The 1153433-nt window shown below is 47.0% G+C and overlaps 4 protein-coding genes and 1 long non-coding RNA gene across 5 annotated transcripts; 2 read left to right on the top strand and 3 right to left on the bottom strand.

Annotated features, from left to right (window-relative positions):
- Nucleotides 1-89774: 89774 nt before the first annotated feature.
- Nucleotides 89775-98241, top strand: LOC116184221 (uncharacterized). Its single transcript, XR_004148978.1, has 3 exons — nt 89775-89835; nt 91626-91768; nt 98099-98241. It is a non-coding gene; the product is annotated as an uncharacterized LOC116184221 (long non-coding RNA).
- A 239111-nt stretch (nt 98242-337352) lies between these two features.
- Nucleotides 337353-342765, bottom strand: TLR4 (toll like receptor 4). The gene is made up of 3 exons (XM_021551352.3): nt 342640-342765; nt 341062-341228; nt 337353-339718 (listed from the first exon to the last, which is right to left on the bottom strand). Exons 1-3 carry the CDS (start codon nt 342742-342744, stop codon nt 337462-337464), a joined length of 2529 nt encoding a protein of 842 aa, XP_021407027.2. The 5' UTR covers nt 342745-342765; the 3' UTR covers nt 337353-337461.
- A 96732-nt stretch (nt 342766-439497) lies between these two features.
- On the top strand, nt 439498-774213 carry ASTN2 (astrotactin 2). Its single transcript, XM_021551387.2, has 23 exons — nt 439498-439862; nt 496189-496376; nt 526723-527107; nt 543865-544014; nt 552802-552909; nt 566942-567088; nt 579298-579465; nt 588455-588539; nt 588664-588738; nt 589192-589329; nt 622006-622156; nt 634914-635080; nt 638331-638519; nt 656802-656926; nt 657295-657399; nt 658836-659015; nt 680615-680880; nt 692539-692672; nt 693776-693924; nt 743931-744072; nt 766088-766188; nt 767364-767547; nt 773279-774213. The coding sequence occupies exons 1-23, from the start codon at nt 439529-439531 to the stop codon at nt 773514-773516; spliced, it is 3909 nt and encodes a 1302-aa protein (XP_021407062.1). The 5' UTR covers nt 439498-439528; the 3' UTR covers nt 773517-774213.
- On the bottom strand, nt 665128-672408 carry TRIM32 (tripartite motif containing 32). Its single transcript, XM_021551463.3, has 2 exons — nt 672368-672408; nt 665128-669471 (listed from the first exon to the last, which is right to left on the bottom strand). Exon 2 carries the CDS (start codon nt 669402-669404, stop codon nt 667461-667463), a length of 1944 nt encoding a protein of 647 aa, XP_021407138.1. The 5' UTR covers nt 669405-669471; nt 672368-672408; the 3' UTR covers nt 665128-667460.
- Nucleotides 774214-787388: 13175 nt separating the features above from the next.
- Nucleotides 787389-962140, bottom strand: PAPPA (pappalysin 1). The gene is made up of 22 exons (XM_021551415.3): nt 961376-962140; nt 934787-935855; nt 910152-910297; nt 905347-905640; nt 901273-901465; nt 895080-895201; nt 889133-889640; nt 871282-871410; nt 869613-869704; nt 857002-857198; nt 839575-839688; nt 839038-839173; nt 835300-835513; nt 825809-825980; nt 819134-819317; nt 816299-816509; nt 815530-815701; nt 812010-812157; nt 809356-809465; nt 802812-802883; nt 798515-798613; nt 787389-787710 (listed from the first exon to the last, which is right to left on the bottom strand). The coding sequence occupies exons 1-22, from the start codon at nt 961770-961772 to the stop codon at nt 787603-787605; spliced, it is 4887 nt and encodes a 1628-aa protein (XP_021407090.2). The 5' UTR covers nt 961773-962140; the 3' UTR covers nt 787389-787602.
- Nucleotides 962141-1153433: the final 191293 nt, after the last annotated feature.

The following is a 1153433-nucleotide window of genomic DNA, read 5'->3' on the forward strand; positions in this document are numbered from 1 at the left end:
TCCCAAAAAAGATGTCACTATCCATTGTGAAATAGAGTGGTGATAGAATCACCCACAGCCAAAAGATTGGTACCACTTCACCCCTGCTCTAAACAGCTCAGCAGTCCAGGTAGAATTAAGATAATTTGTTGTAATAAATCTAGACTCCATTTCTAGGAGCTGGAAGTCAATAATTCTGCCCTTTCTCCAACACAGACAAAACCTATCACCCACAGGCACTCTGAACAGCCCATCCTTCTTGCCAAAATTAAACTTCCCATGATTTCCTGTGACACCTGAGCCCATGTTATAACTCAGTGCACAATCCAGAGCCTCCACACAGTCAAGACAAAGTATCTGTGGCAGGCTAACCCTCCTTTTGAAATGTTTTTGGGCCCTAAATGTAACACAAGGCTGGCTGTGAAGATATCTCACATGACACCAACATGTAGGAACTTTGCAGTATCTGATCTAAACCAGAACTGAGCTTTCAAAATTGTGCATTTGCTCTTGCAGGTAACCTATAATACTGTGCTGTCTAAAATACTCCTTATAATATCCTTAAAATAATCATCCTTCATCTAAGAATTAATTAGGCCTTTCCATGTGCAGAGCCACCCATCATTCTTTAAGGATCTGAGGAACCAGGAGTGGGTATGAGCCACCTTAGACCTCAGCTCAGTGTGAGGAGAGAGACCTCTGAGCTGATTCAGCACAGCCAAGATCCGAATCACACCCTGGGGGAGGCTCTTCATGTGAATTAAAGGGTGTCCAAAGGGTAAATTCCTTCATTGAGTGTCTCTAGTTTGGTGGGAAGAAACTCAGCTTTTCTCTCCCCTGGACAGGCTTTGCTCTCTCTTCTGACTTTGAGTCGCCTGTTTATATTTTTCAGCTTGTATTTAATCGTGGCTTGTTGACATTCATTTCTTCTTGTGTCAATGTTACCCTTGAGCTTAACAAATCATCTCTTTCTCTGGCATTTTGAATCCTTCTGTTCATCTTTTTCACGTACCCCTCAACACTCTCTGTTTAGTAACAGCAGTTGTTTACTTGTCTTAAAAATTCCAGTCTTTGCCTCTCCATCCACTTGATTATCCCATCAGTCCTTCTCTGTACCCACCCTTATCTGGATTTGTCTCCATTAGGCACAGATGTCTGGAGCAGTACCTGGCACTCCAGACAAATGTGTTCCAGCCTCTGATACAAAAATATTTCCATTTCTCTTGCTTTATTTGACACACGTTGCCCGAGGCATCTTAGAATTTGCCTTTTCTGCAGTTCCATCACATCCTGATCCCTGAGCACACCCTTCTAAGCTTGTCTGACATCTCCAGGCATTCCTCAGGCTCACAGACTTTGTTTTTCCTACACAGATTTCTCAGGTCACTTGTCCAGTGTTCAGTAGGACTTTAGCATGAGCAAATTCCATGCAGTTTATAGCAGCTTTTTCCAACACTATTTGTAATTGGTAATTCCCATTATTAAGGAAAATGTGAAGTTGGATCAGACAAGACTATTGCTTGAAGAATTTTACTACTAACCACCCTCACAGAGATACTTCCCTTCTTGGAGAAATTCTCTTTTTGTAACACTCTTCTGATCAGATTTAACTTCAGTTTACCTACCTCTGCCTTAGAGAGAATTTCCCATGCTGCACATCTCAAATGTTTCTGGCTTATTTGGACCCAGATCTAAATGACACCAAATAGATAGAAATTAGTTAATTTCCCAAAGCAAGGTACCACAATTGTTCTCTCCTGATCTTTTCTGAGAAAAGGTGTTGTGATCCATCTGAGACTGTTTAAATGACTCTGCCACTCCAAGTTGGTTTTGCAAAGTACAGAGGTCACACTAACAGACTTGTAAATGCCTTGATTATTTTTTTCTAAAATACATGTGCTTACAATTCTTGTATCAAATAATGTCAACCTGCTACTGCACCAACACTCTGTAAAGAGCTCTTTCAGAAATCAGAAACAAAAGCAGTTTGTCCCTCATTATTATCAAATCAAGAAGTTTAAATTTTACTTTTACCTCAGCCAGAGTAATTTAAATGTCCATAAGCTCCTTCCCATTCACACCCTGCCTTTATGTCACAGTCATTATCAACATCCTCACTGAATTTGAAAGAAAATTATTCAATTTGTGTTGAGGACAAATGCAGATCACTTTCTAACTTGGTCCCATTCTTCCTGCCTGGTGTCAGTGCTTCTCGTCTCATTATAAACTCCTTATTACTATGGGTAAGGTATGTCTACTGTTTGTTTTAATTTCCTCCACAAAGAATCTCCTTCACGAGGAAATTAAAACCTTGACATTTTACAAGTCTCACTTTATCTCCCCAGCTCATCTGAGATGTTGCTCTCATTGCTGATCAGTCCCTTTCTTTATAGATTTACTCATCACCCAAGCGGGTATCTGGAAAACTTTGATTTTTCTGTTGTCACAGGACATTTCTCCTTTTGACTTTCTAAATGCACCTTGTTGTCTGATGGTTATAATCAAGAGAATTGCACAAGAGATTCTGTTTTATCCCAGAATCTCCAACCATTTCCCTTGTGTCAGTGTAATCAGTTACATTCAGAAATATTAATAGAATCATTTATAGTGTTAGGAGAATAATCCTACTCCTCAGAAATTCTAGGGAAGGGAAAATAATAATAATTAAAAAAAGAGCTACTCACTCTAATCAGAAACTCAGGTGCTGCCCAGGGTATTGAGTGCAGCTGGAGGGATTTCTCCTGTGTACCCAAAGTGTGGACACTATAACACAGGTCAAGTAAATCCAAAAAACATTATTTTGAGTATCAAGGTCAGATTTGCTCCTATAAAGTGAGAGGAAGCAGAAATATACTCATTCATTCATTCATGAGTTATGCAAGTTTACCCAAAATAAAATTGTAACATGTGGAGCAAAGATTTTTTTTTTCCTAGTGCTCTGTACAGAGATGAATCTCACTTTAGTAGATAAAGCCATTTTTGGCCTCTTGGTCTTAAACTGAAATGCATTTCTAAGAACTAGATTTAAGTGTGGTTATTAGTTGGGGAAAAACCTGAGATCCACCCTAGATTTTAATTCAGACCTTATGGATCTGAATTGCTGTTTGTTTTTTACACTTTAAACATGGTTTACAGCCAGCCCACTGCCCCACAACCCATTTTACTTCACCCTCCAGTACCTCCCTTGATTTTAAGGCACAGCTTGGACAGAGCAGTAACTTTACCATTCAGCCCAGCTCATTTTTGTGTTTTCTGGGTTTCCCGTTGAATTCTTGCAATGGATACTTAGAATTTGCCTTGTCACTCATTCTTCACGCTCCCCTCTATTTTGTGTACTGATACACAACATCTGCTCCTACACACAGAGCTGGGCCACAAAGGGCACCCACTGCAAGGGCTGGCAGTGAATTACCTGGGGGTTCCTGCTCTTTGAATTATTCTGCTATGAGATTCTCATCTGCAGTCTGCAAAGGGGAAACGACAGACAGAAAAGAAACAGCTTTTCCCTGTCCAGGCTTTCTGAGGAGTCTGTCGTGCTAAGTACTGGCCTGTCTCCTCTCATTTGTGTTAACAGTGTCTAAATCACTCTTTCAACTCACTTCCTTCCACAGGAGGAGCTGAGGCAGCAGTACAAATGGATCTTTAAGAACAAGGAGCTGGAGTAAGCGATTTCCTTGTATAGTTGGAGGTAAACACAGCCAAAAAAACCAAACCAAACACCAAACAAACAAAAAGGTACTTCTAGCTTCACATTTCTATATATCATTTCCATTAGTGCAAGCCTAGAAACCCTCACAGCCACTTCTTCTTGTGTTAAGTGCATCTCAAAAAAGCTTTGAAACTGGTCTCAATCCAAATGTCAAGAAAGAATAAGCTGTAAAGAAACTTTTTTGCACCCACCAGTGACCAGTTGATGTGGTGGTGTCTTAGCTGCATCTCTTATGGGCTCCTTGCTCTGATCTCAGAATGAACTTCATGAAACCTGAAGCAAAACAGAGGAGACTAAAGTCTGAGTTTTTCTAGCAGTGTCCTGGCCCTTCAGCTGTTTGTCTTAGGAACCAGAGCTCAGATGTAGCTGACAGGAGCTGTGGTTGCCCTCACCTTTATTCCAAGCAGTAGATGAGTGTGAAGAGGAAAAGCTGTGTCACCCAGAGCTGTTAACACCAAAGTCCTTCATCTGCTTCCCATTAACAAGGGCAAAGGAAGCCATGAATCACAGAATAATGATTGGAAGAGACCTCTAAGATCATCAAGTCCAACCTATGCCCTTATAGCACCAAGTGCCTCTTTTTAAACATATCCAGAGATGGTGATTCCACCACCGCCCTAGGAAGACAATTCCAGTATTTTATTATTCTTTCAGTGAAAATTTTTTTCCTAATATCCAACCTAAACCTTCCCTGATGTAGCTGAGGCTGTGTCCTCTTGTTCTGTCAGTGCTGCCTGGTGGAAGAGACCAACCCCACCTGTCTGCAGCCTCCCTTCAGGAGCTGTGGAGAGCAATGAGATCACCTCTGAGCCTCCTCTTCTCCAGGCTAAACAACCCCAACTCCCTCAGACATTCCTCACAGGGTTTGTGTTCCAAGCCCCTCACCAGCCTCGTTGCCTCCTCTGGAATGGACAGCAGCAGAGATCTGGGGCTTTAATCTGGTCACTAAATCAGCCCAGCTCCATAGCAAGGCAAAGAGAAGGCATCCATTGGCTCTTCCAGCCTCTGGTGCTGAGTGGGACCTCTCTCTCTCTGTATGTGCCTCTTGCTGCTGGAAGCTCCTACTTTGCAGGGATAGTCACCAAAAGGAGACCAAGGCTGTCTACAGGTGCTCTTGCTAAAATTGCTTTCATTTAGAACTATTTATCAGCATTTTCACACCATTTTTCAGCCACTCTCCTCAGCAGCTCTGTGCAATGTAAATCCCTCCAAGCCATCACCTGATAAAATATAATGCAAGAGGCAGGGAAATTCAATTACATCAGGCTGGCTGTGCCAGTCCCAGCTTTTTGCTGGGCTTCAAAGGGGGAGGGATAACAGGGAGACAGATTTTGTAGGCACGTTTGTGCAATAATTTCTGCTGCTGATCTCTCAGAGGCAAAGTGATTGCTAAGTTTGCCCAAGACAGGGAGAATTTAACTCCTGGGATATGACCCCTTGCAAAAGCTGAAACTTCATTTCAGTCCCAGCTGAGCTCACTTTTGAGGACTCCCATTAGGCAAATTTCACCCTTAAACTCAGCTGAAAGTGTTCAGAGATTGAATTTAAAACAGTTCTTTGATTTGAGGTTGGAAGGGTTTAAAATATCTTCAGTCATAGCACCAGGGCAGGTAGGGAAATGGGCACATCTGCCTTATCTGTCATTACACCCAGGTAAGTAAAAGTTGTGAAAGTCACAAGTTCTCTCTGCATATATGAACTTCATCCCAGAAAGCTGAAGACCAGACAGAAGAAATAGTCAGTATTATATCAGCAATATGCATTAGCTGGATTGGATCAGCCCTCCAGCCATACACTCAACCATAACCCTTACAAATTGGCAGGACTCTCACTTCCTTACCATTGCATGCCAGGTACACAGGAGACTGTAATGAAATTCCAGAACAGAGCTGTGGTCCTGGTGTAATTTCTAAAACCTGCAATGTTTTTCTGGTGGCATTTTCCTAATTCTCGACCTTCAGTGTGCAGCAAAATAAAAGCTGTCTTCTTTATGAGATCCCTTTAAAACCCAGTGCAGTCCTGTGGCACACTTCAGACTGGTTTTTCAGAATATATATGTACGCACACATACAGTTTTTTATCCCTGTCCTTTCAGTAATTATTTTTGTTCTAGCAAAATCAGAACAAGCAGAGCAGCTACAAATATCTCAGGAGCTTTTAGAGAGCAGGCAGCAGCCCACACACCAAGCTGCTTGAAGAGGAAAAGCTGACATGATGAGACTGAGCTGCATCTTCCCCACAGCGAGCTGGAGCTGGCTGTGATGAGGCTCCGTGTCCCCTGTCATGGATTCCAGCACCCACAGACCTGTGGACACAGCACTTGGCATGGCAGAGTCCACCCCCTCCTTGCTGGAGTGGCTCCATGGGGGCAGACAGAGAAAGGGGCTACGGGGAAAATAGCTTTTTAGCTTCCAGTGTGTGAAAAGAAGGAGCTGACAGCATTTGCTGCACAAGGTTCAGGGTAACACTGAGAGCATCCCTTGCTTCTTCTGCCATGGAGCAGACAGGCAGGAGTTCCACCTGGAGATCCATGTCCAAAGGGCTGTTTCAGCATCATGACTGAGAAGTTGCTCCATATTAAAGCAATGGACCCTTTGGCACTAATACAAATGGGAAGAACGACCTCTTGGAGCAAGTGCAGAGGAGACTACAAAGATTATTGGGAGGCTGGAGCACCTCTCCTGTGAAGAAAGGGTGGGAGAGAGGTGGTTGTTTACCCTGGGGAAGAGAAGGCTCTGGAGAGACTTTATAGCACCTTTCAGTAGTGGCAGACAGGACTAGGAGAGATGGCTTCACACTGAGAGAGAGGGTGGGTAGGGTTGGGATATTAGAATGAAATCCTTCCCTGGGAGGGTGGGCAGGCCCTGGCACAGGTGCCCAGAGCAGCTGTGGCTGCCCCTGGATCCCTGGCAGTGCCCAAGGCCAGGATGGGGCTTGGAGCAGCCTGGGACAATGGAAGATATCCCTGACTATGGCAGAGGGTGGAATGAGATGAGATCTAAAGTCCCTTCCAACCCAAACCATTTTAGGATTCTGTGATTCTGTAGCAGCCCAGCTGTGTTCCAGGGAGGGGCCCTGGCTGAGCCATGTGCTCTGTGCCTCTGCTTTACAGTCAGACAACAGCCCAGAATCTCTGACTTTGGAACATCTGGAATAACCTCTGCTGTCTTCTGCCAGGAGCTCCCCCCAGCCAAGCTGCACACGCTGCTGGTTAATTCTGACTGCACCTCCCTGAAGGGCAAAGTCTCTGTGCTACTGCCCATTACCTTGGATAAATTTGGGAAGAGCAGCTCACACAACACCATGCTCTAGGATGTAAATGTGGTCAGCCTCATGTCCTAAGGATCTTTCTGAATTTTTAGGCAGGAAAACTGCTCTTGGAGTCCATGGTGGTACAAGAATTGCCTCAGCCTCACCTACAGAAATTCAAGGACACTGAGACCTTGCTCCATTACCTACTTGTGACAAGACTTAAGCACCTGCTTAATTTAAGGCTGGTTCTCAGAATTTGCACAAAAGTTGTTTTGTAAGGGGTGTTTTCATGCCCTGAATGTCAATGCATGAGCAGCTACACAACATCAGTGTCAGGAACAGAAGAGAATCCTCTGTGGGGAGAAAAGTTTTGGAAAAGCAGATGTAAAGGATCCGCTGCCTGACGCTAATATTCCACTTTGGAAAGCCAATTTATTAAATTTACAGAATTGAATATTCTGTTATGGGAAAGCAGTTATTTGAATAAATGTGTGTGAGGGAAAACACACACACACACAAACTCTCACACATGAGGTATTGATTCAAACTGTATTTATGATTCCTCAGATCTTTAAGAAATTGATTTTAGACTATTCTCCCTTTTTCTGTCTCGCTCCAGCTGAAAATCAAAGCTCAGTGTAGGATGCCTTAAAGAATTTTTTTCTGATACAGGAAAAAAAATTTAAAAAATACTTTTTTTTTTTTTTTTTTCCCTAAAGTTTGTGTGGATAAGAAAAAAGGCCCCAAAATCCTGTGGATTTAGTGTTCAATATTCTGTCAACTGACTTTTCAAAGAAATAGGAAAGTTAAAAATGACATTTAAAAATAAACAAGCAAACAAACACAGCTCCACTTCTTTCTTTCCTTTTCAAGTAAAGTAGCATTTATTTCCAGTAAGTTCACACAACTACTTGATTTTGCAATTCTCTTTCTCTCCCACCGAAGTCTTCCCTGGAATTCAGTGCTCTCATTAAGACTTTTTTTTTTTTTTTTCCCAAGAGACTTACACAAACTAAAAGTTACAAAACAGCCCCTGTGCCAGCCATCTGCACTGGCACATATCTGCCAAGCTGAACGCAGCCTGAAATTCAGGCTTTGGACCTAAATAAACAATTCGTCTTTATTAGGCAAAGCACTTGAGAGTTTGCTCAACTTTAAGCACAGGTTTCAATAGAAAGACAGCAATTTTGCTGAGCTTTAATTGTTCTGACAGTACCTGTTTGTGTTTGGAAGGAGTTTGTCCTGCCAGCTGCTGTCCAGGAAGACCTGCATGAATCCCAAGGCACCACAAACTCAGTCCCCAGTGTCTGATCACAAGAAAGTATTCCTTGGGCATGGAAAGACGTGTCCCATGAGAACAGATTTTCAGGGATAAACCTCTGACTTCCTCCAGCTCCTCCCATCTTCTTCCTTTTCATCTCCCCCCTGTGCTTTCTGCCCAAGTCAGTGTCTTCCCCATCGAGGGGATCCAGTTCATTTCATTCCAAGCACCAAGCACCAGCTAATTATAAACCAAACACAAATTAAACCCATCTTCCCATCCTCCCCTCCAAAACCCCTAATTGCCCATTACCCTGCATTGTGCTCTGACACAAAAGTAATTCTACTAAGTGGCGAGTTTTGTTGTTGTTTTTTTTCTTTCATAAAAACTGTTAATTTGCTATTAAATCTCTTGTTGAAAGACTAATAGCTTAATGAATGCATTAAACGTGCAAATTAGGGGTTTTTTACTGCTTTACTTCGTGGAAGATTGAAAGGATCCCATACATCATCGTTGGCTCAGTAGGATTTAATGAGGCATTAGACCATCCTCTGTCTTGGAGGCCAGACGTATGAATGATCCCAGAATTGTGCAGGCAGCACTTGTCCCAGGTCCCTCTCCTGCTAGGCACATATATTTTCCCCTTGCCTGTTTCTTCTCCTGTCACTGCTGATGTACGTGAAATAAAAATGTAGTTTCCAGATCAGTTTTATAATGAAAAGTAGCCCATTGCTGATGACAAATGTTGTTTACAGTCACTAGAAAAGAGGGTGGAATGGCGAGTGAATATATTAGAGGAGGAGAGGATAGCTTTTATATTCATTATACTGCCATTTTGGGCCTGCGAAGACACATAACCTTTCCCTCTCTCCCTCCATCATACAGTCACTTTCAGATGTCTACATTAAAAGAAAAAGCTGCAGGCAGTGTGCTTTGCATTACCTGCTATCAATGAAGAAGACATTTTCCACCAGTCAAATAGAGCTCCATGTGGGAATACTTTCCCCTTAAACACACTTACCAAGGTTTTCTGGATGCTTTCCCTCCTCTGCCCCTCTCCAGGCATCTTTCCACAAAAGAAAACCTGCATAGGACAGCTAGGAAAAGCCAGTGCTGAATCTGGATCCTTCCCACTTGGAGAGTGCCTACACGAGGAGAGGGCAGCCTCTTCAGAGAAGAGGAAGTGACAAACCTCATCTGCCCAGGAGAGAAATTTGGTACCCTGCACTCTGCAAAAAATTCCATTTGAGCCGTGGAAAGCCTGGTGGGGGCCTTGGTTGGACAAAGTTTGTAGGAACATGAAGGTTTCCAGCATTGTACCAGGAAAACTGCTCTGGGAGCAAGAATTTGAGTGTGGAGAGTGCAGATAGGAACAGATTTGGAGGAGAATCTCTCCTCTGAGGCCTGGTAGGTTTCTGCTGCTCAGGGAGGAATGAAGACAAAAAGAGGATGAAGTTTAGAAGAAAGTGCTTTATCTTGGCAACAGTAGAAAAGAAACTTTATTTTGAGAAAAGTTAGAGAAATTAAAGTCCAAGAGAGGAAGGCACAATTTTATTACTGTTGGGATTCTGTCTGTTAATTAACGGAGGAAGAGGTCTGTGGAGAGGAGGCTGCAGGACAGCCATGAGCTGAGACGTGCTGGAACAAACCCAGAGTCAGACAGGCTGGCACCCATCCCACCCTCTTGTCTTTACTTGTAACTGCTCTCTGCCATGATCAAAAGGCTGTCAGATACTAATAAAGTCTTGATGCTTCATCTCTCATTCACACTGACTCATGTGAGACATGCTGGGCATCCAAGTTTAGTGGGTCAGATTCCTCAGCTCCTTTTGGAGCCAGCAAAGAAGGATTAACTCATCCAGATTTGGAGCAGATAAGTCAGGATCCTGGCATCGATTCCTTTTTTTTTTTTTCTCAAGTCTTTCTCTGGGTTTTACAATGAGCTTTAGGGGTTCCAGCAAGTTCTATGAGACACCCAAGTCAGATGTCTGAATTTAAGAAAGCAAACAGCTTCCCAGGACCCTGGGTTTATTAATGTGCAAATCCAAGTGTTTGAAAAGCAGCAGGGCTGCCCTGATGCAATTAATGGCTTCAGGTTAGTCATTATCTAAGGGCCAGAAAGAGCCACAGGACATGGAATGACCATTCCACCTGTATGTTCTCACCTGAGCTGGTACCCTCCACTGGCCTGAAAGGAATCTCCCAGAAGAGGGAACATCAGAACGGAAATGAAGCTCTGATTGTATGAAAGTCTGCAGGAATGTGGCCACAGTACCAGCCCCGGTGCTTTCCAGCTGTGTTTACATTGGGTGGAACCTCCTCTGGTTTGCATTCAAGCCAAAGCAGAAGGAGGGAACCTGTCAGGCAGTTCCTTTCTCAGGGATTTGGCTTCTAGGGGATGGTGCAAGGAATGGAAGAACAGATGTCTGCCCAGGAAACACTCATGTTCTTCTGAGTGCTGAGGATAGGCCACAAATACCCCCAGCCACTGACACATACATTCATTAATTGGAGGAAAGTTTCTGAGCTACATCTAGCCAATTAAAATTTAGGAGTTCAGTCTCAGCAGCACTAGAAGGTGAATCCAGAGAGTGACAGGCATCTGTTGCAGATTATTTGTCCCATTTCTCTGGATACCAGGGGTGTTGTGAGAATAACCACTGTGAGGGGTACAATGCTGTGCACAGCCTTTAGATAGACCCTGGACAACCAGCCCAGACATGATCTGTAACTCCCAGGTGGTTTATGAAATGGGATGGATCCCATCCCAGAACACTGGAGAACACTTCCATTAATGCTCTGTATTAATTCACAGACAGAGCAGAATAATACCATCAGAAGTTCAGCTAATCTTTTTGCACCTCAGAGATATGAAAGTGTTTGACAGGTTCAACAGAAATTATTGCACCCATAATTAGGAAATACTGGGTTTAAAAGCCTGAGTGAATGCTGATTGTTACTCTTTGGAAATGCAACTATTTCTGAGAGGAGAGAAGGCACTCTAGGTCCCTCACAATAGAGCTGCTGAAAGCACACGTACCCACACACAAAGAGCAGTGGAAGGTCACAGTTTTAGAATTTTGAAGACCTAGGAAATGGGTGTTTACAAACAACTCATATTCAGGACAGAAATCAGAGGCATTCATTTAAGCCTTAAAACACTGAATGTTTGTACTTTTATAAAAAGTGACCACCAACATATGCTGTGTGGAAGAGGATGGGTCCTTGCTATTGAAAATAAACATCTCAGTGTTTGCATTGCCCATCGCCAGGGCTCCCATTGTTCCCTGCACACAGCACAGCAGCAGAGTACAAGGTCAGTGGTAGACTGTGCTCCCATTGTTAGTGTTTGGAGAGGGAACATTTTATCCTTCACAACAAATCTACATACAGTCTATTGAGTGAAATACAATAGCCTCACTAAATTACTTCATCCATTAGCTGGATGCCTGTAAGAAAAATAAAACAGCGTCTTTTTGTACGATCCATTATGGATTGTGTGGTAAACAACATGCGTTCAGGGGGGGAAAAAAGGTATCTGATCCCAAAAGCAGACAATCTTTGGTATGCAGAGGAGGTGGGAAATTTCTTTAAGTATTTCTTAGTATTATTTTAGGAAGCCAAGATGATCTGAAATATGAGTGCTGTATATACACAAGGGAGAGTCTTTGTTCCAAGGGGTCTGTCTTGGAGTTGGTTGGTCCAACATGCACTTCTCACCTCCAGAGACAATATTGGGGGCAAACTGGGTGCAACAGGGAGCTGGGGGCTCCCCAGGGGCTGGGACCTGGCAGGGTGAGTGTCAGCCTGGGACCCGTCCCACCACCCCACCAGGGAGCAGGACAGTGATGGGGACAGGCAGGGCACCCCAGCACCCCACAGAACCCCTGGGACAGGGACTGGTGGCCCTGGGCTGGGCTGGAACTGGGCTCTGGCCCCATGTGGATGTGTGGGATGAAGTCCCTGCACTGAGGGATACAAATCCCATACCTTAAAGATTTCCCAGATCTGGAGGGGAGGGGGTGAGGGGAGCAGCAGCAGGTGAGCAGCAGCTCTGCAGTCAGTGCAAGCAGCACTCAGTGCATTGCTGATAACACACTGCCAGGTCCTGAGGGTTATAGCACAGTTCCTCCACTCTTTTCAGCCCAGAGCAGGTAATGATAGCTGTCCTTGATTTTCATTCTGACCCAGTGGCTCCCAGGCACTTCTCCCAACCTTTGCAGTTGTGCTCCATCAGGTAATAAGGCCAGAGCCTTGCTGTTGAAGGGAAGAGGTTGGGACTGGAATTTTCCTTTATCTTCCTCTTTTTTCCTTCCCTCTCAGACTCTGCTGATGAAGCTTCTCTCTTCCTCCTCAGTATTCCCAGTCTCCCTCCAAACCCAGGACTCAGCTGCCATTCTCCAAAATGCGATGTGCAGGTGACATTTCAAGGATGTAATCAGAAAATGTCATGGGGGATGGAGGAGCAGGAGATGCTGACACAGAGAAATCATTCTATTTTAAGCAAACCAAGTGCATGCCTACTCCTGGTTCTGAAATCAGCAGGGCTGCCTGCTCTGGAGCCATGAATCCTCCAAATCTGACTGGGGAAGTTGGACTGCTATGGTAAGGGTACAAGGATTTCTCCAGTGGGAGCTAGGGCAGCTGGATGGGCTGGGAGGGTCCAGCTGGAGCAGGAATTGGATCCCAGCACCACTGAGGGATGTGACACAACGGAATGGATTTATCTGGCAAGTTGAGGGCAACTCATGAATCTCTTGAAGATGTCACTGAAGTGACAGTAACTGGCTGAGAGCTTTCAAATCCTCCCAGCATTTCCTGGTGATAATTTGGGCACTCTCCATCACCAAGGCTTTGGCCTGTGAGAAAGGCTGCCCAGGGAAGTGGTGGAATTACCCTGGAAAAAAACATGTGGGTGTGATGATTAGTGGACCTGGCAGTGTAAGGTCTGTGGCTGGACTCAATGACCCTTGTCCAGCCTTAATGATCCTGTTATCCTAAAGCACCACTGTATGGGCTGAGGAGAGCCAGGACTGGGCTGGCACTGAGGTTACTCCATCCCTGTTTCTGCCATGGCTCAACTGGAGAAGTGTGTGCTCCATATTTTCGAGCAGTCAGAAAATGATTAAAACTCCATTTATAGGAAGGAAGCCAGATCTTTGCATTATAAACATCCTGTAGGTGGGCAAATGCTCCACTATTTCATATGCCCAGAGATTAAATCAAAACATGGCAGAGAAGCTCCCTGTGACCTGCCAGTCTTTACCTTGATCTTCAGGGCGCCTAATTCTACAGAGACACTTTTTTTTTTTTTTGCCTCTTTATTTGGAATTCAGAAAGACTAGTAAGGAGAAGGTTCTTGACCTTCCAAACAATGCACTGAAGAAACCCTTCCGAGTGGAGGGAAGTCAGTGCTGGCCCCAGTCCTGCTGGAACTGGTGCTTGCTGGAGGGCAAATTGTTTGCTTTGCAATGCTCAGGCATTGAGTCACCAGCTATTGCTGTCCCTCCAGGTCCTTGAAAACCACTTTGAATTCCTAGAAGGAACAATAGGAGATGTTCTTTCAAGAAGAATGGGATGGGAAGCAACCTGGGGCATCTATGTGCATTGTCATTATTTGCATGCTCTGGGCAAGGAGGCTGAGGTGAGTAAACAAAACCTGAGGGAAGGAAAAAGAGAATTATCACAGCAGAGCTTGTTTCAAAGCCCCCAGAATGCTTTTCTTATGGGTAGGAGATAACTTGAACCAAGCATCACCCAGCATGAGGTAGAACACTTTGGAATGCTGTGTCCCAAACTGAGACACAAATTCCTGGGAATCAGGCATATCCCACAGTACTGAGACCATTTTGCTGAGCCTCACTTAAAACACAAAACAAGTAAAATCAGGCAAACTCCCTGCTTGTTTATCAGACATAAAGAACATGCACAGTGCTTGGATTGGAGCTTGGCACTGCCAGACCTTCTGCTGCCCAGGCCCTGCTGTAAGTGCAGCCTGCTCCAAGAACACCCTGCTGGAAATCAAAGCCTCGGAGCTGCTGGGCAAAGGCAGGTCCAGGTCCAAGGGCAGGAGGCAGGGATCCCACAGGCTGCTCTTGGCTTTGGAGTTGATGAATGCATGAATGGAGAGTCACCAGAGCATGAAATCACCCCCTCCAACTCAGCTGCATTTCCTTCTCCTGCCCATCAGCCAAGCAAAGGCTGTTGGATGGAGGCTGGCTTGACAAAACTTTGGCTGGCCATGGCCACCTCCATCCCTTCCCTGAGGATCAGGAGCCCGAGCATAGAATAACCTCACTATAAGCAAAATTCTTGCCACTGTGGTCATGCTGGCTGGACTTTTAACCAACCAGCCATCCTAGCCATCCCCTCACACACCCAGTTTAGGTTTTCTTAATTGCCCATCACTTATCATCTTCTCTCTGAAAGGCTTCCATGTATCTGTTAGGAAATTCACTGGGAATATCCCCCTATGTAAATCTCATGTCTTGGATTCAAATCTTTGTTCAATTTCCTCTCTGTATAAGCAGTTTTTTACATGACTTTACCATCATATTTGTGCCTACAGCTTGTTTCACCACCCTCAGCCCCTCTCCAGTTTCCATGGATCAAACGAACTTCCACAGCATCACCTTCCCAAGAGGCAACTTTCTCCTGAAGCTTTTTCCACCGCCCCAGCACCATCTCCCTCTCTGTCTCTTTGGATCTATATCTTCTGCTGGAAATTCAATTAAAGTCTCTCTGGGAGACTCATTAGCAAGTCAATACAGTGACCAATGGTAGGATGGGTTAAAGTGAGGTTTAGGGTGAGTAGATCTGTGAGGAATTGATAGGTAGGCAGCCTTTGATGCTAGGAAGGTGGAGAGGCACAATCCATCACTCCTCACTTAGGACGCACGGTGTAGGATCCTACTTTTAAAGTGTCTGTGCTCCCACTGCAGTCCTTAGAGATCCAGCCAGCACCCTCCAGTTGCTGACTGCACTGGAGGTCTCCATCAGGGATAGCAGGAATGGAGCAGAGAAATCCAAGGGCCATGTATCACACCCCATCCACCTGGACTTGTGAAACGAGCTCCTCTCTATGGTCTGTACAGGCTTCTCTCTCAATTCCCCTGCAGCTGTACGTGTTCCAAAAATAACAGCTATCTCCTCTGCATTTTGTGATTCTGCCATCCTAATTAAAACAAATTCCAACCTTCAAACAGCAGTTGTAGGAGCCCATCAATTTTATGGGAAAGAATGGACAAATACCTTTTCCAAATTATCTTTACTCCAGGTTTCAAATGGGTCCTTGATTCAATTTTGTTGCTGTGGGAACAGTCATGACATCAGACCTGGGAGCTGTGATGTCACTGAGGAATAATCACACACTGGAGAAGACAGCAGGAAAAAGGAAGTAAACAAATGTGTTTATCCACAAACCCTCCTACCACGAGGAATGGAATCTCTGAAGGTAATTTACCACACGTTGCTAATGTGCTTGTTATAATGTATTTCTTAATTCTTTTTTCCTTTGATTCTGGCTGGATAGGAAGGTTCATCAGGGCTGGAACAAGCATGGGAAGCAGATTGAGATGAGCATTACAGATCTGCCGTGCTCTGGTTTATGGTTTGTTCCCAGCGATACACAGTAAGTAAAACAAGCACTGATTGAGTCAGCTGCCTCCTGGGTGTTCATTTGCTGGAGTGTGAGGAATATTAATGCTAAGAACATCCGTGTGCACCAGGAAAGGCAGGAGGAGGCAAGCAGATTACCCTGGCTTAGGGGTATTATACACACGTCTGCAACTTCCAAAGACACAGAGAGGAAATATTTCTATGGGGTTTTGTCTCTTATCTTCTTACAGTCTTACAGATTTTGGAGATGCATTGCCCTGGAGTTTTTAATACTCAGAGTTTTCAGGCGGGATTGTGATTATTTCTTTTATTTTTTTTTAAAATCCTTCTTTATACAGGGGGGAGGGAAAAAAAAAAGGAAAAAAAAATACAAGCGCTGAGTTTCATCAGGATAAAGAAAAAGCAGGTTCCAAGAGAAGAAAGAGGAGATGAAAAAGAGAAGTTTGATTAAAATCCCCTCTTGTTCCGTGTGTTTGATGTAAATATCTTCACACCTTTCTCTTTTCCTTTGCAACCTCAGCAGAGGGTTCAGCCGTCACCAGGGGATTGAGTTCCAAGCTGAGGGCTTTGTAGTTGCTGCTGCTCTTGCTGCTGTTGTCTAAAGGGATTATAAGCCTTTGTAAAGCTTGTGTTAATACCCTGGAGGGGAAAAATGAGTTTCCAAATAACCTTTGTTGTGCATTTCCTGTCTAAGGTACCCCAGGAAAGGAAAAATCAGCAAGTGTTTTGGCATCACGAGTAGGTCATTTAAAGTTCACAAACAAGGTCTGCAGCCTCTCTGACCCTCTCCAAGTGCAGAGATGCTCCTTGTCCTTGTGCTGCTGACACCAGGACCTGCTAAGAATAGCAGTGCCCTTCTCTGTGCACCAGGAAACGTTCAATTTTAAACTGGATTTCAAAAAAATATCTGGAGAAACTGCATTAGGTGCTTGGCTCCCAACACATCCTCCGGTGATGTTTGGGCACTTTATATTCCATATTGTGAAAAATGCATATTTTATGATTGGCAAATGTTACAATGAATGTTATATGTGCAATGTTAGAAAGTTATGCTGTATTAATTATCTTACGTGGTGTGTTAAGTGTAGTTTTAGGTTACAGCATAATGTTAAAATAGAGACTATGTATGTGGAGGAATTTTTTTTTTAGGGATGAGCTACTCACTTTGAGGAACACCTAAATCTTCCAAAGGAGAGGAATTTATGGCTTCTTATCAAAAGAAGCTAATTTCTTCAGGCCTTGCTCAGACTCGAAGAGGACACCATGGGATTAAAGGAAACAGTTACCTACAACACACAGAGTTTCTTGTTTAGAACAGAATGTATGCATAACCATAAAGGATGTATGAATATGCAACAAGTGTATTGTTTTAGGGGTGATTCCTTTGTTCACAAGTCATGCTTTTTGTGACTTAGTGTCCGAGAGCATCTGGACATCCGTAATTCTTTGCTTTTTATTGTCTTGTAATTGTCCTAACTCTAAACTTTATTACTCTAATTGTATTATTATTTTTATAACCATTTTATTATTATTAAACTTTTAAAATTTTAAAAACCAAGTGATTGGCGTTTTTCACAATATCATCTTCAGAAAATCCCAGCTCAGGATCCAACTCCACAGCTTCAGACTGACTCTGTATCTTTTCAAATCTTTTTATTTTTTTTCCCCCCTTGCTGCAGGAGGATTGGTTTTGAGCCACGTCTCCACGTTTCCCTCCAGACGCTGTAAAGGTGCAGAGCTGTTTGGTATTCAGGGAGTGCTGGAGGCTGAGGGTCATTCAATATTCCAGTGTGAGGAGTGGGCTGCTCAGTATTCCAGGTGTGTGCCAGCACCAGCAGCCAGGAGTGTGCAGCTGTGGATGGCTCAGCATTCCTAAGGTGTGCTCCAGTGCTTAAAGGCTGTCGGGAGCATTTGGGTGCTGGCCAGGGTGAGAGTCCCTGAGGATTCACAGCTGTGTCCCTGGGAAGGGCTGAGGACAGGCAGCAATCCCATTCTCTGTCAGGAGAATCAGAGGGTCAAAGGGAAAATTATAATGGAGAGAAGAGGGAGAGAGAAGTGGGCAAGATGAGAAGGGAGAGTGATGAAAGGGCAGCACTTCAGAAAATGAGACTTCTGAGCCCCTCACTGGGTACTTTGCAGGAGCCACACTTTAGGTTTAAATTAAAAGGGTGAAGGCAATGAATTCCATCTTTTTGAGCTGGCTTAGGAACACAGAGCAAAGCTGTCCAGATACACCCATCATCACCTCTTTTTTTGGTATTGGTCAGTGTTAGGTTCTGTGACAAAGGATTCATCCCCACAAGCACACAGGATCACAACGGGCAGGGGGAAAGCCAAGGACCTACACAGAGAAATGCAGCCCCTCACCCAGCTCCTCATGGGGTGCCACAGCCACCAGCCCCGTCCCTCGGGGGAGAAACCACCAGGAGGAAATTCTCACATATTGGGCATGAGGAATGCAGAACTCCCCCATTAGTATGAAGTTATGACAATTTCACAACAAAATTGAAACACATATTTATGACAATTAACAGATAATTTTTTTTTTATTCACTCAAATATTTTTTCCTTACAAATCAGGCAGTAAGAATTTTTGCCTTCTCAGAATAAAAATCAGATTGAGCACAGAGGAAAAATGAATCTGAGGTTTTGGATAGGAGAAAATGTTTCCAACACAGTCCTTGTCATGAGGCCATCTGCTCCTTCTTTACCAGGTATGGGTTTGTAGGTGTTACGTGCCAGCTTCTACAGATGACAAGCCAGCTCTGTGTGCAGGTACTTCTGAGGATGCCTAGCACAAGGCTGAACAAATGGGCTGCCTATGGAATTGGAGGAAAAGTTGTGTTTTGGAAAACCAAAAATGATCCTGGACTCCAATGCTTGCTGTAATGGATGTAACTTAGCAGAGGGTGGATGTGGCCTGGAGTTAAAATGGGCACCAGTTAAATCTCACCCTGAAATCAAAAGATGTTGATTTTTTATGTTTATATGGACATGTAGTGATAGGACAGGGAGAAATGGCTTTAAAGTGAAAGAGAGTAAATTTAGATGGGATATTAGAAAGAAATCCTTCCCTGTGAGGTTGTGAGGCCCTGGCACAGGTGCCCAGAGCAGCTGTGGCTGCCCCTGGATCCCTGGCAGTGCCCAGGGCCAGGCTGGACAGGGCTGGGAGCAGCCTGGGACAGCGGGAGGTGTCCCTGCCATGGCAGGGGTGGACAGGATGAGCTTTAAGGTCTCTTCCACCCCAAACCATTCCATGATTTTATGAAATCTGCTTCACAGTCTCCTCTCCTCTCCTCTCCTCTCCTCTCCTCTCCTCTCCTCTCCTCTCCTCTCCTCTCCTCTCCTCTCCTCTCCTCTCCTCTCCTCTCCTCTCCTCTCCTCTCCTCTCCTCTCCTCTCCTCTCCTCTCCTCTCCTCTCCTCTCCTCTCCTTTCTTTCTCCATCAACCCTTGGCCTTAAAGCATGAAATCAGACGTCTCTGGATCTGCTACACCATGAAATTATTTAGTGAATATAATGTTTATTCAAGATTCTTGAGTCACTCAACCCTCTCTCTAAAAGAATCTCTCCCAACATGCCCCCCAGTACTTAGCTATGAAAATTACATTCCCTTCCCCATGACTTTGTCAGTGCAGGGAACATCACAGCCTGCTTCAAAATGCTGCACTGTACTTAATGGTATTTTATGACACATTTTTCAAATCAAATTTAAAAGCATAACTGAGTGGAATTAAATTAATGCTGTCTGGTAATGTCAGCAGCAGCAGAGCTGTGCATGGCTGGCTTAGCTCCTAAACCTCTGGCAGCTTCCTGGGACTTATATCTGACTGCAGGGTAAGAAGGAATGCAGTGATGGGAATTTTTTTTTTTTTTTTTTTTTTTTGTATATCGAAGGGAGTGTGTGGGAGTAAATAGATGGCAGATGAGGTTTGGGTAGAGTTTCCTAAGTTTAGGTGGAGGTATGTTCCTGGCTGAAGGAGGGAATGGAAATTTAGGGTATGTATCCATGTGAGTTTTGGTGTGATGGATGCATCAAGAGCTCTGAGAATATCCCTCTATTACCCAGGGACATCATACTGGGTCTGGTTTTGGGGTGGTTCCATTTTCCACTCACACCTGCTCATGTAGGATGATGAAATACATCCCAGCACCCACAGTGATTACTGTGATATTGATTTAAATGGCAAATTGTGGTGTTAGTGAGCAGAATGCACAGTTTATGCCTGTGTATATCTTGTGTGTGTGGCACTATAGGACTGAGAAAACATGACACGTGCTGCTGCTATTGTAAAGGTAAAAAAGAATACTTTATTTTTTGACTCTAGCATTTATAGTTTCCTAAAGGTGACAGTGGATTGGAGGGTGAAAGTGGCACCTCTCCAACAACACTGGACAAACACCCAGTCCATCAAATTGCTCCGCCTCTATGAAGGAATGTAAAACAATAAGTTATTTACAGAAAGTGTGTGAAAAAGTTTGTTACAAGAATGTAAACTCAGAAGGCTTTAGAAAATATTAAAAATCAGGGCAACATGTATGTGTAGTCAGGAGAGGCTCCTAAGCAGGTTTGGAGCTGGAAAACCAAACACAACAGAACTCATGCAGGATGAAGGAAGAGTGTGCATGTGCTGGTGTGTGCAGGGCCGTGGAGCCGTGCAGTCTGATGCATTTTGTGTCCACAGGTGTTGTAGTGCCTATTTTCATAACACAGAGCCAACAAAGACATGTTTGAGATGGTATCTGCCTCACTTGTATACACCATCTTCCTTTTTTCATTTCTGATTTAAAAGCAGCAATTCTAGCTTTTTCCTTTCCTGCATTGTGAAAACATCTCATAGTCATTTTAGCCAAAATAGATCATGCTTGCCCCAAGAATACACAGTACAGGATGTACTTCATCCAGAAACTTTTTTTTATTCCTCAATGACTTTACATTTCCTCACCCCATTCAAAGCCATGTACTTGAACACATTGATTGTCTGGGCCTCTTTACCTTTCACACAGGCAACACTCAAAATGTTCCTTTCAGAGAAGAGGAAGAACATTCCTACTGACAGTGCTGCATTTGGAATTGCACAGACCCAGGTGGCATCCAAATGAACTCTGCTGGAGTGTTCCAGTCTCCTCTTGTCCTCGTGGAACATTCCAGTTGTCACTGAACTTGGGTTCACATTGTGGGGGGAGGATGGACTCTGTTTCTCCTGATTAAATGATGCAGGTGACAACTGCCACTCAGCCCCCAGGACAAAACTGAGCTTGTCTGAAGTAAACCTTCATGAAACATAAATAAAATGTTGCCCACAAGCTGCCCCTGGATCCCTGGAAGTGTCCAAGGCTGGGTTGGATGGAGCTTGGAGCAACCTTGAACAGTGGAAGGTGTCCTTGCCCGTGGTAAGGTGGGGGAAGAGATGAGCCTTAAGATCTCTTCAAACTCAAACCATTCTAGGATTTTACGATTCTAGGATAAAATGCCCACTGGTCTTTAGCTTCTCTTTTCTTTGTTTGCTTTGCATGTTGAAGGCTATCAGATGTACAGTCCTACCTTTAGAGAAGGTCACAGCATCCCAGAGTGGTTTGGGCTGGGAGGGACCTTAAGGCCAATCTCACTGCAAAGCCATGGGCAGGGACACCACAAGGCAATCACCCTCTCCCACAGAGGTGTTGATGGTGGTGGCATCACCATCCCAATGCCCTGGTGATCTTCCCACTCCTCCACCTGTACTACAAGCCTTGGCATCTTCTGGAAACTGGGAATGCTTTGAGGGCAGATAATGCATTTGTACTGGTATAAAAAACACCAGAGATATTTATGCTGCTCTATAAATAATAAAGCACTCTTGGATTTACTTGAAGATGCAGGAGTACAGAAAGAGGGGAGTGTAATAAGTCAGGGAAACAAAAAAAAAACAACAAAAAAACCCCCAAAACAACAACAGCAACAACAAAATCCCAAAGGTCAATGAAAACTCATACTAAGCTTTCCTAAGTATGACAGATAATGATGAAGCCAGAGGAATTCTGAGATCTCTGAAATTCAAAAAGGGAAGAAAAAAAAAAGACTTTTTGAAGCTTCATTGCTCATTTTCTGTGCCCTATGCAATCTTATTTCCAAAGACTATTCTTTTTTCTGAGTACCTTCCCTAAGCTTGGTTTGTGCATGGAATTTCCCTGGGATTTCCAAAGCAACTTCTGGGGCTGGGAGCACCCCAGAATTTTTCCATTTTTTAAAATGTTGAAATAAAATTGCTGAACAAGGATATTTTTCCCTTTTTTTTTTTTTTTTTTTTTTTGTTTGTTTTTTGTTTTTTTGTTTCTCAGAACTTGACACAAGGCTGAAGCAGAATTTAATAAACTGTTCATAGTGCACAGAGATTTAAACTGCTGGAATTCTGTATGCCAGGCAGAAGGAGACTCATTTCCTTAATTTAAACATCTAGGTGTTCAACCTCTGAGGCTGATGTGGTCACACCAGGCTGCCTCTGCAGTCAGCAGCAAAAGGCTCCCCTGGAAGATGCCTCATTTCCCTCTCCAGAACAGGCTCTAATGGGGCTCAGAGGAATCCTCTTGGGGGTCACCCACAGCCCCAGCCTGAAGAGAGATTGGGGTGATTATCCCAGCCCTCTCTCTGCTCCACTTCTGAAGGGAAGGGAGATGAATCCCAGCCTCACTCAGCAGCTATTGCATCCCTCTGGGTTAAAGTGCTTAAAAATGTCTCTTCTTTGCCAGCTTGAAAGCCTCCATCTTTCTCACCAAGAGACCATTTCATGCTCTTAAACAAAGTACTAAGGCATGAAAGCACGATTCCAACCTGTTCTTTCTGTAGGGCTGCTTAAAGAAAAGGGCCATGTGATGTGCATGGGATTGAGCTGAGGAGCTGACATTGGTATCTGGGAAATGTTCCAGTAGACTGAGCAAGAGGGCTCTGCTCAGTGCCAGCATGAAAAGATACAATTTTCGTGGAGATGCATCCATTTACACCTGGTCTGCATTTGGCATGGGGAGAAGAGAAATTGCCCCTTGATCAAGGCATCTTTGACATGTTGAGTTATCTCTCTCATGAGTAATGGAGTAAAGATGAGCACACCTTTGATATGTTAGAGTGCCTTCCCATAAATATTAAAGTGAAAGGAAACTTCATAGACTTATGGGATGGAAGCACCTGCAATTCATCTCCACATGCTGAGGCTGAGGTGGCTGCCAGCTGCTGCCTTCCCACAGGGGTCATTAATGGCTCTCTCTGGGCTTTTCCTACTTGCTTTTTCTGCTTTTCCAAGGTCTTCATGGATGGAAGGAAAACTCTGCCTTGCTCAGCCTCAATTTCCAAGGTAGCTGAGCTCTCAGAGCTCTTTTTGCTGTGCCTGGGGAGAATGTGAAGTCACCATCACTGGAGGCTTTTAAAAACAGACAAGTTTTTTTTTAAAAAAGACAAGTTCATGTCTTCAAAAGCATTGATCTTCCTGACCCTACTGGAAAGCAAAAGGGTTGACTAGAGGTCATTCAGGAACTTTCCCACTCACACATTTGCTCTCTCATGGCACAGTCTCTGAACTATTTCTCAGCCTGTGGTCTGCACAACACCTGGACATGGTGCATGAACTGATGGCAAAAAGCAATTGAACTGAGAAATGAAAATGCACTTCCTTGTACTATCAACAAGCAAAATGGGGAGGAAACAAATTAATGAGGCTCAGAGGTTTGGCCTTATTTCTGTGCGGCTGTACATTAAAATTGTGACTGAATGTTCATATTTTTGTTTTGTTTAAAAACAAAAAAAGTAATTCTCCATTTGAAAAGAGAAACAGTGTCCTAGAGGCTATCAAATGGTATAAGAGCACAAAGGCTGAGAGGTGGCAAATCTCACAAGAAGCTGAGGGAGTTTCCTGTTATTAATCACCAAATCATTGGTAGAACACCAGAAGAGCCTGGTATCCTCCAGCCTCTCCTTTCCATGTTTTTTTCTCATGTCTTTTCTGCTTCAGTTTGCAGAGTTATGCATCAAATAATCCCAAAGGAGGAAAACTGATCTTGGCAGGGTTTGCTGGTATCATCTGAAGTAATTTCCCTCCTCTTCCCTACCCATTGTCTCACCGATTTCTTGTCAGGCTGTTTAACACCAAAGGTTTCTGCTCCACCCCTTAAGAAATCAGCAGTGGATGCTGATCCAGCTGTTAAATGTTCCCTCCAGTTAAATCTGGAAGTCAGTAAATGACACCAGATGTTTATCAGGAAGCCAGCGGTGCTGCCCAGCTCCTCCCAGGAACAGAGAGGGAGCCTCACACACCAACGTGCTCCATTCTCTGCTGCACCTCAATAAAATGCAAAATTTTATTACTGCCTTACGTGTTGTCAGACACAAACACCTGCCTTCTGCAGGCACAGCCTGACCATGGCTCCTGCAGCCTTGGCAACAACCAGAGGAAATTGCACCTCTGCTCCAGCCAGGGATGAAGCTTGAGAAAACCCAATTGTTTCAGAATCACACAATGGTTTGAGGTGGAAAAGATTTAAAAGATCTCATGCCACCCCCTGCCATAGGCAGGGACACTTTCCACTACCCCAGGGTGTCCCAAATCTCATCCAACCTGGCCTTGGGGACTGCCAGGGATCCAGGGGCAGCCACAGCTGCTCTGGGCACCTGTGCCAGTGCATTTCCAGTTTCCTCACTGTTCTCCCAGATTTTTACCTGTAAGAGAGAAACCAAGCCAGTCTCTTCCCCAGGAATGTGATTTCAGGTTTCAGTGCAAGATCTGGATGCACTGAGCAGATTCCTTGCTGGAATAATTCTGGTATAATTCTAATTCTAAGCCACTGAGTCAGTTTACATCCAGTTCAGGTGCCTGTGTTTTGTTAAATCAAAATAATTCCTTAGGAAATTAACACTAGGTTTCAACATCTGTAGCAGACTGTGTGCTTACATGTCACATCTGCACCTGTGCAAATGCCAATTAACCCTTGTAATTAGCCACAATTTTTCTCATTACCATTAAGATGAGAATCAAAAGCAGGATTTGCTTCCTTGTTTTTCCTTCTTCTTTGTTTCAGCTGATGATCTTTCTATCACTATGGTAGACTGTGGGATGTGTGTAATTGGTGATGTGAGGCCAGTCTTAAGGAAAATAATACACTCAAGCTAAACCCTCAGAATCAAATATCCAAGACCTCAGCACCTGAAATGCTGACTTGATTTTCAGAAGAGTTTCTTGCTTATTTAACCACCCAAAAGAAGGAGTAAATTTGTGCCATTTCTCTGCCTCTAGCAGTTTTACTGTGATGCAGATGGTTAAGGGGAATCAATGCATAGAAAATGGAGCATTTTGGAGAAAATTTGACTCTAAGAGCCTTCAACCCTTCTGAAAATGGTGAAAGAGTGTGGTTATTTCATCACTGCATGAGGCTTTCCTGCCCTACTTCATGGTTTGCAATAAATAGATATTATCTGACAAGCAACAATACTTCCCCCCCCATTATTTATCATTATTCATTAATCACACCTCAGTAATCATCTACATTATTTATTATTATTCATTACCTTTTGAATTAATAATAACCATGACAGGGATTACCATTGTGAGGAGCATGGGGAAAGACAGGATATTCATGTGTGAAGTACCAGACTCCCACAGACTTTATTTATGAAGTCTGCTGTGGGTAGGAAGAGTAGGAAGAATATTGTAGCTACTATGCTTTAAGTGAGGAAAGGCTTCCAAGAAGTATTACTTCTTATTATCCCAAATTACATAATTTAGGGGGGAAAAAAAAGCCAGAAGAGATTTCAGATGTTGAACTCTTTTTCAAAATTGAAATAGGAGCAGAAAAACTTTATTTTTGGATGTTATTATTTTATCATTGGATTGATAGGAATGGATTAGCATACTCTGGTTGTTAATGTATGTACTTACAACTCCTCTGAGCACAATTTATTTTTCCTTAAATCTATTTCAGTATTGTATGGAGCTGCATTGATTTTGATGGAGCTTCTGGCAGAGATATTTATCTCCAGGATGGCTTTCTGATCACTTCCAAAGACAGAGATTGTGATCCCAATTGAAATGGAAGTCACTTCTCAGCTTAAAGAAATGTAACAGCCCTGATCTAGATGTCCATCAACAGAAAGCTTATTAAAGTATTCTTTAAAGCACCCAGTAAAGGATTATTCATGGCTGTCCTTTCTAGTTGATTTAAGAGCTAAAATTTCTTACTTTAACACAATTCTCCTTCCTGACAGGAATTAAATCTCAGACTTATTGTCTTACACCCTCAGAACCCACTGAGGTGTCCTGCAGCCCATCACTGAACTGCACTGTGGCCTCTTTCAGTCTTTTCTTATTAAGATTTAACTACTTTAGCTTTTCTCACAGATCCTGTTTCCTGGAACTTCTCCCTTCGTGCTGGCTTCTGTTTGAATCCCTGCAGTCTGTGCACATCAGGAAATGGGGGTCCCAAGCCCCCCCAGTCCCAGCCAAGCAGGATGGATGCCCTGCCTGGTGTTGCCTTCCAGGGGAGACTTTCCTCTCCTCCCTGGAAATTCACACTCATCCTGGGAAGTATCGTAGCCTCATGTTGGAATCTGAGGTGTTGATGATTCTGAGATTGTAGAAAGTCTCTGTCTGTCAGCCCCGCTGCCAAAGCAGAAGCCATCATTGGTCTGTGCTGGTTTCCAGGTTGTTTATTCTGTTTATCTCTCACATGTTCTGCTGCCCTGCCCAGCTCTGTCCTGCAGGGCAGCGTGTGGGGCTCTGCCCTCAGTGGGATGTGACAAACATTAAATACCAGAAACTCCCTGGGCTGGATTTACAAGAACGTGCCAATATCTGTCACCTACGTTGGACAGTGTGTCCCCAGCCTGAACCAACAGAAAAATGCCAACACCACAGTGAGACATGGAGGGCATGAAGAAGGAGAAAAAGGACAAGGCACACCCAATTTCCTCCATCTTGTCCCCTTTGAACCCCTAATCTAGAATCCTAAAATTTTAGTTTTGCACCCGTGCCACACTTAATTATTACTGATATCAAACACTCAGAGCTGGTAATTCATGCAGTAAGATTGAAAACTCTTTTCCATGGCCAGAGATCACAGCCAGTGTCTCTGGGGGCTCTGTCCAGGGGGGTTCCTGACCCCTGCCAGGGTCCCAGACCTGCCCGGGCAGCCCGAGGGAAGTTCTGGATTCCCACAGCCTCAGAGCCTTTTCCACAGGGAAGTTTTTCTCCCTTCCATGGACACAGCCATGGTTTCTCCTTCCTGAGGAGTCATTTGCACCACTGTCCTATTGAATTTCATCTTGTTGATTTCCTGCTGCTCCTCTGATGAATCAAAATCCTTTTAAATTCCAATCCTGTCTCCCAAACTGCTCACAGTCCTTTACAGCAAAGTGTCACTTGCAAATTTTATAGACGTGCACCTCAGTACATCATCCACATGGATAATGAAAATATTGAAGTACTGTGGGACTCCAATCCTAATGTCCTTCCAGTTTAGAGGAGAACTATTCATGTGTGACTCCTCAGCCAATTGAGGACCCATCCTGATTCAGGACTTCCACTAGATCATATTTTCCTTGTTTGCTTCTAAGAAATGCAGTAGGATGATATTAAAATCAAGATACATCACAGCTGCTGCATCCTCCTAAACCATTATGCCAGGTGGCTTTTATAAAGAAGAAAATTAGATTATTATGACAGAAATTGTCCTTTGCAAGTCCATGTTGACTGTACCTCTTATTTTTATTATCCTCCAGGTGCTTATAAATTAATTAATAATTTAATATATTATTTTTCTGGGTTAAAATGACTGGTCTATAGTTCCCTGAGGCTGCCTCTCCCCTCTCCAAATGTAGGAACTATGTTTGTCCTTCTCTGGTCCTCATACAATTCCCACCAACTGTTACTCCCTATCAGACATCCAGGAACCAATTTTAATTTGATATGCTATAAAAATTAGGACTTGGATAATTAGTTTCTTCAAGTCTGGCAGGTGCATAACTCAACTCTTCCATGTTTTCATCCATCTGGTTCTGTTGCTGTATGTGCTGTAGGCTGCCATTCCTTTATGTTACATTTCTTAAGAATCACATAAATCACATCAGGTTAAAAAAAAAAAAAAAAAAAAAAAACCCTTTGCAAAAAACACCTCACAGTCATCTGGCTGCCTATTCTGGAGTCTCACAAAGTTTTTGCCATTATACCACAATTAAAATGCCTGGAAAAATAATAGCAAAGATAAAAGAGGAGAATTGTAAGTACCCTGCTGGAGTCAGGGGGGGTTGTTCCCCTCACTCTGCAGGTTTGGGAGCACAGGGAATGCCTTTTGATGCTCTGCTCACCAAATCCAGAGCCACTTTGGTGCACCTCTCCTGGCAGAAAAGCCCTTCCCCATCCCTTCTGCACAGGTTGATCCACACCTCTTTTGCCTAGAAGGCCAACAACACTCAAGTAAAACATTTTGAAGCTTCCTTACCCCACATTTGGCACTGATGAGCTGATGAGTGAAGTCTGCAGCCAAAGATGAGTTTGCCAAGAGAACCCAGGTTCTCCTTGCTGCCTGTGCATTGGTGCCTTCCCCAGGCAGCCTGTGAGACAGGAAGGGCATCCTCTCCTTACACCATAAATCACACCTTTAATTGCTGATCAGATGCTGAGGGAGAGGCCTGGCAGGTGTCACTTTGTGGCTGTGCAAGTGAAGGCAGCTTGCTCTGCTGCAAGCTCGCCTCCTCAGTGTGTTGGGCAATCAATGCAAGCCTGAAGGGTGACTTACAGCAGCAGAGGGGAGGCAAACAGGAGGATGCAGGAGTTTATCTCCCTGCAGAGCAGTGGGTGGGTGACAGCTGAGGCAGCTGAAAGGCACCTCAGACGTGCCCTGAGCTGTTATCAGACATCACAGAGACTCCCAGCACTGCTGGGAGTGTGTCAGGGCTGGAAGGAAAGGGGTGTGCAGAGGATTTCCCTTGTATGGACTAGAAAATGAGTGAAAGAAACTTCTGGGACAAGAACTCTTATCTTCTTCTCTTGGGCTAATGTCTGCTTTAGTTCATATGTCTGATATTTTCTTTGTTCTCTTTCTCCTCCTCTCACTCACAAGGGCTGTAGGTGCACTGTCATGCATATACCAAAGCACAGTTTGGTGTAATCACTGCTGAGAACTAGAAGGAAACATGCTTTCCTTCAGGATCAATATTCAGGCCCAAGATATTTTGGGTTCCTCATGATATCAGCCATCTAACCCCTATTTAGGTGACTAACTCCTATTTTAATCAGCAAAAGTTAAGTCCTTAAATATCTTTAAAGAGCTGGTCCCCAGTGTCTTCCAGCTTCAGATCCAATCACTGCTTCATCAGTCCCTGGGTCCAATCAGCAGTGATTGATTTAATGATGTCAATATTCCTTTCCACTCCTCCATAATTTCCTGTCCCTGCCCTTTATGATTTACTATAGGAAGCAACCCATTATTATAATTCAGTATTCCTACTGCAGACAACTCTGCTGAAAATGAAAAGCCAAATTCTCCACAGCCCCGAGAAGCATCAGGAGCTGCAGCAACAGTGTTCAGACTGCTATTTATTGAATTGTTTGTCTATAATGCAATGCCACAGTTTAAAAAATTAAATTAGTCTAATTATCCTATTTAAGGCGATAACTCTCCTGTTGCTACCACTCCCATAATTTTCTGCATTTCCATCTCCTAAATTATCCACTTCTAGGGTTTTTTTTTTTCTAGCCTGTATATATCTGAAAAAAAATATCCTTCGAGGTATAATTAACTTTTTCATTCAGAATCCTAATTTCCTCTCTCAGACATTTTCTGCAGTGTTTAAACTATTTATTATGCAAACTTAGAGAAGTCAAAATATGAATTATGTACAAATCTATGTACTGGAGTTCTCAGCTAATCACTGCATCTTTGTGTCTTGTGGTTGAAGGGAACCAAAGTGCACAGAGTAGAAAACATAATAGTCCAGAGATCAGCATATAAATTTTTTTCCTCATGTAAAAGACATCCTTTCCCCCCTAAAATTAAATAACTTAATGTCATCCTTTTAATGATTTTTTTTTCTTTTTGTGCACAGGTTGTTTCTCATCACCCGGCACTGTGTTTGCTTCCTTTCACATCCCACTTCCTCCATCTCCTCTCAGCACTCTCCCTGCAATGGGACATGTGGAGACTTGCAATGACTTCCTCACCCTGGGGAAGATCACACACAGCTGGTGTCTGATTCTTCTCCTTTTCCTGATTGTCCTCATCTGGTTTTTTTCTTTGCCCTTGCATTTGTTGGCTTTGCTGGTGGGATTTCACACTGATTGTGAGAGTGTGCACTGTCTTGTGCTCATCAAAGGCATTTGTCTCCACACATCATTTAGGCTTTGGCAACATCCTGAAGCATGCTGATGTTCTTGGTGTGGTGAGAGCTGCACAGGGCTCCAAGCCTAGACTGAGGCCTGAAAGATATCAAAGAAAAAGAGATTGTGGTCCCAAGGAATTTGCAATCCATGACTCTTCCTTCTGCTAATTAATAGCACCTCAGTGACCATCTAGCTGTCCTGTCAGCAGGAAGATGTTCAAAACCCTCTGTAGCTTTTCAGAGCCATATTTCCCTGTGTGTCTTCTGCAAATAACATGGAATTACATTGTGTGGAGAAACCTTTTTGCCCCCAGTGCATGTGACTGGAAAAAAAGGAAAGGGAAAAAAATATGCTTCTATTTATTTTTGCACATGGGATTTTTATGATTCATTAGCACAGAAAATGGACAAGCTCTGTGAGGTTAGGAGAGGATTATGAAAATAATGAATTGGTAGATCTGGATCTTATGATTGTGTAAGGCTGGGATCCTCCACTATTGTGGTTGAGAGCTGGAGCTGGATTTTCTGTAATACAAAGAGTTCTCAAAGGGATTTGTCTAAGAAAATAAGACTTACTTCCCCTAAATTTAGCAGACAAAAGGTCAGGCATTCTCTCTGACCTACCAACCCAAATTCAGTCATCCCTGACTAAATAGTTATTAAAAGGGGTGGGATAAACTGTCCTTTTGGAATTTTTCTGTGCACTGAATACATATAAAAGGAGACCAGACTTTATATGAACAGATACTGGACACTTCTGACAGCCTCAGTTGTCCAAAGCTTGGAAAGGGGAGGGAAATACAGTCCTGAATCATGGAGAAAAATCCCTTTTTAAAGAAAATTCTGGGCAAGACTTTAATTTATCAGGCCTTTAGTAGCTTTTAAGCAGAGTAAATGAATGTGTTGCTGAAGCTGTGTCCATATTCAAGCCCAAATCAAGGATGTTTGTGCTTCTGGAATGAAATTTGACCAACAGATAAAAACTGCTGAACATGTGCAGCTGAAAGAGGAAAGCTCCAGGTTGCTTTCTGGAACACTCATGCTCAAAGTATGAGCTCAAACCCTGCTGAATGTACATTTTATTCCATGCCTTTGGCCACCAGCCCAGTGGACATATGGAAAAAGCTGGTAGGTGCAATTCATTAGGAAACAGAGGATGGGACTTGTGAACGTGGAAACCAAAATACTGAGGTTCTGTCTGTGTAGGTTTTTAGAGACTTTGACAATTTATTCTGGGTGGGGTCATAGATCTTTCCTCAGACAGATTCCTGGAGAACTGGGAAAGAGAAAAAAAAACCTGTCCAGTGTGGTTTTGTGAGGAAGATGGTTCTTGCAGTCCTCCAGAAGAGGAGGAAAAAGCATTGTTAAATACTTTTATGTCAGCTTCTATGTTTCTTCCTAATTGGCTTTGTCTCATTACCAAAGGCCCCTGACTGCTCTTTTCACTCAAGCATGTGGGCGTGTGCATGAGACAGAGGAATTTATTTGGATTTTTGTTTCCTTCTCCATCCTTTTGGAAGTCAACAGCTCCAGAGGAGAAGGATTTTTGCAGCAGTTTTGCTGTAACCTTGGTGTAACCTGAATTTAACTTCTAAGTCAGGTCATGGGACTCAAACCTGCATTTTCAGAAAACCTGGTGGAAATTACAGATTTTGTGATTTGGTCCCTTACACTATCCCATTAGTCTTGAAAGTTCAAACAAGCCTTCACCAGGGGGAGAAATAATTGCAGAAGAACTGAGCTGGAACATCAGATGGAGATTGGAAAACAATCAAAATAAGTTAAAAATACCTTCAGCAAAGACAGCTACAGGCTGATGCTTCTGAAAAGCTGAGTTCCTTTCTCATCAGGGATTCTCACTATTATTTTTATTTATTGCTTTTGACACCTGGTCTATCATGTCAAGAAATCTTCTGGCTCTGCAGCCTCCTGACAGATGCAGCATGCAGCAAATGCCTTCCCAATGCTGCTGCCTCTGTCCTAGCAACAGGCTCAGGATGCAACCAAATCCCACTGTAATCAGGGCTGGACAAGTTGAAGGATGGATAAGATGGATGCAGTGATGGCTGCTGAGAGGATGAGGCTGAAAACTGTGTCTAGGAGACTTCAAGACTGGCTGCAGCAAATAAAATATGCACAGCAAGTGGAACAGATAATGTCAGTTCAAATCTTATTTATCTCATCAGTAGGAGCTCTGCGAGTTTGTTGCTTTTCCTTTTTTTGCTATTTTTTGTTCGGGATGTCTCTCATTAACCTGCTTTTCCCTGGATTTGTTTGTGCCTAACTTTGGCAGCCAGCCAGCAGAAAGCAGGGCTTTAATTTCACAAACTGTAGATTGCGTCCCAGTTATTAAACCATATTTGTTTCTCTCTTTCCAGGGTTTTGTTTTAGGCTTGTCTTTTCTTTCTTATTTTTTTTTTTTTTCCCTCTCCCTCCCTAGCTCTATTTTTTTTTTTTTTTAATTTTAATTTCTATGTTGTTTTGCTTCTCTCATTCCCACCAAGGGAAAACAGCATCGAGATTTAACTCTTGGGATGCCCCAGACAAAACTGCCATTCCAGGTGGGGCAGATGCTGCTCTGGGAAGGCTCCTGAGCAAAGGGGTCCTGACAGTGCCGGGGCTGTGACACAGCCCACAGGGACACAGTGACAGGAGGTCTTTCCAGATTTGAAGCTCCTCTTGCACAAACCCCTCTGTTTTGGAACTCTCAAGGAACACCTCAAAGACAAGTTGTCTAAACTTCAGTGTTGTAAATCTCGCCCAGTTTTGCAAACACAGACTCACAGTTCTGCATCTTGGAGTTTGAAAGAGAGTTTTAGGCATCTGTGTCCTTATTTTAAAGAGCTCTTGCGACTGCTGGAGCATGGACCTGCAGCTAGGAGCAGCAGAGCTGAATAATCCACATTCAAATTTGGGCTCAGGCCAAGTTACTACTGTGAAAATTCTGGTTGCACAACTCAAGCAGAACATTTAAACAGTGCTTGGGAGAGGGGCTTTCATTTCAAGAGCTTCAGCAGGACCCAGTGATGCCCTTCCTCACCCACAGCTTGGAATGGGACAGCTCTGAAACTAAAGGGATGCACACTGAAGGCAAAGATTCATCTTGCTCATAACAAGATTCTCCTGGATATCTAGAGATGTGTTTTAGCAAAGGATATAGTCTTTTTTTTTTTTTTAATTGTCCATTTCTTCACTGAGTATCATCCACATTCTGTAACTGTGAAATATCTGGAAGTTCCGGGAAACATCTCAATTCTGCTGCTGGCAAAAAAAAAGAAAGTATCAATCCATTGTGCTTCACCCAGTGATGTCTCTTTTCCCCACGGAGGTGCAAAGATGGCTCATTCAGTCAAGAGATATTGCTCAGAGGTTCCTAATCCATCAAACTGGCATAGAGAAGATGGATGGCAGATCCTTTTTAAAGACATGTTAGTGTACACAAGAACTCTGAGAACTGTGTTTCAGATCAACCCATTATAAAAAAAAAAAAAAAGAAGAAGAAAAAAAAAGACAGGGATTGTAAGAAACAAAAGTCCCCATCTAATTTTCCCTATCACAAAGTCTAGCTAACATTTCTAGCACAGCTGCTATCCTAATTAAAGCCTAGGGTGTTTTAAAGCACAGGCAGAAAAATACCATTATATGCTATTTCTAGTCTCAACTACACAGTCTCCACTGAACCTTTGCCAATCCTATGGGAAAGAAGAGACACAGAGAGATTTGGGCCCAGACATTCGATGTGCTCAGGCTCTTAAGCCCCCACTGAAACGGTGTCAGTGAGGATCCAGGCTGGAGGAAATCAGAAGCTATAGAAAGGTCATTTCTGAGACCAAAATAAAGGTTTCTGTCTAAAGCCTGCTCCCACTTCTTAAGAATTCCTCCTGTGTTTCAGGACCTGCTTGTGTTTGCTGGCCTTTCCCTCCCCGTTCATTCCCAAGTTCACTCCTGAGCTATGAATTATTGGTGTCCCTTCAGCAGAGCGGATGTGGGCACCAGATGGTGCATTGCTCTTGGGCTGGCAGGGGATGCAAAGTTGAATTTCAATGTCAGTGAGCAGCTAAATGACTGAGGGCTCATCCAGACACACTTTAGTCACTGGTCTGAAGATACTGAAGCTGGGCTCTCACAAACTGAGCAGAACTGCTGCTCTCTGAGAGGGAGCTGCACTTTCTGCACTCACACCTTGAGCAAACCTCAACACAGAGGCTTCAACCTGGTACCTGCACTTGTTTTCTAGGTCACTTTTTACATTCTCAGTTGTCCTCTAAACATCAGGCCAGCCCATCTTCAAGTATGTCTTTTGTTTGATTGGTTTTTTGAAAATTCTTTTTCCCTTGCTGATGCTAATGGTATTTTTGAAGCACAGAAAACACTGTCAGAGAGTTCCCAACTATTTACCTTTTTCCCTTTTACCCAAATCACTGGGTTCATAATAGCTTTCATCTTTGTGAGATCAGCTCTGGGTATGAGTGCATCTGTGTGGTTTGGATGTTATTCCATTTGCATGTGGCAATAGTTAAAGTCTGTGCCACTTGCATACAAACAGTTCTCTGACTTTAAATTCTGAATTCTCTTCATCTGTCAAGATGATGAGCTCTAGCACTATCTTCCTGTTGGATAAAAGACTTTTATCCAACATTTTGGTAAATTTTCATCTTTGTTTTTGAAAAAAAAAAAAATATCCAGCATATTTTAGTTCTAGCAGCATGAGATCTCCTTCATAGGCCATGCAGATGAGTCTTTTTGTTCCTATGTACAACAGAGAGGTGTGTAAAAAGCCAGACAAGAAATCAAGTTTCTCTCTGGTCTGCAGTGCGTAGCAGATAGGACCTGATGTGGTTTTTATTTGTGAGAATATTAATTCAGGTCACTTGCTTCCGAGATCTCAGAGACTCAGAAACATGAAATGCCATTTTTGACATAAGAATATTGTCCTCCTACTTTTGTTTGCCTGGTTTTGCTTGCTGAAGACATTGTAACAGTGCTTTTAACATTCCACTCATGCAAATCTTCCCATCAGGCTTCAGTAGCACCAAAGTAGGTCGAATTTGTGCTCTTATGTGAGGAATTCCTATTCTTCCTTTCCTACTCAGAATCTTCACGTTGGTGTACAGGCAATTAAAGATTTTCTATTCCTCCAACTCTCCTGGTACCTCAATTAATCGGGTTCTCAACATCTTGATTTTGTGCTAAATTAGTGCTCCCTGTCCCTTCTCTTCCTCCTCCTCTTTGCTGTGAGTGCTCTGCTCTCCTGCACCCTGCTCTGCTCAGCCCCTCCTCTCAGCCTCTCCTCCTCTGGAATGGATTTTCTCCAAGCAGCACAGCCTGGAGCTCACACTGAATGACCAACACCCCACAAAAATGACAGATGTTTAACACAGCCCCACAGTTTCACATCCAGAATGCTTTACCTAAGTGTGTGTCCAGAGTTGTGTGTAGCAAGTGAGTTTTTTATCCTAAGGCTCACCAAGCACTTGTCAAGTGGCTTCAGCAATGAAGTCTTGCTATTTTTTGGTTTTTTGGGAATGATCTAATCAGTCCTCAGATGGTCTTTCATGGTGGGAGTGTTGGGGTGACCTGTGCAGGGACAGGAGCTGGACTCAGTGATCCTTTTGGCTTCCCTCCAACTCAGGAGATTCTGTGATTTCTTGGGAGAGAATCTGAGAAAGGATCTCTCTTTTCTTTGCATTTTTTCACCCCCCCACACCTCTTTTTTTTTTTTTTTTTTTAAATAGATATACACAATTTTCTTTTAATCTATGCTCTGAGTACATTCTTAGTCCCATGCAGATCCCTATTCCATTCTACTAATTGGATCATCAGAGATAATTTCCTACATAACAGCCTAAGAGACTCGAAACAACTGAACATTTCCAGTTAAGTGAAAATTATTCTGTTTTCCTTCTGTTTGGAGCTCTCATTCTCAGGACAGTAGTTATGCATTAGGTCACCAAATCCTTCTGGTGCTGAGTGTCCAACTGGGTAGTTCTGGTCTCAGCTCTTTTGTGAAGCTCAAGGGACTTTGTGCAATACTGATATCATAGATTCCTAGAAGAGTTTGAGTTAGAAAGAACCTTAAAAGTCATCCAGATCCAACCCTCCTGCCGTGGCAGGGATACTTTCCATTGTCCCAGGCTGCTCCAAGCCCCATCCAGCCTGGCCTTGGACACTCACAGGGATCCAGGGGCAGCCACAGCTGCTCTGGGCACTCTGTGTCAGGGCCTGCCCAACCTCACAGGGAAAAATTTCTTCTAAATCTCTCATGTAGACCTCCTCTCTGTCAGTTTGAAGCCATTTCCCCTTGTCCTGTCACTCCAGGCCCTTGTAAAGATCCTCTCTCCATCCTTCTTGTAGTCTTTTCAAGAACTGGAAGGTCACAATTAGGTCACCCTGGAGCCTTCTCTTCTCCAGGCTGAACATTCCCAACTCTCCCAGCCTTTCCTCACAACAGAGATGTTCCATTCTTCTGATCAACTTTGTCACCTCCTCTGGACCTGCTCCAGCAGCTCTGTGCCCTTCCTGTGCTGGGGACCCCAGAGCTGGATGCAGCTCTGGGGGTGGGGTCTCACCAAAATTCGAATTCCTTTAGTGGAGCCTCCACCTTCCATTGTGCAAATGCTGCAGAGATGGGAACAGTTTTGCAGGGCTCTGAGTCATTGTGTTCTCAGGACATTCACCCAACCACCTCCAAACTCAGCTCACACAATTCAGAGTGGGCCCTGGTCCCTCTGTTCCCTTCCAGGATGAGATTTTTGACTCCACCTACTCAAGGATGAGACACCAGTGGCAAGTCCCAGCAAAAGGTCCAGTCCCCAGCAAGGTGCTGACTCACCCAAGGGCTGCCAGGAACAGAGGCTTCCCTTAAAAACTCAGTACTTTTAAAAGCAGATGAATAATGAACTCGAAGCCACATTTCTGCAGCTCAATGGTGACATCCAGTGACTGGCTCACTTATTCCCAGGTGTGCATTCCATAGGGGGAGGCCAGCCCTTCTCCTTGGCTGTGGGGATGGCTCACATGTCTCCTGCAATCACATCATGTTCATGCTGGAAAATGCTTTAAAACGAAATCCCTGTTCAGATTTGCATAATCACTTAATTGCAGGGCCTGATGTCTCTTTTGTTCCCATTGAGCAGCTCAGGGCAGCCCGCTCCCAGCCCTCATGTCCCTGGAATGGGGTTTAGCTCTGTTGGTGAAGAAATTCCAGCCTTTTAGCAGGAATTTCATCACCAGCAGTGACAGGTAACTGCCCTGTGACCTGAAGTGATCTGGAATATTTTATAAGCCAAGGCTGGAAGTTCTTTTGCGGTCGCACCACGGCCGGCCTGGGGACGTGGGGTTTGGTGGGGCTCTCCTGGGCTGTTTTTGAGGAAAAAAAGGGAGGGAAGGGGTGAAGTGCTGGAAAGGAGCAGAAAAAACAGGTGTGAAAAGAAAATGGATGGAATGGCAAAGAATAAAGGAGGAAAAAAAAAAAAGAAATAAAATGTATGGAGGGAAAGGTATCAAAGGGAAGCTGAGGGAAAAGCAGAGATGAGGAGGAGGAGGAGGAGGAGGAGGAGGAGGAAGAGCTGTCCCAGTCTCAGGGAGAAATGGTGCCATGAAGGGAACTCGGTGCAGCAGGGATGGTGTGTGCTGAATAGCTCTGTCAGTGCAGCAGCATCCGGCTTTCCACGGTGATAAATGTCACATGTCTGTGCTGACACTTGATAAAGGTTCTGTCTATCAGCAGTGCCAGCCAGCAGGGCCAGCTGGCTCCAGCTTAACCTTCAGCACTGCTCTTTCAAAGAGAAGTCCCAGAATTTTCCTCTGTTTCACCACTCCCTCTTCCCAGCCCGTTCACCCTGCTCACCTCAGTGCTTTCTGGCACTCAGCTTAAGAAAAAAAGACCATGAGCAGCAGAAATAAAACTGTCTGACTTAGCCAGCCAAGGAGAGACAGTCTAGGGCTGGGCTTATCCAAGCGAGGCTCTCAACCAGGATGGAAAACATGGAAAAATCTTGGAAATGTTAAAATAATAGAAAAAAAAAAGGAAAAAAGAAATAATCTCATTCTTTAAACAAGGCTTGCAGCCAGTGAGCCATTGAACTTGCAGGCAGTTCCTCAGGCAGTGTTAAAAGATGATTTACACCACAAGTATTGGTCCTTGTCCTGATTTAACCCCAGCTGGCAACAAAGAACCACAGAGCTGCTCACTCCATCCCCTGCTACCAGAGTGGGATTAGGAGATTTGGAAAAAAATAATAACACATAGGTTAAGATAAGAACAGTTTAATACCTGAAACAAAGTAAAATATTATAAAAGTGCTATTACTACTAATAATAATAGTGAAGAAGAGAAGGAGAAGATTAAAACTCAAGAAAAACAAGTACTGCCCAACACATCTGTTCATCACCCCCTGCCCAATGCCATCCCTGAGCATTATCAGCCCCTTCCAGCCAAATCCCCTCATTTTCTCTCCTGGATAAGAAGCTCTGGGCGTGGAATGTCCCTTTGGATAGTTTGGGTCAGTTGTCTTGGCCATTCTCCCTCCTGACTTCTTGTCACCTCCTCATTGGCAGAGCATGAAATGCTGTTTATGGAATAAACAACAACAAAAACATCAGTGTGTTATCAATATTCTGCTCAGATTGCATCCAAAATGCAGCACTGGCCCAGCTACTAAGAAGAAAATTGACTCTGTCCCAACCAATGTCTCATGTGCCTACAAGGGGAGAGGAACATGGTGACAAAGGCACTGAAAGACCAGATCAATTAAACTGTCATTATATACTTAAATAAACTTTGGATTGGCTCTGAGAGCCCTGGGAAGTAACTAGAGTCATAATACTTCCCAGGGGGAGGCCCAAACCTCTTTTAAAAATGCAAACATTCTAAGCCATAATTGGAAAGTGCAGCCTAGCCACTTTACTAGCTTCATTTTGGAGGGGAAGCCAAAAAGGGAAGGTTATTTGTCTAAGGTGAAAAATCAGCAAAAAACCCAAGCGCAAAAATAGTAAAGCAGCTGGTCAGCCTGGAATCAGGAGAGGCAGCAACATCTGAGCTGCACAACAACATGAACCAATACAAACCACCTGAATTGCAGCTACTCAGGAAGTGAATTATTCAGAGAGGATAAGAATAAATCACACATTAGTACATCAGGTTAATATGGCAGCAAATAACAGGAGAACAGGGTTATTTAGGATATATATAAATTCTTGTCAAGTGAGGTCATTTTTTTTCCTCCCTCTGGGCTCAATGAGACAAACATTCAGTCAGTTCTGAATATCTCAGCATCAACAATGTATTGACAACTTGGAGGGAACTCAAAGAACATCTTCAGAGATGATTTAGGGACTGGAGAGATTGATTTACAGGGAAAGATTTTATGCTCTAAGTGGAATAGATTCATCTCTACTATAATTCCATTGATGTCAATGGGCCAAGTTTTGCCCTCAATTACAACAGTGTAGATTGGCAAAACTTCACTGGAGTAAAATGTAAGGTCATGATTAGGGGAAAAAATGGAAAAAGAATATTGTTCAATTCTGGACATATCACTGTGGAGAAACAGTAGAAACTCCAGTGCTTGTGATACTAAAAATTAACCAAGAAAATAGTATTGTACAGAGACCTGCAGTGACAAGGGAAATAAAAATACATAAGTGCTATTTCCCCATATTTTTATGATGATGATGATTACTGTTATATGAAAGCAGGAATCCACATCTGAAATTAACTGCCTATTGGCCCTTTTAAACATAGCATGTTTTGATATAGACAAAATATACCAGGGGAAAATCTATCTTTGGCAGAGCCAAAGAAAATAAAGATGGTTTTTAAAGTAGGTAATGGATAAAGCAAACCCTAATAAAAATATCAACCTGTTCTAATATACATCAGCCAGGGATGGTAAAGCAGAGATGACCAGCTGTTAATAACGATGGAAAAAAGGGAATTATATTCAATATCAGTTTGTAAACTACAGCATAAAGAGATAGCTCTGAGGAAAGGTTTAGAGGATATCTGAAGTGAGATTTAGGTTGATTTGTAATTTGAAGTATGAACCACAGAATCACCAAGTTTTGATTGCCCCAAAACCATTGAATCCAACCTCTGAGCAATCCCCTCCTTGTCACCAGCCCAGGGCACTGAGTGCCCTGTCCAGGTCTTCCTTGGACACCTCCAGGGATGGCAACTCCAAACCTCCCTGGCTTGGAAGGTTGAAAATTGGTTCTCAATGCCTGAACACCTTTTTAGTGAGGAAATTTCTCCTAATGTCCAACCTGACCCACCCCTAGCACGACTTGAGACCATGTCCTCAGTGTCCTGTCACTTGTCCTCAGGAGGAAGAGACCAATCCTCAGGGAGTTGTAGAGAGTGAGAAGGTCTCCCCAGAGCCTCCTTTTCTCCAGGTTAAAGAACTCCAGCTTCCCCAGCTACTCCTCACAGGCTTTACAAGCTGGTGTAGTCCTCTGGAATCCCAGAATTTCCCAATAGGTTGTTTCCTGTAGGAGGGCAGAACTATTACCTCTACTCTTTTATCTCTGAGACAAAAATAACATCTCTAGCAGGAAAAAAACCTGATGATTTTTGGAAAAGTAAGAGGATCTGAGCAGGTTTCAGAGTGCTTTTGTGTCTAGGTTTAGAAATAAATCAAGGCAGCTGATGTGCACAGAGTGTGAGGAGGAAGTGAGGCACAGGAATAGTTGTGTCTATCACAGTCGAGATCTGGAAGATAAGAGGCATCAAAATCCTATCAAAAAGACAAAAAGACAGAATTTGCTCTCAAGCAGCTCTGTGTATGAGCATTCCCTCTGGCTGCAGGAGTAGGACCTTGTCCAGAGGGAAGAATCCACAAGTGCTAAATTCAGTCCTGGAAATCCATGAGCTGCTGCTCCTCCCTGCCCCACCCAGATCTCCAGGAATGTAAACCAGGGCTGTGGATGGTCACAGCCCTGCTCCCCTGGCCTGGGGCTAAGAACCAAGGCTGATAAAGAGACATTCTAAAAAAAAAAAAAAAAAAAAAAAGGGTTCACTAACTGGAAAAAAGGTCTTTTAAGGAAGTACAGAATTAAAAAAAGAAAAGAAGGGGGCGAAGACCAGGCTTACATGGCATGGAGATCTCCACAGAGAGAGAATAAATCAGCTGAAGGACTTTGGCAAGCAACCAGCTGAGAAGTTGATCTTGCTGGGACACAACCTTTGAACTGAAAACTGCTGATGGCCAGGAAGGTGAAGAGATCGTTTAAGTTCACCAGTAGATGAACAACAACTGTTATAAACCAGTCTGGGTACTTGAAATCAAAATCAAGAGACAGTTTGGAAGATATTTAACACATAAATACAAATAAAAGTCATAAATAATATGAGAGTTACAGTAACAGGATGGTGTGATAACAATGTGACATTAAAAATAAAACTCACTATATGGGATTACAAGTTACTTTAGATTTCTAATTTATCCTGACATAAATGCAGTGAAAATAATGGAAGAGCTAATAGAGGAACCAATTAATAAAGAATTAAGGGATAGGAATAGAATTAATGACTGTCAACATGATTTTATGGAAAATAGGTTTTATCAAATAAGCCTGATTTAATTATTTGGGGAGATTCCAAGTTGAACTGATAATCACATTGATGGGCTTGGCTTCAGCAAAGCCTCTCTGAATCAGTATCATAAAATGTTTTGATTCTAAAAGTTAGAGCTACACTGATAGAAAAGTGACTAAACAGATTAAAAACACACTAAAGTTGGTGAGTTCAGCATGAACTAATTAATGGGGCTTTACCACGAACATTTTCTCCTTGGGAAATTTCAATGTATACACCTATTTGCAGTGAATACTATGAAATACCTCTAGCAAAGACCTCCAAATTAATATCAGTATACACTCACTCTTGCCAAAATGTCTCAATGCAGCAAAGTTTGAGGAAGTGGCACGAAAGGGTACTTCTAGGTACTTCCAGAATGTGTTGGATTTGTCTGACAGGTCCATGTAATAAAATATCCAGCCATGGTGGAGGCTCTTCTGGTGTTCACGTTCAGAGCTGACCTGGGATAACCAGTGAGGAGATATGAAATGGGCTCGTGTAGGAATCTGAGGTGTTGATGATTCTGAGATTGTAGAAAGTCTCTGTCTTTCAGCCCCCCTGCCAAAGCAAAAGCCATAATTGGTCTGTGCTGGTTCCAAGGCTGTTTATTCTGTTTATCTCTCACATGTTCTGCTGCCCTGCCCAGCTCTGTCCTGCAGGGCAGCATGTGGGGCTCTGCCCTCAGTGGGATGTGACAAACATTAAATACCAGAAACTCCCTGGGCTGCATTTACAAGAACGTGCCAATATCTGTCACCTACGTTGGACAGTGTGTCCCCAGCCTGAACCAACAGAAAAATGCCAACACCACAGTGAGACATGGAGGGCATGAAGAAGGAGAAAAAGGACAAGGCACACCCAATTTCCTCCATCTTGTCCCCTTTGAACCCCTCATCTAGAATCCTAAAATTTTACTTTTGCACCCGTGCCACACTGAATTATTACTTACATCAAACACTCAAAGCTGGTAATTGATCCTGTAAGATTGAAAACTCTTTTCCATGGCCAGAGATCACAGCCAGTGTCTCTGGGGGCTCTGTCCACGGGGGTTCCTGACCCCTGCCAGGGTCCCAGACCTGCCAGGACAGCCAGAGGGAAGTTCTGGATTCCCACAGGCTTGGACACAAAATCCTGACACTCCAGATCCCCTTTTCTTCTTTTTCATGGATCCCACAGCAATGTCCCATGTGCTGCTGGAGGCAACTGCCTGAGTTCTGAATTGGCTGATGCCTGCTCTTATTTTTCCAGTGCCATCTCCTACTGCCTGCCCTTAGATCCCCATGCCGTGGTTAAACCCCTGGCACCTGCTGGCAGCCACGCCTTTACCAGTCTTATAATGTGTTTAACTCAGAACCTTGTAACTTTGGTACAACTCAAAGCCTGCTCCCTTATGTTCTTCCTGATCACATCCCAAATAATTCTCCACACTCAAACAGCAGAAGCAGGCCACTATCTTCTAGAATCCATACAATTAAAGACCTTTCTGAGGGTGTTTTTCTACCCCTCCCTGTTGTCCTCCTGGTAGATCTCTGTCAGGTTTTCTAATAAATGCACTCTCAAATTAAAAACAAGTATGCCAATTTCCCACCCCCCCACCCCCCCCCCTCCTTTCCAGATCTCCACCCACAAATAAGTGGAATGCTTTTAGTGCACTTAGTGTTCTCAGATTATGTTAAAATATACCAAACATACACTGTTCTAGTCTTTCATGAAAACTTTAAATTGCTATTTCTGGGCTAAATTCAACCCTTGCTTCATTCTGTGATAAAAGGACTTAAAAGCACTGTTCTAGAATAGAATAGGCTTTGGGTTTTTTATAGAGTCTTTCACATTCCCAGTGTCCCAAAGGGCTTTACAAAGCACTGATGTAGAGACTGGAAGTGCAGTAAGTGTAGGCAGCATCCATCATGTGCTCAGGGATGGCTCATGCACCCAGCACCCAGCCTTATGTAACAGCAGCGGGGTTGGAAAGGGGGTGCAGCATCACTTGGTCACCAGAATCCCTTCAATGGGCCACAGGGATGGCTGGGAGGCTGAAGGAGAAGGAGAAGGAGAAGGAGAAGGAGAGGCAGGGAAGTGTGGCTGAGGGGGTTGCAGGTGCTGAGTTTGAGGCAGTCGGTGGCCCTGATGTCCCTGGGGAGGCCGCACCTGGGAGATATTGGGATAGGGGAGCTTTTCTAGGCTGGTGGAGGCCATCAGCACCTGGGTGTGTGAACATCCTTGCTGGATAAAGGGTTAGCAGGCAAAGTGTGCCCAGAATGGATGAGAACAGCTTTCTGTAGTCAGGGCTGGGAATAAGGTGTTGGAGAACCACAAGGAGATGGAAATCCTGCATTTGCTGGGTGCCTGTGGAAGAAAGAGCAGCAGCAAGGGGATGGACAGTCCCTGTGCCTGAACTGTGTGCAGGTGATTTGTGCATCTGAGCAAGAGTGGGGTGAGAAATAATTCCCTCTGCGTGGCAGGGAAAGGATTGCTCTGCAGGCACTCCTTGTCACTGAGGTACATGGAAACAACTTCAAATAAGCAAATAAACTAATTCACAACCAAAGCTAATGAACAGTAGTGTGGCCATGGTGACAGCCAGTGACAGGCAATGCACAGAGTTCACAGAATGACCAGGCTGGAAGAGACCTCCAAGATCATTGAGTCCAACCCAGCCCCAACCACTCAATTAAATCCTGGCACCCAGTGCCACATCCATGCTTTGTTAAACACATCCAGGGATGGGGACTGCACCTCTCTGCGAAGAGTTACAGGTCTGGTGAACATCTTGGGGTGGTGTTACTACAGGAACAAGAACCATGTCCCAAAGCTGCACCCAGCCACACAGGGGAGGCCTCTCTAGCCAGGGCACCCCAAAGGTCACAGCTCCTCACCCAAAGGGTAACTCAGTGATACCCAGGAGGAAAAGGATCCTCCCCCAGGGGTGTGAGGGCTCCCAGGTCTGGGGAGTCTCCATGTATTGTAAATGCAGGCAAACCCAATGGTTAGAAATGCTGATGTCTGACTCAATTCAGAAGGCTGAATTATTTCTTTATTATAACTATGCTAAAATACATTAATATACTATATAAAAGGAGGATACTAAAACTACATACTACTTTCTCTGACTCTAACTCCAACACAACTCGTGACCCTCTCTGAGAGCCCAGCCCCAGGTGGGTTGGATTGGCCATCAGCTCAAACAATCCTCACCAGAATCCAACCAAGCACTCACCCCAGGTAAACAATTCTCCAAACACATTCCACATGGGAAAAACAAGGAGCTTTCATTTCTCTCTGTGCATCTCTATGAAAAAATCCTGAGAGGGAGAGAAATGTGCTTGCCACACCCATGGGATCTATCCCAGTCCCCAAGGGTGGTTCCCTCTCCCTGAGCTGCTGGGCTGAGGAAAATCACAGAGGATAAAAAAGGGGCTTTCAGCAGGGCCTGTGGACCACCAGGTCAGGCTCATGGCCACCCACACTCAGCCTAGGAAACAGGAGAAAATATAAACCAAACTAAACTGCTTCCCGGAGAGCACGTGGCATGGAATAGCACAGGTCTGTTTGGAGCTGGCTGTGGGATTGCTTGATGTTTGCATCAGAGCAATTCAGAAAGAACACATATCATTTTACTTCCACTCAGTCCTTTGTTCCTTTCAAAGTCTGGCTTTTTAGGGACTCGGCATTAAAAATAAATGAGAATTTCCCGCTAAAGACTTCTTTTTTAGTGCATCACAAGGCATTCATTTAAATGTAGAATGTTTTTATAGATGTAAACACCTAATGGAAGTTACTTACTTGATAGAAATGGATCTGTTTTAATGTCAGGGTTTTCACTAGAAAAGGAGTTTAAATCAAATTGGGAAAAAAATCAGACCACAAAGCACTTTGTAAACTCTCCTTAAACACAAACAAAGCAAAATAATAAATTTTAAACACTCCTTCTTCTGTATCTTTTCTGGAGAGCTGTAGATCAAGTCATCCTATGAGGTGATGAGGACTGAGAAGTCTTGAGTCAGAAATAATAAATGATAACAGCCTGCAATGACTTTGTGAGTGAGGCAGGAGAAACTGGTGCAGGAGACAGAGACTCAATCATGGCTTTTCATGGGGGATAAAAACCTTATTTCAGATGGAAGGGTAGTGGGGCTTTATGTTCTAGACCACTATAGCTAACATAGGTGGTGAAACTTTCCCACATGGATCCAGAGATCAATAATGCCTGCTACATAAATGCTGTGGGAAATATCACACCCCGCTTCCACGACACATCCTTGTGTTGCTCCCTCCCTAACCCCACAACAGGACTTGTTTTTAAGCACAGCTCTGTGAGAGAAATTTGGGGTTGTGAGGTTTGTAAAAGCTGTGCTTGTTCTTGCTTGTAAAACCATCCAGATGTTCAGCTGCAGCTCCTCCATGGGGCTCCACATGGCATTTGCTTTGCTCCAGGATATCCCATGAATTCCAGAGAAGTGTTTGCTGCAGGCCAGAGAGAACAAGTGTCTGCAATGCTGCTGGAGCCCTGGCTTCCCATGGAGGCCTGGGAGAGCAGCAACCCTGTCCCTGTGAGAGAGGACAGGCAGGGAGGATGACACAGGTCCCAGAGGCATCCTTTGAGAGGCAGAACCACTCAGTTAAGGAGATCTCAGCAATCTAGGGACACAGAAGGACTTCAGGAGACCATCCTGCCATTCTATGATCCTACAGGCATCACTGAATGGCCTTGTTGGAAGGGACCTTCAAGCCCATCTCATCCCTGCCATAGGCAGGGACACCTCCAGGTTGTCCCAGGTTGCTCCCAGCCCTGTCCAGCCTGGTCTTGGGCACTGCCAGGGATCCAGGGCAGCCACAGCTGCTCTGGGCACCTGTGCCAGGGCCTCACACCCTCCCAGAGAAGGATTTTTTCTAAGTCTCTAATCCAAACTCACTCTCAGCTGGAAGCAAGCCTTGCCCATCCTGTCTTTCCCAGCAGTTTTCCTTCCCTCCCAGGCTGCATCCCAGCCTTTGCTCCAGCCATCCACTGCAGACCAGCTGGGCTGCTCGTGGTTTGCCTGAGCTTGGGGTGGATGACAGCAAAGGCAACTTCTGGGCAAGAGGAAAAGATTAAAGGGTAGGAAAACAGCAACATTCCTATCTAAAAGGACTGGTGGACAGCAAGTAGATAAGCCATAAAAGCAAGAAAATGTCTCCAGACTAAAGTAAATAGTAAGCTCTAAAAATCTACCTCTAAGAGATTATGTAGGTGGAACTTTACAAAAGAAATCTCTGGGTTTACCCCAGTGTGAGCTGTTGCTTTGAATCATTTGCCAGGCACTCTAAAGTTTAATATCAGCTTTTGATACAGTATTTTTCTAAAGTGATTTTGAAGATTATATAGAGGGAAAAGGTAAAAATAAACCTGAATGGGAGGGTTTTGTTACAAAACCAGTTTTATAGCCTGACAGAAAAGTCATGAATGCCTTGGTTAAGAATGAAGCCCTGGCAGGATTGGATATCATTTCTTAACTTGCAAAGTTTTTAGTGAACTGTCTAAAATACCAATGTGCTGCCACTGAGATAGGCAGATGGAAATGAGCTGATAAGCCAGAGACAAAAGAAATATATTCAAATAACCTTTCAGGGAGACATCATTTAATGAACAAAGCAAAGAGATGGGCTTGGAGCAAAGCACTGAATCAAATACCTGTTGGAGAACAACACAAAGGGGCTGTTTCACAAAGAATTTGGAGATGTTGGAATTTGCTTAAACTTCCTTAAAAATTATCCATGACAGATTGGACAGGGCAGGAAAAAAGCATGACAATTAAGTTCTAGCCGTGTCAGTAGCTGATGGCGATCTAATAACCTGGCTTTTCTGGATGAGTAGCTAGAAAGGCTCTCATCTTTTCTTCACTTCTAGAACCAAAAAGAACGCTTTATAAATGACAGTTTTCAAAACATTCTTGAAAATGTATGGACATTCATTACACAGGGATCTCACTGTGGAAATACTTTTTCTTTTTTGAGTGGTTAAAATCAGTTCCCCCTCGTATTTGTGCAAACAAAGCCCTATAGACTATGTGTGCAGCAAGAGGGAACTCATGCAGGTCCATTCCAATGATTTTTAGTGCTACTGATTTATGCTGGCTAAAAATCTGGCTTTATTTCTCCACTGTCCTAAGTTTATAGATTTTTCACTCTGCACATTAAATTTTTCCTACAGTAACAACTGAAAGATGAAACTTAAGCAGAGTTGGACTGAGACATGAGTAAAGCATAAAATTTGTGGGATTTGCAAAGGACATAAAAGCCCATTTACCCCCAGGTTATGCTGTTGAAATGGGCTGCAGACTCTGGAAAGAGACATTTTTCTTGCAAATACTTTAGTTTGACTGCTCCAGCTAAGAAATACACTTAAATCTGAAGTAAACTCTGGTGGAATAAGCTATACCAGAACCTGTAATATATGCACTGAGGAGATCTCCATCCCCAAAACCAGGTGCATTTCCCTCCTGTGCCCTCCCTGCCCCTTCTGCGCTTCACCAGCTGCCCCTCAGAATAAAGTAATAAAAATTCAAATGAGTTTTCAGGAAAATATACCTGCAGAGGGGAGACACCTCCTGTCACTTTAATAACACACCAGGTTAATAATATTAAATCACTGGAGGCCAAGGAAATGTCACTGGAAATATTTAAGGCTTCCCACTCAGGAGTGATGAGACTTTAAAGCAGCTGGGAAAGAAGCAGAGCTGGGTAGGGAGGACTGGTGAGGCTGATCCTGGCCTGCAGGGAAAAGCAATTTTGCAGGACCTGTCTTTTCATTTAAGGGCTATCTAATATATTAAGAAAATAAAAGCTTATATAATGCTGGGATTGAAATACATGCTGGTGAAAAGGGGCAGGAGAGCTCTGCAGGCAGCAGTCCCCAATTTATCCAGCAAACCAGCACAAGCCAGACAAGAAATGGGACTGACTGAACCTTTTGCTGTGCTGAGAGATTGTTCCTCAATTAATGTCAGAAGTGAGGATTTTACTGGCATGAAAATCACCGTGTCCATTTGAACTGGCCATACTCAGGCTTGGGTTTGTACCATACCTTAATCCACCTGGGCATTTTATTGTGGGAACCAGTCCCAAAACAAACCCAGCATTCCAAAATACACAAACCTCTCCCAAAGACAGATGGACAGCACAAGTTTAAGGCTGGCTGGAATTGCTAGAATGATACAAAGCTTTTTGACAGAGCTGTGGGATTTGTGTCACTTAAAAAAAATACTATTTCAATTTTTTTATTGATCCACAGATATAACTGGATAGTGTGAAATTGGTCAGATCCTTAGCTCAGGAAGAAAAAAAAAAACAACCTTTCCTGGAGCATTTCTGATTTACACCAGCTAAAGGTAAAATCCTCTTCCACTGAGGATAATCCACATTTGTTTGGTTCTTGAGTTTGCTGGACAAATGATTCAGAAAGAAGAGGGACTGAAGCAGGATTGTGATTTGAAGGACTCTTGTCTCTCCTGCTGCTCACAGCTCTGCTTCTCTTCCCACCAGAAGGAAGCCTCAAGCACAAGTATTGCTTGTTCAGACTCCAGGTTGTCAGGCAAAACTTTATCCTTAAAAAGCCTCACATGAGCCCAACGTGCTCAGACTCCAGAAATGCAACTTTTACCTGGTGTAGTGACAAAGCCCCATGAGGGATTGGAAGGGATGCCCCCAAAACCTAAAAAATGGTGGTGAAGAGAAAGACTGTGACAAATGGGAGACTTCAAAGCCTAAAATAAAGAGATTCCAGTTCATATTAATCCTTCCTTGGCTGGCACCACAGAGTCCTGCCAGCCACCTCCCAACCTCAGTGGAAGGAAATCTCCACACCAGAAGGAAAGCTGGCAAATATAACTCCAGCCTTAAAAAAAAAAAAAAAAAAAAAAAAAAAAAAAAAAAAAAAAATTAAAAAACCCAAATCTGGACTCCAAATGACTAGGTCTGATTGCTGGCCAAATTATTAGAAAGTAATCCAAACAGAATTAGTGAATATGTGGGCAGCACATCATTCTTTGGGAAGAGTCAATAGAGCAGTTGTAGAGTGAAGTCATCTCTCACAAATCATTCCAAGCTCTTCCAAGTGATTAAGGAATATATCAATAAGGATGATTTAGTCAATGCAGTGCTCAGAAATTACAAAACAAAACAAACCTCTCGTGGTAAAATCTCAAAGCTCTTAAAGCAGCTCTGAGCTCATGGGATGATAGAAGTTTTCTTGTTAAATCATCTAAAAAAAACCCAGGAATGAACATATTTAATATATTCATAATTGGACTGGAAAAGAGGGTTTGTGGAAAGAAGATGGAGTTTGTGGAAGACACAAAAACTGAGCATAGTCAAATCTGAACCTGACTGTAGAGAATCACAGAATATTCCTGAGATAAGGATTCAGTGATGCCAAATGAAATTCAGTGTTTGATAAGTGCTAAGTAATGTACACAGGGAAAATAAGCCAAACCCCACATTTCCCAGTCAGGAATGGGATCTTGGAGTCATTGTAATTACTTCTATAAAATGCTTGTTTAGTGCTCAGAAATGCTCAAAAAATCTGTTGGAATCTGAGCTATTGATGATTCTGAGATTGTAGAAAGTCTCTGTCTGTCAGCCCCGCTGCCAAAGCAGAAGCCATAATTGGTCTGTGCTGGTTTCCAGGTTGTTTATTCTGTTTATCTCTCACATGTTCTGCTGCCCTGCCCAGCTCTGTCCTGCAGGGCAGCGTGTGGGGCTCTGCCCTCAGTGGGATGTGACAAACATTCAATACCAGAAACTCCCTGGGCTGGATTTACAAGAACGTGCCAATATCTGTCACCTACGTTGGACAGTGTGTCCCCAGCCTGAACCAACAGAAAAATGCCAACACCACAGTGAGACATGGAGGGCATGAAGGAGGAGAAAAAGGACAAGGCACACCCAATTTCCTCCATCTTGTCCCCTTTGCACCCCTCATCTAGAATCCTAAAATTTTACTTTTGCACCCATGCCACACTTAATTATTACTGATATCAAACACTCAGAGCTGGTAATTCATGCTGTAAGATTGAAAACTCTTTTCCATGGCCAGAGATCACAGCCAGTGTCTCTGGGGGCTCTGTCCAGGGGGGTTCCTGACCCCTGCCAGGGTCCCAGGGTAACCAGAGGGAAGCCCTGGATTCCCACAAGGCAAATAAAATGCAGGAACTGCTGGACACGAGGCACAGTGGTTACACATCCCATTCTCTGGGGTCCAGCACAGGAGGGACTGCAGTCCCCTGAGCTCTCCACCATATTCTGCTTCCCAGGAAATATTGCATCTTCCCATGATCCCAACAACAAAGCAATGCTTGTTTATGTAACCTAAACATTGAAAATAGGTTTTGTACCCACTGGTCCTTTCCCTGTGTTGTTGTGTGTCACAGCAGCACCCTGCTGGCACGAGCCACAAGGTGCCACCAGCACCAATGTCACTTTTTATCAAAATGGGCCAGATTCTCTGCAGGCAAAATCAATGGCATTCCCTCTGGATCAATAGGGAGGGTCCTGTTTGCACCAGATCAGGAGGTTGCTAAATAAGTGATGCTGGACGTTTCTTGAAATGAGCAGTTTTCCATCTGAGGATTGAAGAAAGGATTAGGTGGGTTTCATGTTCATCAAAACAGGGCAAATAAAATTTTATGCAGTGAAATATAGACATTTCTTTCAGTGAAAGAAAAAAACTCTGCTTGCTTTTGTTTATTTGATGTTTCCCCTCCCTACTCAGCCCCAGAAGAGAAAATAAGCTGATAAAGTCTATAATAGCACTAGCACATGTATCAACAGTACTGACATGTTTTCAGTTGAATTTTCAGTTCATTCTATTTTCCATCTCACAATGAAATTCAGTTCAATTGAAAGATTCAATAGTAATGGGAAATAAGCTCTGAAAATTGCATAATCTACTTCTCAAAGACCCAGGAATTAACAAACAAACATACAGAACACACACAAACCTAAAGGACCCACATTCTGTAAAGATGTAATAAGTCAATTAAATTCATGCTCAATGTGATTCTTGGCTGATGGGAGAATACAAAGAGAGAGGTCAGATCCTGTTTTCAAAAAGAAGCCTCATGAAAAGGAAAGCAAATGGAAATGTCATTATTGAACATTATGATGAGAGATGAAAGGAGTCTCATCTGAAAAAAAAAAGCTCCAAGGAGGTGAAATGTAAATTGTTCAGATAGGAAGTAAATGAAAGGAGATGTGATAAGGTCAGTGATGAGTAAACATGGGAGAGGGCTGCAACTCAGGTTCAGGTGGTAACAGTAATAAATATGAGAGGCCTGAGTCCAAAGCAGGCAGAAATCAGCAGAGTTTCATCCCCTTCAGTGGGGCTGCAGGGATTCACACCCATTGAGTCCTGCTCACAACAGCACTCAGTGCTTAGGCAGCTCTTTCATCTGTGGGTACATTGCACAAATTATTGTCTTCACCCACAGAGGGGGTACAAAGGCTTTGGGGATTTTCATCTTTTCTTGTAAACATAGATGTGCATTTTGGTTGTTACAGGATTTGCTGAAAGCCAGAGCCAAGCCATCTCCAAACAAAAGTGAACTCTAGAGATAAGGTTTGCCCCAAAACAGGTGTTTCCCAGATGCCTAAAGGAGTCAGAGGACTTGTCCATACAACACAACTCAGGGCCACAGAACATTGGTTAAGATCCCTCATTGAAATGGCTTAAATATGGATAAAAAGAATCCAGCATTAGCCCAGTCATCCCTTGGGAAAGCCTGAGAGGTTTCAAGGACAGGCACTGAAAGGACATTCTTTCATATGAAAACACCCTTTTTAAACATTAGAAATGTTTATGCCTAGGAAAGGGTTAGATTAGATCAAAATGGGGAATTTTGAGTTATGATTGCTTAACTCTATGTTGACACACACACACCTAGGATACCTGCAGGAATTCTAGACATGGGCACTGCTGAGAGGGGATTCCTGAACTGTATTTCCTGCTCTGTTGCAGGACTCCTGGTGGCAGCTACATGTGAAATAAAATCCCTGCAGGGACATCATTTTCCTAGACAAGTTAATCATTCCATAAGGGCACTCCTTCCCCTTGCCATGAACTGGAGCACAGCTCCTCTGCCCGGTCCTAAACTTGGCTCCAAACTGGTTGCCACTCATTTGTGAGCAGGAAATCCCTGGGCTTGGCACAGGCAGGTTTGTTTAATATGTGGAGCTCCAAGAGATCCACTGGGATGGAAGGTTCTCAGTGGATGCTCGTCATCATCAAATGCAGGATGAGAGTTAATTAGCTGGGATGTCTCTCGGTGCCCGGGAGAGCAGCCATTCAAGCCTGACAGAGATAACTTGTCTGAGGAGCAAGGAATCCTGATAAATGGGACTCCAGAAAAGGACAGGAGAAATTAGAGAGGCAGGAGCAGTATCTCACCATGTGAGATTAGGAATTTTGATCCCCCTTTACCGCTGTGTAAGTGAACACTGACACTCCAGCTGGGCTGAAGAGATATTTGGTGCTCTCATCCTCACTGACTGCACCTTCACTGACCCTCAACACCCACAGCTGACCCTGCTGGAACAAGGGACATCAAGAAAAGGCTTCTGCCCTCTGTGTTCCAGCACACATACAAAAAAATTAAACATTTTGAAAAAAAAAATATATGCTTTTAATAGAAGTTAGCTATAAATGGTCAATATTTGCAACAGCCTGGTCCTTTAAGGGAGCACAGGAAGGACATGGACATGTTGGAGAGAGTCCAGAGGAGGACACAAAGTTTATCAGAGGGATGAAGCAGCTCTGCTGAGAGGACAGGCTGAGGGAATTGGGATTGCTAGCCTGGAGAAGAGAAGGCTCTGGGGTGACCTGATTGTGGTCTTCCAGTACCTGAGGGGAACCTAAAGAAAGATGGAGAGGGGTTGTTTAGAGCACCTGGAGTGACAGAACTAAAGGGAATGGCTTCAAACTGACAAAGAGCAGGTTTAGATGAGATAACAGGAAAAAAAATCTCTGCTGTGAGGATGGTGAGGCCCTGGCAGAGGTTGCCCCATCCCTGGAAATGCCCACGGCCAGGCTGGATGGAGCTCTGAGTAATCTGGTCTAGTGGAAGATGTCCCTGGCCATGGCTGGGTTTGGATCTAGAGGAGCTGTGAGCTCCCTTCACACCCAACCCATTCCATGATTCCCTTAGAGGTCTCTGAGTGAGTGCAAATGCCCTCCTACAGGCACCAGCAATTAAAAATTCCATCCCCTCGCTGCTCCCTAGCAAACCCAGAAACAACAGCCCTTTAATTTGTGCCAGGAATGCAACATTCAGGCATCCTACAGGGATTTGTTTACCACTGATGGTGAAACTCCACAAAAAAACTCCTTAAAACCTGTGTATCCCATGAATAAAGATGCTTTCCAAATCTGGGTTGCAATTTGTGAAACCTGCTGAGCTGAAAGGTGGTTTGTAAGATATTATTATTAGGAATTTTATAAAACTTTGAAGGTTATTATTGCTCCAGATTAGGTTGAAATATTTAATTATGAAGAGAGAGAAGGTTTCTGGGCTTTTCAAAGGGTAGGAGCCTTTATTGATTTTATTAGTCAAAGAAGGTGATAATTTTTACCTTCATGACCAGAGAGCAATTTCTCCCTTAAACAGTGATTATAAAATACTAAGGGAAATACCGCTGGAAAAGTCTGAGGAAGGTCACTCTTTTTTCTTATTTTTTGTAATCAATCTTAGTCTATCAAAAGCTGCAGAAATACAGCAATAATCTAAGTGGAACTGGGGACACTTCTGAACTCATGGGCAGATGTGGCAATGCCTTCGCTTCTAATTGAGGCTGGATCAAATGAAAGCCTTTGGTTGGATGAACTGTAATTGCTTGCTCAGGAGCTGCAAACATGGTCAGCTACCTGAGGTGTTTGTGAAATAGCTCCAGGACTTCTGCAAACGTGTCTGTGGAAGGCTCTGGATTAGGTGGATGTGACAGCAGCTCTCTGGCACAGAGAGCAGGCACAACTTTCCCAGACATTGTCCTGGGGAAGGCTGTGAGAACATCAGATGAAAGAATAAGAAAATTCTTATCTCCACTTGCTGCACCTGTTGTGCACATGTGGAATGTGCCATGGAGATTGGTTTACCAAAGGGTGATTTCTTAATTGGCCTGTGGTGATGGTGTTTGGATGGATTGACCAATCTGGTCTGTATTGGACTGTCTGCAAGGGTGATGAGTTTCTTATTAAATATAATATAATAAAGAAATTCATCAGTCTTCTGAGAAACATGGGGTCCATGCTGATTATCACCCCTTTGGGGACGCCTGGCAAAGGCAGGTGTCTTCAGGAGTGACTTCCAACCAACTGAGCAGCCAGATGTGAGTCCCCTGTGGGGGATTTGTGGGGTTACACAGGGGGAAGATGAGCTAGTGTGCTGAAATTTGTCCCAAGGTGCCTGGGACATCACCCTGCACTGGGAGTTGAGGTGCCCAAAACCTCCCCACACAGCTGGAAAGTCAGGAGCAGATGGAAGCAATGGCAAGAATCCCAGTTCCTCTGTGCCATGGGCATCTATAGGTGCCTCTGGGTTTTATTTTTATTGTTACCTTCAGACAGGAAGAGGGTAAAGCTTCAGGCAGCCCAGAAACCCCTTCAGCAGCCCAAATTTTGCTGTCCTGCCCAAGAAACCCTGTGGAGAACCATCCCAGGATGTCCTGTGCACCCAGCACGTCTCTACCCTCAATTAGCAGCTGCTTTATAACCCCAAAGCATGACGTCCTCCATCCTTCATGCATTTTTTATTTTCTCTAATAGAATTTCCCATTATTCATATGAATCTCTAATCCTTTTGTGAATCCTCCAAGGCTCTCAGCATTGAGTGCCACGTGTTAATTATGTGCTGTGTAGGGAAAGTATTTCTTACTATCAGTTTTAAATCATTGGCTTTAAAAAAATAATTTAATGGTTATACCAAGCATAATGGAATATAGAACTGCATAGATAGGGCATATCTTGCCTTAAAAATTAATTATGGTTTTCTGAACACTGGGAAACTGAGGCGTGAAAGGACACAATGTAAAATTGGTCATTTGCTGCTAAAGATAGAGCCTAGGAGTTCTGCTTCTTATATTTTTTCTACAAATAAATACTAAATATGTTTTGCCATATTAAGAAAGCTAATTTAGACATTTCAAGTTCTCTTACTCATTTTAAGGAACAATTCCCTTGCTTTGCACTCATAAGGAAAAAAATGGGATTCCTATCTGATAGAGAGACTGTGCTAGAAGAAATGTCAGGGATCAGATTCCACCAAATCAAGTTTGCTGTGATCCACAGGGAACCCTAGGTAAACTTCTAGAAAACAAAAGCTTTGAACATTGAAACTACTGGGAATTCTCAGTGCTGGACAGGATTAAAGTCATTCTGCCTCTTCTATTGCCAGTAATCCCTGAGAGGAGATTTGATTCTCACTCACCACAAATAACTTTATATATTTTACTTGCTGATATTACTGGGGTGGCATGATGAACAAACTTGTACAAAATGTACCCTATTTACCAGTGTGCCTATTTACCAATATGTTGAGAGAAGGCTCAGGGATAAAATAACCACCCCCCTCCAAAAATATACCTCGTCCACATGTAGAAAATAGCTGAGGACAGGGAATTTCTCTCCTGCTGCTTCTCACTCATGTGGTGTATATAATGATTTCTGGGAACATTTTTATCATGCAGGGATAAAGGAGATGGAAAATAATCATCCTTACTTATCTAAGTATGGTATTTAGATGACCCTCGTTACCCCTGCATTGACTGCCTCCACACTTTTGGAGTATTTTTTATACTCTGAAAATCCCACGATGCAAGAGGGTGTTGACAGACCCAAGTTACAGGAGAAAAAACAGGAGAAAAAGAGGTGACTTATTCAAGATTAGAGCGATCTGTAGCAGTGCAGAATCCTGAACCCAGGTCACCCAAGATTTAACTCACTGCTCTGTGTACTTCTGTAGCCTCCCTTATTGACCCAGGCTTATAACCTGTCTCATCTATCTATAAAGCAGGGATTTATTAGGACAGGGAAATGTCTCAGCAAATGCCACACTCTACCCAAGAAACCTTTCCTGTTGGAAGTGATATAAAGTAAGACCATGAAAACAGGCAATTGTAATTTTTTTTTTTTCAGCCCCAAATGGGTTGATTTTAATCACAGCAAGAACTACATAGGGTGGGAGTGCCATCACATCCCAGCTCGGGTGGTTGCATGTCCAAGTCAGACGAGGTGTTTGGTGGAGAAGATTGTTGACAGAGGTTTCTGAAGATTCATTGACCACTAAGTATCATCTCCTCTTAGTAAAGAAGGGGGACTTTGAGAAAAGGTAGAAAATAGGGCCTGAAATGGTTTTGAATCTCCAGATTTAAAAATGTCCATGTCCCATATGGATATAGGTACAATATTACTGCAGTCAAATGCTCTGCAGGGCCTTCTCAATCCTTACTCACACAACATCTTTCCCTTGTTTACAGTTTAATTTAAATTAATGTTTTAATTTTTCAAACGAGCACTGACATTGTTTATGAATGCATTACCATTGAATAATCACTCCTGAATATCAATTAACTTCAGCAATTTTAAAGTACAAAGCCCTTGCAGTCGAAAGCCTGTGCTTGCAGAAACAGATTTGTTTAAACCCACCAAATTCCATCAAGTTTTCAGCTGTCAACAGCAATCAGGATTTGCAAGGAGCTGTATTCAAGAGGAGGATTCTGAGATACAGAGTATGCAGAGCAGTAGGTCAGTACAGAAGCAGGAAATGTTTTACACCACCCTGACACAATCCCAATGACAATTAGATGCCATCGGGGTCTGTGGTGAGGTGGGACAGGGTGTGGGACAGTTACAAGGTGGGGAATGAGAAATTTGAATTAGAAATTGGATTTAATTCTAATTTCCAATTAGAAATTGGAAGTAGAATTACAGGAAAACAGCAAGAAATAGGGTCTGACTATGCACAACACAGGATCTGCCTGGCAGAAACCAAAATGACTGTATCACCTCCCCATTCTGTGTTCCTGTGCAAGGAGAAATGATCAGGGGTGACAGCACAAAAAAAAAAGGAGTCCCAGGCTGGGGGTGCAGCAGTACAGCTGAATTTTAATTTATCCTGAGGAAAGGGAGCTGCGAAATTCAACAAAGTTCGAGGCTGAGGGATCTTGCTAGGCCTGCCCCAGCCTCAGTGCGTGGGAATCCAGAGCTTCCCTCTGGCTGCCATGGCAGGTCTGGGACCCTGGCAGGGGTCAGGAACCCCCCTGGACAGAGCCCCCAGAGACACTGGCTGTGATCTCTGCCCATGGAAAAGAGTTTGCAATCTTACAGGATGAATTACACACTCTGAGTCTTTGATATCAGTAATAATTAAATGTGGCACGGGTGCAAAAGTAAAATTTTAGGATTCTAGCTGAGGGGTCCAAAGGGGACAAGATGGAGGAAATTGGGTGTGCCTTGTCCTTTTTCTCCTTCTTCATGCCCTCCATGTCTCACTGTGGTGTTGGCATTTTTCTGTTGGTTCAAGCTGGGGACACACTGTCCAACGTGGGTGACAGATATTGGCACGTTCTTGTAAATGCAGCCCAGGGAGTTTCTGGTATTTAATGTTTGTCACATCCCACTGAGGGCAGAGCCCCACACGCTGCCCTGCAGGACAGAGCTGGGCAGGGCAGCAGAACATGTGAGAGATAAACAGAATAAACAACCTGGAAACCAGCACAGACCAATTATGGCTTCTGCTTTGGCAGAGGGGCACAAAGACAGAGACTTTCTACAATCTCAGAATCATCAATACCTCAGATTCTGACACCAGGGAAGAATCATGGCTTCTGATTAAGCTCTATGGTGGTTTGGGATTTTTGGGGTTGTTGGCCTTTGGGTGTTTTTTTTCCCCACCTCGATGGAAGGAAGACTTTGTTTCCACAGAATTCCTACTGGATGGATTGTGCTCCCCATGGAGCTGAGCAGGGTCACAGCTGGGGTGGCTCTGGGGACACATGTGCCACACAGTTCCCATCCTTGAGGTTCCTTCTTGCTCTCAGCTTCACCTGCAGCTCTGGCAGCAGGAACTGCAGTGATCAGCCCTTGGGGAGGGTTTCCTCTGGCCTGAGGGGGTCTTTCCTTTGTACTTGTCAGCTTGCAAACCCAAGAGAACAATTCCACTGCCAGGTGACTCTGCAGAGCACCAAAACTCAGCCACAGAAGAGCCTAAGCCAAGGGGATCACACGTTGTGTTCCGTGGCCACCATTTCCACAATCCCAAAGGAGTTCAGCTCCTCACATGCTGCTCCCGAGGAAGACATGAGCTGTGTGTGAGTGCCTCAGCCTGCCTCACAGCTAACAAATGGAGGCTGCAATATTTCAATCAATAGAGAAAATGAAGAAACGAAGCAGTCAGGGAAGACAGAGACATTATTGATGCTTCTATTACTGCCTGAAATTGGTCACTGTGGAGAAAAACAAGTAGCCACAAAGTGGACTTGGCCTGACCTTTTGCTCCTCAGCAGGCAGCAGATTGGTCATTCTGGTCACTGCCAGTGAAAAATGAGGCTGAAATCTTCTTTTAGTGGATGAGGGACCAGTGCTCAGTCCCCACAGCAGGAGGGAATTCACAGGTCAAGGAGGAAGCTGTAACCCTCACTGCGGGCTCCAGGGAGATTCCCACATGACACATTAGGACAGGGAATGCAGGATTGATTTGCTGCTTAACATGAGTGGTGTGTGTCCAAACATGAGCAGACACACTCCTCTGACAGGGAGAGGAGTTTCAGAGTGATGGACAAAGCAGAGCAGGGAAAGCTGAGTGACCAGCAGGGCACTGAGGCAGGGAAATGGCGAAAAAGGGATGGAAGGAAGCCCAGAGAGGAATTTTGACTACACAGTGCTGAGATGTGACAAAGTAAACTGAGGCAGGAAGCTGTACAAATCAAAAGGAAGGACAAACTTAGGACTGACCCACAGGGCAGGGAGTCTGGAGTGCCAGTTCTGTACAAACTCTTCTACCAACTTCCATGTGGCCTTGGATAAAGACTTTCTCAGTTCCACAGTACCTAGAAAAATGCTTTCCTTGCCCCCCTCAGGGGCACTCCAGCCCCTAAGGCACATCCAGAGGGAGGATTTGATTCCTTCTGGACACAGGTCAGAAAGTAGAAAGAAGATTTTCCAGAAGCAGAGCAAAACTTGTTTGTTGGAATTGGGCAGGCAGCTGCAGGAGGCCCCATATTGGTGTGGAGGAGAGCAGAGAAGAGGTGTGGGAAATAAAAATAAACTTACCCAGGGTAGGAGAAGCTTTGCCAAGTGGAGAGCTGCTGGCCTGGAGAAAGGGACACCCTCTTCTGCCAGACCAACCTGGCCCAAGGATGATTTGTGTATCCCAAGGGATGTGCTGGCATAAGATAAATTGGCAGAGGATAAATAAACAAATAACAATACTCTGCCCTAAAAGAGGATAAAAACTCATGAAGTAGCATGTGTAATTTCTTGGTAGATAAATAGAAATTCCACATGGAGAAATTAATTTTTACTCCAGTATGTTTTGTTTTTATCATACCTGCACATTCTACAGCCTCAAAGAACACAGAGACCCATAATTTAAGCCAACCTGGACATCTTAGCTCCCATGATAAACTTCAACAAACAGCACTTACTTTGCCACTACCACTGTGAACTGACTTGGGCGGTGAACTCTGATGAGGAACAGACGTCAGAGAAGTGCTTTAAAAGAACAAGTCACAAAGACTCATAATAAACCTGTTTGGATGCACTTTGGGGAATGCAAATCACTTCAATTATTCAAGTGTCAAGCTGCTGGGACTCAGGTTGAGAGCTAGTGCACCAAGGCAGCCCAAAGCCAGCAGGGCAAGGAAGGAGACAAACACGTTTTCAGTTCAAGCTGCTCCACATGTGCTGAAGCTTGTAAGCATCAACTGCAGCTGTTTATTTACTTTCTGAAGGGCAGGGCTGAAAGGATTCGGGCTTCAAGGTGAAGGAAGAGGAGGAAATAAGGATTGGGCAGTAACAGAAGTGAGAGAAGGCAGCAAACCCTGAGTGTGGAGCAAAGAGTGGGATAGAAGGAAGAGATGTGTGACACAGGGGTGATGTAGCTATCTCCTTTATTTAAAATCTGCTGTGATATGTGTAGGAAGGTACTTTGAAGGAAGGAGAGTATCTTCTACGTTTTTCTGGAAATGCAGCAAACTGAAGGAAAAATTGTGAAATACTTAAATCAAGTTACTTGCTTATGCATCAGACAGAGATGGGGTTGGATTCAAGTCCACTCCCTTGCCCAGTTTATGTCTGGGTAGGCTCCTTACCTGCCCATGCCTGCTCTTCTGATATTTAAATGCATTCTTCTAATTAATACCTGAATTTATTAAAGGCCTGGTTATTATACCCATTTGTTCTTTCAGCATTGTCCTTTTGATTTAATGGCTCTTTTCCTTCCCTGCTGCTACACCCTGATCTACTTATATACAACAATCCCTCCTCTCTTTCACCCTTCAGTTTTGCTAAGCTCCTTAGTCAGCTCTTATAAGAAAAGATCTTCCTTCCCAGACCATAATTTAGTATTCTATTGTTTGAAAAACACCCGTCAAATGTTCATAATTTCCTCCTCCTCTTTCCTTGGCAAAAATTCAGAATTCTGAGCAAAACCCACTGTAGCACTTTTTTTTTCCTGTCTCCTGCTACCAGCAGCAGCACAGAGACTGACTCAAGTTACTGTAAGGAGCAGCACAGGTAAACTGTGCAAGCAATTCAGTCATGGGGGAGTTTAATTCTTCCAGCCCACCTGAAACCTTTTTAATTTGCTTTTAAAACACATTTTTATGGAGCAAATCCTGCCTGTGACCAAAAAAAAAAAAAAAAAAAAAAACAAAAAAAAAAAAAACCACAGGTAGTATTTGCAAGAAATATGTTTATTCATCAAAGTCAATGGGAGTTTTTCAGGTTTATACAGCTCAGGTTCTATTTCTTTAGAGCCAGTGCAGTTCAGGGAATATCCAGGCACAGATAAATGCTGGACTTTGTTGATATGATATCTTGTGTCTCTCTGTACTTAAGGGCTTTAGAAATTGATTAACTGAAACCCTTATCAGGAAGGTAACTATTATAATACTCATTTTACTGATGCGGAAAATAGAGCACAAAAAAGCTTAGCGACAGCACAAGGTTACACAGTGAATTAGTGGCAGGAATACTGATTCCATCTCCCTGGCCTGACCATTAGATACACTCCCTTAATCTGAATCTTCCCCCAAGCCCTCTGCCTAATTTTATGTGCTCTTTATTAAAAAAAAAAAAAATTTGCTCTGAATTTCTACATTTTCTAGTCTGGCTGGGAGCTATGGGAGAAACCTTGCCTATAACAAAAAGTTGGGCTCAGCAATATTTTAAGTATGACAAGGAAAAAAAAAAACCTCCCAGAATGAACACATTCTCCTAAGATCTTCAGCCTGAATTTGCAGCTTCAGAGAATTGAGCTAAGCCACTGAATAGCTGGGTGCTTTATATGAAGCAAACTTCTTAAGGCTTTGCATTCATGCATTATTAGTAGCTTCATTCTATATCTAAGTTACTTATACGGCTCCTAATTACCACAGGATCTTAATGCCTCGCCTTAATGTGTTTATCCTTGATGCAGCCCAGTGGTGCAAGAGTGTTGAGCCTCCTGCTCCACAGGCTAATTCTGTGGTGCAGAAGACTCCAGAAAATTCAGTCTTTGTGGGAGGATTTATAAGCTGAGTCTTCCTCTATTTCCTGTGCCAAAAGCAGGCTTTAAGTTACACGTGGGATTGCCTCCACGAGCTCAGCCCTGTGGGACCTGCAGGCTCTGGGCACAGGGATCCCAGCCAGCCTGCTGTGCAGAGGTCTTGCTATGCGCATTTAAATATAATTAGGCATTTTAAGGTGGCTTATTTTTTTTTTTTTTTTTTTTTTTTTTTTTTTTTTTGAGAGGCTTCAGTGAGTTGCCTGATTTCACTCAAGAAGTGTGTGGCAGAGGGAATTCCATTTGGAGTCATTAAGTTTGGGAAATATCTCCAAGATCATCAAGCCTGCGACTGATCCCCACCTTGTCACCCAGCCCAGAGCACTGGGTGCCACCCTCAGGGATGGGGACTCCACCACCTCCCTGGACAGCCCCTTCCAGTTTTCACAACCCCTTATGTGAAGAAATAATTTTCACCACGGTGAAATTGCTGCGAGCACTTTCCTGCTTTATCAACAGTGACAAATCCTGACTGAAATTAGAGTGAAATATGAAAGAAAACACCAGCAATGGGACTCCTTTTCAGGGCTAAAATGCAGGAAAACTTAAAACAAAAGTTGCAAGACAACAACCTGTGATTTTTCATGAGCCTGAGAGAAGTTTCTTCTTGTTCTCATCTCCTAGCTCCAGTTTAATCATTAAAATGGATTTATGAGCAGTGGGTGCTCTGGATTGATCACCTGTACAAGGAGCCCATTTCATTGTAAGTTTAGAGATTGCAACCCTGTGCCAAGAAGTGTTCTGCAGGGCTTTTGGACACCTGAAATGTTGCTAAAATCTTAATCTAGTCATTTTGCCCAGGAGCAAATTCTACCTGTAATTATTAGGACCATGAATGCTCACCTAGTCCAGGAGTCTGACTACTTGAACATTTGTCTCCATAAGCTTTACGCTTTAATAAATAATTTACCCCCAAAATGCACTTAAATTAGATCTATAATTCTACCACGAGGCTCTGGTGGTGTGAGGAGACCTCCTGACTTTGCTCCGATCATTTATAATGCCGCCATAAGTCATCAGTGGAATTGCAGCATTCTTATTTATAGCAGTGCTTATATTGTTCCTTATATCGTTTATTATCCTCATTTGGAATGGCCCCAGCTCATCAGGAGGAAAAGATGCTGCTCAGTCACCAGCTTAGGCTATTTCTTAGCACAGAAATGGGGCCTTCCTGAGGAAGCAGAGATGTTATCAGGGAGAGGATGGATATAAATTGCCTGGACATCCTGTCCTCATTTCTGCCGGTCTTTCCATTCAGTCTGGGGAGGATTAAGGGGATGGCACAGAGCCTGAAGCTTTTGGTGATTTTTTTTCTTCTACTTTCCATCTTGAGGAGGCCACGCTGAACCCCTGACACTGCACTGACCTGTGAGAAACTTGCACAGGAAAGAGGACAAGAAATGATCACATAAAGCCACTCCTCTCCCACTCTCCCATGATATTCACGTTAGAGCCAGACCTCTTCAAATACAAATCACATCCTCTTTCCTGCTAGAAGCAGGTTAAAATTAATAAGTCGGGGATTAAAAGAAAAAAAAATTAAAAATCATATTTAAGATCACCCAGGTATCCCCAATGGTTTTTCTTTCCAGATGCATTATGATAATTTTCAATGACATCATCTCACACTATTTTTACCTGAGATTTTTTCTTTTAATGGATAGGAGATGAGCATGATCTCTGAGGTGGAGGTGCGGGGGGAACAGAACTGTGCTTCACTTTACCTCAAACTATTCATGCAGAATCCAACTTGCAGCAGCTGTTCAGCACGACCCACCAGGGTCCAGATAATTAAAAGCACTTAAAAGCAGAGTATTTCAATGGGAAAAGTTGCAAGCACAGCCCCTAAGAACCATTGCACTACCACTGTCCTGCCTCGCCAAGGGCAGTCCTAAACACAGGGGTAGAATTGGATAATCCTTAACTGTCCCTCCCAACCCAAACTTTTCTATGGTTCTAAATGTAGGATAAATTCTCTTAAAAGCTTAGGAAAATTCTGCCTTTCTGCTTATTTCCCTGTTGTAAGCTTGCCTGAATTTGTTCCTGTGGCCCACTGATTTCCCTGCATCTCTGTCTTGGTGCTGGCAGGTTTCTCACTCCCCAATTTAGCCGTTAACTGTAGGGTTTGACCTGGACACTTTATTCCCATAAAACACAGGACTGACAGTGATGAGGGCACAGAGCTGCCTCAGCACACGTCCTGGCCACACACCTGGCTCCCAGGATGTGGATTTTGGAGGCTGCTGTGCTGCAGCCCCCAGGGAAAACCTGCCAGGGGGAACAACCCCACTGCCTTGGGGCTCCAAAGGGACTGTCCCTACCCCTGGTGCTCTCTGACTCTGTGTGACAGGCACCCACCCACTGCTCTCCCATCTTTGCAACCAAATACAAACCAGAAAGGAGCAGGGAGCAAAGCTGGAGAAGAATCAGAGCAGCTGAAAGTGGGAATAAAGAAAATGGGGAGGAAGATTTCATATTCCTGTTTATACCCTCCTGCACAGCCTAGCAAGGCAATGATAATGCAGCACAGAGCTAGTGAATATGTCATGAACATTAGTCTGAATTTTGGGACACAGCAGCATCCCACCAGGAGAGAGGGTTTAAATCTTGCAGCAGGAACACAGAAAATAAGTCCTTTTATAACACTCTCCTCAGAAAATGTATCCACACGTTGGAATCAGAAGGCCTTTTCAGGTTGATTTAATTTAATACTTTTCCTCTGGAGTTTGAGAACATCAGAGTTGAACTCAGCAGAGCAACAACTCACCCTCTGAAAGCAGCAGCAGTCAGGCAGAGTTTGGGGATTTCATTCTCCTCGCAGAAAAGAAAGAAACCCAGGAAGCAGGGGGATAAGTCTGTGCTGCCATGTGGAATCATTCATTTTACACTGATCCCCATCAGCCAGCTGAAGCTTTGCTTAAATAAACACAGAGATAGAGGCTTTCAGAGGGAGCTCCCACTTGTCTTCCCGTGTTGGCAGATCCCACTGCAGGACACAAGGAGTGTAGGATGGCCTTGGGACAGAAGAATCATCCCCTTTGTTTCTCGGGTTCTCTCGTTAATTGGCTCTTTTGGGTTTTTTTTTTGTGTATTTTTGGAAAATTAGCAGTCAGACAATGAAGTGAGGTAATGAAATAACCTTCACAGAGGGGCTCTGCAGTTGGCTGTGGGGACAAAGTAGTTTTTCAGAACAGCTGAAAAAATCAGTCCAGAGAGAGCTACAAATGATGATGTTTTAGGGAGAAGGGTTTTTTTTTTTTTTCATATCTTGCTGAATATTGCAAATTTGGTGAACTGAGCAAGTGACCATCTGGGATTTTCATGTGAAGACATCCGTCGGTGAAGAGCTATTCAAATCAGCCCCAAAGCTGTCTGTGTCACACTTCTGATGTCTTTTCTTCTATCACTATAAAGTAGTTATGCAAAGAACAAAATATCTTGAAAATGTTCTAAAAGAAAGGTAATTTAAATAGCAAAAATAATAATCCTTTTCAGCCTCCTATATATTAAAGGGTTTGTTTTGGCCACTTAGCTTGGCTTTCTGTCACTGCCATTTGCTGTGTCTGGGTTGGAGCAGGGCAGACAGAGAGGGGTGTGTGAGTTCTACTCAAAGCCATTAAAGCCTGTGAAATTGGACAATTGGCTAGGCAGACAGCCCTCAGAAGTATTTTGAGCACTTTTGGTTCTTGGCTGAGGCCTGAAAATGGGGATGGAAGCAAGAAAATATCTCTATATGTATATTGGAGCTTTGGGAAAAAAAGGGAAAATAAAAAGGCATTGAATTTCCAGTCTCTGCTAAGTCTTTATCGCTTCAGAAGTATTTTTCCAGGTATGCCTCACAGCACAACACTTAATGAAACTCCTGATGAAATTTCACATTATGCTGGCAGGAGGTACATGAACTGTCTTTACATAGAATGGCAAAGCCAAGGTTTCCCTCCCTCCATCCCTCCCTCCATCCATCCATCCATCCATCCATCCATCCATCCATCCATCATCCATCCATCCATCATCCATCATCCATCCATCATCCATCATCCATCCATCATCCATCCATCCATCCATCCATCCATCCATCCATCCATCATCCATCCATCCATCCATCCATCCATCCCTCATCCATCCATCCATCCATCCATCCATCCATCCATCCCTCATCCATCCATCTATCCATCCATCTATCCATCCATCATCCATCCATCCATCCATCCCTCATCCATCCATCTATCCATCCATCTATCCATCCATCATCCATCCATCCATCATCCATCCATCCATCCATCCATCCATCCATCATCCATCCATCCATCATCCATCCATCCATCCATCCATCCATCCATCCATCTATCCATCCCTCATCCATCCATCTATCCATCCATCCATCCATCCATCCATCATCCATCCATCCATCCATCATCCATCCATCCATCATCCATCCATCATCCATCCATCCATCCATCCATCATCCATCCATCCCTCATCCATCCATCCATCCATCCATCCATCCATCCATCCATCCTTCCTCCAATCTGGGAAAGCTGATTCCTCTTTATGAACAATCCCTGCCTAGAAAGACAAGCAAGGAAGAGCCATTATTGCTTTGCTCCGTTGCTGTCACTGACCCTTCAATGGATTTCAGTCTTTCTCTCCTGTGATCCATTGCTCCTCTCGTGGTTTCAGCCCAGCCCGGGAATGGTTTTCTTGTGCCATCTGTATCCTCAATATATTAAAGGAGTGGACTAAATTCATCAGCACTTTATGCTTTTACCCCACAGCCCTGCTCCCTTCAGTGTTTTTTGGATTGTGCTGTAGGTGTTTAGACTATGCCCTTGCTTTGCAGGTGAACTTTGCTCTCAGGTACATGGAAATGATTGAAAAGCTCTGTTTTTAATTCGAATTACAGGCTTTTTTTTGTCTATTCATCTGCCAGAAGTGCATTTTCTCTCTTCCTAACATGGAACATCCAGACAGGATGACATTTTTTTCGCTGAAACATTACCCAGCCAAACCCTGCAATAAATAGCTGTATCTTCAGAAGATTTTGAGATACTGATTGTAGGACTCTTGAAAAATCTCTCTGTAAGGAGCAAAGGGTTTGAAATCACGACTGTGATTAAGCAACTGACATCCTGTTCTCTGGTTTGGGGCACAAAAGTGCATGGAAAGAGTGCCATACCTTGTTATAAGAGCTGTTAAGTGATCAGACCTCACAGTCTTTTTAAAATGACCTAAATTTATATTTAAAATCATTAAATTTCCCTTACAAGATCAGACAGTACAGGGATGTGTGAAACACAGGGAGGGCTATGATGGGCATGGACTCAAATACAGTTGCAGGATGTGCCCATCAAGCCAGCAGGAGGAATTTGGGGCATAAAGCTGCAGCCCAGAGCATTTGGTTTCTGGTGGAATCATGATCAAGGGGCTTGGAAGGTTTCCCTGTGAGTATTGAGCCATCTCAGAAGTCCTGCCCAGCCTGACAGCAAACTTCTCTGAAAGGGAAAGGTACTTCCAGCCTCATTTTCTTGTTTTCTAAACCTTGAAAATAGCATTCACCGTGTCCTATCTGGGAAAGTTTTTGTGGTTTTCTATTAGAAATCTCCCTAGATTAAAGTGAGATCTGATTTCACTCAAACTTGCTTGTTCTGGAATGAAATTTGAGGTGACAAGAGGGTACGTTTTCCTTAGAACATCTGTTACCCTCTAGTCAGCAGGAATGAAATTGTCTGACGACGCCCTCCCCTTGGGAACCTCTCTGAAAATGAGATGTATCTCTCATGAGGACCTCTCAGCAAGCACAATTGAAATATCTTTGTGACTGCTGTAGCTCTGTAATGAATGAATTAATTGATTTCACCCTCAGCTGCTTCTTCATCGACCCTGCTGGCCCCACAGTGGGGAAAGAGCTTTGTTCCAGTTCCACTTTCCCTCAAAGCCCTGTTCTATTTAAAGGCAGATGAAAAGGCTTCAGGGCTCAGAATGGGAATCCCAAAACCTCCACCCTGGATAGCAGCCAGATGGGTCATCAAGCTGCACACTTCGTTTGGAGAGAGGGATGGGAGCTGCACCCTTCAGCCACTCTCAGGGGCTCTGTTACAGGTGGAAGGTGGCTCTGAGAAGTTTGATGTCCTAACAGTGCATCTGCCTCAGCCTGAAATTGTTCAAGGAGCTTGTGTGGACATCTCTGGGCCTCCAGGCAGCCCCAGTTCCTCCTTCCCTTCTTAATCCAAATTATCTTCAGGGAAACCTGTTGCTGTTGAGGCAGGATGAGAATGAAAGAACTCCAGTCAGAAGGCCAGATGAAGTGAACTCCACTGATTTATTTCAAACAAATTCTCTTTTTATAGAGAGCATCATGCAGACTAATTTCATTGGTCTTAAAGTAAAAACATCTGACACCATTGGTGTGCTCTGAATGATGCACGGTGGCAGAACATATCTATAAACGATGTGACCAACAAGAGAGCTAGAGAATTATTTACATTCCTTTGCAACTCTTTCCCAGGCCCTAGCCTGGCAGAAACCTCTCCTTTCTCTCTGATTGAACTGAGAATATCCATAGAAGCCTGTCAAGGACTCATGGATCCATCAGACTCCTTCCCATCTATAAAATCTTGGTGTGTCCAGATCTTCCAATCTCGACAAACAGCAGAATGATCGTAAGAACTGCACATATGAGGCAGAACTCAGTGTCTAACCTGGGAAATGGCAGACAGGGCACAGCAATTAGAAAAAGTCAGGTGAAATGAGCCACCAGGGACTGAAAAGGGTGGGTCCCACTCCTATGCCCAGGCAAACAGCTCCCCCCCAACCCAAATCAGTGCCTGGAGGTCTCATCCCATCATTGGCACAGGCTGCTGGGCTGGGGCAACAGGGTTAGACAGGACAGATAGACCTGTGGGACTGGGTTAATGTGGAGCTGCTAAAATCCAGAGGTTATTCCCACACCCTGGAACATAAGGCACGCCCTGCTGAAGGTCCTGAACAGGGCATCAGATGCAACAGCTTCTCCTTGGCACGCTCCAGTCAGCAGAGAGCAGCTCCAGGAGTTATGTCCTCGTGGATTTGAACTGTGGCAGCCAAGTGACTCTTCTGTGTCTTTGACAAGTGGTGTGGCTCCTGCTGTGCCCCAGTTTTCCTCCTGTGTTCTCCACTTCTGCTCTCTTAGTCCACTGCAAAGTAGATGACCTCAAATATTGCCCTTCTTCTGGAAAGCATTGCTCCTATTATGTCTGTTTTAAATTTAAAAGTGGAATATTTTAATTGGTTTATCAAAGGAACATGTGAATGTTCGAAATGTTGTTCCATCTTTAACAAAACCAAGAAAACTTAAAGTTAATGTTTTAAAATTAAATACTTTAAAAATAGAACTGAGTTTCTTGGTTTTGTCAAGTGGACATGAAGTGAAAATATTTATTCTCAGTTCTGGACACAGAAGAAGAAACAAGTGCAAACTCCTTTGCTGAGGGAGGAATGGATGAATCTTAGTGAGAACATTGTAAAGAAGCTTCAGATATCTTCGGTCAGCTGTTTCCTATGTCTCATACCTGTTTTCACTGCTGTTTTTCCCTTGTCCTATCTCTTTCCTAAGCCACCTGGCCATTGCAAGGCTTGGCACTAGAGCTGCTGTAGAGCCCAGGGTTTGTCCCAGTGTCCCACAGGAACTGTGCAAACAGCAAATGGGATGTCCTGCTGAGGAGGGAGGGGATGCCAGAGCTCCCAGCACTCTGAGCTGTGGCTCCTGATCCATTTCCAGTTGTGCCATCCCCAGAGGGGCTCCGATTCAGCATCCAGAGCTGAGCAGCCAGGCCCAGCTCAGCCCCCAGAGCTGCCTCGAGCAGCCATCAGCTCAAAATAGCAAAGAGCTGCTCCTCAGCCTCACTGAAGAACTTGCCCAGTCTCTTCTCATTCCTTCTCCTCACTTCTTTTTCTGCTGTGTTTCACTTTGGATGAAGAGAATTATTTTGACTGTCTCTTCCTTGTAGACATTAAATACCTTTCAAAGCAAGGTCATAGTCCCTGGAGCTCTGACAGCACATGGAGATAACAGCTCAGGCTGGGTTTGCTGCCCTTGGTGCAGGCAGGGAGCTGCTTCTCCCTGTCACAGGGAGTCTCTCACAGCTCAGCATCCTCAGTGTCCCCAGGAGGAGCAAAACTTTTCCTTCCATGTGCACGCCTGTGGTGCTGGACGGGTCAGATCTCCCAGGTGATCCATGAGCTGGGCATCTGCATGGTCCTTTGGGTTTCAAATGCATCCATTGTTCTTGTTTCCAAGGAGAAATAAGACATCCACAGTGTGGAGAGGCACAGCCTGGGAACTGGAACAGCCAAGGGTCTGTGGAGGCACAACCTGGACAAACCACTGCAGAGAACCTCACCTTCCAAGAGGGTTCCTGGCAGCTGGTTCATCTTCCCACATCACATTGGATGTTGGAAGAGAGGAGAAACGCGTGAGTTCATATCCAGCACCTCTCCCTGTTCGACAGGTGACCTTTTCAGAGCTCTGGAGCTCCAGGGAGAGGCAGCCTGGGAAGTGTTCATGTGGTGCTTGACAAATGAAGGTGCTAAACGAGGGAAGCTCTGGAGAGCCAGGAGTGCTCCAGCCATGGAAGTCTGTCTCACCGGCATGGAAGATGTTTGCTTTGGCTCCCACGCTGAGGAACAGGGACAGGCTGGGGCAGGGGTCCAGGTGCAGCACTGGGAATGGAAAGGAGGCCAGGCTGGCAGCTCTCCCTGTCTCACTGTTCATAGCTCTGCTTACCAGGAGAGTTCAGAGGGGTTTGTCTGGCTTCATGCCTCTCCCCTGCAAGGTGGGGAACAGTTCTTCCCCCACCAGCACCATCCTGCACACTCCAAATTCCAACATCTGATTGCCCACAGGTGACACCCACTGCAGGGACACTGAGAGCCAGGTGCCAGAGCTATCTTCACACTGACGTTGGTGTGGAGCTTGTTCAGAGCCTGTGGTGATCACACAGCCTGCTTTGGAGTCTTCTGTTCCCTTCAGTCACCACTTTAACCCAGGAAGGGTGGAACAGTTCCCTTTCCTGTTGATAAACCTCATTTTTGTGCTGGAGCACACAACCCACACCGTAATCCATCTGCACCTCCCTCTGCACTTCCCTTGCCCAGGAGATCTTCCTGGAGAAGAGGAGGCTCAGAGGTGACCTTATTGCTCTCTACAAGTCCCTGAAGGGAGGTTGCAGACAGGTGGGGTCAATCTTTTCCACCAGGCAGCACTGACAGAACAAGAGGACACAGCCTCAGCTACGTCAGGGAAGGTTTAGGTTGGATATTGGGAAAAAAAAAATTCACCAAAATAATAAAGTACTGGATTTTTTTCCCCAAGGAGGTGGTGGAATCACCATCTCTGGATGTATTTAAAAAAAGACTGGACATGGAACTTGGTGCTATAGTTTAGTTGAGTGTTAGGGCATAGGTTGGACTTGATGATCTTAGAGATCTTCCAACCTCATTATTCTGTGATTTTGTGATCCCAGCTGGCCCCAGCCCCATCAGCACCATCCCCAGTGCATCTTGTGGCTGCTGATATGGGAATCTGGGCTAGAAAAGGGCTTCTGGAGCCAGGGATAACTGTGTGACCCCTGACTCACCATGGGGAACCATCCAGCTCCCGAGTCTGCCTCCCCTGATCCGTCAGGAAGAGTTTGCAACCCGACTGCTGCAGCCTGTGGGCCCTGCTCAGCCAGGCCTGAGCGTGGTGGATGCAGACACAGCTTTCTGCTGGCCGAGCTGGCAGGGCTGGGAGCAATGCCTGCTTGGATTGCACCCCACTGCAGCGCCGTGATTTGTACACGGTGACAAAATTGGGCTGGCTTTGGATTTGCAGCTCTAGGTAGCTCAGCTTCTTCTGCATCACTCGCTTCTGGGAATGGTCAAACAAGATGAGTTTTGGTTGAGCAGCTCATGTTTTCGAAAAGTTTTTCACGATGGAAAATGTGATTCATGGGTTGTGGATTTTCTGGCGAGATAAAAAGTTTGCAAACAGATCTGTTCAGCTCAAAATCTCTTCCTGGATTGCAGTTGTTCTAAAATAAAATCAGTCTATAAAATGTTCAACTCAAACTTCAAGGCATTTTTTCAGCAGAACTCCTTCTGCCCCTCCCCTGAAAGGCTCTCAATGACATATTTGGGGATATTTTTTTTCTTTAAACTAAAAAAAGCCACAACCAGTTTCTATGTTGGTTTTCCATGGAAGATGGGAAAAAAATGAGATTTTCTCACTGGCTCTAAATAAGATTCACCCAAATTTCCACTGCTGACCAAGGTGTGTAAGTACATCCTCTTCCCACATGTCCCATGCTGGATCCCACCTTGAGAGCCCAGAGATCCTTTGCTCAGAACTGAAAAGCTGCAGCCAATTCCTTCCTCCTTTCCCTTTCATTGTCTCTGCCTTTTGGGGTGTAGCCAGCACCAGAAGGAGAATGAAATAGAGTGAAAAAATCCATTTTGTTCCTTGCCAGCTCAGTTGGAACCAGGAAGCACTGGAAGTCTCCCAGCTAAGTCCAGTTTTGGAAGACCTCCAGCCCACTTTGTCGGGGCCTGAGGCTCCAGAGGTTCTGCAGAGTGGCTGAACTTCTGGGAAATGCCACATACAACCCAAAGACTTCAGCTGTGTGAGCAAAGCAGGGTTGATGGGAACTGGAACAGTGTACACCTAACTGGAAAAAAAAAAAAAAAATTAGTCCAGAAGGTCTGAATTTATATATTGTTGTTGGTTCATGCTCAAGTTCATTTATGAGAATACTGATAAACATGATTATAAATGATTTTAGGGAAGTTGTGGTTGTCTCTGTTCTGAATTTGCTGGTGAAGAGGAGGAGGAACAGTGAGCAGGAGCACTGACAGGCTGACCTGGGCATTTATGCACCCTCAATCTGGATACCCACCAACCTTCAGACACAGATCTCCAATTAGCTCAAGACATGAGGCCAAGGATGCTCTTCTGGAGCCCAGGCTCCAAGTGTACTTCTGTCATTCCAAAATCCTTCATGTCCCAAAGCTCCCAGGAGCCACAGATGCTGTGCTGGTGCCAGGGACAGGCACAGAGCACACACAGACTCTTGGGAGGGACTGCAGGGAGTTTTGACTCCCCCAGCAGCCAGTTTTTATTCCCTGGCAATATTGCTGCACCGGGGAGTTAACAGAAGTTTGGGGTTTTGGCATTTTTGACTGCTGCCAGCTCCCACTGATTTTCTAATCATGGTTTGAATCCTTGCCCAGCCCAGCCAGGAAGGCTCTGGATCTGCCTCCACTGAGCAGTGAGACAGGAATTGAGCACAGGGGCCTGGAGGTGGCAAGGAATGGACAGCATGGGGACCTGATGGGAATTTTCCATCCTGTTGTGCCTGGCTTTCCTGCCCCCAGGAAGTCAGGCCACACTCCCACCTCCAGCCCCTGCAGCTGAGCTGTCCTTTAATGCCAGGATAACTTGTGGAAGCACTGGCTGCGCCTGGAATTGCCTCCCCACTGCCCAGGAGTGCAGCCCTGGGAGCAGTTGTTGTGTTGGAGCTCCAGGGTAAGCCTGTGCCAAGGCTGCCTCAGCAGAAATGTGTGGATCCAGGTGCCTGCCCTCCACTCCCACGGGAGACCTGCTCCCACTCCCTTCCTGTGGCCATGGAAACAAACAAAATCCTGCTCACCAGGCACTCTCCAGACTATTGATTCATTGGGAGATTTATGGCAGAGACCTGATCTCAGTGAAGGAGCTAAATCCAATTCACTAAGGAATTACAAGCCTGTCCGATCAATAATCTATTTATCTCCTTCACTTTGCCATCTTTAAACATTCCAACCCTGTCAAAAGAAATTGAAAGCTTTTTAAAAATAAAATTATTGGACTCTGGAATAGCTCTGCTAAGGCTTCTGGAAAGCATCTTAAATCCAGGAAGGATCCAGTTCAGATCCAGCACTTAGGAGAGATCTGTCACAGCTCCAGTGACTCGACAGCAATCCAGCAAAGCAGGCAGAGATGGCAGGGGATCCTGGCACTCAATGGGGAAAGAATCAGCCCAGGGGATCACAGGTGCATGGACATACAGTGTGCAGGAGACACTGATGCCCAAGGAAGGATCACACAGACTCTGCTGCTCTAGGGAGAGCCTAGGAGAGGCTGCTATACACGTGTGAGGGGCTCAGAGTGAACTATGAGACGACAGCCCCAGCTGGAAATGCCTTACAGAGACCCCTGGAGCTGCAGGCTGCATTTGTGCCTGACTTGAACACAACATGAAGCTGAGTTTAATCAGCACATGGCTTCAGAAGCAGCCATGGAGCCTCCCAAGGGCAGAGGTGGGCTCCATCCCAGAAATAATGTTGGTTTCCAGCTCTCGTGCAGGACTTCTAATGAATAGATCATAAAGTGTGGGAATCCAGAGCTTCGCTCTGGCTGCCCTGGGACCCTGGCAAGGAGTGAGGAACCCCCCTGGACAGAGCCCTCAGAGACACTGTCTGTGATCTCTGGCCATGGAAAAGAGTTTTCAATCTTACAGGATCAATTACCAGCTCTGAGTGTTTGATATGAGTCATAATTAAGTGTGGCACAGGTGCAAAAGTAAAATTTTAGGATTCTAGATTAGGGGTGCAAAGGGGAGAAGATGGAGGAAATTGGGTGTGCCTTGTCCTTTTTCTCCTTCTTCATGCCCTCCATGTCTCACTGTGGTGTTGGCATTTTTCTGTTGGTTCAGGCTGGGGACACACTGTCCAACGTAGGTGACAGATATTGGCACGTTCTTGTAAATCCAGCCCAGGGAGTTTCTGGTATTTAATGTTTGTCACATCCCACTGAGGGCAGAGCCCCACACGCTGCCCTGCAGGACAGAGCTGGGCAGGGCAGCAGAACATGTGAGAGATAAACAGAATAAACAACCTGGAAACCAGCACAGACCAATTATGGCTTCTGCTTTGGCAGCGGGGCTGACAGACAGAGACTTTCTACAATCTCAGAATCATCAATACCTCAGAGTCCAAGAATAAAGCAGTTTGTATGGAAGCAAACCCAGGTAGAGAGGAGAGAGGATGAACTGGGAGCCAGTGTAAAAGCAGGAGCAGGACCAGATCCTCTTTGAAGAAGAGGAGTTTCCATCTATTCCCAAGCTTTTCAGATAATTTATCTGACAGATGTAGGCCCTTACAAACACAGGAGGAACTGCAGGATCAGCTCACACACACGGACTGCCTTCACAGCATGAGCTCCTTGCCAAAGCAATATTTGTGCACATAATTAAGCCTTTCTTCAGACCAGCTCTTAAACAGAATATTATTTGCAGTCCCAGTGGGACTGATCCATATATTCTGCTGGCCAAAAGATGGGTTTTTCTTTTTGGTAGAGTACAACTGGGGAATCACAAGCACAGCTGCTGGAGAGCAAGCCTGACGTTCACACCTGGAGTCAGAAGTGTTTGGGGAAGGCAGAAGTTCTGCTGACATTAATGGTGTGATCCCCCACTGGTGCCTGTGGGGGTTCTTGGCCCTTGTGGATATTTTCTCCTAGACTGTCCCATTTTTAACAGGTTCATGTACCTATACTTCTGAAATGGGACTCCTGTGCTGAAGCTGGGAGGGACTGAAATTCTCAAGAGTGGGAGAGGGACCAGCTCCTCTCACTTCAGAGGTTAATGAATGAAGTCATCAGGATAATTAATGTTTTACTGATGAATTAGTCTCTCTCTGAAGCAGTTCTGCCTTTCCCTGTGCAGAGAGTCAGGGCCCTCTGGTGCTGTGACACATCCCTTGCTTTTCCTGCCTCTTGGAACAGGCTCCCGTGCATCTGCCCCTGCAGCAGGGGACTCGTGTTGCTGCGGGAGGGAAACCTCAGAGCCAAGAGCTGTGCTGCAGTTTGAGAGACTCCAGGCTGCCAGCTGCCAGGATTAAGCTTTTTTTCCAAACAGAATTAACACTTCCACTTCTGACTTGAAGCACCTTGGTCATCCCTGTCCTAAGCCTGTTTCATCACCACCCACCCAGCAGCTCTGCCAAAAGGCCACACTTTTCCTCTGAAGAACCATTTGTCCTTGTCCTTGAATCCCTCCTCCTTGAGATTTTTCGTCTTCTCCATCCCCCAGTTTTACTCCAGCCCTGCCCCTAAGTCTGTTTATTGATCCTAAGCCTGACTTGAATCACACTCCTTTTTTCAGGCCCTCTTTCTAAAGAGCACGACTGCAACACTTCACTAAAGAGCAAATGCCCTTGTTGTTCTCTTGTTATTGGAAGTGTGAAAAAGTGCGTGGTGACCATGCCAAAAAAACCAGTAACCTTTCAGTGGAGGTTTGTACAGCAGAGTGAAACATTGCAAAAAGCTGCTGTCACACAAGGACTTTCTCCCTTGGCTGCAGGCACATTTGAACTGTGATATCCAGGGGGTGGAAAGCTGAGAGTGATTTCACAACATTATTCCTGAAATAATCCTGCTAAAGTCAAGAGGGCTCCTTGAACAGAGCCCCTGGAGTCCTGCAGTGCACGGAGTCACAGCAACATCATCTCTGTGTCCCACACAGAGGTTGAGGTGAAGAAAAGGCTCCTCTCCCCTTTGGGGTGAATTTGGCACCTCTCAAGATCACAGGCTGTCATCCTGGCTTGGCACAAGGCATGAACCTCATCACTGAGAGTTTCTGGCAGACTATTTTAGGGAAAGAATTTTGTATTGACACCTCGGATGGGATGAAGATATCCTGTAAAAGTATGTGAGCCTTGGGTTTGCTGGTCAGTTCTTGTCAGAGAGGAGAAAGCAGAATCGAAAACTTGACCTTTTTAGTGAAAAATGAAAACTACAACATTTTGCTGTTTCACAGGGGGGAAAAGCGTAGAGGCAATTTAGAAATCTTGAAGTGTGGCAAAACAGGGCTGCCATCCTCACCCTGTACTCTGAAAAGCTGAGGGTTTGGAGGTCAGCTTCTCCCCTGACTCACCCTGCAAGCATTCTCCTCTGTCCCCAGTCCTCAAAATCCCCTTTCCTCACCTCCTGAGGTGTTTACAGCTGCCCCTTGGACAGGCCCTTCCTGGGACACCCATCCATTTCCTCCTCTCTGTGATTTATGGCCCAGCACTCCTGGGCACACCCTGCTGTGTTATATGGCACTGGTGTAATGCAGACTGCCCTCAGCCACAGAGGAAGCAAACACTGCTAATTTATGCCTGTCTTTTTATTTATTAATTTATTTTATTCCCCAGCATAATTCTGATTTTAACATTCCATCTACGCCACATCAATATCCTTTCACCGCCAGCAAGCGAAAACAAAAAGTAAATATTTCATTTCCCATTCCCTCCCCTCCTAAAGGGTTTTGCCAGAGCTGGCTCACCCGGCGTGGCCCGGGGTGAGACAAATGGGAAGCGACTGTGGGCTGCCACAGGGGTGCTTTATGGGGAGAGCAGTGCCCACAAGTGTCAGCTTTCCAGGATAGCTGCAACCTATTGGTGCATGAAGAGAACAAATGCAAACATCTCCTGTATCAGGTTAAATTACTGGCCTGAGCTAATCTGAGGCTCCAATTCATCGCTAATTTATCAGTCTGCTGATGCCGTTTGCTGCATGGAGCTCTATTCAGAGAGCATCCTGGAAAAGAGAATTAAAAAAAAAATTAGACACAGAGAGGAAGAAGAGTAACAAAACGTTATGCAGGAAGTATTAAAAGGCTAAAATAAATCTCTGGCCACGGGCAGTGACAAAATCTCTTGGCAGCTGAGGTATCCTGCTGGATCCAGGACATCTGCCACGAGTCTTTGCCCGACTGAGGAGCATCAAGATTCTCACAGAGCCTCACCCTGCTCCCCAGGCTGAGGTACGAGCTCTGTAGTCCAGGGTCCTTCTCACATCTCCCTAAAATTGTGGGTCAAGGGCAACCCACTTCACTGTCCCTGCATTTTGTTGGAGAGAGGTAGAAAGAGTGATTTTGCTGAAATTCCAGCTGAATCCAGGTCTTCTAAAGTTCTGGAAACACAGAATAACATTCCACTGATCCAGCTACCCCAGGAAAAGTTTTCACTTTTTCCTGGTCTGGAAGGAGATTTGAGGTTGCTGGGCAGACCCTTGACAGAGGAGACCTCTATGCACACACAGCCTGTGAATTATAAAACTACAGCGACTCAAAAATGTCATTGCACTGGGATTATACCATGGCCAGAGACTTCCTGCCCCCTGTGTGTGTCACTGTGCTGAGCAGTGCTGAAGAGGAGGTGACAAACCCTGATTCCTCCCTTCCCTGCTGAGCACAGAGCAAAAGCCAGAGTTTCCTCTGGAAATCGGGTTCCTGCTCTGGAGCTGCTTGAGATCATGATTTGTTTTCCTCCAAAAAGAACTGCTGCAAGACAAATCCCTCTCTGCAGACCACTGAAGTAGGTCACATTAGGCAGTGCTCTGGAGAGCCTGTCTGGCACTTCCCCATCAGCAGCAGGAACTGCTCTGCTCAGTTCTTTCCCTGTCCTCCCTCTCTCCCCCATCCCTCCTCTCCTTCCATTGCTCTAACTCTGCCAAAAGGGGACTCTGTGAAGGGGAAACATCTCAGGGAAAATCCATGCTCTGCTTTGGCAGCTGGAAGAATCAATGCTAACACAGCCCCTGCCTGCAGACAGCAGCTTCCACTGGCACAGCACCATCAGCCAGGCAAAATCCTGATGGGGTTTGAGCAGAGCAAGTCAGAGCCAGGCTGGGATGGAGCCCTGTGGGCCCCCAGGGAGCAGGAGTAGGGTATAAGGACTGTAATATAAGGTCAAACATTATTTAAGTGGCAGGCATCAGGCACTGGAGCATCCCGAGGGATTTTATTCACTGTTCTGCTGCTGGACAGACATGAAGGGTCCTCTGCTGCCCTTCCTCACACCTAAAGGATGATCCCATCTCCTCCCTGGGGGCACTCCCAGCTCCTGCAGCACCTCCAGCACTCCTGGTTTGTTTTCCAGCTGGGAGTGATCAGCACCTTCAGGCAGCTGCAGGGATGTTACACCCCAGACAGGCAGAATGAGTGTCACCTGAATACAGGTACTTGTTACTGCTATAAATCAGCTAAATACAGGTACTTGTTTCAATTTATAAATCAGCTGAATACAGGTACCTGTTTCAATTTATAAATTAGCTGAATACAGGTACTTGTTTCAGTTTATAATGCAGCACCCCCCAGCCCACAGGATGGGCAAATAAAGCAAAGTTTGTGTGATTAAATGATAAAATCTGCACATAACAGAGTAAGCTGGCCCAGGTATGGAGTTACAATTGGCCAGAAAAAAGCAACAGGAGATTTTTTTTTTTCCCTTTTCTTCCTTGGGCACTCTGCCGAGCTCAGGCAATAAACCCACTCTCCTCTCCCTGTAAAGGCTGTAACACATCAGAGACCCCCTGCAAACCTGCATCCAGCATTCCCATGGCATTCCTGATAACCAGAGGGTCACAGCAGGAGTATTTAGTGCTTAGAGCCAGAGGAGAGAGTGATCCCAGAGCCAGCAGCTCTCGGGCTCTCCAGTGGGACAGAGACACAAAAACCTCAGGATCTCCTGCCTGCAAGAGGGACCACAGCCCCAGCAGTGTGTCCTGCTCCCAGTAATCATCCAAAATCTATTTTGGGACTGTCTGGTCTTGAACAAGGCTCTGCAGCTCCAGCCCTCGAGGAAATGCAACCAGGATTATACTAACAAAGAGCAAATTGAACTCACTGGCTTGATGCTGTCTGAATTTTGAAAGAATTTAATTCTGGATGTTTAGGAAGCTTCTCTCTTGCAGATGAGTTGCATCCATTGCCAAATGTATGTCCTCTCAGAGAGAAAAATGAGGTTTATTTCTGTTACAAACCTACAGGACTTGTTTCAGTTTTACATATTTCCTTTCTAAATGGGAGCATTTTAGAGGAAAAGAAAATACTTCAAAAATCCTTCCCAAAAAAGTGACTCTGAAAATGTTTTGATCTGATTGATCCATCAAACAGTGGCTGAGGGAAAGGAAAAGATGACAGTTGCTCCTTTTGTTGCATGCTGTTCTGATTAGCCTCAAAGAAGAGGCTCCCTCTCACCCCTGGCCCTCCACGTAGGGAATGCACAGAGCTTTGTAGGCTCCACTGAGGACACCTCATGTGGGAGCAGATCTCCTGCTGCTGGAAGGAAAAGATTTCTTTTTTTGCCCAGGAATGTTTGGAGAACCATGGTTGGATTTAAATTCAGAGTAAAAATAATAATAATAATTAAGAGAAGGTTTAAGAGGTTTTTCCAAAAGTGTTCAAAGGTAACTCTGTGCATCTCTTTTCCTGAGGATGGGGGTATCTGTTCCATATCAACCCTGGATGGATGGATGGAAAGGATTTTTCTTTGATTCTTTTTCTTTTTTGTGCCTCCTCTATCCCCAGCCCTCCACTCCCACCCAGGAGCAGAGGGTGATTTGTTTACTGGCAGCAATGAAACCCACTTAGTGATAAAGTCCATGGCTAAAGCCTGTGGACATCAGGGCAGCCTTAATGAAATTTCTGTGCCTGAAACATATTAGTAGGCACGAGCTGAGACTGGAAAAAAGATTAGACTGCTGAAGAGCTGGCAGAGCTGGCAGAGATGGAGCTTTCAGTGTGAAAATCAGCAGAAAAAGGAGCCAGACTCATAAGGGGCTGCTCTGGCTGTGCTAACATCCTGTCTGCCTGAGCCCCATGCTCATGCCTGTCCTTTTCCCAAATCCTTTCTGATCTCCAGCCCTCCCTGTGGGCCTGCAGAGCTCTCACATCTCCCCGTCCTCGCTGGCCTGCACCAGGGCTGGCAGAGAGGAGGAGCTCCTGTGATGGTCAGGGCAATAACCTGCTGGCTGTTTGGTCAGGCAGAGGAGCCAAGGCTCTGGGAGCTCTGCAGAGATCTAGATTCCCTTAAAGGCGAAGCCTGGGTGCTTTTCCTTGATTTCCATTCCAGGTGTGTCCTGGATCCCTGGGAGTACCCAAAGCCAGCCTGGACAGGGCTGGGAGCATCCTGGGTTAATGGGAGCTGTCCCTGCCCATGGCAAGGGTGGAATGGATGAGCTTTGAGGTCCCTTCCAACCCAAACCATTCTGAGATAGTGATTTGCACAATTTCCCTGTGCCTTGAAATGTGGCCATCAGTCATAGCATTGAAAAACCCTGTTTCCTTTCCTTAAAAAGCAATGAATAATTATCAAACCATAGCAGGATTGTTCCTTCAGTTGCTCTGTTTTTCTTTAATTCCAGCATAAGCTGGCTCTGACTGTCTCCCAGAAGACAAACGTTTGACTTTTCTGCTGTACCCTTTCAGATGCGTTACAGACCTGTGATCTTGTCTGTGCTCTTAATGGCTTTGTCAAGAGATCATTTCTGCTCAAGCCTTGTTAGTCTTAATAAAGATTAAATAAAGTCATAAATACATTTGTGGTTTTCTTTTTGCTGGGCTGTAATTTGACTAACAAGTTAAATTAATTTGGAAGCTAATAATTATTTGGTTAGAAGTCGAAGGAAGGAAGTTTAAGTTGAAAATGGACTTTTCATGGGAAGAAAAGGGATACCAGTTTTTAGAAATATAAACTGAATGTGAGAAACAGGATGAGTGACATTTTGAAAATCCTTTCTCATTAACTGGCTTTAGCTTTCCGTATATGTCATTTTTATCCCCATTTGTAAAGCTAGTATTTCTTTCTGTCACAGCTGTTGGGCAGACAAATCCATGAAGCAGGAAAATGTTGGTGAGGGAGTTACAAAAGCAGGGAGATCATCGCAAAGATAACTGTCCATTTCCAAATCTTGAATCCCAGAATGAGTTACTTTCCCCTGTGATCTCCAAATTCACATTCTGGAAAACAATGTTCCTGCTGTGCCACTGCAGACCATCTTGTGATCTAAATGGAGAGAGTGTTTTGGCACTCTGTTTTCATTTGTTAATTGACTCCTCTCTTGCTTAAGATAGGAATTGGAGTAGTTTGTGATAAATGGATTACACAGCGCTCTTTGTTTCAGCACAAAGCCTGTGAAATAAATTCAAATTCCTCCCCACACCACCAGCAGCAGTGCAGCAGGTAAATGTGCACAGGGAGCTGAGAGTCCTTTCCTCTCCATCACTGGTGTTTAACACCATAATTACCTAAAAAAGTGAATAAAAAACTCATGGAGCACAGTCCAGAATCCATCACTGCTTTTCCTGCATGATTCACAGTAACTCAGCCCCTATGAAGGCTCACTGAAGTCCCTCACTCCCACATCCTTTGCACATCAGATCTGGCTTCAGCAGGAAGGTGGAGAGTCTCCAGTTTCTGCACAGTGCCCAGGATCTTGTCTGGAAGGGAGAATTTACTGGTGGGACACATCTCCACACCCAATCTGGTGAATGGGACTGAAGGTCTCCCTTTTCCCAAGGGAAGAGGTCTCAAAGGCTTTTTCAAACAAAAAGAGAGTGCCTTGCACAAAGCTCTGGCCCTCACTCCCAAGTGTGACTGCCAAAGAGTCCTTTGGATTCTCTAAACTTGACCAGAAATTCCCATTCTTTGGTCCTGCTGACAGGTCTCCTGTTTCAGCACTGGTGTTTTAGATCCAAGCTCCAAAACACATTGTTCAGTTCATTTCATGTGCTTCAAAATTAAACAGCTCTGTGCCTGACTCTTTCCTTTTCTCTGGTTCTGACCCTCAGGAACCAGAAGGTCCTGGCAAACTCTGGTGCAGTTCCATATGGTTGTTTTGTGGCTCCCTCTGCTCTTTGGAGGGGAAGGAAGTCACATTCTTGCTCCCACCCAGGCTCCATTGCCAGGCTCTGATCTTCCAAATTATCACCCTGCAAAGAGACCTTTAGCAGGTCTGATTGTCCCCTCTGCTGGAGCTCCAGCCAGCATTGCTTCAGTGTCAGAGCTTGAACTCTGCACTTTTCTGCCTCCTCACTAGGATCTTTCTGCTTCTTATTTGCTCCTTCCCCTCACTCCCCATCCCTCCCCTCTCTTTCAACTCACTCCATCACCAGCACATTTTCACTCAGGAGGATCTCTCCGATGGGTTTTATTGCCAGCCCACGTTGTCCTGACATGAAAAGCTAATTAAAAAGGAGACGACTTCTTCTTCAGAGGGGATTGAAGACTGCAGCCATAGTCTCAGTTTTTATGTGGGATCAGAAATTGCCAGAAAACCATAAATCATAAGAACTGGAGCTGATTTGCAACAGCAACACATTTGAATTTGGCTTGTACTGAACAAGAGCCCTTCTCAGTGATCCCACTGGGTAGTGGGAACCAGTCTTGGAGAGGGACTGACAGATGTGAGGGGCAAAAGAAGGGCTGAGGTTGTGCCCCACTCCACCTTACAGCCTCTCCTCAGAGAAGCTGTATCCTAAAGAGTCAAACACATTCTGCTTTTTCACCATGCTACTCATTGTTTTAACTCCACCAAAGCCTGAGTTCATGGGAAAAGAAGTTTCCCCATTGCTGGGCATATTTCCAACTCCGACTTCAATAAGTCTTTGTAAAAAACCAACAACAACAAATCCATCTCCAAATAAACTTTGCAGAACAAATAAACAAGGAAAGTCCTTGTTGGTTCCACCAATGACTGCACAGGACTGATGGAGAGATGAGACAGTGCTGCAGCTCCCTGAGGGATGGCTGATGTGACAGCTTAAGCAAGGCAGGAGGAAGCAGAAGTGGTGTTGAGAAAAAAGAGAGAGGTTTCTGCACATAGGAGGGGGCCTCATGTCAGCGCTCAGACTTGCCCTTGCCAACAGAAAAGGAGATGCAAGAGCCCTGGAGCTCTCAGCTCACACCAGAGCAGAACTGCAGGGCTGTGAAACCCCTGAGGACAGAAGGATGAGACTTGCCTGCAAACAGCTTCACTGCACCCCTTGGAGCCTGGGTGAAGGTGGAAGAGCTTCAGAAGGTGCCATCTGGCTGCTCTGGCACTTGAGTTGGCACTGAAATTCAGGGGAAACTTAGGCAAAGTCTCAGGCACCACCTTCTCCCTCCTGCCACGTTCACCCCACAGCTGAGCCTGGGGAACAAGCCCTGGGCCCTGCTGACCCATTTCCCTCCCTGCAGCTGATCCCAGGCACGCCAGGGAAGTGGTTTGGCCCCTAAATGAATTCTGCCTGTGGTACCCAAAGCCCTGAGAAGCTGTAATTTGTCATTCACCACAGCTGCTGCTGCAGACACAAAGCCTGGCCCACAGGCTCAGCTGAGCCTTCTCCCCTTCTCCTGGGATCTCTCCATCCCTTTCCTCTCTCAAGTACCTGAAGTTAAAATAAAAATGGTAGGAACAAACACTGGGGAAAAATACCTCTATTCAGATCAATGGATTTCATTTTTACAGCAGTCTTAAAAGTTTCCTTTTTCTTTAACAACATTTGTTTTGATTTTCTTTTGGTTTTCATCATAATAAAGTTACAACCTGAAACAAGGGGATAAAAAACCAACTTTCAAGCAGGGTTTTTCTTAGTTTCTCTTCTCACTTAAAGCTGCCGCAATATTTAGAGTTGCTACAATGAGGAAAAATTGCCCTTTTATTCTCACAAAAAGCCTGTTTCAAAGAATCAGCATTTTCCAATGAAAAATGGTTTGTTGAAATTTCCTAACAAGTGCTTTTCCTGAGAGCACTGAGCTTAGTCCTGCTAATGCTTCCTTTCCATGTGGAGGGTGTGGATCCCCCTCAGCCCCACAGGAGATGTTGGTGGCTATCAGGTCAGATAAAGTCTACATGAAATTTGGAGCAGGACTTTTATACTGGACTTATCATTTCTGGAGAATTCTGCAGATGTAACCTATTGTTGTAATTTTTTTTCACTTTTTCCCCTTTCCTGAGCATTATTTTTTACCTCCATCATGACCAGCTCCAGCAGTGGAGACAGCTCTGTGTCCCAAATCCCAGCAGGGATGCTGTGCTCCCGCAGCACGTTTCTCCTGCAGACACGAGTTATCCTCCTGGGTGTAGGGTGGAATAGACACCCCCCTCTTTCTCCCAGCTCTGGCAAGAGCCTGGACATGGTCAGGCTTTACCAAAACAAAGTGCAGACCTGTCCTTGAGGCTGTGAGGGTCACTCTACTACTGCTGTGGTAGAGTGGGAGCTCCTAACTCCAGCTAAAATTCTCCCTTTGGGGGTTTGGATAAGCTTGGAGTGGCCAGGCCACACCTTTCCTGCAGGATGATCAATACCACAGTCCATTTTAAAGTGCTGGAGTGTGGGAAAGGATGGGATAGAATGCCTGGAACAGCCTCTCTCCCCTGCCCAGGCCCTGCCTCCTGCCTCCACGAGCGGCTGCTGGCAGAAGATGGAGCCAATCTGCAAAATGAGCATCTCCATGGAGATAAGCTGGGAGCACAAGAAGGTCAGAGCCAAAGCGTCAGGAGCAGCAGAGGAGTTCTTCAAACTCCATTTCCTTCCAGAGAAATCACTTGATGGAGATTTGTTGAACGTGACACCTGGCTGCCTCGCGTTGCCGGCTCCAACGAGGAGACAAAAGAGCGAGCTAATTGTTTCCAATGCGTTCAGGTTTAATATGGGGTGGTTTTAATTAGGGCTGGAAAGGGAAAGGGAATCAATTACCTCTCACAGGGGCAGGCACTGCTGGCAGGTGATGCTGTGTGGAGAAAATAACTGTGGCAGGATGCTGAGGCTCCCTGAAGGGAAAGGCTGGGGTGCTCCCTGGGGAGTCCTGCGCTCCAGATGCTCTTGGTGGCTCCAAGGAAGCTTGACAAGAAGTGACACTGTGACACCATCCACAAGGACAAGAGCAGGGGGAAATGTTGCTGAACCACCCTGCCTTGGGGTTGTCCTTGTGCCTGGGGAAACTCTACAACCCCTTATCACTCCCTACAACTCCCTGGAAGGTGGTTGTAACCAGGTAGGGGTTGGTCTCTTCTCCCAGGCAACAACTGACAGAATGAGAGGACACGGTCTTAAGCTGTGCCAAGGGAAGTTTAGGTTAGATGTTAGGAAGAAATTCTCCACTGAAACAGCGATTGGGCATTGGAATCATCTGCCCAGGGAGGTGGTGGAGTCACCATCCCTGGATGTGTTTAAAAAAAGCCTGGATGTGGCACTGGGTGCCAGGGTTTAGTTGATGAGGAGGGGTTAAAAAAGCCTGGATGTGGCACTCAGTTTAGTTTAGTTGATGAAGAGGTGTTAGGTCATAGGTGAGATTTGATGATCTCAAAAGTCTTTACAACCTAGTTCATCCTGGCATTCTGTGATCCTTTGGGATCATCTGCTCTGGAGAAGGAGATAAAGCCACTTTCCAGAGAGCTCTGTGAACATCCCTTCCCACAGCTCTGGTGGGATCTAGTCCCCCTCAAGACACCCTATTGAGCAGGACTGGGGTAGCCCATTAACTACTGTGTGCTAGGTGCTTGGTGCCCTGTCCTGGGGGAGAGGGAAACAAAGGCACTTTCATGGATGGGATGCAGATCTCTGGAGAATTCTGTGCTTGTAGTTCCATGCCAGGGATCTGGAATTGAAGGGCTGCCAGTGAGCAAACACAGCAATCCCAAGGACTCTCAGAGAAGCAAATCCCCATGGCACAGCATAGAGACGAGCACACAGACCGAGGAGCTGCTGCTGCTGAAATCTTATGTTCAGATTGTTCAGCAGAGTGAAACTGAGGTCTCCAAGTAGCTCAATTTCATGCCTTTAATGAGAATTATATTTCCTAAAGGAAGCAGCCAAAGTCCTTCTATTCAGTGTAATATTTTGCAAAAGCAGACGGGTCTCAGGATCCTGCATTCTCAGAACCCTCAGACTCAGTCTTTGCCAGGCAGAAATCACAGCTCCTCCAGGTTCTTCAGCAGGACACTTTGGGAAGGGTTGAATTTATTCTCCTTGGTTCTGAGTGACTTCAGTGCCTGTTGACATCCACACTGCAGAGATTTCTCTGTCCCTAAGGGGACCAATTCAGCTGGCTGAAAATAATATCAGTAGCACCATCTGAGGGGCCCTACAGCATCCTAACACGTGCATGGTATCCCTACAGCTATCTGGGGTACTTGATGTTCCCCAAAATGTACTGGACACCTCTTCTTAGCCAGCTGAAAACAGCCAGTGCTTGGCCAGTTGGGTGGATGTTTGAAGCAAAAAACTTGTTCAGTTATTATGCAGGACAAGGGCTGTACAATGCTGCAGTTTGAGGACAGAAATGATCCCCTAGAATTAATCTGGGATATTTTGATTTTGAAGTTGGAGCTACTGTAAAGCCAGAAAGAATAAAATATAAACAGTATCCATTAAAATAAAATGTGAGTACCAATTGGATGCTAAAGAAATAGATCCAATGGTCAAATTTACCTTAAACATTTAAGATTGACCTCAGGGCTTCACTGACAAGAAGAATTGAATTCTTTTTCACTTTGTGTCTTTCTATTTTTTCATATTTTGTCAATGAATCTCTGGAAGATGCTGTTTATGGATAAAATGCAGAATGGTTCTTGAAAGATTTATTAATCAGAACTGCCAAATTCATAATTACGTTCTGGGCATGGAAATTGTTTGGCCTTACCAAATAAATGAGAATAACCACTGATTATTGTTTTTGGAGAAAGGAGTAGCTGGTAATAAGGAAGGAAACATGCACATATGAGAAAGAGAAAGATAATATAAATGGCCAGAGATGTGTTCATGGAGAAGTTTGAGTGGTCAGATGACTCATTTGTCTGAAAAAAGAAACATAATTTTCATATTATGAGGCACTCAAGCAGTCAGTAGTGCTTTCACTCCAGCACGAGGGATTGGCTTCATTTGTTTCCCTCATCCTCTTCTGCCACTGTCTTTTTATGGAGTAAAGGTGGCTGGATTTTACCTCTGTTCACTTTAGTTCAAAAATATGAGCTCCTGTTCAGCAGAAATGACTGACATTTAATGCCAGTTAGAAACTTGTAAAGACCTCGAGTTTTTAAACTTTTTCTACTTCTGGGTCAGAACAGCCACACCTGATACACAGATGCGGCCCTGCAAGTTTTTTAGGAGTTTTAGGAGCGTTTTATACTGGCTCTGAAGTTTTTGGAAGGTGTCAAAACATGTCAACTTGCCATTGGAAACTCACCACACTCAAAAAATCCAGCCAGCTGTTCCAGCAAACCTCATCCACAGGTATGGGACAGCCAGCCTGGAGTGCAAAAAGTGTCACAGCCTTCAAAAAGGAAGGTCTTTGTGCCCACTGCTTTTTAAATATGGGAATGGACATTTGTCCTTATTGCCATGCTGTCCCAGGTGCTGCAGCCCCCAGCCCTTGGCTCTCTGCTCCTGCAGGACCCTGCAGTGCTCCAATGGGAGCAGGGTTAAACTCTCAGGCTGCTGACTTGGGGATTCTTCTCTTTCCCACTTCCCAGCTTCTGCAGATTTTCCCCCTCCTCTCTTCCTGTGATGATTTATGGGGGGAAAGTACAATTCTAAAATGAATAATTGATATTCTTTCAAAGCTATCTCCTTTACTCTACTTGTTCTCTTAATTTACTCGGTTTATAGCAACTGATGACAGAAGCCTATTGTTTTGCTGAAACATTAACTTCACAAAGTCATTCTGCTCCCATCTGCAGCACTAAAATTAATGATTCCCTCTGCAACATCTGTTTAATTAACTATCGGCACCATAGAAGAGGCATCCAAATACCCCAGCGACTAAATCAGCCTCAAATTAGGGAAATACGATGTTAAATTGTATCAGAGAGAAGCCGAGATTATCCTTTGGAGTACTGACACTCATTAGCCACCAGCCACCCCATGTATCTTCTCCATGAAGAAGTGTCAGCAGCTCTTAGCCATAAAGTTTTCATTTAAGGGCTGTAGTCACAGGGAGGAGGAGGGGGTGGAGGGGTGGGAGCCAGCTGAAACCAGTGCTCCATCATCTGTGCTGAGGGATCTGCTGCTGGGATGAAAGATAAAGGTGAAACTGTGCTGCCACTGAGCGTTGCCATCGTGCTCTTGGAGGCTCGTGCCAGCTTCCCAAATGCCCCACCATTCCCTGCAAAGGCAGCAGGACTCACTGGAAAAGCTGCCACTGAGAGCAGGAATCTCCAGGGATGCTGCTGGAGGCTCCTGGCTACCCAGGAAGAGAGAGGAAGGAGAAGGCAGCTCTAAGGGAGGACAAGAGATTTGGATTTTGAGTTTCTGAGGTCCCCTAGGGGAAAAATTTTCCTGGCAGACGCCACTGCTGATGTAGCTGCATGGCCAAATTTGTATGGGCAAGGCACAAAATAAGGGGCCAATCCAAGAGTTTTTGGGGAGGATTTTTTGACTCTTTTTTCCCTACTTTGAACTCCCCCTTATGTTGCCGTGGCAACAAATGCAGCGTGAAATTGCAAGTTTGCAAAACACACTCAGTCAGCAGCGGCAGCAGAAAAGCAGCTCCAGCAAAGGGAAGGGAACAGCAAAAGGTGGGAGATGGGCAGGGAGGGGACCTGGATCCCACCACTGCCAGGGGAGAGGGAGAGGGAGAGGGAGAGGGAGAGGGAGAGGGAGAGGGAGAGGGCTGGGTGGCTGTGGAAGGGCAGGGTGGGCAGGGGAGGGAGGGTGGCACTAAAAGGGAGGTGTTAGGTGTAGCTCACATTTCTGCTCTGTAGTTATTAAAATACACATCTCCACCCACACAGTCTGCTGCCTATCCAGAGGTGTTACCTCGGATGAACTCTCTCCAAAAAGGGAACCCTCCGGGGATTTTCATCACTTCCCAGCAAACTTGGGAAGTGTAAGGTTGTTCACTTTAAAGAATGAAGCTGAACTCCTGGAAGCACTGAAATAACTCAGGTTATTCTCTGTGCATGAGCTCAGGTCAGGAAAGTGCATCCACTGAGTCCTCTAGGGTGAGATTTTTCAAAAGCACACCAAACCTGAGGCTCAGTGCTCACAAGGGCCAGATTTTCATCAGAGCTCAGTTTCCATTTAGGCAGCTAATGAATCTTTGCAAACACCTCAAAGTATCTAAACTGCATCTGCAACTGTGACGTTGCCCTGAAGAATGGCTATGGCTAAACTCAAACTTCAGTTTAAAAATCCATTCACTCCCTCTTTGGAAGAGTGTCTGCTGCCTTTCTTGGCAAAACCAAAATTTCTGCTTGCTGTTTTTTGGCTTAAAGAATCAATGTACATCAGAAAGTCTGGTCTGAAATCTCAATCTTTACATTGCCCTCAAATCAAATATAAACTTAAGTACCAGGGAAAAGTAGAATTTAGCTCCTTTAAACCCTTATGAGCAATTCAAAGGCAACGTGTCGGCACACTGGGCACGTCTACAAATTATGAATAAATTTCAAGTGGAGTAAGGAAAAACAGGATAAATGAGGCTGCTGTGAGACAACAAGCAGAAATACCACTCTTGATTCAAGAGGAGCTGAAGTCAATAGACATTATTACTCTCATACAAGATCTGTGTCACCCTCAGTCTTCACTTACAATAAACAGATTTGCACCCCTTCCTTCTCATCTTTTCCCAAAGATTCTTGTTGTCTCTGTGCCTTGATATTGTCTCTCAGTGGACAACACCAACCCCACCAATAATTCAGGGTTTTCAAAGGTTCCTTTCCACAATCCTTCATTCTCTTCTTTCCCAGCAAAGATGCAGTTGTTGATTTGGCTTAGTGCAAGGACAGCCATGGGTTTTGTGTCTCCATGGAAGAAACTCCTGAACATTTCTTTTAATGAATGCTCAAAGTGGATTTGTCAAACCTTATTCAAGTTTAAGACAAGTCTATATAATTCATGCAAGAATGTTTAAGACCGTTACAAGAAGTTTTGTCTTGTTTGCTTTAAAAGTTAATTCAAACTAACACGCTCAGGCATCCCTTTGTAGCCGTGTCCTGTGGATGCTTCTTGCTCAGGACAGAATTTCAGATGACTGACCCATTAATAAAACCCTGTCTTGCTGAAAGAGGCTCCTGTGTGGCTCCAGCAGGAGGAAGAGTTTCTTCCCATGTGACAAATTGTGAGATGCCCACACTCCAACACGCAGGGAAGCAGAGCCAGGAACTGCTTTCCCAGTGCTCATGTGCTGAGGTTATTGGCAGAACTCTACTGACAGAGCATGTAGAGGATGTACCAAACCACATTTAAAAGTGTGACATGAAATTCAAAAGCAGCCAGGGGAATTACAATGCTCTGGAGCAGGATAAGATGCTAAAGGAGCATGAAACACATGCTATGCTTAATGTGATTTTTTTTTTTTTATAAGACTCTTTCCTTTCCAAGCTTGCCGAGGAGTACATGGAGCTGTCAGAGTACAACCTCAGACATGAGCAGCCATGGCAGGAATGGTGAGATGGATCCAAAGGCAGAACCAGGCCAGTTTATGTCTCTCCTGGATAAGGGAGTCAGGTGAGCACAACACACAGGAACCACTCCACATACAGAGAGATGAAGAACCAAAGTGTTATTCCATTCTACAACCCTGGATATTACTGATAATGCAGTGAGAAGCAAGATAAGGAGGTTGAAGGCTCCAGAGAGTGTCCCTGGAATAACCAGTGCTGGGAAATGAGGGATCAATATTTATTTGGTAAAATGGCACATGGCTCTGAAACTCAGGGCCTAGATTGTCAGTGACTGGGTCTGCACACACAGCCAGAAGAGCAAAGGCACTGCCATGTTGTATTTATTATTTTAAACAGATTGGTTGAAATAATAGTTGCAGAAGATATAAGAGGAAAAGGTATCCCAGGACTGCATAACAGATCAGTGCCAGAGCTGGGAATTGATTCCTGAGACTCGCAGTCCTCAGCCCATTATTACAAAACCCATTGAACACGAGGAGTCTCTCTCTTTGCTATTATCCTGAAGGTTTGGGTTTATGTATTTATTATTTACCAAACACAGAGGAATGACAAACAGAATGAGAAACACAGGGCACTCAAAAAAACCTCATAAAGTCCTTTTCATATCTTTAATCAATCATGACTAGTGTGTCTCCCATCCATTTTTTTTTCAGTTTAAAATAGAATAAATATGTCCTTTCACATCATAATCTGTCTCCAGGCAGCTGTGCTCCTTACATCAGCACAATGACCCAAACTGCAGGGCTGTATTAACAGATACCATCTAGGCTTTAATGGAGTTCAGCCACTGGGATTAGCTCCCTGGAATGGAGTTTGGGCTGTCAGGCACTGCACACAACTGTGAGCACATTACAAGTTATAGGCATCAATTCTTTCTAAGTGAGAAGCCATTCCAAAGTCAAAACACTTCAGGCCTAATAACAGGAAATTATTTTGATGGATCCCCTTCAATGGGTAAAAAAAAAAATAAAAAAGAGATGAGGAGAGAGGGTCAGGCATCTGATCAAAACAAAATCATATCTGTGGCAGGGAGGGAACAAATTGTGGAAACGTAGGGTGGAATGAGAAAATTTTGCAAGCTACATTTGAAAGGAGAAAGGGAAATTTTGTTTCCCTGTTTGGGTCAATGTCTACCAGACACATCAGTCTGATCCAGCAGACACTTCTCTAAGAATCCTGAAAAGTCCCTTGCAGCTCCTTATAGTGTTTTTCCAAATGGAGTCAGGAGTTAGTTTTCATAGAAGCATAGAATAATAAACTGATTTGTGCTGGAGGGGACCTTAAAGCTCATCTCATCCCACCCTCTGCCATGGTCAGGGACACCTTCCACTATCCCAGGCTGCCCTGTCCAACCTGGCCTTGGACACTTCTAGGGACAGGGCAGCCAGAACTCCTCTGGGTAGGACCTCACCACCTTTTTTTCCCCTTAGCTTTCGTATTTCAAGGATGTCCAATATGGGCATCCTTAACAGGACCCAGCTTTTCAGACAAGACACTCAGTGCTTCATGAAAAGCAGGTCCTTTCTAAAAGTGTCTGTGCTCAAGTACACACTGGGACTGCACTCTCCAAAAGTGTTCAGCATCTGAAAATATTGTCCATTTGCCCCTTTAATCCCTATCAATGATCCAGGGCTAGAAAACCCCAGAGAAGAGGAAGGGTCAGAGTTCCAGTGATGAACACTGACAAGCTGAGTCACTGGTGAGATGCATCCTATAATCCATCATTTTTAAACCTCTCTTGTCCAAGAGCTTTCTGTGGTGTCGAGCTGAGTCATTTCTGCCCATGAAACAGGGAGGAAGGGAGGAGAACATTATTTTATCTCCCAGCACTGTGGCCATGCGCCAATCCTGCTGCTGCCCCGTTTTCTCTACATCTGTCCCACACATCCCCAACATGTGCATTGGCCAAGCCACCATGTGACATCCTTGAGAGAACAAAACTTCCCCAAACCAGCAGAAGAGTTCCCTAAGGAAAAGGGACTGAAAACAAATTGAAAGCAGGATAGACAAACCAAAAAGCAGATTTTCCTTTTAGCATGTTTGTGGAAGAGGAGGGGAAGGAAATCCCTTTTGGGCAGAAACCTGCACTACCATTGGATTTCCAGCTCAAGTCACAAGCCCAGGGAAAAAAACAGCTCTTCACCAGCAGTCAGGAGGGACTGCAAACACAACAAAGCATCTTGTAGGCAAACAGCACAGGGAGTCATCAGGGACTGCCTCATTAGTCACACAGCGTTTGCACATGCTGATGGCTGAAGGCAAAATACGACCTTAAGTTCCATTATCACACCAAACAATGCCAGTGCAAGAGGGGAACAAGGCAGAGCAAGTGTGCTGCAGGAGATGTGAAAGGCAGGGCTTTGATGGTGCGGCTGCAAATGGGGATGTCCTTGGTTGTCATCTCTAACAGGGTGGTGGCTCAGAGTTGGGATGGTGCCAAGTACTGGAGAAAGGCACTCTGGAATAAACATGGCCTTCTCTAAAGAGCTTTCACTCAAAATATCTAAAATCTCCCAGGGGGTGAATATCATCAACAGACAAGACAGACCAAGGAGGAGTGTAATGATACCAGAGTTGTTGGATATCCAATTATTCATGAAAAAGTCAAAGCAGAAACTATGACAGACTATGGAGGGAGGGGAGTGTTTCACACAGAGCAAAGCATCCAGTCCACTGAGAACTGAGAGTGCTCTCAAAGTCCCTGAAAATACTCTCCACACCCACTGAAGGTGATATTTGTCTTCACACGGGGGTGAGCCCTGAGTACTGTGGTATTCAGAAAAGAGAGTGTGACTGAAGTGCTGGGAAAAGCTGGGTGCTGAAAATCTTCATAAAGATCAACTTCATGGGCAACTCTGCTGTCTTTTTCTGGTTTCACATATCACCTGGATAAGTCTTTCTTCCAGCACTCAGAAAGAAATGAGGGTGCTAAACTTCCTATGGCTTTCCATGAGATGACCCAAACTTGTTTTCTTTTTGCCTGAGGAAAACAAGGATACTTTTTATATTTGAAATCCGATTTAGAGTAAGATTTCTTGAAGGAAGCAAGATTGCTAGATCAGGAGAGTTTGGGTCTGTTGATTAGATCAGCAGAGCTCTGTTTAAGCCTCTGAGGGTTGCAGATGTGAAGTCCTCTAACACACATTCAGCCCCTACATTTTCTTCCTTAAGACTACATGCATCAATATAATAAAGAGAGACATTATAAAGAGAGGTTTAATCTCACAGAGTGAATCCCTAAGTTCCAAGGACAGATTTGTAAAGACTTCTTGAAAGTTTTCTCATCAGTAACATTTGCATGTCTCTTCTTCTGGGTCTTGGCATATTTAACATCTCTTTTGAGAGCTTGGAACATAGGAAGAACAGATTTAATGGGAAGCAGCAGCCTCCTGCTTCCAGGAAGATATTGTTAGGGTTGGCTCAAATGAAGAAGGATCATCAGCATGTTCTCAGAGCTTCTTGCTGTGGCACTGAGGAAGATTTAGCACATTTGGATATCCATTTCCTTCCCTGCTCTAATCTTAACACCCACCTCCTGCATGCTAAATGAACATCCCAGCACTTCATAATGGAGACAGGAAATTAATTCCTCATAAAGGGCTTTTTTTTTTTCTTCCAACCCCTCTTATTAAGACTCCTCAGCCCTGTCAACAGCCAACTGAGCTTCCACAAGTCATAAAAGTGTATTTCTGCAGTCTCATTTCCTCAAGTCTCCTGCTTGATGGATTATGCCCATTAGTAACCTTCAGATTGGAAGAGCAACAGCTGGGATTCACATGACCTTGTTGGGTGGTGTAACCCTGACCTTTAGCAAAGGCACTGTGAAAAATAAAAATCAGATAAAAAAGACCCTCCCTGGTCTTGCTGACCAAGGATTCCCATGGGAATCTTCACAGCTGGACCAGCCCCCTGAACAACACCAGAAACCAAGTCTGTGATCCTGGAGTCTGGTATAACTTTTATCATTTCCACATCTTTAGCACCCACTAAAGGCATGCATCCATGTTTTCAGGATACATGATATCCAGAACCAGGTTTTAAAAGGAAAAAGTCCATGGAGTTGTCTAAAACTAATCTTTCCTTAACATATAAATTAACCAAGAAGTGTAAATCCCCTATATTTTTAATCACAATTTTTCTCTCCAACCCATTATCTATTTGGATTTTTTTTTTTTGGTGGATGTGACTAATCTTTAATTTTAAAGAATATAATTTGCGATCATTAAATAGATCAAGCTGCATCAAAATGACAGATCTGGTTTACAATTGTGCTGTTTCACCCAGGCTTGAGCTCAGCAGTGTCGGACAAGTGGAGATGATGTTTAGTGAGATGGATGCAAAAACAGCAGGCAAGATTCTTGTGAAATGAAAATGGATCATCTCCATCTGATATGGATTTGGAAGCAAACAGGGTGATAATTTGGAGCTGATATCAGAACCTGGAGGGCAGTGGAAAAGAAACATACTGTCCCCAATTTTGGTAGAACCCTTAAAAAATGTAATTCATGTAATTCTCAAAAAATAAAAGCACAGGACCAATTCAATGCTCTCAAAACTAAGGAAAATATCCCAGGAACACAATGTTTGGAACTTCCCTTGGTTCCCTTTGCAAATTGTTATGTAATATTTAATTTTGATTTTTCACATACCTACACCATGTAAATTACAGAAAAGCAGCATAATGTGGCTCTTCACAGGATTTTAAAGCTTTTCTAGCAGGTCTAGATGAAATGTTCTGGAGAAAAGAACAGTTACGCTGTGGTTGCCTAGCAAATGTCTCTGAGAAAGTGTTTCTGTTTAAAGAGAAAAACAAATTAAGTATAAACTGCCTGCAAGGCCACACTCCCCAGGGACAGTAGATTTCTGTAAGACTCAGAGGGCAAAATTGTCAAAATCTCTTGTTAAAATAGAGGCAGCACATCACAGCCATGGACACCAGAGATATTAAAGTGAAAAACCCTGCTAGTTCTGGCTCAAAGTCAGAAAAAAATGGAGTGCTTCAAGATCTCTTGACCCCAGGGAGTTATTAGTAACATTTTTAAAGTCATATTTAACATTATGTGTCTTTTGTTTTTTAATATATTAAGAAACTACACTTTAAAGGGGAATGGACTCCTCAGTGCTGTGCCAGTCCCTGAAGTACTAAGTTAGTGTCTCTAACTCCAGAGCCAAATCTGTGTGTCCATGGAGGGAAACACACCCTGTGTCTGCCTCCTAATGGGTATTAAACTGTCTTTGGCAAGGGATTAATGGACTGGTTCAGCTTTTCAAGCTGTTTTTTCTTTTGCTGAAATATTTCTTTAGAATCATTCAAATTCCCTCCTCCCTTCCAAAATCTTTTCTCACCTATTAATAAAACAGAGAAGTTGGCAGCGTGGAGTCTCTGATGTTGTGGCCTCTGCTTTTCACTCAGGGGGATCAGCTGAGGGCCACAAAAGTTCACTGGGGCTTTTATTTACAGAGAGAAACACAAAATAATTTGTAGAAGGATATCCAAAACCATAATCCTCAATGCCACAGGGTGGGAGCTGGAGAAAACCCACAGGACTCCTGTCAGTGTGATTTCATTCTGCTCTGGCCCTTTCCCCTCCAGCTTTTCTGTGCTTCCATAATTATTAGGTGTGGAGTCCCTAATTAATCAGGGTTAAACCTGATTGTCCACCCAACAGCAAACTGTTCCTAAAACAATGTCACCAGAAGGCCAAAAAGAAAGATTTCTGGCACTCTCAGTGAGAGCCTTTGACCTGTTAACTGCCCATAAAACCCTTCCAGTACAGATTAAATCCAGGGATTCTTTATCCTTTGGCAGGGGACTCATTTATCCACCCAGAGGCCTCAGCTCTGAGCTCAAATCATGAAGTTTTTGTCCGTCAAGGGCTATTGCCCACATTTTTTCATTCCTTCAGAAGCAGGGGATCATCTTCTTGACATGGGTTTTTGAGACATTGGGACAAGAGTGAGAATAAATATTTTCCTTCCTTATCATTCCAGGGGAGTTTTAATTTACACATTTTCTATCTGGGTGTCTTTCCAATCCGTATTAAGCTTGCTGAAAGAAAAGAGTAACATTTAAGCCAAGGCATCCAGGTTGAAACAGCTCTAAAAAAAAGACCCTCTGTGTTCCTTCCCTATGAGCTGTGAACTGCATTATTAACAAATGTTCTGGAGTATCTCTTGGGTAGAAAAATCTCGAATATGTGGAAGTGGGAAAATGGCATGGACATGCCACAGGGGTGCATAGGATCTGACTGGTTTCCTCCTCGCTGCAGAACAGATACAAACACAAAGTAGAGGATTGCTTGGAGCAGGAGACTCTACCCCTGCACTGCAGAATCTCACGGAACAAAAACAGGTCTCTGTGTGGTTTTTGCAGCCCCATCACTGAGGTAGTTGGCACTCACAGGCCTTTCCAAAACCCAGAAGAGGAAATTCCCAAATGGATCCTTACTGCAGAATGACCTCACTGGCTGGATGAACATGCTGGATGCTCCTTGAATAAACCATACCTTGGCAAACAAATTAATTATCTCATTATAAATATTTGATTCCAGCCCGGGAAACAGTTCATTGGTCTTGTCTGAAGCTTCTGATCCCAACTCTTCAGCTCTCCTGGCTTCCAGTAGTGACAAGATGGGACATGCAGCACCTAGGAAAAGCTGCTCCATGTTTGTAGTCCTTCTCAGCTATTTACAGAAATGTTTATATGTAGGGGAAGTTTGATTTATGTGCCTTATCTTCCTCAAACCACAGAGAACTCTTCCCATCCGTTGCAAACACTGCTTAATGGATCTCTAACAGCCCTGCTTTTACAACATCAAATACACCAGAAAATAAGGGGGAGCAGGAGGAACCAAACAAGCAGCTCTTTATTGTTTCCAGGTGTCCCTGATAATGGGTGGAGGAAGAAGTGGAGATGAAAGAGGGGAGAGAGATAAGAAAATCCTAATTGGGTCCTTGGCATGAGCTCATAATATATAAACATGGCAGGCAAAAAAATCCTGGGTGTTAAAAGAAATTCTTAGCTCCTGAAGATCCCAGGTGTTCAAAGGATGTCTGAAAGCAGGCTTGCAGTTCTTTGTAGGCCTGTGTGCCTTCTCAGGGCTCTGCAGAGAAGCAGAAATGGCCAAGGTGGTGTTTCCCCACATGGGAGGCTGTGCTCCATCACCCAGCAAACCAGCCTGGAGCCAGCACACCCTGGAGGATGAACCAGCTGGGGAAACTCCCTCCCCTTCAGCCTCAGGAGGATTAAAAGTCACCCAGTTTATCTTTTTTGTTCTCCTCCGTTGAGCGAGGCTGCTCATTACACACATTTTTATTGATCTTTGTGCATTCCTGCACAAAGCTATGCTGAAAACAGGTACAAGGAGTGTCATTTCCTTCACTCTGGCACTGTCTTTCCTGTCTCCTCTGAACCAGACTGGTGCTCAAACCAAGGCAATCCCAACCTCCACACACCCACCCACACAAAAATGCCTTGGCCAAAGTGAGTTGGGCATTCATTATATTGTAACAAAATCTTCTTCTGTATTTTTCCCTGCCTCCTATGCATTCCCGGGCTTGGCTTCTGCCTTTTTAGCTTTATAATAGCTTCCATTCTTATTGTCCTTTATGATTTTTTCTTCACTGACTTAAAAAAAAAAAAAACCACTCAATTTGACAGCATTTCCATTTGGAAAATCAAGAAGTCCATAAATAAGGCTCAAGACAGCCCCAAATATAGTTGCTAACAGAAATGGTAACTTTTATGAGGCTGGACAGCAACTTTTCAATTACACATTTTGACAGGCAAATGCCACTGAATGGGATGCAAGCAAAGAAAAGGGTATTTTTAAAAATGAAAAGTTCAGGTAGTTTTGGTCAAAAGCATTGCATTTCTCCTGAAATGCAGGGAAGAGGTGGAAAGAAAAAATAGAACAAAATTTGAAAGGTGCAAAGAGAGGATTTAATCTGATTTGATCCAGATTCTTTGCTCCATTTCTCTCACACACCAATTTAATTTTGACTTACCTTTTACCCTGATCCTGCATAGGAAAAGTTATTGACAAATCTCATGTTATAAAGGAGAGAGAAGTGAAGATGAGAAGGCTCCAAAGCAGCTGGAGCAGTTCAGAGCCCAGTTCCCTTAGAATAAAAATGAGAATTAAATGCTTAATTCCTGGTGGTGGTGCTTGAAATCCATCGTGGATCTTGCTGTAAGGCAGACGAGGGAGGGCTGGGATGAACCTGGGCTCACTGGTGTGCCTGGAGCCCAGAAATGGAGATTATTGGAGTGTTTCTTTAATGGGCACCCTTAGCTCTGAGCACTCCGCAGAAACCTGTGGCCCACGAGAACTCCCTTGTAAAGAGGTTTTTTCCTCTCTTTCCTATGGCTTCTCTGGATCTGAGCTCAGTCTTAGCCTCTCCTTCAGTAAATTCTCTCATTTATTTAGAAATATATCTCTTCTTCTCACTTGTTTATTTGTAGAAAAGGAATAAAGAAATCAATACCTTTTAGGATTCCATCTTATTGTCATTTTTGTTTTAAATGTGACTCTTTCAAACAATAATCAAGAGAAGCACATGGTCAAACAATGCTTTCAAGTAGATTTCACTTTTTTTTGAGAAATAAGCTTTTAAAAGTCATATTTTATTAATTTTTTTTACTGAAAGATAGGAATTGAAATCAGTAGATTTTGCTCATCTTGCCCAAAAGCTGTTTTCAGTGAGGAGCTTAGATTACTCTGTTAGTAAAAGCCAAGGTGTGGCAGGTTGAACACTCCCTGCCATGTCCACCTGCACGATTCTCAATTCCCACACACACAGGAGAGGTCCACACACCCATTCATTTGTCATTGATGGTTTAATTAGTACCTGAACCATTCAACACCCACCTCTTCATTCAAATGTCACCTCCCAAACCAGGGCCTCCTAAGGAGTGAGAAGAAAGGCGAGAATTTTCAAATTAAGGAATTCTGTTTTTTCTTCTGGATTAAGCACCCACTTAAAATGACATTTGCCCATCAGAGTCTGGAAGGGGAAGGAACATTTCTAATTTGAGATATAAAAATGGTAAGAGAGAGAGAGAGAGGACACAGCTGAGGAAGAAAGTGCTTGAATGATGCACAGAGGGAATCCAGTGCAATGTGAGACCTTGGGATCCAGGGAGATTTTCACTAATGGTCTCTGCAAGTCTTATTATTTCATACATATTCTCATCCCTCTGACAGAGACACTGCATAAATCACTTCCCCTTGTCCCAGGCTGACCCCGTAACCTCTGAGAGATAATGAGGCACTGTACCTGGCATCTCCTAATGCTGCCAAGATCCAGATCAAAGAACATTAATTCTCCATGATAACATCTCTATTTATTAATGCAAATGCCTTTAATCCTTCCCCAGCGTCTGCCTCCACTCGCCACCTTTACTTTTATTACTGAAATTTCTTTGGAATGAGGTAAATTGGCTTAGTGTCCCCAGAAGGTGGACGTCACTAAAAGCTGCAGTCTGATGTGTTCCCTCTGGCAGTGACACTCACCCCCTGGACCGATTAGCTCCCAGATTTGTTACAGCAGGCAGGGGCTACATGCTGGGGCTTCCCAGAGGTGCCAGAGTGTTTGTGTTCATTCCACAGAGGTCAAGAAATAATTTGCAATCATATATTTTTACTAATTTTCCCCCATTTTTTGCCAGCTATCAGTGAGCAGACTGTGATCTCCCTCTTCCCCCTCCATTCTTCAATATCATGCGCTGCTCAAAGTTATTTTCCAGGGTGTTTCTGGGGAAAACAGTGCAGGCCAGCTCTTCCTGCCAGCTACTACATGTGCTGGGATGTTTACTTTTCATAGAAACAGATCAGGGAGCTCTGTGGATTTATGCTAAAAAATATTCTGTTCCGAGCACAGGTTTCCAAGGAAGTAGGAAAAAATCCTTGACTCTTAAAAACAGGCCAACAGAGAAAGAAAGGAAAGTTCATCTACTTGAACAGTGCCCATTGCAGCAGGAACAAGGTGGGGTTCAGAGTGGGAGCTCTCTGCTACAGCCTGGCACACACTTTGGTAGATGGGACCTGGAACAGAGAATCATGGAGCTCTTGCCATGCCATCATGCACTGGTTGGGTTGGAACAGACCTAAAGCCCATCTCATCCCACCTCCTGCCATGGACAGGACCACCTCCCCCATCCCAGGCGCTGTCCAGCCTGACCTTAGACACTCCCAGGGATCCAGGGGCAGCCACAGCTGCTCTGTGAGAGCCTCCCCACCCTCACAGGGAAGATATTTTTTCCTAATATCTACTCTAAACCCACTCACTTTCAGTTTGAAGCCATCCCCCCTCATCCTCCAGGCCCTTGTAAAGCATCCCTCTCCACCTTTCCTGTGGGCTCCTTTCAAGTGCCATCCTGTCAGAGTCCAGCACATCCCTTGGGCTGCCTTGGCTGGCTCCAGACCTTGGCAGGGGGCTTGGAGACCTTGGCAAGAAGTCAAAAACACCTGTGACTTCCATTTTAGCCTGTGGAAAAAGCTGTCAACTCTGGATGAGGAATTACAAGTCACAAGTGCTTGAGTAGTGTGATATTTGAATTAACGTAGGGTGGAAAAGTAGAATTTTGGGATTTTTAGAATGGGGTTCTAGGGGGTACAAGATGGAGAAATTTGGGCGTGTCCTGGCCTTCTTCTTCTTGTCCTCCATGTCTTGGTGTGACGGTGATACTTTTCTATTGGTTTAAGATTCACAGTCTGATATAGATGATGGGCATTGGTAATAAATTGTAAACATACATAGTTTTGAGTATATAAGGTGGGAGCTGCCCAAGGCTAGGGGGGCAGATTGCCATGGCCTCCTTTCTGGACAGAGCTTGGCAGGTCAGAGAGAGAATGTTTAGATAAGGGAAAATAAACAACCTTGAAAGAGCAATCAGATGCATTCCAGGCTCCTTTGGCTGCCTCAGGCTAGGGAAGCAAAGACTCTTTATGATCTCTTGGGGTCTCCTCGACCTTCTGAACCCTGAGACATCGACATCATCCTTTCCTGTTTGAGTGGAGAACCACTCTGAAGGTCATGCTTTGTGTGGGGAGCTGAGAATGACCTTTTACACTATGGGGAGCTGGGAAAGGGAACACACACCCAGCAGAGCAGCAGCCTGGGGGATGCTCGGGAGCTTCACAGGGGCCAGAGACAGGCAAGAGATCAGGAAACCCCACAGTGTGAAGAGTTTGCAAATTGCTGCTTCAAAGCATGACTCTGCACCAAGAAGTGGTGGAAGAAATGACCCTGAGGAAGGAGGTGACAGGAAACTGCTGGGTTAATTATACCCTTCTATCTCCAGCCAGTGCTGGCTGTACCCTCAGGCACAGGGGAACGGGGATTTAGGCTCTATTACTGCCACATGAAAAGCATGAAAAAGTACTTTGCCTTCCTTCCCCAGCTCCCTGCCTGCAAGAGAAGTTTATAAAACTTTCCTTCCTCTCCTTTTGCTTTGGCTGTTCCACCTGTCAGGGCCCACACCTTCTGCTATCAAGTCTCTGTACAGACAGCAAACCTGCAAGGTGCAGGATTCAAATTTAGTCTGTGAATGTGCCATCAATATTACTACCTAATAAGCATTAGGCATCAGCCTGTAAGCAGGGAAGAACAAATGCTTCCTTCATACAAACTGGGATTATTGTCCCATAAGGCACTGACAGACAAAAGTGGAAAATCAATGTAAGGAACTGAATATCTGGACTGAACTCCAATTTGTCCTGGCATCCAATCTGGCACCTATTCTCCTCTTCCTATTCAAGCCTAAGTCCTGTCGACATCAATGGAAGCTTTTTGCAATTATGGAAGGAGGGAAAAAACATAACACACTCTGTCAGGCTGCAGCTCCATCACCTTTTCCTTTCTTGGCCATCAAATGCTGAAAGAGTGACCTTGTTTTCATTAAGAGGAACACCTTGTGAATGAATACAGGATATCAGGTGGGAACAGAAACACACAAGGCAAAGAATTCATTAGAGAAAGTTTCAGTACTGCAGAGTGGGACATTCATTATTTTACAAGTAGTCTCTGTGAGTTTTAATTAAAGAGACCAGGCAGTTTGTATGTATATAAACTGCCTCATATTGTACCTTAATATCTCACTAAATATGAATCCAAAGTTTTCCTAGTTTAAACATTTTTTTTTCTATTGCTGCACAGTACATGGCCAATTCCACCCTGAAAGCTGGGAGACAAAGCAGTTTGGAGGGTGCAGACCATCAAGAAAAAAACTATTCATGGGAGACTCCTGACCCAGTTTTGCAGCCTCTGGAGATTTACATAATTCAGGACAACAGTGTATAATTCAGTGTATGGATGTGTAGAATTAAATCTGCAAACATTTCAGGCTCCCTGGCATTGCAAGTTGAGAAAATCACTACAAAAAAGGCAGTTCTCTGGAGCACTGAACTGGGTTGCAACATGCACACTCATGGCTGAATTGAAAAGCTCAGAGTGATGCTGGGGCTCCATATTCAGGCAGCATCACTATCCCCAGAGGCCTCAGCATATCACAGACTGCTTTGGGTTGGCAGAACCTTAAAACTCATCTCATTCCACCCCTGCCATGGCAGGGACACCTCCCACTGCCCCAGGCTGCTCCCAGCCCTGCCCAACCTGCCCTTGGGCACTGCCAGGGATCCAGGAGCAGCCACAGCTGCTCTGGGCACCCTGTGCCAGGGAAAAATTCCTTCCCAATATCCCACCCAGCCCTGCCCTCTGGCAGTGGGCAGCCATCCCCCTTGTCCTGTCACTCCAGACTCTTGGAACAGTCTATCTCCACCTTCCCTGTGGCACCCTTTGTTTACTAGGAGGCTGAAATTTTGTCACCCCTAAGCCTTCTCTTCTCCATGAACAATCCCAGAGCTGCTTGTCCCTGGCCGCTGTTTGTGCTGAGAGATCAGTGCCCCTGATGGGGCGGCCGCCTGCAAAAAAATCCAAACGGCGAAGGATGTGTCCAAGCTGCCCCAACCTCAAAATTGTGCTGCCCTGAGAGTCCCAAGGAACCCTACAAACTGACATCAGGAACCTGGGCTGGACAGTTTTCTTTCCCAGGGAATAGGGTTGGTGTTTGTGCTCAGGGGCTTGTGGCATTAAGAGTGCGGCCGCCTGCAAAAAATCCGAACAGCAAAGGATGTGTCCCAGACTGAAGCTGCCCCCACCTCAAACTACTGCTGCCCTGACAGTCCCAAGGGAACCCCACAAACTGATATCAGGAACCTGGGATGTTGAGTTTTCTTTCCCAGGGAAGACTGGCATTGTTTCTGTTTAGGGCCCTGTGGTCCTGATGGGGCAGCCGCCTGCAAAAATTCCGAACATCAAAGGATGTGTCCCAGAGCCCAACTGCCCCCACATCAAACTCCTGCTGCCCTGAGAGTCCCAAGGAACCCTACAATCTGACACTGGGAACCTGGGCTGGCCAGTTTTCTTTCCCAGGGAAAAGGGCCGGTGTTTGTGATCCCCTGGCCCTGCTCTGGGTCTCTGCAGCAGCCCCAGCTCCTCCCCGTGCTGGGCAGGGGGCATTTCTGGGCTGCTAACACACACTTGCAGAGACTTTGGGGTTTACACTGCAAGGGACAGGGATCTGCTCTGTTCAAAAACCCCTCTAACCCCACACAATTAACCTCAGCAGCTACAAATCCCTGCTGCCCATGCCAGGCACTGCCACCGCTGGATAAGCCCTTTGCTCAAACCGGCCTCAGGACTTCTGGACTGAATAATATGAATTCCTGCAACCTGTATTAACTGAGGAAGCGTTCCATTAATCTTTCACACAGGTGACCTAACCACCAGTCACAGCTGCCTGTGATCAGTCAGGATAATTTCTGTGCTGGTAACTAAAATTCAGAACCCCTGCAGCCCAGTCCCTCTGGGCAGTGATAACTCCTCGTGGGTGGCTGCTCAGCGAGGAACCAACACACAGGCAGGGGATTCAGGAGCATTTTGTCAAAGAGATGCAAAAAGGAAGGATCATATTAGGCTGATTCACCTCTGTGTGTGTGTGTGTGGGCGTCCCTAAATTGTGTGTGCATATGTGTGTCTGTGTGTTTGCCTTGACTGAGTGAATCACCCTACCTGTTACAGTGTAAAACAGCAAACATTAGTAAAACCCATAATAAGCCTAGTGGTGGTGATTCAACCAAAGCTAGCACATCTGTCACTGAGCAGCAGACTGCCAGGCTTTTCATCAGGGGAAATACAATTGAATAATAATGTAGGAAAGGTAAAGCAGCTTCAACAGAGCTTTCTGCCAAATTAAATACAAGGTGTGCTAAAGAAAAGGGAATAAAAAAAAAGCTGCACAAATGTATAACCCTGCTTGAATACAAAGCCCTCATCAACGGGGACTCCATGGCTGAGGACACATCACATCTGCAGAGTGAGCAGCTCAGCTTGCTCGGGGCTGGGGGTGGATGTGGGTGGATGGCTGAGCAGTGAGGGTGCTGACAAACATCCAACTCTGGGAACACAGAATCTTCCCTGTGCCAGTAGCCAAATAAGGAATTGGAGGGGAGGAGGAGATGGGCTTTTTGACTAATATTTGGAGGCCTGATTCTCCAGTGCCATCTGGTCACTTGGCAGTGCTCTTGGCAGTGCAGAGGGGACTTAACCCCATCCAAAGTGGTCTCAGAGGGATTTCCCTGTAGTAAAAAGTCCTTTGGTGGCAAAGGAGATCTGCAGTGCTTGTAGGAGACACTAAACCAGAGAGAAAATACAACATTGCTGGCGGCCCTCTCCCCAGCCTTGGCTCATCAGATAAAGACAAAGGAAGGGCAGGATGGGATGAGATCCTGGCCAAATCACTGCCTTTGAGCCTTCCTGGTGGGTCAGAAAAATACAAACAGAGCCATGGGGTGGGGGGAACAAAGCCAGGATCTGTGGAGCCAGAGGAGGATGGCTCTTCTCCCACCCCCACTTGAGGGCATGGGGACCTCAAGATTGTTCAAATCCATAAATCCCAAGGGCTGCAATGGCTGTTGGAGGCAGCAGCACCGAGTCACAGGAAGAGCCACTGAAGAGGCCTTCCAGACACTTCAGGGGTGTGTTATGGTGGCAGTGCCACTTCTCAAGGCAGCCTTCTGCACCCCCACATCCTTTTTGTACTGCTATGGTTGTTCTAAGGGCCTTTGATGGGGGTAACATCCTGATCATCCCTGACTTGTTTCTGCCAGAGTGTAAATGAGGATAATGGGCCATCAGTCCATCAGCTACAAATGAAACATATCTGTAAAGACAAAAAGAAAGGAAGAGAGGCCGGTGGTGTAGACACTTTCCTCTCTGCAGAGGTACTCTTTTGGGGCACTTCATTTTAAACATCCATTTTCTTTACATTTTCTCTTTCCCTTGTACACAGAGAATTTTATTCTATTCTGTTTTTGTTCTCATTTACTTCTTTCTCTTTTAACAAGAGGGGCATTAAAGATCCCAACACCTTTTAAGCACTTGTGTTTATCATTCGCTCAGCTTTGAAAACCACTGCAGGGCTGGAGATAAAACCACACATATGCACACACAAACATCCAGACCCCTTCTGGCTGGAGCGGGGAGGCAAAATAAACCCTTTGGACTATTTAGAGACACATTTGCAAAAGCTCTGACCCAAAACCCACAACAATCAGCACAGCCACAGGTCTCCCAGGCTGAAAGGAAGCCCTCCTGCAAATTTCATTGGAAAACGTGCCTTGCAATCACCTCTCCCGAGCTCATAAGCAGCTGTGCCAAGCAGTTCCAGCTGAGTCACCACTGCAGGCCAGTCCGTGCCTCTCTGCTTCTCCCCCCTTTCCACTGCCTGGCAGCAGAAAGATCAATGCCCTCTGCCCAGGCTACCAAACAGGCTGTAAAAATTCAGGCTAATGAGCAGTTATTCAGTGTTAGATGAAGTAGGAGACAATAAAGCCCCCAGCGTCAGTGCAGAGCAGGGCTGGGGTGGTTTTCTCCATTCCCTTCACAAGTTGGGTGATGACGAGCAAGCAACCACAGAGAGGCACTGAAAGGTGCCATGGCAATTTCCTGGGGATGGGCAGGATGGTGAAGGACCCTTACAACAGAGCAATCAACAGAGCAAACTCCCCGGAGGGTGAGGAAAAGGAAAATAAAAGCACCAATATTTCTGAATGAGGAGCTTGCCAGTCCTATTCCCTCATTGCATCCACATGCACATGAATTGCACTTCAGTGCAGGGCTGGATCCCCCCACAGCCAACACCTTGTCAGAATTTGAGGTATTGAAAATTCTGAGATTGTAGAAAGTCTCTTTCAGCTCCCTGCCAAAGCAGAAGCCATAATTGGTCTGTGCTGGTTTCCAGGTTGTTTATTCTGTTTATCTCTCACATGTTCTGCTGCCCTGCCCAGCTCTGTCCTGCAGGGCAGCGTGTGGGGCTCTGCCCTCAGTGGGATGTGACAAACATTAAATACCAGAAACTCCCTGGGCTGCATTTACAAGAACGTGCCAATATCTGTCACCTACGTTGGACAGTGTGTCCCCAGCCTGAACCAACAGAAAAATGCCAACACCACAGTGAGACATGGAGGGCATGAAGAAGGAGAAAAAGGACAAGGCACACCCAATTTCCTCCATCTTGTCCCCTTTGGACCCCTCATCTAGAATCCTAAAATTTTACTTTTGCACCCGTGCCACACTTAATTATTACTCATATCAAACACTCAGAGCTGGTAATTGATCCTGTAAGACTGAAAACTCTTTTCCATGGCCAGAGATCACAGCCAGTGTCTCTGGGTGCTCTGTCCACGGGGGTTCCTGACCCCTGCCAGGGTCCCAGACCTGCCAGGGCAGCCAGAGGGAAGCCCTGGATTCCCACATCACCTCTCTGAAGGGGCTGTGTCACCCCTGCCAGCACCCTGCCTGTCACTCCTTCCCCAACTGCAGCCACAGATTTATGGCTCCACAGTGCCTGCTCCTAACCCACCTCCCTCTGCCCATCCAAAAGCAATAATAATAAAGGAAAAGTTTTGGAACAATCCAGCCCCACTCCTGAGCCAGGGAACAGCCACAGGCTCTCACTGCTGGGCAGCTCAGGGTGGGTTTGTGCCATAGGCAGTGGCCAACACCTGATCCTGACAGGGAAGGGAAAATAAACCTGTAGTGCACTTCAGTCAACTGTGCTCCAGCTGGGAGATCTGTCCCTGCTTTTACCCCTGTGAGAACTGCTGCTGGAGGAAAGCAAACCTCAGTAAAAGCAGCCACTGCCACTTTTCTGAGTCTACACATCAAAATGCACCATCCACCTGCATGAATCACTGAGGAACCCATCAGGAGAATGGAAGAGTTTGACCTTTCTTTTTCCCCTCTACCACTAAAAAATTATTTAAGCAACTTTTTCTAAATATATTTTTTTTGTTTTTTGTTTTTTTCATTTATTAAAAAAAATACAGAAGAAAATGACATTGCAGCTGATTTTTATCCTTCCAATTCTTCAGAGTTTGATAATTTTCCAAAGAAATTATCTCAAAATCAAATGGTTTATTGAAGAGAAATTAAAAAAACCCAAAACTTATGGGTGTTTTCAGAAGCTGCTGAAACAATTATTTTGTATTTCATATTTGAAAAAAAAAAGGAAGAAGAAGGAAAGGAATGAAATCCAGTTATGGTATTTGTGGTTTCCCTGCCCATCCCAAATGGCACTGTTCTCAGTATCTTCTTAGCTGGAAAATATTGGATTATCTTCATGCCATGCCATCCAACTGCTTGGCTCCTGAAGCAGCCAGGCCTGATGCCCTGTGCATCAGAATCTCAGTTCTGCCTTCAAACATCGGCTCCTGTGGCTGAATCTACCTCAAAGAGGATGTTTAGGATCCAAACCCCCAACTTTTTTACTCTTCTCTGCCAGAAATTACTTTCCATCAAGCAAGGAAACTGCAATCACCCAGCTCACACTACCAAGACTAAAATCACTTTCCAAAATGAGCTCAGTGCAGCCTCCAAGCCATGGGTTGGATTTGAACCAGGTTTATGGAAGAGAAGGGTAAAAATAAAAAAAGAAAAAAAAGAAAACAGATGTAGTTTGGAGAAAACCAGAAGCATCTTGTCTCTGTTTTAAAGCAAGATGATTTGCCATGAAATATTACTGCTTTAAGACACATCATTGCATCATTCACTGGTGCTTTCAGACTATTGGCCTCACCCATTTATTTTCACACAGAGACCAGACTGTAAACCTCTTGGGGTAATGAAAAAAGGGAAAAGAGAAATCATCTGTTTTCCTCTCAATTCTTGCAGATAGATTATACCTCTTTGTATCTCAAAAGAAAAAAAAAAAAAATCTACTTGGGCCAACCCTTTACTTGTACAAACAGACTTGGGGACATCGAGGTGCAAATGTGAGCAAAAAGTTCTCCATGTGCCACATGTTGGGTAATAGCCTGGTATTTTTAAACCAAAGCATTAAAGGTTTTCTGGCTGTCTCTTTTACAAAAATAACAGCACAATTCTAACCCTCCTTGCTTCACTAAGAGGAAAGGTTTAAAAATGCAGCTCCTACATTTACCAAGGCATGTTGTGCCAAATAAAAGCAATCTTCCATATGCTGTTATTTTTTTTTTTTTTTTTTTTTTTTTTTTTTTTTTTTTTTTTGTGCATTTCATGATTCTGATGTTTTACACCAGGATTTTTGCGAGCTCAGGGCTGGCAGTGTTGCAGCAGGGATGTGTCACTCTCAGCCCAGACAAGCAGCTTTGTTTTGGGCAGTATTCGGTTCCTTTCCTGGCTCCTGTGGGATTGAAAACTTCACCATCAATCCCACCCAGACATCCCTGAGGTGACCACAGGGCAGGCACAACAACCTGGGGAATCTGAGCCCTCCTGCTGCTGTTTCTCCACAGAATCCTGGCACAGGATTGAAGCAGCACCAGGGTTCTGCTGCTGCATCTTACATGCCCTTAGTGCATTTTAAATATTAAGTAATAAAAATATGTATAAGTAAAGAGTACATCCATAAATAAAGCAAATGTATAACTCACTGAATTATTTCATTACCAGCAGCCACATTCTCTAGCAGAATAACTAAGAGCAGAATTTCTCCTGACTTAGCTTCTCATTATTAAAATACTACCAGCGATTACTTGCAGGACATGCATTCCCAAGCTAATCATTTGAGGATTAATTTTATGTGTGCATAAATAACTCCTGTTTTGACTCAGGGCCTTGAAGCAATAGACTTGACAAAATGCACTTGTGTTTGAATACCACTGGCTCAGCCAGCACACTCACACAGAACTTGTGCTTTTACACAGCCATGGGAGGATTCATGTTCCTTTTCTTCCCTCTCTCACCTAAAGAAGCTGTGGAAGTTTTCCTGGAAATGTCCAAGGCCAGGTTGGACAGGGCTTAGAGCAACCTGGGATAGTAGAAGGTGTCCCTGCCCATGGCAGTGAGGTCAAAAGAAGATGATTTTTAAGATCCCTTCCAACCCAAACCACTCTATAATTCTTAGAAACCTCTATTCCACAGTGCGCTGAGGTTATTAATTGAAAAGAGCTTGCACCTTTGTTGCCACCCTGCAATAAAAATTCAGAATATTTGAAAGCAGCTTTTGAAATCAACTCCCAAACCATGTTCCATTTAAGAGAGCAGCCTCTAACCACACATGCAGGAGAGATGCTGTGGCCAAGATACACCACAACCACTTGGATGATGTGAGGACAGCTTTTGACCTGCTGCAAAGCTGATGAGACATCAGTGCTCCACACACTGCTGGCACCTAGAAGGGTCGAGCAAACTCATCCCTAGCATGTGCAATAAATTCATTTTTCAATGACAATATGTTGGCTAAGCCTTTAGGTATCCTAAAACCTTTTCACAAGCACACCTGCACCTGGCTGGGCAGCTCCAGCTTTCCTTTGCCTCATCTCCCGAGATTTTAAACACTGGAACCATGGAACATTTAGCACAGAAGGAGTTCAGCAAATGTCAGTTGCTATAAGTGATAATATATAAATCCACTCCTATACTCACACAAACATTTGCGGCCTTACCCCATCACTTAACTTTACAGAAGCACAAGTTCCATCAGTTTCTAATCTGTTGAATAAATTATTTCAGAATTGTCAAGTAGGTTGTTTCTCACCTCTTTCTCCAAACCAAAATTACTTAGGTGGGAGAACGAATTATACAGAAAATTGTCTGTCTTTTTATGTCTGACTCAGGGAAAGAAGTTGAAATTTTTGTATTTCTTATTGAATTAAAATTTTAGAGATGATTTGTTGCTTAAAATATTTTATTTAAATTGTGTTGCAACATTACATTTTAATAGGGAAATTGTCCATTTTGGTTACATTGAAGCAGCATAATATATTACAGAACATTGGCCGTAGACATTTATATTTATTACAGTGTGAACTGTCATAATAAATGCAGTTGACATTTTTTTTATTTCATAAAAACAGTGGAGTGGCATCAAAACAAAATTTAAATGATTTGTTTCAACTATACCCAGCTGGAACGATCATTGAAACAGACTCCTTCCAGCAAAATATTTTGGTTTTGACAAAACAAAGATTTTTGGACCACATACTATTTTCTCAAGATCCAGAGTGGAAGATATCAAAAATGTCTTTGATATTGGCCATGATCTGAGCTCTGATTAAAAGGAAACAGAGTCAAATCCATAGTTTTGTTAGCTTTGGTTACAGTGCTATAATGCATACTGAGAATATCCACACCTCTGTGAAATTCTGTGCTCTGGGATGGGCATCCTTGAGGAACCCCCATGACTTAATTCTTGCAGACCTTATTGTTTTTCCCATTGGCAAGTTCTGGTCCATCATATTCAACGTGGGATTTCTACAATTCTAAGCCTGGTGGACTGATCAGTCATCTGTGACCTGCCAGATGCCATCAGGAATGCAGAGATGTCCAAAGCTCTGAAGCTGGTTCATACCTGGGCAATAAAAGGGCAAAGCTCAGCCACAAACCAATTCTCCATCTTCCCACATCATTACAATAAAAACAAACGTTCAAACCTTTATATTTTGCTTGTGGAGAAAGGCAACAGAAAGCTCTCTTTTTTTATCCCAGAGGGCAAAACCAGAGGGGTTATTCACTTCCCATCCCCTCCCATCCTCAGTCTCTCCATTAAGCACAGGGACATTGACAGAATCCAAAAGCAGAACACTGAGCATCCACACAACTTAAAGGGTGCAGACTGCTACTGCTTGACTGCCAAGCAGTGTTTCTGTGCCTCTAGCACTGTTTGTTTAGGGCAGGATGAGGGGGAAAATATGGCTTTTGTAGTAAACCCTTCTCAACATTTGCCTTCAAAGCCTCACCTGCAACTCCAAAGCAAGGGGGTAACAGCAGTGAGTTCACATTTTGCCTGGATCCACTGAAGAGTCAGTAGTGAGAAGATCCCTAAAACCATTTTTAGCTGCTGTAGACCCTCTGCTCCTGGTGCTGCAGGGAGGGAGCCCTGTCTGCTGAGACAACAAATAACCCCAGGGCGTTTAGCTCCAGCCACCACCACATCCATCACAGAACTTCCCTCAGTGCCACACCTGCACCTTGCCTCCAGCTTCACTCTGGAATGTTCATCACCCTTCTCCTCCCTCCTGGTCACTGCTCTGCCCTGCACAGGGCAGGGGATGGGCCATGAACAACGTGGCTCCTGCAGGGCGTGGAGCCCCCACATCCCCCACTGCTCTGAGGGGAGAGCCAGCACTGTCCTCCACACCAAACAGAGGGGCCACGGGGTATTTTATGGCTCTCCTTCATCCCAGAGCTGTGGCCTTTTACCTCAGGCTCTGGCAGCTTTTGGATTTAGGCGCTGAGGTTTGTGAGTTCAGTCCCCAGCACTGGTGACTCACACGGCGCCGTCACGTTATAAATCCTGCTGAACTTTGCAACGCAGAGCTGTTTGTAAACTGCAGAGCAGCTCAGCCAGCCCAGGGCTCTCCCCAGAAAATCCAGGCAGCTCACCAGGAGCAGGGACTGGAGAAACCCCCAGGAGCTGGGCATGCACTGCCAGGATGTCTCTGCTGCAACAACATCAGCTGATGCTTTCCTTTCTCTTACCATGAAATTCCTTCTACTCCTACCTGCACCTTTTCCTTTGCTTCCAAATTGGCTTCCCAAGCCAATTCCTTGTCTTGCTTATTCCTTACCTGCACCATTGCCCCAGAGGTGCTGCCTGCAACAAATAAACAGCAAATAGAAGGGTGACACAGGAATCAGGGCAGCCAGGACACCCTGGAAGAACGTGTCACATCTAGAGGCAAAGGAGTGAAAAAAAAAGGAGGAGAAGGAGAGAAGACTGGAAATGAATGCATCTCTTGTCTCAGTGCCCCCATGGTGATGTGAAAAGTCATTAAACACCTCAGCAGACTGGCACAGTGGAGTAAGCAGGAGCAGCTAATAGGACAAAGGCACTGGCACTTTATCTCTTGCCTCTCTTTGGGTTCAGAGCAATGAAGGTTTCACATTCTCACGGCAACCTCCTGTGTTTTTAATATTCTCCTATCACCAAGATAAAATGCTCCTCACTCCTTTCCTTGAAAATTTCTTATTGGAAGAAAAAAAAAAAAAAAAAGAAAAAAAAAGGCCTTGCTCTCACTGCATGAGGAATTTCAAAGCCAGAGTTGTTTATTTTCTCCCTGTCCCCCCACTTAAGAAGCTTGGTTGGAAAACAGTTTCACTACCTGTCCTTGGCCAGAACTCCCTGCAAAAAGACAACAGAAGAGCAGCAAGCTTCAACAGGAGAAAAGCATCTTTAAAAACCTGCAAAGTGATTCTTCTGGGGCCTTCTGTGAAGAGCAGCAGGGGGACAGAAGCAGAGGAGCTGGAAGCGGGATCAGACAGAAAAAGGTTTCATCATAAGATGTTATTGCTGTAAATAATGACAATAATTATATTTTCTTTATTAGAAGTCAGAAAGAAAAATCACATGTGAATCTCCACTCTGCTACATTCTGTGCAGAGCTTACTCAGTACCTGAACAGAAAAAACCCTCTTAAAAAAATAAATACCCTTGGGAACCTGGCAGAAGGAACTGGAGGACCTGACTGCACCAGCAGAGACTTCAGGGTGTACACACTGTGTGAGACAAAATGGATTAAATCTTCCCACAAAACCTTCATAAAAAGAATCAAATGTCATTTTCCCTGCAATACTCCACTGAAGCCATACACTCAGGCAAGCTCCACTCCACTGTGTCCTGACTTTTTGCTTACAAATATCTCATTTGAACTACTATTCCTTTTTAATATGGATTTTTTAGGCAGTTCTTTCTTGCATTGTCCCTTTTCACCAGTAGAAAATCACCTCTAGCATGCTTCCTGGTGAGTGAACCTCTGAATTACAGGGAACATCTCTGCTGTACTTAGAGCAAGTGGTGAAAGTCTTGAACGCAGATGACCGAGAAATCAGGCATCACCTCTTTGCCTTGAAAGGAGGGTTCATGGAAAGTAGGAAACCATGAATATTTCACCCCAAAGTGCAGGTGTGAAACACTTCAGCATTCATCTCCTGTCCTTGAGCGTGGCAGTGATTGTCCAGCAGGGATGGCTGGCCTGGGAGCAGGGTCTGGGGACAGCCCAGCTGGAGAGCAGCCACCTGCTCCTGCACCCATCCTGTGACACCCCCAGCTCTGCCCAGCACCGGCTGGTGGATCCTTCAGAGCCCATTCTCTCTCGTCACTAGTTTTAACGCTGCTTTTAAAGCCATTTTTTTTCAGCAGTGAAATCATTTTATCTCCAAGGGTGTAGATCAGCTCTGCCTTCAGCTGTCCCTCAGCTGCCCAGAGAGCTGACTCCAGGCGAGCTCTGCTTCCCTTCCCTACCAAGGACAACGGAGGTTTTGAAGATGCTGATGGTCCTTGACCAGCAGTATTAAGACACTAAATTACGCTGACACGGCCCATAAATTGCTAAATGAGGGACTCCCAGACAGGGATGTGGCGTGAGCCGAATGACTACGAGGGCTGCCCGTTTCCTGGGACTCGAGCTGAAGAGCTGCCACACCGGGGATGCTCCAAGTGCCCTGCACATCCCCAAGACCCCCTCCTGCCAGGAGGGGACAACACATCCCCACAGGGCTTGGTCCCTGCTGCGGACGTGTCCCAGTTGTTCAGGACTTAAGAGGTTTGGCTCTATTTTCCCGTTAATGCTGGCTGTTATTTGCGTACGTTGGGTAAAGGACAAACCTTCGGGTAGAGGTACACAGAGACAGTCTCCACCTCTAAAAATAGAAGGAAATTACTATTTCTAAAGAGGAGGGAAAGCCTTTAATCGCCTTAAGATTGTGCCACCTGCCCACTAGCAGGCAGGAAAATATTATTTGGATATTTCTATTTTATTTGGATTTATAAGATAAGTTGATAGAAGATCCAAGGCAGCATGGGGAACTTTTCCCAGAATGAAGGGGATGGGAATATGGTCTAATTTCCAGCAGTGTGTCATGAAGGCCTTGACTGTGAAAATGAGACAGAACCTACCCTTGGCTAAAATAAAAGCCCCAACAATTACAGTGAGATAAGACACAAGTTGTTCTGGCTGGAAATGACTCATGATTTCACAATTTTGGGGCTGTGTAAAAATTAAGCCACTACATGTCCTATTGGCCAGATTGGAAGGGGCTCTGGGCAACCTGGTAGATTGGAAGGTGTCCCTGCCCACAGCAGGGGATTGGAATAAAGTGATTTTCAAGGTCTTTTCCAACCCAAACTAGCCTGGGATTCTATGAACTGACCTTTACAAATTTCCTCAAGTGGTACCAGCCAAGTGAGAGCTGAATGTAAAGGACAGACAGTCTGTGCCTGCTATAAAAGCACACTGTGCTCTAACGATGATGTGCTCAAGAACATTTTCTCTTCAAGGAAAGCAACTTTGTCTGAAGTTACCATTAAATAAAGGACAGTGTCTTTCCTCCTTTTAGGAAAATATCAAGGTCTTATGTTTTGATTTAGAACGAGGCAACACAGGGGATTTCTGCTAAGCCAGGGGTTCAAGGATCCACAGCTGACCAAGTTCAGGAGTTTCAATGATGCCATGGTACTGGGGGAATATAAATCACTATTTACACCAAAACACTCAGGAATATTTCACATGGTGCACAGCACTCCTACTTCTGTCTGCTGAGAAATCAACTTAAACTTTATTTTTAGGATCTCCTACTTGCTGTTTGTCACAGCTGGAGAAAACCAAGGAGAGAAAAGGCAAATTTTGCTATCTATGATGTGCCTAATTGGGACCATGTTACAACTAAGAATAGCCCCACCTCCCAGGTCCTGCTCAGGATTGAGACTTTTTAAAGTCCTAAAACTGCCCCATTGACAGGATCTCACAATCAAAGATAAGATATAAGGAAGGGGGTGGGGAAGACACTGAGACACAAGCAATGATGCTCATTTTCTCCCTGCCACCCTTTCAGATGATGTTTCTCTGCTCACCTGCATTTTAGGCTGGTAAATGATCCCTTGACAACAAACCTAAGTGTGAAGGGAGAATAGGCAATCTCAATGAGAGTGAAGCTATTTTTCCCCACCTAAGCTATGTAAATTCAGATGATCTCTGCGGTTTTCTTGGAGAGAATTATTTTGTTTTGTAGTGTTTAAACTGAAGCAGATAACTACCCATCCCTCTCCCCCCAGCCAAGACTGCAAATGCTATGGGAAAGATGTCCAGAGAGCTGATAGAGTCTGGCATCATTTACTCTGGGTACAAAGTATGAGGAGGAATAAAAATGCAGACTCAACACTTTCAGAAAAGTACCAGCACAGCAAGAAAGGCAAGCGGACAGATTGTGGGATAGACTCCTTCTTAGCAACAAGATCTATGGCAGCACAGGTTTTTTGTTTGTTGTATGGGTTTAAGAAGGATGTATTTTTGCTAGGATTAAATAAAAAGGAATATTCTGCTTTCCCTAATTCTCCGTTACCCTTCATCCACAGAGGTTTGCATTCAGCTTGAGTAGAAGGAGAAAGATTATTTTTATGCTCCAATTTCAGAAAGCCGCTTTCAGTTTGGAAACAGCTGTTACTAACTCCAGGAGTGGGGTGGGAAGAAGATTTTTGCTGTGGGAGGAAGGAGCTGATCTGGGTCTCAGAAGCTGCTGGCTCCATCCCCCCCTGCCATGCCTTCACTAAGAAACTTTGAGCCAGTCTTGGTTTGAGCACTGAGGTTTCCCCACCTGTGAAGCCCAGAGAATGAGCAGATTTGCTGGTTTTTCACTGCCCTTTGCTCATCGCCAGCACACAAACTGCCCCTGGATTGCAGACACTGCCATTCATTCTGGATTCACACTTTTTGGCAGCAATAACCCCCAAACCTCTGAAACACCAATAATCTCCTCCACAGCAAACGTGTGCTCGGGGTGGGTGTGTGCTGCTGGCTCCCAGGTCAGGTTGTATCATGGGCAGAAATTTAACATCTTGTTCTTCAGCTGGCGAAATGCACTGCTGAACGTTCCCTTTATTCATTGGACTATCCAGCCTTGCTCCCAACATCCATACAACCCAAATATCCCATAACTTGACCCAAACACCACCTTCTTCCTTTCCTGCCCTTGTGTTGGAGCATTCCAGGTATCACATGGGAGCATGGATGCTAGAACCATCCCATGAATCCTCAGCTTTAAAGACCCTTGACACAGCAGTGCACACTCTGGTCCCACCATGAAAAATCCTTATTTATTCTCCCATTTCAGCTGCACCCCTGAATGCAGTGGGGTGAGCAATTTAGCACTGCCTGCTGATGGGGTGGAAGGAGAGAAAAGGGAATGAACACGACAGCATCATCAGTTCTGTGCTGTTGTGTGACTGGGTGTGAAGAGGATGGAAAGTCATTTTCCTGACTTGCCAGCAAGAACGTCTGCAGTCACTGAATTCAGCTGCCCTTCAGCAGAGCAGAATATTTCATCTTTCAATACCATGGACAACATGCCTGATCTCAAATAGAAACTGTCCTTCCTTTTACACATCCCTCATAATAATCTGATTTATCCCAGACAGCTTTTTCCATAGGATGTATCACAGGCTGACTCTCACATTCTCTTTTGAAGGCAAAAAAGCATATTGCACCTGTTATGAAATATTCCTTTGATCTAAGGGAAATCATGAGCAATTTGTGTGTGACATTTACTAACTAATGTGCTGAGGGAATATTACTCCTAGAAAAACACTATTTTCTGGTAGTTTCAATATCCTGAATAATGCTATGCCAGTGGTGATTCATCTGGAAAAGGTAACTATTTCAGCATGATGAGCAATATTAATAACAGCACATAATACACAGTGCTTCTCAGGCAGACAGATCCTAAAGCCTACTGCAAACCTTTCCTATAAAGACTATTCAGTCATTCACTGAATTGCAGGCACCTGCGAGTAAAGAAAGAATCCTATTCTGTACTTTCCATACAGCAAAAAAGAAAAGCAAAGAGGAATTTGGGTTGAAATACTAATAGAAGAAAGAGAAATTAATAAAACAAATAAACAGAGATGAAATCTGACATTGAGTAAATGCTACCAGAACCTTAAAAAAAGGTGTCATTAATTGTCCAAAGAGGTCAGTGAAGTCCAAAGGAAATATAAATGTGGCATAAACTTTATTTATAATTTCCTTTTTAAGTTGTATACATTGCACAGTGACATTATTACTGCCATCAAAGACTTTTCAGGATCCCTGGAAGCTATGTTCTAATACCAAGGTTCTTAAATAAAAAAAAAAATTAAAAATCTGCTGCAATTTGAAAAACACATGAATGTATTAATTCATTGTGCAAGAGATAAAAATACAGTCACAATCCTTGCCTACAGGAATGATCTAAAGCTTTGATTCAGCAAAGTGTTTAATCAAGCACTTTAAACATTCAGACAAGCACCAATGCACTTCCTTTGGGGCTTGGCTACACATTGGAGAAATCCTTCCCCCTTGCCTTCCCCCCAGACTTTGCAAAGCCAGCCCTCCTGTTCTCCCATGCTTGTAATCCTCCTGAATCCAGCAGAGGATTTTTAACTAATTGGCTGATCCAGCCAGAGGTGGATTCAGCTCGTTTTGGAACAAGGTGGTGCAGACAGCTGAGTTCATGTGAGGATGACAGCACCTCCACAGCTGTCCCACATTTACACAACATCCAGAGATCGCTGTCACCCCCTGTGCTTTGCAGTCATGGCCAACACCACTTATTGCCAGCTTTTCTGAGGGGATATCCCCAAACCTGAGATGTTTTGCTCTCCTAAGGTTGCAGGAGAACACCATGTCCCTGCTTTGTGCACCGTGGTAAGGCACAGGCTTAGGTGAGTGACAGATTCTAGTTCAGGGCTGGGGAGAGGTGAGGCTGAGAGAGATGGGCTTGTTCAGCCTCGAGAAGAGATGGCTGAGAGGGGATTTCATCCATGTCTGTTCATGGACTGCATTTCACCCATGTCTGCTCCCTCATGGGAGGGCTCAGAGCAGGGACCAGGCTCAGCTCCATGGACTCTGCAGCTGGGCAGGAACTGATGCCCAGCAAGTCCCACCTCAACAGGAGGCAGAACTTCTTCCCTGTGCAGTGACCAAGCTCTGGACAGATGCCAGAGAAGCTGTGGAGTCTCCCTCACTGGAGATATTGTGCCCACCTGGACACAATCCCATGCCAAGTGCTCTGGGATGGTCCTGCTGGAGCAGGAGGGTTGGATCAGATGTCCCCACTGTGGTCCCTTCCAGCCTGAGCCACTCTGGGATTCTGAGGCACAGTCTGTGCTCTGGGCAGTGGGGCAATAGTCATCTCTGCCTTCCTCATGTTGGCTTTTAGAACATCTATAAAACCTCCAGCCCCTGGGCTGCTCAGGGCAATGGTGACACCTCTGAAGATGTACAGGGCAGCACAGTGGGATCTACACTGAGCTGTGACTTCAGCTGCCAACACCAGACTGATCCCCAGTGACAGCCCCAGACCTTCCATCCAGCATTCTGTCCAGCCAACCCAAAGCCAAGCCTTTTCTTTTTTTAGGCACAGCCTATTTTCCAAAGATATTAGCCTGCTGTTCCACCTCACCTTCAAAGTTCACTCTAAAATCTGGTTTTGGCAGTCTAAGAGGAACCCTGAGTTTATTTCCCCATTAATTTCCCCCGCTCACTTTGTATGCTCAATGCTGTTTCCCTTCCATGGGCTGCTGTACCCTCTGAGGAGTTGTTAAACTGAATGTGTTGTAGTTCTACTTTTGTATGTTAATTGATGCACTTCCTAATTTTATTTTTGCATACTATTTGAGTTTGTTTCATTGTAAATTAGATTCTAAGGAGCCCCTCTAAACAATTGCTGCTTGCCAGCAGATCTCAGACAAGCACAAGCTCCTTCAGAGGAAATGTTGATGAAATTCAGTCTTGCTTTTGAATCACTGATGCAAAAATACCACCTTTAAGAATGAAGAAGGGAGGGGAGAGCCTCCATTAATATAAATACCTAATTTCCACTGACATTTACAGGGGTTATGATAGCTTCATGAAAGCAAAATATAACCCAAAGAATTATCCTTAAAATATCTCTACAAGCCCACCTGATGTTTTCTAGTGCTCAAACACTTATAAAAGACAGTTCTCTTAATACTAAAAATTAACTCAGGGAAATAGGGAAATGATTCAAAAAGATTTGTTTTCAAAGTTATTTCCTCAGACTGGTTCATAAAAGAAAGGCTAAAATCCACAGGAATAATTGTCCTATTCACTCTGGTATCTAACAGTGTCTCTGCCAGCATTCATTTCTCCAAATATTCAGGGAAGAAATTCTTTCCTGTGAGAGTGGTGAGGACCTGGCACAGTTTGTCAAGAAAAGCTTGTGGCTGCCCCATGCCTGGCAGTGTTCAAGGCAGGTTGGACAGGGCTTAGAGAAACCTGGCATGATGGAAGATGTCCCTGCCCATGACAGGGGCTTGGAACAAAATTATCTTTCAGGTCCCTTCCAACCCAAACCATTCCAGAGTTTTGTGATTCCAAATATTTCAAAGAAATGGTAAAAAAAAAAAAAAAAACCAAAAAAACAAAACAAAAAAAAACACCCAAAAAAACCCCAAACAAACAAAAAAACCCCAAACAAACAAAAAAACCACCACAAAAAACTCAATACAGGATCAGTTACAATGAAAAATTTATGTTTTGTTAATTGTAACATCAAAAAAGTTTAAAATCAACTGTTTCATCATTCCTATGGAACAGTCTTGGATTTGAGCACATCCTGCCAGATTAAGGGCACAGAGCAGGTTGGAATGCAAAGCCAGTCTTAGGTAGACTAAAGCTGGTGCCTAGGCACAGCTCACCTCTGCTAAAATTCCGCAGAAACCCAATGCACACACACCTGATCTGTCATGAAGTCCCAGCTGGCAATGGGCCCCATCTGTATGACAGGTTAATTTCATTTAAATTAGGGAATAAGGGAGAAAACGGCTCAGAAAGCTGCACAAAGCAGCAGGATTCCCAACCTGGCTTTCCTCTAAGACTCTCAACAATATTAAAACATGTTAAAGGATGAAACTTCCCTCCAAACATGTCCTTCAGCTCCTTAATGGATCCTGAGCACTCTGCAGGGAGCAGGGGAAGGCTCCAGCCAAGGGGGCTGCCTTCCAGCAGACCTAGCAAGGGCACTGATTTACTCTGACAAGCACTAACAAAAACAGGGAAAGAACAAACTTTGTGATTCACAGTTATTCCCTTCCTTTCTCCCCTGTATCTTCCTCTTGCCTTGCTGGATTCAAGCTCTCACACAATGCAGATGGGAAAATTCTCAATGCTAGTCTTTACCTTTAGTTTTCCACTTCATTTTAAAGTTCAGCAGAAATCAAAGTCAGTGGAGCTTGAAGGAGATGAGATTAAACTAGAAAATATTTTGAGATCCAAGAAACAAGAGCTTGTCTGAGTACCAAAGTGTTTTATCAGCTTCCCACACCACGCTCTCCATGAAAGCAGCTGAACTGTATCCCTTGCTTTATTCCAGCTTAAGATCTACTATAGAGGCTGAGGTTTTGGCTCCCAATAAGGCAGACACTTGGAGAGAAACTCTTAAAATACTCTCCACGTGTACTGGGCACAGTAAATTAAAGAAAATAACAATTGGCTGAGCAATTATTGAACTCTATTTGTGTCTGAGAGCTGGTTTTCCAATAGACCAGAGAGCCTGGCTTGCTTCTCTGCAGCGATCCAGGAAATCTGAGCTGGGAACAGCTCAGTGGGGACAGGTCAGGGTGGGCTTTGGTGTGGGTGGGAAGAACCCAGGTCCTGCTGGTGCTGTTTGCTAGGGGAATTAGGCTTTGCTTGTGAGAGCCTGCTGGCAGCCAGCTCAGTCCTGTAAATCTGACTCAAGTCTTTAGCTCCCTGTACTATTTTCAGGTCTTGTTCCCTCTCACAGGGAAGAGCAATTTGAACCATTTCCAGCCCATCTATCATTAAGAGATAACTGGCTTTTCCTCAGCTGTTTTCCCTTGATCTCCCTTTTCCTTTACTCCATCTGTAAAACTGTTATGGCTGGACAGATTTGGGTTTTGCAGCATCTCAAAAATAGCTGTAAAGGACAAAATAGTGACTGAAGATCTTATACACTGCAAGACCATGTTTTCCTCTGGATAAATATTGGATTATCAGAGTAAAAACACTCTCTGGGATTCAGTAGTTGTACTGACTAGAGCTGAGGACAGAAAAAGGGATGACAAAGCAAACAAGAGTGGAAACTCTTCCAGAGCTGTGCTTACTAACCAAATTTCCTTCCCCTCAGAGGCAAAAGATCCAATAGATGATTTTCTTTGCTCTCCACCTCCAAGATCAATAGGCAGGCTTTAACTAGGTCACAGATGAGATACCCAGAAAAAGAAAACTGCTTTCTAAGGAATAATTTCTCCTCAGCAAATAATTGGCAATTTTTTTGCCAAAGAATCTATAGAGACAAGAAGCAGTGCTGCAGGTGGATCAGTCATTTTGACCACAGAAGAAATGGAAGATCAGCTCAAGTTCTCACCTTTTAATTACACTTTTCCCTAAATCCATTAGAGGCAAATCCCAAAGAATTCTTTTAATCCAGCCGAACTTCAAGTCAGACACATTTCTTCAAGAGAATTAGGTGTTCCTATAGAAATAGAACCAGAACCTTCTGTTAGAGAGAGAGGGAGCTGCAGGTGTGGAGAGACACAAGAGTTTCTCCCTCCCCATGGAATATTTTCAGTGCTGGTTTTTCCTCCACTTGCTCATGTCCAAACCTGTTATTTGATAAACACTTCCTCTGCCACCACAATGTCCATGAGGTTTAATATCTTCAATATATCATGAGTCCAATTTTCTCTATGGGTGCTACAAATACCCAATTTAAGCCATTATTGTCCCGCCCTGGGTTAATTCTCAAATGTCTCCAGACTAAACTACTGAAACTGCAGACCTGGGTCCCACTGCAAGCTGCTCAATAAAACGATGAAATAACCTCAAAAAAAAAGCCTTTTTGCTTTTGCTCTACCACCTGTGATAGGACCAAACATGGTCACCCAGGTTTCAAGCAGCAGAGATGAATCTTCAACCCCACCTCTATCCTCCAGCCTTGCTGAGGTGTAGGATACTCCCATCACGATGGGGCAGTAAGGAGAAGGCCTTCCATTAATTTTGAATGATGCTTTTCTATCTCCAGCTATGAATAAACCAGATCAATGACACCAGCATGTTTTATTGGGCCTCCTGTGCAATGAATTGGGAGTGAGGCAGGCAGGGAGATGGAGCCGACATGCAGATGAGATTTGTAAGTGAGGACATATTGATTATTTCCATCTCAGTTCAGGCAGTAATTCCACACAACGCCTCTTCCCCTGTTTCAGCTCATTATTTATGCCATAAAAACACTATCTCAATGATAATAACAGGCTTCATTTACAAGGCAGAGCATAAAGCATTGATGCTTAAGATTTCAGGAAGTGAGTTAAAGGAAGTGAGAGAGATTTAACAAGTCCAGGAGATGCACAAAACTGCTGAGGCTGATCTTGTGGCTTTTTATGCCCTCCAAAAGGAAGATTGAGAGCAGGTGTTAGATTACCAGGTTTTTTATTAATAACTCCAGGCTTGTATGAGGGCTGATTGATGGCCCAGTCAGCACTTTCCCAGCAAATAAAACTCTCCACACTTTGTGCCATCAGTAGACTGTCCCATCTCAAACAGAAAAATCAGGGCTGCTCCTGATCCCTCAGAGGAGGTTCCCCAGGAGACTCTTCCCTGGAGAAGATCCCCTGTGATCCCTGCAGCACAGATAGAATTTATGGCTGGGATTTATCCACAGTGAGGTTATTCCTGCATTGCCACCACCACCATCATAACCAGAATGACTTGTCCAGCAACAGCCTCACCCTCCAGACCACCCCAGGAAATTCCTCCACCAGAATGGGTCCAGAACAACACCTAGGCTTCAACCTACATAAAGGAACATCAGTCCAGACATTCACAAATGAAGGGAAAAACCCCATCTTTTAGGAGATATTTATTCTAATTGTTTTGCCGCACGTGTCCTGAGCAGCTGTGCGTGGGAGGCAGCCTGCTTCCCAAACAGCCAAAGGGCAGCTGGGGTTAATATCCTGCAGGAAAAGCCTCATGCCTTCAGTTCTCTCCCTTAATTGCTAGGAAATGGCCCTTGAGCATTAAAACACGGCTGGCACTTCTGTGTTTCAGTCTCTGGAGCGATCATGTGAGCACAGAGAGCCAAGGCAGCCCAAAAGCCCTGGTATTGTAAATGCAGGCGAACCCAATGGGAAGAAATGAGGATGTCTGACTCAATTCAAAAGGTTGAATGATTTCTTTATTATAAATATGCTAAAATACATTAATATACTATATTAAAGGAGGATACTAAAACTACATTCTACTTTCTCTGACTCTAACTCCAACCCAACTCGTGACACTCTCTGAGAGCCCAGCCCCAGTTGGGTTGGATTGGCCACCAGGCTCAAACAATCCTCACCAGAATTCAACCAAGCACTCACCCCAGGTAAACAATTCTCCAAACACATTCTACATGGGAAAAACAAGGAGCAGAAATAGAAATTGTTTTCTTTCGTTTCTCCCTGTGCACCTCTATGAAAATCCTGAGAGGGTGAGAAATGTTCTTGCCACACCCTGGCTCAAACTTTACTTGAGGTTGTGCACATGTCAGGTGAGCCAAGACAAAAGGAACAGCGAAAATTCCTCTTAATGCAGCGAGAAATTGTTCACTAAGGCAAGATCTATTGAAGCACAGAAGGGGAGTTAAGGTGTCCTGAACACTGCTCAGCCACTGCCATCTCCACACCAGGCAGTGTTTGATGAAGGCTGTGGTGCAGCACAGAAGTTCTTGTGCTCTGCAGAGCGTGAGTGGGGTCTGCTTCCCTCGCTGCTGCCTCACTTATGAGCCTTTAAGTGCTTAATGAACCCAGGTAAGAGGAACAGGGCTGAAATATTTATAGCTACAGCACTAAGCTGAGTGCACATGAGCGATTAGAACAATACTAGACAACATTATTTGCACAGTTACTGCCCAAGTTCTCCCATACTCCAAGACAAAGCAGCATCAGCATTTCGCAGGAGAGTAGGTGTATGGATTCAAATTCTTATTGGATTTATGTTCCTGACAGGAGTTTAGGAATTCTTCCAAAGTGCATCAAGGGATGCCCTTTTAACTTGGCTGTTGATAATTAGGAGAGCTAAGAGGGTCCCCAGTTGCTCTAGGAGCTCCAACTTGTCCTTGCACATGACTTCAGGACTAAGATTTTCCTCAGATGTTCTTGAAACTATTAAGTAAAGTTTCAGCCCAGTAGTCCCAGTACACCCAGGAAAGTGCAGCAGGGGAGGAAGAATTTTCTTAAAAATATTTAGAGCAACATAGGAGAAAAGTATCCCCTCACAGAAGCTGATGTGCTCAGGGCAAACTGACAGCAGAGGCCAGGCATTGCTCAAGGGAAAGGGATGGCTTTGTCATTTCTCAGGCATGAATGACAACCCTTGTAATGAAGTAAAGATAAAAGCTGTTCCAGAACTTGTCTAGGAACCAGAGATGAGTCCAATCTCAAATATTCAAGAAGCAAATCTCACATTTCCCCAAAGTCAGGAGAACGGGTGAGAAATACATTATTGATGGAGGCAGGCAGGAACCACAGCAGGTTATAAATGCAGGTGGTCTTATTTAAAACCTTCCTTCCTGAAGATAAGGGATATGAGCAAGGAAACTGAGAAATTCTAGATTTTATTGTGCCCCTGCTAGTCACCTGGGGGCACAACCTGGCCTCTTCAGAGTGCACAAAGTTAATAGGAAACAAAAGCTCACAGCATCTTTGCCCTTCCCTGGTCTCTAAAACATCTCAGGTCAGCGAGGCTCTTCAGGACAGGTCACCAGCCACACTGCTGGGCAGGACACTGTAATTATTCAGCCTCTGTGAATTTTTAAATATGAAACCTGTGTGCATGTTATTACAGCACATCAGCTGGAAACCTGCCATCCCCAAAGGCCAAGCACAGCTCTGAGCTAAATTATGAGACTAAGAGCAACGAAAGGAACACCTCCCTGTCAGCTCCTTCCCTTACTGCAGGCTTATGCAAATGGACCAAATACAGCCAGAACTGACCCCAGACACAGAATAAATCCATCTAATAGCAGCAAGGAAGGAGAGGGAGGTAAGGGGAGGATCTGGACTAGGGAGGTGTGCAGTTGTAGGAAACATCTGTGGTACAGCATGCCCTGAGAATCCTGTCTCTGACCACATCACGCTTTTCTGATTAATTAAATCTCCTAACCTGAAACATGTTTAACTTTTTTGAGTGTCGCTGCAATCAGTGGTGAGATGGAAAATATCTCTGGAGAGGGACAGCAGAAATGATAAAGGTTTTACAGCTCTACCCAAAGCTATTCCTTTCTCCAGGAGAGAAGATGAGACTCTTGAAAGGGAAATGAGAAGAAAGAAGGGGGAAATAGGGCCATAACAAAATTAATCTTTACCCTCCTGAGCCATTCCTCTCCTCTAGACCATCCTGCTTCTGCCTTGCTGCCCCAGCTCTCTGGCTCACCCACAAATGAAAGAGCACAGCCTGCTCTGCAATCTTCCCTGCCTCCTGCCCCTGCACGGAACTGGAGAATCAAAAAGGTCGCTCAGAAAGGCTCTGGGAACTGAAGTGGCCTTGGTGATTTTGATGTGGTTTGTGACACCTTTGCTGCCTTTCAGTGGCTGCCAAGGTGCACTGAGGACCAGTGCTTAGGCTGTATTTAACAGCTTCCCACCAAGAGCTGGGCAGGGGTGGGTTTGTGTGCCGCAGTTTACAGTTCATTGTGATTAATACACACCTGCTAAATACAGGAGTAACACAAGGACAAGCCAGGGGTCTTTTTTTGGCTTCCTCTGTCCCATAATATAAGCCTTTCATCCTGCTCCAAGAGACAAACTTGTACTGCTCTTTTCACGTTTTTAAACATTTGTGTAGCAGCAACTTCTCCTTTCTCCTCTCTCTTCCCTTTTGAAAGCAAAACTGTGAGCCATTCTTACATAAGAGCTACAGAAATTAAACTGTTGTGTTTTCCTCTGGCCTCTGATCTTGTCTAAATCACTGAATTAAAGCTAAATACCCCTTTTGCAAAGCAGGTAGCCAAACCACAGCGCTCTTCAATTCTTACAGGGACTCCACGGAGTGACAGTTACCACAATATTTGTCATCTGCTTTGTTGTTACCCACTGGCACATCCAGCCTTAATTAGACAAGTACAAGTCAGCACATTAACTGCAACAGTGCTTCTTTTATTTCGCTTCTCTCCTGCCTGCAACCACAGCCCGGCTCTGCAAACCTCTGCGTGCGGATTTCTCCTGCAGCGTTCCCACTGGAGCCAGGCAATTTGGATTTAATTAACCTGCTTGGAGTCCTTGTCATCTCCACACCATCTAGAGCAAGGAACAGAGGTCACTCAGTTCCAGGCTTTGCTTTTCAAGCAGCAGATGATGAATCTCTTCATTCCTGTGGAATATTTGGTTTGCAACACACTTTAGAAGTGCAGCAGGAGTATTTGTGCCAGCAGTGCCCCTCACACAACAATCTGAGTGGACACACCAATAAAAATTAAAGTCCTGTGTGTTGGAATCTGAGCTATTGATGATTCCGAGATTGTAGAAAGTCTCTGTCTGTCAGCCCCGCTGCCAAAGCAGAAGCCATAATTGGTCTGTGCTGGTTTCCAGGTTGTTTATTCTGTTTATCTCTCACATGTTCTGCTGCCCTACCCAGCTCTGTCCTGCAGGGCAGCGTGTGGGGCTCTGCCCTCAGTGGGATGTGACAAACATTAAATACCAGAAACTCCCTGGGCTGGATTTACAAGAACGTGCCAATATCTGTCACCTACGTTGGACAGTGTGTCCCCAGCCTGAACCAACAGAAAAATGCCAACACCACAGTGAGACATGGAGGGCATGAAGAAGGAGAAAAAGGACAAGGCACACCCAATTTCCTCCATCTTGTCCCCTTTGGACCCCTAATTAGAATCCTAAAATTTTACTTTTGCACCTATGCCACAGTTAATTATTACTCATATCAAAAACTCAGAGCTGGTAATTCATGCTGTAAGATTGAAACCTCCTTTCCATGGCCAGAGATCACAGCCAGTGTCTCTGGGGGCTCTGTCCAGGGGGGTTCCTGAGCCCTGCCAGGGTCCCAGGGCAGCCAGAGGGAAGCTCTGGATTCCCACACCTGTGCATGCAGGCTGCTTCTCCACACAAAGATATGGGCTTTTCAAAGACCTTACAAAGTTCCACTCCTACTTGCAGAAGTCTCTAAGGTGTCTCTGGTGCTAACAACCCTCCAGGAAGTTTGGGCTCATATTCAGCAACTCAGAATATTTTGGTGGATGACAGTAAAATTTTACTCCCTTGATGCTCGCCAGTTTCTCTTTTTCACATTAAATACTCCTATCTGTAAATGCTGCACAGCTCTTATCACCCCAGAAAAGAAAGGCTCCTATCTGCTGCCTGCTGGGCTCTGCTCACCTCTACTCCGAGAGCCCAGCAAACTTCTCTCCACCTCATTTCTATGCAGTGGTGTCAAAGGGGCTTCTGCTCAGAATGACAAACCCATCCACAAATCACTTGGGAATCTTCTCCACTCAATTTGCTCCAGCTCTGCCTGGCAAACAAGAGACAGGAGGCACATATACATTACTACTGATTAGTCTGTGTCACCAGTATCAGCAGCCAGGCACACAGGCTGACCGGAACTTTAAATATTGATAACCAAACTCATCTATCATAGGCCTGAGAGAGTGACAGTTTCAGTGCATAACAGCAAAGGCTTTCTACAATAATCAAACACTCAATAATTCATGAAAATATATCCCTCCCAAATCAAATTGGAAGCTATTTTGTGTAATATATTATTTAAAATTCAATATCATAATGCACACAACTCCTGCTCCTACCACAGAGGGCTGTTTCAAAATGTGATTATGTGCGGACTCTATTTAAAAGTGACAATTTTACTTTTCATTTGTTTAACAGCTTAAATGGGAGAGCTCAACTGGAACTAAGTCGTCTGACAATGAAACCAAAGCCGACATAAGCAACTTTGGAAACTTCATGACAGCTAAAAAGGATGAGTCTTCCTCATTGGTAACACAGATGAGTTCCCCACTCTGATGCTCACCTTTACAATTTTTTCAGTGTTTAGTGAAAGGAAATATTCTGAAAAACTGCCTGATAAATATTTTCAGTTCTGCTGTTGTCACCTTGGACTGGGCAAAAAGCAAGAAAAATCATTAAAAAAAATCTTCTTGCACTGCAGGTAAGAGAGAACAACTTTGTGGCTTGTTTATTCCTGTTGGAAAACCCATTTCTGTAAGGGAAGGCTGCCTGGTGCAAAGTGCCAAGAGAAAGGGGGCTTTGCCCTTGTAAACTGAACGCACTGGAGCATAAAATGCAATCAAGGTTGGTGACCAAATCCAGGGCGTGCAGGCATCACTGCCCAGTGGTGGTGGGGCAGGGATGAGGTGGGATGGAGGGCACCAATCCTGTGGCGTGGGCACAGAGGGAAGGTTGGCAGCCAGGAGCCTGGCACAGAGCAGCTCTGAAGGGTAAAACTGCTTTGGGCAGAGGAGAATCTCAGCCTGTTTATGGAGAGCTCACAAGGAGAAGCCACAAGAGTTCAGTCAGGCACCAACTCTTCAGTCAGGTCAAATGCCAGTCTGTCCTTGTGTGTCTGCTGCAGGTTAAATCTCAGTCTTGTTCCCTCAAACAGTGGTATTTTATGGAAGCAAATTTGAGGGAACAAATGCTCAACTCTCTCATTTATTCCTTAAAGGAAAAAGATGAATGAATTTTCTTATCTCTTGCTCTATAATGACTACTCCCCACTCCTTTGGACACCTTGGATATTTGATGTCCTTTTGCCTATTTTATTCCTTTTGCTCTGTATTCCCAAATCAGAACAAAATCACGTGTGAGCCCAAACATTGCTCCTTTTCACTGCAGTGGGGGAGCTGAGCAGGGCTGTGCCTCTTCCAGGTTACAAAACAAAAGCAAATTTGGACACATCCTCTCACTGCTGCTTGGGAAAGGGGGGGTTGAAGTGCTAGCATAAAGCTGGTGACCATTAGAAGCAATTGTTCCAGCTGGAAAGTTTTGGTTCAGGTTCTGCTCCCATCTCTCTGTTTTTTCAGAAATTTCAAAGTTAATGTATCTCAACTGAAGGTGCTGCTCTCATGCACAGTGTCAACCAAACCATGTCCTAGGACCAGTCCTGCCACTTACTGCAAATACTTCAGGGGTTTTTTTTTTGCACCAGAAATTCTTGTTTCTGCTTCCCTCTCATTATCAGTTTCCTATATACTCTGTGAGACATTAGAAATCAAGAATTTAAAATATTTTGGCTTAGTCTTTTTTTCTGTTCACCTCACTGGGTGTTCTCAGCCTCCCATCATAGATTCCTGGTGCTTTGCCACTCACATTCTGCATCTTGTTAGAGCCCAGCACAAATGAAGGCACAGAGAGGTCAAAGTACTCACTTCAAGATCTGTTTTCAGAGCAGTTAAAGACACTTAATGTGCTAAAGCAAAAGATTAAGAGACGGTGCCATGACAGTGAATGAAGATTCTTAATAGGAACGTGCTAGGTATAGAAAAGTTCTCTGACAGAGAAAGGCAAAACAGAAATAGTGACTTCAAGTTTTAAAGAACACATGTATCCCCACATGTTCTAGCAGAGAGATGAGCTATTCAGAGCTCCCATCTCCCTGTGGATGTTTGACAGCAGCAGTGACTTAATAGCGGGGAAAGACAAAGAGGAAATAGCAAGAGAACACAGTTCTGTGGAATGGCATTACCAGTTTGGGTGGTATTTTGGAGGTCAGAGTGGTTCCTAAACATTCAGAAGGTGAAAGATTTTTTTTATCAATGAACCTCCAGACTGCCCATGCTCTAACAGCTGCCTGTGGGTTTTCCCTGTGAGCTACCAGCTGAATTCCTGCCATCACACTTGGAAAAGACCTGAAGTGCAGCAACAATCCCACACTTCCAGTGCCACAAGCACGAGTGTTTAATGAAATTTCCATTGCAACAGGGCTTTACTGAGGTGTGCACATGGGTAGAACCAGCAGTAACATCCATTCTTCTGCAGAGTTCCCAAGACCTAGGAAAAGCTCCTAGGAAATGGCAATAGATAAAAAGAAATTCAGAATTTTGGTCATTATAGCAAAGTTCCCAAACCACAAGGCTGCAGGCATGACAACAACCTGTCTGCAAACCTCCCGTGCCCAAACAAGCTGAAATAACTGGGAAGATGTGGTAGATTTGGGTACCAATATCCCCCTGGATGATGCAGTCAGTGTGGGTGAGTGAAGAGCCTTGTCTCTGAAGGGCTGACCACAAACACCTGCCCAAACTGAAAGAAGCATCTTTAGGGGAAAAAAACCCTGTAATCTGCAGGAAAGTCAGCATGTGAGCTGCTGAAATTCTTTGGTGCGATATGGCTCTATATTTACAGGCATTCACACATGGCTGCATCTCACTTCTAAATGTCTCTCAAGAGTTGTATATTAAACAGAAGAAGGATTTTTCTGGGAACAAACACAGTTGGCAGCCTTTTGTCTCTATTTTTTTACAGTAATTTATGGAAGAAGAAAAGTAGCAGAGTCAATTTTAAAAAGGCTGCAGCCTGGACTTTGATAGATGAACAGATTCACCAACAAAACCTCTCAGTTTCCTCTGAGCACTCCATCTTCTTATCTGCTAATCCTGGTGAGAATAGGGAAAGCAGGCAGCAGAATAAAGACCTGGGTAATGTTTAAACCAGGGGATGATCAACTGAGGGATCAACCTCCCTGTTTTTTTTTCCCCAGATCAAGAGCTGAGCATTTCCTGCTCCCCTTTCAGGAGGGGTTGAGTGAGATGACAACAACTCACACTCCAACCTGCTGGAAGAGTCCAGGATAATTCCTTGCAGAACAGCCCCGGTGCTCCAGGCTCCCTCTGACAATCTGGGACGTTGTGGTAGGGAGTAACAACAGCTCCAGCTGTAATTTCTGGGAGGTGACAGCAAATAAAAGCACTTTTCCCAACTGGTTGTGCAGTCCTGTTCTCAGGCAACACCGGGTTTGCTTGAATAGTGTTGCATCTGTGCTGATTCCTGGTGAAACTGTCACAGCCATGAGCAACTAGAACTTAAAAACATTGGAATTTAAAAGGAGAAATGCCATTTCCTATCCAGAAATATAGTGAGGGAGTCTAGGCTCTTCCAGGGAAAATTTAGAGGAGTATTTCAGGTGCAAGATGAGATTTCTGAGGTGGGTTGACATCTATTAGGGCACATGGAAAAGGGAACAGTCCTTTCAGTGTTTAGATACCACTCTGGAATTTATGCCCACAGCCCCAGCCCCACCAGCTGCTCTTCTCTTTCTGCATCCTCAGCAGAGCTCCTGCCCACCACACAACCAGATATCCTCACACAGATCTCATTTGATATTTTTAAACACATTTCTAAGTTTAAAACCTAAGTAACTTCCAAGGCTCAGCATTTTTTTGTTCAGTGAATGCCTTGATTTGTGACAAGTGCTATAGGAGGAAACAACACACTTTTGCTTCAAAATCTGTTCCTGTCCCTCAAGTAGAGCCTTTCTCATAAACTGGAATTTGTAACCCTGTAGTCTTTAAAGCAGAAAAACCCTGTAGATATTTGAAAGGAAACTGAAATCAAGTAAAAAAGAATCATCAGATTCTCGTGACTTCAAGTCCTGCTGAAATTCCACCCAAGCAACAACACCAATAGAACACACAACAAGCAAAAGAAATACATGTGTAACTGGAACAGAAACTGCTCGATGGGGACCTCTTGTATTTCTGTAGCAACACTCAACATTTCCTTGTCCAGCAAAGTCATCATCACATCACACCAAGATGGAAGAATCCTATGTAAGATTTGGATTAAAGCAGTTTTAAGCAAAAAAAAAAAAAAAAAAAAAAAAAAAAAAAAAGGAGTAGTTACTTGAGCAAAACACAAAATGAAAGTGAAAAGTGGAATTAAAGTAAGCAGTCATTCAAGTACCAAAGGAACACAGCTCTGCTCCTGCTGTCACTGTGCCTGTGCTTCCTAAGCTCACAGCTGCAGATCCCATCATTCATCTTTTTCCTAAAGCCCAGATCCTGGAGTCCTTTGATGACACAAGAGTCACATGTCCAACCAAATTTCACCCTCACAGGGAAGGAAAAAAGGCTTGAAAAAACCCTAATTATTTTAAAAAAATTAAAAAAATAAAGACTAGTTTATGAAATAAATTATTTTTCAGCCTTTAAAACATTGTCTCCCTCCTGCTGGGCTTGGTAGAGGCAAGAGAATGCCCAGAGCTGCTGTGCTCCAGCCTTCCAGCATCAGCCAGTCCTTGCTCTTTCCCCAAATCCTACCTGAGCCCTAGGATCTGCAGCAGAGCTTTCCCTCTTCCTTGCTCTGCACTGCATCATGGCACGAGGCTCCCTGCCTGCATTCCCTCTGCACAGCTCCTCTGCACTGCAGCACTGCCAGAGCCAGCACTGCCAGGACCTGTGGGTCTCAGATTCAGTCAAAGAAAGAAACTGAGAGTTTCTAGCCATGCAAAAAGCCTGGGAAAGTGCTGGGAAAGAATGCAAATAATTCTTTATCTCTCTTGTTTTTCACATTGTTTATAGTTAAATTCTATCACTATGTGTCAAGCACTCTGAACCAATAGTGTAAGTTGTTTTCACTTCAGAACCAATAGATTTAGTCCTTACAGAGCACTATATAAAACAGCAGTATATTTTAAATAAACAAAAGTTTTACTCTCAACAGCCTTCTAAATCAGTCTCTTCGTTCCCATCCTGCCTCAACAGCAACAAGGACCAGCACTGCCAGGACCAGCACTGCCAGCCCTTCTCCCTGCCCTGTGCTCCCCTGGAGCCTTCCAGCCCCTCCAGCTCCCTCATCTCAGCTCCAGCCTTCAGCTTTTCCACCGCAGCACCTCCAAATCCCCTGGCTCTGCCAGCTCCCTCCCAATGCTCCATGGCACAGCCCTGGAGCATCCCAGCTCCCGTTTTCTTTCTGTTCTCCGTGTTCAACACCAGGCTGCAGCACTGCTGGAGCATCCCACAGCTTTTTTTTTTTTTTGACATCTTTGATGCTCTGTAACCTGCACCAGTGGTGCTGCAAGGATTCCCTCCTGCCTCAAGACACCCCTCATCCTTTAGCCAGATCCTGCCTTCCAGTCCCGTGAGTTTTACCCCTCCCTCCACCCCTTAAAATCTCTGTATTTGTGCACAAATCCATATTCCTTGCTCAGGGACATCAGAGCACCCTTGGCAAGTACAGACTTTGGAGAGTTGTCCTGGATTTACTAATGGGAGGTCATGCCTAACAAACTTGATTAATTTCTTTGAGGAGGTGACAATGACAAGGGACTGGGCAAGGAAATAAAGCATAATTCAATCAGACTTCAAGAGCCCTTTGATACAGTACCACATAAAAGGCTAATTTATAAGGTTAATATGGATGGCATTGATAGCAAAACACTTATCCATGTAAACATCTTTCTTTTAATTACTCTGCAAAGAAAGTAGGAGGCAAAGCAAACAGTGGCTGATCACAGGAACAGGAAATGCTCACAGGAATATTTGTGCCCTCATACCCATGGCTGGTAGGGTTTTTCTTCCAGCACTTTCTAAGAAGATTCCCTATAGATGCCTCTCATCTTGGTGACCAAACAGGCTACACAAGGATGTGACTTTGAAGGGGCAGAGTGACATCCTTCTTGTGCCTCTCTAGGACATTTGGTACAGCTGCAATAACAGTGGTTTAATAAAAGGCACCTTATTAGAGGAGCTGCTGGTGCTCCAAACACAGAAGGCTGGGCAGGTGCACACAGGGTGTTAAACAAAATCAAGAATAGAGACAAAAATCAAGACAGATCAGAGTAGAGCTTTGGGCTCACCAGAGCAATCCTACCTGTCTGTAGCTGCCCAGGGGACAGGGTGTGCTCCTTCAGCTGCCTTGCTCCATGGCCATCAGAGGCTGAGGCTCACCACAGCAGAGCAGTTTTCTCGCCTTCAACTGCAGCCTGTGCTCCTCTTGGTCATTAAAAGATCACCTAGCAGAATGAAATCACCCTCCATTCTCAGTAACTAAAAAAATGAAGCTATTTTTCCTTTCCTGGTCAAGCAGGAGGTCCAGGAAGATGCAAAGGTGCTCCATGGAGCCCTGCACCACCACCCAAAATAATCAACCCACCCTCCACAAACCAGAGCCTTCAGCCTGGCCACTGCTCCCCTCTGCCAGCACAGACAGTGTTTCCCTCTGTTTTCACAGAAAAAGCACATCTGTTTTCTGTAAATGCTGTAAATTAGTTAATGTTTGTAAAGTGCTCTGCTCGTGTGAAGTGCTACATAATTACTACGTATTATCAATATAATTTGGCTGGATTGTGCCACAGCCGCCTCCTCTCTTCATTTGCAGCTTGGAGAGGGTTTTCTTAGACATCAGCTCTTGGTGCCACCCAGCTCAGAACTGTCCTGACCTCCCCAGGAGGGAAATAAACCCAGCCCTGAAGCACATCCCTGGGACCTTCACCTCCCCTCCCTTCAGAGCAAGGGGTGCATCCTGAGGAGGAGGAACTGCTTTTGGGAAGGGAAAAAAAACAACTGCTCTTTGTAGTCCACAATTTAATGACCCCAGAATTTGTAACAGCTACTAAAAGTATCCTAAATATCAGGAGAGCAGCAGCCTGGCTAGTGATGGGCTCAGAATAAAGACTAGAAGTCCCTGGTCTGCAGTATGAATAGGAGTGACCTGTTCAGGCACTAACAAACCTCACTGCTCATCTTAATACAGCCCTAAAACGAACAAACTATGAGCAAGCATGATCTGATTTTCCCAGCTCCCTGCTCCCTAGCACCCTCTTCCAGCAAATCCTGCATTTTTCAGGTCTCAACAAAACAAAGCCTACATAAAACGCTTCCTAGTTCCAGGCTAAAACCTGATAGAAAAAATAAATTTTCATATTAGAGAAATAAACTGAATAATAGGCAATCTAACTCTCCTTAAAAGATACAGAAAGAACTTCAAGATAGTCTTAAAATTTCATTGCTAATAGAAAATAGATCCCTAAAGAAAATAAATGCTAAAAATCACTAAAACAAAAAGACCAGGTAGAAAGAAATGGCTGCTCCCTGCTTCTCTAGAGGAGCTGCTGCCCATCCCTCCTGGATTTAAAGGGCAAAAAGTGGTGCCAGCTGGGAAAACAATTGGGCAGAAAAAAATCAACAATTTAAAGGTACTTTCTAGTTTTATTTCTAACTCCTGGGACAAATAATCTAACTTGAGGGCAACATTCCCCACAGATCTGTCAAATTATTAAAGTGGAATGATGGGAAAAATATTTGGCCTGTGACAAGATGTATTTAAAATTGCTGAAGTGAGAACAAGAAAAAATGTAACCAGAATATCTGTTCTTTCTAAAAACAAAAACTATCAGACTATGAAAAAGGCATGATTGGAAAGCCAGAAGTTTTCTGGTGTACATAAAATACTTCACAAAGCACTAAATGAGCTGGTTGACCCAAACTTACATCAGTTCTTTTTTACAGGTGTTACCTGAGAAGGAAATTTTCTCCCAAGTTCTGTGTTTCTGTGTGGTAGGAACCCATCCCAAATGTGGAGTCTCATGAAGAGGGAGATAATCCAGCCCAGGTAAGCATGGACACATTTAATCCATCCCAGGTTGCCTGAGAAACCCATGTTCAGGAGGGAATGTCTGAACTAAGCTGGTCAAAATCATGGAAAAGCAGATTTCCAATTCACAGTTTACGAGTTATGGATTTGCCTCATAAGAGTTTTCGATTCCAGAGGTTTTAACATTTGAACTCTCACTTTCTGAGAGTCTTCCCTCTGTTCTCTGCTGGAATGGATGGGAAGACTGGATTCAAAATTCCAATATGCAATAAATCAGACTGATAGCTGATTCTTCTGGTTCCATCTGTAGCTGATAACACAGCATCATTTGAAGGTCCAGCAAATGTAAATATAATTTTCAAATTATTTCAGATAAATTTGACAATATTCCAGTGTTTTTGAAGCATGTGCCATGCTATTGCCTGGGATGTCTGTGCTCCTCTCTAGATTTGCCAAATTCATCTGGTTAACCTGGATCTTTCCAGTTTCTCTCCCTGTTTCTAATGTCACATGAATGGAGGGGTCTTGGTGCTCTCAAATCTTCCCGAGAGAGACAAGGAGTCTACAACACTTCTGGCATGGGTGTGATTATAAAGCAGCAGAGGGGGAAATGGGTCTATAAAACAGTGGTCCAGATCATCTGCAAGTGCAAATGGGTTTGGCTCTGTTGAGATCAGTGGAGCAACATCAATTTACAGCTCCTGAGGCTCCTGCTTAGTCTGCAGACCTGGGCCAGAAACTGGGGCACAGGAGCTGCAACACCTGGATTGCAAATCCTGAAGGAATAGGTTTCAGAGGAACCTCTGGCTTGTTATGGTGGAGGCAGAAGGAAAGGTATTTTCTTGAGTTTTCTTTGGTTGGAGGGAGAAAGAGTAGGATTAAGTGTCTTTTTAAAAGGCAGGAGGAATGGGCAGAGACAGATCCTTTGGAGGCAGTCTGCCCCAGACCCCTCTCCTGGTCCCTTCCTCATTGTCCAGCATTGCCTGTAACTGCTGGTTCAGGCTTCTTCTCTCTCAAATACATTCCTTTCTTATTATTTTACAAAGTGAGAGGGGTTGCTTTAAGGAAAAAAAAAAAGTTCCAGATTATAAATGCATCCTACTAGGGTTTCTTTTTCTTTCCTTCCAGACAAAAGCATTTCTCCTTCCAAGCTTGATAGACCTCCCGACCCTGCTGATGTGGGTGGATGGCTCTGCATGTTCTGAATCATTTGCTTCCTTTTCAAGTGTTACTTTCCCCTTATTTCAATTACCCTTCCTCTATAATTACTGGGGCTGCTCCAGTGAGCAGGAGTGCTGTGGAGCTGACAGCAGGGCAGGCTGCCCGTGCAAGCTACATCCTTATCCTGCCCGGGCACTGGGCACAGTGGATGTTTAACAGCACAGGAGGAATTGTTGGAAGATATTCAGACTCCAGCACTTTGCAGAGGGTTCAGTGCTTTTCAGCTGAGCTGTGTGCAATTGCTCTGCCTGTTCCTGCAAGAGTTGGAAACCAGAGGTGCAGGGATCACTATTGCAAATGCAGGTGAACCCAATGGGAAGAAATGAGGATGTCTGACTCAATTCAGAAGGCTGAATGATTTCTTTATTATAACTATGCTAAAATACATTAATAAACTATATAAAAGGAGGATACTAAAACTACATTCTACTTTCTCTGACTCTAACTCCAACCCAACTCGTGACCCTCTCTGAGAGCCCAGCCCCAGGTGGGTTGGATTGGCCACAAGGTTCAAACAATCCTCACCAGAATCCAACCAAGCACTCACTCTAGGTAAACAATTCTCCAAACACATTCCACATGGGAAAAACAAGGAGCAGAAATAAAAATTGTTTTCTCTTTCATTTCTCTCTGTGCACCTCTATGAAAATCCTGAGAGGGAGAGAAATGTGCTTGCCACAGATCACCTCCTTCATCCCCTCCTCGGTGGCAGCAGGAGGCAACGGAGCTTGATCCCACACCTATTTGAGCTCTTCAAAGGAGGCTTCAAAGGGATCAGTTTGGCCCCCAAAAGGTGCAAGCAGTTTTGGGGGGAGTAGGGCAGGGAGGGAAGGGGGGACAAAAAGTGATGATCTGGTTGGGCTGCTGAGGATGGATGTAAAGGGAGAATGCCGTGGGGCAGGGATGAACCTACTTGCAATTCAGTTTTCGTCTGTGTGGTTTCTAGAAAACAAACAAACCAAACAAATAGCTAAAATATCAAACCAAACAAACCCTTTACAAAACAAAACCAAACATAACCCAAATCAAACAAAACTAAAAAACAACCCCCCCACAAAACAAAACAAATAACTAAAATACCAAACCAAACAAACCCTTTACAAAACAAAACCAAACATAACCCAAATCAAACAAATCTAAAAAACAACCCCCCCACAAAACAAATAACTAAAATACCAAACCAAACAAACCCCTCACAAAACAAAAGCAAACAAACATAATCCAAATAAAACAAAATCTAAAAAACAACAAACCCCCCCACAAAACAAAACATTCCCCCCAAAACCTCAAAAAGAAAACCAAATACCTAAAAAAAAACCCAAAACCCCTCATAAACCAAACCAAAACAACACCTCCCAAAAAAGCCCTCAACCAGACAACCAGACAAACAAAACCCCCAAACCAAAGCAAAAAATATCCCCAAAAAACCCCATCAAACAAAAAACCTAACACCTTGACTTTTTAAATGCTGATTTTTGTCTCATTCACTACCAAATTTAAATGGTAGGTTTCATACAGGAATTCTGCAAAGTGGCACAATTTTGTTAAATATCAAGCTTTATTCAAAAGAGAGACGGAGGTTCAGCTTCTGTGTTACAAGTCAAGTTTCTAGAAAAGCTCTGCCTTATCTATTCTAAGAAAATGCTTTATTAGGTAGTTTTCCAAAAGTTAATATTATTTCCGAGCCTTCTTCCTGACTTCTATCCCTGTAAAAGCTCCTTTCATTGAATATCCCATCCATACACTCTGCTAATAATGGGATACCTATTATTAGCACATGGATATTGGAAAAGGATCTATTCAAAAGGTCCTAAAACCTATCCCCAAACAAAGAGGAGCTGCAGCACTTCAGAAAAGGCCCCACTGACTGGTGTTGATTGTAGAGAATGGGATTTTATTTTTTTTTTTTTTAGCCATCTAATTACACATTTCAAATTTAATCTTACACTGAAATTCTAGGAGGCAACAGCCTGGAGAGAGGGTGTCAAAAGCTTTCCTAGCAGCAGTTCAGGGTCCTGCAGAAGGGGCTGGAATTGCTGCTCTGTGTGCTTGGCACAGGCACCTGTGGGTTATTCACAAACACAACTTCATCTCCTGCATTATTTCATCTCTATGAGACATGAAGCTGCTGGGCTTGAGTTGCTTGAGTTGGGCAGAGGATAAAAAATAAAAACACAAGATTATTTTTTATAATAAAAAATAATTTGTGAGACTTTGGGTTGGACCAAAAGTGATTTTCTTTTTCTTTTTCTTTTTCTTTTTCTTTTTCTTTTTCTTTTTCTTTTTCTTTTTCTTTTTCTTTTTCTTTTTCTTTTTCTTTTTCTTTTTCTTTTTCTTTTTCTTTTTCTTTTCTTTTTCTTTTTTTTTTTCTTTTTCTTTTTTTTTCTTTTTCTTTTTCTTTTTCTTTTTCTTTTTCTTTTTCTTTTTCTTTTTCTTTTTCTTTTTCTTTTTCTTTTTCTTTTTCTTTTTCTTTTTCTTTTTTTTTTTTATTTTCTGCCTATGTGCACAATTTTCTGCTTGGTTCTACTCTCCCTGTGCTCAGGCAGGTAAAGAAGAGATGTTGGCAGGATAAAATTGCAGGAGGAAGGATAGGAGAGAAAAGGAACAGGATAAGCGAGAAAAAACCTGAACAGCCAGATGAATTTGGGTCCTTTTTAAATTTTTTTTTTTTTCCAACACTCAAAGATTTCTAAGCAAAATTAGGAGTGGTGAGGAAGATTGTTCCACTCTGGAGTAGGTAAGATTCATTTTTATTTGACTTTTATTGGAGCTGCCTTAAGAATAAAAGAGCAGCACCATCTCAGAGATTTGTACACAGCCTCCCCACCCAGAGGAAATGCCATAATCTGTTGGGTCCTTGGAGGCATGGGACCAAGTATTGTTATTTAGAGACTATTTTTGTATTTCTATACATATTTTTATTTTTGGGTGCAGCAACAGAGGTGAGGGATTGCTTAAAATTTCCTTTGACCTTTTGAAGTGTTCCTGGGAGCTAAAGGTGTGCACAGGAAATATTAAATTACAACCATGTCTCAGACCCCTAGAAGAGTCTGACAGCTGCAGGAAGCAAAGGCAAATAATACCCAGGACTCTCAGAAATGGCCCTGGATCTTCAGACCTTTCTGAAAACTGAAATTCTTCTTTTAATTCAGTATAAACGGATTAGGTCCAAGCAAGCCCAGCACCATGGGCAAACCTGGAAGGAAAAGAAAGAATAATTTATCTTCAGGTGTTTGCATCTTTCAAAACCTGAAGGTTCATGCATTGAAAAGTTATACCTGCAAAGGGATCAAATGGGAGATCAGATGAGGGAAAATACCCTCACATTTCCCTTATTCAGATAAACTTTTGGCTGTGGCAGGAGTGAAATCTCCTGCAGCACAGGCTCTGTGAAGAATGGACTTCAGCTCTGCTCGGATGTGATGGGAGGGTGATTTCCATGATTTTCTGAGAGCAGAGGAGCTCCTCTCAAATTGACACTCACTGAGGGGGGGTAGGAGAGGGCACTTGCCTGGGGAAAGGGTCAGCACTCTGAGCTCTGCAACATTTTGGCTCATTTGAGGATTTTGGAAAAAGCCCAACTTGTGAGTGACTGGGACAAAGGCTGAGCAGCTCCCTGTGTCTGCCATGGGGAAACTGCTGGTGTCAAACCACAGCTCTTCTTCTCACCTCTGGCCAGGCACAGCCTTGGTCCTACAAGCACCAAATTATGAAATAATTTAGAGTTGTCTTTGTATCTCAGTTTCTCTCAAACTCTGCTGCCACACAGGGTTTTAATTTTTCAGAGCAGTCTGACCCTGCCCTGAGTCAGTCCTGCCCTGAGGATTTTCCAGCTTCACCTGAGCCTGGGAAACAGCAAATGGGCTGCAGGCTTGATGTGGTTGCTCTTTCTGAGCCTTCCCTCATTCCTGCTGCTTTGTTCTGCCCTCCCTTGCCTTCTCAGCCTCCTGCTTTAGCTTTCTCTGGCTTTCACAGTTGTCATTCTTGAAAATCCAAGATGGGATTGAACTTAAACCTTGAGCTAACAGTGGAGTGCCAGGCTGGCATACATTTCTCTCACAATTAGAATGGATGAAAAGCTTAGGGAGAATATTTAGTGGGTCTGTATGGCTGGAATTTACACCAGGAAATCTCTGTGTAGGTCCTCACCCCACGAATTGCCTTGGCTTCGCCTCACCTTTGCTCAAACAGCAGAAACTCATGAAATGCAAAGTCAGAGAGCTTTGAATGCTAAGCCACATGGAATATTTGTTCTTCAACCAGGCACAACTTTTATATAATCAGGGTTCAGATGCAGGCATTTGCTAGATTATACTCTCTTTGCTGTGCACACTGGTCATAGGGCAGGCAGATCACAAAGTTTGCTGGTTGAGCAATTCAAAGAGTGCCTAAAACACATCAGAATTAAGAGACATTTTATTTCACTATGATCCTCCAAATTTCCTCTGCAGTGCAGAGTCACCAACAAAAACAAAACAGACAGATGAAGAACATGATCATCACTATAAAATTCATTCCTTTCTAGAAGAAAGGATGTCCCCTGCATATGCACACACATGCACCTATTAGTAGATCACTTGCTGTGTGTTTTGGGGCTTCTACTCACTGCTTTGCCCTTCTTCCCCAAGTCTGGGTTTTCCAGTACAATAAGAACCACCAAATTTACCTCCTGCACCTGGAACATGCAGACTCAGAGATACATAAAAATAACCCTGAGAGCTGCCAAAAGGTTTTTTTTTCTTTACTTTTGGAAGGCTTTGCTCTGGCAAATCAGTTCACTGTGTACCAAAGATTATTAGGGCATCTTATTTAAAACTTATGATCTAATTAGTGGCTTTAATCGTAGTTAATTACACAGAGAGCAACAAAGCAGTTATATTTCCTACCAGGCTTCTTCTAAGTCAAGGTGCAGGTACTTACCTAGGGCCATAAAGGAGAGTGGCTACCACACTTAACATCTAATTATACAAAATTGTCCACAGTAATTATGAGCAATGTGATTTTATTTATCTGGCTTAATTACTGGGGCTATGCACAGTCTGTGACCTGGCACGGTGACAGGGAGGACAGAGAGAGGGAAAAGTGCCCTCCCCTACATGAACACTGTGCTGGAGCTGCATGCTGAGCACAAAGACAGGTCCTGGTCCCAGCCCAGCAGTGCTGCTGGAGGTTTGGGGACCCTCTGACCCCAGGATTCACAGGAGCCATGGATACACACAGGATGGACAAGGGAGTGCCTTTGCTGAGCCCCACGGGATGCTCAGGGTGGCTTTTCTCTCACCACAAGGAGCCTGCTGTTACCAGCAGGGATAAAAAGGACAATTCATCATCTTATTCAGCAGAAGGAACATTCTATTATCACTGTCCACATCTTCAATCTTTCCCAGATATCATTCATTGCTAAATACGCTCTAGAAAATTTCAGGGCACCTCCAAAAAACTCAGTGTCTGGTGTAAAACCACTTTTCACTCTCAGAGGGAAGCAGAGCAAGTGTTCTGGCTGACATTAGACTATTCTTGCTCATCTCCTTAACTTTTAATTTGTGTGTGCACGGGCACAAACCCAGGTACAGCTCAACCCTTTCCAGTGACTGTCATGACAGAAATCTGCCCTATATTGGGATCAATCTGCCTTATTTACAAATCCCAACAGAATGAGTAACTGTGGATATTCTCAGTTCAGTCAGAGAGAAAAAGAGAAAGATTTCTGCCAGGCTAAGCCTGGGAAAAAGTCTGAGAGGAATGTAAACAATCGATTATCTTGTTTTCTGTTCATATTTTTTATAGATATGTTCTATCACACTGACAGTCCAGTGTAGCAATCAAGTGAAATGTTTTTACTTTAAGACTAATAGATTTAATATTCATTATGTTCTCTATAAAAGAGAGAGGTGTTTTTGAATAAAGATCATTCTTTGCCTTCTGAAGACAGAATCTCTTCATTCCCATCCCTGCTTCAACAGCAACAAGTAACCACAGTGCTTGAACCCATAAATGCAAGAGTAGGTTATGATGAATATGAGTGAAATGTGGTTCCTTGCATTTGTCCTTTTACCCCATTGGACCAGGTGGAAATTTGTTAGTGAGAGATGTTTTAGTGCTGTCCAAAAATCCAGCAGCCTGTTACGCTTCTTGTGACAATAAAAGTAATGAGTGTTTAAACAGGAGGCTGAGACATTCTTCAGTTCATATCAGTATCTTCTGTTGCCCAATCTCTGTCCTCTCATTCATTAATTACCCCTAATGAAATGGGTACCTTTGGGTTGTGAAGTTTAAAGTGATAGATATGATTTACATGCCAGAAAGACAGCTGGCCCTGTGCCCACAGCCTTGAAAAACAGCATTTTCAAATACTTTCACTTCATAAAATTGCAGGCAGCCGCATGTACAGCTCTGCTTCTCTACTCATCCCCCCAGGACATTTCCATGTTATAGCAAATCACTTGTTCAGTGGCTCACTAAGATTTTGAATTAGTAGTAAATACATTTTGACCTTATTTTTCTCCTGATAATTGCTCTATTTATAGAGAAGTCACTTGTTGTCATGCTAATTTCTTCCATTTGAGAATTAGATTGGCTCCATCAGAAATGATGTGTGGTACACCCCATTTTAAAAAAGGAAAAAAGGCAAAAAAGAAGCTGTCTCCTTTAAGAGTGGGTTTGTTCTTGTTCCATTTTTAATGAAAGCTAGAAAAAAATACTCATTGTTGAATAAAGCAATGATAACTTTCACTGACAAGTTAGGTCATTCTCTTTCTTTAGATATCAGTTCCCTGTGTTTTATGCCTTTGTTTTCCATAAAGTATTTGAGCATCATCTTAGAGAGGAACAGCCTGTCATAGTGAGATGTTTTATAGCCCTCACATAACATATCAAAATATCTGTGGCCAGATTAAAAAAGTAGCCCAACTTTTCAGCATTCAGGGCCAGAGTTCAGAGCTGGACAAGGACAAGATATTTTCTTTTTTATTATTCCTTTTCAAAAATCCAACCACTAGTCCACTTTATTTCCTTCCCTCCCTCCCTGAGCTCACAGCACAGGCACATTTTGAGATGCCTGAGTGAGGAGTTCTTGACATACAGAGCACATCCACAGTGCTCTGCTGTCAGAACTCAAAATGTCCCTCAGACATTTTTGGAGGTTCCAAGCCCAGGTCAGAAGCATTTGAGACCCTGGCAGGCAGCTGGAAACAGCTGTGATTTTGGGTTTGAGCCATGGAACGATTTACCAACCTTGCAGGAAGAACAAGAAGTCACAAAAGTTTAGATATTAGAGTAGAAGGAAGAATTTTTGAGTGCTGTACAGGGGGTTTTGGTTTTGTACATGGGGGTCAGAGGTTTTAAGATGGATTTGGGATCTGGGCCTGTCCTGTCCTCCCTCTTTCTTCTTCCTCACCTCCATGTTCTTGGTGATGTTGGCACTCACAGATTGGTTTAGAGTAGAAAATCACCATTTAATATAGGTAATAGGCATTGGGGAAAACTGTAACCATGTAACACGTAATGTACCATATAAAAGATAGAAAATCACCATTTAATATAGGTAATAGGCATTGGGGAAAAACTGCAAACATGTCACACGTAATGTACCATATAAAAGACAGCAGCAGCCCTGGGCAGGGAGAGAAGAAGCAGTCGGGGTCAGAGAGGATGTCAGGGTGTGTGTGTGCCTCTGCCTGAGCTCTGAGCAAACCACAGCAGCCCCAGAAGAAAATCTTTTAGATAACTTGCAATAAACTGCCTTGAGCCCGAACAACAGAGACTGCTGAGCCTTTCTTTGGAAGCTCGGGTTGGAGGAGAAGTTTTTTTCACCACACAAAGCCACTCTGCGACCTAGGGTTGTCTTCAGCACTCTGCTCTCCTTTTCCATCTCCTGAGCATGCCACTCACTCAGGTCACCTCTGCCCTGTGGCACTGAATCATCCACAGCTTGGTGGCCTCTGGAGGAGGTCTGGCTGTCGCTGGTGGCTCCAGCTTCTGTTTCTATAGACACAGCTAGGCCAGCCATAAAGCCAGGGAAAAGAGTCACTGGGTCTTCTACTCACTGCTTTGCCCTTCTTCCCCAAGCCTGGGTTTTCCAGTACAATAAGAACCACCAAATTCACCTTTTTCCACCTGGAATTCAGGTGGAATTTGTCCTGAGAGCCATCAGGTGGCCTTGAGTTGAAGAGGGATGGAGGGACCTTGCTGTCCCCAGGGCTGGTGATGCTCACTGCCAGCATCACAGGAGTTGAGTCACTGCAGGTTTCGTGGTTCAGCACCACAGAGCAATTAACAGCAGGCAGCGAGCGTTCCAAACCTTTGCTAAAACCAGGGCTGTTTATCAATGTGTCAGCCTGGTGGCAGATTCAAGAAATCTAAATTTACCAGGCGACTGCTTCCCCCGTTGCTGGCTGCAGCTGGTGGATCTGCAGGACACGCTGTCCCAGCTGGGCATCTGGACCAAGCTCAGGAGGAGAACTGGTTGAATGGGACCAGCTCCAGAGTTCAGGGCAGGGGAGGCTTTTTTACACCACAGCTGCTTAATGACTTTTTCAATTGATTTCAGCAGTGCTGCTTTTCAATTACTGATTCCATCCTAGTCACTGGGCAGAAAAATGGGCTTAGGAAAATTATAGGCAGGAAAGAGGGGTAAAAAAAATGCTCGAAAATTCAACAGCTTCCACAACGCAGTGACATTTGTCCAGATATTTTGTGCTGAATTGGGAAAAAAGAGAGAAATGGCAATTCCTCCCACCTCTCAGCCTGTGCTGGGAGGAGAGTGCGCATGTACTTCTTTGCTTTCAAGCCCCAGTTCACCCATGCTCATTGACCTGCTCCTTGGTTTGGAACCAGCTGCAGAAAGCAGCTGTCATCCCCTGTTACTCTGCCAGCCCTATTCTTACGGCAGCCATCAAATCCTGGCACTGACTGAAGGCAATTCAATTAGCTGTGACGGTCAAACAGAAACCGAGGGTCAATTGAAATCTCTTTTTTCCTCCTCTTGACCATCTCCTCTCTATTTTCATCTTGAATCTGGAGGTGCAAAAGTCCATCCCCATTTTAGAAGTTTTTGTGGGGTGGGGATGGGAGAAGAAGGGTGCTTACACAGGAGGCCCTTACTACAGTGAGGAAAACAGGAGAAAAGGAGAGGAATACATAGCAGGATGGGGGTGGATCTTTCCTCAGTCCTGCTCAGCTCTTGTGCTGCCTTCTTAAGATGGAACGAGCTTGGGAAGTGGTGCCTTGTGATGAGCTTTGTCTAAATTGGACTGTTGTCAGAATCTGAGGTATTGATGATTCCGAGATTGTAGAAAGTCTCTGTCTGTCAGCCCCACTGCCAAAGCAGAAGCCATAATTGGTCTGTGCTGGTTTCCAGGTTGTTTATTCTGTTTATCTCTCACATGTTCTGCTGCCCTGCCCAGCTCTGTCCTGCAGGGCAGCGTGTGGGGCTCTGCCCTCAGTGGGATGTGACAAACATTAAATACCAGAAACTCCCTGGGCTGCATTTACAAGAACGTGCCAATATCTGTCACCTACGTTGGACAGTGTGTCCCCAGCCTGAACCAACAGAAAAATGCCAACACCACAGTGACACATGGAGGGCATGAAGAAGGAGGAAAAGGACAAGGCACACCCAATTTCCTCCATCTTGTCCCCTTTGGACCCCTCATCTAGAATCCTAAAATTTTACTTTTGCACCTGTGCCACACTTAATTATTGCTTATATCAAACACTCACAGCTGGTAATTCATGCTGTAAGATTGAAAACTCCTTTCCATGGCCAGAGATCACAGCCAGTGTCTCTGGGGGCTCTGTCCAGGGGGGTTCCTGACCCCTGCCAGGGTCCCAGGGCAGCCAGAGGGAAGTCCTGGATTCCCACAGACTGTAAAGATGAAATCTCCCTCAGCTTTGCTGCTGCCAACCACAGCAGCCACTTCAGGCTTTTGTCAGAGCCTTGGGCTCATTCCCAGCACAGCCAGAGGAAGAGAAGGAAGATGAGGAGGTAAAAGCAAGAGCTGGGCCATGGCACAGCTGCTTCCAGAGCCCCTCTTTGAAGCCAGACCCCACAGCTCCCCTCTGGTGGGCAGACAGCGGTTAAAATAAAGGTCAAGTTGATAATCTTGATAAATATTTAATAGTTACTGGGTTCATGTCTCCCTTATTGCCACAGGTTGGATGTCAGACACTGGTGACATCAGGAAGGGAGCACACACAGCCTCCCCTGGAGCAGGGCATGGTGGGGGGACAGTCCCTTGGAGCCTGATGCCACCAGCCCAGCCTCCTCCATTCTCTGCAGAGCCTGGCTGGTGGTGCGTGTTGGAATCCAAAATGCTGGGAATTCTCAGAACTTTGGGCCTGGAAGCCAAAGCTTAGAATTAAACACAGGATTTGATCTGTGACCTTGGGAAATGCTTCCAAACTTAGGTGACAGAAGTGAGAATGTGGATTTGTAGTTTAAAGCAGAGACATTAAGCTAAGGAAAGGAAAGTTTAGAGTTTTAGAGTTTAAGATATAGAAAAACTAAAAGTTGTTACAAAGGTAAACAAGAAATTTAGAATGCAGCACTGTAGGTTTGTGTGCAATAACATGATTGGCTAAGAAAACTTACACTGTAGCATGGGTCTATAATAGGAAATATTTAAAGATTGGGTCAAAAGTATAAATGTTGCTGTTGGCAGTGTTTTACTGGTCAATAAATCCTTAAAACATCTTGTAACTGAGGGTCTTGTGACCTCCTGAACCATGGGGTAAAGATGTGAACTGAGCTCACCCTTCCTGCCTATGTGGAAGATAAGAAAAATAAATTGCATTATCTAAAAACCTCAGAGGTCCCATCCCTAACTCATTCAAAGTTCCTTCAAAAATCTCCACAGTTACACAGGAGCAGCTGAGTCCAGCAAAGACCCACCTGCTTTGCCTCAGAGCTCCAGTAAATCACCCTCAGGGCTCTGTTTCCTTCATCCCTGTGTGAGTGAATTCATTAAAAAACATGTGCACAGAGGTAAATTGGATGCACCATGGCCAGGACTGGTGGCTTTGGGGTCACTGTGGGCCTTCATCCTCTAGAGGTGCAGGGAATATTTGGCTCAGTGGGTTTATCACAGCATTGAAGACGGATTTCTGCCCTGGTGGGTTCTTCTGGACTAGTTCCAGGCTGCAGCAAGTCTTAGGGAGATTAAATGAGACTTGTGGTGATATTGTTGACCTCAGAATCGTCTCAGCCAGGTGGTTATAGCAGAGCAAATGCAAGCTGTGCTTTTAAAGGATTGCTGGCAATTAAGTAAGGTGGACATTTCCTCCTAGTAGCTGGTAAGAAATCATCCATCTTTCCCTAGCAGATGAATCCTTAAAATATTGTGGGAGTTCTTCAGTTTTCCATGCTCTGATTCATTATGATCAGTACAAAACTAAGGGTGCCCTGAGAAAGAGTAATATGGTTTAAAAATTTTCACAGGCAATTCCAACTCTGAGGCTGTGCAGAACAAGGTCTTGGTGCTCATTTTCACTTCATGGAGAACCTGTAGAAAAGATTTTGCTGAGCTCTGGAAATGGCTGTCAGTAATGGATCTCCATATGGAAGAACTAATGACCTTGAGTAAGAAATGAATCACTGTGACAAAAGGAGGAGAATCCAGCTCCACGCTCACTGCTTTGAATGACCCCAGTCTGTGCAGCAGATGAGAAATGCCAAGGCAGTGGCCTGGCAATACATCACCCCCACTTCAGTGCTGGAGCACAGTCCTGCTCTGGCCAGGGCAGCCCAGGGATTTAGATCCCTATTTCAGCAGCCTAAAAACCCTCCAGGATGATATTCTTGTCCTGAGTAGAAACTGGTCTTAAACAAATAACTTTCTTATATTCTTTGCGCAGAAACACAAATTTCATTCTTTTTTTTTTTTTTTCCTTTCAGCCTGTGCCTCTAAACACTCAGACACACTCAGAGCTGTGCATGCTCCCTCTCCCCCTGACCCAATCCAATCCTTGCCCCATTCACACTGCAAGGAACATGTCATTAACATTTGACAGTGACTCTTTTCCCTCCCCATTGCTACATTCAATTTTTCTTTCTTTTCTTGAAACTTTGTTACCCTATTTTTCAGGCTACGCAATGTGGAAGTTGGCAGAAAACCAAGCTCAGCTGGAATTCAGGACTGACTTTATGTGTGAATTTAAGAGGTACCAGCATTGGGATAGCATATCATGCTCCACACAGCCTGACACAAACAGGGTAAGCCACAGTGGCAGCTGAGGACTCACTCAGATATTGTTTAAAGTCCTCAACAAGAAAAAAAAAAAGGAAAGAAAAGGAAGACTCATGGTTTTAACTTCAACAGGAAATAGTCTCCTGTCAATATTTTAACAGGTTGCTCAGAAGACACACTGCAAACTTGCATTGCTCCTGAAAGGCAGCACATTCCCTGCTCAGCAGCTAATGAACTCCCATGGTGTCAAGGCAGTAACCTCAGGGAGGTGCAAGGCAGATGCTGTAGCCATAAAATATATAAAGTATAAGACAGTAAAACCTAGAAAATCTGGAGCTTATATATGAAATTATGACTAATATGGTATTTTCTGAAAGAGAAAGGAGCAGGAACTCTTTGGGATTGGCCTAAAAATGGCTATCAGCAATGTCTCCCATTGAAATGTTTTTCATTGATCATTTTAGGAGCATAAGGCTCAATAGAAACTCCTAGGTCAGCAAATAAATCTCATGCTCCAGCCTGTCTGTGATCATCTATGTATCCAGCTCTGTCAATCCCAAAAAAGCACCGCTGACCACCTCAGTTCTCAGGTGGTGTTCCTGCTCTGAGCAGATAACCAAACATTTTACAATTAGAAGTCTGTCAAATATTAAGGCATAATTAAAAGGACAGAAAGAGAAGAAAAGCCCTTTAGCCCATGAAACTTTGCAAGAGCAGTCACTGAAGTGCTTGTGGTACTTTTACTTTCTTGGCATTTACTTGAAACAAAGGCAAAAACTATCACTCAGTGAGTGTTCACAGAGCAACAGTAAAATAGGTCAGAAACGCAACTGGAACAAATGTGTTTGAATAAAAGAAAGCCAAGCAAACATCTCAGGTACTGGAACTGTGCAAACACAGCAAATAGCATAAAGCTTCCCCTCAGGAGAAGAACAATATGCAGAAATCTTGATGCTTTTGTTCGCTCAGCACAGGGCCCAGCAGAGAGTGGGAATGGCTGTGTCCTGCTATTAAACACCTTTAAATTCCCGAGGGAATCGGGTTCTGTCACTGTCGAGGCAGGACAGGAATGAAGAGACTCTGACCAGAAGGCTGCATGAGAGTGAAACTCCAGTTTATTCAAAATACCCTGCTCTTTTATACAGAGCTTTGTGAGGACCAACTCCATTGGTCCTGAAGTGAAAACAACTCATAGCATTCGTGCAAAGTGCTTGATGCACACTGATAGAACTTAACTATAAACAATGTGAACAACAAGAGAGATAAAGAAGTATTTACATTCTTTTCCAGCTATTTCCCAGGCTTTTTGCCTGGCTAGAAACTCTCCGTTTCTTTCTTTGACTGAATCTGAGACCCACAGGGTTCTGTGGCTGTGTGTGCACCTGGAAAGGACAGGGGGAGGCAGGGAGGACATTTGTCTTGTAAAAGTCGGAGCAGCCTCATGGCAGCTCTGGGTTGGGCTGTTGTGGGCTTCAGATTTAGTCAAAGAGAGAAACTGAGAGTTTCTAGCCAGGCAGAAGCCTGGGAAAGAGTTGGAGAAGAATGTAAGTAATTCTTTATCTCTCTTGTTGTTCACATTGTTTATAGTTAAGTTCTATCACTGTTCGTCAAGCACTCTGCACCAATGCTATGAGTTGTTTTCACTTCAGGACCAATGGAGTTGGTCCTCACGAAGCTCTGTATAAAAGAGCAGTGCATTTTGAATAAACTGGAGTTTCACTCTCACATCTGAGTCAGTCTTCTCATTCCCGTCCTGCCTCAGCAGCGACAGGCTGTGATAAGGATTTCTCCAGGAAGCCACGGATTACTGAGGTGTGTTTTGGGATAGATGGAACTGTGGTGTCACCACCCATTAAAAACCCAGGAAATCCAGCTTATTTCAAGGAATGACTTCTCATGAGTGCCTGGCTTGTGTCCTTGACACTGCTTCAGTCTCCAAAAGCCACATCCCAGTGTGGTCCCTGTGGCCATCTCCACTATGGTCAAACCAGCCTCATGTCCACAAAACTGTGGGTGTTGCTGCCAGATGAGCCCACAGCTATGGAATCAGCAGGCTTTTGTGCCTGAGCACCCAGGAAAATCTCCTTTGTCCCGGCTTTCTGGATTGTTTATTTTGTTCTGAAAGGGGCACTGTTTGCCCTTCACAGAATCATAGTGTGGCTTGGGCTGGAAGGGACCTCAAAAACCATCTAATCCCACCCCTGCCGTGGGCAGGGACACCTTCCACTATCCCAGGTTGCTCCAAGCCCCGTCCAGCCTGGCCATGGACACTTCCAGGGATGAGTCAGCCACAGCTTCTCTGGCCAGCACCTCACCACCTTACAGAGAAAAATTTCTGCCTAATATCCAATCTAAACATATCCCCTTTCAGTCTGAAGCCATTTCCCCTTGTCCTTCCTGTACCACATCCTCACTGCTGGTCTTCTTCAAGGGGTTTGAAGGTTAAACTCTCACACTGATCTTTGTAAGGGCCTTGCAGTTCTATGTCACATAGTAAAAAAAAAAAAAAGATACTCCAATCTGGATTTTTTATCCCCTTTTGTCTGTTGTTCTGTTCTTTCAAAAGTTTTGAAATTCTTCTAAAGGTTTTCTATGCCTTCAAATGTTTACATATTTCTACTAGAGTTTCTCACACTGCTCATGTAAATAATAATTGTTTTGCATTCTTTTTGAGAGGAGATAATTAATAGACTGGTTTGACCAGTGTGGTTGGAGAAGGAGCAATTTCATCCTCCACAGTCACTTTTAAAATTCCATATATTACAATAGATATATATATCACTCCAATCCACAGTCACTTTTAAAATTCTGTATATTACAAGGTCAGAAATAAAGTTCCCTCCTTTCACTTTTTTCCCTCTTTTACATCTACTGTAAATGTGTGAGTTATTTTGTGTTGTAGTGTGACATTTGTCCTCTGGTGATATCACCAGGAGCTCTGGCCCTGCCTGGGAGGAGCAGAGTGGCTGAGGGGCTCCCACTGAATCCTCATCCCCATCTCCCTCCGTGCTCACTGCCTTGCACTTATTGAATTAGAATAAATTGGAACTTTCATAAAGGGTTATACAAATCATTATCTCAAGTTAGCAGATGCAGGCTCACCAGGGTAGAGCTCTGTTAATAACTCCTTCGGATTAGGGCTGATTGGTACAATTTGAAACTTGTTTCTCTCAGCTTGATCAGTCTCGTTGTAACTGTGGCAATTATCCCATTTCACTTTCAATAGCTCAGCACAGAGGAATTGCTGCCTCCAATCCATCCCTCTGTAATGAATCCGGTGTGATGTGTTCAGTCCTGTGGACAAATACACCCTTAACTCCCCTCTACTCTGAAATAAGTACTAAAAAAAAATAAATCCTGTGTCCAAATGACACATAGAAATGTGACTTTTAGGGAGTGAGATTCTGAGTGTCTGTGTAAACATCATTGAGGTATTTGGCCACAAAAAGCTTCTCTTCATTCTTACAGCATCATTTGTACTTTTTGGCAGTCTTCCTGCCTGGGAAATTAGATTAAAAAACAGTGGTTTATCCAAGCATTGAAGCTGCTTGAATAGATTCTGATGAATGTGTTACATGCTGAATTTGTGGGGTTCTGTTAAATAACTCATCTGGTGATATTTTTCTTTCTTTTTTTTTTCTTTTTTTCTCCAGGAGTCATTAATAAATGATTTAATGAGGGAGCACAGAATTCTCGTAATAATATATTTGACAAGTGTTTGTTTTCAGTCCTTTATTTTACTCCAACAACAAGGCTGGGTCTCAGTTTAACAGACTCATAAAGAGCACACAACTTCGACAATAATTTCACACTATTTTTTTTTTTTTTTTAAGAAAGACACCTGAACAAATGTTTGCTTTAATCCCACCTTTAGATCTTACCTGAGACACCTTGCTGGACCACGGGCTTTAGCAGTAAGGTGAACCTTGTGCTTAAATCTTTGAAGTGATGGTTTTCTTGCAGTTACCAGTTGTGCTGTTGCCTCTTTAGAACCTTTCCATGTATATTAGGAGCACAAATTGCAAATTATTGCCAAGTTTCCTGGGATCAGGGGCTGCACAAGTGTCTCTGAGCCATCCCAGTTCTAAAAGTATTCCCTTTCTTTTCACCCATTGTTTGGTCTTTCTGCTTATAAATTCTTTAAGCCAGGACTGTTGCTCACTTCTTGTTCACACAGCACCTCATTCCATGTTTTATGAGGCCAATAAAATGCTAGAAATTTAAATACATGGACTGATTTGTCTCCCACTTCCAGCACCAAAGCTGTGCGTCACTGATGCCCACAGAACTGTGCCAGCGAAAGCAACAGTGTGATCCCACCCAGCTTTAATTCCCAACTGTGGGAATTAAACTTTGGATTCAGATCCAGTGCACACCTGCTTCTTGAAATTGTTTGATGATGCACCTTAAATAAATGCTGGTGTCTCAAAGTTTTGGAGGAGCATCCAAACCTTTCTCCCTGCTCTGCCAGCTGCCTCCTGCTTGGCTTGGAGTGCTCAGCCTCTTGCAGGGGCTTGGACAGCTCTGAATCACACTGCTTCCAATATGTTTCTACTAAAAATAATAGTAGTAATTAATGCTCTTAGTTTTAGTGCTGCCATCTGCCTTGGTGCCAGCCACAATGGCTTTTTCCCTCTGTGTTCCCCCAAGCAGGAAGGAGGAGGAAAGCACAGACAGAGGCAGCTGCTTTGGATGTTCCCAGTGCCTGTTTCAGCTGGCAGGGATTCTCCTGATGGGGACAGAGAGAAGGAGGAGTTGTCTGGTCTTCAGAGCCAGCAAGAGGCACTGAACATCCTCAGAGTGAAGGTAACAGAGATCAAGGGGTTACATGGATGGAAGGAAGGTGGCTACACACGAGGTGTAACCTCTCCTGAAGGTACAGAGGTAAATAGCCCAGCATCCCTAGGAGGTTCTCTCAAGATAGGGAGTTCTGCAGTGTATTTTTACAGAATCACAGGATCATTTATGCTGGAAAAGACCTTCAACATCACTGAGTCCAACCTGTGACCAATCCCTACCTCGTCACCCATCACTGAGTGCCCCATCATTCTTTGGACACCTCTAGGGATAGGGAATCCACCTCCTCCCTGGACAGCCCCTTCCAATGTCTGACAATCCTTGGAAGTGAAGAAATTTCTCCTGATGTCCAACCTGAACCTTGCCCCTGCAGCTTGAAGCTGTTCCCTATTGTCCCTATTGTTCCCTGAAGCAGAACCCGACCCCCTGGCTGTCCCCTCCTGTCAGGAGCTGTGCAGAGCCACCAGGTCTCCCCTGAGCCTCCTTTGCTCCAGGCTGAGCCCCTTCCCAGCTCCCTCAGCCTCTCCTGGAACTCCAGCCCCTTCCCCAGATCCATTCCCTTCCCTGGACATGCTCCAGCCCCTCATGTCCTTCTTACAGAGAGGAGCCCAGAACTGGACACAGCACTGAGATTTTGAAGGGATTTACCTCACTACAGACCACACAAGCTAACAATGAGAAAGGGATGGGTTTTTGGAGGTTTGCATTATCTCAGCTGTTGGGATGGGATGGTCAGAGCTGATCAGAAGCCCATCTCTTCCCTCCATCTCTGGAAAAGGTTCCTTCCCCAGGCCCTGCAGATGTCAGGAGCACACAGGCAAGTTGGGGAATTGAACAGAAGGAAGTGGCAGCGTGTTTCACAAACAGCATCAAAAAAGGTTAACAAACAGCATCAAAAAGGGCATCTGTCACAGTGCATCACCTTCTGTTCCTCCCAGGCTCCTGTCACAGCCTTTCCCTTTGCCTTGCCTATGTCCCCTAATTGCAGAATTTACTGACTGTCCCACCAGAGGGAAAAAGAGCCTCTTCAGGTTTGGAGGAGAGGAAGCGTTTATAGAGGAAAAAACCTCACCTGCCTGGGGACACAGACTGCAGCAGTAAACGTAATCCTTACTCCTGGCAGCAAGATTTGGGATTGGGGATGACAAAGCTGTGGCAGACAGCAGGGCCCCTTCAGCTCTCGAGACAGGGCACTTTTAAAGGCTGTACAAACCTCTTCTCCCTGATCCTTGCTCAGCAAGCTGGGGAAGCCTTTTTCTCCCATCAGAGGAGAAGAGCTATCACACGTCAGCAGCCACATCTCTCCTTCACACTGAATGGCACTTCAGAAGGCAACCTGTTGATCCCAGTCCTATCTGCCACAAGTGTGCTCTGAGAAGCTTATTTTGACTACAGCAAGGAGAAAACAGTTGTTGAGGGATAGGAAAAAAAACATGTAAGGAAGTGCAGCAGCTCTGGTTTTGACACATCTGGCTCAGAAGGAATATCTCTGATAATTCAAAATCTGTGCAGCTGCCCCAGGCTCCCAACCCTGCACAGCCCACAGCACCTTGTAACCAAACAAAGCCTTTTCCCATGCTGGGCCAGAAGCTTTAGCCGTCAAGGTTTGAAAATTGCAGTGTTTGAGCAGTTTTTGTACACAGGGCTAATGTTCCTTTCTTACCTTCTTCCTTGCATCAAACCCTGGATGGGGTCTTAAATGGGAACACATCTCCAGCTCCCTCCTTCCTCCCCCTTCCTAAATGGTGCTGAAGGGATTTAAGGTGAGAATCTCAGCCCAAACATTTTTATTGCATCCCAGCAGTGACCTCCAGCCAGGGTCTTGGGTCACTTACTGAGAAGAACTCATAGATCTTTAGCTCTTCCATCACTCTTCTTTGATATTATTTTTTTCTTTTTAAATAAGTGCCTGAATAAAAATTCTGGATTAGATAATAAATTTCTTCTTTTTTTAATAAAAAATAAAAAAAAAAGTTGTAAGAACTGTCAATTATGATTAACACTTCAACGTGGAGAAATGACATTATCACGAGTGTTGTATGGAATTGAACAGACATCACCTGGCATTTGCCATCAGGGCTTGGCAGCTCTCCAGACAGGTTGCTACTTAGCTTTAAAGGTAGGAAAGTTATTCCAGTTTTAAAGTTTTGCCATATTCTTTTCACTTTGGAAAAAAAAAATAATTATTGAAGTCATACTTGGCTGTGAAACAAAATTCCAGACAAAAATGACACACACACACACATGAAAAAAAAAAAAAAAAAAAAAGCAAAACAACCACATCCCTTGGTTTATTTTAAAAAGAACAAAAATAATTCTGCTCCATCTCAGCTTTGAATTAGGAACTTTTAATTTGTGGATGTCATCCATATTGGGTTTTAACAAGTTGATGTTGATCCCTCCAATCTCTGTCTGCCTTTGTACTTAGAAACAAATGGTGAATCATCAAATTGTAGAATCCTGGAATGGTTTGGGTTGGAAGGGACCTCCAAGACCATCCACCCCACCCCTGCCATGGCAGGGACACCTCCCACTGTCCCAGGCTGCTCCCAGCCCTGTCCAGCCTGGCCTTGGGCACTGCCAGGGATCCAGGGGCAGCCACAGCTGCTCTGGGCACCTGTGCCAGGGCTGCCCACCCTCAGAGAAAAGATTATTTTCCTAATATCTAATAAATATCTCACATGTAATTTAAACCTACTCTCAGTTTGAAGCCATTCCCCCCTGTTCTGCCCCCTCATACCCATAAAAGGTTCTCAGGGATCTTGAGCTAGCCCAGTATTCCTTGTCTTCACCCCCAGCTCCATCTCCCCCCCTTCCCCTGCCTTGGCCCTGGAACAAGAGAAAGTGTAAACAACCACAACAACCTCCAAAGTATTTCAATAACAAAATAACTAAAGCAATTCTCCGAGGGGCTGGTAAATAGCAGCCAAGCTATCAGAGCCCAGAGGGGGAAAAGTTCAGCTGAAACTAGTTACAAAACCTCCAGATGCAGTGTGACAAACTCCAGCCTGCTCCTGCTCTTGCTCCCGTTGCCATTTTCCTGCAGAATGACAGTTTTCAATTACTGGGCTGTAGCTAAAAGCAAATTGTGCACTTCAGCAGCTGGAGTTCTCTCTCCTGATTTTCAGACGTGGCTGGGTAAAATGTACAGGGGCAATGGAAATGGCTGTGTGTGCACAGCGAACTGAGCAAGGACATGCCCAGAGACTGTCAGAGCAGGAAAGGCAAAAGGAGCTGCAGGCAGGGAGGGGGGATGGCTCCCAGCCCCTCACTCCCCTCTCCTCCCCCAGCCAGAGGCTCCAGCTCTACATGCTGCAGGAGCAGACCTGTGTCAACCTGTCTGCCTGCGCTTTAAACACAATTTACATTATGTTTTCCCCCCAAATGATTAATTCTCTAAATAGTCTGAGATCTGGATCATGTTATCCTCATTCTTACACAGGGAATAAATTTCCCCATTAGAATGTTTCCCATTATTGGAGCAGAACCTGGATTTCTGGGTCTAGGGATGTACTTGAGCTAAAATATATCCACAGGGGTAAATCCTCCTTGTATGGCCCAGGCAGGAGGAGAAAAACCCAGGTTTAATGGTGTACTGGGGGTGTTGCATGGAGGTACTGCTAAACTGACATGTGGAATAACCTGTGGGACCTTCCCATAATAAAATATTTGTCCTAATTAAAGTCAACACAGAGAGACTCACCAGCCTTTTTCTCCTTATTCTGTGCAAGGCAGTTTCACCTGAGCAGAGACATTTAAGTCTGGGGCAGAATTTTTCCTGCTAGCTCTGGGACATCTTGTGTCTGTAACCAGCTGCAAATCATAGAATCATTTAGGGAAAAACCTTAGGGTTATTGAAACCACCAAGGAACAAATAGGGCTGTGCGGGACACCAGGCTGGCAGCACCCCAAGTTTGCCTGAATGTTGTCCACAAAGTGGACTCAGTGAAATCTTCCCTGCTGGGCAACTTGGGGTCAGCCACTTGAATAATTATATTCTTAAATTTACAACAAATTATTGCTTTAACCTGGCTGCATTACATTTTCCTGCAGAAAGCTTCTCCCTGTGAAGAGAAGACAGTGAATTCTACAGGATTCTCTGCGTGCCATCACCTTCCTTCATCCACCATCAGCGTGAGCGACGTGGCTGGGGAAAATAAGATGTTACAAGTGCTCTGCTGTTCCAGGAGAGGCAATTCTTGGCTGAGCCCTGTGCCTTCCCTCATTACCATCCTCCCCCGTGCCTTGGACAGCTGGGGAGCCTGCAATTCTCCTGCACCCGGGGAGTCAGGCCAGTGCTGCTGTCCAAACAACGTTAAACAGCTCTGACAGAGCTGCAGAAGCTGGAGAAATCTCCAGTCACATATGACAGAGTCTAGCACTGCACCCCTGCCAAACGGGAGGGAGGAAGGCAGAGGGTAGGGCTGGATAAGCACTCTTAGTGGTGACATGCCATTTTTAGCCATAATTATGTAAATTGCATAATTCATCTCGAAATATTGAGGGGTTTTTTTTCTGTATTTACTGCAATTACGTCAATTGACCTATTTATGTTATCTGACGTGCTTATCATTAAAATGGGACAATATATCCCATTAGATCCTCTTACTCCATTGAAAGGAATGATGATTAATTATATCATAAAAAAGGAGCTGTGCTACGTATCTCTGAACATGGAATTTGAGGCTTAAAATAAAACAAACTACTCTCATAATTCCCTGCCTTAAAACTGCACCTTACCCACTTGGGAAATATGCCCAGGGTTCCCCACATAACATCATTCTGGTCTACGTTAATATAAAAAAAAATGTTTAGAAAGCTAGAGATTTATTTCTTGCAACACCTACTGCTCTATATTATGCAGAGACAACATGTCTAAAGAAAAATCCAACAAATCTGGTTCATCTATGAGTTCATTACATTTCCAGAGTGGAGGAAAAGGGGTTTTCCCAGCTACATTGGTTATAACTTCTTGGAAAGCACCTCCTGCTGTTCTCTCGGGGTCTGGGTCTGTCAGGCCCTGTTAGTGAAACTGTGGCTCTGAGGATGCAGGATGACAGGTGAGGAATGCAGTTTTAATTCCTGCCCTAAATATCAATTTGAAAGTGTACAATAGGGCAACTTGGTTTTTTTTTTTTCCTAAATAGGGGCTTTATCCCCATCCTTACTTGAGCCAAGCTCTGCCAATTTCTTTCCATCTAAACCTTGTCCTCCTCCAACCTATTCTACTTCAGCAATATCTTTTTTTTCAGCAAGGCCATGAAAGCTTCTGAGCCCAGGCAGAAATCCATGTGTTGTGTTTTAGATGTGTGCTGGGACTTAGGGTGACCACTCAAAGGCACCAAAAGTGGTCCAGTTCTCACAGTTTTAGGCCACTTACAAAACTCCTTTAGTTCATTTTCTGGACAATGGTGCTGGCCCAGTTTTTAGTTCCTAGCATTAAAGTCCCTGTGCACTGCTTTCATATTCAGAATGAATAATGACCACGTGTCCTTGGGGGACTCAGGGCTGTGGGGAGAAGAGCTCTCAGAAAGATCATGAGGGATCCTTGGAGCTGAGTACTGGGGACTGTCTCCTCAGAAATGCCTGTTGTGTTTCTTGGTCCTGTTCCTACTCCATCCCAAACTATCTGCTGCTCCTTGGAACAGGCAGAGGTGATGGACAGAAAGAGGATTCTTGCAAAGTGTCCCTTCCCAGCTGATCTCACCCTCCCTCAGCAGCCAGCACGTGGTCCCAGAGGGAACAATTTCAGCTCCTTTTAATCTAGAGGAAAGGGCTCGAGTGCACCTAAAGAGGGTTTCATCGTCGTTTGTTTGACTCAATTAAAAACCTGCAGACACAGATTAGCTCCCTGCTGCTCAGCGTAGGAATTCTTTTAACACTGCTGTGATTTACGATCTACCAGGCAGCGTTTAACCAATGTCACCCAGAACCCAGAGCTGCTGAACACGGGGCTGGTCACTCGTGTTAATGAAAAATGGATTGGAGGCGACAGCCACTCGCGTGGCTGCATTTTGATAACGGATGACAGAGTGGGGCTGGAGCCGAGGGAGGCTCTGTAATTAATATTACAGTAGGATCAGGTATGTAACAGAGAGCTTGACTCGGAATTAAAATCAATACAACAGCTGTTGGGACGTGTCACTCCTGGTCCCTGGGCCCTGAGACATTCTGCCAGACGGAGGAAGGGCTGATGGGAAGGTGATGACACGCAGTGAATATCCATCTTGTGTTCACTTCAGGCAAGAAGTTATGCTTAGTGGAATGTGTTGGCAGCTTGGGGATGTTATATTGGCTTTTTGTTAAGGTTTTCTTTTTCCTCTTTTTCTCTTTTCAGTCAACAGATGAACAGGAGGGTCTGTGGGCCACCTCTCTCTGCTGCTATTGCAAATTTTCTTTTCAAACACTATTTTACACCAAGCAATTACTGTAGTGTTGTGGTAAGGGAGGTTTTTGGGTTTCCTTTATTTTTTCAGTCTTCTTGCAAGTCAGAAGAAATCAAATCTAGTGTCTGTGATGGTCGTGGCTCTTATGAAAATAGAACACAGCTCCATGTTTCTGACAAAGCACATTGTTCTCTTGCAGCAGCAGGGACATCTCAGTCTATTTTCAGCCTCCCTCTTCTGCTCCCTTCCTTCCTCATCCACTCCAATGGCCAAGATCACCCCAGAGTTTCTGTTCTTACTTTAACAGAAGTTTACTTTGAGGCATCAGAATGTGAAGAAGTGAGAATATCAAATGGCATCTGATTTAGGATAGCAGAGAAATAATTTGTGTATTTCTGGAAAATTCTTCTAAAGAAAAAAGCGATTGTAAATTGAAAATTCAGCTTTTTAACTGCTACCATGGATAAAAAACATCTGCACTGAGTGGGGACATAGGTTTTGGACGATCAAGATAGATGATGCTTTGCATTCCACACCAATGCTGACCTTCATCACCGCTTGGGGGTTTTGTGCTATAAGCTGGAATTTCCAAAGAGAAAGTATAAATCCATTTTTGTTCAGAAATGCCAGTGGGAACAATATGACAATGATGGAGAATTTTCTGCACTTTTACAAATTCAGTTAAATTTAGACGTGGTTATTTAGGAAGCTGGGCTAGTTTTACAACTGGTTTTAGTTCCAGCAGAACAAAATCAAGCCCACAGATCATAGTAACACTTCAAAACAGCTTCAGTCTTTTTGGGCATGTACCGTAGAGCTGCAGTCTGTAAGCATTATGGTTGGGCACTGCAGCAACCAAATACCACAGCAGCCAGAAAACCAGCAGCAATCTCTATCTATCAGATGAAGGGACATCCATTATCTCTATGCATTGCCCTGAGGAGTTCAAAGCTCAAGCCAGTGTCAGAAGAAGAAGTGAGTCAGAAATGATGCCCAAATTCCTGCAGCCCCGTGAGTGTGGCAGAAGTGCTTGCTGACATCCAGCCCCCAGATCAAGGGGGTGATTGTACCCCTGCAGCTCGGGGTGCCTGCATCAGGGCCTCCTCCAAAGGCCACCAAAACCAGTAAAAAATGGCCCCGACTGATTTTATTACATTTTGGAACTCCTCTTAATGAAAAGCCCGTCTGCTACTCAATTCGCTCAGTTCCTGAATCTCTCACCTTCCCTTCTTCTACTGCCTGCCAAATAAAAGTCATGCCTCTACTGACATCAGGGAACTTTTTAGCTTATTTTTGACCTCAATTTCCATACTGGCATTCATTTGGGGTGGGTTCATTTGCAGGTTTCTTGCTGTACAAAGAATTCTGGACAAATGCACTCAGTTTGGTTATTTCCCCCTACAGACTAAACCTTCAGCCACAGATTTGTGAGTGGGTTAATCCAAGAAGCCAAGATGTCTCACTTTATTTCAATGTGTGAATGATCCCTAAGGGCGTTTAAACTTTATCCCAAGTTGTCATCTGTGCATTTTACAGTCCTAAAAGCCCCAGAAACACCAGCTCTGATGTGCTGGAGCTGCACCTCCAGGAAGGCTGGCTCAGGGAGGGAATCAGCTGGGGATGCTCCTCTGTGGCACCAGAGGCAAAGCAGGAGCCATGAAACCTGTGAGTGTGAGGGGTGAGGGGTGCAGCACATCATTTACAGGCGAGACCTTTGCCATATGTGCATTTCTATTCAGACCCACGACTTCTCCTTTGGGTTCAGGTCTATTATTGCTCTTCTAACTCTTTACTGAAGTGTCTTCATCTGCAGTACGTGCAGACACTGCTGTGCCTGAGATGTCTGGACAACTGGCCTGATCATCAGAGCAAAGCTCCCAGCTCCTCAGCCCTGGGAAATGTGGGAATGACATCTGTTCATCCAAACAGCTGCTCCGGTGCTGCACCAGCTCCATCAGGTTGGGTTAGAATTGCAAAGAAAGAAGGAGCACGAGCACAGATCTCTGCTGCCTGCCCACCTCCTCAAGCACACTGACATTTGTGCCATTTTTAAGCACCATGACAAGATTTTGTCTGAATTCTTGGCTGGGTTTGAGAACTCTGTGAGTAATAAATGCAGTTGCTCTGTTCAATTTTATATGGGCAAGTAAGTGCATGCATGTAGTCACACAAAATTCAGACACTTAACCTCTGAGGAGAGGAAAAGCAGTAGAGTCCTTGTGAGATCCTCCTGACTGTACAGCAGCATAACTTGAGTGGTTACTGAAATAATGACTGATTTTAGAGGGTTTGTATACAAACAAAAGGGATCTGTGCTTAGAATAAATTATTTCCTTTCATGGGTTAAGTCACAAAGTGTCTGGAAGCAAAGAGTTGTCAGCTGCAGGAACTGGCAAATAGATCTGAGTAACATATGAAATTTTGAGAACTTTGTGATCTCTTCAGACAATATGTGGATATGCATCAGTATGCCATGTTCTTTGAATAAATTATTCCTTTTAAATTATTCACTCAGTTCTAGTGATTGTTAAGATGAGGGGATTTTGACATAAAGTGCTAACTAGTGAGATTTAAAAAAAAAAAAAAGCTGTACACTTCTTTTTTTAAACTCTTAGCATTTTCTACCTGCATTAACATCACTTTTATAAGTTTTTTCTTTAAACTTGCCTCTCTTTCTCTTCTTGCTGTCCACTTCTTTCTTCCTCTTTCTTGGCAGCACTGCCTGAAGACAAAACAATTTCTCTGAAGGAGATCCTTTTAGGCTATGAGGGGATTAGGCCTTGGAGCAGAGATCTTGTTTGGATCAGCTGTGGAACTCACAGGAGTCCTGTTAAAGGCCTATTAAAATTCCATGTAATACCTCAGTAAGTAAGACGTGAATCCCCAGCTCATCTTTGGGAATTGGAGTATGCAGAGCTCCCCTGGCTGCTGGCAGGAAGGTTAGGCAGACCCAGGACTCGTTGGTTTGGGGAACAGGACATCACCTGCCTGGTTCCTACACCTCCAAAAAAACTGCTGGAGTGAGATATTGCAGAGGGGAATTGTTCTTTAGATGAGGAACCTGCCTGATGTCATCCCAGGCTGGCAACTGCCCACTGCCCACTGCAATTCCTGGGGTGGCACCCAGGTACAGGAGACATGGGCATCCCAAAGGAGGGTTTGGAATAAGAGGTTTAATTCAGATAGCTTTAATCAGAAGCTCTCTACAGTATAAATTCAGCAGAGCATCTCAGACTGAACTGAAATTGCTCTCAGCAGGTTGGTATCTGCCTTGAGATCTCCTAATTCTGCTCAGACAAGAGACATGATAAGAATAGACCTTTTCTTTGTTCTGCAGACATTTTTCTGCTTGTATTTGAGATCTGAAAGTCTTTCCTTTTCTTCAGTTCCTTGCTATTTTCAAAGCTAAAAAATTAGGGATAGCTCTTAAAATGTGCCTGGGTAAACACAATATTTATATATTCTTATAAAGTTATATTCTGATCATCACCCAGCACTGCATCAAGCTTTGGGGGTACTCTCATGCTGCCAAAGAAATAATTCAGGCAGCTCTATAGCAAACTGCTAGAGTCTGAGGGGGCAAATGAAAGGAAAGGTGAGGTGAAATGTGAATTTGGAGAGAAATAGTCTTTGATGTGTCAGAAATTCAAAGCAGCTGATCCAAACCCTGTCAAAAGTAGAAGCCCATGCTTGGTGCAAGGCTGGCACTTCCAGCTTGGCATCTACTTCCAGCTGAGCCCTTTGGAACTCAAATTTCTCTCCTTTCCTATGGCATGGCCAAGGCTGCCTTTCCCTGATGTGCTTCAACACCCAGCCCTGACCTGGCAGTGGGGCAGCTTGTACCTCCTCCCACTCATTAGTCTTGGTTTATGCTGAAACCTTTTGTGGACATTTTTTTAAGAGGATCTTAGAACTTTTTACAAATCTTTATTGATTAAGCATCAAAGCCTTTATCTGATGTAGATAAGTTTAAGGCTATTATCCAGATTTTACGAGGCAGATTTTATTGAAGACAAGAAGAAGGTAACCAACTTGGTCAAGGTCAGACATCAACGTGTGGTAGGACAGGAAACAGAGCTGGGCTTAGGTGGAGACACTCTGAGCTCTTCACATGTTGTATTTCTAATTATTTTGCCTTTGGATTATTTCAGGCAGTATTATGGATTTTGCCAGGAGAACACTAAGGGTGATTTGACCTCAGGGCACATGTGGTATGTCAGCCATGGCTGCCATGGACTTGATCTCCTCCACTTCCTCCAGGGTGGGTCCTCAGGTGAACTGAGGCTCCTCAGCTGAACTGAGCAATCAAGCAGTCAAAGGGATGCTGGAAGAAAATTTAGCACTCTCCGGGCAGGTGCTCCAGAGCCGCGCGGAGCTATCGGAGAGCCGGGCTGTGATGCTGCGTAAATTGTATGCACAAAAAAGACCCATCCATAAAAAAGGGCGTCCATAAAAAGAACCCTGTGGCCTTTTCCCCTGCGGAACAGCCTTGCCTGGAGGCTGGGTCCCGTTTCCGAGCTGGAGGAGGCTGGCGGCGCCGTGCGCGGAGCCGCAGCCGCGGAGCGCCCCTGCCCCCGTGAGCCCGGGGACGGCATCGCGGGCCGGGCACAGCCTCCGCCGTCCCCGCTCCTGTGCCGCGGAAAAGCGCTCTTTAAAGGATTTAAAGCTTTCTTTCCGCCCTCGCTGTAAGGCTCAGTGTTCTCCGTCTGCATCACCCCGTGCATCCCTGCCCTGCTGTGGTGTCCTCACCAATGATTTTTCGTTTTTTTGATTCTTTCTGCTTTGCTCTTGGCTGAGCGCAGTGCCAAGGACGTGGTATTTTAATCGCTTAAATGAAGCTTCTGTTTGGAAAATGCTTTGGGGTCCCTTGTAATAGTCAAGGGGGGAAATGAGTAATTATTTAGGCAGTCTATAAGAAATGGTGTGGCCTCTGAATGAGCTCCTGTCACCTAAGCCTCATATTGATCACAGAGTCATTGAATCATTTGGGTTGGAGAGGACCTTAAAGCCCATCCAGTGCCACCCCTGCCATGGCAGGGACACCTTCCACCTTCCCAGGGTGCTCCAAGCCCTGTCCAACCTGACCTTGGGCACTGCCAGGGATCTGGGGCACCCACAGCTGCTCTGGGCACCTGTGCCAGGCCTGCCCACCCTCACAGGGAACAATTCCTTCCCAATATTTAATATAAATCTTCCCTTCTTCAGCTGAAAGCCATTTCCCCTTGTCCTTGCCCTGTCACTCCATGCCGTTGTAGAAAGTCCTTCTCCAGCCCTTCAGATGCTGGAAGGTGCCCACCTTGGTCCTCTCTGATTTTCTCATGTCCGTAGAAGCCTGGCTATGTCTCATCCCTGACTTTTTTTCCATGACTTTATTCTCCCTCCACTGACATCCGAGAAAACTTCTGAGTTACTTCCTCCCCTATCCCCAGCTAGTCTGAATAGTTAATTTCCTAATGCCTGGAAATCAGGGAGAGACCCCAGAGTGTGTCAGCTCCCAGGAACTCAGCACTTAAAGCTTTACAGGGGCTGCATCCTTCAGGAACCAGCCATTGTGCCTGACACCTCACTGCTGCCTGGATTACTGCACACCACGTTGTACATTTTGATGAAGCAAATGATGCAGCATTCTGCCCTGGCAGATCATCTGATCCAGGGGAAAAACTGAATGGGTATGATAAAACCAGTGATTTAATAGTCTGCCCTGCTGTTCTCCAGTTTGGGGGATTCATGTAAGTGAGGAGCAGATGGGATCTCCAGGGGCAAATTCTAGTCTTGCATTACTGAAACCAATGTAAATTTAGCACTGTAGTTCTCAAGTGTTGTTGGAAAGGAGCCAGGAGTCTGAAATCTATCCAAGGTTTTCACCTCTCTGATTCTGAGATATATATATATAAATATATTTATACATATAACTATATATAAAGTAAGTTATATATACATACACTTATTCATATGTTGTTCATGGGTGAGAATATGAGGTCTCATTCTTGTGTGTCTGTAGTTCATCTTGCTTTAAATTATGCCTGACTCTCCATTTTACCCTTTTTTAAATTAGAACATCAAAGTCTTGACCAACTGCAACTACCAAGGAAATGCTTCCACTGCTCCTGTGAACAGGCTCTGGCAATGCTGTTGTAGGAGCCAAATTTTAATTTGTACCAGACAAGTTTTAACCTTCCAAGTCCCCAAATCCCTCACATAATCAAAATGGATAGTGACATTTGTCAGTCTTTTATGCCCAGTGTTGCTCCCAGCTACTGGATCATCATCCCTCTGCTGCTCCTTGAAGATGGCTGCTCATAAGGAAACCCTTTTCTGCTTCCCTGTCCATATTATACATTTTATCCAGCTCCTGAAGGAAGGGAGGAATGCTGTAAAAAGAGAGTCTTCTCTACAGTTGTTAGGGTTGCACCCAGCCTGTGCTGATTTTCATTAAAACCCTCTCAGGCCATCCTGGAGGTAGCAGTTTTCCTCTGGCACCCTCTGCATCCTATCCCTCATGCTCCCTTCCCAGCGGTGCACTGAATGATGTGAAAGTACCAGAGCCAAGAGAAATCTTGGCCCCATCCTATCTAATCTGATCAACAGAGCAAGAGTTATAAAAATCCAGAAAGCCTGCCAGGAAAAAGGTTTTTCTTTGGCTGGGGCTGACATTTGGCATGATATGTATCTGTGATTAAAAAAAATAATCAACAGGAACGTCCCTTGGAAATCAAAATGAAGACTGGATGATATAAAAACAGAAGATGACATGAGACAGTCTTCTTTAGCAAGGGGTGCCAGGTCTGCTGACACTCCATATTGATTTTGGACAAAGCCCAAGGATGGAAAGACTTTGTGTCATACATGCCACCCCCATTCTTGTTGTAAGGAACCTACACAGCACCAGCACCCTCAAAGCAACAGGGACCTTTCAACCAGCCCTGGCAAACAGGATTTATAACAGCTGCAGTGCTTTTTTTTTTTTTTTTTTTTTTTTTTTTTTTGTTGTTGTGGTTTTTTTTTTTCCAACAGGTAAGAATCAGAGGATGGGTTGGGTTGGAAGGCACCAGAGTGGGCCATCTGGTCCCACCTCCCTGCTCCAGAAGAGCCATCCCAGTGCACATGGCACAGGAGTGTGTCCAGAGGGTCCTGGAATATCCCCAGTGAGGGACGTTCCCCAGCCTCCCTGGACAATCTGTTCCAGGGCTTGGTCACTGCACAGGGAAGAAGTTCTTCCTCATGTTCAGGTGGAACTTCCTGGGCATCAGTTCCTGCCCATTCCTCCTGTGCCATGGTTGAGTCCCACAGAGCAGAGCCTTGGCCATGCTCTTGGCACCCACTTTAAGTATTTATACTCATTAATGGGATCCCCTCTCAGCTGTCTCTTCTGGAGGCTGAACAGCCCCAGCTCCTTCAGCCTTCCCTCACAAAAGATGTTCCAGTCCCTCCATCATCTTCGTAGCCCTCGGTAAGATGAAGCCTCCTATGTCTTTTCAGCTGAAGTTACTACAGGAGTGCTAAATGGGATGTGATCACAAATTTGCCAATGTGCCAGTGAGATGCAGTGATCTGGATTGGGAAATGAAAAATCAGCATTTTGCCAACCCCTTTCAAAACTCTTATTTAGATGTTATTCTTCAGGCTCAGCTTCAATGACACTGAAGAGTTAAATTTGGCTTCTTGCTTTGTCCCACCTTGCATCTTGTAACTTTTAATGAAAGTCCTCACAATTTTTTAAGAAATCAATGTATCCCTATTAAACATCTAGGTTCCAATAAATCAGAATTTTCCAATAGAAAATCTGTCTGCCTATTCTTATTTTATTTTTGATCAGTATTATATTTCAGAGAAATGTATATTGCAGGGCAGCCTCAGAAACAGGTGAATTGCTGTGCTGGCTCAGATCCATAGGTCGATTAGATTCATATTTTGCATCTGACAGTGCAGCAGAGAGGTCATTGCAGAATCCATCACCAGATGCACAGGATGGAGTTTCCTTCTCTGGGTGAATTTCCTTCCCAGCCTGCTCTTCACAGCCGTGATGCAGCTGAAGCTTCATGAGCAGTCTCATGGTCCTGGTCTGAGTGATTTCCCACGTTTGCTTCCTTTGGAGAGCCATTCACATTCCTTAACTTCTCTACTGAAATCTAATTCTCCCAACGACTTCTGAGGTGACATTGATTCACCCCCCCATGTCCTGAGTGCCGTGCATGGATGTACTGGGCTCCCCACAAAGTGGCCCCTGGCTGCCCAGGGACCCTAACTCCATGGATAACCTTTCCTTCCCTGCTTCCCTGGGACTGCCACGACCTTTCCTTTCCTACAGGGAGGAGACAAAAAGGCAGCCTCCTCCCCATGGATTGAGCTGCTGGCTCGTTCAGCAGATGTCTGGTTGTGTGCCACTGAGAAAATGTCACTGCCTGCCGCCAGCTCCGAGCAGGTGATTAATGCCAGATTGAGGATTTTTCTCAGCTACATTTGGGTCCTTCTGTTCGCTGCTGCTTGGTGAAATGACAACCTGGCCCTTGTGCCACTGGAGACGAGAGGAGAGCCTGGCACACGATGGAAGCAGGGACCTTCCAGGTCTCACACGGGCAGGATGAGGGTTTTAGCAGGAGCCTGGTGAGCTGGAGATGAATGCGTGGTTCATCTGGGTCACTTCCTGCAGCCATGGCTCCAGTGAGGGCTCGTGGACACCACCCTTACTCTCTTTGCTTTGCCTCATCAGCTACAAATTGGTCATTAGAAAAATGGTGCTAATTATCTGTCCTCACCCCCCCAGAGCAGGTGTTTGAGCAGGTGCTATAGAGCTCCCAAACCATTTAGGATGGAAAAGTTGCAGGATGTAAGTTGTGGCTGGAGTATCAAGGCAGGTGAGAGAAAGCCTTTGAGGGGTGGAGAAAAAAGTGCTCTTTGAGAGGTTTGGTTTTTATCCTGTTAGAAGAGAGAAATGGAGAGGGAAAGGTGAGAGATGAGGGAGCAGTGAGCATGAGAAAGTGGTGCCCTCTTGAACCAAAAGATATCACAGGAAGCCTTTGTGGGATCCTAGGGAACTCTTGGGCTTGTGCAGATCCCCACAGTAGGGTGATTGCCCAGAGTCAAATGTGGATTTGTCCCTTCAGGGAGTTTCTATTCAGCCTAGGACGGTCAAACACAATAGTGTGTTGTCTTCTGATAGGAACAAAGAGATTCTTCCATCCCTTTAGAAGCTTTAAAAAACAATATGTGTTCCAAAATGCAATTTTTAAGCAAGCAAACAGAAGAACTCAGTACCCTGATAATCATCCCAAGCACATTCTCAAACTTTTTTCAAGTGTTGGGGGTGAAATAAGGAAAAAATCAGCACGTGACTTTCCTCTCTTTTCCCAGCTCCTCAACATATTTCACTTTGCTCCACATCCTCCCCATGCTCAGCCTGATTGCCTTGCCTGCCACACGTGGGGCTGTTCCTTCAATCTGGCAGTTCTTTTCTGCAAACTGATGAGTTCCAGACTTGCTGGTGCTGCTGGTTTCTATATTTTTAAATCTCGTGTCTGAAACGAGAGAAAAGAAAATCAAGGCTTTGGCCAAGTTCCCAGCCCTGTCACTTTCTGACCTTGAGCCAATCACATGAACTTCTAATGTCAATATTCCCATCTGTTAAGCCTCGCAAATGCACCGTAAAGCAAAATTAATAAATTGTATTGGGATATCTGCACTTACAGTCAGGAGTGTTTCTTCCATGAGCAATCCCATTGACTTGAGTGCATTCACACTGAACAAAGCATTACTCATCAGGAGCACAGGGCTGAGAATCCAACCTTCAATACCTGTGAAAAGCTTGGGGATTTTTGTGGAAGAAGCTGGAGAAAGAGAACATCTCTGTGACAGTGTCAGAAAGACAAGTAAGAGTCGCTCTCTTGTTGCTGGCTGTCCTTGCTCAAAAGAGTTATTGAGACTTTTTCCATGTCAGATTAAAAATCTGGAGGAGGAGCAGGGATAGGAGGTGGTGGAATTGGGAAGCCCATGGAGAAGGCTGTGCAACACCACATTTCAGATCTGATTTCTAACTCTGTTGGGCACCTGGAACACCGAGGTCTCTGATAGGCTTTGAAAGACCTTAAATCTCATGGCTGATAAGTTAATTCTAAAAGTTCACATCACAGGTGCTCTTTCATGCATACAAACCCCTCAGGGCAACATCTCCTGTTAAAGTGGTGCTCTGGAGCACACAGGGCACATTTGGACCGGAGCCAGAAGGTGGGGAAGTTATTTGGGTTATAGGATTTATATGGGATTTATGGGTTATAGAGGTTATTTGGGTTATATGGGGCACAGGGGTTATAGGGGCTACAGAGGTTATAGGGGTTATGTGGATGATTTTGGTTATATGGTTATTTGTGTTATAAGGGTTATATAGACTTCAGAGGTTATTTGGCTTATATGGGCCATAGAGGTTATAGGGGTTCTATGGGTTATTTGGGTTTTATGGGTTATTGATGTTATAAGGGTTATATATAGACTACAGGGGTTATTTGGGTTACATGGGTTATATGGGCTACAGGGGTTTTATGGGTTATATGGATTATTTGGGTTGTGTGGGTTTTACAGTGTTATAAGGGTTATAGAGTCTATAAGGGTTATTTGGGTTACATGGGTCATATGGGTCTCTGCCCCCTGCATGAACTACAGGTCAATTTTGGCTCTGTTTAGAAGTGCAGCTTAGGGTAAATTTTGGCTCTGTTTAGAAGTGCAGCTTAGGGTACTTCATCTCTTTGAATCACCTGGGCAATTTCCTTCCCAACTTCCCTGCTATCCCAAGTCTTCAGACCTGGATGTGTCCCCTCCAAGGAAAGCATTGTCACACTTCCATGCTGTGGGTCCAGAAGTAACAAAATGAGAAGTGACATTATGTGCCCACTGTTCTGAGGTTTCAGGTTGTCATTGCTGCCTGTGCTTTCTTCCTCAGAGAAATTCAGGAAACTCTTGTTGTTCTTTGCCTCCAAGATAACAAGCAGCTGGAAATGGCACAGGTTAGTTATTTTTAAAAAGGAAAATTGTTTTCTTTTATTTACTCTGTTTTATTCTTAATTTTCTCAAGTGACCTTTTCTCCATTTATTGTTGAAAAGGACAAACAGAGCAGCTGATTGACCTGAATATCTTTATTCTTGAGCTGTTGAACCCAGGTGCTCACTCACACACAGTTCAGCTGACTTCTCTGGGATTTCAGCCTACTTGTTTTTGCATAAACAAAATAAAAATAATAAAAAACAAACCAACAAACAACAACAACAACAAAAAAAACCAAACAAAAACAACAGGAGCACTTTTAAATTCTTTACCTTTTCTTTCTTTTGCACTTCTGCCATCTGGATGCCCTCGCAAGAGCGGGACATGCTGGTGTTGACATTTTTCCTATGGATGTTTCAACCTCCCCCTGTATCTGCAGAAATCCTTTCTTTTCCTTACCTCCTTTGGCCCTTCTCTATTTCTACAATGCTTTCCTTATGTTGCTGCTCCCATGTGATGATGTTTCCCAGGGCAAAAACATGCAGCTGCTGTTAGAAAACAAGGGAGGAAATACAATATCTCTCCAAACAGCTTTACATTTCATCCAGCCCTTTGAAGATCACTGTGCATTGAGCACATTGAACACGTATCTTATGCTGGACTCCCCACAGCAGCCAACATCTTCTTTCATCTCAGAGAGGATACAATTCATTTGGATGTGAACAATTCCAATTGCTCTTCCCAAAGCCTCTTGTTGTGTGTGCAATCCTTAGCAGGAGGGTTTTTTTGCCCACTTGCATCTTTCTCTGAGGTCTCTCTTAAATTAATTTCTTGCCATCTTCCCCAGACCTGAGCGACCTAAAAAGAAAATGGGGGAGAGAGGAAATTCTGTTCTTTGAAGCAATGATGTCCTTCTTCTGCCACATCCTCAGGCTCTTGAACATCTCTTTAACAATGCTTGTCCTGGGAGCAGCCCCTGGAGCACCTCCCACTGTTAACCTCTTTCCATGCTGAGAATTGGACCTTTTATTACAGCTCTTTGATTTTTATGTCATAGTTTGTTTTCAATCCATGAAAGAACTTTTACCTCTTATCTCAATCAAGGTAACCCACTAAGCTTTCCTTAATAGCTCCTGGTGAGGGCTCATCTCAAAAAAATCTTTTGAATACCTAAAAAATTCACCTCAGCTTGTCCAGAGATATCCATTATTTTTGCCAACATTTTGAAATGCATTAAAATTATCATTATGATTCACTGCTGGTTTGTCCCAAGCATCTGGGGACAATGTAACTCTGTCTTCAATGGTTTTCCTCTAATTTTTCTTCAAGATAAGATAAACCTGGAGCAAGGTTTGCCAGCCTGTAATTCCTTCCCCCCCTTTTCCACCTTTATTTAAGGATGGATACAACACTGGCCACTTTTCATCCCTCTGGCATGAGTTCTGATTTAATGAAAAAAGTGACAGGTTTTGTGCTAATAGCTCCACTTCTCTGCTCTCTCATTGCTTCTGAAGCTGTGTCTGGTCCCAGTGACCTACAGAAAATTGATGGTTTCATCCAGGACTCTTTACATGTGCGAGCAGGTCCATTAACTTCCTCAGCCCCCTGCAGCTTCAGAGAGCCCAGCTGCAGGAATGAGCCTCTGATCAGGGCTGCTCCCTCCATCTGTCACACTGAGCACGAGTGTTTCCACGCCATCTTATGCCTCATGAATTTTTGGGTGGGTTTTTCCCACTTTTTCTCCCTTTCCTTGCCATTGTGGGCCTTTTTTTACTGTACTGTCTGTACAAGAGATGGAGAGCCAGTCCTTGCATGAACTGTGGGCTTCCAGCACACATCTTTATCCTCCATTGTCTTGCAAGGAGAACTATGAAATGGAGACTTTTCATTCCTCCCTATGTAGATATGTATGGGTTTGCTGGTTTGTTTTTTTTTTTTTAAATATATTTTCCAGTTATGCTGGTTATATTTCCTCCTAGGGATTGAGGATGGAGGGAATTCAGTGAACCAGAAAGCAAATGTGATTGCATCCTCGGAGTAAAATGGGAAAGGTATAAAAATACAGGAGAGTGAGAAGCTGTATAGGTTAAGCAGCATTAGTAGCACAGTAGTTCCTGGATATAAAATGTCGCAGGTGGACCAAAAGCTATGAGAAGTATCATGAGGAGTGGAGTAACTCCTGGAATAAAAGAAAAGGGACAGGAATCCAGATCTCTGTAAGGTGGTGTTCGATGTGTTTCAGATCAGGATTTTCTGTGTGACTGCCTGAGAAGCCAAATAATTGGATTTGATGGCACAACAGATTTCTTTCACCTTTTTGTCCCAATTTTTCTGGGAGTTCAGGAAGGATGATGCCCTCAGTGGCAGCTGATTTGGACACTGGTTAAAGAAGCACAGCTGGCAGACAGTGCCATGAACTGCTCTGATGTGAGAGTCACCTTCTGGGCTATGAAGTGTTCAAGTGCACAGACTGATTAACCACGGATGATGACCCCCTCCAGCTCACAGTTTTGGGTGGATGCAGACAACCCAGAACCTTTGTGGCAAGCCAAGTGCAAGGTTTGCAAGAGAGTGACAGAAAATCCCTGGAAACAATGCCAGACAGTGAGAAAGGAGAAAATGAGCAGCTGAAGGGTGGCATCAGCAGAGAAGCAAAAAAAGCATTTCCCCTCTTGCTGATCTTCTTCCTTTTGTCTTGGCAGACTGTCAGGGACTGCTCTGCTCTCCTCTCCACTTTCTCACATGGCACCTCCACAGCCAGCCCTTGACAATGGCTTTTTGGTGGCCATTTATTAATTTTGCTGTGGCCTTTAGTAATGTCATCTTGGCCCCAAAGCTTTCTTGAAATACAGTGCTGCAGATTTCCCCAAATATCCCTGGCATGTTATATGGCACCGGGGTAATGCAAACTCTCTTAAAACAGAGATGAGGCAAACAGTGCTAATTTATGCCTTGCTTTTTTATTCCCAACATAATTTTGATTTTAATGTCCCATCCTCACCACATCAATATCTTTTCACTACTGGCATGCGGAAACAAAAAGTAAATATTTCATTTTCCTTCCTTTGGCTGAGATGCTCACCCAGAGCTTCTGGGAGTATGCAAATGAGACGTGACTGAGGGATGCTGCTTGGGTGCTTTATGGGACATCAGGGCATGAGGATATTGCCCACGAGCATCAGTGTGAATGGGAAATTAGCTGCACGGGGAAGTGATGTATGATTTAATATAGCAGAGGATATTTACAGTAAAACAACAGCTCACAAAGATACATTGCAGAATCGCAGGCTTTGCCTGAAGGATCAGAAAGGTTTATTTATTTAAAATACAAAAATCAAGCTGCCCCTCTGCTTTGTTCTGCTGGGTATTCCAAGCAGAGCAGTGGCCTGTTGCTTTAACCATGACATATTTCCTTCACCCACAAAACCCCTGCATTCTTCTATGAAAATTTGGGATTTCTCATCATTCCAGCTGTGGGTGGTGTCCAGAAATCCCTCACACTGGCCACTGAACATGAGCGAGGCACATTGCCTGGCGGGGGCATTGAATCTGGCCTGGCTGCAGCTGCACAGCTCCCATGTGCACCAATTTCTTCATCATCCTTTTGACAGGCCACAGATCTGACCCAGTCCCAGAAACTGTGGCCAAATGTGTGGGGATTCCAAGACCCAGTCAAGATTTTTGTCCATTTTACTGTGCTTGTAAGGAGTCTTGAAGCAAAGCTTAGAAGCAGACCCAGGACTGGGCTTAGTCACCTGGAAATGACTTCTTGAAAAAACTCGCATCTGTCAGCCAAGATTATTTAAGTCAAAAAGAAAAACCCACTTTAGCTGAAACCTTGTGCCTGAGGTAATGTGCTACACACACACTCCAGTGGGACAAGGGCTTATGAAGAAGCTCTGGAGATTGTCACTGAGGCTCAGTTTTCCTCCCAAAGAGATGGATTTGGCTTTACTTTGGGGAATCAGTTCTTTTATTTTCCACCTCTTCATTATCTTAATATTTGGAAAAATGGGGCAGGGTCCAAGCTCCAGGTAATGCTGCTGATGGCAGTGCTGCAACCAAACTCCTCCTGCTGTCACAAAACCTGCAGAATGAGGCTGCCAAGCAAATATAACCTTGACATTTGCATTTTTGAGAAAGAAGCAACTTTAAACAATGGGATCCTTTCTGTCTCACCCTCATAAACCCCCTGAATGCAGTGGCTTGGGTGTGCAGCCACCAGCCAGGGTGCTGGAGAGGGTGGGGGAGCCAGGGCTGGGGCTGGTGGAGGAGCTCATGGGAGCTGGGACCAAACTCCCTCTCACTCCATCAACTTTCCCATCAAGGTCCTGCCTTCCTCTCCCCTCATTCTTTATTCCAACTTTTCATTCTTGCCAGTGACTGCATGGTGAAATAAAGCCTGGAAGAGCTCAGTATTTGTCACAGGCTGTTTGTGGGGATCCAGCACTTGATTTGTTTCTATAATTCCTGTGCATGGAGGGTAATTTCCTAGCAGCACTCAGATCCTGGGGTGATGATCCCTTACAAACACAGCAGGTAGATTAAGTTATTACAGCAACAGTGGAAAGCATTCCCAGATGGGGAAGGCACTGAAGCTTTACCCCTTGTGGAGGATGTCAGTGAATACTCAGCAACCCCTTAAAACCAATGTCCAGGCTTATAGCCAAGTCCAAAACACCTTTTTGTCTCAGGGTTCTGTGGTAAAGATGACCCCAAGATTGTAAAAATTCTTTTCCTCCCATCCCTGCAGCCAAAGAAGAAGTCTGGATGCATTGTTTTGCTTCTCAAGGTTATTTATTTTCTCTTATCTATAACATTCTTTCTCTGACCTGCTGAGCTCTGGCTAGCAAGTCAGATCATGGCATTCTGTCTGCCCTATAGGGTGATATTTACATTTTATACTATGAATGATGTGTACTTTATTTACAATTACTTCGCAATACCTATCACCTGTGTTAGACAATGTGTCACTAAACCAATAAAAAGTGTCACCATCAAGTGAGAGATGGAGAACAAGAAGGACAAGACATGCCCAAATTCCTCCATCTTGCTTCCTGAACCCCATTCTAAAAAACCCTAAAATTCTACTTTTTCACCCTGTGTTACATTAACTCAAACTCTTGTGACCTGTAAATCTTCACACAAAGTTGTCAGCTTTTTCCACAGGCAAAAATGGAAGCCACAGGTGTTTTTGACTTTGTGCCAAAGTCTCTGAGCCCCCTGCCAGGGTCTGGAGCCAGCCAGGGCAGCCAGAGGGATGTGCTGGGCTCCCACACCTTTGCACCAACTGTACAACATAAGGGAAGGAAGGGAGCCCATATTTTCCTAACTTTTGCCACTCCTGGACTGCCTGTGTCTTATCCCATCTGATATAATGGCATCTCATCCCCAGAGCTGCCGCCAGCCCCCAGCAGCTCCCACAGAGGGACAGGACCAGCAAAAAACGAAGCAGTCGGGGGTATCTCAGCATCCCCATGTCTCAGAGGGAGGGCAGTGAGAAAAATCCCTCTGCTCAAGCAACTGCAGTCTTGGGAGTGAAGGAGAAGGAGATGTAAAGTAAACCTGGGCCTGGTTTGAAGCTGTGGGGAGGAACTGCCTCGTGCAGTTGCTGAGTGAAGTGTGCAGTGCTGGGCTCCCTGCCGTGCTTTTCAGCTCTGTCTGTGCAGCACCAGTGAGACTGAGCACAGGGAGGATGCTGAACCTGCCACTCACCACAGGGGAGACCCCCACTCCACAGAGGGGTGGCTCTCCATGATCCCACCCAGGGAAAAAGGAAGATGCCAACAAAGAAATCTGAGTTCTGTGTCAGAGCATCCATCCACTCCGGAGCTTGCACAGTGGGATTTGTGCTGGGGTGACTCCACATTTCAAGCCCTTGGGGCTGGGGGGGAAGAGGCACAGGGAGAGCAGGGCAAAGGAGAGCCCTGCTGATGCCACAGCATTTCAGGGTTCCCTCTCTGCACCCCACAGCAGGAGCTCCTGGTCCCAGGGAAGGACCTTATCAGCAGGAGCAAGGCTGCAAAGCCTCAGTGGTGATTCTGGAATAAGGCACCACAGGGAGGGAGGCTCACAGCTCCCTCATAGTGAGGAGCTGCTTTGTGTCCTTGAATGAATCTCTTTGAACATTGTGGAGAGGGTTGGCTGCTGAAGAGCTTCTGTTCTCACAAATCTTCATTTCTTATCTGAATCTTACTCACTCACATCTTTAGCACTCAGTTCCATGTGCTTTTGTATAAATGCAAATCATAAAAGTTTTAAATTTGCCTCTTTTCTGTTTCATTGATGATACTCTTCTGTTCACTACCAATATGGAGACACTTCTGGTTGGAGTTGAAGCCTAGGAAAACTTTGATTCCCTTGAAAAATAATAAATATTTCCAGGATGTATTTATATTGGCCTTTTCATTGCACAAAAGAAAGGAGGAGACTGCAGAGATGTCAGACAATAATCTCTCTTGAGCATGAAGGCTGAATGGGAAGCTGCTTTTCCTGTTTGCATACAATATATTCTGCTCTTTCATGCAGCTCCTTTAATCAGGTTTTGCGATCAAATTGTGGCCTGTTTTGTGTAATTCACAGGGCTGGTTTTACACATGCTTTGCAAAGAGAAAATGTCAAATGCTTGTACTTGCAAAGCAGCTGTTGGGGATGTGCTGGCTGTGAGCAGGGCAGGGCTGAGGGCAGGGGCATCTCCGTGTGGCCACAACACCATCACTGGGGTGGGGAAAGGGGAGATACTGAACAAGAGCAGCAAAAAGTCACCTTCAAAACTGTCTGAGGGATAAACTTGGACTCAGCAGCAGCATCTTGTGGAGCTTCCTGGCAGCTCCTGGCTGCTCCTTTCCATGGTGGGATGGCTCTGATCTGAGCACAGGCAGAGCTGGGTGTCTGTCAACAAGAGCAGCTCCTGGATGTGTTCACACTCCTGCCGTGCAGGAATTGTGCTGGATGTGAGCAAACACAACAAATAAACCAGCCCGGGGAGGGCTGTGAACTGTCAGGTATCGGGTGTGAGGTCACAGCCAGGCCAGAGGATGAACTTGAAGCAAAGGAGAAGTGCACGAGCACGGCTTCATTTAGCAACGGGGCGGCTCCGAGACCTGGGGGAGCATCAGCACAACTGGAATCACACCAAGGCAGTGTGATGCCTTTCTCTTGGTCTTAAAATTAAGATCCAGACACGGTTAAAGGATAAAGGGATAAAGGGATAAAGGGCTTTTACCTCAGTATTTAATTAGGATTTTTGCTGTGCAACAATTAGTCAAGGTGGACCACACCAAAATGCACACGTGATAGATTGCATACAGAATTTTATAGACCTTGAAAATTAGCATATCTAACAAAGATGTCCCAGTGAAAGGCTTGAATGAATAGCATGATATCCTCCTATCCCAAAGTATTCCCCCTAGATGTGTTTATTCTTAATTTAGAGGACGTGTTTTATAGAGGATCTTGCTTTCTCAAGGTAGTGTAGGGCTTTGCAGCTTCCAACTCTGAGGTCTTTAGGATGTCTGGAGTTCTGGCTTAACAGAATACCAGGACTATGTTAAGACATCAGACTTGAGGAATGATAAGTATGCATGCTAAGGGTACTGAGAGGACATGAGAGATATAAAAAGAAAAGGCAAAAAAATCATCATGGCATTAAGTGCCTCACATGGTGGGGGGCTTCTGGCAGAGAGTGCAAAGCTCTCAGAGTGAGCCTACATCAGCCCTTTGCAAGGCTGAGCCTCCCAGGCTCTGACAGAGCCTGCCCAGGATGGAAAAACAAATTAAGAAGGCTGAAATTTGCCAGAAATTGATGAGGAAAAGCACAGGTACTCTAAAAAATGACCATGAGAGCTTTCCAGGCAAATCCCTGTAGGTGAACAAAGACTCCCTGGAACTAAATAATGGTGAGTCTTTAGGGCATTGCTGTGCATGGTAGGAATTATCAGCAATGTACACCTACATATTCCTCATGTTATAAATATTAGAAGTGAGTGCTTGCACCAGTAATGAGCAAGAAGAGGAGAAAAAAGGGGGAAAAAGAAGAAAGGAACACTCAGCTGGGCAGAGGAATGAGGGAGAAATGCATCAGGCTCAGATCCCCATAAAATATGAAGGCAGCTCTTCCCATCCCAGGCATCCTGGTCCTGATTCTGATCATTTGTGTATCATTTATACCTGGGTATCCAGCTGGAAGCTGAAATAAGCTGAAATCAGTTAGACCAATGGATAGGGGGAAAAAGTCTTATGGTCTGACTAAATCCCCGGCATTCCCATAAGGGAATGGTTTTATTTCTCATAGGAAGGACTGGGAGGCTGGAACGAGCTGTCTGGGGTGGAGTATGGGATGTGCCTTGTAGGACAGCTGTGAGTGGGTTTGCCAAACATCAGGAGTGACACCATAGTGACTTGTCCCAAAGGAAAGGGACAGAACAAACTCCAGCATCCTGTTCCTACCCTGTGACACTGGGACTATACAAGAAATGTTATTGAATTGGTTGGGTTTTGGAGTTGTTTTACTTGACCAATAATTTCCCGATATTAACTCAAAATAAAACACCAATAATCCCTCTACAGTAGTAGAAATTTACCAAACTGAGGAATTTCCTTCCAAAAAACATCCTAAAGTAGGACACTCATTGCAGTTTATGAGGATAAGAAAAGCCATCCAGGGAGCAAGTACAGGAAAGCTGCTCCTGTGACTGATGCCAGCTGGGCTGGGAGAGTGCTGGATTTTATTTGTATTGTTCTGCCATACGTGTCTTGTTTGCTTTTGAACAAGCCTGCTTGCACTACGAGTAAAATGTAAGCAGCATTACTTTCTGGTTTGGATATAATGCCTAAAACCTCTCTGAAGGCTGCCAGAGACTCACATGCTGTAAAATGAGGGTTCATATAAAGAGAAAGATAGAGAAATTCAGATATAAGTCTCTGTAAGCATTTTTACATGGAGAAAACCTATTCCTAGCCTGATTGTCTGCCTTCAAACAGATGCTAAGTAAAATGGTTTATTTAGGATGATTGATTATAGGAACCTCACTCATACATCCCAAACATATTCTACAATCACATCTTCTTTTCATTTGCAAGGGCTGAAAAGAATTTTCATATCTCTTCTCCCCCTTGTGATTTATCAATTCTGAGGCTAAGCCTGTTATCAACATGGGTTCAGTGCAGAGCTCCCAGAAGCCACACACATTAGCATGTCTTATTAAACCCAGGCTCTGGTTGGAGCTGCAGGAATAGCAACACTCTTTTTAAAGAAAAAGAAATAATAAAGGATCGAATTCTGCATTTATTAGTTCTTCTCCTGTCAAAGATCTCTTTGGATGTCGACGGCGTTTTCTGCTGCGCTGTCAAGGCCCACGTGGAACAATTTAGGTGGAATTGATCTCATCAGATTTAATCCTTATAAAAGTTAGGGACTTATTCTGAGACAGTTCCACTCTGTCTGTAGCCAGTGGAGAGGGCTGTGTTTCATCCCACTCGACGGCAGTGTTTAAGATGGATCAGAAGGATTGTCCCAGAAGAACCTATCCTTGCAGCTGCTTTTACAGGAGTCCAGCTGCTCAGCCCGGCTTTGAGCTGACCAGGTTTTAGACAGCTAATGTCAAATATGATTAAATTCATCCTTAGAGCTTCACTCAGAGCCCACTGGAATAAACAGGAAATTTTCTGTTGACCCAAGTGAGCCCTGGACCAGGTTTTGATGCCAAGAAAATAGATAAATCCAGAACCTTTTCTCCCTCCAGATCAGGGTGTCAAGATATTTTTCTTCTCTTGTACCTGTTTGTCCATTGCCTTTGGAACAATGACAAAAAGACACAATAACCTGAATAGGAGACTTGTCTGAAGAAGAGCATCAGAACTGGCACCAAAGAGCCCCATTTCTAAATTAATACAAGTTTAAATGAAACTGGCTCTGAACCCCATCAAAAGCAACAGAAATATTCCCAATGGGAGTTAGCTCACATTTTGTGTTAGGTAACAGAGGTGTTCATTTTACCTTTGCAGATGAATCATGGCTCCTGTGGGTTTGATTTTACAAACTTCCTACAGAGATCAAAACCAATGTGTCTGAAATGTGTCCTCTGCATGACACCATGTCACTGTGCCCCAGTGGGACTCAGCTTCCTGTTCATTACAGGAATTCTTCTTCCAACCCATCCCTTAAAAGAGCTCCAAATGAGGTGATGATTAGAGGTGGTTCTGCTGTCACTCGTGCCATCAGAATTGAGTGCCACATTCCAATTCCCTCGGTGCCATGGGAGTGGGCAGGCTCCAAACTCCTCTGGGAGGTGACATGAACTGACAGGAGCATTGACATTGTGCTTGCATTGTCCCCTCTTGGATTTTATTTCCATTTTTCTTCCTGAGACAGGGAAATTACAAGCTAGCATGGCCTCCCAGCTGCAGGGCCAGGGAAGGAATTGGTACCAGGAGAAGCGAAATGCCTGAACATTTGTGGTAGCTCCATCTGAACAGCAGCCAGCGATTCTGTTGGCCAACAGCACCCTGTTATCTCTTGGGATCATGATGTGTTTGCTGCCTGGAAGTCTACCCACTTTAGGGAAAATGAGGAATTTCCATACAGTGGAAAGAAGCCAGTCAGATGTCTCAGAATCACCCTGATCTGGTAAGCCTGGCTTTACCCTAACCAGAAATCCATGGCCTCCAAAGTGACCTGTGCCTTGCCACTAATCTATCCAGAGGAGGGGGCTGTGGCAGGAAATCAAAGCAGAGGTGGAAGGATGTGCCTCAGCTGACAGCACTCTGAGGGGAGAGGAGAAGGAGAAAATGGTGGAACAAAAAGCTGTCTTCCCATGCAGGGAGGCACCTTTCCTCCATCACTTTTGAAGCTTAGGATGGCTGATGCAGAAAACATGTATCACTTAAGGAAGAAAATTAAGGCTGGGATAGACCCCAGTTTATTCACCTGCCCTTTCCCAGAACAGAAAATCCCTCCAAGATGAAGGAGCCAGATGTGGAGGGTGTAAATGGAACCTGATCACTCCCTGGGCTCACCCTGCTCCACCCTCACTCAGCACTGAGTCTCCTGGTGCTGTGCTGAAGTCAGAGCTCTGCCTGCACAGGCATGGTGGCTTCTGTTCCAGAGTGACACAGGGATGGGGACGCCAGGACGCTGCTGTCTTCCACGTGAGTGAGCTCCAGATGCTGCAATTCCCTGATTGCTCAAACCCCTGCAGAGCTGCACACGCTCTGAACAATCCTCCAGCTTCCTGCTCAGCCAGGGAACACAGGGAGCTTCAAAACCTGAACCAGGCAGGGCACGTCCCAAGGTGAACGAGCCTGGCTGTCACTGGTTTCTAACTTTTTCACCGGCCAAGGGCAGTGAGAGGAGGGTTTTTGTATGGCAGCTCCTTCCCCCTGTGTAAATGGGAGCACTCACAGCTGCCAAAGATCCTACAGCTGATCAGAGCTTGGGAGCTGCTGACACACTTTGTTATTGTAATTTCTTGTTCATTGTTTCCCATGGAGCACAACCACGCTGCCCAATCGCCTGTGGCAGTGAGCAGGTGAAATGAGGCATCAAGGTGAGAGAGAACAGAACATCTACCAAAAAAAAGTCCCACCAGCTGAAAACACATTAGTGCTTCTATTTTCCCTCTTTTCCCATCCTCCCTATTCAATCCCATCTTTCCCCTACCGCTGTCTGGGCCTTCTGCAAATGTGATGTGAATAGCAAACAGTCCCACAGGCAGCTCTGCTATTTTGGATATGACTTGTAAGAGGCCTCAGAATATCCTCCACAGCCAAGAGAAACCACCTCCATGTCAGAAATTCAGGGCCTGTGTTAGAAACCAGGAAAATCTTGGCAACTGAATAATCAGGATTTAAAAAGCTGGTCTTCCTATGGACTTGCATCTTGGGTACGACAACCAGTGGGGAGTCTCTGATGCCTGCCAAGAGCAGCAATTACTCCTCTCTCTCAGCAACCATATCTTTTCCCATCCCTCCTCTAACCAGCTGTTGCTTTGCCACACAACAGCTGGGAATATGTGTTTGCTTACCCTACCCTTCCATCCAAATGGGTGAAATTTGGTGCTGAGGCAAAAAACCAGAGAAATGGGAAGATTAGGATGCAGATGATTAATGTTACATTTCAAAGAATGAACCTCAGCCCTGAATCTGCTTCTATGCCACAGCACTGTTAGAGGGCAAAACATGAATGAAAAGTGGTTCTGATAATATCCAGTTTGCACATAGGAATGTCTGGAGAAAGATCAAGGGGATGCTTCAGCTTTGCCCATGTGTCAGGGGAAGGCTAAGCTCTCTTATGACCCTTCAATCCTCTCCTAGGACTAGGTGAAACTGCAGGTCTGGGCTGTTTCTGGAGGACTGGGGGTAGTGCTGCCCTTCTGCTGGGAATGAAGGTGACCCAAAAAAGTCCTTGAGGGATGAAATTGCCTGTAAGTTCCCTGTCTTCCTGCCTCACAACCATTGCCTGAGATATTGGGAGAGGAGGAGGGCGAGGGAGAAGAAGGGGCTGGCACATCAAAAGTTTAATCCTCGACAAAAAGTTGAAATGCAAAATCTAAAGGTGTATCACAAACAAATCTCCCTGAAGCATTTGTTTAATGTTTATCCAGTTCTGAATTCTTTTCTTGGCAAACAGTCTGGCTTCCCTGTGAAGTGAAAGGGCTGGGACTGCCTGCCAAGTGTTTGAAGGCTTCAGAACAGCACATGGGAGATGGTATCACCAGGATGGATGTGAGGCAGAAGCCCATTCCCTGCACCCCGAGTGACAGGTGAGGAATTTCATGTTCAACTAATGCACAGCAATGGTATCAGGGAACACTTTCATGTGGGTGCATCTTGCATCTGTTCCTTTCTTGAAAGAAAAGCAACCTGGCAACTGTCTGGAGCATCGCTGCTGCTTGCCCCTTGCCATCTGTCTTCATGACTATTTATTATTATTATTATTATTATTATTATTATTATTATTATTACTATTATTTCTTCTGTGCAAAGCTGCCACTAAAGCAGGGTTCAAAGATTTAAGCCCCTTTTTTTTGGATGACAAAGCCTTCATGGATCTGAGCCAAGAGCTGGCAAGTGGAATTTATCTAATGGATGAAGTTCTTTTGCACTTTTCTAAGCAACATTCTAAGGGACATTGAGTATTTGGATTTGAGGCTATAAATATGTTAAAAACAAATCATGTGCATACCTATATTATATAGATATGCACCACTTTAAAATATATATGAAGGGCTGATCTTATGGGTTTTCATATGAATGTAGAGAATACTCTCTTTTTTTTTTTTTTTAAGAGAATAAACTTCTTTTAGAAGGGAGGAGAAAGCAAATAAAGGAAAAAAAGACCTCTCATTTTACTGATAGCTGGTTTGCTGGTTTAGAAACAGTTATTAGTGACAACGTCTCAGGTCAGGATCTTTTGCACTTGAATGTCTGAAGGAAAATTAATTTCTGCAAGAAAATACGCCAGAAGAAGGGAACAGAGAAAAAGGGGTCAGACAGACCAAACCATGAGGGTAAGCTGGGGCTGAATGTTATTTTATCTTTGTTCCCCAGAGCAAGCAATATTTCTGGGATCACTATTCTCTTTTCAGCCTCATGTCTGTTACTCTTCTTTTTTCCAAGACTGAGACTCCTCACCTCAGGCCACCAGTGTTGAAAAGATCCAGAACCCGTCTCCTGTCCTTGTTGTCCCATTGGTCTTGGCTCTTCTTCCCCCACTCTGGAACTGTCATCCATGACAAAAAGACATCACCAGGTGTTGGGGTAGGCATTATGATGCCCACATTTCTAGAAGCATTTTTTCCCTCCCTTGCAAGCTGCCTGCTTTCCCTGCTGGTGCAGTTGCAAACCCCATCAGGTGCTGAAACGGGCTGTGAACCCTCAGTGAACCCCTCAAACAGAGAGAAACCTCCTAAACAGTGGTAAAGCCCCTCTTCCCTCCCTCCTCCCTTTCCCCCTTTCCAGAGCTTCTAATTAGGTCATTAATTCCTAAATCAGGCACACCAAAGCTGCTGCCACAGCAATGTGTCCCTGCCTGTGGGAATCCAGGGCATCCCTCTGGCTGCCCTGGCAGGTCTGGGACCCTGGCAGGGGTCAGGAACCCCCTGGACAGAGCCCCCAGAGACACTGGCTGTGATCTCTGGCCATGGAAAAGAGTTTTCAATCTTACAGGATGAATTACACGCTCTGAGTGTTTGATAGAAGTAATAATTAAGTGTGGCACGGGTGCAAAAATAAAATTTTAGGATTCTAGATGAGGGGTCCAAAGGGGACAAGATGGAGGAAATTGGGTGTGCCTTGTCCTTTTTCTCCTTCTTCATGCCCTCCATGTCTCACTGTGGTGTTGGCATTTTTCTGTTGGTTCAGGCTGGGGACACACTGTCCAACGTAGGTGACAGATATTGGCACGTTATTGTAAATGCAGCCCAGGGAGTTTCTGGTATTTAATGTTTGTCACATCCCACTGAGGGCAGAGCCCCACACGCTGCCCTGCAGGACAGAGCTGGGCAGGGCAGCAGAACATGTGAGAGATAAACAGAATAAACAACCTGGAAACCAGCACAGACCAATTATGGCTTCTGCTTTGGCAGCGGGGCTAAAAGACAGAGACTTTCTACAATCTCAGAATCATCAATACCTCAGATTCCAACACCTGCCATGAGGGAAAAGTGGGCTCAGCAAGGAAAGGCAGGACCAGCTCCCTGCCCAGCTGCTCCGAGCGTTGGTAGAACATCCTCTGGTGAGGATCCTGCCTGGGGAATGGAAAGTGTTTGCCACTTGTTGAGGAGATTTTCCTCCATGAACCACCTGCGTTTAGATGTGCATGTGTACATTTGTTCCTGTTTTCCTCCCCGTGCTAACCTGTGTGTGGCAATTATTGCGAGCGAGCCTGCAGAGCTGAGCCCGGGCCCCTGATTGGAGATCTGGAGCTGATAGCCCTCTTCTTGGCACTCAACCATTTCCTTTGACTTCAAAGCAAGAAACAAAAGATGTTTCAAGGACTTCTATAGAAAATCACCATTAGATATGATGAGGCTTAGGGCCGTTTCCATAGCGATGCAGCCTTTTTACATTGTGATCATTGCTGCAAAATGGAAATGTTCTTTTGTCTCTGAAAGTCTGTTCACTTATTTATATATGTGTGTGTGCGTGTGTGTTTCTTTCAACAACAAAAAAATAAGAAAAAGGAATTGTATTTCATGGCAGGTTCCCTAAACTGAGTCACCTTCTCATCCTGTGAGGTTTTTGTTAATCCTTTAAACTCTCGCATCAAGGAAAAACTTTATCATAAAGGTTTGATTTAGGTGAATATTAGTATTTAGGCCACCTGATTAACAGCTTTTTAGCAGAGGGTACTAACATCTTGTTTTACCAGAGGACTGGAAATGTAATGAACAGAAGCTGATCTGGCGACCCAAAAGAGAAAATCAAGCTTCTCCCTCTGACTTTTCCTATCACTTTTTCATCCTTCTGTGCTCAATATCTTCATATCTGTTGCTTATCCTGCTACTTTGCCACCACTGATCAGGATTCACCTGAAAATCAAGGATGCAATCAGAACACCAGGCTCCCCCAAAACTGTGTCACTTTCCTGGAGAGGAAACACTTCCGCCTTCATTGGACAGGGAAATGGCTGTGTGGGACTCCAAATTTCAGAGGAAAATATCTGAATTGTCTCTTTCTGCTAACAAAATTATTTTTTGGGCAGAGGAAAACTGGGGGAAGGTGGCAAGAACAGGCTGGAGGATAAAATGTGTGAAGCTTCCAATGTTGATGTCTGTGACTAGAAATGTCTAGAAGTGTCAGGACCTAATGCCACATCTGGCCCAGCATCTGTATGCACTGCTCCAGCTCATCTGGCCCATTCCAAACCTCGCCCAGGCTATTCCTGAGAGATGTGTGATGATGGGAGCTGGGCTGAGCTAGCTCTGTCGTGCCAGGGATCTTTCTGTCCCTGTGCCTGTATGAGGCCAGGTCATGGCACAGCTCTGGGTGGTGTGTCCACCCCAGAGCCTTTGCTCCCTGCCAGCATCACTCTCTTGGTCCTCACCACCCTCAGATGTCACCATGCCTTTCACTCATGATGGTGACTGAGGGATCTGCCTGTAAAAGCTGTGGTTTAGCTCCTGCTGCTTCCCCATTTGTTGTTTTATTGTCATTTCACTGCCAGTTGAACTGAGTTTTCTTCCCCTCTCTCCTCACGCTCCTTTTGCTTGCATAAAACATGATGCTGTATTGTGAACAATGTAGGAATACATTACATAAATTTCCCTTTGATATCCAGCATGTTTCCTGCTGTAATGGAATCAGAACAGAGCAACCTCTCCTCCCCGACATGTCAGATAACTCTCTATCCACTCTCCATTAGGACAAATGTCTGCAAGCCTTTGAAGAGCTAAAATACCATAAAGCAAAAAAGAAAATGTTAAGGGTGCTCCAGTGGGTATCACTGGAAATAATTGGCTTGAATTAAGCGAAGGGAAAATTTAGGCCAACTAATGGGAATAAAAGACCAAAGTCTGTTAGGCTGAGCAGTTGTCTCCAAAGCTGTTAGCCTGGGGAATAATCTCAAAGGAAGATGGTGCAAATTTTAAAAAGCAGAATGCATGATTTAGGGAGACAGTCTATAAAGTCAGTTGGTGAAAAATGTATGGCTTTGAGTCATTCTAAGCTAGGCTGAAATGAAGCACTTCAGATCATAACACAGCAAAGAACACTTTGTTAGGCTGTGTGGGAGGCGTTGACCTGCTGAAACTCTCCCATATTGACTTCTTGGTCCCTCAGGGACTTCCTCCATGTGGACTTATCACAGAATCATGGAACACTTTGGGTTGGAAGGGACTTTAAAGATATCTTGTTCCACCCCCCTGCCATGGGCAGGGACACCTTCCACCGGAGCAGGTTGCTCAGTGTTCCATCCAGCTTGGCCTTGAGCACTTCCAGGAACATCCACAAATTCTCTGTGCCTCACCACCCTGACAGTGAAGAAATGACTCCTAACATCCAGTGCAGTGTCTCTGCACACTGACTGCAGCCCAGGCATTCCAAAGCAGGGCACAATCCTGCTTGCAGCACCAGGTGAACTGGGGGAAATGAGGCACGTCACTGTCTCCCTGGAGTGGCTGCTTATTCCCTCTTGGAAGGCACACCCCCTGTCAAGTTGTTTGTTTCAGGCAGAAACCTGAAGGCAAAATTCTGCTCTTTGACTTATGTTCCTTTAGCGCTCTCTCCCACGCTGCTCTGGGCTGTGGCATAAAACAGCCTGTTGGATGTCACTGAGATGTGCCTGAGCAGGTTGGCACCCCACATGGTCTGATCCACGCAGATTCCATGAGAGACTGGGAGAAAAGCACTCAAGTGCCACCCACACTTTGTGATGCTGACTAGCAACCGAGGCTGGAAACGCTACAGATACCTTGAGAGAGTGATGGGAGCAAGATGCCTTCTTTCACTTAAAGGCTTCTGCTTTGTTTCTTCTTGCTGCTGCTTTTTGTTTCAGCAATAGATCATATCTTTTATGTAAAATGTTGTTTTTTTTTTTTTTTCATAAGAAATTAGAAAAGTAATTTTTCTCCTTGGACTATTAGACTTCCTGACATGATCTCCACAAATCCTTATATCCATCTGGTGAAGTTCCAGTTCACAGTTCTTACCTCCATATCTTTGTCCTTCGTTGCCAACCTCACCTTATGTTTCCTCTAGATTTCTCATTCTGAAAACAATTCCTAAATCATGGCTGCAGATTGAGGCTGGAAAATGCAAGGCAGGCTAGGGTCGTTCAGGACCATGCATCACTCCTGACTTGGAGCTGGTTGATGGGATTTAACTCTCAGTTCTACCTTTCTCTCTAATTGTGTGAAGTCTGTGATTTTATTCCCAACTATTCATATGAGTGAATTACATCCAAGCTTTGTTCCCTGGGACTCTTGTATCTGGACATTTTGGCGAGTAACTGCATTCATTCATCTCCAGTGTCACGCATCTAAAGCTATTAGTACACATGCTCTTTCAAAATTCTCTTGATCTGGGACTCCCTGTCCCCTTTGCCATCATCAGCACTCAAAAATTCTTCCAGTTTACTGCTTTCATCCTCCCTCCTGGGCTCGTGCTGATCAGATCTTCTCAATGACATGCTAAGTTGTTTTCCTGACAGTGATGCATTATGCTGGACTCCATCAGCCAGGCAACCTTTGGGACCAGTCCTGGGAGTCAGGCAGCCAGACAGCTCAACTTGTCTCCATCAATCAGTGAGTGAGACTTTATGGGCCAGAATGAGGGCTACAGGTGTAGGCCACTGTCACAGTTTTAAATAAACACGATCAGTTTGCCGAGTGCTAAGCAACTCTTTCTGAGAGCGTGTTGGTAAATGTGTTTATAAAACATAAGAGTCCAATCCATCAGCCCTCAAAGAGCCTAATCAATATATTCCAATTTGATCTTAGAGAAGTTTTGCCTCTGGGAAGTTTAATTTATTTCAACTCATGGCCATGAAAAAATGAGCAGCCACAGCACTTTGACAAAATAGAAAAAGTGGATGAGGTTGTATCCAGCACCCGTTCCATTTCAATTTTCCATTTTACCTGAACAAATCACCCCTACGACTTGAATGACCATGAAAACTGATCGAGCAATGGAGAGGGACTGCAGGAAAACAGGAGGGAGGAATAAAATATGGATGGGAAATGTAAATTGCAGGACTTCTAAGATGCTTGGCTGCGTTAGTAGGGTCTGTGAAGAGTGTAATTGGAATGGAATACCTGGAACTTAACGTGCAAAGTAAATGGCTTGGTTTGCAATTGCACAGGGCTGCAAAGCTGGTGTCTGACCAGGCTGGTGTGTGGAATCCTCTTCTCTGCATCTGTACAAAACTGTTCTTCTAGGCTCTTGTAACTTTGGCATTGAAAACCCTACTGCCCATTTCTCACAATCCCAACTTAAGGAACCTCTTTAGGAAACCCCTCCTTTAAAACATTACTACAGTGACTGAACAAAACCATTCTGGAATTCACAGAACTCACAGAATCACTGGGTTGGAAGAGACCTCAATGATTACCGAGTCCAACCCAGCCCCAACACCACAACTCAACCCTGGCACCCAGAGCCACATCCAGGCTTGTTTTAAACACACCCAGGGATGGTGACTCCACCCTGGGCAGCCATTCCAGAACTTTGTGACTCTTTCCATGAAAAACCTTTTCCTAATATCCAACCTGTATTTCCCTCGGCACAGCTTGAGACAGTGAATTCTGAGCCAAGCCCAAGTGAGCATACCAGAGCCAGGAATGAGCATCTGAGGAGCACCTCTCCAGAAAACACCTGCCTGGACACTGTGCCTGTGAGTCCTGGCTTTGCACCTTCCTGTCTGAAGGTTTCCATGCTTTTTATTCCAACTGTCCTTTTAGCAGGACTGGCAGGTGAAGCCTAGCTGAGATGATTGAGGGGTATTTCAGGAAATCCAGTTTATTGGCAGTGGCTCAGCCCTTTTCTGGAGGTTGAGATCACACTGCTCAGGTTAGATCAATGTACAAGAGACTTTGAAGTGTATTTAACAAAAATACCATGTAAAACAAATGAAACATTTCTTTCACTAACCCTCTAAGAAGGTAAGCCAAGATGCTTGACATGTTTGTTATTTTACACTGTGGTGGGGTTTTTCAATCTTGTTGGTTTCCAGTAGGGATTTTGCTCAGAATGGACCATGAGATTATGTTACACAGGGATATTCTTGGTTTTCATTAAAGATGGAGGCTGGAGGACAACAGGTGTCTTCCCACTATCAGAGACAATAATTTTTCTTCCTGAGAACCATCACTGTGTAACCAAGATTTTTTTTTTCTGGCCTTGCCCTATGTTACTAGAAATTATTTTGGGGAGGATACTCCATTCAATGCTAATTTGTTAAGGATTGATTGTACTGTCCTCAGAAAATGCAAATCAGTTGTTTATACTGATGCCAGAAAAATGTAAAATCAGAAATGAGTATGTTGATTTTCTTTCCTCCAACTGCATTTCATCCTAAAGTTTCTGCTTTGATGCTTCTTCTCCAATCTTATTTGATATAGCATCAGACCATCTTTTTTATGTCAAACATTTTCATCAAAGCTTCTCATAGCCTGTGCTAGTTGTCAAAAGTTGGAGGCAACATGTTTTAAACATTCAGCAAGCATTCTTCCAAGAAGAAAACCACTATTTCTAATGAGCATTTGAGAGTGTGGTGCACTGCAGAAACTGTTTTTTAAGATCTGTCACAAATGATTTACTTTTATTAGTTTTAATGGCCCTTAGCTACAGGCATGGAGTATAAGTGAAAATTAAGATATTTCTCACAAGATAAAAATAGATTTCCATCAGAGCTGGTGGGTATTTCCCTCCCCTCACTGATCCCCTCTTTAATTCTGTTTCTGGATGGACAGCCCTGCTCCAAAGGAAACAACTTCATGGTGTTATGGCAGGCACATATTCTTCTCAAAGGCTGAGACCTGCTGACTTCAGAGGCTCTTTTCCTAATCATTCCCAATGCTTTCCATCCATAGCATTTGCATCATTCCCACTGAAGTGCTCCATAGGCTTTGGCCATGGGCCATAACAGAGTGTTTCTGCTCAGAACCGTTGGTTTGTTTTTCCTCCTGTTGAAGAACTTGTGCAAAACCACCATTTATTAATTCCCATTCATAATTTCACTCTCTCTCTCCTCCTCCCTGCTGTTACATCCTCTGTCTCAGATAAAACCACGCTCTTTGTGTTTTGGCCGTGCTGTTCTTTACAGATTTTGTTATTTTTAGGAGGTTTTTTTAGAATGTGATTTTATTGTAATTTTTATCACCTCATTTTGTTCAGTATTTAGTAGAGAAGGAGTGGTATAACTACACTCACATTGTGAGGGCTCTGCCTGGAGACTCCCTGTGTGAGCAAGGCCTTGCCAGGCTTCTTCCAAACAGAAGCAAAGACCCAAAGAGACAATGCTTCTGTGGGAGGCTCCCTCCCCTCTGTGCCAACCTCCTTGCTTTGTTTCCAGCCATCATACTGTGTGATTCTTATTCGGCAAGGGATTCTTATATCACCTGCAGCCCACGAGAGCAAAGCAGCAGTCTGTGGTTCCTACTACAGTTCCTCTGCATCAAAGGCTTGTGGACTTACTACAGCTGGAGTTTGCTCTTTGGTTTCAGTAATAGAGAAATTCACTGCATTTCCTGGAAAAGTTCCAGATCCAAAACTTCCTACAATCCCAAGCATCTTCAGTTTCCACTTTCTAACCTGTAGCTGGTTTAGAGCTCCAGCCTGAATAATGTATCAGCACTTGCAGTAAAGAGCTGTGATAAGTGAGCAAAGACACCAGACACCTGATGCCATGAGCCCCTCCTACACAGTAGTCTTTGCATGCAATCTCCAAACTAAAATCATCATTGTTTTTCCCCTTAGGTCCAGTGCAGCATTCTCCATCTGGAATGTTCTCATTGGACTGGGGCTCTCCTGCCTCTTTCATAATCCTCAGTAATTAAGCTTTTACAGCTAGAACATAATTGATAACTTTATTGCTGATTAGGAAGACAGGCTATCTCCAGCTCCTTGCCCACAGCTTCATTGGCTGTGTGGTATTAAGAGAACAACACTTGTTTTCCCTAGGGAAGTGAGCATTTGGGATGGGAACATGTGGAAGTAGCCAGATTGGGCTCTTGATTACCCCAAAGAACAAGGAGACTAATTTCACCAAGTCAGAGTAATTACTCTGGATTTACATCAACAGGGTTGGGAACATGGTTTGGTCAAGAGAGCAGATCAGTGGAATAAAACTGAGCTAATTTTACAGGATTTCTTCTCTGAGTGCAGCCACAATTTAATGGTCACCTATAATTAGTTAATTCATTTGCTACTATAATAAATGCTTTGCAGCCCTTTTAAATGTCCATTAAATGTGTCAAATCCCTTCCTCCTTTCTTCCACACACACGCAATTTCCTTGGCAAGTGAGAGAGCGCAACCAAACCAAAAGGTGAAAAGAAGGATGCAATATGAAGAGGGCATGTTTTCCCCTGTCACTCACATTCTCATGCTTGAATGAGTAACAAGTGCCCTGTAATGGTGTTTTAAATGCAACATATTTCACCCTGGAAAAGGGAGAAGCAAACTCTTATTCCTTTTTTTGTGATTACTCTTTTCAGTGGAATCTTGGTGATTTAATCTGATGGAGGAGCCAGTCCTGACTTTGACTGGAAATACCTCTATAGGTAAAGGATGGTGAATTAGTTGAAGGTTAATTGGATCTTTTTAACAAAAGAGGTTCTGAATTTGATCTACATCTCATGCTTTAGGGTTTACATGATTGGTGACTCCTAGTGCCTGGGGGTACACCTGAAAATACAGGTCAGTTATTCACCTTTCCCTTCTGAGCTCTTGCAGCTTCTCCAGCAGCTCTCTCTCCCTATTGCCCCATCTCTCTCTATTAAAACAGTTGAACAGTGACTCTGCCAAAGCCACTATTCACAGATCACTCTGTGTTTCTGGAAGGTCTGTGGTGAAACTCAGGTTAAAGCAGGTTTTGAAAGCCAATTCTGTATTCTCTCTGCATGCCAACTCTGGTTGGCAAAAACTCAGGAAACTCTGAGTCTGGCCACCAGGATCAGCCAGGCAGGGGTGAGCTGGAACAGTTCATGGGGGTGTGGTGGCTCACTGAGCAGCCTGGGAGACACCTCCCTCAGTGCAGCTGGGCACCACAGAAAGCTCAGCTGATCTTCCATCCTTGTATGACCCCTTGGATAGAATAGAATAGAATAGAATAGAATAGAATAGAATAGAATAGAATAGAATAGAATAGAATAGAATAGAATAGAATAGAATAGAATAGAATAGAATATCCTGAGTTGGAAGGGACCCACAAGGATTATGGAGCCCACCAGGATCATGAAGCCCAACTCCTGCCCCTTCCCAGGACACCCCAACAGTCCTACCCTGTCTCTGAAAGCGTAGTCTAAAAAACCCTTAACCTGTAACTTGTACAAATCTCCTAAATCTTGCCCTAATCCCAACACTGGGCTCAGAGCATGCAGCATCCCTTGCCTTGCTATTTTTTCTCTATTTAAATCCATGGAACAGGTGGATCAGTGGCCACCAGGAAGAATCTCAAGTTATGGGTTGGAGTGTGTAATTTCATCTGAGCTTGGAACCCCATATTTAAACATTACAGACATTGCTGTTTATCAATTGAGATTTCCATTTGGGAAAAGGGGGGGGGGGGGGTCACTTTCCCAGCTCCCACTTTCAGCATCTAGTTCCTTCTCTTCTTTTGCTTCCTCAAAGGAAGTCAACAGAGAGATGGCAGGAGAGTAATACAACAAACTACAACACATTGTGTAATTGAAATGGACCATAATCACTAATATTAAAGACAGTGAATCATTCTAATCGAGCCATGCTCAGCAAACAATGAAAAACTATGTGCCAGAAAAGCTAATGCTGGTTTTAAAATGAACAGAAATGAGGCGAAATGGAACCTCACTCTTTATTCATGAAGGTCAATTTAACGTGATTATTTTTTCCCTGGCATCATAGCTTTGTGATTACTGTTGTATACCTCAGTGCTATTTTCTAACCTAATAACAGTAAAAAATAACCAGCTGGTGATGATTCTGTTTAAAGCAGAGACTAAATGCTCACAAAAACCTGCCAGTGAACAGTTGCACATGCTAATCAGACACAGCTCAGCCAGATTCCCAGCAGAGTCCATATATTGCACATTTCAGCTGGTTGACTACATTGAGAAATTAGATTACGCCTCGGACATTCCAGGCTCGGAGTGATCCGTGTTCATTCACTCCTCCTGGGTCAAATCAAACCCTCCACAGATCAGGCAGACACTTTTAATTCATCCCACTCCACATCTTCCCATAATATTTCCCCACATGCAGTACAGCTGCGCTGGGGACTCGCTGTTCCAGGGGCAGCTTCTCCCCAGGTGTGTTTTTATTCTGGAGCAGAGAAATGGCTCCAGCCTGGGAGAAATTACTGCAGGGACAGCAAGGGAAGGATCTGCCCCCCTGGCATGTGTGACACTGGGAGAGGGCTCTGCTGATGGCACTTAGAGGAAAGATGACACCATTAATGATTGATAATTACCAGACTTGCCAACAAACGCTGTAAATTTCGAGGAGCAGGGCAGGAGGAGGGAGAAAAAAGTTAATTAAAAAAAAAAAATGCCCAAATGTTTCCCTGCTCGGAGGAAAGTGTTGCTGCTGATGGAATGAAGCAATGCCTTTTATTTTGGTTGTTTTTCAGCTGTCTGTAGATCTCAGCAGCAGCAATGTTACTGGCATTTATGCTATACAAATATAGATTTTTTTAATACATAAATAAATGCATTTTTTTACACGTACCTCATTTTTTTTTTAAATTTTGCTAAAATCCCAGAGAGACAAATTAGTAAAGAGGCAGAGCTTTGCCAGGGAACCTTCATCAGCTCAACACTAATAACTTCTTTCAGCAGCCATGGATAGCTTCTGACATCACAGCTCAAGCTTGTCCGAAAGCTAATTATTTTCCCTGTTATAAAACAAAGGTTCTGTATCAAAGGCCCATAATGTGACACGGCACACGCTCCAGATGCACTGATTTGCAAAATAAATCAACTGTGTCAGGGTGGAATTTGGAGAAGAAATTACAACAAATTGCAATTATACTTGCAGTGGTACACTATTTAAATGCATTGTCAGTTTGTTAAATGCAATGCACCATGTGTGTCTTTTTCCAAGTTGTTTGTGGGGGAATAGAAGAGGAAAAATTCTCTTCTGTCAAAGGGGGAAAAATCTCCTTCTCCTCCCCTTAAACCCTGTACAGCTTCTCCCAGCCTATAGATACTGGCAGAGCAGGCTTTATAAAACATTTAATGGTGTCAGAGGAAGGAAGATATAACCAGCAGGAGCAAATGTTTGGAGGCCATCCCATCCCAGAGAGAACAAATGAAGAGATGTTTAATAACAGAAAGCACTCAAACCTCCCTGATCTCCCTACCTTGTTCAAGCACCTATGAACAGAGAACAAGTAACAGAAGGAGAATTGGGTTGCTTTGTTTTCCTCCTCCACATGGAGACCATTTTCTTCCCTTTCTCCCTTTTTCCTTCCTAAGAGTCTCCTCCCTGAGCAGGGCCCAGATGGTGGCTCTGACTGACCATCAGGCCAAAGGCCACATGTCAGATGTCACCAAGGCACAGGATCCAGCAGCATCCTGCCCACACCAGCACAGCCCAGCCTGGGTGCTTGGATAAGAAAAGGACAGTGGGAAGATGGAAGGGAAGGGGAAATTATGGAAAGAGGTCTGTCTGCATGGGCTGGTGACCCCAGAATTTCCCCAGTACTCTCAAAGGGCAGCCAGTCCTTGGAGCTCTGACACTCCTCATCTTAATTCCCTCTCTGTCCCCATAAAGCCAGCCTCCTCTGCTGAATCTGACTATATATTCTGTTTCCTTATATTTTCCCCCTTCCTATCCACTCCTTAATTTATATACTTATTTTATTCTCCTTTTATCACACAATTATCATAGAATCACAGAAATATCATAGAAACACCGACTGATTTGCTTTGGAAGGGACCTTCATCCCCATCCCATCCCACCCCTGCCATGGCAGGGACACCTCCCACTGCCCCAGGCTGCTCCATGTCCTGTCCAGCCTGGCCTTGGGCACTGCCAGGGATCCAGGGGCAGCCACAGCTGCTCTGGGCACCTGTGCCAGGGCCTTCCCACCCTCACAGGGAAGAACTCCTTCCCAAATTACCTGCTTTTGGCAAGGTATTTTCAGCCTCTAATTCTCGCCACATTTCCTGTTTGAACTCCTGTTGCCCCACCTCCTTCTCCATGTTGTCATCTGTTTACTCTTGCAAACACTTTTCCTTTCATTCCCAGCAATTGTTTCCCTTCAATTTGTGTCTCTGTGTGTGTCTATTCACACAGATACACATACATGTATATATATACCTAAATCTTGCAGCTTTAGCCTTTTCCGTTTCAAAACCAGCTTGTCCCTGGAGTCAGTTTGTTATTCCAGTCTCATTCTCTTTATTGAGTTATTTTCTTTGCTGCTATCAGTCTCTAAATACAATCCAGTAAAGATACAGCAATGATTTTTGACAACCTGACCTTTCTCTGCTTTCTTACACTTGTTTAATTAGGTACCACATGCAGCTGTGGCTTGATCTTTACAGTTTCCAACCTCCCCCACCTCCTACCTGAAGGTGGGGGGAATAAAAAAAGAGAGAGATGTTGTTGAAAGAAGGTCATTTTTGACAGGTCTGCCAGTAATTTCAGGTGTTGGAAGGCTGTGAGTTCTGCAGGAATGGCAGGCTGTGCTGTCTGTATTTTGCTTAACAAGTTAGAGAAAACATTTGGCTGGGGGAGGTGGGGAATTAAGTGATTTACTGGTTTGATGAGGGCTTGCAGTGATTTAACCTTCAGGTATCCAGTTTAAACACGTATCTGACAAACAAGAGAGGAAGCTGGGTAAAGATCTGCCAGGCTTTGCTTTGAAAAGCTGAGCTCTCTGGAGTAGCCAGGCTGTGAGGTTGTGTACAGAGAGGAGAGATTCCCCCTCAGATCCTCAGGCACAGGAACTCCTCATGCCATCCATAAGGGGTGGTGGTAGCCAATCTCTATGAGCAGAATGTGGGTAAAATGTGTTAGTTCTGATAGTGTATGAGTTCATTCATAAAATCAGAGAGGCTTTTTCAGTTTCTCGTGAATCAGAGACTCATGGAATACTTTAGGTTGCAAAAGACCTTCAAGATCTGTTAACCCAGCACTGCCAAGCCCTGTCTGTAAGCACCACATCCACACATCTTTTAAATCCCTCCAGGGGAATGTTTTTGCTCCAGGATTCAGGCTCTCAGCAGGCACACATCCCCCTCCCAAAGCCCTCTCTCACTGGAGTGTCCCTCAGTGCCCTTGCAGGTAGGTCTGAGCCAGGAGAGCAAGAAGCCACCATGGATTATCTGCCCAAGCAGTTTTTGCCCAGTTTTGGCAGGAAGGGAGAACATACCACCCTCTTTCCACATGAACTGTAATTACACACCCACACAAACGTGAAATACCTCCTCATGTGGCAGAAAAATGGAGAAATGGTACCCAAGGGTGGTGTGCTGTCTGTGGCCTCATCTTTCTGTGCACTTATTGCTAGCTTCATTTGCCAGACTGTGTTGCTGTCGAGGCAGGACAGGAATGAAGAGACTCTGACCAGAAGGCTGCTGAGAGTGAAACTCTGATTTATTCAAAATGCACTGCTCTTTTATACAGAGCTTCATGAGGACCAACTCCATTGGTCCTGAAGTGAAAACAACCCAGACCATTGGTGCAGAGTGCTTGACACACAGTGATAGAACTTAACTATAAACAGTGTGAAAAACAAGAGAGATAAAGAATTATTGACATTCTTCTCCAGCTCTTTCCAGGCTTCTGCCTGGATAAAAACTCTCTGTTTCTCTCTTTGACTGAATCTGAGACCCACAAGACTGCTCCTGGTTGAGCAGTGCTGCATTTTCCCGTTGTGACACACATTTTAGCTCAAACAATCTCCTACAGGACCGCTCAAAGCGCACAAGTGGAGTCCTTCAGCTTTGCTGTGTCCTCCAGAACAGATCCTCCTGCCCTGACACAGGCAGATCCCCCGCTGATTTCCAGGTGCATGCATTACTTGTAGTTTGGTATGGATATTATTTAAGCAAAAGGACATGACAAACTGCCTGGTAACGCTGATTAATGGGTGCCCCTGGGGAATAGTGAGGCATGAGATGAAGTTAAATAACTCCAGTGTGCATTACTCACCACTGCCACACCACCTGAAGTGTCTCATTGTGCCTAAAAAATGGATTCCCTTTTAAAAAGGAACATTTTTAATGTTTCACATTAATTTTCTCCAAAGTCCTTACACTGTGAAAAATATTCCCTGTGGAAAGCCCTCTCCCCACCTCCACCATCACCACCTCCCACCAAGGCTTGCCCTGCAGGTGTCAAATGTGTATGTGACAAGGTGAAACAGCTCAGTGCAAGCACTGATAACCCTCATGCCTACCTTGATTTATCCTGCATGCTCAGGTGGTGTCTCTCTGCAAACCAATCAATTCCTAATGGGATGCAAAGCTGACTTCAATATTTTTTCATGGGGCAGAGCATCCAAAAATCGTCCTGAGCCCTTGGATGCTACCCACAACTACCCCAAAGCACCACAGATACACCAGTTATGGAATTATAAAGGTTGGAAAAGCCCTCTGTGATCAGGGAGCCCAACTCAAATGTTCACCACTACCCCATGTCCCAGGTGCCACATCCACAGGTCTTTGAACTCCTCTAGGGATGGGGGCTGCACTGCTTCCCTGGGCAGCCTCTTCCAGGGCCTGACCACCACTTCTGAGCAGAGATTTTCCCTAATATCCACTCTAAACCTCCCCTGGTGCAACTGGGAGCCATTTCCTCTCATCCTATTGCTGTTACCTGTGAGAAGATCCTGACCCCACCTTGCCACAGCCTCCTGCCAGGGAGCTGCAGAAAGGAAGAAGGTCCTCCCTGAGCCTAAACCCTCCCTCAGCCACTCTTAACTAACACCTGCACAAGCTCTGACCATCCAAAATTCTCTGTTGGTGCTAACACCACCAAAAACTTGTGTGCTACTCCCCTCCTTATGGGCACATAATCTCTCCTGAGTCCTGTGCAAAATGAAATGGGCAGCTCCCAATGTCCTTGGGTTTCATAGGAGTTCACAGAGGAAGGACTTTGTGAGTTTTTCCAATGCCTTGCAATGTGATGACTCAACTTATGCTTGTGCTTTACCCAGATCCAGCAGAGAATCCAAGTCTTTGTGCTAAAAAAAAAATCTTCCTGATGCTTAGTTAAACAATTCATGTACTCCTAGTAGGCTGTGGTTATTTTCCTTTTGATTTTTTTATTTTTTTAAATTATGGTTACTAAAGATCAGAGATTTAACACAAGGATATAAACCAGCATTCTCTGATTGCATTCACAAGAGATACCTGATCCTACTATCTCTCAGTTCCCTCTCCCAACAAAAAGATCCATGCACAGATAAGAACCACTTGGTCATTTATCACACTCTGAAACTCAGCAGACCACACAGATAAATACTGAAAACAACATTTTTCAGAAGAAAAAAAAACGTCCCTTTGAAATTTATTAACCTAAAATATTGATGTGCACTATATAATATAGACCAATAATGTATGAACTTAAAAAAATTACAGTGTTGAGTTGAAGCAACACTGGCAGCATTCTCTTCCTGTAGGAGGAAGCAATTGGAACAGGAGGGTCTGATACCTAAGGCTAAATTTAGGGAAGGGTGATAATTGCTTCCTGGAGTCTCTGAAATGTGTCAAATCAGCCCAGGGACTCGGGATATTTTAGGCCAGTGGAAATCAATATTTATCCCACCAAAATTTGTGGTTAAACTCGATGCTAGAAAAGAACGGAGGCCCATTTGTTTCCAGTGACTCACTTTTAACCTCTGTCAGTTTATTAAGGGAAAAAATGAGTATTTAAATAACAATCATTCAGCTGCAGAGTCCCCAGGGCAGGTGCAAATTCTGCACCACCAAAGTGAGCCTTCAAAGGGGAAATTGCCCTTGTCAGGCAATGCCCCTGGGCAGGCTGCAAATGGCTGAGAGCAACCGAGTCCCCAGCCTTATCCTAAAGCTAATATCTTGTGGGATGTATGTCAAGACAGAGCAATTTTTGGGCAGTTCCACGATGAGGAACTGGAATTTGCACGTTGTGGTGCAGGTGTGAGGGTGCTGTCACACAGGTGGTGGGGCTGGCTCATGGGGGAGCTGAGCTGTCACTTGTCCCGGGCACTGAGAGCAGAGCTGGGTGTCACAGTGACTTCTCAGCAGCCTTTGCTGTCCTCAGATTGGAGATGTGACAATTGTGTCCCCTAAAGCCCAGAGCCACCAGTAGAATGCTGCTCCCTTAGTGTCATGGAAACAATTTGATTTACAGAATCCTCACGTTTCTCTGCTTCATTCTGAGGCAGGAAGGCTTCAGGAAAAGCTGTGTTTGGGGTCTCATCTTCTACTTCACTTGCTCAGCCTGAATTCAGCTGTGCTGCAGAGCTGAGGACCCACCTGCAGCAGTGAGGGTGCTCCACTGGGATCTGACTGTTTCTCATCATGGAGATGGGGCAAAATAACTCTTGAGCACCACAGCTCAGCCTTGTTAAAAGCTAACGTAGGAATACAAACTAGAGGGGGCCTGTTGTCAATGCCCATCAAGACACACTGCAGGCCTCAAGAGTTCTGGGAGCTGGGCTGCTTGGTTTAAACATCTCCAACTGGAGTGTTTAAATTATTCATTTATGAGCACAGAGGCAGAAGTTTTAACTGGCCTGAGGAGCAGCCCTCAAACAGGGGGAAGTGCAGAAGTCCTCTGCACATCCTTCTCCAAGTCCAGGCTCAGACAAAGCCTCCACAATCTTCCTGAAGTTTTGAGATGTGGATGAGTTCTGTGCAAGGTCTGTGAAGAGCTGGGTTGGTAACAGAGCAGGAAAAATTGCTGTCTTGCCTGTCAAATGCTCCAAGCAGGTCTTCAAGGTCTGCAGACACTGAAACCACATATCTGGAAATGATTGAGTTACTCAAGTAATTATTAAATTGGATACCACTCAAATCTCTTCTGCTCTTTGTTGTACACAGTGATTCACCATTTATAGGGCCATAAATCCATCTGAAAGAAGCCCAGCAAACCCAGGCTGAGCACCTGCTGCAGAGCTTTGGGAAGGGAGCTGGAGCCTCCAGGCTGGCTCCTCTCCAAGGGGCCAAGGCGTGGAGCCCTCGGTGTGGAGCCACTCCAGCAGGATCCCTGCACCTCCCCAGCCACCCTGGCCTGCCACAGCAGGGCTGAAAGGGCACGAAAAACACCTGTACAGTGCAAGAAAGGCTTTTCCCCTCTGCCAGAAGTGTCTCTGTTCTTTTTCACACTGCTCTCTTATCCACTCTCTCAGCCATCCTTCCTGACCACCCTCCACCAAGCCAATTTTCCATCTGACAATACATTTTCTTGCCTTCAAGCAGTTCTTTACCAAGGATTCACTTGTTTAGTCATTTTCCTTTCTGTGAAATGGTTTAAATTACCATGCTTTGATAACTGATTTCCCCCACACGCACATACAGACAAGAAAAATAAAAAATAATTCCAGTGAAGGAAAGGTCTATTTTGCAAACAACCTAATTTGGAGGTGGTGTGGGGGAATGAGTGGGGGAAAATGCTGAATCACAACTATTTTGGACATCCTCTTGTTTTCTCCTGCTCTTGTTCCCCTGGCAGCTGGCAGAAGCAGATTTTAGAAAATTGCCATCCAGCACTTGGAGGCACCGCTGGGCTTCGTTAGACTCCTGAGTTTCACCAGGCAGACACTGCCCAGGGAAAACATCTTGCTGTGGTAGTGATTCTGAACTACAATATTTACCTCCACAAATACCTTCTGGTATTCTTATACAAGCCTAAATGAAAAACTTTGTTTTTTTGAGGCCTGGATTTGTCAGGTACCAGTCAGAGCTAACAGAAAGGAAATTTCCACCGTATCTCTTGTAGCTGATGAATCCACTCAATTGCTGAATAAAACTATCTGGTCATTTTTGCCCTGTGCTGGCTGTTCTTTCTGGGCTCTTCTTCTTCAACCTGCTTAAAGGATTCCCATTTTTTTAAAACTTCTGTCAGAATGAAAATAAAAAATCATAATTTCTCTCCTACTATGACTAAGAAAGGAGAAGAAAAACCTCACCCAAATCCCATTAATTACATTATCCTGCTAATTGCAAAAGTCTTTGTTTTTTCCATCTGTCAGGGACAAGGACTCAGTTTTGCAAAACTGTTGGAGAAAAAAAAAATAAGAATTGGGAGTTCTTTGCCAATGTGAATGTAGAAAGCATTAGTGAGTCTGCAGACTTGGATGAAATTCAGTTACATTTTGCACTGTGAACTCAAAAACCTCAGTTTGGCTGAGAAAATATGTTAGAAAGTGAAAAAGCAGATGCTGCTTTCCAGGTCTGTCATTCACTTTTTAAATGTATTGCTCAATAATCACTAAAACACAGCTTTCTCAGGTGTTAAAACATCTGGGAGTCGACATCTCTCTTAACCCAGATCACTGGGAATTCTGAATTGATTCACCAAATTTCACAGAACACAGAAACTACCTGGGCTGAATTTAATCCCATTAGCTGGATGTCCACATTTCAGCAGCCTCAGCTCCTAGATCTGAGCTGTCAGCAATCATCTCCTCTGCAAGCACGGAGGAAGTCGATGTTTTGCAGGAAAAATGCCACAGAACAGCCAGAAAATCCAAACAAACTGTGCTCCCACCCTGGCTGCAACACTGCAGGGGTGGAAACGTGTGGACACCTGTGGGAATCCAGGGCTTCCCTCTGGCTGCCCTGGGACCCTGGCAGGGGTCAGAACCCCCCTGGACAGAGCCCCCAGAGACACTGGCTGTGATCTCTGTCCATGGAAAAGAGTTTTCAATCTTACAGGATCAATTACAAGCTCTCAGTGTTTGATATGAGTAATAATTAAGTGTGGCATGGGTGCAAAAGTAAAATTTTAGGATTCTAGATGAGGGGTCCAAAGGGGACAAGATGGAGGAAATTGGGTGTGCCTTGTCCTTTTTCTCCTTCTTCATGCCCTCCATGTCTCACTGTGGTGTTGGCATTTTTCTGTTGGTTCAGGCTGGGGACACACTGTCCAACGTAGGTGACAGATATTGGCACGTTCTTGTAAATCCAGCCCAGGGAGTTTCTGGTATTTAATGTTTGTCACATCCCACTGAGGGCAGAGCCCCACACGCTGCCCTGCAGGACAGAGCTGGGCAGGGCAGCAGAACATGTGAGAGATAAACAGAATAAACAACCTGGAAACCAGCACAGACCAATTATGGCTTCTGCTTTGGCAGCGGGGCTGACAGACAGAGACTTTCTACAATCTCAGGATCATCAATACCTCAGATTCTGACAGGCAGCCAACTTGGCACTCCCTGTTGTCTGTGCCAGCTCTGCCTGAGAGCCAAACCAGAGCTGGGTGAGGTCTGCCCCACAGGGATGTGTGGTCTGACACTGGCAGTGGGGCTTTCCCAAAATTCTGTGGTTGTTCCAGGGTGCTCCACACCCACAGCAGAACTCCAGGAGTGCTGCAGCAAACATCAGCCCCGAATGCACCAAGACAGACCTCAGCCACCTCTTTCTCCTCCTCACCCTTCACCTTAAAATATTCCCAATGAGGCAGGAATGCTGTGCAAAATATGGATTTGCTTTTAAAAACAAGTAATTTGCTGTTTGCTGATGGCGTGTTAATTGGTATCGTTGTGTCCCTCTTCTAAGAAAAATGATCAACAGGTGGCTTCAGCCTGAGAAAAAATGCAGTTTTTGTTCTTGCAATCCTATTTGTTTCCTGCCACCACCCCTCCAGCTACCTTCTAATTGAACAAAGTGGACTTAATTTGAATTAAACTGTCAAAAGTCTTCTACTTAAATTGATTTATCAGCCTTCCTGGCTGAAATGGATTCATTTCTGCACAATATATATGAAGTGTGTGTTGATGGATGGCATTTCACAGAATGGAAACATTTTTTATGCATCTTCATTAGATTCAGTTCAGGTATGGAAAGGAAAGGGGGGGAAGAAGGGAGGAGAGGGGGAGAAGGAAGAGTAAGTGTGCAGGAGCACAAAAGGGAGGGAGCACAAGACAGAGAAATACAACTTGAGAGTAAAAAAAATATTTTTTTTACTGGCTTTGTGTGTCCAGAGCCCCTGCAGAGTTTGTGTTGACCCACACAGGAGATGTTTGAGACCCCCTGGGACAGCCAAATCAAACCAGTGAGACACTTCTCTAAAGAGGCTCCTGTGGAACAAGCATTGCAGAGAGGAAAATCCAAAGCTCCAGCAAGCTCCACTAACAGCCTTTCAACTGTAAGAAAATGGCATTGTTTTTATTTCTGCTGCTTCCCTGACCTAGAGTGTGTTTAATGCAGTAGGAACCATTCAACAAACTCAATTAATTTCCACTTAGAACAAGGTATTTAATCTGAGGAGTTTTAGATTAAGTGGGCCAGGTGCAGTTGGACTCTCTGATAGATTGAATTAAACTTCTATTCATTTCCTGCCATGCCAGATCCAAACATTTTTCAACGGTTTGAGGCTTCTGCTCCTTCTGCCTGGCACGTTTTCTTTCTGTCCTGCTGGACACAAGAATGGTGGATGGGATTGAAAAGCAGGCAGCAGTTCCTGAAAATGGTTGAAGGAAATGTCACAGGCAGGGAATACTGAAGTGGAGATGGCCAACGTGGAGAAAACAAATGAATTTCACTGTTTGTGGGCACAGAAGGCAGGGGATGGGGAGAGGTTGTTTATTGAAAGGTACCTGAACAGGCTTGATGGTCAGGAGAGCAAAGGATTTGCATCCAGCCAGCCAGAGCTGGAAGGGATAGATTTTTCTGAAGGATTGATCCTGTGGAGTGCTGAGCATCCAGCTCTGTTCCAGGTAACAAAACCCCTGAGAACAAGATCTGAGGTTTCACTGAAAATCACTCTCCACCAGCCTCACACAAGACTGATCAAAGCCATCAGGAATGTTCCCCGTGGTTTCAGTGGGCTTTGGAAAGGTCTGAAGTCAGCAGATGTACAATTCCTGGTTGTGAAACCTCCTGCAGAAAATCAGAGAGCTCTGCCACCAGTGAGGGCACAGCAACATCCCAGCCCTCACCAGAACCCGGCTTCTGATGAAGGTTGTCACAAGGAGATGCCAAAAGTCTGTTCCCCTTACACCCCCTCCCTCCTGCTCTTTCTCCAGCAAGAATATGAATCAAGCCCTGAAGAGAACTGTCAGTGAGGGATGATTTTCCTGTGATTATTGCCTGGGTGAGAGATTATGCCTTGTTTTTTTGCAAACTGCCTTATTTGCAGAGCAGAACACATTGGGCTCATGTCCAATTGATACATTCCTCTTCAAACAGCAGATCCAACTACAGAGTGAGATGCAAATTTAATTATTCCACATGTAGGAAACAGAAACAGAATCTCATTGTTAAATTTGTTCTCCTACGACGGAAAGATAAAAAACAAAAAAAGATGCTGAAGTGGCCTGTGTGAGCTGAATACATTTCACTCCCCAGAGCTGGAGAGAAATGAACTCTGTTCCTGCTGCAGAAGCCTCACTGGATAGAATTCTCCTTTTTTTTTTTTTTTTTTTCCCTTTCTTTTCCCTATTCAGAATTACGATGTGCTGCTGAAACTTCTTATTTGCATGTGTATGTGCAATTCATTCCCCTTTTCCAGGGAGTGTTTTGGGACTACACCACTTCCCTTTGAAAGTGGTCTCCCAGGATGAGAACCAAGTGATTTGGACCTCACACAGTGGGACATCTAGACCAGAATTGACACAAATGGTTTTCCTTGAGGGTTTGTTCCTCTTGTTAGAGCTCGGTGAAAGCTGCTTAGGGGAGCACTGTGTCATCTGTTCCCTGCTGTGCTTTACTAGAGGGTGGGACAGCTCTCCTGTGGTCCCATTTCTCTGCTGTGTCTACAGCCTCTGAGAGGGAAAGGGATCTTCCTGGAATGGCTTGCTCTCTTTCCCTCTCTCCCTGCTAATTGTTGTTGCTGTTGAGGTAGGACGGGAATGAGAAGATTTGACTTGGAAGGTTGTGAGAGTAAAATTTTGATTTATTTAAAATATAGTGGTTTTTTATATCAAGCTTTATGAGGACTAACTTTATTTGGTTTGAAATGAAAATAATTTATATTATTGGTGTAAAGTGTTTGACATATAGTGATAGAATTTAATTATAAATAATGTGAAAAATAAGAGAGATAAAGAATTATTTACATTTTTCTCTAGCTCTTTCCCAGGCTTTTGCCTGGCTAGAAGTTCTCAGTTTCTTTCTTTGACTGAATCTGAGACCCACAAATTGCGGCATCTTTCTTCATGCCCTGCTTAGCTCTTGCACCAATGGAGCACAGAGGGGCTGTGGGCACTACCAGTCGTGGGAGTGACCACCAGCCTCTTTGGCACTAGTTTATTCAGCTCAGGTATTTGTGCAGCTCAAAGATCAGCAGCTTTGAAGATGAGATTATCATCCATCAATCCACCTCAGCAGCATCTGGCTCCAGGCACTGGTGCTCCAGTGAGAGGAGAACTCAGAAGGTTCCTACAATCATCTGCTGCAAGAACTGATGTGATTTTAGGCTTGAGCTGAGTTTGGCCTGTTTATCTAAAATGTCATCTTAAGGCTGTGCTCCAGCTCTGTCCCCTTGAACCTGCAATTCAGGCATGATGGATTTGTCTCAAGGACAATTTGCCAGGTCTTCTTTGGATGGCACCAAGAATCCCACCCACAAGCTGAACAGGACTGATGAGATCTGTGCTACAGCCTGGAGCTGCTGCAGCTCCCTGCCTTAGAAATGCCACAGTCTGTCAGGGACCAGCCCTGCTGGACCTGCTCAGTACAGCTCTTCTCTCTGGGTATCAGGAGCAGGTCCTGTGCACTGCCACCCAGAGGGAAACTCCAGCTTTTACCTCCCTCATAACCATCAGCTATTGAGTAACATCAGCATTTTATAGGGATGGTGGAAATGGCCATGGAAGCAGCCTGTGTAACAGATAACAACCCCACAGAGCAGAGGGACACAGGGGCACTGGCCTCTTGCTGCTCCTTTGCAGATGCTCCCAGGATCCTCTTTCTCCATGAGCTGCCTGCATCTCACCTCTGGAGATGTGCTCCTTTCCTGCACACAAACACACTGAAATCTGCTTTATCTGAGCAAATTTCCTTTCCAGGAGCAGAACAAGAGGTGAGCAGGACTCCAGGCCAGTGCAAGGTGTGATGGGGTTTAGATCCCTGCTCTGCTTTGGCAGTGCAATTTTTAAGGAGATCCCTCTCCTGAAATGACTGAGCAGGATGTGAGGGGCAGGTGTTTGTGGGTTTTAACCACGGATCATTTCTGTGATGTGGTTTGCAGCACAACCCCCTGACAGAGCACAGGTGAGGGGGCTGAAAAGCTGCAACACAAGGGCAGCCAGAGGCAAGGAATTTTAATTAGTTTTAACACTAAAAAAGAGTTTGTGTGGCCACACTTGTAGCTCAGGGGAATCCTTAACCCAGCCTTCCATAGCCTGAGCCTCCTTACCACAAAAAGGAATAGGAGTTATCCAAAGAGAGCAAATAAACATTGGGTTGCAGCTAAAAGAACATAATTTTCTCCCAAATTATTTCTGTGTTTACCATATTAAATGATCAAAACATTTGCACTGGATCAGACTGTACAGATGGAGCATTAAAAGGTCAGCTGTTAACCTGCAGAAGCAGAGAGACTCCACATCTCCCTTTAAGATGATTCTCCATCCTGAATGGGTCCCCATGGAACTCCTATAATAACATTAATGCTCCGAGTGGCCGTGCAGCAGCTCTCATTTGCACTGCCTGGAACCTCTTCATTAAGACTCAAACTCCCACTCCAAGGATGGGTCCTGACTTTCTGATGGCACTTGGACGTCTGGGGAAACTGAGACATGAGGAGATTAAATTATTTCAATAATAACAATAAAAAAACCAACTAAAAATAAAAATAAAATCAGTCTCAAATTCCTTTCTCAACCTCTTCTTTCAGGCTTCATGTTTCTACACAGTAGAAGCTGTTGTATTAAATATTCAAAAAAATCATGGAACTGGGAAATTTTATAGATTGTGAGTCTCTTCTGACTAAATTGTTCAGCTGAGTGATCAGTAATTCTAAAAGAATTAAAATTAAAATATCTTTGGTTCTTGAAGGAATAGGAAAATCAGAGGCAATGAAGAGCAAGATTTTTCTCATGCTCATATTCACAGAATCCAGGCTGGTCTGCCCTTGGGGCCAGCTTACAAACGAAAATCTGTGGTATTACTTAGCCCTTTTGGGACAGATAAGAACTCTGTGCCAGGTTTGATCCTTAGAGCCTGGCAGGGTCATGGATTTGTTTACATTTGGGTTCAGGAGAGGATTTAAGTCCCTGTTTATCTTACAGGCTCCTGGCAGATGCACAAACTCCCAGGTATTTCTCATTGAAGAGCGAGCCCCTCAGTGAATCAAAGCCTCGTTACATCCCCACAGCAGATGGAAGAGGTGAAAGCCTGGCCCCACCTTCCCAACTTGCTAATGGAGCAGCTCAGCTGGAATACAGATGTTGCCATGCTTGCCTCTATTTCAGAAGGAGCCAGGAGTGGAAAGTTTGAGGTTTAGAGCATATCTGTACTCACAAGACTATGCAAATCATTTATTACTCTGGCTTCAAGCCTCAGCTTGGGGGTACAATATAGGTTAATTAAAGACACAGGAGAGTGTGGGGAAGATGCACAGATTGGACCAAGCAATAGTGATTGGCCAAGGCTGAGGAAAGAAGTCCCAGGTTGATTCCTGGAGAGAAAATCGACACCACAAATCAGATTTGCCTGTTTTGTTGTATTAGTTTATATATATTTTTTTTTTTTTTTTTCTCTGAGAGGAAAAGCACAGCTTCATGCACTCAGCAGAGCTGCTGCAGAAGTGGAATGGGTCACTGCTGATTGTGGTTATCCCCATGACTTCAGCAACATGGGGAAACTGGGGTAAATTCCTGTGTGTCCAAGCTGAGACATCCTGTGGCTCTGTGACTCTGAGTGTCCCTGCCCAGCCTGGTAATGAGTCTCCCTCTCCACAAATGGGGAAGCAGGTTTGCCACTCTCCTGACAGGGAAATCGTGAGGCCATGGGATGAGCTTCTGGAAGCCAGGCTGCAGTCACACACCTTCTGCTCCTTGGCTCAGAACAGGAGCAAGCACAGGAACTTGGTGAGGGATGCTGAGGAAGGAGTCAGGCTGAATGACCCAATATCTTGTCCAAATAGTCTCAAATAGTGCTCTTTGCATGCCAGGACTGCTTTGCCTCTTATCCGCATGTTTGAGGCTCAGCAAAGGAATTGGTATGAAATTGTTGTTCCTACCACTTCTGCAAGCACTAAATCTTGCTTTGTTTTTCCTATTTTCTTTTCTTCATTTTTTTCTTTAATAGCTATCCAGGCTCCTTTACTGAAGTTGTAAAAAACCCAGGTTATGAAAAGCAAAAAGGAAAGGCTGTTTCCAGGCAGAGGAACGTGTCTCTGGATATGTCTGTGGGCTGAGCAGCACAAGAGGGGACCCCATCCTCAATATGTTTGCAGGATGCATCACACCACTGAGACCTGAATGGAGCCCTCCAGGCACAACTGTAACGTAAATATTAATTAACATTAATGATCTGTGGCCTTGCTTGTCAGCTGGAAACCAGCAAGGCCGTGTGTGGCTGAGGATATTAATTTGGTTTTGGAGCCTGGAAGCAGAGGGATTGTTGGTATAACGAGCAGAGCGGCTCCACTCCCACTTGCCCATCCCACTCTGCCTCTGGGTCACCTGCAGGGAAGGAAATCAGGGCTGGGCTGGGATTCTGGGGCTGCTGCAGAGAGCACTGGAGGCCCAGGTGTGAGGTGGGCTCACAGCTGAGCTCTGTGCCCTGCTGTGTGCTCCTCGTGTTGCCAGCTCCAGGCACGGCGCCGTGGATCCGGCGTGCTGGGAGCGCCTCTGCGAGGGGCAGGTCACACTTCCAAAAGCATCTCTCACTCCCTGGGCAGGTTTCTCCTCACTGTGCCTCACTCCTCCTGCAGCCAGGCACGCAGCAACCCTCCGGGGCTCCAGCTGGAGCATCCCAACTTCCCACTGGTTCCCACAATGTGGGCCCAGCTCTCAGCGCCGGCACCTCGCTGCTCTCCCTCCCTCCGTCCCTCTCTCTGCAAGCACCTCCAATGAATTATTAATTGCAGCTCATCCAATTAAAGGTCTCCTTCATGTTAATAATTCATGGCTGTGGTTGGCTGGCAGGCTGTGCAGCACGAGGGCTGGGGCTTGGGTGAACAGAGAGGAGTGAAGTGCAATAAAGAAAGGAAGAAATCAATAGTGGAGCACAGGCTGTACACATCCAGGAGACTCTTTATTATATCTGAGAATTGCTTTCTGTGATTGCTACCATCATTACTTCTGTATTTATTTTTTAACGACTCGTCCATCATGAAGCCTGAATACATAACAAAAATAGGCCAATTGCACTAAACCAGTTAAATTCTTTTAATGCCTGGCACTGGGTGAAAGCAGTAATGAGCTCATTTTGTCTCTGCTCCCGCTTACAGTGGACACTCCCTCATCCAGGAGCCAGTTTCATTGCTCTCTCTGCAGGTTAGGACAGATCCACTGCTTTTCCCTCTGGAAATGGACCCATCAATGATGTTCATGGGAGTAACTTGCAGCTCAGCAGCTCTGCTATGAGTGTATCAGGCAGTTCCCAGGACAAGGGAATGCCAGCAGAGTATTCAGAAGAAGCATGAGTGTGGTGCTACTGCAAAACCAACATTTATCACGGCAAGGAAGAATGGAAACAGGACTGGAAGCCTCTCCCAAGATTTGAGAAGAGTTGGCATTAAGGAGAGGGTTGAGAGCAGAGTCTGGGATGAGGGCCATGAAGCTGTGCGTGTTAGAGGGGATACAGCCTCCTACAGGGCAGATCTGAAACGTGAAGGAAGGGACATTGTAGATTTTGGTGTGGGAGCACAGTCGCAGGGACAAACACAGACTGGCAGACGCCCAGAAAGAGGCACACAGAGAATGCAGGCTTGGAGGAGAAAGCCAGAGGAAATCAAAGCAGAAATAAGATTCACCTTTTTCAGCCAGCAATGGCAGCCCACTGAAAAGAAATGCTCAGTGAGGCTTCCAACAAGGCTGTGTGGAGATGGGAACCACAGAGAGACTCAGGGGCTCCTGAAAGCTGTGTCTCAAACACAGGGAAGTGGTTTACAGCCAATAAACAACCCAGTAAAGTGCTGAAGACTCCATTGAGCAGGAATCCAGCTCAAATCAAACCCCTGTGTCTGCAAAAGTCTTTTGTCTTCTTTCACAGGGGTCATGCCCTCCTTGTGTAAGCCTGGGGACTATGAAGAGGAGGCCAGACAGCTACTGGGGAACTCTTTTTGTAGCCTCACCTGGTGGGGATATTCTCTTTTAAACCACATTTGATGGAATCCATAAAACACCCATTGTTAGTGTGAGGTACAACCAGCAGCGCCTGTGGGCTGTGAGATGATTTTAAAAGAAATCCTGACTTTATGCAGCATCTGCTACAAGACTTCAAACCAGGGCTTTCCACCACTCTGCAAATGCATAATATCGATGAAACACCATTCCTGCATGGGAGTGTGATGTGACTGAATTACACATTGTAAAATACCCAAGAACTTACAAAATAATAGTTATTCTTTTCTTAATGCAAGTGATTTTAGTGCTGATTTGAGAACCCTGAGGAGAATGTGGAGTTCAGTCTTCATGGCCCATTCAGTCTTTGGTCTCTCAGCTGCAATTTCCAATTAGTGCTAATTTGATTGTGGTTTCTGTGGTGTGGACCATGAGGACCTTTCCCACCCAGCTGATCTGGCACTGCAGCTCCGTGGATCTTCCCCAGTGGACAGCAGGAATTTGAGACTCTGCCCCCAGCCCTGTTTAAATGTTTTGCTCAGCCCCAGCTCCTGGTTAGGCTGGCTCTGAAGGTGTTCAGGCTGGTATCCATTCACTCATCATTTCTGATTCCCGAAGTCACACCCTAATTTCTGGGTCCATAAAATGAATGTGCACTCTGGGTGTGCCAGACACCACCTAAATAAGGCCACAAAACTATAAATTGGCACAAAAGGAGGGGACAAATTCCATGAAACAGCAAGGGTTATTCAGTGGAGAGCTCTGGGTGGCTGAGGAGGCACCTCTGGCCCAACTCCTTGCATGAATGGCTCAGTAATCAGATGCTGACCATACTCAAGGGAAAGGGCAATTAGTGAGGGTGATTTTAATATCTCAGGAAGAAGAGAGGACAAGGTGGATCCTGGCATTGCCATTCCAGGCACGGGAAGCAGCTCCTCAGGTTTGGGGACAGGATCTGGCATGTGGCACACACCACTGCCATCTTCCCCAAGTCACAGCTGCATCCCCACACAGCTTTCTCCTTTCAAAAGGAAAAGGGAACTATGGACATAATTTCTACAGGTTTTTGCAGTATCTCAATTTGTTCCCTATGTACTCAAAGATCAATTCCACAGAATGAAACCAAAGTGAACTTGTAACATTGCTGTGCTTGTAAACAAGAACAAATTCAACAGAAAATAGCAGTGGAGCAAATTTCTGCTTTGTTTTTTTTGGCTGTTTGGGTTTTTTTTTTTTGCGTTTAGTGATATTTTCATTGGGGAAAATTTATCTTGCCTCAAATCTAGAGTTGAGTTCCTGGGAAAACCTTGCTTTCAGTTTGCAATAAAAAAGTGGAGATGTGGGCACAGATGATACCCTGCTTCCAAACACCTCTCTGGAAGCTCCACTGCAAAATTCCCTTCCAGCACTGCTGTGTACAATTTGATTTTCTACCTGATTCTCTCTCTGCTGTTTGCTTTATGTGTCTGTTAATACATAAGTCTGCTCTTTTTTATCTTGCTTGTATTTTTTGTTTGTTTTTTTTTTTTTCCCTTTCCCTGCTTAGCACTAAACTGCAGCACACGCATTGTGCTTTCAGCTGCCTGTGATCTGTCAGCGGGCCCAGGAGCTTAGTCTGAGCAGGCTATGTAAATATTGTCTCAAAATTACAAATATTCAGAATGGCAGTAATATATAGGGCTTTTGTTAAAGCATCTTGTTTCATGGGCTTAAGCACAGGGTGGAAAGCACGGAGCTGTTGACGTGTTATTTGTACAAGGGACACACACTCACGTGTACACAAAAGCACAACATTGTTCAAATAGCAGTTCAGGCCATAAATATCTTGGCAAAATCACTCCCGAATCAAAACAACCCCCAAAAGAGACATGATGGAAATGAAATCAGACTGCATTGCTTTCGGGGCACACTCCCTGCTTGGTTTTCTTTTTTTTTTTTCCCCCTCTGAAAATGGGTGGAAAACTCCCCGTGCTGAGGAGCCTATTCTGGATCAACACATTTAGTAACAAAATGTACCTTTGTATCTAAAAATCTGAGTGTCATGAATATTTAACGTAGGAGGAAAGAATGATTTTGTCAGTGTGTAAAGCAGTCCCAGAGAGGCTCGAATTCTGCCTGGTTTCTATTAACTCTCCTTCTCTGTAAACACACTGAGTCATTTGCTGCAGGAGAGGTGTGTGAGCACCGGGAGGCAAAGGCACACGGGTGTGAAGAAAAATCCCCACTGCCATGCAGAGGGAGAGAAATGGATTGGCTGGGCAAAGTGCTGCCTCCAGCCTCAGTCCTGCCTCTGCACAGCCAAGCTGAGCTGCAGGTTTGAGCCCAGCAACAGCACAAATTTGAAATGTCTCCTGCATTGCTAAAAAAAATATATATATATATATATGAAGCCTGTCTGTGCACGCTGACCAACCTCCCACAGGGTAAATCAGAGCCCCAGAGCCACCCAAGGGGAACCTCACACTGGTGAAAATGTGAATGAAAATATATTTTTTCTGCTCATCTCCAGTTTTTTCACACCAAATTTGTTCCCTGTAGAAAGGCACAGAGATTTTTGGGGTGTGATGGGCGCCCAAGGACCCTGTGAGCCACGTGGACACCATGAAAGCTCCAAGGTACAAACAGTGAGAGGCAGGAGCTGTCTCTGATTTTGTGACCCTGAACACAGGCAATCATATCAGTACATGTTGAAGTTGAAGGCAGCAAACGTCTAAGTTAAATATACCTCAAGAATCTGCCCGTGCATCAGGGCACCAGCAGCTTCAGTTTGTTGTTCTCCACTCTGATTTTCTCTGTATTTCAGATTCCTTAGTTCAGCTTTTGGCCAGCAGCAGGGATGGGGAGGTGCAAATTTAAACCTTCCTGGGCTGAGATAACATTTGGGCAATGTAGAAAGGGAGATTTACCTGGGGAGAGGAGGGTGCTGCTGCCTTGCCTTCCCCACTCTGCACCAGCACATCCCAGGGGTGCCCAGGGTACAACAGGTTTAACAGGATTTGCTCCTTCCATCTCTCCATTATCCAGGTTTCATACGACAAGGGACACAGTGCTCATATATTCTGCCTGGACCAGTTGTGCTGTTTTGCAAAAGGAGCTGGTTTGGCATCAGCCAGCAGCTGAGGATTTTATCCTAAGTTGTTTTTTCCCTCCTGTCTCTACCATGCAGGTGCCTGGAGCAGCCTTTGAGATGGGCTGCTGGTACCAGGCTGCCATCCAGAGGGGAAAGACACAGTGCTGGGAGCACCAGGCACTCACTGGGTAAGGCTCTGGTCAGGAAATCAGAGCCAGGTTTACAGCTGGGGCCAGGATGGGTTTTGAGAAGGATCAGGTGCTTAAAGTAATTTTCAAGATCCTGCTGGCTTGAAGCAAACACTTGCTCCAGAATCCTTCCTAATGAAAATGAAGATCATGAGCAGCAGCACAATTTTCAATACAAGAAATAACAATAATTGTTGCACATGGCACTTGTGACTGCAAGATTTTAAGCACTCTGGATCTTTATAGCTCTGCTCTCTCTGCTTTGGGGGTAGTAACTCATCATCTGGCACAAACTTGAGCTTTTCCCTGTGTGGGATTCCAGACCTAACCCTGGACTGTGTCACTCGAATCTTTCCAGGCAGAGATGACCAAAACTGTGACCAGGACACAGAGGAGCTGTTTGAGCAGGGCCTGTAGGATGTCTTCTCCCCAGACCCCCAGACCATGTCCCCCAGTTGCCATCAGTGAATCAGATGGACACACTCCAACAGGACAGACAAACCCATACATTCCATGGCTGTCAGCTCTGTGTGTGTGTTCGTATCTACAGCTGGACACATCTGTGCATACATTCGTTTGGAAGTGTGTAAATATGAATACATGCCAGTGTACCTATTACAGAGAAACCCAGAGCCAGCCTCTTGCTCTCTCTATAAATGCAGTGTGATCAATAACATTTCTAGTGCAGGGGGTGAGCAAAGTACCTTGTTAAACTAATAATTTCCCAGGAACCAAATCCTTTCTAATAAAATCTTTTAAAACCTTTCTAAAATTTCTACTCCAAGGCCACTTTTCCTGTGAGACCTGTAATTATTGAGAGTGGAAAGAAAGGAGCATAACTGGCCTCTCTTAGCAGCTGCCCAATGGATGCAAAAATGGGGCTACACTGACAAAGTGGCCCCTGTGGAGTCTCCTGATGGAGACACAAACCTGTGCCTTGTGCTGTCCATCTTCTCACAGGGTTTATAATTAAAGCTGTATTGCTGTTTATATTCCAGCAGCACCTGAAAGCCCCACTGCAAAAGGTGCTGTGCAAACAGAGAGGCAACAGCCTCGCTGCAAAGGATTTACAGCCCTGAGAGATAAAGTGTGCAGAGGGGGGAGGAAGAAGGACAGCCAGTCCTTCAAGGCTGTGTGTTAACAGAAGAAAAAGTCAGGGGCCAAGCAGCTGCCACTCAGCCTCTCAGATTTAATCTCCAAGAAACACACGTGCAGCTTGACCCAGGCACATGCATGTTGTATTTATGTGTGTGATCACCCTACAGGGTTTTTGGTACCTCTCAGGTGTTATCTGACTGCAGGAATCCCCTAAGTGAAGCATATTTAGAGCAGTGAAAACACCACTGCCCCAAGCCCAGCTCCAAGGAGGCTTCCCTGGAGCTGGGGAAGGGGCAGGGCAGCTGCTCTGTGCTGCATGACATGCAGGTCCTGTGCCTGACCAGCATGGGAAGGAAAATCTGGGAGGTCTTTGCCTGTGGTTGACAGCAGCAGAGGATGCTGACATGGTCTGGGAGCTCCAGGAGGAGGAACCCCCTGGCTGGGGGTGTTATTGTACATTTCCTACAGCAAATCCCATTGCAGTGGGTGCAGTGAGGATCACTGCAGCCAGAGCAGGCAGGGAGGTGAGCCAGTGCCTTTTCCACAGCAGCATCCTGCCTGCACCGCCTGGAAAATCCACCTGTGCATGAGGCACCATCTTCTCTGGCAAGGCCATTGTTTCTGCCAGGCTTTTCATTAGCTGGGGAGCCATCCATCCCAGGCAACATTAGAGGGAAGGAAGGCAGGAATCAGGGAAGTTAGCGAGTCGTGGGCTGTGTTTGGTTAAACAGTGTCTTCAGGCTTCAAAACGAATGCATATGGAAGGGGGTGTGATGTGGGGACACTCAGCTTCCTTCCTCCGAGTTAATTAACCTCCCTCACCTCCGTGCTGTTATAGACACAGGCACTTCTGCTGCATATGTCAAGGGCATAATTAGCACAGGCTGAGCAAACCACACACAGGATGGAAACGTGCCTGCAAGATGGACACAAGTGACAGCCAGGCACGGGCAGGGACAGCCAGCCTGGGCACAGTGACCCGGCATGGCAGGAGGAAATCTGCTGCTGGATGGGAAGATAAGGGCTGCCCTCTCTCCATTTCCTTCATCTGCTGCCTGCTGGGAGGCTGCAGCCACCAAAGGAGAGCAGATTCACTCCTGGGGGATGGCAAGGGTTAGGAGCAGCTCAGTGATGGAGAAAAGCCTTCCTCGATTTTTATTCATTTCAGTCCCTCAGTGTCTTGGTGCTCAGCCTTCCTCCTTCATTCAGATCCTCAGGGGACCCTTCTGTCACACAGGAGAAAGTCTGCACCCTGCCTGCCCCCTCTGCAGCTTTGCCCAGCCCTCAGCTCCCAGCAGCTCTGCAGCACACACCCCAGTAACCCCAGTTCCATACTCCCATCCCTCGGGGTACTGACATCTCTGCCGTGAGGAGAAGGAACCCCTTTGGCAGGGAAGGCTGAGGAAAACACTGATGGGGGGAGCTGCCCTGCCTGGGGCAGGCCTGCAGGGATGGATCCTGGGGGTTGTCCAGCACTGCTCACACTGCTCATTCCATGGGACCATTGCCCCTCACTCCTGAGTCTCAGTGCATCCTTCCATGCCTGATGATCAGTTCCATCCATGCTGGCTGCTGTTCCTCCATCCCCTTTGTTTATTGTTTTTCCTGGTACCCCTCTCCCATAGATTTCAAGCATCCTGGGGTGACTCTGCCCCACAGCTGAAGATACAATTCTGAGAAGATCCCTGAGTGGAAGATGGGAGAGAAGCAGAAATCTGATGATTCCCTGCAAGGCCTCTCCTCTTCTTCAGCTCCTAGCTCCTGGCATTGCCTCTTCCCCTCTGCCCAGTACCACAAAACACACATGCAAAACATCCCCAGTTCTTAAATGTTGCTGTTTTAGAGAAACTTAGTGCTGGTTCCAGCTGCAGGCACTAAATCATGGCTGTCCCCTGGACGTGTGCTGAGGAAGGGAGGCCGGTGATGAATGGGGCTGTCCGTGCTTACACTGGGAGCAGCACAGCTGTGTGGATCTCACTGTGCGACCAGGACTCTCTGCAAACTCGGCATCCCCCCTGCTTCCTCCCCTCCCAGTGACAGTGACTGATTGTCCACTTCTGCACAGCACTGCCCAGCACCAGCCGTGGCTCCCAGCACCTCCGGAAAGCAAGGAGGAGGAGGGAACATAACCCTGGAGTCATCAGAGTTCCTCATTTCCTTGGCAAGCCATAATTCCTGTGGTGACTTTGCAAACAAGCAGGCCACAGACATAAAAGAGAAGTGCTGGGGAATTGCAAGGCAGAGGGAGGAGGAGAAAGGGTAGCCTGGATTTTTCCTGCAAGGAAATGCAGCCAAGATGTTGAGTACCTGTAGCAATTTTCATCCTTCAGACAAATTCTCCAGGTAAATATTGATGTCCTAATGGCAGTCTAATCAGACTGCAGTTCTCTGCTTAGAGCTCTTGGACTGGGGGTTTAAAAGAGCTTAAATTGTTGGCAAGGCTTAGGCAATGTATGGACAACCCACCCAGGCTCCCCACACCCTTTTCTACTGTTTTTGCCCAGAGCAGCTGTGGCTGCCCCTGGATCCCTGGCAGTGCCCAAGGCCAGGCTGGACAGGGCTGGAGCAGCCTAGGACAGTGGGAGGTGTCCCTGCCATGGCAGGGGTGGGATGAGATGGGATTTAAGGTCCCTTCCAACCCCAAACCACTGTAGGATTCTGGGACTCTGTTTCATGCCTGCCTTGATGTATGTGGCTGCTGCCAATCCCAGCCCTAAGGAGACAAATACGTAGTTCTTCCAGAAGATCTGGATGCAATCCTGCCTCTGAACTTCCCTCTCTCCTAGCAGATTCCAACAGCTGTGGACATTTCCTTTTTCCTCATAACCTGTATGCCTGTAAACCAGCAGGAAAGTTTCCAGGGCTGATCCTGGTCTGTCAGGGGCTCCACTGCAATTGCCACATCTCAGCAGAATGCTTTGCTTTCACCAAACCACCACGTTCTGAAAGGAAAAACAGGAGAGTCCCAGATCAGTCAGAACATTTCTGATCCTCTCCCCATTCTCCTCGTTAGCTGATGGAGATGTGCTCTGTGCCAGCAACAGAATCATGGAAAAGGGAATGAGCTGTCGGGCTCACCCCACACACCTGGAGGGGAAACAAAGGGCTAAAGAAGGGAAGATGTTGAGAAATTACCTTCATCTAGAGTTTTACATAAAAAGATTTAACTTAGAGCAGGAGGATGAGTGGCATCACTGCACAGAGGAGTCCTGGGAATGTATCTGAAGAAAGTCCTTGGCCCTGTGCTTTGGAGAGGTGACAGCATGGGAGGCTCTTACCTGAAGAGGACAAGGTGAATAATGCATTTGTAGAGGCAGCTCCTGGAGCAGAGCAGAGGAAGGGTCACCTGGAGATCCCAAACTTGGCATAGGTCCCCTCGAGGTAGGGTTAGGCCCACAGGTGCCACCCACACCTGGAGCCATCCCAATCCAGAGCAGTGCAAGCTGGAGATGGACTAAAATCCAGGGCTCTTCAGAGACACAACTCCTCCCCACCATCATGGGCTGAAGGGGGAAAAGAAAGAGCTGCAAATGGAAAATGGCATTTTCAATATGCTGGAGTGTCTGGGGAGGGGAACGAAGGTAGGCTCAAGTAAAGGCAGTGAGAAGAGTGGCAGGGAGCTGGGAATGGCTCCTTGCCTTATTCCTATGCTGCTCCACTCCACACTCAGATAAAGTGGTCCCGTCTCTCTCCAGCCTTCTCCTTTCTAGTCACACACTCCGTTGGTTAATTCTCTCCTCGTCGAGATCAGAGATTAGATAGGGCCTGGATTTATAGCTAGTGAAAATAAAAAGAGCTGCTCCTATCAAGGATTCAAATGATTAAATATCCCACCATAGAAATACTTTTAACTTCACTTACAGTACAATTTCACTTACAGGCTGATGCAGTTGACAGCATGAACAAAAGCTGCTTGAGTAATATGGGGCCTGAAGAGAGGGAGAAAGAAGCTGGAGGAATGAGAACAAGGGATAGAGACAGAAATGGAGGGAGAAAGAGAGAAATTGGATTAGATAGTGAGATGTAAAGAAAGGAAAGGCAGAAAAAGAGAAGAGGAGGTTGGCTCTCTCTGCCTGCAGCATTAAAAGTACAAGAGCTAAACCAATTAAACAATGAAAGGAAAGCAAAGGATTAAATGAAGGGCTATGTAAAACAGCTCCTCTAATCCAGCTCATTTACTTCTCTTTATTCTCCATTTCCTTCTCATGTTGATCCTCAGGTTCAACAGCACCAGACTCGCTGTGCCTCGCCCCTGCAGGTCCTGCTGGTGTGCCCTGCCTGCTCCTCCCTGCCCCTCCAGGGCCACCCAGCCTGGGACAGCAGAGCTGAGCAGGGACACCACTGGCCCGGGGATGCTCCATGGCAAAAGGAGCCTGTCCTGAGCTGTGGCCTCACCCAAGGCTGTGCTTCTCCTCCCTGGCCAGGGACAAGCTCAGCAGAGCCTTTCTGCAGAGCAGGACTGCCCTCCACCATCCCAGCTCAGACACTGCTTCCCTCCAGGTGCTGCTGGAGAGCCCCATCTTGGACAAAACCTCTAGGATGCTGTGGTGATCCAAGGACAAAGAGGAGTTTTCAGGGCAGTTTCTGCTCCTGCCTTCCCTGTGGCTCCCCTTTTCCATCAGTCCTTTCATTTTCACAGATACAGGAGCTGTGGGACCGGGAGTAGCCTCAATAAATAAAACAGGATTTCAGTCGCACAGGATTTCTGCAGCCTGCCCAAAGCACAGGTTCCAGCATGGCAAAGAGCATTTCCACTGCCTGTGCCATGGCTCTTCCACGCCCTGCTGATGCTGGGATCCACCAGAGCTCCCCTCCCGTGCTGCGTGGGTCAGGGTGTCCTGCAGAACCACAGCACTCGTGGGGAAGGTGACTGGTGGCCAAAATGCAACGAGCAGGACATGGATGGGGACAAACATCATCGCCCACCTTCTCCTCTCCCCCCTCTTTCTCCACTTGTCTGATGGCCAAGAGTTGTTGTTTCTTTTCTGGTTCCTTCCTACAGTTCTGTTCTCAGCCTCAGGGAGAGCAAAGGGAGCGCAGAGCGAGTCATTTGGGGAGGGACTCTGGGGGAAGTGTGGCTCCCTGGAGGAGGTTATCTGTGCCTGGTCACTGTCTGCAGGGATGCAGTTCTATTTGGAAATTACTTTTTTTCCCCTTCAGCACTCCAGAGCTACAGATCATTTGAATTCACCCTCTCCTTTCCTTTCAGGAGACAGAAAGGCCCCAGCCGTACTTGAAATGAGACAGATGCTTATGGAATTGTGGTTTTAAAAGCATTTTTCAGTTCAGTTCTCTCCTTTTCTACACACAGCAGTACAATGTGAGCTGACTAATAAATGCATTATCTTTTTTTTTCTTTTCCCTTTCCTAGGAGGGTTTGATATGGCAGCTCCATAGATCAGCTTGGTCTCCAGGGATATTTCTGCCCTAAACAAAATGGAAATTATCTGCCCCCTCACAAGCCCTCAGTGACTCATACAGTAAAGAGAACCCATAAATATTTGGGTAATTACAGTCCGTTCACCTAAATTCCATAAGAGGCAGAGCACTTTCTTACTGGGTCCTTAAATGGCTGCTGTGTGCTGCTGTTCCCAGCCCTGGCTTGCCATGAGCACATAAAATGGTCAGGCTCCAAAGGTCTCTTCCCAAGTAGCCAGCAAGGGTTGGGAATGCTGCATAGCAAAAGGATGAAAATTGGGTAATGAATAATAAGTTACATCATGAAATCACAGTTTGGATTGGAAGGGACCTCAAAGCCCATCTCATCCCACCCCTGCCATGGCAGGGACACCTCCCACTGTCCCAGGCTGCTCCAGCCCTGTCCATCCTGGCCTTGGGCACTGCCAGGGATCTAGGAGCAGCCACAGCTGCTCTGGGCACCTGTGCCAGGGCCTCACACCCTCACAGGGAAGAATTTCTTCCCAATATCCCATCCAAACCCACTCTCTGTCAGTTTAAAACCATTTCCCCTGTCCTATCACTGCATCCCTTGTAATTAGTCCCTCTCCACGTTTTTTTAGGGCTCCCTTAGGTCCTGGAAGATGCAATATTGCTTCATTTATTTTACATACAGAGCAGGTGCCTTTTGTCTCGTGGCCCATCATGAGTCACCAAGACCCCTGTGCAGCCAGCTCCTGGAGCTGGAGATCAGAGGATCCCTGTCCCTGGAGCCAGGCTTGGCTGGAATCTGCTGGAGCCAGGCCCTCCAGTGCAGTGACAGCCCTGGAGATTAATGCATTCTATAATGATATTATTACTGCGATGGTGTTCATATTTTACTGCTTGTTGTCACCACTCTACGAGGCAGATCCAGCTGCACATATATCTGATCTGGATGTTCTGCAGCCTGTTCTACCTTCCCTAGGATGGTTACACCAGGCTCATGCTACAGCTGTTTGCTAAGAATCACCAGAGAGACCAAAATGGGGAACACATATTTCCAAAATAATGGTTCTGTGAAGGTCTGGGCTGTTTTATTTCCTCCCCTCCCATCCTGCCTACCTCCTCAGGAGGGTTACAGGATGTGCAAGAACCTTTTCAAAAGACCCTCCTTGAAATCAGGATGTCTGGAGCCACCCTGGCTGCACTCCCCAGCCCTCTGCTGTCACACTATGACACGAAATAACTCAAGCACTCAAAGACTGAAAGAGCAAAAGGAAGTAACTTTTTTTTTCTGACCTCACAATATATTGAATTCCAAAAGTTACAATGGATTGGAGGATGGATTGCCACCTCTCCAACCACACTGGTCAAACAGTCCATCAATTCTCTCCTCCCACAAAGAAGAATGCAAAACAATCATTATTTACATGAACAGTGTGTGAAAAACTCCAGTAGAAATATGTAAACATCAGAAGGCATGGAAAACTTTTAAAAGAACTTTAAAACTTTTAAAAGACCAGGGCGACACTCTGCCCCTTCCCAGGGCTCATCTCTTCTCTTTGATGACCTCTTGCAGCACAGCCACGGGGACAGGACAGTCCCAGTTCCCTTTGCCCAACCCATGGCAGTCAAAGAGGCACTGAGTGGGTTTGCATGAAGTGTTTTAACTCCTTGGCTTTCCATATCCTCCAAAGAACACCTCCTGTGTGGCACCAGCAGGCCACCAGGGACCATCTGGAGAGCAGCACAGCCCCTGCTGCTGCCAGAGGAGGGGTGGGAAGGGCTGCAGGAATGGCTTTGGGCTGGCTAGAGGGGAGCTCTCACAGGAGCTGGTGACTGGCAAGCCCAGCGTGGCAATGAAAAGCTGTTAAACCTTTTCTCCCATCAAGGGCAGCCTCCTGTCTCCAGGGGTAACTGAGCCCAGCTCCCTCCAGAGCAGGTTTGAGCAATCCTAGAGCCTGGTATCAGACCTCATCAGTCACAAACTTTTTATACCAACCTGTTTCATCAAATGCTTCATTTTCTCTTTTTTTTTTTTTTTAAATTCCCCCCTTCCCTTTTCCTCCTGCTACTTGGGATTTTTTTTCTCTCCTTGCAATGGGTGATGGTGCTTCTAATCAGCACTTTCCATGTCTAATTGCCTCATTGTGAGCTTCTCCCTGAACCTGTCAGACACCAGATCACACTTCTTGCTTTACTTGTCACAAGAAAAATTGTTCTTTTAAATGTGTCTGGGAGAGACACAAGGACATGGAATGCTCCAGGGAGAGAGGAGGATGGAGGAGTGACTAACTGCAGTTACTCAGTGCATGGGATTTCTAAAAGCTGCCCCTCCCCAGCTTACCTGGAGCTGCACAAACACAGCAAAAAGACATTTCTCTGTCTCAAAGACATCACAGTCCAAAGTCTGTTGACACTGAAAAGTCCCTGTGGAAGTTGTGCCTGTTGTGATTACAGCACAGGATGAGTGGATTACTCAGTGAAACAAACCATCCGTGACAGGAGGGATTATTTTGCATGTTAGAGGGAGATCTGGGGACTTTAAATACTAATACTCCATTAATGATTAATGTATCTCTTGCATATGAACCAGCTTGATGACCTATTCCCTCCCTGCCTCAAGCACAAGAGAAAAAAAATTTGTGTGTTTTTGCTGCACCAGATTTACATTCACGTGAGGAATTCCTCAGACCCTGTTCACAGGGCTCTGAATTCCACCTCCCACACTGAAGTCCTCTGTTACCCACCCAAATTAGATTATTTGTGAAGCAGATGGATGCTCACCCCTGGTGCTAGCAGAACAGTCTTCCAGGCCGAGGTATTTGGGTTGTCATCTCCTGATAAGAAGATAACAGTGTTCCCCCACTGACACATGAGCTTCAGTGCTGGCAGAGCTGCCTCTCAAGAGCTGCCAGAGAGATAGAGACGGGGTTATGTGTTTGTGCAGCTCAGCTCAGAGTTCCCTTGTTAAGATAAATTATGACCTTGGTCTCACCTCCACCTGCTCTGTCTCAGATTAAACAGGTGACTAAGCTGATGTCACATCTCCAGGTTTTGCCTGAAGTAATGTGGATGGTTCCACTTCATGGCAGTTATATGATAATGGTGACACATTGGTCTTGTCCTTTATGTTTATTCCCACGACATTTTCTCTGTGAGCCACTTCTGCCCATGGTCCCTCTCACCTCCTCAAGAATTAGTCAGGGGGTGAGGTTTTATTCCCAGTAAATAACATCTTTATGCATCTGTGCCTTGCTTACATACAGTAAAAATGCAGCAGACCCCAACTCAGGGAAGAAATGATGATGTCTGGCTCCAGATCAGGAGGCTGAAGGATAGCTTTATTAAAACTATACTATATTACATTAATATATTATATAAAGAGATACTATCCTATTCTACATACTCACTTCTTACTTACCTCACTACAAACTCGTGACTCTCTGCTGAGAGCCCAGCACAGCTGGATCCATTGGTCACTGACCCCAAACAACTTCACCAGAATCCAGCCCAGCCATCACTGCAGGTAAACAATCTCCACACCACATTCCACATGGGCAAAACAAAGGAGCGGAGATAAAGATTGTTTTCTCTTCTTCTCTCTGTGCTTCTCCTGAGAGACAGAATTACGTCTCTCTGTCCAGAGAATGTGAATGTCACAGCTTTCACATGAAGAAATCACAGCAGTTTCCTTTTCCAGCTTCCTCTTTGTATTGAGGAGGATTTTTTGGGGTGGGGCTCAGCAAGGCCCCCATGGCAGTGGCATTTTCAGGGCCTGTTCTTGGTAGCATTGGCAGGAGAAGGTGTCCAGGAGCTCTCAGTGGCCAGTGATCTCTTCTTGCTTTCTCTCTCCTGGGGTAGATTTTAAGAAGTTTCCCCAAGTTCTCCTCTACCTGCTCAGGATTTTGGGACTTTCTGACCCGCTGCAGAGCTGGGAGAGCTGGCTGCTGACAGGTGAGGTGGTTACAGAGCAGCTCTGACCTCCTGGGGAGGCACAAGCACAGGGATATTTAGCAGGGCACAATCAGAGGGCAAAGCAGAGACGGGGAGAGATTGACTGGGGGCCATGGGAAGTGACAGACCTGTCAAAAACTGGCCAGAAACTGCACATTTCAAGATCTGTGACTCCCAAGGACAAAGCTAAGGCTGTGTCTTCTCCTTGTCTCAGAAAATTAATTTAGAATAAAAAATGTGGAGGAGGGAAGGGAAGGGAAGGGAAGGGAAGGGAAGGGAAGGGAAGGGAAGGGAAGGGAAGGGAAGGGAAGGGAAGGGAAGGGAAGGGAAGGGAAGGGAAGGGAAGGGAAGGGAAGGGAAGGGAAGGGAAGGGAAGGGAAGGGAAGGGAAGGGAAGGGAAGGGAAGGGAAAATTTTCCTTCTTGTCTCTGCATCCCAGTGGGATCATGGTACAGAAGTTTTTCCCAGGAGCAAAACTTCTGCTTCCTGCCTTAATACACAGTTAAAGCTCCCAAAGCTGATGACAGCCTCCAAAGTGATTTCACCTTTAAATCACCTCCTGCCCAGGAGGACACCCAGCAGCCTCCAGCCCCATCCTCAGCCCCACAGCTCCTGGGAGCAGTCAGGGTCACACCCAATTCCTGCCATGTTCCACCAGAGTCATGTGAAATAAAACAGAGCTGAGTTTGGCTTTTTTTTTTCTGATTAGGCCAATAATTCTTTTGCTGCACTTTTCAAATCCCTGGCTGCCTGTGCGTGGGATACAAATGACTCCACCTATGCATTTCATGGCATTTGTGAATCATTAGGCCTCACTTAAGAGGGTTTACATCACTCCACGCTCATCTTTCTCCTCCTAGCCTAATTCTGGGCTTTGGCCAAATAGCATTCAGGCTTCACTTCCATCCTTTTACCTTCTTTATGTATTATTGAATTATTCAGGCACTTTCCATTGGGATGAATTGGAAATACACAATGGAAAATGCAGTTCCTCAAAGGAAAAATTTACATTTGCTGGAGTTGGTTTGTTTATTTGGAAAAATAAACATGCAGAATAAACTTTCAGGCAGAAAAAAAAGACTGATTAAAAATAGAACCATGGTTTGAATGTTTCAATCTTCTAAATGCTTTGCTTGAAAGCAGTCAAACAAAAGAATGAACCTATTTTAGTTATGACACACTGAACACTGCCTCATAAAAAACTGGGAGCTGGACACCTCCAGCTAAGATCTCTGGAGAGGAATTCTTCTTGTACTCACAGTGTATCAGGCTTATTGCTGTCCTCAAGATTTTTTTTTTTTTGGGTATTCTTTGGAATTCTATTTTTGCAGCAAGCTGGGATTCTACAACTCCACTAAGGAATGCATCACTAACGACAAAGAGATGTTTAATGCTGAACTGTATTGGAACATTTCAGGGACATTCAGGAAATCAAACCAAAATATTTCATTTTTTTGGTGCTGTTTTGGTTTGTGGTTTATTTTTCCCCTTTAATGTTTCAAAAGTGGAAATAGTTGCAATGGAAATATTAAAATTTCAGTGTTTTTTTCACTTTGCAGCTTTTTTTTTTCAATTTCCTCATCTATAATAGATGTTTAATTAAAATTTTTATTGCAAGCCAGGAAACAAAACTGGGCTAGAAATTCGAAATGGAGCTCTGTGCTGCTCTTTCTGATGACAGAAAATGAAGACCCTGCAAAAAGAATTGGAGTGAAACTTTTTTGCCACATGTTGATCATGGTGGGCTCAAAATAATGAATTTAGGAGTAATTTTGGGCAGGTGCAAAGCAGGGATCATCACTGTTTAGTCTGAGAACCGAAGCATCACAAGACAGTCCTGCCTAGAGAAGAGCAGCGTGGAACTTCAGCTGTGTCCAGCTTCCAGCTCCATCTTGTCTTGGTTTGAAAAGACAGGAGTCTGTGAAGGAAGGCAAGAGCCTTCCGTGGAATGGAAAAGGTAAACCCCCTCCCTCTGAATTACCACAATTTCAAAATTAAAAGGTTCTCAGGCAAAGATACGGGAATGGCAATAACAGTTTCTTTACTAGAAAGAAAAAACTAAATTAAAAAAAATGTAATTGGTACAAACAAAACTAATGACACAGTCAGAACCCTGACACCCTGAGGAGTCAGGGTGTTGGTAATAGTCCAGTTAAATGGTGGCTGCTCCTCCTGGAGTGGCAGATGAAATGCTGCTGGAGCAGGGATCTGGAGCAGGGTGGAGTTTTCTCTGAAGGTCTGGGGATGGAGTAGATGGGCCTGGTCTTCCTCTGGGGATCCAGCAGGGAAGAAGCTGCTCCTCTGGGAATCCAGCAAAGGGCTGCCCTGGTGTCCCAAAAATTGCTGATTTTATGCAGGTAGGAGTGCTGGGCTCCTCCCTCTGGGTGGAGCATCTCCCAATGGATGATGGAACTTTACCAGCCATGCAGTGAGACATTCAATGGCCATTAACAGAAGATTCTCCCCGGAGGGAGACATTGTTCTTGGGAGAGATAAAAAAACTGCCCCACCTCCAACAATAGAATAGATGGCAATAGAATACATGCTGATCTTACATATCTTCACTGAGGTTTTGCCATTTCCATCACAAGTCCCTGGTGCTGGGATAAAAGCCTGGCCCACTCCAGTGATTCCTGGGGAATTCTTTTCCATTTTTCCAGCTGTGCCTGGCAAAATGCACCTCATGACCCCAGGGAAATGCTGAATCATCCTCACCTGATCCCTTCTGTATCTCACATATCCCTCTTCCCACGCTGGAAACCGATAAATGCAGAAGGATTCTGTGCCCTCTGTGCTTCTGGGGGATTTTTATCACCAGCAGGATTCATATTGATTTTGAACCAGTCTTGTTTGCCTGAACTCTGGAGCTGGCAGGCTCTGGACATCATTTCAATCTGTTCAGCACTCCCGGGGGTAGGGTGGCCTCTTTTTATTTTTAAGGCATGTAATAAAGAACAAAATTAATTCCACATCTGATTTATGCCCAAAGCCACCATTCTTTGTTCTTCCAGCTGAGATTTGATTGGATTTCATTAGTTTCTTTCCCATAGAGGCAGATAATTTTCTTCAGGTTTAAGTTGGAGTGTTTCTGTGTTTGTCTAGGGTTTGGGGTTATTTTGTTATTATTGTTAAATAGCTGAGAAAGAAATTCTATTCTAATATTTGTCTGTATGAAGCCATTCAAACAAAAATAAAGAAAACACCTTTTTAAAGTCAAAACCACAAAAGTTTTGCATAGATAAATCTGTCTCGTAAGTCTTTTCTTTTGCTATTTATTGACTCTCCTGTGTCATTAAAAGGTATTGTCATGAGATGCTTTTGGCACATTTATAACAGACCCAGCAAATTATTTACTCACTCACTGCCTTGCAGACCTGCATTTTCTAACAATTCCAGCTTAGCAGCTTTCATCTAAAAAAAAAAAAAAATAAAACCAGAATAGATATGCCTGAATGAGCTGGCAAATGCCTTTCCTACCTGATGCTTCCAGAAGGAAATAAAATATTTCTCCCCAATCTATTGATCCCACCTTTGAGAACAGATTGGCTTAAGGATACAGCTGGGGTTGGCAAGGCCAGGCTCTGGGAGGAGAGATAACAGGGACTAACAACACACACCAGGTTATCAGAGCTGAGCCTGAGCACAGCCTGCACCAAAATCTGACTCCAGAGTGAGTCCTCACTAGTCTTGACTACTTAAAAGGAGTCTGAGTGTCACCCTGGTGCGATGGAACTGAAGAAAGGGACAGGGGGAAAAGGAAGAGAAGAGAAGAGAAGAGAAGAGGAGAGGAGAGGAGAGGAGAGGAGAGGAGAGGAGAGGAGAGGAGAGGAGAGGAGAGGAGAGGAGAGGAGAGGAGAGGAGAGGAGAGGAGAGGAGAGGAGAGGAGAGGAGAAGAGAAGAGAAGAGAAGAGAAGAGAAGAGAAGAGAAGAGAAGAGAAGAAGAGAAGAGAAGAGGAGGTTGGGGTAATAAGTGAGGACAATTAAGTTGATGGGGGAGAAGCATCATAAGGTGAGAGGAGAACTGAGTTTAACTCAGACTTAAATGCTCCTCTATATGACAAGACCAACCCGTCCTTGATGTTCTTATGGGCTCCACCAGCCAGAGAAAAGATTTTGATCATGCTTTAAGGAGCCCAAGGCAGTGTGTGCCCAGCTGGTAGATCTCAGCCTGCAAACTGCCACTGCCAGAGCTCAGTGGAGTTCATGGCAGAGCTGCCAATGCAGGAAGGAATTTCATAGAAATCCACAGTTTCTTAAAGTTCCGAGACCACAGCTTGCAACTAATTATAGAAATAAATAACTAGTGACTGGATCCATCTGTTCTTTATTTGGCAGTGCCTTTCTTCTTTGGGAAATTAGCACACCTGCAACCTCTGTGTCTTCCTGAGGATGGGTCACTCTGCCCTCCAAGCCACAGATGAATTGCTGGAGCACAGGCAACCCTCTGGAGATGGTGCTGCTCATCCTGCCTTCTCCTCACCCCCAGGGGAAAATACTTCATATGCTCAATTGAGTTTCCTTAGTTACTCGGGTTGAGGGGAAGCAGGGATGAGGAGGTACAGTTAATATCTATTTACTGTATTTACTAAATAGATGTTATTTCCACAGTTTGAACCTCATTAGCAGTGCAGAACTCAGGTTTGGCTCCCCAGAAAGGTGCAGACTCCCTGCTGGCAGAGCAGGAGTCAGAAGATGTGGGATAGACATCACCCAAAAACATCTCCCAAAACCAGACCATTCAACACAAGGTTTCCCAAGTCTCCAGAGGAGGTTAAATCAGGGCATAATGTGGGAAATTCTATTTTCTCTCTCTTTTTCCTCCCTGCTCTCATATTTCCCTTGGTTTAATCTTTGGCATTGAGGTGTTCTGTACAGCTATGATCATGGGAATGAATTTTAAAAGGATTATTAATTTTACTCCTTTTTTTTTTTTTTTTGGTTTGACTTTTAGCTTAAGTTAAAAATATTTCAGGTCTTTAGAGACATAATTAGACATATTGTCCTTACCCAAATGCCAGATAATTTGTACGCACTTGAGGTAAATCTTTTGCTGGAAAAGTAGGCAAATATTGAAGTATGTAATGAAAATGAAAGGAAGCATGAATTAAAAAAAAAAAAAACACACAAAACTATTTTAAATCTTTTAAATTACTTTCTCTTCTCCCTCTCATTAGTAAATATTTTAGTTATTCTTGCCCTGAACAAATCCTCCTTTCAGGGTTTCTGTGTGTCTTTCTCCCTCATTATCATTCTTTTTTTTTTTTTTTTTTTTAAATAAGTCATAAAGACATGGTTATTTTCAAAGATCACATCTTACACACGATGCAGATGCAGGGACCAGAGAGAGAGGCAGCAGCATTGTTAATTCATTTTGGGAAGGGATTTTTTTTCTTCCTACCTTTAGATGAGAAGGAGTTTGCTTTTGGCTGAAAACATTCAAAGTAAGTGCAGCACTTTGGGAAATAGCACATAAAGGGACTTTTGAGGGAGGAGAAATGAAAAGCGTGGAAAAGTCGAACGGTGACAGAGGTAGTCAGAGAATTTACAAATTATTTTCTCTGACAATGTAGACAGCTCCAGGAGGCTGCCTTCTCTTTCAGGATAAAGTCACTTGTCATTCCGTTAGGGAAAGACAAGGGATGTGTCAGGAGTTATTTGAAATGTAAAGTATTGTTTTTAGCTTCTTTCTTGCTCATTATTGTAGTAGCAAAGTGCTCTCTCTCTGCTGATGGAGAGGCTGAGATTGCAGCAGGGACCCAGGGCTGCAGGACCAAGGGGGCTCAGAAATTCCCAGGGCTGGGATAGACCATGGAGAAAAAAGGATTTGGGGACCCAGAGGATTGAAGATATGGGGCAAAGGAGTAGGTTTGTACCAGGAATGAGGGGAAATGGGGATTATGGGTAGCTCTGTAATGCTGATCAGCTCAGGAAGGACTGTGGGGAAGGGGAACAGCCCAGCATCAGGGACCCCTAAGGACAGGGGGCTGCACAGATGAGGACACCAGGAGATGCTCAAATGTAGGGGAGCACTGCCTATTTGTCTTTTTGTCTATCACAGGGCCCCTTTCTGTCCAAATCATCTCTGCCTCCTCCTCCAGACCGGGTTCCTTTGGTGCTCTGCCTGTGCTAAACAGGAATATTCTTCCCAGAAAAATCCTGGGTGAACTTTCTCCTCTCTGCACCAGTCCTGCTTGGAAGCATCACGTGAATGCAAAGTGCAGCACAGACACAGAGCAGCACTGCTCTGTAGTGCAGGATCTTTCTTCCCACCTTCCCTGACCGTTTCAGGCTAATCCAACTATTCAAATGAAAAATCCCCACATTCTTTCTCTGGGCACTTCACATATTCCACCTTCTCATCTCCAATCTACCCTCCCCTGCTCCCACTGCAAAGGAAGTTCCAAACCAACTTTCTATCCAGTGCTGCAAACCTTGGCTGCTGAGGGGCTCTGGAGCCAATGGCACAAGAAACTGCAGGAAGAGCTGGTGTGTGGAGAACACATTCCCTGCTAGTCCCTGGGGTGCTCTGATGTTCCCAGCTATCCCAGCTTTCCCTCTTTAGCCTCCCCCTGCAAGGGCTGCAGTTAGCAAGAGCACACCGGTGGCAGATAAGCATCTGGTAACCCGTGGCAACCAAGTTCCTTTAGAAAATGGTCTTCCATAATTCCCTAGATGAGCAGGCCTTTTTTGTCTTGTTGGAAATGGGGGAGAAAAGAGGATAAGAGGATGGAGAAAGGCGCCAGGTGCATTTGTGTGGACGGGTGGCACAGGCATCCCTGGGTGCTGCAGGATCTATTTGCTCACCTGTGGGCACCTTTCTCTTTCCAGCCCTCACAGGACCTGGGGGTTTGGATATCCCACCAGCAATTTCTTCCAAATCTCTCCAGAACAGGCTGAACCTGCAGTGACATCTCGCTACAGGACATGTGAAAGCACGATGCAAGCCGCTGCTATTGTAAGGTGAAAAAGAGAATGTTTATTTTCTGACTCCAGCATTTATGCTTTTTTAAAGGTGACAGTGGATTGGAGGGTGAATGTGCCACCTCTCCAATGACGTTGGACAAGCTACTACTACACTGTTTTTCTACTTCTATGAAGGAATACGAAACAATAGATTGTTTACAGAAAGTTGTGTGAGAAAGTTTTCTAACAGAATGTAAACTCAGAAGGCTTTAGAAAATCTTAAGAATCAGGACGACAGTGACAGGCTGAGAGGGACAGATGAGCTCAGGCAGAGGCACAGACAGGGCAGCAGACAGAGCTGGGTGTTTGTGCAAGTCGCTGTTACAGGATAAGGCTGATTATATTCCATTCTGGATTTGATTAGATTGCATAAGTAGACAGACCAGCAGAAATGAGCTGCCTGGGAGAGCAGGACATTTAACTAAAGGTCAGAGAAAATTGCCCTGGAAACTGGTAGGTAGAGAGAAGTGTGGAGATGGAGGTGGAGCTGCGAGGGCTGGCTCCTGGTAGAGACACGGGAACAGAGCTTAATTGCTGGAATTTCTGAGAGATTTGTACAAGCCTCACCCCAGAGGTGCCCTACATTAATTCATCTGTACTGCAGCCCTCACACTGCACTGCTGCCCTTCCTCCTGGGAGCACCCCAAAGCCCCAGGGCACAGCCCCCAACACTGCCCACACTCCCTGCACGGCCACGAGCATCCCCTGATAACCCTCCTTTCTTACATCCAGCTGACCTGGCCACAGAAGAGGGAAAACACAAAATTCCACTCCTGCCTTCCACTGCTGCCATGGCAAAACCAGTTAACAGCCTCACCAAAGGGAAATATTTTTCCTGTTAACAAGACAAAACTGCAGGGGAAGTGACACTCACAGACTTGTGTTGACAGCACCTGTATTATTTTTAATATATATTTTTCTCCTTTCTAAATTAACTTTTCCTTTAAATATATTTTTCTAGCAGGCCAAATAATTGGATTTTTCTTTGCTAAAAGAAGGGAACATAAATTACTCCTGTTGGGTGCAGATTAGGTTATGGGATTTCTTTTCTTCTGTCACCATCAATGCCCCAATGTCAGAGAGCTTTAATATTTAATGCATTCCTAATTAGTCTCCATTGGCCCAGGGCACTTAACAAAACCTGACACCAACCATCGAGTCAAGTTCATTTAGAGAGCACAATTACCCAGCCATCATTTCCATAGTGCAGCTGGATTAGCCATGAAATTCCCATCCCCACCCCCAGCCTCGCTCCCACCTTCCCACAGTTGCAAGCTAATTATGGAAAAAAAAAATTAAAAAAAAAAAAAAAAAGAAAAAAAAAGAAAAAGAGGATTTGATTCCAGTGGCAGAAGATACAAATTATCTCATTTGGTCAGGGCAGTGACATTTCCAAGATTCCTTTAATCTCCAGGAAGCTGTGCTGCGTTGAGCGGCATTTACCGACGGATGTTGCTGCTTGTGGCGCCCCTGTTGCTTTGCATGCTCCAAAGATCTGGATTTCATATTTCCCCAGCGCACAGGCTGATCACCTGGGAAAGGAGCAGGGGGGGGAAATCTATATAACTTTAAAAGATTCTTATTTGCACAGAGAGATTTGGTTTGTCTTGAGAGACTCAGCGGCAGGAAGGGGCACGGGCTGGGAGAGTTGGTGGTGGCAGAGGCAGCAAAATGAACTGGGGATGAAGGGAGAGCCCAGTTTCACTGCACTCAGCAAAATATCCAGGATCTCCAGCTTTGAGGACCTACCCCTGGTGTCACCCAGGTGCAGCTCCTGAAAATCAGAGTGAAAGAAGCTCTGAGGAGCTGTCTGGAGTCTCCGACCTTTCGCTGCTGGCTCAGGGGACACAGCAATGCAAAGTTCAGCTGCATGAGTTCCCATCTCCAGAAAGACTTTGCCACAAAGATCCCTGGCTATTAAAAAATAAAACAAATTAAAAAAAAAAAAAAAAAAAAAAAAAAGCAAGCAAAGAAATATCCCAGGATTTCACCACTCTAGAGAACAATAATAACCCAAACTCCTCCACTGACAGCCAGAAATGACTCTGTGTGGCAGACTTGGGCTAATAATTATCATTTATGTGGCAAAATGTTATGAACTGACCCTTTTTAGGATGTCAGTAACACTGAAGCCAAATTGCTTTATGGGGATGTTTTGGCTTGACCTTCATTTTCAAAGGATAACCACAGGAGCTTCTCATGGACAATGGCAACAATTACAGAGAAAGATCATATCTGTAAAATCTGTCAGCCCCGTGACTAATTTCAATTACAAAGACAAACACAAAATGCATGTTTCATGCTGAAGAATAATTTAATTTGACACCTTAAAAATGGTCAGTTAAAAAAATATATTATAGGAATTAATGAATAGTCAATACCAGTTTCCTCCCCATATTTTCCACACTGGTCATTGATGATAAAATTTACCAAAAACACTTTGCTAAATAGACAGGCACAGGTTTCACACTGCCAAACTTTAATTTCTCAGTCAATTGCAGCATTTCCAACCAAACCTAAATTCACAAATCACACATTGCTGCTGCTCTTTGTATGCTGGAGGCCTGAAATTGCAATTGATGCAATTGGGAATGTTTGATCCAAACTCATCGATTTCAATGGAAATTTCTTCTCACCAGTACCATGTAAATACTCTTTTTTACCAAGAAGAATCACCTATCTTTGCTATGTGTCTGTATCTGTTCAATATTCAGGGAATAAATCCCTCCACATCTTCTAAAACTTCTTAAACTGAGCACCAAGGAAGGCTATTCCAGGAGTGAGAAATAATCACTTGTTGTTGATCCTCTGAACTTATCTTCATCCTCCTCATGCACAGAGGCAGCAACTGCAGGGTTAATATGGAATATTAACTTGTTAGATTGTTGATCTGCCCTGGGGCCATCAGGAGCTTAAATAGCCAACAGTTAATTAAAAATAAACTGACACTTTACTTTAAGGATAGTTTTAATAACCATTTATAAATGTTACATTAAAAATTCATGCACTGTTATCAACTCCTGCTAAGGATTTACAGCACAATGGAGGTGCCATGAATGTTTTATAGCTTCTGTGGAAAACCTCTTCCTCAACAGACATTTTCAAAGGTCTGTGTGTCTTTCCAGGGCTTCAGCACACACCCAACACATGGAAGAAGCATGGAAAATACAAGAAGATTCCCAAGGTGCCAGGGCTTGAGTTCAGATTTTTCTCTGCAGCCTACATGGCCAACACATCAGAGGTACCAAGTACCTCAAGGAAGTGTTGAAAGCTCCTGATTTCTGCTCTGAAGCAATCTATCCATCCATGGGCTTTAGGAACAGGCACACAGAGCTTCCCAGCATGGTTTGCTCTGTCAGAACCCCCAGGAGGGTCACCATAACAGTCAGAGGCCTCCAAAAGTGTGCAAAATCTGATTACAACCTAGAGCAGGGAAAATAACCTGATACTCTGTCAGAACTCAAAATGTCTCTCAGACATTTTTGGAGGTTCCAGGCCCTGGTCAGAAGCATTTGAGAACCTGGCAGGCAGCTGGGAACAGCTGTGATTTTGGGTTTGAACCATGGGATGATTTACCAACCTTGCAGGAAGAACAAGAAGTCACAAAATTTTAGATATTATAGTAGAAGTAGTCATAAAGTAGAGGGAAGAATTTTTTAGTGCTTTACAGGGGGGTTTTAATACTTGTACAGGGGGGGGTTTACTTTGTACATGGGGGTCAGAAGTTCTAAGATGGAGGAGAGTGGGCTGATCCTGTTCTTCCTCCTTCTTCCTTGCCTCCATGTTCTTGGTGATGTTGGCACTCACAGATTGGCTTAGAGTAGAAAATCACCATTTAATATAGGCAATAGGCATTGGGGAAAACTGTAACCATGTCACACGTAATGTAACATATAAAAGATAGAAAATCACCATTTAATATAGGTAATAGGCATTGGGGAAAACTGTAACCATGTCACACGTAATGTACCATATAAAAGAGAGCAGCAGCCCTGGGTGGGAGAGAAGAAGCAGTCGGGGTCAGAGAGGATGTCAGGGTGTGTGTGTGCCTCTGCCTGAGCTGTGAGCAAACCACAGCAGCCCCAGAAGAAAATCTTTTAGATAACTTGCAATAAACTGCCTTGAGACTGAGCAACAGAGACTGCTGAGCCTTTCTTTGGAAGCATGGGCTGGAGGAGAGACTTTTCCAGCACACGGAGCCACCCCCGACCCAGGGTGGTCTTTGACAATACTTCCAGGTAATCTCCTTCACCAGCCTCTCCAAACTCACAAACACACACAAGCAAACACCCTCCCAAACACAAACACCTCCTCCCCGTGCATGGGTACGAGCTGAGCTCAGGTACATTTTTACTGCTGTTTGCAGCCGAGGAGAAGCAGCACAACGGTTGTGCTTGGAATAAGTGATCTTTGATCTGGAGAACCCTCAGGGATCTGTGCTCTGGAGGCTCCTGGTGCTCCCTCCTGCCTGGCTGTTGCTGCTCTGTGTGGTGGCCCTTTCCCTCCCCACGTGCCAGGAGCGTGACAATCCCTCCCACTCATAGTGGGCTTGGACAGATAAACCCATTAATGAGGGGGAGGTGATAGCACAATAGCACATCCTGAAATGATCACGGATAAAATTGGTCTGGCTGCCATAATTAGCTATCTCAAAATGAGCTTCCTTTGACAGTGTTGCTGCCCCTTTTTGTTTTAAAACCACACGGGCGCCTCCATGATTGAAGCTGCATGCTTCTGGAAAGCAAATTCAAGCTCATGGTTACCTGCCTGTCTTCTCTCTCATTCTCACAGTGCCATGAGGGCAGGGAGATGCCCAGTGAGGGAAGGAGGAGAGGTGGCTGCCGAGGCCCCGTGTGGCAGCGAGGCACAGAGTGATTAAATCCACAAGGTGAGGCTCTGACCACCTCCCTTGTACTTAAGAGCAGCCATGCAAACACAGGTCCTTGCTGTGCAGGCACTGGTGGAGAACAACCTTCAGCCTCCTCCGCCAGCCACCAATCAAACTGGCATTAACCTTGCTTGCTTTTGCCTTGATTTTTTGATTTTTTTTCTCCTCTTTTGCTGTGCTTTAGGGGAAAGCTTCTCTGAGAATTGGCTTCTCTGGCATGAAAAAGGTTAAAAATTAATGAAAATTACTTGGTGTCAGGCAGGTGCCAAGCTCTAATTAGGGTAATTGATAATACAATGTTCGAAGGTAGCAGAAGCCCTCGGGCTGCCATGCAAACACCCCTGAGGAGCAGATAAAGATGAAGCAGGCATTTGTCCAGGTTCATTTCATCAAATTTGCACCCTCAAAGGCAGCCAAACCAAGGCTGGATTTTATCCTCCTGCCTACAGCTGAGGTAGGCTCCTGGCAGGATCTTCCAGGCTTCTCCTCTTACTCCCTCTCCAGAGCTAGGGAGGGTGAGGGCAGCCTGCTCAGAGACCAAAGTCACACAAGGGAAAACCTCTTGGGACTGAAGGAGCTTCTGGCCCCTGTGCAGCATCTGGGTGGGCCCATGTCCAGCTGTCCTGGCACTGCCAGCCCAGCGTGCCCAGTGCTCCCTGACAGAGCCAAGGGGAGCAAATGGGCTGATGTGAGTGGGTGGCAGGCACAGAGAGCCTTTAAAATGCTGTCCTCTCCATCCAGCATTCCCACTCACTCTTGCTCTGTGCTGATCTCTGGATTATTTTCATTCAGGGCAACTTCTCCTCTTTTCCCTCCAGTGACGACAGTTTTGTTCTGATGGAGTCGTGAGGTTCACTAAATATAGTGAAGGGCTGTTTCTGCAAGGACTTCAAAAAGCTTGTTGCGTTTGCTTGGTTCCTTTCATCCTTTGTTGTCCCTGGTTGTGTTGGGCTCCCAACTGCTCCCCAGCCTTATCTGCTCAGATTTCTGCTCAGCACCCTGAGGCAGCACAGTCCAAATCCACATGAGGTGCCCAACCTGAAAAGTGGCACTCCCCAGTTCACACAAATGAACAAAGGCTCAGCGGGGCTTCATGTGACACACAGGGACACACAGAGACACACAGAGACACGCAGAGAGACAGACAGACACTAGAGACACACACAGGGACACAGAGAGACACAGAGAGATACCAGAAATACAGAGGGACATAGAGACACACGGAGGAACACACAGAGGGACACCAGAAACACAGAGGGACACACAGAGACACACACAGGGACACAGAGAGACAGAGAGAGATACCAGAAACACAGAGGGACACAGAGAGACACACAGAGGGACACAGAGAGACACACAGAGACACACAGAGAGACAGACAGATACTAAAGACACACACAGGGACAGACAGAGGGACATACAGAGACACCAGAGACGTGCAGGGACACAGAGACACACAGACACACACAGTGGGACACCAGGGACACCAAAGACACGCAGACACATGTAGGGATACACCGAGGGACACCCAGACACACAGGGACACCAGGGACACACAGAGCCATGCAGGGACACACAGGGACACAGAGGGAAACACAGGGACACACACAGGGACATACAGAGGGACACACAGATGCACAGAGGGACACAGAGGGACACACAGAAGGACACACAGACACACCAGAGACACACAGAGGGACACACAGATGCTACCACCACCCGCTCCTAAAGAGTTCCACCTGCTGATGCAGGAGGGTGATGTGTCTGTGGATATCCAGAGGATGCACATCCCACTCGCAGCTGCTTGTGGCCACACTGACTAACCCTCAGAGAAGGTTTTTGAGGGATTAGGAGCACTAAATATCTGTCTCAGCACCCCCTCCACCACGCTGCAGGCTCCTGCTCTCTGCAAGTGCCAATTCCAGCCTGACTGCATGGGAGTTGGGGCTTTTGGCACTGCCTGTCCTTGCAGAGGCCACATCACACCTGTGCAACACTGCTGTGCACATCTCCCACACCCCCACCCTCCACTCCTTCAGGAGCACAGAAAAAATGTTGAAAAAGAAAAAAATCTACAGAGCTTTGGGCTGAAACTGGGCCATCCCATCCCATCCCATCCCATCCCATCCCATCCCATCCCATCCCATCCCATCCCATCCCATCCCATCCCATCCCATCCCATCCCATCCCATCCCATCCCTCTCCAGGGTTATTGTACACAGTGCCAGCAGCTCCTGGCAATTTCCACACCATCCCAGCACCCCATTCCTTCTCTGACTGTGCTGCAGCTGCTGTGAGCCAGGAAAAAGAGGTGTTTTATGGATCCAGTGTGTAATCTTACACCAGATCCTGAGAAATTTCTGCCTGCACTTCTGCCATGGAACCAGGACTTGAGATGAGCCTCTACCCAAGCACAGATTCCAGATTTCCCACCCAGAAAAACACACAGCATTCCCAGCCCCTACCTGGGCCCAGCTGCTCCTTGTGTGATTGCCACGGGAAGATTGCTGCCATGTGTTCACTCACCCAAACCTCCCTGCATCATTTTTAATCTAATCCTCTCTGTAACTGCAAGGTGAGGGTCATTTAGAGCTATTTTTCATAAAACAGTATCTCAATCAAAATAATAATAATGCAGAAGGAAAAAAAAAATTAAAACAGAACTGGAGAAGTTGCTGGAGAAGAGAAAACAGGCCTGGATTAAGCTCAGAGGCTTGTCTCCCTCTACTGGCTCCCAGACAAGGCAGACAGGAGTCAAACTCCTTTTTAAGGAGAAAAACAGCACTAAACACACTGTAACACCATCCTTTTTTTTTCTTTTTTTCTTTTTTTTTTTTTTTTTTTTTCACTTTATAAATGCACACACCTCTGAAAGAAACAAGGACACCCTGAAGAGGTTTTATAAAATGTGTCTCCAGTTCATTATTGCAAGTTAGGAACCAGCACTGGAATATTCCTACCTGTGTTCTCCTGCTCTTTTTTTTTTTTTTTGTAAGATTGCTTCCTGCTGATTATTTTCCTAGCAATCCTCCTGATCTCATTTTCAAAGCTCCAGCCCTAGGTTTCCCTCTGATGTAATTAATGTGCCCTGTCCCACAGCTCTCCTGCAGCATCACTGCTGTGCTCCCCTCCAAATCCCTCATCCAGCCTCACAGGAAAAGGGATTTTCCTGCCCAAAAACTATGGGAAGGCTCTGCCAAGATCTCCTGTAGGACTTTTGGTGTGGGAGGAAGGGAAGGAGAGGCAAAGAGCAGCCACAGGCATGGATCTGATCTCAGGCATTGGCACCATCTCTCCCTGTAATATATCATTCCCAAATGAATTCTCTGCCTTGCACCTTGAACATGTGGGAGGGGGTGAGGGAAGAATCAAAATCTATTAAGTAAAAATTTTTGTTGAGTTGGGTTTAAAACTCTGGACTTTGCCACAGTCTGCACCAGGGTCTGAGACAACCTGCAATTATTATTCCTGTCCTCATGACTTTTTTTGGGGTTATTTTCTATAAAAACAATATTTCAGTACAAATAATTTGGAACAAAAAATTTAAAAGCCAAAAAAACTTGTTAGAGAGGAGAAAACAGGCTAAGGTTGCAGTATACTGCTAATATTTGTATGTACAGGACAACCACAGGTTTGGGGATTCTTGATACAAAACTTGGCTAAACTGCCAGGATCTTCAAATTTTCTAAGTTTCTTTCTTCTTGAAAATCTGCCTCTTGAAATCAGTAAGAAAGGGTGTCCATAATATAATGAAATCTCTAAGAATGTTCCCTGAGTCCTGTGATCATCTGTATTACAAACAATTAGGCTTTTTCAGTGGCTTGACTCTTCAGAAATTACTCTTCCTACTTCTTTCTTTTGGTTGAAATGTTAAAGGAAATCAATGCTGTTAAGAAAAAGACATCATAATTTGCAGGGGGAAGGGCAAGCATGGTCATTTTTAGCCATCATGAAAACAAAAATTGCTATCCCCAGCTTGAGTAATATTGTGATAAAGTTATTTTTCCAATCAAAGCCCCATTTGTGCTGGATAGTTTACAAAGATCCTGGTTTGCCTGCAGGTAAGAGCTCATTGGCATTTTTACTAATGTGCTTGGAGGGGAAGCAGGACAGTATAATTCTGAAGAAAAATAGCTGAGAGTTTTGCCATTTATGTTGTTTTTGCTTTTCAGATGTTGTCCTATTCATACCCCATCTAAAACTGCCCTAGAAAGTTTTCAGTATTACACAGAAATGCAAAATAAAGAGAGAAATGTGAGAAAGAAACATGGGACCTTTTTGACAGATGTATTATCATAGAATCATAGAATTATTGAAGGTTGGAAAATGCCTCCAAGATCATCAGGTCTTATTTGTGACCAATCCCCACCTTGTCACCAGCCCAGAGCACTGAGTGCCATGTCCAGGCCTTCCTTGGACACTTCCAGGGATGGAAATTCCCTGGACAGCCCCTTCCAAGGCCTGACCACCCTTTCCAGGAGGAAATTCCACAGCCCAAAGTGGAGGGAACAAACAACTTGCCCATCTGATATTGTGAAGGGCAGGCTGGGGAGAAGACATTGGAAGAGCCAAAATGGAAAATAACAGGAGTGACACCAAATTGCTCAGTGAGGAGGTAGAAGAGAATGAATGGACAGCACACGATGAAGAATGGATTTTGTGTTTAATACCAGGGATTTTCAGCCTGGATTATAGATGCTGAGGCATCCACAGGCTTTCTCTGGGAGATTTGAGAAAGCCAGCAGAGGAAAGCGAGCCAACTGCAAGGGCTTATTTTAGACTTCCACCTCCGGCAGGCAAAGCCTTAGGGGGCTTCAAAAACCCAAAGAGGATGGAAATGAGTGTTTTCTCCCCAGCCAGGTCAGCCAGACCCACCAGCACCACAAGGTGGGGTTAGTCCAGCGTAGATCCGCGCCGACAAGCGCCAGGTAGTGAATAATAATTGCAGACCCACTTCTCCACAGAGGTTTGTACTGACCCAGCGCAGTTTAGCTGGTGAGATGTGATGAAATCAGCGCCGCAGGGCTGATGGCAGTGGCTGCAGGCTATTAAAGCTCAGATGCCATCCTTAACTTCTGCTGGGGGCTCTTCTTTATTCATGACATGACAGCCAGAGGATGAGGTGTCAGGAGTAACACTAACATTTCTTGGCACCCACTGGTTTGAATCGCTCGCAAAACTTTGCCTTATTTAGGAGCCGATTTGTGTATTTATAATTAATATGGATTAGCTGTTATTATCTATGCAATATGGCAGGCAGGCGGTGGAGAGAGGCTCACAGCTGTTCAGCCATGCAAATGATGCCCACAGAAAGTACAGTTTAGTACTGGGATATTATTACCAGCACACAGAAAAAGTTCAGGACCTGAGGTGGGGAATATAAATAACCATGGCTTGGAAACTTTCCCAAGATTTCCCTGGACACAGAGCTGAGGTGCAGGGCATAGACCCAAGCATTGGTTGCTCCTGTATTCTCTAATGGTTCTCACTGTTTGCAGCAGTTATGAATGAATGGGGAAAAGAAATCACAGCTGGCCTCCAAACAACCATCTAAGCCTTCTGTGCTTGCTCCCAGCCAAAAAATTCCCAGTGCTTCATTTGCACCTGGAGTTTTTGAAGAAAGGCATAGGATTTGACAAGCATTTAGTTGGGAAGGTTGATCTGTTCTAAAAATAATCCTCAGGGAAGGCTCTGGCTGCATGGCCCATTCTCTAATGTTCTTCTCAGTGGAAGGGGTGCTGCATCCCTGATGTGTCTGGGGTCAGCCAGAAACCCCAAAGTGCTCGGCAACCCCTCCCAGGCAGTGCAGGTGAACTGATGTACTCATCTCTCTGCATAGGCTGCAAACCCGAGGCTCTCTGGTTTTACACTCCCTTTCCATGAACCTCACCCAGCACAGCACATATTTCCCTCTTGGAAATACTGGATGAAAACCCTGGCTCTGTTTTTCTCCCCAGTCACAGAGGCTTCTGCTTTTAGACACTGAGTTCTGCCAGCAAGATGCCCCAAGGAGAGGCTTCTCCCTGGATTTGGGGCTCAGCAATACCTTCAAAGCCATTGCTCCTATGTCATGCCTGGCTCAGAGGCTCCTTGTCAGCAGCATTGTATTTAAAGTCTCAAAAGCTCCAGCTGGAATTTATACTTTATTAGAAAACAAAGCCAGTCAGTGTCTGAGAAACCAGGACTCGGTGGTTCTTGCATCTTCAGGATTCCTTATCTCACTAACACCAGGATCTTGTTCAGGAAAAATCTCCCCTTTCCTGCATGGGAGCATGTCCTGCTCTACCAGCACCTCTCTGACTAGTTCCTCTTCTGGAAAAGGACTGGGAGAAGATGATTTCCAGGCCTGCATCTGGGAAGTCTCAAGAGAAGTAAAAGTGAGGCAGAAAAGCGCCATGCCCCATGTGAGTGATGAATGCAGTAGGACTTGGCATCAGCACTCACACAGCTCCTCTTGGCCTTGTTGAGCCTGCTTAACTCTACCAGATACACAGGCTGGAGTCCTGCTAACAGAGCAAATCCAAACCTGCTCTGCCAATATCCCAGTAAAGAGGAAAGGAGTGAGAGAGAAGTGGGACGCCACAGAAAGGCTTTGATTTTGCACTGCCTCACACAGAAAGGGCTGTTTGGGGATATTGAGATGGGGTGAAAGGCAAGAGGGGAGCAGGAGATACAACAAAGTGGATAGAAATTGCACTTGTCTTCAGGTCCAAATCTGCACAGGACACACATTTATCTTCATGAGTCAGAAGCTCAGCCTCTGCCTGTTTCCTTCACTGAATCCCACTGCAAAGTGTTTTACCTCAGCTGTGGTATCCAGTGACACCTACTTGGGGTGACAGACAAAATCCACAGGTCTCTTCTCCACCCCAAGTTGCAGTTCAGCCTGTCCTGCCAATGTGCAGCACTGGGAGGGGCGTGGCATTTGCCCAGTGCTGTAAACAAGGCTGTGCTTGCTGACAGCACAGACCAGGACTGACTACTGCAATGTTTGATCTGCTGGGTGGGCAATTTATTAAAACAGATATGTAGGGCTTTAATCACTCTGCCAGGCTGCCATCTGCTTCCCTCATGCTCCATCCTGGCTCAGGCCAGGTCTCCATGTAGGAGAGGAGAGCTTGTGAGAGCACTTTGGGGTCTGTGTCATAATTCACTGTGTGCACACAGACTGTGCTCTTTGGGGCTGTGGATCCTCCCACACATGAGCAACCCCAGAGATCCTTCCTGTGTAATTAGAGGGGGCTGGAAGAGCACAGGGGGTCCCAAAGTTTGGTTTGGCCTCTGGGCTTAAGCTGGGAGCAGAAGTGATGGGGGGAGCTGGTTCCCCTAACCTCACTGCCATGTCAGCAGGGCTCGTGGAAAACATCTGGCAATATTTATAGAGATGTTATTCACAGATACGAAGTCAATTCATCTCATCCACTTTCTTGCTGTGATTCTCAGTGGCAAAAGTGTTCTCCAAAACCAGAGCTCTCTCCATCCTGTGCACAACCTGAGAAACCACATTGCCTTCCTCCAGGTGGCTTCTGCCAACAGGTGAAAAAGAGAACTTCAGAGTGCTCTGAGAGGGGTCTGGACTCAGTTTGACCTTGTCTTCTCCACATCACCCATCTGGAGCAGACTGACAGGACCCATATGTGGCGTGGCTGTGAGGCCTCCTGTTCGTGCAAACCCTTTTCCTCCTCAGAGCATCCCCGGCCAGCAAGTCAAGAAGGAAAGGTCCATCAAGGGCTCTTGCTCACCTGGTGGGGAGCACTGTGCTACATGGAGGAGAAGGTCCCTTTGACTCAGAAATCCTAAAGGTCACTAAGGTTTGGGAGCATTACACAAATGAGTTATCTACACCACTATCTGTGGACTGTACAGTTTGAGAAGGAGAATTCTTTCTACCCCTGAGGATGGGGATTCACTGGAAGAGTTGTTTCAGAGCACCCTGCAGTGCTGAGTGGTTCAGAGTCCTCACTGCTGTCCCCTGAGGGAACTGTGGGTCCCCAAGAGGCAGAAGAGGCTCCAGAGCATGCCCCACTTCCTGCAGCTCTTTCTTCCAGCCACTGATGATGGCACCCAGACACAAACCAACAGTAGAAGTTTTCAATAAATTCAGATTCCCCTCAAAAGACAGGAGAAGGCTCCAAGAACCATATGCCAGAGGAATGGAAAATATAAATATCTCATAACAAGATAGGCACTGGAGTCTCAGGGAGACTAAGAGAGAAATGCAGGAAAAGGAACACAGTCTGCAGTGGAGCAGACGTGGAACAGGAAATATTTCTGCCACAAGGACTGAAGGATCCCATGGGTGACAAATTAAATGGGTTGTTATTCCTGGGTAGGATGTTTTTGTTTGTGTGGGCTCCCACTTTTCTACACACACTTTCCAATAGCTACTCCACATGGGGAGCAGCTATGGCTGGGCTGAACCTCAGAAGGAGGGGATCCTCAGGTGGCTTCATGCCCACTGAGCAAGGGATTTGGGTAGAGTTGACTGAGAACAGACAGATGGTCTTGGAATCTTATAGAGCTGAGATCAGGGATTAGTTAGAATCCCCTTCACTCCCCAAAGATAAATTTGAGTTTATGGAGATGAACATGAATCACAGGCTGACACATGGGGCACATCACTTAAAGCATCACCGCATGGAGATCTCTTGTCATCATGCAAAAGGCACTGCAATACTCGGTCAGGGCACAGGGTTCTGCCTTTGCTTAAATAAAATGATTAATGCTCATTAAAAAAAGCCACGGGGTTTTAGTTCCATGACAGCTGGTACCTACCCGGTGTCAGGGACCAGGGGCACTTGGAAAGCTGCCACCTCCCTGCTCCCAGACCTCCTCCTGACAGCAAACTCATCCACCCAACCTCCCTGAGGAAACACCACAGACACGAGGATTAAGGAAATATTTAGCCAGACAAGCAGGAACACTGTCCCAGTGAGAAGTCCATCTTAACCAGTCGGGGTTCAAAACTAATTTGTCCTTTTGATTTCCCAGAAGTTGATGCCTTCAGTGCAGTAAATGAGTCTCGTAAATGGAGGTCACAGCAGGGCCTGATGTTTGCTTTTGCTCCTGTCAGGAGCCAAGCAGAAGGGCTTTCACATGCCACTCTGCCTTTCAAACCAGCAAGAGCAGCCTGGGAGCATTTAAGTGAGCCCTAATTAGCACTGATAGATTTCAGGGTGCTCTGAGCTGGCTGAGCAGCCTCTGCAGAGCTGGGAGCAGTCTCCTTCACTGCCTGAATGACAAACAGGTTCACTGGGACTTGGGTTCAAAACAGCTCAATAAAAGCAGTTATGACATGGCCACAGGCCTTGAATTAACAGCTGATCCAACAAAGAAAAGAGTTGAAACAGCAAACAATTAATGCTTTTGCTTGTGCCATTTCCTGAAGACAAACTCCCAGAGAGCTGCAGGTTTGGAGTTCTGCTGCTTACCTGTGTTTCCTCCAGCCCTTTGGATCCGCAAAGCTCGGGATGGCTCAAGTGGTAAAAAAAAAAAAAAAAAAAAGTGCCAAATCATACATTTCTGGTACTTCTAAAACTCTGTGTGTTTATTTAATGTTTTATGAACTGATTCAGAATTATTCTGATTAGGTTAAATGTCTGTAGCTTGTTTTAAGCTTGGCATGTCTCCAGTTGTGACAAGTACATGTGGGTCAGGAGGATGTGACCTGCATGTCTTCGACTCACAGGGCTGTAATTCTGCATGGGTTCTGTTAAGGGGGGTGGGAGATTAAGTAAGTCCAAAAAAGACACAAATCATTGCATAAGGACTAATTAATCCATGTATTTGTGTCATGGCTTCACCCCCAGCATTTTCCCCTCAGAGACACCTTGCCAGAGGCATTTTTGGCCTTAATCACCCCCATTTCATCATTAGCTCTGGCATTCCTCCACCCACAGTAGCTCTTTCCTGTGAGCTGGATGCTTTCTGTGGAAGCTGGGATGATATTTTATTTTATTCTACCTGAACATGAGGAACTATTTCCCTGTGCAGTTAAAACTGAACAGAGAGGTTGTGGAGTCTCCCTCACTGGAGATATCCCAGAGCTGTGAGGACACAGTCCTGTGCTCTGGGATGGGCCTGCTGGAGCAGTGACTTTGGGCCAGATGACCCTACTGTGGTACCTTCCAACCTGACCCATCCTGTGATTCTGAGACATCTTTGCTTTTCTTTGTTGTTGTCTTGGTTTGAAAAGACAGGAGTCTATGAAGGAAGGTAAAAGCCTCCTGTGAAATGGAAAATGTAAAACCGCTCCCTCTGAATTACCACAATTTCAAAATTTAAATGCTCTCAGGCAAAGATATGGGAATGGGAATAACAGTTCTTTACTAGGAAAAAATAAATAAATAAAAAAATGTAATTAGTACAAATAAAACTAGTGATGGAGTCAGAAACCTGACACCCTGAGGAGTTAGGGTGTTGGTAATAGTCCAGTGAAATGGTGGCTGCTCCTCCTGGAGTGGCAGATGGAATGCTGCTGGAGCGGGGATCTGTAGCAGGGTGGAGTTTTCTCTGAAGGTCTGGGGATGGAGTAGATGGGCCTTGTCTTCCTCTGGGGATCCAGCAGAGAAGAAGCTGCTCCTCTGGGAATCCAGCAAAGGGGCTGCCCTGGTGTCCCAAAAATGCTGATTTTATGCAGGTAGGAGTGCTGGGCTCCTCCCTCTGGGTGGAGCATCTCCCAATGGGATGATGGAACTTTACCAGCCATGCAGTGAGACATTCAATGGCCATTAACGGAAGATTCTCCCTGGAGGGAGACATTGTCCTTGGAAGAGATAAGAAAACTGCCCAACCTCCAAAAGATGGCAAATAGAATACATGCTGATCTTACAAGCCAGGACAGTTGTCTTCACACGTCCTCCAGATGTACCCACTGGGAATAGATGGGAGACAGTCTGGAAATATTTGGGTAAATCCATGAGTTACCATCCTTCAGTCTGGCTTCAGACATGCTCTAGCTCAGTGGCCACGGCCGCTTCAGGCCATGGGACCACTCACCTGACTCAGCAGCAGCACATTCTCCATCCCCAGCTGGAGGTCCCCTATGGCACAGGGCAGATATTCTGATGTCTGCACCAGTTCAGAGAGGGAATGCTGACTTTCCAATGTGAAATAAGCTGGAATCCCGTGTTTCTGTTGCTCACTGCAGTGACATTAAACAGCAACAACAAAAAAGTGTGTTGTGTTTGGAAAGTTAGAGTAGAAGGGCAAAGGGCTTTATCTCCGAATGCAAGGTGTGCAGGAGGGAAAGAGAAGAGCAAAAACCTCAAACTCACACAGCTCAGGGGGAAGAAAAGGGCAGTTAAGAAGGTATTTAATTGATAATTGTTTAGATAATGTCAAGTGAAATTTCTATTCTCAGCCCAAGTGCAGATGATGAGGCAAAAGAAGTAAATGTAGAAAATAAACACCCATTCAAAGCTAAACTAAGAAACCTTTTGCCACATAGAGAATCATAAGTGTGTGAGAAGACCCAGCAGGAGAGGTTCTCAAGGCAAAATAACACTGGGGGCATTCAGGAAATAATTAGCTGACTTCCTGGAGGGAGCAAGTGAGGGAAGCAGGAGAGTGAGAGAAGAGGGAAGACTGGAAAGAGAGAAAATTCTAATAGAAAGAAAGGATAAGGAATGTGGAGCCTTTAACTCATTCCATGAAGGGGGAAAAAAGTAAGGAAGTAAGTAAAGGCAGCAGCAGCTCTGTTGTGCTGGATTTAATGAGCTCCTCTGGAGCAGCAGCCTCGATCAGAGGTGTGAAATGAGGCTCCTGCCCAGTCAGAGCTAAAACAGCCCCAGCTCACAGCACCACCTCTCCAGGTGGGCACTTAGCACAGAGAAGTGACCCACAGGCTGCCCCTGGGCCCTGCAGCCAGAGCAGGAGTCTTTGTGGGGCTTTGGTGGTGTTTGAGCCATCCCCAGCTGGAGCCCCCAGCCCAAAGGGTTCCATGATTCCATGGCCTGCCTTGCCCCTGCTTTGATCCCCATTTCAGCCACGGGAAGCTGCATTTGCCAGCAATATTATTACTGCTGTTATTGATGCTGCTGAAAATCAAAGTTTTTCTGCAGGAGTTCCTTCCAGCTTTGTGGGAGGAGCATCCATCCCATCTGGCTCAGACACCAGGTGTTGATCCAGAGTTGCCTTAACACACCTGTCTCTCTCAGCTGCCTACAAATTACCATCACACTGCCAGGGCCTGACTTCTGGGTGGTCCAAACTGAGAGAGGCAAATGTTCAACCTCAGCCAAAGCTTCAGAGCCTTGTTTTTTTCTTCTGCCTGGAATTTCTTTTGAGTACTTTCATGTCATTACCCTTTTGCAAATAACTTGTGATTATTCTTGCACAGGAAATTTCTGCCACAATTGCTGTAATCTCACTGGTTTCTCATTTTTTTCCTATAAAAGTGATAAATGATGATGCTTTTAAAATTAATTTCCATTCTAGCAGCTCATGACAGGCCCTTTGTCTGTGTTACTTGGGACAAAGCAAAAACATTAAGAAAGGGATTTCATGGGTTTTATCCTCAGCGCTAAGACACAAGGAAACCTAAAACAGAAAGGAAAAGCTAAGCATAGCCAAAAGATGAAAGAACCACAAAAAGATTTTTTTATGTATCAAATACACCATTTGATTTTCTCCCTCATGACCATACCCAAACCAGAGGATGTTTTTTTAAAGGAATATGTGGAAGGTTTCTGAGCTCCAGCCCTGAAGTTCCTACATCTCCTCCAGGCAGGATAGCAAACATCTTACCCCTGTCAACCCTTAATTGGAGCCCTCACCTTTAAGAAAAAGCGTTCACTGGCTGGGGCTATTCCACAAGTGGCTTTGCAGCAGTAACTGCTAACGAGGACACCAATTAGCACTAAATGTGCTGGTGGCTTTTGCCAGGTAAGTAGAGCTCCACCAAGAACCAAAGGGAACCTGTCTCAGGATCTGACCTGAACATCCAGCTCAGGCTGCTGGGAGAGGCCAGGGGCTGACCACTGTCACCTGCCACCCGGCCACTGTCACCTCTGAGCATCTCTGCTGGCTCTGAACCAGCAGCTGGGACAGCTGGGTGTGCTCATGTCCCCAGACTGTTTGAAAGACAGCCTGTGCCACTCTCAGCCCTTGCTTGTGTGCAGTGCTCTTGTTTCCATTCCTTCCTCTCACAGCCTGCCAGTGCAAAGAGCAAAAACAAAGCACCAGTCCCAGCTAGGCAAAGGTCACTGAAGCCTAAATCACGTTCTGGCCATCCATAAGGGGGTGAAGGGGATTAGGGCACTGTTGCTGCAGGCTACAGATCAAGTGGGACAGAATTGTAGGAGAAAAGCCACAGTCTTCCCCCGAGACCCCTGACAGGGGGCAAATTAATGGGGAGATACAGAGGCTGGAGATCAACGTTTGGGCTTAGAGAAGGAGAGGAGATTGCAGGAGGTCTGGGAGGGGACAAGAGAGAGTACACAAACCCTTTAATCTGCCAGGAAGTGGCTGTAGGGGGAAGCATGTTCCAAACCTTCTCCATGACACTGTAGATCATGTTAGCCTTTGTGCTGCTTTAATTGGAGCTTTGCAGTTGCCCTTGGTCACTGCTAATTGCCTTAATTGGGATGGCGTGAGAGTGTGTGAGTGGGAATATGAGTCCGTGTGGGTTTCAGAGGAAAATCCATCCTCAGCCTTCCCAGCCATTGTCCCATGACTTGGGCTGAATTATGTGATTGCATCAGCTGCCTGCTGTGCTTTAGAAAAGCTGGGTGGATTTATTGCAAGCTTATAAAGACCCAGCTTTAGCCTGCGCTGCTGGCACTTGATTACTTAAGGGAAGGGGAGAATAGAAAGAGAATGAAGCAGTTGCTTGGATTTGTCACATTCACCCTGCTGAGGTGGGATCTCCACCTGCAGCCCCTCTCCCTAGGCTCAGCCTGCCTTTTCCAGCTGGGAAGGTTTGTGTGGGCACCAAACTGGATTAGATCAGGAGCCCCCATTTCATGTCTGGATTTTCCCCATGCTGAAAAAGATGCAATGGGGTAGAACTGGGAGCCTTCGAAGCACCATGATGTGTTTGAGTGCAGGAGGAGGCAGCAGCTTACCAGTCCTCTCTACCTCCTGTGAGCTCATCAAGAAATTAAACACACATCTCAGTGCACCTCTGTACCCAAACCAAGTGGGAAATAAGTTATGCTGTTGAAATGCATCACAGCCAGAGTGGTTCTGTTATCTGTTTTTGTGCTGAGTAGCAGCAAGAGCTTTAAGTTATTGTCCTTGAACATGCATAATTGGCCTCAGCCCATGGCAGGTGCCCTGACACATATCCCTTGCCACAGCAAGTGCCTTTACTGTAGCCAACTGTCCATACTGGTGGGGATCCCCCCAGAAAGCAGAATCCATCACTCCACCACCTCGCTGAGGCTCTCATCTCTAGGCAGTCACAGGAAAGCTGTGACCTGAGTCAAAGGAGCTCCAGACTTTGCAGTGAGAAATCCAAGCAACGGGCAGGACTTGAGAAGCAGCCCTGCACGTGGCATTCCCACAGTGGCAGCTGATTTTCTGGGATCACCCAGGGTCTTTGGTCATCCCTCATTTCACAGGGAGATGAGGTGCAGAGCTCAGGTCTCACAGGTGACAATGACCCAGAGCTGGGCTGCACCCTCTTGTCATATCTCTGAGACTCTCCAGCACTGCGAGGGCCTGGGAGCTTGAACACATTTTGGCAGAAAGAAGATTTGGCATCCCACAAAGATGCATCACTTTGAGTTAATTTATAAGAACTTAGTCAGGGAGAGAGTTCATTTAATTGAAAGATGTAATTATCAGGTGTTGGAGGCAAAGGGGCTCATTAATTTCTGAGACATGCTGTTGACTGAGCTGTCCTCATTTTCATTTTTCATGCCATATCAAGGCTGAATCCGTGTGTCAGGAGGCCAGGAAACACCAGATCACTGCTACCTTCCACAAGGCAGAGACTTCTCTTTCTCCCAGGAGGAACCCCAGGTGTGCAGTTCTGCCTGCACTGCCTGACACCAAGGGCTGCCGTGGGGATGTTGGCTTTATCTCACCACAGCCTGGACCCAAAGGCTCACAAACCTCTGGTAGCAGCACAGTGTGGGCTCAGCTGGAAGGGATGGATCACCCAGGCCACCTCTCGTGATGGAGAGGAATCAGTGAAATCCCTGAACACGCCTTCTTTCTCTGGCTTTAAGGCTCCAAACCCTGGCAGTGCCCAAGGCCAGGCTGGACAGGGCTTGGAGCAGCCAGGGACAGTGGAAGGTGGCCCTGCCCATGGCAGGGATGCACTTTAAGGTCCCTTCCAACCCAAACCATTCTGTGATTCTGTGGTTCAGCCCTGAAATGAAGAGGTCCATAATGCTTAGAGGCTCCTGCAGGAGGGAATCCCACTGGGGGCCAGTGAGAGGTGATGGCTTTAGGCTGGTTGTGTCCTTTGGCAAAAAACTCCCAATCACAAACTTCTCCAGCAGGATTTTTACACCCAACCCACTATCACTCCCTCCTCACCCCTGCCCCTCACAGAAACCAAAACTACCCTGCTCATATTTATATTCCCTCGAGCTTGCCAGTCTGCACTTAGATTTATGGTTTATTTCGAATTGGATTACATCAAGGCTCAAGGCCAGCACTCCCTAATCTGTCACCGTCCCTACCATGGTCAAACACAAACATTTGTTTTAGCTGCATCAGCATCCCTGGCTCCTGGAGGACGCATTGTTAATTGCTATAGCAACCACGGCTCAAGGTTTGGGCTCTTTTCCTGTTTTTTTCATCCTCCTTCCCCTGCTGAAAACCACTGGCATTGTCAAGTGATAGGTATTTATAACTTCATACAACAGTGGCATGTCTAAGTTATGCTGTTGAAATACATCGCAGCCAGAGTGGTTCTGTTATTTGTTTTTGTGCTGAGTAGCAGCAAGAGCTTTAAGTTATTGTCCTTGAACATCCATAAAAAGGGAAAAGAAGGGATGGATAACTGTTGCTTATATTTATAGCAATTGGATGTTGAGTACTGGGGTGCAAGAAAGGCTGCTCCCAGCAATGTCAGCCAAAGTGATCCTGAGGACCACGTTCCCTTCAAATATGCTGATGGTGGATGTCTATTTGAATTGAGAAATGAAGGTTTTGGGCTTGCATGAACGAACTGATCATGCCAGGGATATTTTTGGCCCCAGCTGGCTAAAGTTTGATGAGCTAAGATACGAGCACGCTCGAAAATGTGGAACCAACACAAAAATAATGAGTAAGCCCTTTGAAATTACTGAGCAGAAGCACAAACCAGGAAACAATCCATCTTTAATGCACCATCTTTAAGGCACATGCAGAGTTTGCACTCAGATTTTCCTTACACTTTTCCAGTCAAGGCCTTGTGGAGATTCATTCTCCACCAGGCTCAGTGTTCTGACCACACACTCACAACCTGCTGGGACAACCCAGAGAGTGCAGGACAGGAAACCATCAGGCTGTGGTCTCTCCTCATGGATTTTGCAGCTTATAGAAGTCCACAAAAAAATGTCCTCTTTCAGGGACTGGGGGAGGGCAGGAAAGCCAGAGTATGAGAAACTGTATGTGTAAAGAGTATGTGGCAAAACAAAGCTGGAGGCAACATGGATCAGGTGGTAGGAGAGCCTTAGAAGAGGAGCTTCCTAACAAGACTCTTTCACCCCTCTGTGTCCAGGGTCAGCTATTCATGCCTCATCTTCCCATGATCCCAAAGTCTGGATTCCATGACAGTGTTACTGCTTTGGTGAACCAGACTGGTGGGGCAGGGGAGTCCTGCCAGACCTTCTTCTGTCTGCAGCGAGACAAGAGGGGTAAGGAGAGCTGGGATGATGGACAGAGGACACAATGCAATAGCAGGGGATAACATGAGGATCTGCCTCAAAGAAAAGGAGACATTCCTTCCCTTTTGAGGAATAGAAACAAGAGAATTTGTTCCTCTCAACACTGCACATCCTTGGAGGAAACCTGAGGTAGACATGTTCATCTCGTCCAGAGTGCATTTGCCCTTGTACTCACTGAGTATTTTATTGCTCAGCCTTATCCACTCATTCTCCCCCAGTTTGTTGTGATTTTGGGTAGTTTTGGGCAGACTGGGTCATCACCCTTATGCTGAAGGGGAAACCTCCCCAGCTCAGGTGAGGCACCTGCTGCTATTTCCCTGCAGCTGTGGCGTGGACTAGGGACTGTGTAAGAGAGGGCATATGGATTTTGGATGAAATGAGGCAGGGTATTTTCTTAAACAGCTTTAAAACCCATCAGTGATTTGATTTGATTTGCTTCCTGAGAATGGTTTAGCTCAACAAACAATTGCAAGCTCCACAGTGGCAAGGTAAAATGGAAAGCCTATGGGCATTAATTATATATATAGATATTAAAAAAGAAGCTACTGCTTAATTATTGTTTGCAAATCTCGGTATTTAAATTGACTTATTTGCAAATGTCTGTTTAGAAATTGACTTTGTAATTATAAAGTCGGTGCAGGCATATCACAGGCCCTGGAGGGGTCTCTAACGAGGAATGATAATGTACCAGGCAAAGTGAACTATCCTGAGCTGCATTTTAATAACCAAGAGGTGCTTGGAAGAGGGAGCAGAGGGTCCACGAGAAATCCCAGCACCAACAAAAGAAGAAGCAAGAGGCAGAGGAGAGAGAGCTGGCTCCACAGAGCAGAGGGCCAAGGTGTTTGAGAAGGGGCTTCAGGGAACCACAGCTCTTCTTGCAAGAGGGGTGAGCTGGCAGCAGGCTGGGTTTCAGCTCTGGAATGTGAATGAGGCTGGCTGCTGGCAGGGAACAGCGGCTGCAGCACAGCCCTGCTCCCTTCCAGAGGAAAAGACTGTTCAGCACAGACCCAGCCATCCCTTCTCCACCTGCACTCCCCGCAGCTGATGCTGTGGACTCAGGGTGATTATCCCTCAGCTCCCTGGTGGGCACATTTGCATGGCTCACACTGCCATTCGCCAAGATACTCGTAATTAAGGTGATTCCCAAAACTTACAGAGCTTTTCTGGACTTGAGGCAGTGCTCACCAAACTCTGTGGCTGAGGGTTGTTTACACAAGGGTGTGGAGAACATGTATGGCTGTGCTCTGTCATGTGAAGCAGGGGATCTCTAGTGAGATACAAGGTTTTTTGGGTCAAGAGTGTCATATTTTACCAGATCCCAAATCCTTGTCTAGCCCAAAGAAATAACTCTTAATATTTAACTTCAGCACATGTCCAAGAGGTGCAGTTACACCAAGGTTGATACAAGACTGTACTACCTTCTTCTCTCCGTCATTCTTGACAACAACACTGCTTGGTCTCCAGATCCACTGGTCTGGGGCATTTCTGCTTCATGGACCATTCACTATTAACTTTAAAACCAGCCACTGGCCAGTGATTTCTTGCCATAGTTCATTAACTAAGAGGGAACAAAACTTGGCTGCTAAACGGCACATTAGCAAGATCAACAGCTGGCAGGGTGAAAAATAATAACAAAAAAAAAATTATCATAGGAAAAAGCTCCAGGTTTCTGACTCATCTGCTATGCACAGTCATGTTATCCCTTATTCGTGAGCATTCAGATGGCGCCAGTATATTCATGAAAATGTGGCAGCTTAAGACAAGGTCTGAAAGTTAAATAGGATCCAGCATCCTACTGGACCAGAATAATATTAGTCTTTTGAATGAAATTATGAGTGGAAGTGTGGTCCTTGAGAAATCAGAGGCAAACACCCAGACATATATTTTTTTTTACACCACTGTGAAGGCAAAGAAACTCTGTGAATTAAGCCAGACTGCTTCCCTGGCCAGCAGAGCTGTGGCAGTGTCAAAGAACAGCTCTGATGGACTCAACACCCTCCTGATGTGTCTCTAAATGCTGAAGAGCTGCTCAGTTTTTACTGTCTGTTCCACTGAGCAGCTCATGACTGTTAAATACAGCACAAATTCTGCTTGGAGCAGCAGTATCTGCCTTGTTTGGGAGAGATAAGAAATCCCACCCATTAAAACCACTGACATGGAAGATCCAAAGTCCTTTATGTCTGCTTGAGCTGGCCAGGAGGAAGATCTCTCCCATCTGGGAGCCAGGTAGTCGTGTTAGGACAGCTGTAAACACCAAATCTCCATGGAGGGATCTGTTCATAGGCACAGTTGCATCAGCCTGTGTGGGGAAAGCAGCCTGGGCAATGACACTGGGATTTTCTGCCTGTCCTGCTCACTACTCCAATGCATTTGTCATTAAGTCAGTGAGGAAGGAAAAGAGGAAAAGGGGAAGAATGAAAAAAAGAGAGAAAGGGAGAGGAAGAGGAGAGGGAGCGGACAGGATAGGAGGGGAGAAGCAGCTTGAGTCAAAAGAGAAAAGAACCCTTCCAAGCAGCTTGATTAGATTTGAAATTGAAACATAAGCTGTTTGTCTCATTAGTTTGAAAAAAAATGTGCATTGCATCTCAGTATCAGCTTCTCTGTTGTCCTCAGAAGATCTTTGTGCTGGGATGAGGTGTGTGCAGCCACAGCAGCTTTTCCAGGCAGCACCGTGTGAGCCTCACATGTTCCTTCTCAGGCGGGTTCTGCCCACAGATCTGTAGCATCTCATTTACTTTTATTTTCCCCATAATCCTTTAATTCAAGGGTTGTGTTAGGACAATAATTGTTCAAACAAGAAGCATATTACATCTCATATTCCTGCATTAATTAAAACCGTCCAAAATCTCACAAAGTTTGTCACTGATTCAGAGCAAATGGGACCTGCAGATAATTAATGACTCTCAATAACAGTTCTTTAAAAAAATGGTTTCTGGCAGCAGTCAGCACATACTGGATAGATTTCTATTTTATAAACCTGTTCAGTTCTTAAAGACACAAGAAATAGTGAAAGCATGCTGTTCTTTTCAATATTAATGAGGCCATTATTTATTTGGAAAAGAGGTTTTTTGTGTCAGATATTTTCATGTCATCTGAGAATTCCACCCTTAAGTCACTTAATAGTTTATTAAGAGACATTTGTGATGGCTAATTATTTATTACAAATTCAGAATCTGTTTACTAAGATAGCTTTAGTTCTGTTAATTAATCAGATTACCTTTTAGATCCCAAACTCATGATGCCTGCGCTGACCCTGTCATGAAACACAACATTTGTGAAACACTGTGTGTGGTGCGTTCTCCTTTTTGGGTGGTTTGAGTCCTGCCTAAGGAATATGAGTGTTCTGTGCCTCACTGTGGGCATATCACTAAGCCCCATTTCAACTAACAGCTCCTAATAGCAAACACTAATGAAGGGCTTGATTTTACCTTGAGGAGCAATGGAGCTGCAGGCTCACTCTGCCCTGGCACAGATTGGTACCAGCCCAAATCAGCGGTGACAAGTTGTGACACTGCGTGGCCATAGCCTGAGCCAGCCAGGTGGTGAGAAAAGGCAGCCTAGAGCTCAGCTCAGGCACCTCCTGGAGCTCAAGTCCACCTAAAAGAGCTGAAGGAAGGCTGAGCCAGGGGCCTGATGGTTCCCTTGGTCCTCTGATTAAAGGAAGAATGTTTTTTTTTCCTAGGAATTTATTCACAAGTTCAAATCACAAGGAGCAGCAGAGGGGGAAGGCCCAGATCTCTGCTCTGGGACAGGGACAGGAGCCAGGGCACGGCTGGAGCTGGGCCAGGGCAGCTCAGGCTGGAGAGCAGGAAAGGTTCTTCCCCCAGAGGTGCTGGCACTGCCCAGGCTGCCCAGGGAATGGGCACGGCCCCGAGGCTGCCAGAGCTCCAGGAGCCTTTGGCCAGCGCTGCCAGGGATGCCCAGGGTGGGATTTTGGGGGGGTCTGGGCAGGGACAGGAGCTGGTCTGAGTGATCCCTGTGCATGCCTTCTATGATTCCATGAAATTCCAACCCTTCTCCCTCCACACAGCCATTTCCCACATGCTTTTAGCCTATTTTAAACTTCTATATCCAGGCTCAGCGCCTTGCCTTGATGTCCCAGCTCCTCCTCTCAGCTTGCTCTGAGCCCCAGAGCAGGCACTGTCCCCACTCAGCCATGGCTGTGGCTGCCAGGACACAGTGAGGGTGGGGGGACACTCCAGGTCCACCTGGCAGAGACCCCCAGCCTGTTTTGACAGAGCCTTTGGGACCTCCTGGCTCTGTGCTCCACCTGCAGTGGGGTGTGTTGGATGTCTGCAGCCAGCACTGGCAGAAAGGACGAGAAGTTTGGAGGACATTATCCTGTGCCCCCAGCACCCACAGACCCCCCAGCCTTCATCCCCTTCAGTGGCTGACCTTGAGGAGAGCACCTTGGGCTCTCTGTGTGGAGACAGCACCACGCCTAATGAAAATCCATACTGAGAGGGTATGCAAAGATCAGACTTGATTAATTCTTTCCAGAGGTACCTTCACAATGTCAACATTGATCTGCTTCCTAGACGCACAGTTTTCTCTTGGCTGACAACCATATGCCAGTCAGAGCTCTGCTGTACTGTAAATTTAAACAGATATGGAGATAGGATCATTAAAATACCCTGAGAATACACAGCAAGTCATTGTTTTGCTGCTGGTGCCGAGAAAAATCTCACAGTAGCACTGAAGAAATAAATGCTCTGGGCCAGTCTTATGGCAAGGAAGTTAATCCAACAATGAAATTGGATGAAATGCCTGAGGATAGGAACCAGGATGTGGGTGTCTTGTGCTGTCTATGCTAAAAACTTGCTGCTTTATAAGGGACAGATGCATTTTATTTCCAGCCTGGTCTCTACAAGTGGTGCCTCCCTCCCAGAGCGCCTGCGTTTCAGGCTGCCCTCGGATGTTTTTCCATTAGAGATAGTTTAGGGATAAATCATTTTGTCCTGCCAGAAGGCAGCAAGCTCCACCACCATCTGTCTTCCTACATATGCAGCAGGACCTTTTGGATTCAGACTGTGTTTCCACAAGTCTGGAGTCCTGTAGATACACCGGCTTTTGATTCATGCAACTGAGACATCCAGATTGACTTCTGACAGACTTCACCTGAATCTGGGGATGGCTTTAGCCCCAGAGCCCATCAGCTGTTAATTTTCTAATTGAATTCAGGTGCAACCAATCTTTGCTAATGGACAGGTTATCTTTCATTATGAAAACAGAAGACTGAACTCTGAGGAGGTCTAGTTGGCATCTCCAACTGGAGATTTTTATTAGTAGTATTAATTTATTTTATTAATAATATGTCTAATATTATTGTCATTATTATTAATAGTGACTACTATTATTAATCAAATACACAAGTCAGAGCTATGTCATTTTGATGTCCTTTTCAAGGCCAGTTTCACCATTACTTAGATGTCTTCCTGTTTCTTTTTGTTCATCTTCTCTTCTGTTTGGTTTAAATTTAAGTAAAATTAAACTATAAAATGTAAAAAAAAAAAAAAAAAATAGAGACTTCCAAATTAAAAAAAAAAAAAAGAAAGAAAGATAAATAGAAAATAAATACATAGTTTTTTTTCTCCGGGGCTCAAACTTTGAAATCAAAGCTTGTAAATAATTACCAGATGACAAGGACAATACATGCACCGAAGATATATCGATGGCTCTGCTGTCCTAAAGGTCACAAGCACACATGAAAGATCTCCTTGCCAGGGTGAGGTGCCCAAGAAAAATATGTTGAGAATTACTCACCTTTCAAAGAAGTTGCAGACAAATGAGAACGGCCTTTCAAAGGGGCAGCAGGATTGGAACCAGATGCCTTCCCTAAAACGCCTCTAAAAGGCAAATTAAACCAGCAGTTCAGCAGCATTTTGCCACCCATCATGCTGGCATTTCTAGAGAGGGAGGTTGAAAGCAATCCATACGGAGCTGTCTGTGCAGAACTCGAGCCCTTCCCACGTGCTGATCTATTCCATCCCCTCCTCGTGCCTCACCTGTGCCTCCTGCATCTCCCAGGCAGGAATTAAACAACACGTGCACGTCTCCGAGCCTTCTGCTCCAGCTGGAAACTGCTCTGACTCCCACAAACACAAACACATCACAAAAGTACCTAACCTCATCTTGGGAGCAGGAGTGGAAGAGTTATGAGAACAAGTTTAAAGGAAAAGAAAGGGGGAGAGAGAGAGAGACACAGAGAGATTTTATTGCTCAAGGGGAAAAAAAAAGAGATTATAATTGAACTGCAGAAAATTCTCCACATCACGGGTAATGATGCTAGGTTACCTCTCTTTATCTGTGCAATAGAGATTAGCAGACGGGGTCATAAAGGGAAATTAAAGTCAAATAAATTCTGGGCCAGCACTTGGTAAGTACTGATTTCCTACCATTTAGAAAAGGGAACATCAAATGAAGTGGCACAGCATAAGGCAGCAGCCAGTGGAGAGAGCCACGCTGCCAAAAACGTGGAGCTGAGCAGGGCCAGCCCCCTCCCCTGCCACAGCCTGCCCCAGCAGCAGGGATGCTCCGAGGGGATCCTGTCACTCTCAAGGCCTGAACCCTTCAGCAGCTGGGGTCTCAAACAAGGCAGACATCAGGAGCAGCTCTGGAGATGTGAGATGTTATCTCCCCACTGGTTTTTATTGCCCCTGCCCTGCTGGTTCCCACTTTACCCTGCAAGATGGAGGAATGTACAGCATCCATGTGCTGTGACAACTTCCTTGAGGAACTGGAGACTTCACCACAGTGCCTCTCCCTGCCCACACCCCACACACCCACCCTTCCTCCGGCAGCTTGCTCTGAGCCCCAGAGCAGGCACTGTCCCCACTCAGCCATGGCTGTGACTGCCAGGACACAGTGAGGGTGGGGGGACACTCCAGGTCCACCTGGAAGAGACCCCCAGCCTGTTTTGACAGAGCCTTTGGGACCACAAGTTCTGCTCCTGGCTCTGTGCTCCACCTTTGCAATGGGGTGTGTTGGATGTCTGCCAGCACTGGCAGAAAGGATGAGAAGTTTGGAGGACATTATCCTAATATTTCCCAATCCAAGACCCCTTCTCTAAAATTGCTGGGGAAAAAAAAATATCTCTGGAAATTAGTTTTCTGAAGGTATCTCAGAAACTGAGTAAATAAAACATCTGGGAGAAAAACAATCAAGAAAACAAACCAAAGCAGGCATTACTACAAATCACTTTGGATCTGTTCAAAGCTCTTTCCTGCTCCTTTTAGGAGTGACTATTGCTTGTTACAAATAGTTTTTCTTTGCCTTTCTTAAGTAACATTTACTGACCTTCACAAAAATATTGCAGCATTGCTGGCCAGTAAAATATTCAGAGAACATTCTGGAGGAAAGGCAATGTCTATATTGAGGTATCTTTATTCTTCTCTTGAAGTGTCAAATTAAATCAGTGTTCACCTTCCCCTCGCCAGGTTGGGCAGTACATGAAGAAGAGGAAGAGGGTTTGGCTGTCAGAAGCTGTCAGCTGGTGAGAGAGCTGGACAGCCCAGCCCAACCTGTGCAGTGCCTGTTATTTTGATGGTGAACTGGACCTTGCATCTCCCCAGCAGTGCTCGGGGCAGTTGAGCACAAAACGGGCTTGGCAGCTGATAGCAAGGGAAGATTTGCAGCCAGCAGCCTCATGCTTATTCCTCAGAGCTGGGACAGTTCTGTTCTTCGGGGAGTTCAGACTTTCTCTGCAGTGAAAAGAGCCTTGTTAGGTTTAAGTGAGACAAGGAAATTGGTTTTGCAAGAGAGGACTGGGACAACTGCAGGAAAAAACCCGGGGGTGTGGGCAGCAAAGATGGACAGAGATCAGAGAGAGGCAGAAGCTCATCTGCACTCATCACCACTCACCCCTTCCAAAAGAACGTGTTCCCAGCCATTCATCCCTTCACTCCCTCCCTCTCCCCCTCTCCAGATTCTCTCTTGCCTTACTTGATGCTGTTTGAAATCAAGCACTTGGTTTACCCTTCTCAAGCGGAGCTGATCTCTCCCAGCATGACTCTGACTGCAGCGGGAGGCGCAGCGGGACGCTGGATATGGAAACCTGGCATTAGTATCACTTTCAGATGACAGCAGATCAGAGAGCTGGACCTAGGAGCGAATTAATATAGGGCTAGGATTCACTTGGAGGGTTTGCTGCTGTCATACTCCTCTGAAGATGTGAGAGAGAATTAATGCGAGGGGCTGGGATTCTCTCGTGTGCTGCAGTGGCTGCCTGGCATCCTCAGGGAGCTCTGGGACCTGGGCTGAGTGAACACAGGGGTGGCTTTGAGAGCCAGCAGGTATCCCAGAGAGCAGGAGGGAGGGTCACCTAGCAAGGTCACAGCTCACTTATGACCTCTCTGATCCCAAATCCACCAGTTCAGGTGACTGCGGGTTGATTTAACCCAAAATAAACAAGCAGTGGGCAGGGGTCATCTTGCTCTGGCATTTCACACTCTTCCCAGGGGACTGATGCCAAAGGGGAAAACCACAGCAATCTGCAGTTAACCAGGCAGCCATGGAACAAGGCCCACTCTGATCCACCTTTAAATGTCTTTGGATAAAGGGAGGAGCTGATCACAATGGCCCCCTAAGGCAAGGACAGAGCAGGTTTCTCCAAGGAGGCAGAATTGCAACTGAACTTCCCAGTTCTGGGAACCAGAAATTGGCTTCATGTGCAGGAGCTGCTGATTATCCAACAGCAGAGCTTCGCCCATAGACTCTTATCCCTGAAATAAAACAGTGTCTGGTGTCCTTAAACAATTTCTCTCACCCTTGGGATCACAGTGGAATCACACCTGGAGATTTCCTGGTTTTGTTTTCTGTGGCCCACCAAGCACTTCCCCTCTCTGGGGAACTTTTTTGCCCAACAGCAAGTTGGGCACATTCTCAAGGACTCATGCATTGTTGTCTTTGTAGCCAATAGAAAAGGGTGCAGAAAAGATGGAGAGAAAGATCTGTCATTGCAATGGAAAGTGACCCACATTTTGGGGAGGTTAATGGTTATTTCAAACAATACATGCCTGAGCCAGTGGCTCTGCAGGACAGGAGGCAAAGGGAGGATTTGCTCCCTCTTTTCAGCGGGAGAAAGAGGTTTGGAGCCTGGAGCATAAACACAGCTGAGAATTCTGAAAATAGACAATATCCTTCAAATGCAGCCTAGGGATGGGATAAAATCACTGCATACACCAATTTCTCTGGAAGAGAAAACAACCCAGACCAAAAGAGAGAGGAAGTAGGGCCTTGGAAGCCAAATAAAACAGAACAATGGGAAAGTGAGCACTGCAGGAAACAGCAAGCAGCACACTGAGGAGCAGCATATGCTGGAGGAGCCCTCGCTGGGGACACAGGATGGGCAGGCAGGAGGGTGGCCAGGCAAAAACCAGCCCCTTCCAAGCAGCACATGCCAGGCCAAGCTCAGAGCAGCTCAGCTCCGGTGAGCTCAGCACAACCGTGCCAGGGATGAAAATATCCCTGTGCTCCAAACAAAATCCCTTCCTTCCACCACCAACAGCACCTGGCAGGGAGCAGCAGGAGAGGGGCTAATTCTGGAGCAGATATTTGGGTCACGAATCTGGTGTGGCAAAGGTGGGTGTGTGTCTCTCAGTGCCCCCGCAAGGAGCAGGGAGGGGGCTCGGCTCTGCACAGGCACTAGCTGGGGAATGGCACTGTTATAAATGAAAATTTGTGCAGCCAAATTAAAATTAAAAAAATAAAATATTTATTTTGCAATCAAATTCTATCTAGCCAGCCACAAGGAAAGAACAGAGCCGAGCCTGGGGTCGGCCCTGGGTGTGCAACAAGGAGTCAGCCTCAGCAGAGGTTTTCCTCTGTGCCCACACACCTCCAGCCTGGCACAAGCGGTTTTTATAGGGAAAATTCCACCTGAGGCCAAGATTTCAGCAATCAGTCTTTTCTTCCATTCAGAGTCCATAGGTTAATGAGATTTTCTTTTTTGGTGATGAGGAAGAACAATTCAGTGTCAGGAGTTGGTGAATCCCTTGATGAAGTTTACGGGAACGCTGCATTCCCATGGATCTGCCCGAGGATTTCCATGAGATCCATCCCGGGTCGTTCACGCCATGATCAGCACCTGGGGTCCCCGGATCTCTCCAGCCATGGCCCATCCCCATCTCCTGGCCAGCCACATCCTTTTACCTGTAAATCGGGTTTCAACATACACCAGGTTTTGCGCAAAGGTGGGGGGGCCTCTAATACAAACAAGCATAATCTAACAAGTATCTAATATTGCTGAAGACCACCCTGGGTCAGGGGTGGCTCCATGTGCTGGAAAAGTCTCTCCTCAAGCCCGAGCTTCCAAAGAAAGGCTCAGCAGTCTCTGTTGTTTGGTCTCAAGGCAGTTTATTGCGAGTTATCTAAAAGATTTTCTTCTGGGGCTGCTGTGGTTTGCTCACAGCTCAGGCAGAGGCACACACACACCCTGACATCCTCTCTGACCCCGACTGCTTCTTCTCTCCCCACCCAGGGCTGCTGCTGTCTTTTATATGTACATTACGTGTGACATGGTTACAGTTTTTCCCAATGCCTATTACCTATATTAAATGGTGATTTTCTATCTTTTATATGGTACATTATGTGTGACATGGTTACAGTTTTCCCCAATGCCTATTACCTATATTAAATGGTGCTTTTCTACTCTAAACCAATCTGTGAGTGCCAACATCACCAAGAACATGGAGGTAAGGAAGAAGAAAGGGAGGACAGGGCAGGCCCAGATCCCTCCATCTTAAAACCTCTGACCCCCATGTACAAAACCAAAACCCCCCTGTACAGCACTCAAAAATTCTTCCCTTTACTTTATAACTACTTCTACTATAATATCTAAACTTTTGTGATTTCTTGTTCTTCCTGCAAGGTTGGTAAATCATTCCATGGTTCAAACCCAAAATCACAGCTGTTTGCAGCTGCCTGCCAGGGTCTCAAATGCTTCTGACCAGGGCCTGGAACCTCCAAAAATGTCTGAGGGACATTTTGAGTTCTGACATAATATTACATATTTCATACAAGGAATGGCATGAATTATGTTTGCTACCCATAACAGCACAGAGCTGCTGAGCTGGGATCAGGGCTGTGTGCTCAGCTCAGCCAGCCCCGAGCACTGCGGCTCTTTCGAGGTGTTTATTACTCTGTGACTTCCCAAGTGCCCTGGGTGAGCTCTGTGATGCTTATATCCCCAACTCTGCTCTGTTTATTCTAGATAATAAGTTTTGCACCTTTAGGACTGGTTCTGAGAGCGAAGTGGGGGAAGAAGCTCAGTTTGTTTTCAGAAAATGCACCCACCCCTCCACATTCCTGCTCCTGGACTGTGCTGTCTGTGGATGGACAGACAGCAGGACAGAAATCTCCCTTGCTTTTAGTTAGTTTTTTCTGAGACAGAGAAGTTCCCTACAGTGTGGGTTTTGTTTTCCTTAGACCTGTTTAAACCTGCTCTGGACTGAACACCCAGAGGAGCACTGGCAGCTCTCAGCTACAGCTCACAAGGCCATGCTTGGGCTGTGGCATTTCCAGAGCCAGAGGGACTGATAAGAGACTGATAAGGGACTGATAAGAGACCGAATGAGCTGAGCTACAGCCCACCAAGGGGACTTTCTGAGTTTGTCATCTCTTCAGAACAGCAAGAGGTTTTATTTAATATTGTTCTCTTTTTTTGTGCTGGTGAATGCTTTGCCTGTTAAATAAACAATTTTCCCCACTTTTTGTCCAAGGAAATATTTTTCTCAAACCAGCTGGGGGAGGAGCCATTGAATTTATTTTTCTAGAGGAAACTCTTTAAAGGTTTTTCTCCACAAATTTCCCTAAACCAGGACACCAAGGAAACAGGACAGTAAGGAGTCAGTCCATTGTGGGAGAGCTGGAGACAGTTTTTAGAATCAGAATCACTGCTGAGGCTGTGCTGGCAGTGGGCTCGGTTTGGGAGCAGGGCTGGGCCAGGCCAATGCTCTGCTGTGGCCAGATTTGTGTTGCTGTCTGGAACACCCTGACAAATGTTGTGCACAACTCTGTGCATTTTATATTCAAGTTTTAATTTAAAAGAGATTTTTTAACTATTCTATTTTTTAAATGGAAACACCGTGACCTTGTTCTCTAAAGATAACTAAGCATGATTTTTTGAAAATGAGAAATTCCATCTTCAGGCCTGAAACATTCTACTTATATTTCAGTTTCCTCTGCGGAGGGAGTTATATACAGGCAGCAACTATAGATTTGTAACTTTAGGATCCAAACTCTGCTAAGCTGTGGGACCAACAATGTAATGTAATGTAATGTAATGTAATGTAATGTAATATAATATATAAAACATTATTATTTATTATATATAAGTTATCATATATCATAAATATTATATACTATATTATATATTTTATCTATTCTATATTATATATTCTATGTTCTATTATATTATATATATAAAATAATTTTATATTATATATGTTATATGTTATATGTTATATGTTATATGTTATATGTAATATATAATATATAATATATAATATTATATTATATAATATTATATATTATATATTATATATTATATATTATGTATTATATATTATATATTATATATTATATATTATATATTATATATTATATATTATATATATATAATATTTTATGTATAATATATATAATGCATATTATTATATTATAATATAATATATATTACATATGTAATATATTCCATTATATTCTAGTAATATATTCTATATATTGTAAATAATTTATAATATATATTATAATATTTATAATGTATATAATAATGTATTATTATAACGATTATTATTAAATATTATTAATAAGCAATAAATCTTGTCTATAAATCTGTCACCCCATGGTTTTCCACCTGGAGTCTGAGATTCCTTGGAGGCCCTGCATTATTTTGCTGACGGATCCATGCGTGATAACTACAGAGATCAAGTGTGTTGTGCCCGGGCTCACATCTGCCACGCAGGGTCTGTCCCTCCCTTGGGGGAAAAATCGGGGAGCCACCAGCTGCAGGATGTGCAAAGCACTGCTGCAGGCGGGCTGGGTGTGCTCACCTTTGTGCAATATGAACGGGATGAACCCAAAGGGGCACAGGTGCACCTTGAATACCTGTGCTTACTAACTCAGCTCAAAACCCCCAACTTATTGGCACTGATTTACCTGCTCTGCCTGCCTGTGACAGCTTTCACGGAGCACAGAAAGCAGCAAGTCCCACTAGAGGGCTTGTAAAGTGCTCTGAGAAATGCTGCATTAGCAGCAAAAGCTGTCCCCAGAAATCCATCAGTGATTCATGGGGCAGAGCATTCAGTTTGGACATTTTGTCAGGTTTTCTGAGAAGCTAAATGCCTTACCATGCGTGTCTTCCCAGCCCCCATCCCTCCCCACCTCCTCCCACCCTGGCTCATCCTCCCTGGCCCCAAAATGAGGAAAATGTCATTTGTACAGGACACTTCAGTGACTCTGCTATCAATCCCTGGCAGTTTCATTTCAATATCGACCAGCTCTGTGATGATCATTGATGAGAGATTCAAGTGATGGAAGAATGAAGAGAGCAGTGCTGGGCAGATCTTCCAGCCCAGATGGCAGGAAGCCGCTTGCTGTGTCTCATCCCCATCCCATTTGCTGTTTCAGAAGGGAAATATAAAAATAAAAATAAAAAACCTTTTTATTTCCCCTGGGTTTTTTTTTTTTTTTTTTTTTTTTTCCCCTAGGAAAAGGCCACTGCAATTTTCCAGATTCCAGTTTGCAATCAGCATATTCTCAGTGTTGGAGGTGCAAAGCCTTTCCCTGAGAGAGAATAAAGCAAAACAAGGAAGGGCAGAGAGAACAAGGTGGGATGAATGCACCATTGACAATACAAAACCCACACAGCTGAGCTAAAGCTTGGAGGGATTTTGTCCATTTTTAAAACACAAATCTCTCCCCCAGACACCCTGCTGGTGAGGGCAATCTGGAAAGCACAGAGACAACAGGTCAAGAGTTAAACTCCCCATCTCAAAAAGCAACAGGCTACATGATCCAGGAGAAATAAACTTCCCTGAAAGCCACCTTTAAGAGAAATAAAACAGAGACTGCAGCAACACAGCCACTTCTTCCTCACTCCATTTTAATATCCCAGCAGCATGGACATGGTTTACATTCCTAATGCTGCTCCTCTCCAGCTGCTCAGGATGGGCTTTTAACATCCCCATCCCAAGAAACACTGCGCCCAACTTCTTTTTCATGGTGCCATCCACACTGAGGGAGAAATCTTGGGAGCCCTTGGCAGCATTTCCCCCTTGGCTGGGAGCAGCAAGGATGCCATTTGGGCAGGGCTGGGTCCTGGAGGGTGCTGCTCTCCTCCTCTGGGCTGCTGAGGCCACTGTGAGGTGAACCTTGCAGTGAGGGATCTTGGAACCCAAATGTGAGCTCCCCTTGATGCCTTTTTTGGGGCTACCTGAAAAAGGCCAGACAAAATTAAGGGAATAAGAATCAGTTCTATTTATTGAAGGGCTTTCAGGTACATTTCAGGCAGATGAAGACCTCCCCACAGGGGCTACACCCAAAAATGGATGTCAGGTTTTCACATTTTTATACATACAGTTCATTTGCATATTGGGGATTAATCTATCTGCCAATTACAGCTTCAGGTAATGAAGTAATTTACCCCAAATTTTCTCCCCCCTCTCACTTTTGTTACCGTCTTTCAGGCCCTGAGGCAGTGAGGGGTCCGTGATTGCCAGGCCTGGAGAGGAATTGCTGTGTCTGCCCAAAATGGGAAAGCAGCAGCTCACATTGTATATGGACTTAAGAGCTATACAGAATAAGATATTATATATATAAATAAATATATAAGAATTGCAGGATTACAAATATATGAAAAATATAAAAGCTAAAATCCTAAGGCATCCTTCCCAGAGCTAAAAGTCACTCCAGGAGTGGGTGAACAAGAAAATGGGGAGGTTTTATGCAGTTACACACACGCGTACACCTTGAGCTCCTCAAGGCTGCTCTCAGAAATGGCTCTGAAATGTCTCCTAAATAGGAGCAGAGTAATTGGAAGGTATAGTCTAATAGCTGCAGCTATAATAACACCCCCTCCTCCCCACTTTCCTCTTTAGGGGTGATCTGCCAAAATGAGAAACAAAATTACTGTGTCTGTTCAGCAAATTCTTACTGACAAAATCTTTAAGAGTTGACAAGAGTAATACACTGAAAATTAGTTTACAAGTGTTTCAAGTTTCAAAAAATCAATCAAAATCAAATTAAGTTCTGAAGACACTGTCTGTAGAGTTTAAGGAAAATAGAGATCAGCTGCAGCAATGTGAGATGAGGGGCACAACTTCTGAGCAGGAGACTTGGATCCGCTCTGCCCCCTCTTCTGGTTTAGGGTAGGGAGCCACAGCAGCCACGAGGGTTTGCTCTGGATATTCTGGTGAGTGTTGGTGCTAGCAAGAGGAAACCCAGCCTAGGTAATCCACAGCAGAGTCCCCAGTGTGGCACTTCCCACCCTAAATCTATGTGCTAACCAGTGAGCCATAAACTGGGGGTTACAGATACAGAGATGGTGTTCTCTCCTGCTTCCTGACTGTTTCTTGCATTCTTGCATTTCTTACATACATTCCCAATGACAGAAAGAGAAAAAAAATAAATTAAAGCTCATAAAAATTGTCATCAAAGAGGAAAATCAGTTTATAAAACAGATCTGTTGCAGAAGCTGGCAGAGCCAAGCCTAAAGCAGGGGCAAGGACAGAGTTCAAGTCCATTTAGCACTGAAACCTCTTCATGATTCCTTTTTGGCTCCATGATCTCAAATAACTGAAGCCTTTGCTGGCCTTGGTGTCAGTGAAGAAGCCTGGAACTCAATGTCTTCTTGAGAATTTGTTTAAAAAAAAATGGTGTGAGAGTTTGTGGTGTTCCTGAGCGAGCAGAGCCTTTCTGGGGAAGCAGGAGCGGGGCTTGCTCGGATGTGTTGTCTTTGTTGCCCTTCATCCATATGGTACCCTGACCCCATCCTGGCCCAGCAGATCCAAGAGCTGGTGACCTACAAATCCTCAGCCATCTGCTTTGCAAATTCAGCCTCCACCCAGCCCTCCTGCCTTGCTGTTTCAGCACTCACTCACAGTCAATGGGCTTACTTTAGGTTTGCAATTATGTCTTACTTAATTATAATCCTCCTTGGGGTCCTAGAGGCCCTGGAAATTTTCCCCCACTCTGTCTTTTCCCATAACTGTGAGTCAACAGTTCAATTATAGTCTCTTTATACAGGCATGAGAATTTGTTTCTTGGGCAAAGTTCCTTGATAAGATGATATGCTACATAAATGTCTCTAGCAAAACACATTTCACAGTGAATTTATCTCTGCACAACTTCCCCGCCTTATAGCACCTTATCATTCCAAGACGTCTCAAGGCACTTTCCAAAAGGTGTGCAATAATAATACTTCACAGTTAGACACAGCCTTTCATGGGCATATCTCAGGGCTGTGCGCAGGGAAGCACTCAGCTCCATCAAAGAGCTGGGAGCACCGAGGCCAGGGATGTGGGAGAGAACTGCCCGAAGGAATAAGGGATGTGTAGGGTTTGTGCAGGACACCAGAAAGCCTCTCCTCTGCTCCTAAAGTTCACACAAGTTCCACCAGTGTTGGGAGCCAGCCATGAGGAGAGGAAATACATCCTTGTCCTGTGGCCATGGGATGGGGACTCAGCTCCCTGTCCACCTCATTTATCCTACACCCAACACGTGTGTGCTAGGTGAGGAATAAAAACCTCCCAAGCTGCAAGTGGCAGAAGGCTTGTGATCTGCTTTGTGTCTATTCCTGAAATGAAGATAGTTGCTCTCTGCCCAGGATCCTGGTCTGGAGCAGAGCTGTGTAAAGACCCTGTTTTCTCTGGGGACAAAGCTCAGGGCACTGCTGGGATTTCCTGAGAGAGGAATCCAGATCCAATTCCTGGCCCTGGGCATTCCCTTTCCCACCACACATCCCCCCACCTTGTGTTGAGCTGTCTCCCATCGTCCCAGTGTCCTTGTCCCAGCCCTGCCTGTCACCTTCCTCCTCATTCCATCACGTTCAGCAACCTCTCCTGTCCCTCCTCCCTCCCAGCCCAGCTTATATCATAAAAAAAATCACTTTGGCACCTTCCCTGTCAGCAAGCAGCTGTTTATCTGCTATATCATTGAAAAGATCTCCAAAGCCAGGCTTGGAAAACAGCCCTTTATTTATTTGATGCAGGATCATCTGAAAGGAGGATGAGAAGCAGTGAGAATATGTTTTGCTTGTACAGATCAATATGAGTTTAACCTTCCCCCACAGCAGGGCTGCCTGCCCACCCCCTTAGCTCACGTATTTCTCCCTTCTCCCCGCTTTGCTCCCCATTCCTGCATCCCAGTGTTTCCAGCACTCCTGGCACATGGACCTCTCACTCCCATGTGCATCAGGGCTGCATTTCTGCCATGCCAGAGCACATCTTTTTGGTCCAGGGAAGGCTTCCTTGTCAGCCAACTCACAGACTCTTCCACCCCACAGATGTCAGATCTTTTTAGTCTCCTCCTTGCTCCACTTCCTTACAGCTCCCACGCTGTACCCCACACAGAGCTCCTCTTCCAGCTGTTGGGAGTCACTACATGAATTTTCCATCTCTTAAGGAACAATCATCTCCTTCTCTCATGCTCCCTTCACCTCTGCCAGTGGCAGATTTACTCCTGCTTGGCTTCCTGGCAGCTGCTGCAGCTGCAGCCCTAAGCAGGGGTCCAGCACCTTCCTGTCCCTTTCTCCCTGTGCTGCATTCCCAGGGGATCAGAAACAGGGAGGGGAAGGGGTTTGTGTCCTGTGGTGCAGCTCGGAAGGCCCAGGGGCACTCTAAGAGCCACCTTGATACCAGATCAGTATTACATTTTATACAGAGGGAAACTGAGGAACATTTTGGTGGGAGGACATGCCCATGGTGCAGCAGGTCACTTCCTCCTGGCTCGCACCTCACAGATGTCTTTGCTAACAAGGCAGAAATCTGAGCAGGGTGAACACGAGGGTGGCCCATGCTGCTCTCACCTGACAGCCTCAGATCAACCACCACCTCCTGGGCTTAGCCAGCCACAGGAACCAGTGTCAAATTCATTTTTATAGAAAAAATTGAAAAACCTGAGACCCTTCTCAGCTCAAAATCCAGCAGCAAACCCCATCCTGCTATTCACACACAGAGACAGAGAAGCACTTCTCTCTTCTCAGGAGATGGAGGGGAGCAGGCAGGTTGTCACTATAATAGCAGGAAAGACACCCACCACTGTGCTAAATGATATATTTATATGTACCACGTAACGGGAGACTGTTCCTGTTCCCAAAGCACTGAGGGAGAAGTGCCAGTGCCTTCTCCAAGGTCACAGGATCCTGTTTTCAGGATTTCATCCTGGTTTCAGACAGCACAGAGAAAGATCCACTCCCTGTTCCTCTCCACCTCCTTCTTCACAAGGAATGTGCTTAGCCAGGCTCTGGACCCAGTGGGTACTGTGTGCACACTCAGGAGATGATATTTATTGAGACAGACAGAGAGGGAGAGTGACCAATCCATAATCCTGGTCCTTCATCCCCCACCCAGGGCCCTCATCCTGCAAGAAAGGAGCTGAGAAAGCATCCCTGCAAAGTTAGCAAAGGAACAAGAGGGCTGCCAAGAGCCAACGGGCAGTTTAAAGTCTCACACATGCAAAAAATAAATTAAAAATACAAAAACTGGAGCTGATGTGTTCTGTCCACAGCCAGCCAAACCCAGGTGCAGTCAAAGATTAGATGCTTTTGCAAATAAAGGCAGGTAACAGGGACTAGATAAGGACAGTAAGAGGAGAATAAAGGGAGTGGGAAAAACACAGAGATGAAATGCCAGAGGGCAGAAGGGAGAGCAGCAGATGAGGCTGACGGATCCACAGCTGGGGCTGTGCAGAACCAGGGTGTGGGAACCAGGAGCTGAAGCACCTGGGACATGCTGGTCCCCACGGGAGCACTGGGGCCTCCTGTGCATCCCAGCTGTGCTCCAGTGGGACACTCATGGCACTGCCAGCACAGCCAGGACTGCTGTGTCCTGGCCAGCAATGTGAACAAGAACCACTGGTCACCCTTCCCAGGCGGCCCAGCACGAGGCCACACTGGAACTGCTGCAAACAAATGGCAAAAGCATCCAGGAGGCCTGGCCTGGGGGGTATTTCTGTCCTGACCACAAAGAAACAGCCAGCAGTGTCCCTGAGCTGTCTGCAGCAGCTCCAGCAAGGATGACTGTGCCTTTGGAAGTCAGGCATGATCTAAGGAGCGTCCTGCTCTCCTCCATGCCCTGCCTGCTCCTCCCCTGCTGGATCTGGGCAGAGCAAACACAGCTCCTCTGCCCTGTGGAACAGCCTGGAGCCTCAGAAGCTGTGAGCCCTGCCTGAGGGCAGCTGCAGTGCCTCAGGAATTCCTGTACAGCAGGAACAGGGCAGTGGTAAAGCTGCTGTCCCTTGGAGGGACCTCATCCCTTCATGTGGGATTGTGTGGCACAGTTTGTGTCCCTGGGCTCTGTGTGGCACAGTTTGTGTCCCTGGGCTGTGTGTGGCACACAGTTTGTGTCCCTGGGCTGTCTGTGGCACAGTTTGTGTCCCTGGGCTCTGTGTGGCACACAGTTCGTGTCCCTGGGCTGTGTGTGGCACACAGTTTGTGTCCCTGGGCTGTGTGTGGCACACAGTTCATGTCCCTGGGCTGTGTGTGGCACACAGTTTGTGTCCCTGGCAGTGGGGCTGTGGCCCAGCCCCATCCCCAGAGGTTCCAGCTGTGAGAAGCAGGTGAGCAGCACCGGCAGCAATGAGCCAGGGAGTGCCCAGGGGTGCTGAGCAGCCACCCAAGGGAGCAGAGGGCACACAGGGGAAATGAATGAACGTGAGGGTATAAAAGGTTGGGCTAAAGAACCAAAAGGGTGGATGCTTGCAGTCCTCTGATGTTATTCTCTATGAGTTGAAGCTTTCTGAAATTTTATGGTGACACTGTGTATTGTGGCCATCTCAGCTGTGACAGGATTGTCCATGGAAAGCCATAGTGGAATATTTGGTATATCATCCCCTGTTCCCCAGGCTCTCTGTGGTGTTGTATCCCCCCTCCATCCCATCCTGCACCAAGGGGCTCTGCAGGAATAAACTGAATTTTGCTTTCCTCTGCAGAGCACTCAATGCTCTTACTTGGTTAAAATCCCATTATTGCATCTAGAGGCTGGGAAAAGGCTCAGCCTGCCATTGCTTTGCAATCCCTGCCTCCCCAAGTCAGGAAAGGACAGGGACACTTGGCTGCTCCCAAGGGATTACCTTATTTCACTTTCTTGCTGCTTCACACAGTCTGGGATTTTATGTTCCAAAATCTGCTGCTGTAACTGTGTTTTGTACTGGAGGTTGTGTTTTTCTGCTGTAAGTTGGTACCACTCTTTGAGGAGCACTGCTAAAGAGTTTGCTTTCCTATACATATGTAGATATCAACTCCACAGATATAAAAACCTGGAATTTTTTCAGCCTTCAAGAACACTCATCCCAACCACCCCCTGCCCGAGGACAAGGATCCTCACGTGAACTCCTCTGAATAAAAAAGGGTGAGTGGGAAGGAAAGGAAGAGCAAAGCTGCAGCATCCTCATCCTCCCTGCCCCCTGCCTGCTCCAGGGCTTTGCTGAGCTTCCAGTGTCGTGGGGTAACCCAGGAATTCTGGTCACTGTGTGTTACAGAATCTGGCCCAGGTCTGTAAGAAATGGGCACTCAGAGCCTCACTGAGTGGGAGGCATCAGCTCCAGCCACTCATTTGCTGCAGTTAATTATTCTTGGGAGGGAAAGGGGCATGTTCAGCTTGTTTTTCTCTCTCTTTCAAATCCCTGCCATCTCAATGGGGTGCAGGAACTCAGCATGCAGTGTAATAAACCCTGGGCCTTCAGCCCAGCAAAGGGCCCCATGGGGAGACAACTTCTTAATTTCCCTGATACAGACTCCTCTTCCTTGGCAGCTATCACTTAATTCTGCTCAATTTTTGTTCTGCAACAGATTTCCTTTAAATCCCCATTGAAGGATTCAGCAGTGAGCTTAAACTGTTGGTGATGGGATTGAAAAGCTTCAGGGGGATGCAGAGACACCATCCCTGCCTTGGGTTTTGTGGGACATTGTGCTGCTTCCTCTGCATGATGCAGGCTCAGGCTGTGAGCCCTGACACTGCATCCCCCCCAGCATTCCCCCTGCGCTCAGCCACCACTGCTGGGGACTGTGCTTTGTCCCTGATAGAGAAATATCCACCTCCTCCAACGATTTATCTTGTGTTTGAGCAGACTGACAATGCCCAAATCCACTATTCCTTCTCACAAATGTGGAGTCCTCCTCACTTATCAGCTTTCTTGTTAGCAACTTAATATTAGGGGCTCTGGAGAAGATTCTGAAAATCTGGAAAGATCCTGAAAACCTGGATTCTCCCAGCAAGCTGTACACTGTTCTGGCAGCTTCAGTGGAGAAAACTGCTTTCAGAGGAGGCTTAAAGCACAGTTGTGGTCATTCCTGGAAAATAAATCTTCCTTTTTGGTTTTTGAGAAGCTGATCCTGATGTCTGTGCCCCAGTAAAGAGTCTAAGTTTCTTTACAGCCTATTTGGTGGCAAGGCAAGCCCAGTAATTTGAATTTAGAGGGTGCTTTGCACAAATTGTTCTTTTCCTGGTGCTTAGCCCCAACCATAGCCTAGATGTGATAGCTCTCAGATGAGCTTGGGAAATTATATAAAATGGAAAATTATCCCTGCACCTGTCCCAGAGGACTGAGATTTCCAGGGACAGGGAGAGAGAAGGGTAGTGGTCACTAGCAGAATAAATGAGAAAATCTATAGGTGAATGGATTGAGTAGAGCTGCAGTGACATATGTGACGTGTTCAAGAGCAGCAGGTATTGGGGTGAGCATGACCCCAAAGCACATCCACAGCAACCTGCCCTGTCCCTGCTTTCAGCACTCAAACCTCAGTGCTCTGAAGCTGTCTGTGATCAGACACAGCTTCTCCTCTTTCTATTCACCCCTTCTCATGCCCTGGAGAAACCCACACCTCAGGGTAATCCAGGTCCTTGCTCCATAGCTGGAGTAGTGAGAAAAAGGGAGGAGGAGGGAAAAAAAGTACTCAAGGAGAGTCATTAACCACCCCAAACCTACCGAGGTGTCACCATCGTTCCAGCTCCACCTGGGCCCACACACAGCTGGAGCCAGGGGCCAATTTTCAAATTCCTTCCCTCTCCATCTTCACAGACACTTCTCCCTAGCTGGGAAAGACAGAGACCATGGGCTCGTGCAGCATTTGACAGGAGACCCAGGTTATTGATTCACAGCTCTACCTCCCTGAACTTTTCTGGAGGAAAACAGGGCTGCTTTGCATAAGGCAGGCATATGCTGCAGCTTTGGCACGAGGAGAGTCGCTTGGCATTTCCTTGCCAGACTTTTCCCACCCTCCTCTGATGCCATCTGCCTCTGTGAAACACTGAAACTCCCATCTGTCCATTTTGCTGTAAACACACAATTATCCAGGCTGCTGGGGGGGAAAAGTGGCACAGCCACATCTCGGCCAGTCACAGAGAGGGACAAGTTGGGAGGAGTGTCCCTCTCACTGTCCCACCAGGCAGCTTGCTGCAGGGAGCCATGCCTTTCGTTTTTCTCCTTCCTTCTCCCAGTGGCACACGAGCTGTGGGTGCCACCAATCCCTCTGACCATGCCCTGAGCCTCTCAGAGCATGGGGGCAGACTCGGAGCTCAGGCAGGGGCTGGTGGGGAGCTCCAGCTATCCCCAGCACCCAGGCCATGTTGTGTCGGAATCTGAGGTATTGATGGTCCTGAGATTGTAGAAAGTCTCTGTCTCTCAGCCCCGCTGCCAAAGCAGAAGCCATAATTGGTCTGTGCTGGTTCCAAGGTTGTTTATTCTGTTTATCTCTCACATGTTCTGCTGCCCTGCCCAGCTCTGTCCTGCAGGGCAGCGTGTGGGGCTCTGCCCTCAGTGGGATGTGACAAACATTAAATACCAGAAACTCCCTGGGCTGGATTTACAAGAACGTGCCAATATCTGTCACCTACGTTGGACAGTGTGTCCCCAGCCTGAACCAACAGAAAAATGCCAACACCACAGTGAGACATGGAGGGCATGAAGAAGGAGAAAAAGGACAAGGCACACCCAATTTCCTCCATCTTGTCCCCTTTGGACCCCTCATCTAGAATCCTAAAATTTTACTTTTGCACCCGTGCCATGCTTAATTATTAATTATTACTTACATCAAACACTCAGAGCTGGTAATTCATGCTGTAAGGTTGAAAACTCTTTTCCATGGCCAGAGATCACAGCCAGTGTCTCTGGGGGCTCTGTCCAGGGGGGTTCCTGACCCCTGCCAGGGTCCCAGACCTGCCAGGGCAGCCAGAGGGATGCTCTGGATTCCCACAGTGTTGTTGCCATCTGCTTCCCTTCCTGCTGTGCTGTGGCAGTGAGGACAAACCTGCCCATGGCCACCGACACCCAGATCCCTGCAAAGATCCCAGAGACAGCATCCAACCCTAGAGCAAGGTCAGCACCAGGAACAGCCTTCCCTTGCCAGTTCATGTCAGCAGCAGCTCTGAGACCAGCTCTGCCTGGCTCCCACCTCTGGGTTTTTTTGCAGCAATGCCCAGATCCGGCAAGCTCAGATTCCAGAGCTGCAAGGGTTTTTTTTTTCCTGCATTCTCCCTGGAAATCTCCCTCTCTCTGGCTGGGGGCAGCTTTCTCTGACCACAGGAGACAGCAAACTGCTGACAGCAGCCTGTGGTGTGAGCTGAGCCCTGTCAGCCCAGCTATCAGCAGTCAAAAGAGCTCCTCATCAGTGCTCTGAGATGCTCTCAACCCTTGCAGGAGCAGCAAAACCAGAATTTCCCAAGCACAGTTCATCTGCAGGATGAGCAAACAAAGGGTGACAAGTGAGGGGAAGAGAGGAGGCTGCAGACAGCCATGGGCTGAGGGATGTTTTGTGGGGTGGGAGGTGATTAGGCTTTGTTTAATTAAATCTTGGCCCCTGTGTGGTGTCTCCAGCCCAGACACCAGCTCCACCACCTGTTTGATTTAGCTGGGCAGAGGGAGGGGGCCATGGGGTGGCGGAGGAGCTGGCAGGTGGCAACGTGTTCCCAGAGATAACACGGGCTAGTTCAGAGGTTACTAATTGGGTTTCTGCTCGCCTTTCATGGTCCATGAGGATCCAGATGAGAACATCTGGTTCAACACACACAGAGCATCCTCCTTCCCCCAGGACCTCTGCCCCTGCCCTCACCCAGACACCCTGGATCCCGAGGTGTTCTCCATCTACTCACCAGCCAGAGCCAAAGGGAGAGCAGGAAAACTGCAGGGAGGGTAGAGGGAGGCAATTAAGGAGCTCCTCATCCAGGGCAGAGCCTCAGGGCATGCCTGGGAACACCACACCACAGGTAAAGGAGGTGGCAGCAAGGCCACCTCAAAGATTAAAGTGTGTGCAGGAGGACAGATTGGTGGGTTCTGGCTCCAGGCAGAGCCAGATGAGCCCCACACAGAGTGCCCCACATCTCCCTTTGGTGGCTGCCCCACTGCACTCATCTTCCTGCTGCCCTGGAAAATTCTCCAAAGGATTTAGGGATGATGGCAGAGCTACAGAGAGGAATCCAACCATGGCACATCTGGACAAAGCACACAGAACCACAAAGTGCTACCATGGTTTGGGTTGGGACTTTCAGGACCATCCAGTCCAAGCCCCTGCCAAGGGTAGGGACACCTTCCACTAGACCAGGCTGTTTAAGTGTCACTCAAATAGACCATGTCCTTTCCAAGCCCATCCCCAGCCCTCACCTCTGGCACAGGGCTACCCTTGAGGAAAACAAACTCAAAATCTTTAAAATGAGCCCTGACACCTGCTTGAACCTTTGGCTGCAGAGGAAGGCTCACACCCAAGGGGGACAAGTATTACCCCAGCAGAGTTTTGGGGAACACTTCACCTTTGGGAGTCCTTTTCTGGCAGCCCCTCACTCTGTGGGGTGTCTAATGCACATTTTGTGCTGTGATGCATCTCCCAAGCAGAGGCAGGGAGGGATATTCAGGAATAGAAAGCAGGAAGTGCGCACAAAACCTTGGAAGGGGGAGGAGGATGGAAGTTAACTGAGAAAAACACAACCATCTTTGAAAAGGAAAAGTAAGGAAAAAAAACCACAAAATCCCAACTCCTTTTCAAAGCATTTTGCAAATATTGCTTTTCCTCCCCTCCCTCATTTTCTGACAAGCTGCAATCAGCATTCAATATTGTCACTCAGTGCCCAATTTCAGAGGGGATAGGTATCCACGGAGCTCTTTAAATGAAATAAATAAATACATCTGGCCACGTATGGCAGGGGCTTAGCTGGGAGCTCAGCTCTTCTGAAAATCTGGTCAATCACGGTGACATTGATTCAGGACAATTACTCCTGATTTACACGGGTGTAAATGAATAGAATGGCATTAAACTGCTGACTGGGGAGTCCATACTCAGGCAGAGCTCATCAGAAAGCTGAGCTCCCATTCTGTAAAAGATTGAGATCAGCTTCCCCATCCAAATCAGGACAAAAATGGTCTATTTTTCTTAAAATGGAACAGAAAGAGGGGGGAAAAATCCTCACTTGGGTTCAATAAAAACTTTGGGTTTGAATGCCTGGCATTTGTCATTTTGACTCTTTAAAAAGTTATTCATATCTTACAAAAGTAGGGAAGGTAACTTTTCCTGGTATCATAATGCAGTTCTTGGCTTTGAGTTTTCCTTTTGCCCATATGAAAACTAATTTGGACTAGGGAGGACAGAAATCTAGAGGTTTTTACCAAACAATCAAACCTGTCCTCCACCTCTGTTCTCTTCATGCATTTTCCACTGCCACACTGTGTGAGATTTCCAAGCTCATTCCCACACCAGCCAGGTGCAATCCCTGCATCACCACCCTGGCGTGAGCAGGCAGCTTTGGAAATGCACTCTGGGCTGTGTGAGGAAGAGAAGAAATGCCAGGAACTTTAAAAAGTCAAGTTTTTAGGGATAAGGAGCCTTCTCAATGCAGGAGCTGCAGGCAGAGAGGACAACTATAGGGAGAAGGATCCCTCTCACAGTGGCACCCTGGCATATTATTAAGCAGGATTAATTTGTGGGGAAGGAGAGGACAGGAAGAGGCTAAAGCTCTTAGAGAGCCCCCCCTCTACAAGTTTTTAAAGTACTTTGTGCCTGGATATGTGCTCTGGACATAAATCACTGTAGCTCAGGATAAATGGGAGCCCGTAAGTGCCACGAACACTAATGACAACATTCATCAAAGCCTGAGCTGCTCCATATTGCACCAATCTCTGGGATGCCTGTGGACATATGGACCCAGCTCGCTCCAGCAGCCCCCGCTCCCCCTGCACCCTGCTCTCCCTGGCAGCAGGCACAGAGCCTCAGCCTCCCCTCAGCCAGCTCGGAGCAAAGCAGGAGACACAACCAGGCAGCTGTGTGATGTCTCTTCAAAAATAAAAAAATACAGGGATAGCTCCCCTTGCAGCCCCATCTCACAGCATCTTCTCATCCCAGTGGTCCTCAGCCAGCAGCACTCCAGGTTCCTAAAAAGCAGTTCTTGACCATGCACCAAAAGAAACCAACACTCCATCCAAAGCTGTCGAAGACCACCCTGGGTCAGGGGTGGCTCCGTGTGCTGGAAAAGTCTCTCCTCCAGCCCATGCTTCCAAAGAAAGGCTCAGCAGTCTCTGTTGTCTGGTCTCAAGGCAGTTTATTGCAAGTTATCTAAAAGATTTTCTTCTGGGGCTGCTGTGGTTTGCTCCCAGCTCAGGCAGAGGCACACACACACCCTGACATCCTCTCTGACCCCGACTGCTTCTTCTCTCCAGCCCAGGGCTGCTGCTGCCTTTTATATGGTACATTACGTGTGACATGGTTACAGTTTTTCCCAATGCCTATTACCTATATTAAATGGTGCTTTTCTATCTTTTATATGGTACATTACGTGTGACATGGTTACAGTTTTTCCCAATGCCTATTACCTATATTAAATGGGGATTTTCTACTATAAACCAATCTGTGAGTGCCAACATCACCAAGAACAAGGAGGTGAGGAAGGAGAAAGAGGGAGGACAAGACAGGCCCAAATCCCAAATCCATCTTAAAACCTCTGACCCCCATGTACAAAACCAAAACCCCCTGTACAGCACTCAAAAATTCTTCCCTCTACTTTGTGACTACTTCTACTCTAATATCTAAACTTTTGTGACTTCTTGTTCTTCCTGCAAGGTTGGTAAAGCATTCCATGGTTCAAACCCAAAATCACAGCTGTTTCCAGCTGCCTGACAGGGTCTCAAATGCCTCTGACCAGGGCCTGGAACCTCCAGAAATGTCAGAGGGACATTTTGAGTTTGCACACCAAGCATCACAGGGAATATTCCCTGAAGCAATCAGGTTATGGAGACTCCATGGACAGCCACTGTCTGGAAACCCGGCAAAGTGCACTGCCTCAGCTGAATTGCCAAGGAAAACTGGGCAAAGCCCTGAGGAGGAGGTTTGAGCAATCCAGAGCTACTCCACAGCAACGCCAGGCTGGTCCTGGATTGCCTGATGGGAATTGAATCCCAAATTTATCCTCTCACTGCTTAAGTGCCTCCCATGGGACAGGGCAATCCAGCAAAATAATTTTCATAAGTCTGTAGCAGCACTGGGGCTCTGAGGGAACATGGGGAATACTGTAAATCCAGCCAGGACGACCACAGGAGTAGTGAGCTGAGATAAGAAAGGGCAAAGGCATGGGGAGAGGGAAATTCTTGCATGGGGAAAGGCCCTTGAATGGAGAGAAGGAGATCCTTGCATGGGGAGAGGGAAAATCTTGCATGAAAAGAGGTCCTTGAATGGAGAGGAGATCCATGCATGGGGAGAGGGAAATTCTTGCAGGTGAAGTACATTTGATGGTCCTTGTGTAACCAGGCTGAAGGAAAAGGAAAAGTGAAGTTCCTGGGCCAAACATTCCATGGCACAGCCTCAGTCATCAAATAGGTCAACCTGTAATTAATTCTATTTATTGAGAGATGTATTAAACTGAAATTTCTCTGCTGATGTGTGTCAGGTTCAAGAGTAAATGTTCTCAAAGGGGAATTGCTGCTCAAAACTCAGAAGGACCAGACACCTTTCAGGATAAGGGAAGTCAGGTGATATCCATTGCAGGATTCACAGCAGGAACCTAAACAGGGTTTCTTTCATACCCCCGACTGAGCTGATTTCTTGCTAGACGAAACTCTTTCCCTCTGAAAAATCTGAAGGAACAAGTTCTTATTTCAGCCCTGGATAAGGAAAAAAAAAAAAAAAAAAAGCATTGTAGCCTTCTCATTTCCTGGCTTTGAGCTTTAAGGACAAGGTGAGCAAGTGATTTCCTCCGTTCCCTAATTTAGTTAAGCATGGTGCACAAGCTGGGTTCAATTTGAACACCGAAGGAAAGGCTCTGTCCACAAATGACATGATTTCTACTAGAAAAGAGGGAGAAAAGTACAACTCGAGTTGTACCCTAAGGTAAGAGTTTCTATAAGTCTGTAGCAGCACTGGAGCTCTGAGGGAGCATGGGGAGTCCTGTAGATCCAATTAGGACAACCACAGAAGTCATGAGCTGAGAAAAGAAAGGGCAAAAAGGGGCTGATGCAAAGGCAAAAGGGAATTTGTTTGCTTGCTTACTTGTTTTCTTAAAACCTCTCAGAAAGTTGATTTTGTGTCTGACCTAAAGCAATTCTCTCTGGAGATATTTATCTGCTTTTCCATGGGCATGGAGGGGGGAATATCAGCACAGACTGAGGGGGAATGTGGCTTTACCCCAGTGAAAACTGGCATTAGTTTTGGACAGTGCTCTGAATCCCCCAGAATATTCATAAACAGGAACATTCACTCAAATAGAAATAAAAAAGTTTATTGAAATATGAAACTGCAAATAGAAATGGTTGTTTGGGGCCCTTTGCAGCAATTATGGAGGAGACATTCATTTTCTAGCTTTTATGTGCAACTCAAATGGTGCTTTAATGTAATTTTATAATTTATTTACTCAGGGAAATCCCATCTTAGTTGTAGCATCTGTTTTCCTTTTCCTCCTCCCTCCAAACCCCAGTGCAGACCATTATGATTCCATACCCAGTTATAAGCTGGAAGAAAGGCAGATGATGCTCCTGAGACCATGGTGGGAGCTAAAATCACCGATGAACTTGCAGGACTCCCATTGCCAAGGTCATTTTAATGTCATCTCTTCATATATTTTGTCTTTAGAGTTGTCAGACCTAGAAAGGGATTGGGAAGTGATGGTGAGGGGCACCAGAGGCACGGGCTGTGTTTAAGGAAGGCAGGAGGGAGTGGGGCACTCCACTGGGAGCCAGTGGGGTCAGGGTCTTTGGAGATGCAGAAAAAAGGGGGGAAAGGGGAAAAAAGGGGGAAAAAGGTGTCCTGGTGGGGTAAAATCAGGAATTAAAAGCCACCTTTTTCCAGGTGTTGGGCAGAGATCACATCTGTCCAGGAGGATTGCAGCTCACACAGGCAGGGAGCAGCAAGGGGAAACAAAGGCTGGAGGACGTTCCAAAGGCTGCTCCAGGAGGACGCACCTCACTGGCAGACCCTGAAAAACCACCCAGAAATCCCAGTGCAGCAGCAGCTGCAGTTCCAGTGGGTATTTCATGGTGAGGGGGCTGCAACTCCCAGCATTGCCCAGGGACCAGATGCCAATTCCCCGTGGGGAGTGCTGGTGGGAGCAGCTTCCTGTTGCTTTTCCAAGCCACAGATCTGGGGTTAGAAAAGGGCCTTTTGGTAATTCATTTCCTCTTTCATCAGACCTGCTGCTCAGGGAGTAGTTAGAGAACTCAGAGATGCAACATAAGGGTTCTCCAAGTTTGAGCCCAGCTGCAGCACACAGATAGTTTTAATATATATATATAAAATATATATATATGCCTACCATCTTATTAGTCTGAGCCAAGTCAGGCTGAGTTCTCAAGACAGTTAATTTCATAATTCCCTCATTTCATGGGTGAATTTCATGCGTAGAAATGCAAAGAATTAGTGGGTATGAGTGTGCTTTGCAGGTATAAGACCAAATGAAATCTGGATGGAAGACATTTTCTTCCATGAAAAATGTCAAGTTATTTTTAGAATTCTAAGGAGAAAAGAAACTTCATCCTGGAAGGTCAAAAATTTTATTAAAAAGTCAGGAAAATAAATTCTTAGAGAATGAAAGTTTTCCTGTTTCTACTTCATGAGAAGTTTAATAACTTTTTAGCCACTTTCTGCTATTGCCCCTCTGAGTCACATGTTTGGGGGAGTCTGTGTGTTCCCAGAAAGAGAATTTCTCCAAAGGGTCTGGGTTTGCTATTTGCTCAGTGAGTCAGTCCCACAGACATATCCAAGGTGGCTTTGAAGTTTAAGAAAAGCAAACACTACAAAGATTGAGGTACAGATAGTTGCAAGCTCTTTGCCTCACTACAGGAATCCTGCTCTTTGTCACTCCCCTCCACCTCCAACCTTTCCAAACTGAGGCAGTTGTGGTGTGAAGCGGCTGCCAAGATGCAAAAATAACATAAAATAAAATAAAATCCAGCTGCCTGCACTCAGTGTAAATCCCAAACAAGCAGCCTTTCAAACCCAAGAACATTGCCAGGGCCATTAATCACACACAGCTCACAGCTACAGCAGGTGACCACAGGTTAATAAAAAGGAGCTGGAAATCTAACCCAAAAGTGAAGTGTGATAGGAAGCAAACTCTCTTCCTCATCCTTGGATGGCAGGAGCTGAGCAGTTCTGTTGGTTCAGGTTTTTTGGGGGCAGTATAAGGAGTCTTATTTGCAGCTCAGAAGGAGCTGTGCCCTTCTGGCCACCAGAGCATTTCTGTCCCCTGCTGCCAAGCTGGACAGAGCTGTCACTGCTCCCTGAGCCCCTGCACCCCTGGCTCTGACCCCAACCTCCCTGCATCCAAAGGAGGTGTCTGCCTGTCAGAACTCAGAATGTCTCTCAGACATTTTTGGAGGCTCCCGGCCCAGGTCAGAAGCATTTGAGACCCTGGCAGGCAGCTGGAAACAGCTGTGATTTTGGGTTTGAACCATGGAACGATTTACCAACCTTGCAGGAAGAACAAGAAGTCACAAAAGTTTAGATATTATAGTAGAAGTAGTCACAAAGTAGAGGGAAGAATTTTTGAGTGCTGTACAGGGGGGTTTTGGTTTTGTACATGGGGGTCAGAGGTTTTAAGATGGATTTGGGATCTGGGCCTGCCCTGTCCTCCCTCTTTCTCCTTCCTCACCTCCATGTTCTTGGTGATGTTGGCACTCACAGATTGGTTTATAGTAGAAAAGCACCATTTAATATAGGTAATAGGCATTGGGAAAAACTGTAAACATGTAACACGTAATGTACCATATAAAAGACAGAAAATCCCCATTTAATATAGGTAATAGGCATTGGGAAAAACTGTAACCATGTAACACGTAATGTACCATATAAAAGACAGCAGCAGCCCTGGGCGGGGAGAGAAGAAGCAGTCGGGGTCAGAGAGGATGTCAGGGTGTGTGTGTGCCTCTGCCTGAGCTGTGAGCAAACCACAGCAGCCCCAGGAGAAAATCTTTTAGATAACTTGCAATAAACTGCCTTGAGACCAACAACAGAGACTGCTGAGCCTTTCTTTGGAAGCTCGGGCTGGAGGAGAGACTTTTCCAGCACACGGAGCCCCTGAACCAGGCCTGCGTTCCAACATCTGCCCAGCCCTGAGGCTTCCTCTCCTGTCTTGCAGGTGTTTCAGGCTGGTTTATGCCCCGTGCTTTACCATGGCCATACCTCTCCCTTCAGAAGAATCTCCTGGCAGTGCCCACAGTCCTCAAGCCCCACAGGCTGCACCCAGCTGGGTGGGATGTGATGTGCTCTTCTCTTCTTTCACATGGGCCTGGAGTGCCAGGACAAGGGAGAACAGCCTCAAACTGCCAGAGGGCAGGGTTAGATGGGATATTGGGAAGGGATTCTTCCCAGAAAGGTGGGGAGCCCTTGGCACAGGTGCCCAGAGCAGCTGTGGCTGCCCCTGGATCCCTGGCAGTGCCCAAGGCCCGGCTGGACAGGGCTGGAGCATCCTGGGACAGTGGGAATTGTCCTTGCCATGTCTCCATGGAACAGAATAATCTGTAAGGTCCCAAACCCAAACCATTCTGTGGTTCTGTGACTCTCCCTGCCTCTCCACCCAGCCACAAACCTCCCCTCCTCCCAAATACCACGTTTGCATATTTACTCCATTTCAAGCAACTCTTCATCTTATTTCCTTTTCATACAGAAAGGGTTCATCAGGGGAAGGTCAGAGATTTTCCATGGGGAGCATGACCTGAGTGGAGCCGTCCCTGTTCCCCACCAGTGCTGTCTGGTGGGGAAGAACCAGGGGAGATGTGACAAACAGGGACAGGGGAGGTGACACCATGTGTGTGTGTGTGTGTGTGTGTGACAGATCACATTCATTACACTGAGAACTGAGGGAGAGAGCAATTGAGAGGAAGGGAAAAAATACATCAGTGGGGAAAAAACCACCCAGATAATAAAAAAATAAGTGCAAGTGACTGAGAGAGCACATGAGGCACTTGTGAGCAGCACGGCCTCTAATCTCGTTACTGCCTTTGCTTTGGAGGCTGATGTACCCCTGAGGACAGGCTGGCATTTGGATGCTCCTCGTTAGGGAAAACACAAACTGGGAGAAGCTGCATTAACAAGCAAATCAATTTATGGCTGGCTGGCACCAGGGTGAATCCAGCTGTTTGTCACAGCACTTTCCTGCTGATGGATGGATGGGAGAGCTCTGGCAAAGATCCCTCTCCTCCCTCCCCCAGGGCTTGGTGGCGAGGGAGAGGGAAGGTTGGGGGATTTCTGTGGATGTCCCAGAGATTGGGGCTGAACAAACCTGTCTAAAGGTGAAAAATGAAGGTGTTTTTCCCAGTGCACCACTGGTGAGCCAGCACCCAGCCAGCCCAAGCCCAGTGCCACATGGCCAGCAGGGAATTATCATTGTCACTGAAAGAAAATATCTCTGATTTACAGCAAAACTCAAAAAAAACCCCTGATTTCAGCCTTGCAGGGGAATAAAAATAAAAATCTCTTGTATCTGCACGAGGGTGATGCTTGGAGGAGCATCCCAAGGGGCAGGCAGGATGGATTCCTGGCAAACCTTGAGAGGATCCCTTGGACCCTTCTTGCCATAATTATTCAGGCTCAGAAGGGCTGAGAGGGGCTTGGGGACTTTGTGGAGAGGCCTCGCTGAGGTAAGAGCATCATTCCAGGGGTATCAGTGGTCAGGAGGGACGCCAGCAGTGATTTGTAAATCCTCGTTTTTTCTGCTGAGGTGAGCTGGTGTCTCCAGAAAAATAAAACTTCAGAAGATCTCACATCTTTACACTGCAAATAGGAAAGAAAACCCAAAAACCAACAAAAAGCTGTGAAACTTGGACTTTCTCCACACCCCCTCCAGCAAAGGAAACCTCTGGCTCTGAAAGCTTCCTCCAAGGCACCTTTGCAGAACAAGGATGTCAATCACAGGGTTTTGTCTTGCTCTTTCAGGATCCAGATCAAAACTCACCGAAGACAAAATCCTTCTCACAGACATCCGTGGCGGGTTTTTTTCATCGCACTGTTATTTTCCATTTAGGAATCTGATTGAATTAAACCTTCTAACCCCTCCACAAGGGAGAAAGAGAGGAACAGCAAGTGCTGAACTGTCTCCTGGAGGCTTCAGGGAGAGACTGGCAGCAATTTAGCACTAACCATTAGTGCAGAGGGGACTGTGGGCTCTGATTCTCTTCCCACCTGCACTGGTGTTAATCAGGTGTAACTCCACAGATTGCAGCCCCATGGGCCAAGGGCACAGTCAGGCCACTCTATCCTTTCTACCTCCTAAATACCCTGTTTTCCAACCAAGCTGAAGCGGGAATTTATAGGAATAATAATGATGATTAATCACGATTTGCACTTTTCCAGCATTTTTCTTCTTGGGAACTGAAAGCTCTTCTGAAAGTGAAATTAATTATGCTTTATAACCCCTCTCTAGAGTAGGTCAAGGACGGTTAGGGGCCGTTTCCACCTCCCAGGGAAGCAAAGGGAATGTGTGAGCAGCTCCAGCACAGGCTGAGACAAGGCCCTGGCACTGAGCAGAGACCACGGGGGGCTCAGGGCAGCAGCAAAGCACCAGAGGCAGAGGCTGGGATGACCCTGAGATTCCCAATTCTCCTCCAGCAAAACCAGCCTTGGCTATAGTTGCAAGTGAATTGTTTCTCTTGTGCGAGATGAATGAAGTAATGATATTAATAATAATATTATTATTTATTGGCTTCCATGGTGGAATATAATGAGACCTTTTTAATTTTCTTGTAACACTTAAGGGAGAGTTGTCTGTGCTACTGATCCACGTGATGGTATAAAGTGGAATAACTGAGTTGGGAAAGATTCAGATTCATTTCCCCTCTTCTTCCAATTAAGACCAAGGATTCAAAGCAGGTTCTCTGGTGTAGCAGGTGAACATCTCCCTCCAGAGCTTCTCAGATGTTCTGCTCCCACTCTCTCTCCTCTTTAACAGAATTTTGACCAAAAATAGGAGAAATTTTTTCCAATCAAGAGCTATGGACTTGGGCAGAGTCACCCCAAGCTTTGGACCCCAGAGCCTGAATTTCACAGCAGAAACCCTGAGCTTCTCTCAGCCATTCCTCCTAATCAGGCCCCATGTTCCTTATCCTGGTGGAGCTGAAAATACACTTACAAGCCAGTAGCTTATTTCACGAGTGCTCAATTAATTCACAGGAAGCCTAAAACCAGCAGAAACCTCAAATTTCACAGGTCTTGTTGGCTGTGAAGGAGTTGAGGAAAAGCACAGCACTACGAAAGCAAGCCAAAAATTTATCAGCAGGCTGAGTCACCACAGGAAGGCTCAGCTAACCCCAGCCTCCCTTCTCAGCCCAGATTTCACCTCCTCCCTCCCCATCCTGCCTCCTCACTTTCATCTCACCACCAAATGAACCTTTGGTTTTAGTTTGAGCTCAATTTCTCCCTCACCGGGAGCTCAGGAAATGGGGGAGATGTTGGGTTCCAGGTTCCTCAATAACGAAACCCTGGTGAGTTCAGCTGGGTCACAGTGTTTGTGAGCAGCAGAAGCGTGGGAGGGAGCAGGGCAATGAGGAGAGAGGAGGGAATTCCCTGGGAAGTCCCCATGCAGTTCTGGGGCTGCTGAAGTGGTGGCACTGAGGTCCCCAGGGAGCAGCTCCCTGGGGATCAGCAGCACTGAGAGGTGGAAAGCAGAGCACTGAGTGAAAAAGGGAGCTCTGTGCTCACACAGCTTGGGGGGTCTGTGGGGACACCCCCTGCAATCACCAACGCTTGCTGAAGCTCCCTCACAGGCAGCTCCACACACCCAGCCAGGGGCTGGCGTTTCAAACAGGAAAATCAAGAAATAAACACAAGCCCAGTAATGATGAAACCTGCATCACAGGTGACAGGGATGTGCCCAGCCACACCCTACAAGAGCTGCACAAGCAGCCCCATGTAGAGAAATTCTCTTTTTCACACCCTAGTCCACTCACAGCTCCCATGGATCCATCAGCACACCCCGATGTATGTGTGTGAATCCAGGGCTTCCCTCTGGCTACCCTGGCAGGTCTGGGACCCTGGCAGGGGTCAGGAACCCCCCTGGACAGAGCCCCCAGAGACACTGGCTGTGATCTCTGGCCATGGAAAAGAGTTTTCAATCTTACAGGATGAATTGCAACCTCTGAGTGTTTGATATGAGTAATAATTAAGTGTGGCACGGGTGCAAAAGTAAAATTTTAGGATTCTAGATGAGGGGTCCAAAGGGGACAAGATGGAGGAAATTGGGTGTGCCTTGTCCATTTTCTCCTTCTTCATGCCCTCCATGTCTCACTGTGGTGTTGGCATTTTTCTGTGGGTTCAGGCTGGGGACACACTGTTCAACGTAGGTGACAGATATTGGCACGTTCTTGTAAATCCAGCCCAGGGAGTTTCTGGTATTTAATGTTTGTCACATCCCACTGAGGGCAGAGCCCCACACGCTGCCCTGCAGGACAGAGCTGGGCAGGGCAGCAGAACATGTGAGAGATAAACAGAATAAACAACCTGGAAACCAGCACAGACCAATTATGGCTTCTGCTTTGGCAGCGGGGCTGAGAGACAGAGACTTTCTACAATCTCAGGACCATCAATACCTCAGATTCTGACATGTGTGCCTCTCTGATTTTGGGGTGTCATGGGAAGGACACAGTGAGATGGGTGACAGAGCTGGAAGCTTTAGGAGAGGAGCACCACAGGCATCCACCTTCCCCTGGGCCTTCCCACCCTGCAGGGAATGGGAATTGCTGTGCTCAATAAAATTAAGCTTGGAGACAGGCTTTTATGAGGAGACAGACCATAATTTGGTTGATTTCCAAGGTCCTTCATTCTCTCCCCAGCAGCATCTGTGCCTCACTGCTCCTTCAGCAGCCTCCTCCTCAAAGCCCTGCTCCCTGGGAAGGGCTGAAGGCAGTGAACCCATGGAATGACTGCAGGATACCCCACAGACATTACACCTGTTAAATCATAATTCAGCAGCTGAAAAAAAAAATTAATCTGTAAATACACACATGTTTATACACAAATATTTATGTATTGCTTCATTTAAAAGCCATATTATAAATGACAATTCACCTGGACCTGAAAATTGCATACGCCTCTGCTCTTGCCATAGCAAATGAAAATCTAAACAGAGCTGGGTCAAAAGTTGCTCCAGTGCAGGTTTTTTCAGGCAGTGGATGCTTTTCCATGAATGCAAAGTAGCTTGCAGGAACAGGACAATTTCACTTATATTTTATTGTTTTGATACAATTCTACTTTGCCATTTATTTTGGCTTTTTTTGGACTCTTGCCACCTTATCACAAGTCAAGATGGAAGTGTCAGAATGAGCTATCAGCTACCAAAAGCCCACACAGTTCAACACTGATGCTAATTGTCCTAAATACAAGCATTTATCCTCAGGTTATTCTGTTCTTACAGAGAGACAAAAAAAAAAAAAAGTTTTATTCTACTTAGAAATTAAATAAACCTTGGGAATTTCACAGGACATAAAACCTGTTCTATTCTACTTGCTAACTCCTCTCATGCTGATGCAAACTTTCCCTCCACATTTCAAAACAGCAGCCCCAAGTGTCATCCATTTCTATTCCTGGGAATATTCTGCTCCACACAGAGCCAGCACTGTGAGGAAAACACCGAGACTCCTGCCAAAATGCACCCAAGCCTGTATTTCATCCAAAATTTCATTTCTATATTTAGTTTTAGTGCAATTCCTACTGCAGTGGTTCTGGCAATGTCCCCACAGCTTTTCTGAAGTTGAAAATTGAACAGTGTTTAAAAGTGGAAGAAAAAAATAAATAAAAATTAAAAAAAAAAAAAAAAAAGGCACAGCATGGTTTGGATGCTCCAGGCTCTCTGCCTGCAAATCCTGCAGAGTCAGGATGGAAACACAGAGAGTGACAGTGGGGTTGTGTGTCTGGGTGAGATGGGTGGCACTCTCAGAGAATCCAACACTCCTTTTAGGAGTTTTCCATATTTTAGAAGTGGGATGCTCACTCAAGGCAGGAGTGGTGATTTCCGAGTGTAGACAGATTTCCAAGGCATGTAGGGATGGGGGAATGGATTTAAATTGACACAGGTCAGGGTTAGATTGGCTCTCAGGGAGAAATTCTAACCTGGCACATCTTACCCAGAGAAGCTGTGGCTGCCCCATTCCTGGAAGTGCTCAGGGCCAGCTGGAGCAGCCCAGTGGAAGGTGGCCTTGCCCACAACAAGGGTGTTTGATTTAGATTACCTTCAATGTCGCTTCCCACCCAAACTGTCCCGTGATTCTACAATTCAGCTGAAATCACCCCAAACAGCTTTGTCTGGGATGAACACCCACACACACCAACAACCACCATGGCCACCAAGCTGAAGAGGCCAGCAAACCACAGTGCTGCCAGGGGGACAAACCTGGGGAAGCACCAGAAACCCCCAGAGCTGGCAGAGACCAAGCCTGTTCCCCTCCTCCCCAACCTGTGAGCACCTCTGCACATTCCCAAGCCTCATCCCTCCATCCCTGCATCCCTGAGCCCCATCCCCGCATCCCTGAGCCCCATCCCTGCATCCCTGAGCTCATCCCTGCATCCCTGAGCTCATCCCCGCATCCCTGAGCCCCATCCCTGCATCCCTGAGCTCATCCCCGCATCCCTGAGCCCCATCCCTGCATCCCTGACCCTATCCCCGCATCCCTGAGCTCATCCCCGCATCCCTGAGCCCCATCCCTGCATCCCTGAGCCCAATCCCCACATCCCCGCATCCCTGAGCCTCATCCCTGCATCCCTGACCCCATCCCCGCATCCCTGAGCCCCATCCCTGCATCCCTGAGCTCATCCCCGCATCCCTGAGCCCCATCCCTGCATCCCTGAGCTCATCCCCGCATCCCTAAGCCCCATCCCTGCATCCCTGAGCTCATCCCTGCATCCCTGAGCCCCATCCCTGCATCCCTGAGCCCAATCCCCACATCCCCGCATCCCTGAGCCTCATCCCTGCATCCCTGACCCCATCCCCGCATCCCTGAGCCCCATCCCTGCATCCCTGAGCTCATCCCCGCATCCCTGAGCCCCATCCCCGCATCCCTGACCTCATCCCTGCATCCCTGAGGCCCATCCCTGCATCCCTGAGCCCCATCCCCACATCCCTGAGGCCCATCCCTGCATCCCTGAGCCCCATCCCCACATCCCTGAGCTCATCCCTGCATCCCTGCATCCCCGCGCCTCCCACCCGCGGCCGCCCGTCTCCCGTGGAGCTGCGACGCCACCTGCCGCGCACGGGGCTCGCCGGAACGCTGCTCCCAAGGCCACCAAAATCCGGCCAGGAAACGCCCAAGCCCCTCCTCGAGCCCGATTTCAGGCAGTGCCGGGAGGGGGTTGGGAAGCTGTAGGGGTGGGATGCAGCCAGCCTGCTCCTGGGAGAGCACGATTCTATACATATATACTTATTTTATCTATCTATCTATCTATCTATCTATCTATCTATCTATCTAATCTATCTATCCATCCATCCGTGTGTGTATGTATATATAAATATATATGTACGTGTATATGTGTCTGTGTGTATTCATATATGTATAAATATGTGCATACCTATATATAGACACATAAATTATATATTATGTATATATAATACACATAAATTATTTTTTTTTCAATGGATCTGAAGGATTTCCTTTAAATCCTCAAGGAATTCCGCCACTGCAAGTGCAGATGGAGACAGGAGGGAGGCTGATCCTAACTCAGTGTGTCCCAAAAGGCAGCAGGCATTGAGCCTGCCCTGAGGGGTGGGAAACTCCCTTTGTGCAGCGATCTCTCCCTCTCTGTCTCTCTGCCAGCCCGTGTCCCCACACAGTGACAATGCCCACTGCTCTTTGTGGGGTCACCCCAGCCCTGCCTGTGGAGCCCTGCAAGGAGGACAGAGGAATGGTGTCCATGCAGATGCTTTACTTCACATGGAAAAACTGATTTTTTTTTTTCACGGAGGTGTCATTCCCTGCGATTTCTGTGTATTTGCTAGACCAGGGTGGCTCACACACTTCTCTGAACTTTCCTGCTTGGCCCAGCCCACAGCATCCCAGGGCTGTGCCCATGCTGAAAACGAGACACTGGGAGCCTGGCAAGGGAAAAGCAGGGAAGCAGGATACTTGTCTTGCCCACTTTATCCATTTTATTGTTCTGTAGAATACCGCAGGTTCCCACCTAGGAAATTCCAGGCAGCCTGGGTCCCCTTTGCCCCGTGCACAGCAGATGTGGGCAGCAGGGCTGCAGGGTGTCAAAGAGAATTGGTTTTTAACAAAGTCCCAGGGGTGCCCAGGCTGGAGGCAGGAGCCAGGCAGGGCACAGGGAGCTGCTCAGCCCAGCCACAGCTGCAGTGGGCACCGTTAAACATACAGAGAGAGCAAGTTTGGAACAAGTTTCACTGCCACCCAGGGTCCCTCCGAAAGGGTTTGAGTTCACCGTGGTGCAGCAGTGGTGCTGTGCAGGGAGGACTTGCTCTCCAGGGCTGGCACAGAGCAGCAAAACAGAGAATTTGCATCAGGCCAGGGCCTGTGCTGGGCAGCCACAGCAGAGTCCTGATCACGGGTACCAAGGAATGACATGGGGATGGTCAGGGAATGAGGGGTTTTCACCACCATCAGTGGGAGGCACTTTGCAGGGTCAGGTCTTCAGGTCCACACAGAAATTCTGGGCACACTGGCAATGCTGGAGAAGGAAACACCTGGAATGTGTGGACTGTTTCACTGCATGGTGTCTGGAAGTTATTTAGTTCTCCTGTTTATGCAGCATTGACAGCTCTGAGAGCCTGAGACCTCTGAACACAGAAGGCCTTTGCTCTTGGGGTGCTGCTGCTGTCGAGGGAGTTAGAAGAGTTGACTTAGTTTGCACAAAAAAAAGTGATTTCAGTCCCAAAGTTTGATGGCAATTTCCGTAGGGAACAAGAAGGAAAAAAATCCCACTGTCTCCAGAACAATGTACTGGAGGTATTTCTTTTGATATGTCAAGCCATTCTATGCTTCATGATTAGTTTTGAAGGGGAAAACAACCTTAGCCCAGCCCACAGAGCAACCTGCCCAGCTTCCTGCTCAACCTCTGCAAAACAGGATCATAAACACTTCTTTATCCAGTAGGCATGTTAGTGAGGCTTCATTAACTCCAAAGCTCAATTAAGGTCTCTAAAAGGCTTTGAGCTGCTTGACCGAAAGGCTCTATGAAAATTTATTTAGTGTTTTTGTATCTGCTCAGCACCGGGACTGTAACAAGTGGCTCTGTTCCCCCAAAATGGTACAGAGAGGTGATGGCCAGGGAGGAGATGCAGCAGGTGGCTTTTCTGAGGGCACATGGTGGCCAGAGAGCAGGGGCTGGGTGCAGGGAGGAGGGAAGAGCTCTGATTTTTAAACACTGGGTATCTGCCTTGCAGCTGGAGGCTGAACACAGCACGCTCATCTCTTCCCAGCTGCAGCGTTCGCCCGGCCTGGGAGCCTGCTGAGACAGCTTGGAGTAGGAAGGGGGGGTTAATTGCACATTTTATGGCTGCTAAGAGTCCCCCTGAGCCACAGAGCTGCCTGCTGCACGGGCAGAGAGTCACGTCCAGGCTGAGCAGTGCAGAGAATCCCCAGCTGCACACGGGGACACTCAGACAAACGCCACCCCCGTGCCTCGGTGGCAGATTTACCAGGCTGTTTGCATCTCCCCTGTAAATCCAGGCACTTAGAGATAAACTCAGTCCATGGCAAGGAATTGTTTCAACAAAGCAGGGCCTGTCAGGAGCGGGGTTATGTTGACAGAATGGCAATCCCTGTCGTGCCAGCTCTTGGCATCCCCCAGCTGGAGGCTTTATTTACAGAGGAGCTCATCCGAGCACCCCTTGCTCTCTCCCTGAGGCACGGGATGGGTGGGAGATGTGGGAGAGCAGCAGCATCCTCTTGGACTTTCCCAGGTGGCCAGGAGATTGCCTGGAGCCTCAGAAATCCTCGGAGCGTGGTCATTTCCTCAGTTTCCCCATCTACAGCTCAGCCTCAGAGTGCACACAGAAGGGGGAGGGTCTGGCACCTTTGTGTGCAAGCAGAGTTTACCAAAGAAGAGGAAAAGTGGAGGGAAATGGGGGAAAGCACTGGGAAAAGTAAAAAGGGAAAAAAATGGTGAGATGCTCTGCTCTGAATGCACGTAAACCCCATCTCTTCTCCCCTGCTCCCTGACAGCTCTGTCTGGAGGTTTGCATTCAGCACAGGCTCCTCAGCAACAAATACCGAGAGCTTTATGCAACAGAATAATTGTTTAGTGTTGAATAATTCTCTCCATTTGTACCCTTCAAGCCTCAGACACTGAGCAGAGCCGACACTCGGCTCAGTCAGAAAAGGAGAAAAGCTTTGGTATGGGGGGAGCTGGGGGAGCAGCAGGACCCCCACCTCTGCCCGCCGTGCCCCAGGTGCCCAGGTTGTCTGGCTTTTGGGTTGCTCATGGTCAGCCTGGTGCCCAGCAGGACCCTCGTGTCCTCTGCACGTGCTGCTCCCCGGAGTGATTGATCCCCAGGAAAAGGTTTATTCCTCTCCTATTTAACATTCTGGGATTCCTGCTGGCCCGTTCCCTCAGGATGGTGCCACAACCATCCAGTCCATCAAACACTCCTCAGTTTCTCATCTCCTGCATCCTCAGAGGTGCTCTCTGTGCCATCCTCCAGCTCTGTGAAACAATGCTGACCCCAAGACTCACCTCTGTGAGCCCCACCAGTCTATGGTGTCCTCTCCATCAGCTGTGTGAGCTCACAGGTCTCACCCCCACCCCTCACAGCCATCCCCATGGCCCCTCCTGGCCAATTTGCTGGAGACCCTCCAGGGAGGGATTTTTATTCTCACCATTATAGAGATAGGGGAGACTGGGACCAAAACTTCCCCAAAAAGTCACTCACAACAAATAAGCAGGGGAGCTCCCCCTGGGCTTGGAGTGGCTGTCTCAAAGAAGCAGGAGTGGACAAAGCCTGGCACTAACTATCCCTCCTGGCAGAAATTTCTGCACTTTCCCAGAGGCCAGCAGCATATTAGTTTCAGAGGCAAGAAGTTTCTGCTGTAGCTCACAGCTTAAAAGAGCAGGCAGAGCCAGCAGCTCTGGAGACTTCAGCACTGTCTTAATAGAAGACACCGCAGTAAGGGAAATGTTATATTAAATCTCTATACTTATACGTGTAACAAAAGTGGTATCAGCAAAATCCTCCAGCATCAAAGCAAATCACTTACCTATTTTTAGCTGTGTGATTTAGTCACACACTCCGAGGAAATAAGGTCAGGTTCTTTGCGACGTCTCCCTTTCTCCCTGTCTCCTGCTATTTTTTTTCCCTGTCCTTATTAAAATTCTCCAGCCTGCAGCAGAGCTTGGTGAGACGGAGCCTTGGTGGAGCTGTCACCATCTGCAGGGTCAGGCTGTGCCCTGTCCCAGCAGGAATCTGTCCTGCTGTCCCCGGGGCTGGATCCAAGGTGACAAAGGCGAGGCACCACCAGGATTTGTGTCCCCAGCGCTGCCAGGGGCTCTCTGAGCAGCACTGAAAGTGAAACATAAATTTTAAATAATTTAGAGATTTTAGAGGAGCTAAGATTTTAGTTAGAAATAAGCCTTGCTAGAGTTAATTAAAATAAATGAGTGGGCCTTGATGAAGTTGAGAGTTAGTAGTTAACTAATAACTGATTGCTTGTCAGCACAATGTTTAGTTAGCTGGGTTTATAATGAAGAATATAAACTGGCAAATAGCTTTTAGGAACATCAGACAATTGTGGGCCTCCTCTGTTCTGAAACAAACAGAAGACAAGGAATGGGAGTTCTACCAAGAGTTCATTTGTCATATTGGCATTGAAAAGGTAGAAAGGTCAGAAGGAGGAAGACTTCATTGACTTCCTCATTTTGGGACCCCTCCCATGAAAGGGACACCGACCCATTTCAAGGAACAAACCACACATGTTGAATGGCTTTTGGAGTGATTGGCATAGGAAGTGAGGGATGGGGTGTACCAAAATGGTGAATATGTATTTGTATTTTGAGTATTCAATACTTGTATGGATAAAAAGCCTCTGTAATCACCTGGAAGCTGCGGTGTGGATTTGGGAGATCCCACACACAATAAACACACACTTTCTAACTTTAACCTGTTAGAGAGTTTTTGTCCATCCCAGTTGGATATTGGTACTAGATCAATATCCATATTTCTTTAATAAATCAAAAGGGTGTCACTGGGAAATGTCACCCCTGATGCCACCAGGGAGCTGGCCTGGGAATGCCCAGCTGGGACACTGCTGCCCCTCCCTGCAGCTGTCAACCCCAAACTGCTCAGTGCCTCAGTTTCCCCAGTCACAGTGATTTGCTTTGGTCTCTCCTTCAAAAATGGGCAGTTCCCAGCTGTGAGGAGAGAAATTCAGTTTGGACCCCTTTTAAATGCCATTAGAAGAGCAATTTTAGCAAATCAAATAATAGGGATATATTAAATATAATATTTGTTATTTTTATATATTATTTGTTGTTTTATATATTATTTTATATATTTTATATTTATATTTATATTTATGTATTTTTATTATAAATTTTTTCAGAATAATTGTTATTATTAATTAGGGATTGATAATATTCCTAATTAGTATTATTTTTATTATTATATATATTATTATTTATGATTAGGTATTAATAATATCCCTGTCATTAATAATAATCAATAATATATTTGAATGTTTCATTCTGCAACCATTTTTTCTAGAAATTATTCTGGCACACATATTTTTTTTAATTAAAAAGTTCTAATTTTTGTATTTAAAAGCGTATTGGCAAGATTCCCATACAGAAAACACTATTTTCAACCCATCTGTAGGAAATGTCACCTCAACATTACTAGGAGTAACAAATGAGTAATGGAAATTAATTTAAGAAATTAAAAATTATTTATATATTTCTTTTCAGTGACATTTTATTTGTTCTGTTTTGGTTTCTGCTGCTGCCAAGAGGTCTAGTCAGAGAAGCAATAGTTCCTTCATCTCATGATGCAGCTGAACTTTTAACTACTTGGTCCAGCACATAATTTTTTACTTTTTTCAATCTGATAATTCGTTATTATTTCTAAGTGCTGCACTAATTGCTGTCTAACATCCTTTACTATTTTACCTGTTGGGCACTGACCATGATTTATGGCCTTATTGTCCTGTGAGAACAGCTCCTGACCCCTGAAAATTCAATTGTGCTTTGCAAGTTGCAGTAATACACATAAAACACTAAAATTGGCTCAGACTTAATTTCCGGATCATGTAAAATCAAATTTGTTAATAAGAAGATATCCATATCTTCATAAAATCATTTTTTCAGTCAGTCTGAAGTCAACTGAAAATTTCTTCATTTTAATAATCAGCAATTAAAAACAATTTTAGAAAAAAAATCTATTTGTTTTAAATTCTGAGACTGTAGAGGACACTACAAAATAAATTATTCCAGTTTCCCTAATCAAAATGATGCCACAGTTGCAAAGATAATAGAGCCAATTAAATAAATAATACCAAATAAAATATTTTCATTGGACATACTAACATTACCAACAATCTCTTAGGAAAATAAGAGCCTCAATATTGTTTCCAATTTTAGATGTGGGCTATAGTCCCTAGCCCTTAAAATGAGTTATTTTACAGCTCTGTATTGATATTTGCTCAAAACTTGCTGCTGTTTTCTGTGTTCATTATTTACCACTGGGAGAATGTATTTGGGTGGTGTAAATGATGTTGTTTTGGGTACTGCTGCAGAGTTAAGGTTATTGTTGAAACTTTAATCAATACCTTTGATGCTTTTGCCTCTGTTTTTTGACCTGCTTCTGCTGTATTTGTTTTAAATCTTGCCATTGAATAACAACAAAAGAAATCCAACTATTTCCATGAATAACTGCAAGGTACTAATTATGTTCTGTAAATTAATGGTCTATTTACTGCCTTAACCTATCTTAACAAAGATTTTGTTTGGGGATATATTACTAATGAAAAAGCCTTGACATCTTAATACTCTCCTGGGCAAATCGTTAGAATAGATCCCAAATGCAATTAAAGAAGGACTTTTTTTAAACCACTGTATTAGGAGATAAATAGGCACAGTCTCGTCTCTGAGTGCTTGTTTGTAAATCTACAGAATTCCCATTAATTCTGTGCTTCTTGCCTCAAAACTGGGCTGCTGCAGGTGGAGCAGGAGAAATGGCTGGGACAGGAGTAGGGGTTTGGTTTGGGTTTATTTGTGATATATGTAGCGAAAAATTGAAATAAGGGAAATCCCCAGAGGCGGCAGGAGAGGAGGAAGTAGAAATAATGACCTGGGGTGGGAATCTCCTCCATTTGAGGATTCTTTTCCTCCACCATCAACAAGGTTTTCTCCAAGAATCCACAGGTGTGGAACAGCCTCCCACTCAGAATTCCAAAATGTCTTCACCAAGATAATTTCCAGCTCTGAAGGTCTTTTCATAGTCTTGTGATTAGGGGAGAAAAGGAGATGTTCCTGCAGTTCCTGAGCACTCACACTGAGCCATTTCTCTGTGATTCTTGTGAAGCAGGAACTTCATAACCTTTGGAGTTTCCAAGAGAAGTTTTAGAAAGCCAACCCTGAAACTACAACTGTTTGAGAGAAACCATGGGTTATGATTTAATCGATCTTAAATATTTTCCTGTGGAGACATGGCTTTGGAGGCACATGACCCTTGAATTTGAAATGAAGGGAAATTGTTGTTTTCTTCCTTTCAAGGAATCCAAATCCTTTCCTGACAGTTTTCAAACCTGCAGCCCTCAAAAATTTAGCTTTTCTTTTTCTTTTTTTTCACTGCATTTATGGAGACAGGAGCTAATTTGAAGGAGAAGGGGGCAAAAGGGAGGGGAATGGATGAGAACGGTCCATGACCCTGCTGAGATGGACAGATATAGGAGAAAACAGAGGACAGACAAGTTTCTGCACATTCCCACAGTCTGAAACACCAAGAAGACGTTTCTGAGCACATTGGGGAAAGCCTTGGGACCAAAGCTTTTTCTTCTCTTGGTTTTTGGGCCCTTTCCCCTTGTGTTGTCAGGACACCTTTCCAGAGCAAGGCCAAATAAACCAAATAAAAAGCCTTCAAACTCTTCCAGGGTAGGGTAGGGAAGGGAGGGAGGGAGGAGGTTGTTGCTGCCTCTCTGCCACACACTGGCATTCAAGCAGCTGAATTAATCCATAGTTTCATGCCTGCTGGTCCCCCTGATTGGGCTTTTATAATTAGAACAATCTTGTTCCCCAGCGTTTATGAAAAGACTCCAGTGCTGGCTCCCAGGTTTTCATTACAGCTGAATTTAAGGGTATTTATTTTGCTTATTGCTACCACTCCCCCGTCCTTATTTGCTAACAAGGGCTTTGTTCCATGCTGGGGATTTTGGAGGGGCAGAGGATTAGGGCAGCCCCTCCTCTCTCCGTCCCAGATCTGTCTCCCCAGCACTCTCCGGCTCCGCTGGATTACAGCACGGTGCCACTCTGCATCCCTCCTTCCAGAAAGTGGATTGATTTACCCCTCTCAGCCTGCTCACATTCCCCCCACCTCCCTCCCGGAGAACAAACAGCATCAGATATGCCAGAGCTCCTCATGTCACGGCTCAGGGACTGTGCTTTGTGAAACAAAATCCTGGAACTCCTGGCCGGAAAGCCGGAGTGACAGGCAGGAGGGAAAACTCTGAGGAGGAAAGAGAGAAGACTGATTTACAAGGGAAAGCTCTGTGGCTTGGAAAGAAGCAGAGCAACACCCAGGGCTAGGAAATGTGGAACCACTTCTCCCTGCAAGTGGGTTTTGGAGGTAAATGTCCATTCCCCGTCCCATTTTCTAGCTGTGTTTCTCCCCAGACTTTCAGAGTTGTACTTGTGCTGTGTCCATGGTCCTTAAACCACAGCCCAGATCCTGCCCGACGCACACTGCCTCACCACAATTTTCTGCAAATGTCTACAGTTTCAGCCCTCTGTGAGTTGGGGCAGGAGTGAAAGTTGTGTTTTCTTTAAAAGGACATTTTCAGCCTTGAAGAAGGCATTAGAAATCTCCATGTTAAGCCGCTCACTTTCTTCTCACTTAAGTTTTGTTTTTTGTAGATTTATTCCCCCCACTCTGGTGATTTTCCTGGAATTTAAATAAGTGCCAGTGGTTTACAAGCCTTTCCCGACGCTGCCCTAGGCAGTACTGTGTGTTTTCACCTTCCCTGCCTTCAAGATTTAGCTGGAGGGTCCAGCCCCCATGGTAAAATACCTGGCCCTTAAAATTCCAGCCTGCTGCCATCGATCGCAACAAATCGCCTTGGGTTTACTGCTCAAACTGAACAAAACCAAGCCCTTAACACACCAAATGCCAAAGCCATAAATACGAGGGCTCAGAGGGACAGGAGAGGGGATGGAGATAGGGAAAAGGAGGGAAGAGCTGTGGCCACGTGCAGGGCCCCAAATTTGGGGCACGTGCACTCGCCAGGCAGCGATTCCCCCCAGCCTGGCACGCTGCGCTCACCCCACACCAGAGTTGCAGAGAGCAACTTCCAGCAGGTAGGTTGTAAATCTCTTGTTTATTGCCTTTTATTATGTTGTTTCAACAGCTCTTAAAGCTGGAACAGCGACCGATTGATAGCTGCTTTAAATCTCTTCCATTTTCTGCACATATTTCTTTATATTTCGGGGAGGGGGGCATCCATCTTCTTCTCAGCTCTCCACCATCTCTTTCCCTTCAGGAGTCAAATGCCAGCTCTTTCTCTTTACGAGTCATGTTTTATAGATCCCCCTCCACGCTGGAAATTCTGCTGGTGGCTGGGAAAGGGCAGCCAGGGAGCACCCCTGGAAGGGAACACAGTGTTGATGTTTCGCAAGGAAATGCATTGAGTTTGGATTCAGACCAAGAGGGACAATGTGGAGACAGAAAAGGAGAAGAGATGGCCTTGATGGAGAAAGAATTGATTGCCATGGAATGAGGAGGAGAGAGGCACAATTAAAATACTGTATTTTATAGTAGACCGTTATAGCCTGGATCAATTTTCAGGTGTGCATTTACAATTGCATTCCCTCCTCTTGAACAAGTGTCCTACAGGGGACAGGACAGCACGTGCAGCCTCAGAGATGGGGTCTTATTGTAAATATGAACCCAGTGGGGATAAATGATGATGTCTGACTCCAGTTTAGAAGACTGAAGGATTTCCTTATTATAACTATACTATAATACATTAATGTACTATTTAAAGGAGATACTAAAACTACAAACTTACTTTTTCTAACTACCATATCTAACTAACTCCCAACTTGTGACCCTCTCTGAGAGCCCAGCCCCAGGTGGGTTGGATTGGCCATCGGGCTCAAACAATCCTCACCAGAATCCAACCAAGCGATCACCCCAGGTAAACAATTCTCCAAACACATTCTACATGGGAAAAACAAGGGGCAGAAATAGAAATTGTTTTCTCTTTCATTTCTCTCTGTGCTCCTCTATGAAAAACTCCTGAAAGAGAGAAGAATGTGCCTGCCACAGTGTCTGATAAGCCCAAGAAGATTTTTATGGACATGCCAGAGGAGAATTATGGATTAAATCCCATGTGATAGATGAGTAATGCGATGATTGACTCACAATTAACAGACAACTATCATGTACATAGATTAAGAAAAGTATTTTTTTACCCCCTGAGTTGTTATCAAGGTACAGCTGGGGTTGTGATATTTGGGAGGGTTGGCATGTCACTAGGGTGACATCAGGATTTGAGGAAGTAAACTCCACCACTGGACAGCGAAGGAGTCGATGGGCAGAACTTTGGGAGGGACTGGAGGGTTAAAAGGCAAAACCTCCATTGCGTGGGCGAGCACATGGTGGGAAAATCCCCTGCTCCTGCACCATAATATTTTCTCTATTCAGTCTTCTGTTGGGTTTTTGACACGGTTTAATAAACCTTTCTTAATTTATGAAAAGTGAGCGGCTGTTTCTCACATCCCATTATCTCTGTGGTGCTCTGGGGAGATCCCACCCAGAGCATCGCTGGGATCCCCAGCACAGGAGGGACATCAACCTGTTGGAGCGAGTCCAGAGGGGACCACAAAAATGATCAGAGGGATGGAGCAGTTCTGCTGTGAGGAAAGGCTGAGAGAACTGGGATTATTCTGCCCGGAGAAGGCTCCAGGGAGACCTTCTAGCACCTTCCAGTGTTTAAATGGGACTTGTAAAAACTTGGGGACACAATTTTTAGCAGAGCCTGTTGTGATAGGAAAAGGGGTGATGGTTTGAACTGAAAGAGGGTCCATTTAGATTAGATAGAAGAAGTATTTTACAATGGCACAGGTGCCCAGAGCAGCTGTGGCTGCCCCTGGATCCCAAGGCCAGGCTGGACAGGGCTGGGAGCAGCCTGGGACAGTGGGAGGTGTCCCTGCCCATGGCAGGGGGTGGAACAGGATGATTTTTAATATCCCTTCCAACCCAAATTATTCTAGGATTCACTGATTTCAAGCAGCCTCTGTGCAGCCCCTCTCACAAACCCAAACTTTGGGTCAGCAGGGACCTCTGAGTGACAGAGGTCACAGCAGCAACACCAGCAGTGCCTGAGCTTCCTCTGCCAGCGAGCCTGGAGGCAAGATGTGATTGATGGCAGCACTGAGCAACCTCAGGCATCACTCTCCCAAAGCCTGTATTTTTCCAAGAGCTGATCAAAATCTTATTACGTTGGTCAGGGTAGCTATCTACTGGAAAAATAGAGTTTTCCCATGAAAACATTTCATAAGGATATGTCCACAGCACTGAAATTTATAGTGGGGGGGTGGGGGGAAACGAGTGAATTATTTCAACAGTGTTTGCTCCAGTTCTCAATTTGATTACCTTCATTTTGACAGGTATTTTAATATATTCATATTTTCATGCTTTGACCTTATCAGGACGAAACGTTTCATTCCATCTAAATGAAGGGATTACAAATGGGCTGGATGAAACTCTTGGCTGTTCTGAATCTGAAAAATGTGACAACTTCTGTTCCATACAAAAGTTCCAAATTTCCACATCTCATCCACATTCAAAGCAAATTCCCCAAAGAGTGAAAAGGTCTTGCATGAACACCAATTAAAACCTGGGACCACTCACCACACAGCAGCCCTTTTAGGCAGGTTTCCAGCTTTCATTAGGACTTCGAAACTCAGAAGTAATTTTCATGCTGGATTCAGACTGGTCACATCTGAAAACTGGCTTTAATGGTGAAAATCCAGTCCCAGGTTCTCTGGGCATATCTGATTCCACAGCTCTCAGCAAATCTTTCAAACCTGCTCTTCTGGCTGGAGGTGAGGGCTTTTAGCAGCCCATCGGCCAAAGGCAGCACCTTTGCAGGGATTTAAGAAAAAATACAGAATACTAAAAGAACCCTACACTTTAAAAAGATCCCATTAAAAAAAAAAAAAAAAAAAAAAAAAACCAAGCAATGAGCATTCTTCACAGTCAGAATGTCCCAGGGCTGTGGCTTGTGCTGTGCAAGGAGCCAGTCCCTCCCACACCATCTGGGAGGGCAGAAAAACTCATCTTCAGGCACCAATGATTATGTATTTCCACCCAGTGCAAAGGGATTTGTACCAGTAATTCCCAGAGGCCAAGTGTGAAGTAACTAAATCATGTGCACATGCCAAAATAACTACATCGTGTGCCATGGGGAGGAGGTGAGGGGGAGCAGGGTCTCCAGTCACTCCTTCTCATCCAAAATGGGAATTAACTGCTTTATTTTCTCTTCCAATTAACATGAGGCCACAAACCCCAGCATTTCCCAGTATGCAGCTCCTCATTTTACAAGAAATACTGACAGGTCCCACATTTTGACTGGCCCCACGTTTCCTGATTTATGTGACAATTTCCTCCTGGGAACTGTGACAAAACCTCTGCATTGCTGATGGATGGGATGTCACCAGTGAGCAAATCCTCACCTGGGAGTCCTTGAAGCCAGGGGCACACCTATGGTCCCACATCTTCATTTCAACACTCCATTACTGCAGGTTTAAAGCTTCTCATATAAAGGCCAAGTGGACATGTAAATGTTTGGCCAGCATGAGCTGTATCAGTTAAAAGGGTGAATAGCTTTCTTTAATTATTTCATTTTTTTATTACTCAGATGTGCCAATAAAACTCTTGGCCAGTTTTCCATGGCTTTGCTGAGCTGAGAGAAAATTAAACTGACAAAGCAATTTTTTCCCAGGGGTAGAAGAGCTGCTTTCAAGGATGGCAATCCAGGCAAACTCTAACTCTTAACCCAGAGGTAGAGTTGGGATTTGTAAAACTGCTTTTCTTGCTTCCAGAGACATCAACTACGATTCTCTCTTTGACACTGTGAAGGAAAAAAACATTCCTTCCTGAAAAGCTGCATTGCAAGGAATTTACCAGATGATGCAAACAAGAAAGCACAGAAATAGATTCAAGGAAAGGTGGGACCTAATCTAAGATAAATCTGTATGCAAACAGGAATAAGGGTGGCACAGAACAACCAGAAGGTTCAGGGCTGAAACCATCCAGCTATGTCTTAAATGAACATGGGGGAAAATTCAGAATAAAAGGCAGATTCCACCTTGCCTTCCCATCAGACCCCGTAACTCTCAAACTACTGCCCTCAGCCTGGGAAATCTCACTGGGATCTGCTTGTGCTGTGTCGGAATCTGAGGTATTGATGATTCTGAGATTGTAGAAAGTCTCTGTCTGTCAGCCCCACTGCCAAAGCAGAAGCCATAATTGGTCTGTGCTGGTTTCCAGGTTGTTTATTCTGTTGATCTCTCACATGTTCTGCTGCCCTGCCCAGCTCTGTCCTGCAGGGCAGCGTGTGGGGCTCTGCCCTCAGTGGGATGTGACAAACATTAAATACCAGAAACTCCCTGGGCTGGATTGACAAGAACGTGCCAATATCTGTCACCTACGTTGGACAGTGTGTCCCCAGCCTGAACCAACAGAAAAATGCCAACACCACAGTGAGACATGGAGGGCATGAAGAAGGAGAAAAAGGACAAGGCACACCCAATTTCCTCCATCTTGTCCCCTTTGGACCCCTTACCTAGAATCCTAAAATTTTACTTTTGCACCTGTGCCATACTGAATTATTACTTATATCAAACACTCAGAGCTGATAATTCATCCTGTAAGATTGAAAACTCTTTTCCATGGCCAGAGATCACAGCCAGTGTCTCTGGGGGCTCTGTCCAGGGGGGTTCCTGACCCCTGCCAGGGTCCCAGGGCAGCCAGAGGGAAGCTCTGGATTCCCACAGTGCTGAGCTGAACAGGGATGCTTCTGATCATGGCTGGCTCAGCAGGGCTTTGTGAAGGTACTTGGAACCCAGTGGTGTCCCCACCCCTCCCTGCAGCCTCATTTACACTTGACAAGAGCTGTGCTGATGGGACAAATCAGGACAGCTCCAGGGCTGGCAGCACCTGGCTGTGGGCACCTGCACCCCAAACCAACTGAAACCACAGCAGCACATCCCAGCCATTGCACTTACAAACATGTGGTTCAAAGGTTTTTTTGGAGTTTAGGGGTTTTTTTTCAGTACTATCAGCAGCAGAAAAAAAAACACTCTGGAAATTATTGTACAGAAAAAAAACCTCACAGGGCAGGTTAAGACATGTCTCAATCAGGGATGAGCCTCTTGGCACATCTGCAGATCTACCTGCCCCAGGCACTGCCTGAGCAACCTGGCATCACAGTTTGAACCCCTGTGCCTCAGTTTCCTCCCTTGGGGGTGTAAGTTCTTCCCCCCATAGAAGCCTCTCTGCATCTGGGAGGTGGCACAGAGGCCACTGGTACCAGCAACATTGCAGAACTCAGACTTTTGTACCCAGGGCACTGCTAGTTTGCATTAGCCAACTATTTATTAATCACCACTGGCACAGCAATCAAATACTGTCCACAGCAGCTTCTGTGGTTCTCCACAAACAAGAACAAGCCTTGACAAAACTTCTGTCTAAATCCAAGTGCCAGACTGCCTGCACTGGTGACTCAGTTTCTTACTATTTCTGCCTTTAAAAGCAGCAGCTCTGATAAGATTGCTCGGAGTAGCCCATGTTCTGCAGTTTAATGGGTACCAGCCCAGACAGACTAATGGATCTGGAGACCAGGAAAGAGCAGGAAGGTGAGCTGAGTGGAGAATATTGAGGCTTTTAAGGCAGAAAAGTAGCAGCTAGACACGGGGTAGCTGACTCACAGAGCCTTGGTGGAGACAGATATCCTCGCTGGGCGTCCCCAGCCATCCATCACCCCGCGACAGGCCCATGAAAACCGGGCACTTCTTGAAACAATTTGCAAAATGCAAAGCAGAGCTGGGAAGGGATCCTGAGGCACAGGGCCAGACACACAGCCAGGTGAATTATTGTCGAGGCTGAGCTCACAAGCTTTTCCCTCTCCTGGAGAAGTGCATTTCCATTCCTGTTGCCTCGTATCACCACCAAGGCAATGTCAGCGCCTCAGAGGAACCAAATGTTCCACCCAGCACCATCCATTTCTCTAGCTCTGAGAGCTTCAGACAAGAAAATTCTGCTTCTCCTCCTCCTCATAATTCTCAGAATAAACAAGTCTCCTAATAAAAAAGCTCTGCCAGGGAGTGGGAGGTGTTGAATTCACCCCTGTGCAGGCACTTGCCCAAAAGGTGTTTTACCTGCATGTTGTCACTGGTGGGTGACTTTTCAGAGTCTCAGCCACAGAGGATGAACTTCAGTCTTCTTCATGATGCATTTCCAGACAGTGGGCTCTGTGAAAAAAAAAAAAAAAACAAAACAAAACAAACAACAAAAAGCAAAACAAACAAAATCCCCCATACCATTTAAGGCATCTGCCATATCAGAAACTGAGTAAATAGGAAAGGATAGCATGAAAATTTCTCTCATGCTCCTTCAGTGAGACCTTTAGGATTTTTGTTTTCCTTCTTATCAAAAGAAAACCTGACTACATATGAGGGAAGAGGACAGAAATCAGGGCCACTACATGTCCTTCTGCAAAAATATTTGTAGGATGGTATTTATTGTTCCCAAACTGCCTGTGCAGAGAAGGACCCTTTACCCTCTCCTCACAGGTGTTAAGTGTTCTGAGCAATGAAAAAGGGTTTGCACCAGCAGCAAGGTGAAGTGAGAACATCCAAAAATCATTGGAGTTGCCAGCAGAGAATGAAATACCTCCTGGCCTCCTCGCTGGAGTGTTGCAAAGGGAGGCCAGGAGGGGAAAGGGAGTGGAGAGAGAAAAGGAGTGATCCCATAATTAAACAAAAGGCTTTCTCTAAAGCCCCCCGTGATGGATGTGCTGCTGCAGGCTGGGAAACAGCTGGTGTCGCTCAGTTTTGTTGCACTGGCCATAAATAAGAGCTCCCCCGGGAGGTGTGGGGAGGGTAAAAATGGCATTTGGCAGAAAAATTGCAACAGGAACAAGGATGCAATGGAGACCTCGAGTAAGGGATGCAGAAGCCACGGCAGAGACGGAGCGAGTGCTGATTTATCCTGACCTACCCTGGGGACGTCCCTCCTCCTTCCCCAAATCCACAGAGTGAGCAAGGCAGCAATCAATAGCACAGCACAGGGAGGAGGAGGAGGAGGAGGAAAGTAGCACATGCATAGGGTGGTAGGTAGGAAATGAAACCTTGAAGGGAATGCAGCTTTTCTTTCTGACTTGGGCATGTCTTCCCTTCCCCAAAGGTTGGTTTCCAGCAGCCAGAGGATGATTTGCCATCCCTGCAGTGTGTAGAAATCTTCTGGTTTGAAGTTGTTCATCTTGGCTGTGAACGTGAGTTAGCAGAAGAGGAAAATGTCAGCTGAGTGTCTTCCCTTGCAGGGCATCCTGACACAGCTGAGGCTGATCAGCTCCCAAACCTGTTTTAACTGCAGTGGAATCTTCACTGGGCTGCAGACAAAGCCTGAGCAAAGTCTGGCATGTCAGAGCACTTCTTGCATGTCTCTCTGTTTCCTGTAAAGTCAAGATGTTGGTATTTACCTCTGAAATCTGTAAAGCACTTGGAGAGTCTCAGCTGTAAAGAGATGTGGGGAATGGATCCCTGCTAAGAGCTGTGAGTGAGAGCTCTCCCCCTCCAACAGGCAGAGAAGCCTTGTAAGACCCCTAGCACCATGGGGCAGCAGAAAATCCACACACCACAGCTGCTTCAAAGAGCATCTTGGAAATCATGGGGACCCCCCAAGAGCAAAGTGTCTTCTGAGATCCCCTAAATACTTTTGAGACCCTGAGACCCACTATTCAAGCTGGCACAAGACCCTGCTGTCCTTTCCTTAAGGCCACCCCCCTTCCCAGCTCTGGCTCCAGCTGCAATTAATCGGAATATCTCCCACTGATTCCTGATTAGCTGCTTTTGATTAGGGTTTAATGACTTCACTGGGCCCCTAATTCACAGGGATGAGCTTGGAAATGCCTGAGAACAGCTTAAACACAATCACATTTTCTCCCACCTTAGAGCCACCACTTAAGTTCTGTACACATGAGCCCTGCTCCTCTGACCCTGCAGGACCTGCCACCCCCCGGCCCCGCTCCTCTGACCCTGCAGGACCTGCCACCCTCAACCTTACTCCTCTGACCCTGCAGGACCTGCCATCCCCAGCCCTGCTCCTCTGACCCTGCAGGACCTGCCACCCCCAGCCCTGCTCCTCCTCCCTGTGCTGAGGCAAACCCCAGCCAGGGCTGCCAAACTCTGATGGGGAAGGCTAGAGCTGGAGTGAAAAGTGGATGTTTCAAAGCCACCTCAGCACTCAGATAGAGATTTCAGGGCTTTGTGTGTGGCTTAAGCACAGAGTTAAAGATGAGAATTCAGGATCAGGACCCATGGGTGACTATCCTAAAGTGCAATGGGATGTTCAGGGATGGCCAAGACAGACCTGTACTGGAGTTTGGACCTTCAAGCACTGGTGGGATCTGGTGGAGAGCAGCAGTGAGCTGCCCTGTGGAGCTGCACATCAGCGGCTGTGTTCTGGCCCAGGATTTAGGGCCAATAAAATCTCAATATCTGCATAGTGCTGAATCCTGGCAAGGATTGCCTTGCTCCCTGTCCCTGACTCTATCTTCCCTCTCTCTTTCCTCCTCCATCCCCAAACTCTCATTCAGTGCCTGGGGGCAGAGGGAGGGAGTTTGCCCTGGCAGGGAATAGAGGTAAACCCCAGTTCTACAGGACAAGGATCTGCATTTCAGTTTGACCTTGGAAGCTAAACTGAATGTCATGTCATGCTGCCTGCCTTGGCACCAGCCAAGGAGGTTGTAAACACTGGTTTCAGAGGCTGCCTTGCCTTTTGAAGATCTGAAAGTGCATTTATCTTTCTGAGACATGCCTTAATCTACTAACTACTGGAGAAGATAAGGGGATGAAAAGAGGCTTGGTGGGGAGGAAAAAATAATAAAATAAATTAAAGTAATCAAATAAAGTAAATAAAATGGAAGAAAGTAAAAGATTCATTTTCATCAGTACAAAGAGGTCCGTGGACTCTTTCACAGTGCCTCAGGCACTGATGTCCCATCACACAGCTGCCTTATCACAGCTCTCCTCTGCACCAGCCTCACCCTGGCAGTGTGAGGTGACAGTTTACAAAGTGCCCGAGTCCCCTCCCTGTGCCCCAAGCTCCACAGCTGATCTCTTTAATCACCACATCTCACTGACAAGGCAGTGAAGCAACTCAACTCCCAGCAAGACAAATCCAGAGCAGGTTGTTTATTTTCTCTGCAGGCAGCTTCAACTCTGTGCCTGGGCAGAGCCAAGCAGGGCCAAAGCTGGAACCTTGGAGGAATAAACCCTTGGTTCTCTGCAGCTGGACCTCAGCTCCCGCTGGGGAAGGCTATTAAAGTATTTAAAAGAAGAAGTATTGGAAATATTTAAATAAAAGAAGCCTGGGTTGGAATCCCAGCTACACAGAGCAGAGCATCTCCTTGCTCCAAGCCTCAGTTTCCTCAGCTGGAGGAGCAAATCAATATCAGTGAAGGAGGCTGGAGACCAAGGACTTCTTGGATGCTGTTTGGAATCATTCTCTGTGTTTGGCTCCTCTGCTGAACCTCCCCTGAATCCCCTGGTGGGTTCAGGCACTGAGAGCTGCTGGCAAAGAGGGAACAAAGGCCAAGAACCCTAACTCATGATGGAGTCAGACACACTGCAGCTGACAGGAGGGGAAGAAGGACCCCCAAAGCTGACAGGAGGGGAAGAAAGACCCCCAAAGCTGACAGCAGAGGAAGAAAGACCCCCAGAGCTGCCCCCAAAACTTGGGGGAGGCAGCACCTGCAACCATGGGACAGGAGGGAAAGGTGAGCTCCTCCACCATGAAGTGCAGGAGTGATCTAACAGCAACAGGACCTGCACAGAGAGGTTTCAGGGCTGCCTTTTCTCTCAGCTGCATCCTGAGGGACTCAGGGGGATGTCATCACCTTCACAGCCCAGGTCACATCTCCAGCCAAGCCTGGGCTGTTTGTCTGCAGGGCAGATGAAGAGGAAGGTGGAATCAGAGAGAGTTGGGGGTGGGGGAAGGGCTGCAGAACTAATAAAGAGCTTTGAAGGGGATGGGGAATTGAATCAGGTTCACATTAAAGGGCAAGGAAATGAATGCTGAGATGAAGGCGCCTGCAAGTTCAAATGTAGCAAGCTGATAAATAAAGTTAAAAGAATGACTTTTAATTACATTTGAAAGAGAAAAATAGAGAGAGCTGGGGGGAATGATAGGAAAAACTCCTCCAAACCCAGACACTCTGGAGCTCTGGCTGTGTTTTGGGGACACTCCTCTTGCCCAATGACCCCAGGGCAGCCACCAGCAGTGGCAGGGCTGGGGGGACAGCAAGATCAACTGAACCTGGGTTTAATGCCTCAATCAAGGTTCATTCTGATCAGCTCTAAAAAGCAATTTAGCCCCACTAAGCTGCAGCAGGTCAGGAGCAGGGAGAGATGGCAAGGCTCATTTGGAAGCCAAACACATTCCCATCATTAACGGTCCCATCCCATTAATGACAATAATATTGTTGGCTTAAAATGTTGTTTTCATTGAACAACTGGAGAAGAATGAAATGCTTTCCTCCAGTTTTTGGTCTGGTGCCAGGAACTGCCTGTAAAATCCAGATAAGAGTTCTCAGCACAAACTTGTGATAAGGGAATTAGAAGGTAAACTTTAAACTTTGGCGAAGGCGAAGGCGAAGAGGGGAGGGAAAGCATTTGTGATCTCTTCAGTGGTGTCAGCTTGCCAGGCTGAATCTCACCAGACCCTGATGCCACATTCCCTGAATCCTCATCCCTATTATCTATCTGTACTGAGAAATTACCTGTTTCCATAGCTGAGGCCAAGACCTCATTCCCTTAAGAATCTGCTTTTTTCCTCTCCTTTCTATTTTCTCAACCCCCAGAGCCCTTCCTCCATCCTATTCCTAGCACTGCCCTTCTCTTAAGTTGAAGCTAATTCCCTGCCAAACCTTTTGGGGTTCTTCCTTCCCAGCTTTTAAAAAAATCACTTCACCTAGATTACCCACAAACTCAGCCAGTGCTACAAATGAATGCATTGGCTCTGGATAAATCTTCCTCTTGCAGATGCGGGGTACAAGAACATCTGTCATGGCCAGGATGAAACACCTCGGTGAAATGTCCTCTGGGAAAAGGGTCTCTCACCCTGTTTGTCCACTTTGCCAAGGCTTAAGTTCATGAAATATAAAGTGATGCACCAGAAATCCTGGGATAGCTGAAGCTTGGAAGAAGAGGATAATACAGAAATTAATCTGCTCCTACAATCAGTTCAATCTCTACATCCACTTGGTTCAGGGGTGATAAAAACTTTGGTCACAATTTGGATGGACAGGTTAACTCCAGGGGTGTTTAGATTACTCCTTCCACTCCTGGAGAACCTATATCCAAGGGGGATTAAATGAGCAGCTCATGACTGTGGAACAAATTCTGGTCAGAAGAGCAAAGATCAGGGCATCAAGTCATCTCCCTGTCTATCTCTGAACCTTGGAGTGGCTCCTAGCCAAGATGTGATTTTTTTTCTTTTTTTTAATAAAGTGGTGATACAATCAGCTGGGAGGTAAAAAAAAAATTGCTATGATCCTCCTAACACTGAATTTCTTATTTTCTTTTCCATCCCCATTTCCCACTGCTGCTGGGGACGTGGGTAAGGCACAGCAGCAGGATGATTCCTCTCAGAAGCACCAGGATTTTGCAAATTGTCCTTCCTGCTTTCCCATCTCCTCAGGATCTGCTGCCTGAGCCAAACAATTGTCGTGGTGGCAAGGCCAAAATCCAGCCAGCCCAAAGAGAAATCACAGAGTTTTTCAGAAGCTACAAGGAATTTGTTAATTTGCCCACATTTTCTGGGTTTGGACTTTCATATCCTGAGAGGGAACACCAAAATAACACAATGACAATAACACATTCATGACAAATTTCCTGCTTGCACTTGAACAGGCAATCTGGGAATCCCAGATCAACAGCATCAACGCAGCCACCCCTTAGTTTAGGATTGGTTGAGACCTCCAGGACCTCAGAGTTTGGGAAAGGCTGAAATCCCTGTCACCCCTGCCTCCTTAAGATTTCCATTTTGCATTTTGAACACTACTTGTCCCAAAACTTCTGTCACCTGCGCTGCCATCATCAGGCATCAGGATCCCAAGAAAGTCACTATTTCTGCAACAGCAAGAGCCAGGCAGGAATGTCTTGTTGAGATATCTCTTCCAGTTTGGAAAAGGCAGACTCATCTCTGTTGAAATGCTTGGAATAAAGAGACCCAGTTTGATTAATTTCTTCTGCTGGGAAAAAAAAAAAAAAAAAAAAAAAAAGAGACTAAGACAACTTGTTTCCACTTTTTATTCAAAGTCATTTTGTTTTGAGACTTAAGCTGATTACAATAAAAATATATTTTAAAATGAAAACCAGGTCATGCATGAAACACTTTGATGTCATCAGAATGAAGTATTGCAGACTATTTTTTTATTTTTATTTTTATTTTTTGTTACAGCTCACAAAAGTTTCAGTGATTTTGACTTTTTTTTTCATACCAGGAGAAGGATTTTTAAGCCTCTGTGTTTCTTTCTGGGATAAGCAATCATTTATAGTAATGTAGTTTTTCGCAGAGAAAAACAGAACCAGCCTTTTAGTTTCTAGCTCTGCTTTGAACTGAGACTGAGAGTTAACTAGAGTGATCCAAAGTTGTTAAAAAACAAGAGAAAAGCTTTCATACTTCAGACTTCTATCTTCTTCTGCTCCCAGCGGCCAAAGAAAATGCCATTAGCCCTGGAGGTACTTTTGGTAAATAAAGAGAAGGGGAAAAGAAAAAAGGAGAAGGAAAAAAAAAAGCTAGACAAGAGAATACTCCTTATCTTTTATTTTTCTGTTGTAAATATATTATAAATCATTTCCTCCAAGGCGTGAAATTGTCTCACTTCAGCCCTACAGAGCCGAGGGAGTCTGAGCTCTCCAAGTTGCCTTTTGAAAGGGCCGGGTGTGTTTAAAGCCGGTCTCGAAAATGCAGTTTAAAATGCAGTTTGTGAAGAGGGGCAGCTCAGCGGGGCAGGGGAAGTGTTCCTTGTGAAAAACGCCAATCACTTGGTTTTTAAAATTTTAAAAGTTTAATTATAATAAAATGTTTTTAAAAATAATAATACAATTAGAGTAATAAAGTTTAGAGTTAGGACAATTACAAGACAATAAAAAGCAAAGAATTACGGATGTCTGGATGCTCTTGGACACTAAGTCACAAAAAGCATGACTTGTGAACAAAGGAATCACCCCTACACCAATGCACTTGTTGCATATTCATACATCCTTTATTGTTATGCATACATTTTATTCTAGACAAGAAACTCTGTCTGTTGTATGTCAACTGTTTCTTTAATCCCCTGGCATCTTCGAGTCTGAGCAAGGCCTGAAGAAATTAGCTTCTTCTGATAAGAAGCCATAAATTCCTCTCCTTTGGAAGATTTAGGTGCTCCTCGAAGTGAGTATCTCATTCCTAAAAAAAACTTCCCCCACATACATAGTCTCTAGTTTAACATTATGTTGGAACCTAAAACTATATTTAACACACCACTTAAGAGAATTAATACAGCACAACTTTCTAACATTACACATATAACATTCATTGCAACATTTGCAAAAAGCCAATCATAAATACGCATTTTTCACATTCTGCAGAGATGCGGGGATGCTGCGCTGAGCCCCAGCCGCTGCTGGCACATCCATCCCCAGGAGGAGGGGACAAAGCCCCGCTGATCGCATCTCCACCTCCGCCCAATTCGGGAGGATTTCATTCACCGGGGGAGTTGTTCCAGGGGCGGCAGCAGCTCCCAGGGTCAGCCCTGCAGAAGGGATCGGCGATTTCAGCGGCTCGCTGGTGACTTTTGCTTTTCCAAAGCCAGAGCTGCTGCTGATATTGTTGCTGAGCTTTTTACGGTGGCAGGGCTGGGAGCTCTGTGCCGTTGGATGCAAGCTGATTTAGAAAAAGGCTGTTTTGAGAAGTTTGGCTTGTGAGGAAGCCCCATTTGGGTCTCTGTTGTGGGTAGGTGAATCAGTGCACATAGAAAAAGCTGATCCATCCCTCTGTCCTTCAGAGTGCAGCCTTTTCCTTTTATACTTTTTAAATTAGTTTAAAAATTGTTGTCAATTGTGCTATCCACCCATCCATTTGATGTGTAATGAAACGCAGCTCCAGGAGGGATGGGAATATATTTGGGACCTAAAGAAAAAGAAAGAAACTAATGACAAGTACAGGAAAAGACGAAAAGGAAAGGAAGGCAAGGGAAGGCAAGGCAAGGGAAGGCAAGGCAAGGGAAGATGATGTCTGGCTCCAGATCAGGAGGCTGAAGGATAGCTTTATTAAAACTATACTACATTATGTTAATATACTATTTAAAGATATACTATCTTATTCTACATACTTCTTACTCACCTAACTAACTCAAACTCGTGACTCTCTGCTGAGAGCCCAGCACAGCTGGATCCATTGGTCACTGACCCCAAACAACTTCACCAGAATCCAGCCCAGCCACCACTGCAGGTGAACAATCTCCACACCACATTCCACATGGGGAGAACAAAGGAGCAGAGATAAAGATTGTTTTCTCTTCTTCTCTCTGTGCTTCTCCAAGAAATTCTGAGAGACAGAATTATGTCTCTCTGTCCAGAGAATGTGAATGCCACAGTTTGGAGCAATCTGGGATAGTGGAAGGTGTCCCTGTCCATGGCAGGGAGTGGAACAAAATCCTTAAGGTCCTTTCCAACCCCAACCAGTCTGTGATTCTGTGGAGTGCAGCCTTTGCTAATGGAGCTGCTGCCAAGCTCTGCTGGTTCTGGAGCCCTCAGGGAGCCCCAGCCCCTCCTGTGACTGCAGAGCAGAGCAGGAGCCAGGCAGAGCTGGTGGCAGCGCTGCTCCTGCAGTGCCTGGGTGGCATTTCTGCACATATTTACAGCTGCACTCCTAGGGAGCCTAATATCCCATCTGGAAACATCAGAGCTCAGAGAGGGCTGGAAATGGCTGTGGCAATTCCAAGCAGCAGGAGGTGGATGGATGGGGCCCATAAAAGTCATTGCAAGGATGTGACACAGGCAGTGCTCACCTTCCCTTGCTCCAGGAACAATGGCTCCTAGACTGGCAGTGGCCTGGAGTTCTTCTTTTTACCAGCCTTGTTTGTTAGGAATTATTAGAATTTACCAGCCTTGAATTGTTAGGAATTCCCAGTGCTGCAGGGCACTGGGAGCATCCCTGGACTGTCTGCCTGCTGCTGGTGCCAGGGAATAGGGAAGAGTGGGTTCCCTGAGGGCTTTGGACTGTCCTGTTGGGCTTTGGGAGGTGTCACCCTGATTCTTAAGATTTTCTAAAGCCTTCTGAGTTTACATTCTGTTGGAAAACTTTCTCACACAATTTTCTGTAAACAACATATTGTTTCTTATTCCTTCATAGCGGTGGAGAAACTTGATGTACTGGTAGTTTGTCCAATGTCTTTGGAGAGGTGGCACATTCACTCTCCAATCCACTGTCACCTTTGGAAAAGTATAAAAGTTGGAGTCAGAGAATAAACCTTCTTCTTTACCTTGCAAATAGCAGTGGCTCGTGTTGTGCTTTCACGTGTCCTATAGCGACAGGGAGGGGCACAAGAGAGGGGTGGCAACAGCACAACTACTTCTCATCTCCTCTCTAGGGTCACTTTGCCCCCAGCCTGAGCTCCAGGGTGACTCTTGCTGCATTGATTGAGTTTTTCACATCCCTGACAAGCAGAAAGCTCCCTGTCAGCAGCTCTCCCATCTCCTGGAGCACTTGCATAAACATGCAGCTTTCCATCCTCATTGTGCTCAAGTGGAACCTCAGCACACTGAAGGGACAGTCTGTGTTAACCTGATCCTTCCCACCACACCTGGAGCACATCTGGGAGCCCCTTGTGCAGAACACAGCCCAAGCCCAGCTCCTTTCCACCAAGCCAGCTGCATCTCAGCATGTTTGTGGTGTGCCAGCCCGGGTCTGACTTCCAGCCATCCTCCGAGGGCTCAGGGTGGTTTTCACACCCCATTTGCAAGGTTTTGCTGGGTGGGAGAAGGGAAAGCAAAGTCATTGTAGATTGAGAGATCCCTCCAGGATCAGGTTTTATCATCACAGTTGTGACTCTGGTGGTTCTGTCAGGGCTCCCTGGCACCAAGGGACACAGAAACTTTGGGACTGTCCCCCAGGGCTGGTGGTGGTCACTCCCAGTTCAGTGGAACGGGCTTAGGCTTCCAAAATTTTAGGAGTGCCACAAGACAGATTCGAGCTGAAAATTTCTACCACCCTCTCCTGGCTTCTGGAAAGGGAACTGATTTTGCAGTCAGTTCAACCCAGAGATCACCTATGATTAATAAAAGGAAAGGAGGTGAAGGTGGCCTTTGCTTTTCACTCAAGTGTGTGCCTGTCTGGGAGGAAGAAGCTGTGCTTCCCACTGAGGAAGGGCAAGTGTTTGTTTGGATCGTGGTATCAGTTGAGAAGGGTTCACAGACCCTTGGAGTGAAGAATTGAGGACAAATATAATCTAAATGAAAGACTTTCAAAAAATGTGAAGCACAGAAAGAGGATTTTTGCACTCCAAGCAAAACAGGCTGTGCTATTCTCATCTCTTCCCTGCCATGGGCAGGGACACCTTCCACTGTCCCAGGTTGCTCCAAGCCCTGTCCAGCCTGGCCTTGGACACTTTCAGGGATGGGGCAGGGATGGTTTTCGCCCTCTCAAAACCAGTTTTGTTCCCCAAGCTGGCTCAGAAGCAAAAAGGGGCAACCTTCACAGGGAAAAGGCACAGCCCCACACTGCCATCAGTGGGCCCAGAGAGCCCTTGGAACTTGGAGGTTTTGTTGTTCCTTGATGCCAAATAAAATGAAGAAGGAAAAATTGTCAGCAAATTGGAGGGGCTCCAGCAAAAGGAGATAAAGATGATTAAGGGTTTAGAAGGATTGACCTATGAAGAAAGATTAAAGGAACTAATTATGTACAGCTCAGATAAAGGATGAGTAAAGAGGTGATTTAATAATGCCCTGCAAATACTCAGGAAGGTGTCAACAGTTAAGGCAGGGGGAGGAATTATTTAGAGTCCTTCCCCAAGGAACAACACAAGTGATGCAATGAAAGGGGAAGGTGACATGGGACATTGGCACAACACAGACAGAACCAGAGATTTCTTTCAGGAGCAGCAAGTGAGTTAGGAGCACAAATCCTGTGGAAACTCTGCCCTTCAATCCCTAAATGATCAAAGAATGCATTTTCAAAGGTGTTCAGGTGCTTAAAGGTGCAGGCAAGTGCTCTAATAGGATTTTCAAGTGCATCTAAGCAGGTTTCAACGGGAATTAGGCACTTAAATAACTTGAACAGTTCCACCAGTTGCTTACTCATATCCTTGCACAAAACAGCTGGAAGGTCTGGCTGCAGGACTCAGCAGAAATCCCCCAGCAGGAGATCAGACCTGATCCCAAGCTGCTGGAGCAGAATGAGGGTGGTGTGCAGGAGGACCTTCTGTAGGAAGCCATCCTGCCTTGTCAGGGCATTGTCCATTGATCTGCACAATCGATTTGAAAGTCAATGAGATTTAGACTCTCAGGCCCATTAAAATAAAAATTTTAAAATGCCTTTGGCACTTCAGCACCTTGGTCAGTTGGGCAGGTCCTTGTGCAGGTTATCAGTGAGCAGAGCCAGGGTGACAGAGCTGTCCCAAAACAGCGTGGTCACCTTGTGCTCCTGTGGAATGTGACCAGCACTCCAGGGAAACATGTTCTGTTTTTTCTGTGCTGCAATTAAGCCATTCATGTTTTCTTGGGCACAGGGGGATATTTTCCCCCTGTAAAAATAATCACCTGGATGGAGGAGGGCTGGGAAGGCACTGGAGGAGAGGAAGGATGATGATGGAAATTGAGAGTCAAGAGAGTCCCAGCATGAAAATCCCACACGAGTCTGCAGCAAAAAACACTGAAAAAAAAACCCAAAAAAACAACAACAACAAAAAAAAACCAACCAACCAAAAAAAAAAAAAAAAAAACAAAAAAAAAAAACCTGCAGAGCACAATGTGAAAATATAGGGAGGGAGTTTCAAGTGTGGATTTACAAGAGAATTATTGAACTCAAAGCTTTTTTCCCCAGTGGCTCATGCAGACAGGACCAAGACCTCAAAATGCTCTCCAGGAGCTCAGCCAGCAGTGCCCGTTTGGAGGGGCTCTCTGGTGACAGGCATGGAGATTCCCCAAGCCACTTGTCTGGCTGCTCTCCTGGGCAGCAAAATCTCAGAGAAGGCCACTGAATTCCCACCAAAACCCTTCCAGGTCCTTGGGGCAACTCTATCAGAGCACTGTAAATGGTCATGGTGAACTCATGCCTCTGCCACAAGCCCAGAAGCACAAGCACAAAATTTGTGAAGCACTGCTGCCAAAAAAAAAAAAAGATGAAAACCAGCCTAAATTTCCAAATCCTGAGTGTAGATTCCAGAGGAGAATTTTGAACACAGTCATTACACAAGGAAAGGTGAGAGGAGAGAGGCTGTGACTCGTTCTTGTTATTGCCCTGAAGGATTTTTCAGGGCAAATATTCCAGTGACACTATTCATTAAACCACAAACTTGTCATTTTAGCCTAATGTATATATAAATACACATACATATATGTATTTTCAAGTAATTGCTTCAAAACGGGGAGCTGTTTGAAAGACTAGTTTAACCCTTTTGTAGCACTTGAATCCACTTGAAATTATATGAGAAAGTAAAGTTAAATATGAAGATAAATGCATAAATGGCCAGAGTTGCTATGGAAATGGGAGAGGATGGAAATTGAAAGTCAATAGAGGACTAACTTACTGTTCAATTTTAAAAATAGTCTTTCTATACAGAAAGGGAACATTTCTCAAATCCCTGTTGGCCTGTATTATACAAAATGGGAAGAGGTTTTGTGGCTGGGTACATCAATTTAATGCTGCATGCTCCACCTGCAGCCTGTATGGTCCATGGTACATCCTAAGTGGGACTTTTCCTCAGGTCAATGCCAATCTCCATTTGAGCTGCAGAGCCCTGGTGCTAAAAGCCAGTATGAAAAACATAGGTATGTGAATAAAACTCTGTGGGGTGTAATGACAAATAATTTGTAGGGATTTCTGTTTATTTTTCAACAACATTCCCCATGGAAAGGTTTACCAGACTGGGATTGTTGCCCCATGGCCACTGCACAGTAGCTTTCCAAACTTGCTGGCCTGCAATCAGATTTGATGGAAGAAGCAGCATCTCTGAGGAATGAAGTCCTAACAAGCTTTCTAAAAGAGGATATTCTCAAATGAGCACTTTCTGCCATTGCCCTTCCATTTTCCAACCCACTCCCAGGGCGTGAGATGAGCTCAGCCAGAGAATCCGCATGGGAGATGACCGAGGAAAACCAGAATTCCTCTGTTCCACTGCTTCCAAAGCCCCTTGTTTTATGAAGATAAATGTAATACACTTCCCTGGTTCCTTTCAGAGGCAGAGCAAATTATATTTGAACAGTGTCAAACCCCATCCATGAGCAGCATACCAAGAGGCCAAGTGGGGCTTTGCTTCCCACCTCACTCTCCCTCTCCATCCCCAGACACTTCTGAGGCTTCTTGGTACATTTATTCACCTCCAAAATGTATGTGAATAAACCCTTCCGGCACTGACAGCCCAGAATTCACAGCTCATCGTATCCCACACTGACAGAACCCAACCTGATTCAGGGGCTCCGTGTGCTGGAAAAGTCTCTCCTCAACCCGAGCTTCCAAAGAAAGGCTCAGCAGTCTCTGTTGTTCGGTCTCAAGGCAGTTTATTGCAAGTTATCTAAAAGATTTTCTCCTGGGGCTGCTGTGGTTTGCTCACAGCTCAGGCAGAGGCACACACACACCCTGACATCCTCTCTGACCCCGACTGCTTCTTCTCTCCCGCCCAGGGCTGCTGCTGTCTTTTATATGGTACATTACGTGTGACATGGTTACAGTTTTTCCCAATGCCTATTACCTATATTAAATGGGGATTTTCTATCTTTTATATGGTACATTACGTGTTACATGTTTGCAGTTTTTCCCAATGCCTATTACCTATATTAAATGGGGATTTTCTATCTTTTATATGGTACATTACGTGTTACATGATCACAGTTTTTCCCAATGCCTATTACCTATTTTAAATGGTGCTTTTCTACTCTAAACCAATCTGTGAGTGCCAACATCACCAAGAACATGGAGGCAAGGAAGAAGAAAGGGAGGACAGGGCAGGCCCAAATCCCTCCATCTTAAAAACTCTGACCCCCATGTACAAAACTAAAACCCTCCTATACAAGCATTAAAACCCCTCTGTACAGCACTCAAAAATTCTTCCCTCTACTTTGTGACTACTTCCACTCTAATATCTAAACTTTTGTGACTTCTTGTTCTTCCTACAAAGTTGGTAAATCATTCCATGGTTCAAGTCCAAAATCACAGCTGTTTCCAGCTGCCTGCCAGGGTCTCAAATGCTTCTTGACCAGGGCCTGGAACCTCCAAAAATGTCTGAGGGACATTTTGAGTACCAACACCACACCCCAAGGACTTGACTCTTTCAGCCTCTTGGTCATCTCTGCCTGTTTGCTTCCCCCATATTTTACTCTGTGGTGCCCAGAAGCTGCAAGCAAGCCCTTTCCCACAGCCCTGGGTGAGAGCACAGCAGCCCTGGGGTGTTCCTGCCCACAATTCCCATGCCATGGACCCCTGTGCCCCTCTGCTCAAAGCACACAGATCTCTCTCAGCAAATTTCTGACAACTGCAGGTGTCTCGCTGAGTCAGGTACAGAAAACCTGAAAAAAAAAAAACCCTCAACAGACCCAGAAGATGCTGAAACTCAGCCTCCCAAGGCAAAGAGCTGGCAAAAGTTTCAGACTTGGCAAGAAAATTCTGCCTCTTCCTTTCTCTGACTCACATTCTCCAAGTCTAGCTCCATGCCCTTCTGCAAGGGGGGGTTGAAAGAATTCCATGGTACCAGCAGGATTCTCACTATCCCCATTTCCCTGCCTGCTGGAAAAAGGCCTTTAAAAATAGTTTCGTGCTGCTGGGTGGGATTTTCTCCTGCAGGTGCTGTGCAACAGAGAGCGAGATGAGATTCTAATCATAGCTGCTTGGCAGAGGGAAGGTTCAGAGCTGAGCCGTGCAGCAGCAGCCTCATTTCCACAGCAATATCTCTTTATTCTTTGGGTGTCAGGGGGACACACATTGCTGTCCTTTCCCTGTACCATGTTTGTATAAAGGATGCAAAGAGCAGCCACAGAACAGGGAGCTGTCACTGCTCCATCGTATCCAGGCACGGAGAGCAGCCTGGTTGGTGTCTGATGCTTCTGCTCTGAGCCCCCAGAGAGTTCATCCCACAGGGCTGAGGGTCCCTGGGCTGGTGGGTGCTGTCCCCTCCAGCTGCAGGGGTGAGGGGAGAGGACTTCCCATCCAAGCAGAGAAATGTGAGCTCAAGGCTGCCTTTCCCTGCTTGCCACGACGTGGCTCTGCACTCACCACTGAGGACTGGCTCTTCCCCACCACAGCCCCACTGTTATGTGTAGTAGATATAATTCACACCATTTCTAGTATGATATATGTGATACTGAATATTTGTTGGGGTATACACATTTGTATTAGGGGTCCCACCACCCTCGCAGGTGAAACCTGGTGTATGTTGAAACCCGATTTACAGGTAAAAGGACGTGGCTGTCCAGGAGATGGGGATGGGCCATGGCTGGGGAGATCTGGGGACCCCAGGTGCTGATCATGGCGTGAACGACCCGGGATGGATCTCATGGAAATCCTCGGGCAGATCCATGGGAATGCAGCATTCCGTAAACTTCATCAAGGGATTCACCAACTCCTGACATTGAATTGTTCTTCTTCATCACCAAAAAAGAAAATCTCATTAACCTATGGGCTCTGAATGGAAGAAAAACCTGATTGCTGAAATCTTGGCCTCAGGTGGAATTTTCCCTATAAAAACCGTTTGTGCCAGGCTGGAGGTGTGTGGGCACAGAGGAAAACCTCTGCTGGGGCTGACTCCTTGTTGCACACCCAGGGCTGACCCTGGGCTCGGCTCTGTTCTTTCCTTGTGGCTGGCTAGATAGAATTTGATTGCAAAATAAATATTTTATTTTTCATTCTAATTTGGCTGGGCAAATTTTCATTTATAACACCAGCCTGCCCCATTAAAATTCCCCAAGTCATAAAACAAGCAGTTTTCCCAAAGATGAGTCAAGCCTGCCACATTTCTCTCACAGCAAGTTGCCACCAGGCTGCTCAAGGTGTGGGACCTGCTTGGCTCGTTGTCTCTCTCAGCAGAGCCTCCTGCTGAACCTGAGCACTCTCTGCCAGGTCTCTTCACTCCGAGCTGTCAGTGCCCAGGAGCAGAAGGTCCCTGCCAGAGCCTCTGCCTCTGGATCTCTGCAGAGGAGCAGGCTGGAGGCCTCCACACCCCAGGGGATTTCTGGCAAGGTCTCCCAGCACAGCCCAGCACACACCAACCTCCATCTGCTGAGGTTCAGGTGATGCAGTGCTCTGGGGAATTGCAGCACCACCACAGCCCACACACAGCAGCACCTCCTCCTTTCATTTTCCTCTTCATCTGGCACCATATCTGCTGAGCTGTGCCCACTGCCCTCTGCCAGCTCTCTCCATCAGGGCTGCAGTGGCTCTGTGGTACTGCTGCCTCACCCACGGATCCTTTGGTGTTTGAATCCAGGCACTTAGAGCTTCCTGGAGGCATCACCAGCTGATCTGTAGTTTTCTAAATGAGGGTCCAAGCCAAAACACCACTCCAGGGACCCTCCCCAGTGTGAGCAAATCCTGGGGCAGCTCGAGAAGGGATGCACTTGGCCCAGCATTTATCTTCTCTGGATGTTTTGTCTGCTGTTCCTTCCTCTCCAAGTAGAGCTCCTTGCTAAGCTCCAGGTTTTGTAAGACCATTGCTGCAATAACAAAGTCTGTGTTGCTTTGATGACATTCAATCAGCCTGGGTGCACTCAGCCCAACAACCTGGCATGACTGAGGAGCTTTTGGGGATGTCTGGACCCATGCCAGGCCAGCCCTGAGCTGGATGGGTCCGTCCCCAACCTGGAGCATCAGTCCAGCCTGCACCTGCCTTGGAGTCCTGTGAAGCCCACCCAGGCTGGTGCCTGCTCCCTGCAGGATCTGCAGGAGAGTCTGATGGAGCCATGGTGAGAAGTGACAGCCATCAGCCACCCTACCCTCGGGGGGATGTTTTCTGAAACAGAGATTATTGCTACATAACGACACCTTCATGTCACCACAGCCAAGAAACCGGGGTGACAGAGTCACCCCAGCGTGACCACACTGCCATGACATCTCTTCCCTGCACCCTTCCACATCCACAGGTGTTTTATCAGCTGCCTGACAGGCCTGGCACAGCCTGTCTCAGAGCTGTGCTGTCCTTACCAGCAGCAAAGCCATTAAGCCCCCTTTGCAGCCCCATATGCATTCGCTTCATGCCTTTAATCCTGACAGCCCAAGTAAATTCCCCCTGAAAAGAGAGCCCTTGTTCCCCCTCCCCAAGCTGCTGCTTTTTGCTAAATGTCATTAAAAGAAGAAGCCACGGTAACATCAGTCCTTGCTGAAGGTTGAAACCACCTTGACTGTAATCTTAGTTTGGCACTGGATGGAAAAAAAAAAAAAAAGAAAATAAAAAAAGCAGATACTTCTACTTCTCTGTCAGCTCCACTTTGCATCAGAATCTCCTTTGTATGTCACAGAGCTATTAAAGTTGTGGATTGTGGCTGGGCTCTGTGTGTGTGGACGTGTGTGTGTCTGTGGCTGCGTCTCAGAAACTGGGTCACCCGGAGAGCGCTCCATGAAAACGCTGCCCTGACAAATCCAGGCTGGCAAGACTCAAAGATACCCCTTATAATGTTTTTCTGCCTCCCATCATGCTTTGAAATGAGCAAATAATACTACTTTCCGCTGTATTTTTGTATCTTTTATTCAGGAGCTTCCTGAGGTAAATAACCTCAGGCAGGCAAATCCAAGGGGATGCTCCTATCTCACTGCTGTCTGCTCACACTGAAATCATGATATACTTTGCTTTCATGATGCTCTTTATAAAACATTCATTTTTTTCCAGGAGAAATGGCTATCAAGGAGGGCAAGAAACTTCACACTTTTGGCTCAGGCTTCAGTCTCAGCATTTTGTCATCGTTCTCTCCCTGTCACGGCCCCAGAAGTGACAGGAGGGCACCTCCAGAGCCCACAGCACCTCCCCATCACTCAGGGGACCCCTGTGGCCATCACCCCAGCCAGAACAGAGGGTGGCTTCTCACCAGGGCCCTTTTAACAGGCAGACATCCTGTAATTCCCATCAGAGCTCTGAACAGCACAGCTCAGACACTTCCAGCTTCTGCCTGAGGCTGAGGGGTGAATCCTGTCACCCACTCACCCTCCCTGGGGCACTGAGAGGTGGGGAACCAGCAGAGCAGAGCGTGGGGCTGCGTGCTCAGCACCCAGCAAAATCCAGGCTGCTGGAGGGGGCAAGAGTTGTGGAACTGAAAGTTGCTGACTCCATGCAGGACAGAAAGATGTGGGCCAGAATCTCAGGAGGAGCTGAGAGGGGGAAGGAAGCCTGTGGGTTTTCTTACTAACAGTTTATTTTAATATTTACAGTATGAGAGAAGAGATGGCAGGAAGAAATATCTGGGCAGGGAAGGATTTTCTGCTAAGCAGAATTGCAAAAAAGGTCTTGGGGGCCAAATACTATTCTTTATTCGTACTACTCTCAGTGCACTTATTTCCCCTAAAGAAAGCAAAACTTAAGTGACCACAAATAGAACCAGTGACAGGAAAGGGCATGGAAGGCTCTGGCTTCAGACAGATCTGCTGGCCTGGGGGAGAGCTGTAGAGGAGGATTTCAAAATCCCAGGCTGAGGGAAATGCAGTTGAGGAACAGAAAGTGCCATTTCATGGGCTCTGATCTAGACTGTGTCTGTTAGTGCTCCACTCCTGAAAAGCACAGCGTGCAGGTTGTGAACCCCATCTCACCCACAGGAAAGCAAAGCAGGGCAGAGATACCAGGCAGCACCCATCATCCGAGGGGGCTTGGCAGCATCCAGAGCCGGGCAGGGGTGGTAGAGAGCCCTTGCCAGCTGCTCTGCTTGGAAAAGAAACAGAGGGATTGCAGTGGGAGCAGGGCACAGGCTCCCACCACATCCACGGTGAGACCTGGAAAGGAGAGGGAGCTCCAGAGGGGCAGCTGAACTGTGGCAAGCACATTTCTCTCACTCTCCAGATTTTCCACAGAGGTGCACAGAGAGAAATGAAAGAGAAAACAATTTCTATTTCTGCTCCTTGTTTTTCCTGTGTAGAATGTGTTTGGAAAATTGTGTATCTGGAGTGAGTGCTTAATTAGATTCAGGTGAGGATTGTTTGAGCCTGATGGCCAATCCAATCCAATCCAATCCAATCCAATCCAATCCAATCCAATCCAATCCACCTGTGTATGGACTCGAGAGAGAGGGTCACAAGTTGTGTTAGAGTCAGAGAAAGTAGTATGTAGTTGTAATATCCTCCTTTTATATAATATATTAATGTATTTTAATGTAGTTATAATAAATAAATAATTCAGCCTTCTGAATTGAATCAGACATCGTAATTTCTTCCCACTTAAGTTCACCTACATTTACAATAGCTGAACCACTCAGAGCACCCCACATCGGGCAAGTCTGGGGTTGTTTTGGGTCGCTTAGGAGTAAAGTGCTGATCCAGGAGCCCGTGGTGGAGGGGTGGGTGGGTGTGTGCAGCTGGACCAGCAGGCTGCAGGGAGGGGGGACACGGGATGTCACTCCCCAGGCCCGCTCCGTGTCCTCTGGTTAATGTATTCAGCGGTGAGTTTGGGGGATCTCAGGAGAATGAATTGTCAGAGCGTTGGAAGCAGGAGATGGCAGGGGAATTACTGCTAATCCTTCCTTGTGGGACACAACACTCCAAAGGATTTAAAGGCTATTCAAAAATGTAGAAAAAGAAGTGACAAGGACACCCCTCCCTCTTTCTTACGTTTTAGGTTGGTCACTGGCTGCTGGCTGGGAAAGACAGAAAAGAGAAACTTCCAGGAGAGGGAAGGGACTGAGAGGGAGAGAAGAAAAGATGAAGAATGAAGATTAGATCTGGAGAAAAGCCGATCTTACCCTCTCAGGGAGTGTAGGCTGCAATTAAATCTCTTTTGCCTAACAATACCCTATTGTTATTTGCATTGTAGTACTCAAGATGCGGCGATAAGGAATGAAGGAGCTGCGAGCAGGGGAAGCTGCAGTTGTTACCCTTGAAAATTCTCTGGCTGGAGAACCCTGGGCCCCAGTCCTATGGGGTGACCCTTTACCTCAGCTGAGGATCTCCCCATCACCAATAATAAATGTATTTTCAACAGCTCTGGTGGGACGATTTTGGAAGTGTGGCATTTGAATATCCTCTCCCCGCTGTTTGATTTTTAGACTTGGTCAAGGGTTTGGTCACACAAAAGGTGAGTGACCAAAGGTCACTCCCTCTGTATTTTGGATAGGCAGGTCTGGGCTGGGCTTGTTTTGCCCTCCAGAGATGCTGAGGTTCTTTCATCCCAGTCACCTGTCCTTGCTGGACCCCCAAGGGCTCCATCCTGTCCCCTTCAAAGCATGGTTGAAAATGCAGTGCTCATTTCCATCCCTCTGATTATCATTATGCAAAGAAAAAAAAAGCACTTACAGACTCACCACAAACCTTCTGTATGTAGGTGCTTTGGTTAGTGCTGGAAACCTTGGGACCCGGGTCCCACCCAGCTAAACTGTGGCCTCATTCCCACCTGAAGTCCTGCACAAATACCTTCCCTGTTCATTTTTTGTTCTTTTTCTTGCTTTCCAGGTGTTTCAGCAGAGCTGCCTGTGGGGAGGACAGGGCCAGAATGCCTTGGGAGAACACCTTAGTCTAACTCATGGTGAGACACTGACCCCAGTCACCCCACTCCAGCTCCTTCCCTAGCTTCTCTCCTCATTGGAGAAGTTGTACCCTAACCCCTCCTACCTTCCCTCAGTTATAAAACCCCAGCCCCTCCATTTCTCCCGGTTCCTTTCACTTCTGGTGCCCTTCAGCAGTGGTTGTCATCCTGCTCTCCCTGCTCCTGCATCAACCCTGCCTACCTGCCACCTTCCTACCCTACCTGGACCCTCCAGCTGTTCCTCAATAAACCCTACTGGACTTTACTGAGTGGAGGACCCTCTTGTTATAAACAAAAATTTGTCCAGCCAAATTAAACTAAAAAAATAAAATATTTATTTTGCAATCAAATTCTATCTAGCCAGCCACAAGGAAAGAACAGAGCCGAGCCCGGGGTCAGCCCTGGGTGTGCAACAAGGAGTCAGCCCCAGCAGAGGTTTTCCTCTGTGCCCACACACCTCCAGCCTGGCACAAGCGGTTTTTATAGGGAAAATTCCACCTGAGGCCAAGATTTCAGCAATCAGTCTTTTCTTCCATTCAGAGCCCATAGGTTAATGAGATTTTGTTTTTTGGTGATGAAGAAGAACAATTCAGTGTCAGGAGTTGGTGAATCCCTTGATGAAGTTTACGGGAATGCTGCATTCCCATGGATCTGCCGGAGGATTTCCATGAGATCCATCCCGGGTCATTCACGCCATGATCAGCACCTGGGGTCCCCAGATCTCCCCAGCCATGGCCCATCCCCATCTCCTGGCCAGCCACGTCCTTTTACCTGTGAATCAGGTTTCAACATACACCAGACTTCACCTGCGAGGGTGGGAGGACTCCTAATACAAACGTGTATACTCCAACAAATATCCAATATCACATATATCATACTAGAGATGTAATGAATTATAGCTATTACACATAACATGAAGATTCCAAAAGAGGCTCCAACCCCCAGTGTGGTCCAAGATGTTTGTTCCATGGGAGGAAGAGGGAAAGAGAGCAAACAAGGAAGGGACAGAACTTTATCTAGGCTCAGTACAGGAGGGGCTACCTGGCTCCCAGCCAGTTGTGTCAAGAAAGGAAGGAAGGCTCAAACTAACATGGTCACAGCTACAGGGGTCTCTGGGGAGGGAAAAACCATTCCCCAGAGCAACACAACAATCGACTGTGCCCTCTGGGTGACCTTGAGGCTGAGGAAGGTGAGAACCCCTGGCAGACGCTCTCCTCTCTGCAAATCGTGCTTTGCTGTCATGTGTCCCAATTCCCAGCCTAAGCTGGTGATGGCAAGGAGCAACTTATTAAGGAATTGCTTCTTTCCTCCCCTGTTCAGCTGCTCTCAGGCAGATCCTATCGATCCACTGCACCTACTCAAGATGTTTTGCAAAAGGCACTTAGTGAAATTCATTCCAGGGGTTTGTCACTGGTTGTTGCTGCTTGACCTGCATGTGGGACACGGGCAGGTGAAGGTTTGACTCCGGGAGGGTCACAGTAAGAGCTGTCACAGAAGAGGAATTTTCATTTTGCCAAACATAATTTTCAGCATGTTACCAAAGAAAAAAAAAATTCCCACAAAACAAAATCCAAGGTTTTTATTTTGGTTGTGTGGGAAATATTTTTATGTTTTGGTGTTGTTTGGGGAGGCTAGTCAGATTGTGTAAATAGAAACAAATTTTTAAATGAAAAGGTACTCTGAGAAACAACAGCATAAGCCTAAGCAGACTTTTTTTTTTTTTTAATTACTTTGTGGAGCAATTTAACTTTGATTAGAAGTCCCTTTTTCAGCCCCTCCAAACTATTTTTTAAAATCACTGTTTCCATAAAAAATATCTGTTCCAAAATTACATGCAACAGTAAACCAGAAACTCTGCTGTGACAATTCCCATTCCATAGATTCATCATGCTACCTCATTAAATTGCAGAAACCACATACAAAATAGGATTTCCCAAAGGACAAATGCTCTCCTTGAGAAGTTTCAACCTGTTCCTGTCAAGTACCAGTCGGTCCAGGGAAAGCAGCTGCTTTTCCTCATTCTGCTGGGGTTTTAAGTGACACGAAATCTGTGCTCCTGCTCAGGGGGGCCAGGGGAGTGGGAAGGGCTTTCTATGGCTCTGGTTTCCAGCTTTTCCAGCTGCTGCAGTGTGGGGAGCACTGTGGGGATTTTTGAAGGAGTTTTGAATGAGTTAGGGACAGGACCTCTGAATTGTTTTTGCTGATGTGGTTTATTTTTCTTATCTTCTACATAGGCAGGAAGGGCGAGTTTGGCTCCTATCTTTACTGCATGGTTCAGAAGAGCACAAGATCCTCTGTTATAAGACCTTTTAAGGATTTACTGACCAATAAATCACTACTAACAAGGATATTTCTGGTTTTGACCCAATCCTTAAATATATTGTCTTATGGACCCATGCTACAGTGTAAGCTTTCTTAGCCAATCATGTTATGACACACAAACCTACAGTGCTGCATTCTAAACACCTTGACCTCTTTTCTAACTACTTTTATTTTTATATCTTAAACTCTAAAACTCTAAACTTTCCTTTCCTTAGCTTAACGTGTCTGCTTTAAACTACAAATCCACATTCTCACTTCTGTCACCTAAGTTTGGAAGCCTTTTCCAAAGTCTCAGATCAAATCCTGTGTTTAATTCTAAGCTTTGGCTTCCAGGCCCAAAGTTGTGAGAATTCCCTGCATTTTGGATTCCAACAGAGCACCAAAGCAATCACACTAACGAGGGCACGCTCTGCTCAGAGCCCTCCCTGCACAGCTCAGCTTGGTGACAGTGCCAGCACACCAGGATGTCCTGCCCCAGGGACAGCAGCCTCCAGGGGCAAGGAAGTCCAGAGCTGCAGCTGTCCTGGCGTTTTGCATGGGTTAAATGAAGCTCAGAGTGAAATCAGGGCATGTCCCCACTGCAAATTGAATAGCTTTGATGGAACAGCCCTTCGGAGCTTTGTCTCCATATGCTTTTATGACCTGGGAAAAAGAGGTGCTTTAATAACTGGAATATTTTCAGCACGAGTGTTTGCTTGGCTGCTCATTTTTTCACCCAGTGAGTAAATCCTATCAAAGCCACTTGCTGCAGAGTGGGCAGTTTCAAACAGTGCATGCCAGCAGCTTTGGAAACATGAGAATGTTGAGTTTTCCTTTGGATATTGGCTTCCTACAATAAGGCAAATGAGTACATGTGTTTCTGTGGGAACCACAATATTCCCCCATTTATTGTATTGGGGAAAGCTGTTTTGAATATTCAAAAAAAAAAAAAAAAGAAATCTACTGTTTCTCTGATGGGTAAATGGTGAAAATACAGTCCTTCACACAGCCTTGTCCATCTTGGACTCATAAACCTCAGCACTGCCTGGGCTGGTCCCAGAATCACAAAGTGGGTCAGGCTGGAAGGGACCACAGAGAAGTTGTGATGGGTTTTGTGGCTTTTTCTTGGACAATAAGGAAGCCAGGGGCAACTCACGTACTCATGTCTGCTGTGGAGACTCTGAATAGGAAGAGAAAAACAAGTGAAACAAACTTTAAATTTCTTTTAAAATTGTGCTGGTGGGAGCCTCGTCTCAGCATCACTCCAGCTCTCCTAAAATTGCTTTGATATTCAAAAAAACACTGACTTTTTAAACAATACTGTCCTAAATCCCTTTTATAAATGCCCAGAACCACTTGCAGGCTTTCTGAAACTCATTGTTATAATTACAATCAAGGATCATAGGACTCTGTGCTTTGTGCCAGAAATACACATCCACTGAATTGTTTGCAGAGGAGCCACAGAGAGAAAGAGTGAAGGAGAAATGCAGCTTCAGTGCTGCTCAATTCAGGAGCAGGAACTCCCACTCTATTTAATTTTTCCTCTTTTGTTTCCCAATTTAACTTGGAGCTGCTGAAATTCAAGCTAATCTTTGGTTTGTCCTCTGTGCTCTCCTTTGGCTTCAATCCAGGGAATCTCAAGGTTCACTTTCCCCCACCATCTCCTCCTGGAGGAAGAAGAGGAAGGTGGGGGTAGAAGGGTGAGGAGGAAGGTCTGCAGGACCCATCAGTGCCATCAGGGGTGAGGAGAACATTTTGGGCATTGCTGGGATAGCATTTAGCAGATGCAGAACAAACTCTCTGAGCAAAGGAACGCAGCATCAATTGTAGTTTTGTTAAATCTTCATCTCCTGGGTCACTCAAAAAGCTTAGGCAGGGCAGTGGGGGGTTTTGGTAGTGTTGTCTGACACAGCACATAGGGAGGGAGCTGGGATTCAACTTTTGCCAGCACAAGGCTCGTTCCTGGCTCTCCCTCTCTACCCAGGAATGTCTGATGCTGATCCCTGATCCTGCTTCCATGGAAATGTCCCTGTCTGGTGCTTAGAAAAGCAAGTGGATAAATATCAGATCTGATCCACCACTCAGTGGATTCTGTTTTACCTCTGAAGAACACCACTGATCATAGGAGGATTTGCAAGATTAACACCAGAGTCATTCAGTGATGAATCCCAGCCAAAGCCTTTGGTAAAAAGAGAGCAAAACTCCTGTCCTGTGCAATATCCCACTTTTCAGTGGTGTGCTCTGAGACAGGATTCCATGGCACTCAGACTTTCCTTCCCTTGATTCAGGACAGTGCTGGGGTACACTTAGTTCAGCTAACCCAGACTTTTCCCCTCTGTCTCTTCTCCCTGCAAAATGCCAGGCATGTTCTCAGTGAAACAAAAGCAAAACTCCTCCACCCAGTGCTGCTCCAGGTGGCAGCTGGTCCCTGGGAAAGGCTGAGCAGACAGGCAGGTCTGAACCCCATTTCAAACCCTGGAGGCTCTTGCAGCACCTTCCAACAGTGAATTAAGGCTGGTCCAGAGAGTGAAAAACCTTAATCTAGAACTGGCTGGCTGTAAACATTGAAACACTTCATTCAGGCTCAATTTTGCTTGCTTAGAGCAGTCCCAAAGCATATCCACAAACACTGGATGAGGAGAAGCAGTGGGAGCAAAGAAATATTTCAGTTTAGAGGTGTTACATACTTCTTGTTCCCACAAGAAAACTCAAAAATGCCCTCTCAAATGCTATATAATCTGGATATAAGTAATATTTTCAGGTGATGCTTTCAATATTTAGCCTTGGGTCTAAAGAAAACTGAAAGAAACATGTTGGGCAAATTTCCCAACCAGAGAAAACTGCCTCCCTGATGACAAAACTACTCAGGTTCCCTGAGCAGCTGCCAGCTGGGCTGTGGGATGCCCCATTGCTCCCTGGAAGACTTGTCCCAAGTCATGGTACCTGCAGAGGCAGGCACAAGACTTTCAGACTCCAAACCTCGTTTCTGTTTAACAAAGTATTTAGAGCAGAAAATCCTGTATCTTTACTCTGCCTTTGAGACTCTGGGGTCCACTCAAAGAAACAGACTGTGAAGTTCCTCTGGGTAAATGGTCTCAGGACCCAAATCCAGTTTCAGAAGCAGCCAGATGACCATAAGAGCACTGGTCTGTTCCTATACCCACCAAACCTGAGGTATTGCTGGGGCACCTGGGGGTGACAGCCATGGCCAAACACAGAGCTCAGGCAGCTCTTCTGACCCTTGTCACTCCTTAACTTGCAAATTTCCTTGAGAGAAGGTGACCAGCAAGGCAGGAATTTCTGTAGTGATGTGGCAGTGCCTCCATCCACTTCCTCTGACTGAGCAGCAACAGAAGGACCAGTTTCTCAGCACCATCCATCAGGCCAGGATGGCACACAGGGCAGGAAGAACCCTTCTTTTCTCTTCACATGAGTTTTGCCTCCTCGTGATTCCAATTTTTGCCTTCCAGCAGCACTCCTGTCAGCTGCCTCCAGAAGATGTGCTTCCTTATTTCCTTGTTTTTCCACTCCAGGTAGGTGTTCCTCCTCAGGTACCGAGACAGTCCCAGCTTCTGCCTCAGCAGGGCTTTATTCACATCCTCCAGCACAATCATGATGAGCCCAGCCTTTCCCTCCACCAGCTGCCAGGACTGGGCAATGTCAAACTCAAAGCTGCACCACTTGCTCTGCAGGAAGTCAGCGGAGATAACTGCAATAACATTCCTGCTGCTGAGGAAACCCTCCTCGATGATGTTGGTGACGATGGGTACCCCTGGCAGGAAGTCCCTGTAGTACAGGCACAGGCGGAAGCGAGGTGTCCCTCCTTCCAAAGGTTCCACCAGCTCCTTTGTCACCCACTCCTGGTCTTTGCTGGAGTGGATGACAAAGGCGTCGTAGGTGTCACCTCTTTCTGCATAGTGTTTGCACCCGCTGAGCAGCACCATGGAGTAGTAGAGCTGGAAGTAGTACTTGTAAACCAGGAAGAGGAACACCACTACACAGAGCAACACAACCACCGGGGAGGCAACTTGGCCTGCACTGATGTGGCAGGAGGACAGATCGAAGCTTGGCAGGCTCACGTTGGCCACGTAGGAGGGAGTGTGGCACAGCATCAGCTCCTCGTTCTGCAGCAGCTCCTGCTTCTCCTTGACCCATTTCAGAAAGTCCAGGTACACACAGGAACAGTCAAAGAGGTTTTGAGAGATATCCAACAGGACCAGGCTATCAGGCAGGATTTCCCTGGCTGGGTCCAGCAGAACAGTCAGCTGGTTTCTGCTGAAATCCAGGACTCTGAGGGCTTGCAGTGGCTGGTAGACTACAGGATCAAAAGTCAGCAGCTTATTGTTGCTGATGTTTAGCTCTTTTAGCTCAGACAGGGCATCAAAAGTACTTTGATCCACATGTTCTAATTTGCAGCTTGAAATATCCAAGGTGTGGAGGTGACTTAGGTTTTTGAAGTTGTTTGCCAGCTTATTGTCTGCAAAGGAGTTTCCTGCCATCTTGAGCACTTGCAAAGAGTTCAAGCCACAAAATGTACACTGGGATTTCACTTCGGTTTTGGTGTAGGAAATATCCAGGTAAATCAGTCTCTGAAGGGACAGAAAGACAGGGTAGGAGCCAGGACCAAATAAGGTTGTGTGCTGAAGGTCCAAATATAACAAATTCTTCACATTAGTGAAATCTCCAGTCAATCTGATATTAGAATTGAAGCTTAAGTTCAAGTGTTTCAAATTTGGACAATTTTGGAACTGACGGGAACAGCAGCTGCTGAAGGTGAGTCTGTTCTCACTCAAATCAATGACCTCCAGGTTACTGAGACCCACAAATTTCTGCTCGAAGGTTTTGAGACTTTTGTTCTCAGTAATACGAAGCACTCTCAGCTCCTTGAAAAGTGACAGCTTCTGGGCAGGCATATCCTCAAAATCGCATTTCTTGCATTCCAGCTGTCTCACTTTAGACCACAGAGGAACCTGTGATATCTCCTCCAGTCCGAGGTCCACCAGGCGAATAGTGGAGACGTTGCCTACGCAGTTGAAGAGAGTGTCTGTGTCATCCTCAATCCCCCGGAGGCAGATTAAGACAAACTCTTCCATCTGTACCTGGCACAGTCCATCCAAGAGCCTCCCCTCAAAGTCCTGCAGTCTCTCAATATTCCTGAACTCCCCAACTATGAGTCTGCTGACCTGCAAACCAGCCAGGCCTTGCAGAGCAGTTTGCATCGTGGATTTCTCAAAAGCAGACCTGAACGCCAGCTCGGCGAGGTGAATCCCTGCAAAGGCCCCTGGCTCTATGGATTTGATATTGTTCAAGGAAAGCACCAGCGTGAGGTTGAGCCTGTTCCCTCCCCTCAGGGCATCAAGGTCTCCTCTGGAGATAGATGTGATTTTGTTAGAGGAGAAGCTCAGGTGCCTGAGGGAGGTCATGTTGGTGAAATACTTGGGAAGCTTCAATGAAGTAATGCTGTTGTGGCCTAAATTCAGCTCCTGCAGAGTATGCAAGTGGCCAATAGGCAGCTCAGACAGAGAGGTCCTGTTGGTTTCCACCAGAACCAATTTTTTCAGAGATGTTAGGCCATAGAAAGCTGCTTTCCCCAGGTGCTGGAAGGAATTGGCAGTTAAAACCAAGGTGGAAAGTCTAGGGAGGTCCATAAAGGAGTTATCTTCTATTGTATGGAGGTGGCACCTGATGGGAATGAAAAGAAAATATAAATATATGAAACACTGTCCCTTCCTTGTTCACTGAGTGCTGCTGTGACACCCTCAGGCTCAGCCTCACACTGGGGCTGGTTTGGCTTTGCTGTGCTGGGCAGAGCCAGCACCCCTGGATATGCAAAGGGAGCGCTCCTCCAGCAGGAGACCTCCTCTCACCTTCTCCTCTCCAATCTTAAATTCAAAGCAAGACACCTGGAGACCTGGTGAAGATCAAAAATTTGTGCAGCCAGCGGGAAAGAAGAATCCTAGCCATCAGTTTAGGCCAAAGTGACACTGTGATGACAATGATGTGACTGTGTGCTCACTTGGAGCTCACATACCTCCAAACAGGGATGGAGGAGGCAGCCTGACAGCGGGGACAGGACAAATCACTGATGGAAGAACCAACCAGAGCCAGCATTCCCTCACCCCTGGCATCCCCCAGCCCTCTGACTGCCACCTCAGCCACACCTGGGCAGCCCCACTGGCACCAGAGCTCACAGCTCTGTCAGCAGCTGATCTCTGCTGATGGCTCAGAGGCAGCAGAGCCCGGCTGTGCTGCCTCTGAAAGAGAAAAGGAAGAGGGGAAAATGAGCATGGCCCCCTAAGGTTTGTTTGATGTGGGAAGATCCAGAAGTTGAGACCCAAATCCATTCTGCAGCGAGTCCCAGCAGAATTAGTTTAATAATCCAGGCAGTGCCTCACAGCAAACGTGCTCTGCCACTCAGCCACTTTGGAGCTAGAGCTGTGACGGGGCTGAGTGACATTTCTCAGTGAAACAATTTACCTGGAGAAACTGTTGTCTGAAGTCAATGGAAATTATACATCAATTCAAATTTGCTAATAGGCCTCCCCCATCTCCTCCCCCAGATATGTGAGGAGAAGGCAAAAGAGAATATGTTGATATTTTAAAACAGCCTTTTAGAAAATGAATGTACCTTCATGGTTTTTTTTTTTAAACTGTGATTAGAAAAACAGCTCACCCAAGATGTTCCACTTCAGAGTTTTTGTAACAGTGAAAAGTCTGACATTTTTCTTGTTCACAGACAAGTGAAACATCTTCCTCCTCCTTCTCACATTGCAACCTACAAGATCAGACTGACAGACCCAGCTCTGAGAGGAGGGTGTGCACTCAGTGACTGGACTAAAAGTTGCACATCACCACGGGGATGTGCAAAATGACAGACACAGGGACAAAGTCACAAGAAAAAAACATAAACAGCCAAGACCAATAGACCCCAAAATAAGCCACCATTGTAACCCAGCTGGTGAAGAAAAATTTACCACGTATATTACGTGTATTATATTACGTATCCACGTAATAGATCCCACTACCTTGAAAGATCCAGAATCTGCAGCTCAGGGACTGATGCAAAATAATTTGACCCCAGTGATTTCAGATTGCTGAAACTGAGGTCCAGGTTCTGGGTGGTGTTTGGGACTCCATCAGGAACTCCAGAGATGTTCAGTCCAGTGCATCTGAAAGTTGTGTTAGGGGTGATCTGAAAAGAGGCAGATCCCATCATGGTCAACATCTGCTCTTCATGGAATGCCAGAAAATGTCACTGTCAGGAGAGCAGGAGCAGAATGACCCCCTTTATAGTGCAGTTCTAAAGGAGCTCCCCTGAGTTTTAGGAAATAACCTTACACACCCTAAACATTTTTCTAATTCCTAATAGAAGCAGTCCTATTCTCCAAGAAGAGCTGCATTTCTTGCTGACTGAAGCTGGGACAAAACTACAGAATAGCATTCCCTGAGGTTACAGATGAACCAGCAGCAACCTTTGAGAGAGCCAGCAGGACAAACACTCATGGATGCACTGCATGTCCAGGAACAGCTCTCAGCCCTCTTCCCCTGCACATAACCAGGCAGATTGAACCAAAGTTATTCTGCAAGCAAATAATTGTCAGCAAAACTTTGCAAAAGGCAGTTGGTCCTTGTCAGGTACTTGGTGAAATCACTCTACTGCACAAACCAGGCAAAAATCTGTGTTTTGTAGAAATTAGACAAGTTTGGATCCCTTCCAAGGGAAATATAATCTATTACAATAACTGCACTGCAGCACTGTCGGAATCCAGGGCTTCCCTCTGGCTGCCCTGGCAGGTCTGGGACCCTGGCAGGGGTCAGGAACCCCCCTGGACAGAGCCCCCAGAGACACTGGCTGTGATCTCTGGCCATGGAAAAGACTTTTCAATCTTACAGGATCAATTACCAGCTCTGAGTGTTTGATGTAAGTAATAATTAAGTGTGGCATGGGTGCAAAAGTAAAATTTTAGGATTCTAGATGAGGGGTCCAAAGGGGACAAGATGGAGGAAATTGGGTGTGCCTTGTCCTTCTTCTCCTTCTTCATGCCCTCCATGTTTCACTGTGGTGTTGGCATTTTTTTGTTCATTCAGGCTGGGGACACACTGTCCAACGTAGGTGACAGATATTGGCACGTTCTTGTAAATGCAGCCCAGGGAGTTTCTGGTATTTAATGTTTGTAACATCCCACTGAGGGCAGAGCCCCACACGCTGCCCTGCAGGACAGAGCTGGGCAGGGCAGCAGAACATGTGAGAGATAAACAGAATAAACAACCTGGAAACCAGCACAGACCAATTATGGCTTCTGCTTTGGCAGCGGGGCTGACAGACAGAGACTTTCTACAATCTCAGGATCATCAATAGCTCAGATTCTGACACAGCACCCTCAGAGTTTCAGAAAGCCAATGAGAAGAAAAAATTCTTGCTGCTGGTTCTGGTTCTCAGATGTTTTCGAGACTAGAATTTACTTCAATCACCTTGATAATAACCTTGGGGGGAAAAAAAATCTGGGCTTTCCTAAGAGACTTGAGGCACAAATCTCCCAAGCAAAGAGAAAAGTTGCACCAGAGAGACAGAAGGATTTTGTGCTCACTCAGAGCTCACATACCTCCAAACAGGGATCCAGGAGGCAGCCTGCCAGTGGGGATGGGACAAATGCCAGCTGCAGCAGCACCAGGAGTGTCCCCACAGGAAGGGCTCCTCTCCTGGGCATCTTCAGGAGGCCAGGAGTGCAGGAGAAAGGAGCATGGAGAGAGAAACCTGGAGACAGAAAGCTCCTGCAGTGCCAGGAGTTGTGTTTCATCACTCCTGCTTCTCACTGCACATCTCTGAGAGCTGCAGAGAACGAGGAAGGAAGTGAAGCTTGGCCAGTGACTTGTTTCTACACACACTCGGGGTGAATTGCTCTTCTTGCAATTGTTAAAAAAAAATAGCCAAGAAGGAAAAAAGAAGTAATGATGGATATAGTTTGGGCTAGAAATTGAAGAGGAATATGGGTTTCATCAGTGCCACTTGACTTGATTGCCTCTGATTAGCTCAGGTCAAATTGGCAAAAAAAAAAAAAAACAAACCAACAGAATATTTTGTGCAATTCTGAGCCCAGTTCCATGCTCCACATCCCATAATTCAAATGCACTGGTTAGAGAGGGTGACTCTGCCTTTGCACTCCTGCCATGCTCCCAGCTTCAGCCTTGCAAGCCCTGGAGAAGAGCTCAGCTTTGGCAGAGGTTTTCTCAAGCCAGATAAACACAGGTTTATCTCTGGCCAAGCTCTTGTGGTTAAACATCCAGGTTTTACCAACCTGGTTGGGCCTTTATTGCAATTATTGCAGGAATATGGCCAGGCACAAGGAGATTCACAGAGGGATCAGAGGTGTGGTCACAGAAATTCTACCCCTCCCCACCCTTGCCAAGTTGCTGGGGCAGCAAAAAGGAGAGGCACAAACACCTGAGCTGGACTTAGAGCTGCTCCCTGCCCTGCTCATGCCTGAATCTCTGTTTGATGCCTGCCTACAGAACATCTCAATGCTGAATTCCCAATGCAGACCATTGTTTCAGGGGAAAAAAAAAAGCTTTGTAAAACCTCACTGTGGGCAATATTAATTTAAGTCAGCTGTGAGCCTTCTAATAAAGCTCTCTGCCTTCATTTAGTCTGATAAATGGTTGTGCATTCATGTATCTCCTCCTGTCTTTGTGGAGATAACTAAGAAATGTTACAGGGGATCCAGCTATAGGGTTGCTGGGTATTATCAACACCACATAGACAGAAGTGGCAAAAATATGAGACAAGGGTGGAATATTGGTCTAGAGGAAGATGGAATAAAGTGTGACGACTCATGAACGTCTGTGAAAATTGATATTAAATATAAGATGCGATATCAGCCCAGTGAGTGATCCACTTATAAAGAAAACTTAAAAATATTTCAGAAGTGGGGGTTAGACTTTTTTGACAGGTAGTAGAGAGCCTAGGAGAGATGGGGAATCCTAAAATAACTGATGATCTCTGCAATAAAAAAACACATGGCAGCACAATGGGAGCTAAAACCGACACCCTGATGTGCAGCCAGATAGTGCCCATTAAGCCAGCAGACAAAAAGTTTGTTGAAATTGGGCAAGTTCTACAAAATCCCTGCTCTGAAAAGCCTCTGGTGATTGCAGGTATTTCCTTTTATAGATGGAATCAAAAGTGAATGGAAACAATTGCTGACTGCTTCTGTGCCTGGATTAAGGAAATTGGCAGAGCATCGTGTGTCTGCAGAGAGAACAAATGAGTGCATCCCTTAGTATTCAATATGTGGAATGAGGCAATCCACATTTAATTTTTATCTAAAGCTGAGATGAGCCTGAAGTATGCTCCAGAAATTACCATTTCAATGGAGACTTACTGAAGATGCTGAAGAGTTTGGGAGCATCACAAAATCCCTCCCACAGCCACACTCACAGGTCAAGTGGGAAGTGCAGCTTGAAGGGCATTCAAAGGAGGCACTGCTGCTGTCACAAGGGACAGTTTCACAGCACACATCGTAATTTGTTCAAGGATAAGTCCTACAGACACTGCAAGGGACGGGGCACTAGCAGAAAACATGCAAGTTAGCAGACCAAACCCAGCCACCAGTTTAGAAAGTCAGTGCTGGTTAAGTTCATGTTTCTCAGCTGGCACGCAGCAGCGTGGATAAAGCCATAATGTCTAAGTGATTGTTCACAAACACCAAAAGAATGATTTGGAATCCCTTAAAGTGACATGAATAACATCTAAAGACAAACACGATTCACTACTCTGGCAATTTACTGGGATCATTAAAGAGCTCTCAGCAAGGAGGTGTTGCAGAGAATCTGTGTTTCCAAAAACACGTGCCTGAGTCATCTCTGTGCTCCTGAACATTATTATAATATAAATAACACAATGCAGACAGTGCATATGCAGCCTCTGTGATCTCAAGCAAGGTATTACAGAGTATAAGACAGACACAATGTAGCTGGACTGACAAGACAACTTATACTTACTTATTTTAAAAGAAAATTATTTGTGAACTCCAGCTGAAAAACAAAGTTAGCCAGAAACCCTTGGACAAGTGGTGAGAGCCATAAAAACAGGATTGTCTGTCCCTGGGGTGATTTCAAGGTCACAGTTAACCCAGTACCACGTGCAGATGAGCAGCTCTTGCCCTGGAGAGCGGCTCTGTTTGCTTCAGGAGTCATCTCAAGCACTTCCCCAAGTCTGTCTGCAAACAGAGGCTGAGGAACATGACAGAAACTATTTCAAGGTTAAACAAAACCAGGTCTTATTTTACGTGAAAAAAACATCTCTAACAATTATTTGATTATGAGCTGTGCATCAGAGGGCAGAGATTGATGGATGAAAGAGGAGGGAGCATTCCTGAGGTGCTGGCATTTTCACAGCACACGACTTGTGGAGCTCGGGGAGCACCACGAGAGGCTCCAAAAGTCCTTGAGAAGCTCAGGATGCACCAGGTGAGCCAGCACTGCTCTCAGGTGGGCTGGCCACATGTCCCTTCCTAACTATCACAGAGACAGCCTTGCAGTCACCTGTGGTGAATGAGGCTGAAATCAGACACTCTGCAGGACGGATCCAGGCTCAGGGGGTGCAGGCAGCTACCAGGCCTTGGGGTTCACCTGACAGTCCTTATTCTCAGCAAGTCACTCACCTGTCCAGGTCTGAAAGGTTGTCAGAGTGGACAGGAAACGTGGCACAAATTTAACAGCAAGTTGAATTTTCCCAGCCATTCTGCTGGGAAAAACAGTTTATATAAATTACAACGAAAAATGGCAGAAAGAATAGTCTGAAAACATCTTTAAGATCTTTTTGCTGCACATTCCACAAACATTCCATTGCTTCCTGAACCTGGAGAGTCACTGCCTTGCTCAGTAAGCCCTGCCTGACCTGGCAGGCACAGGACACAGGACAGAGGCAGTGCTGGTGCACACAGAGCCTGCACCAAGGCTGGGAGGGAGCTGAGACACTGATTGCATCAGGACAGGTCCTAGAGAGCTGCCATGCCTGTAACTCTCACTTGTGATGCTTCCCATGTGAAGCTGATGCCTAAAGAGGCTGACCTGGAATAGAGACTGGGCAGACTTAAAGGAATAATAGGGATTTATTAAACTGCCTTCATAGGATACACCTTGGGCAGTGCAAGAGCCTGGCTGTGGCTCTGCCCACCATGGACACAAGATTGCAAACCAGTCATGAGTTGTCGCACTTTTATAAGTTTTGGTCCATTTCCATATTGGGGTTCATTGTCCAGTTCCAGCTCCAGGTTATGCAGTCCCATCCTCACAGTCTGATCTCCTCAAGTCCCTGTTGTTGTACCCCTTGAGCCTAAAGCTGCAAAGGTGTCCTTGGTGATCAGGCTGGAAAAGGATTGTTCTGTCTGACTGAACTGTGAGGAGAACTTGCTAACACTTTGTATGAAGCTCTGAGTCACACACTAAGGCAAGTGCAGAATCTAAAAAATATGAAAGTTAAAACTTGAAGCATCAAAGTGGGTCTAATAATGGAATCACAGACTGGTTTAGATTGGATGGAGCCCTCAAGTTCATCTCATTCCAAGCTCTAAGCTCCATCCAGCTTGGCCTTGGCCACTTCCAGGGATGGGGGAACCACAACTCACACTTGATGGAAGATCAGCCTGGAAGAGCTCCTGCCTCTACTTCTGGATCTCCCAGCTTTGAAAAAAAGAGCAACACTCAGGCTGAGAAACTGCACATTAAATTTGGGGTGTCAGACCCAAAGAAGACCCAGCATCACTTCTCTCTCTGCCTGATTGACTCCAGCTGCAGTTCCAGAGCAAGGAGATCTGTCATGCAGGTTGCTTGTGGTGCCTCTGAGTGTCCAGGAAGGGCATGGAGGTGGCATCACAGTTTCTTCATGGTGGCACCTAGCAGAGTTCAGCATGGCTGAGGTGTTCCCCATTACACAGAAGGACTGAGACTGGTGTACACAGGGGCAGAAAAACAACCCAAAAGCCAGAGTCCAAGTTGGTTTGATGAAAATCAGCCAAGCCTGCACTGGAGTAGGCAATGTGTGCCATCAGGTGGGCTATTCTCAAAGCCAAGATCATATGAACACCCCAGAACTATTCCAAAGCTATTAGAGAAGAACTGTGTCAAGTAACCAGGGACAAATACACTACTAGAAGAAGTGATTAATCAGTGTCAAGATAGTCACTATCTGTGGCAGCTACTCCATATGGATTATGTCAGGTCATTAGGAGCCCTACATTTCACTGTTTAATCTAAATGGCTGGAAGGATTTCACACAGATGGTGGAGGCATCCAGCCTGGCCTGCCAAGCATTCATGGGCAGGCAGTGAGTGACAGTGGAGCCCCCTGGACCCCTGGAGAGAGGCAGGCTGGCACCAAACAGCCCAGCAGCACCTTGTCCTTCTGTCTGGGATGAACCACGGTTCCCCCTGGGCTGGCCAGAGCCAGGGATTCACTGGCACCATGGAGGTGAGGGTGGGCACAGTGCCTTGGCATGGAAATGTGCTTAGAGGGAGTAGAAATTCCTCCCACAGCCCTGAGAAAGGTGGATTGGCCACCTCAGACTGGTGCTGGCTTTTTTACTAAATCAACAATGGGACTTATTTTATTTTTCTTTCCCCCTCCATTACAACTTTATTATGGTGTCTCATAGCCTGATATACATATGTTTTGTATTTCTGTGGCTTTGATTTGTCCTGGTTATTCTACCTCCTCTCCCCCACTTCTCTTAATGAGTCTACTGTAGGGCAAGGGTTTATTCAGACTATCAAACATGAAAGGTGTGTAGGGCACGGAGCACTGCAGAGCTCAGACTTTCTAAACTGGACACAGGAAAGGTTGATCTGGGGACTCAGCGCCACAACTGAAGCATGATTAAATATCAAGCCCCTGCAGCACTGCTGTGACACTCTGGGAAAGCTTGAAACAAGGGGCAGCTCTAATGATGATCTGGGGAGATTACAGATCCCTGCTTTGAGGGACAACCATACCATAAGAGCAAAAAGCTGTGTAGCAGCCCTGCTTTCTGTCAATCCTGAGAGCACTGCCACGGGCACTGACCGTGCCAAGACTCCTGAGCCTCATGGTTGTGGTTTCACTGCCATGACCTGACACTGGATGACAGGAAAATGTTGCAATGGCTGCAGAAGAAAGTGCAGACCCAGCTCCTGTAAACCGTGGCAAAGTTCTTGTGTACACATTACCCGAAGAGAAAATGCAAACATTCCCTGGGGTTACTTCAGCTTTAGACATCAGCTCCCACACTTCAACACTTTTATGGCATTTGCCAGGAGAAGAACACAGAATGTAAATTGTCTGCAGTGCTGAGAGCCCACTTCCATTACTGCCACAATAAATAAATAAATATTTGTTTATTTATAATAATAAATTCCAAAAGAGTGGGCGAGACAGATCCAGATGCAGGATTGCCTGCACTTGGAGGGCTGTATATTGGAATCTACAAAACCTGGGTGGTTATTCCGTGCTTTTTGGAGAGCAAAGACTTATTTGTGCACAGAGTATAAAACCTGAAGCAGTGTTCCTGATGGTGAATTTATTCAAACACTCCTTTTCTCTCAGTTCTGCTTAGTTTGCACATTTTGGGGGGATTTTTTTAAGCATTTCCTTGTCCTTGAGTTGCCTGCACCAACCAGGACAAAACCACTTCTGTTCCCACAGAGGAGGAACCCAGCAGCCACAAGCAGGGAAAGCATAGGAAGAGCATTAACCCTTTGTAGATCACAAGGCTGGGTGCTATGGAAAGCTGTCAGGAAGCAGGGCTGAGATACCAGAGGGGAAGTTACCAGGAAAAGGAGTGACAAAAGGACACAGCAAATACCCTGACAGCCTGACCACAGTGAAGGGGAGGGAGGGAGGAAGGAAATGTGAGGAAAAGCAGAAGTTTCCCCTCCCACGGACTGATGTTTCCACACCTCAAATGAAGCTGCTGTCAGAGACACAGCCTGATCCAAAGCAAACCAGCCCCACTTTTAGGGTTTGCCCTCTAATAGGTGGGCAGGAAGGGTGCTCTTCCCAAGGAACAGCCAGCTAAGAGGCTGCAGCAAGGTGCTTGTACAGCAGCAAATCCATCACTCTAGGTCCTTTCTGCTGCAGAAGCAGCATTCTGGAGAGGCTGCAACTGAGGTAAACCCATGAAGGTGACAGGACACGAATAAAGCAGCAACAAGGGAAGTAAAGGAGGGGGAACATAACATAAATATAGCTGCATCCTGGGAGAAAGCAGAAGGTGTGGCTCCAGAGTTGGAATGTGGGCAAGAGCCACTGTTGCCCTGATTTTTAAAAGTGTTAAGTTTTCTTCTATAGTTCTTTTGAAAATCTTAAAATTCTCATAAAACTTCTTCAGCCTTCTGATCTGTTTACATATTTCTACTAGAGTTCTCACACACTGTTCATATAAATAATAATTGCTTTACATTCTTCTTTGTAAGAAGAGAGAATTGATAGACAGTTTAAGCAGTGTGGCTGGAGAAGTAGTAATTCCATCCTCCAATCCACAATCACCTCTGAAATTCTATAAATATCAAATGCTCAAATAAAACACTCTCTTTTTTAGCCTTTGAACTTACCAAGTGTTTGTGTATGTATTTCATGTCCGATAATAACAAGCCAGCACATGTAAGTGGTGTTTTAAGGTGGCTCCTTAAATGTGGAAGATCTTCATCACACAAAGACTTGGCAGGGTGGAAAGCTGGAAGAGACATGGAGTGCTCTGATAGCATGCCAAGGAAAACAATAATAAATAAAAAAAGAAGGATCATGAAGCCATGGGAAGATCTCAGAGGAGATATGAAGGTAATTTTCACCTATTCTCACCCATATTCCCTCTCCCACATGATTGTGTCAACTCCTTGAAACCAGAAGTGCATTTGTACTTAAACAGAACAATAAAAAAATGTTTCTTGCCTCCTGCAGACAGTCATGTTTCCCAACAATTAGCAAATCACTGAAATCTCTGAGTGTTCAAGCTGGCCCTTTTCCAAAGGGATGAGTATGACTTTACTTCACTGCAATAGGTATAGGAAACAATCTGAAATCCCATGGCAGGAATGGCACCCATGGCCCCTCCCTTTCTCAGGGACTAGGGATGGGCTTAGCCTCTCATTTTGGTGCTTTTCCCAAAGAACTGATGAGCACAGGGTGGCTTTTACAAAACAAGAGGGCATTGCCCAAGGACTGTGCAACATCCCACTGTTATGTGTAGTAGATATAATTCGTGCCATATCTAGTATGATATATGTGATATTGAATATTTGTTGGAGTATACACGTTTGTATTAGGAGTCCCCCCACCCTCACAGGCGAAACCTGGTGTATGTTGAAACCCGATTTACAGGTAAAAGGATGTGGCTGGCCAGGAGATGGGGATGGGCCATGGCTGGGGAGATCCGGGGACCCCAGGTGCTGATCATGGCGTGAACGACCCGGGATGGATCTCATGGAAATCCTCGGGCAGATCCATGGGAATGCAGCGTTCCCGTAAACTTCATCAAGGGATTCACCAACTCCTGACACTGAATTGTTCTCTCTCATCCCCAAAAAAGAAAATCTCATTACCCTATAGACTCTGAATGGAAGAAAAGACTGATTGCTGAAATCTTGGCCTCAGGTGGAATTTTCCCTATAAAAACCGCTTGTGCCAGGCTGGAGGTGTGTGGGCACAGAGGAAAACCTCTGCTGAGGCTGACTCCTTGTTGCACACCCAGGGCCGACCCCCGGCTCGGCTCTGTTCTTTCCTTGTGGCTGGCTAGATAGAATTTGATTGCAAAATAAATATTTTATTTTTTCATTTTCATTTGGCTGGACAAATTTTCATTTATAACACCACCCCCCACCTCTGCAGTCACCAGTGGAAATAAAACAACAAAGTTCTCTGAGTCTCAGGGCTTCATCTCCCACCCTGCAGGAGACAGGACAAGCTGTGACCTGCTCCAGCCTGCAGGTTCCCCTGTGGAAAACACCTCTGTTGGAAGGGGAGGGATTTTCTCTCTCTTTTTTTACCATGAGTGACCCATATTGCAATAATGGCTTGGTGCAGTTTTGTCCTGGTTTCCAGGGTAACCAAAATTTCATCCTTGACCTCTGGGCACATATGGAGAGTTTAAGTCCAAAGCAATGATTCCCCTGGTAGCAGATCTCTGGGAAGGGGAAAGAGCAAGCATCTGTTCAGGATTTCAAAACTCATCTTTTTACAATACTGACACCAGCAGTGCCCTTGCAGCTGGGACCAGCAGCTCCTTCCACACTCAATACATGAAAAAAAATATGTAAATAAACAGGACAGGTGCATGGACAGCACCTCCAAAACTCGAACAAGGAGCATCTTATGGAAAGCTGGTCAGAAGATGAGGGCTCGTGAGCACAGAGCCCTGGGTTGGTAAAACACAGAGCTCCATGGGAACCAGAAAGCTTTGAATGGAAGAATTCACCACACTTTTTACAAATGCTGTAAGAATTCACCACACTTTTTAACAAATCCTGCAAGAAATCACCACACTTTTTAACAAATCCTGCAAGAAATTACCACACTTTTTAAAAAATCCTGTCAGAAATCAGCAGTTTTTAAGAAATCCTGTAAGAAATCAGCACACTTTTTAGCAAATCCTGTAAGAAATCAGAATGTTTTTAAACAAATCCTGTAAGAAATCACCACAGTTTTTAACAAATGCTGCAAGAATTCACCACACTTTTTAACAAATGCTGTAAGAAATCACCACAGTTTTTAACAAATCCAGTAAGAAATCATCACAGTAACAAATGCTGTAAGAACTCAGCACAGTTTTAACAAATCCAGTAAGAAATCAGCACAGTAACAAATGCTGTAAGAACTCAGCACAGTTTTAACAAATCCTGCAAGAAATCACCACACTTTTTAACAAATCCTGCAAATCAGCACAGTTTCTAACTAATCCTGTAAGAAATCAGCACAGTTTTAATAAATCCTGTATGAAATCAGCAGAGTTTCTAACTAATCCTGTAAGAAATCAGCACAGTTTTAATAAATGCTGTAAGAAATCAGCAGTTTTAACAAATGCTGTAAGAAATCAGCACACTTTTTAACAAATCCTGTAAAAATCAGCACAATTTTTAGCAAATCCTGTAAGAAAGCAGCATGGTTTTAAACAAATCCTGTAAGAAATCACCACACTTTTTAACAAATGCTGCAAGAAATCACCACACTCTTTAACAAATACTGTAAGAAATCAGCACAGTTTTAACAAATTCTATAAAAAATCAGCACCGTTTAAAACAAATGCTGTAAGAGATCGCCACACTTTTTACAAATTCTGTAAAATATCAGCACAGGTTTTTAACAAATGCTGTAAGAAATCAGCACATTTTTTAACAAATGTTGCAAGAAATCACCACATTTTTTAACAAACGCTGCAAGAAATCAGCACGGTTTTTAGCAAATGCTGTAAGAAATCAGCAGTTTTAACAAATGCTGTAAGAATTCAGCACAGTTTTAACAAATCCCCATCCACAACAGAGCCCATACAAGCTCTCTGCATCTCCCTGTTCCCCATGTGAGTGTGTATTCCCTGCTGGCAGCCCTGGTGGGACACCTGACTTTTAATGCACACATTAAATGCCTGTCCCTGCCCCGTGTGCTGCACAACCCTCTCATGCTCACACAAAGCCAACACAGCAAATGCAAACTCAAACACTGCCCTGACAGCCCTGGGATTGAGCAGCGCAGCCACCACACTCCTGAACACCCCCTGCACTTCCCATTCCTCACCTGGATTACCCCACTTCACACTTTTTAGCAGGGAAATATTTTAGGTTGTGGGGTGGCTTTGTGTGGTGGATTTTTTTTTTTTTTTTTTTTTTTTAACTTATGCTTTTAAAGAAAGGCTTAGCAGTTTCTTGTTGCTTGGTTCTATGGTTGTTTATTGCAAGTTATTTAAAAGATGTTTTTTTTTTGGGCGGTTGTGGTTTGTTCAGCAGCTTCAGGTAAGGGCACACACACTTCTGACATCCTCTCTGTTTGCTGTCTTCTTTTTTCTCTCTGCCCCTGGCTGTTGTTATTTTTCATATGGTATATTATGTGTTATATGTTTATAGTTTTTCTCTAATACCTATTACTTATATTAAATGGTGTTTTTTTACTCTAAACTAATCTGTGAATGCTAACATTACTAAAACCATGGAGATAAGGAAGAAGAAAGGGATGACAGCTTAAGTTTAGATCCCTTTATCTCAAAACTTTTGACTCTTATGTATAAAACAGAAACTCCCTTGTATAGGTGTTAAAGTCCCCCTGCACAACACTAAAAAATTCTTTTATCTACTTTATAACTACTTTTACTATAATATTTAAACTTTTGTGACTTTTTGTTTTTCTTGCAAAGTTGATAAATCATTCTATGGCTCAAACTCAAAATCACAGCTGTTTCCATCTGCCTGTTAGGGTCTGAAGTGCTTCTGACCTGGACCTGGAACCTCTAAAAATGTCTGAGGGACATTTTGAGTTCCCACAGGGAAATGTACTTTTTTGTACAGCTTTGCTTCACCAGGAGATTTGGCATCAAACCTCAACCCAGCCTAGAGTCACTGTGTGGCCTTGCACAAGGTTATTTTATCATGCCAGGCCTTCAAGCTTCTGCTGCATTTGTTGCAGGTTATCAACATCCTCGTAGTGCCTGGCAGGCTCAAAGTTAATTAAAGATTGCACAGCACCGCCACAAAGATCGTCAGCACCAAAGACAAAGTATCATTAGATCCATTAATGAAATAATCCTCCATCATGCAGGGATGGGAGAGCTGTGCTCCAGCAGCACTGGGTGTAGCAGCCAGCCCCAGGCCAGAGAGCTGGGAGAAGAGAGTGGTCTGAGGAATGCCAAACAAAATTCCTCTCCTTTTACACTAACTAATTATCACTAATGGGCTTCAGACAGGGAAAGCACAGAATGTGTGAGAGAGGGCTCATACAGCACAGCTGCTCAGCAGAACCTCTTAGGTTATCTGAGGCGTGGAACCTCACACAGAAATGTAACTCTGAAAAGGGATTTGATTGCAGAAGGGTGGTGGGGCAGACTGGAATGAGAATTACACTGCAGTGCTGTGACAGCAGGGGAAAGCTTTTCTCTCCTGGTAGGAGCAGGTCTCCAAACCTGAAGCAGGGTTTTATATCTGGTTATCCCTCTATCCGTGCACATTTGGGGAGCACTTATTCATCCTCCCATTGTTTGTCCACAAGAGGAGAAAGGGGCTGGATTCCAGTTCCATTTCTGATTTCATTTATTCATTTATTTCATGACAGAGCTCCTCACAGCCATGACAAAGCTTCACAGTGCACGGATCAGTTGGACAGTGAATCTTCTGACTGCCCTTCAGGGGACATTTTCCTCACTGTCTGCATCCCACCTTCTGCTGGCCTGTTGGCTCACCTGCAACGGCATCCAATGGGCAACACCTCACTGAATTTAACCCCATTTCCTTCCCTGTTTATCTGCACACAAACCCCAGGCAGCTGCCACCCATCAGCAACCACCGAGGCACGGATTCATTCAACAAAATTCCCCAGCCACACAAGGCACGGGTGACAAACCTTCCAAGAAAGGCCTTTCTCCACACAAAGGATGCTTCCTGTGAAAGAAACCAGGTTCCTTCCATACCAGCCCTTCCTAAAGGCTGTCAGACTGTGGCCTGAGAGTCAGTGATAGCTCAGGAAAGTCAGTGATAGCTCAGGAGAATCAGTGACAGCTCAGGAGATCCCTTAAAAAGGTCTACAAGTGCAGGGTTTTGAGCTCATGACCATTTTGTCCTGTCTCCCATCTCCTGGACACTTCAGTTCCATGAACAGCCAGCCTCTTCCCAAGCAAATCAAGGGCTCCTCCACAGAGGAATTTAGGTGGAAACAGGTGGAGAGTTACTGCCAAAGTTATGTCAAGCTGTTCAGGACCTTGAACAGCTTGAGTTTTAGAAAATCCTTGGCCTCAGGTAAGCCTCATTTGTTGCTGCAGATGAAGCCAGGCAGTGAACAGGCTGTGGCATGGCCACCAGGCACTCTGCAAGGGACAGCAGCACCAGGGGATCTGCTGCAGTCCAGGCATCTCCATGGCACTGCTTCATCCTGCTGTCCTCCAGCCACATCAAATATGTGAGGGCTAGAGGAGCTGGGTGGATCAAGCCTTTCTCTCCTGTTTTCCTGGGTGCTCTGGCCAACGGACACAATAAACAAGCACCCAAACTCCCTGGCAGGCAGGTCCCACCAATACCCTGAGGCCAAGAATCGAGCTCAGGAGCAGAAAGGATGCTCAGGATCAGCACAGCTCCTCCAGCACCTGCACAGGGCCCTTGCTCCTGGAAGTTCTGGAGGCACAGAACTGCTTCCCAGGGGTCTTTCCCCCTCACAGCCCCACCAGCATGGGAAAGGAGCCTGCAATTGCTGCTTTGTCTGCCAAGCACTGAAGTCCTGTGATCAGCCCTGCTAAGCCATGGAGTTTAGAGTGTTTAGGAGTCTGAGTGTGACTGACAGCCTTAATTATACAGGGACAGCATCACAGCTCCAAGAGACAACTGCTGGATCAGGCTGGGGAAAAGCAGGAACAATATTCTGCTCTCCTAGAGGGAGGGTGCAGAAAGTGAGAGCTCAGCTTCTCCATCTGATGGTGATCATCTAATTATCCTCAATGAGCTCGATACAAATCCCAGCTTAGCAGGGGAAAGCACACTACGATGCTCCCAATCCACCTGGCCAGGAAAAAGATCTTTGGGAGTCTGATTAATCCATCCATACAAATCCTACTGCTCACTACCACCCTCTGGAAGTCAGGGCTGGCAGCTGCTGCTCTCCCCGGGCATGCTGAGGGGCTCCAGTGATCCCCCAGTAACGGGGAAGCCCTGAGAGCCTGGTGTGCTTTGGAAGGCAGGGTGTTTTCCTGCGTGGATGGATGTACCACAGGGGAGAGATGGTGGGAGTGTTTCCCAGAAATATCTTAGAGAGAACAAGCTGATCCCTGCTGGCTGCAGACCTACTGCAGGCATGGGAGTGATGGGTGCCCTTCACAGGCTGCTCCTTTGTGTTGGAACTCAAAATGTCCCTCAGACATTTTTGGAGGTTCCAGGCCCAGGTCAGAAGCATTTGAGACCCTGGCAGGCAGCTGGGAACAGCTGTGATTTTGGGTTTGAACCATGGAATGATTTACCAACCTTGCAGGAAGAACAAGAAGTCACAAAAGTTTAGATATTAGAGTAGAAGTAGTCACAAAGTAAAGGGAAGAATTTTTTAGTGCTGTACAGGGGAGTTTTGGTTTTGTACATGGGGATTAGAGGTTTTAAGATGGAGGGATTTTTGGCTGGTCCTGTTCCTCCTCTTTCTCCTTCCTTACCTCCATGTTCTTGGTGATGTTGGCACTCACAGATTGGTTTAGAGTAGAAAAGCACCATTTAATATAGGTAATAGGCATTGGGGAAAAACTGTAAACATGTAACACGTAATGTACCATATAAAAGATAGAAAATCACCATTTAATATAGGTAATAGGCATTGGGGAAAACTGTAACCATGTAACACATAATGTACCATATAAAAGATAGAAAAACACCATTTAATATAGGTAATAGGCATTGGGAAAAACTGTAACCATGTCACACGTAATGTACCATATAAAAGACAGCAGCAGCCCTGGGCAGGGAGGGAAGAAGCAGTCGGGGTCAGAGAGGATGTCAGGGTGTGTGTGTGCCTCTGCCTGAGCTCTGAGCAAACCACAGCAGAAAATCTTTTAGATAACTTGCAATAAACTGCCTTGAGACTGAACAACAGAGACTGCTGAGCCTTTCTTTGGAAGCTCGGGTTGAAGGAGAGACTTTTCCAGCACACAGAGCCACCCTTGAACCAGGGCTGGGTTCCGACAGCTTTGGATTAAAAATGCAAGGAAAGGGATCTTTTGGCATTTTTCCTCCAGCCAAGGCTTGCAGACTCACATTGTGCTCTCCGTTATAAACAGGGCTTCCCCTTTTTTCCTGCATTTCCAAAATTTGCAGTGAAAAAACAAATGTGAATCTTTCTGTGTGTAACTGCACACTGAGAGAAGAACTTCAGGTCTGGGCAGTAATTTTGCACTTGCAGCTTCCATCCCTCTGCTCTGTGGCTGGAGGCAGGGCCAGCCTGGCACCCCGAGGGGCTTCTCTTCTGCTGGACAGGACAAGGGAGGCAGAGCAGGTGCCAGGAGTCCCATAATCAAACCCAGCAACCACAGGGAATTCATGTGGTGCTTTGTGCTTAAGTGAAGGAAAGAGAAAAGGCCAAAGCATTTAGAAAATCCTCTTTTCTTTTTATTCTCAAGACATGACCATCTAAAACCATTCCATCTGTCCTGCACCAGGACTGGAGGAAGTGGAGGTCAAACAGTTTTAGACCTTTTCTAAAGGTCTAAACCAACACCTCCTTGCCTCGAGCAAAACAGTCCCAAATATTTATATTTGCATATATGTAAATGCAGCCTGGCTGCCAAAGGGCTTCATTTGCCCATTTCAAGCCTCTTAGGATTCTTTTCACAGAGGCTTTTTCTTTTTCTGCATGTTTTTTTTTTTTCTCTCCCATTTTAATTAAAGTATTTGTCTCCACAGCAGGAAATGTAAACTGTGCAGCAGGCAATCTTGATATATATTTAAAAGAGAAAAAAAATCTTTAGCTAAGTTATTATCTTCAGCTATGCACAGAGGCACTCTCTAGCCCTTTTTCTAGAAGCCAGAAAAATTAAAGACAAAAGCAAAAAGAGGGAGGCTGATCCTTTAAAAAGTAGGAAGAAAGTAACGGACAAGTTTTTCTTCTGTGCCTGAAATGAAGGATCAGATTTTTTGGCTGGCAAAAAACAATCCTCTTAGCAAAATACAGGATTTTTTTTTTCTCTTAGAAACATCAAGAGCTGGGGAGTAGCTGAATTATTTGGAAAACCTGCTGCTCAAGGTCTGGCTTCTAAGCAGTGATGAAAAAATCTCATTTTGTCTGAGTTTAATTGAGAGATGGCAGTGCTGAAGGGAGTGGTTTGTGTGTGTTGACAACATCCTGGATTTGCAAATCAGTCCTGTTCCTGATACTGTTCTTGGTGATAGTTGATCTGAAGGAAAAAAGACTGATTTGCTACTGGCTTAGTACTGATTTGCTACTGGTTTACTATTGATTTACTCCTCCATGCTTCACTTTCCCCACTTGCAAAATGGAAATTCTCATAGCTCAGGCTACAAACCTGGAATCATTGGCAGAGAGCAGCTACCATGAGTCCCTGCAATAGATCAAGAACAACACAGAAAGCCCCAAAAGATGAACCCCTCTCCATCCTTCAGAGAGCAATGGATGGGTTGAGTTACCCTGTCCCTTTTGTCCATCAGAGATTCCAAACTTGGAAATCAAATGCCTAGAAAATGTGAGTGCATTCCGGCTGATTCTGTTTCCCTCTTCTCATACCACTCCCAGCCTCTGTCTCTCTTACTCTAGAAAAAAAAAATAAAAATCAGCTTCTCTAAATATTGTTTCTCTCACATCAGCCCAGCAGGAGAGGCAGAAATCAAATTATAACCACTGAAATAACCATCAGTGCTTAGTGCCAGAAGGGTGGGTGGAGACACAGGAACATTTTGCTCCAGGCTTCCAAATAAAATAAATCTATCTTTATTAAAATAAACAAGTGCAAAAGAAGAAACAGAAAGAAAATCAATCAGCTGCATTTACAACAGGGAGCTATCAAGTACAGAGTGCTCCATCCAGCGAGAGGGACAAGAGCTGCAGGAATCAAACCCCTCTGTCCTTCTCTCTTGGAATAAGGTTTTTTTCCTCCTCCTCTCCTGATTCTGAGTGTATTTTCTCCTGGATATATTTATTCTTGCTTATGGAAAAGTCCTAGTGAGAACTTTTTCCCTGTGGGGACAAGGATGAGAAAAAGCAGAGCCATTCCACCTTGTGCCCACCAGACAATTCCAGACAAACTCCATGAAGGGGATCACACTGTTTTCAATCTGACAACAATTTGGGCAGAACTCGCTGCGTTTATACATCTCAACATCTTTATAGATAAGACCAGATAAATACCAGGATTGTCATTTCTGGATATTTTAACAGAGTTTCTCTCCTGCGGGGATTATTTCAGGAAAAAGCCTGTTCTGTATGGAAATGCTGTTACAGCTTTTCTCTTCATCCCTACGGTGCTCCCTGGTTTTTGGCTGGAGGAGCTGCACCTTCAGGAACAGGAAATCTAACAAATTCTTATTTCTTTATATATATTATATAAATATAAATATAAATATAAATATAAATATAAATATAAATATAAATATAAATATAAATATAAATATAAATATAATAATAATAATAATAATAATAATAATAATAATAATAATAATAATAATAATAATAATAAACCAAACCAAACTAATTCATCTTTTTCCTCTCTTTTCCAGCTGGCAGCCAAGCATGTTATTGTCATGCAGAACCTGCACTGGGGCTTCATTCCACCCAGCGCCTTTGGAGCCCATCTCTGTGCTTGGGGGAGCTCAGGAGGTGAGAGCAGAGATTTGGCAGCTGAGCCAGCCCAGAACAGCTTTCCTGTGTGCTGGAGGAATTTGGGACACGCTGCCTCCCAGGTGCTGCTGCCCAAATTAGCCCTGGGCTGAGCTGTGCTGCTGCCAGGCTGGGAACAGCCGGACTTTGGGGAAGGAGGGAAAGGTCTTTCAGCTCAGCCTGGAGAAGTGGACACTGAGGGGAGAACTTTTTGTGGTCTTCAACAGCCTCAGGGTGGGCAGCAGATGGGCAGGCAGTGATCACTTTTCTGTTGTAAGCAGTGACAGGAGCCGGGGACCGCTGGAGCTGTGTCAGGGAGGTTCAGGTGTGTGGAGCAGTGAGGAAGCATCGCCCAGTGTCACTCTCGGGCCACACTGCATCTCCGTGTCTCTCTGCTCTACAGGATATGGGGCATCCCAGCTCCAGAAAGCTTTGCCCTGCTCGGGAACAGCAGAACTTTGGGTGTGGGATCCCTCAGCGTCCCTCCACACTTCATCCCTGGCAGGCGGCCGCCGCCCGGCTCGGGCTGCGCGGAGGCAGCGAGAGGAGCGGAGCGATGCGCGCTCCTGCAGTGCCATCGTGTGCTGTAGGTGCACATTGCACAGACAACTCTGCGAAGCTGCAGGCTGCCGGGGACAGCAGGACCTCCCTGTGCCCGCTCCGACACCGAGCAGCCTCTGCGGCCACCCCTGCCACCACTGGTGACCCGATGTGCCAGCGGTGCGTGTCCTTCGGCACTGGGCTCCACCAGCCCCACGCCCCTCGGGGCTGTCGAAGAGATCTCAAAGAGGAATCGATAAGGATCCCTCAGCAAAAGAGCCGTGGAGTGGGAAAATGGGGATTTTGTCCTCTATTTCACTTTGAATATTCCTTATCCTGGGGATTTCCTAGCAGGCCCTTCTTGCTGCTTAATAAAAGCTGCTCCAACCATGGCAGGTCCCCAGTCCTGTCACAGAATCATGGAATCATGGAATCACACAGTCCTAGAAACAGAGGATCATGAGCTGAGAGGGACCTTGAGCATATCAAGAATATCCTGAGCTGGGAGGGACCCACCAGGACCAGCTCCTATCCCTGCCCAAACCCCCCAAAATCCCACCCTGGGCATCCCTGGCAGCGCTGGCCAAAGGCTCCTGGAGCTCTGGCAGCCTCGGGGCCGTGCCCATTCCCTGGGCAGCCTGGGCAGTGCCAGCACCTCTGGGGGAAGAACCTTTCCCTGATTTTCAACCTAGACCTCCCTGGCCCAGCTCCAGCTGCTCCCTGGCTCCTGCCTGATTGTAAGAGGGAAGAGATCAGTGCCTGCCCATCTGCTGCCCCTCCTGAGGATGCTGAAGATCACAAAGAGTTCTCCCCTCGGTCTCCACTCCTCCAGGCTGAGCAAACCAAGTCAAATCAGTCACTCCTCACTGGCTTCCCCTCCAGACCCTTCCCCATCCTGATGTCCCTCTTTTGGATGCTCTCCAAAGGCTTAACGTTCTTTTTAGATTGTGGTGCCATGGCTGGGCTTGTTGCCTCTTCCCATTCCCCGTGTCCCCTCCAAGGCACAATTCTGAGTGAAAGCCTCCTTCCGTCCTCCTGTTTTGTCCAACTGCTGTGACACCAGCTTTCCAGCCCAGAGCTTTGTCAATCCTTCCTGCCCTCCTGCAGCTCCAGCCTGCCTTCCCTCTGAACCTCAGACAGGCAGCAAGGATGCAAGCAAGCCCTGAAGCCTACCCAAGCCCTAGGAAATTCTGCAAGGACAAAACGATCTATTGCAGGGGAAAATGAGCTCATGCTAGAAAACCCCAACCATTCAGAGCACACTGCCTGGGCTGGGGGTTTCATCCAGCAGGAGCTGGTAACACTGACCCACCAAAGCAAGGGGGTTGTTTTATTGAGAAGCTGCTTTTCCAGGCTCTGCTGCTTCATCCCCAGCCAGGTTTTGTGGGAAGGAGTGGACAGAGGGCAAATGGACACACCACACACCCAGGGTGATGTGGGCTGGCAGGGACAATGTTCCCCTGAACATTCAGCCAAAACCCTTCCTCTGTCAAAAAAAAAATCTGACCTTTTAAATCCAACTAACAAGGAGACAATCTATTTAGGCTGAAAGTGTTATAATTAGTTTTGGTGATGCCCCCACCTCATCACCCAAAATATTCCTGTTTCCCTCTTACACCCCAGCTCTGCCTTCACTGCCACACGTGGCTATGGCTCACCACCTTCTGTTATCACTTTTTAATGAAAAAAGAAAAAAAATATTTGGGAGAAAGTTGGTTCTTTGCAATCAAATAATAAACTAAAGGATCTGCCCCAATCACATTCTGACAAGAATTTAGATTCAGAGAAAATGTATTCCAACATAAGTGGATGAAAAAGTATTAGAGAGGAATCACAATATTTTACTCATTTTTTACTCAATACTTTATTCATTTTATAGCAGTCTAAATGACAGCAAAAACATACAATTAGGGGTGCTCATACATTCACATTTCCTTCCTCTTTGCATTTACACACCTTTCCTAGCCTGTTCCATCTGGAGGAAGGTTTCCAGCCAGGCATGGCTGGCAAGGAGTCAAGGGCAGAAGAACACCCTCAGAGCAGAGTCCAGGGCTGATTTTGGGTAGCAAGAGAGAATCTCTGTAAGCTCATGCTCTTTGTTAAAGCTTTCTGAGAAAGGCCTGTGGTGAAGAGGGCTCTGACAACCCCCATGTGCCTTCACTGAGCCAAAAACTTCCCACAGGCAACTCTTCCCTCAGTCCCTTCTCTGCTCCAGCACGTGTTCAACCACGCTGACAAGGGTGGGATGCAACTGGTTCTGCTGAGATGCTGTCCTGATGTGGGTGTCTAGCTGCTCATCAGCCCCATCCCTTTTCCCTCCCCCACTTTGAGTCACACTTCCCCGTTCTTTTTGCTGGCAGTGGGATCTATTTTAATAGATGGGAAAGCGATGCCTCTCCAGGCTCCCTGTGCTTCAGCTTCGAGCTGCTGGCTTGCTGCTGTCAAACCTCCCCTGCCATACCCCCAAAACCTGCAGCTGGTGGCACAGGAGGGGTGAGGTGGGTTTGCAGGTTCTTCCCATGCCTGGAAAGGCAGCAGGCACCTCTATTGCTCAGCATCCACTACTCCCACTAAGACCAAGCCTGTTGCAGTGTTTTGGCCCAGAGGCAGAGAAAACCCAGCTTTGATTAGAGATAAGCAGGATGTTTTTCATGCAGAACTTCCAAAGAGACATTAGGCAGGATCAGTGGAGCAAACTCCTCTTTAAACAGCAGCTGCAGAAGACAGAGACTCAGAGTGAACAGGGGAAAGAGCTGCCTGACACCGACGTGCTGTCCTTTGATTTCATTTTATCCCTGTGCCAAAGCACAATGGAAACATCCTTCTGTGGCTGAGAATTTGCAGAGGGGCTGGGAGGAACTTGCTGTGCCCTGGAGCAGACCCACAGCACGGGAGTGCTCCTAAATTCCCTTAACCCCTCTGGAAAGCAGCCCAAGCCCTTTCTATACAAGCAGCAGCTTTTGGTCTGCATATTCACACAGGAGAGCTAAACCAAATCACCAGAGCAGGCAGAGCTTGAGGGCTCTGCCAGGTATCTCCTGGGGGATGCAGCTGAGATGCTGCATGCCCCTGGCATCCCCTGCATGCTGCCATCCCAGCAGCAGCTCTGCTGCAGCCCTGGATGCCCAGACACTGCTGGGAGAGGCAGAGGAGGAGGAGGAAGGCTGTGCCTGGGAGCTGCCAGCCAGGCACCCACGCCTGCCAAGCTCCCCAGCCCAGAGGAACAGCGGAGGTTTGGTCACGCCAGCGAGGAGCGTCACTGCTCCCCATCACCAGAGCGGCTTAAAAATAATAAATGGTGCTAAGTGACAAATGTTCCTTCCTCTTCATTTCCCCCGAGGTTCAGGAAGCTTTCACAAGCTGTTAAAGGCGAGTTCCAGGTTTTTTTCTATAAGTTTGTGTTTGCTTTAGTGAGAACTTATGGCTCTGTTGTAATTAAAAGGTCCCAATAATAGGATTTAGAAGTTAATGCAACAAAATATATCCCACCAAATATCACAATATTTGCAATACAGGATTCAAGTTTGGTTTGCTTGTATTTACAGGATTCCTTGAGGTGACTCTCACCAGAATTATTCCAAAAAAACCATGGTACAGGTGAGGACTCTGGCTCCCCTCCAAGCTCACAGCTGTAGGAATTGTAGGCAGAAGGAATCCACAGGCACACACAAGCTGACATCCTCTGGAATCAGATGGTCTACTGCAAATTCCCAATCCTGCTCTCCATTAACCCAGGCCTCTCTCTGCCTCTCCCTGTTTTGTGAGCCAAACATGTTCAAGGGATGGGAGGTGAAGAGAGAATGATTTTTCACTGTCTCTTTAATGCAAGAACTGGGAACATCGAGTTAAATTAGTAGGAGATATGCTGAAAACAAAATAAGATATTCAGCTTCACACAGGGGAACTATGGGACTATTTGAGTGAAGATTTTTATGGATGCCTAAAGTTTGCATAACTTTGAAAGATGACTAGGCAAACTCACAGAAGAAAATTCCAGTTGGAGCTAGAAACCACAAGGATCTCCCTGAGCTGCAGATTGCTGGAGGCTGTAAGAGAAATAGCACTTTTTGACTGAACTATTCCTAGACATTTCCCAAAACATGAGCTGTGGGTCACTGCTGGAACTGGAATACATGGCTGGATGTACCTGTGCTCTGACCTAGCTTGATCATTCTTTTTCCTTTCTTATTCCACTGTGCAGCACTGTAGGAGGTAAAATGTGTGCCATTGAGAAGCTGTTTGCCTGTTTCCTGAAAAAAACCAAATCTCCTCTGAAGGCTGAATTTGCTCAGGAATCAGTGGTGGGGCACTAGGATGGTAAATCAAGGGTCCAGTGACTGAGCAGGAAAATCCCCACAACAACCAGAAGGGCTTTATGAATAGACAGCACTGTCAGGTAGCTGGGATGGAAAAACCCATTCCTGCTATCAGCTCCAAAGGCTCAGCCTGGCAAAGAGTGTGACTGCAGATTGTGAGTGTCTGTTTCCTTTTCTTTGTTTCCTTGTTGTCTTTTTTAAACAATCTGCCAATTCATCATTAAGAAATTAAATATTTTATAGCTGCTGTGATGCTGATGACAGGTGCCAGATTGATTGGTTCTGGCAGAGGGAATTTGCTGCTCATTTCTTCCCTTTGCAGCAAGAAGTTGTGTGCACAGGGGTAGAGAGAGGAAGAGCTGAAGTCTCCAAGCTGTCCAGATCTGACCCAATAAAGGATTTAAAAATAGGTACAATCTGGAAACATATCGGTGCCAAGAACCACGACAACAAAAGCCCAGCTCGAGTGGCTGCATTTGCTAGTCCTGCACACAGTGGGTGGAAGGGGAACTGTCAAGGTTGCCCTGACTTACAGGAGCCCCAGGACAGTGCTGCTTCCAACCACTGAGCTCCAAAAGGAGCAATCATCTCATCAGAGCCAGAGACCTTGAGCCGTGTTCTGGTCTCTGCCACTGACTTCCCACGCAGCCCTGGGTAACTCCTGGGCAAGAACACACCTCTCTTTTTGTGCCTGTTTCAGCTTCTGCTGGGGAATGAGCTCACCTGAGCATCACCATCAGATGTGCCCTCCCCTTCCCATGCCTGCCTGCCCTGCCCTTGGCCCTGTCCTGAGCAGAGCTCACCTCGTGTCCTGGGAGGATCTGGGGGTATGGGAATTTCTGGGGATATGGGAAGTTCTGGGGATATGGGAAATTCTGGGGGATATGGGAATTTCTGGGGGTAGGGGAAGTTCTGGAGGATATGGAAATCTCTGGGGGTATGTGAAGCTCTAAGGGTAGGGGAAGCTCTGGAGATAGAAGAAGTTCTGGGGGATATGGGAATTTCTGGGGGGTAGGGGAAACTCTGAGGGTATGGGAAGCTCTGAGGATATGGGAAGCTCTGAGGATATAGGAAGTTCTTGGGGATATGGGAAGCTCTGGGGGATATGGGAAGCTTTGGGGGATATTGGAAGTTCTGAGGATATGGGAAGCTCTGGGGATATGGGAAGTTTTGGGGATAGGGGGAGTTCTGGGGGATATGGGAAGCTCTAAGGGTAAGAGAAGCCCTGGAGATAGAAGATGTTTTGGGGGTAGGGGAAGCTCTGGGGGATATGGGAAGTTTTGGGGGATATGGGAATCTCTGAGGAAATGGGAAGCTCTGGGGGATATGGGAAGCTCAAACCCACCTTTGATCGCCTCCACCTCCTCCTTCCCCACAGCTTTTCCAGCAGCCAAGCCCCCTGGGACAGCCTGGCTTGTGCAGCACTGGGCTGAGGAGACAGACGAGCCACCTTCCCAGGGATGACACTAACAAGATTTAGTACGTGACTGAGGCTTGCAATCGCTGGTGATAACTAGAGAATTACCCTGATAAATATTTGATATGATTTGGAGAGTAATAATAGATTTTTCTTGCCCACGATTTCCATCAGGAAGAGGCAAGGGGAAGGAGCTGCTGAAAAGGGAAATGTAATTGTGGCATCCATCTTTCTGTCTGAGGTTACCTGTCCTTTGCAATAGATCAGTGGGGAATGGGGCAGGGGAGATGTGGAGGGGCAGGAGGTGACAGGGCATCCCTCAGCCCCACTGCACTCGAGATCTGCTGGCAGCCCGAGGCTCTGAGAGGATTGAGTGTGTGATTCCGTGTGTGTGTGACAAACCAAACTGAAAAATGGAGGGGGACAAGTAAGTAAGGCCAGAGAAAGAAAATAGGTTGGAAAAATCCAGGGCAACAATGGATAAAAGATCTGGACTGGTGATGGGAAAGTTGGGATGCAAAGGGAGCTTTCTCTGTGTTGTTGATGTAAATGTAATGACAGCACCCCAAAACCACCAAATCCCAACAGGATTCCCACTCCTCAGAGCCAAGATATTGGCATGGAGGTGAGAGCAGCAGATATCTCTGTTGAGGTCAGTGACACACAGCAAGGCCTCGAAGAGTGGGAAAACAAATCTCCCCCTTCACCCCCTGGCATGGGGTGGTCCCAGAGACCCCACAGCTTTTGCTGCCATTGGGTATCACGGCAGGATGGCAGCTCTGTCCTGGGGTCACAGGGCTCCAGCACACCCTCAGCAAAAGCCACTGACTGGCACATAAAGGTTCAGTTTCCACCTTGCTGGACCCTCCACAAAGCCATGTTTAAGACCATAGGTAAGCTTTCACTTCTGAGGAATCACTTTTCCTCACATTGACAACAGCACAACCCTTGCAGGACGCTGCAGCTGAGATCCTGGGACACCCAGCACCCAGAGCTGCTTCCCTGCTTGTGCCACTGCCTGTTGTGACACACACAGCAAATCACTTCACCCCTCCATGCCTCCATTCTCTTCCCAGTGCTTCCTCTGCTGATGTTGCTGTCCCCATTGCAGCAGAGGTTTGGCAGTGCAGTGGTGCCTGGATCTCCATTTCCACCAGGATATGAACCCAGGTGTCCTGGTTTCCAGAGGATCTGTCACTGGTGGGAGCAGCACACGCTGTCTGCCTCTGAAACTGTGGGTCTCCTTTCACTTTGGTGCCCAGTTTGAGGCCTCTGACAGTAAGTGTTCACCTCATTCTTTATTCCTGTCCTAATTTTACACTCAAGTCATTACTCAGGCTGCATTCAGTGGCAACAGCTAAAGCAGATTTTCAGATAATGCAGGCAAAGCAAGTGAGAACAAAGATCACAGCAAGGAAAGTGGTTCTTTGGCATGTTCACATAACAGCTACTCCATCAGGTAGAACATGACAGTTATTGTAGGAATCTCTTCATAAACCCTAATACACACTCAATTATATACTCTTAAAACTCCCTTTTTGTTCTGTATCACTCATCTAGAGAAGTGTCAGATAGAGAAAGGCAATAATCCACAGAGACACCAATTCATTTCATCGACATGCTCGGGGATAGTTATTAATAGCAGAGCTGCTGGCTAATTGCACATGTCCTGTTACAGGAGATCAATCACACACAGAAGAGCTTGAAAACAACTTCGTGTCATTTCACACAGAACTGTTTAGTCAGGGCTACACTCCTGTCCTTGCTGGGCATGTGTAATCTTTGGGAGGGTTTGGGTTTGCTGTGGTTGAGCGTCCTGGGGCTCTGCTTCCCTCCCCGAGGGCACAGCTCCAGCTGCACAATCCAGGTTATCCTTTGGGCTTTAGTGGTGGCACAACCTCAGGGGCCAGGGCTTGTAGTGTGGATAGGCACAGCCTTCATGTCCTCCTTATTAAAAGATAATAATAAGAATAATTTTTTATCTTGCAGATAAAAAAGTCTTTTTATCTGCAAGAGGCTGTGGACAACGTGGTTGTCTCTTCTCCAAGCCAGCAGCAGAAGGAGAGGCAATGTTCAGCATGTAACAAACCAAACTCACCACTGTGCTGTTGATAAATCACCTTGTTCTTATTTAGGATCACATAAAGCTCCCAGACAGAGATAGGGATCTTATTGTATGAGTTGCTGCACACACATACAAATAATACAAATGAGACTTAGGCTCTTATAAATAAATGCATTAAATAATTATATAATAACAACATATTATTATTGGTGTTATTATTATTATTATTATTAACCTAGATAATAATCTTGCAATGAAATCAGCGTGAGGAGCCCCATCAAAGACAAACTCCATTCCCTCACCTGTGGTGCCTAATCCCAGTCCAGTTTCCTTCACTTCCAGCTCCCAGCAATCTTCAGGGGCTCTTGAAATGAACAACAACTTCCATCAGCACATCATAAAGGTTAATCTCCCCTTCAAGCAATCATCTCAGTAAGAATGACGAGTTTAATTCAAGGATAGTTTCTAGACAATAAAGCTACAACTTACATGGCTGTGCTGAAGAGACAATCAGACAAACAAGGCACTGTCTCCAATGATGGATGAATTCGAACCTGGAGAGCTGGAGTTGAAAGAAAAATTCAGAAAGCCTCTTTGATTTTTTTGCTTTCATTCCCATTAAGATGTCAAAAGATGCTTTAATTTGATATTGTTATTAACATGAACACACCACACAAATTAAACATACCCCATGCTTCATCTCATTTGGCCAGGAAGGTAATTTTACCCAAGTGGATTCTCTAGAGAGCTTTGTGTGTTCTCCTTGCTCTGGAACAGCTCTGGATCTGGGTCCCAATTATGTTGTGCATCTGAGCATCTCTAAATCTCTAGGGTGGACACCAGCATTTCACTGAGTGCACACAGACAGCAAAGTCTTTCATGTCTAATCCTGAAATCAAAAATTCAGAAATCACATGGAAAATACAGCTGCTAGGACCCTGGACTGGATAATTTTTTTTTTTTTTTCCTGAGCCAAACACCTGCAGCCTGTTTTTGTAATACTGATACCGGGGGAAAGATAATACTTACCCTGACACAGAGTGAGATGTAGATGGGCTTTGAAAAGCACATATAATTTAGATTTTGCTTTTGTACCAAGCAAATATCTTATCAGGGCAACGTTTTTGGAAGGGGCAGCAATGTGCATCACTGCTGGAGCTCACCCCTAGGTCGGGGGTGGCTCCATGTGCTGGAAAAGTCTCTCCTCCAGCCCGTGCTTCCAAAGAAAGGCTCAGCAGTCTCTGTTGTTGGTCTCAAGGCAGTTTACTGCAAGTTATCTAAAAGATTTTCTTCTGGGGCTGCTGTGGTTTGCTCCCAGCTCAGGCAGAGGCACACACACACCCTGACATCCTCTCTGACCCCGACTGCTTCTTCTCTCCCGCCAGGGCTGCTGCTGTCTTTTATATGGTACATTACGTGTGACATGGTTACAGTTTTCCCCAATGCCTATTACCTATATTAAATGGTGCTTTTCTACTCTAAACCAATCTGTGAGTGCCAACATCACCAAGAACGTGGAGGTGAGGAAGGAGAAAGAGGGGGAACAGGGCAGGCCCAAATCCCTCCATCTTAAAACCTCTAATCCCCATGTACAAAACCAAAACCCCCCTGTACAGCACTCAAAAATTCTTCCCTCTACTTTGTGACTACTTCTACTCTAATATCTAAACTTTTGTGACTTCTTGTTCTTCCTGCAAGGTTGGTAAATCATTCCATGGCTCAAACCCAAAATCACAGCTGTTTCCAGCTGCCTGCCAGGGTCTCAAATGCTTCTGACCTGGGCCTGGAACCTCCAAAAATGTCTGAGGGACATTTTGAATTCCAACACATCACCTGCAGGTTCAGTTCTGACCTCTCTCATGCTCCCCAGCAGTGGGCTCACTCAGGACACCTAGCAGCAGGCAGTAGAACTGTCCCCTCTGCTCTACAGCCTTGGCTCCAGGTCAGCGTGGACAGTGAGACTGGATGGCTCAGATGGAGAGGTCAGGAATGGATCCATCTCTTACATCCCCTGTATGGGGGTAAGAGTCCCTCAGCACCACGGAGGGGAAAGTCAGACCTTTGGAGTGTGAATATAAAATGAGTTAAGTGGTCCCAAAGAGTGTGGAGGAGTCATAAAATCACAGAATACCCTGAGCTGGAAGGGACCCCAAGGATGACCCAGCCCAGCCCCTGCCCTGCCCAGACCCCAAAAAATCCCACCCTGGGCATCCTTGGCAGTGCTGGCAAAGGCTCCTGGAGCTCTGGCAGCCTCGGGGCCGTGCCCATTCCCTGGGCAGCCTGGGCAGTGCCAGCACCTCTGGGGGAAGAACCTTTCCTGCTCTCCAGCCTGAGCTGCCCTGGCCCAGCTCCAGCCGTGCCCTGGCTCCTGTCCCTGTCCCAGGGCAGAGCTGGAGCTGCCCCAGGGAGGAGCTGCAGACCCCAATAAGTGTCCTCCCAGTTTTCTCTTCTTCAGGCTGCACAATCCCAGTGCCCTCAGCCAGTCTTCTTATGGCCCCTCCAGACCCTTCCCCTTCCCCCGTGTCCCTCCTTTGGATATTCTCTCACAGCTTCAGATCCTTTTTTTTTTGATATTGTGGTGCCCAAAACTGCCCCCAGCACTCGAGGTGAGGCCACCCCAGCCCAGAGCAGAGAGGGACCATTCCCTCCTTCAACCAGCTGGTGATGCTGGGCCTGGTGTCCCCCAGGGCCAGCGCTTTGGGCTGCCAGGGCACTGCTGATTCATGCTCAGGCAGAATCAGGGAAGCATGGAGGGCTGAGCACTGCCTCAAACACCACAGCCCCACTGAAGCAGCTCTGAGCTGCTGAGGAGCTGTCCATGAACACGTCTGTGTCTGGAGCCGTGTACATCCTGCCACAGGAACAGACTCCTGGAAAAGCTGCCAGCTGCCCTCCTGCCCCTGGCCTTCCTCTGCAGAGCTTCTGCCATCTGTCCCAGCTTTGAAAAGGTCCTGGTGCCAGGGCCCTCGAGTGCTGGGCATTGACCTTTCTGGAGGGGACAAATACTCTAACACTCAGAGTTTCACCACCCATCTGCCAGCACAGAGATCCCAGAGGAAAGGGAGGAGGGATTCCTGCTCTGGTAGATGCACACAGGCAGGGAGAGAAAGCCCAGCACTCTACCTGAGCACCTGAAAGAGCGCTGGGGCAGGAGCAGAGCTCTGTTCCCCACCCAGAGCTGCTCCAGGGAGAGCTGGGGCAAGGACAAGGTCAGGGGCAGGAGCAGGCTGTCACCCTGATTCTTAAGATTTTCTAAAGCCTTCTGAGTTTACATTCTGTTAGAGAATTTTCTCACATAACTTTCTGTAATCAACCTATAGTTTTGCATTCCATCATAGGGGTGGAGAAACTTGATGTTTGTCCAATGTCATTGGAGAGGTGGCACCTTCACCCTCCAATCCACTGTCACCTTTGGAAAAGTATAAATGCTGGAGTCAGAAAATAAACCCTCTCTTTTTTCACCTTGCAATAGCAGTGGCTCACATTGTGCTTTCACGTGTCCTATAGCAGGTGACACAGAAGCCACAGGCACATACCTGTGGCTGGGCTAGGACACCTCTGATGCAGTGGGGGAAGGATGCTCCTGTCACATGGGAATTGGATTAATTTATTGTTGATTTTATATTTGTAAACACTGCCTTTGGACCACTTTCACTGCCTGTGCCTGAGTTTCCTGCTCTGAAAAATACAGATTATGGGCAAGGGTGGATGCAGGAGAGCGTGCAAAGCCACTCTGTGGACACAGAATTGCCACCAGCTGGGACAACTGGCCCAGCATGAGAACACAGTGTGGGAGTGAGGGTGCCCCTTGCTGCCCTCACTGCCTGTCCCCAGCCCCTCCAAAGCTCAGACCCCAATCCCAGTCCTGCCCACCAGCTTCTCTGTGGTGCTGTGCATGAACAGAACTTGGGTTCCAGGAGCTGGGAGCTGCAGACAGAGAACAGAACAATGACAATTAGGATTTAGCAGAGCTCCCAACACACAGGGGAGCAGGTACACCAAAAGGACTGCAGGGCATCGTATTAAAGAGGTGGGGCAGACAGACAGAGCTGTGTCCAAGGCATGATGCATTCTTGATTTGCATTGTTTAATAGGCAACAAGTCACTCACTGAGAGTCTCTAAACCTCAGCTCCTGCCTCTTCCTCCCTCAGGGCCCTGCAGGCTCCCCTGTGCCTGCCACCTGTTCATGTAATCATCCCAGCAGGGGGAAAAACTGCAAGAATTTCCCTTAAACAGCTCTCTCCCCAGGACACCAGCATCTACATGAAATTACAGCATACGTGCTGCTGGCCCAAAGCTGAGAAGGAAAACCTGTAAACTCACCAAAGCCTTCCCCTCTCTCCCTCCCAGCCCCATCCAGGGATGTATCACCTTGATTGCTCAAATCTGACTGTTTCCCAATCTTCTTTCATCTCACATTGACCTCCCAGCATGGCAGGAAGCAATAATCAAAGCTGTGACACGTGTGACAGCCCTGTGCCAGACGAGGCATTAGCAGTTCCTTTAGATTGAAGCCCAGTTCATACCCACCCGGTAAATAGCCTTCGCAGCGAGCTCTGCAAATCCAGAGGCAGTTCATCAGGAAGCCCTTGTCCCAGTTTCACAAAAGGCCTGAAAATGAGGCAAATAGAAAGCCAAAGAAAAGAGCTTTGCTCGACTTAAAATGACTCTAATACAGAAGCAACAGGCAGGAGGGGAAAACATGCACTGCTCAAATGTTATCAGCACGTTGGGTTCCAAATGCCAGTTTACAGCTTTAGGCAGCTTTAGACAGCAAAATACAGCAAAATACAGAGGGGATTGTCCTGTGTTGATGTAAAGTAGGAAGAAAGTGGCAGGAAATGCTAACAGGGAGCAGTAAAAGGGGATAGCAGAGGATAGCAGGCGGATCAGCAGGAGCCTGGACAGTTTTGTGTTTGTGTTCTCACACCCGGCTAACTCCTCTCCTGACCTGTTTTTCCTATTTTTCTCACCTGTTCTGGCTACATTCGACTTGAGATTTTCTTATGTGTGCTGCAATCATCACTTCAGTTTCCCACGCAGATGTTCTGATCTCTGTCAGGAGCCTGGGGGGATTCTCGGGAGCATCAGGAATGAGAAAGCTGTTCAGAGTGCTGGGGAAAACTCGAGGGAAGAGCCCTGCCTGGGATAACGGGAATGTCAAGGACATTCTGGCTAGCAAGGGTGCTCCTTGTCACTGCAGGTGTGAAAGGAAAAGCTCAGACCTCAAAACCTTCTCCTTTGTCTCTGCCAGCAGGCAGGGAACCTCTTCCCCTGAAGTGTTCTCACTGTGTTCATGCCACAGCTGCTTCAGGAGCTGGATCCCAACAGCTTCTGGGGCTATTTTACCTCTCTGGAAATTCTCCCTTGTCGACCTGTCTTTTACCAAATTAAACATGCTCTTCCTGACTCTTCTGACCTCCTGCAAATGTTCTGTTTTCCATCTTCCAACCCTCCTCTGCATTCAAGCACGGTTAAGCTTATCCACCCTGACCTTAAGAAGCCAGACATGGTCAGTGACTACATTTTTTGTCTTTATTTACTGAAATATCCCTCCTGATACATCCAAGGATAGCATTTCCCTTTTTTTGCCTGACATCTCAGTCAGGCTGCAGTCACTCAGACCACACAGTCCTCGACCATTTGTGCTCACCATCTCCTATATTATATCTCAGACTATCACAAGTCCTCACATTCCTGACCTGTCATCTCAGTCTTTCTCTCTGCCCTCTCATTTCAATTATTCTGATTCTCAAGGTCACTTAGTTCTTTCAGACTTGTGCTCTCATTTTTCTCTGTGTTGTCAAAACTTCCAGTTCTGTGTCCTAGGTGATTTTAGCCTCAGGATCTTGCTTTCATTGCCAAGATCATCCACAAGTAGAAAAGATCAGTTCCCAAACTGTTCTGTGAGAAAGTCTTTTGGCAAATTCCCTCCAGAGAGTTGCACCTCACCGTACAGTTTACTAATCCTCCTTTCCTTCAGCTTCACTAATAATTTCCCACGTGGCACCTATCAGATACCTGACTGAAGCCTAGATAAAGGAGATCAGCAGCATTCCCTTTGTCTAGAAAATCAGGTATCTTATCAAAACAAAGCTATCATGCTCGTCTGACACAATCTACATTTCGTAAACCCATGTTGCATCTTATCTCATTTCCCCTTTATCTCTGTGTGTTTAATTGTTCTTCACTTCAAAATTCACTTTGAAATCTCCAGTCAAGGTTAGACGAAGAGGCTTGGAGTTAACTGGGGAACTTTTCTCTGCACGTTTCTACTTCTGCTGTTGTCTGATCAGGGGGCTTTTGGAGACAAGACATTATTAATGACCTTTTCTGCTGGACGTGCACTTTAATATGATGCTTCTTTGTGACTTCAGCTGAGGTGCAGTCCAGTGGCAGGGTGTAGCACAAAGGAATGCCTACGAAATCCCAGAGGTCTGGAGGAGCACTGTGGCACCCCAGCTCTGCTGGGATTCACTGCAAAAGTGAATGGAAGGAAGCTGGCTCTGTGCAAGCAAGGAGCAGAGGGGATTAACGAGGTGAGCCTGGGTTGGTTTGTTTGTGAGCAGCTTTAAAAAATGTGAAACTTAACAGTGATGGTTGTCAAAGTGCTGCTTGCAAAGTTCCCCACCGTCACAAGCATCACAAGCGACTGCCAGAGCTTTAATGTTAATTGGACAGATTGTCTGTGGTTTTGAAGGGAAAGCTGTGATTAATAAAACAACTGTTAACGAGGCTGGAGCAAAGCAGACCCTTCACCTTCCTTCTTTTGAGAGGAGGTAAACAGCAACTGCCTTTGGCTGCCCTTAAGAAGCAGCTGACTGAGAGCCTTCCTTAAAATCGCTGCCAAGCCAAGCTGCAGAGATGAATTCAAGGAATGGAGAGGCATGAAAGTGCTTCACAGCTCCAGGAGGAGGCAGGGAATCCACAGCCTCCTCTGTGCTTTAATTCTGGGCAAGTTTCTCTCAGTTTAGACATTCAGAACTGACTGGAATGCACAGTCCTGGACCTTAGGTGTCTTTGGGCCCATACAGGTTCTCCATGGTCTTTTGTAATCTGTGACTTTGCAGTGATCTAATATGGGGACATTTTGCTCTCCTAATTCAGGAGTGGCTTTAATGTTTATACTGGCTGCTGAGTTCATATTTACTCTCACAGAATTTGCCAAAGGAATAGGTATAGATCCTCCCGGGATGTAAAACCTAATGGAACAATGGAGTTTTTTTCAGTCTTCCTTTATCATGGTCTTTATCTACCATGGACCCTTGATCTCTGTCTTCACACCCTCTGCTTCTACTGCTATCCCTGAATTTCAGACCTGCTTCTCAAGGATTTTTGCAGATGTCTATCAGAACACAGAGCCCAAACCAGACAGGACCTTCACCCTCTGTTAAATCCCTTTCCCTCCCCTCTCCAGGAACGGTGTCTTAACACACACAGGCTAAAATATTTCCTATTGTTCTCAGAATGAAAGCACATGATTGTGCACAGGAGTACCCAGCTCTCCTTTGACTTTTTTTATTTAATTTGTCTTCTGCTAAAGGAAAAGATTGGAGCATTTGGTGCCTGAGCCCTGTGGAGTTTTCCTACTCCCCCAGTGAACTTACTGGGGCATCTCCATGGAGCCATCCAGCTTGGATTAACACTTGGATCTTAAATCTTCCTCCCACCGCAGTCAGCAGCACACCAGGCTGAACAGAAGGGGACACAGCTCAGGCCCCCAAGCCTGCCTTGAGCAGTGAACTGAGAGCTCTCCCCCCTCTCACAGTGTGCTCGCGCTCCGAGCTCTCCGGTCATTACTCTCCTTGCTGCCTCATTACCAGAATGTGCCATTAAAGTTTTGCTCACTTGAAAATGATCTCTTATTATCTCTCCATGGAAATTGCCCCGGCAACAAGCTTCCTTCAATATCTATCAAGCCAAAGAAAGCCAGTAGAGGAATTGCAGAGAGCTGCCCGGATGCTCCTGCCCCATCCCTGGCTCCCAGGTGGGATCCCCCGGCTCTCCGGGCTCTGGCTCCATCATCAGGCCACTGCAAGAGCAGCCAAGTGTCCTTGGCAAGGTCCTTGGGAGGGTGGGGTGGAGGAAACCTGCAGTCCCAACGTGGCAGCCTTTGAAGCTCCCCCTGACCTGGTGCTCTGTGCCAGCACCACGAGTGGCAGCAGCTAAAGGAGAGGGGAATGGCACAAACTATCCATACAAAGGTGTGTGAACGTTCCCAAACAATCCTTCCTGGTTGCTTTCCTTTGGAGTGTCTCTCATGAAAGGCTCAGAAAGTCTCTGCTCACTCTGGATGTGCACAGTGCTGTTTGCCTGTCTCCATTGCGCCAGGCTGCCTTTTCCAGGCCATGGATGCACGAGGCATCTCAAGGGCATGATTCATTTCACCTGCTTTGGACACCAGCACAGGATGGATTGCACCCCAGAGGTATCAGTTTCTCTCCCCTGTCTGCAAAAGAAGAGCAAATAACTCACTGCTGAGGGTATCTGTGTTGCCTGATGAAGCAGATTCTCAGAGTATCATCTCTGGAGGTGCTAAAGTATTTGGATTAGTGACTTTGGGGAAAATAAAAAAAAAATAACACCAAGAGTTTAACCATTTCCAAAATACAACCCAAACCTGTGCAGAAAAGGGACTTGGTCTCTTGATATCTGAGTGCTTGATAGGCAAATATCAGATTTCATCAGACTACCTGAGGCTGTATTTGATATTTAAGATGTTACAAAACCCTCTGGATTCACACAGGGTGGCAGCAGATGAGGTCCCAGGTCCTCCTTTATCCTGTACTGTCTCTTGTGACTCTGAGTCATACTAATGGCACATGGTTGTTAATTTTTTATTTTTATTTTTATATTTTTATTTTTATTTCTCTCCCGCGGCAGAATAACAGCACTGCCCTGTCTGCCACCTTTGACAGCAGTGAAAGTCTAAAACACTCAAGGCATTTTGAGACAAACAAACTTGAAACAAACCGTGGGAGGCAGGGCCCTGCTCTGCCCTTTCCATCACCAAACTCTGCAGGTTGTATTTCTGCATGTCCTGGGGTGACTTTATGATGCTTATATCCCATTCTTCTGTTTAGCTGAGAAATGAGTTTTGCACCTTTAGGACTGGTTCTGAGAGTGAAGTTGGGGAAGAAGAAGCTCAGTTTGTTTTCAGAAACTGCACCCACCCCAATGCCTGTTACCTATATTAAATGGTGCTTTTCTACTCTAAACCAATCTGTGAGTGCCAACATCACCAAGAACATGGAGGTAAGGAAGAAGAAAGAGGGAGGACAGGGCAGACCCAAATTCCTCCATCTTAAACCTCTGATCCCCTTGTAAAAAACCAAAACCCCCCTGTACAGCACTCAAAAATTCTTCCCTTTACTTTGTGACCACTTCTACTCTAATGTCTAAACTTTTGTGACTTCTTGTTCTTCCTGCCAGGTTGGTAAATCGTTCCATGGCTCAAACCCAAAATCACAGCTGTTTCCAGCTGCCTGCCAGGGTCTCAAATGCTTCTGACCTGGGCCTGGAACCTCCAAAAATGTCTGAGGGACATTTTGAGTTCTGACACTGAGGGTGTTGTGTTTTGGGTATCTGCTTTCCTCGCTCTCTGCTGTGGATCCTTCCTGTGCCATCCTTCCCTCCCCTGCTGCAGGGCCATTCTCCTGCCTCTCCATCACAAGGCCCTCCCCTCCTCCTCGTCCCTTTTGCCACCACCTCATGAAATCACAGGCCAGAGGACTCTGCTCTAAGAAAGGGCTGGCGCATATTTGTCAGAGCAACCAGCTCAAAGGAGATCTTTGCATCCTGCCTGCTGTTTTTGGATTTTATCCTGGATTTTGTCATCTGTGTAGGATGTTCTGGTCCCCATAGTCTCCCCCTGGACTGGAATAGATGTTCTTCTCAGGGATGGACCCCAGGATTCAACCCAGGTCTCCAAAGGCTGTAATGATGCCACTAAAAGATATCTGAAATTACATCAGTCCCCATACTCCATTTGTACAACTGCCCTTGCCAAACAGCAGAGTGGGGCTCTGGTTCAGCCCAGAAGAGGAGGGGAGAGGGAGAAAAAAAGAATCTGAAGGACAAAAAGGAAATTTATAAGCCAAGAGATGCCAGAACTAAAAAACAAAAGGCCAGAAAAAATAAATCCACGGGTATGTGTCATGTTCTGGTAGGGTCAGCAGGTTTCTTGCTGCAGCTTTTCAGAGCCTGCCTGGTGTATAGATGTCTCCTGATGACCTGGAGCTGGTTTGGAAGGTGTCTGCAGGGGGAGTGTTGGGAAAACATTTGCATTATCCACACAGAAGCCTCAGATCCCCTGCAAATCTGTTCTTGCTTGTTTCCTTTATGAATACCACTGAGATAAGTCCATTAAAAAAAATAAAGGAAAAAAAAAATCTTATGGAAGAAGGGACACATTTTGATAAGCACAAAGTAGAAACAGGGACTCTGGAGGCTCAAGCAGTGTTTATAGGACTTGGCTTGGACTTCACAACCTGCTCAGCTGCAGCAAAGGGATGTAACCCAAGATTTTTCTTAGCTGACTTGGTCATAAAGCAGACAATTAAGTCTGGAACTCCCAGGGGAGGATTTAATTTCTTTCAGCTGGGCCCCACATGTGCTCTCAGAGCAGCCCTGGCCTTCCCTGCACCTGGAGAGACTTTCCAGCACTCCCTCATGGCACTGCCAGTCGGGACTCCTGGGCTCCTTCCCTGCCTCCATCTCTGCCCTGAGGGACGACTTCAAATAAATCATTTCCTTGCTTGTGCCTGCCAGCTGTGAAACGTGCCTAATGACACTCTCCTGCCTTTCCAGATTGCTCTGAGATCCCCTGCAATCACAGGGCAGTGATATTGTGGAGACAGCACTGGATTGCCCAGCTCACAAATGCTTTTAGGGGATCTGATTGTGCTGAAGGAGGGGTTTGCTGACTGAGGCAGAGTGGTCAGAGGGTGAAAGATCAGCAGACAGCATGGGAGAGGTCTGAGATCAGGAAAGATCAGAGCATCCAAGGAGCAGGAGGATGAACAAAAGGAATTCTTATATTATTGGTTAATACTGTGCCAGGAATAATCTTAATATGTTATCCACAAAGAAGAGGATGGGGTCACTTTCTGCTCTTTGAAATATTTTGAGAGTTCTGGGTTTGATACTCCAAAGTGGGGAAACATCCAGGGTAGTACTGGGCTCTTGTAAAGTTAATCCAGCAACAATATCCACTCAAAGGAAGAATTTATTGATTGGATCATATTAGATCATCAAAATTATGATAGCAAAGGGGCTTTCAAGTATTTCTCCAGGAATGAGGATATCAGGGGATAGTCACAGGACAGCTCTGCTACTTCAGGGAACAGAAGGAATTTGGGAAACTGGATTTGAATTTTCTGCATGAGGTAAAGAGCCTGAGCCCATGGCTCCCAGGTGTTGAAGGACATATTTGGCCAAATCTAGCCTGGGTATACTTAGACTCTAGCACGGGGGCATTTCACACTGGGGAAGATGTCACTGTTTAATTGAGATTGAAAAATTGAAGTGAAACAAAAAGTAACAGAAGACTTAAATGGGGTTTGTCTATGGCCACCCCATGTGGTAGGAATTCTCAGAAGGTATTTAGCCTGGGGAGGAATGTTAATGGCAGAGGTACTGCAGAATTATGAGAGTATTAGTGAAAAGGAATTTATTGCTTTTCTTGCCTTGGAATCATAATATGGAAACTGTGATCTTATTCAATTAGATTAATGGTAGGCAAATTTAATACAGGTCAAAAGAAAAAATAAAAACCAACAGCAGAGCTGATGTACTGTGTAGTCAGTTCATGTAATTCACTGCTGCAGGAGGTCAGAGAGTGATGTGCTGGAGCTGGAGTTAAGAAAGAGCTCTGTAATTTTACAGCCATTAAGAGCATGTCATTATACCTGTGAATGGGAGAATGGAAATCTCAAACCTGAGAATGCACAGGAAGAATAGCCTTAGGAAAGAAATCCCCCCATCTTCTTCCATCACCTTTCACACGCCTGGGAGCTGTATCAGGCTGGGTTATTGCCATTACCCCTGGAATTGCCTGCTGGCAGCCCTCAGAATGTGTGCAGCTGCTCAGTGGGGCACGGCCAGGAGCTCGACTCCTTCAGTTTGCTGAACAACACTGGCTTTCCTTGCAGGCTCCCATGGCCTCCTGCTTTATTGGGTTAAAGAACTCCTCACTGCCTGCACCCTGGAATGCCACAGCCACAGAACTCCCTGCTGCTCCAGCCCCGGTGGGACTGGCCAGCAGCAGACAAGGAGAAAGGCAGAGTTGTTTTGGTGGCCTCCAACTAAAAATCCCTCTCCCTACAGAAGATTTTTGCAGTTGACATCTCACAGCCTGGGCCTCACGGCTGAATTAGAGCAGAGGGTGTTCAGCAGGGCACTGTCCCCACAGGGAACCAGTTCCACACAAGGCAATACTTCCTAGGCTTCCTAAAAGCAAGGAGGGAACTCTATTTCCATAGAGGCAAAGAGCATCAGGAGCAGCCTAACGCCTCTGTGCAATCACCCCCTAGATTTTCACAGATCCATGAGAGAGATGAGCTGGGAAATCTGGAGCTCCTGTCACAGTTTGCTTTTTCCCAGGGAGAGCCATGGCATTTCATTCCCAATGCCGTGCCCCTGCTGTCTACACAAACCCTCCTCATGTTTAGGTGAGGAAGGCGATGACAAGAGGGCACAGTGAATCCAGGAAAGATGTCATGGGTGTGGCATGCACACTGAGCAACTGGGACACTCTGCTGGGTGTCTCCATCTCCCTTGGTTTATGGTTCATCTGCACCAGCAGGTGCTGAGCTGCCCCTTCTCCCCAGCAGCTAAATGGAGACATTGCTAAGAATGTCACATTCCTAAGAATGTCACAGTCGTAAGAATTAGACACGTGGGAATTCAGTGCGTTTTCCACCTGCCTTTACATTCAAAAATTGAATTAATCTGCATTTAAACAGGCATTGTTTTCTGTGTTGTGTGAGGAACTGGGGAATAGATTCATGTTTTAGTCAGGTTCTAATCTGGGGGAGAATTAAAGTCTCATAAATAAGGCACAGTATTTATTCAGCACGTAGTTGAAGATATCCATCCTTAGCTCCAATACAATCCTTTTTCATCTTTACAAGCAACACAGTGAAACATAAAACATTTTGTATGCCATGAGCACACAAAACTCGTGGCCCAAGTGCTCAGCTGGTGCAACCTGGCACAGATGAGTGGCTGGCAATGCTAAAGCATCCTCTGATGGTGCACAGAGAGGCATCGGAGCTGACCTTGCTTTGCTGTCACATCTCCCTAGCATTGCTCCCAACCTGTGCAGTCACAGCTGCATCTCCCCACGGCTTCTCCATTCCACGTGGCAGTCTTGGCCAGCATGTGGGATGTGGGGATGGGGCTCCCACAGCTAGTCCCTCCTGCTCTGCATGGCTGAAAGCTTGCTGTGCTCCTGGATGGATGGATGATGGACTAATGGATGGAGGGATGGATGGATGGATGGATGGATGGATGGATGGATGGATGGATGATGGATGGATGGATGGATGGATGGATGGATGGATGGATGGATGGATGATGAATGGATGGATGGATGATGGAGGGATGATGGATGGATGATGGATGGAGGAATGGATGATGGATGGAAAATGGATGATGGATGGATGGATGGATGGATGGATGGATGGATGGATGGATGGATGGCAAGAATGCAGAAGTGCTGGAGAGCATTTCTCAGGTGGGAGATCACCTTTCAAGCCACCAAAATGCCCTTAGGCAGGAGCAGCCAGCTCAGGACCTGTAGTAAAATATCCTTTATCCATCCCCATGGCTTGAATGTCCCTTCTTGCTTCTGTGGGTTTTCTGGCTGCACTGAGACTCCTGGAGGAGCACGCACCTCTGCTCCGTGTGCTCCTGCCCCCAGATGTTGGACTCTCCTGCCAGTATCCCGGGGTCCAAATGGCCTTTCTCCAGCTCAGCTTATCTGTCACTGCTGAATCTGTCAGCTGGCACATAATGGATGTGCTCTGGCTCCGGGTGGGCAGGGAGGGATGGCACAGGCCCAGGGTTTCCAATGCATGTCTCAGGGAAGGGGGTAAATCTGCAAATGTGATGCTTTTCCCTCCCCATTTCCAGCAGGCTCCCAGCCCATTTCAAAGGGAATATCCTACAGGAGGCTGGTGGTTTTTTAGATTTGCTGATGCTGAACTAATCCCAAATTTTTTGCTGTTTCCATGAAAAGTTCCCCTGCCCTCTGTGCAACCTGCATGGCTGACAACTGCCAGAGAAGGAGAAGCAGGGTGTTTGGGGCAGAGCCAGCTTTTCAGGAGCAGATCTGCCCCTCTCCTGGGTGGATGTGGCTGGCACTTGCTGCCAGCTCCCAGCAGTGCTGTGGGTGGGAGGGTCTGCAGTCACAGGGTCCGTGTCAGACCAGTGGAGTGTTGAGAACCCACCCAGAGCCCCCATCTCCAGCCCACCTGCACAGCAGAGAGGAGCTGCAGGCTGGACCCTGCATGGCAGGAGCCCAAGCTGGCCCTGGTTCAGCTGGACACCTTCCAGCAGTGTCAGCCCATGCTAGGGCTGCGTTTCACAGCTTGTGAGTCCCTGTCAGTGCCTGGGTGACTCTGGACTCTGCACAGCAACCAATACCCTGCTCACATCTCCAGCCTCTGGTTAAATAAAGCTCCTTATAATGAATCATCTCCAGAAGTCCTGCCCCTGCACACAGGCCGCTGTCCCCTCTCTACAGAACAAGCTGTGCATTTCAAAGGCATGGGTCAGGCACCAGGCAGGACTTCCAGCAAAACATATTCCAAGAGATGCTGTGGCAGGTAATTATGGTGATCCCTGACTCAGAGATCAGCCACGGCACTCACAACACAGCAAAGCTCTTTCTATCTGTGGCAGGAGGAACAGGAACTCTTGCAAACCTGTCCAGTTACCTGAGGCATAGAAACACAAACCAGTCTGGATTGGAAAGGACCTTAAATAATCTCATTCCAGCCCCTGCCATGGGCAGGGACACCTTCCACCAGACCAGATTGCTCCAACCTGGCCCTGGTCAGGTCCCATACCAAGATAAATGCACTCACCCACGCTCCTGGATGAGCCAGGAGCTTTGCAGGCTGTGCTCCAGAGCATTGCCTGGAGCACAGGACAGGGCAGCTGAAAGTTTGGACATGGGGCTCACGAGCCAAGTGACAGAGCCTCGGTGCAAACAGCACATCCCCCAGGGAGATGGGCCTTGCTTTGTCAGGCACAGCAACTTCACAGAGCTGGGACAGCTCTCGTGGCACCACCGGAGTTATTCTGTCAGCTGGTCACCCATTACCAAGAAAATAACAAACACTTGGAAGGAGGGTACAGCAGTGCTGTGGTGGCCTTCAAAACACACTCAGATACCCCACCAAGGCAGCAGGTGCTTCTACCTGATGCTCTTGTGAAGCCAGAGAGGCAGAATCCCTCTGCATGCTCCTGGGGACACAGAAAGTAACCAAAAATCTACCACCCACACTGCTTCCACATCCTTGTTTGGGACTTGGGACCTGACATTACCTCCCTGAGGCTGCCAGAAATAGGGAATTGCTCCGTGGCAGCTTGGTTACAACTGGTTTGAGGACTTCCTATCTTCTGTGGTGCCCCAAAAGCTGTCATCCTTTGTGTTTGGATTGGAGGTCTGGGGCTTTGCTGATCTACACCTGCAGATTTAGTGGAGATTTGAACATTGCAGTTACAGGTTTTCCTGTCCTTGACACCGAGCTTCCCCAAGCACCTGTTCCCTCTCCAGTTCCAGCTCTTTGGAGCAGGTTGTGCATCTTCTGCAGGATTGTTTCCACACGGGGTCACATCCTCAGTGGGTGTGAGGAGAACTGACCCATCACCTTCACGTGGTGCTGCTCCCTCGTGGGATCCCTCCCCTCCAACTTCAGCTGCCCAAGATTCAAGCACATTAAACATAAACCAACAGTCTGGTCTTTTCCTGTGATCACTGGAGAAAACATTTCCCAAATTACCATCACCCAGTGGGTGTCAGGGAAGGCAGGGTTCAGGTACCACCTCATTAGGGCAACGAAAAGTGCTTGATTTGCATGAAAAACCCAATCTACCCCTGGGGTGAGTTAATAAAGCTCCTCTAAACCATGCCAACAGCACATTTGGATTGATCAATAGCCCTGGCTCAGCTCTCCTTGCTAGGCAGTAGCGCTCATCTACAGCAATTACCTAAAAGCCTGGGCAGGGGAGGAGATCAAGCAATTTAGCAAGGGGACAGGGCCTTTGCATTGATTAAAAAATGTAATGGGAGCTTTGTGGTGGTTTCAGAGTTGCCCCTGCGGTACCTGATGAGCCAGAGGCAGGAGCCTCAGCACTGCTGGGTCTGCCTCTGCCCTGTCTTGGCCCAGCAAACCTGGGGGACAGCTCCGAGGTGCTCAGGGATGGCTCAGGATGGCTCAGGGATGGCTCAGGATGGCTCAGGATGGCTCAGGATGGCTCAGGGATGGCTCGGGGATGGCTCAGGATGGCTCAGGGATGGCTCAGGGATGGCTCAGGGATGGCTCAGGATGGCTCAGGATGGCTCAGGATGGTTCAGGATGGCCCAGGGATGGCTCGGGGATGGCTCAGGATGGCTCAGGATGGCTCAGGGATGGCTCAGGATGGTTCAGGATGGCTCAGGGATGGCTCAGGATGGCTCAGGGATGGCTCAGGATGGCTCAGGATGGCTCAGGGATGGCTCGGGGATGGCTCAGGGATGGCTCAGGATGTCTTGGGGATGGCTCGGGGATGGCTCGGGGATGGCTCGGGGATGGCTCAGGATGGCTCAGGATGGCTCAGCGATGGCTCAGGGATGGCTCAGGGATGGCTCAGGAACACTTGGGGATGGCTCAGGGATGGCTCAGGATGGCTCGGGGATGGCTCGGGGATGGCTCAGCCCTGTTACACAACCTGTGCATCCCAGCCCGAGCCAGAGAGATGTGCCAGAGGTTAGAGCACCCAGGCAGAGGAGGGGCAGGGCCTGCGTGTCTGAATCGATGGAACAATCAGCGGAAAGCTAAAGCAATTTCGAGATTAGGCCTCCTTTATGGAAAGCAGTGATCTCTTTGTGATGAAAAGCCACCCCAGCCTATTGCTGTAATCTTACCTCTGCTCAGGCAGGCTCCCCGTGTCTGTGCCTGACCCGCTTCCTTCAGCTCCCGCTCCTGCTTCCTTCAAGTGCAGTTTTAGCTCCACACAAACACCTTGTTTGAATTGCTTTAATCTCCAAGTGCTCTTTCTATTGATTTGAGACAGTTTAGCTGTCAATCAGCCCTTTCTCTTCACACTGCGGACTGGGAGGAAGATTAAAATAACAAACAAACAAGAGGGGGATGAGCAGGGAAGTTAGTTTGAGTTTTGCAGGGGCTGCCAGCTTTGTGGAGTCTGGAAACAGGTGGAAACGAGGTCATTTCAGGTGGAAACAAGGTCATTTCAGGGGGAAATGAGGTCATTTCAGGGGGAAACGAGGTCATTTCAGATGGAACCAAAGTCATTTCAGGGGAAAACGAGGTCATTTGAGGTGGAAGTGAAGTTCTTGCAGTGAGGAACTCTGCAGAAAGGCCCTATTCAGGAGGGAGGGCAGTGTGTGATGCCCTGCAGTGCCCTGTTCTTGCAGCCTGTGCAGTCACTCACAGCTGTGGGTGTCTCTTCCAGCTGAGTGTTATGCAAATATTTCCAGAAGACAACTTCAGTCTTAATGAAGTTTGCAGTCAGCACTAATAAGACACACACACACACAGAAGATAACGCAGGTAAACAGGTGCACAGAGACAAAAAGTACTTTCCCCAAGGGCAGTGCATGAATCCAAAGAATCTCCTGATGAGGATCCAGCACCTCACAAAAAAAAGGTAATAAATAAACACAATTAGCCCATTCAGTAAACCCATTCAGAGTGACTTTTCAGTGAGATACTGAGGGAAGGAATGGACCTGCACTCTCCCATGGCTCTGGAAGCCTGGCTGCTGGCAGCTGTGTCCTTGAGGGCTGTGCAGAAGTGTTGGAGCCCCGGCCTGGTTCAGGGGATCCGTGTGCTGGAAAAGTCTCTCCTCCAACCCGAGCTTCCAAAGAAAGGCTCAGCAGTCTCTGTTGTTTGGTCTCAAGGCAGTTTATTGAAAGTTATCTAAAAGATTTTCTTCTGGGGCTGCTGTGGTTTGCTCAGAGCTCAGGCAGAGGCACACACACACCCTGACATCCTCTCTGACCCCGACTGCTTCTTCTCTCCCCGCCAGGGCTGCTGCTGTCTTTTATATGGTACATTACGTGTGACATGGTTACAGTTTTTCCCAATGCCTATTACCTATATTAAATGGTGATTTTCTACTCTAAACCAATCTGTGAGTGCCAACATCACCAAGAACATGGAGGTAAGGAAGCAGAAAGAAGGAGGACAGGGCAGGCCCAGATCCCTCCATCTTAAAACCTCTAATCCCCATGTACAAAACCAAAACCCCCCTGTACAGGACTTAAAACCCCCTTGTGCAATACTAAAAAAATCTTCCCTGTACTTTGTAACTACTTCTACTCTAATATCTAAACTTTTGTGACTTCTTGTTCTTCCTGCCAGGTTGGTAAATCGTTCCATGGTTCAAACCCAAAATCACAGCTGTTTCCAGCTGCCTGCCAGGGTCTCAAATGCTTCTGACCAGGGCCTGGAACCTCCAGAAATGTCTGAGGGACATTTTGAGTTCCAACACAGAAGTGCCCTGAGGAAGGACATTAGAGCTGGCCCACTGAAGCTCCTGCAGGCAGTGATGCATCCCCTTGGAGAGCACACCCGGCCTCCTGCTCTCAGGACCATCCTGATGGCAGGCTGGAGGCAGCGAGCTATTATTTCATCATTACAGCAAGGATAATGACAGGCCAGAGAGGCTGATTGCTGCTGGGGAGGTCAGCAGTCAAGGAACTGAGAAGGAGAATAAAGATGAGGCATGGCACGCATGGCTTTGAAAGGAGCGTGTGGCCAGCTTAGCCTTGCTCCTATGTGAGTATTGATTACTAAAATTAAGCTGTGGGTCACCAGCTGGAGTCTTCAAAGTGTTAGCATTCAGGAACACACATAATCACAGGATATGATTCTATGCAGGTGCTTTTATTGAGAGCTCTGGGAATCAGGGGTACAGACCCAAATCTGACTCCAACACGGCTTTCGATCTGAACATATTTTATATTCAATCATTATATAACTTACATATTAATTATTAAACTTATATTGTTCTATTGTATACATTGAAATGAGTTTCTTGTGATCTTTCTTAGGTCCCTGACCACAGTGTCTCATGATTATTCTTATGATTAAACAGTAATTATATTTAATTACTAAACAATCATCACATCTAACAGTTATATCATTTATCATGTACTAGCTACACAGGCACAGTTCTAGCAAGGTACAAGTTCTTCATGTGCTCAGGGTATTTATTTATCTTTTCAGGGCCTGCTAAGCTTAATTTTCCTTTTAACCCTAAATCCCCATGATTTTAAAACCCTTTTATTATCAAAAGTGGAAATGCACTCAAGTCCAGCGCAATGCTAGTCACACACTTTGAAAATCCATTGATTAATCACATTATTCAAAGCCAATATTACACAGAGCAACAGTCAGGTTACTCTGCCATCATGGGCTGCAGAGAAGCCCCTCTGGTGACCTGCTTGTTTCTGCCCCTTCCCACAAGAGGTTTTTTTACAGCCCCATCAGTGTGATAAGCACTCACCCTGCACTCTGCCCTGAAAGAGAGGGAAAATTTCCCAGACTCTCCCCCTTGTATCCAGCACAGAGGGATTTTCAGGGAAATACATATTTCTGCTAAAAATCCTTGTAATGCTGTGGCCTGGGAGGGACAGGAGATTGGGGAAATGAAAACCCCAGAGGGGCTGGAGGGACATGGGGGGTGAGACATGGGGCTTCAGCTGTGCTCTGAATAATCCAAGGCAGAGCTGCCAGTCCTGCAGCTGGAGCTCTCAGGGATTCCTGGCGAGGGCTCACAGAACAAAGAGGCCTGAAATCGATTGGGTCATTCATTTGAATGTTTAAAAAAATAATAATAACTCTCTTTGAATGGCTTTCTTTCCCCTCGAGCAATTTAAGCAGCTGCTCGATTTCCATTTGGCCTCGAGATCCTTTTATTGATAAGCTGTAAAAATTTGCATGTGGTGGAACTGAAGGGCTGCTGGGGGGTTTGGGGAGGGAGGGTCACACCTTTGGAACTACAGGGGCTGTGGGGTTTTCACTTTCTTCTGCTGACTTTTGAAAGCAGGAGCAGGAATAAAAGTTGGAGCCAAGGGGTCACAGAGGAGCCAGCACAGATCAAAAGAGAAAAGATCACTGTCTGCACAAAATGAAACAACTGTCCCACAGTACAGTCTCCTCTGCTACCAGTCCACTCTCAAAAAATTCCAATGTTAGATACAGGATAAGGTGAAAGTCCTAGAGAGAAAATATTCAGTGATTGAAAGAATACAGATGGAATAATGAGTTTAAATAAAGGGTAGATTTATGGTCAGATGGACAGCTGGCCTTCCAGTTCATTTTAAAAATTATATTCTATCTTTTCCTAATATAATAATACCCTATATTTTACTAATATAGTAACATTTTAATATTTTATTAATATTCTTTTGTCAAATGGGAGAAGAAGAGAAAGGAAGGCATCAGAAGGATTTGTGTGATTTTGCTGCATGATAGGCAAGGCTGGGGTGTGAGGTGAAAGTTGCTTCTGCATGGGGGAGCTTCAGAATATCCTGACAGCTCAGAGAAAACCTTCTGGAGCCTGGTAAAAGACAACTTATACAGGGAACGGTGTAATATGGAGAAGAAAAAATATATGTCAGCAATCCCTTTCTGATGATAGAACAAAGTGTCATTCCAGGAAAACAAGCAAATTTGAAAGAGGGAAAAGAGAGAGACTATAAAACAAGTAGATTTTTTTTTTTCTTTTTATACACAAAACAGAGAGTGGATTGATTTCAGGATTTTAGAGGGCTTCAGTCCTATGAATAAAGATGTCTTTCCCCAGTTGTTCACAGCTGGCTGGCAGCCACTGGACACAGCAGCGAGGGCCAGAGCAGGGAACGGAGCAGCCAGGACCGAGCGATGGATGAGGATTATGGACAGCCAAGGGCCTGGGGAGAGGTGTCAGCTAAAATAGGACAGGACAGCAGCAGCAGGGCCCCAGCACAAAGATTTAATTTGTGGGCTTGTTCTCCTCTGTAGAGGTGGGCTGATGTGACACCCACGCACTGAGCAACAGCTGGCAACATCTGCCACAGCTCCTCCTCTTCTTCAGCTTTCAAACACTTGCTGTCCTCATCAGTTCTTCTGATTTCTCCTCCCCTTGCACTTCCTGACTGCTGCAGTTTGCTTTTTCTTAATGAAGTCCCTCACCGGGGCTTCAGAGGGGAGGTGCACACACATCAGGAAGAGGAGGGAGTGGTGCCTTTCTGTCTTTCAGGTTGAAATTGCAAACACACACATATGCATACGCACCGGCAAAGCAAAACAAAGAGGGAAATCGATAGCCCTGGTCAAAACTCATTTTCAAATCTGAATGGAGTTTGTGATTAGAAGAGCCCCGCAGATGTCACTGTTTCAGTCTTGATCTGATCCTTAAATGTCAGCCTTGCAGAACCATGGCAAACTGGAGGTGAGCAGGACTTCCAGCCACCACCTAATCCATCCCCTTGTCAAACAGCCCCATTTCCAGGAGATTCTCCAGCAGGGAGAAATGCCAGGTCCTTTTGATGGTTGCTGTTGTGTTTGGACTGGAGAAATGCAATGGGCAGAACCTGCTTGCTTCATTGAGTTTACCTCACCCCTGACACCCAGCACGTCCCAGGGTCTCCCAGATGAGCAGGGCAGGTCCCAAACTCAGACTTTCCTCATCACCAGCTCTGCCAGTAGGTTTTAGCATCTTCTCCACCGGGTTCAGAATGGGTGGGGAGAGTTGGGAAGGATGATCATGAGAGAAGGAGAAGGAAATTCAGGCTACGCTAATCTCCTCCACAAAATTTGCGATTTTTAATTTTAATTCGTATTTCATTAAACGACTGCAGGCAGATGAAAGGTAGGTGAGGATGTGAGAATGTGAGAGAGGGAATGAGGAAAATAAACTTTGGCCACCTGAGCTTGTTTCTGAAGCTGGACATAACCGGTGATTAGCAAAATCCAAGGGAACCACAATTACATCCTGCCTGGCTGGGATGTAAATGTCAAGAGTCCTGCGGCTGGGAGAGGACCATGAATATCTGCAGCACAGCCAGGGGGGTGAGGAACCTCCAAATGAGCCTGACATTTGCTTAACCTGAAACAAAGGGCAGGGAAGGGGCCCATCCCAGTGACTGAGAGGGCTGTGGATGAAGAGCAACACCTCGCTTAAACGCAGGCTTCTGTCGTGGCTGTGGAGCTGTGACAGAGGGTGAGCTGTGGGAGTTTGCACTGGGAGGGGGTGCCAAGAGGGTGGGTGGAGGAGCAGATGTGTTCACACTCCCTTTTGGCAAAGGGAATAATAACATTTGCCTCCTTTAAAGGGAAGGCTGATGAATAGTTAGTAAGCCTGGGCTGGGCTGCTTTCCATAGGCTCTGTCTTCTCTGAGGGCTTTTCATGCTGGAAGATTTGCGAAGCAGGACCTCTAAGCTAAATAAAGAAAATCTACGCAGCAGGGATGGTTCCCTCTCTTGAAAAACTCAAAATTCAAAGAAATTTTTTGTCTTCTTCAGGACAAAAATGTGATCTCAAAATTTTATGGGCTGAACCGAGAGGGGAAGCACAAAGAACAGGCTCCCTCAGATGAGTCAATATATTTGTGATGAGCAGAGTCATCTAAGGCTAGATAAATGTAGGTTCAGGTCTGCCTCCACCTGATTCAGAGCAAGGCTGCTGTTAATCACACCTTAATCATTTTTTCTCCTGTGTCCCACCTCGACTCAGTTCTGCATCCTTGTCCATTAGACTTTTCCTGCTCCAGTTATGAACTCATCTAAGCTGGGTCATCCCCCATTAGAAAGAGCTGATGTCCACCCACAAGCATTTTCCAATTAAAATCTATTTCAGGGAAATGAATTCGTAATAAAGGATCTGTGGTGTCAGACCAAAGGTTCCTTGGCCCCTACCTCACAGAGCAAAGCTTCAGAGAAGATATAACATCAGGATAAATAAGGAATGACCCTTTAGATCAGGCAGTTTCCAAATACATTTCTAACTACAGCTGGTTTGTGCCACTGGAAGGACATTTGGGTTCGAGGCACCTCAATCCTCAAAGTCTCCTGGAACTTTCCTTGAACCAACACACAGCCATCACATCACTTGTGCTGCACACAAATACGTGCACGGGTTGGAAAAAGCTGCTTATTACAGCTCAGTGGAGGAGGATAGACCATATTTTATCACAGATCAGTTTGTAAGGCTCATTATTGATTTTAATGTACCTGTGCCAAGAGGCAACGACGGGCACAGTTTTTTAAAGAGAAGGAAGGAAGATTAAATATACTCAATCCTTGTCACCTTGGCAAACATTTATCCATCCGGTTGTGTGTGATGAGAAGTCTCTATTCCAAAGGAGGAATTAAATTTTAATAGGACAGAAACATGTTTCTGGGGCTGTCATGGTCCAAGATTGGAGCACTGAAGGGAAACACCAGTGACTGCTGACAGAAGGAAAACAGAAGGTGATAACTTATGCCTGAATGACTGATAGTGGGGAAGCAGGTGATGCAGGACAGGACTGATGTGGAGTGTCCTAGCCAGTGATGGGAGAGAAATTCTGCTCGGCAAGGAGGCAGAGAACCACCAGAATTGCTGTAGCTCACAAATGTGATGCCAAAATCAGGATGAACACCAAAAACCCCAGTAGAGACCAGAAGGCTCCTGAGTGGTGCACGCTCAGTGCCACAGGTTCCCCAGCAGCAGCACTCAGCCTGCAGGACTGGGTTTACCATTCAGCTTCTTCCCTGCTTTGCAGGTGGCTCTGCTCCAGCTGGGGAATGTGCAATCCTCCCAGGCAGTGCTAATGAGAGGGTTAATGTCCTTCAGCAGGGAAAGGCTGGCACCGCGGGTGAAGCCTTTGCTGGGCTCTTCAGGGCACAGCACAGGGTCTTCAGGGCCAGAGAGATCTAATGAACTGGGCCAGTGGAGGCTGGGAAATGGTTTGGGCAACTCCTGTGCCACGCTGGGTACCCCTGAGTGGGCACAGAGCTCTCCCACCAAGGTCCCCTCCACGTTCCACCGGTGACCTCACTTCACCTCCTGCCCTTTAGTGGCCTTCGCAGCTTCTTATTTCCAGTCATCACCAGCCCTGTCTGGATTTAATGAGGCCAGAGTTCTCCGGATGAAATAAATGCAGGTTCCCGAACCCTCTAAACCAAAGCTAATGAAAAATATATGCTCCCTCACTCCTGCTCTCATTTTCACATCCTGCAAATTATCTGTGCTAATGCACGCAAGGCGCTGCTCCTCCGCGGCTTCAGATGCTGAACTTTGAGTCTTTGTCACATCAGCCAGCACCAAGTAATTCTGTACAGAAGTCTGACATTTCCAGTTGAAAAAAATAAATTGATTAAAATTCAACAGGCATGTAGTGTTCAGTTTTTAAAGGTCGGCAAATCTAAGGAACTATCAACTGTAAAATAATTCAGCATTTAGAGGGGAGGGGCAGCTGGGGGAGTCCTGGGAAGAGGGAAGGAGCGTGGAATGTTAGGATCATTTACTGCCTGCATTTCACTGTCAAGAACATAATTACAGGCAATTTAATTATTGCATAATGGAAAGGGTCCGTGTTCCTGAGCAGCACAGCCAGATCCTCCTTTGCCTCCCTGGGCTCTGTGCAGTGCAGACGTGGGGAGGGTCTGACTGTGACCAGGAGGAGTGCCTGCACAAGGGCCTTGGAGAATGAAAATGGAGACCGGGTGAGGCTCAGCTGAAGGAGACTTTCAGGTGTCCTCCTCTGTAGAATCACAGAACCACCTGGGTTAGAGCACCCAGTCCACCCCCCCGACAAGGCAGGGTCACCTGGAGCAGGTGACACAGGAATGAGTCCAGGTGAGTTTGGAATGTCTCCAGAACAGGAGACTCCATGACCTCCTGGGCAGCTGTTCCAGAGCTCTGCCACCCTCCACATGGAAGAAAATTCTTCCTCAGGTTGAGGTGGAACTTTTGTATTGTAGTCAATGTCCATTACTCATTGTCCTGTCACTGGGCACCACTGAAAAAAAGCTAAAAGGATCAGGCTGTTTGGAGCCATAACCCCATCCCTGCAGTGTCCAAGGCCAGGTTGGATGGGGCTTGGAGCAACCTGGGATAGTGGATGACGTCCCTGCCCAGGGCACAGGGTGGAACAAGATGATCTTTCCAGTCCCTTCTAACCCCAAACCATTGTGTAATTACAGAATTACTAATTACTAAGAAATCTGGAGGCAGAAGTCTTTAGTCTGAGCCTTCTTTGGCAGGTTGCAAGTTCTACTTGGGACACGCTCTCTTTCCTGAATTGCACTGTACATGTATAAATCATGTTATCTCATGTATGGCTTCTTTTCTTCTCCCTTATCCCACACTCTTGTTAAAGTCTTTCGTCTTCAAACCCTTTTGTGCATGAACTTGAGACCTGTTCCTTCCAGCCTGGAACTTGTTTGGTTTCACTGCTCTGTAAACTCAAGAAATATATCCCATGGGAAACATGTCCAAGGGCTTAGAGGCACAGAGAGCAGAGGAGGGTCTGGAGAGAGGGATATTTTGTCTTTATCACTCAGGACCCATGAATATCAGGGTACAGTCAATATGCTTGTGATTTATTATTCCTTGTAATATCAAATTCTCCCCTCACACCGGTGTCAGGCCATTGATTTTACTGGGGACAGGAACATTGTGACTGACAGGAAGAACATGGCTCATGAAGTTACTGTTGGATTGTGGTATCCAAGCCAAAGACCACCAGAAGGACTCCAGGGAGCAAAAACTCCACATCAAAGAGAGCAGGATGACTCCTGCTGCAGGGGGGTTGGAGGAAGCTTCTCCAGGGGGAACTGTGACTCAGCAGCAGGCCAAACCAACCTTTAAAAGTAGAAAGAAGGTGAAAAGAAAGACAAAGAAGGGCCAGCAGGCACATTGCTGTTGCTCTGTCTGTCGCCCAAACACTGCTGTAGTCAGTAAAAAGGAGAGGCAGAGGAAAGGGAACATTGTGTTTTCTTCACTTAAAATGCTCCCAGCACAATCTCTGCTAACACAGTTCCATCCCTGGGCCTCTGTTTTGCCTTATCTCAACAGAAATCCACTCCACAGCATCACTGCAAGCTCCTTCTAAGCTTCTGACCTCTCTTATGCTGCTGGAAGTCTCCCAGCCCCTACTGTGGTTGCAATGGGACACCCACATCCCCACCCATCATCTCAGCCAGTGCAGGGATTCAGCTCTTCCATCACCACATACAAGACCTGGACCACCCCTTCTGCAGGACCACAAGCTCACAGCCAAGTCTCCAACATGCTCTGGGTTGATCAAACATACCACAAGTATGCAGGGGCATCTCCCCATTTGGTCCAAGACACTCCAGATCCTACCCCTATGGATTGAAACCTGTGCCAGGGAAAGAGGAGGAGCCCAAGTGAGGTCTGGGGCAGGTGGGGCATTCCAGCTCTCCTCCAAGCAGGGCCTGCTGATGGCAACACGAGGGCTGGTTCATGAATCAACATCAGCCAGGCTCTGCACTGCCTCCCTTCCCCTCCCACTGGTACCCAGCAGCCAAAAAGCACCATGTTGATTATTCAAGAGTGGGCTCTTAACAGCTCTAATCAGCTGATAATCCAATAACACACTCAGCTGAGCTGCACTCTCAGCTCCCAGGTCCCTGCCGCTGAGAGAACATTTACAGCTGCCTGGTGTTGATAAAAACTGCCCGGCTGGCAGGAGGGGAGCACAGCAAGTGCATCACACTCCCTGCTTGCTCCTGCTCCTCAGCCAGGCCAGCACACTCGTCCTGCCAGCCCAGCCATTCCCAGCCCCTCTCTGCTCCCAGATGTTGGCACAGCTGGATGCTGGTGGGGTCCTGCCTTGCCATGTGTGCAGCTCCCACAGCCCAGCTCCTGGGATCCTCAGGAAAGGAAGCTGCCTGTTCTCTAGAGCTATGCCCCTGGCAAAACTGCTTTAAATATAATAAATAAAAGGGGAAGCATCAAATCCACATTTTCAAGGCATTTGAAATGCAAGATGCCAGGGACCAGCCAGCACAGCCTCGGGCCCTTTCAGTTCTCCAACACTTCAGCACAAACTGTGAGTGTTCAGCCAGGGTGGCCTGGAGCCAGCGCAGAGAGAGACATTAAATGCAGGAACATCTCTTCCTCTGCATCACCCCAGCTTTCCATCCCAACCCCATCCTGAGGCAGGCAGAAAACCATTCACACCTGCTTCTCACTGCTTTCACAGCTTGATTTCTCAGATGGAGAGTCTGGCTGAGCCTCCTGGCAAAGTCCTCTCTCTCCTTGTCTCACCTTCCTTTTTCCATTGCTCCTCTTGTCCACCCGGGTCCCTCCCCGGGGCTTTGTCCTACGGTGGGGTCATGCTCAACCCCTCTTGCCCCACACAGCGGCTACCTGACCCCATCTCATTAATCAATTCCTCTCATTAGCCATGTCATTACAGCCAACTGCTTAATTCCTGCAGGTGTATGACAGGGCTGCACTAGAAAAAATGTGGAAAGCCATTTCTGGGCCTAAGTACAGATATTCCATTAGGAAATGAAACCAATTTCCCCAGGCACTGAAAGCAGTTGCATCTGTGTGTGCATGTGTGCAGGAGTTTGTGCATTCAGAGCGTATCACCCTTTATTTCCTGAAACACTTAAGCTGGCAGATTTACTACTCCAGACAAAAGGGAGTGAAGAAATCTGTATCCCCTCTGTAGCCCTTTCTTGGGGACCAGAAGAATGAAAGTGAAATGGAATGAAAGTAACCCAGAGTGTTTCTTCCTTATCAGCTTTCCCAGCACAAGGATGTCTCCAAATGGTAATTTTTCCATGGGTGCCCCTCTGGAGCAGGGAAGTGTGTGGTTTGGAGTCATATTAAGATGCTCAGGTATAATGGAAGCTAAGTTGGGTGGTTGGTCAAGGAGGAGAGCTGGACCAGGCCTCATCCATGGTCAGGGGGCAGTGGGCACCACACACCCACTGTGCCATGGGGTTCATGCTGCTCTTTTCTCTCCTGGGACAAACCTCTCCCTGCTCACACCCCATGGTGGGACAGGCTGGTCTGCTCTTCCTCCTCGTCCTCCTGGGATGCTGGTGGTTGCCATGGCAAGCTCACAGCCAGCAGGAGCAGCACCAGCTGCCCATCCTCACCAGAGCCTCCTGCAGCCACCCAGGAGGGCTCCCAGTGGAAGCAACAATCACCCCACACAGAACATCATGATCCTGTGCTCCTACCCTGCTTCCACCTCTCCTCAAAGCCAGCTTGCTCCCCTCCACCCCTTCTCCCATCTTCTCCCCTTTCCTGCAGACCCCAATTAATCCTGGATGTCATTTTCCTGGACCTGTGTCAGGAATGAGCTGTGCTCTCCTGTCCTGGCAGGTCTCTTTCCCATCTCCAACCTTCCCTCACACACTGCAGAGTCCCAGCCAGCATTCCTTCTCTCCCAGAGCTTTTTCTCCCTGCCCTCTTTGTGGTCTGTCTCCTCCGTGCCAAGCTGCCAGTCCTGGGTGGGCTTGTCTACAGTTGGACTTGATCATTTTAATAATCTCTTCCAACCTTAATGATCCAGTAGTCCACAAAAATCTGATTTGTAACCCAGTGTGCGACCAGGCAATATTCCATAATTCTATAATATCATCAGCATTCAGTGCCATAGGATGGGACATGCATATCATGATGCAATCAGAATTCAGGCAGCAAAAGAAAAGCCCATTAAAATCCAGAGCCCAAACCTCCTTCTTGCCTCCACAGCAAAGTTAGTTCAGTGCTTCCCCTTGTGCTGCTTATTTTGGGTATAGAGCAGCTCCAAATACCTTCAATAGGGCTTCTCTGCTCTGCTGTGTGGGTAATCCTCTCTCTTAAAACAGACCTGATGATATGCTTAGAGAAGAGGCTGGAAAAGCCCAAGGGACACCACGATTCTCTGCAGAAGAATCTGGGAAGAGCTGGGGTTTTGGAACTGAAAACAAAGTGCAGAAATACCACTGCCTTGATGTACAAAAAACCTCAGAGCAGTAATGATGTGCCTGGGGAGCTGGGGCCACTGCAGGCACATCTGAGTGGGGGACAGGACGGGTGGGAAGGAGGGGACCTGGTACAGCACTGCTCCAGGGGAGCACTGTCCTGCTGGAGGCTCTGCAGGGCTCCAAATGCAGGTGGCATGTTGGAACTCAAAATGTCCCTCAGACATTTTTGGAGGATCCAGGCCCTGGTCAGAAGCATTTGAGACCCTGACAGGCAGCTGGAAACAGCTGTGATTTTGGGTTTGAGCCATGGAACGATTTACCAACGTTGCAGGAAGAACAAGAAGTCACAAAAGTTTAGATATTATAGTAGAAGTAGTCACAAAGTAGAGGGAAGAATTTTTTAGTATTGTACAGGGGGGTTTTGTTTTTGTACATGGGAGTCAGAGGGTTTAAGATGGAGGAATGTAGGCTGGTCCTGTTCCTCCTCTTTCTGGTCCTTCTCCTTCCTTACCTCCATGTTCTTGGTGATGTTGGCACTCACAGATTGGTTTAGAGTAGAAAAGCACCATTTAATATAGGTAATAGGCATTGGGGAAAAACTGTAACCATGTAACACGTAATGTACCATATAAAAGATAGAAAATCACCATTTAATATAGGTAATAGGCATTGGGGAAAACTGTAACCATGTCACACGTAATGTACCATATCAAAGACAGCAGCAGCCCTGGGCGGGGAGAGAAGAAGCAGTCGGGGTCAGAGAGGATGTCAGGGTGTGTGTGTGCCTCTGCCTGAGCTGGGAGCAAACCACAGCAGCCCCAGAAGAAAATCTTTTAGATAACTTGCAATAAACTGCCTTGAGACCCAACAACAGAGACTGCTGAGCCTTTCTTTGGAAGCTCGGGCTGGAGGAGAGACTTTTCCAGAACATGGAGCCCCTGAACCAGGGTTGGGTTCTGTCAGTGGCAGCCCCCAGTGCTACATCTGTAGGAGTGACCTCGGGCTAGATGTGACCATCCCACCTGTGGTCTCCAGGTCCTGGCTGCTCACTGCTCTCCAGTCCTTTCCAATTCCACATTAATTGGGCCAGTGCACAGCAATTTAGAACCCACTGGGCCATGGAAGGTCCACGTGGGTCTTGGCCAGCCACATTTCACACTCCAGGCACAGGGATATGATGAGCTGCCTCCTCTCTCACCTTTCAGATCATTCTGGGTCCATAAGGACCTGTGGGAGTGGAAAAGACCCAACTGTGCATCAAGGTCAGCCCCTGCCCAGCTTTTCTGTACCAGAGCCTTTGAGTCCTTTTTGTGAGGTGTTTTTCGGCAGTGTGAGGATGAGCAGGGGGTACATGGGCAGCACAAGAGCTCCACACATGACCTGATGGGCTGGAGGAAACCATGCAACAGGACATTGAAATGTGTCCAGACCTTCCTCAGGCCCTTCTCCACCTTTGGCCCTCGATCTCTGGTGCACATTCCCTCCCCAGCCTTGATGAGGAGGTGCCCAATTAGCAGGAACAGCTTTGCAGTGGGAAGCACTGGGCTGGGACTCCCAGCTCGTTTCACAAGTCGCTGGCCCTGCAAAGCCATCAGTGGGTAATGGCCCAGCCTGAGCACTCCGGGGGGAGCCAGGAGCCCTGAGCCACAGGCTGTGTGGTTTGTTAGGGTCCCCTGCACTCCCAGCCCATCCTGAGTGCCACCCTCTGTGCCAGGGGCATTCCTGCTGGGAAGCAGTGATGCTGCACGCTGGTTTCTCCAGGGGCTTTGCAGAGATCCCCCTAGCACAGGATTTTCTGGAGTGATGAGGAATAAAATCCATCTATTCCTGGTGGTCATTTCGACTGAGCATGCTGTGGGGCATACTTGATTTGAGGCTGATGGTCAGGTGTACCCCAGTCCTTGGCAAGCAGCAGCTCTTCCTGAGGAGGGTTTGTGCTGAGAACAGTAAAAGCTGTGCAGGAACCTCCCCAGGGTCACTGTGCTCACCAGAGCTGGGGCTGGGAAGGGCAGCGCTGGCCAGTTAGGGGCAGGAGGCACAGAAAAAGGGAGCACCTGCAGTCAGAGACCTGGCAGCAGCGTGCAGGATTTGGGGTAGCACCCCAAATATTTGGTACCTGGCTCAGCGGAGACCTGACTGTGCTCCTGGAGCCTTCAGCCCTGTGACAGCAGTGTCCCTGCTGCCACCCCAGCGCTGGCTGCAGCGAGGAGCCCTGCAGGGGCTCTCTGGATGTCACCTGGCAGGATCGAGCCCACGGCTGGGCTGGGGTTTGGCACGACCCGACCCTCTTGCAGAGCTGTGGTCTGTTCCACCACGGAGCACCCAGGGCTCCCAAACAGAGCTCACCATCACCTCCCCTCCCTGCTCTGCCCCCTCCTTCCTGTCATTCCGTGACATAATGGAATCAAATTAAAGCCCCATTTACCAGTTTTATTGCCTATTATTTATAATACTCCAGCTCCAAAGTGCTGTTTTATAGAGTGCTTAAGCTGCCATTGCTGGATAGAGTTTGCCATGTCCTTGTGTCGTGCAAGAAAAGGGAAGAGATTATTCTCAATTATTTCATATAGTCTGTTTTATTGTCTTATTGTAATAAACTGTCATACCCTACAACACTTTAAAATCAATAGTTTGCATTAAAAGTAATGAAAAGTAGTTATTAATCCTGCTTAGTGCTTCCGCTCTTCCGCTCACCGCGAGCCCCTGGAACGGGGAGCGGGTGATAATTATTCATTTCCGATCAATAGGAACATTTCCCAGTGCTCCTCTGTGTGCCTCTGCTCTCGCAGCCCTGCAAGGTAATGACACAGGAGGGCAGGGGTGGAGGCTGGCGATTGGCTGTGCCTCAGTTTCCCCCATCCCCCGTGGCCGTGAGACAGGAGGGTTTTTGTTGGAATCTGAGGTATTGATGATTCTGGGATTGTAGAAAGTCTCTGTCTGTCAGCCCCACTGCCAAAGCAGAAGCCATAATTGGTCTGTGCTGGTTTCCAGGTTGTTTATTCTGTTTATCTCTCACATGTTCTGCTGCCCTGCCCAGCTCTGTCCTGCAGGGCAGCGTGTGGGGCTCTGCCCTCAGTGGGATGTTACAAACATTCAATACCAGAAACTCCCTGGGCTGGATTTACAAGAACGTGCCAATATCTGTCACCTACATTGGACAGTGTGTCCCCAGCCTGAACCAACAGAAAAATGCCAACACCACAGTGAGACATGGAGGGCATGAAGAAGGAGAAAAAGGACAAGACACACCCAATTTCCTCCATCTTGTCCCCTTTGGACCCCTCATCTAGAATCCTAAAATTTTACTTTTGCACCCATGCCACACTTAATTATTACTTATATCAAACACTCAGAGCAGGTAATTCATCCTGTAAGATTGAAAACTCTTTTCCATGGCCAGAGATCACAGCCAGTGTCTCTGGGGGCTCTGTCCAGGGGGGTTCCTGACCCCTGCCAGGGTCCCAGACCTGCCAGGGCAGCCAGAGGGAAGCCCTGGATTCCCACAGGTTTTGTTTGAGAGACAAGCCCGGGTTTAAATCGGACCAGGAGGATTATTGAGTTTTGTTTTGTCTCCCTGAGAGCTGACAGATTTATGGCACACCAGGGATTTTTTCAAACAAAAATCAGATCTGTTGGCTCATGACAGGTGTTTGCTCATCCCTGGGCTAACTCAGTTAGCATCAGGCTCTTCTCACTGGCCAGGCTGTGCATCCCAGACATTTCACCAGCCGGGCATCTCACCCAGCAGTGCCAGCTCACAGCCCCAACGGGGAGGGATGTGCCCCAAAACAGAGTCCAGTGCCACTGGGTGTGTGGTGGAGTCAATTAATTTACTGCCTTCACTCTCAGCAGGATACCAAAGGCCTTGCAGAGATTTAGGGTGATCCTGGAGCCCTCACCCCAATGAAAAGGTAGGAAGTGCCAGCCTGAAGCACACCCAGCTTCTCACTAGCACTGAGAAGCATCTAAACAGCCCCCACGAGCTGTTTCCAAATCTAGCCCTTAGGTCTCCCCAGCACCTGGTAATCCTTCAAATCTTGGATTTATGCAGAGCTCTGAGACATAGAATTTACCTTCTTCAGGAACAATCCACCAAGCCACATCCTCCATCCATGGTGTTCCCTTCTCCCATTCCTCTGGGTCATGCAAGAGCCAGGCAAGGCACAGTTAGGCAAACACACATGGTTTTGCTGGTGCTAGTGGACAAAACATGATGCATTATGAGAAAAGAATTGAGATGGATTCAGGTTTCTTTGGGATCCTGCAGTGAGGCATGCAAATCCCATACTAGCTGGGCCAGATGGACCAAATTTGACCTTATTCACAACACTCTCTTTGCTTTATGACCCCCCATACTGCCTGGGACATGGGAGTTGCTTCATGGATTATTGTTGCTGTTGCCAAAAGGTGACATGGAAAGCACAGTGCAAATTGGTACTTTGGAAAAGCAAAGTGGCCTCTTCCCAAGGACACGCTTTTGGGGTCACAGCTCACTGCAGACATGGTAGAATGCAGCAAAATAAAAATCATTTGCATTTTCTAAAACCTGAATTTTGTAAAACCAAGGTGAATAGGTTGTGATTGCTTTTCCCCAGTGTCCTGCTCCAGGCTGGGGCTGTGCTGGTACACGTGGCACAGATGGGAACAGCTGCTGAATTTCAGCTGGGGAAGGATAGAGAGAGCAAACAAAGGATGAAGAAGCACATGAAGCATCAGGGCCATTCCTTTATATTCACTGTTCTTTAATCATATTTCAAAATAATAATATTTTTAATATATTTTTTTTCAATCGGAAGGCCCAGTCAGTTGTTTGGACTGACTCTGTCTTGGATTCAATACAATTGTAATAAAAAGAGTGCAGTAGCACATTAATTGTCTTGATAAACATCAAAATCACTCCTCCACCTGCACACACAGGATTGTTATATCAATATCAGAGCAGAATTTCTTCACTGCTGCCACCTGTGATAGCCGAGAAACAGAACAAAATACTAGCAAAGCCCAGGAAGAGTTATCAGTGCCTGATCACATCTCAGGAGATTTTATTTTTATTTTTAATAAAGTCTGTCTTCCCTCCTGTTTGTCAGAAGCACTTGGCTTTAAATGTTGCATAAGCAGAAGCAGGAACTGTGTGTCTGCGTTCACTCAGGGAAGAAGGTATAAGCAGCCACGTCCACTCCTTCCAGAAAAAGATCTCAAAACAGTTAAAAACATCCTTACCCCCGCCAAGAGGCTCCATTTCTGAGGCACCCAAGCCTGCACATCTGGAGAGCCACAGGTAGCAGGGGCAGGAGTTGGAGCAGGCTTCTGGAGCTCAGCAGAGCTGACTCTGCCCCAGTGTGCACAAGGGAGAGGCTGAGGGAGGAATAACATTAAACCTCCAAAGAATGACTTCCCAGAAAGGTAAAACACCCTCCGTGCACACTGCTTCTCATTAGCTGTCAAGTACAGAGAGAGGTGTCTAATTTAGGGGTCTTTTTCATCTGATGATGCCATTCTAAGTGTTCCTAATTTCTGTATCTCTGGCAGAGTCAGGAATAAACCTCCAAAGCCAATGACCCTTTCTTGCTCTGCAGGCACTTCTGGAAGGACACTGGGGAACAGCCAGGCACAACGGGGAGCTCTACAAATGCTGTTTTCACTTTGTTCTCTAGTGGTTGACCCTGTCATTCCTCAGCTCTCTCTGCTTTTCTCACATCTTCTGCCCTGGAATCTCATTTTCCCAGTGTCCATGGCTGACATTACATCTCTGCCTCCCAGATCCCTCTCCTTATCCTTAGATAAAGCACCTTGACACCACACAAGCATCATTTCTGGAGGGTCAGGGGGCTCTGGTGTGCAGGGACAGGATCTGGGAGGAGATGGAGAAGGGATCCCAGCCTGCCATGCAGGACCTTCATGCCCTGACCCAAGAGTGTTTGAAGGGAGGGAGGGAGGGATGGCAGACCCTGTCCTGGTAGCTCAGGGAGGTGAGGGGGAAGGATGGCTCTCCTTTCCTACCTGGAAGATAGGGCTTTAATCTGGCTTTGACATTATCTGAAATTAAAATCAAACCTGACACACGGACAGTGGCAGAAATGAATTACACCTCTCCTGCTAGTGGATAATCCCCTTCTAATTCCCCCACTTTATTCAGATGGGAGATGGTTTAAGGAAGGAGCAGGTAAGAAATAGTTTCCCTCTCAGCCTTTGCAGCTCATCTAAAGCCTCTCCCTGGCACAGCCCTCCCAGGACACATCTGTCAGCTGCCAAAACCACACCAGCACATCAGATCACCCAGCAAACTTCCCCCCACGAGCAGCATCCTCACCTCTCAAAACTGAGACACCAAAGCAGAGCAGTTGAGAGGGCAGTGTGGGAGAGGGTGATACCTCAGTGCAAAAGGGAACAAAGACACAAAACCCTGAATGCTGGAACAAAGAATTGCAGAACGAGGACACCAATGTTAACACACAACAGCTCTGTGTCCTCTCACCTGCCTTTCCCCACCCCTCAGCTGTGGCTCTTTCTTGCACAGCAGCATCTCATAATTTTTTCATTTTCTGAATTACTGTGGCTGTGCTGGCAGGGTGTTTTTCTCTCTCTCTCAACCCTCCCTTCCTCATAATTTCTGAACCTGAATGCCAGTGTCAACTAATTTAAGAGGAGCTAATGCAAAGCTATCACATTCCCACAGGTTGCATAAGAAATAGGTGCCCAACTGGAGGAAAGAGATAGGAGCTTTATCAGACATTGGAGAGGCCACAATCAGCAGCACCAGAGCAAACCTGGGATCTTCTGTCCTGCAGTGAATTTCTCACACTCCCCTGCTCACTAACACCCCTTGGGTGGGGATGCTGTTACCCTTTGGCCGATGCCTGGCTCCAGAAGGACATCAGGGTGTGGGAGTGAGCAGAGATGAGACTGATGAGCTGTTTGCTTGATTAAACCCATCTCAGAGCAGCCCTGAGGGAAAGCAGGGGGAAGTCAGAGCTTTTAGTGGCTGTACAGCACTTCTGCCTTCCTGAGACTGTCTGTGGTGAGCAAATGCCCCGTGAGCCCCTCCACCACAGGCGACCACTTTGGCAGAGAAGATCTGAGGAAGGACAGTGAGACATCCTGACTGTCCCCAAATACCAGTTCACAGTGAACACGTCGACTCAGTTTGGCTTGATGGGTGTAGAGTCATTTTTAGTGTGGTTCTTTGTGTGTCTGGTGAAAGATTCTGCATGGGAAGAAATTCCTTTCAGAGACCTGCTTTCCAACTGGATCCCCTCCTCCATCCACACCTTCCTCTTCCCCAGGTCTAATGCAATCCCTGCCCGTGAGCGAGTGTGGGTAAAATCAGCGAGGAATCTGCAGCACAATTCAATTTCAGAGCCATTCCAGCCAATAATAGCTCTAAACAAAATGTAATATGTAATTCACATCGTAATATTACCTTAATTACATTTTTTGGAACAGTCTTTTCTCTCTTGGTCTCTCCACCCTCCAGCCCCAATAAGCATATCTAAAACTAGAGAAGGAAAGCCATCCATCTCTTAAAGCATCACAAGGGATGGGAGGGAAATTGCAGGAAGAAGAGATTAGAATTGCAGGGAATTTTGCTTATTTTGTGGAGCAGTGTTCTCATCATCACCTTCATGTGCTGGGTAATTGATTTTCCATGGAACTCTTAGAGGCTTTTTTTTTTCTTTCCCCGATTTACTTTTTGAATTCTAAATTAATTTCACACCCGTCAGCTGGACCTGCACGTTGAAGTCTCCTGTGTCATCCTCAGAATAAGCAGAGAAAAGAGACAGTAGGGCTGATTCTTCATCCACATGTCCAACAGCTCTTCCTGAATCCCAGAGGAAAAGCTCTGTAAACACTGGAGATTATTGATTCTCAAGGATCTGGCCCTGGAAATGGTAAGGTCATACTGCCCTACACAGCTTTTGATGTGTTCTTCTCATGGAAATATAGATTCTAAGGCCAAGGGAATGACCTGGTTTGACCTCTGGTGTAAGAAACTATGGGCTTTACCTTCTGTTTTCCTGAGTATAAACACTGGAAAAAAAAAAAAAAAAAAAATCTAGTCTTGATGGATGAGGATGGAAAAATCACAGACTGAAGAGTGTGAAGTGTTCTACTCCTGCACCATGGGAAGGAGTCACACTTTGCAGCAGGTATCTCACACATCTGTGCCATGACAGCTCCCTCAGCAGCTCCTGTGGGGAGAGCACAGGCTCAGGGATAAAATCCAGAGGCAGAACTGCAGCTCTGCATGGAGCTCCAATGGATTGCACCGAGAGTCTCCAGAGGCTGAGATAAAAGCTGCAGCTCCCTCAGCAAAACCTGCCTTGGGTTCAGCAGCAGCACAGCGAGGGGGGATGGATTACACAGGCACCTTCTGTTGGAGCAGCTGATCCACCCGTGGAGGCAAGAAAACAGCTCCTCACACCTGTTGAGGGAGTGCTGGGAGGAGCAGGGTCTGACGGCAGCTGCTACACACAGGCTATTTTCCTAACATGGACACAAGTTGTAATCTTGAGTGAGATTCCCAGCAAGAGGCTAACTGGGAGCCTAGAGCTAGCAAAGCTCACAGCTGTGACTTGCCAAGGAAGAGCTGAGCCAAGAGCAAGAAGCCATTAGAAGGTAATAGTGTGAAAACACTAATGGCCTTCAGCCAGATTTGAATTAACAGTCCAAGTCCAGAGAAGCCTATCAACATTTCTTTGTTTTCCCCTTGGTTTCCTGTAGGGCTGCAGTGCTGTCAAAAATCTGGGAGATAAAGGGGGCTCATCCTGTCAAGGATGCTGCCCCCAGCACTGCAGTGCATTAACCTGTGCTCAGAAGATCCCCTGCTCACCAGTCTTCCAGGCTGGGAGGGGAATGAGAAGAGGTATGGAACAGTGGACCTGGAAATTAAAGGAATTAAAGCCCATTAGGGCTTCCCATATTAATTTACAGGTGACTTTACAGTGTGTTCCTTTTCCTCTCCAGCCCCTACAAACCTTCCAGCCAACTTTTAACCTCTGTTCTGACACCCAGAGCTGTCTCCTCCCACTTTCCGCAGGTGGAAAGCCAAATCCATGCAGCAGCAGGGCAGGCAGGCTGGGAGATGCCCAGGTTGAGAACCCCGATGCTCTGGCTGTAGAAACAAAGCACAGCCAGCACCCCCTGTCCTTTCCCAATGCCTGGCACCAGCAGCCTGTCCCTGCTGTCCCCTCACAGCCTGAGCCATGTGCTTCCCACAGCTGCTCTCAGCATCCCTGTTGTACTCTCACAGATGCCAGATAAATGCCAGGTGCTTTCAGGCTCAGCCCCCTCTGGGTGTGACCCTCCAAGGCCACATCCTGGCAGACAGTAGTTATAGGTACACAGATTTGTTCAAAATCACAACCTGACAACGTTTGTAGTCTCTGTCGTGCCTTACTAGTGAGCTGTGCAAATATTTCATGTTGAGTAACAATTGTCATTGTCATTTGATGAGGTAAAAGATCCACTGCATGACAAGTAAAGGGCTGGCTGTAGTAGGATCCCATTGGAATATGGCATGTGGCAGTTGTGAAGGATTTAAAAGGATTAGTGAACATGGAAGATCAGGAGCCCATCGTGAGGCCTGCCTCTGGGCAATAGATGAAACCACAGATGGTTTCTCCCCCTCCCCTGCCTCCCCTCCCCACAATAAATAAGAGGTGTCTCTGGTGTGAGCAGCAGCACTGGGGTGAAACCACTCAGCACAGATGGCAAATTATCCTGCCCAGCTGCTCCTGTGTGACATAGACCTTCTCTGGCTTCATCATTCTTCATTCCTGCTCCTCCACGCTGCCAGTGGCCTGGCTGAAACTGGATCCCAGTCCAGTGATCTTGGTGGGAGCTGCATTCAGGCTGAAAGGACAAGGTCTCAGCACAAGCTCTCTTTTGGCAGGAGGAAAGAGAGTTTCCAGCCTATGTTTTCATCTCTCAGTTTTCATCTCTTTTTTCAAAAGTTCTTCAACTTCTTTCTTGGATGCAGGGAGTTCATAGAGGTTGTCAGGGTGGACTACAGTCTTGTAAATACATGTGTGACATCTTATGTCTCTTCTTTGAAAAATCCTTTTTTTTCCCCATCAAAACAAGTCAGTAAAACACAGAAAACATCTTCCAGAGATGCCCTCAGGCCCCCCCTTATTCTGCCTACTCTGAACATTTCATCTCCTGCTGACACTTTGTCTGCCTTTCTCTGTTCTCCATCTACATTCAGTCGTTCTTCAGCTGTGGTCCCAGCAGAGCAGCACTTTCTGAGAAGAATACAACATGGCCTCAAGTGGTTTTATTGATAGTTAAAACAGTTCTCCTCTTTCCATCCCAGCAATGATCCTCTTGTCATTGCTCTACTTGGACAAGGTGACAAGGTCTCAAGATGAAGGACTGGTGAGAGGACGGATTCTGTGCCTCATGAAAGGCTGAGAGGATTGGGATTGTTCAGCCAGGAGAATAGAAGTCTTGGAGTGACCTAATTGTGGCCCTCTAGGACTTGAAGGGAGCCTGCAAGAAACAGGGAGAGAGAATATTTACAAAGGCCTGGGCTGACAGGACAAGGGGAATGGCTTCAAACTGACAGAGGATAGGTTTAAATTGGGTATTAGGAAAATAATCCTCTCTGGGAGGGTGGTGAGGCCTGGCACAGGCTGCCTGGAAAACCTGTGTCTGCCCCATCCCTGGAAGTGTCCAGGGCCAGGTTGGATGGGGCTTGGAGCAGCCTGGAGTAGTGGCAGATGTCTCTGCCCATATCAGTGACACCAGAATGAGATTATACTTAAGACCCCTTCCAACCCAAACTATGCCATGAGTCTTTGATTCCATGAAGGAATTCATCTGCTGCCTCTGCTAGGCAAGAAAGTTCACCAGCTCAAAATCCCCCAGGAAGGTGAGCTGCCTCTACAGGTGCAGAGGGGCAAACTCAGGTAGACCCAAAGTGGGATCTGTTCACCCCTGATGAGGAGCTGGCCCTGGGAGCCTGGCGTGGCGGAGCACCCTGAAACTGGCCTGTCTGTACCCATGAAATGATGCTCTCTGCTCTGCTATCTATTCACATGGCCCAGGGGCACCCCAAAGAATGCATCATCCACATTCAGCTCTTCCTTTTCTTTCTTTTCCCAGTGCTGGATGCATTCCAGAGCCCAGGTCCATGCTGCCTCCTCATGAACCCACACGTAACCTCTGCAGCACAGAGTGCTGATGGCTCCCTGGTGTGTGCTTGTGCCAAGCATGAGCCAGACTGCCCTTTGCTCACATTTGCAGCCTCCCAGATGGAGACAACGATGCCCTTGAAAGTCGGCTTCAAATAACTTTGCAAGACACAACGTGTGTACCAGTTCTCTAGGGAGACTCTGCCTCCCCTCCTCGTATGGTGTGGGTCAAAGATCCAGTCCACATTTGCTCAGATAAAAGCAAATCTTGGGAAAACAATCAAGAAATGCCATTCATTATTGAGTAGGAGCTGGGGAATAAGTGGAAATTACTGGCAAAATGCCTTGAAAGCCCTCCCGTTTTCTGAACATTTCTCTTTGGTTTCTTGCGGATTTGAAAGGTCGCTAGGAGCTAATGAACCTCAGATAGCAAAGCTGTCTCTTGTTTGTTTGTCATTTTGAGTTTTTCTGGTTGATTAAGATCCATGCTGGCAGCAACGTATAAAATAGCAAATTTCTGTGAGTACAGCGAGGTCACGTTTCCTACCCTCAAAAACTGCTGAACTTACCAGGAAATACTGTAATTCCCAAGGACTGAAAAGTCAGCTCTCAGCAGAGAAAGCTTCTCAGTGGTTCTGTTGCCCACATTTATTTTAGTTCTTCCTGGTTCCATAGATGTTCAACAGCATCCCCCAATACAGTGGGGTGACAGAAATTCTGCACCCCAAGACAGGCTCATTCTAGAGCACAGAATCCACAATGATTTGGGTTGGAAGGGACCTTAGAGCTCAGCTGGTTCCAACCCCTCCACCATGAGCAGGGACACCTTCTGCTAGACCAGGTTGCTCAGAAATCCATCTGGCCTTGAACACTTCAAGGAGTGGAATATCCACAATTTCTCTGGGCAACCTGTATTGTTTATTTGAGAATGGTAAAAGGTATTTTCTTTCACCACCTGAGAACTTGATACGGGGTGAGTTTGTGGACTTATTTTTGTCTGCTCACTCACTGCTTGGAGTAACAACACCAGAATTCCAAATGCACAGATGACCTCCACAGCAGAGGTCAGCCAGTCCTGCACATCTGGACACATCAGGCCTTTCACATCTGCACTGCCCAGCTCCCTGGTGAATGCACTATGGCCATTGCATCCATTTATCCATAGACAGCCACACCAATCTGAAAAAGATGGAAAATAGCCCAAAAATGCCCATGACTGTGATGCAACAAGCTCTGCAAAAGAAGTCCTGCCTGGAGAACCAGCTGTGTACAGGACATCTGGGGCTGCACATGCTCTGAGGATGAACACAAAATGTGCCCCAGCAGAAATTCTGAGTTCTACATTCTGGTAACTCCCCGGAGCACAGGAGGCTGGATGACTCTGGATTTGTCAGATTCATTTCTACTTTGCAATTTGCTGGCAAATGTTAGCCAGAAGTATGTTAATACTCCCAGCACCACCATGACTGATGACTCATGTTAGTGCCAGCCCACTGGAGAGCCCTTGAAGGCTGATTCTCCTGCTTTTATCAGTAGAGTCATGTCTCTCCTCTTACAGCTGCAGCTCTGGACCCAGATGACTGTGGTAAAGAAATGAAAAAAAAAAAAAAGAAATTCAAGTTCCATTTACCTGTTCCTGGCCTAGTCAGCTGGCCAACACATCCTTTCCCTTCCCAGTTTGGGAGAGCTGGGGTCTCACAGCACTGAGCAATACCCAATGTTTCTGCTGAGACCCTGGAGGAGCTCAAGGAGCCTCAGAATTTGCTGAGCATCAGATCCCTCCCAAGAGCTGTTGACTGAAGTGGGAACTTGCTGTTTCCATTCATACCACAAGTGAAATTACACCAGGGAAGGAAATCTGTCCTCATGGAAGCTTTTCTTTCTTTTTTTATTCCAAATGCACCAGTTTTTGCAGGCGCTTCAGGGGATCCTTCAGACAGAGCTGTGGGCGTTCATTGCTTTGTCTGTGCCTGAGCCTGTGCCCACTGCAGAGCTAAGAGAAGCCTAAAACAAGTGAAAAGTGACTTTACACACTCAACTCAAAACTTTTTAAGTGTTCAGGGCTGTTTCCACCAAAGAAACCCCACCAAAGAATTGAGCTCCAGAGCTTGATCTGGCCCACATTTCAGAACCATTTCACCCCCTACGAAAGGCCCTGGTCTCATTTCCCTGTGCACCTGCAGGGGTGATGTGCCCATGGATTTCCATGCACAGAGCTCACCAGTGAAACACAGGGAAGGCTTGGCCAGGACACAGCCCAGATCTGGGCCAGCACACCATGGCCAGCTTGGCCATATCTACCAGAATTGCAAAGTGTAATGGGCAGCTTGAAGAGAAATATCATGGGAGTCTGAGTCCCCTGTTGATATCAGCATCTGCTCAACCCATCATGGGAAGCCACCACCATCATGGGACTCCCCTCATCTTCCCAGAGAGCATCCACCAGGGATATTTGTTCTGAGGGTGTTTGTTCTCCAGTCCAGGCACAGCAGAGGCTGGTGAGGAGCCAAACATTGGTCACTGTCTTGGTTTGAAAAGACAGGAGTCTGTGAGGAAGGCAAAAGCCTCCTGTGAAATGGAAAAGGTAAACTCCCTCCCTCCACAATTTCAAAATTAAAAGGCTCTCAGGCAAAGATATGGGAATGGGAATAACAGTTCTTTACTAGGAAAAAACTAAATAACTACTGATAGAGTCAGCAGCCTAACACCCTGAGGAGTTAGGGTGTTGGTAATAGTCCAGTTAAATGGTGGCTGCTCCTCCTGGAGTGGCAGATGAAATGCTGCTGGAGCGGGGATCTGTAGCAGGGTGGAGTTTTCTCTGAAGGTCTGGTGATGGAGTAGATGGGCCTGATCTTCCTCTGGGGATCCAGCAGGGAAGAAGCAGCTCCTCTGGGAATCCAGAAAAGGGGCTGCTCTGGTGTCCCAAAAATTGGTGATTTTATGCAGGTAGGAGTGCTTGGCTCCTCCCTCTGGGTGGAACATCTCCCAATGGGATGATGGAACTTTACCAGCCATGCAGTGAGACATTCAATGGCCATTAACAGAAGATTCTCCCCGGAGGGAGACATTGTTCTTGGAAGAGATAAAAAAACTTCCCAACCTCTAACAGATGGCAATAGAATCCATGCGATCTTACAAGCCAGGACAGTCAGACAGAATCTGAAGCTTCTTATGGACTCCTTGCCCAGCCCAACACGTTACTGTGAGCATGATAGAAAAGCAAACCCATTTCCAGCTGCTCCATCCACCACGGCCTCAACGCTGCTGCCTTTCCAGCTGTGGGCAGCCTCTGTTGAGTGGTGTCACCTCAGCAGCCCTGACCCACCACTGAAACACATCCCCTGTCCCACAGGGAGTGGGCAGCAGATGTTTCATCACATCTGCTGATCAGAGCAGTGCAGGCCAGGGAGGGAGAGATGATTCCACACTCCAGTGAAGCTGCAGGATGGATTTGGGTGGACAGAATGCAATTACCCAAATCATCATTTACTCAAGACATAAATCTTCAGAAACAGTAACAGCATCTAGAGAGTATGAAGCATTATACATGTTCAAAGCACAAATGTTAATGTTTATGCCAAAAATATTTGAACTTAATTAATAACAAGCAGGACAATTGTATAGTTGAGAGGTGTTTCTCCAGGTTTAATTCATAGAAGCAGCTTTTTTTTTCACTAGGAAGATTTTGCTCAGACTTCTCCCTATCTTCTGCAGATCCCAGCTTTCTTCCCAAGCTGAATCAAGGAATAATAATAAAAACAAGCCTCACCCTGTAAAAAAAGATTGCTGAATCTCAGAAAAGCAAGAAAAATGAGAGGAAGATGTGATTCTATAAGTGAACCACTTTTTAAAACTGATATACACAAATTAGTCACGTACATAGCCAGACATACATTTTTAATAGACATATAAATGTATTTATATCTAGAAAAAGCTACTCAAAACTCACACTTTGGATGTGAACCTTTGGTCCAGCTGAGCTCAGATAATGGTTCCTAGCTCATTGTGGTTTTTTCTGTTTCCTAAGGTGTGGGACCCAAAAAGGAAGAACAGCTTTCATCACCCTATAACTTGAGAAAAATCCCCCCAAAAAACCCAAAAACATTAAAAACAAACAAACAAACAAACAAACAAACAAACAAACAAACAAACAAACAAAAACAAACAAAAACATGGAGAGGATTATAATATATAAGGGCTGGTAAGCTTCTCCTTCTCCTCCTGCTGCCACCTCTACTTCCAAAAAAGCATTGGAGTCATTTGAGAAGCCCATGTGGGATCAAGCCTTATTCCTGTGGGGAGTGGAAGAGCCTCAACTCCCCATCAGTGGGTTAGAATGGGCACATTCCTTGAGTTTTAACGTTGCCATGCGCTGCTCCTCTACCCGTTCACACACCTCGCAAGCAGAATTTGGTAAACAGCATTTGCCTGCCAAAAATCCTGCTCTTCATCCAAAGAAAGGCACGTGAGCAGCCTGGTTCTCTGAGCCTGGCTGGGATGGGGCTGAACAGCCATCGCTCACTGGAGCAGCTGGGGGAGGCTGGGATGGCTGTTCAGGAGAACAGCAGGTATCATGTTGGAGAAAAAGGAAAGAAACCATGTCTCTGGACAACTCTTGGAGCCAGAATCCATTTCTCTCCTTCTGATCTCCTAAAGCATCAACAATGGCCGATATTTGGAGCACTGGTGGCTCGTTGGCAAACTCACCAGAGCTCCAGGGCTTCTTTCTCATTTGTGTATTTACATAAATTTTCATATGGCATGGAAAACCAGTAAATAGAGGCAGGAATGTAATTTTGTAGTTTTTCATGGGTTTGGCATTTTTCTGCTGCAAGTGGCTGAGCACTCACTGCCCAATTCAGCACAAGGGTCTGAGGTTTAAATTAAGGATGTGCTGAGGTGTCTGGGGCTGCAGGGCTGAGCCTCCTGCAGCAGCTCAGGATGACAGCAGGAGCACAGGCATTTTTTAACACCTGGATACATCTTCTTAGAGATGCTACAGGGATAGGAACCTTGGAAACAGGCTGGGATGGAGAGGGAAACTGCTGGAGGAGCAGCCAGGACCATGATCTTGTTGAAATGCAGTTGGTGCCTGGTGCTGGACGTGCTCAGGAGGGAGCTGCAGCCTGGCCTTGGTCTGGCAGGGAGTGCACCCACCTCACACAGACAGCACAGACACACAGCATGGCTCTCTTGCCATCCTGTTCCCTCAGCATGTTCTTACAGGGAAGCTCAAAGGGAAGGCTGCAGTATCCCAAACCCACCTTCCGGACTGGGAAACACATTGGTCCTCACCTCCCCAGCCTAGCATGCAGGAGAAGGAAAGGCAACATGAGGCCTTCAGGATGTGCAGAGGGAAGAGAGATCTATTAGGTGTCCTGAAACTATTTTTTAAATTATAATCCAGGGAAACAAACTAAATTTCCACCCTGGCAAGGTGCCATCAAGAATTCATCTTAAATACTTTTTTTTCTGGGCAAAATTAAACAGAGCAGACTGTTTGAACCTTCCCTGCAGCAGGGTCCCAGTGGGGTTAAGGGTTTCTGAACTCTCCCTGCCCAACTTTCTCCCCCTCTCCTGCTCAGAGCTGGAGGGGAGACTGACTCATTTGGTTAAAAATAAAAACACTGCTATCTAAACTTTAATGGCTTTGTTTCTGATTGCTGCAGGCAGTGGTTCATATGCATTCCAAACAGCACTTTGACTGCAAATGTAGCGTTTTGGAAGCTATTCCACCTGAAAAACAATATCTTCCATCTCTCTGCCTTGCTCTGTTGGGGGCTGGGAGCACACCCGTCCTGGCTCCAGGTTCAGCGAGGTGCTGGTGTGGAAAAGGGAAAAGCTGGCTTTGCTGCAAGGATGGTGCTGGACACAGCCAGGGCTGGGGTGGAGAGCAGGAGCGATGATGAGGAGGGCTCCATCCTCTGCTGGGAGAGAAAGGGCGTGAAATGTCGGGGCTGGGGGTGATGCCGAGCCCTGCCACCTCCTTATGACTTATGAGGGGCCACGCCAGCTCTCTCACTCTGGCCCTGCAGACCTCCCAGCCACAGATTCCACTGCCCAGAGGCTCCCCTGTGCACCCAGAGCAAAGTTGGAATGCTGCATGCACTGATGTGCACGTCCAGGGGAAACTCCCTGACGCAGGGGTCGGTGGCAAAGGAGATGGGACAGATGGAGCTGGAGGTGGCTCTGCTGCCCAGCACTCACACACCGTGCCAGCACCAGCTGCATGCTCTGGTGGCTCCTCTTGAAGCCTCTTCCATGACACAAAATCATAGAATCTGGACTGGTGTAGGTTGGAAGAGACCTCCAAAAGCCATCTTGTCCAACCCCCTTCCACATTTCAACTAGAGCAGCTTGGTCAGAGTCACATTCAACCTAGCCTGAAGTCACCACTGCTGCTCCTCTGGCCAGCGGAGCTGTGACAGGCCATGTGTGACAGGCCATGTGTGCCATGCCCTGTCCAGACGCACACATGCTCCCCTTGGCTGCAGAAATCCCACACAGACCACAGCTTTCCCTGTGTTTATGGAAGGGAATGGCCATGGTGAGGTCTGGGATTTGTCCAGCCATCATCGCTCCAGCTCTGTGCTTTCAGCAGCAGCGTGGCTTGGCTGGTAGCCCCACTTCTAATATTGAGTTGCTCCATTTGTTCAGGTCTTTTTGTCCAGCATTTGAGTGACAGTTCCCTACATTGCTCCTGCTCCCGTGGAAGTCAGGGATGAGCCTCTCACCTGGTCTTACATCTGCTGTAAAAGGGACAAAGGAATCCAAGTTGGGGGTCACAATGGGATGGCCAGATAACCTGTCCTCAAAGGGGGTAAGGTATTCATCTCATGCCTGTAATGGCTTTGTGGGGTTGCCCTGGCAACCAACGCTCGGTGATGATGCAACCAAATTTGGGCACGATGTGATTGGAAATTACAGGCGAGGGGAAACAAAGGGAAGCAAAGTTGCTGTGGCAGCTGGGATGCAGCGCTCGGTGCGTAATGCACGGATCGGGCTGAGAGACATTATTCCAAGCAATTACACTAAAGATCATATTCTATTTGCCAGCTAATTACAGAATATCACTCAGTGCCTGCCGTCCAGCCTGTCCCTGCTCTCCCCGCTCTGGGAGGCCTGGGAATGGTGTGCTCATTAACCCGCCTGTGTTTGATCTGCTCTTACATTTTCAACTGGCACCTGCCCAGCACAAACCACTATTTGCTCCTTCTGCTTCTTTGTATATTCCCTGTCCCACTTCACAGTCCCCTCTCATCCAGGGATGTGCTGCTCTCCCTTGGCACCTGCCCAACCCTGTCTTTGGCCACCTCCAGGGAAGAAGTGCTGATGAGCATCCTAAAGGAGAGTGCTTTGCTTTAGGCTGCACGTGCCTGGCTGCAAGTGCTCAGCCACATTTTAACCCCAGGTGGGACAGCCCCAGAAGGTCTGTTCACCATCTGAGGACTCGTAACTCTGGCATAGAAAGCCTAAATATGATTTAGAACTTGGTGATGCTTGAGCACAGCCGCCCAGATGTTCTGCCAGCTTCACTGCCCCACCTGATTTGGTGCAGGATGCTTTGCTAAGCCACCAGCAGCTTCACTGCACAGCTGAGAGGACACCCTGACACCCTCCAAGGGACATGTTGTTTGCTCTTACCCCCCTTGTTTGGAGCATTGTGGCAGGGCCAGGGGTGCAAGGTGTCCGTGAGCTCTGTCAGACACTTTGGGTTTGGTTTATTTACCTGCCATGGGGCTCTGCTGTGTGTTCCTGGAAATAATTGCCCTGGAAAGGAGAAAGAATCAAGTGGAAATATGGGGAATGGGGATTTGCACTGTAAATATTACTGGTGATTCATAATCCCTTTTTCTCAGAATTTCAGCTTTCTTAACTATTATCCCTCTCGCAGGAAGCCCCGACTGTTCTTTTGACAGTTTTATGTGACCCAGCAGGCACTTCTCATTCATTTTCACAGAAAAAACAAGAAGCTCAATTCCCTGTGGCAGGGTACCTGGTGGTGTCATTAGCCCAGTGCCAAGGATGAGGAGGGGCAATGAGAAGAGAGAAGAATCACTGCTGCTCTGATGTGACACCTCTTTACAGCCATCCACGCTGTCCTCGGCCATCAGACATATCTGACAGCAGCCAAGTGTCACCTCAAGGGTGCAGAAACCAAATGTTTTCAAAGAATCACTGAGAAGGACACAAACCCACTGCCATTTCTCTCCCAGGCCCTCCAGCCTTGTCTCTGCTGCCAGAAAAGACAGGGTGGTTTGAAATATGCATAACCTGACATGTTTTAAGATCCCCTGGTGACAGGGTACCTCGGTGGATGGTCAAGATGAACCTTGATGCTGTCTCCTGGTAGCTCATGTGTTCAGGAGAGAGCAGGCAGTGTCTAAATGTGAGCCAGTCACTGGGTAAATATGATAAAGGTGCATTTCCCACCTCCCCTGCCTCCCAGTGTAGTTCTCTCTGGTTTTAGCATCCCAAAAGAATCCCCCCTCCTCCTCCTAAATAACTTCCCCCTAGGTGAGAGCTTAGGCCACAGAGGGCAGAAGGAGGTTCTGATTCACCTTATTTCATATATTTTCAATCTCTAAAGCTAAAGCTCCAGCTCCTCTCACCCTGTGAGGGCACTGTGACCTTGTGCTGGCAGGGAGAACGGACAGACCTCAGCATAACCTGCCACATTCCCAAAAACCTTAATCCTGGTAACAACACCAACAGGGTGTGAGAGGAGACATTGAGGGTGGGGACCCTCAGGTCCCACCTCAGGGTCACGCTCTGGTCCCACCCCTCCATCCTCCCTGCATCCCCCAGGGGTGGCCAGCCCAGCTCTCCCGGGCTGATGCTCTCTACAAGTTCCTGGCAGGAGACTGGAGCCAAGTCAGGGTCAGGCTTCTCTCCCAAGTACCAAGCCATAGAAAATGAAATCTCCTCAGGTTGCACCAGGGAAGGTTTAAATTGGATTTGAGGAAACATTTCTTCACTGAAAATATTGTCAAGCATTGGCACAGGTTGCCCAGGGCACCTGTGGAGTCATCATCTTCAGAGATTTAAAAGCTGTGTAGGTGTGACACTTGGGGACATGGATAATGGTGGCTCTGGCAGTGCTGGGTTAATGGTTGGACTCGGTGATCTTTGAGAGCTTTTCCAATCTAAACAATTCCATTATTCTTTGTCTTGGGCTCCACTTCCTTGCAGCACACCAGAGGGGAGGCACACCACCTCCTCCTTTCTGCTCCTGCAAAGCAGCACTTGAGCACCAACCTTTTCTCCCCAGCCCTTTCCTGGGCATCCCCATCCTGCATCCACGAGCAAACTGCTGGGATGACTGGGGCTGGGAGGCACTGAGCCCTGGAGGGTGGCTGTGAGCACCCAGGGACTCCAAAATCCAGGCAGATCCATCCCCCGTGGGGTGAGAGGGAGGCAGAGCAGCAAACAGAAACAGGGGAGCTGCTCTTGCCAGCTGGGGCACAGGGAGCAGAGCTTCACTGGAATTGCTCGCAGGCTTAGCAGCCAGGCAGAAAGAAATCATCACAAATCCATCTAATGCAAACTAATGCTGGTCATTAGGAGGCAGGCTGGGAGAGCGCTGCCTGGTCGGGAAAAAGACATTAGGAAAAAAGTTCCTGAGCAGATTTCTGAGCCCAAATAGATCATCTCTGAACAATTTACTCTTGTTCTTCAACGGGAGGAAGGGAGGGTTGATATTTCTAATTGCTTTTCACAGAAAGAAAAGTACCCCAGGATGATCTCATCTCTCATATATTGAACCAGATTTCAGCAATTACAGAATCAGGGAATCATGGAATGGTTTGGGTTGGAAGCGACCTTGAAGATCATCTAGTTCCAACCTCACTGCCATGGGCAGGGGCACCTGCCATCCAAACGGGTCAGTGGGGAGGAGGACACTGCTGTCAGCTGGGGGCCTGGCAACTCAGCATCACTTAGAAGCAGAGCAGCCTTCCCCTTCACAAGGGGCTCAGGGGTGATATCTGATGCAGTTCTGGAGTGGAAAACAGAGCAGCCCTGTCTGTGCCTGGCACTGACCACAGCCCCCACTCCACAAACACGACAGTGCCTTAACAAGAAACAAATGCTTTTGATGACTGTTTGTAAAAAACAAATCAATAATTCCCTCTCAGCTGCAGACACTGGCTGAGTTCTCCCAACTTTCCTGTCCAAGGCACACTTTACTATTAAAAAGTGATCTCACAGAAATAACCCATCTTTCCCCAAAACAGCCCTTTCAATTATTCAAAGTGACTTCAGTGCCAAGGCTCCTCTTCCACCCCAGCAAAGGCAGCACAGAGCCCAGCACGCTCCAAACCCTGCCCTGCACCCCAGGACGCCCTGCAGAAGCTCTCGGCAGGGAAGGAGTTAATATGTTTGCCTGAACAAGCCCGATTGAAGCCAGGCTGGGCTCAGCTGGAGAGAATCACTTCATCAGGAGGGGTTATGAGAAAAAGAAACTCTTAAAAGACTCTGGAGCAGAGCGTGGAGCTGGTGGGGAGTTGTGTTGCTCGGAGCCGGGGGCTGCTGCGTGTTGGGAAAGCCTCTGCTCCTCTCCTGGGGGGGCAGATTTTGGTGCTCCCTGCTCCCCATTAAAGCTGGGGACTGGGGCTGGTGGCAGGTGGGGCTACTGCACAGCCAGGCACGACTTTTGATGTTGTTCTGATGGGGAACTGCTGAAAACCTCCTTGTTCTTCACAAAAAGTATTTCCCAAATCAAAGGCAGGTTTTACTCTTTCTTTTTTTTTTATTATTTCTTAAAATATAAAAGTTTTTTTGGTTTTTTTTCAATGAATTAATGAAATGTTTGTATTTTGAGTTAATATGAGGGTTTAGTTTCAAATAAAGGGAATATCTGGGATCATGTAAATATTGTTTTACTTCTTCGACTTTCCTGGTGTGATATACATAAGCAACAGCTCTGCTAAGCAGAGGGTTTTTTCCTCTAATTTAGAAAACATTAAATGTTTAAATATACATTAAAAAACTACTTGGAACTGAGAGAAAAAGTCACATTGAGTTAGCCTTTATCAGGCACTATAATGACAGGACATAAGCAAATGGCTTCCCACTGACATTGTGCAGATTTAGATTAGATATTAGGAAGAAATCCTTCCCTGGGAGGGTGGGGAGGCACAGGGTGCCCAGAGCAGCTGTGGCTGCCCCTGGATTCCTGGCAGTGCCCAAGACCAGGCTGGATGGGGTTTGGAGCTGCCTGGGGCAGTGGGAGGTGTCCCTGTCATGGCAGGGGTGGGATGAGATGGGATTTTAAAATCCCTCCAAGCCCAAACCATGCTGGGATTCTATAACATGGTGATCCCAACATTTGAAGGCTGTCACCAATCCTCAGCTTCAAGCCTCACCTTTTATATGTGGGATCAGGCTCACAAGCATTAGGATTTTGGTTTCATTTCACGACTGTTAGTTCCTGGCTATTCTGCCACTTCTATTCACTCCCCCTCCTCCTTTTCCCTGACATGCCAAAAGAGAAAAAGAAAAGAGCTTAAACATATTTTGCGGTTAAACCACTTTTTTTTTCATGTCTGCTGGTTCCCACTGGGCTGAAAAGCAATAAAAAGTCAGGAAGAAGTATGGGCTCCCCTCTCAGCTTTGTCATGTGGATGAATAGCACAGTAAAAAGCACTGAATGCTATCGGTTAAAACGAACTCGCTGCTCTTCCAAGTACATTTTGCAGTGCTCTGATGTGAAGGGGTGGGGGACTGGATGGTGAAAAACCTCTCCCAGAGATGGAGCCTTTGTCAGGCTAGAGGTTTTTGCATTAAAAAAGAAATTCTTTTTATAATCACTTTACCCGCAGCTACGTTTTCAGTCCTCCCCTGCTCTGCCTTCACCTTCCTCACTTTTCCATGGCACTGGAATAAATCTCAGGGAGCTGTGACCTGCAGCGAGGCTATCTGGGAGCATCTTGGAGGCTCTGTCAATATGAGGCCAGGCAAGCACACAGGAGTGCAAAGATCTTCTTATTATCTCCCTTCACAGCCCTTCCTGGGCATTTCTCTCCCTTGTGTTCCTCATCAGGTCCCCAGTGATGCTGATAAGGGGGAAAAAAAATAAAATGGGGGGCTGTGATAGCAAAGCTGGATGACAAGACCTAGTACTATTTACATCTGGAAAATATTCTGGTCTGCAATGTTAATGTGTAATTGCAGATAAAAGTAGATGAGCAATTCCTGGAGACTTTCCCATTAAGATATTCAGATACCTAAAAATTGCTTCTTATTTGGGTTTTGATCTCCTATTGTTGAGAAAGCTGAAGGGCTTCACTTCAGGGGAAAGTAGCTCTGGTGTCTAAGATCCCTTCCCAGCAGTGACAGTCATACTGGAATTTTCAATAAAATGAGATTTTTCATTTGTCTCTTACTTTCTCCTAATCCCCTCCCCTTTTTTATCAACTCCTCAATCCCCAAACCTGTGGGAACCCAGGACACCCCTCTGGCTGCCCTGGCTCTCTTGAGACCCTGGCAGGGGGCTTGGACACCTTGGAATAAAGTCAAAAACACCTGTGGCTTCCATTTTAGCCCGTGGAAAAGGTTGTATGAGGAATTACAAGTCACAAGGGTTTGAGTAGTGTGGTAGTTGAATTAACACAGGGTGAAAAAGCAGAATTTTAGGGTTTTAAAATAAGGGGTTCAAGGGGACAAGATGTAGGGATTTGGGAGTGTCCTGACCTTCTCCTTCTTCTTGCCCTCCATGTCTCGGTGTGATGGTGACACTTTTCTGTTGGTTTAAGGTAGGGACACACTGTCCAACATAAATTATAGATATTGGCATGTTATTGTAAACATAGCAAAGGCAGTTTTTAGTGTAAAATGGTGACACCAGCCCAAGGGGTGGGAGTCTGCCACAGACTGACCTGCTGGACAGACCCAGCTCCTTGGGAAAGCGTGTTAGAGATAAGAGAAAATAAACAACCTTGAGAAGCTGACCCTGTGCATTCTGACTCCTTCTTTGGCTGTGTGAACTGGGAGAAAAAGACTTTTTATAATCTTGGGGTCACCTCAAGTGACAGACCCCCAGCAAACCTTCCCAAAGCACATCTCCACCCAGATAAGGTGGTTTAGCCTTGCCAGCAGGGATGTGTTTAAACCAAAAAGGGGGGATGTAGCAGGAGCTTCAACCACTGCTGGAGGAAGGAAAATGCTGCACTGCAAAACCACGGACTGAAGGAGCCTCTGAAGGGGCCGAGTCCTGCCCAAAGCAGCTCTAACGTGGGTCAGGCTGCTCAGACCTGGCCCATCTGAGCCAAGAACACTTCCAAAGTCAGAGATTTATCCAAGATCTATTCAAACACCCCTGTTGTAGACTCCTAGAATTGTTTGGGCTGGAAGGCACCTGGAAGATCATCTATTTCCAACCCCCACCATGGGCAGGGACACCTTCCACTGGGCCAGGCTGTCCAAAGCTGCATCCATCCTGGTCTTGAACACTTCCAGGGTGAGAACTTCATCCAAGTTCCGTTCAACCACCCCTGGGAAAACTTTTCCTCATACTTAGTCAAAATTCCCTTATTGCTACTTGTGCCTGATGCCACTCATCCTTCTGGCTCTGCACAGAAATTTGGGTGTGAGGAAGAGTCTGACCTGTGGAACTTGGTGCTACAAAAACCCCACAGAGGACAAGGGCTCCAGAGTGATGGGCAGATAATGGACATCCATAGATAAGGGGATAAAATGTTTACAAGGGATATAATCCCTTCTGTTCCTGGTGATAAGCCAGCTGCTGGCTGACAGAGGAAAAGAACAAAACTTTCCTGGGAAGATTATTCCAAACCTGGTGAATTTAAGCCATGGATACTTGCAGAACTGGTTATGAATCTCAGAGTAATCAGTGATTTTCCCTGGATGCACAGAAGAGTGAAAGGAGACAAAAAAATGCCTTTTATAAAGTATTCGGAATATGGGGAATTATAGACCCACCAGTTTATCTTCAGTTCAAGAAAAATCCTGACAAAATATATATGAATAAATTATTTGCAGTTATCTGGAAGGACAACAATCTTGGAGACCATGGATTTTCCAAGGACACCCTTCTTTAACCACTTCTGTGACAAACTGAAGAAATGGACTGGAAAAATAATAGGTTGGGATTCAGCTGGGACAGACAGAGAGGAATGTGCCCTGGGCTGATGGAGTGCACAGGTGAGCAGGAAAAGATCTAAGGTTTCTTTTGTTCCTCTAAGTGAAAATCTCAGTGATACTGAGCTGGTACAAAAATGACAAACATCATCCCAGGCTGTGTAAGAGGGCAGATGATGCAGGAGACATCATTCATCCCAGGGACTGGGGATGCCACAGCAGAGCTCCATGGCTGCAGGAGTTACCACATGGGAGTGGGAGAATGGCAGAGAAATCAGGGGGAAGCAACAGGAATGATGAGAATTGGAAGCAATTATTCACAAGGAAAAAAAAAAAAAAAAAACAGTCCGGAAAGGAAGGAAAGTGGAAGATTTTGGGGTAATGAAAGGCTTGTTTATAGAGCCAGTTTTGGGGGGAGAAATTCAAAGCAATTTCTTTTATGCCTGGGGTTTGGACTAAAGGTTTTAGCCTAAGGCAGGGGTGGGAAGGGCAGCTCAGGGGAGACCTGGGAGAAGAGGCTGAAGACTTCTCTGAGGATGGGTGGGTGGGTGCAAATAAAGCTTAGGATGTACCCAGGCTCTGCATCACTGGAAACTGCCCTATGTGGCCCCAGCATCCACTGCTGCACTGCGAACAGACTGGGAAAATGTTTAATTTTATTTTTTTCCTTTGGTTAAACGGCTCCTGCAGCTTTTGCAGGCCTGGCAGGAGGGGGAAGTGCCAGAGCCATGGTCACCTGGGAGGTGACAGGGTGACAACCTTCTGGGCTGGGATGTGACTCCTCACCCCTGCCAGCATGCCAGCTGCTGCTGGCTGCTCTGCAGCACCCGAGGGAGATTTGAGCAGAGAAGGAAAAACTTTGGGTTAATCTGCTGGTTTTAGGGGTCTTGTTTTTTATTTCTAAGGAAAGACATCCTCCAGCACCTGGTTTTCTGGGTCAGGAGGAGGTGTAGGAGAAGGCATTCACCAGTCTGGCAGCAAGCCTGGAAGCAGCATCTCCACCAGAGAGCAGCAGACAGCAGGGAAAATCCTGTGGGGTCATCCCAAATGGACCCCCAGAGTCTGAACAGAGAAACCTTCGGGTGCATAGAGCAGATCCAGCCCAGAGAACCTCCCTGCTGTGTTTCTGCAGGAGATAACTGGGCTTTCCTTTGCGGGATCACTGTTTAATGAAGAGCAGGAGCTGCTGGGAGATGGGCAGCAGCCAAGGGGAGCAGCAGAGACAGGGCCCAGCCTTCCCCTGCTCCGCAGCCCCTGCTGCTTCCAAGATGCAGGCAGAGGAGGATGCTGCATGCCAGGGGAGTGGGAAATGGTGTGCAGACACTCAGCCCCCATTGTCTGTGTCCCTGGGAGGCTGCCAAGCCCTGCTGCCATGCCAGGCCACGGGCAGGAGCCCAGCTTGCTTGGCATCTGCTCTGCCCAGGGGCTCCAGGGCAGCGTGCCACCCTTCTTCCCCCCAACCCGGGGCTGTGCTGGACATGCCAGCTTTGCTGCTCCTGGGAAGCACCTCCTGGTGCCACTTGGCACCTCCAGATTGCCCTGTCCTTAAATCTTGGTCCCAGCTGCTGGCACTCGGCCACCAAACCCACCATGGGTGTGAAATCCACTCGGGGCTGGTGGCACAAGCACAGAGGCTTCGTGGCACTGGGGACCTGCTCCTCTCACACCTCAAGGTGGGTGAGCATCAGGCACACCTTGAGCACAGCTGGGGGCATGGTGGGGACCAGGAGAAACCTCTGGTGTGACTCAGAAGCTCTGTAAGGGAAAGAGGAGAGCACGGGGGTTCCTACAGCAATTCAGGGGATGATATCTGCTCGGAGGAAGGAAATGCCTTGGAGCACTGCTAATGTATGCCATGCTAACATATGCTAAGTCATCAAAAACATGCCATTTTAAAAATATCCGGGATGCTTGCCGTGAATGTCAGCCCAGCTTTGCCAAAGAAGGCTTTCAGTCTCATTTATGGAAATCCAGGAAAGATTCTGCCTTCTGTCACCCAAGGGCAACCTCAGTATCAAAAGAGATAACATTCGTGGCTAGGAAACACTCTGAATATTTATCCAGGCCTATAGGCCATTTTCCTAACTTCAATCTTGGTTTACTTTTCAATACTTTTATCTTTTATATATATATTTTGGAAAATATATAAGGTTTGGTTATTGGAACATGCATCTTTGTGCAAAATATTTAATTGAATCTCTTAATTGCAAGCTGTAAATGTAGCGCTGGTGACAGATTGTAAAGCCAGAAACCATTTGGTCAATGCACAACAACTAACAAGAGGAAAAAAAAAGCAACAAACCAACATACAGGACAGTAATTTAGAAGAGATGTGAGTTTTATTGAAAAAATAATTAAAAAAAAAAAAAAAACCCACAAAAAAAACCCCACAAAAAAAACCCACAAAAAACCCATTAAAAAAACCCCCTTCCACACTTCCAGAAAAATTAGGAAAATGTGTTATCAGAGCCATATGATAAAAAAATCAGGCTTTTTTTTCAGTTTGGGAAACATATATACTTAAATTCAGTCAAAAGAAGTGTGACATATATTATTCTAACTGAAATTAACTTTGCCTATGAACACATTCAAGACTTCAAAGCAAACCAAACCAAGGGCAGGAAATCAGGCTGTGGAAGGAGTTTGTTACTCCTGCTCAGCTCGTGTTCCCTCTTGTTGCTGTAAAGCTTGGGTGATTCCTTAAATTTTGGAAATGAGGAGTGCTGTGCATCTGTGAGAGACATTCCCAGCACCTCCTCCCCCTGCTCTGGGTTTGTGGCTGGGGAGATGCTCCAGGTGCTCACAGCAAGGTCAGGTGCTGCTGCAGCCAGGAGCTGATATCAAAAGAAGGTTTATGTTAATTGGGGAATTAGCCCTCTGTCAAGAAGCACCTTCGTAAACGTTGTTAAGAAAAAAAAAGGACAATAATTTCTTTAATGGCTGTTCAAGTTTCAAGGCACTTTTTAAGAATTAACTAAATTAAAATCTATTTGGAGAGCTGGGAGGTTTCTATACATAAAAGGGAGGTTGTCTGGGCTTATTGGAAATAGAATTTCAGTCACTATTAAACTCTGGTGAAACTGGAAGAATTACTCAGAAAAATTGACTGAATAAATTTTAAAAAACTTTTAAAAATCTCGGAGCATTTCCCAGAGCAGCTGTGGCTGCCCCTGGATCCCTGGCAGTGCCCAAGGCCAGGCTGGATGGGGCTTGGAGCACCCAGGGATAGAGGAAAGTGTCCCTGCCCATGGCAGGGGGTGGGATGAGAGATCTTTCAGATCCCTTCCAACCCAAACCATCCCATGTTTCACTTTTAAGGAGATATCAGATACTTTTGCAACTCATAATTGTGAGAATTTATCCAATAAACATCAAATTGGTTAGAATTTTTTTTTTTTTTGCAATTGAGACACTGCCCAAACTTCAGTCACAGAGCAAGACAGTGATTTTATTCAGATATAAGCATTGTTATTTTGTTTGATGTGCCTTTCTTAAAGTCCATCTTGATATTATTTCTTTTGAATAAGTGACTTAAGTATTTGCACTGTATTCACAGGTTTTACTTAAGATTATTCATGTTCCTGATTATCAGCTATTTAGGTTATCCTTAAAATACCAAAATAGGATTTGCAGGTTTCCTCCTGCTTACTAATAGACAAGCCATGTCTGTGCCTTGTTTTTTATCTACCATTAAAACAAGATTACAACTCATTTTAGGAAAGAGGTACTTAGATCCCCTCCAAGGGTAAATCCACTCTTACCATATATAATCTCTGTTACAAAGTGTCCTCAGAGAGAAGTACAGTGGAGACTGTAACTGGAATAATGATAATTTATTGTTTATGATTTCCTGTGGTTCAGAGTTTGCTTTTGCTTTCCTTGGCAATAAAATAGCCACAAATCATTCACTAAAATTGTTGTGTTTGGCTTTTATTGTCTTTATTTTAAAGACAGCTGTTAAGGATGGGGTGAATGGTAGCATCACAACTTTGTACTGCCATGAAAGGCAAACTTAGTGATGATGCCCTCGCTGTGCTGTTGGAGCTCAAAATGTCCCTCAGATATTTCTGGAGGATCCAGGCCCAGGTCAGAAGCATTTGAGACCCTGGCAGGCAGCTGGAAACAGCTGTGATTTTGGGTTTGAACCATGGAATGATTTACCAACCTTGCAGGAAGAAAGAGAAGTCACAAAAGTTTAGATATTAGAGTAGAAGTAGTCACAAAGTAGAGGGAAGAATTTTTGAGTGCTGTACAGGGGGGTTTTAACACCTATACAGGGGTTTTTTACTTTGTACATGGGGGTCAGAAGTTTTAAGATGGAGGGATTTTTGGCCGGTCCTGTTCCTCCTCTTTCTTCTTCCTTACCTCCATGTTCTTGGTGATGTTGACACTCACAGATTGGTTTAGAGTAGAAAATCCCCATTTAATATAGGTAATAGGCATTGGGAAAAACTGTAACCATGTCACACGTAATGTACCATATAAAAGACAGCAGCAGCCCTGGGCAGAGAGAGAAGAAGCAGTCGGGAGTCAGAGAGGATGTCAGGGTGTGTGTGTGCCTCTGCCTGACTGCTGAGCCTTTCTTTGGAAGCTCGGGTTGGAGGAGAGACTTTTCCAGCACATGGAGCCCCTGAACCAGGCCTGGGTTCTGACACTGTGCCTCTTGTTTTAGGTTTTAGCCATGTCTAAGGCAAAGCCCAGCCACTGGAGACATCACCTCTAGTCCCAGCCTGAAAGGTTCCCTCTCCTTCTCCTGGGAGCAGGGGATATTCAACACCTACAGCTTAAACACCTTATCACATTGGTGGGAACCCCCAATTCCCAGGGCAGTGCTGCCCAGAGCCCCAGGGCTCTGCAAAGCCACAGCTGACCCTTCCAAAGCCTGGCCATGCTGTGTTGGGAGAACAATCCTTGGGAATGACTGATCTTTCTCAGCAGAGCCTGAATGACAGCCACCATCTGCCTGTGACACACGTGTGGCCTCTGCAGTGGTGACAGTAATGGGCTCTCACAGCCAGATCAGCCCCACCCCAGGCACCTTCACAGGTGACATTTAACCCCAGTCTGAGTACTTGAACCTCCCCAGGGCTGCACTTGTCATGGCTATGCTGCTCCCCTGTGTCCCACCCAGTGGCCTCATGGATGGATGTTGGATCTGCCTGTCCCTACAAACCTCCCCAGTGCTGCAGGGTCTCTGTGGCTGGCCCTGCTCAGCTATACTGGGATGGGCTGGGAATGCCAGCAGCTCCTCAGCTTCTGGCCCTGAGGGAGCAGCAGCCCTTGAGGCACCTGGTATTGGGGCCAGAAGTGCCATTTGCCTGGCTGTTTATTGACCACCAGCAGGGCTGGGTGGGCAGGTAAGGGAAAATCAGCAGTATTGTAACCCATGAACAAGGCCTGGGCAGGCTGGAGTCCCCAGGAGGGCTCTTTGTCCCAGGGTAATGATGCACACTGGAACTGAGCCCTCCAGGTCACCTTCTCATGCCCAGCCTTTCTCCAAGGAAGGATGTGTCCTTCAAGATGTGTCACGGTGACCTCTAGAAGAGTTGAGCTGGTTTATTCCAGGGAATGGTCACAGCCCCAAGCCTGAGAGGGCTCCAGGAGTATTTGGACAATGCTTGGGCACAGGGTGGGATTGTTCGGGCGTCCAGGACTTGGATGTGATGATTCTTGTGTCTCCCAAGTCAGGATATTCCATTATTCTGGGGCCAGAGGTTCTTCCTAAAAGTGTCTGCTTATCCAGGCTCCTCCTGCTGTGCTCATTTTCTGCCAGGAGGCATCAGCCTTGCTTTGGGGGTGTGTGGGGCAGGGGAAAGCTCCATCACAGCACAGCAGTTTCCCAGCCTGCTGTCCTGTGGGGCAGCAGCAAGAGCCAGGAGAGGCGATGCTGAATGTTTGGAGTTGTTTTTCTTTGTTTGTTTGTTTGTTTGTTTTTTAATACATGTGATTTAAGGGCTAGAGAGGAGAAAATATCTCCTGCAAACTCTGTTTCTGCAGGCTGCGATGCCCTGCCCGTGCCTCACTGCCTCCCTCCCCGCCCTGCTCCGCTGCGGCTCCGCTGCTCGTCCCGGAGCTGCTGCCAGCGCCGATCCCTGCGGAGATCGGCTGCTCCGGCGGCCGGTGCCCTGCTCCCAGCGGAAGGGCTGGATCAGCATCTCCTACAGCCGCCAGCCGGAGCAGGCTGTGGGAAGGCTGGGCAGCTCCAGCTCCGAGCTGGTTCTTGCCCCGCTGCACCGAGCGGGGTGCGCGAAATCCCCCGGGGCGCTCCGGGGCAGCGCCGGTGGCTCGGTGCGTGCCCAGGGCAGGCGCTGCTCTTTGTTTGCTGCTCTCAAACGCAGCTCACATCCCTGGAACCTCCCGGCACAGCCAAAGCAGCGGGCTGGTTGCAGGGATGCGAGCTGCCAGCCCGTGCGCCCGATCATGTTTCTGAGAGATGCCAACAGAGGGCATCCGCTGCCAGGCGCAGCCCGAGCATTCCTGCTGCATCCCCCGCTCCTGGCTCCCGATAAAGAGCATCTCCGGGCTGCTTTCTAACCCTCTCCCACTTAGGCTCAGCTTTGTCAGAGGTTTTTAAGTAGGTGGGCTTGTTCGGTGAGTGCTTTCATTTTCCTTTGGGGAAGGGGAAAATTAATCCACAGCTGCAGTCCCTTGGTCAAGGCAGGGCTTTGATAATTTGTGACTAAGGGCTCCCCACAGCCTGGCAGAGCAGCAGCCAGGTTCAAAGTGAAGGCTGATGCTCTGTTGTCCTGTGCAGCTGTAAACAAAATCAGAAGCACTGCTGTGCTGGTGTTGGAGAGGAGCAGGAGATTTCATAACGAATGCCCTGGCTTTGGTGGATTTAAATAGTCAGTTTTATTTATAGGTGCTTATTCCTGGTGTTTAATCTCCTTGTTTCATGTCTGTGGACAGCCAAAAAGAAATGAAACTTCTGAAGCCTGCTGTTCCCTCTGGTAAACACGTATTGGTGTTTGGGCTGTGGGGCAGCTCACCCCGAGCACATAATCACTCCTGTTTTGTGAACACCTCACACCCAAACATCTGAAAAGTCCAAAGGCCAGGGAGCCTGCCTGATGGCAAGATCATGAATCCAGTTTTGAGGAGGACAGCAAAGATCCTAAGAGGAGGATTGGTGTTAGGCAGGGCTCGTGGGAGGGTTGGAGGGAGCCCCACAGATAAAACCAGCAGAGGGATGATGGGCACACGAGCAGGGAATTGTGCCTCTAAAAGGGCTAGAAACAAGGGTCAGGCTGAGCTGGGCCAGGACTCAGTCTGAAGGGGTGATTCCAAGTGATAGTTTTTACTGGAAATAACAGAGGGGTTAGGCTGATGTTCTGCTGCTCTTAGTTGTGTATCTCTTGTGCATCAGCCCAGATGGAGCAGGACCTTTTTGGGATCCATCTGAACCTCAGCAGGGAAGGGATGCTGATTACTGGGCCCCTAGAAGTATGTTCTGTTTTAGGGTTTCCAGGTGCTTTGCACAAAAAATGGGGCTAAACCCCAAAAAATGAGAATGGTAGGAAGGTCTGACTAGGATAGTCATCAGTGCTTGTCTCTGCCTCATCAAAGTTAATCTAATCCAAGCTGTGCCGTGTTTAGCCTCATCCAGTAGCTGTTCTATGTCAGATTTAACTCTTAGTGTGGGAATATACACATTTTTACCTTCCAAAAAGTGCATGCATTTTCAATAGTCAAGCTTGACATACATAAACATGCTCCTTATAGAAAAGCTGTTCACTCTCTTTAATCATTTAACCAGAGTTTCCCAATTTGCCACCAAAAAAAAACCTGCTCTGTATGTACAGGTCATCTCTACTTCTTGTTATACATTGAGAAAAGGCCAGTAACATCCAGCCAAATTTGATTTATGGAGTGCCACAGAGATTTAAGAAATTTATGATTTGATTAATCCATCCCATATATCTTTTTCTTTATTACCGGTAATTCGTGCCATACATCAAAGCCTCCTGAGCAGGAGTTTGGCACAGATCAGGCAGCCAGTGTTTCCAAAGGGTTAAATTCTATGGTGAATTTAACCCTTCAAAGTCTCAAGCTACATCAGAGAAGGTTTAGGTATTAGGATATTAGGAAAAAACTTTTCACCAAAAGAATAATAAAATACTGGAATTGTCTTCCTAGGGAGGTGGTGGAATCACCATCTCTGGATATGTTTAAAAAAAGACTGGAGTTGGCACTTGGTGCTATGGTCTAGTTGTGGTGTTAGGGCATGGGTTGGACTTGATGATCTTAGAGGTCTCTTCCAACCTCATTATTCTGTGATTCTGTGATCTGAGATTCTGTGATTCTGTGATTCTGTGAACTAACCAGACAATAAGCCATTGTGACCAGCTGGTTAAAGACATAATCAGCAGTCCTGGGGTCTGGCTTACCCAAGATCTGTTCTAGCTTACCCCATGAGTATTTAGGACAGGTAGGATGTGCAGAACAGCACTGTTGGGGAATTAGGGGCAGGCATGTGGAGAAAAGATTGTCAAAATTCTCATGTGCCAGGGTTGTCATGGTAGTAAAGGAACAGACACGTGCAGTGCTCCTAAAATATACATATTGAGCCAAAAGATGGGCTGACCAGTGGTCTGGATAACCAGTGGGACTGCCTGGAAAAATCTTCTCAGGGCTGGCTGTTGAGCTGGGCTCTGCTGACAATCCCTGTTTTCCCTCAGAGGGAGGTGGGGGCTTGGCATAGGGCATGGAAAGCAAATCAACTAATTAACTCAATGGGGGAATGTGGAATAGCATGCCTGGGATTGGATGAAGATGTGACCTGAGACTGTAGATGCTTCTGCTGCTGGTAAACAAGTTTTCTGTTTTTCCTGTAACACTATTGACATTTTAAAATGATCCGAATATTTCAGAGCACATTTAACCAGACTGAGTACTGGATTTCAATACCGTCAACTCCAGAAAGCAAAAGGTGGGTCCTAAATTACCTTCAGAATCGTAACAATTTAAAAAGTGGAATCATTTCTCATCTGCCTTGTGTTTTTCCAGCTCCTGCAGGTCACCCAGCTGGCCTCCTTGGAGGAGGAGGAGGCAGAGGAGCGATTCCTGGGGGGGAAGCAGCACGCACACACCTGAGAGCCTGGAGCACATTCCCTGTGCAGGAGCCAGGTGTGTGAGCTCCCCCTGCCTGGCCCTGCCCCGGGGGCCCAGGGTCCCTCTCCCCAGCCCCTGCAGCCCTTGATCTCTGCTGCTGGGGAGTGGGGATGCCACTGAGCAGGAGCCCCAGTCGCATTTTGCACCAAGACTCCTCTTTGGGATCAGGGAGAGTCGAGTGCGGTTTCACCTAGCAGCCTTTAATAATGCCTCAGCTCTGTTAAGCTGCCCACAATTTCATCCAGCCATCTCTTTCAGAAAAGCCCTGCATCTTCATTACCTTCCCCTCAAGCCATCTGGTCTTCCAACCTGACCTTTTTAAGAAAGATTGGTTAAAAAAACTGGAGCAGTCCCTGAACAGAAGACCTTGTGTGTCATGTTTAAGCCCAGAGCAAATTTTTATGTCCAAGCTGTGAAACCTTGAAAATAAAGATTTATAATTGAGATTCTGGCTGAAGCAGAGTGAACAAAGATGGTCTAATTAAACTCTGTGGTGGGCATAATTAACCGATTTATTCATTTATTACCCTTTATGCAGCTAATGCAGGCCCACCATTGCCATTTGTTTATGGGGAATGTGTTACCTGCCTGCTTGGCTCAGCAGCCAGGCCATGGTGATGCTCTGGAGGGCTGATGGTTCAGTACAAGCAGGTTTGAACTGATGGATTCTTTTTCAGAAGCCAACACAGCTCCTGAATGAGTCAGCTGGGAAGGAGCAGGGTGGAAAGCAAAGACTCAGGGCTATGCTTTGGGCTCCTTTGCAGAGTTGCCAGAGGACTTTGATCAAATGTGATGGTTTGGGAGAAAAAAGAGGTTTGGGGTTTTGTCTAAGAGCAGAGTGGCTCTCTGGTGCCAAACACACCTCGTACCGTGGCACTGAATCCCTCCTGTGCGTGAGGAAGGGCTGCAGGAATATCCACACTGATGTGTGTGGATTTCTGCCTTCCCTCCTTCAGAGCTCAGCGTGGAAATGGCACTTCCAAGCCCGTAACACAGATAACTACTCACACATCCTTTGGGAGAGCCTCATCTGACTAAAAGCCTGTCTGGCTTTTCCAGAATGGAGCTGTTTCTTTTCACCCAAGACTCATTTCACTTCACTTTCTTGCAGCCATCATGAGATAAAAAAAAAACCAAAAAAACAATGAATCAACCAGAGATTATTTTTCATGAAAGTTTAATCAGGCACTGTCCCCTTCCTATGCCTGTGTGAGCAAACCTTGATGAACATGTAAGGCCTGAACATGGAGCAAAAACCCAAAAACCATCTGCTTGAGAGGCAAGGAGTGCAGGGAATGTCTTTGCTGGCTGGCACCTCTCTCTAGCTGGGCAGGCTGTCCTGCTGCAGATGTGCTGCCTGCAGTTCAGCCCCTGGCTCTCTCAGCCCATCCATCTCTCAGGCAGTGAAAGCCAATACCACCCCCCTCCTTCCCCTCCCTGTGCTGCTCCTTAATATTTCATGCATCAAAGAAGTTTCACTTGTAATGCAAAAACTGATTAATTAAGCAGAGTGCAAGAGTTACATGCATTGAAGGTTTCTTTCATCTTGGCAAGGAGAGGAGCCACACTGGAGGCTGTTGCTGCTCATGAAGTTGTGTCAGAGGGCAGGCAGTGATGGAGTGGTTATGGGGTTCTGAAGGAGGGGGTGGGACAGCCGCATTCCTTGGACTTTGGCTCAAGCAACAGGTTGCTTTCCACTTTTCCTTGGGTTTTGCCTTCCTCTGTAAGGGTTGTTGGCAGCCAGGCTGGCCGTGCCTGGCAGTGGGGCTGTTTGGGAGGAGGATTGTAACAGGCCTGGCTCCATCCTCAGGGTGTGCAAAGTCCTTTTCCAGGGTGGCTTTGGTCCTGGACATGCCTAAGACTCTGCTGCTACCACACACAGGCAATGTCTGGCTGAGCCCCCAGTGAGCCCCAGGGAGCTCTAAAGAGGCAGGCAGTGCAGGAGGGGAGGACATCTAGGAAATGCCATGGCCGTGGGCACCTGAGCACAGCCTTCCCTGGCTGAGTGAGCTGCTGGTTTTAACACAGCTGTTCAGTCTGCACCTCAGCCCAAAACGCTGAACAGCTTTTCCTGGCTCTGCAGATGATGCAGCTCCCTGTTCCCCCTGCCCGCCCTCCTGAGGGCTGAGCCCAGTCCAGTGCTGGCTCCCAGCACACAGCTCTCCTGTAAAAGGCAGCAACCAACTACTTGTACCTGAGGAGGGAGGAGAAAATTCAGCCTCTCCTAGCTGCTGGAGCAGGGAGGGTAAAGCTGGCAGTGTCCCCTCAGGGCACTTCTCTGGAAGTGGTCAGGAAGCTCCTGTTTTGATGCTGTGTCAGGAAGCAGCATCTCCTGCATCTCTGAGCACAGCGAGGGGCCGTGGGCTCGCCCTTCACCCAGGAACAAGAACCGAGTTGCAAAGGGCACTCAGTGCACCCCCTCCTCTCTCTGGAGGTGTTTCTTGGAATTGCTGACCCAGCCTGTCTCCTGTGTCTGGCAAAAGCACAGCTGGAGCCCTGTGGTCACCAACTACAGTCAGGTACCATGTGGCTGGGGAGCAGCATTTGTACACTGCAGCTTGGAAATAAAATTAATTTTGTTCCATTTACTTCACAATCATAATAAAAAAAAAATCTTTCTCACTCCTTCAGCAGAGTTATTGATGCTGATGTGACCCTGGCAGGGTGAAATATAAACCACTGATTACATCAGAGCTCTACCAGTGACTTTCTCCTCTGATTGCAAGCAGCAGGATTTTCAACATACAGGCATTACAAACACAAATTGCTCTCTGTATTGTAAATACATAGTGCATTTTAATGATCCCTGCTGTATGTACATGCCTTTAGTAATAGGGCCAATTGAAAACCACTTCAGAAAGCTGCTATTGGTATCTTTGTAATAACCTCCTCATCTATACCAGCCAATAAAAGGTGCATTAGTTCTGGGTGTCCAGAAATACAGCTCACAGGATTGAAAGTCAAAGAATGCTTCATCTGTGACCCTTTAAATGAGAATTACTTTTTTTTTTTTTTGCCCTTCACCATCCATTTTAAACTTAGATCATACAGATACTTTAAGCACTTTCCAGCAAAATGTCTTCAAAAAGCTCTCCACAGAGGCACAAAATCCTGGGCTTGCCTCAATCCCATTTGGGGTATTGTCATGAAGAAGAAAATAGCCCTGGGGCTGAACTGCTCTGCTTGGGACTAAGAAATAAATTTAATCTCTCAAAGCTCCGGCTAAAAAATCCATTCAGGTGAAAATGAGGCCTGAATGTGGGCAGAGAGAGGCATAAGGCATAGAGAGGCACAGCCAAGGTTCCTGGTTTGCATGACACACAACATATGCTCTGCCTTCTCCTAGAGGCTGCTCCACCCGGGAGCAGCCCACTGCTGCCTCTCAGTCGTGGAGAAGCTCCCAGCTCCTGCTGAGAATGTTTCTGCTTTCTGTGTGGAAACCCCCACGCTTGGGACCAGTACAGATATAATTTCCACAGCCCTCTGTATCTCTTTTTATCCATTTTTATCCAGCAGCTAATTATTTTCCTTGCATTCCTGTGTGTGAGAGAGGATTAAAAAAAAACCCACAAAACACAACAACAACAAAAAAAAGAAATTGGGGATAAAAGAAGGGATTTGCCCCCAAGATGCACACTCAGCAGCTGAGGTGAGAATGGAGCTGGTGCTTCCTGACAACCCGTCAGGTCCCCCATCTCACCCTGCCCAGATGGGTCTTGTCAGTGCAATGCATTTTCACTTGTAAGACGATTTCCATTTCCATCCGGAGTTTTTGCTGGGAAAGGCAGTTTTTTCTGCTTTCTTGGCCCCAGTGCTACTGAAATCGACGGTCAGGCAGGCGCTGGCATCCCCGAGGAAAGGCTGGATCCATGAAGCATAAGAAAAGATATTAAAAATAGGCCTCATTTAGAAATAGCAATCTGGGTTACGGGCTATGCAATTGGCTTGAAAATCCCCAGTTTGTTCAGATTTAAAGCATCTCCAAATTTGCAAGTTAGACAAACTTCTGTAAGTGCTCCTAGAATATTTTTTCAGCAAGTGAAACTCTCAGAACTCTGTTCATGCCATTTACATTCGTGCTGTAAAAGGGGGGGATAATAGAAACCTGTTACCTCACTTGTAAAGCAGGATTAACACATTCCCCTTTGAAAATATGATTGATGGTTTTCAAACAGCGAACTTCTGCCTTTAGCTCAATTCTTTGGAAGGAAAAAGCAGGTGGAATCCTTTTCTCCCCAAAATGAGAACAGAGATTTACATTTACACCGCGAAGGACCCAGACTAAATGGAAGCTGAATGTGTCCATTTGCAGGCAGTGGTTTGCAGAACCTTCCCCTTGATCATGGTGTACAGGAGGACTTGGGAACACCTCAGTGTGCTGCTCAGCACAGAGTTGTTAGCAGAACTTTGTCAAGCTAAAAAGTAAGGCAAAATAGGACCAAATTATGTATAGAGAGCTGCTGGACCTCTGTTTTCTTCTGTCTCAGGGCTTGCCTGACAGTAGCAAAGCAGGGGTGTCAACCTGTGTCTCCTCACCTTTGCTTTCCAGCTCTAAGCCCTGGAGAACATTTACCTCACTGCTCGATGGCGTGTGCTAGGTCAGGGAAAATCTGGATGCACCTAAAATGTGTCCTGATCCCCAGTTCAGCTGGATCCTCAGCCAAGTGAGAGAAGGAACCACCTTGCTCAGGGCTGGGGCAGCAGCAGTGGGGGTCTCTAAATCCCCTTCATAGCTCAAGGACAGCCCCTTACCACAATCTCCTGGTACTTGACAGCAAAAATTCTCTATTTATGGCAAATGGATGCAGTTGAGCAGCAAGTGGCTACAAGGAGATGAAAGTAGTTCTCTCCTTAAAGAGATTTTTTTTCCTTTTTTTTTTTTCCAGGATTTGCAGTTCTAAAATAATATATTTAAAATTTACTTCTATTGGCTACTTGTGTGTCACTTTGTGTATCCATGCTGCACTGGTTCTTTGCACTCCTTGCCTAGAAGAAATGTTAAAAAAATAAGAAAAAGAAAGGAGAACATGTACCAATAACCAAAATCTACCCTTTCCTCCTTAAAAAAAAAAAAAAATAAAGAAGGGAAGGGAAGGGAAGGGAAGGGAAGGGAAGGGAAGGGAAGGGAAGGGAAGGGAAGGGAAGGGAAGGGAAGGGAAGGGAAGGGAAGGGAAGGAAAGGAAAGGAAAGGAAAGGAAAGGAAAGGAAAGGAAAGGAAAGGAAAGGAAAGGAAAGGAAAGGAAAGGAAAGGAAAGGAAAGGAAAGGAAAGGAAAGGAAAGGAAAGGAAAGGAAAGGAAAGGAAAGGAAAGGAAAGGAAAGGAAAGGAAAGGAAAGGAAAGGAAAGGAAAGGAAAGGAAAGGAAAGGAAAGGAAAGGAAAGGAAAGGAAAGGAAAGGAAAGGAAAGGAAAGGAAAGGAAAGGAAAGGAAAGGAAAGGAAAGGAAAGGAAAGGAAAGGAAAGGAAAGGAAAGGAAAGGAAAGGAAAGGAAAGGAAAGGAAAGGAAAGGAAAGGAAAGGAAAGGAAAGGAAAGGAAAGGAAAGGAAAGGAAAGGAAAGGAAAGGAAAGGAAAGGAAAGGAAAGGAAAGGAAAGGAAAGGAAAGGAAAGGAAAGGAAAGGAAAGGAAAGGAAAGGAAAGGAAAGGAAACTTTTTTCTTAGTATTACACTTTTCTGAACAAACATCTGACAGGGCTGCATTTTTCTCTGAATAATTTTTTCCAGCATGCCTAGAAACTTCATCTCTCCAACTTAGTCAGAGCCAAGGTCCCACGTTTAATGTTTTGCAACAAGTTGCCTGTTTTGCTGGTGAGAGCTTTTTGCTTTATCTCTATTCCTGTAGCTGGAAGCAGCCACTGTTCTCACACCACAGCAGGGCTACAGCTTGTTAAGGCTGGAAGCTGGAGCTGGGAATGGCCCCTGGGAATGGGGCTGGAGCTGTTTGTTTGCTCGATTTCATATTCATTGCCATTCTGCCCTTGTTGTGGTTTTAACATTTGATGACCTAGGTATCTCAAAAGGCTGTTTTGCCTCAATAGGCATGTGATGAATTGCTCTTAATTAGCTTGTGGAAATAATATAAGCCTGAGCATTAAGCATGCTTTGTTAGGGTTTTGACATCTTCTTTTATATGTACATCTACAAATAAAATCAGGTAGATTAGCAGTCACTAGGAAATTGTTGTTGTGAGTCACTGACTCACAGCTCCTGCAGGCTGTCTCTCCTTGTCTTTGTTAGTCATGCCCGACCGTGGGCAGGAGTTCATGGGGCTCCGGGGCTGGGGTCAAATGTGTCTCTTTTGTCTCTAGGGACAGGTTTGCCTTCAAACTCATCCTCATCATTCCAGCTGGAAGAGCCAGGTGGCTCCACCGCAGTTCAAACCAGAGTGTGAGCAAAACCACGGCGGTGGAGCTCACCTGGTTTTGTCTTGAAGCACAAGCTCCAGCCTTCAGGTGGCACCGATGCATCCATGTGATGGAGGGACTTAGGAGTCCGAGCTCAGACCCCAGGGTCATTTATCCTTCTGGCCCCATTTAAAGGCTGGCTAGTAAAAAACAAATCTAAAATCTTTCCTCTAGGTGACAAGCTTGTCCCCTCCAGGTTTGTCACTGACAGCCATCCCTTTGTGCCCTGGATGTTGGAGGTGACTGTTCACTTAGGAGAGGGTAATAATTAGTAACAGCTCTCAGGAAACTCATTTCTGTGCTCTTGTACCTTGGCAGTTCCCTGAAAGAAAGGAATAGCCTGAGGAAAGAGTGGCAACGAGCTGGATGGAGGAGAATTGGGAGGGTCAGCGGGATTTTCATAAAATCATAGAATTCTAGAATGGTTGGACTGGAAGGCACCTTAAAGACCACCTAGTTCCACCCCTCCACCATGGGCAGGGTCTTCAACTATTCAGGGTGCTCCAAGCCCTGTACAGCTTGGCCTTGGACACTTCCAGGGATCCAGGGGCATCCACAGCTCCTGTGGGCCACCTGTACCAGTGACTCGCCCTCCTCACATGGAAGAAGAGATGTCTCCCTAAAAGAGAGGAGACATCCTCTCAGGCCACTTCCAAGCCACCCCCCTTGCCCTGTCGCTCCATGCCTTTGCCAAAGCCCGTCTTGTGCAGCCCCGCAGCTGTGCAGCTCGGCGGGGATGCGGGAGCGGGGTGGGGATGTGGGAGCGGTGTGGGATGAGGGAGCGCTGTGGATGCAGGAGCGGTGTGTGGATGCGGGAGCAGTGTGTGGATGCGGGAGTGCTGTGGATGCGGGAGCGCTGTGGGGATGCGGGAGCGGTGTGGGGATGCGGGAGCGCTGTGGGATGTGGGAGCGGTGTGTGGATGTGGGAGCGGTGTGGGATGCGGGAGCGGTGTGGGATGCGGGATCGCTCTGGATGCGGGAGCGGTGTGGGATGCGGGAGCGGTGTGTGGATGCGGGAGCGGTGTGTGGATGCGGGAGCGGTGTGTGGATGCGGGAGCGGTGTGGATGCGGGAGCGGTGTGGATGCGGGAGCGGTGTGTGGATGCGGGAGCGGTGTGGGGATGCGGGAGCGCTGTGTGGATGCGGGAGCGGTGTGGATGCGGGAGCGGTGTGGATGCGGGAGCGGTGTGGGGATGCGGGAGCGGTGTGGGGATGCGGGAGCGGTGTGGGGATGCGGGAGCGCTGTGTGGATGCGGGAGCGGTGTGGATGCGGGAGCGGTGTGGATGCGGGAGCGGTGTGGGGATGCGGGAGCGGTGTGGGGATGCGGGAGCGGTGTGTGGATGCGGGAGCGCTGTGTGGATGCGGGAGCGGTGTGGGGATGCGGGAGCGGTGTGGGGATGCGGGAGCGCTGTGTGGATGCGGGAGCGCTGTGGATGCGGGAGCGCTGTGTGGATGCGGGAGCGCTGTGGATGCGGGAGCGGTGTGGGATGCGGGAGCGCTGTGGATGCGGGAGCGCTGTGGATGCGGGGCCGGGGCCGCTGCCGAGCGCATCTCCCGGCGCGGGGAGCGGCGCTCCGGGCGCGGGGCGGGCGGAGGCTCCGCGGGGAGCGGCGGGGCCGGGGCGGGGCGGGGGGCGGGCCCGGGCGGCGGCGGCGGCGGCGGGGCTGGGGCGGCTCAGAGCGCCCGGCTCCGCTCGCCTCCCCGCTCCTGCGCCTGGCTCCGGCCGGCATGGCCGCTCCGCCGCGCCGCCGGGCCGCCGCTCCACCCCCGGTGCTGCCGCCGGTGCTGCTGCTGCTGCTGCTGCCGCCGCCCGCGGTGCTGCTCGGCGGCGGGCCCGGCGCCGCGGCGTCGCGGGAGCCCCCCGGCCCCTGCCGGGTGAAGACGGTGACGGTGTCCACGCTGCCGGTGCTCCGGGAGAACGACATCAGCTGGAGCGGCGCCCCGCCGCCCGCCGCCGCCTCCGCCGAGTCCCGCCTGCTGCTCTTCGTCCGCAGCGAGCTGCCCGGCCGCGTCGCCGTGCAGGACGATCTGGACAACACCGAGCTGCCCTTCTTCACCCTCGGTAGGCGCCCGCCCCGTCCCGTCCCGTCCCGCATCCCGCCCCGCCATCCCGGAGCATCCCCGAGCATCCGACACCCGCCGTGCCGCCTCTGTGTCCGCCCTCCCCGCTCCGCGGGCAGCTTGATGTGTTTTGGGGCTTTCTAACCCTGCCCCTGTGCTGCATCCTGGCTTTTGGGTTTATTTATTTTTTTTTTTTTTCGCCTTTCCTGCCGGGGAGGGATTTTTTAGCAGGGCCTGAGGCTGCCGCCGCTGCCGGCCCCGGGAGGAGGAGAGCATTCCCCGGGAGGAGGAGAGCAACCCCGCGCAGGCTGGAAGTGATGGGGGCTGCCTCGTGTGCTCCAAGTTGAGCTCTGAGCCCCGAGGAGGTGCCGCTGAGCCTGGCAGAGCGGGAGGGGCTGGTTTTTTCTAGCCAGAGCCTGGTTTTATTAAATGCTTCGTGTTAATTCTCGAGGCTCGCTCTCGCTTCACGCACAACTCCCGCGCCCGGGTCTGTGCGAACGCTGCAGACTTTCCTCCGCTCTCAGCTTTGTGGGGAGGGGGATGGGAATAGAAATCATTCTGTGGTCGTACTTTGGATCCTGTTGTGGCGGATGGGGTGCCCGAGCTGCCTCTCGTCGCTTTTACCCATTTCTGTGCCGTCATCAGCCAGTCCTCCGAGAGAACTGTGCCTAATGTCATCTGGGCAGTGCAGCGTTTACTCTGCCAGGTCACCGGAGGGTTTTTGTTGATCTTTGCTTTATTCAGCAGCTGTCCTGTTTTTTTTGGCATCCAAACCTAGGATAATTTGGGTACCTGCTTAACTCGGGTCTCGGGTATCTCTTGACACGCTGGATTGTGACTTCCAGCGGATCTCTCTGTGTGTCTCAGGTGTGTCGAGGTGAGCCCGTGTCCAGGCTCACTGGGGACAGCTGACCCCAAGTCCCTGCTTTTCACTGGGTGCGATGAGCAGGGGTAGGGAAATGCCTGTCTGGGTCCCCCAGTCCTGTCATTTTACCTTGTGTGAAGCTTTGCCGTAGCAAACGCCCTAATAAATAAGTTGGTGGTACTTCCTGAGGCTCTCGGGCTCCAGCTTTGCAGTTTCCCTAGACACAGCTGGTCAACTATAAAAATCCGAAACAAACCAGATACTCTGTTTCCACTAACAAAAGTGACAAATGAAAGGTTTGATGCGGTAGGAATGACGTTTACGGTACCCTGGTTAAAAGTAACAAGAAGTTTCGTGGTTCACTGAGTTAATTTTCAGATTAGAGGACAATTTCTTCAGAGACTGGGTGTGAATTGCGCACTGATCTAAATATATCAGATAGCAAAGAAACCCCTCTGTGTGAGCTTAGATAATAGCTCAAGTTGAAGGAGAGAAATTTGTCTTGATAGATCAGAGGCACGATCTTGTGTAGCAAATCCTATTTCTGTGAGTGCCTGCCAGTAAAGAGACCATGTCTTCATCTAAAAATTTCTTTTACTTGCTTGGCATATTGCTTATGTGTGTACTCATAAATATGAAGCATGTCTTGTGCAAATCTCTGGGGGTTTTCCTGCCCCTTCATGAACAGAAGACCCCAAAAGATCCTCTCCCGTTCCCTTGGACTCACAGGAGTGAGGCAGATTGGAAGACAAACGGAGGCTGTGCCCATGGTGGGATGGCTTCATCATGGTCCTGGAATTAATCAGTCTGTTGCCTCCAGAGAAGGTAAAACACTTGTCCTTCCCCAAGGTCTAGCTCATGAATTGCTGTGGATGTTCTGATATTTGAAATTTGTTGCATTTCTCCCCATCTCCTGGTGTGGCAACTGTCTCGCTCGCAGTTAACTCTTCTCTGGGTGAGGGCTGTGGAGGATTTCTGCTGGCTGGTTTTCCTAGAGCAGGAATTAAAGCTGTAGTTTTCTGTGGTGGTTTTTTTCCCCCTCTCCATCCTTTTCTAACTTCATTGATGGCTGGGAACCGGAGAGCAGCTGCTGCCTAGTAATGGGCTCGTGGCGGTGAAAATCACGTTACATGCAGGAGGGCTTGGGAGTGAGGTGGAGACAGAGATTCTCTTTGGCAGAATCTTTGCAGGTCCTTATCTTTAGCTGATTTCTGATGATTGGATCCCTTTTATGCGTGTTGCTGGACATGTTTAGTGTCTGTCTGGGCATGAGCTCAGGAGGACACGTAAGAGCTGACGTCCTGCCGGCTGCAAATGTGTTGAGGACTCCTGAATGTCTTGGAGTGCAGGATCTTGCTGTGAGCAGAGATCACTTTCTGGCCTCAGCGGGGTAAGGATGGGGCAGGATGGCTCCTAAAGCACACAACTCAGGACAGCCACCCTGACTGCCATCCTGGTGGGGTTTTCGAAATGAAAAAAAAAGATTTAAAAAAAAAGAAAAGGAAGCATAAAACTGGCAGAGCTGAGACATGGTGCTGATGCTACTGAGTCTGAAGTGAGTCTGAGTTGAGAAAAAATTGAGGCCACTCTGTCCTGCAGGGCTCAAAAGTCTCTCTAGGCCAGGAGGCAGGAAAGAAAATGTTGCTTTTCTTAGTGGCAATGAGTTTAAGCAGCTAGGGCTGTACTTCTGGGTCTGCTCAGCAAGTCCCAGCTCACTAAATGTCCCAGGGCTGCAGTGGTTCCTGTGCTTCTCCTCACTCCTTGCCATTTAAAGGAGGGTGGGTGAGCTCCAGCTAAAGGCTGGTAGTGCCAGAGCCTTGTCTGCAGTGGTGTGAAACTTAAAGTCATGGAATCATGTAAGTTGTGAAAGATCTTTAAAATCAGCAAGTCTAACGGTAAACCTAACACTGCCAAGGCCACACCAAACCATGTCCTGAGGTGCCACATCCTCCAGGTAGATGCCCTGAATTGGTAGCTGGTACATGGAGTGCTGCGTGTTCCTTTTCTTTAAAGGATTCCTCCTTCTAGGGAGAAAACAACTTTCCCTGTTCCCTGATTATATGAGATTTTATTCTCTGAAGTGCATAAAGCGAGAGCTTCCAGTGTAGCACCCCTGCCTGTGGGGCTGCCTGGTCTGCAGGAGCCACTGCAGGGCTGAGATAGAGGAGAAATCAGCACTAGGAAACATCCACAGAGCTGAGCCTGGGCCCGTGGCACGCTGGCAACAGCAGCAGCAGCAGCAGCAGCTCGTGGAAGGCAGGAGCCCACTAGGGGGTGGTGGGTACCCGGGGATGCTCCACAGCAGCTCCTCTCCCTGTGCCTGGGAGGGTACCAGGGATGCTCCACAGGAGGGTACCCGGGATGCTCCACAGGAGGGTACCAGGGATGCTCCACAGGAGGGTACCCGGGATGCTCCACAGGAGGGTACCTGGGATGCTCCACAGGAGGGTACCTGGGATGCTCCACACTCTCCCTGTGCACCCGAGTAGGCACTTCAGGGTGCTGGACAGCAGCTGCAGCTCTTTGTGCCTCAGTGGGCACCCGGCACCTGCAGGAAGGTGGGGAGCCCAGGCTGGGCATGGCTTCATCCTCTACCAACAAGGGTAGAAAACTTTGATTCTTTGTGCATCCCTCCTGGGCTGCAGTGGGGACCTGCTGCTGAAACACCCACTGGCAGCTCCCTGTGCACGGTGTCCCTCCTCCAGTGGGACAGCTTCTGTGTTTCCTACGCCTCGGTTTATTTTTTCCCTCTTGCGTTGGAGACAAGAAGGATGCTTCTCCCACTACCCCCCAGTTACATTACTATAAAATTACTCAGCAAAGCCCAGTGGTGGCAGGAAATGACAAATGTAGGTGCCACCAGTGCATTATGAATTGCTGTGCCTCCCCTTTCCTGAAAAAGCATCCTGCCCTTTCCTTAACCTTGGATACTCCTGGTGCTTTGTGGCTTTTTACCCCTCCCTCTCTAATTCTTCTAGAGTTACTCTGCTGCAAACGGTGCAGCCTGGCACTGGCTTTATCCCTGCCCAGTGAGGTCTCTCTGAGGCATGGATCTTGGTGCAGGCAGCAGCCGTGTGTTCCCTACAGAAGCTGCTCCACCACGGCGTAGCCTGCTCCGAGTGCAATTCAGGGAATGAGGCAGTTTGCTTCCGAGCTAATTTAGATGAGCTCTGTCTATGTGTGAGCAGCTTTATATAGAGGAGGGAGAAGGCAAGAGGCAGACCAATTTTCACCACTGCTCTTACCCTGTAGTGGCTTACATAAGAACAGTTTACTATGCACTTCTCATAAATGGCTTTAATGGATGCTGTTTGAGGGTGTCTGCAGTGCTTCAAGAGGCTTTGTTTTGGTGGTTGTCACCAAACAGGCTCGTGTGTCTGCATTCCTGGTGTCCCCCTGTGGCCCCTGCGTATGGCTGATTGATGATTGTCCCCTGCTCTTCCAGCTCCTCAGCAGTTCAGTGCCACCTCTTTTATCTTCTTTCTTAACTCTTCCCAAAGTCATCTTGTAACTTGCACTTCTCCTCTTTAGGGCAGGAGTGTTTATTCTTGAGGGAACACCTGGATGTGGCACTCAGGGCTCTGGGCTGGGGATCACACAGCACACTCTGGCCCAGTGTGCTGGGGATCAATCACAGGTTGGACTCGATTATCTTGGAGGCCTTTTCCAACCTCAGTCATTCTGAGTTTCTATTAATACATTAAAATAATGGAAAGCACTCTGTTCTCTGTGTGCTGATCGTATTTACTGCTGTTCCTAGAAATGCTTGAGCAGGGTTTAGCCACCCTCATTTTGGTCACCAGCTCCTGCAGGGCAGGTGAGGAGGCTGAAGGGTCACCTGGGGAGCGTGGGTGTGACTGCAACTTACTGATGCTGCTGTTCAGAGGTGCCTTCCCTGCTTTCAGCTGGCCTGTGGGGTCTGGAGCAGCACTGTGTGGGTGCCTCATGTGCAACCCTGTCATCAGGGCTTGGCATCTACACGTGGGATCACCTCTGCAGAAAAGCTGATGAGCAGAGTCTGATTTCTGCACCTCCCTTTGCATTAACTGGCTCCTGCTAGGCTTGAGATGCCTGGAGTATCAGCTCGGAGGTTTGGTTAATCAAGTGTTGTTGTTTTTTTTTGTTTTGTGTTTTTTTGGGGATTTTTTTTTTTTTTTTTTTTGGTTTGATGTGTTTTGGTGTTTTTTTCTGTTTGTATTGTTTTGTTCCCCAGCTAATCCAATGGGTAAAGAGTCACATCTTCCACCCCAAAAGCCTCAGTGAGATGGTGTGGTGAGGATGAGACAGGTTGGTGGCACCCTGGGACAGGGGCAGATGCAGACCTGACAGTGGGGCTGCTTCCCTGCCCCTCCACTCCTGCCCACAGCTGTGTGTGCTCTGGGGCCTGGGCCAGGTCCCTGGTGGTGGGGGTGGAAAGAAGAAAACCTTCTGGTAGTAATTTCTTCCCCTCCTTGTATTTCTGTGTGATTATTCCAGCTTTCCAAGATGTTGGATTGTATCGTTGGGGAGAGGAAGGAGAGCCCAGCTCAGGGTGGGGTTGTACTGGTGTTGTGGATGCTGAGCTGCAGGTCTGCAAGCACTATAACCCCCAGAAAGGCTGCAGGCAAGAAATGCCCAGGAAAATGGGTCAGTTCTGAGGCCATCCCTTCCCTCCCCAAAGGTGAGGTTGGACATGGCTTGTCCAGCACGGTGGGGTGAGGACTTGGCAGGGGTTTTGCTTCATCCTGGGTATTTTCTGGGCTGATTATCCCAGTTAAAGCTGGGGATGTGTAGCTGAGTGCAGGCTGTGCTCGGGGAGCTGCTGCTTTCCAAGAGTACCCACGTTGACCAGCTAGTGGCAACAGAAGATTAACTATGGAGGGAGAGAGGAGCTGGTTGCTGCAGCTCAGCTGCCACGGGAGGAGGCTGGTGGCTGGGGATGCCCCCTGCTCCCCCTTCCTCCCAGCTGATTTTCCACGATGCCTGTGTGCCAGAGGCTTTTGTTTCTCTTTTCCAGGAAGAAATAATGAGCTTTTATTCAGAATTATGCAGAGAGCTTGCAATCCTCTGTGGGGAGCGGGGTGGTGAATGACCTCCGAGTGCCACCACGCAGATGGATGTTACCTCCAAAACTTGCTCCCTGCTCCCTCCTAAGCCCGAAAAGTGAGAAGCTCAGCTGTGTGATGGGCAAGCCTTTGTGCTGCCTGGGTGACATGGTGCTGATGTGTGGTGTTGGCTGGCTGTGAAACAGGGCTGAGCCCTGGGGCTTTCCTGGTGTGACAGGAGCTCAGCACGGGGCTGGCTGGGACCACGGGAGAGCTGATCCGTGCCACATGTGGGAATGATGAGATATTGATCTTACGCTTCTTTAACACGTTTGCAGGTGCAGGTGGCTTGAGAAACATCTGCCATCACACCAAAATGCCATGTAGAGTGTGGAGCAGGCTGGGGTTGGAGCTGAAAGAAAAGATGTCTCGATTGATGCCTCCTATCATCTGAAATAACCACAGTACAGCCTGTGGCCAAATGTCCTCCTCCTGTAGCAGCCATTTGAAGTAGAGGATGATGAACCTTGGCCTGTGTTCCCACGCTGCTCCCCAGTCCTGCCCCATCACTGCCTGTGGGGTGTGTGATGGCATCGAGCAGAGATGGTTCTTGTGCATAACCAGCTTAAGAATGGGGCCACTTAAAAGAATTGAATGCTTGTGCTGCTGCTCGGGTCTCAGCTAATGCAGTTAAGGTTTCCAGTGTCCAGACAGTATGGAGACACTTAATGGTATTGAAGAGGCAGAATGGCATGCAGAGGGGATGAGCAGTGATCTTGGCTGCCTGCATCTGCACTGGCTGGGTGAGGCTTTCTGGTTGTCTCCTGGGAAGGGGGAAAGTGGGGAAAAACACCACAGTTTTGGCCCATTGTCCCTTTGGGTGCCTCCCGTGTTTGCCCTGCAAGAAGCAGTACTCTGAATGCCCCCAGTGTCCTGCTGCAGGTCAGGGGCAAGCAGGGATTGCTTGCAGGGGGAGGTTGGGCTGTGGCTGCCTGTGGGAAGCAGACAAGATTTGGAGCCAGGGCTCTGCCTGTGGGCACAGGTGGCTGGTGGGGAGGGGGCAGAAGCAGCAGTTCCCTCTGTTTCACATTCTCTGTCTCCCACCACTCCTGCACTCCTTTCTCTGTGCTTTCACCTCTCCTGTCTTAGTGCAAGACAAAGTCTGTAGGAAACCTCGACTGGCTTTGAAAGCAGCAGCAAAAGGGGAGAAATTTTCCATTAGCAGCATCAGCAGTATAAGAGATTTTTTCCCAGTCACCTGGTAACTGCTGTATTTAGGAAGATTACTGAGCTGATGGTGCTGCTCCCAGGCATATGCAAGGGAGTGATCCTGTTAGGAGAGGGAGGCAAGGGGTGGGCACACATGGGAGATGGGCTGCTGAAGGTCACCTGTGCAGGGAGAGGCCCTGTGCAGCCGGGCACCTCCCGTGCTCCTCCAGAGCAGGGCAGTGGCATAGAAGTGGCAATGCCAGCTGCACTCCTGGCTGCACTGGGGCAAGGAGTGGGGCTCTCTGCCAGGGCTGGGCAGGGGCATGAGGTTGCAGGAGGGAACATCCATCTCCAGCCTGGTTTGGGCCAGGCTGGGGGTTTTGCTGCCTGGTGCCTTTCTATCTGTGGGATGGGATTGCCTGCAGAGGGGCACTGCCCTGCCTCTGCTGTGGATTCACAGGGCTCCAGGGCTGGATAACTGGGGTCCAGGTTCGGGAACCCCAGCTTTGCTCCCAGCCATGACCAAGAGCTCAGCTGTGCTGGTGCCTTTGAGGCTTTGATTATTTTTCCTTTTTTCCTCCCTTTTCTCTCTTTAGGGCAGCAGGGTGGCCTCACCAGTGGCTGGATGCCTGCCCTGGCTGTGCTGTGTGGGCTGGGCTCCTTGGCCACCTCACTGGCTGCCAGGCACTTGCCCAACCTGAGCTGGCATTCCCCAGTGTGCCTGGGGCTGTCCCAGGGCCATTCGTAGCCCGGATCCTTCCCTTGCTGCTCCCTATGGTCCTCAAGCAATGTCCTTCCTAAACTGTGGGATCAAGTGACAGAATATCAGAGCTGGCAACAGCATAGGAATGTTTTTATTGCCTCAAGCCAGCTGCTCAGTAACATCAGCTTCCTGCTGCAGTGCTCCTGGGATGGGGAGCATGGGATGGTGCTCCTGGGATGGGAGCATGGGATGGTGCTCCTGGGATGGGAGCATGGGATGGTGCTCCTGGGATGGGGAACATGGGATGGTGCTCCTGGGATGGGGAACATGGGATGGTGCTCCTGGGATGGGAGCATGGGATGGTGCTCCTGGGATGGGGAACATGAACATGGGGTGGTGCTCCTGGGATGGGAGCAGGGAAGTGGGGCTGGAGCAGAGCCTGTTCCCTGCAGCTCTGGACCAGGATCTGCTGTTCATCCACCCTCGCCAGAAAAGCCTCTCCCTCAGCTCCCTCTTGATGTGGATGTTGCTTTTGCTACCAAGGGGCCTGATGAGGTAAAAGCTGGTGCCACTGACCTGATGAATTCCTCATGCAGGTGCCCCCAGAGCAAGGTCTGCTCTTACAGGCAGTTCCCCACACAGATGGGCTCCCTGGGATGATGGGGCTCCCACGACAGGTGCTGCCAGTTGTCCCCACCTCACTCTGTTACTCCTGCCTTGTTCAGGCTGCTGTGGGGGATGAAGGGTGATGGAAACCCTTTACCCTTTGCTGGGCCTGAGCAGTCACCTGTGTGGTGGGTTCAGCTTGGGTGGGGGCCTGGAGAGCTTTGGGGGCTTATTAGGACATCCTGATACGTCCCTTTTCCTTGTATCTCTGTTACATTTCTTCCGTGTCCTTTCAACCTCCCATCTGTTTAAATTAGAGGGGTTTAAACTCTTTACTCCTGCCCTGCCCAGGAAATTCCTCCCAGCCTGCTTGTTGCAGTCACACTCCTTGTTCCTGTACCTGTAATATCCGGGGAAATCTTGGCCAGAGAGAAGTGTCCAGGCAGAGCAACGTGTTGGATAGGTGATCCTAAAGGATCTGTATTCCCCACCCTCCCTTCCATGCCATCCAAATTGGGCAGCTCACGGTCAAGCTGTGTCCACAGCAAACTTCTCCCATTATCTTCTGCCTGGAGCAGATGCTCAGGGTGGGCAGCTCTGGGTGTTCAAGGGGACCCCAGTGCTGGGTACCACTTAATTAAGGTTGGCTCAGCTGATGGAGCCTCCTGGCCCTCACTGGGCGTGGCTTGGCACAGAAGGCTCTGAAGAAGGTCCAGCAGGAAAGGAGGGATTCTGTAGAGGAGCCAGTGACAGCAGTGGCATTTTGGGAAGCTGACAGGTGTATTTGGGAGTCTGCAGGCATCCAGCAGAGGTGACGCTGGCCTTATCTGTGCAGGCAGGTCCTCGCCCGCTGCTGCTGGCAGGGCGGTGGCTGCCGTGTTCCCATCGGGGGCTTTGGCATTTTTCCTCCCACACAGAGGGGAGGGAGGGCTGCAGGGGTGCATTCGTCACCTGAAGAGCCCCCGGGCTTCGGCTGAACTTTGTGTTCCAGCAATAAAACCATGCTAGGAAATGTGTGCTGTAACAAAGCCCATGGATATAATACATCCGTATCATACTGTACCTTTCATCTTGAAGGATTCCCAAGGAGCTTTACAAACTCGGTGTGCTGCAGCCTGCCAGGGTGACTGAATGTTATCAGGAGCAGTGGCAGTCTAATCTCTGTGGTAGTATTCCCCCCCCCTTTGCAGGGGGAACTTTATGAAGCCTGGTCTCAGAGTAGCTCTGTGATGGTGTTTTCCTCTAAGCCCGAGTTTCTCAGGAGAAACAGGCAAACCGTGTAGCTGTTTGTTATGCAAAACCACCAAAGAAATATTTTTTCCTGGGGCAGTAGGAGTGGGTGGGAATTACTTTCACACAGCTTCAACAGCTTTGCATCTTGACAGAAGAGGCATTCGCAAGGGAATGTGCAGCCCCAGAGAGGGGATGATAAAGTTTAAACGCTTGAGGAATTGCTTCTGGGCATTAGCAGGGTGGTAGAGTTCAGCTGGCGGGGCAGTTCTTGGGAGGGAAGCTCTAAATGTCTGCCTGAAATCTTGTTGTGTGAGTCTTTTGTCACCTAATGCTCCCTTCTGCCTGTGCAGCTGATGGCTCAGGTCCAAATCCTGCAGCCTTTGGTGACATCTGGGGGTCTGTCTGTGGGGTGGGAGCAGAGAAGGGCTATGCCTCCATCCCCCCTGCTGCTCTCCACTTCCAGCTGGGTGTATTTGCGCTGTTCCTGACTTACCTGGAGCTGTGGGAGGCATCTGAAGGTGCTGCCAGTGATGGCAGAACCTAAAAATCAAAACTGAACACGGGGCCTGAGTGAAGCTGTTGTCAGAGGCATATGCTTGAAGCACGGCGGGTAGCTGGAATCTATTTTGGTTTGGAGTGGTTCGTATTTAGCCTGCTTTGTTTAGCAGTTTGTTTATGGGATGTGTTTTCCCATTCTGTGTAGCTCCCCAAATGTGTGCTATAAACAAAGTGTAAAACCCAAAGCAGCCTCTCTGAGTTGCCATCAAGCACGTCACAGGAGAGGCAGGGTGCGTGGTGCCTGCCAGCCTCGGGTCCCCTCTTCAGGAGGAGAAACCACACCATGGAGGGAGTGATTCTGTCAGGCTGGAGTAGGGGAATTGCTGTGGGCACTGCTGGGATGGAGCAGGGGTATCTCAGGAGCTCACCAGCCCTTTTGTCCATTTGCTCTTGCTCCAAACCTTCCCAAGCTCATCCCTGAGGAGCGCAGGTGTTGGCTCCTGCTGCTCCTTCAGCTTCGCTTGCTTCCCTGTGTCCCACTGAGGTTGTTCCTCAGGCCACAGGGAATGGGGTGTGCTGTTGCCAGCATCACCCACATGTCACTGTCAAGGCAGGACAGGAATGAAAGGACTCTGACTTAGAAGGCTTTGAGAGTAAAACTCTAGTTTATTTAAAATACCTTGCTCTTTTATACAGAGCTTTGTGAGGACTAACTGTATTAGTCCTGAAGTGAAAACAACTCAAACCATTGGTGCAAAGTGCTTGACACACAGTGATAGAACTTAACTATAAACAATGTGAATAACAAGAAATATAAAGAATTATTTACATTCTTCTCCAGCTCTTTCCCAGGCTTCTGCCTGGCTAGAAACTCCCGTTTCTCTCTTTGACTGAATCTGAGACCCACACCTACAGATGCTGGACATTAAGAACCGTTCAGGATTGATCAAGTTTCAAGCAGGCATTAGAGGTCTGTGGCTGTTCTTGCTGTAGCCATTGCAGTTGCATGCCTTGTGCCTGGATCAACAGCCTTGTGTTTCTTGCTTTAATTTTCCTGAGCATGATCAGAAAGGCTGGAAGTGCATTTAATCAAACAGCAACAGCCTTGCCTTTTCACACAACAAGAAGCCAGAGCTGCTTGAAGACACAAACTCCATTACATTGCTTTGCATCTTCCAGCCCTTGCCATTTGCTCTGCTCGTGTTTGCTGCTCTCCCAGGCCAGCAGTGCCCTTGTCTTCCCTGCGTTCCTGGCTGTGGAAATCCATTCTCCAGGGGAATGGCAGCTGGGAAGGAGGTCGGGGACGCTGCCTGTAGGGGCTGCTCGTAGCCAGCTTGGGGTCTTGCTGGAGCAGCAGTTTGCAGGGCAGACACGCTGCTCCTCCTTGTACTCGGTTTTATTCTGCTTTTGTAGCAGCTGCCTTTGCTGCTTGGCTGACAAGCTGTTCCTTAACGTGCCGTGGCCCAGACAGGGACAGGAGCTGGGATTTGGGGAGGATGGTGGCTCTGTGAGCTGGAGGTGGGGAGGATGCTGCCGGCCTCAGGGATTCTGCCAAGCTCGGATTTTGCTCCCCAGGAGTGCTGCCTGAAATCCCACGTGCTGCCCAAAACTGTGTGTGCTGAAGGAAGCATCCTCTGCTGCCTGGGCTTGCTTTTTAAAGACTGTTGTAAAACCTTTTCCCTCCTCGGTGATGAAGGGTTTTACAGTGTGTTGCAATGAGCCACTTAAAAGCAAAAGAGGAGGGGAAAAAATCCTGTTTGCAACACTCCTCCTGCCTGAATTCCGTGGTGTGAGATACGGGGTGGCTGTAGGGGATGCTGCAGGAAAGTTGAGCCTTGGGAGAGCCTGTTCTTTCCTAAACAATCCATTGGTGTATCTCCTGTGGCATCTCTCAGCCACATTTCCTCCCCAAAATCATGTTTCCCACTGCTCAAAGGCTTCTCTGGTTTGAGGCATGCTTTAAGTCGTGTAAAGCCAAATTTTAGTAGGCTGAGGTCTCCAAAGAGATTTCTCTGGCAGAAATTGTGCAAATTTATCCGTGGATACCTTGCCCAGAGCTGAAGCAGGTCTGTGGTCACCTCCTGGGAAGGGCATTCCAAACCACCCTTGTCCTGCAGCCCAGCTCTGCAGGGCCCTGTTGTGGGAGCAGAGGGGTTTGGGCTGGCAAAGAAGTTGATATTTTTGCTGTGGCTCAAAAAAGCAAAGGCATTTCTGTGGATTCTGGGCCGTGGGTTTTGATTGCTGCTTGTTTTGATCGTCTCTCTACTAAACTGCTCTGGATGTGCCTAAGGGCAAACAAGCAGGTGTTAATGTTGATATTCTGCTCTTTTTTTTTTTTTTTTTTTTTTTCTCTGTTGTTGGGTGGGGGAAAGAATTTAGATGGTAGGAAAGCTGTTGGTTGGGATGGTGCTTCTCTCAGCCAGAGCTGGTGAGAGGAGGCCAGTGCTGGACCTGGCTGGGAAGAGGCTGCTGATGGCTCTGCAGCTTCCCCACTCCTCTCCAGGCTCTCCTTACAACCCTGCAAACCCTTGCAGCAGTCAGGGGACTGCCCAGGGATGTTTTTATTCCTGGCATGAACTGAATTAAAGGGAAAGGTTGGGCTGGGAGAGTGATCTCACAGTGGGCAGCAAGATCTGCCTTGTCCAGCAGTCTCTGCTGTGGTGGCAGAAGGTGAGGAATGGGACACAGGTCTCTGGAGCATCCCTGGAGCTGTTCCTTAACATGCTGTGGTCCCAAGAGCTGGGATTTGGGCAGGAGGGAGGCTCCAAGAGCTGGAGGAGGGATGCTGCTGGCCTTGGGCTGCTCCTGCTGCAATAATGCCTGTCCTGACTGAGCTGAAAGGGTCCCACAACAGCTCCTGAGGGGCTCCTGCATCTCCCCCCTGCATCTCCCTAGCCCTGGCCTCTCTGGGAAATCCCTCTGGTCCCTGGGATGCTGCACTGTGCCCAACAGAGAGGATGCAGTGAGGGAAGAGGGAGGTTTTCCTTTGAGGTCTGAGGGATGTGCTGAGTGCTGACCAGGGGCTGGCACAGAGGGAAGGATGCTTCTGTTAATTAGCACGAGATGAAAGGAAAACTTGTCTTTATTCAAAGAGCAGCTTGTTCCAGTTTCATCGCAGTCCCTCAGTTCTGAGCTTTAAAGTTTGGTGAATGTGTGAACAATAAGTTTGGGAAGATGTTTTGAAGGCAGAATGGCAGCATTGTTATGAAAATGCTGAAGGGGAGTTGTGACACTGTTTTGAAGATGAAAGTATTTTTACAATCTTAAACTGACACATTTTTAGAAGAAAAAGAAAAGAAAAATCAAGTTTTCATGGAAGACAGCTCTCAACAAGACTTTGCCCAGCCACAATCAGATGTGGCTGTCCCTGAAGGCACTTGGAGGTGCCCAGCATGGTGGGGTGGTTTTTATTGGTGTTTGTGGTGTGTGTTGGGCAGGGTGGGATCTGCACAGCCCTGATGGAGGGAGCAGTGAGTGCGTCCTGCTCTCCAGGCAGCTGATGGCCAGCAGAGCAGCAGGAGGAGGGCACAACGATGAGGAGATGTGGATGAAGCATGGACACATGCCAATCCTGTCCTTGCTCCTCCAGCCATGTCCTCACCACTTCTGACCCCACAACACTCACTGCACTTGGAGCTGGTCTGTGAAAACAGATTTTTCACGTTTTCAACAAGCACCTGTTAATGGCTTAGCCAAACATCACCCTGTCAGTGCAGAGTGAAGGGGAGGCTTGTTGCAGCATTTCTGAGAGAGAGAGGGCATGATTTATGTTTGGAATGAGATTTGGGCTACTCCAGCCTAGGCCTCAGATTTGGGCCTTGTGAGGCCTTCCAGCCTCTGATGCAGTTAGAAATTCAGAGTTTGTGGCACAGTTAGAAATTGAGAGTTTGTGGCACAGTTAGAAATTCAGAGTTTGTGACACAGAAATTCAGAGTTTGTGGCTCAGTTAGAAATTGTATTCAGGTGTGATGGGGAGCACTGGGCTGTCTGGGTGTGAAGCAGTACAGGTTTATAGTGTGAGGTTTAGACCACCTTAAGACAAAGACAAACAATGTTGGCTTGCCAATGAGAGTGCCTTTGTGAACTGTAAACTACATAGAAGTGTATATAAACTGCCATCTTCTCACTAATAAAGGAGAACATTTGATTAACTATATTGGTTTGATGTGTGTTTGTCCTGTCCAGCTTTCCCGTTATCTGAGATCCCTGGCAGCAGAGGCTGGAGCTGCCCATGCCTGGCAGCAGCTCTGGGCTGCTTCTGCCCTCAGCTGTGCCACAGGACTTGGCATTTGGTGCTATTCCAGCTCACCCAGTGGCACTGGAGAAGCTGGGCTGGAGGTGGAGGCTGGCATGGCACACTGCTGGCAGGACAGGGAAAGGCTTGGGGTGTCTGCAGCAGCTTGGGCTCTGTGCAGTGACTGGCTCCCCATCCCACGGCTGCATTTTGCCAGCTGGAGCTGCAGCCCCAGCCTAGCCCAGTCCCCCTCTTGCTGATGCCTGAGCTGAGCAGCCTCTTGGAACCATAGAATGGCCTGAGTTGGAAGGGACTGAAAGATGGTCTCTTGTTGGAATCTGAGGTATTGATGATTCTGAGATTGCAGAAAGTCTCTGTCTGTCAGCCCCGCTGCCAAAGCAGAAGCCATAATTGGTCTGTGCTGGTTTCCAGGTTGTTTATTCTGTTTATCTCTCACATGTTCTGCTGCCCTGCCCAGCTCTGTCCTGCAGGGCAGCGTGTGGGGCTCTGCCCTCAGTGGGATGTTACAAACATTAAATACCAGAAACTCCCTGGGCTGGATTTACAATAACGTGCCAGTATCTGTCACCTACGTTGGACAGTGTGTCCCCAGCCTGAACCAACAGAAAAATGCCAACACCACAGTGAGACATGGAGGGCATGAAGAAGGAGAAAAAGGACAAGGCACACCCAATTTCCTCCATCTTGTCCCCTTTGGACCCCTCATCTAGAATCCTAAAATTTTACTTTTGCACCCGTGCCACACTGAATTATTACTTCTATCAAACACAGTGCTTGTAATTCATGCTGTAAGATTGAAAACTCTTTTCCATGGGCAGAGATCACAGCCAGTGTCTCTGGGGGCTCTGTCCAGGGGGGTTCCTGACCCCTGCCAGGGTCCCAGACCTGCCAGGGCAGCCAGAGGGAAGCTCTGGATTCTCACAATCTCTTTCCAATCCCCCTGCCCGTGGGTGTGGCACACCAGAAGGAGTCCAGGGTGTTCTGAACCCTCCTCCCCTTTGCCAGCTGCCTGCAGTTCCTCTGCTCAGGGCTAGCAAATGGCAATACTGGTCATACACACTGACCACTTTTTCTTGTTTTTTTTTCTCTTCCATGAGCACCTGAATGCACCAGCTTGTTATGATGGTTCTTTTTTATTCCTACAAAGCTCTAATTTCCATTACAGTCCCTTGGACACCCGGGGGCCTTTGAGTGGGTACCATGTAATTAAAAGCAATCTATTGCCATGTCTGAGGGGGCTGTGTGAGCTACAGGGCCGTGAGCTGTGGTCTCCTGCAGCAGAGCTGTCAGGCAGTTCCTTCCTTAGAAAAGAGACACCAAAAATTCCTCTTCCGCCCCCAACTTTGTCTTCCTGCCAGCCCTGGATTCCAGGTTTATTTCAGGGTCTTTTCTTTTGGGCTTGGGTAGGTGCAGAGCATGTATTTTTTGCCATGTGAGTCTGACAAGCCCTTGGGGAGGATGAGTGGGTGTCTTGAAGTGTAAGGGAGAAACTTGGCAAGTGTTTCAGATCCAGGATCTCTTTGCATTTTTGGCTGCATCTCCTTTTAATCCTGCTGCTCTTAAACTTTTCTGAACCAGCAGAGTCAGTCCCAGCAGCACTGCCATCCAGGAATACCTCTGCTCCCATTCCTGGAAGGTCAGGACACAGGGACTGCCTGGCCTGGGGCTTCTCCCAGTGGTGCCAGTCCTGGATTTCCCATGCCCAGCACTCCCAGATCTGTGGATGGGGATGGTTTTACCTCCTCTACATCATGGAGAGGGCTCCTCTGCTTGTGGACGTGGGCAGGAAGGTGCCTGGAGCTGGCTGCCACTACACTGGATGTGTGCTCCATGCTTGGGTGATTCCCAAAAGAAGATGCTTCCCTGAGCCTCCTGGGGTGATGTATTTCTTGTTGTGTCTTGTTCTGTGCTACCAGCTTGGTTCCTGGCCTTGTCTGTGGGCTTTGGGATCTGGTTTTCAGGAGGTGAAAGCAATCACTTCACTGTGCTGGAGACTGGGGGAAGGAGCTTCCCTCCGAGGTCCTTCCTGAGCCGCAGTTAAAGGAAACATCTGGGGGTGTGTGGATTAATCTGGTGCAAAATCCAGCACTTCTGGGTCATTCTGGTGTTCTCCTCTTGGCTTTGCTATTTCCTCATGAAATGGCTTTGGCAGAGTGAGCACAGTTCCTGTGCCTCTTTCTTACCCACTGTTTGCAGGAGCCTGCAGGGGCTCCCGTGGCATTACTGAGCTGCTGTGAAATTCCCATGTGGAGGTGGGAGGGAGGGACAGACCCTCTTGGCTCCCTTCCTGCCACACTGCCTGCAGGCTGGTGGTGCAGAGAGGGCTGAGGAGAGGAGATCAGGGCAAGTGCAGAGCCAGGAGTGAAAGAAGTGGGTGAATGGGCTTGACAGACCAGGACCTACTGCTTCTCTGAGCTGGGGAAGCTGCTTGTGCATGCACTTCTCCATCCAGCAGCTCTTGCCATGCTCGGCAGGCAGCTGGACAGTGGGACAGTGGCATGTGGCTGTCTCTGCCCATGGCTGAGACACACTGTCCCGTGAGGAGATGGGGTTTTCTCTGTGCTTTAATGAGCTAAAAATGTTCAGTGTGATTGAAAGCTCCCCCACGTGCACCCGCATCTCCTGATCTCTGTGAGACAGTGACAGCTCCTCTAATTAGGCAGCCAAGGAGGTAACCTTAGCAACTCCACGCTGCTGCTGGGGACCAGCTCAGACACCCCTGGAGATGCTGTGGCTGTTCAGCTGGGCTCTCACAGGACAGGAGAGCTGGGGATGCCTGCACACCGTCCTCCCTCCCCATGGCTGCTGGTGCCTGCCATGGAGAGCAGGAGCTGGCACAGGTGGTGGCACTGATGTCCCTTCACTGCTTGCTCTGCTCTTGTTGAGGCACAGGCTGGGCATTCTACCTGCCACAGCTCTGGGGAGAGGTGCTGGGAGGGAACTGGTGCAAAATAAGGTGCTGAGCCTACTGCTGCACTGTTGTAACCTGTGCTGCAGGGACTGGGGTCTTGCACTGCATCAGGAGCAGCTCTGGACCTGCAGGGAGCAGGAACCTGCCCTCCAGGAGCACAGTGGGGGCCATGCTCTTGGATAAGTCCCTCTCCTTAGTTTGCAGGTGGAGGGAGCTGGTGGCATGACATCAGAGCAGTGCTGGGGCTTGGAGGGTGCTTGTGTCCTGGCAACTGAGAGCATGGCTGTGCCACCTCATCCCTGTCCCTCTGCAGCATCCCCATCCCTCATCCTCCTCCCCATCCCTCACCCATCCCTCATCCTCCTCCCCGTCCCTCATCCTCCTCCCCGTCCCTCACCCTCCCCATTGCACCTGACTGCAGCTGCAGCACCAAGCCCTCCCTTAAAACCAGAACACTCCTCTTGCCCCGTGGGCTCTGCAAGGGGCCTTGGCTACTCCAAACGGTGCTCAGAAATACTTTTTTATAGCAGCTGGGAGTGAGCCAGGGCAAAAATGAGCTGAGGCCGCTGAAGGGAGATAAGCTGAGACGTAAACTGTGATTTTCTGCCCTGTGAGCCCTATGCATGGATTTCATCTTTTAATGGAAGTGCAGTAAATAAAAGCCATTTTCACAATAAGCAGAGCAACAGGTCATAAGCGTCTGAGCCACTGAAATTGATAGAAGCGAGCTAAGCGTAACAAATCTCCCAAAATTGCACCGACTCCACTTGTATCTAGTCCCTTCCTGCATCTCACCAATTATAGCAAACAGCAATTATTTCTGAGCCAGAGCTTTCTCTGAATAAAACCTCAGTCCAACTGTAGATGCTTTATCTTCTTTTCAAATAGATTTGTACCAGAGGAAAAAGCCCCAGTGGGGAGAAATCCCATTTGAAGGGGTTTTCCCCTAGCAGTGTTTGCACAGACAGTGGATGCTGGACATGCATGGAGGTGTAAATTCGACCAATCCATAGTTTGCTGGCTCTGGCTGAGAGGGGGATTTGGGGATATGTCAGGCACGTTCCCTTTTGGCTGTGTCTCTGTTAGGATGAAATGTGGGCTGGGGATGTGCTGCCATCAGGAACTGATGTGCTCACCCCTGGGGTGCTCCTGTGGAGCAGTGATTTTTCTCCCTCTTCCAGTCAGATCCAGTGACTGTCTGTTCCCAGTCTCTGCCCCAGGGCTCTGTTCTGGTGCCCAGCGATGCCTCTGGGGTGTAAAGCAGAGCCTGAGTCCCCTCTCAGACTAAATGCAAAGGCTTTTGTCCCTTATAACCTCTGTGCTTTTTTTAGAAGCCTTTCTGCTGCAGAGCCTTGGGGATGCACCTGCAGCAAGGACAGTGCAGGGGGGGGGGGATTTCCTTGTCTCTGCACCAGTTTGTCCCACTTGAAGGGGTTATTTAGGAATTTATTTGCCTTTATTTGCAAGTGCTTGTAAAGAGATTTTATACATAGAGATGTGGCAGTGCTGGCTTTACCTGCTCAGTCTCCAGTGCACAGTTAAAAGCCAGAACTTTTTGTCTCTGGGTGTTTGAACAGGACATCCCTTGTGCTGTACAGACCATGGGGGCCACCAGGGAGTTGTGGAGGTGGCCCTTGGCATGTATTTGGTCACTCCTTGACCAAATGGCTGTGCTGGGGCATCAAACATCTCAGGCCCCATGTTTTCATGTAGGTAGGCTGGAAGTGCCTTGCTTGGGATTTGCTGGAAGCGTGTTCTTGCTGTCAAACACTGCTAGAGATGCTGATGAAGAAATGTCACAGGGTAGTGGGTGTAGGAAGCTCAAGTGGTTTTCTGATTGCTGTCATTAGTACTCGAAGATGGACATGTTCTGTTTCTGGATTTCTCCAGAAGTTGCAGCTGAACAGCTTCTCCATAGGTGAGCAGAGGCTGCCAGTGTCTGGACGCCTGGAAAAATGGCAAGGTCTGAAATTGCCCAAGTATGGCAGCAGCTCTGTCACAGAGAGCAGGCACAGCTCTCCCAGGCATTGTCCTGGGGAAGGCTGGGAGAAGATCAGAGGAAAGGATGAGAAACAATTCTTATCTCCACTTGCTGCACCTGCTGTTGTGCACATGTGGAATGTGCCATGGAGATTTGTGTACCAAAGGGTGATTTCTTAACTGGACACTGGATGGTGTTGGGATGGATTGAGCAATTAGGTCAAAGCTGGATCAGACTGGCTGTGAGGGTTACTGAGTTTCTCAATAAGTATGGTATAATATAGTATAGGATGAGATGATAAAACAATTGATCAGCCTTCTACAATCATGGAGTCAGTGCTAATTATTCCCCAGCTGGGGGCCTGCAGTGACACCCAAGGACTGATTTGTGTTTTGTCGTGCTGTCAGTGGAGTGCCTCAGGTATTCTGCAGTGCCTGGGAGCCTGTGGGTTGGGACAGGGAGGTGCAGTTCCTGTATGGCCCTAGAGCCACCTCTCAGGACATCTCTCTCACCGAGTGTTGCTCAATGGTGCATCCTCCCCTGTCATGGGGGAGCAGGGTTTGAGTGATTCACTCTGTGTTAGTCTTTTGTGAGCAAAACTGCTGGTTATTCTTTTATAATTTTTACCTGAGACTTGGGAATTACATTCCCCATCTCCCTTGGAGGGTTGTTAATGAAAAGCACTGAACCAGCTTGTCTTCAGTTTAATTTGTCTGAGCTGCCAGCCCCCTCCAAACACCTCCCAAAATACATCATGGAATTCCAGAATGATTTGAGTTGTAGAGGACCTTAAAGCTCATCCCATTCCATCCCCTGCCATGGCAGGGACACCTTCCACTGTCCCAGGTTGCTCCAAGCCCATCCAACATGACCTTGGGCACTGCCAGGGATCCAGGGACAGCCACAGCTTCTCTGTGCCAATGCCTCACTGCCCTCATAGGGAAAAATTTCATCCTAATATCCAATCTAACCCTGCCCTCTGTCAGTTTGAAGCCATTCCCTCTTGTCCAGGGCTCTTGATACATCCCACCACAGGGATGCAGCCTCATCATCCACCTTCAGAGCCTCCTTTATTGGCAGTATGGGAGGTAAATGAAATAAAACACAGGCTCAGCATGGTTATTCAGTACATCCCCCTTCCCCTGGAGCGTGGTTCTGCAGGCAGAACATGTTCATTTACTCGCCTAAACAAAATTTCATCGTCCACCCCCCGTGGTGTGTAATGAATCCAGCCGGAGACGCTCGGCCCCTGTAGCCACAGCAAAACCAAGCTCCTCAAGATGCTGCACAAACTGTAACTTGCTCTCTGCATCTTGCAGTGTTCCCATAGAGCAGGTGTCCCCCACAAACCTCTTAACAATTTGGGAAGCGCTGTCTTTGTTTCCTTTTGCCTTACCAGCTGTAATCCCTGCCTGCTGCTGCCCCTTCCTGGGTAGCTGTTTATTTTCCTTAATCTTTTATGAAGTACTTTTATCATAAGCTCTCTGAAAATCTACTGAAATGAGACCCTCCAAATCACCTTCATTTATTTTAAAGGCTTGCTTTTGCTGATAATACTGCCAGGTTGCTTAGCACACCTCTTTTCCACCCTCCCTTAAAGAAGTTCTCTTGACCTTGCTCAGATTCCACTTTGCTTCATTCTACACTGGCTGACCCCTAATTAGACTCTGAGTGAAGTTCTTGGGCTCCTGCAGTTTGGTATTTAGTTCTTTGGTCCTGCAGCCATGGCCTGCTGCTTTTTTACAAACAAAATAACAATAATAAAAAAATAATGCTGCAGCTGTTTCACTATTTATCCAGCTCCTAGGAAAAGCATCCAGGGCTTGGCAGATACTGCAGGGATTGTGTTAGAGTTTGATACAACTCTGCACCTGAGCTAAGAAGCCTTTTCAGATGTGTAGGAGTGAAATTAGCTTGGCAGGCAGGATGCACAAGTTTGGCTAAGTACATATAATCCTAGAATGGTTTGAGATGGAAGGGACTTTAAAGCTTACCTCATTTCAACCCTGTGCCATCAACAGGGACACCTTCCACTATCCCAGGTTGCTCCAAACCCCATCCAACCTTGCCTGGAATTCCCAACACATGAATTTTTGGTAATTCATGCCTCATTTGATTAGGAGGGGCTTTTTTCCAGGAGATGCTGACCCCTGAAGGCAGGCAGAGACGTTTGCCCACAGACAGCAGCCTTGGGCCACTCCTCCTGTGCACAGGGAGGCTGCAGCATAGCCCAGCACTGCTGTAGGGAATTATTATTTTCTTTGCTGGCTGGGAAAAGTTGCCCATTCTCAAGGCACATGCCTGTGGCCTTTTACCTGGTGTGAAAGCTTGGGGGAAAATCACCCTGCTTGAGCAGCTTTCTGTATTTGGGAAAATCAGGCTGTTCAGAGCAAAGCCCTCACTTTGCAGGCTCAGGCAGAGTTGTACCCAGCTGCTGGAAGCTGAAATTAGATAAATTCAGGTGGAAAATGGAGCTCCAATCCCCAGATGAAATCAGGAGGACGCTGTGGGGTGGGAGTCTGTGCTGTGGGATTGCTGTGATGGATCCTGTATTTAGGAACAGCTGGATCCTGGAAGTGCTGCTCAGCTGGCAGCTCCCTCCCAGGCTCAGAATGCTGGGAGTCTTCAGCAGGCTGGGATATTGCTATTTTTTAATGCTTTCTACAAATCAATCCAGGTTCTTCCTGGGCTTCCCAAGAAGGGTGGGATGCAGGAGGGCTGTCTCTGAATGGAAACATCCATCCTCCCCTACATTCCTCCTCCTTCTCCCCATCCTCTCACTCCTCTCTGCGAGGTTAAATGCCACAGCAGAGAAGGAAATTGAGTTTCAGTCTCTGTGCTCCCAAAGGCTGCTCTCAGCTAGGGAAATGCATCATCCCTCTGGGCTCTCCTGCTAATCCCTCCTGGGGATTGCTTGGTGCCTGGGAGGCAGTGACACACTGGGGTTTGCAGCTGGAGCTCCTGGAGTCCTCAGGTCAATGGGATACTGGTCCCATTATGCACTTGTAATGGAGAGGAGATCTCTAAAAGCAAGGATTTATTCACTGTGTCTGGCCTGGCAGGGGTGATTTGGGATTGCAAGGAGTAAGTAATCAGATTTCCATTTTCCGAGGGCAATGCCAAGTAAAAATGTATGAGTCTATTTCCTCTTTTTTATTATTGTTTAGAAATAACAAATCCTTGTGCCCTGCACACAGGGTGGGCTCTACATTAAAAATGGAGGTTAAAGACCCGGAGCAGAGCTACAGAATCCTTGTCAGAAAGAATCCAAGACATTTTGCTTGGGAATACCAGGGTGGAAGAACTACTGATCCCAAGATGGGCTTGCAGAGAAGGGAAAATCGTGTTGTCCCACCTCCTCCCACCCCCAGTCTCCTTTGCTGTGGCACTCAGGGAATTATTCTGCTCTGATCATACAGGTTGCCATCAGCTGATGGGGGACTTTGTCTCCTGCAGCCATTTGGCAGTGAGTGGTGCTTCAAAGAAAGATGCTTCATAGCTCTCAGCTTTCAGAAGGTGGAGGGAAATTGAGCCCATGCTGCCCATCAGTGTGTGTGTATATGTACACATATATATGTGTGTGTATATAAAAAAACATATTTAGGCATGTTGGCTGATACATTAAAAATAATTTTTATTGGTTCCACAAATTGCTGGCAATATTGCTGTAGCTGCATTACAGCCTCAATTTTCACTTGATTGCCACCACATAATTTTTAAGCAAATAACCAAAGCATTCTAACTTAAATATTGTCACAGTATCCTTTTAATAGGCAAATGAGGTAATTATAATCTCCTTGGATAATAGGATAGCTTCTACCTACCAACATGCATATAATGCATTCTTCTGATTTCAGGACGATTGAGAGAGCTGCATTTCCTTTAGTGGTAGCTCTGCAAAGCTAGAAAAACCCTTCAGGATGAATGGGGAGAATCCTAGAATTATACAATATCCTTGGTTGGACAGGACCTAGTGGGTTCAGAGTGTCCTGGCCCTGTCCAGACACCCCAACAATCCCACCCTGTGCCTGGGAGCATTGTCCCAATGCTCCTGGAGCTCTGGCAGCCTTGGTGCTGTGCCCATTCCCTGGGGAGCCTGGCAGTGCCTGAACACCCTCTGGGGGAGGAATCATTTCCTAACATCCAGTCTAAACCCCCTTGACACAGTTTCACAGTTCCCTTGGGTCACCACAGAGTTCAGGGCTGCTGTGGCATCTCCTGGCCTTCTCCAGCTCTCTGCCTTTGCAGTGCCCAAAGGAGCTGGACATGTGTCCTGGTGCCGGAGCTCACCCTGGGTCGGGGGTGGCTCCGTGTGCTGGAAAAGTCTCTCCTCCAGCCCGAGCTTCCAAAGAAAGGCTCAGCAGTCTCTGTTGTTTGGTCTCAAGGCAGTTTATTGCAAGTTATCTAAAAGATTTTCTTCTGGGGCTGCTGTGGTTTGCTCAGAGCTCAGGCAGAGGCACACACACATCCTGACATCCTCTCTGACTCCCGACTGCTTCTTCTCTCCCCACCCAGGGCTGCTGCTGTCTTTTATATGGTACATTACGTGTTACATGGTTACAGTTTTCCCAATGCCTATTACCTATATTAAATGGTGCTTTTCTATCTTTTATATGTACATTACATGTTCCATGTTTACAGTTTTTCCCCAGTGCCTATTACCTATATTAAATGGTGCTTTTCTACTCTAAACCAATCTGTGAGTGCCAACATCACCAAGAACATGGAGGTAAGGAAGAAGAAAGAGGGAGGACAGGGCAGGCCCAAATCCCAAATCCATCTTAAAACCTCTGACCCCCATGTACAAAACCAAAACCCCCCTGTACAGCACTCAAAAATTCTTCCCTCTACTTTGTGACTACTTCTACTCTAATATCTAAACTTTTGTGACTTCTTGTTCTTCCTGCAAGGTTGGTAAATCATTCCATGGCTCAAACCCAAAATCACAGCTGTTCCCAGCTGCCTGCCGGGGTCTCAAATGCCTCAAACCAGGGCCTGGAACCTCCAAAAATGTCTGAGGGACATTTTGAGTTCTGACATCCTGGTGCTGGAGTTAATAGGGGTTGCTTTTGTCTGGGAATAATTTGTCCAACCCTAACCCTAATGTGCACAGTGGCGGCTGGTTTGGGATTAGTGTCTGAGTGGAGCTTGTGGCAAAGAAAGAGTTTCTGTCTTCTTAAAGAGAACTTTGATCTCTTGCAGCCCCCAGACCTGAAACATTTTCCAAGTGGCTCCCCAGCTCTGCATGTTGAATTTTGGGCTTGAACAACAGTGTTCAGATCCAGCTGCTGGGGGCTGCAGGGAGCTGGTGCTGGGCACAGGCAGAGGTTGTCCTTGTCACTGGCTTTGGTGCCCACTAGCTGGCTGCTCCTGCTTTGTCACCTTCCCCTGGAATGCTCCCTGTGAATATTCCCTCCCTGTGAAGAGTGGGGGTACAGGCAAGGGCAGAGGCCAGGGGGAGGTTTGGTTCTCACTTGTCTGTGCCAAAGTTTTATTGGCCTGGTCTGCAGTGTGCAGCAAGGTGTTAGAAATGGTTTATGGCACTTGGATCTGGAATTGGTGGAGGGAAAGCTGGCAGCTCTGAAGCTATTCCTTCTGATTTCCAAGTGAAAGGATGGGTGCTGGGCAGGGAGCTGTTTCCAGTGGTCTGCACGGGGCGGCTGGGCTGGAATTTTGCCCATTGCCTGCATCCAGGGGCAGGAATTGGGACGCAGAATGTGCCTGTGAGCATGATGACTGGTCTCCTTTGCTCTGGCAGCACAGGGGTGTTAAAAATGAAAATTTGTCCAGCCAAATTAAAAAGGAAATAAAAATAATTTTATTTATGTTTAAAATCTATCTCGCCAGCCACAAGGAAAAAAGGCAGTGCTGAGCCCGGGATCAGCGCTGGGTGAGTGACAGAGGATGCCCCACAGCAGAGGTTCCTCTGGACACCCACACCACCCTCTTGGACCCTGCAGTTCTTATAGGAAATTTTCCGCCCAGGGTGAGGATTTCAGCCATCTGCCCATTCTTTCCATTCAGAGTTCCCCATATTCATAAAGTTCTTTTCTCTAGGCTGAGTCCAAACAATCCAAGTCCAGGTGTGGACCATCTTGCTGATGAAGTTGCAGGAACTGTGGCTTTCAGCTATATCAGCCCGGAGGTCTCCAGAGATTTCTATCTGAGTTGTTACTGGGATGATCAGCTCCCAGTATCCTCCCAGTATCATCCCAGTATCCCAGTATCATCCCAGTATGGGTTCCTGGAGCAGCCCATCTCTGGGCCAGCCACATGTATTAGATTGTAAATGTGACATTGTTTGGCTTAGGTGGAACCTAAATATGGGGGGGGGGGGGGGTGGATGCAGCCAACTGGCATGTGTTTTTACATTAAACTAAACCTTTTATATAGTGAATCATATTTAATATAACAATATTCCAGAGGCGCAAATTATAACCATTTATATCAGGGGGATGTGGTGCATGCAGGGCAGCTCACAGGAGCCAGTGATGACAAAAGCTTCACCCCAGATTCATCCCCTTCACCATCCCCTACTCCTTCAGTCACGGTCTGGGGGCTCCCTGGGCATCCAGCGTTCTCCAGAGCAGCGTTTCATGAACCAGCATCTCCTCTGTCCCCGCTGTGTCCCCGGGTGTAGGGAGCGCTGGACTGTTCCAGGACGGTTTGGGTGAATGGAGATGAGAGGTCTCTGAAGGCTGCTCTAGGGATATCAGGTTTATTAGGGATGCAGAAAAGTCCTGCATGGAGCTGCCAGACGCAGCACGGGGCAAGGCCTGAGGGGATGGGGAAGGGGAGAGACAGGAGGATGCTCTAGGAAGGGGTGGAGGTCTTAAGAGGGGGAAGATCCAAGAGAGGGGAAGTTCCAAGAGACCGTCCGGCCCCTCGGAGCCCCTTTTCAGGGGGCTTCAAGGTGGGCTGGAACAAGGCTTGTGCCAATGGGGTTACAGGCACTTGATGTTTTAGGGGAGGGTTACAGGTGCAGGGTGAACCGTACATTTTGGGGGGTGAGATGGAGCAGTCTACTTGAGCCCTGGACCCATCCGTAGGCAAGGGCATTGTCCGGCTAGCAGAGAGGACTGTTCTCATACTGGCTGAATTATTTATAAATAATTATATTTATCTATCCTCTCCAACACCCAGGCTGCCACGGATGGAGCTGCTGGGAGGGAAACCAGGGCTGCCAATGACCCTGGCCGCTGTACCTCAGCCGTCACCTGAACGATGCTTTCCTGCTTTCCCCGCCCTGCCTCCGGTGATTGTAGCCGGGAGAACGCCTTGATTGCCGACAGCTTCTCAGGAGTTGCGGCACAATTGAATCAGTTCCCTTTCAGTGCGTAGAAGCCCTTCAAATTGTAATCACGGGCCATTCTGCAGCTCCGCATTGTGTTCCGCAGCCAGCTGCGAGCCAGCCTCTCCTCCTCCTGCTTCTCCTCCTCTTCCCTGAGCCCCCCGGGCTGTGCTGGCAGCGATCCCCTCGCTCTCACCCCTGTCAGGGAGTGGGAGTTTGCATGGTCTGTGCAAATAAGGCTTGGGATGGCATGGAAAAGCCTGTGGGAGCAGCTGAGGTGACAGCCAGTGTCATGGGGGACAGAGGCTGCAGGTTTGTGTTTGTGTACCTGCATCCCTCTCTGATGTGGAAGGAAGTGGGGAAAGTCCTGGCTGGGGGCAAAATGAGTTTTTATTTTGAGGCTCCTGCCCTACCTGCTGTGCCCCTGGAAGCAAAGGGATGTAGCACTCAGAGCTGTAATCCTGGCTTTGAGGTGAGCCCTCTCCGAGGAGAAATGTACTTTTTTGGGAGAAACTCAAGCCATGAGCAGAGAGCAACCACGTCCCTCTGTCCAGCCTGTGGGACTGGGTAAAAGCCAGGAGACAAGGCAGAAACAGCCTCTGCTGTCTTTGGAGTGAAACCATCTGCATCTGTCCCTGCTGCTGTGGTGGATGTCCCTGGGCTGAATTGGTGGCCCTGGGGCCAGGAGTGTTCCCTTGAGGGGAGGCTGTGCCAGTGCTGCTGGTGCCTCCCTCCTGGTGCCATGCAGCTCTTTTATCACCCATTTATCAAGCATTGCTATGTCATTGGCTGGTTTTCTGCTGCTCTTGCTCTTCTTTCTCTTCCCCTGACCCTTCACTTTCTTTGTGCTTCATCATTTTTTATTTCCTTGCCTTTCCTTTTGTTCCCCATCACCCCCTCGGTGTCTTTCTGCTCCCTTCTGAAGCTTCCCAGGTGCTTTTGTCCCACAGGGCTGTGTCTGTGCTGATGGCAGCAGGACCAGGAGGTGCCTGGCCTGCCCCTCTATTCCCATTCCACGTGGGCAGGTGAGGGAATGCTGCCTGCTGCCTGCCCAGAGCCAGCAAACGCAGCAGAGGGTCAATGGAAAATTGAGTGCGGAGAGAATTAGGGCAGCAAGGCAGAATAATAAAACTTATTGCCATTGAAACTGCGCCAGGAGAAGCTATAAAGGGAGGGCTGGGTGCCAGCTCTAGGGAAAAAGATATGATGCAGAGTGACCCAGAGCTCATCTGTCTGGAAATTAGGATGGGGCTGGGATGAGCTTCTGGGCATGGGGACAGCAGGGAGGTGACGCTGGTTGTGGCAGAGCCCTGGAACCACCTCCCTTTGAGACCCTCACTCCTCTCCCCACAGTCCTCAGTGTTCACTGGTGGGGCTTGCTGGTCTGGATTTGGTCTGGCTGCTGTCAGGTGTTGTTGCTCTGTTCCTTCCCTGAAGGGCTGGAGAGGTAAATCTGAAAGGTAAATACGTATTTAGTGGGAAAGAAGAGCTTGGGGAAAGGAGACAGATCCTGTCCTTCTGTTTGTTCTCACATCTCATACTTTCTGCAAAAGGAAGACCTGAAATTTGTTAAATTAAAAGGCCTGAAGTCCCCAGAGTGCAGCGTGCTGGGGGAATGACTGTCCTGGCCTGTAATGGTGTGAATTTGCTTGTCCCCATTCAGGAGCACAGCCCAGGCACAGGCTCAGCTTTCAGCACTGCCACTGCTGGGGCTTCAGGTCGCTGCTCTGCTGAAACAGATCTGACAGTCTCGTTTGCTTTGTTTGGATTTTTTGTTTTCATCTTTTTTTTCTTTTTTTTTTTTTTTTTTCATGTTGGGAAGAGGAACTCTCTCAAGGTGGCAGTCAATTAAAAATAACAAAACTCTAAACCTGGCTGCTGTGATCCATCACTCTCCCTTCACTAAGCCCCATCGGTTCCCTCTGAATGCAGAAGAGATGTTAGCAATGTTAACAACATCGTTATCACAGAAGGAGTCTTTAAGGCAGCCTGGTTTGTCTCCAAGGCTTTCAAACTTTCTTTTGTCCCAAGAAGTCAAAGTGAATTGTAGGCAGCCAGCTAGAACTGTCCCTGGGGATCCTTTCCCGGCAGATAAGCAGGGGGTTTGTTCCTTATTGAGGTCTCCAGCATTCCTGAGTGCTCTGATTATGCTGCTGTCACCACAGATGGGATGTGCTGGGAAAGGGCGAGGGAAGCAGAGGCATCGCTGGGTGCATCCCACAGCATCCTTCTCCACACCCTACAGCCTTCATGGGAGCATCCATGGGGACCCTTTGCCACAGGAGCTCCAGTTTTACCCATGGGCTCCTAGGGAGGAGCTGGGTATTCCCAGCAGGATGGCCAAGACCTTGGTTAGCCCTGTCCCGGAGCTGGGGGAACGACCAACTTCCCTCCCATGCCAAAGATGGCAAACAAATGGCCCTGGCTCCAGCTTAAAGATTGTGTCCTCACATCAGCTGGGGCACAGCAGCTCATACATTCTCATTTCCCTAAATGAAGGATGCACTCAAGCAATTGAAAACAACTTCTGGGACAATCTGGTTCCATTATGTCTAATGGCAGTGGGTGCACGTGGTGCGTGCTGATATCTTAGAGAAACAAAGAGGGATTTTCCCATTATTCAGAGAATGGATGAGACGTGAAATGAACTCCTCAGAGGCGTTTCAGTTTGTCACAATAGAGCAAAGTGAGTCACGTTTGGAGGATTCAGGAACAAAATGTGTGCGGTTTCTTGTACTCTCCTGTTTGTGTGCTCCCTCCCTCTTCTGTCCCACTCCTCCCTTCTGCTGTTAAAATTCGGCAGCACAAACCCAAACTCAAGGCACACTTGCTGCACTTGTTGAGTCATCAGTGGAAGTGAGATCCTGGAATCTCACAATCCTTCAGTGGGGCTGCAGGAGCTGATCTTACCAGCCCAGGCATCAGCAGATGCTCCTAAGGTGGGGTTCCATTTGTCACTTTGTTTGTGAGCCCAGAGGAGGCATCACCTTGTGTCTTAAAAGCTGTGACCATGAGGAGCAGCTAATTAAAGGCAGAACATCTCAGCTCTTCTGGATGTTGTCATTGGAGCGCTAAAAAATGACCAAACATCCTGTGAACTGGAATAATTAATCTCATATTGATAAGTAAGCTAATGGATTAAATGGGCTGTGGGATGTTGTATTTGCAACCCTGGGGTTTCTTGATGTTTCACAGCCAGAGAGGAGCATCCAAAACTTTTCTCACAGCTTTCCCTTCAGAAAATATAATTTCACTGGGAAAAGGGAGGGAGCATGGGGGAAACACTTAATTTGTACCCTCCAGTTGGCTGAATTAGAATTTAAACTGCCATTTTGCTTTGACATAGTGTTTTTCATGGCTGAATTGCAGGAGGTTTAGGATTCTGCTGGGCACATGCCCTTCCTCCAGTTGTGCTCCATGGTGCAGCAGGGATGGGGAGGCAGGTTTGCCATCAGCAGAGGCCCAGGCAAGGTGAGTAGCACTGGCTCAGGAGCAATGCCTGCCTGAACCCCACTGCTGCTGTGGCTCTGAAAGGTTTCCAGAAGACAAAATGTGCTCCCCAGAAGGTCTGTCCCAGCTCAGGCACGGGTGGTACCAGGGGCCTTGTGCCAGACCCAGCAGTACTGCCAGGGCAGTGAGCTGCCTCACCTAGATCAGCACTAGCAGGACGTCCCTGATTTGGGGTTATTTATGCTTTCCAAGTGGAGTTTTTTCCCAAAGCCAGGCAGGGAGCTGGTGTAGGGCTGGTGATGCAGAGGCTGGTGTGGGCAGCAGCTCTCCTTGGCCAGATCATGCACATTTTGGAAGGGCAGCACGAAATATTGCAGTTTGTCTCTCCTAAGCAGTGTGTCATTTAATTTTCTCCTGTGGAAATGCTATCCAAAACCAAATCCTTTATGGGAAAAACTTAATTAGAAAGCCTTGGACATAAATCTCTTTGTGCCCCCCATCCCACCCTGGCCACAGAGACCCCTGAAAGCGAGGAGGGAAGAGCTTCTCTTGCTGCACTTTCCTCTGGAGTGCTTTCTGCTTCTTGTTGAGCTCCTCTTTGCTGCACCTGGGTTGCTGATTAGAGAATTGCCTTGAAAGGCATCTTGAAACTCTTAAAGAACTGTTTCCCGACTTAACAAATCAATGCATTAAAATCTATAAATATTTAATCACTGTTTGCCCTCCAGTGAGGCTGGCATGGTGCCTCTTCCCCACCCCCAGCTCTCCCCTTCACTGTTAAGACCCTTCCCTGCAATGCCCAAATAATCCATTTATTAATGACCACTGCATGACCATTCCTGTTCTTCACTGCCAGCACGAGGTCTGTGGAAGGAACAGCCCAAAAAACTGGGCAAAAAAATTGGGCAGGCCTGGGAAAACCCTGGCCTGCCCAATTGTCCACCTCTTTCTTTGCAAGCCATGGTCCTGAACTGCAAAACAAAAAACAATCCCTGAGCAAACTCTAAAATTATTTAGAACAGAGACACCAATAATGTAGTTTGTGAAAGGGGTTCTTCATCACTCTGAACATTTTTTAATTTTATCTTTTTTTTTTTTTCTCTGCTGCAATTAAATTCAAGGTCTTGTATCATCCGCTGTCATCATTCCCAGGAAAAAAGCTCTGGATGTGACAGCAAGAGTGTGCTGGGAGGAGGGGAGCAGGCTGCACCTAGAGATGGGGAGCAGCCTGTGCTGGGTGCTGTGGCTGGACCCCTGGGAGCTGGGAGGGCTGCAGGGGGGCTCTGGGGTGAGCTGGGATGCCCACGGGGAGCAGGGATGTCCAGAGGGAGCAGGGGTGCCCATGGGAAGCAGGGATGCCCACAGGGAGCAGGGATGCCCACAGGGAGCAGGGATGCTGGCACGGTGCTCTGTGGGCACAGCGAGCCCAGTTTCCCAGCAGAGCTGGTGAGGCTGACATTCCCAGTGCCCACACGAGCTGGGGTTTTGCTGCACAGAACTCTTTGTGGGAGGGGAACCAGGGTGAGTTTCACAGGAAAAAAAACCCCCACAAACATTCAGGGGAAAGCTGCTGGTGAGCTGTGTAGCAGAGGAGCAGAACCTCCCATCCTGAGCTGCAGCTCTGCCTCTCCAGCTCACCAGCCCCATGGCTCTGTGCCAGGCTACTGCTGCCTGCAGCATTTGTGTTTTCCCTGTTGTGAGAATCCAGGGCTTCCCTCTGGCTGCCCTGGCAGGTCTGGGACCCTGGCAGGGGTCAGGAACCCCCCTGGACAGAGCCCCCAGAGACACTGGCTGTGATCTCTGGCCATGGAAAAGAGTTTTCAGTCTTACAGGATCAATTACCATCTCTGAGTGTTTGATATAAGTAATAATTAAGTGTGGCATGGGTGCAAAAGTAAAATTTTAGGATTCTAGATTAGGGGTGCAAAGGGGACAAGATGGAGGAAATTGGGTGTGTCTTGTCCTTTTTCTCCTTCTTCATGCCCTCCATGTCTCACTGTGGTGTTGGCATTTTTCTGTTGGTTCAGGCTGGGGACACACTGTCCAACGTAGGTGACAGATATTGGCACGTTCTTGTAAATGCAGCCCAGGGAGTTTCTGGTATTTAATGTTTGTCACATCCCACTGAGGGCAGAGCCCCACACGCTGCCCTGCAGGACAGAGCTGGGCAGGGCAGCAGAACATGTGAGAGATAAACAGAATAAACAACCTGGAAACCAGCACAGACCAATTATGGCTTCTGCTTTGGCAGGGGGGGACAGAAAGACAGAGACTTTCTACAATCTCAGAATCATCAACACCTCAGATTCCAACACCCTGTGACTTATTTGGAATATTTATGGGGCTGTTGGCCTCAGGAATGGGAACAGGCAGGCACTGGAGCAGCTCTGTGGGGCTGTTTTTGGGAAATCTGTTTCTCAGTGCCTAGCAGTTCATTAGCCTTTGCCCAGCTCCAGATGTTTGGCTGTCTTTCCCTCTTCTCCTGAAAATAATTCCTGAAAAATCCTGAAAAAAATAATTCTCCTCTTCTCGAAGATGACCAAGCGAAGGCTTAAAAAGGGCAGGAATGAGTGGCTTGGTGCTGGTCCTTCTCCAGGCTCTTCCCTGAAGGTGCTTCCAGGCCTGTGGGGTAGTGCAGGGAGAGCCCTGTGGGTACCAGGGGTGGATGTTGTGTTTGTCTGTGCTTGTCTGCTGGAAATTTGACATTTCCAGTGATGGAGGCTGGCTTTTCTGCATGTCTGGGGAAGGTGTGTGTCCCAAGGCTCAGGGCTGGATGCCTGTTAGTGCTGGCTCCAGCAGAGGCAGGAGGATGCCTTCCCCTGTAGGAACCTCAGCTGGTTGTCCCTTTGTCCTGGACTGTGAGTGTTTCCATCTGGAATCTGCTTTGTTTTTCTTCTGAAAGTGACATTGAGTGTGACAAGTGTGTGAGACTGAATTATTCCCTTTTGGGGGCTTTTGTGGAGCCCTCCAGCCTTCAAGGAGCCTGGGGAAGCTGGAAGCAATGTCAGGAGCTATCCCATTTTGGAAACAATGATTTCTCCCTCTTCCCTTCCTTGAAATGGGAAGGAAATTCCAAAAAATCTCATCGTGGCAAATCTGACAGTTCTGTTTCCATTTGCTCAAAAATTACCTTTCAAATATAGTTCAGTTCTCTCCAGCAGATCTGTCAGAGGAGTTCTTGCAGGACAGATGAGGAAGAGAGAAAGTACTAGAGCAGCATCCATCCCTGCTATCTCTAAGGGAGCTAAATGTGGCACATTTCAGCTCTGGGTACCTGTGCTGTGCTCTCTCCTTCTGCAGCACCAATCCCAAAGGGAGACAGTGTTCTGAGTATTATAATTTGATGATAATAATTCAGCATTTACAGAATCTTCTATCTCTGAATAACAAAGCGTGTCAGGGAAGAAATGTTATCCCTGGTGACAGGTGGGGGGGTGAGAGGTGAAGCTGGGGGAGTTGAGCTGAAGATCTGGAAGGGAAATTTGGGGCTTCTGCCTTGTGACCTGGAGGGTTTTACATTCCTGATGTCCCCGCTGTCCCCCAGCTGTGTTGCAGGGAATGTCACCAGAGGATGCTGATGGCAGGAGGATCAGCATGGCTTTGGCTCAGGGATTGCTGCGTTTGCAGCCCATCTTCGTGGTGGGCTCTGCTGAAGATGAAGATGCCAGCTGGGAGAGAGGGGTATCCCAGCGCTTTGCAAATGATGATCACAATTTTTTGTTTGAAAAGCAAACAGATGCAATCCTCCAGGAAGAATCCTGGTGGTCCTGATGACATAAGGAATGGCAGAGCTTCTGAGGGCAGGTGGCTTTGTGGTGCTGCCCTTGAAGCCGTGTCAGGCATCTGTATGAAAGCCATGTTGGACTGATCATTATCCCTAATTGTTCAAACTCCTCCTTGGCCGCATGACTTCACTTCTGAAATGACCCAGTGAGAGGGTGGGGGGGAGAATAGAAGGGGGGTCTGCAGCAGTGAGTCAAAACCAGGGATTAGAACAGAAATTGTCTTATAATTAAAGTTATGGAGCCGCTGCAGTGTAATTACTAATGGGGATCAGTGAGGCGCAGATGAGGAAATGTGGATTTACCTGGCTGTGCTGAGCAGGCAGCACGGTGCTGTTTGGGAGGGTGGCTGGGGGTGGGTGTGAGGGACGAGCAGGATGACAGGAAAGGGACAAGGGAGACATCCTGTGCTGCTGCAGCTCCTGGAGGTGTTTCAGGCTGGAGGCAGGGGAGGGCACACTCTCTGACCATGTCTGTGTGTGCACTCAGGGGCACTGAAGCACCTTGCAGTCCCTGCTGCCAAAATCATGTGTTTTCTTCCAAGAGCAGCCAACCTGGTGTTTGTGTGGAAGGAACATTTTATTTGGTGTGTGTTGGCCTCTCCTGCTTCATTTCATGCTCAGTGCTCGGAGATCAAGGGCTGTTCCTTCCCCAGACCTTTATTAACTGCTTCTGGGTTACTGGAACTGGTTGGTTAGCCCAGGGATGTGTATTTTTCTCAGTCCAATGCTCATGTCTGTTTTCTTGCATTCCTCTGCCCCTTCCAAGCACATGCCGCCTAGTTTTTATTTATTAATATTAGCCATATATTGTTTTGGGGAGGGTTCTCACTGGTGACACAGCTAGAGCTACATGTCCACGAGCACTCAGGAATGAGCAGTTATCTGTGTCTGCTCCCAGCAGAGGCCATGGCATTGCTGGCCACCAAAATGAGCTTCAGTGACCCCACTTGGCTCTTGTGCTCCAGGGTCAAAAGGAGTGATTTTCATTTCTGCCTCCTGCACAACCTAAACCATCCCTTCTCATTTGGATGCTCTTCCTGCTGGTTTCTTTGCCCAGTTCCTGCCTGGAGGCTGGAGTGGAGCTGGATGTGGTCCAATATCCAGAGGTACCAGGAGGTTCCTGCCTAGGGTGGGAGTGTGGGATGTGCTGTTCCACAGACAGGCATTAAACTGGTGAGAGCAGTGACTGTTTGTTGTGTGGCACTTCCTAAAACCATAGAATCACGAACCACAGAATGGTTTGTCTCAGAAAGCACCTTAAAGCTCATCTGGTTACACCCCTCTGCCGTGGGCAGGACACCTTCCACTGTCCCAGGCTGCTCCAAGCCCTGTCCAACCTGGCCTTGGACACTTCCAGGGATCCTGGGCAGCCTGTGCTAGGGCCTCACTGCCCTCACAGAGAAGAATTTCTTCCTGGTATCTCATCTAAACCTACTCTCTGTCAGTGTGAAGCCATTCACCTTTGTCCCATCACTACATGCCCTTGCAGAAAGCCTCTCCCCACCCTTTTTGTCATCTCCCTTCAGGTGCTGGTGTGTCCTCTGCATGGGATGGGAGTGGAGAGGGTGACTGGGATGGGGGAGTGCCAGGCTGCGGGAACTGGGCTAATGCACATCCCTGCAATATGCAAAATGCTTACAGGAGCAGTGGGAATTTCTGCCTGACCTCAGCTGGTGTGATCAACTGATGCCCTGAAGCATGAAAATAAATAGCTCTGACTCATAAGAACAAGTGGTGCAATTACTTTAGCTAGGATAAAATATTTGTAAGTATCTAATCCTTCTCTGCACCATGTGCAGGAGCGAGTCCTTATCTCCTCACTGCTCCCTCTTCCCTCCAGCAGCTCAGGTCCCTCTAAACCAGGAGCTTCTCCAGCTCCAGGGGCCATGGCACAGCCCTGCAGCACCAAGCTGGGCAGCAGGAGGGATGCACAGCCCCAGGGCTTGCTGTTAGGAGAAGTCACATCTCTTCATTCAGGATTATTTTGTAGTTTTCCCTTAAAAAAAACAAGACAGCAGAGTGTGCCTGGGGAGCTGTGAGCAAAAGGGAAGCTCAGAAGGAGCAGGAGCAGTGAGGTGAAGCTGGGGAGGGTTCCCTGCTCCTGGCTGGCTGTGCAGGGTGCTGAAGCAGCAGCTTTTTCCTGTGGTCACTGGTGTGTGGAGAAGTATTGTAAATGCAGGTGAACCCAATGGGAAGAAATGATGATGTCTGACTGAATTCAGAAGGCTGAATTATTTCTTTTTTATAACTATGCTAAAATACATTAATATACTATATAAAAGGAGGATACTAAAAGTACATACTACTTTCTCTGACTCTAACACAACTCGTGACCCTCTCTGAGGGTCCAGCCCCAGGTGGGTTGGATTGGCCACCAGGCTCAAACAATCCTCACCAGAATCCAACCAAGCACTCACCCCAGGTAAACAATTCTCCAAACACATTCCATATAGGAAAAAGAAGGGGCAGAAATATAAATTGTTTTCTCTTTCATTTCTCTCTGTGCACCTCTATGAAGAATCTCAAGAGGGAGAGAAATGTGCTGCCACAGAGAAGAGGCTCATTCTGGCTCAGAACAGGGAGCCTGGCCCAGCCGAGGGGCTGGCAGCAGCGGGGTTTAATTTGGACTGTGTTTAATTTGGACTGTGTTTAATTTGGATTGTGTTTAATTTGGATTGTTGATCCCTGCATCTCAGTGGAGCCCTGTGCCAGCTCACACCTAATCCCCCTGACCACAGGGGCAGGAGCTTTGGACCGGTGTTAAACCCAGCCCTTGGAAAACCCTCAGTGGGCAGGTGCTGTGGCCAGATCCGTGCTGGCAAATGTTCACTGGAGCCCTGGCAGGGTGGGAGCTGTGCTCTGGGAAGGGCAGAGGCAGGGCCATGCCTTCCACTAGCCAAGCTGGGGTGGGTTTCCATCCTTCCTTCCTTTCTGGTGCCCAGGGGTCATTCCTACTGGGCAGATCCAAGATTTTTCTGACTCAAGCATTTCTTTTTTTAATAGGTTTGCCCCAACAGTGATTTAATGATATATTTCTAAAATTTAGGGTGTTTTTGGCTTGGTTTCAGGTATTCAGTATTTCTGAACTAATTGTCAAATGAAATATTGAGTTCACAGCAAAATATGTGATGTTTTATTTTTTTCCATAGTGCTTTCAACAACCAAAGTAAAAAGACTAAATCTCGGGCTGTGCACTGTGCCTTTGGTACTGCTGTGACTGGACAAGTGTACATGGCAATACATTTCTCCATTTTTCCTTTTTTACACTGATTTCACAGTCAGCAGGAAAATAGTCCTGACTTCAGCTGTACTCTTACAGCATTAGCATCTTGCAAGGACTGCCCTGAGCAGCTGGAGGTGTCAGGTCACTGCTGCAGGCTGCCTGGTGCCTGCATCTCCCTGCCAGACCAGGGAGAGGGGCAGCTGTGGGAGGAAAGCTCTGTGCCAACGTGGTTAAACCTCTCCAAGGTGATCTGAGTTTAGCTTGGAGCAGAACTGAAACTGAGCTTAAGCAGCATGGCCAGCGTGTGTTGAGGGAGGGGATTGTCCCACTCTGCTGTGCTCAGGTGAGACCCCACCTGCAGAGCTGCCCCAGCCCTGCCCAGCACAGGGAGGAGCTGGAGCTGCTGCAGAGACCCAGAGCAGGACCAGAGCTGCTCCAAGGGCTGGAGCCCCTCTGCTCTGGGGCAGGCTTTGGGGAGACCTTAGAGCCCCTTCCTCTACCTAAAGGGGCTCCAGGAGAGCTGGAGAGGGACTGGGGACAAGGGGTGGAGGGACAGGACACAGGGAATGGCTCCCACTGCCAGTGGGCAGGGATGGATGGGACAAAACAGGAAGAAATTCTTCCCTGTGAGGGTGCTGAGGCCTTGGCACAGGGTGTCCAGAGTAGCTGTAGCTGCTCCTGGATCCCTGGAAGTGCCCAAGGCCAGGCTGGATGGGGATTTGAGCAAATCTGGGATAGTGGGAGGTGTCCCTGCCTAGGGCAAAGGATGGAACAAGATGATCTTTAAGGTCCCTTCCAACCCACACTTTTCTGTGATCCTATGAACTGGTGGTCCAGCAATGCCCTCACTGATGTTCCTCACCCTCCCCTGAGTCCTGGTGCCACTGGGGCTGTGGCTTTGCCCTGTCTCCAGTGTCCCCAGTGCCCCCAGGCTATTGTGAGCATGGGGATGTGCTGCTGGTACCTCAGACCTGGTGAGCTCTGCCTGGGAAGGGAAGCATCATCTCCTGGGACTGGGGGAACAGAATTAATCACTCCTCAGTAACAGGATTTGTGTTTTTTTAAGGAGACTAAAATAAGCTGTTTCTCATAGCTGTTCCTCTGTGGAAGTTGCTTGTTCATGGGAAAAAAAAACAAACAAACAAAAAAAAACCCCAAAAACCCAAAAACAAAACCCAAAATCAACAGTGTTTTTTGGATAGCAAATGCTTAGTGGGACAAAACCAGATTTGGGGAACTTGAGGCCAGCACTGCACCAGCTCAGCACTCACCATCAGCTCTAGGTCTCTTGAGGGCACTTGCTGCCCCAGAGCTTGAGTATTCCTGCCTGCTTTCCTGAAACCCAAAATGCCTCCAGTGCACACAAACTAATTACTGTCCCCAGCCCCCGGAGACTGCGTGTGAGGAGAGCTGCGAGCCAGCTATCTTGATTGTTCCCTGGGAAAGAAACAAAGCCAGCCTTGTAGCCGAGCTCCCTGAGGACCTGGGGAGATGTGTGGCTCAGTCATGATTGCATTTCTCCGTCTGCCACATGATATTAAAAACATCTCATAAACCCTTCCGGGCGAGCTTTGGGAGCCCAGTGCTGAAGATCACTGCTGGAGTTGTTTCCATAGCCCAGCACTGAAGATCACTGCTGGAATTGTTTCCATAGCCCAGCACTGAAGATCACTGCTGGAGTTGTTTCCATAGCCCAGCACTGAAGATCACTGCTGGAGTTGTTTCCATAGCCCAGCACTGAAGATCACTGCTGGAGTTGTTTCTTCCTTTGGCTCCAGCATCATCTGGTCCTGGCCATGAGGTTGGCTGACACTGGGAGTCACCATTTCCCAAGGGATTAATTTCCTGGAGCTTAGTGCTAAAGCTGGTCAGGAGATGTCCTATGGCGACCCTCAAGGCTTCAATGCTTCCAAACCCTGGGGATGTGTATGGATATATTTTGTATTTTCCCTTCAGAATGTGGCTGTGTTGATCTGCCTGTGTCACAAAGGTTGTGTTCTGCAGTTTACTGGGATTCTTTCTTCTGCACTCTTTCTGATCAGAAGTGACAAAAGCCTCCCAGTGGCACCCGACAACCTTCCCACTGAAACGCAAACACACTGGGAAGGTTTTGGCTTGAGCAAAGCATGCCCTTCTGATGGAAACCCATTAGCTGCTGCTTTTTCTTTCCTCCCTCCTCTCTTCCTTTGCTAGAATAAAGTGGTTTGCATCATTTTTTCCCTTGTTTCAGCCAACAAACATGTTTGTTTCTCCTTAATTACCTGGGTGTCAATGGGGTGCTTCATCACTGTCTTCCCTCAGCTGGTTCCTTTTTGTTTCAATATGCAGTAGATAAGCAGAAGCCTCAATTGCAAATCCTGCAAAACCCTCCAGATCTGAAGCTGTAAAATAACCCAAAAATGACCTTGAGATGACTTTCCATGTCCGTGGAAATGAAAATTAACTGGACTCATTTGACTGGCCTGAGGGGAAGAAGGTATTTAAAAAAAAAAATAAAATAAACCTGACAAATGAGCCAGGAAAGTTTCGGGTGTCTCAGGTGAACGGGAACATTAGAATATGTATTAGTTATAAATGCTCTAGCGCAGGGTGCCTGAAATTGTTTGAGGAAAATAATCTGTGTGAATGCATGAGGAATACATGTGAGATGTGCCAAGGAATGTGACCCTGGGAGCTGGGAGAGAGCAGGAGCTGCCTGGAGCTGGGGTGAGTTGGCTGGTGCTCAGCTCTGCTGCCTGGATGAAAGTTCATGTTGGTGGTGCTGGCAGCTCTGCCCGAGCTCGACCCTCACTTCTGTGTTTTGCACAAACACTGAGAGCTGCAGGGTCTGAACAGAGCACAGGGACGTGTCCTGCAGGTGTCTGTGCTCTGCTGAGCCACAGAATGGCACATGCAAGGTCCTGCAGGATGAACCTCATGGAGACCATGGAATCAGAGAGTGGTTTGGCTTGGAAGGGACCTTAAGGATGATTTTGCTCCAACCCCCTGTCACCCACCAGGTCACACTTCAGACCATGTCCCCCGAGCTGCCACAGCTGTACCTCACCTGTGAGGCATGAGGACAAACCAGCTGATGAACATGGCATGGAAGGTGGCTGGAAGATAAGCACGGGGCTGATCCTCTTGGCATTCCCCAGGCTCTGTGCCTTCTCCCAGGGTGTCTGTGCTGAGGTCCTTGGAGTTACCTCTTGGAGGCTTGTTCCAGTCTGAAGCTGCTGGAGAAGAGTCCCCCTTGTGCTGCAGAAGGAAGGGTCTGTGCTCTGTGGAGCCTGGGAAGGTCCAGCTCATTGTTTGGTCTCCACCACTGCTTGGTGTTTGCTGATGGACTCTCTTGTCATGTTTGAGCTTGAGGAGTAGAATTATCTTGACAAGAGAGAGAGATTTGGAGCTCTGTATCCCACGCTTGTCCATCCTAATTATTTCCCTTATCAGCCTTCAGGAGAGCGACTTTACAGTGGTAATTAGTCTCTGCAATCCCACCCTATCTTAATAATTAACACAGAGTTAGAATGGGAGGAGAGAATCTGTTTTGCGCTGAAAAGATCCTTCTGGGGTGAGAGTGGCTCAGATTTCTCAGGCAGCCTGGAGAGGACAGCAGTGGGGATGGCACCGTGTGCTGAGGACCCGTGGGACGATGACAACAAGTGGCAAGGAATGTGTGCCAGGACTGTGTTTGTACAGTGAGTTTGGATGTTTTATTGAAGGAAGGGCTTGGCAGGAGCTGTGGTGTGGCAGCAATGAGCAGCTGTGGTTTGCGTGGGCTTCACCTGGAGCTGTGAGCATCCAGCCCTGCGGAAAATGAGCCCATTCATCATCTCCAGTGCTTGAGACACAGCACAAAAAGGGCAGTTTGACCTAATACTGCCCTATAGGAGCTGCAATTACTGCAGTGTAATTCATTTCAAATAGATCCAGATATTTCCTTCCCTTAATAACCAGGGTGAAAAAAAAGAGCGAGCAGGCAGGATTTGTGAGCCAAGGAGGGACCAGATCGATCACCATCACAGGCAGGGATGAGCTGGGGATCTTGTGGAGGTGAAGGGCAGGCTTGGAACGAGCAGAGCTCTGCTGTGCACCTCTGGAGACACAATACTTTTAATTTCTGTGGTTTAAGTGAGGATCTCAACCCTGGGTGCAGGTAGCAGTATAGTGTGTGATGTGATGGCTACAGTGGCAAAGAGATGGCCAATGCTGGCCATAGTGGCGAAACTCTTGCAGGAAAAGTTGATCCTCAGCTTTTTCCAAGTAGAGTTCAGCTAATAAAACTCATGTGTTTGGGGTAGAGTGTTAGTTTTGGTTATGGCCTTTTCCAGAAGTGTAGGCACACAGTTCGTGTCCCTGGGCTCTGTGTGTGGCACACAGTTTGTGTCCCTGGGCTCTGTGTGGCACAGTTTGTGTCCCTGGGCTCTGTGTGTGGCGCAGAGTTTGTGTCCCTGGGCTCTGTGTGGCACAGTTTGTGTCCCTGGGCTCTGTGTGGCACAGTTTGTGTCCCTGGGCTGTGTGTGGCACAGTTCGTGTCCCTGGCAGTGTCTGTGGCCCAGCCCCATCCCCAGAGGTTCCAGCTGTGAGAAGCAGGTGAGCAGCACTGGCAGCAATGAGCCAGGGAGTGCCCAGGGGTGCTGAGCAGCCACCCAAGGGAGCAGAGGGCACCCAGGGCAGTGCATGAACGTGAGGGTATAAAAGGCTGGGCTAAAGAATACTTGCAGCATTCTGAAGTGGTGTTGCTCTGTATGGGCAGATACCTGAAGCCTTCTGATGTGGTAAGGTGTTATTGTGTATGGGTTGAAGCTTTCTGAAATTTTATGGTGATTCTGTGTATTGTGGCTTCTCAGCTATGACATATGCTGTGGCACAGAAAGAAGCCTGCAGAAGAAATTTCTAGAAGAGGGTAAAGTATTGAAACTCTTCCATTCTGATCAATTCTGGGATGTGTTTCTGGAGCAGGATGCACGGAATCCATGGAGTTACTTTGAACACTCAGTGCTGCTTCAACTGAAAGATCTGGCTGTGTGTGTTGAATTCGGTGTTTCTTTGAAATTGTTAAAGACCAAATCAGTGTTGTTCTGTGTTTCTTGGAATGCAGCCACTAACCAGCAAGGTGGATTTGGGAGCAGGGCATGGTTTGCATGCTGCTCCCACGCTGGGTGAAGGCAGCTGTGGCTCCCCTGCTCTGGTGCTGACCCCCCATCTCTGAGGAGCCTGCAAGTGAAAGTAAACAAAGGGATGGGTGGAAATGACATACTTTTTCAGGCTGTTCCTTTAATTTTCAGCTATCTATCTAACCTGAGAAAAATACATCTTGGTTTTTATTGCAAGCCCCAGAGGCCCATGCTAACAGGTTGTTATAGAGCTGCCAGTAATACCTTCCAGAGAGTGTCTGTGAAATTGTCTGGAGGCTGGATTATGTCACCACCTTCTCAGCTCTCTCTCCTCGCTGGCTTTTTTCGTCCCTACCCCCAGTTTGTTTCCCTGTGCTGAAACTCCAAGGGAGATCTGATTCTGCCAGGTCAGCCAGTCCTGGTTACCCACCAGGCACGGCCAGGAGGGTCTCAGGGCAGGGTTTCCAGCTGGGCTGCAGGGTTATGGACAGGGTGTGAGGTTTCCCTCCCTTCCCTGTGGAAGGTGCATTTCCCTTGGTTCCTCCAAGGTGCATTTGATCCCCAGGGTGCCAGGCAGGTGCCCGGCTCTGATGGATGGGCAGAGACACTGAGTAGTGGGTAAGGATCCCCTTGGCTCCCTGTGCTGGGGACATGGCCTCTCTGCAGCCCGCATTTCCCTTCCATCATCATCATCATCATCCTTAACTGCAGAGACAGCTCCATTCAATAATTTATAACCTCACAGAGTCTTGGTAATAGTTAAAGGAGGGGGATAAAAAATACCCTGTGGGTTTTCCTTCCTCCAGGCTGAAGGTGGACAAGCAAAAGTGGTGAAGGCTGTTGGATGTTTTGGGCAATGCTGTTTGATGGATACAAACCCTTCCCTGCAGACCTTCTGCACGGTAGGGATGTGGGGCAGGAAAAGCCCTCTGGAAGTGTAAACAACGTGCTGGGTGGGGAAGGCTTTGCAAGAAACCTGTGCAAGGGCCAGAGAGAAAGCTCCAGCTAAGATTTTACTTTTTTGTTTGTTTTTGAGTGTGTCTAAATTATTCTCTTGCTCAAATCTGGTTTTCAAAGGGGATTTGATCATTCAGAAATAATGATGTTTCTGAAAACCAGCAAAACTGGCTCTTATGGAATTTTTGCAGTGAGTTTTGAACTGTTTTCTTGTCCTCCGTGTAACTTATGAAATGACTGTATAAGCTAATTCTGCTTCCTTTGGCTCTGAGGTGTGGGTTTATCTCCTATCCCTACTCAGGCTCATTCTCTTACAGACTTTTCTGGAATCCAAGTAGAGAGTGCTGTGCAGTTTGATTGTTTAGCAGTCACTGGAGTATCTCATGTTCACTATTTTAACAATTGGAGAGAGGCTTTTATTTTCTCCAGAATCATAAACACAATCTTCAGTGTGTTTTTTGGAAACAATAAAGCTAAACTCTAATAACCACACATTTTCCTTGCTTTATGTGCACACATCCTTGGGGAACAGGGCCTCAAGGACTCTGCTTTTAGTGGAGTTTTAACTTGCTCAGGTTAGGAAGTGCCAGAGAGCTGGATTATGAATTTGCTTTGGTACCTAAAGAATTTTTTTTTTGCCTTTAAAAATGCTCAAGGTGAGCAAAAAAAGCACCTCTGTAAGAAAAAGCCAGTGATGTAACATGAAGATATTAACACCACCATCTGAAAATCAGGCTTCATTTAAATGTCATATCTTGCAAACTCCTTTGTACGAGGACTAATTAGCTCTCTTCCATCTCTTTCCCATCCTGTGAATAATATTGTTTTCTTTTAGACGAGATCAGAGGCTCTCAGAGGCAATTTATAAAGGAGGATGCTCTGCTACAAACGGAAAACCACAGCAGGGAGATGAAGGGACACAGTTCCTAAAGTATTTAGCCACCTAATGGCTTTTTATTTTTTGAGTGCAGAAGTAGGTTAGGGCCTGTGCTCCATCTGTGGTAGTGATTTCTTGATGGAGCGCTCACTTAATAAGATAGTTCTCATCCAGAAATGTTGAGAAATCCAAAATGCCATGAGATCCTCCAGTTTTTAAGACTTTTGTTGGGGGAGGTGGGGGAGAAAATCACATCTGCTTAGTGTGACAGGGATGGGCACTGTACAGCATCTCTAGGCTGCGCTTTTACTATCAGACAATTATAGAATGCTTTGTTTTGGAAAGCTTAAAGCTCATCCTGTACACCCCTGCCATGGCAGGGACACCTCAGGGACACCTCCCACTGTCCCAGGCTGCTCCCAGCCTTGTCCAGCCGGGCCTTGGGCACTGTCAGGGATCCAGGGGCAGCCACAGCTGCTCTGGGCACCTGTGCCAGGGCCTGCCCACCCTCACAGCAAAGAATTCCTAATATTTAATCTAAATCTAAACCTATGGCTAAATCCTTGTGATCCTCACATGCCAGGAGCAGGAGCCCCAGCCTGTGGGACATCAGGGGGGACAATTGCATCTGTAGATCCTGAAGACTCAGCACCAAAGGGCTGAAGGAAGGTGGAGCTGCACACCCAGTGCACAAATGACCTCACGGGGTGGAAAGCTGACAGGGAGGAAAGAGGAGGGGATGGAAAATGTTGCTGCTGCAGCTTCCAGAGAGAGGACAGTGTGTAACTGCAGGTGAATGCCTCTCCTTTTGGGAAGGGAGGGCTCTGATCCAGCAAAGATGGACAGGCTATGGGCTCTGCTCACTGTCCCAGGCAGCAGGAGTTAATTACCAGGGCTCTGTCACAGCAGGGACATTTGGCACCGCTCTCTTTTCAAGCTAACGTGGAGTTTCCACGTCCCAAGCCCTTTGATGCTTGTCTGAGAGCATCAGGGCTCTCTGCTTTCCAAAAGGAGCTCTCCGTGGAAGAGTGATAAATGTGCTTAATTTTTGCAGAGCTTGTAGCCTGGTTTTATCCCAGGATCCGTCTCTGGAGGTTTTATTAGCTGATGGTGTCTGTAGGAAAAAGTCAAAGTGACTAGACAGGAACAGCCGTGGAATTGATGTAGGAAGCAAGAGCGTGTTTTGGAGATAATGCTTCTCATTCTCGCCACGCTATGTGCTGAGTTTGGGCAGTGCATTTCCAGTCCTGCTGCAGTTTTACAGCTGCTGCCTGCCAAAAACCCCTCTGGCTGGCCTCCCACCAGGGCAGGGTGTGAGCAGGGATGGGTGCCCTGCTCTGCAGCATGGGGACCGGTGACAAGTGACAAACATCCTTCTCTTTGCTTGTGTCTCTGATGAACCTGGTGCAGAGGGAGCTCAGCCAGGTGTGCCGAGGCTCCAGGTGTCAGGAGGGGCCCAGGAGAGTGGGTGTGGGGAGATGATCACCCTTCCTTTGAGTCTGGCAGAAAGACAATTTGCAAACATGTGTTGATGCGTTCCGGGAGGAAGCCAGGCACTAAATCATCACCTTGCATCCTGCATGCAGATTCGTCCAGGGAACCTATTTAATTAGGGGATAAATTTAGAAATCAATTATTTGCAGAAACAGTTTCTCTCCCTCTAATGAGGCTGCAGGATTCATTCCCCTCTGCCACTTTCCCATGACCTTTGTGTATGCAGATCAAGGGGAAAAGTGTTCTGTGTCTCTTCTTTCTCGGGTCCCTTTTTGGGCAGCTCCTGTGCAGCTTTCACTGAGGCTCTTGTTAGGACAGCAAATGAGACCATGGTGCTGTTGGATCTAATGGTGGAGGAACCAGATAATGACATGGATTAGCCTTTCCTGCTGGGAAAGCTGCAGGAAAAAGGCTGGAATGGGGTGGCCGGGTGGTGTCTGTGTGTGGTGTCTGCTTCAGCCTTTGGTCTCTGCCACTTTGTTGCTTCCAATCTCTGACAAATTGCTCAGTTTCTCTTATGCCTTACCTGCTTTTAAATGGGGAAAAATTATTTTGCTCCAAGGCTCTAAGAAGCCTTATTAAATTCAGTTGCTTTTATTATTTTGGATTTTAATGTCTCCTCATCTTATGATGCCGCTTTCTGAGCCCTGCAGCGACTTTGCTGTGCTCTTATATCAGCTGCTTTGAGTCCAGTTCACTGCAGTGGGAGTCAGTCGGGAGAGAGGTGAGAATTCTCACAGCTAATCTCAATAAACCTTTTTGCTTCTGGCAGCCTGAGGGTTTGCAGCCTGCAAGGGCAGCCCTTGGCTCCAGGGCTGAGGCTGCTCAGGCGATTTGTGCTGCTCTGCAGGGTCTGGCACCCAGGGATGGCATCTTCAGGAGCAGCAGTCTGCTCTCCCATAGCCCTTGCTGGGCTTCTTTCCTGAAGAATCTGCTGCTGCTTGGCTGGTGGGAGGATGGCAGAGCCCTGGGCTGGGACACTCTGGGCAGTTCTGCCGGAGCTCACTCTGGGTCAGAGGTGGCTCTGTGTGGTGGAAAAGTCTCTCCTCCAACCCGTGCTTTCAAAAAAATCTCAAAAGTCTTCTGTTGTTCAGTCTCAAGGCAGTTTATTGCAAGTTATCTAAAAGATTTTCTTCTGGGGCTGCTGTGGTTTGCTCAGAGCTCAGGCAGAGGCACACACACACCCTGACATCCTCTCTGACCCCGACTGCTTCTTCTCTCCCCGCCAGGGCTGCTGCTGTCTTTTATATGGTACATTATGTGTTCCATGGTTACAGTTTTTCCCAATGCCTATTCCCTATATTAAATGGTGCTTTTCTACTCTAAACCAATCTGTGAGTGCCAACATCACCAAGAACATGGAGGTAAGGAAGGAGAAAGAGGGAGGACAGGGCAGGCCCAAATCCCTCCATATTAAAACTTCTGACCCCCATGTACAAAACCAAAACCCCCCTGTACAGCACTCAAAAATTCTTCCCTCTACTTTGTGACTACTTCTACTATAATATCTAAACTTTTGTGACTTCTTGTTCTTCCTGCAAGGTTGGTAAATTGTTCCATGGGTCAAATCCAAAATCACAGCTGTTTCCAGCTGCCTGCCAGGGTCTCAAATGCTTCTGACCTGGGCCTGGAACCTCCAGAAATGTCTGAGGGACATTTTGAGTTCCGACACCATTCCTGTCAGAGTGTCCTGGCCAGGGACACTCTGGGCCATTCCTGTTGGAGTGTCCTGGGACCTTGACTGGCTGCTGGGGTAGATAAACACGTATGGTTGCTCCTGGGTTAAGGTGCCATAGTCTTGGAGAGAAATAAATTTTTGGTGAGGTCACAAGAACTCATTTTTGTAGGTAAGAGGATTTAGGGTTTGTTGAGTAGCCAGACAAACCTGAGTACTTGAGTGGTACCTGGGATACCTGTCAGGCTCTCTAGGGGCTTTTCAGGGAGCACTCAAAAGCCTGTCCTGGAGAAGAGGTAAGATTCTTAATCCTTTGGGAGCCACTGTGCATGTCTGCCTTGACAGCAGCAAAGGGACCCTGTGAGTGAAGGAGCCCCCATCACAATCCAGTGGAAGGGCAGCAGCAACTGGTCATTCCTGGTTACTGCTAATTTTGCCTTTTTGGGCAATGGCATACCCAGAATCTTCAGCCTATCTGGATTTTGATGCACCCACCTGGTGCTCCAGGTGACACAGAGGCAGAAGGTCCCAAGTAATCCACTGGCTGCTTTTTTTTTCTCTCCTGAAAATACCCAGCCAGCTCCTTCTTCTTGGAAAAGGGCATCCATCTCTCAGCAGGTGGAACTGTCTTAGCATTTGTAGAAGGCAACCAGACCTCCTCTCCCCTGTTTCCTCTGCTTTCTCCTCCTCCTCTGCCTGTTCCACCTCCCCTTTGGGAGGGCAGGTCCACAGAGGAACCATTGTAGAAAAATTACTTCACAGTCTGAGCAGAGCCCTGAGCTATCAAACTGCCTTATCATTTTAAGAGGTCTGTTTCCCAAAGAGAGGTTTAAAAATGCAGAGGACTTTTAAAGCTCTTGGCTGGTTCTAATGGAGCTCAGAGCCGTGCTCACCCCTCGAGGCTGGCGCTTGCTCCTTGGCAGCTGTAAAGCAAATGCACCTCCCTGCTTTCTCCTGGAGCCTGCCTGGCTTTGCCACTCTCTTCAGATCACCTGAATAGGTCATGTTGCCCTTCTGCTCCTGTCACAGCTCGCAGGAACAGCAGCACATTCCTTCTCTGTCCCTTAGTGACAGGTCTGCTCTGCCCTGATGCCCACCCTGCTGTGCTGGGCTGCCCTTGCCCTGCTCCCAGCTCTCAGCTCCTGCAGAAACTCACAGACAAAGGGAAAATTGCTGTTGCTGCTGTTACCTGCACAAGGAAGAGGCCATAAGGGTGGCTTTCCAAATGTTTTCCCTTTCCACAAGCCTTATCTAGTGCCACCCTGACACTCCTCTGCTGCCGTGGTGTCTGTGTTTGAGGCTGCCCTGGGAAAAGGCATCCCCACCCCAGCCCTCCTGGTGCCCAGGAAAGGGAAGCAGCAGCAGTGCAGGCAGGTGGGGCTGACTGGGCTCCTTCCCTCTCCTTCTGTGGGTTCTGATACCAGCAGAACCCATCTGGCCCTCTTTCCATGTGCCAGCATTTCCTGTGCACCGTGTGCTGCCACTGCAGGTGATGCACGATGTCCTTCCCTGTGCCCCATCCCCAGCCATCTGCCCTGTGCTCCTTGGCTGCAGTGAAAATTCACGTTAGTGGTCATCAGAGGCAGCAGCTCTTCCCAGTTAGCCCGTGGTTGTGTCATTGGACACTCCAGATCTGTTCAGGCTCCAAGCAAAGCTCTGGTGTCACCGTAGAGGCACAAATGGCTGAGCTCTGCCATGGCATGGGGTTTAAATAGGGTTGGTTTTTTTTCTTATCCAGGTGCTTTGTGAAGGCTTTCAAAGGGAATTTCTCTGGATGTGTGGTGGGAATAGAACCTCTAAGTGGTCCTGCAGGAGCCAGGCTGGGTTTTCAGACAGAGAGGTGTCCCGTGGGTCAAGCCAGGTCCATGCAGGGCTCAGGGCTGGGCAGCATTGCTGACACAGTGCTGATACAGCAGATCTGCTCATTCCCTGCCCATCACTGGGTTTTCTGAGCCAGGAAATCCCCACAGTCTGCATGAAAACCTGTCTCACTTAATCCACCCTGAGCACAGAGCCGGGCCAGTGTTGCGTGCCTGTTAACTTCAGAAAAGCTTCACCATCAAAGACACAGATTTCTTTAACAGAGATTGAGAGTTGGACATTCACAAAATGGTGCTTGTGCCTTTTAGGTAGGCTTTTTTCTCCCCATTTATCAGGTCTGTCTGTTGTTGAGGATCTGGAGTAACTGGGAACAGAGGGCTGTCCCAGCTTTCCCCATGCATTGCCACAGCTGCAGCTTTCATGGACCAGCAGCTCTTTCTCCTGGGACATGAGGAAAGAATTTGCTCTTTTCTCTTCCTTGTGCCTCCAGGTGCTGTTTCAAAAGTAAATCCTGCACTTCTCTTGGGTGGGCCAGGAGGCTCCAGAGAAGTGGCAAAGCTTGAACTTTTTACTAAAACCCTAAGGAAAACTCCCATGCCTGAACAGAGGGGTGGGGACTGGGGAAGGAGAGCAAAACCCATGATTCAAGGCGCCTCCTTCACACCTATCTCTCTGGCACCTCGCCCTTCACCTCTGCAGAATGCACAAAAGAGGGGCTCTGGTGCTTGAAGTCACATTTCTTCACCTGCTTTTTCTTTGTGGTAGCATCACAGAAACCCAGGATGAACTGGGTTGGAAAAGACCTTTGAGATCACCAAGTCCAACCTATGATGTGTCAACTAAACCATGGCACTGAGTGCCACATCCAGGCCTTTTTTAAACACATCCAGGGTCACATCCAGGGTTGTGACTCCACCACCTCCCTGGGCAGACCATTCCAGTGCCCCATCACACCACAGAGGGGCTGTGGCTGAGCACTCCTGGTGCTGCTCTGAGCCTGGGTGTCTCCTCTCTCTGAGAAAGCCTCACCCAGGAGTGTTCTCCCCCTTGCTCTGGTGCTTATTCCAACAGAGATGTCTCCTCCATGTGCCAGCAATTCCTGGATTGTGCCTCTGGCTCCACCACTGGCCAGGGGGAGCCTCCGCTGACAGGTAAAGATGGAATTGAATGGAAGGGAATTGAAAGTCAGAGGGCTCTGTAATAATTTCAGAGTGCCTCAGGCACCACATGGAAGCCCTGGCATTATAAATAAGGGTAATGTGCTGGAGCCTGAATTGCAATCAGAGCAGCTGCAGGAGCACGCAGTGCGCCGAGCTTCTCTGGGGTTTGTGGAGTCAGACTGAGATCTGTGGGCAGCACAGGCAAATCAATATCTGTGTTCAGGGATCCTAAAGGCTGGGATTAGAAAGGCCAGAGGGATGTGGGGATGGCACAGAAAGCTCGAGAGCTAAGACAAAGAGAGATGAGTTGGAGCAGCCCAACCCTGTTTGTCTGTAGTGTTTGCAGGGGCTGACTCTCTCCTCCCTGCTCACCCTGGCTCATCTCCTGGATGATGCAGTCTGCAAGATCTCCCTTCAAACCGAGGAGGTTTTTTTGTTTTTTGGGTTCCTGCTGAGCTTGGGATCTGCCCTGACTGTCAGTCACATTGCTTTCACTGTCACGACCCCTTTGGTGGCAGCTCAGTTCCTCCCACATCTCTGTGGTTTGGGGGTGACTGGTCCCAGGAGCATGCCTGAACCTGGCTGCTTGTTCTTGTCCTTCCAGCAGAGCCTGGAGACAGCCAAACCTCCCTGACTGCAAACCCCATTCGGCCTCTCCAAGGTCAGGTGTGTGGTGTGCTGGCAGTGAGGTGCAGAGTGCTCCAGCCTGCACTTAGTCCCCATGGACCACCCCAAGAGCAGCCTGCCTCCAGCTCTCCTCCATCCAGCATCATGCCTTGGATTTGGCATGCTGGGATCACGGCTGGACTCTGATCTCAGAGATTTTCTATCTCAAACCATTCCCTGATTCTGTGTCCATGCAGACCCCCACCGTGCCAGAGCCACCCCCAAAATTCCCTGCAGGTGCAACACTCACAGACAGGGGCTTTGAAAGGAGGTGATCAGAGAGAGGTTGTCATCTCTCTTTTTTTTTTTTTTTTTTTTCCCCTTTCTTAAATTTCTGAGCTTCTCTATTACTTTTTATGATCTGCAGCTGTGTTTGTGTGCTGCCCCAGGGAACTCTGTGAGGGGAGAGCAGCAGAGAAGGTGTGTAAGGGAAGGGAAGGAAAAAAAACCTGAGCTAATGATTCGGATAAAAAACTCCACCACGTTGCCACCAAAAGACTCAAACTCTTAGAACTCTTAGGGCCTGTTTGACTGCAGAATAGCCCCCCTGGGAGCAGGGGGGAAGCCCCATTTCTAGAGTAATTTTGGAACGAGTCTGCACTGAGTGTGATAATCTATTCCGCAGGGAGCAATCCTGCGCTGGCAAGGGCACTGGGGAGAGCTCTCTGTTTATGACTTTCTGCATAAATTTGCTTTATTAGCATAAGAGGTAGCTAGCACCGAAGAATCTCTAAACTAACACTTTATCAGAGGTTGGTGCCCCTGGAGAACGTTAACTCAGGAGAGCCCCTGGAGTAACAGCAGATGGAAAGGGCTGGCAGGGTGAGGGGTGTGGAAGAAGGGGGCACAAGTTGGAATTGTGTCTCTCTAAAAGGAAACGCAGTCACTAAGCAGATCTCCAGCTTTTCCTCTGCCAGGATAGGATGCTGGGTTGTGCAGGTGGGATGAGGAAGCCTGGCTGCAGGGTGCAGCTCCTGCTGGGATGGAGCAGGTGGGGAGGAAGAAGGCCAGAGGAGCACTGGAAATTGCTCACTGGCTCCTCACCATCTCCCCAAGCACTTGGTAGTGACAGGAAAGGTGCCCAGCAGGTCTGAGCAGGGTTGGGGAGCTGGGAGGAAGCACCAGGAGGGTTTGGTTATCCGGGGGTGGGAAACCTTGTGGGGATTAACTGCTCTGAGCAAAAGGGCTTATTTTAATAATGGCCTTCAAGAACGAAATAAAAATACAATAATCATGGTAGATTAGCAAGAACAAGCCAATTAAATGCAACACAGGCTTTGTAAAACACAATGACAGATAAGGCAGGGCTGCAGCCTCCCCAAAAAAGGTGAATTTTGGGGCATTTCATGAGGTTGAGGAGGGGGCTGGGGAGAGCTGGTCAATGTTTCAAGCCTGGCAGGCTGCCCTGGAGAAGGCAGAGGTGAAAAACTGTCCCTGACTTCAGTGAAACCAAGGGAAGAGAAGGGAGGAGATGGGTAGGGTGGCCAGGAGCCTGAAGGCATGGAGCAACAATCCTGCAACTTTAATATTGGCTGTTTCATTCTGTATTCATCACGTCAGCATGATCTGCTTTTATGGGAATTGTCTTGGTTCCCAACCAAATGCATTCAGGCCCCTTTGCTTTTACGTTTGATTGTAATACAAGTTGAAGATTTCAATGAAATGTTTATATGAAAGGGTTGTAGCAACAGCAAAGGGAAGAAGGGGATTGGAGAGTTGGTTGGGAGGGATCTTGCTGTGGTCACTGCTGTCCCCTGCCTTGTCCCCTGCCTGCTGATGGGCACGAGCCCAGGGCAGAGGCTGAGCCCTGGGAAGAGTTTTGTTTGGCTTGCTTGTTTGATTTCCAAGGCAAATGCTGAAGACTGTAGAAGCTGTGTAAGGCACAGAGCTTGAGGAAGAGCAGAACAGGCAGAAATGCTCTGTGTGCCTTTTTCTTACTTTCAGACCATCCTCGGGTGGCAGCAGAGGCTGGTGGGGCTGCCCGTGGGCTCGGCTGAGCTGGGGGGTGGGAGATGGTGGCACTGGTGAAGGCTGGGGGAGGCTGGGAGGGGAGAGATCTGCTGGTGTTGGGGAGAAGAGATTCCTCAGATCCTCTGCCCTGGGATGGAGGTGGTGCTGCTGTCTTTGAGCAGGGGAAGGGGAGAAGTCTGCCTGCGAGCTGTGGGGAAGGAGGATCCTCCTTGTTTCTTCCTTGTCCCCTCTCTGCTGAGCACAGGGAGCTCAGGTAGGCATGGCAGATGTTTGATCTGTTTGCCTGTTTTACTTGGTGTTTTACCCACAAAGGGCTGTTTGAACCCCATCTGATAGCTGCCCATCCACTAGATACTGAGATTTTTAACAGCTGTAGACCACAAGTGCCTTTCCATTGCTGCACATTTAAAACCTTAACTGTATCTCATTCAGTTTTGGTGCAGGAATGCCCTTAATTTGTTCCAAAAGCATTTGAAAGCTCTGATAACAGGCAATCTTGCTGCAGACTATTACATTCTGTCTGATGGATGGCCTTTCAGTGCTGTAACTACAGACAGTGGAGTGACAATGTGTGTCCAGTGAAACACAGGCACTGGAATATTAGTGTCAGGTATATGAGGCCAAGAAACTTCCCTGTGTTTGGGGATTGAGGGATTTCTGCAGCTACAGGGCTTGAAAAAGCCTTTTTTAGAATTATTTTTATTGTGAGTGGCAAACTGATTGAAGGCTCGTGGTGTCCTGGGGTAGTTATCAGGTGCCCTGAAATGAAAGCTCAAGCACACAAGTGTTTATGAGTGTGTGGGAATGGATACCCAGCCTTGGCAAGTCCGTGTTTGTCACAAATTTCCTGGCTGCTGGGTTTGCTTAAAATTGTGAAATGAATGTTAAATTGAAGTTTCTACTTTTGGAAGAGACCTTTTGAAAATGAAACAGGCTTATCTTCAGTCTAGGCTAAAATCCAAAAAATTGCCTATATTTCAGAACTCCTGGGAAATGTTCTCTGTGATCCTTTTAAACATCCCATGCAAAAATGTGTGTGTAAGGGAAAAAAATGAAGAAAGGTTGACCCTGGAGGTTTTTTCCTTGCTTCCCTAATTTGATGTAGCCTTTGGAACTGCAGCAGTGGGGTCCTGGTGGCATCCACGTGGTCTGTGCTGTGGGCTGGGTGATATAACCTCCCTCCTGAGCTCTTCAGGAAAGGTCTGCTGCAGGATATGTGTGTGATGAGTGTGTAATACTGCAAATCATCCCCTCCTGTGGGTGACTGTCCCTCTGGATAGAATTAAGATGATGGCTTTGCATAACAAAGTCTTTCTCTTGATGCTTTCCTGCTCTTCCATGGCCTGTTTGCCTCTGTGGATGGTCTTGGATTTTTGCTGCAAAGCTGAGTGAGTGCTTTTGCTCCTAAAAGTAGCATTTGTTTTGATTTTAATTAGACAAGGAGATGCTTTTCAGTACAGACCTTTGAAGTATTGCTGGGAAGACGACTTCAATTAGGCAGCCTTGCTATTTCTCTCATTTTATTCTTATTTTTACTGCTATAAGAAACCTCCTGCTTGAGCCTTGTTTGGAGGGGAGAGACATAGGATTCCTTCCATGAGGTTCCAGCTCTCGAAGGAGCTGCAGGGCTGCTGTGATTTACAATTTCCAGAGTACAAACAACACCCTCTTGCTGCTGGTTTGCTGTCAGAGGAGAGAAGGGTCCTTAGCAGGATGTCAGGGCAGTGACAGGGATGTGACAGGGAGCTCCTGCATCCCTTTCCAAGCACAGGTGTGAGCTCTGGATGGATCCAGGTGTGGTCAGGAGCTGTTTGGCTCTGTTGAGTGCTCAGGTGTGCACAGGGGTTGGGGATAAGGAAGGTGCAGTGCTGGGGGGCAGAGGCAGTGAGCAAACCCCTCTGGTGAGACTAAGGTGACATGGTGGTGGCTCTGGAGTGTCACCAGCGAGGTGCTGAATCAGGGATCTGGCAGTAATGGGGTGGATTTGGCCCTGCCCTCAGCCCTGCAGGACCTGTGGTGTGGTGGGGTCTTCTCCACGAGAGCTTGGTTGGCTCTCTTTTGATCCACTTTGGGAAGTCAGGAGCTTGCTGCTGGAAAATATGATTTCAGGGGTGAGAAGAACTGTTCCTGAAGGATTGAGAGTTTTTTTTGTTGGGCTGGGACATGGGTTTGTAGAAGTGCAAGTGCCTAAGTGGCTGCTCACCTCCCAAGTGTCTTGTTGAAGCATTATGTCCTGCAAAGTGTAGGTGGCTCCTCAGGACAGCCTCAGCCGGGCTTGTTCCTTCCTTCCCCTCCACTGGCAGCTGGAAGCGGATGTGCTTTTGGCCAGCTGGGCTCAGGGTAATAAAATGCAAAATGCCACCAGCATTCCCTGGCTGCTTTGCCCCCAGAGGAAGCGCTCTCCTTCCCACTGACCCTCTGCAGCCAAGGTGGAGGAGGAGGAGAACCTTGTCTCTGTTCCCACTGTGGTCCCAGGAGTACCTGAGCCTGTGATCCTGACTGCTCAGGGGCAGGCACACCTGCAGACAGCGGGTCAGGGTCTGTCAGAGCTGGTCTCTTCCCAAATAGGAGGGAATTAAATTTGGGTCTTCCTCAAAGCTGCTAAAATTGTGGGCCCAGTGACTAAGCTCTGTCTTGCTTCCCATTGCTTATACTGGAAATGGAAAAACAAACACAAAAAAGATGTGGTGGAAGGAGAAATATTTTGGCTCATTTTGTGCTAGTATTTTTGGGTTTTTTTTTGGTTTTGATTCAGCTGCCCAAGTGCCAAACCCGTTCTCTGCAGAGATCGTGTGCAACGTGCTGGGCAGCTGTGGAGCTGTCAGTGCTCCTGACCCACGCAGGGGCTGCAGCTGAGGCTGGGAGCTGCTGCCTCCACAGGGTCTGCAGGTCTGGGGGTGCCCTTTGGGTTCTCCAAACCCCAGCTCAGTGCAGTGCCCTAGGTCAGGGAGAGCTGGTGGTGTGTGCTGTAATCCTGGCTGCCAGGGTGCCCGTGCAGTGAATCAGGAGTGGAAAACCAGCAGAAGGTGACTGATAGGTGCAGCTCCAATGTCAATAGATATTTGTCAAGCCTGGAGGCTTTCCCTTGCTGCTGGAGCTCACATTCTGTGCTGAGAGTGTCCCTGTTAAATACAGTGCTGCCTCACAGCTGGAAGGGAGGTTTCCATTGTAAATGCCAGCAATGTGTGTACTGGTGTCTGCAGCCTGCCCTGTCTGGCACGTGTGGCCTCCCTGAGCCATGGAACTCCCTTGGGCTTGGCTGCAGCTCCCCTGGGAGCTTCTTCCAGCCTGTTTCCTGGGAAAGCCACAGGAGGTTTAGGGTATCCTGTGTGATTTAACTGTTCTTGCCTTCCTATTCTAGAAATCCCCAGGCAGTCTGTAGCCCCTTGATTTTTATTAAGGAAGAAAAACGTTTCTGTTCATATATAAGAGAAGTAGCAGGTAAAGGCTAAAATTAAATAGAGTCAGTTCTGGGGCTAAGACTCAAAAGTCCCAATTTCTTTGAACATTTAGAATAACATCTTTGGGCATCATGGGGAAAACTGACCCTGAGCTGTGCGTTGTGTCTCTGCAGAGATGTCGGGGACCGTGTCGGACATTTCGCTGGTGCACTGGAAGCAGCAGTGGCTGGAGAATGGCACCCTGTACTTCCACGTGTCCATGAGCAGCGCTGAGCAGCTCTCCAGGGCCACCCCACCCAGCCTCCAGGAGCCCTCGGAGATCGTGGAGGAGCAGATGCACATTCTTCATATCTCAGTCATGGTGAGTCCCAGCTCTGGTGGCATCCGAGGGGATGGAGGGACCCCCTTGGAGGAGGGGATGGGGAGCAGGGTGGTGAGTCTGGTTTGTAGATGTTTGTGTCCCTTCTTGCCTGGGTCTCCAGAATGGGAGAGATGTGTTTGAATGGGCCAGGAAAAAGAAAAATAGAGCACTTGATCTTCTGAGAATGTTAAAGCAAAAGAGTGTGGGGAAGAAGCTGTTGGGAGGGTAAGAATGATCCTTGTAGTTCCTCCTGTCTGTAAGTGTCAGTGGAATATTTCTGCTTGATCTTTGTGTTTGGGCATTGTACAAAAGGAAGATTTTGGGCTTGGCCATTTAATTCTGAAGCTGAAGTTGATCTTTGAAGTGAGTAAGGGCTGCAGCATTTCTTGCAAAGGACAAGCCTGACCTAAAAGTAAAAAGATGATCCAGTGCTTTGAATGTCTCCATCTGGGGTGTTTGTGACCTTTTAATAATGCACTGTTTATGTGCTGTGTTGCCTTTTAAAGTTTCAGTATCATATGAGGTGGTTGCCTACGTGTTTGGATCTGGTCCATGGTTCCTCGGTGCTTTAGAGCTCCATCTGTAAAATGGGATTCAGTGTATTGTCCCTTCAGTGCCATTGGGATAAGATACAGAAGAAAAGAAGTTAGGTTGATATATCCAGGGTGCATGCATGACGTTCATTTGCCAAAGAAAGTCTTTTAAGGGCTGAGGATCCCACCAGGATGACCCTCTGCAGAAGGTGAACCTGCTCATCTCTAGAATCTGGGTCATCTCCACAGCTCTGTCCTTAGCTTTGGAAGGAGGAACACAGACAATGGCTGCACAAATCCTTTATTTTTAATTTTCTTTTCTTATTTGAACAAGCAGCTATTTGGCTTTTACAACTTAAATCTGGTTTTTTTTGTGTCTTATCAGTGGGGCTTTATATCTGGCACTGAATGCATGTGAGAAAGGAGAGAGGTTCTGCATTAAGGTTGTTGGGCAAGATAAGATGCTGGATGACAGAAGGGAAAGGATTTGGGGGCTGCATCTTACTGTGTTAGATAGGGAATGTTTTTATGTCCTGATGAAATTGTCAATGGGATGGGGCATTGGAGAGGGGAAAAGGGTTAGAACTGCGTACTTGGAAAATGAACCTGAAAATATAAGTGAGAGTCAACAAAGAAAGAAAAATAGCACAGCATGTGTGGGTGTCTAAAGCTCCATTCCTGGCAGGAGGTTTGAGTATGGGATTGTTTGGCTGAGCCCTGGAGAATTGTCCTGTGTCTGTGGGGTGACACTTTCTCTGCAGCCTGCTCATTCCTGCTTGAAATGCAGATTTTCTGTAGTAGGGAGAGATTCAGTCCTGGTCCTCAGCCCTTGCTGAAGGTGATCTCTAAAATACAGAAGATAATTGTAATGACTGGATGCTTGGAAAGTTCCTTTGAGAAGCTCCTGGCCAGAGCCTTCTTTTGCTGCACCTCGGAATGGGGGAGCAGTGGTGCTGGGGATGGAGCTGACAGCATTGCTGGCCAGGTCACAGGAATGTCACAGGAATGGGTTTGGCCTCTAATCCCACTTTAGCCAGGAAAGATGTGCTTTGCCAGTGGTGTGGGAGCACCCATGGCTTTTCTGTGCGTTCATTCCTGCCCTGTACCTCTCTCCCCTTTTGCAAAAGCAACAGGACAGGAGAGGAGGTGTTCCTGCCACACACATTCAGCTGTAATTCCACTGTCTTTATAAATCCTGACATTCCCTGCAGCAGGAGCTGAGGTCCTGGACATGGATCTGGGTTTGGGCTGCACATGTGTCCCTGGGGAGGCAGGAGCCCTGCAGATCCCTCTCCTGGGTCAGGATTGCAGCACAGGCTTGAAACTTTGCCCATATTTTTCAGAAGGTTCATTAAATTTTTGAGTGAACCCGAGCCAAGTTTTGAGTTACTAGCAAAGATGATTCTGTTTTGTTGGTTTGTTGATTTTTTTTTTTCCCCTTCCGTGAGGCCTCATTGAGTTCTGTAGGGGAAATAAAGTGGTCACAGCTATTTGTTTCTTGGGTGTAATATTTCACCCAGGTCCCCAGGCTGCTTTCCCACTCCTTTATTTCCTTTCTTGACCCCAGCTGGAGCGCATCCCAGAGGGCCCCTCACAGGGTCTGTGGTGCTGGGAATGACCCCAAGAGTGTCAAAGTCCTCGTTTCCCACCCCGTGCAGCCAAAGAAAGAGTCTGAATGCATAGGGTGGGCTTCTCAAGGTTGTTTATTTTTCCTTATCTATAACATTCTTTCTCTGACCTGCTGAGCTCTGTCTAGCAACGAGGCCATGGCACTCTGCATACCACCTCAGGTGGTGTTTATATTTTGTATCAGAAATTACGTGTACTATGTTTACAATAATGTGCCAATATCTATCATTTATGTTGGACCATGTGTCTGTACCTTAAACCAATAGAAAAGTGTCACCATCACACCAAAACATGGAGGTCAATAAGAAGGAGAAGAAGGCCAGGACATGCCCAAATCCCTCCATCTTGACCCTCTGAACTACATTCTAAAAAGCCCAAAAATTCTACTTTTTCACCCTGTGTTAATTCAAATATCACATTACTCAAACCCTTGTGGCTTATAATTCCTCATGCAGAGTTGGCAGTTTTTTCCATGGGCTAAAATGGAAGCCACAGGTGTTTTTGACTTCTTGCCAGGGTCTCTGAGCCCCCTGCCAGGGTCTGGAGCCAGCCAGGGCAGCCAGAGGGATGTGCTGGGCTCCCACAGGCCCCCATCACCTGAGCTCTCCTACCCCAGTGGGGTTCCCTGGCTGTGCTGTGCTCAGCACAGGGGAGCCCTGGGTCCCCCTCCTGTCCCCACACCCTCTCTATGTCCACATCCCTTTTGCCTGGGGATACAGCCTGTGTCCTCCTTCCCAGCTTCCCAAATTCTTTTCCTTCCTCTTCCTACCACAAAGCCAGTGTCTCCTATGTGCTTTCTAGGAACTAAACCATATCACTGCTAGGGACAGAATTCCAGACCAGCCCAGTGCTGCCTTGGCATTCAGGCTTTGTGTGCCCTGTCCATCATCAGCCCAGCATCCCTCCCCAGGGGACAGCAGGGGCCATGGCAAAGTGCTTCCTTCACCTCCTTTAAGTGGCTCTAACGCTTCTTCTTACCTCTGTCCTCATGCTCCAGGTGATTTGTAGCAGCTGGGGAAGGTTTTCCTGGAGGATCTGGTTAATCCCTCTCTTAGGGAGCACTTGGCACAGTTATTGGGCAGTGAGACATCTCCAAGCCAGGAGCTGGTTGGATTTTTGAAGGTGTTGATGGCCTGCCTCTAAACCCAAGACCCCCTCTGTGCTGCCTGGGGGCTCCAGGGAGGTGCAAATCCTGGGTTTATTCCTCCTTCCAGTGGTTCTGACTGTCAGTCCATGGCTTTCTGGTCTGGGATTGATTTGCTTCCAGTGCAGCAGGAAAGTGTCCATGGCCCGTTGTCCCTGTGGCCACCATCCCTGCAAAGCACTGACTGCCTGTGACCCTCTTCACACCTTCCTTGCTGAGCTCAAGGGCATCTTTGACAGCAAGATAATACTTAATTTTTATTTTTTTTCCTTTCCTAACTGTTTTTTCTTAATCTCTCCCCAATGAGACATAACATTAATTACTGCAGTTAAAGGGAATTCAGTCTCCATTACTCTCTGCCACCCATTTCCTCTTGGCTTGAGCGTCTGAAATTTGTCTCCCAAATGAAAAGAAGGAATAAAGGGAAAGGAAAAGCAAATATGCAAATGCAAGATTTTATTTATTTACCGTTTTTTAAGCACAGTGTCAAGTATAAAGGAATCAATATTTTTGTCATTATGCCTGTTGTGTTTTTTCACCATAATCTCAGCTGTCATTCGGGTTTAATTGTGTTGTTTCCTGTTGTGTGGAAGTAAATCTTATCTGTTTTGGATTAAAATTCAATGAAGGTCACAGCAGCTCGAAAACTTACCAGGCTGCAGCAATTAATGTTCATTTGGCTTTGATAAATTGGAATGTTCCCCACAATGGGACTAGAGTGGATTTCAGAAGCAATAATTCTTCCATTAACTCAATGATTCCCTGCGTGATGGAGCATCTTGTCACTGCTCTGTTTGTCATCTGTCACTTCAAGGATCTGGGCATATGCCTGATATGATTTATCATGATTATTGGGGCTGCTTGTGTCAAAACATTTTAAACCACTAATTATTCCAGCCTTGTAAATTGCTGAATTTAACAAAACATATGAGAGATTTATTTTTTTGTTGTTCCCCACGCCTCATGTCCCAGTTTAATTATTGTTTTGTGTGGTGCTAAATCCAGCCCTGGGCCGTGTCTGGAGGCTTTGGCCAAAGTGGGGTTGTTTGTCAGGCTCTGAGGGGTGGAAGGGTGGGTCTGGGTGGGACAGACAGGTTTTACCTCTGCACTGACCCTTTGATCAGGCATCAGCAGGGCCACTGCACCCTGTCAGTGCTGGGATGCAGGTTTGGGAAGAGGATGCAAAGCCCCATCCTGTGCTGCTGGTGGTTTGATGGGATTTCCTCTCTGTGGGAACCCAGCACATCCCTCTGGCTGCCCTGTCTGGCTCCAGACCCTGGCAGGGGGTTCAGAGACCTTGGCATGAAGTCAAAAACACCTGTGGCTTCCATTTTAGCCCGTGGAAAAAAATGTCAACTTTGTATAAGGAATTACAAAGCCACAAGGGTTTGAGTAGTGTGGTAGTTAAATTAACACAGACGAAAAAGTAGAATTTTGGGGCTTTTTATAATGGGGTTCAAGGGGTCAAGATGGAGGGATTTGGGTGTTTCCTGACCTTCTCCTTCTCCTTGCCCTCCATGTCTTGCTGTGATGGTGACACTTTTCTGTTGGTTTAAGGTACAGGCACAGTGTCCAACATAAATTATATTGGCATATTATTGTAAACATAGCACACATAGTTTTTAGTATAAAATGTAATCATTGCCCAGAGGGCAGACAGAATGCCATGGCTGACCTGCTGGACAGAACTCAGCAGGTCAGAGAAAGAATGTTATAGATAAGGGAAAATAAACCACCTTGAGAAGCTGACCCTGTGCATTTGAGACTCCTTCTTTGGCCGTGCAGGCTGGGAAATGAGGACTTTCACTCTCGGGGTCACCTGGACACCCAGACCCTGAGACCTCTCTTGTGAGTGATGCCAGTAAAAGTCTTGCTGTGGGATACCAGAGCCAGGACCATCCCTGCATGCTGGGAGGTTTAGAATCCTGCTCTGTGCTGCCTCTGCTCCAGCAGAAATAAGCTGGCTTTTTGGAGAGTGGTCGTGAGGAAAAGTCTTGCTTCGTCTCATGCCATCACCTTGCAAGGGACCATTAAAGTGTCTGGAGTAAAAGGTGACCAGACCTCATCAGGCTGCTTTTTTAAAAAAAATTACTATTTTTTATTTTTAATACCCACTTTCTGCTGGCTTCCCAGAGCTGCAGAACATTGCTCAGGCCTTCCTCTGGCTCCTTGCAGCTTCTCTTGCTGATGGCAGCACTGGAGCTCCTGTCAGCCAGCTCAGTGGGAGAAAAAAACCCTGGTGTGACATGAGTAATGAGGTAGTGAAGAAGGCACAACATCTGTGTCATCATTTCTGCACCAGGAGGTCAACCAGATTCATCAAACATGCACTTCCAGCTTGTGATGTGTTTAGAAATTAATTAAGATAGGGAGAGAATTGCTGCTGCAGCAGATTTTCTTATCTGAAAGGTATTAAAAGGCTAAATTGATCTCCAATGAGCTGTTTTTATTCAAAAACAAAACCTAAAAGAAAAGCTGTAAAACCCCTGGGTTCAGCACGTCCCTGTGTGAGAATCATGCCCACCCTGATGTGGAGGTGGACTAAGCATCCCCAAATCCCTGGGGTGGGGATGGATGCTGCAGGCTCCCTGCTGATGGCAAACCAAGCAACCCTCAGACCTTCACCAATCCTCCCCATGCTGCTGTAGGTGGCCTGTTACTCTGGTTCTGTAAAAGTTTTAAAGTTCTTTTTAGAAGTTTTCTATGCCTTTTGATGTTTACAAATTTCTACTGGAGTTTTTCACACACTGTTCATGTAAATAATTATTGTTTTGCATTCTTCTTTGTGGGAGGAGTGAATTGATGGACTGTTTGACCAGTGTGGTTGGAGAGGTGGCAATTTCATCCTCCAATCCACTGTCACTTTGGAATTCTATCTATTGTGAGGTCAGGAATAAAATTTGCTCCTTTTGTTCTTTTGCATCTTAGAGTGAGTGCGTGAGATATTTCATGTCGTAGTGTGACAGTGGCCCTCGGTTCTTTCCTGGGCTTCTTCAGGGTGGCCAGAGGGACTGGTGGGTCTGTGCTGGCTCAGAGGGGCTCAGTGCTGTCAGGCTCTGTGGCTCAGGGCACTGGAGCTCAGCCCAGCTGGGAGCTGAAGCCACCAGTCATGCAGGAGCACTGGAACTGCTGCACAGAGGAGTTGTTGCAGGTCCATGCTGGAAGGAAGTCCCACTCCTCTCACCCTGACACTGTGGTGGCATCTTCTCTTTCCCAGGATGGGACATGCTTTGGCTTCAAGTTCCATTTCCATTTTAATGTGCCATTAACCAACTTCTTGCTGTCTGGGAGAAGGAACCTCTTTCATCCACCTTCCCCCTCCTCTCCACTCTCCTTTGCAGAGCCTGTATAAAACAGGGACTAAATGTAGTTAATTATGTGCTCTGATATTTAGGGAATTAATTTTGGGGGGATTTGTCTTCAAATTGTCACTTCTGTGACAATGGCACCTGTTATGCTAATAATTTCTCACCAGTCTCTCTGTTTTCCACCTTAGCTCCAGTGAATACATTAGACCCTTTATGGCTTTCTCTCCATCAGACTTTTTCCACCCCACTGTGTTAAAATATGTAACTGGAGTATTTGATTTGCATCTCTGATAAAGGAAAGCTGAATAAATACTCTCAGTTCATCTGAACTGAGCAGCAAACTTAACTTTCTCATCTCATCATCCCCAGAGCAATTGAAGTTGGTACTGGGGGGAAAGGCAGCCATGGGAAGGGGTTTGGCTTTTGCAGATGGCATCGAAGGCGTGGGAGGGATTTGCAGCCTGAGGAGATTTCCCCAGCCCCGACGTGTGGAGAATCAAGCACGGAAGGGAAAAAGTAAAAAAGTAAAAACTCCCGTTGGAAAAGTGGCCAGTGTGAGCTGGGAAGGAGGATGCTGAAGTTGTGAAGAGGTGAAGGAAAAAACGCCAGAGGGAAGATTTTGGGAGTGGGGTGAGGAGCACCAGAGCAGCGTGGCACAGGGTGGGACAGCTCTGTGCCTGCCTTCGCCCCCAGGCTGGGTCCCTCTGCTGCCAGCAGCACTGACAGAGTATTTTTATCAGTTTGCTGATCTCAGAGGCTTGTCTTGAACTTGTTCCCTTCCTTCCTCCTCCTCATTCTTCCCCTTCCCACCATCTGTCTGGGAAAAATACTCACATCCACAGCACTGCAGGGTGTAGCTGGTGCCTGACCTTTTGGTGGTGTTTTTTTTTTTCCGCCAGTGTGGGACAAGCAGATGGAAATCCAGGCTTCAGTGGGGTGGCTCTGCCTCAGCTCCTGGTTTCCATCCCTCTCCTCCACAGGTTGCTTCTCACCGAGCTGCTGGGCTCCTGGAGAGAGCAATTCCACGTGGGAGCCCTGTGCTAATCCTATGTGTAAAGTGCTGGGAGTACTGGATTGGTACCTTTGAAACATTGATGTAAACACAGAAATACTTTTCAGCTCCCAGCCTGGATCTAATTGCTTTAAACTGCCAGGCTCCAAAGTACATATGGCATTAAAATTGTCAGGAAATGTTATTCCAGGAAAATTCCTGTGGATGCTGCCTTCTCCAGTGATGGGTGTGGGTGGCCCCTGGCTCTGAGGTTGTACCTCACAATGCAGAGTGTTTTCCTGGGAATGCTGGCAGGGTGTAGGGTGTTGTGTCCTCACTGGTGAGGCTGTGCTGTGGGACACCTGATTCTATTCAGTCCCAGCAGGAATATTGTAATTCCCATATTTCTGTTGATACAATATGGGCTCCGACCCAGGGCGAGGAGCCTCACCCAGCTCTCACATCCATGTGGGCTTGAAAGCTGGGCTGGTCTTCAGACAAGCAGCCAAAATGCTTTTTATTTTTTTTTTTTTTTTTTCTTTCAAACCTTGTGTTGTCTGCAGTTCTCTCTCCTCTCAGTTGTTACTCGTGTTTGAATGTGAGCTGGAAATGTTTGCATCCCTTCAGGAGTTGTTGGTGTCAGGCGCTGGCTCGTGTGAAGGTGAACTGTGCCCAAGCTCATGCAGAACAGCTTCAGGGTGGCTGTGAAAGATGTTCCATTACAACACCACAAAAGGCTGAATTCTCATTTGATTGGTGAATTCTGAAGATGGGAGTAAAGTGTTAATGACAGGATGAAATGCAATATCATATTTGTCCCCGGAAATATATTTGTTCTCAGTTTGGGCTTTCCTTTTTTTCCCCACTTAAAAATAAATTGGACTTGGTTTCACAAGACACTGTGATGCCGTGAAAAGGCAGAGCGCTTTTTGTTCAGGGAAGTGTCAGAATTAAATGTTTCTACTCTTCAACACTTTCTCTATCCTCCCAAAAACCACTTACACTTTAGTTTCAGCTGATGTGAAACTGTCTGAGCAGATAAACCCTTCCTGGAAAAAAAAACCTTTCCAGGCTCTGTGTGGAGTAACTGTGCCTGGAGCAGGGGAGATGTGGTGCTGTGGGTCTGATCATCACCCTCTGAGTGCCTGCAGCCTCTGCAGTGCCTGGCCCCGGGGCAGGGATGCTCAGGCTCCCACCAGCAGGAATCACATCTGTGGGAATCCAGGGCTTCCCTCTGGCTGCCCTGGGACCCTGGCAGGGGTCAGGAACCCCCCTGGACAGAGCCCCCAGAGACACTGTCTGTGATCTCTGGCCATGGAAAAGAGTTTTCAATCTTACAGGATGAATTATCAGCTCTGAGTGTTTGATATAAGTGATAATTAAGTGTGGCATGGGTGCAAAAGTAAAATTTTAGGATTCTAGATGAGGGGTCCAAAGGGGACAAGATGGAGGAAATTGGGTGTGTCTTGTCCTTTTTCTCCTTCTTCATGCCCTCCATATCTCACTGTGGTGTTGGCATTTTTCTGTTGGTTCAGGCTGGGGACACACTGTCCAACGTAGGTGACAGATATTGGCACGTTCTTGTAAATGCAGCCCAGGGAGTTTCTGGTATTTAATGTTTGTAACATCCCACTGAGGGCAGAGCCCCACACGCTGCCCTGCAGGACAGAGCTGGGCAGGGCAGCAGAACATGTGAGAGATAAACAGAATAAACAACCTGGAAACCAGCACAGACCAATTATGGCTTCTGCTTTGGCAGTGGGGCTGACAGACAGAGACTTTCTAAAATCTCAGAATCATCAATACCTCAGATTCCAATGTCTCCATGATTTTCTCTGGCCATCGTTAGGCTGCTCATAGAGCAGAGCACTTTCTCTGTGTGTCTGGGTCTTGCTGCTTTGGAATTTGGGCAGAATTCCCACTGACATAATTGAGAGCAACATCAGGCCAAGTCTGGTTATTTTTACCTGTCGCTGCTCCCACTCCACCTCCCCCATCCCCAGGGTGAGGGGGAACGAGCTCTGTTTCAGCTTTGAAAAGGTCTCTGCCAGCTCCAAGCAGGAGCCTTGTCATGAAGTCTCACGGTGTGCAGCAAAGGAAAAAGGGAGAGAGGAAAAAAATGGAATTGTGCTTATTGGTAAAAGCCAATTCTATAAAACTGCAGGGAAAGAACTGTTTCTGAAGGGAGCTGGTTGACTGGCTGGGCTTGCCTCAGGTGGGTCCTTCTGGGGCTGGGTTTATGCAGTGGCTGGAGAGGGAGTGAGCAGGAACATCAACCCCAGCCCTGCTGGGATGCACTTGGACTTTAAGTATTGGATATTTTTTTAATTGTGTTTCCTTTCATCCAACAGGAAAACTGGTGGCTTTCCTTTCTAGCTGCCTATTTTTTAGCTCCTCAGGGGAGAGGAGACCACTCTTTATTCAGATGGCAGGGGAGGAACCCTGCCAGGTGGATGGCAGCAAAACCACTGATACTTTAGCAGTGTCAGGCTAAATTCCATTTCTCTTCCCAGAGCTGGAGCTGAGCAGCAGCTCCTCAGCAGCCATTCCTTGGGCAATTTTGAGCTTTCCTGCTGCCCTGGCTGTGGATTTCCTCACTGCACCAAACTTGGGCTCAGGGTGAAACCAGCCTGGTGGGAGCAGCAGTTGTTGGGGGAACAAACAACAGCCCCAGTGTTGAATCTTGCTGCTTATTTGGCAACTGTGGAGCATCATTCTGCAGAGGCTGGGGTGGGTTGGGTAATGCAGGAGTAAAGGGACAGGTAGGGAACAGTGCTGGGAGTGGGAAGTTGCAGTGGGGAATGTCTGCCTGGAGGGTTCTGGGGTGTGCCCCAAAAGGAGTCTCTCACCACGATTAAGCTGCAGATTTCACTTGGCATTTCCAAGAGTTCCATCATCATTCAGGGCAGCACTGAGGCTGCCAGCCTTCCTCTGCCTCAGAAATGAATGATCAAAATGAATGACTCTCCCAGCTCGTCCCAGTGGTGGGATGCAGCTTGGCCAGGCAGGTGAAGACTGAGCTGGGTACCAAGGATCTGATCCCACCCTGCATCCTCGGGGTGTCTGGGACCTCGGGATGGCTCAGGGCAGCTGCTTCTCCCACTGCTCTTCCTCGTGATGGGGATTTGGGGTGTGTGGCACTTGCACACTGTCCCCCACACCCTCCCAGGGGGGTTCAGACACATCTTTGTCCCCTTGGACATTGGTCCTTTATCTCCTCACAGAGCTGGGATGTGCTGAGGGATGAATATTGGGGTTTGGGAGGGTGGGGTGAGAGCTGGGATGTGCTGAGGGATGAATATTGGGGGTTTGGGAGGGTGGGGTGAGAGCTGGGATGTGCTGAGGGATGAATATTGGGGTTTGGCAGGGTGGGGTGAGGATGGCTTGGTGGCTGCCAGCCATCCCTGGTGCAGGGGTGGGTAGGGAAGGGGCTTGTTTACAAACTGCAAACAAAGCAGTGACTGCTTAGAGCCATGGAAACAAACAGGAATGAGCCAGCAGCTCCAGGAAGTGGCTGAAGCAGTGCTGAGGATTCCCTGGGACAAGCTGTGAGATGTCTCTGGGCTGTGTGTGGTGAGGGTTTGGTTATCAAGCAAGGCTGGTGCCTTAGGCTGAGGTTCTGGAAGGGAGGTGAAGATGGAGGTGGATGTGTTTGTGGATGTGGCTGTTCCCTCCCTGGCTGGGAATGGTGGAAAATGAAAGTTTTTCTGCCCACCTTGCATGAACTGCAGGGAGAGGCTGGTGCTGTCACTGCCTGCAGCTCCAAAACCCTGTGACACCACAGCCACCTTTTTATTTATTTATTTATTTATTTTTTCTTTGATCCTGTTTTGCACCAAACACCTCGAGAATCAGTTGTCTGTGCATGTTTGGACTGATCATGCTGGTTGGATTCACAGATTTTAGTTTCCCCTTTGAGGGCTACTTTGACCTTGCCTTGAGGCATCCCTTGTGGGGGCCACCCTTTCCTACAAAGCCACCTGGCACACTGGTGGCTTGTGCTGGGATGAATGCTGTGATTCTCCTTTTCTTCTATTTCTCAAGGGAAATTCAGGTTGGATATTAGGAAACAGTTTTTCACAGAGCGATGAAGTTCTGGAATGGCTGCCTGGGGAGGTGGTGGAGTCCCCATCCCTGGGTGTGTTTAACAAAGCCTGGATGTGGCTCTGGGTGCCAGGGTTGAGTTAAGGGGCTGGGGCTGGGTTGGACCCGATGATCTGGAAGGTCTCTTCCAGCCTGGTCATTCTGTGATTCTGGGTGTACTTGAACTGCCCCTGCCACAGAGCCCAGCTCCTGCTCTGGCTGTCTGGGGGCCGAGGGGAGGAGGAGGAGTCCGAGGTGTTCCAGTGGCTGCTGCTGAGCCCTGGGGGCTGGGGAACAGCCTCACAAACCAGAGAAGGGACGTGACCAGGTTCTCCTGCCCGCTCTGCCCTGTGTGCTGGGAAGGCAGGGATGAGCAGGGCTGTTTGGTGGCTTGTGTTTCTGCTGTCCCCTCCTGACAGGGACAGGGGCTCAGGTGAGCATCTCAGCAGCCTCAGTGTGCTCTGCAGGGAGGGTTTAGTGACACAGAGAGATTTTTCAACCAAGCTGCTCCTGCCTCAGGATCCTGACTGCTTTGGATTTGGCTGCCTCCTATCCCTGTATTCCCCACCCTGACCTGGGACTGGTGGGGTGCAGGTGAGCAGGCTGTGCTCCCAGGGTGTTACATTGCTCTCGGGCTGTGCTTTTCCCCATTTCCAGAGACCCCTGTGACTGGGATCAGATAAGCCTGGTCCCCTCCTTTGTGCCCTGACGGGGTTGGGGGAGAGCCAGAGAAGCCCTCCCTGCCCAGAGCCCAGATAAACCCCTGACATTTCCTGTTCACCCTTTTTCCCCCTCTCTTTCCCCCCTCACCTCATGGAATAAAGAAGCTGGACAACCACATCGGGGTGAGGGCCTCTTTTGAATCTTTGCCCATCTCCTGATGTTCTTCCTCTCCAGGCCTCGTATATGTGGGCTAGCTTAGTAATTTGGGGCTGAGAGAGGTAGGAGCATCACCAGGGTGCCTGGAGCATCCCAGGTGCTGCAGGGACAGCTGAGCTGGTGCCCAGCTGCTGATGTGATGCAGAACGATGGGTCAATGACAGTCATGTGCTGTGCATTCCTGCCAAAACGATCACATTTCACCTGACCATGCTTTTGCTGATATTTGTGTTTCTGCTAGCATCCAGTCTCCCTCCTTTCCATGCTGGAGTGTTCTCCCACCACCTGTCCTGCTGCAGTGGCTGGGGGGGTGGACACCCCTCCTCAGGAGAATCCCCCCTTGCTCAGCTGTCACCCTGACAGGGGGTCTGTGTGGGAGTTCTGCCATCAGGTTGTTCTGGGTTGTCCCCATGCTCTTCTGATCTTTCCTTCTCCTTTGAAAAAAAAAGGTTAATTAAATATTGGATTCATCCTATCGTTCCTTGAGATGCTGTGATTCTCCAGCAGCAGGTTTTTCACCCTTGGTGTTTTCTGGGTGCTGGTGAGCTCCTTCCTGCACAGCATCCTCAGCAGAGGAGCCACCTCCAGGGGGTCTGCATGTGCTGGGGAGGAGGGAGGCTCTGCCCACCCTGCCATTTCAGGCCATGAAACTTTGAGGCAAAATCCCTGTTTCACCCCCATGCACTCAATCCTGTTAGCACAAGTGTGCACCCAGCAGCATTGATCTCTCTGGGGTGAGAGCCAGGTGCTGCTTTTGGGGCTCCACACAGCAGTGTGGGGTGCAGGGAGGGTGTCCAAAGTGCTCCTTCCTGTCCTGCTTTCCCTGTGCAGGCTGGGGCAGGTGGGGAGAAGTCATGGCTTTGTCCTGTCAGCGTTCAGGAACACACAAAATCATGGGATATGATTATCTGCAGGTGCTTTATTGAGAGCTCTGGGAATCAGGGGTGCAGACCCAAATCTGACTGCAACACGGCTTTTGAGCTGAACGTATTTTGTATTCTATCCTTATATAACATACATATTAATTAATAAAGTTATATTGTTCTATTTTATACATTGACATGAGTTTCTCGTGATCTTTCTTAGGCCCCTGACCACAGTTTCTCATGATTATTCTTACGATTAAACAGTAATTATATTTAATTACTAAACAATCATCACATCTAACAATTATATCATTTATCATGTACTAGCTACACAGGTACAGTTCTAGCAAGGTACAAGATCTTCATGTACCTAGGGTATTTATTTTTTCCAGGGCCTACTAAGCTTAATTTTCCTTTTAACCCTAAATCCCCATGATTTAAAAACCCTTTTACTATCAGTCCTGGCCTGAACACAGCAATGACTTCAGGTTATATCTGCTCACCTCCTGCCACAGCTCCATTCCCACAGCCTGGGCATAGCAAAACAAGTGGTGTGGGGTTTTTTTCCTTTCATTTTAAAACTTTTCTTTCATCCACCCCATGCTCTTCCTCCTTGGCACGCAGATCAATGTGGGGGGAGGGAACCTTCAGCCGAGTTCTCCATCACATGTCCCTTGTTTTTTGTGTGTTATTTTTTCCCCACTGCTGCCCTTGCCAAGGGAAGGACATTGTAGAGCCGCTGAGGCTGGCAGGGGCTGTAGCACTGCCTGCCAATAGCCTCGGTGTCTGAAAAGGCTTAGGAAATGCAAGCTCTAAATTAGCTCCCAAATCATCCTCTCCCCCTTCTCCAGCTGGAGAGCCCCTCGGAGCCAGCCCTGGCTCCTTGTCTGCCCGGGGCTCCCCAGGAGCAGCCGGCTCTGCTGTGGGGCTGCAGGGGCTTGGCTGGAGAAACAGCACGATGGGGATAGCAAGAAGAGCCTCAGCATGGGTGGCTCGAGGCAAGCTGGAGCATTCCAGGGACAAATTCCTGGTGTCCCACCTCCCCACACTGCCACGCTGCCCCTGCCCAGCTCCCTCCCGGTGTAACCCTTGGGGAGTGTGCTGGGGCTCCTGGCTGTGGTGCTGGAGGGCAGGAGGGGAAGCACAGAGCTGATGGACATCTGCTGAAAGCTTCCCAGGGGAGGTGAGAGCCCCGTCCTGTGCTTGCCCCAAGGATGCTGCTGAGAGCAGCCAAGGTCAGGGCACTGTTGGCAGCACACACGGCGGGGACATCTGGGGCAGCAGAAGCTGGAGGAGGCGAGCGGGAGGCGTGCTGGCTGTGTGTCTGCTGGGGAAGGGGACAACCTGTGCCCTGGCCAGCTGTTCCCCTCCAACACCTCATTTCTGTCCTTGCCAGGGCAGTGGGAGGAGGCAGCAGCTGCCCTGAGGTGGGAGCAGGGGCAGCTCCGTGTCCCTGTGCCCTGCCTGGGTGTGACACCCGCAGGGCAGAGCTGCTCCCCGGGCCTTTGGAGAGAGCAGCTGAGCCTGGGGAGCAGCTCTGCTCTCAGTGCTGCTGTTTGGTACAGCTGTGTCTCAGAACTTAGTCTTCCTTCTGTTACCTCTCAAGAGAGAAGTGGGAAGGGCTCAGCTTTGCTGTGTATCCTGGCAAGTCAGGCTTCAGCTCCACAAATGCCCTGAGGGTCTGCATTATCCCCCCTGGCACTGCAGCCTTCACACTGAATGCAAATTGCTCTTTAAACATCTCTGTAGGTGGATTTTAGCACTCAGGTACTGAGGCAGAGCACAGGCATCACAACTGATCTGCTCTGCTAACCCCAAACCATCCCAGAAAGGGTTCTTGTGCCATGGGGCTCTTGGCATCCCACCTGGATCTGCCGTGGGTGAGGATGAGGATGTTTCCCTGGAGGGCTGAGCATCTCCAGGATGTGTGCCTGTGCTGCTGTGGCTCATGGAGGCCAGGCTGCTGCTGCCAGCATCTCTCCTCCTTCTCCTCCTTCCTTCTGCTCCTTCCCTCTCCTCCTTCTTCTCCTTCCTCCTCCTTCCTTCTCCTCCTCCTCCTCCTTCCTCCTCCTCCTTCCTCCTCCTCCTTCCTCCTCCTGGGGGCCCTTGGGTGGGTGAGAGAGGGAGCACAGAGCTGTCTTGGGCACTGAAGTCTGTCCCTTCAACCTAACAGCAAGCACCTTGGGAAACAGCAGAGGAAAATTCCACTTCTACAGCAGTGCAACTTGAGTTTTGTATTATTATTAGTTTTTTTAAGGCTCTGTCAGGCTCCTGCTCTCTCCCCCTCCCCGTGCTGTGCAGCCAGCTCTGAAGCAGAAGTGATACTTTCTGCCAATGCAATGATTAGCCTTTCTGCTAATGACCCACGAACAGTGTCCAAAATAAATGAGCCCAACCTGCTCATCTTATTAGCCAAATGATTGCATAGAAAGAGGAAATATCTGCAGAAACAGCTTAGGCAGCTGTAATTTGGAAGCATGGAGGAGTCACTGCTTGAAGTATGGAGAGGAGCCATATGTCTTCAAAAAGCTGGGAGAGCTCTTGTGTTATTGGGGTGCTTCTACTCATCCCCAGTTCCTCCTTTTGTGAAAGAATTGTGCAGGGCTGGAGCTGTGTCTGACCTCAAATCCTGTTGGTTCCTGGGCCTGGGAAGCTGGAGACAGGTAGATGTTTCTCCTCCTGTCTTCCTTGTGTGGTTTTTGGCGTTCCCCATCCTGTAGATGACAGGCAGCAGCAGTGGGATGTTGGTCAGGAGCACAGCTGGTGTGGTAGCCAGTACTGAGCTGCTCTTCAGGAGCTGTTCTTGTGTCCTTCAGGCTCTTCCCAAAGCACTTGGCAAGGCTGTGGAACATCCTTGTTTGACACAGGGAGGGATGAGGAGCAAAAAAGGGAGAGGTGAAGGCAAGGGGGGATTTCTGCTGAGAAGGGAGGGGAAGGGGGTCTTGTGATCCCCCTCACAGATAGATGATGATGATACTGAAGTGAAACAAGAGTTTGCTGTAGAGGGGATTTCAGGTGCTGTGTAAATGCACGAGAGAAAAGGGGCTGGGTGCAGAAGAGTAGAGCATGAGGATGGGGGAATATATGGAGAAGCTGGAGGGCTGAGTGTGAAACCCCTCCTGATTTTGGGAACAGCTCGACCTTCTCTGGGAAATGTACTTTCCAGCTTGAAAGGTGGGCTGTCTTCCCAGCTGCTGCGTGTCTCAGCAGGTCTCTTGCCTGCAAAAAGGCCTGTCCCTGAGTGAGGTGACGGCAATGTGGCTGTCCTGGAGAAGGGCTCTGGGAGCTGAGACAAGTCCTGGAAGGTTGACCCTGTAGCCTTGGCGCTGTATCACGTCAGAGGATGTGCACAAGCTCCTGTCTTGTATAATAGCAAAGAAAAAAACACACTTGATCCTCTGGTCCCCTGGAGACCTGGCTAATGATGCACCAGCCCTAAAACTGCTGAGGCGGGTGAGGCCATTGTCCTGCAGCACCCTGTGTGCAGGCCATGTGCATCCATGAAATAGAAATTCCATATAGCTGTATGTATATTATTTTTTTTTACCAAGCTGGGATCTGAAGGGTGCCATGCACAGAAATAAGAACCATGACTTCAATTTTCAGTGTAGCTGCTTCATTGCTCCTTTCTGTTTTATGCAGACAAATTCTGGACATTTTTCTTCCTTTCCTAATTAATGGGGGAATTGCAAATCCTGCATTTTTTTTTTTTTTTTTTTCTCCTAAGAAGTTTTGCGTTTAAACGATTATCTGTGTTTGGAAAACATCCTGACAGTGCAAATATTGAAAACTGGAACGCTGAGTGGATGAACCAATGACCCTGGCTCGCCTTGCACCTCTCAGTGTCTCAGGAATGCTGCCCTGGCTCCCTGGGGCTGCGAGATGGCCAAGACAGGGGGTGGGTGTGGATGGAAGGTTCACCTGCACGCCCTAGGCTGCACGGGTGCATTTGGTAACTTTTCCTCCTTGTTCCCTTAAACAAGTTTTTCAGGTTCATGCTGCAGTGCTTTGGCTGGGGAAGGTGAGACTGCAGGGTTTTGTTGTGACTGCAGGGTTTTGTTTCTTTGGTTTTTGTTTTGCTCTTTTTCTGTTGTTTGGTTTTGGCTTGTTTGTTTTTTATAAGTGGGAATGTTGCTTCTTCAGTGCCCCAGCCCTTCCACAGCCCTGTCCTGTTGACGGCACTGCCATCCCTGAGTGTGGGAATCCAGGGCATCCCTCTGGCTGCCCTGGGACCCTGGCAGGGGTCAGGAACCCCCTGGACAGAGACCCCAGAGACACTGGCTGTGATCTCTGTCCATGGAAAAGAGTTTTCAATCTCACAGGATGAATTACCAGCTCTGAGTGTTTGATATCAGTAATAATTAAGAGTGGCACGGGGGCAAAAGTAAAATTTTAGGATTCTAGGTAAGGGATCCAAAGGGGATAAGATGAAGGAAATTGGGTGTGCCTTGTCCTTTTTCTCCTTCTTCATGCCCTCCATGTTTCACTGTGGTGTTGGCATTTTTCTGTTGGTTCAGGCTGGGGACACACTGTCCAACGTAGGTGACAGATATTGGCATGTTATTGTAAATGCAGCCCAGGGAGTTTCTGGTATTTAATGTTTGTCACATCCCACTGAGGGCAGAGCCCCACACGCTGCCCTGCAGGACAGAGCTGGGCAGGGCAGCAGAACATGTGAGAGATAAACAGAATAAACAACCTGGAAACCAGCACAGACCAATTATGGCTTCTGCTTTGGCAGGGGGTTGAAAGACAGAGACTTTCTACAATCTCAGAATCATCAATACCTCAGATTCTGACACGAGGGGACACTCAGAGGAGCAGCACTTCTTGTCGAGGCTTTTGCAGGATGAAGATTTGCTTTTCCACGGGCTCTGCCAGAGGAAGGGATTCGGAGCGGTCATTGAATCCAGCTCCGTGCCCTCGGGCAGGATCAATCGCCCTCTGTCACTGGTGATGGATGTTTCCCTGCCCTGTTCCGCAAGAATTCCCGGTCCCTGCGGGCGATGTTTCAGCCTGACATGGATCAGAAGCCAGCAGCCCCACCGGTGCCCTGCCTCCAGCTTTGCCACAGCCGGGGCTTTCAGATCGCTTTTGCACCGTGTGGACAGATTAAATGAGCAGGAGGTTTGAAGTGATGGATGGAAACCCTCTTCCTGTAAATGTTTTGCTCCGAGGAGTTCGCTGCAGGTCTCTCTCCTGGCAGCATGCAGGGATGCAGGCTGGCATCGCCCCAGGGGTGCTGCCTTTGCAGAGGAGGGCTCTAAGCACTTCTGGTTTTCTTTGCAGACTGCCCCCTGACCCTGCTCTGTGATGCCAGCTCCATTCCTCTCTGTCCAGCAGCTCCTCCAGACAGGGACAGGGACGTTTGGTGCCTGAGGCAGAGATGTGGACTGCTGAGGCTCTGAGTTCTGGGATTTCATTCCCTGGAGCTCCTGTTTGTTCTGTGCAAGACACATTCAGCCTCTGGTTTTAAAACCCACACTCCTGTCCAGCTTGTGTGAAGGCACTTGGCCTTTGATCAGTAACCGTGCTGCTCTTCTGTGCTTCCCAGCACACTCTGCTGCATTTATCCTTGGATTTATGCATTTATTCAAATCCCACTGCCACGAAACACGGGTGGGGCTGCTTTTCCAAGGGCTTATCCAAGGATCACAGCCATGGACCAGAAAGGCTCAACCACCAAGTTTCCAGCACTCTTTCTGTAGCATGAAGTAGAGACTCCATTCTTCTTTTTGGCTTCCTTTGTTCTGTGGGAAATTACTCTTGAGTGATGCAAGCCTGAAAGAAGGTTAGATTCTGAGGACAGCAGCTGAGTCCCTGGCGAGTAAGAGGCTTTTTGTTTGGAGCAAGGGGAGGTTTGAAAGGTGGAGGAGCTTGTGCAGGACAGTGCTGCCTCTCAAGGATGCTTATCTGCTCCCTCCTCTCCTTGCTGCCCAGGTGAGCCTCTCTGGGAGCACACACGGCTGGATCTTCATCTCCCAATCGTTCTTTCCCCTCAGGCCAAGCTGTTTCTTTTGCAGGGCTCTTCTGAAGATTGGGAGCATTGAATAAACTGGGCTTAATTTAGAATAGATGTGAACTCAAGCCAGCCGCAGGATAGGCACCACAATTAGGAGATGGAGCTGGGTAGAAATTGTTTTCCTGCCTCCCACAAGCTAAAAACAAACTGCTGGGGGATGCCTGTGCATGGTGGGGGGAGTGAGCAAACTAAAACTCAGTACTCAACAAACAAGGAGTGGAGAGGAGCTTTGTGAGCCCAAAGGTGTGGGCAGAAGGACTTTATTAGTTCCATTTGAAACATTTTGTCTCCATTCCCGTTTAGCTGTGGAAACTAACTTCATTTTAGCTTTACATTTAAATTTTCAAAACAGGCCTGTCAAATTAGTAAAAGGAAATTTGATTAGAAAATGGCAGTAGGATTGAGTCTTTGTTTTTCTCCGTTCACAATTTGGCTCAGCGGCTCTTAACCAAAAATACACCATTGGAAAAGTGGTTTTAGCTAGTCAACACTTCCCAACTGTGAGGAAAAAACTAGGGAGCGGAGATGGAGAATTCCAGCCCCTAGCTCCCCAGTTGTTGCCCCTTTTCTGAAACCTGGAGACTGAGGCTGTGCCACCAGGGCTGAGGTGGCATTAGTGGTGACGTGGGGCCTGGAAGGAATGAGGCTCACAGAAGGGTGGGATGGATTAGTGCCTCCCCTTGCTGCTGGCTGCCATCCCCATGGCTGGGTTCAGGTCTCTGAGCTCCCTGAGGACATCAAGGACTGAGCCTTGGAGTAGCTTCAGGAGCCTGGGTTAGTGGAGGATGCTTTGGTGGGGCTGCTGGGCTGGTTTGGGCTGAGGTGCAGAGCTCTGAGCTCAGCACCTTGCTGTTCCCAGTGCCTGTCCCAGGCTGTGCTGGGTGAGAGAACATTCCAGAAGGGAGAAGGATCAGGAAGGCAGATGGGCAGTAGAGTTAAACACTGGCTAATTACAGCCAGGGGAAGGGACAGGGCTGGAGAGCTGGGAACAGCCATGCCAGCGCCCAGGAAAGCTTCCAGGGGGATGAGGGAGATTTTGGGGTTGGAGGAGTATCTTTCCCTGCCCAGAGCCCTCTTGGAAGCCTGGGAGCAGTAATGGGGTCTCAGACTGGCTCTGGAGTGGCCATCCTCACCTGGTCCCTGCCTGCTGCCAGGGATGGAGCTGGGATCTGCTCCACAGTTATTCACAGATGCTGCAATTAGGCTGGAGACACAGTGTCAAAAACCTGTGTCAAAAACCTGACAGCAGCCCCGGTGTGTGCACGGGGAGGGGGTTATCAGCCTGTTATAATCCATTTACCCAGATAGCCCAGCTAATCAGCTTTCAGATGGGGAGAATTAATTGGTTTTGATTGGAGCACCAGGCACATTTAATTGAAATGAATATTTTCCCGCTTCCAAACAGGCACTTTCTCAGCTGCTGCTGCCTGGGGAGGGGAGGCTGCAGCCTTTCCACCACAACCCTCATGGTGTGGTGCAGCTGAGATGGGTGAAGCAGCTGGAAAAGCCATGCCCTGCAATCCTCACTCCATCTGTGAAGGAGCTCTCACTTCTCCATCCCTGCATCCCGCTCCAAACCCTCTGCTCCCAGCTGGGATGGAAAGAGCAAGTCTCAGATTGTCTCAGCCCCTCGTAGCACACCAGGGAGCTTGGCAGGTCATCTTGGTGGCACCCAGGTGGCATTGCTGCCATGCTGTCACCTCTGCTTTCCTCCTGTTGGCTTGGATGAAAAAAAAAAATAAATAAAAGTACTTGAATTTCAGGAGGTTGGAGATGTGGACTGTCCCCAGGGTGTGCAAAGCTCTTCAGAGCTGGGGGTTCAAAGGGCCCTTTGGAAGGTGCAAATCCATCTTCTCCCAGCCCAGTGGCAGGGTGCCCTGTCTCCTTTTCTTCCAGGAAAGAGTTCACTGGTCTCAACCTTCAAATAATAAGAAAAAAAAGTAAAATCTGGTGTATTCCCGTACTTTTATATTCCCAATTGATACAGCAAGAGGGCTGGGTGAAAAGGGAGCAGTTTCATCAAGATGTGCTGCAGAACAAAGAGGTTTGTGTGGACTCATGTGAGCAGTGCGTGTGGGAGCTGTAGAGCAGGAAAATCCATCCCCATGGGTTTGTTCTTCCACTCTGCTGAGCCCCGGGGTGGTTTGGAGGCATCACATGGAGAGCTGGATGAGGGAACGCTCAGTTCTTGTCAGGGAGATGAAAAAGCCCTGAAACACCGGATAAATTTTATCTGTGTGCAAGGTTCCAGTGAAGTTAATGGGAGTTAAGTGTGTGGTTAAGTGCTGTATTTAACTGGGCTCTTAAGAGCCTGCTGGGAATAGCTGTGGTATTTTGGGAGAGGAGGCTTGGCGGGTTCCTGAGGTCTTGGATCTTCTCTTTAAATCAAAGTCCTGTATTTCCCTGCTCTGTTCTACATGGGGGGGTCAGCACAGTTTTCAAATTTCTTATGAAATCATGAATGAAAATCGATAAAAATTAAGGTTTGGTTTGTTTTTTCCTTTGGTGCGTGATGCCCCAGGTACCAGTGGAGGCTCTGTGGTGTGTGATTCCTGTAGTGTGACTTATGCCAGAATTCCAAGGTAACTTCAGATGCCAAATGCCACGTGGGCACATGCACAGAGGATTTATATCTGATATTATGTTCGAATACCCTCCCTCTCCTTCTGGAAAGCTGTGGTTTCTGTTCACTCAGCTGTGGATATTCATTATGCTGAAATGTTTGCACTTTAAATATGGTAAGGCAGTTTTTTTTTTTTTTTTTTTGTGCGTTGTTGTTTCTGTGTTTTTTTGTTTTTTTTTTTAACAAAGTAGGCTGGATTGTTAAAAAAAAAAAAACCAAGCAAAAAACCAAAAACAACTCCACAGCCAACAAAACAAGCTCTTTTCTTCATGTCTCTGTGTACAATAGCACTTTCCCATCATCTCCAAAAGTTGTTTGAGAAGTCCATAAATAAATGCTAAACCCCTTTTGCACTCTCTCTCCCATCTTCACCGTGGGTAGAGCAACCAGTGCAGAGGGGACCAGGTCCATCAGCGGGGCTTGGCTCTCTAGGAAGTCCCTGTACTGTGCTTGTGGTGAATTTTTGCACCTCTGCCACGTTTTCTGGACAAGTGGCCAGGGTCTGGCAGCCCCAAAATTGGGCTGGTTAATTGAGCATAACGGGTGTTGTACCTTGTCCCTCTCAAGGGCTCGGGAGCTGCAGGCATGATGTGAGTCGTGTTCGTGTTCCCTCACCCAGAGATGTGCATCTCTTATTAGATTAATCTTTTTTCTAATATATGCAGAATATACAGTGGGAGCAGCATTAATTCGCACTAATGGTTGTGAGATCCACTGAGAATTAGCTGCATTTTTTGCAAATTAGTGAGGAAGCGGATAAACACAGTTATTAAAAAAACAAGCAAAGGTACTTTTGCAACAGCAGTACGTGTTTGTCATTTATCTGACAAGTGTTCTTTACTTTTAATTATATTTCATTACTTGCTAGCAAATAGTGTGCTGGCGGATATTGTAATAATCCTCCTAATTTGAGACCTTGCTTCAGCATTTGCTAAACCTTTGTTTGGAAAGGGCTGGGTAGGTCAGGGATCCTGCAGTGGCTGTGACTTTGGGAGGTCCCATGGCAAGTGTCTTCCATCCCTGGAGGTGTTACTGGTGAATTCGGTGAAACCAGGCTTAGACTGAACCCTGGAGGGCTTCACTGCTGTTCACTCTCAGTTGGGAAGGTGTTGGGGCCACACACAGTCAGTTTGGGTGGGTTTCCCTGGCAGGAGCACTTTGCTGGGCTGTGACTGTGGAATGGGGGTGCTCCTCACCTGAGCTGGGCTCCCGTGGACAGTCAGGTTTGGGCTCTGTGCTGAGGATGCTGCAGGGAGGGACATCTTCCCTTTAGCCCCGTGTTTCTCTGGGAGATGCTTTTTGTGTTGCCACAGCCCTGGGCACTCTCAACCTGCATCACTGTCCTGGCTGGTGCAACCTCACCTGCACTGGGAGACACTTACTGTGGATGAGGTGGCCTCTTTCATTGAAAATCCAGGTCGTTTTTCCTTAATTCAAGTGGATTTTCCATCCTCTCTGGAACATGGATGACACAGTTCAGGCGTGGGCTGGAAATGAGTGGGATGAACACGTGCAGGGGTTTCTTGGCTTGGCGTGGAGCAGGACTGGGGCTCTGTAACTCAAACTCCTCGGGGGGAAGGAAAAGCTTTTGTTTTTGCCTCAGCTTTGTGCTCCCAGGCTGCCCACATTAGGAAAACATGAGCGCAAGCGCAGCAAACCTTATGAATTTTAAAATCTTCCCTCTCTGAGGGCAGGCTCTGGGTTAGCAGGTCAGCCCATTTAGGTGAACCGTTTAGCGCGCATTAAAATCACAATTTATGCAATCTGCGCCCCGGCTTTAAAAAGAGCCAGCAATCAGGTACTTAATAAAATCACCTCCAGCCCTCCTCTTTCAGCTTGCTGCAAATAAATGCCTTTTTTTTACATAATAAAAATGGATTAGGAGTCATTTTGAATTGTTATCCTAGCGAGATGTGCAGTTCGGGACACGCAGCACGTTGGCTGTGATTGAGGGTTGTGTGTTTTGGTGCTTGCACACAGCCGGTGCCTGGGAGACCTTTCAAATAAACATTTACTGGAACATCACATTGCATGTCTGAGCAGCACAGAAAGGCTGATTGGCAGGTTCACTCCTTCTTTTGTTTCCCTTCTTGGATGAAACAGCAAAACAAAACTGAGCGTGGCTTAAAAACAAAAAATTATATGAAAATGTGACTTGTCTGACTTGTTCTTTTTTTTTTATTATTATTTATTATGGAAGAGTCAGAGATTTTAAAGTTATGGTTCCCACAGCAACTGTAACTCTCATTGCTTGTGTGTGTGTTGTACTTTCCAGGAGTGTATATACTGTGAAATTTATGCCCTGTGTGTGGCTGTACAGCATGGTGGGAGGAGCTGCATGGTCTGGATGGAGCCATCCTGGGGGAACCTTCCTCTTAAACCCCTGGGCCACATCCTGTGCTCCTGGCACCCATTCAGAGAGGGTGGTTCAGGGGTGCTGTCACCTCTGGTGATACAGCTGTGATAACAACACCCCCAGAGAACAGTGCCCCAGCCATCCCTGTGGCTCAGTGAGGTACTGAGCTGTGGAAAGAAGGGAAAAAAGAGATGTAATACAGCTCTCTTTGGGCTGCAATTCAAGGAGCTGTCCCTGCTCAGCAAAGCACCGAGGCGTGTGCTCTAGGCTAATGGACTGTAATGGGAATTAAACACATTTTTAAAGTTGAGTGTGTGGTTAGGCACCTTGGTGAAGCTGTGCTTGAACGGGGATTTGAAATGTACAGGGAGAAAATGTGGGGTTTTAGGAGCTTTGCCCTGTGTATCATCTTTTTCTGTTGGAGAGAGGTGGGGTTGACTGGTCTGGAGCCAGGACTGGATCCAGATCTCTTTGGAGTATATATATATGTATATATTTTAATCCTGGTGTTTGTCTCTTCCTCTCTAGCCTTCATGCTGGCTTGCTGTCTGTCCTTGGTCCCATGCCCACACTCTGCCTCAGTTTCCCTGCCTGGTGCCCGCTCATCCATGGGCTCATCACTGGCCCCACAGCACATGGGGGTTTTGGTACTTTGTGTGTCTGGGTTGCCTGGGAGGGCATGAAGTGCCCCAGATGAGAGATGAGATGCTGTGGAGCTGAACTGTGGGAAAGCCAAAACTGGGGTGAGGGGAATTCAAGAAAGGACCATGGGATCATCTGCTGTTCCCTCAGAGCTGCACAGGGTGCAAGAATGCCCTGAGGCCTCTATTTCTCATTTGAAATAAAGTATGACTTTTCAAAAAGCATCCAGGCTTGATTAAAAAAAAAATTAAAATTGACAATGATGGATAATCCACTACACCCCTTGGTAAATTGTCCTAGTGTTTAATTACCTTTACAGCAAGAAAGGGAAGAAAGGAAAAGTACACAGTATGAAGAGCCCCGAGGGTTGTGTGGTTATTGCTGGTACCTGATTGCTCACCTTACTTTACCTGCTGGGATGGTGCAGAGGTTGTGATGCTCCAGCCCTGGGGGCTCGTTCAGCCCATGGGGCATCCTTGAGCAGTCCTGGGGGATTGTCCTTGGAGCTGTGTCTGGGGCTGTGAGAGCCCTGCTTCATCCAGCAGCAGCTCAGGAGCCACGGGGCTGGTTGCCAGCCCAATGTTGGACAGTAAATAGCTTCAAGTTAGGAAAGAAGGAGGGATATTCTTGCCTGAGGACAAAAATTTGCATTGGTGTTGGGAGGAAGGGGCCCAGGTCAGCACCAACTTGAGTGCTGTGCTGTTTAGCACTGTGTTTGCTTTGACCTACACAAGGGATGCTGTGGCATAAGAGGTCTGCCCAGCCCAAATTATCCCTTCCAGCCTGGGCTTTTCTCCTGTATTTCAGCCCTTTTGGTGTGGCAGCTGGAAGACTGTCAGGGCTTGATTTCTGAGCAGCTGGGCTGTCCCTGTGTGACTGCAAGGCTGCAGGGATGGGGGATTCCTGCAAGGATCACAGCACATCCCAGTGCTGTGGGGAGCAGAGCTGGAAAGGCCAGAGGCTGTTGCAAGGAAGTTTGTCTGGACTCCAGAGGAGCAGTGGGACTCCCTTGTCTTTCACTGGCTTGGCAGGGCAGCATGGGGGTTGTGTTCAAAGCAGCAATGTGTCCTCTTGCTGCCCAGAAATTGCTCAGCATCTCAGAGACTCCTGCAGAGTGATGACCCTCCAATCCACCAGCTTGGCAGCCTTCATAATTTATGTGAGGCTCCAATCTCTTCAGTGTGGCCTCTCCCATTGATTTTCCTGCTGAGCTTCAAGTAACTCCCAGACTTGCTGCTCTTCAGCTTCAGCTGAGCTTTGCTGTGGTGCCACAAGCCCTGCAGTTCTTTCCACATGCGGGTTGTTCCCACCATCCCTCTTCTCCCCCATCTTCCTTCTCCCATTCCTTCTCCTCTCCTGTGGGTCTTGGTGCTGGTGGCCCCTGCTGGGCCGGCCCAGGGCAGCAGGAGCATGGCAGGAAGGACATTAGGTGGGAGAATATGCATGTTCACAGCTCAGAGGATTAAAGGCCCGTGTTCTTATCACTGCAGAACAGAGTATTATAAATCCAGCCTTAGAATACCAAATCCCCACGCGGCTCGGCCATTGTTTGGGAATATTAAAAAGCTCGGAGACAGAAATAATCAGTTTCCGAATGACACGTTGTCAAATAAAACATTTCTCATATTATCCCTTCTTTCCCCTTTCTCTCTCCTGCTCCCTCAGTTGGATAATTTAACATAAAAAATAGATTAAAATGAGGCTGGTTTGAATGCCTCCTAAGTTTGACTTTTTTTTCCCCCTTTTCCCCAGGAAGCTCTCCAGGCATGGTGTTGTTAAACAAGCAGCTGCCAGCACGGGGTCAGGGACAAAAGGAGCACGTTGGAATTGAGCTGCCTGTGAGGAGCCCATGGTGCTCACCCAGGGGGCTGGCACGGGCACCTCCAGCCTTTCCCAGGGGCCACTGTCCCAGTGACTGGCAGAGCAGAGATCTCTGGCTCATCCCCAAAGGATGTGGGAGCTGTAGCTGGGCTGGGAGCCCTTGGCTTCCTTGAGTCAGTGCTGTCATTCTTGAGTCAGAGGGGGAATGGCACACCAGGAACATCTGTGCCTTCATGCCTTCTTGTGGGTTCTCTAAGCAGAGAGATCTTCATTTAATATGCCAACAGGTTTGTTGTCTCCAGGACATTCCCCAGGGGCAGATATAAGGTGAGCCCAGCCAGGAAGGTTCACAGTCCCAGGCCTGCCATGGGTACCTAAAACCCTTCCTTGTGTCCAGCTGGCACAGCTGCTCCTCCTGCAAGGCTTTTTCTGTCACTCTGACCTTTTCTGAGCATATGGGATGTCTCTGGCTCTGCTTTTCCACAGAGAGTGAGTGCCTGTGTGCCCATGGATGCAGAGTGCTCTGCCCTGCAGCCCCTTTCCAGTGGCAGAGTGCACAAAGGAGTGAGTGATACCCAGCTGGGCAGCTCAGGAATTTGGTGGTAAAGGCCTTGGAGAAGATTTTTTTCACAGCAGTCACATCCAGGAGTGTTGTTCTGAAGCCCTTCAGAGGGGCCACGAGACCCCTTTCTTTGCTGTAAAGGTGCTGGCACATGAGCCAGCCTGGTTTTGCAGTGAGATTTGTTGTGTTGAAGTTTGTGGCCCTGCTGTGTCCTTGTCACCTGGCCTGGCCTCCCTCCTGGTGTGCCATGGTTTCTGTCCTGCTGTAGTAAAATTGCAGTGAACCCCGGATGTGTGAAGAACTGATGATGTCTGGTTCCAGATCAGAAGGCTTTATTAAAACTATACTGTATTACATTAATACACTATTTAAAGAGATACTATCCTATTCTACATACTCACTTCTTACTTACCTAACTACAAACTCGTGACTCTCTGCTGAGAGCCCAGCACAGCTGGATCCATTGGTCACTGACCCCAAACAACTTCACCAGAATCCAGCCCAGCCATCACTGCAGGTGAACAATCTCCACACCACATTCCACATGGGCAAAACAAAGGAGCGGAAATAAAGATTGTTTTCTCCTCTCTGTGGTTCTCCAAGGAATCCTGAGAGACAGAGTTATGTCTCTCTGTGCAGAGATGGTGAATGTCACATCCTGCAAAGTGGGTGTCTGAGGAAATGCCAGGGGGTGTCAGTGGCTCAGGCCAGGGAGCTCCTGTGGTGCTCTGAGGTGTCCATGCTCAGGAACTGTGCAAATCCAAGGAAACTCATGTCTGCTCTCCCAGGCTGAAGTGTCCATGCTGGTTCTTGTTTCTGAGCATGGAAGGCCATGGTGGGTTTTCATCCCTCTGGTCCTTGAAGTGCCCTGGTACTGCAGAGCATAACCTGGGCAGGTCACCAAGCCCTGCCCCTCTGCCCTGCAGGGATCCCTGAGCATCTCCTGGGCAGCAGAACACCTTTCCTGATGGTGCACAAATTGGGGAACTCAAGCTGAGCCATGTCCTGAACCCGAGTCCTGCATGTGTTAGGAAAATGTGGCAGGAGAGGAGGGGATCCTGATGTGAGGTGTGCTGTGCTGGGCCCCTCCTGTGAGGCAGCTCATCCTGTGACCTGTGCTTTCCACTGCCACCTCCTACAGCTGCTCTGTTCAGGAGTCAGAGCCGTGCTCCAGGTGCAGCCTGGTGCTTTGTTTGGAATGCAGAGGGAATGTTTCCAGCCTCTGCTGTGCCACAGAGCTCGGTGCAGCTCCAGGTGCCCAGGGAACGCCTGCCCTGCCCTGGCTGTTCCTGTCATGCTGCAAAGCCCTGGTTACTCGTGCTGCTCCTGATTTACATGCCCTGCCTTGCTTGTCTGCTACGGGATAAAATTGGTCTGATGCTGCAGAGATTAAGAAGCTGGGAGCTGGCACAGGCACAGCTCTTGTGTGTGTAGGGATGAATTTAACTTCCAGAGCAGCCAGAGGCAGGGCTGGCTCCCTTTGATACTCTAGCCAGGCTCCCTTGAGAGGATGTGCTACTTCCATGTACATATAGATATTTGGAAGTTTAGTTTTTTTGGTAATGATTTTTATTTTCAATATGGATGTTGCTGAGAGCTGTGTTGAATAAAATTTGGAGGAGGGGAAAAACAAGAGCTGAGTAAAAAAGGTCTGAGTCTGGAATATGTTGTGCTGTGCCCCAGCTCTGCAGCTGATCTTGAAACCACAGGGAAATCAAACCAGAAATGTTGGAGCTGGGGTAACCATGCCTTGGGAGCATTGCCTGTGAGGGGCCATTTGTTGCACCATCATTTTTGGGAGATGTGTGTCTCTGCTAAGGCTTTATTGCTGCTGGGTGACAGTTGGGTGGTTTTAATGAGTTTTTTTCTCCTAAGTGGTGGACTGTGATTATCCCCATTCCCCTTCTCCCCCTGTGTAGGGGGCCTGGGGGTCCCAAAGAGTGAGGTGGAGAGAACAAAGTCCCTGGGAGAAAGGTCAGAATTTAGCTGGAGGTATCACTGTGCTATTCCCAGCTGAAGACCATCCCTGGCATCCTCATCTACCTGCCCATGACCTCACACCTGAGAGGTGGCTGCTCCAGGAATCCCCTGTGTGTGGTTTGGGGGCTGTTGCTGGAAGGGTGCTCTGGGAGTTTGCTCAGAGGGTGGTGAAGCACTGGAACAGATTGTCCAGGGAAGCTGTGGGTGCACCATCCCTGGAAGTGTTCGAGTTTGGATAGGGGTGAAGCAACCTTGCCCTAGTGGATGTTGTCCAGTTCTGGCCCCTCAGTTTGGGAAGGATGTTGGGATGCTGGACCGTGTCCAGAGGAGGCAATGAGGCTGGAGAGGGGCTGGGAACACAAACCCTGTGAGGAACCACTGAGGGAGCTGGGGGTGCTCAGCCTGGAGAAAAGGAGACTCAGGGGTGACCTTGTCACTCTGTGCAGCTCCTGAAAGGTGGCTGTGCTCAGCTGGGGCTGGGCTCTTTCTCCAGGAACTGACAGAACCAGAGCACACAGTCTCCAGCTGCACCAAGGGAAATTTAGGTTGGATATTAGGAAAATGTTTTTTACAGAAAGAGTGATAAAGTTCTGGAATGGCTGCCCGGGGAGGTGGTGGAGTCACCATCCCTGGGTGTGTTTAACAAAGCCTGGATGTGGCACTGGGTGCCAGGGTTGAGTTGAGGGGTTGGGGCTGGGTTGGACTTGATGATCTTGAAGGTCTCTTCCAAGCCAGTGTTTCTGTGAATTCTGTGTCCGTGCCCATGGCGGGGGGTTGGAATGAGATGGGCTTTAGGATCTCATCCCCCCATCATTCCGTGATTCTGTGGACCCTGCAGCACCCCGTCACCCCTCCCTGGACCCCGTGCCCCCTGACAGTGCCCTGTGCTCTCTCTCTCTCTCTGCAGGGTGGGCTGATCGCGCTGCTGCTCCTGCTGCTGGTGTTCATGGTGGCCCTGTACGCCCAGCGGCGCTGGCACAAGCGGCGCCGCATCCCGCAGAAGAGCGCCAGCACCGAGGCCACGCACGAGATCCACTACATCCCCTCGGTGCTGCTGGGCCCCCAGGCCCGCGAGAGCTTCCGCAACTCCCGCCTGCAGGCCCACAACTCCGTCATTGGGGTGCCCATCCGCGAGACCCCCATCCTGGACGACTACGAGGACGAGGAGGAGGAGGAGACGCCGCGGCGGGCAGAGCCCAGCGCCAGGGAGGATGAGTTTGGCAGCCAGGTGACAAGGACGCTGGAGAGCCTGGGCCGGGGCGGGGAGGAGAAACCTGACTACGAGAAGAAAGGTTTGTGGCTTTTCTCTCCCTCTCTCCTCTGCTGGGGAGCGGCGCGTTCCCCAGGGTATTTCTGCTAACGCGTACTTGATTGCTTGCATTTCTAAAACCTGTCTCTCAGAAGCTGCTACACCCACCTCTGCTTATTGAAATGTTATTATGAGCCATTTAATATTGTTCGCCTGCAATGCACAGTAAAATGCATTTGAATAAACAAAAGCAAAGCACATTAGTGCTGTGAGTGACTCCAGCTGGAGCAAGGAAGGGATGTGCTGGCTTGCTCCGTGCAGGAAAGGGATTTTGGGGTGGTGCTGAACCATCCTTCCTTTCTCGTGTGGGCTTTCCAGGCAGGGGTGTGGACAGGGACTCCTTTTGGCTCCATGGAGGAGCCAGGGATAGCCTAGGTGATGCAGTGTGTCTGGAAAGCAGCTCCCTGCCCTTGTGGTGGTCATAAGTGGTGGCTGAGGTAATTTTTCTTTCACCTTTAAAATGCTCTTTACTCTTTCCCCTTTTAAACAAGGCTGTGATGATTGTCATGGGTATTTTTGCTCAGGCAGATTTGGAGGTGCCAGAGGTCAATCTGCCATCCTCGAGTGCTGCTCTGAGCATCCTTGTTGGCATCTCTTGGTGTGTGTCTGGTTGTTACAAGCCCATGGGGTTAAGAGATGTCTCCTCAGCCCTCTGCTCAGTGAGAATGAACAAATGAAAGCCTTCATATCTCATAACCAAGCTATCTTCTTTCTTCTTTCATATTCTTTTCTTTGTTTTGCTTTTCTATAAATTATTTAGAATTGTGCGAGTGGGGAAGACAGCAGTAACTGCATTTCAGTGCTCTTCAAAACAAAACAGCAAACAAGATCTAGCACAGAATATTAAACTATCCAGGGGCTTCAGGAACTGACAATAACAAACTTACATGACTGAACCCTCTGCCCCAAGCTGGAAGCTGCCTGGTGGATACCTGAGCTGGGAGAGATGTTCCCAAATGCTCCCACCAGCTCTGCTTGTGATGCTGTCAGACTTTGTGCCTTGGATTGAGGCAGGTTTATACCTTGCCTAGTCTGATCCTTCCAGACTGTGCCAGTTCACCATATGCCTCCTCCCAGATGGGCACTTTTCCCTCTTGGATGAGGCTCTGCTCAAGGAGCCAAACTGTGGTTTGTGCTGCTTCCTCCTCCCTGCTGAAGCTGCTCAGAGCCTGGATTGCCCAGGATGAGGTGCCTGTGGTTCAGATTTAGTGTTTCTAGACTGCAGATATGAATAGATGTGCCGTGGGCTTTCCACTCTGACCTGGTGGCACAGGCAGGGGAAGCGTGGTGACTCAGAATGCTGCTGGCAGGTGCTTTGGCCTGCTCACGAGCAGCAGTCACAGCCAGATCCCTGTGGGATGGGCATGTGGGCTGGAGAAGCTGCAGCTGGTGTGAGCAGACACCTGGTACCTGGATCTCGGGGTCAGCCTGTTGGGTCCCCAAGAGTGTAAAAGTCATTGTTTCCCAACCTGTGCAGCCAAAGAAGAAATCTAAAATGCATAGGATTGACTTCTCAGGGTTGTTTATTTTTTCTTATCTAGAACATTCTTTCTCTGACCTGCTGAGGTCTGTCTAGAAAGGAAGCCATGGCAATCTGCCCCTCGCCTCGGGGGGAGTTTACATTATATACTCAAAATTACGTGTACTATGTTTACAATAATGTGCCAATATCTTATCATCCATGCTAGAAAGTGAGTCTCTACCTTAAACCAATAGAAAAGTGTCACCATCACACCAAGACATGGAGGGCAAGAAGGAGAAGAAGGTCAGGACTCGCCCAAATTCCTCCATCTTTATCCCCTGAACTCCATTCTAAAAACCCCAAATTTCTACTTTTCCACCCTGTGTTAATACAAATATCACACTACTCAAACCCTTGTGGCTTGTAATTCCTCACACAGAGTTGGCAGTTTTTTCCACAGGCTAAAATGGAAGCCACAGGTGTTTTTGACTTTGTGCCAAGGTCTCTGATACCTCTGCCAGGGTCTCAAGACAGCCAGGGCAGCCAGAGGGATGTGCTGGACACCTGGAGATCCCCAGGGACTGGGAGCCAGCTCTGCTTGGGCATGGCTTTACAGCTGGATTGAAGGTGGAGGCACTAAGGGACGCCCAGCTGGAGCGTGGCTGTATTGCCACAATGAGATCAGCCTTTCCCTGGTGCCCAGCTGGCACTGCCAGGTTTCACTGTGGTCACTGGGGATGGGTGTGGAGCTGTGCCTGCATCCCAGGGAATCCAGCAGCTCCCTTGGGAAAAGCTCTCCTCGCTGCTCTTGCTGAGCTGCCTTGTGATAAGGCATCAGCTGGGATTTGTCAGCGGGCTCCAAACGGTCTCGTCGCAGGGGCTGTCATCAGAGGCTCTTTCAAGTGTCACTTCCCAGCATTAATTACCAGGGATGGCAAATCCGGGGGAGAAGGAGCAGTTCTGCTCACCCTCCACCTGCCTGAGCGGGGCACTGCCTGATTTGCAGGTGCTGGGTTGTTCACTTCCCATCGCTGGGAGTTGCACGCCCCACGCTTGGTGCCTGCTGGGACAGTTTTTCTTTCTGTGAGGAAGACTGTGGGTTTTTTTTATTCACCACTTCTGCATGTATCTAGTCAGGGAATCAGGCAGGGAATTGCTCTGGATGGCTCTGCTCCATGCAGTCCCTGCCCAGGAGGCCTGAGCAGCACAAATGTTTTGCAGATCACAGCTCAGCAAGCCAAACTTTCCTCCCCAGCTCAGGCAGTGATGTGGATGGGAGGGATGCTCCCGTGTGGTGCCAGAGCATCTGAAGTGAATCCCAGCACAAACAAAACACAGGAGTGATGTGCTGAATAATGACATCTAGCAACAAGCGTGTCTGAGTGATAAAGTTAATGAAATTACAGGTTCTGACCTGATACCAGGCTCTGCTGTGGGGAGATAAACAGCAGGGCAAAGATGAGATGTTTATTTCTCCCTAGCTGCAGTTGTAATCTGGATTCACTGTGCAGGGCCATTAATGTTATTACTGTTATGCAAAATCATTTTTGACTTGGGGGGGAAAAAAAAAAGGAGCAAAGAAAGAAAAATCTCCCAACTGCCTAGAAAATGTAAAGCTGACAAAATTAGAATTGCAGCAGGAGCACAAGCTGACCTGGTGACATTGTACAGAGCCCAGATGAATTTAGACAGGAGAAAAATCAAAGGCGGTTTAGGAAGAAAAGTAGAATTTTTTTTTTTTTTTTTTTTTTTTTTTTTTTTTTTTTTTTTTTTATTAAGAATAAAATGAAATGGAGCGAGGCAGGAAGCGATAGCCAGGCTGTCCTAATTATCAAGCAGGATCCCTTGAGCTGGGATGGAGCAGGGTTTGGGTTCTCTCTGGCAATTTAAAGGTCTCTAGGGTTTTGTGCTCAGTGGGTGTGCATGGTGCCAAGTGGGCTCTGCTGGTGTGGGGTGCAGTTTCAGGGGTCTTGGTCTTTGCTGGGGAGACCCTCCCTCTCTGAACGCAGTCCCAGTATGTACATGGGGCTCAGTGATTATGGGAATTTGGGTACATTTGTGCAGGTGTTGTCACTTCCTCACCGCCTCTGGCCTCACTTCATTGTGGAGTTTCCAGTCCCTGCTCCTCAGGAGTTCTGCTCTCCTGCTTTTCCCAAGCAGATGGCCTCAAGCTCCATCCCTTTGGGAATTCCTCACGTGCTTTTCTCATGTAATATACACAGCTCTCATCCTCGCAGACACAGCTTCATCCCACAGCAGCAGGAGTCCTTTGCTTTTGTCCATCAGGTCCTGTTTTGGGGGACTTTGGGTCCCAGTCCATTGTAGGTGGCACTGCTGCATCCCTGTCTGGGATGCACTGGATACACAGTGGTGGAGTTGGTAAACAAAGGTAAAGTCCAGCAAACTCAGGATGGGATTACACAAGTTCCTCAGAGGGATTTTGCCAAACCAAATCTCCTAAGGATCAGCTAGAAATAGAACTTCTGCCTGGTGAAAACTGAGGAGAAATCAGACTTGAAAATCGACTATCTGCAATTCCACTCCTGCAACAAAGGACCCATCTTTATTTCTCAGCTTCTTTTATGTTCAAAAAAAGCACATTTCACGTAGGCCTTTGTGCTGGCTTCACAGGCTCTGCAGTCTGGGTATGGCCTCCAAGTCTAGACAGGAGACAGGACTTATTACTGATGGTTCCAATGATTAATACCATGGGCATATCAAAGGTATGGTTGGGCACTCATCTTGAATTCCTCTCCTGGACTTACTTCTCCCCTGCTGTGTTGGCTCAGGTAAACCTCTGAAGTTTCTCTTACTTGATCCATGGATGCTTTTCTCAGCAGTGAGATGCTTTTGAGCATTCCTGAAAGATGGTCTGGCTGCTAGAGTGCACCTGGAGATGTGGATCCAGCTCCACTCTGCCACTGGCTGCTCTGATAGCCCTGGTCATGCCATTTAATGCTTCAGTCCTCATCTGGGGGTTGCAGAGGGAACCAAGCCAGACAGATACAAAGCAGCATAAAGAAATATTGGGAAGTGCTGATGTCAGGGCTTGTGGTCCCTCCAGCCTCCCAGACAAGCTGCTCTGGGTGGTGCAGCCCAGGAGAACTGGGAGAAGGGATTTAAGCAGGGGAGACAAATGGCTTTGAGGTGACAGCAAAAAGCAGGGGAAGGATCCTGATGATGGCAAGAGAGAGCTTCCTGTGCCCCTCACCAGCATTGCAGAAGCTGTTCTGGTGGCCACATCTCAGACTTGTTTTTCCTGCCGGTGGAATCTCCTCCGGGGAGAGGTAGGGCAGTGCTCTGCTGGAGGACAGGGTGTTGGGGCTGTGGAAAGGGACATTTTGGGGGCTGACCTGTGCAAGAGGAGGGCAGGTAGTCAAGCTGTTCCTTGGAGCTGCCATTCATTGCAAATACCTGAGCTCTGCAGATAGATCTCAGCTCTGCACTACCTCCAGTGCCTTGGGGATGAGATTTAGAGATGGGTGTGAGCTGGGGGCGACGCCCTCACAGTGGACAGGTGATGGTGCTGCTCTCCACGCTGGAGAAGGGAGAGCACTTAGGCAACAGGAACTAGATGTCTGGCCTAATAATCATGTCCTTATTGTCTCTGAGAGGATGCTGGTGCCTGGCTGGGCTGATGGCTGTGCCAAGGTGTGCCATCCCTGGTGCCCGCGCTGCGGCTTGGAGCCACCGTCTGCTGCTGCTGTTGGCTCGAGGAGTCAGCTGCAGTTCCACCCTGATTCCCAGCATGAACCAGAGGCTTTCTGAGCCTTTAATAAATAAAGTGATGGCTTAACGTTTGCTGAGGCTGGAGGCTAAAATGGGACACTGCGTCAGGCCAGCATCTGATGTGTCTTGGGGCTCTTCTTTCCAGTGACCTGATGGGATCATGACCCTCTTTGTACGTGATCAGCTTTTCCCGGCTCTAATCCCAGCCAACTCCTTCTGTAATTTATAGGGACCTTTGAAAATGTATATTCTCATAGCTTGCCAGTGAAAAGTGGTTTTTTGCAGTCTTCTAGTCCTGTCTGAAAAAAAAAAAAACAAACCAGCTGCAACTTTCAGCTTTAAAGAAATGAAAAGGAAAATAGAAAAGGTGGGGGCTCGACAGGGCAGGAATTGGCTCCTAATTCAGGGAGGCACTTCCAGACATGCTTAGGTAGTGTCTCTAGTTAATAAAGGCATTTAAGCTGTTTTCAAGCCCAGCATGTTCAATTGTAACTGAATTGAATGTATTAATGAAGGGAATGAGTGCCCCAGTTAGAGAGGTTACACCAGCCGGGCCATTGGGTCTTTGGTTCTGTGGTGATGCCAGCTCAGACTTCAGTATGGATTTGCAAATGTCCTGACCTGCCAGGGAAAAGCTGTGCTTTGCAGAGATAAACATGGTTATAATTAATATATTAATGTATTAACTGTCTTTGGAGATCTCGATGGAGAGCTGCCAGGCTGGAGTTTTAGGTTTGTTGTGATCATCCCATTGAAATGGTTACCTCCACCCCAAACCTGGGTTGTGGGGGACGGAATGGTGGGGCTGTGGGACACTGTTCCCCTCCCTTACACCCCCAAGGAAGTGGATCAGAGCAGTACCACGGATCTGTGGGAGCACACTCAGGACATCTCTCCCTCAAGAGCCATCCATATCCAACATCCTCCTGCCTCTAAGAATGACACACAAGGGGCAGGGAAGCTCCTGGGGTTTGGGGCTTTCCTCTGGTCCTGCAGCCCAGTGGCTCATGGGTTTTGTGGCCCATGGTTAATGACTAATTAAGGTTTAAACACCTAGGGTCAGCCAGGGCTCTTCCTGGCTCATGGCAACTGTTGCTGTGGAGAAGAGGCTGGTGGGGTGGGCTCCTGGTAAGTTTTAATGTTTTTCTCCCCTCTCTTTGCTGCAACCTGCTCATTAATTTAATGAGACAGAGGAGGGAAGAAGCAGTTGGAAAAGTGGTTTTGAATGGTGCCATAGGGACTGGAACAGACACAGGGAGGTTTATGATGCCAGCATTTTGCTGAGCATCCTGAAGAGATGCTGGATTTGTGAAGTCCTCCTGCTTTGCAAGGCTTGGACTGGTCTCACCCTGACACTCCACAACATCCCAAGATGGAGAAATACCCTTCATTGTCCCCTCTTCCAGCCACAGCTGGGTGACTTCTGGCTCCTCAAGTCAGCAGCAGCTCTTGAATGAGGAATCTGGAGTTTTGTGGGGCTGCAGATGCCCAGTGGGGATGTCATGGCAGTTTCATGTGCAGTAGTCCTGATTCCCCAGGTGTCCAAAGTGTTTTCCATCCAGGCAAAATCACAAGCTCACAGAAGATAAACTGTGAAGTGTTGGCTGTCCAAGGAAAATAAGCCATCAGGAGCTATATTTATATAAATGCCAGGCACGCATTGTTCATCACTTTGTGCATCACTATGAATGTTTGATAAAGCACTACATTATTTAAAGGTGTAGCCAGGCTGTGGGACAGTTGTTGACCAAGATTAGCTTCAAGATGACTCTTTTTCTCTTTTCTTTTTTTTTTTTTTCTTCCCCTGATGGAAAATCTAAAAAAAACATTAAGATCCTTGTTTACTTTCCTTGGGGCATCTCGGGTGTCCTTGCCTCTCCTGAGTTTCTCGGCTGGGCTGCATCTTGTGTGCAATACAGAGGACCTGGGAGAGCTTCAGCTCTGACCGGGGCTGTCACAGAATCCTGGAAGGGTTTGGGTTAAAAGAAACCTAAAAGACCATTTGGTTCCAACCCCCTGCCATGGGCAGGGACATCTTCTGTCACTACAGGATACGTGAAAGCACAACACGAGCCTCTGCTATTTGCAAGGTGAAAAGAAGAATGTTTATTTTCTGACTCCAGCATTTATACTTTTCCAAAGGTGACAGTGGATTGGAGGGTGAAGGTGCTACCTCTCCAATGACATTGGACAAACTACCAGTACATCAAGTTTCTCCACCCCTATGAAGGAATGCAAAACAATAGGTTGTTTACAGAAAGTTGTAAAATTCTCTAACAGAATGTAAACTCAGAAGGCTTTAGAAAATCTTAAAAATCAGGGTGACAATCTTCTACTAGACCAGGCTGCTCCAGGCTTTGTCCAACCTGGCCTTGGACACTTCCAGGGATGCTGCTTCCATGGTGTCAGCATGGAGTGAAAACATGCCATTGGTTTCTGAAATCAGACCAATCAGAAGAGGATGTGGGATGGAGGAGAACAATCCCACAATGTTCCCCATTCCTACTGGAAGTACACAGATAGATGCTGGTTAGGACTCAGCCCTTGGGATGTGGGGCTCAGGTTGAGGCTGCTCTGGATCCTGTCACCTGAGCGAGTGATGTGCTTCTCTTAGACCACAGCACTCAGCCCTTTTTCTCCTTGGCTTTTTAGTGGCATTGTGGCTCCACCGATCAGCACGTGGAGATTTCCCCCATCATTCCATCCCAGACTCATGGGTTTTATGGGGAAGGGAGGAGCAGGGAGGGCAACTGCAGCACCACCTTTTCACTCTGTTTGCGTGTCCTCTTCCCATCGGTTGTGTTTTACCTGGCTATGGCACCGAGACGGTTTTGTCAGCTGGCTCCTAAGGAAGATGGATTGAGGCTGGGCACCTGTGCTGATACTGGGTCTGCAGGCACCTTCCAGCCCCATTTATCATTAGGCACTGACCTCCCTGAAGGACCAGTGGGAGAGGAAACTTATTAACAAGGTGCTTCAAATCAATCCTTTCTGACGGCCCCGCTGAGTTATGGCGTTGCTGCGACTCTCCCACTGGTCCTGTGAGTGTGGCGCTGCTCAGCCTCACTTCTTTACCTGTGGGGCTTGGAATGGGTTTGGTTTTGATATCCTGGGCATTCTGGGTGTTCCCAGGTCTTTTCCTGAGCCAAGAAACCAGCTGTCAGCTCATTCTCTACTGCCTGCTGCCTCCACTCATGTGCTGCCCAGTGTGGGAGGTTGTTGGTCCTTTTGGTGCTGCATTTGGAGCTGAAGCTCCTGGCCACATTGAGAGATTTTGGTAGTTTGTCCTTCTCCTCTGGGTTGGCAACACTCCCTCATTCATCCTGGCACATGGCACAGCCTTGTCAGTACTGTGAAAAATGTCACTTTGCCCGCTGGGCAGAGGAAATGCATTTTCTAACTAAAAAATTAATTTTGCACCATGCTGCTGAGCATGGACTTGGGGAGTGGTGGAAACTGGCCAGGGGCCACTTTGCCACATTTCCCACCCATACTGGCCAGCTGTGGCTGTTCCTGGAGCCCTGTCCTGGCCACATCCATCCTCTGGGGTGCTGGCACTTGCTCACACTCACTTTGCAGATGCCAGAGTGCTGCTGCCCCCAGGTTTGTCCCCCAGCAGTGGCTCCCCAGACAAATGGGGATGGGATTTTTTTCTGCCCTCAGCGAGTCCCTGCCCCAGCTGGCTCCATGGGGCAGTGTCTCCCCTGGCTCTGAGCAGCTGCAGGAGCTGTGTGCTAGAGGGAGGGAGCTGTGCTCTTGAGCCACTGTCTCTCCTCCACGCAACGTTAGCCCCGACTGTTCCGTGTGCCCATTAGCACCAAATCGGGAAGCTTCCTCCAGAGGGTTCTTATTTAACTTTTCAATTATTTGATAACTTGAGGAGCATTAGCTGATACTGAGGGTCTGCCCATCTTCCCTCATCCTCTCTGCTCGCTGCCTAAGCAAAAAAGGTATGATGTCTCGTAAAAAAACCTAAGTTAAGGGTTTTATTAGAGCTGAAAAAATGGGAAATGGAGTCTTTTGGACTGGACCTCCTCAGTGCTGGGGTGGGGGAGATGGCGCAGCACCCCACCACCAAAGGTTTTTCCTTGCAGGACAAATGGAATAGAGAAATAAATGCCCTGTGCATGCCAGGGGAGGGACATGCTAGAAAGTCCCTGTTGAAGAGCTGAGGGCCAGAAACAGCTCCTGGGAAGGAGCAGCTGGAGCAGCCCCAGGAGTGCAGGGACCCATCAACTTTCGGGAGGTGCTCTCCAGGCAGAGGTGTGAGGCAGAGGCGGGACTGCCGGACCGCGGCTCTTCAGCGTTTGATCTTTCCTAATATGTTTATAATTACATTGCATTATCTTAATTACCAACAGGAGAAGTGAGGGGAGCTGGGGGAAGGGAAAGGAAGGAGCTGGAGAGGCAGGGAATGTGCAGGGTGATGAGTAACTCCCAGCATCCATCCACGGGGCCACGGCTGCGGTTGGAGTTGGAAATGATGCCATTAATACAATGCTTATTCATTTCCCATCATAAAAACATGGAAGCGCATTCCGAATGAAATTAACATTCCGTGACATTTTCCGGTAAACGGTGAGTTTGCACACATGAGTGGAGGCAATTAGCTGGGAAGTGACTGAGCGCCGTGACTGGAGAGAGGATGAAGCAGGGTCAGGGCAGCCGGGTGGGTGCTGCCGTGGGCTCTGCCCGTCCCTCCCCAGTGGGATGGGGTCCTGCCAGCTCCTGCCCACCCAGCTGCAGCGAGCCCGGGAGCTGCTGCTGTTCTCTCCTGCTCTCTGCATTTGGGGGAAATGGCAAAGCTTGGCCATAAAGGTGAAAAGCAAAGAGTGGGTGCATGTCCAGAAGGGTTTTGGGGTGCCCTGGGGTCCCTGTCCCCACTGCAGGATGCTGTTCTTTGTCCCCCGTGCTGCACACCAGCCTCTCCCAGCATCCCTTTGCCCGTCACACTCCTAAAGCTTTATTAGAACCCAATGGAGGCTTTTTCCCAGATTTGTTAAACTACTGAAAACTTCTGATCCTATCAGGAGTTTTTTTTTCCCCTGCCTCGTACCAGATAAGGGCTGTGCTGGCTCCGAGCCCGGAGCTGAGGGTGGTGGAGAACAGGGTAAGGAAGCAGTCATCTCATGAATATATGAAGGAGGAAAGTACATTTGTTCAGTTTCCTTCAAAGGAGACATCTTGAATAAAACTTTATCTTTTCTTCTGCTTCCCTCCCCCTGCAATTTGCAATTGAAATCAGACTTTTGCGTATAAAGATCTATTTTTATAGCGACAGATTTATTAATGTATATAATAATCTATTAATGTATTAACAACTGTGCATTAATAACTATATATTAATAGCTGTGCTAAAAAAATGTATACAGCCTCTATTTTAAAGCTCAACAAAAAGGGCCAGGAGGGAGAAGAAAGAAAAAGTTGACATAGTATACAAGGCTGTTTTCAAAATGCCCCTGGGTTCCTCTCTCCCTCTGTTGCTGTGTGTGAGAGCCCCACTTCATAAAAGAGCTTTTTGGAGATCCTCCTTCATCCTTGCTTTTGATGTTTTTTGTATATATCCATATATAGAGATATACATTCAAATACAAGTATATCTGTGGAGATATATTTATATGTATGTATTTAAATAAAACAGATTTATATGTCCTGAGTTGGCTGTGGAATGCAACCAGCATCTTCCCTGTGTTTCTTGGACACAGTGGCTGCATGTGGCACTTGACATGGACTGCTGGAGATCGGGGGACCAAAGGAGACAGGCTCTCCTGCTCAAGAGGGGTTTGGTGGCTGGAGAAGCACAGGGAAAGGTGAAGATCCCAGATTTTCTCCTGCCTTTTCCGTATTCCCTTGCTCTGTGGCAGGATGTGGCTCCTCAGATGTGTTTTCCTCTGAGTGCGTGCGAAGCTGTTGTACAAATCTGTACAATCCACTGTCATCGCATCAGCATCAGTGTAATTACCTAATTTTATGCTACTAAAGCTCTGTGCTTTGTGGAGCTCAGTACCTTCAGGGTGGCACTGTTGAAAATCAGTCCACATCCCAGTCTCAGAACAAACACCGTTAGTTATTTCATGCTTCGAAAAGCAACAAACACCCATTATTTAGAGCTGGTGAGAAATCAGGGTTTCCACCATGTGGAAAACTTCCAGTATTGTGAAATTTATGCTTGTTCCAAAATAGGATCAGAAAGTCAATTTCTTGAAATACTTTGTGGAACAGAAATTTCTAAAATATTGATCCAGAAACATCAAAATGAGCTTGCTGAATATCAGGGAGTTGATTTGGAGGAAACAATTATAACATCATTACACTGGCACTTGCCTGGTGTTCCCGTGGTGTGTTAGGGACGTGATGATGTATTAGACCTTTAGAGCCCACGTCAGTGGTTCCCAGGAGAGTCCCCTGCCCTGTGCCTAGAAAAAGCAGATGTGAAAAATACTGGAAGTAGTCAGTGAGAGGGCAGGAGAGTCTTTGAGAAGAGCCAGTGTCTGAGGTGAGGGGGCTGCATCCTCCACATGACAGGTCAGGGGCTAGAAACCCCACTGACCTTACTTCTAATTTCACCCAAACTTCTTCATTTAATCCTTGATTGAGTTTGTCTTGATGCAAAACTCTCAGTCGGGCAGCTCTTGAGATGTTCTGGAGTCAGTCCTCTCCCTGAAACTCTGGGAGTGTTGTGAGCACTGTTAATACTGAGGGATCAATAACTTGCCTTCTGACAGCCAGAAATCAAAGAGAGAAATGGGAAAACCAGATGCTTAAAGACATGTATTTTATAAAAATATGTTTTAGTCCATACCTAGTGTGGGAAGCTCTGATAGAAGCTTCTGTTGCCTTGCCAGTCGTCCTCCTGCAGCTGTGGGAGTGCAGGTGTTGTGTGAGGAGAGCACGGATGGTTGTGGCTCCAGGAAAATAACCTTTAGGCCAGACACCAAAGATTTTGAGGCTCAGGGAAGCTGGCACCTTTGCAGACCATAAACCTCACTGTTCTGTTTTAATAAGATGCAAAACCCAGGCTGTAGGATTGTCCAGCTCTCCCACCACCCAATGGCACCACGAGGTTTGAGCCTGGCTTGGGGAGAAGCTGCTCCACTGGGGTCCTCAAGGCCATGTCTGAAGACTAAAACACCTCAGCAAATCTGAGAGCTTTTTTTCTGAGATCTAAGGAGTATTTCCATCACTGCCTGGCTTTGCTGGCTGGGAGCAGGTTGCATAGGCAGAGGGGTTTTGTAGTGCCTTGAGAATGTCTGGGAACAGTGGAGACAACACCCAAGTGCAGCTGGTGGGGGCTCACAAATAGTTCATCTCTCACATGGGGCTTGTGGCTGGTTGCACTGATCCAAGCCTGGGAGTCAGAGATGGGGAATCCCTCCTGGGATGGGGAGATCCTGCTTGTGGCATGTCCCCAGAGCAGACCCTGTACCCATCCAGTGTGGCTGGGAGGGTGCAGCTCTCCTGGCTGTCCTGGAGTGAATGCTGCTGCTTCCCATCTCCACTGGAACGCATTTTTACCCAAACATTGCTCATATTGTTCAGCTGATGACTACTTTTTTTGTTGTTGTTGTTGTTGTTGTAATTTTTAAGCCAAACAACATATTTTCCCACCGCAATTTGTGCCAGCAGAAAGAAAGGAGGAGAGAATGGCTCTGGGTAGGAATTGTTTTGTGGGAGACGTGCAAAACGAATAGGGGAGCCATAAGGAGAGCAAATCGCTTTTCAAATAGAATATGGGGGTGGACAGGAGGGAGGTGTTTGTCAGGAATGTGTGCTGTGCTTTGCAAAGGTAGGGTGACCTTCAGCCGTGTCCTTAAAGTGCTGCCAGAGAGGGAAGCTGATTTTGTGGGGGCTGGAGAGCCTCGTGATTCCCCTGCTCGTGGGGGGAGATGGAGATCACAGCCTTGTGCCAAACCTCGGGGTGGATCTCACCACCTCTGCCAGGCTGGAGAATCTCTCAGCATGAAGGTGACAAAGCTGTGAGCTCAGTAGCCCGGGTGGATTTATCCTGGAAGCCGGGGAGGGGAGCGAAGGCGTTTGGCACGCCGTGCTCGAGGGGAGGACGGTCCCGTTGCCTCCGGAACGTGTCGTGTTGGGCAGCCTGGGAGGAGCTGGTGCCTGGGCACGGCTGACGTGGCTGTGTCGTGCTGGGGAGCAGCATGTGGGAGCTGTGGAGGTGCCAGGAGCTGCTGGCTGAGCCTGTGTTTGGCACAGGCAGTGCGGGGGGCTGGCAGGGTTGTGTGGAATAGGGTAGTTCAGTTGGAGGTGATCTACAGGGATCAGCTAATCCAACTGCCTGTCCAGGGCTGGCCTGTACTTAAAGCAAATTATTAAAGACACTGTCTACCCACAGTAGTGCTTCTTCCCATCCGTTTCTGGCCAGTTGGAGCCTCCAAGAGCTGCTGTGGGGAGGCCCAGAGGGCAGTGTGGTTTTGCAGTGGTCTGTCTCTCTCGTGGATGTGAGGAGCAGCCCCAGCGAGTGCTGTCTCATTCTGTTACAGTGCAGTGGTCACTTCTCTGTCCCTTTTGGCACTGCTGGCAGTGCATGAAGGGCTGTCCCTTCATCCTTCACCCCTCATGCTCACACATCTCACCCCCTCATGCTCACACGAAGCTCTGCTATCTTTCATTTGTCACTGAGGGTTTTTTCTGTGCTACCCACCTATGCCAAACTCTGCTGAGATTGTGTCAATAATAAGGGTCTTTTCTCATTTCTCATTTTCCCTTCTTTACCTTTATTTTATTTTTATTTCCCCTTCCCTTTCCTTTTTTTCCTTGTCTTCCCCTGCTTTACTTTTCTCTCCTCCCTCCTGCTTCCCTTTCCCATTTCCTTTCTTCAAACCCCTGAGTTGAGGGGCATGGAGAAGCCAACAATGTGCTGGCACTGTGCAGGGCAGTGCAGCCCTTTGCTCCCAATTCCTGCAGTATTTGTAGCATCATCCCAAACAGCTGGGGGTTGAGGGACCCCCCTCGCTCCCCACTGCCCCTCCCTTGGTGTTTGCTCCTCTGACAGGTGTGGGAGCGTGGTGGCCAGATGGGCACAGTCACCATCAGCCAAGCAGGGGCCATGAGGCTGCTGTCACCTCGCTGAAGGCATGCTCCCCTCCTCCTCCTCCTCTGTGCTCTCCTCCTGGCCTCCTTTTGGTAAATAAGCCTCAGCTGTGCACTCCACTCCGGAGCTCCCTGCTCCACCTCCACAAGTCCTGCATCACACAGCCCCAAGGTCTGGATACGTCTCCATCTGTTCAGGGGAGGCCCTGCCATGCATTCTGCTGGGCTGGGAGCTGTAGGGTTGGGCTTCCCCCTGTGGGGAGGCTGAGCCACCCCAGTGCTGCCACAGCATCCTTCCCTGGCACCTCAGGGGGGATGTGTGCTCTGGGGGTGGGACTGGATGCCCTTTCCCTGCTCTGGATATGTTTTTTCCTCATGTGATGCTGCCTGCTGGGGCATCTGACACTGCAGGATTCAGCTGTGCCTGCCATGCACTTTGGGGAGCTCTGTCTCTGATCTGTGGTTCCTGGGGGAACCTGGTACTGGAAAATGCAAAGACATTGCACAGCTGGTCCCTTAGCTCCCTCCCTTTCTGGAGCTTTCCTGAAATGGTTCCCACTGCTGCCACTTGACTCAGGCAGGGGGTTTGATCCCTGTTTCTCTGTGGCCTGGGTGGATGCTCTCCCTCTGTCTCCCAGCACAGCAGCACTGGCTTGAGGGATCCTCTCCTGATCTGCTCCCTGGTTCTCCCTCTCCCAATGGCCCTGGCAGAGTTCAGAACCATCTCTGCAGCCCAGAAGGGTGTGAAAGCACCCTTGGGAGGCTGAGGTCATCACCTGTGGGTGTCACAGGCCACAATACAAAGAGTATCATCATACAATTTCAGAAAGCTTCAACCCATATACAGTAACACCTCACCACATCAGAAGGCTTTAAATGACCACCCTTCTTGTTCTTTAGCCCAGCCTTTTATACCCTCACGTTCATGCACTGCCCTGGGTGCCCTCTGCTCCCTTGGGTGGCTGCTCAGCACCCCTGGGCACTCCCTGGCTCATTGCTGCCAGTGCTGCTCACCTGCTTCTCACAGCTGGAACCTCTGGGGATGGGGCTGGGCCACAGCCCCACTGCCAGGGACACAAACTGTGCCACAGACAGCCCAGGGACACAAACTGTGCCACACACAACCCAGTGACACAAACTGTGCTACATGTGTGATTTAGGGAGAAGGAAGGGAACCTGCTCCTGGTGTGGCACTGGGTGCTGAGGGCTCTCTGCTCCCCTCAGCATGGCTGGATGTTGGACAGTCTGCTGCAGACTCTGTGTTTAGGTGAAATCCTTGTCTAGAATTCCAAATGCCTCATCCTGCATGGCCAGCTTCTGTTCCAACTCTAAATTCCCTGCACCACACTGGGAAGGGAATTGGTGTCTGTGGTGCAAAGCAGTTCTGCACCCTGAGCTTGCTGAGTGCCCGAGGAGCATCGTGCACATCTAATGTCTCTGGAGGCAGGAGATGTGATGGGCTAATACATCATAACTCCTGGCAGGCTGGGGGCTCCAGGGTGCTCACTTATCCTTCTCCAAGTGGGATATGTGGTGGCTCTAGGACCTGGCATCCCTCCCTGCCATCTCCACACAGCCACGCTGTGGGCATGGGAAGCTTCTGGTACTCATGGAAGGGACTTTGTGACTCTGGAAATGGAGACAGGAGACTGGTTATGTTCTGCTAATGAGTTTATTTAAGGGCCTAACAGAGGCCAAACAAATGTTGAACCTGGGAGACCTCTGTGTCCTGCAGGACAGGCCTTTTGATCCCAAATTTCATCTTTGCTTTTTGTGAGTGTTTTCAAGATTTCCTGTTACTGCCCATTGTGAAGGTGGAGAGCTTCATCGGAAGTTCTGGGAAATTTTTTGGCATTACCGAGTTGAGGGTGTGTGAGAGCAAGGAGAGGAGTTGCTTAGATACCAGCATGATGTGGCACATGCCATGGGGCATTGCAGGAACTTGTTTGCTTGTTTGCTTGTCTCCTGACCTCATGCATCCCAGCACGTGGGTGCAGCCTCTGGGAGACCCTGAGGAATCCTGCTGCAGCTCAGAGCATTCCTGGACCTTTTCCTGGCTCCCATCCCAGCCCTCCCAATAATCCCAAACTTGCCTGTAGGGGAGCTCCTGCTGCCCTAAAAGACTGCCAAGGCTGGGGTACAATTCTGAGCTTCTGGCCTAGAGTTAAGCCTGACCCAAAGCCAGCTCAGTGCCCTGCATGATTTGGACGTTTCAGGCTGGATAAGGGCATGACACATGGGGGAGAGGCAAGGAATAATCCAAAATGCTGGCAAGCAGTGTGGAAAACACAATTTCTATCCACTCCCAATTTTCTAGGATGGGTGGCTTTGGTAAGATCTGAAACGTGCTGGATGGGTCCCTGTGGGTGAAATCAGAGGTTCTTGGCAGAGCTCCTGCCCCAGGATGGAGCTCCGGCTTGCACAGGAAAGGTTTCTGTGGGTGGTGGGGATGCGGTGGCCCAAGCTGTTTTGTAACCACAGCCTCTCTGCTGGTGTTGCAGCTGCCGAGGTGACGCAGGAGACGGTGGAGTCACTGATGCAGAAGTTCAAGGAGAGCTTCCGCACCAACACGCCCATTGAGATCGGGCAGCTGCAGCCCGCGCTGCGCAGCACCTCCGTGGGCCGACGGAAACGCCGCAGCCGGCCCCGAGGTACGTGGCCGTGGGGCCTTGGGATTCCAGCTCTGGTGTTTTACAAACCCTGTACTGCCCTAGCGCGTAACTCCAAACTCCGTATGAAGCGCTTGTTGTGCTACTGTAGAACATATCAGGCTCCAGCATGGTGTGGATGAAAGGAGGCAGAGATCTCTGAAGTTTGCTCTTGGGGAAGGAGGTTTATTGGGGGTGCAGGAGGTTCTGTGGGGCTTGAGAGCGTGGGGGAGGAGAGAGACAAAAGGATGCTCTGGGAGAGGGGAGGTTCCAAGAGGGGAGGAACTTCCAAGAGAGGGGAAGCTCCAAGAGACTGCGTGGCCCCTTGAAGCCTCCTTATCAAGGGGCTTCAAGGTGGGTTGGAACAAGGCATGGCCAATGGGGTTACAGACATTTGATATTTTAAGGGAGGGATAGAGGTGCAGGGTGAACCATACATCTTTTGGGGGGTGGGATGGAACAGTCCATTTCACCCCAGGACCCATCCAAAGGCAGGGGTGTCATCCGGCCAGCTGGGAGAACTGTTCTCATCCCGATGTATTATTTATGAACAATCATATTTATCTATCTTCCACAACACACTATGACACGAAATAACTCTCATGTTCATGCTAGATGTAAGAGAGAGAAAAGAGAGGAAGTTTATTCCTGACCTCAATTCAAAAGAGGGAAAAGAGAGGAAGTTTATTCCTGACCTCAATGCAAAAGAGGGAAAAAAGAGGAAGTTTATTGCTGACCTCAATGCAAAAGAGGGAAAAAAGAGGAAGTTTATTCCTTACCTCACAATATATAGAATTCCAAAAGTGACAGTGGATTGGATAATCAAATTGCCACCTCTCCAACCACACTGGTCAAACCAACAGTCCATCAATTCCCTCCTCCCACAAAGAAGAATGGAAAACAATCATTATTTGCATGAACAGTGCGTGAGAACTCCAGTAGAAATATGTAAACATCAGAAGGCATGGAAAACTTTTAAAAGAGCTTTTAAACTTTCAAAAGAACAGGGCAACAAGTGTTAGTTAATTGTCTTCACATTTTGGTCAGACAGAGCAATCCTTCTAAGCCTGACAACCCCAGAGGCGGCCAACTGGGGGTCTGATGGCTTGACCTGGATGCCACAACCTTCCCAGAGAGAGGTCCCACAAGATATAACTTTCTGGGAGTCTCAGGCAGTCCTTCAGCTGCTGGGTAACCTCAGCAAGGGGCAGACAGCTCAGCTCCTAGCAGTGATTTCAGCTCTGCCTCGCCAGGTGTACCCTGGCCAACACAGGGACAAAGAGACAGGAGCACCCTGTGGTTGTTCCACAGAGGCAGCCTTTATTCCAGCACCCTGTGATGGCAGCTCCCTCCTGAACAGGGCAGAAACAGGGGTTTTTATGGGGAAAAGCAGGGTGGTACAAAGGGGAAAAACCATTTGGTCCCAACAAATCTACATGGGGTTCCAAAGCGTGCTGGGAACTCACCATGACCAAGGAGGATTGCTCAGTCCATGAGAGCTTGAGAAGATCTCATCATATCCCATTCAAGGGATACCTCTCCAAGGGAGAGGGCTGGCGTGTCCATCTGTGTCCACAGAACCAAGGGCACCCTCTATCTCAGACCACAAAAAATATAAACAAAAATGAATTGCAGATATATTGGGGGTAAATGACTTCATTTCCTGAAGCTGTAATTGGAGAATTAACACCTGATATGCAAATAGACCAAACTTATATCTCTCTGGAAAAAATCATGACCATTGTCCAGTTTGGGTGCAGCGTCTGGGAGGCTTTGAACTGCCTAAGGTGTATCTATTGAAGGCCTTTAATAAATACCTGCTTTTATTGTCTTAATCTTGTCTAGCCTCTGTTCTAGGTAGCCACTCCAAGGCATCAGCCATGGCCAGAGGAGCTTGGCTGGGGAGGAAGGTGGGAGCCTCCTCACCCTCACTGCTGAGCGTGGGGACACCAGAGCTCCTCTGTGGTGGGGTGAGAGAGGGACAAACCTCACACAGCATCCTCTGGGTGTGCTGGTGGAGGTGCCTGTGAGCTGTGTCACAGCGTGTCCCCTCCAAGGCATCCTGCTGCAAGCCCAGAGTCCCTGTCAGCTGCCCCAGATAAAACACAGTGAAACAGTTTCTTGTCAGGTTTTAGTTTCATGAAGGGGTGAAATTCATTTTGGCCGTCACTCGCATCATTGGGACATCTTTCTGCTTTCCCAGTACTTGGGGGCTTTAGGAGCTACAAAGACAGTGGGAGCACAGCATTCATGGATCTAAAGGCTGTATCACACAAAAGATTGTGTCAAGGGTTTGGGTCCAGGTCTTCATCTCTGTAGGAGGAGGAGATAACAGATCCCTTCAGGGATGATGTGGATGAAGCTCCCTTGGCCATGATCTGCCCAGTGCTCTGAGGGTCTTTGTGTCATCTCTGGGAGCTGGGAAGGCAATACTTTTCTTTCTGTTTACTGTTAGTTTTGTTTTTCATTTATTTATGAGTCTGAAATGTGATCTTTTATTCCTGATACATTTTCCTGCGATACTGGCCTGGAGAGGGCTTTTTTTTATTATAGCTCTGCCTATAAATTATTTACTTAGTGTAAAGAAAATGTTCTGACTCTTTAACTGGTTTAAATTATTTGGTTTGTTTTCTAGTAGTTATTCAAATACATGTCTCTGGATTTTAGTGTGGGTGCTCTGAGGTCCATGGGCAATGTCAGGGGAAGTTTCTCTGATTCCCTGCTCCAGCCTATTTTTTTTGTTTGTTTGGTTTGGTTTGTTTTGGTTTTTTTTGTGTGTTTTTATTTCATTTTAGAACTGGAGGTAAGAGGCTTTTTGGTCACTAATGGAACAAGCCAGTTAATCCTTGGAGCTGAGCTCTGGAGGAGGCACAGTGCCCAGCTGCAGGCAGAGCCTCTGGCTGAGTGGGAGCAGAGTGTGGCCCTGAGCCAGCCTGGCTTGTCCCCAGCCTCTGGAGACACCCCCCAGCCTCTGGAGACACCCCCCACCCAATTTTCTACCTCCCCAGGGTTCCTCTGCCTGTTAGTGACCATGGGGAAGTCAGTGACAAAAGCACCCTTGGTCTCTCTCCATCTCTCCCCACTGGTTTCCTCAGTTGGAAAATGAGATTGCTTTGTACCCAGAGTCAGTGAGGGACGAGGAGCCTGAGGCAGAATGTACCCCACGGGTTCCAGGAGGGGACTGACTCCCAGTGTCCCCAGCCACGGGGATCCCTCACCAGCACACTCTAAGAAAGAGATTTTAAGCTCTCAGTCCTCAGAAATCCCCAGGAAGCCAGGTAGTCCAATGTCTCCAGTGGAGATCTCACTCTGCACAGCCCCATCCCATCCATCCTCTTCCCCTCTTAATTTAAAAATCTTTTTGCTTGTAAAGGTGGTGGCTGGGCACTGTTGCTGAGCTATCCGTGCCTTTCCCTGCCCATTCCCTGGCTTCTTGAGCTGGAGGTTTTGTTTTTACAGCCTGTGGTTACCTGTGCCTCCGGCAGGCACGTGGCTGGAGTGCAAACAGCCCTTCAGGGTTAAGGATGATACCACAACTCGGGATGTTTACGTTTTCCATCCAGTTGCAAACATAAACCCTTTGCCTCATTAATCCATTGCAATCCATGAGAGTTGTTTTTTCCGCCCCCTAAATGAAATTGTCCATTTGGGATACATTCATTTCCTCCTAACGGCCTCGTGACAGTTCCGCTGATGGAGTTTGCATCCAACTTTGTTTCTGGGTAGTGACAAGTCAGCCTGATGGATGCATGTGTGTAATTATTTTCTTGTGGTTTGATTTAATTAATGTTTAACCTCATCAAAGCCCTACAGCTGGAGCACTCTCCCTGCAGGAGCTGCACATAGCAGAAGGATCTCCCCCTCTATGGAAAGGCTCTGAAAGGGTTTCCGAGTGCTACTCCTTCAGAAGGATGGGATAAACCATCCAAACCTGATCCCCAGCCCAAGGGGAACAAATCTGGGATAAACTTTGCCTTGCTTTACTTCCCTGCTCTGAATATGCATAAGCTGCTGCCCATTGCTCCTCATTAAATCTGATTTTGCCCTGAGTGTTTCCAGCAGCTATGGGAAAGGTGCTGTTTTCCCAAGTAGATTGACTTTAAAAAAACCCACCAGACCACACCACCCTCTCTATTTACAATGCCATATAACTTTATTTTGTTTAATGACTCTTTCATACAACCTTTCTCCCTAAACACTTCTGTGGAGTGAAGCACATTCAGAGCTTATAAATAATTGAGGGGAGCGAGGCTGGAGAGAGCTGAGGGTGGGAGAGGTGGGCTGGAAGGAAGAGGTCTCTGCTGGGGGCTGGCAGACCTGGTGGGAGGGATGCTGCATTCCAGAGCGTTTATTGATCCTGAAATGCTGCCCCGGAGCATCCCAAGCTGGCTGCCCCAGCAGTGATGCCCTGGGGAGAGGCAGGGCAGGGCTGAGCTGTAGGTTTGGCTGATGGGTTTGGCTGATGTGTGCTGTGTGCCCAGCCCGGGCTGGGAGGTGGCCTTGGGGGTGGCTGCTGTGCTCAGAGAGGGGGTCTGGTGCCCTCTCCTGGGGCAGGGCTTTAAAAACACTCTGGATTTGGGAAGAAATAACCCATCATGGTTCTCCTCCTGAGAGTGTTCTCCATCGGGATGTGCTGCCTGCTGGGGCTGCAGTTGCGGTTTGGAGGTCTTGGCTGCGCCCTGAGTTAGCCAAAGCTCCCTGAGGGAGGAGAGCTGAGGCTCAGCTGGGCTCATCCACAATCCCTGCTTTTGGCAGGACACCTCTGTGCTCACCTTGCCCTGTCTGCTGCCCTGTGGTGCCTGTGGAACCCCACGTTTTGCTGGCGAGGCTTTTCTGGCGTTCACCTGGGAGCTTTCGCCTCACCTGAGTCACGACATCGTGTCCAGCTCTTTGAGTTGGTCCTTGGTGAAAATGAAACCCTTCAGGCTGTGCAAGGGCTGCTGACTGGGACCAGTGTGATCCCAGTTTTTCACAGTGGAAGCCCATGGCACTGTCACCTGGTTGCTGCACCTCCTGCACTGCTGGGGTGTTTTGGGTAGAGACAGAAGGAAGAGGGAAGACTGGTGAAGAGGAAGAGTTTTCCTCAGCTATATGTGAAGCCAGTGTGTGTGAACATACCCCTGCCACAGGGTGCTTTTTTTAAAGGGCTTTTTATCTTTATTCTTTTATGGTTTTGGGGTTGACTGGGTAAGTTTCAAAAGAAAATGTTTGTGTATTTTTTTTCCTACTTAAAGCTGTATCTAATTTACCTTTGTCTGACCACTGACCACACTTAGGTTTTTTTTTGTTTTGTTTTTTTTTTTTTTATTTTATTTTTTTCAGTTTTCTGGTGCTCTTTTCAGAGTTAAATTAATTGAACTGAATAATTTCCACTTAGCTAATTGCATTTCCCTGCCAGCTCTTAGTGCATGGACTTCGCTGCTGTGCTGGGGAGGGCATTCCTCACCCAGTTTTTACTGGGAAGCCTGAGAACAGGGGGCCTTGTTGAACCCCCAGAAGGCAACGTTGCGTGGGGTGAGTGAGCATGGAATGAGGTGAGCCCTACTTGGTTGATGAGGGAAGTTGTGGGTCTTGAATTCTCTGGTGTGTACAGGGATTTGCCCTTTTTCTGGAGGAAAAGGATGCAGAGAATTATTTTTCCACTGATAGTGGCTGCAGGGCAGAGGGATCACAAAGATGTCACCCAAGGTGGCACCGCTGGGGACAAAACTGAGCTTCCACTTCTATTACAACATCCAACTTTGAAGGATTAAGTAGGTGAGGTCAGCTTGGCCTCAGATAGGAGTTATCCAAACAGCTACTGCTACTTATTTCTTTATTTTAACTCAGTTTTGATTCCTTTTACATCTACAGCTCTTTCCCTGAGATGTTCTACGACCTCCTGGCTTCAGGGAAAGGATTAAAAATGTCATGTGTGTTCTTTATTTCCTCTTTAAAGACAAAAATCTCACTTTTAAAAATATACACGTGGCTTTGGCTAACGAAAAGTCATTGGGGATAACTCTGGTTCCTGAATTTTATTTCCTTATCCCCACTCTGCATTAACGGGACCGTCTTTAATTACACCCTAACGAGGTGTTTGCCTTGGCACCCCGCCTTGCTCACCACTAAATTAATGCTGCACTCAGAGCAAGCGCCCTGCCTGAGCTGAGATCTATTTGAAGGGATTAACGAGTTTGTAAATCTGCAAACAGGATTAGAAACAAGAGCATCTTCCTTGAGCTCCCCTTCCCTGCCTGCCTCCTGCCCCGCTGCCTGCTGAACGAGCTGGGCAGGAGATGAGGGGTTGCGTGAGGAAAGAGGAGCTTTGTTTTTTCTCCAGTCTCAAAAGCAGGAGTAAACTGGGTGTAAAGAGGGTGTATCTCCCCATGAGAGCTGCTGGAGTGAGTTTTCAGTTCATTACTGATACCCAGCACTTCAAAATTGCCATTTTCCTGTTCTCTGTCTTAATTTTTTTTTTTTTTTCTTATTCCTTTTCTTATTTTGTTCCCTTTTTTTTTTTTTTTTTTCTTATTCCAGTTTGTAACCAATTGCAGTGATTAGGATCTTTTACTTTTTTGATACTGGGTGGTTTCTCCCTGTTTTTAAAGGAAAGGGAATGCTGACCAAGAAGAACTGCTTGGCTTTACCTGGATGCTGTCCTTGTTCATCAGTAATTGCTCGTGGGTGCCCTCTGCTTTGAGCATCCTTGGTCCCATCATGAATATCCTCAGCCCCGTGCTCTGGTGAGCAGCCTGTGACCAAGGCCGGTGATGGACGTGGAAGAGCAGGCATTGCCCCAGCTGTAAACATCTCACTGGGCTAATTTGGTCAGATTTTCAGTTAAACATGAAATCAGGTTCATGGCAGGATTACTTGAGAATTAGCATCCCTGTGTTCTCCAGGTTGCTTCAATTGGGTTCTGAGATCCTCAAAACCGCCACCAGGATGTGGTCCAGCATTCCTGATGGCACAGAGGTGTAAAAGCACATTCCTGGCAGGCGTGTGTGTGATCCCAGTGATTCCCCAGGCTCGTGTTGCCAGCTGACCTCTGGCACTGCATGTTGGGTCAGAGGAGATGTTTCCGTGGCGGGCGGGGGACCTGCGCCGGGTCTTACAACTCCTGTATTTATACATCCTGCTCAGTGCTGGGTAATCAGAAAATGCAATATCGCTGTCACCAGCTCTCTGAAGACATCCAGCCTGAGTAATTTAACATGTCAGCTCCATCCATCACGGAGACGCAGCCGGCACACAAACGCAGAGTGGCCGGAGGGGGCTGGGCTGGAGCAGCTGCTGCCTGTGCCAGCTGCCTGGTCACCTCGGGGGGCTGTGACAGCACAGAGAGCACCACGTCGCTGCCTCTGCCCACCCCAGCCATCTGCCTGTGCAAAAGGGGCCAGCTCTGGTGCACGGGAAGGTGACAGAGGGATGTGCCATGCCCCACCTGCACAGGTGGCTGTGCTGAGCTCTCAGCAGTGGGGACACCCTCCCATAGCTGCTGTCCGTCCCCCAGCCCTGGCCACTGCAGCAGCCCCTGCTCAGTGAGACGGGGATTTGCAGCAGGGCTGCAGACCTGGCTGGTTGCCCAAGAGCCTGCGTTAGAAGTCCAGGTTAATTAAGATTTTCCTCACTCATGCAAATAAGCCTTATTGGTCTTACCACTCCGCTGTGCCTTTCAAACCCCTTGGTGTGTGTGTATCATGGCAGTGGATGTTTTTTGTGGAGTTTGTGGCTGAAGAGGGGTTGATGATGGGTCATGGTTTGGGATCTTTAAACCCCCCCCTGCCCAAGCACTAAATGCTGCTGTGTGCAAGCACTGACCCTTCCTGCTGCTTCCAGGAGGAAAGGAGCCAGCAGAGCCCCTTCCTGCCCTGCAGCTGAGACTGCCCTGGAGGGCACTGCTGGGCCAGGTCAGGGCATGGCCAGGGCAGGAGCCACGTGCCGAGCTCCTGATGTCCCTCTGGCTGCTGCCAGCCACCTCTCATCGCTGTGATTAAGGATTTCAGAGGGCAGAAGGCACCGCTCATTTTCTGTTCTCCTGCCAAGAAATGGGGAAATTGTGCTGGCTGCCTAGAATAAAAGATTTTTTAAAAACAGTAAAATATTTTAATGGCAGTTTAAAGGGCCACTGTCAACCCCCAGAGGCCTGTTTGCTTTAAGCTCTGCAAAGATTGAAGAACTTCTGCCAGTTAGAGTCTGTGGTGCTTTTTAAGCATCCATTGCTTCATGGTGGGTCTGAGGATGAAGCCAGCTGGGCTTCTGCTGCATCCCACACCACACCTGGAGAGAAGGAGGATGAGTGAACCATGGGCCAGCCCTGCGCCTGTCAGTCCTGACTGCTGCTGCCACAGCAAACTGGGGGAGCAGATGGGCCAAACTGGGTGCTGAGGAGCAGGAAGGACCCTCAGGGGGATCCTGAATGCCCCCCAAGGGCTGTATTCCCCCTGTGCTATTTGTCCTTGCTGGGTTTGCTAAAATTCACTGCATTTCACCATGCAGGTGGAGGGCAGCTGCCACACTCAGGGGTTTTCTTTGTAAGTCCCTTGAAATATATTTATGTTTTTATTGCTGAGGGTAGAAAGTGTCTTCTTACATTCACATCACTACAGGCACTGTGGGGCTTTGATTTTTGATGAAATCATGAGTGGTAAAAGTTCCTGATCACTACTGGTGACCCCAAGCGAAGAACCTTAGCAAGGAGTGGGGGTTGCTGGCCAAATCCTCAGCTCTGCTGAGGAGCTCCCGGCTCCACCTGCTCCTGAGCATCCCAGCTGCCAGGGCTGATTTTTTCCTCTCTATTGCCTGCAGGTGGGATCGGGTTTGGACGTGCCAAAGGCAACTCTGGCTCAGAGGCAGACGATGAAACCCAGCTCACATTCTACACGGAGCAGTACCGGAGCCGGAGGCGAAGCAAAGGTACAAAAGGATTCTGTGACTGCACACTGGTGTCAGGGAAAAGAAATGCTGGAGCACCTTGACTTTCCCATGGGTGATGGTGTCTGATACTGCTCATGTCTAAAGGACAGCCACACCAGTCTGTGCTGGTAAGCACGTCCCAAGATGTGCTGTTTGTGTGATGCAGCACCGTGCAGGAGCCGTAAATCCCATTTCCCAGTGATGTTGCTGAGGTTCTGGGTTTCTTTGATGGTTTCTAATATCAGTTATCCTCCACATGCCTTGGCATTTCCCCAAAGCTGCACCAGTGGGGAGTGGTTGTGTCTGTCCTTGTCCTGGCACCAGTGCAGCTGTCAGGGATGGTTTCCCTGGCAATTCCTTGCTCCAAACTCCTGTTTTCTGCCCTTTATTTCCCATGCAAAATATTCATTGGATGAAAATTTCCCAGCCTTCCTCTTGGCACAAAGGCAATTAAAAAGAACAAACTCAAAACTAGGGTTGGGGCAGGCATTTGTAGACCCAAGTCTCTTTGGGCTCTTTTGTGAGTTAGAGGAGCCAAGAAACTGAAATATTATCAGCAGTTTGAAATTAGTGTCCACATTTCCTCTCATCACATCACGCCGGATCAGTTTTGTTCAGGACTCTCCGGCTGAGCCGTTTGGTAGAGGAGAAGACGAGTTTTGCTGCTGCTGCTGCTGCTGGGTTTGAAAAATCACTGTCGGGAAATAACTCCGTTGGGAAGCAATTTAAAAATTGCACAGTGGGTCTGCTCCCTCCATTTGTTTTGTGCAGGGAGCCGGGCCTCAGCAGCCAGATAGATGCTGGTGCCCACCGCGGCAGCACGCGGCCCCATTTGTTTCCATGATGAGCCATTCCCATAAATGCTTCCAGTGTGTTTATTTGAATGTGAAATTGCCTCAACACCTCTGATCAGCTCGATGGTTGCACACGGGAATAAGCTCACGCATGCACAGGGGTGTGCTGCAGTTGTTCCTGCTCAAAGGCTGGGCCTTCAATTTTATACATTTGTTTTTTTTGTCTTTTCCCCCATGTGTTTTAGAAGCAAGCGAAATCATCACCATGTTTAAAATGAGCTTCTGATGAAAAGGATGAGAGGATTCGTGAGTTCCTTACCTGTTGTGATACAAACACAGCTGTGTTCAGGGGAAAATGATAAAATCAGAATCCCAGAATGGTTTGGGTTGAAAGGGACTTTAAAATCACCTGGTTTCACCCCCTGCCTTGGCCAAGGACATCTTCCACTATTCCAGGTTGCTCCAAGCCCCGTCTAACCTGGTCCTGGACACTTCCAGTGATCAGGTGCAGCCACAGCTTCCTTGGGAACTTGTGCTAGGGCATCCCCACCCTCATAGTCAAGATTTTTTTCCCAATAAGCTTAAAGCCTAAATTTCCATCTAACCCTGCCCTCTGTCAGTTTGAAGCCATTTCCCCTTGTCCTGTCATTCCATGTCCTTCTCCAGAGTCCATCTCCAGCTCCCTTCAGGTACTGGAAGGCTGCAGTTATTCACCCCTAAGCCTTCTCTTCTCCAGGCTGAACAATCCCAACTCTCTCAGCTTTTCCTCATGGGAAAGATGTTCCACTCCTCTGATCATCTTCGTGCCTGTGTGACAGGAGGAGGGAATTGGTTATGTTGCAAACAGGAACAAAATAAAATGTCCCAAAACACTGCTAATACAGGGATAAAATTTCCCAGGTGCTGGAGTAGCTTTTGCAGTGGATTATCCAGGAATACTGGGCAGGCTGTGACAGCCCTTGGGTACTTTGGAAAAGTCACTGAAGTTTGGGTTTTTTTCAGCTTCCACTAGGGAAAAGGGTGATAGGGCACAGGGAAGGGATGGAAAACTGTGTTTTAATGAGAGGCAGATAAATCTTTGCAAGGCTGCCTTGATGTCATTCCCCTTGAGGTCGATTGCTCTGTGAGTCTCTTGAAAAGGGCTCATACTGGATGTCGGGTACAAAGATATTTTTATTGACGTCTATGTTGGTTTTTGGTTGTTGGTTTTAGCTTCCTTGTAGGGCAAATATAAAGGAACAGATGAATGGGAAGAATTCCTTTCTTTCCCTGTGAATGAGCTGTTGTTCACCTGGGCAGCTTTGATGGCTGGGTTTGAAGGGAATTCAGGAGGCAGAGCTGCCTCGCGCCGTCGCACAGGGCTGGCTCTTAGATCTGCCTTAGTGTTTGAGCAATGCTGTGGGAACCTGGTTTGTTCATGTTCACTGGGGGCTAACTGAGGGAATTGTCTTGCATAAAGTCCCCATTGTACTTCCCCTCCTGTCTAGATAAATTTGGCCATCGCTGCATCCTTGAAAGGAATTTTCCATTATCCTTTCATTGACTCTCCTCTCCCTCATGGAAGCAAAGCAATAGCGTAGTGGGAAGTCGTAGCACCGAACTCATAATTGCAAGTTCAGCCAAGATCCATAATTGGACGGGATCGTAACTCTAATAGAGAAGGATGCATCGTCAGATACAGTTAATTCTTACAATGATGTTCCCCTATCGATTTCGCCAGCCCTGCGTGTCGTTGCAGGTGCCTTTGGATAGTTATTGGGTCCAAGGAGAGGGATTCCTTGGGGTTTCTCTCCTCGGATAAGATTTTGTAGGATTGAGCCTAATTACTTGCACTGTCAAGGCATTGATCCCAGATGATGTGATGGGAAGTTTCCACTTAGGAGGTGTGCAGGTTTGCTTTTATTTGAGCTTGGTTAAGTGGACTCCTGTGTCTCCTGGAGAAGGAGGACAGCAGGGTCTCTAGTGCTTTGGCAAGGCAGGTTAGAGAGACATTCCCACAGGGTAATATTCAGCAAGGGAGAGTTTGTTCTGGTAGCTCAGGAGCAGCAGACACACTGGTACCTGGTTTTCAGGGAAGGAATACATGGAGATGTAAGAGGCAGCACCTTCTGTGGTCACAGCATGCTGCACCACTCACCTTCCCAGCCTCTAGGGCTGTGGGATGCCCTTACACTGATGTTACCATGTCTTTGGAAAGGCTCCAGAGAAATTACAGAGGAGAAGAGCGTAAGGAATAAAGCAGAGGAGATCTTCCTCTGGAGTCTTGGTCTTTGCTGCTGGGCTCAGCCCCATCTCAGGGATTTGAGCTGGGAGAGGCGCTGCTGGCTGATGCCAAGAAGTGCTCTGTTCACACCCAAATCTTCAGTGAGACACCCCTTCTCTTCATCACAGTCCCTGCTTGTGCCCACACCAGCTCCCCACTCTCCACCTCTCTTTGACAGATCAGGGTGAGCTCTGCTGTAGTAGCATGCATTCTCAAGGGAGCTGGAATTCGGATTGCTTTTCCAAGTGAAACAAGTCCTGAGAGAGGCTGTCAGGCAGTGCACAGCTCTGTGCTCAGAGGCTGAAGTGACCCTCAGCTGGGGCCTGGGATGGCTGCTTTGGTCCTTCTTGCTGATCGTCAGCATTGACTCCTTGAGGATTTCCAGAAATCAGATTTTCTTGCAACCTATTTGCAACAGGTTTGTGCACTGCAAGGCTCTGCTTGCTGTGGGGGCTGGCTTCCCTTTCCATTCCCCTGGGAGTACAGGAACTGTGGGACCTCCTTTGCATTCTGGCTGTGGTGCACAGTTGGCTCTTGTCTCCAGGGCTGTCGGTCATCACACCTTCCACCAGCACTGTCTCGCTGGGAGAGAGACCCTGACAGTGTTGTAAGGATGTGAATCCACATCCCCCGCTGGCCAGCAGGGCAATATCAAAGCTTTGATGCTTCAGGGTGGGATGTGTTCAGTCAGGTTCCACTCTGAGTTGGAGAGTAAAATATAAGTAGCAAAAATCCCCCTAAAGCAAGGAGGCAGAGCCCTGTGCACAAACTCCACTCCTGCTCCATCCCTCCTGCTCTGGGGTGGGGTTTGCCTTGTGCCCAGCAAGATAGATTCAGCTCCAGGTCTGTCTGTGCAGCCTCAAGTTCCCCTGGTCACAGGCAGCCCCTTCCTGATGATGAAGTGAAATAGTGAAAGGTGTGGGGGAAGCAGCAGCACTGTAACTCCAAGGCTGTTTCAGTTCCCTGCCCATCTCATTGAGGATTCCATGAGTATAATGAGCCCCTCCTTGCTGGAGGGGAGGCACAGGCAAGGTTCCTGTATCTCCCTCTGGTTTCTCAGACCACAGAGCAGCTGCTCTGTAACACAGAAATGAGCAGCAGATGCTGTTCAGCTTCCTGGCTTGGGGGAAACTGAGGCAGGGAAAGTGATGGTGTCCTATGGAGACCCTGTGAGGGGCTGAGCCATCCCAAGCCCATTTGTCTTGGAGACCCACAGACTCTCTGCCCTCCCTTGCACTCTAGTCTGAGCCTCTGTGACCTGCTGGGAGCCCCTGGGACCTGCCAGGAGGTCCCCATCACTGCTGCCAGACCCCTGAGTCTGGGGCTGAGCAAGCAGAGATCAGGTACAGAGCTGCTGGAAACCCAGGCACAAAGCGTGGCATGCAAAGGCAGAGGGATGCTTTTGTTCCTGTGATGGCTGAGGTGTGCTGGAGGGCACCCAGCACAGTGTCCACCCTCCTGGGGTGTCTCATGGAGTGTCCTCAGCTGGCTGCTGCTCCTCGAGCTCTCTCTGGTGTCTGCTGGAGCTGGAGCTGCACCACCCTGAGCCTGCTACCCCACATTTGGGTCTGGCGTGGCTTCACCCCTCCTGGCAGCTCCTGTTAAAAGAGGAAGGGGGACAACATCCCACTCTGTTTTGCTGCACAGCTCTTGTTCCAGCTGCCCAGCAGCCCAGGGGAGGGAGGGCATGGCTCTGGGATGCTCCTGGGCTCTCTGTGAACAAGGCACCTGGCTGTTTCCGTAGCACGCGGTGATGGTTTTGACAAATTAGCAGAACTCAATTATGCACCTTGGATTGGTGTCAGCCCCGTGTGCATGTGTGCTGGGCTGGCTGGTGGAGCCTTCTGAGGGCTGTTAGAGAAACGAGAAGCTGAGCTTTGATCTGCCTCTGTATTTGGTGTTTAAAACAAGGCCTTTTATAAGGGAATATTAGGTATTCGGAGTCTACTACATATGGGAAGCTTCGCTTTGATCCTCTCCCATCTCCAGAGGCAGCAGGCACTTATTATTTCATGGGGAACTAAACGAGGTGCAGAATGAAATTTGGGTAGTGCTCTCTGCTGGTGCCTCTGGCCTCGCTGGAGCTGAGTGAATGCTGCAGGCAGGACATCACTCCACTCCTCCATACTCCTCAGGGAATTGCCTCCCTGCTCTGCCTTGGGCCTGACTCGCCTTCAGACTGGGGGAGATGCTGTTGGCACCCAAGTGGGAGACAAAAGGTGATAAAGCAAACGTCAATTTGGGCTGCTTGCAGGGGCATGAAGGCAGGAATGAGAGATTGGGTCTGTCTGTGTCTGATGCTGTCTGTCTGTCTGTCCCTGGGGATGTTTCTCCCTTCCTGGCAGCCCTGTGTCCATCCCCTCCTCATGTGGTCAGCCCACTCCAGACAGATTAGGATTCCTCAGGAAGGGACATAGAACCTTTGGGACTCCTCAGGAAGGGACACAGAACCTTTAGGACTCCTCAGGAAGGGACACAGAACCTTTAGGATTGCTCAGGAAGGGACACAGAACCTTTAGGATTCCTCAGGAAGGAACACAGAACCTTTAGGACTCCTCAGGAAGGGACACAGAACCTTTAGGATTGCTCAGGAAGGGACACAGAACCTTTAGGATTGCTCAGGAAGGGACACAGAACCTTTATGACTCTCAGGAAGGAACACAGAACCTTTAGGACTCTCAGGAAGGAACACAGAACCTTTAGGATTGCACAGGAAGGGACACAGAACCTTTATGACTCTCAGGAAGGGACACAGAACCTTTGGGACTCTCAGGAAGGGACACAGGGAAGCTGCTCCCTGCAGGGACAGATGGACAGGTCAGCCTGGGTGCTGCACACCCAGCTGGTTCATGGCACATGGAGCTGTGCTGCTCTTTGTGAGGCCAGGAAGGAGCACCCCAGAGGGGACCCTGCAGCTCCCCAAAGCTCAGGAGTGAGCTGGATTCATGATAGAAATGTTGTGTTCATGTCCCAGAGCACCAAGGTCCCTCCCTCCCTGCGGCTGCGCCCTGGCACCGCTGCCATGCTCCCGCTGTGATGCCCAGGGCAGTGTGGCACAGGAGGATGCTGCTCATTCCCAGCCATTCTCTGCTCCCCGTCATGGATGCTGCTTTTCCAGCTAGGGAACGAGTGTGGTGCTTTTTCACGCCGGTTTATTTTGCCTGCAGAGCAACGAGGCACTGCAACAGCCCATAAAAGCCATTCTGAGTCCCTCTCCATCCCTGCTGGACTCCGGCTGTGCAGGGGAGCTGGGCTGGGGTTGCTCCAGGTGCCTCTTTGCTGCCTTAGTGGCTGTAGGTGTGGAAATGCACTTCTGCATCACCTGTGCCAGGGGCACTGAGCTGCTGGGCACACCAGGGCTGCAGGTGAATGCTGCTGGGGCTGCAGGTAAATGCTGCTGGGGCTGCAGGTAAATGCTGCTGGAGCTGCGGTGGCCACAGGCACTTCAACTTGCCTGGACTGCGCTGGAGATAAAGGCTTTTACATCTGTTCCTGGAGGCAGTGCGGGTCTTCCCGTTTATTTATTTATTTTCGGGTTGTATCTGATACAGCCTCAGCGAGTAATTGAGTGTTTGAGAGTGAAAAATTATCTCTCCGGCTTGGCCCTTATCTTGACAGCAAAGCAGCACTTTTAATTTAATTTTGTTCAGAGCATGTGGGTAACAAATTTCACTAATCGCTCTGCTGTCGCCCTCCGCATGGTAACGAGCCTCTTGTTTCCCGGGAAGCTGAACACAAACACGGAGCTGGATGCGGGCGGGAGGAGGGCGAGGGCTGGCGCCGCTCGGAAAACGAAGGGAAAATGAAGATGCGTTTGGTTGTGGATTCCTGTGGCACGGTGGATTTGTCTCCCGGCTGCGGCAGGAAAGGGAGCGGGAGGGTGGTGGATGTCGCATTTGTTCCTGTGTGATGCTTGGCACTGAGGGGGAAACTGAGGCACGGAGGGATGTGGCCCGACCTCGGGCAGCTGTTGCAGAGATTTGTATTCACATCCTGTTCTGTCAGTTTGCATCTATTCCAAAATAATGGATAGAGACAAAAGATGGTTTGGGATTTTTTTTTTATTATTATTTATTTATTTTATTTTATTTAATTTTTTTTTTTTTTTGAGCCTGCAGCCCAATTCCCCAATCCCAGCTCAGTCTGCAGGGGGACAGTGGGACAGTGGGGCACTGCGGTGAAGGTCCAGCCAGGATCTGAGCAACTGAGTGCTTGGACATCTCCTGCCAGGTCCTGAGCCCTCCCTGCCACCCTGGCCTCCATCACTGCTCTCCTCCTGGTTTCTAAAATCAATTCATCTGTCTGACCAGCCCTTCACTCGCTGAGCACAATCCTCCCTGGGCTGTGACTCAACACAAACTATTTCATAGATAATGATTACTTTTTTCCCCCCTCCTTTTTCCTGTAGGAATAATGTTTTTGCTACACTGTATTGAAAATTACTTTCCCTTCTCCTTAAAATGAAACTTTCTACTCAGATTTGCCTTTGTGCTTGTATATTGTAAAATTGGGACTCATTTGGAGTGTAAAACAAAAAAAGATCAGGCCTTAATTCCAGGAGAAGTGCTTTCATTGATTTTCATGAAAGAAAATTCCAGTGCAGGCAATATCTACCTTTAAATATGTAGCTGTTTCTTTAATGTGATTTTATCTCAACCAATTCAGCACTGAGAACATGAAAGCAAAACTGACTTCATTGATTTTAATTTTAATTGTCCCTGCCCAGAGAAATGCAAAAAAATATAACAGTGCCAGGAGAGCAAATTGAGTTTGCACAAATTCTTCCCTCCTTTGCCGTGCCAGAAGGTCTGAGATGTGTGGGCAGGAGAATCTGCCCGTGGTGACCCTGCTGCTGATGGGGCTGGTGGATCAGCATCTCAGCTGTGCCAGTTTGGTCATCTCTGTTTCCTCTCTCTCCTCAATTATTCATTCCTTGCCCAGCCTTCAGGGCTTTGCCTTTGCCCCCTTCCTCCTCTTGGTTGGAATTTGCTGGCGAGGTCTCCCTGCCAGCTGCAGCACAAAGCCTTAGAGCAAAGGGGGAGCACCACCAACCGCTGTATAATTAGGAAACAAATACATTTATTCAGTACATAAGGCTTGATAACTCCAGGATCACCTGAAGAGCCGAGGCTAGGGCTGCTGGAGGAGCACAAGAGCTCACTGGGAGCTCGGTCAGTGAGCCCTTGACCTTGCTATGGGGTCCAGCAGCCCAACCCCACAGTGCCCAAGCCACCCCTTGGCATCTTCCCCCCCTGAGCCACAGCCCAGCGCTGCCTTTTCTGCAGCTCCCTGTGCTGTGCTGGAGGACGTCTCAGCTAATTGCTAGAGGATAATTCATAAATGTTAATAGTATTAATCTGATTCAGCATGTGCTCAGCAAGATCTAATCCTCTATAAATCCAGAAGCGACAGATCTCACCCTTCTGCTGCACAACGGGGCTGCCGTTCCTCCTCCTTTCCCCCATCCCTTCCTCTGTGCATCCTCTACATCCTTGGAGGGTCCCCTCAGGGGTCTCCCCAAACACAGGGCAAGCAAAGCTGCCACTGCAGGGCTGATCCACGTCCTGCTGACTCTGGGGTGAGGCTGGAGGCTGCCCAGTGCCCAAGCTCTGACCCAGATCTGGGCTGGAGCTGTGGGGATTTGTCCAGGACTGCAGTGGAGATGCCTCAAGAAGAGGCTGGGACCAGGTGTGGTGTGGATGGTGTGTGATGGAACACCTGCCTGTGCTCTCACCCCTGCCTGGGGGGCTCATTGCATCCACATCCCTCCCCTTTAGAAGGAAGGGGCTGGCATGGTGAAGGCATGGTGGGGTCGTGGTGCAGGAGAGCTGAGTCTGACTGGAAGGAGGATCTGCCATCCCCATGCCAATTTCCATCCCCATCCCAATTTCCCATCCCAATTTCCATCCCATCCCAATTTCCCATCCCAATTTCCCATCCCATCCCATCCCATCCCATCCCATCCCATCCCATCCCATCCCATCCCATCCCATCCCATCCCATCCCATCCCATCCCATCCCATCCCATCCCATCCCATCCCATCCCATCCCATCCCATCCCATCCCATCCCATCATTTCCCATCCCATCCCCCATCCCAGTTTCCCATCCTCCATTTCCCATCCCATTTCCCATCCCATCCCCCATCCCAGTTTCCCATCCTCCATTTCCTATCCCACTTCCCATCCCATTTCCCATCCCATCCCTCAGAAGGCCCACCCTGCTGAGGAAGAGGAGGCTGCAGGGCAGGAGGGGAGGCAGGCAGCGCTCTCCCTCCCTGTGCAGGGCTGCTCCACATCCAGAACCTCCTGCCAACAACCACTGCTCATCTTAATTGGCGTTTGTCTCAATCAGGCACGATCAGCCCCTCGCGGAGCACCTGGGGACGTGTCTGTGTGTGAGGCTGTCCTGGAAACGCTGCTCTGTCCCATTAGTGAGCCTCTGCTGCAGCAGAACAGCTGAGCATTCCCTGGGAGCCGATTCCTCGGCACGGCAGCAGCACCGGCGTGCTCCGGGAGCATCCCGGGGCTGCAGGCTGGGCTGGGCTGGGCTGGGCTGGGCTGGGCTGGGCTGGCTGTCCCCCAGGGGTGCTGCTGTCTCCCAGGGGTGCTGTCCTACCCCAGGGGTGCTGCTGTGTTCCAGGGATGCTGCTGTCCTCCCCCAGGGGTGCTGCTGTCTCCCAGGGGTGCTGTCCTCCCCCAGGGGTGCTGCTGTCTCCCAGGGGTGCTGCTGTCCCCAAACTGGGTGCCCTGCACACAGCACAGCTCAGTGGGAGCTGCTGAACACTCCCAGCACTCGCTGTTCTCCCCATCGCCTTCCCCAGCCCTGTCTTCCTCGGGTGCTGGGAATACATTTCCATATCCGAGTGGCCACGGAATGTTCCCTGTGATGCTATGATGCTATTGTCTCCCGGGGGGGGCGGGGAAAATTGCAAAGCACTTGGTGTTTAACACCCACATATGGTTAACACCACGGGCTGTGTGCTGATAAAGAGGGGGTAATTAAAGTTTATTTTTTTTTATAGACTAATCTCCCAAGCATGTATTTATGAGCCTGATTTAGAAACAGCATATTACTGAGAACACAGGATATTTGTGTTGCTCATAAATCCATGCGTGGTCTGAACACACCTTTTCCCTTTTTTTTTCCTTTCTTTCTCTTCTCCCCCCTAAATTTAGGCAGCACTGCCAGTATTAAGAAGAATTGAGCCCAGAGTTTTGTTGGGTTTTTCTCCCCCTCCTTGTCTTTTGGGCGGGCAAAGGAAAGTGCACAAAGCAGTGAGTAATTAAATACACGAGGAAATGATATTTCAAAGGAGACACGGTGCGTTTGGAGGGGCTGTTTGCTGAGTGTTTACACCAGTGCCTTTGAATTTATCTTCATCTTGCAGCAGGTGCAAAATCTTCAGGGGAATGTGGTGCTTTGCAGGCGGTTTCTGAGCAGGGACTCACATCCTCACCAGGATAACTTGCACTGGGGCTTGAGGGGAGACAAAGAAATCCTGAGTGGGGAAGGTGGTGGTGGCCAGAGTCCTTCTGACCAGGGTGCTGGACACTCCTCTTGTTTTCCAGTCTAGTGAAGCCACCCTTGGATCACTAGCAGGGAGCGTGTCAGGTATGATTCTGCCCTGAAATGGAGCACCTTGCCTTTCCTTTCTGTTTCTCTCTCCTTGGCTTTTGTGGGCTGTGGGGAGAAGTTACTTCTCTCTAGACAAAAGTAATTTATTCCTATTTTTCATCCTGGTGCTGTGCCCTGCCCACTGCTTGGGTGCAGACTCCCTGGGAATCCCCATGGTCCATGTTTTCCCTTCAAAACTGTCTCAGTGAGCACTTAGAAATCCACTCACTTTGTTGCAACCTCTCAGAACACTACAGAAACATCTTTGATTAAAGCTGTAGAGAGATCATCTTAATGTATGAAGCATTTATTAGGGGAGAGAGATCTGGGGAGTGAGTTTGGTCTCAGCCAGGTCTGGTTACCATCTTCCTCCTGGGATTTTTGGACCCCACAAGACCCAAACCAGAACTTCTGCTGGGTGCTGGGGCTCTCAACCATCCATAAAGGTCTTGTGTTCCCCACCTAGCTTCCTCCTCTTGGTAAAGGACATTGATACCAGATTGTTTGGTGCACCTGGAGTTGCAAATCTGCTCTTCAAACACTTCCCTGAAAGCCTGGAGATGACAAGGAGAGGAGGGAAAGCCCAGGCTTAGCCAGGTCAGCCTCTCATTTATGGCATTGGGTTTATTTGGAGCTGCCTGAGCTACTGAGCTGGGTTTGGATCTCCTCCCTGGGTTGAAGAAGGAAGGGATCAGTTTGTCTCACCTCTGGAGCAGGGTGAAGCCCTGGAGAACCTGCTGAGGTGGGTTTGGTTAGCAGGGCCTTGCTGAAAATGCATTTGCTTGTGGTTTTAAAGGTTTGGAGTGAAGCTGATTATCTCCAGATAGGTGTTTAAATGCAGCACAGCAATGCTGGAGCATCAGTGGTCTGCAGAGCAGGGAAAGAGATGGAAAACACAAGCCCAGTCCCTCTCTTTAAATGCTTTTCCAGCAGTCTCCCTTGAAACCTGGCAGCTAACTGGTCGTGAACAATAAAGAGCTGAGCTGGAAACCCAATTTCTGCTCGAGCAGAAGCCCCCTTGTTTTGGTTCAGTTGGTCGAAACCAAACATCAGGCACTTCCAGAGGTCAGTGATTAGCAGTGATGCAAATGGGAGAGTGCAGGAGGAAGGGACTTACAGAAGACTTGGAGCAATTGTCCCTTTCCTTGAGCAGCCAAGCTCAAACTCATGGAAGGTAAAAGGATTGTTGCTGTCTCAAGCCCCTGTGCTGCTCTCCTGTGAGTCACAGGGACAGAAGAAGCCACATGGACTGATGGGGCTGTGAAATCCTAATTCCTCCATCTCCTTTCTGGCTGCAGTTTGGTGAAAGCTGCCATCATACCTGGGATTTGGGCTCTTTGTGAAAAGGGGATAATACTTGTCTCACTCATAAAGGATTTATGATTTAATGTTTGCAAAGCACTTTAAGACCCTGGATTGAAAGGTGATTTATAAGGGTGAAATCCAGCGTTGTCTGGTCCATTGTATATTTGATTTCGTCCACTTATCCTCATGGGGACTTTTTTTCCTTGCCTTTTATTTTTCCTTTCCCCGCCCTGCTCTTTTTTCTATTTTGCATTCATGTCATAACTTCAAGCCAAGCAGGGGTTGTGGCAGGCACAGTATGCCCAGCAAGAGGAGGATTTTGCCTCCCATGGAAGTGCTAACTTATGCTGATGATATGAATAAAGATTGGAAAAGAAAAAAAGAGGATTGCAAGGTGAGGGGCACAGGGGATTGGTGATAAAGCTGTGAAACAGGAGTGGGATGGCTGTTTAGATGATCCATGCATAAGGAAAGGAGAAGATGCTTCATAAATAATCAATTTACTTGCTCCTGTTGTTCTCAGTGATGGGGGTATTTTCCAGCAGATCAGCCACTTCTCCTGTCCTACAGATCCTGGTTGGAGCATCCCCTGTGCAGGCTCCAGCCTGGGGGTGCTGTGGTGGGGCTGGGTGCCCTGCCTGGAAAGGAGAGGTTGTGCTGAGCATGAGGCCCTGGCCTGGCACCAGCACCTCCAGCAGCAGCTTTAGGCAAATCATAGAGGATGCAAGTGCTGACTTGGATCCATTTCCAATTCAGTTTTCAAACTGATGCTTTTTAAATCTTGCTTTGCTGATGAGGTGATGAGGGCTGGGGTGCAAGTGGGGAGAGGCTGCTTCCAAAATCAAGAGATGCCCTCACCTGAATCCTGAGCAGGGCTGTGGTCTCCTCTGCCAGCAGCTGGGTCATCTCAGTGTGCACCAGAATGGGCTGTGCAGCCTCTGGGTTCATTCCTGAGCTGTGCCCTCTCCTTGCCATGGACACACTCTCCCAGTGGTGCATCCCAAGCCCTGGAGAAGGAACCTTGTGGGGTGTTCATTGTTATCTTGGAGCAGAGCGGGGTGCTGGCACAAGATGTGGGGTGAGGGGGCTGTGGGGGATGCAGTGCAGTCAGAGCAGCAGCGGGGCAGCCCCCAGGTCCAGGGGGATCAGTGGTGCCTCAAGGTTGCAGGCTCCAAGCACTCCTTGCTTGGGCAGTGGAGACCTGTTGGTGGTCTGGGACAGTTCTTGGTCATCTCCATCAGTAGAAAGGGTCTCATTTGGACACCTGACATTCCCAGTCTGCATCCAATAAGAGCAGCTGAATCTTCCGAGGCAGCCAGGTCTCTCTGTGTTGCACAGCTTCCCCACATTCCCTATGAAACTTGGGGATTCTGTCCCACCCAGCTGCTGTTGGTGGTGATTCAGCCATCCTAACGCTGTCCTGCCCCACGAGGGTTTCACAGTGGCTTGCTAAGCCAACAAACATTGACAAAAAGTGATGGTGGTTTCAGCAGGGCAGAACGACTCCAGGGAGGAGAAATTCCCAGGGAGAGGGTCTATACAGGGCTTTGAGCAGGGTTTTTTGAGAGGCCAAATGAAGCCCTGTTGCTACAGGACACGTGAAGGCACGACCTGAGCCGCTGCTATTGCAAAGGTGAAAAAGAGGAAGTTTATTTTCTGACTCCAGCATTTATACTTTTCCAAAGGTGACAGTGGATTGGAGGGTGAATGTGGCACCTCTCCAATGACATTGGACAAACTACTAGTACATCAAGTTTCTCCATTTTTATGGAGGACTGCAAAACAATAGGTTGTTTACAGAAAGTTGTGTGAGAAAATTCTCTACAAGAATGTAAACTCAGAAGGCTTTAGAAAATCTTAAGAATCGGGGCAACAAAGCCCTGTGCCAAACAATGTGTGATGGGAGCCCTGGCATGTGCAGACTCCTGCTGAGCTCCCATCCTTGTTTTCCATGCCTGCCTTCCCCATGCTGGTGCTCCCCTGCCTGTGCTGAGGAAGCCCTGGGTGCAGCTTTCCCTTCTGGCCGCCCACCCACCCCTGTGTGTGCCTTGCAGGTTCCACGAAGAGCCCTGTGAACAAGACGGCGCTGACGCTGATCGCGGTCAGCTCCTGCGTGCTGGCCGTGGTCTGCGGCTCCCAGCTCTCCTGCCCGCTGACCGTCAAGGTGACGCTCCACGTCCCCGAGCACTTCATCGCCGATGGTAAGACCCTCCTGCTGCCCCTCTGCGTCTTTGGGATGTGGAGATCCCTCTCTTTAGGAACGCCCCAGCTGTGCTTGAGTGCAGGGATCTCCCTTTCCACGAGCGCATCTGCGAGCCTGAGGCAAAAATCTCAGTCGTGTCAATTAATATTACTGTTGTTAGCATTGGTGCTAATTGTGTCTGATGGATATTTCTGTTCTCCTCCAAACTCGGTGAGCAGCCCTGGGAGTTGCACAGGCAGGCAGCAGCAGAGCTGCTCGTCCTGCAGCAGCAGAGCTGCTCATCCCAGCCCTTGCAGCAGTATTGAAGGAAATTGCTGGGGTTTGAGCAAAGGCAGAGATGCTTTGATAAATTAGACAAGTGCTGCTGTCACTATTTATTGCTTTCTCCAACTGGGCTCCTTGCATTTGTTGTGTTTCACTGACCTTTTCTTTATAATGTGCAGTGAGCATCGAGTGCAAGTTTTCAGTAACATGAGGGCAAATTTCATTTTCTTCCAGCAGACAGGACCCATTATTCAGTCGGTTCCAATTCCTCAGCTCCTGCACTCGTCTCACTGCTTGGGGCATGCAGAGGGGCACTTCCTCTGCGCCAGAAACATGCAGCCAGTGCACCACCAGCTGCTGGGCTGTCCTGGTGCAGCCAGCTCTGGGACAGTTCCCTGCTTTGGGAGCTTTGGAGTGGAGGGCAGCTCTTGGGGGATTAATATTTTGGGGAGGGGGAGATGGTTAAAGACACACAGTAACATGAGAGCTGCAGGGACTGGTGGAGAGGGGCTGCAGTCATCAGCCCATGGCAGAATGGGAGTCACCAGTGTGTTTGAAGTGGGATTAGCCCTGCTACGGGTGGTCTCTGGGTAGCTGGGATAGCCCAGTGGTCACAGCTTGGCCCTTGTAGGAAAGAGAAGAGCATTTACTTTTTGTTCACACATTGGAGGAACTGAACACCAGTGCAGTGGAGACATGAAGATAACATCAAAGTGTGGATGTCACATCCCTGGAAGTATTCAAGGCCAGTTTGGATGGAGCTCTGAGCAAACTGGTCTGGTGGAAGGTGTTCCTGCCCTAACAGGGGGTTGGAACAAGAGGATGTTTAAGGTCCTTTCCAAGCAAAACCATTCTGTGATTTAAGAATTTGAAACATGGGATTTGCCTATACCTTGACATGTTTCTAAAAAGTTTTAATGATTGTCCAAGCCACACATGAATATTTGAAATCTTCACAGATGGTTCCAAGTAGAGAACAGAAACTCCTGCATTTGGGGCATGAGGTTGCTCCAGTGCTAACTTGTGTTCCCTTGGGGTGGGCACTGGCCAGTTCAGCGCTTGGACTGGGAGCTCACACTGGTTCTGGTACTTGCTGAAGGTCAGCCAGGAAGGCAGGGATGGATACAGGACCTCAGCATCCTGCTCCCAACTTTTGGTTCTGGCCCAGGAAAGAGAGTGTGTCCTGAAAAAGAAAATAAACAAAATGCAATGAGACTCCATAGAATGCAAGTGGAAAGCTAAACCTGTGCTTGTCACCAGGAAAGAGGTGGCAATGGAAATTATGCAAATACAGGGAACACTCGAATGAAAATGACAATGAAATACCAATAAAGCAGATTAATATCCTTGAAACTGGGGGAAATAGGATGATCTCCAGTCCCGACTTAATGACTTTTCCGAAGAGAAAGTGGCAAGAGGACTGGTAACAACGGTTTGGAGAAGAATTAAAATGAGCTTGGTAATGAAACTGTAAAATATAATTACAAACTGCGAAAACTTTTAAAATATTTTTTATGAGAAGCAGTCAAATTCTTCACATAGAAGCAGCCAAGACATTTTGCAGTGGCTATCACTTTCCCTGAAATCTCAGCATTTTATGTGATGACAGTCTCTTGCCTGGGAAGAGAAAAAGCTCTTGAAGTTGTCCCTTCTTTCTGAATAACAGCAAATCCCAAGGCACCACCCAACTGGCAGCAAAATATTACAAAGCATTTAAAGACATCGCAGAACTGAGCTGGGTTGGGAAATTTCAGTGATACCCAGGAAAAGTGTGGCTGGATGTGTTTGCCAAGGCTCCACACCTGCAGTTTGGTGCTGATGGAGAAGAGCGGACCTGCTCCTCCCTGGAGATCTCCCGTGGAGGATTAAATCTGCTTTTTACAGGCTGCTGAAGGGGCTTGGCATCAGCATCCCTGTGGCATCGAGGTGACAACAGAGTTGACGTGTTTGGCCTGGCAGAGTCTGGGAGCTTTGATCAGTCTTGAAGCAGCTTCTGGTGTGGCACCCGGCAGTGGCACCGTGTCTCGCGAGTGTCGCCGCGCGCTGAAATCGCCTGGTCCCCGAAGCTGTTCCCTTTGGTGCTGCACAGGATGATAAGGCAGGCTCTGCCAGGAGGCAGCGATGGTGCATTCATGGGAGATGTTCCCATACGAGGGAGCGGTGCCCTCTCGTTCCCTTTTGAAATGTGGAATTTCAATAGGCACCGGGAGCCAAGGAAAATGTGAAAGCGGAGCTGCTACCGGCACCTCTGCAGGAGAAGCCAAACAAAGGCAGAGGCTGAAAGAAACCACTCTCCTAGACGATGAGAACTCGCCTTTGAAGGAAACTTTAAATAGATGCCAGCCAGTTCTGGCGTGCCAGCAGCCAGAGCCAAGAAAAGAAAGAGGGGGGAAGCCTCCCCAAGTGTCTCCAGCTTTGGAGAAGAGCAGCTTTCCCTGCTGCAGCAAGAATGGCGTTAGAGAAAGCAGCTCCAGAGCCTGCTGGAGTGGCAGGGTGGGAAAGGGGAGGGGAAGGACTGGGACCAGAAGCCAACTGGCAGCCAGACTGGGAGGATATATTCCAAGCAGCAGTTCTATAATAACCAGCCTGTCTCTACTGCCTTTATTTCTCCCTGGGTTTGTTTTCTTCCTTTTGTTCATTTGATGGGGTGCCCCTGCCTCGCTCCCCGCTGAGCAGTTACTGCCTGGTTTGCACAGCTGCTGTGCCTTCACTTTGTGCAGCAGCTGGACCAAGGAGAGCCTGGCAGGAGCTGCCTGGCTGGCAGGGAGGGCTGGGACCTCCTGCTTCCCAGAAATGAGTTGGTGCCTCTAAATCCTCCCTGGAACGCAGTGCTTGGAGCATCCTCTGCTCCCTTCTGCTGCTCCAGGGATTGTGTTTCGAGGCAGCCCCTGCCCGTGCTGAGCAGGAGGAATTGTTCTGGTTTCAGAGGTGGCTCAGATTTATGGAAAGAACCGTAGTGGCTTTTATGAGGATATGGAAATGTGAGGCATTATTTAGAGGACCCTTTAGCTGTGTCAAAGGGGGGAAGAAAGGAAGGAGAGTTCCTCCATCTGAGTAATAAAACCTCTTATGAATATGGGAGCCACTCAGCTCTACATTCAATAGTTGTTTTTTGGTTTTGTTTTTTTTCTTGTAAGTAATAATTCAAAAAAGTAGAGCTGGAGCAATGGGAATGGCTTGCAGGGAAGGCAGGGTGGGGAAAGATACTCTGGAGGGCTCAGCCTGGAGTACGTCCTTGCTGCACAACAGTATGAAATATAGTATCAATTAAAGCTTCCCATTTTTACAGCCTGGGAGAGGTTATATACGGTGTGGGTGGATGTTTGTACTTTAGTGGGAGAGGTGGGTGAGATCCTCCAGTGGTGCAGAGGGAAGCAAGAGCTGCATTTAGCGAGGGGTTTGTAGGGCTTTGTTTTATAAGTGGAAATAAAGCAAAGGGCATAAAGAAGGTTTTTGTCAAAGACACCTCGGGCATTTACAGCCTTCTTCCCTCCTCTTCTGAGATGTGTTCCAGGGAAGGTGTGGTGATCCCTCTGCACCTGGCTGGGCTGTGCGATGGGTGCACAGAGTGTGGTGTGGGCAGGCAGGGTCCTCATTTTGGGATCAGAGCTGTGGGGGCAGGCAGGATCCTGCAGTGGGATCAGAGCTGTGGGGGCAGGCAGGATCCTCATTTTGGGATCAGAGCTGTGGGGGCAGGCAGGATCCTCATTTTGGGATCAGAGCTGTGGGGGCAGGCAGGATCCTCATTTTGGGATCAGAGCTCTGTGGGCAGGGAGGATCCTGCAGTGGGATCAGAGCTCAGACTGGGCTGGCAGGGATCCTGCAGTGGGATCAGAGTTCTGTGGGCAGGGAGGATCCTGCAGTGGGATCAGAGCTCTGTGGGCAGTGTCCCCACCCTGACAAGCTGCCTGTGTGTTGGCTCTGTCCCTCCTGCAAGTGTGGATGAACTCTCCCTGCATGAACGCTGTCCCGAGAGCAAACCCAGCTCCCCCCTTGCAAGGCCAAGAGGCCAGCACAAGTGGAATTTCTATTTGAGACCGTGCTTTGGGCTGGAGAATCTGACAAGATGGCAGAGGTGGAGGGAGCTTCTTTTTGTTTATTCTATAATCTCCGTGCATCTGCGTCTGCCTGCCTGAACGATGCTGTGCTGTCCTTGCCACGCAGCTGATCAGTAATTGTTTCATCTGCAGATTATTTCCTACCTTCCCCCACCACTGTTTCCTCCAAGATGCTGCTGAATTGGATGCTGCTATTAGCAGCCTGTGTTAATTTTCCCTGAAGACTGCTCAGCAGACTGCAATTGTTGGGACTCGCAGCAACTTCTCATTTTGGTTTTAATTAAATGTGTTGCTTTAAATTGTTTGTTTTTGACATTTCCTCCTCTATCTTCTGCAACTCTTGGAGGTCACCAGGCATTACCTCGTGTCCTCAGGGCACTCAGGATGTGCTGCACAGAGATGAGCCATGGGAGGTGGGGGACTGGCTGTGTCCCAGTCCCCTTTGGCAGCAAGGAGAAGCTGGAGACACTCTTTGATTTACAGGTGAAGCTCCCCAGGTTTGTACCAGAAGGATGGAGAAAGAGATCTGGTCTCAAAGCTATCTCAGGTCATACTGGATGGAGCTCTGTGCAATCTGCTCCACTGGGAGGGTATCCCTGCCCATGGGAGAGGGATGGAACAAGATGATCTTTAAGGTCCCTTCCAACACAAAGCATTCTGTGATGCTGTGATCTTTTCAGAAATATTCTGAAACTGGGGTCTCCCATGTTCACCAGCTGTTCCAAGATCCATAAATCCCTTCTGAAATCAGCAGAAGGAATTGGTTTAAAATATTTTTTTTCTTGTGCTGTTTTCTCCTCCCAGGGTTTTTGCTCTGTGGAGACCTGGGTCAGGGCTTTGACAGAAGCAACACTTTCTTGCAAACTGAGTGTCACGTCTGGCTGCTGCAGGCCTCGTGTGTTTCATGTAAGGTGGCCGTGTTTGGGGGCAGCTCTACAAATTGCATTTTATTTCATCAGCTCATAATCACCGGGGTCACCTCCGTGCCTGTGTTACAGCTCACTCCTGCTCCCGTCTCTGCTTGCCTGGCAAGAAAATGTGAGCAAACGGCTGCAGTGTTACCAGACATGAACTCTAAATATTAACATCAATTTATGAACTGTATCAGTGTGGATCAAAGGGATTCCAAGACGGTTTTACAGCAGGAACGCTCTTTGCATGAAGAACTAATAAGATTCTGGAGGCTGAAGTACATCATGTTTTTATCGTGGCTTTGACAGCCTTGTGAACCTGCTCAGCTGCTGCCTGGATCCCCAGCCCTGTGCCTGCCAGAGGCATTCCCAGCTCCTGGGGCAGCTCCTTGTGCAGGGGAAGCCAAATGCTTCTTCCTTCTCCTTCGCAGGGTTCACTGGAGCAAAGCCAGCAGGATTGGCACTGGGTTGGCGTTGGCATTTGGATGGTGTCAGCCGGAGCTGCTCCAAAGCTGGGACGTGCTGTGTCCTGAGAGAGGCAGGAGGTGCCACCCCTGTGGGGAGGGGGCATCTCCTGGCACCTGCTGAGCTGTGCCAACACCCTTTGCCCTCTGATTTGGGAGGGATGGCACGTCTTTGGCCAGCTAACCTGCTCCCCCTCCCATAGATGAAGATGCAAACTTGACTTCTGCCTTCATACAACAAGCTTATCACAGCTCCTGTGTGCTTTGTGATGTGATTAGATTTAGGCTGGATTTCCTCATCCCTTTCCTGATATCTGGAGAGCATCTCTGTTAGAGAGCCCCGAGCTGCAGTGTGGGAGTTGGGAGGTGCAGAGCATTAAGGAGAAGGGTTTTTTTCAGGAGTCTCATTTCTGTCTCAGCCACTGCTGGCCCAGATGACTTCTGAGGACAGAGATGTGTCTTCCCAACACCTCCACAATTACATTGTCTAAAGCTGCCATGGGGAGATCTCATTGCAGCATGAGCTTGACCACAAGGCAGGGTGGGCAGATTTCTTCTTGCTTAAGTTTAGGAGAAGTTGGCTGATCCATCACCTGCCTTATAAATACATTTATTGTTTGTCAGGAGCTCAGCCCTGGAGAAATCAAGACTGACTGACAAGAAAACCCAAAGAAAGAGTCTGTCAGAATAATCAAGGAAGTGCAATTCAACACTTAAATTGTAACCCTGCTCCTCCCACAGGAAAGGTGGTGCCAGTTTGAGCTGTAATTGCACACAGACATGTAGTGCTAATTGACTTCTGCTTTGCCAGGGTGGGAAAGCTCTGGCAGGTGGTGTTTTGAGGGATGGGGGTCTCCAGCTTTGATCATCATTGGGTTGGGCAGGTGAGAGCCCATGGGTGCAGTTCATGTGCTGAAAATACAGCCTGGAGTCAAGCACTGGGAGATATAAACTGTGAGTGCTTCAGCTGAGGGAGGACTCGATGAAAGATGTGTCTATAGACTTGTGCTGTTTTCTAGTCTTTCTATCATAACTTTCTGTTTAAGAATTTCACCTTGTTCAAAGACAGAAATAATTAAAAAGAAGAAGAAAAAAAAAAAAAAGAGTAAAGAGGGTTGGCTTGGATTTTAACCTGGTGTGATGCTGTCCCTGGATTCAAAATAGACTATAGAACTTAGAGTTTGACTTAAAACTATTTAAATTATTCCCAAATCATCTGATTTTGCACTGGGCTGGAGACGGATGGTGAAGCTGAGCACTGTGTTAGTCTGTGGGTGCAGTCCTGCCCCAAGACCCATTTCCTTGCTCAAGTCAGTGCATGTGTGTCCTGGGCACCCAAAGTCTGTCCTGCTCTTTGGCATTTCTGGGAGAAATTTAAGAAACAGAAGTTTTTATTCCCTGGGCTCGGGACAGGAGAAGGAGAGCTGATCAAGGGGAAGAGCTGATAGGGGAGGAGTTGTCTCTTTGGGCAATGTTCTTTCAAGTTTAACAAGGGGAAAAAAGGGTCTCTAAAGAAATCAAATAGGGTTATTCTTTGTACCTATAGAATGAAGCCAGAGGGATCATCTATCCTCTAGTGTTTATAAAAACTATCTGTAACAGGATTAGAACTGTGTGATAGCATAGGGCTGGATGCATTAATAGCAACCTATAGTATGACCTCCCATTGCTTGCCTACACAAAATACTAATTTTAGATGAAAAGGAGTTTTGTTGGCTAAGAAACAGTGAATGGAGCAAAGATGACAAAAAAGAGCAGAGGGAGAAAGAAATAGATGTTCTTCAAAAAAAATTAAATTTTGATCTTTTGCCTTGAAAAGAAAGAGAAAGGAAAAGCCAAACCCTTTTGGCTGCCTTTTGGATGCTTTGTTCTTTTCCCTTGTTAGATATCTCTTCTGAGCTGTTTTATCCTGTTGTGTTCTTGAAAATGATTTTTGAAATGTCAAAACTTCAAGCCTCTTTTGTCAGGGCTTAAGCAATTCCACTGAACTTTGAAGGAGACCACAGCATGAGAGACATGAACTTCTGACGCTGCCTTAACTCGTCCTGCTTTGATCAGTGCTGGGGAAGCAACGGGGGGAGTGGAAAACACACACACACAGAAAGCCAGACAAATCAATCCCCTGAGGGGCTGCTGGACCTTGTGGAGCTGCGAGGGAGTTGTGGCTGTGTCCTGGTGTTCTCCACGCTGCTCCTGGCATTGCCAACAGAATTTGAGGGACATGTCCTGGTGTGGGGCTCCCGGGAAGTGGTTCAGGGTGCAGAGATGTCATTTTGTTTCTGTGTTCATGTCCTGGCTTGTAAGATCAGCATGGATTCTATTACCATCTCTTGGAGGTGGGGCAGTTTTCTTATCTCTTCCAAGAACAATGTCTCCCTCCGGGGAGAATCTTCTGTTAATGGCCATTGAATGTCTCACTGCATGGCTGGTAAAGTTCCATCATCCATGGTGAGATGCTCCACCCAGAGGGAGGAGCCAAGCACTCCTACCTGCATAAAATCAGCAATTTTTGGGACAGCAGAGCAGCTCTTTGCTGGATTCCCAGAGGAGCAGCTTCTTCCCTGCTGGATTCCCAGAGGAAGACCAGGCCCATCTACTCCATCCCCAGACCTTCAGAGAAAACTCCACCCTGCTACAGATCCCTGCTCCAGCAGCATTCCATCTGCCACTCCAGGAGGAGCAGCCACCATTTAACTGGGCTATTACCAACACCCTGACTCCTCAGGGTGTCAGGGTTCTGACTCCATCACTAGTTTTGTTTGTACTAATTAAATTTTTTTATTATTTTTATTTAGTCTTTTTTCCTAGTAAAGAACTGTTATTCCCATTCCCATATCTTTGCCTGAGAGCCTTTAAAAAAAAAAAAAATGTGGTAATTTGGAGGGAGAGGGTTTACCTTTTCCATTTCACAGGAGTCTTTTGCCCTCCTTCACAGACTCCTGTCTTTTCAAACCAAGACAGTTCACTTGGTTGGTTGATGGTTGCTTTACCCTGATACCTAAACATCTCCATTCAAGGGAGATTTCAGCAAGGTTTTGAGTGAGAAGCTTGACATTTGTGTCTAGGAGGACCCCTGGGAGGTTGGCAGTGGGGACAGCAGGTTGGAAAATCCCTGCAGGTGTCTTCAGAGTGTCTGTGCTGGGACCTGCTCTGGGGACTGCAGCTGAAGGGGTGCTTCAAACAGGGTGTGGGGGTGATTTAGTAGGGTCTGAAGTTCTCAAGGAAGGTTTTAGGAGGTTGGTCTGTAGTGGGTTCTACCCCCATCAAGTTCCCCATTCACTCCCCTTCCCTCCCTCCAGAGACTGCAGTTGTGGAAAACAAATCCAGCTGATGTTCGAAACAGCTCTTATTTGGAAAATGTTTGTTCTTGGTAGTTTCTAAAAGGATTTGTTCCTCAACATGCCCTTTCTGAGCTTTTCAAGGTTGTTTTGATATGTACACGATGTTGACTTTTAAAAACTGTTTTCTATGTATGGATTCTTTGAAAGTGAAGAGAAATATTTTGTGAAAAGGCTTTGAAATCATCAGAATTTTAGCTTTCAAAATATTTGTAGAATGCCTTTTTCTGTTATTTATTTCACAGGCAAGCTATAAAGGGATCGAGGTTGGGCTGTTTGTTTGTTTGTTTGTTTTCAGTGGGAGCGAAGGTGATGAGGGTGTCTGCGAATGTCTCTCAAAATCTTACCACACACTCAGCTTCAGAGATGTGAGAAGTTTCCTTTCTGGAAGTTGTGCCCTCCCTCCTCTGAGGAGGGAGGAAAAGAAAGGGAAGGAAGGGGGGAAGGAAGGAAAGAAGGAGGAAGGAAAGTAAAACCTTTAATTTCCCTAGGTTTGGGTTTTTTCAGACTAAGGTAGAAAAACCTCCATTTTACACTGAGCCTGAATTCAGGAATTTTGGATTGAAATGTTTTCAGTGCTGCTTTTCAAACAAACAAACCCACTGAAAAACCTGATGAGGATGATTTCTCAATCAGACTTACTAAAATCAAAATAAGTAATTAATCTTCAAAATACCTGGAGTCAGGGAAGGGGCTGGAGTGCAAGTCTGATCAGAGCAGCTGAGGGAGCTGGAGAAAAGGAGGCTTGGGGGGAATCTTATCATTCTCTACAACTCCCTGACAAGGAGGGTGGAACCAGGTGGGGTTTGGCCTCTTCTCCAATGGAATGCTTAGATTGGATAAAAAGAAGAATTTCTCCAGAGAAAAGGGTAGTCCAGCCCTGGCACAGCTGCCCAGGGCAGTGCTGGAGTCCCCATTCCTGGAGGGATTGAAAAGCTGTGTGGATGTGGCTCTTGGGGACATGGTCTGGCTGCCCTGGCAGTGCCGGGGGAAGATTTGGGATTTGGTGATCTGAGAGGTCTTTCCCACCTGAATGATTCCATGCTGGGGAGCTCCACAGGTCACCCCTCCATCACCCACCTGCCCATGGAGCAGGTACAGCAGGTCCTGAGCCAAGATCCCCTTCCAGCTCCAGCCGCCTCCATCTCTCCATGTACAAATGATGTGTCTGATTTGTGTCGGGCTTGCTTCTGTTACTTCCAAGCTGTATTTTAACAAGAAGTGGGGTTCATTAAGTAGGGATTTAATCAAGAGCTTCTGGTTTTGCTCCTCAGTCCTTGGGTGCAGAGGGAGTTGCCTGTAGCTGAGTCTCAAAACAACCGTACGTGCTTCCCAAGCCTTGCTCTTTATTAGGGAGCTGCGGAAATCAGGAGGAAAACAAAATTGACAGGTTGCTACTTAGACACCTACATGTAAATAGTAAACACTCCCAAAGGGTGTATTTCTGATTGGGAAAAGAAACCAGCAATTGTTGTTATTGGTATGTAAGGCTATCTTTAAAAATTCATTGAAAAGAATAATTAGCGATAAAACCACGTGGCTCTAAGAAACTTCTCTGTGCTCAGTGTTTCTCTGCTTTCCAGTGGTGCTGGGGGGCTTACCCAGTGATTTACTGCTGCCTTGTGTCTGATTGAGATGTATCCTGCAGCCTTGGCGGGGCAGCTCCTGCCTTGCTGTGTCTCCAGAGCTGCTGGATCCTGATCTCTAATTCTCATTTGCTTGAGCAGTCAGCAGCTTGGCAGCCTCCCCTGGCTTTGAGTGCAGAGATGCACCTGTGAATATGTTTATGGTATATAAACACTCTGAGTGTCAAAGAGCTAAGTTTATGGGAAATTAGGGCTTGGATTTGGATGGTGCTGAGATCTTGGGATACCCAAAAATGAGGTCACTCACTGGGATGCTTGACTGGAGGCTCTGCTTGTTTTATCCTTTGCATGGCTAATGTGGCACAGGATGAGGGTGAGGAGGCGTCCCTCTTGCTAAGCATCAGGGATCCTCTTCAAAAGCAGATCCAGAGTTTGTATTCAGGCAGGTTCATGTGGGGTGGCTGCTGCTGCAAGCTTGTTGTCCTGCTTTTTTAATTTCGTGGCTTTCATCAAAGTAAGTTGGTGCTTTAAAGAATGGTGTCCTAGTCCTTTCCTAAGGGTCACATGCCTTACAGTTTCATGACAATAGGCCCTGGATCTGTACATTTGCTACCCCTGGGTAATCTCTGAGAAGGATTTCAGTCTTCAGACAGCAGTTGCAAATTTTGTCCTCTGACTTAGTGGAAAGGTGGCTGTGGGCTCCTGTGCTACCTGGCAGTTCCCCTTTCCAACTCCTCCTTGCAGGTTTCTTCTCTCCTTTTTAGAGGCTTTTACCATGGTAAGTTTTGCAAAACACCACTTAATGGCAGAGGTTTTTTGGCTCCTCTCTGATCTGTGCAGCACTGTTATGGAGGCAGTCTTATAATCAATGTAATTGAAGATCAGAGTTAATGAGGACCTCTGTGCCTGCAAAATCCCCCAAGCGATGCTGGGCCTCAGATGTTAGATAAGGAAATGATTGGGCTGAACTGAAAATCTATTTGGCTAATTAGATGATGCATATTCCCAGATGCCAGTGGGGAAAAATACATTTCGCAAAATAAGGAAGCATAAGATTTTATAAGAAAATATTTTTGGCAGGAATTCACTCCTTACTCACAGGAGGGAGAGGGTGGGGGGGTGTCTGGTGTGAGACAACTCATACAAGAAGTTGTGTGTTGGGCCTGTCCACTCATCTTCAACAGAAGGTGAACAGGCCCTGCTGCTGCTGCCCATCTGTGCCCTGAGCTCCAGGTGCCTCCTGGACCACTCCTCCCTGAGCTGGGGCAGTGATGCTCTGATTGCAGATCAGAATAATTACACTGGACCTCATTTCTGCAGAGACCTGGGAATCAAATCCCAGTAGGGAAGTGTCTGGGCAGAGGAGCTAGTGGGCCATTTGCTGTACCACATTCTTCTGGAGAGGAATGGTCAAATGAAGTTCTTTGGGACCAGCTGGCAGTGAACTCATTATTATTTTACAGTTACTGTCATCACAGCAGCTCCTGAAGAGTGCAGTGCTCTGATGTTGGGCCAAAATGCACATTTGGGATTTTTATTTTGGATTTCCACACTCACCTAACACACTTTTTTCCCACTTCCCCCAGGCAGCAGCTTCGTTGTGAGTGAGGGGAGCTACTTGGACATCTCTGACTGGCTTAACCCAGCCAAGCTGTCCCTGTACTATCAGATCAATGCCACGTCCCCCTGGGTGAGAGACCTCTGTGGGCAGAGGACCACTGACGCCTGTGAGCAGCTGTGTGACCAAGACACAGGTAAGGGAAGCTGGGGGAGAGTGAAAACCTTGGAAAGCTCGGAGATGTGGGGGAGAAGGTCTGTCAGTGGGTATTTTGATGCCCTCTTGGCTCACCTCTGCTCTAGCCTGGTGATGGGCATGGGGGACTGAGAGGTGATAGCAGGGTCACATCAGCAAAATGTGAAGAAGATGGGGGTTTCAAACAATGGATCTACCAGTTCTGTGGTGTGACAGCTGCAGGCACGTGGAGTTTATCTCCTTCTAGGGTGGGTTGTTCTGCCGTCCCATCTGGAAAACCTTCTCATGAATTTACCCCATCTCCATCCCTTTTCTTTTCTGACCATTCTCACTGCAGATCACCACAATTCCCATTAGTGCTGCTCCTGCCCGGTGGTTACCTAGGTTGGATCTGTCCTCCAGCCCTTCCTGGTGGAGTTGTGAACTTGCCACCCTTCCTCATCTCTAGATGAGTGTTCTGCTGAGCGTGTTCTGCTGGTGTGCAGCCCTGCCGGGGCTCAGGTGTGGGGCTGGGCAAAGGACAATTGTCACCTTGCCTCATGTCTTCATTGGATGACACATGGGAGTCCTGGTGAGCACAGCAGGCACAGGGGGCCAGCACCTTGCAAGGAAGGTGGCTTGGGGACTCTGCTGGGGTTTTGTGCTGTGTCTCACCAGTGGCTCGCCAGCCTTGGGTTGGATGCTTTCTTGGTGGTGTGGAGAGAAGTGTCCCTGGTGGTCCTGGCTTGCTGAGTGTCTGAAGAGCACCCACACCCTGTCTCCTTGCAGAGAGGTGCCATCCCAGCTTAGTCCCAGCTCTCCATGTGAGCTGCTTCCCCCTCAGCCATGAGCTTCACCTCATGTGTATGAGATTCATGGCTGCAGGTAAGGATGGGTTTAAAGGATGGCTCACTGCGGAGAAGGCCTTTCCTAAGCCTCCCAAAGCCCCTGACTGTCATTAATACATGGATTAGAACAAGCAATCCCTAAGAGTCATGAACTCCTCATGGGGTGGTGGGGGTGACCCTGTTCTTATCCCTCCCTGCTCAGTTGAGATGCAAATACTGAACTTGGTCTTACAAACTCATTTTCCTGGTCACGACAATCTTCTCTTCTTGGTATTCCTGTTCCTCAAGGCTTGTCTGCACGGAGGCACAGGCAGGCATGGCTGCAGCAGAACGGTGACACTGGATGAATTCCCTGTGTAGACAGCCCTGGGCATCACCTAAAGCCCCAAGGAGGGCTGGGAGGTGCCAACAGCCACTCTGACAGATGCAGATGGTGCAGGACGAGGCTCTTCCCATCCAGATGTCACAGAGCAGAAGGATTTTTGTTTCAGGCGTTGGCAAAACGCAGCCACCTCAGTGGGAGAGGGGAGATGCATTCAGCTGTCCCCTGCTCCAGAGGAGGGGAGAAACAGCAGAAACTATGGGGACACTGTGTGGAGCCAGACCACGACTCCCCTGTTGGAAGGGCCCTGCGGCTCCCCCTGCCAGCCCCATCCTTGGCAGCGAGCAGGGCTGGCTGATCCTGGTGTGCCTCGGTTGTGAGGAGTGCTGCTCTCCTGTGCCAGCCCAGCTGCAGCTCCTGCTGCGACCCCGGCCCCCAGAGCAGCCTGTCCCTCTTGCTGGATGCCCCACGCTGGAGCAGGATGTGTCAGATCTTGTTTGCAGGGAAGGGAGAGATGTTTATTATCCCGGGAGTTGTGCTGGAGCTGAACCTCGGCAGCTGCTCTGCGTTCCCAGCCCTGCTGCCCATGGTCCCTGCCTGCCCATGGTGAGAGCAGAGCAGCCTGCATCTCAGCCTTCAGTTCCCTCTCCTGAAATCTGGCCACGGGCTTCTTCTCCCTCTCTCCAACCTGGAAGTGTGCACATGAATAAACCAGAATTTTTTTTCTGTTTCTGCCGGTTGGATCTGCATGGATCTAACAGGATTGGCTGATGGGGCTGCTGACCTTCCTAGCCTAAATCTGAAACTCCCTGAAGAGGTCCAAACTTCACAAGAACTGAAATTAGGCCTTTGGAAGTACCTGTTTGACCCTGTACCCCAGGACATAACCCTGTGCACCATGTCTGTTCATCACCATTGACCAGCCTTTAACTGGTGGGAAGTTTCCCCTGCAGGCTGAGGCAGACTGTAACCCCATGATACACTGCATGTACTTTCAGATTTATTTTTATTAATGTCATTCTATTTTTAAGGGTGATTTATTTTTATCACCATGAGAGAGGAAGGCCTGTGGTTTTATGGCAGCACATAAATCCTGTCTGGATTTCAACCTTTTCGGGTCAGGGATTTTATCCTCTCCGTGAGCATCCCAAGTGATGGGTGCCAGGGATTCCCCTGTCCTCTGCCTCCTCAGGCTGGACAGAGCATCCATGAGAATGATGGACTGAAGTTTGTCCTCACTGGAGGTTGAAAGCCTTCAATGTTGCCCCTGTGAAGAGCAGCAGAGCCAGCATTGAAGTCCTCCAGCACATTTATGGCTAATCTGACTTTACCATACCCTTGGAGCCTCTCCATGGCAGTGTGGATCCAGCCTTGTCCCAAGCTCCCTCGGGTGTAGACACACCTCTGTGGGCTGGACCTATTCTTGGTGGCAGTGCCATGGGCTCCTGGCACACCTTTGGACAGAGAGCCCCAGGTCACACACGTGCTCTCTCTGGTGGCACTCAAGCTCTTGCCACTCCCAGCACACTCTTTGGGCTGGAGTGTGGGGTGGGATTTGTCTGCACACTGTATTGACTTGTGACTCTGGACACCCAGCACTACATCAGCGTGGAGAATAATTCCCAGTGAAAACAGAGGTTCTGGAACACTAGGAAATGCCAAAATCTGCTTTGTTGCCTGACCTTAATTTGCCTTCCCTTGCGTCTCTGTCGTGTGACTCACACTGTAATTAAATGATTGCTGCCCCCCTGACAAATCTGAAACCTGTGTTGTGAAGCCCCAGCTCATCAGAGCATTTCAGAGGGAGCACTGACATCTGCACACGAGCAAAATGTCACCTCCCTCATCCCTCCTGCCTTGCAAACAGCCAAGCTGGTCAGTCTGACTGCAGATCCCGAGACAAGTGGACGCTGCCGAGATGTGACACAGTGACATGCCCAGCTGCCAGCTCAGAAGGGACAGGCATCTCTCCGGGGCAGGATGTGCTCCTTGGCTGGAGATGTTCAGCCAAAATCCCCCATCCTCCTGGCAGGTGCTGCCCGTGCTGTTTGAGACCAGAACAGGGAAGGTTTGTTGTCTTGTGGGACTGGCTGTCAGCTCTCCTCACGCTCCATGTTTTGAGAGATGTGGGAGCGCTGCCGGTGCCGCCGCTCTGCCACGCACTGGGATACCCCTGGGTAAAATCCAGGAGTGCTTGCTGCCTCTCTGGCCTCCCTCACCATCCCTTTCCAGCAGCATATGCAAATCCTGATTTGTGAGCACAATTACCTGCTTTGTATGCACAAAACTGATTCACTTGCACATTCTGTGGGCATTGCTGAAGAGACCTGCTGGAGAATCAGTCCCTCAGGGCCAAATGCTGGAAGAAACAGCCTCTGATTTTGTGCTGTCAGGCTTGCTGGAGCAGTGGCATAAATGAGATGGATGCTACCTTGATTAGCAGGTGCAAATGTGTTGAATTTTTTTTTCCCCATCTATAAATCAGGCTTTTCTTCATCAAAATTCTCTCATTGCATCCACAGTTGGTAGCCCCCATCCTCCCCAAAGCAGTAAGCACGGGCTTGAAAGAGCCAGATGAAATGTAGTAGCAAAGGTTCTTTTCTGGAAATTGGCAGGAGGAGATAAAAAAAAAAAAATAAATAAAAAGGGGTTTCCATCATCATCCAAATAGGCCAGTTTGTTACCAGAGCCACAGATGGTACTGCTGTCTGGGTAGGACAGGGGTGTGTTGTGGGCAGGAGGCAGATGAAAGTCATTTTACACAGAGCTATTTTTTTAAAGGCAACCTGTTAAGGGGATTTGGAGGTTTCAGAGCTGAGCATGTAAATCAGGAGATGACCAACCTTGGTGAGGGTATATTTGTGTTTATGGAAACAGCCACCCCTTCCTACAGTTCAGTTTAATGCCATGCAGGTTCTGTGCACATCAAGTAATATTTGTTTGTTCTTGTGCTCTTCTGCTATTTTTGCCGTTGGAGGATCCCGTTGCCTTTATTGACTTAGACTTTTATAGGATGAGTTTCTGTCTCTCTAAGGTATGGAGTTTAATAACTTGGTCAAAACCCATGTAATATCCCATTCCTTTTCCTGTGGTGACACAGCTTGCCTCGTGCACCAAGCAGGGCAGCAGGCAGTTAACTCCCAAGCTAATTTAGCTGCAGGCTGAAGTGTTATACATAAACAGCAATCAAAACCCGTGCCTGCGAGGGGCCGAGTTAAGGTTATCTGTGCTGTCTTTGCACTCTCATTTTCTGCCATTAGAGTGTTTAATCCTGCAGCTGCTAATGTTCTTGTAATGGCATTTTCTGTGCTTGTCTAAAGAGCACAGGCAGGAGGGAAGAGGGATGGGTTTTGCTGGATGGAGCTGCTCCTGAACCCATCCCCTGACTGGGCCATCCAACCGGTGCTGCAGGGGCTTCTCCCCCCTCCGTGGGCAGCTCTGGGGCACTGCCCAGCCCAGAAGGTGACAGATGTGGCACACAGGCCACCCTCGGGACCTCTCTGCTTCCTTGCATCAGCTGATGTGTTCCTTGGAGGTGTGGTGCAGGAGCTGAGCAGACGATAATGAGAATTAAATCTGTGCAGAGCTTAAACTCAGGCACAATCCGTGGAGGTTAAGCTTGCACTTAAGCGCTGTGATGGGTGAGGGTGAGGAGGGTGTCTTGCAGCAGGGGTAGAGGAGGGATAAGTGTCAAATTCACTCCAGGTTTTCCCTCCATGCTCTGTTCCAGGTCGGTTGGGCAGGAGCCACTTTCTTTGTCTTGTTCCTAGAGTTCTAAACTGCTTCTGGAAAAGCTGCATTTCTCATCAGGATGAAGCAGAAGCTCAGGTTTGGAAAGTGCCATCCCTGAAGAGCAGGAACAGCAGGTGCCAGGGGTAGAAGAGGATCTTTTCAGAGAGCTTTCCTGGGAGGCTGGGAACGTGGTGCTGCAGCTCTGAGGCTCAGTGGCACTGAGGATGCTCTGCTGGGGCTGGTGTGTTCCCTGCTGGGGCTGTGTGTGTCCAGAGAGGAGCAGACACAAAAACTGGGGCTGTGTTCTGTATCCCTTTGGGTGGGAAAGGCAGCCCTGAAACTGGTGTGAGAGTGTTTGTGTGGTGCTTACACAGCTGGGAAAGTGTGTGTTTATGGCCCCACAGCCTTTGGGATGGATCAGGCTGACACCCTAATGACGTTCCCCCCCTCGCACAGCCCCCTGAATATCAGGCTAGCCCAGAGGTCCGAGGCTGTGAGGGGAGGAATATCAGGAGATGGCAAAGATTTCGAAAAGAGGCTCTTAACCCAAAATACGTTGGTTCAGCTCTCTTTATTCTGTGGTGTCCAAGGGGAGAGCGGGGCAGAAGAGGATGAACAGGAAATGTCAGGAGTCTGTATAGACTTTGGACAGGGTGGGCTTCTCTGGCTCTCCACCAACCCCGTTGGGGCAGGACGGAAGGCTTCAGGATTATCTTGATCAGAGTCACAGGGTCCCGGGGAAGGGGAAATAAGAGTGCCCATGAGCTCACTGTAACACCCCAGCTGGGGTCTGGACTTGTCCCCAGCATGTACCTGTGCAGCTGGGACACAGCCCTGGCACAGCAGGGCATTCCTGCAGGACAAGGGTGAGTGCCAGCCTTGGGGGTGCTGCCAGGAGGGAACCACGGACACCAGCAGTGCCAAGAGAAGGCTGACAAACACCAGCTTTGCTCCACCACTGCCAAAGCTCCTCCAGCTCCTTAAATAAAAGTGCCAGTGACAGCACAGAGCAGCTTCCCTGGGAGCACAGGGACTCTGGGAGCCTCTGTTCCTGCTGGGCACTGGGCGGGTGGATTAGGGGGATTCTTGCAGCATTATCACCGTGGATCACTCTCTCCATAATGAGGTTAACAGGCTTATCCTGGCATGCTGTGGGTGCAGTGTGAGACCCCATTCCCCATTCCAGCAGAAGCAGCAGCACAGCATGGAGAGTGTAGTGAAGGAATAGCTCAGCAACTTCCAGCTTTTCTATAAAAAAAGAGAGCTAAAGCCTCCACCTGTTTAATAACACACTGGAAATACAATATTGGACCTCCAGAGCTGAGCACTGGGACCTGCCCTCATTTATACTGAGTGAGCAGTGATCCTTCCTTTGGCTGTAACAGCTGAGTGATTGCCTTGGATTATCCAGCATGGTTTGTGGCTGCTGAATCCAAAGGCAGAGGCAGGACTGTGCATGCCAGAGGCAGGGTGGAGGGTGGTGGCAGTGAGAGGAGGATTCTTGTCCTGAGGGCTGCTAGGTCCTGATTCATTTGTGCTCCTGCAGCAGCTGAACACTGCACAGAGGCGTGTGCAGGACCTGTGGAAATTGCATCCAGCTCCAGGTGCAGTTACTTGTCAAACTCGGTTACTTTGGTTGACTTTGGCTTCAAGCTCAGCCTGAATCCTAACTCAGCTACAGCAGGGGGATGACTGTGTCCCTCTCAGATGCAGTTGCTTTGAACAAAGACTCTTCAGTTTGGCCTTTTGATGGTTTGATTCATTTTAGCAGCATGTTGAAAAACACACCCTAAAGAGGGCTTAGAGGTATGGAGCCCTGTTCCCCCCACTCCAGGCACTTCATCAGGTGTTGCTTATTCCATGGGGATTAGCCAGCCTCAGCATCCTCCCTGGCTCAGCATTGTCTCTGGGGAGGATGGGGACAGACTGAAAATAACAGAGTACTTTGAGGGGCCAAAGAAAGAAGGTGGATGCTGTTGGGGAGAGGGCAAAAGCTCCTGAGAATCTGTAAGAGCACAGCAGGTTCTGCTGAAATTTTTTGGAAGCCCCACTCATTGTCAGTTCATAGTTCTTGCTAGAGGAATAGATCCTAATGACCCGAGGTGATGGAGTCCTCTCTATTCCAGCAGACTGCAGCACTCAGCTGATGCTGTGCTGGGAGCCTTCCTATCCAGTTTCCAAAACCCTGCCAAAGGGCTGTAGATCACCCTGGGAAACCCGTGGAAAGCTGATCCCCACTTTCTCCTGCCCTGGATCTCCTCCCCAGCTGGTGCCACCACTTGCCCTCTCACTTACTAAAATAAACCTCCCAATAAACCTCCCAATAAAGTCTTGAGCACCAGCTGTAGCTGCTGAAACTCCAGGATTGGGGTCGATAAAATCAATATTTCCCCTGGTTGATAGAGTTCCTCCTTCTGATGCCAAACTGATGGAGCAGTAAACAAGCCAGCAGACAAAATAAACCCTCCTGCACCGTGGCAGGGGGTTCACCACCCAGCACCCCCAGCCATAGATATGGGGGAGGCGTTTGGGCCATGGGATGCTGACCTCTGTCGGTGTTTTATCTTTATTTGCTCTAATTTGTGTGGCAGGAGGCGAGAGTGAGCCAGTGCCCCAAGACTCCCAGCTCTGCTTCGCCAGCACTTTGAGATGTCTCTCATTTGCAGAGCACATATTTGTTATGTAATAAGCGCCAGGAATTAATGATCCACAGCACGGCTGGGGAAACTTGCGCACTAAGCACCCAAGGAAAAAATAACTTTTCTTTTTTTAAAATCACTGATGGAGCCATTAGGACCTGTGTTTTCCTGCACCGAGGCCGCCCCAGCCCCCAGGCACGGCAGAGCCTGAGCAGGGCCAAGCGCTGCCATCTCTCTCCCAACTCTTTCCCTTTGGAGCAGCAATGTTCCTGCTGCTCCTGTTATGAATCATGAGGTTAGCAGCTTTTGACAGATCATAAATCAGTGCTTCGAAGTTGCTAGGACAAATCCCAGGACATTTAATCTTTAATATTAGACGCGTTTGAGGCAGTGAATATTTCATGAAGGTGCTGTTGCATTTTAGCACATCATTAGCCGTCTCTTTTTTCCCCCCCCACTCTTTCCTTTTTTTGCTGCCTCTCCCTTCCCAGGCGTTTCTTCCTCAAAAATCTCAGTGGTTGAATCCCCACCTCGCTCCCTCCTGACAATAAAGCTCTTTACTGTAATCCTTGTGAGGCATTTTAAGAACTTGCTTAAGGAGGAGCACGCAGGTAGCTGCCAGTCTGCATTGCCACTGTGAGGGGGGTGCCCACCTCCCCAGCATCCTCCCCTGGTCCCCACCTCAGCTGTGTTTACAGCTCAGCTTTGCTGCACTGTCAGGCACGATGGGGAGAGGAGGGGAGGGTGGAGGGAAACGGTGGCAGCAGCTTGTAGCAGAAACTCCACGTGCAAATCCAATTAATCTTTTGATTTTGCTGTTTCTTGCTCCGGGTTATGTATTTCTACCAAACACTGAATCAATTTGGGCCAAGTGCGGTTGGGTTTCCGGTGTGGAAAATGTCTTCTGCTGTCAAAAGAGAGGAGCAGGGTGAGGCAGCACCCAGAGAGCAGAGGGGAGCAGGCTGAGAGCCCCTTCGCTGTGGGGTGGGAACAGTCTGGGGAGGTGGAAGCTGGGGGGTTCTGCATCTTTCAGAGGGAGTTTGCACTGCGGGAAACTCTGCTCTCTTGTCCTGGTGCCAGATGGCAGAGAAAAGTGGGGAAGGGGATGCGGGATGGGTTTGTGGTGCCCACCTTGGGGGTTGCACAGGGTGGACACTGGAAGGTCAAGATCCTGCTGAGGAGTGAACTGCAGGACTGCACAGGAGCACTGTTTAAGGGCAGACCTTCACATCACGAAACCCTATCCCCAGCTACTGTGGGTGCTGCATCGTGTAATCCCCTCCCTGAGAATAACTATGGGTTTCTTACAGCTTTCCACATCTTCACACCTCCTGGGAGTTTCTGGAGTACAAAGTGCTCCAGAGGCACAGGAGGGACCAGGGATGGGCAGCAGGGCAGGAGGGCTTGACTCTGCAGTCCCTGCCATGCCTCTGGGCCAGAGCCATCTCATTCTTCCCTGCCCTGTCCTAGGAGAGTGCAGCTGCCACGAAGGGTACGCGCCGGACCCCGTCCATCGGCACCTGTGTGTGCGCAGCGACTGGGGACACAGCGAGGGGTGAGTGGGGACCCGGCCGGGGGAACTGCTGATGAGGAGCCCAGCTCTCCTCCCCTGGGTGAGCACTGGGCCATTTTCCCAGCCCAGTGATGTGCTCAGCTGCTTTTGCCCGCTCTCCTCCCAGGCCCTGGCCCTACACGACGCTGGAGCGCGGATATGACTTGGTCACAGGAGAGCAGGCACCAGAGAAGATACTCAGGTGAGTCAGAGGTTCACCAGGGACATTTGTTCAGGGTTCACCTGGGACATTTGGGAAGGGAGAGCCATGAGGACATCCCAGTGGATGCAACCTTTTGGTCAATCCCAGCTCATTCTTGTGCTGGTGGTGGGACAAGTGTAATTTGTCTGTGACAGACCTGAAAGATTTGTCCGCATTTGGCAGGCAGAGAGGGGTTCCCCTCTTGTCCCTTCAGCAAACGTGAGGACAGTATGTACAGAAACTCCTCCTGGAATAAAAATAATATTTTTTCCCATCCCCATGTTCTTCTGTCCCATCTCAAGTCATTCCTCTCCCATTTGGCTTTCAGGACAAGACTAAATCACTGACTTATCTCATGGTGCCACCACTGCTCTGCCTTCCGAGCAGGCAGTGGATGGCCACCATTCCCTGTGGACACTCTGCTCCTGTGTGACACGTTTGTCCTTTCTCCAGGTCCACCTACAGTTTGGGTCAAGGGCTGTGGCTGCCAGTCAGTAAGAGCTTCGTGGTGCCCCCTGTGGAGCTTTCCATCAACCCCCTTGCCAGCTGCAAGACAGATGTTCTGGTGACCGAAGATCCAGCAGATGTCAGGTAGGAAGCAGATTTCTCGTTTTCTTCATGCTTCAGTGCCTATACTGCTCTTTAAATTGTTATTGAGGATGCAGTCATTTCTGTGATGATAGGTTTGATTAATTTCTTTCCAATAAGAAGTCTGATGTGATTGCTCTCCAGGCTCTTTGGGCTGATGGGTCTAGGCCAGGCCTGAGTGTGTAACTCTGAAATCTGCCAGTACAGGCAGGTGAATTGGTAGGAACCTGTGGCAAGGCAATTTGAGAGTGGCTTAAATGTAATGTTAGATTGCAGTGCTTAAATGGATGCATTTACTGGGATGGAGGAGCTGTCATCTTTCTGAAACTCATCCCTATATCACATCCACCTGGCCACTGATCTCTGCTGGGATGCTCATGAAGGGTGGAAGGCCATGTTGCTTATCTAATAATTACATAATTAGAGCGTGGTTTGGTTTTTTTTTTTCCCCTTTCTGGAGTTCAGTGAATGCCTGGGCATTTTGCTGATCACTTTGGTGGTGGTTATCCTCTTTGGTCTGTTTTACAAGGGTTTAACTAAATTATAAGAGTTTAATTCTGAAGCTATTTAGTGTGTATTCACCCTCTCTCCCATTAAATTGAGCATGTGACTGTTTGGTGCCAGGGAGAATCCAGGTCCCTTCCTTTCCTTCTTGCTGCTTTCTCCTGATGATTCCAGACACAATTCTGACTTGGAAATCCTTGGTTGTATTATGAATCATCTCCCTGGGCACCAGCAGGATCCTTGTATCCCCCCAGCCCCTTCTTTCTTGTCTTTTGCTAAAGTGATAAGGAATGGATTTCCATTCTTCTGTCCCATCTTGGCAGGGCTGAGGTTGAAGCAAGTGCCTACAAAAGCTATGGCAGAGCCAGCACTGGCATCCAAGATGCCATCACATCCAAGTGTGTGTGTTTCTGTTGCTAATTAGTGCTTGTTCCCTTTCCTGTGAAAAGAGACTGGTGGTACATCTCTATCACAGTTTGGCTCTTTTAGGACCTTTGCTTTTCTTGTCTGCAACAACTTCTGCTTTTCATTTGAGAAAGGAAGGGGTTTATGCTAACATTTTCCAAGCCACAGTGCCAAGAGAACATTATTTATTTCTTTCCTCCTCACATCTTCATTAAAAGTGCCTCAGTGAAGGTGGAGGTTCAGAAGCTTGTTTTCTGCTCCAGTGCAGTAATTGTCTCTGGGCACTGCTCCTTGTGGAAAAGTCTCTGTTGGGATGGATGAATGCCAGGCAGGAGGAGGGGAGGTTTTGGCACAAGGCTGTTGCCTGCTCCCCTCATAAATGGAACCTGCACTGAGAATTCCAGGTATAAATATTGGAGTGGCTCAAGTAGAATATGGGAGGTGTGAGTTCATGGCACTTGTATCTTACACACAGGAGTTGCTGAATTATTCAAACTTTAATAAACGCAATAATAAATATTTGATGTTGAATTATGGAAGGTTTCACAGATACAGTGAGAAGTGAAAAGCAATCTATTACTTCTACATTAGAACTGAAACACTTCTCAAATGAGCAGCTGCAAACTCGGGATCCTCAGCACCCCGGGGTGGGTGGAACCCTCTTCTGAGGTTCTTGGGCACTTTCATGCAAAAAGAAAGATACTTTCAGAGCTGCTTATCTTGCAGCCTCTTTGCTTTATCTGTGGACTGACACGAGCATCTTCTCAGGGGAGAAGTTTTGGTGGTTCAGATGTTCAGGTGGTGATCCAGCAGGTCAGGTGATCCAAGGTGTAAGTGTTCAAACACGTCATTCCTCCCTGTTTGTATTGGACATGAAATGAGTACACCGAAGCTTGGTAAGTTCAGAAGAGAAAAGGAGCCAATTTTATTTTTGACCTATATATATATAATATATAGAATTCCAAAAGTGACAGTGGATTGGAAGATGAAATTGCCACCTCTCCAACCACACTGGTCAAACCAACAGTCCATCAATTCTCTCCTCCCACAAAGAAGAATGCAAAGCAATCATTAATTACATGAATTCCAGTAGAAATATGTAAACATAAGAAGGCATGGAAAACTTTTAAAAGAACTTTAAAACTGTCAAAAGAACTACAAAAGAAAACTTAACACTTTTAAAAATCAGGGCAACACCTCCCTGTGCCTGGAGGAGTTTCCTGGCTTTGGGACTGTGGCAGCACTGCTGTCCCTCCATGCTGGGAGCTCCTGCAGGTGAATCACAGAATCATTTGGGTTGGAAAATACCTCAAGGATTGAATCCAACCTGTGACCAATCCCCACCTTGTCACCCAGACTGAGTGCCAAGCTGAGATACTTCGTGAATATTTCCAGGGATGGGTGTCGCTGTCGAGGCAGGACAGGAATGAAGAGACTCTGACCAGAAGGCTGCTGAGAGTGAGACTCTGGTTTATTCAAAATACCCTGCTCTTTTTTACAGAGCTTCATGAGGACCAACTTCATTGGTCCTGAAGTGAAAACAACTCACCCCATTGGTGCAAACTGCTTGATACACAGTGATAGAACTTAACTATAAACAATGTGAACAACAAGAGAGATAAAGAATTATTTACATTCTTCTCCAGCTCTTTCCCAGGCTTCTGCCTGGCTAGAAATTCTCAGTTTCTCTCTTTGACTGAATCTGAGACCCACAGATGGGAATTCCACCACCTCCCTGGACAGCCCCTCCCAATGCTTGACAGCCCTTTTCCAATGAAGGAATCCTTCCTGAACATGCAGTGCTGGTGTTTTAATCCAGTCCCATCTCCATGCCAGGGGACAGACCCTGGGCTGTGCTCCCCCAGCTGCAGCACAGCCGTGCCTCAGCTCGTGGCGTGCCCTGTTTGCTGTCCTGTGTCACGGTGGTGGTGGCTCAGTGCTGTGCTCCTTCTGTGTCTGTAATGACGAGTGTGCTGCAGTCCTGCAGACCTTTCATTAGTCTGACACCTTTGGCTCTGGGGTCACTTGCTTTGAAGGGTTTAATGGAGGGAAATGGCAGCAAGCCTGCTTTGGAGAAAACAAGTGATGAAGTCTTTACAACTCAGAGGGTTAAAGGTTCAAATGTGGTCTTGTGTTTTTTATGAAGATGCTTGAGATGCAGAGGGACAGGTGGGGCTCAGGCTTTCAGCAGCTCTCTGGGGAAATGCTGCCTCTAATGTGGGAATCCAGAGCTTCCCTCTGGCTGCCCTGGCAGGTCTGGGACCCTGGCAGGGGTCAGGACCCCCCTGGACAGAGCCCCCAGAGACACTGGCTGTGATCTCTGTCCATGGAAAAGAGTTTTCAATCTCACAGGATGAATTGCAAGCTCTGAGTGTTTGATATAAGTCATAATTAAGTGTGGCACGGGTGCAAAAGTAAAATTTTAGGACTCTAGATGAGGGGTGCAAAGGGGACAAGATGGAGGAAATTGGGTGTGCCTTGTCCTTTTTCTCCTTCTTCATGCCCTCCATGTTTCACTGTGGTGTTGGCATTTTTCTGTTGGTTCAGGCTGGGGACACACAGTCCAACGTAGGTGACAGATATTGGCACGTTCTTGTAAATCCAGCCCAGGGAGTTTCTGGTATTTAATGTTTGTCACATCCCACTGAGGGCAGAGCCCCACACGCTGCCCTGCAGGACAGAGCTGGGCAGGGCAGCAGAACATGTGAGAGATAAACAGAATAAACAACCTGGAAACCAGCACAGACCAATTATGGCTTCTGCTTTGGCAGCGGGGCTAAAAGACAGAGACTTTCTACAATCTCAGAATCATCAATACCTCAGATTCCGACATCCAATGCTGTTCTCTGTGTGTTTCACTGCTGGGCAGTGCAACAAAATCTACTTTGGTGGATGGGAATGAAGGGCCCAAACCTTCCCCTGCTGCAGCCAAGTCATTAGAGAAACTTCCAGCAAACAGGAGCCAAGGGGCTTCGTGCAAACATCCCCCTCAGGATGCTCCAGGGGCTTCAGGGGACAGGACACAGCAGTGTGCAAAACTTGGTGCTGGATGTTTTAGCGCTGTGTGTCATAAATTAGGAATGAGAGTGCTTAGAGTTAATGAAACTTGCATATATAATTTATCAGTGACCATATTGAGCATCCCTTCCTCAGCCCCAGAGTCTGATCCTCCGCACAAGGATCGCATCAGTCACAGCCTGGGCCTGTGACAGCCACGCTCACGGTGATGTCCCTGTCCAGATGAGCTTGGCCAGCAGTGCCTCAGGGCTCTCCCCATGCTGGGCAGCCTCTGCCTGGGGCCCCAGGCTGGGCAGACTGTCCTGGCAGCACATCACCTGCCAGGACAAGAAATACATCCCAGTTCCACCTTGTCTGGCTCGTTTTCAAGACCCCTCTTTGTTTCCCTTCCCATCTCTCTATCTAACCTGCATTTCTCCCATAACCTGGTGTTAAATACAGTACTCTATAAAATTTTGTTAAACAAATTACAGTTAGGCGTTCAGTCCTTCTGCTAGCCTTCCCTGGACACCTTGCCATCTCTGTTTGAGCCCTTGGAAGGTACAGCTTGTCCCGTGGGTCAGGAATTGCTCTAAGTGCGGCAGTGTATGGGAAGGACCCACAGCCCCCAGGTCCTACTGCCCCAGCACCGAGCATCCCTGCAGGGATCATAAAAGCATCCCTGCAAGGGATAATAAAAACTTCCCTGTAGGGGATAATAAAAGCATCTCTGCAGGGGATAATAAAAACATCTCTTGGGGCACAGACAGCTGAGGGGGGCCAAGAGGAGAGCTAGCCCTGGGGGCAGAGCACGGCACTGGCAGACGCCCAGGGGTCACGGTTCACTGTGCCACCCGCTCTGCAGAAAAGTTGATAATTTCTGTTGAGCTGCTATAAATCAGAGGCACGAGCCTCAGCTGCTGCCTGACATGACATATAGCTCCATCGTTATGGCAACCATAGAAACAAATAAAAGCCTTGCCTTCGCTTGACAAGCCTTTGAGATGTCCTGATGGAGAGACAAGTGTTCAGCAGCAGAATGAATTCTCTTGAACTCGCTGTCGATTTATCTTCGTTTTGCTCCCAAGTGTGCCCCTTTGCTCTCTGAATTCTTTGCCAAAGTACAATCAACTGGATTTTTTTATTTCTATCTTTTTTCTTTATTTGTTTGTTATTTTTATTTTCAATTCTCTCAGAGGCAGAACACTCTCTCCCCCTCTCTGTGCCCTCATGAGTCCTGTCTTCTGTCAAGGATGGGAGCAAAGCTTTTTCTCCCTGCCCATGGCATTCACCAGCTCAGCCATGCTGTGCTCTTGCAGCCTCACTGCTGCCCCATCCTTACAGGAGTTTTGAGTGATATTTTGAAGGGGTTTTGCAGTGATTTGGGCACTTGTGATTTTGCAAGTGGTGATCACTGTGGTGTGAAGCTCCCTGGGAGTGGAGCAGGATGAAAAATGAGGTGGATGAGAAAGGCAAAGGGTATCTGGAGAGTGTGGAAACAGCTTTGCTGTCCCTGCTGTTTGCAGCAGCAAAACTCATCTGTCTGTGCCCTAACCTCCTTCCTGATCTGCAGGAGCACAGATGAATGGGTGCAGCTGCAGTGAGCATCCCTCAAGGTCAGGAGGTGTGTGTGGGATGGGATATGGCATGCAGGCAGAGGGCACTCTGCCAGCTCTTGCCATTTGTGCAGGGAAATGCCATGGGAACTTGATTTTCCCCCCCTTTGTTTCTTTCTGCTGCCCCCTGGAGCAGAGCAGGCTGTGATTTTGGGGTGCTCAGTGCCATGGGGACCCTCAGACAGGAGGTTGGGGCAGAGGACAAGCCCCTTTTCAGGCTGTTCCTGAGCAGGGGCCGTGGCTCTCCTGCTCCTTGGGGCCAATAGAAAGGTGTGAGTGGCTGCAGTCGATGGTCATGATGAATGGACAGCTTTGCATGATGGAGCAAATTGATCATTGCATCAGCAGGCACAAATTCCTCATTTCTGCAGAGAGGGCAAGTCATTACTGTGCACATCACAGAGACACCCTCATCCCCACAGACAACGTCCCTGTGCTCTGGCCTGCACTTCTTATCACCCCAAGATGCTGCTGTCCCTCAGAAAGTGGTGAAGAAGCATCTTTTGGTGTTAACACCAGGACAGAGGCAGCCTTTGGCCTCGTCCTCCGGGGAGCAGGGACAGATGCTTTGCAGAGAGGCAGCCACCAGCCCCTGCCCTGCAGCTGTCAACTGAGCTTCGTCCTGGCTGCTTACCAGGATTTTTCCTGCTGCCTGCCTCTGGCTGTGATTTATGAGAGCAGGTTAGAAGAGTCAGGTACGTCTCACTTCGCCAGGGGGTGACTAAATGGAGATGTAATCCTGCAGCAGCCACCGAAGGGTGTGAGCAGCAAAATAAGAGAATTAGGGGAGCGGTGTGATGGGGAAAGAGAGGAACCTCCCCCCCAAAAAAATGGAGCTGAAATCACCCAGGAAGGATCTAGGATAGGTCAGAATTGAAATGTGGACCAACCCAGCACCTCTGGGACAGTGCAGGAATTTTACTGCCCACAATCTGTCTCTTCTTTGTCCATCAGCAGCCTTGGCATCTTTCATGCCCAGAATTCAGGGAACATTTCAGCCTTCCCTCATCCTGAGCTTTTAGTAACTCCTGCTGCAATAATGCTGAGCTTTACTCTCTGTGCTCTGCTGTGTGAACACGCTGCATTTTTGAGGTCTTAATGCTGCGCCATAAAGCTGCACAGAAAATGATCAACCCTCTTAGGGACAGGGGATGTAAATTTGGACCTTGCTTGTAGGCAAATCCTTCACAGGGAGCACCAGCACCAGCTACAATTTTGGCAGCTGAGAGATTACAGTTCCTCTCGTCCATGGTGCTGCAGAGCCCAGGAGGGAAAAAAACCCCAGTGAGTGAACAGATTTTGTTTATATGTTTATTGAGACAATTAAAAATACCCCACACTTGCCAAATCTGCAAATGCTGTCTCACACCCAGAACGATTCCCTTTGATGTCTCTGGGATCTCCTGTCACAGAGAGGGGTTTGGCACTGGGCACTGCAGCTTCTGCACATTCTCCATATGGATCTGCTGTGTCTGTGTGTCCATCCACCCATCCGTGCGGGATCTGTGTGGGGCAGGATCCTGCCAGGGCTGAGACAAGCAGTGGTACTGAGGCTTTGGAGGGGGAGGCCAGGCTCTAACACTCTGTGAATGTTTAGCAGAAAGGGTGATGCAAGGTAGCAAAATCAGACCTTGGGTTCCTGTGTTGAAAGGTGATTTTTCCCTCCCTGTTTGATGTTGTTATTTGTTTTTATGTCGCTGCCTTTGCTTTCTGTTAACCAGCAGCTGGAGTATGCTTTGTAGCTGCCTGTTCAAAGCACAGCCCCTTGGCCTCTCTGTTTATACAGCCTCTCTGTACTATTTTTCCTGAATTACAATTTTTTACCCCTTATTTCAGTTTTATTACCTTTGCTTTTGTTTGCATTTCCTGCCTGAGAAAGGGATTAGAAGGTTTTTAGGAGGAAAGTCCAGGCAGCTCCTACCCTGGCCCAGACAAGGTACTGGGATGATGCCTGGGCAGGGCAGTGACACTGGGAAATGCCTTTTCTTCAGTTATTTCTTAACACAACTCAGTGGAAAGAACTGGCACCATCCAAAAAAACAGTTCTGATTAGATGTCAGTTGCCAAGGGTCCCTATGGCACTGAGCACCCCAAAATCACAGCCTGCTCTGCTCCAGGGGGGCAGCAGAAAGAAAAGAAGGGAGAAAAGGTCAAGTTCCCATGGCATCCCCTGCACAAATGGCAAAAAACTTGCCTGATGTGGATGGGATCTACTTTTCCTTTCCTGTTTTTATTTCCTGTAACGATTGCTGGATCACTTCAGCCAAAGGACAAAACTAATAAAACTCAGCGGAGCCAAAATGTTCCTGGGAGTGTGCCAGGAACCTGCGACAGGCTCCACAGCCAGGGAGCAAAAACCAGCTCTGTGGAGACAGCAGGAATGGAGATGGACACAAGCAGGGCAGCTTCGTCCTTCTTTCAGGGCACTGCAAGAAGATGCTGTCCCTTGCAGGCTTGGGAAGGGCACCTCACTGGGAGCTCAGGGATAGTCCCAGATTGCCTTTTTCCTGCTAAAGCCAGGATATGCTGCACCACGGAAGAGAGACCTCTAGGTTGATTTTTATGGGGATTTATTGATTGCTAAAAGCAAAAAGGGGATGCACATGGTGCTGCAGAGGAGCGTGGTCTCACTGTGGAGGGATGGCAGCTCAGGCCAAGGGGCAAAGCTCCCGTTTGATTTTCACCCCAGGGCAGCCAGGGCTGGGCACAAGCAGTGACCCAGGACAGCTGTGCTCCATGAAGACAAGTGAAGTGAATTAGTTTCAGCTCCTGCTCCTCAGCAGCAGAGCCAGGGTGATGTTTCCACTCCTCAGTGCAGTGCCCTGCTGCTCTGGCTGCTGCCCTGCAGGGATTTTCTCCACTCCAGCATGTCACCCCTTGCTCTTGGGGTGATTTGTTAGGAAAAAATGCCTTTTGTGGCTTTAGTGCAGCACTTTCCAGGCAGCTCAGAGTAACTTTGCTCATGCAGTGCTGCTCCTTCTCATTCCACAGTTTCCAGATGCAGGAGAGATGCTCTGCAGACCCTCCCTGCTGGCTTTCTCACCTCCAGGCAAAGGAGCAAAATCAGCTCAAAATGGATTTAGAAGCAACAAGAAATTCAATGCATGGCTTATAGGCAAGTCCAGTGTTGCACAGGGCAGGAATGATGTGTCCTGTGTGGCCTTGCCCACTGGCTCACAAAATGTTTTCATGCTTTTTCAAGGCTGGATCAGACTGAAAATCCACTGCCCTTTGCCTCCAGTCTGCACAAATTCTGTATCATTCCCCTTTTGGTCTGTGCATTTGGTCTCCTTTTCTGATTTAGATGTTTCGAGTTCTGGTCAGGGATTTTTCTAGTCTCCCCAAAGTGGGTTGCTGACTGCAGAGCCAAAAGCAAAATCTTCCTTGACTTTTTCCTGCTGCACGTGTTTCATTCCTGTCAATCTGGGTGGTGGTGATGCCTTCCTGGGCACTTTGCTGGGAAACTTAACTGTGTTAAGCAAAATATTGTTTTCAGGGACTAAATCAAAGAGCAGTGCAAAGCTGGAGAGGTTTGGAAGGAGGGCTGATGAGTGAGCGGGGGGGAAAACAACATCAAGAAAATTAGGTGAAGCCTTGCAAAAAAATAATCCCATCTTGGGAATTGCCCTGCTTTCACTGCCTGAAGAATTACTGTGCCATAATCAATTCAGCTCTTGATGTTTCCTGCGGTGTTTTTGATATTATGAGATTCTATTGACTGCAACCAAGTGCCTTTTATCAAAAGTTAGATGGGTGCAGCTGGGGAGCCACTGCTGCAGGCTGTGCCACGCTCAGGGCTGGACTCCAGCAGTGGTGACCTGAGTGCAGGCTGGGCTGGCAGTGCTGGGGAGGAAGGATGGGGATGGCTCACCATCTGTGTGTAACCTACCCAGTGCCTGCTGCAGCTCAGCAGAGGGAACAGAAGTGGCTCCTGTGGTGTTGCCCCGATTCTTAAGATTTTCTAAAGCCTTCTGAGTTTACATTCTTGTAGAAAACTTTCTCACGCAAGTTTATATAAGCAATCTATTGTTTTGCATTCCTCCACAGAGGCGGAGAAATTTGGTGTACTAGTAGTTTGTCCAATGTCACTGGAGAGGTGGCACATTCACCCTCCAATCCACTGTCACCTTTGGAAAAGTATAAATACTGGAGTCAGAAAATAAACTTTCTCTTTTTCACCTTGCAATAGCAGTGGATTGAGTTGTGCTTTCACGTGTGCTGTAGTGACTGTGGAGCAGGCTGGAGAGGAGCCTGCAGTGGATCAGGAGCCCCCACTTGCACTGGGACACGTTCAGGAGTGCTGGATGAGTTTTGGGGAGAACCTACTCCTGCCTCCTGCAAACAGGAGGTGTGGGCAGTGCACAGCAGAGCTCATCCCAGGTGCCACGGGGCTGGGTGGCTGTGTGCAAGCTGAGGTTTCACTTTCTGTGTAAGGCAGGGCTGTCCTCTGTCTGTCCCAGGCTGGCCAGTGTCCCCTCTGCTGCTCTCCCTCCCTCTGGCTGGGGCTGCCCCTGTCACTGCCTCCCACACCCATGCCAGCCCTGCCACAGGGCTCTCTCCCAGCAGCTCTCGTGGGGAGCTGTGCAGAACCCAGCAGCACAAATTAACCCCAGCTAATACTTCCCTGCTTCTGCCGAGGGCTTAAAGCGACACAAATGAAGCAGCTGAGCATTAAGGCAGGATGCTGTGTAAATATGCACTGAGCTTTTGCAGAGAGAAGTTTCTTCATTCTCTTCAGTCCACATTTCCTTTTTTTTTTTTTTTTTTTTTTTTTTTTTTTTTTTTTTTTTTAAATCAGTGTGTATTCAACACAGACAGGCCAGAGCTGGAGGTGTTAGTTCTGACTGTGGGTGCTCTGGGTTTGGACTGTGGGTTCTCTGGGGAGAGGACATGGGTTCTCTGGGGATGAGGAGTTTTAAAGTTTTAAAAGAGTTATGGTAAAGTTATGATTGAATAGATAAATGGCTCATCAACTGATGAGAATGGTTTGGGATGGAAGGAACCCCAAAGACCATCCTGTCCAACTCCCCTGCCCACAGTGGCTCACACTCCCCATTCCTGCTGGCTCCTGCATTTCCCTGAGGGAAGGGAGAGTTTTGGGGGCAGGGATGGCCCTCTGCTTACTTGAGCCAAGGACTGGGTGTGTTGGGAGACCTGGCTGCTTCCCTTCCCTGCAGGAACTTCTCAAGGACTTCAGGGAGGAGCAGACCATTCCCACCTGATGTGACCATAGGCAAATCCAAGCCAACCCCTCCCACTCTTCTGCCTGGGATCTGGGTCCAAGGGGAAGGAGCACTCCTGCGTTTGTGTTGATTTGCCTGAGTACCAGACCAGGGGGATAAAATGACTTTTTTTGGGAGGTAAAAGCCATAATTTTTGCCTGAACACAGCTGATAAGTGATGCAGATGGAGGAATAGCATTGGCAATGCTACTGACCTGAAGGGCTTTTCATGGCATCTCACTGGGAGCTTACAGGATCCCTTCTTCCTGGTAAAATTGGGATATGCTGCATCACAGGCAATTCATTATAAATGGAAACCTCCTCCTTTCACAGAATCATAAAATACCAGGTTGGAAATGGACCCCAAGGAATTATTGAAGCTTGCTTTATATAAAGGGAAAGAAAAGGAGCTTTTAGTATGGAAAACTTCACTGCAGTAAAAATAGCACCTGGCTTGCTTAAAAAAGCACAAGTGGGCAGGAGATGGACTTGGAAACAGCAGGGGTGGCTGGGTGGGGGGACACCACCTGCAATTGGGGAGCAGCCATGCAAATGCTGCTTTCCAGAGTGGAAAAGAAACCACAGAAAATCCTGCCTCGGAATGGGAGGGATGGGAGGCTGCTCCTGTGGAGGCTGGACATTGTCCTCCACCTGTCCCTGTGTCTTGGTGTCACTCCAGCTGTGCAGCTGTGGGTGACAGGGCACGCAGAGATTTGGGAGCCTTCCCACAGATACTCCAGCCACCTCTCCTACACACACATCTTACCCTGAATCACCAGGTCAGGCAGAGCATTCCCAGAATGCCCCAAAGGATCTCGTTTTTGGGGAGGGTGTGGGTTTGGCTGTGCAAAGCCCAGCTGGAGTGATGTCCCTGAGCTCTGGCTCTGGCAGCAGCTGTGGCAGCATGACCTGTGTCAGCAGGTCACCTGCTAAAATGGACTGTGAGTTCTGCAAGGTTCATCCTGTCTGTCCTGGCTTTCCCAGAGGGAGCAGGGCTGGGAGAGGTTTGTGCTGGGAAGGCTGAAGCAGTTCAGAGGGAGCTGAGCTGGCTTGCAGGGCCAGCACAGTGTCTGCATTCAGCATCAGTCCTGCAGGGCTCTGGGTCAGGCACTCACACAGGCGCTTCCTCAGAGCAAAGCCACAGAAATAAAACCCCACAGCAAGTGCTGGGTGACCTATTTAAGAAATCCAGGGCTCTGCTTGGACTTCGTGCTGCACAGTCCTGGCAAAGTCATCCCCACAGCTCTCAGGGGAATGAGCTCAGTGTGGTGTGGGCACCAAAGGCAGAGGAGGCCACGCCTGAGGGTGGTTCTGCACAAGCCAGCCTCCAAGGAGAACGGGCTGTGCTGCTCATCCTTGCTTTGGATGCAGGAGCAGGACACCTGCAGCATCTTTCAATAGCACATATGTGTCACTGCAGGCCCCCAGCTGGGGAATAATTAACATTGACTCCATGATTGCAGAAGGCTGATCAATTGCTTTATCATCTCATCCTATACTATATTATACCATACTTATTAGGAAACTCAGTAACCTTCACAGCCAGTCCCACACAGCTTTGGCCTAATTGATCAATCCATCCAAACACCATCACCATTGGCCAATTAAGAAATCACCCTTTGGTAAAAAAATCTCCATGGCACATTCCACATGTGCACAACAGCGGGTGCAGAAAGTGGAGATAAGAATTGTTTCTCATCCTTTTCTCTGATCTTCTCACAGCCTTCCCCAGGAAAATGCCTGGGAAAGCTGTGCCTGCTCTCTGTGACAGAGAGCTGCTGCCACACATATGTGCCAAGGAACTCAGGGAATTGTGGATCCCTGCCCACTCAGGGGGATGGAATTAATGGGAGAGCAGAATATCGGTCACAGACACGCAGAGCTCTGGGGTGGGTTGCCTCATTCAGTCCCAGTTATCCTGACAAAATCTTTTTTGGTGGGATTTGCTCTGCCTTGGCCAGGATGCTGTTAGCAGGGGATGGCCTTGGCACTGAGGATGGCACCGGGCACTGCCCCACCTGCTTCTGCTCCGTGAGCTGGGCAGGGGAACCTCGTGGGGAAAAGCATTCCTGTGACTTCGACACGGACAGACTTTGCTGCCAAACCCCTCCATTCTCCAGTGAGATCATTAGTGTGAAAATCAAACAGGATCAGGGCCCAAAGGGCTTGAGGAATGGTACAAAAAGCTCCTGTCACATCTCCCAGCACAACTCAAAGGCTGTTTTTGTACAGTCTCTGGGCCACCTCGTGGATTCATGTCAATCCTTATCCACGTTACTTTACTCATAACTTCCATGCATCACTCTATCAAGTTATCTACTGAAGTCCAGACAGATCAGGTATTTCCCTTTCCTTAAAAAAAAAGAAAGAAAAAAAAAAGATAAAAGTTGTCTTACTACATAAAGATAAGGAGTGAATCTGATATTCTTCAAAATCAAGAGGAAGACACAGAGGGAGGGGACAGGGACCAGCGTGTCTGGCAGGAAGTGTCACCCCTCTGTCACTTGTCCTGCCTGGGTCTGCCTGTGGATGAGATTTCAACCCCCACTCTGGTTCCATGAGCTGCAAAAGCTGGCGTTGGCGCATCCAAGAGCTCCCAGAGCTTCCACCAGCTTCAAGCCCTCCTGCCTGACCCCATCCCAAGGTCTCTGGTCCCCCCAGTGTCCCCTCCCAGTGCAGATCCCCCCTGCCCTCCCTGGAGTCCCCCAGGTAGGAGGAGTTCCTGCCTTTCCTGGTGACAAGATCAATACCAATGGCTTCCATTAATATTCTGGGAATGGCAGAGAAGATTGACTGCCTCATTAGCAGGCATCGTGTGAAACTCTGACAATAATTAACAACTCAACGGTCTTATTTGCTGGCCTATCACAGAAGTATTCAATCAAAAATGTAATTTGCTCGACGCTCCCATTTACCATAAAAAGAATATTCCTTCAAAGTTTTAAATAGACTAATTAAGAGGGAAGAAATACAGGGGAAAAAATTATTAACAGTATAGTTTTAATGGGAAATTACTGGAGCGTATTAATAATGCAATAACCATTTTTAACAGCTGTCTGTCAGTTTGTGGGCCGGGGTAATTAAATTAGGCACTAAAGGGTCACTCCAATTAGGTGTCAGGGAGCTGCACCGGGGCTAACGAAGGCACGTCAGGAGAAATGCTCTGGCACAGGGAGAAATGCTGATGCTGAAGTCAGAAATCCCCAGGGAGCCTGCAGAGGTGGGAATCCCTGGGCACATGAGGCAGCAGCACCTGCTTGGTTCAGGTGTGCCAGGAGAGGGGCAGAGCTTTGTGCTGGCAAAGGCTGGAAAATGATAAGGAGGAAGAGTGTTATGTGAGCATCAGCATGGCCTGGGGTGGCCTCTGTGACGTCTGCTTCAGCCTGATGCTGCTCAGGTTTTTAATTTCTTTTCCAGAGCCAGAAGGCAGCGATGCAGGGGATTTTTGGCAATTTCTTTCAAGGCTTTTATATTCTGCGGGTTTCAGGCTTGCGTTCCCCCTTCCTCCATCCCTTCTCCCCTTCTGAAATGAATTGCAGTTAATTTTGGATGTTGTTGAGCCTGGAAACACATCTTTCTTGACTCCAGCCCATTAAAAAATATATATTTACAGTTCCATAAAGCAAAGCCAGCTGCCAAGGTAACGTCCTGCTGGCTCCCCGGTGTTACGGGCACACAGTAAGGATTTGGAGTGGTTGGATTTGGATTTGCTTCTGTGAGTACAAGGAAGATTTTAAGCCCAACAGAGACGTTTCTACCTGAGAAAATAATTCTGTGCTGCCTGGGGAGGTCTTGTAGGGAAGCAGGGTGTCCAAGGGACCTGGGGTGCTTGGGTTCAGGGCCAGGGGATGCTGCTGCAGTTCCCTTTCCTTCTCCCCTCATCAGTCAGGATGTGGATGCCTCTGGATCTGAGCAGGAAGCAATTACACCTTCCAGCATGATTTTTTAAGATTTCATCTATTTTCTCAACGTTGTGTTGAAGTAGGACTTTTTCCATAGTATGACTGTGTGGAGAAACAATTGGCCACAGAGCAGTAATCAAATCCTAGAGCAAAACCTTCATCCATCAAGTGGTACCAGGCAAAGTCGTGGCTGGGGTGTTTGGAGGGCACAGAGGTCTCTGAAACCATGACCTACATCATGCAGAACAAGGACATAAATTTCCATATATTAGCTGTACATTTGGGCTTTTTTGGGCAACTTTCCTACTCTTATTTTACATTTTCTCACTTTCAGGACCTGTAGGTGACAGAGAAGATGGCAAAGCCTGTGTGTTCCCCTGAGAGGTTTCCATTTTCATGAATCAACAGAAGGGTTTTTCCATAAATCTTTCTTGCATAATCTCAATTGGAAATTTAACTGTGGAGATGCCCTGATCTCTCTGAAGTGCTTGGGGCTTTATCCTGCTCTTTTTCTATCCTTAAAACATGTATAAATCTAGAAGTTGCTTTAAGTGGGTGATATGGGCAGAAAACGTGCTCCACATGGCTCATGGGAGTTAAATGCCACCCAGTGGGAGCAGCTCTGCCTCAGCTCTTGGCTCTTCAGATTGCCTCAAGAGGAGCACAAGGAGCATCCCAGGTGAAGGGAAATAGTAAAACCCACCAAAACCCACCAAAATATCCCAACAACAGAAAGAACCCCAAACCTGTGCCCACCCTTCCTGCAGCCTGGCTGGGCACTCGGGCAGAGGCCTCCTCTGTCTCCACATGAGGGGGAATTACAAGCCATATAGATTATTTTAATGGCCGTATTACTTCCAACTGTGCCTCCACCATCTGTTCTTCCCCAATTACAGATGCAGAAACCCAGCATGTTTCCCCATTCGGGCTGTAGAGGATGAAATACAAGCGTTGTAAAAGGGTGTATATCCTCCCAACAATGCTGTTGGCACCTGTGAAGTTTTCCTGGTGCTTCTGCCAGGTCAGGATGCTCAGCCTGGTCCCTCTGCTCTGCATCCTGGCCCATTCCCGTGTCCATGGTGGCAGAGGGAGCTGTTAATAAAAGGAACAGGCTGTTTTGCTACAAGATTTGTCTAAGCTGTGTGGGGCAGCTGAATTATTAACGCTGACCAAGCGTCTCAAGTGCTACAAAACCCGACAAGAACCTCTTACCTCCGGCACCGTGATAAACAGGATTGAGGCACGGTGGGAGGGAGGGAATTAAGATAGGACATCAAAGACTGGATTCCATCAAGTAAATCATGCCATTGCTCCAGTAAAAGAGCCCCTAAATGTTTTATTAGGGATTTTCAACAACTACCAAAATTAAGATGGAAGGGATGAATTATTAAAAAATAGATTAACTAAACCAGCCGCTGAATTAAACATGAAAGGTGCGTGGCGGGAGGAGCACAGGCACCGTGTGCTGCAGGCATCTCAGTCCTTCAGCCAGGCATGCTGCAAGGGGCTGGGGAGGGTGCATGGCCCTGCTGGGGGCATGGAGAGCCACAAGCTGCTCTGCCAGATCAGGACTGCAGTGCCAGGGCACGGAGAGACTGCCTGCAGGGTCAGGAAAGCAGGATGCCAGGCACTGCAGAGGCACCAGAGGAGGGGGTTCTGCCTCGGGGGGATGCAGGTTGAAGATGTGCAAGGGGCAGCCAAGGAAATAATGCTGGTCCTCTGTTAAATAATGCAGGGAACGTAGGTGGAAAAAGGAGACTCGCCTGAAGTACTGGAACCAGGATCTGAACTTCCTTTACCTGTGTGTAAATCTGGTTTTGCCAACTCAAAGCCACCTGTGGCAGGACAGGGGTTGAGAATGAGACTGGGACAGCGACTGGGGATTGGTTTAGGGCTTGTGATGGGCACTGGGCAGCTGCTTCTCAAAGTTTGATGCTTATGACATTGGATAAGTGTAAACAAGGGTTTGTAGGGGCCAGAGAGCCCCAGGGTGAGGGGATGAGTGAGGAGGGCTCCTGTGGCCCCTCCCTGCAGTGCCCCTGGGAGGACAGGACATGATTTGGGTGGTGCCAACATCTGGAAACAGCTGGAACAAGGGGTCGGTCCATGCCCCTGCATAATTAGGCTACATTGCTCTGCCCCTGGTTTGCTTCTTGCACTAAACCTCTCCTGGGGCAGCGGCTCTGGCCACAGAGAGCAGGCACAGCTTTCCCAGGCATTGTCCTGGGGAGGGCTGGGAGAAGATCAGAAGAAAGGATGAGAAACAATTCTTATCTCCACTTGCTGCACCTCCTGTTGTGCACGTGTGGAATGTGCCATGGAGATTTGTGTACCAAAGGGTGATTTCTTAATTGGACACTGGATGGTGTTGGGATGGATTGAGCAATTAGGTCAAAGCTGGATCAGACTGGCTGTGAGGGTTACTGAGTTTCTTAATAAGTATGGTATAATATAGTATAGGATGAGATAATAAAACAATTGATCAGCTTTCTGCAATCAGCGTCAGTGCTAATTATTCCCCAGCTGGGGGCCTGCAGTGACACAAACCCACCTGTTAAAAATAGAGGCAGTCTCTTAAACTCTTCCTAAAGCAGTGTGATCCCAGTTTGGTGTTGCTGTGCCCTCGCAGTACAACCTGTTCTGACATTCTCCACACCAGGACATGCCAGCCTGTGCGGGTGAAGCACAGGAGAGAACAGGAGGTGAAGAGATGCTGTTGTCTGTGGTTTGTTTTCTTCCAGCCCCCGGGAGGGTGGGAGCATTGTGGGAGCATCATCTCCAAGTGCGAAGCACAAAATGCGCTGGAAATTTCTCTTTGTTCCCTCTCTCTTTCTTCTCTCCCAAGATGTTCAAAGCTCTTGCTTGGAAGTCTACAGTCAAACCCCTGCGAATGCCAGAGTAGTAGAACTGCTGGGAGCAATTCACAGTGTCTGCAGCAGCACTGCTTTAAGGGGCACTGATGGAACGAGTGGAGGCTTCATTCATAATAATAATAAACCGCTATTTTGCGGTTCTACGCCGCTTTTAATCTTCACAACTCAAAGGAACATTAATTAACTGTGTGGCACAGTGGGAGGCAGGTAGCTGCTGTTGTCCCCGTTTTACAGATGAGGAGGCTGGAGCACTGGCACATCCTGCAGCCTGCCCACAGTCAGACAGTATTTCACCCTCTGGGTCTGCAGATGATCCCAAAATGCCAGCTCCTGCTCGGAGCTTTTCTCTTGGGAATGCTCTCCTGTGGCAGGGCGGGCCCTCAGGGGTTCTGATGTCATTTGGCATTTCTTTACACCCAGTTTGGTTTTGGATAGATGGAGGTGAATATTGCTGAAGCCAAATGAGAATCTTCTAATATGAATTAGTCCAAATGCCAAAAGCAAGTTCCTTGCCCTCGGGCCAGCAACAGGGCAGTGTTCCATCTCTGCAGTGCTCCTTCCATCGGGAGAAAAACTTGGAGAAACATGTAAAGCTCAGTCTTTGCTGTGATCCCCACTTTTCACTAATATGTCTGGAGAAGCCTGTTTGGATGAAATGGCAAAAAATAGAACCACTGACTATTTTCCTGCTCAGAAATCCCCAGGTTTACCTCTCCAGTGAGCTCTGCCTCCAAAAACCTCCAGGTTTACTCTTTTTTGAGAGTCACATTTACTAAGGTTTGCTTCTGCTGCTGTCTATTGGCTGAGAAATCAATGCTTTGGCCCTTGTGTGTGTAATCAGAGGGGAGCCTTGGCTTGTATTTTGGGCGAGGCTCTGGGCAATCCTCACCTCTCCTCACAGGGCTGAGGGATCCCCCCTGATGAGCAGTGGGGTTCATCCTGCCATGGACACGGGGAGGAGATCAGCCCTCCCCTGCTCCCTGCCTGCTCTGAGAGCCTTCCTCATGCTCACACTCCCCTCTCCACCTGCAGGCTGCCCTGCACTCTGGGGGATGCTCCTGGCACCCCCCAGATCTTCATCCATTGCTCTCTGATGGTTTGCAGGGTGTGTGGTGGGACACGGCCATGGAAAGCCATGTGTCTGTGTGGCTGTTTCTAATAGCTTTTAAAGGAAGTAAATTACAGTTTGGGCATCCTCCTCATCCCTTTGAGGCAGACCTTGGATTAGCATGGAGGCTTTTCCATTTAGTCTTATTAATTAAGACAGACACTGAAATGAAGGTGGTGAGTGCTATGATGTGCAGGAGAAGGAGTGTGTTCCTGCAGTGTGCAAACATGCTCGTGTCTTTCTTTTTTACCCTTTTTTTAATCTCCTGTCATCAATCTCCTGTTGCTAAATGTGCAGCTGGAGAGAGGGTTCCTAGGCAAAGTTCCTGCTGATGGATTCTGACAGATCTAATCAGGCAGGAATGGTGATGGCCACATCCTACACCGCTGCGAATTGTGGTTCAAACCTAATATCCTTCACCACGACACTCTGTGGCAACTGAAACAAACCTGATGGCTGAGATGTGGCTGGCCTGAGGGGAGGAATGTTCCCATCACATGCACACCTGCCTGCAGCTCTCATCATGGCCTGTGGGGCTGGCTCCCTGATGCAGACCCTGCCATCATGCAGCTCTACTGCAGGCCTTTAATGTCCCTCCCAAGTGGTGTTTTACCTGTCTAATGTCAAGGCCTTACTCCTCCATGTCCCTAGCATCTATTACAAGCAGTTCCAGGGCTGTAGGCTGGGACTGATTTGATGGTGTTCAGAGCACCTCTAGGTCTGTATCCAAGCTAATCCCCAAGGCTGCCTTCTCCAGCCATTGGAGGTCTGGTCTGTGGAGCTCAAGGCATGGATCAGCTCTTTATCACTGCCTGAAGGCAGAGGGATCATCCACAAATGAGCCATTTTCTCCCTGTGAGTTTGGAGGAGCCCAAAGCAGCCAGTCCTGTGTGTATCTGTGGATGAGCTGAATCCCATGCTTGGCTCTCAGGTCTGGGGCAGGGTTGGTCTGGCCACTCCAGGAGCAGCAGCAGTCAGGTCTCAGCCCTGCACAGGGCACCCATTCTGGACAAAGTTCCTGGCACCAGCAGATGCTCAGCTGCAGGAATGCAATCCCCTGTCACCTCATCTCAGGATTTGGGGCTGGGATCATCTGTTTTAAACACATCAGACCCAGTCCCATGGCACAGTTCCAAGCCCTGGCAGAGGCAGCACAATTCCTGCCTGCCAGTGCTGAGCTCCCAGGTGAAAAACCCTTACATGGGATACAGCCATGTCCTGCTTCAGCCTCTCTGCCTTTAACCCTCTCTCCTCCTTAGGCAAATGATGATGTTCCCTGTTCCACGTCCAGATCCCCACTCAATTTATCTTGTTTATTGACCCAAGCAGAAAGTCAATGTTTTCTTCATCTGCCATTTGCTTCAATGGCAGCCTATTTGGTTCATCCAAAAAAAACCCACGGATGCAACAGAGTTTAGCATCAGATTTTTCTCTTTTTTTCTCCCTTCCTTTATTTAGATGCTGATTATTCTCTTTTCCTGAACACACCTGGCCCTGGACACAGCTTGGCAGCCTTTGCTGTACAATACAGCTGCAGGCAAGGTTAAAAATGTGCAGCAATTACCCCAGGAGCTGCAGAGCCAGGAGGGAGCCTGGGGGTCAGCTCATTACAGGCAGGGGATGCTGCAGCCAGGGCTGCCCATGCCCTCCTGTGGGAGCTGTTTGTTTGGGAAATGCTGGCCTCGGGGGCTTTCGTGTGCATTTGGAGCTCCATCCCTCCCTCAGAAGTCCAAAAGTGATGCTTTGCAGCCATTGCCTGGATCAGAGCTTCCCAGGCTGTGTGCTCCATGTTTGTGCTGGGGGTGGGACGTGGGACGTATCTCTGGTGGGATATTCATGGCACTGCAGATCAGGAAAGGCTCTCTGAAGGAATTGAAGGGGTGCAGGGCTAAGCACAGCCTCTGCCCCAAGGAGTTCTCATGGTGGGATCGGGCTGTGCCTGCTCTGAGGTCTGCCCAGGCCGTGCCCCCAGCCACACTGGCACAGCTTTGCAGGGCAGGCAGAAGGGGAACTCTCGGGGTCTGCTCTGCTGGAATGACCCCAAATTGTAAAAGTCCTAGCCCAGGCAGCCAAAGAAGGAGTCTGAATGCATAGGATTGAGTTCTCAAGGTTGCTTATTTTTCCTTATATAGAACATTCTTTCTCTGTCCTGCCAAGGTCTGTCTAGAAAGGAGGCCATGGCAATCTGCCTCTTGCCTCAGGCAATTTACATTTTATATCAAAAGTTACGTACAGTCTGTTTACAATCACGTGCCAGTATCATCTATGTTAGACAGTGAGTCTCTACCTTAAACCAATAGAAAAGTGTCACCATCACACCAAGACATGGAGGTCAATAAGAAGGAGAAGAAGGTCAGGACACACCCAAATTCCTCCATCTTTATCCCCTGAACTACATTCTAAAAACCCCACTTTTCACCCTGTGTTAATTCAAACATCACACTACTCAAACCCTTGTGGTTTGTAATTCCTCACACAGAGTTGGCAGCTTTTTCCATGGGCTAAAATGGATACCACAGGTGTTTTTTACTTCATGCCAAGGTCTCTGAGCCCCTGCCAGGGTCTGGAGACAGCCAGAGCAGCCAGAGGGATGTGCTGGACTCAGACAAGGAACCCTCCTGGCAGTGTGGGTGCAGTTTTAGGTAATAACCAAAGTGAATTTATGAGATGTGCCTACTGCACGGGGTGGTCCAGTCCTTCCCCAGCCACCAATGCCCATCACCTCCCCATAGCCAGCACTGGTGTCTCCCAAACCACCACAAACTCCTCTTTTTCTCTAGGGTAGGAAATGCTTTGCTCTGAGGTGCCAACATCTCCAGGCAAGGGTGGGATGGGTGCCTACCAAAGTCAGCAGCAGGTCAGGCTGTTCCTCACCTCTGGAGACCAAACCCATGGAGGTGGTGTCCTCAGAAGAGCTCAGTGACCAGTGGCTTCCAGAACAGAGTGTTGCCCTTGTGACAAACCCACCTGTGCTCCACGGAGCTGCCCCTGGATGCTGGGCACCTTGGAAAACACAGTCTGCTTCAGGTGCCTAGATGAGAGCCAAACCCTTTTGAAAAGCCTGCCCAGACAGATGGAAAACCCAATGCAAATCTCTCCCCAGGTATAAAATTAATTGGATTCTAACTTCAAAGAGTACTTCTGGAAATGAGCTGTAAATAATCTGGTTGTGCCTCAGTTCCTCTGTCTGTGGACATTCATCTGGCTTTTTTTGAGCCAGTGAGTGTTGCTGATGGAAGGTGCTATATATAGCAGCAAAGCTATGCATATATGGATGCATATGCATAAATGTATCCCTAGTAACTGACCCAGGTGTGTGATGTTTTCTCTAGTACAGCTGACAGGTTTGTTTTCAAAAAAAAGCTTCCATTTTTCTCCCTGTGGAATCTCACACCTCTCTTTTTGCAGCTGTGTGCAAGTTCTCTGATGTGGGCTGCTTGCTCACCCTCTGCCATGGCTGGAAGCCACAGAAGTTGGGATCTGGTGATCCCTGGGATGCAGAGGGGCTGGTGAAGGTCACCCAGGTGTGAGGGTCTCAGCAGGGCTCATCTGGATGGAGTTTATGGCAGAGCTTGGTGTTGCTCCTGCTGAGCTGTGGGGCTCAGAGCTGGCTCCTGAAGGGCTGTCCTGCCTGCAGCCAGCATTCCATAGGGATCTGCATTCCCAACAGCCTTTCCTGCATGTGTGGAGATGGCTGCTCCCTGGCACCTGTGGCAAGCACATTTCTCTCCCTCTCAGGATTTTTCATAGAGGTGCACAGAGAGAAATGAAAGAGAAAACATTTTTTATTTCTGCTCTTTGTTTTTTCCTATGTGGAATGTGTTTGGAGAATTGTTTACCTGGATTGAGTGCTTGGTTGGATTCTGGTGAGGATTGTTTGAGCCTGATGGCCAATCCAACCCACCTGGGGCTGGACTCTCAGGAGAGGTCCACGAGTTGTGGGAGAGTTAGAGAAAGTAGTATGTAGTTTTAGTATTCTCTTTTTATATAGTATGTTAATGTATTTTAGCATAGTTATAATAAACAAATAATTCAGCCTTCTGAATTAAGTCAGACATTGTCATTTCTTCCCATTGGGTTCACCTGCATTTACAATAGGCACCCAGTTTCTGAGGAGCTCGGCGCTGTCTGTTCCCAGCAGATCGATGGGAACATCTGTGAAAAATCAGGACATGGATATCTGATCCAGCAGCCCTGGCTGTTTCCTGTTTATCCAATCTAATTCTGTCAGCGTTTCTGAAGTGCTTATCAGCTCCACATCTTGACACTTATATGTGTATTGGAACCCCCCCAGTCGCTGGGCAGTGAGAGGGGCTGGGTCTGGGGCTGTGGCCCTTCCCTCTCCCAGTTTCCCTGCAAAATTCAACTTTTCCTTGTGACCCTCATGAACTGCTCCAGAATCAGATCCAGAAGAGCCCACTGGGACAAAAAAATTGTCTAAAATATCCCAGAAAGATGTCAAAGGGAAGGAGAACCCCAGTGAGTCATTCATGCCTAAGCAGAGGCAGAAATCTGAGTTCCAAGCTGGCGTTTTCCAGCTTGGCATTGCAAAATGCTTGGGATGACCAAAGCCCCCATAGATGATCTGTCCCATGGGAACATCTCTGCTTTTGTGGGGGGCCATGGGGCCCAGGAGCAGGGGATGGATCCTGTACCTGGGCTGGGGTCCTTCCACCTCCTCTCTTGTCTTTCTGGCCCCACCAGCAAGCAAATTCCCAATTTCTCAGACAAGGAAGCAGGGTGGAGAGACGGGAACTGGCACAGCCAAGTTCCTGTTTGGGCTAGAATATATATCTGGTTTAAATGGGAAAATCCTTTAGCTCATGTCTTGGGAATGCTGAACAAGCTGAGACCTGAAATCTTGGTTTGCTGATGGCTTGGAAGGGCAAAGACAGGGAGAGGGTGGCTGGATGCTCCTGTTCTCTCCAGCATGTGACCTCCCATGTTGGGAGTGGATCCAGGTGAGGTGGTGAGGAGATGTCCAGAGCTCCTCACAGCACTGAGTCTAATGGCAGTTTTGCCATTAATGACATTTTTTTGCCATATCACGTGTATTTGTCATGTTGTATTTGAGCCTGCCTAGGCAGGGCTGCAATCACTGCCTGGTGCTGGAGTGGCCTGATCCATCTCACAATATTTTCAGCCTGTAATAATTTAGGGTGAGAGATCTCAGGCCTTCTGTCTCAGCTTTTGCTTGATTGCTTGTTTTAATAAAATTTCTGTTTCTCCCCTCCAGGCAACACTGTTGCAGAGGATTGAAGCAGGCATTTTGTGGAGGGTCTTTCTTTAAGAGGCAAAGAATTGCCTTAATTTGTTCAGCTCAGAAGTGCTTTTTGAAAAACTTGCTTTTTGAATTGCTGCACACAGCGTGAAGCCTTGTTTGGTTTTAGCCATGAAAGCCAGCAGCAATTGTCCATCCCTGAGCACAGAGACCAAAACCTGGTCAAGTTTAGGGTCAAAACCTCCAAGTTTGGGGCTGGTGGGGGAGCTGGGAGAATGGGGGAGAGGATTGGGATGTATTGGGATGGGCAGGGAGCAGTCAGGGAGGAGCCTGCCCAGGTGATTCTGCCCCAGGGAGAGCTCTGCCCACCAAAGGTGGAGTGATGCTGCATCCTGCAGCTGCTGCTGGAAAATGTCCTTTTTTTCCAGGCTGAACACCTTCCTCCCTGCCCAGAATAAAAACCCCAACAGCTCCTCTTTAGCAAATGTTACCAAGTTTGCAGAACTCCAGAGCTGAAAGTGCTGGATTAGTTTGCTTGTGCAGCCTTCAGGCAGCCCCTCTGTGCATATGCATTATGGAATCATCTTTAATGGCATGATCATATCCTAGTTTTTCACCTTTGCCTCGCTCAGCACGGCTGATGAACCTGCTCTGGGAATGATCTGCATTAATGTGAAGCTGTAAAAACTTCAGCTGAAGTCAATGAGAGCTGTACTTTGAGCAGGGAAAGTGTCATTTAATGCTAAGCACTCTGAAAAATCACATCTAAATGTCTCAGGTTTGGTGCACGTAACAGAGTGGATGTTTTTTACATCACTGTGCCTGTGCCTTGGCTCCCTGTCTGTAAAATGGGAATGATAACAGGGAGATTGGGAACTTAATCACTTTATTTGTTGTGAAATACTGCTGCTTCTTGGTGTTGAGTAGAGCATAAGCAAGCAAGCATAAGCAAGTAAAGCATAGGCAAGCATAAGCTCCATGAGGAGCTAAGTAATTGTGCATGCAGAACAGTGCCTGGATAGAGTACAATAAAGCAGGAGCTATGTGTCCTCCAAGGGAGAGAAAACAAGACACTGAGAAGCTGCAGAGGAAGTCGTTTGCAGGGGCTGAGAAGCTGTGGATGTTTGTAGGTACCCAGGGGTGGGTTTTGGGATGCCTAAATTGAGCTCTAGACTGTCCCAGCCATGCCAGGGCTCCTGGCTGCAGACTGGCACCATCACCTTTGGGATCTGGGGAGAGATGGGTCCTTAGGATAACCCTCCTGGATGTAGTTTTGGCATGAACACCCTCATCAAAAGCAGAATTACTGGAGACTGCATTAAGATTGTCCTGGCATCACCAATAATTTCATTTTTTGTGATTTTTTCTGCGTGCCAAGGCCAGTGTGATGGCTCTGTTCTTGGCATGCCTGATGGACCTTGGTGTTTCCCTGGCAGTGCCCATCGTACCTGCTGGGGTGGTCACGGGGGGACACGATGCTTGGCAGTGCTGGGTTTCCTCCTGGCTGGTGTCCCCAGGTGCTTGTTGTGGGATTTCTGTCCCATTGAGAGCACCTGCAGTGCTCCAGGCTCCCATCCCATCCCATCCCATCCCATCCCATCCCATCCCATCCCATCCCATCCCATCCCATCCCATCCCATCCCATCCCATCTCACCCCACCCCACCCCACATTTTGCTGCAGAGGTTCCTGGCACACAGGAGCATCCAACACACTGAAAATGCCTCCTGCTGAATTTGGGATGGATTACAGACAGATTACAGCAGGCACCAGCACATGGAATTCCCAGCACACTTCCTGACCGTGCTTTGCCATCCCTCTTAAGGCTCATGTGCCTTTTCTTAACCCTCCCAGCACTGACGTTGCCTGGGAGACTGAGCCAGCACCTCCCGCATTTCCTTTGGCTCGTGCAGGATTGAAAACGCAGCCACAACCTTCCCTGAAGCAAGAGAAATACTCAGAATTTAAATTTAATTCATCTGTGATACCCTGGGCCTTCATGTGGCAGAGCTGTGCTGGCTCTGAGGGGGCTGCAGTGAGGTGCAGGGTCCTGGTGAACCACAGCATCCCTTGGGATGTGCTTTCCTGGATCCCTTTTGTCCCAGAGTGTTTGTTTTTGCTTTGCTTGGCTGTAATTAAATTCCTGGCCCTTTGCTGCCAAGGTGAGCTTCAAAATGCTCCGGTGGAGGGGTGGTTTTATTGAATCTCCAGCAAATTATTGATGCTTGGTGGGGAATTTTTCACACTTTGAACCTCAAGGTTTTTGGGAGAGCGTTTTTGCAAGTGTTTATTGCAGTATTGCCACAGGAAGCGAGACTACCCAGAAAATTTATAGCAAGCAGCTCATCAGCTGTGGAATGTCAGCACAGCACCGTTGAAATGCCTTCTCCAGTGTCACTCAAGTGAGGATGATTTCTCCCAGCTGAGGACCTGTATAGTGGATTTTCTTCAAAACTTCCAGCACTATTACAATGGCTGAAAAGTGGTTGTTGGTGTACTGGGCAGAAAATCACTTTTTTTCCCTCCATGAAATAATAAATCTGATGCAGGCACAGCACTGGGGCACCTGGTTAAAGACAGGAGCTGCAGCATGCCAAAGTTTCAGGCTGTGAAGTCCCCAGGTGAGAGGCTGCCACCATCTCATGGGTTCCTTCGATGCTGGGGATGGGCATGAACATTTCCAGAGCATTCCAGCTTGGTCAGTGTGTGAATGGACTCGCTTGGCTCATGGTTGAGTGCTGTAGGAGATGGGTGCTGGATTCACCACAGATATGGATATCAGGAATAAATCCTTCCCTGGGAGGGTGGGCAGGCCCTGGCACAGGTGCCCAGAGCAGCTGTGGCTGCCCCTGGATCCCTGGCAGTGCCCAAGGCCAGGCTGGACAGGGCTGGAGCAGCCTGGGATAGTGGGAGGTGTCCCTGCCATGGCGGGGGTGGCACTGGGTGAGCTTTAAGGTCCCTTCCAACCCAAACCCATTCTGTGATCCATGATTAAACAGGGATGTAGGAAAGGGCTGTAGAGAGAATGGTCTCTTGCTGCAGGCAGAATAAAAATTGAAAAGGTTGAGATCCCAGAAAAAAACATATTCTGTTGCATTTAAATTGGAGACCACTTTTCTCAGGTGGTCATTTATTGTGTGTTCATTATAATTTGGGTGTTTAACTGCATGGCTCTCAGTATGGAACAGCTGAGCCCGTAGTGCAGCAGACCCAGCTGGAATTGTAGTGTGAGTGTGGGAAGTGCTAAAAGTACTAAAAATAACTTGGAAGCAATCTTCACTTGGCCATCCAGCAGCAGTGAGCACTCTCCATCCTCTTCTCTTGTCGCCTTGGCTGCCTGTCTAAAATGTGAAAAAAATCATCACCCCCCAGTGTACAGAAGCTGGGGGCAAAAATGAAAGTTTGTGACACACTGGGGGTCCTGGGAGGAGATTCCCCTGGGGAAGGAGTGGCTCTGCCTTTGCTGAGGGCAGGAATGTGCTGAGCATGGTGCTGGGGCTGCAGGTGATGGCACCAAAGGGTCCTGAAGGCTCCACTTTGCAGCCAAGGTCCCAGTCCCATGTGCTGATTGATTCTTTGCTTCTGAATCCGGGCTTTGCAGCTGTAGCTTGGGGGTTTATTGGTTATATATAATTACAAAAAAAATGTGATTATGAGTTTTGCAGTACACCCTCAGCTGTGATCCATGTGTTGCTCACCCTTTGTGCCCATTTCTGTGATGAATTTTCCAGGGCATCGTGGGAGAGCTGCTCAGAATTGCTCAGGCAAGCAGCAGCTGGGCTGAAAAATGCAGAATCTGGGTGTAAATTGCTCTGTCCTGGTTTGCAAGTGCAGCAGCTCTGAAGTTCCCTGCTCCATAGAAGCAGGAAACAGCACCAGGGGCTGGGCACGAGCCCTCCTGGCTGGGCTGTGCTGGGCAGCTCTGGCTGAAGCTGCAGGGGACACAGCATCACACCCTGTGCTGCCAGTGGGTCCTGTCCAGAAACTCCTGAACCTCGAGTTCCCACCCTGATCCCTCTCCAAACCCAGCTCAGGGAGCAGATGGCACTGGCTTACTTTCCAGCTCACACTCTTTTCTTTATTTTTCTCATCAATGGTGAACTTTGTAAGGCACTGACATCTTTAACCATTAGCAGGCAATAAAAAGGGGCAGCAGAGTTGGATAACACCCACTAATCCCCTTCAGGATGAGCTGGAGAGAAGAGCCACTGCAAAGCTCTGGAGCTTATTCTGGGATGAGTGCTTTGGAGGCTTTGAGAATTGCTTGGTGTTGGTATTTCATGAATAAATAACCCCCAGCGGTATTTGTCAGTGAATCTGCTTCATTAAGGAGACCTGCAACAAAGGGAGAGAGTGGAAATAAGTGTTTTTGAGGGAATCCAGGGAGTGAAAGTGGTGGGAGGTGGAATGGGGCTGTGTGAGGATGGGTGCAGAGTCAGGAGGGGAGCCCTGCTGTGCTGCACCCCGCTGGACATTTGTACCACAAGATGTTGATAAAAAATTGTGTTTTACTGATGCTGGGTGCGTGTTCAGAGGGTCCTGGCAGGGAGGGGAGTGTGTTTAATTTATATCATTTGGTGCTGGTGTCTTTGGGAGAGCTGGAGAGTTAAAGAAGTATGTGTGTGTGTGTGTGTGTGTGTGTGTGTGTGTGTGTGTGTGTGTTCATAGATGTTCGTGGGCTTGTGGAGAGGATCTGGCACCAGAAATTAGGTCGCTCTCTCCAAAATGCCCTTTTTGACAAGACCTAGCTTCAGGTCAGTGGTGGATTTCCCCATCCTCCCAGTGCACCAGGTGCCGAGTCCGGCCTGCTCCCTGGGGATTTGGCACCTGGGTCCAGCCAGGGCCACCAGCAGCTTCCCTGGCTCTTTGATGTCCTCGGAGCACGGAGCCTGTCCTTCTCCATCCCGCCCTGTCAGAACAGATCCAGGGCTCCCTCACTGCAGTCCAGCACAGAGAGATGGAGAACAGGAGCTGCTCTTTTGCAGGCAGCTTTTTACTGCAGGGCAAGTGATTCATGCGTCAGGGCTGGTCTAATCTGGCACCCGGGGATGGTGGGGCTGGCTGTCCCCTGGGCTCCCTGCAGTGCTGGCCAGATGCTGCCACCTCGCCCCAAGTGTCCCCTGCCTTGGCTCTGTCTCCTCTCCAGGGCTGGCTCTGGAATGTGAGAGCAAGAGCCCCATACAGTGGGCAGGGAAGGACAGGCAGGGGTCCCTGGCAGAGCTGTGTGGGTGAGTGATCTGTGTCACTGCAGAAGGCAGGTAATTCATGATTGCTCTTCAGTCCCAGAATGAAAAGGAGCTGCTGAGGCTGGCAGTGCCAGGGCTTGGCAGCACCTTCCTGCACTGAGCTGGGCTCCTCCAGCCCCTCCAGAGGCAGATGAAAGTGAAGTTTGCTCCCAGCTTGCTCTGAGCAGCACGTCAGGCTGTCAGGAGCTGCCATCCCTGTCAGGGCTCTGTGCTGAAGTGAAGCTCCCTAATGGAGCAATGGCCATGCAGAACCCATCCTGCCCTCACCCCCCTCCTCTCACAGGTGGCACTTGAGCACTTCCCAGCGAGGTTAATATTTTAATATGCTTAATGGCTCATTCCAGCTCTCCAGCCCTTCCTGGGCTTTGGCAGGGGTCATCCATTATGCCAGGCTTTGGAGATCCAGTTTCCCATTCCCATCCTCAGCCCTCCCAAGGGCAGGAGGTTGGTTTGTGCTTCCAAGTTTTAATTAAAGCATGACAAGCTGCCCTTGCCAGCCCCAGCCTGGTGCCATGTGGGATGAGCCGGTCTCCTGACAGAATTCTGTCTCTCTGTGCAAAGACCCAGCCCCAAAATCTCCTTTCCACCACCCAAAGCAGCTGTAGCTCCTCACCTTCTCTTTCCAGGGATGTGGGTAGACTGGTGGCTCAGTGGAAAAGCCAGGAGGGAGGATGGGAGCATGGTTCTCCTTGCTGTCCACCCACGATGAGAAACCCCCTGGGAGGACCAGATGGGGCTGAGCTTTTGGGGTGGGTGGTGGAGGAGCTGTCACGGTTTGTTGGTTTTGGCTTTTTAAAAATAATTCTCCCTACATTAATAAACAGTGGGTTTAGTTAGTAAATAATATCCCCTTCCTCCCTCCATGTCTCCACCAGAAATATGTGCCCTGATCTAATATAGCCTGCCTTTCTCACTCCCTCATTTCAGAGGAGCTGCAGATCCTGGTGGGAACAGAGTGCTAATAGAAAACGGCCTCTAAAGATATTTGAAACATGACCAAGAAAGGACAGAGGGAGATTCGTCTCCAAATATGCTGGGAAATCTCGGAGGTGGGCCAAGAATAGGAGAATATCAGGAGCTTGATTGCTACGAGTGAAAAGTTAATTGGGAAGCATTAATTGGGGTGAGAGCTGGCAGCACAGACATGAATTTGCTATGTGGGACACCACAGTGAACACGGAGCTGCCCCAGTGCTGAGATAACTCATCCACCCCAGCCCATGGGGATGTGCCAATTTACTATTTCTCACTGCTTTTAGTGGTGTTTTTCTTATTGAAAGTCCCAACTTTTGGAATCCTGCGATTGTCTTGAAATCCTGAATGTAAAAAATCGTGATGTCAATACTGCATAAGGCTTTATTTGGGTTTGGTCTCTGAGGAGTTCCTAGCCCTCAAGTTTGCAGGGAAAAGCTTAGTTATACTCTAAAGCAAATTTAGGGGAAGAAAATACAAAAAAAAAAAAAAAAAAAAAAAAAAAAAGAAAAAACAAACCACACTGAAAACAGTGCAGCAATTGATTTATTTTTAAAAACTCATCATTTTGGTGCCAGTTGCATTATATTCTTTTTTAATGCCTGACTCATGATTCCTTGAGCGCTCGGTGTTGGCAGGGCTGTGTGCGTGAGTGTGACGTGTGAGCTCAGGGGCCCTCTGCTGATAGAGAACGCAGGGCTGCTTCCAGGCAGCACTGCCCTGGCCCTCCAGGGCTGATGGGTATTCCTCTACTACTGTTTCACTGCCAAGCAGATCGTTTTCACATTAAACCCCCCAAAAAAGGGACAGCAGAGCTGGGCATTGGGTCATTGTGCTGATGGCAGAGAGGCTCAAGGAGGATGAAGCATGCTGTGACTCCCAGCATTGCCTCGGGGGTATTGAGGTCACAGGGGTCAGGGTTAATTTGCAGCCTCCTGTGGATAAAGATCTAATAAACAGCCTGTGGAGGTCAGGTATGTCACCACCAGTGACTTCTCCTGTGACCTTCCTCTCTCTCTGATCACTTTGTCTCTCTCCTGTCAGGTGATGGGTTGCCCCAGGATGCATTGTGGATATTGGTTAACATATAAAGTGTGCTTTGAAGATGAAAAATATCTTGGAGATGCTTAAAGCTCTTGACAAGCATGTGTGTTCCTTTTGCAGGGATCCAGCAGAAGGCAAAGTGCCTGAATGCTTTGTCACAGGCAAAATCTGCTGCATGTGCAGCTCCGAGAGGCAGGGCTGGGAGCTTCCCAAGGCTTCACATGGCCTTGGAATGATTCCTGGGTGCTCAAGCTTCTTGCTTGAGGGGTGTCACAGCACAGCAATGCCTGGGGCTGTCCCCCTCATGGGCTGGAGCAGAGCAGCAGAGCTGTGCCTGCACCCATCCCTGCATTATCTGTTCCAAATCCACACCCCAGCAAGCACAAAGCCAAGTTTCGTGTGTCTTTCCAGCTTTGGCAGTGTCCCTGGGGTGGATGTGGGTGATGGTGTGGATAGTCACTGTGAAACATTCAGGAAGAGTTTTATGGCTCTGGATTTGCTGTTGTCTAGTGTAGGGTTGGATTCACACCCAGCTCCAGGCTACTCATAAAGCTTCTCCTAGTTGCTAGTTTACATAAAACTGGTGGCTGGTATCTTTGATGCCCCGTGACTGGTTGGTTCTGTGAAGGATGCTGATGGAACCCAACCCTGGTTCAGGGGTTCTGTGTGCTGGAAAAGTCTCTCCTCCAGCCCGAGCTTCCAAAGAAAGGCTCAGCAGTCTCTGTTGTTGGGTCTCAAGGCAGTTTATTGCAAGTTATCTAAAAGATTTTCTTCTGGGGCTGCTGTGGTTTGCTCACAGCTCAGGCAGAGGCACACACACACCCTGACATCCTCTCTGACCCCGACTGCTTCTTCTCTCCCTGCCAGGGCTGCTGCTGTCTTTTATATGGTACATTACGTGTGACATGGTTATAGTTTTTCCCCAATACCTATTACCTATATTAAATGGTGATTTTCTATCTTTTATATGGTACATTACATGTGACATGGTTACAGTTTTTCCCCTGTGCCTATTACCTATATTAAATGGTGCTTTTCTACTCTAAACCAATCTGTGAATGCTGACATCACCAAGAACATGGAGGTGAGGAAGAAAAGAGAGGGAGGACAGGGCAGGCCCAGATCCCAAATCCATCTTAAAACTTCTGACCCCCATGTACAAAACCAAAACCCCCTGTACAGCACTCAAAAATTCTTCCCTCTACTTTGTGACTAATTCTACTATAATATCTAAACTTTTGTGACTTCTCGTTCTTCCTGCAAGGTTGGTAAATCATTCCATGGCTCAAACCCAAAATCACAGCTGTTTCCAGCTGCCTGCCAGGGTCTCAAATGCTTCTGACCTGGGCCTGGAACCTCCAAAAATGTCTGAGGGACATTTTGAGTTCCAACAAAGGATGCCAGAGTTATGCAGCAGATCTATTGTACAGCATAATCACAAACCCCTTGTTTCCTTTGGCTCGGTGTCACTAACCAGGGATGTTGCCAGAGCAGCTCTCTGTGGCTTGCCCTGCCCGTGCCTGTGCTCTGCCAGCTCCCTGCCAGCCCTAACGGTGCCTTTTCTCTCCAAGGGAAGAAGCGATGCTGTCCACCTACTTCGAAACCATCAATGACTTGCTCTCCTCCTTCGGGCCCGTCCGCGACTGCTCCCGCAACAACGGCGGCTGCACCCGCAACTTCAAGTGTGTGTCGGACCGCAAGGTGGACTCCACGGGCTGTGTGGTAGGTGCTGGGGCTCTGGGGTGGGTACTGGGACTGTGGGGTACATACTGGGGCTGTGGGGTGGGCACTGGGACTGTGTTGTAGGTACAGGGGCTGTGGGATGAGTGCTGGGGCTGAATAGTAGGTACTGGGGCTGTGGGATAGGAGCAGGGTCTGGGGGTACATACAGGGGCTGTGGGGTGGGTACTGGAGCTGTGGGCTACGTACTGGAGCTGTGTAGTAGTTACTGGGGCTGTGGGGTGGGTACTGAGGCTGTAGGGTAGGTGCTGAAGCTGTGGGGTAATTGCTGGGGCTGTGGGGTGAGTATTGAGGCTGTAGGGTAGGTGCTGGGGCTCTGGGGTGCACCCTGAGGCTGTGTGGTGGGTACTAAGGCTGTAGAGTAGGTGCTGGGGCTGTGGGGTACATACTGGGGCTGTGGGGTTGGTACTGGAGCTATAGGGTAAGTGCTGGGGCTGTGGGGTAGAAGCTAGGGCTCTGGGGTAGGTACTAAGGCTGTGGGGTAGGTACTGGAGCTGTGGGGTGAGTGCTGGGGCTGTGTAGTAGGTACTGGGACTGTAGGGTGGGTACTAGGGCTGTGGGATATCTACTGGGAGGTAGGGTGGGTACTGGGGCTGTAGGGTGGGTACTGGGGTTATGGGATACATACTGGGACTGTGGGGTGGGTACTAGGGCTGTGGGGTGGGTACTGGGGCTGTAGGGTAGGTGTTGGGGCTCTGGGGTACACACTGGGGCCGTGAGGTACGTAGTGATGCTGTGGGGTTGTTTCTGGAACTGTAGGGTCCTCAGGGCTGTCCTCTGGTTTGGGGACAAGCCAGAGGGAGATGTGACCTGCTCGTGCTTCCCGTGGCTGAGGGGATGTGTGTGCTGGAGGTGGGCTTCCCCAGTCCTGGGGCCTTCATGGCAAATCACAAATCCTTTAAAGACTGCAGGGAAGCAGCCCAGGTGCTCAGATGAGAAAAAAAAAAAAAAAAAAAAAAAAAAAAAAAAAGCTTGATTCTGGTGGTCTTTTCCTGCTTGTCAAGAAGCAGGGGTGAAAGCAGTCTTGCTTTTTCTCCTGCTTTGTGCTTCCCAGTGCAGAAGAAAGATGAAGCATCCCCCCAGCATATCCACCTCTGGGCATCTCTGACACCCCTAGAGTCTTGATTTGTTTCTGAACGTGCTGATGTCTTACCAAACAATCCACTGAGTCCCAGGTTTTGCAGAGTCCAGAAGATCGTCTCGACCCTAGACCCATTAGTTTTGGGCAGAGGCTCTGAATCACAGAATCCTAGAAGGGTTTGAATTGGAAAGGACCTTAAAGGTCATCATGTCCTAAGCCCCATGCCATGGGCAGGACACCTTCAGGACACTGACCAGGCTGCCCAGAGCTGTGAGCAGCTCCAGGGAGGTGTTCCAGCCACCGATGCCCAGAGGGGTTTTGCTGATTCCAGTTGGGAGCAGCAGAGCTCAGCACCTCGCCCAGCTCTAACCCATCTCACCTTGACATCAAAGTCATCCTTTCCCTGCCTGAGCAGCCTCTGTGAATCCAGGATGAGGTGCAGAGACACAGGACAGAGCCTTTGGAAGTGGGGCAAACCTGGAGCATCCCTTCGTGTCTGTTGGCAGCCAGGAAGCCGTGGTGACCCCTGAGGTGGTCCAGAGCTGTCACCCCCTCCAGCAGCTCCTCAAGCACACATCCACTGCTCCTAAACCCCCAAAACCCCTCACATCCCTGCAGGCAGGGCCTCCTCACCACATCCCTCCCGTCTCAGCAGAGACAGGAGGTAAGTGTCTCTTTATTTATTGAAGATGTTTGTACACGGCAGCTGGGAAAGGTCAGGCTGGAGCCGTGCTGTCCCGGGGGGGAGGCGTTTTCATTATCCCCTTCTCAGGTTGCTTGTTAAGGCCATTTAGCATGACAGTCTGATGTGTCACCAGCAGCCTGGTGCCATCTCTCCCTTGACACTCTGCTCCCCTTCCTCCTTTCTTTTCCCATTGCCAATTTTTTTCTTTTCCCCCCTTTTCCAGGGAACAACTGCATTTCTAGTCTTTTGGGGTGTTTTCCCCCATTTTTAGGGTGTTATTTTGCTCTGAATGCCAACGTCCTTGTCCAGGCACTGTCAGAAGCAATCAGGGCTCTGATCACCTCACGCCTCTGGGAGGTGGTGCCTCTTTTTAAAGTCGGGATATATTAGGGTAGAAATTGTCAATAAATTACAGACTTAGAGCTGGCATGTGGAGAGGCAGGAAAGGAAAACCGTGTCACCTGGGGAAAATAGAGCCCAGCTTCTGCAATGCCTAACTGAGGCAGCATGTAAAGAGAATGGAATGTGTATGGGGAGGGGACAAGGGAGGAGCAGCAGGAGCATTCCCCTGGAGGGCATCCCCTCCTGAAAGCTGTGGGTGAGAGGTGACACTTGGGGACCACAGGAACCCCCATGCTACACATCACACCGGGCTCCTGGGGCCGTGCATCCCATGGGGACAGGAGATAATCTCTCCCCACTGTGCTCTTCACCCCTTTTTCTCCCCACTGCAGGAGCATGAGGCTGCTCTGTCCCTCTCCACAGCTCCCAGTCTTGGGGTGCAGCTCCCCAGTCACAGCCTGAGGACAGCAGAGCTGAGCAGCCCAGGGGGAGTGTGGGGACAGGCACTGCATCCCACTGCATCCCACTGCATCCCACTGCATCCCACTGCATCCCACTACATCCCTTTTCTCCCTGCTGCCCTTTGGGCTGGCACCAGCCCATGCTGCCTCCAGCTCTCCCAACCCTGTACAATGTTTTATTTTCATCACCTGCTGTCGGTCCCTGGCAAAGGAGGGCTGTGAGGAGAGGTGTGGAAGGAACTGTTCCCACGGCCACTGCTCCACGGCCACTGTGCAGGGAGAAGCCTAATGGGTGGGCTGGCAGCACTGCCCCCAGCCCTGGGTGGTGCTCATGGTGCAGAGTGGGATCAGAGGGGCTGGGAGTGGAGTCTCAGAGCTCACACAGGCTCGGTTTGAGACATTCTGGTATTTTCTTTGCCCATGCCTGTGCTGCCCCTCCTCATCTGGGGTCATGTGCTGCGAATTTTCAGGGATGTCACTTAGTTTTGAAGCTGAACTGCTGTGAACTCAATTTGCCAATTTGGTAAGTGCTATGGGCAATATCGGGATGTAATTTAATTAAGCTATCCCCTTTTTATAGAGTTCAGGGAGCATTTGCCTACTAATTTTAGCACTAGGTTTGCTCCAGCTTTACTCTGGACACAGATTCACAAATCATGACATGTTGTTAATCTCTACCAGTCAACAGTTTATTAATTTGCTGAGGACCACAGAAGTATATAATCAGTGGTTCATCAATCAAGGCTAAATCCAACAAATGTTCCAGGCAGGTACTGAGCGTAAAATATACATGCAGCCTTGTAAGCAATTAATACAAGCACAGAGCTGGAGCTGAGTGCCTCAACCAGGGAGCAGCACAAATCTCAAAGATTTCTTATTCCTTTTATGTATAATCATCATCTGTTACCAGTTCTTCATGCCCTTAATACGGCTTCCAGTAATTCTGCGAGGACTGGGATGCATTTATCTCTGGGTTTTTAGTGGCGTGGGCTCTGCCATCACCTAATTGTTTGGCCTTAAAAGGTCTTGGTTAAAAAGTCGAGGGCGGATTGCTCGTGCTGGAGCCTGGCTGAGTCTCCTTGGGCTGATGATGGGGAGGAGAGAGGGCATCGCTTTACTCAGTTAAAATCCTCCTTTTTAGGCATCACCTGAAGACTCTAAAGCCTCTCCAGCAGGATTCCCCACCTGCCATCCTCCAGTTCCCATAGGATCCTTTTTCCCCCCCATCCCATGGTTTTCTGTTAGTTTTGTGTGTACCCAGTAGATGGCATGAGTGCATAAAGGGTTTCTGCAGTTCTTTTCTTATCGGAGGCCTTTTTTTTTATTCAGGTACTTTTAAGAATTATCAGCTGCAACCTTGCCAAAGACCTTGGCATCACTATCTGGGGCCTTGTGCTTGAACCCTAACGTAACTAAACAGCCCCCAAGCTCTAGAAAACCTGATCCCATACTGCTTTTTCTAGCTGCACTCTAGAACTGCTTATGGATCTGGTCAAACTGTGGGAATTTCCCAAGAAAACAAAACCCCAGTGAATCTCTTGGAATCCAGTGACTCTGTTGAGTCCCGTGTGTGTTTTGTGCCATCTTGCAGGGATCACAGCAAACCTGGAGAAAGTGTGCTGGAGGAATAATTCAGACTTTATCCTATAAATGAAATATTACTGATCTTTTCTGCTGGCACTGTGGTAGCTGCACAGCCTGGAGGGAGGATGCTGAAGGAGGGAAAATGCTTAACCCTCATGTGTTGGTGATTCATAATTTGAGATGAAAACCTGTGAATTGGCCCCGAGAGACTGAAGGAAACACCTGCATCATGGCTTAAATTCAGGTTTCCCCAGCTGTCTCTTAGATTGGCTTCGCTCCCTGGTGCCAGACCTCTCACCCACCTGAGGAGAAGGGGGGGTTGCTTCCATGTACTGCCCGGTGACCAGGTGGGTTTTGAGCCTAGGAAGGCAGGATTACAGCCTTATTGAAAATAAGAGGAGTGAAGTTTTTTTTTTTTTTTTTTTTTTTTTTTTGTTTTTGTTTTTGTTTTTGTTTTTTTGGTTTGGTTTGGTTTTTTTTCCCAAAGCAATGGAAGCTTTGGTCTTAGCACATGAGCTGGGCAAGAAGATGCTCTGTTCTCTTCCAGTGCGTTTTGGCATCCTCAGCATCACTGTGGGAGGAGGCAGCAGCAGGTCCAGGTGTCTGAGCCCTATGGTGCCTCCCGGGATGGGGTCTCCTCACTGTGAGGACCACCTGGAGAAGCAGAAGGGCATGAGCTGCCTCGCTGGGGGTGAGGAAGGCAGCTCGGGTTCCTGGGCCAGGAATTACCAGAATTAGTCCCGTGTTTGTTTAAGGTGTGAGAGCCTGACTGCAGCAGGGGGGCAGGTGCTGTGGGCTGAGGGTTCTGTAGCATCTGTGTGCCTGCAGATTGGTGAGTTAGTTCCTTAAGTCCCCTTAGAGGAGCCAAGGATGTGGATGTGGAAGGGCTAAAGCAGGGCTGTGCTCCAGGAGCCATCCCACCTTGGGAGAGGTGTTGGCAAGAGCTGGCAGAGCCTTGCCCAGCCTGGGCACTGTGTTCTGCTGTTCTGCACAGACATTAAACCCTGCTCATCCTCACAGGCTCAGGTGCCTCTGGCAGAGATTTATTTCTAGTCTGAGCACGAAAACAGTGCTGTTAGCCTACATGAACGACCTGAGCTGCTCCTCCCTGCCATGGTGGGGTCAGCCCATCACAAAGCAGGGAATTTGGCTCAGCAGGATGCAGGAGGGACAAAATCTACCAGAGGATCACTCAAGGAAGCTGTGGCTTGTGGTGACACTGGTGTGGTGATGGTCCCAGCCTCTTTAGACACAGCAGGAGGAGAAATTTGGCATGGTCCACACAGCATATAAGCCTTAGCACAGCTGGTTTGGGGCTAATCCTTCCCTTGCTCTCTCCCACCTCAGAATGAGGGGCTGTTCCTCACTGCTGCAGAGTGTGGCAGAGAAATGGCTTAATTTAGGAGTGTAACCATTTTGGGGAGAAATGGGATTAGAAATGATGGAGCAGAGCAGTGGCTACTGCCTTTGTCTCCTCCTTCCAGCACAAGTGCCATGGTTTTGCTTGGGAGACATTTAGGGAAGCTACTCAGAGCTGGCTTAGGGACCATGGAGAGATGCTTTGAAATTATGTGGGTGATGCTAAGAACTTTTTTCCTGGGGGGAGATGGGATGATTGGGAGTTTCAGTCCAAACCAAAATGCTGTGCAGAAATGCCTTACATACATGAAAATTCCAAAATACTTTGGTTCAAAACATTTCCCTTCTATAAAGGAGAAGGAAATGTTTAAATGCACCATTATCATCTGGAGCTTTGTTTTATATTGCCTTATCCCAGTGTACAGCCTGAAATAAAAACAAAATTAGGTGATGGAAACCAAAACATTTCAACCTTGTCAAAATTAAATGCTCTCCTAATTTCCCAATGAGTTTTGAGATGTAATTGATGGAATCCCACAAAGCACTTAAGCTTCATCAAATCTGCATTTTTCTGACAGACAATTGTTCATTGAAAAATAAAAACTTACCCATCCCTGCCTTGAGAGGCACCTAGCTAATTCTGGAAGAGAGGCACACACCAGGGTGGGGGGAGATGAGGAAACCAGCCTCTCCTAATCCCTTTAAAGTCTCGCTGGCTCCCTGGAGCAGAGCTGACTCCTTTTGTACATTGTGGTTGGAAGCAGAAGCCCCCCGAGCTCATCAGCAAGGCCCCCTCCAAGGAACCTGTGGTTTTGGATTTTATCTCATTAATCCAGGTAAATACCTGTGCTGAAAATGGGATTTGAGGAGGGAAGAGGTGGAGGCTGTTGGGGTCAGGGCTGGTGGTGGGTGGGAGCAAACCTCCTGCCTGTGCTTTCAGAGGGGGTTTGCATCTCGTGGGCAAGGTTTAAAGCAAGGGGAATAGCTCGAGAAGCACCAAGGTGAGCTGGAAGTCTCTGCCTGCACAGGGAAGGAGTGGTTTGGATGCTAAAAGCCCTGTTTTCTCCTCTAGTGGCTTCTTCAGCAGCGCTCCTTGAGGGCTTGGCCAGTGCCCCTCTGCTCCTCAGCAGCCTGGGATGCTTCGTGTGCTGTGGTCACAGCTGGCTTGGGGCTTTGGGGTTGCTTTGGGATGGAGGATTTGTGCTGTAGTAGTTTTGTGGCTGGGCTGCACCCTGATGGGTGAGTCGGGTGGGGCAGGGGCTGGATTTCTGTTTCTCTGAAGGTTTTTGGGGGTGCCAGCTTCTGTTGTGCCTGAGAATGCCCTGACAGGCAGGAGATGCCAGCACACCCCAAAACAGGCTCTTGGTGACTTCTGGAAGGGAAGCAGATTTCCTTGCTCCAGGAACATTTCTTCCTGTGGGCAAGGCATCCCACCAGCTGCTTGAAACAAATCCCTCCCTCTTGGAGCTGGGGTGCACACAGACACAGAGAGACCTGCCTGGGAAGTTCACTTGGTGGTGGCCAGAGGTGAGGAGATGCTGCCTCACCTCCCCCTTGGATCTCCCACCCCACTTTCACAGAGGGACCAGGCTGGGAAGCACAAGCAGCATGCTCTTGGGAGCCTGCAAGACAGATGGATTTGATTTTCTGAGGCTAAAATAATGATTGATGATCTTTAAAGGGAAAATGAAGCAGGGGAAAAGGAGGGAGGGGGAGAAAGAGTGGGAAGATAATGACTGTTATTTCAGAAAATGGTTGTAATGCTCTCCTCTGGGAAGGATTTTCCCCCCTCAGCAGGGTGTCAGGAAGGGCTCTGCCACAGCTGGGGTTTGTACGGACATCCCTGCCCTGAGGGGGCTCTTGGAGAGCCTTTTAGCAGCCAGCGTTTTGGCCCTGTTTTATCAAAATATTGGTAGTGGAGGGATAAATCTCAGACACAGAAACTGAGCGGCATACAGCCAGGCTCTGTCCTACTGCTGCTGAGGAGCTTTGCTCATCAGGGGCCTTCTGACTCAAGAAAACAAGGCAGAATAAGCTAAAATTGTCCATATATATATATATATGGACACAGAAAGGTTTAGTGCATTTGTATCATTTCTGAGCTCCAACAAGCAAATAAACACATGCCAGTGCACAGACAGGAGCTCATTAAAATGCTGGCACTTGCTTGCACCTTAGCAGTGTCTTGGATTAATGTTTTTGTCTCCTGCTGAGGAGGTTCCTGGGTGAGGACTCGGCACAAAGGGGGGTCATTAGGGCCTTTGGAAATGGTCCTTGGTGCTCTGTGGCACTGAGCCACCAGCTGGCTGTGCTGCCTGGGGCCAGCAGTGCTAGGGATGCAGCCTGGGGTCCTGGGTCTCACTTCTGGAGGCATCCAGGCATGAGAATGGTGCCTGGAGCAGCACTGGGAGTGGGGTTTGGTGGCAGCTTCCCTCTGTGGATTCAAACTCGTCTGTAACCAGAGCATCACCTCCAGCACCTGACGCTGAAGGCTCTGACTAGAAGCCTGCTGTTGTTGGGAAAACAGAGTGGAATAACAAAAAGGGGCAGTTTACTCTCTACAGAAACACTTAATAAAGTATTCTGTTTTTTTAAACTTAATACTGGAGGAGAGGAGCTGAGCTGAGCAGCTCTGGCAGGCAGCTCGGATGGAGGAGAGCGGATGTGCTCCCACCTGGGGATCTGTGTCAGTAATGATTTGCCTTCCAGTGACCCCTCACCCATCTTGTGCTAACGAGCTTTGCAAACGAGAAAGTGAGCAAAGGCTCCTTTTTCACTTTACATGAGCAGGGACTTGTCCGGGTGTTTATTTTCCTAAGGCACAATCTCACACAGGTTTTGGTGTGTGCTTGTGTTCCTTCCTCCAAAGATGATCCTCCTCCCATTGTGTTTGCCCTGGGGGTGCTGCTGGGCAGAGGAGCTGTGCCCAGTGCTGGTGGCAGGAGGCCACACACAGTGCTGGGGTGGCAGCAGTGGGCACAGGTATCCCATTTTGTTCCAAACCACAGCTCCTGTGTATCAGTGAGGCTGGATCTGGTGTGTTCCCAGGGGTGTCTGTGAACATGTGGCAGCAGGCTCTGCCAAATTTGCCACTCCGTGTCACTTTGGAGATGTCATTTAAAAGAGAAAAAAAGCCTGTTTTGCAAAACAACAGATAAAAATAGCACTTCCTATTCAGCACATCCATTCCCCATGAGTACTCAAAATTCATGTGCTGACTGCAATCACAGGAATAAGGACCTGTGTGCTCTGGGATGGGAGGGGATGGGCTGGTGTCCAGCTGTGCCATCAGCCAAACCACACGGAGCTGCTGGTGGCTCCTTCTCCTCAGACCCCTTGGCAGCAGCAGGGTCTGAGGGCTGGAGCTGAGGGTCATGTTTAGCCTTCAGGACCTGTATTATCAGTGATAACACAGAACAAGAAAAGGAAGTTTTCTTTTCCAATGCCAAGAGCAATTTTCAGGGTTGTCTGTCAGCACAGAGAAATCAGTTCGCTTCTGCATAGATGGAGTGGATTTGCAAGACCGTGGAATTATATTTGTATGGTAACAGCTTCTCCTTGGATTTTGAGCAGACCATGAGCTGGAGTCTCCCTCTAGGTCTCCTTTTCCTCTCCATAGCATGGATTAAGCACCTTTTCCCAAGCTCTGAGCTGTATTTCCTGGTCAGCTCCATGGATAAAGGATGGGCTGGGAATTGGAAGTGAACGCATGCAATATGAGTCTAACGTGGTAAACCACAAACAGCTTTTTCTTTTGAATCTCTGGGTAGCAGTGTGTGGGATCCCTTTGCTTCCTGGCTCAATAAATCCATGTGTGGATGAGGGGTGTGCAGAGGTGTTTGCCCAGGACCTGCTGGGGCACCAGCTTTCCTCCCACCAGGGTGGGACATGCCACCTGTGCTCGCCCAGACAGAGTTATTGACCGAGTTGCTTATTGATTTTGTAATCATTTTCCAACAGAGCCCCCCGTCCTGTGTCACTGCCAAGGCAGATTGCAAATTGAACTGCACCTGAATTGATGGGGCATTGATTAAAACTCACCGTAATTATTGGTTCTCTGCTGCCCAAGCTAGGCAAATCAATGTCAGCAACAGCAGATCTGTTCCTTTATAAAAGCACAGTGTACACAGGGTGACTGCTGGCTTTCCAAACTCATCCAGAAGCCCAGGCTGATCCATCAGGGGGTCGGGATTAGCACAAAGTGGCTTTTTACATGGCCATTTCTGACTCCTGTGGGCAAGAACATAGATGCACTCAAATGGACTTCAGTTTTCCCCCAGTCTGATCTACCAGTGGGGCATCCCGATGGGAAATCCTCTGCTCCAGGGGCAGGGAGGTGTGTTACCAAGATTTATAAGCCCAGAGAAGCTGTAGCTGCCCCAGGCAGTATCCAAGGCCAGGTTGGAGAGGGCTTGGAGCAACCTGGGATAGTGGGAGGCATCCCTGCCCATGGCAGGGGAGTTGAGCTGATTTTTAAGGTCCTCTCCCACTCAAACTATTCTGTGATTTATTGTGTTCAGTAAGTGCTTCATCCAATGCAAAACCCTTCATGGAGAGGCTGGTGTTGCCTGGCCAGTACTAATTGCCAAGTTTGCTGATTCCCCTGGCTCTCCTGGGCAGGGCCACGTGCCGAGGTTTCGCGTTGGCTCCCAAAGCTTTGTGTCCCTGGAGAGCTCCGTGCTGCAGCACAGCAGCTGGCTGGAGAGGCAGCTCTGCTCTGAGCAGGGATGGATGTGGAGAGACAGGAGCGCTTTCTTTTGCAAATGCTGTGCTGAGCTATTTGCCTGCTGTAATTAATGACTATTAGGATGCATAATTATGAACTGAAAGGAAACGCGTTTCCTGGTGGTTAAGAGCCCAAACTGGAGGAATATCCCAAGGGTGGCCTCAAGCAGAGTAGGACGAAGGGAGGGAGGGCTTTGCTGACCCACTAACCCAGTCACAGGGAAAGAACCATCTTCTTCCTCTGTGGGCTGGAGAAGGTGCTGAGCTCAGCACGTGGATCCGTGCCAAGGCAAGAATTCCAAGTGACCTGACCGAAAAGCCGTGGCTGATCCTCTGGCTGTGGTCTTGCATCTCCTGCTGCCTTACAGTCCCATCCAGTTGCCTTCAGCACCCTGGAAGATCCCTCAGGATTTCCAGAGGGATCTCGAGCAGAGCCCTGCCCTCCCCTGTCCCCGTGGGTGTGGGGAGGGCAGCAGAGGGGCGGCTGCAGAGCCGTGAAGCAGAGATGCTGTTTGCAGCCAGACCTCCCCGTGTCCTCCAGGGAGATCTCTCTGCCAGTTTGCACAGCTCTGCTCTTACAGCAGACAAGGAGGAGATAAGAGCTGTATCTGCAGATGCACAAACGCTCTCATCCTGCTGCTGCTTCCCAGGCAGCTCTGGGCACAGATTGCTCTCGGTGTCCTCTCCTCCATCATTGTTCTGTGTATGCATCTGGGAAGCTCCTGCTCCCAAATCTGCTGCTGCTTCCTGCTGCTAATTCCAGAGCTGTGTCTTTGGGACTGTGCCTGCTCTGCAAGGATGGACAGCATCCTATTCCAGAGCCCTTTGCTGCCAGGATCCTTTGGGTGGAAAAGCCTTGTTCCTTCCCTTCTCGCCTCACCCAGTGTCCACAGGGATGGTGATGAGGTGTGTAAGCTTCAGAGCTGAGGGCACAGGAGGCTGTGAGGGATCTGAGGGACAACTGGCACAGAGATCAGCACATCCCAGTTGCTGCAGATGGGGCAGAAGCAGTTTGGATGCTGCTGCTGTAGGAAGTGGCACAGGGTTTTTGGGAGATGGAGAGAAAGATGGGGATGAATTTTATAACAGGGTAGGACATCTAAACCTCCCTTCCTTAAACTGAAGGAAGGGAGATTTTGATCAGATGTTAGGATGAAATTCTTCCCTGTGAGGGAAGTGAGCCCAGAGCAGCTGTGGCTGCCCCTGGATCCCTGGCAGTGCCCAAGCCAGGCTGGACAGGGCTGGGAGCAGCCTGGGACAGTGGGAGGGGTCCCTGCCATGGCAGTAGGGCTGGAACTGAATGGTCTTTAGAGCTCTCTTCCAACCCAAACATTCTATAATTCTGTGATGGCTCAGAGGGAGCCAGGAGCCCCTAAAGCCCCTTTCTGCTCTCCCTGTTTGCTTCCTAAGTAGCCAAGGGTGAGCGAGGCTCGGCAGCCCATCTCCCATCAGGACCCTGCTGGTGTCAGTGAACGCAAGGTCCAGGGTCTCCTGAACTTTTATTAATATGTACAGCATTTTGCTCACATGGAAAATTGATTTTCTTTTTGAAGCACGAACTGTAGTGGTTTTATAACCTTTCTTCTGCTTGACAAAGGCCATTTATAAACTGCCTTCATGACTACCTGTGCCATCTCCAGTCTAACTCATCTTCAAGAAATTCCATAATGCATTTTTAATTGTGAGCTGCTCCCAGACCAGATTTATTTATTTTTTCAAGGACTGGCCTTTTTGTTTTTGTTTGTGTGCATGTCTGTTTGGTGAAAAGGGATAAATAACCAAAGTGGAAGTGTGCTTTAATCTGGGTGACAATTTATTGACAGCATTTGCCATCTGCTGGCTTTTATCTTTTGGGGCAAAGATAACAAGCTGGGGAAGAACTGGAATTAAAAATTAGAGCCATGATTCCCTCAGCTGTGGAAAACTTATGAGCGTGGGCTGCCATCCTGGCTGCCCCCAGTCCTGCTTCTGCCACGAGCTGGTCCTGCCCACAGCAGGCATCGAGATCCTTTTGGGCATGATGCCAAGGCCATGCTTGCTGACCTGCCTGGCACGGGTTGAGATGGATTTCTAGGTCATTCCGAAGCCCTGAGATGGTTCTCTGTGTCAGTCCCAGGTGTTGAGGTGTTTATTTCTGGGTTGCACGGGATTTTTTTGCATTTTGGAGGAACAGAGAGCAAACACAGGGGGTTGTGAAGTTTTACCCCACACTGGCTTGAGGCTTTATTGCCGTGTAGTTTTGCTACCCCAAGGATTTCACCCTCTCCCAGAGGGAGGATGAGGGGGGAGGCATTGCCAGCAGACCAAATCTGTGCCCCACAACCCTTACCCCTTTCCCAAGGGCCGTGTGAGTTGATGCAGGGCTGCCCCATCCATCTCCCAGGACAAACTCATCTCCTTCAGCTGGAAAAGGAGTTCAGCAGTGCTGGTTCTGAGGGGCCAGGGGCTGCAGGGTGGGGGAGGACCCCCAGGTGACCTTTCCCGTGTCCTGTCTCACTGCAGTGCCCCGAGGAGCTGCGGCCCATGAAGGATGGCACCGGCTGCTACGATTACTCCAAAGGGATCGACTGTTCCGACGGCTTCAACGGCGGCTGCGAGCAGCTGTGCCTCCAGCAGACCCTTCCCCTGCCCCACGACCCCTCCTCCAGCACCATCTTCATGTTCTGTGGGTGAGTCCCCTCTGCTCAGCTCTGGGAGTTGAGACAGCCACATACTGTCGGAATCTGTGGCATTGATGATCCCGAGATTGTAGAAAGTTTTTGGTTTTTTGCCCCATTGCCAAAGCAGAAGCCATAATTGGTCTGTGCTGGTTTCAAGGTTGTTTATTCTGTTTATCTCTCACATGTTCTGCTGCCCTGCCCAGCTCTGTCCTGCAGGGCAGCGTGTGGGGCTCTGCCCTCAGTGGGATGTTACAAACATTAAATACCAGAAACTCCCTGGGCTGGATTTACAAGAACGTGCCAATATCTGTCACCTACGTTGGACAGTGTGTCCCCAGCCTGAACCAACAGAAAAATGCCAACACCACAGTGAAACATGGAGGGCATGAAGAAGGAGAAAAAGGACAAGGCACACCCAATTTCCTCCATCTTGTCCCCTTTGGACCCCTCATCTAGAATCCTAAAATTTTACTTTTGCACCCGTGCCACACTTAATTATTACTGATATCAAACACTTAGATCTTGTAATTCATCCTGTAAGATTGAAAACTCTTTTCCATGGGCAGAGATCACAGCCAGTGTCTCTGGGGGCTCTGTCCAGGGGGGTTTCTGACCCCTGCCAGGGTCCCAGACCTTCCAGGGCAGCCAGAGGGAAGGTCTGGATTCTTACACAATACAAAGAAGCAGAAGGCTTCAAACTGTTTTTATTCTAGCATGCATGCTTTTTATACATTCTTACAAACTCATAACTTACACTTTACTCATTGGTCAGGAAATGCGAAGTGCTCATTGGAACAGGCAGTGGCAGGTTTCTCTTATTTCTTCTTCTTTCTTTCTTGGTTTCTATGTCAATGACCTTGGTAGAAAATTCTGCCATGGAGCCTCTTATCACACTTCTCTCTGGCTCACAGGAGTCACTGTAAAACCTCTTCCACAGTCAGTCCCCTCCAAGGCTTCTCAACGAGTAACCTCTTCCTATAATTATTGTTTTGTTACTATACATCAAGCTGCAGGTTATCTGTGCTTGATGACAGCCAATGTTCTTTATCCAAGGAACAGCAGTATCCATATCTGCATGTTCAAATAACACTTGCTGATATTCTTCTGGCATGACTTGCTCTGTCATAGCCTTGGCCATTGGAGTTCTCTTGGGAATTACCAATGGTGGGTGCAAAGCCTGAGCTAAAACAGTTCTTCATTACAATTTGCTAAAACAAGGGATGGATAAATTATAAGCCTCAAAATACTGCTTCTGTCTTTACCTATAATCAAAAATTCATGTCTTTCCCACCATGTTCCAGTAATTCCTGTGGGAATTACCACATGATTTTCATGCGCCTCATCTCCATCCCTGCCACCTCCTGTGCCACCCATCCCAACCCAGCCTGGAGCTGGGTGTCCAAGAAAAAGGCTGTTGATGGAGCTGACTTCCAGCAGGGAATAGAGGCACCTGGTGTTCCTGAGGGAAGTGTGAGGAGCAGTGTGAGCAGATGCACCTTCCTTCTCTCCCCCACTGTGTGACAGTACAGTGTGATCTGTGACTCACTGTGGAGGGACCCAAAAATTGTACATTGTGTGTTGGAGGGGAAGGTGTAGGATTTGTTTAAAAAATACTACTTTTAAAATTTACTTTTTTTTTTTTTTCCTCCCCTGTGCCTCCCTTAAAAATAGAGTCTCATCTCTGATTTTGGCCAGGATCTTATAATCCTACACAATTTAGCATTTTCTCTCAGGAAGATCTCCCTGGCTGCAGTGTGCTCTAAAAGGAGCTGTGATTATCTGGCTTTATGCTGCACAGCTGCAGCCATCCATCGCCTGCCCCAGCCCCACGGCTGGCTCACCCTCTCAGGCACACTCAGGAACACGTCCCAGTGTGACAGATTAGGATGAAGAAGAGGGAAAAAAGCCCTTTTGGAAAGAAAATGCCCACAAGCAAGAAGGGGAGTGAATTCCTAGCAGTAACTCTGAGGAGCATCCGTCAAGTCCTGATGCCTGCAGGTGCAACAAAGACCTCACACAGCTCTGACTGCTGCTGGTCCCTGGGAAGAGCAGCCCAGGGAGCTCTGCCTGTGCCAGTTTCTCCTTTATTTATCCCATTTTTGCTGCTTTGTTTCTTTTTTTTTTTTTTCCACCCCACTACCTTCTTTATTATTGTTTAGCAGCGCAGAGTGACCAAGTCACCAAAACAGAGCACGTTGTCTGCTCTGTGCCTGAAGAAGGGGTTAGAAATTCATGTGGGCACCAGCATCCTTTGTCTGGGGAGGGTCTAGAAAGTCTTGGGACATTCCATGGTCTCCACCCACACAAATCTGCATTTCAGCCTTGCATCCTCAAGGACAGAGACTCTTTCCTTTTTTTTTATTATTTTTTTTCCCCTTCTTTTTTCATAATCCCTTTTCAAGGCTGAGCTGCACTTGGGAGCAGGCAAGGAAAAGTGTGACAGACAAGTGGGAGTTCTGCTTGCAGTAAAATGCAGTAGAGGAAAGGGAGAGGGAAGCAAGCCTGGGTAGAGGTGGGGTTGGTGTTAAGCACTGGGGCTGTGGGGAGGAAGGAGCAGGGAGGGAACAGAGGATTTCCAGTATGGTGGGAACTGACAAAAAGGCTGGTGGCAGAGGAGGAGAGGCAGAATGGCACATTTATAAAAGATTCCACCGAGGTCTCCAGTGTCTGCAGTTAAACCACATCCCTGCTGCTTGCCTCAGTTTCTCTTCCTGTCAGTTGAAGATGAACATGTGAATTTTACCCAGAATTGGCTTGAAAGTGGGATCAAAGGGCAGAGGAGCAGCCAGGCTGGAGCTGCTTCCTTGCAGAAGGGTATTTCTAGGTGGAAGAAGGGGCAGGGCTTGATTTTGCTTTGCTGTGGTGTGGGAAATGTTTGTACCCGAGCTCAGGCACACAGTGGGCTCAGCTCTACTCTCCAGCACAGCATGGAATCATGGAATGGTTTAGGTTGGAAGGGACCTGAAAGCTCCTCTTATTCCACCCCCCTGCCTTGGGCAGGGACACCTTCGCTCAGACCTGGGTGCTCCAAGCCCCTGCCAACCTCACTGCGGGCAAGGGGCCACGCTGCTACAGGAGGGAGGGGAACCAAGCCCCCACTCACTGGTCACCCAACCCAGCCAGGGCAGGGGATTTGGGCTCTGGGACCCTTCACGTGCCCAAACAACAGCTGCGGGTGTCGGTGGTGCTTGGCTGGGCTCAGCAGGGGCTCTGGGGTGGGTTGCTCTGTGCCTGGCTCATCTCCCGTGGTGCCCCACAGGTGTGTGGAGGAGTACAAGCTGGCCCCGGATGGGAAGTCCTGCCTGATGCTGTCTGACATCTGCGAGGGCCCCAAGTGCCTCAAGTCGGAGGCCAAGTTCAATGACACCCTTTTTGGGGAGATGCTGCACGGCTACAACAACAGGAGCCAGCACGTCAACCAAGGGCAGGTGTTCCAGATGACCTTCAGGTATGTCCTGGTTCTGCTCCTAGTTTTGGGAATACCAGGCTGGTGAGCTGGGACTGAGGTCCAGTGGGACAGAGCCAGCATCTCTGAATTGCTCATGAGGGGAAGAGAGCCAGAGGATAAAAGCACCCGTGGCTTTCCTGCCTGCTCATTGTTCCCTCTGGCAGCAGCACAGGACCCCCTGGGCTGGTCTGTGTCTTGTCAGGATGAAGCACATCCAGCTGTGCTCTGTGGGCCTGTCTCAGGAGAATTGTCTCATCTCTTTCCAAACACTGATGTCTTCCATCTCCATCATATCCTGCAACAACGAGTTGTTTGCTTATGTGCAGTGTGAAAGAGCATTTCCTTTGCTGTGTTTGCAGCCCGTGCCAGCTGGATTTATTCAGTGCCCCCATCACAGCGCTGGGAGGAGCTGTGGATATAGCAGGATAAATAATGTAAATGAGCTGAAGGTAAATGCCTTCACCTTGCAGGGCTCACAGAGGAGAGCTTGCTGAATTCAGGGCTGGCAGGTGACTTATTTAGTTATTTTCCTTCAGATCTTCTGACTGCAGCTGTGTTTTTATTAGGTGTAAGCCAGGGTGGCTCTGTAAGTTCCCAAGCAGCAGCACTGATCAGAGTCAGGAGAGGATGCAGCCCACACCCCTCCCAGGCACAGCTCTGCCTGCCCAGCACCTCTTTATTTCCTCTTCAGGCACCAGCACATCATTGCTGCCTCTGATTTTAGTTGGAGCTGTGGGTCCTCATCCCTGCTGCCCACACAAAACCTTCCCTGGCTGTGGATTCAAGCTGAGCTCTGGCCTTCTGCTCTCTTGATGACAGAGGCATCACAAGCTGCATCAGCAAAAGCTTTTGCTGGGAGTGAGAACTGACAAGACACAAAGGCAATTTTCCCAGCAGACTCCTCTTTGCTTTCTCTCCCTCACGTTAGAATTGTCAGAGGAATCATCAGAGCAGAGCCAGGGCTGCAGAGATGAAGTTTTCCATGAGCTGGTGGCTCTAAGGGATGTTTTGTTGTTTCCAAGTAGCAAATGGATCCCCTGTTCTCAGGGCTGAATTCCATCTGGAAGCACACAAGGATTCTCTGTGGGGCTGATAAGTTTATCCTGGGGCACATGGCTTCTTCAAGTCTTCCCCTCTGAGGGCACCCTGGGGATGGCAGCTTTGGGCAGTCCTGAGCTGGACCAGGAGCAGTTCCTGCCAGGTTGCCCTTGGAATAAAACACCTGTATTGTAAATGTAGGCAAACCCAATGGGAAGAAATGTTGATGTCTGACTCAGTTCAGAAGGCTGAATGATATTTTTATTATAACTACGCTAAAATACATTAATCTACTATATAAAAGGAGGATACTCAAAGTACATCTACTTGCTCTAACACATCTCGTGTCCCTCTCTGAGAGCCCAGCCCCAGGTGGGTTGGATTGGCCATCAGGCTCAAACAAACCTCACCAGAATCCAACCAAGCAATCACCCCAGGTAAACAATTCTCCAAACACATTCCCCATAGGAAAAACAAGGAGCAGAAATATAAATTGTTTTCTCTTTTATTTCTCTCTGTGCACCTCTATGAAAAATCCTGAGAGGGAGAGAAATGTGCTTGCCACACACCTGAGGTGTTGGGATGGCACCTTCCAGGGGCAGAAGGCTCTCCCTGGGGGGAGTGATGGGTTTTGTGGTTAAAAATGGGCTGTTAGTCCTCCTTGCCAGGGCTGGCACCACTCCTGCCCTGCTGGCTGGGCTGTGCAGCGGGGAGAAGCTTTTCCCAGAGAGGAGCTGTGCAGTGACAGCCAAATTCTTTGTACAACCTGCTGTCACACACAGGGGTTGCAGTCTCTTTAGTCCCAGAATTAGAATTGATTTCAGAATTAGAGGGTTTTTTTGTGATTGCTGAACACTGGAGCATTCTACAGATTGTTTGTTGTCTTAATGTGGCTTTTTTGTAATAGTTTTTACTAATTTTTTGAGAGCACTTAGTGGTTTTTTTTTTTAGGGATTACTGGTTTACTTATATTAGGTTGTTTTCTAAGTTAATTTTAGTGTAGTGAGTGCTTTTGTGACTAATAAAAAACATACTTTTATTTTTGTTCTCTATTGAGATGAGATTTTTTTTCTTTACATTGTGATGAGTTTTCTCTAATGAAGGGATGAAAAGCTGTAGTTTTGTTTTCTGTTTTTTGTAATGACAATTATATGTTTACTTTGTAAATACAATGTAGTTCTTTTAAGCTTTGTGAGGGAGCTTAAAGGTGTTATTAATTTTTATTTTTCAGGCTAAAACACAGAAGAAGTAGCTGTGATGTTTGTGTTTGTGCCTAACATGTTTATAGTTGTAATTGTTTTGTTATTGTATGTTAAGTTAGCAGCAGTGAGGGCAGGAGAAAGGTCTGGAACTGGAGCAGCCTGCCAAGCTGCCCACGTGCTGCAGGCTGTGCCGTGCCATGAAGTGGCTCTGCAGAGCTCACAGCACATGGTGCTCCAGAAATGCTTCCAGCAGGCTGGAGGGTCAGCACAGCTGCCCTTTTCCCATCGGAGTGAGGCTCCAAAAGCAGCAGGCAGTGATGAGAAGGGCTCAGCTCCCTGCCTGCAGCATCCTCCCCCAGGGCCGGGCTGCCAGGGGTGTCTGCAGGTCACGGTGTAGAAGCACCATTACATCATCCCCTAACAAGGGAAGAGAAGGAGGTTAATGGAGAAGAAATTATTAACTAAAAGATGTAATTTGCCTCTGATTTTCATAGATATTCAAGAACCTCTCTGAGCATTAAGACACCAGCTGTTAGAGAAGCCCTTAATTTGGTGCATTTGAAACATAGCAGGAAGCTGCCTAATACTAGGGATTAAAAGCCTGTTTCTGCGAAGTAGGAGCAAGAACCTGCTATCAGAACAAGGGGCTGAGTATTTTAGAGGGATTTATGACTGCTGGGATCCTTTAGCTATGCAGATGTGACAATCTTTTGAATGGTGTCTGCTTCCCATGTCGCCACATCTTCAGTGTCTTTAATAAATAGGATATTCTCAATCTGCCAGGCATGTCAGCATGGGGCTGGGAGGGAGCCTTTGTGCTGGGAAAAGCTGCCTTGCACACCCTGGCCTGGGCAACACTTACCAGTTACTGCAGAATTTCCATCCCCTGGGGGTCAGGGAGGTCTCTCTGCCACCTAAGGGGCTGCAGCACTGATTAATTGGAGTCTCTGCCCTTCTGGTGGCTGCAGAATGGGCCAGGTTCCATGGAAGGAACCACTTTGGGTTATCTGGTCCAATTGGAGCACAGGGCACAGGATTGCATCCAGGCAGTTCTTGAATAATCCAGTGAGGGGGACTCCACACCCTCTCTGGGCAATCTGTTCAGTGCTTGGTCACTGCACAGTGAAGAAGTTTCTGCCCATTGCCTCTGTCTGGTCCTGTTGCTGGGCATCACTGAGCAGAGCCTGGTCCATCCTCTTGGCACCCTCCTGGCTGTGCTCAGCACAGCAGTGGGAGGATCAGGTGTAGCAGTGATGGCTTTATGGTGTCTGCCCAGCTGGGAAGGCTGGGGATGTGCAGTGGGTACCTGCAGGATGCAGAGCACAGGTGGGTGTGGAGATGCAGCACAGCTTGGCAGCTCTGAGGCCTCGGACCAACATGTGGTTGCATTCAGTGCTGCTTCAGATTTTGTGTCTCCCCTTTAATAGATGTCATTTCATCCTAAGGGCTCAGACATTCATCCAAAGACTTCAGCTGTGAGACTGAGGAGATGGCAGCACCCAAGGGATGGGTGGAGGAAGCAGATTCTGGCTGCTGAGGCCAGTGTACCCCTGGCTCCTGCTGTGTGCTCCACGTGCACCCCAGCAGTGATGGAACACCTCGTGCTGCTGCCTCGAGCCTGGCCCGGCTCACGTGGCCCTTTGTGCTGGTGCCAGGGACCCTTTTCCCCATCCATCAGTGCCAGTGCAGCTCCACAGCATCCCAGCCATCAGCAGCTGGGAGCTCTGTGGGCAGCTTCTTCTCTACTGAGGTGGTTTAATAACCACTGATGACTTGTGTGGAGCTTGGGGTGCTGTTGGACATGCCAGCATGAGGGTTCCTGCTTGGAGGAGTGCACCATGGCATTGCTGCTGCTGCTGCTGCCTCATTGCAAGGATTTAAATCAAAGCACTCCCCCAGTGATGCTTCTCCTGTGCAGTCCCTGGGGACTGAAGGGGGATCTTCCATCACTCACCAGAAGCTTCCCTTGGTTCTTCCACTGCTGAGCCAAAAGCACATTCAGAGCCATCGTCTTCTGGGCACCCCTCTCCTCTCCTTAAAAAGGGTTGTTCCTGTTGGCAAAATGCTCTCTGAAGTTAATAAGTAGATGGGATTGGAGCTGATCTATTCCAGTCACACCTCCTGGTCTAGCTGGGAGGCTCAGCAATGGATGCAGCTCACTAAAGACTAGATTAGAGTGATTTTCCCCCTGTTGCCTCACGGTGGGGCAGAGCCTGAGCCCCGTGCCGTTCCCAAATCATTGAGGAGTTCTTTTCCAAATGGGTTGTTTGTTCATTATTTATCTGGTTTTGTGTTGTCTCTTTGTCATGAGGGAATAGATATTTTTGTTTAAAAGCTGTTTGCAGTTTCAGACTGTTGCTTTTATGCCATTAATATGGAGAAATCCCAAAATACTGCCTGTGGAGCCAGCTTTATTTGCTGGATTATTGCTCCATGGCAAATGGGATGTCAGGGCAATGCATGGCAGCTGGGAGCAGCTGTCTCCCCTTACCACAGTCCTTTCCCTACCTCTGCCTCTCACCCTGGCTCTTGCTCCAGCTTGGCAAAGCCCCAGGAGGACACAGAACACCCACACAGCCCCTGTTTGATTCCTCCTGAGATGCAGTGAATCCAGGGAGTTCAGAGGTGCTGAGGGCAGGTAAGGAGTGAGAACGGTTTGGTGGCTGGAGGCAGGGAGAACATTCATGCTGCTGCTCCCTCCCTGCCAAGCACCAAGTGGTTTCCCTCCTCCACATCCAGGGGGGATGGCTGTGGAGGAGCCAGGGCTGCCGTGCTGTGCAGTGCCAAGCACCTTCCTGCAAACAGGAATCCTCCTTCCCTCTGCAGCTCAGTCCCTGGAGGATGCTGTTCCCCTGTTCCCACCCATAAAACAGGGCTGCTGCTTCTTTGCAGCCTTGGGGAACGGAAGGGAGCAGGTTGGAGGTGGTGCAGAGGTGCCAGGGGTGCTGCAGGGAGGGATGGGCACTGGCCCAGCTGCTTGGATATTCTGTGCCTCCACACAGCTCTGTTTGTGCTGTCAGATCACTGAGCTGATGTGGGCAATTCTCATAATACTGATGGGGAGTTCGGCCAGTTCATTTTCAATCTGCCTCTTCTTCCCCTCCATGCTTCTCATCCCTTACTAAGCCAGCACAGTGGTAGCAGGGTGAGCTGGCAGCCCGGTGCCATCCCTGCCAGGGCTCTTTGGGAAACATCTCCACCCATCCCCTGTTCCCCTGTGCCCTCCCACCCATGGGTGCTGCCAGGGGACTCACATCACACTGGGTGTGAGAGGCTGAGGGGCTTTGCTGGTGCCCTGGCTTGGAGCTCAGCCCTGGCAGGGACATCCTGCTTCCCCCCCAGCAACACGAATGTCATGTCTGTAAGTGGTTACATTAACACCTTTCCCCCCTCTATTTTTCTCCCTCTCTTTGAAACCTCCAAGCACAGGAGTTATAATTGTGCTGTTTATTATTCCTGAGCCCAGCACCAGGCAGTGCACCAGTGCCTTGTTTACCTATTACCCTTCAGGCCAGGATAATGGATGGATCTCTTTTTCCAGTGGCTGCCTTCCATTTCATTCATCTTTTTATTGTTTGGTGCTGCAGTTCTATTACCTGCTCGCAACTTTGAAGCCTCAGACACGCTAGTTGGAAGCAATGATGTCTTTCCAAGCCAGGCTAACACCTCATGCTGTGGTCCTGAGTAGCAGCTAAGGGGTTTTTAGGAGTTTAGCAGCTCTGTGAGGGTGAAATCTGCTGTGGCATGTATGGGATGTTTCAGAGCCCACAAACACACACTGTTTTTTTTTTTTCCCCAATCCAGTGTATAAATGACTAATGCAATTAGCACAGCGTCCCATCAGTTAGGTCACTGTTGCATCCCTTTCCATTTCAAAGTTCTCATCCCACCAAAAAGGATGACAGATGGTGTGGCTTTGAGCTGGTGTTGCCCAGTCTGCAGGCACGTGCTTCTGCAGGAGGTTGGGAGCATTTTTTGTTCTACAAAAGCAAAAGCAGGTGTGGTGTCAGACAATGCAGGGGTTCAGGGTGGAAGAGATGCTTTGTAACAGAGATTGTGCAAATACTGGAGGTTCTTAGAGTGGTTCTCCACCAGCTGCAGGTAGGATTTAAGAAATGGGACATCACATCCTTGGTGAACATGGACATGGCCATGGCAGCCACCTCCTGCTGCCCCATCCCAGTTCTGGGTGCACCTTGAGCTGCTCCATTTCATTCCTGTCTGTGCAGGCAGCAGCATGACCTCACAGCCAGTCAGCCTCTGCTGTTTGTCACTGCCTGTGAGAGCCCCACTGCTGCCAGCACGAGCCTCAGCCCCAGGGAGAAGGAGGAAGGGGAAGAGGGATGGCCAGAGCCCAGAACCAATTGTACATCCATGACTGTGAGATTTAGATGAGGAACAAGTTACTCAATCAGAGGGTGGGCAGCCCTGGCACAGGTGCCCAGAGCAGCTGTGGCTGCCCCTGGATCCCTGGCAGTGCCCAAGGGCAGGTTGGACAGGGCTGGGAGCAGCCTGGGACAGTGGGAGGTGTCCCTGCCATGGCAGGGGTTGGAAGGCTCTCACAGACACCAGCACAGTCCAGAGCCAAGGCAGAGATGCTGCCAGCACCCACTGCTGCTGATGGAATGTCATCCGTGGGCTTCTCCTGCCTCAGGGACCAGAACTTTCCTTTCCCTGGCAGTGGAGCTGCTGCCCCTGTGGTGAAGGATGCCAGGGAGCTGTTCCTCCCCCCAGCCCTGCTCCCCACTCACTCCCCCGGCCTGCAGATGTTTGTATTCTCCGCAGCTGATGAAAATATTCATTATCCTGTTAGCGGCTGCTGCGGCGGGGGAGTCGCGGATTTGCATTCCCACAGCTGATCCCGCAGCACACACCACGGAGCTGCCACGCAGCAGCAGGGCTGTGCCAGGCAGGGCTGGGTCCCTCCTGTGTCCCTCTGCCCTGCCTGCTGCCATGCTGCCAGGCAGGGAGCAGCACCCTGGCCATGCAGGTGCAGCACGGAGGGCAGGAGGAGGATGGGAGAGGGATGTGGAGGAAGGGAGAGTGCCTTGGAGGTTGCTCTGTGGGTTGGGAGGCGGTGAGCAGCAGGGCTGGTCCATAAGCACAGGGATCTGAGTCTGGGAATGCTGCTGAGGTGACTGTGTGTGTATGGCAGGGCTGTGACTCCTGGCTGTGGATGCTCCTCGTGGGATGGGAGGTGCAGGGTCTGGAGGAATGCTTATCCCTTGTTGGAACTCAAAATGTCCCTCAGACATTTTTGGAGGTTCCAGGCCCAGGTCAGAGGCATTTGAGACCCTGGCAGGCAGCTGGGAACAGCTGTGATTTTGGGTTTGAGCCATGGAATGATTTACCAACCTTGCAGGAAGAACAAGAAGTCACAAAAGTTTAGATATTATAGTAGAAGTAGTCACAAAGTAGAGGGAAGAATTTTTGAGTGCTGTACAGGGGGGTTTTGGTTTTGTACATGGGGGTCAGAGGTTTTAAAATGGATTTGGGATCTGGGCCTGTCCTGTCCTCCCTCTTTCTCCTTCCTCACCTCCATGTTCTTGGTGATGTTGGCACTCACAGATTGGTTTAGAGTAGAAAAGCACCATTTAATATAGGTAATAGGTATTAGGGAAAAACTGTAACCATGTCACACATAATGTACCATATAAAAGATAGAAAAGCACCATTTAATATAGGTAATAGGCATTGGGGAAAAACTGTAACCATGTCACACGTAATGTACCATATAAAAGACAGCAGCAGCCCTGGTGGGGAGAGAAGAAGCAGTCGGGGTCAGAGAGGATGTCAGGGTGTGTGTGTGCCTCTGCCTGAGCTGGGAGCAAACCACAGCAGCCCCAGAAGAAAATCTTTTAGATAACTTGCAATAAACTGCCTTGAGACCGAACAACAGAGACTGCTGAGCCTTTCTTTGGAAGCTCGGGCTGGAGGAGAGACTTTTCCAGCACACGGAGCCCCTGAACCAGTCTGGGGTTCCGACAACCCCTTGGGAAGGTGGGCTGGGACACAGGCTCTTCCTGCAAAGAGCTGCCCTGCCATGATCATTCCACCTCACATCTCCTGACCCATGTCCCCACACAGCTGTCAGGGGAGTCCTTGAGGTCTTCTGAGTCCATCTGGTGAAAAGTTCCTGTTAACACCCATAAGGATTTGGGAGAGAGGCCAGCAGTGTGCCCAGGTGGCCCAGAAGAGCAGTGGCATCATGGTTTGTACCAGCAATAGTGTCAGCAGAACCAGGGCAGTGATTGTCCCTGTGTGCTCTGTACTGGTGAAGGGCACCTCAAATCCTGGGCTCAGTTCTGGGCCCCTCGCAAAAAGAAGGACAGTATGTCCAGAGAAGAGAACGGAACTGGGGAAGGTTCTGGAGCACAAGTCCATGAGGAAGCTGGGGGTGTTTAGCCTGGAGAAAAGGAGACTCAAGGGGAGACACTGAGAGGCCGGTCTCTTCTCCTGGGTGACAAGCAATAGCCTCAGGTTGCCCTAGGTGATGTTTATACTGTATATTTGAAAAATTTATTCACCAAAAGTGGTGTCAAGCCCTGGCACAGACTGCTCAGGTCAGCAGTGAAGTTATACCATCCTTGGAGGGATTCAGAAGGCGTGTGGATGTCACACCTGGGGATGTGGTTTAGTGGTGGCCTTGGCAGTGCTGCGTTAATGGTTTGACTCAGTTGTCTTCTCCTGAATAATTCCCTGATTGTATGGACAGAAGAGGAGGGAAGAGAGGTTGGCACTGGGTACCTGCAGAACCAAGAGCTGGGCTCTACTCCCCTCCTGGCTTTGGCAGAGATGTGGTGATCCATGTGCCACCCCCTCCTTGTCACCCTCCCTTATGGTGCCCAGCACTGCCAAACATGCCTTGACTGTCCCAAGCTCCTGTGGCACCCAGGAGTTTCCCCTTTCCCTGTGCTGTGGGGAGCAGTCCATGGGATGGCCTCGCTGGCCTGCTGGCCTTTCCCATCTCTGACTTTTATGATATTAATTATAGTGGTGGTACTGCACAGTTAATCTGCATTATTAAGAGATGTGGTGGAGATTGGTTTTATAATAACAGCTCAGATTTATGGAGTACCTTTCATCCCAGGGGTCCTTATTGTCTTTATAGCCTTGCAGAGAGGAATTCCTGCTTCTTCCTTCCTCATCTCACAAGAGCTGCTGCTGCTCCTGGGCCATGGGAGCTCTGTACCCACTCAGGACGCATGGAAATACAGAGCAAGAGGAGAAAAAGCAAGAGGAGAGTGAAACAGGAGGGTTTGGGGCAGTAAATTGTGACCACACGACTTTAGGATGTGATAGCAGCATTTTTGCATCATCTTATGAGTGCTGTGCTGGTCCCCATTAGATGGGCTGAGGGATTGTGCTGGTCCCATTAGCTGGGCTGTGGGTTTGTGCTGGGCTGTGGCTTTGTGCTGGTCCCATTAGCTGGGCTGTGGGATTTTGCTGGGCTGTGGGTTTGTGTTGGTCCCATTAGCTGGGCTGTGGGTTTGTGCTGGGCTGTGGCTTTGTGTTGGTCCCATTAGCTGGGCTGTGGGACTGTGCTGCTCACACCATGGGACCCCTTCAGTGTCACCTCCAGGGACAAGGCTGACATTCAGCAGCCCGTCACTGCTCTTCCTTGCTAGTGCAAGCACTGGTTGATGGAGATTCCCCATCCAAGGACTAAATCAGCTTGACATTGGCATAGCAATGCGAATCCTTGCTCCAGGCAGTGCAGTCAGGAACAGTCAGCAGCACGGGGACATCTGAGCACTCCACAGCTATGCCAGCTGTCGAGCCATACCTGCTTCTGAGGTAGCAGCAGGGCTTGGATGCAGTCCTGGCTGCAGCAGGAAGTCTTGTCTTCCTCTCTCCCATCCCAAGTGTCCTCTCCAGAGGTGGAGGATTTGCTGTTCTGCCTGAGTGCAGCTCGTGACTGCACAAACCTGAAAGCAAGTGCTGGGTTTGAGCTTGGTCCCCATCAGTTGTACCCAGTGTCCCAAAAGTGGTGGACAGGCTCTGCTGGGAGCCCTCCTGTCCCCTGTGGCATAATCCAGACCCCCTAAATCTTCCTCTGCACCTGGTTCCTGGGCAGTGTGACCTGGTTTGGATGTTTGGTGCAGAGGAAACCTGGAGCAGGGGGTGGGGACAGGCAGAGCATCCCTCACCCTCCTCCCTGTGCCCCAGCGATGCTCTTGGCTCCTGTGGTGCCCTGCCTCTGCCTGGGCTGCAGGAGGAGTGTCCCATGGGCTGCTGCCTTAAGTAACAACTCCCTGGAGATGGAGGCTCGAGGTGTTTGTGCCAGTTCACTTCCCCCAGCACAGAACAGCCTGTGTGCCTGGCCCCAGCTTCCCAGGGACGCTGCCACTCGCCATCTGTGCCCATCCGTGCCCGTGGGCAGCAGGCAAACATCTGGAAGGTGTGGCAGCACTGCCACTCGTCATCAGGCACCCGGGGTGTGATGGCTGCAGAGCTGGGAGGAGGGAAGGGATGTGGGAAGTGCTCCAGGCACCTCGCTGAGCCCAGGGTTTGGGTTTGACTCCTGGCACCACAGTTCCCCGGGAGGGTGGCAGGGGTGAGGTCACTGCAGGTGCTGTCACCTCACCCTGTGCATAGTTTTGTGGTTCTGTAATGAAGTTCACACACAGATACACAGCTCTGCAGCTGCAGTCACAAATCCCAGCTAATTCTCCATATGTTCTGGCTGCCTGGCAGTGCTGCTGCTTGTGGAAGTGTCCCCTGCCTGGACACTGCCTGTCCCTGTCCCTTGGGGACACCAGGCTGGCGATGGTCCGTGCTGGTAGAGCCACAGGCTGGCCAAACATCCTGCATGGGCACCTTGGGCAGGCACTGGGGTCACCCTGGGCTTAGGGTGGTGGCACAGGGATGCTGGAGCCCACACTGGTGTAGGGGAGGTCTGGTGTGGAGGGGAAGTGGGAGCAATAACTGTGCTGAAATGACATTGTCTGAGTGCCAGCACATGAACTGTGTGGTGGTATTGCAGCCCTGCCATTGCCCGTGGCTGTTTTTCTTCTGCTTCTAATGACTAATAGAGAGAAGACAAAACAATTTCTATTAGTTTCTCCCACGCCGCAGTGGGTTTCTTATTTTCCAAACCTCATTAGAGTTTGTAATACCGTGGTGGTAGTCAAGAGCAGTCCGAGTCACCCTGGGGGAAGAGAGGAACCGAAGATATATGATGTGCAGCCCAGTATTAACACTGCTCCTGGCTCATTTCCAAGGTCCCTCCTAATTCCTTTCCAAACCTTTATGCCTTATCTTCATCTTAAAGGTTAACAATGAAGCTTAGGAGAGGGGAAAAAAAAGAAGTGTTTAAGATCTCAAATTGTTAAAGAGAATGGATGTGTATGCTGAGTGGAGAGCTGGGTCTGAATTTACATTGGAAAGGCAAATATTAATATTAAAGGGCTGTGCTTGTGCTTCCCAGGGCACCACAGCTGGGGTGTGGGTTTCCCTGGAAAGCTGGGAATGCTGGTGCACAGAGAAGCCATTGGCTGCAGGATGCTGTGCCCAAATTCCAGAGGAACTGGGTCAAGTCAGGCACCAGCCTCCTTGGGAAGCTCCAGCAGGTAGTCTGGGCTCCTCTGGAGTCAGTGGGAGTTTGGCATTTGTTGCCTCCTTACAAACAATGCCAAGGAAAGTGCCAGGAAGGAGGAGCAGCACTTGGGAAAGGATTGCAAACAGCAGCCAAACCCCAAACCACCTGTGGGAGAGGATCCACAGCCTTGGCTCAGCTCAGCACTGGAATCTGCACCCACAGGACGTGCCCAGCCTGCCTCCAGCTCTCTCAGCTTGGACAAATCGTTCCCATAGGGAAGCTGTGCCCAGGTCATCCTGCAGTGGCCACAGCCTGGTGGGCAGGAGCTCCAAGAGCTCTCCAGGAGATCTGTCTCTCCATCGAGTCATAAGCAGCTGGGAGCTGCTGAACTTAGGGAAGCTGTCAAGGTCAGAGCCTCTGGCTGCCAGTGGTGACAAAGCTAATGCAGGGAGACACGTGAGGAGCAGATACATGGAACGAGACATGGATCCTCCTGGCAGGCTCTGAGCAGCTCCAGCCCCTTGCAGATAGCCAAATTTCTCTCCATCCACAGGTGCTGGGCATTCCCCAGACCTTCCACTCAAGGAGGGATGGCACACAGCCCAGATGTGTCATGGGGGCCCTGCTACCAGGTTCTAGGCTCAGGACAAGGCTGCTGAACCACTGGGAGGATGGGGAGGTGCTGACACAGGGTGCCCAGAGCAGCTGTGGCTGCCCCTGGGTTCCTGACAGTGCCCAAGGTCAGGTTGGACAGGGCTGGGAGCAGCCTGGGACAGTGGAAGGTGTCCCTGCCATGGCAGGGGGTGAAGAAAGTTTTAAAGTCCATTCCAACCCTGTTGGAATCACAAATCTGTGAGCCTGGGATTCTTTTGCTTTTCTGCAGCCACGTGTGTTTGTGACTGTTGCTCACAGCTTCTCCATCTCCTCTCAGAGCAAATTCCTTTGTGTTTCCCTTAGAAATGGCTTCAGGAGAGGATGCACTTTCTCTCCATGGAGGTGATTCATGAACCTCACGCTGACCCTCAGTGCCACAGTGGTGGGCAGCAGTGGCACTGCTGAGCCTGTGTGTCCTGGGGAGGGCTGTAGTATCTGGGGGATGTTGGAGATGCCCTGTGGGAAGATCAGGGTCAGTGTTGGCAGAGCACAGTGCTGATGGGAGCACAGCAGCTCCCAGCCCCATGGAGGGTTTTGGGGCTCAGCCTGGGGCTGTGTGCAGGGGATGGTGCTGAGCAGCAGCTGTGCATCACCTCACACCAGCCCAGGAGCACCAGGATGTGATTTACCTCCTGAAACACTACATTTAAATGCTAATTCTCCATGAGCCAGGGGGTTAGGCAGCTATTGGATGTTGTCAGGCTGTTTATTGCTGGCACTGAAGTGGGACAGGCTGGGGACAGGGACGAGTGGCACAGGGACAGGTCCTGTGCACAGCATCAGGGGCTGCTGCAGGGATGATATTGGTGCTCCCCTTTTTCCCTGCAGCCTGCTCCAACCACACTTCATTGCAAGCCGTGGTTAAGGCTGAGAGTTGGGGAACTGAAGGGGCTCCTGAACCTGGCAAAATCCAACTGGTCTCTCCTCTTTTATCCCACCTTGTTCTACAGGAGTGAGACCTCAATGAAATTAATGCTCAGTAAATTTGGAGTAACTGCTGCTTCACAGGGCTTGCATTAAACCTTTATAGTTCACCAGTGCCTGAGGTCATGGAGACATGCTGGGGGAGATTTACAGTGTGCTTACCTTCTCCTAAGTGGCTGTGGCAACAGGACACCCTCTTTTCTGTTTCCCAGTGACTCCAGATCAATTTTTTTTTTTTGTGATGACAAGCTAAAGGGAAGCTATTTCTCAATGTCCCTGTGTCAGGCTGGGCTCTGCTGATCTTGCAGCCACCCCAGCAGGCAGCTTCTCCAAGGGAAATTTGGGTGAAAAGCTGGCACTAAATAACCTCAAATCCATCGTGTTCTCCCCTAGCCATTGTGGGACAGAAAAAAAGTAAGATTAATAACTAATTCTTTGCCAGAGCAGGCATCCTCTCAGGCTTGCATAGCAGAAAGGAATAGTCACTTTGCTGAACATAAGCTTGCTGAATGATAATGTGATTAACATTTGTAACTGTGCTGGCTCAGATAAGGGTAATTAAATCTCACGCTTCAGGGCATAAGCTAATCACTTGTGGGGTCACTTTATATATAATATTTATATATTTACCCCTTCATGAATGTACTTGCCCAGGTGCTGTGGTGCAGCATGCGCTGTCAGTGCTGGGTGGAGGCAGGAAGCCCCTTGCCAGCTGCTGCTTGGAATGTGCAGTGGGAGTTTTGTTCTACAGCTGCAAGGAAGGCTTGGTTTGCAGAGTGCATCCTCAAGGCCATGTCCTGTGGGAGCAGAGTGCCAAGGGAGAGAGCCACAGCTGACTGAGCTAAAAAGAGGAGAAGCTGCTCCTTCACCCAGCGGTGTTGCTAACAGGAAAATGAAATGCATGTCAGCCACCAGCTGATCTTTCCCTGCTGCAGGCCAAAATCCCACTGCCAGCTTGGTTCTGGCTTTGAGCATCTCAGCAAGGAGACAGGGTGCCCCAGGGCCGGCAGAACTGTGCCCTGGAGAAGAATCCAGCACCCATCGCCCAGTCCTGGAAGACCACAGCACTCCAGCTCCTCCCCAGGGTCTGCACTGAGCTCTCCTGCTCCCCCCAATCCCCATTTTGCCCTGGGATATTGGTCCTTTCTGGAGGCTTCTCACGGGCTGTGTGAGCTGCTGCCAGCACTGCGGAGTGCAACGATGCAGCCCAGCGCTGCAGCACGGCTCTGCTGCATCACCTTGGCTGTGCTATTAAAGGTCACAGTCCCCAAAAACACAGCTGGTTTGTGCATCTGGTTTCAGGAGGACACGAGAACAGTGGCATAGCAGGCTCTTGCTGCCTGAGCCCTGCTCCTGGTTCCTGAGCAGCTGCTAATTGCTGTCACGCCACCAGCACCACAAGATGTGGGAGATGCTCTCAGCTGTCTGTTGTAGGACTCAGCTGAGGATACACCAAGTGTCCATCAAAGCCAGGATTTTGAACTCACTTTAATCCAGGTGGCTGCCTTCCTCCCCAGCCCACCCTGCCAGTATCCTACCTTGCTAAAGCCTTTGGCCATTTGACCATTCCCAGCATCAGGCTCGTTTATATGGAATCAGTTCCCTCCAAGGCAGGCACGTGCTCTGGGTCAGATGCTGCTGAGAGAAACTGCATTTCCTCGTGTAATGACTCAGTAGCTGCAAAATGCCTTGGGAGATGCTCAGATCCCCAGCAGGAGAGCGCTGTGCTGGGGAGTGGATTCCATGTGCATCACGCTGGAGAGAGCTGCATGCTCACTGCTCCAGTGAGTCCTGGGCATCTGTTCCACTGGGAAGATGCCAGGAACAGAACAAGAGACACAGGCGAATGCTGTGGGGCTGGCAGGTTTGTCTGCATCCCGCCTGGTCCCACTGGAATAGCCCTGTGACCCCCACACCTGGCCCTGCACCCCTGCAGAAGTGCCTGTGGCTCTGCTGTGCCCCACTTGGAGGCACATGTGGCAGCACGTGCACAGGGCTGCTGTCACATCCCTCCCCTCATCCGTGTCCCTGCTCCCTGCACAGACCTGCCTTTGATCACAGCTTCCAGAGAGCAAAAAAAGTCTGGCAGGAGCCCTTTAGTGCCTGTACAGCGAGCAGCATGCGAGCCACAGGGTTATGAAGAAGGCCCTGTGGAAGAGGAGCTGCAGCCCTCTGCCAGCTGCCAGTCCATGGAATGCTGTGTCCTGGGCACACCCCAGCAGCCGTGTGCCCATCACCACCCTGCCCCTGCAGGCAGTGAGGGCTCTGCAGAGGGACAGTGCTGTGCCCAGACCCTCTGCCCAGCGCTGTTCCCCCTGCACGGCTTTGGCTCATCCCTGCCCTGGGATGGCAGGGAGCAGGGGCATGGAGGTGGGGAGAGCTGGAAGAGATGCAGGAAGGGTTTGGTAGCAGGAATGTATGATGGAAGTGCTTCTGAAGTGCTGCCTTGCACTGCTGCTCCCTCCCGTGATGGAAGCACATTGTGGGCATGTGCCCACCCTTGGCTCCCACTTGCCCCTGTTTTCTCCTTGGCCTTTCGAGTGTAGAACAGTTGAATAAATGGATAACAAGAGTGGTCCTGCAGGCTGTTCAGTAAATGCCTTCTCACAGAGGCAGCAGCTCTGAGCAGCAGCTGCTCTCTGTGGGTCCCCTCATCCCTCAGCTTCTCCTTCCTGAGCTGCCCAGGCATGGGCCACCAGCCCCCAGGGCTGTCCTGCTCCTGGGTGAGCTGGGATGTGCCCAGGGACAGCTCTTCCACGGGCTCATGGCATGGGTGGGTGCTGCTGAGATGGTTCAGGTGGGGGCAGGAGGAGATGCTGCCTCTGTGTCTCCTCTGCCCAGGGTGCAGGATGAACATGAGCTTCTGGCACTGTCAGGCCATCTCTTTGTGTCCCGTGGGGCATGCCAGGTCCATCCCCTCACGTGGGACAGCACTTGGGAAGGTTCCACCAGCCTCCTCCTAGGAATCCTGATCTCCTCAGGGGTGGGATATGGGGCTGGGCAGGCAGGACCCTCCTGGTGCATCCCTGGTGCAGGATGGGGAGCTGCCCTGTCAGGGCAGGGACAGTCCCACGCTCCAGCATGGCAGGCAGCAGCATCCTGCTTTTCCATCACACTTCTCCACAGCTTTGGGATTTGGCAGCACTGATGTTTTCCTTTTTCTGCAGAGGCAGAGCAGCAGAGACACCAACATGCTTCTTCCCCTGTTCCCTACCAACCTGCTTTATTTTGCAGCCCTGTTTCCCACCACCCACATGGCTCCCAGCTCCGGCAGTAATTGCAGTTCCCCATTTGGAATTGCTGTGACAGCAAAGGGCTCAGAGCAGCAGAACATTCCACCATGGGGATCCTGTGCCCAGCGGGATCAATCTGAGATTTGTGAGCACGCTGTGAGTGAGAAACTTTCCCCCTCAGAAAAATAAAGCACTTTTTTTCTTTTTTGCACCGAGGCAGTGCAGAAAGTGAGGCTCCTGAGATGCAGTCAGGTGCTGGTGACCCTGAAATGGGAGTGTAGCATGAGGCAGGCTCCCTGTGCAGCTAGAGAACATGGAATGGTTTGGGTTGGAAGGGACCTTAAAGATCATCTTGTTTCAACCTTCCTGCCGTGGGCAGGGACACCTTACACTGGAGCATATTAATTAAAGACCCATCCAGTCTGGCTTTGAACACTTCCTGTGCCCCACTCATGTGTCACTACATTCAAATGCTCCTCCCTCTGCTCCTGTCCTGCCTTGGGGCTGGGAGCATCCCCAGGTTGGTTGCACAGGGCTGTGGCTTCCTGCTCACCTCTGGTGCAGGTTGCAGTGGCCTCATCTTGGCCCCAGAGCAATGGGAGGATGCCAGGGAAATGTTCCCTGAAATCAGCATCTCGCTGTGCTGGGAGCCGTGGGGGTGACCAGGGTGTCCCCAGCTGTGAGATGAGCACAGGGTGATGGATCATCCCTCGGGCACAGGCTACAGAGGGTAAAACCAGGGGAGGTGAGTGAAATCAGCAGCTGTTTAAAGGAAAATATATTACAAAAAATGCAGCTGGGGCAGGCTGTGCCAGTCTGAACCTCCCCCAAGCTCCTGGGGCTGACCTGATTTTGCAGGAACCTCCCTTTCTTCTGCTCTGCTGCCCTTTTGTCTCCACAGCCGGAGGATGCAAAGCCTCCTGGCCTATATTTTGGCTCTAAGATCAATATTTAAAATCCCCCCTCCTGTTTCCTCGGCGCAGGCGCGAGGCATTTGGCTTACCGGGGGAGGCTGGTCTCCCAGAGACCTGTCTGTTCACCATTTAAATCATTTCCCTGGCACCGTTGTTCTAGAAACAATTCATTAGGGGCCTATTATACAATGTTATACCTGCCAAGGTTAGAAAAGATCCTGCATATGTGGTAAAATCGTACTGTGAGCGGTACACGAGAGTGTTGTTTTTTTTTTTGTGTCTGTCTGTAAATTATACTTCTGCCTTTTGGAGAGCGAGTCACTGGGGGGTGGGGGGAAATGCAGAGGTCATGATGCTGCCTGGGGAATCCCAGCAGAGTTTGGTCACTGTCCACATGAAGATGCTGCAGCTGTGGAAAGGGGCAGTTTGGGGGCGTAGCAGCCACTCCTCTTTCCTTGTCCCCTCTCCAGGGGCCCACTTTGAAAATCTGGGCCAAACCCAGTGGCCGGGTCCCCGGGCTGAGAGCAGTTCCATATTTCTGGAGCACTAATGGAGCTGCAGTCCCTGGGGAGCTCATTAAGCATCATCTCAGAGGGCTGCACAGCCAGGCTGGCTGGTGGGGAGGCTGCAAACCCCATCCCCTGGCAGGGCTCCTGCTCGAGGAGATGTCCCCCACCCTCCTGAGCCGCCTGTCCCGCTGCCACCAGGGCGGCTCAGCCCCGCTGCCCGGCCATGCCCTGCATCGTTGCTTTGCAGTTGTCTTTTTCTCTCTGCAGGGAGAACAACTTCATCAAGGACTTCCCCCAGCTGGCTGACGGTCTCCTGGTGATCCCTCTGCCCGTGGAGGAGCAGTGCCGTGGCGTCCTCTCGGAGCCCCTTCCTGATCTCCAGCTCCTCACAGGTACGAGCTGCCCCCGGGTCAGTGTCCCAGGGGAGAGCCCAGCAGGAACAGCCCCTTCTCCCACCCTGGATCCCAGTGTGGCTCCTGAGGGACATCATCACCTTTCCTATGTGCCTGGGGCAGAAATAATCTGAGGGATGTGTGAGTCCATCCCAGCAGCGTCTCCATCCCTGCGAGCTCCTGGCAGTCACAGCCCTCCCAATGCTGGTCCTGCCAACAGTCCTGGGACCCCACAGCCTCACCACTGAGGTTTCCAGCCCTTCCACCACCCCATTTCTCACCCCTGCAGCACGTAGCAAGGTGGAGGGAGCAGTGAGCATTCCCCAGAGCATGGTCAGCAGTGTCACCCACCTGCTTTGTCTTGGCAGGGGACATCAAGTACGACGAGGCCATGGGGTACCCCATGGTGCAGCACTGGCGGGTCAGGAGCAACCTCTACAGGGTGAAGCTCAGCTCCATCACACTCTCTGCAGGTGAGGGATTCCAGGGGCAGGGAGATGTGTGTCTGCATGGGTGGGTGCTGGTTTTCTGCCCCAAGCATCCCACTGACATTTCCTGCCTCCATGCTCTGTTCCCAGGCAGGCAGGGAGATTCGCCTCCTTTTTTACAGGGGGAAGACTGAGGCAGGGAGTTTGTGCAGCAAGAGGTGAGGTCAAAGCTAGGAGGAAGCCAGTAAGCAATGAGCAGGATTTGTTTTGGGGTGGCTGTGTATATACAAAAAACAGTCAGTCCCTTAAAAAAGGTGGTTTCAAAAGGAACTAAACCACTTGGAAAAGCAGGTCATACAAAGCAGGGAGTCACAGATGAAGAAGGGGTGGGTGGGAGGATCCTGCAAATGTCAAAACATTTCACTGCCACGTTTTTACAGCTACACATTTTGTTTCAGAAATGCTGAAACATTTTGTTGCGACCTGAAATGTTTTGCCTTTTCGTTTCAAAATAGCATTTTTTATTTAAAAATCAGCGAGTTTTTAAATGGAGAAAGAAAGAAAGAAAGAAAAAAAAGACTTAGAGCTAGCAGGCTGCACAGCCCCGAAATGAAATAACCTGCTCAGATCTGGAAAAAAAAAAATATGTGGGTTCAGCTCAAAATGAATTCTTCTCACTTTTTTATTAAAACAGCCTTCTCTTTCAATAAACCAACCAACCAGCCAGATAATCCCATTTTGGTGACAGTTATGACGTATTTTCTTGCAGTATGTTTTCCGTTCCACCACTGAACCAAAGCTGTGCTCTCAGCCAGCTCTAAGTGATGCTGAAGTGCTGTGAAGTCACCAGTGTCTCCAGGATATTTCACCTCCATAAAGCAGCAAGGTCCACGTCCTTGTCCCCTGCCAGAGGTCCCTGCTGTCTGTATGGGTGTTGCTCAAGTGATGCCTTGACCTTTGCACATCCACGGAGCTGCCACCAGCCCAGCCCTGCACGTCCCTCTGGGCTGTCTCCAACTTTCCTAAAAATAGTTACCAGTTGTGCTGGGTGTTTGCACTAGGGATGGAACATCTCTGGTTATGGATGAAGCCTAGCAAAGGCCAAGCACATCTTCTGGGGAGAGTGTTAATGATGTGGCAGCAGGCTGAAGAGCAGATGAGCTGGCAAGGATGGAGGGTTTTTGTGTGTGTGTGTGTGTGTGTGTGTGTGTGTGTGTGTGTGTGTTTGTGTGTGTGTGTGTGTGTATGTGTGTGCACATGTGTTTGCATACACAGCGCTGTAAAATTATCTGAGAAATCATAGAAAGAAGTCATAGCCACAGCCCAGGGTAAGAATAGATTGTGGATTCCAAAGGATCAGGAACTGCACCCATGTGGGGCCTTGTATGACCTGAGCAGGGAACCTCTGGGGCTCCTTCCCCTGGGCTGTGGCTGCCAGCCCTGCCTGGCTGACCCGTGCACCCCCTGCCTCCCTCCTACAGGCTTTGCAAACATCCTGAAGATCCTGAACAAGGACAGCAGCCGGGAGGAGCTGCTCTCCTTCATCCAGCAGTTTGGCTCCCATTACATCGCGGAGGCGCTCTACGGCTCCGAGTTCAGCTGCACCATCCACTTCCCCAGCAAGAAGGTCCAGCAGCAGCTCTGGCTCCAGTACCAGAAAGGTGAGGAGGGTGATGGGAATGGGCAGGGGCACAAACATCAGGTGTCATGTGCTGGTTTCCATCCATCACCCCCTTTCCTGTGCATACACCATCACCATGCTGGCAGGCTCGGGCAGGAGGCTTGTCCCAAACTGAGTGCCCAGTGGCAGGTGGCACATGTCATTGGCAGCATCCCTGAGCCACCCTGCCTGCTCCTGCCCTTCAGCTCCCACGCTCTGGCTCCATCCTTGCCCAAGGTGACCCCCTTCCCCACAGTGCCCCTCTCGTGCCCAGGGTCAGCTGATGGAGATGTGACATAAATGAGCTGTCTCAGAATGGCTTTGTTTTATTGCTTGTGACAATGACAGTCTTTAAGGAAGTGCATTAAATCAATAGCAGACTCGTTGTGCTAGACCATAAATAACGAGACACATCATTAAACAGGGCAATAAACTTCAGGACTTTGAAGTAATACAATTAGGTTATGTTTATAAAAACTCCCTTATCGCTGTAGCCTTCCATTTGCCAATTCATCTCTCTCCTCCAGGGACTTGGGGATATGCCCTGGATCTGATATTTTTCTATTAAAAAAAAATACCTGTGGTGTATCACAGAGCCCACCTTAGGGCTGATGGTGACAGAGGTCATCAGGGCACTTGCATCCTGCTCTGGTAGCACTGCCAGCAGCAGCCTCGCTCCCTGGAACCTGGCAGAGAGAGGTGTTCTCCCACACACTGCCTCCCTTGCTCTTGGCTCATTTTCTTCTCTGTTTCCCCAGTGTAGCTGGTCTTGTAAGCGTATTTATAACACCCTGTGCTCGTTTGTTTGGGTTTTAAATAGTGATAAATGAAGTTTGCCATAGCAATGCCCCTGTTCAGCAGGAGAAGGCACGTGGAGGTGGGTTGTTTATGTACTCATGATGTTATTAATCACTCGGGAGCACTCCCTGCAATCCAGGGGCAAATATGTTGGTGGGGAGCAGACCCCATGGTCCCAGTGCCATCACCTGGGACCAAACCAAAGCCAGACAAGGGTTTCTCAGGAGAATGAGAGGTGGGAATGAGAGGCAGCTGCTGCAGTCCAGGCCTGGCACAAGCATTGCTGCTGTTCCACGATGCTGGGGCCAGGGGGGACATGAACAGTGCTTGATCTGGTGGTGAAACATCTCCCATTCCTTCACTCCCACGTCCCCATGTCAGGGACAGCAGTGGCTCAGGGCTCAGCCACAAAGCTCTGTGGTGGCACAGGGCCTAAAGGCAAAGCAATGCCTCAGTGACAGAATAATTTCCTTTTTAGTCCATGGTATGCAGCTGGCTGAGGTGGATCCCTCGCTCCTGACCTGGGTCCTGCCCCCACTCCTGGAGCTGTGCCTGGCTGCCCTGGCATTTGTGGGGCATCCAGAGCATCCTTTCCCAGTGCCTGTGAAGCACCAAAGCACTCGTGGTACTCCAGGGACCCCCTGAGAGGTTTCATGTAATGCCTGGACATAAACTTCACTCCTAATTGTGCAGCACTTGGGCACCAGGCTGGTCCCAACCTTGTGTTTTGTGCATGGCTCCATCCTTTGGTAGCTGATGGGGTCAGTGAGTTTGAACTTTGGGACTGTGGGCAATGCAGAGGTGGCCAGTGTTGTATTCAGCTCTTTGATGGCCAGAAAATGCTCTTGGAAGGACATTAAGGATGTTCAGGACTTGGGGAGATCAGCATGTGGACAGAGAAAGTGTTGTGGGAAACCCAGGGCTCTGTCCCAGGGAAACCCCAGTTAGCCAGGAGAAAGAGCTTGCTGTTCATGGTAAATGGATTTTATTCCCAACTTCTCTACTGATTTACCCTCATTTTGCCAGCGACATAAGGCAGATAGGAATAAATAGCTCCAGCTAGACAGTTCTGGATGCCTTCTCCACTCAGAACATCTCTGGCCTGCCGGGCTCCCTGCTGCTCACCAGCCCGTTCTGAACTGCTCAGTGAGCACACATATGCATCAGCTCTAATAAATATAAACGTAGGGCCAGAATAACTGTAATTTGTTAGTGGACAAAACCGGTCACAAGAGGAGGGAGAGAGGAGAGTCTCAAGCTAATTGGAACGGCACCAACTCTGAGAAAAATGCACATTATGGGGTGTTTGCAGCACCGCACAAAATTATTTTAATATTTTAATCAACTTCATAAATCAATCGCCAGGCCTCGGGAGGAGGCCTCCAACAATAAAGGCACAATCTGCACGTCGAGCCCTAATTGAAAACATGGTCTTGAGGAGGAGCTCGCGCTGCTGGTGCCAGGGCAGGCGCTGGCTCGGTGCCGGCCTGGAGCTGCCCCAGTGCGGTGACGTGGGTCAGGATCTGCAGAGCTGTCCCTCCTGCCAAGGGTAGGGACAGGGATCCGCCTCTGGCCAGGGACAGCACCGAGCAGGCAGCCTGCTCTGCCTGCAGCAGTGACTCGTGTTCCCTTCCTCCTGCAGGTGGATGAGGAGTGCGTGGGGGAATGAGATGGCAGAACAGCCTGCCCTCGTTCCTAAGGCATTGCAGGAGTGAATCCTGCAGTGGAGAGCCAGAGAGGCATGGTGGCACAGCTGTGGGACACCCAGCACTGCGCTCCTTCAGGGCAGGCGTGGGAGCATCCCCCAGGCTCCCTCACAGCCTCAGTCCGTGAGCACACCAAAGCAAACTCCAATTTTACTTCATGCAGAGTGATTAAAAGCCCATATTTTGTGCTGCTTGCTCTGGCTCTGTGCAGCCAAGCAATGCTTTAGCACATTGAGTGGCCTCCAAGCAGGGACCTTGAGATCGACCTAGCCATTGATCTGTGCCATGGGAGCCTGCATCCATTTTCTTCCCCATGGAGCCAGCATTTAACGCTGATGGTGCCTCATTAAGTTGGTAGCAGTTGTGTGAGGACCTTCCTTTGGCAGCTGGCACAAACATGATGTCTCCAGCCAGCTCCTGCTGTGTGTAAGAATGTGCTGGGCCTGGTGGCACGGAGGGAGCCAGCTTTGTCACAGTGGTGCTGTGGATTTCTGGAGAAACCAGTGTGGAGAACACCCTGGAGTGCTGGCTGCTGCTGAGCAGGGCCTCCATGGCACCCACACTTCCTCTTTTTCTCCGTTCAGTCCCCACAGTCACGAGGTTGGGGAGGATGAGGTGGTGGGAGAGGACACAGCCAGGACAGCTGACCCAAGCTGGGCTATTCCTCACCACACAGTGCCATAACAATAAACCTGGAGGTGGAGGCTGTCACCCCACCTCAGAGACTCCGAAACTGTACATCCCTCCATCCAGCAAATCCCCCTGCTGGGAACCATTTCATTCACTGATAAAAGCTCATCAGAGAGCTGGTTGCTCTGTGGTTCCTCGTTCTGGCTGGTGAGGAGGAGGAGAGCTTGCTTAGCGAAGGGGAAGAGCTGCTCTGAGAGCAAAATCTCACAGCCCTGGTAAGATTTCTGCAAGAGCTGTCCCAGTTTGGTTATTCCCAGTGGAGAAGCCCAGCTGGGAAGCAGGAAGGGATGCTGATGGGCTCAGGATGTGTGTGCCTGGGTGGGAGTGATCCAGAGGGTTTTGCTGCCCAGCTGGGAGGTTACTTCAGGTCTGCAGTGAGAGAAATGTTTGTTTTTCTTGAATTTCCTATGATCTCTAGATAGAGTTTCCTTGGCTGAGGTTCCCTGGCCCTATTGAGTGCTCAGCAAGCTCAGCCTGTGGCTGCTGCAGATGGGAAAGATGTTCATGTACCCTCTGAGCAATTGATCATTTATGGGAATAGTCTGTGGAGGGGCTGTGTTCTGGCAGGTCCTCTCACATTCCCTGAGCCTTTCTGCTCCCTGCCCTGCCCAGTGCTTGCTTGTCTTCTCTCAGACCACATTCCACTCACATTTACCTGTAAGAGGTGACAGCTGTCATGCTTTCTTGTGAGCTCAGCAGTTTTGACAGGAGATCTTCACAAATATCCTTCACAAATTTAAGGATAGAGCCTGGGGCTCTACTAAAATAGCAGTCCATATTCTTCTGTGTGAGGCCTGTGGCTCCCTCCTGTCTTTCAAGGTTCCATTTGTCTCCATTCAGGTCTGACACTGCCATTAACACAATTAAGATTGAACTAGTCTGCAGGAACCTTTAGTTTTCCTTTCATAGATGCAATCAGGTGCATTAAGAAAGCTGTAAAGCTACTTTTTTAGCTGTTAAAGGACATAATGGGTTTCCCTTATATGTGCTTGGTCAGAAGTAGAATACATAGAATTTCCCTGGTTTTGAGATTTGTCCCTATGTACAACCACTCTATTACCTTTTTGACACCCTTAATTGCTTGGTTTATGTCATTATTTCAAACCCTCAGATTTCAACATTTTGTTTGGAGGAGGTAAAAGCAATCTAGCTGGTTGTTCATGAAATTTAGTGTAGACAAAAACATGTGCTGTAAGTAAGTCTGCTAAATGACCTTATGCCCTTCTCATTGTAATCCAGAATTGCCAGGCAAGCTGAGTAATTAGTTGTGCAAAATGAAATAACTTTAAATCCTCACATTGAGTAATGACCCAGAAAAATCACTTAAGCTATACAATAGGAACAACTCAAAGCATCTGGCTTTATTTTTAGTTTTGTAGCTCTGCCCCCTTTGATGAGGAACAGGCTCTGCTCCTCATCCCTTCATTCCCTGGCTCCTGGTTTTGCCTAGAACAATGTCCATGGCTCAGCTGTTCTGCCCTAAGAAATCCAAACCTGTGATAAAGCTCCAGGGTAGGTCTAACAGCTCCACACGGCAGCTGTTCTGCAAGGGTTGAATAATGTTTGATAAACCAGAAATTCATACCTGTTTAAAGAGCTGGGATGAGCCCAAGGGATGAAATCCTTCAGCCAGATCAGCCAGGTGGCTGCAGAGGGAGGGGAAGGGAGGGGAGGGGAGGACCTGCATGTGCTGTGGATGTACCTGCTGAGGAAATGTCCCTGCTGGCCATCCAGGAGCCTCTCTGGCACCAGCCGAGCTGGGGTCGAGGCACCTGCACAGCTACAACCCCCACACTCCGTCACACCAGGTTTCCTCAGCAGCTCAGCTCCCATGGCAGAGTTTTGATCCAAAAATAATCCAGTCATGGTGCAACAGCAGAACAGCCTGAGCTGGTGCCTCCAAGGAGGGGGATTACAGAGGAAACCTAGGTGTTTTCTACCCTCACAGTGTAAGTGCCCCAAAGTCTGAGGTTTTCTAGGTGAGCCCATGGCTCCGGATGTGCCAAATCACCTGGCTGCACCACAGGTCCCCACTGGCAGACTGCGGATGAGCCATGGACACGGGGGATGGAGTTTTCAGCCATCAGTTTTACTGCTGAGCTCCTGGAGCCAGGGAACTGAAATCAGACTTCTGAAACATCAGCTGACAAGGGAGATATTGCCCTTGAGGCAGTGTGAGTTAAGGTACAAAACCACAGCATTTGTTTATAAGGTGGGTAGGGAAGTGTCAGGAGAAGTTCCACGAGCCTGCCAGGATCAGATTTATCCTTGGCAACCTGACACATAAAAAGGGTCTCGTAGCCACTGTGCTCCCAATCTAATCCCCACTGGCTGTAAAATCCAATCTGCCACTGAGGGGAGAAGATGAAGTGTTTTAATAAGAAAATGAGCTGTTTGCAATGCACTTTTAATTGGATCAATTTTTTCCTTTATTACACAATCTTTAAAAACCAAACCACATACGTATGACCAGACAAGCTCTTCCTCCAGATACAGAGCAGGAGCCAAACTATTTCAACATAATCCTTAATTACTCCATTTCACCTCGTTTGGCAGATGATCATGACACTGTGTGGGAGCACCACAGCAAGTAGAGCTCTGTAAAATCATCTCACAGTCGAGTCTTGTCAGGGGATGTGCAGACCCTGGGTGAGGGACAGCAGGTGCTCTTTTTCCCTTTTCTCCCTGAAACCTCAGACTGGAAGAGCTGCAGGCATGACAGAGCCGACTGCAGTGTCCTGGCCCACCAGTGCCTCACAGGGTGGTGTTATCTTTCTTAATCCTCTGAGTGAGAAACAGATGACAGACGCTTTGTTTGAACTCTGTAACCAGGAATAGTCTGGAGTAGCCAACTGCTCAGTTTACTGCACCAGCTTTTAATTTTTTCAAAATTTTTTTTCAAGCAATCCAGGAAATGTTATTGCTAGTAGTTGTGCTGTTTATTGCAAAAAAACACAAAACAAAACAAAACAAAAAATCCACTGGAACAGAAAATTACAGAGGTACATATTATCGTAGATAATATTGCTTTAATTATTCAGGTCCATGGTAGCCTCCTGTGTGGAGCAGTTCTTGGAAGCAGGAGAAATGTTTAAAAGAAACCAGAAGGAGAGGAACTGTCATTGCCATAAAATTGGAATAATGCCTTCAGTGACAATGTCATGAACTGCAGCACAGCCCAGTAATCATCATCACCTCCCGAAAACACATACTCAAGATGAGAAAGGCTCCTCAAATTGCTGTCACATGCTTGGGCAATTGCCCCCTCCCACCCGAGAAAGAGAAGCAGAGAATGTGAATAGCAATGTAAAAGTTGGTAGCCTTGGCAAGCACACAGAGCAGTTCAGGAGGGAAGGGGAGCCGGGTCCCCTGGGCTGCCTCAGCACCAAAAACCACCTCATGTCTTAGGTCCCTTCTCCACAAGCTTTCTCCAGTACATTACAGCAGGAGAAATTGGAAGTTGCCCTGATGGAAGCTCCATCACACAGCTGTGTTTGTGTGCTCACTCCTTCAGCACTGGCTGAGCTCAACAAAGAGAGGGAAAAAAAACCCAAATCCCACCAAAATCTGTTTCCAGCGTTTTTTCTGCAATCCCATTAGCTGCCAAACATCCATCTAGAACAGCAGCAGCTCACCAACCTGTTCCTCTTTGCTGTTTTCAGCAGGGAAAAGTTTATGGGCTTAAAAAAAAAAAAATCACCTGTTGCAAACATGTTGTAGGACAAGTAGCAAACAATTTGCTGGAGCATGGCAGGCACTATAAAATCAGCTTTTATATTGTCTGTCGTGGCTCCAAATTTGCAACTACGTTGTTGATGGCAACAAATAAATGCACTGTAGTGTAACTATTATCTGTGGCAGATTAACATGCTACCACTGTGCCCTATTTAAATGCATCTTTCCTTCAATAAACTATTCTGGGCGAGCAGCACCACACTGAGGTACACATTTATCAGCCAGGAGAGCAGCACTGTGGGGGCCTTGGTTCACACAGCTGCAGTTTTGTGCTTCATTTGGCCCAAAGCCTTGATGAGCAGAAACGCTGGTGCCTGCTGGTGTCGTGGAAAACAGATTAAAAAAAAAAAAAAAAAAAATCTGAGGAATGCAGTGTTTTGCTGTGCAAGGGAAAAAAAGGCAGTGCACCAATGGATGTACTTCCAAATCTTAAAAAAATAAAAGTGAAATAGTCCCCGCTGCCCATCTCTATCTCAGAAGTGAGGAACTTGCACAGAGGAGGTGCAGATGAGTGGAACCTATTGCTAAATGCAGTGGTCTGGAATGCAGAGTAGTGAAGTGCAGGTGAATATACAATATGTTGCATTTAATCTCATTTCCTACAATCTCCTATCCTTATTCCCCCAGCTCTTCCCCTCTTCTCCAGGAAGTTTTAAATACCAGATAGACCTTCCAAAGACAGTTTCCAGGATACATTTAATAATAAAACAACAGTAAATAGCAACCCTAGGTTTCCCCTTTTTAATTTTTTTTTCTCCAGCCCCCTCCCTTTTTACCCCCTTCTATCTAGCAGAACTCTGATTAGTAATAAAACCCCTGTCTTCTTACAACTCAGGAATAAAGAGGGCAATTTTCTGGCTCAGCTCGGTCTCCCACGATTGCACAGTACTCACTTCACACAGAACAGACACAATTCACAAATGGCACGACGGGGCAATCTCCTGAACACCAGAAAAATGGGAGAGACAACCCTGCCTCGTCAGGGTGGAAGCAAAGCTTCATCTCTGCGTGGCTGAAGTGGCCATTTCGTTTTATGCAGTGCTGAAAGCACAAATTGCTCTCTCTAGGAGTTGCCCAGACAACTGCTACCCAGTTCCTTGCAAGTACCACAGGATTGCCTCTGCTAGTTCTCTAAGGGAAGGTGATTTAGAGCAGTCAGTCAGTGTTTATGGCACAAAGAAAGACACAATGGTTGAAGCTGGAAGTGTAGAAGATGTGTGGCATAAGAAGGTGAAGAGGTTTATGGAGTTACTTGTCACAAGAACCAAGACTGCAAAGGATGGATGCTTTCCATTGTGCTTGTTCTTATTTGTATGGATTTTATATAAAAAGGAAGACCAACACCACCACCACAAAAGCTATTTTGTTTCTAAACACAGAACATGATGACCTCTATGCCAAATCCCCTTCAGTTTATGGCACAATCTTCCTGAAGGCTTGACATGGGTTCCAGTCGGATTGCAAGGAGGCTGCAGGAATCTCCACTGCCAAGACAGGCTTTGCTTACAACCAAGCCTTTAAGGGGTGGAGTATCTTCTCAGGTGATAACTGTAGATCTTAATGCAATGATCCCAACAGTCCAGCACCAGCAGCTGCCCTTTGGGAGTAACAGCAATACCCACCGGGCAGGTGAGTCCCTCCCGAATTAAGATGTTGTAGCCGCCTCCTTTAGGAAAATGCAGGATTTCCTTACGACTGCTGTCAGCAACGATCAGGTCTCCCCTGGAATCAACACACATCCCAGCAATGCACCTGAAATCCTCATTCTCAGAGAAGAAATGGCTGATCTGGCGTCCCAGCTGCCCATCTGGGCCGACAGAGCCAATGGAGAAGCCTCCTTCCAAGTGGTGCTCGTACTGCCGGTTCTCCAGGTTGAGCCCCAGCCCCTGAGTGAAGTAAATGGTCCCTTCGGCGTCGCAGGTGACAAACTTGGGGCGCACGGCGCTGCACAGGCAGCTGTACTTCACCACCCCCATGCCACGGTCCACGGTGAAGCACCAGAGCTTCCCCCCTTCCACGTCGGTGACGACGAACTGGCCCGAGGGCAGCGCGGCGATGCCCCAGGGCTTGCTCAGCTGGCTGCGGTGACACGCCACGCAGTGCCCGTCCATGGTGTACACCTTGACAGAGTTGTCGTAGCTGTCTGTCACACCGATCAGCCCGTGGCAGTTCATGGTGACAGAGAGAGGGGTCAAGTTGGGCAAGTCTGCTCCAAGGAAACTCAGCACAAAGCTGTCGATGCCGCTGGGGCTGCGGCGGATCTCCTTCAGGAAGCCCTTGCGGGTAAAAACCTGGATTCGGAAGTTTCCGCGGTCTGCCACAAGCACCTCGCCTTGGCTGGTGACGTGCAGGCTGACAGGGAGGTTGAACATCCCTGGCAGGCTGCCCTTAGAGCCCATCCTCTTGATGAAGGAACACTGCTGGATGCTCGTGGCTGCTTCAGGCATCCTTGGCTTGGCTGGCGAGGAATGGGGGGTGCAGCTGGGCTCCTCCTGCACCAGGTCAGGCTCCCTAAATGGTACAAAAGGGGATGCTGCATTTTCCATGAGAGATTCCTCCACGTTAACGGTTCGGGGTTTCTTCACCACCTGCCCAATCTGCAGTGGTCCCACATGGCTCACCTTGAGGAGTTCCACCTCTTGGAGAGTCAGCTCCCTTGGGAGACTGTTTGTCAGTTCTGGTTCTTCCTCATCTGCTGCCTCCTCCAGGAGAGTTATATCCCCCTGCTTTATTTTGGCAAGGAAATAGTCACAGCGAGACATTATCTGCACTTCTGCTAAGTTCAGCAGGTAAGCCTGCTCCTCCATCACCTGGTTATTTATCTTCTCCACTTCAGTCAAAGAGGTAGTGAAGAACTTGCGTGACCTGGCCAGTTCTTCCTGGATCTTGCGCTCCTCTTTGCTGTACTCCTGCAGAACCGCTTTGTATCTGGATTGCAGGTCTCTCGAAACATCCTCCAGAGCAGCTTTCCTTTTCTGAAGATCACCCATGAGCTCTCGAAGCCTGGCAAGCCTCGTCCCAAATTCCCTCCTACGCTCCTCAGCAGCCTCTTTGATAGCCATGACTCTGTGTCCTGGGGGCATGTGTGAAGCCTCCTTGCACGGCTCACACAAAACCAAGCTACAGCTCTTGCAAAAGTGTCTTGGCAGCCTCCTCCCGCAGACCTTGCACATGAGAAGTCCCACCACTTCCCCCAGGCCAGCTGTGTCGATGATCTTCAGCACGGTGAGGTTGTCGGTGAGCTGAGCCAAGCTGGTGATCCGCGTGATCTTGCTGCAGAAGGGGCACCGGATCCCATTGATGCTGTTTGCCAGGAGCTTCTCCAAGCACTGCTTGCAGATGGTGTGCCCGCAGTGCAGCAGTTTGGGCCTCATGTGCTCCTCGGTGAAGGACTCCATGCAGATGGGGCACTCCAGGACCTCTCGCAGCGCGTCCGAGTTGAGATACGGGGCGGCAGCCATGGTGCTCCAAGGCAGCTTTATCCAGCACAGTGCCTTGTGCTCACATCTATTCCAAGGTGCTCCGATTCTGTCCAGGAAGAAAAAAGGGAAATGTGATTTATGTCACCACCAGCAGTTATGTATACATGCAATTTATTTCTGACTTATCGCCTAACCCTGCAGAAAAAGAAACCCAGTTAGCTTTTCCACGTTGGGAAGGATGGATTAGTCATAGCTAATCTCAGGGTGGGCAAACTTCAAAACTAACTTGCAGCTCCCAGTGCGATGAATTATTCACTTGCAAAATTTGTAAAGTAGCACTGAAAGAAGTGTAATGGCACCAATATGGAAGCCCAGTAGATATTGATGACTGAATCATCTCCTCATGGCGCCCATCTCCTGCTGCCAAGCCTCCGAGTTTACATAATTTACTGAAACCCAGGGAGATTAAACCAGGCATTCAAAATGTTGCACATCAAAGGAGGAACCAGATGGTGCGATGCTTTAGGACATTAATAGATCACCTCTGGAGACCTGAATTCAGATGTGACATCAGATACCAACAAAATAAATGTGCTCAGTTCACCCTGCTTTGCTAGAGAGCCAAAACACATTTTCGAGATTTCATACATTTGCCAGGAAGTGAAAGTAGCAGGAATGCTCTGTCAACTTCCACTAGTTCTGGGAGTGACTGTGCACGCTGAAAACACACAGAGAAGGTTTGATGGCAGTGCATCTCAGTAACCTCTGCCATGCTGCACCATGCTTCATGGCAATTAAACACAGCTCAGGCAGGTATTAGCAACAATGGAGTTAACAGACAACTCCAAACATCTGAACTCCAAACATACTCCCAGTGTTCACTATTAGCTCCTGAACTCAGCTTAACTGCGTTTAATTTCTCCTCGTTTCACAATCTCGCAACGCTGACCTCGTTCTTGTCCCCTGGTTCAGTTTTACACCACTCTGGTTGCTGTTCAGCTTCAATCCAGGTTTCTCCACCCTCACATCCCTCCCAGCAGGGAGCAGATCCCAGCAGCTCTCCTGCCAAAGCAGCCATCCATTCAAAAGGAACAGAACAGGGCTCACATCATTAAGTTATTATTCACTAGACTGGGTTTCAAATCCTTTGTTATTGTACTGCTTAGCCACTAAAAAATAGGGAAGAAAACCTTTCTTCTAGGGAAGAGGAGGAGGAGAAGGAAGTAGTTAAGTCTTTGAAATGAAGACACAGTGGCAGAGAGATGTGAACACACAGCTCTGAGAAATGGCTGCATGGACACAGCATTCTCACTTCCCTGCTGGCTCTGCTGCCTTTCTCTTTGGGAAAAATTCTGTGTATTTCAGTTTGCTGTGTGCTCCTCTGCCGGAAAACAACTGCAATGAAGAAAAGATCTTTATGCTCATACAGAAAAGAAAGAAAGCCCCCTAATTTTAATTTGTCAGCTGCAGTTCAGAATCCTTTAAAGGCTGTATTTCAGGAAGGGATTCAGTGGTGTGGCAGAATCTCCAGGCACCATGCTGGGCTCAGCTCGACAGTGGCAAGTTGAGTAGCACGGCCCTGGCCCCAGGGAAGCAGAAACCTGGGCACTGCCATGGAGAACAGAAACCTTCCTCCGAGGCAGGAAAAATCTGTGATTTAAAATTATTTTAAAAAATGAACACAGGATACCAGGTTCATTATTCTTACTTTCCTTGGAAACACGTCAAAAGACTTGCTTAGGGAAGGACGAGGGAGTAGCAGAGGCACCAAGTACTAAGAGTTATATTAAAAGCTACCTTTAAAACAAGTATTTTCATTTAAGAAGAATGTAGATGGATTCTAAGTCAGGTTGGGCTTTTAGAGAGCTGTTTTTTATGACATTCTTTTCATGTATAACCCCCTTTATCAGAATGTCAGCGTGCCCTCAGTAACGGGACATTATTTTTCCTTTTATCTCCCTCTCACACTCGACTGTGCCTCCATGGAAGTTTCCTTAACAGCGAGTTGTTCTTGCGTGTCGGTCCCTCCCGGGGCAGCTCCTCTGACGCAGAGCAGGGTGTTACAGAAAGCCTCAGCTGAGGATCAAGCCCATAAAACCGTGAATTATGCGAGTTCGGCTTCCTTACATTCGAAAGAAATTTCCTGCCGTGGTTTCTGTTAGCCGGTGTGTCTGCGGTGAGAACACCGGCTTCACTTGTGATTCAGAGCTGGTGTCATTAATGAGGGAAAATAGTGGGGTAATGCTGCAAAAGGAGTTATCACAACAACAAAACAAACAGGCCAGACCCTGGGTTTGGGGGTGGGGGTTTCAGTGAGAAATGCAAGGATTTGGGGGGGTTTAACTGAGAAATGCAAGGGTTTGCAGGGTTTCAGTGAGAAATGCAAGGGTTTGTGGGGTTTCAGTGAGAAATCCAAGGGTTTGGGGGGGTTCAGTGAGAAATGCAAGGGTTTGCGGGGTTTCAGTGAGAAATGCAAGGGTTTGGGGGGGTTTTCAGTGAGAAATGCAAGGGTTTGAGGGGGGTTTCAGTAAGAAATCCAAGGATTTGAGGGGGGTTCAGTGAGAAATGCAAGGATTTGGGGGGGTTTAACTGAGAAAGGCAAGGGTTTGCGGGGTTTCAGTGAGAAATCCAAGGGTTTGTTGGGGTTCAGTGAGAAATGCAAGGGTTGGTTGGAAGGACCTTTACGATGCCCTGGCTGCAGCCCTGCCATGGGCGGGGAACGCGTCCCGCCAGCCAGGCTGCTCCGGCCCGGGCACGTCAGGGGCCGCTGCCTGCCCCGGTGTGCCCACAGAGCCCACGCCCAGCTCCGCCATGGCCGTGGGGTCCACGGCAGCGGGGCGGGCGCGGCCCCGTGGCCCTTTCCATCCCCTCCATGCCGTTCCCATCCCACCCCATCCCATCTTGTCCCGCCCGTCCCCTCACGCCGCCCGCCCGGGGGTCCCGCCGTGCCCGCCCCGCCCTGCAGGGGGCGCCGCCGCCGCCGCCCCGCGCGCGCTCCTCACCTGCCGCCGCTCCGGGCCGCGCCGCTCCCGGCGTGCGCCGCGCGCCGCGCCTCACGTGGGCGCGCCCGCGGGGCCTGCCGGGAGATGTAGTCCCGCGGGGGCTGTGGCTGAGGGCAGGACCTCGGTCTGCCGGGCCCGTGCTGCGGCTCGGTGTGAAAGGAAACGTTAAAAGTAACGAGGGGAAAGCAGGAACGTCTTTTCGGATTTGGTTTTTTTTTTTTTTTTTTTTTTTTTTTTTTTTTTTTTTTTTTGTGTGTGTTTTCGTTTTTATTTTTTTTTTAAATTCGTTGTTATGTGTCATTTTGGCACGCGTGGGTTGCTCACTGCCCTTTCCCTGATCACGCACTGATGCTGTGGGATCAGCCCCTTCCCCTTCTCTTTCACCTTCCCTTTCCCCTTTCCCTTCCTTTCTCCTTTCGCTACTCTTCTCCTTTCCCTTTTTCATTTCCCTTGCCTTGCTTGCCTTGAATTCCCTTCTCTTCCTTTCCCTCCCATTTCCCCCTCCCCTTTTCCCTTTTCCTCTCCCTTTCCCTTCCCCCAGCAGGTTCCTGAGTGTTTGACAGGTTTTGCATCACCTCCTGAAAACGTGTGCTTCTCCTTTGATGCCGTACCTGTGATCAGCCTGTGGACTCCAGGACCAAAATCACTATTTTTGGGCACAGCTGCAGCGTGAGAGGCTGGCAGTGGTGGCCAGAGTCAGGGATTTGGCCACTGGCCTATGGCTGGGCTCTGCCCCGTGTTTCCCGGAGCCAGTATCACCATCAGGAGCACCGACCCCGTTCTAACCCCATTTTTGCTTGGATGTCATGGATCTGTTTAGGGGTGGCAGAGAGCCCCTTCTGCTGTGCCCCTGTGGGGCTGCAGAGCGAACTGAGGAGTGCCAGGGCTCGGGGCTCCCTGTGCCGGGGGGGAACAGTGTCCTTCACACCCCCAGTGCCACAGGCAGCATCCCCTGGAGGTCAGGCTGGCAGGAATTCTCTGCCTGGGGAAGAGGCGAGTGCTCAGTTTAACCATTTCCCAAATTCCCTCCGCGTGGCCTCTCTGCCTGCGGCGCTTTTCCACTGCTCACCTGCTGCAGCCGCCCGACCTGCGCTGAAGAAAGTGCCTGCATCATGCAGCAAGTCTGGCCACCTTCTGCTCTTGGTGGTTTTTCCACTTTGTTTAGAAAACAACAGATCATTCAGATGGGATCTATGTCCCTGGAGCAGCAGGGAGCAGCAGTGTGGGCAGTGGATGCACGCAGATGCAAAGCAAAGAAAACGAGTGAGATTTCCTCAGTGCCCTGTTTCAAACCCCAGTGGCTCCCTGGGTGTGTTGCTGTGCCCAGGGAGGGGACACAGGGTTCACTCCCAGTTCCTGCCCTCACCAGGGAAATGCTTTTTTCAGTCCCTGATGTAGAATGGATGTAAACACTGAAACCAGGGTGGTCTGGCAGAACTTGTGAGGCCACCCACACCTGAAAATGAACAGTGTGAGGAAAAAACAATGGTAGAAATAGGAAATAATCTTTCAATGCATCCTGGGGAGTAAACAAAGGACTCTCTGGATTTAATTAGAGGTGACAATGACCAGCTGACGATGTTATCCATCATGTGTGAGTATGGGGACCCTACATGACAAGGAAGGATGGGAAGGTTGTCCAGCCCAGGACCCTGGTCACCCTGCCGAAGTTCCTTTGCCAAAGCTATGTTATAGGGGATACTCTCAAAATCCCCTTCTATAGAGGGTTATCAGAGGTCTCTAAGAGCTCTTTTTTCTTAATACCTCAGGCTTGCAAGTGTGCAAATGTCTCATCTGAAGCTGAGGTGAGATCCTGCAGGCACAAGAGATGATCTGCCCCCAGATTCTCTTTGCTGGTGATGCCTCAGGTTTTAGCTGTTCTGTTTTTCAGATTCTGCTTTAGTGCAGTTCTGAGCTTCATATGAGGGGATGCTGAGCTCTGTGCACAGAGCAGGGAGACAAAACAATTCCTTTTCCAGCTGGACACCAAGGACAAATGATCCAAACCTCAGCCCAGGAGCACAAACACCGTGGGCTGCAGAGAGAAAAACAAGCAGGGTGGGACTGCCTGGGCTGAAGCTGGAATGGGACAATGAACTCCAAGGTGCCAATGGAGCAGAACTGATCCCAGGGAGAGCCCCGGGAGCGCTCGTGCATTTTGGGACCATTTTGGGTCATTTGGGTGCAGCCCTGGCTGGGCTCTGGTGCTGCCCAAGGTGGATCCATGGAGGAGATGCTTTGAATAAATCCCTGCTTTCTTCTTTAACTCCCTGTTCTGGACAGCCTTCTCAAGGGGATATCTTTGGGGTCATCCCTGGGCAGTGAGGCTGTGGCAGCCTGGGGGTCACACACACCACCAGTCACAAGCACGGGGGTGCAACTCTCTGTTCACACCTTGGTGTTGGATGTCAGGATTGTGTTTAATTGAGTTTGGTTAATCAGTTGGGAGCAGAAGGCACAGCGTCATCAGGGAGAGGGGGTGTGAAGGGCAGAGGCAGTGTGGGCATAAAAGTACTCTTCACCAGGGACTGTGGTGACAGGATGAGGAGTTATGGGTACACACTGAAACAGGGTAACGTGGATTAGATATTGAGAAGTTTATTGCTATGAGGATGGTGAGGCAATGGCAGAGGTTGCCCAGGGAGCTTGTGGTTGCTCCATCCCTGGATGTGCTCAAAGCAAGGTTGGATGGGGCTTGGAGCAACCTGGTTTAATGGGACACATCCCTTCCCCTGGCACAGGATTGCAACGGGATGATGTTTAAGGTCCACTCCAGCCCCTTCACTTTCTATAAATAGGAGATTAAAAGAGGTCACAGAGCCACACTCTCAGGAGTTTATCAAGCACCGACACCCAGGGGATGTTACACATTGGCTGTGCCACACTCCCCTCACCGAGGCTGGGATGAGGATGGAAGGATGAGACCCCACGGATGGTGTGGAGGGGCTGCGGGGCGAGGGCGGTGGGATGTGTGGGATGGTGTGCCCACGCCGGGATGGTGTGCCAAGCCTGGGATGGTGTGCTGCACCCTGGGATGGTGTGCCCAGAACAGGGTGGTGTGCATGCCAGGATGGTGTGTCCAGGCTGGGATGGTGTGCCTCTAGCTGGGATGGTGTGCTACATCCTGGGATGGTGTGCCCAGGCCAGGATGGTGTGCATGCTGGGATGGTGTTCCCCACACCGGGATTGTGTCCCCACACCGGGATGCTGTTCCCCATCCCAGGATGGTGTTCCCACGCCAGGATGTGTTCCCCACGCCGGGATGCTGTTCCCCACACTGGGATGTGTTCCCCACGCCGGGATGCTGTTCCCCACGCCGGGATGTGTTCGTCATCCCGGGATGTGTTCCCCACGCCGGGATGATGCCCGCGCCGTCCCGCCGCGGTGCCACGAGAGGGCAGCAGGGCCCCGCGGACCGGCACGGCCGCGCTGCCCCGCCGGGCCGGGACCCGCCGGGAGGGTCCGGCGGCGGCCCCGCATCCCGAGCTCCGCGCTCCCATCCCGAGCTCCGCGCCCGCATCCCGAGCTCCGCGCCCGCATCCCGAGCTCCGCGCTCCCATCCCGAGCTCCGCGCCCGCATCCCGAGCTCCGCGCCCGCATCCCGAGCTCCGCGCCCGCATCCCGAGCTCCGCGCTCCCATCCCGAGCTCCGCGCTCCCATCCCGAGCTCCGCGCTCCCATCCCGAGCTCCGCGCTCCCATCCCGAGCTCCGCGCCCACATCCCGAGCTCCGCGCTCCCATCCCGAGCTCCGCGCTCCCATCCCGCAGCCCCCGGCACGTTGAGCTCCGGGAATGACATTCCCAGCCGGGACTCCTGCCGCGCGTCCCTAAAGGCGCCTCGGGAGTAATCCCGTGCCCAGCCCACGCTGAGCTCCGGGGCTGGGGTGTCGACGGTTGTTTGGTGGTTTGGCTGGGGTCAGCCAAAATTGGAATCTCAGAATGGTTTGGGTTGAGAGGGACCTTAAAGCTCATCTCGTTCCACCCCCTGCCATGGCAGGGACACCTCCCACTATCCCAGATTGCTCCAAGCCTTGTCCAACCTGGCTTTGGGCACTGCCAGGGATCCAGGGGCAGCCACAGCTTCTCTGGGCACCCTGTGCCAGGGCCTGCCCACCCTCACAGGAAAGAATTTCTTCCTGATAACCCATCTAACCCTGCTCTCTGCCAGACATTCCCTTTTGTCCTGTCCCATCCTTCCTGCACACATGGATGGATGTGCCAAACTCACTCCCCTGAACACTGTGCCCACACCTTCCACACAGCCCCAGCAGTGTTTGCCCACCACTAACAGTGGGCACCATTAAATCTGTCCAAGCTCTTCATAGTCCTGGTGGCCACTGCACTGACAATATCTCAGTTCAGGAGAAATTCCCAGGCAAACACATATATTGATTTTATTTCCAACTCCCTTTGGATGGATTTGCCAGCAAAAAGGGATTCCACCAGGTGACAAACAGGCAGCCTGTGTCAGTGGATATGTCCTGGCCACAAGTTCCCACTGTCCTGCCTGTGGTGGCACTAGGTCTGTCCAGTGAAGGGTTCTGTATGGGGAAGGTGGACCAGAATTCCCTCTTCCTTGCACAAAATGCAAATCCCAGGTCCTAAGTCAAGCCCAGCTGAGCAGCCTGTTGGTGTTGGTGGGGTTAACCTGCTGAGCCTTTAGGAATCCCTACCTGGGTCTGTTCCCATTGTTCCCTCTACAGCTCCAGCTGGAGAGCCTTCTCCTGTCCTTGTTCCAAGCATTTCTGCTCTTCAGGAGATATCACATCCTACCCCTGATATGGCTGCATTCTTGTGGCAAGTGGAATGATTCCCAGTTTTGGGATGACTTGGGGATCTTTCAGAAGAGGTGTTGTATGAAATGCTGAGCCACTAGAAAAACCATTTTCTTCTGGGAGCTCTCAAGACAGAACTCTCCAATACAAATGAGGCATTATGCTGTTGTTTTTGTTGCAGTAGTGGTGTTACCCTGCTCCCTCATGTCCAGGCACCAGGAGGTGCTGCTGGTAATGCTGGAAGCATTTTCCCACATCAGCAACTGCTGCATCCCGAGCAGGGACCCCTTTGTGCAGGCACACACCTCGTGCTGTGGGATTGTAAAATCCTGGTGGAGCCCAGAAACAGAGCCAGGCACCCCAGCAGGCAAACAGTACCTCTGCACACCCTGTTCTGCTCATTCTCCCTTTCTTACACAAGGCCTGGTGCCTGACACAAGGCTGTTATTTTATTTGTTTTGTGGTGGTAGTAGGTTTTTTTTTTTTCTCTGTGTGTTTTTGGTTTGTTTGTTTGTTTTTAATCCATATTTCAGATAATCAAACTAATAACTCCCACAAGTTGCTGTGATATGTCCAATTGCATCTGAGGCTCTCTGCTCCCAAACAGATGTTGACAGGGTTCAGCTGAGTTGCCAGCAGGGTTGGTGACAGCATGATCAGATTCAGGGGCTGATAAGGGATCAGATTCAGGGGCTGATAAGGGATCTCTGTATCCTCGCTGCTGCAGCTGAGTCTCCTCCTCTTCCCAGAAACAACCTTGGGAGTGTGCTGGCAGCAGTCACCTGCAAAGCCCTTCCCCAGGAGTGAAGCAGAGGCTTTGCAGGAGTGTCCTGGGAGGTTATCCTGTTCTATATAGGTAATAAAAGCCAGGCTGAGCCTATAAGAACTTGTGGGGCTTCTCCAATTCACTGCTGAGCCCTCTGCTTGCATGCAGGGAGCTGAAGAGATAACCAAAACTCATGTCAGATGTAGGGCAGGGGGAAATTGAGGGACCCCAAGCCCATCCTCCCAGGCTATAGTTGCAATGGCAGGTGCAGGTCTATGTTTTAGAGTGAAAATACCTCTCAGATTTAAAAACCTCCTCTGTGAGATGCCCTGAGTAGTGAACGGGGGATGTGGGTGGGATGAGAGGGAAGTACTGTGTCCAGCAAGGAAGCCTCCAGCTTTCTAGGGATGAGGGGCCTGAGCAAGCACATGAGGAACATCTCCTCCTCACTGCCTCTCTCTGGCTCTGGAGGAGCTGGCTTACAAGCAGGGCGTGCTGCTGGTGCTCCCAGACAGGTTCCAATAGCAGAAATAGGGGGATTATTTTGTTAGGACTGTATGTAAGCACCCCAAACATCCCACAAAAGCTAACAGGATGCTGATGCCATCTAAGTGTTCGTATGGATGAAAGCTGGCAATTTGACAATGAAGCCAGTTTCCCTCTGCTAACCCACATCCTATTTAATTTTCCTCCTTTGGAGCTGTACCCAGAGCCCTCGTACAAGGAAACACCATGGATCTTTGTCAGTCTGCAAAGGAATCCTTCTCCCCAGTGCAGCTGGGATCTGTTCTAAAGAGGATTAACTGCAGGCAGCCAATTCCACCTCAGCCATGAAGCCTGCTCTGCTCACAGGTCTGCCATGAATCACCCAGCTTCGTGGTTAATCTGTCACTGAGCCCATGGCTGCTGGGGAAGGGCAGCTGTTCTGCTCACAGTTTTCTACCTTACCTCATTTTCAGAGCTCTGGGCTTTCCCCTGTGCAGCTCCACCTGAGTGCTGCTACTCCTAAAAGGGCTTTGTTCCCACTGGTTGGATTATAGTGATCTATAATTCTTAGTTATAAGGCAAATAATTCAGAAGGAAGGTTTGATATCCTCTTGCCAGTCATGAGATAACTGTTTCCAATGTCTTTTCAGCCCTGTGCTCATATCCTCCCTTAAAGCATGCTCCAAAATTTCCTTCTCCATGAAGGATCTCTACACCTGCTTCAGCTCTGGTGAACAAACTTTGCAGCCCATAAGTGTAATTATCTCCTTTCTCTTCTACATGTACTTTACTAGTGATGCTAGAAGATGCTCCTTCTACTGGCAAGTAGGAAGAGGCTCATGGTATCCCCCTATAAATTTCTTCTTTCTCTGCCACCCTGTTTTTCAAGGCTTCATAGCTTTCATTATGAGATTTGAAGTTGCCTGGAGCTGATTGTCTAGAAAATAACCTCTCCAAGAAGCAGCCCCAACTCCTGTTTCCCATGTCTGTGTCTCCCTAGATGCTGAAACATCTCCCCACAACCTTGTTTTAATTTATCTTAGCAACTGCTCCCCTTCTACTCCACTAAAACATGGGTTGGATGGGATTTGCTCGTTCTCCACGTGACAGTTTTGATGCTGTGCACAGAAGTGTTCCCAGACAGCCAGACAGCAGGGAAGGGCTGTCCCTACCCTCGAGGGCTCTGGGAGGCACAAATGAATGCTGTTTGCTTGTATTTCCAAATGGCTTGTGCCTTGCCAGATCAGCTGCATGTCACTGCAGGCTGAGCATGTTGAGACAGCCCTAGCTCCTCTTCACTCCTCTCAGGACTGGGAATTTGTTGCTAGAGGCAACATCCTTAAGATGAAGAAAGCCTTTTCTTCTGTAGGTCTGTCACCAGATTATAAAAGTTGGGCCTTCTTGGGTCAACCCAGCAATAGAAAAAGAATTTAAATGGATGTGTGTAGGGGCAGACAGTGGAGTCGTGTCTCTTTTGCTCAAGTGTGTTACTCCCCTTGGCCATAGCAAGGGTTTGGATGAACACAGAACAAAGTCAAGGTTCTCCAGGTTTATTGCCTCATGCTTAAGACCACCAGGAGGTTTCCAGTGGGTTTCATAGGCCTGAATGTTTCCTGAAAGCAATGTTGGCAGTCTGGTTTTGGTAATGCCTCCATCTATTCTCCATGCAGTGAACTTGTTCTCATACCTGCTTTTCCCCACTGCCAAGAGGCTCCATCCTTCCATACAGTCCTTTTGCAGCCTCTTTGGATCCATTTCACTGCCCTGGATAATGTGTCACCCACAAGAGTGACCTGAGGACCACAAGGACTAGAAGGGGCTGGTGTTAGGGTGGGGATAAAGGGCATTCAGCTCCCTGGCCTGGTCCCTTTGGGAATGTTTCTCTTTGGCAGGGAAGATACACTGAGGAGATTTTGTCTCGTTTTGGAGCACAGAAAGTGGATATGCAAATTAGAAAAAAGAAGATGAGTTAGAAAAGAGAAGACCAATCCGTTCTGTCAGTTTAGATGTGCTTGTTTGGAAAAGCTCACAGTTCCAAGGAGTGAGCTGCAAGTCCCGTTTTTCTCCTTCTCTCTTTGACTTGTCTTTTTTTCCTTCTCGCACCTGGCCTATACCTTCAGCAGCTGCATTTATCCTGGCTGCAGCACAGTTTGGCTTTGGGAAGAGGCCTGTGCTGATATTTGTTTAACACTGTTTGGTTTCTTCCCTCTCCCTAACCCAGAAACAACTGAGCTTGGCAACAAGAAGGAGCTGAAATCCATGCCCTTCATCACGTACCTGTCAGGCCTGCTGACAGCGCAGATGCTCTCGGATGACCACCTCATCTCGGGTGTGGAGATCCACTGCGAGGAGAAAGGGCGCTGCCCATCCACCTGCCACCTGTGCCGCCGGCCCGGCAAGGAGCAGCTCAGCCCCACCCCGGTCCTGCTGGAGATCAACAGGGTAGTGCCCCTGTACGCCCTGATCCAGGACAACGACACCAGGGAGGTGAGTGAGCCTGTGACGGGCCAGCCCCACCTCTGTGACCTCACTCAGTCCCCTCGTGTCGGAATCTGAGGTATTGATGATTCTGAGATTGTAGAAAGTCTCTGTCTGTCAGCCCCGCTGCCAAAGCAGAAGCCATAATTGGTCTGTGCTGGTTTCCAGGTTGTTTATTCTGTTGATCTCTCACATGTTCTGCTGCCCTGCCCAGCTCTGTCCTGCAGGGCAGCGTGTGGGGCTCTGCCCTCAGTGGGATGTTACAAACATTCAATACCAGAAACTCCCTGGGCTGGATTTACAAGAACGTGCCAATATCTGTCACCTACGTTGGACAGTGTGTCCCCAGCCTGAACCAACAGAAAAATGCCAACACCACAGTGAGACATGGAGGGCATGAAGAAGGAGAAAAAGGACAAGGCACACCCAATTTCCTCCATCTTGTCCCCTTTGGACCCCTCATCTAGAATCCTAAAATTTTACTTTTGCACCCGTGCCACACTTAATTATTACTTATATCAAACACTCAGAGAGTGTAATTCATCCTGTAAGATTGAAAACTCTTTTGCATGGACAGAGATCACAGCCAGTGTCTCTGGGGGCTCTGTCCAGGGGGGTTCCTGACCCCTGCCAGGATCCCAGACCTGCCAGGGCAGCCAGAGGGAAGCCCTGGATTCTCAGCCTCTGAGATCCCCTCTGCAGGTTCCCTGGAGCGAGGCAGGTGTTTTCATGTGTGGGATGGTGGCAGTGGTGGAGCTAGCAAGTCCTGCTGCCCACAGCCCTCTCAGACCTGCATCTCTCCCTGCCTTCAATAGGTTCAAGGCAATTCCATAAGCAGCCAAGGCCACAGTCATTCCCAGTGTCCATGCTGGTGTGCAGGATGTGTCCTGTGGAGAGGTCTCAGGAGCCAAGCACCAGCTCAATGCTCCAAGGTCCAGGACATACCTGTTTGAGGGTGGCCAAAGGCCTGCAGGGCTCCAGTGTGGCTTTGCAAAGGCACAGAGGGAGGGAAGAACCACCCCCTTGGGACAGTCCCACAGCCACAGGAGGCCCCTGGTACTCCAGGAGAGACCAACAGGTTGGAGGTCACCGGTCCCTGGGGCTGGGCTCCTGCAAGAGCTTCAGTGTTAATCCTGTGGAGACTGAGTTCCCACTTTCTCTGTTCACTGCCACTCTGCAGCCCTCTGACCCCAACCTCAAGCCCAGAAATGACAGACCTGCTTAAAGTCACCTATTGGCACTGAGCCTGTACTTGACTGGGATGTCTCAAGTGAGCCAGCATGCAGCAGTGGTGGGTAGGCTGCAGGTCAGGAAAAAAACCCTGCACGTGGAGGTGTGATCACCAGGAATGGTGCTTCATCCCCTTCCCACATCCATGGGGGAAGAGTCCTCATGCTTTTCCCACTACCCAAGTGTCTGGGTACTGTTTCTGGAGACTGTCACTCCTTGCTTACCTCTTGATCTGGTTCCTGCTTTGCCATCTACCAACCCTCTTGGTCCTTGCATGAAGCCATGCCTGACTTCCACACTTCAGTTCACCTCTCTTTCTGGGCCTTCTCCTCAAACTCCCTTTCTCCCACTACGTGTCCTTCCTGCATTCTTCCCCCAGCCACACCTGCTCTTCCTGCTGGGCAGTTCTTGTGTGGAGGTTGGCCTGCTTTTGTCAGCATGCCCAGGGCAGAGCTGGGATGAGGCACTACAGGGAGAGCAGTGGGAAAGCTGGTTTCCTTCAGGCAAGAAAGATGTGCTTCCCAGCAGCAATCTGCAGGAAATCATTATTTTAGGGATACAAGAGGTAGGTTAGCCAGCAAGGAGGGGATAACAGTGAAGAGCCCTGTAGGATCTGAATGATTTCCATGGACCCTCCTCACCACCCCCAATTCTTCCTCCTCCTCTTCCTCCTCACCTCTCCCCTCAGTCCTACCAACACTGCTGGGCTCACTTGGGGCGCCTCCTTGTCCTGAGGAGCTGTAGTCTGTTCCACCAGCAGCCTCCCTTCCTCCCTGCTCCCCTCCCTCCCCTGCTCCCCTGGCTCCAGCCAGGGCTGGCCCCATCAGCTGCAGCTGGAGCTCAGCCCGCATTGTGCTTTCTGCTGAGTGCTGGGAAAACCGGCAAACAAACAACACCCCAACCAAAGCAGAGACACCCCAGCAGTATTTCCTGGGGTTGTGCTCCCTGCATCTCTCCTCCTCATCCACCTCATCACTCAGGGCTGGAGGGGCATGCCCTGGGAGCCTGTCCCTGCGTGAGGGTGCTGTGTCTGCTCCCCCCTCAGCCCAGGGAGCTGGGGTAAGAGGTGACAGGGTGAGGGCTCTGGGCAGCTGCAGGGTGGAGGGGCATGCTGCCAGAGCTGGCAGTGAGCAGCACATGCCAAGGACAGGTCACTTTGTGCCATCCACAGTGCAAGTTGCTGGGCTGGGCAGCAGGTGGGATCATTCTGTCTTGTCTTACCACCCCCTCCTTAGCTGGGGCTGGTTGTTTCAGCTGTAGGCTCCTCTGACAGCAGGCTCTCTCATCCCTTCCTCCCACAACCCATCCCAGACCATCCCCATCCTTGCTCCAGCAGGACACAAGGGAGTGTTTTCTGCATCCCCTGCCCCTGCTTCTCTTTCCTAGTCATTCCCATTCTCTCAGCATTAATCCCTTGTGTTGCATCAGCTCCATCACTTTCCCCTTCTTGCTTATTTCTGATGGGCTGTCCTGCTCACTCCATCCCTTCACCCCAGCTTGTTTCTCCCCCTTCTCTCCACCAGCCTCTCTCCTGAAGGATTCTCTCCCTCTCCCTCTCCCTCTCCCTCTCCCTCTCCCTCTCCCTCTCCCTCTCCCTCTCCCTCTCCCTCTCCCTCTCCCCCTCCCTCTCCCTCTCCCTCTCCCTCTCCCTCTCCCTCTCCCTCTCCCTCTCCCTCTCCCTCTCCCGTTATCCTTGGCACCACAAGCAGGGACAAATCCTTCAGTTCCTGAAGGCTGAACTCCACCACTGCTGAGGAACTTGCTGCCACCTCTGCACAAACCTTGGTTCTCCACACTGGAGGTTTTTCCAGGCAGTCTGGGCTGCCTCTCTGGAGGAAGTGGAGCTCACGGGGGCCATGTCCCTGTCCTGGACAGGATGGTTTGGTGTGGGGTTAGTGCTGCCTCTCTGAAAAGGTGTCCCCATCTTTTTGTGCCGCCATGAGCTCGAGCACGATGGGTGCTCACGGAGGGCAGGGGCATCGTCTTTCCCTCATCTTGCCCTGAGAGCAGGGAGGGTTACCATGAAAGAGAAAGGGATTTTGGGGTGGTAAGGAGCTGCCACCACCACGGGGACATCAGCCTGTCAACCAACACTCATCAGAGAGCCAGAACACCACTGAGTTTGAATTGTGACCATGCTCTGTGCACTGAGAGGCTCCCACAGGTCATGTCCCACCAGAAGCATCTCATGTATCATCTGGGTGATGAAATACCCATTCTCAGCACCAAACAGAGGCCAGGGGTACCCCAGGCACTGCAGAGTGGTGTTCTCCTGTGCCATAAATAGGATTTTCACTTGCCTGGGCTGAACCAAGTGTAGCATCTCCAGTCCTGAGTGCTCCATTGCCTGCTTTTCTCCCTTCATGTAGATGATTCTCAATTAATACAGCAAGCTCTGACCTTAGAGGAACTGCAGGCACATCCCAACTCTCCTGTAGTGTTAAAAAAAACCAATAATTGTAAACACGGTTCTCTTTGCATGCATGTCCACAAAGACAATGCTGTACAGGCAGATAACAAGGTCATTAACAAGGTGGATATTGACTTCTCTAAACTTGACTGAAAGTTTTCCTTTATAAGCTGAGCAGCAAAGATTAAGCAAAACAGGTAAAGACATTTTGCCCTCTTCAACATGTGTATTTTTTTTAATAGGTTTGTCTTTTCATCTGCCTTAGTGCAGTGAGTTATGAACTTTTTAAAATTTACAGCTACAGCCTTGTCCAAGGCCGTGTTCTTGGTTGCTGATGACCTTGCCAGACTCTTAAATGCTGGGGTTTCAGTTTCCATGCTGGGTGTCTGCTGTGGACTGATTTGTGATATTTCTTTGTGTGCATCTTTGATTTCAGCTAAAACTGACCATTTCCAAGCAGGAGATGAGGTGAAAATATATTACTTTGCCCATGTGAAATGAGTTAAAAAATTCTTTATTTCCATGTCAGTGGGAATTGCTGTTTTCTTCTTGCTTTGAAGCAAGGGCCTGAAATGTAAAGGGCTCCAGGAGTTTTGCCTTTTGCTGTCCAGGGAGAATTTGTCCAGAGGAAATGTCCTCAAGGTAACTCTCAGCTCTGAGGTTGTGATCTGTCCTCCCAGCCCAGCTCCAGCACGACTCCTGCTCCCAGCAGTGCGGAGAACCAATCTCAGTATGAGGAAAAGTATCAGTCCCCTCTTTTCCTTCATGTATGCAGTGAGAACTATGGACTGAGATCCTGCCAGGAGTTTCTTTGTTTCCCGCTGTGGCTTAATAGTGCTGGTTGAAGAATTTGCACCATCACTGGTCACTGCAGCCTGGCTGGAGACTGTGGCAGTGCTGGAGCATGCCAGGGTGAAGGAGATGTCTTTGGAGGTTCAAGCAGCTCTTGAAGGGCTTTGTTGAATGTCTTTCTGTAGCTGTGACACTGGTGTGGCAGGTTTGACAGGAAGGACTGCTTGCTGGAGCAGAGGCAGTGCTGGAGTCCCCCCTGCACCAGTCCTGGTCACCCGGTGGGATCCAGCTAATCCAAGTATTCCACAGGACCATTGCTGTCAAAACTCCTCAGTCTGAGGGTTACACTAGGACTTCAAAAGGTGTAAAGAGACAGAGAAGCTGTGACCTTGGCTGTCATCTCCCAGGGACTTCTTTGTAGCTCTGTGGATCCTGCATCAGTGTTGATCAATGCCAGCACCTCTCTTCTGCTTCCTTTGTGCTCTGCAGCAGTGCAGACACCACAGTGGCCCCTCCACATGAAGCTGGAGGAGATCCTCCACTGCAGGGCTGCAGAGGAAACCTCCACCAGTGTCAGTGGCTGGCCATGCCCAACAGCAAAGAGCTCCTCTCTGTGGTGGGGCTTTCTGCTGGCAAAATGCTATCAACACCTCAAGGGCTGGATGCTGTGAGTGCATGTGGTGGGAGAGAAGAGAGATGCTGACCCCAGGTGCTTTCCCTTTGGGAAACATCCTGGAGTCAAAGAGAAGAGCTGCTCCTCACCCCAGTTAGAGTCCCCCCAGGTTATGGTGTCTTTCCTCCTCCACCTTAAACATACTTCTGCCAGCCCTCTCCCCACAGGGTGGGCACCATCTTTCTGACTGCCCAGCACAGCCCTGGAGTGTACCCAGAGGCACAGACTGAGGGTGAGAGCACAGGTGTGCATGATCTGCAAACATCCTTGTCCCTTACAGGAAGGCAGAGAATGCTTCCCCCCTCTCCCCTGCTTCCCCCATCCCCTCCCAGGAGCATCCTTGACAGGGATGCATGTGTGCATGTCCAGAGCCACGGGGCAGCCATGGCCAGTGCAGAGGAGAAAAGGCAAGGTATGCTAGGCAGTGTGGTCCCTCCTGTTCGTGGTCTGATCATTTTCCCCCCAAAAAATCCTGAAACAAGCTTCTGTGGAGCAGCTCAGCCAGCTGCAGAAATGCTTAGAGGGTGGTGTGGTGAGGGGGGTGTGGAGAAGGGAGGCAGGAGAGATCAATCTTGCTCCTATTGGGAAATGGACTCAAACTCCTGCTGTGTGTATTTAAGGAGACAAATGGATGTGGAGCCTGGATTTTTAGGAGACCCCTAGGACTTTGCTTTAATTCGAAAATTGAGTAATCTCAGCATTTGCTGCAGCCATGGCCTCCTCACAGCACACATGGTGTGGGGGCTCGCTGGGGGGCACATCCCTGTGCTGCTGGCCACCCTGGCCTCAGCAGGAGCCCAGAGCGTGCCTGGGACCCTGGCAGGGTTTTTTGAGATAACTTCTTCACATGCTGGGGCTCACCGGCTCAGATGACAAGTGAGACTGGAGCAAAATTCCCCATTTTTTCTCCCCACTCCTTGCCAAGGAGCCATCTCCTGCAGAGCAGAGCACGGCAACCTCTGTCCAGTGTCCCCAGGCTGGCAGGGTGTTTTTAGCCAGGGTGAAAGGTGTCCCCAAGGCCATGGGCTCAGTTTGACCCCAATCCATCACCGATGGCAGAGCTGCTGGAGGACACACAGCTTCCCCAAAGCAGCCCCTGAAGCCTTGGGGAGACACAGACTGATTTCTTCTTCCACTGCCAAAGCTGGCAGGGAGCCTGGGCCAAAAGGGACAGTGTTTTTGTGGTTGAGGTGAGTTTTTTGGTTTGGTCTGGAGTATGTTTCTTTTTATTTGTTGTTGCTTTGTTTTAATACCTGCTAATTGGCCCTTGTCCTCCTGCTCTGGCCCTGGAGCATCTGCTGCAGCTCCAGCCCGCATGCAGCTTGCCTTTCCCAGGAAGAATGGCAGCATTGTCATGCCTGGCTCGGGCTATAATGGGGAGCTTTGTGCCGAGGTGTGAGCCCAGCCTCACTGCAGCGCTCAGGGCTCTCATTTCCCCTCTGATTTCCCAGGTTTTACTGCGTCCTCTGCCTCTCTCTTGGATCCTGTTATTCTGTAAATAACAGAAGCAGGGATGCTGCCCACCTCGGGTCCCTTCCGGCACCCTGAGCTTCCCAGAGGACACTGATGGCCCTTTCCAGGATGAAGTGCTGGTGATGCTACTCCTGGGGGAGAGGCAGCCAGAGGCAGGGAGGGTGTGAACAACACAGGATGAGATCACCTGCCAACAGCAAACCTTCATCCTCCTTTGCTGTGAACCTGGAGCAGCAAACCTTCATCCTCCTTTGCTGTGAACCTGGAGCAGCAAACCTTCATCCCCTCCTTTGCTGTGAACCTGGAGCAGCAAACCTTCATCCTTCTTTGCTGTAAACCTGGAGCAAACCTTCATCCTCCTTTGCTCTGAGTCTGGCCTTTCAGACATGAACTGTATGATCCTGGAAAGAGTCTCTGGCCTGGGAAATCCTTAGCTTTTCTCTTTTTTTTTTTTTTTTTTTTTTTTTTTTCCCCTTCCAGAGTTGGCTAGACTAAGGAGTGGCATTTACTTCCTGTGAACAGCACTGAGCACTGCTGGAAGGGCATGGAAGGCTTTCCCTCCAGCCACCCTACCATGCTGGTAGCATCCTGTTCAGGCTGTGAAAGCCCTTCTGGAGCCTCCATCCTCCTGCCTGTGCCTAAGGGAAGGTGGTGGTGGCATGCAGGGCCCATCTCCATCCTGCCAACAGGAAAGGACAGGATGTGTCTGTTTGCTGCCGTGTCCCTGGACATGGGATGGAGCCTGTATGCTGCCATGGCTCAGCCTCCTTCTGCACTTCTTCTCTCCTTCTGCATTGAGAAGAACAAAAAATCAAATAGAGATTGGGAAATTGGTGCAAAATCCAAAATGAACCTAAGTTCCAGCTTCCAGATCATCTCCTCTTATCTGCAGCACATCTCTGTCCAGCCTACATGTTCACCTGGGGTTGTTTTTTAATCTCTCTGTACTTCCTTTTAAATTTTTCCAGAAACAGAGATGTGCATCCTAGAGTCAGTGAGCTATATTTTCATGTCATTGTCAGCCATGGAGAAGACCAGATATCCACAGACAAGCACCCAACCCTTCCCAGTATCCCATCTGCAAACACCAGCCCTGTGGTGTGTGCTGAGTGCTGCAAATGCTGATCTGAAAGGCTCCTTCATGTCCTATCACTTTCCCCTCCTGGGATGTCAACAGACAAACCACAGTTAGGAATAACTTAATGCTTCTCCCTCCATCAGCCAGGTCTAACAGAGGACAAAGGAAGTGTTCTTCTCTATTCTGTTACAGAGTGTCTCAGCTATAAAATGGGGCCAAATGGCCTCCCCCTGAGCACAAATAACAACAGGAGAAAGATCCATATGCAATCGAGTGTAGGATAAATGTGCTTAGCTGATCGTTTGTTTCCCTAATATTTTTTTTATGAATAGGCTTAGCTTATGGTAAGATGGGACTTTATGGTCCTGTAAGTCTTGCTTGTGTCAAAACAAATGAACTAGCCATCCTAGGGGGGAACTATCAATCCAATATATGTGTGTGCATGGGTGTGGGGAATCAGACCTATTATACCTTTAAGAGCAAATTAGATGCTGTTCCTATGATTCATAAAGCTATATATCTAATGGCATGACTCGTCATCTAGAAAATAAACGTTTCGAGCCAGTTTCTCATCTCATAAATTTCCCCTCTGGCACCGAAGGACATAAACTAAATGGGCTGACTCACAGGGAAACAATACAATTTGGATACTTTTAAATGAGATATAAAATTGCCTTAGGGCACAGAGGGGTGTTGGGGTCCCAGGGAGTGGTTGGCAAGCACAGGACAGTGCACTGGGGGCCACTGCCATTCCCAGCAGATCAGTCGCTCCTGGGAAGCCCTTCATGATTCCACACCCTCGTGGGCCTGTGGAAACATGACCACCACGATGAAACATCCAAAGTAGAAGTGGTCATGTTTGGGATGGACTCGTGTGGATGCTGTCTCCTGGCAGGGAGGAGAGCACGCACTGCACATCCTGAGCACGGCAGGGAAGGACAGGAGATGTGGAGAGCCCAGCCCAAGGCAGGAGGGGAAGGTGCTTCTCAGCCAGGAAGGTCCCTGTGCATTCATTCCCACCTGAAGCTCTCCCAAAGGCTGCAGCTTCCCATGGGATGGATCTCAGCACCTTCACTGCATCCTTGTCCATCACTCTTGGTCCTCCTGTGCCACTGGGCTCCTTGTTTGGGTGGCAGCTGCCATTCCCTTATTCTGTGTGATCTTACCCATTTCTGCTCCCCATCGATTTGCTCTCGATGCTTCCCCACCCCTCAACATGCACTTCCCAGCACCAATGGGAAAATCCCAGGAGCCACTGTCTTGAAACTCCACTGGAAAGCAAGAAAAGTCATAGAATCCCAGAATCACTTAGGTTGCAAAAGACCTCCACTACCAAGTCCAACCTTTAACCAATCACCCCCTTGTCACACCACAACATTAGTGCTTCCTTTAGTTGTGTCTTGAACACCTCCAGGGATGGGGACTCCACCACTTACCTGAGCAGCCCCTTCCAATGCCTGACCGCCCTTTCCATGGAGAAATTCCTCCTGATTTCCAACCCAAACCTTCCCTGGCTCAGGCTGAGCTGTTCCCTCTCCTCCTGTCCCGGTTCCCTGGAGCAGAGCCCGACTCCCCCGTCTGTCCCCTCCTGTCAGGAGCTGTGCAGAGCCACAAGATCCCCTCTGATCCCCTTTTCTCCAGGCTGAGCCCCTTCCCAGCTCCCTCAGCCTCTCCTGGGGCTCCAGACCCTTCTCCAGCTCTGTTCCCTTCTCTGAACACACTCCAGCCCCTCAATGTCCTTCCTGCCATGAGTGGCCCAGAACTGGACTTGGCACCCAAGGTGTCGCCTCACCAGTGCCCAGCACAGAGGGACAAGGCAGGAACAAGCCCTGGCTGCCTGGTTCTCCCAGCCTGGCCCTGGCATGAGTCAGGACAGAGGCAGGAGCGGGCAGGGGTGGCTGTGATCCCAGTAACCTGGTTAGGGCGTGGAGGTGTGCTCGCTGTAATGAGCTCAGCATCCATCCCCTAACCTCGTTTGTGTGCAGGGTGACACAAGGCAGATGACAGCTGGGCACCTGAAGGATCTAATTAAAAACTATGTGAGGCTGGGCAGGCAGAACAAGGGGGATTGCTCATCCAGCTAAGTGCTTAACAGCAGGATACAAGAAAAACAAGGAATTGACTACTGGGTTTGCTAAAGGGCATGGATGGGGTGGGTGGGGTTCCTTTCCTAAATCGGGGATGTGCAGGGAGGAGCTGGGTTAGGGGACACGGAGGGGGTGTGCAGAGTGACAGGGTTGGGCCTGGGGGGCAGTGGGGCAGTGTGACAGTGCAGCTCTTCCCAGGATCACCCACATTTGTCTTCACCTGCAGTGCCTGTCTGTGCACACAGGGACCCTCAGAAGAGGGCATTTATCTTGCTTCCTAGGGAGAGCACATGCTTCCCCATCCATCTGCACACATCCTTTGCTGTTCCTTTCCTGCACGGACCCGCTGCTCTCTCTCTCTCTCTCGTGTGTCTGCATCCATTTATCTGGGTGTCAGATAAACTCCTCTCTTCATCCCTCTCTGCAATTACTTTGGATGCCCTTTCCAGCCTAGCACTTCAATTACTTTCTAAAGAACAGGGTAAAATAATGTCACATTTTCTTTCTTTCACCTGTTTGTTCCTTCCTTGGGTTTTGGGTTTTTTTTGGTTTTTTTTTCATTTTTTTCCATCTGGAACAGTCTCATTTTGTAAATGCCTTGGAAGCAGAAAATTTTGCAGACGCAAGAAACTTGAGGCGCCTTGTTAAAGGTGCTGGGGGTGTTTGGGGAGAGTGACAAAACCCCAGACAATGGGAGCCCTGACGTCAGGCTCTATTTATACCTCCTCCTTTCAGAAACCTCCCTGGGATGGAGCTTTTCCTAGAGTTTTCTGCTCAGTGCTGCTGCCTGAGCTGTCCCTGCACTCCTGAAAGGGCACAGATTTATTTCTAGGCGTACCCTTGCAGCACAGGCCATATCACCAGGGCCAGGCTTCCGCAGGCAACTTGTCAGTGTTGCCACAAGTAAGGCTGCTCCATGTGGATGAGGACCTGTGGAGGTGTTTCAGCTCCCAAATGTGCCTCTTGAAAGGTCAAAAGCATTACAGAGCTTTGTTCTAGTGACTGGTGTTTTGGTGTTCTGATTATTCTAGATGGGTGTTGTGGCTTTGCAGGGTTGAGTTGGATGGTGGCTCTGTGTGTGTGAAGGAGATGTTTTTGAAACTGGAGGTTTAATTCCAGGTTAAGGGTAGTGGGAGAAACCACCATAAATCCATGTGGTCCAAACTACAGCAGGAGTGAGGGGTGCCCCATCCTGTGATGTGGGGACTGACATCAAGCACCACGAATGCAGCAGGGACATTGAGGGCTGAGACCTGGAGGGCTTTGCCAATTCTGAGCACAGTTATTACTCCAGGGATTCATTGGTATTATTAGGAGCTGTCAGGGTGGCTCCTGGGGACATCCTGCAAGTATTTGCCAGGTTTTATTGTTTCCTTCCAGATACTGCTGTTTTGCTTGTGAGTGTTCCTTAGAAAAGTGAATAAAGCAGCCATTTGCTTGCAGGAGGGTGCTTTGTGTGAATAACAAACCTGTGAGAAAGATGGAAGGAGTCTGTGTTATTGGGAATTTGGGCATTACAGAAGCAGCTGGGCTGAAGGGCACGAGGAAGAGTGGAAGAGTTCCAAACACAAGAGCAGTGTGCAGGTGCTGTGTGTATTCTGTTTGCTGTCACAGAGGGACTTATGCTCCTGCTTCTTCAGGCAGCTCAGTCCTCCCACACAGGACATCCCCAGCCCCGCTCCAAAAGCATTCAGGGATGAACCAGCACCCTCAACACATGGGAGTTGAACCCAGAGAGGTGAAGGGCATGCCCAGGGCCATGCAGAGAGGTCGTGGCAAAGCTGGGGAGGACACAGTCCCCCAGCCCATCCCGGATTTCCCAATCCCAGGGCTCTGCATGCTTCCCACGATGCTCAGCCCCGAGCTGAGCCAGATTTCACTGAGTCTTCAGCACACATGTTCACGCTTTTTGTTCTCACATCAGGCCTTCAAGGGAGCCCTGATGAGCTCATACTGGTGTTCTGGGAAAGGTGATGTTATCGAAGACTGGTGCAGGTGCGACCTCAACGCCTTCGATGAGAACGGACTCCCCAACTGCAGCCCTCTGCCTCCGCCTGTGTACGTATCCCTGTGGGCCCTCTAGGCATCACCAGCCCCTTTTCTGTGGGTCACAGCCCCCAGAACCACCCCATTTCCCAGGGTCTCAGCCCATGGGCACCTCCTTCTGCACCCTTGGGCCTGGGGGCTGCAGTCCAGCCCTCCTCACTGTGTGACTGATGTCTTTAGGATATCCTGGCTCTGGCTGTGGCCCTGGAAGGTTTCCTTATAGATTTTCATCACCTGATTAGCAGGGCTTGTAGAATGGGATTTCAAATGCTGAAAGAAATGGAATTACAGTGCAATTCATTGTGGCTTGTCAGAGCAAGAGCAAATCAGGAGCAAACTGATGGGGAATTAGCTGAGAAAGCAGGAAGACTGGCTCCAGCAAGCCACAAGGAGCAGAACACCTTCTTAGTGAGCCAATATCCTCGGAGGGGATTCATTTCCCATCTCGAGTCCAGCAAACATGCTGTGTGTTTGGAGCCGGACTCTCCATGGCCCTGTACTTGGTGTTGTCATCTACCCTGGAGCAGAGGGAGTGGACGCCTCTGCATTAGCACAGCCAGGAGCACACAGCTCCTCTGCCTTCATCCCATCCCACTCGTTCCTGCTCTGGGCAGGAGCTCCTGCACAGCTGCCCTGTTCTGCTCTCACCCACGCCCCTCAGAGGTTTGCAGCTGAGTGAATCCACGCTGCTTCTCCCCCTCTCTCCCTCACCTTTGCTCACTGGTGATTCAGACCTGACCCTCTCCTCCTGTGGACTCAGCCCTGCCGGGTTTCAACAACCTGCATCTTCTCCTATTTTCCTCCTGGGGTTCTGGTCCTTGCTCAAATTGATGAAGTTCAGCAGCTCTCCCAGACAGTGAAGGCCCCTTTAGATGAGATATTTGGGGCTGCATGAGCTTATCTTCTCCAGGAGCAGCAGGAGGCTCCCAAGGGCATACACTGCAATAGGCTGGACTCAGCTTTTTGATGCTCACGAGCCTGCTCTACGCCTGTGACCTCTCTCCTTGGGGCTTTGTAGGCACACCTACCTGCATGTGGGGCCGTGCTGCTTAGAGATGTGGATTCCTCCCCAAAAAGGGAACTCATGTCTTGTTTTCTCTCTGTCTCCCACCCAGCCTGCGGCTCTCCCCCAGCGTGGAGCCCTCCAGCACCGTGGTGTCTCTGGAGTGGCTGGATGTGCAGCCTGCCATCGGGACCAAGGTGTCAGATTATGTCCTGCAGCACAAGAAGGTGGATGAGTACACAGACACAGACCTTTACACAGGTGGGTGTGAGGGAGAGCAACCTCCTCGTGGTGCAGAGGGCTCCTGGTGATTCTTCCTGTGCTCCACATGGCTGGGAGCAGCTGCTTTGGTGGAGAATAGAGCCAAGGTGTTACATGAGGTATCAAACCCACTCCATTTAGGAGAGGTTTCTGGAATCTTCTGCAGACATGACTGTTTGAGGGGAAAGGGAATTACAAAAACACAGTCATGCAGAAGGAAATAATTTCTTCTTTTTGAGAGCTGTGATTTGGAGTTTCTGAAGTGGGTGTTGATCTGATCAGTCTGAAATGTCACAGGGTGGTGGTTGTGTGGGGAAGGTTATCCCTCAACAGCTCAAGAGCTTTACTGGTCTGTTCCAGTGAGTGACCAGTGACCCACCTTTGAAAGGACATTTTCAGTTGTCTTGCACACCTATCAAAGGAACTCAGAACCTGCAATATTTAGGGTGATCATTTAAAGAGCACAAAATTTCTCCAGAAGAACCTGGGTTGGAGTTTAGTTCTCAGACTTGTACTGAGTGCTCTACGCATTAAAAAGGCTTTGTCAGCAACTCAATCCATGCTCCAGGGGCTGCTGGACAAGGCAGAGGGCTGTGAAGGATGGGACTTGATTTGGGTGAGTCAATAATGGATTTCAGAAAATAGGACTTGAGACCCTGAGTGATAGCAGTGCTGCAGGGAAAGCCAGGCAGAACCTACTGCTTTTTGCTTCAGGATTTTGGATGCAGTTTTTTAAAGAAGCTCACAAAAGTTGTCAGGAGCAGCTGGGCAGTTGATGAAAGCAGACATTTTCCTGGGACAGGGCTGGTGTTGGAGTACAGAACCTCACAGTCCACATGCAGATTTGCATGGGCTCCCAGGGCACCCTGGCAAGATGTTTAGCTGTATTTCCCTCTTTGGAAGACAGGCTCAGGAAGATAATTTAGAGCTCAAAGCCACAGGGAAGTTTCCACCCTCTCTGTTCACCTCAAGCCAATCTATTCTGCTTCTGCAGCGTAGATGCCACCATATCCAAAAATCATGTGCTACAAAAGGTGTCTCTGCTGCAGAGACCCAGATCCCCACCTCCTGGGGGAGGTCCAGCTCTTTGTGGAGAGCTCTGCAAGAAGGAGCAGGGGTCTCCACAAGCAGGAGACCTGCAGGAGGTCCCTGGCTCATACACCAGTCCCATCCCTCAGGTTCTCCTACATCCTGCCAGCATTCCCTCCCAAAGCTGCCCGATGTGGCCATGGACCCTGGGTTATGTCTCTGGTTTCATGGCATGGAAAAAGGTTTGTTCTTTATCTTGGAGGGGCACATTGCAGCAATGGAGAAAGAAAAAAAGCCACTAAAGGAGGGGCTTTGTTGTGGATGGGGATTCCAGATTGCTCACACATCAGTCAGGTGAGGCCAGACCAGGGAAACATGGGGTTTCTCCTTTGTAGTGGCTGGATCTTTGCCTGGCAGCCAGATAGGAAATACAGATTAATATTACTATTATTATTATTTTCCTTTTATGACTGCCATGTGTTTGACAGGCAATTGAATTCATTTCGGGGAGCTTCCCTCCCCTCTGTCTGCTCTGGGGGACTGTTTGGGACAGAATGACCCTATTAACAATTAAAGAGAAAAGCCAATCCTAAATCTCTCCCTTTTTTTTTTCTGTGTTGTTTATAACCAAACAACATTCCTGCCTTCATTCCTTTCTTACCCTACAGGCCTCCAGATGACTTGATTCCTTTAAATACCTTGTGTAGGTTTGCAGAGGTGCTGACTGCTACAGCTCTCTACAGCCAAAAATCCTGTCCTGGATATCCTCTGATCACCATCACCCACCCATCCTGCTGCACCACAGCTTCTCCCATCTGAGCAGCATCCACAAAAACAATAACTCAGCCTCAGAGGGGGAGTCTTTGGGAGGGGAGTGTGGAATATGAAATTTGGATGGCTTTTGATGCTTATGGGCAGATCTTCCTTCCCCATCAGTCTCCCAGCTGCTGGCAGGGAGGAGCAGGTTGTTCCCATTGCTGGGAGGTACATCACAGGTATTTGCAGAGTGAGCCAGTTCTGGGCTGGGAAGATCTGGCCAGGTTGTAGGGCTCTTGAGGATGCTGCCACTCATCCCTTGGAACTCTTGGAGTTTAAATGAGTGGGTTATTTATACGTGGACAGTGGTTTTGTTTGCTTTATTCCAGTTGTAGACATTTCTTATTGGGATTCGTGGTACTGACGGGCTAGAGCTCTGCCAACCTGTTCTTAGTTCCTGTGGTAAACTAGGTGGTACCTGGTCCCAGCCTCACCTGCCTTCTGCCTTCCTCCTGCCCTTCAAAAGCCTCCAGCCTCTCACCCTTGCAAAAATCCTTGGTCTCCACCTTGTTCTGCAACTGGAAGATGTAACCATTTATTGTAAATGCAGGCAAACCCTATGGGAAGAAATTATGATGTCTGACTCAATTCAGAAGGTTGAATTATTTCTTTATTATAACTGTGCTAAAATACATTAATATATTATATAAAAGGAGGATACTAAAACTACATACTACTTTATCTGACTCTAACACAACTTGTGACCCTCTCTCTCGAGTCCATACACAGGTGGATTGGATTGGATTGGATTGGATTGGATTGGATTGGATTGGATTGGATTGGCCATCAGGCTCAAACAATCCTCACCAGAATTTAATTAAGCACTCACTCCAGGTAAACAAATTTCCAAACACATTCCACATAGGATAAACAAGGAGCAGAAATAGAAATTGTTTTCTCTTTCATTTCTCTCTGTGCACGTCTATGAAGAATCTTGAGAGGGAGAGAAATGTGCTTGCCACAACCATCCCTTGAGCCAGAAAGCATTTGTTCCTCTTCCTCTTGGAGCAGAGTCAGGAGGGAGTGCTGAGACTGGTCTAAGTGGGTCCCCTGTGCTCCCTGCTGGGCTCCACATGAGACAGGGATGCTGCAGGACGGGCCAAAGGGAGCCAGGAGCCTGCGTGGGCCGGTTGCCCTCAGCTGTATGAGGATTTTTAAGAGGCTTGTTACTGGTGCTTAGAAAAACACAGCCCTTGGCCCATCTGAGGCGGAGAGGAGGTGAACTTGTGTGTGAAACAAACCACGCTTTCAACACCAGCGCGCGGCGAGCGAGCGGCTCCGCGCTCGGGAGCCAGCCGGGAAGACGAAGAGCAATTACATCCCAAACTGTTTATTAAAACTTGTGGAAATTACTCATAACTCCATGTGTGCGACAGCTTTGTAGTTGAGTGATGCTCTTTGTTTGAACGTGGGGCTCTCGGAGAGGGCGTGAGCCACATGTGTGTGTGTGTGTGTGTGTGTGTGTGTGTGTGTGTGTGTGTGTATGTGTGCACGGCCAGCCCGCCAGCGCATTATGTCATGGACCAAGCAGGCGCTGCACTTGAGAGAGGGAGAGGGAGAAATGTGTTTTACAGGGTGAGGTACAAACTGAAATGGCTGTGAACATCTGGAACTGATATTAGGCTTGGAAAATGTTTTCTGTCACTCCAACACTCCTCTGGAGGAAGGTTTCTGAAGTTAAGAAGCTCCAAAGGGGATGAGGGGGAGGGATGAGGGGATAACATGGCTGTGATGCAAAGTGCTTTTCATGTCTCCATTCTCTAAGCCAGGCCGTGTCCCTGCATCTGCCAGACTTGGCACTTGGGCTATCACCACTTCTCTTGGTTTAGGAGGTCCCTTGGGCCAGCTGAGGCCCCTTACCTGAGCCAACCCTGCATGGGAAGTGCAGCATCTTCCAGCCTGTGCTGGAAGACAGAAGGATCCTTGCCCTGGTTTTAGCATTGGGAGCTAGGGAGCTGAGCTGGGAGGCCTTGTCTGAAAGCTGAAGGGTGAAATCCTCAGGAGGGAACAGGCAGACCTATGCCTGGTTTAACAACACCTGGACTTTCTCTGATGGCCACCTGGGAGGTCGTACCCACCTGCATTTGGGGAGGCTGCTTTGAGTTTGTGTAATGCAAGGTTTAGAAGTAAAAAAGTGCTTTGAATGTGTTTTTAGAACATTTTGGGGGATGGTTGGAGGAGGAGGAAGGGCTGGGCTTGGCTGTATGATGGATTGGAGTTTGTGGGTTGGGCTGTGTTGCCCCTGGGGTGGTGGCTGTGTTGCTGCTGCGATGTTCTCAGTCTCTTTCTCAAAGTTCTCTCTCTGGTGCAGTTTCCTTCCCCTTGTGCCCACATCTCTGTTGCTGCTGGATCTCTGAACACCCATCTCTGGGGGCCTGGGGGAGCTGCCATGTGCCTGCACAGAGCACGGTGAGGAGGCTGGAGAGGGGATGGTTTGAGAGCTTTGCTGGTGATAAATCAGACCTTGCACATTCTGACATAGGAATGGACTCTCCCTTAATCTGCACATGGAGGGGACCAAACAAGACAAAGGTAAAATTCCTTCCCTGAGGTCACAGGAGCTGTGAGTTAATCTCAGCATGGGGCAGTGCTCACTTGTGAGGACAGAGAGGTGCAGGTCCTGGATCCCCCAGCTTTGTGCCCTGTCCTGTGGTCACTCCTCCACGGACCCTCAGGCTGACCACTGAGCCAATCTGCATCCCCCAGTCTTTCACCACCACGGGGGTGAGCAGACCTGGATGTGAGCACAGCACAGGCAAGAGCTGCATCCTTGAGCATGAATCCACCTCTTCCTGCCTGTGCTTCAGTATCAAGGTGGGTTCAGCTGGGAAGATGCAGAGAAACAAACATCACTTGCTGGCCCCCTGGTTGAGGGTGACAGCAAGTGTGAATGAGCTGTTGTGCCAATGCACTGCTGGCTCTGTGCTGCTGATGGCAAATCACACAAGGATTGGAAGGCTCTGCCCCTCTCCCAGCCCTTCCTCTTCTGTCCTGCTCTGTGCTGGCTCCCACACTGGTTTTGCCCCTTTTCTGTGGTATTTCACAGCTTTGTGTGTGCTGACAGCTGAATTGGGGTAGCTGGGGACATTGTGGGGTTTTGGGTGAACAAAGTGTACAACAAACAGGTAAACAGCTCACCTGCTTCTATACAGCACTTAGTGTGGATGCCATGTCCAAGCAGCACAGGTGAGATCTCTGCAGAGACTCCCAGGCTTTAACTCTGAGGATGTCCAGGGATCCTGGCTGCTCTGGGGTTGTTTTGCTGGGGCAGTGACCACGTTCATAAGAAGAAATAGTCCTCATGCAGAACAGCTTGTAATCCTCAAAGAAAGGAGAACAGGAGCACAGCCTGCTGAGTGAGCTTGTTGGAGACCTCAGAGCAGGGGAATGCAGCATCTGGCAGCTAATTCAGAGCCTTCTGCTGTACTGGGACCCTCGAGACACAGGACTGTGGTGTGGAGCAGAACCAGCAGGAAACCTGGGAAGGTGTCTGGACGCCAGACAGGGCAGGAAGATGTGCAGGAGTGGAGAGAATGGTTCAATAAAACCTGTGCACATCACCATGCTGGCATTACAGACTGCTCTGGAGCAGAGCTGCTCTGCAGAAGAGCCTGTGCTCAGCATCATGTCTATAAAAGAAAGAGGTCAGCTCAGAAGGCTGAGTGTTTTGTACATTTGCATGTTGTACTCTGAATTGAGGCTCGGGAGTGTGTTATTTATAAATAACTTCACAGTTGTGACATGTCTGGATGGCTGGGGATGTATGGATATAGCTATGGCAACCAGCTCTTCCAGACACCCTCTTGTGTGCAAGCTGTGCTGCTACTGCTCCGTGAAAACCTGGGCTAGGCTGGGAGGAGAGGAGAAAAGACTGTCTGGCCAGAGCAAATCCTGTTCCTGTCAGAAAGGAGTCAGTGCAATCTCCATGAAACCACTTTGCACTCCCATTTTAAGCCTTAAAATCATGAGTGCTGACTGACAAACTGACCAAGAGCAGCAGGAGGAGCTGGCACTGCCCTTAGAAAGCTGTAGGAGCTTGAGGTCCAGCCAGGAGCTGGGTAAATACGTGAACATTGCCTCTGCCTCTTCTGCAGCTAACACATGGGTAAAGATGTTTTCAACACCCAGAGTGCCCTTCTTGAGTGCTGAATCCACTTCACTTGTTAGCAGAAGGAGAGATGATTCAAAAAGAAGCCTTTGAAGTGAAGGTCAGGTTTTTGGAAGCTGCTTCCTGGATGTGTTGTGTAATAGAAACAAGCAAGTGCTTAATTTTGGCCATTACCCTCGCTGTGAAGCTCAGATTTCTTTCTCCCTGGGACAGCTATAGTTATTTCCACTTACCAGTGTCATTTTTGTATCCTGGAAAGCAGAAGGGAGGTGGAGGGTTCTCAACTCTCAATTAGGGTTGAGTCAGTTGCTGAAAAATTTCATTAATTCACATTTCCATATGGTTGTTCCAGGGGTTTTTTATTTTTATCTTCCCAGACACCTTTTGGCCAGAACTGGGCATTATCTTTGCTTTCTCCCAAATCACTTTATAGGTGGAGACCTGGGACCGTCTGCCCTTTTCCTGCTGTCTGCAGAGGATGGAGCAGCCTGGCTGGTGCCACGAGTGTGTCATGCACTTCAGGAGCACCGTGTTTGCCAAGGGCTTTGCGCTGTCTGCTCAGAGCTGCCTCTCCCTCAAGGACAGCTGTAGCTGCTCCCTTCTAGCTAAGAAGCCTCTGAACTTCTTACATGGCAGTTAATGAGGCCAGTCGTGGAGTTTTTTTACTAGTCTGTAATTTTATCCTCTAGGATTAAGTTTCTCCTGATCTGGAAAAGTCAAGGCCACAAATCCATCTTGTCAGAAAGCATCAAAAGCCAAGGCTGCTAACACAGCCAGACGGGTAACGGCATGTGAGTGCAGAGCAGTGGAACTTTTTCATGGGAGCCTTTATTGACTAGACAGGCTTTTTTAATCAATAAACTGTGGCTGGAATTTGGAGGGAAGCACAGTCTGTGTTTGCAAAGCTGGTGCTTGGCAATGCAGCCCTGAGCTATGTGGAAAATACAGGCTCTGGGGCATCTGTGGATGCAACACAACCTACTCTGGGAGGAAACTTGGGCGTTCTCACTGAGCAAAGAATCTGGGTCTTCCCTTTGGATGGGCTCTCAGTGACACCCAGACTGAGATCCTCTGCCAGGGTAGGATCTTCCTGGAGATTTTGCATGTTGCTCTCATTCTAACCAAAGCCTGGGATGATATCCTGAATGGGATGGGGAATCTGCTTTCCAGTCCTCTGGCTGCAGTTGAGGTTTCCCATGCATTCAGTGTTGTCAGGTGGCTGAAACACAATCCCAAAAATTTAGCCAGGGTCCCTCCACACTTTTCTGGAAGGAAATAAGGATAGAAAAGAGATCCAAAGAGGCACAAAGAGTGCCTCGGCACAGCCTATTCTGTTTGAAACCTCTCAGCCCCAGCACAGGAGGTGCTCTTGGGATGTTGCAGTTGTCCTGTGCTGTGATCATGTCTGGTGCCTGCTCTGTCCTGCCAGCATCAGCTCTGCTCTAGTATTCACTATTCCTCATGCATGTCCCTGTTCAATGAACATGGTGCCACCAGCCCTCCCCCTCTGCCTCTGCCAGGCTGGGCTGGGCGCACTGTGTGCCCTGAGAACCTCTGCTCACTAAAAAGATGGGGTCTCCTCTTGTTGGGCAGTGGCTCAAGGTGGGGTCTGTCATCTATTCCCCACGTTGTTCCAGTGTGAGGGAAGTTCAGTAAAAATGAAGAGGGATTAAACCTGAGTCAGGGGATTTGCCAATTAAAATATCTGCTCCTCCTGCAGGTTTCATATGCTACAAGAGAGACCCTCCCCATCTCCCCTGTGACCCCTTCCCAGTTTGTTCAGCTTGCCAGGGATTGAGAACTGGCTCTTAGAAGTTGAGGGGCAGCTGGGTCTAGGTTACATTTGGTGCTGTTTAGATAGGATAAACCTTTCCTGCCTGTAATTGGGTGATTGGGCTTGTGAGGTTTCCCAGATATTAATCTGGAGACCCTAGAGGGGGTCAGATTAGGTTATGGAGACATAATAGGAAATACTGCTCTGGCTAGTTTGGGTTATGGGGGACAGGGTGGATACTCTGCAGCATTCCCTGCTGGGTTCCCTCTAATGGGGCCTGCATGGTGGGGTCAAGGAACAGGCTTATCTCAGCATCAGGGTGACCTGGGCTTTGCTGGGAGCGACTCTCTGTGAACTCTGTAATCCTGCTCTTCCAGAGGACAGGACCATGACCCCTCCTTTGGAGAAGGGAGGGGCTGGTAGTACTGGGGCTCGTTCACAGGGGAGAGGGTGTCTTTTTTCAGATGGGTGTCACATCCCCAAGATCCTTGGGAAAGAAAAGCCTTTGTACTCTGAAGTGGTTGGACCAAGTAAAGATGTTCCTCATTGATCCCCCAAGTAGTGCCAGTAGTGGGGAAGGGGTTGATGCAGCCCAGAGGGGATTGTTTAGTGAGCATTTAAGTGCATCTCTGTCCCACATGAGAGATGTATTTGAGGAAGGGTGTCTGTTGATCTAGTCAGAGTCAGTGAGATGAGCTTGTCCCTGTGGGCCACGTAAGTGTTTTGGAGCTGTCCTGGATAGGAACCTGCACTGAAGCAACGTCCCAAGGTGTCCTGGAGAAGGGGGAGCCACCCAATTTGTGCTGCATTGGTTACGAGAGTTAAAACCCCCTCCTGTTCCTGCTGTGTTCTCCTCCTGTGTTTGGGAGCAGGACACAAGTTCTGCAGAGACAAGCCTGACTGCAGGCACCAGTCTGCAGCACTCCTTCCAGCCCTCATTTCTTTTTATTAACAGTGAGATGACAGATATGGGATGGTCATTAATTTAATGAAGGATGTTTCTGATCACAACTGCAGAAGCAAGATCCTGAGGTTTTCCATGGTGGTCTGATGACTCACCCTGATGAAATAGGGTGAGGCTGGGATGGGAAATACCTCACTGGAGCTTGGAGTATGGCAATGGCTCTTTCCACAGAGCAGCCAGGCTTCTACAGTCATTCTGCCAGCCTTGGCTGGGCTGTCCTAGCACCTTCCCAGTATGATGATTACCCCCACTGGGAAGAGCTGGATTTCAGCTCCAGAGATACCCGTGGACCCAGCAGCTGGGTGAGGCTCACTGCCTGTTTCCCTGGTTATGCCCTGACTACCTGCCTGGGGTGATGGTGGACTCAGGGAATGCTGAGGTGTGGCTGGGGGACCCCATTCCCTACCACCCCTTTTGTGACACACTCAGGAGGGCAGTGCAGGCTGGGCTGTGAGAGGAGAGCTTGTGCAGTGTAACAGATAATACCTGGCTTTCCTTTATCCTGTTCTGTCATCTGTAGAAGTCAATAAATCTCACCAACTCCATTGTTCAGATTAGGGAACTGAGGCCAAAAATCATGTGTGGACTCTAAATCCAGAAGAGCCAGTTAAGAGCAAGGGCTTTACAATTCATGTAAAATTAACATTTACTGTGCTGGCCGCTTTCAAGCAGTTCAACTCTTTGGCTGCAAGTTTTTTCAGATCTCAGCTGAGAGTTCCTGCAGAAAGCCTTGCAGTTGTCATGGTAGATGGGGAGTGTCAAACACAGGTGGTTGTGTCCATCCAGCTGGGACAGAGCGAGCAGGAGGGATAGGTACCCCCAGCACCACGGAAACCATCGTGTCTGCCCCACCCTGATGCTGAGCTTTCATCAACAGGACATGGCCACCCCACCTGCCTGCCCTGGCGTGTGCCAGACCCTCTGGGACAGTGTGCAGTGGCTGCAGGGATTGTTCCTCCTCAGCATCCTGACTTGGTTGTGGGTCTTCCCACAGCCTTGTAGCTGATGGAGCTCTGTTGGATACCCCCAGGATGGTGGGATGGCGCCTGTAAGCACAACCCCATCTCAGAACCCTCTCCTCTGAGGATAAAGGCATGAGCCCATTGTCCCCTTTTTGAAGTTAAGGGATTTTCTTTGATATCTCCCAGACCTTTTACAGTGATGAGCTCAGAGGAGCTGCAGTAGATGCTTAAAATTGGGTGCTGCAGCCCTCAAACCTCAGGAGTGGCTGTGCATTCCCTTCCCAGGGAAGCTGGGAGGATTTTTGGGGAGCTCCAGCTCCCAGCCTGCCTGCTCCCTCCCGTCCCCAGAGCAGGCAAGGCAAGTCAGGGCTTCTTGGGAACTGGAGAGAGGAGTGCATGAGGCAGAGAGATGGCCTGTGACAGGGGAGGGGACACTGGAAAGCCACCAGCTTGCTGGGATAGTGCCAGGGGTGGGTGGCTGGACAGGTATGCAGCTGTGTGAGGGTGGGCTGCTCAGCATCTGCTGTGTCCTCCAGCTGCAATCAGCTGGAATGTCCATGGGAACACGGCACTGGGACCAGCCCCACTCTGGGTCTGCCAGCTCCCCTTGACTCCCAGCCCTGGGCTCATCCTGCACCCTGTGTGTTGCAGGGAGGTGCTCTGCCCACAGAATTGAGATCTGGAAATAATCTTCAACCAGAGTGTGAACTTCTGGGGCTTGAGAGCAGCCAGCATAGTGACTTAACAGTGCATGAATTTAGAGCCCTTACTCTTAACTGGCTCTTCTGGATGTAGAGTCCACACGTGATTTTTGGCTATTCCTGCTGAGCACCTCAGTTTCACATTCTGAACAGTGGAGCTGCTGGGATTTATCAGTTTTCCTCCTCTGAATGGTCAGTGGTGGGCATAGAGTGCTGTGGGTGCAAAAGCTGGGCAGCAGGGTTGGGGTGGGAAATACCTTCTTCCCTGTCCCTGTGCTCATCCTCAAGCACATTCCTTTTATCTGCTAATAAATATCAGTCATAAAACAATCCAGATGTATCCATAATCCTGTTAGAGCCTTTGACTCTTGCTCCTGTGACTCCCGGCAGCTCTAATTACGGATACTCACGCCGGTGATTAATGGCTTGGTTCATCCTCAGTGGCACCAATTTTTTATGTGCAGCCCGATTTCGCCCCCACAACGATTTGTGCAAGGGGGGAAATAATCCCTGTTAAAAACCAGCAGCACAGAAATGTGGTGTTGGCATTGTGCCTCCATCTGGCCCTTCTGCATCCTGTCCATCCCCTCACTCATCTCTCCCCCGGCCTTTTATCTCCAAGAGAACGACCCTAATTGCCTCACGCTCTAATTTTGCTGCACTGTGTCCCATAAATCACCCAGACACGTGGAGCATTTTCCTGCTCCTTAACAAAAGGAACGGGATTTTCTCCTCTGCTGCAAGTTTTACAGGTGACTAATTGCATCAAGGCACCTTTGAAGCAATGACTTCATCAATTGCTCATCCTGCAGACACATTGCTGGGTTTGTATGCCTGATCAGAATCCTGCATTTATTAGGATTAATTTATTCTCCAATCATTTTTCATCCACCACAAGGACAGGAAAGTTGAGTGATGTTACTTGCTCAGCTACGTAAGCACGATTTCTTGCCTCATTACTGAGCCTGAGATATTTTTGCTACACACTGAAACTTCTGCAAATGAAAATGAGTAATGTTATGTCTCGGAGAGAAGTGCTCCCAGAACACTGGAGAAATCAAGTTATTTCAGGGTGCCTACAACTTGGCTTTGGGTCTTAATCATCTTCTTTTCTAATTTTGTCCCCCACATTTGTCATGGGGCATGTCGGTGTGAGCAGTAACACTTCTTGGGCTTCAGACACAGCCAGGGGTGGGAAAGAGGATGTTTCTCCCAACTAGAGACCATCCAAAATGAGGGGTTCTTACTGTCCTGTGCTGTTCAGTCTGGAGAAAAAATTCCAGGGCCCTTCCTGTACCTAAAGGGGCACCAAGAGAGCTGGAAAGGGACTTTGGACACGGGCTGGGAATAACTGGATAAAGGGGAATGGCTTCAAACTGACAAAGGCCACGGTTATAAGGAATATTTGGAATAACTTCTTGCTATCAGGGTGGTGAGGCCCTGGAACAGGGTGCCCAGAGAAGCTGTGGCTGTCTCTGAATCCCTGGAAGTGCCCAAGGCCAGGCTGGACAGAGCTTGGAGCAATCTGGAATAGTGGGAGTTGTCCCTGCCCATTGCAGGGGATTTGAACAAGATGGTTTTTCAGGTCCCTTCCAACACAAACCATTCCATGATTCTATAATTCTGTAGGTTTGCAAATCCTTACAAGGCTGCAGGAAACACTCCGGGTGTAGGGTGTGGCAGGGGTGGCAGTATGGAAAGGGATGCTGTGAACACAGGCCGAGCATCTCCAGGGAGGAGGATCTGTAACTGCTGGGGACAGAGAGCAGTAAACACGAACAAATTCACACTTTTCTTAAAGGCTGTGGTCAAGTCTTTGTGGGAGTAGTGGCTGATAATGACTGCCAGAAGACCTTGACTCAGCAGCTAACCTCCCACCCCCACAAAGGCTCCTCTTTTGGGAAGAAAGGAGCTTGTTTACATCCAGGCAGGAATTTTGCCTCTGCTACTTCCAGTCTGGTGTTCATGAGTTCTCAGGGGTGGATTTTGCAGCATAGGTTATGGACCAAATGGGGCTGTTTAGAAACAAAACTGGGTTTAGGACTGTTTTGGGGTAGATATGGCAGTGCTGGGGAGCCTCACCTGGATGATGTGCAGGGCTAGGATGAGGAGGTGAGGAGCACTAGGAGCAGATGAGTTCCTTCTGTTGTACCTGGAAGAAGTCCACCAAAGGCACCAAGGGGCTGGGGAAGGGCTTGTGCAGTGCTGGGGAGCTGGGTTTGGCAAGAGACCAGGGAAAAATAGGTGATGGCTTTGGAGAGCCTGGAGAGAGGACCTGGGAAACACACCAAAACCTGGGGCTATCCTGGGTCATGCTTATTTTATTTTGCCACAGCAAGCTGGCAAGGTATCAGCTCTTTTGATGACAAATCTGCTGTCCTGTGGGATGTCCAGCCTCAGTCCACATCACCTGTAGTGGGACTGGCTGTAGAGCCCTGATCCCCAGCTGGCTCCGAGCTCTGCGACCCCGCTGTCCCTCTGGCCCCGCGGTGGGGCTTGTGTTGGGGTGGATTCAGAGGGGTCGAGGTGGACAAAGAGGGGGAGAAAAAACGTGCCCAGGAGCCGAATAAGCTGGTAACTGTGAGTCTTTGCCTACAGAGGGGGCTCCTGCACTGCCCAAGGCCATCCGGGCTGGGAAGGCAGGAGCAGGGATGCGGCGGCTGCCAGCTGACCTTTCTCAAACAGTTCATGGGTTTCCAGAGCAGCCGAGGTGTCAGCGGTGTAGAGCAGTCACAGCTTCCCAGTCGCTGGAGGAGGAAGGCAGGGGGCACTCGAAAGGGGAGGAAAAGGCTCCGTCCTGGAAGGGTGGAAACCTCCCAGCCCATTAACTGTTTCTCCACGGAGAACAGTGGGAAGCAAACAAGGGGCTTCTTTTCTCCTGCCCCAGCTCACCCGCTCCCATCCTTTCTGCCCTCCTCTCTTCAGCCCCTGCCTCACTTTCCCTTCCTTTTGTAAAGGCAGGGCCTGGGATAGTGAGGATTTGGGTGGAGAAGCAGCCCAAGCCCAGCAGCCCTGCCCAGAGCAGCGAGCTGGGGAGCAAATTCTGCCTTGGTACGCGGAGCCCCGGCGTGCCCAGCGTTGTGTCTGTGTGCAGAGCCCTCCGCTTTGACCAGCTCTCTGCAATCAGCCTTAATTACTAGGCAGGGACCCACAGAAAAACCTCTCCCAGCCCTTTCTAAGCAGCGTGTAGTGGGGTGCTCTGTGCTGTCAGATCTGCCTGAAAGCACATTTGTCTCAAGCCAGGGAAGGAGCCATGGCAGCCTAAAACTGAGACACTTTCCTCGCAGATGACAAAGCTAGGGAGTAAATTAGCAGGCAGAGTCTGTGAAAGGAAATGTTTCCTTAAACGTTTCCATAAAAGCTAATTGGCCTGTAAGAGCAGAATACCTGTGGGCCGCTGCCTCCCAGGGTTCAGGGCTTGGGGAATCTATTCCTGGCTTGACTAATAATTTTCAGTGTGACTTTGAGCAGGTCGTTTCAGTTCTTTGTGCCTTGGTTTCCCCCTCTCTGAAATGAGGAGAATACTCCCTTCCAGAGCACTGATAAGGTTTAAGTACTAAAATTTTATTGCTCCATTGAAGATCCTTGGCAAAGGGATATTATGCAGATAGAAGGTTAATGATGATGATAGGGAGAGAATAAAAGAAGAAATTGCTGTTTTATTTTTATTTTGTTCTTTAAATGATGTTTAATAGCCAGTTTTCGATTGAGGAATAAAACCCAGTCCCCTGTGACCACCAAATTATCTTGCAAATGCTGTTTTTTGCATGCTCTTAAAGCTTGAAGAGAGAATGAGGATCCATACCCCTTCTCTCTGCTCATAGGAGAAATCAGCAAGAGATGGCCTTTTCCCAATTAGGGAGCTTGTCTGGATTCCTGGATAATTGAGGGAGCTTCCCAAGAGTCCTCCACGAAGTGTCCTGGGCCTGTTAGGGGCTGGTGGTCCCTGTGGTGCAGCTCCTTGCCCATTGCCTGAGCGGCTGGAGGTGCTTGCCTGAGGTCAGGAAGGCCAGGCTAACAGGACTTTACCTCTGCCAGAGTGAATTAAAGGCTGAACTGAGTCATTACCCCCACAAATTCACCCCACAGCTTTCCAGAATAATTTCTGCGCAAGCACATCCCACCACTGTGATGAGCCATAGAGCCCAGGCACCCACTGCAGAGCCTGTGAGCGTTTGCAGCGATGCTGGGGGCTGGGGGGGATCCCTGAAGGGTGGGTGCCCACCAGCCCTTCCCTGACCCCACAGCCCTGCCCTCGGTGCCCTGCCTGGCAGCACCACTGGCCACCCCAGTTTGTCATCCTCACCCCACTGTAGGCTGTAAATGTCAGCCACAGCGGAACCGGCGCAGTCTGCGGCCGGGCCTTTGCTTGTTTATTCCTTGTTTCATTTGTTTCTTTCACAAACATCAGCTATGTCAAGAATGGCATGTTCGGCACCCCAGACTGTTACAAAACTCAAGGTCAAATTCATGGTATAATTGTGGCTGGGGAAAAGGACAGTATAGATGTGTTGGTCCCTGGTGGGTGAAGCGTGGGGGCTGGAGGATGCCATCTCCTATTTTTCCACTGGTTTTGTGGATGAGGATTTCCTGTCCTGTCCAGCCATGGGGTGGAAGCTGCATCTATGCAGATGCACTCATGGTGTCTGTGCTGACTTTTTCCTGCTCAGTTCCATTCTGGAGAAATACTCAGTGAGATGGGGTTTGATAGGGAAGGTTGTAGCTGTTGTTTGTACAGCTCTTCTACCTGGAGAAGAAAATGGGGGAAAAAGGACCAGGTTTTGGACACATAGTCCTCTGTTAGTCAGAAGCTAATCCCAAACACCATTCCCTCACTCTCCTCATGCTCCAGTGGCTCATTTGGGAGGTATGAGACCTCTGCCCATTTTGCCTGTCTCCTCACACATGATCAGAACCCTCTGGCTGGTGATGTCTCCCACTGGAGGTTTTCACTGCCTGTTTACCATCTGCCCATGCCAGGAGCTGAGGAACTGAGGACAGGAGAGTTTGGGCTTTGTACTGACTCTTTTTCTGGGGGAAGAATCCCACCCCAGACCCTGTATTAGGATCATGGAATAATTTGAGTTGTAGGGGACCTTGTAGCCCAATTCCCCTGAAGTAAGCAGGGACATCAACTTGACCAGGCTGATCAGAGCTCAATCACTCAGCCCTGTAATGTTAGTTCTTCCCTTTTCCTCTTGGTTATTGACCTCTTTAATATCTCTGAGTTTCTTCTCAACACTTCCAAATTAATCACCTCCACAACAGGCTCCTCAACAAGGATCCTCTCACTGTCCCCATCTCCTCATCATGTTCTCTCAAAGCTTTCTCCCAAATCTCCCAAGTGTACACAGAGCCATTTTTCTCTTCATCCTTGTGCCCTTCTCCCTCATTCCTCCATCACTCTCTGGATTCTCCAGGCTGTGGCTGGGAGAGGTTCAGCTCAAGGTGCAGGGTCTGTGCTGGGGAAAAAGGCCATGTTCCCCTTAACCCTCCCACCTCAATAAATACCATTGTGGTAAATTTGTTGAAGACATGGGTTGATTTGGGTTTGGGTTTTTTTTTTGCCATCTGTGTCTGAACTGTGATGGTGATTCACAGAATATTTCTGGTTGGAAGGGACCCATAAGGACCACCAAGTCCAACTCCCTGAGGCAGGAGTTGTCTGCTCATATGTGTGTGTATAAAACCTCTCCCAACAAGGCCCCAATCTCTCCTGGGACCTGCAGGATGAGACAGTCGATACCATTCCCAGGGAAAGGTCACACTGCATCAGTACAACTCCTCTTTATAAAAAACAGGAGCTCAGTCTCTCTTTAAGAGCCAGGTTGCAGGTTGTTGCCAGAGGAGCTGTTTGGGTGCTTGGTTTGTGTGATGGATGATGGGGAAAGGCTGGAGGGAAGGTCCTACAAAGTGTGGGTTTGCCTTCTGCCCCCTGCAGCCTCCCTGGCCTGCTCTGGGTCCCGGTGCTTATTCATATCAATGACAAACCCAGCCCTTTTTTGACCTTAAGTGATGTTTTAGGATTTCTTTTATTTGTGGACCTTGCCTTGGCCTTCTGTCACTATTTGTCTCTCCAAAAAAAGGATTCTGCTCTTTCAATTTCTGCGTCCAATTTGGAGGGTGGGATATTACCAATGGGGGTCAGTAAATAGCTCATCTCACTTCATAATACTTAGCATTTAGATAGTGCTTTCCACTGCCAGAGCCCTCTGCAAACTCCCAATAATCCTCCCTGCACCCCTCCAGTTAGGTAAGTATAACTAATCCCAAACAAATAGCTTCAGTGTGGAACTAATGTAGAGAATGCATGAGAGTAATTTAAGGTTTAAAAGAAAACTAGTGAGTAATCTCACAGCGAAATTAGAAAAAAGGGCAGAGAGAAGGAAAAAAAAAAACAAAACCCTGAGTTATTCAATGTGAAAGTTAAATCAGACTGGAATATGTTGTTAATTTGCATTTCAAGTAGCCATGAGAGGCTGTAGATATTACAACTACTTAGTGTAGGCTGTTTGGAAGTATGAAATACATCAAATACATCATGTAAAAAATAAAATGTAAAATGCCCTCAGGTTTAGTCTTTTTGTGCTTGTTGGATCTTATCAGGTTTTTAATATATATATTTATATATATACATATACATACACAAATTTTTTTTAGTCCTGTAAGCATTACTGAAATCCATATTTTCTATGTGTTTATGTCCAATAAACTGTAGACTTCAGAGTCCAGGAAGTGGTCAAGACCAGGCTGGATGGGACTCCCAGCACCCTGGTCTGGTGGAAGGTGTCCCTGCCCATGGCAGGGGTTTGAATAAGATGATCTCTAAAGTCTCTTCCCTTCCATGATTCTATTTAATTTCTAGAATCCAAATTTCCTCCTCTTTCTGCCTCTCATCTCTGATGACTGGGAACTCCAGAAGCTTGCACACCTTCATTAGAAATTTCATCAGAGTCTTGGCATTTGAACCTTTGCTTCACATTTTTCCAGGTTCAGTTAACAGTTGCATTTGGCACCAATGGAGCTGATCAATCCCATTTGGGATGAGTTCCTGAAACAGCTCAAAATCCTTTGGAAATGGAATACCTGGTATTGGCTCTCCATCCTGACCTGCCTTCTTGTACTTGCTGCCCCACATGCAGGAAATCACACCTGAAGGGCTTGTGAGGAATCATAAAATCATGGAATGGTTTGGGTTGGAAGAGACCTTCAAGATCACATTTTCCAAGACCCAGCCATGGGCAGGGACACCTTCCACTAGATCAGGTTGCTCAGAGTCCCAGCTGCAATTAGAGGCTGAGACTTCTAGGCTGATGGCTCAACAGGCCACTTCCATCTGCTTTCCAGTGTCAGCCCTGGTGCTGGACCAGACCCAGGGCTGCAGACCAAATCTCCTGTGAAAATGCATTGGCTTGGATAGTTATTTGTCCACCAGGAAATCTCCTGGCAGATTCAGGAACTTGGAGCCAGCAGTTTCCCTGTGTGCATTCTCTGAATGGGTCTTGTATGGGCTTTAAAAGATCATCTCCATGTAAAGACGCTTTTTTGGATTTCTTGTGCCCAGACCCTGTGCTGTGTCAGATGTCACACGATCCATCAGGGTTTTGCAGAGCCATTTAGCTGCAGATGCTGCTGCAGGTGCAGATGCAAACCCAAGGAGCCCTCAAGGAGATCCAGAAGATCATAAGGACTTTTTGCAGCATGTTTTTGCTCTCAAGCATTGCCCTTATCCAGGTCCCTGCCACAGTGAGTGCTCACAGCACTGCTGTGCCAAAGCCACAAGTGTCCTCACTGAAGTGGGAGGTTAGATTAGATCTTTGGAAAAATTCTTTCCTATGAGGGTGGTGATGATTACCTAGAGAAGCTGGGGCTACACCTGGACCCCTGCAAGTGTTCAAGGACAAGTTGGATGGGGCTTGGAGCACCCTGGAGACAGTGGAGTGTGTCCCAAGAAAGGGATGGGAAGGAGTGGAGCCCTTCGAACCCAAATAATTCCATGATTCTCTGATGTAATGCTAATCCACGACCTTGGATAAATGCTGATGGGGTCCTGCAGGGCAGGGCAAAGGTATGCTGGGGGAGCCCTGGCATGGGAGAGGGGACCCAGGAGGGTGTGCTGAGGCTGGGAGTCCCAGCTGGGGCATCTCAGAAGTGGAGAGTAAGGGTGAGGCAAGCTGTGGTCCATGCCAGGCTAAGCTATGATAGCAGAGCTGAAGTGGATGCTTTTCAGGGGCTTTTGTCCCTTATTCTCACCTAAATCCATGATCCACTGCCTCCTGCCCCAGGTATTTCCAGATTTCTCTTCCCCTTCATACCCAGCCACATGTTTTGAAAACAGAGTAATGAGCCATGCCTGAAGAGGACCAAGCATGACCATTTCTTGTAGAGATCAGTTTCAGGAGAGGCAGGAGAGAGCCCACCCCTCCCTTGTGCCCCCCACCCTCCCCTCTGCCCACTGTACCCCTCTGCTGTGAGCTGCTCAAGAAGAAAGAAAAATAAAGGTTTGGCAGGTCTATTCACACAGTGTAAAATTGAATTAGTGGAGGTATGTGAGGAACATGGTTCAATTTCCATGGCGATGAGGAGATTTTTATCACCACCCCCCCAGGATTATCCTGTACAACACAAAGCTGCTTTTGGGGCTGGCAGGTGGGCATCCCCCCTGTGAGCCTTCTTGTGGTAAAATCAAGGTGATGTCTGAGTCAGGCTGGTCTTGCTGTGCTGGGGTCTTAGCCAGGGTGGGGAACTGAAAGGGAAGAATGGGAAGCTGGAATGAATGTCTGCAAAGGTGCAGGCTTGAGACCAGGTGAGAAAAAGAAGCTGGGAATCTCCAGTTGTTTCCTGCCTCCTCTCTTTTGACAAGGTTCAGCACCTTTTGGTGCTCTGTGGGGCTTGAGAAAGTCCTGAGCCATGGCCAGGGCAGGAGGGACTGTGCTAGAGGCAGGAAATTGAGGAGATTGTGTCCAAATCCCAAAAATAACAGGACTGCTTTCCCTATCCACTGCCGATGAGCTCCACCCCTTCGTGTGTTCAGTGTCAGCGGAGAAAATATCCTGGACCCAACCTGAAGAGGTTCCAGCCCTGTTGCACAGGGTTTATCACCTGTCTGTCCCAGAAAGGTCCCTGCAACCCATCCTGGGCTTGTCCAACCCAGCAGATGCCCATCAAACCTCAGGGAAAGGCTGAGGCTTCTGTCTGAGCGCATGTGGCAGTGCCACAGGACAGAGTGACAATGTGAATGATAGAGGAGCGGTGGTAAAGTGTTGGAATCTGAGGTATTGATGATTCTGAGATTGTAGAAAGTCTCTGTCTGTCAGCCCCCTGCCAAAGAAGAAGCCATAATTGGTCTGTGCTGGTTTCCAGGTTGTTTATTCTGTTTATCTCTCACATGTTCTGCTGCCCTGCCCAGCTCTGTCCTGCAGGGCAGCGTGTGGGGCTCTGCCCTCAGTGGGATGTGACAAACATTAAATACCAGAAACTCCCTGGGCTGGATTTACAAGAACGTGCCAATATCTGTCACCTACGTTGGACAGTGTGTCCCCAGCCTGAACCAACAGAAAAATGCCAACACCACAGTGAGACATGGAGGGCATGAAGAAGGAGAAAAAGGACAAGGCACACCCAATTTCCTCCATCTTGTCCCCTTTGGACCCTTCATCTAGAATCCTAAAATTTTACTTTTGCACCCGTGCCACACTGAATTATTACTTATATCAAACACTCAGAGCTGGTAATTCATCCTGTAAGGTTGAAAACTCTTTTCCATGGACAGAGATCACAGACAGTGTCTCTGGGGGCTCTGTCCAGGGGGTTCCTGACCCCTGCCAGGGTCCCAGGCCTTCCAGGGCAGCCAGAGGGATGCCCTGGATTTCCACAGGAAAGCAATCCCAGCTTTCTGGGCTGCGGGGCTCCACGTTCACTGCATTGGACAGCGAAGTGCAAAGTGGAAAGGGAAAGGGAGAGGGAAGAGCCCTGTCTGCACACCCGCCCCAGCACAGGCAAGCCAAGGCTGGGGCCAGCCAGCCGGAGCGAGCAGCTCTGTGCTTCCTCCCTCCCCACCCTGGAGGGACGTGGCTGGGTGGAGATCTGGCCACAGCTCCCGTCCTCTCTCTCGCCAGCACAGCTGAACTGGGGCAACTGGTATCCTGTCCCGGCGTGGTTCCATCACTGGCAGCAGGGAGAAGAGCTCTGCATCCCTCCAGTGCAGTGGGGACCGAGGGAAACTCCTTGAGTGGGATGGGAGAGCGTGTGGGACGGGGTGCTGTGGCTTTAGGGTGTGCAGGGTTTAAAGCAGAGTCCCACCGTGCCAGGTGGGCATCTGTCTCCTCACTCCATGGAAAGCATGGGAAAAGGTGCAGGGCCAGGGGAAGGAGCTTCTCAGGGCACAAGGGTGCCCAGAAAGAGGAGAGGGAAACCATGCAGAATCCCCCAGAAGAACAAACCCATCGAGCGGGTGGGAGCAGGGAGGTCCAGCATGGCTCCAGATGCCACAGGAAGGCTGGAGAAGCTGCCCAGTCCTTTGGTCCTCCCCTCTCCATCAGCTGGATCTGCCACTCACAGTGATTTTTCCTCTACTTCCTGCAGAAGGGCAGCAGCCCAGCTCTCATGAGGAGCCCTGTCAGATCTGCTCAGCAGCATCTGCCCATCCCAGGCTGGGAAAATCAGGCCCAAAATAACATGGGATGAGCAAATATTCCCCCTGGGCTGTGCCCACCCTGGGTGTCCCAGGCTCCATCAGCACAGTCCCATACAATGCACACCAATAAGCCTCATCTTAAGAATTTGGAAGAGGCTGTTTCATTTAGGTGTGACCCTTCACCGTCTTAAACCTTAAATATCTTATTTTGCAGAGACTTGGGCACAATCTCTATGGCTGGGACAGTTCCTGATTGTCCTTACAGCCCCTCAGGGCCTCCTTCACAGCTATATCCTCCCCCAAAATGGCAACCAAGAGCTCTGAACACTGATGCTTTATTTTTCCAGTGAGGAGCAGCTGATAACCCTACATTTCTCCTGTACAGAAACTGTGTGCAAGGATCATGACATCCAAGCATTCTCCAAAATGTGTGGAAAGTTGTTTGGTTTCATCCAGTAACCAGTGTGTTTATTGTTCTGAAAAGGTTAAATTGGTCAGGGGGAAAAAAAGAAGGATAGATTTTTTTTTTCTTCCCCTTTCTAATGAGAGTCTGGGGACCTTTTCCCTGCTGACGTCAGAGTCATATCCAATAGCCTTTGCAGTGAGGCCTGATTTGCAAAGGACACCCTGGGGAAAAGCAAAAATCTTGGTGAAACCTTTAAAAAGAAAAAGCACCCTTTGAGACAATTTTCTGCTTCTTTTATGTCCTGATTTCACCTTCTAATTACTAATTCCTTATTCCTTTTATTTCCCCCCTCCAAGCTGAGGGAATGTTGGAGGGGAGGGCGTTTGCAGCCCCCTGTGTGCGCACACACTCCCGTCTCTCCCTGTGCTTGGCTGTCCCCCCCAGCTGCCATGCAAGGAGAAGCCAAGCCCGAGCAGCTGGGCTGCTCCATCCTGCCTTGGCCGGGAAGCCAAGGGGGCCCCGTCTGGGTCGCTCTGCACTCAGACAGCCCCAGCCCTGCCATTCCCTGTGTGCTCCTTGCCCTGTCCTGCCTTTCTGTGCTCTGTCCTGCCTTTCTGTGCTCTGTCCTGCCTCACCTTGCCCTGTCCTGCCTCACCTTGCCCTGTCCTGCCTTATCTTGCCCTGTCCTGCTTTGCCCTGTCCCGCCTCACCTTGCCCTGTCCTGCCTCACCTTGCCCTGTCCTGCTTTGCCCTGTCCCGCCTCACCTTGCCCTGTCCTGCCTCACCTTGCCCTGTCCTGCTTTGCCCTGTCCCGCCTCACCTTGCCCTGTCCTGCCTCACCTTGCCCTGTCCTGCTTTGCCCTGTCCCGCCTCACCTTGCCCTGTCCTGCCTCACCTTGTCCTGTCCTGCCTCACCTTGCCCTGTCCTGGCATCCCAAGGGACGTGTGGCACCATCGCTCCCTCCCTCTCTCCCTCCCAAGGCAGGGAGGCAGGAGCAGGCAGGGCTGAGGTCCATTTGCAGCTCTGCCTCTGTTCCTGCCCATCCAAGCTTTCCAAGCAAGACTGGCACCTCTGGCATCGTGTCCAGGCCATGCCCTTCTCCACCTTGCCACGGCTGTGCCCTGTCCCTGCAGCTGGGCCAGGGAGGGTGGCAGTGCTGAGGACATCATTTTTGCTCACCGAGTTTCCATTCTGGGGAAAGATGCCAGAACATTCCAGCTGGATACTGATGTGTGTGTTCAGTGAGGCTGTGGGAGATGCCACACTGATGTGGGGTCAGGGGCATCTCCTGGCCAGATGTGGCATTTCTGAGGTGCTGCTGTGGTCACTATGGCTCCCTCAGAGCCACAGCCCACAGGTGGCTGTGGTTGTGGTCAGGAATTGGACTCAATGCTCTTAATTATACCCAGCACAAATGTTGATTTGTGATCCCACATGCCCAGGATCCCTAGGGGTGAGGGTCTCCTTTGCACAGCTGAGTCATTCAATACCCTTTGGGCAGAGGTTCTGCTTTTACATTTATATGTTTTACATTTACCATTTACAGCTGCCTCTTCTCCCTGCATGTGCTGCCCAGGGATAGAGGATCCCTGCTGTAGAGAGATGGCCTTGGAGTGCTCCTGTCCCCTCCTGCCTGACTGCAGCAACCTGGGATGTGCAGGCACACCCTGGCCTCCCAGATGTGCTTCTCTGGTGGCTTTCTGGGTAACCTGCTTGCTGGTTTGGAGGATGTTCAGGGGAAAATGTCTCATCCTCGTTATACCTGATCTTGGTGAGGTTTGGTGGGCTCAGAGGTTCCTTGTTCACAGAACAAAAGGTGATGCTGGCCGCAGGGTGAGGGCATCTGGTTACTCTCCCATCTCCTGAGCATGAAGTGTGTTGGAGTGGTTGCAGTCTGGGAGGGTTGCAGTGTGAGTGCGGAAGTCCCACCTGCCATCAGCAGTGAGTGCTTCCTCATAGGATGGGTGCCAACAGAAACCCAGCAGTACAAACTCAGTAGGAGTTTAGTTTTGGGTCCAAACTTCATGGCCATTCTCTTCCTAAGGAGCCGAATCTTTTCCCAATTGAATACCTCCAAACTGAGTGAACTCAGCTCCTGGTCTGGCTCTTAAGCCAAGCCTTGCAGATTCAATCTCTCCTTTCTCCTGCTTTGCTCTGGACATATTTCAACACTAATCAGGAGATCTGGGCCCAATAGCCATGCTGTCCTCATCCTCCCCAAAGCTTTTCCTGTCTGGCAGCACTGGAACCACTTGGGTTCTGTGTGCTGAGCCTGGTATAACTCTTACAGAATCACAGAGTGGGTCACGTTGGAAGAGACCACATTGGACCATCTGGTCCCACCTCCCTGCTCACACACAGCCTTCCCAGATCACACGGCACAGGATTGTGTCCAAATGGTTCTGGAATATCTCCAGTGAGGGAGACTCCACAGCCTCAACCTTTGATCTACTCTGGTGTGCAGGGTCTGGGCACACCACGGGGAGTGGACAAGTGTCTGAGTGTCCTCACAGGACAGTGTATGGGACACTTGCACTTCACTGATGCAATTAGTAGGACGTGTTATGAACCTCCCTAATTAACATCTTACTGCTTCTGAGTGCAGGCTGTGGCCATGCACTTGACTGGCTGCAAACATCCATGGTTGGATAGACCTGCTTGATCCTCTGCTGAGTGCCCTCGGTGGGGAAATCCTGCTGGCAAAAGAGGTCTCCTGGAAAAATAAGTCTCCCTGTGCCCTGCTACCAGGACTGTCTGGGGGCTCTGAATGGGGTGCTCTGGTGATATGCAGGACTCTGTACTGCAGATACTTCTGCAATAAAGCAGGTACCCATGAGGGTGGCAAGAAGCTTCACAAGAACAGAGGGCAGGGCTTTAGTATGATGGAAAAAAAGTTCAGCATCTCACATGTCTATTTTAAGTTAAGATTTATGTCATTGTGTTTGTGTCAGAACATCACTCTTTGGGGTAAATGAAACATGTGGGGAGCAGCATCTGCCTCCAAGAAAAACACCCTGGTTGCTGTGGTCAGGCAGAGGCTGGAGGGTATGAATGTGGTGGTGTGACACAGGTGGTGAGGAGGTCCTGGTGACAGCTCATCCACTGTCCTCTCACTGCGCCTGCTCCTTGCTGCAAAGCTGCTGCCCAGCCAAGTTTGTCTTGAACAGCCACAACACATCTGGAAGGTTGGGAGCACCCTCTGTCTGCCCCTCCTCCTTGTTTTCCCTCGCGTCTCCTTCCTCTCCCGCTGCCCCACCATCCCTTTCTGCCACTGCTTCTCACTTTGCTACCTTCACAAACCCTGCTGCATCCTGCCCGAGCCAGCACAAAAGCAACCCCAGCCCTGTGGCCAAGTGCAGGCTTAGAGGCAGAGCACAGACACAGCTCCATTAAGCCAGGCTGAGCCTTACGGGAATCGTTCCTGGCCAGGGCTCGAAAAACAAATATAGCACGTTGGTTTGCTTTGGCTGCGCCAGGAGGGTCACGCAGGGACGCAGGTTTTCTGTTCGGATGGGAGGCAAGGTCCAGGGAGCAGCGTAATAGGCTGGAGAGCTGTGGAAATGGTATGTCATTATTTACATGTCAGGGATGCAGCCAGCAGCAAAGGCGGAGGATGTGCGCGGAGGGACGGCCGCGTTCGTGCTCGTGCTCGTCACGTGCGGGGATCCTGGAGGCTGGAGGGGTCTCAGCCACGTGTTCAACCAGAGCAGGTCCTGTAGGGCAGGGGTGGGTGACAGCCAGACCCCGTCCCGGCAAGGGAAGGCAGCGTCCCATCCATCGGCACTCGCTCTACACCTCCACGCCCGCCTGTGCGTCCCAAAGCGCGACAGCTCCGCTCCAAAGCAGAGCACCCAGAGATTTCCTGGGTTTTATCAGAGGTTTGTCCACCTTGAACATGTCCCAGGTGCTTCTCCTGCCTTGAGTCCAGCAAGGGCAGATGTGGCAGAAATGGTTCAGTCCTGGAGGCTTTCTTTGATTCACTCTGCCCCTGGCCACACAACCTGGGCACTGCGACTTTTCTCCCAGTTTCGCTACATCTAAACTGTTTAAATTGCCAGTTCTTTGGGATAGAAATTATTCATCCATAAAGCATCCAGCATGTGTTGGTTATTATTTGGATATGTTATTATGAGTCAAATAGGCAGCAATAATTTATGCTGGAGCTGGAGCTGACCTTTGTACACCAGGGAAACCAACCTGAAGAGGGAAAACAGTGACGACATCCACTGTGTTTACTGACATTTTGGCTTTTTACTGGCATGTTTTCAAGCACCAAAAAAGTCAGTAAGTGAATTCACTATAAGTACACTTAGATGTAGTGTATAAACATGATGTATAAGCATAAGGGGTTTGGTTCTATATCTTTTTTTTTGTGTGTGAATACATATTTATATATACATAAAAATGCAGGAGTCAGGTTTGCAGTATTAATATCTATTTTCTATTTACATGGTTTTTATTTATAACCAAAACATTACTTCTTTCTTTTTATAACCCTGCATTTAACTGAAAAACAAAAAACCATAAATCTAGATTATATATAAAACATTCTCATATCATCTTAGAGAAGACTAAGAGAAAAAAAAAAACCAAAAAACTTAATTTACCATTTTTATTGGGTGTTTGGGGTGACAGGAGGAGGAATATGGACTAGTACCAAGCTCAGCCTTTGATTTTCATTCTTTTCTTCACATCTCCTTGGGGTGAATTAAGAGGTGGTTGCTGGAGGTGGGCATGGACGTGCCTGTGGGCATGCACAGCCCCTCTCTCCTCTCTTCCATGTTCACATCCAACCCAGCCCATGTTCAGCTGTTCAGTCATCACCTTATAAATAGATTTTCCTCCACGTACTTGGCCAAGTTCATAATGCACTGAGTGATACCCAGAGCTCCTTGGATTCTGCTTGCAGGTTTGCTGCTGAGCCTTTTGAAGGGGTTTAAGCTGTTGCTTTGCCCTTGGATCCTAATTCATCTTTTGGTTTGTTCTTCTGGGATCAGGAACTGTCCAGGACACGAATTGTGTCTACATGCCCAGCACAGCCAGGTATTAATTAAACCTGGGGAGGGCCTGGATGTTGAGTCTGGAAAGAGGTGTTTATGGATATATACATGTGTATATATGCACAACATGCATGTGTTTAATTATGACCAAAAGGAACAGTTCCCTTTCTTGCCTTCTGAAATAACTTCAAATATTCCATGAAATAAAATGTGCCCTTTACAGCCCCTACCTCCCATCCTTGCCCACTCATAAAATCCACTTAAGGGCTAATTTAGAGGTTTTGTTGGGCAAAAGCAAAAAGTTTTTTCTCTTCCTGACCTATTAAAAACTTAGTATTTTTAACCATTGGTGATTGTCTTTAAAAAAAGTCATTTTGAAAGCTCGAATAGTATTGTTCCATTCCAAAAATGTCATAATGGGGCAGTTTCAGTGCTACTAGAGGGATTGCCTCACTTTGTTTCCTCCAACCCAGGATTTCTTTGACTTGTATGTCTATTTCTAAACCTATTACTTTTAATAGAAGGACATTTTTGCTGTGCAGCTGGTTTTGACCTTAAATTCCTAACTAATCCTTCTCATAACTGCTGCCTGGTCTCTTGGGCGATCCTGGAGTTCCTTGGGGGTGCTGCTGGAGGTGGGACACCAGTTTTGGGATTGTTTGAGTTCCCACCAAAGCTGCAGAGCACGGGAGGCTCTCAGGCTTGGGCATGGCCACGTCCCAGCCCGAGGCAGAGCTGACTCAAACACCACTGAGAACTGGTGGCCCCCAGGAGTAAACTGGGAGCCCCCACAGTGTTCCAGGCACGAGCACTGGTCCATTCCTGGATCCTCATTTTCTGGCCATGTGTTGTAACCACCTCCCCAAGGATGTGTCCTTCTGCTCCCATGTCACAGCTCCCCGTTGGTTTCCCTTACATGAGGGTATTTGTGTTTGCTCCTGTGATCTCTCCAAGACAAAGGTTTCTCCAAGTCTGAGATGTTTTTGTGTTCTTTTGCTGCATTTTTTTTGTTGTTGTTTTGCATCATCTCTGCAAGGTGAGCTGGTCCAGCTGCCAGGCCATGCTTTCAGACTTCTCCTTCCTCTTCCTCATGTGGACCCCCAGCATCCCTCCCTGGGTGTCTGTGAGCCCCAGGAGCCCCCCAGGCTGCCCCCAGCCCTGTGTTTTGAATGTGCTTGGAAATAGCAGCACCTTTCTTAAATCATGTGCATTACATCCAGCCTGGATGTTCACTGGGAGGCCACTGGAATGGCTGGGAGGGATTTACCAGGTCCAAATTCACTTGACAGAAAAACAAAATTCCAGCGTAATTTTAACCAGCTGTGGTGGGAGAGTGAAAGAGAGAGAGAGGGAAGGGGAAGGAGAGCAGGGAGTGGGGGGAGAGCAGGGAGGGAGGTGGGAGAAGGGTGTTTGGAGAAGCCCTGGTGTGGGCTGGTGACAGTGGGGACCTTGTCTGGCTTCCCCAAGGTGGCCGTGGCCTCTTTGCTGTCACAGGGGGTGGCTTTGTGCAGCTGAGCCACCACAGCCATTTTCCTGGAGGGGTGATGGGCTACCCCCTCTGGACAGAGCAGATCCACACCATGCTCATGTCATCTTCAGTGCCACAGTGGAGGGTGTGCATATGGTGTTAAAAAGATTGTCTAAAAATCCAGCTGATGTTTTAAAAGAGAAAAAAAAAAAATAGCTAAAAGAGAAAAGAGCTCCATGAGTTCAATATTTACCTTTATTTTTATATTCTTTGGTAGTACAGGATGAGGATGGCATGTCCTCTAAATACATATGGCAAAAAAAATACATTTAGTTTCTGTATGATTTTAAATTTAATTTATATTACATAAAAATATATTTTACAGTGAAATAATGCATTTTATACATGTAAATGTCATGTGTATTTTGTAGGTGTAATTGGAACAATGCAAATTTAAATTAAATATGAGCTACTTGTCAGTCTAGCTGTGTGAGAATACATGTTCATGATTTCAAAAGTTCGGGAACTTACAAAGAGAGATTCTTTTCAATAATCTGAAATGTTTATAGACATTTTTATTACATTTTATTATGTTTCCCATCCCATTTCCATTTTAGACTGCATGTACCAAGCAAGTCAAACATCTGATGGATCTGGGGACTCCTGTTTGAACCCTATTGCTATGTAATAATTTTTCCAGATCCATAAAACATAAGCACAGCCTCAGCCTCTTCAGCAAGCTGCTGCTGAAAAGCTCATTGGAACCAGGAAGATCTCAGGCATACACAAATCTGTGCCCATGTTGAGAATGTGCAGGATGAGAGCAATGTGTTGTGATGCATAAATGTTGGTAAAAATGAATTCTTGTAGGACATAAATTAAGGAGAATGTTCACACCATTTACAAGGGAAAGCTGCACTGTTCATGCTGGTAAAAGTGCCCAACTGAATGCTGTCCTGTGGGGAACAGCATCCCAACATCCTGCTCAATTGAGGTGAAATTCATTGGAGATAAATGAGCTGAGCATCCTGAGATTCCTGCTGATAATCTCCATGGAAGTATAACAAGCATTCTTATTTTCTTTTGTTTTACTTTTTAAAGAGGAGCAGCACAGCATCGTGCCACTATGTTTGGCTTGGTGACAGCTCCTGTGGGCAGCAAATTGGATGGAGGCAAGAAATGGGGCGTGGTGAGGTTGGGCTGGAGCAGGAGGGCAGAAGGTTGGTGAAATCTGCTTGATCTGTACTGCACAAGAGGCTCCTGCTGGGGCAGCTGTCCAGGATGTCCTGCAGCATGTCGAGGTGGCCGAGAGTCCTTGTTCCTGCTGTCTCCCCACTGCTGTGTTCTCCTGTTTCCCAGTGCTGCTGGGGAGGTGTGGTTTGAGACAGGTCCATGTACACATCTCTAAGTGTGGCAGTTGAGTCTGGAACCTTCTGAAAACCCCAGCAGACACTGTTTGTCCCATGTACTGTGTCCCCATAGAGCCCTGGAGTGTGTGCCTGCCCTTCTTTGTCTCTCATTTCTCTTTCCTGTGCACATCACATGGTTCCTGACAGACCAAATGGCCCAAACAGGTTTCATACAATCATTTTTAACCCCTAAATATATGACTGACTTTGTTTCTATCTGCTCCCTGATGTCTAGGGAAGACATGAGAGGACTTGGGGAGGTCAGCTCGGTTGTACACAGGACTGTTTCACCTACAGCAACATCTGTTCAGCTCAGTCCAGCTCAGCACCCAACAGGTCAGGATCAGGGAGACTGAGACCTGGCAGCAAATGAGTTGGGATGCAAATTTCCCATGGATTTCGGAGATGCCCCTTTCCTCCAGCTGTCCTGGGGATGTTGACATCACCACTTCTGGAGATGCTGCTGTCTTAAGTATGATTTAATGGGAAAAAACTGAGCTTAGATGTAATATGTCTAAAAGGATCTGTCTTCCCCTGGGAACACGGAGGTGTTGACTCTCTCTGATCACTCAGTCCTGGGCTCTCACCCATGGGTAATTACATTCTTCCATGCATGATGCAGAAGGCCAAGTTCTGCTGGAGCAGGAGGACGTGCAGGTGGGCAGTGGTCAGCTCTCTACCTCATGCTTTGTACAGCTGCTGCTTCAGCCACTCTGGCTTTCTGTCTAGGGAGGGTCAGAGAAGGGGAAAAAACCCCTTGATGTAACTGTCCCTCTTTTCCCTGTTCAGTAGCAGCAGTGAAATTCATGATCCATTCATGTTGGCGCTGAGCTGCCCTTGATGGCTTCTCATAGGAGCACTCAGGACTTTGGCTCAGCCCAACGGGTGACACAAAGCAAAACACTTTGTACCTCAGCCCACAGTGATCCCTGGATTTGGAGCCAGGCTTCTGTGGTGACCACCTCCCTCGAGATGCTTAAATCAGTTAGGCAAGGACACATCATCTCTGGTCTCTCAAGTTTTTCCCAGCTGCCCTCCCCCATCCCGTCTCGCTGCATGTTCTGTGTGGATACCTACCACTCCCAGCCAGTAATGACTTCCACATGGGGCCGGACCTTGTGGACAAATCCCCTGTAACAATAGGAAATGTTCCTTGGTCTCTCATTGTGTCTGTCTTTGGGAAGGAGGAGAAGGCGTTGACGACAAGCCGAAGAGCTCTAATATTCCTCCCGGACAGCTGATTAATTCCATCCTCTGCATCCGCTCTGGACCATCCCGCCCCGCCCCGCGCCTTCTGCTTTTTATTGTTCTCTCCACCTGGTTCCCTCTGGCAAGGGAGCCGATGGGAGTTTGTGCCACGTGGAGCTCCAAATGGAAAACCCAAACTGCAGGAGCCTCCGCTCCCCCCGCAGACCAGGCCCAGTGGCTCTTGCTGGAGGAGGAGAGGCTGCACCTTCCTCACAGCCAAGTTGGAGCACTGGAACGGAGGCGCAGCATTCCTCCCCAGCACGTCTGCTCCTGCCTGGGAGAGACCAGGCCCTGCCTTTTCCCACTCCGTCCCCCACCATCAGGGCAGCTCCTCTCTGTGGATAGCTACAGACTCACTCTCACACTCAGACCTTCTCCCTACGTGTATGGGCACATTCCCCCTGAGAAATGTCCAGGATTGTGGTGGGATGTGCCCACCCTTGCTGGCTGAAGAGCCCCCTGTGCTCATTCCTTCTCCTGCTCATGTTGTTTGTTCACTCAGAGGTGACATGGCCAGTGCTGTGGTGGCTCACACATGCCACAGGGGTTTCTACACTCCCTCCCCACAGCTGAGCTTCACCTCCAGTCCTTGCCATTCCCTCCCACCAGACTCCTGCTCCAGCCTCACTGCTCAGCTGTGATCCATGGAAGAGGAGGGAAAAACGAGAGACAAGGGCATTTTGATTATGGAGTTGATTTATTAGAATCATTTTAGAACACAAAGCCATCTGTGTGCCTCTTCCCCATCCAAGATTTATAAAAGACGAAACCATCCATCTGACCCCCGGCTCTCCCTCCCTTCCTCTTCCCCCGCCTCATCCTCGCCTTCCATTCTCCTTTGTGGCTCTCTTGCCAAAACACTTGCCCATACTTAATTCTCCTCCCAGAGAGACAATGCTTTGCATTCTTGCATTAGAAGCCAAAAAAAAAAAAAAAAAAAAAAAAGACAATTCTATTCTGTCTCTTCTCTGCTGAGTTACTTTCCCAAGAGTCTGTGTTTAAAGAAAAAGAAAAAGATAAAGGAAAAGACAAGCTGGTGCTGAAAGGTGCTGGAACATCATTGTGTGGGGGTAACTTTTCCATTCACTCCACATATCAAACAGCCACTGGCAGGCCATCCCCGGGCGGGGCGTGTGGGACTGCAGCCTCTTCCAAAGGGCTCACCTTCAGGGCGGAAAGACACTTTTGGACTCTGTCTCCCATCCTTCCTTTTGCTCCCCTTCGAGGGCCTTGGCTCCAGCCCCAGCTTTCAGGGCTTGAGGTGTGCTGACAGATTCTCCAAGTCGGAGGAGCCGGTGGCTGAAGGCCAGAGCAGGAGGAGGTCTGAGGTCCAAGTTTCCTGGACTCGCCTTGTGACAAGCAGGAGGAGGCTCAGCCCTCCTCTTCCTCACTGCTCTGCTTGATGTCAGGCCAGCTTCCCTGGGGCACTGATGTCAGAGGAGCTGTGTTGAGACCTCTCTTGTCCAGGCCCCACCATGACCAAGTCTGTTCACCTCTCTGTGCCTCCATGTGTTCCAGATCTCCAATGCTTTAAGCATTTCTGTGGTCACCAGAAAAAAATGGAGGACTTTGGTGTCACCCTTCTCACAAGGTTGGAAGGTTGGGAGTAGATCTAGAGCTCTGGAGCTAAAGGGAGTATTAGCATGCAGTTAAAGGGAGTTTGAAATTACCTAATGCATGTTCAACCTTTTCTTATTTACACATCAGGGAAGGATTTTCCTCCTTGTAGCCAACGTCCAGCATTCAAAGTCACAGTGATGGTGGGAAAAGGTTATGGGTGATGGTGATCTCAAATCTGAGCAGCATTGTTTTGACTTTGATTTTATTTGTATGTGCTTGGGTACAAACAAAACCTTTCTGCGCTTTCTAACTATTCCTTTGAACTTCATTTTTCCATATAAATCTCATTTTTATGTTGTTAGTGATTCCCATATGAGATCTGACATTTGTTATTTGATACTGGCAGAGGAGAATGAAACCTATTAGTGGAGGCTCATGGGTTCAACAGGATCCTAGGGAATAAGAGCAGGGCTTGTGAAAAGGCCTGAGGATTTAGTGTCACTGTCATCTGCTCGAGCTTTTGAATCTCTTTCCTGACCCCCTTCTATCCACAGAATTGTCTGTCTTCAGTTTTCCTGGTTCCAGGTGTATATTAATTGAAGCTGATGACTTACCCACTTTGTTGGACACTAAATCACCCAAGTGCTGAGTGTCCTCCAGGACCTCTTCACAATTCCCTTATGCCGTAGAAAAAATAAGCATAACCTCATGTATTTCTTTTGGAAAGAGGCAAAAAAAGGAATTTTACTAAGAGCACAAAACTGCTGTGGTTTGTGTGGCACCTCTTTGCACCAAGCTTCCTCTCAAAGACATCTTGTAGAGGAAAAGCATTACTCATCAGGCCTACAATCTATCAGGAATGCTAGGAAAGAGCTGGAAGTCATGGTCTTCCAGACCTGGAGCCAAATAACCCTGCTTAGACCAGCCATGGGAAGGATCCAACCAGCAGCTTTCCCAGAGCATCCACATCTACATCGAAATATCTGGACATGAGGAGGCCTTACAGGTGATTCCCCCATTTACAGATCCCAAAACCAGTGAGGTCACAAATCTTATTGTAGGATCAGAGTGCAGACATCCCTGGTTGCTCCAGAATGCAGATGGAAGAAAGGGAATTTCCAGGCCATATTCCAGATATTCTCAACTTGTCCCCTTTGGTATCTCCTGAACGCGCCACTCATCTGCGTGTCGGGCCCAGCGCTGCTGTCTCACGGATTAAACAGCTGCCACGTCCCACCCTCAAGGCAGCTGTGCCTCAGGGCTGCCTCAGGAGCACAGGGCTCTGTGCCCTGGTGCTGGTCCTGCTGCTCCAGCAGGATGCTGCCCTGCCACGGGCCCAGGTTTAGCTGGAGGGATGGGGCAGGACTGTGCCAGGCCATCCCCTGCTCGTCCTTCACACTTTGCAGTCTGGTACAGAGATGACTTTTCTCCTCATTTTTTTCCTTTCCTTTTTCTTCTTTATTTTTCTCTCTTTTTTCCCCTTTTTTTTTTTTTTTTTTCCTTTCCATTGGTTGTTTGGATTAAGGGGCCTTAAAGGGGCCAGACATTTTTTGTGTTCTCTCATACCCTATAAATAACCGGCACCTCTCCAGTGCTCCAACTCCACCCTTCAGTTGCAGATTCCACTGTCTAGCTGCCACCACTCCGCATGGCCTTTCACACTCTTCCTTTTTATTTAATATGGAAATATTTGTAAAAAAAAAGCCTTGCTGTCACCAATCCTCCAAGAGGAGGAGGGGGGAAAGGGAGAGAGAGGTGGGAGCTGGGAGGAAAGGACACAACCAGCCAAAAAGAGTATCCGAAGGAATGTTCTTCTCCCTCCCAGGTTTACAGCAATGCCTTTCCATCCAGAGTCATCTGTTTTGTTTTCCTTCTCCCTCAGCCTGAGAGTGCTGCTGCATTATCATGTAATGTTGCTTAATGGGACCAAAGGAAGGCTTCGAGTCGCCTCATGGACCGCAAGCATAGCCCAAATTCCAGGCCAGCAATGTCTTGATGCCTGTGGTGTCTCATGAAAGCAGAAGACTTGCAGCCCTCTGTCTGCCCCATGAATGGTCGGTTGGGGTTTTGTTTTTTTCCTTTTTTTCCTTTTCTTCTTTTTTTTTTCTCCCCAAGGGCATGCCGCCACCCTATCCGGGCAGGGATTTTGTAACCACCGGCATATCTGGGAGGTATGCGTGGAATCTTCCAAGTGCTTGGTCAGTCCTCTGTGGTTTCCTTTGAGCAACTGCCCACCCTGCCAGCTCCCACCACCCCTTCCCAAGCCCCCTGACATGCAACCGGTTGCGCCACTTGTGCCAGAGTTTCACATGACAGTTGTCTCCTCCGGATTTCTCTCTGTTCCTTCCTCCTGGCTCGTTTCCTGCTGCTGGTGAAGGAGCAGAGGGTAGGAGTCCTGAAGACTGAAGCTGTCTTGAAGGCTACAGAGCAGACACAAATAAAGAACAAGCTGTTACTTACCAAATGTCCCAGCTGAGGGAGTGAGGTGTAAGACCCACTCAGTTCTAGGTGGCACCAAGAATTTGAGTGAGAGAAGTGGGATACTCCAGGAGATGAATTTCTGACTTTTTGCTCTGAGGAGTTATTCCATCAGTATTTAATCTCTCGTGATTTTTTATTTTTCTGAGCACCCATGTCTGGGACAAGGAACTCTTGTGATTCCCATTTAGGGAAGGGAGAGATGAAGCATACAGCCCTGGGGAGAAGATTTGGCTTGAGCATTGCTCTTTGCCTGGGCTTTCCAGCCCATCTGGTGCCCCTGGGCCAGGGTGGTGAGCTCTGACCCTGTGGGTATCAGATCTTACAGGGTGATATCCACGTGGCCCTGCAGATGTGCTGCTGAGTTATCCTCTCTGTGCTTTTGGTCTCTATCTGGGTGGCATGTGGGCCTGTGGGATGGCATCTAATTATCCTCCACCCCCTGCCACAGGCAGGGACACCTTCCACTGTCCCAGGATGCTCCAAACCCCATGCAGCCTGACCTTGGACACTTCCAGGAATGGGGTAGCCACTCTTCTCTAAGCAACCTGTGCCAGGGCCTCACTACCCTCACAATGAAGAATTTCTTCCCAATATCCCATCTAACCCTGCCCTCTGGCAGTTTGAAGACATTCCCCTTGTCCTGTCACTTCTTGCCCTTGCCACAAGGTCCTTTCCAGCTTTCTTGGAGAAAAAACACCTTCCTCAACACACCCAGCCCTAAGCAGTGTTCAGCTTTTCTCTTCCCTGCCCACCACATCCTCATGCAGATGCACACTGTCCCCATTGCCTCCTTGGGAGCCACCAGCTGTCCTGTCACCCATCCCTGCGAGCTGCACAGGATGATGTGTTACCACCAGACACCTGAGTGATGACTTTTGTTGGTTAATCTGGCTTTCCTCTACTCCTTCTCTTCTATTTCCATCCCCAAAGCATGGCAGAAAGCACCAGTTGCTGTCGGATGGTTTGCATAGGCAGGGTGACTTCAGCTCCTTTTCTTTGGGATAGTGCTTTACAGCCATGTTTTTAGGGCCTGTTTTCATTAAAAGTAGCTTTTGAAAATGGTTAAGTAATAATTTGCTAAATCAGGATCTGAGGTACTCAGTTTAACAAATTGTTGTTTATTTTTTATAAGGAATACATGCAAAGGGAATGGAAAATGGCCAGGTTGGAGCAGGCTGGATGTTAATTCCAGTTCAGTGTCACCACTATATTCATGTTCATGGTTTAGTCATGTCCTCCTTTGCATATTAATTAAACTGATGGGTCAGTAAGTGTTATAAGTACAAACTTGGACACTGGTTGTTTTTTTGCTTCTGCAGTGTTGCTTTTGCAACATTTGTTTAGTTTTCATTCAATGCATAAAATATGGAGGGAACAAAAAGCCCATGCACATTGTATCGTGTAATTAGACGAGCAACCAGATGTTAATTAATATATGAACATCGTTTTTATTTCCAATCGTCTGGCTGTGGTTTGAGCAAACCTATGTCCCCCAGCTGTTGCTACATGAGACATAGCCAGAGCAAAAACAGAGCCCGAGTTCAGCTGCTGTGAGCTGAGCAGAGCACAAACCCTCACCCCAGCTGAAAGAGGAGACACTCCGGGGATGTGCTGTCCCCAGACACGACACAGCACTGTGACATTCTCCTGCTACCCAGTGCAGGGCAGCAGGGGACATGCTCCCAGCTGGCCCTGGATTTTCCTCCTGGACACCACAGCCCAGTGGGATTTCAGCTCCTGAAGCCTGGTGGTTTAAACACCAGCTGTGTGGCTCATGGATGAGTCCCTGGAACTTTCCAAAATTCAGCCCTGAGCAGCCATGCCTTGTCTCCACATTTGGTCCCACTTTGAAGAAGCTGGACTGGAGACTTTGTGATTTTCTGTTGCCACATTCAGCCTTTTGCTCTCAAACAGTTTGATTCTTCCTAATTTCACCTGGAAGATCCTTTTAAAGAGATCCAAGAACTTTCTTTTCTCCAGTTCTCATGTGGTTTTGTTGAGACCAGCCACTGCATCCAGGTATTCCTCCTTCTCCTCCTTTGTCTCTGTCTGGAGAAGTTCCTGCTAACAAAAGAACTATTTTATGACCATCTTTAGCCTAATTTGCATTTTTTAAATATTAAAATTCATTCCATTTCATTGCTATAGCCCTCAAGTTATTTTAATTTCTTTTGACTGATCCCCTGCTGCCTTAATAATGCACCACTTCATCGATGCTAAAACCACTGCTGTATTTCCAGTGAGAAATAAGATTGATTACAAGGCTGATCATTGAGGAGCTCTGATAGTGATAACTCATTTCCCATCACTCTCTTCTCAGCATTGCCTGTTTTCATCTGTCCATACTCAGTCCCTTACCTGCTGTATAATTCTGCTAATTCCCATCTTTTCAAGCATGCCTAATAATTACCTGTGTCGCATCACAGTGCCTCTGGATACCCAGATAAATGAGATTGCAGCTCAGCTCTGCTGTCTAGGGAATGAACTGTCTCACTGAAGAAATGCATCAGGCTCGTCTTACACAGTTTACTAAACCTCGGGTTGTGGTTTATTTTCCTTGTCTTCATCTCATTAAAAAAAAAAAAAAAAAAAAGGGCTCTGTAATGACATAAATTTCTCTCTCAAAGCTACACCTGTGCCTTGAATATCAGCAAGGAAGGCTGGGCTATCCAGACTCTTTGCCCATTATGTGTCCATGGAAGTATTGACTTTCTCCAGGCATCTCATCTCCTGCTAAGCCAAGATGAAAGCCCGTGACTCTCTCAAAATTGTCCGCAAACTCCCTGACACTCTTTCACTTTTCTGCTTTTCCTTCCCTCCTCCCTCCCTCCTCCCAGTAGCTGGCACAAGGAGAATAACAGTGGAATCACCCGCATTGCTGTGGTCTGAGCAGGTTTGTCTCATATTATGTCTAAATAAATATTAATAAGAAAAATTGAATAAGAGGTCATTGACAAATTTGGCAAATATTTCCCTCCCCTTCCATTTCCAGCCACCTGACTCCCACAGGAAAATTTTGCCCTCAGACCAGCGGATTCAGGAAATAAACACTTGGTTTATTTTCCTGGGGGGAGGAGGAGGAGAATGAAAATAGCATTAAGGGGCCTGAAGTCCACCCCTCATATTTTGGGTAGCTGGAGACAACTGCCATCTTGAGCCATGGCTTTTGTCTGTGCCTTCCAGTGATAACTTATCACAGAAGTGGCCAGGATGGCTTTGAATGGTGCCCATGAGCCCATTTTGATGATCTGGAGTGCTTTTCCATACCCGTGGAGAGTATGGAATAGAACTGTGTATTTAAAAAAGCTCCCAGAGTTAAGAGACTAAGGCTGCAAGCTGATCACTGCACTTGAAAAATTGAAACACAGCAGCAATGGGCAGAAGTAATGAAGAGAAGGAAAACCAAGGATGTAAGGGTGTCTGCTCAGTGGCACTCAGTTCTCTGGCTCAGTTGACAAGGTGGGGATTGGTCAAAACTTGGATTCAATGATCTTGGAAATCATTCCCAATCCTAATGATACCATGATTCTATGATGCTTGCCTGACACCTAGCCAAGGCCACATGGCATCCCTGCTCCATGCAGCTCCTCCAGCCCAGCCTTGGCTGTCACTCCAGGTGCTTGCTGGGCAGAAATTGTTCCTGGGATACCATGTGGTGGCATTCTTCAGTCCTCCAAGGATGGAGCAGTGCAACACTGACTAATCATTTATTACAAAGGAGGTTGCAGGGATCTAGGGTGGAAACTACTCCCCAGGCCACCTAACTCACACCTCAGCAGCCCAGGCTCTTTTCAAGGCACAGCACATGCTGGCGAGATCAGACCTGCTGCTGGCAGGCTCCAGGAGTGGGACCAAGGCTGGTTTATCCTTGTGTGTCTGTGGCTGTGTCTATATATATGTGTGTGTATAAAAAGTGCATGTGTGTCTGTGTGTGTGTATTTTACTATGTTAAGCCATAAACTGTATGGGTTAGGTATGAATTAGAACCTTATAAAATGTGTTTACTCATTCTGTGTAACTCAAAGCAGGGATTAAACAGTAGGAAAAACTGACCAGGAGAATTTTCCAAGCAGAAAAAGTTTTACAGCTCTCATTGTGAAGTGCAGACGGAGGACTTTATTTTTTTTTTTTTTTTTTTTTGTGTTTAGGTTTTTGGTTTTTTTTCAGGGCAAGTATTTTATGTTTGAATTTTTATGCTTATCAGATAAAAGGAGGGTGAGGAGGGAAGCTGAAGAGGAGGAAGGAATGGAGGAATATCAGGAGAGCATTGTGGCAGGCAGAATTCACCCCAGGCACCTGAGCCCCACATTCTCCTCTCCATCTCTTGTGACAATGTACTTTCTATGCCAGTGGCATCCAGGGGGGCCTCTCCATGGCATGCTGTGCTCCTAAATAGGCTCTGCTTTTCTCATCTCCTTGAAGGCACCTTCTACAGGGAAAACAGAATCATGCTGCTGAATTTAAAGGGAATGGGTGTGGGAAAGGAGCAGTGGAAGCAGAAGCAACAGAGAGAGGAGGCTCTCAGTGAATGAGCAACTCAGAAATGGGGAGAAAAGAGAGAGGAGCAGGAAATGGAGATGGATTGAAGTCTTACAGACTGTTGGCTCTCCTTCTCATAAGGAAAGTCTGGACAAAGCACCCAATGAATAACCTCACCATTATCAAGTGAGTCATTCTAGGTCAGTTGAGTGATGTTTGGTAAAGAGCAAGGTGTCTTGCAACATGGAACCATTTAATTTATTATTTCCTTCTCTTCTTTGATACAACTTTGGTTCTGCATCCTCTGTTTGGTCTGTTCTACCTTGTAGTTCTTGCTGCCTTGGTGAATTATCCCTGTCTGCAGGACCAGTGATCCTTGCATAGTTAATGGAGCCTGACTCATTCTCCTCTACGTGTTATTTCCACAGAAGGTTGGGTTTGGGCTGTTGGGGTTTGTGTTAGGTGTTTTGTTGTTTTTTTTTTTTCCAACTTCACTTTATGAACATTTTCCAGGGGGATGGGGGAAAGGGATGGGAGAAGAGAGTCTTGAGAGGGTTCATTGGGCAATTTTCCCTCCTGCTAAATGTCAACATCCTACGCTTGATGCTTTGGATATTGAGTAGCAGGGCTTCTATTTCAGGCTTTGCAAGGGATGGGAGAGACTCATCTTATCTCTCTAACATGGCCCAAGTGATGTTTTGGTTCTATTTAGGGGTTTGAAGAAAAGAGGAAAGCGATAACCTCACTGCATGAGCTCCGGGTTGGGTACCTGGCCCTGGCTTCCCTCGTCAGCACAGATCTTGGAACAGCCCTGGAATCCATTTACCACTTGGCTTAATCCTGCTCTGTTCATTCTGGAAATCTGTCTTTTGTCATCTGAGTGGTCAGATGTTGCACAGTTGCTAGTGATGACACGTCTTCAATGAACCATCCTCGAGGGATCAGTGGTCCTGGAGGTGGGAAGTGTGCCCAGATACTTCACTTGGCCAAGGACATTTAGGAGTCAAAAGGCTGTTCCCACCACAGAGTGCCTTTGGTGAGATGGGCTCCCAGAGCACATTGTCCATCAGATCTGACTACTAACATCTCCCCTTCCCTGTGGAGGACAGGATTGATTTTCTATGGTTTCTAGGATGACTTAAAATTGGGAGCAGAAGGCATTGCCATGGCAGCATCCTGCTGTGTGCCAGTGGCAGGTGTCCTCGGTGCCTGCACACTTGTAAGAAAGTATTAATAGTCCTTTAGGGATGAAAATCAACTGTTAGTGGTGAAAGAGCTGGATTTGGTCTCTAGTTATAGCCTCAGATTTGCCTTTTCCCTTCTATACTGGAAGAGTAATTTCTCTGCACCCTTGCTCCTTTGGCTGTGGTCTGTCATGACACTGCAGCCACTGTGACACAGGTGTGGCACAACTCCAGTCTTGGCTGAGGGGTGTGAATGACACTGTCAGAGGTATTAATGGCCAATGTAGAGTCTCCACATGTCAGACACCTAATTGGCACTAGTTTGGCACTTGAGATCACCTCCATTTAAGAAATTAAGTATTATATTCTGTTCTTGTAAGTAGAGGGTCTGTGCAGTGGGGCAGGAGATCCTGTCTTGCCTTGCAGTCTTAGTGAGAAAGATGGAGGGATTGCTGAGGTGATGATGGGTGCTGAGGTAGACTCCTCACAAACAAGAGAGTCCCAGCTCTTTCCTTCTTCCTTGAGTCTTCTAATGGATGAAAACTGTGAAGAAAAATGTTAACTCCATTATTGAGAAATCAGTAAGTGAATGATTAATGAGCTGTGTTAAAAATGCTGCTGTGCAGGTATTCCAATAATTTAGGTAATTCCTTGTTCAAGAACTGATGTCAGCTCTTGCATATGTTAGTCCTGACCAAGTGGGTCTTTTATAGCTCCTGAGCTGGGTCAGATAATAGCTTATTTTTTCAGTTTTATCTTGGTATTGCCTTTGGCTTCTCTTGTGATGCCTGCTTGGATAGATGGAGAGTTATGGGAAGAGGCACAGCCAAACAAGAGGTTTTCTCCTCTGAGTATGAGGTAACAACGTATCTACAAAAATATTTAGAACTCGCTGTGTTTGCACAAGTTTTAACCTCGGTTCTGCAGCATGTACATTAGTTTATCTGGCACACGAGTGTAATGGAACAACTCACATGAGTAAAGCTAAACATGTGTAAATGTTTGCAGGATACGGGTCAATAATTCTTTGGAAATCATAGCAAACCAACCCTCTATTTTCTTCCACAGTGCTGTTCTCTAGTCTGCCTCAGACAAGTGATCAAGAATATCTGTGATAATCATTATGGTGTCACTGTTCCAAAGAGCTCACAGCCAGGATACAGAAACTCAACAAGTGTAAATTGTTATTGTTCCATTGACTTCAAGGGAACTACAGGAGATTTTATGAGCTGAGGATCTGCCCCTCCATTCTCAAATGTTCAAAACTTCAGAGGAGGGCCAAATAAGAGGTCTGCTTCCATGCAGGTTCCTCCATAAGGACCAATTTTTTAAGTCTTGGTTGGATAGCAACCTGCAGGTTGGCTGCAGTTAGGTTTGCTGAGTGCTCCAGAATGTGCTGGTCCAAAGTCTTATCACTAATTCATCAGCATCTCTGCACATGACCTCTATTTTAGACTAATTTGTTGTCATTACAGGTAGAGGTTTGATCCACTTTCCAGGACCAGGCTGTGAAGTGTAAGAAGGGACTGGGAACAGGGTCAGGCAACAGTGGCAATATAAAAGCCCAAAAATTCCACTTTCCCAGTAAGTGCAATGGGATATGAAGCACAGAACAGTTGATAACTTTTCACCATAGGTTTACATGAATTTGATTTGACAAATTACTTGACATAATTATGGTTTTAACAATTAATTGCACACTGAGTTTAATTCTAGGAATTGTTCCTTTCCTTTCCTGCTGGTCTGGTATTTCAATATTTGTGGCCTTTCTTTAGGAAGCATCCCAGGATTTGTCCTCAGTCATAGCTCATGGTGAAAGCTGTTCCACTTCAAATTTAGCCATCTGAAGCCCAGCAGAAGGTGGAACCTCCCAGCCCTCTGGATTGGTGAAGCTCAGATCTATGGTGCCATGTTCGCATCCAAAACTTGGTAATAATTTTCGGATAGTAGCTCATTCCCCCAGGAACTACAAGAGTGCCCTGGTGCATTTAAGGAGGTGAGATTATTATTCAGGTTTTGTTGCCATCTCTGCAGTGTCTGACATGTCAGTTTGTGCTGCAGAAAGTGGCTCTGGGGCTGGAGCAGGGCTGCTGGGATTCCTGGTGAATGTTCAGTCCTTGGATCTGCTACAGGCTGCCAGCTCTGGGCCTTGGGGACCACAACTGGTCTGGGTCATTGGTGCATTATTAGAAATCTCCAATTTAAAAGAAGCTAAATGTGAAAAGAAGGGAAGAATGAGAGTGGGAATGAGATCTGTGGCGATGAGAGTGAGAACTTTCCCTGTGGTGATGGACACAATCCTCTGCCAGACAGAAGGATCTGAGGACAGAGCTTTGCTTCGTGCCTGCACAACTCCCAGAACAAATGGGTTCCCACTTTGTCTTGAAATCAAGTAACTGTTTTAACATGCTGGAGAGCCTGAGATGAACTCCAGGGAATAGAGACATTGGCTTGGACTCTCCACCGTGCTAATGTGAATACGTGGCTTTGAGATTGGAACTCATGCTTGGATGTCTCCAAGCGTAGCAGAGTCAGCTCGTGTCTGGCTGGGGCTGACCCTTAGCAACCTAGTGAACCTTGAGAAATCCTGGAGGGCTCACAGCACAGAAAGAAATGCTTTCATTCCCCCTCTTCTCCAGCAGCACACTGCCTTGGGGATATGTTTTTACATGAGTAAAAGCATTTTTTCTGAGGTCTTAGATATTGACTGTGAAAGACCTGTGATAAGCAGTCTGTGAAGAGCTCAGATGAAGGAGCAGGGAGTCCTGTTGATGACCCTGAGAGAAGAATACACTCTGATTAACCTTGTGCATCATAGAACATTGCAGCTCATGCTAATTAAGATAATTTTCATCTTTTTGACTGGCTCTCTTGATGAGAACAGCTCATCTTTCAGTTCCAATTGGTGATTCCATGCAGGTTCCAGCCTTGAAGAGCACCAGTGAAGGCATTTAAGTGACTTCTGTGACCCTGGAATGCAACTTTTGCTTTTAGCTCAACCAAAGCCTTGCTCCTTAAATTTAGCCATCTACAAATGCTGTCTTCCACCAGCAGAGGATCTGGTGACAGAAACCTAGAGGAGATGGAGGCCCAGAGGAGATGGAAGCCCAGAAGAAAGCTCTTCATCATTATTAATTTGTCTGTCAGCATACACACACAGGAAGCAAGTTCCCCCAAAATTCATAACTTCAAAAAGGTGAAGCTGTTCAGGGAACTGCAATTTTCACCTTTGTACAAGTTGGGAAGTGAAGCACAATCTGTGCCCAAAGTTGCAGCATAATCACTGGCTTTTCTGCCTCAGCCTAGACAACATGTGCCCAGCCAGAGAGATCCCTGATGGATGTGTCTTTGAGAAGAGCCATGACAAAGAAATTATTTCTGAGACTACAGGGTTTTGGGGTGTGGGATTTTGGCTCCCATCTAACGTTGAGAGGCTGGTGTGCATGGATGTTCCCAGAATGTGGGCATAAAATTTTTTAGTAATAACTGGGCCTTTTTTATTTCTTTTATTATCTGGCAAGCCATGCAGGGAAAGAGGTTTTGACATCACTCCACCAGGATCAGTAGGGATGGCTTGCTTTTAATGATCTAGGCTGCGAGACAGACCATCTGCTGATGTAAATCGGAACAGTCCGTCGCCTGAAGTTATGTTACACTAATTTAAATCAGCCCATCATTTCCAAGACAAACCAACAACCTATCACTGCCTTCCCCCACTGAGTGCCAGATCCAAAGCGCATTAAACCCAGGTACAACCTCTTGGTGGAGGAACCACCCTGCAAACCTGTGCTCTACATCCACTCATCCAAAAACCCAGTCCAAGCCTTCTGCTCACAGCCCTTCTCTGATCCTCCTCTCCTTCAAGGGAAAGCCCCAGGAGAAGAGGAGGGCGAGGCAAAGACCCCCAAAAGGTGACAGACTTGGAGGGCCAAGCATGCCATTTGTTTCCTCATTTCAGGAACCAAAACCTGGCAAGGGGAAGTGGAGTAAGGTCTCTTTTTCCATCTGCTGCGCTGGCATTGCTCTGGAGGTCACTGCTGGGGACGCAGGTCCTCGCTGGGCCCCATCTGCCTTCTCTTGGCTCCCTCATTTATGCCCACTTGGGCCTCTGACATTCTACTCTGTTTTTCTTTCCTTGAAAATGGATCGGGAATTGGGAGCCGCTGCGCAGGAACGCGCCTGTTCCCCATTACAGCTCCACCGGGGCTGTAACACGATCGTGCCTGCTCCATACCCACACAGATATTTATTTATCCATACAGCCTTTCTCCTTGTTTTCATTAAGTTAGGCAGAAAAGGTTAATCTTTCTTCTGCTAAAGCTTCAAAACCAACCAAACTAAATAAAATATGATTTCTTTCATTTCTTTTTTAAAGGACACTCTCTCTCTCTTTTCTTTTTTTTTCCCTTAAGTACCAGAATGAGGTCACAGTCAGAGATGCCACAAGAGTAAATTGAAAACAGGTTGAAAAAAAGCAAAGGGGAGAAAGACAGGGAGAGAAAACCACAATCAGGGGAAAGCGCCTGGTAACGTTGCAGGGTTGGTTTCATCCAACCCAGTAAAGAAGCTGTCAAGACAGAGACATTGGTGCCTTCCTACTTTCCCCTTTGTGCTCTTTCTAGGAATCCTGAAGGTGAATGGCAGCAGGGAGGTCTCCTCTCATCTTAATTTCCACTTTGGTTTGCAGCGCCTGGGTTTTCTCCGTGCTGCTCTTGGCACAGGCACATGGGCTGAAGGTGTGGGAACGCCTGTGAGGGTCCCAAAGCTTCCTTTTGCTCCTCGAGCCTCCTGGAGGCTGCTGGCCTCGCTCTCTTGTTTAGTCTGGTTGAACTCAGCGCCGTAGCTCGCCTTGTCCTCGGTGGGATGGTTGATAGGTGATTCATCCAGCCTGCTGTCCGCAACTGCAGGGCGCTGGCACGGCCGCAGCGGAAGGACTGAGGCACTCTGAGGCTGTTGGATGCTGTGTGCGAGCGGTCTGAGCCTGCTCCCAGCCATTGGCATTCCTCAGCCCTCGTTCCTGCCCCTCTGAGCCTCCTGCCATGAGAAATGGGCTCTCTGCAGAGCACACTGCCAGCTCACCCTTGCAGACAGGCAGCTGAGCTGGGGATGTCCTCCTCCTCCTCCTCCTCCTCCTCCACCACCTCCTCCTTCTCCTCTTCCTCCTCCTCTGGAGATGGAGTTGAGTTCCTGGCTGGTTATCCCAGAGTGTCACCAGTGGGATGACCCCTGACTATGCCTGCTGTGGCCAGGAGAAGTCTGCAAAGCTTCCCAGAATGGGAACCCCTCTGCAAGCTCCAAGTTTGCTCTGTTTTAAGGAGAGCCACACCACCAGAGTCAGTGTAAAAGATGCTTGGAAAACCAAAAAGAGGAGATTTGCCAAACTCCAGAGCCATGCCTGTGTATGAGGATGAGGCAGTAGCAAGGGGTTGCATTGGGGAGAGAAGGGAAATGCCACCTGCATCTTCCTGACAGTTATGAGTAGAGCAAGATGGATTTTCAAAAACTGCCTGGGGAAGTGGGTGGTTTGGGGTAGATCAGCCCTGGGAAGGTATGGAAATGAGGGAGAAAAAAGTCTTCCAAGGATATTAACTCCTTGCACTTTGGAGTGTCAGGATCCCATTGCTGAGCACAACTGCCCCATAATTTGTCATCAGTTAGCAGCAGGTGACATTTTTTGCTCTGTGAACAGCATTTTCCATAGTGATATTGAGCTCTGCTCTGGGTTTTTTACTACTGAGAAGTGAACACAGGTGAGGCATCCTCATAGGAGCCAGTTATTTGTCCTTGATATCTGTAACAGCTTATTGCTTTATTTAGTGTGACATCAATTATTTATTACTATTAATGAAGGACACAGATGTCTGTCTGGTCAATAAAATATCTCCTACTCCACAGAGATGATCTACTTAGCTATCATTTACTCTGCAGAGAACCTTTGGATTCTTTCTGAAATTTAATAACACAAGCAAAGATACTCAGGCAGTCTAGAAGGTTTGTACTTCAGGGCTGCTTTGGGAGGCTGAAATCCTTCTTTATATTTGCTGGCGGGATGTGTGAGAACACAAGTCCAGATGGGAAAAAGAAGCCCCTTTGCTTTCCATCATGAGCTACTTATCCATGTAATCCCTTTTATAAAGTGATCAAACTCCTTCTTAAAAGATGGTTGGGTAATTTGCCCTTTGCAGGACTAGACCAACCATTTATCCATGTCCAGTTTACATCCTCTTGCCATTACTGCCCATTAACCTAAATATTGCTTTTCCATCTGAGTGCCTGCCCTGTTGATGTGTTCACAGTCATGTGTCTCTATTTGGCCTTTTTTTCTGTTTTTTTGTTTTGTTTTTTTTTTTTTTTTTTGAAAACTTGGGCTTTTTGTTTTTTTCCTGTGAATTTTTCTTTCCTTCTTTTCCTGTGCCTTGGTCTTGAGCACAGTTGAGGAATGCTGTGAACTTAGTCCTCACGTGGCCTGATGCGCTGGGTCAGTGTTCTACTGCTGCTACATGATCCCAGGATCACATTTTCTTGGTAGGGCAACATTACTGGTCAATCAAGTGGCCCAAGTGTCCAAAGTCAGGTTGGAGAGGGCTTGGAGAAACCTGGTCTAGTGGAAGGTCCCTGCCTGTGGTTGGGGGTGAGGTGAAATAGGATCACCTTTCTTGTCCCTTCCAATCCAAACCATTCTGTGACTTATGTTAATTCTCTCATCATTACACCAAAAGCAACTGTTGCTTTAGCTCTGTTCCACTGACAAGGTCCCACTCTAAATCTAGGGAATAACTTGTTTTCTGCTCCTAAAGAAGGCTTAGGAAATTTCATTCCATCTGCTATCAGAGCACTGAGGACTGAAGGTTCTCTGCCTTCTCTTTGGTGAGATGAACAAATACAGTCTCTGTGTGCTCTGCTTTGCCCAGGGGAGAGCAGGGAATAGCAGCTCCCTGCACTGGCTGCAGACTGACAGCTCTGGGTAGCTGGCTTGTCCCCAGGGTGTCCCTTCCCTGTCTTTGCTCCATGGTCTGTGCAGTCTGGCACCACCAGTGATCTCACTGCTGCTTGTACAGGTACAGAAAACTTGCAGCCTTGGGGCTGAGGTTCCAGCATCTTTGTTAGCATCTATTTTGCTGTTTTCATAACAACCTCCTTGCTTTGCAGAGCAAACAAGAGGGGAGAGTTCCCCAGAGGTTCAGAATTGAGCAAAAAAGCACCCTCTTGCTTTGTGGATTTTATTGCAAGGGTTTTGGCTCAGTCCAAGTGGAGACAGTGTTGGCAGACCCTGCAATCTTCATTTCCTCCTGTGCAGGGGGACAGAAATGCCCTCCACTCCCTGAGCAGGTCTGATCCGTGGCAAACCAGACCACTGTGGGAAGCAGCTGCGGGTGTGTGTCAGGGCAGTGCTCCCAGCCAGCCTGTTCCCTCAAAAATACCCACAAAGACCATGGAAGATGAACTTTCAGATGTTAGTGCACGTCTTAGAGAAAGTTAGCAGGGCAGTTTTCATTGTAGAATGGTCTGTGTTAGAAAGGACCTGAAAGATCATCTCATTCCAACTGCCCTGCTTGGGCCTGTCCTGCCCTTCCACTAGACCAGGTTGCTCCAAGCCCTGTCCAACCTGGCCTTAATACATCCTTTGATTCAGTGATTGCACATGACATTTTCCATCTCATTTCCAGTCTCCTGAAAGTCTGGTTCCACCCTCTCCCTGTCTCAGCCCATCCCATCTCTTGTGCTCCCTGGCACAGATATCCTGGCTGATCCTCCTACCTGGGGGCTGCCCAGTCCAAATCTTGGACTCCAAGTCCCCTTGGCCTCGCCCAGCTCTCACTGCAGTCTCTGCCCAGCTATTGCCTTCCCTAGCCCTCATCAGCTGCTTAGAGGAAGGTGTGAGATCCCACAGCATTCATCCATGGGAAGATCTGTCCCCATGAAGCTTCTTCCTGGTCAGAAGGGAAGTTGCTTGAGTCTGGGAGAGCCTTAAGGTCCTTTGCTCTACTTCAACAACACATTCTGGTCCTCTTCTTTGTTGGTGATTCATCAGGTCTGTAAGTCATGGCAGAGTCTGTTCTCAACGACTCCTGGTGACAGGGAGTTCCCCAATCCAGCCCAATGTTGTAGGAAAAGAGATAGAAATGAAGATTGGAAATGAGTAATAGGGGTTTGTTTGTTTGCTTTAACCATAAACCGAGAGCTGAGGGACTTGTTGAAGGCTGGGCAGTGCTCGTGACTTCCAGGCAGGGATTTTCCTGCTGCCAACCCAACCTGCCTGTTGAGTTGTCTTGGGATTTGGGACAGACCTGCGTCCAGGAGCTGGGTTGAGCTACAGAGACTGGTGACAGAGCTGCCTGAAAAAGCTTGGAAAGAACAAGTCGTGCTGGGAGCATTAAAATGAATAATTAAGGCTTGTATTCCTTCAGGGAGGAAAAGAATTTATTGCTGCTCTTTTCTCTAGCCAAGGGGGATATTTGTTACTGAGTAGTGTGTTTGGAGACAAGACGCAAATGCAGTTTAGGGGGCTGGGGATGAGGGGATTTTTTTCTTCTACCTGGATACTTCAGCTTCACAGTGGGATGTTCTGGGCTGGTTATACCACTGGCTTGTTCCTTAGGGTGTGTACCAAGAACTGGTGCTTTGTTTCAGTACTCCTCAGTCACTTTTGCCTTTAGAAAAACAAAAGTGCTGAGAAGGGAATTCTCCTCCTCCCTCTGCTGCGATGTCTTGACATTTCCACATGCACAAGGTACCCAGCACAGCAATCTGGGCCCAGCTTGGCTTACACCAGCACAACTACCACCTATGGCAGCCCTTGCTCTGATTCCCATCACTGGGAATAGGGCACAGCCTGGGCAGATGCTCTGTCTCATTTTCCTTCATGGTACCTCAGGCTTTCAGCTACACCAGTGCGAAACAGGAATTAAATGCAATGAGCTCTAACCAATAGACAGGCTGCCCACTGCGAGGAGACAGGTTGCACAGCAGTGGACAGTCATGCCCAAAAACCTTAATAAATGAAGCATTTTCAGTTTCAGCTGGGTAATGATCTAAGTGTTTAATAGGCGTTATAAACCAGAAGACTAAAAAGAAAGATTTTTCAATATTTTTAATTAGTGTGTTTTTTCCTTCGAATGCTTATAAAAAAGCAAGTGTTCTTCAACATGACTGAAGGAGATCCAGTCAGAGCTCCAGGAGCTGGAAGAGTGCAGATAAAAGGGAAGGCAAAGCTACTGGTTGTCATTAAATTTAAAAAAATAAAATAAAAACATCACATTGAGAGTGATTCCACCCTAAAAGCACTAAAAAAAAAAAAAAGCACTAAAAAAAAAGCACTAAAAAAAAAGCACTAAAAATGTTTTTTTTGCTGTTAGTCCAACATAGTAGAAACACCTTTTGCTGTGGCAGGTAATGTTTGGAAAAGGCCATGCTTTGTTTAAGAGCTGGACATGCAGCAAGGGCAAGAGATCCCTGTTTAGCCAGGCATCCAAATCTTCTGTAGCCCACCTGTGGGCTTTGGTTCTGCCTGCAGCATCTGCAGTGAGGCCACACGTCCCCTCTGTGCTGTGGCCACACAGTGACGTAGCCCTGGCCCCCATTCCTGGCCCAGGTGTGTTTCCTACTTGCTTTGTCCATAGGTGACATTCTCCATCCAGACTTGGGATATTCCACAGCCAGCTGGAGTTTGTTGATTGCGTGTCCTGCGTAGAGATGTTCCTACAGTGATTTCTAAAGTGGTCAGCAGTAATTCTACACCTGTATTGATGTTCTGGTCTCGCTCCTCTCTTTGCTCTGCAGGAGAATCCTTGAGCTTTGCAGATGATTTGCTCTCTGGCCTGGCAACCTCCTGTGTGGCAGCGGGTCGGAGCCACGGAGATGTCCCTGAAACCAGCCTCTATTCAGTCATTTTCAAGTGCCTGGAACCAGATGGTCTGTACAAGTAAGGAGAGACACGTGGGGAGCTGCTGGGGGCAAGGAGAGATCTCCAGTGCTGTTGTTGTTGTTGACCTTTTTGATCAGCACTGTGCTACACCTGACACGGGACAAATGGTCAGACCCTTCCTGTTGCCTTGGGGTGTTATGCACAGCTGGTGAAATGGAAAACCAGTCCCACAGTGCTGGAGGCACTGGGAGTCCCTGGGACACTCCTGGCTAACACCTGCTTTTAGTATTCTGGGTTTCCAGGTTCATGCCTGGTGGACAGGGTTGTCTCTTATGGAAGAACTAAGCTGATGTGGTCAGATTGGAGCAAGTTGCCAAGTGCCTGGTGGGATTAAATAGATGTCAAAAGTGTGACAGGTGTTTATAAGTTGTTATTTCTCTTAATAGGACATATTTGAGATGAGAGAGATGCCAAATCCTTCTGCCCACCACCCACATATTGTGGACACTTCACTCTTCTGAGATACTTTTTGGGGGTTGAATTTTCTGTTTGAATCTTGTGGATTAATTAGTTTCCAGAGCAAAGGGATAACATCAAGAACTGAATTTTAACTTCTCCTTTAGTGTCATTTGGACAGGGTCTGGGCTTTCCAATCTGGCTCATTAGCCAGGGCATCCTCTGTCTTGAGAGGGATATCAGGAGTCAGATCAGTAAGAGAGGAAAAATAGAGCAAAGAGGCAAGGAGACAGAGGAGAGACAGAGTAAGCAAGAGAGAAACACCCAGGGCTTAATGTCAGAGTGACTGCAATAATTAAAACACATTTTGTAGTGAGTAATGAAACTTTTTATGGGACCACAAAAGCATTTAAAGTGAGAGCTGGCAAATAGTCTGTCAGCGAGAACTTTTTAAGACCTTGATTAATACTTTCCCTCCACCGCCCCCCAGTTAAGTATGTTGACAGCCTCCAAAGCCTTTATAGCACATCCCTGGAGCAGGGCTGTCTCCAGGAGTGGGCTCCAAGTGATACCTCTTGCCATTTAATAACATCAGACGTTTTCTTGTTGAATATCTATAATGCATAAATATAATTATTTGTATCTCTGGGAACTGGGCTGCTCTGAAAAGGTGCCAGGGAGAGGCTGGAGCAACCGCAGAGCTTGCTAATAACCCAACGCCCATAAAACTGGCCCGTTGTGAGCTCTCAGCTCCCAGCTGCCAGGGGCACTGGGAGAGGGAAGAGCCACTGGTTTTGATGGGGGCTGCTGCCGTGGTGAGCACACAGAGCTGGGAGCCAGCAGGTCTGGCTCTTGGGCAGCCTGGGCTGCCAAGGCATCTTCCCCATCTGCCAGGCAGGGGTAATTGCACTCAGCCATCACTTTAGGGGCTCTGTGATCTAATTCCTGGTGTCTGCAAAGGGCTGGGAGAGCCTTGGGTGGAAGGCAGAGGGCTTTGTCCAGGGTTCTGTCATCCCTGTGGTCGAAGCCAGTCTTCTGCTTCCCAGCCCCAAGGCACATTGCCATGGAGGTGGTCAGCAGAGCTGGCCGTGCCCTGTGGCCTGGGCGTGGCTCCTGCTCTGTGGGTGCTCCTGGGCAAGGCACAGCAGCTTTGGTGGGGAGCCACGGCTGCAGGCAGCCAGCAGGCAGCAGTGCCCTGGCACCAGGGAGCTCTGGAGCTTGTCCTGCGTGGGGACGGGCCCCAGGGTGACGCACAGCCCTGGCTCTGTCCCACAGCTAATGCTCAGCAGGGCTTGGCTCTCCACTCCCAGGGCAGTGCACACAGCACACATGGATGGGCTCATGTTCGTGTGGGCACCTCTGGGGTACTCTGAGCATCCAGAAAAAACTGCATGTGGGCACACCACAGCACCTCATCCTCGCTGGCTGCTGCTGCCTGCCCCAGCACGTGGCATGGGCTGATAACCCCCTGCTCCACGCTGGCACAGCTGCCGTGGCTCCTGCCTGCCCAACACACAACCTGGGCCCTGCCCAGCATGTTTACTGAGCATTCTCAGCTACACAGGCACCCCCATTAAATATTCCTCTGCTCAGATGTCCACAAGGTTGCAACACAGCGTGAAGAAAGCCAGAGCAGTGAAATGTGAGGCTAGCACTGCTCTGTGCCCGCACAGACAGAACAACACAAACACGGGCGCGGGGTCATTTCTTAAATTGAATTTCTTCTGCTTGTTTCATTCGTTTCTGTGGAAAAATAGCTATCTATAATAGCTCTGGGCTGGGTATAATCCTGATTATAGCCACTTGCAGGGCTCTGTGCTGTTCTCTGAGCTGGGAGGTAAGTACACAGTCTGCACCATCAGAGCTCTTCAAAAACAAATTGTTTGCTTCTGCAGTAGTCTGAGGGTATCACATAACCTTAGCAAGGGGACTGGGAGGTCATGGAAATCTCTTCTGTCCTGTAAATGTGTCGAACATCCTGTCCCTTTTCTTCTGTAGTACCTACAGCAATTACACTCTGCTGTGGACCATTCATTTGGAGTACTACCAGCCTGAGATCAAAGCTGGGCTGGAGTATGAAAACAAACCCAAAAAATGTTCTACAAGCAAACAAATAAACAAAGTCTGATTGATTCCTTTGCTTTTAAGACTTCTGTAATTCCAAAACATAAATTAACAAAAGGAGAACTAATTTCTTTGTCCTTTGCAGTTTCACTTTGAGGAAAATATGTTGCCTGTCAGCCCTTTTCTTCCCCTTGCCTTTAACACACTGGGGCTAAGATGCCAGTCCCTGCATAGGGGGTTTTGCAGGGCAAGTAGATCATGTCAGCAAAGACCCATGCTCCAAAGGCTCATGTACACGTGTGCACACTCCTGCCAGTGTGCCACACACAGGCACCCATCCATGGAGATCCATGCTGCATTCATGGGAATGCACTCCCATGGACCTATTCATGAATGCTGAGGATGGTCCTTGAAGAAAATGCTGAATTTGTTGCAGTTCTTAAAAAGCAGAAATCTTATATTCTTGTGAAATGGAGGAGGGATTTCTCTCCCCTGAGCTCAGCTGGACCAGAGATGTCTGTCAAACTTCCCCCCAGGTGGATCTGGAAGAGGATGAGGTGAGAAGGGCAGAGGGAGAGATGTCTGTGAAGTGCTCACCTTGCATGGACCAGCCAGCCTGGACAGCAGCCAGTGCCACTCAGATGGATGGTTTGGGAGCCTTGGGAGCACCAGACTTTGACAGGCAGCTTCTGATGAACCAAAAACAAAACAACAGTGAGGAGAAAGGGCTCTGGCTTATCTTAGAGATCAAACTCAGCTTAGAGGACTGAACACCCCACAAACCCATCCAATCTCTTCACTGAGGAGGCAGGAGCTGTCCCTGGGCACCCCACAGCCTCCCTGAGCCTTCAGCACAGCTCATCCATCTCAGCTTTCACCCCATTGCTCAGGGAATGCCTGGGGATGCCTCATGGCTGAGCTGTACCTGTTTGGCTACCAGAAGGCAGCTTTGCCAACCCAGCACGTTTGCTTCAAATACTTGGGGAGACACCAAGTATCCCTCAGCCAAAAATGGAAATTCTGGAAAGGGAAATGAAAACTCCCTCCAGCTCCTCAATGGAGCTGCAGTGCAAACACACCAACCTCTTCCCTGCGCCACAGATACTATAATTATAGATTAGATTAAGTCCCAATGTTTCACTTTATTTACATTCCTGACCTAGCCTATTCATTTCCAGTGTTTGTGCCAAGAATCAGCACAAAATTTACTGGAACTAATATGGAAGTCATCAGGATTCCTTCCAGAGCCTTTCCTTGGAGTGTGTTCATATGCTGTGAAGAAGCCTTGACTTTACATTCCCTTTGCTGGCTCAGATGGGGTTTCCCCAGGGTGATCATGAACCAGCCCAAAGGCTCTGGGAGAGCACGTTTCAGGGGTGTTGGAAAGGTGGAGAACTCTTCCTAGGGGTTGAAGATTCAGGACTGCTCTTGGAGGGAAGGGGATTCAGTCAGAGCTGAGAATGACAACACGAGGCTCCCATCTGCAGCCAGGACCCACCAAGTCCTGCCCAGGCAGTGTCACCCTCTGTAGGGTCTGCAGGCCATCGACAGCGTGGCCAGGCTCAGCTTGGGGTAACATGGAACATCCCTTTTTTGGTGAGCTTAAGGAAAAAGGCAGAGGTGTGGGGCAGGGAGAGCCCATGAGAGCATGGAGAGGCAGTGGCTGCAATCCCCCGGGCTGAACGTGCTGAAGGAGCTGGCCTGGAGCAAGGCTGATTAATGCAGAGTGACCTCTGCCGTGTGCATAGCTGGCATAAAAAGTGGAGCGGAAAACCCTTGCTGCTCCGGAGTGTGTTAATGCTGGCAGCAGTCCCCTGCTCCTTATATGATGCTAATTGTTGTTGTTGGTCTTTCGTCAGGAAGGCACGTGAAGGAGCGCTGGAGCAATCGGAGGCAGATCCCAAAGAGCTCCGTGGCATGGGTTAAAACACATCTGTTACAGCCCTTGGACAGGTCCCCTGTGTGCACAGGAGCTGTGCTGCTTCATTGCATCCACCTCTCCTGTTCCACGTGCTCTCCAGCTTCCAAAGCTGAGTGCTGCATGGCTGTAGTTTCTCCTCAGGCATTCCTGGCTTGCAGAAGCTCAAAAGAGGCAAGTCAGGAGCTGATTTTGCTAAATCCTAAGCCTGTACTCCAAATACAGCCTCATTCTTTCTCAGCACTTTGGGGCTGTGGCAGAACCAGGCTGCCCAAGTGCTGGCTCAGGTGTGTGGGTATTTTTGCTGAAGTGAGTCCAGCACAGAACCCTCTGGGCTCACCTGGGCTGTGTGTGGATCACTGGCTTGCAGGGGGATTGGCCCCATGAAAGATGGGCTGTACAGGGAGCTCAGGGGCTCAGCAGAAAGGTAAAAATCTCTGCACTCATTTCCAGGAAGTCCCATTTATGGAGGTGGGTTGGGCTCCTGCAGAGGTTCCAGTATCAGGAGGATACACATCTGAAAACCACAGAGAAGACATTCATGGTTTTTCATGGCCAGTCAAACCTGGGGCTCTTCCCGACTTCACCAGTTACTCTGTTGGGTGATTTAAGGAGAACATTTTGTCTCACCTCCATCATCGCCTGTTTACCTGTCCCCTTTAAAAACTCAGGTTTTGATCTCTCTCGTGCTGTCCTTGTGTCCATCCTGGCCTGGGTGGCTAAGATCAAGGCCTCCAGGTGCTGTTGCAGTGTTACTACACTGATTATTTGCCATCACCCTTCTAAAAGTTGTGTCTGTGCCTGAATTTTCCTTCTGATCAGTCTCTGCCACCAGTACTCAACCACCTGGGACAGATCTGGAGTCAGGAGATGCCTTTCTCTAACCTCAGTAGAACCTTCTTCTTTAGTATCTGCCAAGTGTCTCACATATTTTTGCTGAAAGGTCAGGCTTTTCTTCCCAAATTCTCTGCTTCTGCTCATACCTCATGACACAGAGAGAACAGAACAGCTTTTGCTGCCTCCCATGGCCATCTCCTCTCTGCCTCTTCCTCAGCACAATCAGACTGAAACAATATTTTTGATTTTGTCCCTAAAAACTGCCAGCATCTAAATCCCAGACCTGTCCCAGGCCCATTCACATTGTCCCTCTGGAGGAGGCTGGAGGAAGGCTGGCAGTGGTGTAGTGAGGAAAAGGAAGGAGGAGGAGGAGGCATGGAGAGGTTATTTTGTGGGGTATTGCAGCAGGGGGAATATGCCACTATAGGATTCTTCCTGGGAATGGCAGTGGGGTGGAGAGGAAGATTTTGGCCTCTTTTCCTGTTGGTAGACAAATGGATCTTTACAATTACACATTTTCCCCATCAGCAATCCCATATCACCAACCCCTTTTAGTCACAGAACTTGGAGAGTATTCTTATTCCCGACTGTGTAGAAACCTAATGCTGCTCCACGTCCAAGTCTTATCTCATGGACTAATGGGAGAGGGAGTGCAAGAGCTGTGATATAAATATCAACACGGGCCTTGCTGGCTTTGATTTGCTCTAAGCCAGCCAAACCTGCATCGTGCTACTGCCTTGGAGCCATTTGTTTTGTTCATCAGGTCTCCATGGTGCAGAGCACCCTCTTCCTGAAGGCTGGAAAGCTGAGGGCCATGTTGGTTTGATCCTTCCAGCACAGTTTGAACGCATTGCAGTTCCAGGACACAAGGAACACAGGATACATCCTGGTTTTTTTATCTTGTAGAGAAGAAGGGAGTGAGGAGAAGGGCAAATGTCCTTTTTGGTGGTGTCCTAGCAAGGGAAACTGGAAGGGAGACGTGTGACATGCCTGGAGCTCCTCAGTGATCTAGAGCTGAGCAAAGGTGAGGGATGGCCATGCTCACATTTCACATGAGCCCCACTTCAGGAGAACTGGTTTTTTGGTCAGGTGATGAAAAGATGCTCCCTGCAAAGAATTGTATTCTCTTCCTAATTTCCTTGGGCAGTCTAGGACCCAGGTATCTGAGAGTGGGAAGTTTGATAGCTGCCCTGCACCCATAGCAGCTCAACCTGATATTTCCAGAAAACTCAAGATTTGGGCATATTCAAGCTTTAAGGAGTGGCCAAAAGCAGCACAATTCTGTCCACAAACTTGCCCAAGGAAGGGCATGACCAGCTCCTACTGAACCCACATGTCTCATCTGAACCCAGAGCCATCCCCACAGCCTGGGGGGTCAATCAGCTCAAACAGACTCTGCGTGGGACCCCAGGTCCCCAAAGGTGGAGAAATTTGACAGTTAATACTTCTCTGAATAAAAAAGATAAGTCACAAGCTAATCCTACCTGCTCATCTTTTGTCCACTCTCAAAAGCAAAGTTTGGATGCCATTAGCTACAAGCTCTGTCCCAGCTCAGCCCAGCAATGTGCATTTGTGCATTTCTCTCACATATGGCTGCAAGTCCATAAAACTAGTCAAACTTTTTTTTGTTTTGTTTCATTTTCCCAAAGGACACCTGCAGCACATCCCAGCCCATCCTTTTCTTGTAACAAGAACAGCACAGAGAGTCCTTCACCAGCCTTGTCTCCCAGAGAACACTTTGTTATTTTTGTTTTCCTTTTGTGTGTCTGCTATTTATTAAAAAAAAAATCTCTTTTAATCTCTTGATTTGTGCAGAACATTACATCAGTAAGCACCCACATCCTGATCATGCCAAACTGGAGTTTATCAGCACAAAGTGACCTCTCCAGCTCTGCCACCCCTTCTCCCCCTCATGGCCATGGCTCTTTCCCAGAGAAACAGGGAGTTTCTGCAGGGAGTTTGTCACGGGAGAGCTGCAGGCAATGGAGCCCCTGCCCAGATCTCAAATGGCCTTTAATTTATTCCTTTGGGTTTGGGTTGTTTCCCCCCTGCCTGTGTTTGCAAAAGTAGCCAGTAAATTGAGACATCTTCATTTTGGGAGCATCATGTTCAAGGTTTCACCATCAGAGCCACAGCTCCCATTGGCTTCAGCTGAATATGTGATGTAGTAAAACAGACATCAAAAAGTAACCTCAAAGTAGCTGCTTCTTCCTGACTTTTCCCACCTGTAAAATATGTATTAAAACTGAACCAACACCCATTTCTGGGCTTCCAGAGCCATAGTAAAATGGGAGAAAAACCCAAGGAGCATCTCTGCTAGGCTGCAGATGCAGGGGAGGTGGGGCTTGCTGTGGGGATGCTCTGTGCTGAGCTGTGGCCCATTGGTCTCTGCTTGGTCACCCCCATCTGATGACACTCCCAAGGATATTTCCTTGGAGTACCTTCAGAGCAATTGCTCCCATCATACGTGCCCTCATTGTTCCTGGTCACCTCACACACACACACTTGCTTCCCTCATCAGAAATGCGATAAATTTGATTATACAGCAATATGGTTTCTGTTATGAGAAGGGGAAAAAGCATACTCTGGCTTTCACTAAAAAACCCTTGGTGCCAAAGCTTATGTCATGATGTAAAAGTTAAAGAAAAAAAAAGAAAGAAGTAGGGTCTGTGGGATGCTGGTTGTTCAAGGAGGGGTCAGTGGAGTCCTGTTTTCACTGGAGGGAGTTGGGTGTGGAGACACTGCCCTGGCAGGATGGGTGTGAAAGGAGCTCAAAGCTGGGTCACAGGGACATGCTAACCCAAACACCTGGGCAGTGAACTGGGCTTGGACACATCTTGCCACAGCTCTGGGCAGTCATAGCCCTGGATCAGGGTCTGTTGTGTGTCTTCCATCTTTTCTCCTCCTGACTTTTAGCAGGGAAGCTGTAAGGCAGCCCATGGCAGCAGCAACCTGAGCTAGGTCTGGAGCATGCCAGTTTTCTCCTTCCCTCTGAGCATCTCCCACTGCCTTGCAGCTACAAGGAGTGGCCTCTCCTCCTAATCTCATTGCACAACCCCAAACAGAAGGGCTGGGATACTTTCATGTTTTCCTTCCCTCTGGTTTGCATCATTGCAACATCCCAGTCTTCCAGCCGTTCTGGGCAGGGTCTGTGGGGATGTGTCCTGCACACAGGAGGCTTTGCACATCCCAGTTTCTCACGTGGGGCAGGGGATGTTGGGGAGGGCTGGTTGGTCTCCAGGAGACCCACCCCAGGCTGCTGGGGGAACCTCTCAGACAAAGCAACCAAAACCAAAAGACTTCTTCAGTGTTTTGACACGTCACTGCTGAGGTAAGGGGAAGGATTTCAAACCATTTCAGCTGCCACAAGCTGTACTCTTGGCCCTACACTGCAGGGCAGTCTTTGCCCCTTGTGTCCCTCCCCTCTGTATCCGGGGGCTTTGTTAGGTTGGTGGATGTTTTGTGGTGTTGCATCCCCATGGGTGCTGCCCTGCTGAGGGCACAGAGGTGGAGGGATGAGGAGCAGGGTGCATTTCTGTCCATGCTCTTTATGGCTTTGGACCTGGCACTGGGGCATCTCACTTTGCTGAGTGTCTGTCCCATACCTTAGTGGTACCCAACATCCCCATAAACACACCAATCATCCCATAGCCCTGCTCCATAGCCCACGGGTAAAATCATGGGCAGATCCTGCTGTAAGTAGCCCCTGGGTGTGCAGGTGAATTTGGAGGTTCTCAGTGGAGCAATGTAGGATCGTGTGGCTGCTTTGACCCACACTGGCAGGTGAAGCAAACTGATAAATTCTAGGCTTTCCACATTGTTGCAACCAAGAGCATGCGGAGAACAGAATATCCCAAACTCTGCTGAAGCCCAGCAAAGTGCTGCACCTGGGGTCCCCCTTGGCAGTGCCCCTTGTACCTCCCTTCCAGGCAGCAGCTTGCAGTGACCCCGTGGCTTTTCCATTACCTATCCAAACCCATCTGATCTCTGCTCCAGCAGAGTCGCCCCAGTGAAGATGAGCTCCAGAAGAGCCACCCCACAGCATGAAGTCCACCCCATAGATGAAGTCCACCCCATAGATGAAGCCCATGGAATGAAGCCCACCCCACAGCATGAAGCCCACCTGCATCACACCACACACAGCTCCCAAGCTCTTCCAGGCCACCCCCAGCTCTGGGCTCTGCCCCTGCCTCTGTACCTGCTGCCCTGCCACAAGCTAAATTGTTTTCCAAGTGGAAACATGAGTTGAAGGATTAACTCCACAAGGGCCTTTCCGTGCAATGCACCGGGATTAAATATTTATGTTGGCAAAAAGCATGTAATGGGCAGCTCCAGATCAGAGATAATGAAATTGAGGTGTGTGGGGAAAGCAGGGGGAGGCAGGGGGCTTGCAGGAGCAGACGGGAGAGGGACCCAAGTGGGTTGTAGTATGTGTGCCTGGGCGATTACTTTTAGTTTTATTAATACCCCACCTGTTTGTGGGGGAGCCCCAGCCCCATCGCTGGGAGCTCTGTGGCGCACAGGGGAGTGCAGAAATCAGCCATTCCCTTTCCTTGTGTGCACACCAGTGTCAGACAGGAGGAATTGTCACCCAGGTGGCTTTCACTTAGAGCCACCTGAAGAGAAGGGGGGCAGGCACCGTTCTGGAGGAGGTGGCTGAATAGGGGGAGTAAGGATGAGACCCTCTCTGTGTCATCTGCAAATGTTGCACAATCCTAAATCATTAATAGCAGTGATATAGGATCCCTGGCTCTTCCAGACTGCTGCAGTCAAGGTTATTTACCGGTGACTGTCGTATCAGGCAGCAATGTGGTTTGGGTTAGAGGGAGAGCTCCTGATCAGGTCAGGAGAAGGCTCATGGCAGTGACCACAGCGTGAGCAGGAAAGTCCATGAGAGACTCCGTGGTGCATGTTAGGGAGGAGCCCTGCCAGGATGGGCAGCCGGGGAGCACGAGGAGCGTGGCAAAGGAGAGGTGATGCGGGAGAGAAGACCTTCCTCTGCTGCAGGAGGAAAACAAGGAGTGCATGCAATGGCAAAAGCTGCTGCTCTTTCTCAACTCATCATTTTTATGAGACAACAACATCTCCCTCTTTCCACCCAACAACAAATATCGCAGTAGGCGGCACAAGGGGGGTGGGAGTCCCGCGCGGGGCCGTGGGACCCCGGCCAGTCTCCAGTCTCCAGGGAGATATGAAACGAGGCATGAATGGAGTGTTAGGAGAGAATGGAAATCCACTGGCTCCCAGGCCAGCTCTCCTGCGGGGGGTCCCTTGCTCACGATGGCAGCGCTGCCTCTCATAAACACGCATTTCCTCATCCCCATTTGTTTCTCTCTCTTGTGCAATCTCTTGTACCAGACGGGAATGGGAGTGAGTCCCACTGGTACGTGAATGTGTTACAAAAAACCTTCCCACCCTGCCACCAACGAAGTACTGAGAAAGAACAACAGGGTTTAAAAGGAAAAAAAAAGAAATAGGGAAAGAAAAGAAGGATGGGGCAGCTGGATGGATTTGCTACTGGCCATGACTTATTGTTCTGAGTGTAAACTCAAGGGCATGGCTGTGCTGGTAGGTTGCAGCATCAACCAGCACTCAGAAGCCCTACTGCACTTGGTGCTCTGCATCCCTCTGGGAAATGGATGCTCCTTCCCCAAATAATTTTCCTGGGTGGAAAACTTGTGACAAAAATAGAGTCAAAGTAACTTGACTGAAATCACATCGTGCTGAAATCAACAGATAGCCCAGCTTCAGCCTGCCCAACACCATTCCTTGTGCTGGGTTGTTTCACTTGGGGTGCATGAGCAGCACTGCTGTGCCGGTCCCTGGGCATGGACCAGGCTGCCCTTCCCAATCCACACTGCTGGGACAGAGCACAGCTGGGGTGACACTACAGGGTGGGAACAAGGGCAAGTCCCACCACCAAACACATCTCTGGGAGTGGTGGTGGAGCTTAGAGATCTCCTGGACCTGGGCTGCTGGAACAGGGATGGTGGATCAGCTGTAGTTGCAGAGGAAGAAAGGCTTCAGGGAGTTACAATCCTTCCCTGCAGAGTGAAAAACAAGGGAAGAAACCTGCAGGGATCAATGCCTCTGGAGCAGCATTTGCAGGAGAGCAGGGCTGGCTCCACACCTCTGGAAGCTCCCATGTACAGTCCCTGCAATGACAAGGGGCTCTCCCATGGCACAGGACAGAGGGTCTCCAGTCCTGGCTTCTGGGGTAGCAGGGCTCTGGCTCTGAGCTGGTTGGCTGCATAGCCATCATTTCAATAAAGGAATGATTAAAAGAGGGTGGGGAGGGGGGGGAAGAAAAACCCCAAAACATCTGTTTTACTTCAAATCAGGGAAGATTCCTTTGCTTGCAAGGAATGTGTAAATCATGCCGGGCTGGGAGATGTGCATAACCCTGCCTGAAAGCTCCTCTGCACTTCAAACGAATTCTAACATGCTTACTGGGATTTTGTTTTTATTATTTGTTTTGGGCCCCCTTGCCCCTCCATCCTGCCCTCCACCCTCCCTGTCTGCCTGCTGGACTTGTGAGAATCTGCTGCCCACTGCCAGTTCCTTGCCCTGTGCCCCTGGATTTGGGGGCCTTGGAGCACAGGCACAGTGAGCACTGCAGATGAGGCTGGCATCCTTGTGGCTGGCACACAGCATCCCTGCCTGCCACCACCTCTGTGCCAACACTGAGGCCATTTCAGGGCCCTGTTGGCTGCCCTTGAGCTCCCAGAGCCCAGCTGGATTTTGTCTCATTGGGATCCTGCCCGGGATGCTCAGAGGGTGCCCCTCTCCTGTGTGTGTTAGTGCTGGGCTTTGTTTCGCACTGTTGCCTGTGGAAGGTGAAGTCAGGGCTGGCCGGTGCTGCTGGGGACAAACCCAATGGAGACAGATCAAGAGCTCTGCCCTCAGGGTGCACAGCCACCTCCCTGTGCCAGCTCACTAAGGTGTCCCTCAGGCCAAGGACCAGCTCTGCTCCCCGTGGTCAGTGCAGCCCTTTGCCTTTCTTCAGAAAGCAGGGGGCCCTACTGTGGTGCCTTTTATAAGAACAGTCATCCATCGACTTGCTTGCCATGGACCACCCACTGCTCCTCAGATGACACTGCCTTTTGAAGTCACTACCAGCCCGGGCTGGATTTCAACCAGCAGTCCAGATGGAAGCCAAGCCCCCAGGAGAATGAGAACAAGCCCTACCAAGGGGATCTCCAGGGGTAGCATGCTGTGGAGTGTCTGGTTCTTGTTTAGAGGGACTATGAGGTTGGGAGGGGCAAAGATTTCCCAATTTGCCAGGGGTCACGACCTTCCTCTCGCCCATGTCCCCAGGGCCGGTGATGGCCAAGCTCTGCAGAGTGTTGTTGGTAGGTTGAGCAGCAGGGATGGTTAGCTGTGAACATTCCCATTGTGGAGCTCCCTGCAGGGGTCCAGGGCTTTGCTTGTCTCTCCTTTCTCCTTGGCACATCTGGAGGGAGAGTATTCATTCTCTCTCTCCTTCTGAATATTTATTCCCTCTCTCCTGCTCATTGCCTGCAGCCACAGCCAAGCCAAGAACTGCTGTCTGTTCATGTAGGAGGAAGGCAGCCATCCCATAATTGGCCCAAAGGAAGGTACTAAAGGGATGTGTCACTCTTGGGATAACCCACCTGGCACACAGGACCAAAGCTGTGAGATGAGACTGAAATCCACCCACTCACAGATCAATGCAAAGACAAGAAAACCCCCCCCTAAAAGCCAAACTTGCCCTCAAAGTCCCACCTCAGCAGAGCTGGGCCTGGGGGCTCTGGGGTGTCTGTGGCTGAGGGAACAGGGCTGGGATGTCCCAAACTGATGGGACAGCAGCAGGTATTGCACAGGAGGAAGAGAAGGTGCTGCCCTGCCCTGAGGAGCTGGAGGGATTGATGTGCACTGCAATGCCCTTGCAAAGGCTGTGGCAGGGCCTCAGGGACACGTGGGGTGCAGAGCCCGAGGAAAGCCTTGGCTTTCCTCCTTTGCTGCACCAAGGACAGCTCGATCCATCACCAGCTCTCACTGATGCTCTCTAGCCCGAGTGGGACCAGACCTCAGTTGGCAGCTCTGGGCACCAACCCAAGCTGTGGCACAGTAGGAATTGTTCCAGCAGCACAGAGAGTTAGAGGCAACTCATCTGACCTGTGTCCAAGGGCTTTGTTGGGCATCCCAGCAGAACAGGGGCTCTGGAAATTCACAGACTCTAATGAGCTGCTGTTGCTTCACTGGAACAAAAGCACCAGCCTGCAGTGGCTTATTATCACCTCCTTCTGGTTCTTCACTCCACCAAAGGATGTTACAGTTCACATTCTGGATAGCATGAGATCTGTGGCCTTTCCAGGCAGTGGGGGGAACACCTTGCCTCAAGCCCTGGGACAGACAGGGAAGATTGGAAATAGCTGGGCCAGTTCTTACTGCATTGCCTTTAGAAGCACATCTGCAAATCTTCATCCTCACAGCCAGCAGGACAAAAGCAAGGACATGATGACTGCCAAGAAATACAGACCTCAAACACCCTCTATCCATCCTCTCCAGAGCTGGCAATTCCATGATCATCCTGCTTTTTCTGCCATGGTTCTGCCTTCACAGCTGGGAGCCATCGCTATGGGACACTATAGAATTCTGCTGGGGCACCTCCAAACTAATTAAATCCTCCTTGGAGAGTGCCTAGGAGCTGGAGCCCCAGCATTGCAGCATCAGCTGTGTTATCTCGTGTCAGGGAGGCTGTTTTGGGTATGTTGTCCTTCTGCCACGCCAAGGAGCTGCTCTCTCATCCACATCCATCTCCATCAGAAGCTCCAAGCTTCTCTCCAGAGAAGATTACTCTGCTCTTCCTTCTTCAGTGGGATAAAGCTGCTCCTGAAAGGATGTACTCAGAGAGGGAGGGAAAGGAGAATAGTTATCTGCTTCTTGCAACACCTGGTAAGGATCAGGGGGGACAAAGGAGGAGATCACAAGGCAGAGAAAAGGGCAAGGAGGGACAGTGGCTCTGTTGGAGCACTCAGCCCTGGGGTGGTGATGAAGACACTGTGGGGATGCAGCAGCCAGGAGGGTGGCAGTGACCTTCCTGCACCTTCTGGATGAAGCCATGGCCTGTCTGGCGTTTTCCCCTCATTTCCAGTGAAACATGTTTTCACCTAAGGCACTCTTGGCACTGCTGCTCACAAAGTGTCCGGCTGGCAGAGGGGCTCCCGGGGAATCTTGGCTGCCCAACACAGGTATCATTCAGGAGCAGGGTTCTTGGGAACAGAAGGTGGCCTGTGTATCAAGGCCTTCATTCACAGCCACGGCAGCAATGGGAATCACTACTCTGATGGGTTATTGACAAGCTTTTGAGGGAAATCTTGGGAAATTGAGATGCCACGGTTGAGGCAGGGAAGGTGAATGCCCTGCTGGGCATTCCTTTGTCTGGGAGACAATAGATCCAGGCAGTAGCAAGGAGTGGTCAAGATTTTTAATTAATTTCTTTCTTTCTTTCCCCCTCACCCTTTATTTGGATCTTGTTTAACAGGGATCTGAAACAAAAGGAGGTTGATTAAGTGCTCAGAGGAGGGAGAGCTGAGCAAATCTGCATCATAGCTTGGCTCAGGTGCAGGGCAGATACTGCTGAGGGGTTGAGGGGACCAGCACCCAAACCTGACTACTGCAGGTTTTGGCTCTCTGTGACCTCACAGCTCAGAGGGCAAGCCCAGGAAAACTGAGGCAGCACAGTGTGGGATGCTGTGACACCAAAGTGACACTGTTCCACACTGCAACCCTGTAATTCATCAGCAATCACTGGCCCTGTCCCCTCCTTGGGAGAAGTACTATGCTCTCCAGTCACTATTTTTGAGCATGGCCATGGCATCTGCTGCAATTCAGGAAACCTAGCAGCATGGATAACCCTGGGTGACTTTTCCAGTGTTGACACAAAGCAAAGATGGACCCCAAGCTGTGCAAGCCTGTCCCCAGGCCCATAGCAGCTCTGCTTGCCCTTACTGTCTGAGAAATCAAATCTCCTCTTCCCTTTTCCAAAGACCTCCCTCATCAAACAGCTTCCTACTGTGCAGAGCAGCCTGTGCCATCCTCCTGCCTCCTTCCTCCAGTATTTGCTGGGCACTGTTTTAGTGCCCTTCGCTTCCAAGAGGCATCAGGCACCTGAGGCATGTCCTGGCAGGTACATCTGACAACTCTGGTCTGGTTTTGCTGGGAGGCACCTGTTGAAGGATAACGATTAGTCTCACAACATTTGCTGTCCTGGGGAGAAGAGAAGTGTGAATTGTGAGAACAGTTTACTGACAGCCCCACATATTGGTGTAATGGCAAGGCTTTGATACTCCAGTGTGGCACCAGTTGCTGCTAACCTGTTCCTCCATCACGCTGATGGGAGCAGGTCAGCTGTCACAGATGGTTGAAAGCAGCTCAGTTATAAAAGGTGCTTTTCTCGGTTAGTCGAACAATGAGAAGAGCTTTCTAAAAGATGGGATTTTTTTTCAGGATTGCACTGTCCACTTTTTCCTAACCATGGAACAGCAGAACTGGAACCAAAGACAATGAACAACAGAAGACACTTGTGGCAGTGCCAGCCCCAGGGAGATGGCACAAGAGTGACCACTGCCCTATAAAGCTTTGCCCAAATCCCAAGCCTCCAGCAGAGCCTTTGGCAGGGATACAGTGTGGTCAGTCCCCTGCCAGGACACCAGCCCTCCCCTGGCACCATGGACACAGGCATGGCATGAGCAAGCCCAAAGCCAGGGCCCAACAAATAGACCAAGAAATCCTCTCCTTCCCAAAACCACCCCCTGCTAATTGTCTTCTCGGCATTTGCTGCAAAGACTGGGGTGGTTGCTCTCATTTACCTCTCTTAATTTTTGTAAATCACAGAGGAGTCAATAAGCTCAGCTGCATTCCTGTGGCTTGTATGAACCGGCTGCTTTTTATTTGATTTGATTTCTTTTTAAATTCTAATGGTTTCTGAATTGGGAATGCTTGCACTGAACACACACACACCCCTTTCCATGCCTGCTCAGGCAGCTGCTGGCAGGCAAGCCCCACTCCTGCTCCATGTTCCTCAATGGAAGTGGCTGGGAGGCTCTGCAGGGGATGTACAAGCCCACGGAGGGGAGGCAGGAGTGGGTGGGTGGCTCCTGGACCACTCACAGCCCATGGCATGTGGCTGGGGGTGAAACACCCAAAGCTCTGCTCCACCCCGCAACACCCCTGAGCTCCCATACTGCTCAAGAAGAGTCTTTTAAGGGAAACAGTGTGAAATTTATGGATGCTTTTAGCTCCAGGAAATGCTGGGATGATGGTCTAATGCTGCTCACTTGTGGGTATCAGGACAAGGAAACACTCTCCACTCAAGCCTCCTGGCCTCCCTCCAGAGAGCCCCTCACCTTGGTGTCTGGGAACTGAGGACACTCCCAGACTACAAGAATGGGAGACAACAGTTTATTTGGGTCCCATGAGCACAGGGACGTGCAGAGTGCAGGGTCTGTTCACACCCATGTGTGTTTGGGGGCACCGTTTTGGCAGCTCCATTCTGCATGTCCTGGCGCAGCCCGAGCCCGGCCCCCATCCCTCGTGCCCAGTCTCCGTGCTGAGATCACTGGGCAGCAGGGAAGCACGGGATGCCAAGAGCTGCTCCACTGAGGGCTTTTAAAGGGAGGCCTCGGCATTGTTTTTCAGCTGGAACAGGAAGCGAGGAGGGCTGGCGAGGCAGGGTGTGATGTGTGTGTCGGCACGCTGGAGCTGCTCGGCTGTGTGGGGCTGGGTGCGTGCGAGCCCCGCCAGCCTGGGCTGCGCAGGAGGCACGGACAGGCTGTGACCAGGCAGGGAGTGATGGCAGGACGTGCGTGTAACACCTCAGCCAAGTCAGGATTTGTGCTTTCAGGCTCGGCATGGCGGGTGGTGGTAGCCATGCTGCCAGGGGAGGGAGAATCCGTCACGCTGTGTGTGGGACGCCAGCCAGGGCTGCCCTCGCCGAGCTGCTGGAGTTAACAGCAAGAGGCTCGTGGCTGCAGGAACACGGCACCAAGCCCAGGCAGATCAGCCAAGCTCGAGCCAGGCCCCACTGGCAGGAGCATCTTGTGGTTGCACCACTTCGGAAAGCTTGAGCCGTGTTTTTGCATGACACTGGGCTCTGGAGCAGCACCTCTGCCCTGTCCTCATTCACATGGGCTCCTCTCAGAGCATGGCTTGGCCACACAGCCATTGCTGCTGGGTGCAGCCAGCTCCCAGTAGACACACGCTTAATTAGCGTGGGGGCTGTGGGAGTGCTAATTGAGCTCCTTATCAGGGCCTTTCTCTGCAGCCCAGGCAGCCCATGTGGTACAGCATCTCACGGAGCAGCTGCACCAGCCCAAGGGCCTCGGGAAGAGCAGGCAGGGCAGACCAGAAATGCCTGTGGTATCTCTGTAGGATATAAAGAAATCAGCAGCCAAGCTAAGGAGGGTCAGACTCAGAAGTCCTTATCTTGCTTCCCGCAAATAAGGATCATGAGTAAAGCACTCAAACGTCATGAGCATCATGAGAGGGAGTTAACAAAACATGCTGTCTGTAAATAACTAACATGTTTTGAGCTTTCATTCTCAATCTTAAGAGTTTTGTGCCTTTATAAATTTGTATTTATGGGTATTTTTTCTGCATTGAGGAAGGATAGAAACATTCTTTTCTGGGTTTTAAATCTCTTGAAATGCAATGGGCAATCTCAACAGCCATTGGGTTCCAGAAACCAAAGCATTAACGATCCCCTCTTGCTTTCTCTTCCTCCCCCCAAGAAGCATCTTGAGCCTGATGGTAAAACCCAGCCTTCAGCCAACATTGGGTGGGGAATCTGCAAGGAAGGTATTGACATTTCCTGAGGCAAATGTTGATTGGGTTCTGTCTCTCCCTGAAAGCTCCTTCAGGTCCCAATAGATTTGAATTTAGAAGTAAACATTTAACCAGCATTACTTTGTAGGACTTTGTATGCTGTGATTTGCTGCAGAGGTGGCAGCATTTCCAGTCATGGAGGGCTGATCCCTGCCAGGAGCACATGTGTTTGCACCTCTTTGAAACCTCTTCAGGTAAAATATGTTTCTAGAAATACCAGTCTTTGTGTAGGATCTTACTGAAGGCACAGGTGAAGAAGAGAATCAGCTGTGAGACAGTAGCAGGAAGACTGGAGCTCCTTTGGAAAGCACAGGGAGAGGATGAGGAAGTGTGGTGAGGAAAGTTTATCACTAAACAAAACATCTCCAGGGTATGAAGGAGCTTCTGCCAGATCGTAGCTACCATATGGCATTCCAGGCTGTCTGATGTGGTTTCGTGCAATGACTGTAGGTCTCAGACCTTGTAGTTTCTGGCTTTGACTTCACCCCAGAGATCTCTGCCTTGGGCAGGCACTCAGAACTGCTCTTTGGCCTCATTTGTTTACTAATTACCAGGGTTGGCCTATTCAAGTGGGGATGATGCCTGGCTTGGTCCTTGGCCCACAACGACATAACAGATTCAAGTGGGGCAGGAGGATCTCCATGGAGTGCTGCAAAATCCCACCTTGCCCTTGGCTTAGCTCCCTCCCTCAGCGTGATCACTTTGATTTTCCCCTGGTTTGTCATGAAGGTGCACAATCATGGAATGGTTTGGGCTAGAAGTGACCTTAAAGCTCATCTCATTCCAACCCTGTACCATGGGCTGGGACACCTTCCACTATCCCAGATTGCTCCAAGCCTTGCCCAACCTGGTCTTGAGCACCTCCATGCATGTGCAGTCCACAGCCTGTTTTGGTAACCTCATCACCCTTATTGCAATGAATTTCTTCCTAATACCTTATCCAAACCTGCCCTCCTTTAGCTGAAATCCTCATCCCCATCCCTCCCATGCAGTGGTGGTTTCTCCTGCCACTGGCCACCTCACTGATGTCCCATTGGGTCTTAGACTGCTCCTTGCCTGCATCTGCTGAAGGTTTCCAGCAAGATGTGAATGCTGGCTTTGCACAGAGACACAGAGACACAGGTCTTTGCACTCCCTTCTCTTAATTGTCCATTTCCAGGAATGAAAGAACAAAACTAAACCCCAGCACTCTGCACAGTGCCATTAACTGGCCATAAAAGTGTTTTGCTGCAGAGGCTGGGTGGTCAAGTGGTTTGAGAAGAAGATTGGAAACCATCATCTCCCGAGTTTCCGAACTGTTCATGTCACTGAGCCTCTCTGGGGCACGATGCTTCACCCCGTGTGTCTCTGTTTACTGTCGATAAAACAGAGCTATTAATACTGCTGTGCTTCAGGGTGATCTTTTGGACTGTAATTAATGTTAAAACCTTCTGAGGTCACTGGCTGGAAGGAGCTGGAGAGGTGCAGAGGCTGTGTGCTGCCAGGCTGCCAGCCTCCACTCCAGCTGGGGTGCTGAGTCCAAAACATGTCATTCACAAGGAATGGAGATGAAAGAGTTTCTTCCAAGGTTCTTGAAAGAGGACTGGCTCCAGGTGAGGTAAAGCAATTGGGTTTGTTCTCAAAAAAAGAATTTTTGACAAGATCAAAATCACTTTGATTCTGATGTTTTTCCATTTACATTGTTTTTGGGTTTTTTCCCCTTACATCATAAAAAAATGAAATTAGAGCTTTTTTTTTTTTTTTTTTTTTTTGTCATCTATTTTTTAACCCAGGCCTGACCAGAAGAGATGCTCTTGGCAGCTGAGTGACTTTGCTCCTTTGTGAGCTGGGCAGAGGGGAGAAGTGCAGTCAAAAGGCTCACAGGTCTTCAGCATCACCCAAAGGGGTGGATGTGCTTCAACACCCAACCAATCCTCCTGACCCCTTGGCAATGGAATAGGTGAAATGGGCACTAATTGCTGAATATTACAATTATGTTTTGATAAAAGTCTTCTGTTTTCCAAGGAAAGTGCTCTGGCACTGATTGCCTCAGAGCTAATGGAGCCAGCCTGAGCTGCTGCAGGCAGAGCAGAGGTTACACATTAGCTCTGCTCACCCTTTTCCCAACACAAACGCAGCAGCACAGCCACTGTAGCTCAGCAGAGGACCCCAAGATGTGATGGGGAGCAGCTCGAGCAGAACCCTGATGCTGAGCCCTCTTACTGCTTGTTGTGCTTCTGCTGATGAGCAAGAAGAGCCCTGCAGTGGGTGAGCAGCTGGGGGTCCCTGCCCTGTTCTCCCACTGCAGCCCCTCATTTCTTGGGCTGGAGTCCCTCTGCCCAGCACTGGGTGCCCCTGTTGGTGCTGCTGACACACAAACCTTCCCTGCTCCCAGCAGGACACTCCTCACTCCCCGTGAACTGAAGGGAGGGAAAGGACTGGTGGCACCTTCAGGATGGGAGGCAAAGCCCTGCAGTCAGACTCCTGCATGGAATTCTGTGATGCCCTGTTGCTGTGTGTGTCCCTCAGTGGGAACAGCCTGTGTGTGGCACTTGTGAAGTGGCCCAGTGTGGATGTCCTTCTTGAGGCACTCCCACTCTGAGCAAGGCTCCTGGTAAATGAAAGGAATGATGTCATGCCAAAAGGATTCAATAGCATCTCCTTGGGTGAGCTGAGCGTGTGCATCCCCTGTGTGCCCCAGCTTTGTGGAAATGGGAGTTGTCCCTGCACACAAGTGAGCTCCTTGGCAGTCTGCTGGCATCCTTTCAGACAGCAACTATTGTCAGGGAGCTAATGCTAATTGCTTGGAGGGAATATGTCCTGTGCTGGGAATTGCTACCGTGCAAATGTCAGCTCTTATCAGCCACATGTGGGATGTGCAGGGCCTGCAGGGAGGAGAGAGGGGCCGGCAGTGCTCGTGTGTGGGGTGAGAAAGAGGGAGGCATTGCTTCTGTCACCCCCAAGGATGCTAAGGACTTAGGACCATTACTTACATAAACATACCTCAGGGGCTCAATCCCATTTAAGCTTCAGCTGCTTTTATGATACTCCTTACACTCACTTGCAAGAGCTGGTCAGTTTTACCTCAGGCTAAGGAGGGGGTGGTGTGTTATTTCTCAGGCTGGGTACCCCACCACCAGGCATCTCAGACCTCTGAGGGGTTCAAACCAGCCCCTGCACTTTGTCAAAGCCAGCTTGAGCTGCCATGCCCAGCTCAGAGTGAATAAACACGAACTGATGCCCTTTGGGAGCGTGGACAGAAGATTGTCACCCCTGCTGTGAAGAAGCATTCCCATCCTGGAGCTTTGATGCTCTGAGCAGGACTCTGAGCTCAGCATCCTGCGACGTTCCATGCAGCCACAGCCTGTTTATTCAATGCTCCATGAGGCACAAAAGCTGTATTTTACTGTCAGATGCTCCCCATTAGCTTCAAGTGTGAAATTATCATTCCCACCCTTTTGCCAGCCCCACCCTTGCGAGGAAATGAGGGAGCAAACAACTCAAGGGCCGTTCACAGGATGAGTAGGAGCTGTCACTTGTCAGCACAGAGCCCACTTAAGGCAAGAATTACTGCCCTGCTGCCAGAAGGGTCAGAGAGGAGCCTGGCTCACAAACACCACCGTGTTATAATGGTCACATCTGTGCATGGCAGAGCTACCCTGAGGTGTTTGCATCTCTCTGCAGTCAGGGGGGTTCAGGGTAAAGCCCCAGAGGGGTCCCTGGGATGAGGGGAGAGGAAATGAAGTCCTGCAGATTCCAGAAAGGGATGAAGTAGCCTGTCCCCTCAACCCTGGTTCCTATCTCTGGGTTCTCCTCTGTTCCAGGAGATCATCTCACATCTCCTTGAGATGCCACAACTGACTGAGAGTGCCTGGACCACCTTTTTCCTTTCTCTTCTGGAAGCTGGTTCCCTTAACAACCTGGTGGTGTGGGACTGAGGGTGTTTTCCTTTTGCTTCCTGCCTTGCAGATTTACCCTGTACGCGGTGGATACACGAGGGAGACACTCAGAGCTGAGCACAGTCACCCTGAGGACAGCCTGCCCACTGGTAGATGACAGCAAGGCTGAAGGTCAGTGTTCAGATGCCTCATGTTCCACATTTCCTGCTGATTTTGATTTTTCTTTCTTCACTGTGCTCCCACAAACCTGCCCAGGCCCTTCTCTCCCAGTGGAAAAGCTCTTTTAAATTCACCCATGGACACATCTGGGGATGGGTGACAAGCTGCAGGAGTGTCCAGGAGCAAAGTCTCCTTGGCTGGGCAGCTGATGACTCCGTGATGCCACACAGACATCCTTCCCATGCATGGCTGTGCCCCCCTGGAAGAAGAGCAATCCCTTCTTACAATCCTGGGAGAAGCAGCCCTGGCTGGGCCATGCAGATCTTTGGCTCTGGGTGTTTGAAGGGATGCTGGAGGCATCTGGATCAGTTTGGAAACAGAAATGTTGATAAAAGCCCAGTTACTTTTGCACAATTTGCATTGTTCAGTTTTAAAACTAATCCCACTTGTCCTTACACCCAAACCAGAGCACCTGGCTGCTTTCGGGTTTAAAATTATTCCTCTGTGTGACCATCATGTTACCTGCTCTCTTTCTTGCTTGTTTTCCATTGGGAATATCACACAGAAAAAAAAAAATTGGTTATTGCTTAGTTCTTTGTTCAATAAGAAAAGCATTCCACTGGAAAAACAGCAAACAAGAGACTGTGAAGAAAGGAGATGTAGTTTTGTGCATTTCTTATCTCCAAAAAGAGATTTTTTTCTACAGCAGAGAGTTAACACTCTTGTTTAAAACATCTGAGCTGCTCCAGCGGTTGCCCACAACGATGAGGTGCTGCATTTCTGGCTGAAGAACCTTCCTGGGATCAAGGATTGGTCTCTTCCTACTCTTTAGCACCATAGCTGTGAAGGGGTTTTGGTTTGGTGAATTTGGGAAGAGCCTGCCTGCCCTTCCTGGGAGGATAAGGCTGTCTGCCTGTCCTGGCAACTTTTTGCCTCTCCTCCTTCTGCTTCTTCATGGAGAACTGCTGGAGTCTTTGGGCCAACTTTGCTCATGCAGGGCACCCACTGCAGGATGAGCCTGAGGAATTGCTGAATGCTCTGCAGTCACTGACCCCCACTGCAGGCAGCCCCAAGGGACTGGCAGCCACCCCAGCCCCTGCTGCCAGCCCTGCCAAGGGCTCTGCTTCTCCTCTTCCCATGCTGGCACCTTCAGCTGGTCTTTAATCCCGTGCCCTGATCCTTTCCAGAGATAGCTGACAAAATCTACAACCTCTACAACGGCTACACGAGCGGGAAGGAGCAGCAGACAGCCTACAACACCCTGATGGAGGTCTCTGCTTCCATGCTCTTCCGAGTCCAGCACCACTACAACTCTCACTACGAGAAGTTTGGAGACTTCGTGTGGCGCAGTGAGGACGAGCTGGGGCCCAGGTACCTGTCCCTTCCCTGTGTCCTGCCCAGAGCACCCCTCTGCTTGGCCACTGCCAGTGTGGCCCCCTAGTCTCCCTGTGGCTAAGAGAAGCCCCCTTTTGGTGTTCACCAAGCTGTCCTGCATCCCCTTGGAGCACCAGGTCCTGCTCAGTCCTTGGATGAACGCTGGTGGGACACCTGGAAGCTTGTGGTCTTTGCATGAATGTTTGCGTCATCCACCCCGAGCCAAGTGGGTGAGCTGGGGGCTTGGAAACACTGAGGAGTAGGGGGAAAAAAGTGTAATATAGGCCTGGAAAAGGTTTTCCTTGTCCCTTTGTTCCTATCTGCTTGTTGGATGTGGCTGAGTATCTCTCCATAGTACCAGGATGCCACCTCACAACTTTACACACCTCCTGGACATAGATCCAAGCTGGCCTGGGGTTTGTCCTCCTCCAGAGATGACCTTGGTCATAGTTTCTTTGGTGGTTCAGTGGCTTCTGGCACAGGGCCACTCTCATCTTCCCCCTGCCTTCCCTCTGATGACACTGCAGGCTTGTTTGTCCTTTGCAATTGTTCCTTTTTTTCTGAATCCCTGGGAGCCATCAGCTTCTTCTTACACATCTTTATTTCCCCTGTTACTTGAGATCCAACCTTCTGAAGGATGCTGTCTAACACGATACCTGCTTCAAGCTGTGGGACAGCAGGGTGACATTTAAACTGCCAGGTCCCAGACCCAGCTACATCTGGAACCCATGGTCAGTTTGGCAGCTGCCTATTGTCCTCACCGAGCCAGGGGAGTTCCTCACAGCACTGAGAAATACGTGATTTGCAGCCAAGAGGGTGGATCTATAAAAGCCAGGGCAGCCAGTGCCAGGCTCGTGACAAGAGTGCAGCTCTGCCATCCTGCCTGGCTTCTCGGGGAGCTTGGACAGGAGCAGAGGCACTGACACGGCAGGAGGCAACGAGGATTTTTTTTTTTTTGCCAAGGGAGGCCATCTCATAACAGGATTTTAACTGACAGGCTGTTCTCCTTCCCAGGGGGACGTGCATTTTTGTACCTTGAAATGTTTATCAGATGAGCCTCGGCTTCACAGTGAATGCTCACTCATAAAACGGAGCGACAAGAGGGGAGTCCATTGCCTCTGTGTAATAAATACATCACACTGAGGTCCTCGTGAGCCCAGTTTCCATGAAAGCCACAGGTTACTGCAAACAGCTGCTGGCAAGAAGACACACTGACAGCCAGATGTCCCAGCCAGACCGTTTACATTAAGGAGACATTAAAAACTTAGCTCATAGGTGGCCCTAAACCAGGATTTTCCGTGGTCAGCAGCATCCCAACACCTGGCTTGCCTCATCCTGCTCATCTCCTCTAGCAACAGCAGCCCCTTTCCTGCTCCCCCCATTCCTCTCATGGGCACCGAGTGAGTCTCACACAGTTAATTTGTTCCAACAAGACAGAAGAATCTGTCTAAATCAGTGAACTTTAATGCTACTGTGCATCTAGACCTCTGGATCCCTGCAGCCAGCCTGCTTCCTAACACAGCCACAGGGAGATTTCACTATTATTTTCTCTGTGTTTTCAGCATGATTCTTACGACCACTGCAAGCAGGGTATGGCTTTTAAGAGGAGGCAGAACAAATAATTAAGTTAAAATCTTCTTTCCATGCCCCTGTTTGTGGCTACCAGCAACACAGGGGTCAGTAAGTGGTGTCAACCCAGGGCTCACAACCTGTCCCCAGCTCCAGCCAGTCACCCAGGCAGGCAGCTGGGCTGGCCAAGGGACATGAAATGCATCTCCAGAGCAGCTGCCTTCTGGTACAAGGGGGAATGCAATGTTCTGATGGGAGGCTCTGATAAGAGGCCATCAAGTCCTGGACTCACTGTCCTCACACACGAAGGTCTGAAAGACCCAGGTCAGTTCTCAGTAGAGTGGAAAATCTGAATTCATGACAAAATCACCTCATACAGGAACACAACAGCCAGGCAGCCACCCCTCCCTGCAGTCCCAGGAATCTCATTCTTCCTTCCAGCCCAGGTAGCATTCTTTAATGGCTCCTTCACGCAGCTTTACCCTGTTTTAGGTAAGGGAAGGCAGGGTTTGGCTGGCTCTGGATATATTTTTATCCCTATCAGCCCTCAAGGTGAGTGTTGGCTGTCCCCTGTGCAGCTGGAGGGGACAAACATCCCAGCAGAGCACCCCTGGCACTGGGCAGAGCAGGAAGCTTCTACTCTCGGGCAAATCCTTGCAGAGCTGGGGCTGGCAGCAGGGACTTCAGGGCCCTGTCTCCTGTGCAGTGGGAACTCTGGTTCATGCAGGAGCCCTTGGAAAGTGCCCTGGCAGCAGACTCCCATCCCCTCCCGTTTCCTCTCTCCCTCCATGCCACGAGGCACCGCAGGGGGAAGTGGCTGCTTAGAGCTGTCACTATTTTTAAATCCCCCTCTTCATCATTTGTGACTGTGCTGTGACCTCCTAAATCCACCACCTCAGTGCAGTCCAGAATCAGTCCCTGGCTCCTGCGATGGGAGAGAAGGCACTGCTGGCCCACACCAACATGAGAGCATCCCCATCTGGGCTGTGGGGTGAGGGGGAAGGGGGGCACTTCATCCCTTTGGGGACTGAGAGCTTGGGGTCCAGCCACAGGCAGCCAGGAGAGTGACTCCCTTCTCACTCCCCTGGTGTCCCCTCCCAATTCCTGCCCTTTAATAAGGCAATAAATTGCAATTTCTGGCAGGGATGAGGTTGGTCAGCATTTAGGAAGATTTCATTTCCAGTATTTGAAAAGGTGGTCGTTCTGACCCAACAGCCCTCCGCAGGGAGCACTTGGGTAATACCCAGGGCTTGATTTATGGTGTTAAATTGGCAGCCCAAGAACTGCTCCTGTAATTTATTACCCAGTCTTCACCAGAAAGCCTCTCTCTCTTTCTCACCCCTCCCCTCACCCACTCTGTCTCTCTTCCTCCTTATTTTTTTAAGAGGGAACAGCTGACAGCCAAAAGCTAAATCTAACATTTACACATGACTTCATTACCCTGCTAAAATAAATGACTCAAAGCAGTGAAACCCATCAAAACTGGAGCTTTGGCACTGGACATCAGAAGTGAGGGGCCTGATTCCCTTTCCCCTGTCACCCTGTCTCCTCTGTGACCACAGTTCAGTGTGTTTTCAGTATCTCACAGGGCCCAACCATGGGATGGGCCAGCCCATCCCATCCATAAACACAGGTTTTTCCTGGGACTGAGTGCACAGAGGAGCTGTGGATGCAGCAGGTGTGTGGAGACAGCTCCAGGAGAACCACAGCCTCTGGCATCAGCAGGCATCAGCAGGTTGGGGTTGGGGTGGTTTGACCCCTGTATTTCTTGCCATCCTTGAAGTGCTTCTCACATGTAGGAATATTTGCCTGGATAAGAGGCCTGAGTATATATCAGAAAGCAAGGACCACATGATGAGTTCTAGCAATATCCAGGTGATCATTAAAGTGTAGTGGAGCAAGGAATGAAAATGGGAAGGTAGAGAAGGCCAAGGGAAGTGGAGGCAAAGGCAGGTTGGGTGTGAGAAAAGTGAGAGATGGGTGAAGAAAGCTGTGGAGGGTAGAATAGGGGAAGTGGTGAGAAGGGAACAGAGGAAGAGGAGAGCCTGGCTAGCAGAGAGCTACTGGCCAGCTGAGAGATCCACTCCTGGTTACCCACCATGAGGGTTTTCTCAAGGGCTGGTCATGGCTGCTCCTTGGGAGAGGCCTTGTGGTGAGCTGGAATAACCAGTCTTGGGGGGAAACCCAATGATTGCTTGACCTTTGAATAAACAACTTCCCCGTGTTGGCACAGCTTTCAGGTCCATGGACACCAACACAAAAAAAAGCTAAATGGCTGGGGAAGGGCCTGTACCCTGTTTTGGCAGTAGAGCTGCTTTGTGATAAATCATGGTGATCCTGGAGCTGTGGCCTTACAGAGATGAGGTTTCTCCTCTGTGAGGGTGTTCTGGCTGAGTGAACCCCTCCTGAGCATGGCCAGCTGACATAAAAGTCCATCCTGTGAAGTGATGTGGGTCCTGTGCTTGTTCAGCCTTCCCTGAAAGGGAGAACCAGTGCAGATGTTAAGAAACAATCTGCCAGCATGAGGACAGGGAGCACTTGAAGATCACCAGCTCCTGACTCTAGGAACAGGTGAGAAGAAATTCATCCAGGGAGGTTGATCGCAGCAGCAAGTGGCACAGGTGATGGCTTTTAGTCCCTTCCAGCTGCAGTGACTGATTTGCTGAAGGTTGGCAATTGTAGGGACAATCACTATGGAGTTTGGTTTGCTGCTGAGCTGAGCTTGAATCAATCAGTCTTCACCAAAAGCACCTAATGTCATCATGGAATCTGTGGCTCCAAGAGGCACACAGGACCTGTTCCAGCAGCACAGGACCTGTTCCTGGCAGCGGGTCAGGTCTTGCTGTGTGGGTGGGAGCACCAGATGCTGTAGAAGGTCAGGTGGCTGTTACAGAGAGTAAGGTGAGTAGAGGAGTTGTGTCAGAGCTGGGCACAGCTCAGCCCATGACATTGTCATTATTATAGATGTGTGTGTAGCTAACGAGGCTCAAATTGCCCTCAAATTTTTATTATTATAAATTTTTTATTCTCTGCCTTGTGTCTTTGTGGATGAAATCCATAAATGGATATCATGGAATGTAGTCCAGGAAGGACCAGCTTCCTTTATTCTTCCTTTGCCCTCAAAGCTGACCCAGAGCACATCACCCTGGAGAGGAGTGGGAGAGTTTTCCATGTACAGCCCCGGAGGATCAGTGGTTTCCTAGAGCCTTTCATCCAGTGTTCCCACTCTGGAGGGCGAGGTCCGAGCTGGCTGCGGGTGCCAGGATGCCCTCTCGCCTCCTGCCACCGTCTCTGCCCTCTGCTCTGGCACTGAGGTGACCCTGACCAGCCCTTCCCTGGCGTCCCATCCCCGGACATCAGGCTTCTGACCCTCCCCAGGGCTGGGAGCTCACAGCCCGAGCTGCAGCACCACTCAGCTTTCATAATCAAATAATCCCCTTGTTTATTCCTTGCTGACTGACAGTGCTGCCCCTGACATATCATTATCGGGAATTTACATTCCTGCAGGAACTGTGAAGTCCCCGACTCCTGAATCCAGAGCTTTCCTGTGGCACCAGAGGGAGAGGAAATAATCTGTGATCTTGAAAGTTTCAGACCACTGAAGTAAATCCTCTTCCCTCCCTTTGTTTGATTTAGCACTTTGCAGACTCCCACAAGGGGATTCTTGGTTTCTTACGGGTTTATTTTGTTTTGTCTTAATGTGCTGTGCTTTTTTTCTCTCACTCTTTTAGTGTCAGTCCTTTTGGCTTGTTTACCTCCTGCAGACTTGGGAAATCAGGAAAGGGAGGGCTGTGCTCATCAGTCAGGGGCAGGAAGGTGCTGGGGTTCTCACCAGGGTGCCAGGTGGGGCCAGCAGAGGTGCTGGAGCTGGCCAGGATCATATGGTGGTGGTGACAATCCAGCTGGGGCAGATTGTCCCCAGCGCACACAAGCTGCTCCAGTGGGTCAGACCTGAGGTCTTAGTGCTGTGAAATGATAGATATACCCAGAACTTCAGGAAAAACAGAACTTCTCTCCACTTGGAACAGGAAAGACAATGTCTTAAGCAATGGGTCTCATCCATTCTTGCCACAAGACAGAGCTGGTGGCAGAGCTCCTGACTCCGGGTGTCCCCTGTGCCTTGCCTGCACTGCTCTGTTCCCATCTCTGTCCCCTGCAGGAAGGCTCACCTGATCCTGAGGAGGCTGGAGAAGGTCAGCAGCCACTGCTCGACGCTGCTGCGCAGTGCCTACATCCAGAGCCGCACCGAGACCATGCCCTACCTGTTCTGCCGCAGCGAGGAGGTCCGGCCGCCCGGCATGGTCTGGTACAGCATCCTAAAGGACACCAAAGTCACCTGCGAGGAGAAGATGGTCTCCATGCTGCGCAACACCTACGGGGAGTCCAAGGGGCGGTGAGGGAAGGAGCGGGCCTGGAGCTGTGGGAGGCAAAGGGACTCCGAGGAGTCGAGGACTTGTGATGTGCTGAGTGGCTGGTGGGGTTTGGGGTCGGGTGATGTTCAGAGGGGGTGGAAGGGGACAGCGAGGCCAAACAGGACTTTCTCACACAGACAGCAGAGAAACAAGAAATGAGCAAGTTGGACTTTAATTTCTTTTCCTTTTTTTTTTTTTTTTAATTTTTCAAGAGCGAAAAAAAAAAAAAAAAGAAAGAAAAAAAAAGAAATTACCTAATTTGACTCAGCATAAAAGCCTCTCCTTTTTAATCTTTTCTTACTGAATTTCCTGGACTACACACTCCAAAACCCTGAGGAGGAGGAGATACCCACTCGAGGCCGGCCAGGGCCAGGCAGAGGGGAGCTGATGGGCACAGGGTGATCCCCTCCCTGCCTGCCCTGCCTGCCCTGCCGCCGGGCAGCAGCCGTGGGGCGAGGGGCCCCGGTGCCGTGGTGGCCGAGGACGCCAGGAGGAGGTGGCGCGGGTGGCGGTGACCCCGCGCTGCCAGCGAGGTCCCGGGGCGGGAGCCAGGGTGCCCGGGATGCTGCAGGCGAGCTGGGCTTTTGTGGCGCTCCGAGCGGACGCGGTGGCTCCGCGTGCTGCCTTCGTTGGAAAGGCTCCGGCAGCTTGTTCTGTGCATTAAAGATTCATATCGAGTCCAGCTTCGCTGCCTCGCTGCTGTTTCTTCTCGACGCGGTCTCGCCTCTGCTCGGGCGTCCGTGGGGGTTTCGGTTCTGGTGTGGCTCTCCTGGGATGTGGCTGATGTGACGGAGCCTCAGCCCTCCTCTCCGTGTATGAAAAGGAGGGAAACGTGCAGCCTTTCGCACAGGGTCCTCCCCTCCTCGACACCCAGCGTGGCCACTGGTCCCAGTGGGAGCTAAAAGCGTGTGGGAAAGACCAAGAAGAAAGCCGGGGGCTAGAAAGACATGGAGAATCTGGTTTCTTTTACTGTCAAATGTGGGTTAGGCTGGCCTGGGATCCCTGTGGGTAATAGATTTCTCAGCCTGGTAGCCAAACCGAAAAGTGCAAGAGGGTGAGAGGGGAAAAAATACAAAAAAATCAGATCAGCTCAAAGCTATTGCTTTTTCCTTTTTAAATCAGAACAACAAACCTAGAGAGGGAAGAGAGAAGAGTGTGGGTTGAATTAATCAGTTTAGTCAGCCCAAAGCAAATAGTTTTGTTTAGTTTTTCAGGTTAGTTAACCCTTTAAATCAAACCAAACAAACAGGAGGTGAGTTTCAAAGCAAAAATATTTTGAAACCAAACAGCTGTTCAGAATTTGATGTGGAGAAGGTTCTGCCAGAATTTGATGTGTGGAAGGTTCTGCCAGACACCTTTTTCTTCTTGAGCTAAACCTATTTGCCTGATTTGCACCCACTCAATTCTGATTGTTCCTTCTGAACTTCTCTTTTTATTTTTTTTTTTTTTTTTCCCCTCTTTGGTTATGTCTCTTCATTTGAGCCACATTCATGTGCTTTGGGAAGGACTCCAGCACCTGGGCAAAGTCCTGCTGAAGATCACAGAAAACTTTACTGTGACATTGCAGCCTGTAAGACAAAGCATTGCAGGTTGCCCAAGGTCTTAATTTTTAGGCTAAATCCCTTTTTCTGCTGGAGAGAGGGAGGACGATGACACTGAGGGCTCTGGGCTATAGCCTGGGTGTCTCTGAGGGTTGTACCACACTGAAAACAAAGACCAAGGTGGGGATTATGACACCACCATGTGTTAAAATTTGAGTGCCCAGCACTGCTGCTGCCTCTTCACCATCCCTTTGCCCTTTGGGGGTTGAGTGGTGGCCTTGGAGTTTGGTTGTGGGGGGAAAGGAGATGATCATAATTCGTTGCAGTCAAATGAAGAGTTTGGTTTTGCCTGGTTGGAGCTGCAACAACACACAGCAAAAGCCTTGGAATGCCAGTGTGGGGGTGCCTGGCCAGTGCCTGGGCTGGTGTCAGACCCAGCTGCCCATTCCATGTGCTGCCAGGACACAGGATGTGCACTTTGGGTGAAAAACCCCTAAATCTCCCTTCGGAGCCACTGATGCAGAGTGCCAAGGTATAAGAAAAATCTAAAGCCATTGGAGAATGCCCAAAGCAGGGGCACAAGGACAGTGAAGAAGGGCAGAAGCCATACAAGGAGAGGCTGAGGTCACTTTGTGTGTTCAGCCTAGAGAAGAGGACACTGAAGGGAAATGATACCACATTTTCCAGCTTCCTCACTAAGGCAAATAGAGGTGCAGACACTGATCTCTCCTCTCTGGTGACCAGTGACAGTACCTGAGGGAATGGCATGAATATATGTCAGGGCAGCTCAGGCTGGAGAGCAGGAAAGGTTCTTCCCCCAGAGGCGCTGGCACTGCCCAGGCTGCCCAGGGAATGGGCACGGCCCCGAGGCTGCCAGAGCTCCAGGAGCTTTTGGCCAGCGCTGCCAGGGATGCCCAGGGTGGGATTTTGGGGGATCTGGGCAGGGACAGGAGTTGGGCTCTGGTCCTTTTTGGTCCCTTCCCACTCAGGATATTCCATGATTCTGTGACTATGATCATCCCTCCTGGCATCTGCAGAGCAGGCAGTGCCTCCAGTGCCTGCAGGACAGGTTCCCCCGGACACAGCAGCAGCCACAGGGAGCTTGGCTGGTCCATCCTGCCCCTGCTGCTCACCGGCTGCAGCTCCAGGTGCTTTGAAGCTGTCTTGTTTTCTCAAGGCTCTGGCCCCTCTGGCCCACAGCTGTGCCGTTCCCTGTACTTTATAAACACAGGGGTTTATTTTGTTTTTGTTTGCTTGGCTCGGGGGATGATTCATTTCTCTTGGAAGCCCTGAGCAGCACACAGCGATGGGGAGCAGCTCTGTGGTCTCACTGCAGGCAGTGTTGACCAACCTGAGGGACAAATTGCCTGTGTTTTCTGTAAGGGACTGGGCTGGAGGTGTGACAGGGATAATGCTGCCCCTGGGATTCCTCTCCATTGTGAGTGTGGTGCTAGGTGTTAGGAACAGGAGATGCCAGCCAAAATACAAGGCAGCTGGCTGGCTGCCCCTCAGCATGATTTTCTCCACTCTGACACTGTGTTTTTTGCACCTGGGATGTGCATCCCTCACAGAGCTCTGGGGAAAGGACGGAGCGGCAGCATGGGGATGTTTTGTTGCAGATGGTGATGGAAAGGAGACCTTCAGCTCTGGTAGCCTTGACTGGGAACACAGCAGAAGCACAGGCTGGTTGTGCCCTGGATGCACAGTGCAGCTGTGTCCATTGCAGAGGCTTCGTTTGCTTGTTTTGGAAGGCTGCTGAGGAGCTTTGCTTTGCATCCGTGGTGAGACTGGCTGCTCGTACACGTACATGCACAGAGTGAGTTGTGTGTGAGCCTGTGTTAATATGTACAGAGCAGGTGGAAGAGTCTAGACTTTGGGCTGCAGAGTTTGGTGGCCATTAACATGTCGTGAAGCACACCTAGCTCCCAGATCAAAGCCAGGAGAGCCTCTGGCCAGTGATGCTACCTGGCACAGCACACCCAAGCCAAACAAAACGGAGGAATTCATCGAGGTTACACATCCTCCAGCACACAGCTGAAAGGAAGGGTCTGTATTTTCTCCCTGGAAACTTTGGAGAATGTAACCCTCTGGCTTTCAAGATAAACACTTGTAGTCATAGCCCAGCAATGCTGACAGATGGACCTGTGCCTCATAGTGTACACACACACACACACAGACCCCTGCCACTCCTCTGAGTCCCTTGGGGAAAAGGGACCTCAACTCCAAAGCAAATTGCTGCTTCCCCAAGAGCCGGTTCTTTTTGGCAGCCAATACCCTGACTTTGCTGTGCCTGGGCTTTGGCAGAGTAGGGGTGATGCTGTCCCAGGTGGGAGAGCACCAAGGGGTGGATGAAACATGAAAACAAGTGGGGAGAGGGGCAAAAATCCTCCATGTTTAATAGATAAACTACCCTCATCCATTTGAAAAGCTGAAATTATTTCCCTAATGGCATTGCTGGAAAGGGTCACTTGGCTTCAATGGCTCCTGGGTGGAGTGACCAGGTTTAGGATGAGTTGAGGTCAAGAGGAGAAACTTCTCCATGTGTCTCTGCAGTGAGTGTATGTGCAGGTAACAGCATTGACAGAGCAGCCATGGGTGCATCCTGCACAGCCTGGCCCTACTTCCCCCATCCATGCACCCCAGCACTCCATAAACTCCAGCTCAGCGTGGGGACAGGGTTTTCCTGCAGAGAAACCTGTAAGAAGCGTTCACTGCCACTTCCAGCATCCTATGAGAGTCCCACCGGGCACACGCCCTTCTTGAGGGCACCCAAATCTGCCACTTGTCTGGCAGCTCAGAGCTGGTGACAGCTGCAGGTCCCTCCCAGGGCTGCGTGGGGCTGTTCCCTCCGAGGAGCCTGAACAATCCCCATTGTCCCCATGGCCATTGTTCCCCCGCCCTGGTCCTGGCCGGGCTGCAGCTGGCACAGCACACAGAGGGGCTGATTGTTTGGGTTTCTGTGCTGCTGATGACACACCACTTTGGGACAGCTTCTTCCCACGGCAGAGGCCTCTGGAGTCAAGTGCTGCATTTGCTCCTTTATTTATTTGGTTGGTTTCTGCTTTTCCTCTTTTTTTTTTTTTTTTTTTTTTTTCCTTTAAAAAATAATAAAAAAAAATTCCTTGGTTGGATGGGACTCACTCTGCTGAGGCTGGGGAAGAAGCCAAGGGAGTGTCAGTGGCTGTGCTGTGTGGACATCCCAGGTTCTCATCATCCCAGGGGGTTCCTGTGGGGACAAAGCCTTGCAGTGGCACTAAGCCATGGCAGTGCCCTGTGGTGCCACAGATGACTCAGTAGCCTGCAAACTCATGCCTTGTTTCCCTGGAGGATATAAACCACACGTTGTACCTGCTGGGCCAGGGGCAGGATTAGCTGTGCAGAAGCTGAGCATCATGACATGAATTGATGTGACTCAAAGGAAAACATTTCTGGTTTATTTTCCTAAGCACACATGGCCTGCCTGCCTCCCCATGATGTTAAATCAGGTCCATGGCTCACAGTGCCACCAGAAGGGTGACATGCCCTGGGCAGCTCTGGCCTTGCCAGTGCCCCTCACAGCACTTGGCTGGGGCTGGGAGGAACAAAAATCTGCCAACAGACTCTTGGTTCTGGGCACCAGGAGCTGCCAGGGCTTCAGGGATTGGTTTGAAGCACTGTTGTGCCATGAGGGCTGGGGGGCTTTGAGTGCTTGGGTGGAAAGTTTGAGCATTGCAGTAGTAATAAAGTGTGCAATAAAAAGAACTCCTGTTCCCTTCCCTGCACCTGCCCACCCTCCCATCTCTCCAAGGCTGTTTAGCAGACACTGTGGCATGGAGCCTTACAGAAACACAGCAGCACCAGGGCTTGGGAAAACCCACGATATTAGGGTGGTGTTTGGAAAATAACAGATCTCTGTTACAAGGTGAGTGCCCAATATCAGAGGTGGGTTTTGACATTCAGCCAGAACCATCCCCATATCTCAACTCTTTCATCAAAAAAGACAATGGACTTGAAGCATGAGTAGGTTCACCCCTGTGGGCTGGATGAGGATAAGGGGGAGCAGCAGTGACCTTAGATATGGGGCTCTTCGGTTTCTTTAAAAAAACATATAGCTGGGGAAGTGATTTATAAATTAAAAAACTGGCAGATAACATCTTAAAAGCAGGGTAAGGAGGGTGGCTACAAGGGATGATGTTGCTCTTTGGATTAGTTCTTCATTCATCATAAGCAAATTGATCAAAAGTTGTGAATAACCTTTTATCTGAAAAAAAAATAATCATGAAAGTTATTTTTAACTAACAATCCTCCCCAGGCCCATGAGAAGTCAGCCAAAAGATTGTCAAGACCTTTAAAACTATTTTGACACAGTATTGCCTCACTTGTACTTAAAAAAAAAAAAAATTAAGACCCTGGCCCTTTGGCTGCATTCTATCAGAGAACTTAGGCCAGTTGTTGACTTGAACGATGTAGGCAGCTATTACTCCAATTCAGGGCAGAGGCAAAAATCTGGGGCCATCAGAGTGTTGTGGTAGTTAATGATCAGCAGAAAGCAGAATTCCAGCCTCAGGTCCACTCACATTTCTTCACCTTCCAGATGTGTGTGCTTTAGAAACTGAAAAACTGAGCAGGTGGAATGAACAAGTCCAGGAAAAGGTAGTGCTGGACCAGAAAGGGTTTGCTGAGTTTGTGTGTCAACATGGGTGCAAGCAAGTGAACCCAGGGGCACAAATCTTCCAGCCTGAACATTAATTTGATTTTCAGATATCCTTGTTTACATGGAAAGGAGTTTTTTCATACTTGTGAATAGTTTTCTTTATATTCCAGTCCTCCTATGGAATTTTTTAAGCCTCTGTGTCTTTTTGACATGAAATTTTTCTGCTGTTAACAGCTTCATTTTCCCATTACAGGATGATCTTTAAGGTCCCTTCCAACCCAAGCCATTCTGTGATTCTGTGATTGCCACAGTCACCGATGCCATGGCTGTGAAGCTGTGACTTTGAGCCAGGAGAGGATTTTGCCACATGAATTCAGAGCAATTTCCCCAGCTTTCTTTAGTGATTGATCTCCAGACAAGACACATAACCTGGACGTAGAAACTGCTGTTCTGACTGTGCATCCCAATTGATCCTGGGGCAGTTTTGCACGTGCAGGAGGAGTGGAGCTGAGCAGAGCCCAGCAGGAGCGAGCGGCCTGCTGTTCCCTGCCTTCATGGCTGCTCCACCTTCAGGTCTTTATTAATGCCTAATAGATAGTTCAACACACAGCCAATTGATTTGTGCATTGCTATAGACACAACCCCTTTAATCCTTCATCCTGGGCCTTTTTATCTACAGCATGTGCTATTGATGGGGCTGTGTGTGACGCACTTATGCTCCATTAATAATGCATTGACCAAAGACAAGGATGGTATGGAAAACACAATGCATCCTTGCTCATGAGATTTCTGTCTCTCTCTGCTCAATATGTTACAGTGTCTTTTCACAGGTAAAATGCAAAACATTTTTTTACTGACGTATTTATGCCAGAGTAAAAAAAAAAAAAAGAAAAAAAAGTATTTATTCTCATCCCTCAGTATAATGCCCTCACCACACACAAATTATTGGTGAGCACCTCACAATGCCATGGTCTGGTGGGGAGACTGCAATCCCAGCCCTCTCTAGAGCACTGGAGATTGTTTTATCTTCATTTGTCTGTTTTTTCATGTGTCCAAAGGCTCTGTGCTTCGGGATGTTCAGGTCGCTGGCTGCACATAGTTTGCTTTCAGCCTTGCTTCCCTTCTAAGTAATACCCCTAAGCCAAGGCAGGCTCCCACTGGGAGTGGATTTCTGGATGAACACGTTCTGCATGTGAGGAAGAAGCTAAGCAGAATATGGACAACATGATTTTCAAGCTCTCTCACACCAAAACCTCAACCAGCCTGCCTGGAGAGAAACAGGACCTGAACCCCCTTGGCAGAGCCAAACCCACTGGAGGCGAAACGGCCTCACAGGGCCCTGGCCAGCGCTGCCTCCCTCCACCCACTGCAGCCCCCCGGCAAAACACAGCGGGTTTCAACCCCCTGCCCCAAAAGCAAAGAGCTGGAGCAGGATGCTGAGCAGCTGTGCAGCCAGATGTGCGACCCCACAGCCGCTCACTGGCCAGGCTGGGTACCCCTGTGGGCGTTGCTCAGGACCCGCTCGACCGCAAGCAAAGGAGACGTGGCAAGAGCGAGAGGTCCAGTTCAGAACTCTTTAATACAAGCTTATATTGTTTGTGTTTCTGATTCTCTGTTCTCCCAACATCTGGGGACATTAACCCTCATATGTGTGTGAGCATGTGTATGAAGATATATACAAAATCACACAGTTAAATATTTAAGCATACAAGGTATTATATATTTATATAATATAGAACTTTAGGGTATAGGAATCAACAATGGCAAAATATTTCTGATGAATCTGACATAACTTTTTTTTTTTTTTGAGTGAAACATGACCTGTTTTGAAAGACCAGAGGAAGCTGTTGCTTATTCAAAGAAAGAGAAAAAAGCTGTATAAAGAAATTCTGTGAAAATGATTTAAAAAACATCATGAACCAAAAAAGGACAACTGTTAAAAACTGTATTGAAAAAAAAATAAATTAGATGAACAATTGTGTAAATATAAATTAAAAAAGATGACAATCTTAATAAATAAGCTTTACTATTTACATCTTTATATATTGCTTGGAGACTTAAATTAGATCCGTTAAAAACAAACGAACGCAAAATAAAACCCAAAATTGGAGCAGCAAACGTACAGGCGTGAGGTACAGAATTAAGGGTTGAACTGTATTTTGCTTGTTTCTTTTTTTTTTTTTTTTCTTTTCTCTTTTATACAGTAGACCAGTAGAATTCTTGTGAAAATAGATCCTCAGCACTTCATTGGAGTATTGGTTGACGTGGCTTCCAAAAGGTGCCAAGAAAGATTCCATAATAATAATAATAATAATAATAATAACCATAATAATCATAATAATTATAATAAAAAGATACAATATGATACATAAATATGGAAGAGCAGTTGGTAATATGAATACATTTTTCTCTAGACGAGATCACAGTTTTATTTGTAAATATTACACTGATATATATATAATATTACACATATAATATTATATATATATCACATATATATTTTTATATATATTTATATATATAGAATGGCTCAATCCTGCTCCCAGTGAAGTCAACAACAACAAAAACCTGTGTTGACCTGATGGGAGCAAAATTCAGCCTCTCATCTGCAGACAGGTACGTAATTACAGAGGCCGTACAATGCAAACTCCACAATGGTTCCGATTCCCTCTTGAATTGCTGGTGAAATGTTTTGTTAAAGCCCTGGTTCTTTGCACTCAGAAGATGGAAACTGGTGGTTGAATGTGGCCTCACCAAAAGAAGGAAAAAACCAAAAGACTAAAAACTAAGCCAGAATGGGAACCAAAGACAGCTTGGACTCGTTAGCTCCGCATCTCGACCCAACAGGACTAGAACTACCAACAAGTAGCACCAAGACTCCTCACTGAACACCTGAAGCCAACCCAAGCTCTTGAGTGTGGCCTCAGAGGAAGTGACTCTCATTCTTAATGAATCTTGGATGTGTAGATCCGGTGAAAAGGGGAAAACACAGTTTGCCAAACGAAGACAGAAACAAAACATTAAGCCTCGCTTTGCTCCTGCTAAAAGGAACAGGGGGGTTTGAACCCCCCCAGGTGGCAGGAACAGCCCAACACCAAATCCCTATTGCCCAAATTGACCATAGCTCCAAGGAAAATACATCTTGGGCCACCTGGACCTGCTCCTGCTGATGTTCTGCTCATGCTTCCACTGAACTCAGTGGTCAAGGTCCTCCAGGGAAAGGATACTGTTCTTGGGGCTTTGGTACGCCCACCATATAAGGTCACCCAGAGGCAGGAGTGCTGCTGCACCCTCAGCAGGGAAGTGGCCCTCCCCAGAGGATGAGTAACATGGAAAAAATCTAAAACAGATCAGCTCAGCTGCACCACTGAGACCAACATGGGGCCCACAACCATAAAGATATCTAGAGATACCTAGAGCATATCTCTGTGAGGCATGTGGTCCTCTCCCAGTGATATGAACATGCCCATCAACTCTCACTGGGGCCTCCAGGGATTGGGCAGGGGAGGGCAAGATGCTGCTGAAAGGCTGGGAATTTCCAGATGCTGCTGAAAGACTGGGAATTTTGGCATCCAAAATAATTCAAAGGCCAGACTTCCAGCTCTGAAACCCCTCTGGGCATCCCAGCCTTGGCTGATTTCACCCCATCTCCTACTGTCTTCTAATGGGCACAACAGGCTGGAATGTGGGAAGGTGGTGGTCAGCACCCCGCTTCCCCAAAGTGGGAATTACCTGTCTGCTCAGGTAGCAGCTTTCTCCTTCCCCCTTCACCCCAGTCTCTCACAGCTCTCCGGGATTCAGACTGTGCAGTGCTTCTGAGTGCAGTAATTAGAGCACAGTGAAATACTGATTAAATGAGTATGTACAGTTGGATAATGTAAAAATAAGCACAAATACACACTTAGAAAAATAATCTGGAAAAAAAAATAACAAACTCCACCCCCTCCCTCCCCCCACAAACAACAATATACCAGGGGATAACCCCTTAGCCTTAGTTCCTGGACTTATCACAACACACAAGGAAAACAAAACCAGACAATGTTATAAAACCTCACGGTACTTCTAGGGAAATCTACACTTAGTATCTAGCTCTCTACTCAGCTGGCAGAATCGGTGTTTTCCTTTCAAACACACAAAAATAGGCTTTGCTCTTCTTGGATTTGGATTATGCGGGTTTTCTTTTCTTTTTCTTTTCTCCATTTTTTATGGGTTTTGTTGTTTTCTTTTTTTTCTCTCCTATTCCTCTCTGTAAAGCCTCACACATTATTTTTTTTTCCCCCATTTGAATCACTTGCAGCAAAAAAAACCTTTTGTTGGCTATGGGGCTTTCTTTTCTCTCTCTCTTTTTTTTTTTTTTTTCCCTTTTTTTTTCTTTTTTTTCTTAGACACAGGTAAAACCTAAAACAAACCGACAGTTACAACCAAGTGAAACTGAAACTAGAAGGGAGGTAGCTGGAACCCGATTCCAAGAATCCTCTGGTGCCATCCTCCTTTCTCAGCCTGGGGGTGACAGCGGAAGATGCAAGAAAAGCAGGAGGACACCAGCTCAGCCTGTCTGCGAGATGGTGGGGAGGGAGAGGGGTAGCAGCTGATTGGAGTTTCCCACCCCACCGTGCACCATTCACCGCTTTCTGCTCCAGCCTTCCCTCCTGCTGGCCATGGACATCCCCCACAGCCTGCTGGCCCCACATAAGGTGCAGCCCTGGCTCACTGTCTGTGACAGAGAAAATCTTGGCACTAATGTGAACTGGATTTTATGAGCAGCTAAATTTCACCAGCATCAGCAGCCTCTTCTCTTCCCCCAAGTTTCTGGTTTGATGTTGTCCTGTGCCGCTGGCTCAGCGGGTGGAGTGGGGGTTGATGTTCCTCTCACCTTCCACCCGCTGGCCACCACAGTCACGGAAGGTTTTTCTAGGGCTCCACTGGGCATTTGAGGCCCATAAGTGGTAGATGATGTGAGGATCCAGCTGGCCTTGCCCAGGGTTGGAAGCACAGGGGACAAGACCTGAGCATGTGTCCATTCCCCACAGCTCCCCTCTTGGCATCTCTCTGGGTGCTTGGTACAGCACCTGAAAATGCAGAGGGGATTTGCCCCATTGGAAAACCAAAAACAACAAACCATTGGATTTAACATGACTCAGAGCAGAACTTTTTTCCACTCCTGATCCTATCAGACCTACTGGAGGAGATGGACAGTGCCAACATAGTAGTTAAAATCAAAACCAAATAGCAGCATGGAAAGCCTGCCGGTGGAACAGGGAGCTGGGGCACACCAGGACTGCAGGAGGGAAGCTGAGGAGTGAGGCTGTGCTGGTGAGAAGCCACTCTGCCTTGAGCTGAGGTCTTCAGCTCAGCAATCAGGGGCTGGCCCTGGCTGGCCAGGGGGGCTCAGCTGGCTTGAGCTCCTGTGAGCCCACAGCAGCAAGTGGCAATAATGCCTGTACAGACCTGTTTCTCCTGGGCACTGTCCAAGTGGGGAAAGCAGATGGGAAATCTCCTCCATCCTGGGCTCTGCACTGGGAAAGGCATTTTCAGGATGCACTCAGGAGCTGAACTGAGGCTCCCTGCTGGGATGAAACCCAGGTGGGATGGAGAGGGGAAATCGTGCCAGGATGCCTCATTCAGGATGTGCAAGTGTTGTCAGTCTGAAAGGCTTTTGAGGTTGTGAGCTCTTCTGATAGTCTGGGTGGCACATGAACAAACTGCCAACAAAACAGGGAAGGGCAAAGGGACCAGAAGGAAGCAGCAACCTTTGCACAGTTATTTACTTCCCGTATTAGTTAGAAGGCAAAGGGCAAAAGTGGAAGCTTATGCTACTGCTCTCTAAACTGGGGGATGTTCAGTCTAACTCCATGGCAGGAGCCCCAATCCCACTGCACCTCCCTTTCCAGGACACTCCTGCACAGAGGGAGCAGAAACGTCCACACAGCTCCCACGGCCAGGCCTTCTCTGGGAATAGCTGGAGCTTCACAACAGAGAGCTCCTCACCTTCATAATGACAATCCCCTCTCCAGGCCTTTACTTCAGTTATTGAAATTCTTCTCTGGTTTATTCCAATAGAAACAACCCCAACAATGAGTAGCTAGAACCTGGCTCCCTGCACCTACTATACTATTTTTCCATTTCTAGTTCTCCAAATCATTTTTACATCTATCTCCATGACATCTGCACCTAAATGACCCCTGCCCTTACCCATCTACCTTGCTCCAGTGCCTAAAGCAGGAGTTAAAAAAAAATCTTTTTTACTTTACCCAGTAGATCGTGCAAGTCACAACAGTTCCAAGGAGCAAACAAACTTAACACTGGGAGGGATGCTCTTTTGGATGTGTGCTCTTCTTAGCAGGAGCTTGGAGCACATGCCCAAGCCACACTGGAAAGATCTCTGGGATTTCCCTGGGATGGGCTGCAGCAGCAGCAGCACTGGATGCCCTGGGTATCTCAATGTAATGAGCCCTGTAAGGAGGGGGATCACTGAGGGTCTGGCACACGCTCCCCTCTGGGCTGAAGCAGGAGGATGACAGGGAAGTGTGAGATCTGCTGCAGCTAATGCCCTTCTTTCTGGAAGATTACAAACAGCTAGGCTCCTGGTCTATGCCAAGTGTCCGACCCACTGATCTGGCAGCTAAATACTGACAAATATGGCCGAAATTCTAATACTGTCTCCTATGGGCCTTTCCTCAGAGCAGATGTCTCCTCCCCCTCTTTCCCTCTCCCAAGAAAACAGGAGCATGAAGCAGCTGTCAGAATCAGATCACCATAAGAGTGGGATGGAGGAGGCCTGGAGAACCACTTGGCAGGGTGGAGACCAGAAAGCAGATTCCTTTGGCTGGCTGGTGTCCTGTTTTCTTGCCCCAGTGCTGAGGAAGAGACCAGAGGGTTTGAAAGGCAGGTTGTAGGTAAGCTTTAAGGCAGACTGTTTGGTTGCATGGGGTTGTTTTTCACCCTGTCCTGACACAGTAAGGAAACTATTTGTATGGGACATAGCAGCAGGAGTAGCAGCAGCAGACATGCTCAAATGACAAGTGTGGGTGTGAGCTCCCCTCTCTGTGCTCGTCAGAAGCAATCACCCATGTTCCTCAATGCCAGTCCTAAGACTCCCCACTCCCTCACTCCACCACGGGACCACCTGCCCAACTCCACACAGAAACGCCCAGAAGCCCTGTAGGCTACAAGGGGGCTTTTTGTTGGCTCTGAGGGCAGGGGGAGAAGGAGGAGCTGTACAGAAAAGCCACTGCAGTCTGCTGAGCTGCCTGGATGGAAGTAGCATTCCTGTGAGGAGCAGATGCATCCCTCATCTCGAGCTGGCTGGGCACCTGGCAAGTCACTTGCCAAGAGGCCCAGCCCTGTGGAGATCCCACCCCGACCACAGTGCCCCGAGCATGCGATACCTTGGCATTCAGCATCAGAAAAGGCTCAGCTTGGAGTCCTCCAAGAGCTCAGCCTCTTCCACGAACGGTCTGAGTTGTGAGTGCTGGGGAGGGGAAAGTGTTTTTGTGTTGATCATAATCTCTCACTCTTTCTCTCTCTCTTTCTCTACTTATTTCTATAAATATGTGTACATAAATAGTTTGTTTCTTGCCTTGAATCTAGATATGAACTGTTCAAATTAGGTGGGCATAACATGCTGTTTTGATACATGAAAGTCATCTTGACTTGACTCTTGTTTTTTTTTTTTTTTTCTCATGATCACCATTTATGATATAATTAATACATAAACCCCTACTTTGAGTTCTCCTTGGGCAAAAATTAAAGGCAGACTGGTTGAATTCTAAGGGTCCCTGGTGCAGAAATGCCATCCAGTTGAGCAGCTAAATGTTAAAAACGATACCAAAAGGGATGTGGTGTCTCTCCTAGCCTGCCTTGAGCAGTGTGGTCCTCCTTTCCATGTCACTTGGCTTTACCCAAGACTGAAGCCACGGAGGTCTTTCTGGTTGTGCTCTTGGGCGTTGGGGTCCCGGCAAGCACACTCTCCTTGTAGGTCACAGGACATAGGAAACGGTGTCACCTGGGAAAGAAGCCAAAAACACAAAGGCATGAAGGAAGGAACACACCTACAGCAGCCTGGAGAACAAAAAAGGTCTCTGGGGTGAAATCCTCAGAGATCAGCTGCAATCTTCACTCTGTTATTTTTTACAGTGATTTATGTTAATGCTGAGCTGGTGCTGCTCAGAGGTTCCTAAGGGTCTGTGGTTTGGGTGCTGCTGCTTTATTTAAGTCCATTTGTGCACTTGACTGTGAATGTTCTTGGGTTCAGTTCCTCAGGAGCAGAACCAAACACTGTCTCACAGATCAGTGAAGCTGGAGTCCAGCAGAGACTTCCTGGAACACCTCTTGTGTTTGAGGTCAGGAGACCCAGCTAAAAGACACTGAGGCTCAGCAGAGGAATGCAGGGGGAGACTGCTGCATTCTCCATCTGTCATCTCTCTGTGACCCCGCTGGAGAAGTGTGGGAAGGAGCTGAAACAACAGCCTGTGAAGCCTGCCCACTGAAAGCTGACTTGGGCCTCTTGCATCACACTATTTACCTGCAGAAAAGGTAATAGGACAAGTGTCTCACTTGCCCTGAAGTGAATTCCCAAGAATTTCTCCCATCTGCACAGACTGAACAAATGACCTCATTCCCCTCCTTTACACTCCTTCCAAGGCAGTGCCACAACCTGTTCCAATGTTCCCAGCAAGGGCTGCACACACTGTGTCTGCTCCCCCTGGCTCTGCTGCCACACGCTCACTCTCCCTTTCACAAACACTTTTCTCCAGGCTACGAAGCCTGAGTCTGCCTGTTCCCTATGCATCACCCACAGCCCATCTAGGAATGCAGGCCCAGCATTGTGCTGTCATCTCCATCTAGACCTTCCACACGAGTCCCTGCCTGTCCCTCTCCAGGATGCCTTTCTCCTGACGCACGCGATTTGGGAAGGAGGGGTGTGGAGCTTTATTTCACAACTGGGTAGCCTAAGGCAGGGACATGCTGACAGAGACACTAAATAGCCAACGTTCATCACCAAATCAGGGCTTAGAGAGCCTCCCCCCTTTGCATTTGATTCCATTCACAGAAGACCTGACCCTCCAGGTGGAATAGGGTGATGTCTTTTCTTCGAGCTATGGTCTCGGTTACTTATGAACTAAATAACCAGTGAATAATCTGAATTTACAATTGCACAAAAATGGGGATTGCAAAGAGAAGAAAGAGTCCAAACAGTTAGAAGCTAATGAATCCAAATAACTGGCAACTGAATAAGTTTATAAACTGCAGAAAACAATAGGAACTTAAGGGTCACTTGATCCAACAGAAGCCAGCCTGAGCAGGACTGTCTCATATCACAGTGTTATGAATATTCTTAGATAGGAAAACAGAGAAATCTGTAAACAATGGGGCTTGGGGAGGAGGCTGAGGAGGGATTGTTTTATGACTGAGTTAAAATACTGGAAAGGAAAAAGATACATGCAAAATAAAAATTGAGTTTTTCTGTTCAGTGTAGAAGGAAACATTTTGGTTTAGATTATCTGCTACATTTCAGGTTTGACCTTTCCTTTCAAGACAAACAAATAAAAAAGGCTACTTCACAGCAAAAGTTATGTCTTGAAATAAAAACTTGTTTCACTTAGAAAATGCTCAAACAAAACATTTAAGTATGCCTGGAGTTTTCCCCTATTTTCATTTTTTTTAATCCTGAATCATTCAGTTCAATCTCGATTTGGCAATGACTTTGACTTAAAAAATCCTCCCCGATGTACAATGAAGCTACTGGTTGGAGGCGAGACCTGGGAACCTGATTCTTTCATTTGTCTTGATCAAGATTTTCCTCTCCCTGGCCTGGGTTCCCTGTGTTTGCCTGTAACAACCTGAAAAAGGAGATTAAGTAGCCCCTTCATTCAGAGGAGAGACAGGGAAGATGGATCCACACTTTGCATTGAACACAGGTCAGCTACACACCCAATTGGGCCATTTCAGTAAAGTGTCTGGAATTAGTGGTGACAGCCTACTGCACTTAGTCTCTGCTGCTGTCCAGGCTTAAGCAGGATGTGCTGCAGGCACAGAGATCCCAAACATGCTCCCATTTCACCTGCAGGAACATCGGAGCCAGGAGAGAAAGGTCTGCATGGCTCTGTCTCCAAACCACCAGCTCACATTCCCCTCACCTACTTTCTGCTGAAACAGCAGCCTTAGACACCCAAACTGGCATGAGTTTGATGTTGCCTCAAGTGCTCTACCTCCTTCACTCTCTCTCCTCCCATTTCTCCTCGTGAATCCCTTGTTTTCCTCTTTGCTTTCTCACAAGCTGTGCTCAGCCCTGGAGCGACCTGAAAAGGTGCACGTACGAGACAGGATTCCTGCTGCACTACAGCCAGTTCCTGGGGAGATGGAGCAACCAGAGAAGAAATGTCTGGCTGTTTATTGTCTCCCAACAGTGGTCATGGATAGAAGAGCAGAAGCTTTCTCTGAGGCAGAGCTGTGGCCCCCAGAGCAGACAGCTTTGTGGCTCAGCAGCAGTTCCCAGCAGTGGGTAGCCTGATGGAGAAGGGTTTCTTCCTGATCAGATCAGTCTTATTCACTTTATGTCCCTTATGGAGGCTTTTTATGCAATTTGATTTTTACTGTGCTATTGTCCAGATGAATTGTTTTGTCTTATGGCAGTGAGCTCCAGAGATCAGTTTCCTATTATGTGAAAAGGCAGAGATTTCTATGGTAATAAGCACAGACACAGTCATATTAGACATGACAAAATTCTCCAAAAACTTAGCAGTAATACCAGGTTTTCCACTTTAAACAACTTTTATAACAAATACACATTTGAGTTCCCCAAGGACCTGATTTCCATAGGTATTTAGGGAACTTAACCCACACACAGAATCTGCTGGGACTGTCTGAAGTACCCAGCTCAAGGAAATTGTAAAAGCCCTTAGAAGAAGGGCTGTCTGTTGCCTTGGGCTCACACAGTGACAGCCTCTGGAGTACACGGCCATGAAATAGAGCTGCTGGATGTGCTAGAAATAATAAATGCTGAGCCTTTCACTGAATGATAGCCCATTTAGGTGTGGAACCCAGATATACATACTCCAAGATTAACTGCCTCTTTTCTTTTTAAATAGGTCTCTGAAAGCCCAACTCATTACCAGAATACACGACCTGCATAGGAATTTCCAGATAGACCCAGGGTAGAGCCAGGAGTAAGGAGTCAGATCCTCTTCCTTCAAAACACCAAGCCCTGCATTTCACCTGTGTTCATCTCCCCATGTAGAAAACCCAGAAAAAGTCTAGGAGGGTGAGAAGAAAAAGCTAAAAAGAAAAAGTTAAAAATTAAACTTGGAGCCTGTTTTTGACATTTGATAAAGTAATGCAAGATACTGTATCCTCAGACCAGCTAAAGGAGATTGAAAAAGACATAAGTGAAGAGCACAGCTCCACACACCTACGCACAAAGCTCTTGGAGATGATCCAGAACAGTCATGGCACTGGATCAACAGCGCTCAGGGGAATGTGAGTCACACCAGAACCACACTGGACCACAGACTATCCATCATCAAGAGAAAAGAGATACAACCTCCATCATTCCTGTCAGCTGGAGTGTGCAGGACATGACACATCCTGCTCTGAACGTAGAGGAGCAAGGGCAGCAGGTGTGGGCTCACAGCTTGGGCGGGAGGCTGGCACAGACACCCAGGTGTAACTCACGGGGGATCCAAAACACCTCGACCGACTCACCACCATTGCTGCACAGTGCATGACCTCAGACTTCCTTCTCCACCAAGGCATGGGAGAGTGATGAGACTCTGGATAAAGTCAAACTGCCTCTTAGAAACAGGGCTAGATTTGTTCCCAGCTGTGGGAACAAAGGCAACAATGAGACAGAGCAATGCAGAGCTGGGATGCAGGTCATGGAACGAGTGAGAGGTCATAACTCCTCACTACATGCACCTATCTGAAGAGGCTGGTGACATCCCAAGGCTGATCCCCGCTGAGAAAAGCCAGTCTGTAGGCCACTGGTGGGAATGTTGACAGGAGAAATCCCAGACTGGTAGAGGGAGGGATGGAAAACAGCTCTGCAAAGGCTGTGAGCTTGTCCCTCACCGAGTCTGGTATCAGGCTGACCTGGCTGTGCCTTCTGCCCGTGCCTGGGGTTGGTTCAGCAGCACCAGGGCAGGCAGGATCGGGCCCAGGGAGGGGGGAACAGGGGAGGAGGGCTGCAAAGTGTTGGGAAACAGGCTGTTGTTAGATTTCAGCCCTGAAGTGTTTGCGAAATCTCCCAGACAGGCCTCACTGGGGCTGAGGAGGCCCTGCTGCAGGCAGAGCCGGGGCGGGCAGCGTGGCCTGGGAGATAAGTGTGGCAGCCTGTGCTGAGTGTCACAGCCCTGTGCCTCCCCAGAGCCGCCCAGCTCAAACACCAGGGACTATTCTGTTCCCTGACAAGGCCCTTGTGGGATAAAAACGCATCTTGGAAGGGTCTTCCCAGTGGTTTTCAGCATTGAGGTCACCAGTTTAAGATAACGGAGCAAGAGCGAGCCCCCTTTAGCTCTGAGTGCTGGTATGTGGGTTCACACCTAGGGCACTGCTCCAGAGGGCCTGGGAAGACAAAGCTGGCAGGAAACCTCCTTTCCATGCAGCACATGCAGTTCTAAAAGCCTGAGTTTTTGTTAACTACCCCTCCATAAACTGAACATTCCCCCAGTGAAACCAGAAAGTGCGGCGTATCGAGTCGTAGCTCAGCTGAACACAACAGATGCTCTGCTCTCTCCATCGTGTGCAAACTGGGAGCTGCCTCACCAGAACCAGTGGGAGCAGGATGGCCCAAAGCCAGCAGGGATTCCCGGGAAAGCCCAGCCCGCATGGATCCCGCATCCCCGCCTGCCCGCGGAGCAGAGCGAGGGAGCCCGCTTGCCAAACCACACGGAGCTCAGTTGCTCAGCAATCAGCTGTGCTTCCTACTCTCGTGCTACTGATTGTGCAAACATGAATGCAATTAGTCTAAATAATCACCAAAGATTTAATAGGAGCCAGACCACCCAGAGGCCAAATAGCTGGCGGTGGAGCAGGGAAGGTTTGTTCGCTGTTTTTTGTAACACTTGCTAATGAAGTGAGGTCGGATAGCAAAGCAAACACCCTCCACCAGCACATCCCCTGGGAATGCCGTATGTTGTGGGAAGTCCCATGTCCCTTGAAGCCAAGAACAGTTCTCTCAGGATAGGCAACATGTGCTGCTACCATCACTGCTTTTAATTTATTGACGCCTGGAACGCCTCCCTGAAGGATTATGAAACCAAGCTCTGAGCCCCAAAATAAGCTCCCATCCCAACCAACCCTGACTGGAAACGCTCCTCTCACACGGCAAACAGCTACAGCCACTGAGCCTGTGACCGAGGGCTGGTGGGGAAGTGAGTTCACCCACACGCTGGGGAGAACCCGCGTGCTTGGAGTGCTCAGCCACTTCCAGAGGCATGAAGCAACACTCAGCATTGTACCCTGCCTTCCTCCCTGCTCACCCACCATTCATTCTATCTCCCTGGCTAATTATAGAGCTGACAAACACACCCAGCTGGGGACAGGCGAGTAGTTAGGAGCAGCACCGTGGCAGGAGCATCAGTACTTCTGGATAAAGAGGATTTCCTCAGCTGGGGTGGTCACTTAAGCTTCTAATGCCTCAAAACTATGTTGTGGCAATGAAGAAAGATCTGAGATTGCCTAAGAAGGTCTGTGTTGCAGTCAGAGAGTTGGGAGAAGGTGCTTATTTCTCCCAAATACCAAGAAGTGGTTATTTCTGTTGGCTTAGGGGTAGGACTGCAGAGTCATCCCTCCCCTTCCTGAGGAGACAGGGACAGCTTTTGGAAATCCCTGCTGGAGCCAGCAGCAGCCCCTCAGTTCAAAGCTCCTTTCTTTAGGCCTTGAATTCTCGGCCATAAAGTCTCTGAAGAGGTTTTGATAACTGGCCTATCTTTTAGATAAGCAAAGCTTTGGATAAATCCCACACAGCCCTCTATCTACCACAAGCCCTCATTTGTTTTCCGCCAAGGCACTTGCTGGTTTTCCTCTCCAAGGTGTTGGACAGAAATGTCAAGAGGCTGAAGGGACAGGACAATTTTTCTCTTTTTTTACCAAGTGCTATGGGGCGAAGCAGTTGAAGGAAAACCTGAGTGATAATTGAGTGAGGCAGGTTTTTCTCACGGGAGCTGTAGGTTTATCCCTTATGCAACAAAAAGGAAAGGCAGAGAGGAAAGACAGATGAAAGTTCACCCTTACAACTGGCTGAAGTTGAGGGAAATTTAAAACAGCAAATTCAGTGTATTTAAATCTACAGGGATCAGACTGCAGGACCTTCAAACAGGTAAATCTGCAATCCCAGTCTGGAACAAAGTACGTAAGCAGAGCCTAAAGAAAGAATTTCTGATTTCTGTGAGGCCTTTCTAGACAGTCTTGTCTAGGGAAAACTTATAAAAGGGCAGGGGAAGAAAAGAAGTGGAGGAGACAGTTACTGGAGAGAAGATTTCCTGAAATGAATCAGAGGAAACAGCCAGAGCCTCTCCAAGCAATGCTGCACACCCCACAAGCTCCTCACCCGTGGCCAAGAGCCCAGAGACAGCCAGTTATGCCCAGGTTATTTATTTCCCTCACTCTGGCAGTGTCACGTATGCAATGTTTTAGAAAATAGCATCTTCTTTAATCTGCAGCAGGATACAAAGCAAGAAGCAGCTTCCTAGAGCAGCCAGGCAGAAGGGAGCTGGCAACCTGTGCTGGGTCAGGAGGGGAGGAAGATTAAAAGGAGATGGGATTTTGCTTTGTCCTTCACGGAAGACTTTATCCCCTCCAGATACACAACAGAAGCTTTCTCTCCCTTGGAGGTTGGCTGGCAATGGCCTTCCTGTCTCTCAAAGCTGCTCCTGGGTCATGAACAGGGCAAGCTGTGAGCAGCACGGCCCCATCCCCTGCCCCAGCAGCAGATCTGCCATCAGCCCCCTGCTCCCCACACAGCTTGCCCATGTCCCCGCTTCCTTGGGTGGCACTTGTCCCTGTGCCAGCCCTGGCTTCTCGCCCGCTGCAGGGCGACGCTCATCAATTAGCGCACAACAAATAATTAAGCTGATGAATGTCTCTTTTTTCCTGCTTTCTGACTGCACTTGCCTCAAATTTATGCCCAGATTATGACTGAATTTATTCGTTGCCACTTGCAGCATTCAAAAGAGGCCTTTAATGATTTCTTTTAAGCTCTCCAGCCTGATTGTGAACAGTGCAGGGCAAATACTCATTATTTCCTATCTAAGCAGCAGTGCTGATTAGTTGGTGCTTGGTCAGATAAGTCACACTGCTCCATTCCCCGCTCGCTGACGGAATCCACAAGGTCATTCCCTGCTAATGCTCAAATGCAGAGGGAAAACATGGGATAAGCATGGAAGTCCCTTGTGCATTTTCAGGGCAACAAAACAGGGGCGTGCAAAGTCTCACATTAAGTACGAGGGCTCGGATTTAAAGCAAACTTGGCTTGAAGCACTTTGCTTTCAGGCAGCCTGTTCACAGCACTGTGTGCAGCCCAAAGTGTGTTTGGGAGGGTAGTGGGACTGCAGTGAAACTTAAGTCTTGACAGTTTGTGGACACTAAAGATCTGAAGCCAGCTCTTACTCGACTGTTAACTCCTGAATCTTCACATGGTGCAATGTTAATCTTCAGCCCTTTCCCAAAATAATGTGTGGAGTTGCTATGTTCTCTTAAATGTGAACCATGTGTCACCTCAGCAATGGCTGCTGTGGGGAAAAGATGATAAATCTAAAGCTTTTAAAATGTCCTGTGACATTTTGGGAGAAAAACAGGTGTTGCATAAATGTTGGACATTTATGGGCAAATTTGCAGGGGCTTTAAAAGACTGACACATCTGCCACATAGTATGTAACCCTGAAAGAAAAGGAGCAAAGCAGTCTCTTTCATGTGTCTAACTCTCTCTACAACCGTATGAAAATACATCCTCATCTGGTATTGGAATTAACAGAGCTGGACTCGCCCCTCCCTATGTCTCCTCCAGGTTTTTGGCTTTTACACCCAATGTGTATTTTAAAACTGTGCCTTTTTAAGTAGGTGGCAAACTGTGCTGGAAGGATTTGGTATGCGGAGTATTTTTATTCAGCTCCTTTTTCTCTCACCTTTCATTGTTTTTCCCTTTGGAATATCTCCTGTAATGCTCCACTCATAAACCTCTTCAAAGGGAGGGCTGTATTTGAACAGCCTGGCCTGAAATCTGGTCGCAGTCAAAGGCCTCAGATGGGAAAATAACTGGGAGAGCCAAGCCCCACGGCCCCACGGCTGCTGCCGCAGGTGTCGGCAGCCGCTTTGCAGGAGCGAGTTTCTCCTGCTGCCTCCTTGACTCTGACCCCACAGCCCCCCTGGATGGGTTATTATTCCCCCTTTTACCCTATAAATGTAATAAACTGGGACTTAGCATCTCGCTTTTAGTGTGGAAGATCCAAGGAGAAGGTGGTTTTCCTCACTTCTCCCAGGCGTCTCATTCAGCTCCGGGAATGTTGCTGGTGTTTTGGGAGAGGAGACTTTGGAAGCTGAATTCATGCCAGATATGTGATGGGCTCCATGGCTCAGCCCTCCACCTGTGTGATCTCCATGATGGGGGTTTCTAAACTGCCAGCTGGGGCAAGTCTAATTCCCCAGTCACAACGATCCAGCTCCCAGTGAAATCTGTGAAAGCAGACTTATCTCCAAAAAGCTACAAAACCTCCCCTTCCATGGAGAAAATCCATCAGATGTGTGACCAGCTGCCCATCTCTGACCATTTGCCCTTTGCATCGAGCAGTTTTAGCACAGAAAACAGCAACCCACTGGGCTACAAAGTGCTTCCCCTCCTTGGGAGGTCACTTGGTTTCTGGGTGGCAGGGAAGCAGCAGATATTTTGAGCATGAGTCGCCTGGCTGGTAAGCGTTCACAACTCTGTGCAGATCCCACTTGGTCTCAACTCCCTGCCCAGCAATAAATTCTGCTCCCAAACGTTGATCCTACCCCTCCCCACCCCCCTCAATTCAGCTCTCACATCCCTCGTGTTTCAGTTGTGCCCTTAGCTCCTGTCTTGATGGGGCTGGTTTGGGTCGGTCCCCTCCCAGGCACCTCGCTTTTGTTCTTCTGACACTGTTTGGGATTTTTCATCGCCTGCTCTCCAGCCTGCAGGCAGTGAGATAAAGTTTCCCAGGCAGGCTGTTTTGGGAGGAGAAGACCTACACCATGCTGAGCTACCGGGCACTTCCAGCTCTGCCCTCCCGGCTGGTGGGAGGTCAGCGAGCAAGCTGTGCTGCTGTTGGGCTGCTCCTCCCAAGGAGGTGGAAAATCAGCCAGAGACAGGAATCTCTTCTTGGAGACAACTGATGAGCCACTGTCTGTCATCCTGCTCATCTTTTCAGTGGTTGTTTCACCAGGGAGCCCCTTCTGGGGTCTCCATGACCTACTTCACCGGTGGGAAAAAGAGGAGCACCCCTGCCTAGGCTTCCCTGCATGTGGCTCCCAGGACTTTTTTTCAAATAAAACACCACAATAGAAGGGAATGTTTGTCCAAAAAGAGCACAGCTAGGGAAACAACCTCTTGCCCTGCATTTTCTCCAGAGGAGAAATTAACTCCTTCCACTTACCAGGGCATGTCCATCTCCCCCATTGCTCCCAAATGGACCAGAGACAGCCCACAATCCTGAACCAAGGAAAAGAAGTGACCAGACAAAGCTGGCTTCTCTGCAGAGAGGATCTCCTTCCTCAGCTGGGTAACGTGGATGGTGTCATATGTTGAGCCCAAGCTCCCTCAGGTTTTGTTATTTATTAATATGTATCAGATACTTAATGCAGCTGGATTTTTCATTCTGTTCTACACACAAATCTGGAAGATAAGGTAAAATATTCACCTGCCAGAGGATAAAATTTGCTTTATTTCTGGGGAGGAACCTAGTTCCAAATCCCTGCTGGTTAGAAGCCTATAAAATGTTGTACTGCTCCAAGCCACAAGCCCTATCACCCCAGTCACTGTCTCTAACAGTGCTCAGAAATGTGTGTTAAAGAAGCAGAAAAAGGAGGGATATGTGTGGAGGGAATCTTTCCCAGGCTCAAACAGCCAAGGATTCAAATATTCCTCAGCCAGAAACTACATCCAGATCACAGTGTCTAAAAGCCACTGATGGAGCAAAGCTCCACAAATAGGCCTGTTCTTTTTTTGACTTAAAATATATTTTTGTTCTTAATAATACTCTGTGGCAATGCATTCTATTACTCAAACACACACTGTGCCAATAAGGATGTTCTTTTGTCTGTTTGGATCCTGCTTCCAGGAAATTACCACTTCACCCCCTCACTGTTGAGTGATAAAAACCAGTGGATTTTACTTTCCTAAGCATCATCCTTACCTTAAATAATGATTTTATAGATCTGTGTCACTAGCTTGTCTCTTTTTGCAAGGCTCTGCTCTATGTGGTCTCTATGCAAAAAATATTTGACATCTCCACCCAGCCCTGCTACCCTGCTCCACATTCTTCTCTGTCCACTCTAGGATGGGACAGTCAGCAGCAAGCCAGGCACATGTGGATACACATGGATCAAAGAACAGATCCACAACGATGCTTTCCTTGTGCTCTCTCCTATTTTCCTAGTGACTTCTAACCTTTCATTTACCCTTGGAGGATGAATGATAAATGAACCAGCAAGAACTCAGTGCCTATGGTGAGTTGATGCCTGGGCTGAAGGTCCTTCTGAGGACCTTTCTTCCTTTCTGGAGCAAAAATAATTTATTTCCAGGCACAAAGCAGCATTCAATAAGGAATTCCCATGAGAAGAGGAAGGGGCATCCCTACCTTTTTGGTCTTGACTGTTGAGGCACAGCAGTCCCCACCATCATAGTTGCAGAAGGCTCTGTTGTTGATGGAGTCACAGTAGTTGTCCCCCATGAAAGGCTGAAAAAGGAAAAACCAGGAGAAGGCTGAGAGTGGGCACATGGATAAAATGAGCCCCTTCCTTTCTCACCACAGGGTGAGAAAGTCGTGGCTGGAGAAGAGAAGGTTGTGTAGGACTTCACAGCACCTTCCAGAGTCTGTAGGGGCTGCAGGGGGACTGTTCATCAGGAACTCTGGTGACAGGACAAGGGGAAATGGCACATTGAAAGAATGGAAATTTAGGTTAGATATCCAGAAGAAATCCCTCCATATGATGGGTGGGACCCTGGCACACAGAAGCTGTGGATGCCCCTGGATCCCTGGCAGTGCCCAAGGCCAGGTTGGACACTGGGGCTTGGAGCACCCTGGGACAGTGGAAAGTGTCCCTGCCATGGCAGGGGATTGGAAGTGGATGATCTTAAGGTCCATTCTAACCCAAACCATCCTATGATTCTATAATCTTGAAACCTGTAACAATATTTCAGAAGAAAACCACAAAAAATTAAAGGAACCATATAGTTTGTAACATACCAGCTGCCCTGAAAAGCAAGAGATAATTATTCCCCTTTCCCTTCAAAACAGACAGAAAAAAAAGGACAGTAGATGGAAGGGAAATGAGCCCTTGTTGCCTCTTCACATCCCACATAAGAGGATGCTTCAGGAATATTAATTTGACTAGGCCCAGAGACAGCATCCAGGCATCTAAAATTGTGGCACCTTTGATAATTTTAAGCTAACCTTCCTAAACTGTGTGGGATAAGAAGAAGGTTATGTATTGCAGCAAAATGGGCTTGCTTTTAATAGCTGAGCTTTTTGCCACAGTTCTGACTTCACAACACATGTCAGCAACGAGGGCATGAAACAAATCACCAGGAGGAATGGAAGAGGTCTGAGCTCAGCACAGGGACCATGTTCTCCTGTTTTCTGAACAGCAGTGACTGCATGGGACTTTGGCCATGGCATGTGATCTTCCTCCACTCCACAGCTCAGAGCTGGGATGATGGCAATTCTTCAGAGGGACATTGTGGAGAGCTGTTAAGTAAAATTCATAAATCACCTTGAAAAAGAAAATGTGGTCATTAGGCTGGGCAATGTGATCACTAGTCCATGTGCTACACAGGGCCTGAATAATAACCACAATTCTGAAGGAAAGGCCTTCTGAAGTCTTTCATTGCACGTTGGAGCCCTCTTGGTTTGCAAGTACAGAAGTTTAGACTTCCCTGGAAGTCTAAGCTTTACCCAACAGTAAAAAAGGTCCATACTGGGTGTGAGAATCCCAGGCAGCAATGAAAGCTCAGAAAAATGAATGATCAGCAGAGAGCACAGTCATATCTCTGTAATTCTCAATGCACAGGCTCATGAGGCCATTCCCATTTTATCTGCTTATTGAGAAAATCACTTATTTTGCACTGAGAAAAACACACCAGGGACTCTCCTGCAAGAAGACCTCATTGCAGAGCAGGCAGGGTGTCTTGGGGAGGTTTCCTGGGAGGATTTTTGCATCAATTGCAGACCCAGAGAGTCTCAGATGATGGATACCTGAAGAAGCAGCCATGAGAGCTCACCGTGCTCTCCCCAGAGCTCACCATGGCCACACTCATCAGAATTGAAATGAACTCAGTGGAGCGGGGCAAATGCACACTTTTACTGCTGATGTGCTGCAAATTTAAATATTTCTATCAGGTAGAGGAAACCCAGGCAATGATGGCAATACCTCAGACCACAGCAGGACTACCAGGAGGGGACAGACTCATTGAGTGTCACTTGTTTAATTACGTGCAGATACTGCAAATATTGACAAGGAAATCAGAGTTACAGTGTGAGGCTCCTGTCCCTCTAAACTGTCTTAACTCCACTGATTTCCATAGATATTGATTTATTTATACAGGCAAAGACTTTGACTTGAAAGCCCCCTTCCAATTTAATTAATATTCCAAGAGTTAAAAGGGAATGATTTATAAATAGATGAAGAGATATTTTGAGGCAAACATAGTCATATTTAAAAATGTGAACTTTGCTCAACCTCACAGGAAATTCTGCAGGCTTCTCCATGTTTCTCTTGTGTTGCCTGGCTGTGCCTGCTTGATGGGAAATCTTGACTTTAAATTTCCATCCCTATGCCTGTACCCTACACCTATGAATGCTGGAAAATCCATAAAGAATCTGGTGGAAGAATTTTCTCTGGCACAGAGCAGACAAGCCAGTCCTTTGGAGGAGGAGAAGAATGGGACAAAAAGCATCTATTCTGATTTGGGACCTTGCTTGGAGGGTGAGCTCTCTGTTGCTCTTCATGCACGTTGTAGTGCTCTGATATTTTTGGAGGACTACACATGAAGTCCAGAGGGACTCGTTTGCTACTGAAACACCCAAGTTAGGTGCAGACAAGTACATGGCTGACTCATAAGCTTCTGTTCCTGCCACTAGGGAGCGACAAAAAATCACATTGCAGCAGCTTCAGGTGTTCCCACTACGATCACCAGGAGCCAAATAATGCCCCACTTACAGCCTCCCGTTTGGGGAAGCCTCCCTAATGCTAAGGATGTTCCTACATTAGGGGTTGTATCAGTGTAATGGCCCAGCATTATTGACCTACTGGCTTATTAGTCTCTGTTTCCATAGTCATGGGAAGAAAAAACAAAAGGCTTGGTGAAGATGGCATTTCTTCTGAAATCTTAATGCCAAGCTCTGGCCCATCCGTGGATCCTAGAAGCATCACGCTCTGAAAATGATGCTGGAGGCCATTATCAATTGTCTGGGCAAATCCCTCCCAGATGATGGATTAGGATGCAGTGACACTGCTGAATGAATGCTGAAAAGAAGAAAGTTCCTGTTGATGCAGAGGGCTCTGGCAATTAGCAGAGATTGAAAGGAAGAAAATGCTGAGAAGAAGCATGTCAGTAATAATGGCTTCTGGTAAATTATTACATCATTGCAAAGTTTGTCTCAGTAACAACTATCCTTAAACAGCAGGAGGATGGATATCCAGTGGTCCATCAGCACCTGAATGGCATTTTTTAATGGTGTCTGGATGTTATTTCAGCTCTCTTTGGAGAATGGGGGCACCCAGCCAGCCTGCATGAATGCGATGCGTGAGACAGCTTATGACATTCAGAGCACTGACAGCAGAATGCTTTTCATTTAGGGAACAGCTAGACAGAAACTATTACATTGTTGGAGAGTTATTACCCTCTTGGGCCCAACATTTGTACGGGAAGGAAACCTGTCTTTCACTTCAAGACAAATCACATCCCACAGCAGTGTGGTCTGGAGCTTTGTGTCATATTCAGGAATTCAGGCCCATGTTCTGACACTTTGGGCAAGTAACTTCAGAGTGCTTGGGTTACTAGGTGCTGAGAGCCTGGTCAGTGTGGCAGAAAGTCAAAGACACAGCTCTGCCACTGCCCATCGCCATCTCTGCCTCTCCCTGTGAGCCAGCTCATTCCCAAAATGGACATGGAGCTTCCCAACCTTCCAGAGGATTGACTCCTTCCTGTGACTCCTTCCTCAAGGGCTGGCATGATGGAAACCACATGAGTGCCATCACACACACAGAGGTGTTCCAGCCCTGTTTAACCACAGAAGCATCTTCAGTCTTCTCAGACATTTAAAAAATTGCTGCTGGCAGAAAAAAACATCCTTCAAAATAATTACTTTTTCTCAAGTAACTTGCAAGACTTTAAAAGTCTATCACAGCTGAAATGTAACTGCATGTTTCTGATTATTCTTTTCTGGTTTAGACAGAGGTGGCCAGTGGAGGGAGGTGTGATTTGCTCCATATCCAGCTGTGCTGTCCACCCAGTGGTATCATCTCTGGATTTCCTAAACTTTCTCTGCCCACACCAATGCCCAAAGCTTGGCTGGCCTTGGAAAGAATTGTCTCTCAAATAAGTCAAGATCAAGGAAAAACAAGAGAAGGCTTTTACAACTTCCCAGAAACTCCCAGATTCTGGGAAATTCTTTTGGTCAACCAGTGTTTTTGAGCTGCTTGATCATTTAACTCCTGCGAGAGTCACCAACCATCATCTCTGGGAAAAACACCAATTTCCCTACTGAGTGTCAGGACCAATGCAGGCAATCAGTCTGTGTGATAGGGTGGTCAGAGCAAAATCCTGCTTTCCCCACTTGAAAACCAGAATTTACAGCCCACATGCCTGCAGTGATTGTTTCTGTAAGATTTAGGAGAGTCACCATGGACCACCTGAGCTAAAGCCAAACTCACCTCACAGCCTTTAACACAATGAATCAGGGAAGGGTGAGGGTACCACTTGAGTCCTGCTGTGCAGACAACACTCTGGAGGGAAGAAATAAAAAAAAAAAAAAAGCAACAGGTTAAGACAAAGAAATCAGTGTACAGAAAGGCAGTGTGCTGGCTCCTATGGCTCTCCAGTACTTAACCAATGAAGTTCAGTTCCTAACACCTCTTGTGTTCTCAGGACCTGGCTGTCCTCCAGGTATTTACAAGAAGTGTTGGACTTGACACTTGCAATAACAGAGCATTTGAGATTAAAATAATATTTGAGGTTCTCCTAAAATGTCATGCCCAATATTTCACTCATGGTGGGGGAACGTGGCAGGGAAAGGCAAAGGCACAGGTCCACTTTTGCTCTTGGGTAGGGGGGAGGCATTCTAGGAATTAATTGAGGGATTTCTTTGGTGCTGCCAAGAATTGCTTTCTTTCACTGTCCATCATACCTTTGATTCTTGAAGGTGGAAGCAGCTAAAGATGGATTTTCAGACACATTTTAGCACCATCTTAAATGAAAGCACCTCCCACCACACACCAGACAGGACAGCACCCTTGGCTACATTTTATGAGCTGTATAATAATTTCTCTTCCAACTCTGTCAAGAGAAAAACGTTGCACACTTAGTTTTGGGCACAAATGTTGACCAGCCTCCTAGATAATGACACTTACAGGGGCACCTAGATTTAAAGAGTGGATGAAAACTTTGGCTGGTCAGTGGAGATGGTGGCTCCACACCGTGGGTGTCCTGGAGATAGGACTACCATCCATCCAGCAGGACATCAGGCACAATGTTCCTTTGGGGTTGTTGCCCATGGATGAAGCTCTACAGTGTCCAGATGAGCAAGATGAGCACACAGGCACTCACCTAAAGTGCGGGCCTGGGGTTGGATGGAGGCCTGGGGAAGGAAGGGATTAACATTTGGGAAGACCCATCACACAAGCCATCCCTTCCCCTGTTCATCTCAGGGCTAATTTATTCCATCTGCAGGGGAACCCCAGCCTGTTTTTACAGTTTCTTTCATTTGAGGCTTACCTGGCGTGTGCTAGAAAAAAGGACTTTTATACTATCTGACTCGGGCTGTTTATCTTTCCGATGCTCTTGGATTTTCCACTATTAGTCAAGCCCAGCTTGCCCCACCTGCCTCACAACAGGGCCTGTCTGTGTGAGCAGAGAAGGGGCTGGGGAGGGGAGGATGTTGTTTATCCCTGGGAGGGAGGGAGGGATCGTGCAAGGTGCGGTGTCACGCATTCCCCGGTGCACTCCTGACAGACAGCTGGAGGTTTCCAGGCTGTTGCCTGCCACAAATGGTGAGGGTTTTTTCTCCCCCCACCCCCTTCTGTTTATTGCACTTCAGAGGGGAAAAAAAAAGGAAACTTTTCTAGGTTTGAAAATAAACAAGGCCAATCAACAGAGGGGGAGTGGGGAGAGTAAAGGAAGCAGTTCAAGAGCATTTGAACCCAAGAATTAGAACAAAGTGGAAAAACTCAGGAGTCTGTCTCCTGTACCCAAGGCCAGCAGACAATAAGTGGAAGAAGTGCACTACCAAAGAGCACCTCACATTCCCCTGGTAAGAAGCATCAATATTTACAAAACCTCATGCTCTGTGTGAGTGTGTGAGCATGCAGAGTGAACAAAAGAAACCAAATAGCCCTGAACCAAGCTCTTCAGAAAGGAGCTTTACACATGAGAGCAATCCCTCGCAGAGGAAGCCACTGACTGTTTTCCTGACCCTTCAAGAATTAAAACACCAGCACCTTCCTTAAAGGAATGGATGGGAGGTGAAGTCTCTGATGGTTCTCTGTGAGTGAGAACTCAAGGTCATCTTCAATCCCAAACACAGCCTTGGGCTGAGCCTCCTCCAGGGAATGGGAATGAGCCCATGCTCTCCACAGCACAGGAAAGTCAGGAGCCAGGTTAATCACTGGGTCAGTTGGAAATTCCCATTCCTCTGGAGTGGCACCTGCCAACAGCTTCCTACCAGTTAGTTTGTCCTCCCCTTGGATCATCCTTTGCTAGCAGAGACCACTAGAGCTGAATTCAATCCTGCTGACATTCCTGGAGCTGGAAGCAGAGGCAAGGGCTCTAGGCCATAGTCCTGACTCCTCTTTCTGGTTTTCCAAGCCCTCAGTTCCTACCCCCAGCCTGATTGTACCCTGCTGTGGTGTGTGCACTGGGAGAGAGGATGTGAGCAGAGGGAGAGCCTGGGTTAGAAAATCAAGAAATTGGGAATGATTTGGATTGTTGGGCATTGTTTCTGCCTCCTGCAATTCAAACAGGCATACAGGTGCCGCAGGGTGCTGCCTGGGGCACCTGACATAAACAAATGTAAAGAAAGCAAGCAAGGATGGGTAGAGGTGGTACATGAGGATGATCTGATGGAGCTGGCGTGCACAGACAGCTAGACTCAGAATGCCAACAAAGGATGGCATGGTGTATGGAAGCTCCACATCCCCCACATGCCAGGTGGTGCCTGGGCAATAAAGCCCATCTGGCCACGGCCCCTGGAGCCCTGTCCCTTGCCCGTGCTGCTCTGTGCCCCAGGCCCCCGAGGTGACATCTGCTGCCCTCCCGGCCCCAGCTCCCCTCGTGCACCAGCTCCTGCAGCACAGCTGTGCAGCCAGCTGTGCTGACTCGGGTCCTGTCCCCAGCCCAGAATGCCACCCTGCCACATCTGCGGTGGGAGGCTGGCATTCCGCTGTGCTCCCACAGTAGGTGACAAAGAGCCAAAAAGCAAATCAAGCTGTCATTTTCTCCTTGTGAAGGAAGACCCAGTGCCTCCAGTGCCAGTGTTTCTCTCCTGTGGTGGGACTAACACAATGATGTCAACCCTTTGTGGCTGCAGAGGGGATCAGGTTTCCCCCAGAGAGGCGGGTGGAGAGCTTTCCTCCACCTTAGATGGGTCAAGTGTCCCCCCAGGCTGGAGCCCAGGGACTGGCATCTCCTGCTCTCAGCTAACTCACTCACAGGACAATTAACTGTGGGCATTATGAGTGAGGGGATGAGCCACTGCTGCCAGGAAAGAGGACTTGGGGGCTGCCTCCTCCTGTAGCTACAGATGGAATGGGATCTCCTGCCTTCCCAGGAGTGGAGCTGCTGCATCACAGTAGGTCGCATCACTGTACATGACTCAGTTTCCCTGCTGCAAAATGAGCCCGAAATTCTCCAAAACCAAAAAAACAAAACAAAAAAACACCAAAAACCACTCCCCTCTGAAAAATAATAAAAAAAATCATCCCAAAACAAACCAGTCAAACAAACAAAAAACCAAAAAAGCCCCCACAAACAAACAAAAAACCTGAGAAGGGAAGTGCAAAGCTTAAGTGATTATGGGAATATTTAAGGAGCATTCCCATTAATGAGTTCTGGACATTTTTAATCCCAGGGCTTGCAGTCTGCATGGGAAGAGGGGCCATGGTCACGCTCAGCCCAGCAGAGCTGGGACATGCAGACCCTTTGAAGGCTCTCCCAGGCATGTACATGCCTGCACACTACTTAGCCTGTCCCTACTCAGCACTAAGGCAAGAACCCAAGTTCAGACAACCTAAGAAATGAGGTGTCTGCTCTGTTTCTCTGCAGTCAATGGGAAAGAGCTGTCAAGCTGTCTCTTGGAGATATTTCCCTTTTTTCTCCCCACTGCCTGCACAGTCAGTCTTGGCAGCTCTATCCATCGGTGTCTTCAGCAGCTCTGTGTGCCACACACAGTGAAGGGAAAATCGTGGGGACAGCACTGGCTGCTCTGAACACATCCCACAGCAGAACAGAGGCACAGAAGATTTCAGGTGTTTTTTTTTTTTTTTTTCCTTGCTGAAAGTACTGATTTGGAAGACACTGCCAGCTTAAACTGATTTCAGCAAACTGTTTCAGACCCAACAAAGCAAGTCAACCTAAACCAATTCAGAAAAACACAGAAATATTTAGACATTTTGTGAAATGAAATATCTGTTGTTGTTTATTGTTTGAGAGGACATTTAATTTCTAAGACTTTGCTATGTTTTTGTTTTTTCTTTCGTTTTCACTAAACAAAAAGTTTACAAAATCTCCTTGGAAATGAAATGCTACGTTATGTTCAAACCAACATGTTTTTTCTTCCAATTTTTTGGTTCACCAAAAATCGCAATAACAAAAGGGTCCCTTTGATTAGGGATTTTATTTTTTTTTCATTTTAAGAGAACTTTGAGTGAACCGAAAAATCAAATGATTTGCACAGCTCTCCTCTAAACAGCCCTCAGAGAAGGGATAGTTCCTTCTTTTCATTTTGCTTCCATAACAGATGTTGCTTGAGCTGCTACAGACAAATTATTTATTTTTTCTTGTCAGCTCTCCCTGTGTTTTCTCTGTCCCCATCCCCTCAAAGGTAAGCACCACAGATCAGTCCTGCCTTTATCTTCCTCCCATCCTGCCCTCATTTGTACTTTACTTGTGCCTGAAATTAAAGCAACAAAAAGTGTTTCCTTTGCGTCATTCAAGTGCTCTGAGATGCACAAAGACTCGCCGTGTAAATGCAACCAGCTGCTCCCTGTGCTCATGTGGCACAACAGCAGAGCTGTCACTGGCCATAAACAGAGACACGGGTTATTAATGATATATAACACATTGCCATGGGGACCTTCCCCCAAGGCATCCCAGTCCCATCTCTCCAGGATGTCCTCGCTCCCACCAGAAGCAGCGTTTCTCCTGGTGGCTCCCCAGGAGGTGATGCTCCCCATGGGTGACATCCCATTATCTGCAGAGTTGGATAAGATAGATGTTTTACAGCTTTACCAAATTTTTTAATTAAGGATTTTTTTTAGTCCCTTCCGACATGTCGTCCCTCCCAACACAAGTTCTCCAGCCCAAATCTCACCCTCTAGTTACAAAGCATTTGTGGCGTGGAACTTGCATCTGCTCAGGGCCTAAAGCTCTTGCAAGATCTTCACCATTGGGGGAAAAAAGGGCTTATTTACTGCTGTGCTCTTGGAAACCATGGCTTCTCCTCCATCCCTCACTCCCCTTGTCTCCCCCTTTACTACTCTGTGTTTTCCCTGCTGCCTAATGAGCCCTCCAGAGACCTGCAGGTATAAAACTCGTTACAGCTCCCTCCACGTACCCGCATCAATAAGTGAAGGAGTGCAGAGAGAACAGGAGGGAAGCTGTCACTTTATTTCCCCATGAATTACAAACCACTTTAAAGTCTGGCACTCAGGAAAGGGCCAGTGAGAAATTGCCCCTCATAGAGAGATAGGGGTTTTCTTTATGTTTTATGCCAGAGACTTGGCAAAGCCTTGGCTTAAGGCAGTCACAGAACCTCAGCGTCTGGAGCAAATGGGAAGCTGGGAAGGACATTATGAGCTTGTCATATTCTCTGGACTTAGGTTTCCCACTCCTTTCCCAGATTTATTCTCTTGCTCTGTGTGAAACAGTGAAGTTCAAAGTTGTGGAGAGTTCTGGAGCCACTTGCTACCCACAGCCAAGGCCAGATTTCAAAAGCCCCAAACCCTGGGCTTACATTTAGGCATGTAGAGAAGCAAATAGACTGTCAGAGCTGCTCAGGACATGCTGGGGCTGTGTTGGCTGCTTGTTCTACTCCTTAATGGAGTTCAGGTGTGTAAAACAGACTCCTGCAAAGCCAGGACCAAGTATGTGAAAGCCAGAGGTGTTGCTCAAGCACCATCAGTAACTTGCACCCTGGTGACACCTGATGTGCCACCGTCTTCCACCACGTGCTCAAACGTGTCCAGTTAGACTTCCACACCTGCAGAAATACCATAAACCCACAAACACTTGGTTTGTTTGTAGGAACGTGAGGGTTTCCAGGAAGAGTTAGGTGAGTATATCTCTCACTGACACCCAAGTGTGGGCATGACATCCAGCAGCTGTTTGCTGCCAGCAGGGCTGAGTGTGTGCGTGCAAGGCACTGCAGGTGGGTGTGCACGTCCCCATCAGGGCACGCTGCCACTGGTGTGTGCTGGAGGACGCTCAGGACGGGGAGCTGTGAGCAGCTAATGCTGGCTCTGCGTTTGCAGCAGGCAGGAGGGAGAAGTGGTGACCTCTGGAAGGGGCTGTGCTGAGCAGGCAGCTCTCACATGCGGGCAGAGGAGCGGGGGGAGCGCTCAGCCAACCCTGCAGGGTCGGGAAATGAAAATCCCTCTGTATCAGCTTCATTTGTCATCCAGAAGTGGCACAGAAAAATCCAGCCCTGCCACCCAAAGAATGCAAAATACGGAACAGGAGGAAGAAAATAAAACCTGGCCAGTGCCCTTTCTCTGGCTGTCCATCACATCTTCCTGTGGCATGGATCCCATTTCCAGATCAAACCCCACTGATGTGAGGCCTCTACCTTGAACTGACTTTCACTTGGTAAACACAGAGAAAAAGCCACTTGGAGAGAAAGCCACTATATTACTGGAACAGACATGAGAAAAATCAAGAATTCTTTCCTAAATGTCCAAATTCCCATTTTCCACAGGTAATAATGACCACTCAGTGCTCATAAACATGCAGTAAAGGATGTGGTTCATGCAGTCACCAGGCACTGACCTTCACTCTCTGAGGGTTCATCCAGTGCTGGATGTCTTGCACGGTCTCGTTCACGCGCAGGAGGATGGGCTCATGACTGTGATCCAGACAGGAGGTGGTACACTCTGTGCCTGCTCAAAACACAAAGGGGATAAAACTAAAGGATAAAGCAGGCAGCTTCTGACCCTTCCAGCATCCTTCCAGCTGAAGGACAGGATTACAGCTCATTTTTCCTAAATTGCAATTAGCAGTCAAGCATAACTATCACATATCTCCTAGGCACACGTGAAGTGCTGAGTACAGCCCTGTAGTAAGCAGGAGAGCGTGGGGGTGGCAGGTATTCCAGGGCCTTTTTGAACAAGCTGCAAATCTAGGTATTTCTCTGGCTATTAACTCCAAGAAAGGAGTCAGGTTTTGCACTTTCAGATCATCAAGACAATGTGAAGGTTTTACCATTTCAACTGCTCTTTCAAGCAGGGAGAGCCTGTCAAACTCATCTCACCTATGACATGGAAGAAACCTATTGTTTGATCTGTCAGATTTACAAACATCCAATAATAATCTTCCAAAGGGTGACCAAGCCTAATGATATTGGGGACCAGCTATCACCCAAGTCCCACAGTCAATAAGAAGTATGCAGAAAGGTAATGATGGCTTTGTTCACACATAAACCTGCTTTTTCTCTGATTAACTGTCATGCCCAGTGGGAATCCTGTCCTTTCTTTATTAAAACATGCTGTGATACTCTGCAGCAATATCCCAGAGCCCTGTGGTGACACAACCATAAGCCCTTGTGTGTTGGACCATTACCATTTCCCCCCTGGAAAATCACTCTTGAATGGCACAGCTGCTGCAAACATGTCATTAGGATTTCTGCACTCCAATCAGCGCTGGGGGAGGAATTAATCTCTGCACTGGTTTGGAGAGTTGAACCTTTGGCTCAACACACGCCTCAGCCTGGAAGGGCAGATTAGGTGTCTGAGGAATTACTGAAGGTGTGTGGGATTCATAGTGACCACGACTGGTTGCTATTATTTTTCCCACCTGCTTCTGCCTTCTCACATTCTCCACTTGGAGGAGTCAGTGGGAGCAGCCAGACCTAGGCTGGAAAGATGGGGAGTGCTTGAGGTTTGTTTTGCTTTCCCAGGACACCTGGAAGAGGCTCCAAGGACCTACTGGATGAGACCTATTGTCACCACCCCCAGAGTGAATGACTGCCTCCTCTCCATGAGCATGGTGGGCACTTTTTCAAAAGGACATTGATCGCACTTTCAAAGATGCAAAGACAAGAGGAAAACCCCAACATCCGATCCCAAAAGTTGGTGCTGGGTGAGCCTAAAAAGTGTGTGGTATGTCTCCATCTGCTGAGGATGAGAGCCAGTGGCCACTGTGCCCTTTCTGGGCTCTAAATCCCTTTCCAGAAAGAGCCACACTCTTTGGGGGGCCTGCCCCATGCGTCCCTCACCTCCATGATGCTGTGTGGTCCCATCCTGGGGTCAGGTCCCTGGGATTGACACCTGCCAACAGTCACTGCGACAGGAGCCGGTGCTGGCAGGCACCCAGCACTGAGATGATCCCCCCCAAATCAGGAACTGGGGTTTCTCTCCTTGCAAAAACCTGTCTGGCCCTGGAGGTAACCTCGTCTCAAGGGTAAAACGCCTCTCCACATTAAGAGTCGCTGCAGCCTCCTCGCCGCTCGCTCTCCCGTGCTCCACCACGCTCGTGGAGAGGAGCGGGTCGGAATTGTTTTGATATATGATCTGTAATTGGCATCATTACAGAGCGGTGATCTCATCCAGGTCGTGTTCCCCTCCCCGGGGAGGGAACACAAGGAGGCTCGCAGTCCTCCGCGTGGCTGCGATATAATGAGGGAGCCGCGCAAGGAGGAAATTTCTCCAAGTTCAAAGGGACAGGAGGTGGCAGGAGGGGGATGGCAGGGGCTGGGAGGGGGGCTGCAGGAAGGGGCCTCGCAAACCTGTGTGGGCTGCAGGCAGTGCAGCTCCTGTTGCAGCCCTTACAGCAGGGAGACCCCCAAAATGGGGGCTGAAAGTACAATATAGTGTGTACAGCTCTGCGTGTCTGTCCCTCCCTGTGCCTGGGTGACACAAAACCAAGCTGAGCACAGAGGTCATCACCCCTTGCACAGGGAACAGGTACCCCAGAAAGAAGAAGGAAACAGACCCTTTAAAACAGCTCCTAAACAACTGTCATACCAAAGGGAGTGCTCAGCTGGTCTCATACTGTTTCTGGGGAGACCTGAATTACCCCAGTGCTGCATTCTCCTGTCACCTCCCCGCCTTTCAGCTTCTGGAGCGGGGGTTTGTGCACATGGCTGAAGTAGTGGGGCATTATGAAAGATGAAGAGCAAAAGCAGGTACAATCCCTCCCTGGCACAGTTTGGCATGCTGCTGCCCCTGAAAACCAACTGGCCAAGAAGGCACACCATGAAACTGGAAGCCCTGCAAGGAGCCTGCAGTCAGAGCATGTTACATGATGCCTGGCCTCTCAGAGCTTCACGTTTCCTCAAAGCATTTCCCTGAAAAGCCTCCCATAGCAGGTTCTCACTCCGGCAAACAGGTTATTTGAAGGACTCCTTCCTCCTCCCTGACATTCCCACCCTCTTTCTGGTCTCCGGCTGCCTGCTCCCATCTGGACACAGGGGTTGGGGTCCTCACCTATGCCGTAGCCTCCAGTGCACTGCAGCTTCAGGTGGCTGTTGAGCTGGGTAGGCAGAGCACACTGTCCCTGCATCTCCCTGCACAGGTGGAAGGACCCGCTCCAGGTGCCATCCTTCCGGCAGTGGATCACGTTGCTCCCACGGCCCTGGCAATGAGGGAAGGAGATAATGAGGATTGACAAAAAAAAAAAAAAAAAAAAAAGCAAGGAGAGGCTGAGAGGTGAGGAGTGAGCAGAGCTGTGCTGTTGGAGCAAAGTTCTGTTGGAGCTGCAAAAGCCCCTGGTTGGGACTGCCAGCCCTGGAGGGGCAAGAAGGAGTTTTATTCCAAAGAATAAAGGAAAGGAAACCTACGGTGTTCACATATACACACAGAAAAATACCCACATCTCTTCTGTGCAATTCAAGGTCTTTACAAGCCCCTTGCATGATCTACACCTTAGAACAACCCCACTCCTGTTGTAAAAAAGGTGCCTTCACCCCATTTGCCTTCCTCCTTGTTACAGAGAGGCTGGTGTCGAATGCAGACAACCTTTTTCCTCTTCAAATTTTCTAACCAGTTACATCATCTCTCTTGAAAAAAAAGAATCCCCAATGGCCATCTGAAGGAGGAAGGGAGAGTGGGACAAGAACTTAGCAGGGCAGAACGTGCTCTTTAGAGCTTGGCTGCCTTGAGTGACAGCAGGCGAAGGGGCTGAGACAGACACGCACAGAGGCAGGTGGGAAAGATGAAAAAATCCTCTGGTGTGGAATGGGCAAGGAATAGAATATGACATTTTTCTTATAGAAGAGATTCTTCATATGATACTGAAGAATGAATACCAAAGTCCGAGGGGAAATATCATGCCCTTTAAAAACAACAAAGGAGTGCACAGGCAATCTTTTGTCAGATCTATCCACACGGCATAGGGGATTTCTGTGCAAACAAGCTGTTCTGTGGGATCTGCGAGCCCAACTGCCATGGGGCAATGTGGGACATTTGACAGGAGGATGTCTGGTGTGGTTGGGCTCCAAAACTCCTGTGGGGGCCTTACTGGGTGGGAGAATGATGAAGGATATCTGCTTCTTCTCACCCATTTTTCATGCCAGACACATTGCCTGCAATCTACCCACCCTGCTCTTGGACACTGTGCTGGATATCTTTGGGGATTCCTTAATGTCCTGTGCATGCTGGGATCCCTGCAGGATTTTTTGGAGGAGCTCTGCCCCACAACTCACACCCACTGTTGCACAGGGACCTGCACAAGCTCCTGGTACTGGCATGGAAGAGGGCTCAGCCTTCAGTGGTAGTCTTGTCCTTAATATCCTAATGCTTCCCTTTTTTTTGCTCAGCTTTGTTAATAAACACAGTGTTTAGTGAGATGCAAAGTGGTATTAGCAGCAGACTATGGTGTGGGACCTGCTTCCCCTTCTCTAGACATCTGGCCATTGCCAGAAGTAATAAGGAAATCATATGAAGGGGATAATGGAGCAGATGGACTCAGGGTGATACCCTGCTTGGTGATTCTCACCTAAGGGCCAGTTTGGCAGAGATTGATTAATTTAGATCTGACTGTTGATATGATTTGTGTACAATATGCAGAAATGGAAGACCCTTGCTCTGGTGCCAGGGGAGGTACCTGCTTAAATGACCATTACATTCCTGGTGATTAAGAGATGCTGTATGTGCAGCCAAGTAATGGTCTTCCAGCATGGTGACAAAGTCAGGAATAAATTGCTAAATTATAATTGAGCACCATTTGCTGCTTTTGCAAGTGTGGCATATTTCCTTTGCAATTTCCCTGCCAGGTTTCAAACGTGATTCTCAAAGATGAGCCATGAAACCTGATTTATGTTCCTGGAGCTGACTGTGCTTGAGGGTACTCTTGTATAGTTTCAGCAACATACTCAGACATCCCAGGATATCTATTGCTATAGTAACATACTGTCCATCATTCCCTGACCTGCAAAATCTCTTGTGAAAACCCCTGCTGGGTTTCTTGCTTGGATGCAACGTGTATTATCACCTTATATAGCTGAGAGAGACTTAGTGGGGTTAAATCCTTAAATAATTAACACCTCTCAAGTGGTTCTGGCTTGTGCCAGGAGTCCTCGCTCTTCTTCTGTAGCCTATTTTCTGGGATATCTGAAAATACTTTTCACTGTCTATTTTACTGATATCTGTAAATACCTTTCTCAAGATTTTATCTGCTCCTTTGGCCAAGGTGCTTTTGCAGCTGAGCAGTCACTCCTCTCCCTCCCAGTGAATAGACAGAGTTGTACCTCTCTCTTTCCAAAGCTTACTTCATTACTGCTGTAAGCCTGACTCCACTGCTTGCTCCCCTTCTTTTTCACCTCATTTAGAAGCAAACACAAGCCCATTCCACCAGCTGCCATTGCCCTGGATGTCTCAGTTTCCTCACACTGGCAGTGCTGGAACATGGCACAGGCCATGCTGCCCCTCTGAGCAAGTGGTGGATGCACAAAGCCACAGCTACTGTGTCCCAGAGCTTCCTTCCCCTCTGCACCCATGCCTGCAACTTCTCATTTCACACTGCTCATAACCTCACTCCAAGTCTTAAACAAGGAAAACTTTTCCAGGTGCCCTGATGTGAAACACTAGGCAGGCCAGAGGACAGGGAACAGTGGCTTTTAACACGTGGAGCAGGTACCAGAGGTGTCTTTCACATAGCTGCCCCTAGAGCAGGGTTGGTACCTTTTTAAAGCTACCTCAGATTCTGATGTCATGATCTGATGATCTGAATTCTGATGATATGAAACAGCCCCTGTTGGAGCACACCCTGCTCCAAGCAGTGCCTGCAGTTGCTGAAGCTTCCACATCCCCAGTTTCTCTTCCCAAGCAGAGGGAGCAGCAGGAGCACTTCTGGGAGGAGTTACTTATCTCACAAACTATAATTACCTCTGGTGAGGAAAACTAGGCATTTCAAATAAGGTAGTAAAGGCCAGACCTTCTCATATCAGTGAACACAGCTCCCAGGAAGCCAAAGGCAACATGCTGATTTGTGCCAGATGAGGATCTGACCTCTGGTGCCAAATGACACCTTCACAGCCAGGAAAAATATGGAAGTTTAGAGAGAATTCACCTGAATAATTATAATACCTATGGTGCTAAATTTTCACATGACACACAGACATACAATGCTAAGAACTAGAGAGAAAAGCGAGGTAAAACAGAAGGAATAAATGGGACAAGTGTAGATAACTCACATTCTACTTACTTTCATTTGTTGCTCCTTATTTTCTAGCCAGATCATAAAGACACTGTGTCAGATTTTTCTGCCACTTACTGTCCAGAAACAGTAAGTCAGTCACTTCTAATCCTCTACAGGTAGTAGTTAATACTGTTATTACTGTCATAAAAATAATATTTCCAGGCTCTTTAAATATGTTTTTCCCTTCTGCAGTTCCCTGGTTTTGGAAGAGCTCAATGTCCCTCGGCCTCTCCAAGATCAGTGTCATTAGGAATGATATGAAAATCCAGACTTGTATGGGCTGAGGTGATCTGAGAAAGGGAGACTCACCGACTGACTGTCATCATCCTCGCACTTGATTCGGCACTCGCTGTTGAACTGGAAGCCGTTGGAGCACTGGTAGAGCCCGTGGAACTTGGAAGGAGGAGGGTCACAGGTGACAGGCACGCAGGCGCCTGGCAGCCACGTGCCATCCTGCGTGCACTGGATCTTAAAGGCTCGCCTTTTTGTGCAGAAAAAAAAGCAACATTTAGTGAGTGGCTGAGTCAGCCGGGAGCCTCTAAAGCCTCTGAGCTCTGCTAGCAGGTTGCAGGAGATGGGTGTGCTCGAGCTTTTAACACTTGGGGAACAAGTTGTGAATCCGCGTCATGAGGGCTCTGAGCAAAAATAACGATTATTTGCAAAACTAACATTGAGCTGCCCAGCCTAAACTCCTCTTTTGGCCTTGGACACATCTCCCAAGAATTCAGCTTCCCAGGCTTGTGGGCTGTGGTTGGTTTGAAGTGGGTTTGTGCAGAGTCAGAAGTATACGACAGCACTAACCCTTTTCTGCAGGGTTTCAAAGGGGACTCCCCAGGCTGCATATCAAAGGGGTATTTCTAAGGTAAAGTCTGTTTTTTGAGCGCTGGTCAGGATTTTTGAAGAAGCCTAAGTGAGCTGGGTGCCTAGACTGACACTGTACAGCTATCTGCCTGAAGGAATTGCTCTGTGCTATTCCCTACAGCACACGGAGCCTGTGACAAACAACCCCTTCCCAAAATCATTGTAACTCATGGCTTTCTGAACCAGGCTGATGGCATAGCTTTAGTCTTTCACATACTTTCTTGATTTTCTGGAGGATCCAGGGACGTGGTAACCTGGTTTGCATTTGTACTTGCAGAACGAGCCCACTTTGTGCTTGTCTTCTCGGCAGCGCGAGGTCTGGAGATCGGCGTTGGGGACGATGGAGGGTGCTCGACACATCAGCTCACACAGGGCCTCAGGAAAGGACCACAGCCCATCCTCCATGCAGGTCAAGTTGCTGTTGTTTCCTGAGAAGAACAGTGAGCAAAGTTAACAATGTTCAGCAGGACTATTTTCTTTTGAAATGTTGTTACACCCATAAGATATCAAAAGCCCCTTCAGCCGATTTGACAATTCCAACTGCATTGAACATTCATATGTCCTGTGTGTTCTCTCGCTCTAGATGATGTCATTAAATCATTAAGAACTCTGCTTTCAGGTGACAGGCAGGCAGTGCTTATTTCAGGAAATGCTATAGCATAGGGGAAGCCACACGGGCTTTGTCATCTTTTGTATTTCTCTTCCTTATTTTGTTCCTCTCTGAAAGGAAGCTTGTTTCATACACCAACCCCCTCCTCTCCAAAGCCATGGCTTCAACAGAGGGTTTGGTGCCATCACATTCTTCATTCTGCTTCTGTGTTATATCTTTTCCCTGAATCTGTCCCTTTTATTTCAATTTGGAACCTTTTGGAGCAGCATCTGTTAGTATTAGAGTCACTACTCCAACACAATGAGGAGCCATTCTCAGCTGGGGACTCTCAGTCCTTGGGGACTACTGTGATAAATATGATTCATAATACTCATTAGAGACTCATTTTCCTCAGGAAGCTTTCTTGGCCAACACCTCAAAGGTAAAAGGTACAATAGATCTATTTGCCTCTGCTATGACCTACTTGATTTCAGAAGGTTAAGCTAAAAGTAGCCCAGTCTCAGCGTATTTTACATTCTTTGTTATTTTATACCATATGTTGAAAAGGAATAAGCTTTTCCTAAGAAAAGTGGTGCATAGCACAGCTATGAGCCACAAACCCTTCAAAAATCCCTAATATTCCATTGAAATCCCTGAGCATTGCTGCAGGAACCCTTCTCAACCCACAAGGCATATTTTCAACAGGGAGCCAACTTCGGAGTTATCCGAAATAATACTGACAAACTGCTAACCCCGGAGCAATGCCATCTCTCTCTGAGGGGAGGAAGAGAACCAGGGCATGAGGCTGGAATTCAAAGAAGAAGAAGAAGAAAACAAAAGGCTCTGGAGGGCTCAGGAAGGTATGTGGAGGAGCCCTCCTGCCCTGCCCTCAAAGATAAGAGAAGCCACATTAAATCAGCCCCGGATTTCTCTCTCCCCTCCCCAACTGCAGATGATTGCAGAGGTATTTTGTGCAGAAGGGAGCTCTTTTCTGGAGCACCAGCATGTTCCTCTGCTCTGACTCATGCAGCAGCTCCCAGCCCAGCCGTGGTGATATCATACTTGCCACTGCAAAGCGATAAGCTGTGACATTACCAACAGTGGCTGTCATGACGTCAGTGATTGAATTAGGCATGAGTCATTCCAACACTGTTCTCCAGAAGCTCAGTGGCAACATTTATTAGTCATCAGTGATGGCTCTACACCAAACGGTGCCTTTACCTCACAGCTCAGTGTTTCTGGACCAAAGTGAAGTGATGCTACACCAGAGCTGCAGCCCCTGATCTGCAATTGGTTGTTATCCCTCCAGCTACCCCTGCCTGAGTCATCAGCCCTTGTTGGTCATGATGACTATAATTATTTTCACTGCCCGCTCAAAAAAATTCAAAGCACTTAAAATGGAAAAATACCTTTTGTTGAAGACAGTCCTGTGAGTGTATAAACAGAAAAAGGGAGGTTTTTGCTAAAAAGTAGTCTTAATTTTCTCTTAACTATCCTTTGAGTAGTCATAACTTTGACTGTGTGTTGGCTGGTTTTGGCTATCTCCCATCAGAATTAAAAAGAAATAAGCAATATGCTTATATATGAAGAAATCAACATCGCTTTTCCCTGCAATGAAGAATACTTCCTATACCTTCCTTTTTGGTGTTTGCAATAAACCTTGCCAGAGGAGGAGATACCACTGGTACAAAAAAAAAACTTATATAGTGTTTTCACCTGAGTTAACAACAGCAGTTAAGTTTATTTACAAGATGGACAAGTTCCTTCAAATTAACAATTTTCTTCTTTCCTGAAGACCAGATCAAAAGGGGAAATGTGCCAGTGAGCATAAGAGTTGATGGTGTTGAGAAGAGGATGTGGATGTTAGCAGAAAAGTAACAGGAAAGGAAGATAGAGGGTGGCAAACTGTGTAATTTCTAGGGGAAAAAAATAAAAGAAAAAAGGAAAACGTAAAGAGTGCCAAACAAGAAGAGAACAGGAAGGTCAGAGTAGAGCAAAATGAGTGTGGAAAAGGAGAAGAGTGATGGTGGATTAGAAAAGACAGTGATGTGGGTCTGTGCCATTTGGATGTGGGGCTTTTCAGTCTTTTCTTGGCTTTCCAAAAACATGGAGGAGGCACAGAAGAGAGACATACAGTAGAAATAGACAAAGCATGAGAAAGAAGATAAGAGAGTTCAATCTGATTTATCCCCATGACTTTTCCATGTTTTGGTTGTATGGAAGCAATATCCCCTGTCATTACTGCCTGGCCAACCACAATCAAGGAAAGGTCAAAGCAAGGTAATAGAGAGATGCAAAGGAACTTAACTTCTAATATAAATAAACCTTCCATAGAGTCCCATAATTCTTCCTGCTTAAAATATCATTAATAATTCTAGGCCAACAGCAAGAGTTACATGTACTCCTAGGAGCAGCCTGTGTTAGCTGTGTCTCTCAGGTCACTGCACAGACACCCCCCAATACCTTTCAGGAGAGCAGGAGGTCGGCAAGTGAAGGAGCATTTCTTGCCAAATGTGGTCCCCTCGCTGCAGTTGAAGGTGGCTGGGTACACATGGTACTGGTCTGGGACACCACAGTCCACAGGCTCACACGTCACCTGCTTGTTCCACTTCCCATCCATGCAGGTCATGGTGACGCTGGACTCCGTCTGGAAAGAGACACAGGGCTACAACCACCACAGCCAGCAAGGGAGAGATCAAAACCATGTCAAGCCTAACAGCCATAATTTTGGCTCACAAGGACAGCCATGTCTGGTCCCTACCATCATCATTTGGACAGCAGCTACCAAACCCACCAAGGCTCCTAAGGAACAGTGTCAGAGAAAAGATTTTCTGCCACCTCTGGGGCGAGACACCAAAGTGCTTCCATAGAAAGAGTGCAGCTCTACAAAAACTCTTGTCTGGCCTCCTGAGGCAAGGAGGAAACCTGCTGCTGTGCCCTGCCATCAGAAAGGAGCACAAGCCTGAGCTGTTTGGAGCTGACAGCTGTCCCCCATCCCTGTCACCTTTGTGGTGACACAGCCACTCCGAGGGGATCCCCCTGTGCTTCCGAGAAGTCAAACTCGTTCTTTGGTTTGAAGTAAAAGCCAAGCTGACATGAAGCCATTTGGGACTCTCATCCCAGGCTCTCCCGAGAGGTGTCAGTCACCCTCGGATGGGGATCTCAGGGGAAGTGCCTCGGGCCACATCAACACTGTGTGCAGACACTGACAGCTGCTGTTGTGGCTTCTCTGGCAGAGTGCCCCAAGGCTCCACACAGAGTAGGGCCCTGCTGTCCTGACACCACGGATGTGAATGCCTGAGGGACAGACCTTTTCCAGGAGGAGTTTGCCATGGGCAGACCCAAGAGTGTCCTGCCCATAACTGGCACCTGGAGCTTGAGAGGCTGTACACAGAGTCAGTCCCTGTGCTCTGACTTCCCCACAGTCACTCTACCATCACAGCTACACAGAAACAAAACTTCTTAGATCCACAGAAACAAAACTTCTGTGGATCTGAGGAATAATCCAAACTGCACAGCACACTGGAATCATGGAGTGCTAGGGGCAAGGAAGAAAAACGGGGAGAAGTAAAGGAGCCACACATCTAAAGCTAAGATGAATTTACTGAGTGACTGAAGGACAAACAGATGTTGGCAAAGGGAACTGAGTAAACAACATATCCACTTTCTAATTAAAAATGGAAAATTGTTTGTAAAAATTAAAAGCTAGAAGTGAAGAGTCTAACTCTTCCCTTCACACCAGAATAAAGAGAGGGACACAGGTTAAGAAATGTGAGAAACCCAAACATGAGAAGGGGAAGATGCTGGTGAGGAATCTGACCAAGCCGTACAGCAGCACTCCCCTGCCTCCAGGGAATATTTTATTCAGGGCTGGTATGCTCACAGGAGATTTTGCACTGCTGGCCATTGATCTGGGTTTATAAAAGGAAAGGGAATTTTTCTAGCACACATCAAAGGGACCTGGATTCCCTTTTTGCAAAAACACCCTAATGGTTTCAACAGAAGTTCAGACCTGTCTCCCTTTGATATATGGTTGCATTCAGAATGGAAAAAGCAGTCCCTGAGCTGAGAAACTGGACACTTCCCAAGTGGGCACAAAACCCCTTTTCTAGACCGTGGAGTTTATTTAAACAGGGAGCACTGCTGATGGAAAAAAATGTCTTTTCTACAAACACATTCTGGGATGCTCAGAGCCATCAGGTGAAGCGATACTATGTGTTCTCATTCCTAATCATTTCACTTCCCAGTGCCTGTTAATTCTGCCTTTGTTGCTTATCAGAATATCTGTACCATTAAAAAGTGTATATAAACTGTAGGCAGTTGATGTCCTGAAGATTCCAGGGTGTTGCTGTGTGATGGCCACAGGAGAAGGGATAATAAAGCATATTCTCATGTCTTGCAAACCACCAGCGCTCCAGGATGAACTCCAGCATCCAGCAAAGCAATCCATCTATTTCCCTTTAACAGATGCTATTATCAAAAAACACAGTAGACATGTGGCTGCTGGAAATTATAACATAAACCCAAGCTATTGATGTCAATAAACTCAAGCTAATGATGTCAGGGGCTATCCAAATATTATGGGAAAGACATAGGTCTTGCATAGTTTCATGTTGGATACTGGATCCATTATGAACAGAGGGAAGCTGTATCAATGATAAGAGATTCAGCTTCAGGAATTAAGTTATTGGTGTTGCTGTGATCTAGTTTAGGAATAAATGAATGTTCCTGCTAGCTGCTACTGGCTTCTGAAACACAGCGTGGTGCATGAGGAAGTTTCTCTAATGACAGGGTTGCACATCAGATGCTCCTTAGAGAACACCAAAGAAACAGAAACCAGAGTATAGCACAAACATTTAAACAGAAGCAGTATCTGTGCATGACAGTCCCACCTTACAAAAGGAATGTTTTGCCCAAGCTACACTTGTGAGAGTGTTTCAGCTGCAGCCCGTGGCCTTTGTTAGCAGAAAGCAGCAGGACACCAGAGCCTGCTGGAAGTGCTACAGGCCTGGGACCCCCTCTCTTTAGGAGGGATCCCTCTCCACAGCCATACTCCCACTGTCCTTTGTCTGTGCCCCTGTTCTAGACCTTGATGCCAAAATGTTAATAATTAGCATCTCCACATTTTCATCTCTGGGTTTTTGCCCATGGTACTTTCCCCACAAAGGCCCTAAACTAATCTGTAGGAGTCCTCTCAGACCCCTATGGATTTTCCTCTTCCTGGCACACTGGGAAGGCCATTCCCAAGCAGAGAAGCTGTGCCCATGGAGGTAAGACCCTGTTTACTCAGCTTTTCCCAGTAATTTTTCCACATTTGGTATGATGGAAGCTAAGGTTTTCAAGGTCAGACATAATAATGGCACATTTTAGAGCATGTCTATCATGCCATCACTTGAAGCACATGTAACTGCAGCAGGACACAGCAGAGAGCACTCCCTGCAATGGAGACAAAGACCAGTGGCTCTGATTGGAAGCACAGAGGACAAACCTACCACAGAAATTATTGCTGATGGCACCCACCAGCTTCTGACTTTCCCCTCTCTCAGTGTCACACCTGAGGGTGGGACCACTGCAGTGCCCAGGGACAGCACCCTGGCTGCTGAGCAGGATCCTGTCCCTCCCCAGCTCCATGCCACGCCCTGGAGGCATTTCTGACAGGATCAGCCCTTGGATCTGGCGCTGGGTCTCAGTGGCAGCATCTGCCTCTGCCTCTGCAGCTCTCCCACCCGGAGCTGAGCAGGCACGTGCCTGTTTCGCCTGTCTGATCTGACAAGGTCACCCAGCTCACAGCAGCCCACACGAAGCACTTGGCTTTCTCATCTGGTTTATTAGCTGTCACTTTGGGCACTTTGTGCTGCTTTGACTGGCATCACAGCAACTGCTTCCCTTCATGTCCTGCCTTCCAAAAGAGGCTCAAGCAAGGAGGGAGGGTGGGCAAGGAGGAAAGAGGGGGGAGAGAAAAGGGGCCTCCAAAGATACAGTGAAGAGGATGCAAACTTTAACAAATCTGGTGCCAGAAAGATTTGTTTCTCGGGACTTTTAACAGCCTGGGAGAATTCATGTCTCCTTCCTGCTGCCCAAGATCCCAGCCAGCCCCTTCTTCAAGCGATGCTTCACATGTGAAGTTTCCTCTCCTTAAAAATGAACAGCTGTGCCCTCCCCTCTAAGTATTCTTCCACTTCTGCCCACTACTGTGCCTCTAATTGAACCCACATGAGCCGTGCTTTCTTTTCCTGGCATGATTGATGATGCCTTTGCACAACATTAGGGAGCTGCTGGGTTTTAAATAACACCTCTTGACCAGAGCAGCAGTGGTGGTAGCTTCAAGGAGAGATGACAACAAGTTACTGAATGAGAGGGGCTTTCAGTGAAGGACAAGGGGGAGGAAAGCAGTGAAAGACAAAGGGGGAAAAGAGGAAGAAGACAAGAAAGAGCAATGGAGTTGTCAGGGGGGTGGGAAGAAATCAGGGAGGAAGAATGAAAACATCCCCAAGATCTTCTTTGTGAGAAAGATACATGAAGGATTTTGCTCCATCACTATGCAAACCCCTTTGTTGTTGTTGAAGTCCCTGAATGAGGATGAGAGAAAGCCCAAGAGTCTGTAAACAGCTCAGCTTTCTTTTTCTTTTCAAGCAGCAAACCATTTCTGCTGCATAGAGTGCTTACTAGTGTTAGGGTTTGGTGATTTTACAGGGTTTTAACAGAATTTGGGAAAGGGAGTTTCTCACAGAGGGAATGAATGAATGTTTTGCCCTAAAACTGATTAAAATGGTGGCTTCAGAAGACTTAGAGTCTAGAAAGTGCAGAAACGGTTGAGAAGATTTTTCAAAGACCCTTTAGATGTAAACAATTGATTTGAAATGTGACTTGTGCCACTACACCACCAAGGTGCTTTTGAAAATGTCACTTTTTATTGCTCTCTTTGCCCTGTTTTTTTGTCTTTCAGTGAAATAGGGAAGACAAATGTGGTTCAGATGCTAAACGAAGGTGTTTCCACTGGTCTGTGAATCACCTTCACCAGCATGCAGTGGTTGTGGGCCACTGATGGTCAGTCTGCTCTTTGAGACAATTCATCTCTGCCCAGCCTCCTTCCTACCTAAGAGTGTGAAACCTCAACATGTGCAAAGCTGCTTCCTTCCTCCTCTTCCTCAGGCAGCCCCACACACTGACAGTTAAATGAGAAAAAATGTATCTCTACACCTTCCAATTAGTCAAACTAGTGAAATAACCAATTAAATGACAAAATTAAACAGGGAATATCTTTGTGCAAGGTTCTTCAGCCATGACAGAAAGTCCCTCTGGCTATGGACAACAACCCATGTGCCTTTTCTCACCCCCAAATACTTCGACTGGAAAAGGAACTGAAGCTAGGAAGAAAATATGGAAGAAGCACAATGCCTTTTAATATGAGAAATCCAGACCATGAATTCTGGACTTTCTCAGATGATTCATTTCTTGCCTATATGTTCCACAGGTTCTGGTTTGAAGCACCTGACACAAAGAGATAAAACAAGATGATAGTGAAAGAAACTGTTCCTTTCCAGAGGATTTCTGAAGCACAATAACAAAACTTTAAAAGCACGTGTTTAATGTGCTTAGCTGGTCATGGGTATCTTTAAGATGCTCCACTCCTTCCCTGATTTGAACAGTGAATGCACAGCACTGAACAAAACAAAGCCAGTGGCCTCAGGGGGTTTTGTTGGTGGAAAAGACAACGAAGTGGAATAGCAGAGCAGGGTGAGAGGAAGCGTGTTGTAATAGGCAGTGAATCACATTAGCGAGGGTGCTAAAATCCTCTGCTCCTGTCATATGAGTCTGATCAAGGCTCTGAAACCAAATTTCTCCCAGCAAAACCATGCCCAGCTGGCCGAGCCTCCCCAAAAGGTAATGCTTGAATTTAAATAACACAGGGCTGGTGAAGCATGCTCAAGCTGTTTTATTTGGTTTGTGCTTCATGTACCCCATGTACAGATCCCTTCCAACAATTTCCTGGTTCAGCCACTCAGGCTCGTTTTGAGAACTGGTTTTCTGTTCTGTAAAAATGCTCAGCTGGAGCTGGGGTTCTGGTGCTGATGCCAATTAGGATGGAAGAGGCCCCAGCTCGCGGGGTCCTGTATTTGTTTTGTAATTGAGTTGAAAGGGTTGGCTCATTCCCCTCCACTCTGTCTCCCCCCTCTGCGAGCTTATGAAGAACACAGTATTTCACAAGTACAGACAGGCTGCTGAGTGTGGCTGCCCCAGCCCCGGCCCAGATGTGAGTGCTGCCCCAGATGTGAGCGCTGCCGCCACAACCAGGGAGAGAAGGTGCTGACGGGGGAAACCACCCCCAGGTCTCACTCAGAAGATTTGGCACTGTTAGAGGCAATGGCCCAAAGTGGGGTGTCAGCCCTGCATCCCCCTCTCCAACATCCTGCTCCCAGGGCCATGCTGCATGTGCAGCTCGTCCACCTCCCCCAGCACAAAGCACTTGCAATTGTTTTTGATGTTTAAACAAATTGCTGTTTTATTTCAATACCCCTCTCACTGCATGAAGATGTGCTGCTTTTGTAGGACTGGATCATTAATGAACGGATTAGAGATGATGGGAAGCATTTCTTGCCCTGATGGGGGAGGTTTTTGGCGATTTGTCTGGAAGCAAAAGGTTTGGGTGCTTTGTGCCCTCCATGCTGTACATGTCAGGCTGTGGTTGGGAGCAGATGGACTGAAATGCTGCAAAGAAGTTAGTATGCTGTTAGTCTCAATCTGAGGACTAAAAATTAAGTATTTTACCCAGAAATTGGTTGTGCAAAAAACAGAAGCATCTTACTCCCAAAACACCAACCCCTCTACTCCCTCTACTCAACCAAACCAAATGGTTTGTCTAAGAAGAGCCAGTGAGATCAAACAAGGACTGAACACAAACATTTTGGTTTGAAAATTTCTAAATTCAGGGAACATCTGAGCTTTGCTCATTGCCAGAAACTCTTCCTACAGAGTCAAAGGGCTCCTGTTCTAATCACAAGCACTTGGACCAGACCTTGTCCCAAGGCTAGGCTGATATTTTGGGGTGTACCCTGAGTTATTCCTCAATTTCTCCACAGCTGTTTGCTCATCCTGGTCTTGTGCATCATAAAGAGAAAACGCCCTGGCAGGACAAACCTGGCTTTTGACGAGATCATCATCTCTGTGGATCTGCAGGATGTAGCCAGTCCTGCAGCTGACGTTGCACTGGGCGCCGCTGTCCCAGCCGGTGCCGCCGGTGCAGTTCAGCACCGCGTTCTCGATCTCCAGCCTCTGGCAGTCGGTGGCTTCGCAGGAGTAGTGGACACAGCTGGGAGGGAGACAAGGTGTGGTGGTGTTGTTATTTGGTAATTTCAATCCATTCCACAAGAGCAGGGTCTGATTGACAGGTTTTGGTCAGAGAGTTCTGAGCCTAGCTCAGGAAAGGGCTCCACAGCCTCTCAGCACATTTCGTGAAGGACAGAGGCAGTGGGCACAGTGATGACAATGGCAGCAAATTACATGTTTTGTAGCAAAAGGGAAGAGCCTACCAATTCTGCAGAAATACCTTCTGTCCTGCAATATTCAACTGCACTATGACCTCCCTACTCCTGTATTAATGTCCATTTCTCCATCCATCCATCCATCCATCCATCCATCCATCCATCCATCCATCCACCCATCCACCCATCCGTCCATCCACCCATCCACCATCCATCCATCCACCCATCCATCATCCATCCATCCACCCATCCATCCCTCCCTCCCTCCTGTGGAAACACTCCCTCCAAGAGCAGTCCCCATGCCCCATGCAATTTTAAATCTGCTGAATTCAGGAGTGCTGATATTGGCAGTGATAAGTGTCCACATGGGAGGGGGAGTTTCTGTGATAGACACTCTTATCTTTGAGAAGCTCAATTGAAATCATCACATTCATTTTATTCCACTTCACGAGGAACACCAAACATAGCTGTGTAGCTGTGTTGATAAGCTCTTATCAAACTCAGCAGCAGGATGTCGTTCAGATCTCTCCAGTTGCTCTCCTGCCATCCATAAAATCTTTCCCCCATGAAAACTGTCTGTTCTCCCTCTGGAAAATTATTGTAGCATTTAGCACAACTTGCAAAAAGAGATTTTTGTTTAATTTTTATATACACAGAGATGTCTGATTGACACAAAATCTTTCACCATCTCTGGGAACCTGAGTCAAACATTATAGCACATCTTCAAATGTGAGTATGGGGTAATCCCTCAACAAAACAGCAATAAAAATGTTGAGGGTCTTAAAGCATGAGGGGAGATTTAGACTAGAGAGAGGGAAGAAATATTTTTACACTGAGGCTGGTAAAACACTGATACAGGTTTCCCAGAGATGCTCCATCCCTGGAAAAACTCATGGCCAGGTTGAACAGGGCTCTGAGCAATCAGATCTAAAGATGTCTCTGTTTACTGCAGATGACCTTTAAAGATCCCTTCAACACAAACCATTCCATGATTCTATGTGCAAAGTGTTTCTGGAATAGAGACGAAATTTCTGGGATAAGGACCCCTACAAGGTGATATTTCTCTGATGAAATTAAAAATTAATTTAATTTTAATACAGTTAAATTAATTATGCGGAGGGAAAATATTAACTTATTTCACCATCTACTTGTTTAGGGAAGAACCTGAAAGACAAAATTATAGAAAGAATGGAAAGCAATGTATCAATACACGTATTTTGAAATAGATTACAAGCAGTTATTCCTGTCTCCTAGAAAAAACGGTTAACAGCCACTAAAGCCCCATTCAGCTTAGTAAGCCCTGACTTAGCATGTACGTGGTGTTTTGCTGTGTTCAAAGCACCGTGCAGACATTATCTAATTAATTTTCGTGACACCCCTGCGAGACACCTGGGCTCGTTTTGTTATCCCCCTGTTACTGATAGAGAAGCACATCTGCACATGTCTCTACTGAGCTCTAGATCAGATTAAATTACAGTATTTATGTACCTGCACAACTCATTTCTCTGTCCCAGACTAGTGCTACATGGGAAGTGCCCGCTGCTTGTAATTTAAGGTTGCTTGTTCAGTGTTGGCCCTTCCCTGGAGTGTGATGAGCCATAAACAATTTCTACATTCAGAAATACTTCATTTCCTCATGGTACACAAAGCATCCCTGTTGACAGAGCTGAGGAAGGAGAATTCCACCTCTGTGTTGGCCAACTCCATACCCATGTATGAAACAAACCCCTGGCTATCAGCACAACTGTGATGCTCCTCACTTCTGCAGGATGGATGATCCTCTGCCACAGCTGGCCTGTCCAGGGTGATCCTACTTTCAGGAGGATCCCCACCCACTAACCAAGGACTTCACACATTTTCCAGTCACTGCATCTCACAGCCTGGACTACAGATTTAAACTGCCATGGATTTCACTCCGTAAGAATTGCCAAGGCTCTGGATGGAGCATCAGCAGAACAAGTGAGCAGCACATCCTTGTGGTGGCCATCAGCTGGGAAACAAGGTGAGGAGAACAGCCAAGTGCTATTGCCTTGCGACTGCCCAACACCAGTCACCCAGGGCTGTGAACCTCAGGCTTTACACACTCCTTTCACACCACGAGCCTCACACTCTGCGGGTCCCCAAGCAGAGCAGGACCTTACCAACCTCTCCCTAACCCTACCAACCTCATGGTCCTGCTGTTTAAATCCTCAGCTGACATCAGCAATAACATCTGATGCTGGATGTTGAGTGAGAGTGTAAATGATGGAAGGATGCTTTGTGGAACCCTCCCTGTTACATGTCCCAGCTGGACTGGCCCATGAGGGCCAGCTCTCACTTTGCTCCCCTCCATTTCTCAGATGGTGAGGCTGCAGCACAAGTGACTCCTGTGCCAGGGCTGCAGTGCTGAGGAAGTTGACTCACTTCAAAAAAAAGAGAAAAAAGGGGAAAAAAAGGAGCGCTACTGCCAAGCCACTCTCAGAAGCACATACTGCAAACCTCGACTGCCCGTTGCAAAACTGCCTCAAAATCTGAAAGTCTTCTTCCATCAAAGTTGGGAAAATAAAAAAATTAGCAGGCTTATTTAATCTAATACTTATGTGAATTAGTGTAGCACTGAATTCAGACTTGAATGGCTTCAGAGGGAAGGATGAGCCCAAGAAAACCCATGTAATTTGCACAGAGGGAAATCTGAAGCAACGTCACCGCAGTCAGTGGCATCGCTTTTCATTTCCATCAATGTAAAGGAGAAAAATAATCTGGCTTCTGGAGTTCAGATCAGGACACCAGATGAGCAAGCCTGGGCTTAGAAGTCCTACAGAACTGAAACGCCACAGACAAAGGCATTAAGAAACACTTATTGTGATGTTCTTCTTTCTGTTTACAAGTCCCCTTGTGGTCTTCTGAAATGGCCAGGGAACATTTTTAGCCACCCCCTCCAGGCTCCAGATTATGCCTTGGTTAGTAGATCATCCGGGCAGCTCTCTCTGTCTGTAACTCTATATGAATGACTTCAGTGACAAACAATACAACCATTCACTTTTTGTAAAAAAACAACCACTGCCACCAAATGTTTCTAATTTAAATATTTCTGGTTCTCTAGCTACTGGTTCCAATTTGGTATCAGCTACTGTCAACCATAAATCCCAATGAATTTTGAAGTCATGATCCTGAATTGAGCTCTGCAAAAGCAGAATTAGGAAGGAGAAATTAATATCTCCAAGTAGAAAGTTTAGACAAAGAATCCATCACATCCATCTGTGGATTACAGAAGCACTTGCATGGGTACTGCCATTTAGCAGTGGTCAATCATCACATGTTCCAGAAAATGTGCATTCCTCAGGAAAGAAACAATATAAGAGCATCTGAGAACGAAATAATTTCAGCTTTAATTCATGTTTACTCCTGGCATATGACAGTTTATCCCATTTTCTTGCAGTCAAAATCATGTAACTTCATCAAAACTGCCATCAAAACTGCCTATTTCAAATCATTCCTGGTCTATCCTAACTCCCAAAAATCCTTACCAAAGTACAAAGTAGTCTGGAGCAAAGCTACATAAAGGACCCAAGGACCACTCTGATGATTTACTTGAACAAGTGTTGGTGCCTGGGACATTCCCTGACATGTGTTTATTTTATTAAGTCCCCTTCAGGATTCACTTGCTCCTCTTCTTGCCCTGGCAGTGTACAATTTCCTAAAACAACATCTTCACACTGAGGTGAGTGCAAGGAGCAGTGGATTTCTTGCACACATTCCATGGCATGTTCAAAACAGATCAGGGAAGGCTGTTTCAACAATGTAAAAAGCCCTGGACTGAGTTATCTTCCACATGTAGGCTGAAGTTCAGAGCCAGCTCTTACTTTATTCAAATCCATTCTGCCCATCCCAAATCTAAATGAGCTCGGTCATTAGGCTCTAAATCTGTATTTCTCTGTGCCAATATTGGCCTCAGTTCAGCAAGGCACTTAAATATGTGCTTAACTTCAAAAGCACAGTTAAGTCCCACTGATAGGTTTGACTACAGCGGGATGTAAGCAAATAGCTCAGGGCTTTGCTAAACTGGGGCTTCAGTGACACAATCCTAGAAACATTTGTATTTTAACATGTTTAATGAAAATTGTAACAATTAAGTGGAGCTCTTCCTTCCTCATATAAAAACAATCCAGGACTTCCTCTTTCAAAAAGCTTACAGCAGCCAAACTTTCTTTTCCTAACCTGAGGTCAAGTGCTATTCCAAGGACTCATCTTAATGTGGTGTCTTAATTATTTGTTTCCTTTGTGATGGTTCTGACACATATTTAGGCTCAGGTGAGACTAAAAGTTCATGGTGGGTACTTTGTAGGAAGAGGGCTACAACATCTCTTGGACAGAGCAAAAAACTCCCTTTTCCACAGTCTGGTCCAGCCTGGGCTGCAGATCTGAAGTGCAATTTGGTTTTGTCCTATGCCACCATCCACACGGCTCACACACATATAACTTTCTGAGGGTTTTTCTAACATATTTATCCTTACAATGGGTTTGTGTTCTCCTCCCTAGAGGTTGCTAAAGGCAAGAATGTGTTCTCTCTTTCTACATATACGCAGAGGCTACTAGCCATATTTCTTATTGTATAAATGTAAAAAAAAAAAAAATAACTGAAAAGGTGACAATGACTTTGTCTTCTTTAGTTTTCAGCTAAAGCACATTGCCTCCTTGAATTAACACAAAATCTTGAATATTTACCCAAATCCATGGGGCTGGATGGGGACTGGTGAACCTGTGCTGACTGGAAGAAGGATCAAGCTCTTTCTTAAAAAGGTGTTTGCCTTCAAACCTGATCCATGAGAGCAACAACACGAGTGGTGTCACCTAAGGTCCCTTCAGCGATGTCACCTCAGTACTGCTGGCTTTGACAGCAATCTCAGCAAGCCCCTATTTCAAACTGAAAGGGTCAAAATGAAGCTAAACCCAAAGGTTTACAGAAAACCTTTGCTCCAACGGAAGGTAAGCCCCAGGGAAAGGAGAAGCGTGAGCCAGCACGTCCCCCTCACTGTCCCTATCACTGGCAGGGCAAATTCTCCTTGGGGACAGGCTCTGCCTGCAGCCTGCCTGCACCCCGTGGTGTGAGCTGCTCCTGCCAGGGGGGCCCATATTGAACTGATAAAGCTCTCAAAGCCCCATCACCCTGCCAGCTTGGAAGTGGGACCGTGTCCCTGGGCGTCAGCAGCCCCACAGGTCTCCCTGCCAGAGTCTGTCCAGGCAAACAAAGAAAATGCATTGCCTTCCACTTTAATAAAAGCCAAATGATGCCGTTTGCCAATTACCAAAACGGGGCGAAGGTTAAAAACCCATTGAATTATAACACATGTCACGGACCAAAGCTTCTATGATTAACAGTTCTGTGAGAAATTCATTAATTTCACCCGAAGCAAGCTGACAGAGATTGTGCTTAATGACAGAATGCAGGGCTGGGGAAAGGCGGCCGATCCGGGAAAGAGAAAGCTGCATTAATTCACAACAAAAAGAGACGAGGAAACCCTTTTTTCCCCCTTATGAAAAGGGAAAAAAAAAAAATAACCAGAGTTGTAAAGAGCGGTTGCATTTGTTCTGCTGCTGAAGATTTATCTTCATCATTTCTTGTTGGGGAAGCTGACAGCAGGCGAGAACAAGACAAAGAGAAGAGCTGGAGTGGGCTCTGAATCCCTGGGGCTTGTTTGGGGCAGCAAAGGGTGCAGCTCAAGGGGAACCACTCCACAGAGGCCAGAGCAGGTGATGGTGTGGTGGCCAGGGCTGGGTCTTGGTCTACGGTGTCAAACACCCAGATATGCACACTTACAGAGGGAAGAAAACCCAAAGTTTCCCCTGCAGAAGCAATTTTGAATCCGTAGCAGTGAGGTTGTGCCAAGGTTTAACCAGAGAAAGCAAAGGAAAATATTTTTGGTACACTCATTAGAAAGCACAAGGTGGTGACAATGTGAGGCACAGAGACTGGAGAGCTGCGGGCACCCAGGGGGTACCTGTCTTCAGTATGAACACAGAGTTAATGGTGGGGTAGAGAGATGGAAAATCCTGAAATTCACAGTTCTGATAGCTGAATTGGGCTTTCCAGCCTGCAGTTTGCAGGAGAGGAACTGTGACACCAGGAGAGGTGGTGGAAGGGGCAGGGCTGGTGACCATGGCAGGGAAGTGCCACCAAGGAAAAGCAACACTTCCCACAAACTGCTTTGCAGGGATGGGTGACCCACAGCTGCTGTTTCCTACCCAGTGAAAAAGACAAAAACCTGATTTTTGAGGAACTACTGTCAAAGGCAGCCACAGCACATCAGGCCTTCTTCTGCTTGAGTGACTGCAGGGTGGGAAATTACACTTCTGCTTCTGCACACTCAATTTCACCGTCCACTGCATGAGGCTACACAGGAAACAGTAAAAGTATAATAATTTGAGCTATAAAGCACAAGAGAAGAACTAACCAGGCCATTATATCTGGGCTAAGGATGCAACGTGGAAATAAAGAGTGTCATTTTTACAGCACATCTCCAGCAGTGAGGTAAACTTCTGCTGGAAAGAAAAAAAAAAAAAGAGCCTGTAGTCACTGGCAGCAGACAAAAACAACTGGAAGAATAAAATTGGAAAGGACAGAGTAGGAATTTTCAAACTATCAATGTTTTCAGGAGGATGGAATGGATTTTCAAAACAACTAATGATGACTGAGGACAACTATCTATAAAGTTCAATTAGACTTTTAGATTTAAGCCCATTTTACTCTAAAATATTAACTATAATACATATTTTAAGAAAGAAGAGTAAGTGCATGTTTTAGTTTCAGTCATTAAGTTGTCACTAACCCATGGGAGAGATCCATTCACCCTCAAAATAAAAACTGTGTTAACTTTTAGGAACAATATATTTCTTTTCCCTCACAATTTTAATATCTGCACCCTTGCCTAGAAATATCTGTATCTGGCTATAAATTCTCTCCAAGAAAAATAATTCTCCTTGAAAAAGAGAAATAATACCTCTTATAGAGAGAAGCCAAAAAGCAGGCAAAAAATATCCATGTTGACCTAAGGAAAATGAAAGGGGTAAAACTGATGATCACACATAGGAAGGCAAATTTCTTAAAAATTTTAATAAATACCTTAAAAATCATATTAGGCAAATGCAACCAGTGGGGAAAGGGAAAAGGCAAAGATGGGCAGTGTGGAACTGGCACCTCAAGGGAATATGATGGGCAGACTGTGAGCACGGGAGGCAGAAAACCCATGTCCAGCCTCTGAGCTGGTTAAGAAATCCTTTTTAAAATCTATCTTTCTCTGTCCTTCCTGGATTGGGTAAAATAACCAAAGAAAAAGACAACAGGTGACAGGAAAGGTGTCACCTATTTCCTGGCTGCACAGCTCCATGCACAACTCTTTCTACATCTTGGGTACCTGAACTGCTTGGAGATTTTTGTCCAGAAGAAAACAGATCCCAGCACAAGGCAAACTGGGGACTGACTCTCCACTGAAACACTGCCATCAGTGGAAATAATTCCACTGATTTCAATTGCCTTTGGACCTGGGCTTTACTTTTGAGAGTTTCTAGATCCCTGTCAGACATGGGAAACTTTATGATCAATCCAGTGCTGGAACTTGCAAAACCTAAAACATTACTTTGAAAGAGTGAGGCTCAGATGGGGGTTTGGGAGAGCAGGGGGCTGAGAGGGTTCAGTGCATCCTGAAAACAAAATGATGCCAAAAAATCAAGAAGAAGCATAAGAGGCAAAAGGAGGGTGATTTTTCCTCAAGGGATTTCTAAAGGTTGTGCTGCTGGGTTGCAGAGGCTCGCTGAAGCTTTGCCTAAGGGAGATGCATTTTTTATTAAGGAAATAACTTTATAAACACAGAGCACTTCTAGTTCAATAAGTGAACAAATGGTTCAATTCCTACTGAAAACTTGAGAGGGCAGTGGAATGTGGCCCTGTGTCTCAGTCCTCCTGAGCTCCCTGCTGCTTCTCACCATCTCCTTCTCACCATCTCCTCCAGTGGGGCTTTCTTGCCCTTTTTCTGTCCTGCTTTGGCGCTGGGATTTGGCCACACTTCCACCACCAGACTTCTCATCTGAAACTTGATCCTGCTGCCTTTGGGCCTCTGAATTTATACAACCTATTGCACACAATGATCAGACGCTTTGAATCTAGGTCAGAACACACTGACTGGATTGATCTAGCTATAGATATACTTCTTTTTTTTTTGAATTTTATTTTCCCTTTCCTCTCCCCCTTCTCACTCTCCCGCCTTTCCTGGAATAAAAGCAGGTCCTAAAAACAAGCCAGAACATTATCAAAAAACCTGTCAGCTTGCTTAGGAGGCTGAGCAGAGGTTTGCTGGGATATGCAACTTGTTTTACTATTGCTGCTGCTATGGTATGAAAACTGCTCACAACTTTGAATTCACAAAGAGAGAAAAAAATTTATTCTTTCAGGGGTTTTGCTAAATTCTCTCCTTTTCAGTGCCTCGCTGAAAGGATCCATGAAGCTGCTGCACCAGAGGCCATGAAAGGTCACAATCTCAGTGGGATGCTGTAAAGCAGAGACTGAGAGGGGCTGGTGGTGATCTATTGATGTGTCTGTAATAACAACAAGAATAAAACGGTAGCCATAAACCTTTCATCCTGGGGGGTCCCACAGAGCTTTTCAGAATAGGGGCCAGATCCAGAGAGGTGCTGAGGGCCTCACCCAGCCATAAAAGCACAGCAGGTGCTGATGGCCATGGCCCTGCAGCCCAGGGCTGAGCACCTGGCAGGATCCAGCCCCTCCAGGGCATGGGCACCACTCTGTGCCCTCGTGGTCCCTTCCCTGGGAGGTGCCCTGGCACCCTGGCAGCACAACGGGGTTCAGACCGAGCTGGTGTGTGAGTGACCAACAGATGCCGGGCTGGGGAATGTGTGCAGAGCGAACTGGCCCCAGTTCCAGGCTTGGCATAAAGGAGGGAGGAGAAAGGAAGAGGAAATAATTCACTAACAGCATCCCGTGCGGGTTAAATGTCCCATCCATCCTGATCAATGAGAACACTGCCGGTTTTTTACCCGTGACACAAAGGGGTCAGCAGGGTTCAGCTGCTGTGCCCCTCCTGCCTCCTCCCCAGCCCCAGCCAGCTCTGGGGGTGGTGGGTGTGAGGCAGAGGGAAGCAGGGCTGACACGCTCACCTCTGCTCCGCAGGGCTGTAGGTCTGTCCTTGCTGGCAGCTGCTGATGGTGATGGGGTCGAAGTTGTGGAAGGAACGCAGGGCCACCCCGGAGATGGCCACAAACTGGGAGCTGAAGCTAATGAGGACAGCCTGGGTGTGATAAAAAGGGTGACTGAGGTCATGGATGACGGGGATAATCAGGGGATTGTTCCTGCAGCTCAGGACGTGGACACCTGCCAGAGGAGAGACAAGATCAGAGGAAGGGTCAGGCTTAACACAATTGCTTCCCGAAGCCCTGGGCACTTCAGAGGCATTTCACCCAGAGGAATGGCCCTATAGAGCTGAAAAGTTATGGTAAGCTGCCTGGAGGGGCTTCCCAAATCGCTCGGGAGAGCTTAGCAGAGAAGCAGATCCCTCCAGACAGCTGAAGAAAGGCTGCCATTCTCTCTGCGAGCGCGGCAGGCCCTGGGAGCCGCTCCTTTAGACCACAGCTACGTTCCTATTGTGCTCTGGTAAATCAGGAGCAGCCAGCACGGGGGAAGCAGAGTCACACTATTGTAAAACGGGTCCTGGAGGACACTTGGAGCCTTTTTATGCAGGATCAAACAGTGCCGGCAGGCTGGGGGGCTTTGTGCACCAGCAGCTTGTTTGGAGCTGTGCATGTCATTAGCACTCAGTGTAAAACTTTTTTTTTTTGCATGAGTTTTCCACTAAATTTGCCCAGATTTGATTTTTTCATCAATAGTTTTGAGCCTTAGGGTATCTTGTTCTTTGCAAGAAAAGGTGTATTTGGTCCTGGAGATAGAAATGAGGGTGATGGAGCCACTGAGGATTTTACAGGTGATGTCACTCGAGAAGAAAAGAATTGTGTTGTGGGGAAATAAAAGCATCTCAAGGTTGTGGTGCACAGAAACACCAGAGAGGTGGCAAGGAGACTTCTGAATCCCATTTGTCCAGTGGATGAGGCACTCAGTGACAGCTGGGAAGAAACTCCCACCTTCAGGTAGAAGCAACCTGAATTCAAATGGGCCAAACCCATCTCAGGAGGAAGGCCGAGGACAAACAGCTGTCGACTGCCCTCAAAATTCATTAATTGAGATTCATGGCCTGCTGGCTGCCTGCAAGGCTCTGCCTCCACAGCTCCATGGCATCACTCCGAGGATCAGCTTGGCTCCAGATCCATTTGCTTCACTGGAGCTCCCCCAGCAATGGCTTTGGCCCAGGCCCCTTGGCTACCCTGATACACTTACAAATTTGAAAATAAAATAAATTCTATTTGCATGTTTAACTGGCTCAGGGATTTCTGTTATTATTTTTTTCCCCCAGTTCGAATTTCTTGACTCAAAAGGGAAGGAATAAAAAGGCTTTCATTTTTCTCCTTAGAAAGTGATTTCCTGTGAATTAAGACACACTCTTTAAACATCTATCTCCCACCCTCTACTTAAAAAATCTTCCTGTAATAAAAAAAATAATATAAAAAAGCAAGCCTCTTTTTGTTTTGGTCTTCACCTGACCCTGAAATAACCTCCCTGTCTACTTGCCTCCCAGAAGTCTTTTGATATCAGCTCCTTGTGGAACGGTGCACGTTTCTCACTTACAAACAGGTGCAGTTAATACTCAAAATCCCAGGTTCCCAAATTCCTTGGAAGTTTCTGCCTTCTCTGATGGAAAGCCAAGGCCTTATGGCATGAGGCTGTTTATTCACTTCTATTTCATTCCTTGCACTCAGCTGGTGTCCACAACAGAACTCAGAGCTGTGCTGCTCTGGTTATTTCTGGCCAGGAAAAGGGTGGTTGGACAGGTGAAGCTTTCTTAATCGCCCTGAAATACCCATGAGGATGGCACAGGTGCCCATGGGGGCAGTCAGAGCTGTCTCAGGATAACCTCTGTTTCTGTGCCTCTGTACCTATCTATTCAGCTCAGCAGCTGAACTCTGGTGTCTATGATGGCTCTGAACCAACAGCACTGAGGTGTTTGGCATCCCAACCTCTCCATCTCCTACCAGCACTCAGAAGAAGCTTCACATTATTTTCTGTGAGTCCACTTGCTCTGATGAAGGCAGGAAACTGCATGTCTGGATAGGATATTCTTTGCTCGTGGCAATGTCTTCAGAACACTGGGGACTGATTGAGATTTAAATGATTGCTACTTCCTTTTGGATGTACTTTTAGTTTGCCACGAAACTTCTTCTTAAGGCTCATTGAGTGTCTCAGTCAGTCCTGCCCCCAGTGCATGCCAACATTTGCATCTCAGCTGCAGTTTCCAGCTTGCCACGGTGATAATTCAAACACATGAAACACAATATCCAGGAAAAGCACTTCATGTCCCTGTCAGAAGTCAAACAGAACAGCAATGGGGAGCTCTGCCTGAGTGAGAACTGCTGGGTAGCCCACCTACACCTTTCCTCTGCTCCAGGCAGCCTCTTCTGAAAGGTCAAAGGGGCTTTTCCATGATGAAAACAGCATTTCAGCTGGGACGACATCCAGACATCAGGCTGAGCCATGCCAAACTCATGTTGCAACTTCATTGAAGATTTCAAAACCTAACCCTCAGTTTCCTCTTTGCTCCTCTTTCTTGTACTCTTTCTCTCCCAGTCTGCCTGTCTGTCCCTATAAAATGTCACATTAAGTACTGCTGGCATGCTCGTGACTCCATCATTTATTTCTCAGAGGGATAGAGCTATGTGCCACTGTTTTGCAAAAGGAGGGTAAAATTAATCCAAGGGCTCTGGCAAAGTGGGAGCCATCCTGACTCAACCTGCACAACTGTCTACAAATTTCAGTTTGTTCTTGGACAACAGACACCACACGTATTTCCTTTGTTCTCCTCCACACCCCACCAAATTCTGCATTATCCTGGATGCTCATCCAACACTTGTCACTCTGTGCCCCTTCTCCTCGTCACTAGTGGGAAGCTCATTTGAATTTCAGCTTGTTAAAACTGAAATGCTGTAGTAAAACAGAAAGCTGGGGGATGGGAGTTCTGTTTCCTTAAAAACTGCACTCAAGGTGACCTGGCCATCTTACTCCTCAGTGAAAAAAAAGGCAGAGAACATCTGGAAAGGGATTATGCAAGTCCTACCCTGACACAGAGTTGGGAGCTAGGGAGAGCTCCTGGGTTCTAGAGGTTAAATGCAGCCTGGATCAATTCACCAGACACAACATCCCCAGTTTAGGGCCCTGTGCCAAGGGTAGAGACAAATCCTGTCTATGCCAGCACTTCAGCACAAAAACAGGTCCTGCCTCTGCCAGGCACATCTGCCTGAGGCCACGCCAGGAGCCTGGCAGGGCCCTGGAGCTGGACCTTCACCACCTGAACTTCTTCACCTGGGGAATCCTGGCCATTAAATGGCTCTGGAGACCTCCCTGCAAGCAAGACTGGAGATCACCCAGCACTCCCTGTGAAACAGAAGCCTTTGCTGCAGCAGCTGGTGCAGGTCCCTCACTCCCTGTTCCCAGAGGTTCATCTGCAGCACCATCAGTGTATCTCCATCAGTGCTGGGTGTGAAGCGTTGAGATAGTGCTGATTTTTGTAACTGAAGAGGAGCAAATCACCTCTGAATGGATAGTGAACAGCTATGGAGTAATGTCTGTATAAAATAACACATCATTTTCAACAAACTCTGTGAGAATCAGGGATTGGAGCAAGCACCCTTTTTGTCTGATTCTGAAAAAATCTGAGCAGGAGTACAGGTGAATGGGGGCATCACCAGATTAAGCAAGCAGTAAAGAGGGAGTTTAATACAACACAGTCTTACCAAGGTCGTGGCTTTGCTCTTTGGTGTCAAACAGCTGCACACCGATGGTCTCCTGCTTCTGGTCCAGGTAGTAGGTCCCGTCAGTGACCAAGTGAACAAGGACTGCTGCAGCCACCATAGGCTGGGAAAAATAAGCCTGGGAAAACACAAACCACACAAAGCCTGAGTGGAGAACTGTAGTGGGCTTTTAAAAATCCCCAGGAGCCAGTCCAGGACTTTTAAAAGAAGATTTCCCATCCCAGGTCACACAGAAATCTTCTCTTCCAATCTCTCCTACACAAAGTAGATAAACTCAAGTCAAACAGCCCTGAAGCTGAACTCTCTCAGAAATTCAATAGCCTTGTCACACATGAGGGGACTTCACTACTGACTCTCTAGACAGTGCTCAAAAACATTGTTTTCTTCTTTTGCTCTAAACATACTTCAGAAAAGAGCAGCTTGGTCCTGGGAAGGCTGGCCCACAATATTTTGCCTGCTGGAGAATCTTTGTAGAGGCAGGCAAAGAAGAAACTTCTGAATGATGTGTGAACTTCCTACCTTCAGCCAGAAAATGGTCTGTGTCATGTGGGAGTACTGGAAGTTGGCCGTGCAGGGATACCAGGCGTACTGGGACACACCATCATTCAAGTCGATCACCTTGGTACGACACATCTGCAGCAGGAGAAAAAGAAACACCAAAACTGACCTAGAAGACAGCAAGGAAGATCCTGACTGCTTCAAGTGGGGAAATAAAGTCCAGGTGTACTCCCAGGATAAAGTAATGCAGAACAACTGTGCTTCTAAATACCATGAGATGATTCAAAATTAAGTTTCCAGGTCTTGCACCCCAGTAAGAGAAACCAAAACATGAACAGGAGCTAAAGACTCACAGCAGCAGGATAGCAGCCAACAATCTCCTCTGAATTTGGTTATTGGTCAGCATTTATAACAACTATGGTCCCCAGAAATGGACCAGGAATTTTCCCACTGGAGCCCAGGTGAGGATCACTTCTGAACAGCCCAGCTCCCACGCAGACAGTGTGGAGCTGCCTCCACGGTGCTCCAGCACTGCCCTATTTAAACCTGATATTGCTGTAACCCCAGAGGAGCCACACATAGCCCTGTGAACGTGGAACCAGGTGTAGCCAGGAAAGTCCTGCCTCTAGAACCCAATTGAAGCAAACTGGTTTCTTCATTCACCAACCAGTTCAAGTGGAATCACCATTTTCCTACACCTGCAGCCTTTCCATGGCAGGCAAAAGTGGGATTGGAGGCATACTGCTCTTTTCAATGAAGTACATGACTCCCAAGTCCTGTTATGAAAAAGTTAAAACCAATAAACAAATAAAAAAACAGAATCTAAGTACCAGAGAGCCTTGCAGTGCCATCAATGTCAGATGTGAAAATGAAGCTGCAAGAAATGATCAGAATTACCCTGAACACACACTGCTCAGTGAAGCTGCTTCAAAAATGAAGCATGAATGACCACAGCCTTCACCTCCACAGCAAACAGAAAAAAGGGAATATCCACCATGGAAAGGTTATTACTGCATTAGAAGGATTATTATATCTGAGGTTCCTGGAGCATCTGAAAAGTTCCTGCTGGATTCACAACCCTTTGGTGAACTGACTGATTGTCATTACCATAGGAACAGATGGAATTCCTTGTGCTGATGTACTGTCAGTAAAGCTGTTCCCATCAGCAATTTTAATATTAAACCAAAAAGAAAACCCTGAAGTGAAACAAGAAAATAATCAGTCATCCAAAATCCTATGCCCACTCGATAGTCCTGCACAGAAATCCCCTCTTGGTTCAGGCAGGCAAAGCCTGGGCACTGCAAAGAGAGCTTGGGATGCCTGGTTATGAGAAACCAGATTGGCTAAAAGTGAGGTAATCCCCTTTAAATTCTGAGTCCCTCAAGATCCAGCACAGAGGAATCTTACAGGCAAAACATAAATCAGCTTTAATGGGCTGGAAGAAGATTTTTAGTTTATTTATTTTTTGAAACAACTGGGACCAAGCTTCATTGAGGCTAGCCAGTGGATAGTGTTACATTTTACAGCAGAGCAAGGCTTTACATAAACTATCTTTGGCATTTGAAATCCAGGCCAGCAATTCGACATGTTTCGTTTCGCAACTCTCCCTTCTTGCGTTTTCAGCAGCCTGTCTCTTGTTGGGAGCATGGTTTTTATTTTAATACCTCTCCAGCTAGGGAATTTATCTTACCCACATCTGCAGTATATATGGTCAGAGAGCTCTTTGACACGAACAAAGGTCTCATTACTTTTATATGGTTTTGTTCTTATTCTTACTTCTCCTCCTGCTCTCTTGGTCCAAAAAGGTGGCTGCAAGAAACACAAGCACTGACTTTCGGTGCTTTTTAAGTGCCACTTAATGGATGAGTGAAAACTTGTATTAAGAAATCACCCAGACCTTCACCAAAAGTTTGATTCTAACCCAAAATAAACCCCTGCCGAGGTGGGCTGGAAATCTCTGATAACTTTTAAATGCCTTGTTTGATTTGTGTGCGTGTGTGAACCCTAGCACTTTCTGCTTCTGCTGGAGAATATTAGCAAAAATCTGAGCATTGCATAAAGAGCCTGTGTTCAGGCCACGTGGGCTGGCAGACTGGCCTGGTTTGAGCAGGTTAGATAAGCTTCCCCCTGCTGAGGCTGATCCATTGCTACCAGACAAGTGTTTCAAAGTGGTCCTGGGGTAAAAAGGCTCCTTTAGAACAGTCTAATTGAGAAGTGTGGGAAAAGTCTAAGAGAGCTGAATGGCTTCAAGAGCCTCTTCTCCACTCACTGCTGGACAGTAAACTTAGCTAATGGCAAAATAAAAAGGTCTTCAAGTTTCTCAGGAAAGAATTGGGTTGGATAAACAGCTCTGGTACCTACACACTCCACCATCTCACCAGGCTCCAGCACACGTGGTAGATCCATCCCCATTTCAGTTCTACCCAGGCACTGAATGTCACATCACACCTGCCAAGCCTGAGAATCATCTGCTAGAAGAGTCTTTCACGCTTTTGCTTTTAAGACATCATAGACTGTGGCAGCTGCCCAAAGGGCCCTATTAATTAATTAGGTTAATGGTTGGACTCAATGATCTTAGAGATTTTTTCTAAGCTAAATGATAATGTGATTACTGCAGTACCAACACTTTTAGAACTACAAGTTCCAAAGGCCTGGAAGACAGAATATCATCTCCCGTCATTGTTATTCACAGGAATTCACACTTATGAAAAACAGACTCTAGCCTAAGGTTCTCCAGTTTGCTATAGTGATGCAAACCAGCAGCTAAAGCACCTGACAGCTGTGGAGGGAAGAATGCATAGATAGACTTCTCATTTCAGGGTGTTACCCAGCACTGAAGTATTTGCTTTGAAGAATGACAGCATCACACGCTGCTCCAAACTTCACTCACTGGGGCTTATCCAGATTCTCAGACCCACACAGCAAGTGGGATATCCACAGGAGCTTAGTATGTGCTCCAAAGTATGCGGCGACTATTTGTGTCTAGTTACTGGAAGCCCATGTCATCCCCCTCCCGAGGAAGCTGCTTTCAATTAGAAGAGCTGATGTCTGTTCCTCTCCGAGGTTCAAATCCAGCTCGTCTCCCACCCACACATTTTGTACACAAACATCGGCAGACAGAACGATCAAGGCCAGGGAGCACTGTGGGATCTTCCCACAAGAGGGAATGCCTGGAGGATTCCCTTTGACTGATTTATACAACCTCTTGTCAATCAAAGGCACAACATGTTCTTCAAACCGCCTCTCCTGTTTTCCTTCCCTTACTCAGGGGGACTGAGGAATGTGTCAGCAGAAAGGGAAAAGTGATATATTGGGAGCACTTAGCTTTTTGCCACATCAAAACCACATTTACTATTGCAATCAACTCCATTTCCTTCAAAGTAATATGGGAAAATTTGCTGAAGAGCAAATTTTGGAAGGCGCCCTTGTGAATGATTCCCAGCCATCCCATGACTGCAGGCAATGTGAATTTGCACTGATGGGTTCCTGTTGCAGCTGAACTACATGTTGAGGATCACAAATCCCCTGGACTGGGCACTGGACTACATCCCAGCCCAACCGTGGCAGTGCACAGCTCCAGTACAACCTTCTGGGCAGCACTTGGCTTCTCCAGGCCTGGGCTCCCTGTCTGGAAGATGAGGATGATGTTCCTCCACACCATACAGGTCTGCTGAGGATGAAAGCTATGAGCTGTGAGCCACAAAAAGATGCTCAGATGTCAATGAGAGCACACACAGGTGTGAGGATACAGCTCCCCACAGGAGTGGGCTAAACACAGATCCCATCCCACTCTGACCTTCCCACCGAACAAGCACAGTCAGACACCACAGGCTTTGCACATACTGGTGGTTCTCAGCAGTAACATCAAAATAATTCTAAATCCAGACAGAAAAGCTGCTATTTAAGCTCGAATGTTGCCCTACTCAGCTCTGGCACCGTGGTTGGGGCGGACGTGCCTGTCTGCATGCCCAGGGGCGGCTGGAAGCAGAGCAAACCTCCAGTGCACAGATCTGTCTGCTCCCAAAATCCCATCTGGTGAACCATGGCAGGGCCTCCTCCAGACCGTGTCCTCGAGCTCTGTCTGGCTGTCAGGGGCATCGTGGGCACTTGGTCAGGCAGTGGCAAGCATTCTCCTTCTGGAGAGGAGGGTGGAAGTGGGGATTGTGTTCCAAAATCTTCCTCTCCCTACTCCTTTCTACGGGGAACTGTGCTGCTGACACTTCTGCACCCAGACAGACAACTCAGAGTGTTTCTGGGGTGAACCAGGCTGTACCCTGTCCTGTTGGCAAAAATGCAGCCATGGAGCAGGCAGGAACAAGATCTCTTGGTAAAACCCACAGTACCAGCTATTTATTGAGCACAAAACATACTCAGTGAGGCTGCAGAAGAGCACAGAAAAAACTCACAGACCAATACAAAACCCATGGAGGCACAAACAGAACATCTTCTCTTGTTTGAATGTCCAGCTAAAGAACAAATTTCAGCCCTAATACTGAGATTTACAGTATTCTGCAATAATCTGCAATATTTATTTGTTTGGTCAGCAGAATGTTATTTGTATTTAACTCAACAAATGGAAAAGGATCTCAACCATGACATAAGCAGCATTTTAACACATCCCTTACATTTGAAAACTTTCTCCCTCCCTTGCCAGACCAGGATGCAAGCAGTCACCCAGCCCTTTTATTCTTAAATATGTTATTGTTCTTGCTGACTTAAGGTTAATCTTACCCAACGATGAGAAACGATAGTGTAGTTGCTAAATATCAGAAAGGTTCCTGCTTGTTTATTGCCCAATATTGTAAGGCAGCTTGACTGCCACATGGACACCACCCAGTTTGCCGACTGCAGCAGACCTCCAATCTGTTCTCAAAGCTGTTGCACTGCTTTTCTCATTTAGGCTGGGAATTGGGTTGGAGTTAGGGAAAAATGAAGTTGCCCACGAGTGAGCACTGAATCATTAAAAGGCCTCCAATGAACACCTCAAACCCCAGCCAATTTCTCTGACCATTCCAAACCCCAGGAGCTCACAGAGCTCAAATGGAAATTGTACACACAGCAGCACAAGTAATTTTGCTCTGGGTTTTCTTCTAGATTCTGGTCAGAAGTGCTTTTGGACAAGTGTATTTATCAGACATCTTTGTCAGTGGACTTATCCCATCAGAAATCTGAGTCCAGAGTTGCCTGCCCAACTATAAACATCAGTCTTGAGTCATTCCAGGTTGGCCTCTAAAACTTAAGGAAAACATTCAAAGCTACTTTCCCCAAACTGGTACACATATTTAATTTTATGTGCACTACCAATGGGTTTCTGTTGCATAAAATAAAAAGCTAAAACCAAATCTTATATTCAGCAGCAGAGTTCGTCTAAACATAAAATGAGGGAAGAAACCTGAGTCTCTGTCTTTCAACAGCCACCTTACCTTACAGTCTACTGCTACTTCCATGGCAGCAACTTCCCCTCATCTCTGATGCTCATCAACTGCAGCTTCTCCTCCAAAACTCTTTGTCCTCTGCGGCTGATAACACATTTTTACTGTTTCATATTCTTTGTCTGCTATTACTAGTTTTCATTGGGGTCCCTAAAGGTCTGATGGCAAAAGATGAAAAACAGCAGCGTGTCCTGCCCCAGGACAAAGGCCTGTGGGCAGATGATCCAGAGAAAAGCTTTATCAACTGGAAGCTGATGAAACTCCCGGGGTAACACACTGATGCTATATTACTCCCAGATTCAGTTGGCTCAGAAGTCAGAGGAAATCTCATCTGTCAATTTTCCCTGTGTAATGAAGAACAGGATTTTGCTGTGGGATTGGGAAGCAGCTTACATCTCCTGCAGGATGAAATAAAGCCCCACTGCCAGTCCCTGTGTCCAGTCTCAGCAGAGCCACGTCCACTTTGAACCTGGAGCAGCTGATGTGCCTGGACCTTGCAGACTCAGTATCCCATTAGCATGATATTACAGCTTCCTCAGCACAGAGCCACGATTTTCAGCTGAAGATTTGGCTGGATTTTTTAGTAATTGGCAAATGACCTTTCTGTGAAAACACCACGGACAGGGCACCAATAGTTTGCCTGCAATGTGACATGATGATAAATTCCTCTACTTTACAAGAATAGTGTTCATCTCCAAAGGGAAATTTCCTCAGAGTTTTGGATGTAACACAGGGCTGTGATTCAGATATGAGTGGGAGATGCAAGGGCTATTTCATTTTGTCATATAAGTTAGTTTAGTTTGAGGCAAGCAAAAAAGAGCTACAGGGATTTCCATTAGATGATGGCCCAGATTGCATGTGTATTCAAGGAGTGTTATTAACTTTAGCTTTCTCAAAAATGCAGTTATTTCACTTCCAAAGAGATGGTATGAACAATATATTTCCATTTTTAAATTGTACAGACCTGCATTCTTTGAGCTTCCTTTTGAATTTCTGTTATCTCCAGATTCAAAGCAAACTTCATTTAAAACCAGTGAGTTCAAATCAAAATCACATCAAACCATAAACTTCACATGGCATACCTGAAAAAAAACTGTAAATCAGTTCTGACTGGCCCTATCCCAAACTCACATGGGCTTTGACAGTCAGCCAGGTGTAATCAAATATCTAGGATGCTTGCTGGACTCATGGAAAAAAACAATATGGAGTTTTGCTTTTCCAACAAAACCCTAACCAGATGATTTTTGCACAGTTCAAAGGATCACCACGAGGATGTCAGTAAAGCCAAGGCTAGAAACTACAGAAAAATAGATTGAGAAAAAGAATAAATAATTTCACTAATGGGATTTAAAAATCAACTCGTATTTTATGGCAGCCCACAAGAAAATGCCAGCATCTGGAGCTCCTGGGTGCAATTTGCACATGCCCCTGCTTCTCTTGCCATTCAGAGATGCAAACTGAAGGGATGCAGAATCAAGAGATAGTTCTGAGTGCACAACACAGCCTCCTTTACAGCACATGCAAGTGCAATCCAGCAGTCTGACACGTGCTCCTGTTTATTCCTGTCAGTCTCTTCTATTTCTTCAGCTTGGCAGTAGGACATAAAGATGCTGCTCTCAAAAAACAGCGTCTTCCACACCAACACTGCTGGGATCCCACCTCAGGATCAAGCAGCACCACCCAAACAAGAACTTGTGCCTTCAGTTCTGCAAGTATCAGCCTCATTAAAACTAAAAGACATTTTCAAGCTGCAGCACAAGCTCCTGTCTACAACTTCCACATTACTGCTCACAGAAGTGTGAAGGCATTATAGACTGATAAGTGCTTTAGCAGACTGTATATCCATCCACTGGAGAGCAAGGTTAAACAAATACAGGAGCCAGAACATTATTGTTGGCCGAGTGCTCGGGTTCCCGAGCTGCCCGTCTCTAACTTGAGCGGGCCAGGTCCACTGCAGCACAGCTCTGTGCAGCCAAGGCTGGCCGGGGGGTGCTGCAGCAAAGCAAAACAATCCCATCCCATCAGCTTTCATCACCGAGGAGCAGAGAAAAAGCAAATTTTGTTTTGTTTCATTTTGTTTTTCCTTTGGCTGGAGTGTTTAATTCGAGAGCAGCTGGCACCAGAAAATCAAACTGTCAAAGGCAGAGTGTGGGCCACACTTTAGGAGGATCTTAAATATATTTTTGTTATTATATTCGTCATTCTGGCTTACTAGATTCATTGTACTTTTCCAGCTCCTGTAAGGCAAAGAGGGGTTGGTACAATCCACCTGGTAACATCCCCTCCTTCCTTCCCAGAGCTGGTGCCATACATTCGTTTGGATGAAGAAAACACACAGATAAGAAGAAAAAAAACACAAAAGGAACAACAACAAATCCCCTAAGAACTTGAGTTCTCCATCAGATAACACGCTGGCTGAGGTGGACAGAGATGCTTAGAAGCACATGGACAATGACACTAATAAAAGAGAAAGAAATTAAGCCACTTTTTTTTTTTTTTTTTTTTTTTTTTCCCAGCTCTCAAGCAGGAAAAAAACCTTGTTGCTTTTGGTTCCAGTAATTTAGGAGCAAGCCCTAAATATTGCCATACCTCACCCCAGCTCCCTGCACCACCCTCAGTGCTCAGGGGGCACAGGAGCCACTTCCCAGAGAGGTGAGCCGAGGCAGGTGCCACCCTGAGCCCTGCAGACCCCTCCCCAAGCCTGGCCTGTGCCTGAGGCAAACAGCCATGCAGTGGTTAATGTCAGCTCCGACCACATGATCACACTCAGAAAAGGTCAAAAGAGTGATTTTTCATTTAAAAACATCTGTGTGTTTAAAGAACAAAACTTTCTCATGTGCAGAAAACCAGGGGTTTCCAGTACTTTTATTTCCAGAGTTAAAGCCATGCTTTTCGGCTTTGTTTAGGGTTATGGCCCATGTAAACACGCTGTGTAAACCACACACTACACTCAGCACACAGCGTTTCCACAGGCAGGGATAATTGGGGGTGCAAATCTCTCCCTCCCTGGCTGCTTTTCCCACTGTGCTCCCAGCGAGCCAGCCAGACACCCTGTTGTTGCCCTTCCCTATATGAAGACATACACATGCCTCTAATCCTAAGGGTGTAAGTCTGCTCTGGGCTGTCAACAGGCCTTAATTGGATACATCCAGGGAGATGATGCATTGGGAAGAGGCCCTGAATTTAATAGGAAAAGAGAGGCTCCAGAGAGGCACCGGGGGAATGTGGAGGGGGGATTGGAGGAGCTGCCCTGTGCTCCAGGGAGCCGTCACACCTCAGATGGCAAAACCTTTCAGTTCCCATCCAACTATCAGCCCTACAGCAATGGGTATTAATCGAGATTAAACCCTCTGGTTTGTTTTTCAGTACCTGAAGGTATTGCTTGAAGTATGTAAATCAGAAGGTTCCCCCTTGCTTCACTGGGCTTTTCCCACTGAAACTGCACAGTAAGGGAACCACCATCCTGCAAACAAATTCCTCTGAATGACCTGGACCTTCCAGGCAGATCCACAGAGCAGGTGCTGCCTCCAACCCATGCACATCTCCACCCAAGAAAAAGGCTTGTCTGGGGAAGCCTGTCACTCCCCTCTCACCTTGGAACAACTCTGGTTGCTCCGATAAACCCAAAACTCCAACAAATCAAGCCAAAATACTTGGAGCATTTAGTTCTTGATGTCCCAGGTTTGAAGGGGAGTTCAGAGGAACTCCCAACTGCTCCCAGAAGAAGTTACTGGAGGAATTAAAGTGTTGTGTGCAAGAGGAAGCTCAGCTTCTTCAGCCTCAGTGCCTTCCAGGATCAGGCTCTGAGAAGATGGAGTGGCAGCAGAGGAGGTGGAGGAAGACCCAGCTGCCAAGGCTCAGCCTTTCTCACCAGGAACAACCTCTGGGAAACAGGCACATTTCCACAGAGTGAGGCTTTCTCTCTCCAGCTGGTCCAGCTCACTGTGTAGGCACAGTGACAGAGCAGCTCTGCTGGAAGGCCAAATGTTTCAAAGGGGTTTGGATGGAGAAAGGTGTGAAGTAGGTCATCTCTACCCTGTGCTTCACCTTCCCCTCTCTGAAGAGTGACTTGTCTCCTCTGAGCATGATGATGCAAGGGTTAATTACCAAATAAATGGAAAAATAACATTCGCTGCCAGCAGTGCTAAGTGTAAGGATTTTGGCCCAGTTACCAAAATGGCTAAGGAGAACTTGATGTTCTCCTGAGCTGAGGGCTTCTCCCAGAGAGGAGGTACATGTGGGGACAGATAATAGCACTGATCCTGCAAATAACCATTTCCTGGCACATGTGAGAGCTTGGAGCCAGACCCTGAGACGACAGTGGAAACCCAGTCCCCAGGAGACTCCTGCTGACAGCACGGGGGAGCTGGGCCACTTACCAGATGTGAATTTGAATTAGCAGGGTGAATCATGTCTTCTTATCAGATTCCCCACTGAAATGACCTCAGAGGAAAGAGCGGTCCTCCAGCTTTGCAGGCAGCACTTCCAAAAGTGAGCACAGATGTGGGGTTCCTCCATAGTTACAGCTCCAACTAAGGCAGCACAGCTCAGGAGAGACTTGGAGCAGCTCAACAGTGTATCCAAATGGTCCCCACTTTGTTGTTTGTTCGGTTGCTTTTTTCCTCCCTTTTTTATTATTATTGTAATTAAAGCTGATTCTTATTTTCAGGTCGGGACAGGGTTTGACTCAAGACACTTTCAGGACAGTATTGGGCAAACACCATCCTCCAAAACCATGCCTTTTAGAGACATCTTAAGATGAGCCCCCTGAAATGCACTGGCATTCAAAAAATGAGGTGTCTTATGACAATGTGGGCTAAAATGCCCATGGCACTCCAAACAAGTGGTGCAGACAATCCTTCATTTACAAGAAAAAAATAAATTCTTTGCTCCTGGCATGAGAAAGTTTACTTTCAGCTTAAAGAAATGACCGTGTGGTTTTGGGGATGGCATTCCGTTCTGCTGGAGAGCAGCACCCTGCCTGCCTGTACATCCGTGGTTTTGTAGCTACATTACAACCCTGGAGAGCTCTGTTTACATATTTGACATGTTTCCTTGTGCAGAACATGAAACCAAATTACAGTGTAAAAGCCATTATGGCTTTGCTCTTGCACCCTTTTCCATCCCCTTCTCCCATTGCTTGGTTTAGATCTATCTGAGCATTTTTAACTGTGCCGGGTCGCCTGGCACTGCTTCAGGCAGGTTTATTTGCTGTTATACAGGGAAATCATGGAAAAGCCAGTGAAGCCACATGCCAGGGAGCAGGGGGAAGACGGCGGGGTGGGGGTGGGATGAGAACTGCCCAGAACCCTTCATGCATGAACAAAGCAGACGTGTCGGTGCATTTATGCAAGATCACTCTGCTCTGAATGGAGAGGGACCCAAGACAAACAACCTGGATGGGATGCAGGAGAGCTATCCCACGCTCACGGCTGGACATGCTCTGCATCCCAAGGCTTGTGAGCAGCAGCAGCAGGCGGGGAGAGTGGCAGGTTGAGGGGCAAGGGCCGAGGAGGGGGGGTCTCCTTTCAGAGGAGTGCATGCTAATGAGCAGTGCCTCTGTTGGGGGGTCCGGCTGCCCGGCTCGCCGATGCCAGGGGGGTCCAAGCTGTTCTCTATTGATGCCTCTAATCTGGGTGGGTGGCTGGGTGTACAGCAGATATGATCATAAAATGGTAATTTACTTCCTAAAGGAGCACATAATCCCTATTGCTGCCGAAGACAATATTCCTTTCTTGCCTTTCTTCTTGCTTCTAGAAACAACAAATGGCATGGAATTCTGCTCTTGTTTCATTAGTGGTAAATCTCTCCTGGTTCTAGGAAGATGGGACCAATTTCCGGCACCTGAGGATTTTTGGTTTGACCTTCATCTCTGAAAAAGTCAGATTGAACCTCTCTGAGAGTACGGTTGGCTGCTTTGCTCTCTGCATCATTCTTTGTTTCTTTTATCTATTTTCTCTACAGTACACAAAGGGAACACAGTGTACCAGCCCCTGGTACTCACTGTTCTGTTTCCCTTAGATGACTTGCATATGTGCTCTTGAAAAATTATTCTAAAAACCAAGGGGGGGAAGGGAGTGGAAATAAAAAAAAAAAAAAAATCCCTTGAGTGTTTGTCAAAATTGCTTGGAATCTCCTCTGACATCTCATTGTGTTCTCTCCATCCTCCCCTTACACAAATCAGCCAGAGGCTACAACATCAGCCATGGGGTGTGAGCTTTATGGCAGCCAGGAGCAGAGGAGCACTGGAAACCATGGGGGTGGAGGGGATCCCTGTCTGTCCTGGCTGGGAGCAGGCAGGCAGGTGAGGGGCAGCATCCTCCAGCCAGCTCTGAACTGACTTTCAGGGTAACACTCTTCCTCAGCCAACTCTCTGCAAATGAGCGTTTTCCAAGGCAGCCTACCTAGAAATCCCATTTCTCATTTCATTTAACTCCCCAGAATGCTGAGATCATTCCTGAGCCATGGCACTGATGCTATGTGACACATCCTTGTAGCATCCCTCACCTCGGACCCTCGGCATGGACCACCTCCTCCAACGAGACAGAGCAGCAAACAAATGTGCAAACAAGGAGCAGTGCAGTTCCTTTGGCAGAAAGGCTGCAGAATTCATCTTTCCCAGCAAGTCAGGTGGGAAGCAACATTTCCAGCCATTAAAGCAAGGAGATGGTGGGACAGTTTTCCAGTCCTTTTGTGCTGGGAATGAACAGCCAAACTGTGCTAGGTTCAAGACTGATTAACTCACAAACAGGATGATGTGAGGGGGCTGACAGAGCTAAAATGCAGATTTAATGACCTCAAACCCCTCCAGGGCTCTGCTCCCAGGCAGCAACTCTCAGCAAGTCCTGAATAGTTTTCTTTTTATCCAAGATAGGAACATTTCCCTTTCAAGACATCCTGAACTTCCTAGTCCTTGGGAGGTTTAGGCTCAGTAATGCCCAGTGCCTTCAATGTCTCTGAAGGATTTTGAGGTCTAATCCTCAAACAGTAGCTTTACCTTTCCATGCTCCCATTTCCACCTCCATTAAACGGAACAGAAACCAAGCAATGTGGCTGTGATAAGGATTAATTAATCACTGCACATTGGGAAAAAAAAAAAAAAAATCATCACTAAACCCAAGGAAGGAGCATTCCAGCCTGAATTTGCCTGACAGTCAGGGCCAGGCTCATGACGCAGCTCTCCAGCCTCAGGCAAAAGACCAAATTGGCTGGTCTGTAGTTTCCAGGGGAAATGAAGACAAAATTTTGGACCCCTGGAACTAACTTTAGACTGGGAGACTGTGTAACATAAGCTGAAGCCCTTTAGTGGATCAGCCAGTACTGGAAATTAACTCAGCCATGTGCAGCAAACCTACATTCCTCCTGTGACAGCCTGTGCACAGTGTCCAGTTCATCTTTTTCCAGAACTGGTCTCTGATCACTCATGGTTCCTCCATTAATGGTTTTGCTTAGTGGGATTCTGCCCTCATCCTCCAGAGCTTAGTGGTTCAAAGTCTGGCTTGGCTATAAATAACAAAGACATTTGCAAAGCAAATCATCTTATTAAAAATGGGGATTTTTTTATCCCTCCAACCACAACAAAACTCTTACCGTTGAAGAGCAACAGGACTTGGCTGTGAATTGGGAAGTTCAAAAAGGGCCACTTGCAGAGCCGACAGACAGACACCCTCCCTCTTCTCAGCAAGATCACCCCAAAGGAAAGGAATGGCTTCTCCATTAAAAGTTGCAGGTTTCCTCTCTTTCCACTCCTGTTCAAGACTACTCTATTTGCTGGCTCTGCTGGATCTTTGGGGAATTATCTTCAGCATTATATTTATTAGACAGAATAAAACTGCATGGCAGAGAACTTCATCATATTTCTCTTTAATTTTCGTATGGTATTTTCTTACCAGTCTTGGAACCCTTGCTCTACCATGTTATTTCTTTTAGTAGTCAGGATATTTTTGTTGCTCCTGTCTTCTCCTTTTGTGGGCTATTCCAGACATACTGCAATTCTAGACATCTTTTGCTGCTGGTGGAAGGTTTGCTGCAGCAAGTCTGGATGAGTGCAATTGTGGGAATGGTAATGGGGCAGGAGGGGGCCTCTGTTTGTGGGAAAGATGTAATAAGAATCCTCTTCCACAACTTCTTACTCCATAGAAGCCCCTGTGGGGTACCAGAGGAGCACAGGGTGTGTTCTTTAGTCCGGGAATGAAAACGAATCCCAGGATCTGTTTGTGCCCAGGAGCCTTGGGAAAGAGTCCCCGTTCTGTTAACTGTGCCTGAGCTGTGTGGCTTTTTCCATACACTGGAAAATCAAGCTCAAACCATGGCATAGGGCAAAAAAAAGTTATATAATATATATATATATATGTGTGTGTGTGTGTGTGTGTATGTACATATATACATACATACATATATATATGTATGTATGTATGTATGTATATATGTATGTATACATGTATGGTTACTAGGTCTAAACAATTTCTGCACAGCTAGGAGGAAATGCAACAAAAGGCAGCTCCTGGGGGACTGTCCTCTAAATCACCAACCCACACCAACAGCCAAGTCTTGAGCACACATGGCTGTGACAGGAGTAGCAGGGTCAAGAATCAGCCACCTAAAGACCCATTAGTCCCTTCCCTTAACTCTCTGTTGTAAAGGCCCAAAGGGAAGCTTCAGGTCAGTTCTCCAAAACTTCAGCACAGTTCTCCAAAAGCAGGAGTGGCACCAGCAAGAAGAAAGGAGAAATGGCATCTCCAGTGTCCTGTGATCAGCCTGCACTCCTCTGCCTGTGCTCTGCTCACCCCAGCTGGAGCATCCCTCCTGGAATAGGCCTGTCAGAGGTTTCCTCCAGAGGCATTAGCAAAATATCCAAATCCTCCCTGCTCAATGCAACTGACTCCAGCAAGAGAGACTAACAGCAGCTAATGCACTCACCCAGCATAAAGTGTGGCAAAAGAAAACTGATATGCAAGGAGAGGCTGTTTGAAGACTCACAGCAGAAGGAGGAGGAAAAAAAAAAAAAAGAAAAAACCATCTCAAGAGTGAGTAAAGCCCTTATTGCTGAATTCTTCCTGCAGCTGACAACAGGTAGTGATCAGCATCTGCTTCCAGGTCTGTGGAAGACACGAGATTAGAAATCAAACTGCAAAACTACCCTGCACTGGTGTTTGCATTTCTGTGCTGGTGCAGTGTTGCTGACTGGCCCTCTTTGGCTCTGAATATGATGCTGTCAGTACTGAGAATATTTCTTAATCAGCACTGAAGGATGGCTGCCAGGAAAGTAGAAGTGGCTGTCTCTCAGTCTTGCTTCTGCAGAAAGGGCGATTGTTTAAAGGGGGGGGCTGTTTGACCTTTCCATTTTTCAAATCTGTATCTCCTCGCCAAGACTGTGTCATTCTTTGTAAACGTTTTATTGTTCAAAACAAATCTTATACTGCAAACTTTCTTTTTTATCTCCCTTACTATGTTGCCAGTCGGCAGCTTCACACTAACAAGTGATGTAACTGAAAACTAAGTATCCAAGGAAAAGCCAGCTGCAGACATGGGCAATGTCTGCAGTGAACCGAGCAAAGAGGTCACAGAAACAGCCCTACAATAAGAAGAAAGTTCTCTCCAGCTCGTGCTTATCCGCAATCGCCCAACAGGTAAACAAGGCACATGGGCAGATATTGCTGAGAGATACCACCACTACCAACCAACCTGGGATGCAAACTCCTCAGAAAAAGCCTTGACAGAACTATGACAGTCATGCAGAGAACCTGGTGTTGAGATATCTAAGGATGAGAAGCATTTTAAGTCAGGACATGCTTAAAATATTTTAAAGTGCCTTGAGAACGCTGGGGCAATGATGAGAGGCGGGGATGGCTGACAAACAGGCAGCTTATGTATTCTGTATATTGCTGGGCACTGCACTCAAACATATCTTTCATGACATTCCTGATGAGAAGCCAACACAAATACCACTCTGATTAATCAGGAAGCTACCCAGCAACAACATGAAAAGTTTGCACAAGACCAACAAGCACACAACCTACTCTGAAAGGTATCTGGGTGAGGAAAGGTGCTCTTTTCATCAATACAGAAAGCCCCTAAGGCTCAGTGCTTGGGCAGATAATGAAGCCAAACATGTTTACACACCAGTGATCATTACATGCAGCGATTAGAGGAGATCTTAGGTTAATTTTCATCTCCACAAGCTAACAGACTGATGACCTGCTGCCCCACCTAACCTCTCCAGAGTGACAAGTCAGGTGCTTTCCCAAGACAACTGTCTTGTTCCTGGGGGAAACAAAAACTTTCCCATCATCTATATGATTAAAAAGGTCAATGAACCCCGTGCACTCCAACTGGTGCAATAGGACCAGCTGAGCTAAAGCAAAAACTCTTTTTGCTGGAAGTAAATAGCACACTGTTATCTCACCAGGGGCCAGGCAATAACAGGAGGCATGTTCCCATTCATTCTGCCTGTGTGTGATATGCCACTGCTCTGCCTATAAATACAACAGCTTTTATTTTTTTGCCTTTTTTTTATTCCTTAAACAGGGCTGTAACAACTTCATCTGATCTGGATACAACAAACATGTTTGAGTTTTGTCTACACAGCAGGGTTTTGTGTTGTGTGTGTGCGTGGTGGTGGTTTTTCCACCACAGGACCATGTGTTACCTACTGTGTGGAGTGGCTGAGCTCCTACCAGTGCTTCAGAGAAAATCAGGGCAGCTCTGGAGCAGCTGCAGGGGGACAGAATGCCTGGGGACATGCCCAAAAAGCAGCACCTGAACTGGAGCCACTGGCCTTTGGTCTGCACAGGGATCTTGAATGAGAAAGAAGTTGTGAAGGCACAAGCAAGGGTCCAGAGGAAAGTTCCTTTTACAGTGTGAAATAATAAACGAGACCACGACAAAAAGTCAATACTGGGCTCGGGATTCTTTCTTGATTCTCTGCCAGCTAACCACGCTTTGTGCATTTAGAACTGACCTGGTCATTAATTTGTTACAGACTTGTGCAATGTGAGCAAGGCCAAGTCTCTTGCATAAAGATGTTTTCTCTTGCAAGCCAACTGGAAATGCTTAACATTTACTATTCACAGAGAGATCTGCTTGTCATATCTGTGACACGGCACTCCTCTCTGCACTGCCCACTCAAGACACCTCTTGGATAATTAGACTCAGAAAAACTTTCCTGCGTCCAACCAGAAGTCAGCCAAAGTTAATTAGTGTGATAAGTTCTCTGTCTCTAGTAAGGGACAACCGTGGGGACTGAAGGAGGAATATACAAAGCAGCTCTTACATATGAAGAGTCTTTCCCTCTAAAAATCATCAAAAAGCAATGTGGGCTTTCCCAAATCAGGTTGCATCTGAACTGCTGCCTCTGTATCATGTACAGCTCTGTTTTCCAGACAGCTACCTAATGTTTTTTTTTTTTTTTTTGTTTTTGTTTTTTTTGTTTTCTTTTTAAACTCATTTGGATCTAATTCTCTCAAAGAGACAAAAGGTAAAGTTATGGTAACTGGAGCTATTTATGCTACAAAGGAGACATAGGAGAAGGGGGTTAAAGCTAATGAATGGCTTTGGGAATGGACAGGACCTTTCTCAGAATAGAACAATAGGGTGCTTTTATGGAACTGGGAGGCAGAAAACACAAAACTATTAAAAAAGAAAGAACACTCTTTTGTATTATTCGGCATTAGCCTTCAGAACTTATTGCCACAAGCTCGTCCCCTGTGCTTGCTGTGAAGAGCCCGTCCATCTCTGTGGTGATGATGGTTGGGAGAGGTGACTCCTGCACAGCTCATTGAATCAACCCAGCCACAACTTCAGCCAGTTCCAGTTGGGTGACTGGGACTGAATTTCAACTCATCACTACTGATCAGGCTCAGAAAGAGAGAAGTTGCTGCCAGGGGCCATCCTTGGTGAAGCAACAAGGGAACAGGCAGGGGAAAGAGCATCCCTGAATGCTGCCCAGTGAACTCCACCTGGGAGCATTGCTCCCTGCTGGACTTCCAGGAGAGGAAGAGGAACAGGCTGTCCTTACCTGGGTTGCTGCTGGCTGACCAATGACCACCCACCCTGGGCACTGCTGGTCACTGTGGTGCGAGACAGAGACGTTGGAAGCCCACTGATCCAGGAAGCCTTTGGGAGTGTAAACGCCACAGTCTTTGATGCTGGTCATTTGCTCAAATTCCTCACAGACTCCATCACCGTCGTGGAAATAGCACCTGCTGGGTTCATCTGCCAGGGGAAACAGAGAAAACAAACTACACATGTCTGCAGGGTAGTTCCTAGGACCTGATACCATCAGTGGTCGTGTATCTCCTGTGTCAGGTCACTGGGAGGTGGAAGCATTGGTCACTTTTAGGTCATACCAAGGTGATTTAAATAAAGCCAAGCAACAATAGCCAACTTTTGTATTGGGCAATTCCCCGAAGACATTTCCCAATGTTAGGGGGGTTCTGCTTATTTTCATCTATCTCCTTTTTAAAGACATAGAAGAAAGCAGAGATAGAAAATACGTAGAGAGGCAAATGTGGGTGTTGGCATAATTCCACCAGCTGGGATGGAAAAATGCCAGCAGAGGGTTTGGTCTAAAATGTTTCCCTTTTTGTTTTTAAAAGATATCTGCACATCAACAACAACAACAGCAACTGTGGCTGTAGAGATGGTGAAAACTGCCAAGTTCACAGTTGTAGTGACCAAAGGGCCAAACAGATCTGTTTATCCAAGGCAGATATAGTACACACAGTATGAGGGTGAGTTTGCCACATAAACACACGGCTTCAACCAACATGACTCAGATTTGACCTGAAAGGATCAAAAGCAGCAGGAGACTTTATTATCCTTGCCCATTTTTTCTGTGGCTTTTCTAATGAGACTGCCAACAAAGATGCCAAATTTTTGAGGTTGTTTCTGTAACAGTGGCCCATTAAAAACTGAACTGAGATCCATCTACTCTTTTCAAACAGACTGCATAGCAATAATGACTTTCAGTCATTAGAGTACTCTGTGAAATGGAAACCTTTGACCTGTTGGTATCCTATTTTGTATTGTATTATCATTGCCAGTCCCCAGAGGTATCCAGTTCTGACAGCCTGTTGTATTTTCATCTGGCAAATAAGCCTGTTGAAAAAATGGTAGGAAATTAGCCAGAGCTGCTAGCTGGACTGATGGAAAAATCCCTAAGGAGAATCCTGTTGGTAGCACTGGACTATCATGAGCTAGGTGTCAGAAAATCCAAGGGCTGCTCAGTTTTGAGCTACTTCAAATCTACTAAACCCCCTGTTTATTTTTTCTCCTGGTTTACACAGTGAAAGACCATCATGAGCCAGAAAACATCAGTTTATTGCTATTCAATTATTTAATGACTTTCACTCCTTTTCCTTCTGTGCAAGATTGCAGGTCTTTAAGAGAGGGTGGCTTCAAAAGAATAGAGAAGTCTATCAGGGAAAAAATGTCATTATTGTTTGATTTCATCACAGCCTCTGTGGACAACTTGTGTACATGGATAAATGTAGGGGAAACTGTGTATTTGACAGGCAAGAGCTCTGAGCTGGTGAAAAGGAGCACAAGTCTGGAAGTGTTTCAGCTGTATGAGTGCACTTCTGAGTGAATATTCCGAGGGTGGCCAAACTTCTTGTGCTTACATGTCACATCTTAACATCTTCATTTGTCTTCCAGCCACCAAACATATATCCCACCCCTCAAAGCGCTCAGGAAGGCCCTGGGAGAGTGTTTCCCAGACAAGAGATGACAATAGCTCCTGGGGTGTCTGGGTGGATGTGCTGATGAACCCTAAGGCAACCGAGTAGTGCTATCCCCATGGGAATCATTAATCCCTGGGAGAGCCATGCCCTGTGTCTAGCCAGCTCAAGGAATGGGTGGAATGAGAATGCCACTGTGATGGCCATGGACACAAACTCTTGGTTCCTTCACCTTATCCTTCTGCATCTCCTGTTCTGCTCCTCTCCCACATCAAGGCATAAATCAGGTGTCAGGACAGTAGGAAACAATTGGCTTACCCACTATGTCCCAGTTTGAGTGAGAGGCCCAACAGAAATCTCTGAGAAATATTCAGCCCTAAAAAGACTGAGGTCAGCAATCAAAAATCCTCAAAAACAAATTCCAAACAGATGCAAATACGCATTTTTGGAAAAAAAGCATTTCTTTGTCATTTTATAAAAAGAGGCTTATTTCTGTAAAAAGAAGGGGGGCGGGGGGATGAAAGGAAAATACCTACCCTGCTAAAAAGACCTGACCTTCAGCCTATAAACATATGCACAGTCGAATATGCACACGTACAGTGAAACATCACCACCCTGCTGCACACCCACGCTGACAGAAACACTGACACACAAACGCACGGGCGCTCCCTTTACACATCCCCGACTCAGCCACCCCCCATGCAAACACATACCCACAAACTCACAGCCTAATTTTAGGCACATGCATTTAGACAGTGTTTCCCAGCCTTCCCAGAGCACTGACTTCTTTTCACGACAGGCACTGAAGTAAGCACATTTATAGAGCAGCATACTCCAGCACTGGCTCCAAATGCTCCCTCCTAATGCAATGATAAACGTAATGGGCTTCTGATAAGATCATGTGTTTGGGATAAAAGAATACTCAAGGCCTACTTCAGCCCGATGACTTAATTCATACTCACACGGAGGGGAAAGCAGCCTTTGAATAGCTGTGATCCAGGACAGTGTGTGATCCTAACAGAGGCTAATTTGTTCCTGATTATGCCTAAGACCCCAATAAATCTGTCTGCTCAGAGTCTGCAAAACCCGAGGGAGGAACCGAACAGAGAGCCTGAGATGTCTGAATTAAACGGGGACTGCCTAAATGATTAACCAAGTCCTGCTGAACTGCACTGCCGTGAGCCCTGGAGCTGTGCTGGCCCTGGAGAGCCACTGCATCCATGGGACAACACTGTGCACAGAAGCTGAGAGATGAGGCACCCACTCACATTTATGTGCTCTGAAAAATGATGAGAGAAACTGGCTTTACAACCCTGGTTACTTTTAAGGAAGATCTGTGGGTCTCACTATTGACTCATCACACCATGTGCAATGCACTGCATTGAGGGGAGTGCTGGTGAGAAGAGGGGAAGATTTTCCTGCCAGAGGGCTTCCCAATTCTGAGTGATGGCAAATGGGATTTTTATTAAATCCTTCCCAGACACAAGGGCACCAACCTTCAACAGCCAAATGTGGTGCATCACTGTGTGGGCTGCCAAAAACTAGCAGAGGTTCTTCCTTCAGGTGTTGAGCATCAGCTCTGACTCTGGATTCTGCTGGTGGTCTTGGGTGACTGGCAGGTTACATGCTGAGCTTTACATTTTCATGATCAAAGCAAAGAACAACCAGTTTGTTCCTTCCTATAACTGCCCTCACAAAATAAAAACTAACAGGCTTTCCCCCTTTCTTCAGTGGTGGGAACAGAGCTCAGTTATATTCATAGAGTCCTACAGGCTCAGAGCAGAGAGGACAGTGTTAGGAGTGGTGTATTTCTAGGAAGGAGTAGCTAATGGCTTTATTCCTATAATGATGCAAAATGCTTTTTCTGATCTCTTCTTAACTACTGTGGCACTAAATGCATCTGAGGCCTTGGCAACATGAGCTAATTTTTGTCTCCACAGAGGTCTAGAGGCTCCCAAGATCTGGTGGTGGTCAGGGGTTCGTCATGCATGACCCGCACCATGAACTGCATTCATCAGCACTGTGGACTTTGCACTCCAAAGATGAATCTGATTTGAAGGAGATATGGAAGAAGAGAATATAAAGGATATCTGATTTGTCCTCAAGGAAGAAATGCCTTCAAAAAATTAAAAAGCAGTTCCCTGGAAGTCCAGCTTAAATCTAGAACAGTAAAATGTCTGGAGGCATAGCACCTGGCAGCAGGAGAGAGCATCTCTGGGGGATTGACAACAGATGCTGGAGGACGCTGTGCTGAACTCAGGGAACACATTTTCATTCAGGCAGCCCAAGCTCCTTTTCACTTAGAAAGTTCTTACTGAAGGCAGAAAAACATTAGGGACAAACCAAAGTTCCTGTATTGCTCTTGTTTTGGGAAAAGGCAGTCTCCAGTTCAGCAAAAATTTCTGTGACATCTGGGAAACCCTGAAGGAGGGTCTGTGGCAGCATCAAGCTGGAGAAGCGTGACTTGAGGAAACAAATTGGCAAGACCTGCTCTGCTAACTCCTGAAGTCAGGCTTTAAGATCCAGAATAGTCTTGGGGCTCTTGTGTGTTGCACCAGAAAATTATGCAAACTCCATCTCTCCTTGCTTCCTAAGGTGCCTGAGTCCAGTGCAAGAGGCAGCTTTTTGTACTGAAATACAGATACCTTCTCTGGGGTTCAGAAATGAAAGGATGCCTGAGATAACACACATGGTTTAGTGAGCACTGGGAAGCACCTACCAGAGCAGGTCTGGATAAGCAAGTAACTCTCCATCACCTTTAGCAGTTTGAGGAGAAGCTGGAGAATCACAGCAAAATGAGTGAAGCCTGACTGAGGCCAGCAAGCAGACAACATGCAGGATATACACTTATCTGTGATAGGCAGCCTTCCACCTCATGAAATAAAGAAAAAAGAGAGATAAAGAGATCCAATTCAGAGCACAGGGCACATCCTCAAATTAGGCTTTGAATGTCCAAGCGGGGTTGTCAAAGTGCTGGGGACAGACACTGGGGGCAGTTTCCTGTTTTCAGCCAGGACACGGTGATTTGCATCGGCATAGACTTCTTTTGTGCAGTAACTACCATTTTTTTAAAAGGCTGGCCAAAAAAAAAAAGAGTATTTTTAAGCTCAGCTGTTTACTTAGGGATGTTTCCAACTATAACAAGCCTCATGCCACATAACTATTTGTCCAGAAAAGAAAAAAAGGAAAAAAGAAAGGGGGGGACAAAAACGCAGAAGCATTGTCTCGGAGTAACAAATTCTTGGAACAAAACAAGATTTGCATTTTAACCCCTGAAAGGTCTGTCCAGAGGTGTGCAGGCTTTCAGACACAGCAAAGGCCAAACCCCAGGCTCACCAAAGTCAGCAGCTTCTGCAGAAGCAGGGTTTTACCACCACGTCACTTAATCGGCATCTCCAGCACTGGTGTTTATGTTCACACAGAGGAGGAGAAATGTATCCAGAGGTTTCTATCACAAAAAGGGAAATCATTCCACTGCAGATCACATGAACTCAGCGGCTGAGTGACCACAGAACCTGCTCCATTTATTTCTATGGGAGTTTCACCTTTGGCTTCAGTGGGAAGAGAGTGAATAATATGGCCTGCTTCCAGGATATCTGCTAATCTCTTCTTTAATATTGAAGAAGGCAGAGACAGAGATATTTCCTGCTACAGTAAAATATTCAAGAGTTACTTTTCTTCCTGGATGTTCTGATTGAAAGGAGGAAAACCATTACATGGAGCTTGGGCAGACCTTTCAGAATGAAGCCGCATATCAATAAATGGTGACGTCTTCCTTCAATGAAATAAAACAGACACCTTGGGAATGAAGGCAGCGTGGGTGTCGCAATCTACTGCGGAACATCCAGGGGCCTCGCAGGAGGCTTTTTTCCGTGGAATATGACAATCATGTCTGAGCATCTCCTGAGCAGAGCAGGCAGGGATAATGCCTCTGCGGATCACGGCTCCCTGGTAATTCAGCTGCTTGTGGAAATGCATTCCTGGGTGTGACTGGCTTTCTTTGTGTGGTGGGACTCGGCTCCTCACTATGATATAGCAGTCGGAGCACCAGAATTATGCAATTGATCTGCCTGCTGCAGACAGATACAATTACAATTCCCTCGCACAGCCTGGCACTGAAATTTGATATTTCACCTCCAAGAACATGAGTCTTTGTCACTTAAGAGAAAGGATATTTCCCATGGCTGGTGGTGTTAGCAAGACCTTGTCTGAGCTATCATTGCCAAAGTGGCCATCCCCAACCCTGGCAAACCAGGCATGGCCAACAGGACCAATAACCATCTCCAGCCCTATCAACCAGGAATGACCAACAGGACCCAACACAGACATCCCCAACCCTGATAACCAGGAATCAGCAATAGGACTCAACACAGCCATCACTGCCCCTGGCAACCAGGAATGACCAACAGGACCCAACACAGCTGTCCCTGACCCTGGTAACCAGGAATGACCAACAGGACCCAACACAGCCATCTCCAACCCTGGCAACCAGACATGGCCAATAGAACCCAACACAGCCACCCCCAACCCTGGCAACCAGGTACTTTTGTAAGAGCACTAACGCATATATTCTCTTCCTACCTCACCTTGTTTCCCTCCCTGGATAGTTGGATAAAACAGTGCCAAGAAGATTCTGATATTACGCAGATTTATCAGCTTAACTTGGAAACTGTTCAACTGGAAGTCTTGAGGTTTCTGCCACACAAGGGAGTAACCATTTTGACCATGAGAAAGGTGGCCAGCATGGTCCTTTGAGACACCTGGCACACGTTTGGGAGGAGGAACACAAGAGTAAAAACCCAGAGATGCCATTCCTCAGGGAAAACAAAGTGCTTGTTTGTGCATATGGTTGGATGTTACTGCAAAGGAAGGACTTGTGCTCAGCTTCATCCTCTGAGCACAGTTGCTGTTGAGTCACAGATGCTCTCAGAAAGGGAGTATGACCAGTTGTGGAAGCCCCTCAGATCCACGGAGAGTAAAGTGTGAGGGATGCAACAAGTAGAAGAGTAGTTGTCCTGCTGGACTCTCATTGTAGCTGTGTCCTAAAAACTAAAGCTGGATTGAGCTGGGTTGGAGTCACTGGCCTAGGGAAAAATGCAGGCAAATACCACTCCAGCCCACATTCTCCCCCACAAAAAAGCATCTGTCCTTTGTATTTTGCTGCCTGAGATGTCTGCTCTCCCTGCTCTGTGGCTCAGCTGGCCTTCCTAGGATTGCACTATTAATGATGACAGTCTGAAAATCACTTTAAGAGACTTTATGAGGATGCTGTGATTACTAACTTGCCAAATTGAGTGCTGAGACATTTCAGAACATGCAGCCACACTTCTGCGAGCTGCAGGAAACAGTCAGCTTCAAAGTATTTGCCTTAAGCTGAAGGAGTCACACAAATACCATCTGAATAACCCTGGCCAGTAAATTCATGACTATTTGCCATGAAATTCTGCTATAGAACCTCAGCTGCTTTAACAACAGCAACACTCTTTCCCAAGCTCTTTGGTCAATGCTTTCACCTTATTGATGCCCTGGGAGATGCTGGGATTCTCTTGCAAGGTGGCTCTGTTTCTCCCATGCTGTTGTTCTACTGAAAGCCCTCGGCAGGGTCAGCCAAGGCCTATTTAATGCTGGTGAAAGAAGGCAAAACCACCACTAGCTGCTGCATGGGGCCAGGGTTTGGGCAGCCAAAGCTGTGTTCCTGTGCAGCAGTATGAGGAAGGGAGGGGGAGAGGATGGGAGCGCTCTCAAAGCATGCCCACAATGAATATGGATGGTCATCCATCAATTTATTTTAAGCACATTACTTCTCTGTCAGAAAGGGAAAAAAAGGAAAAAGAAAGAAAGGAAAGAAAAGACATATAAAATTAGGTTTGTGTCACTCATTTAACACTGCAATTTCCCCAGAGGATTATGCACCAAACAGAGATAGCAAGCTCATGAATATTAATCATTTCCCTGAATGCAATGCAGCCCGCCAAACAATAAGATTAGGGGAAAGTGCTATGCTTAATTTATGGATAATGGGAGAGGTAAAGGATAGAGCTCTCACAAAGGTAAGGCTCACAGCTGGAGGGAGAGGCCTCTGAGGAGGAGGAGGAAGACAGATCCAGATTTGTAAGGTAGCAGAAAAACATTTGCGGCCAAGCAGGAGCAAAAGAAAAGGTGTTTAAGGATCATTGTCAAATTAAAATCATACTTCTCCCTGAACAACCACTGGTGACTAATGTTTCAAGCATGCCAGAAATTGGTGGTAAATTTAAGAGCTAGATATATTTATTTTCTCTTTGCCTCTGCTCTGTGTCTTTTCTTTGTATTTTATATCCCTGAGGCCCTGATTCCACACACCACTGAGATGTGTGTCTAACCTGAAACATTCCCATTCTTCAGGGTGACCACTCTCATCTGGAAGTCAGTGGAAGCTCTGCCCTGTTTTGCTGTAAAAAGGATTTGGCCAAGAGTCCCTTATAAGCAAAGGAGATAAAGTATAGCAATAATAACACCAATGAGATGTGACTGAAGCCCCTATAAATTACCTGGCAAACTTAAGGGGAGATAGAAGTTCTGGAGCTACTTCCCAGCTGTGTTTCAATGTGTCTATCAGCCTTTACTCATCTCTTTTCATATTACTTTCTCTCCCCCTCCCTCCCTTTTTATTGATCTCTGCATCTTTTTTATTATATCCTTCTCTTTCTTCAGCACTGGTGAGCTAAATCAATGCATAATGCACATCCCACTCCACAAAAGGAATGCAAATGAAAGCCGGGCTCTTTTTCAATGTCCCACATATATCTGGGTGTGTGGGGTTGGTGTGTGGGAGAGTGCACGCCAAGGACAAGGTGCTCAGCTGTGCCTCAGACACCCATTTCTCAGCACTCCGCTGGGAACGGATCAAGTGCTAAGCCCCAGGTTCCCACCACTGCGAACCATAACTCTTACAAATGGGGTCTGTTTTACACAGGACACGTCGGGTTGAACTTGGCTGAGATCCGCGGTAACCGCAAAAATCAGTTATCCCGGGAGGGATCAGGAGCAAGGTGAAAGGAAAGCAGCCCAGAGGTAGGAGAGGGGTGCATCAGTCACACGGACATGCCTTTGAATCACCTGTCTCCTACTAATCAAAAGGCAAAGTGAAACTTTCCCCGTGGGACCAAATTCTGTGTGGAAAAGATAAAAATATGCAAAATCCGCTACAGGAAGCGGCTGTGAGGGGGGAGAAAGGTAGAGATGATAAATTTCACGATGGGGAAGGGCGAGAGTGCTGCAGAACTTAAAACACGGAGCACTGCCAGATGCTTCCATTAATTAATTAATTAATCTCACTGTCGCTCTTCAGCATGTTGCAGGAAGAAAATGCTATTAATCTTCTCTGTTTTCTGTTACTCGGCTTTGTGCTTGGAGAAGGCCAGGACAGCCTGACAGTGAGACCACACAGTTTTCTTCCCTGCCTCCCTCCTTCCTTCCCCCGCGCCCCTCCTCCCTGGCAGAGCAGATTGATCCACTGTTATCTGATTAGAGAGGAAAGAAGGAGGAAAAACAAAAGCAAGACAAAAAAACAAAAAGAAGTTTAATTTTATTACAGGCACTAGTGCAAAGTGTCTTGAGAGCCTTGTGTCATTTAGTCAAAGGAAAGTTGGACCAATTAAAAAAGCCCATAAACCCCATGATCCTAAAAGGCAAAGGGAGTGAGAGAGGCAAAGGGACACCTGCAAACAGGCTGTCTCCATCCCTGGAAATATCCAGAATGCAGCTGAACATGACCCTGAGCAACATGCTCCAACTTTGAAGCTGGCTCTAACTTTGAAGTTGGCCCTCCTTGGACCAGAGACCTCCAGAGACTCCTCTGAACCTAAATTATTCTGTGATTCACAGCTCTGAATCTGAAGCCTGGTGGTGCTTGCGGGCTCTGTTGTATGTTTCTCCTAGCGAGAGAGGTGACTTGCGTGGTCTCTGCTTTAGGAGGCAGGAGCCCACTTGGGCTTTGCCATCAAACCTCCTCCTCTGGAACCCGCCCACGACGCCCCTTCAGCCCCGTCTTTAGCAAACAAAATGTTTAGCAGTTCTTTCCAGCCACGTGGGACCCAATCCTGCAGACAATTTGTGACAAGCATTGCATTCACTGTTGTGGTTAGATTTGCTGAAGTCTAAAGAATGCCTTGTGGTAGTTCAGAAACATGCCTGGAAGAAAGCATTTGCAAGATCAAACCCTGAGGCCCCCGATTCAACAAAGCCTCTGAACATGTGTTTGAGGCTCTCTGAATTCTTTGGTGAAGGGGAGTGATTCCCGGGGCTCTGAAGAGCTACATAATACAACAAGAACATCACTGAAAAAATAACACTCTCCGAAATAACTGCTTGTTGTTCTACAGGATTATAACATGTGTTAGCCTTGTAAACATGGAAATAAATTACACTTATTTTTCTGTGCTCCTGAAATGGGGACTCAAGAATTCTGTATTTTCCAGGAAAACACCCCACCAATATCAAAGAAGACTTTTGTTCAGCTTAAGGCAGAGAATTAGGTGTGATACTGTTAGATTGTGGAGAATGCTGAATTTCTGCTCTTTTTTTACTATTATTTATTATGTAATATGTACAGCCACTCACTTCCCCAACATCTTTATATTTTCTGGTGAGATTTTAATGCTTGATATACCAAACAGAATATAAATCAGCACTGTTCATTTGTCTGAAAGACAAACTGGCAGTGTCTCCTTAGCTCTTGGGGTCATAATTCATGGTGGTCCAGCCAAGAAGAGCCAACAGGATGTGTTTCACAGATATTAGCTCCTTTGAACCTCTCCTAGAGACCTGAAGGCAGAATTTGCCTGAAAACAGCAGTGGGGCTGCCCTCAAAGACCCTGCAGGAACACTGAGCCCATCACCACCACAGCAGTCACACCAGCACAACTGTGAAGTCACACAACCAAACATTTTTAAAGTCTCTGTTTCTGCACCTTCCCTTTGATTCAGCTAATTTGATTCATCTGAGTCCCTATATTCAATATTTCACAAGGAATTTGATATCATTTGTTTTGTAATCCAGGATCTGTGCAAACCACAACCTTCCAAAGCCCGTGACAAACAAACAACTTTTTTGCCCCTGGAATTCCCCTCTCCTTTCCAACACAAGCAAATCTGAAAACCCACTTCCTCTGTCATGGAGCAGAAAAATCTGTATGTTTTATTTGCTTCATTTTCTAGTCTGACTGTTGTCAGACAGCTTTGTCCCACACTCTCAGGAAGTCCTGTTGCTTCTCCTGGAGTTGGATGGGTGATGAATGGTTGGATGATGGTGGGTGGATGATACAACTGGACTACACGATCTTAAAGGTTTTCCCCAAATAACCAATCCCATGATTTTATTATATAAAAAGCATAAAGCAGAGTATTGCATACCCCTGGGACACCACTGTGTGGTCCAAGGCTTGGGACACCCCACTCTTAATCCTGTCCATGGACTTAATCTGGAGCATTTGCAGCTCCCACCCAGCCCACATCACCTGATTTCCTGAAAAACCGATGGACACTGGGGAGAACGTGGGTCACATCCTAATGTAATGTTGGGATGTGGTCAAAGCACAGACCTGGACCAAGGAATTCAGCCCTGCTGTGGAGCAGAGTGATACAGACACAACCATCCAGCACCAGCCCAAACCCTTGCTGGAACTGGCCTCACACCACGTCTGATGTCTGGGGAACCCAAAACATTTGCGTAAGTGTTTATCCCACTTTCAAAATATTATGACTAAAATCTTGCAGTGCTTGAGGCTCTAAGGCAGCAAGTTACTTGAAACACAAATTTAACTTCAAGACCACCAATTGTCGCAATTAGTCTCGACCATAAATATCCCTGATTTCAATAGAATTATTTTCATATGTAAATAAGCACATCACCAAATCAGGCCTCAAGTCTCACTCACAGTGTGGGAAGCTGAAGTAAAAATGCAGCTGTTGTGATGCCAGTTTACCACCCAAGGAAAATGTGGTGCCTGCGAGGTCCATTCTATGTCTCTCCAGGCACAAGAGATAATGGTCAAATTGCCAAAAAGGGCAAATTTCAGACTTGCCAACATCTGCTGAGGATGGAAGCCCTGAGCTGAAGGCATGGGATTACTACATGGGGCAGGGTGTTTGCTTGGGCAGTCCAGATAAGGAATCTCATAAAATGTCTTGAGAAAAAGCTGACCCTTTATAAACATTAACTTTGGTTCCTGAAGCCCTGCATGTTTTGCTCTTTCCCAGACCTCACAGACCCCTGGGTGGAAAAAGCAACCCCACAACGTGGGGCTGCTCCACAGAAGGTGCAGTGTAAATTGGTCTCCATTTCCCTTCTATATCCCCAGCATTCCTAGAGAGTTTAATAAATATGTAAAGCTCAAAACTGCAGCCCGATAGCTCGAGCATCTTCCGGCCATTGTGCTTACAGGTTTTCCTAATCAGAGCAAACCAGGCTTGCAAATGAAATCTGATTAAGTAGTTTTCACCTCTGAAAAAGGGGATTAGCCAGACCTTTGATCCTCAGATATTGATTTGCAACTCAAAGGAGGTGTGACCTCAGCTGGACTTGCTTCTGGTCTCAGTCCCTTCCCCTTTCACTCCTCCTCCTGTTTACCAGAAAAAATCAGTTCATGTCTTCTCACGTAGTCAGATCTAAAGCCTATTGAAGCCAGTGGAAAACCACCCACTGACTTCAATGGGCTTTGGATCAGTCCCACAATGGCTGACTTAGCCCTAAGTCCTGGGCTGTTTCAAAGCCAGCAGAACCAATTTCCCATCAAAATGACCAGAAGCTGGGAAGATATGTTCACCTTTCAAACCTACAAATTCCACCTTTTTTCTCTCTCCCATGACAACTCTTCAGCTGGAAATGCTGAAAGTACTGCTGGTTTTTCCCTTACTCTGCACTGAGTTGTTGCCCACTGTGGGTTGAAGGGCTCTGAGCCAGACTTACCGATGCAATTAAAGGACAACTCCTGCAGGCAGAACAGGGAACAGCCATCGCCGTTTATCTTGTTCATGTCATCACATTCTTCCCCCAGTTCTCTGCAGGCAAAAAGCAGTCAGCTGGCAAAGTAGCATCAACCTGATGCAACCCCTCTCAAGAACCCCAAAGCTCTAAGATCTGGTACAGCGTCTTTGTGTGCCCACCCCTAAAATACCTCTCCCTTCCTCCTTAAGGGAGGACTTTCATCATTCCTGCTTCACAGGCTCGCCTGGCCAGTTCCCTCCTGCACATGTGGATACCACTTGCTGTCCTCTGATGAGGATATGAGCAACTTCCTTCGTAGCTGGTGTGGCTGTAGCTCAGCAGGTGGGGAAAAAGAGAACAGGAATCTCTGAAACTCTTTGTATTAAATCTGGAAGGGCCAGACTGTGACCCCAGCATGGGAATAACAAGGCATAAAAGCCTGGAGCGTGGCTATTCCAGGTGGTAGCACTTGGAGGAGAGCAGTCAACAGGGAGCAAGGGGTGCTGGGGACGGAGTCCTGCCCCGTGCCAACCCGCACGGCTGCAGCAGCGTGTGGGGAGAAGAGTCAGAACCAGATGAGAAAGGGGCTGCCACAGCTGCAAGTGGGGCCTCAACCAACCAAGCTGTGACACAGTCTGGTTCCTGCTCACTCCTGAGGCAGCTCAGCTATTGTTTGACACTTGCTGCAAAGCCACAAGTGATGTTTGAGGAATGTGCAAACATAACAGTAGCAGAAAAATTATGTAAAGCAAAATTAATCTGTCTTTCTCCACCTCTCTTTCCAGGATTGCCCTGGATTCATATGTTGTTTGATTGTTTGCTTTGCTTTCTTTGCCTGTTGGGCCTCTTCCTGCAAATATTTGCTGCCAGGTATATCATCTGACAGAGTTGTGCTGTGTGATTGCTGATCAGCATTATTTCAAGCAAATAATACTGTCTGGATTAAGCACTTGCTTGTTGTTACTTCCATAGTTTAAATAATTAAATGACCTAATGCCAGGAAGCTTTGAAGCAGCAGCCTTAAGGGCCAACAAAGTAAAGGAATAAACTCTAACACAGTTGTGAAGGATTGTTTTACATTTTCAGTGGCCTGGGGACTGGTGAGAGAGGGGAGCTGACTGAGAACATGCAATTCCCAGCACTCTCCCTCAGAGGCCAAACCTATCACTTCCAAATGAATCCCAGCTCTGGTGGTCAGTCAAACAAGGGGTTGCACCAGGAACTTGGCCCCAGCACATGGCAAGGTTTTACCCAGCTGCCACACACATGGGACAGCACGGCTAAGGACAGCAGCGAAGGCTGTGTGAATTTTTCCAGCAGCAGGTCTGTGCAGGAAATGTCACATCCATGTATAAAGATACTGATACATGGGCAAACAGCATAAACAGCACAGAGCGTCCTTGCCTATCGATCCTGCTGTCTGGACTCCATTATCTGTATCTCTGTCTGTATCTCCTGGTGCCAGGAGAGAAGAGCCTATGTTACAATTAAATGTCATCATCCCGGTAATCATCAAGCACGTGAGTCATTATCTACAGATGAGAGCCAGCCTAACCTAAGGAGATATCAGAGGTCATCAATTCCTTCCTAGCCTGAGATTCCGGCTGAGGAGATGTGCCCAGATTTATCTGTTTGCTCGCTCCAGACTTACATTTGGATAATCCCGTCTCCGCAGTATCCACTCCCAGAGACATAAACCAGGGCGGGGGAAGGCTCGCTCTCCTCCATCCCAGACACAATGACCACCTGGTATCTGTACGTGGTCCTGTCGCTCAGCTCCCTGCCAGACAAAAGGAAAGTCAGTCATTCATACAACAAAGGCAGCAGCAGCAGCAAAGGGCAGAGAAAGAGGGATCGGAGCGGGGTTTGGCTGCCAAAAAAGCAAGGTACAGTTCAATCAGCTCCTCCCAGCGTTGCTGCCTTGTTTTGATGGGATTAATTTTTGGTTGGGTGTCTTTTTTTGTGAGCACAATCAGCACTACCTTTGTCTATGCTTGATTTGTGCACGACTCTGAAATAGGTGCAGTTCTTGACCACCTGACAGCTAAACTGATGAAAACCTGATGGTTTTCCTGATGAAAACCATGCATTTTGGTGAGTTGCTGCTTACATCTCCACCCACTGCAGAGCAGGCATTGCAGTGCCACTGTGGCAGTGCCAGCTCTCACCATGAGCAGTGGGAAACACTGAGAGCATCACCAACACCTGAGTACTTCAACACCTGAGGAACCAGCCCTGTGCCTCACTGTGTTCAGCCTTGGATACTTCTGTTCCACGTCAGGGATAGCACTACCAGCAAGTCTGTTCATTTAAGGAATTTAAAATACCCTGTTATTCATTATTATTATAAATACTCATTATTTCCTGAGCAGCCCTGAGCTCAATCCAACTGCACCTGGAGCCAGTGGGAATGTGATGATTAGTGTAAGCTGAGGATGTTTCAGTGATGGACAAATAAATTATCCACATCACATATGGGCATTAAAACAGAAGAGTTAAAAAGTTGGTTTCTTCCAGAGCAAAAAATAGGATCCACACCACAGCACAGGATCAGGGTATTAGCATCGAAATATTCACAGAAAGAATTAGCAAACTGTTACATATTTATGCAAAGCCATAATTACCTAAAACCTGTGCAACTGTAAATGAGGAATAATATTTTTTCATATGTAACATGGGAACAATATGATCCTAATAAAAATGTTTAGCTCTTTCACAATGTCTTTTACACCATCAGAACTCAAAACCTTCCTCAAAGAAACTCATTTGTTGTCCTCATTGTGCGGATTTGTAAAGCCATGGAGTGGCCAAGGCAAAATGATTTGCTCAAAGTCATCAATCAGGTTAATTGCAGAGCAGGAAAGGCAGCCCAGCTCTTCCCTAACCCCGCCAGTCCTCTGCTCACTGCACTCACATTGCCCCAATTACTGACAGCAATATACATGGCTTTTTGTCACAGGAACTTGGTCAAAAAGCATCCACTAATGAAGTGTGTACTACGAGGAGATAAATCTACTACACAGAGCAGCAAAGCCATTGAAGTGGATATCAATGAGTTACTGAAATCTTCAGGTTCATGAAGTAAGTATCTCCTTACAACATTCATTAAATTAACAAGCATGACTTAAACTCCAATATCCCACATTATATTTTACAACAAAGCTCTTTCTCATGGGTATAGTGCCTGCAAAAAAAAACTGGCATTGAATGAATTGGACGCCAACAGCACTGGGATCTGACTCTTTGTTACTGCACATGGCAATGGAATGGGAGTACAACTCAGTGGAAGGAAAACAAGCCAGAAAAACTGGCTTTCTCATTCCTTCTGCACCTGAATCCTGTCAGCAACAGTCCGTGGCTCCTATTAGCTAAATTTGAGAGTTTATGTAGCACAAACAGTATCTTAATTCACCTACAGGCTGGGGAAGATGTCTACCCAGATATTGGTAAGACTGTTTATTCAATCAAAGTGAAAAGTTTCAAACTTCTGCCCCTTGGGACTTGTTTAAAGCAACTGTTTTTCTGGGGGGAAAAATTATAGGAAGTAACTAAAGTGGCCAAACACACGGTGTAGTAAAATAATGAGGGTTTTCCTCTAGATTTCACTCCCAGATAAATCCACTTACTAAGATGTGAGGTTTTCATATATACTGATGAAATCAAAGCAGAGCCAAGCTTTGATTATTAAAGAGCAGTTATTTCTCAAGTTCTGTCTCAAAACCATTTGTAAAATATTTAAGATTAACAAGCACACTTGCAGAAATGTGGATTTTGTCACTGGGGATTTGCTAACCACAAAAAAAAAAAAGAGATTCAATTTATTGAAAATGGTAACAAATGAACAGTTGGGGCAGCTGCAAAATAAATAAGGCCATGCTGCTTTCTGATGCACTGAGATTGCAGTCCTGAGTGCAAAATAGGAGTTTGCAGATTCTGATTTTTGGTGTGATTTCCCCCAGTAATCCTTCCCCTCATCCTCCAGGTGATGAGGCAGGCTGAGAGCAGTGAGTGTGCCTTGCACATGGGTTTTACTGGAGGGAAGTATTTGTGTGCACATGTAAGTAAAGGGACAACAGGAAAAGCTCACACTTGTTTGGAAGTTTGCAGAATACAGAGGAGGAAAACCTAGAATCAAATCAAGCACAAGAGAGAATGTGGTGGTTATGAATTATGAGGTGGCTGGAGATGAATGTGTACATGGGTGAATAAGACAGAAAACTGGAAATGAAAGTTATTAGGTGGGGAGAACTCTGACCTATTTAATTGTATGGATTAGCAATGGAAAACTTTGTATGGAGTACATTGGCTCCTGGCTTTGTGGCACTGGGCTGTGCTCTAACCCTGTCACCTGATGCACATCAGGGAGGGGAGATACCCAGCTGCAACCTGCTCAAAGATGGAATGCTCTTGGAACCTTGTGTTGTGATAGGAAAATGACCCTTCAAATTTAGTGACACAAAAAATCCCCTAACCAAACCCATTTATTCTCCAAAAAGAAGGTGAACAAAATCTCTGCCTCCTTGCACATTATTTACACAGTCTGGTTCCCCTTATTCCTCTGCAGTTTGGGTAGAAAATAAGAGCTGTTAAGTTATTCATGCTCATGACACCCCAATATCCTTGTCTTAGGTTAAAATACAAAGAAAGTGAAGACAAATGTCTGGAGACATGTAGTCCCTGTAGAGCAATGGAAGGTCTCCAGAGAGGCCAATCCTCCCCATCCTCACCCCAAATCCCCTTCTGAGCAACCTGAAGCTTCACAGTCTTCCCTGCATTGGGGAACAGCAGGGGAACCCCCGGGTGTAACATCCAGGGCAGCACCAATGAACCAGCTGTGCCCAGAGGAGCTCAGAAATGGGATGCCTGCTCCAGAAGGGCTTTTTAGCACCACACACACAGAGCTGGAGATGTGACTGGACTGGAACATCAAAAAATCACCTCAGAAACTCAAAACTGAAGCCATAATGCTTTCAACTAACCCTGGCCTGCCACAATGAGTGACAAAAAGCTGACTGAGATGCATGTGGCATCTCATGATTCAACAACTGTAACGTGGGATATTTACATCCTCCTGAACTGTTAAATGTGTCATATTGGCAGCAACTGAGAGTTTCAGCATTTCTTCACAGTGCCCACATTTTGGAGAAATATAGCTGCTAAAGGGATGATATTTGCAATACTCCAGGCAGTAATCCAGTCCCATAGTGAGGGAGGGAGGAATGCAAGAACAGGGAAGGGAAGGATTGATTCCCTTTCTATAGCTGTAGGATACCAAGGTTGATACTACAGACTGTATCTGGAGATGTCAGCAAGACAAGCTGTGCTCCAAGTGCTGATGAAGGTGTGAGTTTTGACCATTTATTTTCTCTCCCACCTTCCCTGGGAGCTGGTGGCACAGTGACAGGGACAAGGGGCATTTCCACTCCTCTGCTGGGCAGGACCCCACACACAATGACTCTGTGAGATGCAACTTAAGGAAGTGAGGGAGAAGAACATCTTTAACATCAAGGATGTGAACAAACACTCTTCAAATGTATATCTGTGGTCTTTTAATGACCTTTTCTAGAACTGAGTAAGCCTCATTGATCGCTGCAGCTTCTGCCTGTGGGGAGGCAGCCTTATTAAAAACCTGCTCAAGCCCTCTGCTTAGAGGGGGAATTAGGACGTGCCATGTGAAATACCATGAGGGCAACTTTCCTGTCTGTTGTGGCAAGTGACAGATCCAGGGTCATGGGTATAGAACCCTCTAATTCTTTTCCTGTTTTTACTGGGGAGGCTGGGAATTTGAGTTAATCTTGCTCTGTCTCTCCCCTCCAGGCCAGGGACCTCTGCTCTCAGTTTGGGTGTTCCTGGAAAACTTAATGGGAAAAGTTATACCTGTGGGAAGTTGTTTTTTACCCAGACCAAGGTGGGTTTAAAGGATCACTGAATTTACAGAAGAAACACTCACGCTCTTGAGTTCCAGCAGACCTGCAAGGGCTGACACTGCCCCAGCCACATCTGCTCTGTGCAGGCTGTAAGATTTCAGCATCTGAGAATACACCTGAGATGCAGTGAAAGCATTGAAGGAAAGCAAACATCCAATGCCTCTTTTCCTACTACCACGGCATATATGTTTTTTCCTACTACCAATAACAGCAGGAGGGTTTTTTATACAGCAAAGACTTGTTTCCAACAGAATTGAAAATATTCTTAAGGTTGAGCCCAGCTTCTGCCCTATGAAAAGAAAAATGGTCAGACAGCAATGAAAGCAGAGAGTGTTCCTCTTATTTAAGGACAAGATGACACAGGCTTAAGCATCCCCAATTAAATTATGGCTGTCACAGCCAGTGTTGTGTGAAACAGGCAAATTCTACACATGAAGTGTCTTTATGAAAGACCCATTTGTCTTTGACCTTAAACAGCCACCAAGCACTTGAGACAAAAGATGACATTTCCTTGCCATGTCTCTGCAGCCCAGAATGAGCCCTGGTCTGCTGGTGACAGCCCTGTTTCCCTCTAACACTGTCACCTTTGCTCTTCTTCTCTAGCAAGGAAGCCTTGCCGAGCAAAACAGGAAATCTGCTGGCAGCAAACAGCATCAACCCCACATCTTCCCTCGTTGCAATGCTTTAGATCAGCTGCCAGGGTGGACTGGATTACAACCACAAACAGAAGAGCTGACAGTCTACACCATCCCTTGCCCTGTCAGACACAGCCTGGAGCTGTCCAGTCTGTCCCCACATGCTGCTCACAGCCTCCAAAACTGCCAGTTCCAGAGGTCCTGAATTACTCCCAATATCCACGAACACCATGGTGTTTACAGGTTTCACTATCCTCAGGTGCTCCAAAGGCAACTGATAAAGAGTAAGCCAGGGGGATGAGGTCACTTTAGGACAACCCAAACAGATCTGCTCCCCAGCTTCCATTCTTTTCCCCTCATTGCCATTAACTGCACAAATACAATGTTTTCTTCTCCTCTCTCACACGCTCCCCCTTGCTCTGCCGTTTTTTAATAAAAATGGCATGAGAAGCACGGCAGAAGATAATGAAGAGAATTCCTGCCTGGCTCTGCAGTCGGGAGAGAGGAGGGGCGGGATGCTGTAAACACAAGAAGGACGTCAAAAATCCCGAGCTCTTGCACCGGGCTGTTATTTCAGCTGTGGTCCAAGCTCTCCCTGTTTGGATAAGCCCAGCAACATGGCAGGTGCAAAAGCCTCAAAACAACTCTCCTGCCTCTCTCTCCTAGATACTGAGCTGATTCAGAAGACACAAATGCCAAGGAAATAATCTTGGAGTGGCTTTTCCCTCTCTCTCTGTGAGGAGAGAGGTGCTAACATGGCCACAGCTTTGCTCTGTGCCCTCCAGCTTTTTTATTCTTTGTTTACAAGCACAGGATTTGTTTACAAAACAGGGTGGTTGGAGTACTAAATGAACACTCAGGGGCTGGGTGGGAGACTGGGGACTGTATGGTGGATTTCTGCTCCCAAACTCAACCTAAACCTGAACTGGGTGTTTCCAAGGAAGAACCATGGAGCAGCCAATGGCCTGAACAGATTATCCCAGTTGAGCTGGAGATGTTCTGTACCAGCAGGACTCTGTGCTTTCTGAAGCCCAAACTCATCTTTTGATTCTGGCTGTGTCAGAAAGTTTAACTAATGCCTAAACCAGCCACCTTACCCATTTATGCAATAATCCATGGGCTTGGAAGTGAAGTCAGAGGTCAAAGGATCCAATGTATTAGAAAAGGAAAATATCTTTTGATCCTTGGAATATTTCTGGGAACCAAAGCCACCACCAACCCTCATAATCACCACAAATCCAAACTAGGCAATTAGTCTGCAGCTCTGCTCTCGCTGCCATTGGTGTAAATCTCAAGTAACTCAGTAAAACACTGCAGGTTTAAACCATGGCAATTCAGCTGTTCATCTGTCCCTCTGAGGTGCATTTGCCGCTCAGAGCAGCTCCATGCCTGCACAAGGTGCCCTGGGGCAGGATTACATGTTTGCTTGTAGCACCTCTGCTCTGAAACCCAGGTCCTGTTTAGGACCTTAAACACATTTGATTTTGAAATTTTTTACACATACTGCTCTCCTCTATCTTTCAGGCAAGGACTGTTAAGTTTTCTAAGTAGCAAACCTATAGATATGTATGCAACTGATTAGCTCCTGCAGCCTTTGATATAATCCTCCAAGCATTTGCCCTGCTATCAGTTTAAAACACAGTAGCATATTTAAAAAAAAACGAAGTTTGTAGCCAAAGCCTTAAAGATAGTTCTTAAAAAAACCCCAAAAACAACAATGTCAAGAGACGACTTTCTCCTCTCATGTTTAACAACAACAAAAATATGAATTTTTAAGGTGGCTGATATAAATGGACAATCTCACTGAGATTAGGTTACAAATCCTGGGATAAAGTAAATCCTCAAGGCCCTGGGCCTCACATGGGTGTTTGCACTAGACAGGCAATTTCACAGCAGCACACAGGTTAAGTGTCAGAGCACCTGGTTGCTATTAGAAGCAGGGAATGAAGGAAGGAAAAAAATCTGTTGTGTTTTCTTCTTCACTGCTGCACTCAGACCCTGAGCGAGATGGGAGCACTTCTCAGCGTGAGGCTCAGATGTGGCCACCCCAGGAGGGGAGGCTGGTGTGGTTAAGCTGAGGAAGGAAAGACATTAAATGTTTTTTCAAGGGGACAGGAAATGCAGAAAACACTATTTCCACCTGGCAGAAGCTAGAATCTCCCCTGATTTTGAGGGAATGATGCCAGTATCTTCCACCTGAGGACACTGCTGGTGTCCCGGTGCAGCAGGGAGAAAACAGCAATGCAGCCAGCAGGCTGGGACAGGATAACTGCTGTCAGGCTGTCACTGTCACTGAGGAAGCTCTGCCTGTTGCATCTCGCCTCTCTGTGAGCACTGCCTGGTTCCTGACACCCCTCCGTGCAGGACCAGCCTGGTTACACACAGCGCAGGAGAAGTGCCTGATGGACACCCTGCCCACCACACCCTGAGAGACAACCTTTGGATCACCAAAAAGGAGCCAAGTTTTGGATCACCAAAAGGAGCCAAGTTTTGGATCACCAAAAAGGAGCCAATTTCTGATCACCCCTCAACTTTTGGATCACCACTGGGACTGGGAGCCCTTCGGCTGCTGCCCTCAGCCCTGTGCCAGCCCATTGAGTTTGGGCAGAAGTCTCTTCCCAATTTAGGGTGGTCAGCTTGGTAGAATAATCTTCTTTGCCTTCTCTGAATCCAGACCTGACTTCTTGGATTTCTTTTTAACAAGCCTGAGCCAAGACCTGATTTTCAGAACTCAATACCCTCCTGCTTCCCTGTAATCCCACCAAAATGGTGAACAGAGCCATGGGAGCAAACACTCACAGTGTCTGATCCAAAGGCTCCTGGAGCCAGTGGAAGTTATTTTGTGCCTTTTCAGTAGAGCTTAGATTGGGCCCCAAGTGAACACAGATGTTTGCAGTGTTCTCTGGTTTCACATCCACCATCCCACCTCACCAAGACCTATTTTGGGGGTTCCAGGCAGGAGGGCTGTGGCTCTCCTCCTCCTTAGGAGGAGGGAGGGATAATAGACAGGGATGTGCTCCCACACCAAGAGCAGAGCAGAGCACAGACATGGGTGAGGAGATGAGGCAACTCTTCCAGAGGAACATTTTGTCATTTCCCTCCTCAGGGGTTCTGTGTTTTGCCGTAAGCCGCTGCAGATTATGAGAAATCCTACTGGCTGGTCTCCAGTGGGATCTCTAATGGTTTAATAACTGAACATTACTGAACATACTTCCACTACCCTCTTCCTAAAATCCCATCATGAGCTAATTTCCTCTATTGTCATTACATCTGCAACTGGTCTTACAGTTTAAAAAAATGCTGTACCATTGTGAATAAATGATCTGGTTTACTGCACTGGGCTTTCAGTGACTGATAATTTGGGGTATCAAATTCCAGGCACTGTCTCTGAGGTACAATTTGAAAAGAAGAAGGAGCTTTCTTTCCACCTTGCTTTTCCAATCACAAAAGCACCAGGAAAATGATGGAACTGGGATATCAGCACAGAGATGCCCAATGCCACCATTCATTTAAGGAGATCCTGACCAAAAAGACTTAGAGAAGTTTGGGTGAAACAATCACAAGATGGGTGCCTTGGGCCTGCAGCAGGATCAACAGGCTGTATGCCATGCAGTGATACATCTAAAATCATGGAATTCCAGAATGGTTTGGGTTGGAAGAGACCTTAAAATTCACCTTATTTCAACCCTTTGAACTAGACCAGGTTTCTCAGGGCCCTGTCCAACATAGCCTGGACACACTTTTGTCTTGTCTGTCACCGGGTCCCACAAGATACAAGAGACAGCACAGATATTTCAGTCTGACTGCAGCATTCTTTCCAAACCCTTGCCTGCTTGAGTGTAGATTCAAATTTAACAGAGACTTGGAATGCACTTCCTAGGAAAATATATTAAAATAAAATGCCCAGGAAATGATCAGGCCAATAGTTCAGCAAAAGTAGCTGAGAAAAGCTGTATTGGCTGACTGATAAAAAGGTAGGTAACACATTTCTGCTACTTCTGTGGTATTTGAGGCTCACTCCAAGTTTTACAAGAGAGTTATTTTTAAATTGTTGCATAACACATGTCTGTCCAATATTTCTTTCCTCAATCAAGCAAAGAAAATGCATTTGTTATTCCTGGGAGACTTCTGGTGCTTCTTATCTTATTTAGAGCCCAAAATAAAGATGCACACAAGAAGCCAAACATCAGAGAGAAGTTATTATCCATGAGATAATGCACAGCCTAATTTACCACATATCTGAGACTGTTTCACCTGCAATAAATTATTTTACCCAGCAGGAAAAGTCCTGTTTGACCTTCTATTTTTTTTTTTTTTTTCCTGCAGCTAAAAACTCTGCTACTACTTCTAGGTCATGAGTTCAAATTCCACCCTGGCTGGAAGTGATTAAATATATCAATTTCTAATAGTATCTTTTCGGATAATAATAGAACAGCTGGTAATGTTCACTTTTTTAGGGACATTTGCACATGGCTAAGTTCTAGTTCACAGGTTGATCTCTCTACTGTCTCTGTGTATTGCCCAAGAGGTACTTTGGAGATGGGAATCCAATGTAGTAGAAGTCCTTGGGGAGTCCCTGGCTGGAGCAGAGCTGATCCTGAAGCCAAGTGTCACTCCCAGATGGGGCAGTCCCTCTTTCCTGAAATAATTTATTTAGGAGTGGCGGCTGTGGGGCATTTAGAGCAATCCCATCCTTCAGAAATACACCCAGGCTGAAAAATTCCTCTGGGGTGCCTTGTCTTGTGATCACAAAGCCATAAAGATATCAACCCGCCCTCACTACCTTTATTCTTGCATCATGTGCAGCCGAGCCAGAACAGGAGCTACGGATTCTGTCAAGTGCCAGCTTTAGTTACAGCGTTACGTAAGAAACCGCAGCAGCGAGGAACCACAAATCTATCACTACAGCTGGCACCAAACGGCCTCCCTGCACAGGCTTAGTGGGAAAGCTGCCTCCTGAATGGGCACAGAGTGTCAAATTGTTCTTTCTCCTCTCCAGGGCAGGGTTAAAGCAATTTGGCAGAGGGTGGTAAGGGAAAAAATTGCTCTATCTGCTCTGTGTGTGAGGTCAGGAAGCAGGTTTTCTTCTTTTGCAAAGATAACCTGGCACCTTTAATGAAGAAAGCAGGGAAGGAGGAAAGCCATCAGAATGTGGCGTCCAGCTGTCAAATCCCATCAGCCAAGCAGAGATGCATCACCCCTGAGAACAGCAGCACCACTGGCCCCCAACACTTCTTTGGGAGCTCTTTGGATGGAGGCACTCTGCGTATTTCCTCTGAAACACCCAGCACGCCACTGCCAGCTATAAATAATAGCAACCACTACCTCAGGATTTCACAGCACAGCGTGTGAAGGAGAGAGGCAGGAACAGGAGATGGAATAGGAGAGGTTTTCATCTTTTTCCTCTTCCTGGCTCACTGAGCCCTCAGTGCAGAGCAGGGCTGTGTGCTCCTCCCTGGCACAGGGAGCAGCATCAGTCACCCCTGTGCCTCCCTGCCCAGACCCGTGCAAGCCACAGGCGAGGCCCCACTGCTGGGAAAGGAAAGAATTTCCCCGAGGGGTGTTGGCAGTGGAGTTGCTACTACATGGAGGAGTCTCCTTCCCAGAGCACGTCACCTCTGCTAGGGGCAGGTGAACCTCTGAGCTGTTTCCTGATGCTGGGGGGGAAGGTGTGGGACAGGCAGTTCTCCTGTGTTGCTCTGCTCTTTCATCATGGGGGATTTCCAGGTTCAGTAAGCAGGAGCAGCAATCTATACTGGCTGCATGAGGACAGAGTTGATGACACAGCCCAGGCCAGGCATGGCCTCAGAGCAGCACAGGGACAATGCCAGCCCCTTGCTGAGCACCTGTCCTACACCAGCTGCATACCAAACACCACAACTTTGCCAAAACTGACCACAGGCAGCTCCAACACACGCAAAACTCTTCACTGAGAAGGTTTTCATGCAGTGACAGCATGGTCAGTATTCCTGCTGGGAAAGTAGGATCTGCATGGGAAAAATAAAATGTTTACTCCTTAACAAAAGGTCTCTGGATGAAGAACTAGGCAAGTTCTTGAGCCTGAAACTGGAAATTACAGGGGTAAGAGAAACCTGGTGGGACAGAAAGGTGTTTGCTTCTTGGGAAAGCTCAAAATAGCTTTGTCCATGGAAAGCTAGCATGGAAAGCTAATGATAGGGAAGCTCTTAGAAATGAGCAAGAAAGTGTGAATAAGAGTAAATCCGTTCCTGCTGAAGCTTGGTAAAATTGTTTCTACTGGAAAGGAGCTGTAAAATGTGATATAGCCAGGGATCTCTAACCTATTACTAAAGACAAGTGCAATTATGGGAAAGAAACCTCCTAGTTGGAGACGAGTGAAAAATGCTTTTAATAATAGCAGTTCCCTGGTAGTCTGTGAGTGAGAGTGGGCATTAAATACTCAGTGACTCAACAACAGACACACTGTTTTACATCTAGTAGTAGCAATAGTTTGGATAGAAAGATAAATTTGAATGAAAATGGAATTTTTCATTCAGTTATCACTTTGAGGCTGACTAACAAATATTTCCTGAAAAAAAAAAAATCAGAAACCCAAAAGTTCAATTATCCAGAGACATACAGAATTGGTAAATAGGTTCAGTCAATGCAGAGAAAGATGGAGCTATAATGTAGAAATGAATAACTTACAGGTTTGGATGTCTTGAAATGGTCCATATGTTGGTATAAGACAATACTGCACATGTTAGGAGCAGTAAAGTCAGAATAAAGTGGAAACTTTTTATTCCATATTCCAAGTGAGAGGGGAAGAGAGAAGTTAATTGGAAGGTCAGGCTGGATGGAGCTCCTGATGGAGCAACCTGGTCTAGTGAAAGGTGTCCCTGCCCATGGCAGGGGTTAGAATGAGATGATCTTCAAGGTCCCTTTCAATACAATCCATTCCATATTTCTATGATTCTATGATTTATGCAATTGCAAGGCAACTATGAACCATCAGGGGGATGGAAAACCATAGGAGGTCCTTTCACACAACAAGGCAAGGCCTTTCCAGGGTAGCTGGGTACGTGTTGATGCACAAGGACAGCTGGAATGCCACCTACAGTTTTAAAGCCAGCTGAGAATCCAGATGTGTAGCACACCATGGACAACCTTGCAGATAAATCTGGGCATGCAAAGATTTTTCTTAATATTTCAGTCCTATCTTAGATACTCCCCAGTATTTCCTGGCATATTGAGAAAGGTTTGGCATAGTAATGTGGAGGAGGGATGAGCAGAAGATGGGTGATAATATGGGCTTCAGCTTTTGGTGTTGGGAGAAAAACCACCCAGTGATCTGTATCTTGTTTGGGTGGAAATATGGTGTTAATTATCTTCATGACAGATCGATTTGGCAATTCATTTTAGCTGCTTTAGATCATACATTCCACTGGCTGGTAGACCTTCAGAAAAAAAGATAAATAGATCTTTGAGGTGAATGAAGGAATGCCATAATAAGGACAGATACCACTGTGAAGTTTCAGTGTTGCATTCTGTAGGGACTTGGGTTTAGACATCATCAGTATGATATTCATAATTTCCAGTCCCATTCAGCTGGGCCAAGGTTAGGTAAATGCACTTTCCTGCTTGAGTTCAGGGGCTAAAAGGCATACCAATAAGTGACTGTAAGGAAATTACAGGGGCAAGAGAAACCTGGTGGGACAGAAAGATGTTTGCTTCTTAGGGAAGTTCCAAATAGCTTTGTCCATGGAAAAAGAAAATCCTTTGACTTGCTCATTATGAACAGCTATTGCTGATCCTCCAGCATCTCTGCTTGTTCATATTTGTAGGAGCCTTCAGACTAAAGAGTCACTTTCCATTTTACTCAACTTCTCCTCATCTGGGATTTCTGACAAGTCACTGACAATATGCCCCTTCCATCTGGGGACCAGTGACAAATGGTATATTCATCAATAAGGCAAATTTGGAAACAAATTATTGTGTTGGATGAAGTAGAGGGCTAAAGCACGTGAACTGCCAAGGACCCATGAGCAATGAAACGTTAAGGACCCACAAACAGTGCCACAGGAGCCCCCCAGACTCCTGCCATCCTGGGGGTGGCAATTTCTCTGTCATTCTGCAAGCACTCCAAGAAGCCAGAGCGAGATCTTAGTCCACCACCTTGAGGTGTTAAAACAGACTTAAAACCCAAGAAATTACATGGATTTTACAAGTTCAGCACTGAATGGAAGTCCTGATTCTAACAACATATTTTAAAATACTGTACTTGAACAAGAACTGCTGTTTACACAAATGATCAATCCTCTCCAACTATTATCAAGCAACAGAAAAGGTTTATCCATAGAATGTCAGTGCAAAATAGCCAAAACTGAGAAGAAAAACCTATTCCCTGTACAAGAAAATGCAAGCTTCTCTCTCAGTGTTTCTTTTTTGAAGTCTGAATGCAGGATCTCTATGTGTCAGCCCAGTACCAAAGCTCTGGCAGGAATGGCTCAGAATAACATATCACAGGACTGCAAACTGGCTCCTCAGCGAAGCTCAATTCTGCAAACCCAAACCTTGCAGCAGGGCTTCATGCTGAGATTCTTTCTCAGGTTATTTCAGTCAATGTCTTTGTCTTGAAAAAACCCTACTGGTTAACACCACAAAGACAACCTGATCCAGTGCTGTCCACCACACTTTGAGGCTTCTTACAAAGTTTGTGGTAGAAAACTTGGAAAATTTTCCAGCTTTTTGAAAGTTTTTCAGTTAATCTGACAACTTTCCAAAACCAACTTCAGTGTGTCTTGGCTTGGTCTGCCAGAGGGGAACATGTAGAACTTGTAAGAGCACTCTGCTCCTCCCTGTTCACAAACTGGGATACTGGGAGTGCCATGGGGAACAGAGGCTGCTCACCCCAGACTGCCCTGGTGGGGCTGACACCATCCAGAGAGATCTGGGCACCGCCTGCTCACCAAGCTCTTAAAAAATCAGCAGTGATTGCTCCCCAGCACAAGAATCCGAGTGTAAAAAAGCTCCAGGAATGGCAAAGAGCCACTACCTCAATTGCCATTGTGACCATGTCACGCAGTGTTTCTAGAGAGCAGCCTCAGAGCATGTGCACAACCCACACACCGGATTCAATTGTGAGCTGAGACTTTGAGACTTGCAGACGAGGCTCCTTCCTTATCAGTTGCTGTGGTGTGAAGACTCAGCACTTCTATGCTGCACCTGGCCTGACCTCTTTTTCCCCCACTGATTTATTTAGGTGTCTTCTCTTCTCCTAGGCTCTGACTCTCATTTTGTATCCCAGATACCAGCAATTCGGGCTGATCACACACAGTGGAATTGAGTGTATCTTGCCTGGTTTCTGTAAGGCCCAAGGATAAAGTCCTAGATAAGGTCCTGTCCCTCAGAAATTAATGTTTAAGCCTCAACTTGAGCTAAGAGTTGAGATTAAAATTCAGCTTGAGAACAGAAGGTCTGGTATTATTTTGTATTTCTTAATAAAATGTTTCCACTGTTCTAGTTATTTACTCTCCTCTGTGGAGAATCCAGTGCTGACTATGCAAGGGCTATCCATTAAAGGCTATTTCTCCTCTCAGGTTAAAAGGAAGTTCCCTATCTTTGACAGGAAGAAGGTAGAAGAAATTAATTTTTCTTTCAGCATCGCTACACCTGGGGAAAGGATCTTGCTTACAAATAACAGTGCAAGCAAATATTTTCTTTGGGAGAAAAAGAGAAAGTAAAGATCAAGGTCAGAGGAGGCAAGAGTAAAGATATGTGACTGCCTTCAAAATAGCCTTCCACAGAACATGTGGGGGTGTTTTTTTATTTCATACAGAAAACATGCAAGGGCACCAAGGAGGGGCAACTGGCTTGGGGCTCACAGGGAGATAAAGGGGCTGCAAAGTCTGTCTGCACAAATATGCTGAATTCCAGTGGTGCAGAATGAGGTAAACAGGCAGATGTGAACAGGGAGAGAGACAGCATTTACCTCTACACACATTCATAAATAGGACCATGGCCCAGTGCCTCTGTCCCTGAATTCCCTTGTCCTTTCCTTCCTGCTTAGGGAGTGCAAAGACTCTGGCTAATCTTTGCACAAGGTTTCAGTGGAAAATTCATATTGTTTTTGCCTCTACCAGAAAACCACAACCCTATGCAGGGTTTCAAGGAGTTTTCTGTGTCTCAAGGCACAGTCCAGCAGTAGCCTCTGGATCTCCCCATCACCAGGAGATACAGATCAGTGCTGTGCCTGGATGATATAATAAAAAATTCCTCTCACTTCTCAAAAGTTCAAACACATGCAGAAGTCTTGAGTCATACAATCACAGAATGGTTTAAAGACCATCTTACTCCAAAGTCCCTGCCATGGCAGGGACACCTCCCACTGCCCCAGGCTGCTCCCAGCCCTGTCCAGCCTGGCCCTGGGCACTGCCAGGGATCCAGGGGCAGCCACAGCTGCTCTGGGCACCTGTGCCAGGGCCTCACACCCTCATTCAGCCAAAACAGTCTCAAAGCCAACGAGTGCTCAAGATTCTGCATATATACTCACCCAGTGACTAAAACTTTATTTCCCAAGTGTCAGAGCTCACTGGAAGGATTTTCCCTCTGGTCTCTGGTAAGACACAGAAGTGAGCCCAGCTAACCTGGAGCGTTAGGATGGGATTTGGTTGTGAGGTTGGCTGTGCGAGCTTCCAGGAGCATCCATTTCTGTCCACTAATCACAAGTGGAACTCAGAAAGACTAAATTAAATGTTCTGTCTGATTTTTAGCTGTCTGTGTAACTACCTGAGACATAAAGACAGGGACAGTGCTGTTACCCAATGTGATTTAATCAATGACCCTCAGGAAAACTGCCATTAATTCCTGGCTACTGATTTGATTCTTAGAGCACTCCTCCACTTCAGCTTGCTGAAGCTAGAAGTGACACACAAAATCATAATAAAAGGCAAAGAAATAGGACTCAGAAGGCAAGTTGTGTTTTGGGTTTCTCTTTTTTCTTTCATATTGTGTTATGAAGTCAAAACTGGACCTGTTTCTGTGGGAACTTGTGCTAAGGTATGCAAATATTTCATACCAAACCAATCCCATTTTCCAATGAGAGTGGGCTAGGTTTCAGGCAAAGATGCTTTCACAGCAAAATCTTGGGAAAATTCACCACTTTCCACATTTCCAATATGCCAGTATCCATCTCATGCTAAGTGCCAGCAATTGTTTGAACAAGGCTACAACCCAAGAAAGCACTTAAGCACATGCTTAACTTTCAGCACATGAGTAATCTTGGTGATGACCTAGGTTTTCTTTTTAGATTCACTATTGTTAGCTAACTTAAATTTTTAAATCTGTAGGGACAATTTTCATCTTCTGAGATGCATAATTGGGCCATGAAAAGGGATGGTAGCTCGTGATTACTGAATTGTTAATTAATCATTTTTATTCTATTTAAATATGCTTTAGAAGACCATAATGATGTATGCTTCCTTGATATTAGCTGTACTAATTAGATCATCTTTTCTAAATTAGAGTGCAGTTTTCTTAGCAGGTTTCCTTTTATCTGGTGTTCATTTTTCAAAAGAAATTCATGTTGTTCCCACAGATGAGTGAATCATTTCCAGGGAATCATGTTATGCAAAAGATATTTTTCTTCCTGGCAAATGTTTATGGGTAGATCACAGATCTCCTTGAAATTAGTAAATATTTTGAACTTTTCTCAACAGTAATGCATCTTTTTACTAGATAACTGTAACTGTATCTGGGATGACACTCAGTTTCTACAACAAACTGGTACCTTTGCAATGTTTCCCATTTCAGAGCAATCTCACACCAACACAACTTGGTTTAGTGACCCATGAAAGCAGAAAATGGAAGTGAGTGAAACACATTTTTACACCTGAACATGCACTGTATTTCTTTGCACACTTTCTTGAGCAGTTAATCAGTGCTCCAGCACTGAAAGCCCTGCTCTCTCCTTTTCTACTAAAACATTACTTTCAAAAGATTGCCAAGGAAATGGTGACCATGTTATTCCAGAGGTCGTCATTTAGGTTAGCTTAAAGATTTAATTTGTCATATCTTAGGTAGACAGCATTATCCTGTCTAGTTAAAGAAAGCCTGACTGACACATCTCCATACAGCCAGCCCAGAGTTGCCTCAAAAAGTATCCATGAAATCTCAGGCATCTCATTTGGGTTTAATGCTCCTGGTTTCAGACACAAACTATGAGGTGATCCTGACTTGGTAATTCTTGGCATGTCTATCTAGTTCAACACCTTAATAATTGCGGGAATCCAGAGCTTCCCTCTGGCTGCCCTGGCAGGTCTGGGACCCTGGCAGGGGTCAGGAACCCCCCTGGACAGAGTCCCCAGAGACACTGGCTGTGATCTCTGTCCATGGAAAAGAGTTTTCAATCTTACAGGATGAATTACCAGCTCTGAGTGTTTGATGTAAGTAATAATTAAGTGTGGCACGGGTGCAAAAGTAAAATTTTAGGATTCTAGATGAGGGGTCCAAAGGGGAGAAGATGGAGGAAATTGGGTGTGCCTTGTCCTTTTTCTCCTTCTTCATGCCCTCCATGTCTCACTGTGGTGTTGGCATTTTTCTGTTGGTTCAGGCTGGGGACACACTGTCCAACGTAGGTGACAGATATTGGCACGTTATTGTAAATGCAGCCCAGGGAGTTTCTGGTATTTAATGTTTGTAACATCCCACTGAGGGCAGAGCCCCACACGCTGCCCTGCAGGACAGAGCTGGGCAGGGCAGCAGAACATGTGAGAGATAAACAGAATAAACAACCTGGAAACCAGCACAGACCAATTATGGCTTCTTTGGCAGCGGGGCTGAAAGACAGAGACTTTCTACAATCTCAGAGTCATCAATACCTCAGATTCTGACAAATAATCACTTGTAGTGCTGGACATTAGAAGGATGGGAAGAACAGGGCATTGTTTTGATCTATCCAGCTCTCTGGAAAGCAGCTACTTACGTGTCGACAAACCTCCTGCTGAGGTTTGAGATGACCACTGCAGATCCAGACTGGAAAGGGGGGTCCCGGACCACTTTGTACTGGATTGGTTTGCAGCCTGAGCACAGGGTGCTGTGAGGGACAGAGCTCAGCATGGCAGCATCAATTTCCAGGTGCTCGTCCAAGGTGTAGATCTGGATCCCATACACCTCCTCTCCCACTTGTCCCACATCCAGCTTTATGGTCAGTGGGATGTCACAGAAGACGTTCTGTGGCCCGAGCGAGATGTTCTTCCCGCTGACGGTGAGCAGCTTGATGTCATTCACTGCTCCACTGGAGTCCCAGTCTGGGGACACGAACGTCACCCAGACCGTGAGGGACTCTGGAGTCAGGGGGTAGCGAAATTCCAGCTGCAGGTAGCAGCCCTGGGGCTCGGGGCAGGCTGGGGGCACCGTGTGTTGGTTGACGGCTGAATTGGGACTCCACGTCCTGACGCTGGATTTGCAGGGCTGCTCAACGTCAGGGTGCCCTGGAAAGGAAGGAGGAAGCAAAGAGAGGGCACAGAAGTAGGAGTTAGAGAACATGAGTTTTTGTTGGCATCAGTTTAAAGCAGACTGGCAACAGGAGAACATATCTGTCCAGGAAACCAATTATTTACTTCACCAGAACAGGCGTGGCCAGCATGGGGAAGAGGAACAGAACACCAGTGTCTCCTGTCCAGGTGGGAGACACAAACCCAGTTTAAGTGCCCAGCTGGACTGGACACCACACAACACACTCTGTGCCAGTGCAGCTGGACCTGCATTTCCTATTTCTAGTGTTTTTCCCTGTGCCAAACAATGGTATTTTCTACCTCTTCCACTTGGTAATTTACCTGATAAACAGAGTCACTTTGCCTCCAGTTCACCTTCTACTTATTATTCCCTTGCCTCTCATCAAAAATACAATCTTTTTCCCTTTAACAAAGACAAGAAAAGAGCCTTTGTTTGTTCCAAGAAGCAGTTGTGCTGCTCAGGGGTAACTCCTGTGGCATTTACAGGTTGATCTAGCATGTTGTGCAAGGCCCCTTTTTTTGGAGGCACATGGAGCACAGGTCTGAGCTGTCTCTTTGCTCTCATTGTGATGAAACAACAGGCACTTGTGCTTTTACTCTTCTCACCATTGGTTGTGTTCAACTACATGGGAGGTAGTACTAAAAAATAATGAAAGCCACAATGCTTGCTGGGTTCCCAAATACTATGGTAACATTACAACTTGGCGTGGAGTCATGGACTGCAAGATCCAGAGGGGTCAGACGGGTGGAACAGTTGGTAACAGAATCCAGTGAGAGCTATAAATTCCCTTTTCCTTCCCAAATAATCACACAAAAAGGGAGGCAAGCATGCCAGGGAGAAGGCAAAGTACAGAAAAGAAGATAAAGAAAGGTAATGAGAGGAGAGAAATGCAGAAAGCGAAGGGGATAAAAAGGACAGCACAATTGTTTGTAACTGAGGAAAAAAGCAAGATAAACTACTGGGCATACATGGACAAACAGGACATCACTACTAATTTAAAGAGAAAAGGGCAACATGTGAAGGTTACTCTGATTGTCTGTGATTCAATGAAGTGTTAGAAATGTGTCTCTTTTGTCAAGGATAAACAGCTCAGGGAATTCTCCTGTTCATACCAAATGAACCCAGATGCAGAATAGATTTCCTGGCAGCCTTCCTGTGATTCAACGTTATTGTCCTGCAGATGCCCAGCTTTTCATGCTTCCCCCTCACCTCCCATATCCCAGAGCCCCACTCTCCTCCTCACAGGGCACAGAGAAGAGGGAGTGCCACTAAGAGCAACATCTGGAGAGACCACAGCAGTGATACATTTTGAAGAAAGCCAGAGGTCCATTTAACACGCTCGAGATTCCCCCCCTGGCAAGTGTGTGAGCCCTGTGGATAATCAGTGTGAGCAGCAATACCCCATTCAGCTCACGTTATCTCACCCTCATTGCTTGGCTGAGCCCTCTGACGACTTTCTCAGACCCACAGCAAACTCCTGCCTGCAGCCCTAAGGTCTTTTTAAACTCCAGTATCTCAGAGGGCTTTGGAAAGATGTGTGAATTTTACCACTGCCCTCTCTCAGAAAAGAAAATGGAGCTAATGGCTCACAGCCCAGTACATCCCCACCTGGGATCCTGCAAATTCACCTCTGTCAGTTCAAGACCTCGGTAAGACTTAAATTCCAAACAAACCTGCACGTTTTGGTAGATCAGTGTACAATAGCTGGAGATGCATGAATTGGACTCAGCCTCCAGGGAGCTTAGCACACAGAGCATTACCCCAAAACAGGTGGCAGATTGTAGTCGTTCATAAACTAAAAACCTCAATGAAGCTGAGATAAAGAGACTCTTTCTTAAATATTATCCAACACCTAGACCTTATGGACAAGGACAAAAACCTTATTTCATGTAACTGGATTTCTAGAGCTAGGTAAATACTCTGAAAATTTCAAATATTTGTATGCAAAAAGAAAGGGTGTAGAAGTTATTCTTCCCTCTGCACTCAGATTCTGAAAATCCTTTGCCTTATGAGACAGCTCAGACACAGAACAGAATCTCAAGCAACATCACGTCTTGCCTAACACAAAACAGGAATGCGAGGTTTGTGAGGAAGAGCCAAACTCCATGTCCTGTTTGGAGGGCAGGAATGGCAGGTTAGGAGGGTGCTTTTCCCTAGAATGCTGTCCAACAGCCTGGTGTGTCAATCCTTCATTGTGCAGTTAAGTGCAGTCCCAGGGATGAATCCCCAGCACAGGGACACAGAGCCTCAGAGGCCATCTGGCATCAGGAGTCTCTCAGGATATCACCCCTGCTACAACTGCAACTCGCCTGCCACATTCCTTAGGTGGTCAAGATAAAGGAACCACCCAATGGGAGGGACTCCAGTGTCCATATGGGATAATTAGAATACAGAAGGAATTGCTCTTGAGGGAAATGTTAGGCCCAGGAAAAGGCTGAGCTCTAGAGCAGTGCAAGGCAGCAGCATTTTTATAATAATCTCACACTTCTCTCAGTCAGCAGTCAACCAGGCAGGAGGAACTGACTGATATATGCATATATTGCACAGCAAGCAAAGGTACCCACTGGGCTTGAGCCAAAATCACCTTTCTTACATAAAACCCCCCTTTGACAGAGTTATGGAGGTGCTGTAAGGTTTGTTGACCTAGCTGGTGCTGCTGGTGAGAATCCAGGTAGGTTAGAGCCTTCTGGCTCTGCGGTGAAGATAAAGAGTAAATCAGAGCTTCCTGATCTCATAAGCCTTCCCACAACCCCTGACAAGGAACAAGCAGCCCCTCGTGCAGGGGCCACAACTGGCTGAGAAAGAACCATGGGATGCCTCAGCCTCAGTGTTGGATCCCACCATGCTCAGGAATCAGCAGGGAATTAGGAAGGACACTGCTCACAGCAGGGTTTTGCAGTGGGCACAGCTCCCACAATAGTCCAGACCACTGCTGGTGCAGCTGCCTGTGGCAGGAGATCTCAGGAGAATGAGATCGGGCCAGCCAGAGCTGCCCCAGAGACACGTGAGGAGTGTGCCTTTCTGCTCAGAAGCTGCATGATCCTACAGAACATTCTCCATGAGTGTCATCTCAGATTTTAAAAGGAATTAATTTTGGCCGTGCTTGTGCCTCCTTTGTCTTCATTTTCCATGGACATTCAAGCAGTGGAGATTTACACCCAAGAACCCCTGCAGAAAGTGAATTTAAAGCTTGACGCCTTGAGCACTCACAGATAGACAATTAAAGAAGCCAGACAACGATCAAACTGCTATTTGTAACTCGGACCAAGTGCAAATAGGCAGAGGGCCTGAATGGCAGCGAGTGTGGTAGTGGAGACAGAAAATCATGGAGCAACAAACAAACAAACACCATAGACTTGGTATATTTTCTACCCTAAAGTGGCAACAACTCATTAATCACGACTACCAAACTTCTGTTCCATAGAAATGGCACAGGAGCAACTAAATGAGACAGATAAGGATCAGACTGCACCCTTCATAGTTAAGAACATGCAGGCATACACAGCAAGAAGAGGAAATTAAATGCAAAATGCTGCTGAGTAATAAATCTTAGAGTAGCTTAGTTTCTCTAGGAATGATGCCTCTGGCAAGACGTGTGAGATCTAGAAGTTTTCAAATCAAAGCTTGGTGGAGAAATTTTGATGGGACTGCATATTTCAATGGAATATGCAGTCCTTTCAAAATAAAAACACTGAAAAATTGGGTTTATTTGGCCAAAATTTTATCCTGGAAGAGAAAATGGCAAGCAATTTTTAACACTATTGGGACATTGTGTTTTGACATTTTTGTGAGAAACCTTTTCGCTTTTGCACCTTGAAACACTTTCCATTTTCATATTCAAAGTTGCTTTTGCCCTAGATTCTATACTAAAAGGGGATATTTTCAAATGTCATAATTTAACCAAAGTTCATATGAGCTAAACAAAACATTTTGGCCATCCTCAAACACTTTTTGTTTTTAATTTTCCTTCATGGAGAATTTCAAAAGTTTCAAGTTTTGTTCCAAATGAAAACAGGTTTCAAAATCTTGTAATCCTTGGCTAAGTGGAAATTCTACCTTCTACCCTGAACTACTACTGCAAGTGATCCAAACTTTGCTAATGCTGTTTACTGGGTGATCCAATCACCCTCATACCCAGAGCACTGCTTCCCGGGATGGAGCTTCCACCCAGGTGTGCTCTGAGCTGTGCCCAGCAGCCTCGGATGTCATAAAATCATGGAATGGTTTGTGTTGGAAGAGACCTAAAAGCTCCACCCTGCCATGGGCAGGGACACCTTCCACCATCCCAGGCTGCTCCAAGCCCTGTCCAACCTGGCCTTGGACACTTTTAGGAATGGGGAAGCCACAGCTTCTCTGGGTACCCTGTCCTAAATTTAGGGGGTGAGTCAGAGTGAAACACAACCTCTGCTGGGCCCCCACCCTGGGACATGGTGTGTGGGGCAGAGGACACTGACCACTGTCCCACCAAGCAGCAGGGGCACAGCTCATTGCACATGCTGACCTTAGGACAAGGGAGAGCTCCTGGGCAGCAGCCCAAATAATATTCCATACAGAATAACTTCCATGCAACTTCCTTTAGTTGCAGGACAAATAAACCCTTAACATAAGGAGGCATTTGTATAATGAGTTTGCAAAATCCAGGGTTGTCCTTGGGGCTCAGTGGGCTCACCTGTGTGCTCATGGAGAAGCGTGGCTGCTCCGGAAGGGAAAGCTCGTGAGGGACAGACTGAAATAACTCTGCTCTTTCCAAACTGTGATTTGGGATGACTGACCTTTGCCTGGTGCAATCTTAAATATGCTCCACCACATACACCCAGGGACGTAACGGAAGGGACATGTGGAGGAGTTAATGATGGAGATCTAATGGCACTGCACAACCAGCCCTGCAGACCATTCTCCCTCCAACAGGCTCCAAGAGAATGACTTGCAAAACATCCTGAACAAGAGGGCTTGACGTGGTCACCTGCATTCCTGCTGCAGGCAACTTGCCCAAAGGGCAACCTCTGTCCAGCCTGGCTGCGGCAGCCGACTGTTATTCACCACAAGTGAAGGCAGCACAAATCAGGCCCAAATAAAAAACAATTCCTCGCTTTTGGAGTTAGAGTAGAAGGAGTAAACAGGTCCCCTGAGGAATTCGTCTGGCAGACGTGAATGGTCAGCATTTCTTGGCACTCTGCTGCTTTGTGAAATTCATGTTCAGCTCCTGGAATTCACTTAATTCATGGGCAGGGGCAGGACTCAGGGGCCAAAACACAGATATTTGAGCCAGTGGCATTCCTTCAGTGTTCCTCTGTCCACATTACCTGCAGGTATAACCAATCACTCCCAGATTCTCCCACTGTCTTTGTGGCTCTCCCTTTGCTCTGTCCCCCCCTCTCTCCCACTGTGTGTCTGTTCCCATTCCTGTGGCTTACCTTCTGCCTCCCGTGGGCTCCAGTGCCCCGAGGGATCGCAGGGCATGGGAGAAGAGGCGCTGAAGGCGTATTGCACCAGGACTCTTCCTTCTGCACACAGATCACATGCTGATCCCACTTCTCTAGGAGGCCAGGAAAACAGGAAAACACACCAACTTAGTAACAGCTGAATGAGCTGCTTATTCAACTATATTAAAGGCAATAAGACTTAGAATTCAGGTCCACTTAACCCCCTTTTCTCAAGGCACTGATGAAAGTGTTTTCTGATGCTGACCTTCTGTAGAATTAAGTCAAGAGCCTGTGTAAAAAAGCATTTTTTGAGCCCTCTGTCCAACACAAAATGACAACAACCTATATAAATGACAACATTCACCTATATATTTTTCCTCTTCTGCACTGGACCAAACCATGACAAAAGAAAACACACGTTGCTCAGGGGTTCAAGCAGAGAAATTTGCTTCAGGAGTTTTCAGATCTATTTCTGCTCTCACCATGGATTTATTTATTGCTTGAACTTGTGGCGTCTTTAGGATTGTCCTACCAGCAAGATTGGCTGAGCAGGGATATCCAGTTAAACACCAATTCACGAATTATTAAATGGTTTCGGTTGGGAAGGACTTGAAGCTCATCTCATTCCACTCCCTGCCATGGCAGGGACACCTCCCACTATCCCAGGTGCTCCCAGCCCTGTCCAACCTGGTCTTGGGCACTGCCAGGGATCCAGGGGCAGCCACAGCTGCTCTGGACACCCTGTGCCAGGGCCTCACCACTCCCACAGGGAGTAATTTCTTCCTAACATCTAATCCAAAACTACCCTCGGTCAGTTTAAATTGTTTTGCTAATACATTCACAAGATCAGGGTTAAAGTTGATGTAGACTGGAGTAACTCTAATATCCTCCATAAAGTTAAGCTGATTTATAGCAGCTGAGGATGCAATTCACACAGTTCAGCCCTATGTTCCTTGGGGTCACAAATTTGGAACTCTTTATGAGCCAAAGTACATGGTTATTTACCCCGGTAAGCTGCTTACTATTCAGAATTAATTGTTCTGCTTTAAGGAACACTTTCTGCTGAAATGGAAAGTTAAAAATTAATTATTCTAATGATCAAACACACCGGAAAGGACAGAAGTTTTAGGCAAACAATTTGTGTGCAACACAGTGTACTCTCTATGCTACTCTAGTAAGAACAGCTTGAGTCAATTATTAAATAATTTATATCAACTATTATAATCAGCTATGCAAATTTTAACCATCATAACCACCACTGCATGATTTATTTCAGCACTGCTTTGAAGAGAGGACTGTGATCCTCAGGCAGAGGTTATTTGGGATCCTCAGTGGCTGAGGCACACCAAGAGAGACAGTAACTGGCTGAACTTGTGCAGCTCAGGAAGGGATGAACCTGCTGAAAACACCTGAAAAATGCAACGTGGCAATGGAGCAGAATAAAGAAGAGGAAGACAAAGGTGGCCCCCTCTTCCTTTCATGGTCTGTAACACTGGTAATGAAAAAATGTGGGCATTTTGTGAGTAACTTCTCTTCGTGTCTCACTTCACCCACCTGCACCACTGGTATGATATTGCCTCTATTTCATTTCTCAGCTGCCTATTTAGCAGAGGTTTAGGTGTCTGACTCAGCTTGCCTGAATAATACATGCAAACCCAAAATTTAAAAAAACCCCAAGAAACTTGAATAAATGGTCCTGAGAAATCAAAATGTAGAATTATTGTTGTGCAGTTGTTCTTCAGACATTTCCACGGCCACTCAGGATAGAAGTCCCTGCAAAAATGATCTTTCAGTTTCTCTACAAAGAGACTCTGCATTAGCACTTGGTCCTGGATGAGGAGAGGGCTCTGGAAGCCAAGTTTCCACAATTAGGATTGCTTTTTACTCAAATTAGCAGCTATACAATTTCATCACAGGCTGCCATGGTGGAAAAAAACTGTAGGCTTATGGACAAACATTTCCTTTTACCAGTGAGGACTTGGAGGTAAGAGAGAAATCACAAGGAGCATCATGTGGGAAAGGCTATGAGCAAACTTTCTCTTTTTACTTTTCCAGTTTGGGAGCCAAACTCAACCCTGATGCAATTCCACTGGCTGAAAGGACTTACACAGGGGATGACTCCTGGGTTAAAGTTTTTGGTCTGCAGGCTCTTGCACACAAATCCTATAAAGAGCCATGAATGTCAAACCTAATTATGGAATTGCATTTACAGGCTTATGAAAACCTAAGCCAGGTCCTTATACCTTATGAAACCATAGACAACAAGAAAAAATGAGCATAAATTGGTGCTCAGAAACCACAATTAATTAGGAATGATAGCCATATCTGCCACCTTATACACGTGGCACATGTGGCACATGACTGCCCAAAGTGCAGGCTAATGGAAAATCTAGACTTTTCTGTTTTCTAATAAGCCAAGTACTGGGGGAATTCCAGCTTATGAAGTTCAGAGCACAGGAGGAATTAATTCCTACAGCATGATATTTCAGTGAAGTGGGTTCAAAATCTAAAGATTACTAGTGAAAAACAGACCATTTCCTTCAGGGCCAGCACCAGTTCAGTAGGCAACTCAAAACCACTAAAAATCTGTCATTCCTTTGGGTAAAGAGTGCCTGTTTATAGACTAAATTTGAGCTGCTGTACTTGAAATTCAGGATTGGTCCTCTCCCTTCTAAGGCACTGAAACTTTCCAGCAAGGTTTAACAGAGTGATTATCAAGCCCAGCCATCTCTGGGACACCACACTGACCAAAATATTTGCTTGCTAAGAATGAGATAGAATCAGATTCATGGAAATTAATGCTGTCACCTCAATGAAAACTTGGAGAAAGATGCATTCAAAAGATTTCTGCCCAAATTTGCTGCAGAGCCCCATGACAATAACTGTTCACATCTGCCCACACATCTCAGACAGGAGGTGCACGAATGGATGTTCAGAGGCAGCAGATGAGCACATCCAATGGACACAGTCAGGAAATGAAGTGACTTCTCTTTTTCTTGCTTGTTTTCACTTGTTTCATTTGCTTTATTGTTATTTTAATATTACACGTCATTGTGTGTGCATTTTTTCATACTTTTTGAAAGGGAGGATGGAGAACGGGAAGGATTCCAATCCTGTGGACAGGACCTACAAGAAGAAATTCTGGTTCTAGATATATTTGATTACTGGGGATATTTGGGAGCCCAACTAGCTGCTGGAGCTTAGGGTCAAAGCATCTTGACAAATTTACATGCAGGTAAATGACTCTCTAGAGTGAGAGAGCAAATATCAATTGAACACTCTGAAGAAGCCAGGAGGGTCCATCAGGAAGAAGATTTTACTGCTGTGCACAACTCTTGTGTCTACTTTTGCTAAATTATGAGAATGCAGGGGAGCCACCCCCAAATTTACAGGAACGAGGAGTTAACATTGCTTTCTGCCCCTAAATCCATGTAAGTAACCACATAATTTGAAGACCCTATGAGGAAAGCATCCAATGCCCCAATGACAGAGTTAGATCTAAGCAGGGAACAGAACACGGTCTTTACTTCCATGCCCCATCTCCCTTCAACCTGTCAGGACCTCCCACAGATACAGGCAGCCCAGTGCTGCGTTTTTAAACAGAAGGCTAAATTTTCCCTCCCTGACTTTCATTAAGCAGAGGTCACTGCCTGTGCACAGCTCTGGAGAATAAAAGAGACATAAAAGGAACTTGAGTTACGCCGAGCACGCCCACAGCAGCATTGTAATTGGGATCAGGAGTGAGCTCTGGGAGTGAAATTCCTCCTGTTCCCCACCTCCAGCACTCGGAACAGTCCTGGAGCAGGGAAGCTGGACCCAGTTTTGCCAGGAACCAGAGTGGAGGTGTGCTGCAGGACCACACCTGATGTGCTCCTGTGGGAGCACCGTGAGCCCCCCGAGCCCTGCGGTGTTGACGTCAGGTCTTCATTAACAACTGTTTTGCGCTGGAGATCTACTTCTATTGGGCCACAACACTTGCTAATGTAGCCAGAGCCATTCATCCTTTGAAGGCCCTTTTACACTGTCAAAACAGCAAGGAAGGGGCCTCTGTGCATTAGAATCCAGGCCCAAGGCACTCAGCAGCTGAGTATCAGTCTTCTGTTTTTTACATGAATAGTCCCATTGAAGTGAATGAGTTTATTCATTCAAGTGAGGCAAGTAAAATTTGGGCCAATGGTGTGCACTTTGTGTAGAAATATCTGCAAAGATTTACAGTATTCCCACACACAGATAAGATTATACTTGGCCAATTTTACCTCCTACTTGTCTTGCACAGTGACCCAATTTCACAAATTGATACAGGCATGAGTCTCTGACCGAGCAGAGCTGGACACGGCGGATCTGGAAGTCCAGCACGTGGGCTTTTCCAGGATTAGTCACTAGAATAAATAATACTATCATCCTTGTTTTGATTAGCAGATCAAAAATTTGAGCATGTTCTAGGCAGGATCATTTTTATATGTTTCAGTGACATTTTGAAATGGTCACGGCAACATTGCTGTATCCGTTAGCAGTGGGAATCTCATTTTAACAAGGAATTGGACTCCAAGTATTTGAGGCTGTCTCTTTAAATCTCTTCAGTAATACTGAGCACACAGATTTGAAAACCCAAAGGACTTTTTTTTTTCCTGGAAAATCACTCTTTATTTAACATATGATAACTCTGTTATGAAATTTTAGATTTAACGGGCTATCCACTGTGTGTTATTTAAGAAGCTAGTAACTAGAGGTTATTAAGAACATATTGATTGAGTTATAAGAAATATGTAATAAAGACATATTTGGTTACATAACAATTAACTCTGCATCAATGTGTTTTTTAGAGGCAGATGGCATTTATTTAACACACAATAAGCATCTTCTGAAATCTAAATTAAATTGGAGAAACTTAATTTACCTAAAAATGATTATGGGCTGAAAAATTCTGAATTAATTTTCAGAACTGTATGAGTCTTTTTCGCAGGTAGGGAATAAAAGGATTTGGTTACAAAACTATAATTAAAGCAAACACAGTTCAGAGCACAAGACCTCTTTTTATCAATTCCTAACAGGATTTGATTTCCCTCTCCATATTAATCTGCAATAAGGGTGGAAAATCTCATCTGAGCAGAAAATAACAGCTCTCTGCCTAGTGGGATAAAGTACAAGCTGGCCACTGAAATGGCCATGGTGTCCTAGCAGTGCTGGAAGGAGTTTCATCCCTGATGGAGGCAGTGGTTTCAAGGTGCTCTCCCAGCACAAAGCAGCAGTGCTGAGGCAGCTTTTTGGGTGCTAATACGCTTGTAAATTTGGCCTCCTGTGCTCTGAACTGCTGCGCTCCTGAAGGACACTCCAAGTTTGCTCTCTATAAAACAACAAAGCAAGAGGTGGAGAAGAAGTGCAAATGGGGATGTGAGTTAATGGTAACGTGAGAAGGTCAGTGAATTGGGAAGTTCTCTGCCAGGACTCCCATAGCTCCTGCAGTTCATCCAAGAGCTGCACAAGAGCATTTAGATGAACTACCCAGTTACTCATGTCGTACTGGGGCAGAATTGCTCTGAATGTGGGCTGCAATGAGTGCAACTCCTGCCCAGAGCCCTACATTTTCCATTATTGACATCACATAGCTGCATGGCTGCCAGACAGGAATACACATCCCTACGCTGACCTCCAGGACAACATTCACATCATATCCAGGGCTCTGGGACTTTGACTCTGCCTTGCTCAGTTCCCATCTCACATCTACAGCTCAAAGGAGGAGGTATTTGTCCCTGTCCCGGTCCAGTCACCTCCTTGCCCATGAGCTCTGTGTTGTAAAAACAAGATCCACTTTGTCCTTGTAAAGGGAATGTGAAAAGGGAAGAGGGGGGAACATGCAGGCACAGCCAAAGCCCACAGGTATTTGTGAGCAGCAACAGCAGCAGGAATCACAGGGCTGGAATCTTTGATTGAAAATTCCTCCCATAACATATGGAGAAAGATTTGCCCTTTACATGGCAAATCAATGGCCTTCAACTGAGTGCTACAGGCTGAGAAAGGAAGAGCAGACAACAAATCAATAACCTCCTCAGCATGAACCAATTTAGGAAAGAGCCTTAACCCAGGCTGAGCACTGCACATGACCAAGCCGCGCTCCTGGAGCGGGGCCTCCAGTTCTCCCTTTCCCATTTTTCCAGCACAAAAGTACAGAGCAGAGCATGGTCACCTTTCAAAGAAGTGGCCATCGATGGGTGGAAACCACTCGAGGGTGACAGAGGTGGAGGTGCGAGCCACAATCTGGGGGGCAATCGCCACGGGAGCTGGTTTCTTGGTGGGCTGCCAGCTCTGGTAGACGAGGTCCAGGTAGCAGTGCATCCTGGCCACCTGGTTGGGCGTGAAGGAGTCGGTGCAGTCGTCGTCTGGAATTCAAACAGAAGCCACGTCAGCCACGTGGGAGAGGAGGTGGGAGCAAGGGGAAGAATTACGACCTGGTGAATGGCAGCTCCTTGGAAGGGCCGGGCTGGGATCCCACAGCACTCCAGAGTTAATGGTCTGTGAAGGAATTAGTGCAGCCATCACTTGTGGAGGTAGGTGAAAGGAAACAATGGTTAAAAAGGAAGGAAATAAATCAATAAATGTTCCCTCCCCCTGACCTGGGATACACCTGAAGCACACAGAAATCATCCCTAAACGAGGCAGACACATGGAGGGGAAGAAACAGAAAGCTTCAGTGCAGCACCTTCTGCTCAGGATTTGGGCCACCAGTGGAGCTCTGGGTTTAAAAGAATTTCACATTTAAAATAATATCTCTGAGAAAGAGATAAGGAAGATGGAAGGGTAAAGGAGAAAATACTGACTGGCAGTCATGCAAACTAAGGGCAACAGACTGTCAGATCTCTTAGATTAAAACACCAGAGAATTTAAAAATGCATAACTTTTAAAGTTCTTAAATTTTCTAATGAGCAAATAAAAATGTTCTGAAAGATCAATTCAAAATATCATTCCAAACACTGATAAAAATGTAAATTTTCAGTGCATAAAATAACTTCAGTCCTATAAAAAATCTCCCCCATTACCAACAAGATTCTAACCCCTTTCTGAACATTTCTTGATATTTCTTATTTCTTTTTAATTCAAAACGAAGGAATAATTATGCTGGATAACTTCCCATAAATACCCATTTCTCATTTCATCTTGTTTTCCTCAAACATGATTTGGCAACAAGAACACATCCAGTGCCCTCTGAACACCATACAGCTTTACAACTACAATGCCCCAGAGTAGCAGAAAATTGCTGTTTCTCTATTGTGCAGATCCCAGAGGGAATAAATATGTTGTGCAAAGTCACCCAGCAAAGCTACGCTAAGGAACTCAATGCTAAGCACTTCAACCATTTTTCTGGTGCTCTTCCCATCAGTTGAAAAGCTCTTGAAAAGACAGAGTGTTTCTTCACGTGTGCCTGCAGAGTTCTGAGCCCAGCAGAGCTCGGTCCCAGCTGGGATCCAAACACAATGACAGTTCTGCACAGGTCAAGTGCTGCACTTCTCTGGGAAGATGCAGGTCACCGGAGGCTGCTTGGGAGCTGTGTGTAAGTTCAATATTGTGACAGCGTTAGGAGATACTCTGATGTTTGCAAGTCTGTGCCCTGCGGTACTCCAGAGGAACAAGAAAATATGAATTTCTTCTAAAGACAAATGAGTATTTGCTGGCTGATTTAAAACCTGGCCACATCTTCCCAGAGATGCAGGCAAAAGGAGACGGCTCCTGTCGGGATCCTGCTCAGACTCCAGCCCTCCCACAGTAGGGACACACCAACTCACTTGTTTTCCTGTGTCTCTCCCAGTTCCACTGAGCAGTGACACTCCTCTGATCAAACATGCACAGCAGATAGACACACACCACCCGCTTGATAATATCTACAAATCCCTGTGGGTATGCAAAAAGCTGCTTAAATGTGACATCTCTGGATTTCCTCAATAATTATCGATGGTCTACCCCTGAGCACGCTGTAAAAGCCATAAATATTCTTCACGGAAGCAGAGAAGGAGACAAAGGCCCTTAATAGCCATCATAAAAGAACAATAAAATATATATCGGACAAAGCAGTGGGACAATGGCACAGGAGAAAGATGACCTGCATTCTCAATCTGTTTAAACATCAGCACAGCCTGTGTCCAGGGGGAGGGGAAGAGAGGAGAGGCAAGGGAGAAAGATGTTCCACTCAATATCAAGAAAGGTTTGAGATCCTCAGATAAAGCAATAATTAGAGAAATTCTATACTTTGCTGGGATGATTATGCCAACAGAATTCAGAAGAATTCATAATGATTTCATGGAAAGTCATCTAAAAGACTAACTAATATTTTATTTGGGTACACCACAGCTATTTGGACTTGTAAAAATAATTTACAAGTCCTATTTCTCACACTACCTAATCTTTTGGCCATTGTAACTTGTTATTCCAGGAAAAATAAAAATTGTCAATCAAAGTCTGTGCTTTGCTCAGGGCTGGGGGTAGCTGGGCAGATGGATGGGACAGGAACAGACAGACAAATACAATAAGATCAAGCTGTACATGAGCAGCAAAACATAAATGAAAGAAAGGCAATTCCTAGAACTGCATGACCTCAACCTACATGTTTCAAAGGTATTTTGAGAGCAATTTGATATCCTGATATATTTTACTCCACTGGCAACAACAGAAAAGCAAACAGATTCATGCTTGAGCTTTAGAGATATCTATCATGTCACTTCACTTGATTTTTCAATGGAAAAGAAGAGGTTTCAGCTCAGAATACCAGCACACATGTAGCTCCCAGGAGCAGATGGGTATCTCTGTGGTCTGCCTTTGCCTCAGCTCCCGAGTCAGCTGGCAAGGAAAGTTCTCTTTGGGAGATAAGAGCTCAGAGTTTTGAAACAGGCACGCTCCACCTCTCACCAGATCCCCACGAGGAGATTTGGTGGGGGGATTTTGGCATCTGGAGTGGCCCTGTCTTATCTGAGGGATGTTACCATGAGGCTGGACTTGGTGCTCAGGCTCCCTGCCTGACCACAGGCACCACAGCACAGAGAACACTGAGGCACTGGCTTGGTGTGTTTGTCCCTGAAAGCACCCTCTAAACAAACAGAAAAATAGAGAGAAAACTTGGCATTGCTTTTAGCTAGTGCCACAAAGGGCATAAAAGCATTTTGGTTATAAATCATTTCAATCCATGCCCCAGATGACATTAAACACTTTGCTTCTCTACAGTTTTATTATAGAATAAGCACTCCTGTGACCTTTTGAGTGGGAAATCTGTGTTTTTGCCTGGAGTATAAAGGTGCCCTTCAGTGTCTGTAAGTATATTGGTTGCCTTTAAAATGTTGTTGATTCTGTCAGCTCACTGTCATGGATTGCCACTGCAGAAAGACCCTGCGGCCCAAAATAACAGGAAAAACAAGTCAAGATATCCCCTGTTCCTCCTGAGAAATAACAGAAGAGCTTTCAGCTCCCCTTGAGCTTCCAGAGGTGCATCAAGGACCCCACTCCAGCCTCATGCAGTGGGCAGGGTCACAGGAGCAAATGCCCTCTTTGGGATTTCTCTGTTGGGATAATGCACATTTGGGCAGCAGAGCTGTGCCTGCAGAGTTGTAACCACATCAGCTTTTGCTTTGAGGGGTGGCTTTACCACACTGATATGGAGCCTCTGTTGTTGCCCTCCCAGTACAAACCAGCACAGCACACTGGTAGTCCTTGACTAGGCAGAATCCCACTATTCACATTCTAAAGATGGAACTGGGATGTGGTTCCAAATCAAACCCAAACATGGCATTTCAACAGACACCTGGAGGCATGGGCAGTGCCTCGTTAGCTGTCCACTTGTCACAGGGTTATCCGACAGCTTTGATGGTATCAACATTCATATGACATTCTATATGTCCTTGGGAGAGTATAAAAAATCTCTGGATTTGAGTTTTTCAAAGACCTCATAGATCAGGCATCCAGATCTCAGAGAAACAGGGTGTCAGGTTTGCTGTAGAGCCTTTAGAAGCTGTTTTCTTAATGCTTATCTCATTTCTTCCATCCCCCAAAACTTCTTCCTGGTCTTTGCATGAAACTCTGTGAATTTGGGGGAAAACTGGGATAAAATAAAAGGAGAACTAAAAGGGATTCTGGAGGCTATCAAGTCTGATCCCTCATCAAGCCAGGACCTAGACCTTTATCAGCATAAAGAAATGGACTGGGAATTCAGGGGTAATACCTGAATTCTTTGTTCCTGCTTAGCCACAGACCCCCCAGCAACCCCAGCAAAGGCCAGTACCTGCGTAGCTCATGAAGTTACTGAAGGGCGTGTTCAGGAAACTGTGGAAACCACAGGTGTCATTGCCAGGCCCAGGGTCCCCACACAGCTTGTGCTTAGGAGCAGGGTTGGTGTCACTGCACAGGTCCCCAGTCTCGAAGGAGGGCTCCGTTTCCATGCACGGGTCGCTGCAGGACAGGATCTCAGAGATGCCCCTGAAGACGTGGTAGAGCCCCAGGCTGTGCCCAATTTCGTGGATCATGGTGTGCGTGTGGCCAGGGATTCCGTAGAAGGAGGGATTGAGCACGATGCCACCTGCAAGGGGAAAGAGAACACTTCTAGGTTTGCCTTGTGTTCCTCAGGACAGCAGGAGAAAGGGGAAACACCTTCCTAAGGGTAGGTCCTCGGGCAGTTTGTTGGATCCTCTGTAACACAGACAGGTTTTTGCAGAACCAGACACATTTCCTGCCCAGAGAAGTTTCATCTCCCCCTTAATCTGTGGCTCTAAGGAGGAGGAACTGTGGGACAAAGCTCAACATCCCAAACCAAAAACATTGCAATAATCAGTCTCTCAACTGAATAAACGCACGTTAGGTTTTTTGTTAACTTAGAGGAAAATCCTGCATGAAATTACTTCCTACTATGCTATTTTAGATAATGTCATGTGCTTAAAGAGTGTGACTCTGCCCAGAAAGGTGTAAGCAACATATTTGACACCAAGAGTCAAACAAAACACACCTGGAACAATCTGTGTATAATATTCCCCAGCGTAAAGATGTGAGAAAAGCTTATTAACTTCTGAAACACCCTGAGAATTGCAGAAGACTCCACCAATACTTGCAAATTAAGAGCTGGGCAAAGCAAAGTGTGCACACCCAAGGCTGGAGCAGTTTTTTCAGGGTGTCGTGGAGGCAGCTTTGAAGTAACTGTCAGAAACACACTGTTTATGTACTCAGAGAAGCCTAGCTTGATCTGAACTGCACAGTCCACTAATGAATATGCATTAAGTCTAAAGTGTCAAAAAAATATGAAATCCTTGAATGTGATAACCCTGAAAGAACTATGTGGTTATTAAATGTTTGCAAAGAAAACTAACGGTGTTTTCTGTTCTATGAATTAAGGGATGTGCAAATAAGCAAATGGCAAATTAGTGATTTGCAGTACACTGAATTAATAATATGAACTATATTTTTAGCTCAGTTAGATGTACCTTTGCATTTAAAATATGCTTGATATTTTCATTATTTAGCTTGTTGATCTCAACTTTTCCAAGCCCTTTATTTAAAACTCTTTTTGTGTCCTGCCTATCATGAGAAGAGGAGACTGCTTTGTAAAAGTTATAGTGGGAATATAAATCTTGGACATGGTACTCTAATAACTTATTGACAATGAGGAGAGAAAAGGTTTTGGCAGCAGGAACTTTATCAGTGGCTGTAGCATAGGGAAGATGAGATCATCTAGTTCTGATGCACCATAGACCCTTCATCCTCATCTGCCTGGAGACTTGCTTGTAAAAACCATGAAATTAGAGGAAAATGAGACCATGGCATTCTTAAGAAGTCCTCTAAATTCCACTCTCAAACCAATTAGGTCTATACCATCCCTCACACACTCTGGCCTGTTGCCTCTTCACAACCCCTGATGACATGACTGCCCCAGCAATCAATGTCAGCACTCAGCATCCCTACAGCTGCAAGGATTTAACTCAGATCTAATCTGAATTGATTTTTTGGCAATTTAAGTTCATGACTTCAAGTCCTTCCTCACACGGATATGAAGAACAGAAGATTCTCCTCCCCTTTCATCAGCTTTTATGAGATTGTCATCATCCCCACTTCAGGCTCTTTCCCTTCAGTCTGAATCACTGTAATCCCTTCAGTGTTTTCTTGGAGCTCAACCCTTTTCCTAGACCTCCCTGACTGTGGCTCTGCTTTGATTTTCCCCATTACCTCAGGTTTTCCTCTAAGAACAACGTCCAAAACACAACATGCAGCACTTCAGCTGAAGCTGTGTCAGTGCTGAAGGAGTACTTTGGATGTCCTGAAGGGACACACACATAAATATCAGGAGAAAAAAAAAAAAAAAATTCCCTCTGAGCAGGGGCACATGTGAAAATGTGCACAGGATGGAGAGGAATCCCATGGATACATACAAATACATAAAAATTGTTTTAAAAAAGAGAACAGAAAATCCGAATGCGCACACAAAAGAGTAAATAAAATCTGCCATGTTGCATCATCTTGTCTCCGATGCCACACATAGCATCTGCACCTCCTTTTCACAGCACTGAACTGCTCCTCACACCAGTTCTCCACATTCCCAATTAATTATATACAGACCTACCAGCATGCAGCTCAACAATAACCCCATGATTCCTCTCTCCCCCCCTCTATGCAATAAAAGTTCTGATTCCTCTGGTGCTTGGTCTCTACCAAGGTGGAGCCATTTATACACAGAGAGTACCCTGATATATTTTTTGGGGTTCTCTATCCCAGAAAGAATTCCAGAGATTTTTGTTTTTGTTTTTTTTTTTTTTTCCAGTGGCAGGAATATTGGTGAAATACCTCAGCAGGATGTGCCTTCAGTAAAGCTGGTTAAATTGTTCTGGCATTGGAGAACCCTGAGGCAGCTGGAGAGGGAGATTTTATTTTTGCCTTTGTTGAAAATTTATATTTTTTATAGCTGTCAAGAATCTAAATCAATTGCAGTTTTACAGAAAAGATAAACTCCCTCACCCAGACAATCTCTATCCCAGCCTTTAGATCTGCACCACAGGACATATTTCATATTTTTTATTAAGTACATATTGGATTTATAGAAGAGAGTAAAAAAGATTAAAGATGAATTCTTACAAACCAAGCACAGGTCTGGGAGGGCTGTTATGACAGGAAATTATGAGCATTATTTATTTATTTTTTTACTTTTTTTCCCCCCTAGCAAGTCAAATTTAATCTGCTGTCCAATGTCTATTTTTTTCTTGTGAGATCTTTTTTTGGTCAATGAAGTCTGTCAATGCTCTGTAGGAGCTGAATTTAAATTGTTTTGCTCAGGCATGATGCTGATAATTAGCTTAACGAAGTGACAGAAGAACTCATCAGGGCTTTGGGTGAGCCCCAGCCCTCTTGCCGAAGGTTCTTCTTGGCACTCTCCCCTTGTTCTCTGCTCCCTCCCATGGCAACACCAAGGGAAGCTGTGAAAATCCTCATTTAGGGAAGGAGCAGCTCTATTACAGCCATATCCCACTTGCACATTGACTGGGGCTAATGTTTCACAGAATCACTTAACCTTCTGGGTTGAGAAGGGGCACGTGAGAATCATCAAATCCAACTCTTTAGCAAATGGCCCACACAGAGATCAAACCCACAGCCAGCAATCCACACTGGTTGTCATCCCAAAGTGATAGAAATCCCATCACTGTGGGTGCTGGTCAAGGCTGGGGTTAAGATCTACCTTTGTTTTTGCCAGATGCTGCCTTAGGGAATGGTCACTGGTGGGCATTTCCAGAACCTTCTGGTTTGGGTGCTCCCAAAAGGAGCCTACAGAGATGAGGCTGCAGGCAAGCCAGAATGGAAGTGGTTTCAGTTCCAGCTGAGCTCAGCAGGAGTGTCAGTGTGTAAATGCTCCTCCTTGGGAAGGGAAGTTTGCTCACACATCTTCCAGAGCAGCTGCAGAGCTGGATGTTGTAATAAAACATTTAATAAAGTGAAGGAGGGCAGCCAGTGCCAACTGTTTGGTCTGACCATGGAGCCTCTCTCTGCTGTGGAGGCAGGTGACCATAAAGACATGGTCAAATCTCATTTTTGGGGTATTTTTGACCTTGGAAAAGCCCCTCTGACTGATGGCTATTCCATACAGCTCAGCTTCTGTTGTATGTTTTAGGATAATAAACTCTGCTTGTTCTCCTCATGTAGGTTTATAGTCACCATATCTTTTTTATTTAGCTCAATGTGGGGTTGGGTAATATAAAAACTGGCTGAAACAGTCTATCACAAAGATTTAACTTGGCTGAAATCGGACTTCACTTCCAGCCTAGGAAGGTCTGGATGAGCTGGTGAAATATCTGGAAAACCTATGTGAACTCCTGCTCAGAGGAGATGATCAGACCAGGTTTGCATCTCAAGGAGGTTTGTGAAGTTAGGAGAAGCTCATACTGACTCAGTCAGTGTCTTCTGAACCTTCTGAGGCTCCTCTGACATTCTGCAGGGAGCGCAGGCCCAGTGGCACTGCAGGTGGCAGTGAGTCATCTGGGAGGCTGCAGAGCTTTGTCTGGATCCCCGGGTTCCAGCAGCAGCCTGGTTATGAAACACGCCGGGCAATCTGCAGGGTGGTGAACTCCTTCCAGTTCCACTCAAGTGAACATTAGAAATACAATCCCTCGGCTGTTTGCTCTTTTGCACATTGGTAGAGAAAAATAGCAGCAGATTTTAGCTACAGTCTGTCAGCTAATTGAACACTTGCTAATGAACTAAGGATGAGAATGTAACAGGCTAAGGTTAAAGATTCACCTCTGTGTCATCCCCTCACCTATCCCCCAATCCTCTACCAACTGCTCCCATGGGGTGAATTCCCTGCAAAGTAGCTTCACTGGAAAGGTGAAATACTTTCAGCTTGACATCATCTACAAATACCATAATATGCTTTGGGTTTATAACCTAATATTTTCCTGGTTGTGAGCCAGTATCTGGGAATCGTGAAATACTTTTTTTCCCCTGACTATATATTAGAGGAATGATAAGAAATCAGAATGGAGCTTAACGCATATTTGTCTTTCCTTCTTAGTGCCTCTAAAGAATGCTTTGCAAGGAAGAAACATCTTTATCACTCACCTAGATGCATCAAGGCTTCTTTGTCCCACGGCCAAGTTGCCACTCCAGCCAGTTCTTCCTCAGAGGAGTTGGCAAAAAAGATGTTGAGGTGTGTGGATCCATCCAGTTTGAGTATGTTCTTAAGTTCATTGACATCCAAGTATGCCCTGTAGAAAAAGAAAAACATTTTTTTTCCTAAGAGTGACACAAAAGCAACAGAGCACTGAAGAAGTGCTGCAATCCAGGCAAAGGTCTTATAATGCCCTGCATATCAATCACCTGAAATGTTTTAATAACCCACTCCCCAAAGTTTGATTACTTTGCATCCATGTAGTGAATCTCATCTAAAACATGAGACCATTGATTAACTAAGGCCACAAAATCCAAGGTAAATACATAAAGCTGTCCACATTCTCAAGATAAGTATAGGAATCTATTTATTATGAATGTAATTAACCAAGTATTATGGTCAGTAAATCTTTTTACACCAGCAGTTAGCTTGCACATTTCCTCTAAGCTGTTTGTTGTTGTTACCTCTAATTTTCCTTCACAATAACAAGTTTCACATCCTCAGACTGGCACCACAACTAACACCAGCTCACAGAGGCACTCCTTTAGCACCAGTGGCAGTCACTGGTGAAACCCATGTGGCCTAACCCTGACATCCCATAGCTGGTTGGGAATTGCTGTTCCCAAAACACAAAGTTGTGCCAAGTGGTTTCCTCGCACAAGCTCTCCCTAGGAGTGGTACCATACCATGATATAAACTCCTAAGGCTACCCAGGTCCTCCCAGGATGAGCAGCATTTCTCTTGGCTTTTGAGATGCCTGGAAATCGCCAGAGAAATCTGTCTGCAGGCAAGCTAAGATAATCCCTTAAGCTTGATGGATGTTGGGGGTACTTTTGCTCCTTTAAAAGAGTAAATTTTCTAATACTGGAATATAGGAGCACATACCATGGTGCCACATTGCTTTGCACTGGACCAACTCACAGTAAAGCTGGAGAAAACAAAATGTAATATTAAACCCACTGGTTCTCTGTTTTCAGCTCACACTGCCTTTTGATATGAACTGTTGTGACAAGAGAAAAGCTAGAAGGGGGATATCTTGTAATATGTTCACTTGACAGGTGGAGACCCTAGAGAGAGGGATCACACTGAGCCAAGCTTGGTTCAAAGGCTGTAAGGAACAGACACCACCACGGTCTTGAGCAGACTGATTCCTGCTTTCTGGAGTCCCCCTTTGTGAGTGCACGGATGTGTAAGGCTCACATAGCTCTCCCAAGCCACACACCCCCACAAGATCTGAGAAGGGTTCCCTGCATACTTTGCAAGGCTTTTGCTCCCAGAAGGGTAAAGAAAAAATGGGGGAGCTGGCTCAGCACCAAGATCTTTCTGTCCTTCCCTGGAGGACTCCCAAATGGAAAACACATTCATATTTCCACAATAGCTTCCCCTGCCACTTGCTGAAGTCATTGACTCCAAAATAGATCATGGCTGGGTGTCCCCAGGCCCTGGCTGACTCATGGAGGAAGATGTGTTCTTTGGGGACACCAGTGGAAGGGGATGTTTCCATTCCATAGAGTGTTTATCTTCCAATCAAATGGGGATGACATCCTGAAGGACAGGTCAGCTCTGTGACCCTTTACACATTTCTCATCTCTCCAGTGTTCTCAACACATCAATGGAAAATACGCAGACCTTCCCCTTAGCTCCTCGAGCTTGTCTTGCCTGGATCGGCACAATGCTCTGAGGCCCTGCTCCATCTACTCCCAGGATCTGCTTTGTGCCTTAGAAAACATCTTTTCCAAGCATGGGCTCCTACTTAGACACATCCATGAGCTTGAAAGTACATGTGAGAACTGATGTGCACTTCCAAATGTTCTCAGTGTCAGAGCATTGGGGGAATGTGTGACAGGGGTTGCGACCACAGGGAGGGGACAGTGTGTGCCTGCACCTATGGCAGCATCCCTGACAGTGAGCAAAAGTGTAAGAGAGAGCGTGGGAGTGATGTGGTGCTTCGTGCAAGAGAGAGGGGCAGGAACAGAAGCACCCAGTGTGATTAGAACAATGTTTATGTGTTTGTATCGCCACAGGAAGGAAGGTCCTGCTGCCTGGACTGACGGCGCTGCTGGCTCTGGATGTGGATGCTTTATGCACATGCAAATCCCTGTAGGAGTAACCATAATCCAACTCCCCTCCTGAGATCACCATTTTTATCCTTCCTCTTCCCTCATGGTTTCAAATAATCTAAACTAATATTTCTTTATTCTCAGCTGTCTCTTTGCTTGTCGTTTACACAATCCAATCCCCATTTATCTCTCAGTGCATGGCCACAGTTGCTCTTTCTCTTCCATACAGCCAACATCCAGGGCTACGTGGATTATTACTGCAGAAAAAACATCCAGAACAGACAGCATTTAACTAATTGGCCAGTGTGGCAATGCTTCACTGAGACTGGACTCATGCCTCGTGTAAATCCACCCTACTAAGTTCTTTGGACTTGTGTTTCTGATATTTCTCTGACCACTTTTCTAGCCAGTGGAAGGCTGTGAGTGAGCAGAATGTATTCAGTGGTGTAAGAACAGAATGCCAAGGGGGTTTGAAGCAAAGGATCTGCCCGGGTTTAGGTGTAAGTAGATCATGCTTGGAAGGCAATAAATGCAGACTCCATCATCGAAGCAGCCAGCAACCCCCAGCACGTAAACGTGCCCAAGCCCTGAGTTCAGGCAGAGCCCTGGGAAGTGTGTGAGTGTGTGTGTGTGTGCCTGTGTGAGCGTGCAGGAGCAGAGATGTGAGTGTGGCAGTGAGGGCTTGGACACTGCACACACGTGAGGCAGACAGGAGAATGTGAGGAACCAGTGTGTGCGTGTGTAAGAGATAAAAACACGAGCTGGAATTCCTTCCTCTCCTTCCTCCCCATGTTTCTAATAACCTCCCATCCCTATCCATCATCACCACATTCCTACACTCAAGGAGGCATAAATTAACTACTTTTGCAGTTCGTGTCCAACTCCGTAGCCGCAGGCAGCAGACCCAACAGTTACCAGGTCAAAACAGCTTTCAGTTATTGCTTTGGACTAGGCTGACTCCCCCCTGCTTCCTTATCAGCCCAGACTATCTGACCCAGAGCAATCTGTGAGCGCTGCTTACACTTCTCAAGGTTATGTGGGTCCCCTGACAGAGGACATTATGTCTGTCACATGGGCTCGTGCCAGAGAGAGCCAAAGAGCCCAGCCTTTCCAGCACTGCCAAACTCGCATTTCAAAGACATGAGTGCAGTCTTGGAAAGGGATCAAAGCTTTTCCAACTGTCATTAGAATATTTCCTTTATGCATCTCTCTGTTGAGTGCCAGCAACATATTTTATAAAATTCATTGGCTCGAGATGGTACCTCCAATATAAACCTGAATGGGGGAACTGTCAGGGCAAGTCTATGTGGAAAACAAAACAAAACCCAAAGCACAACAAAACACGTGTAATTCCTGTAATGGAAAAAACATATGATGTTGTGAGCATGCCTTGCTGGAGAAAGCCTAATGAGCCTATTAGTGCATCATAAAAGGTCTCCTTTGCTGGAATCTGTTTTAGACATCCAAGTTCTATGGGCTGTTTAAGGCCATTTGGGACTCCAAATCATATCAGGCAATGCTCACATTCCCACCCAGATCTTTTCATCGACTTATTTGTTCAGTGCATAGTTTTTGTTTTCTTTTCCCCTCTGCTGCAGTGCAAGGAGCCCTCTGAAGCTGTTCTGTGCAGCAGCTCACCGTTATCCAGTGAACCCCAGCCCTCAGCCAGGGATATGGATCCCATGCAGTGCTCCAGTTTCAGACTAATGGAGTTTTTAGCTCACCCAGCAGTGTCTCTCGGCGGTCCTACCCATCACACAGCCCATCCCATCAGTCACCCAGCCATTATCCTCGTGCCTGTCTCATCTGTCAAACCCATTTCCTGTCCATTTGGGCTGTGGCTCATCCCCAGGTGATGAGGTGAAGCCCTTGGCCACCAGCCCCACCTGCCTGTGGGAGCCACTGCGAGGAGCTCCCTTTGCTGGACCTTCCTTCCACATCCAAACCCAGCCACAAGCCTTGTGCTGAGCCACACATTTGGCAATGGCTCTTAAACTCAGCTGATATCAGGTTTAATCATATTCAATCTGGTTTTGGTGACTAGAATTGAGCAGCTTTGTTGGGGCTTGGCAACATTTTCTCCTTTTCTTTTCTTCTAAGTCAGAAAGTGGTTTCCCCAAATTTCCCTGATGTGGCTGGGCTGCAGCTTCTTGTACTCCTGGTTGTTTTTGCAAGGAACACAGAGTCTTAGAGACCTTATTGTTAGGGAATTTCCTACTGTTTGCTCCCAGTTATTCTCTATTTTTCTTTGTTTTGGTTTGGTTTGGTTTTTTCCTTCAAAGACAAGTTTTACTTTGCAGCAAGAAAACAAACAGAGTACTTAAGAGATTATTTGTAAAATCCCATCCAAACACAGAGTAAGAACTTTGCTATCTGCTCACTATGGAGTATGGTCTGCAACTGCCTGGGGAGTTTGTTAGGAACAGAAGACACTACATTTCATCCTTAAAAAAAACCCAACCAAAAACCAACAGCACTTCCTGAACCGGGAAGCCAGCCTCAAAATAGCTCAGTTTTCAATATTAACATACAGTGTCCTATCCTTTACCTACTGGGCTCAGCACACAGCAGGACAGGATAAATCTGCTGGAATCACTCTTCTTCCCAAGACTCCTCAGAAATGTCAGCCCAGCCTAAACCACGGTGCGTGGTTTAGACAGAGAGAAAGCTTTTCTTTGGACAGCCCTGGAACACTCTCCATCAGCCTGTGGCAGATCTTGGTGTGATTCCCCACATGGTGTGGCTGACAGGTCTCGGTGGTGTTCCCTGTGTCCCTCCAGGTCTCATCCTGCTCCAGGATTCAGGGGACATGCTGGAACTCAAAATGTCCCTCAGACATTTTTGGAGGTTCTGTGTCCAGGTCAGAAGCATTTGAGACCCTGGCAGGCAGCTGGAAACAGCTGTGATTTTGGGTTTGATCCATGGAACGATTTACCAACCTTGCAGGAAGAACAAGAAGTCACAAAAGTTTAGATATTAGAGTAGAAGTAGTTACAAAGTAAAGGGAAGAAATTTTTAGTGCTGTACAGGGGGGTTTTAACACCTGTACGGTGCGGGGGGGGTTGGTTTTGTACATGGGGGTCAGAAGTTTTAAGATGGAGGGATTTTGGCTGGTCCTGTTCCTCCTCTTTCTCCTTCCTTACCTCCATGTTCTTGGTGATGTTGGCACTCACAGATTGGTTTAGAGTAGAAAATCCCCATTTAATATAAGTAAAAGGCATTGGGGAAAACTGTAACCATGTAACACGTAATGTACCATATAAAAGATAGAAAAACACCATTTAGTATAGGTAATAGGCACTGGGAAAAACTGTAACCATGTCACACGTAATGTCCCATATAAAAGACAGCAGCAGCCCTGGTGGGGAGAGAAGAAGCAGTCGGGGTCAGAGAGGATGTCAGGGTGTGTGTGTGCCTCTGCCTGAGCTGGGAGCAAACCACAGCAGCCCCAGAAGAAAATCTTTTAGTTAACTTGCAATAAACTGCCTTGAGACTGAGCAACAGAGACTGCTGAGCCTTTCTTTGGAAGCTCGGGGTGGAGGAGAGACCTTTCCACCACATGGAGCCACCCCCGACCCAGGGTGGTCATCAACAGGGGAGCAGAAGTGACCACAGCAGTGGGTGTGTGGACAGGCACCCAGCACGTGGCTGTCCTGGTTGTCCAACCCACACTGAGTGCCCAAGGTTTCAGGGTACAGCGTACACCTGGAGATTCTCAATATCTGCAGTGAAAAACAAGAACAGTTTTGAGATAAAGGATTTTCTTCCTGAAGATAGTGGCAAGAGCCATGACTGTAACAGCACTGAAAGCTGACCTTGAAATGGGGCCATTTGGCAGATGTGCACAGCTGTAATTTATCTTTTCCTCTTGTGATTTCTCAGTCCTGGGTGGTTAGACAGCTAACTGTCCTTTTGAAGAGGCAGTGTTGATGCCAGTGTGAGAGGGGCCTTTGCCCTCTGTCGTAGAGTCACAGAAAAGTGAGTCTGGAAAGGATGTCCAGAGACCACAGCTGCCAGCCCTTCCCCCCTAAGCTAAGGCATCTTCCTGTGTCACCAAGTAAATTTTTATTTAGCTCACTTAAAGCCACACATGACAGGGACTATGTCAGTGTCCCAGTAACCTGCAGCCCTTGTTTCAAGTCCTTTATGGTCAGAAAGGTTTGGTTTTTTTTTTCTCTAAAGGTCAGCCTAAATATTTTTTGCTCTATTAGAGGAGTATTTGTGCCATTCAACCACTGACAGGGAGATTGGATTCCCTTCTGCTTTACCAAACCTATTACTTATTTGAAAGCCTGCTATATCTCCTGTACATCATTTCATTTTTAGGCTAAAACCATCTTATTTCCTCAGCCTTTCTCACTGCTTTTAAGACCTCTGCTTGTTTCTGATGCTCTTATCTGTACTCTCCACATCTCTCCCAAAGGCAGGTCATCAAAAGGGAGCACAGCCCTCAAGCTGAGAGTTTATCAGTGCCATGTAACTGCTGCATTTGTCCTGTCTGTCACCTCCAACCCGACACAAAGACACAGGAGAGATTTCAGACCTCCAAATATTTCTAACTTCTTCTTCTTTTTTTTTTTTTTTTTTTAACCTGAAGTGTTGCAGGTCTATTAAAAACCTGTATAAAAAAAGATCTACAAACTCTCTTTAGCAGTGGACGTGCAATAAAATTTGTGTCTGACCTGATGTTACAGATTTGCTTTTGCTGGCAAATTCAATTTGCTCCTCATTTCAGATAGATTGCCATAAATCATGTGCAGCAGGAAGCGTGCCTCATCTACACTGAGTTTGGTGCTAATTTAAGACAGTGGTGTAAGTGTAGTAAAAATCACGATAATTTATTGATAAAGGTATAAATCTTTCAGTGACTGGGACAGAGCCTGGAACAGAGCAGAACCAGAATACTACAAGTGAGAGGCTTCAGGTCCCGGTTTAGATCCAGATCACTGCCTGTGTGCACACTGAAATCCAAGTGTGTAACTGTAATTCCAGCCACATCCAACCCAGGCAGTCGCTAGGTCATGTCCACAAGCATAAATTGCAAAGCACTGTCAGCACATGCAGGCTTGGCAGCTCTGAAAGAATTTCGGTTTATCTGCTGTAGCAAAATGTCCTCTGCAGGCCCCAAAATCTGATCTTCCGTTACAAGAGAGGAGAAATGTTTTGGCAAAAAAATATAATAACGATAAGGATCCAAGAAAAGCCACTTAGGATAATTGTTCAAATGTAAATCCAGCTCCTTGGGTAGGTTTGTAGCCCCTGCTGAACTCTGTGTCACTGTGGCATTGTTAATGCATTCAGGTGAGCCTGCTAAACCTGGACATGGGGTTTTTCATCACTGACAGGTTTTACAGTTAAGACTGACCCACAAGCAGAAAATAATGCAAAATAAAAGCCAACGTGGCTATAAAACTCTGGATGTTCATTAATCCCAGATTTCCCTTTTCCAAACTGAAATAATTCTACCACTAGGTTAGTGACTCAGGCTTTACTCACCCGATTAAACAAATATGTTAAAAATTATAGAGGGAAAACAATAATTTTACTATACAAAATATGGGAGTCTGAGAGCATCTCCTTGCTTGAAAGTAGACAATTTTTATAACTGTCCAGTTATCAGTTTAACCTCATTTGCTTTGAAATCCAGGCTTTCCAGCAGGACAGTCCTAGAAATACACAAATTTCTACTGTAACAATAAATTTATGGGACTAAGAGGAAAAAAAACCCACCTGATACATAAAGGAAATTATTTTCTGTTAAGTTCTAAAATCAGTATTATCATCTTAGAACACTAAGGGTGCATCCCTGCCCAGACCTCTCTGACCTCAGAAAAGACTTTCAATAAATGGCACAGCTTTATTTCATGTAATCACTTAACTCCTGGAGGTTGTTAATGCAGGATCTACTTAACAGGCTGAACCACAGCAACAGGCTGGAATAAATTTGGTGCCTGGACTACTCCAGACTTTGTGCTGGGTCCTCTCTTGGTTTGTTCATGTGAGCCTGTACTCTGAGCCAGCCTCTGCTCTCACTGGGCTGCACACAAATATCAGCACTGATTGTGATGTATTTGCTCCAGTGTAAATCTAGAGTTAGAGCAAAATTTGATTCTCAAAATGCAGTTTCAGGTTCAAATCCAAAATCTCAAAGGAAACATCAGTTGAAATGACCAATTTTTGCCCAATTTCTGGCCAAGGCAACATGCTTTTTAAAGGAGGGAGGCGGGTTTCCTTAGATCTCCACACGGATTCTCTCAAAGGTTTGTAAATCCTTGCCAAATCCTTCACAAACCTGGGCTCAGATTCAGAAATACAGTGAAAACAGATTTTTTTTCTCTCTTTTTTTTCCCCCCCGGCACCTCTGCTGCTGGTTCTGGCCAGGATAAGAAAGAGCAGAGGCTAAGGGAAAAAGATGATGCAAAAATTTTCAAATGTCTAACATGTTCTGTCTGAGCTCTGGGCAAAAACTTGGGATGGCTGTTCATGTATACAACATTATATGTTCCTTTTCTCTCTTTATCTTTCCAGGCCTTACTACCCAGTTCTTACACCCCACCTTTAGATAACCTTTATGTAGGTTTAGAAAGAGTTGCAGTGCTGCAGAGCATAAATATCTCATCACTGAGCCTTCTGCTTTTGCAGGGTACACGTCCAAGAGTGGAGCAACTTTTGAGTTCCCTCAAGCAGCAAGAACTGAAAAGCCCCATTTCCTTGCATGACCATAACAAATTATTAAGCTACAAAGAGCTCTATAATATACTACAGAAAATAACCAACTGCACAGAACTAGGAAAAGATACTCTGGCTGGCCAACTTGCAGGGAGAAAAAAAATAAAAAACAAAGGGAAAACCTTGGCAGAGAGAATTGTGATCTTACTGTACAATTAACTTCTGAGACAGTGAGTAGGATTAAAGGATGGAACATTTCATTTAAAACAGCAAAGCATTATGAAGCATATATGCACATTTCACAGGCCTTTGAAATCAGCAACACTGGCAGGTTTATTTGTTTTGATTGTCTCTTTTTCTTTCTTTTACAACTTTGGGATTTTTTTCTCTTCTTTTCAAGACTAGAGCCAAATGACCCATGAGAAATGTACTGTAATTTGCCTCTTATCTATCCCTCATCTCCATCTGATATTCCCTCTGCCCTGGTTACCCTGATGTTTTTCCAGACTCTCCAGCCTGAACCATTGTAACAAGGAGAAAAGTCAAACCATAAAGAGAGAAATAGCATAAGGATATTTTCAGGAACCTGTTCTGTTAAAACAGATTTCCTTTGCCACTTCATGAAAGCCTCTTTTGGCTGCAGCCAACCTCATTCACGTACACAGGAGAATTTAAACCCATAGAGGAAGGTGTATAAATTTCAGACTAGTTTAACTCTCAGTTGTGCTGCTTGGCACTTGCACACTGTTTCCCCTCTGGGCCTCAGAAAGCTTCCTAAACATGAAGAGAGAAATTCCATTCTGGTCAAAGCCCTGACACCAGCCCTGCACTGCTCCAAGCCCCATCCACCCGCTGAAGTGATGCTGAAGCAAGACAAAACCCCTTGTGCTGGGCCTCCCCTCAAGAAATTTTACCATGAGTGAAGAAGTCATGAAATAGGCAAACAGAATATTTTTCCTTGTCTTCTGAATGGGAAAACTGACAGCAAGGATTAGCTCCTCTATCCCTTGAGCCTGCATTCTCTGATAATATGGATCATCTTTCTTTTAAATAAATGGTGTCCTGTGTTGCAGATACTTGAAGTTTTCTGCTGGTGGCCACTAATCATATTTTATGAGCCTTCACTCATCTTTTACAATTTTTGGCTTGTATTTTACAATCTCCAAAACACTCCTGAAGGTCTGGTGCTCCACTGATGGAACATCAGTACTCCCTAAAATGAGCTGGTCCTTCCCAAATCTCTCAATTTCACCATTCCTGAAGACAAAGCAGCACATTATCTTCATAAACAGATTCTTGTGGTACCAGGCTCTGCTTTCAATGAGGGAGCAGCCACTGTTTTAATATTTGGCATTTACCACCTCTCAACTCAAAGCTTTCAAGAACAACCAACATATATGGGCAAACACTGCAAAACAGCTCAAGTAAGGGACATCTTGGTTTCAATAAACCTGATTTTTAAATGAAAACACCAGAATATATCAGGAATGCAGCCTGGCATAACTCCCTTGAACAAGGGCGAGAGTTAGGTAGAACCTCTGTAATTTAGACATCTAGAGGAAACTTGTGACTTTAAGACAGAATTTTCTTTAACTATGAGACTAACTCAGAGCAACTTCTATATTAACATTTTCAAAACATTTCTAATACTAGAGCTCAGCTCAAGCCTGCCTTCCTCATCTCCATCCTGGAGATCACATTTTCAGCCTGGCCAAACATCTGCCTTGCTGGTGGGACCCATGGGAGCCACAGTTGGAGTCACTTTGGTTTGGCACTTCTGGAACAGTTGGAGTGACTTTGGTTTGACACTTACGGAACACTGGGAAATTCTCTGTGTCCCCTCTGTAGAGTCCAGGAAAGCATGGAATTGCCGCATGGACACAGCCTTGTCCTGGGCTCCTGCTCCCTGTGCCCTCTGCCCTTGCAGTAGCAGCCTTTTGTGGGTGGAATGGCTCAGGATCCTGGGCAAGCTCTGTGGGTCACGTAAGTGGGAATATTTGGGATTTTTAGGGAGCAGCACACAGGTCTGGGTTGGGAGCACTGTGCCCATGGGGTGCTCGCAGTGCAATTACTGCTCCTGCAGGAGGGGACACGTGGCACTGTCCCTGCCAGTCCTGCTGGCACTTTAAGGGGCTGCTCCTTCAGCATCTTCCCTAATTACCACACAGCATAAAATGCAGGGTGAAAAAAGAACAAGATCAAATTCTTTGCTCCTTTCATCGTACTTTTTGACACTAATCCTCCCTGCACATAAACCCCGTGCCACAAAGGGAGATATACATTGAGATTGGAATGAAGAGCGACTTGGAATCAGGCCGACATCAACATAAAAAATAAAATAAAATCACATAAAATCACAAAGGACCTAGCATGTTTATTGCAGATCCCTCTGGAGTTGATGGGCCAAAATAACCACTCCAAATATGCAGCTTGCAAAACATCCCTTTTGCTTTGGAGATGCCGCTTCTTTTTTGTTTTCATTTTTACAACTCATGGACTTCCAAATCTCCTTTCTCAACCTCCTGTCAGGATTGTGCATGAAGCGGGTCCTGCTGCAGTGGGAAGACCATCAATGGTTAGGGTAATCCTAATCTTCCTTTGTTGTGAGAACAAAATGAAAATCTGATTCAAATGAGACTGTCTGAAATTTCCTCTTATTCCATCTTATGCAGAAAAGTGTAGGAGACACCCGAGTGAGATCACAAAGAACATGGTCTTGTGATGGAAACCTCAATTCAAGGAAACCAAGTGTCCTGCAAGAGAAGCCTCACATTTTCAAGGTTAAGAAGACTTTTTTTATCTCTGTCACAACAAAGGAATTATAGTTCTCTCCATTTCTAGGGAGTTTTTTTCAGGGGATATTGATGGATCATAACAATAAATCTTTATCTTCAACTGTGAAGCCTTGAGCACACTTTTTAAGGAAAAGAAAAAATTGAATAGTCAGATGCAAAGGACCACTAAATATTATGAGATTTACAAAAGCTGGTTACTCTTGTTCTTTTCCAGCCATGACGAGATTACAAGGAAATAGAAAATGTCAGTCGCTGAAACTGAAATTTTACATGAGAACATTTAGCTTTGAAGTTCCCAGAATCCACAGTCAATTGCCAGGTGATCTGGCAGAAACAACAACACACCTGCAGTGAAAATAGTTCAGAGTTGCACAAAGAAAATATTGCGGACAGTGTATTTCCTAAAGCCAACTATTTTTTTTTTTCCCAATTTCTACTCTTGCTCTCTAGGAAAACAGAAAGAAATGAATAAAAGAGCAGGCGAGAGATGTAGTAGATCATACCTTTGTCAAGGAGACTGCTGGGAAGCAAAACATGCCAACAGCGTCTGTAACAGACACCACAAACATAATGAACTCCTTGACATTGAATTCCTGCCCCTCATTTCTCTCTGCTGAGCCCGAGACAAGACACAGGAGGAAAGATGTAAATGAGCCTTTCCCAAACACTCAAGAACTTTCAGAATTTCTGTTCTTTAAACTTGTGCAGGACCCACAGCTCCTGCACAGATCCCTGATGTGCATTTGTTCTTCCCAGAGTGGATCGTTCCTGAACTGGAGGAAGTAGCCAGCAGAAAATGAGCAGTGGGCAGCAGCCTGAGCCAGAGCCCAGGTCAGGAGCTGGATGGAAGGACGTTTGGATTTCCTCACATATGGATCTGCTAACGTGCGTACCAGAAAACAGGCACTATCAGCCCAAAACACAAGGCTGATTGTGAGCGTTCCCTGGGGGACACATTTCCCAAGACCCTGCTAAATTGGACTGGCAGCTTATGAAACACACAGCTCTGATCCAGCATGTAACTGTAAACTATAGGAAATCATACCCATATATTTGGCCTTCAGACACGAGTGCAGAAATTGCCTGTTTTGGCACCACAAGCCTGTGGATTCACATGAATCAAACCCAGACCTCTTGCAGAGATCTGTTCTCCACTGCCAAATGATAGCACATGAGGGGGAAAACTCTAATTTTCCTTTATGGCAAATTTCTTGAGCAACTCTTTCCCTGATCATGCCTGCTATGGACAGGCCATGCAGTTTAATTTCCCCATAAATTTGCGCTGTATTTTCTCATCATCAGCTTTTACTCTGGTTTGCTCCTGTAATTTATTGATGTGTCACTAACCACTTCTACAGCACTTAAGATCTCAATGGCTACAAAACCAGCTCTGCAAAGGGTCCAGCAAAAGCTGCAGATTGCAATTTTTGTCCCTGCACATAGACCCCAAAGTACACAAACCCATACTCACAAAGCCTTTGTTAGCATGAGATGTCTTGCACCTCCCTGTCATAGGCAGAGGGGAACTGTTATGAATTCCTTCACTTCCACAACTCTGTGCCAGCCCAAGCACTTTGCAAAACCTGACATCCTGCCTTATTCAGTTGTGCGGAAGAGTAAGCATCCTGCAAGCACTATTGGACTATCTCCTCATGGTGGTTTTATAAATCAAAAACTAGAAATTCTTCAAGTATTTTTCCCAGAAGGATATAAAAAGAACTTTGTGTTTGATCAAGATGAGAAAAGTTGAAGGTTTGAGCCTGAATTAAGACATAATCACAGAGTCAATTAAGTTGAAAAAGACCTCTGAGGTTTTTAAGTCCAACCTATGACCAAACACCACCTTGTCAACTACACTGTGGCCCTAAATTCCACCTTCAGACTTTCCTTAAACACCTCAAGGCACAGTGACTCCATCATCTCCCTGGGCAGCTCATTCCAGTGTCTAATCACCCTTTATAAATAGGACATTTTATAGCACAAACACAAGAATAAATCTATCCCCAAAAGTAAATCTGTCAGAAGAATAGTGAGTGTATGAGGAGGCAGCCAGGAACTTGCAGCCCTTTTCTGAATCAAATTGGATGCAGGGAGGGAAATCAAACAGCACAGATTTCTCCAGGCAAACTGGGAGAAACACTCTGATGTGTCTGAAGGAAGTATTTTACTCTGTGCTTGGAAGTTTATCATGACCGATCAATTCTGGAGGAATTAGTGACCGTGTTCTGGGTTTTGGCACTGACACAGTCGTGGTAAAAATGCTGGAGGCGAAAGGGAAGTGATTTTTATAATGCTGTGAACTGTTGCCATCAATCCTTACCCAGAACATTTCTCCTGCTTACTCCAGTGCAGCTCTGTTCCATAGGAGCTTTCCTTGCAGCTATCACCCTTTGTCTCAGGAAGGCTCCCAGCCTCTCCTGTTCTCTGGATGGGGAGATTGAAGCCAAAGAACAAGGTCTTTGGGAGTTCAATCTTTCTGTGGACTTCAAATAGCTTGGGATATGCAGCTTAGTCCAGGCAGACAGAACATCCATTTGGAACAACATTATGTACTTAAAAATAGGAAATGTGGGATGATTGTTAAGAACACAGCATGATGGCGGAGCCTGATGTGAACTGTGAATGAATTTAGATTCCTGTTTTTGGGCTCTAAACTTGATGCTCTAAATCCTAGTGGAAGGATCTACCTTTTCCCAGCAATTATAAAGACTTTAAGATTTAATTCTCTCAATCATGTCTATACCTGCAGTGAACAGATGGCAGGAACTGTTCCCTAAGGAACTGAGAAACAACTACAAATAGCCAATGCTCATCCTCAGCTCTCAGTGCAGTAAGAGTGACACTTCACATTTTGGGAGGAATCAGCATGAAGGCAAAATAAAACCCCTTAACCAGAAATGCCAAGCCTAAACTTATTCAGGTGTTTTGAATAATATAAGTTCATGCAATTATGACTATTCCTCAGGCATGCCTGTGTTTGCCTCCAGATCCATTTTCAGGGATTGAGGACAGGAATAGTGCATCATCAAGCTCATGGGAAACAGGAGATCACAGAAAAATGTTGTTTTGTAATTGCTCTCAGCCAGTTGTGCAAACCTAAGCAGTTCAGATAGTTTGGAAATATTTCCATTCTCTCTGACACTCACGTGAATCAAACTAAACTCTGGTTGTTCTGGTGTCTACCCACATTCTCTAAATGAGTGTAGCACTCTTTATTTACTTGAAATTTGTCGCCAGTTAATCTCTCCCTGACTCTTTTTCAATTAAAAAAATCAAATTAAGTAATTAAGGAAACACAAAGCAACTTAAAGCAAAGTTTTTCAAAGTGTAAAGGGGATTTTGATACCCACACTCTCCCAACAGTCAGTGGATCTTTTCTTGGCCTGAGAATAGAAATCCCCATTGTGCCTTTGGAAGGTGCACAGAAATGTGCAGATGATTATAGTGATGGGTCTATTAATTGATATCATCTGGATTTTATGATATTTAATCAATGTCTCAGTTCTGACTTCAAAAGCAGCTTTAATTGTCTCACTCCCCTCTGCTCAATGCTCCCAAACCTGTTGTCTTTGATACACAAATATAATTTGTGTCTGACAGGGTGACTGGTCTCATTACACTGTATCATGGAAATTAGAAATGAATCAATAAACAGATAGGCAAACTCCTGACCAGCTCCTTCCATCCACACAATGTGGAATTCTTCACATTTTATCTCTAATCCTATGTATGATCAAAATGAAATGTCTCCAAGGTCAGGAATGCATCTGCTTCCTTTTGGTATTTAATCACATCTCAGAAAAGCTGATATTTCATGTCTGTGTGTCTTATCTTCATCCTCTGTACACTTTTTGCTGTTTAATGCTGAAGAAATAATTCAGATATGTTTCATGTGATGGGGCAGATCCTTAATGGAGGAGAAATGCTGGCATGGCCCGAAGTTACAGATTAAATCCCCTACTTGGCATATTCATTTTTACTGCATCTTCCAGCAAAATTTCAACATGGAATTTTCCTGAAATAAATCCCACAGGTTTCCCTCTTCCCCTCCACACCACACTGCGTAGCTCTGTGTTTTGGTAAATCTCATCTATTAATAGTTGCCCTCTGTGGCTATAAAAAAATACCTCAGTAGTCAAAAGGCAGCCCTTGCCTGGGAGCAGCTGTGGATGCCTGAACACACGCAGGACCCGGCATCACAGAGCAAAGCCCTTTCTTGGCTCCGTGTCAGAGCAAACCGATTAAATATGGCCATGGAAAGCTCATGGAAAAGGAGCCCCTTCCCTGCAAGAGGGAGAGAGAGGCTGGCTCCAGCACTAGGCTGGAGAACATCAGGGTATTTCCATTTTCTCACTGACATTTTCTTTTTCCTTTTTTAACTCAGCAAACCCCCTCCCGTGTCTTCCTCACTTCACCCTTCTGCCAAGTCCCAATAAAATCCTGCACTTAAAGAAATAGGACAAAGACGTCATTGCAGCGAGTAGCAAAGGTTGCAGGGTAAATTTTAAGGTCTAGTCTACCTTTTTTTTTTGTTTGATTGATTTAACTGATTAAAGCATTTCTGCTCTTCCTGTGCTTTCAGCAGCATCCTGGGTAACTCAGGGGAAATTCAAACCAACCAGCTGTGATCTGTATTACAAAGTCGAGGCTGGAAATACAACACAAGGATGTTGATGGGGCCATACTGGAGAGGGTGAAGGGAGAGGAATATCGTCTCCTGCTGAAGTGACAAAGTGCTTTTATGTGTTGGAATGAGAAATACTCAGCTTAGCAAAAGATACAGGGAATTGCTCCTCCTCTCGAGCTGCAGGGTACCAGTCCCAGCATGGAGCTGCTGGTGGGTGACAAAGGACCCGACTCCCTGTGGCAGCACTTGTCCCCATATTTCAACTTGAATTTTCATTTGCAAGAACTAAAGTTCTTGAAAATACTCAAGAATTTCTGAATTTCAGGGTTATCCATGCAAAATGTACAATGCTGCAGTGGGAGAAAAAAAGGGAAGGGAAGGGAAGGGAAGGGAAGGGAAGGGAAGGGAAGGGAAGGGAAGGGAAGGGAAGGGAAGGGAAGGGAAGGGAAGGGAAGGGAAGGGAAGGGAAGGGAAGGGAAGGGAAGGGAAGGGAAGGGAAGGGAAGGGAAGGGAAGGGAAGGGAAGGGAAGGGAAGGGAAGGGAAGGGAAGGGAAGGGAAGGGAAGGGAAGGGAAGGGAAGGGAAGGGAAGGGAAGGGAAGGGAAGGGAAGGGAAGGGAAATCAGGCTGGGGGTTTCCACACTCCCAGCACACCTGGCCTGAGGCCGGAGGAACTCACAAGCCCAATGCCATATAAATTCAATACTTTGCCAATTTCCTGTAGATATCTCACTAGGATAAATTCTCCTTGCAAAGATGATGGGAGTGATTTGAAAAAACAAGAGAGTCTTGAGCTGGGAAAACTGACTGCCACAGCTTTTCAGTGAAGCCCACAATTTATTGACACAACAAGCTTATAGCATGAGAAGCAAATTTATTCTGTACTATCTACTGGCAATGTAGCTCCAGAGATACATTTTGAGGCAGCAAAAAGAATTTTATTCTCCAAAGCCTTGTAACTTTAGCCTGCTGAAGCTGTCCTCACACAAATCAGCGATGACACATCTTTTCAACATCTAGGGCCAAAATTATTTTTAAAAGCATTGCAGGTAATTGCCACTGCTCTCATTCCAAACCACTGCTGTTTCCACTCTTTTACCATCACTGATGTAACCAACAAGTGTCAACAGCAAACATGGGCTGCTTCTGCAAGGACTGAATTAATGGAAATAGTGCATTTCACAATAAGCAGCTCACCCCTATCAATGGTCATGGCCAGACCTTTAACTGCAATTTACAGGAGATGTTCTATATTTCCAAGGTTTCTTATATACTACACAAACATCTGGGTACTTTCTAAAATAATTGGTCTGCAAGGTGTGGATTTTATTGATCTTTTTCACTGGGGTGGACTGGCCACAAGAGTCTTTAAAACAATGGTAGAAAATAAAATTGCCGAAGCTGGTTCTCCTGAAGAATTTCAGAAAGATCAAATTAGGCCAAACACTCTAATTTTGGTTTCAGTGGGGGCCCTTTTTAGTAGGGGTCCTTCTAGCAGGGTCCCTCCTTTAAAAGAGAAAGGAAATTAAAAATGAAAAACAGCACTTGGGAGAAGTTAAGCATGTACTTCAAACTCACACATGCCAGGAAATTTAGAGTTAAAGGTGAAACTCCACCCTAAAGAGTTCCATATTGGAGATATTTCAGTGAACAAACGTAACATGTTCTGAAATACAAAGACCCAGTAGGGTGCACTAGGTATGGAGTTTCAGCCTTCACTCCAAATTTCCTGGCTTTTTGAGGGTTTATTAGAGTTTCATACCCCAAGCATTTAAGTACTCCAAGAAGTTTCCTCAGTGCAGCTCACCCTGATCCTTTTGGAAGCTGAGAGCAAGCACTCTGATGGTGTAGCCACCCATCCATTATTAATGAACCTGAAAAGAACTTCTTGCAAATTTATGGTAATTTGGAGTACTGAAATTACATGCAAACTAGGTAGTCTCAGTTGAGTTACCCTGATAAACTTCAAAATTGCAAATCTACTCTGAACCAAACAGAAGGACAGGATTTCATTGACCCCAGCAGAGCACATGCTCCTAATCTTCCTCCACAGTATGTGGGTCTTGGAACTCTGCTCCAGCTGCAATGGAGCAACCTCACAATTGCTTCTGACAGCAGTGGTTTGTATTCCTGGTCTGAACACTCTGCTGTGTTTTCGGGTGGGGATGTGTCCATCCTGCTCCTCAATGAAGCTGGCTCTAAGGGAGGAAACATGACAGTGGCTATCAGCATCATACTTTTTTACAGCACAGCTTTCATGATCATCTTGCAAATCTGGAAGGGGTTCCTGCATATCTCAGTAGCCCTGACAGGTCTGTTTGAGGCTCTGTGGCACTGCATCCCCTCAGAGCTCTATAGATATTATGATAAGCATCTCTCTGAAGCCTCTCCTTCCTTCTCAAATCACCCACAAACAAAGTTTTAGGAGTATATGATGATGCCAGTGGGTGTCTTGACCTACATCTAATGGAGAAGACATCACATAGAGTGTGAAATTGGCCTCACCAATCTGCACAAGTGTGTCTTCATGGTGGGCAGGTACAAAAGTGAAGAGACAGCTCCACACTGTCTTGATCCTGGGGTGTTTGTGTTTGAGGGACTTCAGTTTACTGCAGTTAATTCACTTCAGTTAGGAAAAGATAACCCAAGACATCCCCTCAGTTTCCCCAGCCCCCTGCAAAAAAAAAGCCCAACTGAAATATTGTTTTCCCCAGTCCAGCAATCCATGAGAGAGGCAAAGTCAAATGTGCCCTTTTTGTGGGTGCTGTAAATGGAATACAGTGGAGGTAGCTGCTCTGTATTTCCCCAAGGGGCAGCTATTTCTTGCAAGAATTGGGGTTAAATCAGAAAAGAATTCTGAGGGACAGAATGGGAATTGCAAATATAAGCGTTGCACCTGGTTAAGCTTGCCACAGAACTATACCTTGCATCTTTTTCAGTGTGAAAGGTGCATCCTCCTGAATTTACACAGGAGGTTCAGCTGATGTTAATTAAAACCACAAGGGTCACCCCACAACCAGAGCTGAAGAGAGGTTGTACACAAATGGCTATGGGAGAAAAACAAGGGGATTAAAACCTGAAAGAGGCCTGTTGGATATGATCAAACTGTGGGTCTGTGCGAGAGAGGGTACAATTTGAACTGATCAGCAAAGAGAATAAACCAGCTCCACCTCATTTACTTAACCAGAGGCTGGTAAGGTGCTGCTGGAAAGCATCCATGGGGCAGCTGATCCTAGAGGATGTGGTATTGCCCAGCAGCAAGGGGAAAATTTAATCCCTCTCCAATCTGCAGACTCTGCACTTGCAAATCTTCCACGTGAGGTTTCAGAGACAAACAGGTCTGCATCAGCACTGGGGGTATAATAATACTTTAATCTGTTGTCTCCCACAAGGATCTCCGAGAGTTTACTCCATAGATTTTTATAGGCCCCCTTCATCCCAAGCATCCTGCAGTTTGACCAGACAGTGATCTTTTTCCTTAATGGATAACATCCATGAAAGAAACCATGAGTTCTATGAGTCTTGGCGAAAAAATGTTTCTTGAAAAAAGCTGCTGGAAAAGTTGACTGTGGGTCAAGCTAAATTGAGCAAACTCCTACTGTTTCTAGGGTGTGGAATAGTATAGAAATAGTTTCTTTAGCACTGCAGTCCTGTCTGTATCAGAATTCAATACTAGACTTATAAATGTCAGTTGCAAGCATGGGAACAGATGCAACTCCTCCCAGCTGATTAACATCCTTGACATCTGGAACAGAGGACAGAATAAACAGAGAGAACAGAGGATTTCCTGTTGGGACTTGGTTTTTGGGTGACAACTACCAAGATACAGCAGCTCCATCCTTGGCAGCATTACTCTTCGCCTCCTAAACAGCCCTGGAGCTGCTAATTAAAGAACTGGACATTTAACACTGAATCCCTAGACAAAAGCTCAGGTATTTGCTATATGTCTGTCTGATACCTATGTGAATGCAGGCATCCTTGATGTCAAGAGCTGCATAATGGTCTCTTCGAGGCAGGGGATTAAGTTCTCAAGCTCCTGGAACTGAAGAGCTTTGAAGAATTTCTTCTGTTCTTTTTAGTGTTTAGGATTAAGTGGAAATTAGTGCTTTATTGGGAATCAAGGAGTGTTTCTTACAACTTCAGCTCCTGGAAAAGGGCATTCAGTGTGCCTCCCTCCTCCAGAGTAAGCTGACCATATTTTTCAAGTAGGTCTCATGAAGAGATTTCCAGCAGAAGAGAAGGAAAAGAGGCTGAGCTGGTACTCCATAGGAGAGCCCTGCAGTGCAGCTCAGTCACCTGTCTGAGGCTGCCCTGGGCTATGGATTAGCCATCACCTCCTCCTCCTGATGCTTTGGCCCACATGCCCATGCCCAGTGTGCTCACACACAGCTCTGTCACACCCACTGCTGCTCAAAACCACTGTGGAAATTCCTACAAATGGGTCAGGCATGTATTTTAAGTCTAATTTATGTATGCCTGGAATGTGGTGTGACACGATATGAACAGAGCTGAACTGTCCAATACAAGTGCTAGAAAAGGACACAGAGGCTCCAGCTTTCAGGGAGGGTTGGAACTGGATGATCTCTAAGGTTCCTTCCAACCCAAATCATTCTGTGGTTCCACGATTCCTTGGTTTGGTGACAATCTGAGTTTGCTGCAAATGGACCAAAGCTTGTACACATCATCCTGCCCCTTGTTTAGGCAGAAAGGGAGGGCTGTGAGACTTTGGGACACACATATGGATGTTGAGAAAGTCTGTCCCCAGGACAGTTATTCTGGGGTGTTTTCCAGCATGTATTGGTAGGCTATATGGATTGAGGGAGTTTGAAGACACTCCAGTACTTTTACTGCTTCAGGAATTTCATCAACGTTTTCCTAAGAAGGCACCAAGAGGAATGCCTCCTTATCTGTCCATGAAATCCTGTGGTAGAGCCTGATGTGCAAGCCCAATATTACATAAAAGGAACATCTCAGTTAACCATAGGATGGTGCAAGAACTCACCACATCAAATGGCATTTACCGAGCATGATTTCCTACAATCCCCTGCTGCTTCTTTCAAGTTCTTTGAAAAGCAGCCATGGTAGGTGTCATGGGCTCAAAGTCTTCCCTGTTTTGTAACCAGCAATATACCAAATAACACAAAGACTGAGTCTTTCTGGCAAGGGTGTTTTTTCTTGCTCCTTCCCTTTGTATTGGGCCAAACTGTATGATCTTAGCATGTTTTAATTTCCCGGAATTGCAGAAAAGCAGAACAATATTTGTAAACCTTCTGCTGGGACAAAATACATTTTGTCCCACTCTCATGAAATTAATGAAAAGAAGTGAGGCAGATATTCTTGGATAAAGCCTGCTGTGTGGCTAATGATAACCAGTCCTTTGTTTTTTTCCCTGCAGGCTATTAAAAAAGAGGAGAGATGATCTAGTTGGTACAACAATGTTTATGCCTTTTCTGCTGAGCAGCCCTGAGAGCAGAATTCCCATTCTTACTGCTGTCCCTCTGACAAACTTAAATCTCTGCCACCTCCCTATGGCACAGAACATCAGCTTTTTGGAGTTAAATATTGTTGGAGAGGTGCCACAAAGACAGGCAGGAAACAGAAGAGAAACCAACCAGCTGTGCTGCTGGGATCAGCTCTGAAGTCACCAGAGTTTCACCACCACAGTGAATGAATGACAACATCAAAGTACCTGAGCCCTTTGTCCCAGGTGCCCAAAAAGATCACAAGAAAATTGTAGCACAGATCAGAGGTGTCTTGGAATTGTTCCAGTAGTATCACTTAGTCACAAGGCACCCACAGTGTTTTTTGTATCAAGGCTCAGAGCAACTCTGTCCCAGGATGGAGCTTCATGGACTGAGACTCATAATAAGAAGGAAAGTGGCTGGGAACAGATAAATCATCTTTTGGGGATAAAGAGGCACTGAGGAGGGTTTCTGCTTATTACAGCATTAGTCAAGCATTAGCACTTCTGGTTGGTTCCAGAGGACAGAAGTATTTAATGAATAAGCTCTGCTTGGTGAACAGCTGGCTGCAACTGCTGACACTGAGGGTGTGAAGGAACAAACCCCAGTACCAAGGAAGACTCTGAAAAGCCTTTATAAATAAAGTTCAGGAAGTTTTTTATTGGTACCATTTCATCTTTCTTCCCTCCCTTTCTTCACCAGATTGAAGGATCTTTCCCCTTTCTTCTGCTATTGTTGGACTGAACTTTGGTGGAGGAAGTACTGAAGTGAGATGTGAGTTCTCCGTGGCTGCAGTGTCTTCACTGCTGTGGTGCAAGGTCTGCACTAGAGGGGACTGAGGACTCTTGGCAATGACAAGAAGGGCTGAGGCTGCAAAATGGACCCAGATGGTGCCAACCACATTTTTACTTTGTCACTAATTGACATGGAATTCTCTCTCTTGGGGAATGATGCTGACAGCAATACCAAAGCCTAACACAGGGTTTGAATCTTCACCCCTGTAGTCACTAAAGGCTTTGCTGCCAAAATCACTGCCCTAAACCTGTATTTGTTAACCTGAATTCCCAAAGCAGTGGGAGTCAGACTTACAAACTTCAGTGGTAAATCCACAGGCCTAGCTGCTCTATTTTGCCTTACTGAGTACAAACACCCACCACAGCAGTGAGTTTGAGCTCAGCCAAAGCACATCAGCCACCAGATAAAGGCTCCAATTATATGGAATTTCTCCTACTGCCCTCTGTAGTTTCATTGCCAATGATCAATGCTGTGCAAAGATAAATAAATTAAATCTGTCTGTTACAAAAAAAAAAAAAAAAATTTGGAGCATCTCTTGATTTTTTGAGGCTCTATGCTGTGGAAGAAGATCTTCAGGCCTCCTCTACTCTTTTTCAGGTCAAGAGGAGGTTTTTCTCAAGTCAAAATGAACTTATAGAAGATCTGTGAAATCAAGGCCATGACATCTAAGTCCTCCAGACAAGCTCAGCCAGGTGTTTGTCTCCAAATTGTATTATGCTTGTCACAGAACAAGTGATAAAAGGGTACTATCAGATTAAAAAGAATGTATTTTTTTCCTAAAAATTGTATTAGTTGCCATAGCTAACACCTTGAGTACCCAGAACTACAGTGTTAAAGCAATCCAATTTGCATTATGCCTTTGATTATATTTGCTTAGTTGAGTTCCTCTCCATTTGAACAGTATTAAAAATTGGTATTTTTCCTTTCAATGTTTTCAGGCATTAATATTGAAAGAATTTCCTCATTTGAGCTTTGTTCACTGGTAAGTGACTGAAGTCAAACTGAGCTAGAAGGATTTTTTAAACAACAACCTTGCTGGAGTAAAAAAAAAATTGGCTTTTCTTTCCAACTTAATTATGTGTATTTAAAGCTCCAGTAGAGCTGATAATGTTGTTTAAAAATTTCTCTCTATTAAGGAAGCTATAAATATAGCCTGAATTGCTGCAATGGAAGGGACTCCTGAAGAGCTTGTACTTTCTTTACCTCAACTTTAGTGTTGGGTATTCAGACCATTTAGAAGTTTCTTTTTTATGGCTCCATGAATTGCCCTAAAAAAGCTGTAACATGGAATGCAGACAACAGAACTTCAGTTTTAATCTTCATTTTTTCTGTGCTTACACTTCTAACTCATTCACAAGAAACACCTTATTACTTAGACATACTAACTTGTCTGAATTTGGAGTAATTGTAGGTATGTGGTACCCACCTAATGCAAGTTATTTGACCATATCACTCCTCAAACTGAAGCCCAAAGAAGCCTGAGCTGAGGAGATGAGGATTTTATGAGCTCATATCCACCCACAGAAAGCTGCCCTGCAATGAAGTGGCATTGCCCTGTTCTTATTTATATTTAGAAAGAGGCACAGAAGAGTTTCATTACTCACCCAGAGTGTGCAACAGGAACCTGGTACCCACCTCCCTCCTCACAACCCCCAGACTGAGCTGTCCCTCCACAGCAGTGCCCACAGAGAGCTGTGCACAGCAGTAAGAGTATGGAGTTACCTACCTGCCTTCAAAGAAGTGCTACAGAATTAAAGTCTACCTAAGAGTATTCATGTTCTGTTTCATGCCTGAGGGCCTTTTCCCTCTCCAAATACACATGAGCTTTCTGTGACATCCAATCCCCACTCCTCAGAGTCTGGAGTTAAAATAAACTGTGCACTGTTACAATATGCTGCTCATAGCTTAATGGGTCTCTCAAAATTGGCTGCTTCAGTCTTTAGCTCAGATTTTCTTTAGCCTGGCTGGAGAATACCAATTCAGGGGTAAGATACTTCTGAGACCATTACTGAGATTGCATTTGGAGAACTGCAATGTGAGCTAAATACTGAGAAAAAAAAAAAAATAATAATTCAACTACAAAGCCCATAATAACAATAATGAAAGGGTTCAACAGCCAGCAGGATGATCGATACCTAGACAGATATTCATCAATATGATCATAAAAATAAATTGCCTACCTGTAAGGAGAATATGGGTCAAAGCAGGTCTTGGTGACTTCTGTTATCTCTGGGTTGCAGCATTCCCCCCCATCAAAGTTGTACCTCTCATAATTACAATCCATGTCACACACCCCGTTCTGCTTCTTCTTGTTGAAGAGCGTGTGGCGGACGTGCCGGCAGTCCCCACCGTCGTACCCCGTCAGGGTGTGGTTGCACTCAGGGTCACAGTTCTCGTCCCCAATCTTGCTGATGTCGCAGTTGGCCAGGATGAGCCGGTGGCGAAGGGAAGAATTCTTTACCTCCAGCACCTCCAGCTCCCAGGTGATGTTGTAGCGGCTGAAAGCTTCGTTCAGGTGCTGGTGCTGGAACTCAATCTGCTGCTGGCTGACGGTGGGGTTCTGATGCTTGTCGTCGTACAGATTCACCACGCGGTAGCGCACGGTTTTGTTGCGGCGGAACCTGGGCAGTTTGTTGTAGCTGGCGATGACGTCCGTGTTGTCACACACTGTCTGTCCGCAGAGAGGAGGGTCCAGGCTGGTGTCCAGCAAATAGCCGTGGTGGTAGTTGAACTTGGTCTGAGGGCTGCTGCCATCCTTCATGGGAGACCAGGCGCTTTTCACATTCAGTAAACTGTCTTGAAGAACGAGCTGAGGTAGGGGCGTGTCTTGCCTTTGAATTGCCTGCTCCATGTCCAACAAGATCTCCTTTTGAGACCGGGCTGTCCTCCAGAGGCTGAAGTGCTCCATGTAACCCCGATAGTTCTGGTTCAGGGCGTTTCCTCCCAGCATGAGCACCTTGCACTTCAAAGTCAGCAGACTGAAGATGCTGCCCACTTGCTCTCCACTGGTGGCCACCTGGGCACCGTTCACGTAGAGTCTCATCAGGCGCCCGTCGTAGGTGGCGGCCAGGTGCACCCACTGGTTGGGGAGGTAGCTGCGGTGTGCTGCAATGGTGGTGACTTTGCGAGCACGGTCCGTCTTCAGCGAGAAGAAATAGCGGGGGTCTCTGTTCCCCTGGTCACTGACGGTGTTAATCCCCAGGACCCAGCCTCGGTCACGGGAGGTGTAAGAACATTTGTCATACAGTCCTACGTGCCCCCAAAAGAGAAATATGAATAAATAAGGATGACAGAATGAAGGCGTTAGTCTTTAAATTGTGTAAATACAGCTCTCTAAATGTATATACACACACTCACCTACATCTGTTAGATAGTTAGTGCACAAGGAAGACTTTAAATCATCTAGTGCACCATTGTGGGAGGTCATGTCAAGACTTCCTATTAAAGGTAAAGATTTGCCAGTGGCGTGTACAAATGGGATCCCCTTTTCCTGACCAATGTCCAGAATTTTTCTTCAAATTCCTATCAGCAAAACGTTGGACTGTGCATTTGGTTCTTCCCTTCCCTCAAGCCATTCATCAGGGTTGAAAACAAAAACAGTCTTGAGAACCAATCCCTGTTGATGTCACTCATCCCTCATACCCCTGAACTGTGTGTCTAATAAGGTCCAGAAGGGAAATAAATACAAAATCTAAATTCTGCACACTTTGAGAAACACTGAGCAGCTTCAGTCACCTTGTTAAGTTCAAGTACACAGATCCTGCAGAGTGAATGGGATGTGTTCAGACTTCCTTCAGAGCCATACCCAATAAAAGCCAGTAGGCACATGGCATACACTGGCATACACCACACTGGGGAAGGGCAAGAAATACACACAGATGCACAGCCACGGAAATACGGACATTCATAAAGGTTCCTGCCCTCTCACAGGCACACCTCCTAATAACTGAATGCACCATGGAAAGATTTCTCTCCCAAAGGGTAGATCCATACTTAGAGCTCTCTCACCCAGCCCTCAGACAGCTCCAAGCAGTGGACAGAGGCCACTCCTCCCCAGTCTGGGACACAAGGCTCGCTGAATTAAAGACAGACATTTCCATCCTTCAGTCCTCAAAGGCCAAGGGCTGCAGGGACACCCCTCACCAAAAACAAAATCATTGGAGCTTTCAGCACCAAATGGCCTTTCTACTATCAGCACATAGAAAACAATCCTTCCCCAGAGCCTCCACTTCCAAAAGCCTAAAGGAAAATCATAAATCTCTGACAGTTCAGTCCTCGTGAAAAGACTAAATATCCCCTTACCTCACCCCTGCACCCTCACCCTCCCCTCACTACAACCAAATAACATCTTCTGCTTCTGACTAAGTTGCTCAAGAGCCATCTGTTAACAATCACTCATTAACAGTGCAGTCTTGTCTAGTATCAACAGAGCAAAGGTTACAGGAGCATTCACTGTATTTTTCCTCCCCTCTCCCAGCACCCACCTTCCCCCCTTCTCCTCACACCCTGCCCCTCTCCACCTCCTCCCCCTGTAAAAAAAACTCTCCTGATGGGAAAGTTAAAAACATTTAAACGGGCCTTTTTTCTGCACACTGCTATTTTGCTAGGGATTCTGAGCTCCCCCTTTTCCTGTTTCCTTTGGAAGAGAGATCCCAGAGTTCGGAAGGTAATGTGTTTATTCATCTGTAGGGTGCACTCAGTTCAAAACCTTTTCAAGACCAGCTTCTGGTTTATACTGCTACTTCTGATCATGAGAAAGGAGAGGAGGAGAACCAGGCAAGGAAAAAACAAATGTGCTAAAAAAAATTACATTTGCTGGGATGGGTATTTACCCAAAGAACTTGTGATACCAGAGCCAAAGCTACCAATAACCTTCTGGAATCAGTTTTTGAAGTGTTTTTAAGTTTTTCTTTAGGAGATAAATACTTTTACAAAGTATTCATTTTCAGATGGATGAGAGCCCATAAAAGTCTGTATTTTATGCATCTCAAATGAAGGTATTGTCCAATGATAGTGGGTGGATAATACTGCAATGAATAAGAAGACAGCTGGCAAGACAAGTCCCTCTCCCAAATAAGTCATAAAAATCTCATCTTATTGTAATAAGACCATTAGAGCTGATCAGGCATTTTGCAAGAGAGTTTTTGCCTGCCAGGAAATGCCAGCATGGTGAGAGAAGAAAAAGTGATGCAGAAATGGGCTTGTCCCAAATCCTTCTGAGAATCTGCATGTCTTCAACATGGCCAGGGGAACCCCAGGGACTCCCTGGGCTGTTTTGACTGAGGCAGAGGAGGACAACTCATGCCTGCCACAATCCCACCATGATCTCCAGCCTCATTTGCCATCCCCAGTGCCCAAAGCCTCCAGGTCTGTAGATCACAAAGCAGCTGCACACACATAAGCCCTTCCACCTGTTTCTTCAGGCATCTAAGATCCCCACAGTTGGATGGACAGCTAGAAGTCCTGGGACAGGTCTCCAGTTCCAGGAAAGTCCACCATACACTCTTTAAAGGCCAATAATTTTTTGCTCTTTACACTGACTGGGGCTAGAAATATTCCCCCAAAGAGCTGATAAATTATTGTGGGATGGAAATCCAGTTTCCCAAGCAGCATTTAAAGAACATCTTCCTCTCTCTGAAGTGCTGCATGATGCTGGTGATTGACCTCGGCTGAGCATGAGGAGCTGCTGGAGGAATACTACAGAATAGTAGCAATCCTCCCTTGCCTTTGAGCCTTTAAACCCTGGTGTGATGCAATGTGTCTTGAGTTGGGCTCAAACAGCTGCCATCAATTCAAGATTTACAGGGAGCCAAAGAAGGGCAGGAAAAGAAAAAAATCCAGTGACAATAGGGACACCACTGAACACACCAGTATGAAAGCTGATGAACTAAAACACTCTACTATTCCAGTTCCTTGCATTTTCTACTTTAGGGCAAAGGTCATTACTGAATCCTTATGCCATGTACAGTATTATTTTCTCAAACTTTTACTATTGCAGACATCCAACTCTTGATGAAAAGATGGACTGAGCACAAGCCTTTCAGCAGCAAGAGTTTGTTTTGTTCTTAAGAGAAAGGAAAAATGTAAAAAAAGGGACAAGAAACACACACTCCCTTGTGCTGGGATAAGAAACCCAACTCTCTTGCAAGTTGTACCGTCTCCTTATGACCCTGTTTGCTTGAACACTTCACCTATTTTCCCAATCCTTCACTTTACTTTTGGCTTTGCACTGAGGATCCTCCGGCTAAGGGAGTGTCACTTTTCCGTTTTGTCCCCAGCACAATGAAACTAATTTCAGCTGGGACACTGGATGTCATAATAAAAGAATTTATTACTTCTTCTATGACAACTAATAAGGGCAAAGCCATTGGAAGATGGGCATGTGAAATAATTGCCAGAACTTCTGAAAACAGAATAATTTGATGTTTTCACAATTTATTTCAATTTAGTAAAAGGTTCCATAGCCGTGAGTTATTTCTCAGACATAATTAAGAACATTTTAAACAAGAGGAGGCCTCTTTTACCCCCAAACAAGGCTGGTTTTGAGCAAAATCACCCCACATAATGGTTGACACTCCAAATTTCAAGTCAGCTGTGACCACAACCAACATTTACATGAAAAATGTACAGAGTTTAAATTCTCATTTACACTGAGAATTCTTTACAATAATGCAGTAAAGGACATTTTTAGCTACTTAATATCTCTTTACCAACCAAAGAGGCCTCATGGTAAATGAGACACAGCCAATGGCTGAAAAACCACAATTTGGCGAATGTGCCTGAAGTTTCTGAGCCAAGAAATGGTGTGAAATAAAACTGATGTTTGTTTTCCCCACAGAAATTAGATTAAAAAAATATGTACAAGTTTCATACAGCAGCAGCTTTCTTCACTTCTGCTTGCTCTTAGTTGCTAGAAAGGGATGGAGCTCCAGCTGAGTAGAACACTGACAGCCCTTCTTACTCCTTAGTCTGAATGATTTTTTCCTTCTAAAGCTCTTGTTCCCGAAGCCCAAGGGATTGAAATGGAATTTTATATTTAATTAAAAAGAAAAAAAGAAAGAAGAGGTGCTAGTTCAGCTTTCCAGCAAGAGGCTCTGGAAGCCTCCCTTCCCCACAAAGGAGTGAGTCACTTCTTGGAGGGCTTTGGAGAAGTGCACAAACAGAGGAAGATGCCATATTCCTTTATGCTTGGCCAGAGACAGACTTCAATGGCCCACAAGGCTTCTTCCAGTCCTATGATGTTTGTCCCTTATAGGAAAAGTAAATTCCTAGGCACAAAAAGAGTGGGGAAAGCTGGATAATTCAACTTCAGCAGCTCAGAGCCAAAAACCGAACATGGAAAATGAGAAAGACAGTCTCCCTCTTTCCTTTTACAAGCAAAATCTCAGCTATTTGGCCACAATAGCTCCACCATCACTGTCCATCTGACCTCTTCCAGGACCCCCTAACCAATGCCAGCATTTATGACCCACTTTGTTTTCAGGACTTTCCTGGGTATTTAAATAGAGCCACATCCTTACATGAGCTCTGTGCACTGGGCAGGGTTTGGCAGCATGAGCACAGCACAGAACATCAGCTCCTGAACTTGTGGGAGACAGCCCTGGGTGAGGACAGGAGGCATTGCTGTAACTGGGATGGGAGCAGAGCAACAGGAACTCACAGCTGGAGGCTGCTGGAGCCAGGAGCAGCCCTCTGTGGGCAGAGTTTGACAGAAGAGAGGCTGGAGTAGCCCATACAAGCTGTTGTAACCCACTTTAATGCTATAAATAACATCCTCCAGGGCCTCCTTCTCTCACTTCAGTGCCATTTCTTATGTCTGGACAACAGCAATTTTTGCAGCAACCAGCCCAGCCATAGAATAATAGAAGAATTTCCTTCTTCATGCAGAAGTTTCCTCTCCTTGCTGAGCAATGGGAAGTAGGGGGGAGAGTGAGAGGGGGGAAAGGCAATAGTAAAAGCAAAAAAACCACCTTTGTTATGGTTTCATTTCCAGGAGGGCGAGGTGGGGGAAGGGGAAGAGGGAGCTCAGTTTGACTTTGAACACCTCAGGTGCTGCGGAGCCGTCAGAGCCACGCAAGGCAGAACAGAAAACAGTGCCTGCACTTCTGAAAGTTGGCCGTGCCTGTTTTGCTGGGAGACTCCAACCAGAGGTGACAGGACTCAGTTATGAAAGGGGAATTTAGGTCAACAATCAAAGCTGCAGTCAGGGGGCCCAAGAACAGGGAGCTAAAGGTTGGGGCTGTTTTTTTCTTTAGCATGCTTTAATCGTTCAGTATCAAAGCGTAGAAGAACGCTTGAAAGAGCAAATATTCTACAGGAACCTATAGAAAGCTTTTATCTGTCCACAGGAAAATAATTAAAACCGACAGATTTGGGTTAAGTATCCCCATGTTCCATGCAATTGGATAAGTCAGTGAAGATCCACTGGAGCAGTTCTTGAGTTCTGCACTGGATATTTCATGGTGTGATGTTGAACCCAATATAGTTTTACAATGGGGAGAAATAATCTCTCCTTTCCTTTGCTGTGCTTCCCTCAGCCCCACTTCCTTCCACAACAGTTAAATAATTCAAAGTCCAGCATACTTAAGGCAACATCTCTGTCTATACCATTTCCAACACAGCTAAAAGAACCTCCTGAGGTCACCCCCTGAGACAGGGAGTGGCTCAAGAAAACCACCTAAGGCTTGCTCAGGTGGCAACATAATACTTAAAGAGCAAAAAGGGGATGTTTGCTGCTGCTATCAATCTAGCTGAATTCACACCAGACTTTATCCTTTACAAGCTGTGTGAGAGGATTCAAATCTGAGAGAGAAGGACAGAGTTCTTTTTGTTCTGCCATGAAAGACAAGAACTTCATCGTGTAGAAATACAGAGTCTAATACAGCCATGCCTAATTAACATTGAGAATTTAGCCCAAGGCTCTTTAAAATCAAAATCTTTTTATCAGTGTAATTTAGCATCAAATTAGGCGTACATTGTGTACTGTTTCTCAAATTCCCAGTCACTCATTTGCTCAATGACATACCTTGAAGTCTGAAAACAGGGAAGTGAGAACAACTACAGCAGCAAGACATGAATTTATAGTGGCTGGTTAGTTATGAACATTACATAAATCCTTCCCTGTTGATAACAGAATCATGTGGGCTGCAAGAGAGCAGCCACTGGCATGGACAATCATATTAGTGACACTCCAGTGATCCTATTGTGGGAATACACCCTCTAACAGTATGGAAGAGCTTACTGCAAATACATCTGGTAGGCTGGGCTTTGTGAGAAATTACAGATTGTGAGGGTTTCGAGGTGTAAATGAACACACAGCACAGGGCAGAGAAGGAGCTGAGTCCTTGCACTGTTATAACAGGACCAGCCCAGGGCTGGGAATGGCTTTTCCAAGGGCTCCTTCATCTACAGCCTCAGCGTAAACAAGGGTTAGTGGGAAGGTTTGCTCCTTATCTAGATCTCATTAAGCATTTCACAATAAAGCTGCAGGACCACTGGCGATGGTGAATAAACTGTTTATGATCTAATAACTAGCTTTAGGTGGGCTTTTAAATGGACAGAAAAATGCACATCCTTCACAAGGGTCAAACGTCAGTCCCTGCTACAAAGTCTGGGATCATGGGAACATTCCAGACAAAGGTAAGGATATTTTCCAGGTAATACCTGCAAAGTTATTTATTTCTCCTTCCTTGTTCTCAGAAACACCTGAATATTTTTTGATGAATCTTGGGAAACCAGTATGTGTCCATGTTCTTAGAGATTATTTTAGCACACAGAGGCATAGAAACAGTGAAAATAGTAGAGAGAGGCTTCTCTTGGATCCTGCTCAAAGTCACACTGATGTTCCATCAGGGAATCACTCCTGTATGTCACAAATATGGGAAACTTTGCATCCAGCCTGATTCAGAAAAGAATTCAGGATTTTGGCTGCCAATTTAGACACTCTAGTGTTGCCTTATTAAAAAGTTGAGTGTCGTGTTTATGAAAACCCAGATAAACTTCAAATATCAGAATGGAAAGCACTGAATAAGTTTATTGGTTTGGCTGAAAGGGATCATCACACACCTCTGAACTCCCAAGCTTATCTCTGCTCACTGCCCAGCAGAACCAGATTACAAATTAACCCTCCCATTGTACCTGAGACAGCTGATTCACCTCCAGAGAAATCCAGCATTAACACCATTCCCACTTGAAAAGCAGGTGTTGCAAAACACATGGATACACATCAGGAGGAATGCATGGAAACCATTCATCTTCCACAGATACATGCACAGCACACACAAACCTGGGAAAAAGGACACTAAGATAAAAGCACAGCAGCAGAAGGGTCACTGGACTCACACAGATTAAGGTACCCAGCAATGTTTGGTGGAACACAAGTCACCGCTGCATCCACATCTCCTCTTCCTCCCTGTGCTGTTTGCCAAACACTGATTAGCTATCAAAGCTCTACAGAGAAGTTTACTCTTGCTCACACTGAGTGGCTTTCCTCCCCTTTGTAAGAGTTAATGCTTGAGAGCAACCACAGAGTATCTTCTGTGGAAAGAACAGACATGCAATACCATAACTTCTAGGCAATCTAAATGATAAAAAGATATTCCTGGGCTCCTTTTAGAAAACAGCAGAGAGAATTGATCATAAACTGGGTCAAGATAGGTCAGCATACCTCAGAGCAGATCAGATGGCCAGAGCATCCCAGGAGGAAATATCCTCCTGGAAGGATTATTAGGGGCACATCTGTGCCATCAGATGACCGTGCACAATACCCATCAGCTCACAGGGAGTTCAATATGGCATTTCCTTTCAAAATGTGCTTTGTGTCTGACAAGCAGTGCAAGTCAATCAGCTGCGGCAGCGCCCGAGCGCGGAGCGGGGCTGGAAAAGCGCCCGACACGCTGCCCTGGACGGCCACAAACACAGGGCTGGGAGAAGTGGAGCTCTGCACATGAGGTGGCTTGTGGTGCTGATCAAAACACACAGCTAGGATTAAAGGGGGGACAACAACACGGCTTGTTTTGCTTTTTAGAATTCCCTTGTCTCTGACCTTTACAGCAGCTTTAGGGCAACACTGGAACCAGCTGAGCAGTTACTACTCCCAGCTGCAGCCAGGAGAGCTTTTACACCATTGCACAATGCATGTGTGTTTGCAGGGGGGAGGTTAGGGCTGGAGAACAAAGGAGGAAATCTAGTGGCACCTAAATCAAACATTATGATCAATGAGGGAGTGGGAAGAGAACATGGGGAGCAGGGACAACCTTACAACCTTTCCAGGATCAGACAGATGGCCAACATCCACATTATTACAGAAACAAAACAAAAACAAAAAATTCCATGAATGCAAACTAGGGCACCCTGCGAGGAGACTGTAAAAATCACATCATGATAGCTTAGACTTGTCTTTGTAATTGAGGGGCATTTCCACATGAAACAGTTCTAGTTATTTAATTGGATTTTGAGAACATTCTTGGGCAGACACTTTGTGAGCGTAAAACTGAGTAGTTCCAGTGCATTTATGCTGATTTATACCCTGCAAGGACTTTGCCTTGTGAAAATTAAATATCTTATTGTAAAAATATCTTCGATCTTATCCAGACTCAAATATCTTATTTCATCTGCCTTTCCCATATGACTGCATCTTTCTTGTACTAATAGAAACAACTGAGGCATTTATCAACCTTCAAAGAACTGACTCCAAAACAATCCACAGAGGAGGAGGCTGCAATAGCAGTGGGGAGAAGGGAAGTGATTGTGCCTGTTTTCTGCTGTCACTTATGAAAGGGATCCAGGCCTTCACTAATCCTGACTGTTTCATGCCTCAAATTCCCTGCTCCATACTTGCACACAAGCTCCAAACCCATACACAAACCACAGAGATATTTCTGCTTTCTAGGAAACGTCCTACTGAAAAAAACCCTGCCTCTCTAACATGATATAACTATTATAGTATGCATTCCAGATAGGCTGGAGTCACCACATACTAACCTAAGTATAGGATTTTAGAGCTTTATTATTCTGCTCGGTTTGAATCCAGTTTCATTTGTTTTGGTATGATTTTCCTCCTGGAAATACCTGAGCCTGTATTTCTGCTCTACAAATACCACTGATCACTTGATCTGTGAGCACAAATAAATAGACATCTAAAAGCAAATTCTCACACAGATACTCATGATGTCTTAGAAGTGCACAGAAACAAATTCACACCTATTAAACCGAAGACTGTAGCTGTGAAAATTCAGCCTTTAGTTCTTAAAGGACAAGATTGGACAGCGATGGGCAAACCTCCAAAAGGTCACAATTCTGCTTCGCTTTCCATAAGTGTTGCCAAAGCTAAATCCTTCTCGAAAGTAATTGACCTTCTCAAGTCTGCAGAACTGGGAGAAAAATGTAAAAGAAACAAGCTACCTTGGAAGATTTTTGGCAATTCTTGTATTTAGCTGAGCAGCAGGAAATATCATATGTCCAACCTTTCTTATGTTATTTCAGCCCTTCTACTTCTGGTTAAATTTGGAAGTAGAGCAATGAAGACTAACAAAATACCATGTACAGGCACGATTTTCTCTGTGCAGGGGCCTATATATACATGTGCACATGGCTTGGAGGGAGCAGACTGGGGCATTTGGAGCACTTGGCTTAAATTTGAGTTTTGAGGAACAGTCTCCAGCTGGGGACGGCTCAAATGAAATGAAATCCTATCTCACAACACTAATTACCTTCGACAGGTTTTTGGTCAATGTTTGAAACTCAGCTGAAGTCACAGGAATGGGTCACTCCAGTATCCTGCATTCCCTGGACTGGTGTTCTGCCCTGACACTGAGGCAGACCACCCAGCAAGGAGACGACAAGTTTAAGTCACCCCCAACTTATTTTCTGGTTTCTCATCCACTTTTTGTTTTTAAGGGTCTGCTGTGTTGGCTTCACATTCCTGGCATTGTCAATAGTCCTGCTTCTAGAAGGAAACCTTAATTTCTTCTCCCCCAGGTTCTGTTCTGGAAGTAAACTCTCAGCATCATTGAGGTCAGCAATAAAGCTCTTACAACCTCCAATGAGAAAATATTTCAGTCTTGTTTTTCAGGTGGTTTTCAGACAGTGCACTGGACTGTTTCAAAGGGGAGAAGTCAAGCCATTGCTCAGCACATAATTCTGGAAAAAGGTGACAATATCTAAACAGGATTAAAAGCACCACATGAAACAGAGCCTTACAATTCAACTGCAGCGATGGTGAGGAAACCCTACAATCAGCTGGAAATATTGTGGTGATCAGAAATACCCTACCAGTGTCAAGGAGGGCCCATAGCATATAAAAAGAGAGAAATTAAAAGATTTGAAATTAGTATCTTGGTGCTGCTTGTGCTCTACTGTTGGCTTCAACCATTTTTCCAGTAATAGCAAAAAAAACCTCAGAATACTCTGACGTTAGAAGATCTTAGACACAACACAGGTGATCACTGAATTAATTCCTATTTAAAGACTTTTCAGTTTGGAAAAACAATTAGTTCTATATTGAAAGCTATGGTGACAGATATTCCACCACTCTGCTCAGAAAGGTTTTTCTATTACTGACTACTCTCAAGGCTAAACACTGCTAAAATACTCTGTTCTAAAGTTGCTTAGTCTTCACTGGATCCATTGGGTTTATTCATATCCTCTAGCACTCATTTCCAACCCACAATTATCAGTTTAATATTCCCAAAACATTCATTTAAAGATCATGGTGATCAAGTCACCTCCTAATCTTCTTGAGTCTAACATTTCAAGACTTGTTACAAATCCTATCATTACTGTCACCGCTGATTGTTTTCTCTCTAAATCCTCTTCCATACAACATCCCTCTTAAAACTGTAGACACCAGAATGGGACAAAGTGCTTTGGCAACAGCCACTCCAGAGTCATTACAGGGGTAACACAACCTCCTCAGTCCTGTTCAATATCTCCTTGTTTACCCAGCCAACGATGACTCCAAACCTTTGGCCACAGCTCCACATTGGCAGCTCACATTTACATGCTTTATCTATTCCAACAGGCAGTTGCTGCTCCACATTCAGCTTCCAGGTGAAAGATCCTTTCCTCCCATCCATCCTTTGTGTGTGACCTGCTGCCCCTCTCTCTATATGAATGACTTCACATTTGGCTTTACTCTAATGCATAGTTTTAATGTTCTCAGCTTTTGAAAACACCCAACTGAGAGTCCTGTTTTGGTCATTGTTTACCACTCCCTGCACTCTGCAACATCTGCAAATTTTATCAGCACTGATTTTGTTTCCTTGCAGGTTGTTGACAGAAAATATTAACTAGTAAAGAGCCAAGATTGCATTGTGCTGAATAGGAGGGAATGTGGCCAGAGTCACACTGTTCAGGCAATGGCTCTGTTTTTCAGTGGGGGAAAATAAATACCTGTGATACTCATGAATGCGAGCTTACACAAGTCAAGAGAAAAAAGATGGGACAAATTGATAAGTAGGAGATTGGCAAGATGTGCCCCCTGTCTTTCTGTCTCTTTGGCACTCCACAACCTCAGTCTTCCCTTTACAGCAGCACAGGAACCTAGCACGACCCTGGCCAACAGGGCTTCTTGGCTGAGCATTCCAACCTGTTGGTGCCAAGGAGTGGCATTTGTCATTCACTGCTTCATTCACAAAGCACTGCACTAATGACATTTCCTCATCCTTGCAACACCATCTCTCTGCAGGCTGCTGGGAGCCATATCCCACCTTTGGAGATGGAAAGGAAAGAGCTGAAGGCACTTCACAGCAATTGCAGAGCAGCAACTAAAACCCCAAAGCAATTCCTGTGAACTTCCACAGAACCAGCAGCTGGAATTAGCAGGAGAGGGAGTCTGCTTCTCTCACACTGAGTTGCATCACTGCTGAAACAAACACCCTTTCTTTCTCCCCAAGCATCTAATTTATCACTGAAGGAAATCTCTGTTCTTTTCTGAAAGCACCAGCCAAAAAGGAACCTCTACCCTTTGCAACAGCCTCTGTTTTCTCCTCTGCCAACTGGTCTCTGTCCCTCCTTCCCTCATAGAGCATCTTGTTGCAATGTCCTTCTGATGTTCACATAAACCCGTGTGCCTGTTCCAGCTCGTCCTGTCACCAGAGTGTGACAAGTGTCAGAGAAACCCATAAAAGCCAGGCTGTTGGCTCGACAGGGCAAAGGACACCATGTGTTGAACACATTGACAGATCTCAATAAATAACAGCCCTGCTGAACAGCTGGCTGGATTGCTGGGGTTTGGAAGAATGTTGGCCACATTGCCTACTTGCGTGCGTCCTCCTCAGTGAGGCACAGAAAATCCTGCGCATGAGGAGCGGAAATACATCACTTCCAGAGTCTACCAAAGAGGAATAAAAAATAATAAAGTATCTGAACACAAGTTAAAATCTTGACTCTAGTTTTATGGCAAATTTTGGACATACAGAAGTGCAATAGGTTGTTGGTTTGTTGATATAGGTGCAAAAGATGTTCCTCCCGAGGGAGTGGAGATTTGGGAGGTGGTAGGAAGAACTGTCCTAATCTCATTTCGTTCTTCTCTCTATCATGGAATACATAACTCCCATTTAATTCAGTCTGAACCCTCTTAAATCTGAGAGCACAGCAACTGTTCACAGAACAGTTTGGCCTTCACAGTGTGAGGCAAAACACAAGGTTTTGGTAAAAAGGCTTTTGTTTCTCTGCCTCTACCATCAGTGTTTGAGGCTCAGAGAAGAGTTTGGACCAACATTCAGACTTCTGCTGCAAGGTCTCTTCCTCCAGGAGTGCAAGTGCTCCCAGCCCACCTTTGCTGCCAAATCCCAGCCCTGCAGAAACCTCTGGAGAAGAAACACGGCCCCGTTGCTGTCTCATTTTGCCTCTGTGAGATGCAGCTGCTGTTGCTTCCCTCTCTGGCCTGTTCCATGGAGCCTGCAGGTGTTTGCAGATGTCCATTTCCCAGTAAAACTGGTGGTATGCCGATGTTTAAAACAAAATAAAATAAACCCCCCGTGCTACAGTGCCCAGTTGAAGACCACTGCTGTTTGAGCATTGCCTCTGCTGAGACGCAGAATGTAAACAGTCTGTCTGATTAAACCATCCCCAGCAAGAGGACTGCGGGGAATTCCAGCCTTTCCCAGCAGAAGATCCTCTGCTCTTCAATAATTCAGAACTCCTCAAAGGGTAAGAATGAATTGCTCAACTTTCCTGCCAGGAGAAGCTGTTGATAGTTACACTGGAATTCTTGGAGGAAGCTCACCAATATAAACCAGGTCCATTTCCATCACTGCTCCACCCTGCTCCTTTATTTAACCTGCTCGCAGGCAAAGGGATTGTGCAACAATTGATAAACTCTGTCCGTGCTGCAATGCAAAATGCTCACTTCTGATTTTCTTCCCTTCATTGGGATAGGAGGTGGAGAGACCACACAGATTCAGATAAAACTTGACAGAAAATATTTGCTCAGAAAGAGAAAATACTCTTTCAAAAAAAAAAAAAAATCAATAGATAAGACTATTTTAAACTATCCCATTTTAAGGTGTGGAGATTCTGCCAGCACTGGACACATTTTGTAGTACACTTCTGAAACTTTGAGGCTCTTAGAACTAAAAGTGGGACCACAACTTCCACATCTATTAAATCTGTAAAAGCTCCCTTAGCCCCAAATTCCAAACACACTCCTTATGGAAGAAAGGGAGCCTGGAACAGTGGCATGAGACCTGCATTGACACCCCACCTCTGCCCAAGTGAAGAACCATGGCCTGACCAGGCTGCCTCCCTTACTGCCAGAGCTTTCCTAGATCTGATGCTCTTCCTGTTCATTTTGGGTGGCCAGAAAGACTTATTAGAGGATCCAACCATCTCCTGTAAGGAAACAAACATCTAATTCACTCACCTTGTAACCAAGACCAAGGTGCAGTGCTAAAGACACAAACCAGGAGCAGCCACAAGAAAATGGTCTATTATTCAGTGGCTCCTTTGCTGTCAGAGATTTGTGGGACCACTGAAACAAATCAAAAAATATTCTGTGTTTTCCAGCTGCTGGCACCATTACCATGCTTTGCTCATGCCCTGATGACCACAGTCCCGTGTTACCCACTCCCCTGGGTCCTGCTCGCTCCTACCTCCTGAAGGGGTGGTTCTGTGAGAATGGTGTGCAACACCAGATGTACCATCAGCCCTGTGCTCAGACTATAGTGGACAATTATCCTTTGGGCTATTTTAGTCCTTTTACAGCCTTTGCGCAACTCAAGAGCAACAGTTTTGCCAGGAGCCAGAATCTAGATTTTGATGTTAAAACAACAACAACAACAACAACAAAACAGACAGAATCAGTGGATTTACCAAGAAGAAAATGTACAGGGTTACTGAAGTCAACCTTCTTGCTTGGGGTTCCCAAATGTTGTCCATGCTGATTTCAAAGCAAATCGAGACCACAATTTTTCCCCACTTCTTTTATATTTTCCACAACGATGGGAAAAGATGAGGAGGATACAGAGTTAGAGAGGCAAACATCTCATCAAAGAAACTCCTACAAGCAGATGAAGGGTAGGAAACATCCAGCAACCCTGCTGGCTCCAACCCACAGCCCAGGCCTGGGTGCGTGGTTGATTTTCACTAACTAACTTTTCTTCCCGTGAACTTCCTCTGAGGGTGTTTGTTTATAAACAGAAGAGGGAATATTTTTGCTGGAGATGGGACAGTACGGGCGGGGGTGAAGGAGTTTAGGCCACAAGCCTGGAGAGCAGAGTTCAGGAGTGTTTGTTGCCGGAAACACAAAGGGCTCACTGTAACACTGGTACATGGCCCAGTTCCACAGTCTGGAGGGATTACGATATAGGTATATGCAGAAAATACTTCAAAAAGCAAAAACAACCCCACATTGTACAAATGTTTCCCACTGCATCACCATAACCATTACACACCCAAATAAAACCACCGACAGCGGTGATGGTGGTTGGAGGTTGCTCTCCACAACATTTACCTCTCAGCTGGGTCAGTTTCCCCATTGCATGCCCTCTGTTTCTGCCCCAAATTCTACACAATCACAGGTCTGGAGCAGCCCCCCTCCCTGATTTCCTCTCCAAATGAGTTACTCTAGGTTTACATTGGTGTGTTCAACAGCAGAATCTGGCTTGTATTGCTCGCCCTTCCCTCTGCCAAGTATGTTTCAAAACTGTGTGTGTAATCCATTTAGTTAACATTTGCTTTTTCTCCCAGTACTCCTTTTCTCCCTGAACATCTCCATTCACGAGCTACAGCACAGGAGGCTTCCAATTCTTGTCTAGTTTACGCTGAAAATAATTCTCATTAAATTATCACTGGTGAAAGGTGCTGTTTTGACCTCCGAGAGGCTGCTCTGTTTATCCACAAGACAGATGACATGTAAGACAGCAGTAATGCAAGCTCCAGATTTCAACTTTAGCACCTCAGACTTTACAAGCACAGATGCTGCTGCATTCAGAACAAACTCCCGTAGATTGGATGTACAGCCTCCCTGGTGATGCTCCTGACAGAAACACTGGATGTTCAGCCACGAGGGTGTGCACTGGGTGGTGATCCCTCCCCAAAAATCCCCTGGCCCCCCTTCTGCAACTTCTAACCTGGTCTGATTTAACTATGGGGTAAGCATTATGGAGCTGCTTTTGTCCTTAATTTACTAACATGACATATACAGAGGCAGATTTTCAGCATTTCCTAAGAAGATAAGCAGTTACAACTTCTAAGTTTTACAAGCCATTTCAGCAAGTCAATACAATAATCAATGTGAAGACGGATAAAAAAATATCAAAGTATTCCAATTTAAATTGGAGTACTCTGAACTAAGGGGCTTTGCTGATATTTGTTTTTCTCTCCCACTGGGGGCTGCACACACTGTTCCATCTGAGAAATACAATAATTTGTGCAGATTCAACCATCACCAGTGTGTCTGGCTCAGAGATATTAATTCCGGACTCTCTGATTTTCTGCCATGTCCAAAGAGCTCATGTCACAAATTCCAAGTGCCTTCTTCCCCTAGCCCCTGTGTTGTCACCAGCAAGTTGTCACCTGGCAGGTGACAAACTCCACCACCACCACTGTCCTCATCCACTGAAGAACCATCAACAGCTACAAGGAAATATCCTGCAGGAATTAGGGCACGTGACTCCACATGGAGAACAATCTCAGCTGAGAAATAACCATCAACATCCCTAAAAAATCATAATAAAACATAACAAAAGGGCTGCTGGTGGGTTTGGTCACTGACTTTGTCACCAGCACACTGCCACATCCAGGACAAGTCCATTCCTCAATTTTCCTGATTTTAAGGGATGTGTTCTTTCACACCTGAGATTTATCACCATCAGCAGCAAGAAGTTTTGTGGCAAGTTCAAGACTATAAAACGATAATCTTGCTGCAAAGATAAACAACAGCACTAGGATACATTAGTACAGGAGGGAAAAACTCCATTCAAAACTAAGTAACACTGGTAACAGCAAAGACTTTCCTCTCCATTTCATTCCCTGACTTAAATAAAACAAACAAAATAATGGTGATAAAATCTGTTTCCTCAATCCAGTGGATGATCTTTGTGAATATGTTTCCAACACTAACAGCAGAGAACAGACAAGGAAGAGAATGAAGGAGGAAAGGAGCCTGCAGCTGATGCTCGGTGTCGGGAACAGGGCTGCTCTTCTCCCAATTCCATGACGACAGATGACTCCTGGGAATCAGATGAGGGAGGGGAAGATGGGTCAGAAGAGAGAAATCCATATGGGAAAGTGATTTAAAACAAACAGAGAGACAATAAATTAGATATAAAGAAAAGGAGGAAAAACACAAGAGAGGGGAGGAAGGAGAAGAGATAAAAAACCCTTAAATATCACCCAAAAGGAAAACTCGAGAGCCCACCAGGCCCCAGGAGGTGCCCAGCACAGAACAGAGTGGTTTGTTTCTCTAACACAGCAATTCTTTTGCTTTCATGAGCGGGTATCATATCTCTCAGCTGCTGCTTCACCAGGCCAACTCCAGATGCTTCTCAGTTTCGCTTCCCCCTCACTCCCTCTCTGCGAGAGCGAGCGCCCGCTCCTTGTTTGTGCACGGCGAGGATGGATATTAAACAGAACAATATCAATAATTCCCAGAAAACAGGCGAGCCCGTCAGCCTGGCTGCACACACAAGCACACTGCCTGCTTACCCTGTGTTCCCACAGCGCTTCCAACGCCAGCTGGCCAAAGCCACCAACCTGTGGCCACCCTCGGAGGGGACAGCACCCTCCTGCAGCACAGGCGATGGGAGAGGAGCAGGAAAGCAGCGACTGTGCAGGGAGGGAAGGAGGGAACGCAGGGGAATCAAGGACACCAGACAGCAGGGGAAAAAGTGAGGCTAGGATGGTGATAAGAGAGGGTGGAGGGATTGGACGGGAAAGTCACACAATTACATCAGCCCGCAGAACGGAAAATGGGAGAGTGGGTTTGGAATAGGGGAGATTTTAACGTGAAGAAAATAAAAAGGAAAAAGGAGAGGGGAAAAAAAGAGAAGGAAGGTTGAAAGATAAAGAGGCCAATTTGAGATTTGGAGTACAGCAAAACCAAATAAACATGTACCCTTCCTCTGATGTTAGGGCTTCACAGTTTTTCTTCTCTAATGTCTAAAGCAAAAAAATCTGCAAAATAAAGGATACTGAAGCAAGGACCACAGACAGGTCCAGGCTGTAGAGAAGGGATGTAGAAAACTCTCTGAAATCACAGCCTTTGCCAGATTCAGCCAAGCTCAATGGGATTTTTCATGATCTTGACCAGGTTTAGGATCAAGTCCATGCTTCCTGAACAACCATGAATACAGCCCTGTTCTGCCAAGGGCTAATTGACCTGTATTCATATTTGTTCCCTTTTAACTGTGATGCACAATGCACCCTCACTTGGTGCTGCCAAACTTATGGATGCTCATGGAGTCCTCAAATCCTCATCCTTATAGAGTCCTCAAATTGTTCTGATCACTGTCAACGAGGCTAGCAGAAAGCAAATTTCTGTGGTAAGATATTTCTCTCCTGTTCTCTTTTTACCTTGCCTTTTTGTATTCTGCTCTGCTCCTGCTCAGAGTAAGAGTACTTGAACTTCATGGATGGCTTTGGGGAGAGTAAACTTTATAATAGGCACTAACATCAAATCAAAGCAGTTTACAAGATGTGCCACTTGTGTCAGGATATGTGGGGAAATAAACAAGCTGCTCCTCCTTGATCATTGGAGTTTAAATGCTCTATTGATCTGGGAAGAAAATCAAAGGGGCTTTGGAAATGGTGTGTGTGTGCATGCATGCTCACAGCAGAGAAAATGAAGAGAAATGTGGAGAGACAGAGAAAATAGCACAACAATCAAGTATTCCTTTTCCACAGAAAGGTGAAATAAAATCAAGAATCATATCCAGATGTCAGCAACCCCTAGGTGGGGAAATGGGCACAGAGCAATTGAAGGATGAGGTCAGGGAAAAGCTACATCTTCATCTTCAGAAGACTCTTTTTTGGGAAAACAAAGAAACAAAATGCACAGCACAGCAACTGTGCCCAGAACAATGCATGAAGCAAATGCCCAGAACCTAGGCAACAGAAGAGTCCAGTATATTTTGCATTTATGAAATTGGAATATTAACATACGTTGCCCATGCAAACAGTACTAGATGGAAAAATTGGTAGCATTGAGAGAGGAGAGCAAATGAAGAAACAGATTATATTAGACTTGCTGATACACTTGAGAGAAAAAACATAGGATGATTTTGATCAAACAAGTATTTTCTGATGCATTTTCTAAATCATCTGGAATGTAAGATGCAAAGAAGTAAAAACACAATCAAGCATTCATTCCTACTGCAACTGTAGGGATGTAGAAACTGCCACACAGGCTAAGACCAGAGAAGGGTGGGAAATGTTTGATAAAATATTTTTCTCAGGAAAAGGGGAAATTAATCAAAACAGACTATCTGTGGGAAAGGATCAGTTCTGGCAAATATTCCAACTTAAAATTTCAATAGAAGTTTCATAACTGTCAAAACACCTGATTCATTTTAACTCTCTGAAAATAACAAAGCTGATACCTTTTACCAGACAATGTTTTTCTTTCTCATACTTAATAGTTTTCTAAACCAATGTTTTGGATTTTAGGTACTTAAGATGTTGTCGATCTGTCCTTCTCTTTTCCTGTCTTACATTAAAATGGTGACTCCCAGTCTTAGCTAAAGAGTTTGGTTTATAGTAGAGCACTGGGAAATCTTCTGTGGCCTGTGCTATATCAGAACCTACAAAGTGGATTTTCTGTGAATGTTTGGACTAATTATCTGCTGTTATATCCCTGACACTACAGGGGACTGAATTTGGCAACCCAGGTGGTCCCTCCTCTGATTCTGCTCCTGCAATTTCTACTGGGGAAAAGAAAAGAGGAGCTGAAAAAGCAACAGATAAAATAAGAAGTAAAAGTATTATAAGGCAGCATTTCAGTTGACCCTGGTCATGGGGGGGTTTATTTTTGTTTTTTCAATATGGCTTTTTGAAAAAAGACACTATACTTTGGCTATTTTTTTTTTTTTTTCCTGGCTCAGGCCAGCATGAAAACCCAATGTGAAAGCACTTGGTTAATCCTGTGGCCTTGAGAGCACCTAAACCCTGTTGATCCTCAAATATTTTTCATAAAATGTTTCAGGTTGGAAGGGACCTTTGAAAGTTATCCCATTCCACCCTCTTTCATGGGCAGGGACATCTCCCAGTGTCCCAGGCTGATCCCAGCCCTGTCCAACCTGGCCTTGGGCACTGCCAAGGATCCAGGGGCAGCCACAGCTGCTCTGGGCACCTGTGCCAGGGCCTGCCCACCCTCCCAGGGGAGAATTCCCTCCCAGTATCTGATCCAAACCTATTCTCTTTCAGTGTGAACCCATTCCCTCTTGTCCTGGCATTCCAGGTCTTTGTCAGAAGTCCCTGTCCAGCTCTCTGGTGCCTCTCCAGGCACTGAAAAGCCACAGTGAGGCCACCCCAAAGCTTTTCTCCTCCAGGCTAAACAGTCCCAGAGCTTTTCCATCTCCTCTGGGTCTCTGCAGCAGCTCCAGCTCCTCCCTGTGCTGGGGCAGCTGTGCAGGTGGGGTCTCACCTGAGCACAGGGCACAGGGGCAGCATTCCCCTGCCCTGCTGCCCAGGCTGCTCCTGACACACCCCAGGACACAAATGGCTTTCTGGGCTTCCAGGGCACGAAACACTTTTGAGTTAAGGGTGCTCCTGGATGCATTGTGGCTTCACCTCTTTGTGACAGACCCATGTCCTGGCAGAGCCAGACCAAGGCTCCAAGGAAGGCATTTCTGCACCAAAACTCCCTGCTCCCCTCAGCTGGCTGCCCATAAGCTGAGTCAGGCCCCAGTGACCAGCGAGGTGTCCACTGGCACTTGGATCTTTGCAGGTCAGTGTGCTCAGCCAAGGGTCTCTCCCAGCCTTGGCAAAAGGGAGTGGACTCAAAGACCATGGAGCAGCCTCAGCAAACACCTGGGTCAGCTGTGCAAGCAGAGCCCTGGTTGGCACTGGAAAGTGGCACCTACCTGTGTGCAGGGTCTGGGTTAGGGTTCCCAGGGAGCCAGCATCAGCAAAACCCTCTGGGATTTGGGATTTAAGCTCATCCCTCCTCATGCCATGCGTGGCTGGGGCTGATGGGGGACACCAGTGCTCAGTGCAGCCACAGCCTCAGCACCCCTTGGCCACCTACAAGCCCCTCCTGGCAGCCCGTGGGGTGGGATGGGGGCCTGGAGAGCAGCTCCAGCCTGATTCCCAGGGCTGGTTTGGCCATGGCTTCGCGTGCCAAGGCTCTCCAAGGGCTTCCCCTCGCCCTCAGCACCGAGCCCGCCCTGCACAGCTCTGCTCTGCGCTCCTCCAGACATCTCCTGCAGTCCCTGAGGACAGCCCTGCTCCTGCTCTCTCTCCAAACACCATCCTCGCCGCTTGCTTTCTGCCTCACGCGACTTGTTCTAAGTGAAACAGGCTGCCTCGAAATAAATCAGGCTGAAATGAAGCTTGGAGAGGCAAACTCAGCCTGGGACACAGCCCCGTGCCTACAGGAGAGAGCCATACATCATTTAGGAATCTAAATTTGCCACCCTTCACACACAGAGTCAAATTGCCTTCACTGTTTTATTACCATTTAATTAATTAGAGCAGCCTACATGTAAGTGCTTTAAGGGGAAAAAAAAATCAGCTTTCTTCTAATTGTGCTATTCTAACTCTAGACTGTAGCTGGTTAAAAGAATGAGACCAGATTAAATTGGAAATCAGTTTCTGATTTTTGTCCCAGCTTCCACAGGCTAAGGAAATATGCTGTTCAAATGCAAATATTTAGTAAATGACAAGCTGTGAGGGTATTTTGTTCAGTGACCTATGAGTCAAGCCCCATCCAGACCCATAGTCATGAAGTGGATAATCATTTGAACCCATGCACAGGGAAGCCAAACCCACACAGCTTCCCCCACCCTCAGCAATGCTGTTTTAGAGATTTGTCACCTTGCAGGAATATCTGTGCAGGTGTTCCAGCTCCTGTCACTCCACTGTGCCCACCATGGCCAGCACCCTGAGACCTTGCACGTGCCAGCACCAATTAAACAACAGAATTACAAGTTTTATATTTGACTTCTCCTTCTTTGTAGCTCTTCATCACAGAACACAACCAGAAAGTTTATACAGTTGAAAGACAACAGGCTGTAGAAAATGCCACGTGATCTACCTGCCTATTGTTTTAATGCCAGTGAAACTCTGAGTAAACTGTCTACTGAAAACATCCTCAAGTTTCCAGCACACCCAGCATGAGGATCAGCTTTGGAGATAGGACCCAGCTCACCAATTCTACCTGAAGTGTATTAAACAAATATCAGAGTCCAAAACTTCAGAAGGAAACAACTCCCCAGAATAAGCATGTATTCTTTAACTCTGTAGAGGGAGTAGACCTATGCAGTGTCTTTATAGTTACCTAATTATTGGACCCTGACATGGATGTTTCTCAGTCCCTTACATGTGGCTTTAAGTGAGCTCCACCATGCCGGTTTTGGCTTTTCTTTCCCTTTGGATTCTGCTGCAGTTTTATGTTCATCAAGGACTGAAGTTGGGAAAACATAGGCACTCCCTTACATACGAAGCTTTATTAAGTTGGGATCCTGCTCCCTGTTGGCAGGAATAGAGACAGAGGGGAATGAAACCGAGAAGGGGAGGAAAAAAAAAAATCAAAACAAAACAAAAAAACTTTCACTCTTCAGAGCAGGCACGCCTTCTTACTCCGGCTCCCGCTGCCGATCATTCATCCCGCTCCTCTCAGCTCCCAGCCAGTAAAGAGTCAACATCTCTCTCCCGTGAAAACACGAGCCACCCCACACCCCAGAAAACACCCTGACAGGGACTGGGGAGGATCCCGTTTCTCAGGATGGGGTTGAGTTTTCACAGTGGAGCTGAAACATCTTTGATTACGGCAGCAGCAAGGTCAGCAGCGCTTTGAAGCCCCTCATTGGCATGGTGTGTGTGCATTGCTGAGCCCAGCACAGCCCCACCTTAACCCTTTGTGCACCAGCATCCCCAGCCTGCGCGGGGGAAGGTGCTCCAAGCCCCGGGTGGCTCCACGTGCACATGTGCGTGTTTACAAGAGGGATGCGCCGAGCTGAGGGATGTGCGCACATCCCAGCAGGGTTTGTCCGAAACTCTGCGGCCCGGGAGGGATGGAGGGATGGAGGGAGGGAGGGAGGGAAGGAGGGAGGGCGAGTGCGCAGCAGCCGGGAGCTGCTCCGGGAGCCGCACCGCGGGAGCCGCTCCGAGGAGCGCAGCCCAGCCCCGACAGGGCTCCTGAGCTTTTGCGTAACGCAGATCAGCGGGTCAGACTTCCAGTTTCCCAACAGCTTTCCCTCTGACAAATGCCAGAGCAGATCGCAGTGGAGTCACACAGGGCGGCAATAACAGCGCTGCCAAGCAGCGTGAAAATTGGCAGAGCCTGGCACCAGGACTGCCTCTCATCAGAGACAGGGCATGGCCCGGCACAATGACGAACCCACTTAACAGCGCTGTAAAATTAGCCATTTATGAAAACAAATTGAATACTGCAGCAGAGGGTGACGTAAGGAGAGTTGGCTCCAGACAGAAACTCCTGTAGCCTGGATTAGCAGAAGAACTCCGTTATGTCAGGGCTCAGGCACAGAAGCTGATAACAACTTGGGTCCTACATGAGATTTTTAACAGACACAACAGGTTTCGCCTATAGGCACACATATACCACTTGCATTAATTTCTTATATGCCAGCAGGGAGTGGTGAAAGGGGAGCACTCATCACGGGCAGAAAGTGGGGGGCAGAAAGTAGGGGAAGACACAAGAGCAACTCTAAAAAGAGGTGTATTCCAGTCAATTCCACCCCTCCCCTCAGATCTGTACAGCCACACCGCTTCCCACTTTGCAACTGGGACGAAAGTTGGGGAGAAATTCACTTCTGGCACTGCCAGCAAATGTGCCCCAGTCCCTACCCTTCCAAACACCCAGATGGGCTCTTGATTTCAGTGGGGTCCTACAGATGCAAATTCTACAGCAGAATGGAGCTCCTCCGTCTGTCACATCCCAAAACAGTGAAAATGTGAAAGCCAAGAGTTTTGGCAGCCAGAACCCTTGATTTCCTCATTGAGGGAAGCGTAATCTCTCCCTAAGCTTGCTGCAGGTCTGGGAGGCTGTGGTGTGCAGAGGATACTCCAAGTGAGTTCCTCTTGGACCTCTTCCAGGTGTTTACACACAGAGCCAAACCTGGCTTCTCTTCAAGAGTGCGTGCGAGGGGGGCAGGGGGAGCTTAAAAATAAAATAAAAATCACAAAGTCCTCCCGAGCTGAGCTGAAGCTCTACGGTGCAAAACTGGGGCATTTCTCTTCATTTTTCACAGTGGAATGTTATTTCCATGCATAAAATGGGTCAAGTGTTTTATACAGGCAACAACCTAACCTCCCCCATCCAATTAAAGTATTTTACTACAAATGATCTTTGTGTGTGTTTGTCTAGGTTCCCTGTTGTGAGAATTAGAGATACTTGCACCAAAGACAGACATGGGGTCCTAGATGTTGGATTAAACACACTAAAAAATACACTGACCCTGTTTGGGTACCGATGAGATCTGTGTAAACCCCAATTCTGCCTTTCCTAACTTGAAAGGGAAGCACTTTGAGCCCTGGGGTTTTAAGTTAGGGTTGGGAACCAGAAGAACGGAGTGTGAGAAAGCCAGGGGGAATAAATCAAGGAATAATGTGGTTCACCTATGAAATCACTCCTCTGGAGGCACACGGGACCAGCCCATGCCCGGCACCTCCTGCCCACCCCGGCAACCCCGCACGAACGGCGGTCCCTCCTCACAAGCGAGCGGAGCAGCTGCGATTACCGAAAGTTAAGGGAAAGCACGGCTGAGTTCATCTCAGTTTTTTTTTTTTGTTTGTTTGTTTTCTTTAGGACAAAGCAACTTTCTTGCGAGACAGCGGCCGCGCCGGTCAGGGATGGGGCAGCGGAGCCGGGGATGTGGCAGGAGGAGGGTGGCAGGGGACAGCGAGCGGGGCTGGCGAGCGCTGCCGCCTGCGAGGAAGTGCCTCCACTTAAAGGGAAAGGGGAAATCCTCCCTGTCTCTTTAAGGCATCCTAGGACATGGAAACCTTGTACTTTCAGGGAATCTCCTTGCCAGAAGAACTGTAAAACATGTCTTCCCCCCGCCCCGCAATAGCCGTTTCTGTTTCTGACTTGTTTCCTTTTTTTTTTTAAGGGCATTTCCATTTTCTATGACTTCCTTCAGAGCAAAGATGGATGTGGCGACATTTATAAGGGTTTGTAACCCTCTGAAAAGTATCCGATTTCACGACAACTTCGCTGCACTTTATCACTAAAGCGGGGAAAGGGCGGGAGGTGGAGGGAGGGAGGGGGAGAGGGAGCGAACGCGGGGAGAGGGACCCAAATTCAGGATGGGCTCGTAAAATTTAAATAAGAAAAGTGCAATACTCCTCGTTATTGTCCAGCTCAGACAGCTTAGACTGGTAGCTGCTTTGAGTACTAAATGATTTTATAGGGCTGTTTGACCTTAGAATCATTGATGTTACACTTGCCATTTCTAAGGGGAGACAAAAATACTCCACACATCCTCTAGCTGCAGTGCGAGTCCCAGCCGTAGCCGAGTGTCGAGGGGTTGGGAACTTTATAAACTCATTTGATTCATTTGAGGTTTCACAATAGCCAAAAAGTTCCTTTATAGCTTTTTGGAAACCACATGCTAACACTGCATCTAAAGAGCGAACAGTGGAGTACACTAAAAAGCCAATAAAACCAAGGAAATCGTAGGGGGACCTTAGATATGCGTTTCTTTGCAGCCACACACCAGTCACATACATTTCTTTCCATACATACAAACAAGCCGCTTTCAAACGCTCTACTTACAGTTCTCCAACCTGACAATCAGACAAAAACCCCACCGCAAGAGCCGCCTCTTCTACCTGCACCTCAATCCGCGCACCCAGAAAGACAGAGAAAACCACCCCAGGGCACTGCCATTTCCCCGATGCAAAAGTTTACATAACTTTTCCCGCGAGCCCGTACTTCCAGGCGGTCGGCAGAGCTCGGGGATCTCCCGGACTGCGCGGCGGGGCGAAGGCGAGCCCGGCGGAGGCGCTGCCATCCATCCCCGGTGCGCCGCGGGGCACTCCCGCGGGGCTGGGTGTGCACAGCCCGCTCCCGGACACACGCACGCCTCCAGCCGCCTCCCGGCACGGAGCGGGGATGCCGCTGCAGCCACAGGCACGGCCGGACCTACCTGCAATGACAGCCGGAGATCTCTGTCCGCCTTCGGCTTTCAGCCACACTTGCAAAGTGAAGGCATCTCGGGGCAGCTCAACGTCTGCCTTCAGCCGCAGCTGATCACCTTGGCCACTGAAATAGAGCGCCCTGCTCGGGGTAAGGGACTCCTCTTCGTCCTTTACCTCCCGCTGTTGCCTCCTGCGGGGGACATGCCCAGGCTCCAGCCCAGCAGTGGAGCGCCTTCCTCGGGCTAACCTGGTGGCACAGGTGCCCGGGGCAGTGTGGAGGAGCTGGCGGCTGTGCCTGGTGTCCCTTCGTGCCCTGCGGGAGCGCTCGTCCATCCCACATTCGGGTCCACTGGCTAGGGCTGTACAGAGAAGCGCAAGAGGCAGCAGCAAACTCCAGAGCTGCATTTCCAATCTTCCCCCCCCTTCTCCCCTGCAAATCCTCCCGATCTGCCAGCTTTGGGCTCCTCCTTGCCTTGACTTTCTTCTCTTGTTCACCCTTCTTGGTATTTGCTCTTTTTATAACCCTTCTCAGTTGCTTTTTCTTTTCTTTTTTTCTTTTTCTTTCTTTCTTTTTCCTGCTTATAGATTTTTTTTCTCCTTAAAACAAATAAAAAAATTCAAATAAATCAAAACTCCTTCTTGCTTGAAATGTATTTCTCTGTTCTTCCTTCTCTATCTGTCTTCTTCTCCTCTATTCCTCCACAGCTGGAACTCCTCTCTCTCTTCTTTTCTCTGCTGAATTTTCTTCCCTTTATTTTTTTTTTCCTTCTTAAAAAAAAAAAAAAAAAAAACACACACACACTCACACACACACAAAACAAAACAAAAAACCAAAACAACCCCCCAGCTTTCTCCAAGACTCAGACCCACTGATTTCCCTCCCCCCAAAAGATGCTCTAATCTATTTATTTTTTTGGCCTCCTTTATAACATAAGCCACAACCCCCTCCTTTCCCCCAACCTCCCCCCCTCCCTTCTTCTCCACAAAATGAAAGAAAAGAGAAAAAGCCCCTCAGAAGATGAGTAAACAAGAATATGCTAATCTACTCTAGGGTGCTCCACCTTCCCAATTGAATGATTCCCATTAAAACTGCAGGGATCATGACTAATCAATCAGCTTGAAGGAGCAGATAGCTCCAGAGGTTCAAACACTTTTGCTGTTTTCCTTTTCCCCCCTTCTTTTCCTCTCTTCCTCTCTTTCCCCCTATCACTCCCCCCACCCTTATTTATTTTTTAAAGAAGACAATCAAGATGAATGGATCAATGTGACAAAAATCTGGCACCCCCCTTTTTGCAGTCTCCCCAGCTTTCTTTCTCAGTCCAGTCCAAAACACACATTCCTATTTTTTTTTTTTTCTTGGCAAAACAGAAAGCTATTTCTCCTCTCAGACTCCCCGTTGCACTTTGCTGGTAAACCTTATGTTCCTCTGCAGCACATAAAGAGTCTTGAAACTTGAGTCTCAGATTTTTTTTAATTGCTTTCTTTCTTTCTCTCTTTTCCACTCTCTCTCTCTCTCCTTCTCTAATTCCTTCTTTTCCTATTATTATTTTCTCAAAGTTATGCAATCAGCCAGGCTCCCCCTTTTGTGGTCCCCCTCAGTGCAGTTGTGTGCAGCTAATCCAAATGTTGCATCAAAGGTCCCCATCGAATCATCAGGAGCTAAAAGAAGAGAAGCTTTTTGAAGAGCATTTGCCTTCCAGAAGCTGTAGCAACAGAGTAGGATTTGGCTTTTGAGTGTTCCAAAGACTCCTGGGTTATTTTTTGGAAATAATGATTTAAAAAAATCAATTATTAATTTTATTGGTAGGTTGAATCAAAAAATCCTCTCTCAATATTGCTAATTTTCTGCCTAAGGAATTCAGCTCCCCTGGTTTCCTTGGCTTGGTTGTAGCCACAGGTAAGCTCCTGGCTGCTTGCTGGTTTGTAGATCTCTGTTTCTGAGCTGGGACGTTTCTTTTTTTTTTTCCTTTTTTTTTTTTTTTTTAATTTTTTTTTTTTTCACTCTTGAAAGATCTCAAAAGCTCCCCCTGATGGCAACAAAAAGGATTTTTCTAAGTCCTTAATCAGTGGAAATGACTTGGCAGTGGCGCTCACGGAGCGTCCAGGCCACTGCTCTCCTCTGAAGAAATCCAGTAAAACCAAGTTAAATCACACCAAACCCGGTCACAAACCACTCACACCATCCTCTTCTTCCATCTCGAAATTGATGATTGTCACGTCTTACTTTCCTATATATTTTCAACAAGAATCATGTACCAGAGTTTCCCTGGGACTGGCATCTTTCTGCTTCTGCAGGCTCCCCTGTTAGCATCACTTAGTTCTGACAACTTCCACTTAAAATATACATTATAACAGTAGCAAAAATCCTTTTTTTCCAATGAGAAAGGGCTGTTGCATGCTCACAAGTCTTCCAAAAAAGTTATTTTTAAGTTTTTTGCTAGTTTGAACACTCCATGATACACGATTGGCATTTTCAGTGGTGCTGGGTTTATTCACAAAGTCCCACCAGAAGTCAGCCAGAACCACAGCCCCTCTCTGTTCTCCAGCCCATCCCTCCACCACAGCTCTTCCTACAAGAAAGACAAAATACTGCTAGCTTCTACAAAGTTTATAATACAAGACCTCCAAGCCATTAAGCCTCTCAACAACTGAGAGGAAACATTTAAGTGGGAAATAAACGGTACAAACTCCTATAAATGTCCTGAAGAACTCTCAGAGATATGAAAAAGACACTTCTGTCTCTGTGCCTGCTTGGCAGAAACAATTTAAGATCAGAGCTAAGTGCTGCACTGTTCTAACTTAGCTCATAGAGGACACTGCAAATCAACCAAAAAACCCTAAAGTTTAAAGTGAACCTGTTCAACTTCAGCAAGAGCTAAACCAGGAGGAATCCTGCTGCCAGGACACTGCTGGCTCCATATGACAACTCCTCCCAGGTCCCTGGGACCCCTGCATATGTCAAGGCTGGGAGAGCAGGCTCTTGAAATAATGCTGGGTCTAGTTTTTCCAGGAGAAAAAGCTAATTCTGTGAAATCATGGTGTTTCTCAGGGACATCATGATTTGGCTGAAATCATCAAGGAAAATTACATCAATTTGATGTCACTGCATAATTTAATTTTGGACATACTTGACCTTCTATCTCTTACAAAACGGTTTCACTGTGACCAAATCACACTCCAGTGCATCAGCCTGCAGCTCCAGTGACAAATTCTGGGATATTCTTGCTGCAGAGGAAAAGCCCAGAGCTCTGCTTCCTGTACTTATGGAAGACAGAAGAAAGTATGGAAAGATGGGATCTATCTCTAGCCCACAAATTACATCTTCAATCAGTTTTATTCTGAAAACATAGTGAAAGCATAGAGAAAATGTAATATATAAAGTCTAGATGTGATAGAAAATGAAGTGGAAGAGATTTGATTTTAGGAATAGTGAGTAAATCTTGGATTCCTTAAGCCTGTGGGTCAGATCTAACTTCCCTGACCAGATGAAATTCTCCCCTGCACAGATGGACATTTATTCTCTGCTTAAGCCAGAACTTAAATGATGTACAGACCTGGCAGAGAGGTTCCTGCCCAAGGAGAATAATCCTACTGCTGCACTTGAGTGCAATATTCTCCTCAGGAAAGGGAGAAGGAGATTGTCTCGCATCTAGAAGTATTTTCATGAGAAAAAGGAAAAAAAAAAAAAAAAAAAAAAAAAAGCATCTAACCCTAGTTACACATATAGAGAGAAGAATTAGAATAGATATTTATGACACTATGCCAAAAAATAGCATTGAGCTAAATGCTGTATGCAGTCATTATAAGGAGAAATACTCAGCAGGAATCTTAGCTGAAGCTGCCAATAACTCCCAGGTTCAAGACTGGAGCTGAGTGAATAAATCATAACAAATAATGGTTTTGTCAAATTTTGACTTTTTTCCCTCCTATTTGCAAGCAGACTGAGAAACCTCTCAAATATGTTTGAAATTACATGGCCGTTTCTTCCTCGGCGTTAGTATTTCTCCGAGGCCAATTAGCACACAATTTGCTGTAATGTACACATTTTCACATTTGTTCTGTGTTAATTGGGCAAGGAAGTCACACAGCATTATTTTTGGCTCCCTGGGGGGTCAGGTTTAATCACTCATGATACAGTAAAATTACTAATTTTACATACGATGGGAGTTTCCATGCTTGAAACTCTCCTTGCGAAAAGCAGTGCTGGCTCTTCAAATTACTCACACGAAGGTCAATTAAAAACAATATTTCTTGAAAGTTGAGCTGAAAAGTCTGCCAGATACAACTGAATTGAGGCCCTACTATTCTGGGTAAGTATTTGTGCATATTTGTCCTCTCCGTGCACAACTCCATCGATCACAGCAGAGGTTTCACAGTCTTTACCCCTCACCGATATCCCAATCAAGTCTCTCTCAACTTGGCTTGGGTTAAGGATGGCTGGAACACAATCCAACAGCGACTCTGCTCAGAATCAGACAGGGCCCAGACACCAGATTTTAACACAACGTGTTGGATTCAGGGCATATTTTATGCAATCAGCAATGGTATGATTGGAATCATGCTGCCTCCACAGAGCAGCACGGAATGAAACCCAACGAGCTGAGAACAGCTTCAAAGAAAAGGGGATTTGGGCATCTTGGCTTGTGAATCCCATGAAGTCCAGCACATTTTAGGAGAAATAAAGTCACTTGCTTGGTGGCATAGTGGTGGTACAGGGGTTGCATTGGGTGGAGTGTAGCCACAGCTCCTCTGAGGAAACACTAATGAATGAAACACTAATAACTGAAAAAAAGCCAACAGTGAAAACATGTGAAGCATGTTCTGTCTTGGAAAAGACTTAACACAAGACCTAACCTGGACTCAGTGGAAATCCACCAGATTTTTCATTGTTTTCTCTATCTGTCATTCCTCCTCTTATTTTAAACAGAGTGATTAAAAGTCTGTGCTCTGCCCCCACTGTCGCACTCCATACTGATAACAATCCTGATTTCAAGGATTTATAACTATTGCCTGCACACTCATCATTCCACACAACTCCACTCACTTGAAATCACAACACCAGCTCTGTGTTGCCTTTATTAGTGGAGACTCTTCTTTATTAAGAGACTATTCTGCTGCTGGTCCCTCAGCTGCCCCTTATGTAAAATACTCTGTTAATTTACATCAATAAAACAGCCCCATGTCAATTTGAAACACACCCTTTAATCCAGAAAAGTTTACTGAACAGTTAAGGAGTGCAATAAATGACAATCAAGACTAAATGCATAATTGATGATTTTAGGAAGGTTTCAGTAATTTTATAAGGTAATTTGCAGTCAGTGGCTATAAATTACTATTTAAACCTGGCATGCCACTTTTTTTTGCCCTGCAGAGAGCTGTATTTCCTAACAATACTGATGCCTATTTTCCTGGAATTCAGTTACTTTATCCTTCAAATTTCCCTCATGAAATGTTGCATTTCCAGAAAAAGTTACATATTCTTTGTATTTTTTTCACCACATTCTTGAAATACCTTCTGGGGTGTGGGGAAAAAAAAATCTCTCTTCTACATTGTGGTGAGAATGATAAACCACAGTAGATGATGTAAGGGGCACAAGCTTCAATTAAAGCATGTAAATGCTGATTAAATTAGTGGACCCATTTTGATTTGGACTGACTACTCTAATTCTGGGTGCTCAGGATGGGCTGTCCAGGTGAAGTCCTGGCACTGGAATCCTGCCTTGACTGAAATCCTTGGCATGAAAGGAGAACAACCATGACCTCACCTGCATGGTGTCACTCCAAGGCCACGTCCCTGTGACCAAAACATGAATGTGGGGATGCACCAGGTCTGTGGGATCAGCCCCAGTGAGTCTCACAGGCTGAGTTTTGGACCAGACCCTTCACATCCCACTTCTCCAGGGCCACATCTCAACGTGGGAGAGCACCAGGCAGGTTCAAAACCAGCAGACTGCTGGGGGCAGCAAAATCACAGCCTAAAGCAAAAGGTGCTGCGAGGAGGAAGGACCTCGTGGGTCTCAGCAAGTGCCCACAGTGCCCTGCCCAGCCAGGCACACACCCCCAGCCCAGGGTACCCCCGTGTGCCCTTGGCAGGGACAAGATCTCAGCACCCTCCCCAGGCCCTCCTGGCATTGCCCCTCCATCCAAAGCAATGCTTGGAGACACCTGCCCCTCTCACACGAGTTTAAAATTCCAGCAAGGGCACAAAACCTTTTTGCCCTCCCCTCTCAGTTAAGAAGCCTAAAATGATGTCTCTTTTCAAAGTCTGCTCACTCAGAGATTTAAGTTTCCCAGATGAAATCATGATGGTAAGAGCCAGAACTGCAGAACACTGTGTTTATCTCTTCTGCACTCTTTGCCCCATGAGGAATTCTGGAGATGCCATGAAAAAACAGGGGAAACCCTGTGGAGTGCATGAGGAGATCCTCTGGTTTTCCATAATGCAAGATGTGGTTCCCACACTATCTCACCTAAAAGCCATACATCCTCCGGTACTTCTGGGCTTGGATTGAAAGCTGGAAGAGAATGGGACCTGGGTGGGATGGAATAAGGAACAACACAAGCAGTCAGCTGCCCAGGAAGGAAAAAAAACCTGGTGATTTCCATCTCCTGGTGATTTGCAGACACTCGTAGCTGTTTTATGGCTGGCAGGAGAGGGACAGAGCCATTGATTTATTTGTCCCTGAGCACTGTCAATGTGTTTGGGCTCCCTTGAAAGATCTGTGCCCATGACAGCACCAACATCTGCTGGGGCCTCCTCAAATCCACCTCTGGAATGCACAGGAGTAGCCAGGCTCCCACAGCAGCCAAGACCAAATCATGAGGATTTGCCAGAGAAAAGACTGTTTCACTGAACCAAAGATGTATCAGAGCACCAGACAGCCAAGTAACTCTGCAACTGCAAAAAAAGTGGTCTTGCTTTTTACTAAAAAAGAAAAAAAACACCAGGGGTGCCCTGGCTCTGTAAACATGAAGTGCATGAGCAGATGTTCCACTCGTGCATCCACACAGAACCCACGGCATGTTCATTTGTCACCTCCCCACAGCAAGCCTCAGCTCAGAGGTCAAGGACTGGCTGAGCTGTGGAGCCTAAACTCTTCTCCTGGACCTCCTAATGTCCTCCCCACAAGATAAACAGCTTCCAGGGGTACAGAGAGAGGAGAGGGCTGCCTTGGGAAGGCACAGGGAGCCTCTGCTGTCTGGGTACCTGTGCAGAAGACACATGGGAGGTCATCACTCTTCCAGGGCTTTGCTCTCACATCTTTCTCAAACCATACATCACTTGAAAAACATTAATGAGAGCAAGCTCAGCAGCAGCTCTGCTGGAGGAGGAACCCAGGAGAAGCAATGGGGTGGCACTCCAGCCCCTCACACAGGGTGGGCTCCCTCAGACAGAGTGGCATCACTGGGGGAGAGGTGGGTCCAGGAGATGGGGATGGAGAAGAGGGTTCTGCTTGTGCCTTTCCCTCAGAAGAGCCACACAAGCTGCTCTGAAACCAGAAGAGAAGTTTGTGCAGGCATGTGTGTACACACAGGGAGAGATGAGGAGCAGGACCCAAACAGATGGAAATGCAAGGCTCAGGAATAATCCAGACAATTCAAATACATCAGGCTATGCATGATTTGGTATTCAAAGGCAGCATCTTCTAGAATGTTTAACATACCCAAATGTTTTTTCTTAAACCAGATTTCTGCTTCAAAGCCAGTACTAACAGGATTAACAAAAGAGACCTGCCATGTCTTGCTATTGAAGATGATAATCAAGCAAATGATAAACAAATTGATCATGAGAAAGAGACCATGTGTCAGTCTGCAGCAAGGAAGCCAAAAGACAGAATTCGGAGGAAAAGCTGCTCAGCATTTGACAGCTATTCCCAGTGAAATGGGATTTCCCCTCTCTGCTTTCATTTGAATGGCATTTGAAAAACACAGCTGCAGAGGCCCATGCACACCAGGGATGGAGCCAAGAGGGGAACCCTCCCAGCCCTCAGCAGCAGATCTGAAGGGAGCAGCTTGTCCTGAATCCACAGCACCCAGGGCACAAGTCAGTCTTTCCCTCAAACCTTCCCAGACCTTCACAGGCACCTGATCCCAGCACCCTGAGATGCCCCAGCAATCAGCAAAGGGCAGATTCTGCCCCACGCTGGCACAGGAGGCTCCCTCAGACCAAAAAGCACTCCTGGCATGGGAACCATCCTCTGCCAGCTGTGGATCATCCCTTAGGCCTGGAGCTCAGAGCAAGGCAGGATCTGGCACTGCAGGGCGAGGTGGTTGCCTGCCTGGAAGGTATAGTCAGTCTCTGCAGTCATGTGCTTAGCTGCAGAATTTGAAAAATCTCATAACTTTCTGTGTCATCCCCTTGCACCTGAAGCAGCCCCTCCCAGTCCTCCCTTCCTGATCCCAGCCAAGCTCCCCCAGCCTCATTCCAGCCCTGCACCCCAGCTGCTTCATCTTCCTGTGCCCCCCAATGCTCTGCCCCCAGAGCCCACAGATATTAATTGATTTGTCAAAAGAGAGTTCAGGCAAGGATGTATTAAATCTGAGCATTCCACTCATACCTCCCGGGCTTCCCAGTGCAACTGAGATTCCTCAAACATGGTAAAAAAACAAAACAAGACAAAACAAAACGGAGGAGGGAAGAACAGAAAGAGTGGAAATAGAAACCAGACAGATGAAAAGCAGAAGGAAAAAGAAAACCAACAACAAAACAAAAAGAATTTGGAGGACAGCCCTCAATAAAAGCTGCAGGTTGGGTTTTTTTTGGCTAAAAGTTTGGCATCTGTGGCCTCCTGTGATATGTCAGGGGATGACATAAATGCAATATAGCAAGCTTGATAGGAAACAATTGCCATATGTGAGGGTGGTGGCAGCCTGTGCTTTCCCCGCCACCCCCTATTGCTTTCGTCTGCGCTAAAGCTGAGTTTAAACAAGTGAAGTCCATCTCTATCTGTCCAAATGTATAAATACATTTTCAGCCAAGACCCACCACTGGCTGCAGTTGTATGGCAACTCTTAGTCGATATGTCTAAGCAGGGTTTTTTGACTTTATCCCCAGCTGATTGTTAATGCATTTAGCAGCATTTTTTCAGAAATTCCCTTTGCTCTCAGAGGTGATACCTGGGTCTCCAGTGAGACCTCACAGATCCCTCTGATGCAGCACAGCTCAGCAGCGAGTGTCAGCATTTGTTTGCCCACGAGCACAGAAAACCAGAAAGCATCATATGGACAGCTATAAAAGCTGCAGAGAGATGGACCTGAAAGAGCTACAACCTTGTTTGTGTTGGAGGAGATCTCCTGTATCCTTCTTTTAAAGCTGGTGGTTATTGCTCGAGCACATCCGTGTGCAGAATTGGACACGCTGCATGGGCTGTGCTGCTGAAAAGGCAGCTCAGCTCTGCTGCTCAGGCAGGTAATTAAACCCATCAGTGAGTGAATGACCTGGTTAAGGATCTCAAGAAAATAGAAAATTCCTCAGGAGGCAAAAAACTGGAATTGAAATATCAAAATTTATCCTGGAGCAAAAAATAGCCTCCTTTCATTCTTTTGCCACCAATGCTTTAAAAAAGGATGAGGAAAATGAAAAGTGCACCAAATAATACATGAAAACATTGTCCCCAACTAAATAGACATAGAAGCACAAAGACCTGTATATATTCAGTACTATTTTTAGAAAACATTTAAACCTCCAGACTTCAAAATTAATTCTCCAAAGTACATTTCTATAGTGCAATACAAATCTCATTAATTCCATAGTTCATAATATTTATACAAGAAGGTACCCTTTGTTATTAAATGCTATAGGACCTGCCCAGAAAGGTTAGAAACTCTTTCTAGGGTACCAAAACCTTTTCAGATCAGTTCATCTCTAAAAAAAGCTGGGGCTGATTTTAATTTGATCAGCCTTGAGTTGTTGTCAGAATAGTTTACTGAGCAGCTCCTATGAAAAACAGTGAGGCTTTTTATTGACAAATGAAATCAATTTTGTTAGGAGTATTCACAATATTTCAGCCTTTAAAATGTCATATGCTCCAATTCAGCACACGCTTTGTGGCAAGGAGTGTATTCCCAGCTTTTAATAGGAAATGCTGCCTGTGGAATTTACAGCAATGACTTCCTGGGGAATGTGGGGAACTTTCTCACTCCAGGTGAGTAGGGTGATGAGTCCTGCTGCACAGGTTGAGACAAATTAATCAAAATCAATGTATGCTGGTGCCTACTTTTCCAGTTATGTCAGTGGAAGAGAAGAATTTAAATGGGAGGTGACATTTACATATTCTGTGCTAATTTTCTACCAGGTCGAAGTGACAGCTGGTCTTTGCTAACCATGGCTGTACTTGACAAGGGGATGGAGCTGATCTGATCCTTTTTGATTGCTTCATGTGACACCTCACTCCTCAAAACACCACCTAGAATCCACCTGAACATGGGAAGGAGCTGGAGCTGCTGCAGAGACCCAGAGGATCCAGGGGGATCAGAGGGATGGAGCAGCTCTGCTGGGAGGGAAGGCTGGCACAGCTGGGGTTGTTCACCTGGAGAGGAGAAGCTTTGGGGTGAGCTCAGTGTGGCCTTGCAGAACCTGAATGAGCCAAAAAGGAACAGAGAGAAACTTTTAGGAGTGACAGAACAAGACAGAATGGTTTCATACTGACAGAGTTAGAGGGTTAGATCAGATATTAGGAAGAAATTATTTATTTAGAGAGTAATGAAGCCACACCACAGGGTGCCCAGAGCAGCTGTGGCTGCCCCTGGATCCCTGGAAGTGTCTAAGGCCAGGCTGGATGGAGCTTGGAGCAATTTGGGGTAGTGGAAAGTGTCCCTGCTCATGGCAGAGGAGTTGGGAGCAGACAATCTTTAAGGTCTCTCCCAACCCAAACCATTCTGCAGTTCAGAGGGACCAGGGCAGAGCTGCAGCAGACAAAAACTTGTGCTGACATTTATGACACAATTTCAAGCCTTCATCCATAGCATCTTCTGCCAGCACAAAATTCACCAAGGCTGCCATCAGAGAAACGTAATTGAAAACTGAGAAAGATTAGCAGGCTCAAGAACCATTTCTTTAAACCGCATCCTATATTGGGGTTTTGTTTCCTCATTCCACCAGCTTACTTACACTAAGGCTGATTGTAGCAACAGCATGAAATTAAGAGAGGGAGAGGGGGGAAAAGGGGGGAAAAGGAAGAAAAAGCACTCTGTCTGTTTAGATTGGGTCACATTGTGAATTTAGGTTTCATTTTTCTCTTAATTTTTTGCAAAGATTGGCCTTAAGAAGAAACACATTTCTGGAATTGGGAACCTACAGCATGGTACAGCTTTCAAGACACCATGCCAAAGTGTCTCTTTAATTATTTTTTAGATGAATTTTCCTTGTTCTGAGCTAATGGGTAACAGACCATGTCACAAAAATATTCCACATCCCTATTTATTCAGCAGAGAAGAGCTTTTTCTAAGAGTTTTCAAGGGATCTAAAAAATACAGGCAGAGACTCCTTGGAACAATTACCTACAGGCTGTAGGCACCTATTCAGGTTCACTGAACCCCATTCAGCCCAGGACTTCTCATTTCAGCTGCAATTTAAGATTAAACTCGGGATGCTCATGAGGCAACAGACATGTTGGTGTCCCTTTCCCAGAGTAAAACCCTAAGAGAGCTCCCAGAAACTACAGGTACAGCTTCAACAGCCCTTTAAAACACACAAAATAAACCTGCTTGAGCTATTAAGGTGTTTTTGATGTTGAAGATCAGTGAGTCCATGGAAGTTAACAGATAGCCCTGAGTTGCCTTCAGCCAGAGCAGCCATAAGAAACGCTGGAGGAAGAAATTTTTGGCTGTAAGAGGCGCCAAGGCCCATGGCAGGAGGGACTGGGGGAAGCTGGCTGAGAAAACTGGCACTGGGAAGCTCTCAGCTCCTCCAGGATCAGTCCCAACCTTCAGGAAACACTGCCAGAGCATCCAACACCAGTTTGGGGCACCCCAGACAAGGGGGATGCCCCAAACTGGTGTCGGATGCTGGGGAGAGGGAAGCCCAAAGCCCCAGCCAGCCCCGCTCTGAGGGACAGGGTGGGATCCTCTTTCCACAGGAAATACAACTTTTCCCTTCTCAAAAGGGCTGCAGAAGCCAGCCTGCTTTTTGTTCTCAGTAATCACTTTACCAATATTTCAAAGGCATTATGTAACTGAAACAGTGTAAAGTTATTGCTACCGACATTGTCAATAAATCATTAACATTTCTTAACAGGAACAGCACGACTGTTCATGTCATGGCTGTCTCATTCACTTTCAAATCAAAGCTTTCAAATTAAATATTCATTTAATATTAAAATATTAATGCAGACCCACTGTTTCTGTAATATTAATTTCTTATGGCATTTCCAGGCAAATGCATATATTATAAACTTCATCTCCCACAGGAGGTCCCTCAGCCTTCCCTTTCCTTCTTCCAGCATTATCCTGATCCTAGGCCAGGAAGGGACTTCCAGAGAAGGAGGGGCTGCCTGATGAAGGGGAAGCAAGGTGGATAATTTAAAGTATCCCATTCCTGCCCTCCCACACAACCTCCCCACCCTTAGATCAGGATATCGAAGGCTGCCATTATATCTCCCGCCTCCAGAATGAGTCATTCATACATTCAGCAATTCCTGTTGGAAAAACAGTGAATGCCTCTGCCACCAGAGCCCATTACAGAAATTAAACTTTGCAAATCATCAGGGAGGGGCAAGATTTGAGGCATTTCAAGGCACACTCCTGGTCTCCCCAGGCTTGGTAGGAGCAGAATTGATTTGACAATAAGCTTTTACAACCTCAATGCCTATGGTAGCAGGAGGCATATACCTGGATGGGAAGCAGATCAAAGGAATACAGTGCTGCCCTCCTAAATAATTTCTTCCTGTTTTTTTTTTTTTTTTTTTTTTTTTCTGGTGTTGTTTCTGTTTATTAGGTTTTTTGGGTTGTTTTTGATTTTGTTTTTGGTTTTTTTATCATTGTTGTTTTGTTTGGTTTTGTTTGTTTGTTTAGTTTTTTAATTATTTTTAATTATTGTTTTTGGTTGGTTTTTGTTTCAGTTTGGTTTTCTTAATTATTTTTTTTTGTGTTTTTGTTGGTTGGTTTTTGTTTCAGTTTGGTTTTTTTTTCTTTTAATTTTCTTTCCCAGTGGTTCATCTCAGGCAAAATGACAAGGAATGGAAGTCCAGAGAGGCACTTCCATGGCTGTACCATGGCTCACCCCTCATCCATCTGGCCCTGCTGGGTGTCCCTGCCGAGGCTCCCCAGAGGCACTGAGCTGGAGGGAACCTGTGGCACCCCAAGGAAAGCCTGGGGCTGTCAAAGGTTTCACCCTGTAGGAAATGATTCTGCCTGGGAGGATCCAAAGGAAAAGTTATGAATATTCACTGACAATTTGTCAAAACAAAACCCCACTTGGAACTGCTGATTTTCTGCAGAGTTGTGCTGCTTTGGGCTGGGGGAGGAGTTAATTTTCCTCATAGTAGTTGGTGTTGGGCTGTATTCTGGATTTGGGCTGGAAACACTGTCAATAACTCAGGAAAAACTTTTTTATTTGGCATTGCTGAGCAGCAATTATGCACCATGACCTTTTTACATTTTTATTATTTTCCACAGAGGCCTTTTCTGCCTTTCACCCACCAGTGGAAAGGCTGGGGGAGCTCAGGGAGTTGGGGGGACATCCCCCAGCACAGGGCATCATGTTCAGCACACAAAGGTGCGGCAGAAAGAGGAAGAGGGAAACACTCTGAGGGATGGAGTTTGTCTTCACCTTACACACACTGGGGAATGCCTGCAGCCCTGCTGGGATAGGAATGAATTCCTTGCTTTGCTTGTCTGCATGGGTTTGGCTTTACCTATTGACTGTCTGTATGGCAACCCATGAGTTCCTCTCCAGGCCTGGCAATCCAGGACCCCTCACTGCCTCAGGCCCCAGAGATGGAAACAAAAGTGAGTTTGGGGAGGAGCAAACTTGGGGTCAGTGACTTCATTACCCGAAGCTGGAATTGGCAGCTGAACCCTCAATATGCAAATGGCCCAAACTTACAAAAATGTGAAAACCTGAGATCTATTTTTGGGTGTAGCCCCTGGGGGGATTAATCTTCCCAAAATGTATCTGAAAACCCTTCAATAAATATACCTGCTTTCTAGTATCTTAATTTTGTCTGGCCTCTGTTTTTAGGTAGCCTGAAAAAGGCATCACTCTCACTTTTCCTCTTCCCATTCTCCCCCTCATCCCCAGAAGGGGCTGGCGGGGAGTGGTTGTGTGGGGCCGAGCTGCCGGCTGGGGTTAAACCACAACAGTTTACTATAATTACTTCTGCTGCCTGGAGCTCCCTTATCCCTCCTCCTGAGACCATTAAACCTAGGCTGCTCTTCTTCAGAGCAAGGAAGAAAAGCTCTTCAGCCTTTAGTCTCCTTGGTATTTTCTCTCGCTCTTTCCTTCCCCACTCATGAGACAGGCTGGGGTTTGTTTGGGGATTTGGGTTGCTTGGTTGAGGGGGTTGTGTTGCGCTTTTAAACCGAGTATATAAAATCTGCATAAAATTCATTCACTTGCATCCTTCAGGGGAACGGAAGTTATTTCTTGTCTCAATTGGCCAATGGCTCCAGAACTCCCTATCTCTGCATCGTTTCAAGCCCTGTGGGGTCTCCAAGATGGGGGCAGCATTATCAAGGCTCAACACCAACTTCTAACAGGAGTGGCCACAGCTGCAAGTAAAATACTCTGGTGCTGGATTTCAGATTACTTGTTGGGTGCTGACTTTAAAATGATGGGAGATTCACAGAAAACCTAAAATGGTTTGAGTTGGAAGGGACCTTAAAGACCATCTAATTCCCACACCTCTGCCATGGGCAGGGACACCTTCCACTATGCCAGGTTGCTCCCAGTCTGGCTCCAACCTGGCCTTGGACACTCCCAGGGATCCAGGGGCAGCCCCAGCTGCTCTGGGCATCCCATTCCAGGGCCTCACCACCCCCACAGGGAAGAAAAAAATTTCTTATCCAATAAAAAGAGCAGGAAGTGCCAAGATGGAGATTCCACATCTCTGTGTCCTTCTAATCCTGCTACATGCCAAGACTTTTTGTCTGGATATTCCTGGCTTGAGTGCTCAGTGAGATTACACGACTCGCTTTCCCATTTATTCTGGATACAAGAAAATTTGTTTGCTCAAAAGTGTTCTTGCCTTTCTTTGAGGTTTGTCATCACAAAACATGTTGCAGAAGCCATTTCATCACTTAGGATTAAACCCACAATAGACTATCTTTGAGTGGTATCTTTTGGTATTCTTATCTCTGAGAGAAGATTTTGGAAGATTGGTCTACCTGAGGGTTCTTCTGATTATCAGTCTTTCTTTCCATGTAAATCCCATACAGAGATCATCTTTGGAAACTGCATTCCTGGTACAGAAACTAGTGGTATGACCAATAAACTTAATATTGGAATTGTGTATTCTTAAATTCCCAGTAATCACATGCCAGAGTACAGCCATCACCTCAGAAGAAGCAGAGAAACCCACCAGTTCTGTCAGGAAAATCCCTCTCCCAGCCACTCTCCCTTCTCTCACAGCCCTGCCCCTCTCCCTCCCTTCTCAGCAGCCACCTCCCACTAAGCCCATCCTTCTTCACTCCTGCCAAAAATTGTTTCTCCACATCCAACCCCAAATCTAGCATTCACCTCTCCTTTCCCGTTCTCTAATTGCATCCTTCAAATCTTGTATTGTCCAGCTCCTGTACATTCACTTTCCTCCTTCCATTACTCTCACTTTCCATTCTACCTCCCTCATCCTTCCCATTTTCAAATGGTATCTGTCCTTCTTTAGATACCATTTTGCCCTTTCTCCCTCCAAATCAGCCTCCAGCCCCTGGAAGCTCTCTCTGCCTATTTTACCTTCTCCCTGTAAAATTTTTCCTAACTTTTCTTCCTTCCTTTTTTTTTTTTTTTTAAGGATGCTCCATAAAAATAAACTATCTTCTTTTTTGAAAGTCCCTGTGACCATTAAACCACCACACTCAGCAGTGAGTTTTTACAGCTCCTCATAAAGCCTCCTGCAGTCCCATTATAGTTGACTGAGGGAATAAAACATGACTCAAAAATAATCCCAACTGTCTCCCATTACTGATTTCCTCCTGTGCCTCTTAACCTGTATTAAAAAAAAAAAAAAAAAAAAATCAACATATAAGAAGCACTCTGTCCCCAAATTTCGGAGTAGTGCCCAAAGTGCACAGGAGAAGGGAGAAAAGAGCCTCCAGGGCAACTCCTGGATCCATCCTGATGGTTTCCAGTCCTTGCCCAAAACAGGGAGCAGATAAAACACCCCCAACTGCTCCCTTTGTCCTGTACCACAGAGCTGTCCAGTCAAACCTCTGCCTCCCACCAGGACGCCTTGGAGTGGCACCCATCAGGTTTTTGGCCAGAGATCGTGGAGGGGAAGGGAATCAAGAAAGTGAGAAAGAAATCAAGCAAGCACAGGAGCAGCTTCAGGCACAGAGGACAATGCTGGGAGAGGCCCCAGGCTTGCCTTCAGGAGCAGGTGGCCAAAGGCACCGCTCCATGGATGTGTTTTGGGATGGGTGAGCAGGAGGAAGTGACACAAACACCACGGCTGAGTCAGAGCCACACCTCACAGGCGCTGTCCCCAACCTCTGTGCTGTGCACAAGGCTCTGGCCTTAGCAGGAGTTTTCTGGGCTGTGGCCAACGAAGGGATTGCTGTGAAGGATATTAGGTGTAACAGGATGTTTTCCCAGAAAAGACTAGAGGCAGAAGTTATGTCATTGCTTTGACTTCCTTTCTTCCACACCTCCACCAGGGATGAAAATGGATCCCAAGGTGGGAAAAAGCTTTGAACGTTTAGTCAGCAACTGACTCTCCCTCTTTTTGAACGAGTTATTTAGGAGCACTAATAATTGCATTAGGGATGAGCACATTTTCTGGCTGTCCAGCTCTCTCTCCTTCCCTCATGCTGATGTTCCAAATAGACTCTTAGAGAGTTATACCATTACTAGATTAAAAGGATGTCACAGGCAGCTTCGATGATAAATTCAAGTGATCGTATTAACTGAAAAAAAACCTCTTTAAGATAATGATGTTGGCTTTATAACATTATTCTCTGCAGTTGTGGAAGAGAGCAGGAGGGTGGTAGACCCTATCAAAAGATGGGCAATGTCAGTCCAAAGTTTCTCTTAGAACCACAGAATCATTAAGGTTGGAGATCTCCAAGATCTAATCCAACCTTTGACCAAACATTCCTTTGCCCACTAAACCATATCCCAAAGTGCCAAATCCACTAATTTTTTGAACACTTCTAAAGATGGTGACTCCACCACTTCCCTGGGCAGACTTTTCCAATGTTTAACCATTCTTTCAGTAAAGATAATTTTCCTAATATCCAACCTGAACCTCCCTGGTGCAACTTGGAGGCAATTCTCCTTGTCCTATTACTAGTTTCCTGAGAGAAGATTGATTAATGGGAAGAAGAAGTATAATCTTTAACCAATTTGTCACTTCTCAGCAACTGCTCTGCAAAGGTAAAATGCAGCCCCTTTCTGCAAAGTGTATTTTAATGATAATTATGACAGGCAGACATCATTTGAGGCAGGAACATTTCTTCCCAACACTTGTGAGTGAGGGGTTGCTCCCCACCTTTGTTCTCTAGTTTTCTCTACTTTACTTATCCTCATATGAGAATAAGAACATTTTCCATAGATCACTTACAACCCTCCAGAAGTTCAGAATTTTGTTTGAAGGACCATCCCCAAAATTCAGATGTTTTGCTGTCTCTTCTATAAACTCTCCACACTTCTTCAAAATTCAAAGGAGGGCAGAAAATTTTCCCTAGGATTCATGCATGGTTAACTCTGGTTAACACGGTTAACCTGGTTAACTCTGACATCATCCAAAAACGTTTTGACATTCCTGGTGCTGAGAAGCCAGGCATTGCACTGGTTTATGGAAGCTGAAGCTTTCTGCAAAGGTAACATGAATCTCCTCTAAAACACAAAGTAAATTAAAGCAAAGATTTGGGGGGAAAGACACATTTCCTTTCTCCAAACTTGCACCACCTATCCTTAGCTGGCAGCCTGCAAGAAAGACAAGTTTGGACCTTCCTCCTGTGCTCTGTGTCAGCTCAGTGTAGGTTCAGGATGATGATGATCCACATGAAGCTGCCATGGCAAAGCTGTAAGAGTTATTGCAGCAATGAGTGGCCACTACCTCAGAGAAAAAAGTGAACTGTGAGGTGTCTACAAATATCAGCAGAGATTTTTACAATAGTGATTAAGATTGCATCTTACAGCCAAGTAATGCCAAATTTATGTTTACACCCGAGCCTGACACTTCCCACAGTGCATAACGTTACAGTCCCCAAGACTCTCCATATTTTCCTCTTTCAGTTTTTTTGCCTCATCATGGTTTAAAAGCCCAGCCATCTGTTGCAATTACAGCACTGAATTACACCACCACAGATGGGAGAAAATTCATAAGGCTGCAGAGTCAAGATTTTGGTGATTAGGAAATCTCTGAATTATTCTCGACCAGAATTTGTTCCCCGCACTACGGCGACACCACCAACACTACAACCACGTGCTCTGTTATCACATCAGCCTTATGGTGCCCCACTCCCTGCACAGATCCCTGACCCAGGAGTGCACTGCAGAGCAGATGAAGCTGGTTTTGGCTCATGAGCATGGACAGGAGGCTCTTCCTCTGCCATGCACTGATAATTCAGGAGCAGGAGCTCCAAACTCAGGCAACAATGCACAGTTGGAGGATTAGCTGCAGATTTAGGATGAGAGAAATGTACATCACAAGAGTGAGGCCCCCACTTCCTATTAACAAATGTCAAGTATTTTTGTGTGGATGTTTGAGAGTTTCACATTCAAACAGCTGTGAGCTTGTTTGGGCTTTTTTTTTTTTTTAATGGGTAATAAAAAATAATTTCCTCCCAATTTGTTCCTGGAAAGAGAAGATGACTTTGGCTCAAATGTTTTAAGAGATGAACCAGAAGGAAAAAAATTCAGCCTGCATGAGTAACTGAAAAAAGTCATAGTTTTATATAGACAGCACTAGAAAATCATAACCTTGGCCATTGTCCTGCACCTGGCTCATACTCAGAAGCAGCTACACCTGAAGGCATTTGTTTTAATGTAGGTTTGGGGTTTTGCTTTGGTTTTGTTGGAATTTTAAGCTGCAAGTGGAATTCTGGACAATTCCTCTTGAAGCTATAGAATACTAAACTAATGGTTCTGGCCAAAAGAGATGAATATTAAGAGAAAACAAAAGCTTTTGAAAGAGTCCAAATATTCCAGTTCCAACTTTTCATAGTGATGGGAATCAGTTTTTCACTCCATGTGAAGCTTGGAGACCAAGTTTATCTCCATTTATGTTTATAGCACTGAATACCTGCATTCAATACTTTATTTGGAGCTACACAAAGATTGTTGTCTAACCAGATGCCCTCCATATCTTGAGGGTGAGGCACTTCACAAGGTGGCAAAGACAAGAGGCCATTGCATCAAATATCAGCAGAACTCTTCTGCAGGCTGAAATCTTTTCAAGATCTGCAGGAGCCTCTTTCCAGGACTTTTTGCATACATCTTAGGGAGAGAGAAATATTTCCAAGGCTCTGGTTATCTGAGGCTCTGCTTTCCCTCTTTGGGTGTGGTTTGGAAGATGCTTTCCAAAGGCATCCTCCTCAATCCCACAGGCAGTGCTGTCTGCATTAACACCTCCGTATTTGGCTGAACTGCTAGTCCAAGGCACTTTCTGGAAGTTAGTTTTCCACTCCTGACTTCCACAGTGGAAGGTGTCTCTGCCCATGGCAGGGGCTGGAATGAGATGATCTTTAAGGTCCCTTCCAACCAAAACCATTCCATGACTTGCAGCACTGACTGTTCTCTGCAAGGGCATTTTGGTTCATCTCTGGGAAGCTTCCAGGAGACTGTGGAAAAGATATTCATTAAAAACATGTCAATGTGGTGTTTGGCCTGTCCTTGGAGCAGCCCAGAAATCTTTTCTTTCAGGGGTAGCTTCTTGTCTTCCAAAAGCTACATCAGAAGTTATTTCTTTTCTTTTTTTTTCTTTCTGGGAGGGTAGAAATTTCCCAGATTCATTGAATCATCCTGATTCTAATTTGAGCTACTTATTAACAAAGGCATTTGTCACCTTGCAGGAGAGAGCTCAGCTCCAGACTGAGGGAGGATGCTTCTTCCCTTTGCCATGCAGGAAGCACTGCTCAGATTGTGCTCCACTATCAGTGCACTCAGTCTCTTTTTCAGGACAAACTATAAATTTTTCCAGCAAGTGCACTTATTATAAGTTTGTTTGCCAAGCGGAGTGGTGTTGCCTCCCTCCTTGATTGTGGTGATATAAAAGTGTTTTTGTTTCAAATGAAAAACAAATGGAATAGATTCCCTGGCCTTCCAACTCTCACAGGCACCTTTGGTAGGAGGTTTATCACTCAGCAAGGGTGAGGGGGAGGAAATAACTTTTTTGGATACCCCTTGTTATGCTACGGACAGCTGATCATGCTACAAGGTAATCCACAATGAATTATTTCTGACAATGTTTTACAAAAGTGACACAATGGTATGCAAGTCAGAAAAGAGCTCTAGGCCAAATCCCTAGAAAACATAAATTGATTTATACTGGAGAAAATGCCCCTTTGTCTGTAGCTCACAGAGTTATTCATGCCAAATCATTTCATGGAGAAGTTTGGACTTTTTTTTTCACATTGCTGGAAAGTTACTTTGGGATAGTTTTGCTGGTTCCTCCATAAGAGGAACCTTATGATCAGGGTCAGTCTCCACCCCATATCCAGCTGTGCCCAGCACAAGGACCAGAAGGTTCATCCACATGACAGAACAACAGCTGAGACCAAAGCTAAACCAAAGCCCTCTGCTTTTTATCCCAAAGGAAACATGAGGCCAGTACCTGCAACACAGTGTGGCTTTTGGGGCAGCATCCCCCAGGGACTGGATTGCTTGTTTCCCCACCAACTTTCCTTCACCAGTCACGCATCCATTTTTACCAGCTTCTGCTAGATCCATGCCCAAAAACTCTGTGTGTGCACCCATGGAATGCCACGGGCCCTCACTTCTGGGAGCTTAGGTGGAGCAACCGTATTTCACTGGCAGAGTTAAAAGAAAGCATTACCTACTCCTCTCATCTGAGCCTGTAAGGAACATTCAGAGTGGGATTTCTTATCTCCCAAACATTCCGAGGCCTGGCCTGAAGGACATGGGCTCCGTCTCCTTGAAATAGCACACAGCGTATTACATCAGGCTCGCGCCTGTCCCAGGCTGAACTACAGAGTAACTGGAGAATGGAAAAATGCTGCTAGCGCCCAAGTTGCCTGTTGCCACCTCCCACTGTAAGCTCCTTATCTGGGAAATGCCTCGTGAATCGCATGGCAGATTTTCAACTGACGAGCCACTGCCCCGTCTCGGGCCCATCCTGCCCAAAACTGCCCCCCAAAACAGCCCTGACCCTACAACCCTACAGAAGGAGGGTTAGGGTGAAGAGACAGCTCTGTGGAGGAGGATTGCCCTTTCTGGGCTTTCGTAGCTTTACGTGTAATGCACTAGGATTCTGATAAGGAGGGAGGGGAATGGCTATTTTGCCATCAGCTGGAATAAAATTAGTTTAGGTGAGTAAGGGTGTCTGGCTGGCAGGCAGCCTATTTCAAATACAGCCCAGTGAGCTCAGCTCCATGGCCAAGAAAACAGTGGGGTTTGTATTTTAAAGTGCTTCGCTAGATCAAGTGCTCGTAGCCAAAGCCGAGAGAAGTCGGAGGGGGAGGAATAGGGTGGTGGCAGCTGGGAGTCTAGCAGCTGTGTGATCTCTGGGGGCTACAAATGAACATGTAAATTTCTATATTAAGCAGCAAAAGCATCTATTAGAGTAAAATTGCTCCAGCTTAATTGTTAGATAGGCATGTTTGTTAAAATACAATTTAGGAAAGATCGTATCATTCTTCCTCACTCAGGAGCGTATTCTTGATAACGTCGTTTGTCAGCAACTGCCTATTATGTTAAATAGCTGAGGAATTGCTGGATAACTTTCTGCTTAGATAATAACATTAAAGTTTCTCAAAGCATTTTAGAAGTCTGACTAATCTCACTGTCTCTCTATTTTATTTTTCTAAAGTGAATTTAGTGCTGGTGAAAGGTTCCAGATTGACAGCCCTGGAGACAGGAGCTGATTGCTTATCCACATAATAGGTATGGTCCAGACAGCTGCAGTGCATGCATGGCTCCTTCCCAGCCACAGGTTCTGGTTCCTGCACCTTGCAGAGTCATCATGAACACTGGAGAGTGGCTTCAAGGCACAGCTGGATGGGTGATGGTGAAGGGTGCTCACACAGGGCATCCATGGTTTTGTTAGGCTAATCTTGGGTTTCCTTTACAGACAGTTATTTATACATGTATATATTTATATAATGATTCACCCTCCAGGTGAGGGTGAGAAGGAGCCTACCTTTGTCTTATCCATCTCCTTTTGACTACTGAGGGAACCTGGGGACTTCAGGCTCACAAAGCTGAAGCCATTTACGTGGCTCACTCAGACCTACAGGGAGTCTCTGTGGCTCACTGACCATCTGGGGGCTGACACTTGCAAGCAAACAGCCATGACCTCAACCCAGTCTTGAAGCCCAGGCCTTGAGAAACACCTGCAGTTGATAATGGGCAAAGGCATGGAAAAGAGTATTTGGTCAAAACTGCCTAAAAGTTGGAAAAGAGTCTTTGGTTAGAGCTGCCTAAAAGTGCAACAACCGCAGCCAGACAAATGACAGGGGATTTGTTTGCTTCTGACACATCCAGAGCTGAAACCACTTGGGTGCTTGGACAATCATGTGCTGGCAACAACCAGACACCAACAACCCAAGATGCCTTTGAATGACAAACTGGTTACAGGAAACCTAATGGCATGTGCTGCCAAAGCTGTCCAAGTCCCTGACTCACAACCTCACGCCCCACTCAGCTCTCATTCCTGGGCATTCCCACATACTGAAAGATGGATGTATTCTGAGAACAAAATCACCCTGCAGGAGACACAACAGCCTGTGAGAAAGCACTTGGTTAAGGGTGAAAGGTAGAAAAAGCATCTCTGAGAAATGCATTGAGCTAGAAAAGTCCTCTTTTCAAATTGCACCAACACATTTTCTCCTGCACTGGAAGGTCTGCTTTGGCAAATCCTATTCCAAAATGCAATCAGTTAGGTTGAATTCATGCAGAGCATGCAGCAAACAGGCTAAAAAAGCAGCACATCTAAAAAATTGGGATGATCTCAATAATATTCCAACTAAATGAGGGGGATTTTTCATTTTAATGTCATTGTTCTCATTTATACAAATATTTTCTCTCTTTGGATACTGATGTGACAAGCAAAGAGGTGATGAACTGAACTTGAAGGTGATGGCTTCTTCACGGAGGAGAAGGCCTTTCCTCTCTCCAGCCAGCTGCCTCCAAACATCCGCATCCAAGCTCAGTGCTAGCAAGTAATTTCTGTAATGAATTAGGGAATTTCTGGCATCAAATCCTTGTGACAGCCAGGGTGAAAAGCAATCCTAGGAAAAGCCATGCTAGATAAATGACCTTTACTCAACAATTCTTAGGTTGCTCTTGAGAAACTGTAATTGTTGGAGGAGGGAGGAGGATAAACCACAAGCCTAAACAAGGAGAAAATGTTTGTGCAATAGTTCCTTGTTTTCCAACATTCCCCTAAACAAACATTGCAGTGGCAAAGTCTATACTTTCATTTCATATTCTTTTGGCTCTCAGAGGGGGAATATCTACATCCCCAGCCTTGTAAAGGTGTATGTACATTCTTAATATGTACCTTATGATTGCTGCTTCTTGCAGCTACTCCCAGGGTGCAGAGCTTTGTTTACACACAAAAGCTTTTCCAAAATTGGGGGTTTGTGTTCTTCTGTGCTTATTCAAATGCAATCAGACATTATCAGTTTCATTTCCTTCCACTGGAGCATTACAATTGCAAATAATTTCTCTTTCATCCCAAATATTGACTATTTCAAGCCACAGAGTGAAATTGCAAACATTGGAGTTATAACTCTAAAGAACACACACAGCATAAGAGCTGAGCTCAATCCAGTCCCAAAATTGATTTGGCCTCCACACTTTTGCAAATTAAGTTACGTATTTCCATGCTCATGTGAAAAAAACCAACATGTAAGTTTAATGCTTAATATTTAAACAAAGTGCTCAATGTTTACACACTAAGCTATTTTTTTTTCCTAAATTTAAGCATTTGCCTGAGTTAGACAGAAAATAGTAAGAGGTGAACCTCAAACCATTGGAAGGTTGGGTCCAATTCAGAAGCTTATCCAAACGCCTTCTGTGTTTGAAAAACATTGGCTTGAAGACTTGCAAGAACATGAGTCATCTGTATGTCACTCTGACTTATTATAGACCATCAAACTTTGAGAGATGGTCCTCGAGTTCTTTCTGATCACCTGTTTGGCCATTGCTTTCAAGTTTAATGATGCTGAGTCACACCAATGATAAAATCTCCTAGAAAACCACTTTTGTTTGTTGGCAGAGCCACAGCCAAATGAGGTCTGTCTGAGCCATGCCCCGGTTTGCTCCCATCTCAGCCTATTCCAGTCCACCCTGGAACATTCCCCAAGGCTATGGCTGAGGCAGAGGTAATACAAAATTAATAGATCTGCATTGGACTCCCCAGTCCTGCTGTCACCAGGGGTATTCCAGAAAGGCCCTAAGATTTCACCTGCAGCACCTCTCTGTCAGTTCAGTTTATGTTAAGAGCCACAGACAAAAATATCAAATCAAATCTTGTGGCTGATGCAAGATGTGAGAGAGTTATATAAAGTGATGAACAAATACACTCACCCCAACTACATCCCAGGGCTGGGCAGTGCACCATGAGAAGAACAGTTTTTCTCCAAACTAAATGTGTATTCACTCTGAGGAGAAACCTTCATGGTCTTATCTCTAGAGACTGTCCAAAAACATCACGTGCATCTCTTGTTCTGTTAAAACTCACCAGTAACCCACCATGTTGGGGCTGCCATCTCTCTTTGTCTGTTTATTGTAGGATGATGTGATCCACCACAAAAATCACAGCAGCCCTCATAGACCAATAAACAATTGAAGTATTCTTAGCTCAACAGTCCAGGAATAATAACCATTCTTATCAATGAGAGATAAAGGGAGACAAGAAAAGATAAGAGGAGGATAACCAGGGTTTCTGGAGCCTAAGCAAAGCTTGATACCACTCAAGAGTTTCAGTTAAGTCATGTTTTTTTCTGCTTTAGTCTAAGTGAAAATAAACCTGTGTGCCACCGAGTTAATAAAAACCGAAACCATTGGAGCAGAGGATGTTTTGCAGAGAACAGTAAAGCCTGATTCTTAAAGAAAAAACAACTTTAAAAAAAAATTGTGTTTATTCTCTTTAAGACTGCATTCAAGTCCGTCAATGTTAACAGAACCTTCACTGAATTTATTATCCTTTCCTTCAAAATTGTTTTTCCTTCATGGAATTACCTAATTGGTACCCAGGCCAGCCTCACCTCCTGCTGTTGTTCATGTTAGGGCAGAAGATTCTTTCCACTGGCAGACCATTGGGTTGCTCTGACATTGGGAATGATCTGGGGATGAAGACCACCAGGGTGGGAATTTGTCCTTAGGTATTTCTGCTTGCAGTTATATAATTCCAAATAGAGACAGAAAAGACCAACAGAGAGAGCCAGAATGAAAAATAATAAATAAATAAGTGCCTTTAAGTAATGGCAGCAACTTAAACCAAAATTATCCATCACCTGTGATGCTTCTCCAGGAATTTCTGGACTCATTCCTCTAACAACTTTGGAGAAGAAACCCAGGCTGAAAGGACCCAAGCTGTGTCCTCTGATGGCGACATCACAGAGATCAAACCCAATTAAGGAAACCCAAAAAAACCCCCTATTTTTATTCCTGCAAGCTCTGGTAAATTTTATTTTTGTGTCTTGAGGTGATTATTTTTCCCTTTTGATACCATTTTCAGTGCATGCCCTTCATCTCCCCTGTGGAGCCATCCCAAATGTCACTGAGACTATTAATGGTGTGTACTTAACACACATACTCACAGTATGTTCATTCTCTGGGAGACTAAACATTATTGAAAGGTTACAGCATTTATTTTGATGTGTGTCTGTTTAACCAATTCTAGCAAATGTTACACAAACACAAAAATGGGTTTTCCTTCTCTGTTACTCACAAGCCACCCTGTACCAGAGGTTTTCAAACAGAAATCCTCCCTCAAATCAATGAGGAATTAGAAAAACCCTGATGCCATGCTATGGGACATGGAGATATTCTCAATATACAGCAAAGACATATATAAAGGAGAAAAGAAACATTTCATCCTTGCTCCCTGGAGCCCTACTAAAGTCCTTTTCCAGCTTCAAGTCCACCAATTTCTATCAACCTGTGGCTTATTTCAGGGCTGATTTTCCAGCAGCTATGTGATATTAGGAAGAATCACTAGGTTTGTTCACCACTATCTTGATTCTCATTTAATGGAGATTTGGATGGATTTCTTTCGATTCCTCAATATTTTCTGTTTCCATTGGGACTGGACACAACAGTTGGCAAGTACAGCCCTTTGTGTGGCCAAGTCCTAGCAAGGAACAAAACCATGGAGAAAACACCAAAAACACCCAAACCGCTGGTTAGAATTTAAGTTTTTGATTATCTCAGCTGCAGTTTAGAGAGGATCCAGCCATGCACCCATCCTTAAGTTGCCATTGCTCTGCAAAATTGTGATTAATAATCCCCACTGCAGCTACTAACAGCTCTATTGACTCTTACGTGTTATTTCGAGAGAGACCTTTAGAAAGAAAAACCAAAAAACCACAAACAAACCCAACCAAGCTGTTTCCCCCTTCTTACCTCAAACTCTGCATAAAGACACAAAGATTTAGTGCAAGGGAAACCCCACCTCACACCTCATCTGACTGCAAAGAGGCGAGGGCATGTGAGGCCAGAGCAGAGTCAGGTGGCTGTGTTTAGCATGTGCTTGTTCCACCTTGTTTCACTGCACCTCGGGGGCTGCTCCTGGGGAATACATCCAATGCCATCAAAGCAGAGAGCTCACATAAACACTGCTCACACGAAACCAGAATCAGAGAGCAGCAGCAGCAGCAGCAGCAGAATATTAGCAGAGGTAATGAATAGGTTCCCTCAGTGTACAACCCCAGCCCAAAAATGCGACTTTCCACTGCCCGTCATCAATTAAATTCAACATCTTTTCTTTATGCTGGAACGAATTGGACTGACTGAATTCCTTAACCAAAAGGTCAAATGTGAAAATAAACTAAGGAAAACCAGGCTGTCCTTTCCTCAAGCATCCCAGTCCTCTGACACCTTCTTCTTGGACTCTAAACTGCTCTTCTCTCAGCAACTCTTCTCCCAGCAACCCTCTGCTCACTCCCTGGTTCTTACCTTCCTTCCAGCTGCCAGCCAGCACAGAAAGCTGCCCAGGCACTCTTGGACCTGGAGAAGCTGGAGCAACAGTGAGATTTGCTGCTGCAGGCAACTGGGAAGGGTGTCAGAGACCTCAGGGCTGCCTCTTATTGCTCCCAGAGAGCTCTGTAATCCTTCCTGTGCCTTCTCCAAGGGGATCACAGCTGTGTCCTGGGTGATGATATGGGGTAAAGAAGGAGCTTGGAGTAGAAGTAGTAGGAAAGAGCAGCTGCTCCTCCATCTCAGCCACTCTTCAGCTCCTCCAAGTGTCCTTGAGTTCACATCCATCATGTCCCAGCCCTATCAGTAAGCCAAACTGGGAAGCTCTCAGTGCACTGCCCCCAGCCAAGCAGCCTTGGAGGAGGAAAGAGAAGAGGCTGTCCTCATCTGAACACTGCAATCCTTGGTCCTCAGGAGATGGCCTTGAAAGAAATGCTCTTCCAAGGGCAGACAGCCTAGAGATGCTCTGGAAGGGAGCTCAGCAGTTCCTGCACAAACAGCCACTGGCATTTTCCTTTCGCCGGGGCTGCAGCCTGACAAATAAGTAAATAAAATAGAAACCTGAGACTGGCCATATCTCCATTCCTTGGCCAGTCCTCAGAGTAACACAGAAGGTTCCACACTGTAGAAGAGGGTCGCTGGTGCAGCAGTTTCCAGATGTTTTGGCATTCGCTTCACTTCTGCCTGGAAGCATCATTTCATGTGAACTTGTCCCAGATTTATGAGCACCCATTGTGCCACATTTGCTGAGAACACACCAGCCTCCCCTGGAACCAGTGCACAGGGAGTTCACAGTGACAGTTTCTTATCATGGCATGTCGTTCCCTGTTCACAAATGACATAGGGGGCTGGACTTCTGGGGGCACCCCAAGCTTAAAGAAATGCCCTTCTCTCACCTGGAAGAGGAATGACCCAGAAAAGCAGAAAAACTTCAGCCCAGCTGGGATAAACCAGGAACTATTCCCAGACATGACACCAAAGCTCCCACTGAAAGTTTAAAAGCAAATATTTTCAGAATTCATTTTTCAATTTCATGCCACCTCTCTACTGATTACTTGTGGCCAGGATCCTGCCTGCCAAGATGTTACAAAACGCTGCCAACCGGTGCTAGGAGAGAAATCTTCGGGAGGAATTCTCCCACAACAGCCCCACAGCCACAAGGAGCAATGGACACAGACGCACTTTGAAGGAGCCACCCACTTCTTGGACACCTCTCCAGAGCAGGTCCCCAGCCCGTGGGGTGCCCTCCCTCTCCTGTCGCCCCGTTTGCAGCAGGATGGGCCCTGGCAGAGGATGCATTGCATGGTCCGTAGGGCCCTTGGGGGTGTCAGAGCTGCTCAGGCAGAGGAATCAAACAGCTGCAGAGTTTCTGAGCATCTCAGCATAACAACCCCAAGTCAATGCGCGGGGAGGAATGCGGAGACCTCGACGGTGCCTCTCGACACCCATCTGTTTTTTAGAGTCAACTGGCCTGAACTCCTCTGCAAGCTATTAGCTCTGAATGTCCAGTCGAGGGCTGTGTTCTCTGGGTGTGCTTTAATTCCAAAGTAAACTCTTTTGCCTCGAGAAACTTGCAACACAATAAACTAATTTGAGTTGAGCTTAGTGTAATCTTTCTGGGCTTTTTGTTGTTTTGATCTGATCCCAGAAGTGGAAGTCTGGTTTAGGTATTGTGTTTTTGTTTTGTTTTGGGGTTGAGGGGTTTGGGTTTTTTTTTTTAGTCTTTCTGGGATCTGCTCTCCACAAGCCAGATTCCTTGATTTGACAAGTTCTGTTTTATTCTACTTACACTGCCACCTGCACAGCAGAGAGATTTAAAAGGCTGACTTCTCTGTTGGTAAAAGAAACAACAAGCAAACACAGAGCCGTGTTCAGAAGAGACTGAAAGGAATTCCAGCTTCCTTTCTTCATATTAATTTACAGTGTGTCCTTCCTCATTTTCATGCCCTATTCTTGTACCAGTCCAATGCCTTTCCTCCATACAGTGCATTTAAGTTGTTCTCCTGACACATGAGATTTGTATAGTAATATTTTTTTCTGCACTTTGTTATTTTGCCCCTGCCTGCAGATGACACGACAAGGAGCACACAGGTACACAGGCTGCCTCAGGGCCACTGCTGTGCTGAGCAGTGTCACCTCCGTGTCCTCTCACCAGGCCAGGAAGACCCAGAGACCACAGCAATCCCATCAAGAGCCCGGTGATGTCATCTGATGTAATTTGCACAACATTCAGACAAAATGAAGCCAAACTTTGCTGATGGTGAAGTGACTCATGTTGTACAGAAAGTCCTGCACTGGGTCAAAGGGAGGTTCAGGAGCCCTGATTCAAGATCTCTTGTGTGGCTGACCAGACCACAGCTCAAACAGGAAGGGTGGGGAGCAGAAAAGAAGGAGTTTCACTGCAGCCCAGACCCAGCAGCACCAGCCTGGGTTTTTAGGTGATAAGCCCAAGGTACACACTCCTGCTGCAAATTTTAATTTTGGAAACCCAAAGGTCAAAGGATTGGAAGTTTTGCTCAGCTCCTGCTGAGGTCTGCCAAGCACTGCTGTAACAAAGCTGCTTTCTGAGGATGTTGCAGGCACGGTAACGCAAAAGGGAAACCAATATTAATAAAACAGAAACAAGGAATCCCTTCATATAAAAATAAGAGCAAATAATGCACTGTAGAAGTTATTTGGTGAGGTGAGATCTGGTGTTATAACTCAGCAGGATCCTCCGGCCCAGTGTAGAGCTCACAAAACTTCTAAGGAAAAACAGGGTTTTTCTGGAGTTTTCATCAATTCACAATTGTATCACTATTATAAGTCCATGAAGTAAGAATCTAAAAAAGTAAAGTCCAACAGTTTCTAAACATAAGCAGGTCCTTCCCTTCAATCTGTGTACCCTTCCCACTCCCTCCAGGTTCCCTCCCTCTTTATTCAGATAACCCAAAGTGAATAAGCACACCAGGATGCAAGAGCAGAACAAAATGACTAAGACTCTGATGTGTAATAATATGTCTGTACTGTAACTAGACATAAACCTTTTAAAAATTCAAAATAGGTGACTCAAAGCTATGGAGAATTTTCCAAACACCAGATGGAACAAAGAACCCCACATTAAGATATTTTCAGTTAAGGCAATTACACTTAAATAAAGCTGCTTATTATTGTAATTGCAGAAAAGCTCTACAATGCAGCTTGGCTTTGATGAAGAGGCTCTGCCTGAGAAGCATCTAGGGCACACTGCCATGATTTGACATCTGTCTTGCTCCCAGCCACTCATCTTCACTCACTGGAGAACAGAATCATAAAATGCTTTGGGTTGGAAGGGATTTTAAGGACCATCCAGTGCCACCCCTGCCATGGCAGGGACACCTCCCACTGTCCCAGGCTGCTCCCAGCCCTGTCCAGCCTGGCCTTGGGCACTGCCAGGGATCCAGGGGCAGCCACAGCTGCTCTGGGCACCTGTGCCAGGGCCTGCCCACCCTCCCAGGGGAGAATTCCTTCCTAATATCTAACATCAATTTCCCCTCTCCAGTCTGAGCCCATTACTCCTTGTCCTGTCACTGCAATTCCTGATGCAGAATTCCTCTCCAGCTTCGTTGTAGCCCCCTCACAATAAGAACAAAACTGCTATTTCAAGCAACTGCAAATTAGATGATGCTGCAAGAGAGCTTTGATTTTGGACAAAAATCACATCTCCTTGTGAATATTTTAGTGCCCTTTGGTCTGCAGAGAGGGAGTCAGTGCCAACAGGTAAGGAGGGGACAAGGACACTGTTGTGCTGCAGATACTGGGTAAACCAGGGACTAAAAGCTTGACTTGTTAGTCTGAGCTCAGTGCAGGACTGAGACTCAGAACTTAAGTGCCAGACATGAGCAGAATGCTGCACAGCTTGTACTATATAAACACCAAATCCCTCAGTCCCTTAGCAAGGCAGCTTCACAAACCAAATTCTTCTACAATTATCAACTTTCATCTAGAGAACTCATAGGATGACCCAAATCCACAAGATGCAGAGCAGAGAACAACTATCAGTATCAGTTGATCAGATAGGCCCTAAAATACCTTTTAAAAAAGGAGTAGTATAAATGGATATTCAATCTACAGTTAACAAAAGATAACTCCACATCAAGGTACTTCTGGAACGCAAGAATGCCAAATATTCTGCTCCAGGCCTAATCCTGATTAGGTGCCTTGGGCTAAAAGGAAATACTTTTTTATTTCTGTTACAAAACATGTATAAACAGAAGGCCTGGGTAATGCAATGTGAAAACCCCTGAGCAGAGATTCCAAGATTTACCCCATTAATCATAAATTACTAAGAAAAAAAAAATATAGAATAGCTCGCTTTGTTTCCTTTGGTTCCTGAAAGAAGCAGCAGCCACAAACACGTAGGTAGGGATGATAATGGTGTAGAAATCACACACAGTGTGTGCAGGGCTGATTGTTCATGAGGGTGGCTCACTTCCGAAGGGGAGGGCTGGGTTGTGCAACGATCCCGTACCCAGGGCAGGGTTCCCAGCACAGCCGTGTCCCCTCGGCAGGGCTGGGGACGCCCGCCAGGAGCGTGGGGAGCTCTGGGTCTGCCCCAGCTCCGGCAGCGAGCGGGGCCTCAGCTCCCCTCCTGGAGCTGGAGAAGAATCCAGCTCGCTTCCCGGCCAGCGCAGGTTTTTCTTTAAGGACGTTTTCTAGGATTTTGTCCAGCTGCTCTAAAGAAGTCCTAAACAATGGGATTCCACCAGCCCGCTGCAGTGAGGGCTTCATAGCCCAGCATCCTTCTCTTGTAAACATTTCCCAATAACCAAAATTGTGTTCCTCCCCTACTTTGCTCCGTTCTTGGCTTCCCTTTCTGGCAAGGGCATGGCACAGAATGAAAATCCTTCAGGAGTCACCTGGTCGGGTTGGCAGCGTTTTACCCTGTGGCAAGACAAAGTTTCTCTTCTGTATACAGGATTTTGCTCCAGGAAAGCAGATATCCCCTGAACCTTTATGATCTTAGGAGAGCTTGGTCATTGGCTCAACAAGTCTGGAAAAGTTTGCTGCAATTGTTTTTTTCAGTCCAACTCAACACCTTGCCCCCTTGATCTTAAGAATGGTCAAGAGCTTTTCCTGCTCTTCCCTATATATCCATATCCCACAGAGACATTGCACTTTCACCTTGGATTTCTTGCTGTCTTTACTTTACAAAGAATCCTTTGGCCGTGTCATTCCCAAACTATTCTTTATTATTATTATTTTGCTCTGGATTTTGAGTTCACACCCAAAAGGCCAGTGCACACAGTGCAGCGTACCTCAGGCACTTTATCAAGCAGTTCTCACCACAAGGCTTTATGAATCCTCAAAGTCTGACTGATAAATAATGCATTCCAGCAAAATATAAATCCATTTCCTCCTATTAGCTACAGTTACAGCCTAAAATAGTAATGGAGGGATCAGGTTACTAAAGCAGCCACGCTTTCATTAAGAGCATTCACCATTCATGTGGCACTTGGAGCCCAAATAGGATAATTTCACGTTCACCTTTCCTTTGGTCATTGTCTCCCTCAACTTATTGGCACTGAGAGGTTTTACCCGGTTTTCTCCTGCACCACTTCCAGGTCCTTGTGGGGACTAATGACTGAATCAAGCCTTCCTTTGCCTGGGTTATTTAATCCCACCTGGGCATAATAAATGGGAACTCCCCAGTTCTCTTTACAATATTTGTAGCACTGGGACGCTTTTACGACATTATTACAACTGGAGCATTGTTGTACCTTGAGATTTTTTTAGAGAGGTCTCACTACAAGGAATTTTCTCTTGATATTTGGCCTGAGTTTCACTTATTTTCCTTCCGCTGCCTACAGAGTTGCTTCTGTTGGCTCAAATGAGACATTTCTGTTTCTCTCTAGTATTTATGTGTTTGAAGATAGTTATCATATACCTACTTAGTCATTTTAAACCAAATTTAACAATATTTAACTCTTTTTAATCTCCCACTCATAAATCATCCCTCCCTGGTCTCCTTTGCCAATGTCAGGAATGTTTTCCTACAGTTCCAGGAGAGAAATATGCCCCTGTTACAAAACAGTTTATATCTGATTGCAGCAAGAAGAAAAAATCAATTCAGAAATTACAAGAAAAGGAAAGCCGAATATCCTCTGGCAGGTAAAATTCCCAGGAGTCCAGAGCCTCATGCCTTATGTTCCCTGCTTCAAAATCCTTAAAGAACCTCAGAACTAAGCACCGGCATCTCAAAATACCCAATAAGGCACCTAATCATTCATGTCACTTCTGACCCTTGCCACTTGAGATCAGGGCACTTCCTTCCTTGCACTTTGTTAAATGTGTTTTTAATCTGCTTAAATTGCATGAAAACATGGCACAGTGTGAATGGGCGCCCAGCACAGGAGATTTTTTAAAGGCCTTGTTACAAAGGTGGCTCTTTCCCTCTGGGTCAGTGAGATGGATTGGGGCACATCTTGCCTCGACCTTGTTTAGGGTCTGAGTGAGGGAAGGAAAGTAAAGTCCCCAGATCCTTTGTTCATGTCGCTGACCGTGCGCTGCCTCCACCTACCCTGGGTTTGCTGTAGGACCTGGCTCTGTCCTGCCCCTGGAGCACGGCCAGTGCTGCCCCAGAATTCTGTCCCCTCCTCCAGTGTCCACAACTTGTCTGGGAGACAGAAATGCTTCTGTATCATTCTGCCCGACCCCAGCTCCGGGGATCCACACACAGCCACACCACACACTGGTCCCACTGCTGCTTGGGTCCCTTCCCAACCTTTCATCCTCATTTCTCTCCTGGGATGGCAGGTAGGGAGCTGAGTTCCCAAGGTAATTTATTCAGTAAAACAAACCACTCTATCCTTCCTTTTCCCCCCACCTCCTCCCTTTTTAAAGAGTTAATTCACTGGATTTCCGTCTGCTGTCAGCCAAACATCGCAGTCCAACTCTAAAGACAAAACAAGGTTTTTTTTTTTCTTTAATACATTTCTCCCACTGTTCACTTGTTTATAGGATTCAGTCATTCTCATTGAGCCAAACCTGGCACGACTAACTCTGATCCCACGTTCAACAAAATCTCTGCTGTGTTTATATATCCAGGGGGACTTTTCAGAGGGGGAGAAAAGCACCTTTAGTATGTTAATTCCCAAGGACTCAACGATTAATGAACTAATCTTATTACACGTGCCGGGGGCAGAATCCTGGTAGATGAAACCTGAGCTAATGAATTAAAGCCCAAAAACTCCTTTGGCTGCATAAACATGCTTTTAATTTCAGCTAACCTTTCAATAATAATCCTTCAGGATTTTTTTTTCCATGATGCTTATACTTTCTGAAGATATGTGACTCCTCTTGGATACAAGCTCCTTTGTTATTTTATTTCTTGGAAATATTTAGCAACGTCCCAATAACTTTCTTGTTAAAAGTGTATTTGCCTTTCCTGTCCTGAAGGTTGTAGCTGAGTTTTCCTCTCTCTATGGAAGGCCCTTGGCTTTTTACTGAATTTTTACTGCTGGGAGTAAACACAGAATAGGAGAAATGTTTGCCATATGTTGATATAATGGTCACATTGTGGGAGGGGAGCAGAGAGGAAGGCTGGGCCCCTGACATCATGGTAGAAGTGCCCTTTTTTCACCGTTAAAAGTAGGTAAATAAATTATGGTAAATAAAAACCAACCTGAACTTTCACTGAGGACTTCAAAGGAAACCTAAATACCGTGTGATTACAGAGGTTGAAAAAAGCTCAGTTAACATTCCACAAGTTTAGAGACCTTGGTCAGAAAGACATTCACATTTGGAGCAACTTATGTTCACACAAGGACACCTAAAAAAAAGTCACTTTTTCTTGTGAATACCTTAGATGCCATATTGGACAGCAGCAGAGGAAACACAGAGAGAAAGATCTTCAAATACCATTCCCATCTCTCTATTTCTGCTACGTTTAGATCCTTAGCAATCTCCTTTGATTCACTGCCTGGTTGATGTCCCTCAGAAAGCACAAAATATTTTCTTAATCCTTCTTTATATTCCCATCATAAATCATGATTGATCTAAGAATCTGTACCAGAACATATTGATTAACGTACTGCCTTGGTCTCTATTTGAAACCGTTTGAAAGTTTGCTTTGGAAACATTGAAGAAATTTTATTTTCTTACTATACAAGAGGTCAGTGAATAATAAACATGAATAACCCTCTTCCTCAACTTCCTCCATCAAACAGACTGCCAAAGGATTGGTAATTTTACCTTGATTTTACCTTCCCTTGCTATTTTACACCAAGGCATCAGTTCCCATTGATGTGCCAGAAGCCAAAGCTCTGCTGCCTGTCTCGGGTAGGGCAGTGGTGGGAAGGTTCTGCATCCCTGGACACAGCAAAGCCCACACAGAGCAGCACAGCCACCCCACGCCCAGCAGCTCCAGCAGCGCTGAGGAAACTCCCTCACTCGACATTCTCTGCCCTGCCACACACACATTTCTTTTTCCAGTCACACCACTACAAAACATCACTTCAAATGATATTCCTCTGCTACAGAAGGTTACAAATCATTCTTTCAGGTGGGACAGTGGCCACCCCAAGCTCTTCTCATAGGCACTGCATGGGCAATCAGTGTTTTTTGTTGGCAGCCTCAAGGTCTGAGCCCCTTGTGCTGGGAGGAGGATGGAGGGAGAAGTCAAAAGCCAGTGTAGGCTTTGGCAGGCTCATGGCAGCTGACCTTCCTTGCGAGACCTACACACATATGGGTTTATTCCACATGCTGCCATTGACTATTTTGGCTATTTTTTCCTCTTAGACTCCCCCTCTGTCACCTCCATGAAGTTAACACATGAGTATGCAATACCCCAGAATTCGGATGGGGAGATTGCAAGGCAGAAAAAAACCGCTATTTTAAATTCTGTGGAAAAACAGGTTAGAGATTCTATGTTTAAATAAAGGTTAGAACAATAAAACGGCCGGGTTTTTCCACAGTAACTCTCACCTCAGACAGCAAATGCTGAGTAACCGCTCAGCCCTCCTCGCCTGCTCCCTCCCGCGCCCCGGCCGTGGGGCTCTGACTTCCCTCGTGTTTACTGAATGTCTGCAGCGATGGCGGGGCAAAGCCACAAGGCCGTTCTCTCTTGGAGCCCGTTCCACTTTGTCACCACCTTAGAGAAAACACAAAAAGGGGGAGGAGAGGCAGGAGCAGCCAGCCAGAGCCCAGCGCTTCCACACGCCTCCAGCCGCGATGGGGCACGGCGGCACTGCCAGCCAGGAGCGCGGCAAAGGATCCCTGTGGACACAAGAGGGGCACTGCCTATTTTTAGGCAGCTGGAGTTTCCACGAGGATTCCTAAATCTCTAGTTTCATTAGGCTGTGTGGGGCTTTTTTAAGAACAGGTCGTTTAAAGTTGTGGTTGCGCCGTTCTACTTCTTTCCCTTCCACAGCACAAGGCTCGGAATAGAAATAACAAACTGATGAAATCAATGTGTGAGCCCAGCATAGAGCAGGGATAAGGCCCGGCCTAAAGGTTAAAACCAGAGAGAAGAACAAGGGTGACAGTGGGGTATGGCCTGGCACAGGGACAGGGTGGCAGTGGCTGATGATGAGTGATATGTGCAGTCCCTGGCCATGGCCAGTTGGTTCAGTGATGGACCTTTCCCTGCTCTGGCCTGATTTTTCCAGGCCACAACAAAGTCAGATTTACCCACTCAAGCCACTCATGGTCCAAACCTGACTGTTTCCCATATGCACATGATTTCTGTACACTTTGAAATAAACAATGTACATTAGGCCCAAGCTCTCACGCCAAGAACTGCAACATTCTCACTGGGATCTCCCAGTTTTAAGGCTCACACAGCACTTAAAACTGTGCAGTGATTTGGCTTGTCAGCTCACTGGCATAGCCACTTGTGCACATTACCCTCCCGACCCCAAAATAACAATTCCCCCCCTTTTCTTTTTCATTCCCCCCTTCCTTGATGAGGCTAAACTGTCTACTTACCGTTCCCCACACAACAGCAGCAGCTGGGAGCATCTGGCATGGGACATATGGAATTTAATTTCCCGATATTTACATAGATTGAAGCAATTCCGACTCCAGACTTCAGAAGGCCCATTGCAGCAGACCTCAAGGCAAAAGCTTTCAGTTCATTTCATTTTCCTCTTCTTCTTTTGGCAAATGAGCTGGGAATACCAGTTTAAAGTCTGCACGGGCCTTAGGATGTTGAAAGATACTCAAGTCCTTGATCTATAAGGCTTACAGGGTAAATGCTGCTTTTTTGCTTCTGGGGAATCCAAAAGGACTTTTAAGAGCCCTAGCCACTTTAAAAATATCTTTTTTCAGTGACCTTGAGTATATTTGAAACAGTCCATTTCAGAGTTTTGCACATGTGGCTACAGATAAAAGTTTCTTTGGGAAAAATAAAATAACTGAAGGCAAGTATTCGCTCATACAAAGGAGAATGAAAAGGGACACGTCTAGTGCTGAGTGCAGGGCCAGCATTGCTGCTATGCTGCTGTTGAGCAGAGAGTTAAACGAGGACTTGCTCCTGAGCAAGACAGATGCTGTATGAAAATGGCAAAATGTGGCTGAAGCACCACACTCCTCCAAAACAGTTGGTTGTCTTTACTTTGTCTGTCAGTTGCCATCCATGACATTTCCAATAATTGCAGAAACAGAGACTTTAGAGGTGGTGGAGTCCATTATCAACAAAGAATTGCCAGGGATGGCAGCACACCAGTCCAGCTTTGCAAAATCCTTCTAAAATCCCTCTTGCAACAACATTTGAAGAGAATGATTTAAAACTCCCACCTTATTTTAAGGACGTCCACAACAGATTCAACAGCTAGAAAAGCTGAGAAGACAGCTCGTCTTCTTTATGGCTATAAGAGACCAAATTCTTCAGATGGCAGTGCAAATACAAATAGCAGCAGTATCAGTCATGGAGCTCCTCCAATGTGCAGCATCTGAGGACCTCACACATTGAGTCACAATTTGCCAGTAAAATCCCAGTGGCTGAGCTAGGAAGACACTATCATTTCCTAGGAGAATTCATCCAACAGAAAATATGTCTTGCTGCATATGCATTTTTTAAGACCATGGAAATTTTTTTGAGTGCATCAGGATGAGGCCAAAATAAGGCTTAGATCTTCAGACTTAGATTCTGAATTTGGTTCCCTATGCACAAAACATTTCTGCCAACCCTAAGGGCACCTTACTCGGTTCCTTTGAACTCCCCAAGTTCCTATTGGTTTTGCTGCTTTACTTGCTCAGCTGTGCCATGGGAAATGCTTTAACAACCTTGGAGTTATGGCTGCAACTCAGGTCTCCTGTCATTGGCAAAAACACTTTTACAAGGCGCCAGTTTTGCTCTTTTCCCCTCCTCCTTATCCAGTGACTCCTGCATTCTGATTCTGAGACCAGTAAAACCCACTGCCATACTGGAAAACTCACCCAGTGCAGAGGAACCAGCTCTCTGGTCAAAGATCTTCCTAGAAAGGAGATTTAGGGCTGAATTCTCCCAGGAAGAAGAGAAAGCTGAATGGGGGTGTCCAACATCCTGGGTAAGCACTCAGACACAAGGGTGGTATGGAAGGAAGGGTCACTTTGGGGAACCTGACCCACTATGAGAATCAGGCCTTCTCTTTTTTTGTAAGAATACCAGTCTCTGGTAACTGTTCAGGTACAGCCATCACCAGTGAGAGTTTGCAAAACACAAGGCAGATTTCCACTTGCACTGAATTAGAGCAACTGAGACTAGCAAGGAGTTTAAAATCCCCACTCCTAATTGCTTATTTAACTTGCTTGTTAAATTTGATTTTGTACTTGTGTGCCAAAGGATCTCCTTGTTATGGACTTCTAAAAAAAAAATCTAATAATATATAGGGTTTTAATACTGTGTTTGTTCAACTTTTGTTGCTCTATTTAGAAGACCTTATTATACTTTTATTGCCATTAAAGAACTGTATACTCCTTATGATTATTTTACAGGGCTCAAGACAGTTGATCTGGATGCTGTCTTATTAACTGTACCAGGTGGTAGAAATACCACTTAATCCTCTTTAATATCAGTAATTCAGACTACATGGCAAGACTGACCTCAGCATCTCTTATACCCCTGGAGGAACTACATTATATCACTGCATAAGGGGTCAGAGATGAGAGTGCTTTTGGCAAGGGACTTTCACTTTGTAGATGAAACATCCTGATTAAAAATGATGCTTCCTGCGTAACACTGCTGTTCTCAGCTCACAGTTTCCAAACCCACAAAAGCTGCTTTCTAAAGATGGGTAAAACGATCCCTCTATGGTTTATGTAATATATTTGCTGTGTAGTTTTAGGGTTTTCAGGATGAAAGTTACTGGAGTACAGTCAGCCTTTTTGGACAGGTAGTTTAGCACCCATAAGTAGTTGGCACTGAGGAATAAAAAGCTGGAGATACCCATGGCTGCTCTAAAGTGGATGCATGGGATTTACACTCTCTGTTAGCTTAGTTCCCAAACACCATTTATAACATTAATGCATTTGCCCTCACAAATCCATTGGAGGCAAGAATTTTAGAAGGCAAACAAATATCCCAAGAAGTCAGAACAAACCAACTGAGAAGTGACTGAGAAATGCCCACATGCCTTCGCTCCCCCCACCTGATTTGAGAGATACATCAAAGAGCAGAGGTGGGACTCAAAAACAGGTCCTTTCAGAACATCTTACTTTTAGGACTCGAAAGCTGCATCTCTTCCTTTTGACCCTTAGACATCCCTTGAGCAGCCTGAAACTCCCAGCCAAAGACCCCGAAAGCAGAGCAGGGAAGGAAGTGCCCGTCTCCTATATCAGAGGCCCCTCACCACTTCCTCCCACAGCATCCTGTGGGATGCCACACCAGCCCTGCCACTCGCCCTGGATGGCGTCACACCGGTGGAAACCCCACAACACGGGCAGGCAGAACCAGCCCCGAGGTATCCCCAAACATTCCTGTTTGTCCAAGAACAAGAAATTTGAGGCCAGTTTTCTGTGAGCCTTGAGCCCCAGAGTAGACGTGAAATGTAGACTCTATTTTCACAAGTGTTCAGCACGCAATCTGTGGAGCTCTTCTGAAAATCTGGACCTTATTTAGACGAGTAAATGAGAGCCAAGCTCTTTTTAAAAAAGAGGGTTTAATAGAAATGTCTGCCGCCTCCTATTCTTAGGCCCCTAAGTAAGTGGTGCTGGCTGTGGTGGGAGCTGCTGGTGCATGACTGGTGACTGGCTTTGTCATCCCAGGAGTTCTCCTGGGTTGCTAAAACGTTCATGGAAAAAAAACCCAACAAAAATGTGCATGGACGGAGTAGACAGGGGGAAAAAAATCAGCTTCACGCTACAGCAAATGCTCAGTGAAAATGTTTGCACAGGTCTAATGAGAACTGGTTAAAAGTCAAACCCAAGTACTGCTCTCCTGGCAGCTGAACACGGATTACAAAATCCCATTGCCTCAGTTCACTTCAGAATTGTCTCAGCTACTCATTCCTGCATCAGTGGGAAATTTGGAAGTGACTTTGGATTTGCAGTTTCCTTTTGATAAATGTATTAAAAATACCAATATAACAGCTTTTTATATCATAATAAAAATACATGGAGTATTAAATCCTGCCTAACTCTTGCTGACTTGGAAGAGAGTTTGCATGCTTTCCTCACATCCAGATTTGATTACACTAACTCTTAATGCACAACTTTGCCAGAAATGTTTTTATTAGAAGAAATTGCACTTGGTCCAGAATGTGGCAGCAGGAATGATCTCTGGCATGCATGGTAAGAGGCTTTTTTCACCAATCTGAGATCTCTACATGGGTTTCTAATTTCACTCAGAATTGAGTTGAAAAATTGACTTTTGGATCAGCAAGAGATTGGACATGATTATAGGTAATGCTGGACTTTGGAAGTCTTGGACAACAAACTTTTGGCCAATAGACTTTTTGCATTATATTCCTCAGCTCTCTGCCAGAGTGTACTCACATTCACTCTGGACTTGCCTCCTCTAGTTACTAGTGTGTATTTTATTCCTTAAAACATCCTTTTAAACCCTTTCTTTCCCAAAATAATTTAGTTGCATCTGGAATTGTGCTATCTATCCCTAACAGCCCTTAGAAGTATTGATAACTTGGTGAAGGGCTTTGAAGTAGCAGCTGTGAAAGATATTGCAGAGATGAAAAGAGATTGTATGATTGACTGTCTTGCCTTTTTTTTTTTTTTATTGGCCTACTTTGTACTTAATTTAGTCAATCAACCAGACATCTTTCCATAGGGCTTTTTGTCCAAACACCTTTGGCACCATCCACACACCATATAAAGTGACCCAATGATGGGTTTGAACAGTGAATGACGATTATTGCAATCATCTTTCCATCAGATGTATAATTTTAAATAAAAAGTACTAGAATCATTCCCTTTGCATTGCTGGAAGTGAGTGAAACCCAAGGGAATGTGTCTGCATGCATTCCTCAAATCTGCCTTGGACAGCAGTCTACTACCACTAAAATGAGGCAGTTGCAATGCAAGACTGGAATTAGCACAGAGCAGACTGAGCTCCATCTAAATCTGACTAAATCCTGCATGGTTGTAGATTGTGAGGAGGCTGCAGGACCTGCAAGTAACTGCAAAATCGCATTGGGAGTTAAGATTAAAATGAAGGACAGATTGAGGTTTCTGAAACCAGACAAGGAAGCCTAGGTCTCAATCTTGCTGGATTCCTGAGGTGGGCAGAAGACACTTTAATTACATGATCAATACAGTTTCAAAGTAAGCACAGAAGCCACAATGACTCTGAGGGCACAAACATTATTTGAAGGGTAAAGCGAAATCCCGTTGAAGGAAAATGAGAGATCTCTGCCTCACAGAAACCAATCAATGCCTTCTCAGTCTCCTATGTGTTAAGTTTAGAAACATTTGAAGACATCTGAAATGGAAGTGCAAAGACAATTCTGCCAAAGCTCAGCAATTTCCCAGATCCCTGAGAGACTGTGCAGTGGAACAGTCGATCAACAGCAATGAATTCATCTTCCTGAGGAAAAGCAGGTGCCTGAAACATGGCTTTGCTTGTTGAAAAATCATGGTACTCCTCTCATGCAGAACAAGGCTTGAGAATGGCTTGCCCCTTCCATGCAGCCTGTTTCTTCCTTGGATAAATTAATGAAGATTTCCTTTTTTACTGAGAAAACTCTGGAGCCAATATCCCAAGAGAGAAATTAGACTGAGATGTTGCAGCAGTGAATTCATAACCTATCCTGTCTCTACCAATTAAGCTGATATTCCATAATTACAACATCTACAGCAGAGAAGATAAAGGAAGAATATCAATGATTCCTATTGATATTTGTTTGTTTTTTAGAGAAAACCTTGATTTCTTTAAACAAACACTGTAGTGATACCTTTCAGCTACACTATTGTTTTAAAAGAAGATCAAGATGGAATTCATAAATCTATTCTAGAATGCCCTTTAACATGATTAAGGTACCCACCTAGATTTGACTCAAGGCCCAGATAAAGAAAAGGAAGACTCTGAATTTGAGTCATCTCAATCCAAGCCACTGGACAATGATGGTTTTGGATGGATGTAATTGGATCCTTCCATATCCCCCAACCTGAAAAATGTTGAAAGATTTAAATCTGAGAAAAAATGAAAACAAACATTAGAAAGTCAAAAAATGTTTTCTGTTGAACTGAGTTCTCGCTTTTGGGCCAACTCTAACAAAAACATTGTAGAAGTACACGAGCAAAGCCCAGACTTTGCAAGCTGGAACACAGCACTGGTCCATCAAATCCAGGCCATCAGAGTCCAGGCTGTCCTGCAACACCTGCATTGTTTACTCACCTGCAGAAATCTATCCCTCTCCAAACAACAGCCCCCGTGATTTTCAGCAGCAAAGTGATGCCATCACAGTGAAATGCAGAGCAGAGGTGTCAGAAGGAATGACTGCAAAGCTCAAGAATTAGAGAAACTTAGTTGATAAGGTTAAAAGAAAAGGCAAGCTGGTAAAAGAAGAGCTTTTTCCAATATGCAAAACCTCTGACTTTGCATTCCCTCTTCCAGTCTCTTTTGAGTTCTGCCTACATGACAAATAAAGTCTTTGTGGCAGGAGCAGTATCAGATCATCTGGAGCAAACAGCTCCATCCAACTCAACACTCCAAGCCTGTCTCAAAAAGTCTTTATGCCCAAACAAATACACACACATCCTTGGTCGTGCCCAGTGTTTTGCTGAGGCTTTGAACAGAGACAGTGGAACTTCCTCTAAAATCCAATTGGATCCAGGTCCCAACTTCTTTAGGTTCCTCAAAATACCTCCTCTATATATAAAGAAGTCAATATACTTTTTCCTTCACAGTTAATTTATTTTACCCAAAACAAGTCTAGAGTTAAATTTTATGGACTACAGGTTTAAGGGCAAACACATCAACAGAATGATAAAACATGTCCCTCCCAAGGTGTCCCTAATTCCCTGTGATTACAGAATGAGGACACTGCAGGTTTTTATTGCTGATGCACTCCAAGAGCAAGAAATTTTCTCTGTACTTATTGAGAATGATAAAGATGCAGGAGTGATTATTAACGTGCATCTCATGCATTTGCAATTATGCAAATACACATGCAAATGAAACACAACCTTTGGGCTCCTGTCATGTTGCCAATGCTTCCCTCTGTGGCGCAAATTTTGGATGCACTCCTTGCTTTAATATCAGGTCTTACACACAGGGCTCAGATGCCATAGCATTCTCAGCATCTTCAAGCCAGCTCTTTATGGCACGGGGCACCCTGTGACTTCATCAGGTGCTCAAGGCTCTTCATACCACCCCCAAGCCCCAAAACTTCTCTTGGGCAGGTTAGGAGGACACAGAACTCCCCACTCGCAGGGGGATCTGAGAGGCAAATCCCAGCTGTGTGAAGAGAAGCAGAGAGCAGTGGCCCAGTTTGCTGACTCTGACATCATTCAGATTAGTTAATGCTGTGGCTCCCAGTGAAGCTGGAGCGTATGCCCACCTTTCTGTTTAATTAAGGCACAAAATGTAATTGGTAATTTATTTGGGGGTTCTCCTGGGATGCTGAAGAGCAGAGCTGCTAAGGAAGCCAAGGCTTTGCAGTGCCGAGGTGAAGCTCATCGTGATGCACCTCACAGCGAGCTACCCTGCGTGTGCAGGAACAGCTGTCCTGCTTTCCCCCAGCCCAGGAACTGCTGAGGCAGGATTAACCCACGTCCTAAAGGAATAAATAAATGTGTTGGATTTATCCCTCTCCAGCCACACACACATAGGAAATCTTGATAAGTGAACATGTTGCTGTAAACTTCCTGCAAGAACTGCTGCCTCCGTATCAAAGTTACTGGACTTCCAACACCCCAGCTGTTGTTGGGACAGACCATGATCCTCTACATCCAAAAGCCAGGAGAGGCTGGAACCATGAGGGTGGGGAGCTGATTAAGTGACTTGGGCTGAGCCTGAAGTGGCACAACACCCTCTCATTCTTCAACTGAAAGCACAGGTGGACTCAACACACAAATCTCGAGCTACAGTTTATTCCAAAACTTGCACAAAGCACAAGAAAACAGAAATAAAAGGCTTCTTTTTACACCAAAGCAAGAACTCTGACTTTTAGTCACTTTTCTGGTTCAGTGATGTTACTCCTGAGCAGGGGCAGGTGGAGATTGGTCCTTTGACTCAAGGAACAGTAAAAGCAAAGTGAGGAACAAGGAGTGAGTAGGCACATGACATGCTGGGATTTTTCCCTGCAATGCAGTCAGTGCTGTGCCTTCCCTGTCTTCGAGAGGTGTTGAAATCCAACCTGATTTGATTCCCTTCAAGAAGTGCTAAATAGAACTCCCAGATCACAAATGTGCACAGAGAAAAGCACTGCCTGTGAGTACTTGCAAGGTGACAACAGCTAAGGTATTCTCTGTACAAGTCTCCCACACATCCAATGCCTAAGGATCATCCCCCAGAAGGGACGTTTTCTTAAGGGACAAAGCAAATCAATAATCAAAACAGGAGTTAAACACCAAAAGGCCTAAAGAAATTAACTGAGAAAACATTTGATAGAATATTTTAAAACTTTCTTTGGTGACTCTGGGACTGCAAGAATGGGTGGAGGTGGAGAATAAGCTCTAAAAAAATCCTTTCCCAGCCCATCTGAGAGGCAATGTCAGTGCACAAAGTTTTCTACTGTGCTCAGGACAGCAAGGGACTTCGAGTCCTAAGCTAGGGCCAGGAAGGATTGTGCAACAGTCCTCTGGGCCATGCTCACTTTGTCCCTCTGATCACAGTGCTGATGGACCAGCCCCTTATTTCTCTGGGGCCAGAAATATGCTAAATGTTTCTTTTTAAAGCGACCTGGATCTGGGAAGAGCTCTGCTCTCATAATATCCCCACAATTATGCCTGGTACCTAATTCCTGCATATCTGGAAATCTTTCCTTGCTTCTTTAGGGCCTATAATGCCATTGCTTTCCCTCACAGTGCTGGGGTGACTAAGAAGGTTTCCACACTCCCCCCATCCCATCAGCTCAGGTAAAAACAGACTAATAAAATCAGTGCCAAACTGAGGAAAGTAATCCACATCCTTTTCATATCTTTCCCAACCATTCACCTTTTAGTGCTATTAACAGTGAGGGCTGTTGAACCACAGCTCCTTTCTCTCACTTTCCCCTGGGACTGCCACAGTGCTTCTTGCTCCTCCAAGAGTGTCACCACCAATGACTGCCTCATCATCTATCAGCAATGCACAAACACATGGGGGAAGGAGAGGAAAAAATGCAGAAAAATAAGCCAGGAGCCAAGAAACCCTTCTCACACAAAGACCAGACAAGCTGCTGCCAACTGCACTTAGTCAGGATGGTGTCTTCCTCAGCTATGCAAAACAGCTGAAAGGAGAACACCATGCACTGGCCAAAATTCTTCATGCAACGGGATGTCATCAGTGAGGCCAGAGACATCAGAAACATGCCAGATGACACCAGAATTTGACCTCTGAAGCACTGGCAGGCACCAGCCAAGACAGTCCCTTGGATCAATGTAGTTCAATGTGTGCTGAGAAAGTTGCCATAGGTTGAAATTCAGAAGAAACTGGCTCCGTCTGCTGATATCCTTTGTTGAGTCTACACTTCACAAAATATGCAGTGGCACCATTCAAAGCATGAGCAAAATAATCCATCTTTAGCGTATGTTCAAGTAAAGGAGATGATTTTGCCCCCACAAACCCAGGTGCAGCAGTGGCAACATTTGCTTAAAACTGTCAGAAATGTACTGCCTGCTATAAATCAGGGCTTGAAATTCTAGATAGAAAAATGTCCCACTCTTACACTGAGCATCTGAGAACCTCTGTCTATTAAAACTCCTGTTTTGCCTGTATCCCTTAAAAATATACCAAGATCAGAAGAGAAAAAACAGGCTACAAACCAATCTTTTCAAAGCTCTTCAAGGTCCAGTTTCAAGAAGTTATAAGTCATTGTTTGCTTTTTCAAAAGATCTCAGAAATCTCAGGCATAATCTTTTTTGGTCCCATGCAACCAACTCCTTTAGTCAACCATTCTTCTTTTCCCAGCAAAAGGTGTAGAGTGCTGAAACCATGAAAACACACAGATGGTTTCAGAACATAGGGTTGGGAAACGCCAAACTTATTTTCTTCAAAGCAGTTGAACTTTTATAATTTTCCCTTTAAAAAAGAAGAAATAATCAGAACTTTAAACGGAAACCCCCCATCCTCCTTCCCTTTCAGAAGTGTTTGAGCCGGTCCAAATCGGCCGGCTCAGCTCCTACCACCTCCTGTTGAGACACGACCTCACGTTCATAAAGAGCCTCAAACATGCAATGCCACACGGACTTTGCTGGAAAAAAATAAAACTTCGGGAGCCAGAACAATGCCAACTTCAGCCTTGCAGCTCTTTCACGTTCACTTTCAAAAAGGAAAAGTAACAAGCCTGGGAAGCTGCATTACCGCAGGCACGGGTCCCTCAATATGCATGTGAACTCAAGTAACCTCCTATTCATCCAGGCCCTAAAATAGGAAGGCACAGTTCTGGACAAGCATATTGATCTGGATTCCTGTAACTATCCCTTTGAAACACAAATAAACTATTGTTAAAAAACCCCAACAGATCTCAGTGTGTGCTCTGGTTCCTTTGCAATGTGTACTATCTGACTACAATCCATCTTGGCAGTGGAGCAGCTACGCAGACGTTCTTCTGAGCCAGCTCTAATGTAAAGGGATGCCAAGTATGTCTTCCTTTTGTATTTACAGTAATAGTCTCAGCTTTCCCCACCGCTGGGAGTGCTGTTGGGGATCAGCTGGCAAAAGTACACTGATCTAAAAGGACCACTGTAATTCCACTCGAAGCTGAGCTGTTTTGCAGGGGTTGTCAGCAAAGACCTTCTCCCACATTAATCTACAACAAGTAAGGTCGTGGTGCTGTCACTGGCATGGAGCTGACAGCAAATCCTGTTCCTGCCTCCTCCCAAGCTGGACTATCTGTTGACAGACCCCTGGCCTCAGTCTGGCTCTCTTACACTGGTCTATATTTGGAGCAAGGCTCTCTGGCATGTCTGAACTGTGCTGTCTGCTCTGGAAATGGAAAAACAAGGGTGATCTATCACAGAAACGGGTGCTTCAGAGGGGCAGGTACACAAATGTTGGAATCAAAGAGTGCTAGAAAGCAGCTGGGGTATTCTGGCCTCCAGGAACCATCAAGGAGCGGGGAGGGATGCAGGTTGTGCAGCCCATCACTGAGAAACCCGCAGATAGGGCTGGTTTGTGGTAGAAAAATTCACCAAGTTTAGGGCTGCTTCACACTGCAAAGCCTCAAGCAGGCCTCCAGCTGCCCTGACAACACAGCTGGCAGGTCCCCTGCTGCTGCCAGGGACAGCAGCAGTGACACAGACAGGCCCCTGATTCATAGGAGGACTTAGAATATCTGGGAATAGGAGAAGGGTTTGCTGCTGATCACAGAATCCCAGGATGGGTCAGTCTGGAAGGGACCCTAATGGGTCACCTGGCCCAAACACCCCATGCAGGCAGGGTCATCATCCCAGAGCACAGGGCTGAGTCCAGACTGTTCTGGAATATCTCCAGTGAGGGAGACTCCACAGCCTGTCTGGGCAGCCTGTTCAGGGCTCAGGCACTGCACGGGGAAGAAGTTCTGCCTCTTGTTCAGGTGGAACTTCCCGAGTATAATTTCCTGTCCATTCTTCTTGTCCTCCTGCTGGTCCCCATAGAGCAGAGCTGGGTCCCTGCTCTGAGCCCTCCCTGCAGACACTGATGAGGTCCCCTCTCAGTCATCCCTTCTTGATCACCTTCTTTATGACCTTAACTATGCTAAAAACAAGAGCTGGAGACCAGTTTTCCTTGAGCTATGGATGGGCCCACAGGTGTGAGCACTGCCCCAAGCAAAGCACCTGAGGGGCTGCATGTGACAGGCTCTGGGTTTGCCTGCAGGAGTATGAGCTGCTGGTGGGGGCTCAGATTTGGCAGATTGTGGAACAGGATTAGGATTATCATTTTTCGCACAACATAAATGAGCAAATCTGCTCTAGATCTCTGGGGACTTGCTGCAGCTCTCTTGCACACCTCTGTCACATCTGCCCAGCTGAGCATTGCATTCTTTCTTAATAAAACAGATGGAAGACTACTCAGCATAGGAGCCTGAAGGAGGGAGACTTTATTTTTTGTTTCCAGGATATATTCCTGGGTGTCAAAGCTCTGCCCAAAGCACTGTTGTACACAAAGCAATCACTCAAGTCTCTGGAAAAGAATTGCAAGGAGTGATTTCTCACTAGTAACAGCAAATTCTGCTTAAAGAAGTTTGGACTACAGGAAGTCTAAAATCATCACAGAATGATTTGGGTTGAAAGGGACATTAAAGGTCACCTCATTCCAACCCCCTGCCACAGCCAGGGACACCTTCCACTATCCCAGGGTGCTCCAAGCCACATCCATCTGGCCTTGTACACTCCAGGGATCCAGGGGCAAGCCACAGCTGCTCTGGGCAACCAGAGCTTCCCCACCCTCACAGGGAAGGATTACTTCCTGATACCCAATCTAAACCTGCTCATTGTCAATTTGAAGCCATTCCTCCTTGTCCCATCACTCCATGTCCTTGTTAAACATCTCTTTCAGGCTCTCCTGTAGTCCTTTTAAGTACTGAAAAGTGCTCCAAGGTGTAAGAAACCAGCCCGTAACCTCTTCCTTAAAACAGGGCACAACCTATCTTGCTATCTTGTCAATACTGTAGAATAATGAACAGTTTTTGCCACAAAGCTAAAATTCCCACCAGGATTTCAGAAGGACTTTGTTTGTTTTTTTTTAATGTGATAATTCTTGTAAATAAACCACCCCTCATGACCATTTAACATTTAACTTATTATACCATTATCTTAATTTATATTTTGTTAAGCCTTAGGGGATTTAGCTGAGAGCACAGATCCATTGCAGCAAGTGCTATAAAGACCCAGTAGAAAGCAGTCCTTGCTTCAATGAATTTACAGTCTGAATAGACAAAAGGCAGGAGAAAAGCAAAATTATTCTCCAGGCCCCACCAAAACAGCCAATAAACTTACCCTCACTTCCTGCTGACTTGTGCTCCAGAACGTCAGCTTTCATTAAAAAAAGCAACAACAACAAAAGCCATTTCTGGCTCCTGTGGTTGTAAAAAGACTCATGAAGACACATTAAATCAGTGCAATCTCATTCACCCAACTATGCAAATGACTTCAGAGAGAGACACAGCCATTCATCTCTGACAGGGAGCAAATAATTACACATTTCTGCAGCCCCAGAATTCTCCACTGCAATCCAGAAACTCTTAGTCCGTATCTCCCTGTTTTACCTTATCCAGCCTGAAGTGGTGACTTATTCTCCAGTTTCCCCACCCCCAATCCACAGGAATATGCATATTTTCATCACCATTGCATGCAGTCAGAGACTCAAAGCTCTGTCTGTCACAGCTGGTGTCCTTCTTACCTTCTGTAGGAGAAGCACAGCACAGTTGGAAGAGGAGTTGGAAATGAGCTGGAACCAAGGCCCAGTGGGAATGTGCAGAGAGGGAAAACAATCCAAGAAAAGCCTCCACCTTCCACAGCAATATCTCCTCCTGAGAGCATGAAACTTCCAGGCTTGGAACAAAGGGATTACATGGAAAGGAAACAAAGCATTACCACACTCATGGAATCACCGAATGGTTTGGGTTGAAAAGGATCATCTGGTTCCAACCCCTGCCGTGGGCAGGGACAGCTTCCACCAGACCAGGCTGCTCTAGGCAACCTCTGCCAGGGCCTCACCACTCCTATTTGTTCCTAACATCCCATCTAACCCTGCTCTCTGTCAGGTGGAGGCCATTCCCCCTTGTCCTGTCACTCCATGTCCTTGTGTGTCCTTGTCCACTGTTCAGGTTTGTACCACACAACATGGAAAGCACCTTCGAGCATCCCCCACATGCAGAGACAGAGCTTTCAAAGTCAGCCAAACTTGATCATCCTGAGTGAAACCAGTGGTATCCCACTACCTCATCCTCTTTCCCAATAGAACATGTTGTGCATGAACAAACTTCCCATGTAAGTATTGAGAGCACAGACAGGTCTTCAAACAAAACCAAACCCCAGTATTGCAAATGCAGGTGAACCTGGTGGGAAGAAATGCTGATGTCTGACTCCAGTTCAGAAGGCTGAACAATTTCTTTATTATAACTATACTATAATACATTAATATACTATTTAAAGGAGATACTAAAGTTACATACCTACTTTTTCTAACTACTATATCTAACTCCCTTACAACTCGTGACCCTCTCTTGACAGTCCAGCCCCAGGTGGGTTCGATTGGCCATCAGGCTCAAACAGTCCTCACCAAAATCCAACCAAGCACTCACCCCAGGTAAACAATTCTCCAAACACATTCTACAGAGGAAAAACAAGGAGCAGAAATAGAAATTGTTTTCTCTTTCTTTCCTGTGTGCTCCTCTATGAAAAATCTTGAAAGAGAGAAGAATGTACCACAGCCACACCCCAGCCCTGTCTTCTCATCTTGAAAGGACGTGGCCAGTCAAGGTGGAGTTGGGAGCACTTAAGATTAGGGAGCAGACTGGTGCTTCCCCCACCTGCTGGCATGCTCCAGGCAGATCCAGCTCCGAGAACTTCACCTCCCCTGCCAGCAGGAAATAAATCTTGTGGTTTTAGAGTTGGAGAGTGAATCCATATTCAGTTAGGAATTTATGGTGACTTTATGGATCCCACAAATGCTTCACTACCACCATTTTCTGGAAGCTGTACAATTCCTGCAGTTCATTCACTGTGCTCAATTGCCTTTTTTTTAAGGGAAGCACTTCTAATTGCTTTTTTACAGATATGGGTTTCTGTAACAAATAGAACATACTCATAAGTTTATAAAATGTTACCATTGCCTTTTCAACTATATATAGCTTTAATAGCCAGTTTTAATTTGCCCAAAGTATTCCTCCCAAAGGGTCAAATCTGTCCCTCCTGTGACTCAAGGGATGAACACCAAAGTGTACTTGACACAATAATCATGTTGCTACAATTCAAACAAATTTTCCCATACAATTCCTACCATCTCACAAGGCTCCTTTCCTCTCAGCTGCAGTGCAACGTAGCACTGAGCACAAATACCTGTGCAGTCTGCTCTGATTTACAGCCCTGCAAACAACTGTTACCAGCCCCTGTGTCCCCATGGCTGTTTGTTTGTTGTTGGGTGGGTATTTTTTGGCTTTAATGCTGCATCAGATTGTTTCACTCTTTCCCTGGGAAGCATTTGTACATGTTTCTGCACCACAAACACTGCAAAGCCAGTATCAGTTTTCTTCCTCTCTATTAGCCCCTCCGGTACCTTTACATTAACCCAGAATGAATCACTGGCCTCCCAGTCATTTCTTGCTATATCCAGCATTTGAGAAATGGTGTAACTCACATTTTGGAGCAGGCCTGGTTCCTGCAGAAGAGTGTGATGGCTCACACTTCCTCTGAGGACTCAGCCCCTCCACACAAACCCTGGCAGCTCCTTCCCTCTTTCTCCCAGCTCTGCATCCAGTGTGCTGCCAGAAAATCTCCACTGCAGCCAGTGCCATGCACACAAGTAATGGTGAGGGGACTCCAGTCCTCCCAGCAGCATTATTTGTTTCCACCAAACAGGGGAAGCTTAGAGTGTTAGCTTTCAGTGCCAGCTTGGTGTCCTTTTTCTATCCAAATTGCTCATCTTTATCATCAGCTCACTGTTGCCCTGTACAGAGGGAGACACGTGTACCCTGTGATGGGGAAAAAAACAGACAAAAGGCTCAGCACACACAAGCTGAGCCGAAGTTTAACGAGCTGCCCATCCATGTCAGACTCTGGGCAAGCTAATAACAAAAAAGAGCCCTTAAATACCTGTATTAGAGCAGTAAAATGTGAGTTTTGTTCAGATTGTAGCACACTCAATGCCTGTTTCCCCGTGGTGGAGGGACTGTGGGAATATACAGGATGTATCAGTGACCTGAGGATTCAGATTCTGCTTTATCCTGTCCTGCCTGGCCAGTAGAAAACAAAAACCCAGCAGAGTCTGCTCTTCTCAATGGGGCCCAGAGCAGACAAAATCCCTTGACAGTAAAGATTGAATATTTGCTGTCTTCCTCTGCATCACCTCAGGTAACTGCAGAAAGACCCATGTCATATACTTTTTAAATTCAGCATCTCCTCTTGGCCCTAGAAATGTCACCCTCAACCCCCAATAAATGCTGTCCCGGGTGAATTTTTCCCTCACTATGGGAATAATAGAATCAACACAGAGAGCCACTAAACAACCCACAAAGCTGGAGGTTGTCTACTAGGTGTGTGCCCTTGCATACCAGAACACAACTGAAAGGAAATTCAGTCACTATTTCAGGACCAATGAAAACAGCAAAAAGGAACAAATTCATTTAAACAAAATAACAGGGCCTAGGAGAGAAAATACAATTTTTTCCATCTTCCTGGGCAGAAGTCTCCTTATTTCATCTGCCTTACTCATTCCACTCTCAGAAATGTTGTTATCCCCACTTAACTCGTGAGAAACTGAGGCATAATAGAAGTGAGATGTTTTTTGAAAGGCCATGCAAGGTTTGTATGGCGGAGCAAGAATAAAATATTTACAGTGTTAAACACCCAGGCTTTTTTTCCTTCAGGCACTGGTGTGCTGAGGTATTGACTTCCACAGCAAATCAGCCCTGACAGCTCCAGTAAATCTGTCTCACGACAAGGGTATTAGGATCAGCCCACTACAAAACATGGCATAAATCTGTCCCTTACAGTCTGAGGAGAAGGTGTGGATTCGGGCATTAAAACCATTGAAATCTCCCATTAGAGACCCCCAAGCCTCATGAAACCCATCTGTTCCTCTCAGGGCCTGACTTTCAGATCGCTGAGTTCCACACAAAACTTAATTTGAGTTAATACATTTGGAATATACAAGACTGAGATTCAAGAAATGCAGCTTTGGTCCACAGTTTTGGCACGAATCTTGTGTTGCTTTTGGCCAAGCGAGCCCCCTCTCCTGCCAGGTTGGAATAGCTGCTGTCTTGTCTCCTTAGCTCCCAAGTTTTCATGGAGAGGTTCATCCCTACAGGAATACACAGGCACCGGAGCTCAAGCCCTGAATGGGAGGATCTGGGAGTCAGGTCACTTAAAATACAGCTTGAAATTACCTCAGACACATTCTGATATCCCACAGAATTCCAGTGTTAGCTAAGGTTTGGATCAGGGTTTTTTGGTGAAAATTCTGGCTGGAGTCTCACGGAAAATGCCTGAGGGCTCCCCACGATGAGGAGTCAGCGTGAAGTGAAGAAACATCATCACTGAGCCCACACTGGTGCCCCAGCCCCTCCAAAACCACCGTGCTGGTGCCTCCCTGAGCCCTCTCACCTGCACAACACACCCAGAGCCAGGGGCAGCACCTTCCCAGGGGGGTCCAAGGAAACAACCCAGCACTTTTCTGATGAACGTGCTGCTAGAAATGCAAACTGCATTAAAGAGTCTGTGTGAGCACTCCACTACACTGCTCACATTTGTCCACCCAACACAAACCCATTCGAGTGTATTTCTTGTGGCCTTTTATTTATGAGGGGAAAATCTCCCCCATTCTCTGGGCTGATGAGAGCCTCTGCTTTCCCTTCTAATCTTGACTGCCTATTATTAGCAAGCTGAATTATAGAATACCCCTTTGCCTTATATATCCCAAGTACCCCAGTTTTCCATGGGCACGTGGCAGGGGAAGACACAGAGCACTCAATTAGTGGCATTTCAATGTGCCTTTTGCAGCATACTCCTACACTTGGGATAATCTAATTACACAGGGCAAAAACCTCACACAACCATATATTTTCCTTAGACCCTGTTGCCACCGTCTACTTTTACTCCTCATTGAAACAGAGTCCCCCTCTTTTTTTTATTTTTTCCTCCTTTTTTTTTTCACATCGTTAAAAATTTATTATTTAGACTGATGATGACATCATCTGGAAAGGGACCCAGGCTGTGGTCATCAGGGCCTTTTTCTGCATTACAGAGAAGCAGTTTCTCCTCTCTCCCTTGCAGATCATTAATTTTTAAAATAGGGCTTTGCTTTAAATATATACAGCTCATTTTGCTTTCAGCTGATGAGTCAGAGGAGCTGTCTTTCAACCAGGTCAGGTGCCCCCTGTGCCATTCTTCCTGCCCAAACCAGCACACACAGACCCCAGTGAAGCTCTGCTTTCAGGGCCCTGCAAGGGAACAGGAGGGAGTTTCTGTGTAAATAAACAAATAATTGCATTTAAAGGTTGCCCGGTTTTGCTCTGCCATTCATCTCAAAGTGGTTTGGAGAGCACAAGCCTGGCCCTGCAGGTGTTCCTCAGGGATGGGATCTCATCAGCTTTGCCTGCAGATATTTTGTTTAAGGGAAGGCTCTGAAATACAGCTCTTCCACAAGGAATGTGAGCAGGTTTCAGGGTGTATTTCACCACAGCACATTGAGTTTTCCATGAATCCTGACACTGCCCTTTTCAGCGCTGTGGTTTCCTTTCCCCTGCAGGCACCAAGTGAGGTCTCTGCATTATCTAGAGGATTACACCAGGGGCTGACAAAGCAGATGTTAACTGTGGGAGGCACTGCTGGCATCCTGAACCACATCCCTTCCAACCAGCTGGAGCATTCAGACAGACACAGGAGCCCCTCTGCTCTGCAGGTTGGCTGGGGGCAGCAGCAGCCCTGAGAGCACAGAACCCTGCAGGAGATGAAGGCATAATCTGACATGGGCACCTCACAGTGAGATCAAGGATGGAGCAGGAGGAGCCTGGAAATGGAGAAGCTTCAGAGAGAGGTTGGATTAATCTTGAAAACTTTTTTCAACCTAAATGGTTCTGTGATTCTGTGATCTGTATGTCTGTAGTGTCCTTGTTTGCAAGGAAACACCTCTGTCCCTGCAGAGCCCATCATCCAGATCATGGCTTGATGAAAGCAGGAGCTCTGGGTAGCACAACTGCATTCATCCACCTAAACTTTAATTCAGCCCTAAATCTACAGGTACTGCTTGTTACTTGTATTACCTGGGGGAAATCCACAATTTTTCTCAACTGCAGCTGTTTCTTCACCTCTTATGCACACAAATCCCTGCAAGCATTTCTCTATTTAAAGCAGTATTTTCCTGCTCCTTCAGATAAAACAGATTTTATCATCCCCATGCACATCCAGGTACTCACAGAAACACACAGAATCAGGATGGATGTGCAGCCACCTGGGAAACACTTTAACAAGACACAGCAATTGAGGAGGAAGGGACAAGATTAATCTTATCTGAATGAGGATGCAGGACACAATTAGAGACCTGGATGTAAACACCAATTACATTTAGATACATACCATAGCCTCCATTGTGAGACTCTTGTACACTAAGTGATCAGAAAAAAAACAAACTTCCAGGAGAGAAGTAAGGAAAGAAGCTTAATTTAGATGTACGCTGCCTTCATAGGCTCAATGGAGAAAGAAAGTGATGGCGAGAGCCTCCTAAATAAGGTGTTATAAATAGCTGCCATCAACACATAGGAGAGAGTCACTTGAATATGTGTCTGACCAGGGCAAGGTTTGCTCATCCAGCACAGTGAAAGCAGCCACGAGTTCTTTAATGAGTGCAAGTGGCTTCAGCTTTGGTTTTAGGTTTACTCCAAGCACAACAGCAGCCCTCAAACTGTGCTGGTGCACGGGTTCAGGACAGGCCCGTGAAGAACAGTGCTCCCCATTCAATCGTGTCCAGCTATTACCTTCTTTAACGCCTTGTTTTTCACTGAATTTTCCACATCTTAGAACAGGCCCATCCCTGAACTTATGAGCACTCAGATGATTTGAAACCCTAGCATGGAATGCATGGGTTTTGGTTTAAGGGAAAGGATTTGATAGTCCTTTATTACGTTATTGTATTATTTTCCATAACTCTCCAGTAGACAAGGAAGGCTGTCAGAGCACATACATAGAAACCAGTGTCACACTCCTCTTCTGAGAAGCAAATGAAAAGGTCAGAAGTATGAACTGGCTGTTACACTGACATGTGTTGTAATATTTTCTTGGCCTCAGTGATCCAGTAACACAGTTCAACAAACTCTGTCAGAACAATCCACAATGCATTGCTCGCTCTCCAAATCCTGCTTTCTCCTGCAGCATCTCCACCTGACTGTTTGCAGGTCCTCAGCTCCCTCCCCACCCTCTGAGCTTCCCAGGGATGAGCTACAGAGCATGCAATAACCCTTCCTTTTGGGCTGAACAAAGCAAAACGGATGGGAGATGGAGATGAAACAAAGAACAAAAGGAGAGAGCGCAGACAAATGCGTTTCACCACACTTAAAACCTACAAGAAGTAATCTCCAAATACAATTTCTCCAGGTAATAGCAAGGGCAGTAAAGGGAGGGTAAAATGCCATATGAAAAGTAGCAGCCTCTATCAGGGTGCAAGTAGGCTCTATACTATGGACATTTAAAGGAAAAGAAAATAAAATCTATAATTCAAATGATAGCAGTGCACCCCTTTCAAAACCCAGCATTTTATCTTTACCTCCTGGCTCTGATTGTCCTATTGACTCCTCAAACTTTGAGTCCCTCTTTCCTAAATGTCCTGCTATCTCCCACAGAGGACTTCTGCCACCTCTACATCACCCCTCAGCCCTTGCCCAGGGCCTGCTGTTCAGAACTCTCAGCCCCACTGTGCAGCAACCCTCTCATTATCTGCCACCAGGCTGTGAATTGGGTCCTAATTGTGCTGCTGGAGGAGGGAGGAAGGTTTTATATGCAGCAGAAAGAAGTTAAAATGAATTAGATTATGGTCATATTAATTCAGGGCACCCACCCAATCCTTTCATTAGCTTGATTCTCCTGCTGCTGTAGCAATCTATAAATGTTACAAGCTTTAAATGCTCTATGTACTTTAAGCTTTACAGGAGACTACTACTATTAACAGCTCCACAAGCTGGGAGGAAAGGGAGATGCTATTCAGGGTTATATACGAGCCTGTCAAGGCCATGAATGTACAATCTTATGCTAAACATTCCCAGAACTTGGGATGAGGCTTCCAGATATTTCATCTCAAACAGCTCCCAAGGTGACATCTCAGGCAACATTTCCAAGACCGGTCATGTCCCACCAGCAGTGTGTGTCTCTTTCCACCTTTTTGGCCATTCCTTGCCTGGAATGAAGACATCACACGAGTGTGACCACGTCCCAAACACCGAGTGATCCAGCCGAGCTCTTCCGCCTGCAGCCCAGACAACCACAAGCGTGTGGTTTTCAGGAGAGCTCCTTGAACTTCTGAACTCTACTTTTTTTTTCTCTTAGAGGGGGAATTAAGTGGACTTAGTCACACAGAGCTTCAGTCAGGGGTCTTTGAAGAGAGGAGCTGGCAGTGATAACACTCCGTGTGGATGTGTGGGGAGGCATTTTTTCCTCTTAGTCCTTAATACCATGTTCAGCTTCTCAATGAGAAATAAAACAGGGATGAGGGCAGCAGCCTTCCCATGGAGATGAAATCACTTCTTCCTAATCACCGTTGGAGCCTCAGCAGCAGGAGACCATCAGGTCACAACCTAATACCTTTTCCAGTCATAAATTTCTAGATATCTCTAATAATGGGATATCTCAGTTTACTGGAGCTGGGCTTTTGTCTGTTAGGTTTTTTCAGAACAGTATTATGGAAAAACAACCTCTTCACAGGCAGCCACAAGGATTTAGGGGAGCTTTATCTCAGCCACTGACCAACCATAAATGCCATATTTACACTTATAGGCAGATGGGTAAACAAGTAATGCAGTCATTTGAAAAGACAAATCTCCAGTAAATTTTCTGGAACTGAAGACTCAATGGAAGTCCATCAGCCTCAAGTCTCAGCACGCTTACCAGGAACACAACTCTGCTGCTTTTTGTCACCTTCCATAAACAAATCAGGACAAAAATTAATGAGCAATAGTTTCTCTTCCATTTTATAAATGAAGAGCATTTCTCCAAACCAATGCTTTCTGTCATTACCAGTGGCTGTATTATAATCAGATGCCCATTCTCAACCTTCCACCTCAACATGAGAAAGTCTCAAAACACCCGCTTCAGAGCAGGGTACGTTTCATAACCAAAACACACAACTGTAATAGGGGAAAAAAAACCAGAAGCACTTGCTCACAGTAATAACTATTTTCCTTTCCTCTTAAAGCAACACAATGAAGCAATTACTGTACTTTGGGTTTCCAAGGGCTTCTGCAGCCAAAGCAATTGGCTGGGAGGCTCGGAGGGGGCTGGAGCTGTGGCACAAGGAAAAGAAACAACTCCTACCAGATATGATTCAGTGGCAACAAAAACATCCCCATGGTACCTCTTGCTTTTCATGGGATGAGGGCAGGTTTTCCACCAGCAGGGTTTTTCAGATTAGAGGAATTTTTCTGTAATGGGAGTGATGACATAGGTGTTGGTATGAAAATAGGAAGGACCTCAAAAATTACAGCTAAGCTGGGAGTCTCCTTGTACCTGAACCATCACAGACCCTCAGAAAACTCCTTGTGGTCCCAGGAGGACACCCTGCATGGGAAACCCTTTAATTTACTTGAGAAAGGAGAATATAGTCATGGGTAATTATCTCTCTGGAATTATGGAGAACGTAAGGGAGAATATACGAATAAACATAGACTGGTTCTTGTTAGGAGTCTATTGCTGGACAGTCGGCACAGGGAACCAACCCATTAGACCAAGGAACATTATATAAATTAGAAATAGATTAAAGAACATGGTGTAAATGTATTCTGTCTCCAGGCAACAAATTATGTGACTCATCAGACCCACTTTATATGTATATATTCTAAAACATGTCTTCAGTTCCGATGGCCTTTGGCACACAGCTTTGCTATGAGTGTGCCTCTAAATCTGTATTTGTTTTAAAAGTATTAAAAAGGCAGAATTGGCAGCAACTTCTCCATTTAGCTTGCTTGGCACTTTCTTTTAGAAAAGGTTCATTAAGTCTTTTTTTTTTTTTTGGAAACTTCAAAAAATTATGAGACAACTGCTATAAAATTAAATTGAAGGACAGGCAGGTGGGAGAGAAATACTATTACCATTTTTCTCCATGTCAGCAGGCACTAATAGTTCAGTGTTTTATATTATAACACATGAGCTTTCGTAATTGTCTCCCAGAGATGAAAGTCAGATGAGACAGAGTCGAGGCTGGGGGTGTTTGAGGTTTCTGCCTGTCATCCTGTGGAAGTTTTCTTAATATCCAGGTTGTTGTATCTCAGTGGGGAGTCTGATTCCGCAACACTGGATGCAGTTAAAGGTTGTGTTGGTCTGACAAATTATTCAATTATTGTATAATACATTTGAAGCAGGATTTCGACATGAGGTTACGTGTTTTTGTGACTTTGACTCATACATGGTGCTCCCAGCTCACGATGAGTTCAACCAGAGATGTGAGTGGTTGGTGTGTCTTGGAGCCAGACTTTTTTAAACCATCACTCAGTGGGTGCTATTCTTATGAACAACAGCAGATCATTTCTTCTACCCCCCAGTCATGCCAACACAATAAATGGAATGGTCATTTTATACCCAAAATGTGCTTTGGAGGAGTAAACAAAGAGAAGCATGAAACTAAGATACAAAATGTTAATACTGCCTGACTTTTTTTTTTTAATTAACAGACAACAGAACAATGTCAAAAAGCATAAACACTAATTTAACTGCCATTTCAAATTAATGAATTAATCAAAAATAATAGGTTTAGATTAGGTAACAGGAAAAGAATATTCCCTTTGAGGGTGTGAGGCCCTGGCACAGGGTGCCCAGAGCAGCTGTGGCTTCCCCTGGATCCCTGGCAGTGCCCAAGGCCAGGCTGGATGGGGCTTGGAGCAGCCTGGGACAGGGGGAGGGGTCCCTGCCATGGCAGAGAGGGGGATGAGATGAGCTTTAACGTCCCTTCCAACCCAAACCACTCTAGGATTCTATGTTTCTATGAATCTGCCATGGAACAAAGGTCTATTAACCCCAAATTTCTAGTACTGGATAAAATCAGACCTAGACAGAACAATTGATTAAAGAGGAACCCATGGCATTGGCAGGAATAATACAGGCTGTTGAAAAAGGGCAGGGAAATGCATACGAGCTATGTTATTGCAGCAGTTTTAAAGACTGTTATCTTATAAAAATACAAGGAAATATAAGAAATTACAACAGCATACAGAAGTTAAAGCTAAAAAAATCCATTGCATGACAACATTTTCTATCCAATCTGACACTGGACACAAATTTTGTACACTGATGAGTAGGAAAGCAGAGAAAATGGGCAAATATTTTCTTACTTTTTCTTTTCTTCAGATCTCATAATTTTGATGGTATTTAGAAGAATGAGAAATTTCTATCACCTCAGCTCATCAGCTAAACAACAGTCCGTGTAGCCTAAACTTGACATTTTTCATCTGTGGATGTTTCCCCCTCTTAAAACAGATGTGAAGGACCTAAAGGATTCTCATGCAAATGGCTATGACTTTCTTTTATACACTTAATTTTGAAAATGGTACCTTAACTGAGCAGCAAGAATCCCACCTGTCACCAACACATCACCTGCTAATGCCAGATTGAAGTGGAGCAATATACAGCACTGTCTTAAAAGATTTTCTGATTCATTAATGCTTATGCTTTCCCTTCAATAGCAAATATCTCCTTTTGTCTCAAATAAACACATAGAAATAAAGCCACCCTTAATGTCAATAAATTACATTTTGTGTATTTCATTCTCATGTCGATGGGAAAGATATTGTGAGAAGAGTAGTTTGAGAATGGTCAAAGAGAATTGCAATTAATCTGCCAGAAAGAGTTATGGTAAATATTATTATTATGGTTATTAATGAGTTGTAAAGCACTGTAAATCTCCATGACAGTAATTATGATGTTTTGTATATATAAATTTGGCATTCTGCATATACAAGCACTTGGGCTTGAACTCTTCCTAGATCATTAGGAAATTAGAGGTCATATCATCGGTCACTTGAAAAGTAATTTCCTGCAGATTTTCAAGCCATTCTCAGATTTATCCTCGCTGTAAAAAGGTATCAATGATTTCTCCCCAGGCAAAGGAGCTCGCACAGAGGCTGGAGTTAACAGCCTTTGCAGTGCAGCCACCCAGCCCTGCACAGGACACAGGGCTCTGGATCCCCTCTGGGCCAGCCACGAGGAAAAACAGGGTGGGCACAGCCTGCCAGGGGTGAGGAGGTGGCATGCTGAGGGGCCATGTTCATGTTGGTAGAGTTTCCCAAAATAAACTGAAAGCATTAATTTCCAGGGGCCTGCTCTAGGCTGTGTGTCACTTGATGCATTGAGAGGAGCAGATTGCAATGACCTACTGTTCTCATGCTAATCCTCCATGTGAGAAAACACTCCAGAAGAGGGTTCTGCTGCTTTCTCGGGGTTTGGACTGAGATCTCTGAAAATCTGTGATTCCAGGGCAGGGATTCCCGTAAAGAATGACTTGCTGTTCAAAGGGGTTGCCCAGAGCAGCTGTGGCTGCCCCTGGGTCCCTGGCAGTGCCCAAGGTCATGTTGGATGGGCTTGGAGCACCCTGGGACAGTGGGAGCTGTCCCTGCCCATGGCAGGGGGTGGAATGGGATGAGTTTTAAGGTCTCTTCCAACTCAAACCATTCTGTGATTCTATGAAAGCAGCTTCCTCTCTCCTCCTGCAGGGAATCAATAACCTTTCTGCTGGCAGAGGTTCAGCTCAGTTTGGTGCTCTGCCCTCTTTTTCAGTAGATTCCTCCTCTGGTGATAAGTAAAAAGGACATTACAAGTCAATTCCATTGCAGATTAAACCCAATCACCCTCAGCTCAGCTAAATCAGCAGTTTCTGCAGTCTAAATGCCAGCCAGAAATAATTTCCCTATTCCATCTCTTCCACTAGACACCCTACCTTTCATCCCAGCCAGAAGCACTGCTCCCTGCACTCCTGGGAGCAGCCATGGGATGTGCAGGGGGACATAGAGTTTGCAAACACTCAACAAAATACAGCTTCTATCAAGGAATGTTCACTTGGAGGTTCAACCCCTGGCAGCGACTTAGAAGCCAAGCAATAATTCTGATGTTGTATCTCACTATACAATGACAGGGAATGCCCGAGCAAGCTGGGATCTGACATGACATTATATTGTCTATCAAAAAATAAAAATATAATAAAATCAAAACCACTGGGAGCACTTTACCCACTCTATTATGACCGAGTTCAATAGCTCTGTGATTCCAAGCTCGGGAGTGATGGCTTTATGAGGACATCAAAAGCACTGAGCCTGACCAAGCCTCCTGGATACACGCAGGCTTCTCCTACAAGGAGCCACAGGCGGCTGCAGGCAGTGTCCACTGGGAGCTTCCCAAAAGAGAACCCTTCCTGAATTATGAGGGCCCACACACACACACACACACACTCAACTTCACAGCCCATTGCTTTCCCAGGAGCGGAGTCTGTGCTGTCTGCACCAAGGCAATATATCTCTTTATGGCCTGCCAGTGACTTTACAGAGAGATAAACAGAGCTTTTAAATCAAAAGGAGATGGAGCAGAAGAAAAAGTTTGGCACCCCAGGACATAATGCCGCTGTTTGTGCTTTAACCCTTCATGAAAACCAGGGAAGCAGGGAGCTCCTTATGCAGGATCTGCCAAGGGAATGACCACAGGAGAAATGGGAAACCCTAGGGTGGAAATTCAAGGAAATCTCCTAAATGTTAACAATTACTGTGTTAATATCTGTGTTCAGTGAAGGAAAGGACCTGCATTCATTTAAAATACTCTGAGAAATGGATATGGCACCAAGCTGAGCTGTAGGATGTGGTAGTGGTTTGAGCTGTAGGATAAATGGCCTTAAAGCAGAACAGCTGAAATTTTCTATTAACCGAGGACATGTAATAAATTTGCCTTACCTGTATTGGCTCTAAGTTCGGAGCAAGGAGGAACATCAACTTCATGTGCACAGCATTGAGAATGAGACTGCCATCAAAGTCTGTGGGGGTTCTGTGAAGTAAATAACAGCAAAAAAATACCAAATTACCACATACTGTCCTGATCTCTTTTCAGCTGTGGAGCCTTTTGGATGGGCAATGTCACATTGATCCTGCAGTAGCTCCATCAATGTTTAATCATTTCAGAATTGAATGGAAAGTTGAAATTTTTAAAAGAATAGAAATCCAGAGCTAGTACAAGGAAAAAATCAGGAGGACCCAAAGTATTCTAGTGGCTCATTTCTTTTACACTATCATAATTTCCATGCCACACGAACTGTTTTGTGGATCTGGGCCATAATTTGTATGTTTGGTGCTTGAAGAAGGTTTAAATTCATTTAAAAACATCTCTCTCTCTTCACTCATAGTATCCAAAAACCTCTTCACCATTTCACTGAAAGTCAATGTGTTTGAGGTTTCCTTTCATTCCCACCTAGAAAATGTCTGTCTTTAAGACAAAAAATTCTCCTTTTATCCCAAGAGGAACTAGTCCAAATATTGCTCAGCAGCTTCTGCTGTACAGAAGTGAAAAGAAAGTTTGTGTGGACAGATTTCACAGGGCTAGCTCACTCAACTTCAGGAAAAAACATGAAAAAGAGGGTGAGAGTTTGTCACTCATATAAGCCAGGGTCTGCTTTTTTGTACCAAGTACATCATGCCAGATGCTTTGAGAAGTGTGCACAAAGTGTTTGAAAAGCCACCAACTTGTACATGAAAAATGTTATTTAGGCTGTCATTTCTTCACCTTCAGCCTTTGTTAGCAGGCAAAAAAACCTTCCATGTAGAAGAGAATATTTTCTAAGAAGGCATGGGCTTTCACTAAAATTCTAACCCATGTGAACCTATCCTACATCCACCTGCCCAAATCCCAGCCCAGGCCATGCTGCTGCATTAAAAGTCTTGTTTCAGACCAGATTCCAGCATAAGATGATTTTCAAAATTCAGAGCTAAAATGGGAATTAAGCTGCAAATCCTTCCCCACCTGCTGGGATGCTCAGAGCATTCCCTCACTCCAACTGCACAGCAGCTGAACCCCACCAGCTTCAGTGGGGACAGGTCCTGACTCTACCTAGGTAAAAGTCCAAGACCAGAAGCCTAAACTCAGACCAAAGTAAAACAGACTTTTCCTTCTGGCTCTGACCACAAATCTCTCCAGAGCAATCCCATCACCTCAGCACAAAAAGCTGCCTTTCAGTATTTCTACCTGTTTTCACAAGTCTTTTCATCCTAAACTTGAAATGCATAAAAGCAATTCCATATTCTTCTGTGTTTTCTTTCTTTTTAAATTCTTATTTGTAGAATTTTGGGGTGGTTTCTTTCTCTGTGATCGCAGCTGAACTTCCTACTGGCCCAGGGGGACTAGAGAGCAATAACTTTAAATGGCCTCATAGATGCAGCCATGGCATCAAGCCAGCACTAATTTCCAATCTTGTTATGCTGAAGAAAGAGGGTGAAGGGGAAAAAAAAAAAAAAAGGAAAAAAGGTAAAGAGTAAGAATACAAACCAGAAAAACCAGAAATATCCCATAATGTTAGTGAGAATTGGAAAGTCCTGTTGGTGGTTTCAGTGACAGGTTTAAATTTCTACTAGAAAAAAAAAAAAAAGAAAAGCAGAAGAATTTGGAGTGTTTAAAATGAAAGTGAATATTTTTCCTCAGACACAGAACATCCTTGTGACATTCAGGTCTTTGCGTACTGCAGGCAGGATGGAATTTTACTGACCAAATACAGCATCGTCACTACATGAGTACAACAAACATTTGTGAAAACATATTAAACATGTCATAAATTAACTGAATTTGGGAGCTGTAAACACTCACTTGAACTTACAGCTCTTTGATTTCACCAGCATATCCAGATACATGGCTACCCAAATTCACCCCTTAACTTGGAAAAGGAGTGGATTTTTAACTCCTTTTGCATTTTCTGAACTCCACTGGGCCCATTTAGTCTGTTCCCCAGCCCCTTCCCTAACAGTGGATGAAAATTAAACACATTGGGAACAAGAAAATCTTCTGCAACATTTTCCCCAAAACTTCCCACTTTTCAAATTCAGGCTTTTACAGTGAGGGAAAAAAAAAAAAAGGATTTTCAGCAAGTGCTCTTTAAGACTAAGTAAAACTATATCACACAAGGAGCACACACAAATCAAAACAAAACTCCAAGAGGAATTTAGCAAGGAAGTATGGAGTTACCCACATGTATATTTGGCCAAGAAGATGGAGATACTCTTGTAAAGAGCAGTGTGACCACAGTGCTGGGCTGGCAGCACTGTGGGCTCGGCTCTTCTCCTGCCACAGGAGATGGGGGCTCAAGGCTTATGGTGCTCAAGGAGGAGCACCATTTCCTGGCCAGCAGGTCTCTACCACAGCCAGGTGGTGGGAGGATGGCTGGACGGCTCATAGTAGAGGATTAGAAAATGTTGGCATCTCCCCATTTGTTCTCCCCCTCTGTGCTGCCTCCCCTCCACGTGCAGTGCACATCCATCCCTCCCATCCAGCACCACGGCCCAGCAGGAGCCAGCACTGCTCACCTCATGGTCTGGGCTTCTGTGCATGGCTGGAGTCACGAAATCCCAGAGTCACTGAGGTTAGAAAAGACCTCCCAGGCTATCGAGTCCAGCCTGTGACCGATCCCCACCCTGTCACCAGCCCAGAGCACTGAGTGCCACATCCTGGGACACCTCCAGGGATGGGAACTCCAAACCTCTCTGGGAAGACTGTCTCAATGCTTAACAATGAAAAAATAGACAAGGTTGAAGCAAAACCGAAGTTAGAGTTCAGCTTAAGGCAGCAAACACAACACAGAGTTAAATCTAAACTGAGGAGGTCTGGCAGGTAATTCAGATTTGGTCCAAAGGGAGCTACACAAAGTAGCATAATATGCCCAAAGGTTTGAGGAAATGCAGAGTATAAAAATTAACAACTCTTTCTACAGTATCAAATAAGGGGCAAGGAAAAGAGATTCCCCTGTTCTTGCACTTTGCTCTCTTTCTCTCCTGCCTTCAAGCTTTCCAAATTCACTAGAGAGAGACTCTGACAATAAATGATGTTTTGGTTTGAGGTTGCATGTCTTGCATCCCCTGGAAAAGGCAGCAAGCCACATTGTCTCCTTTTAATCTCAGCAATTAGTCTTCCAGGCCTTTTATTGCCTTAGGTGACTCAAAGCTGACTCTAGATTCCTAAATCAGGACCATCAGATCCAAAATTTAACTGCAGATGAAACAACCCATGTTAGATTCCCCAAAAGGCTGTCACTAAAGTAAAGGAAATTACTGCTACTGCTTTTAGTTCAAAGTCTTCCTGTCAGCCTTGGACAACCCTTGTCAGGACTAGAAAGAGACCCAGAACAGCAAAGCAGTAAAATGTGGTCAGAAGCAACCCTACCAGGAGGTCCTTGGAACAGAGCTGTAGGGCTGATGGGACAATTAATGCCCAGTGACAAAGTGCTTCTGCATTGTCAGTGGCACACGAGCCACTTCAAGCCCTCAGGAGGAGAGCAATTCCAGGCTTCTCATCCCTATTGATGTTTCACTGATCTGAACTGGAATCAGAGCCCAGGGAGAAGTCAAAGAGCCCCTCAAGCTTTAATTGCATAATTAATGTTTTGAACATGGGGACAGAAAAATCTCAGGTGCCCAGTTCCCTGCCCAAACTTCATTTTGTTTGCCTGCCTTTTTTCTTCTTGACTTATTTGACAGAGAATAACAGCTAAAATCTGGGTCAAGGTACCTAAACCTCCCCAGAGACCCCTCTTTGCCCACAGAGGCCCAACCCCACATGCAGGAGGACAGTGTAGAGGCAGCTTTTCTCTTCTGTGGCAGGAACATGTGCCTCTAGGACCAGATGTTGCCTCCTAATGTGCACATGCATCTTTTCCCTCCAAATGCCGATTGCTCCTGTTGGTCTGATGCCAAAAACCCCCTCAGGAGACACACACACACACACACACACACCCCTGCCCTGCTTTTCACCTCCCTGCACTGGGCTAAGCTGGGAGTAATTTTTTAAACATCATAATTGCCTGGGTACAACTGCGAGTAAATCCAGCTTGGTATGTCAAAATGAACTGCAGGTTTAGGAAAATATATAAATAAATGAAATCAAAACACCCAAACAACAAAAATAGTCATAATTTCTCAGCATTTTATATCAGCTGTGGGCCCATGCAGAAACTAAGGCAATTTGGTCAAAAAAACAGATGTTAACTGAGGAGACGCATCCTGCACTGCAGGTCCTTGGCAGTAATGAACAAGCTGTGCTAAGAGTCTTGTGCATCTAAATTGCCTTTAGAGGAAAATTATCCCTGAGAGTGAAGACTGGAAGATATTTGGGGCAGGGACTGACTCAATTGCTCTTTGTATAAGGATGTTGATGTCCAGGCACTAATTCCTAATTGCGAACAAACAAACAAAGAAATTGGTATCAGAAAAAATCCCATTGTTGAGACATTCCATGAAGGACAGTTGAGATTTTGGAGGTGCCGTTCCCAGCCCTGCCAGGCACCCTTTAAAAATCACTTGAACACTCTGAACAGGATGTTTTTGTGCAGTCTCATCAGATGGCCTCACTTCACTGGAAATCTTGGGAGATTTTTGCTCCAATGTGCTTTGAGATCTCCAAATAAAGCTGTTCAGAGTGCACAAACAAACAAGAGTATAAATTACTGCTCACCAGCTTTAACTTTCTGCTTGTAAACCAACCTTGAGGAGCACAGGAGATGCTGCCATGTGAGTGAGAGGGAATGAGCAGAGGCACATCCACCACACAGCCCTGTTCAACCAGGAGCTCACCTGAGAGCAGTCATGTTGATGGGGGAGACACCTCCACCTCTCTGTTTTTTTGGAAAGTGCCTTCCCAGGTCCATACTATGCCAGGCTGATCCGAGGGCAGTGAGGAACATGGTAATTGTTCCTTCTATTTTTCATGTCTCCCATACATCTCCTCCCTAACAACCTTGGCTGCAGCCACATTCTATTTTTTCCCCTTACAATTGTTTCAATAGATTCTTTATGGTTTATGGGTTGGTTTTTGGTGTTGCTTCCCCCCCCTCCCTTTAAACTGAAGACTGAAATATGCTCTGAATTAAGAAAAAGCTCCATGTCACTGGGGATTGGACTGCTGCTGAACTGTTCCGTGTGTGAGTGTGTGTGCACACAACCTCCCGGCCAAAAATGCCTCAGGGGCTCTCCCTAACTGTTGGGGTCCTAAAAAGGGCCCATTTCTCCCGATTGGCCACCCCCTGAACCGGCTGGGAGGGGGGCAGAGCTCTCTCCACCCCCACTAGCACCACGCTCCCTCTCTAGCACATCTGTCCAAGCTTGCTCACTGCTGGCCCTTCCCTTCCCCATATGCTATAGGCGTTTTTGGCCTGCCTGAATCCTCAGTGCATTAAGCAGGAGGCCCCTGGTTCAAGAAATCTCCCCCACTTACAATGTGAAGTGCAGCAGAAGTGATGTGTGCAGCAGAGGGGTGAGAAGGAGGGATCAGCAGGGAGGAATGAAAAAAAAAAAAAAATAAAAAAAGGTGTATGTGGGGAGGGGGAGCATCTCGCCTGTTATCTTTATCCAAAAAGCAGTAAATCACCACAGGAAAGAAACACACAGTTTTGGCTTTTAACCTCTTGTGTTCCCCAGGCCAAGCATGAAGGTGGGATCATTTTAGAGTCTTGCAGCTTTGGAGCACCAACGCAGGGATCCAGAGATCTTCCCTGTCCACAGCCCCTGTCTCTAGTTAGGGTATTCATTCTGAGCTGATGCAGCTGTGCAGCAAAACACCCATGAACACTCACTGCTACCCCCTCCAGACTGGGAGCCTGCTGCATGTGCCTGGTCCCAGGTTTAAAACTGGAATTTGGGAACCGGTCAGCACAGCTGGAAAAGGCCCTGCCTGGACTGTGCTGGTCCAGCCCTAGTGAGGGTCATGCTGGGGCAGCCAGAAATGCTGCACTACCTCCCTCCAAGGCACCATCAGGGTACCTAAGGCTGCATCCCAGCTCCCCAGGCACAAAACCAGCAATCCCAAGGCTAAACACACACACCAGGGCTGAACACTCAGCTCTTGCTCCTCGGACAAATGCTTCCTATCTCAGACACACAGATAACACCACCAAGGGGAGACAGGGTGCTGTGAAAGCAGAGGAGCAAACAAACCTCTGCTGCTTCTCCCAGATTGTCCTTAGGGTCATATCTTAATTAAAAAAAAAAAATTAACTCCAACATCCAGGTATCCAGCACATTCCCAGGGCTGTGCCAACATGACCACAAGCATTTCATGGGGATTGAAGCCTTACTGTGTCTCAGTTTCCCATAACTGCACAGGTTCTGCTTCAGACACCCATGAAAAGCCTGGGGCAAGGCAGGTTGGAGTGGGATAACAGTGCCAGCCTGCCAGCCCTGCTCAGCTCCACCTCACCTGGAGATCCTCCCCAGCACGGCAGCACAGGCCTGAGGAAACACCACAGAAACATGTCATTTTGAAAGGTCACAACGGTGTTTCCTTGTTTGTTTTCTCAACAGCAGCGTGGAATTTCAAATGCCGATGGTTTTAGGTATCTGACCTTTCTAAAGGCTGCTCCCATGGTTTGACTCAAAACCGTGTGCAACAACTGCCCACGTTTCCTTTGTGCCCATTTTAGACTTTGGGGCATGAACAACAAATCCCATCCCATAACATACATATTCTAGTCACAGTCCTACAGCTCTAAAACACAGCTACATCCTAAATTATCCTCCTTTCAGCAATGAGCTGTTCATCCATCTCAGGAAGTTGTAGCTCTCTGTTTATCACTGCACCCCTTCCACTCTCCATGGTTATCTCACAGTCAATTTTAAATAACAAATTAAGCTATTTAAAAACATAAGCATGTTAATTGCCAATCACAGCAACACGAAGAAGTAAAAAAAAGGTAGAGAAGCATATGGAAACTACAACTGCCAAGGAAGACTACGAACATAGTGAACAACTATTCCAAATTATCTACTGTCCAAATAACCAGAGATAAAGAGCAGAGCTCTTCTCACAAACCTGAGGATATGTAGATCAAAAGGCACGTGGCTGGGTTACACAAACCCAGTGAGATGATATAATACAGATTAACCTTGATGAAACCATTTACTCTGCCTTGTTCCTCACCCGCTGTGAGAAGTGCAGAATTCCCCTTGCACAGATGCTGGTTGAATAAAACCTTTCATGACTGTATGAACTCAGCTGCAACTACAGAATCATGTCCCTGGAAAGCAGAGTGGACAAACAATCGACCCTCCAGCTACCTGTCTCTTACTAATATTATATTCAGCCTGATCTTTAAATGCATTTACAAACTAAGATGTATGAGCCAGCAGATAGCCAAAGCTGCAGCCTGTTCCCTCGTACAGAGGACACCACCAAATCCTCCCAGGCCACCCCTGACAGATGAATAACTTGTTTTTAAAGACCTCCAAAGAAGCAGCTCCAGTAACTTCTCACATAGCTTATTTTAGTGCTGAAATGGCCTTGAAGCTGGGAAGCTTTTTGTAATATCTGAACTAAATCTTTTCTGCTGAAAATTATGTGAATTCTCCCCTCACTGCTGCTCTGAAGACACAATTCATCACCATTCTCTTTCTAGCAATGTTTTACATATTGGAGGAATGTTCTCACGTCCTGTCAGTCTTCCCTTCTCTAGACTAAACAAATCCAATTCCTTCAATCTTTCCTCATAGGTTGCCTTTTCCAAACTTCTTATCATTCCTATGGCTCTCCTTTAGTCCCTCTCCAATCTGTCAAGAATTTCCTTGAAGTGCTCAACCAAAGGAGAGCGTAGCCAAGGCTGTATGAAGGTTGCCTGAAAAGTAAAATCTACCCCTTTTCTTTTACCTGCAAGCCCCACTCAAATTCTCTGTTGCATTAATTGTCATTTCTGAAGCAGTTCTATGATGTTATATTCAGTTTAGCATTTTCCATCACTCTGCACTGTCTTCATTGTTAAACACTGCTTCTCTTGCAGAGTATTTTCTGGTTTGCGTTCTATTCTGCACTTGCATTTATTTCTCTAGCTACTACGAATTGGTTTTATCCCATTTCAGGTTGCAAATTTCATATAACGAGGTATAAAAATTATTCACAGCTCTGCTTCTCTTTTCCAAACCGCTGAAATGCCACCCAGCATGACCTCAGGTAGTTTTATTAACGTGTGCTTTGCAATGCCACAGACAGCCTCTAAAACCCTGAGCTCTTCCCAGCCCAGGGCAGCCCCCTGAGGGACTCCCTTTGTTGTGCCCTCCCACATTGACAGGAAACAATCTACAGCTATTTTTGAGCCTTAATTTACACCTTGTTGTGCTCTCAGTTTGAAACAGAGCATATACCTCTACTTAAGACTACGAGGATATCATGAATTCAAATTTTTACTAAAATACCAACAAGCATCATTTGCACCTCTTGGTTTTTATTTACCAGTTCATCTCCCCTGCACAGAAACTGTACTGGTTTGACGTGATTTGCTCTTGACAAATCTGTATTTGCTGTTTCTTATTAACTTCTAATTCTCTGAGTGCTTGTAACAGCTAATTCTAGAAACTTTTTGGGTATTGAAGTCAGTTTTACTGTTCCATAATCCCCCTGGTTCTCATTTTCCCCCTATATAAAAATAGACCTTGTGATTACCCTTCTCTGGGCCTCTGGCTCTACCTTGGTCATCTTGAACTCTGAAAGATAATCTCTAATCACTCTGGGATTGTTGCAGCTAGAGCCTGAAGTACCCCAGGGTCGATTTCATCAGGTCCTGCTGAATTGCAGAACATCTAAATTACCCAAATTTTAGCCAGCATAGTCTTTAGCTATTTCAGATGACCCCCTTGTTAAAACTTAATGCATTCATACACAGTCACAATCAACCTTTTTTTTTTATTTCTGGGAGAAGCAACCAAAAATGGCATTGAATACTTCATTCTCTGCATTTGTTATTTCCTCTCCTTCCTTTTTAAGTCACAGGCTAACTTTCTTAACTCTCATTGTTTTTATATTTGCATTTATGTTTTTAAGGGGTTTTGACTCAGAGACAGATTTATGGGGGGTAATGTAATGCGAGAGCAGGATGTGTATTATCTTGAAATTCAAATACTGTGAGCAGATGAGTTTATGCTCGACTTTTGGCTTCAAGTTTAACTCAGAGCCATTTAAATTAAAAAAAAAGACAACATTTCCTTAGAAATTAACAGAAGTTTAAATAATATAAATACAAAAGCAAAAGTTCTTGCTGTTCTTTAAGAAAGTTTATCGTGCTGTTTTAACCAGTGTACACAAGCCCATGTGTGTGTTTGCATCTCTGTATGAGCTGATGACCCAAAGCATTTGGAAACCCAAATTTACACGCTAATGTACTCAATATATAATTTCTCATCTAACTGACCAAATCATCTCCAAACACATTTTGTCCACAGATGTCACAGAAAGCAAAGGAAAATGAGGAAAAAAGTACACAGTGCATTTGGAAAGCAAAATAACTTAAAGTACTTTTCTTTTCTTCCAAGCATGGCCATTAGCAAGAGATCCTTGGAAACCTTGAGGGTTTTATGAGGTTTGATGAGCTCTTAATTAGAAATGGCTGAAATTTGAACTGAGGACTTCTGAACACTGCATCTGGCTGGAAACAGAAGGTTTGTTTCTGCCTGATTTCCTACTTTAAACAGGCTTGTGTGCAAATTTGAATAAACCTGGCTAGGAATGATGATGGTGAAGTGGTCTGGTAGCAAAGGGCCACGTGTTTCTGATACAGACTGACTAAAAATAATTTCTTCCCAAACTCAGACTGAAATATTCTTTGATCAGGAAAACAGGTAAATGGTTCAAGAAGCAGGTTAGAGGCACGGAGAAAGGAAAGAAGGATGAGGCTGGGTCAGAGGAGGCCGGGGGGAAAACGTGGAATTTGAGAAATGGAAAGGAGTCAGGCAATCACAAAAGCACTGAAAAACATCTGGGAAAAAAATCCCAGATTCTCAAAACAAGCGAGGTGCCTCACTTTGGAGGTCTTCAGGCTGAACTCCTCCAAAGTGGTGCCGACGAACGTTGCTGGAACAGAGGCAAGAGAGACCCTGCTGACTTCCAAGGCAGCACTGCTAATTCCTTCAGACAGCTTGTATCCTAGGCATGAAAGAAATCCGGCAAGTGGGCTTTGCTGGCCTGCAGCAGGGTGATGGAACATCTTCCATCTCCTCTTTATGAACTCACAGACCCCAGATTCAGGAACCAAACTGAGGAGCCCCTGAAATTGCTGCAGCTCTCACAGGAGTCACTGGATGTGATACAGCAGCTCTGAGAAAATTCCCTAATGGATCTGATGATTTTTCCCCTGTTTCCAAGCTGTACCTTGAATCAATACATTTATCTTCTGCATGAACATCTTAACTGTTCTTCTCTTCTTTGAATTTCAGGTTGTATTTGATTAACCCGGCAAAATATTTTGGGATGTAGTGGGTCTGGAAAAACACACACAGAATAGATGATGATTATGCAGGGTGAATTGAACATGGGCCAGATTAGCAGCTACACCAGACAGACAATCTATTTAAGTCTTCTGCATTTCATTGTGATTTAATTTAATTTAAATATGGTGGGGTTTTTCCAGACTATTACATAAAAATAGGATTTCTTATTTGTCTGGAAGATTTGCATTATTAAAGGGTCCTGAACAAAATCACTCAATATTTTTGCTTAAAACTCTACATTTTCAAGTAATTTAATCTTCTAAAAAATATGCCTCTGATGAGGAGGATTCTTGTTCTCCCTCCTAAGCTGAAACACAAAAGGTTTCAGATATTCAAGGTTAAAGTGATATTTGGTGAATGACTTCTTAAAATATTACAGGTCTAGAAAGGAGATATTGTTATCTCTACTAGAAATATTAATGAAAATTATTTGCTAATTTCACACAGCCCTTTGGTGCTGAAGAGCTGCACTTGATAATTGTCAGGGCCATCTGTATCTTAAAACTTGTCCATTGCTCTCTCATTCTCTGAGCAGAAGCCGGGGTGTTAGGAGAAAGAATCTCAGATCACAGAATCACAGAATAATGAGGTTGGAAGAGACCTCTAAGATCATCAAGTCCAACCTATGCCCTAACACCACAACTAGACCATAGCACCAAGTGCCATGTCCAGTCTTATTTTAAACATATCCAGAGATGGTGATTCCATCACCTCCCTAAGAAGACAATTCCAGTATTTTATTATTCTTTCAGTGAAAAATTTTTCCTAATATCCAACCTAAACCTTCCCTGATGTAGCTTGAGATCAGTGTTTCAATGATAACGTTCCCAGATCTCCTAAGGACAGAATTGTCCTATTTGCACATAGATGGCTTTTCCAAACACCTTTTTTCCCCTCTTCAGGGCACACTTTTCAGTGTGCTGGAGGTGGTTTAGGGAGACCCATTTTGGAGCAGGCTGGGGGATTGCACAACCAGCAGAAGCGCTCTCCTGCATTTCTGGATTTCAACCTTTTACTTCAGAAAGCTGAGGATAAGCACCAGCAGCTGGGCCCTGAGTAAGCCCCAGCCACGGAGCCTGTGTAAATACTGAGGTTTCTGGAGGGTGAACTCATGCCAAGGAGTTTTGTGCCGGGAAGGGGGGCAGGAAAAATCCGTGTTCGGAGAGAAACTCCCTCTTCTCAGATGGTCAGTGGACATGTCCAGACAGGCCTGAGCTGCCGGGGCCAAAAGCCAAACAAATCTCTGCCCTGTCAGCGTGGCCCCTGTGCTTAAACGGGAGTGATGAGCAGAGGGAGTGCGGGCTCAGGGATGGGGAGAAGGAGGGAGCTGCACTGCAGCACTCAGCAGCTCTCACACACCAAATACCTTGGCTTTCAATCCAGCACAGGCTGGCAAGAAATGCAGTGTTCAAACCATAGCCAAAACAGAAAAGTGATTTGATTAATGAGCAGAGACACCTATGTGAGGGGAAGGACGATGAGAAAGTGTGCTCTGGAGGCTCGGGATTAATTAAGGACTGCTCTCCAAAGAAATACCCACCTACAGAACCGTGTGCTGATTGCAAGGCCTCCTGCAACAATGTCAGCATCTCCTGTCTCTGCTGCTGCAGTTCTGCACACTCACACAGCCAAAACTCCTTGCCAGCATCTCTGTCCCGGGGCCATGGGGACACACAATCACCAAAAATGCAGCTCTTCAGCACCAAGGGCTGTGTGAAATTAGCAAATAATTTTCATTAATATTTCTACTAGAATTATTAATATTTCTACTAGTATCTCCTTTCTAGGCCTGTAATTTTCTTAAAGTTGTTCACTAACTATCACTTTAACCTTGAAATATCTAAGGTTCTTTAATGTTTCAGCTTAAGAAGGAGAACAAGAATCCTCTCCTCATCAGAGGTATAATTTTTTGAAGATTAAATTACTTAAAAATGTAGAGGTTTAGCAGGGAACAGGACAGCCCACAGGGGACGCTGCAGGGATTTTAGGGAAGAGGGGTATTACAGTCACTGGAAACCAAGGGCCAACAAACAAAGGCAAATGGGAGTCAGGCTCCCAGTAAAAATCCATGACAACTGTGGCTTGGGCTTTGTTGTCCTTAAATGTGCCCTCTGCAGCACAGGGATTGACCTACAGAAGGCTTGTCCACCACAAAGTAATGTTATACAACCTACAGGTTTATTAATTTTTTCTTCACTCTGGAAAATCTAAGCCTCCTTGTAACTTGGTGTATTTGGGTACACACCTGCACCTGGCTGGACCTCCCCTCTGAAATCCAGAGGAATCCGTATGAGAACAGGGTCTCTCAAACAGATCCTGTTTCAGGTCTTCCTTGGCCTAATGTCAAAAAAGATTATTCAGTTGTTGGAATTCCATAAAATTTTATTTTACTAGAGTTTCCAGCATCCCCTATGATCATGGTAGGATTAAGATTTACCTGTCTTGTGGCACTTGCTTTGTTATTTTGCAACATGCTGGACATAAATTGCAATGTGAGAGGAAATAAGCCAGTTCCTTTTTCCTACTATTTTTTAAACATTTTTTTATTTCTTATATAAAGACAACAGAAAAAGTCTGCTTTAAAGGACTGCAAGGCAAGCCCTACCCTTTCATGCAGAATACAGCCCCTGAGAAAGTTGCTCTGGGCCAAAAAGGTCACTTTTTGTGTAACATTATTCTGACTCAAGAGCTTTATCCTAATTGTTTTGATCAGCAATAACATTTTCTGTGTTGCCATTTTATGTATTATTATTAAAATAATAGGACATTATGTAAAATAAAAGGACAATGAAGTAAAATGGATTTTGTCAAAGCCACCAAATCGTTACAAAAGATTCATTGCATAATAGATGCCCTTTTCCCCATAGGGAAAGAAAAATACCCTGGTGTCACCCTGGCTTCAACTTAATTTTTTTGTTTTGTCTGTTTGATATCTGATGCCTACCAGAAGGATTTGTAAAGAAACCTAAGGCATTTAGCCTCCAATTTAATGGGATTTAAGCATTTACTTCTGCTGGAAATGTTTGAAAACAATATGCTAAGGACCAAATGAACTATTGAGTTTTAATCACCTTCAAACTCTGATACCTTCAACAATAACACACTGAAAAGAGTAGAAAATTATGGGGCTGGAGGTAGCAGAATGCAGCTTGTGCCATGACTTTCTAAAACATTTCAGGCTATTTAGTCTCAATAATTTCAACTGGGGCTGCAATTACTAAAGACTTCTGAAAGTCAGCTGTCAGTCTTTAAAGTGTTTTGTGGTGTTTTTTTCCCAGTAATAGCAGATGTTTTGGAGACACAGTGGCTTTAAATACTCACTTGAGGGGAACCTGAAAATTCCAGAAGTAGGAGATTTTTAAAGCTGACAGTCAATTGATAAGATTTGAGGCTGTTGTGTGAAGCTGAGAAAAGGTGAAAAGATCAGGGGGAGACAGCAAAAGAGAAAATATGGACAGCAAAATAGAAAAGCTCAAAATAACCAGAGCTCTGTGGCAGTAACAGGAGAATAACAAAACCTGCTCGGTGCCTGACTCGGCTCCTTCTGCCCTCAGTCTTGTTGAGTAGCAGCATTAGTTTCACTGAAATCAATCAGGCTGCCCCTGGAGCTGGCTGTTATTTAATTTCACCGAAGAGAAAAGGGCAGAATCAAGCCAGTAAATACTATCACGTTTATAGATATGTTTTGTTATGTTACATGAGAAATAGTAGCATGGGACTGCTGGGAGTTTTCAGACTGATAAAGCTGTTATCGGATTTCCATTTTTCACTGGGCGAGCTGCAGCACCAAGAGATCAAGGTCATGGTTAGTAGAAAAAGCTTCACGGGTATTTTACATATGAAGAACTTTAAGGTTTGGTTAAGTGTTTGTCTGAACCAGTCTCTGCCTCAGACAATAGAGACCAGGCAAAGTCCACAGCACAGAGCCCCAAGTAGCTGTTCAGGGCTGTAATTGCAAACCCATAAACTCTTTGCAGAGCCAGCTCTATTAATGTCACCATCTTCTTGCACCTAGAGAACATTTCTGCCCCTTATAGCCCACTCGGCAAAGGAAAATAAGGAGACACGAGCTCCCAGTTGCTCTCCATTTCTTATCTAAATACAGCCTCTTAGTTCATCAAGAGTATCACACTGTCCTAAGCCTCTCATTTAACAAGACATGAGTTTTACCTGAAGTGCTTCAGCAACTCTCTTAGACAAGTCTGAAGCTCTTGAGACTAGTATTAAATGCAGTAGGTGTTTCTTGTGCATTACTCAGATCCTTCAAGGAGTCAGCGGGAGAAATGAATATGTATTCTATATGTCAGCTGGTTATATCACAGCCTATCTGTGCCTAATTATGGAAAACAATCTGCCTATGTGAAGTTAACGGGGAAAGCTCTAAACAGATGTTGATTAAAGAGTGCCTCTGTAGAGTACTTTTTGAGAGGTCATTTTGCTGAGTTTAGATTGAGATGGATGAAGGTGAGGCATTTGGCAGGGAATTGCATCTTTGAAGTGAGTGACGAGATCAGGTTTGGGGGTGGCAGCACAAAGGTTGCGGTGACATTCAAGTGCAATATTATGGGAACGAGAAAACTAATTCAGGTGAGTGAAAAACCTCTCTGCAGTTAGTTGTTGCCTTTCCTTTAAAGCTACATATGGATACAAAGGTTAGTCTGAGTTGTGGGAGAGAAAATTAAGGAACTTTTTGCTGGATATTCAGTTTCCAATGAAAGTCTCTTAAACACTGAACCTTTAATTCAAAATTAATTCTCCCTTACCTTGCCCAACATGAGGGGGAATACATTCCCTTAAAACTTCTTCATAGACCTGAAGGTACTCTCAAAGGCCAATCAGCTTACCCAAGAAAAGGTATGATATTTTAGTACCCTAAACCACTGAAAATAAAGCATGGTGTCACCCTAAACAGTTTGTAGAGGAAGGACCCATCCCTTTGGTGCTGGCAAATGGTAAATCTGCTGGGCAGAGCATTTGGTCTGTGCATTCAAGCCTTCTTGAAGATGATGTCTGAGATGGAACAAAAGAAATGCCCACAAGTTCCTCTCTCTCAAGTGATGTTGGCACTCCTTGTGCCTATCCCAGAAAATTTATTACTTCTCTGAAAACATCCTCCTGTGCTTTATACCTCCTTGTGGAATTGCCACCATTTACTGGTAGCCAGAAGCCATTAGGTGGAGAAGTTCCTTTCTCCTTCCCTTTGGTTTCTACAAGCAGAATCCAATGTACAACAAAGAGCTGTTGGATAGGAACTCCACTGAATGTTTGACTGTAAATGAAACCCTCAGTAGCTCATTGCTTGGAAGTAAGAGCAGAGGTTTAAAAGTAAATGCACTTTGTTCAGGGCACAGCATTGCTAAAATAATTTCTGACAGCCTGTGCCAAAGAACTGAAGTCAACAGACTTGGCTAATCCACCCTGATAAATGCAACAGTTACAAAAATAAATATCTTCAAAAAGCAGCTGGGAACTGGCCAACATGAACAATCAGACAGCCACACTTGACACCCCTAAACCCTGAAATGGGAGACAGGGAAAATTACCTTCGCAGTGACATTCCTGTCAGGCACGGACAGTCCCTGCCCGCCACGGACACCTCGCTTGTGACTCTCCTATTTCTGTTCCACAGCACTTTCCGTGGGTACCAGCTGTACAGTCAGGGTTTATTACCATGAGTTCCTGCATCCAAACAATCACCAGCTCTAAAATAGACCCAGAATTTCACTGCTCCCCAGGACCTTCTGCCTGCTTCACTGCTTCTTCGGTGTTGGCGTCACCTCATAACTTACAGAGATGGGCAAAACAATTTGGGGTGATTTTTGAAGCCACTGCAACAACACTGGAAATAACATGGTGCTCATATTTACTAATTCCTGCTATATTATTTCACACAGAATGGAGAATGAAAATATAACTTAACTATTTTCTGGCAGTTAATTCTACTTTTTTGGCAATCCAACTTACTTCAAAGCATATTTGTCTAAGTACAGTTGCCATGGGGAGAGTGTATAAAGGAGAAGAGTGAAAGAGATAATGTATTTAAGAACTATCTTTCCCTTTGGCCTACATCCCATGGAGTCTCTCCACCTAATTTATGTGGCACTACAGATCTCCAAAAAGTCAATGGACCTCTTTGCAGCTTCCAGAAGAAGCCAGGAAAGAAAGATGCAAGTACTTGTAAGGAAATCCTTGAATTTCCAATAGCTTTCTATGCAGTGGCTTAATGTCTAGACTCTCTTGGAATGAAAGCTGAAGCTGTGGATGATTTTCCTTTTTTTCTCCCCAAGTACTGCCTGGCATGATGAGCCAGTCTCCCTCAAACTGTACTCAGTACTTTCAGTAAACTTCTGTCTCACTTTCAAACTTCATGAAGTATGGTTCTATAACAGAATATATATGGAAAGCCAGAAGGATATTTTAATTACAACAGATTTTAGACTTCTGCCTAATTCTACGTTAAACAAACTTTGAGAATAGCACCATTCAGCAGCTGGTTACCCTCTCACAAATTGGCCTTTGTTTAATGAATTATTTTCTATCCTTTCATATAGGATTAAGATGTAATTCTCCACAGGATGCTGCTAATCTCCAAATCATTGTTTTAGAACTTGCCCATGACAACCACTTCAGTTGAAGTGGTTGGTGTTGGTGTCAATCTCCCTGAGTCCTGCTGACACAAGGCTTTAGATCTGCTGCTGCACTGGTTCTGCAGCTCCACCTCTACACCTCAAAGAGGTTGAGAATGTACTACAGTTTTTCTCAGCTGTCACTTTTTTCATCAAGTGCTTTAATACTTCAGAGACAAGCACCCAACACACTCCAGTTCAGGTTAGCCCTGAACAAAATGCACTCTGGTTGTCACCAACAGTTATCTGGCCACCAGCAGTCCCACCCTGATCCTTAATTCCTGCCCCCAAGTATGAAACCAGAATACATGGGCATGCTAGTAGCACAACACACCATTTCTCAATAACATTCATTTGTAGAAAAAGCCAAAAAAAACCCATATCCAAACTCCCATCTCCAAAACCTCAGCAATGTTACCCCAGCACATCCCTGCTGCACTCACAGAACTGGGTCCCACCAGAATTACTAAGCCCTGTAAAGCAGTTTAATAGACATTGGCAATCGTGGTGTCACTGTGTGTCCCCAGTAGGAGCTTGCTATGATTTAGCAACCAGACGTTCCAAACTATTATTTATTTTTCATGGTTTTCAAATTTGAAGTGTAGAACTAAGTCATGGTGGCAATGGGAGAACACGATTTGTCAGGCAGCCCTAAATCTGGGATGCATTAATAGTGGCTGGAGACAGACTATTTATGAATTCATACTGGAAGTTCACAGAGTTGTTGTCTGCTAATCTGTCAATTCAGGGACATGCCACTCTGAACTTGAAGGAGTGTGGCATCATCTGGAGAGTGATTCCTGTGACTAAGGCAGTGATGAAAATGAGAGGCCTAAATCTAGACAAAACCTGTGTCAGCTGTGCTGGAGGTGCCCATACTTTGGCAGTCCTGCTTTATTCTCTCTTTATGACTCCAGCAGCAAAACTTTGCCGAGGTTTCTCAGCCATCGCCTCCCTTTAGTCACAGATCCTTATCGGGGGTATTAAACCTGAAACAGGATAATCAAGTTATGAAAGGCCAGTCCAAATTATCTCCTGCCCATAATGCACTCCTTGGGATGAGCCAGAGTGCCAGGACAGAGCCCTGGAATACATCAGGCATTATGGATCATTTCCTGCCTCTCAGGCACTGCATTCTGACATCACTCCTTCGAAGGAGGCAGGAGACAGGCACTAATATATGCATGTCTTAGCACAGTGTGTAATGCAGTGAAGGCCTGACCTTGTTCAAAGTTACTAAGTGCTATTAATATATATAATGGAAGTAAATATTAGCCTTGCTTTGCAGAGAGAACAACCCGAGACACAAGGCCCCCGAGTGGTTTGTCAGGACAGACAGAGGAGCCAGGTATCCTGACAATTCCTTTTACTCTGAGCACCTGACAAAGTTCATTCCCATCCATCCCAGGGCTCCTGCAGAGGGGGAAAAAATCACCTCTAAAAATGCTCCTGCTTTATCAGCAAAACGAGGGTGATAACAAAAACAGCTCAGGCCAGACAAAAGCCAATTGAAGCACATGGGCTCGTGCAGATACATAGAAGCCTGGCCTTAAAATAGCCCAGCCAGCCTGGGATGAATCTTCCTCGAGCTCCGACAAGGAAGCAGCAGTCAGCAGTATGGCTGGAAATAACCACAAAAATCATATAGGCAGGTCAGGCACCTGCTTCTGACTCGGAGAAAGGAAAATAGAACCCAGGGCTCTGAAAGGAGCAGCGAGAAAGGACAAGGGATGTCTTCAGGGCAGCCTACACCTCCCTTGAGGGCAGAGCAGGAGCTGTTCATCCCTCCTCTGGGAACCAGCAAGAGGACATGAGAAAAGGGAGTGGAACTACATCTGGGAAGTTCAGAGCAGACATTAGGGAAAGAGTGGCTGATCCCTGGAACAGGCTCCCCACAGCACTAACCCTGTCCAAGGTCAAGGAGCATCTTGGATTTTGCTCTTACCTGAAGGAAGCCAACAAGAAAAATGGAGAAAGACTATTTTAAGAGCATGTAGTGTCAAGACAAGTGGAATGGCTTCAAACTGACAGAGGGCAGGGTTAGATTAGAGATTAGGAAGAAATTCTTTCCTGTGAGCATTGTGAGGCCCTGGCACAGCTTGCCCAGAGAAGCTGAAGCTGTGGCTGTCCCATCCCTGGAAGTGTCCAAGGCCAGGTTGGATGTGGTTGGAGCAGCCTGAGATAGTGGAAGGTGTTCCTGACTGTGGCAGAGGCTGGAACCAGATGGTCTTGGAGGCTCCTTCCAACCTAAACTATTTTATTATTCCCCTAGGCAGTCCCTGGAGGAGAAGAGAGTTGGACTGAATGATCATCATGAGTTCTTCCAACTCCACGTATTCCATGATTCCTCCATGAAACAGCTGCCTAAAGAATCTGCTGGATAGTGTGAGTCCTGTTGTGCTCCTGCCTTTGAGCTAGCCTCAAATCTCTGTAGGAGATATGGAGGTGCCACTGGTGCTCCACTGGAGTGACCTTCCCTAGAACCTTGAATAAAAATGTAAAACACCATAGGTGACTAGAGAAAAAATTGCCACATTGCCTGGAGAGAGAACAGACTGTTTCAGGGCTTGGAGCAGGAATGCTGCATGGCAGAAAGCAATAGGCAGCATCCATTAAGCAGGATCTCTTCAGGCACAGATCTGGGGGATAAGTTTTCAGTGTGACATTGAATTCTTCAGACACTGTAGTAGGCTTAGCTTCTTTAAAGGAAATTTGCTCGGTGGAATATAAGCCATTTCCAAGCATGGACAGAGTACATTAAAGCACTGACTCAGGCTTTGATTCAGAAAAGCACTTAAGCACCCTTTCTTGTAAAGGGATACTGTTTGGTGCTCGGACCTTGGAAAGGAAGGTGGATTGTGGTCTCTTTGGCTCAGCGCCACATTTCAAGCATAAAATAAACCTCAAACTAATGCAATTAAGGAAGAATCTTTCACAGTGGACATATTTAATCCATTACTGCCCACTGCAGCAGTTCTTGCACCTAGAACCAGTCATGGCCAGGAGCACACGCTGATTAGACAGAAGAATGACCCATTTTGATAAAAGCATTGTCTGAAATATTTAAGGAAAAAAACCCCACCCTATTGCTTTGCTGTGTGAATTTAAAAGGAATGACTTGGCTCCTCAGCTGTGACAATTTTGCATAACACAAATAGTTTTTTTATGATGTGACACACAAAAAAATGGAGCTTCTGTGGACAAAGGAGCTTCATGCCAAGAGAATTGATGGGTAACAGAATCTCAGGGATCTGTAGAATTTTGTATATGAGAGGTGGGGTGAAGGAGGCAGGAACAGAGGTAGAAAAATGTTGACTTCATAAAAAAATGTTAGATTTAGAAGAGGGAAAATAGGCAAACTAGGATGGAAAAGTACAAAACCACTCTTATTTCATAGCTAGCTGAACTTTTGGGAAAAGGATTAATAAGAATCTCACCAAAACTTACTTTCTAAAAATTGTGCCAAAACTTCCAAAGTAGAAGGAAAATCTTACAACTGCAGTCCTTTTTACCATGAAAGCATCAGTTCTATTGATGTCAAAGCTTCTAAATCACAGACTCATTTATCTTAAGAGCAAAATTCATTTGTAATTCCCCAGCATTTTATTTTGCGATGCACTCGTAAGTGTTCAACAGTGCATTTTGCAATAATAATAAACTAAAAGCAACATGAGATGTGTGTTCTAACTTGGCTGTTAAATCTTTCCTTGAAAGTGTTATGAGCTTGCCAGAATACTCAGTAAGAGATGTCAGGGTTGCAAATTCACACAAAGAATGGACCAGGTTCTATTGTACAGTACCGATTTCCTTTTAGATGTTTCTGTTGTGATTAATCTTCCAAACCCTTGTAGATGTTTTTTATTAAAAAACATCATTGTTTTTAATCAAGTTAACTCATTGTTTTAACATCAAGTTAATATTCCTAGTGCAGGACACTTCTAGTTTTAGCACAAGTTCCAGTTTGAATGTGATCCTCATCAGTGGTGCCACAGCCACAACTTCCTTACAAGCTCCATCGCTTCAAAACATAATTGACACAGCAACATTATATAAAATAAAATTAATAAGGTAGGAAAAAAAAAATTCCTTTTAGATGAGAAAACTGATCTTCAGTGTCATAAACAGAGTTACATGAAGAGTTAAGAGCAGAATTAGTTATTCCTGTTCCAGTGTCTTAATGATGCAATCATCCTTCCCTGGCAGTTTAGCTCTCCTCGTAATTACCGTGTGCAGTGACGCATGTTCTGAGAGGACAGACAAGCACTGAGCTAAGATCAGGGTAAGTGGGCTCTCAAGGAACTGCATCAGCTCTCTCCAAGTCGGTGCAGCCAGGGAAGCTCTCAGAAGAATGTGACCAGAGCAGCTGTGGATGAAGTCAAAGTCTTTGCAGCCCAATTCAGCTCCCTTTTGTAGTTCCCAAAGAACCAGAGAGGGTTCTCTCCAAAGTGTGAGGAGGGCAGTGCAGTGCTTCCCCTTAGAGCACTGGTGCAAAGTCAGCTGATGCTTTTCCATGGAAAAGAACTCATATTTTACCATGTCCTGGGAAGTGTACGGACTGAGCTCACCCATCTGTCACCAGGCGCTCATCCCTCTCCGGCTTGTTTCACATTTCTACTTTTGGCCCTGCACAGGAAGGGCAGTTTGGCTCTGAATTCCTGAGGATCCATCCCCTATTTTTAAGTTTACATGACAGGACAGAGCAGTGCAACTGAAGGTAATGTCCTGTTCCACGAGCAGGAGGATTCTCTTTCACCAGCACACACACATGGACACAATCTACCTGCTGGTGAGAAGTGCCAGCTTAACAGCTCCTCCAAAGTCATGAACCCAGATGAACCTTCCTGCCTGCACTGCCTTTCAGCCTCTTGAAATAGTGTGCAAAATTATTAGCATTTCTCTTTTAGATGCTGCTTTAGAGCAAGGCTTGGCTGGATAGTATCTTCCCTTTCATGCCAGTGTGCCAGTACCATGTGCTGCAGGTAAAGCACCAGCTCTCACCCTCACTGCCCTTGGTGATGCCTCCTTCAGCTTCTGGACACAGACCTCCTTGCAATTTAAATTTGCAGCTTCCTGCTCTGTTCTTCTTCTCCAAAGATAACACGTTTTTTCTTGCATGTACAAGCCTTTTATGCATTTGAAGGCTTGTCATATTCTTTCTTCCTTTTTTTCCCCCCTTAGAAAAAATGACCCTAATTTTTCAGGATTTCCTCAGAAATCACACATTCTGTGTGACCACCCTGCTGACTAAACCAGATTAACTGGGGAAATGGGATAGGAAACCATTCACATCTTTGCCACGTTATTAAGGATTTCTAATGTCTTTGCTGCCACTCAGGCTCTTGCTAAAGGTCTCTGCAGAACAGTTTCTTTCTAACTGAACTTTTAATAAACTCTTCATGCTTCTGACTTGGTCCCCTGATCATTAATGGTCATTTGTCTACTTCTGTAAGCCCAATGAACAAACATTAATAGAAACTACTTGATCTGCACAAAATGAGATTTTACTGCTATAAAAAATGGATACCATAATAAAGGCTGAACCGAGTTATATTAAGTGCTGTAGAAATACATGGAAAGGAGTGCTCTTTCTAAAAGATTTAAACTAAGTCAGAAAACACAGGAGATTTAAATATCATTATCACTCCAATTTAGCAGGTGAAGAACAATGGAACATTTAAAAGGCTTATAGTCAGTCAGGATAACAGGTAATTTCCTAATTGGACCCTAGCCTTAACAAGTTGCTTTGGTGATCTACTCAGTCTCAGATCAACACTTCAGCCACACATTATCCAATCCTCTGCAGTTTCAAGGGAAAAGGTTTGTTTGATTCTTCATAAAAACAGCTCCATTTTCAAAGTCCAGAGAGGCTGTGAAGGCCATAAACTCTGTGAAGACCACACTGAGGAAAGGAACACTCTGCTGAAGCAATGAAAGGTATGAAGATCATCTTGTGAAAGGCTGAACTAAGATCATGCCCTGTATGTCAAAGAAAACTCTCTCAATTTATCTGTCAATTTTTATATCCCATTTCTTCGGGCTTTCTGAAGCTCTGCAAACCCAGTCCAGAGTTTCATTATTTATTTGGGATGCTGTGTGTCACAGTGACACATTGAGAAACTGGCATCTGCAATTTTCACATGTCAGAAAGACTGTAACTTGAACTGACAAAATAAATTGCTGTTCACACACTCCCACTGACTTTGTTATGTCCCTGAAGCCCCAGGCCTATTTTTTCAATTAAGATCCCCCCTTCTTTCATCCCCCCTCTTCCTACTGCAAAAGCACAATGAGTGGCTGGCAGGAGGGAACGTGGCTTCCACAGCTGGCAGTAGTTGACTGGGAAGGGCAATGGCATTGCTGATAGAGAGAGAAAATATTTCTCCTTAGCTTTTCAGGAAAAGACATACATCCTTCCTCCATCAGTTAATGCCACCAAACCCTTCCGAGAAGACGAGAGCTGTATCAGGTTTGCTGGAGCTTTTTGGCTCATAAAATAACTGGAGCAATTCTACCAGGACAGAGCAATTCCCAATTAAAACCAACTAAAATCTTCTTTGTTGGGAGATTGAATTGATTTCTAGATCACAGGGATGTCGGGGATGTGAGTGAGTTCAGTGAGAAACTGCACTCATCTCCCTAGGAGAGGTGGAAATAAAAGCTCACGTATGGGGACATCTCATTGATTGTATGGTCCAGCATGAGAAAATAATCTTAAATATCTTAAAGACCTGAGAGCCCCCTAAGCCTGGCTTAGTGAAGGCTCAACATGAACATGAATTCTCTGCCTGATTTCCCATTAGTGAGCCTGAACCATGACCTCACTTCCGACTCCTACCTTCCTGCCTCCTTGTCCTGTCACAGCAGGCATGGAAAACCTTCCCTTCTCTGCAGCAGCACAGGCCAAGGAAAGCAAGGAGAAACTCATTTCAAGCACCAGAACTAGCAAAGCTCACAAAGCAACTTAGGCCTGTGTAGGCTAAACCTCACCTGAGCCCCCGACTTTGACTCCACACTCTCTTCTCCCTTTGGCAAAATGCACCACACACTCCTGGATGCTACTGAAGGAAAACATATTTTGTTTAACACTCCAGGTTGACCCAAGTTGTTCCCTCATTTTGTAATCCTTTCCATTTATTTGAGCTGAATTTGGAGCAGCAAAACCACATGTGGCTTGCGTGACATTTAATTGCAAGTACTTCACACACTCCTGAATTCCTTCCTTTTGTGTGCAAGCACTACATATTTAGTCAAGGACACATTGGGGAAGGTCAGTAGGAGGGGAGAGAGAGGAGAGGAGATCTTCTGATGCACTGGCCATTCCAAAAAGAGCCTTGCTCACCACAGGAGCAGTCATCCATATGAACAATCCCATATTCCTACAGGCAGAGCTGTGAGGGTGAGCTCAGCTACCCAACAGCAGCCACTGGCCGGGCAGTCATCAGCTCAGGGATGTGTCCGGGTGTCCTGTGGCCTAGGAAGTTCTGAGAACATCCCTGGATTACAAATGGGGTCACTCAGAGGCCTCAAGGTTTGTGGTCATGACTGGCTCCCAAAAAATCCTCCTTCGGGGCTCTGGGACTGCAAACAGCAACATGGTTCTGCCTGTCCCAGACGAGCCATGAGCACTGAAAAGAGCAAGCAAAGAGGAAGAGAGTCCGAAGTCTCCACTCTAAAGCTGTGGAGTACAAAATACAGGAGAAATGGCTGGTATTGAACTAATGGCAATTATTCAGTGAAGTGTGCAAGAACAGTTACTGTGTTTCCTAATTGTAATTCTGAAATTATATGGGAAAAACCAAAGGAAAAATAAAAGAAAAGATTTCATGCTCCTGCAATGCTATGCCCATGCCTCAGATCAGATTTCTAAGCTCAAGAGTAAATTATTTAGTCTCTGGTTCAGCTGTCACCCCACAATTTCCATGCTGTCAGCTCCTGCTTAGCTCTTAAGGACCAGCCAGGAGCTCTTCAGCTTGTTTCGATTTCACTCCAATATTTAAATGATTGGGAAGGAGGAAGTAAAATGGGAGCAATTGTCTTCCATGAAAAATTTCCACTTTCTATAGTTTTGGTCCAAAGTCGATGCAGGTTTTTCTTCCCTTAAGGCTTTCCTACCTAAGAGTTATGAACCTCAGAGTAACTCTTGTCCACCTGAGATTTCTGAGCTGCACCTGCCCCTACCCAAAAGTGCTGCTTGCCCGTGTTCCTCCCAGCCCAGAACCAGGTGTTGTCTCAGCCAGTTGGGTGTGCACAGACAAATCTCTTCCAGCCTGGTTCTGCCCTGATTTCTACCACAACAAATGAGATTAAACAGTCTTTTTAGTCAACTGAAGCTTGTACAGGAAGCAGGGAAGATGAGTTATGAACGTGTTCTGCTCACCAAAGTGCCCGAGCAGGAGCTCAGTAACAGCAGTTGAACAGCCTTGAGAGAGAGAGGAGAGTTCATGGGCAGAGACATCTCAAATGCCAACAGAAGCTTCATTTCACACAATGGAAATGAAACCTTCTTCTCAAGTGGCCATCAGCAGGGACTTGGAGACTTCTGGATTCTTGCTAAGGAAGCAAAGTTTTCTTTGCTTCCAAACTTGAAGTGAATGTACCAAGAACAGAAATTGCCAATTTAAGAGTGCATGAGAGGCTATTCCTCTGTACCTACACAGCAGGCAGGACAAAACCAGCAATAGTATAAAACTCTAACCAATCAACCCTCCTCTCCTCATCACCTTCAAAATACCTGTGGGTTTTACTGTGCAGGGAAGGCTTGTCTGTGTTCCCAAACCCCCACAGGGATGCTGGATCAGAGGGAGCTGCACACAGGAGAACCAGAGGAACAAGCACAGAGTGGAGCAAGCCCACAAAACCCCCTCCTGCAGGCAGGCCAAAGCTCTAGAAAATTCCCTGAGAGCTTCTGAGGTCAATGTGTCACTGTTCCCTTGCTCACCCCTCTCTGCTGCACATGAAAAAATTGTTCCCATATGAAAGCATGAACAGCAGATGCACAATAAAAACTTAAACAAAATTCCTCTGCAGGAGGACTGCCCAAGGAAGAATGGTCTGATTCATGCAACTTAATGATGACTAAAGCCACTGTTTGTGCTTTGAAAATGTGCTGAGGTATTGGCAGCCATCTCAGGCCTTTGTAGTGTGTCAGCAGGTTATGGATTTGAAGACCAACATAAATCTTTCAAACTTCCATTCCAGAGGAAGGCCTTAACATTTGACCTCTGCAACATTCACTAGAAATATTTGAAAGAAAATACCAATTTGTCAAAACCAAAGCTATTTTCCTGAGGTTCTGCAGAAGCAGAGAGATGTTCCTTCCTGCCCCCGCATTCACATTAAGCAACAGTAGCTGAGCAATTACAATACTCAGATTTGGGCAGGTTGAAGATCTGTCAGGTTTGCAGAAAACACCTGAATTCAAGCGTTCACCATGATATGTCAATGTCCTGAGAGCCACCACAGAGCTTATTGAGCTGGGGAGTGGGGGAAAAGAGCAAAGATCCTCTTTGGAAATAAAAGGACGGAAAAGAAAAAAGAAATCTGGTTTGTGATCTCATTCTGCAGCAGAACACGTCTGAACCTCTGCGACACCCAGCAAGACCATGTGTTGTTCAACAATCCCCTGGAGCAGAGGCACAACTTTCCTATTAAGACGGCAGTCCCTGGGAATTCAGCAAGGCTGAAACTGCCCCGAGGTGCTCCCAAGCACACAAGAAATCCCATCATTACTGATTAACTTCTACCAAACACATTCACATAATTTTCTCCAGGATGCAGCAAATTTTGTTTTCCTACTGCAATGTAAGTTACACACAGATGGTAGTTTAAACAGCATTTCTTCTCCACAGAAAACACTCATCCTGTCCCAAATTTTCCTTGACCACCTCCTCTGGAATACAAACACTATAATAAAGGTCTCTGTTCCAGGAGAGCTGGGCTTGCATCTGCTCATCTCCAGAGATCCTGCTAAATCTTATTACTGCTTCCCCCTCTGCTTCCAGAACAGAGCTGATTGAAGAACAAAAGGGAACTTCAAGGTGAATAAAAGCCCTGTGTTAAGCATGAGGTTATACACAGGGGTTGCAGTATCACAGCAGCCTTGGAAATGTCCATGAATCCCCAAAGCTTTGATTTCAGCATTAAGTAATGCTGGCCTGAACACTCATCCGGAAATGTGCACTGCACAGAATTTTTTATGCATAAACTTTTCTTTTTCAAAAGGTTCACTTCTCCCTTCAGGTCGGGAGACTAAAAAAAAAGCCAAGAACATCAGATTCACTATTGGGGTCAGTCCAGCAATACATCTCCTTCGGCTCCCTGCCTGACAGATGAGGTGAGCCAGCACCAGCTGCTCCAGTGGCAAATGTGAAACTCTGCAGTAGGCAGTTATGAAATAACCTTGGTGAGAGGAGGTTTCTTGCTAGCCTCATCCTAACCCCTATCATTTAAGAGTTGGCTTCCACCCAGAAGTCCTCAGTGACCAGAAGGAGCACATACACCTTTTGAAATTATCCTAAAAGAATTGGATGTTCTCTCATTAGCCTTACGCATTTCTAGTGCAGTCAATCATCCTAGAAATCGAAATGCCAACTACTTATTTACACGTCGGGGCAGAACATTCACAATATTTAATAAACATCAAATGTTTATATTCCATCAGGCCTCCCAGTCCAAGTCTGGCCATGCTTTCCACAGAGTGGGAGACAGTGTCTGCTCAGGCAGGAATAAACTGTCCTGCCTGAGCAGCCCAGCAGCATCACCCCTGTCGAGCAAGGAGGCACAGGAACATTCTGGGCAGAAGTTGCTCTTCACAGAGCAAGAAACTGCTCAAGAAGAGCATTTCCCACGCCATCTAAACCAACATTTTTGCACTCTTTCTGGCCACCTCACCACAGTTTTTAGGAGCAGTTTCCCAGCCTGGGGACAGCTGGAGAGTGCAAGAGCCTTCCCACCCTGTGCAGTAACCTTGAGGCAGACAGGCAGGGAAAACTGGGATAAAACTATGGACAATTTGGCAAAGCAAACATGGTTTAACACACCAGGAATATTTTTCATAAAGGGTTCTGAAAAAAGCTGGTCACAAATGGAATCGGACTTGTCAAATATATCCAGAAACTCCTATGCACACACGTGTGTGCATGTGTGTATCTGAATTTCTACGTATTTATGTGCCCTGGCTTTCTCAACCAGGTGAAAACTGTCCAAGCAAAACTTCATGGTGTTTTTCTCTGCTGTCATGCGCATGTTAATGTTGATGAAAAATTTTTGCTGCTTTCCTCCTTCTTAGAAAAAAGTTAGAACTGGGTATTTCTCTTGCCTGGTAAAACACAGTCAATTACCTTCCATTTATCTGCAAAATTTCTAACAAACACTTCTAGTGGGTTTTGGGAAAGCTTTTTTTATTTTCTCTGCCTTTCACTCCTCCAAAGCAGAGGTAAAAATAAAATTATTTTCACTGTCTTTCCAAAACAGGTAAGATTTTCCCTTGCTGGCTGGGTGCTCCTCCACTCCATTTAGCACTTTTTTCCACTGCTGGGAAGATCCATCTTCCTGGTTTACATGGAAAGTATATACAGACAAAGGCAACAAGCATTGATAAGAAGAGTTAGGACCAGAAAGGATCTATCAGAAATTCAGCATTTATATTACAGCAACATAGAGGGGACTGAGGAAAAAAACAGAAAATTCCTGGGAAAGGAATTAATAATAAAAAGACACAAGGCAATAAAAGAGTGAAGCCCATTCTCATTGAAAGTAGTCAGTATTTCCAGAGTGAGAAAGTTGGTATTATTTTTTGGGGGCAGAACAGGCTTCCTAAGGATTCACTCAGATCTCCTAAATGCCTTATTATTTCATCCTGACTCAGAGGAGCAAAACTCTTTGAATATCCTGCTCTGAGTCTTCTTGCCCTGAACATGAAAGGCTGAGCCCTGGATCACAGAAAAACCTGGAAAGTACAGAGAAGGTCCAGCTACAGCAAGCTCAGTTCACCTTCCCCTCTGTAAGAAAACAAATAAATAGCCCTTAAGGCTTCGTTGAGATCCAAACCTTTGTTAGAGGGTTTAACTTTACTCTCTAGAGTGGGTCAATCCTTCCAGAGAAGCCAGTTTTAGCCAAAATTGTGCATGCATGGAAACCAAGGGAAATGTGGCTGGAGGAGGGGGGAGCTGTAGGATGGAGAAGAAAGAAATTAGTTTTCTTCTGGATTTAAACATGCAAACTGAAACAAAAGAGGCTGCGAGGTGCCACCATCATCCTTCTCACAGCTCTGAAGCTGCATCAGCTCCCAAGGCAGGGGAGAAACAGCTCTGAACAGCTCCCATTTGCAGATGCAGAACCAGGAGAAACACCTCATGGTCATAACACAGCCAACATCCCACTCGCTGCCATCAAAACTGCAGGCCTGGGAGCTGAGAGCAGAACTATTCCTTGCATCTCTCCAAGACCTAGAAGGAATTTCAACCTGGCTGTATGATTTATTTTTTTTTTCCCCAAGTCTCCCACCTCCCTCCCGTGTCCCTGAACAACAAGAGCTGTTTTCCCTTTAATCTGCAATGCCACCTCGTGGCTGTAAACAACGAGAACACGGAGAGGACGCCAGCGTTTGAGACAAAATTCTGGGTCACTTCGACCACAGATTCCAGTACCACTTCTGCAAAGAGAAGCACCTGATGCAGGGGGCAGAATTCATCTCGGAATGGCTGTGTTTTATTGAAGCTGGTGTTTGCTTTGTGAGGGTTTCAGTGACACAAATTCACAGCAGCACGTGGAAAAGCAGCTTTTAACAGAAATCCTGGGATGGCTGATTCCATTGCATGGAATCATGAGGTCCCAGAATGGACTGGATAGGAAGGGACCTTAAAGGTCATTTGTTTCCGTCTTTTTCCATCCCCTGACATGGGCAGGGACACCTTCCACTGTCCCAGCTGCTCCCAGCCCTGTCCAACCTGGCCTGGGGCACTGCCAGGGATCCAGGGGCAGCCACAGCTGCTCTGGGCACCTGTGCCAGGGCTGCCCACCCTGCCAGGAAAGGATTTTTCCCAATATCCCATCTAACCCATGGCAGTGGGAAGCCATTCCCCCTTGTCCTGGCACTCCAGGCCCTTGTCAATCTTCCCTCTCCATCTTTCCTGTAGCTCCTTCAGCCACTGTAAAACCACAGATGAGACCTCTGCTCTCCTCTCCAGGTGAACAACCCCAGCTGTGCCAGCCTTCCCTCCCAGCAGAGCTGCTCCATCCCTCTGATCCCCCGGGATCCTCTGGATCTCTGCAGCAGCTCCAGCTCCTCCCTGTGCTAGGGCAGCTCTGCAGGTGGGGTCTGACCTGAGCACAGGGCACAGGGGCAGCATCCCCCTGCCCTGCTGCCCAAGGATGCTCCACCTGTGAGAGCAACAATGACAGACACAGCTTTTAGCTAGGTGCTACAGAAAGCTCCAGCTCCATTTCTTCCCTCCCTTCCTGGATGATGGGATCCCATCCCATCAGCCAGACTGGACCTTTCTGAAAGGTCCTCTCTGAAATCATCCCTCTCTTTTCCATCCTCTCTGAAACCAGCCTAATTTTTAAAGAATTTATGCCTTCGTTACTGGTTCCTTTAATCCCAATGAGGGAAATACCCCCAGTCCTTGTTGTGTTCTGCTGGGAGAGGCCCTGGGTCCCTCTGGACTGAAAGGCCTGGCTTAATCCCAGTTGGACACTGCTAACCTGTTGCAGGGTCCAGTATCTAAAAATCTAAGTACAATTCAGCGTTTTTCTTTTGAAGGCCTCAGAGGCATATTTTGAAATAATTCAGTATGTCTCTTAGCTGCCTCTTGAGCAGACAAGTATTCTTCCCCTCTCACGGCTGGCAGGCCAAGGCACACAAATACTAAACCCTTCTGGGTAGGGAGTAGCTGCCCTGCTATGCACAAAAATTATTGTATTTTTAAGCTTTAAAATATGATTCTCTCAGGAAAATTAGGAGCAGCTGTCCCTCCCTGGGACAAGCTGGCTTCTCACAAATATTTGGCATTTGGAATACTCTTGTCCTTTGACCACTGGGCCTGGTTTTCAATTAGGCCTGATTTTAAGACTGAATAACCAAGCTATTGCTCGGGGTTGCTGGGGCACAAGAGGCAGCACAAGGCTAAATTCAGCAAGAGTGCAAATCAGGGCATTTATACCAATTGGAGCTCACACCTCAGTGTCACTCCAGATCCCTAATCCAACAGTGGATTTGTTCCCGACTCCTTGCACCCTGTGGAGCAGTTGGCACCTGGGGAGAAGCTGGTACAGATTATTTCCATTCACATTTCAATATCTACTCGAGCAAGGTGCCTTCACCCCCTGGCAGCAGGGCAAGCACAGAACACCTACAGAGGGGGTTCCTCTCTCCTGGGGAGCACCAGCACACTGTGTACAGCATGGAGGATGAAGAAATCTCCACTCATGGTTCTGCTGGGAGCTCCATGGACTTCTTTTAAGTGACAGCACTAAATACTGGCCTAGATTTATCCCTTTTTATTTTATATACTTCCTGAAGCCTTTAAGTGGAAGGTCCATGAGGCAAAGCCTGGGGTAAACCTCCTAGATCCCCACTCTAATCAATAAAGAGACAATAGCCCTCCTGAAAGTAATTAAGATCTTAGGCAGACTAAGACAATGTTTCTGTAACTTATGATGTTACTGAGAGGCTGCCAAAGCCCTCACTAAAATCTCAACACACAAATCTGCTGCTGCTCCTCTGTCCACAGAACCAAGTGCTGCCCCGCACAAGGAACTTGGATGGCTTTGATGAGATTTTTGGCATTTTAAAAAGGTTGCTGGAGTAGTTGTTCATGTACTTTTTCAGAAACTGATGTTAAGTTGGTGGCTTTCTAGTTCCCCAACTCCTCCTCTTTCTTCTTTTTTAGGAACACTCACTGTGCTGGTCTTTTCACAGGCTTCTGATTCTCTCCTTTGCAAGTTAACCTCACTTGCAGAACTGAAATATCTTTTCTTCTTTTTTTTTTTTTTTTTTAAGTATTCTAAAATTAAATTCACAATTCCAACCCATTTGAAAACACCTATATCATCCAGGTTGGCCCTAACCCATTTTCCCACACCTAGGTTGGGACCTTACTGCTTTATTACTAGTCCTAATTACAGAAATCATCTAATTAGTGTTGAACCTTGAATGAAGAGAAGACATTAAACAATTATCTGCAGTGCTGATGTGCTGCTATCTCCTTTTCCTGACTGTAGAGCACAACTACCTCCTGTAACAGTGATACAGAGTTGGATCTCCTTACTGCCAATGGCTCCTAAATGCTGTATCTTTATTTAGTTCTTTGGCCTTTCTGATTCTGTCTATGCCCCTGCTCCACTTCTGTTCTCATTCTGGGAGCCTGACCTAGTTTCTCCTTATTGCATATTTCTTTCTTTCATTTGAGGTCAGTGATGAGCTCATGATTAAACCTCTCTGGTCACCTGCAATAGTTTCTGAATGGGATAACTTCAACTTGGGGCCTTCAGGCTCCCTAAGGCTCTGCCAGTTTTCCTTATCTAACTTTTCCCTTAGCTCACCCTCTCAGGAGATATTTTTTTCTTACAATTCTTACAGTGTGTTCCAATTACCCTTCACTGCTGAAAGCTATTTTAAGTTTTGCTGTGGTTTTTCACCATATAAATACACCTGTTTTGTCTTTACTGTCCCTATAAATGGCATACAATCAATAAACCTTTACTGATGTGTAATACATGCTTAACAAAATGCAGCAAGGAGGAGTGAAAGAACAGTGGTAAGGAGCAGTAAGAGGTGATACTGTGAGCACCTGAGCACTTCAGCTCACTAATAAATGACATTGTTAAAGTGCAGCGTTTGCCAGAGCCATTTGTTAGGCACACTCAGAGAACAGCTTCAAACTGGCAGCTTGCAGTGCTCTGGCCAGAGGAGAAACCTCCCCAGGGAAGGAATCAGACACACCCCTAAACTCAGGCACTGCCATTCTGAACTGATATTGGAAGCAAACAGTGCAAGAGCAGAGAAGGGGGAAACCCAAGTGAAGTAATTGATGTAATTAATCAATTTACCAGTATTATTCTTGCTGAGCATCTGAACAACTGGAGGCGAAGTGAATTTTAACAATGCACACAGTGCATATTTAAAGCACAGGATGATCTGGCTAGGAAGGGACCTTAAAGCTCCTCTCATCCCACCCATCCCATGGCAGGAACACCTCCCACTGTCCCAGGTCACTCCCAGCCCTGTCCAGCCTGGCCTTGGGCACTGCCAGGGATCCAGGGGCAGCCACAGCTGCTCTGGGCACCTGTGCCAGGGCCTGCCCAACCTCACAGGGAAGAATTTCACCCCAATATCCAACCTCAATTTCCCCTCTTTCAGTTTGAACCCATCACTCCTTGTCCTCTTATTGCAATTCCTGATGTGGAGCCACTCTGGTTTCCCTGTAGTCCCATTCAGATACTAAAAGGAAATTTGCCCACAGTTAGGGTACACTGGCTACACAGAAAAAGAAAAGGCCAAGAGTAGGAACGAAAGGAATCTGTATATTCACACACCAAGTATTAAAAAGAGCACATGGTCTTTCTCAAACTATTCCACATCAACCCAGAACTGAAACATGAGGAGTCACACTACTCTTTGAAGGCTTATTCCACTTACCCTCCTCAGATGCAAATAATCTCACTGGCTGTAGTGGAACCAGCAATCCCCTGTGTTACCTGGAGCTGCCATAAAGCTGTAAAGAAAGAAAAGGAAGGCTGGGTAAATTCCAGCTTCTTTTAACAAGACTCCTGTGGTCCCAAGGTGGCCCCTCTGCCCATTGATTTGCCACCCCTGCATTCACCTCACTGGTGCTGCAGCAGTTTTCCTCTCCAAGAGAGCAACATCTCACCTCTAATTAAAAATTAGTAAGGTATTCAGCTCAGCTCACCCATTTATTGTGATTTTATGTCCTAGACGTGAATAAAGCTCCTGCTTCCCAGGTCTCTGACTGAGATGGCAGCAACCCTTTTTTCCTCCACCACCTATTCCTCACTCAGACCCTTATGGCTTTAACAAGTGGGTTGATTGCCATATAATTTAAAAACCACCTTCAGCTGCTGTTTTCATTATTTCCCCACCTTCAGCTGCTGTTTCCACTATTTCCCTGCTTTCTGAAAGAGCACCCTCACATTTTATTCCTTATCTTCACCTCCCACCAGGTTGCTCAAGCCCTTTTTCCTTAGGGACAGGGGTAGCCAGTGCTCAGCCCCAGGATTGGTGGAACCCTGAATGGAAATCCACCTTCACAATTCAGGTGACCTGTGCACCACCAAACTGAAAGATTTACCAACCTCCTACAACCTCCTTCAATAGCTTCATCTTTCAGAGGGATCACAGAAGCAGCAAAAACAACTGCTTTTTCTCACTTATTCTGTGATTAGGCATAGATGCCAAATCCTAGACAAACATATGAGTTATTTGGATAAAGAAAAATCGAGAGCCACTCAAATTGGCTGAATTACAGCTGTTGTCAATGAAGCATCGAAAAAGTGCATCTGGGGCTATATACAAAAGTCTCTGCACTTTACAGTCACTGAACGTCCTTTAGCCTCCCCAAAGAGGTCAAGATGAGATCGACAAATAAACGCCAGTCCAGCAAATGAGCGTATTTACTTTTTCCCAATGTGTTTTTTTTAAGTGCTGGATCAGCCTTGTAAACTCTCTCATGCCGAGTGCACTTATTTATGCAAAGTTTGATTGGTCTCAGCCTCCCAGAGACACCTGAAGGGGATGCTGAGATAAGCCAGCCCTGGCTTTCTGCTGCATCCCTTATAGCAAAACACGGAGCAAAATAAAGCATTAATTCTGAAACCTTCAGGAGAATGAAGCAGGATAGATTCACTTGTCAGTAATGTCCATACTGATTAATATAAATGCACATGGCAGCCAATATCAGAGTGTGCTGTGTGGATTTATTTACATAATTATTTGAGAATTCACCCTCCCCTCCTTGACTTTGATGCTTGGTACATATTTATTTACACAACACTGCACTGCCAAACAAGCCAAATGTTTCCCAGAAAGACATCAGAAGAATTGCAATTGTTTGAGCAGTGGTTATTTCAGGATGATAAAAAACAAACTCAACTCAAATCCATTTAGCAACTGAAGTGCTTTCCCCAGATGACAAACAATGCTGCTGCTGTCCTTGCATGGTCACTGACCTTGAGTGGCACTGAAGGCACCAAGGCAGCCGAGGAAGGAGTTGTCATAGGTGCAGCTCAGGCAGAAAACAACTGTGGTGTTCAGCAAGGTGGGGACAAAGCCTCAGTGCCCACAGGTGGTGTGGATGGGGGAGAAATTTTGAAATGTTCCATCATATTTACAGGAATAGAGAAATGAGAGCTGAGCGGTTTGTATGAACCTGTGTCTTTACCACAGGTGATCTGTAGATCTCCTGGACTCTGCCAGGAGATTTAGAGACTAATTTCCATCAGTTTCCAGATAGACAGTGGCAGAAATAGAGAATTAAAAAAATTAAAACAGCTCATCAGCTACCAGTGGGCTCCCATTACACCAACAGAGTTCACTGCTTATCTTGGTTCTTGACACCTTATCAAATCAGAGCACAGGTATCACCTGCTGCTAAGGGGACATGCTGTATGCACCCTCATCACCAACAGAGTGAGAGAAACCCACCCTGATAGTCACAGCCCCTCTTTCACTGCACACATCCAGCCTAACGCCAACTTTGCCCAACAAAAATCCAGCTAGTGCAGCTCGCAGGGCTTAGTCCTGAGCAGTGTGAACACAAACCTGGACATGACACTGGGAAGTGCACCCAGTCAGCATTCACTTGATATTCCATTATTTTTATAATACGTCTCATTCATTTCCTGAAATTAGGGGAAAAAAAACCCCAAAAAATCAACATCAAATCAACATCAAATCTCAGAAGTCAAATCAAACATAGGGAAAAAAGTTAACTAAGCTTTACAGAACTTCCCAAGGTATCAGTTGGAGTTTTTGGCAGGGGAGACTCTGTTTTACATTCATCTGGACACAATATGTTTTTTTCCAGATCCTAACAGATCACTAGAGTTACTCAGCACACAAACAATGCCTGTTGTTTTGGAGCTGATTTCTCAACTATTATGTGTATTCCTGTTTACAAACAGTGGCTGAAGCATGCAGAAAATCTGCAGGCAACTTCACTGCACCCACTTAACTCTTCTGCCTGCATGTGGGCAAGCCTCAAGTAATTTTCCAGGGTCACACTGAGCAGCAGAATCTGTGGATGGGTCAGGCTGGAAGGGATCATAATTGGGTCATCTGGTCCAACCTCCCCACTCAGGCAGGGTCATCCCAGAGCACAGGGCACACGATTGCACCCAGACTGTTCTGGAATATCTCCAGTGAGGGAGACTCCACACCCTGTCTGGGCAGCCTGTTCAGAGCTCAGGCACTGCACAAGGAAAAAGTTCTGCCTCTTGTTCAGGTGGAGCTTCCTGGGCATCAGTTCCTGCCCATTCCTCTTGTCCTACTGAGCAGAGCCTGGTCCAGCCTCTGACACCCTCAAAGAACCAGACACTGGGCCCACAAACCTTAAATGGTGGAAGGAGCTATGAGGAGTAGAAGAGTTAACATTGCAAAGCTTTTAATAATTATAACAATTATCCTAATTAAAAGGAAGGGTGGCACATGCTTTAAACATGTCTGACAATTTATATTGTGGAGCATATGGGGGCTCCTGGGGGAAAAAGGCAACCAAGATTTCAAAGCATCCAACCTATAGCTGGAGACATCAGGGAACAGGGAACAAAGCTGTGTCCATTTGTTGGAAGTTTTGGGTTGTTCAGGATTGAGGGCCCAGAGTTTCATCCTCGGCTCAAATGAGAACAGAAGTGCTCAAAAGCCGAGTGTGAAAAATCAGCCAGAATCATGAAGTTTTGCCTGGCTCAGGAGAGGGATCAGATTCATGTAAAATTATAGTTCAAATTGGTTTCCACCCAAGATCATAAATCCACCTAGGTTTGCCAATAGGATTCTGACTGTCAGCAAATCCTTTCTTTTGGCAATGCTGGATAATTTCAAGAGCTTCAGAGAAAAACTCTGAGGGTTTGCCTGAGCCATTGGTCTTTGGGGGAAAAAAGGGGAGAGGGCCAAGGACACCCCTGAGGACAAACACCCCAACAGGCTCCCCACACTGGGAGTACAGTGGCAGGGACTTTGTCTCTGGGGTATCTTTGCTCCTGGGCAACTGCCAGGCAAGACATCTGGGGACCAAAGCCTTCTGACATTTTTCCTGAGCTTCTCCTATCTCTTCTTCACCACTGGCATCTCCCCTTGGGAGGCTGTACAGGTAAATCAACACCTGACTCCCAGGGGAATTAGAAAGACACATTTTTCACCACTCTGAGGTCCTGTGGATATATATTATAGGATTATTTAGGTTGGAAAATACCTCCAAGATCATCAAGTCCAATGGTGAACCAAGTACTGTTGTAATAATCACTAAATTGTGTCCCTCCACGCAGCTTTTGGACCCTTCCTGGGACAGCAACTTCTCTGTTGCCCTAAGCAGCCTGTTCCAGTGCCATTCAGGGAAGTGACAGAATAAAATCCCATCACTTAAATCCCACCAAGAGACTTTCGTCCTCAGAAAAATCCATCCAGTACAATCATTCCAACACAGACCTGATGCATGGGCTGGTGACATAGGCCAGCCCTCAGCAAGGGAAATACAGATTGGGCCAATGGGGAAAAAATGGGGTTTTGAAATGAAGGGATGATTAAACAAGATAAAAAAAATCACTTCTCAGAGCTACAGGGATTTACTGTTTTGCCTGTAGCTTTGGAGGCTCAGGGAAGAAGCATTCACAGTAGTATTCTCTCCTGATAAGTGCAGAGGGCCCTCTCATATTTCTCCTTCTTTCTGCAGTTTAATACACGGGGGCTGAGGCTGTGACCATGACCTCAGCTGTCTTACATGCTCCCCCTCCCCAGGGAAGCCCCACACTTATCCTTTAACCAAGAATTAAGTCTGCACGCACCTCTGTGCACTGAGGAAAATCCCAGCACACATTTCTCCTCTTCCACCCAATGCAAAACGAGGATTGATTTTGCTCCAAGCAAGGAGGAGCATTTGGAATATAATGAAGCTGGAAAGGGTGGAGTGGGAGTACAAAGAGATGAGTCCAAGCTCAGCATGACAAATGGTACACAGGACCACTTGGTTTTATTATACACTATCAAATATCCCTAATTTAAACAGCAGAGCTAATAAGCATGCCAATGTATATATTTACATTGCCTGAAATGTGCACAACCCTGTACAAAATTTAGAGTGCAACTGTTATGATCAAGCCATTAGAGAAAACAAAATCAATCCAAAGCATAGACCAGCCTTGCTAACGAGCTCCTTGCTTTGCTGCCTCCCCTTTCCTCAGAAACTTTGCAGCAGAGTGAAGCTTTTCTGACCTCAGAATGAAGGAACTTGCACAGGAAAGCTGAAGAACTAATTGTAATGCTACTTCATCAAGCTAAAATGCAAATAAAACTGCAGTGCTGGAAATGCAGTCCATGAACCAGCATCAAGGGCAAGAGGGAAGTTAATTCTCTTTGCAATTCTGTAGACAAGACTTTGTGGAGTATTTTGGGCAGTGGGCACACCCTGTCTCATCTCTGTAAGCCAAAGTGATTTTTCTCTTGCTCTTAGCTCTGGACAGAAAAGCGTTTCAGCATTTTGAAGATTCCCCTATCCCCATGCCCAAAAAGTTTGAAATTGCAGAAAGTTTCTATGGAAAAAAAGCCAATGAGGAAAGGGAGAAAATACAGTTTGGCTAAAGTAGAATGGTCTCCTTTTAAAGTTTAAAGATATCCTGTTTTGCTTTAGATCACTTTTACTTCACGTCTCTTTCTCTATATTTAGCTTAATTTCAGCTATTATATAATTTAGAATTCTTTGTTGTTGGATAAAAGAATATCTATAAAAAAACCAGAGCCTTCCTCATAAGAAATTTGGAAAAATCCAGATTATTCCTGTCCATGAAGATATTAATATTTTTACTGAAAATTTTCCAAACCAGTCCTGCCTCTTTAGGCAGAGGGAGAGTTCTTCATAAGCTCAGTTTTGCAAGCCCACATGGCCTTTCAGTTCCTCAGGCTTTTATTTGCAGTAAGTTATTTAAACAGTGCAAACCTGTCAATAAAACCCTCTCCAAAGGGGCTGAGGGGCCTGAATGTTTTGCAGGTTCACCTGCAGCTCTGGAGAACTTGGGGAACTCCAGGCAACCAGGACTTCCCTGGATAATGCTCTGGAGCATGAATTATGTGAGGAGGGGCTGAGGGAGCTGGGAAGGGGCTGGAGAATTCCTGAGGGAGCTGGGAAGGGGCTCAGCCTGGAGAAAAGGGGATCAGGGGGGACCTTGTGGCTCTGCACAGCTCCTGACAGGAGGGGACAGCCGGGGGGTCGGGCTCTGCTCCAGGAACAGGGACAGGAGGAGAGGGAACAGCTCAGGGGAGGCTCAGGTTGGACACCAGCAGGAATTTCCTCATGGAAAGGGGGGTCAGGGATTGGAAGGTGCTGGATCCCCATCCTGGGAGGTGTCCAAGGAATGACTGGATATGGCAGTGAGTGCCTTCACGAAATATCCTGATCTGGAAGAGACCCACAAGGATTATCAAAGCCCAGCTCCTGGCCCTACAGGCACCCCCAGCAATCCCACCCTGTGCCCGAGGGCATTGTGCAAACACTTCCTGAGCTCTGCCAGACCTGCTGCTGTGGTACCATGGTCTGGTTGCAAAGGTGGGGATTGGCCAAAGGTTGGACTCCGCCTTGGAGGTCTTTTCCAACCTGGATGAGTCTGTGATTCTGATTTCTCCTGGTGCTGCCATGGGAGGCTGACAAGCAGCCTTGATCTAGGATACTGCCAGGCTGTCTCCTGACATGAGGAGGTTTCAGCCTCCACACAACAGAGTCCACTCTGTGCCTGACTCAACAGCCCAGGGGACAGCAACACCATACAAGGGGCAACAGAGAACAGTGAGCAATTTTAAAGGTCTCTTAGGCCAACCAAGAAAACCTCCTCTGGACTCAGAAGATGGTTTAAATGAAGGAGCAACTGCTTGACAAGGAAGCCAGAGACAGGTCCCTGCCTGCTTACACCTTGAGCACTACCACAGAAGATATCCTAGAGGGACTCTTGGCAGATAGACATGGGCATTCACTAATTTCCATCTCCTGAGGATCCACTTCTCTGCAGTAGTGTCAGCTGGGATATCTAGAAATCCAATGTCAAGAATGCATTTCCATGGTATGTTTTTCTGCAAGGGCCCCCATGGAACATGTTTAGCATTTCTCCATCAAAACGTAGTTGCCACAAAGGCCAAGTGCAGCAGCCTCTCAGGTACAACACTATGGATGAAGCCCATCATCTCCACTGGAAACTGCACCAAGGAAGCATGGCACAAACACAATTTGCACCTTCTGGAACTCAGCAGGTACCCTGGGACTAAATCTTTGACATTTGGAAAGACCTCTCTGCAACCTAGAGGCCAAATTTTGATTTTACAGATTTCCAAGGTAACTCCTACCACCAGACCTATTGATGGAGCATCCAACCACAAAGCAAAATAGTTTTGCTGCTCAGCAACTCATGCTCCCCTCATCCCATCCATAGCTCATGCTGCAAACATCTCCTGTCCCAGTCCTGCACTGGCCGTGGTTCAGGCTCATGTGCAAGCTAGGCAAAACAAAACACATTTTCTCCTGGCTCCAGCCATATGCCAGCAGATGTTTGAGCTGAGATTTTCAAGATGCATACGGACCTTGGGGTACGTAATCCCTCATGTTCCAAATCCCTTGCTTCCTAAAGCAAGCCTTTGAGCCCTGGAATCACACAGTGTCCAGAAAGAAGCATCCAATGCATTTTAAGGACAAGGTGTTTTTATCTGAAGCACTAAATCATCTTTTCACAGCAGTAAATTACTGACACTGTTATTGAGCAGTTCCTGAAATGAAACAGAGTTCTGACCTCTACAACATATCCAGCAAACGTGAATTCAGGCCAACGAGGCTGACCAAGAATCACTTGCACCCTTTGCATTCTCCCAGCTCATCAGGAAACACTGCTAAAAGAACTCTACAACAAGCTAGTAACTGATACAGGAATTCAGGGGGAAAGAGAATATCAGGTAATTTCATCTGATTGTTACTCTCAAGGAGTGCAACTCCCAGAACAGGGAGGCTGCCTGAATTCAGAGGTGCAGTGGGAAGAGCTACAGGGCTCCCAGAGCTCTCTGCAGTATTTTCCATCAGTCACTTAAAAAAAACCTTCCACTGGTTACTTTTCTCTAACTTCCTGCGCCATTTTCATCTATTACCCAAATTGATCGAACTTGCTATCATCCCTTATTTTTGATATATCAACATAAAAACATAATATCAAAATCAAGCAAAAGCGATTGCTCTAACAATGAACAGCAGAAATTAAAAGAGGTGATGATCTATACTTGACTATAAATGTTCCCGTGGAAAAGTTAAAGGCCTGTGTTTCTACAGATTGAAAAACATTCACTGCCTGCAAAGCCAGTTGGAATTCTGTTTGCAGGAGATTCATAAACATGAACAACACTGGGCAATGTTTGATTCACATTTTTTGGCATTTTGTTTCGATTTTTTATGACATTAAAGGTGAGAAGTAAATTAGCCATTGAAACCATCCATTCTGAGCAGATGTCATTTATCTCTTCCACCAGATCTTGGCCACAAAGAATTGCCTGAGAGCTGGGTTAACGCAGACAGAAAATGTCCTGATATAACCTTAGTGCAGAAATAATTTAGATAACTGCAGCAGGAGTAGCTTGAAAATTCAACTTTTTCACAAATATCTGAAAGTCTGGCATTGAAAGGACCTTCCTGGAAGATATAGGGTTGAGATATTTCAAATATGATTTCCTAAATGATATTTTCACACCAATCTGAGTCCTCCTGGTGATACATCTAACTCAAAAGAAGTGGCGCTAATAGCCCACACTTTGATCCACCTTCACCCTTATTATGGCTTTTTATCTATAAAGTATTTATAGAGTTAAGTTCTAATAAATATTTGATTACTGCTTAAAATTAAGCTAAACCAGCTATTTAACAGCTCTCAGCTGCTATTAATATTCATACCAGAGCTCTGTGATTAATGCATACAGGGTTTTTATGACCTTTAATTCAAATTCTGAATCACTGTTTGATTTGGCCATTGTTAACATACTTTTTGTTGGCTACTCACAGCTTGTTTTACACTTTTGAAAGTATTTGAGAAACACTGTTTCTCTGTGCAGAACAACTCCATTTAATTAGCCCTTTTTTAAGAATGTAGCCTGCTTAAAATTTGAAGCATCTGAAAGGCAACAAGGGACAATGATTGTTATTGCACAACATTTCTTTCACCCCAGTCCTAGAAATCAATCTGATCAGGATTTTCACGATGCTAAGAGATGTATAAATACATAATAAATAGAAGTCCACCTTGCAAAGTACACATCTTCTGAAAAGAACACAAATAAAGAACGTCTGCTGAGACAGCTCTGCCCTGGGCTGGGCTTGGCAGAGGCAAAGGACTGGTATTAAATGTGACTCCAAACAGAAATGGTGTGTTAGAACACACGCTGGCTTATAAATATGCTAATACCTTAAATTGTGTTGCTATCAGAGCAGGGACTTGACGGTTTAAGGAGGATAAATGGAACAAACTGTCTTTTCTTATGAAAGAAGAATGGCTGGGCCATCACAGCCCAACCCTTGATTGCATTTAGGAGTGAGGAATAACAGCAAAGAATACATTGGGCTAAGCCAGCACAGCATCTGCAGGATCAATATATTGAGTGCTGCATATTTCACGTACAAATACACGTATAAATCTTTAATTGTGCATAAATACTGGTTTCTTACAGCTGCTTCTTTGGCCACAAGGGCTCTAAAGCCCCTCTTCAAAGATCCACCAGTTTGTCAACCAGAACAGGATTCCTGCTGCCCCAGGGTCTATACCTGAAAGGATCAGGAGAAAGGGTCCCATCAGTGGAGCTCTGACAGTCTGTGCTATGGGACACCCACGGGATTGGCTTCACAAAGAGCATTCTTGGAAAAAACAGCCTGGAAAAAAGGTGGGTTAGGGTGACCTCATTGTGGCATTCCAGAAAGTGAAGGAGCCTAAAGAAAAATGGAGAAGGGCTGTTTAAAAGAGTCTGGAGTGACAGGACAAAGAATTGGCTTTACAGAGGGCAGGGATGGATGGGATATTGGGAAGGAATTGCTTCCTGGGAGGGAGGTGACACCCTGGCACAGGGTGCCCAGAGCAGCTGTGGCTGCCCCTGGATCCCTGGCAGTGCCCAAGGCCAGGCTGGATGGGGTTTGGAGCACCCTGGGATGGTGGAAGTTGTCCCTGCCATGGCAGAGCCTTGGAATGAGATGAGCTTTAAGGTCCCTTCTCACCCAAACCATGCTGTGAGATTCTGTGACTTTTGGAGGTTTGATCCTTGCCTCTCTATACCACATTACAACCTGCAAGTTATGTAAGGAAATAAGTAAGTAATCCTTTCCAGATATTTTTTTTTTTTTCCAAGAGAGAATGCAGATGTCAATATCTATACAAAAAATAAGTTACTGAAACACAAAGCAGTGCACTTGTAGGAACAGAATGTCACCACATTGCTCTCTGGTTTTGGGCAGTTCCAAGTTCCCCTCCCAATTTTTGTTTCAATTCTAAGCATTTTAAGACTCTCAACATTAGATGAAAACAATACTCAGCATGCCAAAGGCCAGATTCCCATCTGGGACCCAATGATATTGTAATAATCATCTCAATTCCAAGCGATATTATAACACAGAAACCCAGCACGATGGCTCTTTTCCCATCCCTGGAGGTGCCCAGGCTTACAGATAAGAGAAACGTGGGAATTCAGCTCTTCAAACTTCATGTGTCTCATTAAAGAAGTAATTTATAGTCTCTCATTAGAGAAAGTGATTTTGATTTAAATTGTTGTGCATGAGAAAAAGCCAACAATGAGCAAGAGAATTACTGAAGGTTATGCTTGCTCCTTTATCCACCAATTCTGAGTGGGATTAAATTGCCTTGATACAGATTCAAATTTAATTTCAGAAGAATGCAGCATATTTCTCTGTGCAATACCAATCTGAAAAAAATAAATTATAATAAGCAAAAAGGATATAAAAATACGATATCAGATATGACTTGTCTCCACTTCAGCTGAATGACTTTATTGTTGGTCAAAAAAAGAAGTTGAGTTATTTCTCTGTCCGCTGAACTTCTGACTCTGATACATTTCAAACTCTGATGAAAAGGGATGGATCTCTGGGTGAGTCCATCTGCCTCCCTTCCTGGAAAATGTTGAGGTTTTGATGAGGACTATAATGACAGCAAGTTTGTTGGTGCTATTTATTCAATCATCAAGTCAAATTCTCCCCCCATAGCCATAAATCTGAACAGATTCTGTGAAAAGGCTTGACTAGTTTAGCAAATGATTGGCACTTTTCACCACCACAAGAAATGATTTAAGGGGAAAAAAAGTATTGCCACAGTAATTATACTATTTGTGTGCTCCTATTGGATTGAATAATAATACTTCATGTTTAGAAGTATTCATATTATTCCTTCCCAGCGTTTGTTCAGACTTTAATTCATGATACAGTTCAACAGGCTCAAAGAACTGCAACTAAAACAATTTACATTTGGAATTGCCATGTTTGAAGTATCTGCACTGTGTCCTTGGTCCTGCTTCCTCAAGTTAAAACTGACACTGGAGATTAAATTTAGTGCGTTTTAGTTCACTTAAGGACAGGATTTATTCCTGAATCCTGATTATTCCTACCTCAAACACTTTTGCTTCAGGAGCTACCTGAGTGCAACTTGTCTATCCCACAGAAAATGCAATTCCATTCCTGTTCCCTGCTAAAGGGTATTAGTTTAAGCCAAGTAATTCATGGTTTTAGTTTCTCCTTCACAGTTATGGCCTCAAGCTTTTGGACAGAGTTTCAATTTCTACTAACAGCTCAAATTGTGTTCATCACAAGTGTGGCTGTTGCAGAAAGAGAATTGCTGTGGAATTCAGTAAATTAGGATTAATTTCTTTTGCCTAAGAGAAGCAAGAATTCCAAGGTCTGTAAAATATTTTTTCCCACCCCCACAAACCAAGTGCCATGGAAAATCTCAGTCAGTCATAACAGCTAAAGTCACCTCTTAAACTAGGCTGCAACGAAACAAATTTTGATCCCAAATCCCAATATTCACAAGCAACATTTGCACATCACCAATGGCTTTTCCATTTGATTCTCACATCACCAGTGGTTTTGTTCATACGGGATAAAAAGCAAGGCTGTAAAACAGATAAAAACTAACATTACACCAATGCTTCAGGATTCAAACTCCTCCCTGTGCACGGCTGTACAAAGATTCTGTCCTGGTTGTCTGCACTCTGTAATTAATTGCTGTTTCTTTTCAACAAACATGCAGTAGTCTCAGAGAAGAGATAATAAGAATCTTTAACTTCAAATAAACTCAGTGTCTTGGGTTGCAAATGCAAGATGTGGCCAGGAGTCACATCTGTCAGAGCTGGGGCAGTTCTCCTCTGTTCATGGGGCACTTTTCTTTATCTCTCCCACAGCCAATCCTCTCTCCAGGAGATCTCTGCTGTTCATGGGCCATTAATTATTAATTATCTTCTGTTCATGGCCACTGAGTGTCCCTGCATGGCTGAGAAAATTCCAGCATCCCATGGGGAGAGGCTCTGCCCAGGGGAGGACCCAAATATTCCTACCTGGATCAAATCTGACCTGGGAACAGCACAGCAGCCTTTGCCCCCTGCATTCCCAGAGGAGCAGCTTTCTTCCCCCTGCATTCCCAGAGGAGCAGCTTTCTTCCCCCTGCATTCCCAGAGGAGCAGCTTTCTTCCCCCTGCATTCCCAGAGGAGCAGCTTTCTTCCCCTGCATTCCCAGAGGAGCAGCTTTCTTCCCCCTCCATTCCCAGAGGAGCAGCTTCCTTCCCCCTGCATTCCCAGAGGAGCAGCTTCCTTCCCCCTGCATTCCCAGAGGAGCCCAGGCCCATCTCCCCCAGCCCTGGAGCTCCAAGGAAAACTCCCCCCTTGTGCAGGATCCTGCTCCAGCAGAAGCACAGCTGGCACTGCAGGAGGGCTGAGCCCCCCTGGGATGGGGCTGAGCCACCTCCCTGACACACAGGGGGACAGGGCTGCTCTGACTCTGGCAGTGTGGTTTTGTATTGCTACATTTTAATTTTTATTTTTCCTATTAAAGAACTGTTATTCCTACTCCCATATCTTTGCCTGAGAACCCCCTTAATTTCAAAATTATAATCATTTGAAGGGGGGTTTACATTTTCCATTTCAAGGAATGCTCCTGCCTTCCTTAGCAGACACCTGGCTTTTCAAACCAAGACACTCAGGTTATTTCAGGGTGAGGTTTGTATCATACCAGAGATGGTTGAAATGATTTCTCAGATTAAACAGTTTTCTTATGGCTGGTGGTACTGGATTTGGCTTGATGATCTTAAATATCTTTTCCAAGCTTAATAATTCTGTGATTCTAAATGCTTCTCCAAATACAAACATTTCATTTTGTGGAAAATTGTTAACACTGTTAAATGCTTTCATTGGGAAGAAAAATTGCAGCTTCCACTCCTTGAAATCAAAGTGCAAAGCTTTGTAAATGTTGCACTCTGCTCATTTTGGACTGTTTTGCTTTTAACTGCTTGAACTCCTCCTTGGGTTTTGTGGTAAGTGTGATAGAAGATCCACACCCAAGCTGTGACCACTACTGGGAGATGCTGAAGTATCTGCAGAATGAGAAAAACATGTCTCTAAGAACAGGTGTGAACATGCACATAGAAAATGCTCAATATCCAGCTCTCACCCACCTCTGGAGTGCTCTGGTGGGTCAAGACACTGAAAGTTGTGGCTTTACATGAAACAGAACCATAGAATGGCCTGGGCTGGAAGGATCCTTAAAGATTGACCTTACCTCAAATCCCAGCCTCACCTCCCACTGTCCCAGGCTGCTCCCAGCCCTGTCCAGCCTGGCCTTGGACACTTCCAGGGATCCAGGGACAGCCACAGCTGCTCTGGGCACCCTGTGCCAGGGCCTGCCCAGCCTCCCAGGGAAGGATTTATTCCTGATATCCAATCCGAAGATACCCTCTGGCACCATGAAGCCATTCCTCCTTGTCTTGTCACTTCAGGTCCTTGCAAATCGTTTTTCTCTCTGCCTTTCCTGCAGACTCCCATCAACACTGGAAGGAACACAATTATACCACACCAAAGCTCTCTCTTCTCCAAGCTGAACAATCCAAATTCTCCCAGCCTTTCCTCATAGCAGAGGGTGCTCCATCCCTATGATCACCTTGGTGGCCCCCACCCTGAAGTCACTAAGAGGTAGGCAGGAGCCACATGGATGACCAAAACATACATAAAAAATTAATAATGTTCCAGGGTCTCTGCAAGAATAGCCAGAAGCCTCAGAGTAAAATCCTCCACAACAGTCTGAAATCACAAACAAACTATGCAGCTTTCAGCACACAGCTCAGCACTAGAAATCTACATTTTGGTGCATTTTACTAAAGCATGTGAGGAAAAAGCTGCTGTCAGAACTGCTGCTCGGGTCACAGAGCCCCCAGGCACAGGAGGAACAGGGTGGCAGGAGCCAAGAGCTCTTGCACATCTCTGGAGAACCAGCACGCCCAGCCTCACAGCTCCCAGCCCTTCCACAGGGCAACTGCTGGGGAAATCAGGGCACGGCCAATGAGGGAAACAGGAATATTTTAACTCACAACACCCTGCACTGCTGTTAAACCAGCCTGGGTTTAGTCAGCCCAGGCAAGGCTGCCTGGCCATTACTGCCCTGACCCTGGGGACACTTCGGTCCCTGGGCCACCACTGACGTGTGAGCAAGATGCAGTTCAGGCACCAGAGAGGGAAAAACCCCAAGGAGCGAAGGGAAACAGCCTGACAGGATACAGAAAGTTTGTCTGGCTCTTTCCTACAAAGCAGGAAACTGCCCCCCCCAAGCTTTGCTTCATGCACAGACTCTCAGAAAATGCAGGGATTGGGATTAGCAGCCCCCAGAAAGTGGCTGGCAGCTCACAGACAAGGCTGAACTTCCCTCAGCTCTACACTCTTGGCTCAGGAAGAATTCTTTGTGCACAGAACATCCAAAAGGAATAAACCCTCCTGGTGCTCAGAACAGGACTTCTCCCCCTCTTGCTTCTTTGTGCTCTCTCTTCCTCCCTTTCATACTTTCAGAAACAGAGAATATGTATTTTTAATAATACAGATTTCTAAAGAACTGAGTATGCAACATTTCCTTTTCCCCCAGGAACACAGCAACCTCTGCACTAACACCGACACAGAGGAGAACGCGTTGGAAACCCATCTGCCGGGAGAGGCAAATCAGGATTACATTGACCATAAACGCTGCAATTATGCCTTGGGGCTGAGCATTAGTGCTCACCTGAACAGTCTGTGCACGGCAGGGATGGCGTGACTGCAGAAAATCCTCCAGCTCTGCGGCGAGCTGGGCCACGCAGCCATGAATGTTTCATCTCCCTGCGGCCCTGGAGAGGAGAACCACGGGAGCTCCGGCTGGAACCGCACGGAGCAGCTGCTAATGAGCATCGCCTTCAAACCCTTCTGCTGCTCCAAAGGGGCCTGCAGGGAACCAGAAAAAAGCCCCCAAACAGGGGGGAATGTGCTGGGGCTGAGCCCCTAAACTTAGGAGATGGCTGCATGCTGTGGAGAGGGATGCCAAAGAATTAAGCTTCATCTTACAAGGCTAAAGCTTGACCTGAAGCTCATGAAGGTCAGTGGAAAACCTTTCATTGATGTCTCTGAGTTTTAGTCCAGGTACACAGTGTACTAAATCTCAACTACCACCACTATAATTTATTTTTGCCATTGTGATTTCATGCATTTAATTCAAGTTGTAGTTGTTGGGTTCTCGTGACCTTCCTAAGCTAAAATCCCAAGTTGTTTAGGTAGAAAAAATGGCTTCCAGATTTTTAAAGGCATTCTGGTTGTAAGGAAAACAAAGAGCTGAATTTTTTACCCAGGATAAAAACAAGAAAACTAAGGGGAAAAATAGACATTAATCCTAAAAATCTCCTGACTGTGACAAAGAAAACAGAGAAAAAAAACTTTAACCAACAAACCCAAAGAAAATAAACCAATTATTTTCTCTGGTATTTGGCTAAGGAATTGGTTTCAAAGGTTCTCCTAAAGCATTTTTGTGCTTTTACACTTCATACTATAGATAGTATTGGCTCAGTGCTTCCATACCAGAAAAATAGACTAAAACACCTTTTAGCACATCATCAATCCTGATCAGAAAAGGACAAATTAGACAAGTTGCTGGGGAAGACTCCAGTAAACAAACTGAAAAACTTCACTCAGCTGAGATTTCAACCCAGCCACCTGGGTACCAATGCAGAACACGCAGCACTTGTGTGGCTTAAAAATAAATGCGTATTTTTTCTTTGGGAAAGAAAAATCAGACAAATAGATACAGTCTGTGCAAAATGAAACCCTAAATTTAAAAAGACAGGAAGAGGGAAATGGGTGGGAAGAGATAGATAATTCTATACAAACACAAATATATGTCAAGTAGCCAGAAAAAAGTCCTGAGCTCAGAGAAGAGCATGGGGCCAGATCCTCAGCAGAGATAAATCAGCTCAATCCCATCAAAATCAAGGCAGACACAGCTCATTGCACCAGCTGCCAATCTCATCCACCAACCAGACTCTCCACCAACTTGCATTTTGGGTCCTACAAAAAAATTTCCTCTCAGAGTATAAAGCCTGTATTTATCCATTGGCCTTAGAAAGTATGCACAGCTGTGACATAAGTAACCCCTGCTCTGTTTTTAAATGTATGCAAACATAAAACGAAGAAGAAAAACGACATTAAAATAATGTTAAGGATTTGGCTGGGGGCCATCAAAGCTAGGACATTCCAAGTTAAAGCTGAAACGACATCCTTAACCTTAAGTCACCCCATTGTGCCTGGGTATTGCAGCTGCTGAAAGGGGAAAATCAGAGCGGTTACGGTCTGGCGTGTGAATGAGAGCTGAGGGACTCTTAAATCCAGGATTATTTGGCTGCCGCACACCATGCACTGCAGCCACGTGCTAGCAATCCTTATGCAATCTTCGCTGGGAGAGGGGGAAAATGAAATATCCCTCAGGCTGCGTGTGCACACTGAGGGAACTTCTGGAGAAAGCAGAAAGGGCACTTTTTTAATTAAGGCGAGAGCTGTAACTGGGTTTGTGAAGACTGTGAGGAGCAGCAAGGACCTGAACCACCAACTCAGTCACCTGAGAATGACAGAATCACTCCTGCACCCATTGATTCTGGTGAAGCAGCAGGTGAATCCCTCACCATTCAGGAACTTTTCAGAAGAGGTTCTTTCTGGCAAAAAAAAAAAGTTCCACTTTTCAGATTTTTTTTTTTCAAACAATTTTCTTGAAAACAATTTTTTTTGATGTTTCAACACACCAGCATCAAATTTCCTGAAAATCAGAACTGTTTTTTTTGTTTCCAAAAGGAACACATTGAGACATTGGACACACAGAGGAATTGGTTGAATTGGATTTTTTGCTTCTAGGCATTTACTAGTTTGGGCATAGAGTCCTTCTATTTTCCCCCATTTTCTTTTTATACCAATGCATATCTTCCTTCTTTCTCCACCCCTAAAATGGCAGAAATAAAGACAGGGAACAGAAAAAGCAAAACTAGGAGAAACCATCATGGAAATACTTCCAGTCCAAACTTGGTCAGTCTCTCAAGAGTGCTGGAAGCTGTAGGTAAAACCAATTGTAAAAACCACTTGTACACGCACATCTGCATGCAAATAAAGAGCAATACATAAATATTTGTAGTTTAGACTAATATTTGCTTGACTTGAGCAATAAACAACTGGAGCAAGGCTGGTTAATATAGACTTTATATTTTCTTGAAGTAGTCCAGATAGTCCTTGAGTTAAAATAGCGGGTGAACTGTCAAGCTCAAAGGCTCCCAAAGGTTCTCTAGCCCAGGTTTTTTCTGCAGTTCTCTGGCCCAGGGGTTTAGCACATCCAAAAGCACTCAGTTTGTTGGGGACACTTATTAAGAACTATGGCAGAACTATTGTGACAGTCTCCGGAACTTTTTCCTACACCCAGTTTGCTTTTGTTTTAAGCAGCTACCAGCACCACCAAGGGTAGGATCCTTGGCTCTGAACTGTATTTTCCAACTCAGTGTTTCATCTTGCAGGAGAAAGCACAATAAAAGGTAAAAATGTTATTTTTATAGAACATGTTACCATGTCTAAGCCCTTCTGCTCCAAAGAGATAGGAAAATAACCAAATGGTCGAATAAACTCTCTCTATATTCCTCTGCTTGCACAGCACCAGTACAGTACCAGTATTTCTGCCCATGTAAATTCAGCCATGATCTCAAGAGGGACAAAAGACAAGGAGGAATGGAAAGACCTGAGGGTTCTGATATTTGGTTTTCCACAGCCTCAAGCAGGATTGTGCCCCTTTGAATTCTGTGGAATTGGGATTGCTCAGCCTGGAGAAAAGCAGGTTTTAGGGTGATCTGATTGTTCCCTTCCAAACTTGAAGGGAGCTGACAAGATAGAATGAGACTATTTACAAGGGCCAGGGGGAATGGTTTCCCACGGACAGAGAGGAGAGTTAGATGGTATATTAGAAGAAATTTGTCCCTGCAGAGAACCTGGCACAGGTGCCCAGAGCAGCTGTGGCTGCCCCTGGATCCCTGGCAGTGCCCAAGGGCAGGCTGGACAGGGCTGGGAGTGACCTGGGACAGTGGGAGGGGTCCCTGCCATGGCAGGGGTGGAACCAGATGATCCTTAAGATCTCTGCAAACACAAATCATTCTGGAATTCCATTAAATTAGAGTCGCCTCCATGACACCTACACCCTGTTGGGTGACACATTTACCAAGGACTGGTTCATTCAGTTGAAAGATTTATGCAGAATCTCCACCATCTCCTCACTATTCTCTGCTGGTGCTGAGAACACTTCATTTCAATATGAAGGTAGGGGAATGGCACAAGGATGGATTGCAGTAATAATTTAATAATGAAAAATAAGCTCCACAGGAAAATACTGATGAGTGGTCATATTTAAAAGTCTGGCGATTATGTTTGATTAAAGTGGAGTGCAAAAATATTAATTAATTGGGCTAGTTACATAGACAGCTTTATGTCCTGCAGCAATTCATGTAATAACAAATTGATTTTTAGCTAAGGAAGCTGAAGGAAAAGAGGAACTGGAAACAGTGCCTGAATGCATTAAAGTACCCTGAGTGTGAAGATTTAATGTATGTGTGGCGTAAAAGGCTGGGGAGAAACACAGAGAACAGTTCCTTCAATGAGAGAATGGAAGTTAATTAATTTAGTGCCCTTGCCTGTTTAAATTCTTCCATTTCACATTCATGTCATTTTACTCTTGCTAATACCCCATACTGGGCAGACTGTGATATGAAAAAACCCCAAAAGAAATTTGCAATGCATCAACAAGTTAAAGAAGTTTTCTATGAAAATGCCTCCAGCTGGAGTAAGGGACAGCTGTATTTCAGCTCTGCACAACCCAAGTCACTTCCAAAAATAACAGCACCTTCCACCACTCTCAACAAGCAGAGCCAGAAATAAAGGTTATATAGATAGAAATCTGGTCCAGGTCCCTAAATCGAGTTTAATGGTTTGTACCATGATTTCAGTGGGACCCTGAGTGAGTCTCATGGTGGGGCTGCTGTGCTGAGACCCCAAAAGAGGCTGATGCCTGCATATAGGAATCCCATGCCAGGTTATCCTATGGACAGGGGAAGCTGGGACAGGAGAGCACACCCACAAATCTGGATTTTGCTGCATTTATGCCCTGATCCAAGACCCTAATCTGCTCTTGAGCTTGGCTTCAGCCTCTGTCCTCCAACCCTTGAGAGCAGCTGAGTTAAACCCCACTTGTTATCCAGAAGGTGGGAGATGGATGGGGAACAGTGAGAAAAGCTGCAGGATTCTGCAGCAGTGGTATTACAGGGAGAAGGAAGATGAGAACAGATAAGCATGGCCAGGGAAGAAGGCAGCTGCCTCCTCCCTCACTGATACATTCCCCCAGCCCTGCCTCTGCCTCCCACCAGGATATAAGTTTTTTGGGTGTTTTTTTGGGGGTTTTTTTTGAGAGAAAGCAAAAGAGCACTGAGAGGCTAAAGAGAAAAGTGAGGGGTTTCGGAAGAAAGAGAGAACTCATGTGAAAAGTGTCACAGCTACTTAGGAAATTGAAAATATTTTCCATCCTTGCCTGAATGATCATTTCCAGATTTTAATTATTTCCCGATTGTCTCCAAGAAGGATACATGGCCACTGACCTCATTTGGGCCTGAGGAAATAAGACTGTCAACATTTTAGGATAGATCTGATCAGATTAAGAGATATTTCGGATATTGAACATAAGACTTTGACAAGCAAGCTAGAACAGTGGATGTGTTTGGATACGTGCAAAACCCCAGAGTATTTCTGCAAGCTCATGCCTACTTCCCTGGGCTGCTTGCACTGAGTTATGAGAACAAACAGTTTGAGCACATTTTCCTCTTTATTTGATTATTTTCTCTGTTTCTACTCCCAGCAACAGCCGGTTTCAAACAATCTGAGCAGAGCTGAGCGTTAGCAAAATGAAAGAACAAGAGAAAGCCTTAATTTATATTCAGCTAGAAATGGGTCTCAGGCATAGCCATGGAAATAAAGAGAAAACCAAGGTCAGTAAATTGAGGCTGAGCTGCACCAAGCTCAGAGGAGAGGTTCTAGGATGGTAACAGTGAGGAGAGTTAGATGGGATTTGAAATTTGTCCCTGCTGAGGCCTTGGCACAGGGTGCCCAGAGAAGCTGTGGCTGCCCCTGGATCCCTGGAATTGCCCAAGGCCAGCTTGGATGGGGCTTGGAGTGCCCTGGGATAGTGGAAGGTGTCACTGCCCATGGCAGGGGGTGGAATGAGATGATCTTTAAGATCTCTGCCTACCCAAATCATCCTGGAATTCCATGAAATTAGAGTCACGTCCATGACAAGAAGTACGAAGAGCAGTGGGTTTGTCCTGCCTGGAGCTAAAGGCACATCTTTTCAATCTGCAAGCACTGAACAGGGGAGAAATAATGAGAATTTGAGTCAAACTCTTCCTAACGATGCACCAAGAGCAAGAGGAAACACACAGGTTACAGCAAGAGAAAGTTCAGCTGGAAAAGTGCGGGGAAACAGCTCTAAGAGCAAGTACTGGAACAAATTTACCCAGAGAGACTGCAACCTTTGTCCCTAAAGATAACCCAACCCCAGCTGCACAAAGCCCTGAGCGAGCCCACAGAGCCTCAAGGGGTCCAGCAGGAGGGCTGGACCAGAAACACCAAACTCCCCCCTCATACCCAACCTAGTTACACTCTATTTCATCTTCTATTGAGACAGTACTTTTCCTAAAAGAAGAGAGAGTCAGTCTTTTAGCAGCAAAAATGAATTTTGAAAATGCCTTGACTTGAATACAACACAATTGAGTCCAGCCCCCCAACCCCTCTGATGTTGCTCAGTGAACAGCAGTGCCCCTGACTGTGGGCACACTGAACAGAGCCTCCTGTGAAATGAGGATTCTCTTTCTAGTGCAATTTGCTGCCTTTGGTTTGGCGATACAGACAGGGCGAACAAAAGCAATTTGAGGAGAGATTGGCAGAGGAGCTCGGCTCTCACATGTGCCTCACAATGGCACAGTGGTTAGTTCAGATCGTCTCTGAACAGCGAGAGCACAAAGTCCAAAACTGCATGGGCAGGCACTGGCTCCACTTCAACAGCAGCCAGCACAAAGGGAGGACATTTAGGGAGTAAATGAACATTTCTGGGGGCTCAGCAGCTGATGAGTTTGATCAGAAAGCAAACGGTAAAGCTTCCATCCTCAAGGCTGGCCCACAGCAAGCTTTCCCAGAGAGCTCTGATGTTATATATAAGTCCTGTGCTGGAGGAATGTGGTGCTGGGGGTGTATTGCACAACCCCTGCTCCCTGCACCCTCCTCCTCACACAAGGCCTTCATTCCCCAGAGGAATTTTCCAGTCTGAGGAGAAAAACAAGCCAAGAATGTGTTAATACAGGTGTTCCAATCAGCTCTGGGTGCAATCTTAGCACAACTGAGGTTAAAAATATTTGGGAATGATGTAATATGAAGATAATCAGTCGTTACTGTATATTCCCCTCCACCCACCTCGAAGGAAGGTCTGTGTGGAGGTTGTCAGTTGTCTCTCGTTTCCTAAAGCCCGAGCTCAGGTTCAAGGGCCAGTACCAGCTCTAAATTCTGCCATATTAGGCCAGACCAGCCAAGGCTGGTGAGGAACCAGCAACAGCAAGCCCAGACTTGGAAGGAAGGAAGGAAGGAAGGAAGGAAGGAAGGAAGGAAGGAAGGAAGGAAGGAAGGAAGGAAGGAAGGAAGGAAGGAAGAACTGTATAGCACAGCACTGCCTGCGTGCCCTCCTGTGCTGGCTGTTCACACCAGCAGCAGCAAGAACCACCAAGAAAGCACCTGGAGCTGGAAAGCTGTTTCATCAGCAAGGAATAAGGAGACACCCAAACACTCCATGCCATGAATTCCAGCCCCTGTGTGCTTCGGTTTCACCAGCCAGCCATGCCCCTTGGAGAAAACAGGATGCTCCTTCTGCAGTCCCACTTATTATGCTGCAGGAGAGAGGTGCTGCTGACTGGCCTGGTTAATATGCAAGTGTGCTGCTGCTCACATCACTGTGGCTGCTACAGAAATCCTGGCAGTGCCTGAGGGATGATCTCTGTGCATGCAACTCAGGCAGAATAAGAGCTCTTCATATTCCCCCCGACTCTGCCACAGGAGATGAAATCCTTGTGGGCTTGCAGTCAGTTTTCCTGGGGTGGGAAATTTGCAAGTCACAGTGTACCCCTAAACCAGTACTGAGGGGCTATGTGAATTATTACTGCTCCATTTGTTGCCTCCATAGCTGAGTTATTGTGTGTTTTGTCGTGGCAAAGTGCTTAAGGAGACTCTCAGCACAAAAGGCACAATAGCAAGGCCAGTTCCAGATGAAATGAAGGCTGTTAATAGACAGATCATTTCCACCCTGTATCCTGATTTCAGGAAAGATCAGACTGCTTCACTTGGAAAATATCACATCACTTTACATTCCACTCTCCCCAGCTATAAATCATTGTTTAAGACCTACCTGATTTAAATTTGGAAAGCATCCATCTGTCAAGCTCCACATCACCAGCACCTTTTGTGCCAAACACCCCCAGGTGCTGTTATCAAATACTCACATTAACAGCTCAATTAATTATGAGTTAGCCAGATCAAACAGGCCACTCTCAGGCTTGACAGGCATCTGATGTTCAGATATCCTACCTATGCAAACTTCACAAAGTCAAGTAAATTCAAATTCCACAGGGCTCAGATCAATACCATATTAAGATGCTGAGCTTATCTTCGCACTTGAAAAACTCGTGAGAGAGTGTGGAGAATCTGGTTTTCGATTCATCTGTGGAATTAAAATGGAAAAACAATCCACTAGATCTTAACAGCTTGAGGTGGTAGTAAAGGGCACAAACCAGGAGGCAGAGAAGTACAAAACTCCATGAAGGCAGCAGAAAGCATTAAGTGGTGCCTGCAGAATGAGCACAGGGATGAAAGTTGTTCTCAGAGATATGGAGCAGCTGGACAGAAGGCAGGCACAGGATCTGCAATCAAATCTGCCCACCCAGGTCTGTTCCCCTCTGCAAATCTCAGTCTAAAGAGAAGGACAAGCTCCATGGAAAAGTTTTTGTCCCAGCACCTTCATCTGCCTTCCCTCTCTAAGACACCCACCTGGGGGCATTTCTCTCCCTGTTCACCAAAGCTTCATGAATCAAATAAAATAGTCTCCTTCTGAGCCCATCCCATTCTCCCTCCAGGCTGGTGATGCTGGGAAGGTGTTCAACACAACACTGCTCCAAATTTAAGCTCTGTACATGAAAACAAAACAAAACAAAACAAAACAAAAAACCAGACTCCTGCAGATATCTACTGCTTATGGCTCTGGGATCCATAGGAAGCCTCAATGCTCACAGAGTTTGAGATATCCTTTTGTTTAGATAAGAGACCAGATAAAAGCCAAACTATTAATCCTGGCTGCAGAGAAATGGTAGGAAAAAGCATACATTGAGATAGAAAGCTCAAAGTCCTCAGCATTGCAAAGCTCCAGGTCTCAGACCTATTCAGTATTTGAGGACCTTTTTCTAGCTCATGCTTTTAATTACTTAAGCTTTGTCAATTCAAATCTGTCAGCTACAGATCCATAGCTGAGTAAGCCTTTACACATTTATTTTGTTGTTTTTAATGACATGGGCTTTTATTTATTTAAAACTAAGGAACTGAGTCACAGATGCCACAGTAAGAGCTGTACTTGGTATTTATGGCAAATAACATTTCCCAGTTTCCCAGCATTTTATAGGCAAAGACTGATCAATCTTCCCAGCATACATAAGAGATAAGGAAATATTATCTTGGTAATGTATTATTGGTCAGATCTCACACACTTAATGGTACTGAGCAATGTTCCTTCATTTTAGTCACTCTATCGAATTGCACGGAGGAAAACCTCAGGGGAAATGACAAGTGTTTACACATTTCCATAATCAGTTACACTGTTTGTATTCTACCTCCCTGCTGGCACAAACTAAAGGTAGGACTTGTGCAGGAAATTAAGAAGGGGGGAAAGACCTGATGCCTCAGGTTTGAGCTTTTCTATTTTTCACATTCTCTGCTGATTTAGTCTGTGGGTCTGGGCTTCACATTATGGGATGGTGAGTCTCTGCTCAGAGCAGGGAGACAAAACAATTCCTGCTCCAGCTGGGCACCAAGGACAAATGATCCAAACCTCAGCCCAGGAGCACAAACACCGTGGGCTGCAGAGAGAAAAACAAGCAGGGTGGGACTGATGGGCTGGAGCTGGAATGGGACAATGAACTCCAAGGTGCCAATGGAGCAGAACTGATCCCAGGGAGAGCCCCCGGGAGCGCTCGTGCATTTTGGGACCATTTTGGGTCATTTGGGTGCAGCCCTGGCTGGGCTCTGGTGCTGCCCAAGGTGGATCCATGGAGGCCTTTGAACAAATTCCTGCTTTATTCTTTAGCTCTGTGCAGTCTCTGTTCTAGGTCAGCCTTCTCAAGGCATCAGCCCCTGCCTGTGGCTGTGCTTGGTGGGCAGACACAGCAGCAGAGGGGCTGTACCTGTGGGAACTGTGATTCCCTCATCAGCTCCACACCTGGCACAGCTCTCAGCAGGGCTGGGTCCAGCCCAGCCTGCTCCAGTGCATCCCAAAGAGCACACCTGGCTTGACCTCAGGTGAAATCTCGACCTGCAGCTCATCCTGCCACACCTCTGTGCTCCTGGTGAGGGAGTTCCAGCTGCACAGCTCCAGCTTCCACTGTCTGCCTGGATTTTATGGTAGAGACCAACTTCCTACACCTCTAATCTATCCAGAAAATTGAAGAGGTTGAGGAAGCACAGAAAGTTTTGGGTTGATAGAGACATTAAAGAACATTCCACCCCCTGCCATGGCAGGGACACCTCCCACTGTCCCAGGCTGCTCCCAGCCCTGTCCAGCCTGTCCTTGGGCACTGCCAGGGATCCAGGGGCAGCCACAGCTGCTCTGGACAGCTGTGCCAGGGCCTGCCCACCCTCCCAGGGGAGAATTTGTTCCCAATATCCCATCCATCCCTGCCCTCTGGCAGTGTGAACCCAGACAAGTGTCCTGGCACTCCATCCCTTGTCAACTGTCTCTCTCCATCTTCCTTGTTGACTCCTTCAGGCACTGCAAGGCCACAGTTAGATCATCCTTGGTGTCTTCCCCAGACTGAACAACCCCAGCCTTCCCTCCCAGCAGAGCTGCTCCATCCCTCTGCTCCCCCTGGCCCTGCTCTGGGTCTCTGCAGCAGCTCCAGCTCCTCCCTGTGCTGGGCAGGGCTGGGGCAGCTCTGCAGGTGGGGTCTACCTGAGCACAGGGCACAGGGGCAGCATCCCCCTGCCCTGCTGCCCACGCTGGGCTCAGCCCAGGGCAGAGGGGATCTGGGTGGCAGCAGACACTCCAAAACCAGGTACAAACATCCAAATGAATACAGCTCGCTCCATACTTGGGTTTGAATCCCTCACAAATAAAGGTACAGAGAAAGGAGTGATCAACAGCTGAGCACAGCAAGGCTGGGACTTCTGCAAGGTCACTCAGGGATTCTGTGGCAGACCCTCCATCCATTCCAAGGCACTGGTGTCCACTGCCTTGATCAACATCTGTTACAGTGCTCTCAGGCTATGCTTTTTCCCTTTCCAGGGACCCCTGTGACTGGGATCTCATGAGTATGGTCCCCTCCTTCCTGCCCCAATGGGGCTGGCAGAGGGCCAGAGAGCCCTCCCTGTTCTGAGCCTTGATGAGGCCTTGTCCCTTCCTGGTCCTCTCTCTTTTCCCCTTCATCTCATGGAATAAACAACTTGGACAACCACATTGGGGAATTGAAGCCTCTTTGGAATCTTTGCCCAACTCCTGACTCGCCTTCCCTCAAGGCCCCTTAGATCTGGGCTAGCCTGGTGATTTGGGGGGCTGTGAGGGATAGGCATGTCAAACATCATCCCTTTTCCTAATTCCTAGGATTTGATGCCACTGCTTTTCACTACTGAAATGCAATCAAATGCCAGAGCACTTTGCTGGATCTGGGTCTCCTGACTGACCCTTGTCATTGGCAGCTGCGTGCTGAGATAACAGAGAATGAAACACACAAAGGCTGGAAACATCAAATGGGGCTAAGGTATTTTTATGGCCAATTTTTGCCAAAAAAATGTGGAATCCCCACTGGGCCTCTTGAAAATTTCATCTCAAAGACTGCACAGCAGGGCACAACAGAGGCATCAAACCAGCCTGGACCAGAGAAAGTTTCTGCCTTCCAGTCAATAGAGAAAGAGAAAAGATTGTCCACGGGGTGATTCAGAGCTCTGGTGGGCCCTTAAATCTCTTTTAAAAAGTACATTTCAACAGTAAAAGATAGTCACAAACATGCTAATTCCACCAGAGACATCAATTTCGACTGCCACAGGAAAGTAAGTCAAGTGAAATGAAAATAAAAGGAAATAATTTTCTGTTAAGTTTAGCTTTTCCTCATTCTTGGTTGTTTGTTTTATGATGCATTGTCTGTTTAGATCCTCCACTAAGAACCTCTACTTCATCCACCAGGGCTTTCCTGGAGCCTGAAAGCACCATGGTAATTGTTTTCCTCTTCCATTATCATTTATCTTTTATAAAGAGGTGTTAACTATGACACTTGCCTATGAAGGGCAGTTTTTCTTGCTGAAAGCTTAGCTTCAGAATAATGGGAAAGATTAACATACCTTTAAGTTGTCTCATTTCTTTACAAACCCATGACAGATAAATGATACTTCACAGAGCCGATTCCCTCATTTTAAGTACTACATTTAATTAAATGAAGGAGCACAACTGTTATTTCTTAAAGGAAGCTTTTGAGTTTCCCAACTACAGGTTACTCTCAAGAGTCTCCATCTTCAGTTCACTGGTCTCTAAGACACAGTTCTGGAAGACACAGCTTTTTACAAAAGTCAGGAGTAAAAAAAAAGAAATTATCTGTGCTTCTGTGAAAAATACAAAAGGCCAAAAGCCTTTTTGAAATGGAACAAGTAGAATATCTGTTTCTTCCCTGCAGAAGATTGTGATGACCAGATGTGAATCTCTGAACACACACTCTTTTAAGTCTGTATTTTAATCAAAACCATCTAAGATTAAATCTTCCCTAAATTACCTTTTTTCTTTTCGATTTGGGTTTTTTTGTTTCTGTCTCAAGAGGGGAAAACTGAGGTTGTACCACTTGAGGAGAAGCAGCTTAGTGAAAACTGTAACTAGATACATCAGACTTGCAGGAAATAAAGGGATGGAATATGATTTACCCATGTACCTTCTCCAAGGCAACTAAGCAGGACATTTCCTTTAGCAAATCTGAAATCCTCATGTCTACTCAACCCAAAAAAACATGCAGAATTATTTGTCACAACATATAGAACATTTCCAAACATATAGAAAATAATGATAACAAGGAAAAAAACACTAAATTGGAAGTTTTAAGTTGTGTATTCTTATGGAAACACAAAGAATCAAATTTGACACCCTCAAGAAAAGCGGGAGTCACAGTTCACACAAATCAGGCTAGAAAAGATGCATCATTAATTGAAGCTCACTGCTAAATTTCTTTGAAGGATGTCACGAGGGCGGGAAGCAAAACTGATAAAACTGATTCCAGAGACAGAACAGGAGCAAACTAAAAAGGCAAAACCCCTTTTCCCTCCAAACCCTAACCCACGACAGCACCTCTGAAGGTCATTTGTGTAACATTTGCAGACCAAAGTGTTTCTGACAGATGTCTGATTTCCAAGTGGGCTCCATGTCTCTCAGTGCATCTTTGTCTCTGCCCATGAACATTGTGTTACAGTTCTAAGGCACGAGGCATTGTGACTTTTAACAATGGGATTAAGAATCACTGGGATCGTAAAAGCTCTGGAGCAGGGGGCATCTCTTTGGCATTTGTACAGTTCCAAGTACAATGTGGGGGTCTCGTCCGTGGCCAAAGTCCCTCAAATCCAAGTTAAAGTCCCAGAAAAGTCCAGGTTTCAGCAACATGAAGCACCTGCACCTTCAATTAGCACAATGGGGCAGTGTGGTACTAATTATTGTCATGCTTGGAATGCTTTGGTTGCCCAATGGGGGAGCAAAAAGGATCCCACGTCAGTGAGGGGAATAGGAAACACATTGGGGCCCCGAGCAGGAATGGGACCCCTCGGAGCTGCCTCCAGCAACTGCACAACAAATGCTCTGCAAGCAACACAGCCCTGATTTGCAACCTCTTAACGACAAGAAAAGTTGTTAATCCTGGTTGTAATGAGGGGTTTGGCCCATTCTAGGCTTGAGCATTCAGGGCTCAGTGATCCCTGCCAAGCTGCAGCTCTGCTAATTTCTTCCTTACATCCCTACCTCCCAATTCCATTATTTGTAGTAAGTCAAATGCTGAGCTGGAATAAGCCAGACCAGATCCATTCGTTTATGGAAATACACTAATTTTTACCAGCTGAAGTCTCTGCTCTTTGTGATAAATGGTAACTACATGAAAAATGACTTAAATTAAGAAAACCAGTGCTGGCTTTTTTAAAACGTAAAATATTCATCACTTCTTCTATTCTGCACTTCCAGAAAACCTGAAGCATTTTCACTGAGCTAAAGCTCACGTCCCATTTCTTTTTTTTTTTTTTTTTTTTCCCTGGATATCCTTATTCACAGCCCAGTGAAGCTGGCACTTGTGCTGTGCTCAGCACAGAGGTGACTTGGAACCACGGAGGCTGAAAGAAACTCACTGTGTGATGGAGCTCTCACTTCCACACGGGGTATCAGTTTTCATCCTGCTTCAGCTAAAGCCTGGAAAACAGCAGACCCCAGAGTTTCTGTGGCTCTGAGTTGTTAGGCAAGCCACAGGGCCAGATAAATAATGCCATTAATAGGAATTAGAAAGAGCAGGCAGGAATGAAATTAATAAGAAGGCCTTGGATGGGCAGGATAGGAAGTGGGAACCATATATTTGACTGTAGAGACTTCATGGTAATTCTTAATTGATTTTTTTTTTCCTTTTGTTAAGCACTCAAAATTATCTATTTCAGTATTGGGGCTCTTTTGGCAAGCTTTCTTTGCTTTAGATCTTTCTGTAAATTTCCTAGCAATTTCTGTAGAAAGTAGAATTAGAAATTAGGATGTAGAATAAGTTAAAAAATATTCTTTGAGCAGTGCTAAGATGCTTCTCATAGGAGAGAATTGTGTACCAGGACAGGAGCCACCCTTTATAGCTTTCAGTTTTATGTTATTCCAGAGCTTTATGTGTTTAAATTTCATATAGAGAGGGGCTGAATATCCACCCAAAACCTGTAACATCACATATGAAACACAGTTAAGGGAAAGGGAAAAACATTCCAGAGCTCTGTATATGCAACGGAACACAAAAGAATCAGGAATTTTTGGGCAGGGCTGAGATCCAGGGAGAAATTCACCTTTTCTCCTGGCAGACACAGCCCCGAGGAGCAGCACAGGTAGGGCTGGAGCTGCTTCACAGCCAGCTCGAACACACGAGTATCTCCAGCATTGCTCTGTCACCGAGTGCTGCTGTCCAGGCACTGCTGCCTCTTCAGCTCCAGCAAACTCTGCTGGTGTGAAGAAATGAAGGTGAGTGTGAGGATTCTGCTCAGCTATGAATAATATCAGCTGTCTAAAGGCCTCCTGGCACATTCCAAACCAAGCTAAAGCAGCAATAAATAAGAAAAGTACAGTCAAAGCTATAAGGTACAGACAGTAATACAAAAATAAACAATCCCAAGCTACCATTTGGCAACACTGCTGTCCCCACCACACTCAGAGTATTCCCTGCTTTAAAGATACCATCTGCACAACTCAACAAACCTTTTTTTACCATTATTATGAATGCCATTATTGCTTTAGAGCACCAAAGCCTTTCTGGGAACAAACAAAGCCTTTGCTAAGGTGGATGTTCCATGCCACAGTACTGATCATCAGGCTCACAGAATTAAAACCTTGAACATTCATCCCACCCTTATGCCATCCCTGTCTGCCAACTTGGTCTGCAAAGATTTTGACAACCTTTAAAAGCTGCCTTTTAGTGCCTGTCTCCCTTTCCCGGGAAACTGAAAAGCAACAGAGAAAAGTAAAACAGAGAAATAATGAACATCAAACAGTCCAAACAGAAAGAGAGGAAGTGATCCCCGTTCTGGAGTAGCCCAACTCTGTGTTTGTTGCATCCATGACGATTCATTCTGCACAAAGTCTGTCAGGCTCTGGGAGCCCCTGACGTGGCAAAGTTGAGGAAGGTGCCCAGCACAGTTTAACCTCTGGATGAGGGAACAGGAGAATTCCTCAGCTCCAGAGGAAAAATGTGAACCCTCACCCATGAAGAGGAGTTCCCCTTAATATACAGTCTGTAGGGAGAGTCCCCAAAACATTTCTGGATCCTGGCAAGAGGCTGAGGGTCACGTTCTTGTCCTGCCATGGCCTTTACATGGCCAACGTGGGAAATGAGTAATGGAAACCATTTTTGGCTTCCCTCAAAACCAGCTAAAAATAACAAATAGATTTATCAACTGACTAGAGGGAGAACCCCCCTCCCAAAGGATACGAAAACATGTAAACTATGGGGACAAATCAAGTGGATTCCCCAAATGACATCCCTGCTCCTCTCTGGAAACTCTTCCATTTTCAGGAACAAGAGTCACAGGGTAAACATGACACGTGCTACAGCAGCACCTCTCCTCACTGAAAACTGACATTCCTGGGAGTCCCTGAAGAAAATGGGGGAAAAAATAAACACTTGTGAGACGTCAGCACTCGGGGGTAAAGGCAACATAACCAGAACGGGATATTTATAAAGAAAAATATATAGGGAAAAGGACTTTCCCTCTGACCTACAGCATCCCATCAAGAGAGATGCCTGGAAAAGTTCCCAGTCTTCCTATAATGGAGTTATAAGTATAAAGTACAAATAAAATAAGAGGTTTTAGAAAAAAAAAATATTTGAGAAAAGATGCTAAAATAACCCCAAGGTGCCTGAAGAAAGCCCCAGGCTTTGACCCATACTCTGCAGAGGGGTGCACAACTGAGTATATCCAGAAAACTCATTTTATCATTGCATCCAGCTGCCATCGTAGTGATGATGCCCAGATCCTGAAGGCTTGAAAGAGCTGCTCAAAACCATATCCATACCAGTGGGAAAGGAGGAGGAAAGAACTCATCTCTGCCCTTCCAAACCAGGGAGAACCTCACCCAAGACAGCTTCAAGCCAGCGTGGCCAAGTATCATTTCATTCCTTGAGCAGCAGCCCCTCAGTCCAGCCATGTATAATCTACAATTCCCTACTCCAGTTTGCTCTGATGCTGGAATTACTGCTCTGCACCAGCGTGAGACCAGATCAAAGATGCAAAGGTGCAGTGCCCACCCTTCACCATCACCTCTTGTGGTGCAGCTGGTGGTTACTCACACTTCTCACACACTAACACAGATCTCAGCAATGATTTGCTTGTGGCAGTGTTGGTACAACTCCTCTGGAGTCTCAAAAAGCTCATTCTGGGGAGCACAGATCACCCAGGTGTGTCACAGAGTGGGACAGGCTCCTGTCACCCCACAGCACACAGCTCCTCCCTCTGCCATCCCACCTGAGGCTCTGTGGGCATCACCAAGAGGAACCGGTCAGGGACCAGCAAACTCGAGCCTGCCACGTGCATATGAGTATTTTAGCAAAGTAAATAAAGGTAGTGTGAATGAAAGATGTAAGATAAGCCCCTGCAGCAGCTCCAGTGTAGGAAATGAAAAAGCTGGAGTGGGAGCTGATCCTGAGCCAACAGCGGTGCCACAGAGCATCACTCACCCTGCAGTGAAGCTTCCCCTCCTTGTGCTGGGGGTTCTCCTGCCTTGGGAATATTTTAATCAATTTCAGCTTGATCAAAACTATTATAATATCAACTCCGAATACATGCAATAATTTCTAACAATGATTTTCCATTTAGTCTGTTAAGGGAGGGATATTCTTATATTTATTGTTCAAATTCAGGCTTTTTCACTTTTTTTTTTTTTTTTTTTTTGTGAATTTCCTACTACACAGACCACCAAGCTTATCTGCTTTACAAAGACAAGTAGCTGAGTCAACTCTGCAGGGATTCAACCCTCTAGGCTCAAACACCAGGAGTGCTTCCTCTCCCTCATTATCTAAAACAATTAGTAGGGAGGAGAGAAAGCTGCATTAGAGCTGGCATTTCCTGTGCTCATCCCCTGGTAAGAGATCTCTCAGCAATGCCTGTATTTATGTGAGCTGATCTTAAGCCCCAGATATTGGATTCAGATTGCCATCAATCCCCGGGGCAGGAGAAGTGATGCATTTCAGGCACATCAGTAAAGGAGCCCTAAAATTCAGTGATTTGCTCCAAAGCTGGCTGGCATTTTTGGGAGAGGGGCTTTCTCACCTCCTCCTGTTGGGTTCATCTCTAATGAATCCCCTGTTAACACACATTGTCAGACCACGAAAAATTCAGTACTTTCAAACCCCAAAAGCATTCCAGGGAGAGGAAGCACAGCTACAATTCAAAAGCAGCTCTGAGCCCAGGAAAACAGCTACTACAGCTCGCATGTTTTCAAGGCTTTTGCCCTTTGGGTTTAGCACACACCAGGTTCACTAAAACTCTGTTCTGAAGTTAGAAATAGAACAACTTGGGCTACAGGATAATATTCTTGATGAGGTATATGTTGAGGATGCTTAGAGACGTCAATTCTCTGATAAAAAGTGAATTTTAGTCCCATTTAGAGCAATAAAACCACTTAAGCAGTATCTTTCTTGGAAGGCTGAATCATTGCTCAAGCTAAGCCTGATAAGCGTATTGCTTAAAACTGCCTCTTTCTGCATTTAGAGTTGGTAAGCAGAAAATAGAGCCTTCATTTCTCACTGAAGGCTTAATGTCCAGTCCTAATTTACTGCCTTGGAAACTACTGTCAGGAGAGCATCAAAGGGAGGCAGCGAGGGCTGTCAGAGACTGTCAATCTTGAGAACATCTCATTAACTGCCCAGCTAGGACAGGAACAATACAATTTATGCAGAAGCTTTAAGGAAGGGGATCTCCAGACAGATCTTTAGCTGAAAGGTAGCAGGTTTTAAGGTCTCTCTGCTGGTCTGGGGAAGACTGGACAGAGTTACCTTCTGAAAAGGACTGATGAGGCAGGGAGCAGGATATGGACTTGGCCTGTGGTTTGTTAATAATCTGCAGATTCCCCAACCTCTTTTTATTACCAGGACTTAAAACCTGCAAACCCAGAGCCAAAGGAGGTTTGAAGTTCACTCAGCAAACCAGCTGACTTTGATGGGAATGACTTAAAGTTCACACAAGGGCTGCAGGACTGGACAGCGAGAGGGGAGGGAGGAGGAGGAGGAGGATATTACACTCTTGGATGTGAGTTCTGGCTAAGGAACATATGAGAGGTGAATAAGCACTAAAGAGCACATTCAGGCTGCTGAGATTTCTCCCGAGTCCCTTTGCCTCTTGGCTGCCTTCAGATTCAGGTCTTCAGATCTTCCTTTGGCTCTCCTGAGGATTGCAGTAGTGATTTTGATAGCGCTGAGGCAGAGGGATGGAGGTGAAATTTAAACCCTGAATAAGTCTGTATGTATCATTGTTTTAAACTCCCCATGAAGGGCTTTTTACTCTTGAGGGAATGCTTAGGAGCAGAGCCTTTGCACATTTAGCAGCTCCATGTGCTTAGCAAAAAGGTGAACTTTTGCTGGTCTATGCAGACTCTACTGTTTTGGGAGAAACTTTGTTATGGCCATTCCTACAATATTTTTCACACCTCTGCTGCACTTTAGTGTATTCCCTGGAAAAACAGCAAAATATAGCTCATATTACCCATAAGAAAGGTAGAAATAAAGCAGAACACAGGCAGATTATAAACAAAATAAATAAAATAATACACTAAACAGAGGAGTTTATGTACAGCCTCCGTGCAAGCCTTGCCTGCAGCCCCAGACATTACACACAGGCACTGACCCTTAGCCTATGGGGGCCAGGAGCAGCAGCACTGAAGCACAAAACATGGTGTAACTCAACATTCCTGGCTGTCTTGGGTTGGAAATGGGGGTTTGTGTTCTATCACCATCTGTCAGAGCTGGGGCAGTTCTCCTCTGTTCATGGGGCACTTTTCTTTTTCTCTCCCACAGCCAAACCTCCCTCCAGGAGATCTCTGCTGTTCATGGGCCACTAATTATTAATTATCTTCTGTTCATGGCCACTGAGTGTCCCTGCATGGCTGAGAAAATTCCAGCATCCCATGGGGAGAGGCTCTGCCCAGGGGAGGAGCCAAACATTCCTACCTGGATCCAATCTGACCTGGGAACAGCACAGCAGCCTTTGCCCCCTGCATTCCCAGAGGAGCAGCTTCCTTCCCCCTGCATTCCCAGAGGAGCAGCTTTCTTCCCCCTGCATTCCCAGAGGAGCAGCTTCCTTCCCCCTGCATTCCCAGAGGAGCCCAGGCCCATCTCCCCCAGCCCTGGAGCTCCAGAGGAAAACTCCCCCCTTGTGCAGGATCCTGCTCCAGCAGAAGCACAGCTGGCACTGCAGGAGGGCTGAGCCCCCCTGGGATGGGGCTGAGCCACCTCCCTGACACACAGGGGACAGGGCTGCTCTGACTCTGGCTGTGTTGTTTTGTACTACTTTATTTGTATTTTTTAAATTTTTCCTATTAAAGAACTGTTATTCCTATTCCCATAGCTTTACCTGAGAGCCCCTTAGTTTCAAAATGATAATAATTCAGAGGGAGGGGGTTTACATTTTTCATTTCAGGTGAAATTTCTGCCTTCCTTAGCAGACACCTGGCTTTACAAACCAAGACCCTGGTCAGACCCAGCACTCCCAGGGCTTTGCAAGGAACAGGAGGTTTGAGAGCCATGAGTTCAGGGCCACTGTGCTGGAATTTGGAAAGAAAAGATGAGTTAGGAAGCTTTATGTTGCCTGGTTTTGATTCCCATCCTGAGTAGCAGGCTCTGAAAGAGGAGCAGTCTCACCCAGGTGGGCTTTATCTCTGTCTGTACACACTTGCATCCATGATTTGCCAGATGTTTTCCAGGAATTCAAGGAGATTAAACTCAGCTCTAAGAAATTCACAGTTGAACAACATAAAGGGATATGTCAGGCACAAGAGAAAGAAAAGGTGGCAGTATTTGCTTCACAGTAATCACCACTGTAAGTCCGCATGAAAGTGTATCTGTTACAAGGAGGGGGAAGGTGTTAGAGCAGAGATACACACGGTATCCTTAATCTGGTTTACTGGAATACTGGGAGCAGTGAAGCAGGAGCTGCCAAAATTAATCCTGTACATGCACAAAGCCTCTCAAATTCACTCTGTGCACCTTGCACTGAAGCCTGGACCACTAAGGCACGGATTTATCAGCCCTTGAGCTGCCTGGACTAAAGACACTCCATAAGTCTGGGACCAGAGCTGAGTCCCTTTCACCACAGGTGGAAAAGAGGACTTGTAGTAACTGTGCTGAATATATTTTGCAAACTCAGTTTAGTTAACCTTCCATTCACTTATTTTTATGTCCATATTTATTTATTCCAAACTCAGACTGCTTTTTACTCACTATCCTAACATGCAAGGAGCCTCCAACAGCAAATCACAGAACTACAGAATCACAGAATAATGAGGTTGGAAGAGACCTCTAAGATCATCAAGTCCAACCTATGCCCTAACACCACAACTAGACCATAGCACCAAGTGCCAAGTCCAGTCTTTTTATAAACATATCCAGAGATGGTGATTCCACCACCTCCCTAGGAAGACAATTCCAGTATTTTTTTCTTCTTTCAGTGAAATTTTTTTTCCTAATATCCAACCTATACCTTCCCTGACTTAGCTTGAGACTGTGTCCTCTTGTTCTGCCCAGCAGCTGGGTTGGACACCTAAAATAGAGTTTTCCCTCTGGTGCTGGCTGTTGTTGAGGCCTCTGCCCAATGGCAGGTGCAGAAGCATCTCTTCTCCTTGGACCCTGAAACTGCCCTTGTCACCAAGAGGAGAAGGGCTGCTGAGATGAGCTGTGCTGGCCCTTTTTGACAATTGATGCCACAATAAAACTTTTAGCCTGGCTCCTGGGGAAGGCTCTGCACTACATGCAGGAATTCTTTAGGTGTTTATGGTCTTTGGATCCTTCCTGGCATCTTTTATGGGAGCTCTACAGACAGGCACACATCTTCCCCAGAGATCTATGACAGTGCCATTACTAATACTATTTATTCAACCTCTTGCACAGCAGACAGCTTTAAAGGAGCCACGTGTGATGTAAATGACCCTCTGCAGACACCCTCTCCCTTGTTGCTGACTCTTCTCAAACAGTTCCAACTTCTCTGCATCTCCAGGGTGGACTCTGTCACCATTCCCAGTGGGAGAGCATTCACTGCTGTGTCTCTATTCAGGCAAATCAGGAGTAACAGCCCCAAAAAAGGTTATAGAGCTGTACATGCTGTTTGTGTTTGTTTTACTGCAGAGAGCAGTTTCCTGATTACCCTTTTGCCTCACAAAACATTTTCCTGTGTGCTGGGGTTGGCTCAGAAAAGCTGCTCTGCAGTATCCATGCATTCCATGCAGTGGAAGGTGTCTATATCACTCATAAGAGGAATCACTGCCATGCCAGGGTCATGCCAGGCAGGTGAAGGGGTTAAATCCACCCTGCTCTCCCCATCCCCACACAGCTCCCTCAAGCACTTTGCCAACAGAAAATGAGTAAATTTTCCTCACTGAATTCTTCTGTCCTCACTGTCCTGAAGAAGAAGAAGGCACAGTCCTGATTTTTTATTTTCCTCCAAACATCCAAATCATAAACATGCTCTCTAGGAGACAGAAAATTTCCCTGCAAGAACAACTGACAAATCTACAGCCTTGATAACCCCATAGATGCCATCAAAGTTTCCATCAGGGCAGGAGCTGACCACCCTTCAGCAAAGGAGGGGCACAGTGAAGGGACAGGCCACCACCAACAATTCAATCTGTGCCATAGCTTGGTAGAAGGAAGATATGAAAGACTTTATAACCTGGATCAAATTTAGGGAAAATCTGAGAAAGGAGCTGACTAAAATTTTGGTCCAAGCAAGTTTTGATGCCTCAGTTTTAGAAGAAGAGATCTTTTCAATCTGCTTATGGATTTTATAAGTCAAGCTGGGGCATGAATCATTTCAACTGTGTTTTGTAATGCAGTAATACTTAAAGCTGAAAGAAAGAGTCTGCATTTCAAATACTGCACTTCAATGAAAACACCCCATATTTTCTCTTTTAAGTCTTCTTACTTTCCATTTTCAAAATCCAATAAATGAATAGACACTAAATGGGGCTGATAGTGGGGAGCTATTGATTCTAAGCAAGATCTGCCTGTGAAAGAGAGCTAAAATGGGCTAAAAAATAAGAAAAAATTGATGTCTGAGGCATCAGACAGGCATATTTCCAGAGAAATGTAAGCCAGGCAGGTAATGCTGGGCCAGCAGGAGAAGAACATGTGTATTTTTTCTGTCTACCTGACCTGCCCTTAATGCAAGGTGAACAACATTTAGCTCTGCCTCACACTCCAGCTGCAGGATCAGCTTTTTCAGCCCAGCCTTGCTCACATCAATTCCAACCCTGCTCAGGGACCATCAGGATGAAGCCCTGGGATAATCACAGTCAGGGTTCTTACAATGCCTGCTTTTCACTCTGGGCCAGCCTGTCAGGGGGTGGAAATTAGCAAAGCTTCCCCAAAATTTGGGCTGGAGTTTTACCCCAATTTGAGGCCTTTGGTCCAACACAGGTTACAGAACCCATTCTGGCCACAGGCCCTTTTGCACAGGCACTTTTAAGGGCTTGGTTTAGGCTCATAGTGAGGCAGAACTCCCTTAAAGCTCATTGTACAAATTTTCAGCTCATATTCAAACGCCACCTCCTTTTAACTAAAGCCATCTCCTTTTAACTACACGAGCCGTGTCCATGGAGCAGCACAAGTATGTCAAGACAAGCGTTTGAGTTTCTGCCTCAAAAACAAGTCAGTGCATCCCTCTGTCACTGTGTTTGTGAATTTGAAGGCTGGGGGAGAACATCTGTACTGCCTCAATGCCTGCTCTTCAAAAACTTCTCTGACAAAAACATCAGGTAGCGAAGAAAACTTTCAAGCTCCCTAAATTGCTTTCAGCCCTGGGTTTGATACTTGTTGTTACAGAGGTCTCAGCGCTGAGAGCTGTTCCCACTTTGTTTCTCAGTGCACAGAGTTGTTCCAGTTGTTTTTAATCAAACTGCTTAATTACAAAACACTGGGGAACTCACTGCTTGCTTTTCAAGTTTGCTCATTAATCTGTGTTAGATTCTACCCAAATGACTGTGGCACCAAGCCAGCCTCTGCCTCACAAACCCAACATTTAAGGAAGTAAATAACCGAAAATGGCTAAAAGGCATAATTATTTTTGTAATGCAACATCTAATTAATCCATGAAGCTCACTGAAACAAGTGCTAATTGACGAGAATACCTTAACAAGCTTTTCAAAAAGAATGATTAGGCATGGTTAGGCGTAGCAGAAATCAAGCTGCAAAGTCACTTTCCCATTTCTATATTTAAGCTGAGTGCAGGCAGGGCTGGGAAAGGCTCCTGCCTCCTCGCATGAGCAGCCTGATGCAGCACTTGGCTCTTTGCATCCGTCTGAGGCGTGACACGTTCACCATTATCAGAGACAAGGTCCATCTAATCTGCTATCATTCATCTGCCTCTGCTTGTGGCAGCTCCACTATTGCTGCGTAACATCGCAGGAATGTGATAATGAACGACTGACTCATGATGAAGCCATCATCTCCCAAAACCTCCTGTGCAGCTAAATGAATCAAGGCTTGCTCTGAGCAATATCTTGATGTGACTAAGCTCCCACGATAACTCAGCCATTCAGCCATTAGGAAGCAAACTGGAACAGCCCAGAATGAGATTTCTGGCAGAGCACCTTCAAGGTAATTTCCTCATGGCAGGTGTGACAAGCATGCCCTCAAGAGATGTGAGCTTGTAGGAGAAACATGACAGAGAGGACAGGAGTTGTTGAAAACCCAGCTGAAATGCCTGATCTGCCAAAGCCTCAGGAGTTCTGCCATTTCACAGGGATCCTAAAACCCTGTTCCCTGCTCTGCAGCTTGGGAAGATCCAACAGAGGTTTTTAGGAAGTTTGTGTGGAGACAAAGTCACCTCCCCAGCATGAGCACCAAGCTTGGACAGGGTTTCTTTGTCCCCTGTGTTGGAGATCTGTCCTTGGAGGTGTCACAGCACTGAGTGCCACTGCAGGGACAGGAATGTGCCCACCTGCTGCTGCCATGACTCCAGAAATCCAGGGCCAGCTCACGCTTTCCTGGGAGAAGAGTGAAATCTTTGAAAAACCCTGATCATTTGAAAGCAAAATAACTGCTACCGGCTGCAAGTATTCCTTTATATTTTTTTCCCTCAGGAGATTTTCCTCTTATCTTCAAATTCAACCAAGCAGTCTTTTTTTTTTTTTTTTTTTTGTAGTAACAACTGACGTACAAGATCAAACCAGCCTCTGGTACATGGTTCTGATTTCAGCCACAACCCACTGATTACTCCACTTTGCTGCTACAAGCCAACTATTATGACACAGGAAAAAATATTGAAGTGAGTTCAAAAAATCTTAGAATACACACCCAAAGTATTAGCTGTTTTCCAAATGAGTAAACATAATAAAACAAATCTTGTTTATACAGTGCTGGAAATAAGGAGCCCGTGGAATCTATGCTTAATTGCCCCAAAGTGAAGAAAAGCTGTGACAGATCCACTGGTGTTTGACATGCACACAAATGGATGGGTATCACTTGAGATGCTGCAGAATTGTTTGGGTTTTTTTTAAGAAGCCTAAAGTGCAGTACAGCATCAGAATGTCTCATTGTGTTATTAGATTTTTAAGGTGTTCTTTTGTCCACATTTCTAAGAAATGCTTTCCTCAGGATTGCCCTCCCTCAGCTGATTCTGTCTGATGGCGAGGATTAAAATAAACGTTTTTGCAGATACAGCTGCTCCCTTCCAATCTCTCTTATCAGAGAATTATTGGCCATGAGGGCCCTCTCCTCGTGCTGCTCAGCATGGGCCCGTGGCCAAGGCTGGCTCAGATTTAGCCAAGGCTCCACATCCTCCAAGGATGGCGCTTCCACAGCCTGTCTAGACAGCCCATCCCAGGCCTGGCCTTCCTTTCTAGGGAAAATTCTCTTCCTAATATTCAACTCTGAGTCTCCAAGCAGCTCTTTTACAGCCCCTGCACTCTTGTTTTACTCTCTGGCACTGCAGCATCTCCCCCAGCTGGCTAACACCCCTCCAAGGAGCTGTGGGTGCTCGTAGGGATCTGCTCCATCCCCTCCCAGCCCAGCCTCATGCCTCAGGATTTAGCTTTTATATTTTTTACATCCTGTACTGCTCTAGTGCATAACTCTAAAACTCCATAGCCTGTCAGCTACTGTTCTCCCATTTTATTCAGACAAAACAATTTCTCTCTAGGCCTGAAGCTCAGGGACACCTGACAGTCTCAAGCCCTGAAAAATGTAAACAGTGAATTGTGGGGAATAACTTGGAGTAAATCACTTCATTGCCTGAAGCTGTAATTGGAGGATTAACTCCTGATATGTAAATGGACCAAATTTATAATTGTGTGAAAAACTCATGACTATTGTCCAGCTTGGGTGTAGCCTCTGGGAGGCTTTGACTGCCCAAGGTGTATCTATTGAAGGCCTTTAATAAATATCTACTTTTATTCTCTTAATCTTGTCGAGCTTCTGTTCTGAGCAGCCATCCTGAGGCACCAAGCCTTTTGTCTCAAATAACCTCAATGGCTTTGTCCTGGATCCTCTCCCTTGCACCTGGAAAACAGCAGCTCCCTGTTTTCAAGGACAGGAAAAACTGAAGAGGAAGGAAACATCACTTTCACTTCCACAGGCCTCCACTCCCTGAAACTGGGTCTGGCTAACAAATTTCCCACTTTTTAATTTGGGCAAAGACAGGATGCCAGCAGCCAGTCCTCCAGCTGGCTGTACCTGACAGTTTGCTAATTGTGCATTATCATTTTACAATTGGAATTATGTTGCCATTGGCTCACCATGTACCCAGTCCATTCAGGAATAAAACAATGCAACGGAGCTGAAGTGGAATAAATGAGTCTTTATCCCAGTTTGCTCACATGGGCCTTTTACAGCTGTTACAGTAACATCCATCTGTCTGTCGTGTTTCTGATGCCATTCTCTGCTGTGATTTTAGCAGCCACAGTCTCCTTTCATCCAAATGAAGGATTTGTGTGGGAACAGCTGGACTGCTGCTCGCAGCTCCCAGTCCATCACTCCCTTATTACTGTGGAGCAAGGAGAAGGGAGCATAACTTTGTGTGCTGCTTCACAAGACTTCAAAGAGAAACCTGGCCTTCCTCCAAAACGAGTTTATTGTGGTTTTACCAAACCAAAAAAGCTAAAAAACCTCGCAAATAAAGCCAGCCCCAAACCATGCGATTGATTTATTTCGATGCTTCATTCAGCAACTTTAAAATAGGAAAAAGATGCTGGAATTCTTCAAGGATCTGGATGCAAATACCTCATGAATGATACTGAAATCACCCTCTGCCAACATTTAGGGATTTTTTTTTAGTCTCGCTTTATGGATTAAGGGTTGAGTGAGAAATGTCAACAAGGTCTGACAATGCTGGGGAAGCCAAACCTTTGCTGCCCTTGATCCCTGTGCCTCAGTTCAGATCCACACTTGGCACGTCACCCTTCCTCCTCACTGCTCCATCAGCGGGATCTCTGTGCCAGGAGATCCAAACAGCAGGAGAAATGCCTGGGCTCCAAACACCTTCGTGTTCTCAGGGATGAAAATGGAGATGATGTCATTTGAGGAGGATGCTGTGCACAAAAGCTGGAAAGAGCACTCACCTTGATCCACCTACACCAGCCAACCCAGAGCTCTCCACTGGTTCTGTCCCAGCAAAGAGTCTCTGTCCGAAATAATGACACAATCCCACAAAATCTGAATGCCACTGCCTGATTCAGAGTGGTGATCTCCCCCTTGGATTTCTTGCCATCCTCCTCACCCTGGTATAAAACCAAAAACCTGCAGCAAGACCAGCTAAAAAACAAGTATTTTCTATTGAATACTTATTTTAATGTATATTCTATAGCTATATTTCTGTAGACTAACTACTTTTAAGGAATATTATTAAAGAACTAGAGCAGATCAGGTATAGCTCAGCTTCATGCTTAGGGGAAACCACTAAAGACCAGTTCAGTACTGGTTTGAGTGGTCCCATACACAGCAAGTAATGCTGCTTTCACCAGCCAACACACAGGATGTTTCCCTGGAAAGTTCTCAGCATTTAAAAATTGGCTTGCAGTTATCAGCTCAGTCTTGTGGCCCAAGGAAGGAACAGAGAGGAATCAAGCATTTTCTACTATTATTTTAAAAGGAATCATCAATTTTGGGGCCGTCTCCAACACTTCCTTTGCGTTCCTTATTTCCCTTTGAGTGAAGCTAAAATTATGTACTGCTTTTGGACCAGGATTCATGAGATATTAGGGGAACAAATTCCTGCACAAAGCCAGGCCAGAGGTCTGATATGGGATCCTGAAAGACTGAGGCAAGTCAACAACCATTCCAAGAAAAAAAAACTACAAGGTGTCCAAGCTTTTACCCACAAAAAGAGCAGGCAGCTGGGGAGACAAACATCCCTTTACCTCCTACTGCCACAATTTATAATCCAGTCCAAGATCCAGGCACATTTCTTCTCCTTGCATCCCCAGCAGAGCCCACAGCAGCAGGAGCAGTGCTAATACACAGCTTTTCCAAGAGCACTGGGCACAACTAATGCCACATTAATTACTGTGTGAGAGCCCTCGTTAAATCAATAAAGATTAGAGCACAAATCTGAAAACTGCAGTAACCAAAAACCTGCTCAATGTGCACTAAGTGATGCATTTACCAGCATGGCTCAGTCTCTCTTACCCTCCCCTGACCTCTCCTGCACTAGCTCCATACATATCATTCTGTAAAACACAAATTAAAATTCAGTTAACATTCCTGGAGACTTCAATCACAGGGCTCCAAACCCCTACATCTCTCAGCAAATGCACTCATCTCCCAGCTCTGAGATGAGCACAATTTTTATTTTTATTATTTTAAATGTTCTTGCCAGTTTCCATTGCAAATCGTGCAATGTCTGGTGAGCAAAATGAAAGGGTAGAATGTTCTCATGCTTTGGGGAGGATATTCAGTGTGGGAGAAAAAGTTTCTTAGAAGAAGTTGAACTCTTTCTAAAAAGAAAAATACAGTACATGCTTGGAATAGAATGAATAGAACAGAAAAGATGACATTAAGACAGGGGTGCAGGGAATATTTGATGGTGGCCATAAGAGCTGAAGATGTTTCTATGATATGCTGGTAACAGAGAAACATCTGGATAGGGAAGGAATCAGAGAAAGGAGCCTTTATTACAAACCCTGGCATGAAATGAGAGTGTTTACTTGCTGAAGAGAATACAGCGAGTTTTTATGTCCTGTTCATACAGAAAATCATGATTGCCATCCTCACATTATGGCTGCCCCAGGCAGATACACTCAGGCTCCAAACTAAACTGAGCTATCAGAAATAAACTTCACTTTTCGTGTGTGGCTTTGCACAGGGCTTCAGCTGTTGCCTCAGCACTGTTCGTGCTTCAGGATCTGGGAACAGCAGCAGCTGGCACTGGGCAGCAGGAGGGATGGGGAGGCTAGGGGTAAAAAAACCTCCTGTTTTCATAAAATTATGGAATGATTTGGGAGAAAAGGACCTTAAAGCTCATCCCATCCCACCCCTGCCATGGCAGGGACACCTCCCACTGTCCCAGGCTGCTCCCAGCCCTGTCCAGCCTGGCCTTGGGCACTGCCAGGGATCCAGGGGCAGCCACAGCTGCTCTGGGCACCTGTGCCAGGGCCTGCCCACCCTCCCAGGGAACAATTCCCAATTCCCAATATCCAATCTAAATACCCCCTCTGGCAGTTTGAAGCCATTCCTCCTTGTGCCATCACTCCAGGCCATTGTAAATTTTCTCTCTCCATCTTTCCTGCAGCTCCCTCCAGGCTCTGCAAGGCTACTGAGCTCACCCCAAAGCTTCTCCTCTCCAGGTGAACAATCCCAGCTCTCCCAGCCTTTCCTCCCAGCAGAGCTGCTCCATCCCTCTTCTCATCTTTTTCTTTTGACTGCTTAGTGTACATAACCTAAATTCGACACCATTTCTGGATTTTACTAATAAGCATTTACCCCTTGATAATTCCTGACTCTGCTGAGTCTGGGATTGTAGGAGTTTGTTATCAGGACCTGCTCTGATTTTCCCTAATGTCTATAGGGAGTGTAAGTGACACATCTTCACCCTGGGAGCTGCAGCATAGTCATTTACATTAAAGTGAGTTTAATTATCCACAGTCAAATTTAGAAACACTTCTGCTTTGATGGATGCAACTACTACATGCAGTGCAGCAGAAAATCATGGCTAGGGCATGGTTAGGCATTCAGAGAACAGAACAGCGGGGTACAAGTTTAATGATAATTGTACAGTGATCTCTAGGACTTTCTTTTCAGCCCCTCCTTATTTATAACCAGTGTATATAGCCTATATCATGAGCAATAGCCTCAAAAATATTTCAAAATAGAATATTTGGGCTCTGTAAAAGGTTCAGATTGGCATCTCCCAGTGGAAAGACAGTGAATGAAACAAGTAATGTTTTAAAACAGAAGCAGGGACTGGGGATGTGGGGTTTTTCCTATTCAAAGCTCTGTGATCAGCTTTGGGAGCTAAGCACAGGCTTAGAGCAATTTCACATAAATACAGGAAGAACTGATGACAACACTTGGGAATAATCACAATGAGTCAAATCTGCAGAAGTCTTCCCAATGCTGCAGGATCACTTGGAAAAACAATCTCTCATTTTCCAAAGACAGTAAGTGATGATAAATGAAGACTCATTTTATTAAGAGGGAACTTTGCATCCAATTTTCTTCTCTGAAATCACAGCAGAGAATGGGGGTCTCTGGATGCTGAGCACCTTCCTAATGCAATAATCCCAACCTGTTCATGGAACCAAGATGAGAGTAAATCTTATTGATAGCTTGGTTTAACACTTTGAAGTGTTCTGCAGCTCCAGAAAAGACAGCAAGAAGAAGGACATTTATTTTGAACACAACTCATTTTCTCAGTTGACCTCACTTTCCCAAGGTTCAAACAGAAGAATAAGCACATCTCAAGGGAAACCCTTAAACTCGAAAAATGTGTAATTAAAACTGGAACATACGTGAGTGCTGAAGGCTGTCCATTGCCTCTGCCAGGATGGCCATGAGCTTTAATCAATCAAAGGATTTATTTTTTCCCCCCTACAATGCAGTTAAAGCACAAACCAACCCAAAATCAAGTAGGCAGCTGAGATGACATCTCCCTCCTGCCACCAAATTCATGCACAGCCCTCATCTCTCTCCCTCCTATTTTTCCTCACTTACAGGACATAATCACACTCGGTTCCCCATACAGGACTGGTGTGAATTGAAATTCCTCCAGGCTGGTGCAGGGATGATGGGGAATGCAAAGCATCCCGACTAGCTGCAGCCAGCCCTGTGCCTGAGCTGTGCACGGGAGGAGAATTACAGTCGGGTGGTGGCACGGGGGAAATTATGAAAGCAATTCAGAAGCATTGTAATAAAGTACAATGCACTCTAGTGCTGCTCAAACTCAAACCAGGAATGAATTCTTTCATATGTTAAGTGCTCCCTGAAGTAGAGCGCTGCCTGCAGCGCGAGGCCCTGGCTGGGGGCACGGTGGTACGAGCTGGAGCTGGGGCTGGGTGCCTGACACAGGGCTGCAGCTCCAACTCAAACTGACATGCCCACAGCTCCTTAGCTGTCTGAGCCACAAAAGCCAAATTAAACATTGCTTCAGCTGCAACTTACCCTTTGTACCTTCCAAGCCATTATATTAAAGAGCAGTGTCATTTATGAGCTGGCCATGGGGAAGGGCAGGTGTCTAACTGAGAAATCATTGTAGCTAGGGGTGATAAATCCAGTCTATAAACTGCAAGCAACAGAAATGAGCTCCACATTCGATCCCACCCCTTCCCTTTCTTTTTGCCTTTGCTGGGATAGATGCTGAGCTCCAAACCTGAACAGCCTCCTTTGGTGGCAGTGGCACAGCTGTAACCTGAGGTCACATCAGCATGGTCCTGGCAGCTCGCTCCAATACCTGCTGAATTCAATGGAAACCTTTCAATGGGCTTCAGCCAGCTTTGGTTTACTCCCTAGGTGACACTGCATGTCTTTTTTTCCCCCTCCTTTTAAGCTTCACAGAATCAGGCAGTTAAAAGTGTTATTTAATCTCTAGCCAGCTTGAGTTGTCTTCTCAGCAGGAAGCTTCATCTCACCAACAGACTTTGGAGCCTTCCCTTGTGAAGCAGCAGAGAGGAACATGTGTCACTGGGGGCTGCTTTAGTCATCCTTTCCTTGGGGGTGCTTCGAATAGATCCTGATATCCAAACACCACAAGTTCAGGGGGACACAGGAGGCACCTCCTCACCTGCCAGCTGGATCATTAAAACACTCCTGGCTGTTGTCTCAGCACTGGGGCTTGTCCACACTCCTCCCCAGGCATTTAAGGGATGGCAGGGCCACCTCAGAGACACCACAGAGCCCCTGAGCACTTTGCCTTCAGAAAATACAGCAGTGATACTGCTGATAACAAAGACAGAACAATGGGTGCCCTCAGCCCCACTCAAGGTGCTCTGTTCACATCCATCCTCAAGCATTCCCAAATTCAGCCTCTCTTCCAAAGGCCTGACAGCCACGTGTGGCACGTGTGTTCCTCATGAATATACAAGTGCACTTCTACTTCAGGAAGTTATGAACATACAGAGCTTGCACAAGCAGAATACAAATTCTCTTTGCAAACAACCTAAAAATTACATGGAAACTGGGGTGAAGAAGCAAACTTAACCAATGGGGATTTTTTTCTATCTAGCAAGCCAGAGGAGTGATCTACTTCCAAAGCTGGAAGCAGGTCAGCAGCAGTACCAGCCCTGCTTCAGAGGAGTGATTTTCAGACCATTTCCTGAGCGGACACCTCCCCAGCAGCTTCGTGTTCCTCTTCCCACAGTGCTAAAGTGAGGAAGATGAACTTGGCTCCTGCTGCACCCTGGCTGTCCCTGTCCTGCCACCTGCAGCAGCCTGTGACACTCTGCTGTCCCAGCACCTGCTCAGCTCCTGAAAACACCCCAGCACTGTTTCTTGAACACAGGGCAGGGCTCCAATACCCACAAATTTCTAGGTCCTTCTTTCCTGGGGAGGAAACTCTCCTCTGGAGTGATCAGTATGGAAAAAATTATCCAGGTTACTCATAGTAAACTACATTTACATCTAGAAATAGATCAAAATTTGCCTGCTGCTCCAAGGATGTTCAGCTTGGTGTTGGTCACAGATTTTCACAGGATCATGAAGTCAACAGAGCCACAAATCTGTGTGTGGATTTACTTTGGTGCTTGCCCCTTGCACTGCTATTTGTGGTGCCACCTCTCAGGCTGTCACTGTGGGAATCCAGGACTTCCCTCTGGCTGCCCTGGCAGGTCTGGGACCCTGGCAGGGGTCAGGAACCCCCTGGACAGAGCCCCCAGAGACACTGGCTGTGATCTCTGTACATGGAAAAGAGTTTTCAACCTTACAGGATGGATTACCAGATCTGAGTGTTTGATAATGAGTAATAAGTGTGGCACGGGTGCAAAAGTAAAATTTTAGGATTCTAGATGAGGGGTCCAAAGGGCACAAGATGGAGGAAATTGGGTGTGCCTTGTCCTTTTTCTCCTTCTTCATGCCCTCCATGTGTCACTGTGGTGTTGGCATTTTTCTGTTGGTTCAGGCTGGGGACACACTGTCCAACGTAGGTGACAGATATTGGCACGTTATTGTAAATCCAGCCCAGGGAGTTTCTGGTATTTAATGTTTGTAACATCCCACTGAGGGCAGAGCCCCACACGCTGCCCTGCAGGACAGAGCTGGGCAGGGCAGCAGAACATGTGAGAGATAAACAGAATAAACAACCTGGAAACCAGCACAGACCAATTATGGCTTCTGCTTTGGCAATGGGGCAAAAAACCAAAAACTTTCTACAATGTCTGAATCATCAATACTACAGATTCCGACATGTCACAAGCCAAGTGCAGAATCCTCTCCAATCCTATCTCACACCCCCTGCATGACAGCTCTTTTCAGAAGTGTATTTGGGCTCAGTTTAAAATACACTTTGCTGTACACAGCCTTTCTGCAGAGTGCTTGCAGAATAGTCACGCTGCCTGAGCATGGTCTGTAAAACACAAACTGTGTGTCAAACCACACAGTTACAGGGAACTGCTGCCCACTGCTTTGAGTCTCAAGGTGTGTAATTACCGAGTAGCATTTTTAGGTGTCACACTAAGCATACATTATGCCCATCTGCATGAGTGGTCTCATTTCCTTACATTTACAACCTGCAAAAACTGTGAATAAACTTGGACTTTATGATTTTTATTATTTTTCTTTTCTTTAATTTTTTTTTTTTTTTTTTGCTTTCCAGTAAATTTCAGGTTTGTAACTTGGCAGAGAGAACCATTGTATTTAACCACCTGTGCAGACATTAACTAAACACTTGAGCTTTACAACCAAGAAAACACAAAGTGCTAACACTGCTCAGAGATGTTTGGGCACCTTCCAACTCTTAGCAGGACAAGGTTGGGAATGTGCAGCACCTCCGTGCAGCCTCTGCTCTCCCTCACTGTGCAAAGGGTGGGAGTGCTGCCTCGTGCAGGAGGATTTATGGGGTTAGAGCCATTCCCAGGCAAAATCTGTTGCAAGGAAAGGTGCAGGCAGGGTTTTGGGGAGGTCACAGCCTCTCTGTGTGCTGTGCTGTGCTGTGCTTGCTTGACAAAGGTTGCTCACGAGCTGGAAGCCACAGAGTCTTCCCAGCTCCCTCCAGCAGGAGTTTCTACTCATGTTGTTGGGAATATTTCATTGAAAAACATCCCCAGGCCTGGACAAAGCACCAGCCTGGTTCTGTGAGGGGCTTCACATGCACTCAGGTCATGAGTGGCCCCACCACTGTGCTGATAACAGGCAAAGAAAAGCTCACTGACCACATTACCTAGGGGGAGAGTTGAAACCCACAGGGAATAAAAGACTTTCCTGATGGCAGCCCGGGTCACAGGTAGAGCCAGGGTCTGAATTGTTGTACACCAATTCCAAGATTCACTCCTTAACAGCAACACTCTCCTTAGCTACTGCTGGAGCAACAAAGGCCATGAAAGCTGGTACAGAAAAACATCACATTCTTCCAAACTAGAGACATAGCACAGAGGGAAGCCTTAGAACTGCAGGAAAGGCAAATCTGTACCATGGTCTGGCCCTTCTTGGACTCTCTCCAAGCCCTTGCTGTTGAACACTCCAGGGATTTTTATTCCAGAGCTGTCAGGTTTCAATTAATTCTCTCTATTTTGCTGGGCTCTGGTCTGCCCCATTTCTCCTGTAGAACCCAGGGCAGGGTGTGCTGTGCCCACCTCTGGAGGGCACAGGAGCAGCACAACCTTTGCACCCAAGCTGATTTGACAGGGAGAGCTCTAAGGCTTCAACCAGAGCTCTTTTCCATTTGTTATGAACAAAACAGCCTTGCTGGGACACTTGGCTGGAACTAAGTACTGACACTGAAATGTTAATTAGCTAATTGCTCCTGGGAATCACCTACACCTCCACCCTCACTGCCATTCTAGGACTGGGATGCAAAACAGGGAGACCAGTGGAATCATGGGAGGGGGTTTTGGGGTGAAAACAGCCCTAAATGGAAGGCTGGGCACAGTGGAGGGGGCTGGATGGGTGAGCTGGTTGGGGAAAAGGGAACCACATCCCTGGTCTGTGTCTGACCTGTCACCAGAGCCTGCAGGGGACCAGACTGGACTGGGCTGTGGGAAGCAGGAACAAAGGAACAACTCTTCCTGGTGTTCTCAGGAGGGAAGGAGAGGGATAGCTGCTGCTGGACCTTCGCAGCAGGCTCTGCACATCCCCTCACCCTGTGGCTACCGGTGTGCCAGGAGGAAATGAGAGAGGATGGTCTGCTGGGATTTCAGATACAGACTGGACACCTTTTCACCTCCAGCTACCAGTGTGCCACAAAGACTCCAGGGACAGACTCTGCATGGAGACCCCAGGGACAGACTCTGCACGGAGACTCCAGGGACAGACTCTGCCACCTTCTCCCCCTTCGGCTACCGGGAAAGCTACAACAGCAGGGATGAGCTCCGTGTTGAGCCCAGCTGATCCTTTTAATAAAGAGCTGAACATTAATAAAGGCATAGGCCCTGATTGTTTCACCTGGGCTGAGCTGGGCTGTGGCTGGGCCTGCTGTCCATAAAATCCGTGTCATTCCAAGGCTCTTCCCTCGCAAGGCAGAGCCCAGAAGCCCCTGTGAAATGGTCAGTTCAGAGTCAGTACAAATAAACTGACATTGCTCCAAAGTGAGATCATTGGCAATTTATTCCTGCCCGAGCCCTACCAGAAAGAAAACAGTGTTTCATGGTGGGGCTTTTTTCCTCCTCTCTCCCGCTCTCATTTCTCATCTCTCTGCTATTTCCATGTGCTTCCCACCACACTGTGATTAATCTTTTCTAAGGCCTAAGGGACTGGAGGAAAGAGGTAAGTCAGACTCTATCAAAGACCCTACACAGAGGCAGCCAGGATCTGCCCCAGCCTTTGTGAGGTTTGCAGCATTCCAAGAAACATTTTCCATCCTCAGAAGTTATAAGGAGTCAGAACTTTTACAGCTCATTAGTAAATCATTAATGAGATATTCCCTTTACCTCTCAACAAGCTCCGTGCTTCCCTCCCCCAAACCAATCCTAAAAACCCTCCTGTGAAAAGGGGCGTTTTGTTTTCAAGGCCCTGTAAATGCCCAACTCCTCCTTTTCTTCCACTCCCCGGCACAACATTTTCCAAAAGCTGAATTCAAACCCACCAAAGCTGCTCCAGGGAGGTGCAGAGCTGGAGCCAACCTGCCTGGCACAGCAAAGGGATTGCCACACATGAACCTACCATGCCCAAATTCTGGCTTTCTAGGGAAAAAAAAAAAAAAAAAAAAAACAAAACAAACACAAAATAATTAAGAGCTGGATGGTGGAAGTCTGGGAAATGCCTGACTCCAGCACGGATCCTAAATCTACCCTGGGAATTTGCCATCAGTGAGGAACAGGAGCAGCTTTTGTGGTGTTTTGTCAGTAAAAGCTCCTCCAATGCAGCCCTAGAAAAGCATATTTCTCAGGCACTTCTCATCCACCACGTGGTTATCAAGTAACATCAGCAAAAGCAGTTTCTGTCAGTATAAATTATGCCTATTCCATGAGGATCTTGGAAGCACAGGTGTTTTAGAGGAACAGGTGTAAAACAGGTCTGGAGCTCCTGCACTAAGAAATAATTCCAGTGTTTTCAAAGGAGTGGTTGCAAAAGGGTTCTGCACAGCACAAGTGCTGCAGGAGATGGAGACTTGGCTGAAATATTTGAAAAGAAAAGTAAAAAAAAAAAAACCCAGAATATCTATCTTCCCACAGATATTCAGCTCCAAGAAAGTCATCCACTCTATCTAAAAAGATTTGGGGTCTCTATTAGATCCAAACCTCACAATATTGTACTTGGCTTTTAGGAAAAAAAAAGAAAATAAGAAGTTTAGAGAAATAACTTGTCTGCTTGTCTTGTGGCTTCTAGTTTTCTTTACTTTTTATTAAATAAAAGCATCTCCCATATGTACCTCATGGCATGTTAAGACAGTCCTGTGCTTGCCATGGAGTATCTGCAACCATTTACAGTGTTTTGGTGTGGTCATTCTTGCAAAATTATCAATAATCTCACACTACTTGACTGTATCCCTGAAGTCTGAGCTGCTGACACCTTCTGATTGAAACCAGAATTCCCTGATAAAGAAAAAAGGCTGTCCCTGGTTTGAGAGAGGATGTTAGAAAGTATTAGGTTGCTGAAAGATTAGAAGGAAAAGCAAAGAACTCCAAGTATGTTCTATATTTCAATATCACAGGGAATATGGTACTTGGCTGTAAAGTTTTAACATATCACTGATAATAACGGGACACATAAGAGCTAAGCCCAAGTCAGAAAGCATCAGGGCCTAGAAGATGATTATGATTAGAAATTCAGAGCTCAACTTAGTTTTGTGATTTAAATGTAAATCCAAACCAACTCTATTCCACATAGATTTGCCTGAACAATTCTAACAGAGATATTGTCAACACCGGAATATTTCACTCAGGACAGGGTCTCCCATGCCATGACCCCTCTCCAGCTCTTCCAGAGTTGGGGAAAATGTGCTCAGATCTCACCTGGGACAGAGTTAATTCCTGTGGGAGCAGGAAGCACAGCTTTGGCTGCTCAGGGTAGACAAACCAACGTCGTCACAGCAGCGCAGTGATGAAACACAGCATGAACATTCACTAAATCCCTTTTTAAATCTGAGGGAGGAAAGAAGTCAGCGTGAAGATGAAGTGGTGCCCTACAGTGTCTCAGGAAGGAGGGTCTGGTGCTGACCTGGGACCACATCTCAGTGCCATCACAGCACCTTCCTCCAGCTGCTCCCGTGCCCCTTCTGCACTGAAACCTGGGTCTCAGGGCAGGAATTTTGCCTTTTTCTAACATCAGGTTATCATCTTTACAGGACCTAAGAGCTGGAGTCCAACCCCAGCAAGGCAAGGTCCTGTGCATCCTGGTAAAGCGTCCAGCACCCATTCTATTCAACATTTAATTAGAGAGTAAATCCTACAGACTCCCACCTTAATAAATGAACAGAGCAGCTGCAAGTCAGCAGAGAGAGAAAGTGATGCTTCACTTTGAAGACATTAAGACAGCAGCTGGCAGCCTTTTCTTTTAAAGATACTACTGAGATGCCCCGGTTATTCAATGGAAATCACACAGAAAAGCAAAATATTTCTTTACTTGCCAAAGTGCAAAAGAAGGAAACCAGACAAGATTGAAATCAGCAATTTTACCCTGACGGTGTTATCAAATCTTTCCTAATGGAACCACATGCCAGATAAAAGTGATCTATTGTCAGGACAAGTGTTCTGGTTGATTTCAAATCAAGCTAATTCCAAAACCAAAGGACAACTGGTGGAGCCCTTGTTTATGTGTGGCAAGAATTAAATCCAGAACAACTCTCTGTTGGAAACTTCATACTTACCCTTGCCATCAACGCTTTTTGGGGTTTTCATTGCTTTAATCTTTCTGGCTTTTAAGAGGGACTGTGTACTCTAGTGGTGAATGTGGACTTAAATGCTGCTGTGCCAGAGTGTGGGAACTCAAAATGTCCCTCAGACATTTTTGGAAGTTCCAGGCCTCGGTCAGAAGCATTTAAGACCCCGGCAAGCAGCTGGAAACAGCTGTGATTTTAAGTTTGAACCATAGAATGATTTACCAATTTTACAAGAAGAACAAAAGTCACAAAAGTGACAGAGGGGAGGGGACAGCAAGGGGGACAAGCTGCAGGGAGGATGGAGCTCTGAGCATCCTGGTCCAGTGGAAAATGTCCCTGTCCATGGGAGGGGAGTTGGAATTAGAAGATTTTTAAGGTCACTTCCAACCGAAACCATCCAGTGATAGCAGAAACAAAGAGGTACACGAATAAATAGTTTTGAATTAGGCCATGTTTATGCAAACCAAATGAAGCAAGAACAGCTACAACTATTTAACAGCCAAGCAAAACCTGCCCATTAAGAGATATTTGCATTTTAAAAGGGCCCAAAGGGAGCTATTTTTCTGTTTTATTTCTTATTTCTTCAAACATCTTTTTTGAGGGAAAGGGTAATTTAGCTCAAATTTTCCTTAGGTTTTTTTTTTTTTTTTTTTTTTTTTTTTACTGAGCACAGTCTGGTTTTTATTGGGAAGAGAATCATCTTTTCAGGAAAGTTATTAAAAAAGCAAGCCATATATGCTCTATTAAAATTTTAAATAATATATGAATTCATTTGCAAAATGTGAAGCACCAATAACCTCGGCATATTTTAGTCAGATGCACTTTAAGAACAATTCTTTTTCTCTACAAAAAGCATTTTCTATGAACAACTTAAATCAGCTCTATTAGCAGTTTTAGAAACAGGAATGTGGCTAGGAAGACAATTCCAGACAGAAAAGAGCAGACATTTGTTGGGGAAAATTAAGGGAATGTAAATCATTTTCCAATAAATATTCCATACAGAATATTCTGTTCTGTGATATACAATACTGTCTTTTTCCAGAGATATTGCATTCCCTCCCTGTGGATGCTGAAAGGGATTGCAGTATTAAGTTTCAATTGATTGTTAACAAAACCCCGAGCCTGTTCCTACTTTTGATTCAATCCACTTAGAATGGCAGGCTGAGCTCTTCTAATCTCATTTTAATTTTCCACTGGGGACTAAGTGTCCAAAATCCTTGTGAGGGGGTTGGAAATTTCAGCTGTAGGATGCAACAACCTGATTCAAAGTCAATGGAGAAAGGTACTTGTTTGGATTAGGTCCCTGATGGCCTTGGAATGCTTTGGAAAATGCCCTGAATTACCATTTTCTCCTAAAGCAGGACATCATTCTGCCCATATCAAGCCTCCAAATACAGTTAATGCTCAGCCTTTGGAAGGAAAAGGATGCCAGTGGAAAAGTCCCACATTACAGTTCCCTGGACTGGTTTTCCTCAGTTTGCCATTCCTGATGCCAGTTTGGATTCCCTAGTGCCACATCACCTTTCCAGATTTCAAATATCTAATAAGTGCCTGAACTCCACCCCATGCTTCCTGTGCATGCAAGGGCTGCAGGGAAAACACAACAATCATTCCCCAAAATTTTACTCTATCATCCCATTCTTTTTCCCCTTTTTTATCTCCCACCCACCCCACAACGTGGTAAGGTTACACAGAGTTGCCTGCCTGGGCATGGTCTCTCTCCTTTCACTGGATTTCACCTTCAAGAAAAACAAACAAAACAAAAACAGCCACAAAAGCAAAACAAATAAGAAAACAAGTCAGTCCAAGCACTTTGGCTTCTCAAGTCCATCCTCTCAGGTCTGTGCATCTCATCCTGGCTCCTTCACACAACCTGTGTGGTGCCACTGATCTCAAAAGTGCCAGGCTGGTGTTGAAGGAGGGGTTTTACACTTGGCAGATGTTTGGGGACAGCCTCAAAGGCCTTGTTTGAATAGCCCACATCCATGATTAACTATCAAGCCCTTAACCTGCCATTTCACTGTCCTGCGCTACCTCATCTCCCTCCCTCCCTGCATCCTATTCCCTGCATTTTCAAATTAGCACCATAAATCCAGGAAATTCCTCCGTGTTCAGATGAAGGGGTTTCACAGGAATGGTTCAGACCATCATATCCACCTAAGGATAAATACATTTTACACGTTGGTGCTTGACTTTGTACCCAACAAGACACACAACCACCCCAGAAGTCAGTCAACAACTCAAGAACCAATTCCAGAAACCCAGTTCCCAAACCCACAAACCCTGCTCAGTCCCTCTCCTCGGCAGCTTTATTCTTCAAACTTAATGAGACAGATGCAAACAGCAGGCACTTATTCTCTAATTAATCAATTTGGCTGCCACTTTATGATCATTAACCCAATGTTGCTGGGTCAAGATTGCACACAAAGTACTCCTTCCTTCTCTCCCTTTCATTCCTCATCTGTGCCAGGCTTGGAAATCAGCCTCTTCCCTCCATTCCCCAATCTGAGTACAAACCATCTTTGCTCACTCACTGCAGTACCTTACAAGATGCATTCCTGAGATCTAAAAATAAGCTTGTTAAATTATTTGACAGTCAAAAATTAAATAAAATTGGAAGTAGTAATTATTTTCTTGATTATTTAATGTGGGCCAGACTTTTATCAAAATATTTTGACATGAGAAGATTTGTGAAAATAAATAGGCAATCAGCAAGTCATTGCTAACGGAAAAGACTTTTTTTTTTCCAGGCAAAGAAGTATATATTACCTGTCAGTGCCATGGGAGACTCTCATGCTTTAAAAGATGATGTGTTAACAGCACTTTATCTAGAAGACAGCCTAACAGACAGCTCAACATCACCAGGTGACAGATTCATGCAGTGCCACACTGAACATGGCAGAAACACTGCACTGCTCAAACATCAGTGAATTGTAAGTGTTTAAGAGCTCCTGGGGGACAGAGGCTGGAATATGGGTCTGAGCTCAGCTTGATGAGGACCCAAATCATCAGTGTGAGAACACTAGGGAAAAAACCCAAAATCACCATCATCCATCCTCCTCCTTTCTTATCCTAAAAACTCTCCACAGAAGTGTTTGTGTCAGATGTGAAGGAGGGATTTTTGCCAGCCTTGTGCCACCCACCAGGTCAGTCCTTTGCCTGAACTTGTGGAGTGTCATCTCCTGGCCCTCTCAAAGTGGGAAATCTCCTGCTCAAGCCAGATCTCTCTCGTAGCTGGTTTGCCCATCTCAGTTTGCCATTTGCACTCCGAGTGAGTGAGTGCCAGTGTTAGTGAAGCATTTCTTGTTTCCTATCCAGGCAAACCTGACTTTGGAGATGATCTTCTGGAGAGTCCTGGGATCTGCAGCAGCTCTGCTGTTCAGTGTTAATCAGGAATACACAGCGCCAGGTTTTTATAGCACAAACAGCTGCTAGAATTATTCGCTTCTCCTTTCTTAAAAAGAAGAGTAATAACATATGAAATGGAATTTATCTGCTTTAGGGATAGAATTAATATCATTTTCCTATGCTTGTCTCTTTTTTGGAACTGCTTTACATAACATTTCCTAGAAACACTCTCCATATGCACACCCAGCTCTCCACACCAGCAAGACATTTCAGCTGGGCTGACTGGGGTGCAGGGGGAGGAGGGAGCCATCCCCACACATTTGTTAGCACCAACACACACCAGGATGGGCTGTGGCTGGGCCAGGTGAAACCCTCTGAAAGAGCAGGACAGCTCCCATCAGACTTCCACAAAGTGGCTCTGCAGAGATTACGTTCAGCACACAAAACACACACACCTCACTCTGGAAAGGCCTCGTTTAGCATCTGGTGTGGTGTGTCAGATTCCATTTGAGATACTGGGCTCCAGAGAGCAGTGGGAGAAAACAACACACTCCAGAGTCCGTGTGTAACATGAGGAGTTAATCCCACACAGGCATTCATCTTTTCAAAGCATATATTCCTGACAGTTTTGGAAAGCACGCTTACAATTTCCATAATGTTTGAAAACATACAGACACTTTCTCTCAGTGTCACAACGTCTTGAACTTCTGAGACCCTTTTCGTGACACCATAAACTTCTCCTTGGAAGCACAGTATGATGTCAGAGGATGTAACAGTACAAGAGGTGAAGAGGAAAGCTGTGGGAGCATTCAAATAACTTTTTCTGGCCTAAAAAAGAAATAAAATAAAAACTGGAGTTTGATCCAAGAACATTTTGTTCATTTGCTATACAGGGGTGCCTTTTGTATGAGCACAGACTGTTTTGTGGTCTCTGGTCCTCTGTAGTCACCATGAAACAGAAAATATACAATGAAGCTAGTGATGTGTTATCATCTGAGATTTCTATGAATGCTATTTCTGTCTTATGTTCACAGAGAACTGCTGGTCAAATGTTCATCCACTACAACTTGATAAAAACAGGGGTTTAAAGAATTATCACAGATATTTATAGCTTATTTTCTTTTCTCTCTTTTATCTCCTCTGCACTGTTGGCACAATAATGCTCATTAGTGCTCAGGTTTAAGTGAATCATCCAAAATAGCTTTTTAATTTTTTTTAAAGCTGCTTATTTCTCACACATTCATCAGGGTTAAAAATATCCATATTTTTAATAAATAGATACTCTTTGATATCATCCAGGTGAGCCAAACAAATTTTACACAAGCACAGCTGAGCTGCTGTATCTGTCACCTTCAGGTTTGACTTGTGCCATGGTTCCAACAGAGATTTAATGAACAAGTCAAATTTGATGTAAACTTTCAGAAGTTTCACATCTCTAATCAGCAAAATAGAAGTGTGCTAGATAATTACTGGAGTGCTATGCTGATATTTCTCTCTGAAATCCCCCAGATGAAAGAACCAGATTTCACAAGAACAGTCTTTATTTTTAATACCACATGCAAAAATAGACATTATAGCTACTGATGTTAATGAACACTGGCCTGTTCACACCTCCAGCCCTGCTCACCCCTGGCTGTCACCAGGATCAGGCTCAGGGCTAACAATATTCACATCTTCCTCTGCCCTCCTTCAGAACTCCACTTTCCCCCTTCCATTTATCTATTCCACACCCATCAGCCTCCATCCTCTGTTTCATCACAGCCTTTTCTGCTGGAAATCGTCTCTTTGGAGAGTGATAGCTCACAAATTGCACCTTCCTGCACCTCAGAAAAGACCCGCTACCCACTCAGAGAGGGCACTGAGATGGAAAATCATACCCATCACCAGGAGTAGCCTCCATTAAATTAAATTGGAAGAAGAAATTGTGTAGGGCTGGGGTTGGCTTCAGACCTGCCCTGGTGAGGCTGAAGCTGTGAATGTTTGTACATCTGCAGGATGGAGCCTGTCACCAGTTGTCAGGGCCTTCTATTTGTTTCAATTGCTGCAACCCCCAAAGTTAAAACTGTAATTTTAAATAGGGGCAAAACCAGTTCTCTCTGTCCATGTTACAAATAGAATAGCTGCCTAAAGATTGCTGAAAAATATCCTCCAAATGACTGCCACTTCAGTATATTTATTGGCCTCCAGACACAAGGTACCACTGGTAACAGTATTGAACAACCTTAAAAAGAGCTGATGTTATTTTTTTTACTCAGTTTAATGTTGAAGTTTTTCACAGACTCACCAAAAACAAAGCCCCAGAGGCAGTGAAAACATTTTGGACAGTTTAGCATGAGGTCTTCAAAAAAGACTGAGCACATCAGCTCCACCAACCACCTTCCATTGTGTCACTACATTGATATTCACACCTACACAACCACACAAACACCGGTGATTAAAAAATTAAGTATAACTGAAACAAAAACAAACATCTCAGGGGGACTGTGTGGACTTCAGCATTACAAAAAAAAAAATGCCTCCATATGCCCAAGGAAGAAAAGGAGAGAGAACAGATGGCTTTCTTGCTTTGTCTTCATGCTGATTTCATACTTACACAACTTCATGCTTTGGGTTAATATTTTAATCCAAACTCGGTGATTAACAATAGGGACAGACGGAGGATTGTGTTTCACTCTATAATTAGGCAGACACAATGAGGTGACTTCTCAGCAAGGTACAGAGGGATATAAAGTGCCTGGAGCTCCATTAGTGATATTCCCAATGCACAAGGGAATAACTTTTATTCCACTACAGGCAATAGAGATGAGATTTTAAAAACCCTCAGACAGACAGAACCCAGGGTTTGCAGTGTTATTAGTGAAACAAAATACCACAAGGCCTCCTTTCTAGACCAGACTTAACTCTTCCCTAACTTCAAGCACAAGCTGGGCACGTGGAACAGAACATGCCAGGAGACCCAGTGACTGACTCGTAGGGAATCCCACATGGAAAACCAGTGAAACAGCTCTGGGAAGGGCACAAGGATCTGCAAACAGGGTTCACCCCTGGGGCTGATCCGCTGAGATTCCTGGGCTGTGCACAGCTGGTCTGGCTACCAGCACCATGAGAGCATTTGCTTCTATGGGTTTGCTCATGACTGAGGTGCTAACACATGAGAGGGTCAAGAAAGACCAGTTTGTGGCAAAACACTTGAGACTAAGTACATAAAAAGAAGAAAAAAAAAAAAACAAAAAACCAACAACCAAAATTTGCCACAGTGATGAAGATATTTGTGGTTCCAGACCAGAAGGTAAAGCTCACACACTTGTATGACCTAGTTCAAGAGACTTACAACACTCAAGGGCTGCACAAGAGTGACCATCCCAGTCACCTGAACTCAGTTTAAAAACTGCTGTGTAACCAGGACATAGAAAAACCACTTGTGAAAGGGTCTACAAGACCCTGGTCCCATCAGAGGTCCCACACTGATGCTGGGGCAGTGTCTTGGGAAGCCAGGCACGCATCTCATCCGCCTCCCATGACAGCTTTGCTCTTTAATACTCGTGTTGATAAATGACAGGAAAATGATGGGGAGTTTATTATTGCTAAGACAGAAAAAAAAACACAAAGGAGGTGCCAAAAATAACACGAGATGTGTTGTGTGCAATGGCAGTAGCAGGAGCCCACAGCCTGGACAGGGCGGATTCGAGGAGGAGCAGGACCAGATCTGATGAGTCAACTCTTCCAACAAACTCTCTCTGCTCTATTTACAGCAGGAACACAGCAGAAGGACAGAGACCTCTCACGTCCTGTCCTCTCCCCTCCTGGAAGCCCAGGGATTGCCACGGTGGCTGACTGGGGGCCAAGATATTTAATGACCTGCTGTCATCAGGAGCTGCTGCTCAGCGCTACAGAGGCCAAGCACAGCAGCTCCAGTCCTGCCCAGAGGGAAATGTTCCCCCATGTCCTCTCTTGCCATTTGGGATTGGTTTATGGCTTCAGGAGCAGCAGGGTTTGCACCGAGGAAGGGTTTGAAGACAAGCAGAACATTAAACATGGGCTCCATGGGCATGTGCTCAATCTGAGAGACTTCAGTGGACAGCATTTCCCTGCACAGAGCCACAGTCCTGAACCACAGCTCTGGGGCTCAGGGCATGAGGGTTTGGTCTTTCCCCACCAAGAACACAACTCCTGTGTGAAGAACACCCATCCCCAGCCCATAGTGACAACACAGATGCAAAAGCAGCTCTTGGTCTGACTCAGACACACAAATCTGCTCTGCAGAGATCCAGACTGCGTGGGAGCCACCCAGTGCAGGAACTGGGCATCCCTGCACATACACTCCTAGCAGGAGGAGGTAACCCACAAAAAGATATTTAAACTGGAGTGGTCTGGGGATAGAATTTTAGGTGGTTATCAGTGGCTTTAGCCAGATTTCAAGGGCTCAGTCTGTGCCCGCAGCTGAGGCATGTTTTCCATAGGCTTCAATTCACCAGAAATCTGATCTGGAAACCTGGAATTGTGTGTCCACACCAGCACCAAAGTGACAAACAGCACTGGCCCAGGCAGACACCAGAGGCACCAGACTCTTACAAAACTATTCTGGACCAAGGCTTCTTTTCCAGTGGTGATGGAGAACTCAAAGTCAAATAAAGCAGCATATGGAAAACCCCCAGCACTGCATGTTCTCATAATTTTTGGAACACTGTAAATATTTGAGTCAGTAGATCTTAATCCATAAACACAGCTGGACTCAAGAAACAATGATGGTAACTTATTATAATTTAAACAATTGTGTAACAAAACAAACCAATGATAATCACTTTGGTTTCCTAAGGACAATAGGCACAACCTTTGCACAAAGTTAACATGATGGTACATGTAATTACATAAAAAATAAACTTACATATGCTAAGATAAATTATTCTCAACTTTTAAAGAGCACTGTGGAGGAACAACTGTGGAAGAGCAAAGCTGTGTGGTGCAAAGCCAGCATTTCATATAATGTACAGAGCTGGGATGGTAACTGCCAAAGGACATCCCCCTTCCCTTCTATCCTCTTCCAGGATACATTAGTTTAATTGCTTTCTGACCAGGAACATCATTCCCCCAAGTTCACCCTCAATGTAAGCCCTGGTGCACAAAATTTACACACAAAGCACCAGTGGCTGATCTCTGCTGTGATTAAGGAGAGGAACATTTATCCAAACTGCATCAGAACAGACCTGGGCGCACATCTCACGTTTTATATAAGTTAAACGAGGCTTAAGCTCTTCCCTGAAAGTTCAAATAAGTTCACTTCCTTCTTATTTCTGCTTTGCATTTTCACAAGTGTTTGCATTCAGCAATAAAACCTAGAGACAGAAGTAAACACAATATGGTTCAAATCCATTTCAGGATTGTTCTAGGCAGGGTGCTGTTCTCGAGTTTTTACTAGACATGTAAAGTGGATTTGTCTACCACCAAAACACGTAGTCAAGACAAAAAGTACTCAGAAACAAAATAGGATTTAAAAGCACACACGTTTTATAAGCAAGATCATGATGATGGCCATAAATTCTTTATTACTTGGCTACATCAACACATATACAAAAAAAAAATCCAGCTTTCATATTTTATACCCAATAATCAAGAGATAAGATTCCTGCCCAGACCTTTAAAATTCAGAGTTCAAGTGAAAACTTCAAATAAGGCCGAAGTTCTTTAGTCAAGAATGATAAAAATTTGATATTCTATAACAGCAGCAGCCACACCAGCATTTGGCCCCCTCAGAAACTAGCTAAGCCTCTACACCAGCAATGTAGAAATACTCTGAGCCACAGCTTCCAGCTCCTGAAGCCACCAGTGCCACGTAAAATGAGAAAGCTGACATCTGAATTAATCCCTTATACCAGGAAAATCCCTGCTTCTAAAATTGCCAGTTCAAAAATGACCACATGAACAACACAGGGTATTTTCCATCTCCCTCCCTCACGAGGAGACAGATGAGCCATATTAACTACAGCTTACCAAAAAAAAGAATCAAGTATGGAAAACGTCAGCTCCTCAGAACAAGTCTGGCAAAGTTATAATCAACTAAAATCAGGTTCTTATAATAGGAACTGACAGAGAAATTCTAGCTACTTGTGCTGCTTAGAAAGCTTAACATTGTCTGGCAAAGGGACGGAGCTGTAAAGCTGAGATCAAGTGCTGGGCTAGAACTTCCACAGCTTTTCAGGGAATTTTGATAAAGGAGGTCAGTTTGGTCAAGGTAAAAGTGTACATATGCCTCAGAGAAATAAATAAATAGAATATCTAAAACTACAAATACTGCCTGTGCTCAACTTGATTATAGAAGGACATTCCTTTAAAAAAGGGAACAGTAAATCTAGAACAATGACCACATGGATCCAGAGCCTGTTTGCAGGGGCTGCCAAACAACCACTAACAGGCCAAGTTCCAAAATGTTCAACCTCCTAAATGGAAAACCATTCATCGGTGATGTCACCCTTCAAATGATGGGACATTTTTACCTTTTGTGGCTTTGCCATCCTATTTCCTCAGGCAAGTAAACAGAATTCCAGTTCAACTCCCTGCAGCTTAAAAAGTTAACCAAAAATAACCTAAAGCTTCCCCATTGAGGCCAGAGATTTAGAGATGAGTGCTCAGCATTAGCCACTTAAATCCCAATTTAGGAACTGTAATATGGAACCTGGTTTTTAAAAGTCTTTCAATAAGTATTTTATGCTCCATAGTGTTTTCCTGTTCCATGGTGTTCTTCAGTAATGCACTCGAAGGGAGGGCAGAGAAGGGGGACAGGGGGCTAAGGAAATTTATTGTCCTCCAGGATTCAGCAACTTGCATGGCAGCAGAACTTGCTAGAGAACAGCAATTCTGCTCCCCTAAATCCTCCACAATTTTGAAATGTATCTTCACAGGTTCTTGCAGGACCAGGGCAACTGTTCTGCAAGAGATTTAGGGAGAGGCAAGGGTGATTTCAATGGTTGAGAACAGAGATTTCAGTCTGCTTTAATCAGACAAGGAATTGCCTCTTACCCACCTTCCCAGGCCAGCAACTGCCACAGAGCTGCCCCAAACCTGAGAAAACCCCTCCTGGTGAGGATTTCAGGAAAACTTACTACTCCAACTGGCTGAATGCTTTCCAAACTCAGGAGACTTCAAGCAGCAAATGATGTTTTAACTAAAGCATTCTTGGCCATCTCTATTTAAGGGACACAAGCAGATTTCCCAATTAGGAAACTCACAGATGCAAGGTGGGACCTGTCAGGAAGCCAGAACATCTCCAGCACTGCCACCACCACCAAGAACTTGGAAGCAGCAACATTTTCTCATCATTTTCTTCACAGCAGATATGTGGTGAGAGCTCCAGGGAAAAGAAAGGAAGTTGCTGGAATGCTGGGAGTGGGAATGTCAGAAGCACTCACCCTACGCCCACTGGGGTCAGGCAGGAGAGTGGGCCAAAACTTGCAAAAAATGTTTGCCTTATTTGTGTCAATGTCTGCAGTCAAGAGGCTGGGAGTGAGCAAAGGATGCCTCCTCACCAGGCAAGCGTGGCTCTGGTGGAAATCCCATCCCTGGGAAATCCCATCCCTGCTGCCCATCCAGGGCAGGGATGGCTCCAGGCCACCCTTCAGCTTCTGACCACAGGTCTGCATTCCATGTCCCACCTTACACCCCTTCACTGCTCACTGCAGGGGCAAAACGTCTTCCCAAAGGAACTTCCCCAAGGTCAGGATGTGCACACCTACCCCATGCCTCTTATCTCTCCCAGGACCCCAACACCACTGGCACCCAGCAGCAATGAAATGCCAAAAATGAAATTAATGCAGATATGGAAGTAATTCCTCTTTTTGCCATGCAAGAAATAAACATTTTTCTGAATCTATACCATCAGCACTGACCCAGTTTTAAGTATCCAGGCATAAAACAATGGGGATGATGATGCTGCCTTCAGTAGGATCAGATTTAGGCCAAGACTAGAATTCAAACAAGAGTTAATTGGGCTACATTATGCTCCAAGTACTCTCAAGTCAGTTGTTCATCACTTTGTGGTTTAAATGTTTAGTTGCCTAAACCCATAGACATTGCAAATTGCAAGCACTTCCAGCTGACCCTAACTTTTGGCTTCTTCCTTTTCATGTCTTCTCCTTATTTAGTCTTCCCTCATTATTATTTCTGTAAATTATTCACATCAGGAGTAGTGAGCCACAAAATAAGTACTTTAATAGCTGCTTATGTTACAGGCCAGAATCCCTCAGAATTTTCAAATCTGTTAAATGACTGATTGCTGGGTCTCTTATTTGTTATTTCCAGAGTGCACTCATACAGCAGCCCAGGCAAACCAAGCTTGGGAAGTGGGAGGGCATTGGTTTTTTACTAAAAATAATCCAAAGCAAATCCCAGCAAAAAGAAACATTGCAACTTGAAAATCTGTAATGGTGCATTGTCTCAAGTCAGTCAGATAATCAGATGCAATTAAGAAATAAAGTGAGAGGAAACAATGCAAGGAAATCTGAAAATCCCAGGCTGGGTAGCTGAGAAGAAGCAGATTTCCAACTCACACTCAGCATTGTGTGCCCAGTAATTTCTTCATATTTTTGTGTTTAAATGGATCTGTAAAACATAGTGAGGAGTGTGGTGATCCACAGCTTTGGAATCCCAAAATCCTGCTTTGGGATTTCACCTCTGCTAGCTGAGCTTTGATCTCACATGCAGCTTTTGCTTGCAACAAACCTTACCAAGGCTGAAGTTGACCACAGATTTAGGAATTCACTTGTATTTCATGCTGTGAATTCCTAGATGGTGCTTTGACCCAGATTTCCACAAGAGCAGATTCGGGAAGGCTGCTGTTCCCAACAGGATGGTCCAGCACCAGGAGGGTACAATGGGATCCCAAACGGGAGCTTCATCTCCTGCTTCTCTGGAGGCCACATGGACCTGGCCAATGTCAGTCAGGCCCTCTGAGGCTGGAGTGGCAGCAGCTGCCAGGATGAGGGCAGCCACACATCCTCCCCATCGAATTCTGAGGATAATCCATTGGGTAGGACTGCTGGGCTAAAATCAAAAGGATGCCCGGTCCCCCAGAGGCAATGATGGGATGTGATGGGATAACAGTGCACTGGAAGCCTCCAATACCCAGCAGGATTCTACTCTGACTTTGAAGGGTTCCCTCCCCTTAATGCTTATTCCAAAATGGTTTGCAGATTTTTATGGAAGTGCATTGGGGAGGAAAAATTAAGCATTACCAAAGGAGGGGAAAAAAAGAAGTGAAAATACATTTTCAGTTAAATTTTGAAAAGTCAATGAGACAACAAAATATGGGAAAGTTGTTCCAGATGGCAAGAACACACTTGAGGAATTTCATTTAATCACATTCGTGCAAGATGTTTTGATTTGGATGACATATATCAATTGCATACTTAAATTAACAGCCCTTCCTACTGCAGCAAATGGAAAGCTCCCAGGAGCAGGAAGGGGTCTCAGTGCTTTCAGTTCAAGTGCAAGCAAAGCCTGGATGGGGCTGAGATTCTTTTTTGCTTTTTTCTTGAGGAAAAAATCAATAGCTCCTCTTGACACAGCAAGAAAGTGTCCGCTCAGAGCAGCCTTGGAGCCACCTGGGTCTTCAGTTTTGGTGCATTGAGCTTTACCAAGACAATTCCCGTGCACCAGAGAGGTGGGATGGCCAGGTCCCAATGCCTTGGAAAGAATTTGGTGGGCTGAGAGCAAGAAGGAATCCTAGACAAGTAAAGAAGTTTCACCTCCTATCATCTGATTCACCTTGAACAAGCCCTCAGTGCTCCATCCCAAAGGAATTCTCCAGAGGTGCCACCAGGGCAGCCCAAGCCACCAGCTCTCCTCAAACAGACAGGGAGGGTGTACAGGGCCCCTCCAAACCTCCTGGAAAGCTCAAACAAAACACTAAGGTTCCACTTGGAAGGGAAATTTCATTCTTCACACAAGTTTTCCTCATCCTGCTGTTATTTAACCAATTTTTCAGAAAAAACTGATGGCCCCAAGATGATAATTTCAATACACACACACATCTATTAAATAGATATAGATGATATATATATACACACACACTGGTGAGGTTTCAAAGGTCCTACTTGCCTTAATAATTCAATTCATATAAGGCAAGGAAGTAACACAGCTAAGACAACCCAACATATGAACAGAATCAAAATTCTAGCACAGGTTTTCTACAGTTATTAAAAAAAATCTATCTTCGAGGCTATAGCACCCCTCAAACAGAGCATCAAAAACAGATTTATTATTTACCAGGGATTTTCCATCAGGAGTTGAAATTCAGTTGACACCTAAAGCACACATCAAAGTTTTTTGGGATGTGGAGAATTTCAATTTCAGTCCCATCCCAAGCAGTGCAGATAAAAAAAACTGGTTTTTTTTTTTTTTTTTTTTTTTTTTTTTTTTTTTTTTTTGCACAACTTCTTCCTGCAGCTGTGCTCTGGAGGGAGCCATACATACACATACAGGTATGTATATTAGTTATTGCTAAAATAACTGCACTAAGGCCCTTTGTTTGGCGACTGTCTACTTCTGAGGAGTGAAACATGAGGAGCTGGAGCTTGCCAGCTGCACATTTCACTTTCTCATCTCCCCAAACAAAGATTGAAAATAGCCTGTTTATCAGATGTGTATCTAACTCCAATTCCACTGTGAGGTCTAAAAAGGAATTTCCAGCCTCACAAATGTGCCCCTGGTGGGGCGTTACCGTCTGTTCTGATCATTGCAAAGGGTCCCTCTCCCTCTCCAGTCCCAAACCCACTGAGGCATCTCTTTAATGACTATAAAACAAAAGGCAAGAGGCTGTCTCACCTTAATTTATACACAAATACATTACCAATTAAAAGGTAACTGTGGAAAATAAAGCTGATAATTGAAAGCCTTCTGCAACCTGAACTGTAGCATTGCTACCATGACATTACAATAATTAGTTAATCTACCCCCTAATTTGTCTCAATTTGCATTGGCAGGCTGGAAGCCACTGTCTACATGATTTCTCATTGAAAACTGTGGTAGAAAAGAAAAGAAGGGGGAGTTCCTTCCCACAACCCACCCACTCTGTGCATAATCTTTTCCCTCTTCTCTCCAGCACCACTGTAAATCTGGAATCCATCTCCATTAAGACAAGTGGAATTATACTCCAGATCCACTAGGAGAGGAGAATTTGGCTTAATACCTCCTGAAATACCCCAAACTCATGCTTTGAAAAATGCCCTTTCATTGCCCCAGCCTGCTGCCCATGTGCCTGTTGCACTGCCAGGTTTGGCACAGGGAATTTGCAGAAAACTCCTTCACTTCTACATCCCCATCCCTGCTTGTAAAGGGTTTGATCAGTCCATAAATTCCCTGATTTTTCATCTTGCCACTCAAAGCAGCAGAGGCAGATCCACCTCAGCTGCTCAGATGGATGGAACATCTTGGAACATCTGTGCATCCCAAGCACAGGGGCTGAAGGGGAGTTTAAGGCAGCATCCCACACTTTGGAAACATCCTTCTCTGACTTCCACCAGGAGTCAACTGCTCTGCTCCCACACCTGTCCAGCCAGATGTTGGACAGCAGCAATTCAAGCCATTAGAAAGACATTTTTAAAATCTATTTGCTTAAAAAGAAGGCAGGAAGACAAAAATTGGTAATGATAATCCTTTCCAACTAGCTCAAGACTCTGACAAAATACATCTTGCCTTTCCAGGAATTATATTTACTTATCTGCACAAGACTTGCAATACCCCCTATTTTTCAAATCAAGTTCCATTTTGCTCCCTTCCACAAGATGAAACCCACCATTATCTAAAAAAACAAGGACAATTTGTACAACTCACAGCAGGCATTTGCCAAAATGTTAGCCCTCAGCACTTCTTTTTAAACAAACATGAGGAAATAAGATGACCTTTAAATCACTTCTTGACATGTACTAAATCTACAGAAATTAGGAGGGTTCTCTGGAAAGAGCTGTATAATTTTAGTACTCTGTGTATTTTTAGCTAAGAATATTTTGTATACAAAAGAATGCTGCGTGCAGTAACACTTCAGGGATTTTAGGGAGCTTTGAAAGGCTGGAGTTTAGGTTAAAGGGCAGCAAAAGTGGTAGGTGGATGGCCTGAAGAAAGCAGAAAACAACCACAATGAGCTGATCAAAACTTGCATCACCTGGTCAATACATTTCTATTGTCCCAATCATCTTATCCTTTAAAAGCAGAGCTTGGGGCTTGCATTAATAAATAAATTCCTGCTTTCACACACCCCCTTCTGCTCCTAAGACACAGAATGTGCAGGGCAGGTGAGCAGAGTCTGAGCTGCATAGGTGGATTGGAGCTGGATCAGAGTTAAACTGGGATGAGCTCAGTCATTCTTTATTCCAATGAGATGAATTCTCTAACTAAAGGGGAAGTGAGTAGCAGAAGAACAAGTGTCCCAAGAACTGGGGATGCTGAAAGGAAGGAAAACAGGCAGTGGATCTGCTGCCTGGTGAGATATTTGAGAGAGCTGTGGCAGGGACAGGCTGAGATACCCACACGTGCAGCAGGATTTGCTGAGACCTTTGCAGTTTGTCTCAGATTTTTTTCATTAGGCAAGGAAGGATTGCAGCTCAGTCTGAACACTTGGAGCACTCGTTTTTCTGTATCCTGGTGGAGTGTTCACTCCACAGAGCTGCACTCTCCCTGATCCTGGTCACAGCACCTCTGGGCTGTTTTAGGGAGGTGAAAAGGGGCATCTTGTGCCACAACCCAGGACATGATGGTGTGAAAACATCCTGGAATTCCCCACAAAAGGCAGATGGGACCCAAATCCAGCACATTCTTACAGTCACCCATATTCACCTAGTTCAGACTGAACTAGATAGGGTTAAGAGCACCCCTAAATCAGAGACAGAGAACTGCAAGCCTGAAGGAAGAGAGGCAAGGACAAAGTAGAACACAAGGAGAATTTGAAAGTGGCCACATCTCCTAGACCATGACAACAATTCTGGAGAACTAAAGGGGCAAAACAAGCAAATCTCCAGCTCATATCACTCAAGCTCAGCACCATGAAGACTGAGGCAAAGGCAGAAAAAGTGTTAGACACCATTCATTGAATATATAATTCTTAATGGTGAGAAATTAAGAGCTGCCAACACATTTCTCCCTATTTAATGCTTGCACATGTGTGCATTCCCTGCTAAACTCAGCACAGACAAAGCTCTCAGAGTTTGGAGAGACAGGCTGGGCTGGCATTTGTTCTTTATAATGCCAGGAATTGCTCTGCTCAGTCTTCCCAGAGCACAAGTGCTGACACACAGGTTTAGTAATGCCCAATTCAGCCAGTGGCAGCTACAAGCTCAGTGTCTGTTTTCTTCCCTCTCCTCAGTGCCACTCCTATTAACAAACACCAGCAGCTCCCAGCTACTCCCTGCACTGGTTTCTGTGGATCCTCCCATGGAGTCCCTCTCCCCTGTGCACTGCACTCAGGAATTTCACTTCATAGCAGATGTTTGGTTACTGCAGTGGGCAAACTGTATAGACAAAAACACCAGGAAAAAATAAACAGGAAAGCAAACACTTAAATGCACCTGACTTGATCTCCCAGGCTGTCACAGCATATGTCCCAGCTGAGATGGCCATGACACACAAAGTGATGACCTCCACACAGTATCAGAAGGCTTCAAGCATTTGCCCATACAAAGAAACATCACTTCAGAAGGCTGCAAGCATCCACCCTTTTGGTTCTTTGGCCCAGCCTTTTATGCCCTCACGTTCATTCATTTCCCCTGTGTGCCCTCTGCTCCCTTGGGTGGCTGCTCAGCACCCCTGGGCACTCCCTGGCTCATTGCTGCCAGTGCTGCTCACCTGCTTCTCACAGCTGGAACCTCTGGGGATGGGGCTGGGCCACAGACACTGCCAGGGACACAAACTGTGCCACACAGAGCCCAGGGACACAAACTGTGCCACACACAGCCCAGGGACACAAACTGTGCCACACAGAGCCCCAGTGACACAAACTGTGCCACACACAGCCCAGGGACACAAACCATGTGCCTATACCAGGCCTGCAGTGTGCATAGTTTCACTGAAGTAAACACTTCAAGCACAATGGCAGGAGTGTCACATCTCTGGTTTTGCCCTGCAGGATGACAAATGCCACCCCAAGGACTCGGCTCAAAGCTTCCATTTCAGAACAGAGCCAGCTCTCCGAGCAAGCAGTGCCTCTTTGGAAGACATCAATGATGATCACAGGGTGAAGTTGAGGCAGGGAATGTTTTGTTTGTTAGTTCAGGATGCTCTGCGAGCCCCGTGGTGCCCCAGCTGGTCATTCCTGCTCTTGTTTGTCCGAGCAGCAGAACATGCCCAGCTCCAGTGGTTATGAGTAAGCGAGGATGGAGCACTGCTGGTGACAGCGGCTTCCCAGAAATCATCCCCAGTACACACAAGTTCTTTGGAGCTTCCCAAATATGTATACACATCTATAAACCTCACTTGAGGCTTTCATCTGAAATGAGATTTGTTTTCCTGATCCTTTCGATAGCCTCCTGTAGACAGGAGATATACAGAAGCTGCTGCTGAACACAAGGTGTGCTTATTGCACGTATTTAAGGGTTGCAAGTAAGTGTTCCTTAGCCAAATATTTCCACCCATGAGGTGATGTGTTTACACACTCTGTGGTTCAGGACCAGCAGTTGCTCGGGATAGACTGTGCCTCTCATGTTTGGAGCCTCACAAGCCACATGCTGGGAATCAGGTAGCCTCAAACTGTTTGACTTCACTCACAAACACAGCTCCAGATGTGAAACTGCATCATCCTCCCTCTTTAGAGATGACTTCCCCCATGATTCCCCTTCTCACCTACCTAGAAATCTGAAAACTCAAGTTAGCAGAGGAACAGGCAGGAAGTAGAAGAAATTATATACCTTGCACAGCATGGAATGCATTTGAATAAATCAGGAAAAAAGATACCAAAATAACTACAAAACTTTCAATTTCCTGGAAGGAAAAGAGCTTATTTTTCAGCACATGGGGGTAAACCAACACATTCCTATGCACAGGGATGCCCAGAGAAGGAAGTGTATAAATTTAAATTGATTTTGCCATCCCAGCCCCTCTATTTCTATGACTTTGGTGAGGCAGAGCAGGAGGCATTCAGATGGTACACATTATGGTGCATTCAGAAGAATTTTGGGAAGAATTCTCTTGTGCTAAGGAGAAGCACTTGTTTCCACAGCAAAGTGTTCTTCCTTTCCATCCTCTGCACCAAAGTGCTTCCTCAGGTAAGGGGTGGATGCAGGAAACTCCACAGATACTCAGATCCTGGATAAAGCACTCACCCAGAGTATTTAACCATACTTCAGTTCCAAGACAAAACTGACACTGGTCCCAAATGACTTGTGTGACCCTACAGAGTTCATCTCCATCATGCTTCCCCCATCCTCCTTTCCTGCCCGAGCACATTTCTGGGCAGGCCAGAGCTCTGTCCTGTCAGCCATGCTGGTGTGTGAACATCAATGCTAAGGAAAATTCCCTCTCTGGCCATCCAGGAGCTGCTCAGTCTTTTAAAGTCAGCCAGAGACCTGCCAGCTTCTGAAACCCCAGAGTTCAGCCACCAGTGGGTCCTTATCACCTCACCCATATGCCTAAAGAAACCAACATTTCTGACTCTGTTTTCTGGCTCTATTTGATACAGATCTTGGCACCCAGTGCTTCTTAATTAATGCTGCTTCAGAGACTTGCAGAAATACCCTATGGTTTAAAAATCAGTGTTTACCTAAACACTGGAGTATGGTGTCCACCACACACACCTTAATTGCTCAGAAAGGCTGGTGTTACCAACCAAAAGAACTGGTAATAGGCACAAGAAAGGATGCTAAGAAATTGATTCAGGGAAGGCAGGAGTTTGGAGCACCCTTGTAACTGTGGCTGGACACTGAGGGCTCCTCCAGAGCAGGCTCAGTCCCTGTGGCGTCCAAGGATGCACAGCTCCACACCAGAGCCCCTGCGTGGCAGAACAGACCGAGCACAGCTCCTGAACTTCTGCAAGCACAGAGCCTGCCAGGGGAGCTGCTGGCAAGCCCAAAAACGTCCCAGCACGGCTGTCAGAATCTGAGGTATTGATGATTCTGAAATTGTAGAAAGTCTCTGTCTGTCAGCCCCGCTGCCAAAGCAGAAGCCATAATTGGTCTGTGCTGGTTTCCAGGTTGTTTATTCTGTTTATCTCTCACATGTTCTGCTGCCCTGCCCAGCTCTGTCCTGCAGGGCAGCGTGTGGGGCTCTGCCCTCAGTGGGATGTGACAAACATTCAATACCAGAAACTCCCTGGGCTGCATTTACAAGAACGTGCCAATATCTGTCACCTACGTTGGACAGTGTGTCCCCAGCCTGAACCAACAGAAAAATGCCAACACCACAGTGAGACATGGAGGGCATGAAGAAGGAGAAAAAGGACAAGACACACCCAATTTCCTCCAGCTTGTCCCCTTTGGACCCCTCATCTAGAACCCTAAAATTTTACTTTTGCACCCGTGCCACACTTAATTATTACTTCTATCAAACACCCAGAGCTTATAATTCATCCTGTGAGATTGAAAACTCTTTTCCATGGACAGAGATCACAGCCAGTGTCTCTGGGGGCTCTGTCCAGGGGGGTTCCTGACCCCTGCCAGGGTCCCAGACCTGCCAGGGCAGCCAGAGGGAAGCTCTGGATTCCCACACATGGCCAGGGGCATGTCCCAGGTCCTGAAGGAAGAGAAGCCTGAAGGAAGAGAGGCAAGGACAAAGGAGAACCCTCCCTGGGTTCAAGTAGGTCCCTCCCTGGCACAACCTGAGGCCAGCTGCCCCAGATGAGGGAGTTTCCTTTGTGCACCATCCCCTAAATTAATCCAGCAGCATCTGGCAGTGATGCTCTTGTTAAGGCTGCTATTTATAAAGCCTGATTGTTCCTTCAGGGACAGCTCTTGGCACAAGAGGCCTCAGGAGAGCTGCAGTGATCTGGTTAACAAAACATCCAGCAAGCTGGGAAATCAAGTCTGCTTTTGATTTATAACCCAGAAAACTAATATTACGATTTGCCAGGCTCGTTTTGGCACTCTCATAATTCAACTATAGTTCTGATTATTTAAAAAAAATAATAATTAAAAACCCATGGAGTTTAATTACCATAATTATGGGAATATTTAGAGTGAATAGGACATGAAAATAATAAGGAAAACGTGTACAGCTCCAGCTTCACCAATTAACAGGACGTTAAGTTTGTGAGACAAGTCTTAGCAGGGAAAAAACTTCTCCTCTGGCACCGTGGCAGCAGAAGGGACAAACCCACCTCGTGTCTCGGTTTTATCACAAACCTATTGCACCCTCTTGTGCCACAGCGTCAGAATTACTTTGGCTTGGCTGGAAATGAATTGCTCTGCAGCACTTGACCTTCAAATCCACTCTCCTGCAGCAGAACTTGGGAAAAACGTGTGGTGGTGTGTTGGAACTCAAAATGTCCCTCAGACATTTTTGGAGGTTCTGTGTCCAGGTCAGAAGCATTTGAGACCCTGTCAGGCAGCTGGGAACAGCTGTGATTTTGGGTTTGAACCATGGAATGATTTACCAACCTTGCAGGAAGAACAAGAAGTCACAAAAGTTTAGATGTTAGAGTAGAAGTAGTCACAAAGTAAAGGGAAGAATTTTTGAGTGCTGTACAGGGAGGTTTTGGTTTTGTACATGGGGCTCAGAGGTTTTAAGATGGATTTGGGATTTGGGCCTGTCCTGTCCTCCCTCTTTCTCCTTCCTCACCTCCATGTTCTTGGTGATGTTGGCACTCACAGATTGGTTTAGAGTAGAAAAGCACCATTTAATATAGGTAATAGGCATTGGGAAAAACTGTAACCATGTAACACGTAATGTACCATATAAAAGATAGAAAATCACCATTTAATATAGGTAATAGGCATTGGGGAAAACTGTAACCATGTCACATGTAATGTACCATATAAAAGATAGAAAATCCCCATTTAATATAGGTAATAGGCATTGGGAAAAACTGTAACCATGTCACACGTAATGTACCATATAAAAGACAGCAGCAGCCCTGGCGGGGAGAGAAGAAGCAGTCGGGGTCAGAGAGGATGTCAGGGTGTGTGTGTGCCTCTGCCTGAGCTGTGAGCAAACCACAGCAGCCCCAGAAGAAAATCTTTTAGATAACTTGCAATAAACTGCCTTGAGACCCAACAACAGAGACTGCTGAGCCTTTCTTTGGAAGCTCGGGGTGGAGGAGAGACTTTTCCACCACACGAAGCCACCCCAACCTAGGCTGGTCTTCGACAGTGGTGTAGCAGCAACACATAATGATGAGCTGCTTTTCTGTGCAAGAGTGAATATCACTAACTTCCAGGCTTTTGGGGATTCCCTGCATATCTGTTTCACATATGTCACCTCAGGATTTTGTTGGACAATGTCTAGTTGGATCTGAGTCAGCAGTGCCCTGAGCCAGGAGGGACATCCCTGTCCTGGGGACATCAGGGACACATCACTGGGCAGGCTGGGAGGGATTGTCCTGCTCTGGGCTGGGGCGGCCTCAAGTGCTGGGGGAGTTTTGGGCACCACAACATAAAAAAAGATCTAAAGGTGTGAGAGAGCGTCCAAAGGAGGGCGGGGATGGGGCAGGGTGTGGAGGGGCCCGTGAGGAGCAGCTGAGGGCACTGGGATGGTTCAGCTGGGGCAGGCTGAGGGCAGAGCTCCCCGGGGCTGCAGCTCCTCCCTGGGGCAGCTCCAGCTCTGCCCTGGGACAGGGACAGGAGCCAGGGCATGGCTGGAGCTGGGCCAGGGCAGCTCAGGCTGGAGAGCAGGAAAGGTTCTTCCCCCAGAGGTGCTGGCACTGCCCAGGCTGCCCAGGGAATGGGCACGGCCCCGAGGCTGCCAGAGCTCCAGGAGCCTTTGGCCAGCGCTGCCAGGGATGCCTAGGGTGTGATCCTTGGGGTCCCTTCCAGCTCAGGGTGTTCAATGATACCAGAAACTTTGCAGAACCCCTTGGTAGATCCAGCACCCCACAAATCTGTATGGCCAGATCTGAACTGGCCTTTTTCTGGGTTCTCTAGGAGAGGAAAGAGCTAAAAACCTACAAAGAGGATCCCTATAAAACATGAATATCTCATCCTCTGCTCAGGGAGGCCAAAGCAGAGGAATATTTGTTTGGCTCATGTACCATGTTCAGTGTTTGTACTGCATTTTAAGCAAAGCAAGGAACAGAAGCAAGTTTGAATAAGAATAAGATGTATAGAAAGCACTGACAGAGTCAAGGCAGAACCATCAGGGACTGTCCTGCCTAGGAAAGATCAATGAGTTCCCCTCAGCCCTCAACAAGGCAAGAAGGAACAAAACCCATTTTTTCACTCAGGTCCTGGTTGATAGGACAAGGAATAACAAAGCTAATTTGATCCATGGGAGATTAAGGTGAACTATTAGGATGACAAGAAAATCTCCTCAATCAGTCTCTTCAGGTAGTCCCTCACTGCAAATTAAAAGCAGCTTAAGCAGGTATGTCATGGATAGAACACATCCTCCAAGCAGCAGAGTGAATTACACGACTTCTCAAGGTCCTTTCCGGACTCACTGCTGCTGTGCTCAGCTCTGGAATTGTTCCTCTCTGATTAACACCAAGGTTTGTTTTTCAGGGGATCGGGCACGAGCTTGTCCAACAGCTCAATAACAAAGTGGTTCTCTGGCAGCCACATCCCCAGCACTGCCCCTCTCCTGCTGGGGGCTAACGCTCATCTGCAGCTCCTGATCTCTGTGAAAACACAACATTTCTAAACATTTCACTGCCCCAACTGCAAATTTCAGCCTGAGCTAAAGCTGCTTCTGCTACAGCATGGGGAAAATATCTCAGGTACGGGGAAGAATCTAAATCCATAGATTAAATAGCAAGCAGGATCCTCAGCTGCTGCTGTCAGCACAGTGCCAGAGCTTCCCTCAAAGCAGCTAAAGCAGCTTTGCCTCTTCCCTTGCTGAGGATGAAATCTAAAGAAAATATGCAAAATAACAAAGCTCAAAAAAAAAATATTTAAAAAAAAAAAGGAAAATTGAAATAAAAAATCACCACAATGCCCTGGTTTAACAGGGATTACCCTGCCCATATCTTTTCCTCATGAAGGCACTGGCTGCAGCAGGAGTGGGGGATCTGCCTGGATGTGCCAAGTGCTGATAGGGAAGTTCCCAAGTTCCCAAAGCCTGGCTCAGTGGCTGTAGGACAGGCCTGGAACAATTGAAACTAAATTACACTGTGATCCATGAATCAAAGTGCTGGCAATTACCATTTCAAGGCAGGTGAAACAATAACAAATAATGAACAAAGAGATGTTTCAAGCCCTTGCTGATGCACTCCCTGTGCTTGCTGCTCACTGGACACATTTTACCCGGAGCCAAGGTGAGCCTGTGATAGCCCCAGTTAATCACAGCTGAGAAAATGAGGGTGTAATCTCCTGGACTGGAAAGCAGCATTTCAAACCTCCTCCAGCACGCACCCAATAAGGCTTTTATAGCCTCTGCTCAGATTTAAAATGGGAGAACAGAAAACAGGTATGAATTGGGCCAAATTGCACTTTGGCTGAGAGGCAGCACAGCCTCTGAAACGCCTTGGCAGGGGTTAAAAACACTCCCAGGCAGCAGCGAACTATACACAGCTCATTTATGTGGGTTTTAGTACACAAGATGAAGCTCTCTGCATTTCAGACATGACATTTTGGACAAGATTTATATAAAAATTCATATTACAGACTAAAATTATTGAATTGCAGGTTTTTTGTATTATTATTGTTATTATTATTATTATTATTCCAGTTTTTCAAGCAAAGCTTTCTCCCCCACAAGGCAGATCTCTGCATGCTGGTGACAGGTTCCTCTAAACATCTCTTAGCAACTCCTGAGGAGTGGCCACAAACCACAGGCTGAAAACCAGAGGTTTCAGTTATTTCCTGGCCTGTCTTCCTTTGTCTCTCCATCAATCCAACCTCTGGCCACAGCCATTCTCCCACAAATCAGCCACCTTTAACACTCCAACTTTCTCTTAGCAGCTCCAAAGAGCCACAGTTTGGAAGAAGTGTTACCTACAGGCAGCACCATGGGCTCCTGGAGTCATTAAGGCTGGAAAAAACCTTCCAAATCAGAGTCCAGCCTTTGACCAGAAACCTCCATGCCCACAAAACTGTATCCCAAAGTGCCACATCCACTCATTCTTTTAACATTTCCAGGGTTGGTGACTCTACCACTTCCCCGGGCAGCCTCTTCCAAAGTTTAACCACTCTTTCAGTGAGATTTTTCCCAATATGCTACCCAAACCTCCCTGGCACAACCTGAGTCCATTTCCCCTCATCCTGTCACTGGTTCTCTGGGAAAAGGAGCCTTTCAGCATCAGCCAACCTTCAAACTAGGATCTAAATTCAACACAAAATGACAAAGCAGTGCCCAGCTCCCTGGCAGATAGCATTTCTACCCTCAGACACAGAAAGGAACTGAAACACAGAAGGATGGAAGAAAAAACGAGCCTTACACCAAGCTGGGAAGAAGGTTCTAAGATGTGAGTAGAGCTATTGAGGGCCTCCAGCTGCCAAAATTTGTCCCTGTTTTTACTTGCAGGTGTATTGCAGGGGTGGCTGCTTGCACCACCGAGCTCCTGACGCTGCCTGACCCCACACAGCAACTCCTGTCGAGCAGTGCAGGGTCTTTGGCAGGGATGGAGATTCACACAAACTCTGTTTTTGTTGTTGGGCTGAACAGAAACAGCCCCAGGAATGGGCTTTTGGCAGGGCAGGTACAGACAGCCAGGGAGTGTTCCCCAGCTCAGCCTGCTGCTAACACCTGCTGAATCCCCATCACCAGCACTGGAAGCCGTGCAGGTGAACTGAAAACAAAGCTGGGACCCGTGCAGAGGAGCTGGTGGAACAGGAGTGCCTGCAGGAGCAGGGAGAGGGAATCCAGCCAAGCCTCAGGCTCCAGGGAACCCATAGCTGGAGCATTTCTGGGCACCAGCCCTGCTCTTGTTCTCCTGGACCATTGTGTTCACATCCATGGAGAGCTCAGGCTGCTCTGGAGCTGGTGACAGTGACTCCCCCTGTGGCAGGGAGGGAGTGGGGGGTCAGGACCCAGACACGTCCCCCTGCAGCCCTCACCCAGCTCTTGGCCTTTGCTGCAGGCAGCAGCTGAGCTCAGCAAGTTGCATTTCCAGCACCACTGCAGCCCCAGGTCTGCACTGGCAGCGTGACTCCTGCTCCAAATGCCACTTTCTCCTCCAACCCTTGAGCCCTGTGGGAGGAAAACGGGGGAAAAGGAGGAACAGAGAGAAAGGGAGGTTGATTCTCACCACAGCTGCAAGCTCCAGCTCTAAACTGCTAACTCCTCTGCTCCTTGGAAAGCTGACTTCCAAATCCCTAGGTGTTTCATTATCTCTTCCACTCTCCCTCACAGAGTTTCTCTCAGGTAATTGTTCCCACCATAGCATCTGCTTCAATTTGAGCCTGTTTCCTCCCTCACTCCAAGGTTTTTCAGCACGAGTGAGGTGATGGCTTTGCCCCGGCTCCCTCATTCCCTGCACAAACAGTAAAAGGTCTGGGAGGCAAACAAACGAGTTTGTGCAGGGACAAATCTCCTGCCCAGGTAAGAGAGGGGATCACCAGCCCTTGGAGAAGCAATAACAGGTAACAGGCAAAGCACAGAATCAGAAATTACCTTCTACCGGCCAGACAACCTGAGCAGACACTCATGGACTTGGCCTTTAGACCCATCCTGCTCTCACACACAGATTCCTCCAGCTCCAGGAGGAACAGAGGAATTGCTATTCCCACATCACTGCTGATAAAGTGCTGCTTTGCAGACAGGTCACCATTCCTGTTAGGAGCAGCAGTCAAAAGATGCTGCAAAAACTTGCACCTTCAGTACTGGTTAGGTCATCATTACCCTCACAAGAGAAGTGAGAAATCATGAGCTCATCCTTTGGCAGGAAGGGATTGATTGTGGTTTGCAATATTCAGAGTAATTTGTGTAATTTAATGCAGAGGTGAAGTTCTCAGCCAGGGTAAATCAGAGCAATGTCAATTTTGCACTATGGAAGCAGCTGGGTCAGCCTTTTAACAAAAAACTTCACTCTTTTGAAAAAGTTCTTCTGTTCACCTTGAAAAAGCCTCCTTTAATGCCATATACTGTTTTTAGGTTGCAGCAGCTGTCAGGTAATTGCTACCTGATCAGTGCTGTAACAGCCATCATGTTTCCATCATGGCTTTGATTGAATCTGTGTAGATGGAAAAAAGCAGAGAAAGCCCAGTGCAAAGGTATTTCAATCAATTAGGAGGTACATATATAATCACGACTCCCATCAGGTAACTAATTACAGAACCGACTCAATAACTGGCTTTTTGAAGTGTAACAAACTTCATTGGGACACCTTCAATACTGCTGCAGGTTCCTGGAAGCACCTCAGTGCCAGAGGAGAGATGGTCTGCCATCTCCAGCTTTTGCCACAGAGATTTTAAAGCAGGCAGGAATAACTTTTCCTTGGTTTCTGTGTTAAGCAAGAACTCTTGCTGGAGAGCAGGGCCATGGAGAGCCCAGAACAGACCAGGACATTGACACTGTATTCAAAACTGGGCTGGGACACAGCTGATTCTCCTCAGCAGCTGGCACAGGGCCATGCCCGGGTTTGTGCTGGGAGCAGAGTTGGTACCTCAGGGATGTTTTGGTTTTGCTCAGAAGCACTCACACAGAGTTCAGGACTTTTGTGCCTCTCACTGCAGCAGGGCAGAGGCTGGAGAACAAAGAGCTGGGGAGACACAGCTGATCCAAGAGACATCTCACAGTACATGGCTTCATGCACATGTCTAAAGCTGGGGAAGGAGGAAGAGGAGGATGTGCAGAGTGATGAGATTTGCCTTCCCAAGCCACCATCGCTCATGATGGAGCCTGACTGCCCTGGGATGGCTGAGCTCCTGCCCGTGGGAAGCCAGGAATGAATTCCTTGCTTTGCTTTTCTTGCCTGAATGGCTTTCACTTTGCCTATCAGCCTCCAGCTCAGCCCACGAGTTCTCCTTCTCACTCCTCTGATGCTCTCCCTGTCCCGCTGAGGGAGGCTGAGCTGCCAGCTGGGGTTCAGCCATGGCAGAGCCTGAGCAGCGCAGCATGTGCTGGGCCATGAACAAATCCTCCCTTCTGGCCATTCAGGCAGCATTTCTCCTGCTACAAGTCAACAAATCAAGCTCTGCTCGTGGGTGTGTGCAAGTCCATGATGTTCCCCGAGTCTGGGCGCACATCGCTGAGTTTGGACTTGGGTCCCAGTCGTTTCCTTCCCCACCCCCCTGCTCAGACAGGCTCCTGTGGAAGCCAGAAGCGTTGTTTCCTGACATGCAGACATGAGGAAAGCTCTGTTTCCTCCTGGACTGGCTTATGGGAAGACCATACTCTGGGCCAGCTCTCTTGGAGCAGCTTTAGGATCACCTCCCAGTGACACGATTCCTCCCACCCCTGCCATCAATCCAACACCAGCAGCACTCCAACCATGGCAAAACCACCCCCATTTCCACACAAAAGGCTCATCTCCAAAGGTTTTTTACCCAGCCCAGGCCCTACAACCACGACCTACAGCCACCACTGTGCCTGGGAGCAATTTGCTTTGGTAGAAGCAGGATCTGCTTTTAAACCCACGTCCAGCAGCCAAGTAGGTGGTCACTTAATATCTCTGGGCACTTTCAGGGAAGATTAGGTGAAAGTCCAAATCCAGGTTGACATTCCCTCTCTCAGAGAAACAGGCCTGCAATAAATAAGGCTGCATGCAAGTTGTTGTTCCTGCTAAACTGCTCCACTCAGCCACTTACAGCCAATATGTTCCTCATTAGCACTCAGGGAAGCTGTGAGTGCACAGGGCTCTCAGTGCAGCCCCGATCCCATTCTCCTCCCAAACACATGGAAACACTTTAAAAGTAAGAGCCCTGGGACCTGTGCAAGGGCGACAAGTGACGAGATGAGGAGAGGAGACCAGAGCCAGCCCCTGACAAATTTGAACCATCCAGGCTTTAATCCACAACAACCCCCCAAAAAAATTGATGCTAAACAAACCTTGCCTTTTCCAGAGAGGAGATTACATGTGTAATGGAAAAATTATGGGTATGAGGAGTCTGGCCTACAAAAATTGGGTAATATTAAGAGCCTTCAGTTTTGCTTTCCATGATTAATGGAACTTCCCCTACATGTAACTCAGTCAACATTTCCATCCCCCTCAGAGCCTATTGAGAGCCCCCTATTTTTTTAATTTAAGGAAAATGGAATTTTAAGACTTTGTAGCATTTCCATAACTTGCTGGGAGCAGGTGATTGGCCATTTCCCCTTTCAAACACCATCCCCCTCAGGAGGCAGAGCAGGGCAACAGAGGCGTACTGCCTTCACATCTCCTACCTGGGACAGCATTTAGGGCCTTTCAACCTAAAAGATTCCATGATTTCCCTCACTGTAGACGAGGGGCAGGAGCAGCCCACAAAGCCAAGCAGGGCTGAACTGGCTCTCAGGGAACGGAGAGCCATCCCAGTGCTGCTGGATCTAATGGATCACGAGGATGCCCAGCTCTTCTCCAGAAGTGAGGAGGCATCACACAAATTTCTAATGAAACTGTTGAGCCCCAGCACTGGACAAAGTAGAAATAGGCCATTAATGCCAAACCCACAGGACTTTAAAAGTTAAAGCTGTTGGAATAAATGTTTGTGCGTGTTGCTTTCATGCCAGTGGAAACATAAGAAAAAGCTGAAACTCTGCACTGGCATAGCAGGTTCAGCTTTGATCTCTCAGGAGGTTCATTTCCTTCATTAGGCTTTTCTTAAAATCCACTTTTATGAACCCTTTTAATTTCCCCCCCTGCATCTCACCCCCATAAAAGCCTTTTTAGATTCATTTGACAAAAGGGCAGGGTGGGGGAGGAGAATCTCATTTAATTGCCACCAAACATTACCTGAAGATGCTGGTTCTGTATGGAGATGATGGAGCTGTTCATTGTGAGAGTCACAGGCACTGAAGAAGGGAAAAACCCCACTAAAGCAATAATAAATCATTAAAAGCAGCACAGGGAGTAGAGAGAGGAATAGGTCCTCAAAGCACCAACACAAGGAAAGGTACAGGACAGAGAACAGCAGGGGCATGTCCAGCAGAACGTGGCTGGTCACTGATGCAAAACATCCCCCCATTCCCTGTTTATTCTCTGGATCCCTGGGCAAACCAGAATTTGGCCACATTTCTGGTGTCCATTCTGCAAATACAGTCCAGTGGGGCTGCAAGGCTTAAAAATTACAGATTAAAGGAGTTTCAAGGGGGTTCAGCATCCTTCTACTCAAATTCCAGCACCAAGCTATCACAGCATTTGAGCAGGTGCTTTAGGTGTGCTGCTCCTGTATGGAGAAGGCATCAGAGGGGCACCCTTTGAAATGCCTGCAGTGGAGAGAATTTGAACTCTGCATTTATTTCTGATGGAATCTTTAAAAAAAAACAAAAAACCACAAAAAAACCCCAAAAAACCCAAAAAAAACCCAAAAATCTCCCAAAACCACAAAACAAAAAACAAAAAACAAAACACCTGCACAAAACAAAACTTGTACATATCATTTCATTCACCCTACATGCAAGCCACCGGTAACCATGTTGAGTTCACTTCTCCAAAGGGAAATTTGGGTCCTTCTCAACATCAGGTCACCTTACACCACCAAAGCTTTCAGCAGCAAGGTTTGGACAGGTGCTGCCTGGGTTGCTGAATGCAGTCCCCACTTAAGCACTGGGCTGGGCTGTGTCATTCTATCCTCAAGGAGCTGCTTCATTTTAATACCAGTTTGTGGGTTTTACTCCCACTTTTACTATTAAGGGTTAACTTACAAGTAGCCTCTTACTTGGAGTAAGTTAACCCATGAAACAACCAGAGCAAACTGTAACCAGCTCATCTGTGTAGATGAACTTGCTCAAGTCCTCGGAAGCAAATACTCCTCTTAATAAAAAACTGTCCAGATCCCTGCTCAGGCTGCACTGGACCCTCAGGGGTTGTGTCCTCAGAAAAGAGAGAGCAATCCCCACTTTGCACTCTCAGCCTGCTCCTGCTAGAGAGAGTTGTCATTTCCAGACAATTTCCAAGGGACAGATTCTGACCTCGCCAAAACCATGAATACACACCAGGAAAGATCTTCAGTTATTCTGATTTTAAGCCTGGCATGGCACAGCAGAGGTTCTGCCCTGCCTTTTCCTTTCTGATGTTCACTTAACTCACTGTAACATGAACACAACTGGATTTAACAGGACTCAACAACTGCAATAGCTCACACTATTTCTTTAGTCCTGGAAGCACAGGCCACTGCTTTTCTGCTACATCAACCCCAGGCTTCCCCCAGCCCAAACTCAATTTCAATTACATTTGACAAAGCTAGGTGGATGGACAGCATAAAGTCAGATGAAGTTCAGTGCAGACAAATGCCAGGTAATGCACTTAGGAAAGGATAATTTGAACTACAGAGGGAAAAACAATAACAGAATGTTTTTGCAAGATAATCATCTGCTGTGCACAGAGAGGCAGGGATCTGAAAATACTTGAATGGAAAGGAATGGCAGGTCCTTCCTTGGGAAGCTGCTCATCCCAGATCTCAGCAATCTGAGCTCAACCCCAACTCCTGCCGCACTGCAGCAGCATCAGAGCTCTGAGAGATCACAGAACTCTCCCACAAGTAAATCTTGAGTGGAGCTGGAATTTGGTGAGTGCAGGAAAGGATCCACAAACTCTTTGTGCACCTCTGAGTCAGAATATGCAGAGCTTCTGGGGACCCAGCTGCAAACAGCAGGGCACAGAAACGTCTCCCCCAAAACCCTCTTGAGTTTAATCCAGGCATTTTGAAGCTCTGTACAGACACATTCCCCACTGGTGACAGGGGCCATAAAGTGCCAACAGACATTTCACAGGGGGAGAGCCTGTGCCAGGCAGATTGCCCAGTGAGACCCTCTGCACATCAGCCCCCATGGAATCCCAGACTGGTCTGGGTGGGAAGGGGCCTCAAGGCTCATCTCATTTCTCCTGCTTCCATGGACAGGGACACCTCCCACCAGACCAGGCTGCCCCAAGCCCCATCCAAGCTGGCCTGGAACTTCCAGGGATGGGGCAGCCACAATCCTCACCCTGTGCCTCTTCTTACACAGGAGCCCAGCTCTGAGACTCAAACCTCTGTGTGCTGGGGAGACCAGGGCACCCAGAGCAGGGCTGCACCTCGAGTGCTGTGCCCAGTTCTGGCCCCTCAGTTTGGGAAGAATATCGGGGTGCTGGAAAATGTCCAGAGGAGGCAACAAGGCTGGAGAGGGGCTGGGAACACAAACCCTGTGAGGAACCACTGAGGGAGCTGGGGGTGCTCAGCCTGGAGAAAAGGAGACTCAGGGGTGACCTTGTCACTCTGTGCAGCTCCTGAAAGGTGGCTGTGCTCAGCTGGGGCTGGGCTCTTTCTCCAGGAACTGACAGAACCAGAGCACACAGTCTCCAGCTGCACCAAGGGAAATTTAGGTTGGATATTAGGAAAAAGTTTTTTACAGAAAGAGTGATAAAGTTCTGGAATGGCTGCCCGGGGAGGTGGTGGAGTCACCATCCCTGGGTGTGTTTAACAAATCCTGGATGTGGCACTGGGTGCCAGGGTTGAGTTGAGGGGTTGGGGCTGGGTTGGACTCAATGATCTTGAAGGTCTCTTCCAAGCCAGTGTTTCTGTGAATTCTGTGAACAACAAACTCCAGCCTGCACTCTGCAAAACAAAACCCAGCCTCAGTCTCAAGATCTGTAATCCCCATACAGAATCTAGATTTGCTAGAGAGAAGCAACCACAGGTGCAGCCTCTCAGTGAGCTCTGCTGCTCCCCACTGCTCCCTGCCTGTGTCCCTGCTCCAGGGGAGAAGCCCCACCAGTGGCTCCCAGCTCTGCAGCAGGGAAAAGGTGTCTGGCAGGGGGTTCTGGGCACTGCCCAGGCTGCCCAGGGAATGGGCACAGCCCCGAGGCTGCCAGAGCTCCAGGAGCCTTTGGCCAGCGCTGCCAGGGATGCCCAGGGTGGGATTTTGGGGTGTCTGGGAAGGGCTGGGATTTGGCTTGGTGATCCTGGTGGGTCACCCCCAGCTGAGGACATTCTGATTCTGTGAAAGAGAACAACCCCAGCTCCTTACTCTCCTCACATCTGGTGCCTTACACACCAAGACCTTCCCTTGCACACACCTCTGGAGGACAAAAACCGCTGGCACAGATCTGGGAGATGCAGCACCCTGGGCTCTGCCAGCCTTTCCCGGCCGTCTCCCTGCTGTCAGAGTCCATGGGAGGGACTGCAGACCCCACGGAGCACATTCCATGAAGTGTGGGGCCATCTGACGGCAGGAGCCCGGCTCAGCATCCCGGAGGCTGCTCTGCTCTGCTCCGCTCCATTCATCTTCAGTAATTGAATGCCTGCCCTGGGGGGGAGCACCGCGCAGGGCGAGAGGGAGGGGGGGAACAGTATTTATATTTGTCTTCCCAGATTTAGTTTGTCTTTATCTCGAGCTATTTTGAATGTCATGGGGAGTTAATGAAGACATGTTGTGCATCTGCAACGCATGGAGCAACTTCTCTCCTGTCTCAGCGTATTAAATTCTTCCTTACTTACATTAGGAATTACAGGGAAAGAACAGACACAAACAAAAAGGGAGGAAAGATAAAAGGAAAGTAGAAAGAGATAAGAGTGGAAGAAAAGGAAGATGAAGGTTTTTTGGTTATTTATTTAGCTCTCAAAGTTGCGTCACAAGACATTTTCCCAACCCCTTCACCATGTCTGTCCTGATCAGAGATGCCAGCCCTTGAAGAAATGTCCTAGTCCATTTGGGATGGCACAGGAGCAGCCTCTTAAACACCCCCTTCAATATCACTCTGCCCCACAGTGCCCATGACAAATAGAAGGCGAGGGGACACAGCAGAGATGTCCATTCTGAGCTGGGGCATTGTCCCCAGGAGCAAGTGGCACGTCCCCAAGCCCTGCTGTGACATATCTGCAGCCAGCAGATCCCCCTCCAGCACCCAGGAAGGGCATCCCACCCAGCAGGACCTCAGGGCCCCACCGTGGGCACGGGTACTGCTCTGCTGCTGGGTATTTTAGTTTCTTTCCCTTCACCACAGACAGGAAACTGAGGCAGACAGAAAATACAGGCTCAGGTCTATAAAGGCTTCTGGCCTCCAACCTCTGTTTTTAGACAATCCCTGGCTTAGACCTCACCAGTCCTTTCCAAGAGAAGAGACAAGGCAGTGACAGAAAAAGCCCTCTCCCCAGGATATCCCTTCCTCAGCTCTCCTCTCTCCCTTCTGGGAGAGGCAAGAATACAAAATTGCCTCAGTCATGGGGCTGTTCTCTCAGAAATTAAGATCTTCCCTTTCCTGGCGCTTCCCATCCTCTCTCTTTCCCTGAGGCAAGATCTGGCACACCTTAGACATTCTGGTTTGGCCCAGAGTTTTATTTAGACTGTTCCTTGCTTAGGGGATTCTCTGTTTATATCATTGGAGGGTGTTAATAAGGGCAGAATGGTTTCCAGACCCACACCAGCTGACTGGATTTCCTGAACCCACGCCATCTGTAAAAACAGAAATGTTCCCTTCTCCTTGTACACACAGATAAATGTATTAATGCTAAACCTCCCGGGGCAGGAGTGCAGGAGAGCTTGGGACTCCTGGCCAGATGAAAACCCAGCAAGTTCTGGAACGAGGCACAGAACCACCATTTTTATTGTGGGGGCCCAGCTGAAGACAAAATGATCTCCTCACCCTGTGGAACAGACAGAAGAGCTTGACATTTTAAAAGAGCACACTGAGGAGCTTCTGGCACCTCTCTCAGACACATCTGGCACTGGCCACCCTCAGAGACACCAGAATGTGCAAACTGAGGCCTGGCTGGCATTACAGCATTTGCATGTGCCCATCAGTCAGCTCTTCCATCTCAAGGCAAGCTCCTCTGGGGCTCACAGAGCTCTGATCCAGATCCTTCCTGGCACACCGAGGCAGCACAAGAAAAGGTGCTTGGAAGATGGGACACTTGGAGACCAGGCCCTGGGGTCTGTCAGTCCGAAGGTTTGTGTCTGGTGAGCCTGACACCAGATTGATAACAAATTCCCAGTTTGGACTGAGGTGTGCACAGCAAACTGAACTGGAATTTCCATGTCTCAGCCAAGCCCTTCTTGTCAGAATCTGAGGTATTGATGATCCTGAGATTGTAGAAAGTCTCTGTCAGCCCCGCTGCCAAAGCAGAAGCCATAATTGGTCTGTGCTGGTTTCCAGGTTGTTTATTCTGTTTATCTCTCACATGTTCTGCTGCCCTGCCCAGCTCTGTCCTGCAGGGCAGCGTGTGGGGCTCTGCCCTCAGTGGGATGTGACAAACATTAAATACCAGAAACTCCCTGGGCTGCATTTACAATAACGTGCCAATATCTGTCACCTATGTTGGACAGTGTGTCCCCAGCCTGAACCAACAGAAAAATGCCAACACCACAGTGAGACATGGAGGGCATGGAGAAGGAGAAAAAGGACAAGGCACACCCAATTTCCTCCATCTTGTCCCCTTTGTACCCCTTATCTTGAATCCTAAAATTTTACTTTTGCACCCGTGCCACACTTAATTATTACTGATATCAAACACCCAGAGCTTGTAATTCATCCTGTAAGATTGAAAACTCTTTTCCATGGGCAGAGATCACAGCCAGTGTCTCTGGGGGCTCTGTCCAGGGGGGTTCCTGACTCCTGCCAGGGTCCCAGACCTGCCAGGGCAGCCAGAGGGAAGCCCTGGATTCCCACACCTCTCACGAGGTTCACACAGGAACTGTGGCATTAGCTGAGCCCTGAGCACAGAGCTGACACAGCTTCACAGGCCTGCTCTCTGCTCTCCCCACCCAGCACAGCCAAGGAAATGCTGCACTCTTCAGAAAGAAGTGGCAGCTGTCAGTAGAGCAAAAAAAAAAAAAAAAATCCATCATTCTACAGCACAAAAATCACTATCACAGAAAAACAGGCTCAGGCACCCAAGGGTTGGTCTGGTTGAAGCAGCAGCAGCAAGTGGCTGTGAAATACCCACCAAGAGAAAAACCAAGGGTTCAAGGAAGTAAATCCCTTATCCAGGGACACCCAGAATCAGTGTCTATACCAAGAGGGATAATTTGGTTTGCTCAACAAACAAAAAACCCCAAAGAGTTAAAATTCCCATCCCAATGCATCTGATGAGCTTTCAAGGAAGGGAAAGACTTTAGAACCAGGAGCAAAACTGAGATTCTCAGCTATTCTCTGCCTGCAGCAATGTGTCCTTCAGGCTCAGCCACTGCATGTTCCTGCCTTCACCCCAAGTTCTTCCTGTGATAAAACTCTCCCTGTCTCAATAAATGATGAAGATACAACAGGAGCGAGCAGCCAAGGGACCTTGGGAGTGCTCCAGGCCAGTGGGATCCCTCATGGATCCACCCACTCTGCACCTGCCCATGGGACCAGGACACTTCTGTTCCCTCTCCCTGAGCAGTTCTCATGTCTGAAATGTGATTTGGGGATGGGACTGGCCTTCACTGCCCACTTCACCTCCCAGCTCAGGAAGCACCACTCACCTGGAAGGGTTTGTTTCATCCCTGGTGCCATCTGCTCCATGAAACAGCAGGAACCCTGACCTCACCATATCTGCCTAAACCTTTGAGCTCCCTGACAGGTCTGACAGCTCAGACCATTTAATGTCAAGCCTCTTATTTAATCACAGTGGAAATGTGGCTGTTCCCCTTTGGAAGCTTTCTCCCTGCCCCACTGGAACTCAAACACCTGGTTGTTGTTTTCTCTCCTGTGTCTAGAAATGCTTCCTACAACATCCATCTCACATAGCTACAAGACTGCAAAGGGCACAAAACATTAACAGCCTGATTCACTGCAGTTTTCATTGTTTCAACATTGAACTCAGGGCATGAGAGCTGGCTCTTGGCTTGACTTCCAAGTGACAAGAATCTGTGTGTGTTCACAGCAAACCCAGTCACCAACGTGGTCCTTCTGAGCAATTCTGCTTTGTGCTATCAGAAATGCTGCAACACTGAGGTTTTCCAAGGTTTTTAATCCTTGGTATGTTCAGAACTGCAATTTGGGGCCCAAAATAGAACAATACAGTTCACATTATACCAAAATGACAACTGTTTACCTCAATTAAAAGGAGCAATTTTCTACACATTCTTATTAGAGTCACCAAGCTCTGGGAGAGCAGCCCTGCAAATACTGGCCAGAATCCAAAAGCACTCTGCTATAAACATTCTTATAACAGACCTACACTAATGCATATACATGAGGATTCAAAACATAAATCCATATTCTTTTGCCTCCATCCCATCAAATTAGGCAGAGCTGACAAATGTAATTATTTCAGATTGCAATGTAATAAATGATCCTCATTATAACTGTATGCTTTACCTTCAGTAACAGAACCCCTGACCTCCCAGTTTGATCTCAAGAACTCTGATTCATGACATCCCAGAAGCCATTCCTTTTTTGATAACTCAGTTTGCTGCTCTCCATTGTGTGTTCGTCATAAAGGGCCTTGGAAAATTGTACTTATCAAAGCGCATTCAGTAGTAATGGACCATCTAATCCTAAAAATCCTCTCTCGAACAAAAGCCAAGAACAAGCATTCCCATTTTCAACTTCTTTATACTTCAGTCAGCCTCCCAAAAGTCACTTTATATGGTTCACGGTTTAATAGGAGTTTAAGCAGCATTCCCTTCTGGGGGTTTTGTTTAAAAAATTACCAAGTTTATTGCCTGTGTCAGAAGTTTCCTTACCCTGTTTTTATTATCTACAGCAGTGCTATGATTTAATCCCAGCCTCAGTTTCCCTGGCGCACAAAGCACTCAGGTGATCTCTCTGTAATTGCTGTGGTGGCAGATCCAGCAATCCCCATTCTGTTAAAGCACCTCATTGTTTCACACCTCGGTTTGTCCTCCGGAGTAATTAATAGCATGAATGACAGGAAGGAGCCTCACTAGCTCCCATGAGTACAGGCTCCTCCAGGAACTTTCCAAGGTGCAACAACTCTCTGTGGGTACCCACGGGCTGTGCAGGGAATGCAGCTTGCAGCTTTTCTCCAGCTCTCCGACGGATGATTTACATGCAACATGGAGCACGGCAGCCCTGACCGCTGAACTCGGCTCACTCCATGATATCCTAACAAAATTCCCGTGTTCCAGCCTGCACAGAGAGGAAAGACTGGGAGGGAAATGCGGTGAGAGCTGCACAGAGCCATCAGCTCCAGCTCCTCTCCCTTGCCCTAAAGCCCACTGACAATCTCTCAGAACAAAGCAAGCCGCTCGCTGGATCTCCCTTATCTTATTGTACATCAATTTGCTGAAACATTCATGGGATCACCACTCATTTCATTTACCCTTAAGGCCAGCCCCTCTGCTTATTAAATTAAGAAGATGAATGAGAGATTTTCTCTCTTGCTAGCAGCCCAGGGGATTCATTAGTCAAGTAAATGATTGCACTTGCCTCAAGTTATGCTACTGCAATGTTTGTAATGTGTCTTCTGATCTCGGCTCCCCATGCAGTATTTGGAAACAAGGTTGGCTTTCAGACAGGTCACATTTAATTCCAATCATCTGGCTTCAGCAAATGGAATCAAAAAGGCTTCAAATTCACTATCCTACAATTCCCTCCCTTCGCTCAGCCCTCCAAACGTTTCACAGAGCAGACACACAAGGGGAATCAGGAGCTCCAAGCAAGGCACCAATATTTGTCCCATTTATGTCGGTATCAGGCACAGTCACCACTCTAACGCTGGCAGAAAGCACAGATTTGGGGACAATGACAGAGCTGCTCTGGGCAGGAGGGAGCAGTCCCCCCACCACGTTGGATCATTAATTAAGCACAAAGGTAGCTGTTAACAAGCTCCCTTTTGCCTTCCAGAAAGGAGCTGGCTCTGTAACTGCTGCCAGAGGACAGCAGCACTTCTGAGTGCCATGGCAGGAAAGCAGGAAGGAAATGGCATTTCAGAAAAAGGTTAAAGTCCACATCCCAATTAAACTGCACCAGGCATGGATGGAAAGGAGGCTGAGCACAAATGAACTGCGGGAAATTGGTGTCCCCAATTCCACAGGGCTGCTCCATGAGAAGCAGAGCCTGGATGAACAAGCCTCAGCAGCACGGCTGGGTGAGCACTTCAGAAGTGGGATGAGCAGCACAGAAGGGATTCCCTCTGGTGAGCTGCAGATTGCATACCTTGGAAGTGACTACCAAGTTGTGTTTGTCACATCTGTGCACTCAGTAGGACACAACCTGCCACCTTTAACACCAGGAAAACATCACTGCAAAAGCAGTTTCCATGTAATGGAGCTGCAGTGAAGCACATTCCCTCCTTTAGGAATGGCAACAGCAAGAGCCATGGTTTCTGTCACCCACTACAATTTCTAGACATGCCCAGGTGACTTCACACTCTGCCACAAAGCTACACAAATGAGTCTGTTATAAATGAAAAATTATCCAGTCAAATTATAATGAAAAAAAAAAAATATTTATTTTGCAATCCAATTCTATCTAGCCAGTCACAAGGAAAGAACAGAGCCGAGCCCGGGGTCAGCCCTGGGTGTGCCACAAGGAGTCAGCCCCAGCAGAGGTTTTCCTCTGTGCCCACACACCTCCAGCCTGGCACAAGCGGTTTTTATAGGGAAAATTCCGCCTGAGGCCAAGAGTTCAGCAATCAGTCTTTTCTTCCATTCAGAGCCCATAGGTTAATGAGATTTTCTTTTTTGGTGATGAAGAAGAACAATTCAGTGTCAGGAGTTGGTGAATCCCTTGATGAAGTTTACGGGAACGCTGCATTCCCATGGATCTGCCCGAGGATTTCCATGAGATCCATCCCGGGTTGTTCAAGCCATGATCAGCACCTGGGGTCCCCGGATCTCTCCAGCCATGGCCCATCCCCATCTCCTGGCCAGCCACATCCTTTTACCTGTAAATCGGGTTTCAACATACACCAGGTTTCACCTGCGAGGGTGGGGGGACTCCTAATACAAACGTGTATACTCCAACAAATATTCAATATCACATATATCATACTAGAAATGGCGTGTATTATATCTAATACACATAACAAGTCAGAGACATCAGGCATGAGCAATCTGCCCAGCTCCTGAAGGCTTCCCAGCAAGCCTGGAGCTCATCAGAAATGAAGGATGCTGCGCCTTCCCAGCACTGCACCTGAGCGGAGCAGCACAGCAGGCAGGCACTCAGAAACGCTCCCTCCCTTGGAATGGATCACAGCTGCAGCAGCAGATGAAAACACCTGAGCTACAAACCAGCCTGCAAAAGGAAGAGCCAACTCTAACAGCAACAGCTGTGGGAAGGGAATTAAGATGTCTGAGCCAACACAGCTGTCCTCCCTCTCCTTGCCCATGAACCGAGTGCTGATTTTCCTCCCAGCTTTGCCACAACTTTCTCACCTGACCTTCATCGAGTCATTTATATACCCTGTCTATAAATAGCATAATGTGACAATTCTGCTGCCTCTGCAGAGGGGAGGGTTTAGCCAGCACTGATTTCACACAGTAAATGTGGCCAGGGTTCACCCAGCTCCAGGCACACAGAGCTGCTTTGCCCTGGAGCAGCAGCAGGACACACTCCTCGACAAAGAGCCACTCCAGGGACCGGCAGGAGGCAAGGCTGACAAGTTTGCATGTATAAGTGCTCCCATTTAGGAGGCAGCATAATTAGGACAAAGTTAACCTTGGAGTAGCCTGTTACACAGCAGAGAACTTTACGGTGGCCACAGATGGCTGTAAAATTATCTCACTTACTGCTGGATGCTTGCTTCAAAAGAATTCATGAATTGCAGAATGGTTTGGGTTGGAAGGAACCTTAAATCCCATCCAGTGCCACCCCTGCCATGGCAGGGACACCTCCCACTATCCCAGGCTGCTCCCAGCCCCGTCCAGCCTGGCCTTGGGCACTGCCAGGGATGCAGGGGCAGCCATAGCTGCTCTGGGCACTTGTGCCAGGACTGCCCACCCTCCCAGGGTAGAATTTCCTCTAATATCCAATCTAACCTTACCTTCTATCATGTGAAGCCATTCCCCCTTGTCCCATCGTTCCATGCCCTTATCAAAACTCCCTCTTCCAGCTCTCCTGAAGCCCCTTTCAGTATTGAAAGCCTGTATCCTTAATTTACTTGGTCAAATTAGCAGCTAATAGCCCCAGCAGCCCCTCCCGGGAAAGGGTTCTTAGTCCTAAGTGGAGAATCTGCCTGACAGAAGGTGAAGAACAGGAGCAACCCACCCTGTGTCGGTTTGGGATGGACCAACATTCCCTAAACCAGTGGGGTTTAATTACACTGCCACAAATCTGGAATTAGCCCTCAAGTGCACTTCCCACTCGGGCTGCAGCTATCACTGATACCCCAAAAATTAATCCTGAGCACAGCAGAAATCACAGAGCAGCCCCTGGGGCTGCTGGAACATTTTGGCTGCCGGCTGAGAACCCAGGGCTGGTCCAGCCCTGCAGAGCCCTGGCCTTCCTGGGTGGAAACCACACCTACACACAGTATTTATCACAATATTTATACACCGTTGATCCTTTTTCAAGGGCTTTAAACTCAACTCCTGCCCAGTAAGCCCAGTCTGGACGAGTGGGGAATGCTCAGAGGCAGCGTTTATTTGATAAATTACACATTCGAAGTGTCCAGCTCACGAAAAGAGCCCTCCAGGATCTGTTTTTAACCGTGGGGATGCCCCGGGAGCTCCATCCTCCGCTTTTCCCACGCCGA

The sequence above is a fragment of the Lonchura striata genome, chromosome 22, assembly GCF_046129695.1.
Source record: "Lonchura striata isolate bLonStr1 chromosome 22, bLonStr1.mat, whole genome shotgun sequence".
Taxonomy (NCBI): Eukaryota; Metazoa; Chordata; class Aves; order Passeriformes; family Estrildidae; genus Lonchura; species Lonchura striata.

Bases quoted from the DNA above. Each gene is read 5' to 3' on its own strand.
- PAPPA (XM_021551415.3), bottom strand. From the start codon at position 961,772: ATGCAGCTCTGGAGTTTGCTGCTGCCTCTTGCGCTTCTCTGTACAGCC. The intron at 905,641-910,151 runs GTGAGTGATAAA...TTCCCCTTGCAG, and splicing joins AGAAGCCTTGATGCATCTAG to GTGGCATCGTGCTCAATCCC. The intron at 798,614-802,811 runs GTGAGTTTGGCT...TTCCTTTTTCAG, and splicing joins ATTGTGTTAAAGGCTGTGAG to CCTTTCATGGGGGACAACTA.
- TRIM32 (XM_021551463.3), bottom strand. From the start codon at position 669,404: ATGGCTGCCGCCCCGTATCTCAACTCGGACGCGCTGCGAGAGGTCCTG.
- TLR4 (XM_021551352.3), bottom strand. From the start codon at position 342,744: ATGCCCAGGAGAGGAGCCCTTCCTGTGGGGACACTCCTGGTGCTGCTG. The intron at 341,229-342,639 runs GTATGTGAGCTC...GCCTCTTTTCAG, and splicing joins TCCTGGATCCCTGTTTGGAG to ATCACCCCTAACACAACTTT. The intron at 339,719-341,061 runs GTAGTGGGATCT...CATTCCCATCAG, and splicing joins CAGATTCTGGATCTTTCAAG to GTGCCACCTCCATACAATAG.
- ASTN2 (XM_021551387.2), top strand. From the start codon at position 439,529: ATGGCCGCTCCGCCGCGCCGCCGGGCCGCCGCTCCACCCCCGGTGCTG. The intron at 657,400-658,835 runs GTGAGGGATTCC...TCCCTCCTACAG, and splicing joins CTCCATCACACTCTCTGCAG to GCTTTGCAAACATCCTGAAG. The intron at 744,073-766,087 runs GTAAGGAGAGAC...CCTGCCTTGCAG, and splicing joins GAACCAGATGGTCTGTACAA to ATTTACCCTGTACGCGGTGG.